At 45.9% G+C, this 1,153,433-nt stretch overlaps 4 protein-coding genes, 7 long non-coding RNA genes and 1 other non-coding gene across 26 annotated transcripts; 3 read left to right on the forward strand and 9 right to left on the reverse strand.

The window, feature by feature from the left end:
• Positions 1-94,177: 94,177 nt before the first annotated feature.
• On the reverse strand, positions 94,178-94,250 carry TRNAL-CAA (transfer RNA leucine (anticodon CAA)). Its single transcript has one exon. It is a non-coding gene; the product is annotated as a tRNA-Leu (tRNA).
• A 3,961-nt stretch (positions 94,251-98,211) lies between these two features.
• LOC135908821 (uncharacterized) lies at positions 98,212-102,246 on the reverse strand. Its single transcript, XR_010566446.1, has 2 exons — positions 101,791-102,246; positions 98,212-99,893 (listed from the first exon to the last, which is right to left on the reverse strand). It is a non-coding gene; the product is annotated as an uncharacterized lncRNA (long non-coding RNA).
• Positions 102,247-115,047: 12,801 nt separating this feature from the next.
• Positions 115,048-152,972, reverse strand: LOC135908822 (uncharacterized). Of its 3 annotated transcripts, none has more exons than XM_070538354.1 (5): positions 152,429-152,972; positions 127,466-127,615; positions 127,331-127,399; positions 125,146-125,236; positions 115,048-118,205 (listed from the first exon to the last, which is right to left on the reverse strand). In XM_070538354.1, exons 2-5 carry the CDS (start codon positions 127,502-127,504, stop codon positions 117,958-117,960), a joined length of 447 nt encoding a protein of 148 aa, XP_070394455.1. In that variant the 5' UTR covers positions 127,505-127,615; positions 152,429-152,972; the 3' UTR covers positions 115,048-117,957. The 3 variants fall into 3 exon arrangements, 2 of the variants coding, with proteins under 2 accessions (XP_070394455.1, XP_070394456.1); XM_070538355.1 differs by lacking the exon at positions 152,429-152,972 and adding an exon at positions 132,010-132,080; XR_010566448.1 differs by lacking the exon at positions 125,146-125,236.
• A 65,148-nt stretch (positions 152,973-218,120) lies between these two features.
• On the reverse strand, positions 218,121-233,782 carry LOC135908809 (uncharacterized). The gene is made up of 5 exons (XR_010566431.1): positions 233,674-233,782; positions 232,800-232,842; positions 231,863-231,968; positions 229,323-229,391; positions 218,121-221,317 (listed from the first exon to the last, which is right to left on the reverse strand). It is a non-coding gene; the product is annotated as an uncharacterized lncRNA (long non-coding RNA).
• A 27,361-nt stretch (positions 233,783-261,143) lies between these two features.
• Positions 261,144-944,594, reverse strand: LOC135908811 (uncharacterized). Of its 11 annotated transcripts, none has more exons than XM_065440641.2 (10): positions 944,473-944,594; positions 883,257-883,423; positions 878,839-879,429; positions 759,734-759,943; positions 711,450-711,509; positions 591,245-591,288; positions 427,382-427,434; positions 361,337-362,777; positions 289,141-289,288; positions 261,144-263,108 (listed from the first exon to the last, which is right to left on the reverse strand). In XM_065440641.2, the coding sequence occupies exons 8-10, from the start codon at positions 361,500-361,502 to the stop codon at positions 262,613-262,615; spliced, it is 810 nt and encodes a 269-aa protein (XP_065296713.1). In that variant the 5' UTR covers positions 361,503-362,777; positions 427,382-427,434; positions 591,245-591,288; positions 711,450-711,509; positions 759,734-759,943; positions 878,839-879,429; positions 883,257-883,423; positions 944,473-944,594; the 3' UTR covers positions 261,144-262,612. The 11 variants fall into 11 exon arrangements, 9 of the variants coding, with proteins under 9 accessions (XP_065296713.1, XP_065296712.1, XP_065296714.1 ...); XM_065440640.2 differs by having other exon boundaries at positions 759,652-759,943; XM_065440642.2 differs by lacking the exon at positions 759,734-759,943.
• Positions 281,034-282,965, forward strand: LOC135908813 (uncharacterized). Its single transcript, XR_010566436.2, has 3 exons — positions 281,034-281,329; positions 282,265-282,411; positions 282,829-282,965. It is a non-coding gene; the product is annotated as an uncharacterized lncRNA (long non-coding RNA).
• Positions 283,645-285,172, reverse strand: LOC135908810 (uncharacterized). Its single transcript, XM_065440639.2, has 2 exons — positions 284,955-285,172; positions 283,645-284,581 (listed from the first exon to the last, which is right to left on the reverse strand). Exons 1-2 carry the CDS (start codon positions 285,089-285,091, stop codon positions 283,645-283,647), a joined length of 1,074 nt encoding a protein of 357 aa, XP_065296711.1. The 5' UTR covers positions 285,092-285,172.
• LOC135908823 (uncharacterized) lies at positions 560,858-565,081 on the reverse strand. Its single transcript, XR_010566449.2, has 2 exons — positions 563,599-565,081; positions 560,858-560,971 (listed from the first exon to the last, which is right to left on the reverse strand). It is a non-coding gene; the product is annotated as an uncharacterized lncRNA (long non-coding RNA).
• LOC139054580 (luc7-like protein 3) lies at positions 673,062-679,734 on the reverse strand. Its single transcript, XM_070531775.1, has 3 exons — positions 679,443-679,734; positions 678,304-678,632; positions 673,062-673,157 (listed from the first exon to the last, which is right to left on the reverse strand). The coding sequence occupies exons 1-3, from the start codon at positions 679,732-679,734 to the stop codon at positions 673,062-673,064; spliced, it is 717 nt and encodes a 238-aa protein (XP_070387876.1).
• Positions 702,622-707,808, forward strand: LOC135908824 (uncharacterized). The gene is made up of 3 exons (XR_010566450.2): positions 702,622-702,988; positions 703,749-703,862; positions 706,232-707,808. It is a non-coding gene; the product is annotated as an uncharacterized lncRNA (long non-coding RNA).
• On the forward strand, positions 775,610-781,330 carry LOC135908825 (uncharacterized). 2 transcript variants are annotated; one of them, XR_011514437.1, is made up of 3 exons: positions 775,610-775,753; positions 778,927-779,054; positions 781,095-781,330. It is a non-coding gene; the product is annotated as an uncharacterized lncRNA (long non-coding RNA). The 2 variants fall into 2 exon arrangements; XR_010566451.2 differs by lacking the exon at positions 775,610-775,753 and adding an exon at positions 777,868-777,969.
• Positions 887,106-891,942, reverse strand: LOC135908826 (uncharacterized). 2 transcript variants are annotated; one of them, XR_010566454.2, is made up of 4 exons: positions 891,701-891,942; positions 890,742-890,840; positions 889,644-889,771; positions 887,106-887,593 (listed from the first exon to the last, which is right to left on the reverse strand). It is a non-coding gene; the product is annotated as an uncharacterized lncRNA (long non-coding RNA). The 2 variants fall into 2 exon arrangements; XR_011514451.1 differs by lacking the exon at positions 890,742-890,840 and having other exon boundaries at positions 887,107-887,593.
• Positions 944,595-1,153,433: the final 208,839 nt, after the last annotated feature.

The raw sequence follows: 1,153,433 nt of genomic DNA on the forward strand, positions 1-1,153,433 counted from the left end.
GTTGCGACGAAATGACACTAAGCTTCTCAATTGTACCATATCATTGCCCAGTAGGACATTACAACTATTATTCACTCACTCCTTGGCAACCGAATCCGTTCCCTATGATTCGAAAAGAAACGCGTCATCCCCATCTTTAGGTTAGGTAACCGAGCACTTGCGTGTAATCGTTGTGCCGTTTTGCTCACCTGCATCCCTTGTAAATTAGTCGAGCACATAATATCACAGGACATAATGACCCATCTAAAATCACTGAGCTTCTGTCCCCATCAACAAGCCTTTCATTAAGACCTTTCGTGCGAAAGCTCGATTTTACCCATGAGTTCCTCAGGTACACGGAGACTAATCATAAGATTGATGGCGTGTGTTCAGATTTCTTGAAATCTTTCGACGTTGTATCACAAAATCACACACTAATAAAACTGCCTGCACTCAGTCTGCCCTCTGGTGTAATCTTTTGGCTCGAATATTCTGTTAGAGGGCAAGCACAGTTAACCTCTGTTAACAACCACAGCTCTGACCTCAGCAGTCCTACATCTGGAATGCCTCAGGGGAATCAATAGTCTCCCATGTTATTCTCAACTTATATTGATGACCTGCCGTCAAATATATAAACAAAACTGGAACTTTTGTTGATGATTTGGACATCTACGCCCATATCAATTACCCCGAGGACTGCATCGCACTGCAGAATGACTTTAACACTCGAAACATGGTGGCACAAATGGCACAAGCCGCTGAACCTAAAAAATGCGTGAGCATTTCATTTACCCGAAGGTACACCATTCCTCGCCATACCTATTGCATATATTCAACTAAGATTAGCAGAACCCTTACTTATAGATACCTCCACTTTCAGCTAACATGGTTGATATCACGGGCCCCACATGTTGAAACTATTTCTTCACAGATGCCACTCATAGAGTAACACAGTAAATGACAATGTGGACACTTGAACCTTTTCGGGGCCAAGCTATGGAGCTTCGCCGATTCGGCTAGGTGGCAGGGCGCATCACGAAAAATGTGGCTGTGGCTGCGGCTGTGACTAGCAGCTTGACAGGCGGCATGACCCAACACATGCGAAGTCTAGCCGAGCCCGGTAGCCAGGATCTTTCTCTAAAATGCGCCCGAGGATAGTTGTTGGGTTCTTCTGCCAGCGTCTAGAATTACTGCTTCATCACCGTTTCATACCAAGGCCACAGGAAGTTCTTTTGCACGTTGGTAAATAGTTATTATATTCGTATTTCGTTATGTCACTGCTAGCCGCATTAATGAGTGACAGTGGCCTTGAAGCCATAAACATATGCTGCCCATTTGCTACTGACTTTCATTTCGCATTCTTTTTTTATAAGCCCAGCGATAAGCGGTGATGCTAGCGACAACAGGCGACGCGGCAACGTCCGAGCTGCGAGGGACGTTCGATACAGTGACGAAGTTAGAAAATAAAATGGTTCGTTGAAAAATGCGGCCTATGAACACATGCCGATCCGTGCAGAGAGCTTCATCTTACGCGCAGGGCTTCTGAAAAAGTATGGTGCTTCACGTTTGCAAAAGAAATGTAGCTGTTTCTAAAGTGGAACACGTGCAATATCTGCAGTATGACAAGAATGCGTGCTCTGTTAACCTCTGCAGCAGGCTAGGTGAGCTCGAGCATTGTTTTGCATTGGGCTGAAGATACGTGGTTCCAAGTTTTAATTGTGGTTGGAGTCCTAATCGTGGAAAGTTTCTTGTCTCTTAGCATTTATGAATGAATGAATGAATGAATGAATGAATGAATGAATGAATGAATGAATGAATGAATGAATGAATGAATGAATGAATGAATGAGTTTATTTATCCTGTTTACAACAGAAAGGAAGCAGAAGCTAAAGGCCATATCGCCTGATGGAGGCTTCTACTCCCACAACAATTCGGCACGCAGGCCGTACGCAGCAACATGTATCATACATACATACTCAAATCAACTGGAGAGTCGCGAGACAGAATATTCTTTCCGTGTAACAAAACACGTATACAAGAAATATGAAAAAACAACAGGATACTCAAGGTACGATGCATTCCAACCACAAGCAGAAAACAAAAGAAGCAAAATACTGACAATTTATACTGTGGTTCTAATCAGACAAACTCAATATTGTTCAGAATGAGAAAATTTTTGAATGATTTGTTCGAATATTCTATAATTTCATCGTCAAAATCACGTAGGCGATTTAGTAGTGAAGGTGCCTGGTAACTGACTAGTTGTTTTCCGTAATTGGTTCTTATTTTTGGTGTTCTCAGGTTCTGTTGTCGAAGGCTGTAATGCGGATTGGTGGGTACATTCAAGATGTACTGTGATTTGTTTTGGTTAATGTATTTTAGCAGCCTGTAATAATACAACTGGTTTGCCTTTAACATAGAATGTTTCATAAAAAATGGTGTGGTTATAAAATTTTGTACCGGGCCATAATATCCCTCGAATGCGCGTAAGACTCTTTTTTGCAACACTATCAATTCATTATAATTTTTTGCGAAGTAGTGCCCCAAAATTATATGCAGTAGGTTCATCTAGAATAAAAGAGTGCATAGTATAAAGAACTTTTCAACCATGGAGGAACCAGAGTACTCAGGCTCTATAAGCAATTAACAGTTCTGCTTAGTTCGATAGCAAGTTTGTCGATGTGCATGTTCCAGGCCAAATCCTCTTGAAACAGTGCTTCCTTGGCGTTAGATAAGAAAAATAGGCATTACGCGAAGGATCGCAGTTTCTCCAGTCTAAAGCTTTGAAGGCTCCAGTATTGATTATACGAAGGAACGTAGCGTCAACATTCAATTGCTTTGATGCCTCCAGTATTGCTTACATTCTGCTTGTCATTCAACGTATTGCAGGAATCTCCACCATTTCCTCAATATACATTCTACAGCCAAAGGACATCAAGCATATTCAAGGGCAAATGTCGAAGTGTTAGAAAATCTTTGCAACACTTCCAAAAGAGCAGGTGAAAACGCTCAGCACGAAGTGCTTAATTGCAGCTGTTTAACGACGGACGCACTGGCTTACACATTCGAGATGAGAGTGTTGGTGCGTGCCCAATTATTTTTGTAGCCATTTTATTTTGGCACGCTACCATTCACATAACTTTGCTGCATCAAATCACCCTCCTTCGCAGAAGTACAAGAAAAGGCCTCATATTTCTTTCCATCTAGAGCAATCCCAGTTCGAACATATTATTTGCTGGCGTGTTTGTGCAGTTTTTTTTTTTCTTTTTTTAAGTTATCTTGACAGTGGCAACACGTCTCGTATGTATTTCGCTTGTGTAAAGTTATTGCCATCACGCTAATAATTTTCGACTATTTTCCATTGCTTACATTTCGCAGTTTTTTTCCATTTTCATGTGTCTGCCTCTTACAATCTTGCTGCAATAAATTGTTGTCTACTGTTTTTCTGTTCTTTGCTGTGCAGCAAGTTTATTTATGTTTAGCGAACGTGGCACATTTATTTACGATACTTCTTCTGGCGTGAGTTACTAGACGTAACAATATCACAAGCGATAAAGTTCTATACCGATAGCAGTTGGCATGATTGCTGCGCTAAGTTACAGCTCGAAACATCGAATAATAATTTAAATACTACTCACACAAAGTGAAACACCTTTGCGCGCTCGTCGTCACAACATATAAACAGCGGCACAAGCGCCTGCATGAAACCACATGATTGAACCAACGGTATGGGTCACCAAAAGAAAAAAAAGCACGAAACTGAAATTGTTCGGCAGCGTGCGGCGACCATCTTGGAGGCTGATGCGTTTTGCCGATTCCACTATGTGAGCCGAGAGCCAATGTCGGTCGCAGGCGCCAACAGGAGTGTCCACTCTTTACGTTTACTATACTGCTCTATGGCCCCCTAGCGTATATTAAAGGCACTTTAATATCTGCTTCATACGACGTTAAAAATGTGGTGTAACAGACTTACGGTAGACGAAAACTCTAGAACGCATGTTCCATCGGGCACTGCGTGCAAATACATCTAGCTAACACATGCAACAATATATGTTTGCAATGAATGTCAGATGGAAGATGCGTGCCTCAATCAAGTTTCACCATACCATGCCACATCTCGCTGACGATGTCGAAGCCCTCCAGAAACGCGCTGCACGTTTTATCACTTCACTATAATCAAAACGAGCGAGCGCCACCCAACTGACGCAATCCGTCGCCCTCCCAAATCTAGCCTCACGTCGCATAATATCGTGCCTCTGTCCTCTGCATTCCCCTTACGCTTTTAAGTTCATCCCATATCGCGACACGCACTACTGAAAGTACCTCAAAAGCTGTCTTCTAGCCTAAATCATAATGATCCGACTCCAAATACCGGCGTTGAGACTTGAGCAATTACTCCTTGATTTTAGAGCGCCGCTTTTAGGCGCCCGTTCCTGCGACGAGCGGCAGCGTTGTCTGATGCCGTAGGCGTAACCGAGCGGACGAGCGCCGCGAAGAATGAAAGCGAAGGTGTAGCGCAGTGGTAGATGAAAATAAGGAGCTAACGTAGGATGAAGGTGCAGCGGGACCGTGGGGCGGAAAGCGAAGCAGGGAAGGAAGAGAGACGGCCTGCGCATGCACTCAGTTGTAAAAGTACGGAAAGTAGGGCGAGTTGGTAGCTATTTATTATGAAACTCCAGCAAGCGCAACTTGTTTCGTGTCTCGTTTGTTGTGCGCGCTGCTGTTTCACAATAAATGCGCCGAGTTTCCGGGGGCCACGGAATCCGCAGCCGCGTGGGCGATCTCGTCTGCGCTTCCGAGGGTGCTCCAGGTGCCGTGAGCTGGGGAGGGATGCGCTCATCCTCGGCGTCAGCTACTGAGGTCAGTCCGCGGTACCAGCGTATGTGGCGGGGATGACTGCTCCTTCAAGGGATGATGGCGAGCGGCTACTAGTAAGGCTCGACGTTACGATCCCTTGAGTGTTGCAGCCACTGACACCGGTGGCATCCCTTACCCGCGAATAAGGGCCCCTCTTGTCTTTGGTGGAACGAAAGCGGGAGAAGAAAAGCGTAGTGTATCGCATGAGGAGCTCTGCGGCGACGATGACTATAATATGGCACCAGAGTAGCGCTCGTGGTCTCCATGGAAACAAAGCATTGCATGAGCGGAGGTCTGTCTGCTGCGGCTGCTGTCAATCGCACCCACGCGTTACCCACGCGCTGCCTCTCGCGATCTTCCGATTAGCGATGCAGACGCACTATAATTCGCTTGGAACGTGCCGCACGAGACAGACCGTCCGCGCCAGCCAATACATCGCTAAATGAAAACACATGTAGAGCTTCTCTCAAATTTCGCATCGTAATTGCCAGTGAATGTTTTCCCAATCAATAAAACACTGGAATGCGCCCTACCAGATTACATAGCCGAGTGCACTGATCACAAATTTTTTTTCAGAAAGACTAACGGTTCATTTTTCATAGCCATCGATAACCCACCGACATGCAAAAAAAACTACGGGCACCAAACTTCTGCTATTTTGTCTGCCTATTTCCTTTTTTCACATGTTTTTACTCTTATTATTGGTTATAAGTTTAGATCTGAGTGCACATCATTTAGAATGGCTTTTTGTATTTTGTTTCTTTCTGTTATTGCTGTTGTACTCCATGTCAATCACAAATATACGCCCTCCCCTTGTGTGATGTCCTCGGGTTCTTGAGGAGAAAATAAATGAAAGGAAATGAACACTGGCAATAAATAATGCACATATGATGGGAAACTTAGTGCAAGAATATGATCATTTAGGTCCTTAGGTGAATTCAACTGCCTAACAGAAGCTGAGAAGAAGAAAAATACTTAACAATCGAGCGCCGAACGCAGTCACAATAATCTGAAACTGTGAAAAGATGTTCGCAACAGCATGCCGAAGTTTTTATTCGTGCCCTCCCTTATCAGTTGGATGAAAGAACTGAGTGTAATACACAAAGCTCGGCTGGCCTCCGGCGACGTCTCTCAGTCGAGCGTATGTCTCTTCGTAAATGAGAACGCGGCCGCTGCCACCAAGCTCTGGGCAAAGGAGTGTGTTCGTGGCCCTCGTCAGTCGCGACCATTCGGCTGGCAGCCTGCCGTCCACTTCTCGCTGGCGGCCGCGCAGCTGATCGGAATAGGGCGAAGCGAGTCACGTACACAGGCCGAACGTCTCCCAATTACGTCACTCGTACCACGCCCTGGTGCACCGGACAGATGCCTCTCGCCAACCCTCCCTCCGGTGCCTCCCGAGTGGCAGGGGTTCGCAGCGGGTGGCTCGCTCGTCCGTTGGTCAGGCGGCCTCGATATACATGTGCCATCGAGGCCATGAGGGTACTGGCTGTGCGTTCTCGGTGTAACGTTTTTACCACATTGTGCGCGAGCCTGGCAAAAGCGATGTCTTTTACTCAGTCCTGAGGAGTGTTTGGCTTGTTCGGGGCTTCTGTCTTGCATCAGGTACTGTTGCCTGAAACCCCTCTTTTTTCGTTCTCTATGTATCGCTTCACTGTTTAGTGCAGTCGTATGGCGCAAGGAGATGTGAACGGCGTTTCAGCTAACTTCTACAATTGTGCTTGTCGCAATTTTCTTCTCACTGTTCAGTCGCAGCCCACCGAGAAGGCTTGTTCGTCGAAGGAGTATGCCATAGCCAATTTAATCTCAAGGGCCGCATATGACCAGGTGTAGCTTCCATGTTAGCATCCGAGGAAGCACTTGCGGCGTTCCTTTATAACCCCTTTGAGGGAAATGTATAACTGCACCTGAAGAAAATGCGTATTTTTCATTGAATTTTACAAGATCGACCAACTATACGAAACTGAACCAAAAGGAAAATTCGAGCAATAGCAATCTGAGGATGGCTGTCGACGTTTGAATTCGATTAGCAAGAAAACAGTGTACGAACAGTACGAACAGCGCCGAAACGCATCATATATGAGGCGTGTAGTGCAGCCGAGTTTCTCTGTCGCGCTGCCCAGTGTACACGCTGGGCCATCTGGTGCCGCCGCGGCGATGCCCGCGCAGGGAACGCGGGTGAAGATAGACGAGACCGTCCGAATACGTATGACGCGGTTTGAATTCCGTCAAGTACCGATGAACTTGTAAACGAGTTTTTCTCATTCAAGAGCGGTACATACCGTTTGGCACATGCCCAGTGACCGAAGTTGGCGTCAATGAGGTTCATTGAAGACGCATACCCAGCAGCACATAGCTAATAGCACCTAAAACTGGCGCATACCCAGTCCCGGGTTAACGGGAAAACGGTCACAGAAACAGAAACGGTCACTCCTTGGAATAGCCGAAGAATGCGAATGCATTATGACTGTTGTGTCTAAGCTTTACTCGCGGTTAGTTTGCTGCCTGTTGATAACAACAGGGACACTTTGAGCTTCACTCCAGCCCACCTATGGCTGCTTGGATAACTTAGACAGCTCTATTCGGATCGGAAAGAGAGGCGTACAATCCATTTCTTCTACATTAGTACCTGCGTGATGCCACCGCGTCAGGGAATTTTGCGTCGGTCTTTCTCCTCTGACAGTAATTTCAATGGAAAAAGCAGTCGCTTGCCAACCCTCCGTCTAGTTCCTCGTGTTTTCTCTTACCCAACAAACGACACTTCCTGTCTATGGTTTATTGTAGGCGGGAGACATGTAGCCCAGAACTGCGTACTCAAACCGAAACTGAGCAATAAAAATATTTATATGTTATTGTATGGAACGATCATTACTACAATATTAACCTGCATCCTGAATGTCCAAAATGCGCGGCACCGTTTGTTATGCCACCATGTGGAAAGCGGAAAGTAATGTGGATACTGAAGAATGCAGGATTATTTTCACGCACTGCTTCCGAAATCACCGATGTATACTTTACGATATGTGCCCATTTAGGAGCCGTTGTAGTTTAGCTGGTCAAACTGACGTCTTGTAGTATACAGTTTATTGCTCATAGACCTACCTCATGATAATGTGTGAGCTCGGATACTTCGTTTACGAGCAAAGCCACCATAAGTACTACCTCACATAGAGTTACAAAGCTAAGGCATCACGACTTCTGCTGATGGAGTATTACTGAGAAAAGCACTGCTAGCCTGCTTCAGCCGTGTTCAGTCAATCTATCTATCTATCTATCTATCTATCTATCTATCTATCTATCTATCTATCTATCTATCTATCTATCTATCTATCTATCTATCTATCTATCTATCTATCTATCTATCTATCTATCTATCTATCTATCTATCTATCTATCTATCTATCTATCTATCTATCTATCTATCTATCTATCTATCTATCTGAAAGATTGTTCATTGTGCTCATTGCAACTTCGTGATTTACTCTCATCATACCGTCGTCTTCGTCGCGCCTTGTACCCGACTCAGTTGCAAAAGTCGTATAGCTTCAACCACTAAGTATGGGCTCGTGGTCGTCATGCCGTCGTGTTCGTTCAATCGTGCTAAGTCCAGCTTCGTGATTCTACTTCCGCCGTGCTGTCATCGTCACGTCTTTACTCCGAGCCGATGGTCGATGTTTTATATATATTGCACAAATAATCATGTTTTTGAGATCGTGATGCCGTCGTGGTCTTGGCGTGTTCGTCATTCCAGGTTTCTCATCTGGCTAACGTGATGTCAACGTCAACACGCCATCGCCATCCCACAGTCGTCCTCAAGACGTCGTCATCACGCTATCGGTTTCTCGTTGTGATCACTTTAATAACGTCATCCAGTCGTCCTCGTGCCGTCGTCTTCGTGCCCTCTTCGTCGTTCCATCAACGTCGGTCTCTCTTCTTTTATGGTGATCATACTGACGTGGTCGTTCCATCGTCGTCACTCCAGCTTCGTCACTTCAATTTGACAATCATCATGTGTCATCGTCACGGCATCGTCGCCATAAAGGTTTTCAGGTACTGTTGTCTTGGCGTTATTGTCATGATAAACTCGTCCTCATCCCATCAGCATGCCATCGATCACTGCATTGTCGTCATACACTCGTCGTCAGGCACTCGTAGTGATACCGTCATCGGTATGCCATCGCACTCTTTGCATCACCATCATTGTAACTTCAGCATCCGATTCTCATCATACCACCGTCGTCGTGCGATTGTCGTCACACCTTCATTGTCACTCTGTCGTTTCAGTGAAACCAACACCTCGGTATCGTTACCACATTGTCGTCACGCCGTCATCGGCAAACCACCCTCGTCGGTCTATGGACGTCATTTCTTTTTCCTCATTCTATCTCAATGGTCATGCCGTCGTCATTGCGTCGTCGTCGCACAGTCGCGATGACGCATCCGTTCGCATACCGCCCCGTAATGCCACCTTCGTCATTTCGGCTTCTTCATGCGGTGATCGTCATACCGTCGTCACACCATCGTCGTCTTACAGTCGTCGTAATCACATCATCCTCAATACGTCGGTGACACGTGGTCGTCATTATATAATCGTCCTAATTTAAGAAATGACACCTCATTGTCTTCATGCCATCGTCGTTGTACACCTCTGCGTTCAATCGATATCGCTCCTTGGCCCTTCCGTAATCGCTGCATCAGCGTCATAGAGTCATCGTCATGTCTCTATATTCATGGACGACCTTCGCAAGCTAGTGTAAAGTGAAATGATAATGGGGTACGTGACATAGTGCCAAATCAACCAAAGTCTCATAATCACCACTGCACGTGTTAAGTAAAAGTTACTCCAGGAGTATGTTGTTGTGGTACGTTGCTCGATTGTTATTCGCATTACCTTCGAGAGTCATCCTGAGATCAGTTCTGCCGTATTTTTTTTTTTCGATTTCTAACGCTGGGGTTTTCGTTACGAGCAGAGCTGCACGTATCCTTGTGCTCTCTAAATTATAGGGGGAGGACCGCCAGGGGGAAAACAACTGCGTAATTTTCGCCAGCTGCTTTGTTCTTACGAAGTTGTCAGTTGATTTATCTGGCGGGATTACTACCACAAATGAATGAAGTCGGATATCCCGCGGGCTTTCATAGCGGACCAGGAGGATCGCGGCTATCGGTCAATTTTTGAGTTGAATTGTTGTCTGAACTCTTGCGTCCTAATAATTTCATGCTGAAAGCACATCGATGACACTTAAGCTGTTTGTTCTGGAAAAAATATAGCCTCGTTTTTCGAAGGGCAAGAAGTCATTGTTACGCAGCCAGCTTCTGTAAATATGTGGCAATGGAAGCCTAAATATTCGCGAGACCTTCCGAACTTACTGAAAGGTTCACACTTGCCGTAAGAGTTAACAAAATAGAAACACGAATATTTAAGCGAATTGAAATTTTGCCCGGTTAGAGCATGTCGGAGTAAATTTCAGATGGTTGCTTATTTCTAGACGTAGAGTAGCTTGCCTCCGACAAAGAAGAAATTTCGAGCCCACATGGTGATATATTTTTATATCATTCGATTTTATTTTTGACGGTCTTTTCATTAGGCAGTAAATGCGAACAGGGCCGGTGGGTGATAACATGATGAGGAGCGAAATTAGCAGTAATAGTGCCAATGAATGTTTCCTTTGATGGTATAGTGAACATTGCTCTGCCTGAAGGCTAAGGCTAACGTCCACGTAACGCATTCGTTCCAATGAAGTTGCTACACGCTGCACAGCAAGAACTGAGAGGCAACCATCAATTTAGGTGGCACGGGCTACTTGACAAATTGATAAGAGAGGATTTTGTACACTCAGTGAAATTAACCTTAAATTTGAGATGACCTGCAACAGGGCATTATTGATCATCTGGATAATTAAACTCGCGCATGCAGATAATTTCCTGCCGGGTCCCGTTAGATTCTTATCGTCGCAATCGCACGGCAAACCACAGCCTGAATCTCAATGAGCGGTTGAACATCGCACGACCAACGGCACTGACTTCAGAGGCAATCCTAATGAGAAGCAGCTCCGCCAGTCAACGCGACCCCGAAGCCATGCCCCCCTTTTCATATCTTGTGCAATGACAATCGGCGACCCAATTCCACATATTCTACGCGAATCCAGGCCTGAAGTCCCTTTTGCTGATTATCGGACCCTACTGGTGTTTGCTGAGTGCTGGACCAGTTCGTGCTTTGGTTCATATATAAAAAAAGAAAACTGGTGTCTCGTGCGTCTCCTCGTGCCCATATTGGTTGTAATAGTATTCAGTCATAATAAAAGGGTTCTGCCGGGTAGATGGAGGTCTCTCACTGAAAAAAAAAACGTAAGGGCACTCGGCATTACTTCGTGAGGAATGTGCTGTAATAAAACCAATGGTGCCAATCATGAGTTGGCTTCTGCACTCTATCTCCTGAAGTATGCAACGAAAATTGCAATTAAAGTGCGAAATTGTTTTAAAGTGGTTGGCAGGGAATTTCGTGGTTAGTCGGCCTAATATAAGACACCCTGTACCTTTAGTTTAGATAGCATTCCACTTAGAAGCCATAAATTTTTTAAACGCAATTAAGCCAGAGTGGCGAATGTAAAGCGGTAAAAAACTGGCTACCTCACAGGACATAAGAAGTAAGAATTTCATGCACACGACATTGCATGAACTTTCCAGCCTATAGAACCGCAGATATCGGTTCTTGAATCTCCGGCATAGCGTAAAACTATTCCAATTTGTTTATATTGCAATCTTCTGGCGTCGAAGATACGTAACGGCTGACGCAAGCATCGGGCGGTAATCCGCAGCGTTTGAACAGCCGAGTAAGACGCTCTCCTTCTTTATAGGAGGTCACTGTCGTTTGCTTTCAAAGCAAATGACATTGCCTGACTTCACAGTTTTTCTTATGTAATGAGCTGGCAAGAGGAGAGGAGTGCGCAGAATAGGAGAGGCTTTCGGTGGGGCCGAGCTAGCGCAGCGATGTCGTGCACGCAGCGAAAGCGCTCGACAGCGATATACAGCTAGGCAATATTTTTTAATGCGACTAGCATTCTTTTCCTATTTCCGCCGTTTCAGCGTCTGTCGGTCTGTCTCTCCGTCTGCCTGTCCGTCCGTCCGTCTGTCTGTGTGTCCGTGCGTCCGTCCGCCTGGCTGTCTGTCTGTCTCTGTCTGTGCGTCCGTCCGCCCGTCTGTCTCTCTGTGTGCCTGTATGTCCTCCTGCGCTGATACAGTGGTCCAAGCTGTGTACTTATTTGGGTCCCGAGGTAAGTGCTCAGGGTCATGGTGATGATGTCGTGGTTGTTCCATCGTCGTCATTCTAGCTTTGTGATATCACTCTCATCATACCGTCATCGTCACACCTTCTACCCGGACCCAGTGGCCCAAGTTATTGTTTGGCTTGGGCCACTAGGTCGGGGCTCGGGGTCGTGATACCGTCGTGGTCATTCCATCGTCATGATTCCAGTTTTAGCATCTCATTCTCGTGATGCCGTCGCCGTCACGCCATTGTCGTCAAACAGTCGTTGTAACTTCCTTGCCACACTGCTATCGCGATGCCGTCATGGTCGTACAATGTCGTCCTGCCAGCTTCGTGATCTAACTCTCGTCATGCTCTCATTGGCACGCCATCTGCGCCGACCAAGTGGTCCAAATTTTCTATAGCTTAGAAGAGTAGGCATGTGGTGTTGTCGAGACCGTTGTTGCGTCGTCGGAATTACGGCTTTCTCATCCGACACTCGCCATGCCGTCGTCGTGACGTTATTGCCGCCGTACAGTCGTCGTACATTCAACGTTGCACCACCATCGTGATGCTATCGTCGTGGTTCCATCATGGTCACTCCAGCTTCGTCAACCGGCTCTCATTATGCGCCATTAGGAGTTTTCTAAGGTAGTACTGTGATGTGTGTAGTGTGCGACACGGCGCGGGTGCTGGAAAGGACAAGAAGCAGCAGACAAGTAGTGCGCGCGCCGAGGCCTATTCCGTGGTGCATGGAAAACGACACAGCGTCCCGAATGTGAACATGCGGCGCAAGAAAGGAAACTAAAAGAAAAAATCCAATCCAATGAGATTAAACCATGGAGCTTCAAGAAGTCCATGAGCAAACTACGAATCGGCCAGAGCGGCAGAAAAGCGAAGTTCGCCGGCCTCGGGTAGCAGTTCACGATCAGGTAGAATGGCCACTAACAGGAACAGGTTGGCAGGAGGCCCCGGTCGGTTGAAATCCTGGTGGCTCGGGTCTGGAACCCGATGGCCTGTCTTCAACTCCCGGAAGGAAGGAAGGAATGCTTTATTGCTCTATTTTCAGCTTGCAGGGGCTAACAGAGGTCTTGATGTTTTACTGAAGTCTCCGTCATCTTGAGTGGTCGGCGCCCCTATTCCAGAACACCGCTAAGCCTGGCTACTTTGAGAGCGTGTTGCACCATTACATTTTGGACTGGGAGCCCGCCGCTTCAGATCAGACCCTCCCACTGTTCCGCACTGCTTTTTTTGTGGAAAGAGAAGGTATTTCCGCACTTCCATGTGATGTGATATAGTGTTTGGATGGCCCCACACCATGGGCATGTGTCCCTGTATTGACTGGGAAACATTTCATGTATGATGTGTAGATTGGAGAATGTTCCTGTCTGGAGCCTTCGCCAGCCGACTGCTTCGTGTTGTGTTAAAGATAGGTGGGGTGGTGGAAATATCATTTTGCTTCTGTGAAGGTTCAGTATTTCCACGTACGTTGGTTACACCGTCATAGTGGTATCCGAGTCCATTGACTGTCCCACTCGGTATGTAAGCTCGCGAGCTAGACTGTTGGCCTTCTGGTTACCCTCTATTCTGGACTGACCTGGCACCCAGAACTTCCGGTCCGGTGGCCGACCTTCTCCTGGCGTCGCTTCTTGGAACTCACCCCCGCTTCAGCCAGCGTGCCTCGCTTTTCTGCCGCTCTGGCCAATTCGTCGTTTGCTCACTGGCTAGGATGGACCTTCTCGGACGATTCCTGACTTCAATACTGGCAACAAGTGGGTAATAGTTCCCACGGATTACCTGAAACGCTGTGCAGAAACCAAGGCGTGATTCCTTATTGAAAACGTGGTTCTGAAGCACGGTGCACCAAGGGTGATAATAACGGACAGATGGACTGCCTTTGCGGCTAGACTACTAAAGACAGTACTTAGCCTCGGTGGCGCGGTTCATTGAAAGAACACAGCATATCACCCACAAACTAGCGGTCTAACAGACTGCTTGAACAAGACTGTCGCAGACATGCTGAGTATGTTCGTAGACGTGGAACACAAAAACTTGAATGACATTCTACCGTACGTTACATTCGTTTACAGCAATGCGCAACAGGAAACAACACGAAAGACACCATTTAGCCATCTTCATGGCCGTGAAGTGACGACGATGGTCGATGCGATGTTGCCACATAACTGCGGGTATAGAGGCACTGACGCTTAAGCTTTCACTCAAGGGGCTGAAGAAGCTGAGACAGCTCGCCCGCGCCAGAATCACCCGATAACAGGACTACGACGCTCGACATTACAATCTACGGCACCGATACGTCACACATACGTGAGGCGAGAAAGTATGGGTCTGGAGTCCCATCCGTCGGCAAGCGCTTTCAGAAAAGCTACTCAGGGGGTACTTTGGTCCGTACAAGGTTGTATGGCGCCTCAGCAACATGAACTATGAGGTTAATTCTGACAGTCCTGCTTCCTCCAGGGCAATGCAACTTCCACCAGAAGTTGCGCACATTATGCGCTTGAAGCCCTATTGTTCGGAATAAAGCGCCCACGCCTCGTCCAACACTTCTTCCCGCCGCTAGGTAAGCATGGGGACGATGCTGTTTCCAGAGGGAGGCAAGTGCCACATACACTATGCAGCACGTAGAGAAAAGTGAAGATCTCCCGTATTGCAGAAACGAAGACGAGGTCTCAGCCTAATCGTACTTCACTTTGCCTAATTAAGATGTCCTGCCTGCTACTTCGCAATCGTGACAATATATACATGGTGTTTCACGTAACATGAACCAATGATTTCAAATAAGCGGTTCGGTGCAGCTGAACGAAACCAAACACATATGGTTTGCCGTCATGTGGCACTCTTTAGAGTATATCTTTATATTGCGCTTAGTCAGTTAATTAACTAAGGGCAATTATGCAACAGTTTTAATATTCAGGTTAGGGCCAAGTGCGTTTTGTTGCGTTGTAGAGGGGGTTCAGACACGGCTGATCCAATTTTTTGTGGCAACGTCCATACGAGGGGTGATTCTTATCGGCGTTTAAAGAAAGGCCGCGAAATATGAAATGGTTACATGGTTTTATGTGACTGCACTCATGCGCCGTCGTATTGCAGCGCTCTGAAGCGCTACCGCTTATTAGCGGCGACGGCGCCTACTTTCCGTTTGCCTTTGCCAATGATGCTGAGGCACTGTGAAGTCGATGCCTAGAGCCGTGACCACCCACGTCGCCGCGGCACGCGCACGCGGTTCTGTCGCGCGCAGCGCGGTTGGGAGCATTGCAATACGATAGCGCATGAGCGCAGTCACGTGGTAATATATTTCATATTTCGCGGGTTTCCTTTAAAGGCTGAAAGTAAATCACCACGGAACATGTATGCTGCCACAAGAACATTGCGTCGGCCATTTTCGAATCTCCTCTACAACGCAAGGAAACGCACTTGGCCCTAAAGTGAATACTAAAATTTTTGTATAATTTATCTTAGTTCATTAACTAATTATAAGAAATTAAATATACTCTAAGGAGTGCCACATTACCGTAAACCATATGCCCTTGTTTTCATTCATCTGTGGCTAACCACTTTAATAATGTACGTGGTTCGAATTACGTGAAACACCGTGTACCTGTATATAGAGGGTGTCACAACTATCATACACGACGAACAAAGATATGCAGTTACCACATAGCTGGAGAAACGCAGGTAATGTCGCTTGCCGTCGCTTGGAAATCCTCAGATTACCTTTTTGTATTACGACTAATTACATCATTAGTCTTTATTAATTATTGAACACCTTAAATATTATAATTAGATGAACAGTGTCAATGAGAAAATGTAGAGCAACACGAAAAATTCCCGATACAGCTCCCTGTTGCTCGCTACATGCTACACAAATGTTTTCTGAGCGTGAAAGAAGCGCGCATATATGAAAAGTTCCTTGAGGAGCCACTCGCGTGGCCATTTCAGTGTAATCGCGGGCTTCTTTCATATAGCAGAACAGTCTTGAATAGCCTTTTCAGGGCTGCCACTCGCTACTCATGTTATGCACTCAAGTTTATTCACATTTTCGCACTCAGGGTAGAGCTTGTTTTCTCACAAAATCAAAATGAGGGCGCCGGTAAGGAAGCCCAGGTCGTCAATATGTGTATCAATACCTCTCCACAGCGAACGGGTCATATGATCTTGAAATCGGTACGTAAACTCCCAGAAGTTATTTCAAGTTATTCTAGAAAACGTCTTTCTTCGTAGGCATAGCTTGGGCAATACTGAAGTATACGAAACAAACTTGAATAAATACTTGGTTCAAACATCTCAGTGGGCAACTTGGTGCATTTCTGAAAATGATATTAAACTGTGGGAATTAACACAAGAGGTCAGGAGAGATGGGCGGCACAAACGCAAACCACCTATTTAGTTTATTATCTGCTTCTTTTCAGAAATCATAATGCAGGGCACATTGCAGTGGGCTTCCGCAGATAGGAAGCGCGTACAAATATCGAACCTAGCCTTACTGGGATGCTACTCAGTGACATCCAGTTGTCGCTCACGAAGGAAATCCTTATTTTCTCAGTGTGATACGCTTCCTACAGTTCTATTGTATCTTTGCCTCTTCTTTTCCTGGCCGCATCACCCAATACACGGCAGTGCGCTCTGCAACAGGTATTCTGACACCGACCAAAGAGCGCGATTGTTATTTGGCAATCTTCCTGTCGATCTCTTTATTAGTATTATTTGTATTTGCATATTCGACCATGCTAAAATATGCAATGAACTGGTCCTCTTCGGCGCCTTTTTTTTAGCCTCTTGTCCTGGTCACTACTCGGAAAACACAGAAAGCTCGCCAGTTTGTCGAGCCGCTTTGTTCACCCCAGCAGCCATCCTCAATAAAACAGCTCCGCCAGGCAGTGTGTAACGTGTCACCAGCCCCGAATATCGAATTACAGAAATGGGCCGACGAATTCGCCGGTTCTCTCCTGGGAGAGTCCACTAATCCCCGACGAACGAGTTCCTGGTGATCGTTCTTGATTTGTAGCCTTTTTTCGATTTGGTCCGTTTCGCCGCTTCTTGATGCGCTACCGATCTACACAGTGCTGCTCCATTACAGCTCTGGCTCACTGCTTAAAGGCTGCAGGGCTACTAATACCAGGCAGCACAACAGAGGCTAGGATTCGCAGTTTCCAAAACTAATTCAGTGTAATGTTCTAGGGTCTACTACGTTAGGCTCAAGAGGAAGCAGTCGCGGGTTTCATAACGGGCCGTGGAGGTCGCATTTCGATGGGAGTGCATTGAAAAAAAATTTCGCGTAGGTAGCTTTAGGCCCACGTTAATGAGCCCTAGGAGGTCGAATTCAAATCGAAGTCATCATATCTCATAGTTAAGTTGTGGGTGCTTAAAGCTTTTAATTTGCATTTTTGAAACCAACGAACTTACATTACCTGAACTCTTTTATACACTAAGACTAGCTGTCCTTAGCTGGTATCTGTGCTCCTTCTAATCATAATAAAGAACGACGCAGCAGGCAATGTGATAAAGCGTTGTTGGGCGCTTTTGCTGCATGCTTCATGACGAAGGGTCTTCTTCATATTTTACTGTCACTCTGTATATGTGTAATTATTGTGTTTCCACTCTTTGCTCGAGTATACTTATCGAATGGAACTGTATTTTGCGATATTATTGCTCACATTTAATTGCTTTGAAAGGTTCTTTGCAGTGCCTTGATCCTATTCGGTGTGCATGTGATAACGTTACTGAATATTGTACCGACTACTGAAGAGATGAACAATAGCCGGTGCCGTATTTGTTCGCAGACCACTCCTTCAATTAAACGCTGTCATTCATCCAGTCTTCTGCATGACGCACTGACCCATTTTAAGTAAATTGTGTCCTCACACATAGCCTACTTATATTTTTATGCTGTCGCCTTAGGATATTGCTTCGTTATGGGGCCAAATAGCAATGCTTGAGTTCAATGCTTCTGTGTATCATGCTGGTTTGCCAATCAAAGTGATTGCTCTATTTAGCAATGTCATCGGCGTCATAGAGGAGGCTAGTGTTGACATAGCGCAGTGATATGAGATCTGCTGGACTTGGAAGTGCGCGAAAATGATGCCGGTGGCGGACACAAATATCTTGCAACAATTGGTGCTTAGATGTTTCAGTGTTAACTTACGTTGACCGTAGGGCTTTTAGTTTTTACACCAAGTGATGAAATAGTGAGAAAAGTTTCCAATTCACAAGGAAATTCAGACACCCTGCTGCGCTTCATTGAATATAAAGTGACAGTGCTAAAATGCGAAGGCAAATGAGAAAGTTTTGGCCCCTAGTTTTTATTAGGCAAAATACGGTACATAAAGGTAAATGCAAATATACATACTAATCTACGTGCCTTGCACTGTCTTTTCACGTAGTTATAACACCGGTTCAAACATTTTTTTTCATCGCAACACTAAACTTGAGATGCCCCTTTAGTCAGCTAGCGATGCACGTCGCCTCGCCGAACGCTCAATGTCATGCAAGCCTTCGCGGTCAATTGCTAAATCGCACCGCCACCACCTCACACTTCTCGAAGTGAGGCACCTTTCCCGATACTTGGGCTGCGTTGCCCTGCGGATTTCGAAGGGCGTTCGTCCCTTGCTCCATGGCAAACGTATCACACTCCGCTTCTCGTACTCGTACGCGGTGGACGTCCGAAGCATAGCAGCCACCTTCAACAACTAACAGCAGCGCCGCGCCACTGAGATGCCGGCAGATAAGGCCGGACCGATACTAGAAGGGTCGACCGCTGGTAGTGCATACGTTGATTACGCATTTACAGCCGTAATTCGGATGAAAAAATGAGGGCAAAGGCTTTCTGATTCGCCCTCGCAGTTCACAGCGGCTCATATGCGCGTGGTACGTTTGCGCAGCCTAGAGACATTTCCGTATATAGTTACAGCTACCCCAAAAGGCTACGCAGTAGTCCTCCGACGACCTCATGTTAACTGACGTAACCTAACTTTTATGAAGAACAAGATAAAACCACTCATAATCGTTCCTCGGCACGCGACGGCAACACATTCTAGCAGTGCCATGACGACGCGCACAAGCTAGAGAGGAGGAGAGGCTCGCAGCGCGCGCTTTACTCTTTTCCAGATTTAAAGATGTAAACTGACATATTGTTCGCACGTCCCCAATGTATAGACGTACACGGTGAGGAGGAGAGACTGGTAAGGACGAGACAATTGAAGGCGAGAGAAAGCGTTCGCTGGTCAACGAGTTGCCAGTTTTTTATGGGCTGTTTAAAACACAAAGGGTACTACTTGTAGCTACATCATGACCATTCACATGAGGCTACATGCAAACCAGAGCACGATATACTGCATAATTATATTGCAAGGGGACAATGTATAGCAATGAGATTTCGATGAAATGTGTGCTTTCCATTTTCAATGTTTTTACTAGGAATAGTTTAGCTGTTCTACATTATTTTGTTTGGTGCGAAAAACAAGCTAGTCGGAATTAAACGTTGATGGCCTGAAAACGCATCTTTCTGGCTTTCCGACAATAGCAAACGTACTCGTATTCTGGAGCGCTTAGTCATCTTTAAAGGCATATGCACCAATGTGTGCTAGGCTACTCACGAACGCTTCGGCTTCATAGAGTAAGAATGGAGACGGTGCCGTGTTTAAGGGCTGTGGTGTCCCCAGTGCTAAAGCCAGTGCTGACAACTTACTTCATATTTGGTGAGCTATTCTTCAGTTTTACGTCAGGAGAGCCTGCTTCGCATGGCGCAATTTGCGCGCAGCGACTCGGTGGAGAATTTTTGTCGACGCGAACCACGCGCGGTTGCCCCGATTGTTTTACAGCAAGCTGCTCATGACGTCACGCTGTCGTAATCATAAGCGCGATTGCTGTCGGGACGGCAGTTACCGCCACTCAAATGTATGGTTTTTTTCTCCCCTGTATTCAATCAATCAATCAATCAAAAAATTTTATTCCATCCCAATCTCTTTTGTGGAAGACGAGGGCTCGAAAAAAAGTAGATTTATCCACTTGCCATACTGAAGCTATTTTGCGCCGAAGCTTCGAAGTAAGCTACCATAAATGATCAACGCGTTTAGAGATCGCCGATCATGTGGTAATTATTCCTTTTTTATATTAAAGAAGATGCAGTCTCGTCGGAAAGACGAAGCGTAAACTGTACGAAGCGTGGATAGCAATTAAGCAACTATACGGAGTAAGCATAGTAGTTTCAACGGCTGTATAAACTTGTGAACATTCGTTCACTAACTAAATTAACAAGCTCGGTAGACCGCGGGCACTGGCATACATGCATGAAGATATCTCACTCAATGGCCACAAGCACTCACTGTCGAGACGATGGCGTGAGGAAGCGAGGCAACAGCAGCAAGCAAATGGACCTTCGTGCTGGCTCTCGCTTCAACGCGAAATAAGGGGCGAGAACGCAGCGTACACGAAGCAAGCAGCGCTCGGTGCGAATAGACTCACGATGGGGACCACGCGGCCACGCTCAGCCACGCTACACGTAGCCACCGCTGGAGTTTCACAGGTTTCGGTTTTGTAGTTGTCATAACACTGCAGGCATAAATATTTTTTTAGCCATGAACAACCTTGGGCGTCGATCTGATGGAAATGGCACCATCGCCGACACACGTGAATGACCTCAACAAGACATGCTATGTGACACGCTTGGAATGAGCAATTCTTTTTTATCCGGCTGCGGAATGCGAAACAGTGCATAGAATAGCACGTTCCAGCGTTCAGAAAGAAGAGTAAGTGACCATTGAAGTATTTATTTGGTCTGACGTGAAAGGCTGTTTCCGCGAGGCTGTAATGCTTAAAATTGAGAAGCCTGCTGCCATCGCGCTTATAGTGTCATGAAAAATATGAAGAATTAAGATTCATATGGCTGGACGCCACACTTAGAAGGCTACAGAGAATATTAACTATTAAATGATCGACATATCGTCTTGTTGGTTGTAATGCATGCAGGTTTTACCTGCAACTCTACAGACAGATAAAGGCTTCATTTCTTTTCTTCTGTGATGTGGTAACTTGTGCCGAAGAAAAGAAAATTAAAATAACCGGTGCCATTTCTTTTCAGACGTAACTCTCCATAGAACCGCATCTCACGAATTCTCATACTTGTTATACACAACTTCCAAGCTCAAACAATAAATTTGCGTTTTTGCAGGCGCCGTGGTAGTCCGGTGGTTACGATGTTGGGCTGCAGATGCTCAGCTTGAGATCGCCGGTTCGATCTCGGCCACGGCAACCAGATTCCTATTGCGGTGGAGTGGAAGAACGTCATTGTGCCGTTTGCACAATTGCGTGCATGTTAAAGAAATCCAGGTGGCCAAAATTAATCTGGAGCCTAGTGCTACGGCTTGCCATGCAATCAGATTGTGGTTGGGCACGCAAACCTTCAGAAAATTTCAGTTTCCGCATATGGGCCGCCTGTCTCTCTCTATGAACTCATATTTCGGAGGCAATCACTCTGTGTTTGATAATTACGCCGTAAAAGCACCTACTAACGCCTACCATTACATAATAGGGAAATTATATCTCTGCCATTGCGGCCGATTTTCTTGCTCTTTCTCCGAAGTCCTCGTTTGCTTTGAATACTTTTGTTTCCCTTCTAGCTCGGGTACCGCTCATTTAATCGCCATATGTTGTGTTGTCAGACATGTTTCGCTGATAAGGTGTTATAGCTGTATTTGGTTAAAACACGTTGGTGGGCTAGTTGGTTAGAATTCATAGTAGAGCGCAGAAGCGCGACTGTACAAGGACGTAGGAAGAAACAGATACACAGACACAGCGATTCCTACGTCCTGGTACAGCCGCGCTTATACAATCTACTATAACTGTCTTACTAATATGTCATTACTAATATAGATGAGATAGTTCAAGTGGCTGAGGAGTTCTATAGAGATTTATACAGTACCACTGGCACCCACGACGATAATGGAAGGGAAAATAGTCTAGAGGAATCCGAAATCCCAAGGGTAACGCCGGAAGATGTAAAGAAAGCCTTGGGAGATATGCAAAGGGGGAAGGCAGCTGGGGAGGATCAGATAACAGCAGATTTGTTGAAGGATGGTGGGCAGATTGTTCTAGAGAAACTGGCCAGCCTGTATACGCAATGCCTCATGACCTCGAGTGTACCGGAATCTTGGAAGAACGCTAACATAATCCTAATTCATAAGAAAGGAGACGCCAAAGACTTGAAAAATTATAGACCGATCAGCTTACTGTCCGTTGCCTACAAACTATTTACTAAGGTAATCGCAAATAGAATCAGGAACACCTTAGACTTCTGTCAAGCAAAGGACCAGGCAGGATTCCGTAAAGGCTACTCAACAATAGATCATATTCACACTATCAATCAGGTGATAGAGAAATGTGCGGAATATAACCAACCCTTATATATAGCTTTCATTGATTACGAGAAAGCGTTTGATTCTGTCGAAACCTCAGCAGTCATGGAGGCATTACGGAATCAGGGTGTAGACGAGCCGTATGTAAAAAAATGGCTGTGGCTTAGGTAAGGTTAAGCCCAGGATGCGAAGCATACTAGCCTTTATTTTAGTTGTTGAACCACTGTTTAGCCTGGTGAACTGCTGTTGCTTGGCTATATTTGGTTCGGCTAGACGAAGAAACAACTCATGCATTACTGCTTCGCCTTCAAGAGTGGAACGCGACAGCGTTCCCGTCGACCCGCCAAGGGGTGTAAGACAATGGGCTACAGGGCAGCGACTACGCGCCCCGCATTGGACGCGGTGAGCGTCGAGCAAAGCAGCGTTCGGCGCGGCAACGAAATGTGCGCCTGAGCAAGAGACGCACGCCTTAGAAACAGCTCGTTTCTAAGGCAACACCGCATTCACTAGAGGCGCTTTTGTACCGCTTTGAAGCATCGTACTCGTGGCTCAGTGGTAGCGTCTCCGTCCCACACTCCGGAGACCCTGGTTCGATTCCAACCCAGCCCGTCTTGCAAGAGTTGAGCCAAAGCCACTTCTCCTCTGTCGTGACGTCACGGTGTCACGTGGTTTCAAGGCAACACCACCGCGCCTGAGGAGCTGGGTTGAGCTCTCGTAATATGCTTCGCATAAAATACTGAAAGATATCTATAGCGGCTCCACAGCCACCGTAGTCCTCCATAAAGTAAGCAACAAAATCCCCATAAAGAAAGGCGTCAGGCAGGGAGATACGATCTCTCCAATGCTATTCATGGCATGTTTACAGGAGGTATTCAGAGACTTTGGAAGAATTGGGGATAAAAGTTAATGGAGAATACCTTAGTAACTTGCGATTCGCTGATGATATTGCCTTGCTTAGTAACTCAGGGGACCAATTGCAATGCATGCTCACTGACCTGGAAAGGCAAAGCAGAAGAGTGGGTCTAAAAATTAATCTGCAGAAAACTAAAGTTATGTTTAACACTCTCGGAAGAGAACAGCAATTTACATTAGGCAGCGAGGCACTGGAAGTCGTAAGGGAATACACCTACTTGGGGCAGGTAGTGACGGCGGATCCGGACCATGAGACGGAAATAATCAGGAGAATAAGAATGGGCTGGGGTGCGTTTGGCAGGCATTCTCAGGTTGCCATTATCCCTCAAGAGGAAAGTGTATAACAGCTTTGTCTTACCAGTACTTACGTACGGGGCAGAAACCTGGAGGCTTACGAAAAGAGCTCTACTCAAATTGAGGACGACGCAACGAGCTATGGAAAGAAGAATGATAGGTGTAACGTTAAGGGATAAGAAAAGAGCAGATTGGGTCAGAGAACAAACGCGAGTTAATGACATCTTAGTTGAAATCAAGAAAAAGAAATGGGCACGGGCAGGACATGTAATGAGGAGGGAAGATAACCGATGGTCATTGAGGGTTACGGACTGGATCCCAAGGGAAGGGAAGCGTAGCAGGGGGCGGCAGAAAGTTAGGTGGGTGGATGAGATTAAGAAGTTTGCAGGGACGACATCGCCACAATAAGTACATGACCATGGTTGTTGGAGAAATATGGGAGAGGCCTTTGCCCTGCAGTGGGCGTAACCAGGCTGATGATGATGATGATGATGATAACTGTATTTGCCGTAATTGTTTTTTAATCTTCAATAAACGCTCAGTTTGTATAGCATTGCTTGCGCACTTTCAGGCTTTAGATGATTTCAGTGCTTCGTGGCCACTTATACGAGAAAGGCGCTTCACTAACGATCCTTGAGAGTAAATGCTGTCAATGATGGGTTCGAGAGCGAATATGTGCTGAGAGCAAGACAAGCACAGCTGATTCACGACAGGAGTCGTACTTATGGCGTATTTTGTTTTGTTTTGTGGGTATAAGTGATATTATCAACTTATTGACAGGTCACAAGCATTAATGTTGCTTGTTCAGTGATGAGCCATGCTTGCGAGATGCAGACGAAATTCAGGGCCATGAAGTTCACTATGCCATCAACGAAAACTGGTGGCTATTTAAAAATTTTTAAAGTTATACGTTCTTATCTAATTCGAAAAATGTATTTGTTTTGTAAGAGATGTTGAGTATTCGCACTGGCAATAAGGAGAGTTTAACTAAACATGTTTTATTTTGGTTATTGGTGAAGCAATGTCATTGCGTTCTTGAAGCCTTCAATACGTCTCATTGCATTTTGTAAATTTATTTTGCATGCCTTAAAGGAGTTGTACATTTATATGTTTTCTATAGTCAGCATGCACATTCCCTTACATTTATGAACAAGTAATTGGATTCTTGCATTCATACAGCCATTATGTTATTATTTCTGTAAGCTGTGCACTGGTCCAGTTTCCGTGGCATGTATAATTTCATGGGTCTGCCCATGGCTTCTCCACTATATTTGGCAGTGTTTGCATTCCATAGTTTCAAAAACTCGCCCCAACTGGCCTTTAGATTTTTTACAGGGATTCTTTAAAATGATATGGTAGGTCTTGCGTTTAATACCCAAACTTCTGTGCCTCTTTGCGACTTCCACGAATAGGAACATCATTTGTAGTTTTCACGTAGTGGCCATGGAGTGCCCCAGTATTGCTGCAACGTTTCATTTCGATTCGGTTTTCGTTTCTTTACAATCCGTCGAGACACTTTTTCTGGACGGTTTTAGCGGCCAGAGAAATGAACTCTAGTTGAGAAATTTAGTTTGCGTCAAAGCAATTCTCGAATTATCTCTTCATGTACAGCTAACCGGAGCGGCATGGCTTTCGATTTTGTTTCTCGACGTACTTGAGTAGTTACGGACTCTCAATTGGCAATGGATGTGGAATACGCGTGCCGCAGCTTTTCTTAGCCGTGCGGCGATCACCACTTGCGCTTTCACCATGCGTAACTGGATCTAAAATAGCAATCATTGTAAGTTGACCTATATGATTTCGGTTCAAATGTATGTTTACTGCTGCTAAAAACTAACACCGGGTAATTATGTAAGCGACAAATGCTAGACTTTCAGCCAATAGGTTTACAAGTAAAGGAACGTCTAGTTGAACGTCTAGGAATCTTGGCGCTAACCAATAGCGGAGCAGCGTAAGCAGAGACGCAGGTAAAAGGCAGTGCGTATGCGCGGATATTTTCTCGTTTCGTTTCCCACGCATTGCTCGACACATCCCGTTTTTCCTGGCAGCAGCAGCTGGCAGATATTTCCTGCAGTGAGAGCAGCAAACTAGCTATTGCAGTAACACATCACGTGACCTCAAGGAGGTGAGAACCAGCCTTGAGTTGTGCGTTGGCGCACGTGCCAGTACAATACGCCGTTTCACGACGGCGAGATTCAATAAACAGCACGCGCGAAGAAATGGCGCAACAACAGTGGCAACAAGCAAGAAAATGCCGTTCCGGTGGTTGGTCAGAAACGCCAGCGGTGTTCGGGCCACGTCCCTTCGCACTGAAGCAGTCCACCACCGCTAAATGGAATGCCGTGCAGTGGCGCGAGAAGAGGCGCCATCGATCGGATCTATTTCGTCCGGCCGGATGCGTTGCTCAGAACAACGAGTGCCCACAGAGTAAGTGTATAAAGCGTGCAGTCATCCGTTACAAGTCGAATTCGTTCTACGATGCACCCGAGCTACAAATACCCGGCGGTACTTTCGTTTCGCTGCACTTACATACCGAAGTAGTTTTGCACGGCACAATATTGAAACGTGCTAGCGGAGTTTGGATGAAGAGGAGAACGAAGCTGGACTGGCTCGCTTGCGGCGCTGTGAACTGCTTTCGTTAGGCGAGACCTTTGCATTCTTGATCTTGGTGACAAATGCGATTCATCTTCACAATATAATAACAGCAGCAGTAAGGAAGCCACAATAAATCAAATGTTAACTATATGGGAGATTCAGGTGTAATGATATTATTGAAGTAGAAGGGGTGAGAAATATATTGCCAGTGCTAAAGCGGTAGCACGAGATGATACAACAAAGCACATATCCAAATGAAAAATGGCATTGAGTTTTCAGCGACAAGTTACATTTATTTTATACTGATTGTTTCAAGCCTCTAAATATAGCACAAGGCTGTACAGAGACCCAATTAAGATTTAGACCAGATATATTACGCTAAGAGAACGAAGACTTCTAGACTTGATTTAGGTATTGCAAAAAACGTCGAATAAAGTATCTATATAAAGAAAAATGGCAACGCTTTATGTCAGCCTAAGCAACTGGCTCGTTCATTATTTATTTGGATTAATTCTTTGAAAGGAGAAATGTTCCTACATATTTTATCGTCGGTTGTTCCACCGCCACCAAATTGCTGAATGAGTGGAGGACAAAAGCAATAATAGAACTTTGGCCACATCGCAGTTTTGGCAAACGTTCGCAGACTGCAAGTTGAACATGAAAAACTCTGACACACACAAATAAAAGTGCATATATATATATATATATATATATATATATATATATATATAACTAGCACAGGCACATGCCCGGCGATGATGACCACACGCGGAACTCAGGATTAGGATCGATCAACGTAGGATAATGATGATAATATACAGGTGAAGAAGACGATGGTAATAAGCGCCCACACTAATCCCCTCCACCCTCCACGTGGAAGCGGCCATCCTGGGCTCCGGTCAAGGCGACGAAGCACGCCACTTGAAGGTTTTCACGCGGGAGAGATGAAGGACCTCAGTGCGGCGACAAAGTGCGTCACGCAATAATTGATTGGTGATGTCTGCTCCATGACTATGTATGGCCCAATGAATCGCGGTCGCCACTTGTCGCACAGACCAGGTGAACGAAGGGGCTTCAATATGAGTAGCTCTTCACCAGGTCGGAAGTACACAACGTGATGGAAGGTGCCATTAATGATCTTCAAGTCTTGTCTGAACGTTGTGTTTAAGCAGGCACGCTGGGGATACTGATCGAGTCATGAAACGAATTCTTCACTAAACAATGTAGGTGGGTTTACAGGAGCATCGAATAAAAAAACCTCAGAAAGGGATGTTGGTGTCCGCCCGTAAGCTAGGAAAAATGGCGAGAAGCCGGTGGTGCGCTGAACGGCCGTGCTGTAGGCGAAAGTGACAAATTGTAGAAGCTTGTCCCAATTTTAGTGGTAAGGCTGAATATATACCGCGATCATAGAGGTGGTTTACAATATGGGTCAGCCAGTTACAATATGGGTCAGCTGGTTGGCGAGATGCGAAAGTAAGATCGTCGACCGGAGAGAGGCGGTCTGTTGAGGCTAAGGAGGAAACCGGCGTAAAAGTCACATGCTAAAAGCTGCTTTGCGACAATGTTGCTGAGATCTTAAGCCAGTGCGCAGGAAGCGGACAATGAGAAAGAGCGGGAGCGTCTTGCTGTTTTTGCCATACTTATGAATAATGTCAATGTAATACTCTTGCACGCGGAGATTCTAGCGACCCAAAGTTCAGACGTGAGGGCGGCCTTCAACTTATTGAAGGCTGCTTCACGTCATTCAGACCAGAGGAAGGGTACACCGGAAGTAAGTAGGTTGTGTAGTGGCACAGCGATGGAGGCAAAGTTACGTATAAACGAGGGAAATAAGAAGCGTGGCCAAGGAAGCTTGCCTTACTTGGCGAAGGAAGCGAAGGACCGCAGCAATCTTGTCAGGGTCAGGACGTATGCCGTCCTTGCTCGTGGCACGTCCCGGATCTTAATATATCTGCGGGCGAAACGGCATTTATTCGTGGTGAGCTGCAGACCAGCGTCGGCAAGGCACGTTAGAACTGCATCTAAACGTTACACACACACACACACACACACACACACACACATATATATATATATATATATATATATATATATATATATATATATATATATATATGTATATATATCGGGTGTTCGCGATGCATTTCAGAGTTGGCGTAATAAACTACAAATAGACACTGCAATTCATATTGCTTTAATTTGCAGCTCACTCCTTTTTTCTTCCTGGACTCCAGGTTAAATTTGAATAGGTATGTGGAGCAACTGTAGACTGCTGTAAAGCATTTGGTGAAGTGGGCGGGATGTGGGACGACCCTACGTAGGGCAGCGTGACTCAGCTCCCTGCCTCTTAAGAGGTTTAGCGGGGAAGAAGTTTGGGCGTGTTGGTGGGATACATTCAGGCAGGGATACATAGCGCAAAAATTGACTCAGGGACAGGCAGAACACAGGACGAGCGCTAACTTTCAATAATTGATTTATTGCAGCTGGTGAGTATATATATACTCACTGGGACGCCACTGCAATAGAACACACTGAAGGGAAGGAGGAAAAGACAGTCATGTGACCATTATGCCCAAATATTCAAGCTCCTTCCTTCATAAAAATATAGACAGCTTGCTAACGCACTCGTCACCTGCTCTGGCTATCTCAGCTGCTTCCACAATTTCCCTTGTAATCTTATTCCTGTGGCGATAGACAACAACAGTTTGTTTTAATAGCGGGAAGCATGGTGCCTTCGCGTCACATTTTCTACAATGGGCAGCCAGATGCCCATCTATTGCGATGCTCTTCACTTTGTTGCTATGCTCCGCCAGACGCAAGTTTAAACATCTGCCCGTCTTGCCCACGTAGTACTTCCCGCACGAGAGTGGGATCTTATACACAACATTGCGAGTGCATGCTACAAAAGGATCTTTGTGCGTGGTAGCGCAACCAGGCTTTCGTTTCCTCATGGGACAACTCATCACACTCAACCTCAAGAGTTGTTAGGTGCTGTAAACACAACGTTTACACCAGAACGGTGCCCAACCTTTTTTAGGTTATGGGAAACCTTATGAAAGTAGAGAATTACCGCCACTTTTCGTTTGTCCCTTTCTTCTTTCCTTTCTCTTTCGTCATCCGCTCTCAGCTTAGTAAGCAGGTGGCTGGTCTGGAAGCAGCGAACTATCCGAGACATATCATTATCTCGGTTGCTGAAGGCCTGCATCGTCAAAGGAAACTAACTTCACGCAGGAGCGATGAGCAGAGAGCGGATCTCTTTCAACTGCTTTGTCTAAGTGTATACGATCCTCATGAAGCAAAACTGTACTTATGTACGCACGTGGCGATAGGGTGATCTTTAAGATAGCGCTACAGGCACTGCAAGCATGGTTCGTATTCTATCGTGGGGTTCCGGGCGCATAAGCTCATTGCAATTTGTGCTAGGAACCCCTTCGCGGACGAGCTCTGACGAGCTCTTCGACTCGGTGAAGTGCGCCCGCCTTACCGCCGCCTCGCTTGTGCGGGGTTTCCACGGCTGAGCACGGATCCCTTCTCAATTAGGACAGTGCACGCGGGGATCTCCGCGCGCCTCCAATCTCGCGCTACTTTCTCGAGCGCAAATTCGAGCACAAAGGAAGCGCTCCGTTGTCACAGCCATAGCGGGCACCACGCATCGGCGCTCACGCGGATTTCATTTTCCGAGCAAGGAATGTGGCGCGGATCCTTTGGAACTTCCTCGAGCGAACGCGCATTTTCTCTTATTGTGGGAAAAAATAACTTCAGCGAAAACAGAAATGCCATAACGAAGGAAATAATAATAAAAAATACAACGTTCTTACACAAGATGAAGGACCGTGTGGCGAAGCGGTCGCAAAATACGTCCTTTGTCGAAGGGAAACGTGGCCACGCATTTCAATGATCTCTGCGTGTCTGTTTACGGTGAGGAGCATGAGAACGTTCCCGCTACCCCCCCCCCTTCCCTTCCTCTCTTTCCCCAAGTCTTCGCGATAAGCAGACACTGAGCTCCACCGTCCGCTCTCTTGGCTCGAAAGAGAATTCTCTTCTGAGAAAAAAGAGACACACGCCTAGGGGCGGTGAAGAGGACTTAAGTGGAGTGAATAGGCACTCGGGCTATCGAAAAACTCGTTCCTTCCGACTCAAAAAAAGAACTGGCACCCGGTGCAAACTGCCTCTCCCGGACGAGCCCTATTGTGCAATATGACGACGGGCTGTGGCGTCCACACCACTGTTGTAGTACCAAAGCATTTCGTTTTCTTTTTCGCTTCTGTTCTCACTGTACAACATTTTAGTAGGTGCTTGGTTGCGTGGAAGCTAGTGGCAGTAAATTTATCGAAAAAACAATGAAAACGCCTCAAAGCATGTCCAGTATATTTTTTGGAGTTGGGCCATGAAGACGTTGGAGTGCATGTGGAATGCCAACGATTCATTCTAACTTTTTCCTGTATCCTTGTTTTTTTATCGTGAATTGCTCTCTGCGCTTTCAGCTCATTCTAGCATTATTTTATTGGTGAAGCTGCGCACGACGACTTGCGAAATAGGGAGGCTATTAAAAAAAAATGTTTTGCCCACAATGTAGGAATCAGCAAGCGTCAGTTAATTTAGCGGTGTGTACTATGTTTGTCCGCGCGTCCTTGAGAAAACATTAGTTGTGTAGAGCGACGCGCTGCTCTTAGCATTGAAAGGGACTTATGCCCATAATGGAAATATATGAACTCCACTGTTACTGGCATATTTCATATGCTTGGGTGATTCTTGGTGGGCGATTCACCATCCTGATTTCGTTCGTTTATATATTACTCATGCCCAACATTTAGTGCCGGGGGGAAGGAGAAGGCTATATTGGCATCTTAATACTGACCTATACTCTAGTTAAGTATAAGCCGTTGGTTGAGAATGCATTCAGTAGTTATGCTAAATGTGAAACCGAGCATTCTTATTGATATCCTGCCACGTCTCTTCTGATCACTTTTGAAGAAAACGGCAACGTAGCAGATCTAAAGTAAACATAGAGCAAAACTAAATGGGGACGTGTCTGCTATAAGCGCTGTTATCAACGTGAACAGAGTTGTCACGAGTTCTGCTTAAGCAGGTCTTGCGGCCACTCTATTTTACAGAGCTCCTAATTTCAATTCTTTTTTGTCCGTTCACTAGATAAGATCACGGCGGGAGCAAAAATCTTTGCGGTTGCCATCTTCTGACAATAACAACGTAATATATTGTCGGATCTGTTACTGCCGAAATTTCTCCTCAGATGTTGTTCTTAAAACAGCATTATGGTTACTTCAATAAAATCAGCTGTTTTGTACACACTGTGTATCGGGCACATAAGGCACGCATCATGATACAAAATACTGCCCAAGTCGATATATTCACGTGCCCAGATACCTTAAAAGCAATGACGCCTCATTTGTCATTCGGTGCCAAAGACGGACATCTTAGTTTTTCATTCGTTTAAATATACTCATCTCACGATGACTGTTGGTGGCACAGTGATTAGCATTCGAGCAATGATGTGACACACCGTATGCTTGAAGTCAAATTTATTACTACAAGTGGTGGTCATTTTGTGACATTCACTGGTTCTGCTATATGAGGCGTACTCAGATATCGTCGCACTTTTCTGTTGCCCTCGCTTGCCAAGGTCACCGATGAGCATGTGGCATGATGACTGCTGCGTGAAGCTGACGCCGCGACGACGATCGAAAGACGCAGAAGGTATGACGTCTATGGAACTACAAAGGCAGTAGTATATCGACAACGGTTTTACGACAATGAGGTATAGGTACAAATACGATAACGACAGTGTAACGGCGAGAGCGTGACGACGATGGCATAAGAAAACGAGATGACGAAGATGGTAGGACGACGATAGTATTACGACAACTAAATGACGAAGTTGGAATGACGATGACGACACGGCCACAACGGCGTGACAACGCACGCATGATAGGGATTGCCTAACAACGACGCAATGACGGCGATGACATTACTAAGGTAGCATAATCACGAGTGAAGGGCAAACACATGATTACGATAGAATGACGAACAAGGAATAATGTAGATCGAGCAGTGAAAGTGGTATGACGAAGACAATGTTATTACGACACTTGTGTGATTATAATGGCATGACGAGACTCAGAAGTCGAAGTTAGAATGACGATGAAGGAGAGACCGCGACAACTTCAGGTCGACGGCATGATAATGTATGCGCGATGAGGACTGCATAACGATTACACAATGACCACCACGGCATGACAGCATTATGAGTATAATGGGATGACGTGTGTGTGTGGTGACAATGCGCCGAACAACGACTGTACTATGAAGCCGATGATGGCGTGACGACGACAGCATAACGACAGTCGGATGACAAAGGCGGAGTAACGATGAGGGCACGGTCTGACAACACACACAATATAGGGACTGTCTCACGGCAATGGCTTGACAGCGTCGGCATCATCTCCACCGAATGACAACAGTATGATTACTATAGAATGACGAAAAAGTGATTGATGTCGATGGAACGACGAGGGCGGTAGATAACGATGGCCTTACGACAACGAGATGACGCTAACAGAGCGGCTACGATGGCAAAGGGCAGCCTGGTAACAATGTTATGAAGACAATTGTGTGACGATTACTTACTGACGACGATTGCACAACGATTTCGCGACGATGACGGCATCACGAGAGTCGGATGACGAAGTTAGAAAGACGACAGTGGAGCGCCCATGGCGGTATGACGACGTCGTTGTGCCAACGTACGCACGAAGACTGACGACGAAGCCATGGCGACGACCGCAGTACGAGATTCGGATGACAACGCTGCAATGACAACGACGCAACGACCACCATGATTTAACGACCAATATGACACACCTAGCGGCTCAAGCTATTTTAACGCTATTTTAATCCGGCCTCGGCGTCCCGCGTTTAGCGTAGACCGTTGTTTCCGTAAATATTACTTCGAACCACGCACACTCAATCACTCTTTTATCACCAAAGTTGTTCACAGCTTGTCTTTCAGTCTTGACAAATATATCATAAGAAGCGGACAAATATTAACGCCGAGTATAACATAGGGGAAGTCATTTCTACCTAATGAATGAAATAAAGAAATGATAAATTAATGAAAATGAAAGTGGACTAAAAAAAGTTACCACAGGTGGGGAACCATTCCACGTCTTCGCATTACGCGTGCGATGTGATTATTGCAAAAGTTATTCTTCGTAATTTTCAGAATAACATCCATAAAATTTATCCCATATAAAACACCCACAGCACACACATATGTTAGATCTTCTACACGAAAATATTAAAAGCGCGAAACAGTAAGAGGAGGCCACACGCAAGATGCCATGTTTCTATTAGAAAGCTCGCCTTCATGGGAGCTTTCACCGCCAGCATTTCCCGGTAAAAAATACGGTTATATAAGTTGAAGTTGCCAGAAAACCTGAAAAGCACTCAGAGATCTTTGAACGCTATGGCGTTCCACTCTAAAAGGCGAAACTTAAGCGTCCTGCGTATTTTAGACAACTTGTGCCGGTGGGTCGCGGTACAAGGCGTGACGACTATGGCATGACGACAGTCAAACCACGAAGCTGGAAGGAGCACGATGTGGTCGGAACCATCAGCACATACCTAGTGGCCCAAGCAGGTAGACAACTTCTGTTACTGTTTCAGCGCTACAGGCTAGCTGGCTGGCTAGCTGGGTAGATAGATAGATAGATAGATAGATAGATAGATAGATAGATAGATAGATAGATAGATAGATAGATAGATAGATAGATAGATAGATAGATAGATAGATAGATAGATAGATAGATAGATAGATAGATAGATAGATAGATAGATAGATAGATAGATAGATAGATAGATAGATAGATAGATAGATAGATAGATAGATAGATAGATAGATAGATAGATAGATAGATAGATAGATAGATAGATAGATAGATAGATAGATAGATAGATAGGCTGACAAGAGCTGAAGTGGCGGAAAATAACAAATGACAATCGCATATAACGTTAATAATAACAGACATATTAACCTCGCATCAACACAAGGGTTGATGGAAATCGTGAGATTAAAAGTGAACAACGGTTCACGAAGGTCTCACACCTTTTACTGCACGCCACATCAGGGAACATAATACGTTTACATTAATATAAGCAGAAACCATATCTCGAATAGAAACAATTAATGAAATACAATTCCAGGCGTGGTAGTTCATATCGTACATGTTATACAAACCTGAAAAAACATACAAACTGAGTTGACGAGCTCGTACTTGACGATTGAGCAATAACTATGCACGTGTAGCATGTTGCACGTGCATGAATTGTGGCATGTTTGATCTTGTACACTTACATTGTCGATGGGCGACGTTATGAAGCTATTCCTGTTACGCGAAAACGAATAATATAACTGCGTAGGTGCGCATTTCAAATGTACCTAATGGAAATTGGCGAGTTATTCAGTTCATTTAAAAGCGCCGGTAACTGGAACCAGATCACCTTGTAGCCGTAATTTGTCCGTACAGTAGGCATTGTCCAGGCTGTAATCTGTCGGAGTGGATACGGAGAGTTGAAAGGATGTAAGAACGTTAACTTTGATATATTCGCTAGCGACGTTTTACTCTTCTTTCCTGTCATCCCACAATAACTTGCAAGCACGTAAATTTAATGTATGTATAATTTTCTGTTCGTTAAAGAAGTGTCTTGCATGTCGGTAAGGTATATCGTAAACAGTAAGAAGAATTCTTTTGCCTAGGGCAGACATCCGTTTTATGTTTGTAATGGTCGCTCACACTAATCAGCACTAATTTAAACAAGAATAGGATAGGGAACTATGCAGAAGCAGCTTTATGCGAAAGGACATATCTATGCCGTGTTACAAGACCTATAACTTGAGAGGCTTTCATGGCAATATGTTTTATCTCTATGTACCACATTTTTTTCTGAAAAAGGCACTCCGAATGCTTTAAAAGACTACAATTTCTGTCACTTCTCCCTTGTACGATAAGTTAACAGTGAGGTGACATTTTTTTTTGGGGGGGGGGGGGGTTACAGACTGGCTTTGATATTCAAGCACAAATATTAAGCTCATGTGTGTCCTACGCAGTTTCCAGCTTTTTCAGAAAGGCTCTCAACTGCACTGCTAAGTTATTAAAGCTATCGCCTTTAAAGAGCATAGTGATCTCGTCCGCATATATTGTCAAACGAGCATTACTATCAATGGTGACCAGATCATTATTACAGATATGCGAAAGGTACGGTAAGAGGATACTGCCTTTTTAGTACACCACAATTCACAGCTTGCATAGTAGACGTAAATTTGTCCATTCAAACAAACATTGTGTGAGCAAATACGCGTACTCATGCACACTCTGGCAGTGTTCAGCCGGGTGGCTCCCCTGTCCTTTTTGAACCAAACTATTGTGCTGCCTTGGCCGGTCGTTGAAGCACTGATTGGCCTGTCCACAGTCGGGGTTTCTGATCAGGTGCCGCTTGTAGGCAGTTGGGGCTGGGGCTGTGCTTTCTGTGCCATTGCAAAGATGTCGCATACCGCTGCAGTTTTGTAGCATATCTCGTTGCCCACTACTAGCATTCGCCAATATGCAGCGTGGAACGTCTAAATTATAATACCTTAGTACGAGAACCGCATCGCCTGCTGTTGATGGCGTAGGGTCTGCTTGTATACCTTTGAGTATTGTTGCAGGGCTTTCAAACAAAAGAAATAAAATTTTGACTATAGGCCCTACGCTTTCATACAGCACAACCACTGCTCACTTTAGACTTATCCTCGAATATTGGATGGAGGCGAATAAATGTTTTATCGGTATTTAATAATAAATATACTTACGTAATATGGATTGTCCACGTTAGCGCATGACGGAACGCTGGCATGCTTGCAGCATCACTAAAGTGATTACTTGACAGCGTTTACAAGATCTACTGTTGTTTTGACGATAACACAATGGAAATCATTGCACGACAGCTTTTTCCCTAATTGTGTTGTCGTATCTCAGTTTTACACTACCGTTCCCCAGTAACGGAACGAAGTCTTTGTGCTATGCAATTATGATAAAATTTGGAGCAACTAGACCCGTGCTGTAACACACATTAGAAACCTACGTGCGCTTTCAAAGTAATTTGAAAGTCTGCGCCACCCCCCCCCCCCCTACTTGGAATAACTTTCATACTTTAAATGTGCAACAATATGCCGATTACAATATTCATCAAATGCAGGAAAAAATACCTTGCGATATTTTGCTTCACACCTACTTTATTTTCCAATTCCCAAATAAAACACTTCAACTTCGTTGATTCAAACTTCTGCCGACGTTCAACTCCACTCTTCTTCATTTGCAGCTCATGCAATCTTCAATCTAAACCACCGGAACAACGCACCTTCATTATCTCAGCTAAAATTCTCGAATTGTGATAGCCTAGCTGCGTTCCTATTCCTTTCAAAAGCGTAAGCATTTCTATACTTACCCAACAGGAAAAACCGTCCTTCCAACCCGTAAGACGATCGCATTCAAGATAGGGCCCGAAGCAGCGAGCTATATCAGCTTTGTGCTGCCTCTCGCTTCAACGCGAACTAAACGGTGAGCACACAGAGCTCACGAAGCTATCATCACTTGCTGCTCTCGACCCCCATCGCAGATTGCTTTCAAGGTCGGGGATCTGGCGTCTCGCTTCAACGCGAGACTGTCTCCTCGCACATCGCTTTCAATATACGGCCCGCGTGGCCGCGTCATATGCAGCCGGCGCCGTAGTGTGGTTGATTCCAATTAATAATGGTTTGGCACGAATTTATAAGGCGCTAAAGAGTGATAACGGTCTATAGGGATCGAAAAGTCATCAGTGCCCCTGGCGTCGCAACCTCCAGTAGTTTGCATGCGTCATCCATTGGCGTTGCACTGCCGTCCGCAGCCGTACGTGTCACCGCAGTGCTGTCGTTTATACTGGTAGAATGAAGTTTCATAACATTCATAATGACAGCGGGCTGCGTGGAGTCGAGCAAGCGGCACAATGCTTACGCATGCTTAGACAAATCTCAGCGGACTTTCTGCAGTTCTTATTTTCTATTCTTTTGCACTGTAAGCGAAGATGAGCCGAGATGGGAGTAAATGATTTGTCCTCTAACGCATCCCCGATGGGAGGTTAACATACTCCAGTAGGTGGAGTAAACATTTGGCTCCCCTGCTGAACGGATGTTTTGGATGGAGTTATGGGACATGGCAAACTGAAAACGTTATGGCGGATTTTCAAGCGCACAATCTACAAAAGATGTCCAGCGCGTTTGAGCGTCGCAAAGAACCTTAACAGGTTCACACATAACACTAATGGGCCGTTGCAGGTGCTCGGTGCACTGATGATTCACTCTCTCGACAAATGCTCATATGATATTACCAGCAAAGGCACTGGAGCTTCACAAAGACGCGCGCTCACACACACACGGTCATCGCTACAAAAAATGGTATTTAAAACTCCCATGGGGAGTTCATAAGCACGCAACCTGAAATTCCGTGGGAAGCATAAAAAGGTCAATCATTTTTCATACTCCGTTACTTAGCGACCGGAGTATAATGACGACATATACCATCTTAACTCCACTATGACGGAGTAAGTGATTGGGAGATGGGAGGTTTCGGGGTGCAGATAAAACGCCCATCTCGGCTGATTTTTGGTTAAAGTGTGGCGTTATATGTTGCGAAATGCACTTTACCCTATTCCCTTACATCGACGGGACGTTTCTCTACTCTTATCACGTAACAAATAATAAAGGGGCATATTATCGCAATTTCTTCGCACTTTTACATAAAAGTTGCATGGTAAATGTTATTCAAGTAATCTTTAACAAAGAGGCACGCTCTTACGAATTTGTTCCCCTATAATATAGCAATGACATTGTTACCTTCACTCAACTAACGTTTAGTAAAGGGGTTTGTTGTCAAAATTTTTGCGCCTATAAATTAAAAGGTACACAGTAGCCTTTAGTATAGGGATACGTAGCCTTTCTGTATTCTAACCTTTCTTATACGCAGTCTTGCAAGTCTTCACCTGCGCGTCCATCGGCGCATGTCCATGAATTTATGACATTGACTATATGTTCATTGGCCAAACTTCACCGCAATGAACTAGCCTAACTCATTGAGCAGCACTTGATAAGTATTCTATTTCATAAGATCGACCGAATGTCAACAACTATTTGTTACCAACGTCAGGAGGATACTATCTTCTGAAGATATAGGCATTTAAGGCCCCTAGTAGTAACTTCTCCACGGCGTTATGGCCCCACTTTGGTCAATAGAAAGTTTCCGCTTGTCCAGTATTTGGATATTTGCAGGCCCACTGGCGCTGGCGCGGAGGGTGGAGGCGTAAACGTGAGCGTCCTGCATGGTACAGCCACCTGGTGGCTGTAGCAAATCGAAAGAGCCGGGGTCGATACAGGCACGCAATACAGATTTAGTTGTTTTAATGATGGGAAAGAAAGTCGAGAAGAGATAAGAAAAAATGATTGACTGCAGATACGTAGATCTGATTAGATCAATCAGGCTAGGTGATTACTGATGCACTCGTGTAAGGACCGCACCCCCATATTGGCAGCCCGAAAGTGGGTTTGGTAGCGCAGAGCTCAACCAGACACAGGTAGCTAAGATTGCTGTAACCAGTGTATTTTACTTTGCTGCAGGTGCACATTTTCGGCAGTGGTGTAATCGTGTTGCTGCCGAAAATATGAAGGATCACAAAAATAAAGGTTCCTAATAATGGCCGCAGAGACTATGCCCAAAGGCCTTGCACGTGACTCATTGTCTAAAGTTAATAGACGTTGAGGTCTTAAGACACAATGACATCATTGTAGTGAAAGATTCATAGCGGCGACAGACATCAGAATTTGCGCCAAAGTCAATACAATTATTTGGGGACAAAATTTTGCGAATTAGATTTCTTTATTTCTTTAAGAGAAATGTCACTGAATATTTCAAGGGGGCAGTACTGAAAGTATAATAATTTGCCATAAACTCTATCTGGCACCAGTTTCGAGAAATCGGGAGTCAAACTGCAAATGAAACTCGCTGCTTTTTCACAATACGCAAAACAGCAGCCCAGCTGAATGGGAAAGTAAAGCATATTTTGTAACATCTGAATATATTAAACAATAGGTGTAAGACTACGATGTGGCATTATTGATATTGCAGAAATGAAATTATAGTTTAGTGCGAATATATGTATTCTTCTATTGACAAATTATCAGCAGGAAAACGGATCCACACATAATATGTAAGAAAAATGAATGTGGAAGAAATATATCGGTCTGGCAATTGGCAGCAGCTAACTTCATGATGATGACGTACTAAGCATAATTGATGCCTAGGCTTCCAATGGCTCTCTGCATAGGATTTGTTGATTTTAATATTCCATGTCTATACGCGTCTTTCGTTTTTTCCAAGAACTAGAAAAATATTGTTTCGTGCATTTCATGTACAGAAACTTGAGCTTCAGTGGCGATTTTTTTATTAACACTCAAGATCATTGCTGTGGTAATTCTATTCTTCAAACTTCAATAAAAATTTGTACGATGCTCAAGTTTTGCCGTTAATAGTGGAATACGATAGTATTCAAAGATGCCTGATTCCTTTTCATGCTTTCCACCAACCGCAGCTTATATAATCCCAATGTTTGCCGGGAAACGCTGGCGTGAACACTACGCGCGAAGGCGGGCTTTCGGTAAAAATGCGGCTTCCTGCATGGGCCGATCTCCTGTTACTGTTTCGCACTTTAATATTTCAGCCAGAGAAGGGGGGGGAGACAAAGGGGAGGAAAAATAGGGAGGTTAGCCAGTGTAAGTACCAGCTGGCTACCCTGTGCAGAGGAAAGGGGCAAAGGGAATAAAAGGAGAAGGAAGAAGACGAGGGAAAAAAGGAAGCCGGTAAATCCACACAGTAACGCGATAATACGCGCTACAAAACTCAAAGACGGTCGCACACTCGCATTCCCTTAAAGACTTCAGCAAAGCCCTCAAGGCCTTGAGTGCAGAAGACCGCATGGACCAGTGTCCTAGAGCTTTTTCCTCTGTAAAGGGGCGATTGTCCAGCTTTTCGAGCGTGGTCACGAGCACTTTTCTTGGTAATTTTCTTGGCGTAAAGGGGACTGTCACAGAGCAGGTGCTCAATCGTCTCCTCGCAGCCGCAGGTGTCGCAAGTAGGGCTGTTGGCTATTCCAATGCGGAATTAATAGGATTTGCTCAATTCCACGCCGAGCCACAGGCGGCACAGAAGTGTTGCTTCCTCTCATGGTAACCCTGGCGGTAGACGGAGTTGCAGATGTGGATCCAATCTGTGGAGACGTGTGTTCGTGAATTCACTGGTGTTCCACAGATTCTGCGTAAGCTCGCGGGCGAGGGAGCGAAGACTTGTGGCTGCATCTGTTCCTGACAGTGGTATCGGCAAAACATGGGCACCATCATGGGCCCATCGCATGGCGTCATCCGCACTGCGGTTTCCTGAAATTCTGCAGTTACCCGGTATCCAGTGGTAGATGATGTTGTGCCCCTTGTTGATTGCGTGATGGTGGATTAGTCGGATGTGTGTGACTAGTTCCACATTTGGTCCGTTATTGAAAGGGGACATCAGAGACTGCAGAGCTGCCTTCGAGTTACATAAGATGGATCATGAATGGGATGATTTGTGACCAATAAACTCCAGAGCAACACGGATAGCTGCGAGCTTTGCAGCGGTGGATGATGTAATGTGAGACGTCTTGAACTTGAGGGTGACAGACTCCGCGGGAATCCCCACTGCTCCAGCTGAACATTTAGAGGTGACAGAACCGTCCGCGTAAGCGTTGATGCGTTCTTTCTGCTTGTCATGTAGGAATGAAAACACGGTTTGTTCGAGGGCGAGAAGTAACATCTCCGTTTTCTTTTCGATACCGGGAATAACAAGAAGAGCCTGGAGTGGATAAAGGCACCACAGTGGTAGAGATCGTCGTGCTGCAGGTGTGGAGTTCGACGGTAATGTTCCATGGTTGGCTGCAATAATCCTGCTAAACGCTGAACGAAGTAGAGCGGCAGAAAGGGAGGCGAGATGATGCGATGGAAGTCGGGCTAAGTGTCTCGTATCCATCCTTAAACGTCGACTTGAAGATACGTATTGATGGGGGGGGGGGTCAAGCGTGATTGCTATTGTTGTTGCCGTGGATGCACATCTGTGAAGAGCAGGGGAAATTCGCAGAGCTTGAGCTTGTCCAGACTGGAGGACTGGAGATTTAAAATAAAAGGTATGATCTGTCCAGGTCAGTGAGCATGCATTGAAATTGGTCCCCTGTGTTCCTAAGCAAGGCAATATCATCAGCGAATTGCAAGTTACTAAGGTATTCTCCATTAACTCTTATCCCCAATTCTTCCCAAACTAGGTCTCTGAATACCTCCTGCAAACACGCTTTGAATAGCATTGGAGAGATCGTATCACCGTGCTTGACGACTTTTTTAATTCGGATTTTCTTGCTTTCTTCATAGAGTGCTACAGTGGCTGTGAAGCCGCTATATATCTTTCAATATTTTTACATACGGATCGCCTAAACCCTGATTCCGTAATGCCTCCATGACTGCTAAGGTTTCGACTAAACGCTTTCTCGTAATGAATGAAAGCTATATATAAGGGTTACATTTCGCACATATCTCTATCACCTGATTCATAGTGTGAATATTGTCTTTTATTGAGTAGCCTTTACGAAATACTGCCTGATCCTTTTGTTCTAAGGTGTTCATGATTCTATTTGCGGTTACCTTAGTAAATACTTTGTAGGAAACGAACAGTAAGCTGATCAGTCTATATTTTTCTCAAATCTTTGGCGTCCCCTTTCTAATGGATTCAATTATGTTGGCGTTCTTCCAAGATTCCGGTATGCTTGATGTCATGAGGCATTGCGTATACTGGGTAGCCAGTTTTTCTAGAACAATATATCCATCATCCTTCCACAAATCTGCTGTAACCTGATGCTCCCCCGCTGTCTTCACCCTTTGCATAGCTCCCATGGCTTTCTTTACTTCTTCCGGCGTTGCATGTTCGATGACAAATTCCTCTGGGCTATTCCCTCTTCCATTATCGTCGTGGGTGCTACTGGAACTGTATAAATCTCTGTGGAACTCCTCAGCCACTTGAAATATCTTAGCCATATTAGTAATGATACTGCCGGCTTTGTCTCTTAACGCATACGTCTGATTCTTGCCTATTCCTAGTTTCTTCTTCACTGCTTTTAGCCTTCCTTCATTCCTGATAGCATGCTGAGTTCTATGCATATTATTCCTCCTTAAGTCAGCTATCTTATGCTTGTTTATTAACTTGGAAAGTTCTGCGAGTTCTATTCTAGCTGTATGGTTAGTGGCTTTCATACATTCGTGTTTCCGAATCCGATCTTTCGTCTCCTGCGAAAGCTTACCGGTATCCTATCTAACGAAGCTACCACTGACTTCTATTGCACACTCCTTAATGATGCCTATAAGATTGTCGTTCATTGCTTCAACACTAACGTCCTCTTCCTGAGTTAAAGCCGAATACCTTTTCTGAAGTATGATCCGGAATTCCTCTATTTTCCCGCTTACCGCAAACTCATTGATCGGCTTGTTATGCACCAGTTTCTTCCGTTCCCTCTTCAAGTCTGGGCTAATTCAAGCTCTTACTATCCTATGGTATGGAAGATACAACAATAGTCGATCTACTCAACTCTGGAGAGACATAATGTTCGGAAAACAACATATCGGTCGACTGTAAGGGTGCCAGAAAAATTAAAGAATGCAAACATTGTACTAGTCCAGAAAAAAGGGATACGTTAAAGAATGGAAAAATTATAGGCCCATTAGCTTACTCCAAGCTTTATGTAAAATATTTACAAAATAATCTCCAATAGAACAAGGGCAACACTGGAATATAGTCAACCAAGGGAATAGACTGGGTTCTGGAAAGGCTGCTCTACAATGGATCACATCCATGTCATCAATCAAGTTATTGAGAAATCCGCATAGTACAATGAGCCTCTCTATATGGTTTTCATAGATTACGAACATAAATTTTATTCAGTAGAAATACCATCAGTCATAGAGGCATTACGTAATCAAGGAGTACAGAACACATACGTTGATACCTTGGAAAATATTTACAGAGTTTCTACAGCTACCTCAATTCTAGACAAGAAAAGCAGAAAGATACCTATAAAGAAAGGGGTCAGATAGGGAGACACAATCGCTCTAATACTATTCACTGCGTGCTTGGAAGAAGCATTCAAGCTATTAAACAGGGAAGGCTTAGGAGTAAGGATTGACGGCGAATATCTCAGCAGATTTCGGTTTTCTGATGGCATTGTTCTATTCAGGAACAATGCAGACGAGTTACAACAAATGATTGAGCATCTTAACAGAGAGTGTAAGAGTGGGGTTGAAGTTTAGTATGCAGAACTCTAAGATAATGATGAATAGCCGGACAAAGGAACAACAGTTTAGGATCCCCAGTCAGTCTCTGGAGTCTGTGAAGGAGTATGTTTAGCTTGGTCAATTAATCACGGAGAACCCTGATCATTAGAAAGAAATTCATTGAAGAATGAAAATGGGTTTGATCGCATACGGCAGACATTGTCAAGTGCTGACTTAACGCTTACCATTATAATTGAAATGGAAGGTGTACAATCAGGGCATTTTACCAGCTCTGAAATATGGGGCAGGTAATTGTATACTAACAAAGAAGCTTCAGAACAAGTTAAGGACGGCGCAAGGGGCGATGGAACGAAGTCGAAGGAAGCGGTTTGGATCAAAGAAAAAACGGGTATAGGCGATATTCTAGTTGACATTAAGAGAAAAAGAAATATGGCTGCACCGGTTATGTCATGCGCCGGTTAGGTAATCGTTGGACTATTAGGGTTAAAGAATGGATACCATGAAAAGGGGAACGCAGTTGAGGACGGCAGAAGACTAGTTCGAGCGATGAAATTATGAAATTCCCGTGCGCTAGTTGGCATCAGTTGGCACATGACAGAGGTAATTAGAGATCGCAGGGAGAGGCCTTCGTCCTGCAGTGGACATCAAACAGGCTGATGATGATGATTGTGGCATGGCGTCATTCGACGCCAAATCAACCAACGTTTTACAGAGAAACTCTACACCTCTACCCCCTATACATTGGTCATGTCCGTGGGCACAAATAACTTCTTTCGTTGGCCGATCGCGCTGGTAGTGCAGTTGTAGGCTGACATTCAAGCGAAAATGGTGCATGTGATTCCGAATCACTCATACAATGCATACCACATAGGTCGTTTCGATACAGAAAAGCATAAAACACGTCTGGTGTCAGCGTGATGGATAATAATGCGGCCATTACATGTTGGAATCACAGAATTATTTATAATGACATCCGCATATAGCAGGGGGTGCGAAGTCAATACCAATATAAAATACGAACTAAAATACAGGTTTTTTGACAGCTGATACCATCTCTACCGGTTGAGGTGCTTCTTCAGCGCAAGAATCAAGAAACGATGACGAAAAAAAGTATAAAAGATTCTATTGAGTGCATTGGTACATGGTTGTGACTCTTAATGCGGCCCCGTGGACATTCAGCGTCTTCCGGTGCTTCGTGATTCGGCGTTACTCGGTGTTGACGCCGAGGGAGGCGCGCTCAAGCAGCAGATCTTAAAATAGCAGATCTCGCCACCGCCGGCGGAAGCGGCTTGATGAGCGCTGACCAATCAGCGCTGGTCAGGGTGCCGCTCGTGGGGCTGGACGCTTTCTCTGAACCACGCTTCTTGCTCTGGCGGCGTTCATGCGAGAACGTCGAGAGACGCAACGCCAGAAAAGGCCAGCAAAAACGCTTAATGTGGGACGGCCTTGATCCGAGTCTCGAGCGGTTCTGATTAACATGGGGACCAGCATGGCCTTGAATAACCCCTGGTGGTCTTGTGGTATAAACATTATAAACAGGGATAAGGTGCCTCAGCAAGGCTGGCCAACGTTTCTATAGGAGGGCCTGTCTTCGTCAAAAGCGTCCTCGTCATCCTCGGCATGTTAGTTTAAAAGGTTAGTAACCCTTTAAAACTAACATGCCGAGGATGACGAGGCCGCCTTTGACGAAGATAGACCCTACTATCGAAACGTTGGCCAGCCTGTCTGAGGCACTTTATCCCTGATTATAACCTTTATACCACAGTGTGCTAATCTATCTGTCAGTCCATTTCTTGATTTTGGGTTTCCCTAGTGGTCTTGTGGTCGTCGACATCTTCGGAAGCTCGTGGAAGGATTAGTGCTTTCGTCAGATTCTGTCGTTGAGCTCATGATATTTGGTTCGCCTTCTCTACGCCCATCCTTTTATGTCAGCTCGGGGGAAAAAGGGGTGACGCCGTTTCTCAGAAGAGGGTGATTAAATGGACATGGGGAAGCCCGCTTGAACGCTTCTCACAATTCACAGGCCAATCATATCGGGGCTAAAACGGCCTTCATTACCGCTCGTGGTATTGTGGTTGCCGTGGTCTTCCCGAAGAGCCTGTGCAAGCATTAGTGCATTCGTCAGGCTCTGTCTTTGACGGCCTCCCACCCTTCGGTTTGCCTTCTCTTCACCCATCCTTTTATGTCAGGTCGGAGATTTAAAGGATTGACGCTGGTTTGGAGACGAGAGCAATTATGTTGACATGGGGACGCCCACTTGAACGCTTCTCACACTTGACAGGTTGAGGTCCAGGCTTACCGTAATACGTTATAATGACCTAAAGTGAATGCGTATGTCGCCAAGCGAATAAATTCGAGCATCTGCGCAATTGGTGATCGTTGTAGGTGTCGTTTACAGCTTCACTGTCCGACCATTTCCCAGCGTGCATTCGAGCTTCCTTCGACTAAAAACTGTCATGAGACGGTATAAGTAAAAAGTCCCTTACAACTGAAAGCCTACACGAGCGTCTTCTGGTGTTGCGTATTATCACTGATCGACAGCCTGAGTATTCTCGGTTATAAAATTCATATGTGCGCTGTTCAGGCTGGTGTGCTAAGACGTGTTTGACCTCCACTTTTCTCATTCTACAAAAAAAATACATGAGTCAGTGCTGCGACGGTAAGCGTCGCTTGTCTTCGTAATAATAAAAAAAGACAGTCACAGTTTAATTGTTGAGTAGTTTCTCACGCTCATTTTATTAACAATATCTGCTTGCTAGGCAGCAAGGCACTGTATATTTATGTTGTCTGTGTGATCAACGTACGAACATTTTAGAAAACTTTTTCTCACGCTTGAAAAACTACTTTTTGTAAGTTGCAACATGCATAGCAGACACGTAGTGCTATGTAACGGTGTGTAATAGACATGTCTAGGCCGACCACCAAAGCAACTTTTTTCAATTTGAACACGGAAGCTTCTTGCAAAAAAGTTGGAACATTACAGATTTTTTAGACAATCTGATGAACTTTCAAACTTTCGAATATTTTCCGGCTATACTTTGTCAACGGAACTACCATTTAATGCAATTTTATACTGTTTGTATTATCTTGAGTAGCAAAAAAATCTAACTTCGGAATTTTAGTCGCCCTTGCCGGTGGCAAAAGCAGTCGAAGTATTCAAGAAGTTGAAAAATTGGCTAATTTGGCAATCACACCACATCATTGTCTTGACATGCACGCCACCTGAATATCTGGACCATACAATGTGATGACCATACAACTTTAGAGATGTTTAGTTGGGTTCTGCAACAATGGGGCACGCACAGAAACCACGTCGTAAATTCTAGTGAATCTGTTTCACTAGTACACTTTCGTAGGAGGTTTGTGAAGACACGGTAATTTCTTCCCGGTAAATTAATGTTGTCTGTTACGCTTAAATCGACAACACAGCCAGTCTATGGCACTTCTACTTTAGGTCCGCTCAAGCATTCCTGTAGGTAAATTTAGAGTGCTGTGTAATATTATTGGTTTGTATCTTTTGCGCTTGAAGCAAATAATGTTGTCGCTATTGTTTGATGAACAATCGAATGTGGAGAGCAAAAGCTATAGGGGATCAATTATCGCCATACAACAAAACTTCGACGGACAATATTCTTAAGAATAGGTACCTTCAAGGTTATTCGAAGGCAGAAATAAATGGCAATGCGGGTGGCACAGACCGACACTAACAGGTTTATTTTGTACTTTGAGGGTGGAGCCTAATGAACTTTTAGTCCTTGTTCTGTGCATAAGCATTTAGGAGGCGACAGTTGTGTCATGTAACTTATGATGCTATCCGACTTATGTCATTATGTTTTAAGGCTACGATGCCAGATCCTCGACGTAATCACATATGCTGAAGAGTATCAGTTTCAGAGCTGAGAGCAAATACTTGTGCGAAACTTCGTTAAACGGAAGCTGTACTGACAAAAGCCGAGGCAAGGACTTTAATATGTGCGCTCATTTCTTGTCAGCGTGCTTTAATATGAACTCCACAGGAGGCACTTGTTTCCCGAAATTGTACCTAATTGCGCGAACAAATAAAGAATCATGGATATCCAACTTTCAGGCAACCATCCTTTGAAAATAATTGAATTCTACTATTGTAAAAATTCACTTCCACATTCTAGCATTTCATTCACCAAATTAAACACGTGCCGTTTTGCGTGTCTTCAATATGTGCCTGCCCTGGAAGCCTATAAGGAATATTTGCAGAAAACAGCAACACAAACGACCGTTATATGTGTAACGCGCTGGCAGTTCTGCGATATTTAAAGAAAAGAGAAAATGCGGACAACGCAATAAAATAACTGTGCGATAAAGCCCGCATTTTACCAGGCTCCATCGGTTGTGCCAACAAAAGATGACAGGACGAGGACTACAAAGCAAGCAGTCCTCCTTTCTTGAGTTATATATCATGCTCCAAGAGCCTCAGGCCCTCAGTGGCTTCAGGGCGATAAGGGATACGCTGTCCGCCGGGCTCTAACAGGGGGTAGGCCAGGCTGTGATGAAGAGTGTGCCGGGCTAATGTCCGCACCGCTTATCCTGAAATAGTGCCAGGCGTAAAGTGCTCGCTGTGGTTGCCAACGATAAACAAAAAACACGAAGTGCATCTACGCTTTCAAAGGGTAACAGTTCTGAGCCAATCAGTGGTCTAAGTATGCGTAAACTAGCGCTATCCTCTCTCAGCCCAACTTCTTTTCCAGCCGTCTCGACATCTACACTCGCTATCTCCGCACAGTGCAGTAACGACAGACAGAAAGACGGCCGCCTTTTATAACCTTTTATCGTTCAGCCACCCCGAAAAAGTAAGGGTGCGAAAGTGATGGTAAAGGTGGCAACACCAAAGAAAGTGCTGCGTGTTCAGTCTAACTTCGGTCGCTGGCGCACAAGAGCAGAGTCTGCTGCACATTTCCTGCGTGTATTTTCGTTCATGTGCAGTACCAGAAAGGAACAATAAAAACATTGCCTCGCTGTGAGTACTGCGAACGCCAAAAGTATAGCCCTGTTCACCCCGGCACGGAGAATAATGTTCTTAAAGCGCGCGCTTATATTCAGAGCGCACCGGAAACCGCTCGGTCGACATCACACATGTGCAGGGACTAAATAGTTCTAACTAAGTAATGGGGTTTTACGTGCTAAAACCACTTTATGATTTTGAGGCGCGTTGTAGTGAGTGACTCGGGATATTTCGACCACCTGGTGTTCTTTAACGTGCACATAATTCTAAGTGCACGGGTGTTCTCGCATTTCGCCCCCACCGAAATGCGGCTGCTGTGGCCAGGATTCAATCCTGCTGCCTCGTGCTTAGCAGCCCAACACCACAGCCACTAAGCAACCACGGCGGGTAAATAGCTCAAATCAAGAGTACGCGAGGATGCTAACACTTGGGGAGTGGATTTATTTTTTCTTCCTTTGTCTCGTGCATGCCTTATTTTATTGTACCCATTCACTAACGGGAATACATAGGAAAAGCATTGGTACCAAGGAAGTTTTTCGCCTATACACTGAACTAGACTACGTGCACTAACCAAGGCTCAAATTCTACAAATTTCCCGCTTTTTATTTTAGTCTTGCAGGTAAATGCTGCCAGAAATTTGTTTATTGGCGGCCTCGCGTTTCCAGAACAACATAGAACAAGGATAGTTTAGAACATAATAACGTTGTAGGCTGCACATCATTGCAGAGCACGAAGTTTTTCGCAAGTTCTGTGCTTGAGCCTAGAATAAAATGATGTAAATTCTCCGAAATATAGCCTTTTCGGAATAATAAGTTTGGTGCGGCAGGAAGTATGAGCATTATAATTCGGCAAGTCCACCTAATATTGTGCGAGCAAGACGTTTCTGTCTTGTACACCGTTTGGGACAGCCGTGTTACATGAACAGTTTTGCAGTCACATGCTGCATGCTGGCATGCCAATGTCAATGTCAAATTGCCAATGCATGTTGGCATTCACAATTTTCTTGAATGCCATGTCTAGAAGTTGCTTCTCATGTCGGACTGCGTCATTTAGACCTTGCACGGCCCGTATTCACAAATATGTCCTTAGCTGAAACTGTGTGCTGGGGAAGATGTGAGAGACATAGCCCTAATGAAGGACATAATATGAACCAACATAGCTGGTAAATGGCGGGCAATAACTACGAGCCAGAGCTATGTGAATATGGTCCCTGATGTATAAATCATGCTGTTGATATTGTGCACGACAGGAGTATTAACTCAGCCTTGTACGAATTAGAAGGACTACAGCGTTCCACGGCTTCTATTATGTTGAAATGCCCGGCGGCAAAACTGACAATGCTATTTTACAAGGGCTGCAAGGGCTGGGATTAGATACTTGAAATGCGAGTGTTGCACAAACGGTGGAACGTTTCAAGTTATAGCTTTATGAAAGTTTGTTTGAATGTTTACCCGCAGCTACAATCGGAGCAACTCTGTACAGATAACCATACTCATGAGCCATTCCACTCTGTAAAGGCGGATGACCGGCGAAGCTGATACGATCGGCGTTCAGCTTCGGAAGTTGCGCCGGCACATGCGGGTACAGGTAACCGTTCATCGTCGAGAAACGCGAAACCGCACCCCTCAGCAGAGCCGCTGTACATGCGTTGTACTGAACAGAGGCGTGTTATCCTTTATTAGCACTTCCTTACACGTGCCGCAGGCTCGAAACTTCCCCCGTTCAAGCTACGAAAGCAGCCGTCAGCACATCCACCATTTTCTGCCGCAGCTCTTCCGACAGTATGCCATTGGATTCCGAAAGGTTGTTTCACATACTCGGCAGCTTAATCCGAAGCTTAATCCAAAGAAATCCCTTTGGACCCTTGCATACGCGCCGTTGAATCCCGGCAGTGAGCACTCGTGGCATCGACGTCACTTTGCAACATTGTAGGCGTCGCGATAAGGGTTGTCAGCTATTGCTTGTCGCTCACGTACCACCGATGTGGCACGCTCTTTTCGGGCCGCCAAGTTGGCTCGACATCAGCGGTCTCCCTCACGCCCCTGCTCTCGATGTCAATCCTCGTAGATACGCTGCTCTTGAGGCGTATGGATCACACCTGGTCTTCCCATAGCAATGGTGCAGTGAAATGACACCAAAAGTGCCCTCTGGATGCCTTATTAGCCGCACAACACGTCGCCCACTACGTCACACATTCACAGACACAGCTGCGGCTGAGGGCCATTTTAGAAGCAGGTGAGCGTTAAACCGAGCTTTGACGCGAGCGACAATATGCGTTTTCTTTTGTTGTTGGCTCTTTCACTTTCGCTTATTAGGGGAGTGTTTTTAGGGCACAGTTTATCTGCGCGGACGCCATAAAATCAAGGATCCTAGCAATAGACAACTTCGCTGTAAAACATTTGGTCCAAGGAAGTTGCATACCAGTAAACGAAGAACACTTCCAAACATCTTTTTTTTTTTGCCCACACAAGCCGTAACAACACAAAATGAGCGCTGAACGAGTAAATTTTCCAGAGTTTTTGACGCGCTGGTAACATTCACCCCGCACTATTTATAGTTTCAACCAAGTTTCAAATAACACACAGCATCATAATATTGCTACGGCACAATATGTGCGATCAAGAAAGGCCAGCAGTGTGAAGACGACGACGACGGTTAGAAGCTTGCGCGGGCTGTTGCCTCTTGGCCAAGCGCAGCGTATTTTCCTTGTAAATATATTTGTACATAGCTTTTCGTCTGCGTCTTCCTACGTAACATATCTGGTGGAGGTGGACGTTCCCTGTACCTCGTCAAGGAGCTTCGCAGTGGACGGTACGTCGAGCCTTCCTTCATGGCTCCCGGTGACGACAACCCGACTCCGCCGGCTCCGACACCTGCTGCGCCACTTCGCCGACATACATCACTCTCCCCGCTCCCCGTGATCCTGGCGTATTCTCGGGCCAAGATGGGGAAGACGTCAATGACTGGATCAACCTCTATGAACACGTCAGCCGCAATAACCGGTGGGACCCTACTATTATGCTCGCCAACGTAGTCTTTTACCTCGGTGGCACACCTCGAGTTTGGTATCGCACGCACGACGATGAGCTCACCAGTTGGGATTCACTTAAGACACAGCTTCGAGACTTGTTCGGCAACCCCTACGGTCAACAACTTGCCGCGCAGAAGGCGCTTTCCGGCCGTGTGCAGACGTCAACAGAGCCCTATGTCACGTACATTCAGGACGTCTTGGCTCTGTGCCGCAAAGTTGACACCCACATGACTGAGTCAGACAAGGTTTCCCACATCCTCAAAGGCATTGCCGATGAAGCCTTCAACTTGCTCGTTTGCAACAACGTAGCCACGGTGGATGCTGTTATAAAAGAGTGCCGCCGCCTGGAACTCGCCAAAAGCCGTCGTATTGACCAGCAGTTTGCCCGTCTGCCCAACACCCCAGCGACATCTTCCTGTGCCGACGCTCCTCGTCCCAACAACGCTGCCGATGTTATCAGGATCGTCCGGCGTGAGATCGAGGCCGCCTATCCGGCTGCCTTCGACTCCAGTCCCACCAACACATCTGCAGTCACGGTCTCACTGATCCAAGAGGTTGTCCGCCAGGAGTTTGAAAACATGGGTCTTCACACCATCTGCTCGGCCCATCGCCCTGATACCCGCCCGGCTTCTTCGATTTCGCCCCGTCCCGCATCTTCTTACCCACCACGTTTCCGCACCCCATCTGAATGGCGCACTGCTGACGACAAGCCTATTTGTTTCCACTGCCATCGAATCGGGCACATTTCTCGGTACTGTCGTAGTCGCTGGAGTTCCCCGAGCCGGTCTACTTATACTGCCTACTCTCGCCCCTCAGGTGGCCCTTCTCGTCCCTATGCCGCACGCTCCGATAATGCCGCCACTGATTCTCCTGCAACGAACCGCCCCTATTCTCGTTCGCCTTCGCCCCAACGACGACAATCTCGCTCTCCCCAGCCCCGTCGCTTCTACTCGCCGACTCCCTTCGGACGCCGCTCCCAGCCGGAAAACTAGACGATGCAGCGCCTCGAGGTGACGCTGCATTGCTCCCTACGCCGCGAAATCCTCTACTGACTTTGCCCACTCATCTGAACCTTCTTGACGTGCAAGTCGACGGTGTTTCTGTGTCTGCTCTCATAGACACTGGAGCCCATTTGTCCGTAATGAGCGCTGACCTTCGTAACCGGCTCAGGAAAATTATCACGCCCGCCACGACGCCTGTTGTCCGTGTCGCCGATGGCGGAACAGCCCCCGTAATTGGTATGTGTACCGCCCGCGTCTCCTTCGCCGATCGCTCAACAATCGTGCTATTCACAGTCATCGCCCACGGTCCCCACGACATCATCCTCGGCTTAGACTTCCTCTCCGCACATTCTGCTCTCATCGACTGTTCCGCCAGTACTCTCCGCCTTGACCTGCCTGTTCTGGATCCTGCTGAACCCCACCCCAGTCGCCTCAGTTCCGCCGACTTCGTTCGCTTGCCACCTTCGGCACTGACCTACGTTGACCTAGTGTCATTCCCACCAGTCCCCGACGGTCACTACATCGCGGCTCCTATGCAAGACGTCCTTCTTACACACGGGATCACAGTACCCCATACAGTTTTATCTATTACGGCGAATAGCGTCTGCCTGCCAGTGGTCAACTTTGGCTTGACAACACAAGTGCTGCCACGTGGGATGTCTTTGGCCCGGCTTTGTTCCTTCAAGGATCACTCAGTAGCATCCATTGCAGTAGACGACACTTCCTCCGATACTCCTCTACCATCGCAGTCGACAAATTCTACCATCGCTGACTTACGGAAAATGATTGCCCCCGACTTGCCCTCCGAGCACGCTCGTGAACTCTACCGCGTTCTGTTTTCCTACCACGATATTTTTGACTTTAACGATCGTCCTTTGGCCCAAACTACAGCTGTCAAACATCGCATTAATACCGGCGATGCCCCTCCTATTCATCGCCGCCCGTATCGAGTGTCCCCAGCTGAGCGTGAAGTTATTCACACAGAAGTTCGCAAAATGCTTGCCAAGAACATTATTGAACCGTCATGTAGTCCTTGGGCGTCACCGGTTGTGCTGGTAAAAAAGAAGGATGGCTCATGGCGCTTTTGCGTGGATTATCGGCACCTTAACAGGGTTACCAAAAAGGACGTGTATCCCCTACCTCGGATTGATGACGCCCTTGACTGCCTCCACGGTGCTCGCTATTTCTCCTCTATTGACCTTCGCTCCGGCTATTGGCAGATTGCCGTGGACGATCTCGACCGCGAGAAGACTGCCTTTGTAACACCCGACGGTCTTTATCAATTCAAGGTGATGCCGTTCGGCCTATGTAACGCTCCTGCTACTTTTGAACGCATGATGGACTCCCTTCTTCACGGTTTCAAATGGTCCACGTGCTTGTGCTACTTGGACGACGTTATCGTATTCTCCCCAACGTTCGCTACGCACCTCGAGCGCCTCTCAGCAGTCCTGGACGTTTTTCGGCGAGCCGGTCTGCAACTCAACGCATCGAAGTGCCAATTCGGCCGTCGCCAGATTACCGTCCTTGGACATCTCGTTGACGCGAACGGAGTGCAACCGGACCCAGGCAAGATCCATGCTGTTACGCACTTCCCTGTTCCGAAGTGTGTCAAGGATGTGCGCAGCTTCATCGGCCTTTGTTCGTACTTCCGCCGTTTCGTGAAGAATTTCGCCGCCATAGCACGACCACTAACCGACCTTTTGAAAAAAGACCCTCCTTTCCAGTGGGGCGATAACGAGGCCTCTGCATTCTCTCATCTAATCGACATTCTCACAACGCCTGCCGTTCTGGCCCATTTCGATCCTTCTGCGCCTACTGAAGTCCGTACTGATGCCAGCGGTCACGGAATTGGAGCAGTACTGGCACAACGCCAGCGTGGCCACTACCGTGTTATCGCTTACGCCAGCAGGCTCCTCTCACCCGCGGAGCGCAACTATTCCATCACTGAGCGTGAGTGTCTGGCCCTAGTTTGGGCGGTTGCGAAATTCCGCCCATACTTATATGACCGATCCTTTTCCGTTGTCAAAGACCATCACGCGCTTTGTTGGTTATGCTCATTAAAAGACCCTTTAGGAAGACTTGGTCGCTGGGCCTTACGCCTCCAAGAATATTCGTTCTCTGTCACCTACAAATCTGGCCGACTACACAAGGACGCTGACTGCCTGTCTCGCTACCCGGTAGACGAGCCTGACGACGCCGACAGTAGTACCGCCGACGGCATTTTCTCTGTGTCTGCCTTCGCTAACATCGCCGATGAGCAGTACCGAGACCTATCGCTGCGAGTACTCATCGAGCGTCTGCGCTCTACACCTACCGACGCATCCGTTCGCCGATATGTCCTCCAGGGCGGCATTCTGTACCGAAGGAGCTTCCTCCCTGATGGCCCTGATCTTCTTCTTGTCGTGCCACAACATCTACGACAGACGGTGCTCTTTGAGATGCGTGACGCACCCACTGCAGGACATCTTGGGGTAACCCGCACGTACGACCGCGTCCGCCGCCGCTTCTATTGGCCTGGTCTCGCTCGCTCCGTTCGACGCTATGTTGCTGCCTGTGATCCCTGCCAGCGTCGGAAGACACCTCAGGTGCTACCTGCCGGTCATCTCCAGCCGATCACCATCCCTGTGGAACCGTTCTTTCGTGTTGGATTAGACCTGCTCGGTCCCTTTCCCACGTCATCCTCTGGGAACAAATGGGTAGCCGTCGCGACTGATTACGCCACCCGATACGCTATCACTCGGGCTCTCCCTACCAGCTGCGCCACTGACGTCGCGGACTTTCTATTGCGTGACATTATCTTGCTTCATGGCGCCCCGCGACAGCTGCTTACTGACCGTGGTCGAAACTTCCTCTCGAAAGTTATCGCTGACATTGTGCGTTCTTGTTCCATTCAACACAAACTGACTACTTCATACCATCCTCAAACCAATGGCCTGACAGAGCGGTTAAACCGTACTCTTACCGATATGCTGGCCAAGTACGTTTCCAAGGACCACCACGACTGGGGCATTGCCCTTCCTTACGTAACATTTGCGTACAATTCTTCCCGGCACGACACCGCCGGATTTTCTCCCTTTTATCTACTGTAGGGTCGCGAACCTGCCTTGCCCCTAGACACGGCACTTCCTCCTGCTGCGGTCTCAACAAGCGAGTATGCGCGCGACGCCATCGCCCTCGCCGACCATGCAGGCCAGCTTGCCCGTGCTCGACTTACGGCCTCACACACCACTCAGCAGTGTCAGTACAACGCCCGCCATCGTGACGTACAGTTTTCACCTGGTGCGCTCGTGCTCCTGTGGTCGCCTTCTCGTCACGTCGGACTTTCAGCGAAGCTTCTTTCGCGATACACAGGGCCCTACCGCGTGCTGCGCCAGGTGACGCCTGTGACTTACGAAATTGCTCCTGTGGGCTCAACCTCGTCCTCTCCTGTGGCCTCTAGTGATGTCGTACACGTCAGTAGGCTCAAGGCCTACTACACTGCTTCCGAGTCCGATCTTTAGTCGCTCCGGGACGGCGCTTTTGCAGCCGGGGGTAGTGCTACGGCACAATATGTGCGATCAAGAAAGGCCAGCAGTGTGAAGACGACGACGACGGTTAGAAGCTTGCGCGGGCTGTTGCCTCTTGGCCAAGCGCAGCGTATTTTCCTTGTAAATATATTTGTACATAGCTTTTCGTCTGCGTCTTCCTACGTAACAATATTAACGCATTTGCCACAATCTAAAGACGAACGTTGTTTGCTTTTTCAGTTCGTTTACTGCACAGCACAATGTTGCTTTAAGCATATGCAGGATCGACTTTATTCAAAATCTCTGCAATATTCCGCTTCACCGCACTGCACAGACTTGGTTACGTAGATTTATTTTTCACATCAAGCCTGTAACATCGTCCACACCATGCATATTACATCGCAGCCCTAGGTGTATTCCATGCAGAACATCCTGAGGGTCTTTCCTGCAGTCTTTCTTGGAAGCGGGAAAGCCTTGTGTAATAAATGAGGCACGCATTGTGGCTGGAGAACCTTATATCTAGTTTTGCCGCAGGCATTGCCTCAGCCAAGCGAGACAGGATAATAACGAAACTTGGGACAAAAAAAGGGCCACAGTTATCCTTCTTATGGGCCTGCACCACGAAATCTAGCAAAAATGGTTCGTAATTGGATTGAGAAGTGTAGCCGAAAGCGGGAAATCCAGCAACCAGCTGCCCGAAAGTCTTGTAACAGGCTCGGTTTATTGCTCTCTGCCGCTTTTCTAGTGTTTTCCTTCACAGTTTGTACACAGTTGTTAGTAGTGCACGCTTATTCGTGATGCCGTTTCAAGGAAAGCCCATTTCAATGGTTGAACAGTTTTGTGCAGTAGTTTGTGTGCTTTGAATGCTTTCTACGTTAAAATGGTACACGAAAAGCTGTAAGAAGGCAGGAGAAGTTCAACGAATAGTATTTCTGCACCTACCAAGGCAAACTTACAGAAGAAACTGTAAACGAAGTGCAGGGTAAAATTGTTCAGTGCGACAGAAGTTGCCCTGCTATGCCCATTGAACAAGCAATTTGAGCGCCTTTAACACCAGTGCGCTCAAACAAAACGGGAAGTGGATGGTTTGGTGAAAAATTCGTTGCGAGTATAACACTTTCGCCATTATTCTTTTCGCAGCTAAGTCCCTGCGCAGAATCAAACTGCTAGAAGCTGGTGGTAAATGCCTTAAGCGGATTTCTCGCGCAAACTTGGGCCCTTCTCGAAACACCGGCGGTGTACTTAAGTAATATTTAATGTAGACACCCCGAGGGCGGCAGCGAAGACTTGCGCCCGAGAAAACATTCTGGTGCAAAAGTTAACTGTGTGACAAATCGAAAACTTTCTGCTGAACACGCAGCTCGCTGCGCATTTTTGTCGGCCTCTGGGCTGGCCTATACAGGATGAAAAGAAAATAGAGAAAGAACAAAAATGAGGTGGGAGGCAACCGTGGAATGTTGGGCTAGATGCTTTGTTTATTTTTTAGTTTCCATGTTTCCTTTCTCTGGAAGTACAAGACTAACGAGATTAAAGTTTGCTATGTTCCTCTGAAATCGGGGAGTCTTACGTTGCGAGAGCACTTAACGGATGTGATTCAAAGCGAGAGCTTCGGATCGAGAGCTTTGGATCCAAAGCTTCAAAACGTTCCAAAACTTCATGCCCAGTTTCCCGAAATTTGGTCTTTTATTACCCCTCTGCTTCGGCGTTGGCCTTAATAAAAGTAGTAGACTCAGCTAGTCTGCCGAAAGACTGTTTGCTTTCTTGATATCTTCTTCACCTAAACTATTTTTGGGCGTGCCTAAGAAATGTGTCGTCTAAGGTGCCATTTTGATTCGTCGTCATTATGTTAACGGATTTGTGTAGTTGCCATTTTGATTCGTCGTCATTATGTTAACGGATTTGTGTAGTTCCTTCAGAGAACGGACTAAATAAACGAATACTGAATCAAAAGAATGAAGGACAAAAAAGAAAGGACTGAAGGAGGATATACGTGAGCAGAAGAAGGGATGATTTGAGAGAAGGCATAGATAAAGCATTAAAATGAGGAGACGGATGTTTATCCAACCAACGTGTGGTCGTTTAGACAGTCAGTAACACTAAAATATGAGCAACTCACAGGTCTATCGAATGATGCAATATATTGCAGCTGCAGCGGAGGAACTGTTTTCCGTAATGTGCAAATGATATATTGTGACAGATCAGTCTGCTTTCTTTCATACCGATTCACCATCTAATCCCCCTTAGTGCAGTGCACGAGGGACTTCTTAACCATAGCCAGTAAGAAAGAAACAAGGGACGTGCGTTAGTCACACCTGAGTGCTGTAATAAATAACGACTTTGTTACCATGGCATTCTTAGAGGGCTTCAGCATTGGAACAGTGCTCCCATATGCTCAAGTGATTTATTCCTACAATTTTGGCATTGCTTCTTCGTTTGTGTACTTACTTGCGTGACATTTGGTAAATTTTATATTCCTAACCTACTCATTGCTCCTCAATAACCCTAATCTGTAACGTGAAAGTGATAACGGGAACGGGAGTTGAACGGGACAACCATCCATGCGTTGTATGCTTACGCTTGCATGTCAGGGAGGAGGGGGTGGGCATGCAGATTGTTCTTTGGACTTCGTGGCAGTCTTCTGGGTTAACGCCTGACCACCTACATGCTGTCAAAAAAGTCCAAAACTTCCAAAGCCCATGGCTTTCCTTGGCTCTTACGCCCGTATTCAAGGTAGGTACCGGTGAGAATACAGAGGCGCCGACGGGGAGCAAAGAAGCGTGACCTCAAGCAGATAAGGGCACCCTCACGAAGCTCTTCTTCGCCTTCATCTGCCTCCACCCTCACGTGGTGAGGTGAGGGTGACTATAGGATCACCTTCGGAAAGATAAGCGAGGCCGAGGGAGGGCACACGTTGCGAGGTGAGGGCGAAGGAGGGTGCGGTGATGATGTGAAGGTAAATGAGTAAAACGGCGATTCATATTGTTTAGGTACCGAAAAGTCCTTCAGATCGAATGCGTGGTGGAATCATAGCCTTAAAGTTCGCTGGCAGCAAGCATAGAAGTGCGCTTGAGGTTTATGTTTTGAAGGACGCTGGCAGGAAGTCTCTCTAGCGCAGGTGTACGTCGAAGAGCACTTTTACCTGACCAAAGACGTAAATAATTGTAGATAATAGTGGTAACTAATTATTTAAAGCTATAGCAACTAAAAGCGGCAACGAGACCGGAAGGAATGACGGTGACGTTTGGGCACCATTCTGACATTATTTCTTCAGTTATCACGACAGGTCTGCCCACTCGTTTATGCCAAGTTAGGAACGTGTATTTTTCCTTTTGTTGCTTTAACTAAATGAACGAAAATTTGAGTTGGAAGATTTTCGGGCACTTATATCGATTCTTGAGATATGAACTTGTAGCAGCGCCCCTGTCGCTTCCAAAGCAGGCGAAAGAGAACAGAGCTCGCATGCAGGTAGCGCGAGAATAGAACCTGCTAGAGAGCTCGACCTGGGCAGCCGCGGTATCTGCCGCTGCCAAGGTCCCGCGGCACAGTGGCTGGCCGGCTTAAGTAAACCGTGGCCACAGCGGCTACCTGTTCGCGCAGCCTCCCACAAACAAAAGGAAACACCAAAATGAACAAAAAAAGATGTCGGTAATATAACTCGAGATTGTCCATACTACAACCAATACTTGTTTGTTTTATTCGTAATTTCGCACGTGGCAACGACAGTCGAGCGACTTACAGTAACCATTCAGCTTAGGTCCTTTAGCTCGGCCTCCACAACCTCGAAATGTTTCACTGCTTTTCAAGAAGCACAGCAGTATAGTCGAGTATATTAAAAGATAGTTTCTTAGTATATATTCACGGATTCCAACAATTTCTTTGTTTTCAAATCCCTGCAACCAACCTACAACATGTGGTATCACTGGCGATTTAACTGAAATTTGAAAGCACTCAGCACATATTTTCATGTTCCATCTGATTTCTCATCTATAGGCACGCATTGTTACATATAATGGTCAGCTTTGTGCTGTAAACAAGCGCACTGATTGCTGGATAACTATTCGCTTCGACATTTCAGTGGGTTATTGTAGGCTTAGTTAACTACCAGCAAAGCGTAGTGAACCCTACAAAAGTATTTTTTTAATTGGCGACTGCCGACAAGCAATCGCTGTGGCATAAAAGGAAGACGTGATCATAGGCTTGACAAAAGCAGCCCTAGTTTCTGAGCCACCGCAAATGGCACGCCCTCACGTAAATTCTGTTTTGATAACGTGTTCGCTATTTAGGTGGCGCTTCGTATTCCTACAAATATAACATCGGCATCGGGTGATTTACAACGACGAAAACAAGAATGAAACTTCTTAATACCGTTACCCGGCGATTGCGCATGAGTGCCATAACCACGCAGCTGAATTGCATATTGGGGAGTCTGAGTCCACGCGAGCCCGGCTGAGTACAACTTTAGTGAGTCCGAGTCCCAGTCGGCGCTGAGGAAAAAATATATTTCGTGAGTGAGTCTCAAGGAGCCGCGTTAATTTTGCCGACCTAAACACAAAGAAAAACATAGCTAGATTCGCCGTGAGGATGGCATATGATAATGAATGCACCACACAAGTGCACAAACACACAAAAAAGGAGCTCGGGAATACGCGGCTCGGTGCCACAACTGAGATTTCCCCCTCCTCTTCACGAATGCATGCCTCAACGTTTACCCGCGTTCAGGGGGCTTACCGACTACCGGCGCCCCTTCGTCGCGCTGCTAAACTACTCTTGTGGCATTGCCTCAGTGGTAACATTGTTGCCTCTGGAATGTCCAGGCGTTCAAAATGCAGTGTTCAGCACAACCTTCGAGAAGAACGAGTTGAGGCGGTCTTTCAGCAGTGCTCTCGTGAATCGTAGTTCGAGCGAACGTCACCGATGCAGCTTTTGCGCGCTCACTTGGTGCCTTGACGGAGGGAAAATGCAAATAGCCGGGAGCATGGCGACGAGCAGCTAGCCTCAGGAAGCCAGCCTGCTCTGATGTTACCTCAAGACATTCTTTCTAAAGTGTATCTGCGCAATGAGGCTTCACGAACAGGCTCTGCACGCTTATTCGGCTTCTCCAATCACTGTACCGCACGCGGTATGTTTTAGCGGCGCCTTCGTTGCGCACTCTCCATTGCACTTACTGAGCGGGAAAAAGTATTGCTCTCGCATCGCGGGGTGAGGGACCATTTTTATTAGTCACCTTTTATATGGTTACGACTACGCTTCAAGATGATCACGTGACACTCCATCTTACAACTTTCCTATCCTCAGTTTTGCTGCTTGCGTTCAGCGAGAGTGACAGCAAATATGCTTGTCAGCAGTGTCACTACTCGAGTTGCGCATTTGCACTTGTAGTACACAGAGTCAGAGACAAAACTGCAGTTGATTTCGTGGACCGAAAGGACTTAAAAAATTCTCAGCCCCAAGCGTTGTGTCCGACACATGAAAAAGCGTTACAGCGAGCTGGACTCCTGCGATTCTATAGTGAATAGTGGATAAGTGGCATTTCTATAGTCAAGCTTCTTTGCACACAATTCCAGCAGAGAAAACTTTGTTTACGAGGCAAGCATTTATTTAGTAGAGTGCGAGAAATTACTGTGATTTATCCTGAACGGCCTAAAATACACATGGGCCAAAACAACAAAACCATGTGCGCAGCGCACATACGCATGCACAAACAAATAAGGATTGGCATAATTTTAAACATCCCTTTTGCACATTTTACCTTCAGGCGAAATAAATCTAGCACTGATAAGGTCGAGCGTCCCACATTTTTGGTTTATACAAGACATTGTGCTGAACATGAAAAATGAGATTTCTTGGATAATAACGACTCTCGTCCACGGGCGCGTAGCCAGGATATTTTCTTCGGGAAAAGGGGGATAGGGGCGTACGCAGCCACCGGTTATTTACACCAACTCGGTGGTTGTCAAGAACCTTTCAGGTTTGTCTAATGATTTTGGCGTGGACTATTATGGTTATGTAATACCATGTTTAGTTGTAAACTAAACAAAAATCCCATTTCAGCATAGTGCAAGTCTTCGCATGTGATGCATGCACAGGCACCTTGTGCCGTCATTGCATTATGCTGCTAGAGTTCCATGCGATTCCTTGCTTCATAGCAACGTGTATCATGCAAGGATAAATCAGCTGAAACACACGACTTACCATTCCACGTGTCGCTTGTATGTTGGCGCTTCTAGGGTGACATGCACCAAACGTCGGAGAGCCACTTCCCTCCCTGTTACATGTTGCCGTTTTTGTGACCGAGAATTGTGACCGTGCGCGCAGGTTGGGTCCATACAAACAACGCACGAACAACGCCCTCACCGAATCCACATAAAACCTCTCCATTTAGGCCCCATTGTCGCTTTTTCTACGTAGCGCGCACATTTCATGAGCACAGCTGTTCCCTGGTTCGTCGCTCATACCAATTAGGCTCCCGCGATTTCCACATCCGGAGTTTTAGTTTGCGTTCATTCTGCTTCCCGAATTCCCGGTTCTTGAGTTTTCGTTTGTTGCACGCTCGCACCGGTATGCAGCAAGGCGTCGCTTATTGGCCTAATATTTTAAACTTGGACTACGAAATTTCCGCTTTACGGCGAAAACCGAGGGGGTGAGCGACAGAGGAGAGTGGTGGAGGGGATGGTAGGTTGGCGGTACTGAACTTGGTCGACAAAAACACGCATACACAGAGAGGCTTTAGCTCCACAGAAGCTTTCTGTGGAGCTTCTGGGGCTGCATCCCTCCGCAACCATCTGGACCACGGTGCTTCGTTCTTTGTAATCTCTTAGGTGTCGGTCAGGTATTAAGACTCCAATGACCATAAGAGCCTCACGTTCGTAGTCGAAGGATAAGCGCCATTGTTCATAGGCAACGTGCCAGACATAACACAAAGCAGGTCGCCGGCCGGAAAGTTTTCCGGGGGGTAGGGGTGAAGCCCCCCCTCCGGCTACGCCACTGCTCGCGCGTACTCTATTCTAAATACTTAGTATTTGTAATCCTTCTGCATTCCCCAGATATTAGCCTGGTATGAAAGTTTGTGATTGATATGTTCAATTCAAGAGAAAGTCTCTGTTCGTGAGAGCGGTGGGCCATGAAGACCATTATAGGTCTCATTGAGTTAATATGAGTGAATCCGACTGACAAATTTGTTAGAGGTTCAGTCCCAGTCATCCCATAAGCATAATTCGGGTGACTCTGATTCGGGTGATTCAGCCCGCCTGAGTAGCATTTTGGTGAGTCTCAGTCCGAGCGAGCCCGGCTGAGTAGTATCTTGGTGAGTCCGAGTGCGACTGCGTCCGGCTGAGTCATGTTTTGGTGAGTCTCAGTCCGAGTGCGTGAGACCGGCAGAGTAGTATTTTGGTGAATTTGGTGCAACTGCGCCCGGCTGAGTCATATTTTAGTGAGTCTCATTCCGAGTGCGTAAGACCCGCTGAGTAGTATTTTGGTGAGTCTCAGTCCGAGTGAGCCCTGCTGAGTAGTATTTTGGTGAGTCTGAGTGCGACTGCGCCCAGCTGAGTAGTCTGAGTCATCCGGCTGAGTCGATGAGTCGGACTGAGTCTCCGTCCGAGTGAGCTCGCTGATAGACCTGGTGAGTTCGAAAACGAATGAGCTTTGCTGTGTATGGTACCTATGTGTCACAGTCCAAGTGACAGCGGCTGAGTAGAATTTCAGTTTTTGAATCTGATTGAGCTATAAGAAAGAGAAAGAACAAGTAACAAGCAAAAACTATAATTTGTGAGTCAGTCTGAGCGAGCTGTGTTTATTTTGCCGACCTATACAGAACCGCCTCGAAGCAAAACAGTGTGGCATGCTTTGACAATACGAATGATACATTACTACCAATGCTGTAAAGTAAGATCGTGTGTCGAGCAAATGGCTTATTTGAAGTTGTATAAAACGGAAGATAAGTGGAGGATAGTAGCCTTGTCAAGGTGAGGTGTCAAAGGGCATAGCGGGCAACATTGGCGAATTTTACAGCTTTAATGAGAGTAGTAGTAGTAACAAAGCTGAACAGGAAGTATAGAATAAATGTAGTACAAACCTGTGCTCGAATATCCAGTCACGAAGATGAAGAAATAGATCAGTTTTTGAAGATGTTGAATTAGCTATGCGAAAAGTGTAAACTCAGTATGCTGTAGTTATGGGCGACTTCAATGCAAAAGTGGGGGAAAAGCAGGCTGCTGAACAAGCAGTTAGCAACTACGGCATGGATTCTAGGATCAATCGAGGAGAGTTGTTGGTAGAATTCGTTGAAAAGAATAAGCAGCGAATAATGAACACTTTCCTCAGAAGCGTTGGAACAATAATTGGAGCTGGAAAAGGCCTAATAGTGAAAGAAGAAATGAAATCGATTTCATACTTTCTGTCGATCCCAGCCTAGTGCACGATGTAGAAGTGTTAGGTAGGGTAAAGTGCAGAGATCATAGGTTAGTGAGGGCTAGGTTTCACCTCAATATGAAGAGAGAGAGAGTAAAATTGGTCACGAAGAAACAGGCTAACCTAGACGCAGTAAAGGTAAAAAAATTGGAGGACGCTTAAGCTTCGCCTTCAAGAGTGGAACGCGACAGCGTTCCCGTCGACCCGCCAAGGGGTGTAAGACAGTGGGCTACGGCGCAGCGACTACGCGCCCCGCATCGGACGCCGTGAGCGTCGAGCAGTGCCGCGTTCGGCGCGGCAACGAAATGTGCGCCTGAGCAAGCGACGCCCACCTGAGCCTTAGAAACAGCTCGTTTCTATGGCAACACTGCATTCACTAGAGACGCTTTTGTACCGCTTCGAAGCATCGAACTCGTGGCTGAGTGGTAGAGCCTCCGTATCACACTCCGGAGACCCGGGTTCGATTCCCACCCAGCCCATGTTGCAAGTTGTTTTTTATTCATGAAGTGCCTGCTGGGATTTATCGCTCACGGCCAACGCCGACAATGCCGACGCCGACACCGCCGCCGACGACACCGGCTTTTCTGCGACACGAGCTCCTTAACGCTGTCGCGTTAAAAGACGAATTGAGGCTGGCACTTGTAAACAAATGCGCAGCCTTCAATCAGAGAGATGAGTATGGCATAGAGGCACTGAATGAGACCGTAACTAGGCTGGCTTCAGAAGCAGCATTTGAAGTAGGAGGTAAGGCACCAAGGGAACCAGTAGGTAAGAGAGATGGAAAACAAGGATAGGAAATGCAGGGAGGTCAACCACAAGAGCATCCGGTTCGCTACCCTATACGGGGGAAAGGGGAATAGAAAGATGAAAAAAGGGAGAGAGAAAGCACTGAGTGCGTGTAGGAGGGCACTAGTGCCCGAATCGCTTTTCGAGCCAGCGACGGGTCTGGCCACGGTCCGAGTATCTTTGACTCGGTGAACGGTCTGGAGTCCAGTCGGTGCAAAGTTGCCCGAAAACTCCGACAAGTAACAAAGGACCCGGTAAAGAAACGACAAAGAATGAAAGTGTCCAACTCAAGAGATAAGGTAGAATTTGCGGAACTGTCAAAACTAATTAACAAGGAGAAAATGAGGGATATTCGAAATTTTAACATGACAAAGACTAAGGAAGCTGTAAAAAGTGGACGCAGCCTGAAATCAGTGACAAGGAACCTTCGTGTCGGACAAACCAAGACGTATGCACAGAAATATAAGCAGGTCATATTATCAACAATCTGGACCGGAAGACACAGTAAAAGCAGAGATCAATTGTATAATGACCTGTACAGTAGCCAAAGCAGCCACGATAACTCCATTCGAATAACGAACAGGTTACAGAGGTTCCTTCTATAACTAGCCACGAAGTTAGAAGCCCCTTGAAACACAAGAAATGGGGTGAAGCAGCAGGAGAAGATGCAATACCAGTCGATTAAGTCAATGATGGAAGAGACATAGTGTTTGAAAAAGTAGTGGCGCTTTATACGAACTGTCTGTCGACTTCAAGGGTATCAGAGAACTGGAAGAATACCAATGCTATACTATTCACAGAAAGGGAGACGTTAAAAAATTGAAAAATTTTACGCCAATACCTTAGGAGTAAGCTATTGGCGTAAAATTTTTCAATCCTTATAAGATATTCACTAAGATAATCTCCAATAGAATAAGGGAAACACTGGACCTTTATCAACCAAGGGAACAGGGAGGTTTGTGGAAGGGATACTGTATAATGGATCACATGCGTGTCATCAATTAGGTAATCGAGGAATCCGCAGAGTACAATCAGCCTCTGATTATGGCTTTCATAGATAACAAAAACGCATTTGATTCACTAGAGCTACCAGCAGTCATAGATGCATTACGTAAACAAGGAGTACAGGGCGCTAGCCTAAATATCTTCGAAAGTATGTACAGAGATCCCACAGCTTCTTCCATCATCCACTAGAAAAATAGGAAGATACCTTTGGAGAAAGGAGTCAGATAATAAACAGAATCTCTCCAAAGCTATTTACTGCCGTGGAGGACGGAAGAAGACTAGCTGCGGGGATAAATTTAAGAAATTCACATGCACTAGCCGGAATCAGTTGGCGCAAGACAAGGGTAATTGGAGATCGCAGGGAGAGGCGTTAGTCCTGCAGTGGGCATAATATAGGCTGATGATGATGAGGATGCTTTTGCTACTATTTGCATTTTAGTGGTAATAAAACAGAATAAACAGATGATAGGTTAGCAGGGGGTCTACAATGGCTTCTCCAAGTATGAAAGAACTTGCCCTGGGCACAACAATCTCTTTTGTGCTCCTGGATTTTTAAGCTCTGTCCGACCGCAGCCATCCGAAGCCGGTTAAGTACTTCCTGCGAAACAAGGCACCTTGCCTTTCAGGTCACGCTCCCAAACAACATTTCGTTGGTGCAGCTGTGTCGCGTGTCTGGCGCTTTTCTGACTACGTTCACCATCTGAATGAAGGAAACAATCTAAGCCACTGAATTGCTGCAGAAACTCTTTGGTGACGCATGTTGCGCGAACGCTGAGTTGTAAGGCTTCTGGTAAACTGAACAAATATTTATATTTCCTCCATACGTTCAACGCATCTCCGTTGAAAACTGCCAGAAAAGCACGAAAACTCAGCGTTGACTGGTTGTTTCTAAACTTATATTTTATGCGCAATGGCCTATCGATGTTAATGCTACAGAAAATACAACATTATATTTGCAGGTTCAGATCATACTGTTAATGCTGACGAATGACAAATGAGTTCATGAAATCAATCCAAAAATTTTAGCTTATTTCAAGCCAGACGCAATAAGTGTAAAGGTAACGTGCATAGTTAGGTGGCAATCATTATAATAGAGAAAATCCTGTAAATATTATTCAATTTCAACTGTAATGTGAAATATTGAACACTTTATGCATATCATATCGTAGAATTTTGACTTGCTACAGACAGGGACTCTAGATAGGGTGCCCAAATGCCTCGTGTGGCACTTTTTGGCACATACCCTACACAAAGCCGCTTAAGCTATAAAAGCAGCGCAAACAATTTATGCCTGTAAACCGACATAAATGCGTAAAATAAATCAGTTTAGACTGAGTATTTCACAAGCCTACAGCCGGTCATTTTAAGCTTATAGTTCGATTATTAGATGAGAAAATGAAAGGCAATGTGTCAGTATTTGAATATCGCGCCGAAACCCCGACGCCGGTACGTCAAGGTGAAGTCAAGAATTGCAGAGTATGTTTTCTCATTTGGACCGCGTTGCCTCAGTAAAGCTGTCCGAAACTTGCCCTGTTTAAAATTTCATTCCTTTAAAACACAATGTAGTCGATCTGTCCCGCTAGATAATTAAGTAGGCCGAAAAAGATGATATCAAAATCCGTGAAGTCAGAGAGACTTGTTGCGGAAACTTCTAGGCGGCTTCACACCTGTATTTTTTATTTGGGCTTTTTTCGGACTTACTAAGCGTCTTATTGTGGTTAGAGTGGTATTTTTAGTGTTACCGAAGGGTGATTTACTGATGCAGAAGAAATCATTCTCCTATGTATTGTCCATTTAACACGGCGAAAACATGTGCAGCACATAAAATGAATACCGTCTCCCTGACCGCGTATACATGCACTACAAAAGTCGACTTACTCGTCCGAATCGACCCCTGCCTGGGGAATTATTGTGACGTGCTATCCTAGTGAATTAGCCCCGTTTCCATGGATGCGATGTGCTAGAAAGTTGATGTGATGCGATGCGATGCGCCAGTAGTCGAATTCGTGTAAATGAGGCTCCTGCGCTTGATTTTCTACACCAACACAAAGGCGCTGAACCACCAGCCTTACCTGTGAAGAAAACGTTGAAAAAATAAGTTATAAGGTTTTACGTGCCAAAACCACTTTCTGATTATGAAGCACACCGTAGTGGAGGACACGGCAAATTTCGACTCCCTGGGGTTCTTTAACGTGCACCTAAATCTAAGCAAACGGGTGTTTTCACCCCCATCGAAATGCGGCCGCCGTGGCCGGGATTCGATCCCGCGACGTCCATGCTCAGCAGTCCAACACCATAACCAGTAAGCAATCACGGCGGGTAAGAACATGTTGTAGCAGTGAAGAAAGGCACATAAAAAGAGTGAACCGATATCGTGGGGTTGTCTGGTGTCGCGAGGAAAAGAAGGTCTCCATCGCGGCTTGTTTTCGTGAACGCTGGGTTGCTCTGCCCAATAGCAGATGCGGTCACCAGAACAGAAGACATCAATATCTACTGCATAGCACACCTTGTTGCAAGGTGTTGCGGAAAGATGGCTACCATGGGCCGAAGGAGGTTGCGTTTCGAAAGGGCGCCTATACTGGCTCTGGTTATTTAGCGAATTATGAACTGAGACACTACTGTTTGGGTGTGGATTTGCTGAGAACGAGTTGCGAGGATTAGGGCTTAGCGAGTGTTTACAGAGTTATTTGTGTTGTTTATTGTAGTTCCTTTACTGACTCATTTTTGAAGTGTAAATGTTTTTTAGCACTTACACGTTGTTTCCTGTCGCTTTCTATAGCGCCTAAATACGTGGCACCCCTGAAAAACAGTTCTATGACCACTGGGTTCAAGTCTAGTTCCTGATAATGCTTTAACGAAATAATTTAGGCAGGAGGCAAGCAGCCAGAGCTAGCTGATTAGGTTTGTCTTCCAGATTATTCTGGCTGCGGTGGCCCTTGACACAGATTGTCACCTGCGCCTGTTTGCATATGACGATCTACAACGTGTCTTATGTTCTCGGCACCCGCGCCTAAGGCAGAATATCTTATGGCTGTGTCCTGTTACTGAGGACATTAGGCGCAATATGCTTAGAGAGGCCAAAGCTGAATTTTCCGGAGAACATTGTTTGTTGGGTAAGGGACCAGACGTGTGCGAATTCATTACTGTGTCACTTGCATACATTTACTTGACAGCTCTTGGTGAATTTTCTATACGTACGCTTTCTGACTAGTCGACCGTAAACGACACTCCAGTTGGTACAAGCTCCCTCGTGACTCTGAGCCACGTGTTGAGGCCTCAACAACAACAAGAAACTAATTAGATCTCATCAAGGGCGAGGGGATGGGGGCCGCAGAGAATGTTGCCGTCATGCTATCACAGTAAATGATTTCACAGACAAATAAATCGCTGAAGTCTTCTTTCTCAATTTCATCAGACGTGAAAAATCATGAGTCTAATGCAGGGGAACACCTGTATTTATTTTTGCCTGGCAGGTAACTGATGGCAGCGGATGTCAAAAACATGCCCTATCACAGCCAATTCAGACATTCGACGACGAGGCCACAGCTTAACCATGAAATCAAAAAGAAAAAGTCATTTGACGGTCCTTAACTCTGCTGACCGTGGCTGCAGCCTACTGAGCGCTGCTGTTTTGTTGAAACAGCTCAAACAAACAAAACATAATCAAGAAATACGCGGTCGAATGAGCATTGATACCTCTGTCGTCCTGCATAAAGCCCCGATGACTTAATCATTAGGCCACAACCGACTTTTTCTTTTACACGGACACCACACACTTGTCAGCAAAGCACTGCAGATGTATACAGCTAATCTTTAGAACAACAAACGCAAGCATGCAACAAAACATTCTGCAGAAATCATCGACGATGATTGTAAAATAGGCGAAGAGGCAAACGCTTCTAGAAAGCTATTTGTTATAAAAAACTACTTATGTGCCTGAAGGACTATATTTCTTGCAATGGGGACAATTAGGTAGCGTCCATCCAGTGCTGCGTCGAAAGGCCAAGTCGTCGAGAGTGGACAGGCTGCATTGTCATACACACACGCGTAGATATGTGTGGAAAACTTTCGCTCCCCAACATATCGGAAGGCTCCGCCGTCGGTTTCCCTGCGACACAGGCCCCATGCCGTTACTTGGGCTTAAATAATAATAACGGGCACGATACACTCGTAACGGTCCCTTCAAGTGGAGCATCTCAGTAGGCACATATCGACAGCAAGCTTGGGAAGTTTCTGCAGCCTAGCTAGTAACTATTACATGCCTAAAAATTTCTATCATTTATTCGCGAAAGATGTCTTTTTCTGATCTCTTGCTGAATTGTTCGGATTATTTTAATTGTATCCCTGGAAGTTGCCATAAAATGCATATCGTGATATTTGTGTATTGTCATGTCGTTTATATTAAGCATTTGTTTCGTGTCCTAAAACTTCCGTGTGTACCCGGTTAAAGAAAAGACCACGACGGCACCACGACCAGGAGCACAGACCTGGAGGGCCATATGTCATGTCATTCTTGTCATGCCATGCTTATACTGATACATATCTATGTTAAAAAATTCCATGACAGCATCACGACAACGAACATGTCCTGCATGTCATGTCGTTTATGTCATTGATTTCATACATACACTGCTATATTTGCAGGTAAAGGAAGAATCATGACAGGATCACGACCATGAGCGCCTATCGTCACGTAGTAGTAACGACAAAGAACACAGTAGCAGAACTGTGAATGACGATACTAAGCTATCTTTTGTGTTTTCTTGGGGGGGGGGGACCTGTGCCCACAAGAACATGCTACACTCAAAGCACAAAGATAGCGGCGAACGCAGTCAGCGATCTCCGAAGCCTGGTCACCGGGTCAAGCGCGATAGCTTTTATACATGAGTCATCAAATTTTCCAGAGTAATCGCTGGTTGCCCGCGTGTCTTTCAGAAGGTGCTACACAAATCGCGTCGCGCATTCATGCAGTCAGATTACACAAGGTTCCGTAGCAACAGACAGCAAATAAAAGCATCGGCAGCATTTGAGAAACTTCGGATACATACAGGCATGTCTTGGGCTGCGCGATAGCATTTGTTAGGTGGTGAAACGCGGTCACCGGACGAACGAGTAAGGTGTCAATATCTAGAGGCGCAAATGGCATGTCATTCCGTGATTAATGTCAGGATATACTTGCATGTCATTTCAAGCCTATTCTGATGTATTTAAACAAACGACCGCAACGGCATTCACCGGGTACAGTGGTCGTGCGTGTATTCTGTTGACCGGGTTTCATAGCCATGTTCGCCATAACGTCAAGATAACAACTAGCGGGGGTTAACACCGCCATGAACCCTAATTCACCATTGTAAGCATTATTATATCCCCATTGTAAGGAAAGCAAATGCAGGATACAATTCATAGTGATAATAAGTTACCCTATTTGCTGACAAATTCTTTCACTTTACAACATTTTTTATTCTTCTCCTAATGTCCACCATTTTCGAGTACATTTCCGTTTCGTTCTTACTCAGTCTCTCATTTTTGAGGTACAAGCGCTGGCTTGTTGTACACACAACATGACCTACCTAAATCAGCTTCTTCATCTGCATCCCATGCGGTGCTCCAGGGATACCAGTTTTCGTTCCAAATGATGCACGCAGTTTCCTGATTGTTCACATTACAGCGATCACCTGTCATTGTATTATTAATTGGGAATCTCTCGCTATGCTTCAAATTTCGTTATTGTTAGACCAGAGCACAGCGGGTTTGCACAAGCATTACGCTTTGACTTGAAACTAACTTCAACTGTCGTGTTAAACAGAAGTTGCATGTTAACTGCAACAAAGTAATCTTTACATTGTTGTAATAAACTGTTCGCTTATTTCACTTCTTTCCTGATACTTGCAGGTCGAGGTAAGCGGAAGCCGTGCGACAATGTTGCCACCAATGGAACGTGGGACTTGGCTGCGACACCACCGACTTGCGTAACCTTCACCAGAACGACAAAAATGCAAGAGAGCATCGCATCAATCTCCTCGACGTGCTGTTCAGCTATGTATGACCGAATCTGATCACGGAGTTCGAACCACGTGTAGCAAAGTTTCGCCATATTTTTCGCTTGTACCGTCGATGTACTTCTTTTCTCGTGAATCTGTTTCGACTGCGCTGACTATTGCCGTCTGAAATTTTAGACAAAATGCAGCCAGTAAAGTCCGTGCGCTAAGCTTCGTAACGGCCTAAAACATTCTCAACGTGGTAATTGGGAACAATAAAGGAGACTACACTCAAACGAGTCCTTATAAAATTGCAGAGAGCAAAAATTCGCTTTGTGCACCTTCGCAATTAAATTGCAGTCTCCTTCGACAGAAGGCTAAGGGATGCACTAAAGCAAACAAAAATTCAAGCACCTACAAAGGAGGCTTTTGTCAGTGACAAAGCCTTTCTGCAGCTGCCACATGACGTTTTTTTAAAGTGCATTATCTTGACATCAAAATTCAAATACTTCGAGCTGAAAAATAGCGCTGAATATTTATTTATAGGCAGACCTGTCAGCACAGAGTACGGTCGTTGCTGAGGCCGTCGACAAGATAGGACGCTCTTGTCAAAGCGGTGCATTTGAGCTCCGCCGCTCAGCTGGTCGTGTTGTCACAGTGGAACGTGTCCGCCCGAACCTAGGTGTCGGGGAGATCATCATTATACTCAAACTGTTAACAATGGCTGGTTAAAGAGCTATGGTGATTCTGAATACAGACAAACAGGGAAGATCCGAGGCTTTACATATGCTTCGCGGTTCTTAGTTTTTGTGGCGCATAGGGCGTTTCATTCAGTTCATCTTTTTGATACGGCTCTTTCACTGTTGGTTCTCGCGAATGTAAACCCAAGCACAGCCCCAGTTTGCAAGCTCTGTATTCAGCGTAGCCACCTTTTGAACACGTGCATACGCAAGAAGCGGAAGCCACCCTTACTGATACTTTGGAGAAACGTGGAATTAAACTCTGCAGTGTGCTCCGAGGACTGACTTTCAGTGTTGCTGTGACATTACAGTGGTAATTCAGTGTTCTGTGGATGTACTGAGTCTGTCTACCACTCTGTAGTGAGGACTAAAAGGCTCCTGCGGTGTACCGAAGAAGATGCATCGCTTCGGTCATGACATGATTCGCTGGCCATTGCGCCTGCCCGGTACGCCATCGCCGCTGAGACTGTGATGGAGGCATGGCGGTCCGCATAGGCTCCCCGTGTTGGCCATGGGAACCGCGCGCAAACGGACTGTCAACGAGATCGGCGATGTATTCGATACAACCGGGGCCAGCTCCATCACGACCACCATGATGTCCAGTACCGAGTGGCCGTCGCGTACGATGCCCACTCCTCCACTGCTGGGGCACGCTCTGCTCCCTCCTAGGCCCACCGGTAAGTTTGATTCACTCCAGCCGCGCATGTGCGTTGTACGAAACAAAATAAACGGTGTAGCTGCAGTTATGCAATTATATCGAATGAAAATTCCCACTATCGAGAATTATCACAAGATGCAAGTTTTGCATGAACTTTTGCATTCCACTCTGCCATGTCCAGTGAAGGAAACAAAAAAAGGCACAGCATCTTTCAGTAATAGCTATAGGTGACTGCATTGACAGGTACATAGCTTTTCAGTCTTCCACTATGTCGTTATGTGGCCGTCAGATAGACAGGTATTTTTGCAGAGACAGAAGCTTTTGTACAAATGTGCCTCTGTCAGACCCCCAAGGGAGTTGCTAAAAACAGAACTTAAAATCCATGTTTACATCAATCAATGTTTGTTCCGTCCTGAGGGATACAAAAAAGAGGCCACTAACAATACAAAGAAAGCGATGATAGCTGTCGTAAGGCAAACATAGGTTAAGTTGGGGTGCAAGTTTTTAAATAAATGCTCTCCTGGTTCACAATATTTCTTTGTCGTTGCTTTTGACAACTACCAACCTTCGATTTTCGTAAACCCGTTCCAGGTATCCGCACAGGGGCTCTGGCATGGGTACTTGTTGAAATTTTGTTTGTAAGCAGTGCTTGTTTCTTGAAAGCTGTCACAATAATGTATGCAAATTTTTCAGAAATATCATGATTCTGAAATTTCAAGCATTCAAGGAAAAAAATAGGTTTGCGATAATTTTTGTCCAAGCTACCCTTATTCCCATAGGCAAGTAGACTTTAAGCGGGTTTTCATCCCCATGTGACCACTGTATGATAAACTGGATACTTGAGGGCTATTCCACCCCGCTCCATTCCCCCCTTAAGTTTGCTCCTAACAAACAAATATTCACACTGAAATAATCCAAAACCTATAGTTACAGTGCAAGAGAGCTGTTACACTTCATTGACAATTGCTGGCCGACCTCTTTGGATGATCACTTGAATCTAATTAGTGTATGTTTACGGGATAATTGAATTACTTAATAAACATGTGCCATCGCGTGCTATTCGTTGCAAACGTCCTTTGATTGCTTCAGCACCTCCTTAAAACAACCTCTCAATACAAAACAAACCTTTCGTTCCGCAAAGTTAATCAAATGAGCGAGTCTGAGCTGTAGTACATAAGCGTAGCTGCTCTCTTCCGAATTACTATGGTTTTGTGTGTCATTGTGTGTTTCTCCGGATAAATATTTTACAGGTTAAATCAAGGTTCAACCAAATTCGCAAACAACTTCGCTTCACTCGACGTCGTTAAAGTTTTCAAGTTTAAACCGACTTCTTCAAAATTCTTTGTATTTTGTGTTGCAATGAAGCGCTGCTGAATAGTGAGGTTTCTGTCCCAATCGCCAAATAGTGGTAATTTTCTGAATGTGACGCCAGTGCGCGCCGTGATTAGTGATCCTTACATACAGCACGCAGAATTACGAGCCACAAGATTTACACGCCCGCAAACACTGCCTCTCACGTTTTAGTGGCTTGCGTCGGCGCGCGCTCTACTTTGATTAATTTAATCAAAATTCCGTCCGAGTCTGGGCAATAGAAATGTATATTTGGTGATTGCCCTGTTCAAGGAGCTGCTATACTGAAGCGTTCTGTGTCTGGTATAAGCTTCTAGTTGTGCGTTGAGCGGGTATTTTATTTGCGAAAGCAAATTATTCCTAATTACTACAATGATTCGTGTGATCTTATCTGAAGCCTCATGCATGAAATATAAGTAACCACGCAAAAGAAAGAGAAATATGTCTAGAAAGCATGAACTTGTGCAAGAACGTCGAATAACACCTCACAGGCAATAATTACGATTCGCTGACACCATCGTAAAAGGCACCGCAATACAGCGCCGTAGCCACGACACAGACTTTCTCATGGCGCGTGCATGCTCGCTTATCATGTGATTGCAAGTTTGTCAACACTGCACAGAAATATGCCAACGCGCTATGGATGAGACAGTGAACTTACTACCACGGGAGCATCCGCAAGACAGACATGCGCTTCCTATCGCATGCTGTGCAGTCGCAGTAGATTGCAAAGCTAAGCGGCAAGTACCGATGAGTATGCTACACTGTTGCAGCATACTCTGAATATTAAACAGAAACCTTCGCGTATTGCACGTCTCTTCCGAAGTGCTAGTACGATTGTCGCAGAAAACTTTTTTAACAATTTTAGCAAAAAAAGAAACTAAATTTCGTGTTTTACCTAACCCACGCAAACCAAGCGAGCAGGAAACGAACAAAAATGACAGAAGGGGCGCTTCCTCGGAGGCAAACAAAAAGCAACAGCAACGTTACCTTGAATATTTAATACATTGGACGATTGGGTCCGACACTTGACTAGTTCGCGTGGCATCTTCTAGTGAAAACAGAGCGAGATTCGAGGACGAGACACAAACACAACGCAAGCGGTGTGCTGCGTGTGTGCCTCGGTCGTCTTTTTTTTTAGCGCTGGGTTTTTGATATAGTGTCCTACTGGTCCATTGTGGAAGACTAGTTCAATTACATTTGAGGCTTAGGGCCAGACAATGAAATCTTCCTTACCTCAGTAAGGAGGCCTTCATTGCAGTGAGGCTACCTTATGTCACTCTGAAAGCTTCCTTACTGAGGCGCCCTCAGTGAAGGCTTCCTTGGTACTTCCTCAGCATAAGGTTGCTCCAAAGCGTCCTTACGCCGCTCCTGGCCCTGAACGAGCGCTTCACCTCACTGCTTAACCACGTGGCATTCGCTTGCGCATGCGCACTGTCGCCCACCTGCGGAGAAGCGCGAGCATGGTACGTCTTGCCAGGCATGTTCGTTTCAGTCACGCGTGCGGCATGAAAGCATTGCTAGGCGTTGCTAGGCGTTGCAAGACGCCGGCGTGCCAGCGTTGCTGGAGCACATCAAGTTTTGCACTGTAATGCGCGACTTTTTTTAACTTTAGTAAACAAAACTAGAAGAACGCGTCCACGCTTCTCTATATTAGCTATTCAATTTAAAGATTGTGCGACGATACAACATTTTTTTTATATAATAATGGTGTTCGCGGAAAGATTTGGAGAGATTATCTCGAACCCAGGCATGCGGCAACCGCTCCTTAGGTGAGGACGGGTGAAGGGAGCTTTCAGAGTACGCTTGCTTCCTCCATCGGTCCTTCGCTGTAAGGAGGCCTCACGTAAGGTTAGGAAGCGCTCGAAGGAAAGGAACGTTTTAGTGTTTGGGCCAAGCTACCTTCATGCGTCCTTACGCCGCTCCTGGCCCTGAACGAGAGCTTCGCCTCACTGCTTAACCACGTGACGTTTGCTTGCGCATGCGCGCTGTCGCCCACCTTCGGAGAAGCGCGAGCACGGTACGTTTTGCCAGGCACGTTCGTTTCAGTCACGCGTGCGGCATGGAAGCGTTGCTAGGCGTTGGTAGGCGTTGCACGACGCCGGCGTGCCAGCGTTGCTGGAACACATCAAGTTTTGCACTGTAATGCGCTACTTCTTTAGGTTTAGCAAACAAAACTAGAAAAAAGCGTCCTCGCTTCTCTATATTAGCTATTCAATTTAAAGATTGTGCGACGATACAACATTTTTTTTTATATAATAATGGTGTTCGCGGAAAGATTTGAAGAGATAATCTCGAACCCAGGCATAGCGGCAACCGATCCTTACGTGAGGACGGGTGAAGGGAGCTTTCAGAGTATGCTTGCTTCCTCCATCGGTCCTTCGCTGTAAGGAGGCCTCACGTAAGGTTAGGAAGCGCTCGAAGGAAAGGAACGTTTCATTGTTTGGGCCTTAATGTTCGATTTATAGCCTTCTTCCTCTTTATTAATATGGAAGCTTCATTTATCACGCACTATTGATGTCTTGCACATTTGCTGCCGGAATGCGTATCTTTCCCTGCTCTGCGACCGATGTGAACACGAGCTTGAACCAAAGAGTGATTTACGTCTTGAATGTTGCCACACAACGTAGTTGCGTTTACCCCGAAAAGATGGGAGTGAGTCTTGGCAATTGTAGACCTGAATACTTAATGCTGCATACCTGCTCTTAATTCCAAACACCTAGCGATTCTTCCGGTAGAGAAATACATTGAACGTGCAGTGGCAGGTAACAAACTGCCGTGGGTAACTTGACGCTCAAATGGTCGTGAGAGACCATGAGGTAACCGGATGCCTATTTGGGTTCCAGTGGGGCCAATTCTTGCAATCGGCCGTGAACTGAGTGAGTGAGTGAGTGAGTGAAACAACTTTATTTTGTCCACTATAGGCGTAAGTAAACTCCACGCCACCTGGCTAGGCCCACTCGGGGACCATCAGGTGGAACCTGACGGCCCTGTCGCGAGCCCTCTGGACAGCCAGGATTTGAGAGGTCGGATCCTGGGCCCTAATTAGCTTCATCATTTCCTCGTGAGTGAAAGGGGTACCGGAAGAGGCGCAGCCCCACAGGACATGTTCGAAGTCCGCATAATCACCACACAGAGGGCAGTCCGGGCTTCGGAACCGTTCGGGGTACATTGTGTGCAGCGCCGCGGGGCTCGGGTAAGTGCTTGTTTGCAGAAGTCTGAGAGTGACTGCCTGGGCCCTGCACAGCGAGGAGTGCGGCGAAGGTAGGACTCTTCTTGACAGATAATTGTATTTGCAGATTTCGTTGTACGAGCAGAGAGGCTCGGGTCGCCCAGTAGAGGACGCGTTGCCCGGCGCACGGTCAGTCAAACCTCGTGCAGCCGAGTGCGCCTCCTCGTTGGGGTTGATCGAGGCACCCTCAATGGTTCCAAGGTGCGCAGGGAACCAGGCCAAAGAGTGATGTTTCATGTCTTTGGCACTTCGGATGATACGTAGGGCCTGGAGAGCCACCATTCCCATCTGAAAAGCCCTGACAGCGGCCTTGGAATCCGAATAAATCGTGTCATGTACACTGTCCGTCAATGCAAGAGCAATAGCAACTTGCTCTGCAACGCTGGAATTAGAAGTGCGGACGGTAGCGCAGCTAAGGATTTTAGAATCACAGTCGATGACCACTGAGGAGAAGGCCTCTTCTTGAACGTACGAAGCAGCGTCTACGAAGCATGTTCGGTCCTTGTTCAAGCGGGCACTGGCGAGCAGAGCTTTACCCCTGGCTCGTCTTCGTCCTTCATTGTAGGTGGGATGCATATTTCGTGGCGTCCGGTGTATGTAAATCTTGGACCTGACGTCGCTGGGCAGCTTCACAGCGTCGAGACTGACGACCATGGGGTTACGTCCCAGCTTGCCAAGTATGGCTCGGCGCGCTGGGGTACCGGAGAGTCTGACAAACTGGAAAAATTCTTGGGCTTCAACGATTTCTTCGAACGTGTTGTGAATTCCCAAATTGAGGAGGTCTTTTGTGTGCGTTCGGATGGGAAGGCCGAGGGCAAGCTTGAAGACTCTTCTGATTAGGGCATTGATCTTGTTGCGCTCCGATACGAGCCAGTTGTGCATAGCCCCTGAATAAGCGAGGTGGCATAGCACGAAGGCGTGGATAATCCGGATCAGATTGTCTTCCTTGATTCCGCGGTACCTGTTGGCGATTCTTCGGGTCAGGCCGAGGGCGCTTTCGGTCTTGGAACAAATGCGTTTGAGGGCGGCTTCATTGGCCCCATTCGACTCGATAAACATTCCTAGGACCCTGATAGTGTCTACCCGCGGCGCTGGGGAGCCCTTGCCGGTGAATAATGTAATGTGGCTCTCTGTTGCTGGCTTCCAGGACCGATGTGAACCGCCTCTGGGCCTCTTCTTGTAGAGCAAGAGCTCGGATTTAGCGGGCGAGCACCTTAGCCCGGTGGGGATAAGATACCGCTCCGTCACATCGATGGCCTCTTGCAAAGCACCCTCGACCTGCCCTTCACATCCACTGGAGCACCAGATGGTGATGTCATCCGCGTAGATCGTGTGGTTAATGTTGGGGATTTTGTTCAAGGCCCTCGACAGGTTGATCAGGGAGATGTTGAACAGCGTCGGGGAGATCACCGCCCCCTGAGGTGTTCCCTTTGGCCCCAGCTGGATTTCGTTGGTCAAAAACTCGTCAATCTTGAGTCTAGTGGACCTTGAGGAAAGGAAGGATCGCACGAAATTGTACGCCCGTTTGCCGACGTTACACTCTGTCAGGCTCTTGAGAATAAAGGCGTGCGATATGTTGTCAAAAGCCTTTTCCAGATCCAAGCCGAGAATTGCCTTAGTGTCGGCGGAGGTAGAGTCAATGATCTGGTGCTTGATCAGTCTCATGGCGTCCTGAGTCGAAAGACCCAACCGAAAGCCAATCATGTTGTGTGTATAGCATTCGTTAGACTCGAGATGGTCAGTGAGGTGGTTAAGCATGGCGTGCTCGGCCATCTTTCCAACACACGACGTCAGGGACATGGGCCTTAGATTGTCGATGCTCGGCGCCTTACGTGGCTTCGGTATGAGTACTGTGTAGGCTGCTTTCCAGCTCTTGGGAATGAGGCCGCTGCACCAGATATCATTCATCTTGTGTGTAAGAAACTCGATTGAGGCGTCGTCGAGATGCTTGAGCATTTTGTTGGTGATCCCGTCGGGCCCAGGGGCAGATCTGCCGTTGAGATATGCGAGAACTCGCTTGACCTCAGCCACGGTGAAATCCTCGTCCATAGAAGGTACGTCACGCCCTTCGTACTGGGGAAACTGGGGGGGGGGGGGGCACCGGATCGTCCGTGGCCGCCAGGTACTTGTCTATGAGGTGCTCCATGACTGCCTCATCTGGAGTCGAGTCGGTGGCCAAATGGACAGCTTTCGCCAAAGCTCTCTTCTGGTTGGACTTGGTGTCGCCATCGTGCAGTAGGTGCTTAAGGAGACCCCAGCTTTTACCGTTCTTGAGCTGGCCCTCCACCGAGTCGCACAGCTCGTCCCATTGCTGCTTGCATAGCACCTTGCAATAAGCCTCTATCATCTTGTTTATATCGGAGATTTTCTTGCGTAGTCATCTGTTATGGCACTGAGTCTTCCATCTCGCGAGCAGTGCCTGCTTGGCTTCCAAAAGATGCGCCAACCTACTGTCCATCCTGTCCACCTCCAGATCGGTTGTCACCTCCTTGGTGGCTCTAGCCGCATCCTTCTTTATCTCGTCGCACCAAGAGCCTAGGTCCATATCATCGTTAAGGACGCGCTCGGAGCGGTTGGCTTGGAACAAGTCCCAGTCACTGAACCTAAAGGTCCTCGTTTTGTTGCGGGCAGTCTTGATCACAGCTTCGATGATGCAATGATCGCTACCGAGGTCCATGGCTGTGTTGGTCCACTTGACGTTTTCCAGGTTCTTGACAAAGGTAAAATCCGGAGTCGTATCTCGGCATACCGAGTTCCCTCTCCTGGTTGGAAATTCTTTATCGGTTATCAGCGTAAGATCTTCCTCCGCTGCCGCATCCCATATGTCTCTACCCTTCTTCGTATTGGTACAATAGCCCCACGCCTGATGCTGGGCATTAAAATCCCCCATGACGACTAGAGGCTGACAGCCGGCCAAATGCACGGCCTTCTTGAGAATACCACTAGGTCTGGCTCTGTGAACGCTGGGTCTGCAGTAAACATTCAGTATGAAGATACTGTTTCTTCTTAAGCGCTGCGTAGGGGGGTCGACAAGGAGTTCGGCCATGACGTACTCAATCCCATTGTCCGCGGGACCAAGGTCTCGCTGAAGGCACGTGAACTTTTTACTGACCAGGATAGCGATCCCCCTTCATCCTTCAGTGGAAGCCACCGTAAGGAAACCGGGGAGCTTGATAGGTGATGATGTGATCGTTTCTTGCAAGGCGATTACTTGGGGTTTGTCCTTTACGCTTTTTAGGTATTGTCGCAGGGTCGCCCGTTTGCTGGCGAACCCTGCGCAATTCCACTGCCACATTGTTCTGACGTTAGTTACGTTATCCATGTTTGGGTTAGGAATGAATTGCGAAAGTGCCGCATTCATAATGGCACCCTCCGTCGGTGAGGCAATGACGCTGGGCAACTTTGGGACTTGTGCTGTAGATGTGCTTGGAAAACATCCGTGGCTGGTTCCCTCCAGCCTAAGTATTCTAGTGCTGAGGGCGACCAGGCCCAGCTGAGGGTGCGCGATCATTTCTCGTACTTGAGAGAGACCTGTCTGTATGGTGTAGATGGCGTTCTTGAGGTCAGACAGGAGTTCTACCATCTCGTCTCCCCTTGAGTCATCCAGGGTACGCCGCTTCACTGCAACCGTCTTGGGAGGGGCCTCCACTGTGTCCATGGCCGAAGAGCGTGCGGCAGGCTGAGAAGCTGGCTGTGTGAGCGCCAATCTTCGTATTTCCGCCATTTCGGCGGATAGCTGACTGATTTCCTGCTTGAACAGAGCGTTTTCCTTTCTAAGACTATCATTGGCACGCCTAAGCTCTTCGAGCTCATTCCTGAGACGCAGGTCGTGCGAGTCTTGAGAGTTGGACGCCTGCGTTTGGTTGCCACGGGCCCTATCGGCCCACGTTAGAGAGGACCTGCCTTTACCGCCGTTGGGGGTCTTCGAACGCGAGCTGTTGGAGGAGTCGCTCCCAGTACGGGACTTGGAGCAGCTTCTGGAGCTGGAGCGCGCTGGAGAAGGCGATGTAAGTCGCGATCTCGAGGTAGAGCGACTTCTGGAGCCCCGTCAGCTTGTAGAGCGGCTTCTCGAGCGCAAGCGTCTTCTGCCCCTACGGTTGGTGCTGGATGGTGCAGTTGGTGCTGTTGGTGCTGGCGTGGGGAGCTGCTCTTGCTGCCTGGCACGCTCGAAGGGTCGTTGGCGAACAATGTACGGCGTCTTGAATCTGCGCGCACACTCTTTACCGGCTGTAAGGTGCGGACCACCGCAGATCTTGCATTTTGGGGTGCATTGATGCTGCTCATTGGGATTTGGCAGGCCGCATCCCCGACAGATGACGTCGCTCGGTGTTGGACATACATCGGCACGATGCCCGAGTCTTCGGCAGGCGTGGCATACGTCCACTTGCTTTTGATATAGGGAACATTTCATCAGGAGCGTTCCGTACCTGACAAAATTCGGTACCCCCTGCCCGTCAAACGCGATGTTGATGGTCCCAGTCTCAGCGATTCTCTTGGCTGCTAGTGCAAGAGGGTTGTTCGGGTTAACAATCTTGCCATCCACCGTCGCTGGGTCGTCTTGCAACGGTATGCCACGCATTACCCCCTTGCACGTGGAGTGCGGGGCTGTCTCGTACGCGCAGATTTCGTGAATCTTGCCCGTGATTCGGATTTGCTGCTCTTGCTGCCTGGCACGCTCGAAGCGTCGTCGGCGAACAATGTACGGCGTCTTGAATCTGCACGCACACTCTTTACCGGCTGTAAGGTGCGGACCACCGCAGATCTTGCATTTTGGGGTGCATTGATGCTGCTCATTGGGATTTGGCAGGCCGCATCCCCGACAGATGACGTCGCTCGGTGTTGGACATACATCGGCACGATGCACGAGTCTTCCGCAGGCGTGGCATACGTCCACTTGCTTTCGATATAGGGAACATTTCATCAGGAGCGTTCCGTACCTGACAAAATTCGGTACCCGCTGCCCGTCAAAGGCGATGATGATGGTCCCAGTCTGAGCGATTCTCTTGGCTGCTAGTGCAAGAGGGTTGTTCGGGTTAAAAATCTTGCCATCCACCGTCGCTGGGTCGTCTTGCAACGGTATGCCACGTATGACCCCCTTGCACGTGGAGTGCAGGGCTATCTCGTACGCGCAGATTTCGTGAATCTTGCCCGTGATTCGGATTTGCTTGATGCGGGCATAGCGATCGGCATTCTCCCGTCTGGTAGTGCTGGCCACCATGATGTTTTGCTGTAAGTTCGGGCACAGAGTGTCTTGTGTGAGCACGTGCTGGCTGATGCCGGAGGCTGCAAGTATTGCGTCAGCCACCGTGGCCGCTCCAATTTTGGAAATATTCAGCCCACCTCTTGGTCTAATAACGATCTTCGTGTCTTCTTTGGGAAGAACAGGCATTCGGCTCGCCCTAATAATCTTGGTCTTCAGCGCTGTGCCGCTAGACTTGTAGCTATGGGGAGCCAAAGGCGTTGACATGGCGTTCGGGTTAGCTTCCCGCGATTTGGCGCCAGCTCTTCTAGCACCTGCGGTTTGCCATCCCTGCTCTTGAGTGACTTCCTCCGGAAGAATATTTTCTGCCTGTACTTGGTATTGCATGATGGTAGCGGACGAGTGGCACTAAGCCACCCCGGAGGCCAAGGCGTGGTCTCCGAAGTGCTCGTCAGACGCCGCCGACGGATGCACAGGAATGTCCGTAAAATGGTGAAAAGTCACTCACTGTGGCAAAAAGGGTATCCACGTGGTCCTTACAACTTCACGGAAAAGATGTGCACAAATAAACATTGGCTCGCGACGATCAAATACAAGAAAAGCTGAGAAAATGCGGGAACCGAAGAACGCTTCTTGACTCGCCGCCTTCTTCTTCTTCTTCCCCGTGAACTGAAACAAAAAAATAAGACTGCTTGACAGCAGCTTTACAGTTTACAATCAATAAAATAAATGCTTGAGTTCACTCAGAGGGGCCTACAAATATAAAATCGAGCTTAACGTGGCAAGTATTCCATAACGCATCAATTTTTTTTAAATAGTTATCTATGTATTTATTCGTTTTATGCCATATTACAGTGCTTGTATCATTCGTTATAGTGAGTTTATTTAAAAAATTCTATCTCACATATATTTTTACAAGAGTTTTCTAAATGACCATTTGCAACGCCGTTTGTGCCGATTTTGTCATGGTACCCTGCTTTGCGAATGAAAATCATGGTTCGTAATCTTTCACAAATGAGCAGGTGCGAAGTTTCCAGGTTTGCCTTTTTTTGTGATACCAGCGTCCAAGCAGTGGGAAAACCCAGAAACGTCATAGCTGAATCGCCAACAACCGAATTATAATGACTTGCTTTTTTTGATGTTCATACTTATCCGCGATAGCAAGCGTAATGATTAATGCTGAATATTCACGTACAGACGCAAGTTTCACTCTTCGCATTTCACGCGGTTTTCTAATGAATTTCGATACCGACATCTTTCTCTTGTAACTTTTCTAGCGAGTGTTGCTGTCGTACAGGGCAATAGTTCCCTAGGCAGGCTATGAAAAAAGAGAGCCCACCCGAGTAACCAAACTCGCCAAGTAAAACTGTTGCTAATATTACATCCTAATTGCTGCTTTTTGAAAAAAAAAACCTTTATTGGAACCATGCCGAGAAAACTGCAAAACTTCGAAGGACCATGAATAAATAGTTGGTGCTGACCACAACAATGACTCGTCCTCACTTCCGATCGTTAAGATCTCTCTTTCAGCCTACGGCTATCGCCCATTCTAGGCTTTGCCATTCGCTTCTTTTCAATTTTCCTAGTTCCGAGCATTGCTGGCTCAACCATGAAGGATATCTTTACCTGTAGCATTTTTTTTATGCCTAATCAATGAGAAATTCAGTCGCCTTGAGAAAGTCACCTTGCCCTTTAAACTGCGCGAGCCTTTAAATTCGAACTGTACGATCTGTTTTTGAAGTGGCAGTAGTGCAATAATTGCAGCCATACCAACCATTGCCGTTGTCAAATCGAAGACTCCAGTGCGAGAAACTGCGCGCGGGTTGCCTGTGGGAGCACTAGCAGTGAAAGCAAGCCACTAATTGCAGCAGCGCGGACAAGCACTCTTCCTAATTAGCACCGTCGCTTGTTCTTTCGTGTAGCGGATCGTCCAGACAGCGTGGAGTGCCGGCCAATGTGGCAAGAAGCTGTCCTCTTTTCCTCCTACGAAGGTTGAAGTAACGAATCTTCCAAAGGAGCACCACGATTAATCAGCCTCGACTTGGTACATTTCCTGTCCTGCGTGAAAAGGGGAACAAAGGGACAAGTGTCTGAAGTTCAGTGACGCACAACCTAGCTTCCGTCAGCACTCGAGTCTGCTGTGTCCAGTGCCACGCTTCCCTTATTGAAGCGCCTGAGAACACTTTGTTTCGCTTGCTTTGTAAGTTGCCATTTGACGTTATCTCCAGTTCGGTATATACCAACTTCTAAAGCCAATAGCCTTTGTATGGCTCTTTCGCCCGTTTCGTTGTTGGACAGTGGTTGGTGGGCTGGCAGCCGCTGGAGGTTGGACTTCCAGCACCGATGTAAAGAGCGCGTGTCTATGCGCAACTGAGTGGCGACGTGCGTTCTTTGCCGAGCGCCAGCTGTTATAGCTGCTGAAGTGCCCATGTAGGGACGCGAAAGATTATGAGCGTCGGATGGTTAAGATACTGCGTTCAAGCACTAGAGCAAAACGCGTCCGCCCCTTCTCTCACTGCCCATTGTGCCGGTGTTCGGCGCGAGGAAAGGCTTCTATGGCGGGATAGTAGGATGCTAGTCTCCTCCGGCGCTCGCGCCACTGGAGACAGCACACGTTGTACGTGTTGGCTTATACGTACAGCACTCTAGTTTTTCCCTGCAGCCGTGCTGGATCATTATTTGTGTGTAAGAACTCAACAAAAACAGGAACTGCTACCAAATATCCTCACTGCAATAAATACAGCATTGAAGCGCATGATTCCTTTATTAAAGCAAATTGCTTTCGTGTAGCGTTTGGCTATTCTATTACATTTACTATTGTTGTTTTTGTTTCTAAGTAATTGCCTAAAGGGTATGAAGTCTTTACAAACTTCTGGTAACTTTCAATGCCTGAAGCGATACGGGCCATTCTTTGTCTTCTTTGACTCTTTCTAGCCCGTTTAGACTGGGCAAACGTTTAGCAGGAATCCAAGCTGTGGCAGCTTGATTTTTATTCCTTTTTCAATTATTCGTAAAGATTTTAATTCTGAAATGCTTCTGAATCAGAGTTCGGTAAAAACAAAACGTGCCGACTTGGGAGCCTGAAATTTTTTCCGGCAGCTTTTTTTACTCAGTAAAGATGACGTAAACTCCAGTGTTCTTTTCTTTCTTAGTATGCCGTTACCTTTCCGCCAGTTTGCAGAACATTAATTTTTTTCATGCGCTTTGTTAGAAACTTCTCTCGCATCTCATTCCTCTGAAACGTTCCGGTAATATCCTCACAACATTTCCCTGTGGCGCCCCGGTCACGACGACAGAATGCGTGTGGTGCAACCGCCTTCAGCTTCGGACTCGACTGTCGCAATACTGCGAAGGGGATCAGGTTGCCTGCTCTTGACCGTATCCGTCAGGATGGCTGAGGGAAGGACGAGTGGGTCTTCATTAAGGTCGATGGCGGCTGGCGGTCTTTGCTGAACAGACCCGCAATTCCGAGTCTGTCTACCCTTACGCGGCTAGGCAGGCCTGACCCCCAAGTTACACGTATCAAGGACATTAACCCGGCGGCATCTAGTCTAGGCCACACTAAACGCGTGCCGTTGTTAATTAAAGCCAACGTTGAGATGATTCTGAATTATTACAACTGGGAACACCTCCTCACTCGTCAGTTATGCTACCGACCATATTACTTCTCGTATTTAAATGTAATGAAATCGCGAGAAGTATGTCAATGGAGGCCGTATGTTCTGTTGTGAAACAGAAAAAGATAATTAACCTAAAACACACTGCAAGAATGCACCCAGTTGAAATACCGCGTACCATAGGACAGCTTTGTTAACATGAGAATTTATTTTGGTACACTTTTTGTTAAAGTTACCCACCATATGTCATGCATGGAGTGACAGATCAGGGAAAGAAAACTAGATGATTTATTTTCTTCAAACGTCACAGACGCCGTGCCTCCTTACCCTCCCCCACACGAAAACATTAGTATAGCACTGCTGTAATGATATCGCCCCAACTTAGCATAGTTTCCTTTTTTTAGGGTATAGTGTCTTTGCTATTCGACTCCTACTTCATCAGTCGTCTCTGGAAAATTTGACTACGCGAAACGCGTGCATATTAGCGCATGAAGACTTACCACGTTATGATCGCCCGGTGATTTTAACGCATTGTGACCTTCATGGCAACGATATGTTGCAAGGAGCAACGACCGCTTGTATAAGCGCCAACTTACCAGCATTGGTTCTACGTATAGCCCAATCCTGCTTCTCTCAGATCACAAGCGTAGTGTGCGATGAAAGGAGACTTTCACCCGATGAGAGTCTTGTCCTACCGTGGATTAGTTATCCTTTAGGTGCCTTGGTCGTTGACCAGTGCGGAATGGGACGGTAATATAACGGCCAACGCTGCGGCCCTTGCCTTAAACCGCATTATCGTGAGCGTATCTTGCATTCGAGCTTACAATCTCGCTGCCTTAAAGCAGCTGGGGCTGTGCACAGCGGCACCTTGTGCGGGACACAGCTACCATTTTATGCCGTATTGCGCCCTCTCATGGCATCTTCGTTACCATTTGCAAGATCTCCCGTTCGTCATTACAGTTGTTGACGACAAGTTCTTTATTTCCGGAGTGCTCGAGCTTGTGTGCCTCCCCGCGAAAAGCAGAATATATATAAAGAACTTACTAGGGCCTTATGTTAGTCGTGTACCTTTGTACGCATATCAAGTACACGCTCCTCTTTTCTGCGTAACAAAGCACATCGGTCTGTTAATGGAATTACGAAATGCATTTAATGGCTTCTTTTATTTTCCTTATTTGATTGAGCCATGCACGACGTGCCACTGGGTGTGTGTCCGACACCTTGGCCAATCCTCCAGAACAGGTATGTCCCACTGCAAGAGGAAAGGCACAGAAACCCTAAGTGTTGCCTGACACGCGTCGTAGTTTTTAGGCATCCACCTGTCATCACTGCCCTGCCCCAAACATGCTTCATGCAACCCGCCGTAGTTGGTTAGTGGCTATGTTGTTGCGCTGTTAAGCACGAGGTCGCGGGATCAAATGTCGGCCAAGGTGGCCGAATTTCGATGAAGGTGAAATACAAGAACACCCTTGTACTTAGATTTATGCGCACGTTAAAGGTTCCCAGGTGGTCAAAATTATTCCGGAGTCCTCCAGTAAGGTGCGCCTAATAAGTAACTTCATCGTTCAGGCGCGTAAAACCTTATAAATAGGATTGGAAACTCCATACATCGTTTTCGTCCTTATAACATGACTACGTATATGTCTCACACTGTGAAATCGACTTTTCATTTCCGCATAGGTTGCGAACGACCCACCGCATAAAAAAAAAATCATCAGAGTTCACATTCTATAGGAAGAAAGAAAGGAAAATTGCACGAATTGGCGTTTGTTGTAAACCCTTTCATTAACCATTTACTAAAGTTTTTATTCATATGGTGTCCAACACTTACCGAAGTCCCATGTTTCTTTTTTTCTCATACTTATTTTCTCAGTCAGAAAAACGACAACATAATAAAAAACCTGTTTTCATTTCTGCATCAGTTCATCCCGTTAATTTAATAATCAAGAAAAGGCTGCACCATACATGAGTATATCATGCATGAAGCAACAATCTCTTATATTGTGAGGTCGACGTCTCCGAATATCGATTGCTTTCAGTCTTAAGATGCGTTCCACCCGTCGTTTTGTAAACGTCTCAATGAGATCGCGTGTTCCATATACTTATAGTGTAGCCGGAAGTGGTACTATTCAGAAGGTCGCCCTTATATTTTGTCTAAAAAAGGAGAAATATTGTGTTTGTCTTCGTGAGGTTGCGTGTCTTCGTAAAAGGCACACTTTCCATTCGTTTCCTCCGTAGAAAACAGCAGTTCATCAAATTTCGTAAGCACGCTATCGTAATTTTGCAAAATTTAGAGAAAAAAAGAAAGAAGAAGCGTTTGAGCGCGGTTTTTTTCCGGAAGGTATTTCGACGACCAAATAATCAAGTTGAAAGGCTTGTTGATCTTGCGCTTTCATCAGCCGCAGGATATGCTTTATTCGTTTATGGCGGCCCACAAAGTTCGCATTCCTGCGGTGATTACCAGAGAGTTGCAAAATGAGATAAGCAGACGTTACCTCTACGCTCACAGGGTTGTTTTTATTTGTGTACGAAGCTTAGAATAAAAAACACGAAATCACATGGTTTCTGCTTCTGCTTTGTAGTCACTTGGGAAAATTTTATAGGCACTTAGCTATTCTGCATTCCTACACCTCCCCATATGGCTCACAACGTACCATAAAACTGGCCTCATTACGCAGTCATACACGCAGAAGTGACCAGAAAAAATGTCAATGCTTTCACTGCTGGATTTGATGCCGGGTCCGTGACATCACATTCTTCGTGCCACCTTTCATCTTTCACCTTTTAATTTTTTGCAGGATACTTCAGACCTCGTTTGGTCCAATCAGGAAAGGGAAAAAGAAACATACATTATTCGGAACATCAATAAACAGTAGCGCAAGTCAATATGATACAGGGATGATCACTAACAGCAGACAGAGTATGGAGAACATGAATAGAAGGGGATAACTATACAATGTTCGCAACGGCATTTGTGCAGTTTCCTTTTCATGCGATTCTTCAGGTAATGAATTCCATACCGTGATTGGTCGCGGGAAATATGAATACTTATATTAATATGTTCGTGAAAAGTAGGTAGCTAAGGTGAATTTATGTTTGTGGCGGATTTTTTGTGTAACTGAGAACGTGTCGTTAGGGTCTAGAGAGATTCCAAATTTCGTACGAAGCAGTGAATGAAGAAAGTTTAATCAAAAATTTTTTTTGTGACTCTAGTCTTTTTCCTCGTGGTGTCGTAGATCTTGTCGTTCACCTCCCTAACGCTATCATAAGCGGCGCATAAGGTATCGATGGAAACGCCCCTTTAAGTTACATATAAATAATAGGAGTTCACAAATTACCCTGCGCATTCGATATCAATAATGTTAAGTGAGCACCTAAGCACCTGAATTTCAGATATGATTGCAATTTTATGAGGATAATAAAACAGTAAAATGGTTTGGTTCCTGGTTCCTCTCGAGATCAAAATTTTGCAGCGTCACCTCGGCCTGGTCTCTTTATTGCTAACGAGGAAAAGAGCTCATTGCTCAGGGACAAAAAGCAGCCAAAAATGAGGGCTCATTTTTTGTATCTAGTTGCACGTGTCTCGTATTCACGGTGCTGTCTAAGCATTGTAATACACATTTGTTTTAGAGAACTGCCCTTGCTTGCAGCGTCTTCGTCACAATATAGTGCGTCGTTATCGCATTCCTGGGTAAGCATATGCGACTGGTTAGAAACAGTATATATAATCTAACGACAAACACCATTAACGAGTGTTGAACATGACGCCGTGCCTTGATGGTGCGTCCACTTCTATTTATATTTTGCAGCGAGGCTATTAGCGTCTATTTAGTGATGATATTTCATGTCCGTAGGCAAAAAAAAACTGAACAGAAAAAAAGGTGCATATCTCTTTTGAAATCAGGCATGCAACACGCAGCTCAGTACTCATTTCAATAAAGAAAAGCACAAAAGAAGCGCCAAAACCGCATGACGTATGATAAGGCGCCTGTGAACAATGCGAGGCACATTCCTTCTACCCGCATATGTTTACGGTAGCAAAAGACTACAGTAGCATAAGCTGCACGGGTGGTGAAGGGGCAACTGCAGCGTACGAATCAGTGATTGACGTTACCAAACTTCATATATAAAAGGGAGACTTGCCTAGCAACTCACTCAGTTCATCGCAAGAGATCTGTGAGTAGACCACCCAAATTTAACACTCTGAAAGAGCAGCGTGAATACGAGAACCGTCGAAGAGCGCAAAATCGTAACTCTCAACAACGGTGCCGTGCTCAGACAAGGCTGAACAATAACACGTTTCATATCCCCAGCGATGGCATTCGAATAGTTTTCTAGCAATTTCGCTGGCCATCCACTTTCGCAGAGTCGGAATGGCGAGTCATTTTTCTTTTTGCAGCGAAACGGCTCTGAGGCTACCTACGCCTATGCGCGCGAGCCGCGCATGCTCCGTCGGTAGCGGTAGAGGATCCTGACGACGAAGTCAACGAATGCTGCTGAAAGACGCCCCGAGCGTCTGTACAATTGCTGTCACAACAAATTTTATTTGAATAACACGCCCCTATTTGGCTTCGCGTAACACTGTGGTGATACTGCTCAACCAGGCTAGATAACGCTATCCGCTTATCTAAAATGCCGCAAACGCCCCTATGTTTTCTTCCGCCGTTCATCAGAAATAATGCGCTTCGTTCCATAACGCAAAACGCTTTCGCACAAGGCAGTTAGATTTAAAGCCGCACAGAAAACTCCCATAAAACAAAAGAAGTTGTTTGCCAACATTCTGGCGCCAAGACCTCCTTGCAATACATTTCTAAGAATACGATGAGTTTCTGGACGCTTACAGGAATTCAAATTGAGACACGCGTTATTTAGAATATTTGACATCAGGGAGCGAATTCAAGATATGTCAGAGCCAAACATTTACCGTACGTGCTATATGAACGGCAAGTTAACGTGTCCCTCTTCAATCTGAGGAAGAAATGTGCCATAACGACTATGTTCTCCTGTGATATTTTCCTCCTTGCCAGAGAAACTTATTTCTTGAGGGTCCCGGAGTGCATAAAATATCGCTGGCAAGAAGTCACGACAAAGGTTTTTGCAGGCGCTAGTGTTGAAATCTTAAAAGGCATCAAAATCAAAAGAAACAAAAACCAATAAGATATGCAGCTTTACTCATCGACACATGTGCGTGTTGGGATAGAGTATCCAGGTTCAGTTGGATTCGATATTGGCTATTCTTTTTTAGACTTGTTAAAACTGCAAAATATTCAAAAGTCTTACTTTTCCTGGCCCCACTAGTCATCGCAACAGCGACCTCTTATTCAAGGTAGACTCACACATATACATACACAGCTCTCTGAGAGACTTTATTGTTGGCTTTATAGGTGAACAGACCACATGACCGGTCGAAAGTTATTCACTGCAAGCAGTATGCTTCATGATATTATCCGGCTGTTACGCATAAGATCTAGCACTGGAAACGTAACATCGATTCTCAGACACTCAGTGCTGTCGTCAATCCTGGATCGCGGATTCCTAAAGCAGCCAAAGTTGTGCTGGCCCGTGCGGACTAAATTCTCTGCACGTTCCGAGCAGACATCAGAATGAGGTAAGCGCTGCACCATTTGCTTGCATGGGGCGCTTTCGTCGCAACACTTTCCATCCCGCTCTGTAGGAGCACTTTCGCAAGGCCCTGCATCGTTTTCAGTGTTCTTTTTTTTGCGTGTTCGTGTGTTTGTGTGTTTGTGTGTGTGTTTGATATTTCTGTGGACATGGTTTGCTGCCACGGATGCTTATCCTTTCTTTAGGCCTGACGACTCTGAGTGCATCAGTAGAGTGCGCGGGGACGGGAGCACCATGAAGAAAGGCGTACTTCAAACTTGCACGTGAAGCAAACTTCGCACTTGAGCGAATTGCAGAGCGGTCGCAGAGAGACGCGAGGCGCTAGTCATCGTATTGTTGTTTGTGCTGTTGCGCCAAGCTGATGCAATATTTATGTGGTGGTGGCGGCCTGCGCCGAGTGTAAATCAACCAAGAAAACTCAGTTGACTCCGCCTTTTATTGGCTGCTGTAGAAAATGACCTGACTTTTACGTGGGCGCTGTAACTCATTCATTCTATATACCTTGCTTTTCTTACGTTACAACGCGATGGTGTTAGAACTTTGTTTCGTAAATGCAGAATCTCGAAGAATGACAGCTGAATATTTTATGCAAAATGAGTGCACATATTGTGTCTGCGCGCACTTTTCATATGGACATCCTTAACTTGCTGCCCGCAGGCTTTCGCGGTGTATGATCGTACACGCCAGCATAGCTGCGAGCATGCGGCTTGCAGTAAAGCAATCCGTCCTCAACATTCGTTCTTGATTCCCACGAGAAGATCAGAAAGAAATGGGAAATTTGTCATCGGTAGAGCGCCTCTCTCGTTCCCTTAAACATTGAGTTTACTATCACTCTTATATATGAAAAATATCAACCAAGTGTTTGCCCTGAAGAATACAAGATCAATGTGCGGAATTTTTCAAATCATTCCGCAATTATATGCTAATAGTACGTCGCTATTCTGCCTCATTTTAATGTTTATTATTCATGTAATGCTTAGTTTATTTGTAGCGCATTTCACGCACAATGGCGATTGCCCTCATCGGGTCACCTTGGTGATCCTGCAATATAGGATACGCTCGTTTTATTCTTCAGAAGTCTCGACAGCCAGACATCTGTGTTGGGCGACTCCCTTCAGCGAGGGCCCCCAAGCACTGCTCTACATAGGCGGAAAAGTTTTATTTTTCCTAGGGGGGGCGGGGGGGGGAGGAAGGCTGGAGCCCGATCTGGTTAACAAACCCCACATGTATGTATATATATATATATATATATATATTAGTCATATCATGAGAAGCCAACAAGCAGTGACACCAAGAACAACATCGGGGAAATTACTTGTGCTTATTAAATCAAATAAAGGAACGATAACTATAATGGAAATTAAAGTGGATGAAAAAGCAACTTGCCGCAGGTGGGAACCGAACCCCCAACCTTCGCATTTTGCGTGCGATGCTCTACCAATTGAGCTACCGCGGCGCCGTTTCCCCATCCACTTTCTTGGTTATTTATGTGTACTAGTAGAACCCTGGGAGTGTTAACCAGCGCCACCACTCACAGACCTTGGCGGCGGACGTGGAACGTCATTTTTGCCGCAGGCGTCATGAGAACGAAATCTTTTTCGGTGAAGGCAACTTGTCAATAAACCCAAACATAAGCTACCTGAAGGCATCAATGTTGCCGGATTCGAGACCCTCGTTATGTAATAAACGACAAGAAAGGGGGTTAACTGAGGGGCCCGATTTTTATTAGTCATATCATGAGAAGCCAACGCACACTGACACCAAGGACAACATAGGGGAAATTACTTGTTCTTAATAAATGAGATAAAGGAACTATAAATTAATGGAATGTAAAGTGGATGAAAAAACAACTTGCCGCAGGTGGAAACCGAACCCACAACCTTCGCATTTCGCGAAGGTTTTGGGTTGTTTAACACTCCCAGTGCTCTACTAGTACACATAATAGTAAAATTTTATTAAGCAGTTTCAATTAAACATCTAACTCGAGAAGTACTGTCGTAATTATTAAAATGTCAGTGAAGCATTTGTAGGCACACGTAAATAACATCTAATTGCGGTGTTTTCAGCGACGTACTAATTGCGTACAACTTTTTCCGGGAAACAAACATCAGGAAGTATGAAACATACCACGTGACTGCGCTCGCACCCGCAGAGTAACGCAGAGTCCTCAAATCAGCTGATGGAAAGCAACTGCTTTGCCTACCTCAAACCCAAAGAAAAACAGAGGGCATCACCTTGGTAATGATACGGAAAAAGCACCGACAGCAGGTTTCGTGGCTTTGCAGCTATTCCTTCCTCTCATTTCTACGCCACACTTATTATCCGTCTCTCAAGGCCGACTGCTCACATATACTAACAAAACAAAACCCCCTTGATAACGCGACCGAAGCGCCGCTCTGACCACGCACGAAACGTGAAAAGCAATGGAATTAGGCATAGAATGTTTCCAAATACCCGAAACTTGCTTCAGACCATAGCCAAATTAAAATGACGGTTTTATTTCTGATTAGAGTGTATACGTACTGTAAAAACAAGCTGGTGGCAAAAAATTAAAGCGACATAAACAGACCGAGAAGCGACTCACATGTAGAGAAAAAGCAAAACCGATGCGTTCAAGAAAGTAAATCTACCACTTCTAAATGAGCCGAAATGCCAACCAGGACGTCAGCACAAAAAGAAAAAAAAAATACAGGCACAATCTTTTCTTGGAATTATTTGAATAATTCGTAAGCGTTTTGTAGTACTGACGTTGCATTTCGTGGTAGTATGCTGGTGTGCTTCGTATAATTAGGAGAACAACCGCAATAGAACCGTGAAAAAGAGAAGCGTGGTTGCAACATCGAACTGTTAAGTGAGCCATGTACCAGACGACATAGAAAAGGCGAGTACGATCAATGTAGTACACTGGTGTTATAGATAGCTGGCACCGGATGCGGACGGGGGTTGTACTGACTAGGGAGATGGCGCGAACGAAGGAAATAAATGCCACATTTTTTTACGTAGCACTGATGCATTACGAACCGTGATGAACTGTGCTCCGGGAACAGCTACGTCTGGCGCTGCGGCACGGCCCGTATTTTGGAAGCGTTGTACGAAAGCAGCAGAGTGCAGCACTTGCTGTGTCGTCGATGCAGCGTTGGGTTTGAAACGAGACGCAGCACGCGGTTAATTTGGTCGCTGCTGCGGGCGCTATTTTGAAAGTGATCCTCTTAAGGGACGGAGGGTTTTTTTGTTGGGTAAGGGTAGAAATGCTTGCGCATTTAAACCTATCTGATTTCACTGTGCCGTTATTACCTATGAAGTCGTAAGCGCCGTTGAACACCAGCTGCTGCCTAGACGACGTATTCGAATAGCACCAACCCTTGTGCAATCCCTGTGCGTAAATAGCCCTTGTGCAGCTACGCAATACTGACTCTGCAGTATCACATCTGTAGCTTTCTTCATGACTAACGCTGGAATTCCATGGCAGACATCAGTTATCGTTGTTATGAGCTCATCTGACGTCCGTCTCGATCATGTAAGCACAATCCTTCACATAACCCCAAAGAAAGAAATTGCGCGGAGAGAGGCCAGGTGACCATGCAGGCCAATTTACGGACCCATGCTTTCCAATCTATTACGCATGAAACGTCGCATCCAGGGGTGCGATCGCGCAAACAGCTCGCTTTTCCGTTCGTTCGGTCTGGCTGCGACGTCACAAAGTAGGCCGTCCGCAAGATTTGTGAGAACGGGAGGGAGAGCACAGCCAATAAACGAGCGAGCCCAGCCCCGGAAGTTTGCGTCACCAGTTTGAGCTTCGATCGGGGACGATACATTAAGTGCAGAATGTTTGCGATGCTTTAATAATTAAACACGTAATATAAGAAAAAGATTCTTACTGTTGCAACATATAATCTGCCTCGGAAATCTCATGCGAGAGCAGAAAACTAATTTAAGCGGCATATATTTTGGTTTAGTCCGCTAGGTGGTATCGCACACGTCAAAACAAATTGGCGGGAGCGCGCAGTTCAATTGCAAAATCGCTGTTCGTCAGTTGCCAAAATGTCGTCGCACAAGAATGTCAAGCTTGGCTCTCACGTGTCGCCACACCAACGTGAACTGTTGGTGGCGTTTATGGAGGGCCATCCCTATCTTGTGCGGGCGTCGTGTGCACTCACACCGGAGTGCACGGTGGAGCGGAGGCGGCAGCTTTGGAGTGAGCTCGCCGCCCTGCTGAACACTGAGGGCCCGGCCGCCAAGACAGCCGAACAGTGGCAGGTCTTTTGGCGGAAAGAAGTATTTCTTTCCCGCCGAGATGCCGCCACAGCTTCCGCAAGTCAAAGGTGAGTGCGAGGAGCGGTTCTGTTGCTCGCGATATTTACAATGCTCTCCGTAATTGCAGCGGCACGGGTGGTGGCCGTCTGCCCGGCCTTCGTGGCCGTATCATCGCCCTAGTGGGCACCTCCACGGTGACCGGAGTGTGTGAGGCTTTTTACCAACCACTCGACGAGGTAAGCCATTGACTACGCACCAAAAAAACGGGAGGACGCGGCAGTAATTTACAGTAGTTGCGCCGCGTATACTGCATCGCGTAAGCAATGTTATACCCCAGTCACGCAGGCCGCTTCCTTCGCAATCGCGCCCAGTTTAGATGGAATTTCTCGACAGCCACTGGCTCCTTTCTTCATTCCGCGAAGGGAGGCAATAGAAATAGAGAAATTTTGCCCCGATCGGGATCGATTCAGATCAAAAGTGCCTGCGTGACACTGGTATAACAGAAATAGTTTTTCTTCCTTTATGTGCATGTGTTTGCTGCTGGCATGCACAAGATGGTTTACTACTGGGATTTCAAGAGATTTTTTTCTGCTGTCATAACTCTATGTTAGTGCATATTGGGAGGAGCAGATTACGCAAACTTGACAAAACTGCTTCTTCGCATCTTATACATAATGCAGCCCGCCATGGAGGTGACCGTGGAATCTGTGGGCACCACCGCAGGAACCAGTGGCCTTTCACGTGAAGGTAAGCTTTTGCTCTTCCCTGTTGCCTTCCTGTTTGTGGAATCTGTTTCGTATATAAGGAACGCAAACTATTTCTACTCTAACCGTTGAGTGAATGTACCCTCTATAACCAATATAGGAGCACTGCAGCAGCCAGGAGTGGGCCCTCCAGCCACTGCACAGCCTGCAGCTGGCCCTGGCGGAGTGAGAACCAGTAAGTGAAAAGGAAATATCCTGCAATGTCACAGCTTGAATGCACTGGACGTAATGTAGTTGTGTGTTTAGTTCATTAAAAAGTGGTACTTTTTCCAGGCTACCAACCCCGGGTGCAGCGCCGGTCGCGAGGCCCTCGTCGGGCGTCCCACCGGGACGCCTTGGTCGAACGGCTCGCGGCTGACTACGCCAGGACCGTCGCACAGAACGACGAGACAAACGAAGTGCGTGTGCCCTTGCCTGCTTTATATGGTGGAGCGTAATAGAATGACAGTAGACAGGTGTAACATTTTTTTAGCAATTTGATGAGCTGCACAGGTCACTAACTCACATACATGGCTAACACGTGTTTCAATAGCTGAACTGAAAAAAAAAAGACTAAGGGAGACGGACGAGAACATCATCATACATTACGTACATGGTCATAAACACGGTCACTTGCAATCATTAACACAATGTAACAGCTTCAAACACAGTAATCACTGCCATTAGCATTTCTGCAACAGGCAATAACTGGGTGGACTAGACAACAGGGACACTTGCAATCAATCGCACAGTAACAGCTTCACACATTCCTATTTCCACTAAAGCTCTTTCTTTTGAGCAGTTTCATAGACATGGCAAGTTGCCTGTAATTAAATCACTTGTTTTAGAACACTGCCTCATATGACTTACTCGTTTCAAACCTTGGCCGCCCACCTTCAAGTATTACCTAATGAATTTTTCCGCATATGCTGTAATTGCACCACACACATCGGATTGCGCACGCTGATTGTGATAGTTCTCCCCCATCACACAAAAATATTCATGTCTGAAACATTTTTCCCAAGGCAGCGGCGTAAATTGAGTGGCATATGTAAAACACCTAAAATGCTCTGGGCCCTTCATCTTCGTAATTATTTGCAAAGGCGGCAGCTAACTCACAGTTCAAATTTAGCTTGCACATCGCCGTAAAGTTTCCTTTATTTTGACGCACTTAGAAACACTATAGCTTGCATAGTTCATTGAGGACGATGGGGAACACAAACCTCAATAAACTATTGAAACATAAAAAAGGAGAACACTGTTAATTAATGAGTTGCAATGGTTGTAATTAAGGCAGTAAGAGGAAAACTTTGCCACACAATACACTCAGGACTGTGGCTATTTCCACAAAGTTTGAAGTTGCTAACTTGTTCTGGAAGGCTGGGAAACATCACATATAATGGCAGTGCGACAGCTTGCAATGCTTGAATAACAATTTATATACAGGGTCCAATACATGCTTTTGCAACAAAATGCAACATAGGGCCTAGCATTCTTTGCTACAGTGATACATGTCAAGGTCGCTTGCTCATTTGCAATCCCAAACTTATTGCTATGCCATCTGTTAACTTTCCGGCGGCTCGACAGCATAAAAGTACATATGGTATTGATATTTCTTTGCACAACTACATGAAAACCAACAACAAAAAACAGATACAATGGTGCAGACAGACAACAACATAGAAAGTGTTTGTCCTTGTCCCCATAACTAATGAACATATGGTAATCTGAATGAGCATACATGCAGTTGAGCGCCTTTATACCTAAAGTGCTTGGGACCACCGAAATCATCCGTTTTACAGCTCACTTTGTAAACATTGTGCACAGCACGCCTCACTAGGAACCGACCGAACATAATTACTCTTTCGTTATGCAGGTCACTTTGCTGTAGAGGTGCTTGACCGATTGTGCGGGAATGGATGCTGATGTAATTATTTATTTCTAGCTCCTGCGTGGTATCCGCCAGGGCGTAGACCGGCTGGCTGCAGCTACTGAGCGGGTCGTGGCTGCTGTGGAGCGGCAGGCCGACCAAGTAGCGGAGGCACTGCGGCCAGTGGGGCAGCTTTCACAGCTCTTGGGCCAGCTGATGCAGGAGGCAGTGGCTGCAAGGAGGGAATAGACGATTTGAAGTTTTATTATTTATTACTTGTATTTTTTGTATTATTCATTATTATTCGTTCATTATTATTCGTTCATTATAACTTTGATCTTGTTTTGTACATTTGAAGTTTTATTATTTATTACTTGTACTTTTTGTATTATTCATTATTATTCGTTCATTATTATTCGTTCATTGTAACTTTGATCTTGTTTTGCACATTTGAAGTTTTATTATTTATTACTTGTATTTTTTGTATTATTCATTATTATTCGTTCATTGTAACTTTGATCTTGTTTTGTACATTTGAAGTTTTATTATTTATTACTTGTATTTTTTTGTATTATTCAATATTATTCGTTCATTATTATTCGTTCATTATAACTTTGATCTTGTTTTGTACATTTAAATATTTTTTTAGTGATCTCTAAACTTTGAGATGTTACTCGAAGGTAGCAGAAATTAAATAGTTACCTTATTTCCGTTATGTGCACAAGAAATTGCATACTATTTTTGTAACTTTATTGTTAGTATGTTTTAGTATTTTTTAGCAAGTGTCATTAATATGTTTAGGGTGTTTCAGTCATATGAGTTAGGTGGCAGTCATGCTAGCGTTGCTCTTTCTGTACTCTGTGTTGTTGCACTGAGGTCCACATTTTTTTTCTTGCAAGGTTCCATATCCAGTGTCTACCTGAAATCACTAGATGACTGCTTTAGAATTGTGTTACACATTACATATAGTGAAGCTAACTCTTGATTTGGCGCCTGACGGGGATTCTCCAGCTAACAGCTGATGCCTTGTACGCGGAGAAAAACAGTATTAGTCATATTGTTTTCAACTAGGTCATGTTATTCCTGCCATTTATATCGAAGTACAGAATGCGTCAGGCTTGCATGATGCTTTTTATTTGTATGCTTACCACTTTTATAATGAGAGGGTAATAAGTGTTACATGAAGCACTTCTGGCTAGCCACATAGTCTCCTCCTGTGATATTTTTTTGCTACTACTTCCATGTAACTTTATATATGCTAAGCTACAGCTATGGAGTGCATTACTGTACCTGATACTGAAGAGTAGTTCAAGGTGCTGTGATATGTGACATACACACGTCCTGCAGGCTGCCTGCTACAGCAGCACGTTAGTCCAGCTCATTCTAACATATTTCGTCACTGTTACTACTTCAGATATGTTGTATTATATGGGGTGTATCTGAATGCAGAACATGTAGCGGCTGACATTTATCTGTATTTTTTTGTGACACGAGGATGTTTACAAAGTTGAAACCATGGAGTACATTAAAGTAATACCATTTCCTTGAGCTACACCATGTCTTGGCTTTACTCCATGCTGGCTGAATATACTACATGAACAATGAGCCCGTTGCAGTGTGAAATGAAATGTTCTTGTGACGTTTCAATCTAGCTACCCAGCTGGCTACAGGGGTGGACAAAAATGTCGAAATGGCACGACATGTCTTCGTGCAAAACCTACCTCTGTCTGTTTTGTTTTCAAAATTCCCTGTTATAACAGAGTGTCATTTTGTATTTTGTGTTTCTAGTTATTTAAGAATAAAATTACAAAAGAAAAAAAGAACCCGGAAAAGAGATGCAGCAGCACACCCGCTCAGGTGCTTGTGCTGTTTTTTTGTATTCTCCTTAAATTTGCGTTCCCATCAGGAACTACGTTGCCCAGCAACACCTTTTTAACGTCTCTCTTCCACTGTTTCTAAACCTTTTGTTACTGTGACACACCCTGTGAAAATCCGCAATGGAGATTTCAGTATTAATCAAAACAAATATTTTTGAAAATGCCTTGCATCCTTTTTATCAAGGGCGACCATTTCAATTTTTCAATGGCATTATGAGGTTTGCCTTTTCACGCCGATGTTGGAGAACTCACCTGGCTTTACGGTTGAGCCGCACGACGAGGCTGCTGTTGCTGCCTCAGCCGACGATGCAGCATACGCAGGTGAGTGGTACGCCAGCTAGGGGCCGCAGAGAACAGGTTGACAACCTGGCTCCTCATCTGCTTCGCCCTCATCAGCAGCTCTCTGGGCGTTTCTTGCCGGCAGGTGTGGTGCCCTTGAGACACAGGCAAGCCCTGTTGCAGCGGTGGCTGGTTGTCATCAGCCTCCTCATCACTGTCCTGCAGCTCCGGCTCCCCTGCCTTCAAAGCAATGTTGTGGAGAGCGGCGCAGGCTGCCACGATTGTTGCTGCATCCTTGGGCTCATAAAGGAGTGTCCGGTACCTTTGAAGGCACCGGAACCTTGCCTTCAAGACACCAATAGCCCTCTCCACAACGTTCCTCATGGAGGCATGGGCCTGGTTGTAGCGCCCCTCCGGAGTGTCAATGCCTGGATGGCCTGGCACAGGAGTCAGCAGCCATGGCTCAAGAGGGTAGCCCGTGTCTCCTGCATGTTGGAAACATAACTGTGTAATATACTTCACTGATTGCAACATGTCTGCAGCACTCACCAAGCACCCATTCTCCACGTCGCAGGTTACGTGTGAGGCGGCCTAACAGTGGTGAGTGCCTCCACACGTAGGAGTCATGGCACGATCCGGGGAAACGGGGATCGATGTCCACGATGCGCATGTGGGCATCACACACCTGGAGGGCAGAACAAACGGGCGGAAAATGGTTCAGAATAAGCAATTTGAGCTGGAATATTCTCATATTTCACGTCATGCTGACAGATAAATAGTCTGAATGAAATGTTTTTGCACCAACATGATTTCATAATTCTTTCCCAGACACAGCTGCATTCTTTCCCACATTAGTAAAAAGCAATCTCCGAAATAGTCTTCTTTAATTATTGCAAGAAATGTGCAAAAAGCTACATTCACGAGACATTTGTGAATTAACGCTCATCATAGCAGCCTTGGTTGTTCAATGCGTACTCTTATACCCGTACCGCAAGGGCACTATCGATCAATTTGATTCGGTTCGAAATTATCAACCGCGATTACCTGCCTCCCGCAGCTTAAGCAAATGAGTCAATCTGGACCGAGAAATTAAATTCCGAACGGGTTCGATCACGATCGATATTGCTTTACGTGGTACCCGTATTGTACACACTACGACGGCATTACATAAACCCGATAACCTAATAAAAGATGACAGCGTGCAAAAAAAATGTCAGATCGTGAGTACTTACGATCATGGTATTCAAGGCGTAGAAGCCTTTTCTTGACATGAAGCCCGCGGTCTCGCCCGGGCTGAGTCCTTCGGGCTGTTTGATCGCTATGAGCGTCCCGTCGACGCAGGCCACTACACCGGGAATGCGGCCCCGATCCGCAAAGGCCGCCTTTGCAGTAGCCTTGCCGGCCGTTGACAACGGGAAGCTTACCCAGCCCTGTTGCCGGCCCACCACGGTTATTGCTTCCGCAACTGCGTGAATGCTTTCGCTCACGGAAGCTTGCCCCATCGATACGAATTCTTCGCTGCCGATGGATCTTTGGTAGCTCCCCGTCGCGAAGAAACGGAGAGCACAAAGCACCCTCTCTTGCGTCGTGATGCCACCGGTCCGAAGGCCACCGATGGCGTCTTCCAGTTGCTCGCAGAGCCAGCGCACAGTGCGCTTCGAGAGCCTGAAGTGGTCGCGGAACTCTTCCTCGGTAAGCTCGTCAAATGCGTCCCGAAAGATGCGTTGCCGAGGCTGCCCGAGCGACTCCAAAAGCGCGATAATAGGAGCGGCCATCGCGACTCGTGAGCACCAAACAAACCGCCGAACAATGAACGCGATTCTCTGAGCACAACGTGAAACGGCGAGCATTCTCGACAAATGCACTCGGATCAATCAAAATTAAAACAGCACTATTTATATTTATCACAGCGCAGGCGCAGCATTTAATTTCACTGTGATCACAGTTGTTTTCAATAATTAACATCGCTAACGTTCGGCGATGGCGGATCGCGTTTTAATCTCGAAAAACTCGACCCCCCCAGGGCCAGCCATGTTCGGCGAGCGACGACATTATGAGCAGACGACAGGCGCATCGTCTGCTACTAGCGCTGCTATGGCAACGGCCATTCATTCTTCGAAGCGAATGCCCTTGTCGACCGTTCCACGAAAGCGGCCGTTTCCCCTCGCTTTTGGAATGATTGACAGGAGTGTGACGTAAACGCATTTTGTGGTCCCGCCCCGGCGCAATGGCCGCCGTGACGAAACGCGCGGGCGCCAACGAATCACGAGAGGGCAAGCGAGAGAACGGAAAAGCGAGCTGTTTGCGCGATCGCACCCCAGACTGTTTCGTGCTCGGATGGTGCTGCTACCACAGAAGTGTAAGGCGTGTTAGCGGGACTTCGCTGAGAAAATCATCCACCATTCCTTCAAGGATTTCATCCAGATGGGACCTATTATAGCAGCCGCCTAAATTGCGAACCACACAGTGAACGAACACTGGCACTGGTGCCGAGTGCGCTTTACCAAATCTGGATTCGATCGAGTCCCTCCAATAGTGCGCTTTATGAAAATTTACCTGACAGTTTCTGCAGAATTTTGTTTTATCTGCACACATGATGTCGCTTACAAAGTCCGTTGGCTGATCGCCTTTTGTGATGATATAGTTCGAGAAATGTATACGAATCTGCAGGTCCCTGTCTTCCATGCATTGGTGTAGGTTAAGAAGGTGCGGGGAAAAGGCGAAGTGATTTAGAACCCTCCAAACTGATGACTTGGAAATTGTTACCAGGGCGGAGACGTCCCGCACGCTAGCCTGAGGGTTTGAGGCCATGAATGCTAAACGTCCGGGCGCAGGCTAGGACTCATATGCTCCACCGCTGTTTCTCTAAGCTGCCCGTTTGTCTCAGGTTTTCATAATTTGTAATGATAGTAGATGCGTTTGGTCTACTGCCACACTTCAATGACTGATATATATTTGTGGCCAACCTCGTGTTGCCACTTGCTGCTCCCAAGTCAAGGATTATGTTTTCGTTCTGCTCATGAGCACGGGGACGGCCACGGGGACGAAACACGGGGACGGGGACGGCCACGGGGACGAAACAAAACGCACCTTTATACTTTTGCATTCACGTTGGCAATTCGCTTTTGTGGCGATAGGTCTTGAAGCCAAAAAAAAAAAAACAAAAAAAATATCCGTGCACTAAGACAACAGCTATCACAGCGTCCTTCCAACTAACACCAAACGCGACGTGTTACTTCAGCCGGGTGCAGCAATAAGGAACTAGCTCGATCAAGATGTTTTTTTTAATATTTCATTTATTTAATTCTGGCTTACTCAGAGGAGTTGCTCGGAAGGGTACCTATTCGGGGCGTTGCTTTATTATGCGGGTGCGAGCCCAGTCACATGATATTTTTCCTATTTCGGTGGGTTTAATTGTCAGTCGCAAAAATTAGCACACAATCAGTACGTCACTGAAGATACCGCAATTCGATGTCCATCGGATTTGCTTACACATGCCTCATTGACAGTTTGATAATTACGATATTACGTCGTCAGTTAGATAATTAATTACAATTACCTATTTAAATCTAAGCAAGGAAAATATTACTGGCAGCTACTCTATTGTGCCGGAACAAAATATGTAGAAGGTTTTCATCCAGTAATGAAATTGCTCTTTTTTTAATCTGGTGCATGATAGTTCTTTGGGACACCTTATATATATTTAGGACCTCAGCGCGCAAGTGACGATATTTTCATTCCTAATGAATGTTGTAAATTATTGGAAGAGTTTTTCTTTTTTTCCTGGGTGGTTAGCATTGCATACTGGAAAGAAAAAAATTACGGGATTTTACGTGCCAAAACCACTGTATTATTATGATGCAGGCCGTAGTGGGGCGGAAAGTTAGATCACCTGGGGTTCTTTACCGTGTACCTAAATCTAAGTACACGGGTGTTTTCGCCTTTCGCCCCCATCGAAATGCGGCTGCCATGGCCGGGGTTTGATACCGTGACCTCATGCTTAGCAGCTCAACACAATAGCCACTAAGCAACTGCGGCAGGTTTGCTTACAGGAAAGAGAAGCCATACTTTGAAGTGCAGACACATATCTTTGACGTACATTTCACGCGGCGATCATGAACGACTCAGCAGAAGGGGTCCCTGAAGCCTGCAGGATTTTTCACGGTTAAAAAGGCACGCAAAGCAATTTGAAGCGAGGTGAATATACAAGAACATATTCATTCTGTAAACATAGGTTATGAATATGTTTAGAAGTAATTCTTAATTGGCTAGCTCCTTCTCTTTTAAAAAATGTAATAAGGTTTGTCTTGTGTTACATTTAACATATTTTGTATGTGCATGGTGTTTACAGTGGAAATGTAAAACTATGGTTAAATGAGAAGATACGGATGAGCAAGCCACCGCTGCTGCCTTTAATTCGCTTGTCCTCCTACTGTAAGAATTTGTAGAAATAAAGCGAAACTATCAATCCAATGTCGTTGACGTCCGCGCCAGCAACGATGCAGCAACTGTCAGCAACAATAAAATTTTAGGTGAGAAGCCTGCGGCAAATTAAAAGAAACCTCATATGATGTGGGTGGCAAAACTCTGGCAATGCTATTTTAGTTGTGTTTGTGTGGAGGAGGGGGCGGGGTAGGTTTCGGCGTCGCCGGGGAAGGGGGGAGGCTCTGCTCCCTCCAGAAATCTCAGGAGGGGGCGAGCCCCGGAGACCCTCGTAGTCGGTGCTTTTGCTGCTCTATGTCCTGCGCCCCCTGACGAACACAATACGAACCTCGCATTTGGGCGAGACGGGCATCACGAGCTTGAACCGTTTTCCTGGCATGGCTGGCACGCGCTTAACGATCGTCGGCGCTCTCATTGGCTCTTAGGACGCACGCAGCCTCGGTGGGCTTGCGTTTCCTCTCTTGAGCGTCGACAACCATTTAGATACAGCGGGATTTTGCCGTTACAAAGAACCTGAGTCTAGCGTTTTCAGCGTGCTAGGAATTGGCTGGCGAAGTCGGAGACGTCGCGTTGGTGACGCCCGAAAAACACGAAGATTCGCCACCTGCACAGTTTTGCGCGGTGCAAGTAGCTCGGCGCAGCGCGGCTATGGGTTGTTGCCGCGGCGCTTGCGCACAAATCCGCGGCAAACACGAGCGTTCTGGTTTCACGGAGGCACACGCTCAGCACGTTCTGATCAGTGAATACGAACTGTGGGCCAGCATGCTATAAGCCAGCATGCTTGACTGTAGGCCACCCAAACTAACGCGCGATTTTGGTGTGAAATTTTGGCGTAAAACATTTTGGTGTGAAATTTTGGTACGAAATATTTTGCACGACTTTAGTGTGAACTAGGACACGGTGTTCTCCAGCGCTAAAGGGTGCCGAACGCGGCCGGTAACTCTAAGAGTTCAAAACGCTAGCATGTATGAACGCCCACTTTTCGATGGCTTACTGGAGGTGCGCATGGCGTGGCGCACGTCTGCGTTACGCTGGTTGAAGATATCGTGACCCGCCAGGGTTTCGTCCAGACCGGCCACTGAGCAGAGATTACTGAGCTGGACGCGTCACTTTTTAAAGCGATAGCTTTGCTGGTCGCGAACTTGCGATTTCGCCGTGATGGTGCTCCGAGGAGACACATGACGTCACAACGCACGCCTCATCGCAGATAGTTCTCTCTCGCTCTCTATTCACTACTGCGCATGCGTCACTAGTAACACCAAGCCACCAGTGATCCGCCGCTGCGAAACGCCGTGCCTTTAGGTATGACGTCACACCACGTTCCTTGTTGCGCTCGCCTCCACTCGCTTCGCCAGCTGCGTCGCGTGCCTGATAACTTGTCGGAGGATTTAACCCTTTACTGCACCTTGTTGCATTTACGCAACATTCTGATGAACGGCGTTAAAAACCGAAGCAAAGTCAGTTTCGAGCTTCCTGTACATGTTGTTGCATATCCGCAACATTGGTCTGTAAAACGCGGCACCTTGTGCTGCAATCTGTGCTAATTCTTTGCATCTTCTACCAAAACAAACGTGGCGGAGGCTGCGCGCGCCCAGGAGCAGTGATATAGGTAAGTTTTACAAATTGTAAATGTATTTCTCCATAAGACAAAGCGCAAAAAAAATTGTTATGCTATGCTCCACATCCTTCTGACTCTGTAGGTTCAAAAAATATTGTAATTTTGGAATAGTTTGTTCCTGGCGGCAGAACGTTGCTATGTTGCACAAATGCAACAACGTGTACATGGTTTATTTTCTTCGGAATAATGAAATGGCTTCGAAACGCTGGTATGGCCTAGAAATTCCTCCTGATAGATAAGGCAGTGACTACTCAAATAGCCACGACAGCCACGAGTGTAAGTCCGTTTCGATTCAATATGTGGACAAGATGTTCTGTGGTCAAATTTCCTTTTTTCTTTTCAAAAGTACGCTGTGCCTCCGCACGTTGCCGTGTCACGTCGTCACGGGCACAGCTTTACGTCTGTGCTTCGATGTTCTACATTTTGTCAATAACCCGAAAACACTGCATTGTTTCCTGGCTGGACGGGAATCTGCATGACGTACCGTACGAAGTGTGGGAACCACCTGTGCTGCACAAACATGTACAAGTGCTTCTTTTTGTTCCACACTAAATCATAGGTGCACCAATGATTGTCTTGTGCAAATAAGCATCTGAGTATGAATCGCACTAAATCTATCTTTTACTTTCAACTTCTTTTTTTGCACATTGTTGCAAATATGCAACATACCCTTTTTCTGCAAGTTGAAACCACAGACATTCGCTAAAGTAAGTTTCCATGGGAGTACAGGTACTATTATGCTTCCCTACAACGCCATGAATAATATTTTGAGGAAACAAAAAATTGTGCAGTAAAGGGTTAAAAATAGAGCTCGCATGCACCGCGACCACAGATGAGGTGGCAGTATGGACGGCGACAATTCTGATAATCAGGAGGAGGCCTGGAATCGACATCGGAACGAGATGAACAGGAAACGAATCGCCCAGGAAACAGACGAACAGCGCGCCGAACGACTGGCTAAACGCCGCAACATAGCTAAACAACCAGACTAACCTGGACTTGCAATCAAGAGTAAACAAGGCTAACCATGCTATGCCTTAGCTTTCGCTACGTATATCCTGGCATAGCCGAGCTAAGCCACTGCCAATTTCTTCCTCCGCGCGCATTCGTGGATGACAGAGTGCACGCGCACTCCAGCGCGCTTCTCCGACCAAGCTTCTGAGTTCTGGGGCACCTCGATGAGCACGCATTCTCTTCCTCCGAGAGTGATGGAGCGGGCATTCAGGCACCCAATCGTATTCGGGCATTCTTCGCCATCTGCTGGAGTGCGCGGCAGTAAGTTAGATGATACTGGGGTGCGGCAAAATAGACAGTTTCAACGACACAAGCTCACATCCCACCTTATGTACGGCTATTTACTTTCGTTTTTCTTTTACTATATCCCATGTTGCTCCCTACTTCTGGGCATTATAAGCATGACTAGAGAGAAAGAGAGACAGATGAAAACGGGAAGGTGGGTGGTTAACCAGAGAGCGAGATCTGCTTTGCTACCCGACTCTGGGGAGAGAAAGGAGCGGGAGATAAATTGACAGGAAAGCCCGGATAGAGAATGAAAGAGAACTCACAGATACAAAATCACAGTTGGTCACTGACACCGCTATTATCACCGCGCATCACCGTAGCGATTTTTAGCACCCTAAACATCTGTTCAGGCTGCAACCACTTGTCCAAATTTGTTGTCCTTAAATAATGCAACACGGCCCTCATCACCTTCCGCTGCGATGGCTTGCGATGTCGGCATCTTAAATTATTTCCTCTCTGAAAGGTCTTTGGTGAAAGTGACAGACATGGCTAGGTGTCATTTAGTACCATTGTCGTGTTCATAAGACATCTACAATTCTCCTAACCAAACGCTTCTTTCCAGAAGTGGTCACAAGATAGCCAGTTCGCAGGAAAGTTAAATCTGTCTCAAGTCGCCCAAGAAGACCGTGTGTACCCGTGTACTTAGATTTTGGCTCACGTTAAAGAACCCCAGGTGGTCAAAATTTCCGGAATCCTCCAATACTCATGATCAGAAAGTGTTTTCGGCACGTAAAACCCCATAATTTAACACCGTCTCTACAAAACAAATAATGCCCGCACACAATCCTCGCATACCCTTTGCAAGCTAGTATAGCTTGAATATACCGCTGAATTGTGCCACAAACCACGGACAATTTAGTGTCGACATATAGCACGTAAATTAAGAAAGAAAAAGAATGACAATTGAGATCCAACACGATGTCAGAAAATAAGTACCGCGAACCCTGTTTCGGTTATCGAGATAGCAGCGGTGGCAGGTGCCGTGAAAACGGTCTTGTCTCGTGTGGCTATAAGCTGTCTGTATCACCAGCAGGCAGGTGACGTATGATACTTGTCGAGAGAATAATGTTGATTGCAGGTGTACGCTCAGACATTTAATATGCATCCCTGAATACACGTACGGCACTTTTCAATTGTTATCATGGGGTGCCATAGACGACAGTCACTGCGAGACTATGTCTAGGGACAATAAAACGCAGGGTGGGCTCATACCAGGGTTGGTATTCTTTAGGTGTCCAGCTACTGGATATGGTAATTTCTTCTGCGGCTGGAGTTCTCATTGGCTGGGCTGAGGTTCACGTCAAAAGTAGAAAGGCGCCCCCAGCCAATGAACACTTCAGCAGCAGATGAATGGCACATGCCGATTAGGTGGACATTTACAGAATACTCCCCAGGTTGGGATGTGCCTGGCGAGGATTAGGGTTGGCGACTTCCCATCAAATTGCCGAAGTAGTATATGACATGAACCGTAAATGAAGATAAGGAGAACTCATTAGTCCCATTTTTACTAGAAATCGCAATGGAACAATAAAATAGCCAATAAATGCAGAGGGAAATTTCATTGTGTTATGAACTGTATGACAGTTTCAAAAATGGTTATAATAGTGCAAAGCTTACACAGCTTACAAAGCTTAATAGTGCAAAGCTTATAAGATAATATGAAGTTGGGAGCACAATAAGAGCGAACATTGCCGCTTGTAGAAGCCAGAACAGGAATCGTCCAGAGCACACAGGCTGTGTTGTTCCAGTACAGTACGTTGTGAAACCAATGTTTCATGCTTCACAAATCATCTTCAAACAGCAGGACTTTTGCAGGGTTCGCATGGCACACTATGGCTTATACATTGTCAATACAGCCCACTGATTCTCGCAGATATTATTGCATTGTTTTGCACGGCCTCTGCAACGTTGTCGAAAGAGCCACATGACGACAAGTCATAGCATCAGAAGCAAACGAACGAGGACATCAAAGACTGCATGGGGGAAATTACATTACGAATGCACGAAATCATATTGAAAAGGAAACTGAATGAAAAATCAACTGGCAGCACGTAGGCCACGAACCCGCCTCTTCGAATTACGCGTTTGATGCTCTTACCCACTGAGCTACTGCGGCGCCATTTTCTCGTCTACTTTCCGGGGTATTTATGTTCCATCTACTAGAACTAAACCTGGGAGTGTTAACCAGTGCCACTTTACCAAATTCGGCAGCATTGATGCCTTCAAGTAGCATATGGGCGTTTGTTAACCTGTTGCCATCAACTAAAAAGATGACGTACACGTCTTCACTCTTGGAGTGACGCCTGTCACCGGCAAAAGATGCCGAGAAGGAGTGGGGCTTGTCCACGTACAGCCAAACAAGGAAGGCCCACTAAGCTTTAACAAGACACTCGCTCACCAGAACAGGAATTGGCCTCTCTGGTGCAGTATTCAGCCACTCCCTCCCAAATGACTCACTCTATTACCCAATGGCCCTAAGTGCCCAGCGGCTGCGGAGCATCTGACCAAGGCGGTGGTCAGACATGTAAAGCAGCAGGGGGTGCCGAGAATCTATGGGTCCCGACAGGCCGTCAATTGAAAGTGACCGTTGCAACTTTTAAACCCCAAACCCTCTCAAGTGAGGCTAGCTGAGCATGACTCTTTGAGGAAATATCAGATATTGTTTGGGACATCATCGGCCTTAGTTAGGTTAGACGAATGGGTGAAGCTCATACATAGCTGAATAACAGACATGTCTTCTGCTATAGAGGTCTCCTAGATAAGAATCCATACGGTGTAGGATTCTTAATCCATAAGGACATAGCGGGCAACATTTACGAATTCTACAGCATTAATGAGAGCGTAGTTGCCGTCGTAATCAAACATAATAAGAGGTATAGGTTAAAGGTAGTATAAGCCTACGCCCCACATCCAGTCACGATGATGAGGAAGTAGATCAGTTTGATGAAGATATGGCACTAGCGAAGAGAAAAGTGTAAGCTCAGTATACTGCAGTAATGGGCGATTTCCACGCAAAAGTGGGGGAAAGGAGGCGGGTGAACAAGCAATTGCGAACTTTGGCGTCGATTCTAGGAACGCTAGAGGAGAGGCGCTGGTAGAATACACAGAATAGAATAAGCTTCGAATAATGAACACTTCCTTCAAGAAGCGTAGTAACAGAAGCTAGCGCTGGAAAAGCACTAACGGTGAAACAAGAAATGAAATTGACTTCATACTTTCTGCTTATTCCAGCATAGTGCAGGATGTAGAAGTGATAGGTAGGGTAAAGTGTAGTGACCATAGGCTAGCGAGGGGTAGGATTCACCTGTATTTGAAGAGAGAAAGAGAAAAATTGTTCAAGAAGAAACAGGTCAACCTAGAGGCAGTAAGGGTAAAAGGAGACAAATTGAGGCTGGTACTTGCAATCCAATAAACAGCCTTAGAAAAGAGAGATGATGATGGCGTAGAGCTAATGAATAATACCGTAACAAGAGGCAGGAATTAAAGTGGGATACAAGGCACCAAAGCGTTGTAGAAACAAGGGGGGTCAAAATTATTCCGGAGTGCCCAACTACGGCATGCCTCAAGATCAAGTCGTGGTTTTTACAGGTAGAACCACCGAATTCAATTCAATGTTGTTCTAGCTGGGTAGTGCACTCTGTCCCCCTGGCACCTTACTCTGCCTGCTGTGTGGACTTCAGCCGGTTTTCTTCTTCTAGCTACGTGAGTTTGTTGACGTGTCCATGTTTATGGTATAACGTGGGCTCCTTGTTGCACAATGGACATTGGTCCTTAATAGTGTGAGGTGCACTTAACTCAGCACGTTAAGGTTAGGGTACGGCGCTGTTTGCAGTTGTCTCCATGCGAAAGCTTCTTCCTGCTAAGGCACTTGCGCGATGGGGGTACCGCTTTCTGCTGCCTCTGTAGTTGTCTAAAATGACCAAGCATTCTCGGGGTACTGGCGCGGCTTCCCCCAAGACTGTCAATGTTGTACGCTCGGTAATTAGTGTAATCTCCAACTATCCTGTCGGTCTCTTGGTTCCCTGCCACCCCCGTGTGTAATGACACGCAAGAAAAAAACAGGCATAACTGGAGCGCTGGAAACTTAATCATCCTTAAAGTAGTCGCCTTGAAACTCCACCCACTTCTCCTAGCGGGGCTGCCATCCATTGAAGCATTCCGAGAAGGCCTCTTTCGGAATGGAGTTTAGCTCAGCTGTCGTTGCAGCCATAATGCCCTCTCTTGTCTACAATCACGGTCCTTTCAATGGACTCTAGATTTTGTGAAATAGTCAGAAGTCGCAGGGGGCGATATCAAGGGAGTGAGGAGCCTGTTGACCCACAGAAGTCTGGTGTTTTGCCAAAAAAGTCTGAATCAAGTGCGAGGAATATGCAGGAGCATTGTCGTGATAGATGCGCCAATTTCCTGTTGATCACAATTCCGGTCTCTTGCGCCGCACAGCATCACGTAGGCAACAGGTGACATCCTTCTATTAGTCTTTGGTGATTGTTTCACCCTGTGGCGCGTACTCGTGGGGTACCACACCGCGCGAGGCAAAGAAAGCAGTCATCATCACTTTGACGGTGCTGCGCGCTTGGCGGGCGTTCTTTGGTCTTGGTGACGTGGAATGCTTCCACTGTGACGACTGGTATTTGGTTTACGTACACCCAAGACTCGTCACAAGTGATTATGGTGTTCATGATTTCGGGATGACTGTCTGTTGAATCCAGCATGTCCTGTGAGACTTCAACACGAAGTTGCTTTTGCTCCACCGTGAGCAGCTTCTGCATGAATTTCGCCGCAACTCTCTTGATGGCCAAATTTTCAGTGATAGCGGAATGTGTAGAAAAAGGGCTGATGCCCACCTCCCCGCAATATCTCGGATAGTTACACGATGGTCCCGCATCACCACAGCGTTCAGTTCGGCAATGACCTGGTCATTTCGACGCATTCATGGCCGACCGGAGCGTGGCTCGCTTTCCACCGATGTGCGGCCGTCTTTAAAGCGGTTGTACCACTCCTTAATATGCGTGCTGCTCATAGCATCGTCATCGAAAGTCGTCTGAATCTTCCGAATGTTTTCCACTTGGCTGTCGCCCAGATTCTGGCGAAATTTCATGCAGTAACGCTGCTCCTATCGCTCTGCCATTTTCCTTTGCAATAAAAAACCGATGAGAGCACTACACACTACCTCACCCGAACCCGCCCAGCCGCAGAAGAACACAATTACTAGAGCTCAATAAAGTCTTAACTCACTCTGTCACTCGTCTTCTAGCTGGACAGCCTTCAAATGGACCAGTGCACAGTATGACATGGTGCGGTGTGGTGTGGTGGCGTGTGCCATTGCGAACATGCACTATATCGATTTTAATATTGTAGGTATTATCATCTCCAACAGGTTGCCATTTCATGCTTCCATCTACTCTCTATTACGGGAGGGTCAGAAATTTTTTCATGCACTTTCATTTCCACTAGTTTATCATTTCTTTAATTCTGGGAATAAGTAGATGTAATTTCCCTTATGCTGTCTATTTTGTCTGTTTGCTGGCTTCTTACGACACGACTAATGAAATTCCGGCCCTCGGTTTCCTTTATTCTCTTTCAAAACGACCAGTGGAATATGGTGAAAACACGGGGAAGGCGGGAGATGGAAATTGAAGACATTGTGCAAAACGAGAATAAAGTAAAAGCGGGAGCCAACGTTTCGACCAGTGGACTTGTCATTTTAAGGCGAGGCGTCTTGAAGAAAACTATCCACTTGTCGAAACGTTGGCTTCCGCTTTTACCTTGTTCTCGTTTTGCTCATTACTGGATTATATATGATATATGGTGAGTGTACATGTGGAATAAAACTAAAGAATACAGAATATCTGAGATAAAACCGCAACTGAAAAGTAGAGAAATAGAGAAGAATGTTCCACAGTGGCAAATCAATTAAAAAAACCTGGAACTATATATCGCCTGAATAATGGGAAAATCATGAGTATGGGGTTCCTCCTTCACTAATTATATTTCTCTGCTGGAAACCGCACGATTGACAGAACTTCCAGCGTCGGCATGCCAAAGCTCTTAGAGCAAGTTGACTCAGATAAAAAAGTACAATGTCATTTACCTAATCAGTCATAGGCAGTAAACTTTAATTCACACAGAGCACTTCAACTCCAACGTCCTTCTCGGGGGATACTCGCGAAAGACGACTTTCAAGCTCTTGGCGCTGCCTCGCCGCCAACAGGAGCTTGTGGTTAAGGTTCAGCTTATGCTTATGCTATACGATAGCACAAAAATATCTCTTCGTATGAAACAGGAAAACACGACTTATTTTTACTCAGACCCGCAATTGCATGAGCCGTGCTATGGTTTGGTACGTTATACATAAACCACAAGCGAGAGAAAACCAGCACGAACACCTGGACATGGAGGCTACGGCCGGTACATTTCGCGAAAGACATTCAATTTCCCCCAGAGGTTCCAGCATTGTCGCCACGATGCGAGTGCGTCAGTAACAGGGTGTTATGACAAGCACAGCAGCCGTGACAATGCTATCGCGGTAATTGAAAACGTGCGCGTGAGAGACGGGCCAAATTGTCAATCTCAGCTCGATATTTTTGTTTAATATACGAAAAGAGGAAAAACTGGATATCCAGGTGAGGTATCAGCGTACTTCAAAACGAGCACGTACCACGGCTGCAGAAAATAGTCAATAGAAAAAAAAACAGCCCAACCTAGGCAAAAGGTAGCTGAGGTGGTTTGGCCATGGCCTGCTTTTCGTTGACATGAGTGCACTTGAGTTTCACCGAAGCTGCGAGAAATACTAATTCATATGAAAGCGCTTCAATTTTTATGTGGAACCTGCCATAACTCATTTCACTTCCTATAAAAACGCGCAATAAAGGTTACGCTTTCACTAACTTTGCATGTTCACTATCTTTAACGTTAATTTTTTTTTGTTACCCAGCAACTTTCACTATTATGTGCCGTGGGACTAAACTCAATATTGGATGAAACAAGGTTGGTTTGAATGCCCATGCGTTTGATGTCTTCCGAAAGGGTCAGAAATCATATCAACAAATGTTTCGAATAAGTAGAAGGGTGTCCGAGTACTGCTCAAAATGAACGAAAGTTTTTGTTTTATCGCTTCCGTTCACGATAGCTACACCTTTACAATATTTTTGCTGAATGTGCCTTAACATACAGTATGCTAAAATCACTTGATTAATACTTTCAGACAGGTTCAGAACGCGCCAAGGAGGCTTTCGTAAGCCCTAGAATCACTTATATAGAGCACTTTTCATATGGTACCTTTATGACAATTTTGTCATTTATTGCAATTAGCATGCTTTGTAAACTTTACCCAGTTTGCGGGCTCTCTATATGTCTGCCCGTGGCTGACCACATTCCCGCTGATTCGCGTCAGTGGGTAGTGGGAAGTGGGGAGCAGGTCGAATGACATAAGCACTGGACTTAACTATTACGGGACTTGGGTTTGAGACCAACGGTCGGACAGCTTGGGTCAATGGTTGTGTGACACTGGGTATGCACCACTCATCAATGATCCTCTTTGACGTTAACTTCAGTCATTGGGTAGGTGAAATAGTTTAAGCGCCGCTCTTCAAGAAGCTTCTTTCGTGCTGACTAGGGCAACTGGGTTTGCGCCAGTGATTATCTACTGCTTGTCAATGAACACGTGTGGCGCCAATTTCGGTCATTGCACATGTGGAGCTATACAATGAAACCCTTTGACTTTGGTAACTGAGTTGTGCGCAGCGCATGAATGGCTTTAGGAAATGTGCAGAGGAGCAACAGCCATCTTTCGGCTCTGTACTTTTCCTAAAGCGATTCATTCGCTGCGCGTTACACCGGCATGAACTGTTAACAGCATTGCGCAAGCTTACACCCTTGCATCAGTGAGTACGAGTCGTTCAGTATATGCCGTTCTTCATGATAATTATTGTAACGTACAAAACCTACTATTACATGTTACACAGCTATTGCAAAATAGATTGTTAAGTGCAGTCATGCCGCCAATCGTCCCCAAAAGATAAATGTGTCCCAAATTTTAGCCAACGACAGTACCGCCATATAGGTGAAAGACATCCAGTGCAACCTTTGTCGATGATGATATGTTTTTTTCGAAAATGACAAGTTTTTTGTTTACGCCCCGGAGGCGCTTCTCAAAGCTGCTACTAAAGCCTGCTAAAGTGCTAATAGTTTCCATGAAATTTCTCTAGTAACAACAACAGTACCAGACTAAGAAAATAACGCAGAAGGGAGGTCACATCGCACCCCATCTTCCAACAAGCCCACCTCATTGGCAAAGGCTCCCACTAAATTTGCAGTCTCCCTCACCCTGAAGACTAGAAATCAGAGGAAGCTTAACAAAACCTAGACGTGCGCACCAGTTGAGTGCACGAGGATGTGAAAAATAGGTATTCTGCCATCGACATGGTTCTCCCCCAATGGCACTGCCAGTGCTTGGTATGCAAGTCGTGGAGGCTGTGTAGGAATTCTGTGCACGAGCTGTAATGAGGGTGCTCACGAAGCCAGCGTGCGGACCCATGCACCTGGTTACTCAACCTGTCTTATTTTGCCCCGGGGTTGGTGGAAGATAACGTATCTCTCAATTCTAAAATATATTTCCTTTTGTTAAAGGTGCCCTGAACCACATTTCTTTGAAGCCTGAAAACCGCCTTTGAGTGAGTATGATACATCCTAAGAATATAGTACCGAAATAAGTTTTGAAAATGCCTGAGAACGAGCGCAGATATTTCGATTATGGTATTCACCGCACTCACTCCTTCTCAAGCACTCGCGCCCCTCTGTTCCGAAGGAGCAGAGGGGCGCTGGCGGCGATAAAGTGAAGCCGGTGAGATAAAGCGCCTTAATTCCTTAACACTGCTTGTGGTGTGACGGCGAGTGGGCTCGTCACGGGACCCCTCGGCGGCCGCGGTATCAGATAGCGAGCAGGCCCAGCTATTCCAGTGGGCCAGCGTAGACGCCACTCCATACGTTGTACCGACCATGCTACGAGCTGCGAACCGGCTGTGTCCTGCACGAGAAGCAGACAAACCAAGACTGTGCACTTTGCAGCGTTAAATTCGACTGTCGTCCAGCCACGAGTGGGTGGAGAGATCGCGCATTGGCGCGCACTTCATGTAGGCATTAACTGCAATTCATCGCGATGCACGGCAGGTAGAGGATGGGTACGTGCGGTCTGGACTTAGGTTTCGCGTAGTTCGAGGTTATTTGAGTGTTCCAGACTAATCGACGTTAGCGCCAGCCGAAGGTTACGACCCCGGCTAAAGCAATGTAGCCAAAGTTCCATAGCAACATGGGCGGGCGCGGCCGACCAAGAACAGACTATAACATTCTCACGCTCCCTGATTAATGTGAGCTTTTGGCCAATATAAGCAGTGTATGGGACTCTGTTATATGGCGAAATATGGCAGCCGCCGGCAGCCCCGAAAAGGCTAAAGAGAAGGCTACTGTTGAAAAGAGAGTGTTTGAAAAAAAATCATGAGCCATTCTACGCTGTGAAGGTGGGTGGCCGGCGAAGCTGCTTAGCGCATGACATAGAGGGGACACAGAATTTTAAGCAAATGTACGAACATGTTTATTGTCCTGATCGTTGGTCATCGTGACCATAAGTAGGCGCACATACTCGCATGTCACCTCTGTTATTAAATCCCTCCACCACGGGAGACAATGAACGGCTCATACCTCATTAAGGAGTGACATATACCCCCATAAACGTGGCCTCCCCAGCACGATGAGGGAAGTGAAATTTAAATCTGTCCGTCACGTAAGACAATGAATGACTCATGCAACCTTTAAGCAATGGCTCATGCTCCCGTAAACGCAGTCTCCCCATTTACACGACACAAGTGAAATTCTACGCTGGAATGATGAACCGCAACGGAGCCAGCAGGGGAAGAAGAGGACGACCTCGACGCGAGAAGTGACACGAGCGCCTTTGCTCGGCTGAGCCGACGGGCACCAACGAAGAAGGCTACGTTCAATAGATTGCTACTGCTGAAAATTTCTTTTCGCAGACGCCACGAAAGCTCGGATGTGAGGCACGTACAGCTTCGCTGTCAAAAAAAAAATAAAAGTTACGTAGCGCTGCGTTTGCGAGCTCCATGCGACTGATACGTGAGCGGAATTTGGCTAAGACGGTCACCGCAACGTATGCTATCCGCGCATTGCATTTTTTTAAACTTAGGTCGACACACGTATGGCTAAGTGAAAAAAACAATCTGCTAATACATAATATAATTTCAGCGCCAATTAGTTTTCTGTTTAAGGCCAGAAACCATAAAATAATCTGATCGCATTTTATCACCATGATCACTTAAAAAAAACAGGGAATAGGTAGAATAGCGTTGCTTATTTATGCTCCCTGCTACCTTATTTCAACTCTCTCTGGTCTGCGAGCTCTTTAAGAAAGTTAATCTTGCGTTTCTATACAAAAAGAAACAATGACGAGATATTGTCACGAGGTAGTGACGGTTAAGAGGGCAGCAGAACTGTGATTAATGAAACGAGCATTTTATTGGGCGAACCAGTGCACTCAAAAACAGGCTACAGTCGAAAAACAACGGTAGCGACGGACACACTCGGCGATCGTCGAAAATCTGATCAGTGGGTCAAGCGCGTCGTCTTTTATACATCAATCGTCGAACGTTCCAGACTAATCGCTGGGACCCGCGCACCTTCCGCAAAGTTCTACATTATTCGCGTCGTGCACACATGCAATCAGATTGCACAAGGTTCGGTCACAGACAGTGGATGGAACCATCGATAACATTCCAGAAACTTCCCAGACATGCAAGCGCGTCCCGCGCTGTGCGATAACATTTGTAAGGCGGCGAAACGTGGTCGCCCGATAAATATATGTACACGTGTCAATACGTTTAAACATTGAGTCCCTGAAGCTTCATATTTTTTCAGCAGTGACTCAGCGGTTACATATAGCAGGCTTGTCAAGTTTGCTTTCGTGTATTTTTTAAAGTAATCAATAATAAAAATGCCGCAGTTCCTTGATAACATCATTCTGAGCATGTGATTAGTTAATGTCCATTTTGTGAGTGTAAAGGTAAGAGATCCATGGTCCCCATTTAAAACAATTTCACGCATTGTGGGAACATGTATCCTTAGCTGTCGTGCTCGAAGTCTTTGTAGAATTATCCCCACCCTGTCAAAACACTAAACTTCGTCAATGGAAATTAATTTCAAATTTCGGGAATCAGGTTGGATACCAGTTGCGAACTCTTCTGTGCAGTTAGGGATTCACAATTAACTGACGTTCGTTTTCCACTGCTCACATTTTGAATATATGCCAAGAATAACTTGTGTTACTAGAATGCGTAACTATTCGCTGGAAATAAATTACCCAACATAGAACTCCGCTGCTGCATTTATCTGAATGTGCTAGAGACTGAACATTGCAATCCAGTCTTTATGAAATTAGTATTCTGCAGATCAGTAGGAACAGGTGGAATAAACGGCAAGCTTATATTAGGATAACGAGCCCTGAATCTGGAGGCGTGACACCAGAGAGCAAAGAAACTAAGATATCGGCCAGTTTATGATTCGCCGTCGATTTTACGGCCTGCACACAACCGACACATAATTCTTGGTACGCTTGTATGGCAGCAAACCTTCCTGCCACGCATAGGCTCCTGCAAGTTTTATCTGCCCGGCGGGTCGTAAAACCCGGAGCGGGAACACGGAGTTTCGTGAGCGCGGGTCACCTTCATCGAACGGGCTGCGGATGTGGCGGCACTCTTGGAGCCCACTAGGCGCTGGCCGCTCTGTAGTGCGCGAGGAATTGACTGTCGCTTCACGGCGGCACCATGCAGCGTACACGCAGCAACAAATGGTGGTAGCAGCAATTTTCGTAGGAAGGGGCTATTTTACTGTACGCAGAGTGAACACATGCAACCACAAACGTTCCTGGTGTCCCGATGCATGCTGTACGCGTCACGCGTCACCCATTCTACGGCTTTAGCAGCATATCCTTGACAATCTGGGGCGAACATTTGACGCTCCTGATTAGCTTTACACCCAATTTTTTACGTACAATTGCTGCAAAGTGTCATATCCTTTTACTGTAAGTCAAAATTTGTGTATGAATTCATATTGATTTGATTACCTTTTACCAGTATTTAGATATAAGAAATTATTTAAAGCATTCTGGTCACAGTATGAAGAACATTCCTGATTGCTAGATATTCAACGCCTAGTTCATATTAGCCATTATTCAGTGCTAAGCCAGGACAAGAGTGAGAAAAATAATTGCGCAGGAACCAGCCATGACGAATGTCAATGGAAGTCAAAAGTCCAATAGAACGCTTGTAGAACGCTGTTTGCTTTATTAAAAAAATCGTACACCATCAATGGCGTAGAAATGTCGCATTGAGAATATTTAGGTACCGTTTATTGGGACATTACGTAATTTGGTAGGGAAGAGCCTGTAACGGCAGCAGAACTGAACAGCGCGTGCGCCTCGGAGAACAGTTGACGCACGGTGGAGAAAACGCCTTGCCACTCGTTTGCGTGAGAACACGTTCCCTCTGCATTGACGCCTTTGTGTCGTTAAGAGAGCTGCTTTTTGGGAGAGTTGAAAATGCATAGTGTACCGAGGTGCGCTTTGAAGACAACGACAGTGCGAAGCACTCAAGCATACGGGTGTGTTCTAGCAACTAATCTTTATGAAGACTTCCCTTGTTTGTATATATATATACATCATTCTACAGCCATGTGATGCGTATTATCCATCTTACTGTCGCCTATAGAATAAGTTTCTTTTTTGTCACAGCTAAAAGGACGGTGTACTGACGCATTTGGCGTCTTCACTGAATGTGGCTTTCTACTGCATATTTTCACGTGTGCATTTATCTTTTGGTAGAAGACTATGGCGGCAGTTTGAAGATAGCAGTGGGCCACTTCAGACCATGCACCTAGTGGTGCTGTGCTTTTTTCGTGTATTGCGGGCTTTCTTTTTTCTTCTGATCTTAATATAATATATCTGCAGTGGAATCCGAAAGTTTGCCTAACGATGTAATTAGGCAAAATAGTAAAAGCAGTCCGACTTGCCCCGTGTGACGGCAACAAGATTACCTTGTTTTGGTCCAGCTACCTGGCACGTGCATGTTTTTTTTTTTCAATTTTCCACAAGTTACGAGGGACACATGGTGCATAAAGACGGGAAGGTTTAATGAGCGTCACATGCTAGGGCGCTCCCGTTTGTTTATCTGCGTGCCTAAATCCTGTACTTGTCGTCAAAGCGCACCCCAGCACAGTATACCTTTCTAACGGCGGTAGAGTGCCAGCCATCAGATACTGAACGCGATAACGGGAGAGCCAGCCATGGAGCGCTATTTGCAAAAAAAACAATAATGCTGAGGTGGAAAAGCAAAGTGTGAAATGCAGTTTGTGTTACTCTTTTTGAGTAGTCGCGAATCTTATCATCCATGAACACAGCGGTAATTTTACCGATCTACCTTAATCTTTAGCATTATAAAATATGAAGACGCCAAATAAACAGGCACACACGAGAGAAAAGAACGGGACAGGGCGCCACTCGCAACTGTTTTATTTACAGAACGCAGGCACATATATACTGTCAGTCAACACATGCGCACAGAGCAAACATTTATTCACGCAGCATCTAATCAAACGTTCATGGCGCACGAAGCTCAAGAAACCTCATCCCGACCTTACATAATGATATCGAAGTATCGCTAACGCACAATCTGCCTTTCTTGCCTATGTGATAGGCTTCAACCAGTTCCCTTGCTCTAGTATCTTTACTTCGGGCAAGAATCCGCACATCTGAAAAACGTGGTTCACAAGAGCGTGAGGGACAGATCCCGATGTGCTTAGGCAAATTTGGGCCCTCTTTCATTTGCTCAACATTTCTTTCATGCTCCCTGACACGCTCATAAACACTGCGCCCGGTCTGACCTATATAGGAACGACCGCACGAAAGGGAAATCTCGTAGACAACCCCTTCGGCACACTTCATGAAAGGTCGCCCATGTTTGGTTCCACAGCCTTTTTCCCTTCTTTATTCCTTGGTTTTGGCGATTTGGGAGCAAAAGCTTCCGAGCTTCCATGGGGCTGAAAACACTAGCGCGATGCCATGTCTGCTCGCTACCTTCTTCAGATTGTGGGCCACCTTGTGCACAAACGGCACAGCCACCGGTTTCACCTCTTGCCGAGGGGCCTTTGCTCCAGCTCTCACCGACTTTTTCTTCATTTTTTGCATGAAGCTTTCGGCTACTCCTGTTAGGAGCGAACCAGGGAACCCAGCTGAAGCCAGCCTATTCAATTGATTGTCGAAACTCAATGCCATCTTGTGAACACACGACTTCCTGAGCGCGGACTCAAGGCAGAGTGACGCAATGTGTGTCACTCGTGTGTGTCTGTTTATTTGACGTCTTCATATTTTATAATGAACAGCTATCAACTAGCCCAAAAAGAAGTGCTTAATCTTGAGCATTTGTATTTTATTGAAAAGGTAGTTGTGTCGAGCTTGTATGCAAAGAAGTTTCGCGCACCGTTTCTTGCCTAATAATATGTCATGTGTAAGGAAGCAGACGTGCCAATTAAGTGTTTTTGTTGGCAGCTTGAAGACGGCGATAACGACTCGTGCGGTGATTGCAAGAGGGCTCTTGCTGTTTGCTGCTGCTAGGGATTATCACTTCTGCATTTAAACCTCACTACACTTGGTGGAGTTTGCTGGAATCCTTCGAGTCACCCTGTAGCTCTGCATTCATACGTTGCCCACCAAGACCATGACTAACGCGACCACCACATCGGCTGCACAACATTTCCGCTAACCATGGCTGCCAACGTCACTTGCGTCAGCGTGCTACGTAAGCGCGACCCCGCCAGCTTCGGCAGGACCGGAGAACACCACGTCGAAGTCTGGCTATCCTCTTATGAGCTTGTAAGCGCTCAAATTAGGCGGAATGACCATACAAAACTGAACAGCGTCATATTTTACCAAGCTGAGGTGGGAAAGCCGTGGTTTAGGAATAACGAATCTCACTTGTCCAAGTTGGCCCTTGTTCAAGACGCATTTCACCGGTGTGTTTGGTCGCCCCACTGTCGGCAAGCTGCGCGCCGAACAGTGACTACACGAGCGAGCACGACAGCTTGGTGGAACGTTTGCCAGCTATATTATGGATGTATTGGATCTCTGCAGCTGTGATAATTCAACCATCACGGAGTATTAGAAAATCAAACATACTCCGAAGGTTACTGAGCATGACGCGGTTTCAATGCTGCTTGCCAAGAGCTCTTCAGTGTCGCCGTTCCCTTCAAGCTATGTCAGAGATACGGTCGATTGCACCGCCAACGTAACACCACCCCCCAAAGTGTCACACAGGCTCACTCTGTCTCAGCAATTGCCGCTCTCACTGGCCATGTCCATCCTACTGATCAACTTCAGCTGAAGCATTTCATTCGAGTGGAAGTAGCCCTTCAGCTATCGCTACTCGTTCATAGCCTGGAGCCTGCCCAAGGAATGCAACGAGCCATCCACGCCAATATATCTGACGCATTCCGCCCCCGTTCGCTCACTAGTTCCCGTGATGGGACAGCTCTCCTATGCAAGCTACTTGCCTCTATTCACATCTCCGACGGCACCGCTCTCTTATGCCGACTACCCGTCTCGGGTCACACCTCCGCCGCTGAACTATGTTGCCGCGATCGCAAGGCCACTCCCGCCGCCATATTCCGCCCCTCCACCAACGCACCGGATTCTCATTGCTCTTGTTACGCAGCAGTCACCCCAGCTTCTTCACCGAGCCAACATTTGGCGCACGCGTGACAAGCCTATGTGCTTCACCTGCGGATTTGCTGGTCACGTTGCGCGCTTCCACGTTGTAACATTTCCGCTAACCATGGCGCCTTCGACCAGTTTCTCTACGCACTGCAACATGCTGCCGATAGTCGTTGGAGAGATGCCGCTGACTCACCGTCAAGTCCCTTTGCTCTCAAACCGCTGTTCACACAGTCGCAATTCTCCACGTCGACGGTCACTGTCACCTCTGCGTCGTCGACAACCTCCTGCCGAGGGAAGCTGATTAGCGCAGTTTCGGAGACAAGACCTTCAAGCTCATCGAACTCTCTACGACCTCAGTTTACACCGCAGAATGTCATTCACGTCCACGTAGAGGGAGCAGCCGCACAAGCCTTTGTCGATACTGGGGACGCCATTTCCGTTATTCATGAAACTATTTGTCGTAAGCTAAAAAGGGTCCACGATAGAGTGTATAAGTGCGACTGAACGAGGACGTACAAAGAAACAGATACACAGAGACAGTGCTGTCTCTGTGTATCTGTTTCTTTCTACGTCCTCGTTCCGTCGCGCTTATGCACTCTATCATGGATTCTACCCAAGCAGCCCGCCAACGTGTTTTCACCAACTAAAAAGGGTCACTACTTTCTCTGGTATGGGACTCTGCACTGATAGTGTGCAGCGGATTCATCGTATAGCTGTATGCACCGCCCATGTAGTCATGCAAGACATTTTGTACATTATCGCGTTTTTTTTGTACTGCTATACTGTTCTCTTGATCTCATCCTCGGAGTGAACTTCCTCTCTTGCCATAGTGCCGTAATAGATTGGTCTTGCGCGCAATTTGTGCTTTCACCGCTATAGATATGTGACGAAGTCCGCCATGATGTTTACGCCATCTGACATGGCTCCTCACCGCAAAGATTTATTTCTCCCGTCGCCATCCTCACTGTTAGGTCCGAGTCCGCTTTAATACCCATATGCAATCTACAGTGGCATAATATGGTCATACTGCATGGTGAGACCTTAGGATTTGCGGAGACTGTTACGTGTATTGAGACTCTTGACGTTCACGATGGCATCACCCGTTTACTCCTTCACGCCATAACTTCTGTCTCATCAAAACCGCCTCCAGCCGTTTTTGACGGTGTTATTGCCGCAGACCTTTCTCCATCTCATCGCACCATTCTTGCTTTCCTAAACAAGTTCATTTCTTCGTTTGACTGCAACCAACCATTCTTGGGTTGCACGACAAGTGTCTATCATGCTACCGACACCTGTTCATATACCCCTTTCGACAGCGTGCGTATGGCGCTTCCACAGAAGAACACCGCGTTATCACTACATAAGTGGACGACATACCGCATCGCTGAGTCATTCAGCATTCTCAAATCCCTTGATCGTCACCTGTCATTCTATTGCGCAGCAAATATGGCTCTATTCGTTTTTGTATCGATTATCGCCGCCTAAACAGGGTTAGTAGACACGACGTTTACTCACTGCATCTAATCGATGACGCTCTTGATTGTCTGCAAGGTGCCGAACGAATCTCAACTTTAGATATCCGCTCTGGCTGTTGGCACGTCCAAAGACATCTTTCACCACTCCCAATAAACTGTACCAGTTTAAGGTTATGCCGTTTGACCTTTGCACTGCACCCCCTACCTTCGAGCGCATGATCTATACCATGCTTCGCAGCCACAAGTGGACGGTTTGTTTATTTTACCAGAATTACATTAGTTGTTTTCTACAAAGATTTTCCGACATATTTCCTCCGTCTGCATGACATACTAAACTGTCTCACTTCAGCTGGCCTACAGTTCAGCCTGAGGAAGTACCGTTTTGCTGCCCAAAAATTACCTAACGTCACTTTGTCTCGAAAGACAACATCTTTCACCATCGCGACAAGCTTCACCCAGTCACCGAGTTTCCAAAGCCCACATCGATAAGGGCCCTGCGAAGTTTCATAGAAATGTGCTCTTATTTTTGTCACTTCGCTTGGAACTGCACCTGCACCATCGCACCCTTGACAAAGCTGCTTAGCAATGACATTTTCGCATGGTCATGAGCATGCGATGAAACCCTTAAAAATTACGCGAGTTGCTGAATTCACCACCGATTCTTCGCCATTACGACCCAATGACCTCGACAGAGATGCACATCGACACTAGTGGTGTTGGCCTTGATGCGGTCTTGTCCCAACGGAATGCCATGAATGGAAAATACAACGTGGCTTATGCGAGCCTTGTTGAAAAAGCTGAGTTGAATTACGCCGTCACAGAGAAGGAATGCTTAGATATCAATTGGGCATTGGGAAAGTTTCGTGCTAACCTCTACAGTAATCATTCAGAATCATAACTGACCATGACGCCCTTTGTTGGCTCTCCTCCTTGAAAGAACCGTTGGTGTGCCTTGGCCGTTGGGCACTTCGCCTGCAGGAATATAATATTCGTGTTTTATTCCACAGCTAGAAAGCATTCCGATGCCGACGCGCTCACCCGATCACCGATGACACCTGATGTGGCTTCTCCATACATTCCCTCTGCGACCTCAGGCCCATCACTACTAGCCAGGTTGACTCCGTTTCAGACCCGGGGCCATTGCGATGAAGCAGACGCGCCTCGTGTTTGCGGTGGATGCTTGAAGACCTGTGCGGTGATTGCAAGATATCTGGTGCTGTTCTCTGCTGCTAGGCTGCAGCTAAAATGATTATCGCTTGTGTAATCAAACCCCATTACAAGTGCAATACCTTTATATATACTCTTAGTTTAAGAGAAAGCTTAAGAGACAGGGAAAGCAAGCTCGGGGTCAGCTGTTTGCTGTTTCTGTATATAGCAGCCACCGGATTCTGTGCAGAGTAAAATAAGCGAAGGTGGCTGTCGCGACCATTCCCAGCTTGCCTTTATTACATTTAGGTTACCCTTTTGTATCAAACAACGTGCTTATTCCTCGCTGCTCGATGCGTACAATGCGCGCCCACATTCTCCTTTTGTGACTCACACAAAAGCACTCAGTAGTTGGGCCCTTGAGAAGCGGTGTTCTCCAGACGGGCTATTCGACGTTCTTTTTTTGCCATACTCCGTCAAAAAACATCAAACGAGGCCATCAAACGTTCCCTCAGGGGCGAAAGGCGTGGGACTTCGTATGCTTGAACGATTGTTCGAAACGAGGCTTGAACATAGCGAGTATCTCGCTGCTCAGAGTGCGTTCACACTTATCGCCATTCACCAATACGTATTCCTGCAGACCAGTTGCGTGCAACGAGCTTGACGTCAGACACTGAAGAGACGCTAGCACACACTTCCCAGGCTACAGGAAATAGGTGACATGGGGAGTTTTGTAGTGTCTTTCGTATGAGCACCTTTTTTCCTGGAGCGTAAACCCCCGTCCTCAAGTCCGCTGTTTTAAAGCTACTTATTCTGTAACACGTCATTACGACAGAGCCCTTTTCAGCGAAACAATAGCATGAACATCTGGTTAGGATCCCGAAAACGCACTACTCCTGCCTGATCTTGACAATGCATGTCCTTAGGCACTCACAGCTGCTGGATCATTTGCTTGATTGCACGCAAGAGCCACGGCGGTGCGTTGCTCTACCGATGGCACGTCAGAATGGCTGCTCGACTGTGTACACCCAATGAATCTATACCTAGTATTAGGCGCTTTTGTTACGCCCAATGTCCCTTCATACTTCTTGTGAAAGCGACCGTCTGTGCCACCAGAATGTTTTAGGACAAGGTGCCAGCTTTTTGTCGAACTTCTAATACTTATTATTTTAAAAAGTGCAAGTGCTCTTACTCAATAAAACGGACGTTTGGGCGAGTTGGTGAGCAATTTTAAATAGAACAGCGCGTCTTTTGACAGGGACAGGGAGGGAGACACGACACGGACAAGCGCTTCAGTAATTTAGGTGAGGAGAAGGGATGGATGAATGGACAGGCAATTAATAGGGCCCTATGTACAAGAAATGAAACTCATTAAAACGGACGTTTGGGCGAGTAGGTAAGCCATTTTACACAGAACAGCGTGTAATTTGACAGTGACACGGAGAGAGAGACACGACACGGACAAGCGCTGTCGTGTCGCCGTCCCTGTCCCTTTCAAAATACGCACTGTTCTGTTTAAAATTTCTTACTCAAATAGCAATCAATCAAAAGCACCTGAATAAAAAAGGACGTTTGTTGCTCGCGTGCCCGAAAAGTGAAAATGTAAGGCAGACAGAAGACACAGGGCTGGGACAGTTTGAAATAAGATACCTTCTCAATCAGCAGAAGCAGTCATCGCCACCGCCACCGTCACCAATTCCCTATTTTTATACCTACTGCAGGACGGTACCCTTGTCTTGTGCTAGCTGATTCCAACTTGCGCCGGCAGATTCCCTAATTTGTTTAGTCCACCTAATTTACTCCCGTGCGCTTCACTTCTCTTGGAACGCATTCTGTAGGTCTTATTGTTCACGGGTTATCCACCCTACACAATACATTGCTTGCCCAGCGCATTTTTAATGTAAACCAGAATATTGTCCATACCCGTTTCATGTCTGATCCACACCGCTTTCTTCCTGTCTTTTAACGTTGCGCCTAAAATGTTTGATTCCGTCGTTTTTCGAGCGATTCTTTACACATTTTATCGAGTTTCTTTGTTAACCTCCAACCTTGCACCTCACATATTATTGTCAGCTATATGCTTGCTTTTAGGATTTGTTCGATTTAGAGGCATAGCTTACAACATATAAATAAACCGGCCTAATTAGTCATTTGCATGGTGTGAAGAGACCATGTAGGATCTGGCGACGAATTGCGGAACAAAATGCCCGCGTTACAAATAGCATCGCATCACTGAATAGCATTGCTGGATATGAACGGAAAGAAGCGATGTCCTCTTTGCGTTATGAAATGTCAGCCATTTCTCACAGAACGTTTCGATTTGAGAAAGTACATTTTGAAGGCAGTGAACATATGGTATGCTGTTTACTATAGAAGAAATGACGCAGTCATGTGCGAAACATTTTATACTGGAATAATACATGCCTAGTCATTCTCAAAATTTACGAGTATCTAAAGGCCAAGAAACGTGCTGTGATACACGCTTAAAGTAACAGGACGTTAGGCAAAATACTAGTATTGTCTTAAACGTATTACTCGCGGTAAGGAAGTGAGAAAGCACTCTTATATAAGAGTGTCATAGTTAATGGTCGGTAGGTAATAAATAAAACATTCTGAAATGAGTAACCCTGTTTACAGGATCTTCGTAGTTTCCATAAAGAACGTCTACCGCCTTGCTTGTATTACGACGGCAGTTGATATAGCTATTTAACCGGGAAGTTTAGTCTGTGAGAATATGTCTAGACCATGTCTTGGCCCAGTCTTGACCCATTCCTACACACACGACAGCGTGGGAATGTGTTAAGAAAGTCTACATTTATTTATTTTTCTTACGCTAGAATTGACAATCTATTCCATTTTTTGAGTAGAGGTTTGTGATGAGGATTGGACGACAATATATGCCCGATGATGTGGCCCATTTCTTTCGTTTCGCAATGGCTTTGACCACCATTGAATGTTTTGAGACATTGCCAAGTAAAAGAAAGTGTTAAATATGCGCAAGTAAGGACATTTTTGCCATTTTCATTCTTCTAGTGCTTCATATTTTCTTAGTATTGCCTTCTTTATCATTTCCCTATGCGAGCCTTAATGAGACAAATAGTTCAACTGTCCTCCGCAGTCACTCATACTGCTGCATTACAACATGTAGTGGTGTCAACCCATGTTAATAGTGAACTCTGTAGACGAGCTATAGTTTTGAACTCCTGTGCCTTTCCTTGTAAACTGTTCGGTATATCCCCTTATGTATCGAGCGTTGTGCGTCTTTGGCAGTTCTCCGGCTTTCTCTTAGTTGCACGTGGTCCTTTGCTTGTGTTCGTTCTTCCTCTTCTTCTTCTTCATCATCATCATCATCATCATCCTTGTTACGCCCACTGCAGGGCAAAGGCCTCTTCAATACTTCTCCAACTACCCCGGTCATGTACTAATTGTGGCCATGTTGTCCCTGCAAACTTCTTAATCTCATCCGCCCACCTAGCTTTCTGCCGCCCCCTGCTACGCTTCCTTTCCCTTGGAATGCAGTCCGTAACCCTTAATGACCATCGGTTATCTTCCCTCCTCATTACATGTCCTGCCCATGCCCATTTATTTTTCTTGATTTCAACTAAGATGTCATTACCTCCCGTTTGTTCCCTCACCCAATCTGTTCTTTTCTTATCCCTTGACGTTACACCCATCAATCTTCTTTCCATAGCTCGTTGCGTCGTCCTAAATTTAAGCAGAGCCGTTTTCGTAGCCTCCAGGTTTCATAACGGATGTTATGTACTTTTTTCTTGAGGGATAGTGGCAACCTGCTGTTCATGATTTGAGAATGCCTGCCAAACGCACCCCAGCCCATTCTTATTCTTCTGATCATTTCAGTTTCATCATCCGGATCCGTGGTCACTACCTGCCTTAAGTATATGTATTCCCTAACCACTTCCAGTGCCTCGCTACCTATCGTAAACTGCTGTTCTCTTCCGAGATTGTTAAACATTACTTTAGTTTTAACACGGCCCTAAATGTTTCAGCACTGTTTCTGCAGCCATTTCTGTTTACCCTCTTACGAGGAGTACCCGGTGTCCCACTAGAGTCGCCAACTTTCCCTTATATCTATTGCAAGATATTAAAATGAGAGTCGAATTTATCGTGCTTTTAAGGGCAAATTCCTGACACGAGGTCAGAGAAGCAACACATGAATAGTGACTGAGATTTATATTTAACTTACAGAAATGCTTTGTCGTGGATTTAGTCGCAGACATCCGACTAATTCACCATCACGCAGTCGCCAAGGGGCTAATCATCATCCACCAGTGTTTACCGGGTCACTACGCAGTTTCGGGAAATCGCAGTGTGGGTAACACTGCTCGCTCGGCCCACGATGGGGCCCGTATTATACAAATATTACTGTGAAGAACAGATGTAGATACAGGACTTCGTTCCCTCGCACGCGAGCTTACGCGGACTCTCTCGAACAGCAGTGAATTCCCCAACGCCGGCTCCACAGAGTGGATCCACGTCTGGAACTCCGTCTTGCACCAGGGTTACCACGAGCGGAAGCAACACTTCTGTGCGGCCTGTGGCTCGGCGTGCCATTCCCGAACGCCTATTCCTTCCGCACTGTAATGGCCGACAGCCTTGCTTGCGAAAACTGCGGCTGCGAGCAGACAATCCAGCACCCCCTCTGTGACTTTCTCCGTTACAATTTGTCAAGATAAGTGCTCGCGACCGCGCTAGAAAAAATCAAAGATCGTCTTTTCACAAAGGAAGAGCTCTAGGACACCGGTTCAGAGGAGTTTCAGCACTCAAAACATTAAGTGCTCTTCCCTAGTTATTAAGGGCTTGTGAACTATGCAACGGAAATTAAAGGTTGTAGAGCGTAGTATCGCGTTATATTGTAAATGTTTCTCACTTTATCTTTTTATTTCTTTCTTCTGTTCACCATTTATTCCAACACAGGGTAGCCAGCCGGTGCTTACACTGGCTAGCCGGCCTTTCTTTCCTTCCATTTTGTCTCTCTCTCAGCGCACTTGGTGTACGCCTGGCTTTAATAAAGATAGAGCCCTAGACTTAAGGATCTTGCAAGTCGTGCAATGGTTTTACTCTGCCTCAGAGTAGTCGTACATACACAAAGGTTCACTGAATATGTACTAGGGGCAAGAAGTTCTAGTAGCGTCCTCGCGTCAGTGACGTCACCGCCAGGACGCCGCTGGCTGTGGCTTCGCTCTGCTGCCTGACAAGCTTGCTTCGCCTCATGCTTCCTAGGAACTAAGTATGCCTACGAGCTATGCTTTCTGAAGACTGTTTCGGTGGCTTTATGGTGTCCAGCTTGAATTGCAGTTACATTTTTTATCAAAACCGCGCGACCCGTGAACATTTGAAGCTTAGATATAGCAAGCAATGTAGAGGTCAAGGGGCCTAATACTGTTCTTGCTATGCAAAACTGCCCGGTGCATGTTGATGAGTTTTCCCGAAAAATAATGCCCACTAGTTCAGCGTGTGAATATTTCTAATATATTTTGTTGAAAGCATGAAGGCTACCTTTATTACTTACGGCACACACTGCGTTTAATACGGAACAGCAGCCTTGGTAGTTGGTGTGGACAACGTAATGCGCATATAAGACGGTTATTGATTGCGATCCTTTCATCGAGCTTCTATTGATCTAGTGAGTTGTAGTCAATTCAGGCACCATAATAATGCGTAAAAAGAAGAGTTACACTTGGATGTTTAATAATTACCTTGCTACTACTGCCTCCGTTCTCCAAAGCAGCCGCTCACAGAAATCGCTATTCACAACCCTTAGTACCACGGCGTGTCATTTATACTACACAATTCACGAAAAGCTGCACAGCAGTAGCCTAAACTAAAATATTTGTGCTCAAGGGCGATCTTTTGCTCGGAGCCCACTCCTGCTTAATTACATGTAAAACACAGAAATGCTGCTATGAGAGAGCCATCGAAACGATTCGAATGAACTTTGTTGCATTCCGTGACAGTGTAAAGTATAACAACTTAGGGGCACCGGATCTTGATTAGCTGCCTCGAATGTTTTAAAAACATTGTGGAAAATCAGTTATTTTTTTGAAAAAAGAAGCATAATGTTTTCAAACCCATGGGTGCACCAAAAACAGATATTTCTGTTTTATAAAGTGCTTCTGTTAGAACAGCTCAAGCAGACACATTTTTTTTATATTTACATGTGACTCTTGCTATCCAATTAGGGATGTAATTCAGAGCGGTGCCTAAATCATAACTTTTCCATGCTTTATATGCAATGTTAGGTGGAGCTTAATGAATTGTGACCTTGTTCCTCTTCACAATTACAGCTTACAGAGTCGCAAAATTGATACTAGGGTATTTTTTATCTTGTAAATTTGGCGTCATTTTAAATGCGCATTTCGTAGATTAACTACACATTTCAAGGTTTTTCTAAATGTAACAAATTTCACCAAAATTGGTCTATTAGTTGCCTAAAAAAGTTCTTTAGTATCCATGCATGTTGATAGGAGTTTCACAGGGGAAGTTTCCCTCTAAGATCAAGAACCAAGCCATTAAACGCGAAGGAACAGCTCATACATTCTAGCAGCGTCCTTTTGACTATAAGACGCACCCCCTCTTCCAGCAGCACCAGCATGTCGGGATTTCGCCTTGCTCTCGGCAGTAAACTTAGCGTCAAGGGGTAAACTAATGATACCTAGTTATCTTTGTATAGGTCGAGCTACTTTGTTCAATTTCACAATGAGATACCGACCTATATTCGTGAACAAAGAGCTACAGTAGCGAGGTAACGGAGTTCTTCCAGCGACTTCCAGCTTCATTCAGCGGCTCTGAAGAGGCGCTTGATGCAAGCAGCACTATTCCGGCTTCTGAACCGCCGAAGGAACAGCGTAGCTGCCTGGAGCGTGCCAGGAAGAAAGTACAATCCCGTATCACGGGGCCTGGAAAGCCTTCGTGAGATAATTCGTGGACACAGCCAAAGGCACTTTTAATAGGGCTACACGGATAATACAATGGGATGTGAGTGGCTTAATACACAATCTTCGTCAGAATAAGCAACTCCTATGTATGCTAAATCCAAGGGTGCTGCGTTCAAAAGGCACACCTCAATTCTTCACACAATAACTTTCTCCGACAAAATGCATTTACAGGAAAGAGCGCAACAATGCTGTTGGCTCTTCGTGGGGTGGGGCTATAATAGTAGATAAGGGCGTCGCCTGCGAGCATTTACAGCTGCAACCGCCTCTTGAGGTAGCTCAAATCAGAGCCTTGCTGTTTAATAAGCTAGTTACAATTATTTCTCTACACCTCCCTCCCAGCTATTTACTTTCCAGAACAAAATTGCATAGCTCCATTGCAGAACTTCTCGAACCTTATATTGTAAAAGGCAATTTTATTACGCATAACAATGTTTGGGAAGGTTCTCGTTCTGATGCGTGAGGGCGTTTAGTAGAAAAGTTCCTCTTCTCCACAGGTGCACGCTTACTAAAAAAAAAAAAACATCCCACATTCTAGAGCGTGGAAAACAAAACTTTTTAATCTATACTATTGAGAATCGCATCGACTGCACTTGTATGGTACCTGGAGAGGAATGGGAATAAGAAACCATACTTCATGGATCATTTACCCATTGCCATAAAATTAACCAAAGGTGGCGAGTGCGCTCCACATATGCCACGGCATGAAGTCGACTGTGCGACTGGAAACGATACCGGGAACTCACACATGTGACCTAGACGACATCTATAAAGTTCCTATAGATGACGCAGTAGCCTATTGTACAGCACTTGAAGTTGACGCGGCGTCAATATTGTCGCGTAGTAGTGACGGTGCAGAAAAGAGCTGCAATACTGTGAATGTATAAATTAGCTTGTTATAGGGGGAACTTGTGTCCGCAGAAAACCGGCCACACTCAAAGACCAACGATAGCGGCGAACCCAGTCGGCGATTGTCGATATCTCATCAACGATTGAAGCGCGTCTGCTTTTATACACCTCTCGTCGAAGGTTCGACACATACAACTACTGCACGATTCGCGTCTCACATGCAGTGATTATGCAAACTTGTGCGAGGACATATAGTACAGATAGAATCAGCCATAACATTCGCGTAAGTTCTATATCATGCTTGGACGTCTTGCGCTGAGCGATAACACTTAACATTTAACACACATCTAACACTTAACACTTATAACACTTAACATAAATGAGCACATCTGTCAATGCTGCAAACACGAAAACGGAAAGAAAACCACGCCTAAAAAAGAAAAATACAACAACAAAGAAACATTATCCAAGTTAGTCAACGGACGTAGAAAGGCTTAAGACGCTCCACGTGGACTACTTCAGGTCGTGCGCGGCACTACTGTGACTAAAAATGCTGCCTCCCACGACTTCATATTACAGTGCGGCAATACGTCGGATAATCTTGTAGGGTCCGAAATAGCGTCGTAACAGTTTCTCGCCAAATACTCGTCGGCGCCATCGGGTACAAACCCAAACACGGTCATAGTCATAGTCATGGTATACCTGGTATCCTCATCGAATATCGTAGCCACGGCTGTCGGTTCTCCACTGGTTCTTTATGCATGTATGGGGTGAGCTGTCGGGATTCTTCGGGCTGCTGCAGATAGGTGGCGATGTCGAGATTCTTGCCGTGTTCTTGACGCCGACGTACATTGCTAGAGTGTAGACAAGGGTCTCCTACAGCCGCTTCGTAAGAACATTCGTCTGCCGATGGCAGGCCGGTGTTCCCCTGTGGCTTGTGTGGTTGTATGGCAGAAGGGCTTGGGTGAGCTCCGCTGTAACGGCCGTTTTTTTGTCGGTGATGAGGACTTCTGGGGCACCATGTCGCAGCAGGATGTACTCGACAAAGAATTTCGCCACTTCAGCTGCGCTACCTTTCGGCAGAGCTTAAATTTCCCTTCAGCGAAGAGGAATAAGGCAGTCCGTTGCCATGACGATCCACTTGTTGCGCGAATTTTACGTCGCAAAGGGTGCTAACAAATCCATCCCCACTTTTTGAAAGGGGCATCAAGAAGACTTGATCGGCTGTGGTAATCCCGTTGGATTTGTCGCCGGTGCCTTTTGAGGCGCTGGCAGTCACGCCATGTCTTAACGTAACGGGCGACGTCGGCGATCACGTGCTGCCAATAATACTTATCTTATATTCTCGCGAGTGATTGGGAAAAGCCGATGTTCCCGCTTGTCTGATATTCGTGCAGGGCATACACGACTTCTGACCGGAATGCTGCGGGCCCAAGGAGTAGGTAGTTTGCGCGGGCTGGGGAAAAGCTCTTCGCCAGGACGTAGTTTCGCAAAAAAAAAAGACGGCAATCTGCACCTAAATACCTTAGAGAAAAGTCAGTCTTGCCTTCCGAATATTCAGCAATCTTTCTGAGCTCTGGGACCACTTGCTCCCGCACGGCAATGTTGTCGCCGCTTATTGTTCCTACGAAGGCGTAGTCCGCCATTTCGCCTTGCGGTTTGGGGTCGGTAGGGGCGCGCGAGAGGCAGTGTACATCAGAATGCTTCCTTCCGGACTGATAGACTACAGGGATGTCGAATTACTGGAGTCTGAGATTCCATCATGCTAGGCGACCAGAAGGATCATTTAGGTTGCCAGCAAACAGAATGCCCGGTGGTCGCTTACCACATTGAAGTGACTGCCAAGTCGAAAGTTCGCCATAGCCCAAATGATCGCAAGGCACTATTTCTCCGTCGTAGAATAATCCCCTTCCACTTTCTACAGTAACCGGCTAGCATTAGCTATTACGCTTTTAATTCCGTCCTTCCTTTTAACAAGCCCGGCACCGATGCCTAAGCTACTAGCGTCGGTGTGGATTTCAGTCTCGGCGTCTTTGTCGCAGTGTGAAAGCATCGTTGGTGACTACAGCCGTCGTTTGAGCTCCTAAAATGCGTTTCCCATTTAAAGTCGACGTCGAAATTTGTGAGAAGTGTGAATGGCTCTGCAATTCCTGAAGCGTCTCTCACCAAGCGCTCTAATTAGGCTCACAGGCCACGCAATCTACGCACTGCTTTCACGTCGACAGACCATGGAAACTTAGCAATGGCAGCTACCTTCTGTCGGTTGGGACGGACTCTACAACTGCTGATGACGTGGCCTAGGAACAGAAGTTCTTCGTAAGCGATACGGCACTTTTCCGGCTTTGCAGTGAGCCTAGATGACCTGATCACCTGTAATACTTTCCCGACGCGGCTACGGTGACCGTCAAAACTCTCTGTGGAGACGACGACGTCATCCAAGTAGACAATCAGATATGACACTCAACCCTGCTAACACCGTGTCTATCAAGCAATGGAACGCTGCAGGCGCTGAGCATAGGCCGAATGGCATTACTTCGAATCAGAGGCCGTCGGATGTGATGAAGGAGTACTTCTCGCAATCCCTCTCAACCGCTTCTATTTACCAGTAGGCAGTGTTGAGATCTATCGACTAGAAATATTTAGCGGTGCAGAGCCGATCGGATGCGCAGTATATCCGTGGGAGGGAGAATACGTCTTCCCTTGTTATCTTCATCGACGATTATCGACGCAGTACGTAGTGTTCCGCCCTTTTTGTTCATCAAGAGTACAGAACATGCGTCCAGGTTTTTCTATGGCTGAATGATGTCGTGTAGCATTTAGTAGACTTAGTAGACTTAGTGCCTTATAGATTCACGTTCTTGATTCGAAACTCGGTAAGGACTCTGGCAGAGTGACCTAGTGCACTCTTCGGTTATTATGCGATGCTTCGCAACAGGTATTTGTTAGATCCTCGAAGACCCTTGAGGGTTGCTGCTTACTAATGGGGAGACTTGCATTTATGTCAAGCTATGGTTCGGGAACTATGGTCGTCGAGGTAGGTCTGGCAGAATCCATGAGGACAAATGCATTGCTCGTTTCCGCAATTTCCTCGATGTGTGCGATCGTGGTGCCCTCGACGATGTGCTTGAACCCCTTGCTCAGGTTTGTCAGCGTCACTTTCGCGTTTCCTCCGTGCAGTCGAGCGGCTCTTCTTGCGACAGAAGTTGCATGGTCGAGCAGCAGACGTTGGTCACCCTCAACCACGCCTTCTACATCGGTGGGTGTTTCGGTGCCGACTGAATTGGCAATGCTCGGCCGATGTGGGATCCTGATTTCTCCGAGCACACTCAAGGCATGGTGAGTGCCAGAGCTCACCGGGGGTATCGCTTGGTCTTCGCACAACGTTATAGATTGCGACTTCAGGTCGACGATTGCGCCGTGTTGGTGCAGGAAACCTGTGCCGAGAATCACTTATCGCGAGGGCTGTTGGAGGATAACGAGGGTGGCTGGGTAGGTCCGCAGATGAATGGTGATTTTTGCCGTACAGATACTAGTTGCCGTTAGCAGGTGTCCTCCAACGGTCCTGATTTGAAAGCCTTTCCATGTAATTTTACCTTTTCTCAACTGGGAGGCAAAGGGCCCACTCATGACGGAGTAGTAGGCCCCTGCGTCCACAAAACCGGTGAGTGAGCGGCCATGGAGCAACACGTCGAGGTCGGCGGTTCTTTGTCTTGAGTTCTAGTTAGATTTTGGAGTTGGATCGCAGCTGAGTCGCGTACACTTGTGGCTGGTACTTGCAGCTGAGTTGCCTACACTTGCGTCATCAAGTCTTCTTTTGTCGGTGTATGCTTCGCTTCCAGGCTTCGGCAGGATGACGGCGAGTCCTCGCTACATCGTTAAGTAGTATGTTGGAGCATCGGCGGCAGCGGCGGAGAATCTTCGTCACTTTGACAAACAACTAACGCCCCTCTATTGGTAGCTGATTAAAATTTTTCAGATATGGGGGCTGACGCACCCGCTACAGGCGGGACCAGCGTATGGCCGGCGCTGCGGCGACATGTGGTAGCCTCGTGAGGACAAATGGGACAGTCATTGAGGGCTCCACTGAGTGGCGCTGAGGTAGTCGGCGATATCACGAGGTCGTTGCCATGCTAAAGGCGCGGTGCGTGGACGGCAAACCCTCCTAGTCCCAAGTCGTGGTATGGGCAACGGCGGTAGATGTGCCCGCCTTCTCCGCAGTGATGGCAGAGCGTGCTGTGGTATAGAAGGCGCCATACGTCTGTCTTGGGTAGTTACGCTTGGCGACGAAAGCGCGATCTGGCGGTGGCGGCAGCAGACGACGGAATGGCGGCCTTATGACTCTGGCGCGGAGCGCGACCTTGACGGCACTCGACGGAAGCATAAGCCATCACTTTGAGCACGGGAGGCGGCAATTCCGGGTGCTATTCAGAAACTCCGAGTGACCATCGTGGTTCACCCTTTTCCATGTCAGTGACCGAGGACACCTGAGGTTAGCATAAAAGCGAGATCTTGCCGAGTTCTTTGCGCACAATGGCCCTGATAGTCACTCAGAGGTCGTCGCTGTCCATTGCTTGGATTTCGCGCTTCGACGCGAGCACTTGGTGGTTATATTGCCTAGAGTGCCTAGAGCGCAATTCGAGAGTTATCGCGATCTCCCTTGCTTCTGCCAAAAACTCAACTATGGTCTCCGGTGGCATGCGGATCAGCCCGGTGGAAAATTGGTGTTTAAGCCTCGCATCAGGAAGCGGATTTTTTTCTCCTCCGAACTTTTCAGGTCGTTGTGGCAAAAAAGGCTGGTAATCTTTTCCATGAAGGCGGCGATGGTATTGTGGTGTGCAAGATCGTTGATAACGATGAGCCGCAATAAACAGGAGCATATTTCTACTGAGCACAAGGCCCTAACTGACAGTCATTCCTCGGCAGACAAATCACTTGTTCACGCCAGCTGCGCGTGATCTGAACCACGCGCCCGCTTGCTTACTAGACAATGGTCTGTCCCTAACCAGCCGCCGTCCTCCTCATCTTCCTCGATGTCGGTGCTGCTGCAGTCTCATTTGAGAGTTCCACTCGGGTTTCTGGTAGAGGTGGAGCTCACTCGCGCATGACCCTCTTGAAGGTCCGTAATAATTCGCCGCGGAACAGGTACGATGTTGCTGAGGTATTTTCTCGATTCTCTAAGCGCGTACTGGCGGCGTTTTGCAATGCGAAAAAGACGGGGCGGAGCTTGTCGTCACTGTTCCGGTTGTTAAATGTGGCGACCCTTTCACGCGCCTCGAACCAGCTTTCCAGGTCCTCAAATGGTGATCCGCGCAACGTCGGTGGCTTCCTGTGCTGCCACAGCACTATCGGTGTTGGCGACACTGGGGCTGTCATTCTAGCTGTTGTCCTGACCGTGTATTTCCTTATCTTTTCTGGTAGAAATCCGTGCTCTGGTGGAAGGTATTGAAGTTGCGGCTTTCTCGATAGACAAGGACGACGCTGGGCAGGTTTTGGGCTTTGCTCATGGCTGTGGGGGGGCCGTTTGGTACATGAACGCACAAGCACCTCCAGCGTGCCCCGTAGTTTTGAAGGTGCAGAAAACTAGCGAAACTGTTCATGATGAAAGCAGCTTTCTGTTGCGTGAACTTGTGCACACAGAAAAGAAGTTATACACAAAGAACAATGATAACGGCGCACATAGTCAGCGATTGTCCAAACATCATCAGCGCGTCAAGCGCATCGAATTTTATACATCACTCGTAGGAGACCTCAGTAAAATTGCTGGTCCCCGCGTGGTGTCCAGAAAATGCTTCACAATCCGTGTCACACATGCAATATGTTACAGACGTTTTGGCGAGGACATGCACAAAAGAGAGGTCCAACGATAACATTCGGGTGTAAGTTCTAAATCAGAAATGCGTGTCTTGCGCTTAACATTTGTTTGGCGTAAAAATCAATAATCCGAGAAAAATAAACAAGCACACATTTCACCATGTATACCCAAACAAATTTATCTACCTCGATATGACGTGTTCCCTGGTAGAACGACGATTGTAAGAAAGCGCGTAGAGATGAAAATAGGGCTTGGAGCCACTTTCTCGTCTCTCCAACTACGGAGAACATGATAATTTTCAAGAAAATTAGGTGTAAGGGTAAAAGAACGCACCGCCATGCTATAGGGACAGCTGGGGAAACTACATACCCAGCATTAATTCTTGCACTCACGAAAGAAAATTCAGGAACAGGATGAACGAAATTAAAGGTCGGCAAACTCATATTCTACCATTTGTAAACGGCCAGGAAGCACTGTTCAAGAGCAGGCCGATTTCTTAGGTGCCCTCTTTTAGTACATTTCCAGTTCTGTCCATTACATAGGTACATATCTAGGATACCAGCGGAAAGCAAAGCGATTGTCTCTGGATCTGAAAGTAGCCAATAATGAAGCATAAAAGCGCCCATTTAGCCTGGCGGAGATTCAGGCCTCACTAGTTGTAACAAGCCAGCGCCAGGCAGAGACAGAATAGCTCACACACGAAGAAACAATTACACCTCCAAATTCATAAAACATTGCTGTTTCTAACTACATGTTCTGTGCTAGCTACTTTTAGTCCACCTGGAAAGAAGCAGCAATCATTCGAATACTAAAAGACGGCAAGGACCCGACTTCAGCCAGCAGCTATAGGTCTATCACCTTTACAGGTTTCCTGTGTAGAGTGTTCGAAAGAATGGTTAACCTGGCACATCCTTGAATTTTTTTGACGCAACAAAATATTACACCCCCTACAGTGTGTATTCAGAGAAGGTATATCTACCGCTGATCACCTTCACGGCATCGAGACTAACATACTCGATGTCTATGTACACGAACAGTATTTTCTTTCAATATCTACTGATTTGGAGAAAGCATTCGACACCACTTGGTGTTTGGGAATTTTTCCTGACTTTGCAGGAATGGGAATGCGAGGCAGTTTTCTGAATGGTATCCAACGTCGCCTGTCTAACTGCAAGTTCCCTGTTAGAGTTTGTTATATCCTATCTCGTCCATTTGTACAGAAGACGTGTACCACAAGGTGGTGTGCTCAGCTGTAAACATTTCGTTGGAAAAATGAACCCTGTGCATACACTTAAACAGCGTACAATGTTTTATTCAGTGTATGTGGATAATGTGCAAATCGGTTAAAGATCTTGTAGCCTTGACATCTGCGTTCGACTGGTAGAACTTTACTTAATAAATCGTGTAAGCGGACTGACGAGAATATATTTAAACCAAATCTCTGGAAAGGTGTGTGTGCTTTTTCCATATAAGAGAGGTATGCTACCGGATCCCTTTATTGGTCTCAATGAAGAGCGGCTATCTATGAGCCATAAACATAAACTTTTATGCCATATTTTAGACTCTAAATTAACTTTCATCGCACACTTGCAGCATTAGACAGTGAAGTGCTTGAAGACAATGAATCTACAGAAGCTCTTGTCCCACAAATCGTGAGGAAGTGACAGAAGAGGCCTCTTGACCTTTTCCAAAAGTCTAATGTGGTCACGCCTTGAGATCAGAGCCATAGTCTACAATTGTGCTGTTACTAGTGCTTCGAAAATGTTAGATCCTATCCACCACTTGAGTATTCGTCTTGCTACAGGCGGCTTCAGCACCAGTCCTGTCCAAACCTGTAAATTGAATATAACAAATGGCCTCTATACCTCCAAAGGACATATTTAATCTCCTACGCCTTGAAGGTGAAATCACATGTAGAACAACCATGATGAGCAATACGAGAACAAGTTGAAACCAGGAGCCAACGTTTCGACAAGTGGATTTGGCTTCTTCAAGGCGACGTATGCTTTCCTCGCCACAGGGAAGCATATGTCGCCTTGAAGAAGACAAGTCCACTTTTCGAAGCGCTTATGTTTAATGTGGCGAGGAAAGCATATGTCGCCTTGAAGAAGGCAAGTCCACTTGTCGAAACGTTGGCTCCTGGTTTCAACTTGTTCTCGTTTTGCTCATCGTCTTGAATTTCCATCTCCCGCCTTTCCCGTGTTTTTCCTAGACCAACCATGTCATTGAATAATTTGCAATTTATCCACGGCCAGGCTTTTCCGTAACCACCCAGTCACTAGGCCTCGTCTGTCCCTCCGGTTGAAAGCACTGTAAGGAGGAGCAGGTGCCCCTCTTCTAGGGAATGTCCTAGTGGTTCCTACTCGGCTTCCACCACCTAAGGAGTGATAGGCTGTACAGTGTGGCATCTGTCACGCAGAAATATTAAAACGAGCACCTAAGGCATAACTGAATTGATATTTTCTTGAACTTCAGGAGAACTATTCCTGCGCTGAATGTTAACCAGATGATTCGAAGTCTCCTGCTTGTGTTGCGAACGCAGCTCTAGAACCGTCGTTTTTTAGTATGCAGTACATTGAATCTGCATGCAAGGACTTTTACGTGCGAAGGATGCGCGATACTCAATGCACAGAAACACATAACTCCAACAAACCTAACTAGGGCTATTGTGCTCCTGGACTGTTTGAGTGTGGTCCGAGCCCTAGTCAGTCTACTAAAACATAATAACAGTGTCTTTAACGAATCATATGCATTGCTACGTTCAGTTCATATGGGTAAACTTATCATCGTCATATGCTGGGTAGTTGGACACAGTGGAATCAATTAAATACAATCAAGCTGATGAAGAGAACGCTACCTCAGTAGCTTCTAGCGACAGCGACACATAACCATTCTAGCCATTGACTTTGACCATACTTACCGCTTAAGCTGAAACAGCACTGGCAGAAACAGTAATATACCCTGTTATCCAATACACTACACTTGATCAAACCTAAATAGGAGCTGTGGATATCGGAGAAAATAACACGATACAAGGAATTGTTCCTTTGTCGATAAGAACCGGTCATACGCACAAAACCCATTCGTACCTTCTGACGAGAAGTGATCCTCCATCATGCCGATGGTGTGGCGACAGCCTTACGCTTCTGCATGTCAATGTGAAGTGAAATAGAAATTCAGCGTAAAAAGAAATTTCATTGTGCGTATCGTCGGCGTATTCCACTTCACACAGAATTTTCTTTTTCTTAGACATGAGCCACTTTTTCTCCTGGAAACAGTTTTTAGCATTTTAGATGAAGTTAAAATCTTGGAAATAATTCGGCCGGGTCATGTGTAGCACGGCGTCGTCGTCGAGGCTGTAGCCCAGTGACATAAGATTTTACAGCATGTGCCTCTCACCCTATTACTTTTAGGGCCCTGTGGAGGCCGTAGTGCTTCTATACATCTTATTATATCACTTCTTCCTAGTGAATAATTTAGGCTCATAGCTCACGTCGTGATTCATTGTCATTATTTTGGCGCTTGTATATGTTTACGCTGTTTACAGTGACCTGTTTTTCGGCCTCTTTACGGCCACGTTACATCTTCCATTTGTAACTAATTTCATCATTTCTTGCATATTACATAGGCAGTTTATTACCATATGTAATGGCGCTGCTTGGCCATAGCCTGCCCTTACTCCATTAATCGGCACACATACTCGTTAGGCCCCCTGAGGGGAATATGTTTTTACCGCGTCCCACAGGACTCACGAGGTTTCGGCATCATGTTGGCTGCAACCACACAGTCACAGTGGCATGTCTAGCTTATAATATGGGCAGCACAGCTGTGTTATGCTTGCGAAACAAAGCGGTCACAACTGTTCGTTCAGCACTCATCATCATCAACAGCAGCGTATTGATGTCCACTGCAGGACGAATACTTCTCCCACTGATCTCCCACTACCCCTGTCCTGTGCCAACTGATTTCCACTTGTGCTTGCTAATTTTCTAATTTCATCACTCCACCTAGCTTTCGCCGACGCGGCGCTCGAACAAAGCAGGTGAGCGTTCACCGTGGTCTGCCTGGATCGTAGAGGAAACGTCACGAATTCTGCGTCTCTATATACAACAGATCCAGAGACGGCCGAACAGATAGCCATCGCCCTGGAACTCCTGGATGGCAAGAGAACCAGAATACAGAGTGGCCCGAGGGCGGCAGTAAGAGCCTATGGGAAGGGCACCGCTTCCAGACAGCCCTTAGCGATCCTCCGCGGCAAGGACTTTAACCCGCACACGATCATTTGGGGTCCCGCGCACATGGGAGAAATGGGCGGAGCCCCGACTAATCTCAATGAGTCAGGTCACGTGGCTACGCGAGGGCTTACAGACCGCGTGGTGCTAGGGCAGCCAGGCTTGGACATTACGTACTGCAGGGACCATCTTCTTTCATACAATGAACTCACGAAACACTTGGCGCGCGGATCACATCCGTCTCGGCACATAAAGCTAAACAGACCCCGAGCTCTCACCCCGGGGCTCTCGCACACGGGGACCTATCCCAGTCCCCTAATAATAAGCAAAACATTTCCCGAGGCCGTGGCTTGATACACTTGCCCGCGATGCTGTAGCGTAGCTGACTTAGAGGATGGGCTCTGGCGGTGCTGCACGTTACGCAGCCACAAGAACAACACGAGCGAGCTTTGGGACTCGGCTCTCTGTAGCCCCAAATCGAACAAACGTGTGCAGTCAATCGGGCCCGCGATGCACCCTAGGGGCTAGGCCTTTCGTTCCCGACGAGGTAGTGGCCCGCTTCAGGCTATCAAACTAGCGCCACCTGAAGGACCCGAATAAAGCTTTTTATACGTTACCAAACCTAGCTTTCTGCCTTCCTCGACTGCGCTTCACTTCACCCATTCTGTAACTCTAAGGCTACGTTCACACTTGGTCTCGAAGCAGGCGGAACCAGCAAAAAAACAACAAATTCCGCCCGTCTAGGTGGCGAAACGGACGGAAAACCAGGCGGCATGCGCGATAGGCCTCCGACCAATTTTTCCGCCACGGCGAAGCTTAACGCCGTTCCCCTTCACCGGAAGCCGCACTGGCATGTAAGCGGACTTTGAATGAGCGAACGAATGGCTAAGAAGTTCATTCTTGGAACGTGAGGCGAAAGACTGGCCAGCGTTTTCTTCAGTAAATTTGAGTTGTTAGGCAGCACTCGTGATGTATCCTTCTGAATCGGGGTCTTCCGTTGTTTTCGCGCTGAATTATTAACTATAAATAACTGAAGAGTGCGATCGACCACTCTGCCAGAGCCCTTGCCTAGTTTCAACGCGTGAACGTGAAGCTAAAGGCAACAAGTCGACGAAATGCTGCGCGACATAATCTTGCCGTAGAAAGCCCGTGGGCATGTCTTCTTCTTCCATGGTAGACGAAAGTTAAGGACTGATGGGTCAATGAATTACCAAACCACTTGAAATGGTATGATGAACAGCGCCACCACGCGGACAAATGCACGTAGACTGGATAGATGCGAGCGAAAGCGGCCGTAGTTTCCTCTGGAGTGGCGAAAGAAATGTAAATTTCTGGTACATGCGCGGAAAAGATTTTCAGCCCGCTTTTACCTTTCACCCGCATGCCACTTCCGAAGTGCCAACGTAGCTCAGTGGTTCACCTTTTATCCATCCTACACTATACATGGCCTGCCCACCTTTATTCTTTTCTCTTAATATCAATTAAAATATCGGCTATCCCCGTTTGTTTCCTGATCTACACCACTCCTTCCTGTCTTTTAACGTTACGCCTATTATTTTTCATTGCGTCACTTTTTGCGCTTTTCGTAATTTGTGCCTGAGCTTCTTGGTCGACCTCCAAGTTTCTGTCCCATATGATAGCAATATGCACTCGTAAATCATTGACCTGGTAGAAGGTGTAGCATTAAAAAGCAATAGCCACTCTACACTGCCTTTGCGTATGACAAGAGTCTACCCCGATATATATTCAGCTACTGCTTTTTATAGCCGGCATCGAACAACTTAATTTCCTGAAGCAGTCCCCATAGCATATGGTGTCAGCAGAACCTCGATTTTAGTGTAATTTCCGTAATCGTCTGCTTGCCCACGCCTCAGATGACTTGTACAATGATTGGGCGTTTAACCATAAACTACCAGTTTTTACAAAAATGTTTGAACGGGTTAAAATCAAACGAGGTGCTGCATAAGTTGTATAAAGCAATTATTTATTACGTGCTAGTATTGAGAGAGAGTAAGAACTTTATTGAATACAAATAAAATGAGGCACGATGGTTGGAGCCCCTAGGGCCCCACTGGCACGAGCGGCTCGCTGGGCTTGGTACAGAAGAGCCAACTGGCTCTCGCGACCCTCGTCCGCAAGCCATGCTTCCCACTGCCTATTCCTCATTAGTGGACGTTGGTATAATATAGGGCTGTCTATGCGCGGAGGCTTCCTGGGGCACTCCCATGTGATGTGGTTTAGTGTGGGTGTGTATTTTAGCGCCCTCGCGTATTCCCCGACTGCGCCTATCGCCTTTTGAAGAGTTTCTTGCTTGTCCCCGTAGGACCCTTGGTGAGCCCCGAACATGAGGTCATCGGCATATATCGCACAGCCGACATTCGGGTGTTTATCTAGCTCCAGATCTAGCTTTCTCATCCCTTCATTAAATAGCAGTGGAGAGAGTATAGCTCCACGAGGGGTACTTCTGTCGGGACAGTTGAAGGTGTCGGACCTCGTGGAGTCTAATCCGAATGTGGCCGTGCGGTCGCTTAGGAACGAGCGCACATAGTTATAAATTTGCGTTCCGTAGTTCACCGCTTCCAGTCCCTCTAGAATAGTATAATAATAATAATAATAATAATAATAATAATATTTATTTATGCACCACAAGAAAAAATACATAGTAAGCGGGCCTGTCGAAGCCTAAATGGCTTGTGTGACTAGGCCCGGCAGTGCCGGCAACAGCGATGAGGTCAGTGTATGTACATACATGCGTAACCTTAGTGCCGACAAAACATTGTGCAAACAAAATGAAAATTAAATACATGTTAATACAATGTAGCGTGAACATATTTTCACGCTTATATAGATGAATAAACAGAAAATTTGATACGTGGTAGTTCAACATAGTGAACATTTTTTTTATGCTTACATAGAACAAAAAACAAAATTAAAAACAAGTTATGGCAACGTAATGAACATTTTTGTAAGCTCATAAAGATATGCAGGTTAATACAACCAAATTACTTCCAATAAACACATACCAATACATAAAAGAAAACTCAAATGGAAGATGACATCTTCTTTAAAACCTTTTTTGACTGAACCGAGAAAAATTCGTCAGGTAGATCATTAAAAATTTTGGGCACATAGACGCATCTCCGTGCCTCACCATACCGAGTTGACGAACGAGGAACATTGAAACGAATGTTGTCCCTCAAAAGTCGAGGAGATACATATTTTTCTCTGAATTGGTCGTTCCAGAAATGACGAAGAACAACAGTTTGCTTAAATAATGACTGAAATGAAGGAAAACCTAACGCGGAAAATGAATTGTCACCTGACATCTGGCCGCACCCATAGGCAACACTTTTCAATATATTTTTTAGTAAACTGTCAATTCTCGTCTGCCATCTCAATGCGCAGAAAGCGAAAACGGTGATTCCGTATCGCAAGATGCTGTATGCGAGTGCATGTACTATGGTTTTCCTTACTGATAATGGCGTGAAACCTTTTATATTAAAAAGCAACCAAGCGACACTTCTAAGTTTGCCACACAGATATGCCAGATGATGCTGCCACGACATGCTGCTATCAATAAATAAACCGAGATATTTCACAGAGTCTACATACTGAACAGGAGTACATGTACATGAAATGCAGTGCTGGTCATGTAAGAATACTGGAATGTTTATTGCTGTGGTCTTTAAGGGATTTCTAAAACATATTAACTGTGTCTTCCTGATATTTACATTAATACAATTTTTCGCAAACCAGTGCATTACACTGTGTATTGTATTTTGCAGGGCGCCCACAGCCTTTTCATAATTTATATGCTTTGTTAATATAACCGTATCGTCAGCATATTGATAGATAGTGCCTTTATCAATTACTAGAGGAAGATCGTTTACGAATATGTTAAATAACAGAGGTGATAAAATTGAGCCCTGGGGAACACCGGCTGTAAGCCATTGCTTGCTACTGAGGGTTTCCTTGTCACCCATAACTATCTGTGACCTACCACACATGTAGTTTCGCAGTACCCTGTGGAATGGTCCTCTGAATCCCATTAAGGTTAATTTCTCTAGTAAAATGTTATGATTAACTGTGTCAAAAGCTTTCGCTATGTCTAGAAATAGCGCACAGGTGAATAAGTTGTTTTCTAATGCAGAATATACTTCATCTGAGAATTCTTCCAGTAGGACTGTGGTACCTCGATTCACAACAAAACCAAACTGTCTGGGCGATAGAATCGAAAACTTCATTAAGAAAGACATCATGCATTCGTAAAGGAATTTTTCTAGTATTTGGGAAAGTACCGGCAAAATTGAGATTGGCCGATAGTTTTCAATGTTATCTTTCCTGCCTCCTTTATATAGTGGCTTAACTATAGCTGTTTTCAGAGTCTCGGGAATTACTGCAGTTTCTAAAAAGCCATTGATTAAAAAAAGCAAGATATTAGCAAGCACATCGAAGTTTCTTCGCAGAGTGCCTACAGATATGCCATCTATTCCTGGTGGTTTATTTTGCCGGAAACTAAAAAGAATCCTTTTCAGGTCAGGTGTTGATAAGCTAGGCAAGAAAGCGGATGCCGATACAGATTCCTTCAACGTGCTATTATTTTCCTGTTGGGATAAAGCGTTTTCAGAAGCCCGCGAAAAAAAGCGGTTGAATGCGTTAACTACCACTATTTTGTCATCTAGAAATGTGTCAATGGGATTAGAAGGCACGTCACTTCCTCTCCTAAGATTATTTATTATAGACCACGTTTTCGCGGGACTTTTGCGCGACTGGTTGAATTTATTGAAAAAATACATTCTCTTTGCTGTTCGCAAGAGCCCGACTACCCTGTTTCTTGTAATTTTATATTCAGCTTTTAATCTCTCATCTTTAGGAGAGCGTTTGCAGCGCTTCCAGAGCCAATCCCTAAAAGATATGGCACGCATAATATCGGCATTAAGCCAGCTAACATTATTTCTGCATTTTTTCATGACAGTATATGTGCTTAGGCGCTCGAAGTGTTTAAGTTGAGTGGAGAACTTTTCGTATACCTTATCGGGTGCACTGCCATCAATTAGCAAAGACCAGGCAAAATTAGTGATGTGTTGGTCCAACATTTTTGTATTAGTTATTTGGATTTTCATGTTATTTCTTTTTGTGTTCCCAACTGATTGATGTTCTGTAGATAGAGAAGGCTTCGAAAGGCGACATGCCACAAAGTAGTGGTCAGCTAATCTCTGATTTATGACGCAAGCAGCCACAGAATAGTCAGATGCACGCACCACAATGTGGTCTATGCAGGACGCTACGACTCGGTTATTTAAGCACTCTTCTCTAGTCGGATGATTTATGGTGGATTCCAAACCATAAGAAGACAAAATGGATAAGTAATCGGAAACAGTGGTTGAAGTGACGCATAGCGTATTTATGTTCAAATCACCAGCTAAGCATAACTGCACAGCTGAACCCCATTTGCCCAGTATTTCATCGAGCTCTCCCAAGAATCGCCTCACACTGTTACAAGGTGGACGATATATCGAAAGTAGGATTAGATCTGTATTTGAAAGATTTATTTTTATGGCCAGGCATTCCGCATGAACGAACGTAATATCTATTCCAGACGTCACATACATGTCACGAACAAAAATCGCTAAACCCCCTCCACGCCCTCGTGGCCGGGTCACGAAATGTGAACGATAACCAGACAGCGCAAACATATCAGCCCCGACTTGTGGTATATTTATCTCAGTGAGAACAAAAGCGTCAACGTAATTGCTAGCCGCTTCCGCTATCTCTTTAAATTCATTCCAGTACTTTCGTAGGCTTCTTATGTTTACGCTGACGAAAGTAAAATTATGTTGTGAACTCAAGCCAAACGTACTTTTGAAACTTCTAAAATCAGGAACTGCACAGAAACTAGACGCCATGCTGCTTAAACAATCCTAGCAATATCAGCTGGCCTGATTACTCGGATCAAAGGTGCACCTTCGTCCTTCTTTACAAAAATCTTACCACCTTTTACCCAGGTGAACTTGTACCCGTTCTCCCTAGATACGGTTCTTGCACGCCAAAACAAACTGCGATTTGCCTTTGTCAGGTTATCGTTGAAAAACAATTTGGGTAGAGAACCGTTCTGGTGTAATCGCCGCAGCTTTCCTCGTGAATCAAACCAAGCTTCTCTCGCTGCTATTGAAGTGAATCGTATCAGGACTGTCGGGATTGTTTTACGTTTACTAGGCAAGCGGTGCACCGCTTCTATATCAGCGCTTGAAAAGTTCGTTAGCTCTAGCTTAATGGCTACCTCTGATAAAACATGCCCGAGGTTTTCATTTTGTTCCAGTGGAAGGCCTTCAATTTCCAAGTTATTCTTTCTATTGTATTGTTCGTTCTCATTCTGTACATCCTGAAGAAGATCAAGTTGTATCGCTTGGGCCTTGACCGTTTCATTCAAGCGCAAAATTTCCTCTTCCTGGTCCTTTCCGCGTTCTTTGTTCGCTTTCACATCCTTCAATACTGAGTCATACTGTTTAGACACAAATGAGACTGATTCCTCTAGGTTATTAACAGTCATGGAAAGCTTAGTAAACTCAGTTTTCAGCAGAAGCAGGGAATCCACTTTTGCATGCACAGTTAACAAAGAAGCAATACTGTCTTTTATCTCCCTGAGCTCAGAAGCCAAGGATGGCTCTACAGAACTGCTGTTAACTGCCTGGCTACAATCCATCTGCGATGCTGAAGCATCTCGCTGCCTGCCAGCCCGACAGGTTTTGCAGACCCACGTTTCTCGCTTAGCTTGGCTCTTGTTCGCAAAAGTACTAGGTGCTATGCCTGAACAAGGTTGGCCCAAATGGTAGCCATGTTTACATTCAGCGCACGACATAAAACGACCATCGTCGGGTAACGCACTGTGGCAAGCAATGCACTCTTCAAATACCATGATAAAAGAAAACGAGGTACTTTCACGAGCTCAACGAGTCAGTCCGGCGGAGAAAGGTGAAAACAACAGAGAATCAAAGGCAACTGTTCTTACCTAACAAGAAGAACAAGCGATTATGACAGGTTCACACGCTCCGCCGGACTGCAGCCGATCGTGGGGGAACGCTCGGTTTTACAGTTTCCAGTTCTTCGTGTGATGCCTTGATTGGTCGGCGCTGGACCCTCGTTGAACGATGCCAGCTCAGCACGTGCAAGAGTCAGGTGTCTGGTGGGTTGATGACGTCAGATGGTGCAGAGCTTGCGATCCACGCGGTAGATAGACCAGGCACGTCAACCGTTTTCGAGTGCTAACAAGAAGAACAAGCGATTATGACAGGTTCACACGCTCCGCCGGACTGCAGCCGATCGTGGGGGAACGCTCGGTTTTACAGTTTCCAGTTCTTCGTGTGATGCCTTGATTGGTCGGCGCTGGACCCTCGTTGAACGATGCCAGCTCAGCACGTGCAAGAGTCAGGTGTCTGGTGGGTTGATGACGTCAGATGGTGCAGAGCTTGCGATCCACGCGGTAGATAGACCAGGCACGTCAACCGTTTTCGAGTGCTAACAAGAAGAACAAGCGATTATGACAGGTTCACACGCTCCGCCGGACTGCCAGGTTATAATATTAATAATAATAATAATAATAATAATAATAATAATAATAATAATAATAATAATAATAATAATAGTCTTTCTTTCAGACAACAAGGTCATGGATACAAGGGCAAAAAGCGGATGTGTTCTGCCTGACAGGACCCATGCACCCGAATACACACACTCAGAGCCTGTGGCAACAGAAAGAACATAATACACTACGGTCTCATACACAACACAGCTTTATACAAAGTAAAAAAACCCAACAAGGTAGAAGCTTTTACAATCTTAAAGGAAAATTCATACAAATAAGGAACCGGAGGATGAAAAAAAATATTCTGTATACAGAACCTATTGATTCTTAGGACATGAAAGGAGGTAAGTTTTAACATTCTTTTTGAAAGAGTTCAGGGACACGCATTTCTCAATAATTTATATCGCCTGTGTATGTCTGTTGAGAAGACTGGGAATTATGTATGAAAGCATTTGGGTTCCGTAGTTCGTCCTCACAAGTGGAGTTCTGTAATGGTCGTGCCTTTATTTGTAAGGCACATTACTACTAGAGTGCAATTCAGTATATTTATAAGGACTGAACTTGATTTCGTTATAGACGTAAGAAAGCAATATAATTGATTCACTTTTAGAACAGAGTGTTCTAAAAAGTACAAACCTGTATGGTCGTTATACGAAAAATATTCGACATATCGTATCGCTTTTTTCTGTAATGTTATCAACCTCATAAGATTAGTTTTGGTTGTAGACCCCCATATCAGTATACAAAAGTGAAGATAAGAATGTATTATAGTGTAGTATAACTGCCATTTCAGCCATTTGGAAACAAGGTTTCTAATTTTGTAGAGCACACTGAGGGACCTAAATACTTTGGCATGAATTTTATTATTATGCTAGGACCAGCTCAAGTGTTCTTCGAACAGGACACCTAAAAACTTGTAGAAAGAAACACGTTCAGTTGCATTCTTTTGGAATGCAAGTTGAAATTCAGAATCTTCATGTTTGTTGCGTGCTTTAAGTACAATAACCTTCGTTTTATTTACATTTAATTGGAGTTTACTTATATTTAACCATAATGACAATTCTTGTAACCATGCATTAGCATCGACATGTATATTATCGAGATTCATCCCAGAAAAAATACACTGGTATCATCTGCATAAATAATTATTGTAGAAGTTCTAGGGATGGCTACTATATCATTGATATAGATAATAAAGAACATTGGACCTAGTACAGACCCTTGTGGTACACCATATATATTTGCTTCATTTGTGAGTGATGGTCATTCAGACATATATACTGCACGCGACCGGAAAGATAACTACGAATCAGATTTAAGGCAACTTCTCGAATGCCATACAATGGTAGCTTATAAAATAAAATATCATGTTTAATAAAATCAAATGCCTTTTTGAAATCTAAGAAAAGTCCGACTGTGAATCGTCTCTCATCAATATTCGACAGTATTTTTTCCTTTATACTAAGTAGTGCCATTTCAGTCGACTTACTGTCCCGAAACTCGAACTGTTCTTTCACTAGAATTTGTCTGGCGTTCAGAAACTTACATAGTCCTTGTTTTATCAAATATTCCAGTAGTTTAGAAAACAAAGGAAGAACAGATGGTATTTATGTTGTCACAGGGGCCACCTTTGTGCAAAACGACCACTCTTGCAATTTTCATACCGTCTGGAAAAACATATTGGTCTGAAGCATCATTACAAATATGTTGTAGTGGCTAGCTGATTAGATCGGCCACAGCAATAATTCCTTCGGCCTTAATTTCATCTGCTCCAGCCGCCATGGACTTATCTAGGTTTCGAAGGAACGTGAACACTTCGTGTTTACTGCACGGCTTTAAGAATGTAGAACTTACTTCTGGAGAAGCAATGTATTGGTTTATTCCATGCTTTTTAACTTGTTTTTGAACAGATTCACCAGAGGATAAGAAATACGCATTAAATTTGTCTGCTAGGGCAACGCCATTATAGTCAACATTATTGAGTTTTAATGTGTTAGGAAGATGACAAGTAGCCCTTCCCATAAGGTCACCATCACAATTCCAGATTTTTTAGGACCGTTTGAAATTGCGGCAAATTCATTCGTGTAGTAATCGTTCCGTGCTTTTTTTATATCAGCATCCAACTTATTTCTGAGTTGTTTACATTCCTCAAGTATGACTGGGTTTTTTTAATCGGATGAATTTGTCAAAAAGCTTGTCACGCGCTACAATTCGTTTATACAACTCCCTTGTTACCCATGGCTTTCGAGACTTTTTGTAGGTTTTTTTTTGCTAACAATGGAAATGTACTGCCATATTTGCTTTTTACTAACTCAAGGAAGATATTGTACGCTATATTAGGATTTTTTTCATTGTAAACTCGCTCCATTCAAGGCTATCTATCATAGCTGTAAACGTAGCCAGATTATCTTCATTGAAACTTCGGTATACGATTTGTTGAGCTGGAAGTTTTTTCCGTTTCCTTATTAACTGGGGAAAAATACAGGAAATAGGTAGGTGGTCGCTTAAATCGAATGTGAGAATAGCAGATAGAACACTAGACAACTCATGGTTTGTGACACACAAATATATTAATGTTTCCCTCTCTAACGTTATTCTCGTTGGTGACTGGATAACATCGGTGCAGTGAAATGCATCAATGGCTTCATAAAGAAATGTCGTGGGGAGCTCTTTGTCAACATATCAATATTGAAATCTCCCACTATAACAACAGGCATATTTAGGATACAAGCATATTCAAGTAGATGACGTACAAACTGAACAAATTCGACAATTTCACTAGATTGGGGTCAATAAATACAAGCAGCCTGGGTTCCACAACATTTCACAGCAATGGATTCGTAGTGCGTACGAACAAAAGAAAAATCTGAGAAAAATTCTCACTGAAGATTTTCCTTAATTTACAATGCTACGCCACCGCCTCTACGGTTTTCTCTGAACACCCCTTCAAATTTGTACCCAGGGAAGGATACAACATCATTTTCACTAGTAAACCATGTTTCTGTGTATGCAAGTATATCAAATCTATGATTTAGGCAACCCAAGGCCGTCTTATATCAAAGTGCTTATTTTTTGGGCTGGTAGTATTGACGTGAAAAACTGACATCCTGTCATTTTCGTGAAAAAGCGAACTGCGCGCAGCAGAGTTAAAGCATAAAGTATCGTAGTAAAAAGGCCTAGTTTGTGATGCCATAAAAAAAGAAAAGGAAGGCGAACAGATAAACAAGACACCGGAACAGCGGCATGTGTTAGATTATCTTTTCTAGATCGGCATTACATGCAATCTGTATTGCCGGCTCACCGTAGCACTTGCGCACCAACAGCTTCCCCTTACTATACCATGCATATGCATACTGCCTATCTGTAGCCTTTGCCCTAATCATCCACATGAGCTTTTTGCTCTGCGCTGTTAAATTATCAAGAAAGTATACATTGGACTTAGCTTGTCTCCTACTTTGCTTCTTTGCCATCCATTGATCCACCGTTGCACGTGAAGAAAAACAAACCAGAACTGCTGGGTGTTTTACCGCGTTTAGTTGGCAGTCTATGAAGGCTTTCTACTTCCTGTTTAGTCAACTGAGCCAGGCCTAAATCCTGGGCAATAGCATTAATCTTTTGGAACAGATTTTCATTGTAGGCTGCGCAAGTCCAAGTACTTCTAAATTATTCCTTCCGCTATTTTGTTCGAAGCAGTTCGCTTGCTGTCGCACTTCCACGATTTCCTGATAAGTGTTCACTGCCTCAATTTTTTCAACTCTTTTTTTAGAGCAACAATTTCAGTTGACTGAAGCTTCATTTCTACTAGTACTTGACCATACTGATCTGAAAGATGCTGGACTGACTTTTCCATACTTTCCATAGTTTCTTTGACCTGGAAAAGGACATCGAGGTTCTGTTTAATATCTGGCAATTCACAAAGTTTTTTGTTGATTTCTTTTAGCAATCTTTCAGAGAACGACTGCTCGTTCTGCACCTGCTTTGTTACTTTCAGGGGGCCTCAAGCCGCTGAAGTTACACATGTTTGACATCTCCAGCTTTTTTAGCAGTGTCTGCCATTGCTTTGCAGGTAGTCTTGTTCCTACCGGAACAGGCGCCCAAGTGGTAACCAAACCCGCACTCTGGACAGAGAAGGCACGAGCCATCTGTTAGCAGCGACTGGTTAGAAACCAGGTATATATCGGAAGCAGAACTAGCCATTGCACCCGGGAAGGAAAAACATGCGACACTGAAGTAGCAGTACAGATTCAAACGCAGGCACACGCTCCTGTGCTTGTGCGATTAAAATAAATTAGTAGTGGTATAATCACTCAGCAGCAGTGGCATGTAACATAAATAAATATAAATGTGAAAAGATGAAAAAACCAACCTGCGTAGTAACAGATTATTGTTAGCTGCTTTAAGGTCTCGTTCGTGCCACTGCCGCTGAGTGTATGCAGTATTTTCGTCTGTAGCACAGCCTTTTAACGCGATAGCGTTAAGGAGCTCGTGTCGCAGAAAAGCCGGTGTCGTCGGCGTCGGTGTCGGCGTCCGCGGCGTTGACCGTGAGCGATAAATCACTGCAGGCACTTCATAAATAAAAAGCAACTTCGAAGATGGGCTGGGTGGGAATCGAACCAGGGTCTCCGCAGTGTGAGACGGAGACGCTACCACTCAGCCAAGAATTCGATGCGTGAAAGAAGTACAAAAGCGCTTCTAGTGAATGCGGTGTTGCCTTAGAAACGTGCCGTAGAAAGTTATACTGCGGTGTATATCGGTAATTATGAGCATGCAACTTACAGAAGTCGCATTCACATGAGTAGCGCCGTACGTTTCCGCAACATTTCTTCTGTGCTTACCGCACACGCAGAGCCATCTTGCGGCAAACACAGAAGACCCCCTCCTCTCAATGTACGGCGCTGCCCCGACAGGTGGCGCGCCACGGCTGTGCGCGGACCGGTGCAAGGCGCGCCGCATGCCCCGACTCCCTCTCCCCTGACGACGCTTCGCCGTTCTCCCACACGGGTTGCAGACTCAAGCGCCGTTCCTTTCTTTAGATTACTATCTATCTATCTCTCTGCCCGTGCCGATCGCGACGTTCGGCTGGCGTAGATCGTTTCCTCCTCCGAGACACCGAGTTCTGTGGTTCGTTCCGTTTGCTCAGGCGCACATTTCGTGGCCGCGCCGAACACTGCGTTGCTCGACGCTCACCGTGTCCGATGCGGGGCGCCTCGTAAGTGATCGCTGCGCCGTCGCGCATTGTCTTACACCCCTTGGCGGGTCGACGGGAATGCTGTCGCGTTCCACTCTTGAAGGCGAAGCTTAAGCGTCCTCCAATTTTTGTAGCTTCTTTTCAGTGACGTATGGCCCTTGCTCTCTTGAGGGCCAATGGCAGTCCCTCTTGGCGCTGCAGTGTGGTGGTGGCTCTTTCAAAAGGTTTCCGAAGTTCCTGCGTAGTAACGAATTATTGTTAGCTGCTTGAAGGTCTCGTTCGTGCCACTAGCGCTGCGTGTACGCTGAGTGTGGTGGGAGATGCTGTCCAAGGCCTTTTTGACGTCCAATGCAAGCACAAATTTATCGTCCGACCCTATGTTGGGGTGCAGGACCTTGTGCTTTAGTAGTGTAAAGACGTCCTGCACTCACATGTGGTGTCGGAAACCGAACATGCTGGAGGGGAACATGTTTAGCTCTGTGTGGTTTGAGAGCCGGACCTACAACCTTTTCACAGAGTTTCCCTGCGCACGACGTTAGGGAGATGGGTCGAAGGTTGTTGATGTTACGAGGCTTACCTGGTTAAGGACTGATAATTATTTTTGCTTCCTTCCATTCTATTGGAAGGACGCCGTCCACTATCCAGACCGTGTCGCTAAAGAATTTGGTTAAGTTCTTTAGCGTGTCGTCACTTACATTGCGAATCATGGCGTTCGTGACCTGATCTACCCCTTGGGTCGCGTTTTTCCTGAAGGAGTATGCCACTGCATAAACCTCTTCAAAGGTTATGGGGGCATCCAGTTCCGGTTGGTCCTGTCTTTCGTAAACGGGCTTGGTCGATTGCCCTGTCGGAACCGTTCCTACGTATATGTGTTTAATTTTGTCTATCAAGTCAGCTTCCAGACCTTGAAGCTCGTTTTCAAACAGCTTTAGTGTGCGATTCGCGACTGTTTTTGTTCCTCCCGGGTCAATCATACTTCGAAGAATGCGCCATGTTTCCTTTGTAGGCAACGTGCCCCGAAGCGAGTCGCTGAACTGACGCCAATTGTTGTCGTTTAACTTTTTTTGCCTATTCGTTAGATTCCTGCGCTAGCTGAGCTATCCGTATCCTGAGTTTGGGATTAAGCTTCTGCCTTTTCCAACTTTTTGTGAGGCCTCTCCGTGCTTGCCAGAGCTGCAAGAGGTGACGATCCACGGCTGGAGTCTCCGTTGTCGTTTCAATTGTTTTTGTGACCCCAGAGTGAATAACTCTGATCCGCTCGGCCCATTCTCCTAGGTCTGTTATGCTGCCGATTGTTTTCTGTTTTTCACGAAATTTGGTCTAGTTGGATAGCCTTGCCTTGCCAAGAGCTCTTCAAATCCTGGCTGCATTAACCGATATGCTGAAGATATAGTGATCTCTTCCTAGGTTTTCACCTAGGTTGGTCCATCGCGTCTCACTTTCGTTATTGGTGAATGTGAGGTCGGGGGAGGGGTCGTTGGACATGCTGTTTCCGATTCGCTTTGGGAGACCCGGTTGAGTTAGCTGGAAAAGTCCGTAGCGCTCTACAACGTCTGCTAACAAGATGCCCTTGGGATTTTCTCTGCTGTAGCCCCAGTTTGAGTGTTGTGCGCTAAATTCGCCTAACAATATTAATTTGTCCCTTCCTGGAGCGAGTGGCACCGCGGTGGCCACCACGTTCTCGAAATCCGCCGGTTTTTCTCTGGGACAACTATAAACATCGACAAATATTGTTTTAGGTTCGCCCCTTTTCTGCGGCCAAATCGTAATAATCTGGCGCTGAATAGGTTCCCCAAAAAATAATTTAAGCTCATCGCGACATCCTTCTTGCAAAGTGGCTACTTGGGGGTAATCTGGGTGAGCATAAAGCTCGTATTCCTTGAGGTTTTGATTTTGTTTCCCTATTTCCTGAGTGCAGGTAAGGTCGGGAGGGATTGGCGCCGATTCTATGTAGTGCGTGAAATTAGCTAATTTAGTGCGTAGCCTGCCGCAATTCCATTGTCAGATTTCAATGTGTCCAGTCTTTGTGTTGTTTGCCATATTATCCATGGATATTACTGTCACTATCAGTGTGCTCTATACCTTTCGGTGTCCTGGTAGGAGCTCCCGGACTTTGACTGACCCTCTTTCGGGGGATGTGTGCGGCTTTTGTTTGCACATCCCCTACCATTCGCTTGAGTTTGCGTAGCTCTGCGAACATTACTTGCATATTTTGTGCCAATTGTTCCAGCGTTACCGTTTGAGCGCTGGAGGCGGTACTTTGTTGTACTGATGTCTGCGGTGGTGATTTGGAAGTGTGGTCCACAATTTGTAAGGGTTGCTGTGATGTGCTGTTTTTGCCATGCGCCTAAAAGCTGCAAACTCAGCTCGTAGATCGGCTAAATTGTTTCGAAGTATATTGTTTTCGTCTACTATTACCTGGTACTCTGGGTTGTGTGTGATTGGTGTAGGTGTATTCTTACCATTGGCAGTGGGAGATGCGACTTGTGCCCAGCTCTCCTGATTATTTTGGGGGGTGCTACATGCCAATAGGATTCATGGTGACTTGCTTCTTTGGGCCTCCTTCTTTGTCTGATGTTGCTGCTGAGGTACCTTGAGTCGGGATGCCAACCATCTTCTCTGGCTCGGCTGCCCGGAACAAGATCAGCTACGCGACGGTGAGCGGGTTCTGGAGCGGCTGCGACCATCCATCGCCAGAAGGAACTCCAGCTCGGAATCCTCGTCTTTGGTGGCGAATCACCGTATCTGGGCCTTCGTTGGTTTCTTTGGCCGTGGTCTTGATATCTGCCTGACTGGCTTTAGTCTTTTGGCACATCTGCGGTCACCCGTTGGATGATCACTACCACAAATGGTGCATTTGGGGGTGCACGTGTGTCCATCGACAGGCTCCTGCACCCCTCACGAACGGCACACCTGTACGTTGGGCTGTGGACATACGTCGGTACGGTGTCCCATGGTGCCACAGATACGGCAGAATTGTACCGCATTTCGGAAGGGTGTGCGGAGTTTCTCTCTCACCCCCCCACCCCCCCCCCCGAAGTAGTAAACACACCTTGGCACTCGGCTGCCGTAGAAGGTGAGCAAAGCTCTTTGTGAGTCCCCAATCATTTTTGCGTCGATCAGCTCCAGTCCCTGCGTTCGGATACGTAGGTTCGATCGCCGCACGTCAGAAAGGGTGTGGGCTTCTATCTCGTTGATTACTCCCCGCGTCGTGTGTTCTCCTGCCGTAATGTAACGTACGCATTGACCGGGTGTTGTCGTCCCTTGATGATCAAGGATTTAATGGCTTGCATGACTTTCGCCGTATCCCGATTCGGGGTGGATATCACTGCGATTTTGGAACCTGGCTTCCTTCTTAGAATAAGATTGTTGTCGGGGATTCTCTCCTGGTACGCCTTTATGACGGCTTTTGCCAGAGCCTGACTGGTAACATCATTGAGTGGTAGCCCTTGGTATGGTCTGATGGCCACCTTCATGTTCCTCTTCGATAGCGGCGGAAGACGCTTGAGCCGTGGGCGCCCGTGATGCTCCATTGGTTTGGATGAGTAGGTAATCGGACCTGATGGCAGCGCGCTTTTTTGCGCGGAGCGTCGCTCCTGAGCGAGAATTTTTTTTTTCTTTCAAGGAAAGAACGCACTCCCATCCGGTTTCTGCTGTCCTTTCGTCGACCACGGTAGCGGTTTGCAAGTTGTTGTTGATCGTAGCTGCCTTATTGCATTCATGGTGCGGTGTTGCGTCACCCACCTAAGATGCAGTGATATCCGTCTGTTCTTCAAGTCGCGACGTTGTAATAAGTCGCAGGTTCGATGTCGCAGCCGGGGTTCTTAAGGCCGCCATGCTCGAGTGCGCTCGCCCACCGGCACCGGCGCTGCTCCCCTAAATTAAGTTAGGGTTAGCAGCTCGCCGTGTTCTGAAGGTGAAAAATCGGCCTTAAAACGGCGAAATCTGGTGCGACTGACCTGCAGTTGGTTTCTACAGGCGCTGGACCACTTCTTGGAGATGGTGGTGATCGTTTCGGGTTGGTCCCAGAAGGTGGTCCACCCGAAAAACCAAACATGCGTAGTCCGATGTGAGCGCTGCCGTTTCAAACAACGTCTTCCTCTCGTACTTTAGCAAATATTCTTCTAGCCTTCGTTAGATTCGCTATCCTGTTTTGCGCACTTCAGTGTTCTTTATTCATATCAAGTGCGGCTCCAGTGCTTAGAACCACCCATGAATAGCTTTAAATGCCCTATAGCTGACCTCCACCTGCCAGCACTGTACACGCCGCCTTTGAAAAATAGATTGCTAACTCGTTTTATAAATTCTTAGACAGGAGAACAGTTGACAGTGGCATTTGAAAGGACCGTCAAAAGTGCACTAGCACTGAAATCTACAGCGAACAAACGGAACCACTGTGGAAGGCACGCGTTCGCCGCCTGGAATGTAGTACACGATGGAAGCGAGTTCGGGCCTTGACGTCATATCAGCGGGTTTCGCAGTACCTCTGCAGGTCAGGCTCGGGGTTAATACCTTAAATTCTGCTGTGCCGCGCCTTCAGGTATAAGAGAAACAGTTGATGGTCGAGTTCCAATGCCGTCTTTGTCTCTAGTGCGCTCAAATACCGACAGCGACTTCGTCGTAGCCGAACCGAAACTAACCAAGCCAAACAGCGTCGTCCAGTCACTACGTTCCACTTCTTAAAGCTGTCACATGCTCCGGTTCGCCAAATACATTTGAATGTTCCAGCCACATCTTCTACCCAAGATTTTTCGGGGCAGCACATGAGCCTCACGTTGGGTACAGGACATACGAGTATTGTGTTGCACTTTCTCAGGCAACAGGTCGTAAAAAATCGATGTAAGTTGGTCTACAACCAGTACGAAAAAACGTCACAGTGTGTGCACGAGCCTTGGGTGCTCATAACCGTCACTATGCTCCTTGTTTTGTTTCGTTTCGCTTCGATATTTTTGGGGCAGATCAGTAACCGTACGGAGTCAGTGGCCTCGAGGTTGATGTGATTGGTGCCACTCGGCAAATCGTGAGAAAACCTTCCGGGAGTAGTAGTGGTTTATGGAAACGATACTTTCACCATTTGAGTTAAAGCAACGTGCGTGAGCGGTTCATTAATTTCTTTGAACGCAGCATGACTGGGCCCGAAATAGTAAATGAAGAAACCGGACAAGCGCTATCTTACAACCCAGTTGTAAGTCTGTCACACAACGACTGCACGAAATAATTGACTTCTCCTGTCTTGTTCCCAGGCGCACTGCGTTCCTACTAAGTGTAAACCAACTCGCCTAACTGAAGTTTTTTCCCGCTATTTAGAACCCTGTTCATAGATGTTTATAGCCATTTAACGCCAACAATCAGAGTAGCATTAAAAAAAATGTCGCGGTAATGCGCACGCAAAAAGCTCTGTTGTGTGTTACTTTTTCTTATAATTTTTCTACCAATCCACAATGTGAGGATTGAATCTAAATTTCATAATTCATTACACCTACTCCTAAACTTTGTTTATATTTTAAAACTTTTGAAGAAAAAAAAACCATCGGTCAGGGTTTGTTCTCAAATCGACTTTTACTGCCTTGCTTAACTATACAGCTCCGCAATATCTGAAGCATGAGAAGACAGCTAACTATCATTACTTTTAGCAAGCACCACTTTTTCAGGCATGACTTTCATTTTCTAAACGTAACAGCCAGAAAGTAAAACGCAGTTGCTCCAGATCAGTGTCTGTTACGCGCTAAATGAGTGAAGCTATATGAATCAACCGTCTGAAAAAAAGAGGGCAGAAGAAAAGTGCTTTGGGGAACCTGAGTGGCCCGAAGACACTCGGGTGGCTGAGTTCTGTCTTCTCTGTGCAGTGTCCCTGGATGCCCGGCCCGTGCTGATCCCTCTTCTGTCGTCAGTTATCTGCTTCCCTATCGTGGCACTGGCTCTGATCTGTGTGCTGCGCTACAGGGCGCTGAAGCTACGCCGTAAGGAGCACATGAGCCGGCTTCGTGGAGGAGGGTATGTGCATTCTGGGAGACAGCTGCTGTATTTTTTTTTGCATCTGTATAAATGAAAAAAAGTCCCCTGCAAAAATATGGAGGTGCATGTTGTATTTATCTTTAAGATTGGGTTGATGCCCTGTAGTGAAATCTGGGCATTGCTTATGCCAGTCGTAACACCTTAGCAGCACAACACGTGGCATAACAAACGTGATTACGACCGCATGCTTTGATGACTAAACATTTCTGAAAAATACAGCGCGGGAACAGAAATGTTGTACTAGCAAGAGTTTCCACCACGCCCAGCGTGATTGAAATTCGTGCAGAATTTGTAAGCCCGTTGAGGAAGTCTTAAGGGGCACTTTCTTATTACTGTCCGTAGTGAAGGTTCCCCATATCTTCGTTACACCGAAGCTCCGCTATGAAAGTAAGCCCCAATGCTTACCGTGTAATTTGTGACGGTACGGCCCGCACTTAGTACGCCTAGCCTGGTTCTACCTGTAACGACATTGCGCTGTTGTTGTTTACAAAGTTCAAGAATCTTCTTCGTCCACTCTCAGTTGAAACAAAGAAGACGCTCGAACAGGTCGAGGCGTTCATTAGTTGAGCGACCCTTCGAAAGAGCTACTTAAACGTTTTGAGATCTTGTTTTGAGATATTAAACTGTTGGTAAAGCATCTGGGGTATTACTGGAAGGCGTGCTTAACAAAAAAGTATGTCTTTGAGGCGGTCTGCTTCAGCCCCTGTGGAAGGAAGCGAAAACTGCAATTTGGGCTTTCGCACTAAGGATGCACGGACGGTCCTGTAGGGTATGAAACGTTCCACCTTAAAGTGGGCAGAGCTGCATGCATTATTCTATTTCAAACTGCATAGGCTACGTCCGCATGCCCACAAGCGTCGCTGAGTTGACCTGATAGGCCTTAAACTACCGAGTGTCTTTTTAGCTTCTGTTTATACCGTTGTTCAGTGCACTGCGCCATCGTCTTACCGTGCTGACACGTGAGAGAACACTGTATTCATCCGCGGTCGCATTACAAGTCATGTGTGATGTGCCACTACTGAGATTCTAGGGTTTATGCTTGTGCAATTTAAAGTGCTTTAATACATTCAATATGCAGAATTTATTTGTTGAAATATTTTCCGTCATGTACTTCATCATGCAACCGCATTTATTTAGCCAGGTGTCGTACCGACGTACATTTACGTTGCTTTTAATCTGACATGTTGGTCATGGTCCTAAGCACAAATCTGCTGAGGTCTACAGCAGTGGGTCATCTAGAAAATGCAACAGGCATCATCGGCGCTACCTTCGACTTTTGCAAGCCACGAGCCAGCACACATGGTTTGTCAATACGTTCGAATTTTCCATAAGAAAGCCGAAGTTCGATACAATCTGGTTGATATCAAATTTCAAGAACATCATCGTAGGCCATATTTATATCTTCGAGGCTTCCAAAGCACGGATGAACAAGGAAGTTTCTGCACCATGCGCATTCTTCTTAAGCTGCACGCCAATGGAGGGCTTCCTGCGAAGTCGGTGGGCTTCGTTTTAGTACTATATAGTGCCGTGCGTAATACCAGGAAATTAGACAGCGCCATAATTCAGCGTTCATAAATTAGGGTCCCTATGACGTGAAACTATTACAATATGTTTTTATTCCAATCTCCTGACGCCAAATTTGCGTAACCGCGGACGCAAGCATTGGGCGGTGACACGCAGGGTTCTCTGCACCATACCAGCCAAACGCTCTCCTTATTCATAGGCGGTCGCTTTTGTTTGCTCTAAAAAGCAATACCATTGCCTACAGCGGGCGGCTTGTCTTATATAATTGGCTGACAAGAGGCGATGAGCACGCTCAAGTGGAGAAGGATTCGATGGGGCCCAGCCAGTGCACTGAACATCGATAACCAGATCAAGAGGGGGGGCCGGCGTCCGCCAGTGGTCCGCGTTTCCTTAGCTTGCGGTGGCTGGTCGAAAATCGCGGCGGCATACAACGGAAGCTTAAGAATTCCGCGAAAACGGATCCTCAGCAAATAAGAGTTGACAAAGCATCGCCGTAAACGTGATGAAAGTACTCGAAAAGTTATACTGCCGCGCAAAAGTTTTACTGTACGCAAATAAACCCAAGCTATCGGGTAGGTACGAGTGGCCATTGCCTGAGTGAGCGGCACCAGCCATCTTTTATTCCTTTCGGAACGGGGCAACCAGCGGCAATACCGAAAAAAAAAGTTTTGTTCGGTATAATAATGCATCTTTACCGCGTACACGTCACTTTTACGTGGTTATGCAGTGATTTGGGGCTTGTTGGTACAACATCGTGATGCTTATAGCGCGTGAAAAGACAAGGACGAAAGTAAGACGTGAGGCCTGTGTGTGTCACGTCTTCCTTTCGTCATTTCTTTTCATGTGCTATAAGCCTCACGACGCGGTGAGCTTTCGTGGTTTTGGGACCTCGCGTGACAGGCAAGTAAAGTGGTTGCAGCCCGAAAACTTTTGACCAATAGCCGGCGGCCAATGGCGCAGAGGTGCCTAATAAGAAATAACGATTTTCCTTTTGTTGGGTCCAGTCATGCCTAATCAGTGCGTACACGTCATATGAAAGGACGAGCTCTAGCGGTTATCGTGACGTCGCGTGACAGACCGGTGAACTGGGGGGGGGGGGGGGGGGGCGTGGCAGGCCCAAAACATATTTTTTGGCCAATCGCGGTGGGCTGATTGCAGAACTGGTATAGAAAAGGTTGAAATAGCTTTACGGTATAGCGCCCTAGTTTGCATACACGCCAATAGACTCGGCTGGTGGGAAGCGTTTTCCTTGTCATGTAGAAACATCACTCCCTAACTGGCGAAGGCTTCCCGTGCACAGACGGCAGGAACGTCCGTCAGCGAAATGACCACAGAAAGGTCCCTACGGTACAGAGTTATTATCAGGAATGAGCTTCATTGTAAACCGATAATTCTGCGGTCCTGTAAAGCGGCCATGCACCGAAAGAGATGAAAGGAACATAGGTGCTCTATTTAGGGCGATGGGAATTCCTACGAAACTTCACTCACTTTCTGGGGCCTAAATCTGAAGCTATACAGGATGTGCCACGTAACTTGAGCCAAACATTAAAATGTGCAAAAACCACGTAGCTGGACAGAACCTAGGTAATCTTGCTTGCCGTCGCTCGGACACACTGAGATATTTTTTTATTCTGCCTAATTAGATAATTAGTCGTAAATAGTTAAACAACTTCTCAAATATTATAATTAGATGAAAAGTTTAAATGAGAAAATTGTAGAGCAAGATGAAAAACTCTCAATATATCTTTCTGTTGCTCGATACCTGCTACATACAAGTGTTTTTCCGAGCGTAAAAGAAGCCCGCTAATACACGCAAAGGCCTCGAGCGGAAAGACGCGCGGCAGTTTAGGTTCTGAATAGCCCTGTGCTTGCTTTCTGATTCGATAAAATGGAGGTGCTGGGCTGCGATAGTGTAAACATTACAATCATCCATTGCGCGAGCAGAGAGCTTTTAGATGGCGTCCCCACAGCTTGCTGGCTGCGTATGCAGAAGGAGCGCGTAAACACGCGTCAGAAAAAATGGCTCCAAAGCCTGCACTCAACTTCCAGGACACCCAGGCCAGAAAGAAGCGTGCAGAACAGGAGCGTGTTCGCTACGAAGCACAACGTGGTGCACACCATGAATGTATGTATAAATGTATACATGCAATTATGAAAATAGTTTAATTACGTACAGCCCCGTAATTAACTTAAAATTTAACACGCCCGCCACAACCATCAAACGAAGCAGAATAGAAAGCATCACTTTCATCACTTCCCACAGTGTGTGGTATCCGCCAATGTATTCTCTAGCCGAACTCATGCTAATGGAGGGCAAATAGAGAATCAATTGACACGACGAGTGATACTTGATAAATGAGCAATGCTCTTTTCAAGAACGGTGCCTTCGAAAACCCGGTACGCCAGATAATGAAAAAAAATTGCTGTGGGTTAGCTAAGGTTAAGCCCAGGATGCGAAGCATACTAGCCTTTATTTTCGTTGTTGATCCACTGTTTAGCCTGGTGAACTGCTGTTGCTTGGCTATATTTGGTTCGGCTAGACGAAGAAACAACTCATGCGTTACTCTGCTTCGCCTTCAAGAGTGGAACGCGACAGCGTTCCCGTCAACCCGCCAAGGGGTGTGAGACAATGGGCTACGGCGCAGCGACTACGCGCCCCGCATTTGACGCGGTGAGCGTCGAGCAACGCAGCGTTCGGCGCGGCAACGAAATGTGCGCCTGAGCAAGCGACGCACGCCTGAGCCTTAGAAACAGCTCGTTTCTAAGGCAACACCGCATTCACTAGAGGCGCTTTTGTACAGGTTTGAAGCATCGTACTCGTGGCTCAGTGGTAGCGTCTCCGTCTCACACTCCGGAGACCCTGGTTCGATTCCCACCCAGCCCATCTTGCAAGAGTTGAGCCAAAGCCACCTAGAAAATCAGTCTCTGTAGCACGCCGCAACCTTCGCTTCTCATTCCAACGAGCAGCTCTGTCTCCAGGAGGCATCTCACCTCGTGAGTGTCTAGCAGAGGCAAGCGCAGCTGCTTATATACCGCCGCGACGCCGCGAGCGACGGCGCGAGTTCGAGCCCCGTTTCTCCTCTGTCGTGACGTCACGGTGTCACGTGGTATTAAAGGCGACACGGCCGCGCCTGAGGAGCTGGGTTGAGCTCTCGTAATATGCTTCGCATAAAAAATATGCGCGGCTCTGCTATCGCAAACACCAGAGACCAGTGGAGCTGGGGGAAGGCCAGTAAAATAGTGCCGAACCACACACACGATACACGAGCCCCGGCAACGCGGCCCTACGGCGTCCGCCAAAGGCGCCTACTACGGCGTCTGCGATTCGCGAGGCGAACGCCCTAGTAGACGCTGCCGTTGTCTCCACTATGTACGGAGCGGCGGGCGAGAAGGGCATCGAGGCACCCTAGCAGCCGCCGAGGAAGTCCGGGAATCCCTAGCAGCCGCCGAGGGAATCCGGGCCGCGTTCCTCGCTCACGTGCGCACCCCTCCATCTCCCCCGCTAGGTTCCACCCATCCTCGACGCATCGCTGTGCTGCGCAACGCTATTTTTATACTCTGCTTTCACTCTTTCTCAGCTCTCTCTCCCCCAGCTCGGTGAAGCTGTGGACGCAATGAAAAACGCAGCGAGGTTGCCACAGCTCTAGTGTACAGATACGGTCAGCGTTGTGAAGACCTTCTCAAAACGTCTTCACCGCACATTTTTAGGCTGTCCTGTTTGCAACATATTTAGCGCGTCCACTCTGGTGAAAAAATGTGTTTTACGCGTAAAATTTCATAATACGACGTTTTGAAGACTTTGTGTGCTTCCACGGCTTGTTTGCTGATCCCCCATTGTACATATATCTGCTATAGTGTCAAAATTATAATCATGAACATGGGTCGATGACCTAGAAAAGTTAGTTGGGTTAAGCACGATATGTAGCCCCCATTTCTCAGCCAATCGTCCGTTCTGTATACGTACTATAGAAACCATAAAAATTATCCTCCTAACACGTACGTGATGAACATTGGAAGAGCTACTTGGTGTGCGCACGCGAGAAGTAAGCGCATGGTTCTGGCCTAATGGTTTGAGCCTCTGACTTCTGCAGTAGGGAACGGACTGACTCCACGGACATACATTCAATACAATACAATACAATACAATACAATACAATACAATACAATCTTTATTGTGCATAAAGAAAACAAAGTACAGATAGCAGGCCTACCAAAGCCTCAGAGGACTTGACTGGGAGTGCCCGACAGTCAGGTCACAGAAAATTGTACAGGGTTAATAGCGGAGTTAGCTATTAGTGGGTCGAAGCAAAATTTTGAATAGTTATACAAAATGTTACTTTTAACATAGAAAATTCTAAGTAGTTTCTTAATCCCGCGTCTTGTGTTTGCTCCTAACACAGGCGTTGGCCCTTTATTAAATTTGGCTGGAACATATTATTGCCGCGTTCTCCTTCCGTACTTTGTCGCAGCTTTGGGAATGACGTAAGGATCCTTCGGTTCGACTTTCGACAATCAGGTAAGTGAACTTTGGCAAATTCAACAACCTAAAGACATCTGCATCTTGCTTTGGACACAAATCGTGTGCCACTGTTGACAGCAGTGAACGTAAAATTGAATTAATTCTTGAGCTCCATTTAAAAGTACAGTGGCCATACACAGTCGAGCCATAATGGAGCACACTGTAGACTAAGGGCCCTATAACGTAAAACTATTCCAATATGTTTCTATCCAAATCTCTTGCCGTCAAATTTGCGTAACCACGAACGCAAGCACCGGGCGGTCACCCGCAGGGTTGTTTGAACATACCAAGCAAACGCTTTCTTCTTCCATAGGAGGTCACTTTTGTTTGCTTGAAAATGAATAACATTGCCTACACTGAGCGGCTTGTCGTATCTAATTGGCTGACAAGGGGCGAGGAGAACGCTAAAGTGGAGAGGCATTCGCTGGGGCAGAGCCAGTGCACTGAAAATAGATAACAGGATGAGGAGGGTAGTGCCGGCCTCTGCAATTGGTTGGCTTTCCCTTACTTAGTTTATGGTGGCTGGTCGAAAATCGCGGCGGCATGCAACGCAAGCTTAAGAATGACGCTAAAACTGACCCTCAGCAAAGAAGAGTTGGCAGAATGAGGTGGTAAACGTGCCGAAAGTGCTCGAAAACGTTACGCGGCCACGCAAGAAGCTTTGTTATATGCAAATGCCCCCATGCTCTATGGCAGGTGCGAGTAGCCAGAGTCTGAGGGAGCGGCGGCAGCCATCTTTTATTCCTTGCGGAACCGGACTGCCTGCGGCTATTCTGAAGAAAGTTCAGTTTTGTTCGGCATATTAATGCATCTTTATTGCGTACACGTCACTTTGACGCGGTGAGTTTTTGCGATTTTATGACGTCGCGTGACAGGCAGGTGAAGTAGGTGCAGCCCGAAAACTTTTTACCTATAGTCGAGGGCTAATGGCGAAAAGGGGTCGAATCAGAAATAACTGTTTTTCTTTTTTCTGTCAAATCATGCATAATCAGTGTGTAACCATCAGATCACATGGGGAGCTATCGCGGTTTTCGTGACGTCGCGTGACAGACAGGTGAAGTGGGGGTGTCGAAAATGTTTTTGGCAAATCATGGAGGGCTGATAGCAGAATTGGAATAGAATAGTTTGGAATAGTTTTACGTTATGGCGCCCTAAAGCATGGACAGTAATTTTTTCGAACTAAGATTGGCATAAGACATCGCATATTGTATAATACACAGGAGACCGCGCACAGCCTATTACAGAGGTGGGATAATTGCGAGTTCCATAAAGGATCACAGTCAAAAAGCAAAAAAGATACTTAACAGTAGAGGCAGTTTTAACAGGCTGACATGTGCATTCATAACAGTTAGAGGTGTGTAAGAATAATGACTTCGCAGGCAGGATATTTTTCATGGGGTTATGGAAACAGACACAACGCGTTATAGAAGGGTTGATGCTTAATAAATTAGCCGCAAACCAGTCCATAGCTTTAGTTGCCTCATTCTGTAAGGAGCTGATTGCATCAGAGTAATTAGTTGCAGAGGATATATATATATATATATATATATATATATATATATATATATATATACATTTATCTGCTACATCGGAGAAAACATTAACATAAATGTTAAAAAGCAGGGGGGTTAATGTTGAGCCCTGAGCGAGTCCAAATGAATACAGGTAAAAACGCTTAAACTATTTCCGACCTTTACACACTGTCGTCAGTCCTGCAGAAAGTTAGTTACTAAATTCAAGAATGATCCACGAACGCCTGGGAGAGACAGTTTCTTAACAAGATGTCATGACAAACACTGACAAATGCCTTAGAAGCACCCATAAAGAGGGCACATGCTACCCGGTTACGGTCTAGCGTCCAGTTTAAAAGATCAGAGAAAGCTTCCAACAGTGTTTGTGTACTTTTCCCCTGTACAAATCCATACTATACATAAATACACTGTGCTTATCTAGAAATTGTGTTACCGTAAGAGCCACATGTTTTTCTAATATTTGAGATATACAGGGAATTATCGAAATAGGTCTTTAATTCTCAATACTATTGCGTGCACCCTGCTTATGAACCGGAATTACAATAGCGGTTTTCATTTCAACTGGAATCACACCGCCATCCACAATAGAGTTTAAAAGAGATAGCAAAACATGTTTAATTACTTCGAAATTTCTCTGGAGTTCACCGACAGAGATTTTGTCGAAACCAGGTAATTTATTCGTCTTAAGATTAAAGACAACAGATCTCAATTCATCAAGTGATAGTAAAGGAAGATATGCAGAATCTAGCAAGCTATCTGTTAAAGTACACACTGATGGTTGCCGTGTCCTTGATCCTGGGACACTTGAAAAGAACTGATTAAATAAGTTTCCCACAGTTTCGTCATCTGCAGAAAATAAGATATAAGGTGCTGTTTTTAGGCATTGAAATGTTGCTGCCTCTAGGATTATTGATTAGGGACCATGTTTTCCTTATGTCAGATCGAGCTTCTTGAAATTTCTTTCTAATATAGGCGCGCTTCGCAAGTCTGATCATTGCGTTCACCTTGTTTCCGGCACATTTATACATTAAGCGCGTGTCATTGAAGCTTGACAACCGCTTGGCCTTAGTTCACAAGTCTTTTTCCTTTATAGCAGATAGGATTTCGCTGGTCATCCATTTCTGGCTCAGGTTACGTTGCCTGATTTGGACCACACGTGTTGCCGCCTGCCTAAAACACTCAAACGCAGCTACAACTTCGCGGTACATTTTTTCCGGGGACATAGTACATAAAAAAATATCCCAATCATTTTTCTGGACTAGTTGATCAAAAAGTCTTGGATCAATTATACAAATTAGTTTGACAGAGTTAATAGCCTCTAATAAAGAATTCACAGTCTCTTTTAGTGAACAGCAGACGAAGTAGTGGTCAGAAAGTTTAACCTGTGCAATGATAGATTTTACTTCCAGATTATGGCTCTAACATTTAGACGATCAATGCAGGATGAAACAAGGGGTGGAGATAGGAATTCCTCGCGAGTTGCTGCATGTATTGTCATTTCAATTCTTCATTTAGATAGTGTATCTAGATAGTCAGCAACTATTACTACCGTTGGACGTAATGTATCCATATTAATGTCACCTGTGAGGCAAATACATTCATCGGTTCTTATACGAGATAACGCAGAGTCGACCTCAGCCAAAAAAAGACACCTGCTACCACATGGGAGACGATAAACAGAAAACAAGGCCCAAAAAATTGAGGATTGAGAGTAACATTTTCCGCATGGTCGAAAGGCAACGTTAGTTCGGAGACTGACCAAATGTTTTTTTTTTCTTTTTTTTACGAGAACAACCACAACACCACCCTTCCGGACCGGACGAAAAAAGGAGAATGACTGAGAGCCCGGTAGCGCAAAGCTAGAAAATAGACCTGGCGAGATATTTATCTCGGTGATTACGATGACATGAAAAAGCTGTAGAACAAACGATGGAATGGCTACTAAATGGTCCCAGTGCTTACGAATGCTTCTGATGTTTAGGTGAGTAACATGGGAAGCGTCGTTACCCTGATAACAAAAAAACCGAGAAACTTCTAAAAGGTAATTGAAAACCTTGAAAATACTACCGATGACTAGATAAGCCTTTCAATGCCCGATTTTCTATGAATTCGAACGAGTGAAGAGCCGTCTGCTTTCCTTGCAAACGCCTTGCCATTTCTTGTCCAGACGTACGTGAAGGACATTTCTTTTGCTTTAGTACGAGCTAGCCAGAACAGTTCACGATTAACCCATGTGAGGTTGTCATTGAAATGAAACCGTGGAAAATCATTCTGAACTAATCCTGGCAGGTTTTTACGTGATCGAAACCATTGTTCCTTCGCTTCAACGGAGCACATCTGGACAAGAATAGCTGGTGCAGTATGGTCCCTACTGGGTAGACGGTTGCTAGCACAGACTTGAGTTGCTGCAAAGTTGGGTACCTCAAGTTTTTGTTCAAGATCACTGAGGAAGCATTGCAAGTTCTCCTTTGGCTTGCTGGGAAAACCATGGATCGCAAAATTCTTTCTTCTACTATACTGCTCTATTTCATTCATTTGCTCACCTATTTTGTCAATCAGGTCTGACTGGAACTCGACGTAGAAGACAGCGAGTCTGCCTTGGAACGTAATTCCGCCACCTCCGCCTGATTTTTGCTGACTGTATCCAATACATAGTCATACAATGCGGGAAGAAATTCTATTGAAGTCTGCACTTCCTGTATCGCGTTCTCGATCTTTCCAACATACATACATACATACATACATACATACATACATACATACATACATACATACATACATACATACATACATACATACATACATACATACATACATACATACATACATACATGCATACATGCATGCATGCATGCATGCATGCATGCATACATACATACATACATACATACATACATACATACATACATACATACATACATACATACATACATACATACATACAAGCAGGCATGCAGACCCGGATGAAACCATGGCATGGTCGGCAATGAAAGCTTCACAGTAAAAATCTGGAATCTGGCACCCTCACTTGTGACAGTGGAAACCAAATGTGCTACGGCACAACAGCAGAACAAATCTGCTTGTAATCAGCAAATGTTTTAATAAACTCAGGACAACGTGTCTACGTACCTATGCCTCGCAGTCATGCTTGGATTCCCTTACATATGCGTGCCATATTTACTGCAGAAGTCTGGAGAGCTAGATTAAGTTGTATAGAATAATATTATACGATCGTGAACACACACAGAAAACTTCTAATGCAAGCGCTTCTTGTGCCTAGGATTTCTGTCTCTGTATTGATGACTCTAGTGGTGTAAAAATTATGCAGATCCCACGCACTGTGAGAATCGATGTAAACGAAGCTTTCCGAGCTGGATGCTTTGATTGACAGTAATTAGCAGTTATGTTGACGGCTAAACTTAATTTCTTCAACGTTTAGTCTAGCACGAGAGTGGTGAGTTGCTTTTAAACGTTAACTTACGTGCACCACTGCTGTTTGTCTGCTTAGTACTAGTACGCAGAACACACAGGGAGAGATGTTTGCTTGAGGCGTTGTTGTACGCCATATTTTATAACCTCTGAGAGGCTTGACCGTTGTCATTTCCTCACATAGCACATCGCATTATGGCAGAATTATTGAACTTGAATTGTATTACGGGGTTGTACGTTCCAAAACCACACTCGGATTATGAGGCAAACCATAGCGGCTGACTCTGGATTAATTTTGACACCGTGCTGTTCTTTAATGTGTCCCAAAATCTAAATGCACGTGCGTTTTCTATTTCTCCCCCGTCGAAATGCGGCTGTCGCGATTGGGGTCAAATGACTAGCAATGCCATAGCCACAACGATAACGCGGCAAGCACAGAACTGTTGATTTGATGGTCAACCGCTTCCGTAATGTCTCCTGGACCCTGCGGTGGTCTTTTATTAATGCGTCTCTGCTTCTGCGCAACCTGCGTAAGTTGCCTGCTTAACGTATTTGCCTGGCGTTTATTTTTCAGAAATAGCAGCAACATGCTGTACCGCACCTTGACCTGAAGCTTATCCTGTCTTCCCGCAACCGCTGTCGTACAGTAGTGGGGTTTCCTTGCCTTCTCACGTCACCTCACCCACCTCTTATATATGGGAGCTGCCTGTTCTCCCCCTTTCTCTGCTACTTCTCCGCTTCTTATCTCTAAAGTCCTATCTGCGTCCCCTCTGACCTCGCACGTTAGTGGAAAGGGAAAGGCGGCAGTTTCTGCAATGCTTCTGAGGGGAGTCACGGATATTCGCAGCTGTCAAGTGGCTAAAGTGGCGACGGCCAAGCTCCAGAGGGCATTGTGCACATTCGACACGGTGGAGTGAAAACAGGTTTTTCCCGTCGCCTTTCCTCTCTTATACCCGAGCCTTTCATCTGTGTACACACTCTGAACCACCCACCGACGCGATGTGCGCGACAGCAGCAGTCACACCAGCAGTGGGGAAGTCGAAGGAAGAGGCAGAGAAAGCTTCGTTAAAAACAAAAAAAAACACCAGTGATGTACAAAACAGCACTCGAAAGCGTTAGCTTCGCGTTATACGTGACACGTTGCCAAAATACTTGATATTATTGGCCCTCTGCGCATGCACCGTATTTCTGCGCAACTGTAGTAGGCATGCCCTCAAATCAACGTTTTCGCACTCCGTGGAACCAGGCTACAGAGTGTAATTAAACTAATCACGCAATGAACAATTAGCGTCTTAGAGAGTTCTGCATCGCCAAGAAATCACACAATCTAATGCTGTGGCGGCATCGACTGTGTTGAATTCAAAGCACTTTCTTGAGTCGGCACCGTCTCTGTAGCACAGCAGCGTGAAAACAAAGGGACGATTTCGATGAGAATGAATAATACAACTGGTGCCGCTTTGTTCTCGGCTTCAGGTAGGACAAAGCGATGGCTGATATAAGCATTTTTTTTTTGTTCATGGCACGAAGTATAGGAAGTATAGAACTGAAGTGAGCAATCCTGGTAGATCTGGGTTCTTCCACGTTGCTAACTAAAGGGATACCGGACCAGCCCTCGGGCTTAGTGAAAAACATAGTCCGCGGATAGCATACCCTAATCCTAACGTGTGAGCCCAGTTTTGCTGTAGTGCGCGGCGCGTGTAGCTCACAAGAAGAGTGCGAAGTCACCTTTCTCTCAAACGCTCTATTTTCAAAAGAAGCCTGCTCCAGATTCTCTCGGCACTCTATTTCGTAATAAAGCAGGTTCCCATACGCGGCTGCTATTGGCCAATAGCTAACGTCACTCAAGAATGATGTTTCGAGTAGTGAGCTTCTTCCTAAGCCCAGACTCCACGTAAGCTTGTGGACGCTCGAAAGCTGGCGTCCGCGCACCCAGGCATGCGTAGACAGTGCAGCACGGCTAGTACGCGTCAAAAGTAAGCGCGCTGTCACATACTTATGAATGCAAACCACCATTGCTCGCGAGATGCGGCAGGCGCAAGGCGCGTAGGCGTGAGCTAGCACGCGTCCGCAAGCGTACGTGTTGCCTCTCTCTTCCTGTGTGTGCTTATTGACGAACTTCAAAAAAAACATGCCGAAGCAAGCAAAAATGTGCTTTCGAATTTCGATCATTATTACCTACTAAAGTAAAAATCTGACGATCGTCTGCTCACGCTGGACAGCGGCCGCCCGCGTAGAAATTAAACTTTGTTCACCCTGCTTATTGGTTTTGTAACCGCCGGGTCTCGCTGATTTCGACTAGTTTCGAACGCTCAACCACCCTCGAGCTACGAAAAACTTAAGGTCACACCACAAGCACGCTTGCGAGCGAGCGCTTACGCCTAGCCGCTCCTTCTTAGATGCCTTGGAAAACTAATTGATAGCGCTCCAAAAATGCGCAAGTTGCATATGGCTACTACACGTCGATCAAGCTGGTGGAGGATAGAGCTGGGCCGCATCACGTCGAATGGTCAGACTGTAGCATGTGAGCGCGAGCACGCACTCCAGCTCTGTCATGCACAACGTAAACAATGAACATACGCGCTACATTTGTAATCAGCTGCGGTCCACCACCTAGCAAGATACCGCGGGCTGCCGCAAGGATTCCATGGTCGACCGCACTGCGGTTTGCTGAGGATAAGCGCGTTTGGCTTTACGTTTGGCGCATCGTAGGCTACAAAGCCGGAAGCAGTTGCGTCCACCTTAACATCCTAAATCAACTTTGGACTGTTTGCCACGGTGACATCTTGAAGGCGGAACGTAGCGGGCACGCTTGGCTCCGATTAAGCCTTCGCTCCAAAAGCCATTGAAGAAGACTGCCAATTATTTCGATTATCTTGAATGCATTGAAGTACTTCTTGCGGCATCGTGTTTCAGAAATCGCCTGTTTTAACTTCAAATACGTTTCTCCTCTTCGATAAAAAGCAATTCAGGGCCACTTTAAGTCAATCAATCGCGATAATCTGGTGAGGTAATCAGGGGTATCGCTTGCACATGCACAGGATGCCTAATCTATGACGTACCACGGTAATGTATCACATGTCACAGACAGCTATAATTCTCTAGCATAGAGCCACGTGAGCTTTACGCGATGGTACATCCTGTTGACTCCTTTGTCGCTTTTGAAAAGAGTATGTCATGAGTTACTTCTGCATCTGCATATTGCTCCTATTGAAAATTCCAAAGCAAAGCAATTCTCTACAGTGCCTGGGTGCATGATGTGTGAGTGTGGCAAAAAGAAAGCGAAGCTTAGTTGTGGGATTTTACGTGGCAAAACAACGATCAGACTCCGATGCACGCCTTAATAGGAGTGCTCTAAATGAATATTGAGTACCTGGCGTTTCTTAACGTTCTCCCACGTTACACCGGCGTTGTTGCATTTCATACATACATACATACATACATACATACATACATACATACATACATACATGCGGCGATGCGGCGGCCGCATCGTAATGCGGCCGCCGTGTCCAGCTGGAACTCACGACGTTGAGCTTAGCACGGCAAAAGCACAGCCATTGGGCTACCGCGGCTGGTATAGGTGACGCGCAGAGAAGAATGTTGTTAAACCAGCCTATTCCGTTTACTGAAAAGAGATTTCTCATGGATGTGCTGTGTCAGAAATATGGCACACTGGCAGAATAATTTCCATTCAGGACTTGCAAGACAAATTCCACGGGGAGGTTAGGAGATTAAAAGAAAATCAATGGTGACCTGTATTGTATACAGCTTTATACTAGTTTATCTTTGTTGAGCATTCTTTTTGAGAAATATAAATTGGGCTAGTTGGTGTATATTCAGTGTTGTTGTTGCATGTTGTTGTAGTGTGTATTCAGTAGGTGTGTATCAGCACAAGAAATCAAATTCCTTTTCCAAGAATAATATGATAATATACAATGATCCAATATTCACATACAGTTAAACCTCGATATAAGGTAGTCGGTAAAACGGCACTTTGCTTTGTTACATCCAGATTTCTTTCTATCTCAATTTGACCTTTTCGGCAAACAAGTACAGTGGCTGATCGATTTTTCTTGCAGAAGAAGGGACTGCACAATTTTCCGAATTACCGGGCAATAAAAAAAATGAATTTGAATCAGAAAACAATTATTTTGATAAATTTGGGAGTCGTTGACAGGTGATGCGGTTACATTCTGCGTACGTAGACCGTACCTTCATAGCGGCAGCAGAGTTAAGCGTGTTTCACATCACGTGATTTCCGTCGTTTGCGCCAGAAGTCCCAGTGCCAACCCCCCGATTTTCGGCCGCCACCAACCGGCTGGTCGTACAGTCGCAGCGATCGCTGCAATTTTCCGTCGAAATTGCTCGAAGAGCTATTTCGCCGGTTTGTTTTGGGAAATGGCGTCTCGCTCAACAAGTGCAATGCGCGGAGACATGGATTACCTAATTCGGTACGTACGCGAAGGGAGAATAAAAAACCTGTACAGCAGATTCCAGTCTCCCACTCATTTCTACGCGTTCGATGACACGCTACGCAGCAAATGAAGTGCATTTTCGCGTTGGCTTTGTACACCTTTGCGAGGTGCCACGAGACGACATGCCCTTTTGGGGTCCTCACAGTTTTCTTTTTTTGAATAGCATACAAATATCGCGCGTACGAAGCGGCATAAATAATTTCAAACTCGGCATGGTCAAATACCAAGGCAGCAAATTACCCGAAGTTAAAGAAGTTTCATTGTTGTGCTGAATGCGGCAACGTTCAGATGCATTTTCTTGTGGGTTTTCAAGCGGGAATTTTCCGATGCATCTTGGAAGCTTATCTTACCTCACTTATTATATTTGGCAGAGCAAAAGTGTAGGCTATCGTAATGAATTTTCTACGATAGCATGAAATCCATTGCTTGGATAAACAGCGTCGTTAACTTCTATTCGAGTATTACATGCAGGTTAAGTTGCACCTCTTCTCTGGAGAATTTTCTTTTTCTTGCAAAAAAACCAATAAACATTGAATATGTAGCGGACTTTGTTTCCTTACTGCAACTGTATTACCATTTGCTTTGAAAGGTAACTAACTCTACAGCTAGTAAATTAAGCACATTATTCGCTTGGTATAGCGCCACAGTGACAACGTACCCTCCTACACCGTCAAGTAAAGCTCGTGCAACAACAAAGTAGGCAAACAGCCTGTTCTTGTGGGGTTTAAACAGTATAAAACGACACGTTAAAGAAAAGTAAATCAAAACTGTGCAGTGAAGTCAGCCAGTTGCATTCCCCTTCCTGTGAAACTTTGTATCTTTTAACTACAAGCAGTTCTTGCCCGTTCACAGATGACCAAGTGTGCGAGAAACATTCATGCCTTACATGTTTCTAATGAGTTTGTGATCACGTATATAAGTTTGTAAACCCATATAACGATATCCGCTGGGATTATTACCTTTATAAGTAATGGAATACCATGCTACTTGCAAGAACATATCACCCAGGGGATTTAGAAAAAAATTCTGCATTTCAACTACACACAATATGTCGCTTATTCCATAAACGACCACAAGCTGCTTTTCTGCAATGACAAATTTATTCCAAATTTTACACACATACAGGCGAGAAAAAATCTATATACAAAAATATTCTTTAATTTATTCACCTGCCCACTGTGGCTATAGCAGTCTGCTGCTAAAATAAGGCGAGGGGTTGAATTGCCAGCCACGGAACTCGCATTTCGATGGGAGTCGCTGGTAAAAAAAAATCGCTTGCACTTAGATTTAGCTCATTACCTTTTATTGAACCCTTAAACTTACAAATACTATTGCATAGGCGGGCATGCTTATGCAAAATCTAACACCAATGGAAAGCAAAAGGAAGAATTGTAAAACAACCATCTTTCGTAATAATTCGAGTGTGTAAACATTCATTGCATCAATATGTATTGTTCAACAGCACTGCACAAATAAGCATAATCAGCTATAGCAAGCACTTCATCAGGAAGTTGGTTCTACAGATATATAAATTTCTAGACATGAATGCTGATACTACGTCGCACACACAGCAGAAAGAAAACCTTTTCAAGAGTTGTCCTTTCTGGCAGATATGAGTGGGCCATAAGCAGCAGAAATGTTATTGCAGGGCGTTGTGAATTGCTGCTTATGAAAGAGTGAAGAGGCTTTTAACAGCAGTACCTCATGCTACTCTAATAAGAGGAACGATGAGCAAAAAGATTTCTTGGAGAGCACTTCAGTTAAACAGTAACTTCTTGAAAGACAGAAAATTCCAGGTGAGACTTTGAGGTCCATTTCGCCCACCAACACCATTAGCACAGGCATACTACAAGAAGTACTACGGCGTATGGTGTACTCTACTCTATGGGAAAGCTATCTTATACAGAAATCAAGAATAATGTAGCAAGCTTTCGACAACACTGCAGACTTTCTTGGCTAATCTGGCCTCGCTTTCAGATAAGTCAGCTTACATGGATGTCGGAAAAACTACTAGAATCAAGAACTTCCTCAGATTGCACATTGTGCTCCCAATACCCGGACAAACACACCCGCAAGTCAACATCCACAAATCCTCAGCTAGTGTAAGACCATGATGGCAGAGCCAGCACGTGGGTGAAACAATTATGCCATGCCTGGACGCAAATTCTGCACCTGGTGAAAAGAATAATTTTGAAATCATGGAGCTGGACGAGTGGATACTGTGGAAAATCGCAGATGATGTGGTTGTGTCCCAGGTATTGTACGGTATGAATAACCAGCTGCCCAAAAAAAAAGACAACTCATTCAATACAGGCATCGGGTAATAACAGATCTTCCGGAACATTACCATGCTTGAAGATCTCTATGAGAAAGAGCAAACGAACAACTACCTAGACAGAGTAAAGTTTCAGCCAGCAGCACGAATTCTTTGTCTCAAGACCTCAGAACCTAGTCCCAAATACTATGTCAGCTAGCACATGAGTAGCGAAGACGACTACCCCTCACTTCAGAGACAGCCTCGTGAGCACCTGAACTTGAAACACAACAGGCCCGTACCATGCAATATGGTGGCAAACAATTAGGCCAAGAGACTATATGCAACTGCCAAACACACACAGGAGGTTGCTAATCATGAAGATGCAAGCAAACATCAGACACCTATAGTACATTGATGCGACATAGAAGTGTAACAGTAGTATGACACTACATAAAATTAACCCCATATAAGTGAGTACCATTCCAGGTCATCCTACACCTAGAAAAGCTGAACTGAAAGCCATCAAAGCAGCACCTGTATTGAAAATTACCCCCTGCACAACACCCTGCACACCTGCATGGATTCACCAAAACTGTCTGGGCCTGCATATCGCATGAGATTGTCAGGAAAATCAGGCGATTGGAACGCGACTTGCAAGCACATGGCCAAGAGTTGAATTGCAGGATCCATAGCCATGCAGATATTCCAGGACACAAGCGGGCTTATAAGCCCGACATAAGAACTGAAAACTGGACGAGTTGGTTTGTATTCATTCTTGACTAAAGCGCGACAGATAGACTGCGGACAAAAATGAAGCACCCTATGTGTTCACTTCGGTGCTGTCCATCGTATTTCTCTTGCACTATAGTTAATGAATTCTTAAGGTTGCACAGAAGAATGATACGTCCACCCAAAGGCCCGATTTCACATCCAAATGTGTGCGTGTGCACGCACGCACGCACGCACACACACACACACACATTTATCTCTATAATATTACAGGACAGGGACACAGAGGGGTACGGGGTTAAGACAAGATCATGATGTCGTAATTATCTCGGAGCAAAGGTGTGGGGGGCCACTGGCTACACCGATAGTGACGTCGTTTCTTTCTCGCAGCAGAGCACACGTGCAGCAGTCTCTCTCCGACTTCCCAATAGGATCAAAAATGTATCCCTGTATTTAATTAAATGAAAAGTGCTGCCCCTGTGTGTCACTTGGTAACTACAGTGCATAACCGTGTCATAAATACTATGATTAACGCATTACAAAACACAAATGCGTAACGTAATTCAGAAATACTTTGCACTTTCCATGATGGTGATCTTGCGAAACGCGATGTGTGGTATTCCAAATAAACGATGTTATAAACTGAAGCGAAATGCGTACGTAACCTCATTAAGAAACACAGATATAACCAATAATATAGAAAGACTAGAATAAACTGTTGGAATTAACCCAGTGATAAGCACCAGGGCCGCACATTTCAGCTTCGCTGGTTTACCATCTGTACAGGGTGCATGGGCAGTAAGTTTTTCTGCTATCGTTAGTAAAGTGTTGTATTATGTTGTGCCAGTAAAACACCTTGGGCTAGTTGGTGCAATGTATTGGTGCTGCTTTTCTTGCTGGTTTTCTCTTAATTTTTTGCCCTTCTTCCTTTTGTAACTACTTTTATATTCCGCCTCACCTAATATTCCAACCTTGCAGCCTAAGAAGTATGCAAACAAATAAGTACATAAGTACACGTAATCCGTTCAGCATACACCTCGCACCACTCCTTGCTCAACAAACGTCACTGTGTTGATATGTCGGATTGTGCATCTACATTAACTGCCGTTCGCAATTCAGTATAGTTTGTGAACAGTGTACTGCATAAAGATTACATGACAATAAGGTTGTGACCTATGTGGCGCATAAGCAAACCTTGCAAAAGATGACATGTTGAATTGCTGAAAATAAGATAACTTGTATATATCGCAGTTACTTTAACAGGATTTAATTGACCACTGGACAAAAACTTCACTTCGCATAGATTCCAACACGTACACTGAACCTGCAGTTTTTTTTTTTGCTTAATAATGTGGTCGTTACTGCACGGCCACATTGTAGGTTCGAAAAGAAGGTTCAATAAATTCGTTTGTTGAAATATAAATATATGCGTACATCACTGCAATTGCAACACCAGTACTTGATACAAACATGCACACTATAGGATGCAGACAAATACTCAGCGCAAGCTCCACAATGTCTGCATCCTGATACTTATGAAATAGAACAGTTTCATTCCATGCTTGTCGATGAGAGGGAGACAAAAAACTTAATTTTTTTCGTGGAACAAAACACATTGATAAGCTTAGAGAAATAGTCATTGTTTAACACTTTCGAAATGAATAATTCTAAATTGCTATCGACATTGAAGCAGCCTTTCGACAGCAAGAAAAGGAATCAGGTTTTCCAGCTCTGAACATTTAATTGGAGGCAATGCAAGCAGGCATAAGATTCTCCCAATATAATCTATTTAGGAATACCGAATTGGAATAAACGTTGACACTTTCATTTGTAGTTTCTCTGGCTGAGCAACTAGTTTGAAATGACTTCCATATCCATGTGGTAACGATGTTAATCTAATACAGGTTAAATGCATGTCTAGCTTAAGAAATCTAGATGATTGCTTTAAGTTACAGTGAAGAAACTATAATATCTAATAACAATAACAATATAGTAATAATATTTATTTTCACAAGGCAGGCTAGCCGTGAGCGACGGGGGAGGCTGAGTAGAAAGCTAAAAAACCCTACGGCAAGAGCGCCTGCCGTGGGCCTACGATCCTGCCTTATGGATAGCGCGTATTGATATGGTCTTCTTGTTAGAAGTTGAGTATAATAGCAGCTCGAGACACAGTACAGCAAAGTGGACAAGAAGCGTGTCTTTTAGAATGCTATATTACAAGGAACAGGTTTCTACACAAGTGACGGTAACTGCTCAAAACGTTTGATGCGTCGGCTTTTGTGCCTTTACAAATATTGAGAGAGGACTCCCATATTTATATTCACCCCACACGTACGGCAATGCACGAGCGAGACTAGCGCTAAGGTTGAATTTCACAACACAATTTCCATTCCACGTTCCGTAATCACACAGATCACTTGCAGCTTCGTTCAGGGGCACACGCGGGCTTTCGTGTTGGTGCTTGTTGTTGCGTTTGGCGCAAGATTATGGCTAGGAGCAGGCACCGCATATGCGCAATCACGAGCGATATACACACATTTCTCCATGAAGCCGACGCCGAGCACGGGTAGCGCGAGGTTCTTGTTGGGCTGACACGACGACTTCGTGGTGAGGGTAGCTATATGAACTTGTCGATAGGTCATCTTGTAGATTGTTGTAGCGCAGACAGAACGAAACGGTCATACAAGGCAGATGAGACAGCACACAGCGCTGAACCACCTGCGAACAGCTGCTTACGTGCGCCATGTCGCACTGAACTTCAGAAACCGCTGTTGCGAACTTCAAAACGAATCTGAACACGTTTTTTTTTAATTACTAAACATGCATACTATTTGCTCCTATTCAAGAAAAGTCAATACTGTTATAATCTAAAGTTTTTTTCATTGCAATAAAAAAATTATGGTGCGTGTGCCACGAAACCTGGCATAAGCAACCCTGGGCGTTGCACCAGTCGCATTGTTGAAATCGCAATCATGTGAAAAAATGGGCCCTCTATAAATCGCAGTATGATGCGTGCGACTGCACCCAGTTTCGCCGTTCCAGTCGCAGCATGTGAAACAGTCTTTAGGTGAAGCCAGCCATGTTTTCGCGTGCACTCCACCGACGCGGCTGATAGCTTCCCTCGCACTGGGGCGACGCTATCGGGAAATGCGCCGGCAGCGGGGAGCGAATATTTCGTCTGCTTCTCGCTCCTTGGGGTCATCGAAATTCGAGATTACGCTGCCTCCAATACTAAGCGCGCAGGAAGGCAGCTGGCATGGTTCCACGCCGTCTCGGCTCACCCAGTCTCTGCACACGACGCAGATTTCCTCTAAAGCAAGGTGCGCGGCGTCGTATGCGCTCAGTCACAGCTATGCGCGCTAGCAATCGCTCGTCCCCTCGCGTGCGCTTGATCGCGTTACCGCGAGCGAACTCCCCTCCCCTGCTTTCCCTTTGCTCCCTCAGGAACGCAACACCACGTAGACAAGAGAAGGACTGAGCGCTCGGCAAGTGACATCGCGGAGAGGAGACTGGCGGCGTGCTTGGGGATACGGGTTGAATGAAGGGATCGCGCCCTTATGGGCAACGTTAACCAGAGCCCAGTTATTGTTTTTCTTTGGGCATAGTTGAGCAGTTGGCCCGCAGAGAACGGAGGGTGTTCCAAGATTATATTATTTATGCAAAACCATTCATGCGCTGCAATATTAAAAAGCCCGTCCATAAAAAATCAGATGGTTTAATTTTAGAATTGAGAACGTTATTCGGGTAAATGACGAGAGACGATGGCTTTTATTGAAAAGTCACAGTGCTGTCCTCTTCTTCAGATTAGCTTCTTTGCCTTGAGCTATCGTCGGCGTCAAAGAGTTTGCTCTTCATGCGACCACAAAAGTTCTTCAACAAAATGTTAGCACTGCACCATACCACATATCTCATGACAACTTCGTTGGTGTGCCCTTCTTCACATTCGGGACACATGTATTTATTCCCGTCTAGATTAGGCTCTAAACGAATAATTTCGCTTTCGAGGCATTATTACATACAGTACCGAAGTCCACCTATCTACAAGACCTCAAATGAGTTTAGCAATGCAGATATAAAACATTCCTGCAACTGGTTACGAAGAAACAGCTGGCTTATTCCACAGAATTCCAGCTTTTCTTTCTTTGCCTTAGCATTGGCACCCAATGTTTTGACATTGATCTTGCGAAAGCATGAACGCATGATTTTCCGGCCCCGATTTGCAATTGCTGCATCAATTGGGCACGCAGTACTTATTAGGCATATCCTGGCATGAACGTAATCCACATTCCGCAACAATGAAGGCTTGCCGGACACACAACCGCAATCGCAGCACAAGCGCATAGACTGCATGCATGGTTCGCGCCCATAAAAAAAGTACGCTCGGAAACATGTCGCACCATGCCGGGACTTTTCTAACCCAGAAGCTATCCAAGGAGCGGGTGGCTTCCCGGAACTAATCAAATTGTTATCCCCTCGTCACCCACTCAGTCTTCCGCGTCTCATTTTCAACACAGGTGCGCCGCTCGTAGCTTCCTAGCACGCTGCACGGAACTTCTATGAGGGTCGCTTTTGCGTGAGTTGGCTCAAGAGGAGAGGGTACGCCCAGAAGGCCTTATGTTCCCTAGAGGGTGTTGAGAAAGGCGGCACTCGTGAAACCACCATCTTTTTTTCTCGCTCCCTCGCACTCTTTCACTTGCACCTAAAGCACACAGTGCGCAGGGCGCGATAGGATCTTATCGCACTTGGATTTTATACGAAACCGGATGCGGCTCCACTTCAGCTCTCGCTCTTGTAGCACGGCGCGCGAATTGAGAGGTGCGTTTGCAAGCAGCCACTTTGAATTGAATGATTTGGCCATCTGCGTCCGCGGAAGTTTCTATTTAACGTGCCGATGTTTCTTTGCGGCGGCAATGAAATTTCGTTATTGAAATGGCATACAAACACACTCCGTCATGTTGAGGTTATGAAAGGTCAAATACTTCGTTATGTCGAGAATTTCGTTATGTTTAAGTCCGTTATATGGAGGTTCAACTGTACAATTACAGTGGTTATACAAAAACATAAATAAAATGAAACAGTGAAAAAGACGCAAGGACAGGAATTAAAAGCATCACAAAAAACACCTCGGCGGCATTCCTGATCCTGATATTTTAGAGGAATTCATACGCAAATACTGAGATGAAAATACATGTTTATATATAAAAAAGGGAAAAAGCTAAAGTAAACATCATAAAAAGGATGCATGCATATAAAAGGATCAGTAAACAGTGTAATCAGCAAACACCGAAAGAAAAATAGTAGCAGATATCAACAATATATCACAAAATAAAGAAAAATAAGCACATGAAAAACTTCGCTGTAGTGAATGAATGTATTAAGCGGGGCTACGGGGCATTTCTAATTAAATAATATTTCCACTCTTTCCTTGTCATTGTATCAGCGGAAATATATATCCTTGTTGTTTGAGAAATTTGAGAAATTTGTCACAAAGGACTGTGGACTATTTAAGCCGTAAGCCATTTGCGAAAAAGACATATGATTGTGGCCTTCTGCGTGATGTTATAAGGGGTTTCGGTTAATTTTCTTAGTTGGCCTAATCTGAAGAAGTAGTGGTTTCATTTTTCAGACTGTGCGTGTGGTTTACGAAAAGGTTAAATTGTTCGGGTATTCTATGGGAAGCACGATAAATGTTTTGAATAAGTTAGATGTGTGAGTATCATGTGAGAAATCTGCAATGTATAGGATTGCCTTTTTTGTAGCGTGAGAAATTTCGTTCTCTCGTGTGGCATTTCCTCAAACAATTCTACAATAAGTCATGTGTGATTGAAAAAGGGCATTATAAATGAGTAATTTTAAGGTGCACACCGTGCCTGCGTACCTTGGCAACATCATACGCATGGGAATCCCACTTTCAATCTTCACTAAAAGTAACCCCCAAGATTTTAACATATCTTACTAGCTCAATATTGTTCTCACCGGGACGTAGGCCTATGCTATGAGAAATTTGCCTATGCTACGAGTTCGTTTCACAAGGACAGCATTGGGTTTTGTAGCATTGATAGCGAGAGAATTCGCCCAAGTCGAATGCACTTACTTTTCTAGCGTGTCTCGAGCAAATACTTGGAAACGTAATATATCATCAGATGGAAAAAAAAAGCTTCTATCGGCGGCACTCGCACTCTAACTCAAACTGATCGTTTACATAGACGTTGAATAATGCGGGGCCAAACACACTACCTTGAGGAACGCCAGTACTTAGGCACGGTCAGTAAGAGTGGCGCAGGCGAGTTTGCAAAGACAGCTTCGCTTTAAAATGTACTCATATATAATATCAGAGGAGGACTGCAGAAAGCAAATGTGTTGAAGAAAAATAACCCGGGCTTAATTACTTACCAAGGCAAGAGTAGGAGATGCAGCCAAGGAGGGACTGTTATTGAGAGGACGCTGCATGACGTCATCCAGAGCCGCGCAAGGGCGGCCACATTATCTTGTCCGACGAGCCCAGGGTTGTGCGCTGGGTGAGGCTACTTGGGGCCGTGCGTGTGTTCCAACCACCTAAGAAAAAAGAACTATATATCCATGAAAAAAGCCGGACACGTAGCGCTTCACAAATCTTTCACGATGCAGGAAATGGAGCAGACCACTGAACAGTGACAAGGAAGGCAACACGTAATATTGTTTACTATAGAATCGAAAAGTCCTTGCATTCGTATATGTTGTGCAAAACGCTGCAAACTAGACGACAGTGAGAACGAGAGTAGGTAGCATTAACAACAGTGTCAAAAATACTATTGCACTTTCACGATCTGTTTTAAAATTAAAGAAATTAAAAGCATAATTACTGTATGTCTTGATTTCAACTGCTCGCATATTACTCGATGTTCGCATATTACTCGGTGTACGATTCGCACATGCTCGTATATTACTCGAAGAAACAAATGCACCTTTGAACATGTAAAACATGGCGACCACAAGCTTTGAACGCAATATAGTGCCAACACCGATTCATCAATAAGGAGCCGCCATATGTAGCTCAGACGTCAGACGACAAAGGGCGGAAGTGCAGATCTCGAATTCTTTTTCACAATTTTGAATGCAATGTGTCTGGATTGTAGAGTGCACTAGCTAACATTAGCCAAGATATTGAACAAAAATATACATTTCAAGAACGCGGTGCAAGAAGCAAACGTGCCCAAACATAGTTTCGCTAAGTTTGGCTTGAACACATGGTATATTAGTGGTGAAACGTTTATCAAGAATGGCATCACAGCAATTTTCTTTCTGCTGGGGGCGGAAGCACACTTCTTCAGAATTGACTATAACTGGCCAATAGTTAATCCAAGTCACTATACAAAAGATGAAGTCACGATCAAAAGATGACGGGCATAAAGACACCGTAAAGCTTGGGGTACCTTCGCTAAAATATTTTAAGTTATCACTAGCACGGACTTTTGCAACACGTGCAAAAGGTTGTAGCGAAAGCACCGTTTCGCGCCTTGCACTGTGCTCTCTATTTGCTATGATGAAAATGCGTTCCAGCGTCGATTTAATTCATAACGAATGTTTACTGCAGGATACGGGTGGCACGCCTGGAAGTCCCGGGCCGTGGGGGCGAGAGGCCTTCCTTTTTCTCGCGTGACTCTTCGTCCGGCGACACCAGCTCCCGGCCTCCCAACAACATCGAGGAAGACCCGCGAACCACGGGACCTGCAGCCTCGTCTTCGTCATCTTCATCGGAAGAGAACTATGACGACGTGCTGGACTACGCCAAAGAACTGGCATCTTGCAAGCGAAAGTCCCTCGCCGGGGGCAGTTCCCGTCGTAGCAGCCGGGTCACTTTTTGCGCCACAGCCGCCATCTTGCAAGTTCCCGGCATTCCCAGTCCTCGGTCTGGCTCGCCGTGTTCCGGTTCACCGCGCTCAACTTCGCCTCGCTCGAGTTCATCACGCTCGAGTCTGTACCCTCGCTCTGGCTCGGTCAGCTCCTTCGCCGAGCCAAGCTTCATCCAGGACGTGGTGAACGACTACGACGACGACGCAGACGATGAGGACGACTTGGAGGCCACCGACTGTGGAGTGGACGCTAGGTAGCCGCGGCGAGGCGGCGGCGATTCGACCGCCGCCTGCTTGGTGGTGCTGCCGCTTGCCGGGCCATCCCTTATCGGAGCCGCTCCAGCGTCTGGTACAGGGATGCTGGAGACGCTGCTTTGAGTATTGCTCTCAGGATGAGAGCGCCGACTCGTACAGGAAGAAAACTGATGTGCAACCACCAATGCGCTAACTGCGCGAAACCACAAACACATTACGAAACACAACGACCATGACGCTAGCGCAAACACATACACTGTAAATCAGTTTACCCCATCACGGGTGTTTTACTGCGTCTATAACCAACAATTTTACATCCTAGGAACAAAGCATCGGTACAAATAAAAAACCCCTTTAAATATACGCGTTAAGTTGCCATGAGACCGCGTTCTGTAAACGGTGCAAGCCATGTCCTAAACGCTTAGAATCCATTGCTCCACGTGCTTTTCATTGTTGCAGCATGAGATTCCAGTGAATCATCATTAGGCCGCGCCTCCTGGAAATAGTAGCACTGAAACGTAGTGTGGGTACTGCATGGTGCGTGTAATAGAGGTCACTAAAACTGACCAAAAAAAAGAACGGCTGAGTTTTTCTCTATTTTGTAACTCATACACACAATACAGTACTGCGACAGCCACAAAACCGACAGAATTGTGACGTTAAAGTGTACTCTATACACATCAGAACAACCCCAACACAGAGAACACCTACGCAGGTAACATTCTCATAGAAGAGGTATTCGAGCTGCCTAAGCCGCTGTACCTTCTGACAGGCTTATATAACAATGGTGTTTCAACCTGAAATGTAGGGCTAGTGGTATAAACTCTATTGTACATAAGTAGAAAAAACGTTTTCACAGAATGCTTGTTTTGCCTAAGTCCGCTAAAAGACAACTTAAAACCACACATACCTGTTATATAAAGTTTCAGTATATTGAATAGCATTCGGCTAGCGACTTGTAATTAGCAGCACAGTGGTTTGCCACAAGGACAGATTATTTTACCGCTCATAACGTCCCCAGCAGCAAAAGCGTGTTTTAGACGAATCCGTACGGAAAAGGAGATGTTGTTGTGGTAGTCTAGACAACACCCTTATTTTTGCAGCTTTCCGATTCTCAAAAGGATGGTCTTCGTGCTCGAAATCCCATTAAGGATGTAAAGTGGTCTACAGTGTAAGAAAGACTGATCACCATTATATTATATTTATTCCGCTTGGAAAGATTTCCCGCCGCATGAAGTGCCAGCCAATTGCTCCGTTACAGAAGTAATAATGGTAATGATGCGTCTGTAGGACTCTGCTTGTTCTCTTCGTTAAAAAGAACACTAAGAAGTAGGAAAAGAAGCATATACGAATGGTACAGGTAGAAGCTTAATTTATTGTATCAAAGAGAGGGACTGAAATGATTTGATAAACAAAAGACGTTTGAACCTTTGCGCACTTGCCTATGCACTCACAAGTAGCTTGGGACATTCATTTTGGTTGTGGACGATGAGCGTTTGTACCGCCTGAGTAGATGAGAAAAAGCGGAAGGCAAAGCTCCGTCACGCAAATACACATTTCGACTCAGTTATTTAACAGGGCTTCCGCGAAAGTCATGGACATAGTATGAAAAACAAAAACAATCAATACAATGCTTCTGTTATTCGAATAGCTAAACTTTTAAATTTAACAAACCGAAGAAATCGCTTAACCCCTCAGACAGGACCTTGAACTTTAAGTAGACTTCATTCTCTCTGTTTAACATGTGGCTTTGCAAGCATCGTTGAATGGCATGCAAAAAGTACATAAGTTATGGTCATTATCCGAATAAGATCATAAAATATTTTCACTGAATCAATGCACTACGCTTATAGAATCCTATGAACAGAAACTACTTGCAATCCACCTAAAGTCGGTCGCATGTTACTTTTTTGTTTTTGTTGTTTGTTTTACCACTGATGTTGCAGTACCTCTGAAATCTGGGAAAGAAGATACACATACCTTACTATCCATATGTTGTTTCAGAAGACGCAAGGAGAGTGCGAGACGGTGCTCTATCTCCTACACAAAGAACGCGGGTAAAATGAATAATTGCATTGTAGCAGCGAAATCACCGTTCGTACACTATTACAGGTAAGCAGCAGAAGTAAAGCTGAACCGCAGTTATACTGATGGTAGTTTTAGGGAAAATGTTTTCGGCTACTGATTGGCGAGCCTGCGTGTTTACAGACTGCGACGAACTTGTCCTACAATTGGTATTGCGAAGGATGTTCTTTTTTAGTGGAAACTTTGATAACTATGCCTACTGAATGACAATTGCTTCCCCCCTTCGTTTATGGCAGCGTTCGACGCAGGCAATAACATTATTGCTTATCATTTACCATATATGGCACTTTTATAAATCAAGTAAAAATTCAATCATAGGGTGAACTCTATTTAATGCGATTACCTCTTCAAAACATAGGTCTTGAAAGATGCCAGATCCAACTTGCTTTCAGAGTGCGTAGCAATATTCGAGTGCCACACCACCTTTTCTATATCGTTTTTGAGCTTATTCTACATAACGGCATGTATTAGCTGTTCAGGAACCATTGTTGCTACGGTGTTATTGTGCAGTTATGTCTTTATAACAAGTTAAAAGAAGTGAATGCACATAAATTGCTTAGTAAAAAAGCATGTAGGTGCGATCAATCGGATTTCAGCACTGTTTATTCATACAACTGGCACGTTCTGACGACACGGTGAGCCATATCGCACATAAATTACCAAATAACAAAATAGCAGGCTCATCAGTTTCTTTAGTACTTGTGAATTCGTTAGACATTAGTCACAGTGCCTACAAAAATTGGCTGTCAGGATAAAGCAGCTATACTAACTTCAATCAAAACAACATCAGATCATCAACATCAACTGTGCTGTGAGCTCAATTTGGCATCACAATGCTGCGGAACAATCAATCCATGTGAATGATAGGAAATGGTGAAATGCAAACGGCGGGAACTTCTCCACGAAAAAGCTTAGCTGCTCAGAGCAGAGCTTTCATAATCACCGTTTCACCACGGCTGCGACACCCGATACTTGAGTGCATATGCTTATGCAGCGTGCCCCTTACGCTTACCAACACATAACTGAGATGCTCTCAAGACGCTTTCTATAGCAGTTTCTGTGTTTCTGTACGCAGCATGAAACAAGCGAACATGAAAGAGGAGGCACCGAGAAGCAGGCATTTGTCTGTGTCTCCTTTTTCATGTTTGCTTGATTCTTTGCTTGATGCTCTGTAATTTGCATTTACCACAACGTGTATAGTAAGCCTAAACACCAACCTGCCTAAGAACCATTTCTATTGGAATGTGTTTCAGGAAACGAACGGTTATTGATTCGTTTTGCAACATATGGTATTGCAAATACTGTACTGCACTTTAGTTATTTCATTGCATAATAATAATGACTCGGTAATTGCTCCGAATGTTGGTATTTACTTTAGGCACACGTCTAAGCGCCTGGCGCTAAGGCCAACAGCATGTCGCGGTTAAAATGCGTAAGGGCATGGTGTCTTACCCAACCATTTCCATGCTCTTGGTGTGGTTTGTAGTTCACAAAAAAAAACATTGTACATTAGTTCTATTAGTGAGGTCCTTATTGTCATTTTGTTCTTCTCGTTTCGTGGTGTCCTGGAGTGCTTTCTGTGCATGCGTGCAGCGTTCTGTCAGTCCACCGAAATGTATGACGTGTGCTGTGTTCTATCCTCATGTTTTTATAGCCGCCCTTCGTTGCAGTTTGTCAAACATGTTATAGGAAATTTTTCAGCGGTTATGTGTCTCCCCGCTTCAATTATACCGTGTCGGCTGACGCAAATGTATGAAACAATCCAAGGTTGAGTATGCTTTGTGCGTTAGTACATGGAGAGTCGCTAGCTTTTATATCACTAGCGTTCAGGGTGTTATGATGACCCTTTTGTTACACATGACGCCTAATTATTGCGAAATAAATCGATATTTATCAAAAACTGGGACTGACGAACAATGATACACAAATCACTTTTACCTAGGAAACGGCACATTACGTCTTTTTCTGAAGGCTGTTTTCCGGAAAAAGTTCTACCATGAAGCCCGTCTTCTAGCTCGTTGGGGTGAGTGACGCTTGGCCCATGGTAGAAGAATGCCCTTTATATCTAGCAGTTTAATGTAGTGGAGGTGCCTGAGGGTGAATATATAGGCGTAACCATGGACCAGTGCCCAACTCGGCTCGTGCCTTCCCGTTGAGATTTCCGTAAAATCAGATCGCATCCCTCGTATTTTAGAATCGCAGGCTCTGTCAGCCACATCAAACTAAAACACTTCATAAGCACGCTGTTATTAAAGCGTAGTTTGCTTTGCCCGTTCCTTCGTCTTTCCCACTGGTGCTGCTGCTGCTGCGGCTGCTGTAGATGCTGCTGTCTCGCACACCGGGGTGTAGGAGGCAGTTCAGAGCCTGTATATGGATAACAGGCGCGAGTCAGAGAGGAAAGGCCACCGGAGAAACTCGTTTTGCCCCACCGGGTCGATTGTGCAACAATTTCCTCTCGAGTTCCACGGCCGTCGCCATTTTAGCCGCTTGAGAGCTGCAATTATCCGTGAGTAACCTCAGAAACACTGCAGAAACTGCAGCGCTTCCCTTTATACTAACGTGCCGGGCCAAAGGGTGCGCAGGTAGAACTGTAGAAAGTAGGGAGCAGAAGAGGCAGTTCTCATATAAGGAAAAGGGGGGAGGTGACGCGAGAATGCAAGGAAACCCTGCGACTGTACGGCACCGTTTGAGGGGAAGCTTGATAAACTTAAGTAGAAGGTGCGGTGCAGTACGTTGCTGCTATTTCTGAAAAATAAACACCATTCAAATATGTCAAGCGAGCAACTTACGCAGGCCATGCAGAAGCAGAGCGGCATTAATTTAAGTGCTCGGCAGGGTCCAGTACACACTACGGAAGCGGTCGACATTCATACCAACACTTCTGTGCCCGCCGCGGTAGATTTACGGCTGTTGCATTGCTAGAGGTCACAGATTTGATCCCAATCGCGGCAACCGCGTTTCTACGGGGGCAAAATAGAAAACGCACGTGCATTTAGACTTTGGGTCACGTTAAAGAACAGCGCAGTGGCAAAATTATTCCGCAGTCAGCCACTACGGCATGCGACATAATCCGATTGTGGTTTTGGCACGTACAGCCCCATAATCGAAGTTTAATAGTTCTGCCACAATGCAATATAACATGTGAGCCAATGACAAAGCTGAACCCTCTCAGAGGCTATAAGATATGGTGCAACACAACGCCTAAAGCGAACACCTCTCCCTGGGTGTTCGATCTACGACGCAGACAAACAGCAGTGGTGCTCCTAAGGTAACGTTGAACATCAACTCACCACCCTCGTGTTAGCCCAAAGGTCGAAGAAATTAAGCTTTAGCGTCAACGTCACCGCTAATTATCGTCAATCAAAGCATCCAGCACGGAAAGCTTCACTTACAATAATTCCCACAGCGCATGGGATCTGCGTAATTTTTCTTGGTTAGGCTCAGTCACTGCCCTCCTATACCCAACCAGGAAGACATTGTAGTTTCGGGTGAGACACGAACGAACCAGTACCGTGTTTTGAAAGTGCCGGGGGAGGACCAATTATTGAGAAGGAACTGGCAGAGATAAAATTGAATGTCGCTGAACAGTCCAAGCAACGATGGGTAACCTTAACTCAATGGAATCGGTGTCTATGGAACAATATCTATGTCATATTAGACGTTGCTATCAAGCACCGATCCCTGCATTAAGTTCAGGAAACTAGGCTCCCCGCAAGCAGAGTGGGGTGCTGGGAACCTAAGTAGACTTGCATTATAGCGTTATCATCCTCATGATCATCATCATCATTAGCCTGTTTTATCCCCACAACAGGACGAAAGCCTCTCCCTGCGATCTCAAATTACCTCTGTCCTGCGCCAACAAAAGAGGGCATAATGTCTTTAAAATGTACACCTTCTTCTGAAGCTTTTGTCTTGGTTAAGCATGAACTCAGAAGGTGGAACGAAGCTGCATTAGTGAAATTTGCAGAAAAACATTATGTTATCAAGCATGCTCGCTCTATGAAACTGAAAATGGTAGCAGAAGCAACAGCAGCTTTACCGAAAATAACGATAAAGCGATATCTATTTAATTTAGGAGCTTCTATTAGGTCACAATTAGGATAGTGTGCGCAGACCTATCTTGGTCAGCCATCCTGGTGGGTAATTCTGCGAACTGTCAAGTAAAAAGTTGAAAAGAATCTTACTGCTCGTCAATGCCTATTGCGCTTGAATGATTTCCTTGCTTGTAAGATCATGGCATAAAGAAAGGGTAAACAAACTTCAGTAGTAGAATATTGTTCTTTCTCATCATTACTACTTGATCAAAAAGAATACTTTGTTCTGGCGTTTGTTCTGAAATGGACTTACAAAGTAGAAGAAGCGTTTGTAATACATTTTTATACGAAAGCCATATAATAAGAGTGTCATAGACATACTTGCGCTTGAGGAGCTTCGGTTATCCCCCAGTACTAAAGGTATAATTCAAACGGCGTGTTTGTTGCAGACTCCATTTCAAGCTGAGAGGGCACATTCAAAAGTCAGTTTTTTTGCACAAGATTGATGTTTTTTTTTACCTTTTACCTCTTTTATAGGTCCATACATTACTAAATATATTGCAAAAGAAATGACCTCGCTATCGCCATTAGTTTGGGAGTCAAAGCGAGTTTTCGAGCCATACCCTCATTTTGCGAAACATAAACCACATTGCATTGGTTCCGTAAATCATCGCTTTGCCATAAAAGAGATAATCAAAATACTTTTCTTATTATGTGTTGTCCTAACATAAACGAGTATCTCTGTACTTTGTTATACTCTTGGTATTCTTAAAAAAATTCTAAATACGGCTACAAGAGCCACACTAGACGGTCGATAAATGTTTGGTGTTTACCATTGTCAGCTTCGTTTCACAGCTTTCTCATAACAATATCCTGCACTGCCTCATGTCCCACAATTTGACTGAATGAATTTATTCAAAGAAAATATTCTATACTTATTTTTCACATCGAGATCTGTGCACAGAAGTATGAAAAAAAGAAATTGATCAGTCTTTTTCCAATTTACAGCACATTCTCGAAACAAATTTGGTCCACATGGGCAGGTTTTATCACTTTGCGTAGTTATTCGAAGATTACATCTTTAATATCCATCCCAGTAAATTTATTCCAGTTCATTGCATAGATCTCACATTTAGCTACATCAACGCCAGAACTTTACTTAATTCCGCAATTCATTTATCGGTTATCATTTCTGGCGTGACTAACACTTTTAACATGTCTGATGACAATGACAAGCAAAAGACAATGAAATTATTTTTAACCCTAAATAGTTTGGTAAAGCAAATAATAAATGCTTATTCAGGAAAAGAGTCATTTCCATCCGGGCGTCTGATATAAAAATTTTTTTTTCCTATCTCACGTAAATCTCTATCTCTACCCTGGTAGAATATTTTGCACTTAAGTCCTGTATCAAGACTCGCTGCTCTAAGAACAGGCATAAAACTACGTGTTTGAAACATTAGGCAGGAGTTCGATAACCTAAAAATACTGAGGCCACACCAAAAATGCTTGTTTACTATAGATACGTTGAAATTCAGAGTTTAAGAGCTGCATGTTCGTATGTTAAGCAATGATACTCGACAGTTTCAGACGTTTGCCAGCGCGTAGACCTGGCCGACGTATTACTTAAGAAAATATTCTTAGTAGCGGTGGCGTTGATACAAAAAAAAAAACATTCGTAAGATAATCGTCGCTCCGACTGACGTAGAACATTGTGAGCTTGTGATGTATAAAAAAATCAGACTTTCCCTTCCTTTATTTAGTGCTTAAACACTGCCACAGCGTTTACGACCAAGGGTGGGAGGAGTCGCAACCGATCATACCTATGAAGCGCTTCATTGCAGAATCAACACCCAAGTTTACAATGGATAGGGGTTTTTATTTGTCTCTGTGGGGTGCCTCTTTGTAAGAAGGCGAATCAGAAAGTATTTGGCCCTGTTTCTTATTAGCCAAAATAGGGTAGATACTGGGAATCAGAAATGTATGTTCTACGTACCTTACACTATTTTTCCATATAGTCCACACCTGTTGAGACACTTATCCTGTCGCAGCACTAAGTGTGATATGTGCCGGTGGTACAAATCGTCCGGCTGACTGTGGAAACATCGTCACACTGCTGTCCTGACTTCATCGTTGCAAGTAAATCTCTTTTCTGCCAAAAAATTCTTCAGCGGACCGAAAACGTAAAAATCGCTTGAGGCGAGGTCGAGACTGTATAGTGGGTGGTCCATACTCTCCCACTGCACTGACCGGAGCATGTCGGCAGTTCTGATTGCCACAGGTGGCATCGCATCGTCGTGCAGGATAGCAGCGTTATCAACATCGAGAATCCCTCGTCGTTTTGCCCTGATGGCAGCCAGCAGACGTGAAGGGGCGAAACAATAACTGTCGGTATTGATGCTTGCCACTTGTGGCATTAAATTCAGCAGGAGTTGTCTTCGGTGATCTAAGAAGACCGTTAACGTTACCTTCGCAACAGATGGTACTGAACGGAATTTTTTAGTCACAGGTAAACTCGGATGTTTCCATACCATGTTCTGCTGCTTCGACTGCTGCGTGAAATGCAGTATTCACGTTTAATCGCCAGTAACAATGCGGTCCAGGAAAATTTCACCAGCCTCGGAATACTATTGCAGATGATTGAGTGAAGCAATCATTCGCTTGCCTTTGATTGCGTCATCTAACTGCTTAGGCACCCGCCGACATGAAACTTTCCGTTACCCTATAAGGACCCGCGAACAATGTCGCAAACACTCTCAAACGACGCTTTTTGTAATGCAAGCTTTTACGCTCCTTTGCGGACTCGCAACACCACCGCCTCACATTTTTCAAAGCGAGATAACTTTCCCAATACGTGGGCTGCATTTCCCTGCGGATTTCAACGAGTGGTCATCCCTTGCTCCATAAAAAAACGAATAACACTTCGTTGATCGTACGCCAGGGATGTGTGGAGCACAACCATTATGTTCAATAATTGACAGCAGCGCCGTGCCGCGGAGCTATCAGCAGTTGAGGCCAGGCCGGTCCAACAAAGGTACACCGCCGGGTTCTGATATGTTCACTTCCAATTTACAGCCTTATATTGACTACAAAATAGGGCCAAAGGCTTTCTGGTACGTCCACGTATATACACGGGTAGAAAACAATACAAGGAGAGAAAACAGATAGTTCAACAATGGCTGTATATAACACATGTTTTTTTCTAAACCATGCAAACTCTAAGGACTCCTATTGTGCCTATCATAAAGCAAAATGTTGCGGCGTAAAGCTTCAAAGTCACGAAGCGTTGCATTCTTCTCCTGAAATGTGAACATATCTATAAAAAGATTGAGAATCTGAAACACCAATTGTAAGAGTCAGTCTTTTTTGTGTACATTTACAGCGGCTGTGTTTGTTGGCGCTGTAAATTGGCGTAGCTTCCAACTGAGTGATGAAATTTTACTAGTTAGTTGGTGTAATAGCACAAGGCGAGAATTACCGCTACTGAACTGTACATATCGTCATAAATGAGATGTTAATATAGTGCAGATGAACATTTCTCTATAAAATGTCTTTTAAGGTTTCCTCTATTTCTGGATTGAGCATTGAATGTCGAGGGTGCCACCAAAATTTTAAGTTTTTTTATTTACAAGTGATACACAAGTAGAGATCTGAGTGATTCAAGCGCAATGGACCCGCATGTTGGACTTGCTCTTTTGAGCCACTGGAGAGCTCTGAGGGATCACTGGGGGACCAAATGCAGCTACAATGGGTCACAGATGTTCTCGTTTGCATTGTATACTACAATGCAATATGATGATGATTATTATTATGATGATCATGCTGATGGTTTATTGGCATCCCCTTTGAAACTTGGCGGTGAAAAATAGTCACCTAGCCTGTTTGAGTTGCTGTACATGCTTTTTATTCTAGAATTTTGGTATACCTCTCTTTAATGTTTTTCCTGTTCATCAAAACTTCTCTATCTTGTAGCGCTACCTATGCATATACCGCATCCGGTTGTATAAACCTCTTGCGTTTTTTTGCACCAATGCTCTGAGCGTATTTTGCAAATTTCGGCTGCTGACCGGTTGATGCTTCAGTCCACCTTAAAACCAAGCGCTTTTGGAAGGTGTACGCCCCTTACGAGTCTCACTGGATGAATCCCTTCGTATTCCATCAGGACGTGCTAAGTGGACTCTGGATTTGTCCTGCAGTATACGTAGGACTGATCTAGTTGCGAGTGTTTGCTCTGGTATGTTATGGTTCTTAGGCTGCCAGCCGGTGCCCGAAGTAGCAGGGCCCTTCCCTTCGTGTCATCGTACAGCCTTTTTCTGCTAATTTAATTCTCATAATCCTTGTAAATCTCCCCACTCTTTAATTTTGTATCAGTTTTTTGCGTCCAATTCACTGCCTTTGTTTCTCTCACTTTCTTTCTAAAGACTCCTGTTTGTCGATTTACACTTTGAATCACCGTGTGCTTGACTGCCAACTTTCTTGAATTCTTCCTGCGTTCCGTGTCCACGCTTTTAAGGTACAGATACCAACAGTCCCCAGCACCTACTGATGAGGCAGAAAGTGACAGTGCAATGTGGGCCAATTATCGCGTCTGCATCGCAGAGCATTGTACGTGCAATGAATACTCGTGAAGAGTAAGATATTTAAGCTGTTAGGCCACCTGCATTTGGGTTGGTGTTACTTGGCACTGTCTACGCGTGGCTTCCAGTTGTATATGTTTGCCTGTGCATTAGTGTTTGTTTTGTTTGTTCTAAAAGGTGAAGCGTACTGTGTGCCAGTATGTCGACTTCGGAAAGTGTAGTCGCTGACACTGATATTTCAATTGATTCGTACTCGTTTGCGCGAACGTGAGTCATCCTGTGAAGTGGTCGCATTATGGAATTAACTTTCACAACATGGACATGCATTTCTACCCACCATGGAGTGTTGCCTTACATATTGATCCACTTACTAATGTCAATCTTCTTCAAATAAAATCGTTGTTTGCGCACCTTCTTGTGTCATGTACTTCTGCAGCCTTTGGGCACATTATGCAATTCTAATTCTGGCACATCTTAGTTCTGGTATATACCGAAGGGCAGCCGACAAGATGATGCCATGATGTTTACATAAACTGACAGTGACAGCCTATGGTGACGAGCTACGTACTTAATGAATTACAGTGAATTCATATTCATTGGAAAGAATACGCTGTTTCATTACTGGAATATCCCGGCAGTATCAGCTGCCAACTACTTCCTGCAAAATGCACGTATGTCTGTAATTTAATTCACCTGCACTGAAATAACATACCATCACATTTACAGTAATGATGTGTAAAAATATAGCCGTCTTTAATTTCATTAAGTGGCACCTCGGAAGCACCCCCTTATATTTAGAGAAGTTTTTTTTAAATAGTACACGAATACCTACGTTTATTCCATGGCAGCATAATTGCAGGCCACCGCATTTACAGCCAGCAAGAATTGCAGGCTTCAAGTATTCGATTGCATGGCTCTACAATGACATCCAGTCATATCTAAAATTTAAGTGGTGTTTCTGGGAATTCTTGTACTGTGCCTGTTCCGTAAAAACGAGCCTGCTGTTCACTTAAAAGTTGCCTTTAGTGCCCTAGCTGCAGAGTCTCCATGTTTTGCCAAATACTTTGCGGCTACGTTATATGTATAATCTCAAGAAGCAAAATATAAAACACACTCAAAAAGGTTACTGGCATTAAAACGAAAGAAACGCTTGATGCCAAAACATGCGCATATTAACCCGTATCTGAAGTATATTAGAAGTCATGGTAGCGCAATAAAGAAGACAGCGAGCACTCTAAAGAAATGAGCAAGACAAATAGATAGAAAAATATATTACCAAGTCTAATTGCCGTGTGATAGGCTACTGTGCACCATAAATACCAATATCTCTGATTTGCATTTCTACTAATATGCGGTATATTACTACTATCTGGTACTACAGATATGTTCTAGTTTGCATTTAGAACAATGCGTACTGTACTTAGCAATATGCAGGAACCATGTAGCACAAAAATGTCTTAGTTTACAGCACTTGTTTGGATCCTACATTGTTGGGATCCTAGACTATACACAAGGAGAAATGGAGAGAGCGAGCTTGGCACGTACGCCCTACATACGGTCATGTAGTAGTGACGACAATAAACACAATAGGAAAAGTGAATGACAAAACAAAGTTTTATTGGGCGACCCTGTGCCCGCCAACACAGGCTCCACTCAAAGCACCAGCCCTGCGCTGAACACAGTCGGCGGTCGTCGAAATCTGATCTGCGGGGCAAGGGCGTCGGTTTTTATACATGAGTCACCGAAGGTTCCAGTGTAATCACCGATGCCCGTGTGTCTTCCAGAAAGTACTCGTGTCGCGCGTACATGCAATTAGATTACACAAGGCTTGATGACAACAGACGGTGCATAGTACCATCAATAACATTCGAGAAATGTCCGTTACATGCAGGCGCGTCCCGCACTGAGCGATAACGTTTGTTAGACGGTGAAACACGGTCACCCGATACACAAGTGCACTTGTCAATACTATCTCCTACAAAAGCATAAACAAGCAACTTATTCTGCAATACTGATGAGTGACATTGGCATCATCAGAAACAATCCCGACTTAGTAAGCACTGTGCTTACTAAGTAAGAAGGTATAACGTGACTGGTTTACTGCACAAAACGGCTTCCTGACATCATTGAAAAAAAAAAGATGCGCTTGAGGTTATAGTTTCGCTATTGGTGAAATCCACGCTCTATAATGGCAGGATGCCGGAGTTTTGCGATAGAATATAAAGACAGAGTACAAGTTCTCGAGCATGAAAATTGTTTGCATAGCGCCCGCTCGCAGTACACCACGTTAATTTTAATTTTGATGCTTTTGACACGCTGAATTTAATTTCGACACTCGAAGAAAGATGGTTTCGGTAAAAAAATTCAGCAGATAGACTGAGTTGGAATCAAAATGCAGCGAAGCGTTGCGGGAGTGAATGAAGAGTCGAAATACGAGTTTGCGCGTTTCTGTTTCTTCCTTTTTCCCGCATGACCACCGTCGTCTCTGCGAGCATAACAGCGGCGGTGTTGTCGGGAAGCCAGCTAGAAGAAATTCAGCGGCGGTGACGTCGCGCCCGTGGTCGGCCATTCGGCTAGAGAACATCCCCGAAGTGCCCACAGCCCCGAATGTCCGGCGAGGTTGCCAAAGAAAAGCATCGCTCGTAATATATATCATACCACAAATTCCTGGTTGGCTTGTGTGATCCGACCGTCAAGGTTTATGAGGTTTTTGTGACCCAGTGATTTTGCCGTTGATTTAGTGCCACGACCTGGATTGATGCGGAGAGGTTCTCTGTAACTATTTAAGCCAACTGGAAAACAAACGTAATAGCTTGAATGCGCATGAAGGCACTACTTTGATCGTTAAAAGGTAGAAAACTGAACTTAACCCTGAACACATTATAAGGCTGAATACATTTACGTGAACTCTTGCTTAAGCTACCGTGAGGATCCCACTTTATTTACCATTGATACAGGGATTGGATCACTTCGCTACATACAAAATTATAAATACGTAATTTTGAAGCTTTTTCTAGGTGAGTGAGTGAGGGAAACAACTTTATTGGATCCACTATAGACGTGAGTATACTCAACGGCACCTGGCTAGGACCACTCAGGGATCGTCAGGCGAAACCTCACGGCCCTCATGGGCTCTCTGGACTGCCAGGATTCGAGAGGTCTTGTCCTGGGCCTTAAAGAGCTTCATAATTTCCTCTGGGGTGAAATCGGCAGATGCGCAGCCCCACAGGACATGTAGGAAGTGCGCATAACCACCAGACAGGGGGCAGTCCGGGCTTGGGAAGCGTTCGGGTACATTGTGTGCAGTGCCGTGGGGCTCGGGTAGGTGGTTGTTTGTAGAAGTCTGAGAGTGACGGCCTGGGCTCTGCACGGCGAGGAGTGCTGCAAAGGCAGGAGTCATCTTGATAGATAATTGTGCTCGCAGATCTCGTTTTACGAGCAGAGAGGCTCGGGTCGTCCATGATATGACGCGTCAGTCAAACTTAGTGCAGCCGAGTGCGCCTCCTCGTTGGGTGCAAAAATTTTAATAGCATAGGTGCTTTGCCATTATTCCAACAAACCCGATCAAGCATGGTTAAGTCCAAAGAGCACCATTCGTACATTTCGTTTTATGGCACTCTAATGCTTCATGAGCCACAATTTCACGTGAGTAGGAAGAAGATGGACAAGTTTTTGCAGAGCTGCTATCGACACGAAACTGACGAGCGTATACCACAAGTCAGCCTGAAAGTGGCAAGCCCTGATGCTGTTAATAAACGATAAAGAACGATTTGATAAAAAGATAGTAATAGAATACGTATAGCGATACATAGGGGTACTTATACTATGCATAGGGAAATGCATAGTGAAGGGCCAACTGCAATTTTGGGTTGGGTCGACTGGAAATATGGGATTGCTCCACTTGAAATTGGCAGGTGGGTCAACACAAATTTGGGGACGGGCCAAAATAAAATTGGAGGTGGACCTACTTGATATTTGTAGGTGGGCCAACTCAAATTTATAGATAAGCGAACAAGACAATTGGATGTGGGCCAACTGAAATTTGTGGGGGGGGGGGTGTCAACTTGAGATTGGGTCAACTTGAAATTGGGAGGTGGGCCAGCTGAAGTGTGACGTGGTCCAACTTAAATTTGGGATGTGGGCTGACTTGAAATTTGGGGATCGGCCAAACAGAAGTGTGAGAGTGGGCCAAGGTAAATGTTGGGGTAGGCCAAGTTGACATATGGGGTGGACGACCCTGAAATATAGGGGTGGGGTAACTAAAACTTGTGGGTGTGCTTACGCATATTTGGACACCTTCCCTGAAGTTTCCGCATTATTTTTTTAAGGATGCGCAACACTCAAATCACTATCGAACTCAGAACGTACTCACCCATCTGTTACGAAGAAGACACAATGTAAGGACTCCACTCATCCTGTAGTCAAGTAGGGGAATACGATAAAAACCTTTGGTCGCCACCACTTGCACAATCGGTCACTCACTTTTTTAACGCAAGAGCAGACACTGCCGAGCACCTGCTTCCGTATCTGCCGTATCTGCTACAGCGGTCAGTGGAGCTCAGCCTTTCCAGGCAAGCGGCGCAACTGCGCATACGCGTTGTGCGAGCACACCACGATTGTTATTTGAGACATTGCACTTTCACATATTTTGGTTGGTGATTTCCGAGAGTGCGCATGCGCACTGTCCACTCACTGTTTGTTTCTTCAGACAGTGTGCATGTCCGTGGTTTGATCAACTAGGTGTCACCGTTTCCTCTCGGTACAGGAAGTTTGTCGCAATTTTTAAGGAAAGGGAAGCGTGAAAAAACGCGCACTTCTTACAGTGTAGGTGACAGTGGGTCTGGCTAATAATTCTGACACAATCTAGCCAGAACCTAGCGAGAGTATATATATTGCACGTTACCACTCGCTATCTCGGACACGGCTGCAGAGAAAAAAAGCTGCGAATTTCCACGCGTTTTCTTCAGTGGCTCCGTGATTTGTAGACGCGCAGTACTTCTATTATTGACAAATTGTTCACCATATCACTACGGCCTATTTATTATCCTCAGGCGAAGGGAATAAGAGAACGACTTATCTGAACTCTTGACGACATGCTTTCCATGTACGTGGCCAAAGGCACCCGGAGTGCCACTTCGTCCTTGTGATGTACACCTACACGTCCTCGAAAGCCATCAACCTCACAACATCGGCAAGGCGGCGGTGCTACGCCCCTTGAGGCTACCTTGAGCAGACGATTCATTATTAAAAAGTGCCTTTTTGTGGTAGTGTTGCCGCGCCACTGCCTGCCATCTCTACGGCAGCGCACGTCCTCTTCTCTCGTTGGCCACACGCCGTGGTTGCTCAGTGGCTATGGTGTTGGGCTGCTGAGCACGAGGTCGCGGGATCGAATCCCGGCCACGGCGGCTGCATTTCGATGGGGGCGAAATGCGAAAACACCCTTGTGTTTAGATTTAGGTGCACGTTAGAGAACCCCAGGTGGTCGAAATTTCCGGAGTCCTCCACTACGGCGTGCCTCATAACCAGAAAGTGGTTTTAGCACGTAAAACCCCATAATATTTTTTTCTCTCGATGGCCGCAACGCGCTCAAATGTGCTGAGCCTGCATTTTTCTCGTTGCTCGCAGTGCTCACGCTGGGTTAGCTCCTCTCTCCGTGTATGCGCCATTCAGTCGCGCTGTGCGTGCTCCGCTTGTTCGTTGCGTTTGACGCTGGCGCTTCATTTGCTCCTTTCGTTGTACACGCGGCTCTAAGTCGCGCTGCGCCTCTCGCTCTCCTTGGCACGCTAGTCGTTGCTCTCGCGCTGTGCGTGCTCTCTCTCGCATTGTTGGCAGCGCTTACGCTAAGTTTGCTGCTCCCTTGTGCGCAATGTTCGATGCCACTGCGCGTGCCCTCTTCGACAGTGACGCTCGCACTGCTCGTGCTCTCTCTCTCGCTCGTTGCTCGTGGCCCTCGCACTGTGCAAGATATCTCTTTCTCACTGCTCGCCGCGCTCACGCTGAGATTCCTCCTCCCGTGTTGTGCGCTACGTTCAGTCACGCTAGGCCTGCTCTTTTTGCCCGTGGCACTTGCACTGCGCGAGTTCTCTCTCGCATTTCGTGGTCCTCCCGCTGGGCGGGCACTCTTATTACATGCTCGTGGCACTCGCGCTCCCCGTGCAATCTCTCGTTCCTCGTGCTCTCCTAATTTCACTGAGCGCAGCACTCAGGCTGAGCTCGCTCCTCTATTGTTGTATGTGAGGCTCGGTCTCGCGGTGCGTGTTTTCTTTGCTCGTGGCGCTCGCACTGCGCGTGCTCTCTGTCCCGTTGTTCGTGTTGAGTTTGCTCTTTGTATACGTATTGCTCACTCGCACTGCTCGTGCTCTCCATGCGAATGGCAGTCGCACTGGTCGATCTCTTTCTCGTTGTTCGTGGCCTTCATATGGTTTGTGCACTTTCTCGTTCTTCCTGGCTCTCGCACTGCGCGTGCTCTTTCTGTCTCTATTTTCTTGCATCGCTCACACTATCCTTCTCCTCTCTTGCTCTACGCGACGCTCACTGACGCTGCGCCTTCTCTATGAGGAGACAGTTCCCCAACTACCTGTGGCAGTGGCTCTTCCGCCTCCCCATCACGCACCTCCGGACGTGCACCTCTTCCTCAAGGGGATAGCCAAGCAGAGAGCATCAGCCACAGCCCTGCAGCAGGCGGCAGTCTGCAAGCTCCAGGAGGAGTTGGAAGGACACCTGCTGGTGTTCACGGATGGTTCAGCCCTCCCCAGCAGGTCGGCAGCAGCGGCATTCCCAGTTCCAGCTCTCGCCTGTCACAGGCAGTGTAGGCTCCCGTTTACAGCAAGTTCTACTGCAGCTGAGCTCGCGGGGCTACACCTGGCTGCCGACCTCCTTGCTGATCATCCTCCGCAGCAGCCGGTGGCGGTGGGGTGCGACTCTAAGCCAGCGCTCCAGGCCCTCGCCAACCCACGGTGGGCAGGACTTACAGGGGTGCTGCTGCTTGCCAAGTTAACGGCTCTAGCCACCACCGGAATCCCAATATCCTTTCACTGGCTGCCTTCACATGACGGGGTAGCCGGTAACGAGGAGGCGGATACCTACGCCAAAGCTGCCCTTCATGATGTAGTCCCAGTCACGAGAGTGGTAGCGGCTTCGGACTAACTGAGACATCGGCTACGGTGCCTGCTCAGCTTCATTCACCCGGACTCCCGCGTGGCTAGTGGCAGGGACCCCAAGCCACTTCCAAGGAACGGCCTCTCCAGAAGAGACCATTCCACACTCCTGCGCTTGCGGACTGGCTTCACCTGGACTGCGGCCCTGCTGTACGCCAAGGGCCGCGCCACGTCACCTGCCTGCCAGAGATGCGGGGACCCCGAGACTCTGAAGCACCTTCTCTGTGCCTGCCCATCCATGGCGCAGGAACGCTCCACAGTGATCAACACCTACAAATGCCACGGCCTTCCAGCGGCCACAGAGACTGACCTGCTGTTCCCGGTGTCTCCACAGCTCCCTGCGCTGCAGAGCCTGCTGGAGTTTATACGTTCCACGGGAATAGACACTATATAAGCGCCCCCTACAACGCTGGCAACATTACTGAAGACTGCCACCTGTCACGCATAGTTGTCCCTATTAGGCCACATCCTCCCTCTTTCTCTATCATCTTTCAATTCCCACTCCCTCTCCCCTGACGACGCTTCGCCATGCTCCCTCACGGGTTGCAGAATCAAACGTCTTTCGTTTCTTTAGATCACAATCATCATCACTTTGCTCACGGCACTCGCAATGTGCACGCTGTGCGTTGTCTCTCGTTTGTTGTTTATGACGCTCGCGCTAGCCATGCACTCCCTGATTATTGGTGGTGCTCACACTGTGCGTGATCTTTCTCGCTCTCTGTCTCCCTCATTGTTCACAGCGCTGAAGCTAAGTTTGCTCCTCTCTTGTTCTACGCTACGCTTAGTCACGCTGCGTGAGCTCTCCTTACTCGTGCCGCTGATATTGTGCGTGCTCTCCCTGACGTTTCTAGTGGCGCTCGCATTGCGCCTGCTCCTCTACCAGACGCAGTGCTCAGTCGCAATGCTAGCGCTCGCCTGGCTAGTGATATTCACCCTGCGCAAGCTCTGTCTCTCTCGTTGCTCGCAGCGCTCAGGCTCAGTTAATCCCTGTCTTGTACGCGAAGCTAAGTCACACTGCGCGTCCTCGCTTTGTTCGACGATCTCGGACTGCGCGTGCTCTCTGTCCCATTGCTCGTGACACTCGCACTGCGTTTGCTCCTCTCGTTGTGCACGTGGTGTTTGTTCTCTCTTTGGTCGTGGCATTCGCACTGCGCGTGCTCTCTCTCTCTCTCTCTAGCTGCTCGTGGCCCTCACGATGTGCGTGCGCTCTCTTGGTCGTTGCTCGTGGCGCTCGCTCTGGCCTTGTACTGTTCATGGCACACGCGATGGGCATGATCTTCCTCTCACACTGCTTACAGTGCTCACGCTGAGTTTTCTCCTCTCTTGCGCTCGATGTTCAGTTGCATTGAGCATGCTCTCCGCCTCGTAGCTCGTGGTCCTCGAGCTGTGCCAGCTCTCAAGTTCGTGCTCGTGGCACTCGCACTGTGCGTGCTCTCTCTCGTCACTTAGTGGGTGATAAAATTATTTGTAATCTTTGTTTTTTGGCGACGACTAAGAGCTGTTATTAGTCCAATGACGCGCAAAAGATTTTGGAGGACTTGAAACCTAACTGCATTTTGGTAAACAGTGCGTCATTGCTAATTGAGTAATTTATTGCAGTTGTCGTTCAGCCACGCGGCTGCCTCACAGGCTCGCCACACCACGGATACAATTTCAAAATCTACTCGTCACATTTGGTCTTCAAATTGCCGCAAGAACATGCTATTGCTCTTGGTGCAGTTCTGCACTGCCCACTTCACCACGGTGATGTTTATCATCAGTTGGTCCTGCAGGGCGCTTCTTCCAGAGAACGCCAGCAGTGAGTGAACACGCCGAATGTACGAAGCTTCACCATTATGCGCGGCATTGGCACTCAATTTATCACACGACATGTGTCAAAAAAAGCCACCCAAGTGAAAAATACGTCATTTGACTGGGTGTAAAGCATGGTGCTTGTCTAATCTGAGAATTTTCTGAAATAGGCTGTTTTACGAGCGGGTCTTTATGTTCTGTATTTTGGAGGCTGTTGAGGCACTGAGCGACACAATACTGGTAACACGCTTCCGGCCTAACGAGGCCATGCCTGCCGAAGTGTACAGAAACACCGGTAGCACGCACTCCAACGAGAATGGGCGACGATGGCTCTGACTGGAAAGGAGGCGATCGGTGGGGCAGAAATCAGTACGCTAGGGGAGGAATCAGTGCGGGTGTCACAGGTGGAAGTTTTAGGTTGCCTCTGATATTACCAGGTTCCCTGCGTTGATCTTTCTTTACTGTCGCTAGTCCTTCAGCACTAATGAAACGACTCTTCTTCCTCAATTGCTGAAGTTGCTCAAGTGGAACGCTTCAAATACTAAATCTTGAGCCGACAGGTGAGCGATGAGTAGAGCATATCTCCTATTGTGACCTAAATTAGAAAACGGGCCTATCACAAGTGAAACAATAGCTTGGCCGAAATGAATCTTCAAGCAAGCTAAAATTACATTGTCTCAGTTTTGAACGAGCACGATTAGCCGAAGCTCAAAGATTATCGCGGAAAAATTTCGATTCAACAGCTGGTCGCTGGGAAAAAAACAGAAATCAGAAATAAAAAGGTAGCACGGGCAGGAGCGAAATACGTAATTCTCGGGCTTTAAGAGAGGTAACCGAAGTGCAAATCTTTCGAATTAGGCGATAGTGATGGCTTTCTATAGAGGTAATATTTTCTAATCTCGAAGGCCATGCTTTTGCTGGGTGCAGATAGCAGAAACGACTCGAAATTGAAAGTGCGTCATAGAATTTCTTTTTGTGCTAAGCTATAGCGTACAATATAGACTTACCTGTGGTTCTGTTTGTTTTGCAACAGCTATGCGCAGTTAGGCAGCCGCACAAGTCCTCAGATGACGCTGGCCGAGGCATTGGCTAGCCCCGTGGGACCTGTTGGTGGCGCCACCCACCGCCCCGTTTCAAAAGGGACGCTCATAGCATCCATCCAATTAGCCTGCCGCTCAGTTTGCAACGGCTCGGTCGGGTGTGGGAGCTGCAACGATGGGCTTGTTTGATCGTGTGTTTTGTGTTTGCTGTAATTAAATGTGACTTAGTTGGCATGCGCATAAGTGTCACAGAAAGCTTGTGTGTCGCTGCAAACTCGCCGTATGCATGGCGCGCCAGCCAAATATGGACCAAGGATGTTCGTGCCGCGAGGTACGTTCCCTTTGTCTCTGGTTGTCGTGCAAAGTTTAGTGGACAGACAGACAGACAGACAAAGAACTTTAATAAAGTTTAGTGGACGTCGCAAAGAAATAATGCGTAATATTAGCGTGCCACTGCTCGTCCACAATGCACCGGCATATATGCTGGGTGTAACATCGCAGCACCGGCAACTTGGAGGGCGCTTTTCGACCGCGTCATACCATTAAAAAGGTAAGTAACCACGCTTGCTAACTACACACGTGTTGAGCGTGATTCTCGTGTGGGCATAGGGTGCCTTGCGAACGTAGGGAAGAGAAATTCCACGACAACAGTGAAACATATGCCGATGCTTGCTGGGTCTGAAAGCTTAGTTGCACAAATTTATTGCCATAATGCGGAGTTGAAAATCTCGATAAGCGTTTTCTTCCGACGAGAAAGACTACGTTCTGAAATAATTGTGTTGATGGGGCGCGCTTGTGCGTGAGCTCCCGCTTTTCTGCTGAAGTCGTATGATAACGGCTCGTCTGCCTCTTGACCGATTCTTACTGCAATGATGTTTCCTCGGTTATGAATGATTCAACGTTGTAAATAATGTCTGCTTACAAAGTTTTCGGTTTGGGAACAGTATTAGGGAAAAAAATCTAAGCAATCACAACATGCTGCTGGTACAGGTTTGTTTTCAAGGGGTGTTGCCATAACTTTGACGTAACTAAACGTTGCAGGGGAAAGTTGCTTAAAGTCATGAAAGAAAATCTAGAATTGTTATATCAACAAACATTCATGTAATGCGCTGCTGCTGCTGCGTGCGTGTACGAAAGTTTGATTTGTTGAAGGGGTCCCTGTTATCGTGACATTCATCAGTGACTTCGACTTTGTGCTTTGTTGCCACCCTGCACCAGTGCAGGCATTGTTTTCGTTACTGTTTTTACATGCTACTTGCATGTGTTCACGATGTGACAGTCGTATTGTGCCACAGCTATAAGTTTACACATAATTATCTGCGTAGTGGTGAAGCCGTGACCCACAACAGTGTAGCACAACAGTGCAGCAGCACGGCGTGTAATCTGGATGGACATGTCAGGTATGCATTGAGTGTACGTGTTCACAAAATTAAGTTTACGGTTTTTTTAGTGGATAAGTTTATAGACATATTACATAATGTAGCTTGCTAAATAGGCTAAATATTTATACAACTTTATTTCACTTGCTGCTTATTTGTATTTGAAGACATTGTGCACACATTATTTTGTTCAGTTAAAACTACACCTGACATGTCCTGACGTTTAGTATGTTTCTCGCATCAAACGCTTGGCTACAAGTTCAATTTTATTTTCGCTTATTACACAGTATACTTTATTTTTATTTTGGTTTAATTTGTTTGGAACTGTTTCGTATGCTGTAGCATATATTTTCATATTTTCCGTTCTGCTTATGCTACACATGTGCACTTTTTGTCCATGTAAAAATTTGAAGTGTAGTGTGCCATATATGTCACAAGTCTAAGCACGCCGTGTGCATACCATTGGTTAACATTGATATTTGCAATTATTTCTGTCTTGTTCTCAGAATAAGTGCCACTGGCAAATGCACTTTTAATCAGCTCGAATTTCTTGAAATGAAATAGGAGAGCGAGTATTCATTGTGCTGCAGTTACTTCAGTAGTGAGGTGTTTTCTGGTAATCTCGCTGTATTTTCTCTGACTTTCTTCATATTTTTGCAAGCTCCCCCCATTCATGCTAGTAGGCATTGTAGCAGTTGTGAGTGTGTCTACTGTAGCAATGTCGCAGCTAGTTTGCACACACTACAGGATGCCAACAGATACCCATCACTGTTCTTGTGCATTTCTGAGAACGAGCCATGTCCACTCAGCGAAATTTGTAGCGTCAATTTGAATTTGCCTGTCAGTTCATGTAACTTTTCAGGACAAATTTTATGCAGCGATGGAAAGGAGACCATACAACATGACCTCGGCTAGCAACTGACTGTTTAACTTGATGGAAGGATCAACAAAAATAGCACTGGATGTGCGCTTGGGTTGTGCACAAGTTAATTTTAGAGGGAAGGCATAAGGTGTAATACTGAGGCATAAAATAGCGATAAACGGTGTTTGGATAAAAATAGTAAGTAAATAGGCACAGACTAATTTATATCCCTTGTAATCAAGAAAGGACGCCTTTCATCATGCGTTGATATGGGGGGCTGGCTCACACTTATTGTTAATTATGTGGTGGTGCCGGACTGATTTCTCTTGCCAATTTTCGACCGCGGCTGAAAACAGATAAGCAATACTAATCCAGCCTGAAGCCCCATTGCGGATGTGTGTGGCCAAGTCTGACAAGCATACTGGTCTTTTGAGTGAAATATGGTGATTTCATAGGTACATATTTAGGCACCAGCCAGTCTGCCTTGTGTACATTTGACCACATGTGAAAGGAATACAGTACGTTGCCTCTGACACGTACTGGACAACCAAGCAAGCCTCGCTTGCCTCCTTGCCTTTCTTAATTCAGTTGTTAACTGTTTGGCTTATGCTGCCTATTTTATTTTTGCTGGAACTATATGTGCATAGCAGTCCACAAGTGAATTGATAATGACACCCAAGCATTGGAGGCTTGCTTAGTTAAAGATACCCAAAGTTTGTCTCGTATCTGTCAGGGGTAGTGTAGTCTATTCGTTTGATCACGTGCATATTTGGTCCATTGTATATCGGGCATGCAGACTAGCCGGTGCTTGAGCATGTGCCTAGAAGAGCACCATAATTCACTCAAAAGTACCAGTGTGCTCATCCCATTTGACCATGCATTGAAACGTCGAGCTGTGCACTGGATATAGATTATTCACCAATTTTGTTCGCCTATCGCAACCGAATGATACAACAAACAAAGCAGTGAGGAATACCACATCTAAATATGGGACGTGCGTCAGTCAACGCTCATTATGATTGCATGACAAAGAGGACTACTCTCTAATGACATGGAATAGCAATCACCATACTTAATTTTTGAATTCTTTCTTATGCAAGTTTGCTTACCATGCTTCTATGCATTTGTTGTTCAACCTGTGCCCTCCCTCTGAAACAACATTCGGCTGTACACGATGAACAAACCCAGACATGGTGTGGTGTATTTCTTAATTGGGATATATGCCATCATACCTGCGGCCTACACAGGCATGACAGTAGGCTTGAAATGTACGACAACTATGCCAGTAGCTGATGGAAATATTCTATAACAACTGGCACTTGGATGTCTCAAGGATGCATTGGATTGCCCGTACACGAGCACGCCTATGCTCATTTCTATCGCAAGTAATCAGATAGTGAGAAGATTTTCCATGTCACGCTAGCAGTCCATGGACTGGTGTCCTTTGTCAAGTAGAAACAGATACAGCCGAAATAGTTCACAACATGTACACACGCCACAGCTGATCTACGTTGCACGTTGGTACGGCAAAGAGCGATTTCTGCTTACCGTAGTTACTGCTGCACCCGCAGGCCACACATTGGTTCCTCAACAACTTTGTGTGAACCAACATGAAACATTTTTCTCAGAACTAGCTATAACATCTCCAGACCATTCCGCAGCAAGTGATAATACAGTGTATATTTCTGTGGTTGATTGCCAAGATTTGTTAATTTTCGGTCCTTTCTACCATGCAGGGTACACGTGCACTCTCTTCAAGACGACGATCGTGCTCCTCAAGAACAGCCCCTCCTCAATGATAAGTAGCGAGATTAAGCTAAAGGAAAATATAACATCTGTAACCAGACTGATAATGTGTTTTCCTTTCATGTAACATCCTTCTGCAGTAAGAAAGCATTGATATGCCCAATAAATGTTTTTGTTAAATTTCTTTCGTTGAGTGCGAAAAATAGAAAGCTCGCTTTTACACTCGTAGGGGCTTGCCTATCTCCACCACGCCCTTTCGACATCAAAAGACTAGAAGACATAATAAAGGCATACGCTGGTCTTTAGATTTCGGCAATGCTTGGATGAAACTTTGTGAGATCATTTCGTTACCTAACTTAATGACGAGACGTCGCAAGTCAAGCTGTTCAGCAAGAGCACAATGGCCTTTTAAACCACCTATGAACCAGGAAGTTCTATCCTAAGAAACTCAAAATAATAAACTTCGTCTAGCAACTCCAACAAATTTAACGCCAGGTCAACACATGGTCAAGAAAGGCTACGACCTACAACACTGATCTTTCAGGCACGTTAAGGTGCTGTTTCTACTGCGGATCGCCCCAGACCAGTGCATCCTTCCGGTTCAATAAGTATCGATGGCGAGCATGCAGAAAAGGTGAAACATATCGCAAGGCTCAACAAAATGGCGCCGCGTTTGGTAGGTGCTCCATAAGAGTGCACTTACTTTGAAGGCTGTTCTGACTCATGCGGTATGAATGGTAAGGAAGACGTTTTGCTCAGTCGTATGTTTTTGTGTGACAATAACTAAATTGTGAAAGAGTCACCTGTAGGAGTCTTACAACACAAGTGATAAACGAAGAAATGAGTCCATTGTACCATAAATTGTGTTGGGGCAAAATTGGTAGGATGTAGCCGTAGAAATGTAGGGCTACGGCTAAAACATGGGGTGGTGCCCCACAGTGAGATGTGGTTAAGTTGAACGTACTCGTAGTAAAAATGGCCAGAAGTCGATCCTGCTTCTAGTTGTAGTGCGCACGCCATAAAAATATGACACTTTGGCGCTCGGTCCTCACTGGTTAGAACTTCTGAAGCTGAATTGGACGAGCCTGTCCAATATTGGCCTTGATAAATCAGGTGCATCCATAGAAAACAGATTCGAGGGGTCTGATACATCATTCTGACTGATAGGTGACACATCATCGCAAATAGTTCTACAGGACAAGCCACCTGTTTTCTAAAAGCAAACATCTGTTTCTTGTGACTTGAGGGACGCCATAGCTCAGCAATTAGATTCTCTGTAGAAAACTCGAGCGTTAGCGCTAGTGAAAGAAAATGAGCGGGCTATGCAAGTTGTAGCTTTCCCAAAATCCAATAAAAATTGCAATGTGCATATACTATTAATCAATGCTACGTAGCTTTCTGGAAACCAATAATTTTTTTGCGCACTATGGAATATACTTTTGTAGGGCTGCAAGGATGGAAATAAATCATTGTTTCTTTTTCAATCTTTCTACAACGTAACCACATTTCAAGCACAACTTTATTCGCAGCAATTGGTCACTGTAAACATCCTTTTAGGTCTATTCCATGTTTGCGTCTGGTATGTGATGGGAAGCGCCCCCCTCTAACCTAGCCGTGGCGATAGTTTGCACTTTGGAGTATGTGAACAGAGTGTTGTGCTATCTTGGCGATGTATTAATGACGTGAGAAACGATCGAGAAACTGCCTGACACGTTTTTCGAGGTGACATGTGAAAAGTTACGTTGGACGGACTCGCTAAGAATTCAGTTTCTCGTAATAAAGTGATGGAGTATCCACAAGGAGAAAGATCTTCCGCAACGACATTCTGGGAAACCTCACGCTACTTTCAGATTACAGTGGTTTCAATAGGCACAGAGTTGGTAATCGTACATGTATACCTTTGCGCCATCAAATTTGCAAGGTTTTGATAATACGCGGCGTATCTACACACACTGTAAACAAAAAAACACCCAGATGGGCGTTTTTTGCTTGTCCTCTAGCGCATTCCCTTTTGTACATCGTTTTCCTCCCATTGAATGGGTGTACGATAAAACTCCCATTGACATGGGCATTAATTGGGCACACAACGGGGGTACCGTAATACGCCCACTTCACCCCCTTCACCCCCATTTGACGGGGAGGTACAATGGGAGTTTTGTGAAGGAATCAAAGGCATTTTAGTTTAGGTGCGGCAAGCACGTAGCGAAATGCTTGGTGGCGCGGGTCCCGCGCTTACGCAGCACCAGACGGAACGCCGCAGGCCAAAATGACGAACGCCGGCGATCAAGGCTCAAGGGAACTAGCCCGTCCGTGAGCTGCCACCTGAGCAGGCGTCGCACCTGCTCGGAGCGAACGCCGGCGTCCGACACGGTGGCCTCCGGTATTCCGTCTGCTGCTGCATAGGCACGGCGTACCGCCACGAAGCATTTCGCCGCGGGCTCGCCACACGTGGTCCAATCGACGGCACACGGCCACCGCTGAATCGACCAAGTCACGCGCACAGGTGGTCCAATGGTGAATGAACCCGTCACCGCCCGTCTTCATTTTTTCCTTTCGCTGATCACAGAGCCCCTCGTTGCAAAGCTTTTATACAATCGTCCTATCGAAAATGCTAGTTACCGGAAGTGCCTCCGAGGCCAGCAAACGCCTTCGAGATCAGTTGCTACTTGCTGAAAGGAAAAATGCACGAGACACACACCGACAGCAAAGAAAATTTATTAAACATCAAATGTAAGAAATATATGTTCACTTTCGGGCCCAAAAGAAATCAAATTTCTGCCCCAGTAAAATAATTGTCTGGATTTTAAAAAAGAATACTGTACATTGTAGGCGTGCATGCCAGTTACTAGTATTCTACATGTCCTAACACAATGAAATTAGCAAATGAAAGAAATGCTAAGAAATCTTATCTCGTTTCATACTGAACTGTAACTACATAGCCATATGTTTGAACTGTTACTTTGCAGTGACACTCCACACTTTTGCACAGACTATATATTGAGCTTGCTTGACTAACAGTAAAACTCCATTTGGGCCTAGTTGGTACATAATTCTGAACTTAAACTGACAGTGCAAACACCTAAGACGGACCACAAAAGGCAGATACGGCACACACTGGCGCTAACTGACTTCTTTATTTCTTTGTCATCACTGCATATATAAACCCTAGGCCACACAACCGCACAGACTACATTACAGAGATCTACCAAATTACCGCATAAGCAAACGTAGGAAGTCAAATTCAGATGGGTGCAGGGACAAAGATATGTCACTGATGCAATTATCGCCTTGCCTTTTTATGTGGTAGGCCTCTAAGGCAAGCTGCGCATGCTCATTCTTGCTTTTGCCAAGAATCGACGTCCTATCAAGTCGTGTCTCACAACTGTTGTAAGGGTTTGCATGCGCAACAAGGTGCACTCCTCTACCTACATTCTTGTTTACTTTTTTGCGCATGTTCCCTGCGTGGTCCCTTAAATACATAAGGTAATTTATCAACTCAAGGGAGTAGCTTGCAGGCATAGTGTTCCTTTGGCTTTTTCTTCGCCGAACAAGCTTTTAAAGCTATGCTCACGCACCTGCGGAGAGAGCAGAGGAAGAGGCCAAATTCGGCATAGTGCTTCATACGTGTCGCGCGCTGTCGGCGTGGTTTACACCATTCCACTCTCATGTGGTAAGATATAGCTTGGCTAGATAGGGCATTGCGTCAATGAGCTACTCAGGGAACATGCGCAAAAAGTAAACAATGTAGAGAGAGCAGCGCATCTTGGTGCGCATATAAACTCTTGCAACAATTGTGAGGCACAACTTGACGGGACGTCGATTCTAGGCAAAAGCAAGAATGAGCATGCGCGGCCTACGATAGAGGCCTACCACATAAAAAGGCAAGGCCATAATTGCATCAGTGAGATATTTTTGTCCCTGCACCCATCTAAATTTGACTTCCTACGTTTGCTTATGTGATAATTTGGCAGATCTCTGTAATGTAATCTGATTGCCAGCACGGTTGCGTGGTCTAGGGTTTATATTGCATCGACAATGAAGAAACAAAGAAGTTGTTAGCCTCGATGTGTCGTATGTTCCTTTTGTGGTCCGTCTTAGGTGTTTGTGCTGTAAGTTTAAGTTGCTTGACTAAGCCATTCTAAATTAACAGTGGCTTGTATAATGAGGCTGATCAGTGGTATTTTGCATGGACTAGCACACAAATATGATAAATGCCAAAGTACTAAATTAAGAAATTGGGACTCAACACACAAACAAGCTACATAATTTAATGTAGTTATTGGGCTGTATTTCCGAGCAGGCTATTAAAAATAAACCGTATTTTACAAACCAGAACCCACCTGCTGATTATGAGGCGTGCCATAGCGAGTAACCCCGGATTAATTTGGACAACCTGGGGTTCTTTAACATGCACCTAAATTTAAGTACACGGGTGCTTTTGCATTTCACTCCCACTGAAATGCAGTTTTGTTTACGACTAGATTTGCGAAAGTTCCGAACAGGATCCCCCCTATATTTTTACAGTGGGCACTCTTTAAATGGAGCCTCAAGGGGCCAGGGAAATTGGTTCCATTTACCAGGCATTCTATTTAGTGCGAGACATTGCAGAGAGCCAACCAACCATCAGGATGGTGTCCTGTTTAAGCGGCAGTTTCGCTTAAGCGATTTTCGTTTATGAAGGTTCCACTGCAGTCCTTAATAGTGGATGAGTTGTGTTCTGCATGGACACTTTAGCATGGCTACCATGTTTAGTTGAATATTGTGCAAGCAGCAACATTTCACTGTACCCAGTGCAATATATAAAGCCAGCAATGTAACATGCTGCAAATGCAGCCACGAACAAGTAACTCCCCTATCATACCCAATAACAGCATCTTTAGACGAGATTAGTACTGGTTTCTCATGTTTAAGTGCCTTGTTTTCAGAAATCAAATCCTCCTGATCACATTGGTTTCCAATCGTGTCATTCCCCGAGCTGAGGTCATTTGAGATTGCATTTAATTGCACTTCAGATAGCATATTGGTCTTATTTAAAAAGCACATGGCATCACAGTAACCACCTAGATATAGAATTCAAGCTGCAACGCAGTAGCAGACATTCTGAGGTAGATGCCTAACTATTCTTTTGAATTGTGATGCATAATCAAAACACAGCTATGCAATTGCAGACAGGGCTGGTAGTGTAGCAACCAGGGCAGATTTAACGGACATACAGGAACAAGATTGTGTGAGCTTCGAATAAATATTCTCTCTGAGGAACCATGCTGTCCAGTTATAAAATGGGGATCGAAATAAAGTAGTTGGATAGCAAACCTGCATTTCATTAAGTAAATAAAATACTGTTCATGCTACCTTCCAGGGTGCACACTACATTCTCTTTCTTTGAATGTGAATTTGTTACCTTGCCATGGGTTGCCAAATGTATGGGTGTATTGTTGGTCGAGGGTGGGTATAGGTCTCAGGCTAGAGGAAATATTTCGACAAGGAGACTTGCCAGGTTGAACAACGAATGTCTCAGGCTGGAGCCATTTGGTTCCCTTGCAATGATGTTGGCTCCACCTTGAGACTTGTTTTGTTGGACAACTGTTGACAATTAATGTCGCCATCTTTTCATTTACCCTCGTCTTATTCAACCCATTGCTCCACGCAGGAGCTGCACTTTCATTAAGAATAAAAATATTAATGAGCTAAAAGGCTTTGTGCATGGCTGCGTCCCCAAGTGCAAAAATTCGTTTTCAATGAATGACAGAGTTGGTACCTTTCTTGAGAATTCAATAGGAAGAACCAAAAATTAAGCTAACAGACTGGTTATGACAACAAGTAAACATGAATTGATGTGGAGTGCCATTTCTTCATTTCACACCAGGCTTGGGGCCAGCCGGACTTCTTCCTAAAATTGAGAAAATTTTTCTAATTAATTACATATAAAGAGTATTCTCGCCATAACCTAAAAATTAAAAAAATGGTTATTTGGTTATTCATATTTAGTTGGGAACAGCGCGAAGAACACTGACGAAGTAAGAGCGTATGCAGTAATGACACATAGTGCTGGCTGACTACAGATTTAATATTAGAACAGTCATACAGGTTAAGTACTTTGGAATGCTTCCTAAAAGCCATAAAAAACCAAAGCAGGAAGCAGTTGTACGAAATAATGTATGTGCATGAAAAATGCACCTGATCATCGGCTTGCAGATATGTGTGCCATTTACTTGTCAGTTAACAAAACGTGTTACACTGAAACATTTCTCCTACAATTTGGCAATTCTGTGGGCATTGATTATTGCTTGAGTCAGTTGGTTGCTGTTGTTACTGCTACTAGTGTATAGTGAAGCGTAATGTAGATGGGGAAGTGCTACTGACAGCTACGAACATTGGCAAATTTTGCTGCACCAGGATAATGCACGCATTGTCCTGCTGCAGCAAAACTTTCCAGTAAACTTTCACAGTTCTCTGTAGTACTTTCCCACCTGTCTCGCCTCACACTGTTTCATCTATAGAGCTTCACCATACTATAATATGCGCCACCAACTGACACAAAATTCTACCCTTCTGAAGTTCCTACTGCTCCTTCGCACTCGTCACATTCAGGCTGCCAGCCATACTGAGCCCAATGTAGTATAACTGCATGGACTGGCAGCTTCTGTCATGGATTTACTCTGGTGTAATGGCACCACAGAATCAAACAAAGACAAAGACATGCAGGACACAAGTGCTTAACCTCAACTCTGGCTTTAATATGAAAACAGACATATACAACACGTAGTGACACGAAGTGACGTTATTAATTCAAAAACAAGTTCTTCGTGCAATTTATTTGAGAATGACCGATGCATTTGTCCTTTTCACGCTAATCTGCCAAAGCTTAATTATCTTATGTACATTTGCTCATAATTTCTGGCAACGAGTTTCGAAGAACACTGGAACGAACCACTCTATTTTGCAGTGCATCACAATGTGCGGATGAGAGTTGTTGCACACAAACTTCATTAGCCTCAATCTCAAATTATTACAATGCGTGTCTATGCAATGCAAGCATGACTGGATAGGAATGGCAGACTGTACATAACCTCCGTTGCACAGTGCAACGCCTGCAAATTGTGCTGCACACAACAAACAAGTTAGTTTGTTTTCCTGGCTTCAGTCTTTTTTTCTCATCAGAGCAAATTTCTATTCACATGTTTCATACAAAAAAAAATGTTTGCCCGTAGGGACCAGCTACACAATTACTCACGAAAATCCCAAATGCATACGAAACAACTGCAACCACTTCTTTACTTCATCATCTCATTCATTATATTCCCTAGTCATGCCTTATTTAGTTGCGCAAATCCTTTTTCTCAGGCCCTTGTTAGGAGAGTTTTGTGCTGCAACAAAAGGCAGAAGCCAAAAAAAGAAAGAGGTTGGTTGTGGCTTGAAGCACAATACGCATCTAGTGAGCTAGGCCGCAAGCGTTGCGTAGTCTGCTGCCATCACAAGGCCGTGCCTACATCGGACAGATGGGATGCTCTATTGCGAAATCAGGGAGATTGAGGCAGTATGAGTCATCTGTGTGAAACAACCCTCCCTCACACAATGGTAAATGCTGCAAAGAATGTGACCGCGGTCCTGTGTTCCACAAAACTTGCGGTGTAGCGAGGTATTATGACCTGACAACACGCAACGTAATTGTGGTTTGCAACATTTAAGAAGAATGATAAATGTATCAGTGATCCATTAGTTGCACTGCATAAAGAATTTCTTTTAACAGATATCATCACATAATGTTTCCACCTGTTATTAAATATTGCGTTTCCTTATTTTAAAGCTTGAAGTGAGATCCGGTGCTTGTGTCATGCGTACATATCTTTCTTCTTTTACTTTTTGTGGTGCCAATACACCAGAATTTGTATTACCAAATGGCCACACTGCTTTTGTCCCGTTATAGTGGTGCTTGCAAAGCCTCGCAAACAGCAGCCTATTTGGTCAAAACGTGCTTTTGTACATATGCTTTTCCAAAAAGAAAAGCTGCGAAAAGGTAACAGAATCAACAGCAGTAGGTTAAATCCACTGCAATGCTTTACTTTTCTGCCTTTATTATTCGTTACACCTAAGTGGATAAGCCAGAGTGTGAATGTTACAGAAATGCACCAAATAAGTTGTTGAAATTATGCAAAAATGTTAACGCAACTAAGCATAGATTTATGTGCAATAATAGACACCACTCAGTTTCTTTCCTTCTGACGCAAACGTAGTATATCTTATTTTTTTGGCATGAAGAAAAGCATATGTAGACCAGACAATATTTGAATGAGAGCCTTCACGATTAAGCACCACTATGTGACCATTAGGGTACATACACTCTAAATAGTACAGATGACGTCCCGAATATCACAAGTGCAACATGTTAGCGAAAGCAGTAACCATTAACCCCGAAACTAATCAAATCCCACAAAAAAATGGCTGTGGCTTAAATAAGGTTAAGCCCAGGATGCGAAGCATACTAGCCTTTATTTTAGTTGTTGAACCACTGTTTAGCCTGGTGAACTGCTGTTGCTTGGCTATATTTGGTTCGGCTAGACGAAGAAACAACTCACGCAGGCGAGCGCAGGAGCTGAGACCCGGCTATGTAGCTACGCGGCCGCAAGCGAGCGCACGAGTTGAGCCTCCGCTTTTGCAGCTGTTATGACGTCATATGGTAGCTACGCGGCCGCGCGCGGCGCAGCAAGGAAGAGCGTGGTTGTGCGGCTAGTATGCTTCGCATAATAACAAAAAAGAGATGTATGTGTCAGTGCAGCACCTGTATTCTGAAGTTACAGGAAAGTGGCATGCTTGTTAACAAACCTACAACCAAGGCACATTTGTATGTGGCCAATCCCTGCCTCTTTATGTGCTTTCGTGCCTTTGACAAGGTGTTACTAGATATTTATTTGCTTGTCTGTTGTAAAAACACATCAATTATCAGGTCCGTGCACAGTGCACCATGCCATTTATCTATGTGGACTCACTTTGTCTCCTTAGCACTGCTCTCACCTGTTCAGAACTAACAATCGCAAAAAGAATTGTTCTACTTAAATCTACATGCCTGAACATGTGGGTTCTGCAGTTGAAATAAGGTAATTATAAGTAAAACAAATGATATGTTCTGATGAACTTTGTTTTCATAATCTAATTGTTTATTTGGACACATAACCAGTCAGATCATTTGCACTAACACAAGAAAACAAATTCAACACACTGGTTTATACTGGTTGGTGCTCTTTTGACTTTAGTACACACTGAACAAACGACAGGCAGTGAGAAATACCAACAACCACTAACTTCCAGACGGCATTATTGGTCACATGTGCACAGATATAGCTACAAAAACCCAAACGAAAGTAAACAAAGAAAAAACTACATTTTAACAGAAAAAGAACAAGACAAAACAAATTTCTTCTGGTAGCTAAGTCACAATCAAGGTGCAAATGCCAGCTATAGTTTGGCAAGCACGCATTTAGTTATTTTGCTCAGTCGCTCAATATCACAATTTCTTGTTTGACAGCAACACTGCCGGGACATCTGTGCTTATCTTTATTGCACATGCCATTTTTGCTCGCCCCAACATGCCTTTCTTTCAGCATGGAAAAAACATCTTAGATAGACGAAACAAGGCAAAAATGGCTGCTTATGCATTTGCATGATATTCCAACTGAGAGGGGTGAGAAGTAATAAAATGTTCTACTTTCATAATTTTTCTACCATGTGCATAACATTTCTCAATAGGAATGAAGCAATGAATAAAGGGAAAGTCAGACATCCACCCGTTCGTAGCAATCGCTACAAAGGAAACCCATACAGGTTCCTCGAAAGAAAAGCCTCATAGTTCAAGAAAAATTCGTCCTGGTCCGGGACTCGAAACCAGGACCACCGTCTTTCCGGCGTAGCCGCTCTACCATCTGAGCAAACCAGGCGGCTAGCAGATGGCAGGGCGAAATCGAATTTGTCGACAACACAAAGCAAAGGCAAGAGTTTGACGTAGTAGTTCTGCGGAAACCCGCAAGGTGGAGAGAAGTAATGAATAAAGGGAAAATCCTGGTTAGCTCAGATCGTAGACTGGCTGCCCCGGAAAGGCGGTGGTTCCGGGTTCGAGTCCCGGACCAGGACGAATTTTTCTTCAACTATGAGGCCTTTCTTTCGAGGAATCCGTATGGGTTTCCTTTGTAGCGATTGCTACGAACGGGTGGATGTCTGACTTTCCCTTTATTCATTGCTTCTCTCCACCTTGCGGGTTTCCGCAGAACTACTACGCCAAACTCTTGCCTTTGCTTTGTGTTGTCGACAAATTCGACTTCGCCCTGCCATCTGCTAGCCGCCTGGTTAGCTCAAATGGTAGAGCGGCTGCCCCGGAAAGGCGGTGGTCCCGGGTTCGAGTCCCGGACCAGGACGAATTTTTCTTCAACTACGAGGCCTTTCTTTCGAGGAATCCGTATGGGTTTCCTTTGTAGCGATTGCTACGAACGGGTGGATGTCTGACTTTCCCTTTATTCATTGCTTCATTCCTATTGAGAAATGTTATGCACATGGTAGAAAAATTATGAAAGTAGAACATTTTATTACTTCTCACCCCTCTCAGTTGGAATATCATGCAAATGCATAAGCAGCCATTTTTGCCTTTTTTCGTCTAAGATGTTTTTTTCATGCTGAAAGAAAGGCATGTGTTTAAAGAATAAGCTTGGTTGCAACATGTAAAGGAATTGTGTAATGTGACAAAGGTTGCTGAAATCAAAATATATTTGTGATTTCCTTGCGACTAGAACACTCAAAAGGAAAACGACCTTTTAAACACACTAAGAAAAAGCCACAGCACACGCACGCATACTAAGCCAGGGACTAGTATATCAAACTGATATGAGAAGACTTTCAAAAAAGAATCTTTCCCGGTTTGGTCAAATTTTTAAAACAATGGTTAACACCTGGCCCCACACCTTAAATCTAGAAGAAATAAAGTTCTTAAGTTACTCTGTGTTCTTTCTTGAACCCAACAAATCTGCCTAGAAAAATGGGTCAAGTCTACATCTGTGGCAAGGTGTTAACAAGAAACTCGCTTTAGCTGGCTGCAGTGCTCCCTGCGATGAATATTCAGGCAGAAAATTGTTACTCCAATATGACTGTGCCCCCAAGAAAACCAAATGTGGTAGACTACATCAATGCACATGGGAAAATCTTTAGTCCATGCTTGCTGGCACTCTGTCTGTATTGGCCTCTAGAATAATTGTGGCCCCCACGTGCTGTAATCTTTCCGTGGCATAGAAAACAACATTGTGTGATACCAGCTGTGAAGTGTTAATCAGTTTAATCAGCAGTTTAATCATGGCAGCAGTTTATTCACAGTTACTTCCAAGCGTTTACATGTTTTAAGCATTGCTTGTGGGCATCTTGGCTCCAAAACAACCTAGACCTTACATCTCAGTCTGGTGTGTAGTGTAACAAAGGCTTTTATTGGAGCAACTTGATGCTTTTATATTAGTTATTCAGTTGGCACGATCTTTCACAAAAGAGCTATAGGCAATTTTGCTGCAATAACCCTACTGTTTCTATAGCTTTTGTCGTGGGGAGTGCGGCTTGCCCCTTTTGTCAGAGTTCTTGCTGAACGACCATTTATTGTCAGTCTGTTATATGTGGAACTTGAACAGCTTATATCTTTCTCCTCAATCCACACATCTGCTGCACTTCTGCCAGCATCTCTAGGCAGGGTTTCCTAGGTATACTTTGTGGCGCAAAATACAATTCTTGAAAAGGGACAGAAAAAAGGAAGACAGTGAAGTGCCAAACCACCAACTGTTTAATGACAGCCTGAACAAACGTATAGAAGAAAATACAACTTCCGCTCATGCGCAGGGAGCCAAGGTGTGACAGAACAACATGGTCATGATAGCATACTTTGGGTGAAGCACATTTCTGCGGAATATAGTACGATAGATGTATCGCTGACACAATCAGACCCTTTCTTTTTAATATAAAATGCTTCCAACAACTCCCTTGCAGTTCTGCAGAAATTTGCAGAAATGTGCTTTTTTCCGCAGAAATGTGCTTCATCCAAAGTGTGTTATCGCGACCATGCTGCTCTGTCGCACCTAGGCTCCCTGCGCTTGAGCGGAAGTTGTATTTTCTTCTATATGTTTGTTCAGGCTGTCATTAAACAGTTGGTAGTTTGGCACTTCACTGTCTTCCTTTCTTCTGTCCCTTTCAAGAAATGTATTTTGCGCCACAAAGTATACCTAGGAAATCTAAGCACCAACTTGCCAAGACGAAGTCCTTTTGGAACATCTACACAGGGTGTTCTGACTAATGTCATACAAGTGAGCACACTACAAACCTTGCGTACATCGTTTTCATGACTCTTTCGATGACCACATTTCGTTTTCAGTGACTTTATCAACTAAGTATCTAGCGGCAGCTTGAACATAGGCACTCATGAGAACTCGCACCAGGCTTGGTCGAATACGTCCAGCACTGCATCACTGAGTAGTGAACCACGCTGTAAGAGTTGGCAACTAAATTGCCACCTTGAGATTGAAACTTTTCAACCTTACAATCAAGGCTTCAATTGCCCAGCCAGCGAGCTGCAGCAAAGGTGTGAACTATAGTCATCTAATGTCACATTCTATGTAATAGCGATAGCAGCTGATCTCTCTAGTGGTGGCCCTCAAGGCCAACAGGCATCCCTTTCTGTGCACGTGCTTGTGTAGGACTAGGCAGATGGTGCCAGTTTGTTCTTCAGCATTAACACTATATTCACGCTGTATCGGGAACACATTTTCTTACTCACTGCAATAGCCCTTGAACCTACACAATTGCCACCAAGAGTCCTTTGTCCACCAACCTTTCCTTTGCCATGTCATTTGCTTCTGCCTTGATGTCATGGAGCAACTTCAGCTAGCTGAAGCATTGATGTTGTTTGAGTACCCACACAGCCTTCCAGTTTTCCAACCTGAACGTTGCTTCATTAAAAGCTGACATGATTTGATCTCAGCAGACAGATCAGAGTTAAAAAAGAACACTCATAAGCTTCTTTCAAAGTCACTCTAACCTCGTGAATAATCCCGGGCCTTTTGATGTGTTATTCAGCATTGTCCAAAGCAAGTTGGCTCTTAAAAATCAAAATAACTTTGTGAGGGAAGCTACTGGGCTACCTGTCTCTTCAGCGAGCCTGAAATGTTTCCTAGCCATCAAAGCAAGAGCGCAAAAAAACGACAATGAAAAGTGTGGCAGACAAAATGTTCATGTAAATCCATATGTTTATGGACTGTTACACTAACTGAAAAAGATAGTGGCTTCCCAGTACAGTCTTGATGTACGTAGTTGTTTCGGTCACGAACAAACAGCCAGTTGCCCAGTCCTGCACAAGCACAGTGAAGATGCTTATGGATTAAAATTTGTTGTGTGTGCATGTGGTGCAGTGTACCACATTTCATTTTCCTGAGGCTGCAGTACACTGGGAAGACTGGTTGCTACTTCAATAGGAAGCCCTTACAGTATTGCAGCCCTTTGTTCAGATCTTGCTGCAGATTGTATCAAATGTGAATGCATACTGTTTCAAGTTCAGTTCAAGCAATTAGACCGAGTAACCCAAGAAATACTTCAAGCCTCCAAAACGTTTTAATACAGTCCCTAGTTTAGTACAGGTTTTCGCCTGATGTTTTGTCTTCTACGGTATAATGCTGTGTATAAGGCTTGCTAGGTACTAGTGGTTTGATGTGCACACTCTCTTGTGTTGCTATAATTATAACTTGTAACAAAGATTTTCCTTCCTCACAAACGTTTAGACACAGTGCCTGTGAGCTCATCTTCTAACCTGTTTTTCATTCGATCTGTGCATTTACATCGAACGAAAACTACAAAATATCAGTACAGAGAATCGCAAAAGAACACACCTGCGTAACGATTCTGCAGAGATCGTTGGAGTGGTCAGTGACAGGATGCAACACCGGTAGAAAGGCACCCTGAGGTAAAGCAAAATAACAATCGTTGTAAGATGCGGATCAAAAATTTTATTCTGTGAGGCTTTTGGCATGTATACTAATTACTACATTTGTATGTAAAATGGTTTTGCAGAATAGCTGAGCAAGGTTAACGTCTCGCCCTGTGACTGTCAGCCAGTGCTACTCATGGCAATGGTGACAAATATGGCACATCCTTTCAAATGGAACTTTTGTGCATTACATGAATTGAACTTAGGTTCACATAATACATGACACCTGTGGTTAGAAGGATGTGTTGCATGCCGCACCAACGCCACAAGTGGCACTGCCCAACACTTCCAGGGCCAGACTTAGTACATAAACAATAAAAATGTGCAACAAAGTGAACAGGTGGACAGCTGCTGCTATAACTCAAAGATTACATGCACCATGCTGATGTGAATTCAGCTCCCATCAGGATAGAGTTGCCCTTTGGTGCACTTCATTTCTCTTCCTCTTTTGTTTTCATTGCATGCTGGTGCCATATGGTAATAATGAACAAAAAGTAAGCACCTCAGTTCCCATTCTTGTTTTGCTACATGCTGTAAAGTCATCCAAATGCGACTCTTAAGGATGTACTTTAGCCATTTTGTCTTGACTATTTTTCGCTTGGCTTCACTACACCTTAATGTAGTGCAAATTATAGAGAATGCTTACAAAAAAACCTACTCCACAAAATAACACCTTCAATTAAAATTAGTCTATGGCTTTGAGATGTGCACATACATATTTTATACATGGTTACAATGAAAATATAAATGACTGTTCTAATACGCATACTTAGCATACTGCATAGCAGTCACCTGGTTCCAAAATGTTTCTTTCTTATCACACATAGGACGGCCACAACTATAAATTTATTTCTGGGAGCGACTTAAGTCACGTCCAAAACCTTCATAGTGCAATCAATGAAAATTTTAGAAGTTAAAGCAGTTAGACATAAACACGGCCAACAGTTTTGAGGTGTTAAATAATGAACTGTTATGGAATATGGCAGTAGAAGGCCATGCACCTGAAACATAGGTACTGTTTATCATATAAGCCCATTTTTTATATTCTTGCTTACTTTCCTAGGGATTGCATCGAACAGTTCGCTGATGTGTAAATTTTGCTACATGACTGTATCGTATTGACTGTATCGTATATCGTATCTTTTCACATTTGGCTTACTGCAGCTTTATGCACATGCAAATGGGCCACTACTACCTTCAGGTGAAGGCCAAGCACTATGCTGTCCAACATACATGCATTTTACAACACCGAACAGTAGACTTAGAGAATGAGCAACTCCTTTAAAAAGTGCAGTTCTTTGGACACACATTGATATATATCTGGAAAACAAAGATTTTTGCTAAAATGATAACTTCATCTAATTGGTACTGAGCATAATGCATCATGCAAGAAACTTGCATATACGGGGCACCGCTATAGACACTGCGACCTCTGCAGTTTTTTCACAATCTGGCATAATGTGCTCAAGCTGCCTGTAAACACTGGAGGGTGTCTATGATACATTAAGAAGCTCAGCAAACTTGAGAAGGACCTAAAATGAAGGTCAGAGAAGCAAAGCAAATTTTTAACCATTCCTCTTTATGTTGCTATGAATGTGAAGGTGCCAGCAAATGATGTATTTGAACTGTGTTTTTGATGGTGCAATACTAGAGAGCACATTTTTGCAATAATGTGACAGAGAAGAATGACAGAAACTAACTTAATGAATATTATTCTAAACTTGCACGAGGGATTCGTCATTATGCTGATGCACACACCTGCATATCTCTACTGTGAAGTCTTGTTTCGGTTTCCTATTTTATTTTCACATAGTAATTTACATCATACACTTGTCCTGAAATACATCACGTTAGGCTCCTTCAGTATTTTTTTTTCTTACTGGAACACACATGCCTATACAGGGCACACACTCAAATACATGCAAAGCTGCCACGGGACTGGCCATTTGAGGTCGACATGTTTGTACAGCGCAAAAAACAAGGACTGAAGGAAGAACACAACACAGGTGCTGTCACACACACACTCAAGGCACTCTGCGGGATTCTCAGGCTTCTTTCATGCTCCTACAAACACGTTATGTAGCACATATTGAGCCACAGAAAGCTGTACTGGAAAATGTTCACGTTGCACTACAATTTTATAATTGAGACTTTTTATCTAATTATAATATCTGAGTTGATTATTTGATTAAGAATAATTAGGTAATTAGGCAAAATGCAGAAAATCTAAGTATTTCCAAGAGACAGGAAACAACATTACCTAGTTTCTGTGCAGCTAGGTGGCACATGCATATTTTTTAAGGTTGCTAAAGTTACGTGGGATAATCTGCATACGTCCCATGGAACAGGTGTCACACCAATCACTCTAAGTGATACCGCTAAACTAGCCATTGCACTTAAAACATATAGTGTAATAAAAGTAAACTCTAAGTAAGAGCATACCAAGACCTCTATTGCTGAAAAGGGAAACTGATGGGAGGCGACTGATCTCTGGTTATGAAGCTGCTTCATCCTCACAGCTGGCAACGAAACGGCCGCAACCACAGTCCTGAAATAAAAGAGAAAAAGTTGACACTACAATGATCACATGGAACACGAAAAAGCTGGTCGCCAGTTTATCTTGGAGAGCATCTGATGCTACATTAGGTTTTGTATATATGTCAGCTTATTGTTAAACTAAGCTTGCCAAAATTTTATACCTTAATGGCTTTGCTCTTTACCAACTAAACCCTTTGCCTAACTCATACACTTATGCACTACTTAAGCTATGAGATGTTTACTGATCTCTTACAATGAATGGCTTCTAAGACAAATTATTTCACACAAAAGGATGCATAACTTATGAGTGTTACTGACATTGAATACCAAGGTATTACCTTTTTATAATAGACGATGGCAGACTTCAAGCACATTTTTCTCACAGATACAGGTTGATCGGTCTGCCTTTATTTTTTCACCAGCAGTAGAAATGTTGTTATTAATATTTGTGCAATATAGGATGATGCTATGATGTGTGATATGATCCTGAGTTGAAAAGCGCCACTTTTTTGTGTGAATTTGGCACCTAGAATTCAAAACTCAATATCTGTACCCAATACGCAACGGCAAAGCAGCAAAGTAATTAAACAATAAACAAGTCCAGGTATCCAGTGCACAGCGCCAGCTGTTGAATAACAACATTGCACAAGCATCGACTGTATAGATGTAGCGTAGTATGTGCACGGCAGGCGTAGTGGCGGCCTCCATCAAAGAACACAGCCATGGAGCGACGCGCCCGTATGAGCCCTCGCCGGCAATTCTATCGCGTAAATTGATATATCCCGTCACGGCGCAGGCATCGTTTTCTGGCCGCCGAGGTGCCGGCGCCACTGGTACTCACCTGCTCCGGCCGCCGAGGTTCAAGTGACGGCGTATCCAGTAATCTGAATAAAAGAAGGACACTGTTACCGCCAAGCAGTACGCTAACTATAAACTATAAAGCGTTTCTTATACTCTGGCCGGCAGTTCATGCGGCGTTGAACCGTAGTGCCGTTGGAAGCTCACCACACGCTTTTAATACCACAAACGCGCCGCCGACATTTCACGCCCGTAGATCAAAGTCGACGGGCGCAGGCTCTACATGCTACACGCCGCAGTCGCACACTCCCTGCACAATCAGCGGCGTGGGCGCGAAGAGACACAGACGATAGCACGGAGCGTACTGGCAAATCTGCACAATGCGCGCTTAGTGAGCGACCTACTGCACACAATCGCACGAGCTAGGGGACTGGCGCCGCGTACGCGCCAGCTAGCAGATACCGCGCACGAAGAAGCGCCGCCGGTTCTCGCTCAAATGATCGCTGTACAAACACTCACACACGCGCACCGCAGTAAACCCTTAACGAGCCGCCACACTTTCAGGCCGCGGTTAGGCGGTGAAGCTTAGCTCACCTCGCACTGCACATAACTATGTGGTAGTGGCTTGCGCTTCGGGGAACATGTCGAATGCTCACATCCACCCAATTAAAGACGCGGCACAGTCCCTCATCATGTAAAATTCTAATGTTTAAGTACACTCGCTTGACCCTAAACACTCAAGTCACCTCGATTACGACAAAGCTCGAAGAAACAGAGTGATCGTGCAAAATGGTTGTAGACGGCCAACTGTCGCGCCATGTTGTACTGAGACCTTCAATAAGTCATATCAGCGCGTCTCCTCACTTAGAACATATGCACACTCATAGAACATGTAATAATCGTTCAAAGTCACTTACCGTGGAGTCTTGAGGGTTCAAAGCAGTGTGAAACATCAACCACGGTAGAAGAATGTGCAGCCGCTGACAAATAGCTGAACTTTCAACGCGCGCGCGCGAGCGCTCCGAAGGCTTGTGTTCCTCCGCGCGTAGTTCCGACTTTCGGCGACCTCTGCAGCACCAAGGCGCGGCCACTCCGAACAGAAAAACAGCGCCGACACACATTGCGCGGGATATTTCGAATCTGACTGCAGAAATAATCTACTGAAATTGTCGCTGCGGCTGCCTGCCTTATTGGTCACGGCTGTCTATTTGGCTCGTATCAGATATGGGTGTATTTCAACACTCCCACTTTCCCGTACGCCACCGTTATTCCTTGAAAACCCCCATTTTACAACCGCAATGTCCCTTCAAATGGGGCCGGGGGTATAATAATGGTTCTAGCTTATTTAACTTCTTCTCGTGGGTGTACCCATTTTAGGCTAGAGGGGAAAAATGGCATATCAACTGTTAAAACGCCCATATGGGCTCATTTGTGTTTACAGTGCACCGCAGTGCTATTCGAAGGCCGTCTGTGCTAGCGTGGCGATGGCCTCGCTATTTTAATGAAAGATGCGTTTAGAAGTGACTAAACCCGTTAACTACGTTAGACGAGAGAGCTTTCGAGCAGAGACTACGGAGAGTAGATATAATTGGCCCTCATTACGCTGAAATGAAGAAACGTAATGCCGCAAACGCGCGAACATTTTTCAGACACTGGTTCATATGACAAATGAAAAAGCAATGAGACAAGTTCCCGCCGTGACGTATCAGTACCTCGTCTAGTTACGACAAAACCCACCAGCAGAATTCTAAACTCACGGCAGAACAGATCTGACCACGAATGACGGCAATAATGCAATTCGCATATAAGCAAAGTAAGTACGAAGCGGCATTCCAGGGCAGAAACGAACCGTTCGAACGAGTAATGCCATCTAGTGACGCCGCTGTGGAGTCCGCGCGTGGCACGTGTGTGAATAAATATCGAAATGCACATGATGTCAGTTCGATTCTGGGCAGCACTAGACAACGTTCAAAGAATAAATTTTGTCACTTAGATAAGAGAAATACATGCCTAGTTTCACGTGCCCGGTAACCCTACTTAGTCCGAGGATTGGTTTCGAACTCTGGTAAAAATTAGAATATGGGGTTTTACCTGCCAAAACCACTTTCTGATTATGAGGCACGCCGTAAGGGAGGACTCCAGAAATTTCGACCACCTGGGGATATTTAACGTGCACCTAAATTTAAGTACACCGATGTTTTCGCATTTCGCCTCCATCGAAATTCCATGCATCATAAAGCATGCATCATACATCTGAAACCTGTGCGAGAGGGAACATCATTTGTTACAACGCCACTTTTCTTCCAAGCTGGGCCAGCCGCCAGATGCAAGTGAGCTCGACTGTCTATTACTGTCGTGCCGTGCAACAGTTTCGAACAACTTGTTTGCAGTGCCTAAAGTATGCCGTAATCAAGCGAGCAGAAGGCGAGCATGGTCTTAGCCTTGGGAGCGGCAGGGGGCGACAAGAGGAAAGCTGCCAAGGTATACCGAAATTGGCAATGGGGGACGAAGACGTAGCGCGAACACAATTACGGGGAGTCACTTGGCGCTTGAACAAACAGGTAGCTTCAAGAACGCAAGGTACAGAAAGGGGACCATCAGTGAAGTGGCTGAAGGAGACATTTTGGCTTTCATGACTGCAAACGCTCATTCCAGAGTGCGTGATATGAGTGGTGAGGCCGGCATTTCAGTCATTAGTGTGAAGAGTTCTTAGGAAGGCTGAAATGCATCCGTGTCACCTCCAACTGGATCAAAAGCTCGAAGAAAGAGACTTTCAATGGCGGCTTGATTTCTTGAATTGTATCCTTGTGAACAGTGATGAAATACCGGATTTATTTGACAAAGAGATCTGGACAGATGAGGCAACCTTCTCCAGAAGTTCTCAAGTCAACATCCATAATGCGCATTACTGGTGCGATAAGAATACGCATTGGGCGGCGCAGACAGTACTAATTATCATTCAGTGTGTGTGGTGCGGCATCTTTGACGGAAGAATAATTGGCCCCATATTTTTTCACCACATGCTCACTGCTCAGCGGTACATGGGCGACACCTTGGAAGGCCCAGTCGAAAATTTTAGCTGTGTTCTTCCTCTTGCGTTTTTAAAGTGAGCTTGGTATCAGCACGACGGTACACCAGCTCACAGCAGCAGCCTTGCCCGATCCTGGTTTGACGAAGCCTTCAAACACCAGTGGGTCGGGTGGCATGGACCAGTGGCATGGCCTGCAAGGTCACTGAACTTGACACCTCTTGAGTTCTTCTTGTGGGGACATGTGAAATACCGAGTACACCGTAAACCTACAACGACACCAGAAGCGCGAATGGCAGAGGTTGCTGAGCCCTGCAGCGAGATACCGTCTCGCGTCATCAAAAAAGCTACATCGGACGTGCTCACAAGGTGTCAACACTTAATTATGGCAGAGGGCTACTTGTTTAACACATTTTTTAGACAGACATCACAGAGAATAAATCTCTACAAACGTATCCATGAAAAGAGCCATCTGTGTGAAACTTCCGTGTCAGTTTACAATTCCTATACTTTTGTGACAACCAGCGTAACTCACACGACGTTATCAAGCTTGTTATAGTTCATGTTTGCTTGTTGGGGTCTTGCTCCCAAATTCCAACTCATGAGCTTGTTATTTTTCCGCAGCATGCAATCTGCTAGCGTGAGAGTGCAATTATCGCCCTGGAGAAACGGAAGCCACGCTGTATTTCAACTGCTGCCCGAACCCACTGGCGTTTATCTCGGAACCAAGCACAACGTGAAGCTCTGTCGCGGGTATCACGAAAGGCGCGAGGCGAGCGATGTTTTTACAAATCACTGATGAGAGCGCTGCAATCATGGCGAATTCGGGCGTACAGAGCGCGCTGTCGCGTAGTATTTTTTTAACTCCGCGGGCTTTGGTTTTTCTCGAATGATAACGGCCACGCTTAGTCTATATCGTTGGAATTGCTTGGGCTGGGCAATATTTGCGGAGCTCCACAACTTTTCTATTGACGCCTGAATGTTTCAAGCTATATTGAAAGATAAATAATTTATCGCGGGTAATTACTAAAAAAAATACGAGCAAAATATGGTAGTTAAGTTTAGATAAACGTTAACAGCATCCACGCAATTTCTGTTCTGAAGAACGCATAGGCCTTTTCAAAATCTTGGTCCAAGTTAGCTGGGACCACCCTGGAAACTGCAAATAATACTGGCCCAAGTACCGATTCTTGTGGTACGCCCATAGTAATGTCATATCATGAGAAACCAACATAGGGGATCATAGTATTGTCAGAGAGACTTGAGGTGCGCTCATCGACGACCACAGATTGTTTACGGCTATCGAGATAGCTCTTTAAAAAGCCTGAAAAAATGCCTCGAAATCCAAGTCTTTCTCATTCCATAAGTAAAATGTGATAGTCGATAGTATCAAATGCCTTTCTTATATCTAAAAATATTCCTATTGGTATTTTGTTGTTGTTCAAGGCTTGATTGGTCACATCAGTTAAAGACATAATAGCCGTAATTGACGCTCGAGACTTCTGAAAGCCGTCTTGACGCAGGGACAGGATCATATATTTATGCAGAACTTTTCTTATTCTACTAGCCAGTAATTTCTCAAAAAATATGTTTATGCAGTTCACTACCAATATGGCCCGATAATAACCTAAATTATTGGTGTCCCCACTTTTATAAATAGGCGTCAGTCTTGCGACTTTCAATACTTCCTGGTATGTGCCCATGTAAAATGCTCTCTTAAACGATGTCGCGAGACTTGGTGCCAAGATTTTTAGATTATTTTTCACTAAGTACACTTCAATAGCATCGAAACCAGGTGCCATTCGTTTGTCCAATAAAATTATAGTTGCCATTACTTACCGGATTGAAATATCTATATAGCCAAAGGAACATGAATTCCGAGCAGGCAAAGATGGCTCGAACCTACTTTGCATCCTAAAAATAGGTTCTGTTGCAACTGTACAAAAGTGATGGTTAAATTCTTCACTTCAGTTACGCCTTCCCGACAGTCGGTGTGACAGGACCCTGCTCTACAATAAATCACACCGCCGCTTTCGCTTCTTCTATTGCATGCTCCAATCTCACAACCCATGCCATCGCTGGAAGACAGCCGCCCTGTGAGCCCTCGCTGACGATGATTTTTATTATTTATCGGCATTCCCTTCGATACTGGGAAGGGATTAGAGCGCGCAATGGGTCACTTAGGCTGCTTGCACTAATCAGGTAACATGTGGATATATATATGCCTAACATTCTGTTAATATCTCCTTAAAACCAGTATATCCACCTTCTATAGTTAGTTACCTGCGCCTGTAACGTGGCCGGCCCAATAAATCTCTTCACTCTTTTTTTTGTTCCGCCTATATTCTAAGCGTGTCTTGCTTATCATAACTACTGGCCAGTTATTCCTTCTATCTGCTTTAAATGCCAGTGCTTCTGGAGGGTGGACGTTCTCTATGGATCTCACTGGCTGAATACTTTTGTATTCCATGAGGATCGCGGAGTTTTCTCTGGCTTTTAGCTGCACCACGCACATGCCTATTCCTGTTGAGAATAGTTGCTCCAGTATTTTTTTGTTTGTCTTAGGGCAACCAGCTTGGACCTGGAATAGCAGGGCACAGACCGGCGCCTTATAGTAAAGATTGCCATCCCTAATTTTTTTCTCGTCTTCTTGTGTCCCCATGACCTACTTTGTTTCTATCCTTTGCATCTAATCTATTGTCGCTGCGCCTGTCACTTTTTATGATTGCTGGTAGTCTGTGTACATTTTCAAATACTTTGTAAATAAATAGCATTCACTTGACTTTTTTTCGCCTTTATGCGTCCACGCTATGCACTCTAACCGCCCATATATTTTCACCTATGTTCCTGAGCATTTCTTCAAAATTTAATTCAACAGTGACTTCAAACGAAGCCTCAGCGATGTCTCGCTGCACTCCTCATTTGTGGTTTTATCAGATGCCGACTCCAGTGCTACCTGCGCCACTGTCATTTCCGACTTCTGTCCAGCACCGTCCGCTACACCTTGGCAGCAGCAACAGTCCTGGGTGGCCACGCACTGAAACATATATCTGATCCGTCCATGCACTGAAACTGTTTCCCTATAACTGATCTTGCTGTCAATGTATGGTGTGATTCCTGTCAGACCTACCCGAACACACCTGGATCCACCTAGCATCCGGTGTGACAGGATCTGTTTCTGCTGTGCAAGATTTCACATCACTGCATCCGCTTCATCTACTGCGGGCAGAATTCTGACTGCTGTGACGATCCGTGTCGACGCTGGAAGGAAGCACCCCAGCGCTCTACCAATCGCGCCACACGAGCGTTACCTGTTCGAGCAGGCCCCACACAGTGGCGAGTTTCTTGTCCTTTCAAGGGATGGCACCGCAGTCATAAATTACACTTCATAGGAACCGCAACTTTTGTTTAAGAAATGTGCTCTACGGCATATGCCAGCCTCACAAATGTTCGTGGGGCAAAATTTAATCAAGAGTGTAACAAAAATAACCAAGAATTTGCTTTTATATCTTTGCGATTGCAAGCTGAGTCAATCCGAGTCCATAGTCGAGTTAATTGTGGCTGCGTTCTTGCCTGGCGGGGCTTCACGACTGCTTTGTTTATCGTCGTTTGAATGAGGAATGCGGCATGCGATGTTTGCTCCCGGTTTCAGTGCTCTTCGAAAACGCATGCGAACCAAAAATTTTAATATGTTACAATATGCTAATGCCTTTTTGAGCGTGTAGTCATAGACAAAAATGTATGGTTTTAATGTGCAAGGTAGAGTAGAAAGTGTTCTCAATAGAGCAATCTCAAGGCAAGATCGCAAGTCGTCCCAGAGCAACACAGCAGTCGACATGCAGAAAGCACTGATGTCAGATGGAATGCGCGCAGATACCTGCTGAGTGTTATATTGCAGTGTAGTAATTCACTTGTGGCTGCTGCCACATGCGGCCTGTATTTCCCGTGGCTGTTACATGTCAATAGTCATAAATTACACACGACATCATGCCTTGCTTTTGCAGGGTTATATATGCTCCAAATGCTGCATGAAACAAAACAACACATTTCGCGTTTCGTACACTCAGAGTCTTGTGAATAAATGTATAAACAGTCATACAAAGGACAAAAAACCTCATATTGTTCCTCTTTAAAGACAAATCGTGAAAATTATTATTTTAAATCATATCGTCACCGATACTTCTGGCATTTAGATTAATTAGACTGTCTGCTTATTGGATTTTTTTACACCATATTTTGCTTACAAACGATATGTTTTATTTATTCCAGAGTAGTTCTCGCATAGCTGAAACTTCCTAAGTGCGTTGACCACAGCTACGATATACACAAATGTGATGGAAGAATAAGTGCTTATGAAACAAAAATTTAGTGTACTAAAAAGCCGCATTAGGATAGAGTGCTCGTCCCAAAGATAGATTAAAATCGAATATGCATGGAAGTGCTTCAACACAAAAGACGCGTCAGTGCAACCGGAAAGTGAAACCGGAAGTAAAGCCGAAAGGTGGCCCGGGTCCAAACACGACTTTCCTGAATGCAACATTACGACTGCTGTGTATGCATGCCACGCTGACACCAGTGGCCAGATGAGGACAAGACTATTGTTCTGTGTCCTTTAAGCTCTGGGGGGGCGTCTACTTGTAGGCTAAGTGTTCTGTAGTTCGACTGCCAAGCGCAATCTGCGTCAAGCAGTATTATCTACACTTTGGCTTTTGCGGCAGGCAACCCGAGGTGGTCGCGCATTGAGACATATATCTAAAATTTCCAGCTTAATCAGAGGCGGACTTTTATAACGGTTCGGAAGGCGAATGGTTCAGTTTGCATCATGCCATTGGTCAGATGTGTGCATACTTATCAGAGCCTGTGAGGTGGCAGAGTAAATTATGAACACGTCACGTATCTGCCAAGCGCTTTCAAATTGAACCCGAACTTGGCTAGGAGCGGTACCGGCGAAGAGATAGTTCGTTTTGGGTTCGGTTGCGGCGGCTTGGCTGTCGGCATGCGACCCCGGTCGCATGCGCCGGCCGCGCTACACTGTAAAATAATTTACACCCCTAAGGGTTTTTTTCGGTGTCTATAACTAACCCCCTAGCACCCTTGAAAAAGCTGGGTTTTATAGGGAATTACACCCTTATGATGGTTATTCTATATTCCAATAACACCCTATCCCTTGAGAGTGTTATGAACAACATATTACCCTTCGACCCATGGGGTGTAAGGGTGTGATCAGGAATATATTACCCCTTCACCTATCGGGTGTAATGAGCAATATAATAGCCCTTGAAGTACGGCATGTGGAAGCGGGTACATATGCACTTCATTGTTTGTTTCTAAGTCTACACTTAGGCTAGCACACAGAAATGTTACGTATGGTGTGCATACAATAGGTAATGTGTTTACAAACGCACTGCATAGCAACTTTGAGAGAAAACACATTATCACTTGTGAGTGTTCTGCGTGAAATGGTCCCATTTATCACAGATACGGAGTGACTGCATGGAGGGTCATTTATTCTAGCCTCCTGTACAATATTTTGAGCTTGCACTATGCCTTGTGGTGACAAGTCTTGCGGCCGTTCTACATTGAAGAACAGTCTCATTCAAACCAAAATTCCAGGGCACAGGCGAGGATGATGATGCCTTTTTGTAGCTCCATTCCAATGTCCTAAGGCGAGCCATCATAGATGAAGCCGTTTCTTCATTGATCACTGTAGCCATCTGCTTCTTTTCTACCTGCAAAATGATTTGTTGCAATTTAATGTCAGGAAAAGTACACGAAACATGACTAGCAGCGCTTCCCTGCATCATTCTCTTTAATATTTCAAGATCACATGAAGAGCAGGTTAAAGAAAACAAGCACAGATGGTGCTTACTTCCAGGAAATCGTTATTGCGAAAGAATAAGGCATTTAATCTGCCACATCATGAATGTAGGAGAGACAGGCCACACAACTATATGTAGGCAATTCAGAAATTATTGCCTCCAAGCCCACTACTTTGCTAATATTACAGCAAACATTTTGAACTTTTTATCATTGATGCACTTATGCTTAAGCTATCGAATGTCACTTGCCTCGCCTTCCTATGTCTTCTCGTTCCAGAGTAATCGAGCAATTCATGGCATCCAGTGGTGACGTCCAGTTGAAACAACAGGCTGTAATTGAGTTTCTGACTGTGGAAGGTTGTGCGCATATCAACATTCATGGCCATTTGACCGCAGTTTACAGGAATGCCTGTGTTGACGTCAGCACTGTGCAGAGGTGGGCAAGGACTGTGAAAGACCAAAATCCTACCACATCAAATCTCCCGGATCAGCACCGAAATGGATGGCCCACAATGGCTTCTGATGAGGGTCATGAACACCAGCAGATGAGTTGACTCGGTGCAATCGCAGGATCAAGCAACACCAGATTGCAACATTCGCCATTTCCATTGGCTCAGTGAACCACATCATTAAAGACCTGCGTTACAAGAAGACTTGCGCTTGTTGGGTGTCACGGTAACTGACTACTGACATGAAAAAGTCGAAGCATAGCCAACAAGTTCAATTCTTGTAACCCAGGAGGTTTTTAATTATGTGGTTCACTGAACCAATGGAAATAGCGAGTGTTGCTGCAATCTGGTGTTGCTTGATCCTACGATTGACCCGATTCAACTCGTCTGCCTGATGTTGATGATCCTCATAAGAAGCCATTGTGGGCTGTCCAGTTCGGTGCTGATCCTGGACATTTGATGCGGCTGGATTTTGATGTTTCTCAGTACTTGCCCACCTACGCACAGTGCTGATTTCAACACAGGCATCCCCGTAAACTGCTTTCAGATGGCAATGAATGTTGAAGGGCGCAGAACCATCCGCAGTGAGAAATTCAATTACAGCCCACTGTTTCAACCGGACATCACCACTGGATGCCATGCATTGCTCGATTACTTTGGAACGCGAAGAGATAGGAAGATGGGGCAAGTGACATTCTATAGCTTAAACACCAGTGCATTAATGATAAAGAGCCAAAATGTTTTCAGTACTACTGGTAAAGTAGTGGGTTGTGCATCAGTGCACAACGCACTTTTGTGCCTCAGTGCATAAAAGTACATTTTGTTAAAAAAGTGGAACAACAGTGCATTTTTCCGGCAAGTTTGATGGTGCATATCTCCAAACTGACGCCATTCTGGAAATCAATTCCAAGTAGATACACCTTGTAATCTCACTGGCTATGATTCATAAATTACAATATGTGCCCCAGATATGTGGTGGCGCTGGCAAACACTCCCAGCGTTCTACTAGGAAGCATAAATACCCAAGAAAGTGATGGGGAAACGGCGCCCGCAGTAGCTCAATTGGTAAAGCATCTAACGCGTAATGCAAAGACGTGGGTTCGTTCCCCACCTGCAGCAAGCTGTTTTTTCATCCACTTTCATTTCCATAATTTATCATTTCTTTATTTCATTTGTTAATCACAAGTAATTTACCCTAACTTGTCCTTGGTGTCAGTGTTTGCTGGCTTCTTAGGATATGATTAATAAACATCGGGTTTCTTGGTTAAGCCCCTTTCTTTTCAGTTATATTAGCTATAATGTAATTCATTCGAAAGATAATAAATTTTTTTAATTAGTTTAATATGTTTCGATTTCTTGTGCTAGATATATATGCGTGTTTGAATATTCCTGCTCAAGGACTAGAATTATGCTATATGCAACAGGACTATATTTAAAAATTCCACAAGACTGAAAATCATCACCCTGCATAAAAACAGTGTGAATTTAAAAACAAGCTTCAGTGAACCTTATTGAATCAGCAAATGGCCAGTGTAACTAGTCTGATCATCCTGGAAATCTTTTGTAGCTTATAAGCATAGTGCATTTGAATACCACATTTACGAGTGCAAATTTTTCTTGAAGTCAGCTTTTTCTTTTTAACAGCTAGCAACCCTGCCACTTTGCTTAAACATAATGTTGCATGACTTCAACAGTACTGCACAATCACTTTTTTCTGCTCACAGTGTCTAGTGATGTGTCTTTAGCAGCTGAGATAATTAATGTTCATGCAGATAAACATCAGAAAACATTGCAATAACTGCCAAGAAAATTCAATCATGCGTTTTGTTTACAAAAGAGCCTGTGCTCTACCTTCTGCCAGGTTTGTTTTCCGTGTCAGGCTAAAACGGAACTTGCACAAGAGGCACCTTTTGCATCCATGAAGATATTTTATGAGGTTATGGTGGTGTCGAAACATGACATCAACCATAACACTTTAAACTATTTTATGAAACAGGTATTTGTACAAAGATAGAAAAGGCACCAATTTTGAATTTATCACATTTGGTTTAGAGTACCATAGTATAAATGGCTCAACTAGTACAGGTACGCAAACGGGCTAGTTGGTATTGGTCGATGACGTTAGACAATGTGAACTCGACAAAGGATGGAGAAAGAGGCGATAGCATTTGTTCCATTTCTCGCCACTTTTGACGTCCCTTGTACAAGTCTGCGCTGTCTGTCGAACATCATGGATCAACTAGTACAGCCTGAAAAAAATATGTCATGAAAGGAAACTTGACTTTCAACCTCGACAATTCTGCCTGTTAGGTATTATGGTTTCTTTAGAACTTATTTCTTTATACAAAGTCAGACCCATCAAGTAAAGCTTACTGAGAAAGAAATCGACGCCACTCTGCAATGCCGGCACGCCTAGCGACAGACGCATACAACAGGAGCAAAGAAACTTCTCCTGCATAGTACCAGAGTCCTTCCATGTTTTTTTCTGGTCACGAAACTGCCGCCTCAGTTTCATATAGCGCCAGCGCCCGCCGCTAGAGGCGCAACCGTGCATGAGAGGGCATGCGAACGCCGCTACCGCTGTGGTTGTGTGTAGGGCAGACTCGCTATTCTAGCTTTCTCAACTTCGTCAACGATCGCTTTACTCTCACGTTACTATTTTTAACATTGAATATAATTAAATTACTGCCTGAGCGTGTCTTCTGCGATGATATGAGCGCACGGGACGAAAAAAAAACCCGCTCATAACATGGAGCTTGCGGCGGTCTCAGACCGAAAAAAAATAAAGATCTGGAATTTTAAGAGCCAGAACCGCGATACGATTATGAGGCACGCCGTAGTGGGGGACTCGGGATTAGTTTTGACCACCTGGGATCCTTTAAAATGCACCTAAATTTAAATAAACGGGTGTTTTGCATTCGCCCCCGTCGAAATGCGTCCGCTGTACACGGCCGGGCGGTCTCGGTCCGGATTGCTTCGTCATCACCGTTCGCCTCAACGCTTCGGTGGGCTCCGCTTTTTAATATTTGCCTTAAATTAAACACCGCGCATTCGCAACAAAACGCCAGTGGTCCCACTTATCACCAGATGAGTAAGCGCCAATTATCCGTTGCGCATAGCGCGAGATTGTTCGCCGAGCACAGCTGTTCAGTTTCTGTTAAACTGTGGCAGAGAAGGACTCTGTGGGCAGTATCTTATAACGACATCAACAGAATGAAATTGCTATTGCAAAGGGCTGCTACCGTAGAATACTTAATGACAAAGAAAAGGGAACTGAGCTGCTCCATGCGCTTAAGATTTCTTGCGAAGCGATGCCATTTCTGAATAAGATTTAGGTAGAATTAATGCAAGACGAACTTCGCTACTAAATGTCTTCGGTGCGGCTTTTAACAACAGATTAAGGCGAACCTGAAGTGTTAGGACCTGCACAGTTGAAACTAGCTGTAATTAGGCAATTGCCTTAGCAAGCAGTCGTTCAGAAGCGTCAGTAAGCCCAGCACTTATTCACGCTGCTCGTGGTTTCGACGCAGAAACGACGAGACTAGGTATTTTGGTTCTTAATTCGCAACTATTTACTATATGTTAAAATGTTGCAATCACCGGTCCTGATATTATCATGGTCGAAAAATGAAAAAAAGAAGCTTTATAATTCGATTAAGAAAAGAAATAAAACGTGTTGGTGCAAAAACAAAATACAAACACGATCATTTATTTATCATGTAAAATAAGCGGAGCGAAATACAGATAACACAGAGGCGTCCGGCCATAAATGGTCCACCATTCACAATGCAAGAAGTTTGCTAAAAGCATGACATAATAGGCATAAAGAAATAAGATCAAACGTGAGAGGTATGCATTGGGAGGCAGGAAACAAACACCAGCAAACGAATGGCAATAAGTACAGAATGCATAGTCGATTGTTTCTATGAACTGGAAAGTGTAAAGCATAAGCAGTTCAAAGAACTCTCAAACGAACACAAGTAGCCACATCACAAATACAGCAATTTTTTTTAAAATGGCTTATTGGAGATACCACCTTTCTACTTCTTCAGCTGTTACTTAAACATGCAAACAAAACTTGCTCAGCAAATCACAATACAAATGTAGCTAACAGTGAGCTAATAACCTTCTTACTCATGGCAGCTTATAGACTTAAAAGTACGTGCAATTGAAGAATTGTAGCCCACCAATAGCCAAGACTAAAGGACAATGGAAAATAAAACAATGCATATTATTCTGTTTTAACACTTGCATTTAAAAGAATTCTAATGCTATACCTTTCATAGATGGTCGGGGTAAGGGCGCTATTGCTGTGAACTACTCTATCCTGGTATAACACAAATTGAGGTTGCAACAAAGCATAGAGCAAATGTGTTTTGTCATCAATGCCCTGATCAGATCTCACAACACCCTTATTCTCTTTCATCATCAGCATTGCAATTTTTTGTAAGTGGTCACCTTTACACGATAATCGTGATACCTACTGCGTCCCTTTAACTGGTACCGCTTCAACTGGTTGGTTTCCTACCACCCCCTGCTGGACATGAAGCTCGCCCCTTTGCTGTGACGATGTCCGAGGCGTCAAAGTGTTTCGCGCACACACGTGTATACTTCGATTCGAAATTAAAACCGCCACCTCCCTGCCGCGGTATGGCCCGCTTCCATTTCTCGCGCTGCTCCTTGTTATTAGGTAAACAGAACAACGACACCTTTTCGGTGGTGCCCTTGTTGCCGGAACGGCACCCAGGCACGCAACACGTGTTCGGCATCGTTGTCCCAACCCACCACTTCAACCAAACAGCCCAACACTCGAAAAATAGCACAGCACATGCACAGAACGCACCCGATCAGTCAGCTCGCCTCGCACTGCGCACGCATTTCGGTACGCGAACGATGCCCTCTGTGGCACAGTGGCGCCGCGTCGCGGCACCTTTGGGCAGCATATGAACCTCTCCCATAGAGTGACGGCGGAGTTTCGTGACCAGAAAAACATGGAAGGACTCTGATAGTACCTAGGCACTGAGATATTCAAGGAAAAAAATCTCCCACACTTCCTCCCTCTAAGCCGCTCTATCTCACCCATGCACACAAACCAACGTTTTTAGATTGGTTCAGTTGGGAAAGAGCGTGGCCTTCCAGTGGCGCGGAGCGGGTCGGCGCCATCGCCGACCAGGCGGTGGCGCTGCGGTAGCGTTGGGATCGGTCTCTACGCGTCGTCTGCTACTTTCTGAAAGGCGCCGGCAAGCGACCACCACATTCATTGGTAGTCGCCCTCTTATACGAGAAGCAGAAACGCAAATTCGCTCTCATGTTACTTGGCTTTAGTGAAAAGCGCCTTTTAGTTTTAACTGAACATTAAAACAAAAAAAAGAAGCAACACGTAAGACAGGGCAAAAAAAAAAAAAGGCATACAATGGCCAGTGCGCTTACTTTCATTCCGCTTCCTGTTGCAACGGATGTTTATTTTTCGCCAGTATACTGAACAAATCAGCCCAGTATCCCGTAATACTCGACCATATTCCAATCTTACCTAAACACGCCTTACGCGGGCAAAAAACTCCGGCAAAGCCTACAAATTCAACAACCACCAAGGAAACAAGAAAAAAAATGTCTTGTAATTTTTATTTGATGTTGTGAAAGGAAATGCAGCAGGTAAATTACAGTGACACATTTATAATCAGAAAACTGTTTATAGTGAAGGAGCTGTGGAGGAAGCCTTCACATTAGCTTGACCTTCTTTCTGGCAGATGCGACCTTTTCTGAAGAGCTGAGGCTCTTGCAGGCATCTTTTGAGGCAAAATGCATTCGTAGCACAATGTATGAATGAAGAAGCTCTGCAGTAGTGGTGTCCTTGTGTATGGGACAACCAACACTTGTCACATCACAGTCCCCAAGTGCGTCGAGAAGGGTCCAAAAAGTGTCGGAACAGAGCCGGTTCCTTTGCAACTCATCTGAAATCTTGTTTTCGATGCCTCGAAACATACAGAAAAGCTCCCATGATGGCAACTTGAGGCATCCAAGCGTATTTTCCCTCTTCAAAGTGAGAAATGCCTCTGGGCACTCTGCATTTTGGGACTGGATGCTACGTATACACTCAGAGCATCTATTATGTTTGAGAAAAGAGTGAACAAGGTAGCCGCACAAGTAGTAAATAACATAGTCCTGTGCTGCTGGCATGGAGTATCCGTGATCAGGTGCTGTCAGTGCTGTATTCTGCGTAGTAGAACATATCTCGGCCAATTTGGCTTCTACTTTCTCCTGGAGTCTTTCATGGGATGAAAGTTTGTCCTTCTTTCCCCTTTTCATGCTGTCGGCTACAGTGGCAAGCACAAAGGTCTGTTCCTCACTCACATTCCCTGTGACACAAGTACTGATCGGGGTATACAGGCTCAGAAGCCTATATATGTGTGCAAAGCTGATTAGAGTGGGGTGATCTTCATCACCTCCGTAGCTTCTTGTCACACCAAAAAACCTCTGGAAAAAATGAAATGACAAGGTGGTTTCTTCATGAAACAAACTGCACAAACATCAAGGTTATAAACAAAGAAACTGTACTGCTTACCTCTAGAGGATCTTGGTTGAGTTTGCCCGTGAGCACATAATGCGCTCCTTTAGAGAGGAGGTCTGCTAGAAGGTCCCGTACTGACGCAAGTGTAACCCGAAGAGATTCCATAGTAACTTGCGACGCAAACATCACTGTCCCTTTGGTGATATGGTTTTCCTCAGTCTTATTCACAGCATCAAGGAACTCTTGGATGACCTTTAAAATGAACAACCAAGCAAATTCCTTTAACAACAATGCAACAGAAGGTATTGAATATTATCTTTACCTCAATTTCCTTTGAAGAACTTCGTATTCCAAGCCAAGGGAGCTTCACATTGAGGGCATCAAACAGGTTGTTCACCATCATGGTGAATTCAGCAGTTCCATGGCAGTCTTTCAGACCAGGCTCCTCTAACCGCTGGTAGACCTTTAGCCCTATGGTGGTGCTACGGCTGAAAAGCTGAGAACAACATATGGGAAAATTTTCAACTTTATTTTTTATAAACATTCATTGATGCACATAAACAAAGAGTAGTTAAGGACGAAATACATATAGGTATGGCATTTTTGTTTACCTGTACAGCCAGTCTCACATTCATCTTTCGTAGGTTGTCTGGGCTTACATGCTCTTTTGTCAACTTCGGTACCACCCGGAGCTGCTGTTTGCCATCTGCTTCTTGGAGTTTTCGGTAGTGGTCAAAGTTTATCTTGTGTTCACCGATCTGTAATTTATAAAAGATTAGATGAAAAAAGGCGCTCCATTGCACATCCCCCTATAGTTGCTTAAGGATGAAAAGTAAGTAAAAGCATTCAAATCCACATACCATGCCATACTTGTGACGCAGAAGATGGTTCCTTATACACTTGATAATGTGGGGAACATCGCAGAGGAAGTACAGCTGCTGATCAGGCACACAGGGATGGTCAACTTTGTGTTTCGATGCGTGAAGCTTGCCTTTGATACCGAAACATGACCACATGGCCTTGTTAGTGCTGGCACCATCACTGATTACAGCAACGACAACTGCATTATGCTTCCATAGCTCCAATATGGCTTCCAAAACAAGCCTTGCCAGCACTCTTCCAGGGGCTGCATGCCTTGTCGCGAAACTTGCAATCGGCTGCACCCAAGAGTGAAACAATGGCACAAACATGAGGACCAAAGCATGGTCAGCTGTTGTTTCTGAGTCATGGCCATCTCCATAGTCAACAAAGCGTCAACCTTGTAGGTACTCTTGTTGAATGCAACCACCTCTCGCACCTTCATCTCGTCCAGTATCAGGACTCCATAGCATTGCACTCCTGTTCTGTTCTTCATAAAGGCCCCGACACTGGCAAGAGATACCTTGTTGAAGCCGAATTCGCAAGGCATTCCTTTCATCATTTGTCTCAGCCTTGTCACGGTTGGAAGTGGCATGAGCTTCATCTTTTTCATTAGTCTATAAGCTCTTGGGCTTGAAATTCTTAATAGAAGGCAAGTCATAAGCCATTCCTGTTCATAACGCCGTCCTCGTGGCGATTTCGCTTTTGCCGCTTTCAATGCTGCCCGAAAGGCAAGTTGCTGTGCTTGTGGAAGATTCTCCATTGCTTTGTCGACTTCGCTTAATGAAACTTCTGACAAACGGCGCGTCAGTGTACCCAGCTCTCTCTTTGCTTTTTCGCGAAAGACAGTGGCCCTAATCGCCTTTTTCCTTAGGTTCTTAATTTCGCATTGTGGCTTCAGTTTTGTGCTTTTTTGGGGGCGGCGCTTAACTCTATCCCCCAAATTTTTTTTTGTTTTCTTGCATGGAGGGCACAAGCTTTGCTCTGACAGCACCATGCATTTCTTGTTTCGCCACACACCCTGCCTTTTAACAGCTGTCATTGAAGATGAAATGCCTGGAAACAACTCACATTTGCACCCAGTACAAATCTTGAGGGCATCGATGTAGCGAAGAAATGTTGCTACATTCTTCCGGCTTGTTAGTTGAGTCTGAATGTTTCCATTTTTACCGTTGTCGACGATGTAGCTGCACGGCGGGACAAGCACACCTTTTGAACTAACTTCAACCGTCAAGTCTTGTCTGATTACTACGGACTTTTCAATGCGTACAATGCCCCCGGACTCCTCCAGCTTGTAGAATATAACCTGGTTGGTCGAAGCCTTCACACGCCACGACTCAAACGCTTGACCGTCCTGCATAACAGCAAACCAGGGTGCAGCTTCTAGCGTACTTACTTCGGCGCATTCACCGCCATCCACGCCGTCACTTGCGTCAATTTCGTCGTTCAAACTCCCATCACTTTGGCAGGAAGCAACTTGTGCAGGAACCACTGTTCTCACTTTGGGTGGTTTTCTTGCGGACTTGGGCGTCTTTATTTTGACAAATGCTCAGGTATGTTTGGAAAAATTCGAGGCACCGCGCATTCCTTCAGCGTCCACCTGCCTCGCGGTATTCTAACGGTTTGACCATTCACGACGTGCTCATAACAGCTTATGATGTCTGCAGGCTCAAAATGAATGTCGCAAACGTATGTTTTTGACGTCACCTTAAAGTTTTTCCGCGGGATCGCGTTTTCCCACGCCTTCAATACGTGAGGGTCCTTTGGTGGCTTGAAAAAATGTCGCGGCACGGGACTTGCCGCTGCCGAAGCATATCCCGAACGACAGCCCGGCGCGCTGCACGTCGGCATGTTGAGAATCCGTGCTGACACTTCACGGCATCCACTCAAACACGCGAAGACGCTCACTGCACAGAGTTAATACGTTTGCGGAATGCGTTAAAGCGAGAAATACAGGCGTGACAAACGCGCGAACACCAACACCATGACAAACACACATCATCTATGCACACATGGCCGAGGCATGCCTCGCTCGTCAGACTAGATCTCAACGGAACTGCAGCGCCATCTCTCGCAACGGCGACAAAGCGGGGCCGCCTCTCGCAGCCAGTTCGCCAACTCAACCAATCTAAAAACGTTGACACAAACCTCTGGGGCCTCCAGAAATGCCATGCCCCGCTCGTACTTACTAGAAATTGTAAAGTCGCATTCTGTAGAGACGCGGGCGCCAAGCGAGCGTGCGTTGGTTGCATGGGAGACTGTCACTTACCCCTGTCGTTTGCTTGGCGTTGATCTTTTGTTGTCGACGACGGCCGGAAGTGCCATACGCGTTCGAATAGATGGCGGAAAATTATTTTCACCGCCACTGTCGCCTTTCCACGCAAACCTTCTACAGGCTACACTACGAACTGGAGGAGACGCGGGTACAAGCGTACCAGTGTGCATTACACACAAGAGGAATGAATTGGGCGCTGTGGTTCATCGCCAACGGTTTGCAGCTTCCAGAGTTATGTTCCAAGAGAAACATTAATTGGAATGGCCTAGATATCAGTTGCCAACACTGTCGACGAAGACGTTCTCGCAATTACAGCATTGTATTGCAAGTAACATAGCGCAGTGAAGACGAGAAACAAGTCTCGGGTCGGTAGAAGGGCTGAGTCAGCTTTCCTGTGAGTACCGCTGTCAAAGCCAATGCAAGGAGAAATTTAGATAGCGAGATCGAATTCCCATGCTATCGCCCCTATCCATAGCTTGCACATCTCCCTTCAGCAGCCAGAAGTGTTCAACCCAGGCAGCTCGAGCACCGTCTTTGTTCGGCTGATGAGAACACAGTCAGGACGGGAAGAGTGCGGAGACTTCTTATTTGGCTGCCCTCTTTCCTTTAGATCTGGAGTGCTTTACTTTCGTTCTCAAATTCACAGTACACTGTAGCGGAAAGCTGTTTTCTGCTGCATGCTGCAGCCCTTGTGTGTTTTAACGGGATGCAGGCCCCTGTGAAGTGTATAGTGGTTTTTCGCCTACACCACCCAGCAAGATTTTACTTTTGGGCTAGATGTTGCATCAAAATGAATAAGGTAACTTTGACTTTAGGACATGCAGAAAGTCTGGAACACGCGGCCTCGATCGCACAGCAGTTTGTGAGGAGCATCACGGGAAGCAGGGAACTGGTGGAAGATAAAGAAGGTGACATCAAGTGCTTTTTATGATGTTAAAGTGGTGTTCTGAACAGGCTGTGTATAATAATCTACGGCGGTGCCTATCCAGTGGGTGCCAGCGCCACTACACGGGAGGGCCCCGTATAAATCAATCCCAACCCGGTGAAGCGGGCGGACTGAGCCAAATAGCAGCTGCAGTGGGGCGGCACGGAGATAAGACGCACATTTGTGACATTGGCAGGCAAAGCAGCAGCGCGTGTATTTGAGGATGAAGTTACGCATCCCGCTCCATTAGTACCGCAGGCGAAAATCGTGCACGTTCTCGACCCACTGCCTCGACCACACCGAGAATCGGAATGAACCGTGGGTCACTAATCTCTGCGGGGGCAACAATGCCACCATCCATGTGGCGCGATCATCGGGTAGTTGAAACTTTGCAAATGTACATCGCCGATGCCGCATTGCTGCTGTGCCGGCGAATCGCCCCAGATCCTGGAGTCTGAAAAGGACTAGTCAGAAAATCGGTCAGCGTGGCAATGCACGGATCATGTCGTTGCGCTGTGGCCAAGCCCATGATATGGAGTAGTAAGATAGTATCTAAGTTCGTGTTCTTTCTACCCACAGTCTACCAGTATTTTGTGCCAGAAACACTGTCACCAACGCGGTCATTCGTAGTAGCTCATTAAGCAGTACGTCACTGTCAACTCTCGCTTGTCAGTGCATGTAAAAGTCATTATTTTGTTGCCTGCAATTACACATATGCTAAAAAAGTCATGTGCGTGAATATATTGGCTTAGTTTTCACAGAGACAATAGAAGCACAGGACACAGGAAAATACGCAAACAACACTTTTATTTGAAGAATATCCGCAGTTGTAAGTGAATGAATATGTAAGGCAACACTCCATGGTCGGTACAAATGTCTGTTCATGTGAAAACAACGCGCATAATAAAACCACTTCACAGGTTGAATTACGTCCACACAGACGAGTAAGATGGGAGTAAAATGCAATTGGCAGCGACTACCGTTTAAGATGTCGTCCTACCTGCAAACAGTACACTTCAAGCTATACCAAACGCTAAAACACTCTCGAACAGATATACTTGGAAGCCATGCGTAAAACTCCCACCAAAAACCAGGCGTCTTCACTTTTGCATTCGTTTTCTATATCGTTCAGCGCCGGAACAGGCGCAACCTTACTTTTCTCGTGCACTTATTTTATATGCATCCTTGTCATGCTCGAAAAGTCGTGAATTTTAGTGACACCTAGTCTTTATTGCTTAGTGCAGAAATAAAGGAAACCTCTGAACATCGTCGCATTGAGAAATTTTCAAATATGCCAATGATAGGTTATTTATGGCGATATGTTTAAGTAGTGAGATGCAATCGTCGTCTAGTACCATTACAGCACCGAATACTGGTAACGTTTGGGGACTTCGCCGGAAGGCCCGCCAATTTTAATCGCCGACAAGAGGAGCAATTGCTACAACTATATTAACATTTATGGAATAAGCAGCAACACTTTGTGGGTTTTAGGTTTATACCACACGAGAGGCATAATTGGGTTCCTTGGACTTGACATGAACTAGAAAATATTGATTTTGATGTTATCTGGAGCTCTTCTTGAAAGATCCGTTCACGTTCATACGCATTGAAACATTTATTTGCCAGAAGGTTCGGATTTTTGGTATTTCTACCCATACTTTTAAAGGGGTACTTCATTGGGAATTATAAAGGCGCACCGTAAAGTCAGGCTACCTTTTAGCAATGAAACACCTCTTCAAGTTGCTTCTGGCTCCTGGCCACATTCGTCGTTAGCGCTCTAAGTGGTAAGTAGAACTTGAACAATTTTATTATTAACAAGTTCACAAATCTTTAGGTCAACTACTGGGTTGGTATCTCTATTCAACGCTTTTTTTTCAGTATGAATGCTACCGCTTCCTACGTTCCCACTGGGCAATGTTGTGACCATGCCTACGCACACGAAATGTCGGCAAGTGCTGAAAACAGTTGTTTCGTAAAAATACCTGTTGTACCATTTTTTTTTAATTTTCGTCATTATTACAGTTCAATAGCACATTAAGTGTGCCTTCATTGCGTGCAATCTAATGGAGAATGGTCAACTGTTTGAAGCCCAATGTTTGATGTTTATTCATAGAGCAGCATAGATTCACAGACAATCCGCCCACCCTGTGTGACAGGTTTTAACAGGGCCGGCATATAAAATTGCTTAAAATGAAGGATGTACAAGAATAACAGCAATTAAAATGAAGGATGTACAAGAATAACAGCAGTTGAACTACAACATTACCTTTGGGAATGTCCTAATCCCTTCAAGCGTTAGTATATTTATGACAAGTGATTGCATAGCTTTGATTGAACAATGAAATACAAACGCTTCCTGCCAGTCGTAAATTCATTAGGTATTGATGAGAAAGAGCAATACTTTGCTTGTGGACCTTGTTCACCATGTCGTTATGCCTTGCCGAGTCAATGTGAGAAATAATCCTAGCGCTATGTACACTAATCAGCAATAAGCTACTTTCAACTTTTGGGTCGTCAGTTTACAAAAAGATAACGATGAATGCCTCAAGTTCTAATTATGTCCACGTAGCTAATATAGCCCTATAATCATTTGCCGTAATCCTCAGATTAACGACCGTAGACGAAATGGCTGCTCTGCTGGGAAATTAATCAAAGGGTTTTGCCTTTGAAAGTGTTTAATGTAATATACACTAATATTTTTTTACCTAAAGCGCTACGCTACTGTAAGTTTTCGCAAGAAAACTGTTTCGCGTGGAGGTCACCACTTCTGAGAAATTCCATTGTTATAGCTATTTTACGACAAAGTTCTTGAAATCACTACCGCAGGGATAACTGCGGTCTCACAGCTGCCGTGTGCAGCAAGGCTTCTAAATAAAGTAGCGTTATTATACCTAGTTCACCTGATAGTATCAGCCCCACCTCAACTGGCTTGCTCAGAATACACCTTTGAAATATCCCCTTTTAACAGTTTTTTGCCGCAGACTAGCTGCTATTCGGATTTAAAACTCTGCTGGTGTTGTGTAGGAAACAAAACTCATGGGTAAAATAGGTTGCGCTTTCAATAGTTTATTTTTTTTCTAGGTATTTGAACATGTGATAGTCCATATACAGGTATATCCATTTTATGTGAACAACTGACAGCCACAGAGATCAATGCTGTATGCTGTGTGTTATCAGTCCGCAGTTATTTCCTCTACGCAGGTAACGGCGATTGGATGCATGCATTTATGTTGTATGCATATGTACACACGTCTTTATTCGTCTATGTATTTAGTGTACTGTACTGAGATTACCTAGAGTATCTGACACTGCATCTAATATTGCGTGATAAAATGAATTATCTTAAATTATTGTGCTCTGACGAGAGTACGTGCAGTTGCTGTCTCTGCTATAGTTTCAAGTTTTGCAGCGCAAGCACCCTTAGAAAAAGCAAGTATTTCAGCCACTTTTAGCGGTGTCACGCCAGCCCTGTCAATCCACGCTTCACATAGGAAGACCCTTGAAATAAATGCGTACATTTTCGAAAAAAATGATGTGGTCTTTCCACAAAATCATTCATAATACGCTGAAGCTCAACGCGCACCACTCTGCTTGCTGGGAATTTATTCTGCTGATTTTTTTGGTGAAGTCATTGCTTCCTTTTTCAACGAAGGCAACATTTATTACCTTTCGAAAATTCTCTCATGTAGCGTTGTTCTTTCAAGAAGGTAGACACGTCGTTCCTTGGCCTATCCGACAATATAACCAGGTCTACGCGCCAGCACCCTCTCAAGGATTGGTCCTCCCGTGGCGTTTTCTAAGCACAGCATTTCTTTGTTCTTGTCTCACCACGAACTACAATGTTTGCACAATTTCGTATGACGTGACAGTGAGTGATCCCAACAAGGAATAGGAGAGTTATCCCAAAGCCTTTGGCTCTGCTATGGTGAACCGGACCTGCCACTCTAAAGTACGAGGGTTTTATTTTGAAGCGATGGAAATCTTAATGGGAAGGCACGAGCAGTGTTCGGGCGCCGGTCCGTGGTTGTGGCTAAACAATCGCCCTCAGACAACTCTAGCACAAACAGGGTCATGAATTCAGGTGACACACTCTTATACAGCTACACTTCTCTTACCATGAGCCAAGTGTCAGTGCCTCAACGAAAATGAAGGTGAGCTTCACGGCAGAACATTTACGGAAAACGGCTCTCACAAAACACGTAATGCACAGGTCATTGGGTTAAAACTGTACGTATTGTCTCCTTGGACAGTACAAATTTTCGATGACATTAACCGATTACACACAAAAAAAGCGAGAACTAGCAGAAGTGGGTCATAATAAAGCAGTGAATACTAATGTTATACAAGCTAGCAATTCACATGTAAGAACCCACAAATGATTTAGACTGTTTCATGCACAAGAGACACCGCATGAGTAACAATTGTGCTTAAGAAACACATAATCATATAAAAGCTTGGTATAGCGTGTTTCGCGAACAGCAAGGAAGCAAAGCTTAAAAGAAAACCTAATGATAGAACATTGGACAGGCGATATAATAACAAGCACAGACAGAACACTGGAAAAAACGCCAAGATCTCCACAACACGATGGAAGAAACAGTATAATCAAAATACTGACCGGAGCAACCACACTAATGCATATTGTTTACTGCACAGTACAAACCATACCGAGAGAATGCAAACATCACAAAAACCACGGTGGCTTTCAACTGCGACGAGTGATTCACCTCTACTATATGGTGCTTAAGCAGGTGCATATAGCAACTACCCAGATTTAGACCATAAAAACTGTGGTTATTATTCGGCAGCAAAATGACTACTAGCCCCGCACAAGACCTATAGTATTGAATCTTGCGACAAGAAGGTATTACTGCTTGCTTCGTGAAAGTCTTATATTATCAACTCTAAGCACGAGCTATTACTTAGTATCGCGACCACGAACCAACTTGTCAAGACCATTATTCTGTCTCTGCGTTCGCATTTGTTTACTTTCCGGTGGCAAAGGTGCCAACCATCGTGTTTACCTGCTTCCTATCGATTTCAAGGATAGATCGTCGCACAGCTTTGCTTATAAATCAGGGCTTGTATGTGATGTGCTCCTGATCAAATATAGCGCAGCTGTTTTATATCGACAGCCAATATTGGAAGGCACTGTGACTACTTAGGGCTTATTGAATTTCGCTTTCCCAATGAAAAGATGGCGGAGGTCATTTCAGTTATTTTGAAATGAAAAACGATAGATATTACCGTGTCATCAGAACCTATGAGTGTAACAAAAAACGATGATGAAATATCATTCGTATTATATGTTTTATCAAACGAAATATTTCCATGAAATACTATGTCCCCGGCATAAGCAGGACCTAAACACCGTAGTGAGAAAGGTTCCTAAACTGCATCGAGAAGAGTAAAACATCCAATAAAAAAAAATACTGCATATGAGGCATTCGAATATTGCTGCGCTTTCTGAAAGAAAGTTCGGAACTGCCGCCTCCCAATACCTATGATTTAATGCTAGTAATGGCTGTAAATTGAGTCAAGCCTACAATTAACGTTGTACTTTATTTGTATGCGTGTGATGTATGATTTATGCGACCAAAATTTTGTTTGGGTTGTTAATTGTCCCTAAAGAACGAAGTGTAAATTCATATACAGAGCACATACTAACCAAAGTTTTTATCCAAAAAGAATGTTCTTGACGGTAGCAATTTTAGCGCCAGCTTGTCGTAGGCTGTAAATAGGAACACTCATCGATCAGTAGACATAGGCCCAAACAATGAAACGTTCCTTTCCTTCGAGCGCTTCCTAACCTTACGTGAGGCCTCCTTACAGCGAAGGACCGATGGAGGAAGCAAGCATACTCTGAAAGCTCCCTTCACCCGTCCTCACGTAAGGAGCGGTTGCCGCCATGCCTGGGTTCGAGATTATCTCTTAAAAGATTTAGGCGAACACCAGAACACCACTATTCAATAAAAAAGATTCTATCGTCGCACAATATTTAAGTTGATGAGCTAATATAGAGAAGCGTGGACGCTATTTTTCAGTTTTGTTTACTAAATCTAAAGAGGCAGTGCATTACAGTGCGAAACTTGATGTGCTCCAGCAACGCTGGCACGCCGGCGTCGTGCAACGCCTAGCAACGCTTCCATGCCGCACGCGTGACTGAAACGAACGTGCCTGGCAAAACGTTCCGTGCTCGCGCTTCTCCGAAGGTGGGCGACAGCACGCACGCGCAAGCAAACGTCACGTGGTTAAGCAGTGAGGCGAAGCGCTCGTTCAGGGCCAGGAGCGGCGTAAGGACGCATGAAGGTAGCTTGGCCCAAACAATAAAACGTTCCTTTTAGGGGTGTGCGAATATTGAAATTTTCGATTACGAATCGAATACGAATAAGGCGAAGAACTCTCTTCGAATATCGAATCGAATATCGAATACATGTGTAGTATTAAAAAATTGCAAGAGAGGTAACAATAGCTTTATTACCCTTTTAAAAATAACATTGCATTTTACAAGGTTGCTTCAAATTAAAGAGGTACTCAATTATAGATAATGGACTCAGGTAATGCCCTCAGTCAGGTAAAACGCTTGTTACAGATTGTCGTGAAGGAAAATTAACTGCTCAATATGGCCAGAAAGCAAACGCTCTCTATGCACTGTCACATTTCTACCGGTAGAAAAGACTCTTTCACTAGGAACTGAAGTGGCAAGGATCGCCAAGTACTTCCGGGCGAGTGCACTTAAAAGCGGGTACCTGAAGCGGCCAATGGACTGCCACCACTCACAAGGATTCATGCCCCTTTCCAGAAGAGGCTTTTGCGCGTAGTCTGTAACTTCCCTCTCAGGGGCAGATGCCAAATGTGTCTTCTCTTTGTTCATCACTAGATCGTCAAAAGCATTCCATACACTCGAGGCCACCAGTGGACACGAAGTCGACGCTGGCACGGCGGTGTCCCGATGGTGTTCCACGACGGCTTCCTGGAGCTCCGTTGTCACAAGGTTTTTCAGCCAGATCGTCTGACCAGATGCCTGATGAACTGTGGCCATAAAGCGCGGATCAAGAAACATGCCTAGGCTGGCTACTTCATCAAATTTCCACTCCGCACAAAGAGCCTTGATACATTTTGAATCAATGCTAGCAAACCCTGAGTTGCCTTTGCAACCTTCAAGGCGATGGGGCATTCCAAAAATAATTGGAATTATAAAGCTTGGTGAAAAAGAAACCGAAACTGATCATGTCTCAAATGCCTGAAGCAGATAGACTGAAACAGAGCATGCAGATAATGGCAACTCAGGGTTGCAAAGGCAACCCTGAGTTGCCTTTGCAACCTTCAAAGCAATGGGGCATTCCAAAATAATTGGAATTATAAAGCTTGGTGAAAAAGAAACCGAAACTGATCATGTCTCAAATGCCTGAAGCAGATAGACTGAAACAGAGCATACAGATAATGAGCGGATCATGCGAAGTTCTCAGTTAATAAACATGTTCTTAGGAGAATGCGGAGCAAGCATACAATTGGTTAATTGCTCAATTATTCGCAGTCTATCCGAATATTCGCCGTTTCCACCGTTATTCGGCCGTCCTAGGATATTCGTGAATTTCCGAACATGCATTTCTCGAATCGAATACGCTACGAATACGGAAAATATTCGATTCGTATTCGAAATTCCGAATATTCGCACACCCCTAGTTCCTTTCCTTCGAGCGCTTCCTAACCTTACGTGAGGCCTCCTTACAGCGAAGGACCGATGGAGGAAGCAAGCGTACTCTGAAAGCTCCCTTCACCCGTCCTCACCTAAGGAGCGGTTGCCGCGTGCCTGGGTTCGAGATTATCTCTTCAAATCTTTCCGCGAACACCATTATTCTATTAAAAAATGTTGTATCGTCGCACAATCTTTAAGTTGAATAGCTAATATAGAGAAGCGTGGACGCTTTCTTCTAGTTTCGTTTGCTAAAGTTAAAAAAAAGTTGCGCATTACAGTGCAAAACTTGATGTGCTCCAGCAACGCTGGCACGCCGGCGTCTTGCAACGCCTAGTGACGCCTAGCAATGCTTGCATGCCGCACGCGTGACTGAAACGAACATGCCTGGCAAGACGTACCGTGCTCGCGCTTCTCCGCAAGTGGGCGACAGTGCGCATGCGCAAGCGAATGCCACGTGGTTAAGCAGTGAGGTGAAGCGCTCGTTCAGGGACAGGAGCGGCGTAAGGACGCATGAAGGTAGCTTTGGAGCTACCTTATGCTGAGGAAGCACCAAGGAAGCCTTCACCGAGGGCCCCTCAGTAAGGAAGCTTTCAGAGTGACATAAGGTAGCCTCACCCCAATGAAGGCTTCCTTAGTGAGGTAAGGAAGATTTCATTGTTTGGCTTCTTATGCTGAGGAAGTACCAAGGAAGCACCAAGGAAGCCTTCACCGAGGGCGCCTCAGTAAGGAACCTTTCAGAGTGACATAAGGTAGCCTCACTGCAATGAAGGCTTCCTTACTGAGGTAAGGAAGATTTCATTGTCTGGCCCATAGGCCTTTGCATTAAATACCTTCATGAGTATAATTGCAGTTCTACTTTATGACTTCAGTTCTGCGTTATCTCGCCCTGCTTATCTACGATATCGCGTGTGACTGGTGATGCTCCTACGACAGTGCAATTTATTTTACTCGTGCCTTTTGTGTAGGAAATAGGGCACCGTCTCGCACACGCTTTGCGTCTTCTTAAACAACCTATGTTTTGCAACAAATTCAGTTACTCGTACTGCAGCATTAGTAGTAAAACACAAAAATTGCGACTGACCTTATTTGGATCGCCTTACAGTTTCGTCAGAGTAATCAAGTACAGGCGCCGACAAATGTGGTATATTCCACGCAGCGGGAGCCGGAGCAACGGCAAACTGCATCGCAACGCCATCTACAGGCAGCATCGGGGATCGAGACAGCCAATGGGCGCCCTTTATTATCTGCAAGCATGTCGCTTGACTCGTGTCAATGTTTCGTGCTTCAGCTCGACAAAATGCCGAGCGACGCCGCTGCAGTAGCAATCTGTGTGAAGTATACCGCTTTTGTCGGCACCCGCACATATACTTGAAGACAGGTGCATTGGTTCTGAAACCTTCAATTTTCAATCTTACGCAGATAAGGACAGTTCTTTCAACCTTATTGCACGCCAACAACAGTACTTGCAACACCACAGGTAAAACAAAAAGAATTCTGCCTAGACTACAACGTTCTTCTTTGAGAGGTTGAGTGACTTTTTCAATGTGGTTAATTTGAGATTTTAACTTTTCGTACAGCGGAGGGAGTGGAGTATCGATTGTTCCTTTTATTGCTCATGTTTTCCACGGAACCGTCATTTGACGGTCACGTGCAAATGGCCATACCAACTCACAGCGATGCGTTACTATTTTTTCCCGTATCCTTAAGTCGTACATAACGTTCAGCAGCCGAAAATTGTACCCCAAGCTACTTGGCAGTGCACTGCCAGCTACACAAATGTTTCCAGACATTGAAATGCCTTTTTGTTTATTAAAGCATTACTGCGCTTCTTCTGTTTGAAAGAAGAAATTCTGTTTGTATCTCTAAATTTCATGTTGACACCTTTTTGCATTTTGTTCTGTTCCTTTAACAGGCAGACGAGACAAGCGTATCACTCCTACAAACACATCATTACCTGTAAAGTGAGCCGCTTGGCTGGCACCTCAACTGCTCTCGAAGTCTTGCCTAGCGTATTAAAATGATTATGATTGTATTCCATATTTTGTATATGATTTGGCGCTCGCCCCAGGGTTACTGTTTCTGAATGTGTTTATGGCGTTGCCCATTAAGTTCAGCGGTGGTCGCAGATCAATTTCTTTGCGGTGCGAGTCGGCGCCCTCATCCTGAGAGAAATGCTCAAAGCAGCGTCTCTAGCATCGCGGTGCCGGACGCCAGAGCAACTCCAATACGTGACGACCCCGAACGCGGCAGCACCACCAAGCAGGCGGCGGTCGAGTCGCCGCCGCCTCGCCGCGGCTACCTAGCGTCCACTCCGCAGTCGGTGGCCTCCAGGTCGTCCTCGTCATCCGCGTCGTCGTCGTAGTCGTTCACCACGTCCTGGATGAAGCTGGGCTCGGCGAAGAAGCTGACCGAGCCAGAGCGCGGTGAACACGAGCGAGGAGACGTTGAGCGCGAACCGGAGCGCGGCGAGCCTGAGCGAGGGCTGGGAATGCCGGGAACTTGCAAGATGGCGGCGGTGGCGCCAAAAGTGACGCGGCTGCTGCGACGGGAACTGCCCCCGGCGAGGGACTTTCGCTTGCTGGACGCCAATTCTTTGGCGAAGTCCAGCTCGTCCTCGTAGTTCTCTCCCGATGAAGATGACGAAGATGAGGCTGCGGGTCCCGTCGTTCGCGGGTCTTCCTCGATGTTGTTGGGAGGCCGGGAGCTCGTGTCGCCGGACGAAGAGTCACGCGAGAAGAAGGAAGGCCTCTCGCCCCCACGACCCGGGATCTCCAGGCGTGCCGCCCGCATCCTGCGTTAAGGCATTCGCTATTCGTTTAATCGACACTATAACATCTTTTGATTATAGTCAACAGACAGCACAGTAGAAGGCACTAAGCACCGCTTTCGCTAAAGCGTCTTCCCAAGAGCGCACTAGTGACACAGCAAAATATTATTTTACGGCGGCTTGGTGCCCGCCATTTCTTGATTTAACTGGAAAGCAATTGTGTAATTGTTGAAGTATTCACCAGATCTTTCTCTGCTTATTCAGAAATGTTGGCTATAGGAGAATATTGCTGTCAGTGATATCACTTTTACAATTGTTTCATAAATTGCCTACCGACGTATTCAAGGGACTATGGCGCCGCCCTACTAAGCTCGAGGTCGCTGGTTCGATCACAGCTGCGCAGGGCCCAATTCGATGGAGGTGAAATGCAAAAACGCCCATGTACTTTGAATTAGGTGCACGTTAGAACCCCAGCAAATAAAAATTATTTCGGAGAGCCCCACTACTTCCTCACCCATAATCTTATAGGATGCATAAATTGTCATGTTTGACCCAAAAATAAAAATTCACCAATGCAACAGACGCAGCGATAGAGTTCAAAAGCGCAGGAAAAGATTTTAAATTTGCTTCACCGTCATCGTTCGTCCAACGCTAGCTCGAATTATGGCTGCTTCTTTGTAGATAAGATAATGTTGGAACTATTGCGTGCTCGAATGCGAGTTTGTTGCACTTGTTATTCTGCAAGCATCTGAACCACCTTCAACGGTGCTATCAGCAACGAACTGTACAAGATTCGTCGAGCACTGAAGCAAGGATTCATTTGTCGTTATTATTGGTCCTGCTTTATGTAAAGTGCATATAGAAAGACCAGTGCAAAACAGTGAATTGGGTTTTGGCTTATCTTAACGTAATGGGCAAAAGGTGCATCATAAGGTCCTCAAGAGTACGTATGCGGGCGACACTCTGCTACTACAGAACAATACAAAAACCTACAGAGATTTGGGAATATGCGTGGTAGTGGCTACAAATCACTCTCTTAGTTTAGTACAGATAAATCGATAATGACGACCTTGACTGAAGAGACGAGCAATGACCTGGTATCAATTGAACGGCAAGTCATACCCATATTCAAGCAATATATGAATAAAGGCAAAATCAGACATCCACCCGTTCGTAGCAATAGCTACAAAGGAAACCCATACGGGTTCCTCGAAAGAAAAGCCCCATAGTTGAAGAAAAATTCGTCCTGGTACGGGACACGAACCCGGGATCACCGCCTTTCCGGGGCAGCTGCTCTACCATCTGAGCTAACCAGGCGGCTAGCAGATGGCAGGGCGAAGTCAAATTTGTCGACAACACGAAGCAAAGGCAAGAGTTTGACGTAGTAGTTCTGCGGAAACCCGTCTGATTTTTCCCTTTATTCATTACTTCTCTCCACCTTGCGGGTTTCCGCAGAACTACTACGTCAAGCAATATATGTAGCTTGGTTTATACATAAATTAAGAAACTACCTATACTAAAGCATCCACCATAGTAGTCTAAGAATGAAATGGAAGCGGAATACAGGAATGAGATTTCATAGAGCACTTTTCGGTGCTACAATAACGTAGAAGGTGGCGTGAGTAATCTGCAAAGGACCGATTGTGCCTGCGCTACCATTCGACAATGCCATTGTGCCTTTAAAATTAGGCATTTAGGCGGGGTTGGAAGTACAGTGGTCGGTCGGACCAGAAATGAGGCAGTGGAGAGAGGCATGACTTGTGCCCCTTTTGAAGTCAATTAAGCACGGAGCAAAATTAGTTTTCAAGAAAGACTCGGGAACAAGTATCCAAATAAAGCGGTGGCCAAAGTGCACAAATATGTATATCTCAAAAGCGCAGACACAGAATGGAATGAGAATTTAGTCTGCGTGGGAGATTCGTCTAACGAGAACCGCTGCTCTTCTGTGCAAAACACATTCACTGGGTATTTCCTTTTGTTTTCAAATTTGCCGAAGGTTTTCCCTTTTCTCCCAGGCGTCTTCAACGGCCCTAGGAAGCCATACGTAGCCACTTCATCCAGGTATTTCGTAGAGCACCCCCCCCCCCCCGCCATAGTGTTTCGCTTGTCGATTGATGTATATGATAGTTTCTTTTTATCCCGCAAGTGTCCTTGGTCGTGAACATGGGAACATTAAAGGGTACCTAAACCGCCTCTTGCGGCTGCATCCCAATGGTCTCCAGCAGCCTTGATGACACTTCTACATTTTAACGCGCTAATGGCCAAAGTATCGTACGTCGTGCGTAATCTTTGATACCCCAATATTATGCTTCAAGGATGAGAATACGAAGGATTGGAGTTTAGTAGCATTCATCGTACGTTGTAGTTTTCAGTTGTATATAGTTAGGCAAGCAGAGTCTAAATAATCAATATGCTAACTAGGTATTCGCTAATCTTCCTTTTATATTTGCACAAATCTGATCTACACAGCTAGAAATCTTGTTGAGCAAGTTCTAATTTTTCTTGAAATTCAACTATGTAAGACAATACAGAGCAGAATCATAAACAGGCGCATCCTGTATTGAATGTTATGGCTGCGATATTCAGTGAGGCTGACAGCGCTACTAATCATGATGCGCAAATAAAAAAAAAACGCAGGATCCATCAAAAACGACTGCGAAGGTAAGCTTAATCAGTGGAATGATGCGCTTGCCCGCGTATAATTTTTGTGTACAGAATATTTGGGTAGCGTTTGCGTTTTCATTACTTCATTCTGCAGAAAAGAGAGTCCTTAATTAGCACATCGGCGCCTGTAATAGGGGCTGAGAGCACACGAGTCTACCACAGTTAGCACTCGGTGGTAAATGCGCCGCCAAATTTCGTTGAGCCAGAGGGTGCGCCTTGTGTATCGGCGCACTTGGAGTGGTGATGAAAGTCCGACCACGAAACCGGGCAAAAAAAGGGTAGCACGCAGGTGCCACTCTTCTTTGGAAGATGTGATTTGCAAAGCCATTGGGACTTCTCTGCCTTTAGCGAGATTTAATTTTAACAGAAATTAAGTGCCTGCTTAGAACCACACTATCCTCATCAGCTGTCACACGCCATGGTTGCTGTATGGATATGGCATTGCGCCGCTAAGCACGAGGTCACGGGATAAAATCTAGCCGAGCCGGCAACACTTCAATGGAAGCTAAATGTAAAAGAAAAAGCCCGTGGGCTGCACATTGGGCGCATGCGTAATAAGTAATCCGGAGTCCCCCACTACGGCGTGCCTCATACCAGAGCATTGTTGTGGCACATGTAACTCGGGAATTTCATTTATATGTCACGTATCAGCTCTCGTGGAATACTTCTGTGCTTATCGCTGCTCCGTACCACAGAGGAAAACACGGATGCGAAATACTGATTAAGGCATTCGTCTTTAGCTTAATCGTCATAAACAGCACCGTGTCGTGAAACAAGAGCCGGAATAGCCACTGCCGTTTCTCCATTTCGTTTCACATGCTTCCGAAATTGCTCACGGTCGTCTTTTATAACCGACTGCCAATATTCCCTAAAGGCGTATTTAGGTATGCGAGCGGTCTTTTTTATTTCTGACGTAGCTTTTTTTAGCCTCTCGCAGTTATCGCTCATTGGTGCTGGACGGAAAATACTGTGAACTCTTTGCCTCTTCTGCAATGCTTATAAAAATCAAGGCTTACATAGACTCTGTCTTTCATTTGTGACATTGAACGGTATTTATTTATTTATTTATTTATTTATTTATTTATTTATTTATTTATTTATTTATTTATTTATTTATTTATTTATTTATTTATGCAATCATTCGCAAAATGCCCCTGCCAGGCGTAGGGCTTGAGCAATTGGCTGGTTTAATGAAGAAAAATGTATTCTATAGTGTCATTGAAATTCACCGTTCTGGAGTGGTTTAACGCTCCTTCCAGCCGATCATTTCATTCATTTGCTGTTTGCGCAGAAAGAACCGATATCGGAAGGAATGCGGGCGTGTGGAGTATATACAGCTCTCTGGAGACTGATGTGTGAAGACTACCGATGTAATAACCAGCATACAGGCTTACTAGCCGATTTGTGATCAAGCTTGTCTTACAGGCCCAGCCTTCTAATTCTGCGTCATTGCTGTAAGTTGAGAAGGTCACGTCAAAATTGTACCTTAGATGCACTGCTGTAGTACGAATCATCATTATAAATAAACCTCGCTGCACGGTTTAGATACATTTGAGGGCGCTATGAAGGATAGATAGCTGAGAATGTCGGACTGCGCATGCGTGTTTTAGTCTGCTGTCGATGTTGTAGCAATTCCTTTTTTCTGGACAAGTCCATACTTTATTTTCCTTTTTACGATGCGCTTCTATTGCAAAAACGTCATTATAGCGATCCAAATTTTCATTTATCCTACTAACCAGTGCTTTCGAATAGATATACAAACGTCTCACCACACTGCGCCCTTAGCTTACATGTGTAACCTAAATTTAGCATAAACAGCACTGTGCCAACCAACTACAGATATAACCATCACAGAAGTCACCAACTTAGGTTGATTTGTTAGCAGCAGATTCAGAACATTATTCAAAACAACAGGTTCAGAACACGTACAGCCGCGAGAAAATACATCATTATGAGCTATATCTTCGACTAAATACGACTGTTTCAAATTAATTATAGACGGCTTGATCAACTGAAGAAGCGAAACTAAGTACGCCATCTTTGTTCTTAACGTTACAACAGCTTAGCACAAAAAGTCACAGGCCTGGATGGAGCGCACATCACAGTGACAATATAAGCCGGAAGAGGGTCTCCATAGAGGCTACATTTTCAGCAGCCCGCACTAGAGTGTAGTCGTGACGAAATCTGTTCCCACCAAGTTCACGAGAACGATCTGAACGGTCCACCTGGCGTCCATGGCGAGTTGCGGCTTGTGCTGCGGCTTGTCCTGCTCTGTGCACAGCGGTCTGCTGATCCTGATGTTGCCTGGTTACAGCCACGCGCTTTTAGCTCTACGGTTCTCTTCATCAGCAGTACTTCCTACCTTGCGAGGAGGCACAATAATGTGTACCGAAGAGTACACAGGAACCTACACTTCGTGGCGCCTATGTCACATCCGTTGAGCAGCGGTACGTTATGTTGCTGTTGATTATGACGACCCATAATGATGGTTTATTGGTTTCCCCTTCGAAGCGGGATGCTGACAAAAAGTCCCCTAGCCTGCTCGAGTTAACGAGGTGCAGCTACAGGTAGCATGCAACTGCTATATGCAGTTGCTACATGTCGGGACACCTGGTGGAATATAACCAAACTGCAATGCAAATTTTGTACGTATCGATGCTACATGGCGCTGCATGTCGCATTGCGTGACAAATTGCACGATACGTCGCTAATGATGATAATTATGAATAATTGGCATTCCCTTTGAAACGGAACGGTGACAAATAGATACTTAGCATATTTGTGGTAATCATCTATGCAAGGCAGAACGCATGCCTCCGCTCCCCAAAGACGCCAAATTCATTATTAGACCGAGGCGAGGATTAGACGTGTCCAAAGCCGGGGCAACGACAGTAGGCAGAGCGATAATGAAGGCAGCAGGAGTCGGTGAAGCTAAGGCCGCATCAGACATCATATGCCCAAACGCGATGCAAAACATAACTGTGGTCTGCACGCCAGACTGGGAGAATGTGACGAGGTACATCAGAATAAAGTCGATCGTGGTGATGGGGAACGAAAACAAGGTCAGTGCCTACGAAGCGGTGCCGCAATACACTTGCAAGAGGGTGATTAGAGGCATCACCCTAAGCGATGGCCCGGATGAGCTAGGAAGGAACATTGCCGACGTAAGAAATCTACTGGCTCTGTCGGCCAAAATGATAAAGAACATGAGCACGGTTACCATGGCATTCGACGGCTGCAAAGTTCAGAAAATTGTGTGCTACGCACCAGTGTAAGCGAGATACTTTTTGTACCGCAGGCAAGTGGACAATTGCTACTCGTGTGGCAGATTGGGTCATCGAGCCGACGTGTGTCCGACCCCGGGCGAAGCCATCTGCAGGAGTTGTTGCGCACCGAACCCGGCGAGCAACACCAATGCATGCCTAAATGCAAGGTGTGCAGAGGTCCGCACATAACAGCCGACAAAACGTGCCGACCGCCGTACTAAATCTCGCACGTGGTGAGAAAACGATGAGAAACGGCGACAGAAACTTCTAGAAAACGAGTCTCAACCCCCTACCTGCCGACGGCGACATAAAGCAGGCCCTACAGCAGCCGCAGCAGTTGTTGCCGCAGGAGCGCGGAGGGCGCTCCCGTTCCAGATCGGGGGCCGGCCAGCATGCTAGCAATGGAAGAGAGGTACAATCAGAAGTCCTGCAAAATACAGTCGTACTTAGAGAATGCGGTAGCTCCAATAATGGGCCCGCGGGCACTGTCGCTGCCAGCAACGGCCTCTGCCAGTTAGAATGTGAAGCCCTCTCACGCGGTTAGCGGAGCAATTCAAGAACGGCCACAACAATATGGCAATGAAACTGCAGGGGGTTTCTCCACAAGAGAACCTCCTGCAGGAGTGGTCCTCCTGCAAGAAACTCTAACCGAAAGCGCCGCGCTTCCCGGCTACCGGTCCGTCGCGAAGCACGAATTAGGAAGAGGCGTCGCTGTGCTGAGAAACAAGAAGCTGACACACGTCACCCACGACCTCCAAATGCCACCCAGTAAGATCGAATACATCATGATCGAGTTCATTCCCTGACCCGCAAGCAGGGGGAGCCTCTTCGTGTTGAACGTCTACAGCAGCCCAAAAGACCTGCGACAGTGATTAAGGACTGTCGTCTCCAGAACGGCGCAGCTTGCCAGGAACTCCCGCTTTGTCATTGCAGGCGACTTTAACGCTCCGTATAACACCTCGGGTTACCCGTATGGCAGTGTCACGGTGCGGCATTATTCGATTCGGCGAAGCACCGATCAATGGGCACCAAAAGGTCGTAGGAATATGAACCGGCGAGCAAGACCGTTATAGCCGGCCACTCGGACAAGCGGCCGAAAGAAGTCGGAGGTAGGTTTAGATATTATTTTTTGTTATTGTTGGCGCAACCGTGACGTCCCGATGGCCTTTTGTAGGAATCCCTCTGTATTCTCTGCCACTGGAGTGCACTGAGAAGCTTCTGAACAAGGGCAGGGGTGCGAATACTCTGAAATATGTCTGTCTCTGTGAGGGTCAACGAATTGCTGACAGTGTATGTGTGCCGACATCGCCGTATGGCCGGCTGCCGTCGTTTCTCCTGTGTTTGGGAACGAAAAATTGAGGCCCACCACGGGCTCAAGGGTGTGCGTCTGTGGTGCAATACAAGTGCGCGCCCTCTAACAGCACGGGAGAATCACTCGTTTCTTCGCCCTTATTAAAATGGGCGTGGCCAAGACCTTAGGAGGAGCCGGGATACAACTAGGTAAACTTGAGTAGATCGTCACCAATATATGCCGTTTCCCAACACAGGGATCCAAGGAAACGAGATGTTATTCAAACGCAGGTCTTAGATCGAGACAAGCTGTCTAGAAGCTGAGCCTACAATCTGCTGAAAAGCTTCAAGGGGCTAGGCCCTCCAGTATCGCTTGGACCACCCAGCCGCGTCTGAACTGCGAGTGACTAGTTGACGTAAAAGTCCAAAACAAGAAAGGGGCTGACAGATGGAATAGCACACTGTGGTATAAAGTTTGTAAACAGGGATAAGATGCCTCAGAAAGGCTGGCCAACGTTTCGATAGGAGGACCTATATTCGTCAAAGGCGGCATCGTCATCCTCGGCGCGTTAGTTTTAAAGGGTTAGTGCAGTGACGTCACATGCGGGTGTTGTCGCTGGCGGCTGGTTTTAAAGAGAGATTACCAGAGGAAACAAGCGCTGTCGTCCGACGTCTGTGAGCTTCATTCCCAAGACGAGGGGACAAGAGCATGAGAGTGGGCACGCGGGGAGAAAAGAAAAGAAATAGAAGCAGAAAAGAAAAAAAAGGAGAAAAAAGGGGGGTGGGGGAAGCCAGGGCGGCACCAAGACAGACAAAAAAAAAGGAGAGGAGCGTGAAAGAAAAAGAAAGAAAAAAATGAAATTTTTAAGAAATACGGGGGCTTGGGAGCATGTTAGGGATGCGAAAGGTTAGGAGGTATTCAGGGGGAGTCGTTGGCGGCATGTTTTTGAGGCATTAGAACGGCCGGTCAAGCGCTCAGAGCGCGAGTAACACAAGAAAAAAAAAAGAAAAACAGACACACAGACAAAAAACCATGAGCTGAAAGTGACTTGAGTTGCATACCAGCAGTACGTCGACTAATTCTGAAATAGTTAACATGGCGACGAGGAGTCTGCGGTGCAATGTGTGGGGTGACTGAAACGCAGCGGCATGGTCTTTCAAGGGGCACTGCCCCAGTCGCTCATCGTAGGTGTCGTTACGGCGGCATCCAGAAATGGCGATACTCTGGGTTGAGGCGCCGAAAAAGGCATATTGACTGCGGAATGTGTTGATGAGGGGGTATTAAAAAATAGATTTAAAAAAGGGGGGAACGGAAGGGAGAGGGGGAGGGGGGGACCGAAACCGGAATAACAGGAGGGTGACGCGCGCAGAAGCGGGCGGGGGCAAGTGTACATGGAAGGAGGGGTCGTAGTTGGTATAGACGTAAAAACCTGAAAGAGCACAATAAATTCAGTAGTAGGCCGAAAAAACATTCTTTAGAAATGAAAGAGTAGGTGAGGTTAAGAATTAAAGTTAGCTGGTGGCCTAATGTGTTTTGTGTCTTGGTTGATGATATGAGAGTTTCAGATTTAAGTTGCCGCTTTTAAATATTCTAAGTTGCCGCGTGCCAAATTAATTCCTGTTGGGTGTAGGCAGTTAAACTTGTGCATGAGGTATGATTCCGTATACTTCCTTTCGCGAGGGGAACGGAAATTTGTTTTTAGTATATAGAACCTTGCTTTGTCAAATATATGACCATGTTCATTAAAGTGGCTGGCTACTGCTTTGGGTAAATTGTGTTTTGTCTCCGCGCGGTCACCATTGAGTCTTGTATTAATTTGTTTTCCAGTCTCACGTATGTATTGTGTGCTACAAGCGGCGCATTCTAGACAGTAGACTACGTTGCTTGATGTGCAGGTGAAAGCCGAAGTTACCTTGTGTGTGTAATTCGACGCTGTACTTTTTACTGTACTAGTAGATTGAATGTGTTTGCATGTAGAGCACCTGGGGCGGCCACGGGGATTGGTTCTCAACTTCCTCTTTTTCTGTAGTTTGGCGTGGACAAGAACATCTTTAAAATTAGTGTTGCGTCTGTAAGCTACTCTGGGAGGGTCGGGAAAAATCTTCTTAAGTTTCTGGTTGCTGGTGCGAATGGGGTAGTATTTACATAGGATGTTATTCACGTTTGGGAGTGCGTTTGAGAATTTAGTAGTAAGAAGAGACGTTGTTGTTCCTGTGATCCTCGGGTGGGGCTTGAGGACCTCGGCTCGATCAAGTTTGGTTGCGGCGATGTAGGCTGTTTGAAGGTCACTGTTTGGGTGGTTCCTCTTTGATAGCGTTTCTTTAAGGTGATCGAGTCTATCTATGTAGTCTTGGTTTTCAACGCAAATGCGACGTAGTCGTGTGGCTTGGCCTTTAAACATGCCTTGTTTGCAATGTCTGGGATGGTGGCTGGTATATTCTAGGTACTGTTGTTTGTCGAAAGGTTTCCTATACAGCGTTGTCTTTAGCTCACCATTGTCAATGTATATTGTTGTGTCCAGAAAGTTTATGCGCTCAGTTGAGGATTCTGATGTGAATTTTATTGTTGGGTGAACAGAATTTAGAAAGGCTACGTATTTATCTAAACTGTCTTGACGATGTCCCCAGATTATGAGTATGTCGTGTATGTATCGTACGTATGTGTGGGGCTTGGTAGTGCAGCGCGACAGGAAATCTGTTTCTAGAAGCCCCATAAATATGTTCGCGTAGGTTGGTGCAAAAGGCGTACCCATGCTTGTACCATGTATCTGTAGGTAGTAACTCTCTTCAAATTCGAATAGTTATGTGTTAGAACTAATTCAAGGAGAGGAGGAACTAATTCAAGGAGAATATAAGAATAAAAAGAACTTTTTGAATCTTTGCTACCATGAACAGGACTTTAATCTATCGGCAGAATGGAATTTCTTCGCCACTTCACACGTCAAAAGTGCATGCAATGGTGTCGGCGGCACACTCAAACGTCTGGCAGCAAGAGCAAGCTTGCAGTGGCCATATCACAGCCAGATTCAATCTCCAGAGGATCTGTTTGACGGGGCCAAAAGTAATGTCAAGGGAATTACAGTAATGTGGGTACCTAATTGCAAAATGCAAGGAAAAAGAACAGAGCTTGGTTTGAGATTCAGCACAGCAACTGGTGTTAAAGGAACGCGATTATTCCACCATTTCAAACCAGTGAAGGTTTCAACTCTTCTGGTTGCTATCACCTCATACTCAAATACAGAAGAAGTCAAAGTAAAGAAGTGGGCATGAATACTATGGAGTCTTTCATTTGCCTGTAAAGGTTCTTGTGTTTAAGAGTTGAACATGAGTGAACAAACAAACGGAAGGCAACTGACAAGTTGAATCAGGCTCTAATCTCCAGCTGTGAGCGTCTGTGGCCCAGTCAACAGCCGTCTTCATTCTGGTGCGGAACAGCAGAAAAGAAGTGGCCGTGTTGCCTCCCGCTCTGCAGGAGGCAAAGTTAGCCATTAACTGTTATTGCAAAACACCCACATCGATGCCGTGTTCGCCAACCTGACAGCCCCGAGCCACAAAAATGACAAGAGATGAACTGACAAAAACAGGCCATTTACGATGTGTTTAGTCTGACGTCAAGCAACATAGCCGACACAGTCAACATTTTTTCGGCGAAGAGCCTGAGTGCATATGTGAGCCCAAAAACTAATGGCCACTAATGACATGGATTTTTGACGAAAATTTTTGTCCACTCCAAACAAAATTTACTCGTATGAAACTTTCTATATCACAAGCTAAGAGGCCGGTGCGTATATTGACCTATCGGACATATTTTTATCTGGATGGCCTTAATGCTTGAATGTGGCCTGAGTCTCGCCAAAAAGTCATGTTTTTCCTACTTCGGAGGTATTTTTCTCAAAAAACATATTTGTTAATATATGGGAATTATTTTTAACATACAATATAGCAAAAGGCAAAAAGTCGGAAAAATTATTGCATCTGCACAGTCAACGCAGTTTATGCAAGAAATGTCTGAAAACGTAACTTTTTTTTGCTTTTTTACTGAGCCAAATAAATTTGGAAAATTGTAAAAGTCATTCAAATATAACGCAATATGAAAGAAGGATGCCAGTACAATGTTCCAAACTAAAGTTTATTATTGTACCTACTTTCAGACTTGAATAAAAAAAATTTCCTCCCACCAACTTTTGCTTCTTCCCGGAAATTTTAAAGAGCGATCACGTGATCAGAATTTTTTTTCGACGAAAATACTTTGGCGAAACCTTATTCACACCAAAGTCGTCTAGCCCAAATTTTTTCAGAAACTTCAGCGATGGTCACGTTTGGGGTCGGGACGTTTGGCATGGAATGACCCGCTTGAGAACAAGTCAAGGACCGCTCAAAGAGTGACGAACCAAAAATTGTTAGGCGTAACGTTAAGAGCCAGCAACAGAGTGGTGTAGATCAGAGAGGCAACGGGGATAGCTGATATTCTGGTTGGCATTGGGAGAAACAAATGCAGCTGGGCAGGTGGTTTAATGCGTAGGGAAAATAACTGGTACATTGTAAGAGTTACAGAATTTTACCAAGGGAAGGGAAGCACAGTCAACGACGGCAAGAAGTTTGCTGGTGTGATGAAATGAGGCAGTTTGTAGGCTACAGTTGGAATCAGTTTGCGGAAACTAGGTGTCATTGGATACTGCTGGGGGGGGGGGGTGCTGTGCCCTGCAGTGGTCATATCGACTGCTGATGATGATTGTAGTCGATTATACGCGAACATGCTGGATGCCGCAGTATTTAACGTAAATAGCGCTTAATTCGCGACGGCCTGGGTAAATTCTGACATTTACAGCACGTGGCGCACGCTTTGACAAAATGATTTCAAAGTGTTTCTAATTTTTTTTCATTATCACATGTTCTAATGCAGTGTGCCATAATAGTCGGTTACCTTAAAGGTCGACGCCACAATTCCTGAACACTCATTGATTATCGGTGAATAAAAGGTCATAACGGTTACGCTGAAAGCACCCTTTGAAATTCCAGAAAGATGTTAAGTAATAAAATTCTATTCTGTGTCCTTGCACCACCGATGTCCGTATACACAAAGAACCATCCGTTTACCACGGAGTATGCTCTCCTTCCCCATTTTTTATTTGAGCTTGAATAATGTTTATTTTCTACATGAGCTGATAACTGTGCAAAATATATCACGTGTCCCGAAAGCCAGGCATAGCGCCTGTTCCCGTTTTCTCGCGGCGAGGTGTAATTCTGATATTTTGAGATCCTGCCAGTCGCTGTATCATCGATGGTTCTCTTACTGAGAATATCTTAACGAATCCTGTGTCTTCCTTTAGGTTAACAAATCACTCTTTTAGAAGACACCCCGAAAGTAAACCACATTTTCTATTATATCAGGCACCCATAAATAATTTTGCATTGTCAACCAGCACATCAATGCATCGGCAGCTCTCACAGACACCGATACATTCATTATACCATGTGCATTGAAAAAGTAACACCTGAATCTACAGTCGTGTGATGTGACATCTTTCACTCATTGGTTGCATCTATTTGTATTAGCACGCATGTCATGCTAGTTAGGCTTTAGAGAGCCATTCTAATACACTGTGCTGACAAACAGGAGTGTAATCTCAAACCAAGGTGTAATATCATAACCTACTGTGATCGAGTGCCACTATGACATTCAGGTGGAATTGCAAACCCACATGCAATGTGCAGCTCTCGCAAGAACAAGTGACGGCACATCCATCAGTCCATCAAATCTTCGGCCTCTTGCCTCCGCTTGATTCTTCTAAAGAGGAAGAAAAAAAAACAAAAAAATAGGCATAACGATAAACAAAGCAAATCAGCAAACTAGAGAAAATAGAAAAGCAGTGAAAATATATTGAAAAAAAGCGTAGTTGATTTCGCACAGGTATTATTCAAACTTCTGGGAGAAAACCATGAGGAAATTTGGATATATAAGTGCTATGGAGCGCGTTATTGGTGGAGTGAATCTTTACGGTATTAATCATACAATTTTTGGTGCAATGATAATTGAACGTGCACACCTATTTCAATGAGAGGCATCTCGGGCCTTATATAGGGGGCAGTAAATTAGAACGAACAGACAGACGTGGCTCTATCTTCGAATTGTCCTAGTTTCCTGCACATCCTATTCAAGAGTATCTATTTTTGTCACCTAGCTCAACGAACTCGTACAACAGGCTCAATAAATTGTGTATTGCGCTCTATGCGTCAAAGCACCGACAATTTCACTCTGTAATTGCGAACTTAGAATTAATTTCAACCACCCCATTGCCACTTTACCTGCCCTTTCACTGTTACTCCCTAGATAACATGGACACGTGGCCTCGCATACGGGAATTAGGGACATTTCGTTCAGTTTGATTTTTTCTCCACCACGTGGCATATGGACCCAAACAATTCGAAATTCCAGTCATGACGTATGCCATGACGCACAACTAAAGAATACACAATAAAAAGAAGCACACGCTGAGACTATTGCTTCACCTTGGTACTCGAAAACTAGCGCGCTTATGTGTCAGCGTCATCTCGAAGACGACCAGCTACTTGCTCTATTGTCAATGAATCCACAGTTTTGCTAGACATCTGGCCGGAGTGCTAGTCGGCATTCCCGAGAGATGTCTGGCCGAGATTACGGCTCCCGGAAGGCTTCCGTTCAATATGTCTCTTGAGTGTTTGTTTTATTATTTTTGCGCCACAGTGGCCACAGGTTTGCGTATATGTAAGAGTGCTGTTTCGTGGATTTGCTATAGAACCGCCGTAATCCATTAAGCGGAAGCTTTAGCTCAGGCATATCTTCGATGCCGCCTACTCAAATAGATGTAAAACGCAGGAATACTTTTATGAGAAAACTGCTGAACCGATTTGAAGAAAATTTCTTGCAATGAAGTGAGGAAACTAAATTTTAGTGACTGCAGGAAATAAAATTTTGATTTAGACAATAGAATTATTTACAAGAATTACAGGAAACCGGTAAATTTGGAAAAAAGAAAAAGAAGCATGAAGCATGATCTCAACCATCAAAAACAAATATCGCGTTTCTATACACTGCATCAGTTGTGGCAGCAAAAGTGAGCAAATTTTTTGCATGTATTTACAACCAATGTGAATTTGTTACAATATGTGAAAGGGTTTTTCAAATGCCAGGTTCAGCAAATAGTGGTATATTTCAGGGCGACATATGATTTATCATTGCTGTCCGCTTTAGATGTATTATTAGGCGCAGTTTGCAGAAAGTTCGATACCCTTTTTAGTTGCTGAGGTAGATTTCTATACTTCAGGTTTTAGTTTATTTTGCAAATTTTAAAAATTTAGCTAAGAACGCATACAGGCGAATTAAAATATCGCTTTTAGAAATCACCACCTCTTAGCTTTTTGTTCTAAATTAAACATAACTTATCAGGCTTGAGGCAGTGGTTGCTCTGAAAAACGATGGCCGATTTCTTATGTATGTAGGTAGCAGCCGCAGAGCTAAAACTTCTCCATAAGTTAGAGTTACAATAATATACTTGTTGGTGGGATATGTTTGTAAAGCTGCTCGGTAAGGAAGAAGAGGAAAGAAACGAAGGCAGGGATGTTAATTATAAGAGAGTCTGGCTGGCTCAAATTACTAAATGCCGATTTCGAGAATTCCATAACTGTTATACTAAATAGTTTACAACATGGTATCTCAGTGTGCGCCGCAAAATTGCAAAGCGCTACATTGCCAAATGCATTGCAGAACTTCGTTTCTGCTCTAGTTACTCTTAACATACGGATGTATTATTATCAAAGCACACCCCGACAATATAAGAAACGGAAAGCCTGTGGGCATGCTTACAAAATAGAGCAAAATTTCCAACGAGGCTGTTTCTCTAGAGTATTTGCAGTAGAAATTTTAATACCAGTAAGGTTAACACACAGCTTCAAGCTGTGCCTGCATATGATTTTGCAAAGTACGCATGCTTGAACCACATTTCTTCCCCGTCTAAAGCCAGTGACCCGTCCCGTTCTCCCTATGCGCTGCAATGGCTTAGCTGTTATCGTGTGGCGCTGCTAAGCACGAAGCCGCCGAACAATATCCCGGCCCCGGCGTCCGCATTTTGATTAAGGCGGAATTGAAGAACGTCCGCCTCCTGTCCACTGGAGGTGCGTTAAAGATCCCCTGGTGGTCTAAAATTAATTCGGAGCCTCAACTACGGCGTACCTCATAATCAAATCGGGGTTTTCGCATGTAAAACTGCAAAATTCATTTCCATTCTCGTTCTTCCAAGGCGCCCAAGAACATGAGTGTAACGCCTGTATAACTCTGTTATTACCCGACACGAATTACTATTTGCATGCAAGCCTAACCTAAGGGGCGCCGTTTCGACAAATATGGTGTCGTTGCCTAGTTCAGCTGAGCAAGGACAATGGGGATACCTACTACGTGCCTCGTATTACGTATGAAATAGGGGGGGAAAGCAGCATTCAATAATTTCTGCAAAGCTTAAAATTGCCAAAGAGAATACTGAGCTGGTGCTGCGGGGAAGCACTTGCTAATTCATTTCGCTGTACTGGTGTCATCAGCATCCAGTAATTGTACGGCTGTCGATTTAGTGGATATTTAAACGGAACATTATATAGTATTTAAAGTATCAGTCAACAATCTCATGTTTGGGAAACAAAGAAACACGGCCATAAGACGACGAAATGTGAAACGTGGTAGGGGCAACTGCAGCTTTTAATTCCAAAGTCTTTTGAATTATAACGAGTGCGTCATATTCGTTCGTTTATATGCGGCTCAAGCATGTTAGCCTTGATTTCGTAAGCTCGACATTATAGTGCGATTAAGTGAAATTCTTCAACGTTCACCTGTTTACTCGTCATTGAGTTCTCTGCAGCCTGGCCTCGCTGTTCATCAGCCCAAACAGTTATTCGAGTGCTTATTCAGCACGTGAAGGCGACAGACTTGAGTTCCTGGCTGTACACATGCTGCACGAAGCTTAGTGCATAAGAAAATGCTTTCAACACTCCTGTCTTCTCTCTTTTTTTTTATTTCACTCTCCCTCACCCTCGCAACGTGTAGGGTAGCAAACTGGACTAAGTCTGGTTCACCCCCTGCCTTTTATTTCTTCCCCTCTCTCTACAGAGAGAAATAAAAAAAAATCTAAGGACACCAATAGAGCCCTTTCTGACCTTGACGCCGTAAATAATTGGTGTATCCAATGGCTCATGGAAATAAGCGCTAACCAATGTAAATTGATGTGCGTGTCACGGATTACCATAACTTTATTCTTCATTTTGAATTCATACATGATCTGCAGCGCCATTGATGCAATATTACATGGAGCAGTAAAATACATCTAGATTGCTGCATTATGGCATCAAGACAATGCTCTTTGAAATAAAAAAGTTAATTTAACGAAGTTATAGCACGATTCATCACATAATGACTGTCGATAGTAATGCGATGAACATTCGAGCGTGTAGCAACACACCATATTTCTGTTGTCTAGTTTGTTTAAGATCGGTCGTTGGCATTCTGAGACCTCCGTTGGTTTGGTTATATATGTGGCCTAACCCGGTACTCCAGTGCAGGGAACTGCATTTCTTTCTTTATTCAATCAATCATACGCAACTTCGGCGGTAATATTGCAGCTCCTAGCTCATGGTCATCCCCAGACGCAACCCTGCTCCTACCAACCCCTTTTGAACACAGCTCTGTAACGTTATCGGTGGGTCCCCGTATAAAAGAAGCGCCACAGGAATTTTAATTCTGTCGCCATGGCTGACGGGGAACTGCCATATATAGCACTGACAGGGAGCCGTGTCCTTCATTGTGCAGGACCTTCTTGGATTTGCAGTGGTATCAGCTACTGCTCCTTTTATCTACTTTCGCTGCGTTAATCGGCCCCACTGAAATCCTCTCTATTTCTGCGTGCTTCTCACCTCTTGTCAGCCAAGTGGAGTTCAAAAAAAAAAAAACTTGTCAAAGTAGCCAGTCCTATTCACTTTCAAATCGAACAAAAGCGACCGCCTGTGAACGAGGAGAGCATTTCATTGGATCGTTGGAGCTCTACTTGTCACTGTCCGATGTTTACATCGGCGTTTACGTGTATGTTACGTCAGAACACTGGAATAAAAACAATTTGGACTAGTTACACGGTATAGGGCCCAAGTCGCGTGCAAGAATAAAGACAGTGGCGTGGCGGCACTCTGAAAAAGAATAAGCAATAATGCGAACGTTTATTAAAATGTGTAAGCCTTTTTAGGCATACCCAAAGAGAAAACGCATCCGTCAGGTAAGGCGATGGCGTTCAAGGTACGGCCCGCAGCATCGAGCGAAATCACCGGCGCGCTCTGTCGCCGTCGCAGACCGCTTTCGGGACGGGGCTCGCGCGGCCGCGCCATACGCCGCTGGAGAACGGTTGTTAATGGTTCGCCGCGGATGGGTAATGCTATGTTCAGACTACGTTCGTAAGGCGCCGATTTTTCGTAACATACGTAAGCGGAAGCGCAACAAGCGTATGCGTCTAGTTCAGACTGCGAACGTAAAGGTACCAACGTGCGCAATTCTCGCAAAAATCGTGGGTGAGAGTGTTAAAGGGTCGGCAACATTTACGACTGTTATGTTACGACCGTTGCGACACAGCCAATGACCGATAAGCTTTCGGTTTTCAACAACCGGTGACGACACTTCCGTCCTCCCGTCTGCAGACAGCTCCGGGCGCCGGCGGTGCCGTTCCGCCATTCCGTGCGCATGGTTAGGTTGGCTCTGTTGTTCGCACCGCCAACCGAAGTTCGTGAAAATTTGTGCAGTGCGCTTTGCGACACTGTTTTCAGAGTTCATGTGGTTTGTTCGCTGTGCGTTTGTGGGCTGTGTAAGGGTGTGCAAAATGGACTCACTGACAAGCGACGACTTGTTAATTGAAGAAGTACGTCAGCGACCCGTGCTTTTTGACCAGCGTCTGAGAGCGTACAGGGACAAACAACGTCAGCAAGACGCATGGGAGCAGGTATCCACAGTGCTGGAACAAAGCGGTAAGTAAAATTTAATGTAACATTTGTGGGCATGACGGTGACTTAGGAGAACATTCGAATTGTATAAAAACGAGCCACTTATCTCGGTGACGGCGTCGCCCGGCTGCGATCTGCCGGGGCTGCTCCGTGTCGCGTGCGTCAATTCGCTCAGCGGCGTGCTGTCTCCCTGGGCGCTTTTTTTTATGCTAGCGAGTTTTCAACCGTATGACGTTTTGTAAACTTTGTGAAACGGTCTAAGTGAAGTGGTTAAGGCTTTATTCACAGAAGGCCGACGCGACACCGATTTTGGTCTGCCGACGGTTGTCGACGGCAGTTTACAGGACGGAAAACGCGTGGCCAACGGTTTAAAGGAAGGAAAATGCGGTCGCCAACAGTCGGCAGACCAAAATCGGTGTCGTGTCGGCCTAGTGTGAATCAGCCTTTAGGGAGAGTATTTACGACCACGATGGTTGTGTCTGGTCGCTGCAAGTGATTTTGGGATATGCTATGAAGGCTACCCTGCACGAAACGCCGCGGTAGACTCGCGAAAGCGCTTAATGAAGTGTGCATAATGCGATATGACTTTCAAAGTTGTCACGTAAATATTTGACACTTTCACGTTGGGTGAAATCATGTTTTGGTCGTGTTTTAAGTATTTGAGATTTCGGATTACATTTCACGGATAATGCTCGCTCCCTTTCTTGGTAATCAAGATGCCACAAAACCCGGGCGCGTTGTGACAAGTGTCATACCGATCTTCACAACAAAGCGGAGCTAGTGGGCTGTATTGTTTTTCTACGTCCCGCCAGTATGTTTCAGTAGTTTTTTCTTTTCTTCAAATGGACAACCTTGAATTGTAATGTGCCGATGGAGTACCCACTGGTGAATATATTCATTCGTTTCTAAGAAAATCAGTAACAGAGTACTATGTATTTTTTCTCTTTTCATGCATGCAGTGCCTGACATTCAACACAGATGGCAGAGCCTCCGACAGAAGTTCCTTCGGCTGCGGAAGACATACGTGAAGTCTGGAAGCAGCTCTGTAAAAAGTGGGCCCTCTTTGACAACCTGACATTTCTCAACGACGCAATCCAGAGCAGAAGGTGCGCTACCTGAAGTTTGCATTTTTAATTGCTCATTGCCAGTCGGTGCGCTCAGCGCCCGCTATGCACTGCTCGATGTGTGCATGCCCCGATCCTTCTCTCGTTTTCTCTGCCCCCCTTCTCTCTTGAATAGTATTCTATTTCAATTCGTGCTGTTCCTGTGCACACGTTTGTTTGGCACGCTGAAGTGGAAAAATTATTTTGAACAGCCTAAACATGTCGGTCCCCACTAACAGTTTAATGGAAAAAATATGATCGCGTCCATTTCAACGCCACTTTAACTCATTGTTTATGTTTGAATAATTTTGAAATGCCTCACATCCAGAAAATTTGCACGTAATGCATAGCATCTTCCCCTCTTAACTGGACACCTAATGCTGGTGGTCACAGATGTTGCTCTCATTTCTTTTAACGCAGCACTGTGTCCAACATGGAAGGAGGACCCAGCCATGTGGCACCGGAAGTACGACATCTGTGTACGTTGACTCCAAGCAGTGATTCGAGCACGTCGCCAGAGGCACTGTTTCAGTCATTGTATATGGACGGCAGCGAAGACACCAGTCTAGTTGAAGACGTTCCCATTGCCCAAGCTACAGATGTCACAGAAGTCGGCGACACACTAGCTCCGTCAACCTCACTGTGCGACAATGACTTGGCTGAAGGTAATCGTCAGGGACCTTCTGAAAGCGGGGCCGGTTCAAGCCCGTGTGCCACTGCTTGCCCCACCCAACCTACAGGCAACAAAAAAGGACACTCCCAGAAGAGGAAGCAAGCCAACATTGATGAGCTAATGGTCACGGCCTAAATAGAAAATAGGGGGCGGCTAAATGAACTGAAATCGTCATCGAACACCGATCAAGATGAACTTTTTTTGCTCAGCATGAAGCCACTTTTAGCCAGACTGCATGACCGCAAGAAAGAAATGACAAAGCTCCGAGTTCACAAGTTATTAATGGAAGCTGCTTTCCCATCTTCTGTGCCGGGAAGTGACAATGAAAGCATTTGAAAAAGACACAGGAAGTGCTCTAAACAAAGTATTTTATTGCCAGGGCATACTGCATAGAATTTGTGATATTTATTTTTTTATGCTGGAGCTCAGCTGTATTCTTCCACAAAATACACACTGCTTCTATCTTCTGTTCTTTGGTTGTGAGCAAAATAAATAGTTGTTTCTCGAACAAATCAAAATAAATTATCATGCGTTCACGGTGAACGTAGAGAACACTCATTCCTTCAAGTAAACTGCCATGGCACGGCGCCACGTCCATGGAAGTAGCTGGCAAAGCTGTCGCGCACGTCTGCTGCATTCCTCGAGTAGGTATTAGAACCTTGCCGGCACGCCTGGGGGAGTGGTGGGGTGGAATTCCTCCAGTCACCTGAAATAAGCTCTCCTGAGCTTCCGTTGGTGTCTGCGAACTGCGGAGGACAGTAGCCACCAGCCTGTCTTCCCTCCTGCATTAGGAAATTGTGCAGGCAACAGCAGGCAGCTACTGCTAGGACGGCATTGTCTGGTAAGAGGCTCATTCGATTCCTCAACACCCTCCAGCGCGCACACATAACGCCGAAAGCATTCTCAATGCACCTACGAGCTCTTGAGAGCCTGTAGTTGTAAATCCGTTTTGCACTGTTGGCCACTTGCATGCCAGGGTATGGCTTCATCAGATTTGTCTTGAGAGGGAAGGCGTCATCGGCCACAAACACATAAGGGAGCACTGGGCCTCCATTTGGAAGTGCACAAGGGGCGGGCAAATTCTGGTGTCCATTACCTACAAACTTCCCCAGCTCTGACGCCGCAAATACACCACCATCACTTTCACGTCCGTAGCATCCTATATAAACAGAAGTGAACTTGTAACTGGCGTCACAGGACGCCATCAAGTTGACGCTAAAGCCTTGCTTATAATTGAAGTACAAGGAACCAGAGTTCGGAGGCGCATCTAAGTGAATATGTTTGCCGTCAATTGCTCCCGCGCAGTTCGGAAAGTTCCACTTCCAGCAAAATTCTTCGGCAATAGCCTTTATGCTTTGCTCATTTAGTGGTTTCAAAAATCTAGGCTGAAGAACGGTCCATAACGCCTGGCACACCTTCGGAACAAGTGTCGAAACTGTCGATTTTCCGACCCTGAAGCTGTAAGACAGAGACTGGTAGCTGTTTCCAGTGGCTAGGAACCTAAAAAGAGAGAAAGCATGTATGAAGGTCGAAAAAGCGGCAAGAAAGGCAAGCTTCACTATACGTAAACAACACGGCCAAACCACTTAGCGAAACAGTGCTCTAGTGGCCACTGCAAATAGGAGTAGCGTGGGCCAAATTAGTGCGAATATATGTACGCCGTGTGCAACACAAGCTGCTTAAAAATAATAAAATTACTAAAGCTGCTCATAGTGTTATACGAATGCAATTATATATAATCTCTCGTATTATTAAAATAAGCCATGCGCTCGCGGTTCTTTTCATTTCACTGGCAGCCTTGCATTTTGTCTAGGTATCCTGCCTGAACTCCCCTGGCTGAACCTTTGCTGCTATCAGGCATCAACGTGCTTACCTTATAGTTATTGCAAGACGCTCCGCCGAGGAAATCGATGGCCGCAGATGCGTGCTCCGAACCTCGATGAGTGGTCTCACTAGGTTTTCAAGGAAGCGGAAATGCTGGGGCGACATGCGCATGAAGTTGTGAAACATCGCAGCGTCACCAACTCGGAGCTTGGCGAAAAGGTTGTGAAAATCGCCGTCCACTGCTCTGTCGATAAATACTTGCCGCACCCAAACCCTTCTGCGTCGCCTTCGTCGTCTTCGGGCGATTGAATACATCACTACAAGTTTGTTTTGAGCGTGAATTTCTTCGAGCTCGGCCAGCGCTCGCATGTTGACAGGAGCCATATTGGACCGCTGGTGACGTCGATTCTGCAGCTCTAAATTTGATTGGCCTGTTGTAAAAGCCGTAATTTACGCAGCAGTAAATGTGAACAAAGGTGCCGGCTTAACTGCCGTAACGTTTTTTACAGCCGTTACGTTCTATATGCCGAAAGAGCTGTTACGCGCGTTACGACCGTAGTGTGAACATAGCATAAGGCGTAAAAAGCCATGACGTCTTATAATGGCAAGCGAAGTACCTACTGTACTTTACTTGCGTCATCAATGCACCTTACGTCACCGTCCGCATTAGTTCCTGTCGCCGCAGCGCTGTCGTTTATACGGGTCGGATCAAGTTTCCTGACATTGATAATGACACCGGGCCGCGTGGAGATGGACACGTGGCACAATGGTTACGCATACTCGGACAACTCGTGCAAGAGTTTCTGGTTCACTTTATGTGAAGCAGTAACTCTTGCACCGGGGTGGTTCATTTTACGTGAACCACACCGGCGCATTGTAGCAAACCAGAAACGCTTATCTGGTTGTTTTCTCTGCTTCCCCTTTATTTATCTCTCTTTCTCTTGGCTGGCATCATGTGCTCCTCCGGAGACTAGTGTAAAAGCAAGACATCGTACTCTTGATTTCCTAGAAGCGTGTGGATTGTCCATCGAATTACCTTAATTATTGGAAGAATCCCAGCCGGTGTCCTTTGCTGGTGGGTCTATAATTCACAGAAGTGCGAAGTAACGTTGCGTTAGAGGGCTAGTATCACAGGAGCTATGCTTTATACTGAGCACATATTCAGGACAGCGAGTCATGTAGTTTGCACGTTCCCTTTGGCCACCAAACAGCAGTTGAAGGATATACTTTGGTGAAAAAGCGAAAGCTTTGGGGGAGCCACTCGCTTCTTGATTTTCCTGCTGGTCGACTCACGTGCAAAGGAGGACCAAGCACGTCGTTGGTACAAATGAGGTAGTATGCAGACACGCGATCTTTGAATCATGGAATGCCAAAAATAAAATCTCCTGGAGAGTGCTGAGGAAATATGTACATAGATTGGCAGCTGAACTTTCTGTGTAGCCATATAGAAAAAACGCCATTCAGAGTGGAGTAAGAGAACCAGAAAAGCGCACGGAAAAATACTACGCTACCAGGTGAAGAGGGCTAAACTACAACTTTACAATAAACTTAAATTCACAATATGTAAAAGTACAGCACGCTACGGTTCGAAGCCATAGTCTGAAATGTGGTATTAAAGAAAAGTTTTCTTATGACAACATTAGATGTAAAGCGTCTTGAAGTAACCCAGGAACTATCATACAGCATATTTTGTTAGCCTGGTGGAGCATTCGTTCTCGATGAGGACGTACTAACAGTTCCAGTGGCCTTAAATGTTATGGGTAACAGAGGTATGGATAAAGAACCTAAGGAGGAAAATAATAAAAGACAGGTGAAATATCGGTAGGGAACAAAAGTGGAATACAAAGACTTTACTTTAGGGAAAAGATTACGTGAGGTTCAAGGGTTTGCTAACAAGAACAGAGATAATAGGCGCAGCCGACGAACAAGAATAAAAGGTTCGTGGCATTCAGGCGAACACTCGGCTTCAAAGAGGATGCTCACTATATCCATCGATGCGTCTGTTCATGTGTCCGCACTCTTTGTGAATATGAAATGTGATAACGAGAACGGTTGAAAATTTAGCTAGTTGTTAGATATTTACGCAAATACATGGGGACAGCGCAGGGAAAAAATGCGATAATAAGATAACACAGGCATATTAAGGCCGATTATCGATCTAGACGAAATTGGTCACGAAAATGCCATTTTTGGTGGAAGTTATTATCTTGTGGTGGAAATCATCTCTTCAGCAGGGCAACCTTCAAGAAGCAGCGATGTGAGTCCAGTCGCCGGCTATATAAAACGTCATCAGTATATTCACTGACAGTCTTGGAAAGAAAGGCAGAGGACAAATGTAAGTACAAAATCCTGTGTTAAAAAAAGTTAAGTGAATTATGGTTATTGAGAGAGTGGAGATAAAATATCGTACATTTTCATGTCACAGTATGCTGAAAAAATGAGAAAGTGACACGAGCGAAATATTCCTGCGAATGCGCATGGTAGCAGCTGAAGCACAGCCGGGACCTGAAATGCAGCCGCCAATTAGTGGAGGGTTCTTCCTCACCTCAGCAATGTAGGACGAAAGCACAGTTCACTTCAATGGTAAGAAGAGTGCGAAAAAAAATGGCACTTTTACCCGAAGAGCTAAGCACTGACGGTGGTTACAAAGTTTGGTTTGCGCTTGCACGAGAGAAAATCTGTAAGCCTATCAGTCTGAAGGGTTGAGTTAACAGGACAGGGTCGCAGCGATCACAGGTGGAAAGACGTTGCATCATGAAGCAGCTAACACTATCAAATCAAAAGATTCGTACCGTTCAGGTAGATTGAAGCCTGGTTATAACGAAAGTACAAATTACACTTTTTTGTCTTTCATAGGATCAAAAGCGACCACGTCATAGAACGTGTTTGAATTCTCAAGCATTTTTTTCCCTAATGCACAAGTTCATCTAGAAAATAGTAGTTTTCAGCCTCAGGAAAAAAAAAATATGTCTGTGGCTTAGCTAAGGTTAAGCCCAGGATGCGAAGCATACTAGCCTTTATTTTAGTTGTTGAACCACTGTTTAGCCTAGTGAACTGCTGTTGCTTGGCTATATTTGGTTCGGCTAGACGAAGAAACAACTCATGCGTTACTCTGCTTCGCCTTCAAGAGTGGAACGCGACAGCGTTCCCGTCGACCCGCCAAGGGGTGTAAGACAATCGGCTACGGCGCAGCGACTACGCGCTCCGCATTGGACGCGGTGAGCGTCGAGCAACGCAGCGTTCGGCGCGGCAACGAAATGTGCGCCTGAGCAAGCGACGCACGCCTGAGCCAACAGCTCGTTTCTACGGCAACACCGCATTCACTAGAGGCGCTTTTGTACCGCTTTGAAGCATCGTACTCGTGGCTCAGTGGTAGCGTCTCCGTGTCACACTCCGGAGACCCTGGTTCGATTGCCACCCAGCCCATCTTGCAAGAGTTGAGCCAAAGCCACCTAGAAACAAGCGCAGCTGCTTATATACCGCCGCGACGCCGCGAGTTGGAGCACCGTTTCTCCTCTGTCGTGACGTCACGGTGTCACGTGGTATGGCATGGGGTCAAAGGTCATTGAAGGCGACACCGCCGCGCCTGAGGAGCTGGGTTGAGCTCTCGTAATATGCTTCGCATAAAAACATTGCAGCACTTTGAAGTAGCTCTTCCAAGGGGCTCCTGAACTTCAATGCTACGACCTCCTAAAGCGTTACTCTCGTCTGCACTCAAAGCGGAAAAAGAAAATGCCCTAATGCTCTAAACAAAAGCTGCATGATGACAATACAAGTGAAACAAGACTGTGCATACACAGCAGGTGCCAGAGTGTCACAACTTACACGGTAAGCATTAGTGCCTGTTTACGTAGTGGAGCTTCTGTTGAATATATCGGTAATCTTCATTACTCGATGGCATCAGTGGAAGCGCGGTGTCTCGTGGTTCTGCAAGAATTGCCACATCGTGGGGCAGACTACTCACTTCTGTAAGCGCAAAACTGCGTGACGTGGTACTGACTTTTTCGGCAATTTTAAGTCTGAAAAAATTACGCTCGTAATGACGTTTGTTGTATAGCATGTCGTTCCGCTAAGTTAGTACTATCGGTTTTAATAGCGACGCTGATTTCCTTGGAGAACTCCACAGCTGACCGAAAATAGAAACGCAAATACCATCAACATATATACTGAACAGCACATATTTGTTTACGTAAAATGTACAAAATTGCAGCTGCTATTGCCCATCATGCACGTACCCTCCTCCACGAAGCCTTTTCATGTGCTCCTTACGGCGCAGTCTCAGTGCCCGGTAGCGCAGCGCACAGATCACAGCCAGAGCCACGATCGGGAAGCAGATCACCGACGACAGAATGGGAATCAGCACGGGCCGGGCATCCAGGGACACTGCACAAAGATAGAAGTCAGTCGGGGTTGGGGGCATTCGGAAACTTACGTTCCCCAATGCAACTTCCTTACAACCGGTATATACCCATATTCTGACGAGACATTTAGCGTATAAAAAATCGGATAGTGAAGCAAATGAAATTTATTTGGAGGAGTTAAGCTTGAAAAATGGAGTTCACGTATCGAAAAGGAGCATTTGTTATAAACGATAAAAAAAGAAATCAGCTGCCTTTTCTTCCTAATTTTCTTTGGGAAGCTGCACAGTCAAGACAAATGGTAAAAGGAGAATTGAAAAGGAACGCTGACTAAAGTTTTATTTTCTTGTCAAGCTTTAGAATGTGCCTTCAGTTAAGACCCAGAGTTAGTTGTTAACAACAGTAGATGCTGTTCATACGCTCCCGATGTAAAGAAGAATCACCATGAAAAGTAAACTTTATAGCGTGTTTGCAATACGCATTTCCGCCACAGTTGTTTTTTTTTTTTTCAGAGACTGTCATTTTTAGAGCTACATGTTTACCAGCATCCATCAACAAGACTCTGAAAAGCGCTAAAACTTGACTTTGGTGCGTCGGTTTTCAATTAGTAGGAACGCAGCGCGAATGGGAAGAAGATAGCAGGGCACTACAACAGAGGACAAGCACTGTGTGACAATCACACATTTCCTGCAACTGAGTTGTGTGATAGCGCTTCTACTGTGCTTCGGTTTTCTACTTGTGTCGGAGTCATGCTGCCTTTAAACTAATTAAAGAACTGCAGATGGTAGATGCAGGGCTGGGAAAACATACTTCCAGATTTTATATCGTACAAACGCAAGATACCGAGTTCATAAATATTTGAGATTCCAATAGAAGATACTAGAGGACAAATTTTTTGAGATCGATACTTGCCATTTCAATCTTGAGATACTTTGATTAGGAGCAGGAGGGATAACCTTTGTTTGTAAAAATGAGCTGACGATACTTCGATGAACTCCTAAATTTATAATTATATATTGGGCTGGCCCAGAAGTTCCGGAGTTCTTTTTTAAGTTGAGATTTCTACAAAATTAAACTAGAAATGAACAAGAACTCGATCAGTAACGCATTGTCCATTCTTGTTTACAACGTTGTTTATATTGTTTACAACGTTGAGCAAGCTGGTCACTGGCTAGACGGTAGAAATCATCTGGTTTCCTCTCGAAGAAATTGTCCGGTCAAGCCTGAAATTTCATGACGCTATGGAACCAAATGGCCGTCCTTGAAGCTTCTAGAGCAATGTTCAGCCGTCGTAAAAGGCATCACTCCTTCGCCATACACTTCACAGATCTATCCAGTTGCGTCTGTGGTTTTGGCACCTCGAATAAACGCAACAAGAAGAAGGTGTCGAAAATGCTTTTTTTTCTTGTCGACTTAACCCTCCTCTTTTATAAATTGAAAAGAAGAAAAAGAATGGCAGCATTAAAAAATTAAATACACCATTTTGGAGGGTACATAATTGTTTTAGAATCATATAAAACGCATTACCAACAGATTTTCTTTTGCGCACGAAATTATCACTAATAAAAAAGCCAGGACTTCCGGGCAAACGTAATAAGCTCCCTCCTTGGGGCTTGTGCATGTTTCTGACAGTTCCCATTCCAAATTTCCTTAGTCTTAACGACAGAAGTTGTTTCCTTAGATTTTCCCATAATAGCTGCACTTAAGCATGTTTTCCGCATTCTAACACGCTAATATAACCTAATTCCGCAGCGTTAGATAAGGCCGGCAGCATCTACATCAGTGCAATGTACCTTCAGTGTTTCTGATACATGGCCTATGCGATGAGCACGAGGCACTGCGCAGCAGGCCATTCCGGAAGTGGAGAAACGTGTCATTTTTCAACCTGTTCACCTCGTTTACTAATAACTACATATTTACGCTTCCGAATATGCAATCAATGTGTTGGCCTGTTTTGCTTGGATACACCTACATTACTACAAGCAAATTTCGAAAAGGTTATAAAGGAATATTGCAGGACTTTCCTCAGCGGCAACTAAGCAAGATATGCGCAGTGTTATATTTGCCTTCGCTTGCTCCTGCTGCTATTGCGCCTGCTTTGTACGAGTGTTGTGGGAAGAGTAATGTTTGCGTAGGTGCATGGAATTAAGCCGAACGTATACGCTAAGGAAGTCTACATTCCATATTTACGTGTATAGTCCTTTCTTTCCCTCGTGTGTGCGTGGCGTACTTCGTGGTGTTTCCTCTTGTACCTGTTTGGTACGAGTATAATGAGTACAAATCGTTGGGTCCAGAAGTAAGAGACGTAATTAAGTGATTTCACGTCGTGAACACCACTTACTGGTACGTGATGACTGGCTTCTACTTGTCTTGCGGTAGGCACGCAGTTTTTTGTGGAGAGTGTTGGACTGGCGCATAGACTGTTTTGCACCGATACGCTTAATGTCTGCGCCAACAGTGAGTGGTTATGACGCCACGCCTGCGAGCTAGCGTCAAGCACGCACACAATTGCTTTAAACTGCGCATTATCCCCATGTCGGGCGCTACAGCGCCTACAGAATGACTGAAGAAAATTTGGCGGCACCCTGGCACTGAAGCGCTAGGCTAACGCCACAGACAGCAAGGCGATAACGCAAGCTGCTCGCGGAGCCGGACCGGCGGTGACCTCGGAGACGTGACGAAAGACGGGGGGCCGGCGACATCGACGACGCAGGCGCTCTTCTTGCCAGCCAGTTTTGGTTTCAAGGAGCCCGCCAAGCGGAACTAATTGTTCGCGTAGCTCCCACATGAACACCGCTATTCAAAAGTTGATCGTTGGGATAGGTAGCGTCAAGGACGGGCACCAAAGTACTCATTTGCTGTAGCCACCTATTCTTGATAATTATGAAGTTATTTGCCGTAACTTCGCTAATTATGCAAGTACTTGCGGAAATTGTTCCTTATCTAGAGGCTGCCGATCTGTACACTTGAATGGTAAACATGACGTTACCGTGATTTATATTCCTATAATGTTACAAATTTTGTGCAGCTACGAAAAACACCCTGTATATCTCCCACAGCTGCAATCGCATAATAAAGTCCTGTGAACAAACCTAATACTCTCTCCGGTTTCGCGCATGCTTTTGTAGCTTGGAATTTCATTACATGCGCCGGTGCTAGTCTTTCCCGCTCGTGTAGCTGCATCTGTAAAGTGTGCATGCATCCAGGCACATGCATGCAAGTGTAACATGCATGTAAAGTGTAGCATGCATTGCTGTTGCTGGGCTATGACGAAAAACAGAACATAAATATAGTATCTAAAACATCGATGCATTTCACACCATTATTTGCGTCCCGGTTATACGAACGTGGTGCATGCAACCCATAGTGTTTCTGCCACAAGGACATGCTGCATTTTGCAATTACGACGGGCCCCTAAGGCAAATATTTACAGCCAAATTAGATAGCACTTGTTGTTAAATATTATATTTGCAATTATTGCGGAAAATCATACGCCCAGTCACTGATGAAACCTTTTGTAAGCTAAAATGGATAATTTCTCTCGAACTGCTACTTTTATTATTCAGAAACCTGCGTTAAAGAAGTATGCGATGTGCAAAGTAGCATAAGCTTGCCATATAATGCTGTGAAACATACGTTGAATGATTTTAAGTTCGTGTTACTTATTAGCGAGTGCTGATCACGCTTATTTTTTGTACACCCCGTTTTTTCATTCCACATACTATCACCGCAATGCACCTTATTCTCTCAATACAGGATGGCCGGCGCTCCACAGTCATTAATGTTGCAAATGGCGGAGTTTATACACCGGACTGCATTGTTCCCATGTATTGCTGTGAGTAGTTAATAAAAATATGAGCTAACATGAAATCGCGCCTCTTCGAATAAGTTTAAGTTGCAATTCTTCGCTATCCTTTGCTCGTTGTGGGCGTGTTCGTGGATTTAGCGGCATCTTTATCTTGTAACCTATGCTGCGCGATACATCAACGGATGTATCAAAAATGCGGATACCTACATCGAGCTTGACGATTGCGTCGCGATACAGGTCCAAGGTGCCCAAAAAGTCTCTAAGATAGTAGGCAACATACATGTATCTTCGATACTGCCCAGCTCTGTCGTTGGCACATATAGACATAGTGCAAGTACCGTTTCCCCATAACCTCGATATCTCCCGGAGTATTTTGTCACCGTTTGCCGCGTATCGTCAATTACGCTGATCACAAAGAGACTCGTTCCAAAGGTTCCTTATCTGCCATAAGGTACTCAAGCTAGGTGAACGATACCAAATAGCACAGTGATGGTTTTGAAAAGGCAAGTCACATAAACTACTGAGTCTTTCTTTTTTCTATCGGTTACGCACTAAATAGGTCATTTTTTCTCGAATTGTGCCTTGAGAAAGAGAAAACATTGCTCGCGTGTATATCAACCGAGATTAGGCTCATAGTCGGCACCGCAACGAATCTTGTATGGCAGAACAGCCGGAGGCATTTGAATGCATTTGAAGAACCTGGGCACGTGATGGCTTTATGTAGTGGCACTTGCAAAATAATTCTGGAGTTTTACGTCTCAAAATCACGATCTCATTATGGACTTCTCGGTAGTGGGGGACTGCGGAATAATTCTGAGCAGCTAGGGTTGTTTACCACGCCCCAAATGCACGGTGCATGGGTGTTCTTTCATGTCGGCCCCTTAGAAATACGGCCGCCGTTTCCGGGGATTGATACCTCGGCCTGGGCAGCGCCGCACCAAAGCTAGTACACCACCATGGCGAGTTGATACCTGGTAAGATGACATTGTCTGGCTTGTTTCGGTTTCTTTGAGAACGACATTGAAAAAAAGATGTGTTCTCAAACTCCGTTTCGAGCCATTTCCCTAATAGCTGGAAAAGCAGGGTGGCAGAATGAAAGGTATGCGTATTCAGCACATTGTGAAATATTAATGACTGCTCTGAATCAGAGTAAAGCATATGTGTCACTTAGCGTGACACACAAGTCAGAGGGTGTATATTTGTTAAATCACAATGTGGAAGCAGTGTGGTGTGCACATTTTATTGTTCATGTGAGGCATTCGCCAAAAAAAATTGGTTCACCGCAGAGGTTTAGATAACTGCAAAGCGGAAGGTAAATATCAAGCGCACTTATTGTTCGCATGTTGAATCTCTGATCCGTTTAACGCCACCTTTTTACAGCGTAAGCTGTTGTGGGCTCAATCGAACCCGATATCCATTTCGGTTGGCGATGATGTCCATCGCCGACGCCTCCTCCGCCGACTATGCCCGGTGTGCTCGCCGGGAACGAACCTGGGCGCGCTGCGTCGGAGTCGGCTACTGTACGACTGAGCCACGCCAGCGCTTGCTAGCATGCAGGGGGATAAAAGGCCTATAAACACGTCCTAGCGTGCGAGGAGACATGCGATGTGACATGGGCGCCGCGTAGCGTCGACACGTGCACATTTTGCATCGCAGTTGCATATTATCACACTATGTAGAACGCCATGCAGCAGATGCACATGCAGCGCTACGAGGTTGTTGAGAAGGTTTCAGGAAAAAGAACAAATTTAAGCAGATGTATACAAGAACGCTATAAAGAAACATGCATTCTGTAACTGATTATATCAAGCTGGCTAAGGGACTGTCCCCGCCGCTTTTCAAAAGGGATGCCAATAAATCATTGCCACGATTAGTATGGTATCGTGCTGCTTGCCTTGCGTTGTGAGATGAGCGCTGCGTAGCGTCTATACGTGTGACATTTTCATTGCAGTTGCATATTATTATAACAAATGCCACGCCATGTAGCATTTGCATGTGTAGCGGTACATGGCACATAGAGAAGTTTTTAGGAAGAAAAACAGAATCATGAAGACGTGCAAATATTGATTTAAGGAAAAACATGTATGGCATAGCTGATTAATTCAAGCAGGCTAGATGACTATTTTTCACCGTTCCATTTGAAAGGCAATGCCAATAAATCCCACCCTGTGGGGTTGACGATTAACATGCAGAAGACAAAGATAATTATCAACAGACGGGCAAGGAAACAAGAGTTCAGGATCGCCAATCAGCCTCTAGGGTCTGTGAAAGAGTGCGTTTACTCGCAGGAATTGGCCTAGGAATTTACCTAGGCCAATTACTCGCAGACAACCCTGATCATCAGAACGAGATTTACAGAAGAATCAAAATGCGTTGAAGTGCACATGGCAGACATTATCATATCTTGACTGGAAGCTTGCTGTTATCATTGAAAAGAAAGACGTACAATCAGCACATTCTACCTTTGCTAACATATGGGGCAGAAACTTGGAGACTGACAAAGAAGCTCGAAAATAAGATAAGAACCGCGCAAAGAGCAATGGAGCGAAGAATGTTAGGCGCAACGTCACGAGGCAGGAAGAGAGCGGTGTCGATCAGCGAGCAAAGGGATATATTTTTATCGACATCACGAGAAAAAAATGAAGCTGGGCAGGTCATGTGATGCGTAGGTTAGATAAATGGTGGGCCGTTAAGGTTACACAATGGGTACCAAGAGAAGGAAAGCTGAGGCGAGGACAACAGAAGACTGGGTGGGGTGATTAAATTAAGAAATTCGCAGGCGCTAGTTGGAATCGGTTGGCGCAGGACAGGGGTAACTAGAGATCGCAGGGAGATGCCTTCGTCCTACAATGGACATAAAATAGGCTGATCAATACGATGATGCCATTAAATTATAATCATAATCATTAGCATCGTATAGTTGCATTTTACACCCGATGTCGCATGCGCGCCGCGTAGCGTCGATACGTACAAACTTTTCATTCCAGTTCTGTTATATTCCAACAGGTGACCGACAGACAGCAGTCGCATATACTATCTGAATGCTCCAGATAGCTCAAACTGCTTACCATAAGCGGGTGATTATTTGTCACCACCACGTTTAGAAGGGTAAGCCAGTATACCGTAACTATCATCATCATCAACAACAACAAGAGCAATGTACCGTACCTCCTGTGCGTACGACCCATGTTTTGAGGCAACAGCAACAACACGAGTCAAGCGATCTGGCATGTGCGCCACGTAATATGGATAGCTGTGTTTATGATTCGGTACGCGCTGTGGCGCCTCCTGGTAGGATACGACCAGCTGCTAAAGAAGCGAATTCTACAGCTGCGCACGCGGCAGCAACCAGGCAACATCGGACTGAGCAGACCGGTGTGCAAAGGGCAGGACAAGCCGCAGCTCGCCGTCGGGGCGGGCGGACAGTTCAGATCGTACTCCTGAAAACTACACCAAAAGACTTGGCTGCGGAGACCTTGTAGTGCAGGGTGCCGAAAAAGGAGCTCCTATGGAGCCGCTCCTCCAGCTTACGCTGTAACTGTGCTGCGTTTGCCGAGCAGGCCTGGGACTTTCTTCAATGAACCTCTTGTTCTAGGATTGATTATTCACTGGCTAGTCGCAATAAATATGTCTAAGGTAATACTCAGTTTTGAACATTATGTCTTAGTATTTTAGGCGTGCATCAGGGCATGTTTCTTGGTGCTTGGGTATTAATAACTTTTATCACCGAATTATCACGCCACATTGGTTTAAGAGTTAGACTTTTCATAACCAACTGCATCGCTTGTCGTTTAAGAAGCACAGTACCATGTTTTCAATCCTTTCATATTAAACCTATGGAACCGAGACATTGTGTGGAAAATGGCCGACATACCCAAACTTGAAGAGAACATCGCTGCTTTCCTTTTAACACCGGCAATGCTACTCAACATGACAACGATCAGCGAAACGAGAACAAGGTAAAAACAGGAGCCAGTATCACAGAATTATTTGCATCTCCAAAATTTTCTTAGCAATTACGTACACATACAAAGGCATATATCTGTAGTCATTGCCGACATAGTATTTTCACATGATGCGTGTGGCCAACGGAGCTGACTACATTTTTGATAAGCTGCGTCGCACCATTTGCCTCCAACACAGGTATGCGCTACAAACAAGGACATAAAGGAGAACGTCCCCAGCGTAAATTACCCTTCCTCGCTCATGCATGCCGTCTGACCGCTTTGAGTGCTAACTTTTTTGACGCAGGTCACATATCATTTGACGCACATATATCATTTTAAGCGGATGCGCTCCTGACTGATTTATTTTTGAGCCATAATGTGTGCTGCGTCTAAAAGGAAAACACAACAATCCCGCTGCACTTGAAGTACACTCAATAACATCCTGGTGCCACGGACCGTCATGCTCGCAAGAGGTGTGTAGTGAATTCGGTCATGCCAAACGCGCATTCAACTCTGTATAGCTTCAGTGGGCGTACACAATGGAGCAGCCGTCCGGACGTAGCATCGGCAGGGCGTGCTACCGTCTTAGTTATTGCGTGCAATGAACGGAAAACTATACAAGCTTTGAGCGCTTCAGAAAGACATGCCCTCACAAATTCGGGCTGCATTAGGGTGTTTTCGAAACATCAACCAATACACCCATTACATTTTCGACAGCCAACTTCTTTGTAGTTATGTGTTTAGGAATGCGTACCTTTACAGCAGAGGACGAGAGTGTGGACATTTGAACTGCCGCAAAAGGATGCTCATACAAAAAAAATTGTCAAACACCTAAAGCAAAAGTACTAGTTGCACTCGCCCACGAATCGTTCCAGCCTCTCATCAGAATCAGAATGTGAAACCGATGCACGTAACTGCTTTGAACATTGACAAAATGATGCCTGAAGAGGACTAGCGAACGCACTCTGAGCAGCGAGATGCTCGTTTTCCGCAATCGCTGAAGCGCGCGGAGTCCCGCGTCTTTTATGCTGCAGACTGCTGAAATGGCCTCGTTTGATGTTGCTGCTTGACAGCATTTGTCAAGAACAGAACGTGACATTGCCTTTCGGGGAAATGCCCACGCCTCTTCTCAAGGGCCCATGTATTCACGCTTTCCTGTTCTTCACGGTGAAGAATGCCTGGATCTGTTCGACTCGTCGAGCTGCGTGCAAAGAGCGCGTCTCCTTATACCCAAGGGTAACATAATATGAACAACGCAAGCTGTGAATTCTCGCTATAGTCTCGTTCGCCTATTCTACTTTTCAAAGGATCAGACAGCTGTTATATATAGCGGAGCAACCAGCTATTTAACCTCGCTTTTCCTTCTTTACTTCTGTTGAATCTCTTCAACGAAGAGTGCATATAAAATTACTCCAACACACAACTTGTCGCCTCTTGTCGAGAAATGGTATTGCTAAAGAGTAAGGTAGCTTCACGAGATTGTTGTTTCCTTTCTCGCTTTACTAAGTCTACGGAGCTGCTAAGCGTTCATCGATGACAGGATGCGCAACTCCGCAAAAAGACTAACACGCACCGTATCCTTGCCATCTTTCATCTCCGTATTAGTGTGATATTAAAGGGAATAGCTATCTATAGAGTTCTTAGCCATTTTCTTGGGTGGTGAATGGTAGTCACTGGTTGGTGGTCGAAGGTTGACGGTCAAAGTTTCATTGCTCATTGGAGACGCCAATGCAGAAGGCGACTGCAGTCAGACAACCGAGTTGTGGAGTGCGTTTCGCGTCCATTTTGACGCGACAGCGTTAAGAGCTCCCGTGTCGCAGAAAATTCGGCATCGGACGTCGTGTCGGCAAAAATAATTTCCCATTACTCATGCCCAGGGCCTCCATGTGGAGCAAGGAAGTTCCAGAACTAATTAAATTTCTCAAGCTAAAATACGTCGAAAAATTGTAAAGTACGAGTTATCCAAATCCCACAGACATGAAAGTTTGGAATTGCAATTTGCATGACAGAAAGCTGACCTAGTTGGTAAGGATTCAATTTGCAAAAAAGCGATGAGGCGTGCAGACAGGGCACAAGAGCCGAGAAGTGGACAACACGAACGCCGACTAATTTGAATTTACGAGAAAACATATTTCTATTACCGGAAAATTCAAACAAAGCCCTTTTCACCGTTTCTACCATAGATACACCAGCCACGGCGTCCGCCATTTGCCCGCGCCGGTGCCCGACAATATTTGACAACATCTTCACATGGCGCTCGCCTCCCCGCATCGTGGCCCACGCAAAAGGCCACCTACACGAAAGCCCACCTTCGTTTGCCGCCAGCGTTACCCGGTAATCATTACGGTTATATAAGCTGCAGCTGCCGAGAAACGTGACAAGCAGTCATGGATCTTCAATGCAGTCGTGTTCCACACTTAAATGCGAAGCTTAAGCGTCCTCCATATTTTCCATGTGCTATATATTTCAGAGACGTATGTGCGGTCCACATGTGCTTGCGCCACAGATATGGAGGCTCAAACAGCTCTGTTCTCGACAGAACCAGGTAATGAGAAAGCAAACAGTACCTAATAACATTAGTGATACGAATATGACTTCTAGCGCATCCTTCGCTACTAAATTTCGAATTGGCTTACATTGATCGTTATCGTCAGTGGTTCCCGCACATTTCTTCACACCCGTGGTCCTTGTTTAAGCATTGAATAACTCCCATTAGGTAGCATAAAGCAGCATGGAATATCCAGAAATATGCGAAATTTTTACACGGTCCGTAAGCTGCCTTACAGAATTTCGTAGATATGAATAATGTTAAGAATGAATCACTTCATTATAGTCTCGTACAAAAATTTCACTAGCATTTGAAGGGTATGAAATGTTGTAGACTCGATGTAGGATATATCTATGTGCAAAGCCACAAAGCGATGTCCCATGCTCCCTCTATATGGTCAAAGTTGTTCCGCTAAACCCATGGAATAGGTGACGAACGACGTATCCCGGACAAATCCCGATGCTAGTAATATTGGTGGCTGTGTGTGACCTCTGCGCATGCGATGGAGTTGCATTTGTGGCGGCGGCTGCGCATGGCACGGCGTGCGGGACCTAGCTTGAAAGGATCTGCGATGGGGAAAGAGTGCTTCGAGCACTGATAGCTTAGTGAGCGCTGCGTTCTCGCCGCTTAGTTCGCGTTAAAGTGACGAGTAGCACGAAGGTCAATTTGGTCGCTGCTGCTGTCGGGCTTGCTCGCGCGACCGATTTTTGACAGCGAATTTCCGCGGTCATCGAGTGAGATGTGTTCATGTTTGCTTCTGCTCACGCGACACTACGCTTGCTAATCTAGTTAGTAGGCGAATGTTTACAAGTTTAAACAGCCTATAAAACCAATATCCTTACTTCGTATAGTTGTCTAATATTTTGCTCTCATAATTGATGATTCGTCTTTAGGGTGAAACTGCGACTTTTTTACCACACGTGCACGGCAGCAGCCGGGGAGGTCGCATTATATGTAAAAGGTAGTGCATTTCGAACGAATAAATACAATTTGTATGATTGCAAAAATATTTATCGTATCTATGGAGAATTTAACCTGATATATTAAGAAGCGAACCGCTGAATACGCTTGAGAAATGAAAACTTCAATCCGACGCGAATCCCATGTTTTCAAATATCTGTATTGACTAAATTCAGTTTTTTAACAGACTGGTATTATTGCTACATGGTATGTCCGCAATGTGCATGGGAACATATTGCGTAATAGGAAAAAACCCGAAATAATTGTCGAGAAAGGAAGTCGTTGTCTTTGCACTCGTATAAATGTGCACTTTTATTGCCATATTTAAAATGATGTTATGGAAGAACTTTGGCCCGTCTTGTGATAATTAGTACAAAAAGTTCATAAAACAACAAGCTTGGTGGGCCTCTCATCTACTGCACCTGAACGGCTGCTGAGAAAATAGTCAGTTCCATGGTCTTCGATAATAAGCACTTTCTACCTTAGTTCATTTCAGACACTAAACATAAAATCCACTTTCGTCGGCAGTTACTCGTCCTTACTATGGAAAGAGGAAGTAACTAGCTCAATAACTCGCTAAAATACCATAAATTAAGGGCATAGGCATCATTGTACCTTTAGAGACCGAGTCCTTAAGAGAAAGCTTTAGTTCGGGCCTAACTCCGATGCCACCTATTCAAATACGTGGAAAACGCAAAAATGGTTTTCCGAGATAACCCTTTGACTGATCTAAATAAAATTTGTTGAATTTTATAGAGAAACCTAAATGCCAGTGACTGCAAGAAGAAAAATATTGATCTAGACATGAATTTTCCATTAAACACTGTAAGTGTAAAAATATGCAAGCCTGAAGTTTACAAATTTGACTCTCTGCATGGAAAAGAGACATCGCCCCTTAGTAAGCTGCATCTGTTAGAACATCTAAAGTGGACAAATTTGATATATAATTGCACAGCTTACAAGAATTTGTTACAATATTTACAAGCGATTTGCAAAAGTCATACTAACTTTAGAGTTCCATATTGAGCAGCGGTGTACGTTCCAGCAATTTTGTTCGCTATAGATGAACTATTAGGTGCAATTCACAGAATTGTGAAATCATTCTGTTGTGCTGAGTCATGACGTTGTAAACTTGGTAGTTTAGTTTCCTGAAAACTTGTGATATCTCTAAATTCTTACTGTACTTCTTCAATTCTTACCGTAAAGTCGATGCCTAAATAAAAGATCCTCTTCTAACATTCACTAGATTTCAACTTTCTCTTTTAAATCAAGCCTCCCCGAATTTAGTGCAGTGGTTGCCAAGAAAAACGATTTCTCCATTTCCATGTACTTGATGGGAGCCTCCATGCCAACGCTATTTCTTAAGGGAAGCTAGCAACCTGTTTAGAAAAACGCTTACTTGAGGCTGCCATTAACGTAGAATTCGAACACTGCCATTTCTTTATCGAACGATTGCCGCTATCTAAAAACAAGCACCACAGCTATGGTAACTAATATAACCCCTAGTTTTACTAACATTCTACTCACCAACATTTGACGGCGAAATTCGCGACGATCGCTCTATTGGAAATTAATTAACAATAGTTCTTGCACTTTATCGTAGCATTATATGACCGAAACTAAAACTGTTGCTCAAATAAACGCATGTTTCTTCACAAAAGCTCACCCGGCCGTGGCCTTCATAACATTACACTAAGATAATCTCGGCTTAATTGTTACTCTGCATGGAACTCTGTAACCTGCATTTACATCGAAGTTGTTTAGTGCGACTTGAAGTGCTCAAATGGGATGCCAGCTTTGATGGTTTACTAAAATATCTACATAACTCACGAGGTGTGTTTCTTGGTGAAATATGTATGTATAGGATAACTATGCAAGAATACTTCTAAGCAGACGTACCAATTAAGCGATAAATTAAAATTCCTACCTCTCGTCCTTGGCCGGTGTACAAGCGTTATATGAAATGTTTCACAAGCTTTTATGGGTGTCGGAGAGGGCGGAAAACGGCAGAGATTTTATATTTTCAACAAGCGAGGCAAGTCCAGGCTAGTCCCCTTTACAGGGGACGTGTACGGAAAGCTTTAAACGCGTAGGTTAATTATGTGCTTTGAAATTATTTGCTGAAATCCCGTATTACGCAGTTTTATTGCCACATACAGAAAAATGAAATGTGAGGCCCCGACTTCCTCGATTGGCTATGCGAGGCACGCTGTTTGTATTTTGTTAAAGTAGCAAACTTTTGAGAGAGAAGTGATAAGTTATTGATTTCATTAGGTTATTAGCAGATTTGGTGTAAAGCTATTTACAAACCGTCTCACAGTGTCATACTGCCGTTATCCCCACTGTTTTCAAAGGTAAAAAAAACAGAGCTGTTAATAAGTGCAAGGGAAATTGTGGTGTGTGGCCAGAATTACATGTTCGAGGTTTGAACAGGTTTGTTGCAAATAATTATTATACCTCAGCTCTTTCGGTATTTCTATGTGTGATACGATTATACTTGGCTTCTCAGGTGTAGTCGATGAACTATACAAGCCACGTTGTTTATATTTGGCGAGATTAAGCATCAGGTTATGGGAAATGTGTACGCAACGTTTGAATTCTGTGACTTAGTTATGGCTTTTGCAATAAATTACGTTTGCAAGTGTTTCTGCGCGCTTCGAGTTTGCGCTACTCGTAAAAGAAGGTCAGAGGAATATTTCACCAAGATACCCCAGCGTAAACTACAAAGGGCACTTATATCAACAGCGAACTTGGGGAGAACGCTATCGGAAACGAGTATGCGAAGTTAAACGCCAAAGGATCACATACAGCTGCTGCTAAAAGTTCCTGTCTCAAGTGCTGGAAAGTGTCACGTTGGCGTTTTCTTGTATGTTTCCCAATGTCCTGAGAAAATTCTGCGTTCCAGATAGATTGCGTTGTATAGAAAAGTCTGGAATTTAAACTGTAATGTTTGCCGGAATAACCTCATTCTTGGCGTTGGATGATTAAAATTTTCAGTTACGCTTAGTTTTTTTTTCGATTTTTCGTGCGTCATACGATGTCCGCCTGATGTTTTCGGCGAAATAAGAAGCAGCTTATATTTGTTTTGCGACAGTAGTGACCAGATACTGGATGGCGTTTAGGTAAAGTTAAAAGTAGGCGGGTGATTTGGGGCATGGGAAAATGATTACGTACGCAAGTGCTCCGGATCATTATGAATGTTTCTTCCGAGCAGCGTAGAAGTAAGTCTCTTGTCCTAACCCAACTAGAAATACCACACGATCAAATTTTGCGAAAATGGGTGGAGCGCTGTGAAAAATGGGGCTCAGTCACTTGCTTCACATCCTGAATACTTAAAAATTCTTAATCAAACCCTGAAAATGTCACGACGTCGTACATAATATCCCAACATAAATGCATGCTACACCAGGTTTTCTATTTCACGGTCATTGTAGGTTTGAGTTTTGACAGGACTAAGCGAGAGCGTTGCAAATAAATAGTAAACGCGCTTTTTGATCTCACACAATTTTATGCGTCCTACGACGTTCGTAAATCCTTTCTCGGATATGCTTGGTTAACTAATCAAGACACTTTGTTTATGTTGGCCAAATTAAGGGGCCCGTTACGGAGGCTGTTTGTGTACGGAATACTCAAAGTGTGCGGTTAACTTAAGGACTATGCAATAAATTATGTATTCAACCAATCCGAAGCATTATAAATGTGCGTTTTAAAGCGCAGCTGAGAGAAATGTAAACGAGATCACAAGAGCAGATATTTGGGCGAGTGGGTACAGCTACGTGATGGAAATAAATAGCGCAACTTTAACGCATAATCAGATATAGGTAAAATGGGGCGAGGGGGCGGGGGGGGGGAAGGGCGCACGCATTGGGGGTTACGTTCTGGCGACGTAAATTGTGTGTGGGTAAATTACTGCCTCGTTAAAGATTGCTTAAAAAGTGCTGACAATCGTTACACGTGGGTCACGTTTCGAACGGAACCGTCATATATACTGCTAGCGTTTTCAAGTGTGTGATTTTCTCGTAGGTAACTAAAAATCTTATTCTGAAGTTAGAACCTTGTAAGCAGCAAGTAAGCAACTTTGTCTGCAAGGCCAAAAGAGCCTACTCTGATATTTTTTTTCTTTCACTATTGACATTAATACCGCATTTTAAGGAATTCTGCAACGGGAACCAATCACTGTATCAAAAAAAGCGACTACTTTCCATGACATGCAGTTCTTGGGATGCAAGAATAAAAGCAACGTACAGGACACTGCTGACGCAGAAGTGCTCGCTCTGAATTCTAGGTTCGTCGTGCCGCCAGTGTGTGCGTGCCATTTTCAGAAGCTACTAGGAAAAACAAGTGAATTTGAAAAGAAGACACACAGATATACAAGTGTGCGCCTAGCGCTAGCAGGAAACCAGACGGAAACATCTTCGATGGTGTGCTCTTCTAGAGAATTTTTTTCACTCATAGGGAAATTCCAGCACCCGCCAGAGGCAGGTGACATGATTCCATTCCTTCAACTGAACCCTTGCTGTACTGGGAACTGGGATAGTCTTTTAACTAAATCGCTAAATAATGCTTATATCATTCGCAAGGAAAAGCTAAAAGGCGTAATGAAATATTTAGCAGCAATTTACAAACTATTTAATGATTCAGTTTAGGGCACATATCACGATAGGTAAATTTAAGCCAGCATGTTCTCATGACACTCTCTTTTACCAAGTTTTCAATGTAGCCACAGTTTTGATATAGATAGCCTTCAAACATGCAGTAAAGTGCGATTCTTCCACCTACGTTCAAAGAAATCTGAGTAGCGCAATGTACACGTAACTAGAACGCCAACGTTTTTTTTTTCACAATCTAGAGGCACACATCCTTAAAGGTGTGCAAGTGCAGAATTCAATTTGCGTGAGAGGACAAACATTGAATTTTAAATGTCAGGGTACACGTGACTGCTTGGAACACAACGATGGCTTAATGAAGCGCTGTAAACTTATTCATTCTCCCTACTAGTTTCGTGAGTTTAGCTTCTTTTTTCCAGGGAAACTGAGTAGTCTGAGTGTTCTGAGTAAACTATTTAGCTTTACGTTGCCCTTCTCCTTAACTTCTGCTTAACTCGAGCGTTTTGCGTAATTGTCAAATTATGTTAGTAATCAAGGGTCGCTTTACATTAGTTCAAGTCACGGTAGGCGAGCAGCGTGACATTGCGCTGTTATCATAATGTGGTCACCGCGGGCAGGAACGAGACCTCTGGCATCGTGTTCAGTACTAGAACGCCAAGGACAGTAAGCAACACGGCGTCATAAGCGCCGCGGCGCTTATGAGCTACAATTGGAATGTTGGACTTACATTAAACACCAAAAATCTAAGACAATGTCTATCAAAAAGTTCAATTTCAGTGCCAATAAACAACGTGTAGACTCCTTTTAAAACTTAGTGTACAGGAAATAGTAATTACGCTATTTCATGAACAGGTAAGTTAGTGCCATTGCACATATTACTAGCGAAAGTAGCACTTAAAATAAATTAGCATAAAGACAGTGAAACGCAACGTTAGTAAAAGGGACGCTTTCATTTCGTAACTAGCATTGCAAATCGTGTTGCAAATTATTTCGTAGCATTGCAAATCAGCATCTCTCGCTGCAGGTGAAGTGCACTCGTGTGATAACGCATACGAAAAGTGGGTCGCAGACAAACACGCCCCTCCACTTTTTTGTTGAGCAAGGTTCGTTCCACTGACTGGTTTGTGCGGCAGGAGTACGTGCTTGTTTTTCAGTACGCTGATCTCAAACCTCTCTATCCACTTATCGCTTTGTCTGCATTATAAAGACAAAAACAAAACGCAGATCGTGAATTTACTGCGCCTCACAGAAGCACGTTTTCAATTAACCGCGATGACACTGTCTACCGCTGCCGTGGTTGCCAAAACGCCCCGTTGCTTACACGCTCGCAGCACGGCGACACTGCTTGATGCATTTGGGGCAATTAAACGTCGTGTGCGAGAACTTGTGGCCGCCACCCCTGTGTTCGCCTGTGTCACCAGTTTTTCTCTCGCTCCTGCTTTCTCCCTAGTGTACCAGGCTAGTGTCTAGCAACCGGGCTCATGCGAGTGTGGCTTTCGGTTAAAATAGGGCGTGTATTTTACTTCATGAAAAGAAATAAGTTTCGCTATTGTTAACTATGGTTAACCAGTAGCGGCTGTTAGCCGCTAGGCTAATAGGTGTAAGCAGAGGAGCTGCCGAAGCAGCTTTTCGTGAACATGCTGTGACACACTTTAAGACGCAGAGGTGTTGCCTGTGAATTCAATGTTATATACAATGACCTATTTTGGCCTATGACACTGTACTTTACCATGTGCCTCCGTTTGTTGAAATTGCTTTAGAATATTTACAATACAGATTATTTATAGCCTCCAGTGGCGACCCGACAACGCGATTAAAGACACAGAATCTCCATATTCACAGATTTCCGAGCAACGATAACGATAGTGTAAGGTTTTCCAGTTGATGTGCTCCAAGCAGTGCATGTGTGTGGAATATGCTCTTGTTTTTCTAATTTTAACACTGATATTCATCTGGTCGCTTCAGAGCTCTCTGCAACATCTCATAAGGACGCGTTTGTTGCGATTAGCCATGTCTGCCTACTTCAGTCCTTTTCAGCCTAGCTATAGGTCAATCTGTCTCGCCTCTTACGCCGTCCCAGTGCACCAAGTCGTGCGCGAGCTTGGGCCATTAGGTATGTGGTAATGATGTTGTCGGGGTCGTTCTATCGTCGTCATTCCAGCTTCGTGACTGGACTCTCGTTATCCTGTAATCGCCCCCTCCCCCCCCCCTCTACGCCAACCGTTGCTTAATAAGTTGAACCAGCGTTGTCTAATAGCTTGAACCACTCTGTGTGTGCATGTGGTAATGATGCCATTGTGGTCGTTCTATCGCCGCCACTTCAGCTTGGACGTCCTCATTGTGCCATCGTCATCTTACTGGCTTCCTCATACAGTAGTATTTACTCCATTGTTGTCATACAGCCGCTGCCATCCCATTTTCCTCAAGTAATTATTAGTCGTGGTCATTGTGTCATCCTCGTACTGTCATCATGCATTTCTTGCTATACCGTCGTCCTGGAACTCTCACGGCTGCTCAGTCGTCGCCATTATAAATCGTGATGCGACTCTCCTCGTACCATTGCCATCACGCCGTCGTCGTTACGTTGTCGTTTTATCATAGTCATCACTTCAGCAACGTCATCCCATTATGGTCGTGTCATCATCGTCATACCACCTTCGTCGTTCCATCTACATCAATCTTCGTCATTCTATCGCAATTATCCTGTAGTCACTCAATCGTAATTATGCCGACAATTTTATGCCACCATCCTCATCGCGTCGTTGTCACATAGTCGCAATCACGCATCTGTTGTCATGTCGTCGTGGTCGTGCCATCTACGTCTCTCCAGCTTTGTCATCTCACTCCCATCTCATAGCTTCGTTGACATACAGGTTTCGTCACACCATAGTAGCATAAACTTGTCATCACGTTAACCCCACACTGATTTCATGCCAGCATTATCACTGAGTCGTCTTCAGATAGCTGCTATCATGCATCCGCTGTGATACCACAATCATCATGCCGTCATGATGACTCCATCGTTGTCAACCCAGCTACGTCATCCGGTTGTCGTGATACACTTGTCGCCTCGCCATTGTCCTCATTTTGTAGTTGCCATGCTTTTATTCTTGAGAGGCCCCTCACCAGGTCTGGAAATTTCGAGCTGACAAGCGCAGAGCATACGTTGTACGATAAGAAGCGTACCTGCAAATTATTACATCGCTACGCGCCGTGGAAAGGTCTAAAATTTCAAACCCAATGTCGGTTTCATTTCGGCTCGCGGCCACCGCGCTCCAAGCCGGAGGATGACGCACACGTTCTAGAGAACCTACGTACATGAGTTCGCGTTGCGACGCCTCTCATAATGACACCTGACCTCGAGAATTATTCAATGCAACATCTCTTGCTTCTGTCATGTATCGCTTGAATAGGCAAACTAAATTTTAGAGAAATAATGAAACACAAAAACTGAATGCCTGAATCTTTTTCTTTCTCTTCGCACCGTAGCCAGGAGATGTACTTCCATTTCATCTGCTAGTTCCTACATCGTACACTCGCGCACGTAAACACCGAAATTATTTCTTCTTCTACCATGTTCCAGCGCGGGATCCTGCTCTCTGATCTGTTGAGTATGCCTCTGTGTTCGTGTAGCACTGATTTATACCACTAGTCAGGTTCCCTCGTGTACAGCGCGCAAAATCGTGCGTTGCGTCAAACGAGAAACAACAGCTCGCGCGCGACGCCATCAGCGAAAGCGCGCCGCACCGCAAGAAAGCGAGCATTTCCACCCTAAAGTGGAGCACCCATTGCAATAGAAAATTAGTAGATAGCTGTGCGAAGTAAGGATAGTAGGTTTATTGGCCGTATATAAAATTAAAGCTTGTAAACTTGTAAAGCTAATAAAGCAAATATAAGCTTGTAAACATCCGCTTTATATTTAAATTTACAATAATGGAATATGTAAACGTGACTAAACGAGAATCTAGAAGGAAACGGAGACACAGAGACAGCGCTGTCTTTGTGAGTGTACTTTTTTCAACGTCGTTGTTTAGTAGCACTTACAGATTCTTTTATGGATTCAAACCAAATAGCCCGCCAACGTGTTTTAACTAAATTAACCACCACGGTGTCACGCGCGCGCAGGTAAGCACGAACACCCCTCGCTCGATGAGTGCGGAAACTCGCTGCCAATATTCTGGAGTGAGGAATTGCGGCAGCAGCAAGCGAATAGACTTTTATGCATCTCTCGCTTTAACGCGAAGAAAACGTTCAAAGCACAGCGCACGAAGCTGCCGGTAATAGGCGCGTACTGCAAGCATCGCAGATCACTTTGAAGACGAGGCCTGCGCTGGTGCGCACTTTGGCCACCTTGCAGATCGCTTTCAAGACACGCGAGCGCCGGCAACGCGTTCCTACGGTGTCCGCCAAAATGCGCCTACCACGGCGTCCACGATTCGCGAGGACAGCGCCGTAGAAGACGCCGCGGTTGGCTCCACTCTTTACGGAGCAACGGGAGAGGAGGACATCGAGGCACCCTAGCTAGCCGCCGCAAAAGAACGCCCCTCCTCCCTAGATGATGATGATGATAGTGATTTAAAGAAAGACGCTTGATTCTGCAATGTGGCAGGGGAGATGGAGTGGGAAGTGAAAGATGACAGAGGAAGAGGGAGCATGTGGCCTAATAGACTCCATTATGTGCGACAGGTTGCAGTCCTCAGTAAGTTGGCCAGCGTTGTAGCGGGCGTTTGCAAGGTGTCTATGCCAGTGTAATTTATAAACTCCAGCAGATTTCGCAGCGCAGGTAGCCGGGGGCACACCGCGAACAGCGGGGTCAGCCTCTGCGGTCGTTGGAAGGCCGTGGTGACTGTAAATGTTGATCACTATGGAGCGTTCCTGCGCCAAGGATGGGCAGGCACAGAGAAGGTGCTCCAGAGTCTCGGGGTCCTTGCACCTCTTGCAGGCAGGTAAGGTGGCACGGCCCTTGGCGTAGAGCCGGACCGCAGTCCAGGTGCAGCCAGTCTGCAAGCGCAGGAGCGTGGAACGGTCTCTTCTGGAGAGGCCGTTCTCTGGAAGCGGCTAGGGGCCTCTGCCACTAGCCACTATGGGGTCCGAGTGAATGGAGGTGAGCAGGCACCGTAGCCAATATCTCGTGTAGTCCGAAGCCGCTACCGCTCTGGTAACAGGGACTGCATCATGGTGGGCAGCTTTGGCGCAGGTATCCGCCTCCTCGTTATCGGCTACCGTGACGTGAGAGGGCAGCCAGTGAAACGATATTGGGATTCCGGCAGTGGCTAGAGCCGTTCATTTGGCAAGCAGAAGCACCGCTGTAAGTCCTGCCCGCCGTGGGTTGACGAGGGCCTGGAGCGCTGGCTTAGAGATGCACACACCGCCACCGGCTGCTGTGGAGGATGCTCAGCAAGGATGTGGGCCACCAGGTGCAGCTCCCCTCCCTTGCTTGACCCTTGCGTGCGACAGGAGAGGGAACGGATCAGGGCCTCTCTCGAGCACGCGAGCTTGAACCGTGTTCGCCGGCTCACCCTCACACGCTTTCACTTATACGGAACCTCACGCCAACGCCGACGCCATACATGCGCCTGAGGTGTCCATATAATTGGTATCGCAATAAAAAGGCGGGGCCCGTGACCTATGCGTCACGCTATCCTCGGGGTCCGGTAATGGAGAACGTAGGGAAGGAATTTCGCTTGTGGAGGCTAGACGGAACTAGTGGGGAGATTCTCGTTTGGCAGTGGAGCTTGCCTCCTGCCAAGCGGAATCAGCAGAGGTTCGCGGTATTGAAATATTTCTTTCTCGGTTATTAATGAGCCGATTTGAAAGAACCTTGCGGCAACGCGCTCCCTAGGGGATACGTAACAACGCGCACCGTATAGCCAAAACAAACTATGGGGCCTGGCGAGGGGCCCTTTGAGACCCTGAGAAAGGATACTGAAGCATGAGTTGACGATATAAAGGCTGCACGAATTACAGGTGCCGCTAGAATTGCGTCGGTGGAATTGCGCCACATCTGCAAAAGTAATTTAGCCAGTGATGTAATTTCCGATACTACAAAAATTGCCAAAGTAGCTTCTATTGCATCAGAAAGGCTCCTTTAGTGACAAGTAACTACAGGCCAATATTCGTACTTCCTCTGATTTCGAAAGTGCTGGAATGACTCCTGAAGTGCAGATTAACCAAATTCGTAATTACATATCGCTTACTCCGTGAATAGACTTCTATGCCGACAACACGTCTTTTTTTTGTCAGATAATGGTATCTATGTGTTTAAACACGCAAACATGCAACAAGTTTTCACGATTGTCACCACCAGGTGACATAGAATCCGTCTGGTGTAAACTTTATCTAGACAAAGCACATGTCGTGATAGGTGTTGTTTACCGTCCACCAAGTTCCTCTGTCGACCACATTCTAACTCTTAGTCGCTATATTAACGAGCAGCAGCTAAATACGGGTAACCTCATTTGTATGGGTGATTTTAATGCCCCCGGCATTCATTGGCCTACTTCAACACTTGTGAAAGAGACTGGCATAAATAGAGAACTAGTTGCTTTTTCTCTTTTATTCGACCTTGTTCAGATTACCAATAAACCTACACGATGCGGTGCTCTGCTCGACTTAGTTTTCGTCAGTTCTAACATAGTTGCAAAGGGTTACACAAGTGATGTCATCGAGGGAATTTCTGATCACCAGGCCGTTCTTGTCTCTCTAAATTTCTCGGTCACTAAGCAAAACTTTGTTTTCTCTACATTTCCTGATTTTAATCGCGCTGATGATGTTTCAATAATAGACGCTTTGTCTGATAGTTTTGAAGAATTTGCTGCACTGAGTACTACTTGTGATGTTAACGCATTGGTAACTTATTTCGAAGGCTTGGTTAAAAAAAGTATTGAGCGTTTTATTCCTTTAAAAACTAAGAAGAAAAACGTGAAAATTCCCTGGATGACGCGAGATATACTACATCTGACACGTCGTGTAAATAGACTAAGGTGTAAGAGGCGCTTTACCAACCAGACAGCCATGACGACTTTCATTAAAGCAAAAGAGGAGCTTAGGCTGAAAATTAATTGCGCTAAAGATTTCTTCTTCGGTGTGCAGCTGCAGGGCCTACTAAAAACCAACCCGCGTAAATTTTGGTCATCTGTTTTGCCACGCGACTCGACGGCTACTTCTATGGTGATTAACAATGATTCTACCAATGATCCATTTCATATTTCAAACGCATTTAATGAATACTTCAAGTCCGTTTTCACTCGCGACAACAACGTCATCCAACCAGATATCATTGCTCGTAGTGATGTACCCATCAATGACATTAATATTACCGAAGAAGGTGTATTGAACTTAATATTGAAACTCGATACTAAGAAGTCTGCTGGGCCTGATGGCATTCCGAACTTGTTTTTGGTGCGGTACTCATTATGGACCTGTCGCTACCTCACCGTCATATTTCGCAAGTCGCTGGCTTCCTCTACAGTACCCTCATCCTGGAAAATGGCTCAAGTTCTTCCTTTATTCAAGGCCGGTGACAAACACGTCTTATCTAATTATCGACCAATTTCTATAACCTCTCATTCTTGTAAAATGTTAGAGCATATTATTTACAAACACATTATGGAATACCTTGAGTCACATAAATTACTAACTAATTTCCAGCACGGCTTCAGACGTGGGTTCAGCACATTAACACAGCTAAGTGAATTTACACATGACATTTGTATTAACCTCGACATGGGCAACCAAATTGACGCAATCTTCATTGACTTTTCAAAGGCATTTGATACAGTGATTCATACGAAATTAATGTATAAACTTGACGCCATCCTTAATAATCCCCACATTCTCAGCTGGATTTCTAGTTTTCTGTCCGATCGATCTCAATTTGTGTCCTTTAACAGAGCTAATTCCAGGGTGACAGAGGTGCCTTCAGGAGTACCACAAGGTTCCGTGCTGGGTCCGTTGCTTTTCTTGATCTTCATAAACGATTTGCCTCATCACATAACCTCAAATATACGTTTGTATGCTGACGACTGTGTATTGTATCATAAAATTTCCTCCTTTGATGACCATTTACAGCTTCAAAAATCATTTTCTAATTTTAGCTCTTGGTGCGATACCTGGCAAATGACAATTAACGTCCGTAAAACCGTTGTTATGACTTTCACTAATAAAACGACCCCTTCCGCGTTTACTTACAAAGTTAATAATACTCCAATTCAGAGCGTTAGTGAATATAAATACCTTGGTCTCGTTTTCACACCCAGTATGTCTTGGTCGAAGCACATAGATTTAATAACCTCAAAAGCCCTGAAAAAGTTAGGCTATCTGCGCCGCACATTGACCACAGCCCCAAGAGATACTAAACTACTCATGTATAAATCGCTAATCCGGCCTATACTCGATTATGCTTCTCCCGTCTGGAATCCACACAAACAGTGCCACATTAATCAAATTGAGGCCATCCAAAAGAAAGCGATCCGCTTCATATGTCGTAGGTACGATAGGGATTTTTCGCCGTATACCGCGCTTTCATCCCTAGGCTTAGAACCACTCTCAGATTGCCGACGCACGGATTCACTAAAGTTTTTGTATTGCGTTATTAACTCTTCTTGCCGTATATCTTCGGATAACTACCTAACTCCTGCGAAACCATCTAATACTAGAAAACATCTCACCTTATTTCGCCCGTACGGACACATTTAAATACAGTTTATTTCCCCGTGCAATCGAGTACTGGAATTCTTTGCCTGGTGCTACTCGTTCTCTTCCTTTAAACTTATTCTTGGCGGCCATTGAATAGTTTTGGTTTGTGTTTGTTTGTACTGTTCGTATTGGGCCTGTATTGTTTACTATTTTTCATTTCTCTGCCTTTCACACCCACTCCTGCAATAGCCCGATCGGGCTGCAGTATGTACAAATAAATAAATAAATAAATTCAGTGGTTGGTTAGACCCGCGTTTAGTTTGGTTGGTTGGTGGTGAACCAATCCACCTAAACTTCAGTAAAATCAAATATATTTTTTTAATCCGAGAAATAAGCCTGATGATTGTGATATTCGCCTCATTGGCCAGACTTGCGCATTTACATTTCAAGGTTTTCTTTTTGATTAAAACTGAGTTTACATTTCATGTGACAAAGATTCATTCTAAGACGGGTAAGTATAACTATGTTTATCATTAAACACCTCGTGCCCATGTGGTAGAAACACGGTTTGTATCACGCGTTAATTCACTCCAATCTTTGATAGTGCCTACTAATACAGGGAGATTACGAATAAATCAGGTTTCGATCAACAAATTTTTCTACGACTAGTCTGTCTAGGACACGTATGGTTCGCCCCGGAGAAGAACGTGCCCTCGAGGAGCGGCAACGAGAACAGAAGCCAAGAGCGTCGAATCTCAAGCCAGCGGCGTTGCGATTCACTCGAATAATGACTACGTGGCCGTCCACCGTACACGCTGCCGGTTGCGAACGAAGCCACCGTCTCCGATTGTGCCGACATTTGTGCCGCCAGGGCGGAGGACGGCACGGTGATATCGACCCATCTGCACCCCTCCGGTGACGTCCAAGTGCGACATCGAAACGTTCCTGATGGAAGTGTCTGGTTGGGAGACTTTTTAATGACGCTACATCCATCGTCATTCTAGGACATTTCAACGCAGACCTGACCAGACGCGATAGAAAGTGGTTAATTTACTTCACGCTGGAAAGGTTTTGAGTGACGTGTTCCACTCAAGTGAATGTGCCGACCATGCGTCACCGATCGTTCATCGATCTGACATTCGGCAACAAAAACGTGGCTAGTATGCAAGTGCAGCCGACTGCAGTATATCACAGTTACCACATATCCATGCTCACCATGGAGACGAAGAGAACTGAAAGCCGAGAATAACGAAGTTATGTGTATACGTCTTTATTTAATCAATATACTCATCATACAGCACAACTTAGCTGGTCATCCTTCTTCACAGAGTGGAAGGACACAGAATTTTTTGCTTCGATCGACGTCATTCCCTTGTGGTCACAGCGTCGGCGTCATACAGTCGTCGTTGTGACGTCATGCTCACGAGCAACCTTGGCAAGCGAGTTCCATAACAAATTGGGGTGACATCGCGGTATGTGGCATATGCCAGAAGTAACGATGGTCTCAGAATGAGCACTTTATAGCGTCACTATACGTAGCATCAAAAATACGGTGTGTCGCAACATTCCTCGATTGCTAATCGCATTAGCTCGTAAAGCCATCGTGAGTTCTGCCGTTGTTTTTGGCAATGTCAGAGTCACACTATTGTTTTTGTACCTCCCTTTCTCCATTCTGTTTGTTGTCAAGTCGTCCTTAGGAGCACGTAGCGGTGCCAGAGCGCTGTCAGATTACCAGTGATATATTCCATAAGTGTAATACTGTTTACCTAAAGATCTGCGATAAGGCTAACGTGAGTTGCTTGTTTTTAATCAAGCCATCATTAAGATTTTAATTTCTCCTCGTCGTGACTGATTAGGTTCATTTTCTTGTCGAATATGGTAACCTTAACAGAGTGTCAGGAACGGCAAAAATGGTCGCCGTCCGTTTCCTATGGGCTGCTGTGTTTTTCAGAAGTACGCTTGCTCTGCGCAGACCCGCGCTTCGGCGCCTTTGCTCACCGGCGCGCTTTTACGCTGAGGTAATAGAGCGTGAGCAGGTAACAACTCTTGACGCGGCATCAAGAGTTCTTACGTTGACCCAGCGTGCGAGTGCAGTGGTAGTGATTCAATCTCTGAATAAGTAAGTCTCTCGCTTTCCTTATAAATTTTCGATGCGTTTCGCTGCTCTCCGATGGTGCTTGACGTTGTTGAGAGGCTGACGCTCCGCAGGCACTGCCGCGCGAGCTCTACGCACGTGCTGCTTTTTCAGCCTTTAGTTTCGAAGCGGCAAAGTTGACAAGCTCAATTGTCAAGACACTGCATGCGCGCCCTGCATGTTTTTTGGCTTGCCACCCACCGTCGGCGAAGTTTCTATTATTCTACGATTGTCGTTACCTTAAAAGGACGCCGTGCGGTGCAGTGCGAAGCAGGACAAGGGACACATAAAAATGAGGACAAGCGCTTACTGTGGACTGAAATCGTATTGTCTCATACAATGTTGTATATTGTTATAACAGAAGAAACCTAAAAAAATCACAGCCATTCCACTCTGTGAATGCGGATAGCGGAGCCCCTTATCTTTATTTATTTATATATTTATTTTTATTTATAATTTTATGTGGTGATAACTATGCTGATTGAAGACAAAAAGCATATACCACAACGAATTTTGTTATTTCATGATTTCTTGTTGCTTTAATAAATGGCATACTCAAAGTTTTTTTTAGGTTAGTTTGTTCCCTTTTTTCGCATTTGCTATTTTGAATGCAGATAAGGTTGCGTGGTTTGCCTGTAGAGCCCGTGGCATCGAACCGCTTCGCATACTTAACAGTGTCTTTTCTGGTTTTACTTTTTTATTACGATATTTTTTTCACAACACGTTTTGACAGCTCTCACGATTAAACGCCGCCGTGGCATACCCCAGCGATGCGCTTTTGCCTTATGCTTTAGCTCTTTTAGCTCTGGCGTGGCCGCTATATTTTTCGCCTACGCACACAGCCCACCGGTACTTAGCGTATAACAGCTCCGTTGTAAAAATAAAGATGTCATCACGGCTCACTGGTCGAACTTTCGTTGGCTAAGAATGCCAAGAAAAAGTGGCCCACCTTTTAAACCAGCACCCTTTTAAAAGGAAGCAAGGAGTGATGACGGCGTGCAGTATGCTTAGACAGCGTGAAGAGAAATGTGGAAGCGTAAAAAGCAGCACAGGAAATGGGCATAAGGATTCAAGATAAAGGGGGGATATCATTATCAGTGGCAACCAACACTCGAGCAGAACATAGAGGCACAGCTTCAGAAAGACTGCCGCAAAATGGAGACAGCGCACGTTTTGCACGGGGACAACTAATGACTGCGTGATGAGACGACAGGAAGTCCTAGCTTATAATGATGTCATGAGAGCACTTGGGAAGAACAACCAACTCATTGTCGTATAAACTATCTCGTATAACGGCCCGAGCGGTGCATGTTCCTAAAGGCCTAACTGGCTCAACGATTTCTTTACGTATCACAATGGCAGAAAATGGCGTTGTTACTTTTCGAAGCGTACGGCGAAGCTTGTTGGCAATCACTGACACTGCCGGACCCGTGTCGACGAGCGCGTGAATGTCAATTGCTTCGGCATAAATTCTAATTACGTTGGCAGGGAATAAAGAGGCTTGAGCCGTTCAATTAGACCGCGGTTCGTTGCTCCGGAACTGCGCCTTTTATGTTTCCTCTTGCACGGCTAGAGGGCGACGGCTAATGGGAACAGTGAACATCGACATAGAAATTGAGACCGACGAGTGTTGGTGCTTTGGAGAAGAGGAGACGAGAGATCAAAGTGCGGAACTTGTGGAGGATATGCGGGATGGGGAGTCGAGAGCGTTCCCTTGATGTCTCGCAGAGTCGGGAAGGTACCAACCCCGCCGTCGGCAATACAGTGCCACCTGACCAGCGAAGCCACAAGCCAAGCAGATTGACCAGTTGCCCTGGATACACCACGGAATGAGGACAGGGTAGCCAGGTTTGGCTACATATTGCTCAGCAGGGCGTAGGGCCTGTAGAGCCGCACAGAAGCCGCTTCTCACAGAGCAGTTTCCTGCTGGAAAAGACGACGCGTAGAAGGCGCTTGATGGCGTGTAGTGTGCAATTGCAGACGGAGGTTTTGGACTGGCCACGACGGCAGCATACGTGAGCGGAACTGGCGCCGGACGTGACTGTTTAGCGAGTGCTAGTGCGTCGCTGACTTATTCATCTAAGACGCGTATGCGTTTTGGAGATCAACAGGAATGAGACGCCTGAGTGGCAGGCACAAGTGATAGTTGGCACGCGCCTTGCTCTTGAACGTATTGTATGATTTGGTCGAAGAATTAGGAGTGGGCTGCAGCAGCACTGAAACTGTCGGTTAGGGCCGAAACCATCCGGCGCGACAGTTCGGCGCACAGTAAGGCGCGGTTTGCAGAGCTCGCCATGGCTCTGGCCCAAGGTAATGACCTCGTCAACCTTTGAGCATTCTTCGCGAAGGGCATTTGGAAGGAGTCATCCTCTGCGCATTTCATTACATTCTTTATCTTTTCATTCTCGAGCATAGCCCTATTAATGCACCAACAAAGGCCAAGTAAAGCTTCAATGTAGCTGGTGGTTTTCACCCTTTTGCTGAGCGCGACCACAGAACCAGGTGGAAAGGTCGGATTCATGATTCTACAACGAGAAATTGACGACTCCAGAAAGATGTATGACCTTAGTAAGTTCGCTGTGCCATCGCATTTGTTATGCGCACTAACGCGGTCGTAGCACGACAGCCCATCCTCCACGTCGTGATAGCCGGTGCCGCTGAAGACAGTGGGATCTCATTGACGTAGAGCACCGGAGCCGACGACAGGGTATGCCCGAGGAGGGTCGGGTCACGCGGCACCCTCCACCATGGCAGAAGCAGGAGGGAGCATTCGGCTGGTGAGTTCGAGGTCTGTAAAGGGCGCAGCAGGTCCACCATATTTGTCGAAAAGTGTTCTGGGTTAACTAATGAAGCCCTAAGAGAGCCCACCACCCCAGTGAGAGGTAACAAAGCCAAGACAATGCAGACCAACTAGTCGTCATCCTCTTCCTTGGAACAGTGTATACTGCTTGTTCTTCTCCAGTACAATATTAACGATGCGAACTTTTTTGTTCATGCAACCATGACTGAATGCTTTTTGATGCATTTCGTACACCACAGCTAATTTTCCAACTGCAATTTTTTGCTCTTTCTTTCTGCAATGTGAACAAATTTCTTATAAAACACGTAACCACTCTCTTCTTGTTTGCCATTCCTATTCAGGCTGTATTATTTTATGCAACTTTTATAAAAACGACTGCCCGAAAGCCCCAGTCAGCTTATCCCAGTCTAGTCAGAACACGTGCCGTCTGTTTTCCTCTTTAGTTGCCCTCACTTGTACATCAGTATTTTGTCTGCGCAACTTCTTGCCATTATTCTACAATCAGAATAAGAAGAACACGAAGAAACGAGAACTTTGTATTTCTACATGCGTAATGATGCTGCCCACGCAACATACAGATGTCGCGCGTAGTGGTATAATGTATCATCATGGTATCAGAAAAACAGACAGCATGCTTTTGCTTGTTTCCAAAATGATGAAAACACTGTATACGCTTTAAATGTATATCGTAACACCTTAACTATAGCAAACAATTCCGCAGAAGCTATCCCACTATGACTGTCAACGGTAATGCATTTAGCATTGAATCAATATAGCAACACAATGTATTGCCACCGTCGAAATGAGTAATGTACGACGCGTGTATTGCAGCGTGATTCCTCTTTCGCGCTCCCCTGAGAACCACTCCGTGCCATATACCACCACCACTGTGAAGCCCGCACCTGGCGTCCGGAATGCATGGCGCGCCGGAGCGTGCGGACGCTGAGAAACGCATCATGCAGTGAACGAGCTCTTCTCTCGCGCTGCTTTCTAGACACGCTGCGCCATCTAGCGCCACTGCAGAGAAGTCTGTGCGTGGCCTCCGAGACGAGAACCGCGGTGTGCCGGTGCCTGCGGACGCTGAGTATTGTTCACTCGTTTGCCACACACTAACCCCCGTATTCATAAATGCGTCATAACTTGAAGCCCATGTTTGACTTGTTACAAAGGACGCCGCTGAAAGGCGCCGAAGGAAACGCAATGAACATCTTGGACACGTTTACGCCAGCCATTATTTAGATGAAGTCAAGGACGGGCTTCAAGTTAAGATGCATTTCTGAATACGGGAGTAATTGTAGTGACTCAATTTGACTAGAGGTTCATTGAAGAGCGCCACATACCCAGTGCATTCATGGCGCAGCTCACTAAAGTGTTGGGCTGAAAGTAGTTCGTTGAAAAGTGGCGCATACCCAACAAATTTGCGGTAAAGCCTGCTAAAGCGTTGCGTTGCTGTCCTTGAGGGACTTTGTGAAGTGGGTTCGATTACGCTCAAAACCGAAGTATAAATTATAGTCTTCTTCATTGTAGTCTGCCACAGTGCCTGTGACCCATACCCGGTTACTCAAGTTGGCATCCAAGACGGTCATTGAATAATTACACGCGCCTACTGACACATACCTAGTGTCCGAAGTTGGCATGAAAAAGGTTCATTTAACAGCACAGACGGCGCGCCATATACCCAGTGCACCAAGCCAGCGTCAAAGTTGCTTGCTAAAGAGCCGCACACATTGCGACATACAGGGTGATCCAGCTCAGTCCGAGTGTTGGTTTTGAACCCTGTTCCCTTAATAGAGCCACCCGATGCGCTGCTTATTCGTCCACGAAATATCCAGTCACACAGGCACATATATGTAGGAAAACGGCAAGGTACAAACATATATTAATAAAGAGATACGTACAAACATAGATAGCCGAGCAAATCGCTTGAAGTACCCTAAGAATGTAAAACGTGTGTGCATGGGCAGTGCTACTTGCTTTCAAACAAAACGAAATATGTTATCCAATGAACGAGGAGCGCGTTGGATAGGGCTGTTGGAACAACGCTGTGGGTCACTGCTCGATGCTTGAGTAAGGGGTTTCGGAAATTTGATGGCAGGAGAGTGTACACAATCAGAATGAAATATTTTTACAATGTACCAGGTATGTTCAAGACAGCAACGGCAGCCGTGCAGGTTTCTAGCGACGACAGTTGACAAAGTCAAACTAGTAGCAACTGTTTGGGAGCGTCTCATGTGATTCAAAAGCGAATGTTGAGGGCGCATTTGTCTCGGGTGAACAGAAAGCTCGCTGTTATGGTGATGTGCGCGATCATGAAACGCGAAAGCCGGCGGGCAGCAAACTGACGAAGACCACCTCAAAAGTTCACGCACACGCAACAGGCATCCAGATTTTGTAAAATATATCAAGCCTTAGTACTCCGTGTTCCTGCATTTATAAACAAGGTTCTAGAACCCCATCGACATGCTATACGAAAAAAAGCAAGCTGTAAATAATAAAAGAATTGCAGCGTCCACGCGATGTGAGGTCATCTTAATCCAGCCAGTGAGAGGAAGGGCGAAGCAGCTTTCTTTTGAAGACTTACATACGGCACCGCCACCGCATACATATTGCCTCAGCCGAGTGCAACAGCACAAACAACGAACCGCCGACTTGCGCATCGCGTCTCCCCACGACCACTCTGCAATTCGTTCGAGTGCGAAGTTTGCTTCAGGTGCAACTTTCAAGCAGCGCTTTCCCTTGGGGCGTCCGTTCGCGCGCACGTAAGTGATGGGCTCGCAGTCGTCTAGACTAGGGAGTGAACGAGCGGGAGCGGCAACAAGCCACGCCTGCAGGAAAATTGCAACAAAACAAAGTAGTCAGAACGATGCAGCGTCTTGCGAAAGTGTTTGCGCTCAGTTGGATCGACAGTGTTGCAATGAAAGTACGCCACGCAAGAAAATGGTGCAGCGCTTAGATCCTTCTGATGTCTGCTCGGAACGTGCCGAGAATTCAGTCCTCACACGCTAGCGCACCATTGGTAGCTTTAGAAAACTGTGTTCCACGCTAGACGGCAGTGCTGAGTTCCACGCAGACGATACTGCGCTGTCAGTACTAGTCCATAAATTTACCAATGTGATATCAAGAAGAATATTATATGCAGTGTATTCGACTTAACAAGTCAGGTGTTGCTGTCAATTATTTTATGCAGCCTACAACGCACCTTATCCGGGAAATGTATGTGTGATCTTGATTCATATAAGAGCTCGCCGGCAGCAAGGGTTGAAGGCTTGTCATTTTTATTTTATTTTCAAATACTGTTGGCCGTCTTGGCCGTAACAGGGTGGGTACAGCTGTTTGCACATAGCGTAAATAAATGTTAACACTTTACAAACGTAAATTGGACATGAAGCAATGAATGTTGGAAATACAATGCGAAACAAATAATGAGATACAAAAACAATAGTTTGGCTAAGAAATACATGTTTTAACATTGTGACAGTGATATTGGAAGAAGCATGAAAGAAATACTATTGCATGCATTTCTAGAATAGTGTGACAATGTTTGCACGGCACCACTAAGATTAAATTTCATAAAAGGTTTTTAACGTGTTCCGCAAAGATTTCAATGCTGCTCGACTGCAAAACAGACGCCGGCAAACTGTTCCATTCCTTAATCGTTCGCGGAAAAAATGAATAAGCGTACATGTCCAGATATGCTTTTGAAATTGAGAGCATGCAATGATTGCTTGATCTGACGCTTCTAGCCTGCCTGGGAGCAAGATAGGACGTGGTTTCAATATTGAAGTGGCCTTTCGACTACAAAAAAAGAAATATAAGTCTAGCTAACTTCCGCCGTTGAGCCAGTGGAGGCAAATCAAGCAATCAAAGCATCTCGGTAACAGAGTCAGTGCGATAATACCGGGAAAGAATGAACCTTGCAGATTTTCTCTGTATCTTCTCAATGCGGTTTATAATTCCGGATTGAAGCGGATCCCAAATGACACTGGCATACTCTAACGTTGGTCTAATGTAAGTTAAATATGCAAGTAGTTTGACGGGTGTCGTTGCTAGCTTTAATTTTCGGCGAAGGAACCATAACTATTTTTCTGCAGCTCCACAAATTCTGTCTATGTGTGATTTCCAACTTAAGTCTTTCGAAATTGTTAAACCTAGGTATTTTATCGTTTCAGCTTCGGTAAGAATTGTTGAGTTCATCTCATAATTACACTAAATAACATGCTTTGTTTTGTTTGTAACTCTGAGCATGACTGATTTAGATTCGTTAATTTTAATTTTACTTTTTGCGGCCCAGACTTCCACAGCTTTAAGGGCTTGACTAAGTGACACCTGATCGCTTTGGTTATTGATTTCACGATATAATAAACAATCGTCTGCAAATAACCGGATGGTTATGTCGTTACTTATGTTATGAGCAATATCATTTATGTAAACTAGAAAAAGAAGTGGTCCTAAAACGGATCCCTGCGGAACGCCTGAGGTTATTTTTAATTGGTTAGATTTGTTACCATTTATTTCAACGTATTGTGTCCGATCTGTAAGATATGAGCGGATCCACATAGCAACATCATAATTTATATTTATTTCCATCAGTTTTTTAATTAATTCATTATGTACAACCAGATCGAAAGCCTTCGAGTAATCTAAAAATATAGCATCGACCTGCTTTCTATTGTTCAAGGAAGCTGGAAAATCGTTGATCGTTTCTATCAACTGTGTGACAGTCGAAAGATGCTGTCTAAACCCGTGCTCATTGGGAGAAAAAGCTTTCTTGTCTTCAAGGTAGGTGTAGATTGACTTTGAAACTATGTGTTCAAGTAGCTTGCAGCATACACACGTGAGTGAAATTGGCCCATAGTTTCCAATATGTTGTCTTTCGCCAGACTTGTGAACCGGAACATGAACCGGAGCATGAATAATGTCACGTTGTAGTGACCACCAAGAACGCAGTAGCACAACTGTTAATGACGAAACTAACTTTTATTGAACGAACGTGTGCCCACAGAAGCAAGTCACCATCAAACCACAAACACAGCGGGGGGTACAGTCGGCGATCGTCGAAAATCTGGTCTGCAGGTCAAGGGCGTCAGCTTTTATGTATACATGAGTCCTCGAAGGTTCCAGAGTAATCGCTGGTGTCTCCCAGAAATTACTACGTAAGTCGCGTCACGCGTACAGTCAGACTACACGGGGCTCGGTGACAACAGACAACGGATAGAACCATAAATAACAGTCGAGAAACTTCCGACACATGCAAGTGCGCCCTGTGCTAAGAGATAACGTTTAACATTTCTTAGCCTGTGAAAAGCGGTCACAGAAAGAAGATACACAAGTGCACGTGCAATAGTGTCAGAAAATAAAACTTTTGAATATTTGCGCTAGGGATGGTCGTTTATTTGTTTTTTTAATTACCGATTATTCATTCATCATTATAAAAACGCTTTAATCTATTAATCGACTTTGGTGCAGGGTTTTTATCTATTATTTGATTATATAAATTCTTGTGGGGCACTTATAAAGGTTGAAACAGAGTTACCTGCTTTTGTAGGAGCCTATATAAATGTTTGCGAGGTGGAACCATGTTTGAAGCACCATTGTAAGACGTTTGATAAGGCATAATCTTCAATTTGTTGAAGCCTAAATATAGTTGACGCTAGTGGCTTTTGAATACATAAACGAAACGTGCTCCGAAATGGTACTTATTGCCGACATAAATAGGGTGGAAAACAATAGTGAATCTATAGGGAACAAGAAATAAAGAAAGGGCAAAAGTAAAACGTGAAGTGCAACTTACACATAGAAGAAATTGCAATATGTACACGGGGAAAGAAAATTACTCGTTTAGGATTTTCAGACACTGGCTCTTTTCTACAGAGCGAAGGAATGTCAGTTGGCTGGGATGTTTGGGTGAAACTGATATGTTCTTTGAATGGACACCGAGCCAGCGTGCAGAATAGATGCTCGGACGCCATAGATTTGCTGTTATCGATAGGAACTCCATCGCTATGTCAAATAGATGCTCCAACCCGGCGCGCATGCTGTGCCACGTCTTTAGTGGACTGAGAGTGGCCCGATGGTTAACGACTGGGTTGCTATATTATGCCTTGAATGGCGAGGACATTTCGAGCGCCGGTCATCGGGTGGCGTGGAGGCGTGTCCGGTGTGGGGCACGAGAGGGGAAGCGCTCGCCTCGGCGTCACTCGGGAATCGGAAAAACAGCCGATAGTCGCACTAGCACAGCGGCACAGTCACTGCTCGTGAATCGTCATTCCAATACGATTTGAAAATTTTTGCGCCACTGGGCGCAAAAGCTGCTGTCAATCTATACAAAACTACACAAATCGAACACATCTAATCGATTAAGTTAAATAAATGAAAGGCGGGCATTCATAAAGAATAATCATTTTGCGGGATACACTAGATAGAATAATTGATTAATCATTATTCGATATCAGCGACCCTAATTTCCGCTGGTAACAAATCTAAGAAAGCAATGAAGCTAATGGGATTGAATTCAACGTTCATAGCGCATCGGTGTACACAGGAGTCGATTGGTCAAGCTCGATATATTTTTTAACATTAGAACAAAAGGGGTTGGTGAAAAAATTCAGCAGAACCTGTCTCTCGACGACTGTTGATGGTAATGCGTATAGCATTGAATCAACATACCGACACAACGAATCGCCACTTTCAGAAGAGGTATATATGAATTATTATTATTATTATTATTATTATTATTATTTGAAGCGGTCTGCGCTGGACGCATGAAAGAAGACGAAGGAAGGTGCTAGGGGAGAAGTGAGAAGGAAGAAGTTGGAATAAAATGGCGGACGACACCCGTCTCACTTAGATGATGTCATTTCTGTTGCCGTTCTAGTTAGGAACGCTACATTTTGGCGCAGCCGACAGTTTTCGAAGACCAGCGATGCGGGTGACGTTTTTCGTCGACCAGGCGTCATCAGAGTCTGTTGTGTTCACCCGATACCAAGTGCACGGTGAGCCAGCGACGGACCTTCCTCTTGAAGTTAGTTCTACCGCGCTGATCAACGTGGTACTGCAACAAGCTGCAATCAGCCGCCAAGCCCTCGTGCAAACAGGATCGGTGACAGTGAATCTACAACTGCAGACACTGAGCGAACTCGTTCTGGAACCCATACGACGTGGCACCCTCAAAGAGGAAACGCCTGCCGGGAAGGTGAGCCTAGACTTGAGTGTTATGGAACTGCAAAGGAACATTATACAACAGATCGAAATAATGAGAACTTTCGTCCAAGCGCTTAGTCGAGAGCAGTCAGCACGAAGTATTGTTGAACCAGATGTTTTTGAAGGAAAATCGCAAAATGCACACTACTGGCTGTGTTTTTTCGAGTACGCCTGTGACAAGAATCTGTGGCACTCCGACGACACAAAGATTTTGCATATGCGCCGCTATTTGGGCGGTATAGCCAGAAAATGGTATGACGTGCAACTCATGGATTATGGAACAACATGTTGGGAACTGTGGAAAAGCAACTTTTTAGGGGCTTTCGAAGGCAACGCAGTAGAAAGATGGGATGCGGCACTGCGGTTCAGTTATACAGGTGGCTCTCTGCTTGAGTACTGTCTTGAGAAGCGTCGCCTGTTGTATTCTGCAGAACCGAAGCTGTCGTCTTCTGCTGTTGTAGCTTTGATAACGCAAGGGCTGTGTATCGAGATCCGTTGTCATGTCCAGCTCAAAGGTCCAAGAACGTTTGATGACCTTCTGAACTTTCTACAGACCTCAGTGCCAAGAATTACATCGAGAAGACAGCCAGATGGTAGAACAGAGCAACTTGATTCCAATCTAGAGTCGTTGCCGTCAACTGAATGTGAACACAGCTTCATAAACAAATCTCTGGGAAGCGTAAATCATGACTGTGAGGATGGTGAAGAACCAATTACCGCAGTTCACGGCAACCTACTTCCACATAATCTGTCTACCGTGCATCACAAGCCCCAGAAAAAGAGCTTCAGTGAGACAGTATATTTGGTGTCGTCAAGCTTATTGTACGCCCCCATTAAGGTAGATGGCATTGAAGTGAAGGCTCTCGTTGACAGTGGAGCTTCGGTATCTATTATCAACAAGACTCGAGTGGATGCCAGTCGTCTGCACGCTGGTAGAACATTGCGTGTCCAAGCCTACGATGGGTCAGTGACCATGCATAGCGAATGGGTAACCCTGGCTATTGAATTTCAAGGAAATGCTATTACCAGTGACGTATTGGCCATTCCCAATGTCACCTACGATTTTCTTTTGTCCCGTCCAGACATGAAAAAAACTTAAGATGAACCTCTATTGGGATGACAAGGTAATGGCCGAAGACACGATAAGAACAGAAGACCCTGGTGAAGAACCTAGTGTATCAAGGCTAATTTTTCACCACGAAGACATCAAGACTAAGTACCCAGAGCTTATATGCATAGGAAGCTACCCTCCAGCAATGAAATCCCATGTCGTTCCTTTCGAGCTCGCAGATAAAACAGTAGTTCGTAGAACCCCCTATAATATGTCCAGAGATAAAAAGGTGTGGCTGAAAAAGGAGTTGCAAGAAATGTTAGACGCAGGTATCATCCGGCCTTCTGTATCCCCATTTGCTTCTCCTATCACTATTGCACCTAAAGAAGACGGGACATTCCGCCTCTGCACAGACCACCGGGCTCTCAATCGTCAAACTGAATTGATACCTTATCCAATGCCGAGAATCGACGACATCATTGACGAAACCGGTGGTTGCCATTGGTTTTCACGAATAGATCTCTGCAAGGGCTTTTGGCAGATTCCACTAAGTGAAGAAACGAAGAAGTACACCGCGTTCATAACCCCATTTGACTTGTTTGAGTACAACCGCCTACCATTTGGTTGGAAAAACTCCCCTGCGTGGTTTCAGAAGATTATGACGGACATTCTGAAACCTTACCTGGGCACATTTTGCAATGTGTACATCGACGACATCATCATCTACTCAAAGACAAAGGACGAACACCGTAGTCATCTTTCAAAAGTTCTTCATGCCCTCAGTCTTGCCCAACTCAAAGTCAACTTCAAGAAAAGTGCGTTCTTTCAAGATACCGTAGTATTTCTTGGCAGGGTGTTTGATGGACAGACTAAAAGCACCAAGCAAGAATCGGTAGAGAGAATCTCCAAGCTGGTAAAGCCTTATGATGTGCACTCCCTGCGCGTTTTTCTTGGCCTTGCAGGACACTTCCGGGCGTTTATCAAAGACTACGCACTGAGAACAAGGTGCCTCACACGTTTAACTCAGAAAGACGTGCCTTTTCATTGGGACGAGAAGTGCGAAGCTGTCTATCGTGAGCTTGTAAAACTAATATCGTCGGACCCCATCTTGCGAATACCGGATTTTTCCTTGCCTTTCGTGCTGAACACGGACGCATCACATTATGCTACCGGTGCAGTTCTATACCAGAAGCCATCCAAACAAGCTGATCAAACCAAACACTACGTCGTGGGGTACTACAGCTATACCCTGAAACCCGCCGAAATCAATTAATGTACCACAGAAAAGGAAGCTCTGGCCGTCTTAAAAGCTGTGCAGTACTTTCGTACTTACCTGGAAGGTGCCAAATTCATACTTTTCACGGACCATCAAGCATTGACTCAACTTCTGAGCATGGCCCAGCCAAGAGGCCGCATTGCTAGATGGGTGAACTATCTGCAACAATTTGATTTCGTAATTTCGCACCGTCCTGGCCCACTCCTCACTGACGCTGACGCACTATCAAGATTACTTGTACAGGAATCAAGCAATAATCCAGATACAATCAATCATATTAAGCTATGGGAAGGTACAGAATAGCTCCAGTTTATCAATGGAAGGTATCACGTACCACCAACTATGATTCCAAGGATTCTTCATCTATACCACGACACCGCTGAATCGGGCGGACATGATGGCTTCTGGCGCACTTATAAGAAATTGCTCATGAGATTCACATGGCCGGGCATGAAAAACGACATCAGCCATTACATCCGCACATGCCACCTCTGCCAGGTGAACAAAGTTAAATTCAAGCAATCGACAGACGTTATGACAAACCCTGAATATTCAAGCATCCCGTTCGAAGTAATTCATTTGGACTTCGCGGAGCTCAAAAAGAAGGGGGAAGGAGTCAAGCGAACGCAAGCTTTCTTGCTCTCCATAGATGAGTGCACACGGACGATTGCGGCTAAAGCTGGCAAAGAAGACGCAAACAGCGTAATAGACCTCCTCAAAGCTGAGTGTTTTAAACACACAAAGACGCTCGTCTGCGACAACGGGCCGGCTTTTCGGAGTGCCAAATTATCAAAGTGGGCCCAGGAGCACGGCATCATGATAAAGTATTCTTCTCCACACCACCCGGCAGCAAACGGCCTAGCGGAACGTGCCATACGAGACATCAAACAGTATCTGAAGATGTATCCAGACTTTGCCGGTGGCTGGAAGTGCTGTCTCGAGGCCGCTGTGAAGCATCACAACAGATCATACACCACGAGTTTAGGCTGCAGCCCTCATTTTGTAACTTCAGGTACAGCGCCCATACTTCCTGCAGATCGTGAGCTAGGTCTCCTAGAGAACCTCGAACTTGCGGAAGTAAGGAAAACTGTCAAAGAACAGGAGATCTACAAGCGCCGCATGAAGCGAAACTTTGATAAAAGGCACAGTAGCGAGATACCGGACATACAGCCTGGAGACTATGTCCTTGTAAGGAAAGGAGCTGTGCCCTCAAATTCAAAATATTGCGGACCATTTCAAGTTATTAAGACTGCATGCCAGCATGGAATATTGAAGAATGTCTGGTACGCCGGAGCCTCGGGCCAAACGGAGTGCGCCGCTATTGGAAACGTATTCAAGTATTACCCCAGGAGGTGTAATTAAAAGAAATCCGGAAGAGTGAAGCGGTCTGCGCTGGACGCATGAAAGAAGACGAAGGAAGGTGCTAGGGGAGAAGTGAGAAGGAAGAAGTTGGAATAAAATGGCGGACGACACCCGTCTCACTTAGATGATGTCATTTCTGTTGCCGTTCTAGTTAGGAACGCTGTTGATGGTAATGCGTATAGCATTGAATCAACATACCGACACAACGAATCGCCACTTTCAGAAGAGGTATATATGAATTATTATTATTATTATTATTATTATTATTATTATTATTATTATTATTATTATTATTATTATTATTATTATTATTATTATTATTATTATTATTATTATTTACTGAGATCCCCTTCGTACCGGGGCGGTGACAAATAGACAGCTAGTCTGCTTCAGCTACTTTGGTATCCTATTCTAGCATTTTTCGTATGCATCTCTTCATTCTTTCTTATATTTCCGAAAAGTTGGGTACTGTTTACAGCTACCGATGCCTGTAACGAATTTAATCTTATCAATCTTTGCCTGTTTGTTTTTTCACCAATACCCTAAACCTCTATTGCCTACGTCAACTGCTATCGACTAAAAGCAGCTGTGTAAGTTCCACTAAAACAGTAGTCTTCGTGTTGGCTTGCTAAGCACGACGTCACGGTATTGAGGCCCAGCTACGGCGGCCACATTTCGATGGGGGCGAAATGCGAAAACAACCGGGTACCTATATTTACGTGCACGTTGAACAACTCCAGGTGGCCCGGCTTTCCGGAGTCCCCCATTACGGCGTGCCTCATAATCAGATCATAGTTCTAGCATTTAAAACCCCATTATTTAATTTTTTCTAACACTAGTCATAATATCAGCTATATTGGCTTCCACGGCAAGCGTCTCGATTACAACTTCAAATGGTTCTTCAAGAATGACGCAGATCTTATTCCATGCTCAAGTTGAGAATATTTAGTGACCGAGGAATATAAACCGATTCCTTATTGTCTGTTCCCCTGCTCATGACAAGGAAAATAAACTTGAGAAGAAAGAGAGGGCCAATGATCAGAACAATGCAACTAAAAAATTCTCGCTCATTTCTGCAGAAGAAACAAACTCACAGGTTACAGAAGAACACCTCTGCCACTTTGCTCAAACAGTTACGGGAGTGTTACTCTCAGCACTGCAGCATATTCATCCTCTCACAACGCACATCGTACTTTGTGCAGAAAAGATTGCTTATGATGCAACAGGACAAATTTATTACACAAAGTGGAAATTTCAATCAATACCTTCATGTTGTTTGCTTCATTAGATGCGCGGGTTCGATTTGCCAGGCAATTCATAGGCTTCACAGGTAAAACTATATTATACCTTCCTCATAAATCTTTATAAGCAGAAATTATGACACACTACGCTGAATGCATACAATGAACTATAGTGGTCACTCTAAGTAGCTTTCCGCGTGTGCTTTATTTAGCATGCTCTAGTGGATCACGAATAGCAAACCACAACCTTGGCCGCAGACTCTCGATGACATTCGTCTTAATAATAACGTGTAAATGTCGAGACGCCCACGATAAAAGTAAAACTGCAAGCAACGCAGCAGAGTCGGCACAATCAGGAAGATAACATAGCGAACCATTGGGCACGTTTTGCCTCGAAATTATGGACATGAATACTGAACTAGGTCAGCGCCAGCTACATTAGGAAGTCTTTCTTTTCGCACAGTAGCTATTGGCGGATGCCCGAAACCATGAAATTTCAAGTTAAAATCTATGCAAGACCAACACTGCTCATCTATGACGGCTGCAGCATCACGGCGACGACCTACGCAAGTGATTAGGCAGGTTGGTGAAGGCAAACAGAAGTTGGCAAAATGTTCTTTTGTTAAACAAATGCGTGGCCTCTTATGCACGTGCTTAAGCACTGATATAAAATATTTATCTATTTACTTTTTATTTGGGAGAGACCATCAGCTTAACTACTCTGCAACTAACCCCCGTATTCTAGAACGCTCCTGCGCTCAACACTCCGCCTCCACTCCACAAAGTAGATAATAACGCCATTCTTCGAACAAAGTGGTCGCGGCGCTTCATGACCATTCAAGGCAATTCACGATAAATGTGGCGTCATTATCAGTCGAACAGAGGCGCTGTGATAAATTCGGTGGAGTGGAGAAAGAGGTTGGAGTCGAGGGTCGTTTGAGAATATGCAGGTAAAGAACTCATCTCGGGCAGTTGCAATTGCTGACAGGAATACTTCTGGCAGACGACAGAAACGACATCTACGAGAGGGCGCTACGCAACAAAACATGCAGGATGAATCCAGTACGGGGAGCATGCTCCGCCAACCCTGCGTGGCCCTCTTTCACGCAGCGTAAATGCAGCATAACAAGCTATATACGCTGCATGGGCTAAGGGCTAAGGGCTGCTTCAGAGCTAAGGCAAGGGCTGAAGTGCTGGCGATCAGCCTACCGTCACATGCCATGTTGCCCAATGACAAAGACGCATAAAATAAAACAACTCTGCAGTAGGGCAATCCTATTAACAGGTGAGAGTCTGCCTTGCAACGCACACCACCCACACATTCCAGAAAAACAGGGATATGTGCTATACGCAAACCTGACGCAGATAAATTCGGTGATTGTGCCTGCGGTCGTTGCTGTTTGCATCATGTCGCTATGGCGAGGGTTACTGTATGTTAGCGTCACTCCTCGACAACGCCGTGATTAATCTACATGCACCAAGATGGACGTATATGTAGCGATAAGCATACATTTTGAGTAATCAGAGAACGTCGAATATACAAATATACTGTTGCATAGTCACGACGCTATTGCCAAAGCAGTAAACGATGCTGAGGCGCAATAAAACTGTCTGTGGTCTCACGACCGCGGTGGCAGCCTAGAAGTAAAACCGCGGAGAAGGCAGATTCCTGCTTCTTTTTTAGGGGGGTGGGGGCATAGTATTTGCAAAGGTTGAAAAGTAACTTCACCAGGAATTGTTATCCTGCTCTCTTGTTCCCCAAGTTATATATTGTGGGGAATATTAAAATTATTTGTGCCGCACCAAATATAGGGGAATACAAAATTCTTCCTCTTTTGTCTGATGCTGGCGAATCTGCTCTTCCGGCTAGAATAGGTTATTCAGTGAAATAGATGGCTTTATGTATCGTGGTGCCATTGATTATCGCCATGGTTTGAACCGACGGACACGCTAGTGGTGACTCGCTATCAGAAACAGGTTCCGGCATAGCATAGCACGCATTATCAGGCTACCTAATGAAGAAAGTATTTAAACTCGGGCCAGTCCATCGCTGCGTGGCTTCAGCGTTGTTTCAAACATATAGTCTCTTGGGACACGCGTCTCACAAAGTCACGGTGAGTAAAATGGGGAAGCAATACGGTCGATACCATAAGTGACGAAATGTGACCTTTCCAGCTTCAGTCCCAATGTTTCAGAGTCACCTCGACTTCGGGTATAGCTTCAAACGGCAAGCATTCAGTGTGGCAGAAATTCGAAGCCATCACCTAAATATCCTTAGAAGCTGGACGCTGACGCCAGGCCTACGTGACCATGTTAGGTAAGAGAGACTAAGAAAATGTTAGCCCTGGTGAACCAAGACCCGCAGGGGCCATTCGCTTTAATGAAGAACTTCGTGTCGTTTCGCTGCCAGACTATCGGGTCAGGTGGAAAGCAGGAAAGGTGACAAGATTGCGACTGTCGAGCCCGCAGCAGAAGGGGGGTTGCGCCATACGCACACACTCGTTGGAATCCGCGGGCCGCAGGGAAGTGGACAGTGCAGGTATCCATGATTGCTCGGAGAAATGAGATGCCAGTGAGGTTTATGACGATGGCAATAAGAAGGATTACTTAAGTAATCTGGTCGAAGTTACACTAGATACTCATCGCAGCTCGAGGGCGAATTAATCAATAACTCGCAGCACAGGGACGGAGAATCCAGCCCACATCCAGTGCAACCCATATCACCCTGCACAGGTTCGTTTGTAGTGTTCGCGTGAGCTCCCGATGCTGGGCGTCCAACTGACCTTTGGTTGTCATTGAGTGTTGATTGCACCCTTATTTGAAGCAAACAACCGCATTTCCCAGTGTAAGTCTGCAACCATTACACCCTTCCAGGTCTGCGTTTTCTGTGGTGCCATCATTATTTCTGCCAGGGAGTTATCAGTCGACACTTCGGGAGCCATTTCTCGCCTTATCAAGTCACAACTACTCTCGTTTCTGCGCGACTTGTCACATTCTACACACGAGGCTTCAGATAAGATCGCACCAACTATCGCAAACACTGATTTGAAGTAAAATGCCATATGAGTGCGCATCTAGAGGCAGTTATGCGACACAAAATGCTTTAGCCAAATAGCTCCACGAACGAGTGGAAAGACTAATTATAACTTTCTTGGGTGCACGCATGGACGAGTTTGTAAATCATAATCGCCTACGTAAAACTAGAAATCAGACGAAGCACTAAATTCAGAGTGCTACTGTGTTCGTATGTCATCACATTTTGTCTAGTCTCTGTGCACGTTGTACGTAGCAGTTCACTGATTACCACGTTTACTGGAGTGGCATGAGGCTGAAATTGCCAAAGGCCTGACCATTGGCACGAAGGTTCCACTGTTCAGAAAAGTGTGTGTAGGCTTTAACAAAAGCTACGCATGTTATTCAAGAGGTTTACGAAAGTTTGAAACAGTAAAGTTGTAACGACTTCCAAGGAAGTGAAGTGGTTTGCGTGAAAGAACACCAAATGTGCGCTCCCTGTCTTATACACAATTTTTTTTATCCAGACACACGCACACAATGTCGCACAGAATCACAGACATTCCGATGAGAAGAGGTACGCCCTTAAACGCCTGGCAAATTGATCCCGGCGAGGATTAGAATAAGTTATGAGTGGCTCCTGCTGCTGCTTATAGCGTACGCTGCAGTCACTAAGCAGCTCCTTCTTTTTTGACGAGGAAGTGCTAACAAAGCTCGGTGCATTCCTTTATGAAATTAAACTACTCGACTGGATTGCCGATCGAGACGTGAGCTCCCATTTTGTAACCCATAAACATGAAAACTAAACTAGTGTGAAAGTGACATTTGTTATGTCCCGCAAGGCTTACCTCTTGTTCATTATTTAATTATTGACACTGTTGAAGTTGATGCTAATACTTCATTTAAGATCAGCTCTTGTGCCAATGACTGCGTCCTGTATTATAATGTCACTAACATACATGACCAGCAGGTCCTCATCAACGTGTTTTCTGAACTCTAAATGAAGCCATGAGTGGCAAATGACAATTTATGTAGATAAAAGTAAGACAGTAACAATGACTTTTACAAACAAACATGTGCCTATGATATTCCATTATGGTATTACATACAAATTAATATATGTTAATGGTTCACAAGTTTGGGTGTTGCTTTCGTGTCCAACTTAACGTGGCCGAAACCTATCGATGTACCAGCCGAGAAAGCACTACAAACGATGGGTTATTTAAAGCACGCCTTGACGGATTGAGCTAAAGAATGAACGCTAAGGGCGTAGAAGGTCATTATGCAAGAAAGAGGTGAGGCGTGCAGACAGGACATAAGAGTAGAGAAGTGGACAACACGAACTCTTGTGTCCTGTCTGCACGCCTCAACCCTTTTTGAATAGTGGATCCTTACCAACTAGCTCAGCTTTCTGTCGTTCTAAGACGTAGAAGGCTCTAGAGCGACGCCTTTAAGAATGAGATTTTATAAATGCACACGGCATACTTTCGTCGCCACGCATACGATATTGCTAAGCTTGAATCCATCGATAAAAAGACCATATAGCGTTAACGTACAGTCGCTATGAAAGTAACTTCGCGCAGCCGTCGTGCGCTCACAATTTGTAGCCTGATTCATCGCAGCACAGGCGCGCGCATGCGAGTGGGTTGTCGCACCGCACAAGATTGTTCGTGCGTATTCGCAAATTAAAATGACTGACATTGTGATTGGTTATCTGGCCCGCCCAAGTCGATCAAATAATACCTCAAACATTGTGCCGCTTATATACCAACCGAATCGTTATCAATATTTGTTTTCCATCGAACAACCGAACTATGCAAAAGCCCCAACGGCACTCTTCGCAAATTGCCAAACGAAGCACTTGTTAAAGAGTTATCCAGGCACATTTAGGTGTGCGCACTCGTACGTTGCTGCTTTGCTGTTGTACTTGTCACAAATATTTTATAAGCTATGCTTTGATTTATTTGTCCCCACGTAGGTGTTGTTTTGCGTAAGTGTTGTTGTTATTGCCACTTCGTTTTTTACTTCTTCAGCGTTCAAACGTTCTATTTTTCCTTCTGCAGCTCCTCCTTCTATGTATATAGAAAAGACAGCAGTATGTTTAAATAAATAAACATAGCAAGTTATCGAGTTCGATTAGTTACCACCACTATATTTCAAAGGACGCGCCATTAATATCTTCAACATTATGATCAATCATCCTACTGGTGTACCTTGTTACAAGCTAGAACAGGCACCTGCAGAGTGTGTTTGGGCTAGCAAGCGTGGGAGTTGCCCTACACTGTAATAATTGCGGCTTGAAAATGTTCTGCGCTCTCTCCGTATGTTGAGTGCAATACCGCAAATCAGGGAACAAGCCGGACTTTCCTTATATGGCACCGTGGTCAAAGGAAGAGCAGAATGATAAGGGAAACCAGTGCACTACCCACCTGGCTGATCAGCTCTCTGGCGGCGTATGGAGACAGTAGTGGTACATTTTCTTTTTTTTTACTATGAATCTATCTCATTGAAAGACACCAAGACTTATCTGGTTTATTTTGCTTGTTACTGGAATTACGAGGACAATCAGCTTGTTTGTCTTAAGAGGAGCAACTCACAGGATTCGGAATCGGAAACCCATGGCCTTGGTGCGCCGTTCTCTCATTATGGTTGAGAGATAAAAAGATAATGGTGGCAAAGGGGCGTAGCCGATATTGTAGTCGACATTAGAAAGAAGAAATAGGCTTGGACAGGCCTAATCATGCACAGGACAGATTACTGCGGGTGTATTAAAAAGGCAGAATGGAAGCCAAGAGAACGGAAGAATCGTCCATGACGGCAGAGAACAAGCTGGTGTGATTAAAATAGGAAATTTTCAGTCATAAGGTGTGGCCGGCTGGCGCCATAGAGGGGTTATTGCTGAACGCCGGGAGAAACTTCGTACTGCAGTACACATAGGCAAGCTGGTGATAATCACCGTTTCGTGAATAAAGAAAACGGTTTGCATTTCATCAGCTACCAATAGTGAGCGTGGCGCCAAACAAGCAAACGTTGCAAATAGTCAACGTCAAGTGAAACAAAATCAACAAGCCTGCGCACTAATCCGTTCGCTGTTTGTCGGAGGACCGGGAGGTTCGCAGTTGGATATCAGCCACGGGACAGAGTATTTTGAAACTACACGACACGTTTGTTTACTTACTGGCACACGTTAACTTATACGAGCAGGCGGCTGTCTGGGCGCTGTATGCACGCGTAAGCTGATTCCGTCGGATTTACTTATAGTGTACATAAGCCAAAACTTCGGTGCCTCATTTATATTTATTCAAGGCATCACGTTACCATGCGATTTTTTGTATGTTTTTTTTTCTTTTCTTTTCTTTCTCCTCAGGGTGTGTCCTGCTAACACGAACAACGCACGAAGCTAAGAAGCCATAGAGATGCGCTCATGATTTCGAGGTCTCGAGTTTGATCCAGGCCGCGGCGGCCGCATTTTGATGGTGGCGAAATGCAAAACGCTCGTGTAAATACATTTAGGTACATGTTAAAAAGCTCCAGGTCATGAAAATTATTGCGATATCCTCAACGACGGCGTGCCTGCAATTCACATTGTGGTTTTAGTACGTAACGCCCGAGAATTCAGTTAAGTTATGAGATATTGTTAAAACTAAGGACGCGCTGAAACTAGTAAATCTTGCCGTTTTACGTATCTGTCTTTGTTCAAGCTTAGCTACGAAGTATATAGCCATGTACTGCGGTATGTCCCTACTGACCGGTTGATCCCGTTCAGATAGGGGCGGGGTTAGGATTGTCGTTACACTTCGGGTCCATGCGAGTACAAATTCAAAAGGATTTCGCACTGAGGATGTCATGAATGAGAAAAATAAGAGGAACCCGTAATCTCATCTCGTGGCATTCATATGATGAGAAGAAATGGAGCCTGTTTTCAGTTTCTATAATTAGTGAGACAGAACAGGCGCATTTGGCCTAATACTACGATTAAGACGTCAGGAGGCATGGTTGTTGTCGATGGTTTGTTTGGTAAAGGCCTCTCTGCTACGTCTCAAGGCTACAATTAGAAGTACGAAATGCGATTCCGAAGTTCTCCAGAATGCTGTAATATGGTGCAATGCTCACCAAAGAGAAAATTTGACAGGCATCCGAGAGCAGCACAAAAGTACCAACGGAACACATAATGGTTACAAAGAAAACGTCGCAGCGGAATAAACATTTGTTTTAGCCCCGAGACCAAACCAGGCACCCACGGATTTTCTAGGCAGTCGTTCTAACATCTGAGTTCCTAAGCAGAAAGTAGCAGGAGCTAAAGCGATGGCATCTAAATCGACAACGGGATTCGCAGGCCGAGTTAAAATCGAAGATCAGTACTTCGAAAATCTAAAAGATAAAGAGTGTGTTGAAATAGAAAACTCGCCAGCCAGCCTGGAGTAGCAGGATGCGACGAAATGCATCCATACCAACGACACCATCCTTCCCGGTGTTGGTTTGAAAATCCCAACATTGCGATCTGCTAGACTCTTTGTTTGCTCACATGGTAAACAGACTCCAGAGAAAAGGCGAGTCGACTGCGTAGGGTTCAATCTGCGGAAGAGGACGATTTTTTTTTCAACTGAGGAAGTTTCTGACAAACCATTATGAAATGTCTGCCTTCCTTTGTGCCAATATTGTGTAAATAATAATACCTCCGGCCGTTTCACAAACATTATTAGAATAGCAGCTTGGGCTCGGATGCATTAATTAACACCACCGACAATCTCTGATTGTCAACATTGACACGAAGTCGTGTCCATGAGAACGCCCATGTTCTAATAAGACTCCCAACCGCATAAATAAAAGAAACGTAGATTTCTGCCAACCAATTTTTGCTCGTGTGGTTCATTTGGTTTTGCACTTGCCTATGTAAGTGTTTGAGCAGGTGAAGATAAATTCAGAGTTTCCATCCTTGCAGAAGACTTTCACATTCCATGACTGCTGGGCCAATTTTGGCGTTCCGTCGCAAACAGTGATAAATCTTACCTTTGCAACTGTAGTGGCGTGGCTGTCACCTCCATAGACGGTGAAGAAGACGTCGGCTCACGTGCAAGTAGCGCTGGAAAAAAAACGCGCTTGCGTGCTCGGCCTGAGCGGCCACGTTTAGCTGACGCTTCTGCGAAGCATCGGCACCATTGCTGACCGCTTTAACAAAACTCTCGCCGTGCCGGCTAGCTCTTCGAGCCCACGTCCTTATATTGGTGAAAGCAGACGACTGAGCCCAGCTATGTAAGCGTAATGAAGCCACTCTACCAACGTGAGAGTGACGTCTCCCCACACGTTCCGGTAGACATCCCGCGGATGTGCAGTGTCCGCGAATGTCTACATCGACATGTGGAACATATGCTTCATCTAGCTGGGCTGCCACTTCCGCACGAAAAAGTGACCAAACTGCTGACGCCATACTACCGCGCGCAGTGGATGCCGCCAGAAGAACTGCGTTGCATGCTCCGGCAGTGGCTCCCTGATCCCGACTTCTATGAGGAATACCGGGCAGTCGTCCTTGATCACTGTGCCACTTCGAGGCTTCAGTGTCATCCAGCAAGAGCTCCGACACATCTGTTTTTGCCGTGGGAACAATTACCTCACACCGCGACATGTCGCACATGGCCTGCGTGCTACCGTGCCGATCATGCACATGAACCTGGCTCCAGTATCAAGCGTAAATTCATTCCGCGAGTCTTGCCCACACCTCAACGGTAGCTGCGCGGCAGCTCTTCTCAAGGAATACGCTCGGTCAAACGCACGCACTCTCGCCTCCACCCTCCTACCCCGCTCTTTTATGCGAAGCATATTACGAGGGCTCAACCTAGCTCCTCAGGCGCGGCGGTGTCGCCTTGAATACCACGTGACACCGTGACGTCACGACAGAGGAGAAGTGGCTTTGGCTCAACTCTTGCAAGATGGGCTGGGTGGGAATCGAACCAGGGTCTCCGGAGTGTGAGACGGAGACGCTACCACTGAGCCACGAGTACGATGCTTCAAAGCGGTACAAAATCGCCTCTAGTGAATGCGGTGTTGCCTTAGAAACGAGCTGTTTCTAAGGCTCAGGCCTGCGTCGCTTGCTCAGGCGCACATTTCGTTGCCGCGCCGAACGCTGCGTTGCTCGACGGTCACCGCGTCCAATGCGGGGCGTCCAAGGCGAAGCAGAGTAACGCATGAGTTGTTTCTTCGTCTAGCCGAACCAAATATAGCCAAGCAACAGCAGTTCACCAAGCGAAACAGTGGTTCAACAACTAAAATAAAGGCTAGTATGCTTCGCATCCTGGGCTTAACCTTACCTAAGCCACAGCCATTTTTCTTTGCACGTTCCCCGCAAGCTATCCGCCTTCCATTCTGGGACATCTCACACATCATCCACTAAACGCTCTCGCACCGGCTCCGCATACGCAAATTTTGCTCACGCTGGCCACCACGAGCGCAATCTTCGCGATGTCTTCAGCGATCGCCACAGTCCTATCGTCTAACGTCTGCGCCAAGCGATATTTTGCAGCCAATACAGAACAGGTGAGCCTTCCGATTCGCTGTACTGGTATCTGCCGCGGATGCCTTCGCTACCGAAGTTTCTCAGGTGCAGCTCTGCCATCTGATTTCATCAGCTCGAGAACCACTTTTACATCAACAACCTGAGTTACCAACAATTGCGCTGTCTCCATGCAAATCGCGAGCTGCCAGACTGTCTTCTTTCTGGGCTATGACTTCCACTAGGCTCGGACATCTACGACAAGCTGCGGGAGGCCCTAATTTCGCACTACAGCATCGCTATGGTTGCGCTTTGCTCACAATATAGGCCACGAATACTGCGTGGTACACCTCTCTGGGAATGACGGAACCCGACGCTGTCAACGACGGCAGCATCTGCTTTACGCAGCCCTCTGACGAAAGTACTGGCGAATCGCGCAACAGTCGAACAGTGGCTGGGTGGAGCAAGCTATTCCGAGAGCAAAGTCTTGCCGGTCACCAGAATTCGCCAACTCGCACAATCGTACCTGCACCTTGAACAGCGACGCACCGTTAATATGCAGGGACACTAATGCACAGTGACACTCGCTGTTCTGCGCCACTGCCGCTGTCAAACGCCGTCCAACGGCACAATCTGCATTGTTGTCAGCACCGTTCCCCTCAACGGCCTTTTTCCTTGACGCGCGCCGAGAACCTACCAATATGGCTCAACTCTGCGTGCCGAGTTGCGGCACACTGGGCGCGCAGACGTCGATTACGCAAGACAGCACCTTCAGCGTACAAGGCCCCCAATGTACCTTGTCTCCAGAATAAGTCTTCCTGCACGGACGCGCAGCTCACAGACGCATCTTGATGCTTCCACCGACGACATTCCGACGCTGGTCTTTGTCGCGGAATGTTTCACATGTAACCTGTCAGAAAGGCGGCTATCTCCCTCCCTCCTCTTAGGACGCTTTCTTGTGCAACACTCGTCCCACTGTGGCACTTTCAGTCACGACCACCAGAAAGCTCTCTGTTCCCCTTGGTACTATTCAGACTTTACCTGGATTGTTAACGGAAGGTATGAAGGGCTGTTCATGTATATAGGCTTGCAGCTCCTCTGCTTTCTCTTCGTGCAGCTTTTGTACATATTTCAATTGTTCTACGCGCAAGGAGAGGAGCTGGAGGTATGTGACGCGAGTATCACATACCTCCAGAGCCGGTGAAGAATAGCGCGGATCGCGTGCAAGCAGCGCGAGATAACACCGTCGGGTGCGCAGGCTTAGCGCCTGCGTCTATGTGCCCCTCGTGAGAACCATCGCAACGATGGCTGGCCGACTGAACCAGACCATGGATACCCCTTTTTCGACCCGCCTCCCGCAGAATAAATGTGGAAAATTTGCTGAATTTGCTGAACTCTGCTGGACAGCACGCGAACTTATTTATTTATTTATTTATTTATTTATTTATTTAACTGAGATGTACAAAATTTTACTCAAGGAGAGTGTGTTCGGAGGCTAGTTGGTGGCACCTATTTTTGGGAAATTGAACTGCGCTAAGGACGAGACATCGAAGTAGACGATAGGACACAGCATTCGCAAACGCATTTACGCTTCGGATAATTGCGCTCTAGTATGCACAGCTTGATGATGATTAGCCGGGCAAGGGAACAAGAGTTCAGGATCACAAGTCAGCCTCTACAGTCTGTGAAGGAGTACGTTTACCTAGGTCAACTAACCACAGGGAACCCTCATCATGAGAAGGAAATCCGTAGAAGAATAAAAATGGGTTGGATGGCATACGGCAGACATTCCAAGTTCTTAACTGGAAGCTTACCACTATCATTGAAAAGGAAGGAGTAACAATCAGTGCATTTTACCCATGCTGACATAAGGGGCAGAGACTTGGAGGCTGACAAAGAAACTTGAGAACAACTTAAGGACCACACGAAGAGCAACGGAACGAAGATTGCTAGGCATAACGTTGAGATGGAGAAAGACAGCAGTTTGAATCAGAGAGCAAACTGGTATAGACAATATTCTAATTGACATCAAGAGAAATCAATGGAGCTGGGCAGACCACGTAATGCGCCGGTTAGATAACCGTCGGACCATTAGGGCTACCCAATGGGTACCAAGAGAAGGGAAACGCAGTCGAGGACGGCAGAAGACCAGGCGGAGCGATGAAATTAGGAAATTCGCGAACGCTAGTTGCAATTGGTTGGCGGAGGACAAGGGTAATTGGAGATCGCAGGGAGAGGTCTTCGTCGGGCTGTACACATAAAACATGATGATGATGATGATGATGATGTTGCTGCTGCTGCTGCTGATGATGATGATGGACAGGTTGCGCATCTAGGATTTTAGTGCAGAATATAGAAATGTAAAATATAATGGAATATTTGACGTGTTTAATAATGTTTTTCCCCAGGAGGCAAACCATATGGACGCCAAAGTATGGACTGCTATAACAGTAAAGAATGGCTTTCATTACACAAAGTGCATGCTGAGTATTTCAACATCGGTTGATTTTCTAAAGCGTAGCTTTCTTTGCGAACTCTCCCAACCTTTACTGGCCATGACAGGTGACTGGGTCAGTGCAGCTGCTGGTGCTGCTACTATCTTGCTGATTAATAAAACCTCAGAGAGGTAAAAACACGAAGACGTAGAAAAAGAAACATACCCAACACGCGCTCACTCACAACGGATGTTAATGCACATATGGAAAAATACGTATATAGAAAATGGACGCCTCGCGCTTGTGAAGATAAGGCATAAAAACAGCATGCATCTAAGGCGCGTGTGAATATCGATTAATAAAACTGAATTCTTTATTATGTAGTAATACGGATGGTTGGCGTACACATTAACAGTCGCCGTGTGGTTTGATTAGGGTGACAAAACAAAATGACGGTATTTTCGAAGATGGCAAGCGGAGACGGTTCGGGCGGTTGCAGTCGATATATATATATATATATATATATATATATATATATATATATATATATATATATATATATGTATATATATTCATTTAATACCCTAAGTTTACTTTGGGCCTTTAGGTAAGATAGGAGGCCGTAATGCAGCCGTGGTCGTTTCAGCCTCGTCATTCCAGATTCGCTATCTCATTCTCGTCATGCCGTCATCGTCACGTCCTCTAAGCCAACCCAGTGGCCCAATTTGTGTAATAGGCACGGCCACTGAGTATGAGCGCGTGGTCGTGATGCAGTCGTCATGCAGTGCTTGACATACCGTCGTCGGGATGTTGTGGCGATCGTTGCGTCGTCGTCACTCCAGCTTCATCAACATACTTTCGTCATGCTGTCGTAGTCACGGGATCATCGTTATAATATTCGTGATAACTCGTTGTAACGTCATCGTCATCATGCACTCGTTGTCATCCTATTATACTCATTCCGTTGTTATGCTATCTTCGTCATTGTGTCATCGTCATTTGTCCTTTGTCATATCGTCGTTGTGATGAAGTCGGGGTGAGATCATCATCCTATTTATTAATTTCGTCTTTCCGCTTTTGCCGTGTCATTGCCATCATTCCATCATTGTCCCAATGTCGCCATGATGCAATGCTCGTCTAACCATTTTTCTCATTGCATCTACATCATTTCTTATCCATTATTCATCGTAATCATGCTATCGTTCTTGAATCATGATTATTCCGTCGTTTCATGCCCACATCATCATTGCGTTCCCGTCACACAGTCGCTGTGATGTATCTGTTTCCCAAACAGTCGCCGTCAAGCACCTGTGGTCAGGTCATCGTAGAGCTCGAGCCTTCGTCATCTGTTTGTCGTCATCGCCGTCCCATCATTGTCGTCGCACGCTCGTCATCATCCCATTGTCCTCATGCCGTCATCATAACGATGTCGTTGTTACGCCATCATCATCCTTTCAGAATTGTCACGCATCTGTCGGCATGTCATCGTCGTCTTATCGCACGTGTCGCTTCATCGACGTCACCCTTCGTCATTCCATCTTCACTTCGTCGTCGTCATATAGTCGTCGTTACCCCAGTGTCCTCATACTGTCTCGTCACGCGGTGGTCATTATACTGTCGTTGTCAAAGCAAAATTGTCATTTATTCGTGGTGCCATCGTCGTCACACTGCCTCTCATTTTATCGACGTCATTCCATCACCTTTCCATCGTTGCGATGCAGTCGTCGTCGTACCGCTGTGCTCACGGGTGATCTTGCAAGCGAGTGTCTTAAGTAAAGTGGGCCGATAACCGAAACAGTGTATGCCCCCTATAGTCAAAGCAACGAATGTGTCAGATTGAGCACTACATATTTTAAACAAACATTACTTCAGCAGAACGTTCGGTTGCTTCATTGCTAGACTGATAATCGCACTATCTCGACAATCATCGTAAGATGCATTCTGTCATAATATTTTATGCAACGAAGTTTCGACAGCAGCGTGCCACAACGCTATTTATAGAAAAGTAATTTTCTGCATGGGGATAAAGGCATCTTATGGACAAGCTGAAGTATTCTATGCACCCGAAAACAAGAGAATGGAGAGCACTAAACAGCAGGTAGGGAAGTCACTGATAATAAACCTTTATATGGTTATTTTTTCGACACTATGTAGAGATCTTCAGCAGAAAGCTCAACCAGGAGGAACTGTACGCCAAATTGTACTTCATACATAAAACCCTACTAAGAAGGACGCTCAGAATATTGGGATCAAACTATCAGGTTTGGTAAAGCATCGACTAAATTACCTTGTATGAATGATCTTAATCTGAGGTGTGAAATTTCATGATAAAAGGAGAAACCATAAGCAATTTGTCGCACAAATTGATGGAGGAGACCAGGCTGAAGATGTTACTCGACCTCATAGGCTCGTAGGTAAGAGCCGGCACAAAAATAGTGACAATTCTGTGAAAACGTCGAATGTAATTCCTTATACAATTAAGCGTATACAGCCCACAGATCAGTTGCGTAACTATCGACAAGGTTCTAGCCATCCCCTGCCAAATACAGAAGGCACCGTAGAGTAAAGCTATCAGTATGACGTATCAGTTTCGGTACATGTTCCCGCCAGATATGTGCACTGAGCTTACATTCATCAAAAATAACACCAAGATATTCAAGTGGTGCCCTTGTCCATTCTATACCATCATAGTGAGGCGGTGTAGATCCCCATAAATCAAACGAAGGACCTGATTTCTATGACCAATTTCTCAGAGCATCAGAAGCTGCACAATTTTTTTAATTAATGCTAAAATTTGACAATGCTCAGTTTGTCTGAGCTGGCCTGCGTGAGCGAATAGCAAATAGTTTGTTGCCCAAAATGCTCAAACCATGAATGTGACTGCACTTGAGAAAGCTTATACGCATTGGCTCTAAATAAAGGTCAAATTGAAGTGGCTATTAAAAATAACCCTGCTTTATACCTGTGTAACACATACACTTCTGATAGCAAGCAGGGCTGACCCGGATTGAGCTCGATGCGGATCGAGTGTTTCTACACGGTCATTTGTGATTCTGATATGACAGGATCCGGATCCGCATAATCGCAGCTGATATCTGCGCCCTCTAGCGCAGTCTCACTAAAAACAAAAAGTGGAGTCCACTCAATAAATAAACACTTAGAAACATTTTTTAACAAAAAATAGTAAGCGGCAAAATAGAAATGATGTCTTAACTTAACCACCATTTGCCAATCTGAATTTGTCGCCAAGCTACTATGCTGAGGGTTGCCGACAATCAGCAGACGATGATAACTCTATGCGGATTGTTGGATTGTGTAGCAGCGACCATTCTTGATCGCGATCAGGAAATCCTATACGGATCAGCCCCGATCGCGATCACAGGTGTACGTTTGACACCGGTTTTACAACGAACGTATAGGCACAGGCTCTAACAGATTACCATTAGCAGTGATACCGGTAGAATAATTCGGGCTGATCATGTAAAAACCTTTGTAAACCTCCGACCCATCTCGCTCCCATCCTGCGTGGGGAAGGTGCTGGAGGACGTCCTGCTCAACAGGTGGCAAGACTACCTGGAACGAGAAGGACTATACGCGGCCACGGTGATCGGCTTCAGACAGCACCTAAGCACGCAGGATGCGATGCTGCAGCTCAAATACCAAATCATCGACGATGGCGGCAGCGCCCGCGACAACAAAGCGATCCTAGGGTTCAACCTGCAGAGCGCCTTTGATGAGGTGAAACACTCGGCGATTCTGTCTCAAGTCTCCGCGCTCAACATGGGCGAAAGATCCTACAACTACATCAAGGACTTCCTCACGGACAGGACCGCCGAGCTACGAGCAGGGGGACGCTACCAGCGCGCGTAGCGAGCGGACGCATGGGACATCGGCTCCGGCGATTTTCGACCGTGGCGGCGGCCCAACGCGTTTGATCCCGACAATTTTGGACTTGACAGGACCAGCAAGTCAGCCGGCACGCAGGGAGACCACTCCCAATCCGGTGGGCCAATTTGTTGACCTTTTTAAGCGTTTTTCCTCCCATCCGCCATAGCGCCGCGACGCAGCCTCAAGGCTGAACGCCGGCGTTCGGCGGCGGGGAGGCCGCTCCAAGCCAACATGGCAAGCGCAAACCAGCAACGCGGCTACGACCCGGAAGGCATGGCATGGACAACTGTGCCGCAGACCAGTCGGGACCAAGCCTGCAACGCTAATGTGATCCGGGCCTTTGAAACAAGAGCCCAGAAACTCCAAGCCTGCGCACAAGGGAAGGCCACGTCAGCTCACGGAGGCCACCATGCGCAACCCGACAAGGCACCCGATGAGCGCGCAGCCGGAGGCCCAAGGCAAGTCAAAGCTGCATGGAAACCCAAGTTTCTCTGCAGATTTAGACCAGACGATGTGGTGCTAATCATCAAACCATTAACGGCGACAAGCTTGAAGAACTTACAACACGGTGAGCTAGGCCTAGCCCTACGACAGCGAGTCGGGGAGGCCGAAGCGGACAACTTTTACTTCACAATATCCCCGGACCAAAACCTGATCATCGTGGGCACGACGAGCATCCACGCGGCAGACAAACTGGTCGGGGACTTTGCGATAAAAATCCAAGAAGGAGCAGACCTCCATTTGCACGGGCACGTAAAACAGAGCGAAGACAACGTGATTCACGGAGTCATCACAGTGGCCAATCTGGAAACCACCGAGTCCCTGCGAGGGAAGGTGAAAAGCTTTCACGGAGAAACCACCGTCCTGGAGATCCGAAAGTTCGGATCTTCTAACAAAGCCAGAATCACCTTCGAAGGCAAGTACAAGCCCAGAGCTGTACTGTACAACGCGCAAGTCATACCGGTAGCAAGGTACCGCCGCACCATACCAGCGTGTAACTTGTGCGGCACAGTGGGGCATAGGCCAGATACCTGCCCGACACCGAGACAAGAAAACTGCGGACTCTGCGGAACGCTAGCCCCGTTTGTGGAGGGAGTGCGGTCCCCTCACCTGTGCAACCCAAAATGTGCGGTGTGTGGCGGCGAACACGCCACGAACTCCAGAGACTGCACGGCGAAATTTCGCACGAACGCGCCGCAACAACCCAGCAATCAGGAGAAAAGGAGGAGGAAAAAGAAGAAAAAAAAACAAGAAGAAGAAGAAGAAGGGAGGAAGCGGGAATCTCCCGCCCCCTCCACCTAGCAGGGAGTCGACTTCTGATCAACCCAAGCAAAAGAAGACCTGGGCCAGCATAGTCCAGAACGGGATGCGGCAGGTGAGTGGGACCGCCTCTCCTCCTCCTCCTCCCAAACCTTCCTCTCCACCCACACCCAACCCAGTAGAAACCGAGTTACGAAACCAGATAGCAGCCCTAATAGCGCAGATCGCGGTGCTAACGAGCAAACTAGAAAGTGCGCTAGCTAAACCCCAGCCACCTCAGCAAGAGGAGGCGATGGAAAGCGACACAGAACCTAGTCTTGAAAATAAACTAGAAGCTATGATGAGAAAGGTCCAGGAATCCATTCCCACCATAGTCTCACAACAGATAGCGAAAGCGATGACGGTTCGCAAATACGCTAACACGAGGAGACTCCAGACTCCCCGAGCCTACAGGATGCGTAGGGTGATAAGCGAGGACGAGGAGGAAGACCACCAGGAGCAATTTCCCCTCCAGAATAACAACAATCTCCAGATACAACATGGCGAGACAAACTAAAAAGAGTCCCATAACATTAACGCAGTGGAATAGTCGAGGCTTGAAATCGAGGACTAAGAGAGCGGATCTTGGGATGCACCTGTCTACGTACGAGCATACTCCGGCAGTGGTGGCCGTACAGGAACCTGGCGGGAACGTGAGCCTCACAAACTACAAAACGTTCCAACTCGACCCCCTAACGTGCATCTTTGTGCACAAAAACTACACTGCAAATTTGGTAGATCTGGAATTACAAACCAGCTTTTCGCACGTGATGGTGACTCTTCTGCCACTGAAAAAGGAGGATTCGCCGCTACACATCCTGAACGTGTACTGCCCACCTAAAGCAAAAAACGTAACCTTCTCCACACTCCTGAGCAGAGCTATCAGGGAAGCAGGACGAGACCCGTTACTAGTAATGGGAGATTTCAACGCGCAGAGTCCCTCATGGGGCTATCATCGAGAAGACATACGAGGACGGAAGCTAGCGGAGGCGGCGTCCGCGTTAGGTCTAACCCTACACACTGACCCGGCGTGCTCCACGCGGATAGGGAACTCGGTGCAGAGGGACACGTGTCCCGACTTAACCTTCACGAAAAACGCGAGGCGAGTGGAGTGGACGAATACGGAGGAAACTCTCGGTAGTGACCACTGCCTGATCACCATAACGATCCGTACGAAACCCCTTACCAGGCCTACGGGGCACACTATGCTGCCGGACTGGACGAAATTTAGAAAGGAATACGAGGTAAGCTCCATCCAGGAGCAGGGATATCAAGCCTGGACAAAACAGCTGCTGATCAACCTGCGTTCGACGGAAACGCAGGTAAAGCTCTCAGAGGCGGTGATGGACGTGGACACCCACCTCCTCCACCTCTGGGCAGCCAGACGCAGCATGGTCAAAAGATGGCGTAGACAGAAGCATAACCGAAAGCTAAGAGCTCGGATCGCGGCAATCACTAAAGAAGCGGCGGAGTACGCGGCGCAACTCGCGGACGTGAACTGGGTAGATAGGTGCAACGCGGCCGCTGGGCAGATGTCTAGCAAGAACACATGGCGCCTCTTCCGGGCACTCATAGATCCCAACCAGACGCGCACCGAGACGCACAAGCACCTGCAGAGAGCGGTACATGCATTTCAAGGAAATACGGCCCAGCTTGCACTGAAGCTTCGGGACCAGTACCTGACCACAACCCAAGATCCAAGGGGAGACGCTTACAGATACAATGGAGCCCAAAATACTGAGCTGGACGAACCTTTCAAAATATACGAACTCAAGGCCGCTCTAGCGAGGATGAAACGCGGGACCGCGCCAGGAAGGGACGGGATCTCGGTAAAACTCCTAGCCAATCTGCCGGACCGCGCATACGAATCCCTCCTTGAACACTTTAATTCGATTTGGGTGGGCGAAGCTCCATTTCCCACGGAGTGGAAGACGGCGCTGATAACTTTCATCCCCAAGGCGGGCAAGGCCATAGATACGGATAACCTAAGACCTATTTCTCTCACCTCGTGCGTGGGCAAACTGATGGAAGCTATGGTCAGAGACAGACTATCTGAGTACCTAGAAAACAAGCGAGTCTTCGCAGACTCGATGTACGGCTTCAGGCCAAATAAATCGGCTCAGGACATCCTGCTGCAGCTCAGCAGGGAGGTACTAAACCCGATCGAACATCCGAACGGGGATAAGATAGTGCTGGCCCTAGATCTAAAGGGAGCCTTCGATAATGTGACACACGAGGCGATCCTCACACACCTATCAGAGACGGGATGCGGCAGGAACGCTTTCGAGTATATAAAACGCTTCCTCACGGACAGACAGGCCTACGTGAGGATCCAGAACGCGGAACACGGCCCCTTTCTATTAGGCACGAGAGGGACGCCACAGGGAGCGGTGCTATCCCCCTTGCTTTTCAACTTGGCAATGAAGAACCTGCCGGTCCACTCGGAGAAAGTCCCGGGTGTGCAACACGCGCTGTACGCGGACGACATCTCCATTTGGGCCACGCAGGGCTCTCTCGGTGAAATGGAGGCCAGCCTGCAGGAGGCGGCCACCGCGGCGAACGAGTACGCGAAAAGATGTGGCCTTCATTGCTCCCCTCAAAAATCCGAATTCGTGCACATTCGCCCCAACAAAAAATGCACAAACAAGATAGAATTGAGACTTGGATCGGAACCGATACCCGAAAGAAAAGAAATTAGAGTCCTAGGTCTTTTCATCCACCAGCGTCGGCTGGCGACGACCACGCTCGACAAACTAAAGAAGGTGGGAGATCAGGTGGGCCGAATGGTCCGTAGAGTCTCGAACAAGAAAGGGGGACTGCGAAGCAAAGACGCCTTGCGGCTGGCCAATGCCTTTGTAACAAGCAGAATCCTGTACTCGACCCCCTATCTCCGCCTCAACAAACACGACCAGAACATCATCGAGGTGATAATACGCAAAATGGCGAAGAAGGCCCTCGACCTCCCGATAACCACGTCTAACCTGAGACTCCAAGGTCTGGGTATGACGAACTCCTTCGATGAACTTAGAGAAGCCCACCTCACAGGTCAATACACGCGATTATCGCAGACGCCGTCAGGACGCCGCCTTTTGGCCCGTCTGCACATAGAACACACGACTCTAACCGAGGAGAGAGTAAGACTCTCTCAGGAATGGCGTTACGCCCTGCACGTAAGACCACTCCCAATTAAGATGTCCAGGGACGACCACGAGGGTAGACGCAGGGCCAGGGCAGAGGCCTTAGCTCACCACTACGGAAGGAAACCCGGGGTATACTACGTGGACGCATCCGGCCCGCACCATGGCGGGTGGTACACGGCGGCAGTGATCCACGAGTCCAAAACGGTGAACGGGCTCACCTTCAAAGCCCGAAGCGTCACTCAAGCAGAGGAAGTCGCCATCGCTTTAGCGGCAACACACTCCGATTCCAAGACAATCATAACCGACTCGCGAGGGGCGTGTCGGAACGTCCAACAGGGCTAGGTCCCGTACCTGGCCTACCGGCTACTGCAAAATAGCTCGTACGTAGGAGGTCCATCCCACCGCTTCATAGTCTGGGCTCCGGCCCACTCGGGGCTAGGAGGAAACGAGGCAGCAGATGCAGCCGCCCGCGCGCTCTCTAACCGGGCAACCTCGTCCCCCGCCACCTCTGAAGAAGCAGCGGAAGCCACGCCGACCTACACTTATAAGGAAATAACACAATTATACAAAGATAGACATAAACTGTACCCCTACCCGTGTAAAGGATTAATGAGAGCGGAGGAACGCCTGTTCCTCCGCCTTGTCACGAACACCATGATGTGCCCGGCCTCGCTAAAGCACTTTGACCCTGCCTTCTCCGGGGAGTGCCCGCACTGTGGGGAGAGGTCCTCGGACCTCTACCACATGGTGTGGGCGTGCCCCTCCAACCCTGCTTTTACTCCACACCCAAACCCCACCCGGGAGGACTGGGAGGCGACCCTACTCGCCTGTTGCGACCTGAAAGCCCAAAAGGCGATGGTCGAACGAGCTATGGCGGCAGCGGAAGCCACTGGGGTCCCGTACTAGGGACTCCACCTAGTGTTTGTGAGGGGAAAGGCACTAAGCCTGACTCCAGAGCACCCTCCATGTAACTCCCTCTTTTCAGAGGAAATAAACGTTTTCACCACCACCTACGAGCAGGCGACCTACAGACGCAAGAGAAGAAGCTGTGGAGAACCGGCAAACCGCAGTGATCGGCCTTTTCGCCGATGCTGTTCAACCTGGTAATATTCGGAGGGGCCGAAAAGCTAGCAGACATCGAAGACGCCAGGCACACCATCTACGCGGACAATATCACGCTGTGGGTGACCGGTCGCAGTGACGCCCACATCGAGGTCGCGCTGCAAGCCGCCGTCGACGCAATAGAAGACCAGCTGGAAAGCACCGGACTGAGATGTTCGCCGACGATATCGGAGCTTCTGATACTCCCAGCTGCCAAAAACGGCAGAGGCAAGGCCAGAGAACGAGAATACGAAAAAACTAGAATCGTAACCAAATCTGGCAACGCGATCCCCGAGGTCGACAAAATTAGGATCCTAGGCACGGTCACGAAAAGTACGGAAGAAACGGCGAAACCGTCACCCGTCTCACGGCAAAAGCGGCCAGCGCGATTCGACTCCTCAAACGACTGACTTCCCGGAAAGCTGGCATGAGAGAGGAGAGCCTAATTAGGCTCGTCTAATCCTTTATAATCAGCCACATCGAGTACGTTGCAGCCTACCACAGATGGTTGCAACACGAACGTAACAAAATCAACGTGATCATGAGAAGAGCGTACAAGACGGCGCCAGGCCTGTTCGAGTCCACGAGCATGACCTGCTTTTTAAAAGTCGGGATACACGCTCGAAGAAATAGCCAAAGCGCAACGGAGATCTTAACTTGAGCGGTGGTCCATGACCAAAGCCGGGAGGAAGATACTGGACAACCTGGGAATAGGACGCTCGAACGAAGTGGAGAAGAAGCTCTCCGTCCCCGAAGCAGTCCGACGCGAGACCAGAATCGACCCTGTAGAGAAGAACTAATGACGCCCTGATCGAACTCACTAGACGTTTAACAAGCGTTGAAGCAAACTGCTAGCAAATTTAGCCCTTTAGGCAGCGGCTCGGAACCATGCAAACCGACACCGCTGAGACGGTTCATCGGGTTTGTAACCTTGAAGCTCGCCTTGATGATGCCGATAATCGCTCTCGGCGCAATAACTTGATCTTTTATGGCATTACTGATACTAACAAATCTGAATCATTTGCTCAGTCAGAACTGGTCATTCGGCTGTGTTCTGAACAGTTAAATGTTTCCCTAGAGCCAAGGGAAATCGAGCGAGCGCATCGCCTCGGTCGATACATCCCTGGTCGTAACCGGTCCATCATTGTCAAACTTTCCTTCTTTAAAACAAAAAAAGCCATCTTGTCGAATGGCCGGAAGCTTAAAAACACTTTGTGCAATATGGGTGAGGATTTTGCTAAGCCGGTACACAACGCGCGAAAACATCTGGTCGCGTTTGCACGAAGCCATTCAGTTCCTTTTTCTCTTCGCTTTAAAACATTATTCATAGGTTCAAAACGCTACGTTTTTGATCCAGCATCCCAATCCATGAAAGAACTATAGCTAACGCATTGTCGCCAGCATTCGTCCCGACGTGCTCTACCTGCCCCTCGAGAATCTTTCTCAATCTCTGCTATTTTTACTAACATAAGAAGCTTTCTTCTGAAAAGAGAACAAGTATCAGATCTAGTATCTTCGTCTGGCAGTAACCTACTTACACTAACTGAAACATGGCTTACCCATGATGTCACTGACGGTGAAGTTCTGAGTTAACTACCGAATTTCGATGTTTTTTGTAAAGATAGGCAGGGTACTCGGGGCGGTGGTGTTCTCATCGCAGTAAAAAACATCTACTGTGCTCCACAGTCAATGTGGCCACTGACCTAGAAGCTGTATGGCTTATCATTCGCGCTAATCTGCAGCTACTAGTTCTTGGCGTCTGTTATCGTCCCCGCAACTCTAATCATGACTTCCTCCGCCATTTCAATAACACCTTGAACCATTTAGTAAAATATTGCCGAACGCTTGCATCTTGCTGTTTGGGGATTTCAATTACCCACATATCAATTGGTCAAATTATTTTAGCCCAGTGACTAGCATGACAGGAGTTAGACAATTCTTAGATAGTTGCCTTAATTTTAACCTCTCCCAGATGATAACAGAGCCAACGTGTGCAACTCATGGCTCGGCTAACTTACTAGAACTCATACTAACCACTCTTCCTGAAAGCATGTCCTCCATTAGCTACCTACACGAAATAAATAATCACAAAGTAATCTACCCTGTTTTCTCATTTTCACCTATAGTACGTCATTCGGATCAGAAAGCAATTCGCCTGTACGACAACGGCAATTATACCACCATAAACAACGAACTAGTCGCAGTCTATCAATGATTTGAATTAGGTTTTTAAAATCGGTCAAAACAAGAAAACTGGTTACTCTTCCAAAATAAGATGACTAACCTCGTTGTGAAGTTTACACCAACTACCTTACTTCGCTCTAATCGCAATAAACCACGGTTCAAGAACACACAAAAAAATTGAAAAACAAAAAGAAACATCTGTTTCGCTCCGCTAAGCTGAGGCCAAGCCTGGGAAGCTGGGCCAAGCCAAGTCCTGGGAAAAATACCACGTATCTGAACGCGCCTACCTCATAGCTAGCCGGCAACAGAAGCACTCATTTTTTCATTCAGACCTACCCCGCATGCTCAGCAGTAACCCCAAAACATTTTGGCAGGTTATAAATCCCCAGTCAACCCTTGGTGTCAGAATTTCGATAGATGGTGAAATTTTACCTGATATTGATTGTGCCAAACTGTTTAGCAATGAATTTTCATCTGTTTTCACTACCGAACCACACATGCCTCTTCCTGTTTTTCCTGTTGCTGTCATGGCTCCAATGCCAGATATTATTTTTTCACCAGGTGGAATATCCGACTCATTGATAATCATAAATTATGATCATCAGCTGGTGTTGACAATATCATGTCAAAGCTTTTGAAAGCTCGAAGCGCATCTCTGCCATGTATTTAACCCTGCTGTATTCCCAATCCCTATCATGAGGCACGCTACCTAACGAGTGTAAAAGAGCAAGGTCGTTCCAGTCTACAAATCAGGTAACCGTAATTCACCCTTAAATTATCGTTGAATATCCATAACTAGAATCTTTTGCAAAATAATGGAACACGTCATATACTCACACTTAATGAATTTCCTAGGCAATAATACCTTTTTCCATCCGTCGCAACATGGCTGCCGTAAAGGCATGTCATGTGGCACCCAATTGGCTACATTTCTTCATGACCTACACTCAAATCTCGATACTAACACTGTGACCGATATCATATTTCTTGACTTTGCAAAGGCATTTGTTAAAGAAGCTCATCAACGCTTATTATTAAAACTTTCTTGCTTGAACTTCCACCCCAATGTCCTAACATGGATAACAGAATTTCTTAGTAACCGATCACAGTCCGTCAGTGTTAACAATACTACTTCAGAATGCCTTCCCGTCTACCCATGTCTATCCCAATGTTCAGTCTTAGGTCCCCTCCTATTCTCAATATACATTATGGATCTTCCACAGCATGTTTCCTCTCAGATTCGTATGTTTGCTGATGATTGCGTTGTCTGTCGAACTATCACTAATAGCAATGACCGCATCTATCTCCAAAATGACCTGAACAACATTACAGCCTGGTGTGATCACTGGTTAATGGTCCTAAACAATATTAAATGGAAATCTATGGCAATTTGCCGCAGCCGTAATCGGCATGACTTTCTCTACACCATCCAGCCACACCAGCCAATCGACACTGTAAACTCTACTATGTACCTAGGTATTACGATCACGCATGACATAAACTGGCGCTCGCATATAACTAACATCATATCATCTGCTAACAAAACCTTGGGGTTTCTGAAACGCAACCTCCGCAATGCTCCTCAACCAGTAAAAACTACTAGCATATAAAACACCGGTTAGGCCGAAGCTCGAATATACATCGCCCATGTGGTATCCTCATCAGATTTACCTCAGCAACGCATTAAAATCCATACAGAACCGCGCCGTAAGATGCATTCACTCAACAGACTCATATGATACCAGCATATCACCATTAAAAGTAGAGTCTGGTTTGGACACCATAGCGCACCATCACCGTATCACGAGCTTATCATTATTCCATAAATTTTACACCAGGTCGCTTCGCCCCGCACCATACATTTTACCACTTTCACGCATATCGCTGTGCACAGGCCACCCACCAAATGTTGCTCGCTCTAGCGCGCGTACTGTCACCTGCTCGTCATCATTTTTCATCGTACAGCGAAAGACTGGAACTGCCTTCCCCACAGCGTCGCTGCCATCCCCACCTCATCTACCTTCGTGGAAGAAGTAGCGAGTGTTCTGTCGGTAAAATAACATAGTGGGCAACCTCCTGTATTTTTGGTACCACCCACCCCTTATGTAATACCCGCAAAGGGTCTTTAAGGTAATAAAATGAAATGAAATGAAATGAAACATGAATGCAGAGTTTAACAAGGGAAGAACAGCGGCGAGGGCCAAGGCTCTCACCGACCAGCACGCCAACTACGAGCACGCGCGGTACGTCCATGCGGCTGAACAGCAACGGAACGCCTTCGCAGCGGTCGCCATAGCGGCGCTAACCGGCGCCACGAGGACGTCAGCGAGCGTGAGAAGCGCCGGAGCGGAACAAGCGGAGGATGTAGCTATCGCCCTGGCCATCGCAGACGCAGACTGCCACACAGTGCCGAGTGACCGGGCACCAGGCGATGCGAAACTTCGCCAGAGGCCAAATATGCATGGAGGCCGAGCACGTACTGCGACCGGCCAAACTACAAGACAGAAAAGTAATACTTCCGTAAAGTAATAATTCCCGGCGCACGCGGGTGACGCGTCAGAACGCAATGAGAACCACAATGAGACACCACACGCAGCGGCGCGAGCGCTAACTACGTCCGACGTGGTTCGGAACCAAGGACCGCATGACGGACTACAACGAAATCACGAAGGCCTACCACCTGGCTCACAGAACTCTCCCACCCCCACACCCGAGGCTGAGTCGAGCGGAGGCGGTACTTCTGAAACAGCTCCAGACCGGATCGCTACCGATCCCGGGACTGTTGCATCGCATGTAGCCCGAGACATACCCGACCGATAAGTGCAGCGTCCACCGGAGGGAGACGGTAGATTGCACGCACATCTTGTGAGACTGCGTTAAAAATCCAGAAGAAGCAAGATCAAGAACGATCCCACCGCAGCTCGAGGCAGCCGCGAAGAGTTACGACCAAGACGAACAGCTCTAGGACGTCCAGCAGGTCCTCGGGGTGCTTAAAAGGCAGGGACCCAGCGAGCCGGCAACGGCGAGCGTAGACCAGCGCCGAGTAACGGTGACCTCGTAGGTGACGCAGGCCTTCGTCGGGGCGCGCAAGCGCCCAATCGCAGGCACAAATAAAGTTGGCTCCAATGCTATCCAATTGTAAACAATGTAGCCAATATTGACTATTCTAAAAGATTGAAAATGAAGGCGTGGTTCACTGGATGAAGTGATTTTGTTAAATCAATCTCAAGGATTGCAAAGTGATAACTGTGGGATGAGAAATACTGAAGAGCTATCCGAAGGTGAACTGACAGAACTGTCGCAGCATGTAAAGCAGTTCAACACATGTGGATCAATACAAAAGAGACCTTGCATTTTGTTTATGCTATGCGTGCAGTCTGGTGTTGCATTTACCTGCGACCACGTGCGATTGCAAAAAGATAGTTAGGGAGATAAAACCTCGAACACGTTCCGCGATGTAGGTGCAGCGCCAACGAGGCAAGCAAGGGCGCATCGATTATTTTTGTAATTTCCTTGGAACGGAGACAAATTAGGTACCATTGACCATTAACCTCTGCCAGTCCATCAATGCATTGAAAGTTTGGTGGGTAAATTTCGCTTATAGTGTGCACATCAAGGGCGTCGCTCGTCATATTCCCCCTATGGAATTCCACAGAATTTTCTCACGTAAAGACAAAGTACTGCCCTGCATGTAGTTGAAAATACTGGGAATAAACTTCAAAAACGAAGCTTTATTTTCTGGATTTGGGAGACACTACTGTTACCGTCTCTTTCATCGACGACATGGGGAAAAGTAGCCAAGGGCCTGGAGAGCAGCTATTACCGTTCGTCCTCCCGTTGCTACCTTCCCAAGTAGCGACCACTGAAAATTTACACGCACAAATCAGCACGAGTGTTACCAATTGCAGCACCATGTATCAATATAGCTTCGTGGCGAAAACATTCTGCAATTTATTATAAATGGTTCGACAGTCGCTCTGTCGGAGTTGTAGGCTGTCTGGCTCAAGAACTTTTCCCTCTCAAAACTGCAGCTTCGAGTTTTCAGAGCAGGCGTCAAGGAAGTTAAAGGCGGGCCGAAGAGGTGAGACTGAGTGACGTCAGGGAGAAGGTGGCGTGGGCGGAGATTCGCTGTTTTAGGCATATCGGCAGTATCGGGAGGAGATTGTTGCAAGAGTGGGAGGGCGTCCGCTGGTAGCTTATTACGGGTGGGCGGATGTTAGTTCGTTCCTCAGGAGTGTAGGCACGACATTCTCTGCTGGCACCGTGGACAGAACCGGAAGATGAGCGCTCTAATGCCACAGTAATAATAAGTAGGGCTGGAAGAATGCAAAGTGGAGTAATACGGCTCTGCAAGTGCTGGTCATCATCATCATCATCATCAGCCTGGTTACGCCCACTGCAGGGCAAAGGCCTCTTCCATATTTCTCCAACAACCCCGGTCATGTACTAATTGTCGCCACGCCGTCCCTGCAAACTTCTTAATCTCATCCGCCCACCTAACTTTCTGCCGTCCCCTGCTAGGCTTCCCTTCACTTGGGATCCAGTCCGTAACCCTTAATGACCATCGGTTATCTTCCCTCCTCATTACATGTCCTGCCCATGCCCATTTCTTTTTCTTGATTTCAAATAAGATGTCATTAACTCGGGTTTGTTCCCTGACCCAATCTGCTCTTTTCTTATCCCTTAACGTTACACCTATCATTCTTCTTTCCATAGCTCGTTGCGTCGTCCTCAATTTGAGTAGAACTCTTTTCGTAAGCCTCCAGGTTTCTGCCCCGTAGGTGAGTACTGGTAAGACACAGCTATTATATACTTTTCTCTTGAGGAATAATGGCAACCTGCTGTTCATGATCTGAGAATGCCTGCCAAACGCACCCCAGCCCATTCTTATTCTCCTGATTATTTCCATCTCATGATCCGGAACCGCCGTCACTACCTGCCCCAAGTAGGTGTATTCCCTTACAACTTCCAGTGTCTCGCTGCCTATTGTAAATTGCCGTTCTCTTCCGAGACTGTTGAACATTACTTTAGTTTTCTGCAGATTAATTTTTAGACCCACTCTTCCGCTTTGCCTCTCCAGGTCAGTGAGCATGCATTGCAGTTGGTCCCCTGAGTTACTAAGCAAGGCAATATCATCAGCGAATCGCAAGTTACTAAGGTATTCTCCATTAACTTTTATCCCCAATTCTACCCAATCCAGGTCTCTGAATACCTCCTGTAAACATGCTGTGAATAGGATTGGAGAGATCGTATCTCCCTGCCTGACGCCTTTCTTTATTGGAATTTTGTTGCTTGCTTTATGGAGGACTACGGTTGCTGTGGAGCCGCTATAGATATCTGTCAGTATTTTTACATATGACTGGTCTACACCCTGATTCCGTAATGCCTCCATGACTGCTGAGGTCTGGAGATGAGTCACCTCCAGCAGTACTGGAGATGACTCCAGTAGTGCTGAAGGAAGTACCGGTAGTGATAGTGAAGCCATAGATGCGTGGCCGACCAGTGCATAGGCGCAGACACGGTGGTGATCGTGGACAGCGGCACGCCCACTGCTGCAGTTAGTCCCTTGTGGGAATAAAACGTACTTTTTTGAACAATTTTGCAGTTACTCTTATTTACCGGGACACATTTATTGGAGCGCAGTAATTCACAAGATAACAGCTATTTTCATTACACTAATGCGGGTGCTTTACTCGAGTTACCACATAACTTAGCGCCTCGTGATAGGACAAAGAGAGCACTTATCTGTACTGCTAACGACTTACGGGACCTGAATTCGCTCGTTACAGATATTCTCCTTGGCACAGTGCTTGAATCAACTGTTTATTCCTTCTAGATTCATTTTTTTTCCTCATTGCAATGAGGCGATGAAACAAGGGTTTGTGAATATTGCAAGCAATTATATTTCGCTACCTGTTGTTTGCTTCGACTTCAAGCCGAAGAAGAGAGGCTTCTATCTGTGGATTTAAGCATTAGTGAAGCAGCCACGCATATTTTCATGTATTAGGTTTGGGTAGCTCCGAGAGGAGATGACGCAAACCAATCCCTTTGCAAGCATTCTGCTACATTAACATCAGGATACTTCCAGAGTGTTTCTATACAGCATTGTGGCAGCTTGTATAAAACACATAGCATATACCAGTAAAATTTAACAAGTACACTAGGCAGGGCCCTCGTTCAAGTACCACCATCGGGTATATTAGAAAAATCAAATGGCGTTAGGTGACAAACAATCATCGTAAAAAGGCTGGGAACTGGGGTAGCATTTAAATATTTGCACGACTACTCGTCGCATGTTAGCAGCACGATAGCTAAAAGCACTATTCCTGTTCGGATCAGTCTTGACTGATGCGAACATTGCTTTTTCACTGCTGCACGCTTACTTGTTAGCACATACCTTGACGGCGAGACAGAAGCACTTTTAATGAAAAGTTACTGGCCTTGTAGGGGTGTCTAGCTAACGACGTGCCGCAGTACTAACACAACGTGTGAGACCGAAAACCTCAATTTCCCATTCCGGTGTAATGGAACATCCGAGAGTAAATAAACATAGATAAAAACATACAGAACCCAAGCGCTGCCCTGCGACACCGTTGCCCTTGAATCAACCCATTCCAACAAGCCCAACTTTCAGTCCTTCTTGACCTCTTGTTTTTTTTTTGTTTTTTTTGGTGATGCCGCTATGCACTGCAATTACAGAAATGGTCCAGGCCTGATTAGTTAGGATCGGTGACAGCACACGGAGAAGGATAATTCTTTATATATCCACTGATTGTTCTCGCTGGTCGCCATTCTCATTATATACAATAACCAAACGGGAGTTTCGCAGTTTGCTTTGTCTTGTTGCAAAGTTGTTCTCTTCATACATTTACTGTTTAGAATGTCCCCTTACTTTATTCCCTACCATAGGGCTTGTAAGGTTCTTTTGAATGAATAAATACCTAAAGTGCGCTCACCTGTGGGCCTCGGGATGCGCAGGTCGCGCCCCAGTAACGGAGGAGTGGGCATCGTAGTCGACTGCCACTCGGTGCTGGCCATCACGGTGGCGGCGACGGAGCTGGTCCCGATCGTATCGAGCCCACCGCCGATGTCGTTGACAGTCCGGTTGCGCGCGGCTCGCATGGCCAACACAGGGCGCCTATGCGGACCGCCATGCCTCCATCACGGCCTCAGCGGCGACGGCTCACCGGGCGGGCGGCGTACTCGCCTGCGACTCGCGTTACGGCCGAAGCGATGCATTCGCCTGCTCGGACACTCCCAAGAGCCTCAGTGTTCCCCGCACAAAATAGCACACAGGTTCAGCGCTGGGCGATGGAGGCAAATGCACTGCCGCAACACAATCACCGCCGAACGACCACGGGTCGCGTAGGTACCGGCAGTGATGGCTTCCGCTTCTTGCAGCTGCGCTGAAGTTTCCAGAAAACGTCTTCGCTGGATTCAGAGGTCGGCAAATGACGCTGTCCTCGGTTCCGTGTCCGCGAGGAGTGACAGCGCAAGAGCCGCATCACTAAGCTCAACTAAATCAAACATGCTTACGCGAAAGACCATTAGGGGGTTGCTTCTTTGTCAGTATTCAAAATTAACGTAGCCGTTCAACCTACGGTCTTAGAAACTGCGTTCAGTGATGCCTACAATAGGACAAACACGTTATACTGTGACCAAACGACCAGCTGAACGGTGGAGCTCTGTCGCAAAGCTTTCAAGAGAGGGCCTTGTCTTGTCTTTTATCTCGACGACTAATCCACTTTGCTCCCTCGGACCCACATACAAATAAATCTGCACCGCTATTGTTAGAGTTGAAAATATTTGCAGCTAGGCTAGAAAGGAAAGCACTTTTAGAAAACACGATGTGGCAGCTGTCAAACTGTTAGCCAAGCACGAAAGTTGTCGTCGTAAGTGCTCGAACTTAGCTTGACTTTAGTGTCTCGCTTAGCGTTTTCCTGTGGGAGCCTACAATTCATGTAGCAAAGCACTCAAAGTGGAATTTTGTTTTCTACGAAATTCTAATCCCATTTGAGTGAAATCCCTTTTAGCCTTCCTGCCTAGAGCGTCGAGAATGCACAGGCCGTTGAAGGTGCGCCTGCGGACGTTAGTGGCCGAATGTAGGCTAAAGCGTCAGACGGCAGTAAACTGCGCTATCGGAAAAGGTCTACGAGATAAAAAAACGTTGCTTGACAGTACAGCAAAATTATCTCGAGAACGGGCACTAGAGGTGGCGCCACCTGCGTCACCAGTCTCGGTGCGAAATAAGCTGAGCAGCACGCAGCACGAAGATTGATGCGATGCTCTCTTGCATTGTTGCCGTTCTAGCGAAGGTTACGCAAGTCGTTGTTGTCGTAGCCAAATCCAAAGCTGCACTGGAGGCATCCTTATCGCACATCATCCGTTTGCTTCGACCTGCAAATATAAGGAGAGAATTAAAATAAACGACTAGTTTATTACTACAATGCAGAAATAACTTTTATGCAGGTAGCACACAGCTTCAGCATGACACGGCTGTAGAAGTGAGCCTCTCGTCAAATGCTAGTGATAGTACAAACCCATGAAATTTGAAGAATAGCTGGATACTCCACAAAGTCTAATACAATTAAAGGTGATGGGCATTATGTGAACAAACCGGAAGGTATCTGTATGACTTCGTAAGCCAGCCAAGGCGTCTGGTATTGTAGATACGATTCAGTCAAAAAAGGTGTCGGGCAGGTAATGTATTGTACAGAACAAACAATCGGTGATGCCTCAGAATAAGCAATTGGATAAGAATGAAACAGAAATGCAGTCAAAAATGGCAGGGAATCAGGTGAAGTAATCAAGATAAAATAATGAGCAGAATCCATCGCACAAATGCCGACGGTAATGCGCTTACAGATGAATAAATACACAAGGCGTTTTATTTAGCAGCACAAAATTTATAAAATTGCATGTGGCACATTACACAGTTCTAACCCTTGAGCTAAATTACTTGTTGAGGTGGCCTCTACTTGCACAAGAGGTGAAATTGCTTAATGGAATAATTAGCTTAGTTACACTAATTCACTTTTTAAAGAATTAGTTTACGGCGCGTATTTCATTCTACGAGTTGTAGCTAGTGAGTTGGCAAGACAGATCTCCTTGTAACGAATTCTGAGGATGGTACATATTTTGAGATATGCGGCGTCAAACCTACGGTAACTATAATAATAATAATAATAATAATAATAATAATAATAATAATAATAATAATAATAATAATAATAATAATAATAATAATAATAATAATAATAATAATAATAATAATAATAATAATGTAATTATTATTATTAAAATAATTTCTGGCAAAAGAAAGAAAAGTCAGTTTCTGGATGAGTCTTGTTATTGACTGCCGGGTTTCGCGTGACAAGCCACTGTGATGGCTTAGGCGAACCCGATTTCTGTACTTATACTTGCAGATTTGATAATAAATTATTATTATTATTATTATTATTATTATTATTATTATTATTATTATTATTATTATTATTATTATTATTATTATTATTATTATTATTGTAATGAAGAAAGGAGGAGAATGGCATACCGATCATCATCAAGAACAGAGGGCACGAGACCGGCGTTCGAAGACCACCAGCTTGCTCTCCGCGCTCACTGTTCCGAGCTACCGCCCGTTTGTTGGACTCGCTCAATAAACATCTTTACATTTGGTGGATCGTGCTGGGTACGCACATCGTCGGCACCCTGGAACTCCGATCCCGCACGTTGCACTCGACCATGCAAGCTGACGCAGCCCAACAGCCGCCACCTCTCCCGGCCGCCGTTTGTCCCGGCCCCGTTCGCCAGCGAGACCCCCCGGTATTTTCGGGTACGGAAGACCAGGACGTCGAGGACTGGCTGTCGTCCTACGAAAAAGTTAGTGGACCCAACAAGTGGGATGACGCTACTAAGTTGAGTACCGCGAACTTTTACTTGGCTGGCGTGGCGAAGCTGTGGTATACGAACCACGAATCGGAATTTGAAAACTGGTCTGCTTTCAAGGAGGCAATATCTGCCGTTTTCGGTCGCCCTGCCGTGCGGAAGTTACGCGCCGAGCAACGGCTGCGCACACGGGCACAGGAACCGAATGAAACATTTACCGCCTATATTGAGGACGTACTCGATCTCTGCAGGCGCGCCGATGCCTCAATGAGCGAAAGTGCCAAAATACAGCACATCATGAAGGGCGTCGACGACGATGTCTTTCAGATGCTTCTTGCGAAGTCTCCTGGCACAGTGTCTGAAGTGGTAACTCTGTACCACAGCTACGACGAGTTGAGAAGGCAGCGGGCTCTCACCCGACGTTCATCTCAGACGTACAATCAACCGCTCGCTGCACTGGACATCATGCCTGCCCAGCCATACCTTATCGCACAAATGAAAGAATTTCTGCGTGAGGAGGTGGCCCGTCAGTTGTCTCTCCTGCCGTTTGCTCAGCGTCAGGAGCTCCCACAACAGCAGCAACTGCAGCGACCAATCCCGTTGGCTCCCGTGCTTCGACACGTCATTCAAGAGCAGATTTCCGAGGCCATGCCGGTGCCCATTCAGCAGCAACCTGTCGCCGCGCCTCTTAGTTACGCTGAGGTAGTAAAGCGGCAGCAGCTTCAACAGCCCTCACCACCCCATGGTGTGTCGTATGCTGCAGCCCCGATTCAGCCGTCCGTGACATGGTCTGCTCCCATCCCTGCAAATCCCTGGCGAACGCGCGACAACCGGCCGATCTGTTTTGCGTGCGGTGGCCCTGGTCATATCGCCCGATTCTGCCGCCGTCGCGCGCCAGGATATTCAGACGCCCGTTCACCGAACTACATAGATCGTCCCCGCTCTCGTTATGAAGATCCGGGTCCCCAACCAAGCACGTCTTCACGTGACTATCCGCAACCCACGTCTCGTCGCTCACCTTCACCCCGTCGCCGCTCCTTGTCGCCCATGCGTCGTCGACCAGCCCCTGAAAATGAGGGAAACTAGCCTCCGCAGTTCGTGAGGCAAGAACTGCGCTGTCGAAATGCTCAAGTCCTCGAACTTTGCCGTCGAATATTGTCGAAGTTTTCGTAGAAGGCATCCGTGCATATGCTCTTGTCGATACCGGTGCTGCCGTTTCTGTTATAGACGCCACACTTTGCCGCAAGCTTCGGAAGGTGACCACGCCTCTTGAGATGATGCCCTTACGTACAGCGAATGGAGACCCTGTTCGGCCTATAGCTGCCTGCACTGCTCGACTTATTATAGCTAAAGAACACTACATTGTCGAGCTTATCGTCCTTTCCTCTTGCTCGCACGACATTATACTTGGCTGGGACTTTCTATCGTATAATCACGCCGTTATTGATTGTGCCAGATCTGAACTTGAGCTCTTCCCCTTGTGTGATGAGTCCTACTACCCCGCTCATCAAGCCGCACACAAAATAGTCGTCACAGAAGACACAGAAATTCCGCCGACAGCAGCTGTTTTGCTCCCCGTATTCTGCAACAGCATATGTGGTGAAGCTGCATTCTTTGAACCATCATGCCTTCTTCTAAATCGGAAGCCACTTCTTTTGCCTTATTCGACCCTCTCTATTTCGAATGGAACAAGCACTCTCTGCCTCACAAATCCTCTTCCATATCCCATCAGACTGCTTAAAGGTGAATCCCTTGGATGCGTGCAACCCATTGATGTCGGCCAAATTTTTTCCGTGCAGCAAGATTCAGCTCGACGCGACCTCGACGTCATCAGTGCTCTTACCCCTTCTGATGTTCCAGCTGCTGACCTATTCGATTCGTCCATCGCAGACGGACTGTCCCCATTTGAACGCACTGCTCTTCTCCAGCTGCTCTACCAGTTCCGCGACTCCTTCAATGTTGCCCAACGTGCCCTTGGCCGAACTTCTACCATTGTTCACAACATCGACACCGGCTCCAACTCGCCAGTGCGACAACGCCCTTACCGCGTCTCCACCGCGGAACGTCAAGTTATTACCGACCAGGTTGACGATATGCTTAAACGCGACGTTATTCGCCCTTCACAAAGCCCGTGGGCATCCCCTGTGGTTCTCGTTAAAAAAAAGGATGGATCGATTCGCTTCTGCGTGGATTACCGGCGCCTAAACAAGGTCACTCGAAAAGACGTGTACCCTTTACCCAGAATTGACGATGCCCTTGATTGCCTACAAGGTGCCGAGTTTTTTTCGTCGTTAGATTTGCGTTCCGGGTATTGGCAGGTACCTTTAGCAGAGGCCGACCGTTCAAAGACAGCCTTCGTCACGCCTGACGGTCTATATGAATTCAATGTCATGCCCTTCGGCCTCTGCAATGCGCCTGCCACCTTCGAACGCATGATGGACTCGGTTCTGCGGGGTTTGAAGTGGCACATGTGTCTCTGCTATCTCGACGACATTGTTGTCTTTGCGCCAGATTTCGCAACCCATCTAGAACGCCTCAACCATGTCCTGACGTGTCTGAAAACCGCTCAGCTGCAACTAAATCTCAAGAAGTGCCGTTTTGCTGCGCGAAAACTTACAATTCTTGGTCACGTTGTATCAAAGGATGGTGTGCTTCCGGACCCAGCTAAATTACGTGCCGTGACTGACTTCCCCAAACCGACGGCTCTAAAGCAGTTACGAAGCTTCATAGGGTTATGTTCCTACTTTCGTCGGTTTGTGCGCAACTTCGCCTCTATAATTGCGCCTTTGACCCAACTACTAAGCAGCGCCTCCAATATCTCGTCATGGTCTTCTGAGTGTGACCAAGCCTTCTCCACCCTTCGCCGTCTCCTGACGTCACCACCTATACTGCGCCACTACGATCCTACGGCCGCAACTGAGGTGCACACAGACGCCAGCGGTGTCGGCCTCGGTGCTGTTCTCGCGCAACGAAAGCCTGGGTTCGCAGAGTATGTCGTCGCATACGCCAGCAGAACGCTCACCAAGGCTGAATCAAACTATAGCGTCACCGAGAAAGAATGCTTGGCAATAGTCTGGGCGCTTGTCAAGTTCCGCCCTTACTTATATGGCTGCACGTTTGATGTAGTTACGGACCATCATGCATTATGTTGGTTGTCTTCGTTGAAGGATCCGTCAGGTCGCCTTGCCCGCTGGGCTCTTCGACTTCAAGAGTTTGACATCCGCGTTATATATCGTTCCGGACGCAAGCATGCCGATGCTGATGCACTGTCGCGGTCACCACTATCCACCGAAACTGCGTCCATATCCACTATAGACCTTCCATTGTCAGCTCTTGACGTCGCCACCGTCTCCTCTGCACAGCGCCACGATCCCTGGATCGCTTCGCTTCTTGACATTTTATCCGGGGCACCCACTCTTTCGACCACTCGAACTCTGCGACGCCAAGCTTCACACTTCAGCATCCGTGATGGCCTCTTGTACCGGCGCAACTACTCGCTAGATGGTAGGAAGTGGCTCCTAGTTATCCCTCGAACGCTTCGCTCTACAATCTGCGCTTCCTTTCACTCCGACCCGCAGTGTGCTCACGGTGGTGTCTTCAAGACCTATGAACGCTTACGGAAAAGGTACTACTGGCGCGGAATGTTTCGCTTTGTCCGCAAGTTCATTCGCGGCTGCCACGAGTGTCAGCGACGAAAAAAACCACCGCATCCTGCCGCAGGTTCATTGCAGCCCCTTCCATGCCCAGACCGCCCATTCGACCGCGTTGGAATTTACCTTTATGGACCTTTACCTTTGACCACGGCCGGAAACCGATGGGCTATCATTGCTGTCGACCACCTTACACGATACGCCGAAACCGCTGCTCTTCCCACGGCGACAGCACAGGACGTCGCCTCTTTCATCCTGAGGCGTTTTGTGCTTCGGCATGGTCCTCCTCGCGAACTCCTCAGTGACCGTGGCCGCGTATTTCTCTCCGATGCAATTCAAGCACTTCTCCACCAGTGCAAAATTGTACATCGGACGTGTACTGCCTACCACCCTCAGACGAACGGTCTCACTGAGCGGTTTAATCGGACTCTGGGCGACATGCTTGCGACACATGTTGCATCTGATCAATCAAACTGGGACCTGGTTCTCCCATTTGCGACATACGCGTATAACACCGCTACGCAAGTCACAACCGGGTTTTCCCCCTTCTTCCTTTTGTACGGTCGCCAGCCGACGCACACTATCGACACGTTGCTGCCATACGCACCAGATACCTCAGAGTGCACGCCCGTGTCAGCAGCGGCCCATTACGCTGAAGATTGCCGACAACTAGCCAAGCGCTTTACTACAGCCGACCAACAACGCCAGAAAAACGCCCGCGATGATGATCACTCTCCGGCCGCAACATTCGCTCCTGGAGCACTTGTGTGGCTGCTTGTACCACCCTGCGCCCCTGGCTTGTCGTCCAAACTGCTCCCAAATTATCATGGTCCCTACCGCATCGTCGAGCGCACTTCCCCCGTAAACTATGTGATTGAGCCTCTTACGCTGCAAGGCGACCGTCGTCGACGTGGACGTGATGTTGTTCACGTAAACCGCCTCAAGCCGTACTTCGACCCTCTTGTACCCACCTGTTAGATCGCCAGGATGGCTCCACCTTTCTCGACGGGGGCAATTGTAATGAAGAAAGGAGGAGAATGGCATACCGATCATCATCAAGAACAGAGGGCACGAGACCGGCGTTCGAAGACCACCAGCTTGCTCTCCGCGCTCACTGTTCCGAGCTACCGCCCGTTTGTTGGACTCGCTCAATAAACATCTTTACATTATTATTATTATTATTATTATTATTATTATTATTATTATTATTATTATTATTATTATTAGTCACTTTTCATCCTCACACTGATAAAGGAAGTAGGTAAAAGCTACTCTCCGTAGAGGCAGCTTGACAAAGGCCTGCAGCTACCTGTACAAATCAGTCAAATCAGTCAGTAGCGGCATTAAAATAACATGCAACACGCAGCAAAAGAAAAAGGAAAAATAAAAATACAGAGGATATCTTAATTTCATAAGCAGGCAAAGCACAGGAACAAGTATAAGGGTCACCAGAAAAGCAACACACTTTAAAAACCTAGCATATGCAGTTTTCGAAATTTGATCGGTGTATACTACAGAAAATCTATCCCAGCTTTCACATATTTATTAAGTAGCGTAGGCATTATGTAGGGTAACTTATCTTTGGAATAATTTCGTTCGTGGTTATAACTTTCGAAACTTATTGATGTCTTGTATTAAGTGATCTAATGATTTGCTGTAGATGTGAAAGCTGATCTAGAAAATGTCGATTTTCTTTCACTTCGCACCTAGGCGTTACGGTGAACTTAAGGTGTACAGGTACTGGGCAGGTAAACTTCGAGCATGCTGAAACAATTCACCCGTGTGGGCAGTACACGGTAAGTTAGGAATTATTCTGACATATTCCTTTTGCACCAGGTATAGTTCTTGCAAGTTGGTAGAAGCTATGGAGCTCTATGCCAAAAAAAGAAAAAAAACCCAGAGGCGGGGAGTGAATAAAAAAGTGATTCAGAAAGTAAAAACATTAAATGGCAACATTGTTTTACAGCTTTATGTCATAACCACAACACGCAATAACTGGTTCGGTACACTGTCCATATGTTTGTTCCAAAGCTTATTGCTTGAAAACGTAATCGCAGAATTTTTATGATTTACGAGCTCAATTTTAGTATCGCCATACGGAAGTTGAAAATTATCGTTTATTGCGTTATTCTTTTGTCTAAATAATACCGTCTTAGTTTTACTTGTGGTCATGCTTAAATTATTAAAACATGACCAGCGTTTTAGCTTCACAATAGTCTGGTTCATTCATTTCTGGAATGGTATACTGTCTCCAGCCGAAACATATGTGCTGACATCGTCGGCATACAGAAAGCATGTAGCGTTGGCATAAATGTGAATTAAGTCATTTATGTAGGCTATAAAAAAAGAGGCGCAAGAATCCTTCCCTGCGGTAGAAATATACTTCAGCCCCGAACAGTTCCTCTCGATCATGACTACCTGTTTGCGATGTTTTAAATAACGTTTTATTAAGTCTAGCGCATGTTCATGAATTCCATAACATTGTAATTTCCGAAACAACGTAGTATGCTGAACATTATCAAAAGCTTTGCTAGAGTCTACATAAATACCTAGCACGACATGTTTGTTTTCGAACTGGGATGGAATAAACTTTTTTCTCCGTTAACGTCATCTCTGTAGGTCGGGGTTTCCTGAAGCCGAACACTGTAGGTGTAATCATATTGTTGTTCAGGAAATGTGTACAGGTGACGGTGATTAAATTTTTCTAATCCTTTCGAAAAACTGGCAATATATGTATGGGTCACTAGTTTCTAACATAATTTTTATCACCCTTTTCGAACAAAACACTGACTATTGCTACGTGCATTCTTTCAGGGAAAACTGCACTCGACAAACAAAGGAAAAATATATCAGCGATATAGAACAGTAGAATATCCAGCGAATATTTAATGGGACTAATCTGCATGCCATATACATCACGAGACGAACTGTTCTTAAGTTGTGAAAAACTGGAATAGACATCTTGTTCCACTACAGTCTCAAAAAACACGGAAGAGAAATTTGAATTCGGTAGATAATGAGTAAACTCGCTAGACATCACGTCATCTGTAACACCCTCACCAAGTATTCATTAAATATATTTCCAAGTTCGACTCCTGATATTTTCTTCCCGTTGATTGTAAGCTTTCCCACACTTTGCTGTTATGTATTCTGGGTTAAAATTAAATTCGGTTTTTCTTTTTCCATAGACGTCAGTCTTATCTGCACGAGATTGTATTTCTGTGTGTACACTCTAAGAAAAAAGAGAGTAAAAAGTGAGTCAAGGCAACTTGACTCTCTTTTTTCTTCCGAAGACCCACTTTTGCGCGAGTAGAGTCACAAAACAAGAGTCAACGTTTGCGCATGAGTGGTTTGACTCTCAATAGCACGCGAAGAGTCGTCGTGGATTCGTGATATTCGCGATATTTGTGATATTGGTGATATTCGTGATTCGTGAGTCGTGATATACGAGATGAGTCTGGCGGGTGAAAGGTTATAGTGCAGGAGAAGAAATACCAGATAACGTCTTCTGTTTTAGGCAGGCCCTCGGGTTCCTGTCCTGGTTGTAATGCGGTGCATCATTCTTTCATCCTTTTCATGTTCCGCAATTACTTCGAACTCTATATATTGATTTTCCTTGACTATGTTTGTTGATACCTCACACGCTTAAGCGATAGCTGGTTTCCTATGCTAAGGAATACCTGGATTTGTCACACTGGATTCTGAACATAAGTAAATCTAAAAAAAGTATTGGCAACTAATGAGAGCACAGCAACGAGATAACAAGTTCAGTAGGCGCACTCAACAGTGTCGATTGTAAATGTAATTCCGCGACGTAAAATTTAAATTTGAAGATTTAAGTTCCGAAATCAAGATCTTGTTATGAGGCGCACGCTAATGGAAAACTGCACATTTATTTTCAGCAGCTCGGGTGATTTAACGTCTACGGGATGCACGGTATACGCGCGTTTTCGCATTCTGCCCCCATTGGCCGCGCTTGTGATTGGACCCGTCACCTGCAGCTCAGAAGCGTAACACGAAAGCCACTGGGCTACCGCAGTGCGTTGCGTTCCGCGACCAGAAACAAACATTAGTGTACGCAAGACTGCTTTTAAACACCCTCAATATATAAAAACAAAAAAATGTATCAGTTTCACCGCAATGCTGCATGAACCACTGCACGAACCATTGCACGAACCAAGGTTCGTAGATTCATCAGCTGAATAAACTGCAGTAAACATTCGCTTACTCCTTAAATTAGCAAGCACTGGGTCACGTGCGCACGCGCAAACATGAACAGATCGCACTCAATGACGGCGAACACTCGCTGTCACAGCGTTGGCGTGATCAAGAGCGCTAACAGAGCGGACCGAACGCTTCAGCTGCCGCTTCCTTCAAAGCGTCTCCGAAACTTGAAATTGCGCTATCTGAGCGTCCCCCCCCCCCCCCTCCCGAAGCTTTGCATCCATCGGAAATTATCTCCACTACAAGTCAAGGGTGGCGCAAGACCGGGCTAGAGCAATGGCCAGAGGAGGAGAAGCGTGCTAAACTAGCGCCTCCCTCTCCCGGCTTGCACGCGTTTTATCACGTGACCACCTATAGATACTTGACCTGGGGCGCCCATCCAGCCCGGCTCACCATCGAACACTTCCTTTAACGCGCACAGCCGACGGCGCGGGATAGGATCTTATCGCACTTCACTTCATACGTAAGCTCACAACAACCCCGACAGATATATTTCGAAGGTTGTGTCCATATAGTTGCTATCGCAAAATTCGCAATAAGCAGCAAATTTTACTAAGGGCCAACAACGCTGCATCTCCACGGCGTGATTCAGCGGTGAACGATATTTCTGGAAAATGTGTTGCTAATCTCCGCCAAATTACTACGCTCGCATTTGGTGACAGAGGAATACAGTCGCAAGAAATTGTGGAGGAAATACCGGAGTTCTGGCAGCTTCAGGTGCCCTAGATTATTCAGTAACATCGGCGGCGTTATAGTTCTACCTTACATCAGAGCAATCTACACTCGACATAGATCAAGGGCAGTCACACAGGTTATAGCTAAGTAAATTAAGCACAATTACGCCGCGTCTTCCCACTTCGAGCATGCTCCGACAGCCCAACGATATATATTTCAAACGTAACCACACTCGGAAGAACAAATTTCGCTTCTGCGAAGTGAACGTAGAGGGTATTTCAAGACGTGTGTTAAAGTGATGGCTGTTTCAATCGTGAACATTACTTACGTGACGTAAAATTATCAGTGAAGAAAACAGTTTTTATTTCAACGCAAGGAAAGAAAACCGAAACTAGCGCAACTGTTTTGCTCAGTTCACAGAATCACAGAATGATCCAAAGCCGAAGCCGTCAATAGCATGACGCCATTTTGCAGTTGCATTGTATCACGCGCGAGTACGCTGCCGTTGAGTGGTTCTGAAAGCAATGCGTTAGGGGCGACTGCAACCAGGCGTTGCGGCAGGGTACGGTGGAAACTTCTGTCCATGCTGTGCGATTGCGACGAGGAGGACCACCGCCAGCAGCGGCGTGTCGCCGATTTCGTCTTTGCTGACATCGAGCAAGTGCAGCTCACCGGACCGCCACAAGCACCCCAAGTGTTGCGGTTTGCACAGTGTCTTTCATTGTGATATGAGAGATCGCAAAGCACAGAGACGGCCAGATGCACACGAATGACTGCTAGCGGGGAGTGACCTGTGCCATATTTCTCTTAACGTCTCAGGTAAGCATATCAGCTTTTGTTCCGAGTTTACAAACGGTGCGTACTCGGCCCTTCCGGTATGGCTACATTTTGCGCCACATTTCTCTTGGCAGTTCACAGACGTTTCTTAGGCATGTGTGCGCGTATGTATGCGAAAATACTACTGGCAGACGGAAGCCTCAGGAGAGCATCTGAAATTATAGCAAAGCTGTACTACCAGGGGAAATACTATTCTTAAAAACTCTAGTGACGAATAGCCTATCGCGTCAAAAAATCCATAGAATATCAAGTACTGCATGCGTATCTTGATGTCTAGACACAATAGTAGCACCAGTGTGACTTTCGCTGGCGAAGACAGGTCGTCGAAAACATTGAAGACAGCTTGTGAATTCTGAAGATTTACAAGCGCTTTAGGTATGTTACCGCGAATAATGAAAGCGCTACAATGCTCTATTGAGCGTCAGGCGATGTGGCAGCAGATATTTTCGTAGCGGTAAGGCTGCTGCATGCACAAGCGAACAGACACAACACTTTAAAAGTGCTGAAACAGAACAAATTTAATGTTCATTTGGCTGCAAGTCGGAAACGCATTAGCTCACAATCTAAGCCGATGTATAACCTTATTATTTATTATGTAATCTTTATTTTCACGGTTGTAAATATTTAAAGGCATGAATTTGCTGCAACCTTTATATAGTAAATTCTACTAGGCTTACAAAACCTGGCTGTGTTATGTGGAAAATTTGTAGTATTGCTACTGGATTTCCTATTTTGAGTCCAGTGTTTTGTGAAAAAAAAGAGTCTTTTTATTTGTAGTCTTATGTTAGTGCATATATTCGGTAAGCATAAATGAGTTGAATGCGAAGTTGTACCTCTCGAGGAGCTGCATATGAACCCAAGTTTATCCTGTCTTGGCTATTGGAATGTGCATATAACAATTTTAAGTATATACAGCTGTAGTTGGCTTAGTTGCTGTAGCGTATTTTGTAAAAGTAGAAGGCTATGATTATGTTGCTGTTTTCATGCAGAAATACCTTTTTTCTTGTACTGAGAAACGCTCACAACATTGAATGAAATTAAGTGTTGTGTATTTTTCTACTAATGTAATGTGGGAAATTTCGTCTGCCGTGTATCAGAGATCATTTTACTTTCGTGTACTAAACAATGCGTTATCACCTTTACTACTGCTGTTTTTGTATTTTTGTAATTTTGAAATGTACTTTTTTAGGTATTCAAGAAATGGCAGCAGCCAGAAGAAGTCACCATCTTATCCATCACGTTATGGGTGAGACAGATCGTAGCAGGCACTTTCGTATATCTCATTAGCATATGATGCTATTTGTTGTAATTTTCGTGTCCCCTTTTTTGGCCTTTATTCATTTTAGCATTATTGTGCAAAGGGTAATACTTTTACATTGAGATAGAGTAATTGCACAAAGGTGAGATACGGCTGGAGGAGACGACACACATAAGCCTGCTTTGTCCGTATCCCAATGTTGCGCAGTTACTCTGTTGTTATCTACCAACAAGGCCAAGTTCTTCATCAGCTACATTTGCTAATTCTCCGTATTTACAATTTCATTGATACAGCGTTCAAAGTACAGAGGTACGCAGGAAGACAGAGACTTGAAATGATGACGAAGCGTTGAACAAGGAGCATCGCTAGAGCCAATGTTTCGACAAAGAGAAGGAGATAAGTTTTCTTGCCAAAACGTTGGCTCCAGCAAAATTTCTTGTTCTATCACTATTTACGAATAACAGACAGCATTACTGCTCTTGCTGAAGTATTATGCATTATGGAATAAGAATTAGTAGGATGAAATGTCAGGAATGTGAAATTTCTTGTGTATTTAATGCCGATGGAGCTGAAAGCCAAACCCCCAATCTGTCACAGTCAAAATTTTTGCTCTATCAGAAGGTCACCGCGGCCGCTTTCAAACAATGCGTACTTCTCCCGAAGGCATGTATCCTTCCCAAGCGTTGAGCTCTCCATGTGCCGAGTCCTAACATCAGGTTGGAAAAGCGTGCTTGTACTTAGCATGCCCAGCGAGGCCGATATTTCACAGCGTCCGCCACGCCCCTATAGGTTCTCCTACCATGCAAGGTGTTGGCCAGGGTAATATACAGCAAGTGTACTACGGGTACTACGCACGGAGCCAGTATAGGCCCTTTCTCCAGACGCGACCTGCTTCGGCCCGCGGCAGCCATCTCACCGCAACACCGTGTAACAAGATGCAATATCCAGTGGTATTGATTGCTTCTGTTCTGGTGCCTGCATCAGCTATCGAGCAGAGCAGTCCAGCGCCCACCAAAAGATGCCGCCGTGGAGGATCCTTTTTCCCTGCCACGCGGACACAACCACACGATATCAATTCGCAATTTTCTTTGTCTCTTCCGTCACTGCTTCATCCTATTCTTCGCATAGTAGGCTGGTGTTTTAGTGCCTTTGTTTTGCTGTACAATATCATGCTGAGCGAGGCGACATTGATTCATTTTATCAACTGTGCATGCTTTCGCGATGTTGAACGCATTTATAGGTTGTGTTGGTTTCCTACGGTACCTATCGGGTTTGTGTACATTCTGTGCCGGAAAGTGCCACCGCAGGCATTTAGCGCTTTTATCTTCACCAAGCAACAATCCAGGCACATAGTGTTCATAAATTAGGACATTGCAGTGTAGTTGACATTGACAGTGTAGTTGACAATATTTAACAGTATTTTCTGTTACTTTTATAACTTTTGACGCCTTATTGCATGTTCACGTTACTTTGCTGCTTATTGCATTTTGCTTAAAATAAATGAAATACTTGGGGTGCTTACAGGAAATAATTTGATATTCATAAGTGTTACGAATATTGCGTCGAATCTTCGAATATACTGTTGTATTATCTGAAGAAGTAAAAATGCCATTCCGACGTGCATATCACATAGGTATATATATAAAACTCGTGAACACCGACTTTCCGTGCTTTTCTGGTTGTTTTCCAGACTGTTCGTTAAATATATGCAGAAAGAAGGGATATTCCCTCTGCTTACCGCTGCGTTAGAACTACACGCCCCCGCGACAAGCGCCACCGGTAATACCCAACGGTAATGCAGTCGTGCAGGTTGCTCTGCTCGATCAGTTGGTGGGCGTAGTCAGAGAAACAGCAAAAATATATCCCAGCTTCTGCAAGGTGACGTTGTTTGGGAGCGTGGCCCTGAAAGCAAGCTGCCTTCCTTTGTTGGAAGTACGGCTATTTCATCACACTTCGCTTTGGATGGATTGCCGTCAGTCAGAGCTTAAATATCCAGAAGCACAAGTGAGCATTTCGTGCACGGGGTAAGTTCTTTCATACCTGGAAAAGCTATTCAAACACCCACGGTGTCCTATCTTCAGTTTCTTTGTACGGCCTTATTTGTTCAACCACGTCTTCCCCAAGGTGCAGAAGCACCTTGCTTATACGCCCGCTGACCATGTTATACAGGACTTCGTGGAATGCAATGTGGACAGTTTTTTTCCGAAGGAGGAGTCTTGTTCTTTGCTGAATGTCCCGCAAAATACTGCAGTGTGATTAAACGCTGCTGCACTCGTATCCGGTTACTCCAAATTGTCTCTCTTTTATAGCGGCAAGTACTTACTCGCATGTGTATGTTGCACAGTATTAGCCCTGAGCACGTCCTGCAGGAGCACTGCGAGCACCAATGGCGTGACATCAGGGCTAGTACTTCCTGGCATCGTATACGCGTGCGCGTGCCCAGTGTTTTTGTTTATGTGCTCTGGTTCTCTATGCTGGAAGACTTCCGACAGTCCTTTACGAATAGCTTTTTTCGGGTAATATCGTAATCAAACATTTTGTAGAAAGGCGCTAACCATTTGTTTCTCAGAGGGACCGTTTTCAGTGCCGGCCGCCGAAGCTCTGTGCAGAACCTTGCGAACTTGCCATCCATGACTGTAAGCCCTGGTGCGGCAGTTTACGTTAATCAAAACACAAACGTGAAAAGCAGTTTAAAGTGATTGACTAGGAGACGAGAGGAATAATTGCGGAGGTAACAGCATGTAACAAATGCTTGCTACATATAACCTCTCTAACACTTACCTTGAGTCTAGCCCGCATAACATGTTTTGTCATGACTAGTTTTCCATGGCAAAATATCTAATTTCCGCATTTGTCGACTGGAAGGTCCCGCAGTCGTACGAGTGCGGAACTAGTCTGAAGTCGAGATCCTTTAGGCGCAGTTCGGTGCGGACAAATTTGCTTACAAAAATACGTAGTTCGATACGGCTTATTACAGGAGGTCATACCTTAAAGGGACCCTAAAATAACTTTGACGATTTCATACAAACGTACTGAGCAGTTAGGGTTGGTACTTCTGGTCATTAGGTGACGCATATAAGAACTCCGCGTTAAGCGGAGAATTCATTGTAAGGCTTTAAATTTGTGCATCGCTGTCGATGCCAGCGGCGCTGCTCCTCTGAGTTTTCCGCCGCTTCTGCTCCACCTGAGTAACCGGCGCACCGGATGTCGGTGAGCCAATCTATCCGATTGACTTTATCCTCCGCTTCGCGGGCCATTAAACAAGAGACAGGCGGTGGCATGGCCCCTACTTTAGACACAAACGTTCCCAAGTCCGGTAACAATGAATCACTACACACCGGAAATTTATTCAGACAAATGTAAATTCTCTAATAACAGCGCTGACCTGAGCCACGTGCTCTGGGCCGGCCCGGAGGCCCCTACGAGGGTCGAATTCTTAGACGGGGGGTGACGGACCACGCTCCTCAGCTCCGACCCACAAAAACAGGCACGCTTTATCCGGTAGGCCGAAGACCCCGCGAGGGCCCACCGGATCATGGCTGACGTCTAGGCTCGGCCTCCCCCTCCCCTGCAAGGGGAATTGGTGGGGGGGGGGGTCCCTACCTACACCGAACCCAACCCTTTTGCAATTGGATTAAGTTTGTTCCTCCTCCTCCACTCCAACGGCATGTAAATGGCCGGTATTTTAAATGAGACGAACACCACGAGATGGAAAACAGCCACGCATGCACGCCTTAATCGTGATCAACGCATCCAGCCAACCCCTTAACAGGCATGCGCAAGCATAGAACGTTTGATTTGATCTTACATTCAATGTATAGTTCAGGTAACGCGATAGGGTTATAGATGCGCGTTGAAAGGTTACGGATATGCAAGCTTGAAAATGGCATGGAAGCCACAGTGCAAATAAGAAATAATCAAGGCTGCTGTCTGGAGGTCAAGATCGCTCAGAGGAATAGCAGCGACCGCTAAAATGATGGCGCTAGACCTTCGCTAAGGCCTGTCTATGCTACCAAAAGTTTAAATGATTAATCAGTACACCACTAAATTGTGACTAGTGCATGTTCCTTGCTTCTTTCTTACAAGTGAGGGCTTAGCAGTGTTATCACGTTGGGCCCAGCGGGTGATTCGGTACGAAATTATCACAGAAAAGCCTAGTACCTCATAATGTATCAGCAGCGCACTACAAAAGATATTTTTTATTGCTTGCTCATCGACGGTTAAACGAAAAGCCAATGTTTTTTTTTTAGTGTTACTGGCTTCATAAACACATGGATGACGTTTCAACAGACATCTGTATTCGCCATCTTCATACGTTATCCTTGCATTTCCTTAAATGACATATTCTTCTGCTCACCCCTGTGTTCATCCTTTCCTTCTTTCGTCCATTCGTTATTTTCTTGACTCGACCATTCATTCTTCTCTACTGTTCTCTGATAGAACTTCATAAAATTTATGCAAAAGACGGTGACCAATCGTACTGCCAACTTAGGTCACCCATCTTACCGAGTCACGTCCAAAAATATTTTAAGTGAAAAAGGTACCAAGAAGAGACACGAGCTCCTTCGACGTATTTTAGGGGCGGACCACTTTTAGTAAAGCCAGCTCAAAAGGAGAAGAATGAGTAAAATACTGAAGCATCAAAACGGGTAACTTAAGCTGTGAAGTGTCTTTGCAAATAGTGCACAGTCCTCGCGAGAAATCGCATTGTGCTTTGGCAACGTTCGGGTCCTGCTTTTGGGCACAACTTAAGAAACTTTAATCTCGTTAGTTGCGTACTTCCATAGGACAAAAAGAACGAAAACTCAAAGATGGGGCATTAAGCCCAGGAATTCCTGATCACCTCCGTCCATATTTTCCCCTTTATAGCCACAATAGGCCATGCCCAGAAGCCAGCGAAAGCGCGCAGGGAGTTGTATTTTCAAGTACAGAAAGCTTACAGTTAGTCACGTTTTTTTTTTCTTTTTGCCCCAAAGTGCTTGCGTGGGTACGAGCCTCCATGCAGGTTCTCGACGTATGTACAATGAATGCAATTTCGATGCGCCGCTTTCGGAAGGGGCCATACTTTCCGCGCGAAAACGCTTAAGCCTTTTCTAGCGCATTTTCCGCCAGCTTCTATCGGCCTGATTGTGGCGCAGGGGCTTAGGGAAAAAAAAATAACGGCGAAACAGCTATTCGTGGTACGAAGTCTCGTTCAAATCACGCGCTGTTGGGTTGTGTTTTTCAGGCCAGTGCAAGCGCAAGAACCGAAGTCGTTTGTTCAGGAAGCACAGCAGCGTAAATTGTGGCGCGCCGCGCAACTTTCACTATGCTCATGGTTTTGTGCTTGCTCTGGCGTATCATTTATTTATGGTTCTGAAATACCATTCGTTCACGTTCTGCTGCCACAGTTAGCAAGAAACTTTCATCGCCGTGGGGACGCTTTTGTGCTCCTCACCACTGCACATAGCTATTCGACTGGCCGGAGGACCTCACCGGTAAGTGTGCACTTCTTGCTCCTGGGCACAAACAACGCATGAAAACGGCGAATTAAATGGCAAAGTGTCATCAGCCGATCGACGTGACGCGCCCCACGAAAAGCCGGTTGCTGCCGTACCTACTTTCCTCTGCACTCCTGAATCCACTTAGAAGTTACTTCTGTAGTTTAACGGTGCATTCCTTTGGGCAAGAGAACTTACTCTCTTTTTTGCCAGAAGTCTCATTTTTATCCTTCGTGGCTTGGCTGAGAAGACACCTCTTTCCATATAGGATATAGGGTACTGCGCCATTATTTCTATCGCAATATAAGGTGGGCATGGCAGGGGGCATGACTGTGGGCATGGCAGCAGCCTTACCGGCAACATGGTAAGGAATCCCTTCTGTTTCGTACTGCAGGGTGTGGCAGTTCTGCTGCAGAGAGCCATCATCATGCGGTTGTTCTCCCGCTGCACCACGCAGCAATGAAATTCTGGGGGCGTATCCCATGTCATCGACACGTGCCGGTGCCATTTGCCTCGTGGAAGATTCACCGTCGCCAACTATCATCACCGCACCTATGGGAACTGCGTCTACGTCGGACCACATGACCCGCTTCCCCGCTATAAAAGGCCAGACCACACCAAGCTTCACCAGTGGGCATGGCAGCAGCCTCAGCGGCAACATGCTAAGGAATCCCTTCTGTTTCGTACTGCAGGTTAGTCAGTACTTACCTACTAAATGCTATCGAAGCGATGATCGCTTCATTGTGCTGCAGCCCTGCCCACTATCTTTTTTAAATGCTTTCAATTATGTGTTTTCTATGCCAAGTGAATTGCTGGTATGTGGCGATACCGAAGCAAATCCGGGTCCTACAGAAAAAGAAATGCCTTCCCAATTACTGATCGGCCAGGGAAAGTTGACCACATTAGTGGAAGCCTTGCAGAGTTCTCAAAACAATATTGAGAAGAACATTTCAGCACTGACCAAACGCATAAAAGGTTTCGAAAAACAGCTGGCTGGTTTGAACGCACTGAACAAACGTGTCAAAACAATGGAGGACACTTGCGAAGGTTGATAAACAGTTATCTGCTCTCATTTCTAAAGTCCACGACTTAGAAAATAGGAATCACAGAAACAATTTAGTTATATACGGGCTGCCTGACGATGACGAAGAGACCGCAGCTGGGCTTGAAAGTAAGGTTGTGACTGAGGTCTTTCAGGACAAATTAGGATTAACTGACTCCGGCATTGAGAGGTTTCATAGAATTGGTTGCAAACTTAAAGATAAGAAACGCCCCATAATACTCAAATTTTTAGACTACCGAGAAAAGGCGTCAGCATTGAAATCCGCGCGCAAACTATAGGGTACCGAAATATCAATCTCTGAAGACTTTTTCACCAGAACGCGAGAAATACGAAAGCACCTGTGGAAGAGTGCCGCGCAAGAAAAGGCCAATGGAGCCAAGGTGAAACTAATGCACAATAAATTGTCTGTTGACAACGTAATGTACGGCTGGAATAAAGTTAGTGGTGCCCGTTAAAAGCTGACTAATAAAAATAACTGACAGCACAAGCCCATTCCTAAATCACTGAAAATACTAAATGTAAATTGTAGAAGCTTATTAAACAAAATTAGTGATTTGGAAGGAATTTTACCTTGCCAAGATCCTGACATCGTGGTCTTAACCGAGATATGGTTAAATGATACCATTTACGATAGTGAATTTGTGCCGGCTTCCTACAGTGTACTTCGGAAAGACCGTGGTGGTAAAGGTGGAGGAGTTTCCATATTCTTTAAAGAATATTTAAATATATTGAGCATGCCTGAAGTGCCTAATAATGAATGCATTTTCTGTAAGGCATACCACAACAATATCAGGTATATTGTAGGAGCACTGTATAGGCCGCCTGGATCGCCTGTCGTGGTCTTGGATAACCTTAAAAATTATATGGCAACCTTCATTAAGCTAAATGATCGCATTATTTTAACAGGCGACAACAATTTGCCGGAAATCGAATGGTCAACATTCACACTCAAAACACACAATGACGAATCAAGTGAGACAATGCTTGACATAGCTTTCTCGTTTGACTTGACGCAAACTGTCGAGCACCCCACCCGAATACAGGGGAATTCAAAATCTATTTTAGATCTCTTCCTGGTTTCTGGAACAATCCTCGATGCAACTGAGTGTGTAGTGATGCCTGGTATCTCCGATCACCAGGCTGTTCTCCTGACCCTTTACGGCATGACTCTTGTTAAAGTTTGCCCTAAGATGCATTTCAGAAACTTCTCCCATATATGTTTCCATTCCATTATTGATGTTCTTTCGTTTAATTTTGATGCATTTTCTAATAACACTGCAAGTGTTCAAGAACTCTGGGACCAGTTCAAGGCCATGGTACATGAATGTATTCAATGTCACGTGCCAGTTATTGTTAAAAAGAAAACAAAAAACCATGAATTTCTCGGGCGACACTGCAGCTAAAAAGAAAACTGAAGCGCATGAAACAGAAAAGAAAAGAAAACATTCTTTCTCCGCAAGTGGAGCAAAATATAGCTTTCCTTAGTTCATTTCTAGTCTCGCCATTCGGGCTCCACCACGTCCACTTTCGGCTACCCCGCTTGCGGAAGAAGTTATTCATTATCCGCATAATATTTTGTTCTCCAAACTCTGCTAATAATTCTCCCCTGCTATTCCTTGAGCCTGTGCCATATTCCCCCACTGACTTCTCTCCAGCTTGCTTCTTGCCTACCTTGGCATTGAAGTCGACCATCAGTATAGTGTATTTTGTTTTGACTTTACCAATCGCCGATTCCACGTCTTCATAGAAGCTTTCGACTTCCTGGTCATCATGACTGGATGTAGGGGCGTAGACCTGTACGATCTTCAATTTGTGCCTCTTATTAAGTTTCACAACAAGACCTGCCACTCTCTCGTTAATGCTATAGAATTCGTGTGTGTTACCAGCTATATCCTTATTAATTAGGAATCCGACTCGTAGTTCTCGTCTCTCCACCAAGCCCCGCTAGCACAGGACGTGCCCGCTTTTTAGCACTGTATATGCTTCTTTTGTCCTCCTAACCCCACTGATCCCTATTATATCCATTTTACTACCCTCTAATTCCTCCAATAACACTGCTAGACTCGCTTCACTCGATAACGTTCTAACGTTAAGCGTTGCCAGGTTCCGATTCCAATGGCGGCCTGTCCGGATTCCATTGGCGGCCTCTTATATGTATTGACAATAGTCGACGAATAGTGTAAGGCTAAAGTGTATGGATTACTAAAGTCTATCGATAGACTGATCTGCAGGAGTGGTCTACAGACAGTCTATGGACTTATGACTTTACACTTTTTTAGACTAGTTTAAAAATTGTATGTGTTGATACCCTCTATAAGGTGTCTATAGATTAATGAAAATTCACGTTTGTAGACAAATGTCTCCAGAATGTCTATAGAGAAAAGTGTATGAGAATGTAAAGTTCTACTTTTGTAGACTGAAGTCTGCAGAATGTCTATCGACAAATGTCTAGAGGCAGACTATAGACAATTGCTTATAGACATATTGTAGACATTGCTCTACAAAAGTAAAACTTTATATAGCTCTATTCTTGTACACTGAAGTCTACGAGATGTCTATAGATAAATGTCTATAGATAGTATTTAGACATTGGTCTATAGACATTCCATAGACTTCAGTCTACAATAGTAGAACTGTATAGCCCTATACACTTTTGTCCATATATATTCTGCAGACATTTGTCTACAAACGTGAATTTTCAGCTGTCTGTAGACAGTCTATAGAGTGCCCGTAGACTGAGACATTTTATACACAAGTGAGTGAGTGACGAAACTTTGTTGCGCACGCCTGCAGAACGGTTAGCCTTCTCCTGTTAGGGAAGCGTTACCGTGACGCGGCCATGACGTCTTCGCGGCTTGTGGCGCCTCAACTTCGGCCGCGGCCGCCCTATTCCCTTTGGTCGACCGCGCCTGCACCTCTTTTGGGGTGGCAGCCTCCCTCCGGTTCCGCTCGGTCGTTGCCTTTCGAGGGCCGCCGAGATCTGCTGGATGGCCTGGGTTCGGACATTTTGGTCATTGCATCTCGTTGCGGCCTCGAGCCGAGGCGGGATCGTTGTTATTTTTGCAGCTTCATGCGGATTCTTAGCACAGTCCCAAAGGATGTGAGCTGCAGTGGCTCTTTCCTTTCGGCACACACAACAGAGATCACTCTCATAAACACTTGGACACACGTGCCTCATCAGCACCGGGGTGAATAACGACCCCGTTTGAAGTTGTCGATATAAAACCGCCTCCTTACGGGTCAAGCACGGATGAGGTGGCGGCATAGTCCTTCGCTCTAGTCGGTACCATTTCACAATTTCATTGTAGGAAGGGACGCTCCGTAACGCTTAATGACCATCGGTTATCTTTCCTCCTCATTAGATGTCCGGTCCATGCCAATTTCTTTTTCTCGATTTCAACTAAGGTGTCATTACCTCGCGTTTGTTCCCTCACCCAATCTGCTATTTGTCATCCCTTAACGTTACAACCATCATTGTTCTTTCCATAGCTCGTTTCGTCATCCTCAATTTATGTAGAACCCTTTTCGGAAGCCTCAGTGTTTCTACCGCGTTGGTGAGTACAGTACATTTCTGCAGACATTTGTATGCAAACTTGTTTCCATTAATCGATAGAAAGTATACAGACACTCTATAGACCCAGACTTCTTATAGACAAGTCTATAAAGACGTCTATGACCATAAGTCAATAGAGTGTCTATAGGCTTTCTATAAATAGTCTATAGACCCAGACTTTGTATAGACTAGTATATAAAAATGTATGGCCATAAGTCTATAGAATGTCTATAGACTAGTCTAAAGAAATGTCTATCTATAGTTTATAGACTTCATGCACAAATGTCTGTAGACTGTCTATAGACTTTCTATAAAAATTTCGTTAGGGAAGGCCACTTTTTGGGAACAGCCTCTTTTCGAATATGTCATCTCAGCAGCTGCAAAACAGCGTTGTCACTTGTACCACCACGCAATTCAGTAGACAAAAGCAGTAAATGACTCTGGCTCTTCTATTCCACACAAGGCTCGACGGAGGGGAGTGGCACCAAGAATGACATCAGTGGCGTAATTCAAACATATGGGCCGAATTATGGCATTTGTTAACAAAAATCATGTACTGTGCATCAGACACTATACTGCACTTTCGGATAAGGTTTTAAATGCGACTCTTTTGTAACTGTTACAAAATTATCACAAAATGCTGTAGAAGATACAGACTTCCTTGTCGCACCGTATTCAGAAGGTTGGCTGAGAAACAAACCTCGTACCGCATGCTTCACCGACATATCACTTCAGAAAACTTTGTATTTTTTAATTCTGACGCTTACTTTTGGTCGTAATAATATCCAATAGTTTACACTTTGAAAAGTGATATTATAGTGCACTACGGTTATGTACAGCAGCGGCAAGGTACTTAATCCTTTCCGATGACATGGAGGGATTCATCTTAATGTGTCCTGAACACTCATCGTTGCAAGTTGATCTGCACGACGCAGAAGTAAGGGAAAACTAGAAGCATTTCCTGGTAACACAAAGATCGGAATACCCAAGTAATACTTTCACGCAAACGGTCTATTATCGATACCTTCTATATACCCATCAGGCTAGTGGCGCGCAGATGGCTTTATTGTGTAAACGAAATACATTCATTCGTACAGAGATAAGACGGGGAATGCGGAAGATGGAAATTCAAGACGATGAGCAAAACGTGAACGAGGTGAATGCAGGAGCCAACGTTTCGACAAGTGGACTTGTCGAAAGACAAGTCCACTTGTCGAAACGCTGGCTCCTGCATTCACCTTGTTCACGTTTTGCTCATTATTCATTCGTACTGTAATTTTTCGCCTGTATGTTCTGCAGTGAACGAATACATTAGTAGGAGGCATAAAGTAAAGAGCCTTGTCGTATCGTCGTCGTTTGAGCTATTTCCTGCTTGCAGATTTGCAGCGTCGACAAGACAACTTCAGATTATTACGCGAAGCAAAAGCGCGCTGTCGCAATATTATTGGCCCTATATGGAGAACGGGGCAAATTGTGGCCTTGGGGTTTCCTATAGAAAGGCAACGTTTTATTGTTGCTTACCGGTACTGCACCTTAAAGAAGATGCGTGCACAAATCGTGCCGCAGATTCTGCTCCCGTGCGCTAGCGACTAAAGCTGCACTGAACACACCGTGATTCTTTCGTGTAGCCACCCTATATATAGTCATCACTTTCACACCCTCACTATTGCATGGTGGATGAACCATAAACGTACATAAAAGGCGCTAGTCCATTATTGTGTTCTTACTGGGCTGTCCTGAGATAGTGAGCGTAGAGGGCGAGATGGTTGGAAAAGGAGTTGGGCTGAAAGAGGATCCCGTTACGTTCAGGCATGCAGTGACCCCTAACTGGCTCAGAATGGCTGCTCTTTCAACGGGTAGATGCACTTTGTGTTTTTCGCTTATCGTAGACAAGTCTACGCTTGGCTGTATTTCAGGATAACCGATGCGAGCATTAGCTCGACACACTTTTCATCACTGGGAGTCCCAGCGCCTGTTAGCTGCGTGCGCATGGCGCTCGCCGTGTCCCTTATCGCCCCGGTGCCACCGGGGCTCTTGTAGCATGATATATAGCGCAAGAAAAGAGCACTGCTTGTTTTATAGTACGCGTCCCGTCATCCGTTGTTGAAACACTCAATGGAGCTTTGCGGGCTCCGTGCTTTATCGCACACTTCTTACGTCGTGCTGTTCGCATCTCTTGCTTTATTTCCTGCAGAGCTGCCAACGCGTTACACGGATAACGCTCACTTTGATGCTGTTCGCACCGAGATCCTATGAAGGCTTAACGGGGTAATCACAGTAATAAAAGCACACAAAACGATCCGTGGTAAATATGGGGAATGAATTGTGAGAATTTAGAATGGTTTGCATACCTACAAAAATAATTCTTTGTCATTTGTTCGGAAATTCAGGGATATTAGGCAACCTTGTATCCAATAAAACATGTATGGGGATTAATTGCCCCTATTGTAGTCATTCTCATGAAATGTCAGTGCAACTTCCCATTTCTAAAGAGTCCCAAGAAAATGTTCGGCATTCAGCTTTGAAAGTAAGCGCCTTGAGGCGCTCAGATCCCTTTGAGCACCTGACGTCGCCAAGACACGACGGTGCACGCAAGTGGAATATCATTGCAAATTATTACATGGCACGACCACCCACCTCCTAAATCTTCACGACTACAACGGGGCAGCTGCTGCATTACGGTACACGCCAAATGTATTAGTGAACATTGTGCTTTTGCCGTCTGCTTTGCCGTCTGCTTTTCATTCGTGCAATAATCGATCGCCTATCATCGCTTGCTTTGTAGACACGAATGCTCAAATACAACTGCGAAAGGATGTGCTTTCGGTTTCGTCATAAGCTGAAGCTTTTGTTTACGGTAGGAACTTAAACGTGAGATCAGAGGTGAGAAAATATTCTTTTGTCAAACGCATTCACCTAAACCTTCCGGGCGGTCTGGCTTCGTGGCCAGTTGTAGAATTCTGCCTAACGCAACTAAAGTTGCAAACCTGAACTAAAATGTAAAACCATTTCAGCCTGTTTTTAATCCATGTCTACCACCTGCTTTTCACGATTGGTCAAAAACATTAAGAGTCCCTCCATACTTCGCCTGTCTTCACATGAGGTTCCAATAATCACTCATCTGGTATGACGTGCGCGCACGAATTATGCAAGAATAGGCTAACCAATCGCAAGTACTATTCATATATGCACGCCTTTCTTGCCATTAATCCTCCCTCATTGTTCAAACCTTTCTACGCCGGCGCCGACTTCCCTTGTCTCTCACGCGACGTCACATAACGACAAAAACTCATCATTTCAAATTGACACCTAACGTACTATAGATGCATTATAAACCAAACAAGGGGCTGAATTTTTTTTCAGGAACCAGAGACGACCCAAAAGAACAAAAGAATGCTTCCAACTGATTTCTCTGGCAGTGGCTAGTCGGATCTGCTGCAGAGAATAGGCTTCTCTGCGCATGATAAAAAAGTCGCAGTTTCGCACGAAACATGAAGCATCGATTGCGATAGCAAATTAGTAGACAGCTATATAAAGTAAGGATAGTAGCTTTAGCTACCGTATTACCTTGCGAACATTCCTTACTAACTAAATTAGCAACAATGGTGTCTCGTTCGCACGGGCAAATATGAACACATCTCACTCGAAGACTGGGGGCACTCGATGTCGAAACGCTTGAGGGAGAAAGTGCCGCAGCAGCAGCGAGCGAATTCGCCTTCGTGCTACCTCTCGCTTCAACGTGAACTAAGCGGTGAGAACACAGCGCATACGAAGCTGTCTGCAGTCGGCGCGCTCTGTCTTCACCGCAGATCACTTTCAAGGTGGGGCTTACTTGGCCGCGCCAGGCGACGCAGTTGCCGAAGTACAACGTCCCACCTTCTTCCTCCCCCTGGCGCCCCGCGCACGACGGAAGACGGTGCGTTTCCTCCCCGTTTTTCACCCTTTCACGGGCGCGATTGAGACTCCATCGTGGGCTAAGGTTGTCACGCTTTCACTCCTACACACAGCAGTTAACATAGCCGACGCACGGCGACTGTGTTATCGCCCTCGGGCTTTATACGGAACATCACGACGACGGGACGGCAGAAATGCGATTCAACTGTCCATAAAAACGGCATCGCAACAAAAAATTATGTGTAACAGTACAATGTTTTTGAACCCTTCCAGCAAATATAAAACATCACTCTGCCAGCTCTTGTTTGCTAGTGCCATTTGGAGCTTTCCGGTAGCCGCCGCCACCATTTTCTACCATCCACTGCAAAAGCAGCAAAGCGAAGCGCAGCAATGACAAACGCGGGCACCGCCCGCCTTATTTTACGATCTATTTTCATCTATTTTCAGAAAGGGCACAACACCTAGCTGACGAACAAGATGCCTAAGCCACCACTACTGCTTTTGCAGGTATTGCCGTGGATTTTCACCACTACGACAACAAACAACGGTCTACTGGCTTTCTCCCGTGTACCTCAGGCAAGGACACCGTGGATTGCACTATCTTTGATCATCTTTCCTGAAGTCTGACGTCATCACTCGATACCGTACTTAAGGAGCCTCGATGCCACATCCGCTTCAGAGGCCACGGCACCTGGCTGACGAACAAGATGCCTAAGCCATCGCTACTGCTTTTGCAGGCAAGTGCTACGGGCAATATAGTTGGTTATGGTAGTGACAACCGCTTTTTGATAGTATTGCCATGCCCTCGCAAGTGTTGTGGTATCTTGTATGACTGCTGCTCAATGCTTCTTTTGTTGCTTATGGCGGGGGATGTTGAGCAGAATCCCGAACCCAAGGTAAACGAAATGCTAGAACAAATTATTCGGAATCAGATGCGTTCGCTCGTAAGATGGATGACATTAAAGATGGAATTGTCACACTGAGCGCAAAGACAGACAGGATACAGAGCCTCTTTGATGCAGTTGATACAATGAAAAGCAGGATTGGGAATTTAGAAGGTATAGTTCAAGAACAGGCTGCAAAGTTAGTGGAGTGCGAGAACAGAAGCCGGCGTAATAATTTGTTAGTCTTTGGCGTCACTGAAACGGGGACTGACTATGGTTTGGAAACAGAGTCAAAACTAAAAGAACTTGTTCTGGGGAATATGTTTCAAAAAACCATGGTTGTACCGGTTCATACAAATGAGCGAATTCACCGTCTTGGTAAACCCCAACCAACAAAATGTAGACTACTTATTCTTAAGTTTTACGATATCAGAGAAAGGGAAGCTTGCTGAGGAAAGGTGCAAAACTAAAGGGTACTGTTTGGCGTATTAGCTCTGACTATGCCAAAGAAACATTAAATATACGCAGAAAACTATGGGAAAGCGCAACCGCAGACAGGGCCTGGAAAGCAAAGGTCCTGGTCGTTCATGATAAACTTCGCATAAACAGTGATACACATTTTTGGGATCACAACCGCAATGAACGCTGCCTGCTGTCTAAATGCTTAGGACATAGGGCTGATAACAGAAAACAGCACAGGTCAGATCGGCCAATCGGCACTGATGATCCTGATACCATAGGCATCACAGATATACCTATGCATTTTAAATTTGAACGCGCAGAGTATTGTAAATAAGGCTACACAGTTAGAATATCTGCTCCTTTCACAAAGCCCACATGTTTTGGTAATACCAGAAACGTGGTTGAATAATGATATATCTGACGACTGTATTGTTCCTCCCGGCTATAGAATGTTTAGGAAAGACAGGGACACACGTGGTGGGGGCATTTGTATCATAGTAAAAAACTCTGTATTTGCTGTATGGATTGATTGCACTGTTGCTGAAACGGCTTGGTGCAAGCTTACATTTCATGGTATTGCCTACATCGTTGCAGCAGTGTATCGCGCACTTTCTGCCTCGCCTGGGTTGCTGGAAGATCTAAACACTTTGCTACGTGCAAATGTCAAAGCAGACGCGAGATTAATAATGACCGGCGATTTTATTCTTCATCACATAGATTGTTTAGAGTATAGAAGGTATTGGAATTTACGTTCATATATAATCTAAACAAAATTGTACAAGAACACACACGAGTAATGGCCACATCGCGGTCATTTTTGGATATGTTGTTTATGTCAGATAATATAGGTGCTTATACTGTGAACGTTGCGAACGGTATCTCTGACTACAAGATGATTATTATTACATTCACAGTGGGAACAAGTTTTTGTTTTAGGCCCTACATCTTTGTACGCACTAAGGACTATGGACGCGAGGATGATGAATCCATCCTTGACTACCTGGATTCTGCGTTTCCTGACTTTGAAATTGGTTTCCATACTAAAACACTAGAAAACTTGTGGCAGAACTTTAAGGTGATTGTACAACACTGCGAAGACATCTATATCCCTAAACGCGTAAAGAGTACAAAGCACCGAAGCCCCTGGATAACCAGGAACATAATTCATATGAAAAGAAAATAAAAAGGCTACGTAAATACAAAAATAAATCTACTCAGGTTTCGCAACTTCGAGCTGAGTTGAAGCAAGCCCTGCACGATTCTAAAGAAATAATCTTCAGTGACACGCTAAGCCGCTTCCTCAGAGCATCACCGCAAAAGTTTTGGCGATACTTCAGTGACAGAAAGAAAGAGGTACAGGAAATCAGGAAAGGAGATCAAGTTCTTATAAACAAAAAAGATATTGTAGAACGCTTTATTCACTTCTTTCAGCCCGTTTTCATCACGAACGATGATGACGTCGATGTTAGCTCAGAAAGCTAAGAGCCTAGCCAAATGAATGACATCATAATTACACACGAGGGGTTATTTCAGCAGCTCTTCAATTTAGGTGCAAAAGAAGCGTATGGACCATAAGACATAGCGACCCAGTTTCTTCAAAGATATGCTGAATGGGCGTCGTTTCACTTGACACTTATATTTCAAAAATCATTGAAAACTCATTCTGTACCCCAGGAATGGCGCAGTGCAATAGCTATTCCGGTTTTTAAAGGCGGCAATCGAACAATAGTGAATAACTACCGGTCTATATCTCTTACATCCATTTTTTTAATACTTTTGGAACGCATAATAGCTAAGCATATCACTGGCCGTTTAGAAAATAATTCTTTACTTTACCTATACGGGCATGGATTCAGAACAGGCCTTTCCACTGCCACACAACTCGTAGAGACAATTCATGATTTCGCAATGGCGATTGATGCCAGGTAGCAGATTGACGTAATCGCCATAGAGTTCCCCAAACCTTTCGACAAGGTGCCACACAAAAAGCTCATTTGCAAACCGGAAATAAGCGACCTTAGTGCCACTATAATAAAATGGATTAAAGATACTTAACGAATCGCAACTAGGTGGTCAGAACAGATGGTCATGTCACCGGCTCACTGGCAGTACTCTCAGGTGTCCCACAGGGGTCTGTCCTGGGGCCGCCCTTATTTTTGGTGTATATTAATGACATTTCTGCTGTGATGGAACCAGATGTACATCTAAAACTGTTCGCGGATGACTGTTTATTTTATTCTACAGTACAAAACACGGCAGACCAACTTAAACTTAATAACTGTCTAAAGGCGTTAAGCGGGTGGTGCAACAAATGGAGTATAGAAATAAATTATTCTCAATCAACGTATACACATATTACCACACACAAAAGGGGCCGTCGTTTGTTTCCATGTACTATTGGTGACAAGTGTCTGATGAATACTAGTCAGCTTAAATACCATGGTATAACGATAACAGAAAACTTATCGTGGAACATACATATCTTATATCACATATATCTTACATGGGAATCACTCATTATCACCAAGCCTGTTTGTTACACCTAATCGCAATACAAGGGGTGCAACAAATATAAATTTTAACCTACCAATCACTCGTAACACGTATGGCCAACGACTTCTTGAGTTTCATGGTGCTAAAATTTGGAATACAGTACCTATTCAGGTAAAAATGGCCAACAATTTCGTGTCTGCTGTTAAAAAGCTATACCTATCAAAAAGTACGTGATTTTTTGTCAGTCTGGTTCTCCACCTGTTTCATACTGTGCTGGATCTATTCAGAAAGCCTAAACACTTCAACACAGACCCTTGCAAATGTGTCACTTCTACGTATATTATGCTATCTCGGTTTTTTCATTGTGTATGTGCATGTATTCTCCTGACAGTTCAGTTTTATTACCATTGATTGATATACACTGTTTTTCTTTTGTTTCTTTTGTAATGTTTTTGATTGTATGTATCCACCTAACTGTATTAGGTTGTATCATTAAAAAACTAGATCAGCGCATGACATTGTAGCTGCTACGACAAATATGACTATGGGCCTACACTAGCCTTTGGCTACAGGCCCAACAGTTCCTTTGTACAAATTATTATCAATGAAAAATAAACTGAATTGAATTGAATTGAATTGAATTGAAATATATAATCTTTGTTCAAAAGCATACGTGAGGTTATTTTTCTTGCGAAAAAAAATGGAGGGTGCTACAAGCGATGTACGACTCACCGTTTACAAAACTTTTGTATGGCCACTTCTTGAGTACGCGTCAGAGGTATGGAGCCCTCAACAAAGTTATTTGAAGAAACAACTAGAGAAAATTAAGAGGTACGCGGTGCGCTTTATATGCTCCCGATATCAAAGGACTGATTCAGTCACAGAAATGCTCCGTTTTTCTAAACTCGACCTGCTAGAAACGCGTAGACAAGAAAAATCGATTGAAATGATTATTCCAAATAATCCAAGGCCAAATAAATATTAGGAAGGAAGCCACATACTGGCACCTGGCAAACGGAGCTCCAGAACCAACCATTATCGATCTATCCAAGTTTATACCACTCACAGTAATAAATCCAGGTACTCCTTCCCCAACGTGATTGAAATGTGGATCAAGTTACCGATATGTTTAGTGGAACATACTGATCTGTGCCAATTCAAACAAACTCTAGATGACTATCTGTGCGAGTGTGCCGCTTTATTTCGATGTATTCTTTTTGTGATTATTGCACATGTTCTTTTCTTTTGTATTTTTTCATTACCATCTCTGTAAGGACCCTCGCAAGGGCATTGACAGTATTGTTAAATAATAATAATAATAATAATAATAATAATAATAATAATAATAATAATAATAATAATAAGAGTAATATGAAATAACTGTACTACGCCGAAGAACGAGCACAGACAAAAAATAAGACAAACAGGCAGGACGAGCGCTGTTCTACCTGTCGTTTTCCTCTGTTCTCGTTCTTCGGGGCTGTACAGTTATGGCATCATGTCTTAAAAGCGCGCCCAAGCTTCTATGACTTTAATATTTTTTTACTGCGCTAACTGGGACCCTGCGACACCCTCCACCCTTTAGTGCGCTCCTCACCTCTTATTAGCCAATTACTTACCTTAAGTTCTCAATGTAGCTTATGTTATAGGTTTTCAAAACAAGCAAGTTGAGCGCCTATAAACGACGAGAGTGCTTGATTGGGCTGCTCAAGCAACACTGCGCGTCCTCGCCATATCGTTCCGTCAGTGATTACGAAAATTTGAAAATCAGGCTATTGGATCTTAATGGAATGGTTTCAAAATAATTTCAAGTTTTTTTTTATTTCCTGGTTTATCCTGGACATGTAGTAAATATCGTTCTGGCATTGACACTGAATTTACCGCATATCGTATGGTGCATCACGAAGGTTTGCTCACATTTCATACAAGTTTAATGTTGTACTTTACTGCGAAAACTTTCATCATCAAAATGTAGTATACATAAACAGCGCTGTGCTGCAGGAAATATTATACCCTTTCTCGTCGATACGCTATAATGTAGTAAAATATGTGATATGTCATGGCACGTAGCAGTGCAATATCTTTATGGCGACAGGAATTCTATGAACACTTCAGGTGCACTTTTGCCGTTGTCGTTGCCGCCGTCATCTTGATGTTGCGTATAAAGCCCAAGCGCGATAACACCGTCGCCGCGCGCCGTATACTGTATGTGCGAGTGAAAGCGTGCAAGGGTGAGCAGAGGGTCGCGGCTGAATCTGGCTCGCGTAACGCAGGAAAGCGTCGAGGAAGCGCGCGGTCTTCCGTCGAGTGTAGGGAAGCGGTGGGAGAGGAGGTAGGGCAGCATTGTACTTGGGCAACAGCTGCTTATGGCGTGCGGTCACGTGGACATTATCTTTAAAGCGATCCTATTTGGGGATACAGTCTAGGCAGGCCGACTGCTCGTAGCTTTCCAGGTGCTGTGTTCTCGCCGCTCAGTTTGCGTTGAAGCGATAGACAGTGCAACGGTCATTTCGCCCAGTGCTGCTTCCGTGCTTCCTCACACCAGCGTTTTGACAGCGAAAGTCCGCGGCCATTGAGTGCGATGTGTTCATGTTTGCCTGTGCTCGCTGACATGAGGCTTGTTAATTTAGTTAGTAAAAGAATGCTTACGAGTTTACAGGGCCAACAAAACTTCTTTACTTCGTATGGGTGTCTACTAATTTGCTATCGCAAAAGATTCTTCGCCTTTGTTGCGAAACTGCTACTTCTTTTTCTAGTACATTTCTGCACACAATACGAGTGCAACCGGAAGCTCAAAAGAGTTCCCAGTCACGCTTTCGTGTGGACGGACGCGTTCCTCTCCGATTCAACTCAATCCGTGTTATCCGAGCCCTCGCCGATCCTTCCCTACGGAACAATGCATAGGGGAGTGCGAGGAGAAAGCCGTGTTCGATCTGGTCGGAGCGGTAAGTGCCCACAGAGCGCAAGGGCGGGGAAGACAAAGTTCGAGGCATGGTGTCCGTGTGTGTGATAGAGTGCGAAACGTGAGGAAGAATGCGCCAAGCGAATAGTGGCCGCTGGCGAAAGTGCGGACCCCAGCTTCCTCCCCGACGATGCTGTCCATTGGCACTCGTTGCTTATCGAGCGTGCGTGAGCATTTGGGGAGCGTACAAGGGGAAACGCCCGAGAGCTGGCGGTGCTGCGTGCTGTGTGGCGGTGCTCTATTACGACCACCATGTAGAGTGCAGCCTTTCCTTCTATAGCGGTGCGCAAACCTAGTAGATGCTTCGGTAAGCGCGCCCACGGCTACTCTGAAATCGTGCTAAAAAATAGGCGCCGACACACTGCAGCAGTTATGTCGTTCTGCTGTCTTGATATCCACAGTGAAAAAATGCAGTTCTTTAACGGCGATAGCTGCTCGCTACCCTACTCGTGTTGATGTCCACTGTTAGCGCTGGTGTTCATCGAAAGAATCCGAAGGTGTTTTTCCAGCAGTGTAAAAAACTAAACTACGAAGTTCTTCAGTGAGCTTCAGGTCGAGTCCCATTAAGTAGCTGGCCCAATGTTTTACATCTCAGTCATTCCTCTGATACTGAAATAGAGAAGCGTGCTGCGCCTGGAGAGCGCTGTCTCGCGGAGAGCTGCTTTAACGAGCTGACTGAGGCTTGTTTACAAACCACCACCGAGGTGAAGTAGCCTGGACGAAACCGGAGGTGATATGCGACGGGAAGAACGGTAAAAAGCCGGAAACATATAGCCATGTCTCTGATATTCGTCACTCCGCAATGAATCAAGCTTTCTTCTTTTTCCCCTCACGACGTGATTTATATGCGCGTACTGCGAATATCTACAGGCGTGAGTGATATCACAGGAAAGTGTGCAATACTTGCTGCTCATTTTAATTAGCTTCTGCCGATGCTAGTAAAGAAAAAAAATGTAATGCAGCTGAAAATCGATTGTTGGCTTACGCCATGTCTGCAGCTGATGTATAAACCAGCACCCAGCAAAAAATTAAAACGACGTTTGCAGTAAATGGAGAGGCGGCATAGGAAAGCAAAAGCAACAGCGTCCCTCCACTTCAATGCAACAAGACAGCGCCACTTGTACAAACAAGCAGGAATAGGGTCATAACTTTATCGTAAAGGGGGCAACGGGGACTGGGAACGTTATGGGTTGTGCCCCAATTCTATGTTGCCGCTAGCTTTAGCCACCCACCTGACGTAATCCAGAAGTGCCACTTGCACCTACGGGTCAGAGCTGACGCGTTGTGCCTAAAAAACAATACTGTGGACTAGGGTCGACATTGAAGAAAGCTCACAAGCGAACACCTCAAACTCTCTCAATCTCTCAAAACTCTCAATCTGCGAATGTTAACTCTAACTGATATCAGATGCAACAGTGCAAGACTTACGGCGTGTAATATTACGCCAGGAATCGCGTAACTGCAACGTAATATGGGATAAAGTTTTTTTGGTTTTACTTTGAAACAATTTACCTACCATGGATAGCTTGTAAAGATAAAGGTGGATAAAATATTTCTTTTAAGATTTCTGAAAACAACCACTAATGACTCTTCAGTCGTGGATTGTTTTTTGAAAATGAGAATACGCGCGGCTTATTTTCTAATTTATATCAATTTATCAATTTATATCAACGATGATCAGGTATCGCCATAAAATTTGTGAAATTAAACTGTGATATGCAAAATCAGCACTGAAAAAGTGCTGTTTGTGTAGGATAAATATCCCGTCCACGTCGAGACCTGAAGCCAAGTCCAAGAACCCTTTCGGCTGGAAGGCTAGGCCCCATTCATTTTATCTGCTTTGCTGCTGTGCTCAAAACTTTAGCATTAGCAAGTGTAAAGACTATTTGGATCTGCAGCGTAGGAACTGCATTTTTCTAAATCGCGCGTGGGAAACACGTTTTCTGCGATTTCGGTGCATTTTCAAGCAATCCGTCTGCGATATCCGCAGGAAAGCTCACGTGCGCTAACATTTAAAAGGGCAACGTGGCCAATATTTGCCACAAGAATAATAGCAAATGCACCCCTTCAATAAAGGTTATTACAAGGAAATGATATTGAGAGTTGTGGCCCAGGCACTCGAGCCTAATGAGAAGCCACCAAAGGGGACTTCTCTGATAGAGCAACATGTAACGACGTTGCTTTGCTTCTCTAATGTTTCTTCTTTTCATTATTGTTATGCCTACTATGCCTTTTTCATAAAAACATACAGACATCATTCAACGCAGAAAAACTGTGGCAGTTGTCCGTTGTCTCCTTTGAGGTATAGCACGCTCACCTGCCTGTAGAGCACAAAAAAAAAGAAGTAAAATGCAAAAGGTGAAGACTGAATACACACGATCACAGCAGTCACACATAAATGAAGAGCACTACAAAGGACTGTTCAGTGGCGTATTTCAAAATAACTCTGAAACAGCTTCTTTTAGGCTGGAGTTAACTTGAAGTTCGACCATCTGCAAATCATATATTTGTGCGCAACGGACGCGAAAGGCAAATCTGTTGCGAATTACTTAATGGGACGAAGATACGTTTTCTGAATGCTCGGCATTATATAAGCATGCGTCCATACACTTGTCTGCAGCATCCACAAGGGCACAGATCATTTCCTTGCCGATTCAGGCGATCTGTCAGATATCTATATATTGTGATGATGATCTGCTGAGAAAATTCTTTATTCGCGAAGATTGGGCGCTTTGACCACCACAAAGTCACGGCTGTGTTGATGATATGTACGCTGCCCATATATATATATATATATATATATATATATATATATATATATATATATATATATATATATATATATATATATATATATATATATATATATATATATATATATATATATATATATATATATACAAAGTCACGGCTGTGTTGATGATATGTACGCTGCCCATATATATATATATATATATATATATATATAGATAGATATATATATATATGTATATATATATATATATAATCGCTGTAATCTTTGCGGTTCAGCGATTTCGCTCGTACTTGTACGGACGCCCATTCCAAGTCGTCACAGACCACCATTCCCTGTGCTGGCTCGTGAACCTTCGCGACCCTTGTGGTCGCCTTGCGCGCTGGGCTTTGAGGTTGCAGGAATATAACTTCACTCATCTACCATTTCTCTTTCTAGGAAGTTGGTGCGGAGATTCTTGATTAAATGGTTTGGATCAAAGGACAAGAAGAATGGATCACCTTCCTTGAAACGGTGAGGCACAGCATGGGCAAGTGCACCATCCTCTGAAAGGCATCTGAATAGGGCAACAATAGTTTGATGGTTGTCCATCACTATTGTAGCCACGCGAAAACCAACTTCTTCCACTGTTTTCATTACTTCCATAGTCATAGAATGAAGCTTGTCATTCTTTAGGCAGCGCGTGAAAAAATAACTGACTGGTATAACGTAAGGTGTCGACAACCCCCTTAAAACAAAGCACAGCATGCGATTGCCACCTGAGGGACTGTTGTAGCATGCTCTGCAGAGCCGATGTCTGCGAGGCGAAAAACCTTGTCAACATCTCGGTCACAGATTACTTTTTGTGCAAGCGCCATTTCATCGATGATGAGTGAACAGAAAGACTCTTGCGGCACACTCAGGCTTTCGTACTCAACACGAAGACGTTCACTGATGAGGGATGTGACTCCAACTTCTCTTGTTGAATGACTTACATATTTCTGTAGTGTGGTACGACGCGGTAGTTTGAAAAGGCTTCTCGAGTGAACATGCTCATACCCATTGCTTGAGCACGCTTTCCATAACACACACTCTCTCTAGACAGGTTCATTGTACACTGCTTTTTGCTTTCGAGAATTAGCAACCTGATTTTTTATGAAGAGAGCTGTTTTGTCCCCTGCTTCGGATGATTTGATTACCTTCTTGAAATCTTGAATCTCCTTGTTCACTTCCTACCATTGTAAATGCTCTTTTAATTTGTCGTGCTCGGCTTGCAGCTTTTGTAGTGCTCTACACTGACGGGCTATTTTCATTTTCAGCCTGCGCTGAGTCTTCTTTGCATCATCTATCACTCTCGCAATATCGAATGTTGTCTGACAAGCTTCATCAACCAGCGCAGAATTATCGCATCCGGCTTTTAATGTGGGCTGTCATCCATTCTCAACTAACAAGGCGCTTTCACTAGCAATTTCTGTGCATGCCTCTTGATCAAGTTCATTTCCACTCACATTTGGGTTCTCTTTTCTTTGAGCTGTGCAGTCAGCAGAGCAGTCAATTCGTGGCCTCTTCTTTCTTCTTTGTTCATTTTCTGTTTGCATGTAATGCGGGTAGTTCGGAAACGCAGTCGGAACCGCTGTCGGATGCAGAATCTTCAGCTTCGTTCGTTTCTTGTAGTCCGCGTCTGTAAAGTGCAGTGAGCATACCAGTGATTTATCACTTGGCTCTCACCTGGTGCCTTTTCCACCCGGGCCCTCCCGGGAAATGTTCTTCAACCATGCTGCCCGCCGTTGAGGATCCCACGGAAATTTATGATATCGGATCGTCGGATCTTTTCTTGCGTTGGTGCTGCACAGCGGCACACAGCAGTTGTGCGGCATGGCACTGTCTGTGCTAAAACATCTGTTCACACCGTAAACGATCACACACGTGTGCAGATCCAGTAGGGCAGCCGTATATCATAAAGAAACCTGCTGCAACACGTGAGACCCACTGGTTCTGCGGCACTCGGGTGCTCTTCCTCCTGCAAAGCGTCCCGGAGCAGTGGCGCCCCGACGCCGGAAACTGTAAACTCTCTCATAACGCCCTCGCCCAGTAAAACCGGCGCGACGCGACGGGCCGCACCAAGTGCGTTTCTATTGAGCGGCCGTGCCATTATAGTCCGTCAGCAGCCTGCCAGCTCTTGACCATATCAAGCATAAAAAAATAAATCTATGTTCTTGTTCGTCTCTTTAGACGCTTTATCGCTTCGGCAACGCTCGGCCAACAGCATGCATTTGCACCATCATGCAATAAGAGCCGCATGCCCAGATAGTCGGCATGCGGCCAGTAGCAGGCATAAAGCCTTTTCGCTGGCCAGTCTCGCTGCAGCCGACGTTGCTCACTCATCGCTTGCTAGAGAGCAGCGCAATAGCAGTGAACAAGCGTCACGTCACGTGGTATTTCTTCATATTTCGCGGGCTTTCTTTGGAACGGGGAAAAAAGACCACGTGATACATATCTTGTTGAAAACAGTTTTTTGCGAGGTTTCTCAAGGTGTTCTACAAGTTTGCCTATCACGCTTGGGGGTCTGCAGCTAATACTTAAAAAGTTGAATAATGAAACATGAATAATGTTAGTGAAAGGGAAAATACAAAATAGCATGAGTAACTGTAGGCCAGTGCTAACACTATGCATTCGCTTCAACTAGTGTCCGAAGTGCCTTATATATTGAAAACGTTGGCGCTCATGTTATGTGGGACAACCTAATTATATTATATATATATATATATATATATATATATATATATATATATATATATATATATATATATATATATATATATATATATATATATATATATATATATATATATATTGTTACAAGCACGGGGAAAAGGGGTTTATTTAGGCGTGGGAGAGCAGCAACGGCAGGCTACGAACAACAGGAATGGCCGCTGCACAGTCTTCGTTCTCCTCTTCCCCTCTCTTCTTGATCCCCGCGTCCCTTTGACGCGCTTGGACGTAACATACCTCCCCTCGCAGACAAAGCCCCCTGGGCGAGTCAACAAGCTTGTCGTGGCGTGCATGATTTCAACCGTGCGACATGCGCGACTTGTGTCCTAGCAGAACGTCTACCAGTGTTCGTGAGGCGCGCGAGAGTATAGTTTACTTCGCTGACTTTGTCCATGACAACATACGGTCCATCGTAGTTTGCCAGCAGCTTTTGACACAAACCGCGCTTCCTTGTGGGTGTCCAAAGCCAAACGAGATCACCAGGGTTATATGTAACTGGCCGATGTCGTGCGTCGTAGCGGGCTTTGGAGTTTTCTTGTGATGCCAAAGTCCGAAGACGCGCAAGTCTCCGAGCCTCTTCAGCGAGGCACACTAGAGCAAGCCATTCGAGGTGGATTTTACCTAAGAAACTTTTTGAAGTTCAAACACATCTCCTTGTTGAGCCCGTAGGGTTCCTTACAAGGGCTAATGTTGAACCAAACAACCACGAAAAAAATGAAAGTGCGCAGGGCCACACAAATATTCTCCCCACCTGTCATTGCCACTATCCAGTACCTTCAACAAAACTCAGTGCCACCTGCATGCATCTGAATTCCAAGACTGTTCTACAACAATCCCCTTTATAAGGGTGATAGCAAAGTGGGAGGCTCTACACAACATCGTTTCAGTGAAGCCATGGAAACAGCAGGAAGAACCATTCTATGTATCTGACGACGAAAGACTGTCTAGGTTAAAGCTGGACTTTGTGTGCTATATCCAGGACATTCAGATACAACGCCGCAGGTCTAAACAAAAACTTACCAAGGAGACATAGGAAGCTACGCTCTTGACTACAACATCAACACTGGCACTAATTGAGTACCTCCTGGATCACGTCGAGTAAGTGTCTTCTCAGTGAAGTCTTCCACGCCCATACTATTGCATTTATTTAACTGAATCCCCTGTATTTCAGCTTCCGCTATGTCCTGACACAAACTCTTAACAGGGATCCTGTAGAGTCGCTCTTCAGCAGCATGAGACAATTCCACGGTGGAAACGACAGGGTCGACGCACGGGTCGCAGTGTTGACATCAGAAAAACTACTGAAGGTACCATCTGTAAAAAAAATTAAGACAGGTGAAGAGTTACATATTTGACCATTCTTTATGCAGGTTGGAATTCTGCAAGCAGCAAAGACAGCAAGTGCTACCATTAACTCCGAGGCGAAAGCATCTGTTATACTTCCCATTCAGGATGGTGAAACTTGTGTCTTGCCAGCTGCCATCTCATCTGCAGCCAGGGAGCTCTCGAGTGAGCTTGAATTCATCCCTATGTGGAGTGAGCCAGTAGCTGACATAGAGTTAGCACCAATTGCATACCTGGCTGGCTATGTTGCGCGTGCTTGTGAGGAAACGGTACAGTTGTTTCACAAGTTTAAAGAATTGAATTAGGCTTGCATTCTTTTGTCCTTACTTTAAGTGACTACTTCAGGTATATATATATATATATATATATATATATATATATATATATATATATATATATATATATATATATATATATATGTATATATATACTGAAATGTGCCTGTGCCTGATTTCATTACGAATACAATAAAGTAGGTTCTTTCAGTACCGTTTTTCAAGCTAAATTGGCCTGCTCGTCTTCAGGTGGCTTGTAGTTCCTGCAAGCTCCTTCTTCAAGCAGCGAGGCCAGCTGAAGCAATTTATGGATTGATCCACAAGGTTGATGATGGATGGCTAAGGTACCCAACAGTGGAAGCAGTTGGCCTGTGTAAGCTTGTATGCACTTTCGTCACCAAGGTCATAAAGTGCTCAGACGTGAGATGAACCAGCAGGCTATGCAAAACCTTGATGTCAACACTACTTCCTCATTTCACACAATGCCCGGCGCTGACTTGTGAAAAAGAAGATCGCAGCTACGCTGAGGACCTCTGCAGAGAATTTTCGAGCAAGCTCATAAGACCATTGTTGACGAACTGGGCTAGCAACCTGAATTCGACAGTGGAAGAAATTTTGCGTACACAAAAATTTCTCTCGAGGAAAGTTCTGCGCTTGTAAAGCTTTCAAATTCTGTGTACATGAACTTTGAATTGAGAAAAAAACTGGACTCAACCTACTAACTTCTGGCTGTATTATTGTCTTTCCGACCATCGATGTAGGCTAGTAGTGCCCATTTGCAAAATATTTGCCAAATATACCCGTGAACCAGCTGAATTTTAATGCTGTACATTTCTGCATGTGCAGCAATGTAAAACAGTGTTAATCATCGGCTCTAATTGTGGACCGGACAGATCAGACTTCGGACTTCTTAAAACTAGCATTTTTACACTAACCAACTAATTATATGCAACAAGTTAATATAGCGGATAACCGGCTTCGTCTGTGTCGAACGCGAGTTACTGAATAGGGGTACACTCGAAGAAGCGCACCTAACATAGGTGATTTCCGACACAAACTATCACTGACGAATGCAGCGACGCTGACGTACTGCAATCACTAGCAAATCGCCAGTTGGCATTACCATGCACATTTAGTGAAACGCCGCAACACAGCTCTTTATCGGAACAAATCAAGCGTTGACCGCGCGGCCGCGGCGGGCGGAGAGCACAGCTCTGAAGTGAAATTAACCTCCTGAACATTTTGGATGCTAATATTTACTTGGATTGCCTTTATTTTAAGTAGTATAGCGAAATGTTATCTCCTTCTTTTCCCTTTTTTTCGCATTCACTTTATTTCTTTATTCTACATGCCGCATCAATTTATGTATTTTTTTTTCGCCATGTGTACCATATTCGTAGGCACGGTCCTACAAGCCAATTGAGGCTTAGACCGGCCTGTTTGTGCTGTTTTGCATTTTTGATGGCAATAGCCATTATTATTATTATTATTATTATTATTATTATTATTATTATTATTATTATTATTATTATTATTATTATTATTATTATTATTATTATTAAACACGGAAGGGACTAGCTGGCCACATCGACCGAGGGGCACGCAGCCTGCCTACTTTTTAGAGAAAGGGCATAAGAAAGAAAGTTCAAGATAAAAAAAGGGAAGTAAATAAAAAAGATGCAGCAAACTGACAGACCAGAGACGAAAGTAAACAAAGCATAGAGCGAACAAGTGGGCACAACACATACCCGCAGGAACAGAAAAGAAATACACGCAGACAGCACTAATTACAGAACAATGTAAAATACAAAAACGAGGTTAGCACACGAAGATTTCCTCTTTTGCTTTCCTCGCAGGAACGTGAAGCCAAGTCAGTTTCTTGTAGAAAAGTAAGCAGGCTGCGATGAACCTGGCCACGTTGGGAAGCACAGGCACTCGGACGCAGGCAACGTTCAAACATGATACACTGCGGATCAACTAGGCTGTAGCCCCTCATTAGCGACTTGTGCTACGAAAGGAAAGCAAAATACTTTTATATAAGGTGCTCAAGCGGCTTCCAGGAGCCGCGAGAAGCACACAATCGACTGTCTATACGTTCCTGCCGGTGTAACCTTTCAGTTACCAGGACACAATTAACGCTTAACATAAGCAATAGAACTCTACCACGATAGGGCAACCCTCCTCGAGGAACACCGGTAGGGACGCATCCTTTTGTAACACGACGGTCTTGGTGCTTCTTTTGGAGACATCAACGAATAAACAGACCAGCATCGCGAGCCTTCACAAAATTTCTAAACAGTCCCATTTGTTGCAAGCACAATGTGAAGCCAGTCGATCGGCCTCTTCGTTTCCGGTAATACCTATTTGCGAAACTTTCCAATACCCGACGAGGGATACTCCGCGAGAGTTAATTCTACTGGCAGTAGAAATGGTGCTACGCACAACTGGGCAATCAGCGCCACTCTTCTGTAGTGTGCTGAGGGCAGCGCGATGGTCCGTGAAGAAATCACAGAATGATGAAAGCACTATCTCATCTCCACAAGGTGCAAGCAAAGTTGATATCGTCAGTAATGTCACTGTTGCATGCTAAAGTCGTAAGAGAGCCACCTGCTTTATTTCGTCAGATGCGAATGTGCGATTGAATCTATCTGAACCAGCAGTATTTCACAGAGCTGGAAGCACATAGTGTAAATTACAGGCAATACTCGCTGCATTGCTTCAAGATAGCGCTCCTCTTGCACCATCAAAGTGATGATTTTAGGATGGAAAGTCTATTTCTCGACATTAATGTTGCTTTGGAAACATGTTTTTTATGTATTTTTTTCATTCCAATGCATTATCTTGAATGCATTAGAAGCGGTAGGGCTCGATTACTTGATGTGTCTCTAAATCTGTAGCCACTTGAAGATGAGATCATTATTGCTGCTCACCGAGGATGATCCGAGCACCCAGTATTACAACAGTTGATGAATTCTTCGGGATGGAGCACTGAACCCTATAGTCTTCAAGCTATCCATCATCTGGCTCGTCAACATTCGTGCTTGGTACGTTTAGATCTCCATCGGCAATTGAGGCATCTCATACGGAACGCTGGGCTTTGCTTGATGTCCACATCGTTCTCGGTTTGATGAGGCAGTCACGATACTGACATAATCTTAGCTTCACGAACAAGGGGCAGCAATGTGCCATGAAAACTACGCAGTGGTGGCTTTTACGAGCCTCCCTCTCCTTACCTGGTACTTATTAACACGCAGCGTCTATCGTAGAAAAGGACAATAATATTCGGAGGTGGAATTGGTAGAGGGCTCGTTGACTTACGATGAGATATTATATACACTCCAGCTCGGTTTCCTAACGCACTAATACTTTGTGCAGTAAGACATTGTTTGTTTATTCGTTTACTTATGTGTACTCAAGTGTTTTCAAATTCTAATCCATTTTTCAAGTTCAGCGCAGCGCAAAAGTTGGATATGACGCATAACTAATATCACCCCAGTGCATTAAGCACGACAGCACGTTTCACTAAAACGCCCACAAAATGACATGCCTTACCCAAGCACTGCCTGAATGGCATCACCTTCGTTTCACACCGTATGGTAATCAAGCCGTAAATGTGTTCGGGCGTGCATAGTCGAGCCGTGAATCCATATAGGTCGTGTTTCTGCGGCGGTGAAAGCGTGGTAATGGGGCACAGCCAAATCGACCCGCTTGCACACGACTGCACCAAGTCCGAAATGTTTTCGCAAACACATTCCATGCACTCGCTGCTTAACTGAATTGCAGAAAGCCACGCTGGAACGTCGGCAACAGCCAACAACGATTTTTTGCCTACAAAAATATGCGCCCACAGCAGGCTAGTACTCCAAAGGAGATGCCACTTATGAGCTATTATTATTAAAGAACAGGAGTGATCCTAATAACCGTTATCACTCTGTTTCATGTGTACTAAAAGGAGATAGATGTCTTTACTCTTATATATCGCTATCTAGGCTTCGCGCCAGCAAGCACGACTGCATGCTTATAAAGTCGGCTGAATAGCGCCGCGAAATGCTCTGACGCGCTAAGCTGTTCTTGTCTTGCCACCTATTCAATTCAGTAAGCGAGCATCGATTATTCTTTGGGCATTACATAATACCCAGCTCCGGTTCTTCATCCATCATATCAGGAATCACACCACGAACGTTGTACGCACTCAGTCATTTATCTTCTGATTAATTTTCATCTTAACTTCACGCCTGCCATTTATCGTAAGAAATTTTTTTTAAAAGAAATAGTCTTTTTCAAGGTGCGTTTTACCATAAGGTAACGAAGTTTTCTGATGATGTCAGCATAGGAGCATGGCCATTATTGTAATCTTAGAGGTGATCGTTTCCCTTCTAACGCTGTGCAAGATAAACAGGTGTAGCTTAAGAGAGTGGGAGAGAAGAAAATGAGGGGTTTAGGGGCATGTGCTAGCAGTGATTGAATTACATCAGTAAACACTGTGTCGTATCTTTACTGCAGGGCCAATGTAGCGCGAAATTGCAGAACAACACATTTATCACTTCATATACACTTATAAGTAGTGATACTAGGTGCGTTGTGCTCTGCTATCTGGAAAATGTACACCCAGCATTATTCGGATGGGTAGTTTTATAGAATGTAACCACCGAGTTTCCCAAAGCTTTTACAACAAAAACTATGTCAACGAGAGACCAGGCACACCCGAAGAGACTCACATGGTTTCTAGCGAGAGCCTACCCTATACGGAGCGTATTCTAACTTTCATTTACCTAAGTTCAAAATACTTGTTCGTATTCCGTTACCCCAACGCAGAAAACCCCAAGTCAAAATAGGGACCCACGTATGGAAAGATAGAGTGGGATATGAGGCCTATAAAAAGGGGCAAAGTGCCGTAGACAGGCTCTATGGCCTTTCGATAGGTGGACCTAGTTTTGTCAAAGGCGGCCTTTTCATTCTTGGTATGTTAGTTTTAACAGGTTAGTAAAATGACGTCATGTGGTGTCACGTTCTTAATTTGGAATAGCACAGGTTTGGTCACTCTCTTTTCAGGACGACAAACAAGAAAGCGGGAAAACCAGAATTTTCGCGTTTCCTCGTAAACTGCACAGCCTGCATTATGGAGTTCAAATGTGCCAACAAATTGTCCATCTCGCATGCCTTCACCGCGCAAGAACGATCGTCGACGTAGCGCACGCGCATTTTTTGGCTATGGGGTGAAAGCGCTGAGCGCCTGCATTTCGGTGACCTACATGGCGAGTGCGGCTACAGTGACGGAGATAGCAGCACCCGTAGCAGTTACACAAGACTTTTTGTAGAACTGGTTATTCAGTGAGAAATGAGTGCTTCAAAGCCGTAATTCTAATAACTGACAGATGTGATTATAGCATCGAGTAGTGCAGTCTTTCAGTGCGAGCTCAAGTTCAAGCGCACCGCGTGTCACAGAGACCAGCAGGGCACAGACACCCTGGTGAGCAGGAGACCACATAGAAAGGCAGCATGCAGCGGTTGTCGTCAGGACTCACATTAAACGCTACTTTCACGAGGTGTCCTGAGTGGGGAATCTAGGTTTCCGGTTTTCTTGCAAAAGGAGTGATTATATTACGAAAGTTGGTTGCCGGTTCTCGAAAGTGGGAAAAGGTAAAATCTACTACGGGCCGTAGAAGAACTGTTATACGAATATCTGGAACACCACAGAAGCTTGAGGCGGAGCCGTCTTGCATATCAAACTAAAATAGAGGTAATGATTTGCAGAATTCTACAACGCTGGACTACTTGGTTAAGCATAATTTATGAAAGGTCAAAGCAAAGCCAGAAATAAGGGCTGAGTAGAGGGATTTGAATTGTGGAAGTTGCCTGAAAACTTCGCAGATAATTTTGTTCATCTGGTTTTTCAGTTGCAATGTTGGATCTTTCTTGATCATGGAGTGCGATTTTCCATCAAAGGACCTCTGCTTTCTTCTTGTAGTCACCTCAACCCATCATGACAGCGCTGTTGCCTTTGTCAACTGGAAGGGCGAAGATGTTTCTGCCTTTCAGTTCTTGCAGTGCCTTCACCTCGCCGTCTGGTAGGGTCTTGTTCTGACCCTCCTTGATAGCGATGCCATGTCGCGAAACCTTACGTTCGAAGGGTCAGTGATACACTAGCTTGTGTGCGGGGAAGGCCAGGGGTGGTAGTCCCTGAGAAAATTTTCCCCACTCTCGGAAGCCTCATTGCTACAACTAGAAACCACTCTCTTTAAAATAGCAACGCTTTACATACTACATTACTTGAGCCGATTGCACCGCGTCGTAGACTGGGGAGACCAAAGCTTAGCTAGAAGAATTCGTCAACAAAAGTATGATCTTCACCGCCTAATGGAAGATTGCAGGGCTGTAGGAGAACCTTGTGGCTTTTTGAAAAGCCAGATTAGTCCCGATGGCGCCCTCATCTTGGAAAGAGAACACAACTACCAGCGACGGCTTATGTTGAAGTCCATCCACATCAAAAGAAAGTCGGGAAACTCATGAACTTTTCTGTTCACGCTGTACTAGCATGCTATTTGAATCGTTCGTGCTATTCTACAGCACTGAATAGTATTATTAATAATATTAAAAGTTTGAACGCCATGCTCCAACATGAGCAACGCAGATTTCTGCAGCGTTCGTCCGAGGCTATATTATTGTTGTTCTCATTATTACTAAACGCAGATGCACTTCCTATAAAACTGCGTCTGTAAGGACGTTTCCATATTCCGATCTTCCTTAGACAGCGCCGCTGACATACGTAGCGACCCCACTGACATCAATCGCCTATCAAGTTGCATGCCAAGGTGAAGACTGCAGGTGTCCTTTAGAAAACTTTTTTTTTACGCTGCATGATATTGCGCCGTTATCTTATTCGTACTTGGTGAAAGACAGCCGTACTTTTCGATATGTAAGTGCACATCTGTGCGTTATTTTCCATTCTTTTTTTATAGCATGCATCAAGATGTGGCACACAAGGAGCTCCAGACAAGGTTACAGGTACCTGTGCGAGTACTGCATCCGACATACTGTCGCCAATAAAACGCCCGCTCACTGGACATCTTACAAGCCATGGCATGCAAGAGGCGTCAGATTAGAGGGTGCATGAGCAAGTAAGAGGGCTTTCGAATTATCCAGTCTATTATTTGTTGCTGCGACATCAAATGACGTAAATTGAGACATCGCGTGTGGCCTAGTTACTTTTGCGTGAGTATTGCTATTCTGTCGTGACCAAGGAAAGACGGCGACGCAGGAAGGAAGGGCAGGAATGAATGTCCTTTATTCGAGAGTGCCCCTGCTTTTATAGCATTGACGGTCCTACGTCACAGGCTGATGCCACTGATAACTGATACCACAACTGATATCATCATTTTCTCTTTCTACATTAGAAACACACATCACATGGACAGTTCGCGGCCCGCTTTTATGCGCGACGCTTTGACGGAATCGCACAAGTGTACAAATACCATGCCCTTTGGTGATAATGCTGTGGAATTTTGACAGGTTGAGGTAATTTTATTGCCATTTTATTGCGAAATACGCACTCCAAGCGCATTTCTGCCATCACCGTCGCGGGGAGGTTCCGTATAAAGTCCAAGGACAATAATGTGCGAGTGAAAGCGTGCGACGGTAAGCCGCCAATCGTAGCTCAAGCTCGTGCACGAAACAGAGGAAACGCGCCATCTCAATCATGCGCAACGGCTCCGGGCGCCTTGCGCCTTGCGCAGTTTACCTTACTTTATCACACATTTTATGTCTATTTTGGTGCAGTTGACGTTTTGAAATATTCGAAAAGTATTTGACAAATTTTAGCACTTATGAATAGCCACTATTCGAGTCGTTATTCGTATCCTCCGGGTAATTGCATAGCCTTGATGATTACATTCCACAAGAAGACTAGGGTTGTTCATTACCTACGTTTCTATCATTTGTGCATATAGATAATTACAAACAACCCATTTTGTAATGGTACTTACCAGTACGCTTCAGCCCTACGAAGACCTAGAAACGCCGTTGCACTACTTCACAGTCGGCTATAAGAGCTATCTATATTTTGTGTTTAGACAAAGTAAACTCTGTTACAGTGTCTTATGTTACCAAGAAGAAATATTTTTTGTTTATTCAAAGCAGTCTGATGCATGCTTCAGACACAGGGAACACAAAGGTTCAAATACCCTTAAGGGATAAGCATTCTTTGCCGAGTACCCCTGCACCGTCATGCGAAAAGTGTAATGTCTTGTATCTGCACAAAAATGCTTAATTTGTGAAGATATTTAGTCGTCATAGCAGTGTTAATGGAGATGTTTAGTAGCTTTGTAAGCGACAAGGAACGAGTTCAAACAAAACAGAGTGGAAAAGGAATACCCATATGGATAAACAGACCCCCAAAGAAAATGCATGGGAAGTTTCAAGGAGGGTTGGGCCAACTCCAAATTTTGGGTAGGCTGCTTGAATTTCGAGGGTGGGCCAAATTAGACTTAGAGGTGGGACTACTTGAAATTTAAGAGCAGGGTTGAGCCAATTTGAAGTTTGCAAGCGGGCCCACTTTAATTTGCAAGTCAGTGAGCTTTAAGTTTGGGGTTGGCGAAGTTAAATTTAGGGGTAGGCCAACTTGAAATTTTCAGGAGGACCAACTGAAATATGCATGTGGGCGAATTAGACATTTGGGGGGCCAACATGAAATTTGCTAGCGGGTCGACCTAAATTTGGGTGTGGGCCATCTTGAAACTTGGAGGTCGGCATACTTGTACTTTTCGGGTGGGCCAACTCAAATGTCGGGGTGGGCCAACTTGAAATTTGGATGCGGACGAACTTCAATTAAGGGGTGGGCCAACTTCAAATTTGGGGTGGGCCAAATTGAAATTTCATGGTGGGCGAACTAGAAATTTGTGGGTCTGCTTATGAATACTTAGACAACTCCAGTGGAGTTTCTGCATCATTTTTTTGTACAGACAGAGGATGTCAGGAAGCCGCTTCGATGTTAAACCGCCATTTAAATACAATGTTTCCTAAGGATTATTTTTGAGCACAGGCCACCTGCTCTTTCCTTCCTTTCGAAAGTCGCGTTCATTCTTCCCAGGGCAGCCGACGATCGTATAAATGTCGCATGTCCATATCATACTGCAATACTAGAAAGGTTTTCTACAAATGTGCATTTTTAACTTTGACGAGTTTCCGGAATGAAACTTTTCTTGACATGTGCCAAGAGTGTCAGAGTGGTTACGTCAGACAAATTAGCTGGGTGGATCAATGCGCTTTAAACGTATATCAACTTTGTAAAGAAACACCGTTACAGAGATTGAGTGGGCACATGAAAGGTGGCCGGGCAGCACAGAATAGCTGCCAGAGTAAAGCCAGGTATGGCGCTTGCGGAGCGAACGTTTCATAGGTTCCTTCGGCGAATCGATTTGTCAGAATGGCTGCAGCGCAGCAAAGTTCCGATGTTGACATTTTTGAAAAAACACATTACTCAATTTTTTTTTTATTCCCCTAACACCCGCTGTGGTTGTTTAGTGGCTTTGGCGTTGGGCTGCTAAACACGATGTCGCGATATTATTTCCCAACCGCAGCGGCCACATTTCGTTCAGGGAGAAATACAAAAACGAGTGTACTGCGTATAGGGTGTACGTTAAAGAACCCCAGATGGTCGAAAATAATTCGGAGCCCCCACTACGGCGTGCCTCATAATCAGATAGTGGTTTATGACTCGCAAAACCCAAGAGCGTTTTCATTCGAAAGTTCTAAATGGTTCATGCGGCGCGAAAATGCCGCCCTGCAGGCGTGACCTAATGATGGTCCAAGAAGGCTACGAACCCTCGACCTTTGGTGGGAGTCAAACCTACAACGATTAGTGTTAACTAACATAAATTTTATTAGGCTACAAGTAATAAACATATATTTAATAAAAGCACCTGAACACACGACTTTCGTGGCAATTAAGCTAATGTTAGTTAAGAGAGTTCCTTTATATGTAGGTAGTTAAGACACTCTAGCCCACAATCGTTGGTATTAACTAAGGTGATGGTAATTAAGGTACACTGAGTTAAGGTAGAGTTAATTAAAGGCACTCGAACCAACAACCTTTGTTAGGAGTCGAGCCGACGATCTTGCGTTGTTGCATAAGGTCTAAGCATTGCGTGGTAGGGAAAACAAAGTGCCCCTTGAATTTTTCAAAGTGCCCTCATTTAGTCACGTGCCTGTTCAGGACTCACTACGGACAGAGGGCGCTGCGGTCCATGTTCTGGACATGAACGGAAATATTTCGCGCGACTTTCATTTTATGGGTCTCTAAATTTTTTGGAGTAAGGATTGTTACTAGAAGCCTTCAGCCTCACAATGTTAAATGTTGTTTTGCTTATTGAAAAATATGCTATTTACTATTCGCCGCCAACACGTACGTATTTGAAAACAGAAGAACAGGGAAGACGGACAAGTCGTAACAGGGAAATGCGGTAAGATATGCAGCCATTCAGCGTGCAATACTTCTGTGAATTGATAAATTCAAACGGTCTTTCCGGAACAAATACTCTGCCAATAGCTTTTGCGATCTTCATCACGTGCACTACAGGACGAAGGTCTCTGCACGCCACCTTCATTTACCTCTGTCTTGCGCTAGCTGGTTGGAGCTTGCGCCTGCAAATTTCCTAATTTCGTCACCCCGCCTATTTTACTGCCGTCCTCGACTGCACTTCTTTCCCTTGGTACCCATTCTGTAACTCTAATGGCCCACCGGTTATCTACCCAACGCATTACATGGCCTGCCCAGCCCAATTTTGTCCCTTTAAGGTTAAATATAATATCGGCTGTCCTCGTATGCTCTCTGATTAGGAGCGCTTTCTTCTTGTCTATTCAGGTTACCTTGAACATTTTTCGATCCATCGATCTTTGCGCGGTCCTTAACTTTTTCTCGGGCTTCTTTGTTAAACTCAAAGTTCCTGGCCCTTATTTTGATGCCGTTAGAAAGCAATGACTGCACACATTTCTTTTCAACAATGGTAGTAAGCTCCAAGTCAGTATTTGGTTGCCTGCCGTAAGCACTCAAACCCATTTTATTCTCCAATAAATTTTCATCTTATGATGCCACTACGAGTAATTAACCTAGATATACGCGCTCCTGGACAAATTCCAGAGGCTGACCATAGCCAGTCAGCCCGAATTCCTGTTTCCAAGCCAGGCTACTGAGGATTATCTTTTTCTTGTGCGTATTAGTCTTCAATCTCACTCGTACACTTTCTCGTTTTCTCCGGTTTGTTCCTATTGTAACCCAAAGCTTCATCATAAGCTATGATAGGCATTGTATTGGAACTATCGGCAATAAAGTTTTTCTCTAAGAAATACGCTCACCGCTGCCAGCAGTAAAACCTCGCCCTGGGTGCTCAGTAAAACAATTATGGGGTTTTACGTGCCAAAACCACTTTCTGATTATGAGGCACGCCGTAGTGGGGGACTCCGGAAATTTCGACCACCTGGGGTTCTTAACGTGCACCTAAATACAAGTACACGGGTGTTTTCGCATATCGCCCCCATGGAAATGCAGCTGCCCTGGCCGGGATTCGATCCCGCGACCTCGTGCTCAGCAGCCCAACACCGTAGCCACTGAGCAACCACGGCGGGTCCGGGTGCTCAGTAGGTGAACGTCATAGTCCACAAAGTACCATGGAAAGTGTGTTTTTTTTTAGTAAAATGCATTAGCATGCTAATTTAGAATGGTAATACTAGAATGTATTAGAAGGCTACAAATTACCTGGACCCAGTCAAAGCCAGAACTACTGAACCTTTCATTTGCTTTACCTCTTCGTTATTGTCCTGCGTTGCACACAACAACAAATTTAGGCTATTTCTTTTCTGAACAAGATTAGGTGACTGTAGAAACTAACCCTTCGGACATCAAAGCTGACAGCCAAGGGTGTGCTTAGGAGTCGACAAATGCATATATAGAAGGTCTCCTAGCTAATTTTAGCCAGGCTAAAAATATTCCGATGCAATATGAGACGATGCGACCAAATGCATGTTGCTGACTATTGTATAGAGTAAGTCACACTATTTTTTTGTATTCTGCTTAATTGCATAAGTAGTCTAGATTAATTAACCAACTTCGGAAGCAGCGAAGTTAAGCGAAAAAATTCCGGTAAGGAAGTTGTACAGCCCTTTGCAAAATGCCCCATTAAACAGTTTGTAACTTGTTATCTATTAGGCATTAGTGTTTTTTCGCTTACTGCAGATGCCAGCGAAATACAAAAAAAATAAAAATAAAATAGTGACGTGTTCATTCGGGCGCCGTGATTGCAGTGCCGCCAAACGCTCCGAGTACAAACCAACATCGCATTTAGCCGGGTGTGTTGCCACTGTGTGTGTTTATCGCTATCATGAATCACCGCGAGGGAACCACATCGGTGGCGTAAATCGCACAGCCAACGCATGCGTCACTGCCCTGTCGCGTCTTAAGCGGCAGCACACCCTGCCGGATGCCATGTTGGTTTGTGTGAGAAATGTTTGGGAGCGCTACAATCATGACGCCCACGTGGCATGTCACGTGGCCCACGTAGCATATCACGTGGTATGGCATGTCACGTGGTATTTCGCAGGCATCTGCAATAAACGAAAAAACACTTATACTTAACAGATAGAAAGTTAGAAACTGTTTAATCGGACGTTCTCCAAAACACTCTACAATTTTCAAATTCAAATTTTTTGCCCAACTTCGTTGCTTCCGAAGTTGGTTAATCAATCTTGACTAATTATGCTATTAAGCAGAGTAGAAAAAATAGTGACTCACTACATACAATAGTCAGCAACATGCATTTGGTCTCGTCATGCGTTCGTGAGCGTCAATAAATCAAACATTCATTCATTATTTATTTATCCATCGTTTACGTTGTACAATACGCCTCCAGCAAATTTTTGTAAGACAATTTAGGCAGCGCAATAAAGGGAGGGGTACAAGACCAAGACGCTTGGCGTTCCCCTCCTTCTCCCACAATCGCCAAAATCTTCCTGGAGCTTGTTTCGGACGTTGTTACATGACGGTTAATGACCTGCATGCAAACGCTAGTGTCAACTGCAAACGCTATGATTCCACAGGAAATGCGATGTTCCAGCGTCACATTTCACACTAATGTAGCTAATGAACCTTTCAATCATTTCACCGTGCGAGATACCACCATGCTGTCTGAAGCCGAACCACGCTAAGCCACTGTGATGGCTAGTCATCTCTGTGTTACCTGTTGCCATATCCACGAGTCAGAGATGGTGTCTAGGCCTTCACTTATCGATATAGAGAAGCAATCTTCAGAGTATTGCCATCATAACGAACCAACTTTGATGCCGATGTGTTCTGAGGGGAGCAAATGTCTACACAACACCTATCATTTTCCGAGAGTAGGGCAAAGAGGTCAGAAATTAGTAGGCGTCAGGCATTAAGACCGCAGGCTGGACGCTGCCTTGTGCGGCCATGATGTCGCTTTAGTTTCATCACCATATCGGAAGGCTCTGTAAGACGCATCGTTCACAGTTTTTGTATTAAGAAAAAGATAAAGAAAATACAACAATGTCATTAAGGCCGTGCCTCCTATAAGGAGAACAAGAGAGGGGCAGGTGACACTACCGACTTTTGGGTGCGCAATTAAATTCCGATGCCGTCCACCAACGATTGGCGTTTCTCAAAACTCGCACAATATTGAGGACACCGGAGGTGCGAGCCTTTATCAAAGATTGTCTTAAGCCGAATTCGTCCAACCAAGCGTAGTCTATGACCACATTTGATGAAGGAGCGCATGCTCCCACATGTCCTATCGTGTCTGTGCCTAGTGCGGTCAGAAGCTGGACACTTGGGCCTGAAATACTCGCACTAAATTTGTGGACTGCAACCACGCCAAGCGTTGCCGAAAACACATTTCTCTGCTTGATAAAGGTTCTGCATCACGGCAATGCACATGCGAGGTTTTAGTGCTGGTTGTCAATTTGGTTCTTGAATTCTGAATGCGATCCACACTCAGTTCATTGTTTCTGACTGGTTGGCTACATTGCCATACCATCACCAAACTCTGGTCAAGAATTAGTACTCCGCTTGGTCAACAACAGCAACAAAAAGCACTAAATAAAACAGATCTACGCCGCCTCATTATGATCATATACTGAACTCGGTCTAAAACAAAGTGTGTACATTCGACGCTGCGTTCTGTATGATTCTGATGCCCCAAGGATGTCACAGTTTACTTCGGCGCCGATGCTTTTTGGCGATAGCTTAGGATTTTCGTGCAAGCGTATGGATATGGGAAGTTGCCCCAATAGGAGAGCAAAATTCTTTTGAACGCATCAGCCAAAGAAAGATTTCCTACCAAATTGCAGTACATAGTTATTTTTTCGGGAAACACCGTCCCTGCTGCTGCAGACTACCGGTGATGCTGGCGGCGCTGCGTAAATACGCGTGTCGCACTTCTTGCGGCTTACGAAATACATGCGTGAGCCTGTAATTGCGCAATCTTTAATGTTGCGTATAGCGGGCGTTTCGACTTGCGCGTCCAGTATAATGTAAGGCCGCGTTGACACACATTTGTAAACTTTCCTTCATGGACATCGTCAAATGAGCAGACGTACACTAGTCTGTTATACAGTGAGAACGACCATGTTACAAAAAGAGTATTTATTTCGTTTTATATCTGAACGAAGGATATCCGCGCATTGCAAAATGTTGCGGATTTTGTAAGTGTATGTGTGCTAACTCAGCATTTTCAATAACGGCACAATATTATGTGCTTTATTACAGATGGTATGACCGACTTATGTCGTTCGAGTAACACAATTTTTCACAGGTCCCACCTTTTCGATATGCAACCAAATATTTGTCCAATCAACACGCGGATCGAGCTTTTTCTACGTATCAGCAGTCTATGGACGTTTTTAAATTTCGTATTTGAAATATTTCGACTTATGATTAACGCACATTGTATACCGTTGTTCTTGCTTGAGCAGTTTAACTTCTCTTCTCATAAGAGATGTTTCATTGTGACGCGTGAGATTTGGTAGCAAAAGTTCACTGGTTCCAAACCATCACAAGAGGCCTCTTTTTCCGTCCTTTTTTATGTGTAAGGTTTCTTACTTCTCGTTGGCAGGATGTCATGGTTGTGAGGACTGCCTGCACACGCCGAGGAAGGCTCCTGGTGAGCTTGTAAAGTATGTGGAATATACGTGCGAGCGTACTAAATGTTCAATTCTATCTCAACGTTTGAAGTGACCTTCGCATAACCAATTTCTACATACACAATATGTTTCATAGATTTCCACCTGCAAGCAAGTGACACGTTCCGGGCACCGGCGGCCTTTTGATAACTCACTCAAAACTTAAGTTTTCACGTCATTCAACAATCTGAGGCGTCGAATACTTCACTGCTACCAGTTCGCGTGCCATGTTTCACAATTCCTCTATACCACTGCCTCTTGGGCTATCTTTATTAGTCTGCTAGCGCCTTCTTCCATTCATCTATAGCTTCGGCGAAAAGGAGCTGACCATAATGTCTATCTAGGACACTATACAGAGTTCGGTGCCAGAATCTCTGCCAGATTCTAAAATGGTTTATTATAACTCAGTTCTCGACAAATACAAACGCAGTTAAAAAATGTGCCCCTTGTCAACCCATAGCAGTCGCTTTTTCCTAACGATGGAAATAGCGCCACTGTCCGGGCTTACTTATGCTTACATCACGCATTAAGTGGTGCGTATTTATGTGGCATGTCAGATTAAAGTAAATATCTCGACCGGACAGTATGTGTAGCTGTTGGAATTGTGCGAAAAATTATAGAAAAGTGTTTAATGACGGCGACATTCCTGCCCATATATAAACACTGATTACCGCGGCGTAAAATGGCCTGTCAGCGCCACGTCCAGTCATGCTGTCGGCTGTCGCCCCTTTTAGTCCGAGATTACCAAATGACCATCAGCCCCCTCAGAGATTAGCATAATCTGAGGCACACACATTAATTCAGCTACTTCTAAGGCTGCCACTTATCTACATTTATTAAAGCGATGCTCTCAGACTCTCGGATGAAACCCCCGGAGCGTCCTGACCATGCTTGCTGGGCGCTGCTAGAGGGGTGAATGGATTAGGTATCAAGAGACACGAAATTCGTGCCCGACGGTGGGGTCCAACCTTGGTCCCCCAGCGCTGCAGCCCGACGCTCTAACCATCAGACCCCAATCCACAGAGGGATATGAAAGGTGCTCGGGCTGATCAATGTCTTGTCGACGTGTCTTTCAAAGGTAAACCTGCAACACCTTCCTCCTTCTCCGTCACGTTTAATAATATATCTGTAAGCATTGCGGAATGTCCTACGTATAATTCATAAGAGAAAGAGCCCAAAAGCAAAAGTAATGATTTTCCTTCGGAACGAAAAGCAGTCATAAACAAGGATGGTAGTGAGAGCCATATCATAAGTGTTGCATAAAAACTACTGCGGGGGCCCAGAGAACAGCCGTGACAGTGAACTAATAATGTCCTGGGACAACCAGTCCCTCTTGTGCGTTGTTTTTGGTAAAAGAATATCTGAGAGCTTTGGTAAGAGTAACATTAAACGTTTAATAGTAGAAGCGCTCTGAGGTGTGCAGTAAAAATGACGCGTTTCCAGCAGACGTTGGTATCTAATTCACTAAACAAATTATTTTACATTACTCGCGAAAGGGCATTTATTGAGACCCAAGTTCAAGAGGGGGGAACCTTGGGCCGGTTGGTCAGACATTTTTAAAGAGGAAAAGAACCGCGACTTCAGACGCGACGTAAGACCAAGATCCTAAGGAGATTCAAGATCCAGGATCATATGGAGATCCAATATTATAATCATGAGGATTTTTGCAGTGAGCTTCTCTAACACTTTGGTATCGACTTTTGTTGAGTTAATCAGGATCGTAAAGTAGGATGTCCTGTTTTCCAAATCAATGCAATTGTACACTATTAATTTTTCATGTATCTATTGAAGGGATCTTTTTCTTGTCAAATTGCGATATAGAACAAAGCGTAGGTTTTTGCCAAACTCCCTTTTCATATTTGCATTCTGACAAAGCCTCGTTAGTTTTTTTTTCGTTTGTTTTAATATTTGTGCATATTATAATAAATACTATCTTGTTTCAAATTGTAATATTTTCCTTGTTCTCGTAAGCACATCCTAGGTTCGCCGTTCTTTTTTTTCACACTTATGCAAAAAACCTGAAACGATAGACCATGCGCTTCTAGATTGCTGGGATCTCATCTTCTTCTGGGAGGCACTACAAAGAACGTTAAAGAAAGAGTTACTTTTAGATCAACATGGAATAAGATTCTTACCGGTAGAAAAGAGGGTTTTTCGTATGAGGCTATAGTGCTCCTGGGCCTCCACAGTTGGCGGAAAGCTGGAACGCAGTTCAATAATGCTGATGGCAATACGCGACCTACACGCGATCACTTCATTGTAGCCGTAGTGCGGATCAGGGGTGTCCACCGGGCACTCCCTGAACAGCCAAAATGCATTGACATGCTAGATGAACTGGCAGCATTGACAAAAGAAAAAAATGCAATATGCCGTGCCAGCAAAATTCTTGTTGACATGTTTTACTTTTGTGTATCGTTTGTGTATGTCAAAGCCGTCAGCAAAGAAAAAAAAACAATTGAGAATGGTAGCGATTAGAGCATAATTGGCAACGCGCAATGATTCCACTGACGCAGACCCCATTGGAGCAGCTTTTAGAGAAACTGCACGCGTGTTTTTTGCAGTTGTGCCAGCTGTTCGTGTGCCTCAAATGTTCGGTTTTGATATTCGAGTTGCACACCCACATGAAAAGAGAATTGACGAGTCATTTGTAATGCACGTATGAAGCGCCAATGGCATGCAGCGATGTTTTTTTTTTATTTATCAAAGAGTACGTTGATAAAATACGTGCCTTGTACGTCAAACTTGTAAGAAAAAAGATCGCAACCAGTCTTGATATATTATCGGGAAAATATTATAATACATACAGTAACATTTACAAATGATTTTTTATGGATCATGGCTGATATTTACTTCTTTTGCCAGGAGTTTGCTACTTCAGCGAAGAAGCAAGCTTGGTTTCTCCCTTCAACCGAAGAGAGCCTGCTGCCTATGTTAGAAAAGTTATTTTCCTCGACCACGCGGGCAATCAGCAGTTGACCATTGCTGATGATGTATTTTCAATCTCCACTTCAATTTCTCTTGCCTTCTAATTATCAAAGCAGCTTGCTTTGGCTACATGGTGTACGTTACATACTTGCCCTCTCTTCTCTAGAATGCCTTTGTATTTGAGTGTATGATAATAAACAAATAAATAAGCAAAATAACAAATTAACTTCAATAATTATTTCATAAATAAACAAATGACATAAAGGAATGAATAAATAAATAAATACGCTAATACCAATGATTCATCTATCTTCGTTTGTTATTGAGAAGCATATCTCGCAATAAAGATTCGCATTGGGCTACTTACTTCATTATACATGTACGGGCACCGATTATAAACTATGTGGATAATTAAACTCTGCGCCCGTACTTTCGATGTCTCCCTTCCTCACCCGTGTACTTGAGTGCTACCCTGGCTACACTAAGCATACCTTGCTTACTTGTACACTTGCGTACTTGCATACCTTGCTACACTAAGCATACTGCTCTAGACTTCGCATACATATGTCGGTTTCTTTACAATCATCTATCATTTTCATTCGCAATGTCTAGTTCTTCTTTTCTTCCCCACAATGTAAACGTATTTCACAACTGCTTTATACGTCCAATAAATTGTTTCTGCGATACTTCACGTTTGGTCACATCCTGCTCGTATACAGCTTCCCCACTTCACGCAGCTGAAAAGATAGAAAATTCGTTCGTGCCTGCTACGACGTCCTACATATGCACTAGTCGGGAGCTCTGCTCACATCACACTTCATTGTTGGCTACACATATGCACAAGATTTCGGCTCATAGACAAGTTTGTCCAGACATGCGCGATTGTCAGGTGCACCGTGGAGTTTCACGCAGAAATGTGCTTCCGGTATAATTATACGAAAACAGCCGTTTTGCTCATACGTGGCTGAATTTACTAAGCTCATTCTCTTTTATTCACAGGCGACATGCAGTGAATGCTCGCAATGGGTTCATTGGAATGTTAGGTTCTCGAAACACCATAGTATTTCTTTAGCAAAAAACAAATACAACCGACAGAACCCACTTGATGACGAACGTCGACGTTAATGCGTTTATCACTGAAGCAGTTCAACTACACATCGAACTGCCGCCGCAGAGACGCGTTATGTATGCGCACTGTGTGCAGCCTAGTTCCTCTCTCACTTCCCACTCAATACGCTGCGTCACTCAGCGGCACCGCTGCGAAGTGCGTGCGTAGCACTTGTGCGAACAAGCATTCACATACATAGCATGCGGCTCAAAGCTGAAGATAAATTTTAAATATCTCTTTATTTCATTAAACAGTGTATCACAACACTAATTGGCCATACTTAAGCAAGCTGGCGTCAAAGACCTTCATTGAAGAGCGACAAATACCCACGGGCGCATACTTAGTGACGAAAGCTGGCATCAGACGGTCATCGAATAGCGGCGCGTTTCAGCAAGAGCAGTTGCGCATGTCGTAACTGAAAAAAAAAGGTACTATTCTGAGCTACTGACTAATAAAAAAGTCAAGTGACGTCATCAGGCCTACATAAAAGGGACGACAGAAGAACCTTTCTCAAAATTGTGAAAAGTGCGTCCTCTGAATATACACTGATCTGCAGAACAAGAAACCACCTGAAATATTGAACGTTGTACATTGCGTTGTTGATTGCGCTGTACTCTGTGAACATTGTGCACACCTTGCTTTGTTCTTCCAGCGCGCCATTCAGCGAAACCAAGAGAGCTTCGCTGATATGGATAGACATCTGGGATGTATTCTGCCTGATTCTCTAAGAATTGTGGGTCTCTGATTGCGCTGTTGAGTACATTAACAAAGCATAGATGGTGAATTTGTTGCCTCAAGCTGCTTCGCGGTACCAAACTTAAATAATTATTCATCGTCACGACGAGATAAATTGCGGTCAAGTATAGTTTAGACATGTATCTGTACATCGGTTACTGGTGATTCGGAAGAATGCATTAAAATCGAATTATGAGCAAGTATGTTAGGGGACCTTTATATGCTGCCTCTCTCAAAGCTTCCCATGAGACCTTTAAGGTAATTATAAATAAAAGAAAGGTGAACCTTATGTTAACATTTTCCTACGAAGCACAGGAAACATATTTTTATAAATATCTTGTCCGCGGGGTTCCTGTCCATTGCAAACAGCGAACGGCTCTACATTCTGCGCGATACGACGACGCCTGATATCACGAGTGGTCCTGCCCCGAAATTCGCCTATAAAAAAAAAGCCTCCATTGCTGATGTGAAGATCTGCAAGGTTGAGTTCACATCTGGAGGAGAGAGCGAAAGCTCTTTATTGGAAAACCAGAGTGTTTCGTCAGATTTCACGTATGTATTTATATAATATTCGTTCCTATCCACAGCTTTCTGCCTGCTTTTTCTCCAGGCCGTAAAAATAACCTAGGATTGGTTTTTGCGTACCGTGCAGATGCACGTATACCGATGAATCACTCAAAACCACAGAGCCGCAGATGTCCTTTTTGTGCTTATAACATTGCTCCATATTTAGTTTCCGTTTAATGTTGCTTAGTTGCGCCAGTAGTCATGGTATATAGTACTTTTCTTTCAATTACGGGAACTTTGCTACCCCGTTTAAGAATCAGAAGGATCTGAATATATATATATATATATATATATATGTATATATATATATATATATATATATATATATATATATATATATGTATATATATATATATATATATATATATATATATATATATATATATATATATATATATATATATATATATATATATATATATTTATTATCTATGCCATCACATTTGGAACTTTCTTAAGGCACGCTTCATCACCAGCTTGTTCATTTCTGTTACGTGGCACCGGACGTAAAGTTTCCGGTCGTCTCATTTTATTTCCTGCGCCGATTATTGACGAGGCCCTCTACAGCAGCGTTTCAAGGCACTGAGCGCCCTGCCCCTGAGCTCTGCGTGACGTGACAGATAGAATATATTTTTTAGAAATAAGTAAATTGACGAGGCGCTACCTGGTTTGTTGATTTGATATTGTAAAAGGAGAAAAGATAACCAAGTGAGAGCAAGACGAATAAAGTTCGGACCACGCACGCACGCTCAAACGCTTGTGAAACTCACCACTGTGATGGTGGGTTTTAAAGCGTACATCAGTGCTTTCGTGGCTTTGCCCATCTAAAATTCACGAGGAAGTTGTCTTATACTATTTCATTCACTGAAACGTCTGTCGTTTAATTATGTCGAAGCGGGGAGGAAGACCAAGCGTGTGATAAGCCGTATGAATTACACTCGCAAACAGATCACGTACACGTGATGCCTGCGACGAAACGAAGGATGTTCTACATCCACCGTCAGGGCCGGGAGCTGCAGTGGTGCCTACCACTACCCCGTTTAGTTCGAGTAAATAAACATAGGCACCCCAGAAAGCGGACGGGAAAATGGCGCCGCAGTAGCTCAATCGGTAAGAGCACCGCACGTGCAATGCGAAGACGTGGATCCGTGCCCCACCTGCGGCACGTTGTTTGCTCATGCACTTTCATTTCCATTAACATTGTCATCTCTTTCATTCAATCAAACAGTACATGTAATTTCCCCTGTTCGGTCCTCGATGTCTTTGTTCGTTAGCTTTTCATGACACTCATATATAAGGTGTTTTAAGCTTTCTCCTGTTCTTCGTGCATTACAGTTGTCACCGTCCGTCATTTGAAATAGGGATTACGGACCCAACTGTAGATGTCGAACATTAAAGTGTATTTGTTGACTCACACGCGCACCGGATTAGACAAATTTTACAACAGAATTATCTAAGAAAAACACTTTTCATACAAGCACGTATTTCAGTTATGCTTCAGTGCGACTTTGATATTTCAGATGAGTCTTCACATTGAACTACTAATTCACCTTTTTCTTTCCTTTCAACCTCAATTCAAACTCCTCTCACATCTAAAAATGACGTTTTTTGTGATTTTGGAATAAAAAATAGTTCAGTTTTACGAACAATATGCCGGGATGATAAAAAACATTAATTCCACATTAGTAATTCATTGTTTATCCCATATTTTTATGCCAGTTTTGACGTAATATATATGAAATCTTTATGTCATTATTCGGTGCTGCAATGTCACTATAAAATTCTTTAGGTGTTCTTTGCTTTACCCCTTTTCTTTTCTATTCCCTTATGAGATGAGCAGTATTCAAAAATAATCAATAAAATGCAAGGAATATGAAGTTTTCGTTTGATCAAGAGAATATTTTGTACGTTTTTCTTAAACATACTACAACAGAACGATCAAACAATCCAAGAGGTACCACTGATATTGACGCATGCACTTGGTTACCTTTCACTAGTGACTGCGTTTCACCATATAAAGGTACGTCGTCCCCTGCGCGACGAAGCGCGCACAAGACGGCCCGCTTAAAAAAAACTCAGCGCCCTTCCACTATATGAAGAAGGATGACCAACGAATCTGTGTATGTGGGCCCCTTCATGCTGAACTGCACGTCCCCCGCGGGTCGGCCCGGCATTGCAGTATCTCCGGGATCGGCCCACGTATGGGGATTTTTTTGCATACCACGACACAAATATTTTCTGGGACGGTAGAAGTATACAGCTTCGCTGTAAAACGCGCACCGCGAAAGGCGCTTTCGCGGCAAGAATGTTCTGCCGCGCGAGGATGGATCCGGAACCCATTTTTTTTTTCGCCGCGCCGCGTTTCCGCAAGCCCGACCGAGCCAATCACAGGCGCCGAAGTCGTCACGTGGGCGGTAAGGCCAGTGCTCTGGCCGGCGAACCCGACCGACGTGCGCCCCGTGTACCAGCAGCCGTGACGGAACACCGACTGAAACGCGCGGGAATTCTCGCGGGATCCCGAGGCATCTCGAGAGATGGCGACAACTCTCTCCTGCCCACCGCTCTCTGCGACCGCGAACGCGCAGTGGTGTGGCCTTCGGAACGCGGCGCGCGTTTTTAAGCGCGCCGCCTTGCGCGTGCTTATTCACGCAAGTGAGGACTACCTTAACAAATGTTATCTCTCAGCGTAGCTCGCGCCTGCATGTATCGGACATTTCTCGAGTCTTAAGCGGGAGACACACGGTCCGATTTAGTGTCCGATCCGGCGTCCGACGCGCCGGAACGGCAGCTGGAATCGAGGTGTTTTGCCGTGCTGAAGTGCCGGATCGGACGTCCGGCGTGCGACAAACCGGGCAGATTTTCATCGTCCGACGCGTCCGACAACCGCACCGTCGTTTGGCCGCAGCCAATGACAGCGCGGCTGGCATGTGACGTTCCCTCCACGGAGGCGGCGCTGGCTGGCCGGTTTCTCGCAGTTTTTTTTTTCCTTGCCTGCTGCAGTTTGTTTCCGACACGAAATAGTTGCCAGTTCAGTAAAATTATCTCGACGTCTGCCTGTTATTCAAAGCAACGCCTAGTACACAAGGACTAAGCTACTGGCGCGATCAGGAGACGCGACGCGAGGGCATTTCGCGGGCAGACAGCACACACCGACCTTCTGAGCGAGGCTGCTCGCTTTGCTTGCACGTTTGCCCTTCGCAACGACTGCGTCGAGTAAACCAATTGTATTTAATTACGGGCGACCTAAGTGTACAGTGTTAATTGTTTTGGCAAACATAAGCGTTCTTCGACGAGCTCGGGTTGGATCGTAAGCGCCGTCGGCCGCGGCGTCTGCCTAGCTAGGCCTACCGGCCCTATCGCTGGCTGTTAGCGGAGTCGTCAGTGGACGACGCGCCGTCGTGAAGTGTTCTGTCACTCGCAGGGGCATAACGTTATTGGCAGTGTTCGCGTAAAGCGACGCAGTGTTGTGGAGAGTTGTTTATATTGCGTTTCTCGACGTGGCTCTGAAGTCAAGATGGAGGGCTGGATCTGGGCGGAGCTTACGCGCCGCTCAATCTTTCGGATGCACGCACCGTGTGTCCCGAATCATCGTATGCCGCATGCCGGAGCATGCGGCGCCGCACGTCGGATCGGACACCGAATCGTACCGAATTCGGACACCGAATTCTATCCGCTGCCTGTCGTGTACCGAACCTTGTGTAATCTTATTAGACGTATGCGGGACGCGAATTTTGCTGTACTTTCCGGGAGACACGTGGGCTCCAGCGATTATTGTGGAACCTTCGATGACTCAGGTACAAAAGCCTACGCGCTTGACCCACTGATAAGATTTCCACGTTCGCCCACTGTGTTCATCGCTATCGTTGTGCTCTGAGTGTAACTTTTTTGTAGGTTTTTGCAAGTTCGCCCAATAGAATATTACTTTCGTCATGCACGGTTGGGCCACTGTTTCTTCATCGTCACTACAGTGTAACAATATACACAACGAATATAAAAAAAACAGATAGTAACACCTGTTTTATAATTGAAGCATCTTACCTCAGAAAATGAAGGCGCATCGTTGTGCGAGTCTAGACCGAAGATTCCATGAACTGCAAAGGAAGAATAAGAGCAGAGTTGAGTGTAGACAGATGTCTGAGTTAGATAGGTCCGGGCTTTGTGTTTCAGCAATATTCAAAAGACAGTTTCTTGAAAAGTAAAACTAGAATAAGAAATGTTATGTTTTCTTTCCTGTTTCTTTCTTCTGAAATTTTACTGCTATGTTCCATTGACAGCTTTTCCCGTAGACATAACGAAGAAGGTGTTACATAGTCGATGCCTATAGTCAGTAAATGTTATTCTCCTGAGTGCAACGAGTGCGAAAGAGTCTCTTCGAGCACTGCGCTAAGGCTCAAAGAGAACATACTAGCGGAGCCCTTGAACACTTTAGTGATCATGAAGGTTAGACGAAACACTATGTGGTAGGTTGGCTTGCTCTCTGAAGCCGTTGCACCATTGGCCTTGTGCTCACGAGGGCAGCCTAGTCGGGCAGCTGCCACGGGACCAGCGTATGGTCAGTCGGCACTTGACCTTCATTGCGCTTATGAGCTGTCACAGTCGTCGAAATTGTTTAATTAGCGCAAGACGGGGCACCAAGAAGAACTAAGAAGGAACCGGCTTCGTCTGGTTACAGTGACAACAACGAGGTATCGCTGCTAAGTCTTCTGTTCAGATTCCAAACAACGCGGAATAAGAAAGCGTGCTATACATCGTAAAGAAGCTGGTGCTTCTCATTCAACTAACCCCTCGTCCATATGTGCGCAAATAACTTCGACACCGCAGACCCTGACCGTTTTTATGCGCACATTGTAAACGGAAATATTTTATCTCTGCAACGCCATTTCCGACAACTCGCTGCTTAACCTGTTCTAAGAACATTTGAGGGGTTTCCTGGCTACCTGTCAAAGCAAACATTGCCTTCTCAGTTTCTATGTCTGTTGGATGGAAAGTCCGGCAAGATGGCACAACTGGATTTGTTACGCGAAAAGTCGCCGAAACCTGGCTACTGTGTAAAATGAAAGGTCAGAACACGGGAGTGATAGCCAAAGCAGCTCACATCGCATGCAAAGATGCTGACTGCATTGGCAAGCTTCAATATCACTCTCGCAACAAAAACTGGCAAACCTTGATAGCTCAGTAAACATTATAGCTGGTAGAATTGGATGATTACAAAGAAATAAGTATTAGCGCTGTAAGAAAACAAAGATTTAGGAAAGTGGGACTAAAAGGAAACGAAAAAGAAGCTAGCATTCCCTTTCCCTCCGTCCCCAAGCTTGTATTTCCACTTAGCGCAAATATATATTCCTTTATACCTCATTTACTATAGGTGTATTAGTTGGGGGCTCCTGCAATTGCTTGTGAACATGAAAAGAATCTTGATTTGACAGTTTGTCTGATGCCTACAAATACTTCGTTGCGTACTAATAACTCTTAATTGCGAGTCAACGCTGATACCGTGGGGTTCTCCGTCTTTGTGGCATGCATTTTTTTGCATTGTTGGTAACGATATGCCATATCTCAGTCTCTGTCTCTATGGCTTGTGGTTCATCACCTATTATAAGTTTGCAAGAAACTGGTCCGCACCCAGAATAATTTCTAACTTAAAGACGTATTGATCTGCTCAAAGGTTAATCATATGGCTTCTGAAATACCTAGCAGTTTTTTTTTTTCAAATAAATTTTGTTAGTGTGGGAAAACAAAGCCACCGAAGGGCCGGCTATTCCAAATATAGAAAAGAAAGTATAGGAATGAAGAAGGAACGCTAAAGTAAAGCTCAGCAAACTTGAATTAAAAAGGGGGGAAGCAGTAAGAGAAGATAATGGAGGTGTGCAACAGCACGGTAATTCAGGCGCAGCGTGCCACATGCAATAGAGAGCGTACCATATCAGTGGTGAACTGGACGAGCTCGTGCAGGGCACGTATCAGTAGCGGCCGACAACCCGTGTTATCAGTGCGAGTCGAATACTACTGAACGGTGCCTAACAAGTGCCGCGTGTCGTATTTCTAGAGCACTGTTATCGTAATCTATAAATGCAAGATATGCCATGTGTTTTAATTCTAGCAATCTGGTATGCATTGGCATAGACGATCACACTACCACGGTTTGTGACAAATATTTCCCTTTTCACGTTGAAGGCCGGCCGGATATGCGATACAGCTCCACTCACGCAGAAGCAATTTTAGACTAAAATATCAGTGTTTCTGGCTGTGCCCCGCTGCACACATATAAATATACTAGCCTGAACATTCAAACCACTTACACAGCCAACGCCGCAACACTTCGGCCGCGCCCCGTAATCGTGCAGATAATTGCAATAAAGGTGCGGTATTTTTTTTCTCACGTTCTCCGTCAAGCAGTACAACAGCCAAAGTACGTAGTTCCATTACGTTAAACTACTCAACTAATAGCGCGCAAACTGCATGCTACGAGTACTAGCTTACTGCCTACCCGTGGAGCTGATTTTCTACCTATACGCCAAACATTGCCTGTGTACAACCTTGCGAGCCGTATAAATGCGGCCAATAGTGATCACTCAGAGTGGCAATTACGACATCACATTTGTAAAATGAGAGACGTTATAAATATTTGAAAAATGGAGGATGCCTAAGTGCCACCTTTAAGAGTGGAACGCGACAGCATTCAAAGATCCGAGACTGCTCCTCACAATTCCCGGCAACGGCAACTTATGTAACCGTAATGTTTACCGCGAAGCGCTGTCAGCTAACGCTGTGCGCGCAGGCGAGCTTTCTGGAACAAATGCGGCCTTTGCGTGGGCCGCGGATGCGTGGAGGGCAGCGCCATCTGGATCGGGCTACAAGAAACTGCGCGCACCACTCTATGAATGAAAGAAATGCTGGGAATGCAGTTTGTCTTTGAGTTTCCGCGTGACAAAATTATGTTTTCTCGTATATTCAAATTACATTCCGGCGGTATCATGTCTGTAGGTTGTTTGTAAGTCGTGCTTTACCATTTCTTTATGCATTTTACTTTGAAAACTCAATAAGTTCAGTAACGTGTCTATGCTACACGGAGGGCCTGCAAGGTTGGGTATGCGTGGTTCGGGATAACCTTTCGCGAAAAGACGGTCGATGCGGGACGCCGACTCCAGGTTTTCTGCAACGCAGGGCCCTTAAGGCGGTCGCCTGATTACAAGGGTTTTAGGTGCCAATAAGCGGATTTTATTATGTGGATCCCCGTACTGTGCTCTCCGTGGTAATTTTGACCCCCTAGGGTTGTGTAACCTGCAGATGTTGTGTAACCTGAAGCGAGCACTTTTGCGAATCGCCCACATTGAAATGCGGATGCCGCGGCCGGATTCGAACCCACTACTTTGAGCTCGCCAGCCATAGCCACTGAGCTGCTGCCACAGTGGGTTGTGGCTGCCTTATACCTGCAGTCTTGCCATTCATTGTCGCGTCAAAAACGCGCACGCAGTTGAGCACTCCTGCAGCTTTAGACGCCCACTGCACAGCTGCCGCTTGATGATGACTTACTGGTATTCCCTTTGAAACTTGGTGGTAAAGAAATTGCCACTTGACATCCTTGAGTTAAATGAGTATGCTATATACATGCTTTTAACTTTAGAATTTTTGTGAATATAACCTTAATCTTTTTTTTCTCTTCCTCAAAATTTCTCATGTAGCTTGTCTACCTACCTATGTCTGCAACGGATCCGGTAGTGTCAAGTTCTTCCCTCCCTTTTTCTCCATCAATATTCTAAAGGTATCTTGCTTATGTGGACTGCTAACCAGTTCACGGTATTGTTAACTTTCAGTCCAAGTGAATCTTGAGGGTTTACGTTTACTACGAGTCTCACTGGGTGAAAGCCTTCGCATTTCATTGCAATGTGCTGACTAATCTTCGGATTTTTTCTGCAGTATGTACATGCCTCATCTTGTTGCGAATATTTGCTCTGGTATGGTTTTGTCCTTGCGCAACTAGCTGGAGCCTTAAATAGCAATGCACTAATACTTATGTTATCGTAAGGATTTACCTTCTAATTTCCTTCCTATTCTTGTAAATCTCCATGGTCTTTTTTGTTTCCATTCTTCGCATCCAATTCACTATCTCTGCTTCTCTCGCTCTCTTTTTGACGATTCCTGGTTCTCTAACTGTGCTTTTAATTACCTTGCGCTTTGATGACAATTTTCTTGACCTGTTCCTTCATTCTGTGTCAACACTTTTCAGGTACAGATAATTGTGCACTTTAGCCACCCAGTTATTTTTTATCCGAGTTCCTGAGTATTTCTTCAAAGCTGATTTTGCTCTGCACTTCTCTGACTTCAAAACAAGCAAAACCCATGTCACTCTGCACTGCCACATTTTTGGTTTTGCCGTGAGCTCCCAAAGCCAACCGGACTACCGCTCCGTTGTTGACTTCCAACCGCGACAAGACGTCTGATTTTAAGCACAGACAGGCACTTGCGAACCTTAGCGCCGACGTTCTTACTCCCTTTCTTGATTCGGCGCACTACCTGACATTTACTGTAGCCATAGATTGATCTATGTTTCATTATTGCTGCATTCCGCTTCCCCTTAATTTTAAGATTATCTTGGTGGGGGCTTCATAAGGTCTTCCCTTCGTTTGAAATGCCGAGGTATTTACATTGCTTGACTACGGATATGACTTGCTTTTAAATGGATATCGCCTGTTTACTCGTCTAGTTATTAAAGATCCTAATTCCCTATCTCACTGTGTTAAACGTAAGGCCTAGATTTGACGCAACGTAGTCCTACAAATCCGCTAATCGCTTAAGCACCTTGCATTGTCCGTTAGTAGCGCTGAGCCATTCACATACATCAAGTCAGCGGCCTCCTGTTGCACCCTTTAACCATTACGAACGTATATTTATCACACCCTGGGTCACAGCTTTCGAACCGTCTTTCTATGCCCTTACCATAAAGCGCAAACTACAGTGGAGCCCGGCCTCACAGTGATCTGTGAGTTTCTACAGTGATCGATGAGTTTCCACCACTTCATCGCATCTGCGGCCTTCAAATACAATTTGCACTCAGGTATCAGTCTCACACAGCAGCTCCAAGGAATCGTCATATATGCATTCGTGCTTCAGAATATCTCATAACAATTACCTACCGGCATTGTCGTAGGCTCCTCACTTATCTGGAAATGCTATCCATGAGGTCTATTCTAGGCTATTGAAATCTCTATGAACTGAGAACACACGTTTTATAGGAGTAAGTATCGACGGCGAATATCTCAGCAACCTTCGGTTTGGCGATGAAGTTGTTCTATTCATAAACTGTGCAGACGAGTTGCAAAAAATTGTTGAGGAACTTCACAAAGAGACTGTAAGAGTGGGGTTGTAGATCGATACGCAGAAGACAAAGATAATGATCTGCCTAGTAAAAAAAGTCTGCCTAATCAGAGCCCACTCTATCATTTTCCCATAATATCATTTTATCATTTCGTTTTATTCCACCCACTTAAACAGTTCAAATTTTATGATTTGAATTGCCAATCACCGACGTTACCGAAACTGGCCTGTACGAACTCGTCCTGTCTTTATTAACTTTGCCTTGTAGGTGAGGTTAAACTTGATTTCGTGCCCTCAAAGCAGAATTTTTTTCGTTTTTATCACATGCTACATTGCATCAATCAGCAGTGCCTTGCTCTTCCGGCCCAGCTATTTAATTATGTCTATTGGAATGTCATCGGATCTTGCGGCCGTATTATTCAATTCAAATGGAATTCAAATCTCTTGACCAGACAATACGCTGGAAAGTCCGCTGGGGTAGAAGCCATGAGAACGTCTTGACGTGGCCCAGATGACAGTTATGCGGCAGCAAGGTGCATAGGTTTGGATTATAGATGCGCATTGAGAAAAGTTAAATTAAAAGATGCTGATTACAATATTTTATGCAACATAGTCATAAATCACAATTACACTTAATGTTAGAATGCATAAAGAAATGCATATGAGAACACATAACACAGCATATTTACCAGAACGAGAAGAAAGGAAACCGGGGCCACGGTATTTATTGTATATATAATAATAATGCAACAAAAGGACACTAACGACAGCCCAAAGGAAATTACATGCATTTATTATTTGAATTAAACAAATTATAAATTAACGGAAGTGCAAGTGGATCAGAAAACATTGGCCGCAGACGGGGCTCGAACCCGGGACTTCGCATTACGCTTGCGATGCTCTTACGAGTCGAGCTGCCGCATCGTCGTTTACCGATCCACTTTCTGTGGTATTCATGTTTATATATTAGAAGTAAGCCTGGGAGTGTTAGCCAGCGCGACAACTCATGGCCTTGAAGCCGGATATGGAGCATCCTCCTTGTCGTAGGCGTCGCGTGTACGTGACGCCTACGACACGGACGCGGAAGAGCATCGCACGCGTAATGCGAAGAGGTGGGTTCGTGCGACACTAGCAGCCAGTTGTTTTTTCATCCACATTCATTTGCATTAATTTAACATGCCTTTAATTCAATTAATAAGTACATGTAATTTCCTCTATGCTGTCCTTCTTGTCTTTGTTTGTTGGCTTCTTATGATACGAAGCGTATTCATCAGTCACACAATTACACTAAACATGTAGTAAAAAAAATTAGGAATTCTGATTCGGAACATTTCACTAAGAATTTTTCCTGTAAATGATTTCTACCGCATATTATGATCTCTCGGGCTCCTTTGTTGTTGCGGGATCTCTTTCGAGTCTGGACTACATTTTCATTTTGGCCGAAGTTATCCTACATGTGTCGCAGCGCGGGGTCTCCCTAAGAAAGGTTGCAATCTTCATTCCTCATAGCCATTTGCGAATCTTTAGTTGGTGCTCCGAGTGCTCTTACATGCTTCCAGAAATGTTTTTGGTGCGCCTTTCTCTCTTTTGCGAATGCTATGCACCCAACGGTCCCTTGTACATTTAATTTTATTTTGCATGAGTCGCTCCCCCCCCCCCCCCTCTTGTTCCATCTAAGGAGCACCTTTTCTTCCTTAAATCACAACACAACTTTTCGGCTTTTCAATGATCCCTAGGCGCGTCCCCCTTCTATAGCTCGCGTTATTTCCTTCTTCCACCACTTGCATGGTCTAGATGCAAGAACGGATGCTATGACGATCCCTTTCGAAACGAGGCTGTTATTATTTCTGTAATAGAAAAAAATTAAAAGAATGCGAAGAATTCCTATCACGAAACTTTCCGCACACCTATCGGAAACTTTGTTTTTGTACGCCTTCGTTGTTTATCATATCCCCACTTGTACCACGCCCCTACTCGCCTCTTTCTGTCACAGTTTGTCGACCGGTGGTCGTGCCCCTAGGGATAACTTTTGTCTGTAAACAAAATTTTTGAGGTGAGCGTGATGATCAGTAAAAAGGTATCGAATCACTGCAATACTAAGTCCACATAGCCACACTATGTCCAGGGCACAGTAGATCTGTCAAGACACCCGCTACTACACGACACGTACAAGGATGAACTCTATCAATAAAGGTTACGATTATGTTCTGAATTGCATGATTGCTTGATTAAGCAGTGGCATCTTCAGCAGAAATTAAGATTAGGTGGCTCGCTTGTGTGAGATGTGTCTGCGTACACTTACCTGTTTAATGAAGCTGCGCACAAATGGCTTTTTATGATAATATCAAAATGAACAAAAGTCATTTCTCTAGATTTCTATTCAGTGTTATTTCTCACATTGAATGTCGACTTGAGCCTGGTTGTAAGAATTTTTTATATATAACCTGAAGCTTAAACAGCAAAAAGTTATTGTTGAAGTCGAATATGTGTAGTTCTCGTTCGAAAAATCTTCCGTAGTTAAACTGAAATCTTTTGTTTTTTGTAATACGTACGCATTTGTATGTTCACCACACACACACACAAAAAAGCCCGTCCGGCTGTCTATCCGTCCATTTTAACACACGATCCCTTTCAACATAGAGCCTGAAGCAGAGAGCTACTTTTCCTTTGTGCTGCCTGTCGCTTTAACGCGAACGAAGCGAGGAGAACACGAAGTTCTCTGCACGCGCCGCACCCTGCCACTTTCGCAGATTGCTTTCAGGATACGGGCCCGCGCGGTTCATGATGGTTCGACGCGGATGGATAAGGTGCTAAATAGCCATACCGCCTTATACCGATCGAAACGTGATCAGCGCACCAGTCGCCGCCACCTGCAGTAGTTTGCTTGCCTCATCAATTCACCTTGCGCCACCATCCGCAGCAGTTCGTGTTGCCACAGCGCTCTGGTTCGTAGTCCCCGGATGAGGCTTCGTAACATCGGTAATGACGCCGCGTTGCGTGAAGATGACGCAAGTGGCTCGATGTCTGCGCAGCTACCAGTGGAGTTTCTGCGTCTATTCAGTCGTTAGGATTTTTTTTATATATTTATATATTGCTCAATGTAGCAGAATAAACTTAGCGTTAGGCACATCACAAAACACTGCCTGCGGAATTTTACTAACTCCGGTATCTGTATTTTATTACATATTACCAATATTAAGGTTTCATCGATTATAGCATATCTTTGTATTTTAAACATCAGCCGACGTGGTTTCTTAGTGGCTATTGGGGGCGAGCTCCACCACTGCAAAAGCTGGCGTCACCGTCGGGGTAACGGGGCACGAGGGATCACGCGAACACAGCGGCCGCGTCGGCTGCTTCTGAAGTGCCGAAGCCAGCTGAAAACAAAAGTTTAAAGTCCCCCCTTCGCTGCGGTTCTGATTAAGTGGTTGAGGTTTCCCGCCTTGGGTGTCTCCTTGACAACATTTGAAAGGACTGCGCTCATTAAAATAGGTAGTGGCTGTTTTTGGAGGCGTGCAGCATGGTAGGCTGCTGCTCGGTGCCACAGTGCCAGATGTACACAACGAAGCCTGGTGTCAGCCTTATTCACACGCTGACGCAGGACAAGAAGCTGCATGAAGCTTGGTTCGCGAAACTTAGAACCGGCAGACAGCCATCGGCTACAGCTCGGGTATGTAGCATGCACAGATGCGAGGAATATTTTTGCTACGGCGCCGGGACGGCGATGTTCGGTGAGTAGCAGAAAACGCGCATAGAGACGCTCGCCCATGCCCGCTGCCCGGCCAATGTCATGACAGTTTCGCTTATGAACTTGTTGATGCTAGATACTGGCAAGTTCACTGGAATGGAAAGACAGTGGTAAGAAGCACATTACGAAAAGGCATGGTATATGGTTATATTTGTGTAATGAATTAATGCACTGGATAGGAAATCGCACGCTGAGAAGACCCATAAACATAAAGTGCAACGCAACTTGAGAAATAATATTAGAACGTGCAAAGAATATAGAAGGGAAAAAAATATTGAATCGTCGCGACGGTACATCACAGTCGCCGTAGGCGTCGAAGCCTCTATAACGAAATTATTTGTATGAGTTCTGATAGTGCTCACGCAACAATGGTTGCTTGTGCATGGTCAAATGCTCATATTTCGTGGCCTAAAGCTCAAGGCACGGTGCGAAAACGTGTACGCAGCGAAAGCGAAACATTGTGCGCGGACATGCATGCAGATGCGTAGTCGGTTGCTGCGATCGCTGCATTGAGGCTTCATTCTATTATGCTCCATTTGGTTATACAAACACCCCACTATAAGAACATATTTCACCTAGTTTGCTCTCAGCATTTGCCTACCTTTCGTGCAAGAAGGCGGTTTGGGAGACTCCATCGCGGTGACCGCGCGCAGTGGCGTTCACTCTACGTATTGGGTAAAGAGATAGCGTCTGTAATCTGTGCTTTCAGTTTGCCCAAGATTATTATATCGACAGTAAAAAGCTTCCGTCGTTTTGAGAGTATACTTACGGAAATGTCCAGGAGGGCTGCCGCGTGGTCTTTATATTGAGCGCCGTAAGCTAAATTAGTGAGGAGTGCGCCTCGTGATCCCTTATACTACGCAAGGGAGGCGCTTCCGACAGATGGCGACTCCGTAAGTCGTCGCCCCCACTGGTGTTGGGCTGCTCAGCACGAGGTCGCGGGATTGAATACCGGCCATGGCGGCAGCATTTCGATGGGGCCGAAATGCGAAAACATCCGTGTGCTTAACTTAAAGTCCACGTTAAAGAATCCCAGGTGGACCAAATTTCTCATGTCCCGCACTATGGCGTGCGTCATAATCAGAAAGTGGTTTTGGCACGTAAAACCCCATTATTTTTTTATTTCAAACATCTGGTATACAATGAACCATTTCGCTCCAAATTTTACCGCAAGGGCCTCAAACACACACTTTTGAATGCGATCAGGTGTGTTACGGCAGGATATTGTAAAGTGTTCGGCTTCACACTTAGCCAGGTTACTGAAGGCGTTCTCAGGCAAAGGCTGACACTTACCTACGTGTCAATATAGCACCGCGATTGATTGTTAGGCATGGATAGTAGAGAAACGATAGAAAGCAACAAATGCAAATCAACCACCAAGGATTGCCTGAGTGTGATATAGTTATGTTCCAGTTACGTACCAGACATTTTATTTCATCTGTGTTCACTATGGAAGCCTTTCGCAGTGCTGAAAGCAGTGTTTATCCTCGCACATGAATTTGTCAACAACGTGCAGACAAACCAGCAGACACCGCTTAATGTACTGCCGCTTTAAAGATCACACGTTGTGGTGGGAGCGTACCTTTTTATTAGCCGCATTTACTCTTCGGAAGTGGCATTAGGCAGTTGAAGGAACACGCCAGCTTGAGAAGAAATGTTGGCGATGCAGTTACGAGACAGTGGTATGACGGTGGATCATTGCCGAGACCGATGGAGTCGCATAAAATGAAATGGCCAGGCTGAGGATTTTGACGCATCAACATTGTGGTACAGGAACAATCGGACCCGATAAGCGGCCCAAGCAGTTCGTTTGGACGCATGCCCCGATGAACGAGCGTCTCCATCCCCACTTTCCCTTACGGTCAGTGTAGGGTAGCAAGCCAGACGTCGGCCTGCATGACCGCCCTACCTTTCATCGTCTTGCCTTCTCCATGTCTGGTTCTGAGTGCCCAGTGAACCAAGTTCTTCATTTGCGCACATAACCACTGGCACATGCACAGTGGTCCAAGTTCTCGGGTTATATAGGCTGTCGCTATCTATATACGACGAAAGGACAAACCGCTAGACACATCTACATCCGCAAACTGTGATGCGATCAACAGCCTCGTCGAAAGACGCGATGACCGCTTGTATTTTCTGTGCTGGGAAGCGGCGGGATAAAGCACCTTATCGTGTATGTGGTGAACCGACTACTGGGGAAACCTTCAGTACCTGCAGCTACATTTCAGCGCCTGTGTCAGGATGGATGAAGGGATGGATGGGCGCACGGACGGGTGAAAGCACAGATGCCATGTACGGATGGCAGCAATGGCAGCGTTATGCTGACGACGTGATGGTCACTACCGAGCCACCGCATGGTCAATGCAGAACGAAGGCCCCTTGCGACGTACTGTTACTGCTGTTGTGCTGGCGAACTCGATTTTCAGCCTACAAATTGTAATAGTTGCTTCGCACCACCCCTGATTCTGACTTCGTCGACTTTTTGGATCGTGTCATTTTGATGGCAGCCTTGTTTACATTGTTCTTCTCTTTTATCTTTCCTTTTTGGCAACTGCCAAAGCAATTCATATTGCCCAACCACCCCCATTTACCCCTAAGGCGACATGTCACGTATTTCTGTACTCGATAAATACATATACTAACGATAATCTACTGAACGTCACCTGAGCCATGGCCTTGTGTCTGAAACACTAGGCTGGAATGGCTCAGTAAGGTAGCGGGCGTCAGCCTGCTGCCGGTGGGCGACCCATGTTTTCCGCTATCTCATGGCGCTAGCTGTGTGCTGGCTGCTACGCTGCTGAGCAGACAACATGGCCCACTGGATATGTCATCATCATCATCAGCAGCAGCAGCCTCGTTACGCCCACTGCAGGGCAAAGGCCTCTCCAATATTTCTCCAACAACCCCGGTCATATACTAATTGTGGCCATGCCGTCCCTGCAAACTTCTTAATCTCATCCGCCCACCTAACTTTCTGCCGCCCCCTGCTACGCTTCCCTTCCCTTGGAATCCAGTCCGTAACCCTTAGTGACCATCGGTTATCTTCCCTCCTCATTACATGTCCTACCCATGCCCATTTCTTTTTCTTGATTTCAGCTAAGATGTCATTAACTCGCGTTTGTTCCCTCACCCTCAGCCAATCTGCTCGTCTGGATATGTGGCCGTACACAAAAATATGGCAACTTTGTAAATAGCTATATGGACCGATAATAAACGTACACCCCCCCCCCCCCCCCCGAAATTGACGGCGTCTATTGTCGACGTCCATACGCGGACTCCGACAGCGATGCTTGCCAGCGATACCCGCGTTCTTTACTGGTTCTTATTTTTTTTTCCTAAGCCTATTGGCCATTGAAGGCAGTGCGATGGCAGCGTTATGCTGACGACGTGATGGTCACGACCGAGCCACCGCACCCTCAAAAGCACAGCGCCAACGGTACCAAGTTATCACAGCTGCATAATGTGGACGACAAGCCGACGACTGCATCATTAGGAAAGGAACACGGCCGCTTAAGACGAAATGTTGGTGATGCTGTTACAAGACAGTGGTATGACGGTGGATCATTGCGAAGACCGATGAAGTTGCACATGACCAAATGCCCAAGCTGCTAATTCTGGCACATCAACCTGGTCGCATAAGACAAATTGGACCCGATAAACGTCCAAGCTGTTCGTTTGGCCGCATGCCACGGCGCACGAACGTGTTGATCTCGTAACGAGCCATACAAAGGAAAAAAAAAGTACTGGGTCATAAAAAACTTAGAAGCAATACCGTCCATTGCACGTGCACGCAGCGTCTTCGTAGTTTCGTATTCCCGTCTACAGTGTGATTTGCAGTTGCTTGCCAGTGTTTCCTATTCTATGTTACATAACCTCTCTGCTATACGTTTTCACTCGACCAAGAAAAAAGCTGTACAAAAATTTTTCCGAATATGAGCGCTGATAACAAGAAAAATGCGGAATGTTTTTGCACTTCAGTAGCGAAGCGCACAGCGCTCCCCATCGTCACAGTGCACAAGAGAGCTCGTTGTCCAGAGGCAGTTTATGCAACGCGTTGTTTTTCTTTCTTTCTTTTAAATCAAAAGGAACGAGCTTTTCGTTGGGCCAAGTGGCCATTCACTCCATTTAAGTCCTGTTTTCCACGCCACAGGCATATCTTTTTCTTTCTTTCTTTTTGTTCCAATTCAGACGAAGACTCTCTTTCGAGTTAAGAGAGGCGTCGGTAGAGCTCACCATCTGCTTATCGCGACGGCGTAGGCAAATATAAAATAAGAACATGAAAGCAAGGGAGAGAGAAGAGGGTAGCGGGAAGGTTGAGAGGGACGCGCGGATTCTCCTCACCGTAAACAGGAAAGGAGCGATCGTTGAAATGCGCGGCCACGTTTCCAGTGGGCAAAAGACGTGTCTTTTGCGAATGCTTCGCCACACGTATCCTCCGAGTTGTCTGAAAACGGTGTTCGTCCTTTTGTTCTTTTTATTATAAAATTCGTTGTTTTTTTTGCTATCCTCTTCATAACACAAGAAAAATGCGCGTTCGTTCGAGGACAGGATCCGCGCCGGATTCCTTTCCTCGGAAAACGAAATCCGCGTGAGCGCCGACGCGTCGCGCCCCCGGTGGCAACGAAGCGCTGCCTTTGTGCTCGGATTTGTGCTCGAGAAAGTGGCGCGAGATTGCTCGCGCACTCGCACCGGCGCTCGCGCTGCCCGCAATGGAGAAGGGATCCTTGCTCGACAGCGCAAACCTCGCGCAATTGGCGAGGCGGCGGGGAGCAGATTGGGTCGAAAGGGCTCGTCGTCGGTTTTCCGGCGAACCGCAAATTGCACCGAGTGTGTGCCCTCCAAGCCCCACGATAGAATACAAAATCGTCCGTTCCGTATCTGTAATACTTTCTAGATATCACCGAAATTGCGGCAAACGGGTACACGTGCACTTCGTATCGGATAGACAAAGCAGATAAAGGAGATGAAAGAGACGCGTTTTCGTGAATCTAGGTGGCGAACCTAAGCGAGCTTCCTGGACAGGGCTGCGAGAAAGACAAAAAATTACTGCGGAAAATACTGGCGACCATGTCTGCTATGTTAAAATTTACCTATGGTCGCTGCGTAAGCATGCAGCTTGGAATTCAGCAGTGAAACCCACGACGCTGCGTGGCCAAGCAATGTGTTCCATTACCACCACGTTCCCCACTTCAGCGCCACACCAGCCGAACACTCAATTGTTTTAACAACTTCCGGCGCCGCATACAGTTGTTGAGAAATGTTTGCTGGCAACGCTAATTCAATATTACATTAATATTGTACCGCGTATTTATTTTCCGTGCGTGTGGTAAAGAAATATTTTTCTTTCTCAAGACACTCATGCAAGATTAATCGCTCTCTTTTCGGAAATAATATAAATAACTTATTTTGCAGACAAGTACGAAAAATTACGAATATCTGGCCTCAGTAGCAATTAAAATCTTGTAGATATCCTTGGAACTGAAAATACACATGACATTATAACGTGCCCAAAATATGCATTTATTAGGTCTGTACAGCAAGGATTTCTGGCTCCGATTCCCATGCGCACCTTAATCCACTGAAGATGGGGGGTCACTTATTTATTAAAAGAAAAAAATTATATTTGTGCTTGCTGCATTTGTTTGCTGATTCCTGTATCTTCCTGTGCACATGCCATGCATATATATCCTTATAATTATGCACCACTTCCTGATGTGGTTCACAGCCTTTGCCCGACTCTGTCGTTTATCTGCGTTGATTTTAACAACAACGGTGGCAAGAGCAGTGCTTGAATGCTTCCTAAATAACAGGAAATATCAATGCAGTAAAAACCGCAAAATTATGTTCCGCACAACCATACCGCATAAAGGTTGCAAGCTTCTTGATGAAAGGAACCATGGTGCAACAGCACACGGCGATGTGTCTGGCTGTCGTCAAAAATCGGCACTGCTAGCAAAGTACGAGACTCCTCTGCCCCCTTCTCTTTCGTGTTCGACTGAACGGATAGAGTAGACCAGCTTCCAACGCTGCGTATTTTGGTTCTAAGTTATGCGTTCTACATAAACTGGTTTAGTACTTTGTTCTTCGCCAGGGTTCGCGTACAGCACTTGCATTTTCAATTTGAAAAAAAAAAGAAATAAATAAAAAAATGATGTATAAAATATATTAAGGTTAGCAAAGTACAGTAAGTGGCTAGTGGCGAGGTCCATGGTTGTCGATTGGTTAGTGTCGGTTTTTTTTTACAGCAAGGCTGAATTCGGCTATTATCGCGGGATTCCTGCGCGGCGAAACGTCGACAGAAACCTATTATCATCCATGCCTCACACAGCCGTATGGCAAAGGCTTGAAGCACTCAGCAAACCGAAGCGAACGCTGTGTATATTACTTGGAATCCCTCATACAACCATAGGGGCCGACAACGGTGGGGATTCGGGGCCCGAGCCCCCTCCGGAGTTTTCCAGGAAAGAGGGGCTGAGCCTCACCCCACCCCCCTCGGGTGATGCCGGATTCTCCGCGCCCCCCCCCCCCCTCAAATACCTAAAATGCCAGTACGAAAGCTTTGTCACAACATCGTGTGAGGTTCCTTTTGACTTTCCTCCATCTTTTCATTTGAAATTTTACTTGGGCTGATAGCTTACGGCGTCATTTTCGGCGCGGACGAGCAGGGGTTTTACTTCATACTTTCACTTTATTTCTGCAAATCCTGGCAATAGGAGAACACGCGGACTAGAAGCACTAGCGGCGGCTGCCTCATTCGTATTTTCTCACTTCAACATGGTTTTAAATTTCCACGGTAAACAGCATGCACGCACACAATATATTTAAATAAACACACAGGACAAAGTTTATTATATTTTTGAAAAAGCTGGAGGTAGCCAGTTAAAAATTATTTCTAAAGGCATGGATAGCCTGTGCCTGGAGAATGAATATGTTGCTGTATGTCCACAACGCTTCCAATTTCCTTGCGTGATTTTTTGACCATGAAAAAACCTATAGACTTCAGTGACCCCTTCATCGCTCTTTTATCTATGTTGAGTGAAATGCCCCTGAAGGTTCTGTGTCCTAGTATAGATTCTTTTTACAGTAAGCAATGCTAACGACTCATGCAAAGAAAAATATTCTAATAAATTGCAACATTTATTAGGGATATAAACATCGCCAGTTGCATCAAAAGAGCATAAATGTATAGAGGGTGTCCCAACTAACTATCATGCATGAAGATTTAAAAAAAAGAGCAATGTGCTACTCGAAGAAAACCTTGTGCATATTGTTTATGGTACAGGAGAGAAGCTACCGATAGTTTTTTCGTCTCACAGATTTTATTAAGTAATTGTAATTAATTATCTAACTCGAGACAAACTATCCTAATTATCCAAGTGTCAATGAGGAGTTCGAAGGCACAGCCAAGGGACATCTAGCCGCGGTATTTTGAGCGACGTACTAAATGCATACAATTTTTTTCCCGTCTGATAAATACACAACGCGAAATATGAAAAATATCAGGTGACTGCGCTCCCAACCTTATCTAAAGCAGCGCCTTCGAATGGGCTCCCTCGGAGTTATCCAGGACGAAATAAAGGAAATAAAGAAAAACATCATAATCGAGCTACTGCCATATCTGCCGCGTCCCGGCCAAAGTAACACGTTGAGTTTGGTGTTAATTGGAGACAAGCTGTGATAGTTGTTCCCTTAGAGTCGATAACGCACATGGATGTTTTTTTTTAGATCTATCATTACAAAGGCGAATTGACAACGTCAGTGCAAAGGTCTAAATATGCGTTTTGTTTCATCCCAGGCACCATGTGTTTCGCTAATGAGCTGAAGGTAAATATGATCTTTGCCTTGGGATCTGCAAATGGCAACAAGACGAAGGCCGCAAACATAGACACGAGTCATGGAAGTGCGGCGGTAGACCAAACGCATCGCCTGTCATCAGAAATTATTAAAACCTCAGACGAACCGGCAGTTTCAAGAAAGAGTGGCGGAGGACTCCATCTTTGAGTCCTAGCCTACGCTCGGATGTTATAGCATTTATGGCCTCAAACCCTTATGCTAGGTACGGGACCTGGCTGTCCAGGTACAAATTTCCAAGACCTCAGTTTGGAGGATTTTAAATAATGGTCTTTCACCCTTACCACCCTAACCAGCGCCAACACTTAGAATAATCGTCTGTGGAATCGTCTAAATTTCTCAAATTGAGTCCACACAAAAGCCGATGAGTCACTGAACGTTTTGATCAACATCATGTGCACAGATGAAGCCAATTTTTGCAGAAACCCCTAGCTATATTTGCAGAATGCACACTATTGGAGTGCCTCCTATCCACACTGGGTAAAGCAGATTCGGCACCAGTACCGGTTGTCATTCAATGCGGGGTTCGGAATTTACGTCGCTGCTATAATTGGTCCCGTCTTACACTGACTGGACAGCGTTACGTGAACGAAATCCTTGAGGGGTTGATGGATGAGTTTCTCAGTGAAGTCCCGCTGTCACGTCCTCCACTTCTGTGGTATTATTATTGTTAATATTATTATTATTGAGAAGAGGTTTATTGGCGGCTCCTAATGCAAAGGCGCAGTGACCGGGAACGGCGAGGTAGCCCGAAGCACTGTCCAGTAAGGACGCCAGCAATCAGCAGCGCGAGCCGAAAACGAGCCGCGCGTTGGCGATGTGGCTGTGCCGCGAGGCGCGTCTTCTTCTTCACAATGTTTTTTTTTCTTTATTGCCGACATGGCAACATACAAAACAAAATGTTTTACCAATACACAACAGTCACGACAAGATCTCTGCCATTGGTTGGCGGTCACAGGACTAAAAACGCTTGAAATTCGCTAGCTCAGTCATCACACTGAGCCATGTTGGTTTTTCTTTTTGAAAATTATACATTTCCTTAATATGACAAATGCTTTCAATGAAGTATTCTCTAACAGGCCGGGCGTTTATTTGGGCATGTCTCACGGCCATTCTAGTTTTCCATAAACTATGCAAGGACACCAGCATGAACATGTCATAGGGTACTTTGTCTTCATTTAGAGTAGGCAGGAAACGAATTCCATTAGGTGTAATCGGCAAGTCCTTCTTTAGCGTTCTCTGTAAGATGTCCCACTGGAACACAGCATCCCAGTAGTCAAGAAAAATGTGCTCTACTGTTTCGGGTTTCCGGCATAGTAAACAGTTGACGCTCCAAGGCACGGAAAGTCTCCCCCCAGACAAAAAGAGCCATCCTGGCGCCTTAAGGATCGGAAGGCAGAGGGTCGTGGTAGGGCTTAAGACGCGAGACGTGGACAGTGTCACGTCCATGCCGGCGCAAGTCTTCAGGTGGTGACAGGGGCTCAATAAGAAAATTCACCGGGGATGTTTGCTCCAAGACTCGCAAATGCCCTTCGAATTTCGGGACGAGTTTCGAGAAAAGCCCCGGCGTTTGGAAAGGGACCGACAACCACACAAGAACGCCTGGAGCGTAAGTGGTGTTTGGAAGCGTGTCGATGCGGCTTTCTTTCTGGCGCTGCTGTTGCTCTGCCGTAAAAAAGCGCGCTAGCTGGCGGCGTTCTGCGGCTTGTCGGGCGACGTCGGACACAGGTAGACACTCGGAGACGTCAGGACGGTGTGGAAGGAGCGTGTCGATGGTATGCGTAGGCTCGCGGTCATACAGGAGGAAGAAAGGTGAAAATCCCGTAGTGACCTGGATCGCGGTGTTCTACGCGAACGTGATGAATGGAAGGATGCGGTCCCAGTTACCATGATCAGATGCCACGTACATAGAGAGCATATCACCAAGTGTGTGGTTAAATCGCTCTGTGAGCCCGTTAGTCTGTGGATGGTATGCCGTGCTTATCCGATGAATAATATGGCATTCGGAAAGCAAACTTTCGACGACTTCTGAGAGGAAGGCGCGACCTCGATCGCTGAGGAGTTCTCGAGGTGCGCCGTGCCGAAGCACGAAGCGATGTAAGACGAAAGAGGCTACATCCCGTGCTGTAGCACTTGGTAAAGCAGCTGTTTCGGCATAGCGTGTCAAATGGTCAACAGCAACTACGATCCACCGATTGCCGTCTGGCGTCATAGGAAGCGGGCCGTATAGGTCGATGCCGACGGGATCAAAGGGAGTGGCAGGGCACGGGAGCGGCTGCAAGGCACCAGACGGGCGTAAAGGCGGCGATTTGCGTCCTTTACAGTCAAGACAGCACCGAACAAACTTGTGTACAAAATTGTACATGCCGCGCCAGTAGTAGTGGCGGCGAATTCGTTCGTTCGTCTTCAAGACTCCGGCATGGCCACACTGCGGATCGTTGTGGAAAGTGGCACATATTTGAGACCTTAAGCTGCGAGTAACCACCAGAAGCCACCGACGACCTTCAGGAGTGTAATTGCGTCGGTGCAGCAGCTGGTCACGAATGGCGAAATGAACTGCTTGGCGTCGGAGGGTTCGGGATACAGGGGTGGTCGATGATCCCGAAAGATAGTCGAAAAGAGAAATGATACACGGGTCAAGGCGCTGTGCGGTGGCAAAGGAGGCCATGTCGAACGATGACACGGAATGTCCGGAAGTTGTTCCGGAGACCGAGTCTGGAGCTAAAGGTGAACGAGACAAGGCGTCTGCGTTGGAGTGTGTGCGTCCGCTGTGGTATACGACGCGAATATCGTACTCCTGGATGCGTAGTGCCTTACGGGCTAGGCGGCCAATGGGATCTTTCAAGTTGGCGAGCCAACAAAGCGCGTGGTGATCTGTGACCAAGTCGAATGGGCACCCGTACAGGTATGGTCGGAACTTGCCAAGTGCCCGTACTAAAGCCAAGCATTCTTTTTCGGTCACGCTGTAATCGGCCTCAGGCTTCGTCAAAGTGCGAATCACATATGCGATTACATATTCGGGGTAGCCGGGCTTCTGTTGGGCGAGGATGGCGCCGAGACCGACCCCGCTGGCATCTGTATGTACTTCAGTTGCAGCTGACGGGTCGAAATGGCAAAGAATAGGTGGGGAGGTGAGAAGACGACGCAGCGTAGCAAAGGCGGAGTCACATGCAGGGGACCAGCAGGAGAGGGCGGCGTCATCGCGTACAAGCTGAGTCAATGGCGCCATGATCGATGCAAAATTCCGAACAAAGCGCCGGAAATATGAGCATAGGCCCACAAAGCTTCGAAGTTACTTGATCGTCTGAGACTTCGGAAACTCAGCGATTGCTCGAAGTTTTGCAGGATCGGGTGGAACGCCGTGCTTGGACACAACGTGGCCTAAAATTGTAAGCTCTCGCGTGGTGAAGCGGCATTTCTTGAGCTTGAGTTGAAGGCCAGCGTTCGTTAGACAGGTCAAAATTTGTGTGAGGCGGAGCAGGTCAGTAGCGAAATCAGGTGAGAAAACCACGACATCGTCGAGGTAACACAGACATATAGACCACTTGAGGCCACACAGCGTGTTGTCCATGAGTCGTTCAAACGTGGCAGGGGTGTTACAAAGCCCGAAAGGCATCACCTTAAATTCATATAAGCCATCAGACGTAATGAATGCGGTTTTCTGGCGATCTGCCGCAGCCATCGGGACCTGCCAGTACCCTGAACGCAAGTCAAGGGACGAAAAGAATTTTGCTCCCTCAAGACTGTCGAGGGCGTCATCGATGCGCGGCAAAGGATAGACGTCTTTGCGCATTACCTTATTTAGCCGACGTTAGTCAACGCAAAAGCGAATAGACCCGTCCTTCTTGCGAACGAGAACGACAGGAGATGCCCAGGGACTGTGCGAAAGTTGAATAACATCACAGCACAGCGTATTTTCGACTTGGGTGGTTGCGACACGACGCTCTTCCGCAGAGACGCGGTACCGTCGTTGACGTAACGGCTGATGTGAACCGGTGTCAATGTAGTGCTGCACTTCCGACGTGCGGCCCAGGTGAGGTTGTGAAACGTCGAATGAACTTCTAAATTTCTGCAGGAGATCAAGAAGGTCGGCGCGTTCGGCAGGTGTGAGGGTATTGGCGATGGCATTCGAGAACGCATCACTGGATGATTCCTCAAACACGGAAATCGAAGATGGTTGGCCGGAGTCGACATCAAAAGGGTCTGCGGGGACGTCAACCAAAGACGAAGAGCCGAGGAGTTCCACGAAGCCAAGGCATTCACCAGTGAACAACGTAATAGGCGCACAGAGGGGATTGTAAAAGTATATATTGCTGCAGCCTCCAGCCATGTCAAGCGTCGCGAAGGGTAGTGGGAGAGATTTACGGCTCGTGAAGACGTCGGACGGTGTGAGGAGGACCGTTACATCAGCGACGGCATCGCAAGAAACGGGTACGAAGGCGAAGGAGCCAGGTGGAATATCTGTGTCCTCGCGCACGGTAAGTTTAGAAGGGCGGTCACAATCTTCGTCCAAGGTTGCGTCACAAGGGGAAAATTAAACTTCGGCGCGTGCGCAGTCGATCACGCCTTTATGACGGGATAAGAAGTCCCATCCGAGGATGACGTCATGTGAGCAGGTGGGAAGAACAATACATTCGATGATGTAAACAATGCCGTGAATAAGCACACGTACAGTACAGGCTGCGTGCGGAGTGGCGTGCTGCGCGCTTGCCGCACGAAGCGGCAGTCCAGAAAGCGATGTGGGCACCTTGCGCAGCGAACGGCACAGTTTGGCGGCTATCACAGAAACGGCTGCGCCGGTATCGACTAGAGCTAATGCAGGAATACCTTCTACACAAATTTTGACCACGTTAGCAGGAGAGGCGCGAGGACTTGGACAGTTCGAATGGAATGCAGCTCTTGCCTCTTGAACTGTGACGCTCAGTTTTCCTGGTCAGGTGGTGCGGGTCGCCGACGCATTGGGGAGAGCGAGCGTCGGCGAGGGGATGGCGAGCGACAAGAAGGAAATTCTGGGATGTCAGCACGAGCGTACGGTTGGGGGGAAGGAGCGGCGTATTGGCGAAATGACTGGCTGCCGTACTGGAAGGGCCGAGAGGCGTCGCCGAACGCTCGAGAGCCACGGCGGCAATATCGGGCGACGTGTCTGGGAGTGCCGCAAGAATAACAGATGGGACAATTGTCAGGTGTCCTCCAAGAATTAGGTTGCGCTGCGGTCCAAGATGCAGCATGGGCTTCCGGTGGCACCGGTTGGGACTGGGTCGCGAACGACGCCGGTGGAGGCCTGCGTACTGCCTGCGCGTACGTAAGAGGCGCGGCCACAGGTAGGACTGGCTGCGCATATGTGAGAGGCGTGGCGATAGGCTGCACTGTCAGCACAGAGTTGAAATTCGCGGCTGCGGGCGGCTGATGGTGTGCGGAAGGGACAACTTGAGCGACCTCTTCGGAAATGAGGGTGCGGAGCATGTTAGGTAGGCTCCTGAGTCAAGGGGACTAAAGAAAGTTGGCGGGAAACTTCCTCACGCACGAAGTCCTTGACCCGCCGAAAGAATGAGGATGGGTCGTACATGTTGTCAAGGCTCACCAACAAGTCGTCGCTTCCCAGAGCACGCCGAGTCGAAGTGCGTTGCTTCCTTAGCTCATCGTAACATTGGCACAGGCTGACCACTTCAGACACAGTGCGCGGATTCCTGGCTAGGAGCATCTGGAATGCGCCGTCATCGATGCCTTTCAGTATATGGCGAATTAGCTCAGCTTCAGGCATTGCGGCGTTGACACGTTTACAAAGGTCCACGACGTCTTCAATGTAGCTCGTGAACGTTTCTGCCGTCTGCTGTGCTCGGGCGCGCAAGCGTTGTTCGGCACGCAGCTTGCGAACAGCGGGTCGGCCAAACACTTCCGTAAAGGTTGTCTTGAAGACTGACCATGTGGGTACGTCACTTTCGTGGTTGTGAAACCAGAGTTGGGCAACACCAGCCAGATAATGATGACGTGGGTTACCTTGGCTGGATCATCCCACTTGTTGTGAGCGCTCACCCGTTCATATGACGCAAATCAGTCTTCAACGTCTTTGTCATCTGCGCCACTGAAGATCTTGGGGTCCCGTTGTTGTGGAACGCCGGTGCAGGTGACGGACTGTGGCGTCGGCGCCGTTTGGGATGAGCTGTAGGTCATGGCGGACGGTAGCGTTCTTGATTGCAGCTCCAGGGTTTCAAGCGATGGGGTTTGAGTCCCAGCACCTACACCAATTGAGAAGAGGTTTATTGGTGGCTCCTAATGCAAAGGCACAGGGACCAGGAACGGCGAGGCAGCCCGAAGCACTGTCCAAAAAAGGACGCCAGCCATCAACAGCGCGAGCCGAAAATGAGCCGCGCGTTGGCGGTGCGGCTGTGCCGCGAGGCGCGTCTTCTTCTTCACATTATTATTATTTGTTTTGAACACATGGATGGATGGATGGAGTAACTTTATAGAAAGGTCCTGCGAGCTACGGGGTGCAAGGTCCAATAGAGCGGGCTACTCCCACGTTGGGACCGGGAGTTGTAACTCCCTGGCCGCATCGTGGGCTCGCTGGATGGCCCAGAGCTGCTCCACCAGGTCCATGCTGCGTAATGCGTCTTGTAGCCTGGCGGAGTCTTGATCCTTGTTTGCGTGGGTCCGACCACACGGCCAGAGCAAGTGATGTACGTCTAGTGTGCTATGGCAATTTTCGCAATATGATGTTTTGTATAGGTCAGGCATGTAGTGATGTAGTCTGTTCTGCGTGGGGTACGTGTTTGTTTGAAGCATTCTGAACGTCAGGGTTTGAGGCCTGGTGAGCTTATTGTGAGGTGTGCTGTATATTCTGCGGTCTAGATAAAAGTGCTTTATGATCTCGTTATATGTGGAGGGAGGGTCCCGATTCTCGCTGGGATGGTCACGACCAGAATAGGGGGCGTCGCGGAAGTTTAGGTCTCGCGCACTCCTGTGAGCCATCTCGTTGAGTTTGCGAGGGGCGTCCTCGATCTCTCCGAGGTGTGCCGGGAACCAGCAGATGGTGTGATGCTGCAGCGGTGCGGATCTATTGATTATTTGTAGTGCTTGTCTTGCAACTGCTCCTTTCTGAATGGCTTTGACGGCCGAGCGTGAATCGCTGTAGACGTGGGTGGTGGTCGGGTCTGTGAGCGCGAGTGCGATGGCAAAGTGTTCTGCTATCTCGGACTTGTGGGTCTTGACTGTGAGAGCGTTTCTCACTTGACCTTGCATATTGATCGTGGTGGTAACGAAGGCCTTCCTGGTTGGGTACTGTGCCGCGTCAACGAAACAGACTAGGATCTTCTTATCCCGTATTTCGCGCAAGATGAACGATCCGCGTGCCAGCCTTCTGGGTTGATGGTGCGCGGGGTTCATGTTCCGCGGCAGTGGGAGAACCGTGTAGGAGTTGCGTGGGTCCGTCGGAACGCTTTGATATAGATTCTCGATTACTGTTGTGCCATGACCTAGTTTGGCTAGGATTTTTCTGCCGGGTTTGGTTCCAGAGAGTCTTGTCCATTGAGCCCGTTCTTGAGCTTCGGCGATTTCTTCAAGTGTGTTGTGTACTCCCAGTTGCAGCAGGGGTTCTGTCTCGGTGTACTTGGGGATTCCCAGCGCTAGTTTTACTAGCTTCCTCAGTTGTACATTGAGTTTGTCCTTCTCCGCTACCTTCCATCTGTGCATGGCCGCCTCGTAGGTGAAGTGGCATAGCGCAAAGGCGTGTGTTAGCTTGAGGAGATTTTCTTCCTTAAGGCCGTGTTGTCTGTTGGCTACGTGTCGTATGAGATTCAAGGCATTATTCGACTTTGTCATGATCTTCTCCACTGTAGCGGCGTTAGAGCCGTTGCTCTCAGTGAACATCCCAAGGACTCTGATATTGCTGACGTGTGGAATGGTTCCTCCGTATTTTGTTCTGAGAGTAATGACGTGTGTGTCTCTGATTTCGTTCTTTGGTTTGGGACCGCTCCTCGATGGTTTGTAGACGAGGAGCTCCGACTTCGCAGGTGAACATCGCAGGCCGGTGGGAGTGAGGTATTCCTCGATCACGTCAATCGCTTCCTGCAGAGCGCTTTCAATTGATCCCAGGCTACCTCCGGGGATCCAGAGCGTTACGTCATCGGCGTACATCGTGAATTTGATGTTCTCGATTTGATCCAGTTTCTTGCCTAGGCCGGCTAGTGCAAGGTTAAAAAGCGTCGGAGAGGTGACAGAACCTTGCGGGGTGCCCCTGCCTCCGAGTTTGTATTTCTGGGACTTGATTTCCCCTAGACGGAGGGTGGCCGTTCTGTCGCTCAGGAACGATTTTGTATAAGCGTAGAGTCTCGTGCCGAGGTCGAGGTTGGAGATCGTGTCGAGTATGTAGTCATGTGATAAATTATGGAATGCCTTTTCGAGGTCCAGCCCTAGGATTACTCTCGCGTCTCTCGTGTCTGCGTCAATGATCTGATGCTTGAGGAGCTTCATGGTGTCTTGGGTGGATGGCCCGGGTCTAAAGCCGATCATTGCTGCGGGGTAGACATCTTTATCTTCGAGATGTTTCGAGAGCCTGTTTAGGACCGCGTGCTCGGCTACCTTGCCGACGCAAGACGTCAGCGAGATAGGTCTGAGGTTATTGGTGTTGGGCGCCTTGCCAGGCTTTGGGATGAGCGCGATAAGGGCCGTTTTCCAGTCTTCTGGTAAGTGCTCCATTCCTCCAAATTTTGTTGATTTCCTCGGTGAGGGTTTCGATTGAGGTTTCGGTGAGGTTTCTAAGTGCCTTGTTAGTTACGCCATCCGGCCCCGGCGCTGAATTGCTGTTTAGGTTCTGAAGCGCCGTGCGTATATCTTCTGTTGAGAAATCCCGATCAAGCTCTGGGTTGGCTTTGCCGCGATATACATCGGCGGTCGTGCCTCTAGCATTTTTGGCCAGCGGGAGGTACTTGTCGGCGAGACGGTCAATGAGCTCATTTTCCGTAGTAATTATTGCACACATAATACACATAATACACAGTTAACAGGAAAGGAAAAGCGAGGAGCAGGCTGGCAACTGCCACCGGAAGGGGCGCAATGTCTGCCTACTCTTCTGAAGGGAGGTGACAGCAACACAGCAATGGTAGATAGGAAGGAGGGGAGGAAAGAGGAAAGGAAGAGCCACAGGACAAATCTAAAGACTAAAGTAGAACATAGTACACTACGCATGTTGTTCTGCCCAGTTTCGACTCTGCAGCCGGAATTAAAGTGACGTCGCGTCTAACAGACTCCGCAATTGTCAACCACATCCATGGCTAGTTCGCTATGTGGCTACTTGCGCTCTCCACGATGAGATGCCAAGTACAGCTGCACGCAGTCACCGTTTCATCGGTAGTCGGTTCACAATATACACTACAAGGTGCTTGAACCCGCCACCTCCCATCTTCGATGGAAAACGCGTTAGGACACAGTACTGATCACACACAGTAGGGCCGGTCACTGAAGGTCACGCTACTACAAAATGTTGAATGTTCACTCTACAAACGTGAACCTAAGTTAGTTAATTCTAGAAAAGTTAGTAGGGCGCGATGGGCCAGATCACATTTAGATGCACAACCACTGGGGTATAAACATTCCTCGAGTGTCGCGCACCGCAGGCCAAGGAGATGATAGTTTCTCACTAGCGACATGCGCTGCGCACGGAAAGCGGGACACTCAAATATAAGGTGTTGAAGCGTCTCGTAGCAGCCACAAGACGTACACAAAGGACTTGCCACACGAGCTTGTCTGTATAAACGTTCGTGCACGTTCACGCAACCAACCCTTAGCTTGAGCAGTTGTGCTCTAGTGCAACGAGGCAAGCCTCGACCACGAACACGAGGCGGGAAGGTTCCATTTGCGACGCACTGATCTGGATGCTGCTTGAGTAGGTGGCGATGAATCAGCAGACGAGCGTCATCAAGCTTGCACAAGATTTCTGGGCAGTCACAGTTGTTATGAGCGCAACTTGAAGCGAGCCGATCAGCCTCTTCATTTCCGGCGATTCCTACATGTGAAGGTATCGATTGAGCAACGAGAGATACCCCACGTTATGTAATTTTGCTCGCAGAGTCAGTAGTGCAGCGCACAAGTGGACAATCAAGCTCACTGCGTCGTAACCTGTTAAGGGCAGCACGGGAGTCCGTAAAGATGACAACTTTCGATGTAGTTACCTCCTCTTGCACGTATTTCAGTGCAACATTAATCGCTGCTAGTTCCGCAGTTGTTGACGAAGTTGGATGAAGTATTTGAAAGATACGTCGTACTTGAGTTGAAGGGCAGAAAGAGCCACAGAGGCGCCTTGACCGTCGTTGTGTGCAGATGCATCTGTGAAAACTTGAAGATAATTAGGAAACTTTTCGAACATGGGCGATTGAGCCAATTGGAATGTTGCCGAAACAGCCATATCAGACTTTTTGTGCATGTCGGGGATCGTGAGGTAAATGGGGAATACGTGTTTCGTGATACCTTTTGGAGGCCGAGACGTATCTGAAGCAGCATGTTCAGAAATGGTAGTGATATCCATAAATAATGCCGCCATTTTTTCCCATGCGAGATAACGGGTGGTGAATGAGACGATCAAGGAGCGATTGACCATTCGATGTGCGGTGCAGACGCTCAATATGATACAGAGCTCTGTGATCTGCTTGCAGCGTCAGGGGTAACTGATGCGCTTCAGTGAGTAATGCAATAGATTGCGGATCTGCGGATCAAGCATGGACAGCAGCAATGTACGCGTATGTGATATCTTAGTGCGTTTGAACTAATGCACGCTGTTTTCCACCCGAATAGGTTTAACGCTAGCTTTTCGTGTAATCGCGAACCTCACTGCAGACGGCGAAGGAAGCAACGAAAATAATAGTGGTATCTTGGTCACTCGAACCTGAGGCGGTCTCTTCGAACGCGTGTTGCATATGCCAGATGCATGTGCCGGATGATTTCACGGCAGGCGCATGTTAATTTCCTCTGAACGTGTTTACTGTGCTTCTTTAGGGATATGTAGAAGAGAACACACATGCAGTGATATAAATACATGCTTGTAGCAGATAGTGAGCAATATGAAAGAAAGGAAACTGGTGACGGGGACAAGAGAGGTGATCCAGCCAATCACAAAGGTTGAATGAACACCGAATAATTATTTCGTTGTACGCGACCCACGTCGACTTAGTGGTTCGGGGATTTTCGTAAACATCGCACTTCATGGGAGACTTGCAATGCTTTAACTTATTTCACGCACTTCACCAATTTGCCGACAGCTGTGAGACTCGGAAGCCTGTCCAGCTCTGTTAAGCCTGCTATCTCGGCGCCCCTCCACACGTCGCAGTGAAACATAAAAATAAGTCATCCATTCTAGTGAGTCTGCAAAATTTGTGGAGTGGATTGCTCATGGTGTTGTTGGTATCGTCAATCTCTTGCTCCTGCTTGCTACAAATGTTTTGGTTGACTGACATTAAAAATCGCGTAAGATGGTCATTTCGCGACGTACTCTGTGAAGGATGCCAAAAAAAATTATTAATTGCAGATTCTGCAGCACTGCAGAAATAATTAAGTAGCTTGTCCATGCTGTCAAAAGGAAACAAGAGCCACAAAACAACGTGAATCGGAGAACAAACTGACAGCACATACGCTGACTATGCCAACAAGTTAATTCACGAAAACTATCGCCTCTAAACGTAGTCGAAAGGTTATAAGGAATCTTAAATCAACACGAAGACTAGTAACGAACCAGTCAACAAAGAAAGACATGTTTGGTTTCTGCCATGCGGCACTAGAAATAACGAGACTAACGGAAATGAAAACAGCCTGATAAAAACCATTCCTTTTCATGGCGAACAACGAAGCCATGCTGATGTACTTTTACTTTTGCCTAATACGATGTGCTCCGGTGACCCCTTTCACTCTATCTTCTCCATACAGTTTATGTTTTTCCGGAAACAATGTACATTAACTACATTGCAATTCGCAACTACATTGCAACTACATGCCAACTGCATTGCAACTACTATTTGCAATGTGAAGCCCTGTGGCCATTTAAACCGTTTCTAATATTTAGTCTACGTTGCGTGGGTTTCCATTGAATACCATGTCTAGTTGCTACAGCGGAGTTGTAATAAAAAGTTTGTCCCAACTCTCATACACTCACTCCTTGTCACACTGTTCGTGGCATATACATTTAAGGTTAGACAGCTCATGATGGCGCATCAGTTCAACGGCATCTTTGAGCAATGGGGCGTTCCAATATGAGGTAAATATTAGCAAAGGTGATTATTTTTGAGCGAGTGCTCTGCTCCACGCTCGCCAAACATGGAAACCCTTTATTATGGAAATTAGAATCCTTGGACTTTGTAACCAGCCAACGTCAGCCAGGTTATTTAAAAGGTACTGCTGCAGCTTTAAAAGCTTCCTAACTATATGAAATATGGTAATTGACGGGAGGTGCCTTTATTGTGTTTGGGCGAACAGATTATCATATTCTCTGTTTGTCTTCCCGCCCATTTTTGACATTTCCTCGCCAACTCAGGATAGAGCAGACAAGCCTATAGTTGCTCTGGTTAGTCTTCCTGCCATTCATCTCCTATTTTCTCCATATTCGTCCCCTGTACACTTATGCCGTAACTTTACGTGCGCCAGATAATAGTCTCATGTTCGGCGTCGTATGTCATTGAGACACACGTAGTAACCACAGTCGCACGCGGGATCGGCGAATCGGTACTCGCACGAAACCAAATGCGAGCCGGATGGTTTCACAAAGGCTACAGAGAATTGAATTCATGTATACAATGCTGCTTACAAAGAATGCGACCTAATCCTAATGGAACAGAGTGAGCAGAACCATCATGTAGCCTTTCAGGGCTATAGTCAGCAAAGGAATACAAAATCCAGTGAGCAACTGCACCGAGCTATCTACCATTCGGCCCAAGCTTGGCACCACAGCTCTTTCTTTGACTTCGTACTCTTGGAAAAAACGGATGTGGCAGGTGCCTTCCGCGCGGGAGAGCTATAATTCAGCATTACATGTCAATTAGTGTCAATTACTATCAACATATGTTGATAGTAAAATGTAAGCAAATTGTATGAGCTGTAGAATCAATTTGTGCACTTCGAGTCTTGAAGAGTTCACTTACACTCCCAACCTGATGAAGTTGCCAAAAAAAGGATAACGGCAGAAAACGTGCTATGCAAACTGTTACACATGACGAAAGCCGTGAGAGTACGCATGTGTTGCCGCAAGCGGTGCAGCGGCCTGTGCGAGTTTAAAAACGTGCGTTCCTAAATTTACTGGTGCTCAATAGTGTTGTCCAAGGTTTCTGTGCGCGGCAAGCCAAAACATAAAAAAAGAAAAAAGAAAGCAGTAAAAATCTTTGTTATCAGCATCTCGGTATGACGTTTCTTTACCTGTAAACTTATTTACTGGCGGGATTGAAGTTCAATTTCACATTTTCTGAACTAACCTATAGTTGCAATCTGAGGAATTCCACTGTTCTTAAAGGATTCTTTCGAATGGATGGATTCACGTATGCATGTACATTCGTTCAATACTGATGTAAAAACATATCACTTCCATACACAAAAAATGCCGTCTATGAATATGAAAACTCTATGATTATTGTGAGATGTCATTCCGACTATATAAATATCTATTGGGTTGGACAAACGTGTTCATCTCTGTCACCTGATAAGCGTGGAGAGAATGTCCAACAGAAGGTGTAGTGCCTCTATCGCTTCGACGTATTTAGTGAACCACACGGACAGAGGACAATTTATTTGAAATGCTTCTATATTACGAGAAGGAACTCCATTTTTTAAGGCGAGAGCCTTAGACGGCTCATGTGAGGAAAAATCCAATGTCTGGCGTTGCACCGTCCGGCGTTATGGCACTAAATCCATAGGTCGAAATCTCGGCATTTGGTGGGAGTCGAATTGTCGAACTCTGTTGGGATTCACACCCCCGACCTTTCATGTTAATTTGGGTGATTAGGTCATCAATTGCTTTAGAATAAAGCATGAAGCGAAGGCGGAGAAACGCCAGTTGACACCATAGTGTTAACTAAGGCAGTGTTGATTAAGACACAGTTAAGATTTGCAGGGTATTCCAAATTCAACTTTATGGTTTTCTTAAAATTTGACACTGGGAGGCACGCGAGCACCACCTGCGCAAACAAGTTATGTGGCCGTGGGGACACATTGCGTGATGATAATTATCACTGTCAGCAGCCGAATTACTGAAAATTGAACAAATAACATTTTGGTGATGAAAGGAGTGGGTGTGTTTGTATTGAAAAGTTAGAGGCAGTCGTGTTTCTACATAGTATCAGTTGGAAGAATTCCTCTAGCGTATCTGTGCTCCGTGGTATCCGACTCCAAATTTTAGTTGTCGTTCGCATAATTACGCATACAGGAGAGTTGGGATTGGCGCAAAGCTCCTCCCTGATGTGACACGGCTGTTGCGTGTGAGGTGTAGTCTCACAACGGGGCGGAGTCATTGGCAAATATGATAACAGCACCCTAAATAACAAAATCGAAGAACCCGGAACCGCTGTCGCAATACGCGCCCGCGCAGTCTGTAACGATGGCGTCAGCTGCCATGCCGAGATAATGGTGCTAGCGGAGAAGCTGGAAGGCAGTGCGCGTGCGTGATGGTGACTAGACGAGCCGGTATGGCCCTTGCCTAGGCTACACATATAAAGTCACTACTGATTTCCAAGTAATGCATCTTTTATCGAAATCAAAAGCGACAACTGCACGGCACACCACGCTGTCATATCTTGATTTCGTCAGCCGAGAGGGGAAGGGGAACAGATATCATCTTTGCCTATGCCTCCACCCTGTTGTCAGACTAAACGCCACACGCAACAGCCGCGTCATACCAGGGAGGAACATTGCGCCGATCGTAACTCTCTTGCATGCGTAATCATGCGAACGACAAGTAAAAATTGGAGTCGGGTATCTCGGAGCACAGATTCGCTAGTAGAATTATTTCAACTGATACTGTCTAAAAACGCAACTGCCTCTAACTTTTCGATAGAAACATGCCCACTCACATCAGTCGACAAAAAGTAAATTATTCAATTTGAGTAATTGGGCTGCTGACACCAATAATTCTCATCTCACTCCGTGTCCACCTGGCCACGTTACTTATTTGCACAGGTGGTCTTCGCGCGCCACCCAGTGTCTAATTTTGAGAAATCCATAAAGCTTAATTTTGAACATCCGGTAGTTAATAAAGGCACTCGAGTGCACGACTTTTGGTGGGAGTCAGACCCACTTGGACCTATGGGCAGACCGGCCAAAGTTCAAGTCGGATTCCAATTGACATCGTGAAAGACAAGACCTGAGCCCACTACCTTTGGTGTTAATGAAGCGGAGTTAATTAGGATACGGCTAATTAAGAAATAAAGCACTCGAAACCACGACCTTCGGTAGGAGTCGAATCCGCGACATTTGGTGTAATTTGGGGCGAAGTTAATCAAGACACTTAAACCCAAGACCTTCGGTGGGAGAAAAGATGTAATAGGAAGCTACAACGCATTAGAATGAAAATGTATAGTAACGTAATGTATGTTTCGTCACAGGGCAGGCTTTCGCCTTCGTCCTCTTTAGAATATGCTAAAGTGAGTGTCAACTTTTTTAGGGTCCTTGCCACGTATCCTTCTTTGTCTTTTCCATTTTATTTTAATAAACACATCAATAAAATTTATTCGCTCACTCCCATACATGAGATTTACTGCGCACGAAGATGCTATATCTGCCTTTCCTGAAAATCTGCTTACAATTTTATTATACTTTCTACCAACTTAAGCAAAAAGAGTATGCGTCTTCTGGTGTATCTTGAGTGCTCTAGCCTGTTAAGCTAAAGCCTAAGCCAAAGAAAAACTGCTATGTAGGGGTTGTAGTAGAAACATCATTGCTTTGTTTATTATTACTTTTACGTGGCTACCTGGACTCAGGAAGCCACCCGCCTTGGGTGAAGAAAGAACTCTTTCTTACTGATTCGCATTATTAAATGTTTGTTCGCTTTTCTCTCAAGTAAATCCAAGCAAAAAATAACTTTATTTTCCCGACGTTTCGCTACCAATTCGGTTCCTTCTTCAGGGGCAGCGATGACGGGGATGTCGAGGCGCAACCTTTAAGATTTCATGGTTCGAGTCAATTGAAAGTCACCATTAAAAAACCCAACCTGACCAACAAGTATGTCAAATGTCTAGCTTCAAATCATCGTTTTATTCACGCTGAATGAAAGCTTGGGCGCAGTTTGCCTATAGCAGGTGCCGTCAGAAAAATGAAAGGATATTGTGCTGCGACATCATTCCGATCTATAGGCACTTCAATACGATACCAGGAAACACGTAAAACTTCAAAAACAAAAGGAAACATTACGGAGGCCCCTGCAGAGAAGTGATCGCGCCAGGTGCTGACGTGCCAGTCTTTACGCGCACCGAACCCCGAACAAAATTACCATTTTCCGTCGGCTCCGAATCGATAATTGGCTGTCACACTGATTGAACAAAATATGCGCCTGTTTTTTTTTTTTGCTTTTTTATGAGGAAACGCAGCGCCTTTCCACCAACGCTGCAGAATGAACAGCAGCGCTTCCAGCGCCTTTCAAAAATGTGTGCGCCTTCATCGATGCAGCAGTACGAGCGATGTAAAGGCACAGTGTTTTCAGTAGGGCGAACCAATGGCTTGCGACATGATACGAAATACGAAGCCGCAAAGCGAGAAGCCTTACGGTACGACTCTCAAATACATAAAGAAAACCACACAGGCGAGTGAAAAAGAAAATTTCTAGTAGCCATCACATTCTTATTTTGTACAAACTGAAATGTCCTGCGGTTTCTTCCACCGAAGCCTCCCACACGAACAGCTCGTTTGGCTATCCGTGCTTCCGTTTTTGAGCACAGTGCCATGGAGCATAGCGCAAGAGTTATTCGAGCTCAGAAATCGCCAGAGTTCGATATCGGTGTGAATGAGGGAGTTGGATAGGAGGCACTTTTAAAGAAGTTTAATATGTTTATGAAATTCGAAAACGGCATCAGTGGCAGCGACACTTAATTATTTCCCGGATTCACTGGTCCAAGGACTTCTGCTTGTTAGAGTATACGTCATAACTTCGGGCACAGAAATAGTAGAATCCGCTTATTAAACATAGCAGCTTATAAATGCCGGGAATTTGCAATGAGATCGTATTTTCTCACGTCATAAAAGCTCGAGAAGGGTATGTAACGCCAGCAAGACTCGCTGGTGTGCTGATAAGTATGAGTTAATTGAGTGCTTCGCACAATTCTTGTCGGTATATCGATATGTCAAAGAGTTTAGCCGTATCACCTAGTTCTCTACTTGGTGTTCTCGTTCCATCTCCCTGCCTGAGGATATTGTTGTTGTCGTTGCCAGAGAACATGGCTCGTCCCCACCCGGGTGATTGGTCCCATTAGGTTGACTGAAAAGAGCGTACCACCCGCATTTTGTCAAGACGGTATTGTATGTGCCATAATATGGAAATTGATCAGGACCAACACGTGGCGATCATATGAAAGAACTCTTGTTCTTGGCATGGCAGGAGTATTTCTTCTTTACGTCGTATTTATTTTTAGTACACTGGCTGCACTTTGCCCGATGCCCCGTTGTAGCTATGTACCATAGAATGGAAAATAAGATCATCACAAACATCTACTTGGTTTTGGCAGGATGAGTAAAGCCCGTTTATTTGCTAATCGGCTGTTGTGGGCATGTGACATATTATGTAAGTGATGATCATCATCAACACGTGGCAACCATCTGAAAAAGCTAATTGGTTTTGGCAGGAGAGAGTGGCGCTTCTTCATTACCTCTGGTTTACGTTAAATGTACCAACAGCTTCTTGACCGCTTTCCACTTTGTGGGTATGTGACATATTATGTAAGTCATAATCATAACAAACAAGTGCCGACCATCTGAATTAGATGTTTGGTGTTGGCACGAGATGTGTCTACCTGAGACTGTAGCCAAATGGTTAAAACCTCGCACTGCAACACTGCGAGAAGGAGAGGGGAGAGAAGTGCGGTTAATTGATTACTTTGGAAAATCCTTGTCGGTCAATCGAAATATCGACGAGTTTAGCCGTAGCATATAGTTCTCTATTTATTATTTATACAATACTGCAAACTCATGGTCCAAGCAGGGTGGTCAATTCAAATTCGCTGTACGCTTTCGATATCCCCGCCGGAAGACCTCCACTTTAAACTGTCAGTCAAATAATGAAGTTCCTTTGCTGTGTAAAACATAGTAAGATTGATGAAGGGCTCATTTGTAGCACAGAATAATATATTTGAGAAATAAAATGCAACCGACGTGGGTTAGAACAGTCGAATACGACATTTTCATCGATATTAGATCTTTAAATTTCTTGGTTGTCCACTGGCAATATTTTCCACTATGTTGCGTACCACATAGAGAGATCATTCCTCGTCTGGAGAAGTTATTCATCACGAGATAGCAGCCCGATTTCTTCCTGACCACCAATAATTATAAGAATATGGAGGCTGCAGATGAATTGTCCTATATTTATTTGCAAAAAGAAATGCACGTGAAATAATATGCCACTGTGTGTGGTAATATCAACATATAACCTAAGTTGGCTACAGTTTCTCCAAAGCCACCGCGAAGGCCAGAATTTTTTGCTCACCACCGTTATTAGATTGTTGCATTGATGGAGATTTTCCGCAATTTATCCCATTAGCACAGTTGAGAAAGCTGCAGCAGTTGGACTTTTGTTGGTGTGTGCGCATGTGTACGTTTATCACTTTGAATTCGCACTTCATGTGCGTTTGGCAAAACTGTTATGTGGCTTGAATGCTCTTGTATCTCTTTATGTTATCGTCCTCTATTGATTGAGCAATTTATTTTTTGCTGAACAGCCACAAAATGTAGTTACCTGCATTCCTACCTTTAGCTAGCTAAATCAAGTGTATATTGAACCAACCTTCGGTAAAGCGTTACTTTATCTCCAATAAAAAAAAATTATTTCATGCTTTTTCAGCACTGAAACTGAAACTGGAGGGTCTAGAAGTGCGCAACGCTTTAGCATTACCGATCCAGTTGGATAAAATTATGTTTCCCTTAGTCTAGATTTTGGTACACTTAGAGTCATGAAGCATCGCATCAAATTGTCAGAAGGCTTTCGTTAAAATAATCCACGCCGTGTTGCTATCGAAGCCTTGGTTAAATCACCTTCTACTTTGACTTTAGTACTGGCCATATATTCTAGCCCCTTCGATCTTATCCACAGTTACACATGCAACTTGCACATCCCTACAAATACACTTAATGGCAGCTACGTTGCTCATCTTGGTACTCTTCGCATAATGCTGCACAAATTTCTTCCACTATGTAATGGTGGTTTGAGGGCCCATTCACATTTGCAAGTCGCAGAGTTCGTGCGAGCATTCTGGTCGCAAATGATTGCATTGCTCGAAAAGCGACGGTCGCAGGCCAGTCGCACGCTGCTCGATTTTCCAGCCTTGCGACTGCGAGTCGCAAAGCACTAAACCTATCAGCGATACCCCAGAAGTAGCGTACGAGGCTTTGTGCATCCGGTTGCCACTTCCCGCGAATGGAGGCACGGGCGGACCCACCGCCGCCACCTTCTTCTCTGCCTACGCGATGAAGGGCCTGTACGGCCGCGATGCACATGAAAACTGTCACTACATCCTCCTCTTCATTTAGGTCCGCGTGGTACATCGCGAACAGCGAGGGACTAGACCACACCGAGCTCGAATGCGGGAGGCGTGGTCACAACAGATGAAACGTCCGCAAGCGCGAACGGCATCCTTCCCGAGAGTTCACGTTTCGAACGAAAAGGCGATCTGCAGGTCGCTGAGGTGGCCCTTTCAAGTTTGAAAGTCTCTGCTGTCGAGCCGCTGTCTGGTCGCAGGCGACTGGCGGTCGGACGACCTCTGCGACTCGCAAGTGTGAATGCGTCCTAACACGAGTACTACCAGGTATTTGGAGTCCGGATGCATCGTAAAACAAGTACTGCTTGTAATGGATTACAGTAGGCTACATACGCATTCTGTACGGTATCTTGCTGTTCAAGCAACACACTCCACCGGAAAAACTTCGCTTGGGCAACAGAGCCTGTCGTTGTACTGCTGCTCGGAAATCAATGAACTGAGAGTAGACTCCTTCAACTTGAAGAGAAGTGGCCGTAACTGCGTTGGTGTTTCCACACGGCCCCCGCGACGGCATTTGGTTTCTGAGAGAGTGTTTGCCAGTGCTTTTGCGATCATGTTTTTGGCTGTACCGTCCCAAGTAAGGACTGGCATAGTGCATCGGTACACGCGCCTTCGCACTAGCTTCGTGTGGCTTTCGTCGTCTTGTGATTACACGGTACCTTACCGGGAGGGCCAATTTTGCTGCTCCACTGCATTAAGTACATGCTAGTTGCTGTTGCCGCAAAAACGTGATATGTCGTGCATCCGAAATGAAACAAGAATACAGCCACGTCACGTGCCGTTTCTGTACTGCTTGTCTGCATATGTTGGTCGGCCAATTTTCTGTGCTCAGTTTCTTCGGTCGGTCTGAGACGGATGCGCAGTGATGCATCGGGAAGAGAGAGAGAGACAAAAGGGAACAAAAGACAGGGAGATTAGCCAGTATAAATACCGGCTGGCTACCCTGTGCTGGGAAACGGGTAAATGGAATAAAAGGAGAAGGAAGAGAGAAAGAAAAACAAGAAAAACGCGCACAGTAACGCGATGTTACGCGCAACAATAGTCAAAGGCGTTCGCACAATTCACATGTCCTTAAGAACTTGAGCAAAGTCCTTATGGCCTTGAGTGCCGAAAGCCGTCTGGACCAGAGTCCTAGAACTTTCTCTTCTGTGAAGGAGCGATTGTCCTGTTTTTCGAGCACGTCACGAGCACTTTTCTTTGCGCATTGTAACGTGGACAGTCACAGAGCAAGTGCGTGATCGTCTCATCACAGTCGCAGGTGTCGCAAGCTGGGCTGTCGGCCATTCCAATGCGGAAAGAATAGGAGTTCGTAAATGCACGCCGAGCCATAGGCGGCGCAGAAGTGTCGCTTCCACTCGTGGCAACCATGGTGAAAAACGGAGTTGCTAACTTGGTCCCAATCTGTGAAGACGTGTGTTCGTGAATTTCGTGGTGTTCCACAGAGTTAGCGTAAGCTCGCGTGCGAGAGAGCGAAGACTTGTGGCTGCACCTGTTCTTCACAGCGGTATGGGTACAATATGGGCAGCATCATAGGCCGACCGGGCAGCGTCATGCGCACTGTCATTTCCCGAAATACCGCAGTGACCCGGTATCCACTGGTAGATGATGTTGTGTCGCCTGTCAATTGCGTAATGGTGGAGTCGTCGAATGTCTGCGACTAATTGCACAATTTGTCCATGGTTAAAAGGGGACAGCAGACACTGGAGAGCTGCCTTCGAATCACAAAAGATGGACCATGAATGTGGTGATTTTGGACCTACAAACTCCAGAGAAGCACGGATAGCTGCGAGTTCTGCAGCCGTCAATGATGTAACGTGAGACATCTTGGATTTGATAGTGACGGATTGAGCGGGAAGTACCGCTGCTCCAGCTGAACTTTTAGAGCACACAGAACCATCCGGATAAACGTGGGTGCATTCATTGTGTTTTTCATGTAAGAATGAAGGGTGGGTTGGTTTGAGGGCGAAAGGTGATATCTCCGTTTTGTTTTTGATGCCGGAAATACCAAGAAGGGCCTGGAGTGGATGCAGGCACCACAGCGGTAGAGATGGTCATGCTACAGGTGTGAAGTCTGACGGTAAACTTTCGTGGTTGGTGGCAGTAATTCTGCTAAACCCTGAATGACGTCGAGTAGCAGGAAGGGAGGCGAGGTGATCCGATGGAAGTCGGGCGAAGTGCCTGATGTGCACCCTTAAAGAGTCGACATGAATATACGTATTGATAGGGTGGTCATGCGCGATGGCTATTGTTGCTGCCGTTGATGCACACCTGGGAAGGCCAGGACAAATTCGCAGAGCTTGAGCTTGTACAGATTGGAGAGCTTGGAGGTTAGTCTTACTGGTCCCACCTAGAACAGGTAAGCTGTAGCGTAGGAGACCCAAGAACAGTGCGTTATAGAGTTGGAGCATTGCACTCACAGACGCATCCCATGACTTTCCTGCAAGAAATCTGAGCATGTCTGTTATCATCACTAGTTTCCTTTTTAGGTAAGAGACGCGAGGACTCTAGGAGAGGACTCGATCTATTATTACTCCTAGAAAACGGTGCGTCTTCTCGTAGGCAATAGGCTGTCCAATAATTCTAACAACGTATTGTCTCAATGCTTTGCGCGTGAAAGCGACCATAGAGCACTTCTGGGAGGACACTTCCAAACCTCGTGCTCGAAGATAGCTGGATGTTAGTGTGACCGCTTTTTGCAGTCTGGCACGCACCTGTGAACGCGTCGCTCCTGATGACCAAATGCATATATCGTCTGCATAGATCGACACATGGACGGATCGTGGAAGGGTGTGAACCAGGTCGATGAGCACGAAGTTAAATATAGTGGGGCATAAGACTCCGCCTTGTGGTACTCCGCGGTAGGTGATGTGTTGTGATGATGCACGATCCTCTGTTTACACAAAGAATTACCTGTCTGTCAAGTAGCTGAATATCTATCGAAACACAAGTCCCCCTAGGCCAACACCGTCCAAGGCGTCCAGGATGGCTCGATGTGTTACGTTGTCATAAGCGCCTTTAAGGTCCAGGAACATCGCCGCTGACAGTCTCCTTAGGCTGTTTTTGTGTTGAACAGACGAGACAAGATCTATGACGTTGTCTACTGAAGAGCGTCCGCATCGGAAGCCTGCCATAGCGTCAGGGTATATCGTGTAGTGTTCCAGATACCACTCTAGACATGTCAGTCCCATTCTATCCATCACTTTTCCTAGACAACTGGCCAATGCAATGCGACGGTAAGACGCCGCATCTAGGGGTGATTTACCTGGTTTGAGCAGAGGCGCAGGGTGGCTGTACTTCCATGCAGCTGAAACCACTCCTTCTCGCCACCAATTGCTGTACAGCTCTATACGAGCATGCCGGGCAGTTTGACCGAGGTTGCCAAGAGCTGCGTAAGTCACCCCGTCAGGCCCAGGCGATGAGGAACGTCTACACGCTGCCAACGCCGCTTGTAACTATTCGATGGAAAACAGATTGTCCATACGAGAATCCCGCGGGATCGGAACGTCAAGGGTGTCATGTACGGGAAACGAAAATGGTAGACCCACTACCCTTCAACAAAAATCCTCCGCTACGTCAGTCTCTCGCCGACCTTGACTGAGAGCCAGGTATTTGAAGGGGTGGAGTTGGTGTGGTGATGTTCGAAGACCGCGTACTGTTCTCCATATATGTGATAGGGGTTTATGTGGATCAAGGGGATCACAAAACGTCTTCCATCTTAGAGACTGCAGGCAGTTCATCCAACGTTGGATCTTCTTCTGTATGCGTCTCACCTCCTTTAGGTCATAGATGGACTTTGTGCGTCTGTACCTTCGTTCCGCGCGACGGCGAATTGCTTAAAGCGGCTCCAATTCTGCTTAGAGTTCAGAAAATTTAGGAACAGGCCTAAAACCTCTTGTGGCTTCTCGAGCAGCGTCGTTTAATGAGCTCCTCGATGTTGCCAGGTGCACATTGTTCGATCTTTTGGCAATTCTTCTCCATGAGCAACGTGTATTTAGGCCAGTCGATGCGTTGAAGAACTGTGGTAGAGTGTGACTTGCGTATGCCATCGATTTTAACGTACGTTGGAACGTCGTCACGGCCATGTGTTTCGTTGTCCGGAAACCATTTCACACTGGCCCTGAGGCATCTTTAAACAAAAGTTAAGTCCAGGCAGCTACCGTATGTCAATCCCCACAGAAAAGTTGGACTGCCATCATTTACGCAGCAGAGTACATGGTCCGACACGAATAGTGCATGTCTTCCTCGACAATCGATCTTCAAGCTTCCCCATGGCGGGTGATGCGCAGTGAAATCGCCGGTAAGAATCCATGGTCCAGGTGTCGCTGTTAAAATTGTACTTAGTCTTGCGTAGTCAAATCAACTCGAAGGTAAAATATAGGTACCTACCAGCGTGAGTGAAAAGTTCTTGCATTTTATAGTCAAGCATAGTACTTATTATCGTCATCAGGTGCCGCTGGGTGTAAAAGATAAGTGAAATCGCATCTGACGTGGGCGATGACTGCTGCGGTCGGTATAGGTGGCAGACATGAAAGAGAGAGATGCAAATGAGAGAAAGGCAGGGAGGTTAACCAGACTTAAAACCTCCGGTTTGCTACCCTGCACTAGGGGAAGGGAAAGGGGAAGTAAAGACGGAAAGAAGAGCGTGACAAAAATAAAAGCATGAGAAAAAAATATGAAAAGAGATGAAATGGAGTCATTATAGTCTTTCTAATAGGCCACTGTCACGTAGAAAAGTCAACAAAGCCTTGACCGACTTTTGCTGTGATGACAGTTCACGTCGGCATTCCAAAACTGACTGTTCTGAAAGTGGCCTGCCGTCAAGGCGTGCCAACGTGGTCGCTTGTGACAGCCGGTGCGCGCTATATTGAGGACAGTGGCAGAGCACGTGTTCGATGGTCTCCTCGCCGCCGCAGTGTCTGCAAGCCGCGCTGTCGTCCATACCAACTCGGAAGGCGAAGGATCTTGTGTAGGCGACACCAAGCCACAGTCGGCACAGTACTGCTGTTTCTAGTCGAGAGAGTCCAGATGGGGGTCGAAGTTGAAGGGATGGGTCCAGTCGGTGTAGACGTGTATGCTTTAAGCTTGGTGTGTTCCATATAGTTTTGATGGCTTCATTTGCAAGCACACGAATTTTCGTTGCAGCGTCTGTTCTTGAGAATGCAATGGAGTCTTGCAAGCCCTCCTCATGTGTAGATCGTGCTGCTGCGTCGGCAAGTTCATTGCCCATTATGCCACAGTGGCTTGGAATCCACTGCAACGTGATGTCGTGCCCTTGCTCGACGAGGTGGTGAAGCAGCAGTCTGACTTCTAGAGCTAGTTGTTCGTGGGGTCCTCGGCGTAAGGCAGAAACCAAACAATGAAGTGCAGCCTTGGAGTCAGTGAACACGCTCCATTTCTTGGGTATTTCTTCAGAAATTACACGAAGTGCACAACGAATAGCAGCAAGCTCCGCGGCAGTCGATGTAGTCTGGTGAGAGAGTCGAATCTTTATGGTGGAAGGTTTTGCAGGAAAGATCACCGATCCTGCAGACCCATTCACCGTGGTTGAAGCGTCAGTATACAGATGATGATGATCGTTGTACGTCTCGTACAGCAAGAGCAGTGAAAGCTGCTTGGGTGCTGGAGACGAGAGTTGCGCTTTTGTTCGTATGCCTGGTACGATAAGGCGAACCTTTGCTTGAGCCAAGCACCATGGTGGAAACGGAACTTTCGCTGGAGCTGTATAGCCTGATGGTAGGTATGCACGATAGGGCAGGACAGTTTCACAAAAGGAAGCACGTGGTCGATCCTCTGGCAGTGTGGCTAGATGATGGGCAGGGGCTCGAGCTAGGTGTCTTACGTGTGCTCTGAGTGCTTCCATGACTATATGGGTCTTGGCTGGGAAATCGTGTGCAATCACAATGGTTTCAGCCGTGGACGAACACCGCGGCAATCCAAGACACACTCTAAGCGCCTGGGCCTGGACGCTTTCGAGTGTACGGATATTACTTCTGCAGGTGTTGGTAAGCACAGGCAAGCTGTATCGCAAATACCCAAGAAAGAGCGTCCTGTAAAGTTGCAGCCTTGCATGTACTGAAGTACCCCAGACATTTCCTCCAAGAAACTTAAACACATTAGAGATATCCGTCAGGCGCTTCTTTAGGTAGGCCACATGAGGACTCCAGCAGAGGTCGCGATCAATGATTACTCCTAAGAATCGGTGCGTCCTGACATAAGGAATGTTTTGACCGTCGATAGAGACATCGTACGATCTCATTGGCTTTCGGCTAAACGCGACTAATGCGCATTTTTCTGGCGAGATCTTGAGGCCTTGTTCATTTAAGTAGGCCGATGTTGACGTGGCAGCTTTTTGAAGCCTGGCGCGTACTTGCGGCCGTGTCACACCAGATGCCCACACGCAGATGTCATAGGCATACATTGAAATTTTAACTGTGCTCGGAAGTCGTTCCACGAGACCAATGAGTACAAGGTTGAAAAGCGTGGGACTCAAGACACCACCTTGTGGAACTCCATGGTGCGTATAATATTGCGAGGTTGGGCCAGCTTCAGTGTTAAAAAATAGAGACCGCCTATGTAAATAACTGCGAGTCCAACGATATAATGGACCGCCTAGGCCCACCGATTCCAATGCTTCAAGTATGGCGTCATGAAGAACGTTGTCGTAGGCTCCCTTTATATCTAAGAACATTGCGACAGATAACCTCTTACACGTCTTTTGGTGTTGAACATAGGTTACCAGATCGATAACGTTGTCGATAGAACATCGGTGACGTCGAAAACCAGCCATGGCGTCCGGGTAGATTTCGTAATGTTCTAGATACCACTCAAGTCTGGCGAGGATCATTCGCTCCATTACCTTCCCAACGCAACTTGCCAGCGCAATTGGTCGGTATGAAGAAATCTCTAAAGGAGACTTGCCAGGCTTAAGAAGCGGTACCAGGCGGCTGAGCTTCCAATCTTGAGGAACTTTGCCCTCTTGCCAGGACTCGCTATAGATATGAAGGAGTGCACTTCGTGCCCGTTCACCAAGGTGACATAGCATGCGGTAAGATATGTCATCCGGACCAGGCGACGACGACCGATTACATAGGGCGAGCGCCGCGTCAAGCTCTTGCGTCGTGAAGGGCAGATCCATGCGTGAATCGCATGAATCTGGAATACGGTTCAATGTAAGCGAACCTGTGCGAGTTGGCTGGCCCGCAATCATAGCACAGAAGTCTTCCGCCACATCAATGTCTTGTCGGCGCTGGAATAGTGCTAGGGCCTTAAACGGGAAACGCTGTTCCGGAACAGAACGTAGACCTCGCACAGTTCTCCATATTTGAGATAGCGGTTTGCGGGGATCAAGCGACGCACAAAATTTCGACCAACGCTGATCCTCAAGTTTATCCATGCGGCGTTGTATCTTCTTTTGCATTCGCCTGGCTGTTCTGAGATCCTGAATTGACTTAGTGCGTCGATATCTCCTTTCGGCACGACGGCGAATCGCACGAAGCCGCTCCAATTCCAGGTCGAATTCAGAATACCTTGGAGAACACGTAAGTGTGCGCGTGGCCGCCTGTGCCGTTTTCTTAATAGCTTGTTGAAGTCCACAAGAGAGGCCTTTGTGACAAGCGTCCTCAATCTGGGATTTAAAGACAGACCAATCTATTCTTCGTATTGTGGTTAACGTATACGTGTTGGAAATTCCCTTGATCTTGAGGTAAGTGGGGATGTGGTCACTTCCGTGCGTTTCAACGTCCAAAAACCACTTAACATGTGTGGCGAGGCGGTGGGAGACGAAAGTCAAATCGAGGCAGCTGTTGTACGTTATTCCCCGCAGAAATGTTGGACTCGCGTCATTGAGCAGGTAGAGACCATTGTTGGAAGCTAATGAAGCTAGTCGTCTTCCCGTCGCGTTAACCTTTGAGCTTCCCCAAATGGTATGGTGAGCGTTGAAATCCCCGGTGATAATCCATGGACCAGGTTGTGTTTTCAAGATGTCTTCTAGTCTTTTGGTGTCAAATCGACTTGATGGAGACAGATACACCCCCAAGAGTGCAAAGGTGACTTTCCTATTTTTAACAGTCATGCACACATACTGATTGTTGTCATGATGTTGCACCGGTTGGACGACGTAAGTGAGTTCACGGCGAATAAACACGACCACCTTGCTACTTTTGATGTCGCTTGATGAGAATATTGTCTCGTAGCCGGATAGTCTCATTGGATGGGATAATCTTGGTTCACAGATGACAATGATTGGAAAGCGGTTAGTGAGAACAAATTGACGAAAATCGGCGATGCGAGATCTTAGACCTCTCGCGTTCCACTGAAGGATCGACGCTTCTCTGACCTCCTTACGAAATGACTTGTGATTGTCAGTCATGGCTTCACTCAAGGCTTGCTAGGACGGGGCTCAGCGCGTCGAGCACTTGTAGTCCACTACGAGCAGGTGGAGGGTCAATGCTTGTCAGCATGGCCCTGATGACATTCACAATGGATCGCAGCACCGGGATCATTTGGCAGTCGACTGTTGAGGCCTCACCGACAGAAGCGGGCTTCGATGGGAGCATCAAGCGTGGAGGCTCCTTAGAAGACTGAGAGCTTGCAAGCGCCGGCCACTCTTCCACGGGGGCAGCATTTCCCGTCTGAGGCCTCCTTGTGCTCTCGGGCGTTCTATATGAAGATGATGGCGTTGGCGCAAGCGGCGCACGAGCTCCACCCTGTCTTGAGCGTTTCCGTCGATGACGACGTCGACGACGGATCTTTTCTGAGGCTACTCTATGGGTTGAGTTATCCCTCACCATTTGTTTCAGAACTTCGAACTCTTTTTTGATTCTTGGGCATTCTTTAGACGTCGCTTCATGGGTGCCTTCACAGTTGCCACACCTAAAGTTTGTGGCACGGCAGACATCTACCGTGTGTGACTCCGCGCACCGGGGGCATATTGGGGAGTTTGCGCAGGCGCCCTTAACATGCCCGATCTTAAAGCACTTGTGGCATTGAAGCGGCTTTGGGATAAACCGTCGTACGACATGTCGGAAGTGACCGACCTTTACGTGCGAAGGGATGGAATCCCCCTTGAACACAATCTTCACACAACGGCTGTTGCCAAGTCGGCATACGTGCGTGATGACCATTCCTTCGTATGCCGGTTTGATCAGAATTGGCAGGTCCGAGTTCGAAATAGCCAAGTCAACATCGTAGATCACACCTGCAGTGCAGGCCCCATCCATAGGTATGACCGATCGTACTTTGATGTTGCCCAAATCTGTTATCTGTCTTAGCGTCTCCAGCGTGGTTCCACGGGTTGTGTCGACAGCTAGAACATTCTTTCGTGTGTTCAGCCGGACTTCCTTGATTTCGTTTGGCGCCTTTCCCTCAAGAAAAACAGAGAGAGCTTGCCTGTTCAATGCTCGAAGGTTGACAGAAGAATCCACTGGCATGAAGAGGATGGTGTGCGGCCAGCGTTCACTACCTGCCTGCATGGTTGACGTACTCGCTGGTGACGACGCCTTGATAAGCCTCCTTTTAGCCCTTCGGCTCCTCACCGACACGAAGCTGTCATCAGACGAGTCGTCACCTGTGATTGAGTAGACCTCTGTGTCTTCGCTGGTGCTGGACCAGGTGCCTCGTTTCCTTGAGGAACCTGTTAATGTAGTGATCTTGCCAGACGGGCCGGCAATAGGCTCTGCATCCAGGGCCACAGGAGTAGGAGTCTCTCTTGAGCGGTCACTGGTGGTTGACCAGGTGCCTTGATTCATAGAAGAGATTGCCGTTGCAGACTTCTGGCAGCACGGGCCTGCGGAACGTTCCGCGTCCATCGCCTCAAGCCAGGACGCGGAAAATGCCCCAGAGACTGATGAAAATTCGATGAAAACTGGCTAGCTGGGACAGATGCGTTCTAGCACTGAGTAACTTCGTCTTCCTTTCATCAAGACATGAAAGCTTCATATCCTGATAGGCGGAAGGCGCTCTTAATGTTTGGCGTACAAATGACAATGATTGGAAATTTGTGCTTGAAAACAAACGGACGAAAGTCCGCAATGTGGGATTTAAGGCCTCTGGCATTCCACTGGAAGAGGAACGCTTCCTTGACTTCTTTAAGGAAGGAGTGCTGAGGAGCAGACATGGTGCTTCTCAAGACCGGACAGTACCGGATTCAGAGCATTCAGTGTTTCAAGTGCACCTCGAGCCGCCGGAGTGTGTATGGCAGTCAGTAGTACTCGTAGCATGTTCATAAGGGCCCGTATCATGGTGACGACTTGTTTGTCGTCGTCTGGGCTGCTGCCAGAAGGTGAAGAATAATTCGTCAAGCGTGCTGCATCTTGCTGCTCCGCTGGTTCGTCTAGCCTTGGCAACGGCGGCCGCTCCTTGCCTGAGGCTATGTTATTCGAGACTTTCTGCTTAGGAACCTTGTTGCCAGTATTGCTAGTTGTCTGTGGAAGTTTGTGGACTGTCAGTGGACGCAGTACATCCTTAGCAATAGTAGTGAATGCATCGTCAAAGTGACAATGGTGATTGCCACACGGTTATGATAAGCCTCGGCACACACATCCTACATTCTTTGTCATTGGCGAGTCCATCACCATGCAAGTAAGCGAAATGACATGCTAAAAACTAATTCTAACTAACTAATTCTAACTAACTAATTCTAACTAACTAATTCAACTACTCTCACTTTCCCCGCTTCCTAAAATCTTCCCGAAAAAGACTGAGAACTCATTGTAAGAAAACAAGACGTCGGATCGGAATGAAATGCTTCAGCAATACAGGAGCGCGGGATGACGGCTGCGTGAATATTACAAAGACTGTTTCTAGCCGTTGAAGTCGCAAAAAGATGTCGAATTGTTTCTTAGTCAACGTAACCCCTAGAAAAATATCCGAAAGCATTTCTGCCAGAAATACCGAGGCCAGGTCAGAACCGGATTTTCAAGGTATGGAATGTGAGCATTAAACGATACTAGAGAAGCTTTACGTAAACGAATGAAACTCTAAAATGTACGGGCTGAAATGTAAATGCAGCGCATATATCGCAGAGAAAGGTATGATGGCAGTATGAAAACAAGTCAAATCGACAATGACCTCTTACAAAAATATCAGGGAAACTGCATTCTGACCATCAAAAACTTTTAAAATATGCGGTCCATTAAGGCATGCAAGGGGAATTGACGAAGTGCAAAGAAGCGGACCGAAGGCCTTTCCAAATGCAATAAAATTATTTGACCAATAAGTTAAAAAACACATATAAATGAATTTCCACTATAGTCACTGCGACTGTTGAACACGTGTACGGAAGAAGAAAAAAATATTTTATTACTCTCCATCAGAAACTACAACATATATTTTCTTTAGGAGCCACCTTCTTACATTATTGGCATTTCGAAATTTATGACTGCGTTTCTCTAACGCAGTGTGCTCCATTCATGCTGAAAACTATGGAGCGGTGGACTGAAAACGTCTGCAGTACCTGGATGCATAAATCTGACTGGCATAATAAAGAATGGAACGAATCTCTGCGTCCAAGTACATGGACCGCTGCTACATAAAGCCTGTCTGTGTAGCCGGCTCTTGGCAATGCATGTCTTCCCTCGAGGATTAAAGAAAAATCAATTATTCGCCAGCCTAACTTCGCCTAATTATTCGACGTAGCTCTAACTTCCAAGGAAAGGACTTCCACCCCAGAACGTTGCACGATTGAGTACCGCTCGTTATATGGTCACAAACGGAGTAGTAGCGCTGCTTCTTGGCATATAGTGAGTTTCCCGCAGGCTATGTACACGCCTCCACCTCATTTCACACGCGAACTAGAGCACGCCCTGTCACCAACGTATCAAAAATATGTGGATGGATGCACACTTCAGTCAATGCGTCAAAGTCTGAGTGACAGTGACTACAGAGTAAGCGAGCCACTAGCAATAGTATGTCGTTGCTACAAGCCATTAAAAAAGGACCGAATGCCTACATTACAAGCCTTGTGCCAAAAAGAACAAATCTATCGGAACTGAGCACACCCGCAAGAGATCAAGCATAAAATAAACAATCAGATAGTGACCGCCTGGGGAACTTTGCTGATTCAGAAACGTGACCAGCCACTGCTGAAAAGTGTTTGCTAAATAAAGAGCGAAGAAGCGAAACACATAGATACTCATTCAATCTATAAGCCCACGGGATCGCCGTGAATAGGGTCAATAGAAGCATACCATAGAAAACTTACGGAATCAACAACACCTGGGGCCCTAGAACGTAAAACTATTCCAGTGTGTTTTTATTCCAATCTCCTGACGTAAAATTTGCGTAAACGCTGACGCAAGCATCGGGCTGTCACCCGCAACGTTGCCTGATAAGCCCGATGAAACGTTCCCCTATTTTATAAGAGGTTACTTTTCTTTGCTTTTAAAATGAATAACATTGCTTAAATTCAGCGGTTTTTCGTTTATAATTGACTCTCAGGACGCGAGGAGCAAGCTCAAGTGGAGGGTGTTTCGGTAGGGCCGAGCAAGAGCGCTGAAAAAATAGATAACCGGATGAAAAGGGTAGCGACGACGTCTGCGATTGGTCCGCTTGTCCTTACTTAGCTTGCAGTGGCTGGTTGAAAATAGCGGCGGCATGCAACGGAAGGATAAGAATGCCCTAAAACACATCCTCAGCAAAGAAAAGTTGCCAAGGCGATGTCTTAAACGTGCCGAAAGTGCTCGAAAACGTTACATGGCCACGCAGAAAGTTTCATTATACACAAATAAACCTGTACTTTCCGGCAGGTGCGAATGACAAGTGCCTCAGCGATCGGCGGCAGCCATTATTTATTCCTTTCGGAGCGGCGCAGCCTGCGGCTATTAAAAAAAATTCAGTTGTGCTCGGCATATTAATGCACCTTTAACGCGTACACGTTACGTTGACGCCGCGAGCTTTTGCAGTTTTGTGACGTCGAGTGGCAGGCGGGTGATTTATGTGGAGCCCGAAAACTTTTTACCAATAGCGGAGGGCTGCGATGACAGAAGCAGTAGTAGAGGTCTATCTACTAATTATAGCCAAATGATGCGCGCCGACTAATCAGACAAGGGAGTTTATTTCAATAAGGATTTTATTTCATGCAGATTTTGTGCCGACTGCCACAGTTATCACGTTGTTTACTTGGTGAAAAAGAAAAGCAAAAAGAAAAACTTCAATTTACCCCAGTTATTTCGTAACCCTTAAGTACAAGGGGCAACGGATAACCATGGGACAAACCAGCCCTTATAATGTACAAAAAAGTTTACTCTTAGTGTTTCCGCTAAATAGGAGTGTATTGTAGCCCATCCTACATATCCATTTGTGCGTCTGCTTGCAAAGCTCTGAACGCTGATGACATAAGGATAAAAGAAAGAGAGATGGACGTACATGAAATGAGCTCGATAGCAGCATACTCATATAGAGTGCGAGCAATAGTTATCAAGTATAAGTAACAACGTCCGTCACAATCTTTGGTAGAAAGACAATGAAAGCCCACGAAAGGTGCCCATGAGCGTCGTAAACTGTTTATACTGTGGGGTAGCTGAACAGAAGCGGAGCAAGTGAAACGTAAACAGGCGTTCTGGCTGACGGTCGATTGTCTGTATTAATGTAGTGACGCAATCGAAAATCGTTCTCATAACACCCAGAGATATTGCCGGATTGCCCTTCCCCTCTGAAATGTACTCTGTAGCCTGACAATACCTTAAATAAAAAAATTAAAACTTAATTTCAGAGTTCTCAGACTATGGCATTCACAATTGGGTATTCGGACGACTGTCGAAACGGGGATCACTCAACGTAGGCACGCCCGTAAATGCTGGACACTCTGTGGCAAGAGAGCCGTTGTTGAGCGATATACGAGCCGAGGCACGCCGGAAAGCTACCGGCACACAACAGGCGCAGACGCTCTATTACGACCGGCCTCATCGTCCAGCGTCAATGTACGAAGTGAGGAACTAGGTGTGTGCGTAAAGTGGCCAGCGCAGACATGCAGTCAGAAGCTATGTTCGAAATAAGAGGGACCTTCGGTGATCACAATATGGCGCGGCTCAAATACTTGGCCTTTAGGTGGTAGAACGTATGGAAACGGCCCAGAGAGACGCGTAAAAAAAAAATTACGGTGCACTTGTCACGCCTGAGAAAAAAAAGCGTTCCCAGTCAGAACTAACGTCAAGGTGCTTCGAGCGAACACAGTGCGGCCAAGTGCGGCGAAGCCGAGGAGGAGAAGCGGAGGAAGATGAACTGAAAAATAAACAGGCGTTTGGCAAATGGTCCATTGCCTGTTTCACTACAATATCCAAATTGATACGCTGAGCCGATATATTGCGGAAGGCCATTAGGCCTGATTTCGAGCGAAATCGCACACGCACTTCGTTTGATTACGGTGTTAATTATGCGCTTTCCGCATTAATATTCAGTTTGAGGGAACAGTTAGGCTGCGATATTTAGCTTAATAATGCACCTACCACTTGACTGAATTCTCCGTTTGCAGCATAAATATAGGTTATATCGTGCAAACAAGTCTCCACGACGAGCGGACTAAGAAGCTTGTGTCACGGAATACTTTCTGTTACCTAGATTGCCTTGCGATGAAAAATTAAAGACTTGAACATTGCCCTTTTGCAAGATGCTTCCATTATTCGATTGTCTTAGCTCGGTTATGCCGCAACTTATCAGTCGCTGAGGATCGGATCCTTTGTGCTTAATTACGAGCGAGCGCGTGTCACCTCACCTACGAGCCTGTGAAGCATGAACGTCGGTACCGCACTAGGGGCATAGTTGGCGAGAATTACCTATCAGCCGGCTAATTACCTAAATGAAGAAACGCTGATCAAGCGTAGCTGGACGGCGAGGCCATAGCATCGAGGCGAGCCTCTTCGAAAAAAAAAACTGTGCTTCCGACTGCTTAATAGTCATCTCTAAGTATCGGTACAGTGAACGTAGGGTGAGCATCGCAAGGTGTCGCTAGCGAGTAGTTCAGAGCGTCAGATCACCGTGGAGCACAATTCCTTGGGAAAGTACCATTCATACTTTGTTGAGCACTCCATGAGGTGATTCGGGTAAGTCCTGTTCAGGTGTTCCAGGACTAATGACTTGGCTTCTGCAGATGCAATGGAGCTCTTTGATTGCAATCGTGGTACACTTAAGTTGCATGTGATGTCCTCGAATGTCCAGAGTGGTTCTATCCTTTCCCTACAATCACCTACAAGTATACACCTACAATCACCTACAAGTATACACCGATGGCTCTGTCAAGGCAGACGAAGACCGCTGTGCAGCTGCATACTACATTCCCTCTCTAAGATATACGTGGTCTGGGCATCTGGACTGTATAGCCTCGTCGACAGTTGTGGAAGGCGTAGCGATAGCTTCTGCTCTGCGCAAATTAAAGACTTTGCCTCCGCAGAATGTGGTTGTCCTTACGGACTCAAAGGCCGCATTACAACAAGTATACCGTGGTTTGCCATCCCTCAAGTTCCCACGCAAATCCCTAGCCATCGTGAAAGAACTCAACAGCAAAGGCTTCACAGTAAAATTTCAGTGGATTCCCTCCCACATTGGTATCTCAGGAAACGAAAAAGCTGATGCGCTTGCATACGCAGCACTCTATCATCCTCCCAAAATCAAGGCTCCAAAGAGTATCCAAGTGCAAAAATCTGAAATTCGGAATCACTTTGCGTCGCTTTGGGTTCCACCGCATATGCCCTGCGTAACCAAGAGATTACACCGAGAGGAAGCCTCACTTCTATATCGTATAAGGACAGGATCTGCTAACACACCGGCCTGGTTATTTAAAACGGGGTGACTCAATTCTCCGAACTGTACGGCGTGCAACGAGACAGGAGACATTGAGCACTTTTTGTGGTCCTGCCAGCAATTCCAAGATGAAAGAGACACTCTCCTGAAGAATTTGCAAAAGAAGGACCTTCCGCATGCGCGCCTGCAACACCTTATATTTCCCGAGGGATCAGTGATGGCCCGCAAAGAAACTTCACGTCTCCTGATCGAATTCTTAAGAGACACTGGGTTGATGGACATATGGTGAAACCCATCAGCGGTATTGTGCGAGACGCTCGGGCGGAGCAATTGCCGGCCTTGTTCGCCAGGCTAAACCCGCCTGTTGCTACAATTCACCACCACCACCACCACCAGCACTCCATCAGTCAAAGCTCCTTATTAGAACTCATTCATTTATTTAAATAACTACTGACAGATCGTGTACCGTATATTTATTGACTGGTAGTTATGAGATCATTTTAAGCTATTTATAAAAATTAAAATGTACCGTACTTTTGGGCACATAACGCATATTTATCAGAATCGCAGTGATTGACACAAAAATGACGGGCTCAAAGCCAACGTCTTCGGGCACATCATGTGCAGCGGTTAGTGTTGAATAAGCTGCTATATAAAAAAAAATATTGATTATCATTCATTCATTCACAATACTTTATTAGAGTCCTGAAGCCCGGTCTTTTCAGACCGAGGCGCGCCGCGCCCACGTCGGCACCGCCAGGCCGAGCCTCATGGCGCCATCATGGACCCTCTGGACAGCCCGTATTTGACCTTGATATCATCTTGTGCCAGAAAAGCCATTTTTCTTCGGGATCAGCGAGAGTCGCGGGACAGCCGCCAGCATGTGTCTGATGTCAGTTATGCCATCGTACACGTTACATTTTTTCCTACTTTCTCTTTCGGGGTGAATTTTATTTATGAAATACGCAGTGGGGTACGTCCTGCTTTAAACGTAGAGTGACTGCCCTGTTCAATTTAACGTGTGGCAGTGGGAATTGCTTATGTCCAAAGCAGTAATATTTAGTGATGTCGTTGTAAGTTAGTAAGTGATTTTATGCTCCCCTGAATGGTAGTGGGCGTCGGTTCGGTTCTGACCGGCACGGCAAGCAAGTCCTCGTGCCAGGTCGTTCGTCACCTCGTTGACGTTGGGCCGAGTCTCGTCCACTTGTCCCATATGTGCAGGAAACCATCGGATTTCAGTTTTGATAGTTTCGACCTTGTCGATAAATTTAGCCGCAGTCCCAACGATATAGCCTTTGTCAAAGATCTTAATTGCTGCTTTGGAATCGCTATACATGAAAGACCATTTACGGTTCCTGATGGCTAGAGCAATCGCGGCTTCCTCCGCCAGCGTGGAATCCTAAGTGAAGGTCGTGACTGGGTCCCCTACCTCGCCCCGGCTGTCGACCACCACGGCTACGTACGCCTCTTTGCCTTTGACCCAGGGTGCGTCTACAAAAACCACCTGTTGTCCTAGCTGTTCAATTTCTTTCAACAAAGCTTTCGCTCTTACTTTTCTCCTGCTAACCTTGTGTTCCGGGTGCATATTTTTCGGGAGGGGGCTGGTTCTGATCGCGTCTCTAAGGTCCGCGCTCAATTCTACCTCGTATTCATTCGGGCTCATCCATCTATTGGGGTCTATCCCTATCGCTTTGAGGATAAGCCTGCCCACTCGCGTTTTCGTCAGTCTTTCCTGCTGCGCCATCTGTTGCGATTCCACAATCTCTTCTATCGTATTGTGCACGCCTAGGTTCATGAGCTTCATGTTCGAGGTGCGGATGGGTATACCTAGCGTAGCCTTGGCTAACTTTCTGATCATAGTGTTAAGCTTGTTCAGCTCGGCCTGCGACCATTCAAATAGACCTGCCACGTAGGTGAAGCGACAGAGAGCGAAGGCGTGCACTAGCCTTAGAGCGCTGTCCTCACCCAGGCCTCTGTGTCTGCTGCTGATTCTCCTAGTAACCTGATGACTTGGTCCGTCTTGTTTGAAATGTGTTGAATGGCATTGAGGTTGGTACCTACCGCTGCTATTTGGAAGCCTAAAACTCTAATGTTTCCCACCTGCTTGATCGCGAATCCGTCGTGACAGCGTAAGATAATCTTGGGTTCCTCCCCGGAGACGTAGCCCATGGGTCTTCTACCCCTGTGCCGATGTTTTAGGACCAAAAGCTCCGACTTTGCCGCCGAACACTTGAGTCCTATATTAGCTAATAAAAACTTAAAAGCGTCTGTTCAGTCGTTCAGCTACAGTAAGCGTTATTTCTTTTAAAACGCCAGAATGGGCCAAGTTACTGATTTAATAAACAAGTGCACCCACTATCTGATTTTTTTGCGGCACAACTTATGACGTCAAACACACAAAAAAAGGAGCCCTCTGGGGCCGTATTCTGCAGCGGTTCGCTTTAGAACCGGTTCGGTCTGGCTGTTGCCATTGGTCGGCGCTTCGTTGTCGTCATCCCTGGTGGGCGGGACGACAAATTTTCTTTACGTCACACAGGTTGTCAATCATCTGGAAAGGAACCGGTTCCCTGCTACGAGAGGAACCGCGGAGAAGTGGTTCGCTCGAGGGTCGCGCGTGGTGGCGAGCATGATGTCGAGCGTTGCTGGGGCAACCATGGCTGCCGGCTAGGCTCGCGCCAGCTGACGAGCCGGTACCTATAGACGAGACGAGGCAGAGACGGCAATGGCGGCTCCTTTGGTTGTGCTGCTGGCGAGCGCCGAAAGACAACGACGCGACGAGAGGCAACGACGTGACGCGTTCGGCATGGCTGAAGAAGAGTTTCGAAGGCATTTTAGGCTCTCCAAAGACATAGTGCGACGTCTTTGCGATGAGCTGGAAGAAGATTCCGGGCCTCAAAGATTTCGTGGTGTCGACACTACGATGAAAGTGCTGTGCGGGCTGCGTTTTTGCCGCCGGAAGCATTCAACAGTGCGTCGGGAATGAAGCGATTGCACTGTCGCAGCTTCGATCAGCCGGATCATTACAGCCGTCGCCAAGGCCATTACGGTTGTGGGCAAAGAAAAAGGATGGGTTAGATTCCCATCCGCGGCGCAACAGAAAGCCGCCGTCAGCTGCTGTCCTAACAACGCCTTTGCTAGGTAGGGGTGCTCCTCTACAAATGAAACGAGTATTTCGCGCTGCCTCGCTGAAACATGAGGACCCAGCCGCCTGTCCTTGTGCGACGACATCGTTTCTGTTTCGGCGCGCCAACAAGTCCAAAACGTAAACAAAGCGAGGCAAGTTGTTTGCATAACGTATGGCACACCACCTAGCGACTAAACAAGAAAATAACACAAATAAAATTACAACTCCCAGTAGCCGTCTGCGCCGCAAGCTCGCATTTATTACTGAAAATTATATTTGCAAGTATTCTATACATGTTTTTTTTTATCAAGCCAGCAACATCCTTCAAATGCTACACTGCCCTCCAAGTACAAACGAAAATGATGACCTGATCTTCCGACAAACCGCCACTCGTTCATTGGTTCCCTACACGCCGCCCCGTTCCACTCGTTCTCCGAGTGAGGTTATCCAGACGTAACAGCCAGACCGAACCGGTTCCAAAGCGAACCGCTACAGAATACGGCCCCTGTTTGAATCTATCGGTGCAGGCCACGACTGCATTACAACCAAGAAACCCACGTGTCGATAATTCGAAAACATTTTAGTCTCTTTTGGCATCTGTTTAGGCGCCAGGCCACAGGAAACTTCGCTCTTCGTGTTTTTATAACATTAGCAACGTGATCAAAGCAGCTGTCTCACGTTTGAGCACAACCATGCACCGAAGAGCCTTTCATGTTCCGATGCCAAAGCCAAGAGAAACTTCAGCGGCCGTTTACCATTGTTTCTGAACGGGGGGACGTTGCGCTATATCGACTGTTTTACGTGCAGTGACTGGGGCAAAAAAAATCGTTGCTTCAGCGCCTGCCACGCAGGGACTTTCGTTCACGCATTGTGGCGTGTGCCGCCACCCATGCGATTTCCTTCATGGTGACGGCCAAGTTTGCCTCCTGCTAACAAAATATTTACGCAGCTAGTGTTATGAAAAGAACAACACGGTTACCATGTTAAACCATTGCAACTCTTCTTAAAAGCGAGGCCTTTCTGCACGAAGCTCGCCCAGTTGACCGGGCGAGCTGCAGCGTGGCTGTTTTCTTGCCGAATAGACTAACCAATCACAACGGAGTCCGCGCGCCGCATGCGCGGCTAGGTTCCCTGCAGCACCACCCGATGGCGCTCGCCTCGGCGAAGAGCCTGGTGGCGCAACCCACCACCCCGTTTCAGAGGGGACGCTCAGGACATCCATCCATCCATCCATCCATCCATCCATCCATCCATCCATCCATCCATCCATCCATCTATCCATCTTCCGTAAATTGCTCGGTTAGCCGAGTAATCTTTATAATTAGTTAGCATGCCTTTCACTTTCTCAGGCTTTTTGCTTGGATATATGTAGCTAACGAAAAATTGTATTTTCTGTACAAAAGTGGGGTTACTTTGAACTTCGCCTTATCAGTGCGAGACAATGGTTGGAAACAGGGAGAACCCACGCGTGCGTTGTTCTGAGTGCGAGCGCTCTTATTTGTTGGGGAAAATGAAAACAAAGCAAAGGGAAACGATAAGAACAGGAGGGAGGGCATCACGGCCTCGGGTGCAGCTTTCGGCGGCGACGAAGAAAAGCGTCCAGTTATCATTCTTGGGGATGGCAATATGCGCTAAGTATAACCGGTGATAACAGATGGGGTAGGCGCAGGCCAACCAGTCCAGGTTAGCGAGCTTACAGGAAAACCAATTATGGAGGAGATAGCGAAACCTAAGGAACCAATGTGAGGCACAATAGAGGAGAAGCAGCTAGCACTGATAATGGGCAGATTGACTGACGTACTACAAGGACGAGGGGCAGGGATCACGAAGCATATTGCCGAGGGGATCACCGACCTGCGGAATGTGTCAAAGGAGATACAAATCGCAGTGTGCATGGTGCCAGAGGTTGAAAGGCAGGGACATGCAATTGAAAGAGCAATGGTTGCAGTAGGGCAGGGGAATCTGGACGCAAGCGAAAGCAATTAATTTTACGGTCACTGACATGAACGGAGAAGTGCACCGAGCTGGCCGTGAAGGCGCGTTTGTGTGTGAAGGGATGTACTAAAGCGAAAGTGTAGCAACGCCGTTTGGACGTCGATTCGCGGCGCGGTCTGTAGCTTTTTTTTTTTTGGAGGCGCGCACCAGACAATCAGGAAAGAAGATCCAGGAAAGAAGGCAGAATTAAACCACTAGGACTTCGAAAAAGACACTAATACAATAAAAATAGAGAAGGTAAAATGTGTTACATAAATTTACAGGGTGGTCGCTGGAAAAATGAACAGTCGCTGGAAATTCAAGTGTAGCTCAATGACGAAGTGGTTAGCGTGTATTCCTTGACCGAAACGCATATACAAAATTTGGAGCAGCCATCTGTTATTGAAAATTTTGTATGGGAAACGTACAACACAATTACTGGGTCGAGGAATGGCGGAGGTGTAGGCATGGTAATTAGGCGAGGTCTGAATTGGACAATGATCATAGAGACATGTAAGGAGCGTTTTTGGATTAGCGGTACATGACAAGTCATAAAGACGTGGCTGGGAGTAACTTACCTATGGACATCTAGTGATAGTCGAGATAAAAATAAGGAATTGATTGATTGCTTAAATGATATTGCGCGACATAAAAACGACACGGACGTGAAAGAAGACGACGTCGTCTTCTTTCACGTCCGTGTCGTTTTTATGTCGTGCAATATCATTTAAGCAATGGATTACCAACTTGCCCGGAATGCTGCTCTCATTAAATTGATTGATTGCATTAAAAGCGATATTGATGAGTTCAAGAAATCGGGTTATGTGGTATTAGTGGGAGTTATGAACGCGCATGTGGGTGATTTAGATGGATATATTGATTACGGCAGTTCTGTTGTGCTGTATCTGTGCGATGAGCAGAACCACATAGCAGTTAACAGAGAGAATAAGTGCCGTGGACAGGTAACGTGTCATTGTGGAAAGAGGCATTCATGTATAGGTTACGCCTTAGTCTGAGAAACGGTCTACGAACAACTAGACCAAATTATAATAGACGAACATGAAAAAAAAATAGCCTGCGTAGCGATCATAGGCGTAGCGAACAAGGCACGAGGCGGAAAGCCCACTTATTTTGACAGCGCTTGCTGCCGTCGCGCCTGTGTCGCGCCGCGCGACGGCTACGAAAGTGTGACGTCGCGAAGAGCTCGCCATAATACAGTCGCGGGAAGCTCGCGCCCGTCGCGTAGCGACAAAAACAATTCACCGCGGTTTTGAGTGAAAGTTGCCCCATGCGAAACAGCCTTCTAACGCAAAACTGAAGGATAACTCACCGGAAATGAAATATGTCACCACCATTGCCTTCAGGAGTGGGCACACAACAGCTCATTAACACGGCGCCGCTTCCATTCCTACTTGCTCATGTTGCCGAAAGGTCCTTGAGAACCCTAGCACACATTGGTAAAAAGGTATCTCATGATCACTAATTGCGCCAGAACAATAAGTAAGGCTGCCGCCTCCTTCTGTCTGAAAGCCAATAAAATGCGTTTCATCATAACCACTTTTTTCCACAGAGATCGTTGTTCGCAAGAAAAAAAGTGGTGTGTAACAACTGCTCCTTCGCTGAAAAGAAAGTTAGAAAAAAAGGAACACAATTTTTCAATATCTGTTTGCTACGTCTTTCCTGCGTGCCATACGCCGCTGTCTTACATCAAAATTATTATATTATATTGTCCTCGGCTTTATGTGTTGCATGATGTGACTATAGTGACGATCTACCTATTAGTTGTACCCTTGCGCTTTAAATGGCCCCTAGTACTCAGAACTCGAAATCCGGCGAGTCGCTTCTCTCACCTTCGCTTCCATCCGTACGAGTGCTCTCTCCTATTCACTGCGTATTCTTCTCTTTCATTAGATAAAGGAAATGTCGCCAATGCATCAGTGTACTGAACGTCACGTCTGCTGTTTGTGAAGATATGGGCATCAGGTTAGTGGACGTGTGTCTTTTGGCTACGCACTCTGCAGCGCAAGTTGCTGAATTCGCAGTAGCTGGGCTACATGAGGTGAAATTATTTCATTGTGCACAACGTACAAGCGACCGGATGAAGGACGCGCATGCGATTGCATGGGATGGCACGCTAGCAGGCAAACCTGAATTGATGCCTTTTGTAGTTGAACCAATGGCCAGCGTTTATCCACGATGACATCACTTGCATGGACCCAGGAATCCCATAAAAGGTAGACGCCCTTTTTTCTTGAATGTGTGGCTTCTTGAGAAGCATAGTGTTACGTTGTTCGATCTAATCGATCGCTGAACTCTCTATTTGACACTATTAGTACACATATCCGGAGTACAGACAAACGTGGAACCTGCTAAAGCCTAAATTGGCAACAAATTATCGTCATGGAATTCTGCATGCGATGCACATGTTTATTTAATGTGTTTAAAGTGTTAAACATTGTTAGGAACCCCTTAAAAGGTGTTTGTTTGCCTGGCCTTCAATCAGCGAGGTCAGGCTATAATCATTCGGACTAAATCCGCTAGTTTAAAGCCGCAGCCCAATCAATTCATATTTTAACGTGCTAATGAGATTTTCAGATGTAACCATATTGCAAACTGACAGGAAGTTTTCACAGGCCCCCCTCCCCATCCCCCGCTCCACTCCCCCCGCAAACAAAAAGAAATGAAAGAAAAACGCGCAATGAGTTGTTTTGGCTACGTGTGGTGGACGTCTTTGCAACATAGGAATGTTAATGCCGCAACGACATGTTTCAGCGACCACTGTGGCAGAGCATGAGCAAAAGGAGGTCATGGATGGATGGAAACAACTTTATTCTGAATCCGGCAAATTTGACGACCCGGGCTCAGGTCTCCCATGAGGGGACTTCGAGGCCTTGCCTCGTCGCCGCCTCTCGGGCTTGCTGGACAGCCCACTCTTGTGTCTTGAGGTCACAGTATCGATTGTAATGCTGCATAACAAATCACGCAAAACTACACGAATACGTCTCTCACTTTCTAATGAAATGAACACCGTGCAAACAATCCACAGCGGACGAACTAAAGTGAAAGCGGCACACAAAATACCGGGCACATGCCCGCCGCGCATGCATATATCGTGGAATTGTCCCTTCTTTTTTTTTCGCTGATAGGAAGCGTTCGCGATCGTTTGACCGACTTCGCTAGCAAGAATTTCGCTCAGTCAATTGAATGGTGTCTTTTGTTACGGAGCCTTCTAGCATCCGAAGTACTTTGCGAATACAAACATAGCATTCGGACCCGTCCCACGCAATGTACACTGGAACGTTTTGTTTTGTTTGTTTATTGTATTCTATGCGTTGGAAATGCCGTTCCTTTTTCTGCAACTGCGGTGTTCCTGGAACACAATCTGTTTCCTCACGTTGCTAACTAGAGCAACAGTGCATAGACCAGGGGCGCTATAGCGTAAAACTATTCCAAACTTTTCTATTCAAATTCTGCTATCAGTCCTGCGCGATTGGTCAAAAACATTTTTCGACCACCCCCACTTCACCTGTCTGTCACGCGACGTCACGAAAACCGCAATACCTCCCTATCTGATATGATGTGTAGACACTGATTATGCATGATTTGACAGAAAAAAAGAAAAACAGTTATTTCTGATTCGATCCCTTTTCGCCATTAGCCCTCGGCTATTGGTAAAAAGTTTACGGGCTGCAGCCACTTCACCTGCCTGTCACACGACGTCACAAAAGCGCACAAACTCACTGCGTCAAAGTGGCGTGTACGCGATGAAGATGCATTAATATGCCGAACAAAACTGAATTTTTTTCGGAATAGCCGCAGGCTGCCCCATTCCGAAAGGAATAAAAGATGGCTGCCGCCGATCGCTGAGACGCTGGCTACTCGCACGTGCCGGAGAGCATGGGTGTATTTGCATATAATAAAGCTTCTTGCGGGACCATGTAACGTTTTCAAGCACTTTCGGCACGTTTACTACCTCATTCTGCCAACTCTTCTTTGCTGGGGGTTAGTTTTAGCGTCATTCTTAAGCTTCCGTTTCATGCCACCGCGATTTCCGACCGACCACCACAACCTAAGTAAGGGAAAGCCAACCAATCGCAGACGCCGGCACCACCCTCTTCATCCGGTTATCGATTTTCAGTGCACTGGCTCTGCCCCAGTAAATCCTCTCCACTTGAGTGTTCTCCTCGCCTCTTGTCAGCCAATTAGATACGAGAAGCCACTCAGTGTAGGCAATGTTACTCGTTTTTAAAGCAAACAAAAGTGACCTCCTATGAACGAGGAGAGCGTTTGATTGGTCTGTTCAGACAACTCTGTGGGGGACCGCCAGGTGCTTGCGTCGTTGGTTACGCAAATTTGACGTCAGGAAATTGGAATAGAAACATATTGAAATTGTTTTACATTATAGGGCCCCAGCATAACATGAAGGAACCAATGAAGCGTATTGCGCCTCGTTGGGGAATTTTGTTTGACCTGACCCATACGTTCTTATTTTACTTAGCAATACTGCTGTATCAGACAGCCCAAGCTTTAACACTTTTTGTTCACTCTGTATTTCTCAAAAAATTGCATTTTTTCTTATTTAACATAATAGAACAACATATTGAAGCATAAATGGGGCGCCCTAGTACAGATGGTACAACATATAATTAAGTTATCACAAAATATGAAAATAACACTACGATAGTACAAAAGAAGACTGAAATGAATACAACACGAACAATACATAACGCTTAAAATATTGTAATTAGAAAGAAACACAAAGCCACGTTGTAAACCTGATTAATATAATGGATACACACCGACTGTAAAAAAAAACAACAAACTTATAACAGGAAGCATGTGTGTTACCCATGTTATTATTAGCTGGAGCACAGATAGCATTTGCATGTACAGAGTTCGGTTAATGCCTTTTAGTTCAATAACACAAGCTTTTGGGTGAATTGCGCGAGGACGGGACAAGAAAGGAAACAGACACGACTCTGGTTGTTTGCGCTCGGTTTTCTTTCTTGCCCCATCCTCGCGCAGTTCACCAAAAAGTTAATATGCACCAGCAATCCTCGCTAAAGGCCCTTCTTCAGAAATACTTAATGATAGATTTAGCTGAGAAGTTACTTATCATGAGAACTTAGGGGTACATTCGACCACCAGGAGTGAATTGGCTTAAGCCTAAATATTGTGGGACAGCTGTTAGGCCGCAACGGTTTATTTCGCAGGTCACGCGCTAAAAAACGATGACGCTGGCCATGATGATGATTAAATAGAGATGAAGAAGATGAAGGAGTAAAATAATGCTCACAAGGTATGTACACAAACTTTGCTCCAGTGCGCTTCTACAGAAATTCGACCTCCGCGGCCGGGTACCAAACACGCGCCAGCACAACGGCGTTGAAGCTAAAAAATTAGAGTCAATTAGTTTTAAAATTCTCATTCATAGCCTGCGTTGTGCTGCACGGCATTAGTGAGTGCTGGAGCCCATGAGCAATGCGCCAGAGCTGAAACATAACACTACATATATCGGAAGCGCATAAAGAAGCGGCAACACTGGCTAAACAAAAAAAAAATGTACTGACCAAGTTCGATCGCTAGGAAATCGTTCGTTGGGGATTAGAGGATTCCCCGAGGAAAGAACCGGCGATTTTGCCTGCCCACGTCAGTAATTCTATACTCGAGGCTGGTGACGCTGCACAGCCCTCGTGGCCGAGTTGTTTTATTGATGATGGCAGTGGTGGTAAACAAAGCGGCTCGGCGAGCCGGCGACACTTGGCTCATCTCACACCGCCGTCAATGGGAGCAGACAATTTAAACTCCGCTGAAGCCGAGCGCTTCATCGCATCCGCTATCATTGACTCTGCGAATGCACAAAGCCCTATAGTAGACATCGACAGGACCAGAGTAAACTAACAGCTGCGTCTATTGCTCCTCGCTAGAATACACTTTGATGTTATGTGGCCAGCAAAACTACAGGCAATGACACAAGGGAACTAATAGTCACATTTCCCAGCAAGAAAAGAAGAATCGCCTCCTTGCCCCCCAGATGGAACGGCAGCAAGCGCTGTGAAAATATACGGACTTCCCCACCGGTGTATTGACGTTGCCTATTCATTTAGTATTGCGAGGTTGCATTTTACAAGTGCTTTCTATATGCTGCAGTGCACTTCACATTTCCCTGCATTATTGATTCTGAGACAGGAAGCAAATTGAGTGGTTGTTTGTCACTTGTGCAGCCCATTTCTCATTGCGTAATGTCTGGTTAATCCCACAGTTCATTACATTTAGAGAAATGCACCAAAATATCCTAAGCAAATATTTATTCATTTCCGTTTGATTTACTTCAGAACCATGCACGCAAGTTTCCAACCAGAAAACACTTCTTAGGATAACTTGAAGTGAATGCCGAGATTTCACGAGCCAAAGACAAGACTATAATCAGGCACGCCATAATTTGTGACTCTAGATTGATTTTTTGACGACCAGGCCTGCAAATATTTTAAAGCGCAGCTTCCTTTGGCTCTTGCCTCGGCTTTTCCTCTGCTGCGGCTGCTGCTAGCGCTTCGTTTCCAGCCGCGCCCGGGGGCCGTTGAAAACGCGCACAATGAACATGGTAGGGACGCGGGCAAAGCGTCTGTGAGTCCTTTCTTGCGAGAACTTCGTGGGCGCTGGCACAACGCCCTCTGGAGCTTTCAGATTCTTGTCTCAATGACTTCTGTAACCCGCTGGCCATCGACACAATGCCCTCTGAATGGCTGCATTTACGCGTTAGCGCCCCCTCAAAAGCATTGCAGTAGCTGCAGCACTAACATCTGTACTCATATACAACAGTCCAAAGTGAAGATAGAATAGTAGACAGAGGAGACAAACAATGCGTAAAGCCAACGCCCTGAGCGTACGGGCAAAGGAAAGCCACTCTTCTCTCGAGGCAGCTTGCATACATGGGATGCTCGCGATAGGAGTGAGATTCTCCGTCACAAAGCATGTTTTCTGTGCGGTCTCTTTAATAAAAGAAGGTGTACTACTAGGCATGGCAACCGTTGCGGGCGAACTGTGAAAAAATTTGTATACATTCCGAGGCATGATACGGCACGTTTCTGCAATTTCTGAATAAGGTCGCAGGTTTGCCAGAGATGCGAAGTGTTGATTGCCATAGCACATTAATGGACAGCTTGCTATACGAAGTAAGGATAGCAGATTTATCAGCAAACTTGTTAACATATACGCACTAACTAAATTAACAGACATGGTTTCACGAGCATACAAGCAAACATGGGGCCCTATAACGTAAAACTATTTCAATATGTTTTACTCCAATCTCCTGATGTCAAATTTGCATAACCGCCGATGCAAGCATCGGGTGGTGAGATGCAGGGTTGTTTAAAGAGAACAATCAAATGCTTTCCTCGTTTATAGGAGGCCACTTTGTTTGCATCAAAAACGAATAACATTGCCTACACTGGGCGGCTTGTCTTATCTAATTGGCTGACAATAGACGAGGAGCACGCTCAAGTGGAGAGGGATTCAATGGGGCCTAGCAACTGCACTCAAAATCGATAACTGTATCAAGAGGGCGGTCCCGGCGTCTGTGAGTGGTCCGCTTTCCCTTACTTAGCTGGCGTTGTCTGGTCGAAAATCGCGGCGGCACGCAACGGAAGCTTAAGAATGACGCCGAACTAGATCTCCAGCAAAGAAAAGTTGACTGAGCGAGGTCTTAAACGTGCCGAAAGTGCTCGAAAACCTTACACAGGTACGCAAAAAAGTATTTTTGTACGCAAATAAACCCATGCTCTCCGGCAGGTGCGAGTAGTCAGTGCCTTAGCGATCGCCGGCAGCCATCGTTTATTCCTTTCGAAACGGGACAGCCTGAGGCTATTCCGTGAAAAATTCAGTTTTGTTCGGCATAATAATACATCTTTAACGCGTGCATGTTACCTTGAAGCGGTGAGTTTTTGCGGTTTTGCGACGTCGCGCGACAGGTAGGTGAAGAGGGTGCCCGAAAACTTTTGACCAAAAGCCGAGGTCTAATGGCGAAAAGGCGTCGAATCAGAAATAACTATTTTTCTTTTGTTCGTAGCAGTCATGCATAATCAGTGTGTTCACACCATATCAGATGGGGGTTACTGCGGTTTTCGTGACGTCGCGTGACAGACAGGCGAAGTGGGAGCGGATAAAGAAAGTTGCTGGCCAATGGCGGAGAGATGATTGCAGAATTGTAATAGAAAAATTTGGAATAGCTTTGCGTTATAGTTCCCATGAACACATCTCCCTCGATGACCGCGGAAACTCGTTATCAAAACACTGGCGCAAGGAAGCGCGGCAGCAGCAGCGAGCGAATTGACCTTCGTGCTGCATTTCGCATCGTCGAAAACTATGACGCGAAAGCGCGCGGCCGGACTCTGTCCCCGTTGCAGATGGCTTTGAACATACAACTCCCCGAAGTAGAATGCACCTCCCCACTCTACCCTCCCCCGGAAGTTTGCGCGTAACGGAAAACGGCATCCTCGATCCCCGTTTTCCTCGCCTGCGCGCACGACATTCTGCTGCGATCGACGGCTAAACCTCGCCCGCTTTCACTCGCACATAAAGCGCACGGTGCACGACAAAGATTTTATTGGCCCCGAATATTATACCGAACCTCCCAGCGACTGCGACGGCAGAAATGCGCCTGGAGTGTCCATGTAATTGAATAAATAAACACCGTGCAAGTTTATACATGAGGTAAAGTGGCGCAGGGCGGGCAGGCGCTAAGCCGCACTAAAGCACCGCCGCGTCAAGACGACAACACACAAGTGGCTGGTCGCCCAGATGTTCCGGATAACATAAATATGTACATAATTATGATCTACTAACGGTTACATATAGTATATAATATATAGCATGTTTATGAAGCTGTAGGTATATTTTCACACTATTTATCAGAGACACATCTCGGCCTTCTCTTATGTACATGTTTATTACTTCACATAACGTTTTATCAGTTTTTTTATTTTAGTTTTCACACACGCATAGATTTCTTGCAAAAATCAGTTTGCCCGCAGTCACAAAAGAAACGAGGTGTGCAAAGAAAGCAGTGAAATGCATTTCGCAGAATTCAGAGCTTAGTGAAGGTCGAAGTATGGATGTGATATAGCCCAGTATTGAGCGTCCTCGCGGGGTCAGAAAAGTTGCGGTAACTTCAAACAACGAACAAAAGAAACATTCTTCCGGCGTCTGCGACCGCTCGCATGTTCTATGCCAGCCCGTCAACCCTCCCGCCTGCAATCCACTGGCTGCGTCTTTCCAACTTATATTTCACAGGTTCCCCCTTGTGGACGTTACGGAACGTGCGCTTGCAGGTGTTCGTGGCACGCTAGTTTTTTTTTTTTTTTTATTCGCTCTTAAAGGGAAAGAGTATAACGTGAGCTCTGGGTAGTTGTACTCCCACCCTTGATGAAATCCGGACCTGGCCGCAACGTACCAATTAAATGGTTCATTTCGCTTGTTTGGTGATCCTGCACTTCTTCCAACACACACACACACACACACATATATATATATATATATATATATATATATATATATATAAACGCCGAAAAAGATCACATCGCAGCATGTATACATTGCCACAGAAAGTTGGATCGGTCGTTTCTGAACGCTCATAGCAAGTAACGAAACGCACTTGTCCTTTAGTGAATATTACACATTTTAAATAATTGATCTGAGTTCATTCACTATTTAATCGGGATGTAAATATTTCTTGAGGAGCGCCACGTGATGGTAAACCAGATGTCATCGGTTAGTTACAGAGAGTTTCTATCTATATTAATTAGAAGAAATTCTGGCCCTGCTGCGCTGTTGTATGCATGGCAACGCCGGTATACTGTGACTTCGTATTGGCATCGTATTCGCAGAGCCAGAATACCTTGAGGATGCACGTAGCTGGCACCGATCAGCCAATCACAATGATTCATTTCCTACTAAAGAAGCACGTAAACAGTTGTTTCAAAACAGAAATATAATACACGTAATCATGACTTGTGATTAGATGTGTGAATATATGAAACGTCAAACGTATCTGCGGCACTCTAGAAACTGACGACAAGATTCGCGCTTGCTTTGGAACAGAAAAAACGGTTGTTCTTTCTTTTACTCTCTTGATTATGCACTGTAGGTTACCAAACTTCATTAGAAGATGTAATAGGGCGGAATAAACACTTCTAATAAAGATTTTACTTGAGAACGCATTATCCGTGTAGCCATATCCAGGTTTCAGACGAAGGTTCGTACAGCACGGCATAACGCTAGCCTCGCACACCGATATGCCGTCATTCCCCTGACGGCAAAGCGCCCGTTACAAAACTCTGAAAGGCAGTGGCCTAAGACCTCCCAACAGGTAATGTACTGCGCGCACACACACACACACACACACACACACACACACGCACGCACACACACACACACACACACACACACACACACACACACACACACGCACACACACACACACACACACACACACACACACACACACACACACACACACACACACACACACACACACACACACGCGCGCGTAGTAACCTTGCCAAAATTGTCGGATGGAGGAATTTCCCGCGTGCGAGCAAGGCACGGCGTTTAGGCGGCTGGCACGCTTTAATGCAGCATGAAGTATTTGAACACTGCACGCAGTTTTTCGCCGACGTGAATTATTAGGCATCTAAATACTGACTTATTTAGCTTTGAACACGTTCTCGGAAAACTTTTCGTACGTACATTACGTGCACTATTTACCTTTCCCTCAGAATTTCAACTCATAGACACTGGTGCCCCGAAAAAGTGTACGAAGACCTCAGTTGACACATCTATGCTTTGCTAAAACGAATTGAAACACAGTTGCGTAGACTGTGCCAGCTTGTGCAATCATTTTTCTACAAAGAGTAGCCATGTTAGGGCGTCTAGAATTGTAGGTATTGGTGGCGTGGGGAGGGGGGGGGGGGGTTGTTGCTGCAGTGAAGCAATGCATACTTGACATCTCTCAAACATGCACCGCGTGTTATCATAACCCCTGCTAAGGAGCTCCAGCAAAGCTGTAATTGCACTGAAGCAAGGCGGGCCCGCATATGCGCCTTTGTTGGTGCAAGGTCAGAACAATGTGCTGCTGCTCATGCGGAGCAGGCTGCTGCTATGGAAACAGGAGGCCGAGGGTGAGTGGCAACGTCGATAGAATCCTTCGAGTCAATAGCACGAGCGTACGCACACACCGCGCCCACCACGTGAGCATGGCGTAGTACGGGACGACGAGGCCGACACATGGCGACAACGTCGACAACCCCCTGTAGATCCCTTAAACACCCTGTAGTTCTAACCGATGCGGCTCGTGCCCATCGAGCTCTCGTTGGAGCGTGGCCGTTCCTCATCGCAACGGTCAGCTCCAACATCTCAGACGCAGCAGTCGAGGCTGCTCTGTATTCTCTCGTATTGGCTACCCCGAGGCACCCACACACTATCCACTATATTGCCTCGCGCCTGATCTACGCGCTAGCATTCAAGTGACTCCGATTCCGCGCCGGCCGTAGATGGGCCGTACCTCAGGCCTAGACATGCATTTTTGGAGATTGCACCATGGTTTCGTGCATTGACGCGGCCCGCTCCACAGGGAGGCGTGCCATGTGTTTAGCTGTAATTGACAATACAGACGCGCTGAGGTTGAGTGCCATAGTTCTCACAACAGACAGCTGCTCAGCAGAGGAGGGAGCTGTCACCGTCCTCTGCTCTAACCCTCCCGCAAATGACACCCCTGTCACCATAGTGATGGACTCGCAGGATGTGTGCCGGGCCTTCGCGCAAGGATTTGTGACTGCACACACCCACATCGAATTCTCTTCTCTTTCCCCCTTCCCGCGTTACGCGGGGTGCGTACCACCTGGACTCCTCGACAGGCCTCTCTGCATGGTAATGATCGCGTAATTGCGGTAGCCCAAGTCTGACCGGCCGGCACCGTCGGAAGAGCTGCCCAACCTAAAACCCCGCATCGCCAGAACCCCTACATTACACCGCCACGCTCGAGTGCTACCGAAAATCATCCCCCTCCACAACCTTCGTTTAATAGGGTAGACGCGGCTGCCTGGCGGCAACTGCAGACCAATTCCTTTGCTTGTCTCGACATGCTACATATCTTTCATTCCACGTATCCCTACTGTCCCTGCTGTGGGGCCGAACCCAGGATGAACCACTCCGAATGGGAATCCCTTGACCCTTCCTCCTATACCCAACACTACCATTTCTTCTTGGGAGTCTACGCGGCTCATCACAGGCCGGCAACAACAGCAACGGCTGATCCAGAGGGCTCGCGAAGTAGCGCATGGCAATGGAGCCCTCAGCTGAGGGCCCCACGCATCGAGGAAAATTTCCTACTTGTTCGCCAAATAAAAGTTTATACCCTCTCTCGCTCTCTCACTGTTCATGTTTCTACACATGCCAAACCATCTGTGTTTACTTACTCAACTTAGGTTTAGTGCAATTCGTAGTACCACTACAGCTACCAACTTAACACTTCGTGTAATATTCTGACATGCCTCTATCACATTCATTGCTTGGCCGTCACGGCGAAATTGTGATTATTGAAATAAATATGTCACTAAAATAACCCAGTGGGCGTATTCCAACAAGGAACCTCTTGCATAGACGCCCGATACTGCAGCAATTGCAAATTGAGGCTTTTCGGCAACAACATCGTGCCTCATAAGCACATCGTATTTTTGGCACGATAAACCCAGTAAATAATTTTACATTATTTAACGCATCATTATACTTAAAATGTGCGTCGATCATAAAAATAGTACAGTGCAAAAATGTAAGCCGATCCCAAAGATAATACCGTGTGTAATTGTGAGCCATTCCCTAAAATAATTCAGTAAAAATATTTTAGTATGTGACGTTCTTCCTAACATATTCATCTGTGGACTGACACGGTAAAGTGTGTTGCGCGAAGTCTCCACCCCTATCTCACTCAGAACTTGCTCAGGAAGACTTTGTCTTTTATCTAATTCAGCTAGAGGTCGAATCGTCTTGCAACTTCCTTCTTTTCAATGAATTCGTAACTGAAGGTGTACTGCATGCGATTTCAATGAACAAGAAACATTTTTTAGAGGTATCTTTATGTCTCATCCTGAAAAGGTAAAAGCGACCGCCGCAAACAATTTCCTCTGAATCTAACGTCGAAGCTAGAATAGGGCGTAGGCGATCCTTGACATTAAATTTAGTCTGGCATACTCCATGCGAAAAATTATTTCTCGGTGGTCTGCTACTGAACACCAAGAAGGAAATCGCGAAAAGAACGAGTCAATAAATTACTTCCAACACCGTTCGCGTTTGCATGTCGTTCACCCGCGTTTTAAAAGACGGAATCTGAATAGAGACACCGAAGAATGTATAAGCAACACTACCTGATGCAAGACAGGAGAACCAAACCAGCCCAAACGCTCCTCAGGACTGCTCAGAGACGTCGCTTATCCGAGACGGGCACACCGTGTGATGGAAACGTTAAGCCGAGAACGCACAGCCAGCGCACCGATGGCTTTGTCGACACAAGTGCAGAGAGGCCGCCCGGCCAGTCGACGAGCGAGCCACCCGCTGCGAACCTCCGCAGCTCGGCAGACACCGGTGCGAGGGCTGGCCACGCGACGCGCGTGCCCGCTACGCGACAGCGTGGTTGTAAGTAATTGGGAGGCGCTCGGTGTGCGTACGTGACTGCCCTCGTCCGATCAGCTGCGCCAGCCAGCAACGGATGGCAGGCTGCCAGCGGCAGCGCTGCGACCGACGACGGCCGCACTGCCTCGCCCAGAACGCGGTGCAAGCGTTCCCCGTTTACGAAGAGACATATAGGCTCAACCAATGGATGTCGCCGGAGGGCCAGCACAGCATTGTGTATTATACTCAGCTTTTTCATAGCTCTGTTTAGAGGCGCGTAGTTACGAAGAGTTTTTAAGTGCATAAGCATTTCTACGCTTAACGAACGAGGAAAACCATCCATCCGTCCGTCTGTCACATAAGGCGACCGCTTTCAAGATAGGGTCCGCAGCAGCGATCCGATTCACCTTAGTGCTGCTGCCTCTCTCGATCCTCACCAAATTTGCATTTGATGAGGATCGCTAGTGCCGCGGGAGAGATGTTCCCCTTGCGGTAGCTCGCGCAGGCGGTCTGGGAGTCACACCCGGTTGTGCGAGTGCGAGGGCCACGGCCACTTCTTCTGCTTCGGCTGTATTCGTCGTTCGTATCGACGCGCCTGTGACCAGTTTATCGATGGCGGTGACGAGCGCCGTTGCTCTGGTTCCATGCTTGGGAAGCAAGGCGTCCGCGTAGAGAATCTCGGGGTCCTCTTCCAGCTGTCGAGGCAGTGCCTTGGCCCGCGCAGAGCGTCTCTGTCGTTGCTGCCCGGCTGCATGTTCCGGGGGAGGGGCTTGGTCTTAATAATGTCTCTCCACGTTGTGGGGAGCGGCCTTGTCGGGAAAAGAAATACCATTTTTGGAAGAAAGATGAAAATGATGATTTGCAGATGTTTTTGTGAATGATGTGCGCATCCCTATGCTGATGAAGCTATAAATATCCGGTGATTTTCAAATAAACTTCCAGTTGGCAGTCAGCGCTTGTCTGTGGTATTTGTTTCCTTGTGTCCTCGTCTTTTTCGCGCTGTTTCACCTCAGTTCTAGGCTCCGTTGTCGGTTGCTATTCAATTTGCCATCCTATCTTGCGTAGGACGGCCCGGCCGTGCTCTGTCCGGCTCAGCCTTACTCTCCGGTGGGATAGATGTGCTTCCACCAGCTCTTCCACCGTGTTGTGGGCACCCATTTCCAGCAGCTTCTGCGTTGACGAGTAGACTGGGATTCCCATGGCGAGTTTGACTGCTTTTCTTATCGTTGTGTTCAGCATCTCGCGGTTCACCTTCGCAAGCTGGAGACACGGGGCGGAGTACGTTACGCGTGGCCCGACGAATGCCTGCACCAGCGCAGTGCGTCTTCTTCTTTGGCCCCTCTGTTCCAGTTGGTGACTCTCCGGATCATGCTCAGGACCTGCTTTGATGTGGTCTTGATTTTTTTGACGGCTGCGTGCGCCTTGCCGTCGCTGCGCAACAGCAGGCCCAGTATGCGGATCTATGCGTCGGCTTGATCTCTGTGCCACGTTGGTGATAATTATGTTCGGCGGCGGCCCTTTGTTTGGTCTTCCGGGCTGTACCATGAGCAGCTCCAATTTCTGTGGAGCGCAGATCAGGCCGCAGGTCATGGCATACTCGTGGACGGTCGTTGCCGCTCTCTGCAGGGCTTCCTCCGCCCAGGCATCGGACCCCGCGCGGTTCGTCCACACCTTTCTATCGTCGGCATAGAACGCGTGGTTCACGCAGCGGGAATACGAGGAGCGGCGAGAAAAGAAACAGCAATACGAGCAGCGGCAGCCTGCTGCCAAAATTACCATTGCTGTCATTGCTAGCATTACTGTAAATTACCGTTACTTTGATTACTCTAAAGCAATAAAGCATTCCATGGCCCACTCAGCAGTTGCAGTGGTGGTTTTCAGAAATGTCACTGGACATGCACATTCGCAGGGCCGGGATGACGAGCTAATTTTCTATTTTTGTTTGTTCTGTCTATCGGAGTCTTGATGCCCCGGATTCCTTTCTGACCAAACTTCACGAGTATCTTCTAAAGCAAAAGAAATTAAATTTTATCAGGAGACTTGAATTCACCTACCATTAGCTGGAACTCTTTGATTTACGGTACGTTGCCTTTTGATATTTCGATGGCGGCGAAATGCGAAGACACCCGTGTACTGATGTTACAGTGCACATTAAGGAAGCCCCGGGGGTCCAAATTTCCGGAGACTCCTACTAAGGCGTGCCTCGTAATCAGATCGTGGTTTTGGCACGCAGAACAGCATATTTTAATTGATTTTTTTCTTGTGATACAGTATTAGACATTTTGTTCACGCACCCGCCATGGTTGCTCAGTGGCTATGGTGTTGGGCTGCTGAGCACGAGGTCGCGGGATCGAATCCCGGCCACGGCGGCCGCATTTGGATGGGGGCGGAATGCGAAAACGCCCGTGTACTGAGATTTAGGTGCACGTTAAAGAACCCCAGGTTGTCGAAATTTCCGGAGTCCTCCACTACGGCGTGCCTCATAATCAGAAAGTGGTTTTGGCACGCAAAACCATATAATTAAATTAATTATTTTGTTCACGCACAATCTAGAACAGCTTGTAAGAGAGCCCACTCAACACAGTACAACTGTACACCTTGTTTATATCAGAAAGGTTGAATGATGAAACTCTTTCACTGTAATTCGGAATATCAGATCACAAATTAATATCGTTTTCCTGCACTACTCTTCCCTGCACTAAAAACAAGGCTTCCAAGTGAACCCTTGTCGGGAACCTTAGGCGAGCTGATGATGCTGCATTCATTGATTAGTTGGATGGGCACCTTAACATTGACTTGGAATATGTAGAGATCTTGACAGCGGTTTTGTACAGTAAGTGCTCTTCGCACTAAAAGTCATGTCTCTCCCCACCAAAACATATCGTAAGTAGCATGCACATCTGTGGATTAGTCGTGAGATAATCCACACAAAGCATAAAATAAAAGGCTTACACCAATGCATGAAACTCATACTTCCTTGTTTTCTGTGCTTAAAGAAAATCTGTCAGCAACATTGAATACTGCTAGGCTGAACTTTTCTCACACGGATCTTGCTGAACTTGGTAAATTTGACCCGGATAAGTTCTGGCGTCACTTAAGTGAAAGAAAGGAAGAAATAAACAGAAGCCCGAGCAACAGTTTATACCTTTAAAAATTATTTCCCATCGGTTTTCTCAGTCCGATAACTATGAGGCTACTGGGCGGCTTTCCGACTCAAGGTGTAATCTGTTGATAACGCGTGAGGGTGTCATGGAGAAGCTGTTTAATCTGAGCTATTCAAAGTCTGTAGGGCCACATTAAATTCCGACATATATTCTAACGCGTTACGTTCAACAGTTATCATAGCCCTTAACCAGCAACTTTAACCAGTCTATTTCCTCTAGTGAGGTTCAGGCGTTAGCTTAAAGCGTGATTTGTTCATATGCATAAAAAAGAGATTGTTCACTTGTTTCAAACTGCACGCCTATATTCATTAGTACCTCCTGCTGGAAATTGCTTGAACGCGTGGTCGCTAATTGTAGCAACAATTGTTTTATTACAGAATTTAGCACTGTCATGCCAGTGGATCAATATAAATATTTAGGTATTATTAGCGACAATCTCAAATTTGACACCGCACATATCAGATATTTGTACTGAAGCGCATCGCACACTATGGTTTTTAAAAAAGTAGTGAAAGCATTTACCCTCTAACACAGAGCTATCGGCTTATAAAAATTTCATTATAGCTAAATTAGAATATGCGGCAGTCATATAGGACCTTTTTACAGAAAGGATATTATGCTCCTTGAAAAGGTACAATGGAAGCCGCAAGATTTATGTTTCTGAAGTATCGAAGTGTGACTCACCTAGTTAATTATTGCAATTGCGTAACCTTACTTCGTTATAAACATGCAGCAGCTTAACATTTTTATACGAAATTCTTTCGGGAAAAATCACTCTAAATGTTCACATTGCGTCAAACCAGTCACAGCTAGGAAAATCCGTGGTAAACACTATCGCTCTTTATCACACGCATTCGCATGAACTAATGCCTACTAGTATAGTTATTGCCCCAGAACAGTGACAAACTAGAATTTACTAGCACGTAATCTTTTCGCGTGTGGAGTTTTCGTGGAATGCTTGCGAATTACTTAATTAGTGATTATTGTCACAGCGGAATGTACTCTTGTTGTTATTGTTGCTGTTTTCATTGTCTTTCGCCTCGTCTTGAATGGACCAAAGTGCTGGCCCGCAATATTTATAAACATAAATAATAAAATATAGACACCGAGAACAATCATCCATCCCCAATAACTTGTTAAGATAAAATATTTAAAACACGTTATTTAAACTGATGGCCTAGGTCCAATCAGAACGCTTGAGATGTGTGAGATGCATTTTTAATAACATTACTTTCATCAAAACTTTTGCCTTGGAAGAACTATTTTTGTGTTTATGGTTATGCACACAGGGCCTGAAGAGGTTGAAAAGTGTGTTTTAGGTACATTTATTGCTTGAAATGATAATAATGCTAACAAATAAACACTACTTTGTACCGAGACATTGCCAGACAAACTTTCCTACATGCTTACTTAATTTGAGTCTTTTGAGAAGTGTAAATGTAAAAAAGAGATCGCGAGACATCGCTATGCAATAAGAACTTATACAGAATCACTGTACATTTTCAAACAATGAATTCGCTGTAAGCATGGATCATTCGCAGGAATTTTTCGCTTACATGCAAGCGTGTAGTAGACAGTGTGAGTACCTGTACCACGTGCCTGAGTGTTTCGAAAACTTATTTGAATGAGTAAATATTAACCAATCCAATGCTGCTGTCTTTCAGGGCCCTCGTTTCATTGCGCAGATATGGATGGGTTGTACAGGACAACTCTAATATTTACTGATACCATAAATCGTACGCTAACAAAATGCGTCAAATAGCGGCACCATAGACAAACCATCACGCCTTGCTGCATGGTGAAGCAGCGCATAGACACGGAGACGACGAAGACTCACAAGAATTCTTGCGTACACACAAGTGTATTCCTGTGTGTCTTCGCCGTGTCTGTGTCAGTGCGATGCTTCACCAGCCAGGTATGATGATTATTCACCAACTAGCTTAACATTCCACATTACTGGACCATAGACAAAGTTGCGCCGTTCTCGAGAGCTTTAAACCATGACAGGGTAACTAGTCACTGCCACTTTACTTTTCACAGATTTACTGCGTATATTTTGTGATGATTAGCGCGAGGTAAAAGCTGAAGATTTAAGAATGAGAAGCTTTACCACCCTGATCACCTGGAAGCAATAAAAAAATAAAAACTTGCTTAGCCAAGCACTTACGCCTAAACACGGCTAACCAAGTTGCGCGAGCAGGAAAAAGAAAAAGCATAGGACCAGGTCGCAACTAACAACAAAAAAACACCTAGGCACCAACGACATTACAGATAGCAAATTCTTTTTGTAATATAAAAGGAAATATTCGAATAAAGTGCATTTATTTAAGGAGAGATTGATGCGAAAGATAGGAGTACCAGGTGGGAATCGCGAGACAGGACGTGAAAGTTGGTGAACTTGACTATAATTTATTGAATAAAACAAAGCTACAGTGCATGGCGCAGTGCTGGTGGCACGCATTATAGAAGAGAATGAAGCGCACCGCTGGCTTCGATGCACCGCACGACCGGGCGAGGTTGATCCTTTGCAGCCAGTCAAGAGGGAGGCTGCCAGTGTACCCTTATTGTTAGGCCCCTCGGGCCTAGTGGCTCAACGAAGGACCGTCCGGGCAGCAGAGGAAATTTCTTTTTAGAGCTCGACACTCTAAGTTGGTGTGTGGTTCTTCTTCTCTGTGTGTGTCATCGTTTGTGCACCCTTTTCACCTATTTATGGATACTCTCTTCTCAAGGGCTGTTCTGAAACTTTTCCATTTGTGTTGCGCCTGGAGAATCGTTCTCTTTTTTGTGTTGTTTTACGGCGTGACAATCGCGATATTTTTTCTTCTTGCGTTTTCCCCTAGGTGAACATGTTGTCGTTTTGTGTCTTAGTCATGACTTATTCGCTCTCTAGCTTTGAGCGCCACCCCGTATAGCGCATCGAGGAAGGGAATTACACACACGGGAATGGTTTACGTGCTTTTTACATCCATATTACTACGCACGCTACAGCGGCCTATTATTGCCGCCATCCCGTTATAAAAAAATGTATTTTGAACTACAGCAAACTGAAGCTTGTTGCAATCTGTACTTGTATTTCGTTTATATGTTTAATTTTGCTCTGTCTGTAATGATTGCTTTCTAGATTTCCCATACACATCAATATACAATATTTTTCATAAAAATTTGTAAACAAGTAAAGAAAGATGTCAGTCGATATCTCGATTTCCTCTCTAAAACAGGAACAGGAGAACCGAACGCGGGCACTGAAGTAGACGGAGGCGTTTCTACCTGCTATATACTGTGCATGATTTCGCATTGATTGCAGTGTGCGAATGTTTTCTGTACAGTGCAAGGAGAAAGATGTAAGTACAAGAACACAAAATTAGGTCGCTTGACCCACCCATAATAATATTATTTAAAGCAACAAAGCAGCGTAAATACTGACTGGACCACTTCTACCTTGCGACTTATAAAACAGATAGCATGAACTTATACACAGGGTGTTCCAACTATCATGCACCTAGATTAAAAAATATGCAAATGTCACGCAACTGGACCGAACCAAGGTAATGTTATTTGCCATCGCTTGAAGACACTCAGATTATTTATGCATGGCGTCTAATTATATATTAGTCTTAATAAATAATCAACTTCTCAAATACTTTAATTAGAATAAAAGTGTGAATGAGAAGATTGCAGAGCGACATGAAAAACTCCTGAAACAGGTTTCTGCTTCTCAAGACGTGGGGCATGAAAGTATTCTTCCGAGCGTGAAATAAGCTCGCGAATACACGCAGAGCGCCTCGGGCGGCCAGTCACGCGGCAATTTTGCGAGAATTCACGGGATTCTTTCACGCTCGGAAAAACACTTTTACGTCGCACGTACTCAGTAATAGAAAGCTGTATCGCGAGTTTTTCATGTTGCTCCACCAGTCACCACTGACAGTAGCAACACCTTCACCGCGTGTATTGGAGCCATTTTTTTTTTTACGACGCACTTGCCGAAGCCAGATCTCGAACCCACGACCTCGTGAATGTGTAGTATAGGTTGGACAGACTGTGTGCTTCCATGCAATGAGGATTGACTTTGATAATAACAACTTTGTTGCAATACCTTATCCGGCCGTATACTCGTCGTTAAACAAGTGCCCATCTCACGTAATACTGCCCTGCGAGCTCCATCGCATTCATACATTACCCTAGCGAGGTAATTTATGGAGGTGTCAAGAGGAGCGAAAAGAACCCATCGTGGAAAGCCGTGTTAGCAAATAAATACCAGCTAGTCCGGTCTCACACCGTACGAAAAAAAAAAAGGTCGTTGTTCACGGCTGCATTTCCTCACGGGCATGTAATACGAGTAGTGCGTTGCCGCTGTAATCAGCTTCGGGTGCCATAAATGATCCCCATTTGTGCCTAGAAAGTTGCCCGTAATGAGGTCTAGCAGCCCTGCGTAGAATGTGCAGCCTTCTTAGCGAAGTCGACGTGTTGTAAGCCACAGAAATTGCGGCGTTCATAATGAAAGATAGCTGGAAACGCAAACAGTGAGGACATGCTTATTCTTCTAGCTGCGGAAAGTGTTTTTAGGTCGATTTCTTTGTTGCGACGTGCAATGCAAAAAGCCGAAAGTATACATAACTACGTGGAGCGCAAACAGGAGCACAAGAAGGACTAATAACCCCAGGAAACTCTATGGTTCCTACTGCGTATACGTTTTCTGAAGCTAACGAGCTCGGCACATAGCCTCCGACACTGAATCAATTGAACTCGCAACTCTCGATTGACACAGACAAGAAAGACGACAGGACAGCGCACAGCGCACGTCCTGTCGTCTTTCTTGACCGTGTCAATCCAGCGCTGTGACTTCATTATGAAGACACAACGAACCAACTAACCTGAAAATCTGCACTCCGACACTGCGCTTCGCTTCTTTTTACGCCTAGAAGCCACGCACACTTGGCATTTGCCATGAGTTCAAGCAAATTTGTTCATTTGACAGCAGGAATGTTGTTCGCGTAAAACTTTTTCACGCATCCAATCTGCTTGTCGCTCTCTGCGACACGTGGTAGGATTTACATTTATCCCGCGAAGTAAATCAGGTTTCTTAAATACCCGACTTCTTTTCTCCATGTCGTGGCTTTGCAGTGGTTTCTGCCTCCGAGGCGGAGATTCTCTAGGCCTGACGAGGGCCAGATTCGTAAACAGGCGTCGGTCCATAACGCAACTGCTGGGAAATAAATTGATCAAAGACGGTCGCCATAGGCCGCTGTGGGGACAGATTTGTTCGCACAAAGCCTCTAATACCCGGCAGGCGATTAAAAGCGGACCGTGTTTTGTGCAGGGATAGAGTTCCCAATATAACTGGCGCCACGCCAGTAGTTTCACGTATTCGGCGGGAGGATTAGCGTTCGGGTGGCAAAACATCCTTGCATCTAGTTGGCGGAGGAACAGAATTCAAAATAATGGGACGTAATGGAAGGCTTAGAGATCGAACTTTCATCCAAGATACGTAAGCCCACATAGCCAAGCACAGCGGCTACACCGGAGACTTCATTTGCATTGGAGATGGCTATTTCGCAGTCGCTTAGGACGCCGTTTGAAACGAGGAAAACACGTCTCGCCTTTATCTTTTAATGCCACCGTGTCTGCATGCCAGCGCCAGGAGATTCTATGTTACAAATTGACTGTGGTGATTTATGGCCGGAATTTTTGTTATTACCTTAGAATACAGGAACCCTTTACGTGTGCGTACGTTCATAGGTGTTCAAATAAGACAGAAATTTCTCTGGTCGAGATTAAAAGAAACGGAGACGTTGTTCCGAATATATGAAGATTGGTTACCAGACATATAGAACACATGCCAATTTTGCATCAGGGTTTAGAACTATCTTAACGGACCTCTGGAAGTGATGTAAAGAAGTGGTCTATTACATTGCGTCTTGAACAATTTTTTCAATAATTACCTTGTTTCAATAAACTCCCGGTCGCAAGTAAAATGTGTACTTCGCGATAAACATGCGCGATTATATTCACTGGATCCTGCCTCAGGCATTGAGTTTCGATCTTGACTTCACCGAAGAGATAGGCACGACCCTTTTATGTGGCTTATAAATTGGGAATTGTGGCTAGCAACGCCTACCTGCTCCGGAAGAAGATGGCCGGCACTGCAGCCTGTGGCCGCTCCACTGACGAGGAAACAAGACTTCATGTTCTGTGTCAGTGCCCGCTGCACAGCGTACGGCCGTAATCACTCTCCGTCGTGCTCCACCATTAGGACGACCGAGCTCTGTTGCAGTAAACAGAGTGCTAAAGCGTTGCAAGAAAACGCTGCTGATCTGTAGAACAGGTCTCGTGAACGATTGAGCCAAATAGTATTACTCTGCGTGCAGCAGGTAATTTGCAGCATTTTGTCAATCAAAAACAGTGAAATATCGCTTGCTCTCACCTTCGCAATTGCCTCGTCGCAAGCAGCGCCACCAAACAATAGCTACTGACTCGTTTGGTTGTTGGCGAGGACATTGCCAGTACGGTATTATTGTTAAATTTGAGGTAAATAAATGATATATTATATATATTAGTGCGACACCTTGGTCCCATTCAAGTTGCGCGCCCTTCGTATTGAACACTGTGCACGCCGTGCCATGGTGTTGTTCAGCCACAACAGGCAGCGGTCTTCGTGGTACGGGTAGCCGGTTGCACCCGTCTCGCATGCGCCACGCGCACAAGGTATCACGCGCACAAGGTATTCGCGCGGAGCCTTACCCCCTTGCCACCTCCCCTGTATAGCTTTCAGGTTGCTGTAGACTCTTTTAACGACGCAGTTTGCTCTACAGAAACGAGATGGCGCTGTCGGCGCCGCGCCGTACGTTGCCTCACCAAAAGCGCACGAATAACAATCCATCACCTCCTCCGCTCTGCTTCTGTGCGATCATCTGTCGGAAATGCAACTGTCTTTTCGCTAACGCATTGGGCTCCATTCATGCTGAAAAATATGAAGCGGTGGAGGGAAGATATGTTCAGTTGATGGCTGCAAAAATTGTGACTGGCCTATTAAGGAATAGAATGAATCTGTTCCTCCAAGTTCACGCAACACTGATACACGAGGACTGCCTGTGTTGCCCGCTCTTCGCGATTTACGGCTTCTCTCGAGCATAAAAAAAAAAGAAAATCAATCACCCGCTAGCGCTGTAGCGCTAACCTCCAAGGAAAGGACTTGAACCCCGGAACGTCTGCCCAAGTAAGTACCGCTAGTTATGCGGTGACGAAGAGAGTAGCGCCGCTTCTTGGCCTATAGTAAGTTTCTAAAACATTGTCTACGCACATACGCCCCAACTCACACGCAAACTGACGCCCACTCTGTCGCTAGTGTCTAAAGAATACGTGAACGGGCGCACACTTGAATCAATGTGAAGCAAGTGTGACGGAGACAACACCAACAGCACAGTTTTGTTCAGTTCCGTATGTTCTGCAACGGTGCATAAGTAAGTTAGCGACTAGCGATAATACGCATTTGCTACAAACTACTACAACGCAACGTGCAGAACATCGACGTTACAAGCTTTGCGCCGAGCAAGAACACATCGCGAGCGATCAGGCAAACAACAAACAATCACGTAGTGAACACCTGGAAACTTTACTGAGTCACAAATGCGAGAAGCTCCTGTATAAAATTATTTGTTAAATAAATAACGAAGAGCTGAACACACCGATAATAATTCAATCCATAATGGAAAAGTCAGGACCACTTGGAGTACATTTTTATTCCCGCGCTGGGCACAAGCACCGTATACGCTGCTCGCACCGACAAAGCGTGTAATGAGCTCCGAAAGCGCCTACACAACCTCTGAAGCTGTAGCTAAAGCTTCGCGTGTCCTCCACCTAGCCACCGTTTACGATATCTGCCGAAACAGAAGTTTGCAGAACCGCACCGGCGTCATGCTGTTTGATGTCAACGCCGGAATTCTAATGATACCGATGGTTCTTGCTCTGAACTTTTCCGGCATTCACGCTCGCTATACCAGGTAACATCCACGCCAATAAATCCTTCTGAAAGCAGCCCTCAAGATTTTTTCACCAGTCGCCAGGTAGCACCCGTGGCGTGTATAGCTTTTCTGGACACGAGGGTTTAGTTTGTGTGAGTGCCACCACGTGTCGTACTTACCATAGAATTTTCAAGCTTCTCGCGGTGACGCGTGATAACGTCAACAAAGCAAAAATAAAATAATTAGTCGCTATCTCTGCGTATTGAACTTCGCCACAATGCTTGTCCAGCCAGCGTATCAGTGTTCTTGATAAAGGGTAGCCGCTCGTCACCTGGAAATGACTTTTGGAGGTTTTGACACGGTTTTCTTTTTCTTTTCCGTTTTTTGATACTAAGGAGTAAGCAAGGTAGGGTAATCGTCGGAAACACCCCGCAGCAGCCTTTCCTCAGTCGGCGCACATTCTTAACGTCCCAACATCGCACAGCGTCTTCGAGAGACGCCGTCGTAGACGCCTTTTGATTTTGACTTATCGATTTCGTTAAGGTGCTCTCAATTATTTCCCCAGCGACTTTGCTATCCGCACTCATGGGCTACCGCAGCAGCTGCAAATTGAAATGTGCATAACTATTATGATGGATACATGGATAAATTGGTTTTGCACCTTGAGGCGAAAGGCATGACACAAGAATTGTACAAACTGTCTCTGTGTGGTCGTCCGTTAACATGCTATGGCCGAAGCTGCTCACAATATTATGTCCCATTTACTGACCTCCGGGCCAGGTACACCTTTGAGCATTACATATACATTTCTTCCGGTTGGAAGTGAAAATACTGTCGTGTCACAGTTATCGATGTGCGTGAAAGAAGAACATCATTTAGTAATACTGTGCAGTAATATATGCGGCATTTGTCTGTTCTATATAATATAACCGCAATGTAGACTGGCAGATATCGAACGCCAAAAGGGCTACCCACGTACTCAAAGATCTCGCGCACAACTCCTGACACTTACTTGAATTCCAGAGTTGTGCCATTCTCAAAGACATGCTTAAGGAACGGTAAGTAATAAATTATGCGGTTTTACATGCCCAAACCACGATCTGATTGTGAGGCACGCGGTAGTGGGGGATTCCGTTATAATTTTGACCAGCTGGGGTTCGTTACCATCCACCTAAATCTAAGTACGTGGTTGTTGTCGCATTTGGCCCCCATCAAAATACAGCCGCCATGGCTAGGATTGGATTTCGCGGCCTCGTGCTTAGCAGCCCAACACTACATCCACTAAGCAACCACGGCGGGTAAGGAATGTTGGCAGTTCGAGGAAGGTGACAGTCGGCACGTGAGACCATTTGTTTGCATCGTCATGGCGCGATAATCGGTAGGAGCCGTCGAAGTCTGACTGTAGAATGCATGGTATTTCATGTGATGTAGTCCGCGCCAAAAATTTTATACCAGTATCACCCTGTAACGACTGACGACCAGGCATCTCGCTTATATGTGCAGTTGCCTGACCGTTGCCGGGCGCTGGTGTCGACCAAAGGACCTACTTGACCTCTCTACAACACTTGCCGACATTCCCGCCTTATTTCGCACTATCGGGTTTCGGCTGAACTCCTTTAACAGCTAACTTATTTCTGCGGAATTTTGCGTACCAACATTATGATATTTTTTATCTTTAGGTCATATTTTATATTGTCCTTGTACTGTCCTGAGATTTCCAGCTGGTTCATCTTTCCCAAAATGCCTGCAGTTTTGTCAGCCTCTGTACATATTTTGGGGGACTGTTAATAGACGTTGAAAGCACAGCACGGCCCGCTGACCATGCTGCTCAAAAAGTCATTTCATTTTCCTCAGGTCTTGTGCAAGCTTCTGCCTTCTTGCCATTCATCAACTTCCTCATTTCCCTGTCAATTATATCCCTATATGACGACTACGATCCCACGGAAGTTGGCAATGATTTAATGACCATGGGATTGAAGCCGTCCTACCATGGACAGTAAAGCCGCTTTTCCTCACTGCGAATGAAAATATTGGAATAATGAGCGCCAATCTTAAGCATATAAATTCACCGCCTAAAAAATCATGTGGATGTCATGCACCATGGCAATCGATGTAAGCGAAGCATTTGTGTTGTTTTCTTTTATTGATGATAATTAGAGGTAATGCTGACTGCGAATGTATAATTTCTTGAGCGTTAAGTGCAGTACGAGAGTAGTGAGTTCGTGGCAAATGTTACCTTCCGTGCACCTCTGCTTTTTGTCTGCGTAGTACACAACACACAGCGAGACATGTTTGCTTGAGGCGTTGTTGTGCGCCATTGTTCATAAATTATGAGAGGGTTGAGCATTGTCATTGCTTCACATGGCACATCGCATCGCGGCCAACGTGTTGGCAGAACTGTGAGGCTGTACGAGGTAAAACAATAAGGTTATGAAGCACGCCGTAGAGGCGGACTCCCGATTAAGTTTCACACCCTGGTGTTCTTTAACGTGCACCTAAATCTGAGTGCACGACTGTTTTTGTATTTCGCTTCCGTCGAAATCCAGCTCCCGCGGTAGGGATCGAAACCATGACGTCGAGCGATGCCGTAGCCGCACAGCTACTGCAGTGGTCACCGAAACGTCGATTTGAAGTGCGACCGCTTCCTTAGTGTTGCCTAGACCCTACGGTCATTTAATGTGGCTTTGCATCTGCACGCCCTGCGTCAATAGTCCGCTTGACAAATTTGCCTGGTGTTTGTTTTTGAGACATAGCAGAAACGTACATTACCCTACCTTTCATTTGGCCCGCAACTGTTGTCGTGGGTATAGTAGTAGCGTTTCCTTAACTTCGTTTTCCTTAACTTAACCTTCTCCCTGTCCCGACCTTCCATTCTCTATGGGAACTGTGAGCGAAGAGTGGTAAGGCGGTTATTCCTTTCGCGATTGTGCCGGTTTGACCCATTCTCTGCCTCATCTGCTTGCTCCCTCTCTACCATTCTATTTACCTCTCCTCAGGACTTGCACGCTAGTAGACCGGTAAGCGCTGCAGATTCTGCAATGCTTTTGCGGGCGCTCACAGATAATTACAGCTGTAGAGAGGCTAGTGTAACGACGCCCAGTGAGCTCCAGAGAACACTGTGCAGGTGTGACGCTATAAAAAGCTCCAAACGAGTTTCTCACGTCCCGATTCCTCTCTGCTCCATTCCTTCCATGTATATGCACCCTCCCCCTCCCCACCCCACCCCCCAGCGCGGCGTGCAAGGCAGCAGCAGCAGCAGTGAAAAAGTGGAAAGAAGAGAACCAAGGGAAGCTATGCTTTAAAAAAAATGGCTTTATTTGTTGGCGTAATGTCGCGTGTCGTCGTGGCGTTATCGCGTCCTTTGCGGGGTTTAATCACTGCGAGAGCCAACTGTCCGACTTGCCCACTAGACTTCCCGCCTTCAGGAGTAACTTGTATCCCGTTGCCAAGACGTGAATTGTCTATCCAGTTTATTACAGACCTACAAGACTTTTGTTTTCAGTATGTACATTATTTTCGCCATCCACAGGTATACTGTGGAGGCACTTGCTTTTTACCTAATAGTAAGTGAACTTGTTTTCAAATTATATTCTCTTATAATGTTGTATTCTTGCTATCATTGTCGTATGTAATCTACACAGAGTACTCAGGCACCCTCTAATGCTCTCCTTACGCCCGCCATTGTAATGCTAGTAAACATACCTTGAACTCATTTTCTCAGAGATAAATGCTGAATAAAACGTTGACATCATGGTGAACAAAACCAACAAGGGCCGTAGTGCTCCATTTTCTGATGTCCCTGTTGGCAAGCTCCTTTTTGTTTTCAAGATGTGGTCTTGTACCGTAGAAACGTCCCTCGGACGTCTCTGATGTGCTCGTTTCTATTCTCAAGCACCCAGTGCAAACTGTCGTCACCGTAACTCCATGATGTCCTGGTTGCAGGAAACCATGGCATGTCGCGCAAGTATGACCACGCTGATTCGTTTGGGTTGGCATATACTATTCAGCTTGAAAAGGCCGTCCATCTAACCTGATTGTCGTCTTCAATCTCTGATACACCACACGAGTTCTCTCATTAATCTCATTTTCAACTCGCTCGGCCCTATTCCTCTTTTCGTTTTCGCAAAGTGTGTGCCTATGGCTGTGGTTACCAAATACGCCCAACGGTATCTACCACTCACGCCTTTCTGGCTACCTGAGCAACTGAAGTTGCAGGCTTTCTTCAACACGGCACTGACGGTCAGCATGGCTATCTTCAACTACTTTTCGAGGACTTCGCTCACCACTTTCTCTTCAGTGTCATCTCTTACACTACTCGCTCGTGCTACACACAACACAAACACGGAACGCCCTTAATGAGGTATCACTTACACGCTAGTTGACGTGCTGTTGAGGTACATTCCCTCTAATTACCTCTAATTACCGGGATAGGAGCGCTACCCTACAAAATGAAAGAAACCTAGTTGCGCTAGTCGAGGGCAGCTTTTTTCGGACTCCTGATGCGTCCATTTAAAAGATACAGTTCATATCCAAACCTAAATGACAGCGATACAGGCGAGGTGAGTTACGGTAGCTCGTGGGTTTGGATTAACGACGCTACTCACGCAGAACTTTAGTCTTTTGCGTGGCTGTGAACTGGAATGAAACGCAGGAGAGTAACACGCCTTCCTGAAGTGAAAAATTAGGAATGACTTTTTGTTTGAAGGTTGGGCGTACGTCTAGGACCCATAATATGAAACACCTTCAAGTGGGTATCAGCTTACAAAGGGGGAACAGAACTGCTTGTTCGACTAGTTGGTGCTTGCAAAAATACATGTTTTTTGCCGCAATTGAACACTCACAAAAGGAAGACAAATAAATCCTTTTGTCAGTGTTCAATTGCGGCAAGAAACATGTCTTTCACAAAGGGGGAACTCAGATGAAATGTTTTCAAGTGGATAGGCTTTAATTATCCTAGGGATATTTTTATTAAAATTTCCTTCCTTGCCATGAAGCAAAAGCAGACTAATGAGCATATAAATTTTCTTTCTTCTTGAGACCTTCTGTGAGTGTACAGATTTTGTCATTTACAACATCTTAGATTAAAAAGTCAGTTGTGAATAATAGATTGTTTGTATACATAAGTAAAGGTACACACAACAAAAATCCTAGTCCATTTCTCAGTATTCACTCAATGAAGATGTAGCACGTCTACACTGTCACCTTGTAGTGATGTGATGAACAAGGCTGTTCCAAAAGAGTGAGTCACGAATATAACTCATTATAAGGCGAGCTTGCGCTGGAACAGAAAATAACAATCAAAGCGCAACGATGGCGCGCAAAAATGTGCTTCCTCTGAATCTGGTCTACGAATCAAGGCACCGATTCATCAGATTGGAATGATCGTACATTGCAGCGCAATCGCGGGTGCTGTAATTTGATCTAGAATGTATACGACGCCAGTATTCCCTTCACGCGCGCAATCTGATTCGATAACTCTCTTTCGCTACTGAACCGTGAAGACATTCTGGATACTTGAAACACATGCAGGCGCGTCTTTAGCTAAGTGATACCTTTGGAATGGTGGTGAGATGCTAAAGTATGGTCACCCGTAAAAAAAATAATGTACTGTTGCTTCAAATATTAGTTGAAATATAATGCGCGTGGTAAAAGGGGCCCCCAAGATTGCACAGCGGCGAAAGCATACCACAAATTCCAGAGCTTTCAGATTACTGGTAGTTATTAAACCAGTATTTCGCGTGTTGATGAAGCCCTGTAGTCCAGGGGCCAGTTCCATCACGGGCAGTGTAACGGAGCTCATATTTCACGTTACTTACCATATGTCAGCAATGACTGTCACAAAATCACGGTATTTACTTTTTTATGTCTTAACATTGGACAGACCAAATATACGCCGCAAACGCTCATCCTAATACATTTGTACTTTTCATTCTAACGTACATATCCGCGCTGCTCCATCTTTTGCAAAACACTGAAAAGTACACACAATGCTTTCCCCCAGGCAGCTGTTCTAACGGGACAGTTTAAGGGCCCCGCGTCTCAGAAAATCTCCTGTCGGCGTCGGCGGCGTTGTCAGTGAGCAAATATTTTCGTACATATTTCGGCATATCTATATGCCATGCCTTGCTAGATAGACAGCGCATGTCTTTTATGTTAAGTCTTATAAAACTGAGAAAACGGGCTGTGTTCTCTGACTCAAGAGCGGCATTACAGTGCATGGAGTCAGTTCTCCGACGCGGTTGTCAGCAGCGCTGACAATCGGTTGACACACGAAATCGTGTGTCAACCGATATCTCAACAGCTGACATACGAAATCGTGAAACTTCACCATCACGTTCAACAAAAAGGTCACGAGGTTGTCTTTCATTGGGTACCTGTCCATTGTGGAATCAGTGGCAATGATTCCGCCGATACCACTGCTCGCACATCACTTCAAGGAGAGCACAGCGTTCCAATTCAGCTTTTGTGGACAGACGCCGCAAGGCAGCTTCGACACTTGGCACGCAGTCTCTAATTTAACGAGTGGAACTCGCCAAACTTAAGACTTATACGACTGAATCGATTAAACCCCTCACTGCAACTCCGACCTCCATCCGGACTTCCTCGACGTGAAGCTACGCTTCTCTGTCGCCTTTGGTTAGGAGTTGCCTTCAAAAAGGCATATTCTAAATTAATTGGAGTGACCGACAGTGCAGCATACAAGGTCTGCGGCACCAAAGAAAATATCGACCACCTGCTGTGCTACTGTCCACGATATGCCCCAGAAAAACTAAAACTTGCTAATTCTCTCAAAAAACTGGACAATTGGCCGTTTTCCGTTCAGGTGCGGCTGGAACACCGCCACCATATTTCATCGGCCCTTAAAGCACTGAAGGCGCTTTTGTGCTTCTTGAGGACGACGGGCTTGTGTGAACGTTTGTGACTATTAGTGGAATTACTATTACACCACGCGCATCAGCGAACTCACCGCTAATTTCCTTTTTTCCTTCCCTGTTTGATCCCTGGCATCTTTGTTTTCCCCTTTCCGATTCCGCCGGTGTAGGGCAGCCAAACGGACATTATTCTGGTTAACCTCCCGGCCTTCTGCTTCTCTTTTTCACTCCCTTCCTTCCTTCCTTCCTTGCTTGCTTTCTTCTAAAATTGAAGTATTAGAAGTGCGAAACAAAGTTAGAAACCTGAAAATGATGCAGTTTTCCTGGCGCGGCTGTGCACTACATCCGGAATCGGCCCACGCAAGAGGCCGCGTTTCTACCAGAACACTCACCTTCGTGCATAGCGTTCCCCACCAGCGTTTCTCGGTACACATAAGCTGTAGTTGCCGGGAAGAGTGAGAAGCAGTCGGCGATCTTTGAATGCTATCGTTTTCCACTCTAAAAGGCAAAGCTTAAGCGTCCTCCGACTTTTTATTTCTAATGACGCAAGGCAATGGATCCTGATGCCAGCAACGCTCAGCAATGTAATCGGGAGCACAGACGATGTTCTCACACATCTTCTGTGATGTACCGTAGCGCTGAGGTGCTTCTTGCATAATGTAGGAGAATCCATTGTAAAGGCAGAAGTGCATGCCTGGGCACGTGCTTATAAGCTCATGAACTTGATTTGTGCCAAGAAAACCTGTGCATGCTTTCACACTCTAAATCTGGTACAGCGCAACATACAAAGTAAGAAAGAAGCCGAACCGGCCAGATACAGGAACAAGGCGCTGACTTCCAACTGTTTCATCCTTTCTATGTTGCGCTGTACCAGATTCAGAATGCAATACCAACTCGCCCAATCCTCTACCCTAGTGAACATGCTTTCACACTTGCTTTATAGGAAGCCCACTGCACTATCAATATGCCGGCTGTTTTTAACTGCACCAAATAAACATACTAACCAATATAAGTATTGTTGAGATCATTTTATCATTCAAGTGTTCTTATTGGTAACCTCTAGATACGGATAAGTTGAGACGCTGTGTGCGTAATTAACGAAGCTGCGTTAATTGTATATTCAAGTATTGTTCTTAAATGGCTAAAGGAAATGAGTAGTTTGAAGCCCGTCCTCGAGATTCTCTAGCCGAGAAAAGACATTTTGATTAAATATGCTTCTGTAAGAGCTATGCCAAGAAAAATTTTCCAATTATACGGTCTCGGAAAGCGTAACTGACGCAGAAAAATAAAGTCTGTGAAGGCTACCTGACTGCACGTAGCATTTTGTGATGTCAGTAATATGGCTCCGTAAGCGTGTTCCCGGTGGACTGTCCGCTTTTTATTTTAGCTATAGCTCGGCCACAACTCTGACGCGGCCTATCGAAGTACATCTACAACGCAAAAACGTTTTCCTGAGATAACCCCTGCAGCGAATGTAATGAAATTTGTGGCACTTGATAGAGAAAGTTAAGTTCTAGTGACTGTTGGAAGCGTAATTCCGATTAAGGGCTTCAATTGTGTTAAAAAAATTCAGAAATTCGAAAGTTTGAGCAACATAGAAGCACAACGTTTACAAATTAATAGCTCTGAATCAAGAACAGATATCGCGATTCTGAAATGGCAGCCATTAAATCATTCAAAACGGATAAATGTGACGTCATTTGACATCTTACGTGAATTTCTTACGTTGTGCACAAGGGTTCCGCAAAGGCTGTATTACACATTACTATTTTTCTTTAGATTCGTGTGTACTAAATCATTTTTTTCCGCTTTAGATGTACTATTAGAGGCAATTCACATATTTTTTACATCAGTTCTTTCTGCTGAGTTACAACGTTGTAAACATGATAGTTTTGTTTTCTGAAAATTTTTGATTTTTGCCACTTTGTAATAAAAAATTGATGACCTAAATCAAAAATTCGAAGCCAACTGCCACTAGATTTTAAATTTTCCTTTTAAATGCAACAAACGTCGACAAATTTGGTGCAGTGGTTGCCCAGAAAAGCGAATTCTCCTTTTACATCTATTTAGACCGGAGCACCCGATCTAAAAAGCTTCCTCTTAACGCTGTTTATTCCACGGGAAGTAGTTCCCAGTTTTAATATCAATATACCAGCGAACGTGTGCCGCCGAAAGCTTGCTTGGTCGTACAAGCGAAGCATGATGCAATGATGGTGCAGGTTTAGCACGTCCCTGGCTTGAAGACAGAGAGCCGCCGCCGTTAGGAAGGTAACGAAGGTGAACAGCTAGGTAGCGGCTCACGGAGCCGTGCCAATGGTGGCGGTGCCATCGTGACGAAATCTGGGGTGGCGATATTGACAGCACAGGCGTCTTTTTTTATGCGAAGCATATTACTAGAGCTCAACCCAGCTCCTCACGCGCGGCGGTATCGCCTTCAATACCACGTGACACCGTGACGTCACGACAGAGGAGAAACGGGGCTTCAACTCGCGCCGTCGCTCGCGGCGTCGCCCCCCGCATCGGACGGGGTGAGCGTCCAGCAACGCAGCGTTCGGCGCGACAACGAAATGTGCGCCTCAGCAAGCGCCGCACGCCTGAGCCGACGCCGACGACACCGGCTTTTCTGCGACACGAGCTCCTTAACGCTGTCGCGTTAAAGTAAAGGCTAGTATGCTTCGCATCCTGGGCTTAACCTTAGCTAAGCCACAGCCATTTTTTTTCTCCTCTTTTGCTTTGATTTCGCTTTCAGAAAAAGATAGTGCTATAAATGCAGAGTAATTTGTTCTTGTCTCGTAGATTGAACTGCGATAAACCTCTATATCCCATTCATCCAGGAAAGTAGGCGTAAGCGGGAAGTGCTCACACACACACACACACACACGCACACACACACACACGCACACACACACACACGCGCACACACACAGACACACACACACACACACACACACACACACGCACACACACACACGCGCACACACACAGACACACACAAACACACACACACGCACACACACACACACACACACACACACACACACGGGCTCACTCGCTCGCACACACAGAGAGAAACACACACACGCACGCACAGAGATACGACACATATTCACCCGCATTTATATTTATGCGCGTCCACGCGTCACGCACGCACAAAAATGTACGCACGCAGGCACACGGAACGGCACGCACACACAAATGCACGTGTGCTCGCACACGCATACGCGCACTCGTGCGCACGCAGATTCACATACGAAGACACAAACACGCGCGCACACGCAAATGCAATTACACACGTGCGCACGCTCAAGGTATGTACGTACACGCATATACACTCCCTGTACTTCCCTGCTGCCTCGCAAAAACATGCGCGTGCAAACAGACTGAATGACACTCGTTATGCAAACACCGTTCAAACTGCAGCTGTAATAAATGGCTTTATGGTTTAAATCTGGCACTTTTTCAAGTTAATGTGCCCTCTGCCCATAGGGTACACAACCATTTGCTCCTGTCGTGTGACGTAGCCGCCCATCCCCTACCGAAACACGGCTTTAACGCACCACCTATGTTCCGACTAAGTGCCATAAATGCATATGTTCTTACAAACGACAACCTATTGGCGCAGACAGTTGAAGCTTGTTGATACTCAGCTATTATATAGAAATAAAATTGCTTCAAATTTTGCTTACTCAGTTACGCATGTGCATTTCCGTGAAGTTCTACAGGATGGTGAAGGTGAAATGTCCAGAATTCCTGAGTATGCCCATGCTACAAGGCACGATAGTTCCTTTTTTAACGTAACACAAATACATGCGCATGCTTGGTATTATGTTGTCCAAGGAATAAAAACTGATAATAAAAGCGATGACTTAACAAATGAGCAACTCATCAGTACGTTATAGGAAACAATATTACACAATATAATATTTGAAGAGCACTCCTGAAAAAAAAAACTGAAACCAAATCTTGTGTTTTGTGTTACGGCCATCTGGTGGAAGACTGTCGAACCGAGTCCTACGTGGCGTTAAAAAAAAGGAGGTATCACGCAGCACGACGTCTAACCGCTGTCAGCATGATGCAGAACAAGAGGTGCGAGCGATTAAACGAGTCGGCCACGGCTTCCAACGTCTCTGCGGGTGATACGCTTGGGTTTTTATAGATACCACACGAACTTGCATGACTGCGTATGAAAAATTGCTTTCGGGAACAGTGTTACGCCATGTGTAGAGAGTCGAGACAGACATCAATCGAAAACTGAGTCTCCGGACTACATACGCTGCAGTGGCTTTTACGATAGACGCCATACTTTTAACACAGGTGCGGTTTTTGTCTCAAAAATCAAGCACAAATTTTCATCATTTCCATAGGCTTCCATTGCAGAATTTTGACCGCTCTGGGAATAGAATTCTTGCTTGCCACAGCGTGATCACTCCATTTGGCTCGTGTGGATTGTCTTCTAGAACATGTCTGTCACCTGCTGTTTTCAATAATCGACATGCAGCTTTAGTTATTCGCGGAGAACTCGCTCGTTTCATTAAAAACGCACTAGCTTCGTGTCGGGGTCACTTGGGGCACTAATTCGTGCGTGTCCAGAAAAGCTGGATGTGGGATGCTGTCGTGGTTCAGCCGGTTCCTCTTTTTTATGCAGATTGGTTGACATCACAATTACTGTGTATTTAAAAGTGATTCTCTTCGATTCTGCTGCATGCCCAGGCCTCTTGACTGAATGCTTTACAGAGTGCTTTGAATCATTTTGTCTTCTTGCACTCGTGTTAAGCCGAGACGTTGAGCATAAAACGGGCCCAGAGATAGCAGGGAAACTCGAAGAAATTCTCGCAAATCAAGAGGCTTCATGTGAACAAAATCTATCGGAGTTAAGCTAGACTGGCATATTTCCGCGACAAATGAGAGACCGACTTCCATGGAAGATAAGCAGGAAGTGCTCTCGCAGACATCTCAAAGGATGGAAACATGCAAGTGGTCGCTTAGATATTTAAACACAGATTGTTTTCTTAAGGAAAAAGGCGGACTATACTTTGAAAATTATTCTCGACGAACAACCTGCTACTTAATCGTAGTCAGGAGTCGGAGGCAGAAACAATAAATAGTTTTCAGGAACATGCTTCATTCAAGATTTGTTAACCCGGACTTTAAATAAAAGTAGAGAGTCGATAGACAGAATAAACTGCTTGGGAAAAAGAAATCCTAGGCACGCACCCAGTGTTATATATATATATATATATATATATATATATATATATATATATATATATATATATATATATATATATATATATATATATATATATATACGAGGTCTGTTAGAAAATTATCCGACCTTTGTTTTTTCGAACACCTGATGGATATGAAACAAGCGCGCTTGCATGAGCTGATCTTGAACCTTCATGCACATGCGCGAATTTTTTCCCGCCTGCCGATAGCGTGAGTCGCTGGGACGCAGCGTTTAATGCTATCTTCGGCAGGTCGTTTCTGAGCACTCTGGAGCGCTCTGGAGAGCGGCGTTGTCTTCGGCTGGTTGAAAGAGGGTGCGCGCCCTGCGTTCGGCTGGTTCTTCTCGATTGCTCTCCTCTGTCTTGGAGCGCTCTCAGGCGCTCCGAGCCCTGTCGTCGGAGCAGTCATCGAGATTGAAACGTCATCGCAGCGCCGCGTCGGTGCTGTTGGCGACGGCCCACCGTAACCTTGGCAACCTAGGCCACTGCATGCTGGCGTTTCGACGAACGTTCGTCTCGCCGGCACGTCCGCCGGTTTTTCCGGCAGCGCCGGGAGCTTTGGATAGGCGAAACATCGGACGTTGGCAGTAGTCACGTGGTTTCGCATCAGCAATTTCCTCCTCCGAGAGTGAGTCACACGTTCGGCTCGCGCGCTTGTCCTCTACCTTTGAGCTCGGGAAACGACCGATCTACCCGACTCTGCTTCGGGGCATACAGGCGACCAGTCGAAGATACCATTAGTGCAGTGCGCAGTGCTCTCGTCAGTTTTTTATTGCATCAAAAATGGCGGACCGACTGGAGCACCGCTACTGCATCAAATTTTGCAGAAATTGGCTGACAGCCAAGTGGAAATCATTCGGAAGATTCAGACGGCTTTCGATGACGACGCCATGAGCAGCACACAGATTAAGTAGTGGTACAACCGATTTAAAGAGACACTAAAGGTTAATACTAAGTCAACGCGGACTGTTTAAATACCACCCCAGAAACCTCGAAACAGTTGTTTCATGCCAAGAAGAAACTTATTTTAAGAGAAAATGCATTCTGAAGCGTCCGCGTAGCTCTGGCGCAGGTGAAATCGCCCGCCCTCCGATCGAGAAGTGGTGACGTCATGGTCTCATAGTGACATTGCGCTGTCGGTGAGTAAAACGGTGCCCGCAGGCGGCGCTACGGCTTTTCAGCGCAAACCGCAAGCGCGCGGCAAGAAACAGAGTCAAGCCAGAGCCGACAGCAGCGCGAAAGCAGAACTATGGCGGCTAGCGGAAGGGAAAGCGCGCGATGGTAAGCTGGTTCTTTATTTTATGACGCCAACTTTGACGCTCATTGCAATGGACGACCCTGACTACGACACATTGGCTCACGATGCTGGGCTCGACTTCATCAATTTAAGCAATGATGAACGTGACATGCTGCTGAGGACTCGCGCTGCCGGCGTGGTTGCGTACTACTACGACGGCAACTGTATGTCATGGCTGTACATATTCGCACATTTGTAGCTTTTCCTTTGGCAAAACCAAATGCCGCGCTAACCACCCTGGAATCGACCTGCAGTTCTTGCGCTTCGGCAAAACCGACGGAACAGCGCTACGGGAAAGCATTGCTTTGAAAGGCACTGCACACGACTTCAGTAAGTCAGCGTTGAACTCGTATTCCTCTGGACGACAGTGCAGCGAGCACACTATGCGATTTTTCGGCTCTTTGCCAACGCGCTGTGGCAGAAGAACGGCACGTAACCACTTCGAACGGAGAGGTTCACTCGTTGGCACACAGTGATTAGTAACGCTGGATTCCCCGCTGCAACTGCCCTTGGCCAAGTTCCGCGGACCGTTCGAGCATCCCATGACATCAAATGGACGTGGCATTCTCGCTGCTTGTTCCAAATGCAAGTTTCGCGAGCCAGCAGAACCAGTGTAGCACGACGCGATAACAAAACAACTGAAACTCCAAAGCACGTGCGGTGCAGAGTCCAGCAAAAACGAAACCTTTAGACCACCCATACTACTGACGGGTAACGTCAAAATGTTATTTTTTCTTAGAATTGAACAGAAGTAGACAAGTAGTATTTTCTTCCGTCTTATAATCTAATGAAACGTTCTTTTTAATACGAGTAGTTGAGTACTAGTGACATAAATTATGATGAGGAGCGCCTTCGTCATCGGCCAAGTAGCGGAATGTCGCTGGGGGGTCCCAAATCGTGTCATGCATTTACCTCAATTTCTCGGTTACTAAAGCTCTGTTCGCTATTATATTGACGCCTTAGACGTTCTAGAACATTGCTTTATCACTTTAACTTAACTTCATAGTAAACTTTAGTGTCCCTTTAAAGACGGCTGCAGATCGGTGGAGAGCGAGCCACGCTCCGGTCGGCCATCAACATCCCGAAACGACCAGGTCATTGCCGAAATGAACACTGTCGTGATGCGGGACTGTTGTGTGACTATCCGAGAAATTGCAGACCAGGTGGGCATCAGCACTTTGTCTGCACGTTCCGTTATGACCAAAGATTTGGCCATGAAGAGAGTTGCGGCGAAATTCCTGCCGAAGCTGCATGCTCACGGTGGAGCAAAAGCATCTTCGTGTTGAAGTCTCACAGGACATGATGGAATTCCACAAACAGTGTCCCGACTTCATGAACACCATATTCACTGGTGACGAGTCTTGGGTGTATGTGTACGACCCGGAAACCAAATCCCAGTCGTCACAGTGGAATCATTCCACGTCACCAAGACCAAAGAAGGCCGGCCAAATGCACAGCAACGTCAAAGTGACACTGACTGCTTTCTTTGACTACCGCGTAGTGGAACAGCTAGAGTACGCACCACAGGGTCAGACAATCACCAAAGAGTACTACAGGGATGTCCTCCGTCACCTACATGATGCTGTGCGGGGCAAGAGACCGCAGTTGTGGTCAACAGGAAATCGGCGCATCCATCACGACAATGCTCCTGCACATACCTCGCACTTGATTCAGACTTTTTAGCAAAAAACCAGACTCCTCTAGTTCAACAGACTCCTTACTCTCCTGATATGGCCCCCGGCGACTTCTGTCTGTTTCCCAAAATCAAGAGGCCATTGAAAAAATAACATCAAGCTCTTCATATAAAGATCAACTACAGGCTGTCCAGAGGGTTCACGATAACGCCATAAGGCTCGGCCTGGTGGTTCCGACGTGGACGCGGCCCGCCTCGGTCTGAAATACCGGACTTCAGGAGACTAATAAAGTTTTGTGAATGAATGAATGAAAAGAGCCAGCCCTTCGAGATAAACGTTGGAGCAAGATAGCTGTGGATATTGTGGGCCCATCTGAGCATGCACCAGTAGACTGCCGTTTCGTTATAACGGTTGTTGATTATTTTTCCAAATGGCCAGAAGTTGCTTTCTGCAGGGATGTGTCTTCCACTAAAGTGGTGGACTTCCTCCTGTCAATATTTGCACGGGAAGGCTACCCCGACGAACTGGTCTCAAATCATGGACCGCAATTTACATCGCGAGAATTCGAGTCCTTTCTTCAAGACAGGGGCATCAAGCACAGCTTCTTGGCTGTGTATCACCCACAGGCAAATGGACAGGTGGAAAGGTTCAACCATGTGCTCAAATCTGATATTCAGTTGGCCTTGCTAGAGCAGCGACCAGTGAAGAACACTGTAACAGAGTACTTGGGGATCTTCAGAGTTACTCCTCACAGTACCACTGGCCTTTCTCCTGCAGTGCTTCTGCATGGCCGGCACATCAACATCCTTGGACGTCATCGGACATCCCACCTCTAACTTTTTCACGGACCCCGCTCCGGAGGTGTTCTCACTAGGAAGAGGGTGAAAGAGCACCAGCGCAAAAACAAAGTGTACGCTGACCGACGAAGAACAGCCCGTGTACCGCAGTTCCAAGTTGGGAAGTATGTGCGTGTTAAGAAACCAATCCCTGGTACGAAAGGCACTCCCAGCTTTGAACATCCAACGAAGATCCTTAAGCGCATAGGGCGTTGGACCTTCTGCCTGGAAGACAGTCGAACTTCGAATGCCTCACAGCTGACTGCAGTCCCAACGGGAGCATCACCCCAACATGCGGTAAGGTGGGATGACGACTACCAAACTGCGCCTCTACACGGAGCACAAGCCTCTTCACTGCCAAGTCCACGGACACCTGGCACAACCTCTGGGCATTTGGAGCTATCCCCGTCAATAGCCTCCGAAGATGGTGACAGTGCTTCCGTTTTCACCGAAACTGCTGGCGAGCCGCCAGCGTTTCGCCGGTCCACAAGAGACAGAAGACCACCGGCAAGGTTTGAGGACTATGTGCTTGGATATAAACATTGACTGGCTTTGTGAATATGTCTGTATTAAGGAAGGGGTAGATGTAGTGTCGTAGGGTGACACTAGGCGCCCTTAGGTGCATAACTATCAAAGCCCATAATAAGATGGCCCCACTGTTGCCCGGATATATATATGAGTGCTCACATGAATAAAGGGGTCTTGCGTTTGGTGTGATATGGGTTAACGTCTGTCTCGTTCTTCTGCTGACCAACACTACACCTTCGGCATTAATACTGGCTGAGGAAGCAGCAACGAAGTGCTTTGAAAGCGTACAGGTGAAGCAAAGCACCACTATCGAATTCGTGTAAACGCAGCTTACGTTCACAACGCCAAAACATGTGCTGCACCCGTCAACTAACCATGCAACACGTATCCACAGTATCGTAATGCAGACGCTTAGCAGGCGATAGGGTTTGGATGTGCATATATCGAAGGGCATTGGGCCGTCCTATTGGCTAATGAGTTCTCTAGTTTCCACAATGCTGCAAACGTCACGTGGTGAGGAATATGGTAGGCAAGGACGAGTGGGGTTCGGGTAAGAGAACTGCGGGGAGTATATCATAAAGCTATTCCAAACTTTTCTATTCCAATTCTGCAATCAGCCCTCCGCGATTGGTCAAAAACTTTTTTGGAACACCCTCACTTCGCCTGTCTGTCACGCGACGTCACGAAAACCGCGATAGCTCCCTATCTTATACGACGTGTACACAATGAATATGCATGATTGGACCGAATAAGCGAAAAATAGTTATTTATGATTCGACGCCTTTTCGCTAATAACCATCTGCTATTGGTCAAAAATTTTCGGGCTCCACCCACGGCACCTGCCTGTTACGTGACGCCACAAAATCGCAAAAACTCACTAAGTCAAAGTGATGCGTACGCGTTAGAGATGCATTAATATGCTCAACAAAACTGAGTTTTCGTCTGAATGGCCACAGGCTGCCCCGTTTCCAGAGGGATAAAGAGGCATATATATTGCTTTTGACGGACTGCTTACAGAAAACTCACAGGCTTAAGAACAGGTAGAACATGTGCTTTTATAAACATCACACCAGAGAATGGGAATGCTATTTTCTTAAAGGAATTCCGCCGAAACTTCTTGCAAGTGCAGAAGAAATGCGACAGCTGCACAAGTGCACAGGAGTAAATATCCGCATATTCGCGACTACCTGCAACACTGCGCCGAGAACTTTCGGTGGATGCCTGGTAGAGCCGCTCTATACCCGTGCTGCATTTGCTTTTTGCTTTGGACGACCGCTTTCGTTAGAGAGTGCACGTCTGCGACGACAAAAACATTCAGAATAATGACACAAAATACTGACAATAGCGTGCCTGGTTTGTCATCATGTGCGTATTTATGCCCTGCTGGCGTACAGTGCTATTGGCGTGTATACATGGTGTTTTATTTATTTACCTGCGGCAAACTTTTTCAAAGATTGCCTACGGAAGATAGCACAATTCTAACCCTTGGTCTAAAATACTCGAAGACGCGGCCATTACTTCAACGAGAAACCAAAATTTGAATTGAATAATTAACGTATTTACCCTGAGTAAGTGTTTTAATCAAATACTTTACGTCACATATTTAAACTTGTGAATTATAGACGGTGGGTTCATACGGCACATCCACTTGGAACGAATTGTCTGGGCAGCACCAGTTCTGAAATATTAATTTTCATACTATCCGTCGAAATTGATTATTGTTCCAGTTACTTTTGTGCTTCAATTCATACAACAGCACTTTCTCACCGGCTGTAATCCGTAGATAGAAATAGCCGCTTTAATGTTTCTAAATGAAATGGTATATGCTCTAATTATGTTAATTACCTAATTAGGTATTATCCTTTATCGTAGAAGTAGTAAACGCCTGATCGAGTAATTTAGACGAATGATTAGAATTGTGCTTTCTGCCACTGGCAATTAATAAAAATTGGTGCAGCTTAGAAAAGCACCCTGTATATTGGTTATTAAGTATTCATAAAATATACAATAAGTCAGCAAAGCAATTGGTGAAGGACCATTGTTGGTTCCATTCTCACGGGAAATATATCTTCCTCTCCTTGTGCGACCAAATAAATGACACACAGGACAATTTTATCATGGCTGTCATGCTCTGCCTTCGATGCGTGATCACAGCCGTACCTTCGGCTTGAACAATTCTTCAACTGCAGAATGTTTAAGTACCGATAAAAATGCGAAAGGGCTCCTTGTGTGAAATACCGTCGTGAGGAAGGAATAGAAAACGGAAACAGAAAAGTCAAACAGAAACTTCAAGTAGAAAAATGCGGACTATGCGAAAAGGAACAGGAAAACTGGGTACGAATCCAAAATGAAGCGTCGAGTCGCGTGTGTGTGCTTTATTCCAAATACGCCGAACTTTACAACTACAAGACAAATCGTTGTTCGCGCCGATGAAAGTTGTGGAGTCAGCCAGACAATTTGCGATAGCAAGCCAAGGAAAGCGTTCTGCGTTTTCTGCCGTTTCGAGTGGTATTTGTCAGTTACTGCTTTTTTTGGTGGTGCTTAAAGGGTTCCTCTGCTCTGGCGTCTTTCCTCTTTGGGTGTTGCTGCATCGTGGCGTCCTCATTTCTCGCTTTATAGGCAAATAAAACAGATGCGCGCCACGTAAGGCGCGCTCTTCTGTCTTTGTCAGAAAGCGTTCAGCAGAAGCAGCTCAATACCGAAGCTGCATTCTTTCTACGGAACGTCACTATCCCAAGTTGAATGCAGGCTATCTTGAATAACATTTGTGTAGTATCTAGCTTCAGAATGCTAAATTCTCACGACGGCCTTATGGTTATAGCTTTTTGAACGATTGGTTTAGTAATTTTTCTTCCGGCTCTTTGTTTTATAACCCTATAACGGCTCCCTATAATTTCGTACTCGCGCTGCTGTATCAGTTTACTCCAAGCAGACGGAAGGCAAAAGCCGACTATATTGCCACACCACCAGATTATTGAAGTGATTGCGTAAAATCTCACAGACAGAACTCCAGTTCAGTCCTATGAAATAGGAGGCATGATTCTTCGACTGCGCAATGGCACTCACTAACCGTGGTAATTTTCTGCAGCCAAAGATACACCTCCGATTCTGAAGATGAAAGGTTTATATGCCATTACCTTCCTAGAGATGATCATTATGTACATTTGTAAAAAGATGGAGGGCGCATAAGCTTCGGCTTTAAGAGTGTAACTCGGTAGCATTAAAAGATCCCTGTCTGCTTCTCACACTTCCGGCAACTCGAGCGTATGTAACCGTAATGTACTCGTATACCGGGAAACGCTGGCCGCGAACGCTATGCACGAAGGCTGGCATTGTGGTAGAAACACGGTTTCTTGCGTGGGCCGCAATGCGGCGGACGCGAGCGCCATCTGGAGGTATTGCGAGGAACCGGGCGAGCTAGTTCATAGTCCCCGAGATGCTCACGTTCCGGCGCGCGCAAATGGTGGACGCCGTGGCCAGTCTATGATTAGTAAAAACGCTGGAAAAGTGGTTTCTTTGAGTTCTCGGGTAACATAATTATCTTTTCTCGTATAGTCAAATTACAGTCAGATGCTATCATGTTTGTGGGTTGTGTGTAAGTCGCAGCACAATGTGTTGGTGAGCTAGTTGGTGCGGATCCATAAATACTTCGTTTAGCGCACAACAACGGACACAAGAAAGGCGACCCCCCCCAGGACAAGGCGCTACTCTCAACTAACATCATTTTACTGCGTCACTCCTTTATAGACAGCAGAAACTAGAGAAACATGCGCAGTGAGCACCATGTGCAGGAACCACCAACATCCGATCGCAAGAGCGGACTCGCGACAGAATCTAAAAAATCATATTCAGCACTGTACAAGTTCAAAGAAGGCACACTAATGCACTGTGACCCTAATGACTGTATGAAGAATGCTTCCGATAACTCTCGGGCGGTCGTATCGCGGCTCTTTTTGAAAATCGTGGTATCACGAAACATGGGTTTGCACTTGCATATCGTACGATGTCGAGCCAAATGTGAACCTGTGCCTGTTGGTATGGATCGCTCATGCTCTCTAAGGCGCTCGTTAACACAGCGGCCTGACTGCCCTACATACACTATGCCAAATGACAACGGAATCTTATAAACCACACCGACGCTGCAATCTACGAACTTCGCGTGGTTCTTATAACAATTTGGTTTTTTACTTGTTTTAGAAATACGGCTGCACAACAATGACAGTTTCTGAGGAGCAGAAAACACTACCGGAATTTGGTATCTAGTGGCGACATTCTTTAGATTGTGAGCCACTCTATGGCAATAAGGCACAACTTCAGGCCTCTTTTGTGTACTACAATTATTTTTGTGCCGCTTCCTTTTCAGTTTCTGAAGCAATACCTCTGAGACTGACGTCACCGCCACACTTGGGTATGCCGCAGCCTGTAGCCTATTTAACTGTGCAATGAAACTCTGTTTCGCAGAGTGATGACAAGATTTCATTAGTGAAGATTCTAGACACATCAGAGTAATGGCACGTTTCACGATCTTTGAGTGCGCAGACGCGTAAGGTAAAGGTTCCTTACGTGCACGTGGAAAGTACATCCAACAGGCGTGGCCTGCTTGTAAGTATAGCTCCAAATCCAAAAACTGCAGTTTACCGTCCCTAGATAGCTCATGTGTGAAAGTTAAACCTTTGCGATTGTCATTGAACAGAGATAAAATGTCAGCTACCATAACGGAGCATTCGTTGTTAGTCTGTTTTATCACAACAAGACAATCGTCAACATATCTAAAAATTTGAACTGAGTCATTGTGTAAAGCACTCTTAAGAGCGCGGTCGACAAAAGATAGAAATATATTACAAAAAGCAGGCGCCACACAAGAACCAATAAACACAACATTTTTTGGAATAAAAAGCTTATTTTCGAACCAGATAAAAGTTGCATTTAAATAAAATTCAAGAAGGGACATGAAATTTTCCTAGGACAACCCGGTCGCATTGCGAAAAGCTACCTCGCCACTTTCTTCGATGCACATCATCACACTGCGAAATAGCTCATCATGTGGTATTGAATAATAAAGATCTTCAACGTCAACAGAAAAAATCTCGGCTACTGAATGATTGTCTTCCAGAAAGGAAACAACATCGAAAGAATTCTTTATGCCGTGAGGATCGTCAATACCTAAATGCTTCAACTGTTTCTGCAAAAACCGGCTAACCAAAACCTGCCAACAGTTGTTTTCACTCCCTATTGTACGGAAAGGCACATCCCGTTTGTGCGTTTTTGCAGTGAAAAAAGAAACATATAGAGCGAGCTCCTTACATTGTTTACATTCTTTTTCACAATCTTGGTGAGGCCTATATTTTCCAACCTTCTGAGCTTTTTCGTTTGCCAGAATGAAGTTCTTGTCCACAGCCTGAATGGCTTTTTTGTTGAAGACAGCAGACGGAGCTATCACGAAACCACCCTCTTTGTCACTCAGTAACAGCCGAAGTTCAATGTCTCTAAAGAATGATACAGCTGTCGAAGGTGGTGCGTTCTTGATGACGGTCCTACGAAGGCAATCCACTCCATCGAGAAGGCATCGCTCCTGGTCCCCTAGTCCTGCTTTCCTTGCGATGCGCCTGTTCAAGGCCAGTAGCTCATGTGCAGGAATTCTTGGCTCCGTGCTATACTTCGGCCCTTTCTTTAACAATGCAGCAACTTCGTCAGGAAGCCTGACGTCACCGAGTATCTGGACTCCAGAGGTGACAGGTTGCGTTTTATGCGAAGCATATTACGAGGGCTCAACCCAGCTCCTCAGGCGCGGCGGTGACCATGAAATCACGTGACACCGTGACGTCACGACAGAGGAGAAGTGGCTTTGGCTCAACTCTTGCAAGACGGGCTGGGTGGGAATCGAACCAGGGTCTCCGGAGTGTGGGACGGAGACGCTACCACTGAGCCACGAGTACAACGCTTCAAAGCGGTACAAAAGCGCCTCTAGTGAATGCGGTGTTGCCTTAGAAACGCGCTGTTTCTAAGGCGTGCGTCTCTTGCTCAGGCGCACATTTCGTTGCCGCGCCGAACGCTGCTTTGCTCGACGCTCACCGCGTCCAATGCGGGACGCGTAGTCGCTGCCCTGTAGCCCATTGTCTTACACCCCTTGGCGGGTCGACGGGAACGCTGTCGCGTTCCACTCTTGAAGGCGAAGAAGTAATGCATGAGTTGTTTCTTCGTCTAGCCGAACCAAATATAGCCAAGCAACAGCAGTTCACCAGGCTAAACAGTGGTTCAACAACTAAAATAAAGGCTAGTATGCTTCGCATCCTGGGCTTAACCTTACCTAAGCCACAGCCATTTTTTTTCCTTTCTGTGCGGAAATCTGGACCGGGTGACGCAATAAAATGATTTCATTTGAGAGTTGCGCCTTGTACTGGGAGGGGGGGGGGGGGGGTGGCGGTCGCCTTTCTTGTGTCCGTTGTTTTGCGCTAAACGAAGTATTTATGGTGGAAGTCGCACTTTACGATTTTTCTACGTATTTTAGCTTGAGAAATTCAATTGGTTTAGTAGCTCCTTGCACCACACAAAGGTTTTAGGTATAAGTGGTTCAAAAATCTTTTTGCCGAAACGGCGTCCGACGCCAGGTTTTCTGCAACGCGTAGCCCTTAACGTGTCAAAAGTTTGCATTCCCAAAGTATACAGTAGATATATTTACATTACTAGATACTTAATCTGCATTGGCTTACTGCATGGGCTTCTGACCGTGTCTTCACTGGTGGATACGCCGTACAGAACAAAGTACGCCCAATGTGCGTCATTACTGACGCTAATACAAAGTTATGGAAGTACACAGGTGTGCTATGCCAAGAGTGCCAAACCGGATGTGCCAAGAAAGAAGTGGTTGGAGATTGTTTCATTGGCGCTCTACCAGATTTGATGGTCACATCGAGCGCTATCTGCACTTTTGATAACAGCTGTGTGCTGCAAGTGCAGTCCTGCGACACTATTTGAGAAGATTAGTTACACTGCACTGAATTCGGGATCCGCCAATTAAGACAGTCACACACCCAGTAAGAAAATTCGGGGCACATTCGACAGGACTGCTTCGCGTTCAAATGGTGTATTTACATATAATATATAAACTGCGGCAACCTTGCATAAACAAGGTGTCTGCCCGAGCAAGTTGCACGCTCTTCCAGCAAAATCGTCTGTTTTGTTGCGGAACTGAAATTTGGGCGAATCCGAAATGATGCATTGTTAAAGTGCAGCGGGCACAAAAGTTGCAGAACACAGGCAGAGTTTTAACACGCTCGGAGCTTGTTTGTTGATTCTGCTTGTGTTTTTCGTTTTTTGTGCATGCTCAAGTTCAGCAATGATTCTCCTTCGTCTACAGACAGCTGCCTCTTCTGCGGCAGGCCCTACTTCTCCATAAAATTTTAAACGCTACCCACTAAAAGAGGTCTTGTTGTCATGAAGACAAGTCGTCTTGTGAAAATTTAGTGAAGGTGAAGGCCTTTTTTTTGCAGCGACTGTTCATTGTTTTATGCAATTATGATTTTATCGGAACTTCACCTACTTTTCCGTCTGTCTGCCCGCATCTGTCTCTTTCACGCCCACTTGTGTCTTTTGGTAGTGCATGTTCTACTGGATAGATAATCGTGTTGGTGTGCTGAGCGAACACGGTTCGAAACGAACCATCGCACAAGTATTAATGCGACTATCATTCTTTCGGAGCTACACCCAGTTTTCGGTATGTATGCTGGCTGTGTCTAAAACATTTCACGCAAACTAGGTCACTGGGTATGTGACACTGCGTATGGGCCACTCTTCAAGGAACCTCCTGCACGCCAAGTTGCGCCACTCAGTATTCCCCGCAGTGCATGTGCCGATGTTGAATGAACCTCTGTGACGCCATTGAGCATGCGTTGCTGGGCATGCGGCACTGGACTTGCGCCACACTTCAATGACAGAAATGAAATCCTTGAAGATTTTCTCAGCGCTGGACCGAATAAAACCGTGTCTTGTATCTTCAGAAAATGTCTGTATGTATACAGAGCACTCTTTTTTATCGTTAGGATAAGTTTTGAAGTCGTCAGTGACATTTAGCACAATTATACCACTTCAGCTGGAATACTCTGAGAGGCGGAGATTATTAGCACGAGAAAGAAAAATTAATATTTGTCTAAATATCAAAGTTTGAGTTATCAACTTTTAAATTATTTATTTTACAGTACCTGCTACTGTTTGAGAATTGTTTCCGGTGACTTTGAAAGTAATATCCACTTCGAAGGAACTCTGTGGAGAAAACCAGTTCCGAAATACGCGTACGCAACGTTTGCGACGAAAACATTGGTGTTGCAATAACATTTCAGCTTTAATGCTTAGAAATACGTTTTGTAAAAGAAGTATAATTTGACCAGCAGTGCATTTCCACATCATGTTTTGCCTGCGCTCATCTCAAATCTGGCGGTAATCTCAAAACTCTTTCAAAGTCCATTTGCCCTCTGAAATCACTGATTTCTAGACGTATATTAAAATATATAGATAAATATTTTCTTGAAATGTTGATTACTAAAGCTTTGTTGATTCTTTGATATCGCAGTTTGATTTCCCGCGTAACTAATGTCTGCTAGTACGAGTAAGGACGCTCAATAGGTGGAGCAACGCTAAATGCCACAGGCGGTGTATAAATATTTTAACGTCAAAAAAAAAAAAATAACACACGCTATATTGAGACACGCGCAAAGCGCGGACATTGCAGGGGTGCCGTTAGATGGTGAAGCGTGTCCACAGGAAAACTCAAGAGTGAAGAAGACCGCACTGCGTGCTGTTTTGAAAGGTCTATAGAGAGCGCATACCGATGTGTTCTATGTTTATTTATGCTATTACTATTCTTTGGCTACTTGCCGCTGTTTGCGGCATGTCTCTACATATCTGTGTCCGCGCCTAAGCTCTTTCCCGTCCACTTGGGTCCCTACGTAGTCAATGGTCAAATCGCTAGTTCACCGGGCGGATGCGCTGGCGGAACCAGGTCCAGAACCAACTTTCAGCCTCACTTGGGTCGCTTGGTAGGCAATTATGCGCACCGTGGTGTTCTTCAATATATACGTACTTGCCATTTTTAAATAAATAATTACACAGAACACGTAACAAACACTTACCTAATAACCATAAGGTACAGTGCTAGTATCATAAACGTTGCCAACAATCTCTAAATGATAAGTAACTAATACTTTGTACAAAAAAAAAACACACACACAGCGTGTCCCTGGCAATCTCTTTATTTCCCTCTCTCCTGTCTCTTCCGTGTGTTTTCGACATCTTCTCGCCGGCCAGTCTCAACTCAATCAGCCCTCCAAGGAGTACAAAAACTGAATTAGTCTTTTGACCTATTTTCCTTCAGGTATACGAAACAAGCATGCTCTTGCTAGGTCATTCTTCCCTGGGAAATCTTTTCGAATTTGCAAAGTTTCTAATGCGTTCGTTCTTGTGCTTTTCTGAGCAGAAGCACGTGTCCTCGCGCCTCTTGTACTATCATGTTTAGGTTCCGTTAGATGCTCTCGTTTCCATTCTCTTGACCCTAGCAGGGACTTTAAATAAAGCCATTTCTCTCTCTCTCTGTCGTTTGCACCTTGTCCACCTTGTTATGATTGCCGTTTTTGTCTTTCTTCAGTAACCGAACAAACCGTATGCAAGAAAGATGTGAGGCATGCAGACAGGACACAAGAGTAGAGGACAACATGAACGCCAACTATCAACTGGAGAGAGCACTGAGGCGAAAAAAGAAAGAAGACACAAAACTAATCTGCGCAGGCTCAGGAATGGTATCACCACGTGTCAGTCGGGTACATGTGTCGGCCTACGTGAGAAATAACTGTTAAGGCACTTAATCTCTTCCTTACGTAAAGTAATCCAAGGCTGACTCACGCACGCACTTCCACCGTTATAGATATGTCATGCCTCTACCATAAGACGCGTGTCTTCATTCTTATGCCTGTAGAATATCGCGCATTCATCTAACTCTGGCGTGCAGTTACAATCTTGACAATGTAGGGAAAGATTAGAAGGCGATCCACCGGTTAACAACCTTTTAACAGAGGAAAAAGAGCAGGTAAAAGGAAAAAAAAGAACAGATATTTGTACAGTGAAGCACAATAAGAACAACAGGTTTACTGACTGTCGTATGGGTGTGATTTATAAAATTGCCCTCAGCTGTGGCCAGTTCTACCTAGGGCAAACGGGGCGGTGTATCAATCAGAGGCCAGTGGAACATAAAAGGTCGTTAACCGGTGGATCGCCTTCTAATCTTTCCTTACATTGCCAAAATTCTAACTACACTCCATAGTTAGATGAATGCGCGAAATTGTACAGGCATAAGAATGATGATACGCGTCTTATGGTAGAGGCATGGCATATCTATAACGGTGGAAGGGCGTGCATGAGTCAGCCTTTGATTATTTTACATAAAGAAGAGATTAAGTGTCTTAACAGTTATCTCTCACATAGACCGACACATGCACCCTACTGACACGTGGTGATGCCATTCCTGAGCTTGCGCAGGTGAGTTTTGTGTCTTCTTTCTTTTTTCGCCTCAGTGCTCCCTTCAGTTGATAGTCGGCGTTCGTGTTCTCTACTTCTCTATGATTGTGCCCTGTCTGCACGCCTCACCTCTTTTTTGCATAATGAATCCTTACCAATTAGCTCAGGTTTCTGTCGTTCGAAGAAACCGTGTTGTATGTAGTACCACTCTAGCGTGGGTGTAGTACACGATGTTTGCTCTCCAGTGCGCCCAGCGATGAAACCTGACTGTCCTGACTGTCCACGAGGGCTTTGTAGCTTACGCATCATGTAGCTACTAATTAAAATAGGCAGCTGACCCTAGCGACTGCAAAAACATTTGCTTTCCAACTGGTGGAATAAAATCATGTTTTCCCCATTTGGCTTTCAAGTTAGAACGTGCACTATCTGCTTGCAAAAAAAAACAAACAAGGCAGCAGCTGTGATGTTCTCTTCGCGAGTATTGCGGATGGCCTAATATTAAGGTTCATTCAATGCCCCTCTAGGCAATGTAATGTGGCACACTGTGATAATTGGAATGGAATTGCAAGTAATCATATTTGTAAACTAAACTCATGGGATCAGTAAGTGGTTTAATTCCAATTGTAGCAAACAGAAGGTGAGAGAAGCATGACAGCCTTCTCAACGTGAGGGCAAAGGCTAAAGGGGACGGGTTAATTTTTTCGGGGGGAGGGATAGGATCGGGTGAGGACCTGATTGAGTCCTGAGTTTGAGGGATGAAAACCGGAATTGAGGGCATATGCCCACCTCTGCTGACAGGTAGCATATCGTGTCCAGTGTTGTCGTTACTGATTTCCCGTATGCAAGTTTGAGCGACTCGCTTCCTTGAAGGGGAAAGGTAACATATGGTTGAAGTTTTACAATGGTCTGATACTCTACGTCCACAACCATTCAACCGTTTGGTCAGGCCTTTCTTTTGCAGGTGATAATGCTCGTTTTTTCTATAGTTTAGAAGCAACGTTTTCATTTTTTTCTATAATGACAACTGTAGGCATATGTGCCATGTGCTATGTAGTAGCCCAAAAAACTGGATACTTCTGAAGTGATTCCTCTTGTGACCGGTGTCTCAGCACACTGCGTCAGTCCACCGGTTACCACTTCAATGCATCATTTTATTAACGGTCAAGGGCGAAATGATCTAACGATATTAAATAAATGCCCACCGGCTGCAATGGCATCATGGGTTGCTTGATATATTAGTCTGCGAAAACGGGCACACTAGAGTGACGTTCTACTCTGCTTTTGACATTCACAACAAGATCTGACATCGTGCTGCAGTGAATGTATCATCATTGGCTTGTAAAGGTTTTGGCACGTTTCGCCTAAGTTCCTCAAGTTGAGTGTGTGCTGGGCTGGTGGTCGCAATATATTTCGAGACCCTGAGGACGCATTGCCGACGGGATATCAAAGAGGAAAGTCTATCCACTGTATTAGTTCTTTCTCTGTAGAAGACGTTGTTGCAGAGGACGTACGGGCATCAACTGCAAACGAAAACCGGTGGAGTTTTCATTCGTCGACTATCCGAATACTACTGACTGAGGAGGTGTATTTCCGAGTGCTCACTGTGAAGATGAGCCATTTCTGAAATTGTTAGATAATAATAATAATAATAATTGGGGTTTTACGTGCCAAAACCACTTTCTGATTATGAGGCACGCCGTAGTGGAGGACTCCGGAAATTTTGACCACCTGGGGTTCTTTAACGTGCACCTAAATCTAAGTACACGGGTGTTATCGCATTTCGCCCCCATCGAAATGCGGCCGCCGTGGCCGGGATTCGATCCCGCGACCTCGTGCTCAGCAGTCCAACACCATAGTGAAATTGTTAGAGGCTTCCAGAAACGACATGTCTAACCCATGCTCCAGCAGGTGTAGAATAGGTTGGTGCACACGACAAGCAATCACACATCATATAGTTCTTCCGACAAAACTTGTACGCGACTGTTTCGTCGTGTTTTTGTCGACACATTCCCCATTTAGCGAGTCTTAATAATGGGTTTTTGAGTCTGCCAGCCAGGGCAGTAAATGATGGGCGCTGACTGATATAACGAACTGGAACTAGAGCAAACACAAAAAAAAACCGCTAAAAAACGTTATTTTGGGCAAATCCGAGCTGAACCTGATTGTTACGATCTTTCGTTCACTCTGGAGCAAAACCGAACAGAAAGAAATAATAGTTTCTGGCCCATACGGGCGACCTTCCCTTCACATTTGCATTCATGCATTGCCTGCACTTTGGACTCAAGTATACTGTATGCTGCCTCATTTGTAAGCTCCTCTCGATTGCAGAAGCGACAGCGCCACTAGCACGGTTTTCAGCGTGCCTTCCCGGCAGGCAGGCAGGTGAATGATAAATTCGTGAATGTTAAAAATAAATGACTCCCTGCGCAAAAATGTGCTTCTTCACGGAGCGGGTCGGTTTTGATGCCGTACGTAAATTGATGTACATGGGTTAGAATTGATGTATTGTTTCACAACTCCAAAAGAGTGTAGGGTTTCGCTTCCATGCTGTGGCTCCACGCGGGGCCTTGTCCGTTGCCGGCAACTTCCGGAAGGGATAGCTGCGAGTGCCCTACGGATGCTTTTGTTCTTGCTTAGATGCTAAGTAAAAGTGGTTTACTACAACACTAGGCGAAAATCGTGGACTCGCTTTCCGGTATTGCGCCCTAAACAGCGATATCCGTTATAGAGATCTTCAGACCTCTATAACTATTCCCTTTGGAAGAGTCCCAGCCTCCCAGTGTGTGGGTTCTCTCCATTATGTCTCGTCCCATGGAGCTCGATGCGGTAACACAACAAGGCTTTCTTGATGTATACCTAATCCACTTGCACCTTTGCGGGCATCGCTCAAATGTCACAGCTTCTAAAATAAACAGCGCTTCCATTGTTCTCGTCTATTACAGTGGTAAAAGACGTCTCAGACTAGAGTTGTCACATAATAAAGATTCCGTCTTTTTACAGTGCGAATAAGGTTTTCTAACTAATTTTCTTGCCTCTTGTTGCGCGCATTGTGTTGAATTGAATTGAATTCGGAGATTTTACGTGGCAAACGCACAGTTTGATGATGAGGCACGCCGTAGTGGGGCATTGCTGAATAATTTTGACCCCCAAGGGATCTTTACCGCGCTCCCAATGCACGGGACATGGGCGTTTTTGCATTTTGCGCCCATCGAAAGGCTGCCGCCGCGGCCACGATCTGATCCCGCGACCTCATGCTTAGCAGCGAAGCACCACAGCCGCAAGCCTCCATAGCAGGTCGAACTGTACACAGTGCAGGTTTATACTTTCTTAAAAAAGAAGACCGAAGTACAGGACAGAACAAACTTGAAACAAAGTGCTTGCTTCCTACCAATAAACCCAAGTGCTTTATTCGCGATAAAAATTTTATAACGGTGAATTTCTCATGGGATAGGCTACGAGACAGGAGCAGTATGAATGGATACATTGAAAGAATCATTGTTCAGCTGATCATTTTATACAGTCGGTAAGTCTGCTCGACGCATTGATTGTTGTGGCTTCAATACTCGAGCCACTCGATGCTAAAGCCGCATTCGACTTCCAACTTTTCATTGTGTAATAAATGGTCATGTTGAATGCCCTGGTCCTAAAGCGAACAGCTTCGCCCATTTCTGTGGTCGGTAACCGGGCACTATTCGCCGAAAAAAAAGGGCTCGTGCTTTCGCGCAACAGAGTGGCGAGGCGCGTTTGTTGGCGAACCCCAGTTTGCTCTTGAGACATGTGCTGTCGCACGAAGGCTTTCTGGCATGCAAAAGTTGCATGCTGTGGTCGGCGGTGGCTCTGTGGGACGTTTGCACCACAAGTCACGGTCAACCAGTATATGTACATCGACAGATATATTAAAGAATGAAAGACTTACTGATGCGCACACAAAGGTAAACTGAAAATAAATGGGAAGCGGAATGAAGCGATTATAAATGATAGAGCACTTTGGGGCCGCAATATATATGAGGCTCTGTGTGCAATCTGGAAAGGAGTAATGGTGCCAGCGATAACCTTCGCAAATCGCGCTCTGTGCTTCAAATTCGATACCTAGTCGGGTTTGGAAGTTAACCAAGGATGGGTAACCAGGTTGGCTTTAGGATCCCACGGTAAACCGCAAATGATGTAGTCGAGCGTGACATGGGTTGGTCCTCTTTAAAATCACAGAATTACAGAGCAAAATTACTTTGTAGAAAGACTGGGAAATGTGGATGAAAATAAATGGGTGGATAAAGCGCACACATATCCGTACTTTAAAAATCCAGGGCACAGAATGGAGGGAGAGGTTAAGACAGTCGGTAACCAAGTACAGGGTAATTCATAGCGTAAATAGAAAACCAGAGTTCATGAAAACGAATTTGAGAGAAAGACAGCAAATTTGATGCAAAGAACAGGAACAAAGAAGACCATCGCGATTTACAAGAATGGGAAGAATAAAATTAGAAGGAAAAATTTGTACGATAACACAAAGGGCAGTCAGTACCTTGCCATTTGAGGCTCGAGCTGGTTGCCTAAGGACAAACACAAAATGCGAACGGGTTCATCCTGTGAGACGCGTAGGTAACGCAAACTTTGACGAAGCGCTTGGATTTGAAGTGTACAGAAAGAAGCATTACCCGGTCACCAGTCGAGATAAGCAAGATACAATCAGAGTATTGGTGAAATAAAGAAGATCAGGAAAAAGGGTGATACGATCAGATAGGGTGCAGACATAGGTAGCGGTACAGGGCATATCAATAAAGAAATAAAAAGAGGTATGTACAAAATGCTAGACTGAAAAACCTGTATAGAATACCTGAATAATTCAAGCAGGGCAGGTAGCCAAATGTTATTGCACCTTTTCAAAGCGCAAGCTAATAAATAATCACTACCATCACCGTCACATGGGCTGTGTGTTGCGGTGCGCGATGGTCGCCGAAGTCCGCTGCGCGTCTCTTGTCGAGATGCGTCATTTCATCATCCCGGCTGACCACAGCTTCACGTTGACAGATTCTCGCAGTGTGTGCGATTGGCCTGTTATTGAAGCGAATGCTCGGAGGAGTGCCTGACTTTCAAGGAGTAAAGAGCGGTGCAGAAAGCGCAGGTGCGCAGCCACTCTCATGTTGCCGTCGTCACACGGTCGTCTCACCGTTTAGTCATGGAGCCGTCACCGTCACGGTGTCACGCTGCCTACAACGCCCTGTCGAGCATAACTCGTGCCGCCTGCACCATCACCGTTATCGACGTCAACCGTACGCTTCGAAAGTAGCGCTGGTGTCGCTCTTTGATTTTGCTGCGACAATCATCTTCGACGGTTTCTGCAACAATTTCTTGCTGCTGCAGTTTTCCGCACGTCTCAACTCTCCGTCGGCTTTCTCCGCAACATTGACAAAGAATAGTTTACGTCCTCCGTATTTTCGCGCTGCATTTTTTTTTGTAACGTACCACGTACGGAATAGCACTAAAAACGTTCCGTCACTCAGCGTGCTTCGTAGTGTCAATGTGTGCTAAAAAGTTCTCTGCTTTCTATAGGGTCACTTGATACGCTCCCACATTAAATAAGGTTGTGCGAAAGGTCCACCATCCCGCTCGCAAAACTAAGCAAGGTGTTAAGGAAAAGCCGGACGTCGCGTTTGCCGGAGCCAAGCTCGTCACGATAAGAACGATCGCGGTGGACCTGCGCTGTCTTCGTTGTTTACTCGCTTTATTTCGCACACTCGAGGTCACTTTGCTACAAACTTACAGATATGATCTGTGGCAGTTGTTCGATAGTTTTCGAATGAATAGAAAAATATTATTGCACGTGCTGAGACATCGCCTAACGTCAGGTAGTTTGTCGTGCTCAGCGTAGCGGCGCCATCTCCCAGAACACATGCCAGCCAGGAACCCCTAATCAGTTCAAGACGCAAAAAAATTCCGTTTATCATATTATTCTTAGACCGAAAAGCAAAGCATGAAGGATCAATTTATTAAGCAGTCGTCTAGACATTAGTCATCAAAGAAAGCGCCTAACTGTGGTGACGCGTTGGAGCTGTCAGCAACCACTCTTTATCTGCGCCTTCGAGGCAGATTATCCGAAGTGCGTGGTTGCCTTTGGAACCACACGAATCCTCGTTACGAATAGGGGCGCGAGCAGCGTGTGGCCAGACGCATGGGCAGCTCTAGCTCTGGCCATATACAGTAACGCTGTATATGTCCGGACCGTTGCATGTTATGGCTATCCAAAGCCTGTCCGATCTTGCAGGTGCGCATCTTTTGCGGCATTGTGTATATAAATGTTTCCTGCCGGAAGATAAAACACACACAGCAGGAACACGCATAGAGGAAAACACCTGCTCTATGTGCCTTCCTTTTGTGTGTGCTTTAACCTGCGGCAAAAACATCTCTTTTAGCAAGCACGAACTATGCCAACAAGCAGTTCTGGTGTATATAATTATACTGTAATGATGTGTATAGACACATAATTACAGTATGTATGTGTATAGATACCGGACCGGGATAGTTGGAGAAGTATGGGAGAGGCCTTTGCCGTGCTGTGGTCGCAACCATCCTGATGATGTGTGCAAAAGGCTCTCATATTTCACGGGACGAGGGCTCCGCGAAAAATACAGCTATATTTCAGTGCATCCAGCCTTGGGTAGTGACCTGCGCAAAAGCACGTGTTTTCGTGGTACATACTAGTACAAACGTAACATAATATTTCGAGATGGCGTGGACAAGTATCACAGAAATCTCGATTTCGTTGTGAAACAAAACACAACAAAGTGTTCTGAACATGCCTGGTTCATGTGAAAATGAAATAGAATAGCCGCAGTCACGTTCTTCCAACTCTATCTATCTATCTATCTATCTATCTATCTATCTATCTATCTATCTATCTATCTATCTATCTATCTATCTATCTATCTATCTATCTATCTATCTATCTATCTATCTATCTATCTATCTATCTATCTATCTATCTATCTATCTATCTATCTATCTATCTATCTATCTATCTATCTATCTACTGATCGAGTCGGCTGAACGAGTCTGCATCTGCAATATTTTTCCATAGAATTTCATTAGTCTTTGTCCGCAAAAATTGTAACATGTAAGCAAATTAAGATTGTCTTTCGATGCGTGTCTAGTGTGACGAGATGATCTGATGAGCAGAGCGACAGATGGAGGGAATATAGTGCCTATTTCTTGCAATAATCCACTGAGTTGCCGGCCCGAACGAGATGTGCATGCCTTGTCCCTAAGCACGCCCAGCTCGCATCAAAGCGAGTCCGTGCGAATGGAGCATCGTCTGCCGCGCCAGGCTTACGTTCGATTCGATGCTGATCTCCATTCAAGTCGCGGGCGATACGATGGAAACTGAGAGTCACGTACTTCGACAGAGGGGTAGGAGCAGTGCGGCTGGAAGCCGGAAATGGCACACTCCAGCCCATAGATGGGGCCGCCTGCCTAACTAGTTCCGTAAAGGGGCGCGTTAGTCTCTTTTTCGGTAGTAGGGCTTTTGAGATTTTTCCTGTAAAAAAAAAAAGCCGAGCAGCAGTAATTGCTGAACTCGGCGTATAGCGCATCGCCACCACCGGCGCCATTAATGCGCGCTCCGAATTCTTAACGAGGTTCAGAACAAGGAAATTCCCGCAGGAGTCGTAAGGTGCGGCCGTTATTTTCAATCCTTGCTAAGCTGAGTAGAAACGAGATGCAAATAAAGCACGGATAGAGGCTTAATGGTTGGATTCCAAAAGCAGAAAAAGAATGAAATGAAGACACGATGAAGATTTAGTATGCCACCTTGGTAAAGCTTACTTTGACTGCTCTGATAGAGCAAGTACCCACGAGTGCAAAAACTGTAGAATATTATCTTCGAGAGGAACGACGCCTTGGAGCTTTTTTGGCCGTTGAAATCACGGCGCCTTCCAAATCTTCGTGTTTCCTTCAGGCCGCGTCTCCAGGCGAGGAGTTTGCAGCTCTGTAAATACTCTGAAACTGTGCAGGCAATAATTATGCTCTTTACCTATAGGCCCTTCTTTACTGCAGCGGATTTCAACAGCGCGAATTGGAGCTAACGGCTTAGTAGCGAGGTTCCCGACCATGGTTTTGCCGAAATTTGCCGATGCCCACTGTATCTACCCGATACCCGCGGTTACTCCCACTGGGTGACTATACAGCATCTAATGCTGGTACATCTGCAAATACGTCCTAATGTATTCTGCAGCGCTATGCAATGTGTGCAGACAATATCTTGAAGCGTTAAAGTAACCATGGACATGCTGTCGACGCAAATGTTTGTATGATACCAGAAAATGCTGGCATGCGCCGCGGAATACAGTTCAGACAAAACGTGAAAGGTAGCGTAACGCATGGCGCTGCACGGCAAGCCGTAGTCACAGGGCACCATCACAACTTCAAAAGTCCTGCCAGGAGCCTGATGAGCAAGACATACGCATATCTCACAACAAAAATACAAGTAAACTGTACCAACTACTACCGCGAAGAGAGATGGTAGTGAGCACTGAGGATGCAATGTCTTTTTTGACAGAGCTCTATGACCGGCTGTGAACGAGAACTGAAAGAGCCAGCGAAAAGCACAGAGTTGAACAAACTGAAACGAGGGGTAAAGAAGGGCACAGCGCTAAAATTGACAATACCGAATGAAGGACATCAAAATTTAACATACAGTTTGATATCCTTCAAACTCAGAAGAAGAAGCTGCTCGAAAAAATAAACAAGGTAGCTGAACGATGCAAACTTCCACAGCTCTCACGTTGTAACGTCCTCGCGGTTCACTGTCCCCCAGCTGGAAAAGAAAACCCCAGGTGTCATATTTTGCTTTGAAAATCAGTCCATGCTAGATATTGTGCGGTAAAAGTAGAAGAAGCTCTTCATTAGGTTGACATTCCATTTCTGCTGGAAAAACTGAAGAAATGAACAAAGTGCTGTGACAGCGTGAGCCGCCCTTGAATGAAGGGAAACAAGAAAGTCAACGCAAGCAATGAACTGTTCTTTATTGAATAACGCATGGTTATATATATATATATATATATATATATATATATATATATATGTATATATATATATATATATATATATATATATATATATATATATATATATATATATATATATATATATATATATATAAAGCTGTGGCCTTCGGCGATGGTCACACTGCACAAGAAACAGCTCACAGCTACTGTTTGAGGCAAGAAATTAGGGACAAGCTGCCAATGTCACGCATGCCTGGCGCAGCCATGTAAAGTTCCGCACGAAATAGTACAGCAAACCATTCATTTGTTTTGTGAGAAACTAGCAGAAACATCTTGACAAATAATTACAAATTAAAGAACGCACAGTACAGTTAACGAGAAATTCATGCATAAAATTTAACCACTTTACCCGGTCTGTTTATTATATATATGCCTGAAGTCAGATATGAAAACTCGTAAGCAATGGGGTAGCCTCAATTTAAGCGGCAAGAATACAAAAAGAAATCAGGAAAACTAGCTATTTACCCAGTTTGGCAAGTCTAAATATACTGAAACATGTACCGAGTAGAAAATGTATCAAACAGCTTGGAAAAAGAAATAAAAAGGCAAAGCGTGATTATCTTTCTTAGATGTTCACAGCCGTTTTATGTTCTACAGAAACAATGTTGAATAGGTTATAACTCAGTATAAAAATTTAACCTTGGTAATGATAGTGTTCACAGAATAACACACAATAGAATACAATGAAAAGGTAAATGATTGATGGACACATTTAATGAATATTTTTAAGCGCTTTCGGAGAGCTGACCTTATAACTAATGACTTTGAGCACATTTTTTTAAGGCCAACACTATTTTTCTTGATCCTGTTACTGAAGCTGGGGTACCTGAAGCAAAGAGATTAAGGAATTGCAGCGTGAAAGGCACTGATGAATTGCATATATAGCATTTGAAATATGCCATCTCCTTTTTAAAACCATTTTTATTGAAATGAAAATAAAAGAAAGAGACGTAGTCACCTTATAATGGTTAAGGCCACTTTCCTCATAGTGGAAACAACAATATAAAAATATGTAAGGAAATGAAATGAAATCAATACATGTGGTCATAAATCCACAGCAGAGTCCTATGCGACCATGAACATAACAGTATAAAAGTCAAATGCAAGTTGCACCTCAATGAGTTCGTAAACAAAGTCACAAACACACACAAACGGCCATGATGTAGACTTTGATGAGCATATATAAACAGATGAGCAATTACACAGTGCTAAAATAATTCACGCACAAAAAACGTATAGCACGTAATATACAAGCAATAATAATAAGAAATGATAAAGGAACGTTAAAGTAACACCGTGTGAGTATTTGTTAAGGATACCCATTTCTTCATAAAAATGTTCGAGTGCGTTCAATGCTTTTCACTGTGGTATTCTCGATGACCATGGGCCCAGCAATGTTGCGAGTGAGAAAAGCCGGTGAAGATCAATAAAGTGTAGCTCTTGTTCTAACTGCCGTCTTCGTATCTCGTATATGCGGCACTGGAGGAGTAGGTGGCCAACATCCTCATCGAAGTGGCCACGGGAGCAATCCGGGGAAGGAGCCCGTTTGATGCAAATATAGGAAATTTTTGGTGTACGCTGTCCCAAGGTGCAGTCGAGGAATTGATGACTCGGTACATTTAGGATGTTGTACATGCAGCTGGTACTTGATTTGAGGGTCCACTTCGTAAAGGACCAATTCCTGAGTGTCTTCATTAAAACCATGCTTAACTATATATTTACTGTATCTTAGAGAGTTTTTCATTCACAAATTCAAACTGCACGCGTCACAGACATTCTGAACGATACTGGCAACTGCGGACTAGTGTCAATATGGCTGATTTTTTCCCAATCCCTAGAAAAATTATTCTAACGCGACTAACAACTTTGAAGAGAAACGTCACCAAACAGTGGATTCACAGAACGGTTTCCCTGAAGGCATAAGTGCAGAGTCGGCTATATTAGTGCAAAAAAGACTACATTTTGCATGAATTAGGAGAGGGTTCCTTTACATTGGGGCTTTCTCATCTCACTTTGGAGCCACAGAAGTGGCATTTTGGTTTTCACGTGCTCCAGTTCTTCGGTCACGTAGTCAGTAGCCAAGAAGTCCGACCTGATCCGGATAAAATTCCTGCCGTCGCTAATTTCCCGACCCTATCAGACAAAAAGACAGTCCGATGTTTTCTGGGACTCTGTGCATATTACGGGCGATTTATTGCGAATTTCCCGCGCATCGCATGGCCGTTAACAAAGCTCATCAGAGAAGATATCCCTTTTACTTGGGGCGAAGACCAGCAGCGAGCATTTCACGAGCTCCAGCAACGCATGCAATCGCCTCCCGTATTAGCACACTTCGATGAACACGCCCCCGACGATACTGCATACAAACGCTAGTAATCTCGGCCTAGGGCGGTGCTCTTTCAATGGCAGCATGACAGAGAAAAGGTGATCGCTTACGCCAGTAGGACACTATCCCGTGCCGAGGCTAACTACTCCAGCACTGAGAAAGAATGCCTCGCAATGGTGTGGGCCGTTCAGAAATTTCACGCGTATTTGTACGGTCGCTCTTTCACCGTCGTTAGTAATCACCGTATGCTCTGCTGGCTCATTAATTCGAAAGATCCTTCAGCCGGCTCATGCACTGGAGTCTCTCATTCCAAGAGTTCGACTTTATTGTCGCATACAATTCGGGAAAATGGCACGCAGACGCCGACTGCCTTTCTTGGTCTCCTGTTGAGCCGGTAGAACAAAACGATGACGACACGGTCTTTCTGGGACTCGTGGACACTGCCGAACTTTCACGCCAGCAACGGACTGACACTGAATAGCTGCCGCTTATTGATTACCTGGAAGGACGAACCAACAGCGTGCCGAGGTTATTTGCAAGAGGGCTGGCATCATACTGCTTGCGCCGCAACGTCCTCTCGAAGAACTTCTCACCTAGTCGCAGCAACTACTTTGTCGTTGTTCCCTCATGGCTTCGACGAAACATCTTGCACGCCTGCCACAACGAGCCGACCGCTGGGCACTTCGGCTACCGTCGCACATTGGCACGCATTCGACAATATTACTACTGGCTGATACTTGCTGCGGTCTTTAAGCGTTACGTTTAGACATGTCTGCATTCATAGCGTCGCAAATCACCATCCGTCAAGCCAGCCGGCCTACTGCACCCTGTTCAAGCACCGGCTACATCATTTGCACAAGTAGGCATGGAACGTTTGGGCTCCTCCTCAACGTCTACTACGGGCAATACGTGGACAATCGTCGCCACGGATTATCTCACCAGATATGCCGACACAGCTGATCTGCAATGGGCAACAACAGATGAAGTGGCGTGATTTTTACTCGAATCCATCGTTTTAAGGCATGGCGCTCCCGCAGTAGTCGTCACGGACAGAGGTACTGCGTTCATGGCGGTTTTTGGATATCGTTCTACGTCTGAGTGGTACCGCCCACCGGAAGACAACAGCGTATCACTCCCCAACAAGCGGACTGACGAAACGAATGAATATGACACTGTGTGATATGATAAGCATATACATAAATGTAGAGCACAAGAACTGGGACGAGGTTCTACCTGATGTCATCTTCGAGTACAATACGGCTCGTCAAGAGACCACTCGTAAGTCAACCTTCAGTCTCGTATATTACTGTGGGCTTACGAGAACATTAGACGCAATGATCCTTCGTGAATTTGATGACAACAAGACGGGTGCTGAAGAGATCGCACAACGAGCAGAGGCAGCTAGGCAGCTTGCGCATCTGCGATTCACGAACAACAGGACTGTGACGCCAGACGCTGTAATCTTTGGCACCAACCCGTAGCATAAAACATCGGCGACAGAGTGTGGGTCTGGACATCTATTCGTCATCGTGAGTTCTCTGAAAAGTTCATGCACAACGACTTCGGGCCCTACATAGTTCTCCGACGCATCAGTGACGTCAACTACGCAGTCGTTCCACACAGCTATCACTGTTCAAAGCGCCGACGGCATTTGCCCGAGGTCGTTCACGTCCTTCGTATGAAGCCGTACTATGGAGACTATCAAAAGTGCGCAGTTCTTGTATCGCTGTTTTCCAAGCTTCTATCATCGGGAGGATGATGTTTTCTAGAAGGGAATCAAATGGTACAACTATATCTGGCACAACTATATTGCCGCGGGTTTGTGCCAGTGGGGACAAGGCTGAAGTAGCGCGAGTGTTTAGGCTAAGCGTGAAGACGAAGAAAACGTTATTGGTTTTCTTTGACCACTCCTAAAGCGTGTTTTTTGGTGGTGCTGCTCCGCATTCTCGTCGATCCCACGTCGTTACAATATAGGTTTCAACAAAGCTTTTGATTGTTTCCATCATGAACTTTTAAGAAAACCATAAAAATATGGAATTGGTGGTGTAGCCGCAACCCTTATTAGTACATATTTAAGAGGCTGAATAGAAGTAGTCAGCCTAGATGGCTACTATTCAGAGTTGCTTTTACTCAGATACGGTGTACCACAAGAGAGCGTTTTGTGGGCTGATCTTATTCAGCATCTACATTATTGCTATTACTACTACTTCTCCGGAACTAAAATATATAAATTACGCTGATGATACCAGTATAGTATTATCGAGGAGAAAGACAGATAACGTTGTCAAGGGCGCAAATGCGGCCCTGCATAGGATATAAAAACAAGCAGAGCTGAGCACTTTAAATGTAAACTGTCCGAAGGCAGAAGCTACGCTATTTCACGCGAAAAATCAAAATGTAATCATCCAACAATCCATAACATTACAATCCAGCGCAGTTGAAATTATATTTGCTGTTAAAATGCTAGTCGTCACTTTTCAGGAGTCCATTTATTTGGACTCGCACTTGACCAACCAGTAAATAAGCTGTCTCAAATAGCTGACCTCTGATATCGTAACCTGCATGTCATCCCACACCGTGTGTTGGTGACAATATAAATTAGACTATTCTATTCCAGACTTAGTTACTGCTGCTAAGTCTGGGCCGCTGTCACGCAAGGAAACATAAAAAAAAGATACAGATGATGCCAAAAACGGTTTTTGAAAGCCGTCGCAGGTGTACCTTATACCTATCACTCTGAGCAGTTATTTCTGAAATACAATATTCTGCCAGTAGCACGCACTGATCAGTCGAGACATTGTAAGCAGTTTAAGCAAGAACACAGGACACACGGCGATTTCAGAACTGAATTTTGCTAGGAACGGCTAATCTACATATGTGAAACCAAGGCACGTGCGCAGCAGCAATGCGCATAACAGGTGCAATCACATCATCTCGGCCAGCATGCAGGGATTAGGACAGTTTTTCTAAAAACATTTATTTCTAAAAACATTTTTTCCCTTTGCTGTGCAGCAGGATATATGCCTGACTTATGCAGGTCTTCTCATTCTTTCTAATATAGTACGCTCTCATTATCTCTATTGCAAGCATATTCCTGCTCTTGCCAGGAATTTGAGTGCTTGGTGCTCACGGCTCACAACTGCTCACAGAAATAGGACCGACAATGCGCGGCTAAATTCAATAAAACATTATTGTTAACAGATCGCTAACGTTCCCTTGCTCGATGTTTGATACAACGATCATTTTGTCCCGTGCAGACCTCCCCACGAGTGAGCGGAATTTCGCACACGACTCCAATAGCACACACGACGTACGGGCTGCAATGTTTCTTCCTACAACTGAATTTCTTTGGTGGCCCAAAATTCGTGGCCATAGCCCAGCCAGCATACGGTGCGGAGAAAAACAATAGGTGCTTTTATACCTCAGTTATTGTCGCGTTTTTCAGATTGTACGACACTTCGCGCACAGTAGGCACCACTTGAAGCGCTTTTAAGGTGAGCTGAGACTCCTTTCTCCCTTGAGGTTCTAAAGGACAGTCTCGGACACGGCTATCAATATCGAGCAGGGCACACCAGCTTACTGGAGGCGCGAAATCTGGATATTAACACTAGCTTGGACCATGTGAACACAAAACGTCACTAGCACCGATTCAAGGCATAAAGATTCTATTTATTTATTTACTTATTCAGTTGTTGAGGTACTCTCAAGGCCGTGAGGCGTTACAGAGAGGAGTGGCAGTATAAGGAAACATATTATGTATATATCTATATCTATATCTATATATAAATATAGATATACATATATATATATATATATATATATATATATATATATATATATATATATATATATATATATATGGGGCAGATACACTCGATTACAAATGTTCTTCAGCTGCAGATTGGAATGACGCTGGCGCTCCGAGGGAAACAACGTAGGTAGGCAGGTGATACCAGTCGATGCTGATTTTGGGTACAAAGTATTCGTAGCGTTTATTATGGCAATTCGGCGCCCGACATCAGAGATTATGGTCAACGCGCATTGATGCGTTATAAGGGGCGGTGAACAGAACCTTTGAAGTAAGGAAAGTATTGAACAAAATTTGATGTGAGGGAAGCCCACCGTAAAATTGATTATGAAAAATGACAGATGAATATGGCAGAAAGTAAATTGGCTGGGAGGGTTGATGTATTTCTACAGAAAAAAGCATTCATTATCAGTAGAGCAATACAACTAGGAAGCTTACCAGCAACAATGCGGCATGTAGGGTGAGCAACACAGCAACAAAGAACGTCAAGCGGAAAGACAGAGAGGCTGAAATAATCTCATGGTTGACGGCAATGAAAAAGAAACCTGCCATGAGCAACTACTTAAGAGGAAAAAACTAAATCACGAAAGAAACAATTTATGATAACTCAGTGGGAAGCTCCTTGCTTTTCGAAGCGAGATCAGGATGCCTTACAACACGCACCTATAAAGTGAGATATAAGAAGGAAGAACAAGCATGTGCTTGCTGCGGTAAAGCTAGGGAAACAATGGAGCATGTTTATTAGATTGCGAAAACATTTGCCCAGCGGTCGATTTAGGCACCGCTGGCCTCCTTGAAGCCCTTGGGTTTAGCGAGAGCAGGAGTAGAGTAAACATGTCCGTAATCGAGATTAGTAAGATGCAATTGGAAGATTGGTGGAAGAAAAGTAGGGAAACGACAACGAACGGAGACGTACAAAAACAAAGTTCACTATAGGAGGCAAAAAAATTTGGTTTTGGAATTCATCGTGTGTGTGTTTTTTTCTTGTTTTTTTTAAAGCTAGGTAGGACATTAGGCAGTATAATAGCAAGAGCTTGGTGGCGCAACCCACCGCCCCGTTCCAAAGGGGACGCTCATAACATCCATCCATCCATCCACCTTAATTCCTGGTCTTTATTGATATTTTAACTTTGTTGGGCAAGCGTTTGACTTGGCCAACGAGCATTAGGTTTAATAGTGTCGCACTCGACACCCCGCCTTGCGGAATGTTTGGTCGTTAGTCCTGGCGCCCTCCTGGGTCATCACGAAGAAATCCCTGCCGGTAAAATAACTGCATTGTCACTGAAAATTGCGGAACCAATTCCAGCTTAAATGAGAGTCTCTATAATGGAATAATGGGCTACGTTATCGTAGGCACCTTTCGCGTCAAAGAAAAATGCCGCAGTGAGTCGTTGCAGACGTTTTTGATGTTGAACAAACGCGACCAAATCGCTGACATCATGGATGAGCGACCACGCCGGAAGCCAGCCATGTCACCTGGGTACACATTGTAATTTTTCAGGAATCATTCCAGGCTGGTGAAAACCATTATTTCCATTATTTTTGCGATGCAACCAGCCCGAGCGATGGGGTGGCACAATAAAAAATCTCATGGTGCTTTACCAGGTTTGAGTAGCGGAACCAAGCGGCTGCATTTCCATTCACGTGGAACCAAACCGGTGCGCCTAGACTCGTTGTAATGGTTTAGCAGCATGAGTCGTGCTTCATGCGCAAAATTGACGAGCGCTGCACAGATAACGCTGGCCGGCCTAGGGGACGAAAAGCGCCTGCAAGTCGTCAGCGCTGCTTCAAGCTCCTCGACGTAAAACGATACATGCATACGAGAATCCTGAGACACAGGAGTGACAGACACATGGTGTAAGTGCACATTGGCTCTGCAAGCTGGCAAGTCTTGAGCAAAATTATTCAGCAATCTCAATTTCTCTTCGACCTTCGTGAAAAGCGAGAAATTTGAAAGGAACATGCTGTTGCTCTGACACGCGTAGTCTACGCACGGTTCTCCATATCTGAGATAAGCGCTGACGTGTATCCAACGGCTCACAAAATCGTTTCGATCTTTGGTATTGTAGTGAATCTATGCGGCGCTGAATCTTCTTTTGCATCCGCATTAGCTCACGGAGTTAGTGGATGCATTTATTTCTCCTGTATCTTTTTTCAGCCCGCCAGTGAATCGCTCATAGTTGCTGCAGTCCGGCTTGAAATTCTTCATATTTCGGGAAGGGCTAAAGATCACGCATAACCTCTTGCATGACTTTTTGAATTTGGTGCTCCAGACTAGAACGGTTCCCTTGGTGACATTCTGTCTCCATGTGTGACTGAACCGCCGACCAGTAGATTCGTTGGAAAGTCGTGAAAGAGTATTTAAATAGTCCCTTGATCTTCAGATATGAAGGAACATCGTCACTTCCACGTGATTCGATGTGTGGAAACCATTGCACGTTTCTTTTTTTTTCCGGACGCCGGGAGGCCAGAGTCAAATCGAGGCAGCTCCTGTATGTAAGCCTTCGCAAGTATGTCGGATTATCATCGTTGAGGCTATAAAGATTGTGCTGCATGGCGAAGCATGCTGGTCTCCTTCCCCTTGAGTCTATCTTCAAGCTCCCCCAAAGCGGATCGCGGGCGCTAAAATTTCCGATAAGAATCGTAGGGCCGGGTGTCACTGATGACACGTCATGCAGTCGTTTGGAGTCAAAGCGACTTGAATGAGCAATGTAAACAACAATAGTGAACGTAAGCTCCTTCGCGTTTACAATTAAACAAACGTACTGGTTCTTGTCGTGAGGCGGGACTGGGTGCAAGGCGTATGTCAGATCACATCTAATATTAAATGCCCTTGCTGACATTACCACAGGTAGAGGACATGAATGCCTCATAGCCAGAAATGCTTATGATATTTCGCACGTTCGGTGAGCAAATTACAAGGAAGGGAAAACGTATTTTGATGACAAAGTGTCTCAAAGCTGAAATTCCCTATTTGAGGCCCCGAGCATTCTACTGCAATAGAGATGCTTTCTTGACTTGCTTGTGAAAGGGTAGCGAGAGGCGGGCCGCGGTGCCATGCGAAGCTTTCAAGCACTGGATTCAACGTGCCTAGTACTTGCAGTGCCCTACGAGCAGCCGGTGTGTCCATGTTTGTCAGTCGCAGGCGCATGAAGACAACAATCATCTCTTAGCTAGCGCCTATTGCTGCCTCTAAGCCAGTGCATCGTATCTGCTTGTCAATATATTTGTATATATCGTTCCGTCTACATACTTCCGCGTAACATTTTCGTGGAGGTCCGGAGCAACATTTTAGAATTTCCTAACTCTGTCTCCTCACAACATAAGTTTTTTGTTGATTATTCTGTGGTTTACCGGGAGATAACCCACACGACACATCTTTGCTCTCCCCCCTCCCCCCTTCAGACTGAGCCCATGCAAGCAGGGTGTTTCAAATTGCTCGTACAACTAAATGTCAATAAATCAAAAGTAATGCGCATATCTAGTGCTATAATCGCACTGCCCTTGTTCTGCATGCAGCTATCCATCCTATATTAGAGTTTTTAATCTTTATAAATACCTCGGTTGTCAGATCACTGACAATCTTCAATGCAAGCTCATTATGCCATCGTGGCTGGGAATGGAATCTAAAATACAATACAATCGCATGCTAGTCTTCTTTCGTCACAACTTCTCGCAAGCTGCTGTTTCAGTAAAACTGCTGCCGGAGAAGCTGCTCGTCGCAACCAGAGTGGACATGCTGCATTCATTTGGAATCGCCGCTTTGCACTTCTAATCGCTTCAAGCCATCCATACCCGCACCAGTTGTTCCATGAATTTATATTATTCCCGCATTGGGAATTTAGCTTCCCTAGAAATACAGCTTGACTTCCCTAATATAAAGTAAAGCAAAAGATCGTACAACTTCATTTGCACAAGATCTATCATTTGAATTATGACAACAGAAAATAGTAGTCCTCAGAACACCGATCTCAAATTCTGATCTCGCCTTAACTGCAAAGTAAAGGCCAACATCTCAAGCTGCCGCACCAATCGCCATTCATAGTCTTCCATGCCAAGAAGAGCAGCGTCTAGCTGGGATCGCCTCTATACCGTATCTGCAAGCAATACTGTCCCATCATTTTGAAATAATATCTCTCTTATGTTTTCTGATACACAATCTCCTTTAGCGCGCTTCTGCTATTGAGAACCAACTAATTAACTAACTAAAAAACTACCTAAGTAACTAACTAAACTGTCTAAATAGCTAGCTAAACTAATGACATGAACTAACAAACCAACCCACTAAATAATGAATACCAAAAGAATTCCAAAATCAAGAAGGTGATGCATAGCCATATAAATAATTGTCAAAGGCCGATCGAGCACGTGGCTGCAATATTCTTCCGAAAGAAACGCAAAGCTACTATTTTTGTCAAAGAAAATTGGAGAGCGGCTAGTTCTTCGGTGACAGTGAAATTCAAGATAAAATATTGGGCCGAGAATCAGAAAGAATATTTAGACGGCGAAGTGCCCTTTGCGTGTAGCCACATGTGGCTCCGAAAGCCAGGTCTCATCTTTGCGCAAGCGTGTCCCGACCAGTCGACTGCTTCCCAGCGAGACATTTTCGAGTGGCTCTGCTTCGGGTAAGGATCGCGGCCATAACGCTCTCAGCACAGGGGTTGCGAAAACGAAGCTTCCATCTCCGGCACTCGCAGGCGTCATCACATCTTGACCCGCGATTTCGACGTGTTGCCTGCCCAAGGTTTGCTCGGTGTATCTGCATTGATGTATATATATATATATATATATATATATATATATATATATATATATATATATATATATATATATATATATATATATATATACATAAAGGTCCGACAAGAGCTCAAGACGACGGCCCGCTTTTAGATCGAGTCGTTTGAAGACGCGGAAAGAAGGCGTCTCTCCGAGTTCATCTCCGAGAGAGACGCTGCTCGTCTCCTTTCAAAGCCCGGTGCAGTGCGCTGAGGCAGCACAGAGCACAGGCATCCAAGGGAGAGCAGACCCGTTGTTACATGCAGCATGCCGTAGGCTAAGCTGAGAGAACCTTTCGGCGCGTTCCAGGATTTATCACTGCATTATGAGTTATGAATCACTATTATAAGCCCTTATACTCGCCGTATAATATTACTGATACTACTTTAGAAAAAGTGGACACATTTAAATACCTCGGCGTCACCCTTTCATACGACTTAGACTGGTCTGCTCATGTAACGCGCATTACTGCCTCCTCTAACCAAACACTGGGATTCCTAAAACGCCATCTGCGTCACGCACTGCAACACGTCAAAGTACTAGCATTCAAGACGCTCGTACGTTCGAAAATTGAATACGCATCCCCCATCTGGTCACCACATCAAACTTACCTTATCAAGTGCACTTGAAAAAAATTCAGGATCGTGCGGCAAGATTCATTCATTCTTCGTATTCTTACAACACTAGCGTATCACTACTAAAAGCACAGTCCGCCTTAAACACGCTATCATCCCGACGTCGCATTGATTCGTCAATCCTCTTTGACAAGTTTGATGACAGTTCGCTCCATCATGCACCATATGTGTTGGCCCCACCGCCTCGCCATTCCCTGCGCACAGGGCATTCCTTGCAAGTAACCCGTCCATGCAGCCGAACTACACCCTTCTCTGCATCCTTCTTTTGCCGATCATCAACCGACTGGAACGGCCTGCCCCGTCACATATCTGAAATCAGCTGTCAAACGTTTGCTCATAAGCTTAATACTAATATTCTTCATCGAACTCGTGTGGCCACTAATTAAAATGAACATTCGTAAACCCCACCCCTCATGTAATACCCCCATTGAGGGGTCTTTAAGAAAATAAAAACTGAAGTGAAGTGAAAGAGCTGCACACCTGGCCACTCACTCAGTGAGGGATGCATGTGGACTTTCGAAGAGCCATACGCTGCACGTGGTGCTGAATTCATTGCGGACGCGATGAGTTTCTAATGCGTAAACATTCTTCGGCGAGTTCCCCAGCAAAACCTCTCTGTAACGCGAAAAGTGTCGCACCCTTCATCTACAAAATAGATGAATAATTGACAGATTAAACCATTTAATCGTTTATAGATTAAATGTAGGTGATTGACAGCTTTAGAATTGATAAGGTAGGAATGGACAATGAAAACAAAATAGATAACTGGTCATTTCATGCCTCCTTGAAAGCTTCATTTTCCGCACTACTGATGTGCGTGCATAGACGTAAGCTTTGGGATTCTCGGAGTATTAAAAATTGGGCTCGAATCCACTCTGCCAAGGTGGTTAGCTAGCGAAGCTCTGGTATCACCTGTTCCGATAGACCAATGACACTTAGCCTTGAAATGAGTCCTGCCGAGTCTCAGCGTGACGCCGTTGCTTTTGCTTTCGTCACGCATCCTATTCGTGCTGCTCTTCAGGCGTCCTAACTGTGCGTGGCTCACAAGAACGCTATGAAAAGATGAGTCATATCTTGCTAGGCGAATAATCTCTGCCGGGAAACCCTTGCGGCGAGCGCTACGCGCGAAGCCGAGATTTTTGGTTTTTCGTTTTATTTCCTCCGCATGCCCGGTGCAGCTACTGCCACGGATTGATGGACGGATGTTACGAGCTTCCACTTTGGAATGGTGTGGTGGTTTGTGCAAACGCGTTCTCGTTGATATGGTACCTAATGTCCTACCTATATAGGTTACAAAAGAAAAACAAACCCACGATGAATTCCCATAACAAAACTTCTGACCCCCTATTGGAAACTTTGTTTTCGTACGTCTCCGTTTTCTTTTTCGTTTCCCTACTTTTCTTTCACCAATCTTCCTATCGCCTCTTACTACTGTCTATTGCAGACATGTTTACTTTCGCCCTGCTTTCGCTGAACCCAAGGGCTTCAAGGATTCCAGTGTTGCCTAAGTCGACCGCTGGGCTTTCTTCACATTCTAATAAAAACATGCTCCATTCTTTCCCTAGCTTTGCCGCAGCAAGCACATGGTTCTTCTTCCTTCTTATATTTCGCTTTATAGGTTCGTGTTCTAAGGAATCCTGATCTTGCTTCGAAAGTAATGAGCTTCCCATTGAGTTATCGTAAATTGTTTCTTTCCTGATTTAGTGTTTTGCTCTTAAAATTTTACTTATGGCAGTTTTCTTATCCATTGCCGCCACCCACGTGAAAGAAACAACACGGATGCGTTGAGGTGAGCACCATCTTGTGGTGCTGCAAGGAACCAAGCTGCGCGCGCGGCGCGCGCCTCTTGCGTTGACTGGTTCAGTTTCTTGCCGACGCACACAATAAATGCATTGGGGTAATAGGTATACAGCTTCTGTGAAAATTGATGGAGCAGCTGCTTGGTATATGTGATGATAGTGTAATAGTAGATGATTGGTAGCTTTAAAAAAAATGCTTAGTGATGTTTCCGTCGCTATGTCGAGGTCATGACAAAAAAACGGAGAATAAAAAGAACTGTGGTGTCACAGAAAGAAAAACACCTGTTGTTGCGGCATTCCAACTCGACACAGTATGTGTGCAAAGTAAGTGCGTAATTGGTGTAGTTAACAATGTAATCGTTAGAAAAGTGTAATAGTAATAGTGACGACTAGACAGACATAAGCTAGATGATAAGTAAGCAAATATGAAGCAGCAGCTTACCCTTTAAATATGTTTACACCATTTGGAGTGCATATTTGCCCCACAGCAACAAACGTCATCTGTCCTGCCTGCATTCCCCCCCTTTTTTTTAACGTTGCGAGCCCGGTACTTCCAAGTCACGAACGGCATGCGCATTATCATCACGACAAAGCATTCTCGACAGGAAAGTAACGAGCGCAGCGTTTTCAAAAAAAGGAAATGCGGGCAAGACAGATGACGATTATTGTTGTGTGGCAAATATACACACCAAAGGGTTTAAACTTTCCTTACAGTATAGTTAAAGAATGCTTTCACATCAGCAGACAATTCTCAGAATTTTTGTAGCATTTGTTTTCCTTACGCGTTATAATCTTACCTTGTGTTCAATGAAATGTGCATTAGGTGGTTCTAGAAAGACGTCCACAAGCCTCGTTGTGCGGGTGCTCGCGCAGATGTCTCCCCTGAATTCCAGAATTGCGTTAAATTAAACAACGCCTGCAGCTGGCAGTAAATTCGCGACTGCCCTTGCGCACGGCTGCGCTGTAAAATTTGACTTGAGAGGCTGCAGTTTCCTGAAGCTTTTAGTTTGATTACATACATTTCTCGTCAACCGTCGCAGCGAGTTGCGGATACCGGCGATAAAGAAGGCGAAGTGGTATGCCAGAAAATGAAAAAGGAGGAAAAAATCAAAAATGAAAGAGTAAAGTGTAAATACTCTATTCCAATGTTACTCCTTCTGGCAGTTCGTCATTGAATGAGTGATGTTCCACCCAACGAGATTGGCCGGTCGTGAGCAGTGGGGGATAACGAAGGAATAGAATCGAGCGAAAGGAATCCTTACATTCCCTTATGAAAATGGTTATGTCCTTTATGTTTACTGTATGTTTCCCGCAGTTCACATGAGGAAATATCCTTTATGTTTCCTCCATGTTGAAATTTGGCCACTGCTTTTATGTTTCCTTCGTGTGTCCTCCCTGTATGTATCCCTTATGTTACCGTACTTTATGTTTCCTCCATGTTGAAATTTGGCCACTGCTTTTATGTTTCCTTCGTGTGTCCTCCCTTTATGTATCCCTTATGTTACCGTACTTTATGTTTCCTCCATGTTGAAATTTGGCCACTGCTTTTATGTTTCCTTCGTGTGTCCTACCTTTATGCATCCTTTATGTGGCCGCAGTGACTAAATCCTGTATTTTACGTAGACATGCATAGATGAAGAGTTCCGTGTACACATTTTATATTTATAAATTTTTCCTGAGTTAAAACGTTTTGCATTGGTTTTCATTGTAAGGTTACTGTTCCCTACATGATGCAGCGCATGGATTGAAACTCTGCTATGGCACAGAAATTCATGACAATTTGTTCTAAAATTGCAAACTAATTAGCCTTCATAGATTATTTCAGTATAACACTTGGAGAACCACTGTACGTTCCTCACTGCAGTGCTGCTGTTCTAGTTATGTCTTTGTGACTAATATAATATGTAATGTTTGGATGGAAAGATCAGGTTGGATCAGTGCTTGCACTTTTAAAAGAAAGTTTTGACTATACTTTGCAAAAGTTTGTCTGAAACTACGAACAGTTTATTGGACTATCTGAATGTTACTTCAGTTTGCCACGTCTGCTCACAGCAGACCTCTGGAATGTGTTGCTTGGGTGAGAGCTCACAAGGCACCTGAAAAACAAAACAAAAGCCAATCTTTTTCACTTATTCAAAAATATTCATTTAAGCAAGAACAGCCTGGCCTGTATGCACACAGCGAAGAAACGTGGAGAAGTCAAAAACAGATCATAAAAACATCAGGGCAACACAGAAGCTTTTAACTAATTGTTTGAAAGAGACTGAGCTGCCAGTCCACTCAGGTATTAAATTGCTCACAAATTTTTTTAAACATTTCTGCAGCAGCTGCTAAGTAGTACATGACCTATAGGAGTAGGCAACTGGCCAAGAAATCTTTGTGTGCCTGCTTGTACAGATGTCTCGTAGTTATATCTCAAGTGGTTACACTGTTATATGGTAAAATTCAGGCGGGAATAAAACCAGCCGCAAACATCAGACTACATGGGAAATTATCACCAAAACTTAAAGATCTAGTAAATCAAATGAACAATCGATTACGAAGGGTCTAAAACCTAGACCGCGATTTTGTAGCGATCCCTTTTCCGATGCTGCTCCTTTGCTCATTGATCTGACCGACATTCCGCTATCGTTATTAACTATAACAGCCAGCCGTGAAAGGTGGGTTATAAGAGTGGCAAACATCGAGCGCAAAGCATCGCAAGAAAATCGCATCCCTTATTAGGCAGTGCTACAAACCACTGTCTTTAACAATCGCAGGAACTCACATCCCGTTCTTCGGATGAAAATATTAATGAAAACGAGCGTCTGATTGAGATGCCTCGATTAAAAAGAAATTTCGCTGTTGTAATGTCGGTCTACATTTGCCCTACAATATAGAAGACAAATACACGAGCACGTCGAAGAACACAAACAATGCAGACAAGTTCTCGCGAAGCTGCACTTCAATCTGAACACTATCAATAAAGTAATCTTCACACAAGCTAATACCTGTTCAAGTGTCAAACATCGCAGTCGCGTGCCAACTCGCGATGCCCGTGACACATCAACATGCATTACAAACGTAACTTGCGGAAATTCATATCTACGGAAGAATTTCTTGCCGGGAAACTACCGAGAAAACAGTAACTTTCAGCGTTTACGTAAATATTTGCCCATTAAGTCCCAACAATCGGCGGTGGTAGCACATCACTCCATAAAGCAAGTAGGTAGTTCTGAACTTAGTGTCACACATTACTTCCCCCCTCTTCTTTGGCTTCTGGATTGGATTGGCGCGGCTCGCTACGTGCTTGCGCGCGCTTTTTCGAGCGCAGATTGGTGTGCGCCTGGTTTCTGCACTAGGCTGTTATGCGATCGCTTTTTCGAGCGCAGATTGATGTGAGCCTGGTTTCTGCACTGGGCTTTCAAAAGGCGAAGTGAGCGTCGCTTACTGCGGAAGTGCAGCGCCGCGGGCCTACCGTGTATGGAAGCGCGCAGCAATGCCGGGAAACATTCATACAAAAGCAAAGGGTCAGAAAAGTGCGCTTTATTTTCCATTACTATGTCACACTGGGTAGCGCCGTGCGATCGCTTCTAATAAACGCAGAAACGAGTCCTTGCAGCGCATGTGCCCATTAATCGATGCCCACCATAGCCATATCAGGTGCGACTCGAGAAGCTGTAGAGTCACCCTGTAGCCGGCGGAGTCGAGGTAGCGCTTCACCTTCTGCCAGTAGCTTTCGATTTTCTGGGTGTGAGCGCCCGTGATTGGGTCTACAAAGTTCATGCTGTGGTTAACAGCCTCCCATTGCAAATTCAGTCTTGCTCCGTTAGCCACCACCAAGTTCGGGATGCAGTTGTATGGGGCCCATTCATCACTGTGGATGGTGGTTCCCGGTTCAACGTTGGCTGCAATAATGGGGCCTAGCGTCGCCGCGTCTCGTCGGTCGACCTTGAATAGTCGGAGCTCCCCGGTGGTCACGCAGATCATGCCGAATACCCATGGTCCACGATCTGCAATGCCGCCGTAATTTTGGCGGCTCGGCGGAACGTTGTCGCCCGTCATCAGGCGGCCTCGATTGTATTTTCGCTTGCCGCGAAGGAGGCATTCATCAATTTGCACAATCCTCAAGGGGCCACCGAGTGGGGGTCGCGCCAGCAGCTCGTCCCGCACGACCTCACGAGCGTAGTTCCTCCAGTCGGCGATGACATGGTCCGACAGATTAAGCAAGTCGCCGGTCATCTCCTTCATGAGCCACGTGCCTATGTTTTTGCTCACGCAGTACGTGACCCAAATCACTTGCCGCCTGCAGTAAGCGACGCTCACTTCGCCTTTTGAAAGCCCAGTGCAAAAAGCAGGCGATCGTGCAAAAGCCTAGTGCAGAAACCAGGCTCACATCAATGTACGCTCGAAAAAGCGATCGCATAACAGCCTAGTGCAGAAACCAGGCGCACACCAATCTGCGCTCGGAAAAGCGCGCGCAAGCACGTAGCGAGCCGCGCCAATCCAATCCAGAAGCCGAAGAAGAGGGGGGAAGTAATGTGTGACACTAAGCTCAGAACTACCAGCAAGTAAGCGGTAAGAAATGATACATTTCACGGAAACTCCCCTCGTGAAACGCTTTGCTAAATGTGCACAGCAACATGGTCAACGTACGCTCAGAAAGTGTTCTGTTGTCGTTCCACAAAGCTTACTACATGAACCAAAAGCTGCGAGAATGCGCGCAAGCGTCAGATCTGCTTACCTTCAATGTGGTCAGCAAACGGCTTCTTCGTCTCGCAGGCACCACGCGACGACACTCTTTCCAGCGCGAACACTGTTGAATCGCCGATGAACACCAGCGCACGAAAGCACAACTGTCAACAAATTCTTTCACGCACCATAATTCGAAGCCACAGTATCAGGTATTCCACGAGCGAACGCGGACAGGCGAGAACAAAGGCCGCTCGCACGGGTGCTGTAGTACACAAGACACTGGCGTATCACACGAAACATAAGGCGAACTAATGGCGTTACACGAGTCCAGAGGTTTCCTGATGGTTAATGCACACGGTACGGATCACAGTTTGTTTAGGCACTTCGAAAATATGATTAAATTACTGTGTAACGAACACTCTCACCGCTCACAGCAAAACAACGTGACCCAGCTCACCGTCAACCGTTACACTGCGGCAGCGCCGCACTGCGGTTAAAACGTGAATTTAGCCTCCGAGATCTACATTTTTCTTTAGGGCGTGCATTTTGGAAAAGCACGGCCTTCGAGATTTAAAAACGTCGTTGCTGGAAGGAAGGCTGGTATTTAAACACAAATTATTGATTTTAAAGTGTCTTGGTGCGCTGCCTTGTTTTTTTAAAGTATATGCAGAGATTTTAGACGAACTATGCGCGAACGCTTGTCCTGTGGTTTGTCGGCGGACACGAGCCAATCAGCGCGCATCATGTGCTGTTCCGTCGCTTGGGATGGCGCACGGTGTGCGGGCAGCCGCGAGAGCTGTGACGCCTACCGATCAGAAATTCGGAATTGCCACACATATACACGCTTCTTATGGTGCCCAGTGGCGTGTTTTTGAGAATGTCAGGCTTTATCTTGCATAGGTGGCACCATATTTGCTCGTAGCGTAAGGAATGAAGGCGACAAAATGTGGCGATAGCTGGCTTGCAGCGGCAGCGGAATTTCGGCCAAAGTGAAACAGGCGTACTGCTTGCATGCTCGCGTAATCAAATACGGCCATACTCCGCACACAACTTTCATACTTAGCCAACTCACAATTATAAATTGTTCAGTTGTACGCCCAAGCAAGCATTTACGGGATCCGCGCTGCCCTGCTTCTACGCGTGCTAATATCGACACAGCAGTTACTCGTACTTGTGGTCAGCGCGAAAGCGACACGGACAAAAGGAAGAAACACAACAAGACGGCGCTGTTTCTTCGGAGTGTTCCTTGTTTCCGCGTTGCTTTTGCGCTGTTGCTAAAGGTACGATGAATCGTAACCAACTCGCCCACTATATGCTCTATGTTACCTACGTGTGTACTGAAGTGCACACCTAGGTAACATCCTGCCGTAAACACAAAGGACACATCCTACAAGAATTATAATAAGGGTTGTTTTCTTGGACCAAATGAAAGCATAAGTCAAGATTTAGTACTTACAATGACTCTGCTGAGTGTATCAATGCCTGTCACACAGTACAGATAGATCTGCCTATATTATATGTAAAGACAGTTGTTATGTGCACTCTATGTTACCTACATGTGCACTCAAGTGTACACTCAGGTAACACATAGTGCACATCCAGTTAACATCCTGCCGTAAACATAAAGGACACATCCTAGAGGCATAATAAAGGTAACTTCTTCGAGGTATACGTTAGGATGAGTAAACACGTAGTACACACAAAGTTCACATCCTGGAGGTCACACAAAGGACAAGGAAACATAAAGGTCACATAGGACACAAGAAGGAAACATAAAGGAAACATAAAGGCAATGGCCATTTTCATAGGGGTTATACCATCCCAAGTCTCGACTCTGATGAAGTCAAACTGACGACGCTTGGATTTCTTCAGTGCACACTATTGGCTAGACCGTCGAGGACCGCTCCTTCCAACCAACGCCGCGCAAAAAGCTCTCGCAGGCTCGCCGCCGTCATAACGCTCGTTGTTCATGTCCGGTGGGCTGATGCGTCGTATATAATTTGCGGCAAGCCTGGGTGTTAGTCTCGGTGCCTTCGTTCAGCACGTTTTTCTGAGGCATTTATTTATTTATTTTCCGGTTGCTCTTTTCGTTTTCTGGTCTTTAGCAATGACGCTCCGAGTTTAGTTCTGCAGGTCGTACGTGCCTCACGGAACTCGAACCTTGCGCCGAGGAGCAAACAAACCTTTACGTCGAGTCTCGAGCTGCAGCTAAAAGTGTTCTTTCAGAAACGTGCAGGCGCTGACTAATACGAAAAAGTGTAATTTTGCTGGTTCTAGTCCTCAGAGCAAATACTGAAAATTACGTGTTCTGTTTCAGGAGAGGTGTGTGAAAGATGCTGACTTGTTTAGTCAGGATCTTGCGGTACCGCGAAATTTCCAACGAGGCTGTTTAAATATATTAGATTAGTTGCCAGGCAAATGTTCATTTTATTGGCAGTTTTTCTTGAGTAGGAACATGTTTAGTGATGTGTGCTGGCAATGAGCCCAACACACAGAACTAATGCCATGGTAGATTTTTTGGTGAAATTAATGTTAAGCTATAACAAGAGTGCCACCGAAGTGGCACTTACCTTAGGGCATCGTTGGAGAGAGAAAAAACAAAGAAATGTTGGATGAGCCCCCAAAAAAGAAAGAAACGTGGTCACTTGATGCCACCAATGCGCATAATGCGTCTCTTGAGGCAATGTTATCATGGCAAAACACTGCACACATATCTTGGACCGCTTTGTTTTCTGGGCGCAGCAGCGAGAAGAACGATCACGCTCGCTCACTCACCGCAATGTCAAAACAGTTGTAGTGCTTATGGTATAAGGTGGCTAAAATTCTTTATTCCGATACTAACGAAGGAAAAGTAAAAAAAAAGAGGCAAAACAGCACAAGAAATAGTCCGCGAGGACAAATACATATTGGTTAAATGCTTTTCTACACAGGAGATTGAAGCTTCAAAAATGTAATGATTGTAGAAAAATATGTATAACACAGCTTGAAATAGATTTGGTAGCTTCTTACTACAGGAATAAGAAAAAAGAGATGACGACCGCTACATTGTGTCACGCCACAAGAGGCACGCCAGCAAAAATTACAGGTAATGCGTCCCAGTGGCGCTTTTTCGGATGAACTTATTTGTGTGCCTGGTTTTCCATATGAGCGAGCAAGCTTTTTCCGAGAAGATGGCACGCTCCTCATGCGTGCATCCTCATCGTAACGTTAATGCGTAATGCTGAAGGTACAGTGTGGAACACAATAACGACAATTTTAAAGAAACCGCCGAACTAATTCTTATATCTGCTGAAGACATATAAAGTTACGTGAGTCTCACGAGTAATCCTTTTTTAGACCTAGACCCAGGCACACAGCCTGCAGTTCTTAATTGCCCTCTTTAGCCGTTCATCCAAAGCATTTTACAACTAGTTCCACACTGAGCATTGTGATTAAGCTCAACGTTTTCGGCGCAATCGCATCACGAAAAGCTTTGCTATCGACATTACGTGCAAAAAGAAAGCTTCGTGCGATGCAACTGCTGCGATAAGGTTAGTTTATTAAGAGCTTTAATTTTCAATCTGGAGCGAGTGAATAAACTTCATTGCGGAGACCAAGCTGGTAGCGTGCGAAGGTGGGCGGCCACCGTGTTCCACTCTGGAACTAGCGCCAAAATGCAATCAGTAGTGCACGCTGCCTGCCTGGGCCATGCCTGAAAAGGTTTCATCGAGGATACGCAGGCACACACCTTCTATGTTTCTGGAGCTACATATTAAAAGAATAATTTTCGAGCATTCCCAACGTATACGGTCGATAGAAACCATTATACGGCACCTAATTTATACTATAAGTGCGCACCATAGTCAAGACTGCGTGTATTGTCGTGTACTGCGCCGACCAACAAGAAAGTTGGCGCGTCGAAATTACATTATGACGATTAGTTTCCCTCTTGTGCTTCAGGCGTCAGGAGGTCCTCGCATATGTACGAGTGGTGATGAATAGAAATAGTTTTGCTCTCGCCTTTACTCCTTTTATGAGCGAAATTGTCAAAGACGCCACTTGCCTTAGACGCCTGTCTATGGGAAACCTGCGAAAAAACAATTCCTAATCGCGGCGCCCAAATTTTGTAACGGCAAAATTGCTGTGCTCTTTTACAAATACGGCTACAAGTTATTGCAGTGTGTTTATGGCGCCATCGATTACTTTGGTGCCGCAGCTTTCCAGAATCGCACTATGTTCATAACATCAGCCTTATTCAACTTTTGTCGTTTTACCTAAAATCCGCTTTTCTGTCTTTTAACGACCTGAACTACTCTCAAAACGCTAGTGTGTGCTCTGGGTCATGTCTGGCCACTGTCCTAAGTGACATCTACCTTGCTCATCATGACCGGCTGCTATTGAGTATGGAAGTTAATCGAAGCGTTGTCAAAGTATGCCGTCTTCTAGATGATTTTTTCATCCTTGTAGATTGCAGCAACGCCGCTTTCCAGCACACATCGGACGAAATAAGCATTTGCTCTCATCAGCTTGTGTTAACTCATGCGATGCCAACTGGCAACAGCTTACAATTCTTAGAGCTCAATTTACTTATTTCACGTGACCATGTGTCTAGGATGCGCGAACCAAGAAGTGGAAAACCCGTTTTTTCATAGGGCTCAGCCCATTCTCAGCTGTTTAAGCGAAGGAGGACTAATATTTGTCTCAGCAATGCCTTGAGGAAATCCTGTCTTCGTGCCATGCAGCGCAGTTTGGCAGCTCAAGTTGATCGGCTTTTGTGCGCCAGGTACCCGGCTACACTGCTGTCAGCTAAAGCTGTAAAGCTATTCAAGGAGATAAAGAAGGACAGTAACTCAGAGGCCCAACAAAGAAATAACGAACGAAAAAGACCGGTAGTCATACTATTTTTGCATACCGTCTTCCACAAATAAAAAAAAAAGATTGGGCGAAAGGTTAGCGTGGAACTAGTGTTTTCCGCCCCGAATAAGCTACGCAGGCTCTGTAAGGCAGTAAATACACTCCATCCGCGCGCCACTAACTGTTGCACCATGCCCAAGAAGCGTTTTCGGTGTTGCGTTGTTGGAGTAGCTTATTCAATTCCACTGTCATGTGGGACGAGACATATATAGGACAAACTGGTCACTGCCTTCATAAAATGCTAAAAGAGCATGATTATAACGTGCAGCGCGCTATTCAGGGACACTTGGGAATTCGCTATCGCGACTGTACATGTAAGCCAAATTTTCATTAGTGTGAAGTGCTGAAAAACACCAATCACAACTTAGGCCGGGTAATATTGAAGCCAAACTCATAGCAAGGCCTGGCAGCGCGTTTGTTGGCGCGCCATCTTCGTGCCTATCTTCACAGCAAGTTAGACTTCTTAGCCAGTTGAACCGGGCATGACAGATGTGCGCGTTCTGTGATTTACGATGGGGAGGTCTTTTCTCAGTGTGGCGTTTTGTGACGTGTCATGACGACATAGCTTGAAGCTTTCTTGTGGCTGTATATTTCGTGCAGTCTGCCAGTAAAACCAGTTGGAAGTAAGCGCTCTTTTACTTCATCTGGACGGCTCGGCTTGTTCCTTCCTTTACGCGTTGCGGTGTACCAGTTTTAGAGCACATTCTGGGGTTTCACGTGCGTTAACGACTATGTCGTTATGAACCATGCCGTAGTGGGAAACCCGCGAATAATTTTGAATGCCTGGGGTTCTTAGTATGCACCTAATGCATGGTACACGGGCGCATCTGCATTTCGCTCGCATCGAAATGGAGCCGATGCGGCTAGGAATCGAGCCTGCGACCTCGTGCTGAGCAGCGCAATGCAATAGCTGCTAGGTCTCCGCGGTGGGTCACCACAGCGATTGTTGCGAACCTTTCCATAGATTCGTGGGCTTTATCAAAAGACATGTCAGAAGAAGCCGCAGTTTTGCCCGGAAAGCAAGGCACGGGTAGCGATGGCAAAGTATTGGAGGACTCCACGAAGCAAGGTTTGTAAATTCATCAGGCGCATAAATTACAGCCGCCCTTCAGTTGATAATTAAATTACCAAGCATGCTACCAGGTGCGCGCGGGCAAACAGGAACAGATTTCCCTCAATGACTGCGTACACTCGCTGCCACCACTTTAGCGCGATTAAGAGCAGTCGCAGCGGCGAGCGAATTTCCCTTCCTGCTGCCTCTCGATACAACTTGGCGCGCGAGAACACCGCAGATACGAAGCCACCCGCCAACCGGGCTAACCTAGCCTCAGCACGCACCGTATACTATATAAAAATAGGGAACGCGGGGCCGAGTTCAGCCACGCCATGAGCAGCCACGGAGGCACTAGAAGATGGGACGTGCGTTAACCTGAGCGCAGTAATGAAACAATTTCTTTTTTGTAAGCCGAACGCTGCAGACACCCCGCCCTTTGTGCGAAGTTAATTCAATCTTTCAGTAGAAACCATACCATAAGCACTTACACTGCTAATTACACAAATGCCGTAGCTTCGTCCAAGCATACTGAACGAAGCTATGCAACCATGCACCACCAGGAGAGCACACAAGACAGCGAGATTCTTGCGGCGCAACGATATAGATCTTGCTGATGCGGGGCCTTAGACGACGCTAATAGTCTTGCCCAATTCACGTCGTGAAAGCACACTAACAATATGATTTCAACTTCGGGATGCCAGGTCGTCGTCGCCGTTGCAGACTTTTTCAGGCCACCGTGTTTACTAGACTACTGCACAGCAAGCACGCAACGCCGTAAAGACCCAACCGGACGTGCGAGTTGGAACGCGTTAGCAAGCGCCCCGGTTTACGTGTCCGCGCGACGTTGCTCTCGTCTAGCTTGAGATACGACGGAAAAAGAGACGCGACACGTGCTGATGACGAACTGTAAAGATGATCAAAATAAAAGTAACATATTGCGCCTGGAGTACGATGAAGTAAAAAGCGCACCTGCAATCCCGGATTTTATAGCTGCAGCGTCATAGCCCGGAATCACAATCAATGGACGAGGCATATATTGCCGAGGCGAAGGGCATGTGTGACGAAATAGAAAAATGTGTGAGTGTAGCGTCCCTGACGTTGACAGAAAAGGAACTTTGGTTTTTGGATGTGTGATGAGTGCCGTGCGCCTGCGAAGTTTCACGTCAGTAAAGGTATATAAGCGACGAGAGGATTTTCGAACAGAGAAGAAAGTTGCGTTTTTTGTGCCTCATCGTTACATATTGTGCGCGTCTTCCAAGTGCATTTACATCATCGTCATGTCAAACCAACTCCCCCAACTTCTTGTAGCGAACGCCTACATTATTGTTATGCACAAAAATGCGAAAGAAAGATTAGGAGATAACGGTAATCTTCAGCAATCATATTTTTAAGCATCGAGCGAAACGTCGTCTCTTAATGAAGCTTTTATAGCACTGCATTGGATCTTTTTCGATTATAAGTTTCTTAAGCAGTAACAAAAAACTACCGACTTAGCCTTCTAACGAGTGCACAATAATCTCACATGCTTGTATAGCGATTCGTGCAAATGAAGCAACACATGTTTCACCACGACGTAGCGAGTATCATTTCACAAAGACATCGCTCCCACTGAGTCGGAACTATTTTCTCAATGCCGCATATGCCAGCGGCATATTCTTGATGACGCCTAAATGAACGGCGTAAGCCCGAGGGTAGCTGTACAGATTGTGGGCTGGCGCCGTCGCGTGATAGCAGTGTTCCAAAAAGAAGCAAGGATCTGCGGTTATGGTTTTGCAATGGGCTGATAGTGCCTACACGTCTACGCCTCCGCCGAATATTTTTGCTTATCCTCTAATGACCTCGTTTGCAGGCACCCTGACGACAAAGATTTGGTGTGAAGAACAATGACAAAACCATGTGCTTCATTTATATGTAGTGCAGGGCGAGAGTAATGAATATTTTTCTTTGTCTGGCTTCGAAATATGAGAAATGACATTCACGCTGATGACGATGCACAAGAAACGCTATGCGGGACATTAATTTATTTGTTTAAGTTTGCCAATGCTGATCTCCGAGTGAAAAACGACCGGTAAAAAGAGCGTGCAAAGAAGATTTATCTGCTTTGTCCGCGTCATTGGGCAGAACCCGCTTTGAAAGCATGAACAGTTACATCCACCGACTGACTTTCCGTTCTGTACAGGTAGGCATTTAGATTAGGCGCCACATTTTATACTTTAAAAGAATTACGATGGGGATAACAAAAAGCTACAAACAGTCCTGGTTTTCCAGAAAAGATATGGCAACTAAAGTTTACAGCATATGTTTAAAGAAACAATAATGGCTATGACCTCGAGATATCTGCGAATTAGGAGCTATATTTTTTGGTGACATGCTCGCTTTCACAGTTTTATACCATTACGCAAAAGCCACACAACATAATTTACACACCATTCTCAAAACAGCGAAATTCAGGTGCGTTCGACGAAACAAATGTTCGAACCTTTTTTCCGCTTTCGTCCTTTTAAAGAGGGGATCCACGCTGTTAATACTTTTGGTTTCTTTGAGAAGTATTCGAACACCACGTTTTGATAATCTGACGCACGTATATGCATACGATTGTTCATGTAAACAATAATTGGAACTATCCGCCCAACGTTCCAGGTATCACCTTCGAAGGTGGCCATCCGTCCTGCAAAATCTCCTGGCGGGACAGTTCTGCTGCGCCAGCTGCAGAAGGAGGAATCATGGGAGAGCAGGAGGAATTACGTGGAACCGTCTCATCCGTGTCCGGCCCTCTTAGATATCGAGTGAGTGGTGGGCGTGGTAATTAGAGAGGAGGATGCACCGCAGCGATTTTTATACGGAACAGTAGTATAGTAGTCCCAGTAGTGACAGAAGTAGAATAAGTTTTATAATTATCGCATACATGAGCGAAATCAAATTGTTGCTGACTACACTGCCACTGTTCCCGCCGTGGCGGCGTAGTGACTATCGCGCTGCGGTGCCAAGCGCAAGGCCGCAGCTTTGATCTCTGGTTGCGGCGGCGGTCGTTCGATCGAGGCGAAATGCAAATCGCTCGAGTGTTTTGATTTAGATGCACGTTAAAGAAATTAAGGTGGTCAAAATTATTCCGGAGTTCAACACTGCGAGGTGCCTCGTAATGAGATTGTGTTTGTGGCAAGTAAAATATCCGCAGCTTTTTTTCCTTTAGTTATCTCATGAGCAAAGTCAGCCAGACTCTACAGAACAACCGATTTGAACTACTGCCCCGATGACCGGTCTTATCAGGGTATCTAACCGAATCTGAAACAAAAACCGAAAACCGGAACGACACGTTGTTTTTGCTCGAACAGGAACTGACTCGGAACGTCAGGATTTTTTCAATCTGCAGCGAAGCCAAAAGAAGAAAAAGATTTTTGCAGATCCCACGCAGCATGGTCATCTACGTTAGGCGAAGCATCTTGCAGGTACGTGGCTATCTAGTATTGTTCGCAGTTCAGCAGAACGACACCAGGTGGACCAGCGTCTTTCTGTGAGTTGAGTAGATGTGTGTGGCGGTTGCGAGCGTATGCGTATGTGACATCAGCACTAGGACAACCACGTTATAGACAATCCTTTGACCGCCCTGGCATGATTTCTACGCACGCTGTTTGAGAGTGGCCAATCACATGGCGATTGCGGTTTCTGTACTTGCAGCAGACGAGTGCAAGCGAGATAAACGCGTATTGCGATGTCATCAGCGACTACATGGCAAACAATCGTACGCAGAGGTGGATATTTCATTTGCTGCATAATAAAATGACAACATCGTTTGTAATTTGGCTAAAAAATTTTAAATCTTAATTAACCTGGGTGATAATGAAGTTTGTAGAACGTTTCTCAGTTTCTGCGTAGCGTAACCTGTTACGAGGAAAGTTCTAGGCAGAGAGGGCCGGTCCCAGAGATGTGCAGTCTGCCACGGCACCCCTAATTTCAATCTGTCACAAAAAAAAGAGAGAAGGTGGACCCGCCGTTGTGGCGTAGTGGCTTTTTTGTTGCGCCAGGGTGCGGAAACTCCCTTTGGTTTCCTTGGGGCAGTCGGTCCAATGCCGATATGCGGCGGCCGCGCCGCTTCCACCACTGACGGTTGTTGTACATTCAACTGACAATATTTCACAAACCAAACGATGCCTCCAGAACATCACTGATGAGGCCTGAGGGGGACGGCGCACCTCCGGGAGGAGGAGGCTTGCCGCAAGCCCTGCTTTCGCATGCAAGTAGACTGTGTTCGTGCTCTCTTGCAGGTCCGCTGGCCTCGAGGCGACAAAGGTCAAATCGCGGAGCAGAACCTGCTGAAGTGTGTCGGGTTTACAACGCGCTTTTTCTCTGCAGCTTTTACCTTGGAAGCTTTTATTCATCTTTTAGAGCACTTGAACAGTGCTCGTACACGCCAATTCCAAGCAATTAAAATGAAAAATATTTATATAACAAACCGTCGTTAACTACCAATATTCGCAGGTGATATATTACATTTGGCCATGTCGTGAAAGTTGTCACATTGAAATTCCTAACTTGTGGTTAATTTTAGGGCTACAGTTCAACTAGTCGTCCGATATAGTGGGGGGAAGTATAAAGGAAAGTTCGTGGCCCCATCAATCGTTAATTTTGTTCGTGTGTTGTGAAGTGGATCAACTAAAAGCTAGCCGATTTCTCAGTCAGCCAAAGCTCAACTCAAGTAGCAGCTGAACGTTCATCTTTCTATTCGCACATTCCGTACTAAAAAAGACTGACCTCCACGAAGTGCGAAAGTGTGAATCTGCAGAAGGAAATTCTCATTCACAACTGAAATTTTTACATAATGAGCGAACATAGATTCCAGAAGATCCAAACCAATGCGAAAATTACACATAACAGATTGGTCACACGGAACTTGATTATCAGGCATGTTATGAAGGCGACACATTTTGTGGCGTACAGAAAGATGGTAGAGTACAATACATATATTTCATTGACAGTATGAGAAGTCAGGACCCACAGAATTTTAAACTGGCTACATGCATCTGCATAAACAGGAAGCAACCTGTACGTGCTATCATTATTTGAACATGTCGAATGAGGGAGCATATTTCTGCAGCGCTTGCAAGGGCATTTAATCTGCCTGTAATCATACTTCGCGTCCCATTCATACAAACAGAAAAGCACGACGAGTATTAGGACAATATTTTTATACAACAGCAACTCAACGATGCAACTATTCATAAAAAAAATTTAAAAGCACTCTTCATCCCAACAAGTATTAGTAGTTCCACATAATTAGAATTGCGCACCCTATACTTGTATTACTGGAATTATTAAATACATTTTGCTGACAAAACAAATTACACTGCGCCTCGCTTATAACACAGGTGCTCAAAAACTAGCACACACCGACGTTGAGCTTAAAGCAAGATAACTGAGCGTATAGCACCGTTCACGCTCAAAAATGTATAAAAAATAGAAAGCTTCAACCTTTTTCAGTACGATATCTTAGTAATGATGCATCAAAGCGCAATAAGAAATTGCATGCGTGCATTCTTGTGCCGTCATTACTCTTGAAAATTAATAAAACATCGTGGCTGCGACTGTTTTTTTCTTTACTTGAGCCTTGGCTGTATTGTTGACAAAGAGCGCACAACATGTATACCCGAATAAACACGCACTGCAGCCCTTTAGTATAAGTATTTCACCGATAGCAGATGAGCCGGCGTCATGACGGATGGTTTGAATGACATAGGAGTGACACTGCTCCTATGTCAGTCTACTGAGGCGTGCAAAGAACTGTTTTACTCATGCTAAATTAATAGCTACTAGAAAAAGAAAGCGAAATACTTCTGATAACCTGCTGTCCTTAGCAAACCTGAAAGGCTGCGCACAACTGGCATTCTCGGCGTTAGAACACCATTGAGCCACGCAACACATGTGAACGCAAATGAACCCTCCAGAAACAAAGACTTTTGTACGCTCTTATGCTTAGGTGTTACTCTGTAAAATGTAACATATTCTTCCCTAAATAATTTTTCAATAAAATTTCGATATCGCTTATCTCTTAAAACTGATTTCGAAACCTCACATCGCCTTGTCTTTCGACCACATTTGTACTTTGTAACCACTGCTCTGCCAAGTGTATAGGATGCAGGGCAGGTCAAGCCTCAAGAAGGCTTTTTACCTGTCATCCTCAACATTGCATTTCCCTTCTAATGTTGGAATAAATATTTTGATTTCATTTGACTTGATTTGATGACTCGATTTAGCAATCTTCATCTAACGATTGGTTGACCTGGTTTCCTGCATCTCCTGTTCGCTGCACGCCTGATAAAGCTTCACTGTCTTAGCTTTCCCATCTTCATACTTGGGATGACAACTGAAGCAGATGACCAAACGCGATCCGACTTGTGATATCTCCGAGCGAGTGGCAAGGGTGCGCGGAGATGAGCTCGAGGGACGCACGAAGACAACCACGTCCCGTGCTTCACCCTATTAACAATTCGCAAAATGAGAAATAGAAAAAACTAAGGTAGGATATCGGGCAAGCGCTTGGAGCGCGCACGTACTTTGAAACCGAAACTAGCACTCGCCTTCCGGGCGATGGTTGCGCTGATAAGCCCGAGGTCAGGGCATCAAACCACGGTCGCGGCGGCCGCACTTTCGTGGGGGTTAAATGCAACGACACCGGTGTACTGTGCATTCGGTGGACGTCCAAGGACTCCAGGCAGTCAAGATTAATCCTTAGTATCCCACTACGCCTTGCCTCATAATCGCGTCATGGTTCTAGCATGTACGATTCCAACCCAATCATCCAACCCTCGCCTCAGGTTGGATGATTCTTAACTTCAATTAAGGCAAAGTGGTACGGGATGCGCGCACCAAGTTTGTCAAAAAAACTGGCGGGCTTCGGAACGAGAGAAGCGTGCGTGCCATTGTGGCCTAACAGTTAAGCACCCGGCTGATGTGCTCGAAGCGGGATGCTCGATTCCCACATCGGTCACACAATATATTTCGCACGGCGAAGTGAGACCGGAACCTTCATACCGCAATGTGCCGAGAGAGAAGCAAAGACAGCTTCGCAAGAACGTTAAGGTAGGCTTAGGTTCAGGCTGGCCACCTTTTCTGGAGCTTCTCCTCCATCAATTGCCTGCACTTGCGGGTCAAACATGCTGGCGCACTTCTAAATACGCACCATCTTCACGTGATTCTACAGGTAGCAGCACCATTAGTACGGCTTTTAGCGTACCGCGTTAGGTGCCAGGCTAGGTGTCGTGTTAGCGCGAGCAAATTTTCATGATATCTGACGCGCCGACTCGCCAGACCTTGATGCGCGCAATATACCTCAGAGAGTGCAGCACACATGTACGCGTTTCTTGTTATAATATTGAAGGGCCGGCACTGATCACCTCATATGCACCAAATAACAACAGGCTCCTCACATTAAAAATGTAGAAGGTCTTTCAGCGGAGAAATCAATGAATTCACCCATCAAATTAAGGCTCTCGTTGAATATTTGCTTAACACAGGCCTACATTAAAAGCTGCGAAAAGCTTCTAGCGTAAACCTATGTGTAATCGCATCCTACATACTATACTCGCCATTATTCCACAGTGTCTTATTTTCTCATTTTCTTCTTTTTCTCTAAGCAGGGTAGCCCACTGGATGACTCTCTGCATTTCCTAAATACATTCTCCTCTCTCTCTGCCCCTCAATAAAGCTTCGCTTCATATAGCTTCGAGCTCTTCTACAAAATAAATTTGTGCTGTTTACCTGTAAATGTTGTAAAATTGTGCAAATAACTTGAACCGGTTTGAAACGTTATTTTCTTTCCTCCGGAGTGGAACCTGAGCTGAACCATTTTCACTGAACCGAAACGAAAACCGGGGCGAAAAATGTTTGGTATGATACTCAGGGTCTTAGGGTTTTGCAACAAGCGTTATCAAGTAGAGCTGCGACGAGTGCGGTATGAAACTTGCTTTCAACTATGAACAAGAGTCTACTAAACGCTGTATTTTTCCTTTAGTTTTTTAGTTGCATTGTCTCTCTTTTTGACGAATAACCTTTACCTTTATCCAGACCATTCCAAGTCGCGTTTTAAATCTCCTAAAATGTTCCTTACGCAATACTCACAGAATAAAGAATTCCGTACTATATGGACACTGCCTCCATGCTAAAATACACTGTGTACGCAAATTTCTATGTTATTAAACATTTGTGCTCACTTATATTGAAAAACTGTCAGTAACAGATAAACATAATCTGTCGCGGTCAGATAAAGGAAAAGAAATAAGCACTTTGGTCGTGTTTTCTAATTTTAATAAGAAGCAAACGCAGACATTGATGAAAGACAGTTCTCGAAAGCTGAGAACACGGTGCAATGTGTGCGACACCTTTCAGATGAATGTATACTACCTCAAACAAGATTAAAAATATGCCTAAATATAAAAGGAAATATAGAGCTGGCGGTGTCCACTTCCCCCTCCCTCACCATAATACTCTTCTCACCTGAAGCGGTGCCTTCTTGCCTTGTGCTCCTTACAAACGTATTTCTTGTTTTCGCGGCGCAGTCATCGTAGCCTTTGAAGCTTGGCGACTGGCGAAAGTGCCGGAGCGACAAAGGAGCGTTGACGGGACGGGCGCGAGAAGACGCGCTCACAATCGCCCGTTGCCCGTTTTGCTACAAGAGTGGATGGGGGCGCATGCTGCCGAGAACTACTTTCGCTCGGGAGCAACGCACCACCACCATTAGGATGGCGTCATACGGGCTGTCACGCGGGTCTATGACGTGGTATTCGGGTCATGATACAAGGTGTCTAGAAAGCCGCGAGAGATTTTCTATGCCAGATTGGGGGCTGCCGCCTGCATGCGGCTGAGTAATATACCGCTTGCACGCAATAAAACTTCTTGTATCCCTATTAGCGCTGCTGCATCTCATATATAACATCCTTATCCTTAAAGCTGTAAAATATTTATGCGGAAGATCAAGCTCAAACTACAGCTGCGACGATAGAAAACATAGGCGGAAAGCTTTCATTACACCGGAGGGGGTGGGGCCTAGGGACCGACCAGCTTTCCAGACATGTGTGTCAGTTGCACTTGAAGAAACTTTGTGTGACCTTGAAAAAATATTCATTGAAGTGATGGCCTTACATGTGTAATTACGAGACTTCACATTCGGAGACAGTTCAATTTCCCAGCCTGAGTGCTCACGCACCAGCAAGAATCTGGCATCTCTCGATGGTGTAGTCTTCCATCGCGTAATTGTCTTCTACTTTGCTATAAGTAATACTACACCGCCTTTCCGGCGAAACTGCAGCTTCTATTCTTTATTTCATTTTTTTTACTGTGACTCCGAGTATAAGCGCTGCTGCGCATGACTGCTATTGATTCCCATTTCGAGTGAGTATGACTTGACCTCGTTTCGATTACTGAGTGAATTATATATGTATTTATGACCTCTGTATGCAAGTGGCGATGCTTCCATCCCGAATACATGTTGTAATTTATAAGAACATTTTTTTCTTCATGAGCCATTAGCATTGTCTAGTGAAAAAAGAAGAAATATCATTCATAAGGATCCCACACACTGCTGATGCAAGACTCTGCCGAAAGGGTCAATTAAGTGTGCAAGTTTTTTTTTTTATTGTCAAAAAAAGCATTCAAAGCAATTTGAAGCCAGGCGAAGATACAACAACATGCTAGGCATAGGATATCCATACCATTAAAAATGATTGTTTCTTGGTTACCTCCTTCTCTTCAGCAAATATAATAAACTTTGCCGTGTGTATATAGACTATCCGCTAAGGGGCTAAGCAGTGCTGACGCACTTCGCATGAGCTCCTGCTTTTTACGGGAATTTTCTAGATACCTGCTTTTATTCATCAAAACTGTGGCACCGACGGAATCGGCATGGAAGTGGAAGCGGAGGATATCATGTTTATGAGCGGTACGTGGAATTACCCTCATTTATTGCCTTTTGAAGATTTCAGGCCACGCTAACGGAGCTAACCCTAAAAGAGTAAGCGGCCAGCCGAACGCGCGTGACCCGTGACCCGCGGAGCGTATCCCGTGAGTCACCGCTCGCTCTCTTCAAGAGCGACTCGGTGCTGCCGCTGAGTAATAATGACTAACACATCCGACGTAGCAAGAAGTGCACGAGAACTGAACCAAGAAAACAACAGCATTGAAATGCATGTGGAGACGATACAAGAGCAGCAATAACTAGTAGCGGAGTGAACGTATGACGAGAGCAGCAGAAAGGCGATAAACATCCAGAAACAATGGCACACATTGGAGATAAGACTCAGCTGCATATAAAACCCGCAGCCGAGGAAGCAGACCCACTACGAACACAGCAATCCGGAGCAACAATACCTATTGCGGGCAACATGGCACATTATAGACAATCGAGATTTCCGCGTTTGCCAGAGGACGACACGAAGATCATCTACAGACGCAAGGCGGAATTACAACTGTCCAAATGGACATCGGCGGTAGTGACACATGCCATCAGCAGTGGTAGCAAGTTGTCCCAAAAATACTTTATGACAACACTCGGATTCAAGTGCAACATGTCGAGAATATAATCATCGCAAGTACACCAAAGACAGCGTACGGCATGCTCCTCAAGATCACCAGCATCCAGCTAGGAGGGTCCATTTACGAAGTTATAGCACATGTAAAGACACCAGAGGGCATCAGCAAAGGCGTGATCTACAGCATCCAGCCAGGCACGAGCGAACAATAACTACTACAAAGGCTACGAGTATCCGCAAGATACACGGTTCTCGCAGCACGCGCGCTGGGAAGATTGTCGACAGCACTCATCTACTTCGACGGGCCGCACGTCTCATACATCATATATAAATGCTGTGACTACCGCCGCAAACCATACAGGAAATACGTGCAATACTGCTAAACTTGCGGAGAGCGAGGACACCGGCAAGATATCTGCCCGAAACCCCTTAATTTCTGCTACATATGCAGAATGGAAAATCAACCGGAAGACCATGACTGCCAACCCAAATGTAAAATCTGTCAGCAACCCCATGAGACAGCAGGAAAGGAGTGCCGACATACACTGAAACCAAATACACCACTGTTCAAGATGAGACTGCAACGGGAAAACAAGATCCAGAAGCAGCCACGCAGATAGAACTCTAATTCAGACTCAGACTTCACGGCACTATTTGTATCGAGCAGTACCTCACTACACAGTCCACGCTGATCAGTGACTCCAAATCAACAGCCGGTCAAGCAAACGAAGGACCCCGGTGTCATAATATATGGTACGCGGGAGTGGAAACATAAACATACGAAGACTGTGCGCCATGCGGGGGCGAAGAGGACAGTGAATCTTGGCAAATACCCGCAAGATGCTCATCATCATCATCGACGCCGACTTGGGAGCGTCGGCAGTGGCGCCTCAAAAAGCGCGGCGCGAGAGTGGGGCCCGTGGCCCGTGGCCTGTGGCGTGAGCAGTGCGTGAGGTTCGGCGGTCGACGGAAAACAGCTTCCTCGCTGGGCGTCTGGCCCATAGGAGCTATCGCCGACCGCGCCAATACGCCACACCTGAAGCAACACTGTCGCCCGCTGTGAGGCTACCTCACCCAGCTCTTCCGCTGGGCACTGGTCCAGGAGGGCTGGCGGTCCGGAACCGGAGCGCTCGAGCATTCGGGTGAGCGGCCACAGGGCTACCCCGCCAGCTGTGGACGCGACCCGGTGACTGCGGCCGGCAACCTGAGCCCCGCGAGGCGGTCCGACCCGGCTGTCCAGCCCGGCTGTCCGACCCAGCCGACCGTCCCGGCCATCCTACACGGCTGTCCTACCCGCCGGCCGACACTGTTGTCCGACCCCGCTGGTCACGGCTGTCCGACCCGCCGGCGGACACTGTTGTCCAACCCCTCTGGCCGGCATCGGTTCAACGAGGTCTCAGACACGGCGACACACGCTTCCGCCGGAACTGTAGGCCAATCATAATCCACCGATCCATAGATATAGTGCATGTCGCCTATGAGGCATTTTGGGACATTGTCACGTGTGTGTGCCGTTATCTGTGTCGTGTACGTCAATACAAGTCTGATGTGTGTTTTTGCTTTCGCGTGCTGCTTCTCCCTTTTTCTGGAGTGATCCGGCCCCAATAACATCACACCCGGTGGAGAGCACGGTCTGGATCCCGCACACGCAACCCACAAAAGCCAGTCACGTATGCAGATATTGCGGGAGGAAACACACGAGCACAAGAACCCACGGAAAGCGAATGATATCTGTGAGCACAACGCTAAAATCAGCAAGCCCTCCTTGACAAGCTCATGCAAAGGCACAAAGAACATAACACCGCCAATCAAGCCTCCAAACCTCAAGGAATGCCAAACATTCCACCCGAATGTTTACGGAGGAACGAATAAAGGAACTTGTAACAATGAAGGTGCGGAAGCAGATACAGGACGTCATGGCCACTTTTTCAAAAGAGATAACACAACAGCCCCAGCAACACATCACCGCTCATCTTGCCCCAATTCATGCTACCCTTCAAGATCTCATCAACTTCATGTCCTATGTCAAGCAGAACCATATAACGAAAGGCACAGTAGAAAAGCTGCTCGCCAAAAGCTGCTCGTCACGTGAAGACCTCCGCAATGCAGCCAGACCGGAATCAATGGCCCGGTGCGAAAACAACGATATCGAACAAGATGGCGAGTAGTACCAAGAAGAGATTCCCAGAACTCCCAATGAAGCTGTGGTAATGGCACTGTCGCTTTATCCGAACCAAAAAAATATACCTCCAGGAACTGACCAAACAGGAAGAACCAGATATCATTGCTGTCCACAAAACTTATCACACCTATCTGCGCATACAGGGATACAATACACACACCGGATCTCAGAGTACAGCCATCCTGACGAAGAAAAATCTCACCACGCAAGATCACCCAATCGAGGGAACAACCGTGGAACACACCCTAGTGGAAGTGCAACCTAAGAAGAATTGCCAAATAGTATGCGTTCTATGCTCGTATTGTCGACAAAAGAGTGTACCGCAGGCCCCTTTTCTTTCTTTCCGCGAATGTTATGGGTTCCTCGATGCGAAGGAAGCCTTTGTGCGGAAATGACCGCGACGGGGCCTCGGATATGTGCTCCCGCCCACCCGGCCGACGCCGCCGCACCTGACAGTCACTACGTGCATGTATGGCGCCCTCTTCTCACACTACGCTGTATTAGGCGCAAGAAAATTGATTAGTTATGGACAAATTGGTCTTGTATGCTGAGCGTTTTCGCGACCTTTTTCGGCCTCTTAAACTCTGGCACTTATAGGATCCTGGCGGCCTGCCTGATCGGGCGAAATAGGTCATTGGTAGAAACACCTGTGCCTCTCGCCAGTCCGCGGGTTCCTAAAATGCTGCAGAAACTAATTTGAGGAGTGGTCTGCGTAATTTTGAGGAGAGCAAGGGGAAAGACGCACACGGCGCCACTTCACCACGGGAGACCAGGCCGGTCAGGCAGGCTGTCGACGACGGGTATAACATCGTTTTGTATTTGACCAGTGTAGAGCATAAATCTGAATGCAGAGTTAATAAACCTAGTTATTTAAATGATACCTCTCGTCGTCTTCGTACCTGCGGATCTGGACTTGCCCTGCCGGAGCTCATCCCCCCTCATTGTCGTCTCCCTGGTGAGCTGATGCGTCAGAAGACTAACAGCTGCGTCACTTCTCTACAACATGACCTACTGCGGGATTCATTATCTGACTTTGTAAACTTCATCACGCAAGCCAGAAGACTATCTAAAGACTATAAACTCGAAATAACGGAGCATTTTAATGCCCCTCACATAGCATGGGATTACCAGCACACGACCAAGAAAGGAGCGCGAGTGCACAATTCGGCGCAACAGAATCACCTCTCCCTCTGGAATGATCCTAAAGTAATGGCTCGAATAGGCAATGGTGTGTCCAGGAATACAAATCCTGACCTCACCTTTACAACAGGAATATCCAAGGCCCAATGGTCCCAACTAGAATATCTCGGCAGCGATCACCACATCCTTCAGCTTGAAATCCGGCACCATAAGAAGCCGAGCAGAACCGGAACGGCAAGGCTGACGGACTGTAAGGCTTTCCGAGAACATGCCATAGACGAAAACGTCGAAAATATTGAAGAGTGGCTCCCCGAAGTGGTCAAGATGGCGTAGAAGCAAACTAATGTTATCCGACTCACAATGGACGCGCCGGCTGTAGACTCTCACCTCCTACTTCTTTGGGATGCCAGAAGAGGACTACTCAGACGGTGGAAAAAGATGAAACCTTACCGCAAACTGCAGAAACGGATCGCTCACATAACAAAGCAAGCAAAAGAATGCGCACATCAACTCAGCAGTCAGAACTGGCATAAGCTGTGCGACTAACTTCAAGGCGCACTCAGCACGAAGAAGACTTCGCATATACTAAGATGCCTCCTATCTACCACCAAAACCAAGACGGATCAAATACATGACCTCAATAAAGTCATTTACTCCCATCCAGGAACTGAGAAACAAATTTTGGAAGAAATCAAGCGTAAACTTGTCGGAGACTATTCCCAAAGGTCACTGAACCCCTACCGTACAAAGCGAACAAAACCTCGCCCTCGACAGCCCTTTGACTCTTCCTGACCTTCACTCCGTCCTTGCCAAATTGACCCGCAACACATCACCACGTAATTACAAGGTGACCAGCAAGATCCTACGAAACCTCCCAGACAAGGCACTAAATGCACTGCTCAACTATATGAATAACTGGTGGGAAAAAGGCGAGCCCCTGGCAGAATGGAAGCACGCCGAAGTCGTCATGATCCCAAAAGCCAACAAGCCACCACAAATCAGCCACCTACGACCCATTTTCCTTACTTCCTGGGCTGGAAAGCTTCTCGAACACATGATTCACGATCGCCTCAACACATACTTCGAAGACTCAGGACTCATGTCTGACACAATGTTTGGCTTCCGACAGCTCCTCTCAGCACAACATAGGGGTCTGTCCTTAAGGCATTGTATGCAAGCCCATTAAAAATCAGTTATGGAATTTATCGTTACAAGTGTTCGAAAATCTTCAAAATATTCTCCTTTTGCGACGATACATCGGCTACAGCGAGACTTCCAGCTCTCGAATGCGTTGCAGCAGTCCTCCCCCGGAAGAGTATTTAATGCAGTGGTGCATGCTACTTATATGCCGTCCACTGTCCCAAAATGCTCACCTTTCAAGGGTGTTTTGAGGCGTGGAAACATAAAAAAGTCGGGGGGAGCCATCTCCGGTTGTACAGGGGCCGGCGGATAGTTCGCACCTCGGCTTTAACCAGGTAGTCGGTGACGATGAAAGCGCTCTGGGCCCGCGCATTATCGTGGTGCAACTTCAAGTTGTTTGCGATGTCCGTCCAGATTCGTCGAACCCTGCGTTTCAGTCTTTTCAGGACTTCCACATAAAATTTGGAGTTCACAGCGGTTCCAAGTTCTACAAACTCGCGATGAACCAGTCCATGGATGTAAAAAAAAAAAACGATGAGCATGACCTTGATTTTTTATTTGCTCATCCTGGCTTTCTTTTGTGAGGGGATGAGTGCGTGTGCCACTCCGATGATTGCCTTTTCGCCTATGGGTCATATTCACATACCCAAGTCTCATCACCTGTAATGACGTTGCCGAAAAATTTTCGATCACGTTTGCACATGTCGAGGTTTTCTTGCCACGTCTCAACTGGCATGACTTTTGTTCGTCAGAGAGCACTTTTGGAAACACACACCTTCGCACACCTTCGGCATGCCCATACCGTTTGTAACGATTTCATGAACTTGAGATTTCGGAATGTTTAACACGTCGGCCAATAAACGAGCACTTAATCGTCGGTCTGAGTTCCAACACTTCCCTCACTGGCGGCGTCACATTGTCAGCCGTCGTGGTCATGGATGGCCGTCCGGCGTGGTCCTCATCGTTGACCTCTTCCCGACCTTCCGAAAAGGACTTGTGCCACCGAAACACTAGCCGATCTTCAGGGCGTGTTCTTTGTAAGCAGTCTTGAGCATAGTAACAGTTCCGGCAGAGGCCTTGCCAAGTTTCACGCAAAACTTCATCGCAAATGTTTGTTCTAACAAGCGCTGCATTTTCACTTGCACAAGAATAAAAAACAACTCTCATGGACCGGCCCTTCCTACACTGTCTGATACCCGAAGCACACTGAGCGACGGAGCGCTGCTTAGCTGGGCTCCCCCACTACCAATTTCAACCGGCTAGACCACGATCCGACGAACAGTCGCGTCACAATAAATTCACTGACATTACTTTCAGGACAGACTCTGTATACTCCTATAGCTCAAGGAAGACGTCTTGGACTATCTAGAACACCGCAAAAAGATTTTTATTTTAGCAATAGATGTAAAAGGAGCCTTCAATATTGTAAAGCATGACGCAATCCTCCAGAATCTCCTAGACGCAAACTGCGGAACCCGGGCCTACCAATGCCTACGCGACATTCCAGATATCTCACGGCTACGGTGGGTATCGGCGACATCCGAATCTACAAATTCAAGATGCCCAACAAAGGAACCCCACAAGGGTCAGTCATTTCACCTTTCTTGTTCATTCTCGCCATGATTAAGCTCGCGAAACAACTCGACGGTATCGAAGGTTTAAGCCATGCAATATACGCCGACGATCGACAAAGGCGTCCACAACCGGCAAACAGCAGACTACCCTCCAAGAGGCAATCGATCAGGTAGAACAGTACTTCTCAAGATGCGGTCTCCACTGCTCCCCCCCCCCCTCGTCCCGAAAAATCAGAGCTACTTATACTCAAGGCAAGGACCCGGGGAAGACCACCAGCCTACGTTGCCCCCCCCCCCCCCCCCCATGTCGAAACATTAGACTTAGTGGAATCGATACCCCATGGCTCCCTCTGCGCCCTTGGCCTCAGAATACATAAAGACGGTTCTGGCACAGGTACGCTTCCGAAGCTTCAGAAGCCCCTAACACAAGTAACTCATCTCCTTCGACGTATAACAAGCCAATTACTACCCAAACAAGGACTTAAATAATAAGAAACCATCCAATTGTACCAAGCGCTCCTTACAAGCCGGATCACATTTGACACCCCGTATCTGCTCTTCAAGAAAGCTGAAATTGGAAAACTCAACATCGTCATCAGAAAAGCAATCAAGAGCGCACTAGGACTTCCCAGTACGACGTCAACCACGACATTCCTCAAACTTGACCCCTATAACACCTGGACAGGAATGAGTGAAGCGCACAGAGCCGGCCAGCTGGAACGCCTTACAATGACTAAAACAGGCAGAGCAGTACTTCACAAACTCGCATACAGCGAAAACTTCATAGCAGACTCAGGCGCGAAAGCCCAATTTCCGCCCCTTCTTCGTGACTCTATCTCAGTCGCTCCAATACCTCGCAACATGCATGCAACACACCACAAACAAAGAAGATAAGCAAGAGTTGGAGCACTCAGCAAGAAATACTCAAACCCCAACACGAGATATACAGAAGCGGCTAAATGCTCAGATAGAAGAGCATACGCAGTTACCGTGATCAACAACCAAGGGAATGAGCTAGTCGCTGCCACAGTACCGGCCAGAAATCCAGAAACGGCGGAGGAAGTGTCCATCATACTTCGCATCGCCACATGCAAAGACATAGCAATCACCTTGAGAGACGCTCAAACGACATGTAGAAACCTATAAAAATGACGAATTTCTGCCGCAGCAGTGAAGATTCTGAAAGAGGTAACGAGAGGCCAAGAACTACTCGAAGCCTACGTCGCATGGACCCCAGGCCACGAACACTTGGTAGGAGACGAAGCAGCACATGCTGTCGCCAGAGAGCATACCAGCCGGGATTCCTTGCCGCATAGTCTCCGGAAAGCGATGAGAGTGGAGGACATTCCCGTCAACTACGCCTCAATATTGCAACATTACCTACTAGAAAGAAGCCAATATCCTCTACTACATCCAAAATTAAGTAAGGAAGAAGTCACCGCCTTCCACAGACTACAAACGAATACGTATGTCCATGGGATTATGCACCGGATGAACCCCACCAAATTCTCATACCTATGCCGCCATTGTGATGTACCAGACACCCTTCAACACATGGTGTTAGTGTTCCCACACCGCGAGAAAAAGTCAAGATGATGTTTCAGAAACGCTACAAGCCGTCAAAGATACGGGGGAGGCAATATTGAAGGCACAAAGCCTGGAAAATCAGCGAAGTCTTTTGGACCAGGCCCTGACTGCCACATTAGCCAACGGCTTTCTGGACGAAGAGAGCCGCCCGCCTAGGGCGAAGAAAGAACATTTTCTCGCTCTTTCTCACAATAAACGTTCGTTCCTCCTCCTGCTGCGTATATATTTAAATATATTGTGTCTGTGAATGGTGTTCACAGTGAAAATTAAAAAAAAGATGTTGAGGCGAAAAAATATTCGGCAGAGACACGTAACACTGCTTCCGTGTAGAAATGTGAAAACATTAGAGTAACTTTTGTGAAATGTTTTTTATGCGTTGCATATTGCAATCACTCAATTCAGCCCTTGGGCGCGGCCGGGCAGCGACCATTGAAGGTATGAGCCATTGTTCATTGCTGCGCGTCTCATATGTGGGTCTATTTTCTTTTAAGTTTGCTATGTTGGTTATTAAGTTGCTTCTATTTTTATGCGTTGCAAATTGCAATCACTCAGTTCAGCCCTTGGGCGCGACCGGGCAGCCACCATTGACCTTTAGCGCAACCATGTGACGTGACGTCAAGACAGCCGGAGGAAAAGCTGGGCCCCAACTCGTGCAATATGCAACGCATTCTTGGCTTAACCAAGCTCAGCCTGGCCATCTTTTTTCCGCGCATGCCCTGCCCGCGCAAGCTCTCACCTGCGTTCTAGCTGCGCCTCGGTAAGGCCAAATCAGAACGCGCCAAGTGCCTCAATGCGCTCGCTTGCCCGTAAGGCGTTCATAACTCGAAGGACCGCTCAGACGCTCAGCGGCGCCGCCTCCTCCCTATCTGCTGAGCCGTCACCTGTCCAATGACACAGGCACTAAGCGACAGCTTTCGACGTGACGTGCGCAATGACGCACAGTCAACCTTGCCTCCCCGTGGCATCGGGGAAGCATGCTCATCGAATCTAGGAGCCGTTGGCTCATGTCGCACCCTGGCGGCTCGGGTTCGACTCCCACCAAGACCGAAGTTTAGCAATTATTGTCAAGGCCATTGATTTAATTTGTTTGCACCAACCTCACTGAGGAAGTTGACGTCAATTTGACCTCGTTGGACGTGCTCTTACTCTCCGTGAGGTCGGCCATTTTTGGTGCGATGGCTTGATGCCGACGCCGACGACGCCGGAATTTAGCGAAATGGGGCATATAATGCTCCCGCGTTTAAATACGTATGAACCCGTATCTTCGATGGCTTGTGGCGTTTCTGAAGCATCATCTTGACTTTTTCTCGCGGTGTGGGAACACTAACACCATGTGTTGGAGGGTGCCTGGTACATCACAATGGCGGATAATATAACGGAGAGTGTGATAAGTGTAACGGAGAGTGTGCGCTAATAGAGCATTTTCTGTATCCACTTGTTCATGTCCACTTCATGCGGCGCCCTTAGTCGTGTAATTCTGAAAGTTGCCGAATTGGCAGGTCTGTTGACCAGGCTCCTCTCATTGCTTCTCGTTCTCTTTTTCTGAAGACGTCTTGAGCCATTTTACTTGAGCCATCGCTAGTGCTTCTGAAGCAATTGGCCTCGTATTGTCAGGATTTGTAGAAACAAAGCAAAAGTATGAATTAAAAGCCGTGCACATACGCGCTAACAATCACGCTGTGAGCTTTTAGCCAGAATAAAATTTAAAGTGAAAAGTCAGAGGCAAGTCAAAAGAAACCTGAAATGATGAAGGTAACAGAACTCTCGTAATGACACCTTAGGGGGCAGGGGGCAGGGTTCGGCATCGTAGGAAAGGTGGAGGAGCTCTGCCCTCACCCCCCCCCCCGGAAAACTTCGGTGGGGACTCAGGCCCCAGAGCCCCCTCCCCCCCCCCCCGTAGTCAGCGCCTATGATAGAAACTGAAGCTGAAGACCGTGTACTCATCCTGACCATCTGATATGCACATGAATATCTGGCATGGGAGTTGGACAGTGGTAGCTACGAAATCTCACGGAGTTATCGCCATTTTATGCCCGCTTGTTGAAGAAGGTGGCTATAGAAGACCACTTCCCTTGTCTTCATCGATAATACGATATTGTTCCTTAAGTGTAACGGAGAGTGTGCGTTAATTGAGCATTTTCTGTATCCACTTGTTCATGTCCACTTCATGCGGCGCTCTTTGTCGTGTAATTGTGAAAGTTGCCGAATAGGCAGGTCTGTTGACCAGGCTCCTCTCATTGCTTCTCGTTCTCTTTTTCTGAAGTCGTCTTGAGCCATCGTCCTTGATAAGAATTTTTATAGACATTGAGTTTTGGCTTCCACTCTAGTGCATGTATTGATTAGATGACGGTTCTTGCACTAGTCGAAGTGTAATTACCTTCTTACAATTCAAGCGTAATGTGTTCGGTGTCGAAGACCGCCGAACTCGGGACTGCTACAGACTCGATACCACAAGAATATAAAGTGCGCTCATTTTCTTCAAGGCAAACGTACGCGGGAACTCTTCATGGAAACACAACCAACATAGCTCTAGTTTTCTGTTTGACGCACGTTTATGAAAACATTTGTGAAATGAACTTGCCATTCTGAGTCTCAAGTGAAGGGCTTGGTGGTGCATGCGCTTTTTTACAGCGAACGTGTTTATGGCTAGGGTTCCGTGGATTTTTCGTGTCGGTCAATAAATCTGCGTGTTCAAAAAACTGAGCTCCCGAATTTGATACAAAATCTCTTCATTCTTTGTAAAAGCTTATCTCATCACTTCGATATGTATTTTCAGTACATTAGTTGTCAACAGGCCCCATATTCAAGATCAGTAGACTCTCAGGTAGATATTTTTTTATTGTTTACGAGGGTATGAGCCATTGCTTAAGGCGGTATGAGTCATTCATCGTCTTACATGACGTACATGCTTCTTATTGTGTAGGCACAGAAATACTTACACGTTTAACACCAGAGGCGACACTAGAATGTTTGCGCTTATTTATCCTCACGCTGACCACCAACCAGGACAATAGACGTGTTTCTACCTTTGTTCAAAATTCTGTGGCTCCTCTGTGTCGTGTGCTAAAGAGCTTCGCTAGTCATTCACCCTTACAGAGTGAAATGGCTCAGGATTTAATTTTCTGTTCTTAGTAATAAGAATATTTGTTGAAATACTGAATCAGTGAATTTCTAGCAGCTAGGTGTGATGGCTGTAATAAAGCCGACAATAACGTGCAGAAGGAATTTCATTGCTTCACTGAATGCATCTTGGCTTCATAGTTGCACCACAGCAGGCGTCCCAGATAGTGGTTTTAGGAAAGTTATAGGAATAAATGCAATGGGATTACATTGGTGGGAAGAGGAATGTCAGCGACCCGCCCAGAAGTACGAATAAGATGGTTTAACATAGCGGTCATCGTTTTTTTTCATAACCGTGAACAGCTTTAAGTTATGGTAGATATATTGAAAACGGTTTTTGTTTCATGCGTAGAAAGGAAAGCGGAATAAGAGCAGTGATATCCTTTAGCTATTAGTGACCACTGCCTAATTTAAAGGAAACTCGTTATCGCTGCCAAATAAAAATGAAAGGTTGACACTAACTAAGGTCCTTTAGTATTCGTGCTTACCTGCATGGGGAGACTTGCTTATAGAAATCCTTCACAGGTGTCCTCTGTAAGAGGAAGACGCCAAAATTTTCGATTAATTGATTAAAATCGTAACTCACATGGAGTATCATATGGTAAAGGCCCGTTGAATAATCTCCCCTCTTTCGCCGGCATAGCGCAGGCGCTGAAAGGAGTAATCTCCGTTCGCGGCAAGTTGCACGCAATCTTTCTGTTTATGTGCGCATGCATGCTTCTAGGCTCACTGCCTGGAACACCTGCTGTGTTCGACACGGCGAGCCTAGATGCATGCATGGACACTTCTGGTGCCCTCTACATAGTAGCAAACCGGTCTGTACACTCCTCTAGAGTGCACGTGGCTACATGGAGGCAATGACGTTATCAAGGGTAATGCAGTGGTTGCGAAAAATCGTTACCCTTGTCGCCGAAACACTTCTTCCTCGCTATTCCACAACGACTACCAGCAGACTCTAACAAGAAACCAAAAAGCGCAAAGTGGACATAAACTACGCTGGTATTGCCTCGTCCACTAAGCGCTTCATTGCCGCTGCTTTCTTCTCTCTTTTTTTTTTTTGGCAAGCCAGACTCGTAAAATCATGAACCAACTAACCCAGGAGGAGAAATAGACGGAAAGACAGGGAAGAATCAACTAATTCAGCTTCCGCTCATGTTAAAATTCTCTCACTAAGCACAAATAAATGGCTGCGTGGAGCACCTTATGGAGTCGCTCTTATTTCATTGCCGGCAACACTTCCTTCACATTTACAGCGGGTGGCGCATAAGCTCTGTAATCTACATCCGCTTTGAATATGCGCTTCCAGAAACATTCCGCGATTTAGCTCGGAGCCCCAGCACTTCTCGCAGGGCGGACTCCTCCCGGTGCAGGTACGACATGTGCTGTAATTGGGCGCGTGTTTTCAATCTGCCTCGTCAGCTCGTAACTCCTCGTATCTCTACCCTCTGCTACGCCCGTAAACTCAATCTATCCTTCCTCTCAGTCTAAAACAACCAGGCCCAATCAACAGGCGGCAGTCTTGTCTCGCGCTCTTCCACCTCTTCCACCGCCTTCGCTCGTACGCACGCACTTCTTTGCGTCGTTTACTAGCACTTGCAACATTTCTTTTAGTATCTCTAAAAGACCTTCAACACATATACGCACGTCATATCAAAGCGAACTGGATGTTTAGAAGTACGATTATTATAACAGAATAACTAATATTAATCATTAACAATAGAAGTATCATTATTACCAGCACCATGGCTGCGAACGAAGGTCTCTCGGTGCCACTAGTGTTCACCATGCGGAAATAAGGCACTTGCTACGAAAGTATTATGCAGACGCCACGCACACAAAGTGACATAGCGAGTCAAACACCATTGTTCGAATACATAGCATGGAAATTGAAACACAAAAGGGTTTATAAGGATCTTCTTTGAACAACCGCATAAATGTTTTCGTCGTGGTTTTCGCTCATACGTACGTTTGCGACGTAAGACTATCGCATCGAGAATGCTTAAATGCGCATTTGTTTGCCAAAGAAATACTACGCAGAGAGGAACGAAGGCCCTTTCGGTAACAATTTAGCGAAAACTTGCCCAATAAAACACAGCTATGGAAGGCGGAGTTTATGAAAGAGTTATCGGCTTCATCTTATGCTCAGAACGAAGTTTCATACCCTTGCACAAGGCCTGTGCTCTGAAAAAGAAACGTTATTATTTTGTAGCAACTATACAATGAAAATGTTTGTAACTAAAGCCGTCACTATCGCCTTACAAATTTTTTTATTTACACGAAAGATTACCAGCTACCTGCAGCTAGTTTTAAAGCTGTTTGCTTTCCCGAGGTGTTCCGTATTTACGTGAGCAAATTTTCCACTCCCCACTGTTTTATTTGAGGAATGATTTTTATGCGAAGCATATTAGTAGAGCTCAACCCAGCTCCTCAGGCGCGGCGGTGTCGCCTTCAATGACCTTGAGTACTCATGCCATACCACGTGACACCGTGACGTCACGACAGAGGAGAAACGGGGCTCCAACTCGCACCGTCGCTCGCGGCGTCGCGGCGGTATATAAGCAGCTGCGCTTGCCTGTGCTAGACACTCACGAGGTGAGATGCCTCCTGGAGACAGAGCTGCTCGCTGGAATGAGAAGCGAAGGTTGCGGCGTGCTACAGAGACTGATGAAGAGCGGGAAGAACGTCTGGCCAAGCAACGTGCTCAGTATGCGGCTCGGCGTCAAGTTACTTACCAAGTTTAGCCACCAACATGCTTCGCATCTGACTAGGCTTAACCAAGCTAATCCTCAGCCAATTTTTTTTAGCATGGACCTTACATCACGTGACCCGACGTCACCGCTTCGCTCGTAGTCATCGCTGACTGAGCGCGGGTGGGCCGCGAGCCACATTGGCAATAAAAGAATGAATAAAAATAAGCGGTATTGAAGCCTTTAATTTACTGGGCATCGCGTCTTTTAAAGAATATTTCCTAACTGGCAGCTGTGAGATTCACTTTTTCGGCACCAGAAAAGCTTGGAAAGACGTGAAATATTACTTATTCAAGAGCCAGCGCCAGTAAACCATACCAAAGCGAACAAACTATTTTGACTTCGTTTAATCTATACTTTATCCCTAACCACTATCGTGAGGTCGGTTTTAACTTAGCTAGACCGGCCGGTGTCAAAACTATAGGCGCCGCGCGCTTGCACAGAACTTAGAATGAAGTCGGACTGTGGCTTATTGTGCACTTCCTCGATTGCCACTATGAGTCATTATACTTTGAGTGCACGGAAAATGCAAGAAGGTGGAACAAATTCGAAGCACAAGATCCGTTAAACTAAGAGGCAGGTTCATGAGGACAGCTTCCATCTCCTCGTCTGCTAAGGAATTAGGATTTTTCTTAGCAATGACATACGTGTAGAATACGCGCCACAATAATTTGTTAACATGTGAATGGGTGAATAAGAATTTGTATTTGTGCTGCTTCTTGTCCATTGTTTTTCTTGTTTCTGTTGTCATTGCTTGACATACGCAGTGAACCCGTATTCTATAGCCTGTTACAAAGGTGGTCAGCAGCTTCGAAATTACCTCTTGTCTCCTAGCGCCAATTGTGCATAGTCTTTTCCTTGTTTATTCTTGCTGCCAACATCCTATGATCACTGTTCATAAGTCATAACTCTTTATCGCAGTACATAGATATTAGCCCGTGCTAACAAAAAGTGATGCCACAAAAGAACATGACAAGCTTTTATGAAGCATAAGTTCCTCGTTTAGGTCTGCTCCGGTAAAGCGAGAATAGATAAAAATTTGTAGTTGCTGCCACGGAATTCCGCATCTACCGGTCGATAAAATGTTATGAAGTTGGTAAGGTTGCTGAGTAGGCTGTAGTTGTGAATCCATGCTAAACGTGAACGCCGCAATAGCAGCAGTTTTCGTCACTCTGCTACTCCTAACAGGAAGCTTTAGCTGGGGTGCTCCCATCTAAATACATGTAAAAGAATAATTCGTTTTTCTCGGCAACCACTGCACTAATTTGACGTCGTTTATTGCATTTATAAGGAAAACTTAAGATCTGGTGACTGTTTGCTTAATTTTTTTTATTTATGCAGTAAATCTTTTATTAAAAATTGGCGAAATCACAAATTTTCAAAATGCGCAACTATGAAGTTTATAACTCTGTAATTATGCAATAAAATATGATATCACAACTATCTCGATTGCATTCAATAGTACATCAAAAGCGGACAAAAGGTAGACGTTGCACATGAATCTAAAAAATGTAGTAATATGGAAATAGAGCTTTTTTAAAACCCTTGTACACAACGTACCAAATTCACTTAAGATATAAATTAAAATATTGAATTGAATTTGTCCGATTTGAATGATTTAATGGATGCCGCTTCGATAACCGCGATGTCCGTTCTTGATGCACAGCTGCTAATTTGCAAACTTTGTGCTTCTATTTTTTGGAACATTGAAATTTTTGAATATTATTTTGACAAAATTGAGGGCCTAAATAGGAATTCCGCTTCCAGCAGACACTTGAATTTATCTTTCTCTCTCAAATTCAACAAACTTCATTAAGATCGGTCCAGGCGTTATCTGAGAAAAGCGTTTTTGCGTTTTACATGTATTTGAATAGGCCGCGTCGGAGTTTGGGCCCGAGCAACCGCTTCCTCCTAATCTGTTCCCGTTTAGCATGCCATGGAGGTTGGCGAGTACTTTAGCCGCATTATGGTTTTTAAAAGTAATTGTGTTTCACAGACAATTACAATGTACAATGAGTTGCCGCAAGCCGTTGCAGCTTCTGTTGCCGACTGTGGCGAGGAAGAAAACGAGTGGGCTGGCAATGTGTACCGTACGGCGGATATCCGGTGGTCTATGCCCGCCTTTGAAGGGCAGTGGAGATTGGGTCCTGCTGCTGAGTACCTGGTCGGTGGTTTGATTTCTGGCCATGGGGGCTGGAAACCGTGAGCTTAGAATTAGCTACACCGTAATGAACGCGAGACGGTCAATGTTAACATGGAAAGCTCCGCCGCAGCGTCGTTCACAGCGAGAATGCTGCTTGTGTTCTTAGATCCAGCATATCAATAAGCGGTGGTCTATTTACGGAATTTGGGAAACTTACGGAATCGTTGACAAGAGAAGGGACGCGCACTCGGGGTTGAGATGAAATGAGAGAGATTGCAGCAAACATAAAGGGTCAGCTGGCATAAGACAGGTGTAATTATAGATCAATCAATCAATCAATCATTTTATTTCCTTAATGAAGGAGGAGTACAGGACTAAAAGCTTGGACAGCTTGACGAGGTCCCGACCCCTTGTAAGTTGGCATAACAGCAAGATGACAGCCAGTCATACACAAGAAAAGAAAAAAAAAAGCATCACAATGTAACGGGTAATACAGAGTGAAACAAGACGGCAAGAAATAATCAACACTCATAAATAACAGTGGAAAACAAAATTAGGAGAATAAGAAGGCAATGTCTAGTCTTGCAAATAAATAAGTTGACAAAAACGTTTAATGCGAGAGTTTCAGTTTCTGGAGGGATCAAAATTTTGTCGGTCTAATAGGTTTAAAAGCGAAGGTAATGTATGAGATAAAGATTGCTCATCATAGGAGGTTCTTGGGGTAGGTACGAACCACATTTCTTTATGTCGGGTCTGTCGAATATTTGTATTTTCCCGAAGTTTTGTCAGATGAATTGTATCATCAATGCCGAATTTTACGAAACCTTTGTAGCACAACATCCACCTATAATTGTAAAAACAAAATACAGGAAGAATTTCATATTTAGAAAAAAGTGGTTTTGTGGAGTGCGTATAATGGACATCAGCTATGTAACGCACAACTCTTTTTTGTAGCAAATGTAGTTTGTGCAAGTTTGTTACACCAGTTGTACCCCACACCATGACGCAGTACTACATGACAGATACCACCAGAGCATTGTACAGCATAATTTTTACCTTGGTCGGGAGTAAGCGACGCAGACGAGCAATAACACCAATGGCAGATGAAAATTTAGATTGGAGATGATCAACATGCTCATTCCAGGTTAGGTGCTTTGTAAAACGCACCCCAAGGATATTAACGGAATCCACTATCTCTAACTGCTCACTGCCCAGACACAAATTCATATTAGTTGTCAACAACTTTCCTCTAGGCGCGTACAAGATAACTTTTGTTTTCTTAGGGTTGATTTTTAAGCAGTTTATCACGTACCACCGTTCTAAGTCAGACAGCGTCTTATTAGCCTTTATTTCTATATCCGTTTCCACGTGGCTGGGGCAGGCCTTCCTACTGCAGAGGACATAAAGAAGCCGAGGATGATGATGCTGTTGGCTATTGCGGACGAGAATATGTACATAGCAGAGGCGTTCTTCTTGAGTGAGGGGCGATGTTTCTCGAAAGAGTCTATAGGAAGCGTGTATATCGATAGATTTACGCTTCTAAGTAAGAATTAATGCCCTCGTGACAAGTGTGCGCGCATCGAAAATATTGCCCTCTACTTTCCCTAGTATTTAGCGTTATTCACACTGCGACTAAGACTTCGGCAAACTACGGTACTATGAAAAATAAATGTACGTATCTGATGCTTACTGTACGCTCCTTCCTCGACTTATCGGAAGGAGGCATAGATGACTTATTCTCAGCGCGACAAAATAAAAAGAAAGAAAGCGAAAACTACTTTCTCACTTCACCAACGCAAGTAAAAATAGAGCGACTCAATAAAACTGCCACATGTCGACAGAGGTGATGAAAGACAGTTTCGCTCGGGATGCACTGCACAACACGGAACAGGGCGTGCGGGAGAGCAATCAAAGGGACGCAATCCCCTGACTGAGATGGACGGCATCTCCCCACGTCTGCGTTCCTTCGCTACGTCTTCAGCAAAGCGACGATGTGCCATTTCATGTTTCAGCCTGCGCGCACGGGGCACGCCACGTGCGCAGAAAGCGGCGATTCTCGGTAAAGCCGCGCAGAAGGAGCCTCCAGGGGTGGCGGCTGCGCAGGCGCGTTTCCCTTCCACAGTGCGCCGTCATTTTCCGACATAAAACGCAATACCGGAGACTCGGAGGGAGCGACGTCGTCCTTGTCGCCATCTCTGTCACCGCATTGATCCGTCCGGAGTATGACTGTCATTTCGGCCCGCTCGGCAGGTTGGCGTGCCAGTCCATTTTGCGCCAATTCTGCGTTCGTCGCTATCGCGAAAGAGAACATTGCCACGTGCCTCGAATCCCTAATTCTCAGCTCTGCTACGACAATATCTTCATCCACACTTGATAATTAGGGCAAAGTGCACTAGGACGGCTCTATTTCTCACCTATCGGTACGTCTGAACGCTTCCATATTTGTTACTGTGAAGAACAAGAACAACAGGAAATGAAGAAACACTCCTTCATAAGAGAAAATAATTGTTGCAGGAAAATCAAAAGCAATTGCGGACTATTTCTTTTCTCAAACAAGGTAGGTTACCGCGAGAGCTGCGGCCATTCACTGCTCATAGCGACAGTCAACGCCTAGGAAAAAAAAAAAGGTTTCCAACCTTATAACATCAGAATTTGTATGAGCGCTTGGTCTCCAAGCTGCATGGTTTCACCTATTAGTCCTATCCGAGCAGTCCTTTCTTTTGAACGACGCCGGTGCAACTTTGAGCACCTCGCCGAATTTTTTGCCGTAAATGCAGCGATTGTTTATTACGGAAGAACGCAGGGTTGCAAAAAGGTCAATATTTTAATCACTCGAAGTGCACGCATGTAGGGTGTGTTAAGTATTAATAAAAAATATATAAATCATTGGAATTTGTCGTGTCCGACCATTGAAGCACAAGTGAAGGGAGCTTAAGCTCGCCCATGATGCCTGAAGCACAGTCATTTGACGGCGAGGCGAAAAAAAATACAGATTTCGCTGTAACGGAACGGCGGCGCAACCTGTCAATGCGCGGAATGTTTGGTCGGGCTTTTTCTTTCTTTTTTATGCCATAGCCAAGACAGATGGTGCCACCACGTTGAAGGATATCGCGAGCTGCCTGTGTTTAAGCACAAGCTTGGACTTAATCCCTCGATATGAAGAACCTGCCTAAAGACTACGTTCGAGATATCAAACAAACGTTTCTGCTAAGATGAGATAATCCATAGTAAAAATGTACAACACTATAGGCTACTTGAGAAGGGAATAAACGTCCTACAAAAGGTTACCCGTCCGGCCTGAAGCGGGTCACAAGTGTCAGGTGACGAAGTAATGTCCGCTGCATCTAGAAGCCTGCGGGAAACGTCAAAAAGCGTTTCTGCAGTGAAATAAAAATATATCGAAAATTTGGCTGAGATATATGAGCTAAGACCAGATTCTTTAGTCGTTTTGTCACGCACTTTTCATGTAATATCGCATAGACAATTCTGATGTTGCTCTAAACCTTTGCACTGCAATCGTGGGAGGAATCTAACATCGCCATTAAATTTGTCATTAAAATTAATGCCCAGGAATTCAGGAGATCTCCCTACGGTAATTTGTTGAGCTTTATGGCATTGCCCCAGCGCATCTCAGTGTGCAACATTTTAGGAAAACTATAGTTGAAAAAAATAAGCCGAGTATCTACAAACATGTAATACCAACGTCGAGAGGATACTTCCTTCTAATAACATACAAATTTGCGGCACCTATTTGGCAATAAGTGTTGCCTTATAGGACTACGGTTTTATTGCGATAGCCATTAAATAGGCAACTACATGCGCATATCTGCCGTCGGCGTCACCGTCGGCGTCGCCGTGATGTTTCGTACTTAGTACAAGGGCCATAACATCGTCGTGCGCGCATCTTGATGTATGTGCGACACAAAGCGTGAGCGGGTGAGCTAAAGATGGTGGCTCAGTTTCGCGCACGTAACGCAAGAAAGCTGGCAGGCAACGCGCCGTCTTCCGTCTCGCGCCGGCGGCAGGGGGAGGGAGGGGGGGAGTGGGTCGGCGGCGTTCTACTGCGGCGGTGGCTGCGAATGGCGCGGCCCTGCGGGCCCTGAACTGTCAAAGGTCCCACGCTTAATAGCACCCTAAACTGGAAGTTTAACCATGACGCCGATGTAAATGAGGCGTGGGTGACATTTCAAGCACAACTTGACCAAATTTATTCGTGACATTCCTTCATGTAGGCGTGAGGACAAGACTGCGTGCCATGGCTATAGGTCTTGGGCAGGCGCAAGCAGGCCACGTACGCGGGACAAATGCATACCACACGCTTAACATAACCAGAGAGCGCTCGCGCGGGAACTCTCCACGACCCATATCCGAATAGGGGAGCCGCAGCGGCGTAGCAACAATTTCGTTCGGAGGGGATCACGTTGCAGCTCGGCCTCCTCCTTATAGAATTTGTCGAGGGCTCAAATGTGTGAATAATAACTAAATTGTCATTGCCAAAAATGCTGCAAACAAGTTTTTGAACTCTACGCACGGTCAATACAAGTAAAATATCTATTCATTCATTAGGAAATTTACTCGTATTTCTGAAAAATCGCACCCGAAACAAATGAAAGCAATGCTTCCATGTTTTCTGTCTGCTAAATAAGTAAATAAAATATCACACGAACTTTAGAACTATATCAGATTGAAACCAGCTATACAGTGCATGTCTCTGAAATGAAAAACGTAAAGGCCATGAAATGAACAAGTTAAATACAAATACTTTAACAAAACATTTTCATTCAAGCCTTGTTTACATTTTAGTACATATGCAACGGCCAGGGAAAAGTCTCAATGACGCTGTCCTTTGTTGCAATTGATACCCCAGGAGCAAGTGTCACCAGTCGTGTATTGTGAATAATTGCACTGAAATTATAGTCGCAACACAGAGCACATATAAAAAGCCGGAGTTCTACAACATATACAACAAACGGCGTACTTTATTTAAAAGTACTCTTCATGAGCATTTAGACATTTATCCCCCTGACTAACGAGTCGCTTGATCAAGCACTTTGGGTTGCTGCTTGAAAAAATCTGTAACTGACTCTTTCACGTCATTGTCGGACACTAATTTGATTCCCTTGTGCTGTTTCATTCAAATGCCTAAAAATGTGGAAGTCGCAAGGCGACAAGTCTGGATTGAACCGCGGTTGTCGCAGCTTTTCCCACTTGAACTTCGCCAGCTTTGTATTAACATCAACAATGACGTAGGAACGGGAATTGTCGTGGAGCAAGATGACCCGATAGGTCAATTTTCCACGTCCTTTGTTCTTGATTCCAACACGAAGCCGACCCGGCGTTTCAAAATAACGGAAACGATTGATAGTGTCTGCACGTTTAGCAAATTTGATCACTAATGGCCCCTGACGATCGAAAAAAAAACACACCTTTCCGGCAGAAATTACTTCCTTTGCTTCCTTTGGGGGTGGTCATTTCAAATGTTTCCCCTGTAAGCTTGGTCGTCGTCTTTAAGGCTCGTAGTAGTGGCAATATGATTTGTTCCCGGTCACAATTGCAGACGAGAAGTCGACACCCCCATTGTGATAGTGGATTGGATTAGTCAAGGTAGCGCCGAACGTCACCGTCTTCTAGCGATGGTTCAAATTCTTTGGCATCCGTTGCGCACACAAGAGCTGATAACCGAGATGCTCATGAATTATGGTGTAAACTGTACCGTGTCTGATGTCCACACGCTCTTCCAATCATCGATGCTTATCCTCCTTTCTTCTCTAATCCGCTCATCAACCTTTGCTGTTGTGTTGGAAGTGATTGCATGGTGAGCTTAGCCCGGCTGTATCGTCCTTACAGCTTTCACGTCCCTTCTTTGAACAGTTTGCTCCAATGCTTTACGGTGGCCAATGAAATGCATTGTTCAACGAACTCGGCAGCCATACGGCGAGTAACTTATTTTGGGGCATATGGGAACTTCAGCTCATAAAAACCTCACGATACCACGCCGTTCAACTTTTGGAGTGCTCACTATGTCACGAAACCGCGTCCAACCCAGTGTATGAAAGAACTAAAGAACATTTATCCTCACACCTGCGTGTCACCTTTAAAAATTAGAGATGCATCTGTGCTGCGCGCATGCTGCGCACATAATCAACCGAACCATTATTGCGCGGGAGGGGTTCGCTCACTTTCATTTGACTCACCCTCGTAGATTAGAAATGCGAGGTACAATGGAATGTACAAATGCGAAGATACAGCTTGGCAAAGAGCATAAAAGTGTCACTGGACACAATGTTCGCTGCACGTGTGCACAAAACCTCGCAACAAGATATTTAAGCGTACGTATCAGTCTCCAATAAATCTAGATATCTAGCAAAAAGTAACTGTATATAACGCGTCAAACAATGCAAATAAATATGTTGGGCAATCATAGATTCACAGATCCCAACCACCCCTCCCTACCTCCACTCCCCCTGATGTATCGCGCCCAAAGAAGGGCGGCGCGCTTGCTCCCCGCTTTTCTCCCTCACGCACGCAAGACTGAGACACCATGGTAGGCTCACCCATGCCACCAAACCCCAACCCCTACGCTTTCACTCACACATACAGCATGGGGCACGCGGTCATGACGTTATCGCCCTTGGACTTTATACGGAATATGAGGGCAACAGCGATGGCAGGAATGCGCCTTGGGTGTCCATATAATTGATATCGCAATAATGTAATAAGAGCACCTGGCAAGTGAAGGATCCCGTGGCCCATTACTTTCCGCAAGAGAAGAAGCAACAAAGTCGAACTTTCACCATGCCACAATTTGCTGCGCCGTAACAGTCTTTCTTTTTTCTTTTGTGGGGCGGGGGCAAGGAAATGAAAAAAACGCAAAGGAAAGCATGTTGGCCGCAATTGAATGCCTACATTGGGTACCTAATGTCGCTTCCAAAGGAATATCGAAGAAAACGTGAGAAGCTTGGTCCACGCAGAACCATACGCATACTGTTCGGCATCCTACACCGGCGAGTCAAAATTTTCCGGAGAAGTTGCGCTCAAGCGAACGCGTTGCAATCCGTCGAGTCCACTGAGTGATGGCGGCGAGCGACCATGCATTGTTTCTTTTTCTCGTCTACTAGCCAGAAAGCGCGCAAGAACACTGGGGGTTCTTGGTATGGGGCTCTGGTATGGGGCTCCTTGCGTTATGTGATCCAGGTGCATGAGCATTTCCGTGAACTCCAGCCCGATTTCGCAACGTTCGCGATGCAATGTCTTTTCGAACGTTAAAAGGACATTCTAGAAAAAATCCAGAACGATTTCCGGTGCCGGAGGTACGTTCTTTTGCTCGGCGGGGCATGGCCGCACGAAAAAAATTTTGAAGGGGGGCGCGGGGGGGGGCGGTACTGATGCCCGATAAGCCCTCGCCCGTGGCTACGCCCCTAGGGTGTCGGATATATCACGTGATCTGCGTGGAGCATGGGCAAGAGAGAACAAGGCTCGGCGCCTTTTCAACATCTTGCGGGGAATACGAAACTTTTCTTGGGAGAGTGATGAAGAGCGTGGTGTTTGGAAGACTCTCCACCATTGTTGGCGTTGGTTCTCAAGTGGACTGTCACGATGCTTGTTCAGTGCAGCACAGGGCATTAAATCTAATTGTCAGGGCTGCTCTGCATCGCCGTTTTCCCTTCTACAGACATTCTTGGCATACAATCTGCGCTACATGCGCAGAGATTCGCATGTAGTGTCTATTTATGCTACCGCATTAAAACAGTAGCCGTATGAGGCAACACTTATTGCCAACTAAGTGCCATAAATTTGCATGTTATTAGAAGGAAGAATCCTCTCGACTTTGCTTTGACAGAAATAAAGAGTAGTCAGTCTCCTGCTTTCGACCGCGTAAGCTCTTATGGGATCATTCCAATAGCCGTTTCGATTGGCGATGGTGTCCGCCGCCGGACTCCGGTGCCCGCAGCAGCTACCGCCGGGAATGAGCAGCGCAAATACCCAATGCGCGCCGAGATTGTACCCACGCATGCTGCGTGGGAGTCAACTGCTCTACCACTGAGCCACGCCAGCGCTTGCTTGCATGCAGCGCGTCCTAGCGCGTCCTAGAGGGCGAGGAGACAAGCGATGGCACATGTGCGGCGCGTAGCGGCGATGTGTGCCCATTTTGCGTCGTATCTGCATATCATTACACCAGCTAGAATGCCATGTAGCACACGCACAGGTAGCGGTGCAAGGTAGTATTGTATTTGCATATCATTACACCAGCTAGAACGCCATGTAGTACACACACAGGTAGCGGTGCAATGTAGTTTAGAACGCTTAGGGAAGGAGGAGAAGTTTAAGGAGATGTATAGAAGAATGCTAGAAAATGGATTATTCACCTGATTAAATCAAGCTGTCACAATCAATGTCACCGCTGCGTTTCAAAGGGAACGCCAATAAAGGATCATCATCGCATCGTGCCGCTTGCCTTGCGATATGAGAGGCGCACCGCGTGGCGTCTATTCGCCCGCCTTCTCATTGCAGTTGCATATTATTACACCAGAAGGCACCTCATGTAGCGGTTGCATATCAATCGGTACAAGTTATATCCGCGTCAGACGGGCGTTTGGAAGGCCTTCCGACCGATAGTCACTTGACTCAAAGGTTAGGTTCGAGCTGCTACATGTGCGGTTTCGAAGGCCGCCGAGTCAATAGTCTATCGAGTCAACGGAGCACCCTACAACTCTATCGAAATTTCGATGCCCTTTCAGGAACGGAAGCGGAAACAGCGCGAACATGCCCTGTCGTTCAGAGCGTGCTCGTACTCACGGTTAGAAAGAACAAATCAAACCAAAATGCTCTAAAAATACTATATATAGAATATCATAGCAGCCTTTTCATCTTGAGCCTCTGTCTCTCTGTCACCCATAGCGGCAGAGCGGCGTAATGCAGCCACTACGCACTTTGAAGTTTGACATCTAAGCACACACCAAAATAGCAGCCGCATCGAGCGCCGCAAACATTGCCACAGTTTCACTACTCAACAACTTAAAAACGAAACATATGTATGGCAATGTATAAACATTTTTAATGCATAAACAAACATAAAATAAATGATAGTGCTTTTAAGTGGTTTTAATGTTGTTAGACTTTTCATGACATGAAAAGGAAAATAAACATCCGCAGCGCCACACAATTTTGCCAAGAACGCCTGAACCACTCAACGGCCTTTCAAAGGTTCCGGTAGCAGCACGACAATTCCTTTGAGTCGGTAGAGTTGCGGCATTTCAAAGGCCGTCGACTGGAAGGCCATCCGGATGTGCACGTGTGACACAGGCATTAGATAGGGAAGTATTGAGGAAGAGAAAGGACGAATATGGAGATGTATAAATATTGATGCAATGAAAAACATGTCTGGCATACCTTATTTGTTCAAGCAGGCTAGGTGACTGTTCCTCACCATCCCGTTTATAAGGGAATGCCACTAAATGATGATGATCATCATCAATAGCACCATATCTGGCCATTTGACACGGGATGTGACATGCGCGCTGCGTAACGTCGATGCGTACAAACTTTCCATTGCAGTTCCGTTATATTCCACCAAGTGTCCCGACATATAGCAGCATAGAGCAATTGCATGATGCGAGTAGCTGGACCTGGTTAACTCAAGTAGGCTAGGTAGCTATTTGTGACCACCCTGTTTCGATGAGGATACCAATGAACCATCATTACCACCGTCATCAACAGCAACATACCGTGACACGGGTCAAGGGACGGGACATCTATGCCACGCAGTCTGCATACCTGTGTTTACTCTTTGGTACGCGGTGTGCCGCCTCCTCGCAAGGCACTAATCGCTACGCAAGAAGCGAATCGTAGAGCTACGCACGCGGCTACAACCAGGCAACATCGGGCTTAGCAGGCTATTGTGCAGATTAGCAGGAGAAGCCGAACCTTGCCGTGAGAACCAAACCTTGCCGTAAGAAGCCGAACCTTCTCGCGAAAACGACGCGAACAGTCTTCGCCGTGAATACCCTGTAATGATATGGTATGTTATAGTAAAACTTTATTGAAGTCCTGCAGATTGTGAGTCTTCACGAAGCGGCCCACTTCCACGAGGGAACTTGAAGGCCGTGCCTCTCGGCCGCATCGTGGGCCTGCTGGACAGCCCAGAGTTGGTCAGACAGAAGAGAGCTGCGGAGAACCGCCTCCCATCTGGCCCAGCTGTTAGCGATGATAGAGCGTGACCGAGCACACCGCCAGAGCACGTGGTCTAAATTTGCTATTTCTCCACAATCGCGGCAGATAGCATTGGTGTAAGTATCCGGATACATTTTATGTAAGAGCGACTGATTTGGATAGGTATTCGTTTGTAGTAGATGGAGCGTTAATGCTTGAGCTCTATTGAGGCGCGGATGAGGAACGAAATAGGTTCTACGGCTGAGATAGTAGTGTTTAGTAATCTCGTTGTAGGTGGAGGGCGTGTCCCTATTCTCTGGGGAGTCGGCTTCCGATTGGTCGAGGGTAGCGCGTCGAGCAATTTCACGCGCAGCCCCGTGAGCCGACTCGTTGAGGTTGGGAGGAGCACCCTTTATCTGACCCTGATGCACGGGAAACCAATAAATGAAGTGGTGCGCAATTGCCTTGCCCCCAGTAAGTCTGAGGGCCTGTTTGGAAACGGTACCTTTTTCAAATGCTCTCACTACAGATCATCTTGAATCACTATAGGTGATATCCCGTGAGCTATCCAGCAGGGCTAGTGCAATAGCCATTTGCTCAGCTATTTCCCAGTCCCTCGTCCAAACCGAGGCAGCGTTGGTGATTCCTTGCCGGCCATCAACAGTGACGATGGTGAACGCCCGACGTCCCTTACAAGAAGCGGCATCCACAAAGCTGACCTGTCGCTGATCACTGTGTATTTGTCTAAGAAGGTTTGCCGCCCTTGCCCTCCTTCTACCGCGATTATGATCAAGGTGGATGTTCCTAGGTATTGGGGCGGCCGTAATGTTCTCACGAATCAACGGAGGAACGTCAGAGAACTCCTCCGCTACTCTATCGGGGTGATATCCGAGTTACTGCAAGATGGACCTCCCTGCCTTCGTTGTTGTGAGGCGAGTTAGCTGTGCGCGCTCCTGGGCCTCTATAATCTCTTCCAGAGTATTATGAATGCCAAGCTGCATTAAGCTCTCTGTACAAGTGTATACGGGTAACCCGAGAACCCACTTGGTAATCTTCCTGAGCTGTGCGTTCAATTTATCCCGCTCTGCCCGTTTCCATCGATGCATGGCTGCCACGTATCTAAAGCGGCACAGGACGAAGGCATGCATTAGTCGAATGAGGTTATCCTCTTTCAGTCCATGATGCTCATTTGATACCCTCTGAACTAAACGAACAGCGCTTTCAGTTTTAGAAATTAGCTTGCGTATAGTCTTGCCATTAGCACCCGCTGACTCAACAATCATGCCCAAGACCTTGATTGAATCGCCTCTGGGTATACGGCAACCGTTTTTTGAATATAGGTTAATGTCTCTGTTTTCTAACGATGTCCACCCCTTGGGCCTCGGACCGCGTTTCTTGGGACTATACAGCAAGTTTTGACTTCAAGGGGGAGCATCTGAAACCAGTAGATTCGAGATAGGTTTCTATAGTGCCTATGGCCTCCTGTAAGGCTCCTTCAACCTGACCGTCATTGCCTCCTGCGCACCATATAGTTATATCGTCAGCATACATAGTGTGTTTGATGTCTTCAATCTCGAGAAGCTTTCTGCTTAGGTCTACCATGGCTATATTGAATAAACAAGGGAAAATGACTGACCCTTTGGGGAGCCCTTTTTGCCAAGTTCCAGCAGTTGTGATTCCAGATCGGTCACCCGGAGGGTAGCCTTCCTATCCAACAGGAACGATCTAACATAGTTATAAAATATCTCACCCAGCTTGAGCCAAGATATCGAGGCTAGGATATGCGAATGTAGAACGCTGTCGAAGGCCTTCTCAAGATCAAGTCCCAAAACAGCTCGAGTATCGCTAGAGTCATTGTCTATGATTTGATGCTTAATCAGTTTCATTGTATCCTGTGTAGATAGGCCTGGTCTGAATCCTCTCATACTATAGGGGTAAATGTCGCTATTCTCCAGGAACCGGGAGAGTCGATTCAGGAATGCATGCTCCGCTACCTTACCCACGCAGCTTGTAAGCGAGATGGGCCTCAAGTTGTCGACGCTAGGTGTTTTGCCAGGTTTGGGGATGAGTACTGCGAGAGCAGTCTTCCAAGGTAATGGGACGGTTTATTTCCTCCAAATTTCAATTAAGTCCTCTGTGAGGTATGCGATTGATTTTTCATCCAGATTTCGCAACGCGTTGTTGGAGATGCCATCCGGCCGTGATGCGGATCTACCATTGAGTCCATGTAGAACCCTACGAATCTCCTCAACGCCAAACTCTGCATCCAGGTAGGAATTCGCCTGGCCCTGGTAATCGATATGTATAGGAGACCGCCCTCAGCCGACTGGGAGATATTTGTGAGCGGTGCGGATTAATTCGTCCTCAAAGATCATTCGTGTGGCCTCATGTATGGTTCTACCAATGACATGCCACTGATTAGACTTAGTATTGGTCTCGCTAAGCAGATGCTTAAGCAAGCTCGAAGTTTTACCATTGCGCATTTGGCCGTCTATCGAATTGCAAACCTCGTCCCACTGCTGTTTAGAGAGGGTTACACAATACTCTTCAATGTGTTTGTTAATTTAAGCTATCGTTCTGCGTAGCCTACGATTAAGTGGTTGACACTTCCATTTGTTGAGAATGGACTTATTGGCCTCTAACAGATGGGCTAACCTGCTATCCATTTTCTCAGCAGGAAGGTCGGTGCAGACCTTAGAGGTTGCAGGCCAAACGTCCTTTTGGACCTGAACCATCCATTGCTCCATGGTGGATCGGGAATCTGAAGGAGGCCTCTTCTCCCGAAGTCGCGGGATTTATCCCAGTCCGTGTAGAAGAATTCGCGCTGTTTTTTTACCCATGATAGGAAGCTGGGCCTCACAAATATAGTGGTCACTACCAAGGTTCTCAGCCAATTTTTTCCATTTGGCCTCAGTCACGTTCTTGACAACGATGAGATCAGGGGTAGAGTCCCTACACGTGGATGTCCCGATTCGGCCCGGAAAGTTAGGGTCAGTGATCAGCTTCAGGTCCAGATCCATGGCATTCTGCCAGAGATGCTTACCGTTATTCGTATCATATTTATAACTCCAGACATGAAGCGGGACTATAAAGTCCGCTGCTTCATTAAGAGGGCTTGGGCCTGCCATGTCTACGACCTTGCGAGGTAGAGTCTTAAATCGTTGCCTGTTTTCGTTGGGACTACTATATATGTTAAGAAGATATATGTTGCCTCGATTTACCCGGCCAAGTATGATCTCTACCACAACATACTCAATATTACTACCAGCCAATTTGAGATCATGTGTCACATGACTGAGTTTCTTACTAATGAGAGTACATAGCCCCCTCCCCACCGACTACATGGCGACCAAGCAAAAGGCAGTCATCGAGATGTCAGGCGAGAGGGTTTCCTGTAATAACATAACCTGGGGCATCTTTTCACAACTGCGTAGATATTGCTGTAGGGGAGCCTTCTTCCTAGAGAAGCCCCTACAGTTCCATTGACAAATGCGGAATGTCTCAAGGGGCGGAGCCATCTCTTACGAGCTGGACGCCGACCCTAAGTGGGGCTAGAATCGCGGCTACATTGCAAGCTGTTGGGTTAGAGAGATGTATCGGTGGGTTCGGTGGCGTTACCGAGCCCACAAGAAACTCGACAAAGGATTCAATTTTGGCCAACCACTGGTTGGTGTTCACTTCTAAGGTCGTCATCTTGCTTTGCATCTCAGTGATCCTATCACCTAACTGTTTCACACTTTCGCTGAGAGCGGTTAACGTCTCGCGCATCTCTGATTTAGCCATACGTGACACGTTCTCTTGATCCCAAGCTATTGCCCTCTTCTTCGGTGGTCGTGACCCGTCGCTACCCTCGGCCTTCGGGACTTCAAGAATTTCCGCGTTGACGGTAGCGGTGGGTTGCGAGTTCCCAGCGCCCTTAATCTCTGCTATCTCAGCCATTAGCCTATTAATGTTTTCTCTCATGGCTGCGTTCTCGAACTCTAATCTCGTGATTTTTTCCAAACTATCATCATGCTCTGGCAGCGACCTCGACATCACCTCCGATGGTCCTCCGCGGACCTGATCTGCCCAAGTAGGGCGGCCCTCCTTGTGGACCACCTGCTGCTGATGATCATGTCCCCGGGCTCTGGATCTTGACCTGGACCGGCTTCTGGGCTCGAAGCGAACCATGGAAGCAGATCGTTCCCTGGGGCGACCACGGGAATGGCTCCGGGATAAACTCCTGGAAAGGGGGCGACCCCTAGATAGCGATGTAGAACGACGGCGACCTCCCTCGGCGGCTGTTTGCTGGGACCGATGCTAGTCGAGCTCCGGGAACTGAAGCTCGGCACCACGGTAATCCGAGGTAGGGCTTCTCATCCGACTCCGCTCGGCTCTGGCTCATTCTCTTCGACGACGCCGAACGACGTATGGGATTTTAAAGCGTTGTCTGCATTCCTTTCCTGCCGTGAGGTGGCCCTCGCCGCACAACTTGCATTTAGGCATGCACTGATGCTGCCCGTCTGGGTTCGAAGCTCCACATGCTCTGCATACGGCTTCGCTGGGCGTCGGACATACGTCGGCACGATGGCCAAGCCTTCCGCAAACGTAGCATATGTCGATCTGCTTACGATATAAAGTACATCTGTCCAATGGATTGTCATACTTGACGTAGTTGGGTACACGGTATCCGTCAAAGGCAACTATGACGGTGCCAGTGTCCTTGATCCTCTTGACTGCCAGCACCAGGGGGTTTCTCGCATTGACAATCTTGCGCTGCAACACCTCTGGCCCACCACAACAGGCAACGTCTCGTATTACACCTTTGCACGTAGCATGTGGTGTCGTGTGGTATGCCGCTACCTCGTGCAGACAACCCGCCACCAAAATATTCTTGATTCTAACGTATTTGGTTGCGTTCTCATCCTCGGGGCTACTGACCACGACGATATTCTGTTGATAGTTAGGAGAGATCGTGTCCGTTTCACGCTTCGGATCTTCGATGCAAGCAGCGTTGTTTATTGCATCAGCCACCACAATCGGGCCTCTCCTGGATATATTCAGGCCATCCCTCACTCTGATCACAATTTTGATGTCCTCCATGGGAAGCGGCGGCATTCTTCCATGACGAATAATGCGGCTCTTGACACCAGCTACGGTCCTGCCACGATCGTTGTGCCTGGGCACCGCGTTAGGCCTGGCTCCATTGCCGGGCCTGTCTTTCGACGATTTCGTCAAATGGTGTCTTCGGTCAGCTAATTGCCAGCCGAAATCGTCGAGAAACTCGTCGGGGGGTAGCTCCCCCCCTTGCACTGTATATTCCAAAAGAAGAGGTCTCGTCGAGCGGCCAAAAGGCCGAGAGCGGTTTCCTGCCACGAACTCTTGTGGTCCACCGGCGACGCGGTCGTAGTGAAAACAGCCGTAAAATTTGAAAAAGTCCACCCACTGGCAAGAGTCCGGTATCCAGTTGGAGCTCACAACTTCGCGAATCCGTCGACGATGAAATTAGGCACTCACAAGCAAAAAATCCGGTCAGAAACTTCCCAAAAAACGGGAGCCGATGCGGACAAAGCATTGTGTGTTCTGTTTTTCTTCGTCCTCTCAATACCCTGTAATGAATCTGCTATAAAACCGCTCCTCCAGCTTACGGTGTGACTGTGCTGAGTTTGCGAGCCTGTGTCTTTCTACAGCGAAGCTGTGCATAGCTAGGACCTAAAAAAGAAGACGATCTATCCGAATGATGACAAAAATAAATCATCATGTTTGCCGATCTTGGTCATAGCGAAGAAATGGTCCAAGCTCAATGACACATACCTCTGTGGGTTCAGGGACCTGTAACGCGCCCTTAAACTACCCTTGTCACACGTGCGACGTAAAGATATCCCAGGCACAAAGGTAAGAAAATTTATTTTTCCAAAAAAATGTTTCGTGCAAGTTTTTTGAAAAGCACGGCTGAAAAATTCGCGGCGCCAACTGCGCAAACGCACTAGTGCCATTGCTCGCGCATTCCTCGTCGTCCTCTTGTTCCACAGCTGGCTCCGTTGTGTAAAAAACTATCATCATTAGCAAAGGCTCGAGCGTGGTCGTCTTGCACAGCTGGCTCCGCTGCCGCTCATCATTCCAGCGTATAATTTCACTTCTCTTGTGTCGTCGGAGTGATCGTGTGGAAAAGGGCCAGCTTTGGATAGCACTTAGTCTCAAGCATGCGTGAAGTGGACGCCAGAGGCTTTTAGATCTACTTGCCCCGACTGTGGGGCTGTTAGCAATCTCGCACACATGCTCTGGCGATGCCCCTCGTTACAGGGACCCAATCGCATCACGGAAGAAGAATGGAGCTCTGTCATCCAGAGCTCAGAACTTTCACGTCAAACCTGGGCTTTCCAGAGAGCGCACGATGCGGCGGTTAGGCTCGGCCTACTCCTCCCCACGTGAGAGCGGCCCGCAGCTCTGCCATAGGGCAAAGCTTCTCAGGACCTTGTAATTAAAGATTTTTGTCTGTCTGTCTGTCTGTCTGTCTGTCTGTCTGTCTGTCTGTCTGTCTGTCTGTCTGTCTGTCTGTCTGTCTGTCTGTCTGTCTGTCTGTCTGTCTGTCTGTCTGTCTGTCTGTCTGTCTGTCTCTGTCTGTCTGTCTGTCTGTCTGTCTCTGCCTGTCTGTCTGTCTGTCTGTCTGTCTGTCTGTCTGTCTGTCTGTCTGTCTGTCTGTCTGTCTGTCTCTGTCTGTCTGTCTGTCTGTCTGTCTGTCTGTCTGTCTGTCTGTCTGTCTGTCTGTCTGTCTGTCTGTCTGTCTGTGTCGTCGGAACGGGGAGGCTGCGTCTACGCGGGTATGAGCCATTGCTTAAAGGGGTACGAGCCATTCATCGTCTCACGTGACGGACACATTGTATAACATCGGTGATACGCGAATCTATGTGCGTACCTATGTCGCCACGATTGCAACAGGTTAAAACAAAAAATACGTTCGTACCTTTATTATATTTTCTGGGTGGCCTCTGTGTCATGTGCTAAACAGTTTTGCTAGTCATCAACCTTGACTCAGCGGAATCGGTCATGAGATTTATTTGACAAGTTTTCACGCCAGAATCTGGAATTCATCGGAATTGTTCTGTTTATTGTGGTTTACTACCAAGTCATTTGAGATATTTGTGAAGTTGGAACGCACCTCCCGTTATATTCTCGTTCATGACACGAACATACCATATATATATGTGTGTATATATATATATATCCTTCAACTCGCCATTTTCCTCTTGCCCGTTAGCACTTCACCTCGGGCGAGGGTGGCGAGTGGGAATTGCCACTGCACATGTTGCACCATCTGTCTTCTCATCAGTTTGAACACTGTTATCGGCGCCTCAATATGGTTACGGCGCATGTTACGCAACATCGAGCAAGATTATCGGCGCTGTTGTGCAGGCGCGGCAAGCGAGTGGTCTTCGGGGTCACGCGGCGCACCACCACGCACTTCGTGAACGGCTTTGCCGTGTTCCATTGTACCGCGGGCGCTTCCCACTGACGTTTATCCAATAACCTTGGAGAGTGTCATGGAGGACGACGGCATTCTCGCTGACAGTGACGAAGGCCTCAGCTGTAGTCCTTTCACTTCATTCTGCGACAGCTGTTCCGGACAACGACGAATGAAGCCCTGCGCGCGTGGCATAGGTTCGCATTATCAGCGCACCCCCATAATATTTTGCTGTTATTTCTGATAGTCCAAAAGTCCCACAAGGCATTATATTTGTGCTTGCGTTATCTACGTGCAAATACGGTATACATATCTGTCTAGAAAAAATAACTTTCATGCGGTTTTCCAAGCCTGTGATAGCGATAAAAACTATGTCACAACTGCGTAAGAAATGCTTTTACCGCCGACGTTCTCTCCATACATTTTTAATTACCATCTGCGTTGGCCAGGGAGAGTATCGAAGTCTTGTATACTGTACCGCTGCGACTGGCGGTAGCATTTGGCGCCTAATGCAGCAGCTTCGCATTGCGCGCGCTCCGAATTGCGTACGTATATGCTCGACAGACATATTGCTGGTAACAAAAGTTACTCATCGAAGTAAATAGTTTCATTCTTCCAGCCTACGCTGTCTCACATTTGCTCTGGTGAACGTGGGCTTCGAGCAGAATGCTGCGAGAGGTGACATCTGATACAACGAATCCCATGTGTTGTTCTCCACGAAGGGTAACAAGAAATAAGATTAAGTAAAACGGTTTACGAAACGCCACAAACAGTGACCATAAATATTTCAGCGTAATTTTCAGAAGCATACCGATGGCTGCCTTATAACTGGCTAACGGAAATGAAGGCGCGACCAGCACTGCAAGCTTCCCGGCGAACCGCACGCCGGCGGGCGGGGGAGTTTCTGTAAATCGCTCGCCTGAGGCGGCTCTCTGTTGCACGTCGCTGACGTCTCCTTACTGCCGGCATGAACGGTGATCGGCCTATAGTCGGATACAACTTTAGAAAAAAGGGCAGGCCCCGCCCAGATGACGGAAGCGCGACAGCCGATTGCCTCCGCGAATAAAATAGTCCCGGTCGAAAAATCCTGCTCCTGAAACGCGCAATTCTCGGTATAAATAAAGACTTTTGTATTTTGATGACTGGTTTAGTAGAGCTCTCATGTGCTACAGCACATGCCGGATAGCGACAGAAAAATAACCCCGTGCCTTCTACAACGCTGCCCATCGTCTGCTCTTAAGCTTCATTGCAAGTGACAAAAGTAGAAAGAGCAGCTCTGCATGGTTTTTGCGCTTCTTCGCATTTACATGGCGTATCTACGACTCGCTTTCCAAGCTTAAAATGAACCAGTTGCTATTGAAAAAGTACTTATATAGAACAATGCATTTATCGCTGAAGCGCACAGCTGACGCGACTTGGCCCAGTTCGAAGCGCGGGCGGCCATCTTCGTCGGCGGGGTCACCGGCCGTCCGGCTTATGACAGTCCAAAGTGCGCGCCCATTGGTGGATGCTCGTGTGCATCCGCGTCGGAGGAGTAAACGCCCCCTTTTTTCTAAAGTTGTATCCGACTATAGTTGTGGCGTATGCGGCTAATTGTATACCGCTAAACAAAATTATAGGGTTTTACGTGCCAAAGCCTCTTTCTGATTAGGAGGCACGCCGTAGCGAAGGATTCCGGAAATATCGACCTCCTGAGGTTCTTTAACGTGCACCTAAATCTAAGTGCACAGGTGTTTTCGCATTTAGCCCCTATGAAGATGCGGCCGCCGTGGCCGGGATTCAATCCCCCGACCTCGCGCTCAGCAGCCCAGCACCAGAGCCACTGAGCAACCACGACGGGTTATTATACCAGTACCAATAATCTGGAAATTCATAATTTTGTCAGTTTTTTGCCAATTGACAGTAACGTGCATCTCGGGAGCGCTGTATGTAATGTTGCAAACACACGTGCTGCTTAATTTGCATCCTGATTTGGACCCTGAATAACGATATGTATCAATGTGTAGCCCCACAGGTTTTACATTTTGCGCTTTAAAGACAGGACGCTTCGCTGTGTTCAATGAACATGAATATGCTTTACGTGTTGTATATATACTCCTGCAGGTCTTCCTTTCCGGCTGTGAACCCATATATGCACACAGCTAAAGTTTACGTGCGACTAGTGCAAGTGCAACGCCATTCTTGTTAAAATGTCCATCTCCATTCTGTTGCAAATTACGCATAAGTACGTTCTTCCAGCTCATTTTCGCTTAAGCGTCCGATATACTCAAGCGTTTTCAGTGCACAGCTCCAGTCGCCCGAAGCTAGCTACGTCGCATCACCGACAGTGGGCTCAGCAAAGGTTGGACGCTCTAGAGACTGTTTTATCGGCGAGGAGGAACCCAACCTCGAAGCAGCGCACCGCTCCGCTCTCCTCCTCGCACTTGCATATGCAGATTCCGCTTTAGCGCGATATCCTTAAGGTCCTCGTGTCGCAGAAAATCTGGCGTCAGCGTCCGGCGTCGGATGTCGTTACGGCAAATAAATATCGCACCAGGCATACCCAGGCCCTCCGTGCGGCGCAAGGAAGGTAGAGGACTAATTGAATTTCTCAAGCTAAAATACGTAGAAAAATGACAAAGTACGACTTACACACAACCTAAAGAAATGATAGCATTTGATTGGATCGTTTCTCTTTCCGAGCGTTTCCACCATTCATAGACCGACCCCGGCGTCCGCCATTTGCGCGTGCAGGCGCGAGCCTCTTGCAATACTTCCAGATGGCGCTGACCTCGGCCGCAACCTAAGTTCCCTGAGTAAAAGTAAAATGTAGCCAGATGTTTTTATCTAGTCGCTGCCTCTGCTGCGTCTCCCAATTGGCCCGCGTCTTTTCATGCAAAATTGTCAATGGTAAAAAGAGTCGCAAGGAGTTGAAAAATTAAGCGATGTACAAAAGGAGAGAGCCGAGGCAACATCCAAACAGGAAGGAAAAACGAAAATTAACAAGTTTAACCGTTGCTTGATAAGCTATTTATGGATCAACATCTTTTTATTTAGAAAGGAAGTAGTGAAAACGCCGCCGGAAATGGAGAAGGATTCCATGTGTGTTGAATGACGCTTGTACCGTTATCACTCTAACCACCTGACGTAACCACTTCTCTGCTATGCTTATGTACGTGTTTTATTAACGTTCCGTGTTGAGCGGTGTATGTCAAAAACCGCAATGTCCTGCACTCTGTGCGGCTGTACGGGACTGGCAGCCACGGATCGTTACACAACTTCCCAAATAACAATGCGAATCTGTTTTGGCACTTGGTAAGCAGTAAACGAGGGGTAAAAAGAACTGTGATTGTTCCGGAAATATTTATTTCTCTGTATTTGTTCCAGAGCCATTTATGAAAAATGCTATTAAAGTTCTTATTTTACACTTTCGCTTGTTTACTTGTTATTGGCACTGTTCTTACTGCGCTTCTTTCCTGCGCGAGTCCATTTGATGTGGTTCCCTGTTTGTCACGCAAAGCAGAGGTCTATCTCAGAGGCGTATACGTGTGAGGTACACCTTATTTTATTGATTGCGTGTTTTTATGGCAAATGGTGGGCATTATTCACATTCATGCTAGTAGATGTACTCCCCCCCTTATTTGGACAGACAAGTTACCTTGGGTTGCCCCCCCCCCCTCCAAAAAAAGAATTGGAGGTCGCTTAAGCTTCGCCTTCAAGAGTGGAACGCGACAGCGTTCCCGTCGACCCGCCAAGGTGTGTAAGACAATTAGCTACGGCGCAGCGATCACTTACGAGGCGCCCCGCATCGGACGCGGTGAGCGTCGAGCAACGCAGCGTTCGGCGCGGCAACGAAACGTGCGCCTGAGCAAGCGGAACGAACCAAAGAACTCGGTGTCACGGAGGGGGAAACGATGCACGCCAGCCATACATCACGATCGGCACGGGCAGAGAGATAGACAGATAGTGATCTAAAGAATGGAAGGACGCTTGATTCTGCAACCCGTGAGGGAGTGAGGAGAAACGTCGTCAAGGAAGAGGGGGTCCAGGCCGCAACCCGCCTCGCACCTGTCCCCGCACAACCCCAATGTGCGCGTGGCGCGCCACCTGTCGGGGCAGCGCCGTACATTGAGAGGAGAGGGTCTTCTGTGTTTGCCTCAAGATAGCTCTGCGTGTGCGGAAAGCGCAGAAGAAATGCAGCGGAAACGCACTTCGCTACTCGTGTAACCTTGACTGCTGTAAGTTACATGTTCATTATTACCGATATACACCGCAGTATAACTTTCTACGGCTCGTTTCTAAGGCAACACCACATTCACTAGAGGCGCTTTTGTACCGCTTTGAAGCATTGAACTCGTGGCTGAGTGGTAGCTTCTCCGTCTCACACTCCGGAGACCCTGGTTCGATTGCCACCCGGCCCATCTTACAAGTTGTTGTTTAATTCATGAAGTGCGCTGCCGGGATTTATCGCTTACGGCCAACGCCGCCGATGCCGACGACACCGGCTTTTCTCCGACACGAGCTCCTAACGCTGTCGCGTTAAAAATCCTGGGTACGCGCCCGCTTGCGCACTGCGAATCTTCGGCGAACTCTCCGGTAGCGCGGACGCGGCCTTCGCTTCAAGCGGGCATAGCGTCATTCTGCCCACTCCACATGAATAATTCTGCCGACAGGCGAAAAATAGGATGGGAGCACCAACAACCTTGGAACGCTGGTTGTGTCGTTGGAGTATAAGCGCCGGTCAATCACCAACGTGACGTCACGGAGCTCAACGCGCGTGGCTCGCGTTACATCGGACTACATATGCGGCTTTAGACATTAAAATTTTCAGTCGAATACGTTGCCCTTTCTGTAGGAAATTTTAAACTTTGTTTTTATGGCGAGCATCAAGAACTAAAATCAGTTTGAGCTATATTGTATCATGTAAATGCGTTTTGCACGCTGTTCCTTTCTTATTTTGTTATTCCTGTCGCATTTAAAAGCGAAATGTGGTTTGCAAGCAGGATTGATTAAAATGAATAAAAATTGCAAAGTTATTTCTGATCGCATCAAAAATACTGAAATTTCCTGAGCCATCATACGCTGCTTGAGGAGCGCGCTCGCAACCCAGGCTTGCACAGCGTGCTCTCACTGCTGCTGTGAGTTGACCGTCTTTCCCACACCACCTACTTCTAAAAACTTCCAAAACTGCAACATTTCAAGAGCAGTAAGTCGCAGAACTGTCAGAATAATTGCAATGAGTGTTAAAGCAGTGAAAAATGAAGCGGTAATTAGTTACCGCGTTTAGTCTAAAAGACACCTGTTTTCCCCTCTAACGCATTAGAATGGTTATAACGACCTTTTTTTTCTCAGATACCGCTAAGTGACCATATAGAAGCTTGAACTGTCTGGGGGGAAACAAGGCTCCTCGTTTGCGGTGCGGTTCGGAGCAGGAAAACATTGAGATCAGTGATGACACCTCCTTAGGAAATGCACTAGTGATGTACCTATGCCTTTATTCTATGAAATGTAATACGTAACATATTCGGCAGAATAGGGCCAATTTTTCTGCGAGCATTTAGACAGCCAGGAACAGGGAAACAATTGTGATAGGTGCAAAAAAGACTAAAACTTCTTTTCAGTGCTTTTTGCATTTTAATGGCGTCCACATGAGGATATAGGCTTTCTCTGCAATCAGAAAAAATTTTACCATGGAAGATTCATTTTTAAACATCAGCGTTTTATTGTAACCTATCTTCTTGGAAATAATATTATGCATGAAAGGTTTGCAGCAGGAACAAATGTGGGTGTCATATTTTTTTGGACTGCTCAGACTATTCTCCTTTCTTAGAGAAACAGGCCCGTGAAAAATAACTTGCTCAAGTATGCTCAACGGCATCGAGAGTACGCTCCCGCTCCCGTTCCAGAGGGCGCCCCGGCAGCAGATCGCGCTCTCGCTCCAGAGCGCGCGACAATAGCAGCAGACGCTCCCGTTCGAGAGGACGATCAGGTTTCAGGGTCCGAATCCAGGAACCAATGTCCTGGGCGGACAAGGCCAGGATGAGCATCTTAAGCTGCAAAAAGGTAACACAGGGCATGTCACCAGAGCATAAAAGAGAGCAATCTGAGATTTTAATGCTTAAGAAGGAAAATGCAGAGCTTAAGGAGGCACTACGACGCTGAGGTCTGAGTTCGAGCTCTTCCCTAACTCGCGTGAAGCCCGCGAAGTAGCCTTACCCATCCCAGTTCAAGCAGAAGGGTCGAATAAGCGCAAAGCTAATTCCCCTCTCCCCCCAACCCCCCGCGACCACGAATAGAGAGCCCATGCAAACTGACGAGTCGCCCGCTCAGGACCCTAAGCCCGAGCCAAACCTACTCTCGTCTTTGAAGGTAATTGAGGAATCGCTCACGCAGATGAGAGAGGCCTTAGCCATTCAATCTAGCACTGTCGAGCATATGGACAGTAACATCTCCCACCAAACACGTAGAGTTGGCATCCTCAAGTCTAAAAAAAAAATGATAGACTCTAGCAAAATCAAAAGCATCAGCACTGGCACCATTGCAAAAGCTAAGAAAGTACAGCAGGATCCCGATAATACGTGTTCCCTGCAGGCTCTGCTAGTTCAATAGAAATCAAAATGGCGGGACAAATCGGAAACCTAATTATCTGGCAGTAGAATTGCGCCAGCTTCTTAAGACGCAAGGGTGCTCTATTGCAGCTCATCAAAGCACAAGCGATAATGCCGCGCGTCCTGCTTTTGCAAGAAACACTTAGTGAGAAGGCAAATTTATCGGGCTACCGTTCGGTTAGCCAAAAAGGAGAAAATGACAGAGGTATCGCCACATTCGTCAGGAAAGACACCTCTTTTGGGGAGCACGAAGTCAAAATTTTTAACTCAGATAAGAAATCCGGTCTCGAGGCACAGTTAATTGAAATCATCCCCCACGGAAAAATCCGACGTAACATTTTCATTCTCAACTTGTACAGCTCTCATTCAGCTGATAAACATAATCTCCACTCACTACTAAATAGAGTCGCAACCGTTGCGAAATCGCCGCCCTTAATAGTCGCAGGAGATTTCAACGCTCCCCACCCGGCTTGGGGTCATGTAACACGATTTGGATTATATTGTAAAACTTTATTTGTCCAACAGATGTAACACGAACAAAGAAAGGGTCCAACCTTGTTGCAGCGAGTACAGCCCTAAACCTAACGCTGGTGTCAGACCCACGTTTCCTCACGAGGCTGGGAAACTCGGTCGCCAGAGACACGACGCCCGATCTCAGCTTCACTAGAAATGCGGTGGTCACGTCGTCCAACTTACAGGAGAACTCGGGAACGACCACTACATGACAGAACTCAGGTCGGAAATAATAGCAGCTCCTCCAAAAACCTATAAATACACAGTGGAACCTCTTTAGGAAAAGAAGAGGTGAAGACGAGGCAGTATACGACACGTTCAGTGAACTGCTTGTACAGATTCAGATGGATGTCGAGAAGGCCACCAAGGAAATAGTTACAGATTTTGATGCCCCAGGGATAGACCCAAGGTTAGCGCACCTCCCGGAAGCCAAACGCCTCGAGAGCTGGAAGACACAAAGGCTGAATCGCAGGCTACGGAAAAAGATCGCGGAGCTCAATAAACTCATTGAAGAGCATTTCTCTGAACTTAATAAACAGCAATGGAGAGACGCCTGCTCGGGAGCGGATGGGAAAATGCGCAAAGGAGGCAAATGGACCCTCTTCAAACACCTCTTAGACGATGGATAATCCCAATGTAATCACAGACTAGTCATAGACCGATTAAGTATTAAGGAAAAAATGGAAGGCATCTCAGAGGCCTCCATATTTCGGAAGCTAGCGAACAAATACCTTCCTATTGGCCAAAGCCCAGGTTCTCCCCTCCCTCAGTGTGAGGGCGCGCCTGCCCCAGATCTGGACGTCCCCGTCTCGGAAGCTGAGATCATGGAAGTGCTGCACAATTTAAACAGGTCTGCCCCAGGCCCCCACGGAGTTACAAGCCGGATCTTAAGTAATTTGGACGACAAAGCAATTCAAGCTTTAGTGAAGGAGATAAATGAGGTATGAGAGGAGGGCGTTCTACCAGAGAGTTGAAAGAAGGCCACAGTTGTCCTAATGCCCAAGCCAGGTCAATCACCCAGCTTGGTCAACCTCCGTTCTATCTCCCTTACTTCTTCCATTCGCAAAGTAGCGGAACATGCAGTACATAACAGGATATCGAGACATATCGAGCGGAACGAACTGTTCCGGTATAATATGGTTGGTTTGATGCCCTTGCTTTCAACGGCGGATTTCATGCTCCTGCTCAAAACACAGATAATCGACTGTCAAACCAAAGATGTAAAAGGGGTCCTCGCACTGGATCTATCCAAGGCATTCGATACAATTGCACATGACTATATCCTTCAGAAGATATCGGCCTTTAACATAGGAGTTAAATTCTTCTCCTTCGTTGCATCCTTCCTCGACAGCAGGACGGCGGCCACAAAGTTGAGGCAATCAGTCTCGGAATATTTCACACTCGGAAAAAGGGGTACTCCCCTAGGGGCAGTTATCTCACCCCTTCTGTTTAATATAGCAATGCGCACGTTGTCGGAAAGCCTTGCAACAATTCCTTACGTAGGTCATGCATTATATGCTGACGATATTACGATCTGGTGTCCTGGAGGATCGGAGGCTACGGTCGAACAAGCTCTACAGGAGGTACTGGATGTTACAGAGTCTTTCTTGGAATGTACGGGAATTGCGCTCTCACCTGGAAAGTTGGAACTCCTTCTGTACAGACAGGTTAGACGAGGTGCTAGGGGACTCACCCCACTCGATCAGGTGCCCATTAGCGTTCGTACTATAGATGGACACACCATCCCGAGAGTAGACTCTCTCAAAATACTATCGATTTCAATTAAGTCAATGGGATGCAACTCTAAGACTATAGCCCAACTCGCCACGAAAACTGAGAACATTATTAGACTAATTATGAGAGTGTCTAACAAGAAAGGCGGCATAGGCAAGGACATACTCCTTAGGGCTCACCATGCTTTCTTCATAAGCCATGTCATTTACATTGTCGCGGCCTTCAATTGGACGAAAACGGAAATGGATCATTTATACACGCTTATGCGCAAAAGTATGAAACGGTTGATCGGCGTGCCAATCACGGCTAGCACAGAGAAACTCATGACATTGGGAGTACACAACACAACTTGGTAATTAATAGAAGCACAGAGATCAGCACAAATTACTACATTATCAACACCAAAGCAGGCAGAAGACTTCTGGATACGGCAGACCTCCGTCCTAGCTCTAATAAGGGAAATACCACGCAACTTGATATTCAAACAAGGAACTCCTTTATTGTAGACCCTTTTCCAAGACATGCCCACCCCAACACAATAAAGGTCGAAAGTTGGCGAGGGCTAGAACTTTCTTAAAGAACATATCCGGAACAGAGACCTTTGTTGACGCGGCGCGACACGCCAGTACCAGCAACTTCTCCGTAGCCATAGTCAATGACATTGGAGAACTCCTCTCGGCAGCCTCGCTGAAAACCTTCTCGGTCGATGTGGCGGAACAGGCTGCTATAGCTCTCGCATTACTGGACTCAAAACGCACTACGGTGTACACGGACTCCCGAGCAGCCGTTCGAGCGTTCGCATCGGAATTGATAGCCAAAGAAGCAGCCAGGATTCTAAACGGCAAACACCCCTCTGACATTGTTCACCACATAGTCTGGTTCCCAGCTCACATGGGACCAGACGTATTACCAGGTCACCTGAACCCGAATGAGATAGCCCACCACCGTGCGCGAGGTTTCGTATGCCGCGACGGCATGACGTCTCGGGTGAGTTCGGGAGAGCTGGTCCACAGTGATCCACTAGTTACTTTTCATGAAATCACCTCTCATTACAGAGGGAATACGCAGAGTTTTCCTTTCCCCCATCATAAGCTCAACAGGCCACAAGCTAGCACGCTCCGCATGCTCCAGACAGGGTCCTACCCCTCTACGGGCTTTCTGAGCATGCTCCACCCGGACATTGACCCACTCTGCCCAAATTGTGGCACTGAATTTACCTCATTAAATCACATGCTCTGGCAGTGCCCTGTGTTACAGGATTTTAACAGAAAAGAAGACTGGACGAAGGCCATCACATACCCGAAACAAGACGTCCAGCTCTTGGCTCTCTAGAGGGCCCGTGAACAAGAGGAGAGGCATGGGCTCTCTGTTCTGACATGGGACTAGCCAACAGCTCGGTAGGGACCTGCAGGCCCCCGCTTAGCTCCTCAGGACCCCAATAAAGTATTTTACTATTACTACTACTGAACTATTTTGGGCCAACAATCGGAAAAAGAGTGCACTAACATGAATATATTAATGGGAGAAATGCTATCCTGAAATCTTTGTCCCGTGCACGGCTCGCTATCTTCCAAAGCGCGGTGGCGCAGAGCGTGGTTAAGAGTGTATGCGTCCTCTTATGCAAGGAGATACAGATTAACTTGTTTGCGCCTTACCGTCCTTGGCTTTGTTGAAATGTGCCAGGGCTTAAAGCCACTTCTTAGTGGAATGGTTTCAGTCTCACCAGCGGGGGCATCGTGCGCAGACTGTCTACAGCATACTGAGCTTCTACTTCGCCGGCCTGCTACCACTGCCGCACGTGTATGGCAGCGCTAGCAGGCCGGTCCATCATAGTCTGCGCCGGCGAAGCAGAAGTTAAAAGAGGAGAACTGCGGAGATCTTGTTGAGAAAAGCATTGAAGCGGCCCAAGCTGAAGAGAGCCAGTGCTTCTTCGTTGTCCCCCGCATGCAGAGAAGGTGCGAGGGGGAAGGAACTCTCATCACCTAATGCCCCTTTCCCCTCCACCGCCATCTGTAAGCGTATACAGCGGTCACACCATAAATAAGCGTCAGAACAGGGGTCCCAATCATACCTGGTAAGCGTGAAGAGGGGTTGCTGATCACTCACAGTAGGCGTGATCGTTAAGCGCGGAGTAATACCACGCTTAGGTTAAGCACGTCAAAAAGAAACTGCAAATGCATGCTTAGATAAGGGCGCAACTGTTTTTTAATATATCTTGAAAACGGCCTGCGATAAGGAGAGGGTGCGCAGAGTCCTGATAGCTTCGTGTGCGCTGTCTTCTCGCCGCTTAGTTCGCGTTGGCTACAAGGTCACTTCACTCAATGCCGTCGCCACGCTTTCCCACTACTGTGCTTTGACAGCGAGTGTGCGTGGTCATCGAGTGAGATTTGTTTATGTATGTTTGTGTAAGCGGGACACCGCGCTTGTTAATCTTGTTAGGACGGGAATGATTACATGTTCATACGGCCGATAAAGCTACCATCCTTACTTCGTATAGCTAGTTACTAATTTGCTGCCGCAATCAATGCATTTCCTTTCGGGGGAAAGTGAGATTTTTTTATCCTGACCAACACGCTGCTAAAGGCAGCAGTAATTGCCGACAAATTGCCCTAGATGCGTGTGTTATTCGAAGGAGGTACCCTCTCGACTTAACTATTTATAACTTGTAGGAACTCGGTCCTAATTCTCAAATATATTTTCTTTAAATGTTCTTCCCTAAGTCGGTATACTGCGGTGTAGTCCAGCAGATTGCAGAATGAGCAATTACTAAAATTCCTTGGGGTGTAAAGAAAGCTTTGATGCAATGTATATTACGTGGGTGCATGGTGGCTTCGATTTGGTTCCATCTCTAAGCATGCTCAACAAAGACGCTTAGGATCATTCTGTTTCTGCACTACCCGATTAAAACAGAGCAGCAGAAAAGAAGACATCTCACAAAACAGTTCTCCCTTCATGAGGGATGTGCGCCAGTTTTTATTTCCCAAATATAATTATTATTGATAATAATTGGATTATTAATATTTTAACAGTGTTAACAATATTATTATTAGTAGTAATAGTAGTAGTAGTAGTAGGAGTAGCAGTAGTAGTATTAGTAGTATTAGCAGCAGCAGCAGTACTAGTAGTAGTAGTAGTAGTAGTAGTAGTAGTAGTAGTAGTAGCAATGGCAGTAGTAGTACTAGCAGTAGCACTAGTTGCATTGTAACATTGTGAGAGTATGACAAAAACGACCACAGTGCTCTTCTCTCGATGCAAAGTTACCTGATTGCATGAAGCTTCATGAAGTACGAACAGAATGATGGTAGTATGTGTGTTAAATTAGACAAACGTCCGTCTCTGCGTGTTTCGTACACCGTACAATATTGTATAGTGTTTCATGTACCAGCGACAAGCGGTGTTTACACCCTAACAACTTAGTTATAAGGAAGTCTCTTCATGTATACAGCATATGGTTAAAACTTTAGTCTTATTGGGCAATGGTCTATTAGGTGAAGCCAAAATTAAAACGCACGAAACATATTTGCCCAGCACCTCTACGTAATACTATTGACTTTAGAGCAGTATCGCGTTATGCTAACAAAACCCAATATTCGGGGAAAAAAATAAAATGGATCGTAGAAAGATCGTATAAAGCTCGTAATAGGGGGATGGGGACAAATGTGTATGGGTTTTAACAGCACTGGTGTTGCAACCGTCTGGTGCAATAAAATAGACGCGACGCTGTCCATTCGCTGCCCTAGAACCGCGCGACATACTATGGCGAGACAACTCCAGATCTGCAAATCCTTCGGAAACAGCGCCCATGAGTTCACGTGTAAAGCTAGGCTATGACGTAAGTACCAGCAGTTTTTTATGGAGCGCGTAAATATTTGCATAAAACAAGATCGCATCATGGCAGTGCTCGTGTTTGGCAACGTTTGCACTAGGTTAGGTCTGTACCCCATTGTTTGCAGACTACCTACTTTGCTTTCGCCACTTTTTCTTGCTCTTCTCAGGTAAATGCGCAATTTGTGCTTTCCACACTTACAGTATTCTAATCATGAATTTGTTGCTACAGAGCTGATATCAGCATATCTGAATAGGTCCACCGAAAAGTTTATCAAGAAGATAGCGCGCCACTTCAAAGCAGCGACTTCAACAATCTTCGATTATAAAACTGTCTTGAGCAATCTCAGTTTATATCCGTTGCCTGAACACTTCGTAATCTCATATCGCACGACCTAATTTGTTTCCGCGATTCATTGCCTTTCCTTTCCGTCGACACTTATTACAAGGTAATAATGGTGCATTACTGTCTTCAAGTATCTGAGGTTATTTCGATGAAATCACTAAGCCTGCGTCGAAGTTTCTGTAAGCTGAAAGAGCCTATAAATATTTCTTGTGAACGGTCTCTTCAATATTTTTGTTACGCTTTGCGTCTATGACGCCTATTATGTCACTTCAATGAGGAAAACGGCGCATACAGAACTCGTAAATTCTGTGTTATCTCGCAATGTTTCCTGGCGTGAAGTAGGTGTCACATAATGTGACATAACCACACAATTGCAATGTGTTATTTTCACATAATCGACTAAGCAATAACCGCCATATTACGCTACGATGTCTAAAAATGCATGCCTTGCTGATCCTGTAAAAGTATTGCGCTATTATACATCAATTTAGTATAGATTTCACACCAACTGTATATTCTCATTCGTTGGAATAGCACCATCAGCTTTGCAGCGACAGGGATACCTCTAAGTGCGCCGATTAATTATAGTCGTCTTGAGGCAGTTAGGCCTAAATTTGTAAAAAATTTCTAAGGCGTTGCGGTCACCCCAGCCATCGACTGACTTCATGCTTTCGCTTCGCATACCCCCTTGCCAGGGTAATGCATGATCAAAAAAACTTTCTTTATCTTTTCACGTTTTTTTTCTCAATTTATATTCTATTACACAGCCACATCCATGAGCATTATTAATCGTAAAGTTGCGACTAACTGTGGTTATTTTCTACCTATACATAGTGCTGAGCTTGTTCGCAAAAAAAAGTAAGACGAGTCACCAGAGCTTGGCGTAGTTTTCGAGTGTCAACCTCACTCGTTGACCAATCTATCGGGAGATTGAAGGAATATATTGCTTTATTAGAATGCATTCAAGCGGCCAGTTGTTGCTTCTATTGTGACGAGGTGCTTGATAGGTTCGTCTCCTCAGTTCATTTCGCACTATATGTACGTGAACCGCTGGTGTCTATGGCTCATGTGCCCCAGAAACTTCTGGTAAAAGGGAAAAGCAAACTTGGCCTCAAAAGATAGCCTCCAGCTATCCCGTCTGCAAAGGTCAGCGCGCTTTGCAGTTCGCTAGAGGAGCTGGCACTTTTTTCTTATCTCTGTTCCCTCCGCCCAAAGGCTGTTTGATACCCGCGGCAGAGGCCGTGTATAACCTGCTGATATTTTCGTCATTCATTTTATTTCGATTTCTTTCCTTCAAGCCTCGCGTGCAAGCATTGATCTGTTTCCTTCAGGGTGTAACGCATTGCGACGAGCGCTGAAACATGCCCCGCCAAACAGGTCTACTGTTTGCCAGAGGCAAGCATTCCGAGAAGGGGCCTATTCCTGAGTGTGCCTCGAGATTGAAGGAATGCTTATAGAAGGTTCGCCGTTAGGGAAGTTATTACGCGGGGCTTTACTTGAACCTCATCGACAACGCTGTAATCAACGAGACAGCTGTTGCATGCGATTCCCATTGCTTCAGGAAACTTCACAGATTGAACTGGAAATGACGGCCCTAGTTATTGAGAGAAACGGGGATACGAGAGCTGCGGAATTCTTGCCTTAGCAAGCAATCTTTGTCCGGCCCATGTGACGCACACGGATATTGAGAGTCATCTTTCTCTATATGGTCAGTATGTTTTCCTACACCTCTTATGGCTGGTGAATTAGGCATTGTGAAAAAAATATTGGTGCTTAGATACCACTTCTTTACAGTAATTTTTTAAAGTGTTTATTAGCAATAAAGGGCGTGTCTCTTTCCTTTGCTGTTAGTCGAAAGTAATCTTAAAACAATTCAAAAATTCATTGTGAAAAAGAAAGACTAGCGCTGACATAGCGCGTTATAATGTAAAACTATTCCACTGTATCTTTCACTATGATTACTAGGGTCAAACTTACGTAAACGCCGACGAAGGCATCTGATGGTGAGCCACAGTGTTTGAACCACCCAATCAAACGGTATCCTCGTTCAGAGGAGGATGCACCAATGTACGAGCGAAAACCGACTATATAAAGGTATTTTTTGCCATCAAGCTGAGCGTGCCCAGAAATATTCGGTTTGTGATATTCAGTTACCTATTTGTCATTCATTTAGTGATCATGCAGCATAACTCCAGTTAATAATCTGTCAATCAAAAAAAAAATAGGCGTTTATAAGCCACGTCCAGATCATATGTTCTCAGAAAGAAGCTCTTTGCTAGCATTTTTTTTTATTTTCGAATAAAGGAAAAGAGCTTTTCATACCTCGTGTTGATGCTGAAAACGTTGTCATTATAAAAATGACATACTGGTCATCGGCCCTGTGTGGGTTTCGCACCTCCTATTTCCGGAAATCCAGACAGAAATCAATAATGCAGAAGGGAAGTGAATAAAAATGGAAGCCGTGAACGCACGCATGGAGGCCACGCTGGTTAGTAGGGGACACTAGTCCTGGAGGAAAGTGCCTTTCTTGAATGTACTTTGTGGCAGTGCACTCACAAAGGAAATCCATGTTATAGACCGCTTGTTTGCTGGTGCCTTCCGAACTGAATTATATTTTATTTCTAGTTCGTTCAAAAGAAGGTAGGCTCCGATTAAAGGCACAACGCGTCATAAAGGTATGAGCCCCCGTAAGAGACTAGTTTGACAGCAGATTACACAGATATGCACAATTTGGCAAGTTACAACACATGGACTTCATTACGGCAAAAAAAAAATCATAGGAACACTGCTTATTGTCATTGTGTTATATACCTTCAAATTTGAAAGCAATGTACAGCACGGCTAAGTAGAAATAAACATTTCAATTTCTAACCACTTCTAAAATTATCCCAATAAATATTTTATACGTTTCCGAATCTATAGATCATAATAAAGCAACGCAATGCTCACGAAAAAATGCTGAAAAGTTACAAGATAAAGAAAACCGGACATAGTTGTAGTCAAGTATGAATATATTGAAACAAGAAACACGACAAAATAAATACATTACATGAAATGATAGTATGTGGATCCTGAAAAATATTTATGGGTAATTCATGGCAGAAACGTTGTTCATTAAATAAACTCATTTATTCAATGCTAAAGTATATACCTTCCCTACTTAAAAATTATCTTATTTCTTTTACAAATGTCCTTCAAGAAGTATTTAAGGACACATATTGGACCACATCCATGTATCTGTTGTCTGTATCTGTATCTGTAATCGGTCCTTGTTTTTGGTACGTGTTGTGCGCTGTGTCGCAAGAAATTTCCAGAAAGCTTACGTTCACTACAATCTGCGCCAGGGTTTTTCTTTCGGATTTTTAGAAGAACTCGCGTATGGTCTATCCTGTGCGCACGGTGCATGCCGGTGCATGCCGTATTTTTCAAATAATGGCACTTGTGAAACGACAATAATGGTAGTCGTGAAAAACAGCTATAGAAATTTGCATATAGGCGAATAATCCTTTTTTGTAAAGCTATCAATTTTGTGTAATTTGTTCTGGTGGTTGTATTCCATAGCATAGCTTTGAATGAATAATTCCACTATATAGAGTTGTTCAGTTGACAGGGCCATTTTGAACAAACTGAACAATAATAAAGATAATGAACAGGATACAGAAACTCCTCCTAAACCTAGGGATGAGGTCAGAAGGTCCTTGCAAGACATGAAACAGGGAAAAGCGGCAGCAGAAGATGGAATAACACCCGATTTATTCAAAGAATGACGAGACATAAAGCTTGAAAAACTCGTGGCTCTCTGTACGAAATGTCTATCGACTGCAAGGGTCAGAGAAAACTGGAAGAATGGAAACATTATACAAATCCACAAAAAGAGAGCTATTAGAGAACTGAAAATTTATAGGCATATTAGCTTACTCCCAGTATTATATCAAATATTTACGAAGATAATCTCGAATAGGATAAGGGCAACACTGGACTTTAACCAACCAAGGAAACAGGCGGGCTTCAAGAAAGGATTCTCTACAATGGACCACATCCATGTCAATCAAGTTATCGAGAAAAATTGCAAAGTACAATAAGCCTCCTTATATGGCTATCATAAATTAGGAAAAATCATTTTATTCAGTAGAGATATCAGCAGTCATAGAGGCATTGCGTAATCAAGGAGTACAGACCGCTTACGTAAGTAACTTGGAAAATGTCTACAGAGATACCACAGTCACCTTAATTCTACACAAGCAAAGTAGGATGATACCTTTAAATAAAGGAGTCAGACAAACGAAACACAATCTCTGCGACGTTATTCAATCCGTGCTTCGAAGAAATATTCAAGCTTTTAAACTGGCAAAGTTTGGGAGTAAGGATCGACAGCGAATACCTCGGCAACCTTCGGTTTGCCGATGACATTGTTCTATTCAGCAACACTGCAAACGAGTTATAACAAATGATTGAGTACCTTAAGAGAGAGAGCGTAAAAGTGGGGTTGAAGATTAATATGCAGAAGACAAAGATAATGATGAACAACCGGGCAAGGGAACAAGAATTAAGGACTGCAAGTCACCCTGTACAGTCTGTGAAGGACTACGTTTACCTAGGTCATCTAATCACAGGGAACCCTGACCATGAGATCCAAATTCACAGAAGAATAAAAATGGGTTGGATCGTATACGGCGGGCATCGTGAGCTCCTGACTGGAAGCTTACCGTTATCATTGAAAAGGAAGGTAAACAATCAGTGTATTTTACCGGTGCTGACATATGGGGCATAGACTTGGAAACTGAAAAAGAAACTTGAGAACAAATTGAGGACTGCGTAAAGAGTGATGGAACGAAGAATGCTAGGCCTAACTTTAATAGACAGAAAGAGGAGAGTGGTTTCGATCAGAGAGCAAACGAGTATAGACGATATTCTTATAGACATTAGGAAGAAAAAATGGCCCTGGGCAGGTCATGTAACGCACAGATTAGATAACCGCTGGACCATTAGGGTGACAGAATCGGTACCAATAGAAGGGAAGCATAGCAGAGGACGGCAGACGACTAGGTGGTGCGACGAAATCAGGAAATTTGCGGGTGCTAGTTGGAATCGGTTGGCGCAGGACAGGGGTAATTGGAGAACGCGGGGAGAGGCCTTCGTCCTGCAATGAACATAAAAAATTATGATGATGATGATGATGATGGTGATGATGATGATGAGACAGTTGTTTACCCATAGAGGCATCAAATGTGCAATTCCGAAGTTTACACAAATATTTTTCATAATTCACTGCAAATGAAGTTTCCATGTGTATTCCACGATAATTCTTTCCTAAAGTGTATTTTCAAAAATAATTGTTTGATCTGTTTTATAAGGAAGTTGTTGAATTTTGCTTGTATTCTGTCCTCATTTTTTATTCGGTGCCGTAAATACAATATAGGTCCTTTCATTTGCGTTCAGCTGGAGTTTGTTGGTCATGGACCAATCAGATAACAAAGATGTATAATAACTTGCACACTGCTGTAATTATGTTGTGCTATCGGCTGTAAAGAACACATTGGTATCACCTGCATGCATAGCAATATTCTGGGAACCTGGTAAATTTATAATATCATTCACGTAAATTAGAAATAATAGTGGACCTAACTTTAAACACTGTGGCACATCTTTCTGTAGTGTAAGCATGTCAGATTCAGCAGTTCCTAGTTGAAAAAACCATTTTCTATTACATATTTACCTTTTTAAGAAATCATTAGCAACGCCTTGCATTTCGCTCCATTCCAATGTTTCCTTTAGAATATGGTGGTCTATTGAATCAAATGCCTTTCTCAGATCCAAAAACCGGCCAAGGGGTAACTTTCTCTATTCGATGTTTGTAATTCTTTGATCCTAAATAGGCAGTAAAGATTGCTCAGTTGACTTGTTTATTTTTTTTTGATGGCCACATTGGCATTGCGCAACGGAAGGATGTGTCGCGAAAAAAATTCTGCCTTGCATAGATACCACTGCGAAACAGTTTCTAAGTTACAGTGAAAACTAAAATCAGCCTGTAATTTGACAATTGGTCAACGCTTCCACCTTTGAAAATTTGCCTGACGCGTGATATTTTGGGCTTGTCTGGAAAACACCTGTGACAAGAGACAAGCTTATAATAGGTACAAGCGCGCCTGGCCCTATTTCGTGTGACACATATTAAACCGAAAAAGGACTGATACCATCTACGGCAGCTGAAACATCATGCTTTAATGGCACGGTAAGATCACATACTGTACCGAGACAAGTTGCGTTCAAGAAAACTGAATTCGACACGCGTGGTGTTAAAAACCTCTTAATATTTCCCTATTGCAACGTGTGCAGGGTTCGTTCCAACTTTTATAAAATGCGTGTACATGCAGCTAACCAATACCGGGCGTTTTATTCCTCGTCCATTTAAGTTTCTCGTTTGCGGATGCTTGTTTTAATTTTTCCCTGCTACTTCATTAACCGCATCCAATATTTTCTCCGGATTGCTTCGTATATTCGAGAAAAGGCACTCATAGTCATCACACTTCGCTTTCTTTAACTCACTTTGTCGTTCATTTTTAAGTTTTGGTACATCAAGAGAAAGTCCGGTTACCTTTCCTCTTGTTTCCGGCTTTCTGGGATGCTGTCACCAAGGTTCGGTGATGTTCTGTGTGAGTGCGACACCAAGTCGCAGGCGCCGTAAAATCCCTTCTTCTATTCTAGTCATGCGGACTGGTATGGTGACGGAGCACGACGAAATTGTGGCCTGAATATTCGCTCTGATGCACCAAAAGGAGCGTTTTGGAATGGTCGCTGGTATATAGGTGCTGTGTGAGGTGTGCATAAATGCTGATGTGTTCCAGCAGCCCAGTGCAATGCGAACGCACGTACTCTTCGACAACGAAGCTAAAGTCACAACTTTACTCGTATATAAGCACAACATTAGCAACATAATGTCAATTATGTAAGACAGTCAACAACACTGTTTAGTGTATATAGGTCGGACGCCTGTCTAGTACATGAAAATAGCTATAGCAAAATGCCATACCTGAAATTGAGGAGTAGAGTGAATGTTCCCTGTTGTCTCCCGATTCGCGCTTCTACCTCGTAGAGTAAACAGGTTCTGTGCTTATCATGCAAACGCAACTGACATTGGCGGTCAGAACTTTACCTGCTCATCCCTCTCACTTTTATCATTCCTGGAATATATGCCGAAGTCACCTACAGTCAAACGCCACCGCGCACATTGCAGAGCGCGTAGCCGTTAACATATTTTCGAACTGGTGCTGCTACATCTCATCAGTTGATATTGCGGCAAATGGCCTGATGCATGTAGCATTGAATGGTATAAACTACTGTTGTTGAGGCAATAAAAAATTATATTGAATTCTTCCATGCTAGCACGTACCATTATAATGTTATTCACGTATGCGATTGTGTCCAATGCTTTTTACCGAGACAAACGCTTGCGACGGCACTAGTTCACCTCGACAAGAGACCATTCTCGGAACAAATCATTTTGCAATAGTGACCTCACAGGTCGTCGCAGCAGAGGGCTAGAAATGCATTGCTGCAGTTATTACGGATAGCAAAAGTGCCCAGCGACTCTAGCGCTGAGAAGAGCCAAATGGAGTCGTGCGTTGTGAACAGCAAGGATATTGTGGATCCGCGGTGTGTCTCTCGCTCTATATTCTTCTTTTCTTTCCACGTCCCCCTAACCCAAGCCCCCGTGTAGGGTTGCCACACTAGTTAACCTTCCAGCCTTTCCTTTGTTTCAGATCTCTTTCTCAAGTGCGCTTCATTAAAACCTGCAATAATATCTCACCACTGCAGCTGTTTCTTTATTTTTTTTTCACTACGAATAAACACTTTAATATTTACAGCTGCACGACAGGCGCAACTATATTTTGACTTGGAATGCCTGACATTTGTAGTTATAGTCGCTAGCTTGGCGCAATCCAACCAGCGATGTCAAAGCTCGTCCTCCTTAGGAGAAACAACTCTCTCAGGTTGAGTTGGCAGCCGAAACAGAACTGAACAGCCTGACGCGGTACTACACCTAATGAGAATGGTTCGGCGAGAAACTGAATATTCAGGACTGCGTATTAGGGCTGGTCTGTTTGAAATCTCAACAGGAAATAAAAGAAAAAAAATACCCGACTATGAATACACGGTCCTTGCTGCGGCGCTGGAATAAACACAGTGAGAGCTGGCAAAAAGAATAAAAGCCACGTAGATAAAGACAACAAGGCTAAGACACCAAAAATAAGGAAATTCAGGTCCCCATTAACGAGTTACAACGAAAAAATGCCTTCCTGGTGAATATCATACGCTTTTAATATCTGATGCATGTTCGCATTCAGGTATCGTTTCAGGATGTCGAACATCGACGAGTAATCACGAACGAAATGTTATTCAATACTTTGCACAAATGCTGTCAAAAAAATTATTCTTGCATGCGTGGCTCCTAACCTGGCCTCCGCGCTGTAGTCTGTCGGCCCTTTAAAAACCGCCCACTCCAGCGTACCGAAATATGTTGATAAGCTACATTTCTCTCAAGCGCAACTGTTAATAAATAAAAAGCCTATTATTTGCGTAGTATGTGCTTGGTGACCCGTTTCTGCTTTCGATTATTGCCAATAATTGTTAGCATGCATTTAGTAAACAGATCATACATTTCTGAGTTTGTTAAGCGCAATGAAGAAAACTAGCAGGCCAGCCTAACGTGCCACTTTATTATTTGAATGCAACACGTTGTCCTGAGAAGCCCTCAAGGGAAACCGGTTGAGCACCTGGAGCTGCTTCTCCGCTTTTGTTAAGGAACGATAACGAATATTTACAAACATGGGGGAAGGAAACGTAAAATTAACAAAGGTTTGTTTGTAAAACATTACATATTCAACCTGTATGTCAGTAATGTTGTATTCGCTTCCAATTCCAATTATTCCAATTGCCGTTATCTTGTATGAAATCCCAGATGCTCACGTTCACCGGTTGGAACAGTTACCATAAAATAGCCCAATCGCTATCTAAAAAACAAAAGAGAGAGAGAAATTCAAATGAAAGACAGGAAGGTTTACCAGAGATTATATCCGGTTGGCTACCCTGTACCGGGAGAGGGAGAAGGGATGCGATAGGCGAGAGAGAGAAAAAAAGAATGAAAGAACACAGTGCCCTTCCACTCTGTGAATAAGGATGACCAGCCAAGCTGTGTATGTGGGCCCCTTAAGGGCGAACTACACCTCCACCGCAGGTCGGCCCTGTATTTACAATCTTCGGGTTCGGCCCACACATGGGGCGTTTTGTGTCTACACATACACATGATCCTGGGGTAACTAGCCCTTAACAGCTTCGCTGTAAAAATACCGTCCAAACACTCTGTACAGATGGTTAATCAGGGAAGCTGAAACGTGCGGCCCCGGTTTTATCACTGGGTTAATCCCGACGATAAATTAAAGGACGGCTTGGTGGACTCCCAGATCCACGGTACGCAGTCGCTGCTTGCGCTCGGTTGCACGAGCCTGTTCTTGTGCCCGTGCTGCAGCATCGGTACGGCGTAGACGAGCTCGTTCCCGGTTATGCTGATTGAACACTGCCTGCTCCTCAGGAATATGTATAACGTATGACCTGCCCATTTCAGGGCCGGAGAGAAACTGCTGCGCGCGCGCTCGGCTGCGACGAAGAGCAAAGGTGCCACTACTGGCGCGCCTAATCCAACGCCATACACAAGGCATTTTACTTCGATCCATGACGTCATGTTACCTAGCCCGACTACCATAGAATCTAGTGGGGATGCTCTCTAGTATGCAACAGTGATTTTGACGTCACCGCTTTTATCACACAAGCTTTCTCTATTGAAATTTCGGGCCAAGTAGCGTGACGTCATGGATCGCAGTAAACAGGCCTTCTGCTATCTAGGTGGGGGTGGCTAATCACGCTCCTCTTTTTCTCTCTTTTCTTTTGGGAATGCGCATGTTGTTGCGCCAGAGGAGTATTCGGTATACAGGCGACCGACAGACTGACGGATGGACAGACGGATGGACGGAAGAATGGGCTAGCTATGTACAGCTTTGTTGTAGCACCTATACCGTGTATTCTCTGTAAATTGCTCTAGCATGTTATTTTCACTGATTTAAGGAAATTTTAAATCTAATTCATTTTTAGTGACTTTCAGCAAAGCTTACGCAATGACTTCTCGTGTGAAACGCAGCCTTCTTTCACCCATAAAGTAATTTCATCGCTTGATCATGGTTTGGAGGTTTAGTGCATACTTCTCGATTTCACCAAGGCGTTCGACAAGGTGTCTCGTTAGTTACCACTCATTAAAACGAGCATACTAACTATTCACCGTAACGTCTTAAAATGGATTGAGTGTTTTGTGACTAATCGCACTCAATATCTGACTAGATTTCCTCGTGGTTCTGTGCTCGGTCCTCTGCTGTTTTTAATTTACATTACCAGCCTTCCCAACAGCCTCAACTCATCTATAAAATTGTTCGCTGATGACTATGTCATCTATCGCCCGATAAACAATAAAAATGATTTTTCTGTTCTTCAATCTGATCTACAAGTTCTTCAGATACCTCGAAACATGCATCCAGAACACCATCGAGGCAGACGGCTCGCCAGAGTAAACGCCATCAGGCGCAAGCACCATAACAACCCGCAGGCGCGCTACGCGGACGCAGCCAAGTATCCGGGCCGAAATGCCTTCGCCATCAGCGTCACAGACCACAAGGGTACGACACTGGCGTTGGCGACCATTCTCGCCAAACGAGCCGACACAGCTGAGGAGGCCGCTATAGCACTCGCCACCCATACAAGCGAGCATGCCATAGTGGTCTTCACCGACTCTCAAACAGCGGCACGTAACTACATGAAGGGCAGGATCTCTACAAAAGCGATCAAGATACTGAAACGTGGCGACACTCCTCCCCCCTACACCTGCATCATGTGGGTTCTGGGACACGAGGGACTCGAGGGGAATGAAGCGGCACACACTGCGGCCCGCGCAAGCGTCCACCGGGCCTCCCCGCACGAGATTCTAGGCTTGTCCCACCCACCCAAATCAGCGGAGGAAACGGCAACAATACCGCTAACTTATCAAGCACTACTGCAGCACTATCGCCTTGGACGCAGGGTATACCCTCCACCACATCCAAAACTAACGAGAAACGAAGGCACTGACTACAGGTGACTCCAGAGCAATACCTTTACCCATGGAAGCTTACTGCATCATTTCCACCCGACGCTATACAGCTACACCTGTCCACACTGCAACGTGCCAGACAGCCTGGCGCACCTCCTACTGCAATGCAAGAAAACCCGAGAAACCATCACAGCGGCACAACTAGTAGCCCCAGCAGACGCAGACCCAAACCTCCTCGCTGAAAGTTGGGAGGCTGCGATCTCCAAGCCTGACCTTGTCGACGAGCGCGAACTCGTCGCCCGGGCCCGGAGAGCGATCCAAGCCAGAGGGTTCCTGGAATAAGGGACCCTCCCACCTCGATTGACAAGTCACTGATTCAAATAAAGGTTTCGTTCTCTCTCTCAATTTGATCTTGACGTTTCTAAGTGGTGTTAAAAATGGCTAATGCCACTCCACGCAACTAAATGCAAGATAAAGACTATTACTCGCTTCTCCGTTCCTTTCAGTTCTTTTGAATACCTCATTAACGAAACTAAATTATATGGTGTGTGACCTCACAAGTACCTAGAAGAACAAATAACCAGTATTCTTTCGTGGTCTGATCAAGCAACCTACATTACTAATAAAGCTAACAGCTCACTGGGATACCTTCGCACATACTTTACCTAAGCCTTAGCCGATTTTAAACTGTTGTTATACCGAACAATAATTCGACCAAACTAGAATATGCGGCAGTGATACGGGCTCCTTATCAAAACACTCTAGTTGACTCAGTAGAATCGATGCAAAACAGACCAGCAAGATTTATCTTATCGCCCTATAACCACAATGAAATCTACCCTTGGCCTTCCTAAGCTGATAATATGTCAAAACATTTTTAGCCTTTCTCTCTTTGATACGATTTATTTTCACAGTCCAATTCTTCCAACTTAGTTTGTCTGAGCACCACCCTACTTGCCACCGCCTGTGGAATATTCTAACAAAGTAGTCCTTCCTTTTTTGGCACTGAGTTTTCCCTACATTCATTCTTACTAAAGACCATCTTGTATTTGAATCATCTTCCCGCCTTCGCTGCTTCTAGAGAGGATAGCAAGTCTTTCAAGACTGCAATCACGCTTCTCCTTTCTATGTGTAGTTAACTTTTTTCGCACAACTTCTGTGTTATGCATAGACGTAATTAGCTGTTCTGACTTTTATTGTTTTGTTTATTCTACTATCTCACTATTTGTTCTACTAATTCGTGTATATTATGGCGAATATTAGGCTGCATATTTGAATGCATAGCAGGATGTAAATATTTTGTTCTGTTTTATCTGTTATACTATTTCTTAGCAATGTAGCTCACCCCCTGTGGCCTTGATAAAATTCAAATAAATAAATAAATAAATAAACGTTAGCTAGGACACACTGCCTAGCTCCATTGATGAAGTTTACAAAATAACTAAGTCGTTTCGACTTCCTGAGGTAACAGATGATGTTTTTGTCATTTCCTAGACTTCTACAACAATAAATTGCTGAAATAAAACACTTCACTTTACATCACGTACACTTGTCTATTTCATCTAACTCAACCTTGTACGTGCATCTGGTGACATGCTGTTTCTTCGTTTAATTGCTCCCGAGAAATTAAAGAAGCTCTTTGCAATTGACAAGTTCCCCAGTATTGCGAGCCTCTAATTTCGAAAGGTATTGCATGCATTTGTTAATGTATATGTGCCATTTTTCGTTTACCAGACGCTCGCTGCGCGAGCCTCATATCTCATGTCGTATTAGAAATGAGAAAATATAATAATTATATCTGGTATCCTTGCAGTCGTTTTTTCGTATTCGATTCCATTCATACATTTCGTTAGGCAAATGCCTCTAATATAGTGCATTATTTTCTTTCTCTTTCGTTTGACAGGCGTTGCACTCGATGCTGCCGCCGGAGAAGAGCCACATTGCCCTTAGCGAAGCAGAGGCCCAACGTCAGTCAGCCAACTTGCGGGTGGAAGCTCTCCATTTCGAAGGCGGCGCCACGCGTCCTCCCAAAACGTGCGTCAGCATCGGTGAAAGCGAGAGGACTCGCGGGAGGGCGGGCAGCTGCGGCATTGAAGAACTCGCGGGGACTAACCTAGCGCGGTGCTCTGGTCCTTCTTTTCGCGAGCTTCGGCGAGCTGCCTAATGCATTGTCATCCATTACGCGCGCAACGGCCAGCGATGTGCGCGCTCCAGTGCTCTCGCCTTATAGCTCATCCTTTCAACGATAATGGCTCCCTCGCCTCCCGTGCAGCCGCCTCACCTGGAATGCGTAACAAGTTCGGCCACCGTCGTGTTTCGTGATTCTCGACGGCACAGTCTTTAATTCCCACGAGGTTTCGGTTTCGGAAATACACGCGCGCGAGTGTACAAGGCAAGGAACGAAAAAGGTAAGGGCCGTGGTCTTTGACAGCTTAGAAGCAACTTTGATACCAGCGTTTTCATTAAGTATGAAGGCCAAGCCAATGCTCTCTACAGCGTTGCTATAACCTAGTCATAGAGTATTTATCGATTTACGCGAGGAAATCAAATTATGCGGTGGCAGACGGGTTCTGGCTGGGTCACAGATAAGTAAGCAATAATATTCGGCCTATTTCTTCGCAGGCTTAACTTCTCAAACCCTGAAATAACAGCGTGTGATTGCTTAACCTTTGTTTGTGTTAGCGCGTTCTGAAATATTCCTGCATTTGTAGAGGAAGATGTGCGCCTTAGAGTCACACACCCGTAGCAGCAACAAGAAAGAAGTATAGGCATCTTGCAATTGAAGCCTTCATTCATCAGAGAGTGGAATGCTTCGCGACATCTTGATGACAGCGTCTGCTTAGCGGAGCGCTCCCACGAGGTATTTTAACATTTGTTTAACATTCTCTTTCTTCATTTGATTTCATGTATTATTACCTTCAGGCCTTAACAGCATTACAGAGGGGACAGTTCAAACGCAAAAATAATATAAAGGACCACAATTGTAAGACCACACACATAAACAAAGTACAGAAATAGATAAACATATTCGCACAATCAGTACAATAAAAAAAAGCATCCGTAACTCGCGACTAAAGAAAAAGACTCATCTAGCGTATTTCTAAAACAGCAGGAATCAGTTATAAGAACACTGTTTGGGGGGAGGCGATTCCCATCCATACATGTTTTCGGCAGAAAAGATTCATAATATATTTTCGTTTTCTGCCTCAGCTTCACCAACCTCCTGCACATGGTCCATGCGTGGGGAGAGGCGCGACGGTGTTCTTATCAAAAACAATTGAAGGCAGCGATTATGGCAGGATGCTTAATGGAACAAACAGAGGCGAGATAGCCGCTGGCGTTTCCCGAATCAGGGTGCACTGAGCTTCGACTACATGCACGGTACGCTAGACGTGCGGTTCTATTCGGATGACGTGACACGTGCAGCCATTGCCTGTTGCATTTCGTTGGTTAGCTAATGCGATGCTATGGATGCGTCTCATACTGCTGAAGCGTATTGAAGAAGCGGGTGACCCTTTCTTTTTAAAGGGAGTGGTGCCAGGCGGAATTTTCCTTAGATTTGGCGTAACTTTCGGTATGGTCTCTAGGAGCGGTTCTTGCTATTCTTCTGTTCCAGGTGCTTGGTGATGCGTAGTAAAAGAAATTACTATTTGCCAACTTTGACCACTGATTTACCTATGGGAAATAACTGTGCAAAACTAAAACAGGTTACATTACCTTTAGCAGAAGGTAAAGTTGAGGCTTATTTGATGCATAATTTGAATGAGACGCCCGAATAGAACACCAGTCGCAGGAAAGGCACCGTGAATTGTGAATATATATATATATATATATATATAATTATATGCGCGATAGGCAAAGAGTGATTGTTCTCATTTAGAATTGTGAATATATATATATATATATATATATATATATATATATATATATATATATATATATATATATATATATATATATATATATATATATATATATATATATATATATATATAACAAACGTGCCTATACTACGTGGATGAGAGCCATACCATAGAAAAAAGGACAGCAGTTGAATGGCTACATGATTGAAATACGTGAAACCAATTTGTAGGATTTTTAGCGGAATTTGCACATATTCATAGTTTCTGAACTTCATTTTAGTCGTTGTCGCTTACATGTGGGACAGATTTACCATTCATCATAGCTTAATTGATCACAAACAAATATTGTCCGATGAAAGGCTTATCGACACGCTCTAGAGACGGTAAGTGTGCTCCTACATTTTCAGGGATCAATATTTTCACGAGACATTACGACGAAGAAATATGTATTTAGGTCCAACGAAGATATATCAATAACACTGCTAGCATATTTATAAGTTATATAGATTGTATGGCGTGTTTTGCATAACTATCCTTAGCATATATTCACACGAACTTGATAAGCTTGTTGTCAGTCAATGTTTTCCATAGACACCCGGTAAGGGGTGCCCGTCTTCTCCCACACACACACAAAAAAAAAAAAACTGCAGAATAGTGGCGCTGCAGCCCCCACGGTCTTTCTTAGTTAAACAGTTAGACATAGAGCGCGGCATTTTTCTCGCACTCACATATATCGCGAAAACAAGCGACAAAAGATCAGGGAGGGATTCTGGTTGTGTTCCAAGTTACCGAAATTGATACATAAAAGTTACACAAAGATAAGACCCCATCAAATAGTGATTTCAAGAATGAAGCATTACAATTTGTGCGTCCATTGAAATATTGAGCATTCGAAACTGTGGTATAAAAAAAGAAATTCACAAGAAAGTTGTACGCCCTGAATTGGAACCAATAATGGCTTTTTCGACGGTGTAAACCAGCGTCGGTAATTTGTTATTATTTTCTTTTTGGCAATAGCATTTATATGGACGCTCCGGGCGAATTTCCACCGTCGTTGTCGCCATGATGTCCCGTATACAGTCCAAGTACGATGATTTCGCGACCGCGCTCTCTATGCTGCAGGTGCGAGCGAAGCCATGCGAGGGTTGGGACACGGATGTTCGCTCGATGTATCCTCGCACTCTCAAGAGAGCACGTTGGGGTGCGTGCGTGCCGTCTTCTCACCCGCGCAGGAGGAGGGGAGCGGGGAGGTGCGCGGGCGCTGGAAGCGGGGGGTGGGGGAAGGGGACACCTCCTTTCCTATACTCCAGCTGCGGCGGCCGTGCGCGTGCCGTCTTGGAGGCTGAACTGAGACGGCTGATGGCTCTGTGTGCGCCGTGTTCTCGCGCGCCTAGTTCGCATAGAAGCGAGAAGCCACCCGGACGGGATTTCACTCGCCGCTGCTGCCGCTCTTCGCCAGCGTTCGGACAACGAGTGCCCGTGATCCTCGAGTGAGACGCCTTTTCGTGCTCGCCTGTGCACGCGTGTCAACGCGTTAATTTACTTAGCGAGCGAATGTTTGCAGCAGCTTATGCAGGTGATAAAGGGAGTAAACCCACTTCGCATAGCTACCTAACAATTTGCTATCGCAATCAATGCTTTGCCTTCCGGACGAAATTTGACTTTTTTTTTTACACCCACGTGGTGTGTCATCACGTACGCGTGATTATCAATTCGCAAACACGTATCCACATTCAGGCAACATTTCTTCGTGTATGTGGTATTCGCCTAGTGCAGTTACTGGCTTTGAAGACTTCAAAATGATCCAAGTTTACGAAGGTCTCCCGTATAAGGCGAAACTGCAGGGACCAGCAAGGACCCGGCAGGCGAAGAAAAAAAAAGGGAACAAAACCAACACTGCTCGACAACGCCTGTTGCCGACGTTTCCGAATGACTGCGCGGCATCCCTTCTCGTCGAGAGCCCTGCTAAGCTCCTCGCTTCCGCCCGGTTGCCTTACTAGATCTTAGGAGGACGGCTGCTCAAGTGCAGCGCTCCTGATCTTCCCTCTAAGTCTGTACTGCCGTAATCACTGGCAGCGCTGCACAGTTTTGCGCTGCAATACTTTCGCTGGGGAAAGCTATCTCCTTGGCCAGGGACCGGCCTGAACAATTTTCTTTCCCTTTGCACTTGAACTCTGAAAACATCTCTACCGTCGTACTAACCGTCTTGTCAAAGAGTGAGCTTCGTTCTAATCCCGGCGATGGTATAACCGCGGCCGAAGGCCTCGACATGAAATATTTCAAACTTAACTACTTAATCATTAAATACGTACACAAAGGGGAAGCAGACTTTCTAAGAGTTCTTAAGTCTGGGTCTGTACTGCCTGCTAACTATCCAGTAGAGGACGCTAATTTTATTTTGCGTTAGTAAATTTCTGCTGACAAAGAAATCCAATAGTTAAGCCATTTTACTGAGCGCACAGCATAGGGTGTTGTGATTTCTTGAATAAAACAGGGTGAAGCAACGCCCTTCAAAGTAACGCGGCAATGAATTCGAAATTACGAATTTCTTTCGAAGATAGCGTGCAAAAAAATGAGTAATTGCAGGCCTCGCGCCGCCCATGACTTCGTGATTTTGCCCATGCGTTTATGTTATATTCGGAACGGAATCGCTTCCTTCTTCGCTATGCCAGTAATAATTGCAGATTACTAAAATTACTGCATTGAGCTTTTACGTGCTCGAAAGAAGGATATGTCTCACGCAACATTACGATCGAATATTTCGGAAATGCAACAGAACGTTCTCGTACTTAACTGTATTTGAACCAAGGTTGACACGGCTGTGACATGGACGCTGTTTATAATGATATTTTTGTATTAGAAGGTGTTTATTACAGCAAGTGTAATATTGTGTAGATCATTATGCAGCCATTAGCCAAAGCAGCACACTTCAGTGGCTTAATAAGGGCCCCGAAAGCAGGACGCACATAAGTATAGCGACGGACACACACACACAAGCATGCGCGCGCGCGCGCGCGAACACCGATATCTGCACATATATGAGTGAGGCAATAGCAGAGACCGAACGAAGAAAAAATAAAAATTCCAGTTTAAGCTCCTTCCAATTCAACGTGTATTTTAGGCTAACGAACATATAAATAAACTGTACTTTCCAAAAAACAATTGGCTCATGGTTTGGTCAAATGTGTGAGTCTATAACCTACGCAGTCAAATAAGGTAAACATTATTTCGGAGCACTTTACGCATATCTGACTCAATCGAACCTCGCCTATTTTTTCCAGCACGTGCTGTAACAATTTACAGTTTCGAAGTAACACTTTTACAAATGCTCCCACAAATATGCGTGGTCCGCAAACAAGAAAGACAGAATAAACGACGCGTTCTTACCTAACTCTCATAGTTCCCGATATTGTTATAACAGGCAGTATCAAGTGAAGTATCACATGGTGTAAAACAGTACCATTCGTGAGTTACGCAGCAATGACCATCGTATCATTCCTGCTTTACTCATTTCGGTACCTCAACATTACTATTGTGGATTGGAAAGCATAAGCGCCAATAGCAGCGCTTTTGATAAAGTGGAACACATTCTCAGCTATAGATAGCTGAAAAATGGTACTTACACACTAATTAATTGGTTGGTTGGTAACAACTTTACTTATAGTCATGCAGAGCTTTCGCCGACGGGGCCTTAGGTCTCCCACGTGGGGACGTCGAGTTGTGGCCTCGCCGCCGCCTCGCGGGCCTGCTGGACGGCCTACAGTTGGTCGCCGAGGCTGCAGCTGCGCAAGGCTGTGGTTCACCGCGGCGGAAGGGTTCCTGAGTCAGCACCGTGCGGGTTTTCGTTACAGTCCCAGAGCATGTGAGTTAAAGTGGCTATATCGGTGTGGCAGACTTTGCATATATTTGTCGAGTATGTGCCGGGGTAGATCGTGTGGTATTGTGCCAGGTTAGGGTACGTGAACGTCTGCAATCGTGTGAGAGCCACCCCCTGCGTCCCGTCCAGCTTGTCGCTGGGCGGAGGGAAGGTTTGGCGGGCCAGGCAGAGGGCCTTGGTAATTTCGTTGTATCGGGTCAAGCAATCTTTGGTGCTGTCCCATGGACGACGGCCGCCGGCGCCGTTCCCGAGCTCACGCGCCTTGGCGTGAGCCGTCTCGTTTCGGTTGCGATATGTCTTCGACACTTCTCCCATGCGCGCCACTGGATTCTGGTTTGAAAATCTACCTCCCGCTGGTCTTGTCGGTTGCTCAGGACTCGGGCCACGCTTCGTGAGATCCATCCTTTGGTGAAGTTTCTGACCGCTTGTCGCGAGTCACCGAGAACCGTGGTGCCCGTCTGATCCGTGCGGGTGAGTGCCACCGCTGCTTCCTCCGGTTTTTCTGCGCGCTCGCACGCTACACTTGCCGTTATGCACATTTTGCCACTCGAATCGACGACCGCAATTGCGAATCGCGAGCGTTCTGCGTATTCCGCGGCGTCAACGAACCGTGTCCCCGTTTCGTCCCCGTGGGTGTGTAGGTGAGCTCTGGCCCTGGCCACTCTTCTTCCCCGGTTGTGTTCCAGGTCGACGTTCCGTGGAATCGGGTCGACTCTTAGCGTTTGTCTGATCGCGTCCGAAACGGCGACTTTCTGGCCTTGTTGTGCGCGGTAACGGATGCCGAGATTTTCCGTGATCTGGCGTCTCGCTCTCGCGCCCGCTAATCTTTCTAGTTGTGAACTGCGCTGCGCCTTGGCGATTTCGTATGCGTGTTGAGAATCCCGAGCTGGAGCAGGCGGTGCGTGCTGGTGGACTCGGGTAGGCCCAGTGCTCTCTTGTAGACCCTGCGGATCAGGATCAGGACGTTGATCTTGGCTTCTTCGCCCTTGTACCAGTTATGGAATAACGCGACGTACGCAGTATGGCACATGACGAAAGAGTCCATGAGTCGTGTGAGACTCACCTCTCTCATTCCGTTTCTTCTGCTGGTGACCCTCTTGAGAATTCTCATGGCGTTAGCCGTCTTGTGCTTTAATTTAGTAATCGCTTTGCGTTGACGCCATTGGCCTCGATTATCACGCTGAGGGCCCTAATTCTCTGCACTATCGGGATGGTTATTCCGTTTCTCGTGCGTAGTTTGATTTTTTCGTATTCTCGCCTGGTCGTCGCCGCGTTCCAAACCCGGCTGGTCTGCCCCTCTGCGTCGGGCGGTAGAGTAGGAGTTCTGACTTTTTGGGTGAACATCCTAACCCCGTACTCACAAGGTATTTTTCTATTGTCTCAATTGCTATTTGCAGTGCCGTTTCGATGTGACCTTCGCTGCCTTCGTGTACCCAGAGGGTTATGTCGTCGGCGCATATGGTGTACCGCACGTCTTTGATTTCTTGTAGCTTTTCTCTTAGCCCGATCATGACCAGGTTGAAGAGCGTGGGCGAGATGACGGAGCCCTGCGGGGTGCCGGTGCTTCCCAGCGTTTGCTCTTCCAACAGGTGGTCCCCTGCCAATAAAGCAGCTCACCTGTCTGTCAAGAAATCTTTTACGCAGCTGTACGTGCGTACAGCTAGGTTTTGCCGCGATGCCTGGTGTAAGATCGCCGAGTGCGCGATTCTATCAAACGCGCTTTCGAGGTCGTGGTCGAGAATTGCTATGGTGCCTCTCGTCTTGCCGTCGAGCACTTGGTGCTTTATTTGTATCATTGCATCTTGCGTGGACAGATGTGGGCGGAATCCTATGATGGACGGTGGGCACGCCCCTTTCTTCTCGAAGTGGGCTTGCCTGCGGTTAATTATACTTATTAATTATACATTATATTTTGAGTCGAATGACTCATCATCGGGATATATATATATACGAGGTGTGACACAAAAGAAACGAGTCTGGTCCAGTAACTTATTGTACTTACTGAATCAGTTCTCTGTGACATTATCACCTTCAAAATAGTCCCCTTCAGCATTCACACACTTCTGCATTCGGTGCTGCCATTGCTGGTAACAGTTCTGGAACGAGGTTTTTGGAAGACCCTTCAAGAGATTCTTCGTTTTTGCCTGAACCTCTTCAACTGAGGCAAAATGGGTTCCCTTTAAGCAAGATTTAACTTCAAGAAATAAAAAAAGTTGCATGGAGCCAAATCAGTTGAATAAGGAGGATGCCCCATCACAGTAATGTTTTTGCTGGTTAGAAACTGCTTGACAGATAGGGCTGTGTGAGCGGGTGCATTGTCCTAGTGCAACAGCCATCCATCACTCCACAACTGTGGCCTCTTCTTCCTAATTTTTTCACGAAGTCTTTTAACACTTCAATGTAGTAGTGTTGATTAACAGTCGGACCTCGGGAACCCAGTCAATCATTAGAATTCCCATAATGTCAAAGAAGACAATTAACATTGCCTTGAATTTTGATTTTGACATGCGAGTTTTTTTGGGTCTTGGGGATCCTGGAGACTTCCACTGCCTTGTCTGGTGCTTACTTTCTGGGTCATAGGTAAAAACCCATGTCTCATCACATGTTATAACAGATTCCAACAAATATGGCTCGTTTGCAATTGTCCACACACATTTCTATATGGCGCTGTTTTTGGTCCTCGGACAGAACTTTTGGAACAACCTTTGCACAAATCTTCCTGATTTCTAATTCGTCCGTTAAAATGCGCCGAACAGCTTCCCTATCCAAGTTAACCAGCTGCGCCACTGCACGAACACTTAATCTTCGGTTACCACGGATCGCATCACGAACTCTGGCAATGTTTTGGGCCGCTATTCTGTAGCGATGCCTTATGCCTTATTCTATGCTGTTGTTATCATCCACCACACACGGCTGTCCGATCCCGTTGATAATGTGGGCAGACGGTCGCTCTGACCAGTGGCCAAGCGCGAAAAGCGTGAAAAAGCATAGAATCGGAAAAGGCATCGCTACAAAATACCGGCCCATTGGTCTGTAAATCGCTGACCTTCGGCGTCCAGCACGTTCATCATCTTTCACACTGTCCCTTCCCCCTGAAAACCGCTTACGCCATTCAAACACACGGGCACGAGACAAAGTGCCATCTCCATAAGCCTCGGTTAACATTTTAAATGTTTCCATGGCTGATTTCTTAAGTTTCACAAGAAACTTAATGTTGATTCGCTGTTCGGTTTTTCGATCAGACATTTTTCCGGCAGAAGGCAGTTGCACGTGTTCATTCAATGACGCAGCACTTCCAACTGGCGTGACTGGTTCCGTCGAAACTGGACGCATGAAAAGAGGAGGTGTGTGGGATGACGTAAGCAAAACAGTTGTTGCCAACTCCAGTCTTTTTTCAAGCTACACACTTAGTCTCGTTTCTTTTGTGTCACACTTCGTATATATAAACTCTCCACGGCCAGAAATATAAAAGAAGAAGTTGTTGTAAATTTCATTACCGTGGCAGTGTTCCTGGGCATCATCAGAGGGTTAATATAACTCCGAGAAGTTCCGAAAAATGAAGGAAGCGGGCTATGGTTGCAGCTTACAAGAACCATGACGTAGAGTGTGCACAACATTACTAGCCAATTCAAATTTATGACCCCGTAGTCTACTGTGCTTTGAATCGCAACAACCTCGAAGGGTTCCGTTAAAGAGAGCATAAAAGAGTTTTATGTGCCGCTGTTTCGCTCTACCTGCTAGACGTTATCCCCGGAATGTACTGTTAGACGGACAGATTTTGCTACAACTTTGGTATAGTGAGCGCGGTCATGCGGCGCCTACAGAAGAACAGTAGTTAATTCAGGGGCTGTCGCGATTCACGATGTTTCACTCTAGGTCACCTGAGGGGCCCCGCCCACAAATACGTTATATGCTTCCGCTCGAGCCCAAGTCCCCGAACCATGCGTTCGGGCGGTCGTAATCCCTGCAGTATGTAACGTTATTGAAATGCACGTCTAAGAAAGGGCGCTTCCCTACACTTGCGCCTGACGCTGCAAAATGGTTCCTAGCCGGGCTTAAAGGCATTGCAACATAATACGGTAAGAAGTGCAAGAAGCATAAAGGCGTGAAAACCAAGGACGACAACCATCGCCAGTGTAGCCAGTTAATAGTGTCTCATACATTTTTGTGCTCTTTAGCGTATTATGCCAGCTGTGACGTGGAGAAAGAAAGCATAAAGCAGCTGAGCCTTAGCGTATAGGAGTTACGAGAGGAAGCACATGCGTAGTGGTACTGGTTTTTAGATACAAATGGCGTTCCTGGAAGAGTTGGGCTTAAACGCCCGTCTTGTGCGGTAGCTATTATATGGACACTGAAGGCGAATTTTCCTCGTCGTCGCAGTGAAGTTTCGTACTATAGTTCAATTGTACGAAATCGCGCCCCACGCGCCGTTTGGTGTGGGTGCTGTGCAAACCAAGTGAGGGTGAGCCGAGACGGATGGTAGCTTTCGGAGCGCCGCGTTATATCCTCAATTTGAGTCTCGCATTGTTTTGACCGCTAGTGCCACGCAGCGCCCAACCTTGTAAATGTACTGCGCCGTGTTCCCTTTCGAATCTTTTGAAATAAACGTCAGTCTTCGTTTAGTCCCCGTACAAGGAAATCCTCTATTTTTATGCGGCGCCCCACGCCCCGGGCCGTTGGCCTTACTTAACAGGCCCGCGATCCGGCCTCCCCGACGAGGCATTACTACAACCTGGAAATGCAACAACCGGCGACATGGGTGGGATTTTAGTGTAAAGTGCAATATTCATGTATGTTCTTGTTCCATGTTATCTTCCAGGTGTTTTTCTTTTCAAGAATAGAAAAAAAAACGTGCTGCTCTCAGTTTGCTATCGTAAAATTATGTTCAATGTACACAGCTCCTTCGGGGAAATGTAAGCTATTTTTTCATTTTGTATGTAAATGTACGCAGGGTGTGCCATTTCCACAGCATTTATTTTCCATTTGTCCACGTAACTTATACTGTGTGTGACACGAATTCGTCTCAAGAATGTTATTCGTTGTATAACTCCATACATTTATGCATTCTCCCTTGCAAGACATTTAAGCGCAATTAAGGTCTTTGTCTTTTAAAAGCGCCTAACATCGTCTACTTATGCTGTATCCTCCGTCTGAGTTTCAGACCGTCTTGAGCGCTAGCGCCACGCAGCTCCCAACATTGTAAGTGCACACTGCGTCGTATTCCATTTCCCTCTTTTGAAATAAACGTCCGTCCACGTGAGAGGAAGTCCTCTTTCTTCTGCGGCGTTCCGCGCTCCGGCTGTTATGCCAGCTCCGTAGGCCTGCCCCCTCAGCCGGCGTCCTGCTGAAACCACTTCACCACGTCACTATACGCCGTCCAATCGCGTGTGCAATGTTGAGGTCACGTGAGAAAACGCGCGCTAGGGTAGCGGATGGAGGTGAGCACGCAGCGGATCCTCTACGTCGCCTGTGGCCGAGCATGGCTGGCCACGCACCGTATTGAGGTAATCTGAGGCTCGTGCAAACGTTGGGAGAGCTGAGAGGGCTGGTCGCGTTACGTGCATTGCCTACCCTCGCGCCTAGTGCTGGACATTGCGCAACCTTTCTTTTATAGGGTTTTACGTGCCAAAACCACTTTCTGACAATGAGGCACGACGTAATGGAGGACTCCGGAAATTTCGACCAGCTGGGGTTTTTAACGAGCGCCTAAATCTAAGCACACGGGTGTTTTCGCATTTTGCCCCCATCGAAGTGTGGCCGCCGTGGCCGGGATGCGATCCCGCTAGCTCGTGCTCAGCAGCCCAACACCACAGCTACTGAGCAACGACGGCGGGTACGCCTAATCTGTAGTGTCATACACGCATTGAAGTGACAAGCAGCCCGATGCCTTCTCTCATCTAGGTCGGCGCTATTCAACACGCCAGCGCTGTGACAGCGAGTGTTCGCGGTCATTGGGTGATATATGTTCATGTTTACCTGTGCTGCTTTCAGTTTGCTATCGTAAAATTATGTTCAATGTACACAGCTCCTTCGGGGAAATGTAAGCTATTTTTTCATTTTGTATGTAAATGTACGCAGGGTGTGCCATTTCCACAGCATTTATTTTCCATTTGTCCACGTAACTTATACTGTGTGTGACACGAATTCGTCTCAAGAATGTTATTCGTTGTATAACTCCATACATTTATGCATTCTCCCTTGCAAGACATTTAAGCGCAATTAAGGTCTTTGTCTTTTAAAAGCGCCTAACATCGTCTACTTATGCTGTATCCTCCGTCTGAGTTTCAGACCGTCTTGAGCGCTAGCGCCACGCAGCTCCCAACATTGTAAGTGCACACTGCGTCGTATTCCATTTCCCTCTTTTGAAATAAACGTCCGTCCACGTGAGAGGAAGTCCTCTTTCTTCTGCGGCGTTCCGCGCTCCGGCTGTTATGCCAGCTCCGTAGGCCTGCCCCCTCAGCCGGCGTCCTGCTGAAACCACTTCACCACGTCACTATACGCCGTCCAATCGCGTGTGCAATGTTGAGGTCACGTGAGAAAACGCGCGCTAGGGTAGCGGATGGAGGTGAGCACGCAGCGGATCCTCTACGTCGCCTGTGGCCGAGCATGGCTGGCCACGCACCGTATTGAGGTAATCTGAGGCTCGTGCAAACGTTGGGAGAGCTGAGAGGGCTGGTCGCGTTACGTGCATTGCCTACCCTCGCGCCTAGTGCTGGACATTGCGCAACCTTTCTTTTATAGGGTTTTACGTGCCAAAACCACTTTCTGACAATGAGGCACGACGTAATGGAGGACTCCGGAAATTTCGACCAGCTGGGGTTTTTAACGAGCGCCTAAATCTAAGCACACGGGTGTTTTCGCATTTTGCCCCCATCGAAGTGTGGCCGCCGTGGCCGGGATGCGATCCCGCTAGCTCGTGCTCAGCAGCCCAACACCACAGCTACTGAGCAACGACGGCGGGTACGCCTAATCTGTAGTGTCATACACGCATTGAAGTGACAAGCAGCCCGATGCCTTCTCTCATCTAGGTCGGCGCTATTCAACACGCCAGCGCTGTGACAGCGAGTGTTCGCGGTCATTGGGTGATATATGTTCATGTTTACCTGTGCTGCTTTCAGTTTGCTATCGTAAAATTATGTTCAATGTACACAGCTCCTTCGGGGAAATGTAAGCTATTTTTTCATTTTGTATGTAAATGTACGCAGGGTGTGCCATTTCCACAGCATTTATTTTCCATTTGTCCACGTAACTTATACTGTGTGTGACACGAATTCGTCTCAAGAATGTTATTCGTTGTTTAAATGGAAATCAGTAAGTGAATGTTTACTGCAATATATGCGACTGATTAAATTAACAAGCATGGTGCAACGCGCACACAGGTAAACATGAACACATGTCACCCAATGACCGCGAACACTCGCTGTCACAACGCCGGCTTGTTTTATCAGTAAGTGAATGTTTACTGCAATATACGCGACTGATAAAGCTACAAGCCTTACTTCATGCAGTTGTCTTGCGATATTTTGATTAACAGACGGAGCACAGCAATGTTCTTCCCTTGTGACAATTTTTGATGCTTTGTTTAGCTGACGGAGAGCAGCAACCAGGCTAACATACAGTTATAATTCGACTCTTCAGAAATATTTCGCTAGTATGAGATACTCGTGAATACCGTATTATTCCATTCGAAGACGAACACAAATAAACAGTGCTTAATATTCAATTGGTAATCGAAATTTTGAATATAACCCCCTTCCCCCCCACACACACAGTTCCCACAGTCGGCTGCGATGCGAAAGACATTTGCCAGTGTCTAGATTGGGAGGATCGACAGATAGTCCAATGTGATGCAGTGATGATCACTGACTTCTTGCAAAGAATGAAGAGGTCACCCTAACTTATTCAGGTGTGTTGTTTCAACACAAGAAATGTCATTAGATCAAAGTACCGTTTAGGTAGCGCCGAAATTGCACCTACACATCGTAGCATAGTATCTACAATAATATACAGCCCCAAGCCTCGACGTATTTACCATTATCACAAACTTTTACAAGAAACGACCTTCGCCTCTTATGATAGTCATACCTACAGCGGGTAGCATCCCCATATAACTTGATTGTCGGGCAAAAAGTAATGAAAATCTATTTTCCAATGTCAGTTAACTGCTTCACTGACTTCGAGTGGGTTGTTAAGCAACCTTTAGCAGACATTACCCAAATAGCACTGATAAAGCATGAGGACACGCAGAACAGGAATAGCTAAATTTTAGTCAGACGTACGTACTTCACGCACAAAGCGATAAGTTGAATGGTGTTCTCCTAAGCTTCGCGGTTGCTTTCGGTAGCTATAAGCAGCGACCGAAAAGCCCCACTGATCTCGCCCACATCAAGCTCTCACTGATTTCGTAAGCGAAGTCATTTGCCACTAAAGCACCTCAAAGTACATTTGGCACCAGTTTGACGCATTCAGGGGTTTGAAAACCAGCGGAAAAAAGAACGCATCTCCAGCGGATTTCTGGCTCCATATTTGTCTGTCTCCCAAGTACAAGTTATCGTGGCTAATGTGCTATGAGCAGCAAAACGACTTTTATTTCATTTATTAAGCACCAGTAATTTCCCCTATGTTGTCATTGGTGTTGTCCCAGTGTTTGTTGGCTTCTTATGATACAACTAATAAGAATTGGGTCCCTCGGTTAATCACCTTTTTTGTTGTTTATTACATAACGAGGGTCTCGAATCCGGCAACATTGATGCCTTCAGGTCACACGTGTGGGTTTATGGATTGGTTGCCTTCACCCAAAAAGATCACGTTCTCGTAACGTCTGCGGCAGAGAGGATGCTCCACATCCGCCGCCAAGGTATGTGAGTGCTGGCGCTGGCTAGCGCTCCCAGAGTTCTACTAAGGAACATAAATACCCAAGATAGTGCATGGGGAAACGGCACCATGGTAGCTCAATTGGTAGAGCATTGCACGCGAAATGCGATGGTTGTGGGATAGTTCCCCACCTGCGGCAAGTTGTTTTTTCATCCACTTTGATTTCTATTAGTTTATTGTTTCTTTATTTCTTTTATTAAGCAAAAGTAATTTCCCCTATGTTGTCCTTAGTGCCAGTGTTTGTTGGCTTCTTAAGATATGACTAATAAAAATTGGGCCCCTCGGTTAACCCCCTTTCTTCTCGTTTATTTATAATATGGGTGAGATACGTTAAAACCCCATCACTTCCTCCCTATCTATTACACAACATCGACGAGAGTGGCCTGATTAAAATTGGCTTAAGGATGCCGGCTATTGACTTCTCTGAAAACCATCTGCCCGTGCTGGCGAAAAATATAGCCTTAATTTGCGGGAAACGTGATCAGTGCCAGGACCATCGAGATAGGAAAGTATTTCATGCGTTCAAGAAGAAAAAAAACTAGTGCTACATATTTACTGACTTCTGCTGAATAACACATCCGGTCCACTAAGGTATAGCTTTGTTCGTGTACAAAGCTAATGTGCCCATATACGTCCCACTTGGTTTTAAACTTCCATCGTAATAGGTAGATGACAAGAAAGATACATATTATCAAGAGAAATAAATCTATACGGTGTGTCTGTCTCGCTGCCGCTATACTAATTTTATTCTGTGATAATGACTATAACGTAATACATATTTGCTCAATGTAAAATAAGTGGGTGCTGCTCCCATAGCAAACAGACGAACAAGAAAGCCTCGTTAAAACAGCGCCAAGACCGTATTATGATTTCTTCTTTTTTTTGACGTAACGAAAACATGAAATAATAATATCACTTACATCTTTCCAACCGTAGCAGCCCCGCGCCTTGCTTTGGTGTCGTTCTGTAGAGAAAGGAATCCTGTACCCGGTCCTTCATGGGCTGGGCGCACAAATGGCACCATTGGCGAAACAATTAGCACGACGCAGTCGGAGCTAAATTTCGCCTCTCGCTCGGAACTCAGTGAAGTATAGCGCAGAAGCACGTTGACGATACGAGCGGAAGTGATCGCGCTTGAGAGGCCTCACTCAGCAGTAACAGGTGCAATCCATCAAACTCAAACCTGAGCTCAATGGTAGTTATAGAGCTTACAAGTGTGGCAAGTGGTTGCAGGAACGTTATGGCTGCTCGCCTAATGCGCATCCACGCTCGACACGTAGGGTCAAAAAAGTGGGAGACGGCAGCGCCGAAAGAGACGGGTGGAGACGAGACAAGGACGAGCGCTGACTCTCATCTGCGTCCGTGTCTTCAACACACCCAATTCGCCACCTTAGTCAAAAAATGGCGCGAGAAGACTTGGTAAGGAAGAAAGAGGTATGGCAATCTGCGCCCATTACCTTTGTCCACGGCAGACCCAGTACACATACTGAGCGAGCGTGATTTTTAACTTTGAGCGTATGATCCTCTCTAACTGCTTCATACGTTGAGCATGTACGCTTTGTTTGCGTTGATAAATGCCACTTGTGTACTTTGTTACATCGATTCAGTACCCTGGTGCCCACGCTCCCTGAGCACCACGCACGAGACGCTGAACGGGCCCCACTGCACTTCCGTGCCCGATAAAATCTACCTGACATTGTACTTTTAGAGCGCAAATCTTAGACGCCTTTTCCTACGTTGAGCGTTGTCGTGCCTCGGCGTTGTTATACCTCGTAGCCGAACGAACGAGCACAGTGAAAGGTCACAGCGAACGCGGAGCGCAGCGGGAGATGAAATAACATAACACGAGGAGGAAAGTGCATGAGGAGGCTACAGTGAAAGCATGAGGCGAAAAGCCGACACGGAGCTGGGTGGAGAACGCCTGCGCACGCACTGAGTGGCCGGCGGCAACTGCATCCGCAGCCGCATGGGCGACCTAATCGGCACCTCCCGGGGGGAGGGGGCGTGAGTTGGGAAGGGCTACGCTCGTCCGCGGCGCCTGTTTCCGATGTCAGTCCACGGTACCAGCGTGTGTTACAGGAATCACTGCTCCTGCAAGGCGCGATGGCGAAAGGCTATCGAGTAAGGCTCGACGTGACGCTCCCTTGGATGTTGTCGCCGCTGACACTGGTGGCACGATATCGCCGCGACGAAGGGCCAGTCTCGTACTTAGTGGAACCAAAACGTGCGTAGAAAAGCGCAGTGCCGTGCAAGACGAGCTGGCGGCGACGATGGCTACGAAACGGCGCCAGAGTAGCACGCTTCGTCTGTATACGGAAAGAAAGCACTACACGAGCTGCATGGCGGCAGCTGTGTATCACGCCCAGCCGTCGCCTACGCGCTGCCTCTCGTTATTTCCCCATTAGCGAGGCAGTCGCGCCCCACTTCACTCCGCTTGCAAAGTGCCGCACGAGAAAGATTGTCCGCGACAGCCACGCTACTCACAGCGTTCTATTCCTAATATGAACAGTGTATCTATATAATGACACTGCAAAATTCTGACACGCGAACGGAAAACACGTATAGAGGTGCGCACAAATTTCGCATGAAAGAGTATCGTAATCGTCGGGAAATTTGTCTTTTTCTTCTCAATATCTTGTATTATGATTGTACAGGTACATGATTTATATTAGGAGGAGAAAGCTGTGAGTAACGTTGCTAAGCTGCCTAGCGGTATGTAGGTGACGCTAGACGCCTTTCTAACATATTCTTCGTCATAGTAGATAATTGTTAAAAATTCCTCTTAAACTCGCATCGATTATGTTGGAATGAACTGCCCAAGGTAATCTACTGTTTTCTTCTTAACTTTATATCGAGCTGAGTGCATTTATTTTCACCACATCAGGTACAGACCAAAATGTACCTTAGTGGTAAAGAATTGTGGGCTAAACCTGTGTTTCAGCAGCTTGACAAACCCCGCTCCCCATAAAACAAAAAGAATCAGAACAAAACAGCAGAGGGCAGTAATAAAGCAACGTTACCATAGTTCCCATAGCTTAAAATATTCTTCACAAAGCGCATATACAATGCGCACAAGCTAAAACTACGAAACGCAAAAAAATAAAGAAAAGGAAAACAAGTGCTCCACTTAGAATACATATACATGTGACATTCAGCAAAGCATTTGAAATGTTCTCTTTTTCGGGAAACAAAGTCGATCTTCATGTACTAAATCACAGCTGTTTACTATGTTTGGAATCGAATAGGCGCAGATGTTGATAGCCGCAATTTGTAGGTAGCCACAGAAAAACCAGTGATCATAATTTTATTACACGAAGGCCGGAATTACGTTCTAGATTGGCTAAACTGCGTGAGTGACGTTAAGGAATAGTACATATATAGAGGCTCTAGCCGCTCGGTTTCATAAAGATTAGAAATTTTTTAAACTTTAAATATCAGAAACTATTCACATCTATGAGCGTGGTATGGCATGTTTGCGACGGTGCGCAAACACTCTTTTTGTAATAATACAAAGTGGTTCAGCGGTCTCTTAGTGTCGGTAGCCCGAACATAGTGACGTTAGCGTAAGCGATAGGAAAAATGAGCATTAAGCAATGAAGGTACTTGCTGTACTGGGGCGCTATAACGTAAAGCTATTTCATACTTTTCTAATCCAATTCTGCAATAAACTCTCCCCGAGTGGTCAAAAAATGTTCGACCCATCTCTATTGCGCCTGTCCTTCACGCCATGTCACGAAAACCGCGGTAAGGTATCGTATATGATCTGTAAAGACTGATTATGCATGATTAGACCGAACGAAAGAAAATTAATAATTCTTGATTCGACGCGTTTTTCGCCATAGCGAAAGAGGCATCGTTTGACCAACTGCTATTGATCAAATGTTTCCGGGCGGCGCCCACTTCGCCTGTCTTCATGTGACCTCAAAAAACCGCAAGAACTATCCGCGTTAAAGTGACGTGTACGCGTTAAAGACGCATTATTGTGCACTAAAAAACTGTAATATTTTCCGAATAACCGGAGACTGCACCATTCTGAAAGTAATAGAAGGTGGCTGTCCGCCGTTCATTGAGGCACTAACTACTCGGAGCTGCCGGGGAGCATGGGTTTATTTGCGTATATATATGATAAAAAAATTGCGTGGCAGTGTAACGCTATCAAGACCTTTCGGCACGTATACGACGTCGCTCTGCCAACTCTTCTTTGCTGAGAATCCGTTTTAGCGGCAGTTCTAACATTCCTTTGCCCGCCGCCGCGATTTTCGACCAGCCAGCGCAAGCTAAGTAAGCGGAAGCGCAACAATCCCAGACGCCGCCACTACCCTCGTCATTTGGTTGTCTACTTTCACTGCGCTGGCTCGGCCCGATCGAAACTCACTCCACTTGAGCGTTCTTCTCTCCTCTTCTAAGCAATTAGATTAGAAAAGTTTCTCAATGTAGGTAATGTTATTCGCCTTGAAAGCAAAACAAAGTGGCATCCTAGAAACGAGAAGCGCGTTTGATTGGTCTTTTCAAACAACGCTGCAAGTTACCGCCCGATGCTTGCGTCGGTGCTTGCGTAAATGTTACGTCAGGAGATTAAAATAAGAACAGGGGCCCTATAACAAATAAATCTTCCAATCGCTTTTTATTCCAATTTACCATCGAGCGGCACTGCTGGGAAGTCCAGGCGTGGCTTGCGACACGAGAAGCGTGTCGCGCAGGTGCCGGCGAACGCTCAGAATTGTTCTCTTGCTTGCCGCACACCCAGTGGCACATATTATGTGCCACAAGTAGGCGAGAAGCGAGAAGTTCATTGCACTACTGCGTATGCCCAGTGAGACCATGTCGCAGCTCGCTGAGGCGTTGGCGTGGAAGGCGTCCATTGAAAAGCGGCCCATGCCCGGCTCATTTGGGGCGCAGCCTACTGATGCATCGGGTTACTGTCCCTGAGGAACGCTTGTGACGTAGTCTCGATACGGCTCAGTATCGGATAAATTGAAGGGCTCTTTATTTAATGCCAAAGCATCATATGCCAGGTGAGGCGGATAATCCGGCGTCCGTCCAGTGTTAGCACCCGATAGTACCAAAACCCACGTGACCAAGGGGTGAGTCACGTTCCCCACGCTGAACCTGCGACGGCTTGCATTTGGAAATCCCACGGTTGTGGGATTTTGTGGTCGGAGTTGTGGTCGGATCAACTAATGTACTGCTGAGCAACGCCTGCCTGAAAGTTTCGCGTTAGGCTAGATTTCGCTCCAGTCGCGTCATACCTGGTGCAGTAACTGCACCATCTCTGCTCGCGACACATGCATGATCAAGTAAGCGCGTTTTTTCTCCGCAGCGATATAAACGTAAGGCGCATGGCTGGTAGGATTGGAAAGATGTAAGCGACAATGACATAGCATCTTTTCGTTACATGCGCTTTTAGCGTACGATTTTAGCGAGCATTTTCTCGCCGAATTCAAACAAGTTAACCACGCTGCCTAATGCGAGGGGATTAGAAACTTTCGTATCTTTTCTAGCTTTTGACAGCGTCATTGCAATAATAGATTACCTGCATTAAAAATGTAGTGTCTATTGAAATTTGCCTCTCGAGAAAAAAATTCATCACTTTGCCCTGTCGAGCTATTTGCGCAAACATTCCGCTGCTTTGCTGATTTATTACCCCAAACGCGGGTGTAACTTTTACGACTGGCACAGACGTGCTTTGTCACTAGGAGCTGCTACTTTTTTGATGTTGCAGCTTTCACGTAGACTGTATGCTCGCTGCTGTATACGTCTAGTCTTTTCTAGGCCAGCTCTGAAAGGGTAATTGTTCTGGCATCTATAAAAGTGAGCTGCACCGTGAAGCGCCGACAGAGCTTTGCTTTCTCTGCAGTTAGCTCCAGTCACGTTCTAGATTGCCACACATTTTATTGACTAACGTCCCTCGATAGCACAGTACGTGACTGTCTTATATCGATACTCTACGCTTTTGCGGAACTTAAACATTAATATATTGAGTCAGAAGTAGCCATTGTGGACGTACGTACATTATTTCTCTCCTGAATGGCAGATATAACCTCTCACTGTATCGTGGGTAATCATCAGGGCCCTAACAAAGTAAAACGAATACTGTCATAAAGGAAGCCACGACCTGTCGCAACTTCCATTCTTCTTTCAAAGGCGGCTGTCACTTTGATTAAATCATTTCGTGTGATTGTAAGAGGTCGTGTCGTATGGTCCTCTTATTCGCGAATAAGTGCAGCACCATCATATTCGCTTCGCTCCTAATTTGGGTCATATTAGGCCTGCTTGAGAGTGCATTTTATGAAACGGATAAAGAAATAGAACTGTTTCATGCGTTGGAATGTTAATTGCACACACTGTAGGAAAAAACACGAGCAGGAGAATCAACCAGCAATCTTACCGTCATTATTTAGACTATTTCTTAGTTCACTAAAGTCGTCCTAATAATTTTATGTCCTTTCTTTTTTTGTATTATTCCAATATATTTGACAGCTTATTCATCACGGAACACAGCATGTCAGAGGTCCACTAGCGAAAAGTGTTGAAAGGATATATTGTTCGTCTCCAATGAGCTCATAAAATTTTTGTAGTTACAAGATTACTTTCATCTGGAATTAGAAGTTTAATTGATTTTGACTACCTCACTTTGACCCCGTTCAGGTCGTATCTTCGCAGATCAAATTTTGCTTTTCTCTGGTACCGCCGCGCGCGTCCTTTCTTTAAAAAAAAAAACGTGTTTGGCTTAGTGATCCTAAGAACCCCAGTAAACCTGTAAAATTAGGCTTATTCGGGCACTTGTATTTTCAAGCGCCTATGGTTCATTTACCTTAAAGATTTTTGTATTCAATTTATAAAGTCTTCGCTACTTTTAGAGATCAAATACACCAATGGCTTTTAGCAATTTTCCTTGCCAGCGATTACACTTTTTACCAGCGTTCTAGCATAAAACATTTCTACAAGATAGAGAAATGTCAAAGAGCGGCAGTGACAACAGTGCCCTTCGCGTACTGGAGCAGTGAAACCTGTTCTGGGGCGGCCGCGATTAGGTTGCCTGCCCAAATGAAGCTGCACAGAACATGCACCTCCCGCTATGAGAAACTCGTTCAAAGACGAAGCCCCTCTAGACGGACTCGTAGATCTGTGTCGTGCGGTGACGTCGACAGCCATGGCCTCGATGACAACGACGCGCGCCACAGGGAGACAGACCGGACTGCATAGAGAACGCCTGCGAACCGCTGTTCTAGGGGCACCTTTGAGCCATTCCTGACAGCGTTGTTACCTGCTAACTTGCACGTGAGCGCAAACTACACACCGCGCTGCCAAGTTATGCGGGCATTTTCATTTACATTTAATATTTATAGCTCTAAACGACCTACTAAGAGATTTCGCCTGAAGCGCAATAGCACGAAGCACATGGCTTGAAGCGATACTTTGCTGCATCGTTTTGTCGGATCTCGTGTCGCTTTGTCATCGGCTGCTGAACAAACCAACGTCTCCCCAGTACTGGTTGTTGGCATCATGTTTAGAAACTGCAGTCTGGAAGAGGGCTCTCGAAGTAGCTCATAGTTTAAGCCGTCAACCATAAGAAGAGAAGTATGAAACTTGCATGGTTGTGACGTGCATCAGGAAGCGCAAATTCCCTCTCAAATATGGCTAATGATGCAACAAGCATACCCCGCAGGAGTGAGAGCGGCATAGTTTGCCTATTTTTATTGGAGGCTTCTCGGCTTTACTAAGATCGGCTGAAATAAATTGAAGCACAAAGTGCTGCTAAGAAATGCATTCACCACTTTAGACTCAACAACGAGTTCTGAAATATTTATGTTTGCCATTGTATTTTTTCAACTCCTGTTCTGTAGCCCCATTTTAATGCGGTCTTGACTTCGCAAGTGCGCGAAATAAATTGCGGCAAGCTCTGGAAAGTGCCTCGAATTACAAGTCACGCGGATTGACTAACTATTCGCTACCTCAGATTGCGAATCAACCTAGGTTATTGCAGAAATTTCGGCGTTTCAGGAAAGTTACCAAAATTGTTGTTGGAGCACACTGATGATCTCCCGCAATAGCTTGAAAGTGCAAAACCGCTTGGTCTACTATATTCATGAGTTCGAAGTATATTTTCATCCTACGTTGTCGGCCTGCAACATAACTAAAACAAGCGGGACTAAGCAACGCGAGCGGGCAATTTCCAAGCTCATGCAGTAAAAACTAAGTTGTCATGTGGCAACCTCCTGTCTAAAATTCGCGAAATCAGTTGAAGACTGCAATCACATTTTGTGATTGCAATATGAAATTTATTGGAGCTATGTAACCTGTAATAATATGTTTTATGTTTTTCGATATGTAAGGGTTTCCTTTAGCTCCACCAAATTAAAAAAAAATCCATGTGGGAAGTAGCACGATCTCGCCCTTGAATTAAATACTTGATTAGCTAGCCCTTACATTAACTAGACGCAAATGCCCAATTAACTAATTGACAAAGTTTAGGTAATTAAGCTCTTATAATTTACTGTGCATATTGTAATCTGGGAATTGTGGTTAGTGAGTTTACAAGGCATATATACTTGAAACGAATTTGGAGGATGGCACCGGTTTTGAATTATGCACCGTCAAACACGTGGTAAAAATGATACCTTGTTCCACTTACATTTGTGAGGTGGAAGGCTCAAATGGCCCATTGAACGAAAAGGTCGGCGTCTATCGTCTGGAGCAGCGAAACGTACCTAAATTCCCATTGGTCGCAACGTCACAAGCGCGCCTCGACGTAGCAGAGCCGGCGAAAAGGAACACCTGCTGGTTTCACAGCGCGCCGGGCGTTGGGTTCGGGGAGAGGGCATCGCCGCTACGCACGTCACCCTCGTTCTCGGAAGACTGTCCTTCTGATGCACAACTCATGAGTAGTGCTTAGGCGTCCTTGGATTTTAAGAAAACAACGTTTTGCGCATTCAAACACAGAAGTAACTACCAGTGCAGCAGTGCGTTAAGTCGGACATTTTGAAAATTATTATCTCGATACTCGCGCTCTCTAATGAGTTCGTTTGAACTGGAGACGTCGGGGAACTCACCGCACAAAACTAGTAAATTTGAACATCTGAAGTAAACAAATGTACATTAAAAGTTAATTAGTTCCATGATAGTAATTCTTCATTGAAATATCTTGATATCCGATTTACGGAGTAATTATCTTCATTGCTTGCACTTGTGCTACCTGCAACACGCAATTTATAAAAGAAAAGTGTTTCATTTAAAGAACAAGGACCTGGTATAGCCAACAACGCGTGTTCAATTTAACACACAGGATTCATCATATTGGTTTCTCTCACTCTACTCATACTTTTCATCAGGTGCTCAAGCATGACACGTCTTCCTCGCCTTGAACTGCATCGAACAACGCAGACCACATATAGACGTTTCCAGAGAAGTGACACGCAATGGCACTTTGCAGGCGCTTGTACCTGGCTTAACACAATTTTTTTTGTCTGCTTCAGGTCTCGTGGACTCCAAGGCGTGGGAATGCATTGTAAGGCATTCACACGGCTGGGCCATTCAGCCACCGGTGGTAGCAATTGCTGGAAAGAGGGCGGAAAGCGGACACTGCGACAATTTCTCCACAGCAAGAACGTCGGGAGTAACCATAGCAGCATTTCGATCAATGCGTCTGCCGTCTCGCGGAGCAATGAAAAAGCCATTATTGCCCGTTTAAAGTGAGGAAAAAGTGTTCGAGGGCTTTTCAGTCAATCACTGCGCTATAGAATGTAATGTGTGATCCTCACCACGTGATTTTGAACGAAAAGTGAGAAGTCACCTCCGGCAATTCTTACGCCTTTGCAAGTGAATACCAAGTAGCGACAAAAGGTCGCACAGTGAGACGCGGCAGAAATAACTTCATTTGAGTATAAGCTGTGTTTAGAGTGATTCAAGCTGGAAAATATGTCTTTCAAAGAAACTACTGCTGTGTGCCGCAAAACATGAATCAGGCGCTCATAATAATTTGGGAGGCGAAGCTGCGTTAACAAGGCTGACCCTGAAAGTATCATTAATAAAATGTCTATTTTCTGTTCTACGCATGAAATCAGTAAATGAGCGTTCGCCCCTTTTTCTCTTCCTTTTGCTGCGGATATATTTTTTTTTCTTTTAGGTAATTTAAGAGGAGGGTGTCAGGAAGTAATTACTGGCAAATTCTGTTTCTTGGGAATGACAACAAGGTCCAGAAGAATACTCACAGCGACAAATAGCGACAGTGCTAGAGGCCTTTAGCGTGTATTTACGGGCTCCTTTCACGCTCGGAAAAACACTATTATGTAGCACGTATTGAGCAACGGAAGGCTGTATCGGAAATTCATGTTGTTGTACATTTTTTCTCTCTGACACTTTCCATTTCCATATAATATTTGAGAACTCGAATAATTATTCAGGACTAATTATGTAATTAGGCTTCTATGGCACCAGTAGTGGCTTCTGTCGCTGATATCTTTCGGGAAGAAGCTCGACAGGCCTTTTCGTCGCCCGACCGGCAGGCGGTGCCGCGACGATTAACTTACGCGGAAGCTGTCTGTCGTCCATCTCCCGCCACTTCGATGCTGCTGACACCGTGAACCACTACGACGCAGCCATCACCGCCACCCCCGACGCCCTATTTTCGACAGTGACAGCCGCCAGCCGATCGCTGCGCCTCGGTCTTACGGTGAATCCCCTGTCGACTACCCGCTTTGAAAGACCGATTTGTGGCGCACCACTGACCGCCGGCCGCTATGCTTTCATTGCGGCGAAGCCGGATATGTTTACCGCGCGTGCCACTACCGCGCAGCTGGGTACCCAAGGTTTCCCAACGGCAATTACCCTGTGTTTGATGCTGCACGTACCTGCGACGAAAATATTACAACTTTTCAAGAGCCCCCATCAGCGACGACCGACGGCTCTAAAACTCCGATGACTCCAACCACACCCCCTGTAACCGACGCCGTCAGCGCCGATCTTGTCGTTTGCATTGGCGGCCACCAAGTGGGCGCTCTCGTCGATACTGGTTCCCATTTTTTGATAATAAATCAAAAGCTGGCCGACAGGCTGAGAAACGTGAAGGCGCCGTGGACTGGGCCCAACATCAGAACTGCCGGCGGCCAGTTGATGACGCCTATTGGAAAATGCACAGCCAGAATATTAATCGCCGGCGTAACCTTCATCGCAGCCCTCGTCATTCGCTTTGAGTGCTGCAAGGAACTTATATTGGGGATGGATTTCATGAGAGAGTAAGTTACAATCGAGCTGGTGGGCGTTCGTAAAAAAACGTTTGCACCCTTTGTGGCTTATCCTGTACCGGAACAATATTCGTCATCAATCTTGCCAGTATTTCCTGTCCTTAACGCTGCAAGCCCGGTACTTCCTAGTCACGAAACGGCTTGCGCGCTATTAGATTGACACAGCATTCTTGACAGGAAAGTAGCGAGTGCCGAGTTTTCAAGAGAGGAAACACAAGCAAGGCAGATGACGGTGGTGGTTTGGGGACAAGATCAAGCCAAAGGGTTTAAACGTTTCTTAGAAAGCGTAGTGCATCGGGCTGGATAAACTCGTGCAACCGCCTGGGCGCCCTTTCAGCGTGCGCCCGCCGTAGCTAAGGCACGATGATGGGGGCGTTTGCTTGGCCCGGCTTGCTCGCCATAGTGACGTTCGCCACCCGCGGGTAATGGCGAATAGCTTGATAATGTGCGTGGACACAAAGAGAGAGCCTGCAGCGAGCTTTGGCCAGGACGTCAGCAGGCCGCTACTGACAAACCCTGGACACCGCCTTCTTCAAGCCGCTACGTCTGCCACGCTCGCCGTCTGCATCGGAATACTTTTCTGCGCCTTGGACAAGCTTCATTTTCTTCACTGCGCTTCACAAGTGCCGATGGCATGGATGCGCTGTGGACGTTCTTTTTAACACGTCGTCGGCTTGTTCTCTCACCAATCGTGACGCATGTAAACACCTGTGTCCGCTCGGCCCACATCATGGCAGCGTTCCATGTTACTGTGAAGTACAGCACACACTGAAATAAGGGCGCGAAACGCTGAACACGAGACCTCATCAAATAATCTAATACCTTCCCATCATGAGCCCTCCCCGGATGTGCACTGTACTGGACCCATACCAAAGCCGTCGCGTACTGCCATGTTGGTTACGCAAGAACAGAAGCACGGTAATTTAGAAAGGACCACAATAAACGCGACCATTCGTTAGAGTAGGAAAGGCAAACAATATAATGGATAAAGCGTGCGACATTAACTTACAGTAGAACTTGCAACAAACTCTGGCAGCCTTTTCACCCACGCCAAATTTATATGGCAGCAGAGTTCCGGCATCTTGAAAATTTTCAGTCCACTTTAGAGTCAGAAATGTCACTGGCATGATTTCACGCGAGGTGACACTTTGTTTAATAGGACACGCAACAGGTGGAGGAAGAAGAACGGAAGAGAACTTGGGTCACCATAAGTACGAGTTTCGCGTGTTTTGGCGGACATTCAAAGGTCTCTCTGGTGACACTGACAATAAATGCGAGGGCCTACATCATTTTAGCGCTGTCGTGTCAGACAAACATTTCTTCTACAAAGTGGGAAATCCGTAAGCCATTGCAATGTGAAATCCGACTGCTTTAAGGCCCGGCCACACAGGAGGAAAAGCGGACGCAGCGCTCCGCCGGCACTGACACGCAGCTGCGGTGGTGCGGCAACACCCACACGCGGCGCGCCGTTGCGACACAAACGTGACAGCACGAAAATGTCGCGTCTTCCCTCTTAGCGTGCAGGTGAGATTTGTCGCGAGCTACTTTCTCAGTCTGCTGACAGGTCAGCGTTGTGTGCACGTTGGCCGGTCTTCGTTCTTAGCGTGACTTATGGCCGATAATGAGGACGACGTCCCTAGCACCGATGATAATCGTGTTGGCCTGCTATTTTTGGTTGGGGCGCCGTCGCGTTCAAACAACTTGGAGAATGAATTATTGGGTGTCACTACCCCGTCCTTGCATTCTGGGTCTGTCTTGTCGTACAGAATTGGTTATGGCGCACTGTTTCGCAAAACCTTTCCGTAGAGACGTCTAGGTTCAGGCTTATCATTGTAAACACAAGCGACTACCGAGCCAAATAAAACAAGCGCAAATGACACGTGACGCGAGTAGAGGACAGTGCAAAACGAGTCGTCCGGCTGACACCAGACGAGAGTGCGAACCGAATGGTCGGGCGTGTCCGGATGACACTTGTTTCCCGCGCGAACGTCACTGAAGGGGCCGTTGTCATTGTCAAGCAGCGACAAATGTGTCCAGCACTGGTCCCGCCCGCGGCAGCTTCCGCGGGGAAGGGGGGGGCGGAGGGGGGGGAGGTGGTGTAGAAAGAGGAGACAGCGGTTTTGTCACCATAATTTAAAATTATTCATCTTAGCAATGCTATTTAGAGAACTGCTACTGGCACTTTCGATCGTGCGCCTCGGCTTCACGAGTCACTATGAAAACCATGTGCTATCACATATTTAGTTGTTGCTGATTTCCTGTCACTTTTTCGCCTATTTAATGTTGTAAAGCGGACTTCCTCACCTTGACACTAATTTCGTACTCGACTATTGCTCTATATTATTCGCCACATTCCTTGATCAATATAGAGTCTCAGATTGCGTGAAGCCGGATTCTTCAACTTTTGGCTGCGATGAACAGCATGTCGATCAATGATCGATATGGTTAAGTTAATGATTGTTTACGCACCGAATTGTAGAGGTCTTCGGTGGGTCCGAGCTAGCACAGTGAAAGCAGATAAACAAATGGGGGGAGGGGGGCGCTGCCAACGTCTGCAATTGGTCCGCATCCCCTTGCTTCGCTTACGGAGTATTTGATCCGCACCGATGGCACCGGCTGTTAGAATCTCAGCGCTGCCACCAGCTGTTGGAACCTCAGTGCTGACACCCGTTGTTGCAACCGGACCGTTGGCGCCCGTTGTTGCAAATGGGTCGCAAGCCCCAAGGGTAGCGTTGGCCTGGCGGCCTGGGGCACACTGGAAGCATCCGAAGGTCCCAGCAAAGCATGAGGCGACTGCTAACAGAACAACTTGTTTATTCTAGCATCGCAAAGAGCGGGCGGTCAGGTCGACCGAAGTAGAGAGACGGGAGAGCACGTTACCCAACAGAAGAAATCGGAGCCTCTCTCCTGGCGTCCGGGGGCAGCTGTTCTTATACTCTTGGCGTCGCGGGCAAGAAGGAAGGTCACGAGATGACACCACGTGACAGCGAGGCACGGACGGACTGAGAGACATGTACAGACAAGGAGGTGACGCATCAGCCGGGCCGGCGCCGGTCAGACCTCCTCGCTTCACACTGGGGGAGCTCCTCTCCCCAGCTGCCGCGCTTTGACAAGCGTGGGCACACACACACACACGCACACACAAAGACACGTGGCACTCAACATGCCGGGACGCGCTCGGCGGGAATGCGTCGCGGCCGCTCCGAACGGGCCAAAATGTCCGCCGCTTTGAACGAAGCTCCGGCGTACGTTGCATCCGCGCCGGTTTTATCGCGCGTCGTAGGCGAAACGTAACAGGAGCCTGGTCGGACACTGCTCCAGCATGCAAGGGGAGGCTAAAATTGCGCTGAAATGGGTAATGGGCGATGAAGACTTGGCGGAGAGATGGCGCATACGGGCCAAGAACCATGAAAACGTTACACTGCCATGCTATTTGTTTTTCGTTTAAGCCTTTAGTGGCTGATGATTGTTCGGGCGCAGTCCACGGTGGACTCAAGAAAGTGGTGATCACCGGCGAGGGGAGGAATGGGAGGAGGCGCCATGATAGCAGCGCTGTGCGAGTGGGCGCGTGGAAGAGCGCGGACTTGCATGTGGGGGAGTGCGCACACAGGCGAAAAACCTTGCAACCATATGGCTGTGATTCCATCCCATGCTCGCGGCCCCGGCGGCGTCCATTCGCAGAACAGTTCAGATAACACCAACAGAGGCAGTCATAGATATGCTTTCGCCTATCGCAGTTTAGCTCAGCAAAGTGCCCACAGATTTTTGTTTCTTTGTTTCCGTGTAGCCAGTTCCAGAGCTATCGACGGGCAACCATTTTTTATTCCTTTCACAGCGATATAGGCTCCCGCTAATCGAAAAAAAAGAACACATCTCTTTTGTTGCACATATGAGTGCATCTTGAGAGCGGACACGTCACTTTACGTGGTGAGCTGTCACGTTTTTGTGAAGGCGCGTGACTAACAGACGAAGTTTGCACAGCGCGATGAAATTTCACCAAACGCTTTGGGTTCACGGCAAAGTAAGTGTGCAATCGTATATAATTACTTTATTTTTGCTCCGCGTCATCATCCATAAACAGTTTGTACACGTAATTTTAGAATTTTAGTAGTGTGGCGTGAGAGAGAGGCGAAGTGGGGTGGCCTGAAATTTTGTTACCAATCTTGGAGGGATAGTGGCCGAAATATAATAGAAACAGATGAGAATAGCTTCAAGTTATAGCTTTCCTTGCCGCTCTAGAGCTGGCTTATTGCTAGAATATTTGCTAAAGTATACAAGAGACGCATTGCTTTCAAAGATAGACAATCGAAAGCAGTTTAAAATGCGCACGGGTCTACAGATTCCTTGGCCAACCAAGGCCACACCCTACCGTTCAACAAAAAGGGAACAGATGCTACTGTCGCTTGCGCCATCGAGAAGAGGCACTGCTTAGCGGAAGCGACGCGCAGTGGAAATCTTGCACAACGCAACTTGCGTGCCACCGAGAAAAGGGCATAATTCTGGCACGTGAAGCTTTACGTCACTTCAGTCCCTACAAATTTTAGTGTCACTGGGTCATGCAGGATTTCTACTTCAGTATGCGTAACTACACTGCAACTTTCACTTTTGCCTATTCCCGCCTTAAGGGAGGCACATTGGGAAATGTTGAAGTCAGACATGTAGCCGAAAAATCAAAGTTGTAGCAGAAAAAAAATTGGGTTCTTGAACGTTTGTTGCACCAATCTAGAACACACTGTCTTTAAGGGCTGACACTGGCCTCATGTGTTGGTAAGACAAAGTCAATGGACGAGAAGTAGCCTGCCCCCCACCCCCACCTTTTAATCAGATGAGGCCCCCTTTTGATCACTCCCCAGCTGGGAGCTGGGAGGTTTGTAGTTTTATTGCGATAGCAATTATATGGACACTCGAGGCGCATTTGAGCCGTCGCCGTGAGGTTCCGTATAAAGTCCGAACGCGACAACGCTGCCGCTGCGCGCCGTATGCTATATGTGCAAGCGTACTTGCGAGTGTCACCCGGCGATCCCGGCTCAATCTCACCCGTCTTCCGCCGCGCGCGAGCTACCGCGGTTAAGGGCGGAACTGGGGAGTAAAACCCCTTCATAATTTGAAAGTAGCGACACTCTCCTCCCCGCGGCACTTTCCTACTCGATTCTGCTCGCCTTTTCTCCCTGGCTCCCGCGGACGGTGCGCATCGTTCTATGGAGGCTCGTTATTTTGGGCCAGTTGCACGGCCCCGTGGTGTTGAAACCGTGACAAATGCTGATAACTGCATGGATAACGTTGAAGACAATGTTTATGAGTAGGTTGGTCTTTTCCTAAAGCCGCATGAATAGGCTATACTGATGTAAAGGGAGGTTTGAGGCAAGTTCGAGACTGCGGACAATTTTTCTGCGACTTGATGAGATGCTTTACTTTGTGCGTCTGAACAAGTATTGCTTGTGGCACATCCCTCTGCGTGTGGCTTATTAAGCGAAGTCCTTCTATCTCAGTCTTTAGGGCGCGTTGTGAGGTGTAGAAAACATCAGGGACCCAAGGAACGCCTGAAGAGAACCATAGCATGTCTAGCCATGTATAACAGATAATTATTTACTAGCAAAGTTAATTAAATATGTATTAGAGATTGCATTAAGATGTATTAAAGTGTGTTAAGGAGGAATGAGGTGCGTTAAGGAGAATTAGGGTCGATGAAGGTGGATTAGAGTTTACGAAGGTGGATTAAGGTGCACTAAGGATTATTAGGTTGGCTAATGAGGATTAAGGTCCATTAAGGGGGATGAAGGTAGGTTAGGATGAAATACATTGCAGTGCTAACCATTATTGCCTGCAGAATATTTCTTGCATGCTTACTAACGATTACTAGATCATGACCACAATTATGACTGATTGCTCAACCTCAGTAATCAAAGGGCATTGATGCAATCATTTCGGCTCGTGTTAAATCAATGAAAAAGTTTCCCTACAGAGCGAAACCGCAGAAAGGTGCTTTTAAAACATTCGGTATTAAAGCAAAGATTCCCGGCCTTCGCTTAGACGTCGCTATCAATAGCAATAGGGCGAGAGCATGTGAACACCCACTGCACATTGTCTGTATCAGTGAGAAAACCAAATAATAATCGTGGCGTACTCATGCATGCATGAAAGTGCAGTTAAAAGCAAATTTCAAAATTTCAAGGTGCCCTTAGGTATCGCCTGAGACGCGAATGCGAAAGCCTTGTAAAGCCTACTGTAATTCACCTTAATCCACCTCCATCAACCTTCATCGACCTTATTCCACCTTAATCCTCCTTAATACACCCTTATAGGTCTTATATAAGACGGGATGGATTAAGAGGGATTAAGGTAAACTAGGTTCGATGAAGGAGAAATAGGAATATTCCTCCTTCATCGAACCTAATTTACCTTAATCCACTCTAATTCTCTTTAATGCGCCTTAATCATTGTTCATGCACCTTAATCCTCCTTTATATAACCTAATCCTCCTTAATCCACCATAATGCACTTTACCCTTCCTTTATCCGCCTCAATCCTCCTTAATACAACTTTATCACTGCAAATGCACCTTAATTCACCTTAATACACCTAATCCGCCTTAATAACTCCTAATTAACCTTAATCCTCCATTAATCCGCTTTAATTCAGTCCGTAATGAGTCATTAATTACCTCGACTAATCATTAATCTCTTAAACACGGCTCGACATGCTTTGGGTCGTTTCTGGCCTTCCTTGGTCGCGTGATATTTTCTGTTCACAACGTGACCTTGAAACAGAGATCTAAAGGCTTTCGCCTGAAAACTAAAAAAACAAAAAAGACGCAATGTGGACTAGCTAGCGGTCATCACCTGCAATACCACAGGTATACTTGGCGCTAAATCTTTTGGGGTCTGCATTCATTGTATGACTGACGCACATATCGACGTAAGATGAAAATAATAGCTCCTCTACAAGTTGGTTTTCAGTAAAACAGGCAACGTGCCCTCACAATAAAGAAAAGTGCGACAGAGAGGCTGTATTATCACTGAGAATTCTTCACAGCGGAAAACAACCTACATAGAACACCGAAGGCGTAAGAACAAGATACAAGAACACCGAAGGCGTAATAGGCAGCTGCCGTGCTAGGCGAGTCATCTTAAGACGTTTCGTTCAGGCAGAATAATTTTTTGAATATTTATTGGTTGACTGAATTTTTGCCCTAGAAAGAAAAATACAGGAGAGCTTCCATGTACTTTACAAGATAGTGCCACCAGCATTGCTGCGCACGTTTGGATACCCGGTATCCGCGCATTGTTTCTCCTATGCACCACAAGTGATGCATAGGGCAATGTTAGCTATTCCTATACGGAACAGAAAAGCAAAATGTACGGCTAGGTTTCACCATAAAGGTGAAACCTAGCATATTCACCATAAAGGTGAATATGCTATACAGGTTGTTCTTGTTGTGGCATATGTGCTGCGCGTGTTGTACGTTTATTAAAGAGCAACCCCTGGATGTTTTTTTTTACCCTTATATTACTACTTTCAGATGGTGTCAAATGGGATGCAAAAGAGTAACTATTCTATTAAAAAGACTAGCGATGAAATATGTAAATATTGTGGCTGCATATTGACATTCTACAATAACAAAAATCTAGCAAGTTCAGTGGTTGCAAACAGAAAAAATCAAAATATGCAGGCAGGCGCCCGCAGCTATTATGTTATCGATTATGGAGCCTTGCTCGAATGACGCTTCTCCGCCGCCTCGCCATTTGCTGGCATCCCTTGCGGGCCGACACTTAGGCATCTGCATTGAAATGCATCATTAGCAAATCGACATGCACCTCAAATCTAAATGCATCCTAGAAAGTGACACAGACTAGCGAAGAGTCATAGAGGCGGCTGGTCGGCTCCTCGGAAGCGTCCATCTTTGCTCGTGATGCGTTGCGCATGGCGTGCTGTAAACGACGTTCAATCAGGGCGTCTAAGAGGCTGGTGCAGTAATGCAACGACCTTCATGGTTCTCTAATGGCCGGCAGTCATCGCCGGCCGTGCGGCATGCATTAGGAAGCTGCGCAGGCGCCCATGCTATCCCAACGGCTTCTTAAGTAATGGCGGTGGTCAAAGAGGGCCACTTAGACGAGCGACGCCCCAACAACAACTTCAGATTATCCTGCAGCACAGAGTCCGCCTTCGTGTGGCGCGATTTGCTGCGGCTTGCTCGTTTAAGTGTAAACAAACACAAAGTTCTGTTGCTTAAGCGGCGGCTGTTCGCGGAAGCCCTAAGAGTAGACGCTTTGGAATGAATGTTGCGATGTCTTCTGTTTTTCACTGGGTTTAGAGTTGCGGTATCTTCAAGGCAACGATGATTATACCGCAACAAGGAGTCAATGTTTCCGTGTTCTCAAGAAATGACTAGTGCATTTTTCCCCCTTTTGATCACTGAGCTTTATGGCGCAAAACAAAGAAAGAAATTAAAAAGGTGCCGGCACTATTACCTGCTACCGCTTCCTCGCAAGATGTGATTATGTTTGGGTTAAACTATCCGATACACATGAGAATTGGCGTTGATGGAAGAGATTTAAATGTTTAGGCAGCACCGGAATCATTTGAAGGAAACGAATGGAACTTCCTCAGTCTCTAGTACGACTTCTGCGAGCACCTTCTATAGCGTCATACAATGCCTCTAAACTATGTCGTTATACTTGCGTACAACTTTCACTGGCAATGAAAGGATAGGTACAGAGGCTGAGCTTCAGCACGCGTGTTATCTGAACGTGTAGTCTGGCAGTGTTTGACAGCGCTTTCGGTTTCGCAGAACGCACATTGAATCGACGCGTCTTTCACGTGCGACGGTTTTGTGTTTGCCCAGACGCAGAATGGAAAAGCCGCAAAATAAGTCAACTTGAACACTCGATGTTGTGTTTTGTCTTACTTAGTTGCTCTAACTAAAGTGTTTACGTTTTTACTTCTTCATCTTAAAGTACCGCGGATGAAGAAGAAGAAGAAGAAGAACAAAACTTTATTCGTTGAAAGAACTTCGTTGCCCCAAAAACGGGGTAACGCCGTGTGGTCGGGCCCCTATTCCAAGGCACCGCTGGCCCTCGCCATCCTTTCTGCCCTGCGGACGAGCCTGAGCTGATCCCCAAGGGCGGAGCTGGATAGCAATGCCTCCCACCTCGCTCTCGTGTTATTATCTTCTTGTTCTTCTGTGTGAGCTGTGCACTCCCATGTGATGTGGTAGAGCGTTGGTGTGCTCCCACACCACGGGCATATGTCCCTGCATGCTGTTGGGTAGTATATGTGCAATTTATGTAGGTTTATGTATGTGTCTGTTTGGAGTCTGCGTAACGTCGCTGAGTCCATGGCTGAAAGGTTCCTATGCGGGGCTGGGTAGAGCCTTCTCATTTCCCTGTAGTGCTGCAAGATCGCTTGGGAACTTGGATCGATGGGTGTCGGGTCCTCCACCATGTTGCCATGGGCAGCTCGGCAATTAGTAAAACCTCGAGCCACCTCATCTGCATGGAGCTTCCCAGTAACACCCTCGTGTCCCGGGGCCCATGTTATCGTTTGGGTATACCTGACGTCAAGGTCTCTGTTGATTTCGGTAAGTATCCGGCATGCCCTCGCGCTGATCTGTCCCCTCTGATAGTTTCTACATGCGGCCTGGGAATCTGTGACTATTGTTAGTGGAGCATTGCGCTCTATGCCTTCTCGTATAGCTAAGGCGATGGCTATCTCTTCGGCTTCTAAAATGGTTGCTCGGGAAACCGAAGCACAGGCCGTGATTTTCCCTTTACGGTTTCGACAACTGCCACCATGTTCTTTGCGTTGGCCCGATATGGTGAAGCATCCGTGAATCGTGCAGTGTCCGAGTATTTTGTCGTTTTGTCTATGTATTCTGCTCGAGCTTTTCTCCTTCCTGCGTGTAATGTCGGATCCATGTTTTGTGGTATTGGTGATACCCCATACAAATCTCTAATATGGCAGGGTAGACCTTTGGCGTTTTGGTGTATTTGTATGCATCCTCCAAGGCCGACTCTTAGGAGAAGAGCTCTGCCGACTGTCGTTTGCGCCAATCGACTCCTCTGCGCTATGAGTTGGGCCTCAACCAGCTCATGAAATGTATTGTGGAAGCCGAGGGCTAGAAGCTTCTCATTTGAAGTGTTGCGTGGCAACCTCAGGGCTGTCTTATATGCCATCCGTATTATTGTATCAGCCTTTTCTTCTTCCTCCCTGTTCATGGTATGGTAAGGAAGGGAGTACATTAGTCTGCTGATGACCAGGCTTTTCACCAGTCGGAGGGTGTCCTGTTCCCCCATTCCTGTCCGATTATGAGCCACACGGGCTATCATCCGGTTAATTTGTTGCGTTGTTTTTCTGATCGTGTTTAAAGTGTGTAAACATCTGGCATTAGATTGCAGCCACATCCCCAACACTCTTACTATTGACCTCTCAGGAATAATTTTCCCATCCAGCCTGATCTCGAGTTTGAGTCTCGGGTCAGTTCTTTGTTTTTTTGTTTTTGTGAGGCGAATTAGTTCCGACTTCTCCGCAGAGCACTGCAGTCCTCTTTGTTGCGTATAGTTTTCTATTATATTGGCTGCCCATTGGAGCTTTTCCTCCTTCTCTCCCAAGTTGCCCTTGGTTATCCATATCGTTATATCATCCACGTATAGGGAATGGTGGACGTCGGGGATTTCTTGGAGTTTTTTAGCTAGTCCAATCATGGCTATGTTGAAGAGTGTAGGCGAAATCACCGCACCCTGTGGCGTTCCTTTGTTGGGAGGATGGATGACTTCAGATTCATCATTTCCTACTTTTATAACTGCTGTTCTCTGGTTGAGGAAGCTTCGGATGTACTGGTACGTCCTTTGACCGCAGCTGGTCTCTGCAAGTCCATCCAGTATCCCTTTGTGACTTACGTTGTCGAAGGCCCCTTTTATGTCGACAGCCATGACAATGTGTTCTCCGGCCTTGGGGACGTTCGTTAAGACTTCCTCCTTTAAAAGCAGGAGTATGTCCTGTGTTGACAGATGTGGTCTGAAGCCAAACATGGTATCAGGCATTAAGTTGTTTTCTTCAAGGTGACGTTGGAGTCTAGTGTTTACTAATCTTTCGAACACCTTTCCTAGGCATGATGTAAGAGAGATGGGCCTAAGGTTGTCTAAAGTAAATTTCTTCCCTGGTTTTGGAATCATGATTATCACAGCATGTTTCCATTGCTGTGGTATCGTTCCTTTGACCCAATGATCATTTATAAAGTTCGTAAGGGCTGTTATGGCTTCATCATTCATGTTTCTAATCATGGCATTTGATATTTGGTCTGCCCCTGCCGCTGTGTTCCGTTTTGTACTGGCGATTGCTGCTTTAACTTCTGCTACCGTGAAGAGTTCATCCATTTCTGGGTTTGGGTGTCCGATGTAATCAGCTTGGTATGGGGGTATCGGGGCTTTGTTACCGAAGCATTTTCTATGGACTGCCTGTAGGAGTTCTTCTTTTGTGCCTGGGTACGAGTGTAGCAATCGCTCCAAGTTCTTTTGTCCTTCGCGTCTGGTTTTGAGCGGGTCGATCATTCCTCTGAGGATGTTCCACGTTTTTGCCGTCCCTAGGGTTCCATTAAGTGATCCACAGAAGCGTTCCCAGTTGGCTGTTGTAAGTTGATTAGCATATTCCTCGGCCTTCTGGGTTATTTCTTTGATTTTCATTTTGAGTTTGCGGTTGCATTTCTGTCGCTTCCATCTTTTGGTCAGGCTTCGTCTTGCATCCCACAGATGCAATAGGTGAGGGTCCACTTCAGGTGTTTTGTCTGTCCTGGTGATGGTTTTGGTATGTTTCTGCTTTATATTTCGTATGCATTCGCACCAATTATCTGAATCATTTATGTCCGTGGTATGTTCTTTAAGTGATTCTCTGTACGCCCGCCAGTCTGTTATTTTAGCTGTACCTATTTGTTTGCGGATTTGAGCTGTGCGGATTGTGGTGCTTATAATGCAATGGTCACTGCCTAGATTTTCGAGGGTGTTGAACCACTCCGCATTTGGACAATTTTTGGTTATTGTTAAGTCCGGACTTGTGTCTGCGGAGATACTATTCCCTGTTCTTTTTGGCATTGCAGGGTCTGTTAGAAGTGTCATGCCGAGCGCTTCTATTTGTCCCATGATATTTTTGCCTTTATTGTTCTGGGTTGGATACCCCCAGCATGAGTGCCTGGCATTAAAATCCCCAACTATCACTAGAGGTCTCCCCTTCGCCATTTTTGCGGCCTCTTGAAATAGTTTGTCGAACGTTGCTCTTTTCTGACTCGGCGGGCTGTAGACATTAATTATGAAGGCACTCTTTCCTCTGGTGCCTTTATATGTGATTTCGGTTATTATATGCGGAATGTCCGTTCCTTCTATGGATTTGTGACATATTGCCGTTACTTTCTTGTCCACCAATGTTGCGACCTTCCAGTTTTCACCTTCGGTATTGAAGGTTTCGTATCCCTGTAATTTTGGGTTTGTTCCGGCTTCTTGCAATGCAATGATAGCTGGTGATCTGTTTTGTGTCATCACCAGCTGCGACAGTTGTCCCATTTTACGCCGGAACCCGCGGCAGTTCCACTGCCATATTTCGCACTCTTCGGAAGCGTGCTTTTGATGTTTAGGCATTGTGTGTCGCCTGGGTCATGGCCGACAAGCCTGGCCTGTTGTATACATTCTCTGCCTTTTCTCTTATGCTGCTGCCTGTGGCATGTTTTCTCAGTGCTTTCGTAAATTCTATTTGTTGTGCCTGGATTTTCTTGTCCAGAGCTTCTAGTTTTTGATCTACCTGAATCATCACCTGCTCAACGATTGTGGGTATAACTTCTTTTATGGTTTCTTTCAACATCGACAAGGTAATTACGGTGTCGCCTTCTAAATTCGGTAGTTTTTGTCCTTTCTGTCCTGTCTGAACTGGTTTAGGTTCTCGTTGTGGTTGCTGCATTTGTTGCTTTTTCAATTGCCTATTTTCTCTTTCTAGGTCTCCTATTCGCACTCGCATGAGCTCTAGTTTGCGTTCTAGGCGTGTGAGTTGTGTTGTTTGGTGTGGGGGTTGGGAGGCGATTGCAGCCCAGCTCACCTTGTTTTTGCCTTCTTTGTTCACAGTCTTCTTGCTCTTCTGCTGTTGTTTTGTTGTTTGGCCCCTCTCTTGGCCACTGTCCCTGGAGTTGGAGCGGTCTCGGGAGCTGGACCTGGATCGGGAACTGGATCGGGACCTGGAACGGGCCCCATCTGGTGATGCAGAGTCCTCACGGTCCGTGCTGAACCAGCGTCTCTTGAGGATGCCGTTGGCTTGTGGTCGGCGTAGACGTTGCGACAGTGGTGGCCTGCCCCTTTGGGGGACCCGTTTGAGTTTCTTGGTGCACTCCGATGCCGCCGTGGGATGAGCCCCCCCGCACAGGGCACACTCTGGATCACAGGTGTGGTCCTCAGGAGGGTCCCTTAGCCAACAATTGCTGCACGCCTTTGCCGTGGGCGTTGGACAAACGTCCGTTCTATGTCCCTTACTTTTACACAGTTTGCAGTATTGTCTTGTGGGCTGATAAGGCACACATGGCATTTCGCCACCGTAATAGTAGACGAAGCGTGGCACTATCGGTCCATCGAACGTTATCACTGCGGTTTCAGACTTGCCGAGCATCTGGGCTTGGACGATTGTCACTCCTTGAGTGCGCACTCGGAGATGACTTAAAAGTTCCTCTTCTGGGGTTTCGCGTTCCAGTCCGTGTACCACTCCTTTAAGGTACCCTTCAGGGGTGGTTATGTAGGTGTTCATCGGATGTTTAGTGCCATTGAGCTCTAGTGTTTTGATCTTCACGATCTTCTCCGCCACTTGTTCGTATGGGGTACTTACAATGATTATGTTTGACCCGTTGCGGAGGCAAAGCAAAAATTTATCGCTCCTGCAGGTCGCCGGGTCGCCGCTTGCACGCTCTATCGCTCGCGCAACTTCGTAGATTTTAAGTTCTTTTACAACTAGCCCTGGCTTGGGACGCATGATAATTTTCATGTCATTTCTGGGCAGCGGCGCCGCGCGCGTTCGCCGTCGGGCTCTTATAGACGCTACGCCGCGTTTAGCTCGCTCTCCTGCAGGCGCCCTGGCAATGCAGCTGCTGTTGCCCTCACCGTCGCCTCGAGCTCCGCTGTCATCAGTGGCTGCTCGCAATTGTTTTCTTAAACCTTTTCGTTCTCGCAAAGATAGTGCAAGTTGCCACTGACCGTTCTTGGCTTCGTCGTCTTCCCTTGCTGTGTCTTTCTCCTCGTTGTCGTCGGCGTCGCTGTTTGATTCCCCCTGTGTCACCTCGTCAGGCGAGAGGAAGTCCTCTTCAGCGTCGGCCGCAGATCCCGCGGTTTCGATGGCTTGGTCATCCGTGTCCATGGTGTCCTGGGCTGTTTCCGGGTCGTTGTCCGTTGGAAGTTGGGCCGTGGCGGCGCTACGCTTGGGCCGGGAGCTGACTGCCGGGGATCCGCGCTCCGCTACGCCGTTAGGCTTAGCGTGGCGGGCCGGCATGCTCGGGTGGTGGTCTTATCTTCTTGGAAGAAACCGCGGATGAAAATTGGGACATTTTTTTCGGAAGCGCTCTTACGTGTGTGCGCTTTGCCTTCGTAGCTTTGGGCATCCCGCCCAAAGCTACGGTCCTCGCGCAGAAAGTGTGATTGGTGTAAACCAACCACACAAAGTTTACCGGCGCTAAAATCAGACACGATGCGACAACATTAACGGAGTGTAAAGGCCCAACTTCAGCACGATGAAGTACCAGGTGAAAATATAAAGCTATGACCACACCATAGCACCACAACTGGTGCAAGAGGCAAGCTTAAGATGGGTAGCATAAAGGTTAACATCAAGGGTGCAAGGAAGAATAAGTTCCATTGTGCGAAAGGTATAAAATTTGGATGTTTAATTATGAACCGCTCCTACAACACTCAGAGGTGGCTCCACCACGCACAGCCACCTATCGCGTCCCCCTTAACGTCAGGAGAATATGAAGATGGTATGCACAATACTCTGCACAATCTTCAGGATTGGCCTATATTTTCAGACTACACAATTTGCGGGATTGGTCCCCGAAACCGACGGCAAACACGCATGCCTTCAACGAAGAAGTGGGGTAATTCACAAAGCAAATCGTTGTTTCTAACAATATCGAGAGATTTGGGCCAAAAATTGAGTTGGCTGCCCACTCTTAGCGCCGCTGAGCTACCAGTCACCGTGTTCCTAATCAGTAGCCTAGTTGTTGATTTGCCTGCATAAGTTTACTCAAGGTATACCATAACTAAGTAAATCAGTCCATAAGCTGTGTAGGTCACCTAGTATACTTTCTCATTTAATGCCCTTACACTATCATCTGCTCTTCGTGTTAGATATTGATTTCAGAGAAGCATAGTTTAAAGGGCGTGTCGGTAGAATCGTATTTATCAAAGAACCATTACTGTATTTGGCTTATTCAACCAGCTATTCGACGCAAATCAACAGCAGTACCTTTTCCTAACACTTTTCGAGTACATTAGAAAATGTTCCAAGTGCCATTCGAAATATGGCTCAGCTGCAAGCCGGCATCGAACAACCCAACCGTCTGTATGCAATAATTATCTACGTGATGACTAGAGTTTCCAGAAGGAATGCATATTAGATAACGTGCATGCAAAACCTTAGCCACATGTAACACCTGTCCAAGTCGAACCGCAAGTAACTGTATGAAACACCTGTACGAAACATTCGTAGACACACTATGTGTCTGGTGTGGCTTGATCGGCAGCTCCATGGTGAGCTCCATCGCGATCTCCACCACGCGAAAGCTCTCCATACCAGCATGTGATTTCTGTTACACACGATAAGAAAAAAATAATACAAGGTCTCTTAAGGTCTCTCTGGAGGGGTGAATGGCGAAGGCCTACTCTTCCTCCTCTTATCATTCGCCTCTGTCTTTTTGCATCTTCTCCTTCTCTTCTTTCTTTTAGTAATTACTGCTCCCTACTAAGCATTGTAGTCATTTGTAATCAATTGTGGTCATTAGAAGCCGTCGTTAGACATGTCGGTCATATTTAAGTCATCAGTAGTCATTACTAGTCATTACTGGTCATGATTAGGCATTTTTAGTCATTTCTAATCAGTTGCACACGTTATATTTTGGTGCTAGCCATGCTGGTCATTTCGTAGTCATTAGTAGTCATTACATGTCAGTATTATTCATTACTGGTCACTACTAAGCATATAATTCATTTATAATAATTTCTAGTCGTTACCAGTTGTCATTAAACATATTTGTCATTTCATAGTCATTACTAGTCATTACAAGTCATTTTAGTTATTGTTAGTTATTACTGCTTACTAGTGAGCAGTTTTAGTCATCTGTAATCACTTTTGGTCATTACAAGCGGTCGTTAGACATACTGGTAATTTTGTAGTCAGTATTGGTCATTAAAAGTCATGAATAGTCATTTTAGTCATTACTACCCATTACTAGACATCCTTAGTCATTTTTGGTCAATTGCGGTCATTACAAGCCGTCGTTAGACATATTGGTCATATCGGAGCCATTACAAGTCATTAGTAGTCATCATTAGTCAGTAGCAGTCATTATTAACCTATACCGATCTCTATTCTAACGTTATCATTCACTTGCTATCACTATCAACCATTTTTCATTATTTAATCTGTGTTTAATCTGTCTTCATATGGCGTGATGGTATTTCGGCGGACACTCCGGCGGTCAGGTCTCATGACACAAACTTCACCATGAGCCTAGAAAGGCTTTCGCGCTAAGATATCGATCCGCATTCAGAAAACATCGACTGCAGAAGAGCGTGTCTTCATTAGCCGGCGCTCGAGTGCGTGTCACTCAAAAATGCAGTCAGCGTAATAACAACATTGTTGACGTGGCGATTACCAATCACTGAGCGGCAGTTGCATGGAAGTTATTGGAATACCTGGTCGTCTAAATTATTGTAACATAGCCTAAGAAATAACTATATGTTTTCAAATGGAGTCTCAAACCTAGCTTTGATGCATTTGCAGCGAAGGGAATAATTTAAATATGTAGGTTTACTATGAAATTGTTTGTCTGGAGGACAGCAACAGAATTCTTGGTTGTTTCACCAGAAAAAACCACTTAGTCTTTCTATTCGTTTGCCCTGCTGAAACACTGCGCTTAAGCAAAAGACGAAAGAAAGCTGTCAGGAAGGCGACTGTATCATACCAAGAATGGCGGTGAAGGAATTTAGCGGTGTAGCGTTAAGTTTTTAATTACGGAAAGGGCCCCATTTCATCCACAGGACTTGTGCTGGTGCACATGGTAATGTGCAGCAACCGCTACTTAGAACGTTCTAAGTTTCTTCTGACATCATAAATTCTATAAACTTTCTCCAGATTTGTTGTTATTCCATTTCGAAGAACGCAGAAGCGCACTGCATTTTAGGAGCTTTCCAGAAACTTCGTTATAAACTTGTGAAAGCAGGCTTGCGAAAACAAACCACCATCCCGGCACGTCGGCAGCGCCCTCAGAACTGATGAGGCTCAGCGCCATCGCGATGGTGCAACATCTGCGCCATAATTGAGAGTGGCTGTCAGTGCGCTCGCGGCGAACCGCAGCGTGCTCATTTCGCATTCCTCGAATTCCTATAGTTCGATTAACGGGAAGCGCCCATGCCATCCGTAATTATGCAGGAACGCATCACAGAGGCTGCCATTTTCTTCCCATCGGTGGCTGATCGGTTGCGTGACACAGGTGCAGGCTTTGAAAGATGAATCGCCAGCGCTTTGGCGGTGGTTCTTGGCAAGTAGATACAGCTTAGCTTTTTTTATTAGAGCTTTTATTGTTAGGATTGTGTTTTTCTTTGCTTGCGGTACGTGGTATAATGAACGTTTAATAGTATGCAACATATTTTTACGCACTGCTTCCGCGCACTGATGCACGCATCCTGCCTAGCATGGAATAATGCGCCGGACAGACGCTTAAGACGACGATCAGAGTAGCGCTCGTGTTGTTGTTCTGCCATCTACCCTGCAGCCGTCTCTCTCTGTATATATTTTGTAAATACAGTTTCCTATCCCTTTTGGCTACTCTCATCTCCATGGAATTTTGGTGAGGGGTGCCGCGTACCCACACGGTACAACGGAGCTCCGCAGCGGCCGACGCTTGGCTCTCTCCGCGATGGGGGAAGAGCGGTCGCCGCCCACTGAGGCGACTGTAACGACAACGACCGTCCTTGCTCAGCTAAAAGACCCAGTCGCGTTCTGCGGGACTGCCAATGTCGACATAAAGGACTGGCTGCCCCTGTACGAGTGTGCAAGTAAGAACAGTCACTGGGATAAGACGATCATGTTGGCAAACATTATTTTACCTCAAAGAAACAGTGAAGGTGTGGTTTGAGGATAAGGAAGACGAAATAGGGAGCTGGGATGCATGTAAGGAAAAGATGCATTCCTTGTTCGGCAAGTGCTCAGGTAGAAAGGCAGCAGCAAAGAAGGAGCTGGCATCTCGTGCGCAGACAGCGACAGAGTCATACCTGACTTAAATGGAGGACGTGCTTGCCCTTTGCCGCCAAGCCGACAACGGCATTACGAATCCAGAGAGAGTGGGCCACGAGTTAAAAGGCATAGCAGATGACGCCATCAATCTGCTAATCTGCAAAGACTGCGACACCGTCGATGCCATCATCCCAGAGTGCAGGCACTTTGAGGCCGCCAAAAGTCGACGCATTGTCCATCATTCCACTCGACTTCCGAAAACGGCAGCAACGTGGTCATGCGAAGATATACCTGAGCCACCGGCGCAGCTCACCGTAGAATACGTGAAGATCATTCGACGTGAACTTGAAGCTGTGCCTCCTGCTTCTACGTGCGACCGTACCTGTGACCATAGCTCCAAGATGGTGCCACTAGTCCAAGCGGTCGTTCATCAGGAGCTCTCCAATGCTGACCTGAACTCTGTGTGCGTCACAGCTCCTTACCAGCTGATTGACTGCCGCCTCTCACTTTCGCACGCTCAAAGTCAAAGGTCGCCGTTCTGTACTCGCAATCCAGCCGAGTGGAGGACTGCTGATGACCTTCCCATTTGCTTCAATTGCCAGCATATTGCACACATGGCCCGCCATCGTAATAGCCGGTGGTATTGGTATCAGGCGCCATATGCATACAACCGTCGCCCCGACATGGATCGTGGCCGGTTTCAGCCCTACCGCGAGCCTACCCAAAGCACCGGCGACGACGCCCTCTCCATGCCGTATCGTTGTTCACCATCCCCACGCGGTCACCAGTCCCGTTCGTCGTTGTCTCGTCGCCAATCATCTCGCTCGCCCCAATTACGCCGCCCTACGTCGCCGATTGAACGACTCCCTCGGGAAATTTAGACGATGCCGCTCCCTGAGGTGATGCTGCATCGACAACTCGCCTGCCAAATCCATCGATCACACTGCAGGCCAGAAGGAACCTGATAGACGTTAAACGGGATGACGCACATGTTGTTGCTCTGGTGGATACTGAGGCTCAGATATCAGTAATGAATTCGGAGCTTCGTCGCCGCTATAAGATCCTTACACCAGCCAAAGTACCGTTCATTCGTGTCGCCGATGGCGGAACGTTTCGCGTGCTAGGGATGTGCTTCGCTCGAATAAGCGTTGCTGACCGATCCACAAGCGTACTACTTGCCGTGCACGAGAAATGCTCCCGTGAACTCATTCTCGGTATGGATTTTATGTCTGCCTATTCAGTCCTTATTGACTGTGGGATGAGCTTGTTTCAGCTAAACCTAGCGTGCTACAATGACGTTCCTACTTCACCCCAGCCGTGCTTGTGCTCCATGAATTACGTTCGTCTATCTCCTCAAGTCGTTATATATGTGAATTTGAGGTCTTCTTCTTTTCCCATTGCAGACGGTGAGTACGTCTTGACTCTGATCGTTGACGTTTTCTTCGCCAAAAACATCGCTCCTCCTCAGACCTTTATTAGAGTCGCGGATAATCAAACGTCTCTACCCATATTGAACTTTATTTAGCTGGTGCACGCTACTTATCCCAGGCGGCATGACTCTAGCCCAAATCTCTTCTATCCAGTGTGCCATTTCTACATTCGTCACCGATGCTTCTTTGTCCTCTGCCTCTTCCCCTTCCTAGCACAATCTCGTCGATGGTTATATTGATAATATGATAGCGTCTGACCTTCTTCTTGTTTAGACAGCCGATATGCACCGCATATTGCAGTCATAACGCGACATCTTTGACTTTAATGACCGTCCTTTGGAGGGACATCTGTGGTCACTGATAAGATCAATACTGGGGACGCCAGCCCAATCACACAGCGTGTCCTATGCCGAGTGAGAAGTGATACAGCGTGACGTCGACAAGATTCTCTCCAAGGATGTCATTGAAACTTAATTCAGTCCATGGGCATCCCCAGCCTCATAGTCAACAAGAAAGATGGCAGCTGGTGCTTCTGCGTCGTCTACCGCCACTTAATCAAAGTAATGCGCAAGGATGCCTACCCTCTGCCCCGGATCGATCACGCTCTCGACTGTCTACACAGCTCTGCCTACTTCTCTTCTATGGACCTGAGGTCAGGATACTGGCAGATATCCATCGATGATGAAGACCGTGAAAAGACCGCATTTGTTACGTCCGATGGGCTTTACCAGTTTAAGGTAATGCCCTTTGGACTGTGTAATGGCCCCGCCTCATTTGAAAGAATGATGGACTCCCTCCTTCGTGGATACAAATGGTCAACATGTCTCTGTTACTTCGACGCTGTCATCGCCTGCTCACCGGTATTTCAAAGCCACCTTAGCCGCTTGTCGGCAGTTCTTGAAGTTTTCCGGCAAGCAGGCCTTCAGCTCTACTCTGCCCAATGCCGTTTTGGTCGCCACGAAATCATTGTGCTTGGCCACCTTGGAAGTGCTGAAGCTGTGCAACCTGACCCAGAAAAAATTCGCGTTGTCTAAGACTTCCCTATACCACGTTCTAATAAAGACGTTTCGAGCTTTGTTCGCATGTTCTCATATTTTCGACGTTTTGTTAAGAACTTCACCGACGTTGCCCGTACAGTCACGCCACTCATGAATGAGGAAATGTCATTTTTGGAGTGTCCTGAAGAGGCCACTCCGTTTAACACGCTCACGACTTTGCTTACGTCACCACCCATCTTGGCCAATTTTGACCCTTCAGCCCCCACTGAACTTCGCCCCAACCCTGGTGGACATGGCATCGGCGCTTTTCTCGCCCAGCAGCCACAAGGACGAGATCAAGTCATCACCTATGCCAGTCGCCTTCTTTCTTCTTTAGAGTGCCAATTCTCGATCACTGGGTGCGAGTGCCTCGCACAAGTTTCGGCAGTCGGCAAGGTTCAACCACACTTGTTCTGCCGCATCTTTTCAGTCATCACAGACCACCATACGCTTTGCTGGTTGTGTTCCCTCAAGGATACGACTGGGCGACTTGGTCACTGGGCACTGAAACTGCAAGAATACAGCTTTGACATCACTTGCAAGTCTGGCAGAATGCACGATGATGCGGACAGCCTTTCCCGTCATCCAGTGGATCCTTCCGAATTGTTAGCGCACCATTCGGACGGACGCCTGTGTTTTCGCAATATCCGATTTAACCGACATACGCAGCGAACAGCTCCGCAATGCCAATTTACGGTTAATTATCCACTGTCTACGTTCTCAGCACACTGCCCCGTCCCTACAATTATTCGTGCTTCGTGATGGAATCTTATACAGATGCAGATCCAGCTCCGATGGCCCAGAGCCTTCTGCTGGTTGATCCCGAAACACTCCATTCCACTGTTCGCGAACACCTTCATGAAGCCCAAAAAACCGCTGGACATCTTGGAGCAGCTCGCACGTATGATAGCGTTCGGCGTCGGTTCTTCTGGCCCAGCCTCCACTGCCCTGTGCGCCGATAACTTGCTGCTTGTGAGTCCTGCCAGAGCCACAAGCATCCATCCTTGTCGCACACCCGTCTCTGTTCAGCCCACAGACATTCCCGGTGTCCCGTTCTACCACGTCAGCCTTGATCTGATCGGGCCATTCCGAACATCTCTGACTGGGAGCATGTGGATTGCCGTAGCTATGGACTACGCGACACGATACGCTATCACGCGGGCACTGCCGACAAGCTGTGCCACTGACGTTGCGGAATTTCACTTTGCGACGTTATTCTTCACCACGGCGCTCCTCAACAGCTGCTGACCGACCGTGGCCGCTCATTTCTGTTCCAAGTCATCGGCGACATCCTTCGTTCGTGTTCCATACATCACAAGCTAACCACTGCCTACCATCCGCAAACTAATGGGCTTACCGAGCGCCTCAACCATCGGGACATCACCTTGGCTTATGTGACATTTGCCAACAACTCGTCACGCCATGACCCTGCTGGCTTTTCCCCTTTCTATATTTTGTTTGGCCGCCATCCCACATTGCCCTTCGAGAATGTTTTACCATCACCTGTGCACCCTGTTACAAACTACGCCCGCGATGCAGCTTCTCGGCTGCAACGGCTCGTCAGATTGCAAGGGATCGTCTTTATGCCTCCCAGTTGTCCCATTAGGCCCACTGCGATGGCCATCAGAGAGTTGTTAATTGCTCTCCGAGTTCTTTGTTCCTCCTCTGGACGCCTTGCCGCCCCGTTGGCTTGTCGCCAAAGCTTCTTTCTCGCTACTCTGGGCCTTACAAGGTACTACGCCAGATCACTGACGTCAGGTACGAGATCACTCCATTGGACATTCGATCATCTCGCCACTCATATTGTGCATGTCTCCCGACTTAAGCCTTATGTTGCCGGTTACGATCCTACTGCTCCTTAAGCGCCATGACGGTGCTCTCATCGGCGGGGGTTCTATGTTACGCGCTATTCCCGGGCACTGAAGCGCGCATCCTGGCGAGCATGGAAGAATGCACCAGAAAGACGGTGAAGACGACGATCAGAGTAGCACCTGTGTTGTTGTTCTACCATCTAGCCTGCAGCCGTCTCTCTCTGTGTATATTTTGTAAATACAATTTCCTATCCCTTTTGACTACCCTCTTCCCCGTGGCAATATTACACACTTTCATGCATGGGAACGATAAACCACCGAAATATCATTTCGCGCTAAGTAAGGTTGCTGAATTTAGGCGGAGATTTTCTGCAAGTGACGGCACCACAATAACCGCATAAAACAGAGAGTACATAAACAGGAAGGCACGGCTAAGCTGCACTTTAATCTAACTGTGCAGTGCCCTTTATATTCGAAGGCTTCAAGGTAAGAAAGTGAACATACATGAATGATGTATCAAAGAAAGTGTATACACACAATAAAGCAGGAGTATTAGCGATGTCCTTGTTTGAAGCGCTTTGACTTACGGCTTCGGCAGTTAACTATAATTATGTTATAAAATTGCACAAAAGGCCAGAGTTCCTAGTTCGTTCACGAAATTGTCCTATAATATTGTATAATGCACCATTCATTGAAAAATAATACCTTCCATGAAAGCCCTGGACACAAGTGTTTTTAAATGTGTTTCACCTGTCCATGGTAAAGTCATGACAACAATATTCCAAAAGAAGATTAACATTTACATTAGGTGGCTGCGTAGGAGCGTCAAGAGGAAGCTTTAGGTCGGGTGCTACTATCTAAATACATGTAAAAGGAGAATTCGTTTTTTCTCGGTAAATTCTGCACCAAATTTTTCAAAGTTCTTTGCGTTTAAAAGAAAAGCTTAAAATCTAGTAAAGGTTGGTTTTGGATTCTTGATTTGGGTCGTAGATATATTATAAAATAAATGGCAAAAATTGCTAATTTTCAAAAAAACAAGACTATCAAATTTTCAACTCTGTAACTCAGCAAAAGAGAGGACATAAGAATGCTGTGAACTGCATCTAAGAGTACATTTAAAGCCGACAAAATTGATATGCTACACATGAGTCTGAAAAAAAAATTAGTACTATGGAAATACAGCTTTTGCGGAACCCTTGCGCACAACGTAACGAATTCCGGTAAGATTTAAATTGACACATCAACTTTGTCCGCTTTGAATGATATAACCGACGCCGTTTACCGAACCACGCTGTATACTCTTGATACAGAGTTATTAATTTGTAAACATGGTTCTTCTATATATTTTTAAGCTCCTAATTTTTGAAAATTGTAACAAAATTAGAGCCCTAAATCGAAATGGCACTACCAGCAGTTGCTAAAGTTTAGCTTTCTCTCTCAAATACAGCAAATTTCATTAAAACAGCCCTAGTGGTTACCTCAGGAAAGCGTTTCTGCGTTTTATATGTATTGAAATTGGCCACATCGGAGTTGGGCCCAAGTTAAAGCTTCTTCTTAACTCATTAAACAATAGAATAAGTATTCCTGCGTGGATACATTGCTATTCGTTTTATTATTTTTGGTGTATTTTTCTCACGTAAAGGACAACGGTTTTGAGAAAATATTCAAAAGCTGTATATAAAAATGGTGAAGTTCATATAATTTACTAGTTTGGGTGCTTAGCGAACAAATAGTAAGTAAGTCAATGTTGTTGGTGCATTCGTGAGGGGGTTGAAGTATAAGACACTCAGAATTACATACAATTAAAGGGCTTTACAAATTAAGCCTCGAAAGTCCGCTGCACATAAGACAACGCACATGACATTTCTGCGAAACTAATCACAATTATCGAGCTCTTTATTTATGATGTTCATGTTTTTTTTGCCACTGCAACCACAATACAGTCAAGCTGTCACTTAAAGGCTTATGCTGAATACCTAGATAAATAAATTACGGGATCAACATTTTTCGTAAAGTTATTAAGAAATTTAATTCCTTCAATTAAATATCACCTTACTTTGCGGAGAACATGGATAGTAGTGAGAAAAACCGCGAACTCAGGCCATTTACGGTCTTGCGATATTTAATATGATCTACCTTTAACTTAAAGGTATCTTTTCACTCACTCCGCTCATTTTTAGGTAATGCGAGGGCGTTATAAGTCGTATTAGAGTCATGCGACGACAGTAAACTAAATATTGGTGAAAATATAGAAAACACAACAAACCCACATGGTTGCTCGAGCTTCTGCAACTGCCAGTGCAGAAGTCGATAAACTAGGCATACTAATTCAACATAAAGATTTCTTTCCTATTTCTAAGAAAATCAACCGTGTAAAAGCACACATACACACGAAATGCAGCACGTTGAGTTCAAGCAACTATGAGAACCGCCCAGCGAAATGAAGCTGGTTCTAACATGTAAACAAGCTCAGGATCTAAATGACAAAATTAATAAAATTCTAAGAAGTAACACTGTACGTGGTGTTGCGTGTTTAAAACATGGTAACACGTGGTAACTAAGAAATATAGTAGAAGATGTAACTGATATCGTCGAGACGTCTGCATATCGAAGGCATTATGATAACAAAGAAGTTTTGTCGTTCTTAATTAATGCGGCGTGGCAAAACAGGCCTCCGAAGGTGCCGGTTATCCCAGGGCCATCAAGGGGACACTTCATAAATGTAATGGTGAAGTAACGAAATGAAAAAGCTGAAGTGACCAAAATAATTAAACACTGCCAAAATCAAGCGTCTCGTGCGAGACTCCAACCTCACGAAGCCGAATATGTCGGCTGCACAGGCACGTCTAAGTTTCTGCTAATCAGCGCTTACGAGAAACACCTTGGCCAGTAAGCAGGCGCCGGCATATGGGAGAACACGAGAAATATGTCATAAAATATTGTATATTATCTTGTAAAACACTTAGTATTATCTCCAACACATTCGCTGTGCGTCAAACAATAGTATACTAAAACTGAAAAAAGAAACTGGCTCCAGATCACGCGATATAAAGGCACGTGTACACTGACACTGCATGTATATAATTCACACGAGTAAGAGGTTTGCAGTAAGCTGAAGGTGAAGGGATCAGCAGTGGTGAAACTAAGCAGACCTCAAGCGCGAGCCAGCTTTTGGACAAGAAGATAAAGGTAGAACAACTGAAGCAGTCGCTGGCTCCAATCTGTGCCCTTCTTCAGTGACTGTAGAGCAGTGCATGTAATCGGGTTATTCTAAACTCAAAACGAAAAAAAATGGTACAAGTTCAGAGGAAGATGCACAAACTCGCACTAAGTTGTCAACAACAAGAATCGTGCTTTATTTTCAAACAGGGAAGGTGCCCGTTCTATGAAAGCTCCACGCATATATTGTGGTAAACTTTCGAGAAGGGATAAGCGCTAGTTGGTCATCAGGAACTTGTGGCGCCGACGAAGCTGCGGCGTCTGGTCGCCTCGAGTAGAGCACATTTACCGGACGGGCGTGTAAAGTCGTGGCTCTCGGAGTTCACCCGAACCGTGTTCCGCCAGTAACCTGAGTTTAAGTTTGTTCTCGTTCATGTCAAAGCCGACAGAGAAGCGTTAGGGAAGCAAAATAAATGGTGGATGACCTGCGAAGCTTTTGAGCACACTCAACAACAAAGGTGACAAGGAATGTTAAACAAAGCTACGGAAATATCTATTAATATACCTTTGCGTGGACAACTACTATATATATATATATATATATATATATATATATATATATATATATATATATATATATATATATATATATATACAGGTGTGTGTGGGGGGGGGATTACAAGAGGGATGAGCCATTGCTGACGATCATAGTTTTTTTTTTTTTTTGACGCAGCAGAAGAAAAATTCAGGGGAGCGTAGCCGGAAACAGCTTCGCTGTAAAAACAAGAACGCGCTTCACGACGAAGTTGAGCGCCGCTTTGGGCCCCGGAAACAGCAGCCACGGGAGCGATTCCCGCGACTTCACCGCCGTCCAAGTGCTGGCCCCCGTGGCGGCTGCCCTAATTGCATTAGACGCACCTTAGACCGCCGAGTCAGTGCAGCAGCGCGTCACGGCCGGCGCATTCTCTCGCAGTCGAGCGGCGGCGGAGAAGGCGAACGCGCTGTCTCGTGCGAAACGGCCGCGTCTCGCGAATCGATCGCGCGAACGGCTGCAAAGCAGCTGGCCTGTCGCCCCCTCACTATTGCTCGTCGGAGGGAAAACGCCAAGACGCAAAATTTCGACAGGCTACTTCGAAGATTATTGCGCAATAAACGCGACGCGATTACTGCGAAAACTGCTGACGGGATGCGCGCCGCACAGTTGAAGTGTCCGCTCTCCCTGTTTACATGCAGCGCGCAAAAACCTAAACCGCGTTTTATTGAATCCTATGGTCCGTTCTATAAATAGCAGTCAACGCTGTGGAGGCTAGAGAGACTTCTTGCAGTGGCTTCGTTCGCAGTTGGGGATAGTTCGATGTTTTTCGACCACAATTGTGCGCTAGTGTTGTTTATATAGGCTCCGCATTGAATGAAACAAGCTTTAATCAACGTGTTGTTTTAGATCATTTTTATTTTCCCTTCTTGTTTTTTATTGGAAAGCTATCGCGAATAGCCGCACGCGCTTGCTTGCGCGAGCGAACTCTGTTGGCGCCCAACGAAGCATAGACGCAAGGCGCGCAGTGATAACCGAACTTCTTGCGTAGCTTCCACAGCATTGACTGCTACGTATAGAACGGAGTATACCTTCGAAGAATTCAACCGCATTATGGTGAGCTTTAGGCGTTCTTGGGCCACTACGCGAACTCAGCATTATGCATTTAATTGTCATTACAATCATCATTACAGCATCATTGCTTACTGGCAGTATAAGTCAGCATGCAAACTTTTGAATGCGTTAGAATTAGGAGTGTCCAAGGCAAAAAAAAGTATGTGTGTGACGTGTGGGAAAACAATGACACAGTATATATAAATAAATATATATATATATATATCTATATATATATATATATATATATATATATATATATATATATATATATATATATATATATATATATATATGCAAGAGAAGCTTCTTAGCATTGCGTTGCTCCTCGTTGAGGTCCCGGATCCGTGATTTAAGCCGCGCTCACCAGAGTGCAGCAGCGGTGCTCAGAAGCGCATTCGCCACACGTCCTGGCTCTTCGGGGAGCGAAGTGCAACTGATGGTGGTACGGAGCAGGTCATCCTTGAGTTGTCCTCTGTTTCTCTCTTTCTCATAATATATATATTGTCGCGGTTCACTGAGAATGGGAATTGTGAGAGGTCGTCCTTTCGCACTCTATCGGCACACCAGACAATAGGGAACGCACTCTTCTTGTATTGAGCCTGCGTGCACTCTCGACTGTAGGGGTTGGAGGACGGACGTCGGGATGAAAACCACAAACTTGGGAGGGATTTATTCTACATTATGTACAGGGAGCTGAGACGTCAAGTAACAGTAGTATAGTCATTACGGGCCGGCAGCAACTCGGACGCTGCGGCCCGCGGCAAGAAGTTCGAGAGAGGTGAAACAGGGAATCAGGGCATGTCCCAGAATGCTCAGGTCTCTCTGGAAGGCTTCTTATAAACCCTTCGAGCACTGTAAGTCACGTCATTTTTGACCAATAGGAGAGTCCACTCCGATGACGCCACTTTCAGCCAATGGTAGGCGCCCGTGTCGCGGTGTCGCACCTGGCGGCTCTCTGCGGTCTTGCCTCGCAGACTGGCAATCCACTTCTTCTAGGCTGGAGAAGGAGGGGGGGCGCTCATGCTTCATTGCACAAGGGCCCTGCAATGCACCCGGTGGCTCGGCTCTGCAGCGGTAGCAGACGCCTTCTTCAAAGCCGAAGGGGGACGATTGAGCTCCATTGTACGAGGCCCCCTTCTAATCCCGGCGACGCACGAACTTGTTGGCACGTGAACTTGTTGCCTTAAACTTGTTTGCTCGGCCGCTTCTCTGGAATGCACTTTCCTGCTTCTGCATTCCTCAATTAGCTGTGCTGCCATCCGATGTGGTCTGGGGAACTCGAAGTAATCGCAGGAAACAGCTCCATATCTAACAGCTCGTCCTCGCCCCGGTTGTTCTGAATGGCCGGTGAACTCAATTCGCTGGCCATGAGGAACGCTGAAAGAAGCTGCAGGGTACTGGGGTCGAGCCTCATTTGACAACCCTCGCGATCCTGGACCCTGGAGAACATACGTCAAACAAACCAAACAACACAGCGCTGCACCACGCGTAAGCGCAGGCTCTTCACCCCTGACTCGCCAGGCTATTACTGAGTCAAAATAAACCCTGATCTTTTAGTTCCCCCAATTTTGACCAAACAGTTCCAACCACCCCTCCAAACAGCTATCCATTTCTCCTCGATTGCCGACAAGACCAGAGTACTATTGCTGCTGCACAACAAAAGGGTCGTTGACGATGCAAACAACAAATGAAAACAGCCGAACATAACTTAAGTGGCCTAACTACACGAACAGCATGTTTCCAATCTATCGCAGTGGCGTACTTATCGCACGTAATGGTGCCACTGAACAATCTGGTCAACCTCACAAGTACGTAATCACAAGCGCACTAGCCTTGTGGTCACTAAACAAAACGCGTACTTGCGTTGTAGGCAAACTTTTCACTTACGCTTACTCACGTTTCTTCCCTGAAAGTCCTACAGGACACGTGACGTAAACGAACAATTAAACTCGCGGGACTTACACACTCCGCAGAACTCTTAAAATGATGCGTCTTCTACTAACTCTTTCCGCGCACGTTCACTAAAGAAGTCAGAATACGGCTGCCCTCAACACACACGAGCAACCCAGTCATAAATCTGCTTCCTTCCGTCCACAAAGGACACGCGCTAATGGAACTAAGAACGCTCCTCAGTGCAAATCATGCACTCACTGAAAACCTACGCGCTTAACCTTAGAACATTCAACACTTAAAAAGAAAGAAGGTTAAATAAAATACACGCGCGTTACGATAGGCCTCTCAACAATAACCTTGACCCTCAGGTTACTCACACACACAAAAAAAAGCCTATCTGCGTATTAATGAGCATCTCGCGAGACTACATGTTTACTTAAAACGCATCTTTCAAATCTCGGAGCTTTCTCAAACGAAAACATAAACAAAGCTCATACGTTTACATATTGAAAGAAATCCTAGTCTCATATCGCGAAAACTTTCCGATGCTCAAAACAAAAAACAAAACAACATGCTTTACTTCTACGGGAGCTCTCCTGGCATCCCGTTCCAAGCATTTTCAACTGACTCATACTTTGAGTCTAACCCGGGGTGGTCGCGTACCTAAAGCTACTCTGGCTGCCGAGAGACAACAAAAGGGCTGATTCACTACCAGCTCCCCCAAGACGTTACGGTCTCCTGCCAATTTGCGTCCCCGCGCCCCGCTTTCAACACAAACTCGATTGACCGCGTCGCTACTCCCCACCTGGTCTCGTCCTGCCACCCTGCGTTTCTTCGAACTGCACGCTGAGCTATGAAAAGAACTACGGAACGACGAGGAGATTAACAGCCTCGTGCCCTTTGTCCGCGTCCGTGCAGAACATTCTTCGCGGTCCCCCTTTGACCGGTGGCTTGAACGTTTTCGATGCGTCAACATCGTACGAGACGACCGCATCTTTTTCCTCGCGCCCTGCCCATTTGGGTTTCTCGCCATTTTTGGCGGCGCTACATTAATTACCGTCTTCCGGTCTTTACTGCGCTTCTTTTTACGGCGCTTTCTCTTCGCACTCATTTTCATGTCGCCTCGTGCCTCGTGCTGGCCGGTACACATTTCGTCGGCCCGGATCGGTCTCTTACCCGCACAGTCTGAGTGATTTACATTTAAATCTACTCTCGCTCTGCCTCGACTGGCGGACAGCTCAACCGACTCTGGCACAATGCAGCAGGCTTTACTCGAGTAAGACAACTCGCACTCTTGCGAACTGCCCTCTACTACATTGCCCAGCTCACGCTGTGCATCGGCACACAGCCCGTCGGTATCGATCGCTGTCTCACGCGCACAGTCCGAATGATTATCAACTGAATCATCCCTCTCTAGGCTATCTAGACTGGCGGAGAGCCGCACCGATCCCTGAACAATGCAGTTGTTCTCTCGTGGACTACGGAGCTCGCCATCCTGACAATTACCCTCAACTGCACCGCTCAGCTCGCACTTCACTTCTGCACGCACATCTGACCTGACATGGGTGCTCGCGTCTGTCGCGTCAACAGTACCCTTTCCTTCGCTAGCAACCTCGCTAACATTACCAGCGACGCACACGCTCGGTAACTGTGCCAATTTGTTCGCAGCTGGCCTAGCTGTCTCTACAGTCATCTGTTGGCACAGCACCTCGTCGCTCTCCCTACGGCCTTTAACGGCCTCTGTTGCCACTAAGGCATCGTTAGCAGCTAGCCTTTTCCCTTTGCTTATGAATCGGCAGCCAATCTCACAGGCACTACTCTTCTCGTCGGCTTCTGGCGAAAATCCGCTCGATGCTGCCTCATTCTTTCGCTCTGTACTACCTACAGAATTCTCAGACAGCCGTTGTCTCTGTGCCAATAACTGATCACAATACTGTATCTCTTTGATCAGTGCTGCCTTCTCTCTCTCATACTTTTGCTCACGCTCAAGCTTACGTTGATTCTCACGTTCGCGTGCCTTCTCACGTTCGTGACGCTGACACCTAAGAGTAAGTTCTTGAAGCTCATGCTTCCGTTCATTCTCGCGTTCTTCACGCTTATGCTTACTCCTAAGCTCACGACGCTCTCGCAAACGTACACGACGCTCACGCTGCCGAGGCTCCTGTATCACCTCCCAAGCAAGCTCAATGCTTTTCTCATCATTGCCACTATCATTAATCGCCTTTATGATAGCTGGCGTTTCCATCCGTTCGTCCGCCTCAACTCCCAAATCGTCGCACACCAACAACAAGTCTAACCTCGCCAACCTTCTAAGATCCATGGCAGCTGCCCCGACAGGTGGTTGAAACTGTTTTCCTTAATTAATTTGTGCAAAGACACACAATGCAACAAACTCCCGATTCCCAGAACTATCAAAATTGAACACACAACCTTTGAGTCTGGCGAATCATAAGGAAAAAAACCACGCGCTCACTTACGGTTGCAGCACCCTGCCATCCGGTTCATTTGTCCGCTGTTCCGGTTCCTCCGGACTCCCTGGGTCGAAGGCTCGCTCCTTCTTCGCTGCTCCCAGTTTCTTCGGACCTCTTTCGACGAAGGCTCACTCTTCTTCGCTCTTCCCGGTTCCTTAGGGTCTCTCTCGACGAAGGTTTATCCGTAGCGCTGCCACCAGCTGATGCATTCGGAGGCGATCCTACCGCTGCCAACCAGATGTAGGGGTTGGAGGACGGGCTTCGGGATGAAAACCACAAACTTGGGATGGTTTTATTCTACATTATGCACAGGGAGGTGAGCGTCAATTAACAGTCGTACAGACATTACGGGCCGGCAGCAACTCGGACGCTGCGGCCCGCGGCAAGAAGTTCGAGAGAGGTGAAACAGGGAATCAGGGCATGTCCCAGAATGCTCAGGTCTCTCTGGAAGGCTTCTTATAAACCCTTCGAGCACTGTAAGTCACGTCATTTTTGACCAATAGGAGAGTCCACTCCGATGACGCCACTTTCAGCCAATGGTAGGCGCCCGTGCCGCGGTGTCGCACCTGGCGGCTCTCTGCGGTCTTGCCTCGCAGACTGGCAATCCACTTCTTCTAGGCTGGAGAAGGAGGGGGGGCGCTCATGCTTCATTGCACAAGGGCCCTGCAATGCACCCGGTGGCTCGGCTCTGCAGCGGTAGCAGACGCCTTCTTCAAAGCCGAAGGGGGACGATTGAGCTCCATTGTACGAGGCCCCCTTCTAATCCCGGCGACGCACGAACTTGTTGGCACGTGAACTTGTTGCCTTAAACTTGTTTGCTCGGCCGCTTCTCTGGAATGCACTTTCCTGCTTCTGCATTCCTCAATTAGCTGTGCTGCCATCCGATGTGGTCTGGGGAACTCGAAGTAATCGCAGGAAACAGCTCCATATCTAACACGACCAGATCCTCTTTGTCGTCACCATCGTGAATCAATGCAGACAGGGGCGCCGCACTGGCCTGCCCCGAGAGCGAGCATCGTCCCGATGCACGGCGAATACTAGTGCGCGCACAAACGCAGCCTGTACATGTCACTCGGAGAGATAAGGCTTCATGCGCACCACGTGAACTGTTTAAGGTACATGCTGGCAACGCTTCGATCAAGATGGGGTGTCAGCAATGACTTCGTAGGTGACGTCGCTAAGCCGGTGCATAAATTTAAACGGTCCGAAGTTCTGCCGTAGAAGTTTCTCAGAGAGGCCATGACGTCTAATAAGTGCCCATACTCAAACTCTGCGCTGGGTGCAAAACTATAGATCTGTGGTTGAGGTTGTATCGAAGGGCATCACGATCTTGCTGATGGTTATTCGAACACGCGCAAGCTGTCGGGCTTCCTCGACGGCGTCATTCTCCGTATCGCTAGACTCATGGGGCAGCATAGCGTCCTGAATCCTGGTTACGTCTCGACTGCGGAGAAGACCGAATGGCGTAATTATTGTAGTTTGCTGGCGTGCCGTATTGTATGTAATGTGACATGCGACAGAGTTTTGCTCCAATTCTTGTGCTCCGCGTTGGAATACATACAGAGCATGTCAGCGAGGGTCTGGTTAAGTCGTTCGGCAAGCCCATTCGTTTGAGCATGGTATGCCGTGGTCCTGCTATAGGCCGCGCCGTTGAGCTTGAGCACACTTCTTAGAAGCTTCGCTGTCAAAGCGATTCCGCTTTATGGTATGACGACAGCTGGAGCACCGTGTCTTAGGACGATTTTCTCAATAAAAAGCTGTGCCGCTTCAACTGCCGTGCCACCCGGAAGTGCCTTGGTTTCCGTGTACCTGGTGAGGTAGCCTGCCGCGACTATCCCTTATGAAAATGGATTCAGAGTTCCTTTAGAACTCCTAATGAGTTCCTATGGAGTCAAAAGAGACTCTATAGGAACTCGCGATCTATAGAGTCGTCTGCATAGAATCTCTATAAGAAGTCTATAGAAACCTTTCTATAGAGGGTGTATTGACGTCCTATGTACTGAATTCTTTAAAGTAATTTTTATAGAATGTCTTTAAAACTTCTAACGCGACCTGTCTATAGAATGGCTCTCCATTCGTTCTCTATAAATGTTCTATAGACATTGTATTGATATCATATGTACTAAATTCTCTAAAATAATGTCTATAGAAAGTTTTTAACACTTCCAATGCGGCTTGTCTATAGACTGACTCTCCATTCACGCTCTATAAGCAGTCTATAGAGGGTTTATTGTCATCATATGCACAATATTCTATAAAATAATGTCTATAGAAAGTTTTTAACACTTCTAATGCGACTTGTCTATAGACTGACTCTCCATTCACCCTCCATAAATGTTCTATAGAGGTCGTATTGACACTTTATGTACCAAATTCTATAGAAAAAATTTTATAGAACGTTTTCGGAAACGTTCTATAGAGGTCGTATTAACATCTTATGTGCCAAATCCTACAGAAAAATGTTAATAGAACCTTTTCAGAACTTCTAATGCGGCCTGTATATAGAATGGCTCTACATCCTCCATAAAAGTTCTATAGAGGTCGTGTTGACATCTTATGTACCAAATTCTATAGAAAAATTTATAGAACGTTTTCAGAACTTCTAATGCAGCCTGTCTCTAGACTGGCTCTCCATTCCCGTTCTAAAAGTGTGCCATCATATGACATACGTACTGAGTTCTGTAAAGGAACGTTTATAGGAAATTAAACAAGCTAAAGTGCGGCCTGTCTAAGAACGGCTCTATATTTTCACTCTATAAACAGTACCCAGTATCCAGTGCATCGCCGGATTATGGGTCCAGTGCCGTGCGCTGGATGCATGGGGCGCTGGGCAAGCGCGGCGTACTGGGAGGCGCTGGTTACTGGTGCGAAAAACAGCTCTAGCGCGTTAAATACGCGGTGCCTGGACACCGTATGTATTTTATTTTTGAATACAGAAAGCAACAGATAGCGTTTTAGTACAATATAAATCGAAAAAATGAACATGTAAAAACAGAATTGCTCTGACCAGGATTCGATCGCCGTACCTGCAGATCCCCAGCCCGGCTCATTACCGCTACGCCACGCCAGCATGGGGACATGGGCGGATAATTGAGCTTATCAAAATCGAGAAGCAGTTTTAGTTTCACAGAGAGAAGTCTTGCACAGACGTGGTAGATGCGCTATCGGCCAGCAACTAAAACTCATGCCTGTACCACAAAGAAAAATTTGCTCTCCGTATTCAATAGTGTGCTCGGAAGTGCCATAACATTGACTGCGATTGGTATTTTAGCTTCGAAAAAAGTCCTAAATGAACCACCGACCCGGGACGCTGCATGAATGGGCTGTTACTGCCGATTTCGATAGCCGTTTCTTGTTCTTCACGCGAGGGGTATGCAATGTTTTCTTAGTTCAGTGATGCCTTTCAGTCTACACGTCTGTCTAGCCATATATATTCCTCAGAGAAACGCACGTGCTGGGAGCCTTCGGCGACAGCACATATACCTGCGTTTATGATGCGTCACATCGGCGCTCCTCACTTCTTGTGCTGGCACTGTAGACATGAAAAAATTGTTTATTTAAAAGCACCGATGCGAAATCTGAAATATAAAGTAATTTATCCTTTTTAGACTTCTTTATTCTTGAGGTTAGAGGCGCCGATAGCGTGCAGACGGACTCGGCGGGTACGCTATATGCCTAAGCTTCGATGGGGACTGATCTCGGCGCGAGTAGCTGGCGAAAGCTAAAATGTGTGTATTTGAGCCTCAGAACTCTTTTTAGTACAATAGGGAAAGTGGAAGCGCACGAATCGCCTCAGCCTTGTTATCGGTGCGATAATATCAAGCAGCGGTAGGCTTCGAACTCGGGGTCCGTTCGAGCGCGTCTGAACGACTTCTAGATTTCATGTCCACTCCACAACACTGCGACAATGGCGATAACTCGCAGTCATACGTTACGCGCGAACTACTAAAAAAGCGGCGTCCTCTGCGTTTGCGTGGTTTCGTTAAAGAATTTAGCTGTCCGCCCTGTCAAAAGGCAAAATGCAAAAAACGAAAGTGATTTTCAGTGTCACATGTGCAGGAATAAAAAAGGCAGCTCACGCACCTTTATTCCATACTGCGACACGAAATAGTTCTATGACCCTAAGATATAGCGTTATTTAGGACAAGAGACTACTATCAAGCCATGAAATTGTATAAAGCATTTAGTATTCAGCAGCGCTCGTCCTTGCGTGCTGGAGCCAGCGCGGCACAAACACAACCAGCGCCGTTTCCAGTGCGAGCGTCTCTTCCAGTGTGACCCAGCTCTTATCCAGCGTTCTCACTGGTCTCGAGTGAGTCCCAGTGAGCGCCAGCGTACCCAGTGCGATCCAGTGCTTAAAAAAAAGAAAAAAAAAGAAAAAAGAAAAACGCGCTGGTTTCACACTGGAAGGCACTGGAAGACGCTGGTTCTTGCAATCGGCATTTCAGAGGTTTTTTACTCTCAAGTAAGAGCAAAAAAGACACTCATTGACCAAGGCAAACATTACACTAATCGAAATTAGGAAAACTAAAGAAATATAACGGAAGCGCGCATTGTGGTTTATATCGCATATGCAGGTAAATCAAAGATGTATACCAAGAAACACTAAGCAAAACTGCGCCTTAGCAATCGCGTCATATCTATTTGCTGGCATGCAGTGACTGCAGCACCTGGGGCGGAAACAGATCGAACGCCGCCGCACATTTCTGGCACATACCACTCAAATGCGGCAAATGCACGCTGCAGAAACGATTTTTTTTTTCAAGGAATCTTGAAAAGTCACAGACCACATGAGCGCGATCCGCGCATGATAAGCGCATCGCCACGAGAGCAAGATAGGGAACACATAAGCGTAACCTGTGCCTCAGGGGTAAAATTAAACATCATCGTATCTACGTTGCTGTGCGACGGACACAAGCGCACGGAAACATCACACATTGCACACGTGTACCTCCGAGGTTGTGTCGACAATTTCTGGGCTACATTTAAACGACAGCAGGAAGTTACTTCAATGAGAAACGAAGTGAGGGCGCAGGCACTGCAGGTAACGGGTGCGCATAAAGTCAGTTAGGGTTTTAAGGCCAGTGACCGAGGTTGAAATCGTTAAAATCACACCGCAGCGATAGCTTACACAGGGTAAATTGTCGAGATCTTGAAGGCCATGCTTTTTGCTGACTACATGTGGCATAAGCGATTCAAAAGCAAGAATACTGCATGTAATTTATTTCTGCCCTAAACTATAGCACACAATATGAGCATGTCAATGTTTCTTCTTGTCTAGCAACATATGTATGTAGTTCGGCTCAGAGGCCGGCTCAAAACGGCACAAAACCTGCTGTAGTGGGTATTATTGTAGGAATCACGGAGGCCACAGCAGCTGCACTATTATACAGACGGCGCTGGCGGCGCCGGTATTTTCGTATTCAACACGACAGGTAGAATACGAAGATACGGCGTGTTGTTATTGCTCCGTCTTCAACGGTTGTTGTGCGAGCTGCGTCGATGTGTTTGTTTGATCGTGTGTTATTAGGTTTGCTGTAATGAAATGAGACGTAGTTCGCGAGCACGAAAGTGCCAGAAGATGGATTGAGTCTCGCTGTAAGCACGCCGTATGCGTGGCGCGCCAGCTAAATGTGGACCAACGATTTTCATGCCATGGAGTGTGTTCCCTTTGTCTCCGCTTGTGTTCGTGGAAAGTTTGGTGGACGGCGCAAAGAGGTAATGCGTATTATTAGCGCGCCTCAGCTCGTCCACTACCCAGTGGCTTGTTTGCTGCAAGTAACATCGCAGACGCATCACTGGAAACTTGGAGAGTGCCTTTCGACCTCGTCGTACTGTTGAAACGGTAAGCAATCGTGCTCGCCAACTACACGTGCGTTCATCCGTGTTGTGTGTGCTTCCCGTTTGTGTATAGAGTGCCTTGCGAACGTAGTAAGTGGAACACCCACGACAACAGTGAACCCTGTGCTGATACTTGCTACGCGCTGGTTGTAAGAATTGTGTACGCAACTCTATTGCCACAGTGCGGAATTCATAATCCTGATAAGCGTTTGCTTTCCCTGAGGAAAGTTTCGGAAATCGTGTTCGCCTTGTGCAGTTGTGCGTGAGCTCCCGCTTGTCTGCTAAAGTTGCATAGTAACGACCCGTCTACCTCATCATCGATTCTTTCTTCAATGACGTTTCCTCACTTATAAATGCTTCGACGTTGTGCACAATCTCTGCTTACGAGGTTTTTGGCTAACGAACAGTTCTAAGAAAAAAATGTAAGCCAATCACAGCTTGCTACCAGTACAGCTTTATTTCCAAGGCAAGATGTGTTGATATAACCGACTTAACTAAGCATGACAGGGGGACGTTGCCTATACTAAGTAATGGAAAAAAAACATTAAGTTTAGATTGTAATCTGCTGCTGCGGTGCGTCCAAAACTTTATTTGATGTAGAGGTCCGCATTGTCATGACATTCGATGATTTCAAGCATTTGCTCTCTTTCCACATTAGTGCAGACATTGTTTTCGTGACTCTTTTAGGTGCTGATTGCATGTTTTCACGATATCACAGCTTTATTGTGCCACTGCTATAAGCTAACATAGAAATTATTTTGTAGTGGCGAGGCCGTAACCCACAACATAATCTACAAGATCGAGGAGCCCCAAGAAATGCAGACCCTGTGGATATATGGCTGCAGCAGCATGGCGTGTGATCTGGATGGTCATGACAGGTGTGTATGAAATGTACGTGTTCCAAAAAGGGGGCTTGGTGTCATTCATGGTGAAGTTTGTCAACACATTACTTAATGCAGCATACTAAAGAGACTAAATATTTATGCAACCTTATTGAACTTGCTACCTATTAGTGTGCATAGCCGTTATGCCCACATGATTGTGTTCTGTAAAAAGTATACCCAACCATTCCTGATGTTTAGTATTTCTTTTGCGTAAGTTGCTTACCTGCAAGTTACATATATTTTTTGCTTTGTACATAGCGGATTTATGACTTTTTATTGGGGTTTTATTCTTTGAAAACTATTTCCTATGCTGTACCCCTATTTGCATAATTTTTTTCTGTTTGTGCTACAATCTCGTGCAGTTTTCTGTGCATGTAGGAATTCGAAGGGTAGTGGACTAAATATGTCACAGGTCTAAGCACGTAGTGTGCACATCTTTGTTTATCATTGATATCTTTACAGTTACTTCTCTGTTCCCATTGCAACAGCCACTGCAAAATACACATTTGGTGAGCTTTAATTTCTTGAAAATTAATATGAAGATCAGTATTTACTAAGCTGCATTTACTTCTGTAGTACATAGGCACAGACTGATATGGATACCTTGTGACCTACACAGGATGGCTTTTTTGTTTGTTGCATTAAATATGGGGGCTCACCCACATCTCTTACTATATATGTGGTATACCTCATCGATTTCACTTGTCAGTTTTTACGGTGGATGAAAACAGATGAACGATTGTAATCCAACATGAAGCCCCGTTGTGGAAATGTACGGCCAAGTTGGATGACCATACTGGTCTTTTAAATGAAATATGGTGATCTCTTATACACATGAGAAGATACTGGCCAGTTTGCCCTATGTACGCTTGACCACATGTGAAAGGGATACAGTGCACTCACTGCCTGTGACACACGACAAATTTGGTGGTATCTTTCACCGAGCAAGCCTCCCTTGCCTGCTTGCCTTTCTCAATTCTCTTGCACACTGCTGTGCATATGGCACCCTGACAAGAAAGGCTTGCTTAGATACCACTAAATTTGTCTTGTCTGTCAGGGGTAGTGTAGTCTATTCTTGTGATCATGTGTATATTTGGTCAAATGTACATGCAACAGATTGGCTGGTGCCTCAACACGTACCTAAGACAGCACCATAATTCACTCTCCGGATGAGTATGTTCGTCCCACTTGACCATGCACCGATGGGACTGGGGCTGCGCGCCAGATTTAGACTGTTCATCTGTTTTGTTCAGCTGCGGCAACCAATTGACCAACAACATCGCTGAGGAATGCCACATAAAAAGACTGGGTCACAATCTGTTTACTGAATTGACCGCAACCTTCGTAGTAACAAATTTGTTGCAACTAGTTTTAGGCACGTTATTTCTTGTTAAATTTTCTGCTTGACCTATAGAGCAGTTATGCAATCAGTTTTCAAAGTAACTTGATTAGTATAATTTTTGTTTTCTGTTTTTCACATGCCAGGTTGCAAGAAGGACCCTTTTTAATTAAAACTGAATTAACTTTTCAATTGCACTTGGGCAGTCTTATCATTGCGTTTAGGATATATATCAGTGTACATACCCGTACTAGATTAGAAACTAATTGTTTCAATAACTCAAAAAGCACGAATATACTGTGTCCATTGTATCTGACAGTGACACCGCGACTGTGTTCCAAATACCACAAATTGGCAGTTATCCATCATAGTTTTCGAAAACAACTTAAAACATTATTGTTCCCCATACAATGCATACTTAGATGCATCGTCATGATTGCCCAAGCTCCATGTGAGAAATTTATTATTCGCATATTAAGCATAGTACATACCAACTATGGCTAATAGCGGATGGAATATTAATTTTGTCTACCGCTCAGCAATAGAAGCCAGTAGGTCATTCCCTTCTTTTCAAAAAAAATTTTTCTATGCATAGTGTGACATCTGTATAGGACTCTTAGCTCATGGGTGTTCCTGCTTGCTTATGTTATAAATGGGAATGTGTTGTCATTGCAAGGTGAGAATAATGTGTGACTAGGCTGTTGTCGTTCGGAGATGCTTTTTGTCATCAGCAATGATATTCTGCTGCCAGGCACATTGGCCCAGTGCTGATGTCACCGAATCTTGGGAAAGTAAAAATATCCTCAAAAGTGATTCTCTAAAGAACTGCCACTGTTTGGCAGAGTGGTGGGGAGGTGGGGCGTTCTGCCACCTTTCTGTTATAATTTTTTTCTGAAATACTGAAATGAAACTTAGCACAATGCTACAACTATATAGATATATGTGGCATGTTTGTGCCTGCTAATACATTATGACTGAATGTTCATTACACCTTTTGAAAATTAATTTCAATTTTATTTTCCAGGCTCCACCGTCGCCGTTACTAGACGGACCAAATGAGGCCAAAAACTAGCCTTCGCTCCATTCCTGGGAAGTGAAATAGCAGGTGATCATGTAAGAATGAACTTGCAACCATGTGGGCAGTAGCCAAAGCTCCCTACAGTTCATGCTGGTGGTGGAATGATAAGACAAACCGCAATATTTATTTGTTTACTTATTCACTTAATATTTATTTATTCATATCTCATGAATACTGTGCAGTTTTTTTAGCAAGGAGTCAGGTAAAATAAAGAAATATTGTTGCATCAAAGTAAACGTTATTTGAAAAAGCATAATTCACGTAGCACGAATTCATGGAAACTGTAAATTTTGAAGAAACAGAGCAGTAAGGTTAACAAATCTTATACAAGAAATGAGATCACATTTCTGTTGGACCTAATACCATAATTTAATCTGTCAAATTAGAGATACCATATGCTGCTCTAATATACAATCACTAATTTATGAGTAGATGCGCGAAACTCTCAAACCTTGCAACAATTTCATGTAAGCTGTAAATTCATATATACAGTTTGTTGACTTTAGACATAGCAGATGGAGTCTGCAGAACTAGGATATCTCTTTCTGGCACAGAGACGGGGATTAGTAAGCTTCGTGGTGTTATTTTTCTTAAACCTTCCAAATAGTTCTTCCTGCAACAGGTATAATTCTCAAATGCCGCAAACTTAATTCAAATTAGTGCTGTGGTTGTCTCGAAAGTATTTCTGTATTTTGGATGTATTTGAGTAGGAAAATTTACAGAATTAACGAACTTGTGCTAGCTCTATTTTTTATTTACAGTTGCAAACTAAGTCCTTTTCCTTCAAGTTTTGCTATTTTCAGCAAATTTTAATAAAAATTGATGGTGTTAATGTAAAAACTATAATTTAAACATTTTTAAATGTATCAAACCTCATCAAATTTGGTTGCATAGTTGCTGAGAAAAGCGATTTTACTGTTCATGTGCATTACATAGGAGCTCCTGAGCTAAACCTCTTTTTTAGTCATTGCGTGTGTCTGTCTGGTTTGTATTTCTCACCCTAATTAGAATATTGGCTCTGATCTCAAAATTGTTTCCCTTACAACGAAATACAAGCTATTAAACTTTTTACGATATATGCTGTACTGCTCTATGATAACCCCTGTTTGCCACATTTTTGCAGGGCCTACCAGTGCTAATTTTACACATAAACATAGACTAAAATGCTGTGTGGTTTCGGTATATGGTGTACTTATCTGTGAAAGCCATCATTTGCCACATTTTTGCAGCGACTGCCAGTGTTATTTTTGCTCAGACTAAAATGCTGTGTCGTTTCGTCAGGCTTACACAACATTGCAGTGCACATTCATATCAGTCTATTTTCAGGCTTTAGTATCCAAACATTTAATGTGCACTGCTGGAACAGGCACTCCTTTTGCAGTTTTAATGGTATGGTTTCTTGTCCTAGTCAAGCCTGTTATTGCGAGGTGTCAACTGTAATCAAGTCCGCCACTGATTCTTTTACCTCATGTTTCGTGTGTTTGCACCACCAGCTTGACCTGAGAAGCATGTTGGCAGCTACAGTTTGTGTGTTGCAAGTTCTAGTCCGAAGTGTGTATGTCACATATATGAAGCATGTATCTAGTCTGAAGTGCAATAAACATTTCAAACTGAATACTTTGTGGTTGTAGCACCAATTATTTTGCCACTGCATTTACTGTAGTCCTTATGGCCTACAGTAGAACTTTGGTAAATTGCAAATACTTTACACACATCGGCCTAGCATTTATAGGCATTTGCTTGTAGGGACTCGAAAGCAACTGCATAGAAATATTCTATAGAATTTTTGTCTTTAGCATCTCTAAAGCAACGCGATAGAAATATTCTATAGAAATTTGCCTTTAGCATCTCTAAAGAAACTCGATAGAAATATTCTATGGAAATTTGTCTTTAGCATCTTTAAAGGAACTCGATAGAAATATTCTATAGAAATTTGTCTTTAGCATCTCTAAAGCAACTCGATAGAAATATTCTATAGAAATTTGTCTTTAGCATCTCTAAAGCAACTCGATAGAAATGTTCTATAGAAATATGTCTTTAGAGTTCCTATCAGAATGCGGTGGCCAAATAACTTTTGAAACTCTATAGGAAAATTCTATAGGCAATCAAAATAAACAAAATAGAGTTCTATAGAGAAAGTTCAAAAGACTTTCTAAAAAAACATTAAACATTTTTGTAAGGGTATGACCCATTTATTTCTGCTGGCAGATGTCGGAAATGCGCTGAGAAGGTCCATTCCAATTTGGACAAACGGTGACCCCAGCACTACAGCAGGGTGCAGGAGCCCGGCGGGTTTAGTGGGTGACACTTCGCATCCCTGACAGTCAAGGCGTGTTCTGACGTAATGCTTCGCTCCTAGTGCAAGCTTTAGCCAATAATATTTTCTCCTGAATCATGCCAACGTACTTGTGTAGCCGAGGTGGCCCGAGGCGGCGTTATCGTGGCATGCCTGCAGGATTTCTTTGTGAAAAGTATATGAGATGACTAACATGTAACTGTGCCCTGTTGAAGAATAGTTCTTATAGAGGATGCCGCTGTGCAAGCCGATCAATGATAGTCCCTTTCAAAACACTGTCGGAACATTTGTAGGTCGGCCTTCCAAAATTTTATGCGTGGCTCTGCTATTGCAACCACCAGAGACCAGCGGAGCTGAGAGACGGCCAGTAGTGCCATATTAAACATTTAGTCTAACTTTTGCTGAGGTCTCGGATGTTTGCGATAGCAGAGCCACGCATAACGTTTTTGACATGCCACAGAAGATTGAGAATGCAAAGATTAGCAATCTGTGTTCTAGCAAAGCCACATATAATTCAGGAATCCAGTATGGTAAACAAACTAAGTTATAGTCCAATTGAAAAATTAAATTATGGTGTTTTACGTGCCAAAACCACTTTCTGATTATGAGGCATGCCGTAGCGGAGGGCTTCGGAAATTCGGACCACCCGGGATTCCTTAACCTGCACCGAAATCTAAGTACACGGGCGTTTTTGCCCCCATCGAAATGTGGTTGCCGCGGCCGGGATTCGATTCCACGAACTCGTGCTCAGCAGCCCAACACCACAGCCACTGAGCAACCACTACGGGTTGTTCCAATCGGACTCCTGAACTAAATTTCCCTGTTACTCATACTTTCTTCTTCACATTCACTCATCATGCTACTTTCACGATCTACATTCATCTCTTCTATGTGATCCGCCTCACGGTAGTCTTCGCCATTGCTAAGTAAACGCCACGTGACTTTTTTTTCCACTGCGAGAAAGAGGACTGCCGAAGCGAGAGCGAGGTTTCCTGTCGGAAAGCAATGACGTCACGTCACCTGATTCCCTGCCGCTCCGCTCCTTCTACCCCGCTAGGCTTCACCCACTCTCCGCATCGTTATGCTGCGCGATGCTATTTTTATACTCTGCTTTCACTCTTTCAGCTCTCTCTCCCAGCTCGGCGAAACTGCGGACATCAAGAGAAACCCAGCAAAATTCTAACCGCTGCTCTATAATACAAATGAGTGATGTGCTCTTGATCGTCTTGTTGACGAGACAAGGTGGCAGCATCAGCAACTACTAAAAAGGCTACGCATTCATGATCACCAGTGCGTGGTTGTTAAATTGGTGACCTTGAGAAGCAGTCGGCATCGAAGTGCTGCTTCTCCAAATTATGGTCTCCTGTCATGTCGCACTCTTGAAGTAGTGGGCTTCAGCGTGCCAAACGTCCGAAAGGGTCTTTCATGCTTGTCAACCAGCAAAGCGAATAATAGTCGCTCACTACTTGGAAGGAGCGGCGGTATAAGTACAGGCGAAACTTACTGACTGCGTATACTACAGCCAAGCATTCCTTCTCCTTGGCCAAAGCTGTGGACCGATCGCGAACGCAATGCATTCTGTCACTGCATCTCAAAGCGCTATGGCTACGTGAGGCAAGAATTGCGAGAATTGCACACGACACATACGCCGGGCGTTTCAAAGAGTGACCTTGGCACGAAAAGAGCATACAGGTGAGCTGTTGTGCTGGACGAGAGAGTTTGGATTCGACGCATTTTTTTATAGCATTATCGGCGCGCTTCAGCACTTTCGAGGTTTGCAAAAATGAAACAAGAGGTGTGTTGAGTGAACGCGAGTGCGTCACAGAGTACACCGAAATAGCAAGCTTGTAAGAGACACGACGCTACCAGATGGGACGCCTCTTAAAAAACGGGAGCGTGCGTGGTTGCTCGAGGCGCACCCGCACGTGGCTGTCTGGGCGTCACCATCGTCACAGTCTTCGTATTCATTCGTATCATTCGTATCACAGTCTTCGTATGCTAGTTGGCGGTGCTCAGTTCTGCCCTAGTTCTTTTTTTCTCTGTGAAACCTTAGTGGAAAGTCAACGCTCCGTGCTTTTGTAGGTTGCCTTCGGCAGGTTCCTTCGATCTCTTTGAAACTACGTTATTACAAGAATCAGTGAATTGAAAAATTCACCCGTTACAATCATTCTGCCCGTTGTCTAAGAAGCAACACAAATACTATGAAATACGCTTTCTCATCACTGTCTTTTTTAGTGGCGACATCTGCGATTGAAGCCTGTGCCTTGGAGAAATGTACTAAATAGACGTTCCAGCCATGGGCCCCATATTTGAAACCTTTGACATCAGATTAGCTGTAATTACAGTACAAAGGACACCGGGGTTGTAAACAGGACGTTTAATATAACACCATCAAAATTTCTTTTATATGGAGAAGTTGTGACATGCGGTGTTCTCGGGTTTGTGTTTACTGTGGAGGCCATTTGAAAATTAGTCTGTGTAGCAATGAGACATATGATTAAGCATATTACACTGAGTACCATTTTAACCGCATCAGTTCGTCATGTGGAGAGTTCATAACCAGTTCCAAGTACACAAAAATCGAGCGTTACTATTTTTTGTTTGGGGGGGGGGGGCAATTTTATTCAGAAAGCTTAATCTCAACTGCCTGAGAGCGCAACCCTGACCACCTCAGCAGAAACCTGTAACATGACCGTTTACACTTCATCGCCAGCGGTGCATGAAGCTGGCGTATAGAAAGAGCGTTGATGTCCCTCGTTATTCGTTAGAACAGCCTTGTGCAGTTTACAGCGATGAATACAGAAATAAGATATTCGCAGATGTAAAGCAGAAAGGTTACCAGAATAAATATTGTGCACCTGTACTTACTGTTGTGCCGTGGATCCCCAAGCTTCCTCTCTACCTTGAGCCCTCCGTGGTCTTGCCAACCTGCGCAGGAGTGCATATTTCTGTTGTTATATTCATCTTCCTTTATTGAAATCGTTTGCAGTATGCAAGCGGAGTAATGAACGGGGGGGGGGGGGGGGTGAGTCATTGTGAATGTGTGTGTATTTACGCTGAAATAGGACCAGCAAGTTTAGAGAACTGAAATATGCAGCGCAAATCACCATGAAATATGTGAGCTCACTGTAATATGCAAACGTGTTCGTCAAACTTCAGGGATATTCATGTACTTTAGAAGATCCAGAGCTCTAACAGGAACTACAGACATAACGGTTGTCACTCAGCAGCATGGTTGTACCGGGCTGCTGATTTCCTGCAATAGTTGTGAAAAATTCAATTGTATAAATCGATATCCTATTTGCTGGCACCGTTATTAACCTTCCTCCCTAAATGGAACTAATTTCTTTCTAATCGCTTCGACGGTTTCCACATAAAAGCATTCCTGCGTTTTATATGAATTTGACTAGCCAGCATCGCAGATAAGCCGGAGTAAAGCTTCTTCTTCAACGATGGGTCGCGCCGCTTGTATAGAAAACCCAAGAAACAAAAGCCTGATGTATCGGCAAACTTGTGGCCGACATGGTGCCGAAAAAGAACGCTTAAGAAAAACAAATTCAACGCACGCTTCGCCGGAGCCGTTATAACGGCCAGACATCTGTCAGGAACGACGACCAGCTGTCTGGCCAGGTGTCTAGCAAAATCATCGGTTCATTGCTAGTAAAGCAAGTAGTTGGCGTCTTCGAGATAACGCTGATACATGAGCGCGCTCATTTCCATGTGCCGAGGGAAAGTGGCAGTCTCAGGGTGTGTGTGTGCGTGTGTCCTTTTATCGTGTTTTTTTAGTTGTGCGTCATAGCGTAAGTCATCGCGCAAAATATTCCTCATTCCTGGGTATGGTGATATTTCGTAAGCTTGGTGATGTGAACTACGAGATCGCTCCGCAGGACTCGTGTGTCCCCACGGATGTTGTGCATGTGCCCCAGCTGAAGCCTTACTTTGCCGCGAGTTCACCTCCCTTATAGTTAGCGCCGAGACGTCACCTTTACAGGCGGTGATTATAGCGGCGTTTACATGAATGCGACAGTGTCGCACCGCATCGCATTTCTAGCGCGTCGCATTCATGCAAACAGCGGTAATGCGCTAGGAAGGCGCATCGCATTAATGCGCCAGGCGAGGGTAGATTTGCGGGCGCGAGTCGACTCTCGCGGAGCATATAAACGCAGGATCGTCGCATAAGGAATTATGGGAAGGAATTAGCTGCGGGACTGCCACGCTGGTGAAGCAGCGAGACAGCAACGCCCGAAGCAGAAGCAAAATGGCGTCCCCCACGGCAACTTCGCTTGCCGCAGCGCGCTCTACGCTAAACTATTTCTCGGCACTCAGCCACCTACGCTCACTCGGCCCACTACCCGAAACCAGTTGCACTAGAATTCGGCTCCAATTCCCTTATACGACACCATGTGGCGGTACGTTCTTGCGAGAGTTAATGCGCTACATGTAAACGGCGTCGCATCGCATTCCCCAAATGCACTTGGAAATGCGACGCGCCAGTGTTGCATTCATGTAAACGGGGCGTATGTTACGGCGCAACCAAGAGTGGCACCATTCAGAATACGATTTCACGTGTAGAGGTGGAACCGGTCTCGACAGCCATCTTATTTATGCATCTTAGCTCTCTTGTAAATATTGACAATGAATTTATAAATACTATATATATATATATATATATATATATATATATATATATATATATATATATATATATATATATATATATGTATATATATATATATATATATATATATATATATATATATATATATATATATATTATAAGTAACACGGATCACACTGGATAGTCCCGTGGCCATCACGTGTCGCGCGGCCAGTTCGCCTATCTAGCTGAGCGATCGGCGCTACGACTGTGTTTCTGGATGACTCTTCGCGAGTGCAATAAACCTCCTCACATTTCTAGTATATATATATATATATATATATATATATATATATATATGTGTGTGTGTGTGTGTGTGTGTGTGTGCGTGTGTGTGTGTGTGTGTGTGTGTGTGTGTGTGTGTGTGTGTGTGTGTGTGTGTGTGTGTGTGTGTGTGTGTGTGTGTGTGTGTGTGTGTAAACAAAAAGTTCGTGGTAAGGCATCAGAACTATGTGTCGTGACCGAGGAACGTACGTCGTTCTTTTGTACGTAGTGGACGTGGAAAGTTGAGCCCTACAAATATCTTACGCGGATGACTCTGAGTGCAGCGTTTGTTAACAGGATTGTCAATTACTTTGATCTTTGTACCAGCGAAGCTGCAGTTGGTGTTTTCATTTAAGACCAGGATCTGCAATACACCTGAGCGCTTCGAGGTTTTGCAAATTCTCTCGGAAAGTCGAAGAATAGACGGTGATCTCTACGAGATAGCAGAGGCAGGCATGAGTTGAGGCTACGGATGGCATTTTAATTTATTATTGGAATTGTGGCGAGAGCAACGTATCAGGCGAAAGGCACTAAGCTGACCTTTGTTTGCCAGCATTGTTCATTGAAATGTGCCAATAGCCAGAAGATCTAGGCTTCATAAGTATTGCGCCCCTTACAAAGAATCAGAAGTAACACCCATATGGGCATCCCTTACACATCCTTCCGGGTGATCTCATTTAGAGCACCGTAATTGACGAAAATATACCGATCCATCTCTCTTCTGTAGTAAAAAAATGGGTGATGAACATTAATTTGCGGATTGACTGATTGTGTTCTTTTTGAGCGGGTCCGTGATGGTCGGCTAAGGAGACCTAGTAGGAGCCACAGCGCACAATGTTACCGCTTGTTGTGGATTCGATGAGATGCGACGGAAGTCTGTCCGACTCAAGTGAAATTGACGTCAAAGGATCCCTGCTACCTCGTGAGAAACTCTAGCAATGCCTAAGTGTGCGCAGCAGTGAGTACGGAGTTTATCACGGAAGCAAGGGCGGATGGAGTAGCAGACGTGTTAATTCTAGGAAGAGCTTTAGAAGCATGAGTGGGAACAAGGGTGTCTGGTTGAATGTCCACACAGCAAGTCACGGTGCTGCCGCGAGGTATAAGAATTGTCTCAGGAGTTTTATTGACTGCAGTAAATAACCCACAAGTCGTGAAGCGAAGACAACCCCACACGAAGGACAACGGCCGTGAGTAGTGATAAGCACGTCATTATTGGTTATGGCGGTGAAAAAGAAAGTAGTAAGTAATTATAAGAAATAGCAGAGACTCGGCAGCTGTCAAGAAACGGAATCGTCGTTTGTCATCACAAGTACAATATCAGATCTCGGTCACTTGTACGACACGTTGACGGCCAGAAATTAGGGTGGATGCCAACGAGCGGAAGTCCTAACCTAAAATAAGTTCATGAGCTCATGGCACTAAAATCGTAATCTTAGTGGGATGACGGATACCATCAATGAAGATGCATGCAGTACTGTGGGGATGTTCCAGCGATTGCGTCATCAGAATCCTGCAGAAATAGTCTAATGTAAGGCGGTTTTACTTTTTTTTTTGTCGAGAACACATGTGCGCACGCATAACAGAAATTACAGCTTCCTTGTCAACCAAAGCTTGGCGCACGTACGGGAGGAATTATAACTGTTAGCAAACGTGCAGCTTTCATTCCGAAAACCACATTGTTTAGTTTTCCTAACGCTGGACATAGAGTTGGGAAACGGGGAGTAGCGGAATATGGAGAGCGTCGGATTCACAACGGGGAGCCGCATCTCGATGTACATCGACTCGGGGTGGTGCTGGAGAAGTCGTCGGGAAATGGAGATAGATGTGAGAACTGATTAGGAAAGTATCGGTTGTATGCGTGAAGGGAAGAAGGTACATCAAGCTCAACAGCAGCGTAGCTGTGTCGTTCGTCTAGGTGGCGGTGTCTCCAAAACCGGGAAATGTTTCCTCGTACGCCGCAGTAGTAGCACGTCAGTCACGCTTGATGCGAGGCAAAGGAGCAAGGTTGATTGAGAGATGGAGATTCTTGGTTTGGGAAGGAAAAATGGGGTGTAAAGTGCAGCGCAGTAATTGTCTCTCAGATGAGGACAGCTCAACCGCGCTGCACAAGAGGGAGAGAGAATCGAAAGAAGGGTGAAAAAGACGCGGCGGCGGCGGCCAAAACGGCGAGCGCGGGCAAGTTGGTGTCCTTCGCTTATGTGGTGCGGCAATGCGCCTAGTCGTGATGCAGCAGTGCTTCTGCAGCAGGCGAGAGCCGCGACACACATTTGACGAACGTTGCCGTCGATGGCTGGGCACTGGACGAGCAGGGCATGGAGTGCAGCAGCGAGAGCGGCTATTAGCGCGTCTCTGGGGTCGCTGTTTGCAGCGGTTGTAGGGCCGCGTGACGGCTCAGCTGCGGCTGTCTGGGTGCTGCAGCCGCACAGGGCGTCACTGTAAGATCAGCCCTGCGGGGAGCGAGCAGACGTGGACGGGTCGGCTGTACGCGGCTCGGTTGGTGCGGCGCCGGCTAGCTCAAGCGCTTTTTTGCGCGAAAGGGGCCGCTGAGACGATGACAGCAACACGGCCGCCTTTATCTCGCGCTGCCACTCGGGACAGCTCGGTTCGGTCGATGGGTGACGGCCGCCGCAATTAATGCAGCGGGGCTTCTCTGTGGGGCAGCCTTCTGTGGCATGCGAATCACCACAGCGGAGGCAGCGGGCGTCACGGAAGCAGGTGGCGCCGGCGTGGCCGAAGACGCCGCAGCAGTCGCATTGAAGTGTTAGGGGCAGCCCAGCACGCACGGCGCGCAGCTGTTTGAAAAGCCGCACGTTTGTCGGCACGACGCTCCCGACGAAGGTGACGGTGATGCTGGCGCCACTCCGTGAACATGACAGCACCGCGACGGGGGCCTCAAGGTTGTCTTGAACCGTGCGGGCGTCGAAAGAAGTGTCAACCCCATGGATGACACCCACACAGGAGTTGTTGTGTAGTGCCTCGGGGCGCACCGCCACGCCAGCGAGGTCGCACACTTCGAGGAGGCGCGCCAAGTCGGCACCGCGCATCACGTCGGCAGCCACCACATTCCGGCGGAAGTTCACGCGAACGCGTCTCACGCCTGGCACAGAGGAGAGCTGGGCAGCGATACCGTCCCGTGAGAGTGCGAGGAAAGTCGCTTTGCGCCCGATGAGACGGTAGAGGACCGTGACGGCGGTATCGCGAGCGACGCCATCGTCAACGGGTGGGGTGTGCGGCTCGAAGTCGACGAGCCGTCGGTAACGGCGTCTCCTTCTTGCGGCTTCTTTTGGCTGCACCGCTGCCGGCTGGCAGGCTTGGCCATCCTCGGCGGCCGCGAGCAGCAGCGGAGAGTTTTTCTGTATGAGCTCCCCTGTTCCCTCAGCAGCTGGGGCACGGGTGGGCGCTCTCGGCCGGCTCTCGTTGTACGTGAGGCCATCAGCTGGTTTGTCGTCGTCGACGGGAGCAGCCACCGCCGCTGAGCGTGAGCCCTTCTCCGCCGCAGGGGGAGTGGGCTCGGTGTTGCTGAGCGGGGGCGACGAGCAGGCCGCCGGCGACGACAGTGATGGGGAGACCGGTCGGACAGGACTTGCCTCGGGCGAGGTGGTCGCGTCCGTGCGGGAGGACGCAGTGTCGGAGCCAATCATGCTTGCAGTTGGCAAGAAGAAGGTGCCGGCACTGTCGTCGGTGTCGCCGGTCGAAGGGCAGCTGGCACTGTCGCCGGTGGAGGTAGCCGAAGTGGGGGCCTCCGCCGTGGTGTCCGTTGAAGCGGACGGCGCGGCGTGGTAGTCGCTGGCGGTAGTTTTCGGCGCATCAAAGGGAAATGCGCGGAAGGGAGTATCCAGCGCAGATGGGGCGCGCGTGGATGGTGTCGCGCTCACTTGAGGAGGCGTGCATGACGGCGCGGAGCTCGTCGAGTCCGCCGAGAGTGCGCGTAGCGCACGAGCTTTCAGCCCGCGCTTCCAACGTAAGGCAGGAGGCGATCTGCCGGAGCGTGACTGCCGGCCACGTGGGGGGAGCTGCAGGGCTCGTCTTGACGCCGGGCCATCGGTGTAGTAAGGAGTTTGCTTCGTCAGCCTCTTCCTCCGCTGTTTCTTCGGAGGGTCACCCATCAGATGGGGCCTCCGTCTGCCGTGCGAGCGGGCTGCGCTCGTAAGCGCGGTCGAATGCGGAGACGTACGCGCGCGAGAAGTGGCGGGCGAGCCGTAGTCGCGACCGCTCGCTTCGTCTGTCCGGGAACGTCTCAAGGTTGATTGGGCACTCGGATGAGTAAAGGTGCCAGCTGATCTTCAGCCGGTAGAGGCGACTCGGCTAAGAGGCGACTCTGCTAAGACTAGGGAACCAACTCCGTTTTAATAATGCCGCGTAGGCAGGGAGCAGCAGGATGGAAGTGAACGCTAGACGAAGGTGACAAATCGTCTGGTCGCAGTTGCTCGCGAATGAGAGCTCGAAAGAGACGTCGGAGCTCAACACTGCATGTTAGGGGGGTTGTCGAACGAGTCAGGTTACAAACACACATAGATGTCGTCATGTGCACTCGTCCGATTTCACGCCACGAGACCGATAAATTCGATAGACGATGTACTTGAGAAGGTGATGCACGTGAGCAGTTTCTGGCACGACGTTGCCGACGCGATCTGCAAAGGCCGGAAATATTGTGATTATACGACGTGTGTTAATCACCAAAATGTTGGACGCGTTCAAAGAGCTTGTTGGCAGCTTCAAAAGGGAGCGTGGGTATTGCAAAACCCTGCCGAATATGCTCTTCGAAAGAGGACGAATCAGAGAAGTTTCGTTTGTGATTCTTGGACTATGCCTTGGCGACCTCCGCGACGTAAAGGCGACGTTACATGATTTACAAGCATCGTCAAGCCATTGCAGGAGCTACTCCACCGTAGTTCGCCACTGTCTGCAATGTCACACCAAGCATGCCAGCCAACATCTGAGGAGTGCGCTGACGTCTGCTCATAGTCCGGAATGGAAGGTTCGCTGGTGTTCCAACCCCTCCATCATCGAATATGGCATCATCGAATATTCAGCTATTTTGTATAATCCAGCTAGGTATAAGCTATTCCCAATAGCATATGCCTAGTTGCTCAAGCTGGCGTCAAAGACGTTTATTGAAGAACGGCACGCACTTGCTAGGACATACCCAGTGACACAAGTTGGCGTCAAAACGTTTCACTGCAGACCAGCAATGAACGAGCGGCACATAGTGATTCAAGTCAGCGTCAACGTTTCTTCAAATAGCAGTACCTACCCTGTCCCGCATCTAGAAAGAATCATGACTGCTTGAAAACGGTTACATACATACATACATACATACATACATACATACATACATACATACATACATACATACATACATACATACATACATACATACATACATACATACATACATACATACATACATACATACATACATACATACATACATACATGCATGCATGCATGCATGCATGCATACATACATACATACATACATATGTACATACGTACATACATACATACATACATACATACATACATACATACATACATACATACATACATACATACATACATACATACATACATACATACATACATACATAGATACATACATACATACATACATACATACATACATACATACATACATACATACATACATACATACCAGGGGCGTAGCCAGCGCGGGGGGGGGCACCCGCTGCGGTTGCTCCGTGGCTATGGAGTTAGGCTGCTGAGCACGAGGTCACGGGATCGAATCCCCGCCACGGCGGCCGCATTTTGATGGGGGCGAAATGCGAAAACACCCGCGTACTTAGCTTTAGGTGCACGTTAAAGAACCCCAGGTGGTCGAAATTTGCGGAGTCCTCCACTACGGCGTGCCTCATAACCAGAAAGTGGTTTTGGCACGTGAAACCCCATAATATTTTTTTAGGGGGGGGGCTTATGGAGCTTCAGCCCCCCGAAATGTTTTCGTGCTGTCCATGCACCGCCGATCAAAGCAACCCCCGGCGCCGGAAATCACTCAGAATTTTGTCTAGAACATATTTTTCACGCTCGAAAACAGCAACGCCCATGCACCGGGAGTCCCATAACGCAAGGAGCCCCATACGAGCCCAAAGTTTCAAGGACGTTTTGATGGTGAACGGGCTCGCCGCGACATCTCGCGGAGACCGCGGAATCTGTACTCTATCATGGAATCTACGGAGTGCGTGGATGTCAATTCCGAAACGTGAAGGGTATAAAGTTCTCATAAACTTTTGATGTGAAAGGTGTATTGTCATTTCGAAACGTGTGCTTTAGATTTTCAATTGCGGAACTTTGTAAGAATAATGTTCCCAAAAATATTTGACGCCATAGGTTCCTACATCGGGCCATACAACGAGACAAGCCAAATCAACACACTATAAGACATGTTTACAAAGCCCGCAGCGAGGCCCGATAAGATGATGCGTTGTCGTAGTTCATTCGTGCCGTCATGTCACATAAAAAAAATATCAACATTTTTTTTCACCTGTGCCTAAGCATCCAGTGAATACACTAAAGCCAGCCAAGGTAACCATGTTCTTATTTATTTGTTCTACTCTGACTTTTAATCGCGAGGACACATTGAGCCTCTTCAATTTTTTTTTTCTCGCTCCCCTACCCGCGGGCTGCCAGAGCCAGCCAGAGCGCTTGCGTTTTTCTCGTACGACCGCACGGCGCACTTCGGTGCGCGTTCGGTTTTCTCTGGCCGAGTGCATTTTCACCTGGCAGAGATTTAGATGCTTTCTGGCTAGCAGATGAGAAAAAGAAACTATGGTCGCATGCCGCCATCACGGTGGGCACTCGACGGATTGCACCGCGTTCGCTTGAGCGCAACTTCTCCAGAAAGTCTTGTCTCGCCGGTGTAGGATCATCATCATCATCCTGGTTACGCCCACTGCCGGGCAAAGCCCTCTCCCATACTTCTCCAACAACCCCGGTCATCCACTAATTGTGGCCATGTCGTCCCTGCAAACTTCTGCCGCCCCCTGCTACGCTCCCTTCCCTTGGAATCCAGTCCGTAACCCTTAATGACCATCGCTTATCTTCCCTCCTCATTACATGTCCTGCCCATGCCCATTTCCTTTTCTTGGTTTCAACTAAGATGTCATTACCTGGCGTTTGTTCCCTCACCCAATCTGCTCTTTTCTTATCCCTTAACATTACACTCATTATTCTTCTTTCCATAGCTCGTTACGTCGTCCTCAATTTAAGTAGAACCCTTTTCGTAAGCCTCCAGGTTTCTGCCCGGTAGGTGAGTACTGGTAAGACACAGCTATTATACACTTTTCTCCTAAGGGATAATGGAAACCTGCTATTCATGACCTGAGAATGCCTGCCAAACGCACCCCAGGCCATTCTTATTCTTCTGATTATTTCCGTTTCATGATCCGGATCCGCTGTCACTACCTGCCCTAAGTAGATGTATTCGCTTGCCACTTCCAGTGTCTGTCTCGCTACCTATTGTAAATTGCTGTTCTCTTCTGAGACTGTTAAACATTACTTTAGCTTTCTGCAGATTAATTGTTAGACGCACTCTTCTTCTTTGCCTCTCCCGGTCAGTGAGCATGCATTGCAATTAATCCCCTGAGTTACTAAGCAAGGCAATATCATCAGCGAATCGCAAGTTACTAAGGTATTCTCCATTAACTTTTATCCCCAATTCTTCTCAATACAGGTCTCTGAATACCTCCTGTAAACATGCTGTGAATAACATTGGAGAGATCGTATATCCCTGCCTGACCCTTTTCTTAATTGGGATTTTGTTGCTTGCTTTATGGAGGACTACGGTGGCTGTGTAGCCGCTATAGATACCTTTCAGTATTTTACATACGGCTCGTCTACACCCTGATTCCGTATTGCCTCCATGACTGTTGAGGTTTCGACAGAATGAAACGCTTTCTCGTAATCAATGAAAGCTATATATAAGGGTTGGTTATATTCCGCACCATTCTCTTTCACCTGATTGATAATGTGGATATGGTCTATTGTTGAGTAGTCTTCACAGAATCCTGCTTGGTCCTTTTCTTGACAGAAGTCTAAGGTGTTCCTGATTCTATTTGCGATTACCTTAGTAAATAGTTGCTAGGCAAGTGACAGTAAGCTGATCGGTTTGTTACTTCTTCTGCGGAACGTAATCGGCCATGGGACGCTTCAGCTGTCAGATACTCTTATTATATTATTGCGATAGCAATTATATGGACACTCTAAGCGCATTTCTGCCGTCGCCATCGCCCTCATGTTCAGCATAAAGTCCAAGGGCGATAGCATCGTGACCACGCGCCGCATGCTGTATGTGCGAGTGAAAGCATGTGGGGGAGGGGGGGCAATGGGTGCCGATGATGGTGGCTCAGTCTTGTGTGCGCAAGGGAGAAAAGTGGGGAGGAAGCGTGCCGCTTTCCGTCGCCCGCGATACATCGGGGGGAATGGATGGAATGGGGAAGGGATCCAGGATTGTGTGAATCTGTGATTGCGCAACACGTTTATTTGCCTTGTTTGACCTATTATATTACCGTGACTTTTTCTTAGATACGTAGATATATTGGAGACATACGTACGTTTAGATATCTTGTTGCGAGGTTTTGTGCATACGTGCAGTGAACTTTGTTTCCAGTGACACTTATTTGCACTTTATCAAGCTGTATCTTCGCATTTGTATATTCCATTGTATCTTAGCATTTCTAATGTACCAGGGCGAGTCAAATGAAAGTGAGCCTACCCACCCTGGGCAATTACGGTTCTGTTCATTATCTGCAAGGCCTGCGCATAGCACACAGGCATCTCATTTACAAAAGTGACACACAGGTGTGAGGATAAATGTTCTTTAATGTGCTCATACACTGGGTTGAACATGGTTGCGTGACGTAATGGACGCTCTAGAAGTTGAGCAGCGTGGTGCTGTGTGGTTTTTGACAGCTGAAGGTATTTCCCAAAAAGAAATTAGTCACCGTAAGGCTGCCGTGTACATTGAACATTGCATTTCCTTGGCCACTGTGAAGCGTTAGAACGCTAGAACAAATGGTTCAAAGAAGGACGTGAAAGTTGCAAAGGCGATTCCAGACCGGACCAAAGCCATCGTACAATCACCCCTAACAAAATAGCAAAGGTTGATGAGCTGATGACACAAGAACAGAGGATAAGCATCGATGAACTGGCAGAGCCTGTGAACATCAGTTGCGGTTCGCTTCCCCGTCACCGTTCACCCCATAATTCATGAAAATCTGGGTTATCGGCTCTTGTGTGTACAATGGATGCCCAAGGTTTTGAACCACCGCCAGAATACGGCGAACTTCGGCGCTGTCTTTACTAATCTAATCCAGTATCACATAAGGGTGACGATTTCTTGTCTGCAGTTGTGATCGGAGACGAACCATCATGCCACTACTATGAGCCTGAAACACGACGAGAAAGTTTACAATGGAAACATTCGAATTCACCACCCCCAAAGATAGCAAAGGCCGTCATTTCCGCCGGAAAGGTGTTGTTGACTTTTATTTTTTGATCGTCAGGGGCCATTACTTATAGAATTTGCTAAATCTTGAGAGACTATCAATTGTTTCCGATATTGTGAAACGGCGGATCCGCTGCGTGTCGCAATCAAGAACAAACTACGTGAAAAATTGACGAATGGGGCTCATCTTGTTCCACGACAATGCACATACCGATGTCGCTGATGTGGTTAATATAAAACAGGCAAAGTTCAAACGGGAAACGCTGCAACAACGGCCATACAGCTCAGACCTGTCGCCTTGTGACTTTCACATTTTGGGGCAACCGAAAAAATTGCTCAAGGGAACCAGGTTCGTCCCGGACGATGACGTGAATGTCAGTTGCAGACATTTTGAAGCAACAACCCAAGGAGCTTTATGAGACGGGAATTACGCGACTCGTAAGTCTATGGGACAAATGTTTAAATGCTTATGGAGGCTACCTTTAAATAAAGTACCCCGTTTGTCATATATTCGCATCGGCTCACTTTCATTTGACTCGCTCTCGTATATTCTGCAGAACTCCTGCTTTTTATACGTGCTCTCTGTTGCGACTATAATTTCGGTGCAATTACTCACGATACACGACTGGTGACAGCTGCTCTTGCGTAATACATTGGAACAAATGACAGCGTCATTGAGATTTTTCACTGGCGGTTGCATATGTACAAGAATGTAAACAAGGATCTTGAATGACAAAATTTCATTAACATATGTGTCTTCAACTTGTTCATTTCATGGCCTTTACATTTTTCATATCAGCGCCATGCACTGTTTTGCTGGTTTCGAACAGATGTAATTCTAAAGTTCGTGTGATACTTTCTGTGATACTTTCTGTGATACTTTAAAAAAACATGGAAGCATTGACATGAGTTATGTTGAGCACAATTTTGGCACATACGAGTATGATATTTTATGAAAAAATACATAATTTACTTGTATTGACAGAGCGTTGCATTCAAGAATTCGTTTGCAGCATCTTTGGCAAAGGCAATGCAGGTATTATTCATATATTTGATCCCTAGGCAAGTTGTTTAAGAGAAAGCTTTAGCTCGGGCCCAACTCCGACGCGCCCTATTCAGATTCATGTGAACACAGAAACGCTTTTCTGAGATAACTCCTGAATCGCTTTTAATGAACTTTGTTGCATTTGAGAGATTAAGTTAAGTTCTAGTGTCTGTTGGAAGCGGAATTTCGATTTAGGGCCCGAACTTTGTTTGAAATATATTGAAGAATTCGAAACTTCGAAAAAAATAAAAGCACGAAGTTTACAAATAAATACCTCTGCATCAAGAACATATATCACGGTTTTGTAGACGGCATCCATTATATATTCAAAGCGGACAAATTCGAATGTGTATTTGTATCTTATGTGAATTGGTTATGTTATGTACAAGGCTTCTGCAAAAGCCGTTATTCCATAGTACTTAATTTTATGAGACTCATCTGTAACATCAAATTGTCCGCTGTAGATGTACTATTAGGTGCATTTCGCAGAATTGTGATATCAATTTTCATTGCTGATTTACAGAGTTGTAAACTTCATTGTCTCGGTTCCTGAAAATTTTTTTATTTTTGCCACTTTTCAATAAAGTATTGACGACCTACATAAAGAATTCGAAACAAATAATCACTAAAATTTAAGTTTTTCTTTTAAATGCGACAAACCTCATCAGATTTGGTTAAGTTGTTACCGAGAAAAGCGAATTCACCTTCTACGTGTATTTAGTAGGAGCATCCGACCTCATGTTTCCTCATAGGAGGAGGCCGAGCTGCATTGTCCCCGCCTCCCCCCCCCGAATAAAATTTCTGGCTACGCTACTGATACATACATACATACATACATACATACATACATACATACATACATACATACATACATACATACATACATACATACATACATACATACATACATACATACATACATACATACATACATACATACATACATAGACGAATTGTTGGCACCCTTAAAGTGCCTGAAGTACCCTAAGAATGCTAACGCAACAAAAGCAATTTCAGGAATGATAACAACGGGAATGCGAAACCTATTTTCAACTGCGAAAATATTTCTTTATCAATGCTTGAGAAATTGCGGCAGAACCCAACTAAGGATGGTTATTGACAGTAGTGAATTACCATTGAATAAATATTGCGGCGCAGCATACTGCCACCGTCGAAACGTCCTATGTACGAGGCAGGCATGCGCTACACAGCAGGACACCTCTTTCGCGCTTCCCTGAGGACAGTCGGCGCCATCTAGCGCAGTCGCCTCGAAGCCTGCTTGTGGCATCCGAAATGCATGGCGTGCCAGTGCGCGCGAATGCGAGAAACGCATCGTGCGGCCAACGGGCTCCTCTCTCGCGCTTCTTTTTGGACATCCTCCGCCATCTAGTGGCACTGACGAGTAGTCCGCGCGTGTCTTCCGAGACGAGAATCGCTGCGCAGTGGTGCTTGCGAATGCTGAGAGTTGTTCCCTCGAGTGCAGCACACCCAGCGTTACATGCTCAGTGACCCAAGTAGGCAAGAGATTCATAGAAAAGTAGCAAATATCTAGTGCAGCCATGGCATAGCTAAATAAAACACTGGCGTGAAAGGCGTTCATTTAAGAGTAGCACACACCTACTGCCACATACGCAGCAATGACCCTAGTCCGCATAAAAGAGGTTCCTTAGAGACCTGCACACATCGAATGGTACCTACCTAGCACTTCAAGTCGAAGTCAAAGACCTTCTTGAAATAGCGGCACTTCGCCAGTCCCGCATTTGCAGTGACCAATGTAGGCATGAAAGACGTTCGTTCAAGTGTGGTAAGTATATACACATTCTCACGTGCTCAGTGACCCAAGTTGGTGAAATGTTTGGTTTCGAGGCATTTTACCCCAGCCATGGCCTCAGCACTATTGAATGAAAAGGGCCGCAAAAGCCCTTCTGCACTTCGTGAAGGATGCTGGAATGTACGAATGCTCGTGACAGCGGAGATTCCTCTGTGACTGACTCTGTGGGTGACAGAATCTATTATTATAGCGAAAGCATTAAATGCTCATGAGGTGGAAATTCTGGCGTGGACGGCGTGGCCACACGATGGCACAAAAGGATACGAACCTTCGAACTTTGGTGGCCGTCGAACCATTTACCTTTGGTGTTAATTAGGGATGAGGTAATTTTTTTATTGCCATAAGGTCTTGCCCTTAAGGCATAATTCTTGGTGCGTATATGTGTATTATATGTGTGCTGTGAGGCCTGTGTTGTGTATGAATTGAAGCAGTGTTTTGTGGAATCTGTTGTCATGTATCCAGCGGTCATAGCTGGTTGTCACACTGTAGCGTAGGCCGTCTTGCAGTAGGAGACGCGAGCGTTCCAATTTTAAACCAGCACATTTCCATATTAGGTGGTATGTATCTGCTTCCATCACAGGAACGGAGCAGTATGGACACGTAGCACCCAGTGGTAAATGCCATCAGTTCCACCTTGAGATAACAGCCGGTGTAAGGGCAACCCCGGCCCGAAGCCTCCTAAGCACAACTTCCTCCGCCCTAGTAAGGTGAAGGGGGAGGGAGCAGACACAAGGTGGGATAAGAGCGCGTGTGTCCTGCCGGAGAAATTTTTTACGGGCTCGGAGCGAGTTAAGGGGTCGAGGTGGGAGGGGAATAGGTGGAAGATCATGATTAGGAGGGCAGTGTGCCTGCTGGTCAGCAGCAATGTTGTGAAGGTTCGCTGAATGGCCTTGAATCCAGTGTACCTTGATGCAAGTAGCTGTTTAACTATTCATAGTGTGTATTGTCTCGCAGATTTCCATCGCCTTATCAACCTTCTTGAGTTCCTGAATAGCCGCTAAAGAATCAGTGAAGATATCTAGTTGCTTGATGGTAGGCAGCTTAGATGTCGCCTCTTGCACACTGTCGTGGATGGCTTGAAGTTCCATTACTATAGCGCTGGCTTCCGTACATAAATAGCGCTGGTGGGCACTGATTAAATTATGTGTAGTGCGCAGGAATGATGTCCTTCCACCGTCTGGGAGAATGGCAGCATCCGTATAGACTTTACAGGTGTTAGCGCATGATGCATCGACGATATTGTGTTCGTCAATAATACCTGTTGTATCGCTGCGTCGTAACTTCGTTGGCTCATTAGTTGTGACGCTGGTGAATTCCCACGGAGGCATTGGATAGGGCCGATCGTCAATCCGAGAGCCGCGTTGAAAATGCGCATGCAACGCAGCGACAGCCGGAATAAGTCGCTGTTTTATTGCACGTGCTTTTCCACGTTGCAAAATTAGCTCTGCAATTGAGTTGAGCTGGGCATGTTCCTGTAAGGTTGGTATCGGAGTGATGCGGGGCAGTGCTGTGATTGTGCGCATAGCATCGCGATTAATCGTCTCCAACTGTGTCAGCTGTGCCAAAGTAAGCCGTTGAAAATGCGCCTTATATAAAATTTGTGGCTGCAAGACTGCACGCACCAACCGTCGAGCTACGTCAGTACGAGCTCCAGCTGCTTTTGCTGCAATGCGACGAATAAGGTGAAGTGTTTTTGTCGAACTCTGTCTGGTTTTACGGAGCCAGTGCGCACCATTGGCGGAGTGATGAATTGAGACAAATCTAATAAGGCTCTCGAGCCCACGACCTTTCGTAGGAGTTGAGCCAAAGACCGTTGGTGTTAAGACGAAGTTAATGAAGATACAGGTAATTAGAAAGTTAATTAAGGAACCCGAACCCACGATTTGAGGTGGGATTCCAAACCGCGATCTTTGGTGGGAGTCGAATCCACTACCTTTGGTGCTAATTTAGGCGAAGTTATTTCATCATCATCAGCAGCAGCAGCAGCAGTAGCCTATATTATGTCGAGTGCAGGACGAAGGCCTCTCCCTGCGACCTCCAACTACCCTGTCCTGCGTCAACCAATTCCAACTAACACCCGCAGATTTCCTAATTTCGTCGCACCACCTAGTTTTCCGTCGTCCTCTGCTGCGCTTCCCTTTTCTTGCTACCCATTCTGTAACCCTAATGGTCGAACGGTTATCTACTTTACGCATTACATGACCTGCCCAGCGCTATTTTTTTCTCTTCGTGTCAATTAGAATGTCGTCTATACCCGTTTGCTCTCTGATTCAAACCACTCTCTTTGTGTCTCTTAAAATTATGCCTAGCATTCTTCGTTCCATCGCTCTTTGCACAGTCCTTAACTTGTTCTCAAGCTTCCTTGTCAGACTCCAAGTCTCGGGCCCATTTGTCAGCACCGGTAAAATACACTGATTGTTTACCTTCCTTTTCAATCATACCGGTAAGCTTCCACTCAAGAGCTCCAGATGTCTGCCGTATGCGATCCAACCCATTATTATTCTTCTGTGAATTTCCTTCTCATGGTCAGGGTTCCCTGTGATTAGTTGACCTAGGTAAACGTACTCCTTCACAGACTCTAGAGGCTCACTCCGGATCCTGAATCCTTGTTCACTTGCCCGGTTATTCATCATTATCTTTGTGTCCTGCATATTAATCTTCAGCCACACCTTTACAATCTCTCCGTTAAGGTCCTCAATCATTTGTTTTAACTCGTCTGCAGTGTATCTGAACAGAACAATGTCACCGGCAAACCGAAGGTTGCTGATGTAATCGCCATCGACCCTTATTCCTAAACCTTCCCAGTTTAATAGCTTCAATATTTTTTCTAAGCACGCACTGAATATCACTGGAGAGATTGTGTCTCCTCACTTGACTCCTTTCATTATAGGTATCTCCCTGCTTTTCTTGTGTAGAATTAAGGTGGCTAAGGAATTTCTATAGAGATTTTCCCAGGTATATACGTACGGGGTCTGTACTCATTGATTACGCAGTGCCTCTATGACTGCTGGTATCTCTACTGCATCAAATCTATGAAAGCCATATAGAGACGCTTATTTTACTTAGCAGATTTCGCGATAACCTGATAAATAACATGGATGTGGTTCATTGTAGAGAATTCCTTCCTGAAGCCCGCCTGTTCATAAATACAGTGTTGACTAAAATCCGGTGTTGCCCTTATCCTGTCGGAGAATATTTTGGTAAATATTTTATACAGTACTAGGAGTAAGCTAATAGGCCTACAATTTTTCCGTTCTTTAATGTCTCCCTTTTTGTGGATTAGTATAATGTTTGCATTCTTCCAATTTTCTGGGACCCTTGCAGTTGATAGACATTTCGTATAGAGAGCCGCCAGTTTTGCAAGCATTAAGTCTCGTCGTTCTTTGAATAAATCGAGTGTTATTCCATCTTCTGCTGCCGCTTTTCCCTGTTTCATGTCTTGTAAGGCCCTTCTGACCTCATCTCTAATTAAAGGAAAAATTTCTGTATCTTGTTCATTATCGTTTCTAATGGAGTTTCAGTGCATACATCTTGATTTGTACTATGCCAACTTTCCGTCTCACTGATTTCAGGCTGCGTCTATTTTTTCTGCTTCCTCAGTATTTCTCACGTTACAGTTTCCAATATCGCTTATTTTCGCCTTGTTGATCAGTTTTCACAATTCCGAGAATTCTATCTTACCTCTTGAGTGGACACTTTCATTCTTTGTCGTTTCTTTATTAGGTCCTTTGTTATTTGGGAGAGCTTGCCTACTGGTTGCCTTGTTGCCTTGCCTCCCACTTCAGTTGCTGCCTCTGAAGCCAGCCTTGTTACCGTTGCATTGATCATGTCTACTTCATCATCATCATCATCATCTCTCCGTTCTAAGGCTGCAAATTTCTTAACAAGTACCAGCCTAAACTTGTCTGCTTTTACCCTTACTGCCTCTAAGTCGACCTATTTATTCTTGACCAATTGTACTCTTTCTCTCTTCAAATTGAGGTGAATCCTAGTCCTCACTAACCTATGATGACAGCACTTTACCCTACCTATCACTTCTACATCCTGCACTATGCTGAGATCGGCAGAAAGAATGAAATTATTTCATTCCTTGTTTCACCCTTAGGGCTTTTATAGGTCCAATTTCCGTGGCTACGCTTCCTGAAAAAGGTGTTCATTATTTTCATCTTTCCTTTTTGCGAATTCTACCAGCCCCTGTCCTCTAGCATTTCTAGAATTGACGCCGTAGTTGCCAATTGCCTGTTCACCCACCTCCTTTTTCCCTAGTTTTGCATTGAAGTCAGCCAATACTACTGTATGCCAAGTTTGCACTTTTCTCATCGCTAATTCAACATCTTCATCAAACTGATCTTCTTCCTCATCGTCGTGACTAGAAGTTGGAGCGTGGGCTCTATTCGTCAATGCTTCCCGCTATGTCTTTAGTGATTAAGAATCCTACTCCGTATTGCTTCTTATAAGGGAAACCTCTATAGGAAAGGACATGGCTGTTATTCAACAACGTATAAGCCTCACCAGTTCTTCTAATCTCACTAAAGCCGCTGATATTCCAAGCAATGTCTGATAGTTAATTGGGGAATAGTTAATTATTTATAGTTAATTATGGCACGTGAACTCGCCGGACGTCGCAGCACATCTGCTGACGTAGCCAAAATGTTTCTGCATTCATCCACATAGGGGTAAGTGCGCCTCGATTTTCTTTTTCTTTCCTCCCTCCCCAAGTGTAGGCTAGCGAACCGGGCCAGCCCTTGGTTAATCTGCCTACCTTTCCCTCTTGCTTTCTGTCTCTCTCTCTTACCTCAGCACAGCTGCCTGATGCGCTGCATATCTAATGCAAACCACTGCACCACTGCGCCACTGCATATCTAATGACCCTGGTTGGCGGGAAAGCGGTACGTACATACATACATACATACATACATACATACATACATACATACATACATACATACATACATACATACATACATACATACATACATACATACATACATACATACATACATACATACATACATACATACATACATACATACATACATGGCCCCATTAAAGTGCGTGAAGTACCCCAAAAATGCGACCGCATTAAAATTGGTGCGTCTTATCTATAAATGCTACTCGCGCAGTATGCACGCGAGCTCGGACGATGTGGTGCACGCAGTGGCGTAACGTTGGAAAGTGGTCGTGGCGGACAAGAATTATATGGTCTATAGCCAGCGGGAATAAAAAAATTCACAAGGCACTTAGTTATCCCTACGCAGATGAATACGAAAGCGTTGCAGCCACGTCAGAAGAAGCAAGGTGACGTCCGGTAGTCCGCAACGCAAGGTCGTGGATTTTAGTGCCTTAATTAACTCCGCCTCAATAAACTGTACAATAATTAACTTCGCCCTAATTAACGCTAAAGGTCATGTGTTCAACTCTCATCGGGTTCGTAGCATATTTGGACCATGGCGTGGTCATGCCAACTGCGCCAACGCCATATTTTCCGTGTCACGACCCATATAATGATTTCTCGTTAATAAATTTACTCCTCCGGGATATTAAAGACAGATGAACTAAACTGGACACGTGTGTAACACGAAGGATGTGCGAAAGTCACGCACGTAGCATTATTGTAAATGTATGGCGGGATAGTTAGGTGATGCGCCTTAAGCTGCAATATAGCTTCCGAATGAGGGTTTCAGAGCGAGAAAGAAGATTTGAGCAGCCGCTCCTAAATTTTGGAGAATCTGTTATGGAAATATAGATCAACAAGAACCGCTTTTCCATGATAATAACGATTTCCGAATTAGCCTGTCTTAGATAATGCATATCCCGCTGCAGTCCACGAAGCCTATAAAGAAGGAAAAGGTAGAAACGCGCAACGGCCGGATACGAGGGACGTAATACCTTTAAAAATGACTGAGCGGCTGCGCTTAGGAAGTGACAGCCTTTCTAACTCGCGGAGCCCTGAAAAAGCAAGGACAGAAATACACCAGGTGAACCAAGCGCCCTCGGCAGTCGCCAGACGCAGGAATCGATTTCTTGCCACACGTTACTTTCCCCGGCTTTTGTCTCACCCTCCCACTCTCGCGTTGGGCTCAGTCTTTTCCTTCGCTTACACTCCATAACCAGCGCTCATCGTAATTTTATAAATATTATTTGCGTCTGCATTTGTGTTCTCTCGTGCACAGTTGAGGAAGGTTTCGCATAAGAAGGTAGCAGGTAAATTTTCCCGGCTGTTCGACTGGCTGTCAAAGAAGTGTTTGAAAGCTTTACACCGTAGCGCTCTTCCACGTTTTCCTGACGGTCCAATTAGCTCCACGTGTGGTGTAAGAGGTTGCGAAATTCAGAACGCGCTTTCGCAAGGAGACTCGAATGTCACGATACTGTTGAGCATTCTCTTTGCAGCGCTCTTCTGTCCCGTATATGGATTGGAGTAACATATTCAAATAGGAAGTTTTTCGTCACTGGAATTGCCAACAGCCCACACTGGGACTTTTACGAGTGCAATGAAAGAACAGCCTTCTGTGTGATGGTACTATTGTCTACCAGCAAATGGTGGGGCACTGCTTAAATCCACAATAGACCATTTGGATGGTGGCCTGCTCGATGGAATATCAATTCTTGCATCCTTGCTTACACACATGTCAGCGAAAGTGTCCATAACGTGCAGCCGCGTTTCGTAAGAAAGATTAGACTTCGAAGCAAATGGTTACTGTCGGAAACTGGGCATTGTGCGAAATTGAATGCGTCTGTAACGCTGACAGTGCGTACGACATGCAACGTGTTGGTGAACTCTGTGACCGCGCCCACACAGATGCTTTGATTGACCTTCACCCGTGGGCGGTAAATTGCGTTGCTTTGCGGAGCTAGAGGTGGCAGTTATTGTCATGGCTGCGTCGGCTGCGTTTCAATGAGACCAACATGAAACAAAGAATACTTCACAGTAGAAGGGCGGTAAAAGCGGATTTTGTTGCCCGTAGTGTGAGTGAACAAACTTTTATTGGGTCAAGCAATACGCAATAAAACGCGCACCCGGCTAATCCCACGACGGGACCGACAGCTCTAGCCTGCCGGCCCGATTGCGGGCTCGCTGAACGGCCAGGATTTGGTCTTCAAAGGCGGGACTTCGCAGGAGCGCGTCCCACTCTTCCTTGGTGAACTTCGGGCCCAACGACCCGCACTCCGACAGCATGTGAGACAAAGTAGCAGCTTCACCACAGGCCACGCAAGAACTATTCGGGTAAATGTCAGGATATATGCTGACATATATTGCCGTAGAGCAGCATCAACGCGTGTAAAGGCCGGTGGAATCAGTAAAGCACGCGCCAACACGAGCGCGCCGCTTGCGCGAAACGCGCTAGTCCTCGTCATCGTCGACGTCTCGTAATATTTAACATACTCCGGGGCCTGCCTGATATGGCGCATGCTAAAGGGTGAATTTTCTACAAGGGTCGGATCACCTGTGAGCCACTGGGTATTTTAACTTTACAGGAACAAACGACGCTGTCTTTAGATTACATGCAGTTGCTCGCTACACCCTCTCTCCCGAACATTTGAGGAGCGTTGTCCTCGTCAATAATCATGTCACCTTTATTTATGCTACAAGTTCTTGACGTTTCCTCAAGTGAACGCTTTGAAGTGTCAAGAGATATTCAAGAAGCAATCGCTTCCACAGTCGCTCCATTATTAGCTGTCCGTTGACAATATGAGCAGCTATGTATCGTTTTCTTCACGCTGATCCGAAGTTTTAGCATTGAGCAGGAGATAGCTGTTTCACAAGAAAATAAGGGGGGGGTCAGAATGTCTGCTTCTTTAGAAAAAGAGCTGTCTGGCTCTTTACAAGAAAGTTATGGGTCGGTAGTTTACAACAGCTTCAGTTTCAGTCAGCAAACTACTCAGATGCTGAAAGTCAACAGACGCCCTTCCAAATGATTTGCGAAGGCATATCTTCACAATCCTAACTAACCGTTCCCAAAATTCACTCCACAGAGGACATCTCTCTGAAATAAATTCCAAGTTAGGCCGCGGGTAGGGCAATACTAGCTGGTTCCTTCTTTTCTCAACAATTGGTGCATGGAAGCTAGCTCGTGTGCAGCTTTCTTAAATGTAGTAGCCTTGTACGAGTATACTATTTGTTGTATTCTACGTCTTGCATAGGCAAGGCCATGGAAAGGATAGTACGCAAATGCCTCCAGCAAAACTTAGACGAAATTCGGCAAATGCCGGACACCATGTTTGGCTTTAGGCAACATCTCGGGACATAGGACGTGCTCATTCAATTAAAGAAGAATATAGTCATCCATGCCACACGCCACGCACAACAGGCCATTCTCGCGTTAAACCTGAAAGGGGCATTTGATAAAGTGGCACACGAGGTGATGCTTCGGAATCTAAGGAACACAGGATGCGGGGAGAGAATACACATTTATGTTCTTGATTTTCTATCTCACCCCACAGTCATACTCGACATCGGAGGTATAACCTCTGACCCCATCACACTCGGATGTAGAGGCACTCCGCAAGGCTCGGTCTTCTCCCGTCTTCGCTTTAACAGCGTGCTCTTGGGTCTCCCGGGCAGGCTGGGTAGTATACCCAACCTACGCAATGTACTATACGTAGGTGATGTGACATTATGGACGGATATGGACTCGCTCCATGGTCTATTACACACCCTGTAATGGGCAGCGGACATAGTAAAAAAAATATGCAGAGGAGAACGGACTTCTTCTCGCCTAGGGAGTCCGAGCTTCTTGTGGTCTGGCGGCATCACACAAAGAACGATGAAGATAACATACGAATCGCCCAAGAGGTACAGGTGATAAAGCCCTAGAAACCCTTCAGAATTCCGTGGACTCCTTACAACCTTACGCAAAATGCGACCATGTCTCTGCAGGACGACGCAGTAGGTCTTGCACATGATTCGTAGCATAACAAACAGGCATCAAGGCACGAAAGGGAACGACACCATCCGTCTCGTTCAAGCCTTCATCCTCTCTAGGGTGACGTATGTGCGTGGTAATGACGAAAATTGACAAACTAAACAAAGTAATTTGAAAAGCCACAAAGCAACAACTCTGTCTCTCTATGAAGACGTCCACGAGCAGCTTTCTCTGTATCCGTCTCCATAACATGGTTGAAGAACTACTAGAGGGCCACATCTCTTGTCAGAAAGTGTGCCTGGCTATGACCCAAACACGACACAAGGTTCGCAAACAAATCAAGTCTAATTCCCCTACAGATCCACGCTTGTCTCCTCTACCGCCTACCCCCGACCATCAAGAGGCGAAGGAAACGCTGCTGTCTAGCTCCCGCCTCTCGTACGAGATCATGTTGGTCGAAAGGGCGGTCGCAGCCAAGACAACGCGTGGATTCCCGTGAAGAGGAAATCAGTCCTGCAAATCAAACCATTCTTATGCTCATGAAAGATGTTTTTTCTCCCTCTCTGTCTCTTCTGCTCAAAAGCTTTTGAAGGCCACGAAATAAGTGTTTGCAATAAATCCAGCAACATGCTCAAGATGAATTGCTCAATCTAATTCACACGTGAAAAGCACTGTGTTCACCTTAAGGCCACTGCAGTCTTTCACAGTAACTGGCCCCGCAAAGTCAACTCTCGTAAACACGAAAGGGCGCGTATTGTACACACGATCTTTGGGAAGAGGGGCTGCCGGTGTACACCACCTGCTTTGAGGCGAAACTGAGCACAAATTACACAGTTTCGCAGTATGTGCTCCACTGATCGTCGCACTATGGGCGCCCGTAACCAGGCGCGAAGTTCAGTTAACGTGCCATCGTCACTTCCGTGGAGCAGAGTTCTATACGCTTGCCAAATGACGAGCGCGTGTCCGGGTGGCTGCAGAGCAGTAGCACGGGCGTCTTTTCGTTGTACGTGACGTCGGCGTTCTAAAGGCGAATTCTAATTCTCATGACGTCCTTTTTCTCGATGAACGATATTTGTTGTAAACCTTCTACTTCAAGAACGTTTTCGTTGATGCTTTAGCAGCGCGGTTGCTTAGGTATCCAAATGTTTACAGACGAAAGTCCCAGGTATAACACAGGTTAGCGTTCACGTTTAAAATGTGTTTATTATATGCTATAGTCAAATATAATCCCGAGTATTGTGTATTGCACATACTGAATATTGCCACAGAGAACATAAGTATAAACGACACTGTTATGCTCATTTTACCAGTCCTGAGGATATTTTACTTTATAAAAAGTAGGACAAGTGAAGCGTGGCTTGGGCTGGTAGCTTCATCCCATTGTACGCTGCTATATCGGCCGCTTTGCATTATAGTGTGGTTGGCATTTCACAGCTGACAAGAATTATATAGTATTGCTTACACTTAGCAGGACTTTCATTTAAGATGCCAAAACAAATCTCGTTTCTATAAATATGACATTGTCACGTGGTAGTGATGGTGAATAATACAGCAGAACACTGTGAGTGACGGAACTAGCCTTTTATTGGGTGAACTTGTGCCCCCAAAATCACTTTACACTCAGGTCGCAGCGATAGCGCTGAACAGGGCCGGCGATCGTCGTAATTTGATCAGCGCGTCAGGCGCGTCGGCTTTTATACATGAGCCATCGATGGTTCCAGAGCAATCGCTGGTACCCGCGTGTCTTCCAGAAAGTAATACACAATTCGCGTCACGTACACGTGTAAAAACATTACACAAGGTGCGGTGACAGCGGATAGAACCATCGATAACATCGAGAACCCGATGACTTGATGGCCTCTAGTACTGTCGCAAGCTGCCTAAGGTGATCGTCGAAATATCCAGTGAAGACGACGACGTCATCCAAGTAAACAAGACATGCCTGTCACTTCAATCCTGATGACACCGCGTCCATCACGCACTGGAATGTTGCAGGCACCGAACACAGTCCGAATGACATGACCTTGAACTCAGAGAGGCCGTCTGGCATGATGATGGCGGCCGTTTTGCCATCCCTTTCGTCGACTTCAATTTGTCAGTAGTCATTCTACAGACCCATTGAGAAGTATTTAGCGTTGCAGAGCCGATCCAACCTAATGCAAAAGGATAGAAAGTTGCCCAAGTTAATGCAGTAACATGATCTTGGATTGTAGCGCGAAGTGACACGGACAGACTAGAAGCAGACAGCCCGAGCGCCCGTCCCTTCTGCTTCTAGTCTCTGTCCATGTTACTTCAGACTACAATCCAAGATCATGTTACCGATCCCATTTGTCGTCCATCCGTTGGAGGGGATTTACGTCCTTCTTCGTGATCTTGTTCAGTCGACGGTAATTGACGCGGAAAAGTTAGCTTCCGTCCTTTTCCTTCAACAAGACTACAGGAGATGCCGATGGCCTTTTCCACGGTCCGATGACGTCGCTGCGCAGCATCTTGTTGCGTTATGACTTCATGTTCTCGCGTCAAAACTCGGTAAGGGCCCTGGCAGAGTGGTCGAGCACATTCTTCGTTTATTATGTGGTGCTTTGCTGCTGGTGTTTGTCGAATCCTCCATGATGTCAAAAAGCAGTCTTTGTATCGTAGGATATTTATGAGGTGTTGCTGCTTACTCATGGGGAGACTTGCATTTATGTCGAAGTTTGGTTCGGGAACTGGTCATCGAAGTGGATGCGGCAGAAGGAGAAAGGACAAGAGCTTTGTCGGTTTCCACAATTTTCTCGGCGTATGCGGCAGTCGTGCTCTTGTTGCTTGTTGATGTGCTTGAACTCCTTGCTGAAGTTTGTCAGCATAACATTCGCTTTCTCTCTGTGCAGTCGAGTTATCGCTCTCGCGACGCAAATTACGCGGTTGAGCTGGAGACCTTCGTCGCCCTTGATGACGCCTTCTACGTATGCGGGTGCTTCTCTGCCGACGGGAATGACAATGCTGGAGTGAGTAAAGATGCTGACTTCGTCCTGAAGTACACTCGAGTCACGTTGTACGGAAGGCCTCTCCGTTACCGCTTGGTCTGTGGACACCGTTATTGAGTTTCTCCTCAGGCCTATGATTGCGTCGCGTTGGTTCAGGAAGTCCATGCTGAGAATTACGTCTTGCCACCACCGTTGGACGACGACAAACGTCGCAGCGTAGGCCGGGTCATGAGCTGTAATCCTTGCCGTGTAGATTCTAGTCAGAGTTACGGGGTGTGCTCCAGTTGTCCGAATTCGAGGGCTGTACCATGCACTCTTGACTTTCTTCAACTTGGCGGCGAATAATCCACTCATCACGGGGTAGTCGGCTCCGCTATCTACAAACGCAGTGACTTCGTGGTCGTCGACAAGCACGTCGAGGTTGGTGGTTCTTTGCCTTTCACTACAGTTAGGTCTTGCTGTCGGATCACGGCTGCGTCACGTTGACCTGCGGTTGGTACGTGCGACGTCAAGTCGTCTTTCGTCGGCGCAGTTTTAGCCGTCAGGCTTCGTCGTGATAGTGGTGCGTCGTTGCTGAGTCGTCTGAATAGATATTGCAGCATCATTATTAGCAGTGAAGGATCTTCGTCATTTCGACGTACAGCAACCGCAGCTCCATCGGTTGCTGCTTTTAGTTTTCAGAATAAGGGTTTAATGACCGACACCGGGCTGGGCCAGTGTATGGTCGGTGCTGCGGCAATATGTAGCGTCCTGACGATGGTGAATGCGAAGAGCTTCGGGGTCTCCGCAGCGTTCCTGCGATGTAGTCTGCGATGTCACGTGGCCGCTCGCCAAGCTGCGAACGTGGCGCGTTGACGGCGAACCCTCGGAGCTTCCTTTCCCGCTAAGGCCACCGGCGGTAGATGTGGCCCGCTTCTCCGCAGTGATAGCAAAGCGGGCGGTGGTCGGGGGTGCACAATACATCTGTCTTCCTTGGATGGTGGCGCTGGGCGAGTGGTGGTGAAGGCAGCGGACAACGGAAATACGGCGTTACGGGGCCCTGGGGCGGTCGAAGAGGGAGCTTTGATGGTGGACGATGGCCGTCATCGTCTGCTATCCAGCATGGTCATCGCATGGTCATCGCTTTCGGGAATAGAGGCTCTGATTCGGGCTGCACTTCCGAAGCTCCCAGTGTCTGTCGAAGTCCGTCCTTGACCATGTCAGCGAGAGAGGACACCTGAGGCTGTGACGAAGGTAACACCTTGCGCCGTTCTTCACGCCAATGGCCCAGAGGGTCACTTGGAGGTAGTTGGAGCCCAGTGCTTGGATTGGGGACTGCAACGTGAACACCTGACGCTTACATTGCCCACTGCGGATTTTCAGTTTTCGTAATCGTCGTTGCCTCTGTCAAAAACTGAGCTGCGGTCTTCGGCGGGTTGCGGATAAGACCGGTGAAAAGTTGTTGCTTGACGCCCCGCCTCAGAAAGCCGCCATGTTTGTCCTCCGACATTTTCGGCGTGCCGAAAAAGAGGGGTATCCGTGAAGATCGCGATAGTCCCATTGGGTAGCTGTAGTAGGGTTTCTAGTAGAGCTTGGGGTCACTGTTTGCGCTCGACGCTTGTGTACGTCTGCAGGAAACCGTTTCGGAGCAGATCCCATGCCGTTAAGGTGGCTTGGCGATTCTCGAACCACGTCTTGGGGGCATCTTCGAATGCAAAAAACCCATTGCGCAGCTTGCGGCGCTGTTCCAGCTGTTACATGTAGCGACCTTCTCATACGTCTCGAGCCAGCTTTCTGGGTTCTCAAATGTTGAACCGCGGCAGTCGGGGGGTCCCTGGACAGCTCCAGCATGACGGGTACTGCCGACACAGGAGTTGTCTTTGCAGCTGCTGTCGTCGCCATGCACTTCCTGGCATTAGGCAAAATTCCGTGCTACGGGTGTGTCCCTTGCAGCCTGCGGCTAGCTCACGTGGTATGTCACGTGGTAGTGGCGATAACTAATACAGCGGCTAAACTGTGAACGAGGAAACTATTTATTGGGTGAACGTGTGCCCACAACAGGAAACGACACCCAAAGCGCATCGATAGCGGCAAACGTGGTCGGCGATCGTCGAAATGTGATCTGTGGGTCAAGTGCGCCGGCGTTTATCTATGAGTGATCGAAGGTTCCAGAACAATCGCTTGTGCCCGCAGGTCTTCAAGAAAGTTCTACGCAATTCACATCGTGCAAACTTGCAATCAGATTACACAAGGTTCGGTGACGACAGCAGATAGAACCATCGATAACATTCGAGAAACTGCAGATACATGCAGGCACGTCCTGCGATAAGCGACACCATCTGTTACAGGGTCAAACGCGGTCACTCGATAAACAAGTGTACGTGTCAGTATCTTTGCCGTGTAACTAACGGAAAGGCCGCATACAAATTCGTTTTCCAGAACTCGTCATGAGGAAATTTTCACATTTAAACGTCATTACGATTTCTTCTCCCTTCGCTCAAACTTACGGTGCTCTTTTACGGCGTAAAACCAACGAATGGAAACGTCTTAAGACATGGGGAGCTAGAGGTATCTTTATTGGAAATATTTTTTGCCCTGTACTGCTCCTTTTTGAGACGTTGACGCAAGCATTTTTAACGTGTTTTTCGTGATAAACACACACGTTCAAAAGTTCTCGAATGTGGTCGTTTTTGAAAAATAAGTTATGTTAAGGACGAACATTGCTGGTCGTCGGTGCGATGGCCGAATGAACATACTATACTCCAGCTCGAACGCTGGTCACCAAAGCAATAAGGGCACAAGGCAATAAAGTGCCTAGCTCAGCTGCGATGCAGCTGCCTTTGCGTGGCTGTTCGCAATATTCTTTTTATTTGCAAGTGTACACAGACAAATGCTATGTCGATAGACCTTGGACCCTCGAAAATATCTGATAGGTTCCCTTTGAGAGACAAGTGTTCGTGGCAGGTATTGCATATTGTCACAAAAACGGCAAAGTATCTCTTTTATATCAGCAAAAACTTTCCTTTAAGGTTGACAGGTGGGTGAGCGCCCATGCTGCATATGAACTGGAGCAAGAAGTGACACTTCTTGTGTCTATTAGGAGTATTTGATACTCCTCGATTTAATGTTGCACCTGCTTGCCGAGTGATTCATCATTGGCGGGGCGTTTCCTTCAGCGGGACGTCTTTATTCTTTCCTCATTAATAATGTTTGCGAAGTTTGCGATGTACTTAACATTACCCTTTCAGCCAATAGGCAGACCTAATGACAATATTAGAAAAGCCTGAGCTTCTCGATGTTCTGGCTTTTATTTGCATTTACCGTGCGCCTATTTAAGCAGAAGGGTTTGGATAATACTGAAGCTACGCTCTTTTTACATCGTCCCTACACTCCCATCGACGCTTCGGAAATGAAGCAAACGAACAAAATATTACGCAACAGAAAGGTCCGCACTAGAATGCGCAACTGTCAGTGGCGTGCTCCACTGCGGCATGAAGAAATCTCTAAGAGCTTAGCACGGGTCTTTATTTTGGTGGCTCATGGCTGATATTAGTAAACTGAGAGAATCAACAGCGCTGCATGGTGTGAGACAAATCGTAACGTTTTTTTTTCGTCGTTCTAATGTTACACGATCGAGAGCTCAAAAGAGCGCATGCATATTCATGTTTCGGCCTAATTTAGGTCTGATGCGCAAGCAGGCGGACGGACGGGGATGGCTAGATGAAGGTAACGACGCGCACAAACGAGAACACGCTTAGCTTCGTTAGTAACGTGGATCACGGCGTCAAATTTAATTAGGCTTGACGGCATAAGAACTTCTACGTACTTAGATGTGCTTTCTTCTAGTTGATATATCAAGTAAATATGTAGCGTTTCTGGCAATAAAAAAAGTTGCGATGTTTTGTTCCTGTTATAAGCACATGAGTCGACAGTTCCACCTGGAGCCCTGTAGCGTAAAACTATTCAAACCAGTTTTTATTCCAATCTCGTAACGTCAAATTTGCGTAACCACCGACGCAAGCATCGGGTGGTCACCCGCGGTGTTGTTTGAAAAGCCCAATCAAACGTTCACCTGGTTTATAGGAGGCCACTTCTGTTCCCTTTCAAAGCAAACAACATTGTGTACATTGAGTGGTTTTTCTTCTATAATTGATTGACAGGAGGCGTGGAGCATGCTCAAGTGGAGAGGGTTCCAGTGGGGCCGAGCTGGCGCAGGAAAAATTAATAACCCGATGAGGAGGATGGTGCGGGCGCCTGTGATTGAGCCGCTTCCCGTTACTTAGCTTGCGGTGGCTGGTCGAAAATTGCTGCAGCGTGCAACGGAAGGTTAATAATGCCGCTGAAACGGATCCTCAGCAAAGAATAGTCCGCAGAGCGATGTAACGTGCTTACCGAGAGGGCTCAAAAACGCTATACTGACAAGAAAGATGTGTATTATCCGCAAATAAATCTATGCTCTCCGGCAGCTCACAGTAGCCAGTGCCTGAGCGATCGGTGGGCAGCCATCATCTATACCTTTCGGCACGGGGCAGTCACTGGCTATTCAGAAAAAAATAAATTCGTTTTGTTCGGCATATTACTGCATCTTTAACGCGTTCACGTCACTTTGACGCGGTGAGTTTTCGCGGTTTTGTGAACTGTGGTGAACGACAGGCGAAGTGGGCGAAGCCCGAAAACAGTTGACCAATAGCAGAAGGCTAACGGCGATAAGGCACGGAGTCAGAAATACATATTTTCTTTTGTTCGGTATAATCATGCGTGATCAGTGTGTACACGTCACAGCAGATGGCAAGCTATCGCTGTTTCCATGACGCCACAGGAGAAACAAGTGATGTGGGGGTGGGCCGGAATCTTTTTGACTAATAATAGAGGGCTGATTGCAGAATTGGACTAGAAAAGTTTGGAATAGCTTCCGGTTGTTGCGCCTTAGGCTTTGATTCGATGAAAGTCAGACAGAATGGAGCGAAGACCAGCTATGCTACGATTTCAACAACAAATGACGAAGTCCCTTGTGAAGAGTCTCCTGCTTAAAGAAATGTTGCCTGGCAAGCTTTAAATATAAATCGAGATTGCGATTGGGCCAAGTAACACACCCAATATTGCAAGACAAATGGTGAGTATGGGTGTAAATAAAACGGTGAAACTGTGTATGTACCGAGCAGACTAATACATTCAAAAACAAAAGTGTCGGCGCTAAGGTACGAGAGCTTTATAAGCAGGTGTATAAGAGCAACTTGGTCAAACACTTTTTCGAACCATTAAAATAAAGTGTATAGTGTATGTTTAAGTCAATACAAGACATAAAAAAATCGCGCCACCTGCAGTGCTCTCATGACTGACGATGGTAATGCACTATTACAAAATAAATATAGCGACGCTACGCCATGCCACCGTCGAAGCGAGTGATTTGTGAGGCTGGTATTGCAGTGCGACACCTGCTTCGCGTTTCCCTTAGCACATAAGGCTCCATCTAGTGCTGCCGCTAGGAGATTACGCGTGACCTCCGATATGCGTGGTACGCCAATGCGTGCGAACGCCCTCAAACGCGGGGGCGTCTTTCGCACTTCTTTCTGGGCAGGCTGCGCCATCTGGTGGCGCTGCCGAGAAGTCCGCGCGTGGCACCCCAGATGAGAAAGTTGGGGCACCCGTGCGTACGAACGTTGAGAATCATTGCCTGGCTTACGGTGCACCCAAGGCCGCATACGCAGTCACCCACGTTGGCGAGAGGTTTGTCGAAGAGCGGCACACGCCCAGTGCATTCGGGGTGCAGCTCGCTATGGCGGTGACGTGAAAGACGTTCACTGTGCTATACGACAGCACTTGTGGAGAGGCTTGTCGATAGGTTTTGGTGTGCTTTAAATAATTAAGGTTTTTGTTTCAGAAAGGAAGCTTGGCTGGACCGTATTGTGTAATTTTTTAAGCACATATCTAGCTAAAACACTTCTGTTCTTTATTCAGTTGTGTCTAGCACTTCGTTTGTTTCGCATGAGTGCTAGGTTAGAGAAGTTTATTATGAACGGCTTTCTGTGAGTTGTGCGCCGTTCATGTTGATTGATTGATTGATTGATTGAAAACTTTATTATTTCGCCGAGCTGTGCCGTTCAGATAACCAGCTACTGTCCAGGACTCTGCGACATATGTAGCCTCATTATTATCCAAATTTTAATTCTTTTTTCGCCCTATTGAAGTTCACAGTTTCCGAGAATGCGGTACAATATAACCACTGCTCAACGACACTGCTTCATCGCAAAATATTTTCTTTAACTGCCCTATCTGCTTCAGTCATCATTGCATAGTATTTTCTCCACGTTAGATGCTCTCCTGTATCACCTTCTGGAACTTTGTCTGCCTCCCCCCACATATGAATTTTGATCTTGCATTCTGCAGCATCGACGTCAACAGTGACGTGCGGGAATATTGCAGTAACTATAGTATTGTGCCCTTTTCTTCAATTATTCTATCTGTCGTGGTGACATTTCCATGCCCTCATCCTTTTATTGCTGGTGAACTGTTACAACTTCATGTGCCTTGAAACGACAGAGTATCTTATTAAAATATATGTTCAAACAACGAGCGTTTCCCTTCGCGTTAGAGCGTACATTGCGGAATAAGCGTTGTATCTGCTTAATGGTTCCTGACGTGTGCGCATATTGCCAGGTTTGACTCTCTCTTAACGCAGCTGCTGCACTCACTCATATACTTACTGAGCAACGCAGTCATTGAGTACTTTCTGTTTGTTTAGTTACGTTTATTTAGTTAACGGCCTGAAACACATTGGGGGCTGCATGACAGCAGCAGCAATTAAATACTCCGGTTAATATTGATCACTTAAGAGTAGAATAATAATAATACTATCATTATTAATAATAACCAACTTGGTATGACCCACCAAGGTTGTTTAGTGGCTTTGTCGTTACGCTGCGAAGGACGAGGTTGCGGGATCAAATGCCGGCTGCGGCAGCCGAATTTCCATGGCGGCAAAATCCAAGAACGGCCATGTACCGGCTCAAGGGGTGCGCGTTAAACAAGCCCAGGAGGTGTAAGTCAATTCGAAGACACTACGGCGGTCCTGATAATCATACTGTGATATTGCACGTAAAACCGAAATTGTTTTCCAACTTCCTTGGCTGCATAGAATACGCTTACCCTTTTATAACGTTTTCCATTTCTATCCTATGCTTCGGAATTTGACATCACGCACGACCTTATCGTGTTTATGCTCCGATTGCCCTTTTATTCTCATGGTTTTGGTAGTACTTGTACCTTGTCGAATGGTTATCTGTTCCATTCATTACATGACCTGGTAAACCACACGTCTTCTCATAATTTCAACGTATCAGCTTCACCAATTTACTTTGTTGCATACAGCTGCATTCCAGATTCTCAATGTTTCAAGTGTTTCCATTGCACGGTACCTAGCGCTTTTCCAAGTATCAGCCCGACGCCTTAGTACTAGTAATTTGTACTACTAGTACAGTGTTTTAACGCGTTTTTAAATATATAGGTAATTTCACGGTGATGACTACACGCCGCAACCCAGAGTAATTCGTTTGGATGCTTCCTTCTTATGATACAGGTCTCCTTTTAATGCCTGGCCTAGGTGGAATGAACATTCTTAAACAGCGTTTTTTATTTTTTATGTTTATTTTCAAATTATGCATCCCTATTTAGGGCTATTGCAGGAGTGGAGTACAGCAAACATAAGAAACAGAAACAAAGAAAGTTGAACATAATAGACAAAAAAACAAGGGGAAGCAATTTTATCACTAGTGCTACTACAAAATCAGCAAGCGTCAATTCACGAACAAAACCGGGTAACTAGTTCCAGCAGTCGACAAATATTGGGAAATAATTATGTTTGAACATGTTAGTACGCCCAAAGAAAGGGGTGTGTGGCAACATCTGGTTGGAAGAGCACTGGTATATGTGATGTCATCATCAGAAGATAGTCGACAGCATGAGTGAATAATTGAATGTAGCAGCTTCATGGAATCTATATCTCGCCTTGTGCGTAGAAGAGATGAATTCAAGGAATTCATTGCAGATGAGGGCGAAAAATCACGATCGTAGCGATGACAAATCAAGCGAACAGCATTCTTTTGTAGCGATTCGACTTTGTTGATGTCGCACACTTTGTGCGGGTTCCAGACGCATGAGGCGTACTCTAATACAGTATGAATGAGTGTTTTATACATTAGTAATCTGGTGTGTTTTGGCGATTTAGATAATGTTCGCCTCAAGTAACCTAATTTTCTTAGTGCTATAGATGTGATGTGATCAATATACTGGGACCGCTGCATTTTGTGCGTGAAAATAACTCCGAGGTGTTTGTACACCAGTGCCTGGGGAACTATTCTGTTATTGAAAGCGTACACATGCTGTGAAGGAAAATGGCTGTTTGTAAATGACACTACTGCGGTTTTTTGAAAGTTAATGCGCATCTGCCAGTCCGTACACTAGGTGGAAAATCTGTTAAAGGAATCTTGAAGTAAGGCGTGATCACTAGGAGAAGAAATTACCTGGTATACGACGCAGTCTTCGGCATAAAGACGGACTTTTGACGTAATATTCTTGGGCAGGTCATTCATAAATATTAAATATAAGGGTCCCAAAACAGAGCCTCGTGGAACGCCTGATGTCACATTTACAGTTAAGAGCGAAGTGGAATTAAATGAGACGAATTGAGTACGAGAGTTAAGAAAGCTAGCATTCCAGTCAGTCGATTGAGGATTATTTAAATTTGGTTTAGTTTACTTAGTAGCTTGTTGTGTACAACGGTGTCAAACGATTTGGAAAAGTCTACAAATAACGCATCAGTTTGATTCCCAATATCAAAATTTCCAGTAATTTTATGTGAAAATTCTACCAGTGGCGTTGTTGTGCTGAAACCACGACGAAATCCATGTTGTATGTTAGAGAGAATTTCACTCGATTCAGGGTATTCTGTTATATGCTTGTGTAGATATGTTCTAGTAGCTTTCCGGAATTGGAGGAAAGCGATATAGGTCCATAGTTAGAAGAAAATTGCTTTTTCACCAGATTTATGCAGAGGCAGAACCTTGGCTAGCTTCCATGACTGGGGGTCTATGCCTGAAGTCAAGGATTTTTGAAATATACTTTCACCAGATTTATGCAGAGGCAGGGCCTTGGCTAGCTTCCAAGACTGGGGTTCTATGTCTGAAGTCAAGGATTTTTGAAACATGACCACCAAAAAAAGGCAACACCAGAGAGAGTATCTTACTAGAAAGCTATTCGGAATGTTGTCAGGACCACTGCAATTCTCTGTGTCTAAATTGAAAATGATGTTTAGGATGCCGTTTTCATTCCTTCCCACATCGCCGATAGAAAGCTGAGAATCAGTATTTGTGAACGTTGGGAGGGAGTTGTTGTCATGCGTGAACACTGATTGGAAGTAGACATTAAACGCTTTAGCTATATCAGAGGGGTCTGAAAAAGCCGTGCCATCTAATATAAAGGAAACTGCAGGAGTTTTAGTTGGTGTAATAGAAGTCAAGTATTTGCGCGGGTTAGAGCGTAAGAATCCTGGTAGTTCAACTTGAAAATAAAAGTTCTTAGCTGTTTTCATTTTACTACGTAGTTCTTGCTTAGTAGTGTTAAAGCGAATCATACTGTCAGGGTTACATGCCTTATTCAGTCGGCGCAGACGACGAACACGGCGTGATATTTGCAGTGTGCTGCGATTCATTAATGGAATTCTAGGATTCCTGTTTTTAGTCTTGAGGGGAACAAAATTATCAATTTATAGTTTTAGGATGCACTCAAATGCATCAACTAATGTGTCAACGTTATCATGTAGACCAAGTGCTTGGAAGGAATAAAAGTTAGAAGCTAAAGTGTCTGTTATAGATGTATCATGAGCATGAATGAAGTCGAAAAACTGTGTAATATTAGACTGAAACTTAATCAATTAATAGGGAAGGCACACGTGTACAGCTTTGTGGCCAGAAATGCTACTGATCACATCGCACTGAAAACCAGTTTGAATGAGCTGAGAACTGAGAAAAACTAAGTCTAAGAGCAAATTACGGCAGGTTGGAGCTTGACCGATTGGACCAAGCGATAATGAAAAAGAAAGAAGTTCTTCAGAAATGGAAAGGTCGCGACTTGTGCAACTATGGGTTCGCCAGTCAGTGACCGGTGCATTAAGATCTCCCATGAACATAAAGTGCGAGGTGCTGAAGTTGTGTTCGTGCATGAATATGCTAAGCCTCAGTAAATCTTCTAATGAGAAACCTGGCGCGCGATAGCATACACCAAGAATTATAGAAAGTTTGTTTAAATATAGCTCACACCAAGCAACTTCAACGTCAAGTGTGTTAAGGAGCACGTCAAATTTTAGGTCTGAAGCAATACGCAGTGCAACACCACAACCTTTACCACTTGATCACTCATTCCTTATTGCTACATAGCTGGGTCGGCTAAATTCAGAGTCAAACACGCCATCATGCAGCAAGGTCTCTGTTATGGCCACTACATGGGGAGAGTATGAGGTAACAAGCGTCAATAAAGGCACGAACATGTTAACGATACTTCTAGCATCAAAATACAGAATACTTAGCTTACCAGTACTTGACGGAAGTAAACAAGAAGTTGATCTGGCTTTAGAAACAATATGTCTGTTAGGAACATGACCACAATCGCGCTTTAAACTGTCTGTACCAGTGTCCCATATGTAGCGCGTGTCATCAATGTGGGCATGATCGTAGCGTAGTTTTACTCTGGATCCATTATTACGAAAATTTGCAGTTCCGTCCTGCAGTTTCTTTCGTAAGGCTAGCACATTCGGTGATAAGTATTCACTGATGTACCAACCAGACCCTTTCAGTTGCGTACTATTTTTCATAAACGCGCCGTGGTTGCTCAGTGGCTATGGTGTCGGGCTGCTGAGCACGTTGTCGCGGGATCGAATCCCCGGCCACGGAGGCCGCATTTCGATGGGGGCGAAATCCAAAACACCCGTGTGCTTAGTTTTAGGTGCACGTTAATGAGCCCAAGGTGGTCGAAATTTCCGGATTTCTCCACTACGGCGGGCCTCATAATCAGAAAGTGGTTTTGGCACGTAAAACCCCATAATTTTTAAACATTTTTCATAACTTGAATTTTTTCTCTAAGGTCAAAAATCTTCCTAATGACAAGACGTGATCGCCCTGCTTTTGATCTGCCCACATGGTGACAGGGCTCAATTCCTGGACATCTTATCTGAAGATGTTTTTTTTAGCACCTGTGCTACAGTTTGCAGTAAAGAAGCAGTATTTTCACCACGTGTTTCCGGTAAACCATGCAAAAGAACATTGTTCTGGCGTTAACGGTTTTCGAGCTCATCGGATTTTGAAGTGAGTTTAGTGATATATTCCATAAGCGAGACAATTTCGCAGTTTAGCTTGTTACACATTGCAGAACAGTCAACAGATGCAGTAGAAGATTCGAGCGAAGATACACGTGTTTCAAGGACTTCGAAGCGCGAATTAAAAGATTCCGTGATATCGGCAATGCCACGTGCAATTTCTATCTGACAAGCCAACAATTGCGCCAGAAGATTAGCCGTCTCTGGAGGGGAACTAGTGGAGCACTGACTGCTACTTGTAGTAGTGTTATTAGCCTCGCTTGAGTTTGATGTACTTGCTGAAGGCACCCCTCTAGGTCCGGGGTTAAGTTTAACGTCCCCACTCAAGAAAAGGCTATCGTAACAGTGCAAACTACGAAAGCAGCAAGTAACAACACTGTTCGGGCAGAACAGCAGCAGCAAAAAGCGGTCATCAGAACAGTAGCTACAGGCACCTTGAATATAACATACATGCGTGAAAAACAGGCAGCGTTTTAGCAACATTCCGGCGTCGCCGCCATTCTGCCCACTGAAAGAAGGTGCCCTTGCGAAGACATTTATATCATCCGGTGCAAACGGCGCTGACCGCAAGTTAGCGGCGATTGGTCGAACGACGATGACATCAGCCAGAAGCGAAGCGTGCGGGAGGCTGTTGGCAAAGCCAAGGGGCACATCAGGGCTCTCACCAACACGCTCAAACCCAACGCGAAATCTTATTCCCTTGTCAGGTTACTGAAGAATGCACTAGTATCTATCGATTGAAGTCGTCATATAATTTACGTGTGCCAGCGGCAGCGTTGCTAAGCACGACAAGCAAACCAGCAAATGGCATGTAGCCGAAAACTTTGCCCTTGATCGAGAAACCCGAAACCATTCCAATGTAATAATATCGGTACTTATGAGCTTGCTATTCAACGCAGTGACATTAATCTCAAAGCACGCTATTCTGCAATGGATGCTAGCACTTCAGAGCATACTATTATTTCATGCCAATCTACTACTTCAAGGCATGCTATGTATTACAATGAACAGCACTGGAGAGACTGTTTTCCCCCCGTGTCACCCTTATAAGTCAAAAATTTCCCTCTTTTATCCGTAAAAAGTCGTAGTTACTGCATATTCTACGTAGATATTTCATGAGATGTTCGCATATGGTTCCAGTGCTTTTCGTGCATTCACTCTATTCAGTACCTCCACACCTGCTGCTAGTTGTACTTAATTGAACGTTATTTCATAATCTATGAAGGACGTATAAAAATGTCATATCCGGCGGCACTTCCTAATAGCTTGCGTTTTGAAATGGAGGTGATTCATCCTCGAATATCCCTTTGTAAGACAATCTCCTTGCCTCTCTTAATAGAAATAAAATGTTGTCTCAAGTCCACGCACTGCAGCGTCTGTGCTCTCACGCCACACAAATAATGCTTCAAGCTCTGGCCGCTGCAATGGGCTTGTCGCGCTTATTTTAGAGCAGCAAAACGCTTCGATGACACACTGGATATAGCGAAGACGGCACGATCCGACTAGTCGGGGGGCCTATAACGTGTGCGCTGTACTTTGACCACCAAGTAAGAGTCATCATGTCGGTACTCGTTAAGAAGCAGATCTCCCCGTCTAGAAGGTACTATGGGAAGACATCCTTCAAACGCATAGAGTTCCAACATCGTGGATGTGCAAATGCTCATCTCCTATTGTGGTTTATTGATGCCCCGAACGAACGTTTGGTTCCAGATATGCCAAAAACCATCGCAATGGCTGAACAGTTACTATCCTGCGACATTGGTTTGGTGTCAAAAGCACGTTGGCAAACGCACGCACATACACATACGTGCATCAAGAATGGCAGAACCAAGTGCCAATTTTATGTAAGTTTCTGTTTCATGCAGTAAACTACTGTCGTAACTCAATTAGCACCTCCGAGTGCTGGAGAAGTGCTCGTTGCACGTGTGCATCTGAAGCAAAACTACAATGAATTTATGAAACGCTGGAATATATTGTGTATGAGAGTGTCGAACCAATGTGGAGGAATTACAAAATCGAAGACTATCATGAGTACATGGAGATCATACGTTTTAGGATTTCAAGGCCTACGATTATGCTGAAAGGAGATACCACAAAGACTAAAAAGTGAACAACTTCAATCGGTGGATCGCTTCAGCCTTGGATTCTAGCACGGACATTCCAGTCGTCCTAGACGTCTGAGCTTGACCTGCGCACGCTGTCGGCTTCTTGAACAAGGCTAATTGGGGAATGTGTACTCTTTACGAGGACATCCAAAAGAGCATTGAAGAAAATCCAGAGGCTGGCGTCACTTTCATTCAAGCGTTGCGGCAGATTATTCTTAACATCCTCAATTCTATACAGATGTCACTTCAAGGCACAGCACGGCTTCTCCTCAAATTCAAAATGTGAGCCAAGTTTCAAGATGTGGTCAGTGGCAATACGGCTTGCACAGAACACAGAATTTGTGTCAGAAAGTCAGCTGACGAAATGAACGAAGAAGGACTGGACGACTCAGTCCTAACGTTTGAAAAAAATCCGCTATGGAGCGATATGAGGATAGGCGTGAAGATTTTAAATCAGTGTGCTTTGCCTGAGCGAGTGTCGCCCACTAAACGATACTTTAAGACAACAATTAGCCATTCTTTGCTATCATGCTTACCCAAAATCATATGTAGTGAATTTCAAACGGGAACATGTACTGCTCTTCAACCCATTTCACAGAGAAGTGGACATTCTGGATTTCAACATATTCTTGGACATCTTTTGAAAACTCGACTTCAATCATGATGCGTGAAAACAGGTATAAACACGCGGACTGCATACCAGATCTGTGCAATCGGACTGAACAGCTGCCGAATGAAGAAATAAAAGGCAGAGAAGAGGCTGCACAGCGTGAACGGCAGACATCAGACTCATCTATTGTGAAAGTGGTTGATACTGCCGACTACTAAGACATTCTCGGCGACATTGAATCCTACCAACATGAGGCCGAACTGGTTTCTTTACGTTGCCCAGAGGCCTAAGGTAGAACAGATGTCTTGAATCTAGATGTGTTTCTGGAGAACATGCGTCTCACAAACTCAGGCCAATTTGAGATCTTGCGAGAAGTCGGGATGTTGAGACCTTCGACAGGTGCATTTTAGTTGACCACTTCTATTTCTTTGTTTTCATTTTCGAACTTTTCCATGTCCACTTTCATTACGTTTCCGAAAGAAAGTATTCCTTATTGGCAGTTGTTTGCTTCTCACTAGGGCTACCAACACATGTACTCGCGTATTTCTCGAACCAATATCATAAATCACAGTTGTTTGTTGTCCAGCCTGCTTCTCATTACTTCATCATTAAACTACTCTTCCGCCCAGAAACGTGTGTCCACTCCACCCCACCAGCACTGTCACCGCAGCAAAGAATAAAAACGAACAAAAAACAAGGAAACGAAAACGAGAAAACCGAACTCATGTCCCACTGAAGAGCACTATTTGACCACAGCCGATGGCAGCCACTATAACGGCAAAATGATGTTGTCATACTTACCGCGGCAAGGCTTTCGAGGTTGCTGCTTAAATTATTCATTTAAAACAGGCCGAAATGCAGAGAGGCACTTGATTGTTCAGTGATTAGGGAGCTGTGTCACAGAGTGCTTGCATGGTCACGAGTTCAATTCCCAGCTGCCACGGGCACATTTCGATGGAGTAAAAACGCAGAAATTTTCTTGCAGCATCTTTAAAGTCCCCGTAAAGATTCCTACGTGAACAAAAGTACTACGGCACAAGTCTGCGGCTTGCAAGTGTGCAAAGTGTACAACTTCGCAGAACTGGGAAGCTAATTTCAGGGATCTTATCTTAATTTCTTATATAGACAGCCAGTGGAAGCACCCCGTTGTGCATATAGAACAATCATATAAAAAAAAACGTGTACAAGTGTTTGCGCTTCTGGCCGTTATGCTGCATGTGTTCACCAAATTTCATTTATCATAATTGTTTTCCTTGAAGACAAACATGCACTATTGTTTTTCATCACATGCGCGTTTCTTTCGCTGGACATTAACACGCTGTTAGGCAGGTGATGGCGCAGAATGGCATAAGCGGCCGATCTTTAGGCTTACTTCAGTATCAGGATCTTTTTTGCAATTTTTCTTGCCCCATCCGACGGTCTAAATGGGCATCGGCCGGGCGTGAGCATCGTTTCTCCGAAATCATGGAAGGCGGCGTCAGGCGCAGTCCTCCACCTTTTCCTAATCCGCCTCTCCCCTCTTTACACCAGGCACTGAAGAAAAAAGATAGAAAGGCGCATAGGTGAGGTGTACCGTGCGCCATTCGGGGCGTCGGCTCGCGTTCGAGAAGAGGAAGGACCGCTGTGCAGACGGCGGCGCCGGGTATCGATTATTTTCCCGAGGCGGCCCGAGTAGTCCGCCAGATTGTTCGTGGTACAACGCGTCGGTCGGGAATTTCTCAGCAATTAACGAAGCCACCTAGTATGTCTGACACGCCGGAATACTGCAGGCATTATGTAGAAAGCGATGCTAAGAAAAATGACGTTGAAAGCGCGATTGATGAAAGTGTGGAAACGGAACGATCGAGTGGATTTATTTTAATTTGTGGACTCGGTCACTGTTCATAAAGTCACGGAGAGCACAAGCCACAATGGAAACAGTACAACTGCGTTGTAAGGGACTTCTAAGAAATTGCTAGAAATTGCAATTTCTCTACCGCAGTACCCAGGTAAGCAAAATAATGGAGCTGGCAGTTTTTTGTTGCATAATTTGGGATGAAGAAATGTCAGAACACTGCGCTTCAGGCGTCATAACACCGCATCATTGTGTTCCAGGGAAAGCAACGTTAGTGGCTTTGCCCCATATAGCCGACGAACTCACAGCGGTTCCTTAAATTTCTTAGAAAATGCCCATAAGGAACCTCGCAGAAATGTCAAGATTGATCTTGCAAACCAATGCTGTGTAAATGGAAGATACCAACGTGTCGCTTCTTCTATCGCTTTATCACTTAATTTGCCTCCAGGAGAGCTATATAATGGTTGTGCAATTCTGCAAACCACCACCACAACAACGAAAAGCGTGACCTACAGTTGTTTTCGAATGCTCGTATTGGGCATGCAATATTGTTTATTTTTCCCGAATTTCTGTGCTCCCCTACTTGCTCGCTCAATGCATAAAGAAAAAGGCTGCGTAATAGAGGCATGTCTAACAAGTGCGTTCTTTTTATTTTTTCCGTCAAGCTCCTGAAGGCTGGTCACGTAACGATGGCGTAAGTCGTTAGAGCGACAGGCCTGCAGCGTGTCGCGGAATTCGCTAACCACGAACACTAACCGGCAAAATTAGGGGCACCGCTTCAGTAATCAGAACACGAAAATATATTTCTGGTTGCTGAACTAGCCAGTCATCAGTAGAGCGTGCGAAAAGGGAACTCCGATGCTGCCATCTCATGCGAGCAGCGCTGTGTCGTTGCAGTTTTCTAAGTACTATTCCCTAATATTTATGAACGCCATAGTGGGTGCTATTAGTTTCCTGAGCCTGGAAAGATGCCATCAGCTTCGCGTGCGTGGATGTGCCTTCACGCATTCGCTTGCATATAAAACGAAATAAGAACTGAAATAGGAAACTGAGAAAGTAGGAAACACGCCTATTGCCTTTTGTACGTCCTGTGTAGCCACCGTTAAAACGCGAGAATACAGTGTGACTACGTTAAACCATCACCTAGGCACTCGCGGGGAACGCAAGCCTTAATTGGATCGAGGAAAACATGAGCCTAAAATCTCTCTGCCCAGGAAAATTCACCACCGCCTGTAAAAGTCAAAAGCTCATACTTCAATAAATAAGCTTACTGAAAATTGGTGCATGCTTGACTTGGGAACCGCAATACCTCCTTATAAAATATATACGTTGGCGGTGGCTGAACAGCAAAGGTCAGTTCTCGTCTCACCTGATACCGCAAAAATAGTGCGCTCTATAATCTGCCCTATAATTTTGCTGTAAATACCATTTGTCTCAAAATTATATAAAGCTAGCCGTGGTTTTTTTTATTTGAAATGTACAGATTTTAAAGTAAAGGCAAATGACAGTTAACAAAAGAAGCAGAGAGAGAGTGAGAGAGAATCAACTTTTGTACTGAGCCCTTAGTGACGGTTGGTGCGCGCTGGCACCAGATGGGGTGGAACCTTCTTCTCAGGTCCCATATGTGTCCAGCAGTTCCTGGCCCCTAGCCGCCACCGCGAGCTGGGTCGGTAGGTCGGGGCTGGACAACAAGGTCTCCCATCGCTCGGGGAGGTCGGGGCTGGGGAGGGTGGGGGGTAGGGATGGTGGGGGGTTCTTGAGCTTAGTGCACTCTGCAAGGATGTGTGCTAGAGTACCTTTTGACCGTCTGCAAAAAGGGCATGAAGTATCATGCTCTGTTGGAAACATCTTGTGCAAGAGCACGGGATGCGCTAGTGACCCCGCTTGCGTGCGTCGCACGATTGTTTGCTGCATTTGGCTGAGTTGCGGCCGGGGAAGCCTACATCTGCCGCTTCTGTACATTTGCGTGATTTATTTGTAGCTTGTCACGGGGTGCGGTAGCTCAGGCTCGTCCTCGGCCCGGATTGACAGTTCTCAGGCATAGTGGTCGGCGAGTGCGTTGCCTTCCACTTGCGAGTGAGCCGGGACACACACGAGCTCAACAGCCCATCCCGGTGATTTGCATTTGGTGAGGATCGCTAGTGCCGCGGGGAGATTCCCCTTGCAGTAGCTTACGTACGCCGTCTGCGAGTATGTGACCACGGTCCTCACTCCCGGTTGTGCAAGTGCGAGGGCCACGGCCACTTCTTCTGCTTCGGCTGTATTCGTCGTCCGTACCGGCGCGCCTGTGACCAGTTTATCGATGGTGATGACGACCGCCGTTGCTCTGGTTCCGTGCTTGGGAAGCGAGGCGTCCGCGTAGAGAACCGCGGGGTCCTCTCTCAGCTGTCGAGCCTCGCTTGGCCCGCGCAGAGCGTCTCTCGTTGTTCCTCCCCGGCTGCATGTTCCGGGGGAGGGGCTTGGCCTTAATAATGTCTCTCCCCGTTGTGGGGAGCGGTTCCGTTGTCGGTTGCTGTTCAATTTGCCATCCTATCTTGCGTAGGATGGCCCGACCGTACTCTGTTCGGCTCAGCCTTACTCTCTGATGGGATAGGTGTGCTTCCACCAGCTCTTCCACCGTGTTGTGGGCACCAATTTCCAGCAGCTTCTGCGTTGACGAGTATACTGGGATGCCCATGGCGAGTTTGACTGCTTTTCTTATCGTCGTGTTCAGCGTCTCGCGGTTCACCTTCGCAAGCTGGAGGTACGGGGCGGAGTACGTTACGCGTGACACGATGAATGCCTGCACCAGGCCCAGTGCGTCTTCTTCTTTGATTCCTCTGTTCCGGTTGGTGACTCTCCGGATTATGCAAAAGAAGCAGCTTACGACAGTAGCGAAGAAAAGCTATATACCTCACCTTACAATGCAATGCAACGCTGTGCATGAGAAATGCTTGAGAACTAATGTCTTAAAACATCATGTATTCAAATTACACACTCATGACTCGGCCTTGTCAATGTAGTCACATGGGCTGTCCACGCGCAGGTTCCACTGTCTTTGGAGGTCATGCCAGCAATCAGGAAAAGGTTCACCTGAGATGTCCACCAACACATCCGTCACAGCAGTTCGAATATCTGCCGTTTGGGCCCCCTATTCTAAAACTCTCTAATGACCCTCAATATAATAAATGTAAAATCATGCGTGACTCACGGACTTCCCCTTGCACTGTTTCTTTAGGCTATACTATCAATAACACACCATTAGCCTCTGTAGTATATGGGCAATATAATGACATACATATCACATCTAATCTCTTGTGCAACGTTCATCTCCAATACATGTTTCATAACGCTAAGCGCAAGCTCGGTTTCATACGTCACAATTTTTGAAATGTGACTGCTCACGTTAACTCACAATTTTATAAAAGTTCGATACTTCCCAACCTTGAATGCGCCTGCTCTATTTGGGACCCTGGTCGTGTTACTCCAACAAATCTTCTCGAATTCCTTTTCACCCATTTCATTTTATCAAATAATGCACGTCTTCTAGCGTGCTATCAATGAAACTGACACTCGATTTGCCAGGCCTTGCAATACGTCGTGCGTTTATACGTTTACGCCTTTTTCATCAGATTTATTACGCTAATCCCGTTCTTAAAAATGAGTTGCTCCTTCATCCATCCCACATTTCACGTCGCATCAATCACCAGATTAAGGTGGGGGTATCATCATGCACCTCCAACTCTTACTTTCATTTATACCGCGAGCTGCCGACGACTGGAATGAACTACCCAACTCCATTGCTACCATCTGCGACGCCACTAATTTCAAGAAGATTGTCGACGAGTTCACATGTACTCACCACTCCACTCTGTAACACTCCCGGGCGTTGAAAGTAAGTGAATAAATAAATAAATAAAAATAAACAAATAAATAAAAGACGCTTTCCACTTCAGCTGCACATTTATCCCTACTCCTACGCAGCCTAATAGGTCCCCTGTCACACGCACATTGCAATACTCAAGTGCAAAATCAGCTCCATTTTTAGGTGAATTTGTCGTCGGCTTAAATGTAACAGAGAAATCAGGTAGAAGCTTCTCCCGAATCGCCCTCGTGTAGTCGCCCCAAGAACATAAGCAGTTCCTTTGTGATCGATAAGCTCCCGCGGCTGAGGCGAACCATTTTGCACCACTGCGCATGCTGGCCACTGCTCCCTTGCGTAACCAACCTGACCCGCATTTGCAAGCGCGAATAGGTGGTCTCGCTATCGATTGTTTCGCTGCACAAGTGTAGGCACCCGACGAGTATCATCCAAAATGTGATAGCACAACAGTGACACATAACAGGCATGAAACCTTTTATATTACAAAAAACGAAAAATATAAAAAGCAAATTGTTTTTTTTTTTTCAAATTGCAGAGAGTTTGTCGTAAAGGTAGCGAGTTCTTCGCTAAATTCATGTTCCCATATCATTTTTGTTTCTAAGTGGCTTTCGACAATAGCCATACGAAATATTATGAATGCTTAAGTCGAGCTGGGACTAGTAAAAACCAAATAATTATGCGCAATTTTTCGTTCTTGGAGACACACTGCTACGCTAAATAAGACTACGATTATAGATTATCTTTCGGATTCGTCCTAAGCATAACGCGTGCTAATATTTCTTGTAATGTTTCCTTATTGCGTAATGTGTTTAGCTCGCTACCACAAAAATTAATTGCTGTGTTTTCTAGTAATCGCTTATTCATGGAAGTATGCAGCTGTTCGTAAATACTGCCATGTTTTAAAGCCTCTTGCAAGAACAGGTGATACCTTTATGTAACGAGAAACGTCCATCGCATTCTATAAGAGGAGACACTGCAACTTCTAACCACACTAGGCTAATGTCAGCTGGGACGACTAGGCAACGACAAACAAGCGGCATTCAAACTGTTTATTTATTTATTTATTTATTTATTCAAAATACCTTACAGGCCCGAAGAATGGGCATTGGGTAAGGGGGGGAAAATTGACACAGTATAAAGAGCAGCAAACAATTATACAAAATTATACAGTTATACAATGCTTTGTTATTAAAAACACAACGAAGAGTCAAGTTTACACCAAGTACATAATTCTAAATAACAAGAAAAAAACATACAAGAAGCAACACAGACAAGTTTTTTTTTTTTTTTTTTAAGTAAGAAATGAATGTTTATGTCGTGACGGAATTGTTCTTTGTTAGCTTCAGCTACCAGGATATCGGGAAGGTCGTTCCACAAGCGGATGACACGTGGAAGCGCAGATGAGTTAAAAGCGTCTGTTTTGCCGTAGATGCGCGTGAAAGAAAGATGATTATGCAATCTGCGTGAGGTGAAAGGAGAAACTTGAAGAGCTATTGGTGATGGCCTCGGTCCGTGAACGTACTTGTGAAAAAGCAATATAAGTGCTACATCACGACGAGTGGTCAAATAAGGAATTGATAGATTCTTTTTAATTTGCGTTATACTTTCGCTCCAGTTGTAATTTTGTGAAATAAATCTAGCGGCTCTATTCTGAACTGATTCTAGCATAGTGGTTAAATAAATGTAATGAGGGGACCATACTGAAGAAGCAAATTCAAGTTTAGGGCTGTTCAACAAAGCTTTTCGCTTTCTTCATAAGACCTAACGCAGGCAGTCCTCTTATAGTGGCCTTCGAGCGCGATCAGTTTGTATACGCCAAGTTTATCATGTTACGAGCAGTGGAATAAAATTCAGCTGTGACGGAAGTATAAAGTTTAATAAATCTCAATAAACTAGAAGAAATGCAGTAAAATTATCGGAATGCCAGAAACAAGAACATGCGCTTATCACTTCTCATTTTTTTGACGGACAATGGCTAGTTGCAATTAAGTTCCAAATGAGAGAAAGCGCAGGCGAGACTTTATCGGCAGTGAAAGCGTGTACGAAGCTTTCTGGAAGATGTACTCGTTTTTTTTTTTTATTAGTGCAATATAAATCGCAGTGACGTTCTCTTTACGAGTACGAGCCTCCAGATTGGGTAGCATGTAGGTACGGAGTTATGTATCGAAAAAGATGCGGTTCATGGCGCTTTATAGGAACTGGTAGAAGAGGAGTGTCAAACGCACGTTCACAGAAGCTGTCGGGTGCCTGCATTCCGACCTCACGATCCGCTGCAGCGGAATGGCCACGCCCGCGTTGCACGTGTACCTGACGAGCGCCGTCCCACTGGCGAGCGGCGCCCTGCATTCCGGTCCGGCCCCGCAGTGTCTTGGGCGGCCAGTTGCGATGCGGCACACTCAGCTTCCGGAATGCGAGTGGCCGAGGTCGCAGCGCGCGCCGGGAACGCGCCAAGGCGCTCTGCTTCGCGGCTGGCGTGTCTCTCGTCGGACCAAGGTCACAATCGTCCGTCGACGTTGACTAGGCATAAGGAAATATGCTTAGTTCCGACCGCTAGAACATATTAGAACGAAGAGTCCATCTCTTGAACTCTGCCGGTGTTATTAAATAAGTTAAACTAAGAAATGTTTGACCCCCTGGAGCGTCCTAAAATTGTAATTTTTTTTCTGAACAAATACATGTGATGATACCGTACGCAGTTTTTAAATTATATTGTTTCTTTTTTTACGGTAGCGTATTGCTATTTTATTTTGTTCTGCAATAAATTGCACTGATTCTTACCCAGGGCTTTCTCTTGTCCTGCGAATGCTTTCTGAGTGGAACAATTTTTCTGTTGTTGTTACTCTGCTGTATTGCATGCCAAGTTAAAAAGGGGCAGAACCTCTATCAAGCCTGCGAGCTTTTCGACCAGGCTCTTCTCTTTGAGGGAAAATAAAAGTCTGATCAAATAATTCTTTGGTTGATCGATCGATTGATTGATTGATTGATTGATTGATTGATTGATTGATTGATTGATATGTATTTGTATTTATCTCTATCTCCTCCTGAAAAACACTTGGAAGCGATGTCATTGCTTTCATTTTTTTATTGATTGCTTTTGTGTCCTCCGTGTTTTTTCCCTATTCCTATCTGACCACACGTTCTCCTACGATGCTATCCTGTCCAGACAACAAGTTCCTTCCCGTCGCCAAAACGAGGTGCACTTGTCTATACTCATTGCCATGCATTGGTCTTGTTGCTCTCGTTACTCCTACCCCTGTCTTTGGCATGAAGAGACAGTACTGACTAAATAAATAGACACGTTTTCGTGAACCACTGCGACGGCTTAGCTGAACAAAAAAATTCAATGCATGCTTGTAACAGCATTTGCACTCTGGGACAAAACTTCGTTTCTTTTGCGCGTGCCACTTCTGGAGCTGGCTGACTTTCGTTGCTTTGTGTGGGTTTTTTTTTCTTTATTTTTAACGTTGAATATACAGCCGAACTTTGCACAGTGCAAGCTATCCTCCTATATATTAGTACAACTCTGCACTGTAATTAACGGTCGCTGTGGCCTAGTGGCTGTGGTATTACGCTTCTGAGCTCGCAGTGGTCGGTTCAATTCTGGCCTCGGCAGCCGCATTTCATTGGGAACGAAGTGCAAGAAGCGCTCGATTACCGGGCACTCGCAGGTTGGAAATAAAGATGTAGAAACCTGAACCAATTGTGCAAAACATACTAGATGAAAAGAAAACGACACAGTTTAAATCCTTGCAACTATTTGAAACGCTTAATGTTCCTGTCAAAATCCCTGGAAGCTGTTACCACACCAAAAGCATTTATTACTATGCACAGGAACACGTCGAGGAGCTGAACTTTTATGGCGCAACAAATTGCTGAGGCTCCACATTAGCTATATTGCAACGAAATGTTAGTTTTAGTAAAAGAAAATTTACCTACGAACACAACAAATCCTCTAACAAAATGAAGTTGCCCTTTTTTTCCCGCGGAGAAATGTGGTCGCGGCTTTAACGTTTAGTTTTGGCATCATTGTAGTGAAGCATAAAATCTTTTCCCGAACTATGTAGCTCCAGACGAGCGACTAAATGCGAGCTAGAAAAATGTCTGCATGCGTAAAATATGCAAGTCACATCACAATATTACAAAGAAAGAGCAAATGTCTGTGGCATCGCCTAGCGGTCAAAGAACAAAAACACACGCAGACAACACAGTGTACTCGAAAGAATGCGCTCAGCGAGTGCTTCACCATTGAAAGAAGGACAAATAAGGAAAGGCAGCGCGGCAAATAGCAGCATCTGGAAAGCATAAGCCAGCGAAGAGGTGTTGGGCAGCGATTCGGCGGTTGGTTGCTGCTCTCTTGGGACTCTGACCACCTGCGTCGTATAAATAAGCCGAAGGTCGCCGAGGGAATTCTACGCATGCCGCGGTCGTTCCAGCGTGATGCGCGGCTGCCAAAAGTGAAATTGCCCTTTTGGTTGAGTCACGTGGCAGCCAGGTCCTCTATATAGGGTGTTTGTTTGTGCGCCTTCATTTAAATTGACTCCAACGTCAATCAGTGTTAAGCGTCCTTCTGGCTGCTACCGTCAACGCCACAGCCGAAATTGCCGCAACCTGTCCACCCTGGTGGCAGACAGTAGCTGCACAGAGCTGAGTGGCGCCAACTGAGCACAAAGAGCAGATGTGGTTAAAGCATCAGTTTAGCGGCTCTATCTTTTTTTTTTTGCGCGTGTCTTTCCGGGGCAATTTTAGCAACCATTTTCCGCTACGTCATCGCCGTAAAACGTCATCAACAAGCTTTTTTATCCCGTTGTTTGGTGAAGCCTGTCCAAACTGCACATAATTTTTAACAAGCCATAAAAGCAAGACGCCCCACAGCACGGCTACGACCGGAAGGTCGCACCGAATGCCGCTTTTATATAGTGCCATTGCGTGTAAAAATGGAGGGATAGTACGCCAGTGTCTATGTGAATCACATTCGAACTTATAAATTAAGAATGTACTTAAAGAACACATGTCTCTCTGCCGGAGGTATGAACTGGAAGTCCCCTATTAGTTGGGCGCGCGTATCATTTCATAATGCAGATGTGAAGAAAGTTCATTTGATGTTCTCGCTCGTCCAAGGTTTACCATCAGCATCATGTGACGCTAATGATGTAATGGGCGTGCAAATGCTAGCCCGACAATGTGATCTCGAGAAGGTACTTTGTTCTTGCGCAGACTTATTATACATCGGCCAACATTCTCGTAGATATTCTCGATTACAAAATTGCTTTCTTGTGGTGCCCTCACTCGGGGAAGTCTTGCTCAAATGATGTGTCCCCCTCTGAGTCGCTAATGCAAATGTGCGAGGTGTTGAAGATGTATTTTAAACCCAGTCAGCAAGTTATGATAATATATGTAAATGGCTTTCAAAGTCACTATCATAGTGGGCTCTTACGAGTGGCATTAGTCGCTATAAATAAACAAGCAACGTCTGGTACTCGAAATCACCAGACATATCTGTCTAATAAACCACAGAAGAATCTTGGTAATACATGCGAACCAATTAAAAGAGTACAGGAAAGAAGCGTTTCAATTTAGCGGATGCTTTTATCAGGAACTGTAAGCTACGGTGTCTTTCCTAGCCTGTGTCCTAGTTTTGGACGTTCACTTCCACAATTTTGGATTTCACTAAAGACAATACGGTCAGAACAAGAGAGAGATGCACAAAGCTTTATTAAAAACTAATTAAAAGAAGTAACCACCCCTGTGGTGCGCTCAACGGGTTGCCTGGATTGCGCATGCACATCTCCTTCTTATCAGCTAGAACAATAAATTCTAATCTTACGGTTCGTTCCAACCACCTTTGTCCTAAGATTAAGTAGTTCGGGAGCATAGAATAACCATTTTTCTGCACACATGACTCAACCCAACATTACGTTTACCGCTCACTAAACTCTAGCACTAGTGTTTACTCAATCTACTACACCAAAACTGAGTAATCAAGTTTGGAATTTCAAATTCATTTTTTCACTTGTACATTACGTCATACAATTACGCAAAATGCCTTTGGCTCTATAATCAAAGGCTAGTAACGGCTCGTAAATAAATTCATATGTGAGCACTTTTCTCTTGGTGCACGTGGAGCCAGACATCATTGAAAAGAATAGCTCAAAGCTCAGACCCTCCCTTGAAATTTTCATGATTGGAAAGTAATTGCGAGCCGCAAGTGCTATGCCTACGGCTGCGCTACGGACGCAATATGATGTAGGGCTTGTCGCGACTTTCACTGAATCTGCCACCGGCAACTTGCCCTCTTAGCAGTCAATTTAGGTGCATGCCCCCTGGGCAATAGGGACGCACCGTCCCTGACCAAAGAGTACGGGAATTCATAAAATGCATGCAGTTCCATGTGGTGCATTCAATGTGGTAATGTTAAACAGCAGTATATATAGCATTGTGTGAAACAGAATTACCCGTGCACGTAAGTCAATACCTGCAATGATGATGCTGTTTCCTTAACACAAACCTGATTATCAGCGCACCGAATCACTAACTCTTTAGCTGTTCATCGAACTGCCAGTTATTTATTTGCGACAAACTTGGCTGAGTTGGCAGCGGTGTTCTGCCTCGCATTTATTGACTCAGTCTCTTCGTTTCACTTACTTAAAGTGCAGCGTTACAATTTATAACGTATTGTATTGAGACAAACTTTAGAAAATTAGTATTGGGCATATGTTTGCGGCAATTTTCCTGAAGAATTATTTGACTTTCCAAATAGTAATGGTTCAGTTTCCTGGCGTAGCACACTTTTTTAGTTGACTTTTACTTGACTAGGTACCTTGAATACAGTGTGTTATAAAATGAAAACTCATATTCTAGTCGATATTCAGCTCACCCTGATCATTCAAATAATGTTTAGACAGACTTAAGAAAGAAGACTAATCATATATACAACACATGTAACATTCTTGAAGTCACCACTTCTTGATCTTAGTGTCACCTCGTGATAGGTTTCATTAGAAAATGCCATTCGGGTCCACAACAGTCATAAAAGGAATTTATGTAATGTTTTCAGTCCTTAACTGTAACGCACGAAAACTTCCCGTGCACCCTTTGCCGTTCGCGATTTATTGCGGGAAGAAAGGGCTGGAATGGCTGGTAACAAATAAGTCATGTGTACAAATAGTCACTCACACCACAATGTTTAATTAGCCGTGGCAGCGAATATGACTTATGATGGAAGTGTCGCGTCGGATCCGCCTGCTCTCGTCCACGAGCATTCGCGCTTGTCGGCCTCATTTCGACGACACTCAAACCCAGCGTGTTTCACCTGAAGCTCACGACGGAATGCGGCGGTTACCATGGCGTTGATGGCGCTCACTTTCTGGCATAGTTTCATGCAGAAACGCGCACGCGCTGTGGCGCCACATTTCTTTTATCTTCTTTTTTTTCCGCCGGCGGATTTATGCGACATGACCAGCCGTTCCTTTTACTGCGTTTCCAGTAAGCGAGTCAGCTGATCTGCCCTGTCATCTGTTTCAACATTTATGTTTCTCGCATTGAAAATGGAGCTTCTACGGCACTTATGCCCAACGAAAAGACCGCAGCAAACGTAATGTCACGACTGGTTGCACGCACAATTCGTGCGTACTTCGCATGCAGGTATTGCAGGAACAGCCCCGGTAAAGACATTAATATGCACATGCCTTAAAGCGAAACATTTAGGAGCGTATGTACAAAAAGCACTAAAATATGAGTACTGGCATAAGCTCACTCAAATACCAAGGGTGGGTAAACATACTGAATTGTTTGATGACTAATCGAATGCTATGTACAGACACTACTATTAATATCCGATAATTAACTAGTCCGTATTCTTCAGTATTGCAAACTATTCAAATATTTTGCAGCAACTGATTGTTAAAGTCTGGTAACTGTTCTCCGTCTGCAAAACAAATTATTCCAACATAACCATGAATTAAAGATGACAACAGTTTTCCGAGCACTGCAGAAACAAAATTAGAAATGCAAGATTTGCGGTTTCACGGCTGAAGCCGACATGACAACGTGTGACTTATTCTTGCAGTGTCTCAGATTGTGCTTTTGACACACCAGTCATGTAGCAGTTTTATCTTTCACGCCACAACCCGTGAGGCCTTGCTTGCAAGAGGCTCTTTTAAATGTGCCTACGACACACATGTCCTTTAGCATCTTCATTTTTCCTACAACGCGTAATATTTTCTTTCCGCAACCATTCATTTGGCGTTTCTAGAAAGCAAAACATAAAATATTTAGAAGTTCCATGCCTAGTTCACCGTGTGGCTCAATGTCCACTCCGCCCACAGACGCGAAGTATAGCTCCACATAATCATGGTTTCACCATTAGTCAATTCACTATATACACCACAAGGTGTTTGAACCCACCATCTCCCAGCTTCTAAAGAAGAAGCGTTCTCTAAATCATAAAGGAGTCATTCGGTCGTAAAAAACGTGTTTGTAACCACGCCCTAAAATTGTTAAGATGCTAGTTTTTGTGCAGTCTTGAATGACAAATTCATAGGAATCTTTAAAACTTACGTTAAGTCCGAGTTAGACAGCTGCCATTTTGGCCCCATCAGTACAAAAGCGGTACATAATTAAACCAAATTAAATAATTTTGCTAAAAACATCTGCGTCCGCCACTTGAATATTCGATATTCCATAATTGCCAACCGTAATCAATTCGCACTAAAAAATTTGATATGCTTCCCCACCTTAAGCAACAGGTGAGCAGTATGCAAACTGTTGAAACAAATATTTGAAGGTTTTCACAAAGACTAGCAGACAGGAAAGAGCGCGAATATGTACAGTAAGAAGAAAAAATCCAGAATCTTTTGCATCAGGATAAAAGTGTCGCGTTTTTTTCTAGCAAAGGCATCCAACATGTCTCAGTGCATTGCAATAGTCGAACATGCACACGTAGGCTGTACAACTTGACTTCAGTCTGCATGCCTGGAACTGGAAAGGAAAAGTAATGACTCACCGTGTAGTCTCCGGATTTCCGCGAGCTACTGTACGACTGACTATGATCTATTACTAACACCTCTTGGGATATATCAGAATGGTAAATCTCTGCAGCATTTGCTTTGTGCTGAGCTAGGTAAACACTTTTTGTGTAAACTGTTTGTGCACATTGTTTGCATTTCAATGTTCTGGTATAGTACATGGACTGTAGCATACCATGGACCCTATAATGTAAACCTATTTCAATCTGTTTATATGGCATTCTCCTGACTTCAATTTCAGCTAATCGATGAGGCAAGCATCGGGCGGTGACCCGCAGCGTCCTTTGAACAGACCAGTGGAACATTCTCCTCGATTCTAGGAGGTCACTTTTCTTTGCTTTCAAAGCAAATACCATTTCCTACCTTGACAGCATTTTCTATTTAAACTTAATTGGCTCAACAGAGACGAGGACAATTAAAAAGTGTAGAGTGGTTCAATGGGCCGGGCTAGCACAGTGGAAGTAGATAACCGGATGAGGAAGGCAATGCCGGCGTCGGCGATTGGCACTCTTCTCCTTGCTTAGCTTTCGATGTATGGTATAAAATCGGGATGGCGCGCAACGGAAGGACAAAAAATGAAACTTAAATGGATCCTGAGCTAAGGAAAGTTGGCAGAGTGATGTCGCAGGCCGAGAAGGCCCAACAATGTTACACTACCACGCAATGTTTTTATTAAAGCCGGTTTTATTATGTACATTCTTCACGGCAGCTTCGAGTAGCCAGTGCCAGAGCAATTGGTGGGCAGCGGGCAGCCATCTTCTGGTCATACCGGAAGGGTTCAATCTCTATTAGTAAAAAAAAAAAAAAACATCAGAGGCGTAATTCGCTAAGATGCGTTGTTCGTACGGAATTTCTTGGCCAAAATATTCTTGCGCTGAGATAAGGGTGCAAACGAAGTCGCAGCGCATTTAACTTACGGCGTCGTATAGAGCGAGGGGGAATCGAAGCTCAGATAAAACGACAACAAATCAAGGAATGCGGTCAACTGATTGCATGATCACACATCATAGATATGTAGTTGAGGCTATTTATATTCTTACGGCAAATGACTGCACACCCATATTCGACCACTTCCTTTTCCGGGCGTCTGCTGATGCACCGACAAGCGCTATCGCGCTCGCCCCTCACTGTAAACGGAAATAACTCCGAGGTGGGAGTATACTGCTTGTCCTCTAGCGACCCCCCGGTTCGGAGTTTATTATGCTCCGTATGATCGGAGTAGAATTTTTACTCCGCACGAGCGGAATTTTTGCGTGGAATTATGGGAGGTTTTTTTCTGTCTTTTTTTTATTTTTTGCTTTGCAATTGACGGAGTTTTTTCGAGGTGCAACGGGAGTATAAAAAGAGGCATCGCGTCAGTTTGCGCGAACATGTTTACATGCAGAGGCTGCTGGTCAAATTTCGAAATATGCACACGAGACCGTGTCAAATTCGATGAAACAAGTCAATGAAAGCACATATATCATGACATACATAAACATTCCAGAAACGCCCAATGCAGAAATTTGAAAGACATCCCACGTACACGCGATACTCAAGATGCAACGGTGCCAGTATATATAGCCACGATACTGTGTGCCTCGAAACCGCCAAGGGAGCAGCTGTGCTGTTTTCAGAATTACGACTCACATGCTCGTTCATACGAGATCTGCCTCTTTGAAACTAACAGAATACCTTAATCAACACAAAACTGTTAATTCAAAATAGTGAGATAAAAAAAGTTAATGGCGTTATTTTTCAATACTATGCCATTCTGTGAGTGCTGAAGCGACTTCGCACACTGCCGGCGTTCGCGGCCAAAAAGTAGTGCGTTAGTTACAGTAAGCTAGAAAAATGTAAGTTCATGTGCTGCATAGCAAAATTACATTTTTTCGATATAGTGGTAGCGTAGCAAGAAATTATTACGTGGGAGCATGACCCGCAGCAGCCGACGTAACACCGAAAAATGCGCAGACATACATTTTATACACCGCACTACTTGCTCTGAGTACAAGCAATCTGTCTCGGTTGCGAAAAGGAGCTACATCGCTGGTCTGTCGAGTGAACCCCTAAACTCGTAGCCAGCAGGCATGCGTCTAAATCAGTGTCTCGGATAGAGCGTAATGTTAATGCAATATCGGAAGCAACGACGTGACCAAAACCTATATGCGCGATAACAATTCGATTCACATCGCTCAATAAGAAGCTTTATTTTAAGCACACATATATACTTATGTCCTACCGTTTTTCTTCGGGCGAGGATATCCGTTCACAGATAAATAAAAACAGTTGCTTGCACTCCGGTCTCTCTCACTGGCAACACAGCACCGCAACGAACTTGGGTTACGCCATTCATGCGCGACTAGCACGGATGTCGTCGCTCGAACAGTGGCTGCTGTTGCCATTGCTACGCGGTCCTTCAAACATTACACCGGACGTTGTCAGCATGTACTCAAAAGGACATAGAAGTGGCATTTCACGTACTGAAGAACACAAGACAGGGTGACGCAGCACGGAAACACAGCCAGAACGTGAGCCGACATCACGAGCCAGTGAGCAGCTTCGAGGTATACCTAAGCCTTTTTCCGCACTTGAAAACGTGGTTCTTGCAATCATCGTTGTCAGCAAAGTGATCACAGCTAATGTACTTGAAGCTGAGATACAGTGAGCTTCAGGCATGCCTATAACACTTTCTGGAAGGAGATACGGGAAACAAATTGACGAAACGCTGTCACGGAACGACACTTCACAGACGTAAACAAGCCGTCAGCCATGAGCACTGCCCGCTCCGCCGAACGCGCCCGGTCGCTGGCGAGGCGCACAGCCTCATGGGAAGCGCCACGTGACTAACCTGTATCGGCGGAGGGGAGTTTTTCAAAACTCCCTGTCGGAGTTTCACGGGAGAACGAAATTTTTAAGCGGAGTAAAATCGCGTCATGTCGCCTTAATACTCCGGCAGCTAGCCAGCGGAGTGAAACGAGGGAATGGCGCTGTTTTGCTCCCATACATCGGAGTAAATATTTGAGGAGGGGAGGTTTTAGGGCACATCACCTCTTAAAAACTCTCAGCTGGGTTTATTTTCGTTTACAGTGAGCTTCACGGTACCGCTCTCAAAAGAAGTGCAGCGAGAATGTTAAGCATTCTTCTCCCATTTCTTCGAGAGGCCAGACTCATGGTCACAAGCTGACATATTTGGCACACGAAAAGACGCTCAGTCGGATCAATATGCGGGAAAGGTATGCCAGGCTAATCCTGCACGTATACATCACCACCATTGCCACCACCACCGTATTACAAAGCGACTGAATGCCTTTATTTACTACTAATTACGAAAATGAAAGAACTGAGTTCATAATACATAGTCGTGTGGCCTCAAGGTAAAGGGGTCCAGCACCCGCACATTCATCGCTATTCTGTGTGATCCTGTGGCACACGGTTGCTGGAGCGGTTCTAATGCCGCGCATTCACCCAACATCAGCTCCTTCGGTAGTCGGTACCGTCTAAGGTGCTGGTGGACGGCTAAACGTGCGCTCTCTTCACATAGGAACCCTATCGACGGCGTGGAGAGCTATGAAAGCGTGTCTCAAGAAGAAATGCATAAAGTAGCCGTGGCGACCCACACTCCCAAATTATGACAGGGAAATTCGCTACCTGAAATCCACACCTGCAATTTTCACTGTATATCGCACTTTCTCATCGTATTAGGGTTCATCGCTGCTTCTTGGCTTCTAGACAGCTGATAAAGCACAATGATACCTCGCCGCAGGTAAAGATTTTGTATTTGCAGGTTCAGGCGGCCACATTCGAACAGAGGCGAAATGCAGAAATGTGTGGACACGCCAATTTCGGAGACCGGTAATAAACCATAGGTTGGTGATGTCGGGGCCTAGAACCCCTCACTGTGACAACTGGAGTGGAAAAATTACAATGCGCTGCAGAAGCACCACGAAGTAAGAGTGCGCAACGGACCGCGGAGGCGTGTCACGAGAAGACAGCACGCGCTGCGGTTCAGAAATGGACGGGAGCAGCGACGACTCGCAAGGACGCGTTCCAGTCGCCTGTTCCGAGAGCGGGCTACACGCGGCAGTGCTCCCTGAGGCGCTGCTTTGTACATGTGATGGCAGGTGGCGACACAAGTTTATGCTTGCGTCGTCGGACAGGAGGTCGCATCTTCATAAGCGCAGACAAATTTGGACTTTTTTCGCAAAACCAGGCAAATAACTACGCCAAGTGTTATACTAAACGAAGTGGACGCCAAAATTGGATCGTTGTGCATAATTTGAGAAAGAACAGTGCGACACCTTTCAAGGCCCTGTACAGGACATTTTTCCGTTGCATGCTTGCAAGAGATGGCGTGGTTCAGTGTAGTTGACTAGTGTTCCTGTATATACAGGAACACTATACATATACAGGACACTATATATATATATATATATATATATATATATATATATATATAGACTATATACACACTATATACACACATATATACACTAGCATATACAGGAACACTATAGTTGACTACCGCGCAGCGGTCCCGGGGCTTGATCCCGGCGGGAACTGGGTCTTCTTTTTCTCATTCCCGCTGATAGTTGCTACGGACGCCGGCGGCGGCGGTGCCGGCGAGCATCATTGCCACCCGAAAGAACTGTTAGACAGCCTATAACAGCTCACGCAGTACAAAGCACGCTCAAGCGCACGTCACAATGCTGCACAGCACCGTATGCATAGCACACAGTGGTTCTACATTATAGCTGGTTTCGGGTCAGATTGGCTCAAGTGGTCAATCTTGCGACACTGACGCACTTTGTTCAGAGAAGTCACTGGACATGCAGTGCTGTGCCGAGGTGGGGGTGGCGGTGTTCAAGCGGCGCCCGACGAAGTTCCGTGAACACGTGAATGCAGCCTCGCAGAACGAAGAAAACTGCGGATCAAGATTCCGTTAAATTTCCGCATGATTTTGGGTGTTGTAAAACGTCAACAGCGTACTTTTATGTTCACTACAGGACGGCGGCCTCTCCGCGGGATCTCTTATTACCCCTCACCTCCGCTAGCTCATTCAAAGTTATGCCTGCAAATCACCTGATTTCATTACCTCACCAAGTTTTACATCGTCCAATACTTTTATTTTTATTTACAGCTCATTCGACACATTTGTACCAGCAAACCGATATAACCGTTCCTACGTACAAGTTGGTACATTATGGTAGATTGAAACTGCTATTTGCTATTAAGAACCTTGCCTAGTGATACGGTTTCGGATAAAGAAAATACTGAATGGTAATGAAAAGTTAGTTCGGACAACGTTCTTTATCGTGATGCCGACTTTATAATTTTGCGATGACTTAGGATAAAAAACCAAGTTCTTGAAAAAGGCTTGTACTTCAGAGTCACAATCGATTGGAGCTAATAACACTTAAGGCCTATTTTCGGAGCCGCACTAACGGCGATAAATATCTTATATATGTAAGTCCCCAAGTTTAAATGTATTAGCTAATGTGAGAAGGACAATAGAAAGTACGATTGAATAATTGCTCGTCTCGCTATCGATGCTAGTGAAAGGCGCAATGCATTCAGCATGTTATTATCAGCTGAACATCAGCAAAACGCATAATACAGGGCAGAGCTGAGAAACGTGGCACAATCTGAATTTGGAAACGCAAAATATGCTTTTATCCAGCGATCCTGTCTCCACTGCGGTAACAACGCCATGCACAAGATATATTATGCACCCTACGGTGTCACGTGGTGCACGCCACAATATAAAAATTGACGTGAAAGGTGCTGTGTCCTTTTGTACTGCTTCGGTTACAGTGTTTCCTGAAGCAAGAACACCAAAAAGCTCACATGAACTGCTTCGAACACCATATTTGCAGCTAGCAGTTGGGCGTCAAAAGGGCGCCCTGTAGCCATTCGATCGGCGCACTTCGCCTGTTTCCATTGAAAGAGAAGCCGAAGATGCCACATTCACGTCAGGGTGACGTGCAGGCGCCAACCTTCCGGCCTCGGAATCAGTGGCGCCTCTGAAAACCTGCCCGTCTCCGCTACGCGATTGCTGGCCGGAACGATGCAGCGGGGGCAGATGTTCGAAGGCTGCGACACCGGCTGGTTGAACGAGTAGATTTGAACGCAGTAAATGTTTATGGCGGCAGGAGGCACTTGTCAATAACCGCTTCTGATCGCTTCAAAACGAACATTCATAGACGACAGCGGGACAGTCGAACGCGCCACCCGTGTCTGCTTCTCTCATCTTAAATTCCAATTAACCTTATTGCTGGGCACAGGCTAGCAAGCGGGCATTCAGCCTGGCTAACCTGCATTTCCCACTTTCCTTCAAGTGGCCACGCTATCCTCGTTCGGGCTGCCTTCCCAGTCTCACATTACATTCGCTAAACCATTCTCTCTAACTCGCACACACTGATTTACATGTGAATTGCACCAGTAGCGCTTACCTCATGATGTGTCGGAGGGAACGTCGGAGCGGGAGAAGGCCATTTTGCATATAAACCCTCCTGCGAATGTCCAATCTGTATTGAGTGAAAAGCCCAGACAGCTGGCAGGCACTCAAGCACCCACGACGCTGCACAATTCTGCTGCAATGCAGTCTGCTTTGCGACGGCCCCGTCACTCGCCGTCTGATGCGTGGCCAAGCAGCGTACGTCTCGCCTGTCCGCGAGATCCCAGCACTGCTTACAGAGAAGCCAACGACGCGCGCGATGCACCGAGCGCGTCCACTGGGAGACGCGCAAACCGCGGCTGAACGTGCATGCCGCGTCAGCCACCCTGCATCTCAAAAGGACCCGTTCGCCCGCCCAAAAATAACGCCTCCATTCATCACATGCAAGAACACGCACGCGCGTGTTCAACTCGATCGCTATGCGAGCGCTTTCGCGACGCACTCCCTCTTTCTCAGTAACCGGCGGCAGGAGCCGCCCTACACACTAAACATTTTTACACCCTTATGGGTGTTAATAGGGGTGCTTTCGGCATTTACACCCATGCCCACACCCTTCTAGCACCCTTTTCGGCCAAAACACCCTATCACAAGGGTGGATACCACACATAAGGTGTGACTTTGCTCAAAGAAGGGTGTTAAATCGACGCCTGAAGGGTGTTGAACGTATTGATGCATAAATCTGAGTAACGTGTACACGTCCACGCATTGAGCAATGTGTGTATGTATTGCATTTTTAATGCGAAAGCGTTTCATGGCCTTTCAGGTAGGAAAGGTGGCGTTCTCCGCAACAACAATCCATACGGGACCCTGCTCATGCCAATCTTGTCATTTCCCTTGAAAGCATTCAGAAAGCATTCAGAACTGCGCCGCCCGTTTTATTCTCTCAAATTATTCACTTCATTCTAGCGTCACGTCCATGAAAAGAACACTAGGTGAACCTGACCTTTGGTTACGTCGCAAATACTTTCGTCTCTGTCTTTTTCATAGAATATGCTAATTTAACCCTTCTCGTAAAGAAAATCTTTTCACCACACGAAGTTTTCGTCTCGCATCGACCATCAACACAAAATTGATGTGCCATACTTCCTTTTTGCCAAGAACAGCCACTGAATGCAACCGCCTTCCCGCCTCCACAGTCTCAATTTGTAACAACACTAATTCAAGGTCGCCGTTCAAATTATGGTTTGATTTTCTATTTTTGCGCCGCATTGCTATTATTGCATATTTTCACCACTTCTTTCTGTTGTGCCTACTAGGCCTTGAATGTATATATTAAATAAATAAAATGTGAAGTCATCATCGTCTTGAATGACGTCAGTAGTGATACAGAAGGTAGTAAATACAACAACGTTAAGTATGAGCAATTATGGGTAAATAATGTGAAACAATGTGAATAAGGGTGGAATAAATTGCATTAAGTTTCGTACAAACGTATTCGTATTCGTATTCGTATTCGTATTCGTATTCGTATTCGTATTCGGTGGATTACGGGAGATTGTGAAGTGATTACGGGGATTGTGAATTGTGAAGAACACGTGACAATGTATGAAGTAACGTATCATGGTCACGTGACAATTGCAAGTGTAGATGCGTGAAGCGATTAAGTTTTCCCATTTCTAAATGACTGTCGATATTTCTTCAAGGATTCTGATGTTACTGGCATGACGGCCACTCCAAAAATGTATCATCCAGAAAAAGAACGCCCTTTCACTTACAATTCCATTATCATTATTTTTCGTGCTCACAGGAATATTAACATGCAATTAAACACTTCTAGAAAAACTGCAGTAGCAGAGCGAAAACACGAGAGCAACTTGCGCAATTCTGCACTACTATTTCGGTGCCCTTAATAGCCCAACAAAAAGTGGTGAAATGGAAGAAGCTGTTTGGATACATTGCTTCTGCTGAGCCTCTGCTGTACAATGGCATCAACGTACAATTTGCATGGTGAATCCATAAAGAAGACTTATAGAGGCGAGATCACGTTGGAAGTTCTCAAACCCAAATTTTCACGTACCTTGCCTAATTCATTCAGAGGTTTACTAAGCTACTGATCTGCTTCCTAAGTGCTTTCTAAGTCCTCAAATACAGCTTGTAAGGCTGAGCCTATATATTAAGGGCTGGTGTCGTCAAAGCTGTAATTTCTTATCCAGAGCATACGCACTTGCAAACGCAGTCTTCAGTCTCCTTATGAATGTTTACGCGTCGCTGTCGCACAACCAAGATGTGAGCGTCTTTATCGAGCCATGATATCGCTGAAACTACACTGTGACCTCGCAAAGTTGCTTCGTTCGGACGCAGCGAATAATCTAATCGCACCAGCAGAAGAGCGCCCATCGTCTCGCTCACGGTCCCGATTTGTGTACTGTACCCTCAGTGATGCAGCACAGACTGCGCCCCCCACCCCAAAATAAAATGCCCGGCACGAAACGTAGTAGCAACTACCCGCCTCACCGCTCTAGTTAGAGACCACAACGAAGCAGCAGCAAACAGGCGGCCATGCGAGCAAGCAAACCTGTCAGAATAAACGTTCAATTTGCGCGGCCGCCCCATGCCCAATGAAAAGCGACCGGAAGTGACGGCCGACGCTGTACCATCACTTCGGCGCGCGGCAGGACGGGAAGGCGGAAACTGCGCCATCTTGCTCGTTTTCGCGTGCGTTCGCGTCGCGCGCTGTGCGAAGTAATTTTAAACGTGTGATTAGTTTTGCGCCCGGGGTGGAAAAAGATGTGGCCCATGCTTTGTGTATTACTCGTGCCCCACTTCAAAGCAAAGCGTTCGTACGCACTGGAAGATGGATCCACGAAGGCTGAAACGAGAAGTTGCAACGTGCCCGGTCGGTAGTACTGGCATGATGGAAACTTTCAGGCAAGTGCCCCTTTATTTGGTATTTGTTTTGTTCGCTTTAGAAATATCTCACTGTGATCTCGTAGCATAATTCATAATTCGCTAATGTAAGAGCAAGAGCAGCTGCACTCCTACTGGGGCAAGTTAACTACCTCGATCGCGTCCCGTGTGACTAATGTTTGTCAAATCTACATCGGGCGTGGTGCGCCTGCATAGTTACACTTTGTTTCTCAGCGCTTGAACGTTCATTGATGTGATTCTCTTGTGCGTTCAGCGCGGCTGCTTGTAATACGGTCGTTCGCACTTCAGTTAAATGTGGTCGACCACTTTTGCGTCGCGTAGAAAAAGGACTGGCTTAGCCACCTTTCGAAGGAACCGGCGCGGTATTAGAGAGTTTTAGTATAGCGTAAAGCAGCAAACGCAAAGAGTTAGCGTTAGCGTTGCGTGCACCACACTGCGCATGCGCTATACGTAAACGCTGCTGGAGCTCTTACGTACGTACGCTATTTTCAGGATTTAGCGTTGAACGCTAACGCACGCAAGGGGAGCCTTACGTACGGCAAGATGGCGGCGCCAGTCGAAGTGAGAGCAGCCCGCTTCGGATCTATCGAGCCGTCTGCCTGCACTGCTAGGCTCTATCCTTCCCCACTAATGCTCGTGTTCGCCTTAGATTTGTGTGATGATGCTTCGGCAGCGGTGCACAGGTGACAAATGGGCGTTGTTTACGATATACGTTCTCGATTAGCGGCGCAGTAGGCTTAACGAGAGGGTTTGCTCATAGAGTTAGTAGAACAACTCTATGGGTTTGCGAAATGTGTTTGCTGTATCCGCCTCGAGATGGCGCCCAAGTGTTTTTCGCTCGTTCGCTTGCCGCATGTGGAACCGATGTGTCATGTTTTCCGCGGCAAAACACAGTAGTGTGGTCGGTGCTGTGGTCACAATGCGTGTGCGTTTTACCAACGACGACGATATGAACCTCGTGAAGGAGGTTTTCGCCTTGAACCCATTCGGATGGACGTCAAGGTGGGCGTCCGTTGCAAAAAAATGGAAAGAAGTGGGAAATCCGCTTTCTGGAAGAGAAATTGCCGGCGAAAAGTCCCCTCCGGTATAGCTTCGACGTTGAGTGGATCTTGAGGACACGTAGAACGTGCGCGGTCGCTCTCATTCCCGAAGCATGAGGGTGTCTATGTCATCCCAACTTAAAAAGGACACGTAATGTGGGTCCCACAGAACACTCGATCGCAGCATGCCAAGATTAATCGGTATGTTTCGCGACTCTCGACAAAACAACGCTCAAACCGAACACCTACATGCGTAATTAACGCAGCGACTGTGGCTTTCGATAAGCTTGACTTAGGGACACACTCGCGGATTCGGCATTGGATAAGCTCGACATTTCGTGTGGACTTGGCTTTCCAGTACTTTGTGTCTTTACATCTAGATGGCGCTGTATTTGTTTGCGTTAACGTTAACGCTTTTCTCCGTTCCGCTATTCTAAAACACTACCTTGTGCCGCGCAGTGCAGTCTTTCTTTGCGTTAGCGTTGCGTCGCACGCTAACGCTAACGCAGGGGTTTTACGCTATACTAAAACTCTCTATTGGTTCTCCCTGATGCGGTCGCGTGCTGCTGTTGCTGCTTGCCGGACGCCTTCAGCATTTTTTCGGCTCGCTTTGTCTGCGTGTGCGCGTGCTCGCGCTCGGCTTGATTTGTGGGTGCGCTCAGCTCAGCTCGCTTTGTGTGTGTGTGTGTGCGTGCGTGCGCTCGGCTCGCTGTGTGTGTGTGTGTGTGTGTGTGTGTGTGTGTGCGTGCGTGCGTGCGTGCGTGCGTGCGTGCGCGCGCGTGCGTTCAGTACATGCCGGTTTGTATGGGCCGGCGTGTTTGCGCGTGTCTAGTGCGTACGTGTTTTGTGAGTGTGTTGTCTGTGGGTCGCTGTGTGTGCGTGCACGTGTTAGCGTGCCTGCATGCATGTATGTGTGCTTGTTTGTGTTCGTCAATGTGCTTGTGCGCGCTTTTGTGTCTGCGCTTTGAGAGTGCGTATACTTGTGTGTGCGTGTGGGTGCATTTTGTGTGCGTGCGTATGTATTGCATGAGGCCGGTAGAGTTTTACTCGCAATAAAACTCTTTCGATTTGGTGCAGCGAGTGTTCCCGCCTGAAAGCCGAGTTTGGTTTCAAGCCACCCTGGACAACTGCTGTATGAGGCGCCGTTTCTCGGAAGGACCAGTGGGAAGGCGCCAAGTATACGCTTCGTCCTTTTTCCTCCCATGCCCTGATGAATCGATATCCTTGTTTTTTATTGTGAAAGGAACGTTACATCCAGAGCATAAATAAATGATTAAGAAATCTGGTAGTGTGTTTCGCCATTACAATAATTCCGATCTTAAAGACGTGGATTTCCCAATAGCCCACATTTCTTTTGATGCAGACAACCGCTGAAATTGTTAGCGGCAGGTTATTCGAGGCGTTCTACGTATATAGCAATTGTCTTCAGGAGCTTTAATGAATTTTGAAAATTTGAAGTGTTGTGCTTTAGAGGTATCATATACAAGCTTTAGGTCTCCGGGTAATTTGCATGCCCTTCGAGAGCTGTCGCCTATAGCCCTATTGAAATTCGTAACTACAGTTTGGAGCTCTGGGGAAGCTAGAAGGCTTGTCCTGGCTCTCGAGAAAGTGTTTAAGCTGGAGGTGTAGGTTGAGGAGTTTGGGGTTGGTAACACAAAAGATTTTTTATGCCTTAGCAGTAGGAGTGACACAGGATAAAAAAATGTATGTGTGTCAAGCACAGGAAGCTGCTCATGTGGTAGAAGCATGTGTGTGCGTGTGTGTGCGCCCATGCATGCGTGCGTGTGTGTGAATTCTCTCAAAAGGGAGTATGTGTGTAAGTGAGCTATTTCATTGCTGGTCTGTTTGCCAAGAATTGGCAAGAAAACACAATAATCAATTTAACGTGAAATAATAAATTTCAAAGCATACTGGCGTACTGGCGACAGCAGCATACAAGCATGTAGCTGTGTGACAACCTTAATGCATGACTGCAACATCTGGAAGGAGGCTTGCTTCTTCTTCAGTAAGCAGCACAAAGTCCATATTCTTGGCTTTTCTCGTGCAAACCAAAACGAGGCTCATTGCCAATGATCTTGTCTTTTGCTCTAATAGCATTTGTTTATCTTGTACTTAGAGCGTCGTTTCTCGCAGGTCATGCAGATGGTAGCAGCAATTTCACAATGTCCAGCCTTGGCGCCCCCCATCAAGAGCAAGCCACTTGCGTTCGCCTTCAGACAGATGGTTAATGTCTTCTTGAAAGCGGTTGAGAAGACAACATTGTAAGTAGATATAGTTGTGTAGGTAATATAATATGTCAAGTTATAATTTAAAACTCAGGCTCCTTGGCTGCCTAAGCTTGATATGATGTGCAGTTGTCTGTGGTTGTAAATATTGCCGATGGTATAGTGCATACTGCAGGTATGACTGCTGATCCAAAGTATACATTTGCATTTTCTTGATGGTCTTTCATAATGAGGATTTTCTTTGTGCAAGAATATTCACAGAATGCCAGGGCATTGTAGCATCATATTCTTTATTGTGCATTCACTGCTAATTTCGTATGACCTTCCTGCTACCAATTTATTTGCAGGAAAGGAATATTTGTTTACTCTCTGCAATGAGCTTGTTATTTGCTCATTGCATTACACTCTTCTACCTTTAATTTATTCCCATATAATTATCAAAACCTTAAAATTTCAGCTGTTTTTATTTTGAATACAATATCAAAATGCACCGGATTGCAATCTAGACTACAATGGATTTGAAGAAATTACAAGAAACCAGGACCTCTCGGGAGCGTTAAAAGAATGTTTCCGCAGGTAATGTGCCTAATTGTACTGAGCTAGCTGCTCATGAAAATTGCAAGCATATTTCATGTCACATAGTTTTGCAGGATATAGCAGGCCTATCATAGTCTCTGAGCACAACCTTACCTCATTTGCATCATGAAAATGTCTCATGCTTAATTTGGTAAAAGTTTGGAAAAATGAATATATCATAATTTTGAAACTACACAAAGTATTGGTTGAGGCTAGACAGTTTTCAAACAACTTGACCATGTTGAACTTAGCCATTACAGGACGGAAAAAAAACATGCACAGGAGCACTCATTCAATGAAATGTGATGCTTGTGGTTATTTTCCACATGCAAAATGTACTTTTAAGCGAGAGAGGGCAGGTAGCCAATTTACAACCATTGTGACTCATGCGGGTAGTAGCAACACAGGATGAGAAATAGTTGTGTCTCTGAGGTTCATTGAATATGTGAAAACTCATATACAGTACCCCCCCCCCCTATGAGGGGTAACCGTGCAATATGTTTTGGGCAAGAGAGACGATTGTTCTAGGAGACAAGAAATTTCAGGCTCTAGTTGAGAGGCTACAGAAAGAAGGACCATGTAAATAGTCACAGATTAACATAAACTGCATCGGAGTGGCATCACAGTTTAGAGCATGAAGTGGGAGCATGAGGAAGGATCATAAGTTTAAATAAGGGAATACTACTTGTCAGTGCATTGCCAAGCTAACCCATTGAAAGAAGGGGGCGTGCTCTAAGAAAAATAGTTGACAACACATGGTAAATTTTCGAGGAAAGTATGCCAAAATGCCCATTCTTACTAAATTAGTAAATAAGAAATACAGGATAAATTTTAGGATGCAGAAAGTGTCTAATAAATTGCATTGGAGAGTTGGATATTGTTGGGCTGGATGCATGTATTGCAGGGCAAATGAGAATGCCACTGGGGATTCCCTTATTTTCATTTTGTGTGCACTCTCTGTAAAACAGTTCTCTTTGTCTCCTAGTGTAATAATGTTGTGTAAAAACAGTCATTTTTAATGCCTTGTGCATTTCACTCTTAATGTGCCATATCCCGGAAGCTTCTCACCTGCAGTACTTATAAAGTGTAATGCAGATATATTGCAGATTTCATAATGTCAATTTTGTATTAAGGTCACATACACACTCTTGGACAAATGTCTGTTGTTGAGAGATGTCATTGGTAGTCTAAACTTTATTCACTCTTATTTTCTATGGTGAAAAGGCTACTGTAAATTTATGTTTTTGCTGCTGTATGTGCCTTGTGTTCACAATGACAGTGGTTTAGCATTCACAGTAACATGCAATTCCTTAATTTGCAAAATAGAAACTTCTCCTACCTTTCACTTGTCTTGCCCAGTTGCCTGAGTGGTGCATTCTGTCCAGTCACATTAAGTTTGTTACTTTGAGGAGCTTGTTGCTTTATCAAATTTTCCGCAAAGTACATGTGTAATTGCACGGACTGAATTCTCATGATTCTCTTCTTATTTTGCTAATGCAGGATGCAAGATTCCAGCAATGCCATGCGCTGCATTTATTGGTCAAGATGCTCAGAGAATGGAGTCCCTGCACCTCGTGGTTAACCGTGAACATTTCTTTTTCTTTTGGAAAGCTAAAGGACATTTGCTGCTGCACTTGCATTTTTGCAGCTCAGATGTGTACTATATTTTTCTAATTTTGAATGAATATTGGCTGTTCAGTATAAAAAATGACGTACAGCGTGAAGGACAAGGACTGCGAGAGACACACTCCACTGACTTTCAAGAATATTTTATTGCGTTGCCACATCGTGTTTGTATACACAGAGGGGTCATGCGCAGAAAATGAAAGCCAGTCACAAGGGGTGTTCTAACAGCAAGTGATTGTAAAAAGAACATGGTCACTTGAAAAAAAAAACATCACAATTTCTATCTGTTTAGATACAAAATTTCACTAGGGGTCAGCGTGATAGAGGGGGCACTAACGCACACACTACCCAGTTTTCTGGTGAAATCAGCTTCAATAATTTACCGGGTGAGCTGTGTCTCGCTAAAACTTCCATATCTTAAAGAAGGGCATGCAGCTGCAGTCCTGGCAATGAATGACCATGTGGCCTTGAACAGTGTTATTGACGTTGTTATAGTGCTCTCTTAAACGATCATTTAGGCGCCTGCCTATCTGTCAAATATATTTACTGCCTCAAAATGGGAATTTGGGAAACCACATTCGTTGCACACATCGCAAAACGTTTTCTGTGCCCGGCAGAGCAACAACTCTGACGTGATTTAGGCGCGTTTACACACTTACAGAGCCTTGCCAGCTTTTCCGGGGCTGAGAAAAGGACTGTGATTTCTGCAGGTTCCCTAATCTTTTTTAGCCTATGGGAGACATCATGAACATACGGTAGCACTGCAAACCTGTGTCTTTCAACCGGCTGGTTCCTTGACCGAGCGCGCTCATCATGTTTTGTGCACTTCAGAAGCTGTTCCGCCATGGCTGAAATCAAGGCCAAAGGGTAGCCAACCCAAGAAAGGCAATCAGCCTGTGCAGCAACGCTATGTTGCATCTCGTGTGAGCAAGATTTTTTGAGGCTGTTAAGGAGGCAAAGCTTTACAATATCTCATTTGACTTTGTTGGACAGACAGGCAGGCGCCTAAACAGTCATTTAGGAGAGCACGATAACAACGTCCATAACACTGTTCAAGGCCACTTCGGCATCCATTGCTGGGACTTCGGCTGCGTGCCCCTCTTTGAAGGTACGGAAGCTTTAGCGAGACACAGGTCATCCGGGAAACTATAGAAGCAGATTTCACTAGAAAACTGGTTAGTGTGTGCGTTAGTGACCCCTCTATCGTGCTGACCCCTAGTGAAGTCTTGTATCTCAAGAGATAGAAATTGTAATGTTTATTTTTTTCAAAGGACGATGGTCTTAGTACAGTCACTTGCTGTTAGACGCCCCTTGTGATTCATATTCTGCGCATGCCCGCTTTTGTACAAATACACATGATGTGGCAACGTAATTAAATATTGTTGGAAGTCAGCGCAGTCTGTCATCTGTCGAAGTTCTTGTCATTCAAGCCGTACGCAATTTTATCTCATTAATTGCAAACTATCCCAAGAAACTACCCTTGTTCAGTATAATTATAATGTTTGATACGACCATTTGCTGGCAAATGTTAACAGTGTGATATTTAACTTGAACTTTTGCATGACTGCCTATGCCTGTGTTCTTTTAGTAACCAGAGTATGGCTAATTTATTAAACCATATTTGCTAATTTGCATGCTCACATGCTATAGCATGCCTTAATCTTGAATTACTGCATCTAAGTGCAAATAATTTAGAAATTTACTATGTATTTTAAAACACTGTGCACATTTTGTGCTCAGCAAAATCGTTTAATCAACAGTGGTTTGTTTTTATCAGGCTTCCTACTGCACTTTGCACCCAGGCACTAGTAGATGTGGAATATGCACTCTTTTGATTTATAGTAAGAAAAGAACCTATTTTCAAACTACATATTGTATATGTACCAGTGCCTTAGAGTTACAAAACAAAAATTTATAGAAACTGGTATTGTAGTTAGAAAAACCGCTACACAGCACCTTTAGCCCAGAGAACTCTCGTTTCACAAAAGAGGACAAACTATGTAGGCACTAAAAAATTCTACATATTTTTTGTGCTCAAGTAATCTTCTTGGAAATAGAAAATTAGCAATAAGGCTCCTGGCATAAACCTCACTTAAAGCATGTCTATGCTTGGAAAGTATTGTTTCAGTCTGAAAAATGTTGGCCAGTTATGCTTTACATCGACTTTCCAAACTTTTCATAATGCTTTGCGATTACATTAGTGTACAAAATAACAGGTGTCTTTCTTGTGCGTTTGCTCTGCATTTCAATTGCTTCCCTAATTCACCTTTGCAATATGCCTTTTTTTAAGGCATCAAAACTTGAATTTTCGTTCACTGGAGCCTAATACTAAAACTTTAGTCCTTTATGTAGCCCAAAACACTGCGAATCAACCCAGGCTCTTTCAGTGCCGCTATACATAGTTTCTTCTCTAATAACAGATTTGATCAATACATATATTTAACGTACCTTTGTGGGGAATGTACATGTTCTTGTACTTACCGATGTGTGGTGATTGTGCATGTTTATATTTCATGTGATTTATGTATATGTTGTACTCTGTATTGCAGCATGCAATAAATATATTTGCGTTTTCTTGAAAATGCAGCATATATCTTACCAGTCTGTGTTGCATGTTATTTGGATATGGAAATCGTGATAACCTTGGTGTTGATATACATGCTCAAAAGTGTCAAGTTTGCTAGGTTGTATTTGTGCAGCGAAGACAGGTTTTCCAATATACACCATGAATTACTAATATGTAATGTGATCCACACGTATAGGTGTTGTGTATGCCCATCGAAGCTTCAAGGCCGGCTGTTCGACAGTGCGTTTGGCAGCCGAACTTGAACCTTCTGGCACACGCAATAGTTGCGCGTGGATCGCTGTACATAGTAGTAATTGAAGGCGTGTACTGCCGAACCTGCCTTCCATACACGCTAGAAATAAAAGGGTGTACACCCTTCCAACACCCACACAGATGGGTGTTAATTTGGATGCGCACCCTTACACCCTAAATTTATTTTGCTGGACACCCTTCTTTTAGGGTGCTATAGTGGCACCCCAACTGTAGGGTGTAGACAACAGCACCCTTAGGGTGTTCGTCTGGCGACAAACTGATTTACACCCTTAAGGGTGTTAAAATGTTTAGTGTGTAGCAAAAAGCCTTCTGTCGGCTGTCGAAAGTACTCTTCAATTCCTTATTTAATTGCCTTGGGGACTAGCCACTTGAGACTGATTACACTACGTGTATATATATATATATATATATACAGCAAAAATTATGAGGTGAGCTATGGACGCCTTTTGAAAGTACTTGAAGTACGCAGCGTAATTCTGAATTGCGCCTGAATTTCTGCAATCCCAAGACTTGAACCTGGTGGTTCATGATATGTCACGTATGCCCTGTCGCCATACATAGGATGTGGTGCGTAGTCGCCAAACGCATCGCACGGACTGCAAACGGTAGGTGCCGGGCGCCACTTGTAATGACCATAAACCTTCCTGGGCATCTAGGGCGTGTGCCTTGTAATCAAATCGTGGTTTTGTCACGTAAAACCCAAAAATACAATTTTTGAGCCCGGGGTAGTCAATCGATGGAAATGATCTGGTTACGTCCATTGTGTGAGCGTGACTTCTCAGACGCTCTTTCATGATGTAGTCGCACACATTTAGTTCTGCGTATGACGACTGCCCTATATAATATCTGGAATGTTCCAATGTTCTGCCTCCCCACATGCCTTTTTTTGCCATGCAGTCTCTGAGTAAGCTGTTATTCAGTCTCTTAATAAGCTTCCTAGTTTCGCTTAACCTCACTCGGCCATCCATGGAATAACGTAGAAAGTTGTATCATCTACACTTCGACTTTACTAATGCATTCTACACGCTGAACTGAAGTTACAGACAGTATTATACAAAAAATATATTGCGAAATATTATTCACTTTGCCTCACGATTGAAAATGTACTACAAAGACGAGGAACAATGACAGCACCCCAGCATTATTCCATAGTAAGGACTAAGGACGTCGCTAAGCAACGGAAAAATTATAAGCGCATTAACTTGCCTGGGTACGGTACAGTGTACTCTGCAAGGTAATTTCCTACAGAATCAGACCAACACCTTTCTTCATTCCAATAAGGGAAAAACTGCCTTTAGAAACGGACATTCTCTAAACGATCGTGTTCATCTGTGGAGACCTAGCTGTCTCTCTAAACGGATTTCATAGATTATTATAAGATTAAGATTAAGCATAAATACCAGCAATAATGAAGACATTTTCACGTCAGGGGGTGCTGGACGCGTACGTGAATATCTAACCCAATATCTGTAAACATTCCACAGCTTCCTCAGTTATGCACGAGCGGAAAATGACAATGAGAATAAGTGAACAAATCTACAAGCCTGTCACGTTCATGTGGTAGGAGAACCTCCAGGGCGCTTATTATGGGAAGGAGTTAACCCATGAATGTTTTTTACAGCTTTTTACACTAGTTCTCACCTAGTTTAAGCGTTCTGAGTGGCGTCCCCTGTTATAGCTAGTGTTCAAAAAATGTAAATGGTTCTATGTAATTGCTTAATGAAAATAGCTTTTGAAGAACAATGAGCGTTCTTAGCAAACAAATTATTCGTTAAGCTACAAAAATAATAAAAAACATAACTGATCGCAGTTCTTTATTTACACGTAATTAGTTGCGTATAAGTATGCCCAGCGCACAGCCACGCAGGCTTGCCAGGTGAAGCACGCCGTGACTGCCTCGACTGGCCGAGCAGTTGTTCCAGACTTCTTCGCGCTTTGAGTCACTGAGCGCATCCGTCTCTTATGATTGCGGGGCAGTCTTTTTCGCACTGCCGCTGTGCTCGCTTTCGATACTGCCTGATTTAGGGCTGAAATTCGGTGATACATAACCTGAATTAGGCGAGCCTCCACAGATTGAAAAGGTGAAGCACCGATTGGGATAGCAAATTAGTAGATAGCTGTACGAAGTAAAAATATTATCAGCAATGTCAGCTGTATGAACTTGTAAAAATTCGCTTACTAAGTAAATTAACAATAATAGAATGTGTAAGCGTGACTCGACGGGGACGTAGAAACAAAGAGACACACGGAGACAACGCTGTCTTTGTGTGTCTGCTTCTTTCTACGTCTTTATTCAGTCGTGCTTACACATTCTATCACGGATTCAAACCAACTAGCCAGTCATGTATTTTAACTAAATTCAGCAGCACGTGTCCCGCTCGCACAGGCAAACATGAACACACATCACTCGATAACAATGGAAACTGTCTGTGGAAGCGCTAGAGTTAGGAATCGCGGGAGCAGCCGCGAGCCAATTGACCTCCGTGCATTTGCCGCCTTAGTGCGTACTAAACGACGAAAGCACAGCGCATACGAAGCTACCTGCACTACGCGCACTGTGAAAGCCTCGCAGATCGCTTTAGAGATGAGGCCTGCGCGGGCGCGCACTTTAGTTACGTTGCAGGCAGCTTTCAGGACACACGAGCGCCGGCAACGCGTCCCTGCGACGTCCTCCCAAGGCATCTACTAGGGCGGCCGCGATTCGCGTGGCCAATGCCGCGGTTGTGTCCACTCTGTACGGAGCGGCGGGCGAGGAGGACATCAAGCACCGTAGCAGCCGCTGGAAAAAAACCGCCGCTCCACGTCGCCTCACCCCCATGCCTCTCACGCAGCACAGTCACAGCGTAAGTTGGAGGAGCGACTCCATAGGAATTCCTTTTTCGGCACCTCGCACTACAGGGTATTCGCGGCCATGTCTCTTCGCGTCGTTTTTTCGAGGACACTCTGAACTCTCCGTCCGGCGTCGGCAGCGAGCTGCGGCTTGGGCTGCAGCTTGTACTGCCCTCTGCATAGCGGCTTGCTGAGCCCGATGTTGAAGCGATTCGTACCTTACGAGGACGCGGCATAACGTGAAGAGTAAACAGGGGTATCAAGACTACGCGGTGCACATGTCACAGTCCTTGATGCATGGCATGGCACGTTGCTGTTGTTGATGATAATGGTAATGATGGTTTATTGGCATCCTTTACGAAACACAGTCGTGAAAAATAGGCACCTGGCCTCCTTGAGCTAACAAGCCTACATGCAGCATGAAACTGCTATATGCGATTGCTTCATGTGGGGCCCCTCGTAGAATATAACGGAAGTACAATGCAAAGTTTGTGCCAATAAATGGTGTGAAATAGTACAATACGCTTCCAATGAAGAAGATGATGATGATGACCTAATAGTATTATATATATAACATTACGGGAACAGTTAGTTAGTCTGCCTGAATTATTCAGGTATACCATGCATGTTTCTCATTACATAAATATTTATACATCTGCCTTTTACCGCTAGCTATGCAACCACTGCATGACATGCCACTTAGTGTAATAGTATGCCACCATAGATGCTATGCAGTGCGCATGCCACATCGCAAGGGGAGTGACACGATAGGATGATGACGATGATGAAGATTATGACGCTGCTTTATTGGCAACCCCTTTGAAACGCAGTGGTCACATAGTCACCTAGCGAGCTTGATGTAATAAGATACAGAATACATATTTCTTGCAACATTCTTGTATACATATTCTTAAGCTTCTTTTTTCTTCCTGAAACCTTCTTTACCTGCTTCGTACTGCTAACCGTGCATCTGCTACATGGCGTTCTACCTAGTGTAATAATATGCAACTGCAATGCAGAATGTGCAGGTAGCGACGCCACGCGGCGAGCATGTCACATCGCTTGTTTCCTCGTGAGCTAGGAAGCGCTTATAGGGCATCATCCCACAGCAGTCTGGCAAGCGCTATTATGGTCAATCGCCTGTCAAGAGAAATGTAATTTTGATTGACATTCGGTCTCTAGAGTCTTGTTTCTCACGATTGATTTCTCTTGACACTTGGTTTCTCTTGACTTATGCAGCTTCGCCGAGACAGAGCTGAACGAGAGTGAAAGCTGAGTATAAAAATAGCATCGCGCAGCATAGTGACGCGGCGAGGGTGGGTTGGGCCTAGCGGGGGAGGAGGAGCGGCGCGCAAGCGAGCGAGGAACGCGGCCCGGATGCGTGCCCTGTCCTGTGGCGCGCGAGGCAGTTGGGTCAGGCGAGGGAGGAGGGTCGTTCTACTCCGGCGACTGCTAGGGTGCCTCCATGTCGCCCGCCGGTCAGTATAGAAATGAGGCAACTGCGTCGTTTACTACGGCATCGGGCCCGTCAATCGCGGATGTCGTAGAAGACGCCTTTGGCGGACGCCGTAGGGACGCGTTGCCGGCGCTCGTGTCTTGTGTGCTGTTTGGCGCTGCTCCGCTGGCCTCCCCCCCCCCCCCCTCCACTGGTCTCCGGCGTTTGCGATAGCAGAGTCATGCATAACTTTTTTCAAGCTGGGTACCGAGAATATATTTAATTATAACATTATATTTGTGATATCTTGTTCCGATAGTCATGCGGACAATACTGTCGTCGTCGGCGTTGCCGTCATGTTTCTTGTGAAGTCCAACTGCGATAACATCGCGGCTGCGGGGTTTATGCTGTGGTTGCGAGAGAAGGTGTGCGGGGATGAGCTGAGAAGAATGGTGGCTTGATCTCGCTCGCGCAATGGGGGAGGGGGGGGGAGAGAGGAAGCGAGGCATCTTCCATCTTCCAAGAAAGGAGGGGGTAAGGCTGTTTTACTCCGGCGGTGCCTGCGTAAAGGGCGCCAGAGCGTGACCGCGCCGCCCCTATCTTGGAAGCCATCTGCACGGGTACCGATGCTAGGTGCACAGAGGGCTGATGGCTTGTGTGCTATGTTCCCGTCGCTTAGTGCGCGTTGAAGCCAGCGGCAGCAAGAAGGGCACTTCACTCGCTGCTGCTGCTGCTGTTCCTCACCTCAGCGTTTCGACAGCGATTGTTCGCGGTCATCGAGGGAGATGAGTTCATGTATTGCCTGTGCGAGCGTGACACTGTGCTTATTTATTTACTCAGTAAACGAATGGTTACAACTTTATACGGCCAAAAAAACTAATATCCTCACTTTGGATAGCTGTCTACTTTTTTGCTATCGCAGTCGATGAACCGCCGTTTGGGCGAAACTCCAGTACTTGTTTGTTTTTCGCTTTACAGCCCTTTTTTTTCTTTAGGGCACAAACGTCATTTTAAAGTGGAATATGAGTGTGTAGAGAATATTTTCTTTCAGCATGTGCGGATGTTCTTAGTGCCCGGCGTAGCCATTGTGTATGGCGTTGCTCAGCCAGAAAACCGTTTTTTTTTAATGGGATAAGAAAAGAACGAAGGAATGGATACGAGTAAAACGCTGCAATATAGAAAAAATTCGCTACGAATTTGGTATCTCAATGCTTGCCACACATCAAAGCATAGGTGTTTTTTTGTCGTAATGTCATTAAAAAAAGATACTTTTTTTGTTGAATTCCATAATTCCAGTCGTCTGAAAAACAGGCGGACGTGTTCATGCTACCTCCTTTTTTAATGGGCGTGCGCTGTATTTGAAGGATCACTCTTCTGTAAACATGGTGCGGAGAAAAATGAAAAAGAAAGGAAAAAATGAAAGAAATCTCTTGCAGCGTATACATCTGCAAAGCTTTGGCCATGCTTTATTTCTTTATTTTTGCTTCTACAAAGCCAAACTTGATTCTGTGAAACGTATGTCACTTCCAGGAGCGCAAAACAATCAACACTGTTTCCCTTGGCATGTGGAATTTCCATGCATCTGCCCTGAAGCTGTCTTTGTACAAATAAACAACGCCGAATGGCATGGCAAATTCTAGAGTACCGTGATCGATACGATTTTATATATGAATTAGGGCTAGATACATGTTAATTAAGAAAGTACAAAGTCGCCTTCCAATTTCCAGAACTTCTGCAGAAATTCAACTGCACACGTATTTTTGTATATTATTATTTCATTCGAAGATGGCAATTCGAACTCACGACACAATTATCAAACTCATAAATATACAGAATATTTTATTTAAACGTTAACAGAAGTATTGAAGTTCACCCGCGGCACTTAATTAGCCGACATTAACTTATCAAGCTAGAACACTCGAGGAGCTACAATTGAAATCACTAGACATAACTGAACAATTATGCAAGTGTCAAAAATCTTCTTTTCAACTTATTAGAATAGCGCACATATTGTAATACACGTAATAAAGCCAGTAATTTCACAAGGCAGATCCACTTGGAACAAATTTTGAAACTAGCGCCAGTTTTGAATTAAGCACAGTCAAACTTGCCGTAAAAAGTGCATTGTGTCACCCGCTACAGTTCGTAAGTTACAATATGTAGCGTAAAATACTTTGTTTGAAAGGTAAATAGCAAAATGTATTTATTTATTTAAATACCCGCTTTCAGGTATGAGCAAGTGATGTGTGCATCAGAGTGTAATCTATCTCAAGCATTCGAATCCTGCTGCAGATCCGAGGTCATTTAGAAAAATTCTGCTAACGACAAAATAAAACATTCCACATAGCAGCCGATGCATTCTTATAGATTTCTTCGTTGGCCTGTGGGGTCAAATATGTGGTACTTGCGATTTATCCACGTGATTTGAAGACCCAAGGATACTCTGGGCTTATAAAATAATTGCTGGCTCTCCCGTAATCGAGAGTAGATGTAAGCATTAAATGACAACCGGCAAAGCAAATTAGTTGGAGACGGTACTTGCCACAATATCAAAATGGGTGTAGTGCACGTTCGCAAAGCCCACCCCACCACATCGCACCACGCCATACTGTGCACGGGTCCATATGAATACTGCACAGCCAGCAGAAGAAAACCCGCTGAAGGGGGCACGACAGACAGCGAAATACGCCAGGGAGACGCAGCGCACTACCTAGATATAAGCATAAAATTGCCAGAAAAGCGTGGCGCCTTCTCTCGAGGTGACACAGAACCCACGCCATGGAACTCACGGACCACTGACGTTGAAAAGAGCACAGGCAACCCTGTCTGAGCGCCAAAAGATAACAATGAAGTGTGTGGTGCCCTGTACCTGTCTTTTGAATGTCGCTATTGGAAATGGCAGATAAAACTTCAGTATATTAAAAGTTAGAGCTTGAGTGATATTGTGAACAAACATTATGAAGAACTCGAAAGCAATATTTTTTGTAACTTGTTTGGGCAGTAACTAGCGTATGTATTGTGGTCTTGTACAAAGGGTTAGGGCCAGGGACCATATTCTCTTACGTTTTGACTGCTCGACCAGATGATCTCGTTTTGTTCTCACAACTTGCCCGTATGTTCTCGTTTCAGTGCCAATATAACGGTTCTGGCTTTCGGCTGAAGGTCACTTCCGAGTCAACGATAACGGCAGGTAAAAGCATTCCATGCTTAAAACGTTGTAGTGGATGCCCCCAGACTAAATTTGACCACTTGAGGTCCTCCAACGTACATCTAAATGAAAGTACATGAACGTTTCTACATTTTTTCCGCTTCGACATTTGGCCGGAAAATGAACCTGTCAACCATGCATCATAAGAGCGTCATAACCACAACGCCGCCGCAGAGTTTGCGGCTGTTACAAGTTTTTCCTCCTGATCGAGGACACTGCTCAAAAGATTGGGTTCTAACTATGTAATTGTGCGTTCGCCATTTGAAAACGTACTGGAAAATTGCTGTTTACAATAACCGAGATCTACGAAACAGCAAGTGAAATTTATTATGAATCTGGAGCCATACGAGTGCCTGCGATGGAATCGAACGCTATCAATTTAAATCTGGTTGTTTGTAATAACCCTTTTAAGAAAGGCTTTTTAGAGATTTTTGTGACAGAAACAGAACGTACTATCTGCTCAAATTCAAATACGAGCAGACGTAAGTGGCTAGTGAGCCTTTGTGTGGCCATGTTCACCCGCATTTACAACAATGGCTCAATTCGGACACAAAACAAGCGTTTCGTACCAGATTATGCTTTAAAATTAGGAGTTATAAAGCAATTAAAGCAATTTCATGTAGCACTCCCGCAATGCTGCAATTTAATTTGCTTAAGACCAGTCCACCAAATGTGTTCAGTATCCATTTCAATTTGCGCTGATTATTCAACTATAGTGCGACGGGAGGTTTTCTGCAGATAGCAATAACGGAAAGTTGCTAAAAAACTGTATACTTAGACTTCAGTGTAGCAAAGGCAGAGCGCTTTGAAAAAAATAGGGACTCACACGGGTTGTAGGATGTCCCATGGATGTTCCTGAATTCACTTTGTTCAAGACTGGCCCCAAGCATTTCCAGTTCCTCAAAACATCGCGCTTTACAGTTTTCTTGAAGTTGCAATGCATTTACGACTGTGAACACAAATTCAGAGCCACAACAAGTCCCAGTGTTGTTCCGGCTTGCTTTATGGGAATCTATGCAGTGAACGCAATAATTTAGCCCAAAAAAACATAGAACAGTGCAGCGAAGAGACACTGACAAGACACTAAACAGCAGGTGTGCTCACAACATAAAGCACCTGTGCTGTTCTTTTCGTCCGTGCCTGTATTGGCGCTCTTTTAATTTATTAGTAATGCCTAAACAAGGGGCCCAACAATATGTCTTGGTATCAATATGAAGGTATCAATGTCCGTGACTCAGAAAACTTCCCTACGTCAAGAGAGTGAAGTTCGTCCAAGCATATTAACAGTATGTTAATGCGAAAACATTATGTGTTCCATGAGGCAGAAAATCCGGAGTGATCAAGAGATGGCAGTAAAAGTGGCTGACGGCGCAAAGAGTAAGAGCATGCGATGAAATTCTTGGGTTCCTGCCAAATTCCTAAGGGATGTTCCTCAGGGAAGTTCCGTTTCAAAAGAAAATTTGGCTCTAGATGAGGATCCAACCCGGGCCTCCTGAGTGCGAGACGAACATGGTTCGCCGCGGAGGATGCAATATTCTGGCTCACTAAAAGCTACACCTAATGCGTGAGTCACTGCACACGTCAAGTCACAGCATTCCTGCGTTACAGCGAGGTGGCTTAGGTTAAAGTGACTCGAGGTTGAGTAAAGTGAATTAAGGTTAAATAATGCCAACGAAGATGAAATAAAGTGTATCAAGGTTGTTTAAAGTGATGACGGCTCCACTGCTCTGACTGACTGAAGGTGTGCCTAGTACGTGCGTCATTGCAAACGTCACGTCGCAGCCATCTGGCTGCAACGTTAGAATAAGGTGACTTAAAGTGACCTAAGGTGGAGTAAAGTGAATTACCGTGAATTAAAGTGACCGAAGGGTAAATAAAGTGGATCAAGGTTGATTGAAATGGATAAAGGTGCATTAAGGTTGGTATGAATTAGAGCAAGGTACATCAAGGTTGGCACATATTAGAGCAAGGTGGATTAGATTAGTGAAGGATGCATGACAACGACTGATGTTACGTATCACGGACCTAACCAATCAGTAAGAAAAGTAAAAAGAATGTTTTCGCTTTCAATTCACAGAAGGATACTTAAGTGAATGCCAATGTTTTGCCTACCAAAGCTGCGCTTACGCCGCTACAGCGAAGCAGTGGTGCGACTAGACCAAATTGACAGCAACGTCTGTGCACCGCCCTCTTTGCAGAGATAAGCTCCGCCACCAATTCTACGAAACAATCTGCTGTAGGCCTGCAAAACAAGGCGATTCAAAAAGAATAAAGTGGGCTGCTAATCAATATGTGAGATCATTTATACAGTGGAATTGACGTGTCATACGTCTAAGCGCAGGCTCACGTTTCCTTTTTTTTTCTTTCACTTCACAGTTGTGCAAGCACAGCGGTTCCGCAGTAAGCAATGTAAACGTAGTCCGGGTTAGCCGAGCCGACGTTTTGACCCATTGGTAAAAGTTCACCTTTGTCTTGCGCAGCCGCACGAGACGGTGTTTCTTCATCTGTCTGTTCCTCGTCTTCTGTGATTTGCTCGCTTTGAAGATGAATACTTTCATGCAGGTTTCTAACGTGAAATGTAATGAGGATATCCATTGCAGAGTTAAATGGCTCAGCTTAAGCCATTTTTATACCATATAGTGTACAATGAATATTTTACCCAAGGTACACGCGAGCGCATAACAGGGCGCTTTAAAATATGTTCGTTCTTCCTATACGGCAAATACCTCCATCATCCTACGCACGGATCCATGCTCAGCTTCACTAATGCATAAATGCGCCGATGTTTTCTTGCTACCTAAATTTTCTTTTTTCAACTATGATAAGAATCAGTTGATGCAATAATAATAATAATAATAACAATAATAATAATAATAATGAAAATAATATTGTCTTGTGCTGCAAGCCTTGTGGAAGCACACCCTAGCGCTTGTGGAAGCTCTAGGGTGTGCAGCACATCAATTTTTTCGTTGTTAGTAAAGTGTACAAACGGCTACATAAATGTAGCTAACGTACCGTGCCGTCCTGTACACAATTTAGGTCAATTTCAACGCGATGGGCATTCCTGGCACATTTCACGCACTTACAGGTGACTATCTCTAACCGTTTCCCGGCAAACTTTGGCCACGGGGTTTTCCATGGTGCTGCGCTGTAGTCCATTGTGTTCATCTAGTTTTTGGTGGCGCACGTCTATCCTTGCTTTGAGGAGCGGCAGAAACTTGTGTGCATCTTCTGCACAAGCTACGAGGCCAATGACCAGGGGCCCTACAGTGTAAAACAATTATAATATGTTTTGATTCCATTCTAGTGACATCAAATTGCGTAAACGCCGACGTAAGCATCGGGCGGTGACCCAAAGGGTTGTCTGAACAGACCAATCAAACACTCTCCTCGTTCATAGGAGGTCAATTTTGTTTGCTTGAAAAATGAATAACATTGCCTACACTGAGTGGCTTGTCTTATCTAATTGGCTAAAAAGAGGCGAGGAGCACGCTCAAGCGAAGAGGCATTCAATACGGCCGAGCCAGTGCACTGAAAATCGATAACCGGATGAAGAGGGTGGTGCTGGTGTCTGTGACTGGCCCACTTTTCCTTACTTAACTTGAGTTGGTTGGTCGATAATGGCACCGGAAGGTTAAGCGCAACGCGGCATGCAACCGAAGGCTAAGAATGCCGCTAAAACGGATCCTCAGCAAAGAAGAGTTGGCAGAGCGAGGTCGTAAATGTGCCGAAAGTGCTCGAAAACGTTACACTGCCACGCAAAAAGTTTTATTGTATGCAAATAAACGCATGCTCTCCGGCAGCTGTGAGTAACCAGTGGCTGAGCGATCGGCGACAGCCATCTGTTATTTCTTTCGGAACGGGGCAGTCTGTGGCTATTCAGAAGAAAATTCAGTTTTTTTTTTCGGCATATTTTTAGATCTTTAACGCGTACACGTCACTGAGTCGGTGAGTTTTTGCGTTTTGTGACGTCGCGTGAGAGGCAGGTGAAGTGGCTGCAGCCCGAAATCTTTTGAACAATAGCCGGGGGGTTAATGGCGAAAAGGCGTCAACAAGATATAACTATCTTTCTTTTGTTCGGTCCAATGATGCATAATCGATGTGTACACGTCATATCAGATGGGGAGCTATCGCGGTTTTCGTGACGTCACGTGAGAGAAAGGCGAACTATAGGTGGTTCAAAAAAGTGTTTGACCAATCACAGCAGGCTGATTGTAGAATTGGAATGGGAAATTTTGGAATCGTTTTACGTTATAGCGCCCCAGCACTCCAACCTCTTCAGCGACAGGGTCTGGGTGTTGCACGTTTCGCTGCGCGAAGTCTATTGCGACTTTTTGTCGGCATCGTGTCCACTGAAATCTTTCTGGCCGCACTCTTTCAAAACATTTCCTAGTCGAGTGTGCCTGATGATTCGCGGAACGACTTGAAAGATGAAAGCCAACCGCTTCAGGATAAGTATTTCCATGTTGATGAGTGGAGCTCCGAGGGAGCATGGATGGATGGATGTGTGGATGAATGGATGTTATGAGCGTCCCCTTTGGAACGGGGCGGTGGGTTGCATCACCAAGCTCTTGCTATTTCACTACCTAATGTCCTACAATAATACAATAATAAAGAAATAACAAACAAACAGATTGGGTGAGGGAACAAACGCGAGTTAATGACATCTTAGTTGAAATCAAGAAAAAGGAATGGGCATGGGCAGGACATGTAATGAGGAGGGAAGATAACCGATGGTCATTAAGGGTTACGGACTGGATTCCAAGGGAAGGGAAGCGTAGCAGGGGGGCGGCAGAATGTTAGGTGGGCGGATGAGATTAAGAAGTTTGCAGGGACGGCATGGCCATAATTAGTACATTACCAGGGTTGTTGGAGAAATATGGGAGAGGCCTTTGCCCTACAGTGGGCGTAATCAGGCTGATGATGATGATGATGAAACAATAATAAAAAATGAAACACTATGAACTCCCACAACCAAATTTTTTGATCCCCGATTGCGAACTGTGCTTTTGTACGTCCCCGTCTTTTGTCGTTTCTCTACTTTTCTTCCACCAATCCTCCAATCGCCCCTTACGAATCCCGATCGCGGACACGTTTACTTTTCCTCTGCTCTTGCTGAACCCAAGTGGTTCAAAGAGGCCAGTGGTACCTAAATTGACCGCTGGGCAGACGTCCTCACATTGTAATAAAACGTGCTCCATCGTTTCCCGACGGAAGGAAATGATAGGGGAGTGCCTGACGGAGAGCGCCCCGTAGTGGAATTGGCTGGCGGTAACTGAGATGCGATTCTGTCACTGCAGGTGTCCAATTTGTGGAAGCTTTAGAATAAAAAGACCTTAAAACATGTCAATTCTAGAAAAGGAAAGCTATCGAAATCCGTGTTCACTGTTTCTTTCTGGTACTACTTGCCTGACTTCCTTGTAGGTTGTGCAGCATTAGGGTGTGGTGTAAAGGCGACCTTTTCGGGTTCAGGACATAGCCTCGTTATTGTTCGGCTGTAAAGGTGTCACAGCCTCAACCAAAATGAGAACCTGTTTTATATGTCTTCGTTACAGTAGCCTCACGTCATCCCTGGTGCAGGGCATAATCCACTGCACTGGAATGTGTAGGAGGGGGTTGACGGCCCGCGCTAATTTACCAGGTGCACTTGCGTACAGGTTAAAGCATAATTTTCACCTCCCGCTGTCGCGGCCTTCTGTGGCATGCGCAAGCAACACGAGCTCCTTGTCCTACCCGTGCAAGGAACCCAAGCCATCCGCACGTAGCCCGCGACACTTCCATGGAGGTGGAGAGTGTTCCCGTCCAGCAGCCGTGACTCTACCCTACCTGGAACAAAGGGACTCTCTACCATCCGCATCGTTCAGGCACCTCTGGACAATGAATTGACGCCGGGCTCTTCTGAGGAACGACTCATGAGACCCGACTTCAGCGCTGCGGTCACCCTTGCAGTCTTGCACAACGTACGTCAACTGGAAAATGCACATCTGCACACTTTTTTTACTTCCAATAGTCTAAGTATAGGATATGGTATTTCAGCACAATTAGGTAAGCTTCATTAGAGGCCTACTTAACTAACCACCATCCCTAATAGCAAAGCTACTGAACTCTCTCGCAAGGACCGCAATTTCACACCAAACTCTTTTGTAGTTGGATTTCGGGGGCCCACCAAACCCCTAGCCGTTTCACTATAGTTCCTGTCCACCCGAGGGCGGCGTTTCCCAGGTGAACAAATATTTTTTTCTCCTTTGGATATAAGTCAGTAGAACCCGAATTCTTCCGGCACCATTCGTGTTCGCGTTGATCGACACCTAGACCCCAGACAATGAGTTACGAGAGGCTCACCAAAAACCTCCGGCATAGACCATCCAGCCGTAGTACAACACAACACTCGAGCGTCGGGCTGCTCCGATGAGAAAATCTTACTCTAGGCCAACCATCGAACCAAGTTTTGGTGATCGGTATATGATGCTGGTTATGTTTAGCTCTTCAATATTTTTTTTCCCTGCCAACCTCGGTCACCGGGCATCTGCCGCTGTTCAGTGATTCTCTATGACGCGAACTTAGGTCGCTGGAAACGTGCAAATGTGCATCAGCCATTCCTCCATAAATCTCTTTGACGTCGATTTGGGTCACTGGGTATATGTCACTGGGCAACTGGAACGTTTCATGATAACCATCATATTATTAAACATATCGTCACAAGTTACATACCCATCGTAAGTTAGATTGCTAATCGCATTAACATAGCCAGTGATCTCAAAAGGGTGGATGTGTCGCCAACTTTGTTAATAATATGGCGAAGGTTCTAAAGCTGCATAAAGCTGCAAAAGCCTTTGTGACCGCTGTGACTACCAGCTCAACTGAGTAAGTGCGCTGCAGTGTGGCGTGGTGTGCCTTAATCTTCAGATAAGTGGTGTTGTCTTTTATTTTGCATATATATTGCGCATATAAAAACTAAGGCACGAGCAGTGTAATGCTAACTAGAAAAATACAAACTGATTGCAGAGTTTCCGGCTGCCAATAACTCCGAATATATGTCCAAATAGACATATTCTACTCACGGAAAGTGCCTTGCTACACTACATTGAGGGCAGTGAACGGGGAAATATAGGAACCGAGGGATGGAGGAAAACGGCTAGGAGGCGGCAATGATGACGAAATAATCTAGGTGAGAAGTTCACCCCGCTAACTCGCTAAATATGCCATACTAAAATTGTGATGCCTTGAAAGATGCACGCGCGTGCGTCAAGGGCGAACTCGCAGCCTCTCATTTATCAGTAACATTTGTAAGCCGTCTATCTCTTTTGCAATTTTTTATGCACTGTGACGTGATAATGTGTACGCTGAACACACCTCGACTTTTCTATTAGATGCGTAAAAAGTAGTTCGAAATCCACCTATAATGTTAAGTGCTATGCAGAGCATCTGCATAGCATCTGCAGTCCAAGCAAAGCATCTGAATACACTAACTATTAAGTCACGATCTCACGCTTAATTCTCCAAGGCAAACATTTTCTTTGAAACATCTGGCGCGTGCGTTAGACTCCACGTGCCAGGCAGTGTTAGGTTATATTAGATTAGACAGTGCTACCTTGAGGATGGGACCACGTTTTCCACCGGATGGATGCCTAAAAAGTTTGTGAGGTCGGAATATAATCCAATAGCAACAAAAATTAATGGCGTGCTATACTGCGTTGCATATGCAGGTTTGCTTCGCTGCATGCTTTGCTGCATTCCCCATAACGAGCGCAACAGAGACACCGCCGATGATCGGCGGTGTCTCTGCTGCGTTCGTTATGTGTATTGACCTTTCTACCAGGCCAAGCTCGAACCAGAAAGTCCCTGCTGCCATTCGCCAGTAATTTTCTTTGGCGTCGTCTTCCTACAGCAGTACAAAGCTGTCATTGTGCAAGTTTCGACTGCCTGTAAGAGACTTACTGATCCCAAGAGCACAACTGTTCGATGTTTCATCAGTTTGTCATCCTTCGTGGGCGCGGAAACCGCTATCGCCCACTCAATTACGGAAATGGCCTTCAGATTGCGTTTATTATGCTCTGTCACTAAATTCGATCGCTCACCTGCAGCAGTAACCGTGTTGCCGGTGTCGAATCAGTGCACGTATGCATGCTCTAGAATAAACTAGCATAACCGTGCAACGTGCACGCGTGATACCATCTGCATCCATCTATATGTCCGCACCGGACCGTATGGAGTTCCACTCACTACCCCAGGCATTAGGTGTAGACACGGTCACTTGTTTTAGGATGACGGTGAGAAAACGTTTAAATAAGAACAGTACTCTGTAATTTTGTCGCAGTGGAATTACGTGGCGTTCTGCACTAGTGAATCGGAGCTCGGGCAAGCTACTTAGGTCTCAACACGCTGTTGTTTTCAAAAAAACGTATAATGTAAGGTTCCTTTTAAAAGCCTTCCTCGTATACGCGTTCTCATTCGAAGTAACCACATATTCGGGCGATACCCAGTGTCCCTCGAAGTACATACTTTTTTGTTTTTCAGTTGGGCGGCAGGCCGCTGGGCATTCGCGATTACTGTACCCAGTGGCTGCCGCTGCACGGCGCTCCTGCGTGGGCAGCCCATCGGAACACGCCTCTCATTTTGAGACCAAAATGAAGGGTTGTGCGGCAGTGGGATGAAACGTGCACTGTTCTTAGCAGCGTAGGGCAAACAACAAAAGCGGCGCTGCATTAAATCTGGTCATGATGCTGCGTATCGACAATCTTTCGCTGAATTATGGGACCACATCATTTTTATTTCAGCATGAACACAAGGTTGCAGATATGTACATTCCAGTTAACGTATGGTGTGCAAGACTGAAAAGTTGGCCTTACTTTCTATTTTCCTGCGATGTTAAGATTTTACAAGGTTCCCGAAATGGTAGTAATGCCTTCCGATGAAATTGAGAAACACTGTTTACCTTTTGTTATAACTTGAAGAGCGTTTACACCGAACTAAATATCAGATACGCCAATCTTAAACTGTGCCACGCTGGGTGCGATTCCAACGGCAATGTTCCAGTAAATCAATGCATGTTGCAAAATGTTCATTTGCACATTGAAGGTCATATAAAATAATTTATTCTCTTCTTAGCGTGTAACGTACAAAATCCGTTATTGCTTTGTTACTCATTGGAATATAGACAGTTCTGTTTAAACTGAGAGTCATCATGATCATCATCCTATTTTATGTCCACTGCAGAACGAAGGCCTTTCCCTGCGATGTCCAATTACCATTGTCCTGCGCCAACCGATTCCAACTAGCGCCTGCGAATTTCTTAATTTCATCACCCCAAACTAGTCTTATGCTGTTCTCGGCTGCGATTCCCTTCCCTTTTTTTTTCCTAAAGTCAATTAATCTATCAACTATGATCGTTTGCTGTCTGATCCACTCCTCTCTCTTCATCGCTTTTAGCGCTGTCCTTAACTTGTTTTCGAGCTTCATTGTCAGTCTGCAAGATTCTGCCTAGTATGTTAGCACCAGTAGAATTCACTGATCGTACGCCTTTTTTCTTTAATGATAACGGTAAGCATCCAGTCAGCATCTGACGATGTCTACTGTATGCGCACCAACCCGTTGTTATTTTTCTGTATGTTTCCTTCTCATGATCAGGGTCCCATCTGAGTAATTGACCTAGGTAAACGTACTCCACGGACTCTAGAGGCTGACTGGCGATCCTGAAATCTTGTCCATTGCCCGGCTATTCATCATTGTCTGTCTTCTGCATGTTAATCTTCAACCCCACTGTTACACCCTCTATGCTAAGGTCCTGAATCATTTGTTGTAATAACTCGTATGCAGTGTTGCTGAATAGAACAATCTCATCGGGAAACCGAAGGTTGCTCAGATATTCACCATCTATCCTTACTCCTAAGCCTTCCCAGTTTAATAGCTTGAATAGTTCTACCAAGCATACGGTGAATACTATTCCAGAGATTGTGTCTCCTTGTCTGACCCCTCTCTTTATACGTTTCTTTCTATTTTTCTTGCAGAGAATTAAGGTAGGAATGGAATCTCTGTAGATATTTTACAAGATGATTACCTAAGCCTCCTGAACTCCTTGATTACGTAAGGCCTCTATGACTGCTGGTATCTCTACTGATTCAAATATATTTTCGTAATCAATGAAAGCCATATACAGAGGCTTATTGGATGTGATCCACTGCAGAGTATTCTTTCCTGAAGACAGCCTCTTCTCTTGGGTGATTGAATTCCAGTATCGCACTTATTTTATTGGGAATTATCTTGGAGTACATTATTGAAATTATCTTGGAGGGCCGCAAGCTTTTCAAGCATGATGTCCCCTCCCTCTTTGAATAAATCGGCTGTTATTCCATCTTCTCTGGCCAATTCTCCACGGTTCATGTCTTCTAAGACCCTTCTAACTTTATCTGAGGTTATAGAAGGCGCCTGTGTAACCTGTTCATTACTGCTTTAAATGAAGGTACCGGGCTGCTCTGAGTATTGCATAGGTCAGTATAAAATTCTTCCTCTTCTTTTACTATATCTTCAACATTGCTGATGATATTACCCTGCTTGTCTTTCAGTGCATACATCTTGTCTTGACGTATGCCAAGTTTTTTTCTCACTAATTTTATGCAGCGTCCATTACTGCTTCCCGAGTCTTACTTACGTTATAATTTCGAATATCCTTTATTTTCTCCTTGTTGATTAGTTTTTGCTCTTCTGCTAGTTCAATCTGACCAGCTAAGTTAGATATTTTTATTCTTTGTCGTTTCTTCATTAGGTCCTTCGTTAGTTGGGAGAGCTCACCTATTGGTTGCCTTGGTGCATTACCTTCGACTTCTGAAGTTTCTAAAGCCCAGCTTAGTCACGGTTTCATTCATTACGTCTATGCCATCTTTATCTCCCTGTTCTAAGGCTGCATACATTTTTACAAGTACCAGCCTAAATTTGTCTGCTTTTACCCTTACTGCCTCTAAGTTGACCCGTTTTTTCTTGACCAATTTTACCTTTTCTCACTTCAAAATGAGACCAATCCTAGACTTCACTAACCTGTGGTCATTGCACTTTACGCTACCTAGAATTCTACATCCTACACTACGCTGGAATCGGCAGATAGCATGAAATCAATTTCATTTCTTGTTTCACCATAAGGGCTTTTCCTAGTCCACTTTTTATTGCTAGGCTTCGTGAAGAAGGTGCTCGTTATTCGCAGCTTATTTCCTTTCCGCGAATTCTAGCAACCTCTCTCCTCTAGTGTGCCTACTAACGGCGCCATAGTTGCCCATTGCTTGTTCACGGGCCGGCTTTTTTCACCACTTTTGCATTGATGACGCCCATTACTTCAGCATTACCACTATTACATTATTGCATTACTACAGCAATACAACATTACTACTACAGATGAAAGAGTTCGCACTCTTCTCATCGCTAATTCAGTGTCTTCATAAAACTAATTTATTTCATACTCATCATGACTGGAGTTTGGAACTTAGGCTTGTACTAACTTTATTCTATACCTCTTATTAAGTTTTATTACGACTACCACTACCCTTTCATTAATGATGTATAATTCGTCAATGTTGCCCACTTTGTCTTTATGGATTACGAATCCGTACTGTTTCTTATCTGGAAGTCCTCTATAGCAGAGGACGTGGCCATTAGTCACCACTGTATAAGCCCCACCAGTTCTAGCATCCCTGAGGCCATTGATATACCAAATAATGCCTGATAGTTCCTCAAGGAGTCCTGATAAGCTAGCCTCGCTCAAGAGAGTTCGAGTGTTAAATGTTGCGAGGGTCATAGGCAGAGTGATAGCACCTGAAAACTGTATTCTTGAAGTACCTTTCTAAGGAACATTCCATTGCTGGGGAGAGGGCAGAGGGCCCCGCCTTAGTGCTCATCTAAGTGCATATTGCCTGAGGGAATGTCCTTTCGAAAAATCTCCGACGTCATTGAACATAAACAGATCTCTGGGCAGAGACATTTCTGAATATCAAATAATATAATCACATGAGTCAAATATATTGGGTCCGTGAATATTCGCCTTTGAACACATATACACGCAATGACCCTTACTAAGTGAACAATGGTGGTGGCACGTCGGAGCCTGTTTGGAGTTTGAGCCTGAGGCTTTCTTTGTTCGCACACTGTTGATCAATGGAAAGGACTATTGTTCTGTGTTTCGATAAACGTGCTGTTATGGACATGAACAAAATCACACGCAGCGCACACCACACGCAGATCATTTGTGTTTTTTTTACGGTTTAGTCCCTGTTAATAACAGAGTGTTTATCCAAACATTTTTAACAAACTGTCGCCAATCGCTGCCCTGCATCTTTTTGTAATGTCATTGCCGCGTTCAGATATACATACCTGGAAAATAATAGCCTGTATAACAAAGAGTTCAATTATTCAGCCCGGATTTTGTCAGCCCTCACTCAGCCGGTAAGCCGCATTACAAATAAAATTATATTCACGCAGTTAGGCCTACCCGTGTGCGAGGGAAGCTGGTAGAATGAACTAAGGCCAGTCCTAAAAGCCGCTAGTTGATGTAGTCCATATTACTAATTTCTTTAAAAGTTTGCTACATTTTCCCCACTGTCAGAAACATGCTGAGTAATGCCAGTCTTCTGTAGCCGCGCAAAGAAGCGCAAAAGACAGTGTGATTTGCCACATCGCAAATTTATTTCAACTCTTAATTCCTTCATGAATCACTTCTCTCACTTCCTTCATTGAATATTTTTGTTACGTTGTTTGACCCTTGTCTGTCATTTCGAAAGGCTTCTCAATAATGGCTGAAGTGCGCAAGCTGCCAGAACAATGCGCATTCAATAACTAAATTATGCCCATGGCCTTATGAACGAAACACTTTCCTGGTGGTGCCTTCAATAAGCATTTCTTTGTCTCTCGCTCTAGGAAGCAAACGGAAACAACGTATGCTCAGATTTGTCCTTCTCGTAGACAGTTTAACAATGCTAACCTTTCTCTCCCTCGTACCACGTGATCACTACAGTGAAGCAGCAGTCATTCTCTTGCGGCTGAATGACACTAGGAACTTCGAGCTGTGCAGAATCGTCCATTGTGCAGCTACTATAAAGAGTGCGGCCTTTGAGAGGCACAAAAGCCGGTTCTAGCTCTGCGTAACAGCGTGATCGCAAAGAGCTGCTGCCGGAGCTCCATCCAATTTGCATAATTAACGCCGGACGAGCGTAAAGACTTCTATGGCGGAGTACATGTGAAAAATACAATACCCAGCAATCGTCTCGACTTTGGACTGTTATATCGGCGCCGAGAAGGACGTAGCCGAGTCGAGCAATGCGGTGATGAAACGCGTAGAACTTTTAGTTGTGTCTATTATAGATTTCCTATGAGCACTGTGAAAACGTAGAGTCTAAATGAAATGTAAACTGGACGCATCTAATACGCTATAAAATTACGTTAAATATGTCTGTACTGACATTTTTTATCCCTATTTGTTACAATTAACTGTGTTCACACCGTTATTTACACTACACCAGAATGTTTATGATGTCTTTTCTGCAAGACTTTTCAGGGAAACCTCGTTTCTTCGCCAGTGTCCTGATATCAGGAGGTCGATACTTGCATTCCGGAGCAGCTTTTGATTGCGTTTTTTTAGGACTAGGCGGTCGTTAGGCCGGCTCTCATCCCACCCTGATAGCAGCTTGGGCAGGCAATGTTATCCGCGTATCTCGATTTTTCTTTGCAGCAGTGCTTTGATAGAAAGCAACGTTACATTTTTTATTGGCTTCCATTTATTGACAATAAATCTTCCAGGTTGTGTACACACAGCCACTGAAAATTCGCGACTGGTGATCGTGAGCGTGTGCTTGCAACGGAGAAAAATGCAAGCTCAACACAAAGATAAGATCTATCCTATTTAGAAAAGTGACATGCCGCGATTCCTTGAACGTTATGCGCTATTCGATGCAGCAAGCAGCTCAACGAAGAAAACACGTATTTGCTGCCTTGGAAACTGTAAATGAAATGACTGCATAAAATAAATTGTATGGTAGAAGAGGAGACATTGAGAGAGAAGAGGAGGAAGAAGTTACATCGAAAATCCGGACTACTTATCAGTATTTGTGCTGAACTTATAGCTGTAGTGTTAGCCTTACGTAAACTAAATTCATCAATATCGATGGTTGTCATAACGGACTTTTTATGGTTGTGTACATCGTTCACAACAAATAGAGGGACTAACCTTTTACGTACACTTCGTTTTCTAGTGCCTGCCAGCATGAATTTAATTTTACTAATTTGGGTGCCTTGTCATAGGGGATTATACATGAGCGAAATGGCTGACAGTCTCTCGACAGGGGCCCTCAATGGCCCTTTACTATGGTTACTTCCCGCATCAGCTTACATCAGGAGATTCAGGAGATATGCAATTGCTCCGGTCTTCTTGAGCCCAGTGGTAGGAAAATTTTCAGACTATCAGCACCTCGTTTTCCCTTGGCACAAGAATTCCTTTCACACCAGAAAAACTGAAGTAATTGTTACCCGGCTACGCTGTCAAACACCATTATTAAACTTTTATCATCGCCGCGCTAGTCTGGCACCCTTCCCTCCGTGGCCATACTGTGCAGTATATGAGACCATAGATATTCTTTTCTTATTCTGCACCATTTTCTTCTTTGAGGAAAAACATTTTAGGACCAACGTTCAAGCAACTTGGTTTAAAAGTTTCCATTTTAAATATCCTTTCTCTAGGAGCCTTTGGAAACCACTACAGGGATGTCTGCTCAGCTGTAGAGGAATTCATAGCGGTTTCAAGACAATTCTCTTAAGTTCTTCATCCATTATTTTTATCCGTTTCCCCTTTACACTTTACCAGTTTTTTTGTAATACCAACCTCTTCCTAATACCATCCTTGGCCAAACCCCCACAGTAGGTACGCGCCATCAAAGGAGGGTATCCTATCCTACCATATCCTATCCTATCCTATCCTAAAGCACACTAAACAAAGACGGCTACCTTGTCATGCTGATTTTCTTGCCTTCTTACACATTTTGCGCCGTCAAAGAGAGGAAAAGAGAATGTGTTCCGCACCTCATCCGCTTCATTTTACCGAGGATCGTGTGCTTGGACTTGATTGAAGTCTCCGCTGGCGGCGACAGGCACGCGAGCGTGCACGACTAGCTTTTCCCGCGCAGTGCGGTTCGCTGTTACGGCTGAGCACTTGTTCAGAGCTATCACGAACATGACATTTTGCTATTGGTGGTATAAGGTAACCATGTACGTTAGCATGAGTGGACAAGGGCGAAAAACTAGAGCGCGAAAGATGTTCGCATAATCAAACTCGAGCAGAGAAACCGTGAACATGAGGAAAAATTACTAGAGCTGCTGGCGAAAAACGTCCTTCAGCATTCTCGGATGCAGGGGATGGCAATGGTAAAACGGGATTTTCGTGATGGTTCGTCATCTGCAAACGCTCAAGCCTGGCTAAGCTTCAACCAGTGCGTGTGCGACAGAAATTGTTGGCGACAAGGCATTCACAAGTAAGTCATCCTTGTATATTGTAACTTCTTCCTCTTCTTCTCTCTGAACTTTCCTATTCTTCTTCTACCTTACACTACTCCTTTTTAACATATCAACATACGTGGGGTGACAAGGAAGGACGTGGCTAACAGCTGAAACCTTTATTTGTCCACTGATCATATACCCAACAGTCCTGAGTACGCTTTCCTGTATCCGTTTTGTCGACAGGTTATGGACCAAGAATTTTCGCGTCGGTTCCTGGTAGTCCCTTTCGGAGAAGCACAATGTCGTTTACATTTATATGAGGTATTTGCCCACAATATTTCTTGCCGAACTGGCTTTCCATCGTTTAGGGTACCTGCTGCGCTCCTCGATGGTTTTTGTTCGTTGAGTTAGCTGAAGTTTGTCTGAAATTCCAAGGTTCTGGCCGGCGGACAGTTTCAGCACTTCACCATACGCGGCGAAATGGGGGCTACATCCAAAGCTTGCCGTATGTCTGCTGTTATGGTGTGGAACGGCTGCTTTAGGCAGCACTTCCATCCTCCTCGGAAATTCGGATACTTTGACACAAACTGCTTAATGTCACGAATAACTGTCTACACCAGTCCGCAGGCTTATAGGTAATATGAAGGGTAGCGCCGTAGCACAATCCAGCGACTGTCTGCCCACGGGTGAAACTTATTACTCATGCACACACGTCCATTGTGAGAGACTACGTCCTTCAACTTCGAAAACCTCACTCGGTCAAGAAGGGGAATAACACTATTTGTATATTTTCCAGGGCGTGCCGCTACCGTTCTTGTGCATCGGTAGATTTCAACTAGAGATCACTCTGTTTGGCGCACACCTACCCACTACTTTTTCAACAGGGCAAAGTGCACATACAGTGCTTCGAAAGATGCGCCTCGGTGAAGCGTTAATACGAACTCGTGCGTTCATGGGCGGTACTTTGCCTTATTGACCTGGTACAAGTGGCATGACCGACGCGAACATAGGTGTCTACAGCTCTCTTTATACTCCTCCGTGTGGACCTCTGTAGAAACTTATTATAGGTTCGCGCAAACTATCCTGACCACGAGAGTCGGGAGTGTCATGGCATAGAGTTTCTCACTATACCACTTAGAGGGAAATCTGGCGCCACCGTCTATGAGAGTTTCTTAAAGGAGTACTGACACCAAAAAAATCCATGTGGTTTTTTCTGCTTTAATAAGTAGTTAATGACCCAGTAATCACGGCACGAGACCTCATTTACTTCAGAGCGCGACAGGTAATTATCTGCAGTCTTTTTTGTAGCGACCAGTCCCAGTTTCAGAGAGCAACGAAACGGTTCACCGGGTGTGTAAACACAGTGGTCACGTGTTCGCAAAAAGCCATGACGTATGCTCTGCCGCGCAGCCAGCGTGCGACGCGCCGGCATGCGAGCTTCGTGTTGCTAGTCGTCTGCTACGCCTGCACGTGGTTTGCCATGTCCTCGCCATCATCGTCCTCGTCGTCCAGCGGCGACGATTTCCTGCATGTGGGAGTCGCCGCCGTATTAGACGTGGCCAATCACTTTCAATTTGACCCACTGGAGAGCAGCGACTCGGATATTGCGGCCGGCGACGGCGAGCACTGCAGGAGACACAAGGTACGATTCGGCGTCCGATCCGACGTGCGGCGCCGCATGCTCCGGCATGCGGCATACGATGAAGCGGGAGACACACGGTCCGATTTGTTGTCCGATCCGGCGTCCGACGCGCCTGAACGGCAGCCGGAATCGAGGTGTTTTGCCGTGCCGAAGCGCCGGATCGGACGTCCGGCGTGCGACAAACCGGGCAGATTTTCATCGTCCGACACGTCCGACAACCGCACCGTCGTCTGGCCGCAGCCAATGACAGCGCGGCTGGCATGTGACGTTCCCTCCACGGAGGCGGCGCTGGCTGGCCGGTTTCTCGCAGTGTTTTTTTTTTTTCCTTGCCTGCTGCAGTTTGTTTCCGACACGAAATAGTTACCAGTTCAGTAAAATTATCTCGACGTGTGCCTGTTATTCAAAGCAACGCCTAGTACACTAGGACTAAGCTACTGGCGAGATCAGGAGACGCGACGCGAGGGCATTTCGCGGGCAGAAAGCACACACCGACCGTCTGAGCGAGGCTGCTCGCTTTGCTTGCACGTTTGCCCTTCGCAACGACTGCGTCGAGTAAACCAATTGTATTTAATTACGGGCGACCTAAGTGTACAGTGTTAATTGTTTTGGCAAACATAAGCGCTCTTCGACGAGCTCGGGTTGGATCGTAAGCGCCGTCGGCCGCGGCGTCTGCCTAGCTAGGCCTACCGGCCCTATCGCTGGCTGTTAGCGGAGTCGTCAGTGGACGACGCGCCGTCGTGAAGTGTTCTGTCACTCGCAGGGGCATAACGTTATTGGCAGTGTTCACGTGAAGCGACGCAGTGTTGTGGAGAGTTGTTTATATTGTGTTTCTCGACGTGGCTCTGAAGTCAAGCTGGAGGGCTGGATCTGGGCGGAGCTTACGCGCCGCTCAATCTTTCGGATGCACGCACCGTGTGTCCCGAATGCCGCATGGTAGCCAACGAAAATTCGTGACGTAGCCACATGACGTAGCGTTTTCTTGGCTATTTACAGACCCGGGTGATGTTAAAGTCGCGAGGTGCTCTGTTTTACGATTGGCTGCGCGCACGTACTTTAAAATTGATTTTAAATATGTTCTAAGCGATATTCGCCGCTGATATTTTACACACGATGTGTGTGTGACCCACCAAATCGATCTCACAAGTTATCTCGACTTCAAATTTTTGTGTCAGTACACCTTTAAGGGTGCTGTGCCGTCATGGAAATGACGGTATATGTGTCTATGAGGCTTGTGTTGGCTGGTGTCGTAAGAAGCTTCATCTGAAACGTGGATATGGCTACACAAATAGCGCGTTCTTAAAGTAAAATCTTCATAAGATGTTTCCATTCATGCATATTACATCTTTACTCACCTACAATGCATGACCAAGCGAAGAAAAGCAAGAACAGACGACAAACTGTCTCAAAGAGAGCGCGAATCTTGTCGTCTGTCCTACAACTTTAGCGGGCTGCTGATACTTTTTACGTATCATACAATTGTACACGCAATAACAAGTTTCCATAGTTAAACAAAACAGAAGTACTATAGCGCCAAACAGACGACACAGGAAGAAGAGACACGGACGAGCGCTCGTCCGTGTCTCTTCTTCCTGTGTCGTCTGTTTGGCGCTATAGACCGTTTTTTCGTAGGCGCCGCCATATTGTGAGCTCAGTGGCGCCGCCTATGAGCAGCGCCATACTGGCTTGGGTGAACGCGGTCTTTTGCATGGCAGGTATACGCTCAGCGGTTGGTTCAGGCGTTTGTTTTCGCGGTCGTGCGCTCTGTTAAGCATGACGTGCGTTTTCTATCGTGGTAAAGGGTTCTGTGAGACGTGCTGAAGTGGTTTAAGGCGTTATGGCCGGAATTTCTGCTGGCGTTGAGGTGGACGAAACACGCAGCGCGATGTGTGCGCGCATATTCGAGCCTACAATCAGCCTCGGAGATCAATTGTGTATTTCCGAATGTTCTAGTCATTAATGTGACCTTATTGCAGTATTATCCTCTAATTCTAAGCTGCGGTTTAGGAGCCATGAAACATACGCGACGATCGTAACAGCGTGGGTACGTTCTGCTACGATAGGAGCTGTGATGTTATACTTTGACAAGCGTTCAAACTGTTCGCTGCAGATTACATTGCGTGACTACTTGGTTCGATGGATGAGGTTTTTGCCCCTGAATGAAATAGTTTTGGCAAGTAATAGCAGCATACCTTACAGTCTGAATTAGGCTTGTCCAGCAAAGGGACTATTTACGAACTGCGCGAGCGTCCTAAGCAGTGGTAGGTGCTGGATTACATATATCTTTGTTCTATATACCGCATGGTCCAAGCATACGGCATCAGCGGTTATATATTTATAAACGTTGTGCGGCGTGACTATGCGAGGTCCTATTGCGGCGTTAGCCCATTTTCTCTTGCTCTTGAAAGATGATGATAAACGAATTTTTTTTTCGATTTTGTTCATTCAGTTCTCTACGACGCACTCACACGTATTACGGAAATTTGTCCTCAAAAATAGACATCGCATTTTTTTTATGCGATCCCTCTCATATATTATGGCTGTATGCAGGCCAAAAAGGCAATGCCGAAGCGCACAGCTTACAAATGTATCGTGCTGGTTCACCAACCGCAGTGATCGCTGTGCTGAGCAGCGCCATCGGCCTTATGCAGGAAGGCTAGCGTAGACATATGGTAATTTGAAGCATACTAGACTTGAAATGCGCGAGAACGATGCCGGCGCATCACAAATATTTGATAGCACCTGCAGCTTAGATGTTTCGTGGTTGCCTTAGGTTGGCCGTGCACGAGCATGCGCTCTTATGCTTCATGTTTTACTCCCTACGCCAAGCGATCAGATAGTGAGCAGATTTAGCATTTCATGCTGCTAATACAGAGACACCGCTTTCCTTTGTTGAATTAAAACCGATATAAGCAAAATAATTCACAACACATATACACACCGCGACTCATAATGTGCGTACACCGCGGCTGATAAAACGCGTCACATTTTTGCGCCCCCAAGAGATATTTCCGCCTGCTGTAGTTACCGATGCACCGAAAGGCTTCCCTGACGACCCTATATGAACGGACATGGCGTAAATTGCACAAAGTAAGACCTAAAACATCTCGAAATCGTTCCGCAGCACGCGACAGCATTACTTTCAAGCAGCGCCGCGCCGGATCGCCCAAGCCAGAGAGGAGGAAAGGCTCTCCGCGCGCCCTATCCTCCTCGCCCGATGAAACGGTCTATAAGTACTTCAGTAATGCACCAACTAGCCCAACAAAAAGTTTTGCTAAACAAAACACGTTGTTGTGTAATAATGAAGCTAAAAGAGCTTTTTACGTGCTATTTTAGCAGAAAAATAATCATTGTGACAGACGGAACAGTGCTTGTCTGGCTCTCCGAGAACTATGCCAATCCGAAGTCACAATATGCCGGCATTCCCATACATACCACAGCGCAGCAGCGCCAGATTTCCCTCTGGGTAATATAGTGAAAGAGTCTATGTGTCATGGTGCGTGTGCGTCATTTTTGGAACGAAGGTGTCCGGCACAACGATCCTTCCACTGGCAAACTCTAGACTTTGGCATCCTTCCCATAGTTTCATCACGTTAACCCTTAACGTGTAACTTCAATCGCCAGTCTACTTAATGCATCTGCATCCGTCAACCCACTGCCTGTCTGGTGGATAACCTAAAAACTGCACTGCTGCAGTTCGTTTATCCAGCGCACCCAGCTTTACTCTTGGCTCCAACAGACTGAGAAGAAAGGTGAGAGCCTGATGGTCCGTATGTAGTTTCGATTTTCTCCCGTCTATGTACGATCTAAAGTATCGCATCCATGAGAATGGCAAGGGCCTCTTACTCCGTCATAGAGTTCTTGAGCTGAGAAGAGTCAAACCTTTAGGAGTGGTACCATACGACTCGAAGCTGTAAATTTAGTGGAGAACTGCAGTTCCTCCACCACTGGTCCTTTGCCATAATGGGATGCATCTGTGTTCCTCTCGAACGTCACGCTGAAGTCAGATCAAAGCAGTGGGTCAAACTAGACGTGGCGCACTAGTTCTTCATAGACCACTTCGCAGTCGCCGATCGCGCCTTTGAGCCGCCGTCGGGGATCGTTGTTCGAAGCCCGCGTTCGGTTTCGCCGCGCCTGATTGGCCAAGCATGCGCAGACTTCGAGCGGGTGACAAAGTTGCCGCCGCCTAGCCCAATCGCGCGCGGCGTAGCCGAACGCCCGCTCCGAACAACGATCCCCGATTTCACCCGAAAAATGAAAGGAACATCTTTTTTTTTGTCGGCCCCGTCAGGCACTTTGTCATCTTTGCAAAATCCGTATTGAAAGCCCTGAAGTCGCCTACTCGAAGGAAACCTCGCCGCGAATGGAGGTCACGTGGCTTCGTACGTGTCGAAAGCCGATGTACGGACTCTTGTTCGGTACATTTAGTAGCACCGTCGAACACTACCGAGAAAAATAACCTTGGGCTGAAAGAAATCACTATTTTTTTTCATTTATCTTCACACCAGCTTTACTGAGTGCTTGTAAGACCTTTGCTAAGTGTTTGGTGTACTCTGTAATGGTTGGGGTCGGGCATGAAATAGATGGTAGCTGGCCCATGCCGTCCTCCAACTTATCCACGCTGACGACGTTGTTGAAGGAAGAGCCTTGCTCTCATCGAGAACGAGGAATATGGGATGGGATTTATTTACAGTATTTACATGACAACGTTACAGTTCATCCGTCTAGCATGAATGAAAAAGGAATGCACACTGAGGAGCCGCCAACGGCTCCATAAATACACTATGTCTTCCATAAATCCCAAAGTGAGGGAAAATCGCCGTTCAACCTACTACCAATTCGGAGCGTTCAAAGTAATCGTAGCAGACCCGCCTTTGAGGGGGAGGGTTTAGACCCACTTCCGCACAGGTTTCACTGACCACGTCGAGGTGAGTGGGTTCTCGCAGACACAGGTTTTGCCCCGAGCAGGTGCCTCTTCATCCCAGTATTGACTCCGCAGACAATGGACGCCGCGTCTGTCCATGACTTCTAAGCCCCGTGAGACCGCCGCCAGACATCTTCTCCCAGGAGTTCCACCGCTTCTAACAAGCCGTGGCGGCCATGGCGAATCCACGAACAACATTAGGTGCGCCGACCACGTTTTGTCATAGCGGCGCCGAGGGGGTGTTGATGCGGCACACCGTCGTCCCCACAAAACGAGTCGCCGTGGCAGCTGGGGAAGGCTGCCATGGTCGCTTCTGGGAAGCTCGCCACCCTCGCTGCTGCGGCTGGCTGGGAAAACTTTGTAGGTCGGTACTCTTGCAGGCCGTTTGTAACAGCTCCTGCTCAGCCCTCAAATACACAATGACGTCACGATGTAAATATTGCCAAAACCCAGTTGAAGAAGACAACAGAAATATTCGTCGCAACTACAGAAATGTTTGTAGCGGCTACAGAATTTATCATACGACAGAACTTCCTGACGTTTCTGTAGCTGGAACAGACATTTATGACGTTACGACAGAAATTCCATCGTCGTAAAAGAAACATACTGACATGATGACCAAGAGTTCGGAAGTCGCAACAGAAACGTTCTGTCGCGACAACAAGTGTTCTGAAATTGCAACAACAACGTTCCATCGCGACAGTGATTCTGGCGTGGCAACAGCAACGCTCTGTCGCGACGACAGACCGTGTCTGTCGTGGCGTTAGAAATGTGCCACTTTTTATCGCCACGGCACAAGTTCTGACGCCGCGACAGAAGGGCTTTCCATCGCGATGCTTTAATATGTTATTTTCACATCGGTTGTGCACACCGTGCTATTCTCTTGCGCGGTATTCAATGGTTCGTTCTCTGCATCGGGCAATACTGATAGCACCGACACCGGTGCTAAAGTGGACGTGGCCAATTATCGTAATTGTGCCGTGATGACGAGACACCAGGAATCACACTATCGGCCTCCTCGAAATTGGCCTCTGATCGACATCACAGCGCATGCGAGAATGGCTGCGTGTCCATTTTGGTTTATGTTTGGTAAGATGTGTCACAAAGGCCGGTGAGCTTGCACGTGCTCTTACACTGACACATTAGTTAGTTTCCCAGAAATATCGCATAAGCTTTTGGCACGCAGAAAAGGGGTTCTGTGTTGTTCCGCAAAGTTGCATGATATATATATATATATATATATATATATATATATATATATATATATATATATATGTATGTATGTATGTATAAGTGATGTTGTAGACGCGCGTTGGAAGCGATTTACTGACTTTTCAGCCGCGCCATACAATGCATGGCGTAGGTACAGTTTATATACGTGAGCATATCAACCAGATGAACATATGCTTACATTAAAACCGAAAAAAAATGCGCGAGCAGAGTGCGTGTCAATCGTCCTGATGAATAATTGATACATGTCTAAACAGATGGTGCTTGCAAGCACATCATTTCAACATACGTACAAAATATGAAATTCGAAAGAATTGTGAGGTGACCGCAAAGAACGGCACCGAAGAGGTGTTATGTCACCAATCAAGAACAGCAATAGAAAACAAAAGCGAAAAATAGTGACGTACTAGGCACAGTAGTGCCGTACGGGTAAAAATGAAGGGAAACGAGGGAAAATGTGATGGGCTATGTGGCCAGGCAACTCAATTACGGGTAAAAATGAAGGGAAACGAGCGAAAATGTGACGGGCTCTGTGGCCAGGCAACTCAGTTTTCCCACACTTTCATTTAAACCAGACGCAACGGTATCAAACTTATAGATAAGGAATGATTAACGGGCTTGTCTATCGTAATTTGAACGAAATCCAGATTCAAGCAACGTGACTTTCACCTTCTCAAATGAGTGGTCAGGGAGATGTACGTGTTTTGAGATGGGTAGGTTGGGCAACGTATTAGTGCGTGATTTGTGAATGTTGAAGCGCAATCTAAAAGGCCCTTCTGTTTGCCCAATATACTGTTACTTGCCCAGTGTACATTCAAGCATATATATGACGTTTTTAGTATTGCAGCCGAAATCGCCTTTGATTTTTAAACGAAAGCTTAAAGCCGTACTAGTGACCTGGTGCAATGTACACATGTAGGGGCATACTTTGCATCGCGGTTTTGGGCAAGGATGGTTTCCGATGGCGTCAGGGCAGTCATTCTTAGAAGATGATGATAGTATATTTCGAATATTTTCTTGCTCTAGGGTATACTACTTTAGGCGGTTTGGTTACATAGCACCTATCCGGTGACATTTTTTGCTATCACCTCATAATTCTTTCGAAGTTAATATTTTATGCGTATCTCGAAATGAAATGACGCCATCTGTTTAGACATGCATCAACTGTTCGTCAGAAAGATTGACATGCATTCTGTTCACGTATTTTTTTTCTGTTTTTATGTAAGCATATGTTCATCTGGTTGATATGCGTACGTATATAAACTGTAGCTACGCCATGCGTTGAATTCTGATGAAGGCTGGACCCCGGCCGAAACGTCAATAAATCCCTAAATCGCTTCATACGCGCGGTCTACTTCATTGCCTACATTGGCCCGGATCCAGAAGCTTTTGCGGGTATATATATATACATACATATATATATATATATATATATATATATATATATATATATATATATATATATATATATATATATATATATATATATATATATATATATATGATGCGACAGTATAAACAGTATAGGTATTTCGTTAGGTTACTTGGCATAGATTAGGTATCAACACGGGCAGTTCAAAGGAATAGTGACAAAAAGTTAACGACGAACTAAAGAACAAAACATATCAAATTAACAAAAAGCAGGCCAGTATTTCTACAGACATCCTCTATGCCTTTCGTTAGTAAATTTAATTATTGGTACCAATCACCGCCCTCTGAAGCAAAAGCCAACAGAATTACCTAGGTATTTAGCGCCCATCTAAGTAAAGTAAAGGCCATCAGCCGTTGAAGGCAATGGGCGGCTGTCCTTTACCTTTCCGAGCTGGGCTGTACTTCCTTCTTGCACCAAAATGTTTTTATTTTGCAGCGTTTCTTTCAATGTGAATGCCCGGCAGTCAAAAAGTTGCTGAGGGAGCTAGTAAAAGAAATCATGGGCAATAATATATCCACGCAGTGCTTCCATTAGTGGTCATCGTTTTCGCCATAAGAAAAGAGTACTGAGGAAGGGACACCTATCATTTAGCAAGATACCCATGAAAGACTCTGTGAAGCGGCGCTTCTCCGATGGGCAGAATTTCAGGCGTTCACGACGTACCTTTCCCTGTTTCTCGTCTACTCTGATGCCGTCCTAGTTGAATTTTGTTGACTAATGAGCTACTTGTGTAGTAATGTACAGGAATATAGTCAAGTTTACAGTTAATTTTTTGAGACCAAAGTATTATGATGAAATTTGCACATCAGAGGTCTGTAACGTTACCTTAAGAAACATGACAACGTGTGAACTATGGGACGCAAAACCACAACAAAGAATTAGTTTATTAAACAATTAAACGACTAGCGATACTTGTGGAAGCGAACAATTGTGCATTAGGTAATATCTCCGAGTGACAGTAATGTTTTCTCGGCAAGAACTCTAAAGCTATGCTAGCATATATTCAGTACTGTTGATCAAAATATTAATTAGCTTGTTTCTGCATTCGTAGTGGTTTATATATTTTTGAGCACCAGTCATTTTAATGCGATTCAGTTGATTCCGATGAGTTGTTTCTAATTAAGCATTGATGCGTCTTTCGCGGGTCTGCTTAACTCTGATTTTTTTGTAGAGTGCAGGATCATCACTGTAAACTGAATGCTCACGCTTCTTTAACCTTCAAAAACTTTGCGCATATAATTTGGACGCAAGTACTACCGTTATTCCCTACATTCAATTCCTGATAATTCTTGCTCGCGAAACACCGCAAAGACTTCGGGCGTCATCGCTTAGTCATAGAACACAAGGTGAGTCGCCGGATTACCAGTCTTTCTGAAGCGGCTTATACGGCTGTTAAGTCTATACTACGCTAAATTATTAAGCTGCTTTTCAGACAGGATTAACTCTCAATGCCCCTATCCGGCTATACGAACATGGCGATGCGTTAGACGGCTCATTTAATCGCTAAGAACCTCAAATTTAAAGCAGCGCCGGATTGGGAACGCCAGCTCTCCTAAACAAAGTGCTGCGTAATATTATCATTCTCGCAAATGCCATCTATCCGACACGATTCCCACTTGAATAAGTTTTTGAGCGCGTCAAAATTATGATGAGAGATTTGCAATGATACGGTATGGCCACATTTCTCTAAATTTAAAATTTTCAAGGTACGTAAGCCCCGAGACCACATTCATTAAGCACTTACTTCCTCTCGTTGTGAGGTTTTCACCTTGGTCGGTTGACTCAATGAAAGTTTAATGGCGTTAGTTTGAGTCCGCTGAAGTAAATGAAAATCTGGATTTCATGCCATGTGTTGCGAAGCCATGCTGCACATTCTTCTTGCGCTTCACCACGCCGCAGCACCTTCCTAGCAGTAGCAGAAGGCACTTTACGCAGGCCCTTCCCTCCCAAACACACGCACAAAAACGCACACGTACTTGTGGAAGTAATGATTGTAATTGTGGTGTGGCGACATCGGCGCCATCTTCCGTCACTGTAAGTATGTCCTCAGCAGTACTGATAGAATAACCGTTATATCAGGGCAAACGTATCCTGGCCAAACTAAAACACTTCAACTTATTTTGTCTCAGTCCTCAAAGCTTAATTTGCATTGAGCTTTTATTGTGCAGACGTGCTGTTCAAAAAAGTTTAGGATTTAAATGGCGAAACAATACAACTACGTGCATCCGAATGCGGTACAACATATTTTGCTTTGAAGCCATCAGTAGAAACAAAATACCCACAAATACACTAGTGCCCATACATACGCAGGGCACAAGCACATACGACAAGGAAATATCACAAAGGCACATTTACGCATTTCGAAGTTTACGTGTCAGCAGCATACGAGTCTTCTATATCGCCGTGGGTAATTATGTTACAATAACTTCAAAATCCATAAACATTTGGCGGAAAACTTACCGTTGCTGCAAATACACATGAGGGATTCAATGCCTTTCAGTTTGGAAAAGAAGCACGCGGACTTCACAGAGCAATTGTACTTATCATTTTTCTTCCTCGTACAAATGTGTTCATTTAGAATTTGTTTTCTGAATCAGTGAATGACTGCAATTATTTAATTCATCAAGTTACGTACAAAACGAGGACATCCCAGTTGAAAATGACAACAGAGGTTGTGTTCAGTACTACAGAAATTTCTGTTGTACAACAGGATTTTTCTGTAGTAACTACAGATTCCTGATTGAGCGACAGACTTTTCTGATGTACAACAGACATTTGTTGTTGCTACTACAGAAGTACAGTCTGTCGTATGTCTGTTGTTACAACAGAAAGCTGAAGCTCTACAACAGATGTTTGTAGTACTACAGAAATTTCTGTTGTACAACAGGATTTTTCTGTAGTAACTACAGATTCCTGATGGAGCGACAGACTTTTCTGATGTACAACAGACATTTGTTGTTGCTACTACAGAAGTACAGTCTGTCGTATGTTTGTTGTTACAACAGAAAGCTGAAGCTCTACAACAGATTTTTGTAGTACTACAGAAAAAAGTGTCATCACTACAGGCACCCTGTTGTCCCAACAGAAATGTTCCTGAAGTAACCCGAAAAACTTCTGTAGTGCTACAGAGAGCTGTTGAAATACTACAGAAACCTATTGTGGCAACAGGCCCCCAATTGTCACAACAGAAGTGTTCCTGAAGTAATGCGACAAACTTCTGTTGTACTACAGAAAAATGTTGTTGTACGACAGAAGCCTATCATTGCAACAGGCCCCCAGTTGTCATAACAGAAGTGTTCCTGAAGTAATGGACAAACTTCTGTTGTACTACAGAGAACTGTTCCACAACGGAAACCTATCGCCGCAACATGTACCCAATGATGACAACAGAAGTGCACTGAAATTGTGCGATGCGACAAGCTTCTGTAGTGCCCGGTTGAAAAAGCCAAAGGAATTCCTGTCGCAACTACAGAAATTCTGTTGTACGACAGAAGTTGTTTACATTTCTTAATTGGGAGACATTTCTGACATTACGACAGAAATTCTGATTTCGCAACAGAAGCATTCTGTCGCGACAACAAGAGTTCTGAAGTCGGAACAACAGCTTTATATCCTGACAGTGACTCCGACGTTACGACACCAATTGTGACGTCGCAGCAGAAACATTCGGTCGCGACGGCCAAGAGTTCCGAAGTCGCAACAGAAGCGCTTTCCGTCGCGGTCCTTTAAAATTGTATGTTTTCGCATCGGTGGTGTACAATGTACTTTTCTCTTGCGCGGTATTCAATCGCGCTTCTCTGAAGCCGGCAATGCTGATGGCACCGACACCGGTAATACAGTCGACGTGGCGAATAGTTATAATTGTGCCGTGACGACGCGGCACCAGCAACGCCCTACCGGCCTCCGCAAAATCGGCCGCTGATCAAAATCATACCATTTGCGGAAATGGCTGCGTATCCATTTTTTTTTGTAAGATGTGGCACACAGGCCTGTGGACTTACATGTGCTGTTACACTGACACATTAGTTAATTTCCCAGGAATATTTCACAAGCTTATGCGAAGCGGAAAAGAAGATTTCGGTTGTTCCACAAAGTTGCGTGAAAAGCTGTCTCGCTCGGGTCTCATTAATCTGGTACAGCGCTGCCGTGAGAAGCCAGCATGCTGTCAGAAAGAACTCTCATCCACGAATGTTTATGTAGCTATTTTGCATTGAACACACGAATTATATGCGCGCTCAAAAGTGTAAAGAATGAGAGACGACTGTCGAAACTAGCAGTAATAACCCTAAAAGTCAACGCGTTGTCTATTTCTGAATTTCTTATTTAATATGGATACCGTACATCGAAATCGATGTTCTAGCACTGCACGATGTACCTGTCAATGGTACGAACACTCTTGCTCTTCTAGAGATGCGGCACTTGACGCGGTGGAGTGATAGCGGATCTTGGCTCTCAAAATGCAAATGCAAACAGCAGCGCATCAGCACGTCGTACTGTTCACATGGTCAAAACGTACACTCGAAAAGCATGTCAGTGGTGGTGCAGTGGTAAGATGCCGGACTCGGAATCGTGAGGTCGCAAGTTCGAATCCTAGGCAAAGAGGTTTTTTCTTTTTTTTTTCTTCTTTGTACTAACAAATTTACATAACCTTACGGACGTCTCTGTCAATTTTTAATTAAATATTGATCAAGAACTACAGAACTTTCTACTACAGGACGTCACACTACAGACAACAGAACTACAGGCAACAGAACTACAGGCAACAGAACTACAGGCAACAGAACTACAGGCAACAGAACTACAGACAACAGAACTACAGACAACAGAACTACAGACAACAGAACTACAGAAACAACGTCCCAAAATACGACAGACTGTTAAAATTTCCTGTTGTGTTTTTCAACTGGGATAGAAGAAGTAACGTGTACTTTTACATGTCCGTGGCATAAAATTGTAGTTCACTCTGCGTATTTTTACACCATATTGCTGTAATTTATCTCTATATCTAATTTCTATACAACGTAGCGACAACTGTTGCAATACTAAGCACGTTATCAGCCAAAGGTTGCAAGAAAAAAGCCCCTCGTTTGCTTCACTAAATGCTTAAAAGAATATCCACGTGGCTTTTATTATTTTTGCTTATCTTGACTGCTGGAATCATGTTTGCCTTTTTTTTAGGGCACTTCTGTAGTGATTTGCGTAGTGGAGACGTATCAAGTATGTTTGTCCGTTGTCTATAACATATTTGAACGAAAGATGAGATGAGCACGTATCATTCAGTGGAACATCTCAAAAGAGAACCCAAACAAACGGCTACGCCGCATAAAATTTTTTTAAGAGAGTCTTTCGCTATTTGACGGCACGTTTTGCAGCAAAGTTTTTCTTCTGGTGCAATATCGCGGCACGTCCTATTGAAAAAACAAAAAAAAGCTTCGTTTAGCTTTCACACGCACCTTTGTGTGCCTACTCCGATGGCTCTGCAGATATTTCGATGGCGCATTCAGACGAAAAGACCGAGGAACACCGGCACGCACCTTATAGTGCTTGCCTAATTAGCAGCCTCTATGATTTGGAAATTTTGCTGCAGCCTGCTCCTGCGCCCAACCTGCGGTTCGATCCGAGCTGCGGTTTCTAAGCAATCCCTTCCGTCGGCATTTCTTATCGGTAATTGGCGCACGGGGCCTGCGACCTTTTCACCTTTCCGTGCCTGTTCAACCTCCCCCTGCGCCCCTCCCTGTCTGCACTCCAAAGAACTGAGGAAAACGTAAGGCGCTTAAGCACCGGTGCCCTGCATCTCCAAGTAGAAAGAAAAAAAGAAAGACCGCGACTTAATCAGGTGCGCAAACTACCCGGCTCCGGCCCGACGTCGCACTCGTAAGCAGCGGTGTCCACCTCCGGCCGACCCATTCACGACGGAAGATCGATACGGGAAGCGCGGCTCTCTTCCTCAGAGGCCAGGTGAGCCTTTGCGTGGCCACTGGGCCGTGACGCGAATGAGCCCTGCTCGCGGGGCGCCCCGCCTTCATTATCCAAGCTGAGATAAGGGTTTTGGGGCGCCAGAATGCGAGTGCTAAGCTTGGGGACGAAGTAGAGGCAGATAGCCTTTCACTACGGTCGTGTAAATTAAAGAGCATCCAAAGGTTAAAGTTTAATATAGCTTAGCTCGGTCCGCCTTTGGCGGGCGAACCTCAGGGAAAACAATGGTGTCCAGTGTGCGTTCGTAGGGGGGCGAGGAAGTTGGGAACTGGTGATCACGTGGATTATGGGTGAAAATAATTATATTCTGTAGTTTTACGTGCTAAAACCAATTGAGCGCACCCTTTTCTGGGGAGGCGGTGAAATTTAAAGCACGTAAATCTAGGGACACGGGCGTTTCTTATTTTAACCTCACTGAAAGGCGACGGCCACCGCTGCCATCGAACTATCGACATCGATGTGAGCAGCGGAACGTCATAACCACTAAGCTACCGCGGCGGTATTATTGGCGAATCCAAAGACACTGGACGCCGCCAAGCGTCTTTATAAAGCAATGGTACATATCACGTGAAATCATCGGGTGCGGGAAGACATTCCCAGGGAATACAATGCTGCTCTGTGCATATGCTCCTCCGCCTTAATAAGATATCATAATATCATTACGATCACGATCATCACCACCACCTTAGTTTTATTTTATTTTATATACCAATACATTTTCACTTGCGCGCTTTAGCAAATGTTTTGCAGACAAGGTGTTTTTAGCCGACTTCAGACGGATTTGGCGTACCTAGGAACTGGGAATCTTGTAAACACTTCAAAAAAAAAGTACTGGTTGGTTAATTGTGGCTTGCAGATGTATGAACATGGCAATTGTATGAAATGATACCTCGTTATGTCGAGAATACGTAGCAATAGTATAGACCCTGTACAGCCCGGCAGACCCTGTAAGAGCCCTCCAGGGCTCACAGTATAGGAAATAAAAAAAAATAGTCAGCAACACAGAAGATAAAAAAAGAGTGCAAGAATTCATAAACGGGATGTAATGCGATCCGCTACGTTTATGTCATCCTCGGCCGTGCCACCGCCAAGTGCCATCTAACGTAATCGTTACACCCTCCTCGATATGGCGTACTGTACCCAAGTGTAGCGGGAATTATGATCTTTAATGAAGAGACGAGTATTTACGTGGTGTCAACTCAAAAGCAAGTGATACCCATAGTCAAGCAATATACATAACTGGGCGTATACATAAACGAAGGAAAGGTTTACTCAAGCACCTACCAATGTAAATTGAAGGTAAAGGCGAAGCAAAATGCAGCAGTTATGAAAGATAGAGCACTTTGGGGTCACAATAAATATGAGATGGTGCGTGGAATCTCTGAAGGAGTAATGGTGCCAGCGCCTGGCTGAAGTGTTTGGTTGAAGTCGTCTCCGAACTACTTCTTGTCGCTTGTTAAGCGATTTGTGTGCTGGCGGGTACACTGCCCTGGCTAACTTGTAGTGCTGAGCTATTTCCTGGTAACTGACCATGCGATCCCTCTATGATCCTAGCGTGAGCCGTCCGGGTGCTCCGTTGGCGAGTCCTCGAGCGGTGGTGTGGGCGGCATGGATGCCGGGTAGGTAGGAGTGTGTTAGTGCCCAAATGGTCTGTATTGGTTGTGGCTGTTGGGTGGTGTCTTGTATATGTATTACGGGAGCCGAGACTCGACCTTTCACAAAATTGCGTACTGCTGCTCTGGAATCACTAATAATGTAATGACAATGTGTGCAGGCTATATTGCCAGAGCGATAGCCGCCTCTTCCGCTGTTTCAGAGCTTCTGGTGCGTACTGAACCACCAGCGCGTATTTGACCTGAGGAGTGCACCACTAGATGGGACATACAGTTGCGTTCTATGTAAATAAAAGCCATGGAAATTTACAAGAATGACAAAAAGAAATTCGAAGAGAAAATTCGTCCGATAACACAAAAAGCAGTGCCTTGCTCTTTGAGGCTCGAGCAGGTTGCCGAAGGACAAAACATAGTGCAGCAAATATTAGCAACAAGGTGAGATGATGAGGCGAAAATTCGGAATGAGGAGGGATTCATCCAGTGAGACCCGTAGGTAAGGCACACGCTCCATAAGTGCTGATGGAAACATCAACCGGCCAGTAGTCGAGTAAAGCAAGAGATTCAGAGTATTGCGAAAAAAAAAAGCAGGGAAGAGATTGGTACCACCACATTTGTTAAAAGCATGGCTAGCTGTGCAAGGTAGATGGAAAAGTTTTGATGAAGAGGAAAAAGATTAATGAGAGTTATACGAAAATTCCAGGATGAAAAGCATGTACAGCATACCTGATCAACTAAAACAGACTAGGTGACTATTTGTCACCGCCCGGTTTGAGAGGGGATGCCAATTAGTCATCATCATCGTAGAGCAGGACAGCAAATAGGGAGAATTTAAGAATGGCTTCAGAATCCGTAGGCGTCTGCATGGTGACTCTTTGGTTTTTACTCATTGTAATGAAATATCCAGAAAAGAAAGAAGCCCGTCATAATTGGCTTTTTTTAGACATTACCGAAGCGTATTACTACATGGACCGGAACATCTTGTGAGATATTGTGGAAATGGGGGGGGGGGGGTAGGGGCGGAGGCGTAGATAAAAACTGTATTGAGCTTTTGAGGGAGATTAACCAAGGAGATACCATTTTCGTTGAATCGAAAGGCGCGAGGAGGAAATAGAAAGCTGATATTACCAAGAAACTCAGACTGGGGTGCCCTTTTCCCCACTGCTGTTTACAATATACATGGTAACAATGAAAAGCACGCTAGAAGGAATCGATGTCGTGTTTAATGTCTCTTACAAACAGGCGGGCACAATAGTAGAGAAGCAGCTTCCAGGTTTTTCTTACGCGGACGACATTGTATTGCTTGCGAACAAGCAAAGCGATATGCAATCTCTGGCTAATATATGTGCAGAGGAAGGAGAGAATAAAGGATTCAAATTTAGCGTTACAAAATCTGGTTTTAAGGTATTCAATGGAAACAGTGAACCAACAGTGTCAATAGCGGGTGAGAAAGTATCTTGGGTAAAAGTATACAAATATCTTGGTGTATGAATAAACGAAGGCAATAGATATATGGAAGAACAGGAAAAACAATAATAGCAAAGAGGAAAAGAAACGCGGCCATATTGAGACACAGAACGCTATGAGGATACAATAGGCACGAGGTGCAGCGGGATATGTGGAAAGGTGTTATACCTACTTACATTTGGTCTTATATTTGGAAATGGGTTTGTTGGCGTGAAGTCAAGGATACAATCAAGACTAGATGGCTGGGCGCTCACGGGAAGACTACAGATGAAGCTGTACCGGGGAATACCCATGGGTTGAAAATGTTTTGAAATGAGAGAAGCCAGTAAATTTGATTTAGAAGAACCTCTGAGGAACATCAAAAGAAGTAAATAGGTTGCGAGCGTTAAGATATTTGCACGTTGAAAATATCGACTCCCACTGGAGAAAAAAAACTAGGAAGCTCACGATGAACTAAGCGACCGTTATAGTAAGCAACATGGCAGCGACAGACTTCAAACGCAAAGTCAGGGAGGCTGCGACGATCTCATGGGTGGCAGCGATGGAAAACGAACCTGTTACGGGCAACGTTACTAGACTAGCTTCAGTTATAAAACTCTCCGCCCGCGCGCTTACAGCCGGTGTCCCCACTTCTGTGACAGCCGCCAGATGGCAGCGCCGTTCCATCGGGCTCCACTGCAGACGCCTCGCCGCAGCCTTCAGCCCGTGCGGACGGGCCGTTTGCGCGTGTTTCACGCTCGCTGGCGTTCTCCCTTGTCCGAATTAGTGATACCATGAGAAAGCGGTATCCACCTACAGCAATAAGATTTATCGGGCCAGTTGGTTCATACTGTAATAAGGGTAAACTGCACGAAAGAAAGAAACGCATAGAGCGAAGCGCGGAAGCTGTGTTTTTTCCTGCCGTCTTAACGTTTCGCGCAGTTTAGGCTCAGAAGCCTGAACATTTGGCCAAAGTGTGTGATTAGGATGATCTTCATCCCCACCGAGGCTTCTCGCCACGCCAAAGAAGCGCAACAAAAAGAAAGATGAGGTCAGTCTTTGAACACACAAGCCACACACACACACACACAAATATCATCTGCTCTTCCACTCCGTGAAGATGGTTAACCAGCGAAGCTGAAACGTGCGGCCCGTGTTTATCACTGGGTTAATCTAGAGGATTCATTAAAGTATTTCTGAATTATGCGGTAACACACACAATCGGCTGCGACGGAGAGAACGACGACACTGACGATATGCCCGTAGTCCGCCGTTGTCGCTTGCGTTCGATGTCTCGAGTTTGCTCGGAGGCGTGGTTAGCTGCTTTCGCCCGATTTGCGATTATTCAAAATTAAGTTTCTTCAGAAATTAAATCTATCCGTTACGTAAGACAATGAGTGGCTCATACTGCCTTATGCAATGGCCCCTCCCACCGTAAACGCGGCCTCCCCATTACGATGACAGAAGTGAAATTCTACGCTGGAATGATGAACGGCAACGCAGACAGCTGTGGAAGACGACGATGAACGTAGGAGCAGTGGCACGAGCGCGTGTGCCGGTCGGCACAAGGAATAGCCGAATTCATGGCCGTGGTGCTAGCATTACGCAAATTAGGACCATCAATTACGTCAGCCGTGATAGTTACTGATTCTTTATCATTGTGCTCATCCCTTACTGCTTCTAGTGATTCTCGCGTGATGAGGACATTTCAATCATTGGTACCTGGTTACTTGAGAAGCGTGCGTTTGATTTGGGTGCCCGGCCATAAAGGACTAATCATTAATGAAATTGCAGACTCTCTAGCCAAGGCATCGATAAGTGGCCCGATTCTTCCTTGCTGCCCTTTGACTGCTTATGTAACTGCAGCTAGATTTCGCAGGAGTATCATTATACAGTCAGTATCAGGCTCCGAAATTACTAACTCTGTGGAGTACGGACATCTCCTGCACCTTTGGAACAGAGACTTTTGCCGAACACGGAAAATTGAAGTGTCCATCACGAAGCTGCGCTGCCGTATACCTGCATTGAACTTCTACCTCCACAGGTCTGGTCTGGTCCCCTCACCACTATGCTCATTCTGTGGCCAAGCGGAGACAATCGACCATTTCTTGTTGTCTTGCAGACGTTTTTCTATTATAAGAAAACGACTACTCGAAATCCCGCTTCGCTCTATTGGTCTGACTTTATCAGTGCCTGTGATCCTATCTTTTGGAGCCTTCATTGTTGGGTTCAGCAACAGAAATGTTTGCTTGGCGATTCAAAATTACCTCATTGAAACTAATCGATTTCCATGTTAGATTGATCGTTCTCCCTCCCAACCATAGCTTTCTTTTATTTCTTATCTTTTATTAATTATTATTATTATTATTATTGTTGTTATCTTATACCCGGTTTTCATCTGATTATTTCTTTTGTTCTCCAAACACAAAACGTTTACTTTTAAACTCACACGCCCAAATTGTTAACTCCCTTGTGATCATTATTATTTTAGGCACCTAATTAAACCGCCCGATTCTTGGCCAATCCCCCACTGTGGGTATGTGCCACGGCCACTCAGGACAACAACAACAACAGAATCGCTCTGTTCCACGCCGAGCGAAGCGTCGCATTGCTGGCGGCACAGAAAAAGCAGCGCGCCGAACTGTCGACATCGTTGCGATAGCCGCCTATGAAGCCAGGTGTGCAGCACGTCGGCATCGTCTGCTTATATTCTCAACAAACTCGGCGAAAGCTACAGTTTCGCGGATTACATGCTTAGTCCGGCCCGCCCGCGTAGCCGGCTAGTGAGGAAGTGAAGCCGGGCGCGACTGCAGCGCCACGAAGGCGCGGGCGGGTGGCGGTTCCGCGCAACGGCGCCGAGTTTTAAAACTGAAGCTAGTCTAGTAACGTTGGTTACGGGTAACGACCTAACAACAGAAAAATGAAATTAGGAAAGAAACAATTTATGATAACCCAAAGAGGAGCTCTTATTTTGTCGAACCGAGATGAGGCTGCCATTGTACGTGTAGTAACAGAACGAGTGTTAGGGTTGGCGTCTGACACCACGTGGCGACAGGAATTTCGCCCGACCTTCTACCAGGATTCGTCGAAATGAGGGTTGACTTCTCCTGCGGTGGTTAACGTGAGGCACCTTGCGCACAAAGGGCCTTCTACCAGGATTCGTCGAAATGGGGGTTGACTTCTCCTGCGAGGGTTAACGTCAGGCACCTTGCGCACAAAGGGCCTTCTACCAGGATTCGTCGAAATGAGGGTTGACTTCTCCTTTTCTTGCTCGGTGATGCAGGAGGAGGGGCCCTCTCTCTGTGCCTGTCACGTGGCATCAATGGAAGCAAGATCCCGCCCACACTTGTAGAGAGCCTATTTAAGGGGCTCCGAAATGTACATTTAGTTACTTCATGCTTTTCTTATTTTCTTTCAACTACCTTTGAATAAACCGTGCAAGTTTCGCACTAGCAAATCGTCTCGCCCTTGCTCGGTCGCCATGGTCTACCGGATGCCTGCAGCCCGCCGACAACGTCACCTTACCCAATAAGTAATGCCGGTCGAGCTTCGATAGGCAGGCGCCGCTACTTCTCTGCAGCAGTACGGTACACTACCCTGATGCACGCAACACGAGGTATATCATGTGCTTGTTGCGATAAGGTTGGGGAAACGGCGGAACAGGTTCTATTTGAATGTGGAGATATCTACCCAGCTGTCGATTTAGGCTCCTCTGGATTCCCACTTGGGTTCGGGGATAGCAGGGGAGACGTAAACATGTCCGCTATAGTGATTAGTAAGAGGTGATTGGAGCTTTGGCGGCAGAAAAGTAAGGAGACTACAAACAACGGAGGCGGATAAAAGAATGTTCGCAACAGTCTTCCGAAAACTTTGATGCTGTAAATGCTATGTCTGTGCTTTCTTTTTTCAAAAAGATAAGTAGGACATAGGCTCGGTGGCGCAACCCATCGCCGCAAGCCACCGCCTCTTTCATCCATCCATCGAGTACTCAAGCACGCTAGGTAAATATTAGTCGCTGCTCCGCTTAGAATGGGATCTCGATAAGCCATGATCATCATTATCATCAGTAGGTTGCTGTGCGGCACGCGCTCGCTCACCGTGCAATTGTGCGCATGCGCAGCGGTAAGAGCTGATCGCCGCGCTGCTACGGGCCGTGTTCAACGCGCCGAACTATACATAGGGAAATGTTCGGCGAATCAGGTTACGCCAGGAGGAACGTATTGGACTTCACCGGCCGAAGCCTAGCACGCTGAAGGCACAAGACTAGCAATGGACCTCTGCGTTTTTGTAAACAGGATGTAGTCGTGGGCCGCGTGCAAAGCGAAATTCGAGACGTTTGCAAAGAGCTGTTAGGCAGTACTTTACCTCGCGTCATGGCTATCATGCTAATCCGCTGCGACAGATTTGTCCGAGTACATAAGTTGCCTTAGGTGAACGTTTTAGCTATGTATACGATGGAAGCGTACCGCTCACTTTAGACATAACGCTTTGCACATTTCGCTCAGTTAACTCAGAATTGAGGCTGCAGGCAAGTGGCATCCACATTCGCAATTAAAAAAAAAGCTCGATTACGATAGAATAGATCCGGATCGGGTATATTCGCAATCTGAAGTGCCTGGTCGCAGCATTCTATCCGGACCTGGCTCTGCCGTTACAGAAAGCGTACGTGTGCCAAGGACATTAAACAATACGACAGGAAATTTAAATGCTTTTTCGCACAGCAGCGATCCAATGATCACGCAGTTGGCACTAACATAAGAGAGCAATCAAGCAGAGTCCAGTAGAGAGCTATCTACATTTCAGACGCTATTTGCTTCCCGCAAACGGGAGCGCGATTACGTTTGTCTCGACGCTTGCCGGCTTGCCTCCTGTGTTCGCACTCTAAATAATGATCCAGCACTAAAGCAGCAGTAGAGTGCCAGAACAGCAACCGCTTAATTCAAGTTTTTGAGAAAGAACGCAAATGAATTCCGCAGATTCTGCAAGCGTCTGACAGCTGCTATATGTCGAGGCTCATCGCCAGTAGAAACGTTTATCGCCGCTTCTATTGTCTCCATTTACTAAATATGAAAAAAAATCTCAATGCATTACTTTCCCGATTTAGGCATACAACTGCGCAACAACCCGCGAGGACGATCAAATGGCTCGGCGGACATGCATAAATCGCAAACGCAATCAGAGAAAGAACACCCGTGATAGATGACGCTTTCAGCGTGTGCCAACGTGCGTGTGGACTGTGTTTTAGTCATCTAAACCGCCTCATGTGCTCCAAAACATCACGCGACCGACTCAGCGTGACATAGGCTGGCAGATCTATTTACGCCCCAGAGAGATTCGCAAAGGCAACATGCCGCCGCACCAAAATATAGCTCTCGATACCGCAGAGAGAAAACGCGAGCACGCGGAGGCTGTGCGCATTCGACTGGCCAATAAGCCTGCCGACACGCGTCATGCACGTCAAAAAAGACGAACGAAGCTCTCCAGGCCCGTCTCGCCCAAGCGCGACAGTTTTATCGTGCCTAACAAGAGCCACAAGACGTCGAGCACAGTATCGGGGCCCTAGCAGAAGGCAGTCGCTCAAAACAGATGCGCGGGCGCCAAGACTTGTAAAGAATACTACGAGCTTCTCGTACGTTTCAGGACGGATCGTAATTGCGTGTGAAATAAGTACGATAAGGATACGAATTAGGGAAATATTACGCGCAAAAAATAGACAAAAGAAATACATATCACGAACACTCAACAATCAAATCATTTGAGCAATCATGTACGTCGATCTTGTCTACTTGAGCGTCGACTTTTGGTTGACACTTTCCTTTTTTATGCGGGACTTGGCCAGCCGTTACTTAATTATTAATCCTACATGAACATATGACTGCATTTGTTATATATATGAATAAGCATACATGACAATATTTTCTGGTGAATTTCAATCGTATATAATCTGTAAATTTCAAAGAAAGACAAATCATCGACTACATGGTTATACACCACTGTTGTGTTCATTCATATTCAAAAGGAAATAGCATATGTTCGCCGTCGCCTCAACAATAGCGCATGAAAAACGGCGTTTCAACCACGACTGCCCAGAAACGCAGCTGGTGTTGGTTCTGCACAGTACGTGACTTTGCATGATCGGACATGCAAGCAATTGCGAGATATAAAAGCTTCTGAAAAAATGCTGTAAATGCATTTTGGCTGTACGGAAAATATTTCAAAAAAAGAGTGAACACTAAAGAACAAGCCGAATTGATTGTGGTCAGAAATGTTGAGTAGGAAAAAAGCGGTATACAGTTATGGTGTATGGACGGTGACAAAAAACAGAAAGCTTGCGTATAAATAAATAAGTATAGTCTGAGTGAGAAGGCCATAAATAAAAAGGCTAAGTTGAGACGTCGTGAATGCAGAAAGTCCACTTGGCTGACTAGTCAGAAGTCTCCTAGCAAGCACATATTCAATTTTTATAGCAGTGTCCACGTATTCTATTCAACGCCATGCGTTTTTTCTTGCTCGTGGTTCTGAAACGCTACACAAATTTAGCGCATATAGGGTATCGATGTTAGTAAAAAGTTGTATCCAAGTTATAGAGTTATAGAGAATTATTTTTCTCCATGTTTCACTTGAGCAACAGCTCTGCTAGCCCGTTTCCAGTAAGCGCAGTTAACATGAACATCCTCCCATGACGCTCTGCATTGCAGCAGAGCTATGCGGCACATATGCTGTTCTCTTCTATAGCCTGCTGACGTCATGCACCACAGCAACGTGCAGCGTATTCGTTTGAACGATGTAGCTGCTTTCTATTTACAGCAGCCGACGTTATGCCGAACCTTAGTGATGCCCCATCTTTCAGTGCCACGCGTGACTATATTGCTATAATTTAAGCCTTTCATTAATTCCTACCATGCCTGCAAATAACTTTTGTAGTTCCGTAGCTGAACGGATGGAGCTTTAACATCCTCAGTAGAATGTTAAGCTTCGACAAGTCTAGCACTTTGCCTGCTGACATAATATAGAAATCTTCAAGACTTCTGAGGCCGATCAGTTTAGCGCTAGACAGCCCTGTTAAGTGCAGTAAGTTTCGTGTTCGCTTCGATTCATATAGTAGTTATGAAGGCGCCTTCAGTCTTCCTACCATAATACTTTATAACGTGCTATTCAGTGATATTGACTGCTATTCGGAGCCACTGTTGCGGCAAATGTAGTGTCACGTTCTAGTGACGGTGACGAACACATTAGCGTAACTGTGTATCGCGAAAGTAAACTCTTTCTTGGCTGAACCTATTCCCAGCACCCTCAAAAATACGAAACAGTCTTACACAGCGATAGCAGCGAGCACACTAGGCGATCGCCGAAAGTCCGATCTGCGGGTGAAGCGCGTCATCTTTTCTATATACGACCCGTCGAATTTTCCAGGGTAATGGTGGTGCCCGCGTACCTTCCAGAAAGTGTTACACAACTTGTGTCCCGCATACAGTCTGATTATACACGGTTCGGAGAGAACATACGGAACAGGTAGAATCAACGATAATATTCGAGTAAGTTCCAAATTACGCCGGCGCGTCTTGCGCTGAGCGATAACCTTAGGTTCTAGGAGGATGGAATGCAGTCCCCGAGTACACGCGCCAATATTCACAATAGCAGCTACTCGCCATTGTACTATAATGGCAGCTCGGTTCCTTTCGCACTAAGCACTACAATCTGCGGAGTTGCGGCTCGCTAGGCTTAACCGCAATTCTGTAGCAGTATTTTTAAACTACAAATCAAATTTAGAAGGCATTTGCACGGTAATGACGTGCATGGCTATCCTTAAGCGAAACATGTCGTGCGAAAACTACATTGGCTGTCGACGCCGTAAGACGGCCGCATGGCTGCTGGGGCGAAATTGTTCGCCGAGTTCGTTCAACTGTCACGCGTCTGCGGTGCAGAACGTGCGCGGACGTCGTTGCTTCTCTTCACATTTAGCGCCTGCGGACGTGTGCGCGCTTCTTTTTAAGCCCTAGCCAGAAGTACGCGCTGGCACGCGGCCGCACGCGCCGCACCACGTCTGAGCGCGTACGGCGTCAGGCGCGGAGGCTGCATCGCCTATCGAAGCGCGGCGGCCTGGAGACCTTGCATCGCTAGGTGTTTTGCGCCTGCGCCGGAAGCAGCCGCTCGCGTCACCTGCCCGATGCGCCTCACGTGACCACGGTGAACCAACGTTACTTCCGGAAAGATTCTTCGCGTGGCGTGCAGGCAAGCCCGAGCATGTTATGTGCGTTGTGATCGGAGTTCCGCGTGGATTTGGGTATTTTATTATGGTAGCCGCTGAATTCTTCCGCCGCAAGGGCCGCATTATTACTGAAATGTACATCGCCGAAATTCGGCCCATAGCACGTGAGTGATGCTATGCCGACGCTGCTGCAGGTTTCACCAAGTTCGCTATACTCGTATTAGGTTGCAGTTAACCAAACCGAGCCATTAAGAGTCCAGTAATATCTTTCTTTAAAATATAAAAACAAATTTTAAGTTAAAGCGAATTCTGTTTTATTGCCATCTTTAGCACATTGCTTAATGTGACCGTTAAGCGAAGGCAGGGCTGCGAACACACGAACCTAGCAACACTGCGCCGCCGCGACTGAACATGCAGCAACGTGCGGCGACGCGTGCATCGTTTGGGTGCGCGCCTTCTTCCTCCGTCGGGCGCGACGCGACGTCGAGTAAGCGCGGCACGTGCGGACGCGTTCCAACGCGTACGTCTGGTTGGGGCTTCAGAGCGATGCTCTTAGGCGCCTAGTGTTGCGGCGAGCGTCGACGGCAGCGGCGTCGGCGGCGTAACCGAGCGGACGGGCACAGCGAAAGATGAACGAGCCGAGCGGGATAATAAAGGACGCGTGCCGCGAACGGCGGAGACCAATGAGAGCGGCCCCTTAAGAGACGTGCGCGCGTGAAACTGGTGTGATCGAACCGCACTTTACGCACGATCGTCTGCTCGCGTCAGCTCTCCTGTTCGGTTTGCTTGGTTTGGTCTCGTTCGCGCTTCTTTCGATTGTCGTGGTTTGCTATTGTTTTGTAATGTGATTGTATGTGCGACGCGAATTTTGTAGTACTTCCTGGAAGCCACGCGGCACCAGCGATTGCACATAAACATTTGACGAGTCATGTATAAAAGCCGATGCACTTCACCCACAGATCACATTTTCGACGATCGCTGACTCTGCTACGCAAATCTCTGAAATTATTTGCCTGAATATATCGCGACATCAAATCACGTATAGAGCTGCACTCAAATTTCTCATTATGGGTTATTGCGATTCTCGGGTATTTTTTTTTTACTCATACATGTGCTGCCAGCGACATTTGCTGGTTAAATGCCTGGGCGTGTCTGAAACCAAGCCTTAGGTAATTTTCTTGCCAGTAGCAATACCACGAATAGTAGAACACTAAATATAGCGGATTTACAGTTTGTAACCATTAGCAATGCATGTGTTTTTACCTGTGGTGTTCGCGTGCACCTAAACACACCAGCAAACATTAAGGTCTCCCTAATGGTCATACATGCAGCCCTGTAATCCTTGCTGCCGCGCGCTAATGAGCAGCTCGTCAGCACCAACAGTTACCACATACCGAGGTTATGGGTACTGTGCTGCAATGAATTTCAGCGGCTTCACTACATTTCTGTTTGTTATAGTGTTCAATCTACACGTGGACTGCGCTTATTGTTCAGCAGGCAGCAGATCTTAGGCACATCTCCCAATACTGTTGTCTTGAGAGAACGAATAAGCTCATTTTCTGGCATCCTTTCATTGCTGTAGGCTTTCTATCTTCTGAAACTTCGTATTCTTCTAGCCTATTTCCTTCTTTATTTTTTCGCTAAAATTTCTGTGTTCTATTGACTAAGTTCTAACTCTCTGAATTTTCTACCCTTAGGATAACTGTTCTTTATTGTTTTTGGTCAGCGTACAGCGTGCTATTAGGAAGGCGTCGAATGACGCAGTATGGAACTATTCGCACTTATGAGCCACTTTGTGAGAGCCACAGTCCACAATGTCGTGACAGTGTGATCGTAGATGTCTGCATAGTATTTGTCGGAATGCTGTGAACGTGAAGGTAATTTAGAGTAACTTTAAAGGTTTAATATCCACACGGTCACTTCCGCGCAATTTGCGGGTAAACATTGCTTTATTAATTTTTTCTACCAACCGTTTTGCTTGTATTTCTTCTCAACAAAAATTTACTCAGTGTATCCCCATTAATTTATTGAGATTGTCATTCAGGCTCGACAAGCGAAGAATACGCGTAATTAGGTGGAAATATTGACTGCACATTAAAATTTCATATCCGCGTGGCTCACATCAATACAAAGATGTAGTTGGGATATGTTATTATCATTAGGGATCGACCGTTATTTTCCCTTTCTTTACTGGTTTCTCTGTAGTACTCGGTCATCTACCCTTATGTTAGCTTTTTTATACATTTGGGATAAGATATACAGGTGTCATTAAACCATCTACGCACTATTAAAAATCATATCAGAATATTCAAGTCACGTTCAAATTGGATAGTCTATTTTCTGAACGAATGATGGCCTTTTCGATCGCAAACTTATTTTGGTTTTTATAAAAAAGGCGTCAGTTAAGGTTGTTAAGAAACCAACTTTTACCTGCCGATTTTTTTCAAATGCTGATGATGTCAGCATTCTTGATCACTGAGACATGACATTGTATTCATTCAATCGGGAGATCGACGCTGATATGCTCTGGCGCCGCTTTAAACAAATAGTGAATTATTGCTTGGAAAATTCCGTTCCTTTACGAGTAAGAACTCTTAGGTAACATAACCCCTACAAAAATATAGAAATTATTCATTTAAAGCGGAAAATAAAGCGTAACAGAAGAGAAAAGAAGAATCAGTCAGAATTTACCGTTATTTCGCTCACGCTTAAGCATAAATTAAAAACGGCCTAGGAAATATATTTTTAAGAAACACTTACACAATTCATGAGCGACTCCCCTAGGTGCGGTTGGCACCAAATTTCCCCCTCACAGGAGATGTACAGTATGTTACAGTTGAATAACGCCTCATCCCCGATGAAAAAGAATCAGCCCAAAAATTTAATAAATACTTCCATTCAGTCTTTGATTGTCTTGTGAAATCGTCCGTGAGAACAGCCTCCGAGCTTAATAGCTGTCTACAGTCCAACATGTGCAGTGTTCTTCTGTAGGAGCAAGGAATGTTGTCGCTAATATTGGACAGCGACACCAAAAAGTATCCTGAAATGGAGGGTATTCCAAATGAAATTTTGAAACGTTATGCAAAATGGATTTCAAAAAACTTGCTAGTTATATTCGATTCATCACTGAAACAACAGAAGTTGCCTCTTGACTGGCTTATAGCTAGAATTGTACCGTCACACAAAAGCAGTGGTAGGTTTAATATAAAAAATTACAGGCCCATTTGAATTACTTGCACTACTTGTAATATATTCGAACATATCCTATCCAAACAACTCTTCACATACCTGAGAAGCTCAAATATATTCTTTTCCAATCAACATGGCTTTCGACACAAATTATACTCTATCACTCATCTTCTGCAGACTACTCACGATTTTGCCAAAGTTTTAAATGAATCACGTCATGTGGACGCTGTTTGTCTAGACTTAAGTGAGTTTTAAGTAAGTTTATTTCGACCATCACGTCATACATGGTGATGCAGGGGGACCGAAGTAAAAGCTGTCATTCAACAGCTTGACAGAGCAACGACCCCCCTTATTTGGCAGTAGCATACAAAGTCACAAAAAAGAAGATACACAAAAAGAAACACTGCTCACGGCTAAGGAAGAAGAAGTCGCCAGTGGGAGCGGAAGCTTTTCGGCTCCATCGATTTATGAGTGTTTCCGCCGTTTTTTTGAGTCCTACACCCGAAAGCGGCATATCATCTGAAAGATCAAGTCATCGCGAACCCAGGGATACCAACTTTTTGGGTGAGCGTGAACTCTGCGAGTTTTTACGGCACGAAAATCGCATGAGTCCCGTGTGAGCGCGGCCAGGCCTAATGACGGTTGGGCCTGGCGCATCCTTCGTTGGACTTGGGGATTGAAAGAAATGCCACCGAGATGGAGATAGATGAGGCAGGAACAGGGGAGACACCGGATAACGGACCCAACGGCGCAAAACGGGTTTCCGTGGGAGAAGACGATGAAGGCGCTGCGGACGGTTGGATCGAAGTTGCACACAGAAGAAGGCACCACACGAACGCTACCCAGATGGCGGGAAAGGACGACACCCGCTCGCGAAGCCCGATGCCCCGAGGTGGCCGAAGCATTGTGAACAAAGTTCTCCGAGCAAGTAGGATGCCCCGACTACCCAGGGATGATATCAAGATACTTGTTCGACCGAAAGACGGGCTGAATATAAGGAACACGTGCGGAACGAGTCTCGACGAGGCGATACGCAAAAAAGCCGTAGTGGGCGACGACGAGATGATCACGATCTGTCCCAATCCCATGCAAAACATCCTGGTGATAAGCACACCGGACGAGAAAACTGCGACGAAAATCGCTAAGATCAAGATTTTGACGATCAACGGAAAGAGGCACGAGACCAACGCGTACGTTTCGGCGCCCGGGCAAATGGCAAAAGGGATTATCCGCAACATTCCCCTGAAGTATACGCAAGACCGGCTCATGCATGCTCTGGTGAACTCGAGAAACCCCTCTTTAACATACGCCAAGGGGCTCGGCAGTACGGCCACCGTGATATTGCTGTATGAGGGAAACAGAGTCCCCACATGGACTTCCCTCAATAGCATCATGATAAGAGTATCATTGTACCGGAAACAGATTGACTTTTGCAAAGAGTGCGGCAGGCTCGGCCACCGACCCGACGTATGCCCTAAACCGGAGATGAAACTATGCCCGGCCTGCGGATCGAAGAACCCGAGCATCGAACACGAGTGCACGCCCAAGTGCCGGATCTACGGTGAGGCGCACCCCACGGCCGACCGAATGTGCAAGGCAAAATATAACTTGCCACACATAGTGAAGGAGAGAAGGTGGCGGGCGAGAAGGAGAGAAGAAAGGGAACACACATTGGAAGAAGGAAAGACCCCTCAGCGGACCCTATCACCATCGGGGTACAGTATGGTGCGCGGAAAAGGCCGAAGTTGCTCGAGATCCGGATCCCTCTCGCCGATAAGAAGACATAGCCGAAGTCGTAGCAGACCTAAGAACAGAAGTCGAAGACGGAGTCGGAGTGGAAGCCAAAACCGAAACCGCCCCATGCCAGACGGCGTGCGGCCAACACATGGCGAGATACAGACAGGGCCGCGCAAGGTCACCTGGTCCGACATAGTCGCGGAAAGAAGTAGATACTCTGTAAAGAGCACCCCGCTTTCTGGCAGCACGAGGGAAGCACCCGACTCCCTCTTAGCGTCGAGGATGGAGAAAATAGAGCGAGAGAATAAGGAACTTCGAGAAGAGCTGGGCAGGGCCAGAAAGCAGAATGAACAATCAGCGAGGAAAATCGACGAGCTACAACAGGCGCTCAACGAAATCTTGAAGGGCATGATAGAATCCCCTCATGAGAGGATCTCCTCCTTCACCTCCCGCGAGGCCACCGAGCGATGCGATGCGATCGCGACAGGAGGCGACGTAGGCCAGATGGACATGTGCTGTGGCGAAGAAAAAGCGCCAGCGGCGGCGGGCTCCAAGCGCAAGGGCACAAGCGATACGCCACCTACGGAAGACGCTTTGGACCACGCACAAGCACGTAAGAGACCCAGGTCAGCAGCCAGAAAGATAGACGCGATCGAAGAGATGGTGAACAAACTGACGGACAAGACGGAGCGAATGTTTGACATACTCCTGACAAGGCTGAACAAATCCGACGCGGGACGTAACGCGCAGTACGCAGCGGTCAAGACCCAACTCGCGGCCATGAATAAGCGAATCTAAGATCTGGAACACGGGACGATGCAGCTGAAGCAACAGCAACATCACCACCACCTGCCTGGAAGGACCGGGGTACCATCGTCACAAGTGGTAAACGCACCGGCCATCCTCGCCAGCGACAACGCCAACATCACACGCACTGGGGCAGGAGGGACGCACGGACAGTTGTGTCCCCCCAACATTTCTGCATAACAATCATGGTTGTGTCCCGCAAGTCCGACAACAGACGCATAGTGTGGCAGTGGAATTGCAGGGGCTTCAAAAAAAAAAAGAAAGCCACGATGGTACAATACATGAAAGCGCTTGCCAATAACAAACTTCCTGTCGTGATTGCCTTGCAAGAACCTTTCGACCGGGCCCAGCTTCCGGGTTATGTGACGTGCGGTCCCCCCCACGAATCCATGGGAAGGGACGTCGGGGTGTGAACCCTGGTTAAGCGCGGGACGGCCTTCATCGAACATGAACTCGTGCTCCACGAAGAGTCGGACACAGACCATGTACTGATCGAAGTCGTGCCGAGTATTGGAAGTAGGAAAACCGGCCTTTTCGTGCTCAACATATATAGCTCCCCCTCGCAAAGATACCGCAATCACACTTTCGACGCCCTCTTTCGCGAAGCGACGGCCAATGCCGCCTCCAGTCCCTTGCTGATATGTTGAGACTTCAATGCGCCGCACACGCAATGGGGATACGGAGCCGACTCGCCGAAAGGGAAGAGGCTAGCCGGACTGATGGACGAGCTCGGCCTGACTGTACTCAACGAACCTGCTTCGCACACCAGGATCGGACAGGGAGTGTGCCACGACACGTCCCCCGACCTCTCCGTCTGGTCATTCGCGGGCGTGGTCACTTGGTCGAACTCTTTCGAGGACCTGGGGAGTGACCACAGGATCCTGTGCGTGACCGTGGGAGAGGATGAAAACGAGGAGGGCGTCTGCCGAAAGGCGAGAGCCGTAGACTGGGACAGATTCCGAAAAAATAGAGAGCAAGACAAGAAGGAGGGCCCGATCGAAGACATCAGCGAATGGTGCAGAGTACTACTTGAGGACGTAGAGAGAGCCACCCATCAGATCTAATGGATGGACTGGCGACAAGAACCACCCAAAGAAGAGGCAGAAAGATCCCGCGGAGCCGTGGGCGACGGCGCTCCCCAACCATCCAGAGTGGACAGCCGGCTGGCTCATCTTGTTGCGGCCAAGAAATCCATGCAACGGAGAGCGAGCAGGCAAAAACTTGACAGGAAGATACGCAAGAAGATCGCCGAAATCAACCGGGAGATCAAGACGCATTGCACCCGCCTGTGCGAGCAAGAATGGCAAGAGCTGTGCGACACGATAAAAGGGAACATGAACGTTGACGCACCTGGAAGATTCTCAGGCACCTGCTCGACCCGGCATGCACCAGAACGACGACCCGTACAGAGATGGCCAAGCTGCGACACAAATACAAGGACGACCCAGAGGCCTTCGCGGAAGAGATCGTGCAGACGCACCTCGCACGCCCGGAAGGGCAGAGTCACCCAGAGTACTGCGGGGCTCCCAACGAGGAGCTGGACGCGGACTTTTCCATGCAGGAAATTAGAATGGTACTCCAGCTACTGAAGACGAACTCGGCGCCCGGTCCTGACTGGATCTCGAACAAAATCCTGAGGAACCTGAACGACGACGCCATCGAGAAGCTCTGCGAGTACATCAACGCGTGCTGGAAGGAGGGCCGAATTCCGCAAGAGTGGAAGACCGCGGACGTTATACTGATACCAAAGCCGGGCACACCGCTGGAGGTCCGGAACATGAGGCCGATCTCCCTCACGTCCTGCATCGGGAAAGTGATGGAGCATGCCTGCCTTAACAGGGGGACGACACTGCTCGAGAAACAGGACGCCTTCGGCACCCAAATCATCGGTTTCCGGAAGGGCCTTTTAACGCAGTACGCCATGCTGCAGATTAAGGAACAGGTCGTGAACGCTCCGAGCACGCACGTGCGCGCCCTACTTGGGCTAGACCTCAAGAGCGCCTCCGACACTGTGAAGCACATGGCCATACTGGACAAGATCAGCCGATTCGATCTCGGGGCGAGGTTCCACCGTTATGTCAGCAGCTTCCTGAATGGGCGCGAGGCGACAGTCAAGATTGACGGGACCCCACCACGAACGGTCCGAATGGGTGGTGCGGGAACGCTGCAGGGCTCCGTACTCTCCCCCATGCTTTTCAACCTCGCCATGATCGGCCTGCCGGAGCGTCTTGACGCGATAGAGGGCATCAATCATACCATATACGCAGACGACGTGACGGTGTGGACCACGGAGAACACGAGCGTTGGCGAAATGCAAGACCGACTGCAGCGGGCCATCCGGGAGGTGCAGCGGCACCTCGAAGACACGGGACTCGTCTGCTCACCCGACAAGTCGGAGATCCTGCTCCACAGGACGCGCAAGAAAAGACGGCTTCCGCAGGCCGTGCTAGACGCTCGTCGTTTGGGCGTCCGCGTCACGACGAGGGAGGGGACCCGAATACCGACGGTGTCCAAGTTGCGAGTGCTCGGCCTGTGGCTGGAAGAGAGTGGTGCCACCGCGAGCTGGTTGCCCGACTGCAGAAGGAAATGGCCGCCACCACACACCTCATGCGGCGGGTCGCGAACAAGAAGAAAGGAATGAAGGAACACAACGTTACGAGGCTGATACAGGCGTACGCGCTGAGCCACATAGCGTACGTCGCCGCATACACCGACTGGAACAGGAGCGAAACCGACAAGCTAAACGTGGCTATCCGCAGGGCGTTCAAGACCGCCCTGGGAGTACCGCAGTACACGCCAACCCACAGGCTCCTCGAGTTGGGCGTACACAACACGCTCTAGGAAATCGCCGTGGCACAGAGAATCGCGCAGCTGGAGAGGCTGTCGAGCACCGCAACGGGAAGACCAATCCTGGACTTGCTCGGGATTCGATATCACGAGGCGCGTGGACTCAAAGAATCACTGCTACCGGAAGTCAGGGATGCCATACAGACGGAAAACATGCCGAAGAATATGCACCCGGTGCATGACGTGCAAAGACGTATACGCAGGGCGGTAGCAATCCTCGAGAAGCATGGAAGACAAGAAGGCGTCCTCTTCGTCGATGCAGCCAGGTACCCGCGGCCAGTCGGTGACTCTGATGGCGACGAGGAACGTCGACCGCCACCGCCGCTACAAGGGAATGTGCGAGGCGAGCCGCAGTTACCAGCACCACCACCACTACTGCTACAACGACAACAACGGCAGCAGCAACAACGGCAATATAGACACGGCCGGCAGACGGCGGTGGCACCCGCCTTATCCATGGCAGCCGTAGATACAAAGGGAACGATCCGAGTCACGGCATCAGCGAGGCTGCCGTCGGCTGAAGCAGCGAAAGAGATGGCCATAGCCCTCGCGGTACTCCACGGAGGTGCGGAGGATAACCTGATTATCAGCGACTCCAAATCAGCGATTCGGAATTACATCAAAGGTTGGGTGTCCGCGGATGTGGCGCGCATGCTCAACGCCCAGGCCGGGGACTTCAGATCCGGCACCATTACAAACAAGTCCCTCAAGTGGTTCCCCGCACACGTCGGGGAGCTTGGCAGTAACAGCAACAATGACACCAACATTGCTAACGGCTGAAGACGCAACGACACTCCACCCAAGCACAACGAGCGCACCCACGTCGTCGCGAGGCAGCTTACCCGCCGCGACGCGGTCACCCAGAGGGCAGCCGCTGCCGTTGTTGTGCGGGACCCCAGCGGAGGAGTGACGGCGACGGTGGCTGCCGTCAAACGTCTGACGCGGCCGCTGTCATTACCAATACAACACAAATCGCGGCGGACGGAGCTGGGGATCACGCGAACGCCGACTGCGATGTCAGGGAGTTTCCGGCAACGTACAGAGAGGTGATTGGTCACTATAGGAAAGAACGAAGAAAATATCCACAACACCACGGGCGTTTAGACAGGTCCCAGGCGGTCGACCTGAGACGGTTGCAGACGCGCACTTTCACCAACCCCTACCACCTGCACCGCCTGTGGCCCGCGCTGCACCAGTCACCCTGCTGCCCGTGGTGCGAGAACGAACGGGCCGATATGGCCCATGTGCTTAGGGAATGCCAACGCCACGTGGAACAAGGACAAAGAGGGAGGGGGAATACAACAGCGGAACCCTATGAAGCGGGGCGCCTCACTGAGAGATGGCAAGCCGCCCTCCTCAGCGAGGCACCCGAAGACCAGGAGTGGGTCGTCCAGTGGGCCAGGGCCGTTGCCGAGGATCTCGAAAGATCTTCGTCGGGCGACGGACCCCTGGCAGCCTAGCCCCGGGCACCAACATCAACAACCGTTGGACAAATAAAGTTTATACCTATCCTATCGTATCCTGCTCACGGCGGTCACATTACACTACAGAACAATATATAAACATTTGACATAAAGGCTGCATCTGATACATAACGCAAAGAAAAGAATTGAGTCATACACACATGGCAAAAAAAATGAAGGCTTTTAATGGTTTACGCCATGCAATGACATGGCAAAGGCACTTTAACAGAAGAAACAGGGATAACACCGAGTAACATCATACTTCAGTAACGCGGTTTGGCTTTAGTTGCATAAGGAAATAACAAGAAAAGGTTTAGGAAAGAAAGTAAGCCAAGAGTGTCCGAAATGCGACATATTGAGGTGTTATTTCCTGTCTCAATAGGTCATTAAGAAGTTGTGAAAGCCGGTGCTCTAACGCTTGTAGCCCATAAGTTGTTCAAAATGTTTTAATTTCCCACATATCCTTATTTCTTGTGTTGTAGTTTTGTTCACGCCTTCTCAGGCCTGAAAGAGTCTGAATAAATGATGTTTTATTTAAATGTTCTTGTTTAAATGTTCCGCTGAGGCGATAGCCATAGATTTTTGTTACTGGAACTGATTTGTGTTCTAAAGATATTTCTCTTGTATGATGCAACCTTGGTAATTTCTTAACAATCCGCATTGCTTTCTTTTGTAATACAAGTAATTTGTTCAGGTTTGCCTGTGTTGTAGTTCCCCAGATAAGGCTACAATAGTTAAGGCGAGAGTTAAATAAAGAGTAATAAACTAACATCATAACACGAGAGGGTAAGATTTCACGGTTGCGATAGAGCAGACCAATTATTTGTGATAATTTGGAAGTAATGCGGGCCACATGATCGTCCCAGGACATCTGCTGGTTAAACACAACGCCCAGAGTTTTAAACTGTGGTACTATTTCTAGCGGACAAGATCTAAAGTATATCAAAGGCTTTCGATCTTGTGCAGCATGCTGAGCTTCTAGTTAAACTTAATCTTTTTGAGTGAATAAATAACTTAATAATTCGATTAAATCCTATCTTACGAGCAAATCTCAGTATGTTGAGATTATACGGGCGAAATCTGCAATTTTATAGGCTACGTCCCGGGTTCCCTAGGGGGTCGGTGCACGGTTTGGTTCTACTTGTGTGTTATAGCAATGGTATTGTAGAAGGCATCGACAGCTCGCTCACGGTTCGTGTTATCGCGAATTACTGTTTAATTTATTCTAAAATATCAAGGCAGAATGACAAAGCCACTTGAACTACAGCGTTGGAAGGAATTCACGAATGGTGAACGAAATGAAAAATGAAAATTAACCTAGATAAACAGTCTGCGCAAGCATAACAAATAAAACTAAGAAGACGCTTTCGTTTGATTATGAGCTTAATGGAAAACGATTAAAGCGAGTTACCCACTTCAAGTATCTAGGTGTTACAATAGCTGAAAATTAAAACTGAAAATTACCCATAAGTAAGATATGTTCTTTCACAGAAAGAAAATGGTCGTTCGTAAGAAGGAAACACAAACTGGCTTCCATGAAAGTTAAGGTAACGGCATATGTATCCCTTATGCGTCCAGTGTTATAGTACGGCAGCATACTCATGGGACCCATCTCAAAAACACCAAATTGATCAGCTGGAAAGAATCCAAAGAAGCGAAAGGTTCATATTGTCCAACTATCGATCATCATAATCTGTTACAAAAATGCTACATCAGCTCAAACTCCGTCTGCTTTCACAGCGACGTAGAGTGACATGATTAAAGTTTGCTTATTTAATGCACCATAAGTACTTTAATTTAAACTCTGAGGTGTACTTAAAGTAGCGGTTCTGGCGAACAGTAAGAAGTAGTCGTCATGGTCAATTCCTGCCGATAATGACACGTATAAACACTTTCAAATACTCTTTCCTCCCTAGAACAATAGGAGAATGGAACCTTTGGCTGCGATAAATCCTAATTGCAGGAAGCCTAAATAAATTCGAAAATTGTTTCTTAAGCTATTTGTAAATTAAACTGCTGACAAGTTTCGAAGTTCTTCCCGTTGTGTACACCTTCCAGCCATCCGTTCCCCTAAAACGGGCGGAATAGCATCACACTTTCCTAGTTTGTGTGAGTGAGAGCGTCGAGTTGTTTTGAACTTGTCTCTGAACCTTTCAAAATTAGGTACGCTCTGTGCTTACGGATACTGTGAAAATCCACTCCTAAACGTGTGTCTATTGGTGAGCCCCTTGGGGCTTTGTTTGTTTGTCTCACATGTTGGCGGCAATGCGTCTCCGCGCAACGGGAGCGACCACATCTGAAATTATTATGAGTATCGTTAAACAGTGTTTCCCACATTAAGAACGATGTATCGATGTGTGGTTCTTTTTGAAAATATATTAGCGTTTACGAGGAATCTGTTCTGAAGTGTTACTTATTTTATTTGTCAGCTACCTATCCTAGCGTTGCTTATTATATTTTTACACCCTTTATCGGCCCGCACGGGCTAACAGTAGGGATAAAGAAAACAAATAAAAAAATACGGATGTGCGAAAATTCCTACAAACTATTACTTTTATGATAGCCACGCACCTTTTTATTTATTTAGTACATACTGCAGACCACATTGTGGTCCTTGCAGGACGGGCAGACATTGAGTACAAGGCATATACAAGATACGTTCGTATACATTCATAAAATATATAGACGTTACAATGATATATTGCTCACAGAAACTTTTAGTGAAAAAGATCAAAACACAATACCTAAATCAAATAATGGTGCAAACAGAACGATTGTAAAAAAAGGGCAAGGGAATTGCACATCAAAGGCACATCACATTGCACATCAAAGACAAGGGAATTTGAGAGCCGAGGACCTGCCCCGCTCATTCAACAGGAAGAACACATTCTATACAGAAAAAAAAATGGCTTATAAAAATATGACCTCAGCATTTTCTTTTTCAATCTACTAAACAACCAGATTTCACTATATTTATGTCTATATCTTCATTAGTGAGTATAGCGAGTACTAAAGGAACAAGGTTCACATTGAATAAGAACATATAATTATAAATTTCGCAATTCATACCGCAAACAAATCGCTCCCGTCCTAGCCATTTCACTATATTTTATTGTGAAACTTCAAAAAGCAAACATATTTATCAAAGTGCTGACACGTTTTTAACATGTGCTTCCATATTGAACTTTATTCACTCGCAATTCATTTGTTTTCTACTACACGTACTTTCAATGTAAATACGCGTTTAATTCTTTACTTATGTCTTATGTAAACTTCTTGTCCTGCATTTAGCTGCCTGTGTGTGCATAATAATTACTACTTTTCGTTTATTTTTTCATTTTCACTCTTTAGATATATATCAATAGTTTACGTCAGTTTTTAATGTTATGTACTTAGTGTATGTTTTAGAATTTCTAAACATCTGCATTCCCTCATTGCCCAGTCGGTACGTTCATACGTGGGTATTGCGGGAAATGAGGAGGCCGATAGCCTCGTTTCAACTTGTGCTCAGAACACGAGTGACTGCCTATAAATTTTCTGTATGACTGGCAACGCCCGTGTGTTGATCAGCCGATACCTCCTAAAGCAGCACCCAGACCACTGTGTTGAAAACGGCTCGTTCCCTCCCCGCGTTCGTGGTTGTGACTCTCCTCATGGTGCGACAGCATTGTTAGTGAAACTAAGAGTTGGATCTCTGTTGGTACGCGAATGCTTGTATCGTCAAGGACGTGTGGACAGTCCGTCGTGTACGTCCTGTGGCGCCTGTGCGACACTTGAACTTCTCTTATATTGTAGTGTCCCGCATTCGTCATACCATGTGCACTGCTACTTAAGGAATATAGACTGATTGGACTTCATACTCATTCAATGGTCATTTGGACCCTCGAAGTTCGCAGTATTGAATAAATAAATAAATATTCAAGGCGCACTTAGTTGCCCTACGTGGGTGAATGAGAAAGCATTGCGACCACCAAAGGCTCTTTCAGTTGTTTTGTAACTACTCTTTGGGAAACCTAGTTCTTGGCTGGACTTCCCCCAAAGATCGAGGGTTCGAGTTTTAGCAAATATCGTGGGTTCGAGTGCCCTGATTAACTCTACCTTAACAAACTATGACTCAATCACTTTCTCATTATTCACCACCAAAGGCGGAGGGTTCGAATTCCACTAAAGGTTAATTTAACTAACCAATACTTTTTGCCGATGATTGCGTTTTATACTCTCCCATCCGTAGTCCTGACGACAGCACTGCATTCAACATGACCTACGAATAATTGCAGGTGGGTATGATAAATCCCTCGTGCCGTTAAACCTTACGAAATGTAAAATTGTCTTTCCATCCCCAAAACCAGCACGGAACAGTACACCTATAGGCTCAAGTCATTTCCTGTTAGCCGTACATCATCATACAAATATCTCGGAGTGCATATGTCACCGTGGCTATCATGGTCAACCCATACTCAATCGATCTGCGCAGGAGCCTCGCGCACATTGGCATACATTCGCCGCAACTTGAAATTAGCATCACCGGACATGAAAATCTAGTTTATTAAACCTTCGTGCGACCGAAACTCCAGTATGCTTGTTTAATTTTGCACGCCTCAGAAACTTATCTTACTAATAATTTTGAAAGGATCCAAAACCGCACCGCCCGCTTTTATAATCCCAGTGCTCAAACGATACCAGCATCACCGAAATGAAAGAATCCTTGAATATGCCGTCACTTGAATCTCGTCGTAGCGTTTCCTGACTGTGTCTTATCCATGGTTTTTTTCTATCACCCTCATTTACGTCACCCCCCACAACCCGTCCTCCTGCAACCATCACATCGAGCTTCATCCCGCATAAACCACAGCCACCCGATAGCATGAATCAACGGACAAAGTTTTGCCATTGATATCTCATTCCTTCTCAATGGTATACACTATGGAACAACCTACCCGATAATATAGTCACATGCAGTAACCGACAAACTTTCCGCAATATACTAAACAATCACATGTAGAAATCTAACTGAACATAATCGCCCTATGCTGTTTTAGAATGCTCTTTTATGTCCCGCTTTGTAATATTATCATTGCTCTTGGATTTTTTACCTTCTGTACTGCGTTTTTTTTCTCTTTGAGTTTTTGTTGAATTGTATATAACACCTTGCACGCCCCCCTCCCTTATGTAATGCCTTCGGTCGTTCAAGGTGAAAATAAATGAAATTAAAATAAATGTAATGAATGGTTGCAGGCAGCAGTGACTTGATTAACTCTATCTCAGGTAACTGTGTCCTAAATACCTTCACCTTAATTAACACCAGAGGTCATGGGTTCGACTCCCACCAATGGTCGTAGGTTCGAATGCCGTAATGAAGTATATCCTAATTAAACATTATCCTTAATTAACACCAAAGCTCGTGGGTTTGACTCTTACAAATGATCGTGGGTTCAAGTGCCGTATTGAAGCTTATATTAATTAAACATGTTGCTTAAGTCCCCCTTAATTAACACCAAAAGTCGTGGGTTCAACTTCCATCAATGGCCATGGGTTCGAGTGCTGTAATGAAGTACATCTTAAATAAACGTTTGCCTTAATCAAGTACCCCTTAGTTGACACCAAAAGTTGCGGGTTCGACTCCCACCAAAAGTCGTGCGTTCGAGCGCCTTAATTACCTCTACCATAATTAATCTCATCTTAATTAACACCAAAACTCATGGATTCGACTCCTGACTGTGGGTTCCACTCCCAAAAAAGGTCACGGGATCGTAGCCCTCTTGGATCATCGTAGGGTGACGGCGACGTCGACAACTACGCCGGATATTCTACCTCATTAGCCATATAATGCTTTCGCATGAATAAAGTGTGTGTCAGTGGCAAGGTGCCCGAATCTGACACATTTGCTATGTGGCCCAAAAATATATTAAAACGTTAGAGGTCCACACGCGCCAAGCCTGGCCATTTGATTCGGCGTAACGAGATTGCTGTGCATATATTTTGGCGCCAACATCGATGGACGAGACGCTGCTGCTGCTGCGTCTGTCGACAGCTGGCGTTCTACGAGCTATGCTGATGATTTAAGAATAAAAGCTTCATCTTAAAGTGTGCCTATACATATATGTACGATGAGGAAATCTATATAAGGAAAAGTCGATAGAAACAAAATGCATATAATACGACTAAAATAGCTCATCAAGATCTTTAAGAGGCAGTCTGCAGTTTTCTATAACAGAACTCTGTCGCTATGTCGTTACCTTTATTATTGTAATCAAAATAATCGTCACAATAATCATAACGCCATATATAACACGTCATCACCAGTTACGCACGCATCGTAGGAAATATTGCTCATCGCGTTAACGTCGCCAATCATCTCCACAGAATCGATGCGCCATCATTTTCGTTTTTACGAAGGAGATTCCCACATTTCTCTTTTTTTTAAACCTTCTCTTAGGTGGTTGAAGAAAATGCAACGTAGAGCCTGAATAAGGTCTTCGCGAGTGCCTCACGCATGAGAGGAATGTGGCGCGCAATAAAAGCTGCTTCGTAAGGCAGTTACTCTGTGGATCGTATTCTTGTGAGAGCAAGTTGTAAGGGGCCTTCTGCATCGATATGCGTGACTCTATCTGAAGGCGCATGTGCGCCGTGTGTATTGGGGCGCAAACAAGAACGAAAAAAAAAGGAACACAGAAGACTTGTTCCTGTGTCCGACATTTTGAAAGCAATAGCTCTCATTCGCCGAGTGTATGCTATGGATGGCACCGCAATAACAGGGCGTGGTAAACGCAAGGACTTCACCAATGCTAGTAGTATACACACAAGTTACAAATAAAAATTATATCGCTTCCACCTGAAAGGACAATATAAAAAAAAGAGAATGCATCTCAGCGGCAATGTGAGCAAGGGAGACCAACTTACTACCGGGGGTCATTTCATTCACAGCTTCATGCTAATATTCCTTACGCAATATTTTCAAGTTTTCTCTCAATGACATTCTGAATGCAGGCTGGATGCAACAACTGACACAGCACGCCTTCTCAGGTAATCGGCGTCAGGAACAACATCTGCAGCAGAAACGGGTAGTGCGAACATTGGTTATAAATATTCTACAGCGCTTTAAGGAATAGCGCTTAAGTTGCAGATCTTTTTTTCAATGCATTTGGACTTGTGTGAATAAAGATGTCTTGAGGCTAAAGTAACTGAGCTTTCGGAAGTTCTCAACCAAAACCAACCTTGCAGACATCATGCAGGAACCCAAATGCGGGAACTGCGCGGGCGCACATTCGATTATAGGAATGTAAAAATGGGTCAAACTCGGTCTGACAACAGTCGATGAAATGGATACTTCGCGTGTGTACAAGAATGACACTGTCCTATTTCCTGTTTTCTTTAAAAAAAAGGCCTTGTTGCAAAAATGTGTTCTGATCACCTGTTCTTTTGTGCTGTGAAAGTCAGCATGGAAACATGAGCCGACATAGAAGGCGTCTCCTAGCAACACCACGTTTTCAAATATTTCTTCTCGTATGCAGTGAGGTGTTAATGCACGTTTGCGCATCAATAGCATCGCGTTCATGTCTTCTCGTAATATATTCTAGGTTGGAGAGTTCAGATATGGAAATCTTGGAATTCACTCGAATATAAATATTAAAGAAAGCGACCCTCTAATATAAAAGGCAAAAAGTAAAAAAGGCAATTTCCGTGGAGACCGCTTGGCAACAAAATACTTCTTTACGTTATTTTGTACACGTAATACCGTTAACAATTGTACATCAGGTCAAGCAAGAAACATTTAAATCAGAAACAAAGGAAAGTAAAATGAAATCAGGTTCAACATTACAATAAAGGAATCAAAAGAAAGCGGAACAGCATTTCACCATATGCACGCTTCAGAGTGTGCTGCTCGTTGAAGAGGCTAAAAGCAATACTGCAACACATGTTTTTAAGAAGTGTAAGTATGTTGAGTTTAGCCAAAGTATTGAGTGCTTTGTCTAAATAGAAACGGCCAGTTCATAGTGTTGCTTTTACGGAACGGCTAGTAAATATATTGCACACAAGGGACTTTCTGAATGTGTTTCTTCAGGAACTGGATTGTGCGCGCAACAACAGGGGTTCTGCGGCACCATAATAATTGAGACGAGTCTCCAATTGCATCACCATTTCTCTCTCTAGACTCAAACAATGGTTGTCACTTTTAGTAATAGAACGAAAAGAATATTCGACACATTCTATAAAAGTAAATTTCCGAATTGAATAGGAATAAAATAGCAGAAGCTATTCACTACATACTCAAAGTATGGTATATTTGCACACCCTTAAACTTGGGGGCGCTGACGTCAGTAGGTAGTTGATGATGCGTTGCATACAAAATCATTGCTTGTTTTCTAAATGTTAATCTAAAAATAAACAAAATACCGCATAACCGGCAGTGCACTTATCCGTTCAGGCGTTTGGACGAAGTGGATTTTGTCAATGTTTTACGTCGTAGCTTGCAGCAAATTTCTTCTAATGCCCAAAAAGTTTCACCGCTGGCAAAACATTACCTAGGAAATAATACCAGAGCTATGCTTCAAAAGATGTTTTGTTTTCTTCATCCGGCATAATCCATAGTGATATCGCCTCCTTTATTGCCAAGTGATGTCAAATCAGACTTGTTGTCTACGCTCTCGTTAAGTTGGTAGTGCTGTAAATATCATGTGAATTAGGCAAATCAAACGACACTGGATACTTCATTGCAATATCTTGTGCTTTTTGTAAGCAGGTCTCCTAGCTACGAGCAAACTTCTATCTGAATGCATATGTTCACTTTAGTGTTCCCGTTCCCCAATGTTGGCCTAGGTGCTTGCAAAAGAAGAACGTTTTTAGGCAGAATTTGCCAATAGGATTACGCTTTTGCAGCGGTTGTGAATGAACAAAAAAAACGCTGTGCAGGAACCATGAACGATGATAGTGAATGTCAGCTAACAGCCGAACACGTTTAGAAATAAATTCGCCTTGTTAAGTGGACGATGCGCTTGAAGGCGTACATTTCTTCAAACGAAGATATTTAGGCAGCATTTCGTGTTTGTTTATTCTGTTGCGAAGGAAGCTGTTAACCATTCAGCACATGCGAAGCAGTAGCGTAGATGATCATACAAACAAACCGCCAACCATTACGTTGTCTGGAGCTTGGAAGGCGACTTCCATTATATTGGTCCACTATCGGAGCCCTCTCCCACAGGTGCTATAGGAGGATAGGGCGGCGGCGGCGAACGCGGGCTGTGCAGAGCTTCGGGCAGCCCAAGGGCCTTGTGCGACCGCAAGTGCGTCTCAGAGAGCTGCTGTACTTGAGCTGAGACGACGCACGCACCACGTCGAGCGAGAACACGTGCGCTTTGCGTGGCGCCTCTACATCGGCGGTGAAATTTCGATCACCCGGCTTCCACAAACCAACGCGACAACAGGCAATATAGCCAAACAAACATATTCACTTAAAAAAACGAAAAGATTTGAAAAACTAATTCGTAACAGATTGTCATATCACCACGCGTAAAAAAAGGGGCAAACGTAGAGCAGACATACATAACCTCTTTTAGGTTCGTCCGGTGTTATTGCATGTTGTTATTTGACGATCACGAAGCGCCAACTAGCGCGAATTTCAGCTCAGGCGAGAACTGATGATATGACATGGGGCCCTATAATGTAAAACTATTCCAATATGTTTCTATTCCAATTTCCTGACGTCAACTATGCGTAACCACCAACGCAAGCACCGGGCGGTCACCCGCAGGGTTGTTTGAACCGACCAATCAAACGCCCTCCTCGTTCATAGGAGGTCACGTTTGTTTGCTTGAAAAACGAATAACATTGCCTACACTGAGCGGCTTGTCGTATCTAATTCACTGACAAGAAGCGAGGAGAACGCTCAAGTGGAGAGGGATTCGGTGGGGTCGAGCCACTGCACTGAAAGTCGATAACCGGATGAAGAGGGTGGTGCCGGCGTCTACGATTGGTCGGCTTTCCCTTACTTAGCTTGCGGTGGCTGGTCGAAAATCGCGGTGGCATGCAACGGAAGCTCAAGAATGACGCTAAAACGGACCCTCAGCAAGGAAGAGCTGGCAGAATGAGGGGGTAAACGTGCCGAAAGTGCTCGAAAACGTTACACGGCCACGCAAGAAATTTTATTATACGCAAATACACCCATGCTCTCCGGCAGGTGCGAGTAGCCAGCGTTGAGCGATCGGTGGCAGCCATCTTTTATTCCTTTCGGAACGGGGCAGCCTGCGGCTATTCCGAAGAAAATTCAGTTTTGTTCGGCATATTAATGCATCTTTATCGCGTACACGTCACTTTGACGTGGTGAGTTCTTGCGGTTTTGTGACGTCGCGTGACAGGCAGGTGAAGTGGGTGCAGCCCGAAAACGTTTTACCAATAGCCGAGGGCTAATGGCGAAAAGAGGTCGAATCAGAAATAACCGTTTTTCTTTTTTCTGTCAAATTATGCATAATCAGCGTGTACACATCATATCAGATGGGGAGGTATAGCGGTTTTCGTGACGTCGCGTGACAGACAGGTGAAGTGGGGTTGGTCGAAAAAAGTTTTTGACCAAACGCGGAGGGCTGATAGCAGAATTTGAATAGAAAAGTTTGGAATAGCTTTACGTTATAGCGCCCATGGAGTGACAACGCGTCAAGTGAAGGCGCATAACTTGCGAACTTTGATTACGCAATGCAAAGGAGGCAATGCGGCAATCCAAAGAAATATTGAAAGCCAGTAAATGCCTGCTTAAATTACCCCTCAGCCTACAACAAAATAAATATATACCTTGCACAGCAATCGCGCAGGATATCAAACGCACGCCAAGAAAGGTAATACAATGTCGACCCCCTGCTTTCAAAAGCTGAGTTCGAGCTCGAGTAAAGAAGCGTGACTTTCATTAGGGCGTGATATCTGAGTGACGTGTAATGGAAGGCTACGTCATGCGCGTACAATGTGACAACCGAAAAACTGGCATTTAGAAGGCAGAAGTGGCCCTGGCAGCGCGCTTATCGTCTTTGGGTGGTTAAATAAAAGAGGCGTAACAAGGACGTCGTACCCAAGTGACTGACCCAGAGACAATAAGGTAGGCGCCGGCGAGGCCTCAAGACCTTCAGGATAAGAGTAGGAGCAACCACACTGATACTATTCAAGCACGCACACTTTTCTGGGTAAATGTTGTGCTTCTCATAGCAGTCAGCTTTGGCCTAAAGATGCTCCTTAGCTCCGAATTTTGGCATAATGTTCTTGGCGGGTCCACGAAGAGCAGTGTTGCTGATAGGTGTAAACCGATTAGATAGACCATTTTAAGGGACTAAGATTCTCGGACCATGGCTCCACGCGTCACAGTCTTACAAAGCGACGCGGGCACAGCTACGTTTCATGAATCCAACTGGTCTCAGTGACAGATTATAGGCATGAAGTTATGGTCATCCGCACGTCGTCAAACCAAACGTACCTTCTTTCCTCCCTGTCATTTTTTTTTAGAGCGCAGCTCTTTGGCGTCCGTTCCTGGGTTTCGCGTCGTCGTCGGCGTTGTCGTCGGCCTCGTAACCAGCTCCGCCCCCCTTTCATCCCCCCAGCGCTAGCAGCGACCGACTGATACCGCTGGATGCCGCTGACGCCGCTAGAGAGTCAAGATAACGTGACTGCATAGAACACCGTCGCCGCCATGCAGAAAGAGGAGGAAAGGGTCCCCCCCCCCCCAGGGGCGTAGCCAGGGGGGGGGCTTATGGGGCTTCAGCCCCCCCCGAAATTTTTTCGTGCTGTCCATGCACCGCCGACCAAAGCGACCCCCGACGCCGGAAATGACACTGGATTTTGTCTAGAATGTCTTTTTGACGCTCGAAAAGGCATTTAACCGCGAAGATTGCGAACTCGGGCTGGATTTCGTGGCAACGCCCGTACACCGGCAGTCAGATAACGCCAAGCAGTGCCATCCGAGCACAAAGTTTCAAGGGCGCTTTGATGGTGAGCAGGCTCGCCGCGGCATCTCACTGAGGCCACGGAATCTATGGAGCGCATGGATATCAATCGCGAAACTTTATGGGTATAAATCTGATAAGCTCTTGATGTGAAACGTGCATTGACATTTCCAAAGATGTCCTTTAAATTTTGAATTGGGGAACTTTGTGGGTTTAATGTTGTTATAAACATTTGACGCCAAAGGTCCATTGACTTTTCTAAAGTCTTACATCGGAACATACAACGAGACAAGCCAAACGACGAGTTGACAAAGCACGCAGCGAGGTCCAATGAGACGATGCGTTGGGGTGGTTCATTTGTGCCGTCATGTCACATAAAAAAATATCAACATTGTTTTTAACCTACGCCAGAACATCCATGTCAAGACACTAAAGCCAGCCAAAGTAACTACGTTCTTATTTATTTTTTCTACTTTGACTTTTATTCGCCGAGGACACATTAAGCCTCTTCAATTTTTTGTTGTTCTCGCTACCCTACCCGCGGGCTGCGAGAGCGAGCCAGAGCGCATATGTTTTTCTCGTATGGCCCCGACCACCGCGCGGTGCACTTCGGTGGGCGTTCGGTTTGCTCTGGCCGAGTGGATTTTCACCTGACAGAGTTTTGGAAGCTTTCTGGCTAGCAGACGAGAAAAAAAAAAGAATGCTCGCTCGCCGCCATCACTGTGGGGACTCGAAGGATTGCACCGCGTTCCTTGAGCAGAACCTTTCCGGAAAGTCTTGTTTCGCCGGTGCAGGATATTGAGCAGTATGCGTATGGTTCTCAGTGGGCCAAGCGTCTCATGTTTTCTTCTGTATTAATTCCGTAGCCCCATTAGGTGCCCGATGTAGGCATTCGATTCTGGCCAACATACTTTCCTATGCGTTTTTTTTTCATTTCGGTGCCTCCGCTCCACAGAAAAAAAAATACATTGTTGCGGCGCAGCGAATTGTCGCATGGTGAAAGTTCGATTTTTATACTTCTTTTGCGGAAAGTAATGGGCGACGGGACGCTTCAGTTGCCGGATACGTTTATTATATTATTGCGAAATCAATTATATGGACACTCCAGGCGCATTCCTGTCGTCGCCGTCGCCCTCATGTTTCGTATAAAGTCTATGGGTGATAAAATCGTGACCACGCGCTGCATGCTGTATGTGCGAGTGAAAGCGTATAGGCGGGGAGGTGGAATGGGTGAGCCTACGATGGTGGCTCAGTCTTGTGTGCGCAAAGGAGAAAAGCGGGGAGCAAGCGCGCCGCCTTCCGTCGCGCGCAATACATCGGGGGGAGTGGATGGAATGGGGGCGGAATCTAGGATTCTGTGAATGTATGATTGTGCAACATGTTTATTTGCCTTGTTTGACGCATTATATACAGTTACTTTTTCTTACATACATAGACTCATTGGAGACTTATACGTATACTTAAATATCTTGTTGCGAGGTTTTGTGTATACATGCAGTGAACTTTGTTTCCAGTGACACTTTTTTGTCCTTTATCAAGCCGTATTTTCGCATTTGTGTATCCCATTGTATCTTTGCATTTCTAATGTACGAGGGCGAGTCAAATGAAAGTGAGCCTACCCTAACCGCGCAATAATGCTTCGGTTCATTATCTGCGAGGCATGCGCGTAGGAGAACGGCATGTCTCATTTACAAAAGTGACACGCAGGTGTGAAGATAAATGTTCTTTAATGCTCTCATACACTGGGTTGAATATGGTTGCGTCACATAATGGACACTTCAAAAGTTGAACAGCTCGGTGTCGCGAAGTTTTTGACAGCTAAAGTTGTTTCCAAAACAGAAATTAATCGCCGTATGGCTGCCGTTTACGTTGAACACGGCATTTCATTGACCACTGTGAAGCGTTGGAGCAAACGGTTTAAAGGACGTCGTAAAGACATTCCAAGACCGGGCCAAAACCATAGTGCAATCACCCCCCACACAATTTCAAAGGTTCATGAGCTGATGAAACAAGATCGGAGGATAAGCATCGATGAACTGGCAGACGGTCTGAACATCAGTCACGGTTCGGTTCACGCCATAATTCGTGAGCTTCTCGGTTATCGGCTCTTTGGTGCGCAATGGATCCCCAAGATTTTGATCCATCGCGAGAAGACGGAGAAGTTTCGCGCTGCCTTGACTCATCTGATCGGGTATCACAATGAGCATGACGACTTCTTGTTTGCAACTGTGATCGGGGACGAACCTTGGTGCCACTACTACGAGCCTGAAACACGACGGCAAAGCTTACAGTGGAAACATTCGAATTTACCACGCCTAAAGAACGCAAAGGCCATCATTTCCACTGGAAAGGTGTTCTTGACTTTTTTTCGGTCGTCAGGGTCCATTACTGATAGAATTTGCTAAATCTTGAGATGCTATCAATTGTTTCCGATATTGTGAAACGCCAGAACGGCAGCGTGTCGCAATCAAGAACGAACAGCGTGGAAAATTGACGAATGGGGTCATCTTTTTCCACGACAATGCCTGTCCCCACGTCGCTTATTTGGTTAATACAAAACTGGCAAAGTTCAAGTGGGAAACGCTGCAGCATCCGCCATACAGCTCAGACCTGTCACCTTGCGACTTCTACATTTTGGGGCAACCGAAAAAACAGCTCAAGGGAACCAGATACAGACTTTTTGAAGCAGCAACCCAAGGAGTTTTATAAGACGGAAATCACGCGACTCGTTAGTCAATGGGACAAATGGCTAAATTATCATGAAGACTACTTTTAAATAATGTACCCCGTTGTTGGCTCACATTCATTTGACTTGCCCTCGTATATCTTGCAGAATTCCTGCTTTTTATACGTGCCCTCTGTTGCGACTCTAATTTCGGTGCAATTACTCACGATACACGACCGGTGACAGCTGCTCCTGCGTAATACATTAAAAGAAATTACAGCGTCATTGAGATTTTTCACTGGCCATTGCATATATACAAGAATGTAAGCAAGGTTCTTGAATGACAAAGTTTCATTAACATATTTGTCCTCAACTTGTTCAGTTCATTGCCTTTTAATTTTTCATATCAGCGGCATGCACTGCTTTCCTGTTTTCCAACTGATATAGTTCTAAAGTTCGTGTGATATTTTCTTTACTTAATAAATAGACAAAAATATGGAAGCATTGATATCAGTTATTTTGGGCAAAATTCTTGGCACATACGAGTATATTCTTTTATGAAAAAATACATATTTTATTGTTTTGTCTGTGCGTAGGGTTCAAGAATTCGTTTGCAGCATCTTTGCCAATGACAATGCAGTTATTATTCGTGGATTTGATCCCTTGACAAATTGTTTAAGAAGCTTTAGCTCGGGCCCAATCCGATCCGGCCGATTCAAATACTTGTAAAACGCAGAAACGCTTTTCTTAGATAATCCTGCTAATCGCTTTTATTGAAATTGGTTGCATTCAAGAGAGAAAGTTAAATCCTAGTTCTGTTGGAAACAACTTCGATTTAGGGCCTGAATTTTGTTTAAAATATTTTAAAATAGAAGCAAAAATATTTTTGTTAAAAAATAGAAGCACGACGTTTAGAAATTCATAGCTATGCATGAAGAACAGACATTGTGGTTCTGTAAACGGCATCTATTATAACAGTCAAAGCGGACAAGTTTCCTATGTCAATTTGTATCTTACGTGAATTGGTTACGTTGTGTACAAGGGTTCTGCACAAGTCGTATTTCTACAATACTAAATTTTTTTGAGATTGATGTGTACCACATCTATTTTGTCCGCTGTAGATGTACTATTAGGCGTAATTCACAGAATTGTGATATCATTTTTCATTGTTGAGTCACGGAGTGTATATTTATATTTCGTTTATACTTAGTTTCGTTTTCTGAAAATTTTTGATTTGGCCAATTTTTAATAAATAGTTGACCACCTAAATGAAAAATTCGAAACCAGTAGTCACTAGAATTAAACTTTTTCTTTTAAATGCAACAAACCTCCTCAAAGTTGCAGGGAAAAACGAATTCCCCTTCTACATGTATTTAAATAGGAGCACCCGAGCTAAAGCTTCCTCGAACAAAATTTCTGGCTATGCAACTGGCCCCTATATATATATATATATATATATATATATATATATATATATATATATATATATATATATATATATATATATATGGGGCCAGTGGCGTAGCCCCCCCCGAACAAAATTTCTGGCTACGCCACTGCTCCCTGTTCCTGCTTCTCCTCCTACCATCATGTCCAAATCCAACCAAATTGATTTGAACTTTTGTTGCATTGCACAGCCTTTTTCGTTCATTCTATATGGCGGTTGGAAAGTTACGGCAGTGGAAAAGAAATTCTAGCCAATACTCCAACAAAATGAAGATGAATGGACAAGATGAATGCTTCGCACAGTCGGAGCGAACATGGCGTCAGAGTCATAAACATTAGTCTTCGTGACGCATTTGCAATGTTCTGGTTAAAAATCAGGGCAAACAGGTATCAGCAGAGAGCAAATATCGTCAATTAGTGCGCCATAGAGTGCGCACTGTGATTGCTTAACTCTTTCAAGCCAAAAAGGCACAACTACAATGCGCTTAGCAGGTATGCATGGGTAGCTGATCCCGTGTCGTCGTTTATTGAGCACACAGGGAACTTTTATTTGAAGCTGCTATCTTGGTCACCATAGGGCACACACAGATATACCGGGTTTATTTACTGGTCATTACATATTAGCGCGCGCGCGCGCGCGCGCGCGCGTTTGTGTGTGTGTGTGTGTGTGTGTGTGTGTGTGTGTGTGTGTGTGTGTGTGTGTGTGTGTGTGTGTGTGTGTGTGTGTGTGTGTGTGTGTGTGTGTGTGTGTGTGTGTGTGTGTGTGTGTGTGTGTGTGTGTGTGTGTGTGTGTGTGTGTGTGTGTGTGTGTGTGTGTGTGTGTGTGTGTGTGTGTGTGTGTGTGTGTGTGTGTGTGTGTGTGTGTGTGTGTGTGTGTGTGTGTGTGTGTGTGTGTGTGTGTGTGTGTACGGCGGTCTACACGTTTACATCTACAGCGGTATTTTGCCTGTGCTAGTGGATTACCGAAAAAGGCTAAGATCACTTGCCTGACAAAGCGTGTGCTTCTATTTCATAGCGCTGCCACTCGATAAAGAGCGACTTTATGTGTTTTACTCTAGGGGTCTTGTTCTTAGTTGCCTATGTTCAGCGAATAGTAGTTCAGAATGAAGCGTCAAAAAGTGACCAAGTCATCGCCATTTCTTTTGAAACGGGAACTCTTGCCTGGTCGTTATTGTGAAGAGAATGAAGCAAACATGATAGGGAATCCTTAGCGAATATTTTTGTAACGTTGCGAAGCATGCATATAGTAGATAAAACTAACGACAGGTCGTCAGCAGGTCAATGAACGAGATCATGTTTCTGCCTAAATAAATTAGTGAACTGAAAAGGCAGCTGAGATTCCTTGTGCAGATTACGGGCGAACAACACGAGATATCTCGCCCCAAGAACCATTTTCAAGACATCAATGACATGCATTAAGTAACGTGTTATTTTAAATAGTAATCAAAAGAAGTATAAGCCAGAGCGATAAACATAATGGGCACTGGTTGCACTTCCTGTCCTAGCACAGATACACGTTTTTCCCAGTGCGCTATTGAGCGTTTTGCGTCGTTGGAGATCTCACATTTAGCGGTTCTATTGTGAAAAAGAAAAAAAAGACCTCTTTGAAGCAATTCAAGGAATGTGACGCTGGTCTCTGGGACCAACAATTTCCCAAAACACCTTATTCGCTTCGAGCTCACTACGTTTAGTAGCTAGAAAGCCCATAAGCGTATATTACTTGGTACTTACCAAAAAAGAAATCCTGCTGCCTTTCCGAAATCTGCAGTACCGGGTAGACGAGCTTCCAGCGCAGCTAAGACTCTCCTGCTATAGCATAGCTGCAGTGATCCCCGAGGAATCCTCGTCCATTTTTGTGCAGGCCTTCCAGATTACTATCTCACCACACTTGCTCCGATCACTCTTCATTAAGCGGAAGAGAAAGACGGTTGCCCGACAGGGATTCTGCGCGCCGTCAAGCTTAATTTATCGTCTTACGAAGTAGAAGGGAACCCAGAAAATGCACGCGTTTTCTAGGTGCTTGTCTCTTGCGTTTTTCCTTTCAAGAACTACTTCTTTCTCCTTCTTGTCGCTCAATCTCAGTTTAACCACGGAACATCCAATGGAAAAAATACACGCAAAGAACGCCGCAGCTATGGAGTGATAGCTGACGCAAGAATGATATTTGTGGGATTCAGGCATCTGTGGACTATCAGCGTACAGGGCTGCACGGCGCTGTGCAGTGACCAAGGACATAAAGGGACATACGGGTTAATACAGACACGCCACTTTATTCATTAGTATTTCCCTGAAATACTGGAAATGTATTTTTATAGCTGTCACGAAAGCTTCTTTCGAGAAAGCAATGAAAGCTCCAGGATGTGCACAACCGAAGGCATGAAAAGTAACACCTTTTCACATTGCTTCACATGAGCGAATGAGACTGAAGGTCTTCTATAGCAACCACAAGTTAAAAAACAGAAGCTAAAGCAGTTTTTATATTGAATATTCATCCGTACGGGCACACCAATGCAATTCAGCCAGCAAAATGTATTTTGTGTAACTTGCGCACTCACACGTCACGCATGTAACGCGTGACTTCAAACGGAATTTCGAAGGAAGCTGCCTGAACACACTTTATTCTGACACAAAGCTATAATTTTGCTTAGGCGAAACTTAATGTCTTTTATTTGCATAGGTGGAGCTTCAGAATCGTGCTTACTAAGTCATATCGACAGAATCCAGTCGAATTGCAGAACAGCCTGTGTAGCACCCCTAATATGTGCAACTGATACATTTTGTGCTTACTGCGGTAGCTGTGCATTACTTTGTAGCGGAGACATCGATCCACGTGATATACATCATAACTACAGCATCATAGGTGACAGCGCAGATTCTGCATTTGGGCCAGCTGTAGTCTCGTAATGTATCAGGATATATTCTTATAATTACAACGCATTGTTTAATGGTCCGCAAGCTCTATCAAAGTGAGAAGTGGTGGTATGAACTAAATGGCGAATATACAATTAAAACAAATTTGCACAAACTTTCCCAACCACTCATAGGATAATTGGTTCGGAATTTCGTTTGTAAAACGTGCACCGTTGGTTATCAACCGTCAAATGCACGCAACTATTCGCCCCACTTCTATGCTATATAACTCCTAACCTGCACAGGTTTTAGTTTCAAAGATTACACATACCGTGACAGAGTGGGCCCTCTCAAATGCAACCGCTCCGGTTCAGATCGACAAACGTGCTGCCAAGTTACGCCTCTTTGAACGCCGAGCGAGACACTATATTTAGCTCCGATTACGTCATGCATGACGCGACAACAGCGTCATATGTGCACGCTACACATACATGATCGAGAAATGGCTTCTTTTCGCAACGATACTAAAGTGAGGCGCATTGGTAATGCGTTTCTAGAGCGCAGCTGTTATTATCCCGTTCCTGCGGCGAGCGTCGGCGCCGACGGCGCAACCAAGCGAACGAGCGCGGTGAAGAATTAAAGCGAACGCGTAGCGCAGCGGTTAATGAAAGAAAGCCATAAGCAGAGAGGATGATGAAACCGCAGGAGGAGGGTGCAGGCTTAGCAATGAGGTGGAACGCGAAGGAGCAGAGGCGGGGGAACGGCCTGCGCATGTGCCGAGTTTCCAGAGGTCACGGCATCCGCAGCCGCGTGGGCGATCTCATCCGCGCTTCAGGGATAGGGGGGTGCAGGGTGGCGTGTAGGGGGGAGGGCTACGCACATCTGTGGCGTATGCAGCTAAGGTCAGCCGCGGTACTTGCACGTGTGACTGGGATCCCTGTTCCTGCAAGGGGCGATGGCGAGCGACCGCAATTAATGCTCGATACGAGGAGCCGCTCTCACTGTTGATGGAACGAAAGCGTGATAAGCCAAACGTAGTACCGCGCAAGACGGGCTGGCGTCTTGCGCGGTACTACGTACTATATTGGCGATGGCCAGAGTAGCGCTCGTCGCCTGTATGGAAACAAAGCGCTGCGTGAGCGGAGGTATGGCTACGGCGGCTGCTGCGAATCGCATCCACGCACGCGTCGCCCGCACGCTGCCTCTCGCGATCTGCCGGTTAGTGAGGAGGCAGGCGCGCCACACTTCGCTCCGTTTGGAACGTGCCGCACGAGACAGATTGTGCGTACCAGCCAATATGTCACAAAATGAAAATTCGTCTGGAGCTGCACTCAAATTTCGCATTAGGGAGTACCGTAATCGTCTGTGAACTTCTTCATTCGCTCTCACTGTTGGTCTCCAATTGCAATTAATAAGGCGCACGCTTTCTGTCTGAGGTGCGCTGAAGATCACTTAGGGTACGGTGCAGTGCATAACGGTATGCTGGAGCGTAGCACTAACCGATCCGAGATTCTTTGGACGAAGGATCTCTTCTACATGCCCTGCCCTCAAGAGCAGTAATAGCACAGACCGAGAATCAATTATAATTAACCAACACCTATAATAGGGCACTGCACGACTAACGAAATTCCATTGGCACTTCGTTCTTGCACGTACCCCCATCGAAATGCGGCCGCCGTAGCGTGAGTTTGATTCCGCGACTTCGTGCTTAGCAACGCAGCATCAAAGCCACTGAGCAACGATGGCGGGTCACTGCCACTTTTGGGAGGGGCCGTACATCTCTGAACCTAACCTGTAATGATAGCCGAGCCAGTTTAGCTATCTTGTTCACGAGACATGTGCGGTACCGTCTGAAGTCGCTGTAGATGAATTGGTTCTTTTGCATGTCGATTTGCAGACGATGACGTCGCGGTGGTATGTTTCGTGCCCTCCAATAGGCGCAACATTGTTTCGCTATTTGGATAAGACAGCATAAATGCAGTCGATCTTTGTGCGTGGCTTTCTGTAACACGGCCAAGAAGGACAGCACGATCTGCAAACGTAGAAAAGGCGGTTTTGCCAAAATATTCACGAGACTTTTGCCATGGATATAAGGCGACATATGTTCTGGACATATCAGCAATATTAGTATTGCACGTTTTCGTTCCCTTTTGTCAAGTAAGTGCAAATTACATGCGGTTTTAGCGAGCAACCCCTTATGCTGTCCGAAACGAAATACTTTTCACACCAAAACGCGGGTGTAGAGCAATGGTACAGCATACGCTTCAAGAAGGATGTGGTTTTGCTTGGAGCTCACGGAAATGTAACTTTTATAGCATAATTTTTGCTTCCGATGCTTGTAGGGTGATGTCACAGGAAGCCGCGATGTTACAGGGATACAGAAATGGATAGGTCACAAGCGTGTGGCAGAGTAAATTGGCTGAGACTGTTTTCTGGGAGGCGCTCTTGCAAGCACATCAAGTAAGCCCCGTTCATTCATTGTGAATTATAGGTCGTTTAACTGGTTGACTACACGGAAGTAAGTTGGACGGCTTTTAAAAAGGCAAGAAAGCGAGGTAAATTTATGTAACTTTACCAGCTGAGAAACCATTTACTGAGATGGGATCAGGCATTTGCAACAGACAGGGCTTACTTCTCCAGATCGACTACTTGGTGCCTCAAAACGTGACCCATACCCACGATTTCAATTAGCCACGCTGTAGCTAATTAAAACTACCCTCGCACAAAATGGTAACAATCATTACATGAAGAAATTGACTAACGTAATGATAACAAAATTTTCCATAGCGCATATTTCACTGACACCCGCAGATTTTGATAACATTTTGATATTAAATATCAAAATGTTGGCATCCTCCGTCGCGTAACCTTCCTGGACACTTCCTGACCACCTGGCGTTATTTAACGTGCACATAAATTAACCTACTCAAATGAATAATACTCAACTGACACGCGCCAAAAGAAGACAGGTTTGATGGAGAATGCGTCGTCAGAAAGTCGAGCCCGAAGATTAGGTACAGGACTGGAACTTGGCGGCCAGCAATTCCTATGCGAGCAGTACACATACCCCTGACGGCAACAGTTGCGCCATTGGCGGTGCGTACGGCTCGAGTGATGGCAGGCGTAAGAACTTTTTTGAGGCGACGACATAAGTTAGCCCTCATTATGAACACTTGGGCTCAAGTATCGATTATTGCCTTCAACGAAACACCATCTACGTCTCCTCCAATGAGGTTCGTGTTGGTGGAGGAGGAGGAGGAGGAGGAGAAACTTTATTATTGCAGAAACCGTTGCGCGGTTTATTCCTGGGTGGTTCCCTCTGACAGGGCTCCACTGGCGATCGCGGCTCGCCGGGCCTGGTCGAGGGTCGCCAGTTGGCTTCCCAGGTCCAGTTCGGAGAGTCTCGCCTCCCAAGACCACGTAGTGAGTGTGTGTGTTGTGACTCGTGGCGAAATTGCGTCGCCCGGACGGTCGGTACATTCGTGTGTAATGTGCGCGAGTGTCGCTGTGTGGTTGCTACACCAGGGACATGTTCGGGACGTATAACTGTCTGGGTAGATTGCGTGTAGACGAGACAAGTGTGGGTATGTGTTAGTTTGCAGGCGGCGCCAGTCCCTTGCCTGGAGTTTATTGAGAGCTTTGTGTGGGGGAGCGTATTGCGTTCTTCCGAGCCGTTGGTCCTGTAGTATTTGTTGACCTGTCGTTAATAACTCGTGGGTCGCTCGTCGGTCTGTCGGGGGCTGAAGAACGGTGTGGTCTGCCGCTCGGCTAGTGAGACCTCGAGCTGCGCAGTCCGCCTCTTCGTTGCCCCGCAGGCCTTCGTGCCCGGGGCACCAGACGATACCGTGTTGGTGAGGAGCGTCAACGGAAGATTAGGACAGGACGAACGTGATGCAGCACTACCTCCAATAGCTGCATGGCCTAGGTTTCCGTCCGAGATGGTCCATAATCGGTCAGCGACGAATAGCGGCGTGGCTGGGGCGACGGGGACCGATGGCGCTGAGGTGACGACGAGCGAGCAGGATGACTGACATCGACGGATACGTCAGAGGTAGGAGGCATACAGCGATACGTCAGGCATGCGGCGAGGAGACGGGCAAAAGGAGCTCGAATACGGCGACGTCCAGGAGGCGCGGCAGTGCCGAGCGACGTGGCCAATGCGGTGGCAACGGAGGCAAATGGGCTTGTCGTCGGGAGTTCTCCACTCGGCAGGGTTGCGGCATCGGGGAGGGGAATACAGATCCCCATGAGGCGGAGTAGCCGGCACCGGTAGGGCGTCAGGTCTGGAGTCGGAGCAGGCAGCAGGAAAACCTAGGTTTGCAAATCCTTGCAGTACACTGCCTGAATGAGGGAGATCACTTGGGCTGGTTGGTCCTTGCTGGGTTCAAGTGGGCGTGAATAGAACGGCGCAGGACTTCTAGCCTCGAGTTCGCGGCGAACAATACGTGTGATGTGCTCATTCAAGGTGGTGAGGCGGTAAGGTCAGCGCAAGACGACGTCGCAGCAGTGTTAGGGAGCCGGGTGAACTGTCGAATGACGCGGCGGCATTTGGTGAGCTCAAAGCGGGAGCATTCCTCGACAATGACGTCGATGGTGGACACATTATTGAAGACCAACAAGTTAAAGGCATCGACTTTGTCAACCTCGGCCATTTTCTCGTCTACTTTGCGGCAAAGAGCGAGTACGTCTTGTATGTGCGAGACATAAGATTCAGTAGAAGACTGAGCGCGGGTAGCAAGCTCTTTTCTAGCAGCTGCCGACCGATGGAATTTCCAGAGAGGTCGACGAGCTTCTCCTTGAAAGCATCCCAGTTAGAGATCTCCTTCTCGTGTGTCCGGAACCAGGTACGATGAGTTCCGCGCAAGTAGAATAGTGCATAGTGCAAAGTAGCATAGTGGTACTTTACCAGCGGTTGTTTTGGCTAACACGCTTATAAAGGTTGAGCCATTCCTCAACGTCCACATTATCTTGGCCAGACAATATGCTAGAATATCGGGGATTGGTAACCGCAACGTACGTTGCTGTCGGGGTCGCAGGAGTAAAAGGAGACGAGGTGTCGTCCCCGGGAGTCATGGCGGAAAGGAGGACGGTGCGGCCGCTGCGGAGCTCCGTGGCGAGGACGACGACCGGCACCCTTCACTTCACCCTTCAAGATGGCGTACTCTACCGCCACAACGTTCACCCCGATGGCCCTGCATTACTCCTTGTGATCCCTAAACATCTTCGATCGGCTGTTCTCCGCGAACTTCACGACATCCCGGCTACCGGTCACCTGAGTGTGTCATGTACCTACGACCGGATCCGCCGACGATTCTTTCGGCCAGGGCTTGCTCGCTACATTCGAAGATACGTAGCTGCGTGAGAGAAATGCCAGCTACACAAGAAACCATCGACGCTCCCTGCTGGGTACCTTCAACCACTCGACATTCCCGCGGAACCATTCTTTTGGGTTGGTTTGGACTTACTTGGCTCTTTTCCTCTTTCTAGCTCTGGGAACAGGTGCATCGCTATGGCCACTGTTTACGCCACGTGCTATGCCATCATCCGACGGCTTTCTACAAGCTGCGCCAAAGATGTCAGCGATTTTATTCTACGCGACATCATTTTATTACATGGATCTCCGCAACAACTTCTCACAGACCATGGCCGGACATTCCTATCAAAAGTTCTCGCGGACATCCTGCAGTCTTGTGCCACGAGCCAAAGCTATCCACGCCATACCATGCGCAAACAAATGGTCTCACGGAGTGTCTAAATCGCACTCTCACAGACATGCTCACGCAATATGTCTCTTCAGACCACACTGGCTGGGACCTCGCTGTACAGTTTGTCACATTTGCATATAATTCCTCGCGCCACGGCACCGCCAGTTATTCGCCATTTTCCCTTCTGTTCGGCCGAGAACCAGCACTGCCACTCGACACAACCCTCCCTGTTCACGCAGCACCGACCAGTGAATACGCATTTGACGCCATCGCCCGCTGTGCCCACGCAAGGGAAATTGCCCGTGACCGCCTTTTGAAATCCCAAGAGAGTCAAAGGCGTTTGTACAACCAGTCCCACCAAGATGTACACATCCCGCCTTGTTCTTTGGTGCTTCTATGGTCTCCGTTGTGTCAGGCCGGCCTGTCAGAAACACTGCTGTCGCGTTACACAGGCCCATACCGAGTGCTTTGTTCCGTGACTCCCGTCACCTAAGAGATCGCCCCTGACGCCCCATCTGCTTCCCAGTTCAATGATGTCCTGCACGTTACACGACTGAAGCAGTATCACCCTCCCAGTGACGACATTTAGACACTCCGGGACGTCGCTGCTGCTGCCGGGGGATTATGCTACACGCGTGTGGTATTAGCGTGTTTAAACGAGGCGCGTGGGTGCCATCACTCGAGAAAAGAGGAGGGAGAACAAACTGGGCTCGTGGGGTGAATCTAACCTGTCAGCGCTGCAACCGCTGTTGTAAATATAACCTGTAAATAGTTGCTCGTCTTCCTGACTCATCCTTCGCGCAACAGTATTTTGGCAATGAGACTGACACGCACCTCCTTGTTGCTCTGACTGGGGTGCTTGAAGGAGTGACATACACGGCATTGTGATGTGAAAGGTTGTAAACATGTGCAGCAAAATATTCGCGAGGTGCTAAAGCCGGCCTCAAGCGAACTCAGAGTAAAACACATGTGAAATACAGTTTCTAGAACAGGACCCGTGCATACACTCGTGGCTCGTGGCTGTTTCGACCAATTACGGTGTAGTTACAAGCGATAATGTATCCATTAGGACGAATGTCCTTTATTATCTCCAGCCTTCGTCCAAAAAACACCAACAATTACGACCATAATGAAATGCTTATAACAGCCATTACGGCATAAACAGTGCGCCTGCGTGATGAGTTCACAAGTTAATGGTGCGGTACAACGGCTCTTCATTGCATCTTGAACATTCACCATACTAACTAGGTCTTTCAGCTTAAGCTAGTTGTTGACGCATATAAAAGATTTCGCAACATTGCACATACGTAGATGGCGTTACCGTTGACATTTCGTAAACAATAACAATATTACGTTATGGCGTAATAGTTCTACAGAAACCCGCAATGTGGAGATAAATATTTCATTAAACGAAAATGAGACATCCACCCAACCGTATCGATTCTTACAAAGGAAACCCATACGGGTTCCTATAAAAAAAGCCTCGCAGTTGAAGAAAATTTTGTCCTAGTCCGGGCCTCGAACCAGCGACCAGCGCCCTTCCGGGGCAGCCGTTTTACCATCTGAGGTAACCAGGGGGCTAGCAGAGGGCAGGGTGAAGTCAAATTCATCAACAACTCGACGCAAGAGTTTGGCGTAATAGTTCTACAGAAACCCGCAAGGTGGAGAGTCCTTTGTAGCAATTGCTACGTTTTGATGGATGTCTCATTTTCGTTTAACTAATACTAGGTTGTCTGAATTTCGCAACCATATTTTGTTTAAAGTGCATGCAATTGATGAAAAGTTCACCCCGTTTGCCGGAATGAAACGGCGAAATGTGTTCCATATTACAATTAATCATATCGTACCGAGGCTTAAAAAACCAACCACGTTAAAACTCACTTCATCCAACAAGTCCCTTCATTCCAACAGCGATTGTAATATTGCTACTTGTTAGATTACTGTTTCTATATATTGTATTGTTATCTGGTAGTGTTCGTTTAATAATATGCAATATGTCGCATTGGAATTTCTTGCTTTATGTTTTGTTGTTTTCTCCACTGATGTTCATTGCTTTTAGTATTCAAATGGTATATTACGTTACCTAGCCACTGTATGGTGTAATCTCCTTGTTATGCGCTTTTTGTATGGAGTCTCCGTTAGAGTTACTATACTAACTCTGGTACACCCTATGTATTAATAATTATCAAATCACTTTTATGGGTAGCTGACATCTTTGGTGAAGACGCTTAAACCTTGATACGTAAATGCGAAAGATTTCAAGGCGAAAATGCGTTAACACCTGGCACCAAGCGTGCTCATCATGTTGACGGTACATCTGAGAAAACAATCCTCGCCACTTGTACTTCTGTTCAACTTGAGCAATGCTGAGTGTTAAAGAAACCACTGCTTTAAAGCACGTTACCATATGGCACCATCCATTCACATCAAAATCGCAGTGAGAGAGAGAGAGTGAGTGAGAGAGAGAAACATTTATTTGTAATGAGATTGGATGACTACCTCGTAGGATGGAGCCCTTGAGAATAGTATGGGGTTGTAGTGGATTTCTCTCTAACTTCAACGCGGTTCTAGCCATGCCGTGATCCAAAATATGATCAATCCATCAATATGGCAACTTAATGAAGTTTCTTTCGTTGAAAGGAGGCCTTCAGCAGATAATTTTAAATAAACCACCACGTACCACGTACGTAATTCCATGATCGCCTACGCCTCATTACCGAAGCTAGGCCATAACGGCTGTTGCCTTTGTTTGATGTGTGACTATCGAAAGATGCAAAAGACTGCCCACAATTTTCTGTTCAAGTGCATTCCTTGCGTACTGCTTGTCATTTGTCAATTTTTAAGCTTCGTACTACGGCATTCGAGAAAACAGTAATAAGCATTAAAGCACGAGATGAAGAAAACGAAAGGAAAGGCAGCAGCTCGACACGCCATGTTACACGGAAAGGCGCCTGCACTTCCGAAGTGTTGCCGAAACTACTACGCGAAAAGCACTTGAAAAGATGGCGCAGCTCTCTATCGAGTGGATATAAAACGTAACTTGCACCCTCTTCGTTGCTTGTGCAATCGAGATCGCGAACAGAAGCGTTATCCATGTTTGGGATACAGAAACTAAGCCGGCGCTTTGTGGCCTGGCGGGAGGGCAGCTAATGGATCGCATCGGAAGTAGCTACGCTTTGGAACGACAGCGGCTGCTTCTGAGAGAAACCAACAAACATTGGGCTCCGTGCTCTGCTTTAACAAAGCATAAGCGCCCGGCTTTACGGAACGCCTGCTGTTAGCTTTGCAGCCTTTGTTGGCTTTTGAGGCGGCGAAGTTTCGGAAGCTTAGCAAGAAGGGTTCGCGCTGATGAGAGCAGAGCTGGCGCCATATTGTTACGCCGATGTTGAGAGTATAAGACTGTATTTACAACAAGCAAGCAAATACAAGCAAAGCAAATGGGGTTAAAATGGCGGAGTAGTAATAAGACGCAGAGGCCAGCGTCTCGCGATCTTCTTCTACCTCTCTCTCTTCTTTCATCCTCCCGTAACAGGACCGCCCGGTGGTGAAGTGCTGTCTCGGCGCATGGTAGGCGAAGAACTGCGAGCGAAGTATGGCTTCAGCCGCTAAACGTGCACGACGTGAACAGGTGGCGGACTTGAGGATGGATGAAACTGTAACGGCGCAATCTCGTATTTGACGTCGCTAACTTGGCGTAGGACTTTTTAAAGTCCTGTGTAGCGAGAGAGAAGCTTCTGAGACAGGACGAACCGACGAAATAGTGACAAAAGCAGCACCCAAGCACCTGGGGCGAACTGAACATTGCGATGGCACCGGTCGTAACGTTCTTTTTGCAGATGCTGCGACGCTAATAAGCGAGATCAGGTGACTTGACGCACCATAGGTGAGCACGATCGACGACTTCAGCAGCGTACTCAGTGGCAACGCGGGGCACAGTAGGTAGGATGGTGTCAAATGGAAAAGTGGGATCGCGACCGTACAAAAGATAAAAGGTTGAATATCCTGCGGTTTCATGTCGGGACGAGTTATGCGCGAATGACACGTAGGCAAGCGTGGCGTCCTAGTTGCGGTGGTTGTTGCAAACGTACATCGACGGCATCTCTGTGAGTGTTCAGTTGAGACGTTCCGTAAGACCGTTCATTTGTGGGTGGTAGGCGGTGGACTGCTTGTACTCAGTGGCACAAGAGCGGTGGGGGTCGTCCACAACTCGAGACAAGAACAAGCGGCCGCGGTCTGTAAGTAACTGTCGAGGTGCACCATGCTGGAGAATGACGTCCTGTAGGAGAAAATCGGCGACGTCAGTTGCGCAACTAGTCGGCAACGCCTTTGTTATTGCGTAGCGTGTCGCGTAATCAGTAGCGACAGCGATCCACTTATTCCCTCTAGCCGCCGTCGGGAAAGGGCCAAGCAGGTCAAGAACTATGCTAAGGAATGGTTCAGAGGGAACTTCAGTTGGATGAGGCCGGCCGACAGATGGCAGGGGAGGTTTCTTCCGGCGCTGACACACTTCGCAAGTTGCGACATACCGGGGCATAGAGTGGTAGAGACCTGGCCGGAAGAACAGGCGTCGTACGCGGTCGTATCTAGGCAAAACTCGAAGGAGTCCCGCCGTTGGTGCATCGTGAAGTTGTTCGAGAATGACGGATTTTAGAATACGAGGTAGGACAAGGAGCAACTCAGGGCCGTCAGGGTTGATATTGCGGCGGTAGAGGATGCCGTCATGCAGCATGAACATGCGGCACATGCCGTCGGTGCTGCCAGATTGCACTCCAGCGATGATAGACTGTAAGGATGCGTCGCGTTGTTGTTCAACGCGCACGTCGGTCATGTCAGTCAAAGCCATTACGCAGGTCACCGGAACATGCGCAACAGGATCGGGAGGATCCACGGGGTGACGCAGAGGCAGTCAGCGTCCTTGTGTTATAATTGTCAACAAATGAAAATTCCTGCAACCGCAAAGCCCAGCGACCAAGCCATCTTCTGCGTTGCGAGAGGGAAGTCAGCCAGCAGAGGGCGTGGTGGTCTGTAGTGTCGGAAAACGTGCGCCTGTACAAATATGGCCGGAACTTGGCGACAGCACAAACCAAAGCCTAGCACTCGCGCTCGGTGATGGAGTAATTTCCCTCAGCAGGTGACAGCAGGCGGCTGGCGTCAGCTGTCACGCACTCAGTACCATTCTGGTGTTGGGCTCGAGCTTGTGCGAAAAATAATACCAGTGATTATATTGTGAAGCGACTTAGGTTGCGGCGCGCTAGACGGGATGGGATTGGCGGAGGGGCAAGTTAGCGCACGCACGCGCGGTCACTCAGTCGTCTGCGAGCGTCTGGAGAATAAGGACACGCTTTTCCGCAAAACTCGTATTTATTTCACTTGCGAACCTCAATGCAGCGCTCGTTGCAATAAAGGAAGTTTTGCGTGAAACTCGGCGAGTCCGCAGTGGAAAGGTTTCCTATGATAAAGCCGGCCTTTAGTTATAGTTCCTTGTCGGAACGGAGGGTGTACCGGTGGCACAATGCCTTCTTAGAAGGCCGTGCAGAGGTTAGCCATGAAGCCTGCTCTGGATGGCTATAGGTAGACTAAAGCAGCCGGAAAGAGTTATATGGCGTTGTTGACTCTGTCTCGCAGAGCATTGATGAAAGAACTGTAAGCATCCGGTGCAGGGCAGCAGTTACCTATTAGTATCCTGCAGAAACGGGGTGAGCCGAGGGGCGGGATTTTATTAATCGTATCATGAGAATCATTAATTGTATCATATCGCGACTGATAAAAATCGGGCCCGTCGGTTAACCCCCTTCCTTCTCGTTTTTACATATCGAGGGTCTCGAATCCGGCAACATTGATGCCTTCAGGTAGCATGTGTGGGTTTATTGACCAGTTGCATTCACCCAGAAAGATCACGTACTCCTGACGCCTGCGGCAGAAAGGATGTTACACATACGCCGCTCAGGTTTGTGAGAGGTGGCGCTGGCTAACACTCCAAAGGTTAGTTCAGGTAGTAACACGTAAATACACAATAAAATGTGGATGGGGAAGCGGTGCCGCAGTAGCTCAATTGGTTATAGTATCGCACGCGTAATGCGAACACATGGGATTGTTTCCCACCTGCGGCAAGTTGTTTTTCATCCACTTGCATTGCCTATAATTTATAATTTCTTTATTTCAGTGAGTAGGCAAAAGTAATTTCCCCTATGGTGCCCTCGGTGTCTTTGTTTGTTGGCTTCCCACGATGCTATTAGTATCTTTGATGAGATCGTGCAAGCCACCCAAATAATCTCTAGATTAGAATTAATGTTGACAAAACATAACGTATTGGCTTTCTTTACACCAATCAAGACACCGCACCATATTTTAAGAGAGCAGTCACATCTGCATATGTCACACATCTTCGAAAAAGGAAAGATTTCACCATTCTTTATTGTAGAATGCAGCCAGGTCTCCGTGAAAGTGATGATTTCGCATTTACTGTCCTACAAGAAGGAAGAGGTAAGATCGCGCTTTAAAAATATGCTTCGTATGCTGCAAACAAGAAGACGAACCAAGAAGGACGAAGAGGCTGATACACACGAGGGCAGGATGCATGTCTGAGCCCGTGTGCCTCAGCCTCTTCTTCGTCATCGTCCAGTGCGTAAAACGCTGCATTCATGTCCTACCAACATGCCTAAACAGTCACCTTAATGAACTTCATTTCTAATACATCATGCGTTCGTGTGTCTCAGCCTGTTCTTCGTTTTCATCCTGTGTGCAAAAAGCTGCATTCATGACTCTGTGCGCAAGCTCCTAACCGTAGCTATCTATTCAGTGGGACAACTGCACTTACAGAACCACCGAATATGAGCAATACGAAGCTTGTCCACTGAGAGCTTAAGAGCTTTATTCTGGGTTTTCGCAAATTCATTTAGCTTTCGTCTAGCACGTCGAGCTTCATGTGAAAAAATCTTCGCTAATGGAATATGACGTTCGCATTAGTTCGTGTGCGGAAGAAAGTGCGATCGTTGGCCTTAAAGTAGGGCAGATTGGCTATTATGGGTCTCCGCTTTTCTTCGCTATATTTTCCCAACTGGTGCACCTGCTGAAATTGCTGCTCATTTACTTTGATGAATATCTCATCTGAACAGCAGCCGATAATTTTCGTTTCTGACTTTTTCCAGTCTTCTCTAGCCTTATCCTCCAAACTGAAAAAAAAAAGCAGATTCGACCGTCGCAACGTATTCTCTGAGTCGTCACAGCGCGCCTCAGCAACCCCCATCTGCTCAGACAAAACGCGTACGGCATCAGAATCTGCCCCAGATTTACATGTGGGTTTTAACTCCATTGTCTTTTCCACAAATATATTCTTGTCATTAAAAAATTTTATTTTCTTGACAGCTTCCTCTTGCTTCTACCTGGCAGAGATCAAATCGGCTTTCAAGAAAGATTGACCCTCTTCAAGCTTACGAGTAGAATTTAGAGCCTGGCCAAGTGAATGTGCTTCACTTTTTCTCATGGGGCCAGGAGTTAATTTTATATCTCCCGAAAGCAATAGTTAATAAGCAGACAAGGCGCGAGATTTGCAAGTAGACAAAGTCATCGAAAACTTCAACTTTTCAATATACTGTGGTGGGCACGACACCGCCAATATAGAGTAATTACTACTTCTAAGGCAATGCACATTTTTCAGGTAACTAACCTGTAACAACAGCCAGCGTGATTTCTGCATCTTAAGTGCAATGTCGCGCCCAAAGTCGGAGCCACCCAGGTGTCCTTTGTATGCTGCATCGGCTGCCACGAACGCACTTGATGTCATTCCAGGTTGCCAGGTGGACCAGTGCGGTTCATTTGGGACTGGCGCGTGATGAGCTGCAGTATGCAATTGTCGATGCGAGTTGGCAGGCGGCAGCAGCAGGTCTGCAGGTGGTAGTCGATCCGGGCGAAGATGCTGGGACGATGCCATCACCGTTATCGTAGCCTGTAATAACAGTCAGTGGGAGTTCTGCGTCTTAGGTTCGATGTTCGTGACCGAAGTGGGAGCCAGCCAGCTGTCATTTATATCTGCCGTAAACGCACTTGATGTAATTCCAGGTTGAAAGGTGGACCAGTTGGGTTCATCGGGGATTGGCGTGTGATGAGCTGGAATATGCTATTGTCGACGCGGGTTGGTAGACGGCAGCAGCAAGTCGGCAGGCAGTTGCAGATCCGGGCGAAGATACACGGACGATACCATCAGTGCTATCGTAGCCTGTAATAACAGCCAGCATGAGTTCGCCATCTTAGATGCGATGTCGTGCCCGATGTCGTGGGAACGGTGCGTGGTCTTCGCACATCGCTGCAACAGCGCAAACCCATCTCTGCTAAGGCTGCCGAGAGATGGAAGTAGCAGAGGACTTCTGTTCGAAAGTTGCTGGTCAACAGTTATCGTTCACCGCACATGATCCCATGAAGTTCCAATCTCGGGGGATAGTTGTATGGACAATTTGTTTTCCACCGCAGTGCTGCGAGCAGCGCTGGCAGCGTGTGGACTCCTCATCGACTAGCCCTGACTGAATGACATACGAAGCTTTTGGCAACTTTGGTCGAACCGTCCGGCATGTTCTGCTGGATGTGTACAACAACTTACGGTGCGAACGAGTGATTCCTGCTGCATTCAAATCCAGCCATCTTGAGACTTTTTGCTCAGACCAAGCAAATAACCCCTAGGCGTGGCGTCTAATCATCCCATTGCTTTGGCCAGGTGAACAAGAGCAAAGGTGATGGAGATGGTGGTGCTAACACGTCTAAAGTGATATGTAGAATATTAATAGATATACCCTGCACCTATGGAGGACTGCCGATACGGACGCTCTTTCATAGACAACGGCATAGATCTTATGTCGTCTGCTCAGCTCGAAAAAAGCTCAAGGAGACTGTTACATGCGATTTTCCTGGACGTTAAGACATTTTTGACAACATAATTCATCGAGCTATGCTAAACACTTTCGGCGAAGTCGACCAAGATGGCCTTGTTTTTCGGGGGATTTTCCGCTACTTGAAGGAGAATTCATTCTTTGTGCAAAGAGAAGACATCGAAACAAAATACCCATCATGGCGCACCACAGGGCGGAATCTTGAGCCCCACCCTATCTTTGTCCTACTCGACCTTGATTCGCTTCCGCAATCCGTCCATGTGTCAGTTTAGGTAGACGATATATGCATTTGGTCATTAGGAATGACGCGTCCGCAGGAGCCTGCCAGGCTCCGAAAAGCGGCCACAGGTTATCTTCGAGCATGAGGCTATCTTCTTATCAGGTTATCTTCGAGCATGAGATCTGGAAGTGTCCTTAGAGAGCTTCTCTCTGGTCGCTTTCACGTGCAATGCAATAAGAACATTTGTCGTTTGAATTAATGGACAGCCGCTCAGTTATGAGACGTTGCACCGCTTTTTAAAAGGTAATTTAGATCAAGGCCTCTCCTGAGGTCATCATATCTGCTACCTAAAGGAGAAGCCAACCATGATAACCCACAACCTCAAATTTCTCGCAGTAAAGTCATGGAGTGTGCCTGTGAAGGCGATGCTCTAACTATGTGACGCACTGCGCCTAGGTCTGCTACGCGATAGCTTATCTGTACTGGCTGGGACCGGCAGAATCAACCTTCATACCCTCCGGCCTGTGCACGCTTAAGCTCTGCCAATATGTCTTGACTTTCCGAGGTGTGGTCTACGGCAGCAACAATAGCCATCTCGCATGACTGCCCCATCAATACGTATATTAAGATCGACGATTTCAGGATGCACTTCAGGCACTTCGCTCGATTTCCACTGCATCATCTCGCCTCCACTCCTGCTGCTCGACCTCGTTCAGCGTTTAGCAGGATTATGCTTAGCAGGATTACCTCTATGTTATCATCATCTCCCTTTTCTAAAGTTGCATATTTGTTTGCGAGCACTAGTCTGAATTCTTGTTTTACCGTCACTGCGTCTAGGTTTGCAAGTTTCGTCTTGACTAACTTTACTCTTTCTCTTTAAAACTTGAGAGAAATCGTTGACCCCAACAACCCATAGTCACTGCAATTTGCCCTATCAAGCGGTTATACGTCCTGCATAGGCTGGGATCGGCAGAAAGTACAAATCTGTTTCATTTCTTGATTCTCCATTAGGCTTTGCTTACAACCACACACTGACAGCGTCGATAACCAGCGCAACGACAACCGAGAGGACAGAAGGGACAAGCAAACGCTCTGTTCTCTCTGCTACTCGTTGTGCTGTGCTGATTATCAAAACTATAAGCTTGTTTTAGTAACATGCTCAATTCTATACCCTGCTTAATGACCGACAGGATGTCGATCCGAATAGTCATGCTTTAATATTTGTCCGGTGAGTACAAATACGATCATCTTCTTAGCATACACCACTTCTACATATCCACAGGTACGAATGCTTGCATAGCAGGTAGTCGCTGATGACGGGACAATCCGTGTTTCTTGCGCTTAGGCTCATCCACTACCTATGTAGAAACAAACTATATTATAAGCTCACGTAGAAGCGCCGGCGTAGAAACGATAACGTCGATGTATGTGATGCACACGGCGGTTCGTGGGCCCAGGGCTCAACACACAGCAAGAAAGGCATGGAGAACTGACATAGTCTATATCCTCTTCCAGGGTGCGCAGAGCATTTACATGCACACAAAACACATGAACACACACAGCACTTAAACAAGTATAGATCACGCTTCGCGGTTCTATTCTAGTTTGTGTCTACGCGGCAGTTCGCTGTCATTAAGTGTCCGCGCTCACCTGACGGGCGACTAATTCACGCGCTGAACCAAGGCGGCATCCTCCCGGTACTCCGAATGCCCGCAGCCGTGTCATCTAGTGGAGTTGTGAGGCCGTGGCACCGGGAAAGAGGGCGAAGAAGACGCTCCTGGGCTCGAGGAGCGTGACAGGCCCGTTGGCGGCAAGCTCTGCTGTTTCCTGCCAGCGTAACAGGACCGGAAGCACCGCTGGCGGCTACGCTAACTGCAGCACCGTTCGGTTTCGGCGCCGGCATCCAGGCACGGCCACCAGTGCTGACCGTTAGCCGCCGGAGTCGTTCCCCGGTCCCCAGTAGCCTCGGACGGTTACCCGAGCGAAGCGTTAGCCGCTCGCGCTTGTGCTGCCCCGGCTGTCCGACGCAATTGCTTCTGGAGCAGGTCCCACCAGGCCGTCGCCTTCCCGTGACCTTTTTGCCGAGCTGGCCAATTCCAAACCACAGCTCGCGCTTCTCGCGTGCCGCCCGCCGCACACCACCGCACACTCTTCCTTTTCCTCCTCGTCCTCTCGTCCTGCCAAACACCCCACTCGTCACAGTGTCATAGGATCGTCTTCAACGGGGTCGTCGTCCTGCTGCTGTTGTCACAGACACGCACGCTTACGACCCACACGCACAACTACACATTTTACACAAAAAAACGTTAGCTAACATGCTTTACGTAACAGTAAACAATGCTAACCAGCCAGGTGTATGCTACGTGTGTCACATGAGATTGATGAGACGCGCATGGTTCTGGACAATGTTTATAACAGAGGTCGGAAGGGTGGCGAGACAACGAGTATCTATGTACCAATCTACTGAAAAGTTACTGGACTTAGGCACAAAATGTGTCGCTATATAAAGAGCTTCATACAAATAATTATCGATGAATTCTGAGCCATTGCGTCGATCAGGCTGCGCATATTTAATGGAAGATCTTGCAAGAACCCCCCTACACCGGAACGAATACCCACATCGTATAATTGTCACGTTTGTGTAGGTTTAACCCTGCTACACGACTGATACTGTTACAGCTCGCTGTGTCGCATTTCTCGGCAGGTCTTCATGCAAGCGCAGTGTCAACACAGTTAAAAAAAACAATAACCGAACGACTTGTTTATTATAGGGCACTAAGCCGCATTTTCTTAAAGAGAAGTCGATTGTCCGTAAGATACTACAAAAGGCGTGTGCTTTCCCCGCCGTTCACTTTAAAACCGTGTTTGGTTGCACTAAAAGAATGCCGATGAGCGCAAAATGGCCTCTTCCTCCAGGAAAGTGCGGAACGCCCACCATTGTGTTCAGACGTTTTCGCTTGCTTTGAACCCCCTAACGAGTGCCGTAAGTGAAAGCAAGGCAAATGTCGAAGCGCCCCTCGCTTCTCGTCCCCCTCCTCCCCCATCCGTTCATTTCCTACAATGCAGTTTCTCCGCCGATGCGTGACAACGGGCGCCGTTTTAACGCGCACCCCGGTGAGCCGGTGGACAGAAATATCCGGAACAAAATCCCGCCGCTTGGACCATTCCCTTCACGAAATTTCCGGTTCTAGTGTTCTGGCCTGCACACATACTTCCGGTACCCTATTCGAGCGCTTGGGTGCCTCGCTGCTTTCGGGTGCTGTGATAGGCTGCTTTTCGCCCATATCGTCATTTCCTAGAGTTTCTTTGTCCTCTTCCGTTGGATGCCGAAATGCGGCCCATGCGAGAGCGTTATTTCTTACTGCCTGTTTTGCAAAAGTTTTCGTGGTTTCCTTAGCCTTACCATATCGGCATGCACTAACAATTACCCCCTTCACTAGCCCCAAAAATTCTTTTCAATACTCATTTTTTCCCAGGATCGTAACTGAATGGAATCAGCTGTCCAATGCTGTGGTGTTGCAGCCACCCCTGAACTTGTTTATGTCCCATATTGCGTAATTTTCTTATTTTTCGCTCTGTTACATTTGCATTTGCAGTAGATGCATTGATTCAGTTGTACTCGAAGCGTACCTTTTATTTCATGATATCTGTATAGTGATTTTACTAGTACATGTAATTTTTCTTTTGTTTGCCCTGCTAATCATGCCATAATGATACATCCCCATCCTGCAAAAATCCCGTAACGGGATTGCAGTATTTGTAACTAGATAAATAAATAAATAAATAAATAAATAAATAAATAAATAAATAAATAAATAAAAATAAATAAGTAATACACGTTGTTTGCGACCGCTATGACAGCATATCCAGCTTTGCATTTGACTTGTATATTTTATGTGCTTGTGCATTAAAAATTACGGTGAAAAGGGTGACATAAGGCAACATGGCAACGTCTTAGTTCTGACAACTGCATAATTCTTCTGTGCAGAAAATCCATAAAATGCACTAGAATAAATAAAGGCGACAAAGGCCAGGAGGAAAGGAAGCAATTCTTGCTCAAGCAAAGGCGAATAACACGGGTAAAGCTAACAACTGCGATAGCAGTGTGGAAACGTGCATTTTCCTCATATTCGCATATGATACTAAGCATCGCTTATTACAGTTAAAACTCGACCTAACGAAACCCGATTATACGAAGTTCCCGATCTAACAAATAAATTTTCATTACCCGGCAAGTACCCATAGGGTTCAATGTTATCATCAACCTGAATTAACGAAACTAACTTGGCCGAAGTTGATTTAACGAAGACTTTTTCCAGAAATAAATGAGCGGTAATTTCTAATTTTGACAAAGACGTACTTTTCTTCGAGCGTGCACTCTAAAGCTAACGCGTTAAAACATGTAGGGGCCCTAGTCACGGCCATAGCTTTATTTTGACTAGGCTGCACATCGCGCCCATGCACGGAACTGCGGACTAAATACCGTCTTGGTGGGGCGCCGGTGGTTGTTTTTGTTATTTCACGATTCATGCAACACATGGCTGGATTAGCAGCAAATACGATGCCGCAATAGCTTTTGCGCGCCGCTACATCACAATTATAGATTTGAATGGACCGAAACATTCCTTTCTCGATTTTCCAAACTTCAAGATTTGACGATATAATTCGAGCGCGGTATCACTTCCTTAAATCGAGTTTCAACTTACATTACCTCAAACACGGCATGCGTTGATCATGCATCTACATGTTCCTCTTCCGGAAGTTCTCATATGGCAGATTTCAATGCCCATAAAAACACACGTCTCGGCCGAGTGAGAAGAGTCTATGTTTACACATTTCCGCGTCAGGCGGAAAACAAATATTTAGCGCAGAAGCGGCAGTAATTATTAACCTTCAAATATAGAAAGTTCGCAGAGTGTCAAATTTTCGGGCGATCTCAACCTCTATTTTGTCATAACGTTTTTGTTACACACAGCTTTCTAGCTTTACTCCTGATCCTCAGGACAATGTTGTGACTTCTGGACTAATTCGATAATTTTAGTCTTGGTGAATGCGTTTGATAACGTTAACCAAACACCGTGTGTGATCTCGTAAACTAAGTCTACTAAATATTGAATAAGGTATTATGAACTCAATTGTGGTATCTTAACGATGGTGTTACGCTCAGCTTGTTGACTAACACTTTCGTGAAGTGAGCAGGCACTTATTTTGACAAGTCATCATTTACAACAGTCACCATTTACACATCACTGAAAGTAGATTGTGTCTTGGTTAAGATAGCTTTCAGATTGCTTAAAAGCAACCATTTAAATACATTTAAATACATTTATATTTTCATAATGCTACCCCATTTCTTCTGATTTAATGTTGAAAATGCATGGAACTTCAGCACTGACATGGGCTGATGCTGATAGAAGCACATACAATAATATCAGCCTGTAGAAGTGGGTCTAGGAACTGTTTAGCTCACAATACTTTGAGGAATACGGACCCTGATGCTCGGTTCTATGTTACCATGTACACGCACCCAACAAGTAGAATAAACGGCACAAAAATGACGGTTATGGGTATATGAGCCTTTGACAAAACACACACGGTGCAAACTGCCAAATATATTTCATTAATCCCTCGTGGTGCCGCACAGCGAGATGGGACCACGAGGGTTCAGATGTCGACAGTTCGGCGAACGACTTCGTGAGATCGCCGACTGCATCGGCACCCCTTAATAAAGACCCGACAACCTTCGCGTTCGCCGTCCCCGGGCCATTATATCTTGCCACAGCACCGACCGTACACTGGCTCTTTATTAGGCTGGTATCTTAGCCACTAACCTAAAAACTGCCAGCAGCAACTGATGGAGGTGCGGTTGCTATTCGTCGACATGCCGTAGGTCCCCCACCGCTAACGAAGTTTGAAGGTACGCCTGCAGAACTTCGCAACGAACCGATGCCATCCAGATAACACCTGAAGAAGGTATGACGACGACACAAAACAGCAGCGGGACAACGCTATGCAGCCGTGACCCTATGCCACACCCTAACTGCAATGCAAAACATAAAACCACCGACCTCGACGTGCTTCTCGGCGTGCACAATGTCGCCGCTCTAGTGGGCACAGGAGCCGACTACTTCGTGATCCGTGGATCCTTCACCGCCAAGTTGAACAAGGTCATGACTGCGTAGGACGGCCCCTAAATCCGCACAGCTAGAGGTTACCTAATAACGCCGAGTGGAACCTGCAAGGCACGATACACAGTTCGTGACTGGACTTGCACTGCTTCCTTCATTATCCTCTCAGCAATGCTCACGAGACGTAATTCTATGGTCGGGCTTTCTGTGCCAAAGCGACACACTCATCCAATTGAAGTCTAGCGTGCGGTGATATTTGAACGTCAGTCAGCAGTGCGGGCAAACACGAGAAATGACAGACAGGCACATCGCAGAACTGGAAGCGTCATATATGCACAACTGTCCTGCGCAAAACGCCATTAGCTATCCTCCCTCAACTCCGCATGATTTCCCATCTAATAGAGCACGATGCACGTCGTCAGCCATGTAAACTCGCCGATCACACTGCAGGAGTGTCCACACTTCAAATGACTGAGGGTGGCCGGCCCTCAGCCAGCAAGGCTTCGGTTTAAGTACTATGCAGTTGGCGAAAAACCAGTCCGCTGTCACTGTAACAACGTTCTAATTCATTCATATGCTGGAACGGCCACACAATCAGCCCGCAGTATATACCTAACAAGCACTTTAGGTAATAAGCAAAGTTTATCTCCCATTTCATATTAGGTTTGAATACAGAAGGCAAAGCCAAGGAGGATGTTTCCCTTTAATGACCGCGAAGGACCATAAGGCACAGTCTCAGCCAATCGAGAAGAAAACAATCACAAATGAAAGTGACCATGTCATTCCCAGTATAAAGCTAACAGACAATGAAACCGTGGAAAGCATTTGGGAAATTAGCTGTGCTTGAAAGTAAATAGTAAACATAATAAAGAAAGCGAAACGAAACCAGGCGAAAAAATAACGTGTTACCGGTCGGAGCCGAACCCACAACTTCCCCATTACGCGTGCGTTGCACTACCACTACTGCTACGGTGACTACAACCAAGTAAACCACCCACTAACTTGGGTATTTGTACACACTAAACATTTTAACACCCTTAAGGGTGTAAATCAGTTTGTCGCCAGACGAACACCCTAAGGGTGCTGTTGTCTACACCCTACAGTTGGGGTGCCACTATAGCACCCTAAAGGAAGGGTGTCCAGCAAAATAAATTTAGGGTGTAAGGCTGCTCATCCAAATTAACACCCATCTGTGTGGGTGTTGGAAGGGTGTAGACCCTTTTATTTCTAGCGTGTATGGAAGGCAGATTCGGCAGTACACGCCTTCAATTACTACTATGTACAGCGATCCACGCGCAACTACTGCGTGTGCCAGAAGGTTCAAGTTCGGCTACAAAACGCACTGTCGAACAGCCGGCCTTGAAGCTTCGATGGGCATACACAACACCTATACGTGTGGATCACATTACATATTAGTAATTCATGGTGTATATTGGAAAACCTGTCTTCGCTGCACAAATACAACCTAGCAAACTTGGACACTTTTGAGCATGTATATCAACACCAAGGTTACCACGATTTCCATATCCAAATAACATGCAACACAGACTGGTAAGATATATGCTGCATTTTCAAGAAAATGCAAATATATTTATTGCATGCTGCAATACAGAGTACAACATATACATAAATCACATGAAATATAATCATGCACAATCACCAAACACATCGGTAAGTACAAGAACATGTACATTCCCCACAAAGGTACCTAAAATATATGTATTGATCAAATCTGTTATTAGAGAAGAAACTATGTATAGCGGCACTGAAAGAGCCTGGGTTGATTCGCAGTGTTTTGGGCCACATAAAGGAATAAATTTTTAGTATTAGGCTCCAGTGAACGAAAATTCAAGTTTTGATGCCTTAAAAAAAGGCATATTGCAAAGGTGAATTAGGGAAGCAATTGAAATGCAGAGCAAACGCACAAGAAAGACACCTGTTATTTTGTACACTAATGTAATCGCAAAGCATTATGAAAAGTTTGGAAAGTCGATGTAAAGCATAACTGGCCAACATTTTTCAGACTGAAAGAATACTTTCCAAGCATAGACATGCTTTAAGTGAGGTTTATGCCAGGAGCCTTATTGCTAATTTTCTATTTCCAACAAGATTACTTGAGCACAAAAAATACGTAGAATTTTTTAGCGCCTACGTAGTTTGTCCTCTTTTGTGAAATGAGGGTTCTCTGGGCTAAAGGTGCTGTGTAGCGGTTTTTCTAACTACAATACCAGTTTCTATAAATTTTTCTTTTGTAACTCTAAGGCACTGGTACATATACAATATGTAGTTTGAAAATAGGTTCTTTGCTTACTATAAATTAAAAGAGTGCATATTCCACATCTACTAGTGCCTGGGTGCAAAGTGCAGCAGGAGGCCTGATAAAAACAAACCACTGTTGATTAAACGATTTTGCTGAGCACAAAATGTGGACAGTGTTTTAAAATACATAGTAAATTTCTAAATTATTTGCACTTAGATGCAGTAATTCAAGATTAAGGCATGCTATAGCATGTGAGCATGCAAATTAGCAAATATGGTTTAATAAATTAGCCATACTCTGGGTACTAAAAGAACACAGGCATAGGCAGTCATGCAAAAGTTCAAGTTAGATATCACACTGTTAACATTTGCCAGCAAATGGTCATATCAAACATTATAATTATACTGAACAAGGGTAGTTCCTTGGGATAGTTTGCAATTAATAAGATAAAATTACGTACAGCTTGAATGACAGGAACTGCGAGAGATGACAGACTGCGCTGACTTCAAACAATATTTAATTACGTTGCCACATCGAGTATATTTGCACAAAAGCGGGCATGCGCAGAATATGAGTCACAAGGGGTGTCTAACAGCAAGTGACTGTACTAAGAACATCGTCCTTTGAAAAAAATAAACATTAGAATTTCTATCTGTTGAGATACAAGACTTCACTAGGGGTCAGCACGATAGAGGGGTCACTAACGCACACACTAACCAGTTTTCTAGTGAAATCTGCTTCTATAGTTTCCTGGATGACCTGTCTCACTAAAGCTTCCGTACCTTCAAAGAGGGGCATGCAGCCGCAGTCCCAGCAATGGATGCCGAAGTGGCCTTGAACAGTGTTATGGACGTTGTTATCGTGCTCTCCTAAATGATTGTTTAGGCGCCTGCCTGTCTGTCCAACAAAGTCAAATGAGATATTGTGAAGCTTTGCCTCCTTAACAGCCTCAATAAATCTTGCTCACAAGAGATGCAACATAGCGTTGCTGCACAGGCTGATTGCCTTTCTTGGGTTGGCTACCCTTTGGCCTTAATTTCAGCCATAGCGGAACAGCTTCTGAAGTGCACAAAACATGATGAGCACGCTCGGTCAAGGAACCAGCCGGTTGAAAGACACAGGTTTGCAGTGCTACCGTATGTTCATGATGTCTCCCATAGGCTAAAAAAGATTAGGGGACCTGCAGAAATCACAGTCCTTTTCTCAGCCCCGGAAAAGCTGGCAAGGCTCTGTAAGTGTGTAAACGCGCCTAAATCACGTCAGAGTTGTTGCTCTGCCGAGCACAGAAAACGTTTTGCGATGTGTGCAATGAATGTGGTTTCCCAAATTCCCATTTTGAGGCAGTAAATATATTGGACAGATAGGCATGCACCTAAATGATCGTTTAAGAGAGCACTATAACAACGTCCATAACACTGTTCAAGGCCACTTGGGCATTCATTGCCGGGACTGCGGCTGCATGCCCCTCTTTAAGATACCGAAGTTTTAGCAAGACACAGCTCACCCGGTAAATTATTGAAGCTGATTTCACCAGAAAACTGGGTAGTGTGTGCGTTAGTGCCCCCTCTATCACGCTGACCCCTAGTGAAATTTTGTATCTAAACAGATAGAAATTGTGATGTTTTTTTTTTTCAAGTGACCATGTTCTTTTTACAATGACTTGCTGTTAGAACACCCCTTGTGTCTGGCTTTCATTTTCTGCGCATGACCCCTCTGTGTATACACATACGATGTGGCAACGCAATAAAATATTGTTGAAAGTCAGTGGAGTGTGTCTCTCGCAGTCCTTGTCCTTCACGCTGTACGTCATTTTTTATACTGAATAGCCAATATTGATTCAAAATTAGAAAAATATAGTACACATCTGAGCTGCAAAAATGCAAGTGATGCAGCAAATGGCCTTTAGCTTTCCAAAAGAAAAAGAAATGTTCACGGTTAACCACGAGGTGCAGGGACTCCATTCTCTGAGCATCTTGACCAATAAATGCAGCGCATGGCATTGCTGGAATCTTGCAGCCTGCATTAGCAAAATAAGAAGAGAATCATGAGAATTCAGTCCGTGCAATTACACATGTACTTTGCGGAAAATTTGATAAAGCAACAAGCTCCTCAAAGTAACAAACTTAATGTGACTGGACAGAATGCACCACTCAGGCAACTGGGCAAGACAAGTGAAAGGTAGAAGTTTCTATTTTGCAAATTAAGGAATGGCATGTTACTGTGAATGCTAAACCACTGTGTCATTGTGAACACAAGGCACATACAGCAGCAAAAACATAAATTTACAGTAGCCTTTTCACCATAGAAAATAAGAGTGAATAAAGTTTAAAGACTACCAATGACATCTCTCAACAAGACATTTGTCCAAGAGTGTGTATGTTACCTTAATACAAAATTGACATTATGAAATCTGCAATATATCTGCATTACACTTTATAAGTGCTGCAGGTGAGAAGCTTACGGGATATTGCACATTAAGAGTGAAATGCACAAGGCATTAAAAAATGACTGTTTTTACACAACATTATTACACTAGGAGACAAAGAGAACTGTTTTACAGAGAGTGCACACAAAATGAAAATGAGGGAATCCCCACTGGCATTCTCATTTGCCCTGCAATACATGCATCCAGCCCAACAATATCCAACTCTCCAATGCGGTTTATTAGACACTTTCTGAATCCTAAAATTTATCATGTATTTCTTATTTACTAATTTAGTAAGAATGGGCATTTTGGCATACTTTCCTCGAAAACTTAGCATGTGTTGTCAACTGTTTTTCTTAGAGCACGCCCCCTTCTTTCAATGGGTTAGCTTGGCAATGCACTGACAAGTAGTATTCCCTTATTTAAGCTTATGATCCTTCCTCATGCTCCCACTTCATGCTCTAAACTGTGATGCCACTCCGATGCAGCTTATGTTAATCTGTGACTATTTACATGGTCCTTCTTTCTGTAGCCTCTCAACTAGAGCCTGAAATTTCTTGTCTCCTAGAACAATCGTCTTTCTTGCCCAAAACATATTGCACGGTTACCCCTCATAGGGGGGAGGGTACTGTATATGAGTTTTCACATATTCAATGAACCTCAGAGACAACCATTTCTCATCCTGTGTTGCTACTATCCGCATGAGTCACAATGGTTGTAAATTGGCTACCTGCCCTCTCTCGCTTAAAAGTACATTTTGCATGTGAAAAATAACCACAAGCATCACTTTTCATTGAATGAGTGCTCCTGTGCATGTTTTTTTTTTCCGTCTGTAATGGCTAAGTTCAACATGGTCAAGTTGTTTGAAAACTGTCTAGCCTCAACCAATACTTTGTGTAGTTTCAAAATTATGATACATTCATTTTTCAAAACTTGTCCCAAATTAAGCATGAGACATTTTCATGATGCAAATGAGGTAAGGTTGTGCTCAGAGACTATGATAGGCCTGCTATATCCTGCAAAACTATGTGAAATGAAATATGCTTGCAATTTTCGTGAGCAGCTAGCTCAGTATAATTAGGCACATTACCTGCGGAAACGTTTTTTTAACGCTCCCGAGAGGTCCTGGTTTCTTGTAATTTCTTCAAATCCCGTGCAGTCTAGATTGCAATCCGGTGCATTTTGATTTTGATATTGTATTCAAAATAAAAACAGCTGAAATAAAATATTAAGGTTTTGATAATTATATGGGAATAAATTAAAGGTAGAAGAGTGTAATGCAATGAGCAAATAACAAGCTCATTGCAGAGAGTAAACAAATATTCCTTTCCTGCAAATAAATTGGTAGCAGGAAGGTCATACGAAATTAGCAGTTAATGCACAATAAAGAATATGATGCTACAATGCCCCGGCATTCTGTGAATATTCTTGCACAAAGAAAATCCTCATTATGAAAGACCATCAAGAAAATGCAAATGTATACTTTGGATCAGCAGTCATACCTGCAGTATGCACTGTACCATCGGCAATATTTACAACCACCGACAACTGCACATCATATCAAGCTTAGGCGGCCAAGGAGCCCGAGTTTTAAATTATAACTTGACTTATTATATTAGACTACACAACTATATCTACTTACAATGTTGTCTTCTCAACCGCTTTCAAGAAGACGTTAACCATCTGTCTGAAGGCGAAAGCAAGTGGCTTGCTCTTGATGGGGGGCGCCAAGGCTGGGCATTGTGAAATCGCTGCTACCATCTGCATGACCTGCGAGAAACAACGCTCTAAGTACAAGATAAACAAATGCTATTAGAGCAAAAGACAAGATCATTGGCAATGAGCCTCGTTTTGGTTTGCACGAGAAAAGCCAAGAATATGGACTTTGTGCTGCTTACTGAAGAAGCAAGCCTCCTTCCAGATGTTGCAGTCATGCATTAAGATTGTCACACAGCTGCATGCTTGTATGCTGCTGTCGCCAGTACGCCAGTATGCTTTGAAGTTTATTATTTCAAGTTAAATTGATTATTGTGTTTTCTTCCAATTCTTGGCAAACAGACCAGCAATGAAATAGCTCACACACATACTCCCTTTTGAGGAGAGAATTCACACACACGCACGCATGCATGGGCGCACACACACACGCGCACACACACACACACGCACACATGCTTCTACCACACGAGCAGCTTCCTGTGCTTGACACACATACATTTTTTTATCCTGTGTCACTCCTACTGCTAAGGCATAAAAAATCCTTTGTGTTACCAACCCCAAACTCCTCAACCTACACCTCCAGCTTAAACACTTTCTCGAGAGCCAGGGCAAGCCTTCTAGCTTCCCCAGTGCTCCAAACTGTAGTTACGAATTTCAATAGGGCTATAGGCGACAGCTCTTGAAGGGCATGCAAATTACCCAGAGACCTAAAGATTATATATGATACCTCTAAAGCACAACACTTCAAATTTTCAATATTCATTAAAGCTCCTGAAGACAATTGCTATATACGTAGAACGTCTCGAATAACCTGCCGCTAACAATTTCAGCGGTTGTCTGCATCAAAAGAAATGTGGGCTAATGGGAAATCCACGTCTTTAAGATCGGAATTATTGTAATGGCGAAACACACTACCAGATTTCCTAATCATTTATTTATGCTCTGGATGTAACGTTCCTTTCACAATAAAAAACAAGGATATCGATTCATTAGGGCATGGGAGGAAAAAGGACGAAGCGTATACTTGGCGCCTTCCCACTGGTCCTCCCGAGAAACGGCGCCTCATACAGCAGTTGTCCAGGGTGGCTTGAAACCAAACTCGGCTTTCAGGCGGGAACACTCGCTGCACCAAATCGGAAGAGTTTTATTGCGAGTAAAACTCTACCGGCCTCATGCAATACATACGCACGCACACAAAACGCATCCACACGCACACACAAGTATACGCACTCTCAAAGCGCAGACACAAAAGCGCGCACGCGCACATTGATGAACACAAACAAGCACACATACATGCATGCAGGCAGACACGCTAACACGTGCACGCACACACATCGACCCACAGACAACACACTCACAAAACACGTACGCACTAGACACGCGCAAACACGCCGGCCCATACAAACCGGCATGTACTGAACGCGCGCGCGCGCACACACACACACACACACACACACACACACACACACACACACACACAAAGCGAGCTGAGCTGAGCGCACACACAAATCAAGCCGAGCGCGAGCACGCGCACACGCACCGACAAAGCGAGCCGATAAAATGCTGAAGGCGTCCGGCAAGCAGCAACAGCAGCACGCGACCGCATCAGGGAGAACCAATACCGCGCCGGTTCCTTCGAAAGGTGGCTAAGCCAGTCCTTTTCTACGCGACGCAAAAGTGGTCGACCACATTTAACTGAAGCGCGAACGACCGCATTACAAGCAGCCGCGCTGAACGCACAAGAGAATCACATCAATGAACATTCAAGCGCTGAGAAACAAAGCGTAACTATGCAGGCGCACCACGCCCGATGTAAATTTGACAAACATTAGTCACACGGGACGGGATCGAGGTAGTTAACTTGCCCTAGTAGGAGTGCAGCTGCTCTTGCTCTTACATTAGCGAATTATGAATTATGCTACGAGATCACAGTGAGATAATTCTAAAGCGAACAAAACAAATACCAAATAAACGGGCACTTGCCTGAAAGTTTCCATCATGCCAGTACTATCGACCGGCACGTTGCAACTTCTCGTTTCAGCCTTCGTGGATCCATCTTCCAGTGCGTACGAACGCTTTGCTTTGAAGTGCGGCACGAGTAATACACAAAGCATGGGCCACATCTTTTTCTACCCCGCGCGCAAAACTAATCACACGTTTAAAATTACTTCGCACAGCGCGCGACGCGAACGCACGCGAAAACGAGCATGATGGCGCAGCTTCCGCCTTCCCGTCCTGCTGCGCGCCGAAGTGATGGTACAGCGTCGGCCGTCACTTCCGGTCGCTTTTCATTGGGCATGGGGCGGCCGCGCAAATTGAACGTTTATTCTGACAGGTTTGCTTGCTCGCATGGCCGCCTGTTTGCTGCTGCTTCGTTGTGGTCTCTAACTAGAGCGGTGAGGCGGGTAGTTGCTACTACGTTTTGTGCCGGGCATTTTATTTTGGGGTGGGGGGCGCAGTCTGTGCTGCATCACTGAGGGTACAGTACACAAATCGGGACCGTGAGCGAGACGATCGGCGCTCTTCTGCTGGTGCAATTAGATTATTCGCTGCGTCCGAACGAAGCAACTTTGCGAGGTCACAGCGTAGTTTCAGCGATATCATGGCTCGATAAAGACGCTCACATCTTGGTCGTGTGACAGCGACGCGTAAACATTCATGAGGAGACTGAAGACTGCGTTTGCAAGTGCGTATGCTCTGGATAAGAAATTACAGCGTTGACGACACCAGCCCTTAATATATAGGCTCAGCCTTACAAGCTGTATTTGAGGGTGCACTTAGAAAGCAGATCAGTAGCTTAGTAAACCTCTGAATGAATTAGGCAAGGTACGTGGAAATTCGGGTTTGAGAACTTCCAACGTGATCTCGCCTCTATAAGTCTTCTTTATGGATTCACCATGCAAATTGTACGTTGATGCCATTGTACAGCAGAGGCTCGTCCAACAGCACGTCCCTGTTTGTTCAGCAATGTATCCAAACAGCTTCTTCCATTTCACCACTTTTTGTTGGGCTATTAAGGGCACCGAAATATTAGTGCAGAATTGCGCAAGTTGCTCTCGTGTTTTCGCTCTGCTACTGCAGTTTTTCTAGAAGTGTTTAATTGCATGTTAATATTCCTGTGAGCACGAAAAATAATGATAATGGAATTGTAAGTGAAAGGGCGTTGTTTTTCTGGATGATACATTTTTGGAGTGGCCGTCATGCCAGTAACATCACAATCCTTGAAGAAATATCGACAGTCACTTAGGAATGGGAAAACTTAATCGCTTCACGCATCTACACTTGCAATTGTCACGTGACCATGATACGTTAGTTCATACATTGTCACGTGTTCTTCACAATTCTACCTTAATCTCCCGTAATCCACCGTGCTATAGTTTGTACGAACCTTAATGCAATTTATTCCACCCTTATTCACATTATTTCACATTATTTACCCATAATTGCTCATACTTAACGTTGTTGTATTTACTACCTTCTGTATCACTACTGACGTCATAAAAGACGGTGATGACTTCACATTTTATTTATTTATTATATACATTCAAGGCCTAGTAGGCACAACAGAAAGAAGTGGTGAAAATATGCAATAATTGCAATGCAGCGCAAAAATAGAAAATCAAATCATACGATAATTTGAACGGCGACCTTGAATTAGTGGTGTCACAAATTGAGACTGTGGAGGCGGGAAGGCGGTTGCGTTCAGTGGCTGTTCTTGGCAAAAAGGAAGAATGGCACATCAATTTTGTGTTGATGGTCGATGCGACACGAGAACTTGGTGTGGTGAAAAGATTTTCTTTACGAGAAGGGTTAAATTAGCATATTCTATGAAAAAGACAGAGACGAAAGTATTTGCGACGTAACCAAAGATCAGGTTCACCTAGTGTTCTTTTCATGGTCGTGACGCTTGAATGAAGTGAATAATTTGAGAGAATAAAGCGGGCGGCGCGGTTCTGAATGCTTTCAAGGGAAATGACAAGATTGGCATGAGCAGGGTCCCGTATGGATTGTTGTTGCGGAGAACGCCACCTTTCCTACCTGAAAGGCCATGAAACGCTTTCGCATTAAAAATGCAATACATACACACATTGCTTAATGCGTGGACGTGTACACGTTACTCAGGTTTATGCATCAATACGTTCAACACCCTTCAGGCGTCGATTTAACACCCTTCTTTGAGCAAAGTCACACCTTATGTGTGGTATCCACCCTTGTGATAGGGTGCTTTGGCCGAAAAGGGTGCTAGAAGGGTGTGGGCATGGGTGTAAATGCCGAAAGCACCCCTATTCACACCCATAAGGGCGTAAAAATGTTTAGTGTGTACTTGCTACATCTAGCCCAAGGAGTGTTCACCATCGCAACTCAGAGCCATGTTAGGAGGATGTAGAAGTTTTGTTTGCCTGATGGCGTAACGTAACACGTGATCTCACAGCAGGCACATGACTAATAAATATCTCTAAGCATGTGATAACATAGTCACATTGTGACGCCTCTGCCTCTGCGTGTGTCACGGCTGACCTTGCAAACTGTCCTTCATCAAAGTGACGTTTCTATATATGGCTTCTCTTACGAACTTGCAATTTTGTACACAGGGTTAGGTGATCTGTTAAATACCTCCTAACTGGCTAAAATACGCGTATGATGTCATCAAGAAATGCGCGACCCAAGTTGTGATTGAGCCTGTCATCCAGCAGAGCGACCCAACTCTACACGTACTAGGCCACGAATAAATCGCATTCCTCTCTCATCTTTAAATTGTCTGGCGCGTGCACGTCATGCCAGATGCTAGCATTCTTCTTTCTTTACGGCTAGCAATTAAATACGTCGTGTAATACCACCCTAGAGAACTGCGCGTTCGGAATTTTACCCGCGGCCCCGGCCCGCGACCACAATGGACCCAGAATAGGCTCGCCGGAGAAACTTAGTATATGGCTGCCTTAAAATTGTCCTCGCTTAATTAATCTATTCCAAAACATTACACAAACAAAAAACAGCACGCAGTTACAATAAAGCATTACGGAAGATTTTTTCCAGAGGAATACTCGTAGAAATAACGTGAAACTATCGACAGAAGTAAAGCCTGGTTTAAGCATTTCTGACAAGGCATTCTTTAAACACTGTTGAGTACACTGCAATGTTTTATACTGAAATAATTATGCACACTTGCAAACTTAGCAACAGTTACACCCTGAGTTGAAGCAGTGGCCGCAATAAGGAGGCTTAGCGTTGGAGTCTGTTTCGTCGTACTGTGCTCTAAAAATACTCGGAGGTGACATGGCACGACGCAGCACACGATACTACTGTTGCGCAGCAACAGAAAACAAGGGCTTTGGTAAACATGTGTGGTTTAGGCAGCAGCGTAACGGGCGTCGCACCTGCATGGTGCACGCGAGAGGACAGACGAAAGATTAAAAATATTTTGGCGTTCGGCAGCACTAGATTTACGTTGAAGTGTAGTGCCCTTTCTGCCGACACGTATGTATGCACCGTGGTGTGGAAAGACCACAGTTAGCAAGCACGCTCATGTGTATACGCGCACAACGCTCATTGTAGAAGCGGGAAGGCGTGTTCCATCTTCTTCCACGTAATAGAAAAAGCTGGAACCCTCTACGCGTGGTTGATGTATGCGAGTCGATACTGTGACAGCACAACCATGGAGGCGCTAGCTTCCCTTCACTGACTCAATCGATATTGCCATAAAATCGCACTTACAACAAGAAATACCTTAAAATAGACATAGGTGTAAAGGCAGCTGAAAGTTCAAAAGCGCATATTCTGCTTGCGGCACGAAGGAATTTTCGGGTTGTAAGTGCACTACAATATCAACCTTTCCGAGCGCAGGGCGAGCAAATTCCCATGAAAAAGTTTTCTCATGAAAAAGGCGGAAACCATTGAAGTGCGCTACATCGACCACAAAGCCATCATCAATGGAGTTCAAGCAAAATAAAAGCGGTAATGTGAGACAATTGCCATAAAATATTGGTATCGTGAAGGGCGAAATACTGCAATCACAAAAAACGGTAACCATCTGACTGTGTAAAAAGCGTCGTGTGCCATATTATTATTCGCGACAACAAACCCTGTTTTTGTGGCAATAAAACAATTGGAACAATGCTTGCAAAAAAAATCCAACAATGAGATTGTACCTTTTTTATTCTGTTTGTCGAAGTAATTAAAAGCCAGATTTTGCAACTCTTCACGTGAGCTTTGCGCAGAATGCCTCAGACTTACAAAGAGCGCCAGCGTGTGCTTGAAAGCCCGACATAGGCTCGTCACTGAACGGGCCCGAGCCTCGCCCTGTCCCGCAACTCCAAGCCCGAGCCCAGCCCAGGCCTGAAGGAGTAAGACCTGGGCCCGTCAAAAATTGTTTTACATCGCACAGCCTAGCTAGTTCGGAACTTTCGCTCCAGCCATGGCTCCTGCAGTGCTCTATGCTGGTCTACCTACGGGATCGGCCGGCATTTTCTGACTGCAGCGCCTCCGGGATCGGCCAACATTTATCAGCCAGACGGGGATACCTCTAAAGCGGATGAAGACCGCCTGCAATGCTATCACATTAGTTGGCAGTTACGCTCGAAGGCCAGGCATCGAAAGCGATGGGAAGGTGCTCGAGCTTATCGAACGGCGTTCGTAACAACACACGGAGGTGACACCGCACGACGCCTCCAACGAGGGAGCTGCTGCTGTACAGCAGGTGTGTCACAAAGCGGGTGCGATGAGGAACAGCGGTGTTACAGGCGTCGCGTTTCGATCAAGCACCAAATGAGACCGACGGAAAATTATCCGCGTTTGTCAGCGCCCATCAAAAGGATCCGATAGATTGAAACTCCGCGGTTACTTAGTGTCTTTGGCGTTACGCTGGTAAGCAAGAATTCGCGTGATCAAGTCGTGGCCGCAGCGGCCGTATCACCATAGGGGCGAAATGCAAGAACGCCCGCCTACCGTGCCTTTGGTGCTCATTAAAGTACCCCAGGTGGTCAAAAATTATTCCGTAGTCCCCCACCCCAATCGTGCCTCGCAATCACTCTAGGCACTTCAAACCCCAGGATGTATTTAATTCGAGGGATATGGCTTGGCAGCTTGTGACGAATTGCGATAATACTAAAGTATGCACCGTGGTTTAGCATACACACTGGTGCTCACCAGGAGCGCAGTCTGTCCTGTCAACGCGCCTGCCGGCAACGGAAGCCAGAACACCACCCCAGCTCCGCCAGAGCCTATTCAAAGGATCATGATGGCGCGCCCACTTTTGCCCACGTATGTGGAGGTCTTGTGACTCCCGATGCGCGGGTCGCGCATCCCCTGTGATTAGCATGATGGCGGCGGCGACGAATGTGCCAACGCGCATTGAGTGTCCGTATAACTTGCTATCGCAATAAAACCGACATATATTCACGAGATAGCGGGATCGAATCCCGGCCACGGCGGGCGCATTGCCGTGGGGGCGAAATGCGAAAGAACGCTTGTACTTAGATTTAACTGCACGTCAAAGAAACCCTGGTGGTCAAAATTCTGTGTTTGAGGGCGAACGAGCAGGCACACCCACGCACGAACACGCCTTTATTCCTATTTCTATTGTCTTTTTGTTGTGTACTATTCTTACATCTGTCTCCCGCGTTTAGTGCCATCGTTTCAGGCTCAAGAGGGAACTATGTTACTATTGGTGACGCGCCGATTCTTACTTTGATTGGGTTTGCCTTTATCTCTGGGAGCAGGCAAATATGTAAAGCCACAAAAGCACGCATCATTGTTTTTCTACTGAAAAAACGCACTTCTTGACAGTGTGAGTGCTGTCGTTCCTATGGCCGTCTGTTTAATTAACTGGTACTTCCGCAGTATTTCTGCTAGAAACATATATACTTCTCCGCATGGTCACTTGAGTGGAGGACACGCAACAACCCTGTCACGTACTGTTGACGTCTCGCACGTCATGAATATCTCGTACATTACGAGTGTTTGTGGCAGTATCAGCCTCACGAGGCTGCAGTTTCATTGCAAGATGACACAGCAAAAATGACAACAGCGAAATAAATCGACAAAAAAATAGTGCCTCAAAAGAGTGCTTGAAGACATAACGACTGCCAGTACGACAACGTAATGTAGACATTGGTGGTTCAAATATTGCGTTTTCTTTCCATTGTATCAGACCTCTAGATGGGTATGAAAGATATTCGCTAGTCCAACTAATCCTATTGTCCAGAGATCCTATTGTCACAACATCATCAGGCTACCCGTATTATGGTTGTAAAAACAAGTAGTTTCTCGGTACGTTGGTATGATTTAGTATATATTATTTTTAACGGTAAAAGAAACAGACACCAGCGAAGGAACACGACCCACACAAGTGCCACTACCAACTCTTTATTGAAAGGAAGATGTGAGACTGAATAATTTTCGCGGATGCGCAATACATACACACGACTACTTGATGAATCACCCGAACAATTAGAGCTAATGTAATGATGGGCATATTGCGGCGCGTATTTCGCAAAACTAGCATGTGTGTGCCTTGCTATTCGCGTGCCCAAATTCTGGGCAAGAACGGGAAGCAAACAGCGCCAGAACTCTTACAAGTTTATTACAGCAAAGCTGTATATGGCTAGCCGATTTGTCCGTCCGTCCATCCGTCTGTCGCTCGCCTGTACGCCGAAAACTTCTCCGGCGTAACCCCACGCGCATGCGCGAAAAAAAAAAGACAGAGAAGGAGTGGCGCGAGATTAGCCAACACCTCCTAAATAGCACAAGACCTGTTTACTCCAATTCATGAGGTCACGCTACCTGGCTCGAAATTTCCGTGAACAAGGCTGGCGTGATAAAGCGGTGATGCCAAAATCATTGTTCCCTACTAGGGAACATCCCCTTTAGATTCTATAGCTGTAGGGCCAGGTAACATGATGCCATGGATCGGAGCGAAAAGGCATTGTAAAATCTAGGTGGTAGTGCATTAGCTGCGCCACTAGTGACGTCGTTGCTCTCCGATGCAGCCGAGCGCACGCGCAGCAGTTTCTTTCCGGCGGCGAAACGGGTAGGCCACGCGTCATGCGTACACCTTAGGAGCAGGCAGCTTTCAATCAGCAACGCCGCGAGCGGAAACCGGCAACGAGCTCGTCTACGCCGTGCCGATGTTGCAGCGCGGGAACAAGAACAGGCTCGTGCAGCCGAGCGCAAGCAGCAGCTGCGTCCCGAGGATTCGGCAGCCTAGCAAGTCACTGTTTAATGAACCGTCTGGATTAACCCAGTGATAAACATGGGGCCGCACGTTTGAGAGTCACTGTTAACGATCTGTACGGAGTGTATGGACGGTGAATCTTTGTACAGAAACTATTGTTCATTCATCTTTCAAAGGAAGCGGTAGAACACGAAATTGAAACGTGTCTTCACAGAAGCTGTTCATTGCACGCGCCGGAGCACTGCGCGAATGTGCCCTAAACCACAGGTGTTTGCACACCATCGAAGCGAAACCGACCGGGTGATTAGTAAATCGCTTCGTGAACTTACAGTCCGCTGCGGGTCGGCAACTGCCTTGTAGGTTTGCTGCGCGCGGGGCGTCCCCTTGGAAAGCGGCGGCCTGCCGCCGAGCCGCCTCCACGAAGGAACAACCATTTTGGTCGGAAGAAGCGAACGTGCGAAGACGTTCTCCTTCACGCTGGCGTGTCTCTCACCGGATGAAAGCGCGATTCACCCTTCCACGTCATTGCCCTTCTGAGCCACCTAGCGCATCAGTTTTCTTAGTTGGTACCATCGCAAGCGAAGCAGGAAGCGGCGGGTAAGCACTGCTGATACATGTTGAAGCTGCACTATATAGGCGACGAGGCGTCACAGGCTAATCGGACGCGAAAGACAAACCATCCGTGGAAACTGCATTGTCACCTCAAGAAGGCCTACACCACCTACACCATAGAGGCAAAGAGCGATTACAGTTGCGATTACAGTTAGGCAGATTAAAGCAGATTACAGATTAAAAGCGATTACAGTTGGGCCCTGCGGCCTACACTTTTAGGCAGTTACACCCTGCCCCTCCTGCCACACAACAATAATCGTTATCTGCCTTGATGCGTTTCCTTTCTTTAACGCTGCGAGTCCGGTAGTTTCCAGTAACGAACGGCACACGTGTTATCAGCATAGCACAGTTTACACCCTTTGGAGTGCCCTTTCTGATAAAGCACGTGCCGTTCGTTACTGGAAAGTTCCGGGCTCGCGGCGTTAAAGAAAGGAAACGCATCAAGGCAGATAGCGATTATTGTTGTGTGGCAAAAGGGGCAAGCCAAAGGGTGTAAACTTTGCTTAAGAGTGTAGCTACTTCACTGCCTCCAGCGCACCGAGCGGCTGGAGAGACCATTAAGTTTGGCTTTGGTGATTTCGGACCCGTGGTGTAATTCTGTTTCAACGCGACAGCGTTAAGGAGCCCGCGTCGCAGAAAAGCCGGTGTCGTCGGCATTGGTGTAGGCGTCAGCGGCGTTGGCCGTGAGCGATAAATCTCGGAAGGCACTTTATAAATAAAACACGTCTTGCAAGATGGGCTGGTGGGAATCGAACCAGGGCCTCTGGGGTGTGTGACGGAGACGCTACCACTCAGCCACGAATTCGATCGTTCAGAGCGGGACAAAATCGCCTCTAGTGAATACGGTGTTGCATAGAAACGTGCCGTAGAAAGTTTTACTGTGGTGTATATCGGTAATTATGACCATGTAAATTACAGAAGTCGCAGTTTCACGAGTAGCGAATTACGTTTCCGCTACATTTCTTCTGCGCTCTGGGCACATGCAGAGCCATCTTGCGGCAAACACAAAAGACTCCCTACTCGCAATGTACGGCGCTGCCCCGAGACGTGGCGTGCCACTCGACCCAAGATCGCGTCCGCCTTCATGGCGCATCGAGGCCCGGCTGTTCGTGCCGATCGCGACGTTTGGCTCGCGTAGATCGTTTGAGTAGGCGGTGCGAACGGGGTGCGATAACGCTATCGCGTTCCACTCTTGAAGGCGAAGCTTAAGCGTCCTCCAGTTTTTGGTTTCGATAGCGATGCTCTCGATACTGGTTTAGCTTTGGCTGTTAAGATATTGAACTATGTCATCTGTAGTGGAGCTTATGATCTTTCATTCATATTTAACCACGCACTACATACAGACGTAAAAAAGCTCGCAGATCGCAAACTTTTTAGGGGAAAAACCATCAAGCTTCTAGAAGAAACCAAGCAAGGCTGAATTAGCTCATGCATATTGGAAATATAATGCGATCCGAGCTGTTTTCATTGCAACTTTTTGCCGTTTTTGAGCAGCTTTTCTCAGCTGTACACAATACGAAGCACTGGTACAACACAAAAACAAAATTTGTTCTTGTTAACATGGGGAATCGCCAAGAAAAAATATTCGATCCCGCACTTCATACAGACACAGATAGAGGCGAAAGACACCTACCACAAAAAGAATGTTTTGGCCATGGCAAGCAACGCGTCAAAGTAAAACAGGCAATTGCGAACCTGCCCAGGTGCATGCATCGTTCAGATACAGTGACGCAAACAGTCTTCACAAAACGATCCCAAATGCGCATTGCATTGTTGGAGCCACGCCAAATGAAATATTTGTGTGATTATAAGGGTGAACCGCAGGTAACAAATACTGCGCTTTAAACCGAAGGTGCTCCGAGGAACCTCTGGAAATTTACGCGTCATAAGCATTGTGCATGCTCTTCCTGAATAGTCGGTTGCATAAACAAACGGGCAGCTGCATGGATAACGGGCACCACGGCTCATATCCTATGCTACACTTGCAAAATACGCTCACCCAGCATAACAAGCGTCTTGCTTACAATGTTCTTCATGCAAGACCCAATAAAACTATTCCTGCGTACAAAAGGAGGCACCATACCACAAAAGCGAGGCCAGGCGTTGAAAAGCGCGGTGGGGTGGGCTTAACCAGCAGCACACGACCAACGCAGCGTGGTCGTCCCTATGGAAACGGGACGCGTGGACACAACCCGGTGTATGCATAATAGGCTGTCTACATTTGCGGTGAAGTGGAAGCGGACATCGTCATGCCCACTCTCGGGTGGTCAGATCTTTATTTGCTCGGCGGTGAAATGGTTCGAGTGGCCGTTCTTTGCGTAGGCATGCATCTATGTGGCCTACAACAAGCTACGCCACGTTGGAAGCCCGTTGCGCCCAGGCGACCCAAGCGCTCACTGTCGGCGCTCGTTAGTGTCGCTTCATTGGATGGCGGCGCCGCCCCTCTCAAGAAGGACATAATTTGTGCGTTCGCGCTGACATCACATCCGTTACGGGAAGTTGATGGCGGACCCCGGCATCAAACACTTTTGTGTTAAAAAAGCAAAATGCATCATTCTTCAAGCGATGCAAAAAGTTTAGGCTGTCTATGGATCGAACATGGAAAAAAGATATTCCCTTTATTAATGTCTTCCTTTTATTTAGAATCGGTAGAGGTGCTTGCCCATGTGGTGTTTTTTTTTGTAGGATTTGTTCGCACCTCGCCTAAAACAAGGCCTTGCATTATTGGCTATTTTTCTTGTTTACAAAATTTTGCTTCAGCCAATTTGACTGAATTTGTTAGATGCAGCGGTGAGTGCCTAAAAGAGTGAAATCTGTTGTATTATTAGAAACTGATTTTCAAGCGAAGCCTCGTAAGACAATATTTGCTGCGAATGTGTGACATTCGTCATTCATTGTCTCCATAAAAAATTCGGTAGTGCACAGCTGTCACTTTATCGGCATTTATGTTTATGGCAGACGGAATAGCCCCGTTTTTTCATCGCTAGAAATATTAAAGGTTTTGCCATACTTTTACCACATTTTGTACAACTAGCTATGCAAAAGCTCACTTATGAATTTATCACCTGCACCGAGGTTTGCTAGAGAGGTGCAGTAACTGTGTTACAATTTCTCCAAGGTGGAGGATAAACAAACCGCAATACAGCAAGCTGTACCTACCTTTTTCTAATTAAATGTTTCCGCGCTACCTCTAGATTTAATTCACTCATACTCAACATCATTATAGGTTCCTAATGCCGTATTGTGAAAAAGCTACGTATACATGGGCAGAATTGATATTCATTATTTTGGACTGAACTAATTGCACTATTCCTGGGTATTTAGCGTCGGTCCAAAAACTACTCGAGGAACAAATTTATCCGCTTCCACTCGAGGCTGGTACCTAGTTGAAGGAAACCACGCAGCCATCTGAGCTTAATGTCGCAGTCACTTATTCGGTCATTCCCGAACCAAATTCTGCCAACGGTGGACTCATTTCTTTCAGCTACTCGCAATAAAAGGAGGCAAGTTACTTGGAAGCGACGTAAAACCTGGCAGAGTACATTGACTTTCGCCAGTGACAGATGTCTGTTACGGTGTGTAACTAAGATTTCGTGAACCAATGGGATAAATTGCTTCGTTCAAGTATAACTATGTAAGCTTCATCTCTGTGCCATATTTTAGGGAAATCGCAGCCAAAGATAATTCTGGAATGAATTTGTTCTTCTTACAAGTTAACTGGTGAATGATGCGCCCTTTAGAGCTTTCATTCTTAAAGTGCATAGTTAATGCTTGTCCTGTAGTTGATCCAATGTGTCAGAGCCAGAAAGGGCAAACTTAACCTCTTCTTATTTCAAGCCACGAGTAACTACCACTAAAAGGAACGTTAGACTAATTGCGACACTCTGCAGTTCAAACGCACTTATTTCATATTGTGACAATAAAAAATTAAAAAAAGCTAAGAACTGATTCGTCAGAGTCAATTATAACTTTGCCGTAACCATTTGCAATCAAGTCTTTTCCTAATCAACTCTTTGTTCTGCGCTTCCTTTTGTGCAATTTGTAAAACGGATTCGCTGTCACAATTGCATAATTTTAGGCAGAAGCGAGAGAAACGCTTCAATTTTTTGAGAGAAAAACAGTTATATTTTTTTTCCTTTAAGGAGATAAGATACCAACTCTTGCGTATAACATTAGGCCACCCTTGGGTTATTATGTCCCGAATATGTTTCTCAGTAAGTAGATGAGAACATCTACTCCTATCTTTTGTGTCTGCCCTTCATGAAGCAAGGTGTCACGCGACTCCTACCGGCGACAGCGACGTCGTGTGGCAGTAAATTGAGAAGCTGTCTGCCTTGCTGGTCAGGCCATGACAATGCGTTAAACCGGATTAGACACAGGTAAAAAAAGAAGAAAGCAAAGACGCAACACACATTTTATTATCTATCTAGGGTCTATATGCGCTGTTTGCGTCTCTACAATAAATACACCAGCATAGACCACTTTTCCGCAACTCCTACGCGTTACAAGTTTAGCGGTGAGGCAAACAATACTCAGCCATTTATACAGCTACATAAAATAATTGACACTCCTACAAATCCTACGTGAAAATGGTTCTTGCGCTAGAAGACGCGCAATTAGAAAAAAAAAGGGGGGGGGGGCACATGACACACGAAGCGCAAACTGCAACTCGTTTATTTTAAAACTGAACCACGTTCAAGTCAGCAATTATCATGTGGCAAAGCCAGAGGAAAGGCGCACTTACACAATTGTCACTCAACTGTCTAAGCACCACGGCTTCGGTGATCTTTCTAATATATTTGTCCTCGCTCTGACCTACTTCCGGACTTGCGAATAGATTCGGTATGTACAGGCAATTCCTGCCGTGAATTGGAAGATGATCGTCGTTTTTTTTTTCTCTGAACTTTATACTTGTGCTCTTTCAAACGTTCTTTAAGGTAACGCCCCGTTTGACCAGCCTAACGCTTCGCACAGGAAAGTGGAATCTGTTAGATTGGAGCCAGTCTCCAAGGCATCCCGAGGCCTTCTATTCGTAGGAATCTGTTATTTTGCACAAGCGTGAAAGTTACATGGGAGCCGAAAACATCACTTATATCCCGGCTCGTTGGCCGACCCTTGCAGTTTGTGTGGCAGCCGATGAATATAACGCGAAACAACCACCCTCCTCGTTCTTCGTTAAATGGCTGTCCATTATTCGGATAACAGGCCATTTTATTACAAAATGTTAATATGCGCATCTCGGCAGAGCAGCCACGGGGCGTCATGTCGCCACAGCCGAAAAGTGAAGGACTATAATGACGACGTCCAATAATCAAGATCCACAATTTTATTCTTTATTCGGTAATTTCCCCGCTTTGCCCGAACGCATTACAGCAGGGGAGCTACATGCCAGAAAAAAAAATCACCCTCATTTATGTTGCACAACTGCTCAACTGACAATCTACACTACTCAGCTGTACTTTCTTTACAAAAAAAAGGAAATTTGCATACAAGTTAGCCCAGGCCTCGTATCTGCATGCCACATTTACTCTTTCAAGCACCAAATGGACTTGTGAGTTGGAGACGTGGCAGGCGAGGAATGATCAAGACGAAGCCATTATACTTTTTGATAGCCAAGTCATTCGAAAATGTACCGCTGCAAGCGTTAATATAGAAATCTTCCTCAGCGTGCATCACTCGCAGTCATTCGTGAAGGTTTACATCACGCAATGCAATCGCGGCACCGTGGTGTTCACAAGTAATGGGGTTTCCAGCGTGAGTATAGTAGAATACAGGTACACTTCAATTTCACTACTGACATGAATAAACTGATTCTGATACCGTCTATGCAACACATGCCATGAGTGCGTCGAAGCATTACTGTTTACAGTAGTCTAAATTTACAAATGGGACATAATGGCAGAAGCACGATCCCGTAGAATGTACACTATAATAATGCTTTAAAATCTGCAGTATTATGAAGCTTTCGATTTTTCGGCAAGCGCATTACGGAACACATTTCGCACGTACTGTCGTGACCAGTTTCATTTTTGTATTGTGTTGGCAAGCGCGATTGCGAGATATGACACTGATCATTGTCATAATAATATACAATGCGTTAGAGAAACTACTTCTCGTGCTTACGTGGCAATGCTCGCAAAAACTTATCGTATTAGTTCCGCGTGAGCAATCGTTCGACGGTAGTGTTCTTTCCGCCAGGCGGCATTTTGATATTCTTATTATGCACATGGTGTGCATTGTCTGGATAACTAGGAGTTCGTTTTTTACACACACGAGTAAAATAACTAGTGCCAAGGCTTAACAACGACCATCATTCAATACATACAACACCCCCCCCCCCCCTTTTCATTGGTGAAGTAGGCGTTGGATCTTCGCTCACGGGCATATCGTCTTTTACAATCATTCATACAAAAGCACTGAATTCCTTTGCATGCGCGTGCAGGGACATTAAGCATTGAAGAGTTGCGAGGAGTGAGACCAGTGAGTTTTCTGTTGCATGATAAGTCAACTCACCCAGTGTATCCACCGCAGCTTATCCTACAGCATTCCTACGTCAACACCATGTGGCTCCAAACTGCTTTTCACCCTTTGCCTCAGCACTGACAGTACCTCCTTTACTCTTGCAGCCGCTTGCAGAAACGGGGTCGATCTTCCACCTTCGGCTTCGCAAGGTTCACCTAACCACGCAAAATATATTCATCAAAACGAGACGTCCACAGTAAGGATGTTTCAGAGTATTAACACGCGTATGTTGCACAGCTTCGTAATCACGTCTTCGTAATCACGTGTTTCCCTTTTCACGAACCACGAAGCAGAGGTGTGAACGGCGATGACCGGCCACTCAAAGGCGGTATCCGCGTTTTGGCTGTAAAATTCGTCCGTAACACCAGTCTTCCAGTATCCAAGTCGAAGCGCAAATTCAAATTCGGAAGAGAGCCCGCCAAAAGGGATTTCTCCTTCAGCACACAGCAGCACAAATGAGCGGCGGCGGCGCCGCACAAAAAAGCATCAGCGCTTTGTCGCTCGCAACCGGTGAAAGCAGCAGAGCACAAATCTCGCTCGCGAAAAGCGCACCACAAGAGAAGCGCCCGGACAGCGTCGTCAGCGGCCCGCGGGAGCAGCGGGAAGAGTCGCTCCCCATGCGGCGTCGGGCCTCAACCCGGGTGTCGCGCACGCACGCTCGGCGCAGGCTCTGAACCTCGGTGGCCGACCGAGTTCCGAGCTCCTGTGGTGCCGGAGCGCTTCCACCGCGGACGACTTCTCGGGCGCGCACCTTCGCGGCACACTCCTCCCCTTTTCTCTCCTTCTTCGATCGTAGAGCGCATGCGTGGACCCGTGAAGTCATCGCCGAGGGATCGGTGTAAAAAAAGCGCGCCCTTCAGTTCCCGGGAATCTGTTCTCTCTTTTTTTTTCTTCCTTGTAACGTGTCTCTGGCTCTCGCGACGGCGTTCTGCGCTCCTTCTCGACAGGCGTCTGGCCCGCCTGGCCTGCTATTATTGTGCTTACCCCTTTTCATTACATGAATGCGCTTCAGGAATTTTCGTCCGCAAATGCGGGATGGTCCTTGGGGATGAAACGAGACAAATTAATCTACAACAACTTCAAAGCGGCAGCGAAGAGCGGAGCTAAATTTTTCATTCCTACATTGCTAGTATACGTATAGGTTTATAGTTTCGCGATAAAAAGCACAGTAGGCTTGCTTGGTTTGCGGAATCGCAGCCCAACGCTAACGAAAGTGTTGCTTTGAGCGGATGGATTTGAAGACCTTTTCAAACTGTTCAAGTTTTGTTACACGTGACCGATAGCGTGGTCTGCATTTCCTCCACGTTGGTGGAGGAAAAACTTCCTACACAGCCAATAAGTTTCCCCAGGACAACTACAAAAAATTGTATATAAAAACTCACGTCGGTTTAGAGCGCGGCAATAATTAGTAGTCTGAAAAGGCCGTAACAAAGCCGCACTCACTAAACTTTGCACACGCACGAGCGCTGAAGTACTCCCTGCTTTCTGCCAAACTATAGGTCGGTATACAACACTCATTTCTTTCAAGACTGCGCGAGAACCTGCGCTAATTTTGTACCCCAAGCGCACAACACTTTGTGGCGAATCCAAATGTAATTTTTCTGCAAAGGCCTTAACCACCGCACACGCCTTACAATTAAAACGGTGATTACCTGCACCATGCGGACTATTTCTATCGAACATTCCAGACACGAATTCTATGATCTTCGTACAATGTTTTTAAAAATGTGGAACTATTAATTTGTATTTGCAACCATAGAAAACCCTTTGCACACAAAGCCCTTTATTAATAATCATTTACATTAAACAGTGGCCCACATATCGTCCGATACATGCCTCCTATTCAATTCAATTATAAACTCGGTTGGACATTCAGTTCTCACAGGATACCGGATCGCGTATGACGGCACTATATAGGGCTTTCGACGCTCGATATAGGCCATTTCTTTAAATTGACCGTAATTAACTGACACACTGACTATCTCTCCACCACATAACCCATCATCACATCGATTAGGCCTAGATTTAACAAAATACACGCCAGCTAAAAATAATCGCACACACTAGGTAGGCTTTCCTCTTTTCCTACAGGAATGCAAAAACAGGAATTTTGAATCAACTGCAATTGCAGAACCAGGCTGCGTGCGAGTCTACAGCTAAAGTCTACAGCTAAAGAAATCTTAGATCCATGTACAATGTTTCCGCTAACTCAGTCAGTAACGTAAGCCACTAGGACTGTAACAAGTACTGCAAATACTCTAGATTTACTATTCACCATAAATCCAAAGCTAGCTATAGTTCTAACATATCTGCCAAGTATCAGTGATCCTCTCCTGCTCAATTTCTTCATTGATACGTCGTGTCCTAAAACGAATAAAATAAGAAAAGACATTCCAGATTACAAACGAACTAACTTTGCCGCCATTAATAATGAACTACCTGCATTTATTTGTCATTTTCTTGTTAATTTCGATAGTCGCTCTGTCGAAGAAAATTGGCCACTGTTCAAAACGAAGGTAACCAATTATCAGACAAATATATTCCTAAATGCGTCGTTACCTCTAACCCTCAAGCACCCTCGTACAATTCATACATCCAGCGACTATCCAACAAAAAGAAACGTTTGTTCCGTATCGCCAAACTTTCACCTTCTATTGAGCGATGGTCGACATAGAAGGCTGCTTCCGATACACACGTGAAAACCCTGAAACTTCCAAACAAGAACTTTTTGTCTTCTACTTTACCATCTATTCTGAAAACGAATGTTAAAAAGTTCTGGTGCATTATACACCCTGCACACGACCCCTTATTTACATTGCAAGATACCTCCGGCAACATAATCCCAAATAATCATTGTCCTACCGCACTGAATAGAACATTCATAGAAAGCTTTTCCTCGAGCACGACAGTTGATCTTTCGTGTATGCCGCACCCAGGATTTTTCATTATGTCACCAATAACTATTGCTGCTCCTGGCGTTGCTTAATTAATCGAGTCCCTAAAACACGATTCATCTCCAGGGTGTAAAGAAATTAGTTCTAAATTCCTAAAAAGTACTTGCGCTTATAGTTCAATTATACTAACAAAACTGTTCCAGCAGTCACTCAGTTCATGAAGCCTCCCTAACGACTGGAAAATCGGGAAGGTGGTCCCACTTCATAAGTCCGGTAATAAGCACTTGACTCAAAATTATCGTTCCATTTCACTCACTAGCACATGCTGCAAATTACTAGAACATATAATTTTTAAAGACATCGCCACCTTTCTTGATAATAGCTCCTTTTCTTCTTCTGCGCAACATGGTTTCCGTCAAACATATTCCTTTGAAACACAGTTACCGTCATTCACCGATAAATTACATTGTATTCGTGACCAGTCACCTTGCGCCGATTGCATCTTTTCAGATTTCTCGAAAGCTTTCCTAAAGCGTGCCATGAATTGTTGCTTTATATATTAAGTCATCCTAATCTTGATACACATGTTTTTAGATGGATTCAATCTCTTCTCAACCGCCGGCAGTTTGTTGTCACTAATGGTACAACCTCACCGCTTACTAACGTGCTATTTGGTGAACCACAAGGATCTGTCCTTGGTCCACTTCTATCTTTAATTTATGTTAATGACTTTCCGTCCACCCTATCCTCTGTCATCCACCTTTTTGCTTAAGGCTGTGTAACTTACCGAGAAATAAGTAACCTCAACGACATTAATACTCTCCAGACAGATCCCAATTTGGTCTCTAACTGGTGCAAGACGTGTAAAATAGAATTAAATACTAACAAATGTAAGTTCATGTGCGTTTCACGTTGCTCTAACATTTCCCCTTCTCATTGTCTTAATGGTAATCCTCTCGATTCCGTCGCATCATATAAATATCTAGGCGTACATATATCACCAAACTTAACATGGAATGCCCATACTGAATACGTTACAAATAACGCTGATCGCATATTAGGGTATTTACGTCACAACTTCTCTGCTGCTCCATCGTCCTTAAAACTCCTACTTTACAAATCACTCATACGACCTAAACTTGAATACGCGTCATCTATATGGGACCCTGGGCATGGAAATCTTGTAGCTTCCATCGAACTTATAGAAACTAAGTCCGTTCGCTTCATATTTTCAAGTTACAACCGTACCGCAAATATCACAGCCATTAAAATTAACCTTCCTCTCCCACCTTTAAAAATTCGCCGGAAAATTAGTACAATCTACAACGTATATCATCATGCCACACTACCCGACGATATTATTTCACCCCCGGTAATACATCCCCATCGCACTGATCATCGGCACAAGGCTGGCATAAAAAAATGCAATACTAAAGCTTTTTTTCAGTCCTACCTTCCCCAGACATCTGTCGAATGAAACCGCCTTCCTCCCGATAATGCAGCCATTGAAGATAAGCAACGATTTCACGATGCACTAACAACCTTTGTTTATTTTGCAGAATGTTAAAGTTATGTTCTAACAATATTCACTGTATTGTATTTTGACCTATTATACCCATTCCCCTCTGTAACGCCTTTGGCCCTGTGGAAATATTAAATAAATAAATAAATAAAAATAAATTTGCACATATTGAACTCTTGGTGGATGATTGTTAGGAGGCGCTGCATAATGTAAGGATGATATGGTTCCGCAATTAGCAAGTTACTATTGATTAAGATATGTTTGTGCCAAGTTATCGCATACTGCTATTTTCTGAGCAAGTAGAAGTTTGAAACATTAAGGCTGTTACATCTCCGTTCATATATTTAACAATGCCGGGGCACCAACGGGGCAACAACAACGGGGAATCAACAACGGGGCACCAACGCAGAAGCGCCGAGCAGTGCAGACGTGGAAGCATCGGCTCCGTCTTTTTTTTTTCCAGGCTCCGCTCGCCAATTTTGATAGTACAGCGAAAAGAACCATACTACTGGATCCGCAAAGCGACTGCGAATCGACTGACACCAAGATTCGAGGTGGGGCTCCTGTTTTCACAATTTTACGGGACCTTTTCTGCTTGTAGACGCTGACTTGAGCTTAGCGGAGCTACGCTTAGTAAGGAGTAGGGCCTCTGCTGAGGCTAGTAAGCCCACCTGCCCGCAGGTATGGCGGATACGAACATGGAAGATGAAGATTTCACTGAAAATGAAAGAAACAATGCTCAGGACGACTTCGGCTGGCAAGTAGTGGCTGGCCAAAGATCACGAGCTTGCACAAAGGCTGTGGATGAGGAGAGTACATTGCCATGTAATCAGCAAGAGCATGACATCAAGAAAATCACTGTCGGTGGAATGGTTAAGAATCGGATTATCAAAGCTTCGAGGGTGCCTAAACTGCCTGAGGAGCACAGAAAGATCATTATACGGCCTCAAGGAGGGCTCAAATTGAACAAGGTAAGCACCACCACGATTGTTTCCGCAGTCATCGAGGCGTCCGGCCTAACGGAAGAGAAGGCCCGTGAAGAAGTTGTCTGCCCAAACTTCACTCAAAATATCATCGCAGTCAGCACACCTAAGCCCAAACGCGCTGCGAAGTACGTTAGAATCGATTCTTTCAAGATTATGGAAGCGGAATAACAGCTTAATGCATACAAAGCGGCGCCACATGCCGCATGCAAAGGCGTCATCCGAAGAGTGGGCATCCGAGACTCCCAAGCTATGATAACAAGAAATATCGTACATGACTTGAACCCGCTTGCGTTGGCTGCTAGGCGCATCAAGGCGTCGGGATCGGTCATTGTACTTTTCGATGGACTCAAAGTGCCCAATTTTGTTAGATATGCATCCACACTAGTGAGATGCTACCTTTACAGGAAGCAATTCGACGTCTGCTTCACCTGCGGTAGGGTCGGGCACCGCCCTGATGTGTGTCCAACACCTGACTTTGTTCAGTGCAGGGGTGTGGAACTCGTAACTCAGGAGATAAACATGTGTGTGTGCCTAGGCGTAAATTTTGTGAAGGTGATCACCCTACCGGCGGCAAGTTTTGTAGGCAAAGATTGCAAGTCCCACACGTCGCATGGCTACGTTGAAGAGAGCGCAACAGGACTCGGTCGCCAACAAGAGCGCAGTCGGAGGCGCAACAGCTGGCCCCCAACCATCGCCCCGAGGAAAGGGAGCACTCACGCTCCAGGAGTCGCACCAGATCCAGGCATCGTTCACTATCCCGGGAGAGAAGGCGCTCCAAGTCAAGGGAAGCGCAGGTGCGCTTCGTGCAAAGGGACCCAATACCTGGCGAGAAGACGACGCCAGGAACCATCTGGGCTAACAAAGTCAAAACTAACAAAGGGTCGCTGGGGGCGCCTCGGCGGCTGTGGGTGATGACAATGATGCCAGAATAGAGCAATTAATTAAAGAAGTAACATCTTTAAGAAAAGCTAATGAAGAATTGACCAGGCAGGTAGTAGAGCTTCGTAAAATAGAGCAGTCGAGCCCTGCTACAGTAGAGATAGATAGACCTGTAAGCAAAAGGAATGATACAGGGGAATCCAGCTCCCCTGTCCCTAATAAGAGAGCGGTGAGTTCCGAGGATGATTCAGTCTTCTCAGCCCTCAGTGAAATAAAAGAGGCAATTAAAGTGACAAGAGAGACAGTGCAAACGACCAACCCTAATGTGGACAAATTGTGGAAATGGAGGCTAACGGCGGAGAAGAGATTTAGGAAAATGGAGGCGCGAGGGGATGATGACGATGAGTAGCTGCCATTGGAGGCGGATAGTATGAAGTCCATTCCTGGATTGTCGGGGGCTGTCACAAAGAGGAAAATAGCGGGTAATATAAAGGCAGCCTCACCTAATAACAATGGACAGTAATCATGGATTTAACGTGTGGCAATGGAATTGTCGTGGGTTCCAACACAAAAAAGCAGCACTGTGAGAGGTGATCAGGTCTTCTGACGCCAGGCCAAAGGTAATTATGCTGCAGGAAACCTTAGCGGACGAAATTGTGCTTACTGGGTACAAAGTTATATATAGAGACAAAAATATAGGGAGGGGGTTAGCGACCCTCATTGACAAAAGTTGCCATACATTGAGCATTATATTCACCTTAGACATTCCAGGTTTGAATTTATTCTTGCTGAGATAATACTTAAAAGGAACAGAGGTAAGAAGCAAAGCATTTTCTGCTTGAACATTTACAGCAGTCCTAACGACATGAGACAGAGGCTTAAAGCCCTCTTCAACAAGGTACTTTCGGTTGCCAAAACTCCCCGCTCATTATTGGAGGGGACTTTAATGCTCTCTCGCACATGGGGATACACTTGGAACACAAAGAAGGGAGAGGAGCTATGGAGTCTTGCCATGGATATGGGGTTATGCTTGATTACTGATCCGGCGTATCCCACCCGTTGTGGCACGTCCACAAGCAGGGACTCCACACCAGATCTCACTTTTATAAACAATTCAAGAGGAGCCAATTGGGAAAATTCAAACTTGGATCTCGGCAGTGATCATTACATCACACACATAACCATACGCATACCGAGACAGGAAGCTAGAATCTTGAAATTCACTGATTGGGATCAGTTCAGAATAATCAGGGTGAACAGAAGGAAAGTGGGGGCTTCAGATGCCGAGCAGGAGCCCCTTCAGACATGCGTCATCCAGCTCAGAGAGGACGTCAAAGAGGCCACTAAAGAAACCAGGACAGAGGAAAATATTGAAGCTATGGACAGCAGGCTGGCGGATCTGATTCCGGTCAAACAGGTTATATTACAGAGATGGAAAACGCAGACTTAACAGAAGGCTAAGGAAAAATACAGCGCAATTAAACAGAGAAATCAATGATCATTCGAAGACCCTCGTGAAGCAACAGTGGGATGAGATTTGTAATTCGGCTGATGGTAGACTCAAACATGGAGGTAGCTGGAACCTGCTCAAGCACTTGCTCAACGAGAATGAAACAAGGACAAGCAAGAGAACAGCTATAGCTAAGGTGGTTCATCAGGAAAGCCAAAATAAAACAGAGAGGGATATCATGGATAGTCACGCAGCCACATATCTCCCACTTAAACAACCTAACGAAGGAGATGAGAGCCCCGAATATACGGGAGGCATATGTGAAGAACTTCACCGGCACTTCACTGAGAGTGAAGTGAGGGCGGCTCTTCACAGTCTTAATGGTAGATCGGCGGCTGGCCCTTACGGAATAACTAACAAGATATTAAGAAATCTAGATGATGAATCAATTTCTTATCTAACTGAACATTTCAATGAATGTTGGACAAAAGGGGTAACTCAGAGGAATGGAGGATGGCCAATACTATCCTCATACCAAAGCCAGGCAAACGACTCACTCTGGACAACTTCCGTCCTATTTCCTTAACGTCATGTCTAGGCCAAGCTATGAAACTTATCATCTTAAATCGACTCACGAGATACGTAGAGCAGAACATCCTCCCATACAACTTTATCGGCTTTCGTCCCGGGCTGTCAACTCAGGATGCTATGCTGCTGATCAAACACAACCTTATGCAGGCCAGCCCAGCGCATACGAAAGCTCTTTTGGGATTGGATGTGGAAAAAGCTTTTGATCGTATAAAGAATACGGCAATACTTGACGTTCTCTCGGAGATGGGTTTAGGTAAGAGAGTTTTTAACATGACTAAGGACTTAGAAACAGAACTGCACAACTCATGCTGGGCGAGCTTAAATCAGAAGCTAAGAATTTGGGAAATAGGGGCACTCCACAGGGGGCTGTGCTTTCACCCATGCTATTCAATTTAGCAATGTCCAAGGTAGCAAGAAATGTGGAGAAAATTGAGGGTATACATTCTGTGATCTATGCCGACGACATAACCATATGGAGTGCCAAGGGTAATGTAGGACAGACAGACTAAATTACAGGAAATCTTATATGTTGTATAGAACACACTGAAAGACACGGGGTTGAAATGCTCGGCAGCCAAATCAGAATTCTTACTCATTAAACATCGCAGAAAAGCTCGCAAACCAAGAGGTTACATTCCGGAAGATGAGCCAAGAATGTGCTTGTACACTCATGAAGGATCCGCAGTTAGGCTAGTTGAAAAAATCAAGGTTCTTGGGTATCACATAGACGGAAACCCCCCAATGCTAACTATAGAACAATACAACATATCTCGAATAAAACAGAAGTCATTAGTTTACTAAGGAGAATTACCAATAGACACGGAGGCTTAGGAGAAGACAGCGCTTTGAGGCTAATACACGCCTTTGCTCTCTGTCACTTCAGTTATATGGCTGGATTATTCAAATGGCAGCAGGCAGAACTTAACAAACTTAATGTGATGCTCAGGAATCTCGTTAAAGTAGCCCTAGGGATACCCAGTAACGCTGCAACCGACAAACGCATGAGTCTAGGGGTGCACAACAGAATGGAAGAAATCGCGGAGGCCCAACAGCTAACGCAACACGAAAGATTGACAGTCACGAGCTGGCAGGAACATATTACAGGCAATAGGTGCAGAACTGAATACATCAAGGAGCCCAATAGAGGCTGAAGTAGAATTAAGGACTGAAGTTAGGAACAAGATCAGAACCAACCCTCTCCCCAGAAACATGCATCCAGAATATAATGTCGAAAGGAGAAAGGCAAGAGCTAAAGCACCCTTGCAGGAAATAGAGCAGCAGAACCAACTGGCAGCTATAGTTGATGCTGCCTGGGTGAAAGGTAAAGAAGCATATACGGCCATTGTATCAAATTAGCAAGGTGCAAGACGCTCTCACTATATTTACCAATGTAAACAAAAAGGGGTTCTCTACCGCGGACTCAGCTAGCTAACCGCGCACTTGGTTACAAAACTAGCTCTGGCCGAGAGCGGCCCGCGAATGTGCCACTGTGGGCCAGAAAACGCGACGCAAAGTGAAGCTCACGCGTACACTCGCCCCAAGCGGCTCCCACGCAACAAGGGCGCCTCGCGAACTTGGGGGGAGCAAGCAGACACACAACCTTTCTCTTTGAAATGCCACTTTACTCTCTCTGCGACACAGGCTACTGCACACCGCCAGGGTCGTAAAATGTGGGACTCGGGGAGGAGAGAGATGCCTGCGGTCAGCGAAGGGGGGTCGAACCGGGGGTGGCGGCGAGGCTGCAGGCATGCAGCCCGCCGCTTGCGGGATTGTCTCCTCAATGTGTTCGAGGCACCTCGGTTTCCGAGAAAAACAGGACTTGGTAGTGATGGCGCCGTGTTCGTTGCTTACACCAAGGCCCCGATGGTGGCGGAACAAGCGGCAATTGCTCTAGCCATCAGGAGTAATAAGTGGGCCCGCATTTACAGTGATTTGACATCCGCTGTAAATTGCTTTGATAAAGGCTATGTAGCTGTAGTTGCAGCTAAGCGTTTTCTAAAGATTATGAGAACTGAAATCCTATGGTTTCCTGCGCATATGGGGAAAGTGGACGAGACTCAAGTAAACCTCAATGAGATTGCGCATAACATGGCACGAGGTCTTGCTAACTGTGACAGTCACAACCGAGCCGTTCACCATCAAGCCAGGGAATCTAGGGATAATTTAATAACATACAATGACGTTACCAAGCATTACTATTTAGCACGCAGACAATTCCCATTGCCAGGTTCAAAACTGAACAGGGCTCAGACAATCTCAATGCGCTTATTGCAAACGGGTACATATCCCACACCATACAACATTAGTAAAATATATCCAGAGAGGGAAATTAAGATGGACTGCAATGATTGTAATGGCATCATTGGAATCAGACATATGCTGGTGGGGTGTCCCACGACTCTCCCCAACCTCGTTGAAGGATGGACACAGCGGGAGAAAAAGATTCAAAGACTATTGTTTCAGTACCAACTAAGCGCCGTCCAGAGGGCCCATGATGTCGCTGAAAGGCTTGGCCTGACAGCACCAACGTGGGAGCGGCCCGCCTTGGCTTAAGAAGTCGAGCCTCCGGTCCTCATTGCAATAAAGGTTTTCACACACACACATACACATCAACATTCGCGTACACTGGAGGAGTACTCAGCGAGCTCTTATTTTTTAAATTTTAATTAGAAATATAACCAATTAGACAATGCAATCACTGGAACGTTTTGTCTGAGCAATCACTAGTACGCTTTGTCTAAGAAAAGAGTTGTGTGCACGGCAGTTATAAGCACTCTGTTATCGCGTATTTTTATTGCGAGAGCAACTTTATGGACACTCCAGGTGCATTTCTGCCGCCAGCGTCACCGTTGCTGTTGCCGTAAGGTTCTGTATAAAGTACAGGGGTGATAAAATTGTCGAAGCGTGCCGTATGCTGTATGAGCGAGTCAAAACGTGCGAGGGTGAGCAGGCGATCGCCATTCAATCTCACGCACACAACAGAAGTAAGTGGGGAGGAAGCGCCGCCTTCTGTCACGGCAAGGCTTCGGAGGAGAGTAGGGAGGGGGTGGAGGCGTTCTACTGTGGGTTGCCCTGGCGGCCCCGCAGGTCTATCTTGAAAGCCCTCTGCGAGAGGTTCAGAGTCGGCGCTACGCTGTGTTTTTGCAACATAGTTACCGTTGATCCGCGCGGCTGCACGAAGGTCGACACGCTCGCTGCTGCTGCCGCGTTTCCCCACAGCAGCGTTTCGACAGCGAGTTTCCGCAGTCATCGAGCGAGGTATGTTCATGTTGGCGTGTGCACACGTGGTATTATGCTTAGTAATTTGGTTATTGTACCTATTTACAAATAGGTACAATAACCAAACCAATAACCAATAATAGGCAAATTTACACGGCCACAAAAGTTGCTATATTTACTTCGTGTTGGTAGCAGTCCACTAATCTGCTATCGCAATAGATGATTCATCTTTTGGGTGGCACTGCGAGTATTTTATAGCCAACAAAATGCATTTACGTTCTTTTTTCTTTGCCCGAGCTTTCGAGGTGATAACTTGCCTTCCACTAGCTATGTAGTTTACCTACTCTAAGTGGAGCAACAATATTTTCCGCACATCTATTCAGGAATATCATTCATGAACTACATTTGTACTGTGTTAAAGTTTTAAGCATTGTCTTATTGTTATTGAGGGGACGATAACCATGCTTGTGAACGTGCAGTGAGTTGAGGAATGGACAGAAGAGACACAAGCGTCATGAAAGAGCACACAAATGTATTTACAAGTATAAAAACGCATGTCTATCAAGGCACATCAGCGCTTCTGACCCCCACTTTGCATCCGCTCACTGGTCCATGTCGCACAAGCACGCGGCCCACTTACCACACAACTCCTCAGCGAATTCGACGTCTTTCAAGTCGCTGTACTTCGCGCACCGCACCTGCGGCACATTGTCTTTTACGAGTCAGAGCTGTAGCACTTCATCTTTCACACCCTACATGCACGTAAAAGTTGCAGGTTATCCCTTATTCAGATTGATTTCTACAATATGTTTTCTTAGCTGCACCAAATTTTAAAATTTCCTTATGGTAGATAGCACAATTCCAACCCCTCAGCTCAATTACTCATTGAGGCGACTCATCATTCCGCGAGAAATCATAATGCCTCATTGAGTATTTAGTTAATAACGGCAAATGACATTTAATTGAGTGCATTACGGCGCATATATTGTCTACGAACTAGAGCCAGTGAGCTCGCAAGGCGTATCCTCATGGAACGAATTCTCAGAAGTATGCCACTTTCGAGATATCGACTTTCATAGTGTCGTACGAAATGGATCAGCGTCGCAGTTATTTTTGTACTCCACTGCATCAGACAGCGTCTTTTTTTAAAAAAGCAAGTGGAACTACAACGAGTCATTACCGCAGTGAACTAGGGTGGTTACTTGGCCTAGTCGGTAGTTCTGATAATTTGTGGATCATCAACGACATACAGCGCAGTGTATGTCGTCGCCCGCAGTCCTTGTCCTTCGCGCTGTACGTCATTTTCATCATTACTGCAGGTTTGACTGCTCATATATTGAAAGTGGTGCCATCCTTAGAATTGGTTCAAAGTCAATATGCCTTGCCAGCTGATTAGCTATTTGCAGATTTAAATATGTGCCATAAATAAACTAACACTAACGTTAATTAGTGCAATTAGCTTAATAGTTCTGTTCGGTCGTATAAGTAATATACACTACATCGTGTAGTTTAGCTCGAGCGTTGCAATTATACTATCTGCCACAGGCAATCTTTAAAATATTGTGCGGCTAAAAAGCACAAGTTATTTGTATCAGCGCAACAGATATAACATTAAATGTACTAAGAAAGAAAGATTTGTGTTAAAGGACGTCGCTGACGCGTTTACTATAAGTAGTCACTTAATCGTTTATGTTGGAGCTCACGAATTGCTTGTGTAAACTGAGCTAGTAGTTGATGACTTTGTATATTGACACGTGTACTTATCTTTATCGGGCGACCACGTTTCGCCGCTTAACAACTGTAATCGCACAGCGAGGGACGCGCCTGCATGTATCCGACGTTTCTGGAAAGTTATCGATGCTTCTATCCGCGTGTCTGTTGTCGCCGAACCTTGTGTTATCAGATTTCATCGCGTGACACGAATCGTGTAGAACTTTGTGGAAGACACGCGGGTCCAATCGGTTAATCTGGAACATTCGACGGCTAATCATTAAAAGCCGACGCGCTTGATCCGCTGATCACATTTTCGACGATCGCCGAGCGTGTTCGCAGCTATCGTTGTGTTATAAGTGCAGCCTGTTTTGTTGGCACAGGTCCGCCCAATAAAAGTTAGTTTTGTCGTTCACAGTACTGCTACTGTGTTATTCAACGTCACGACCACGTGACATCTGGTGGAGGTGCTTGTGCGTTCATGTACCGAACGCCCCCGCAAAGCCGCGATCCAAGCCCGAAGCCCGAGGACAAAACCAACGTCGCCCAAGACCAGCGAGCTAGCCGCCGGCTGCAAGGACTGCCCCCAGAGCACGGACTTCTACCTGAGACGTGCAGGAAGATTGCCACCATCATCATCAGCCTGGTTACGCCCACTGCAGGGTAAAGGCCTCTCCCATATTTCTCCAACGACCCCGGTCATGTACTAATTGTGGCCACGCCATCCCTGCAAACTTCTTAATCTCATCCGCCCACCTAACTTTCTGCCGCCCCCTGCTACGCTTCCCTTCCCTTGGAATCCAGTCCGTAACCCTTAATGACCATCGGTTATCTTCCCTCCTCATTACATGTCCTGCCCATGCCCATTTCTTTTTCTTGATTTCAACTAAGATGTCATTAACTCGCGTTTGTTCCCTTACCCAATCTGCTCTTTTCTTATCCCTTAACGTTACACCTATCATTCTTCTTTCCATAGCTCGTTGCGTCGTCCTCAATTTGAGTAGAACTCTTTTCGTAAGCCTCCAGGTTTCTGCCCCGTAGGTGAGTACTGGTAAGACACAGCTGTTATATACTTGTCTCTTGAGGGATAATGGCAACCTGCTGTTCATGATCTGAGAATTCCTGCCAAACGCACCCCAGCCCATTCTTGTTCTTCTGATTATTTCCGTCTCATGATCCGGATCCGCAGTCACTACCTGCCCTAAGTAGATGTATTCCCTTACGACTTCCAGTGCCTCGCTGCCTATTGTAAATTGCTGTTCTGTTCCGAGACTGCTAAACATTACTTTAGTTTTCTGCAGATTAATTTTTAGACCCACTCTTCTGCTTTGCCTCTCCAGGTCAGTGAGCATGCATTGCAGTTGGTCCCCTGAGTTACTAAGCAAGGCAATATCATCAGCGAATCGCAAGTTACTAAGGTACTCTCCATTAACTTTTATCCCCAATTCTTCCCAATCCAGGTCTCTGAATACCTCCTGTAAACATGCTGTGAATAGCATTGAAGAGATCGATTGCCACCAAGGCCTCCCCAATGGCAGTCCCAGCATCCCCCGTCGTGCTGCAGCAGCCCAGGGAGCCCCCCACGTTCCGCGGTTCAACATTCGAGGACCCGGAAACCTGGCTCGAGACGTACGAGAGGGTCGCTGCATTTAACAGCTGGAACAGCGACGACAAACTGCGACATGTCTTCTTCGCATTGGAAGACGCTGCCAGGACGTGGTTCGAGAACAGAGAAGCCACGTTAACGACCTGGGACCTTTTCCGAAGTGGCTTCCTGAAGACATTCACAAGCGTCGTACGCCGAGAACAAGCCCAAGCACTACTGGAAACCCGAGTGCGGCCGCCCAACGAGACCACCGCGATTTTTACAGAAGAAATGAGCCGCCTATTCCGCCACGCCGACCCGGAAACGTCCGAGGAAAAGAAAGTCCGGCTACTAATGCGTGGTGTTAAGGAGGAACTTTTCGCCGGTATGGTACGAAACCCACCGAAGACTGTCGACGAGTTTCTTCGCGAGGCCACTAGCATCGAGAAGACACTCGAGATGTGAAACCGGCAATTCGACCGCCACACCAATGCCACAAACTATGCCGGAGTTCAATCACTGGCCTCCGAAGACCTGCGCGAGGCTATCAGGGCAGTCGTACGAGAGGAGCTTCAAAAGATCTTCCCGTCGTCGCAGCCTCAAGTGGCCTCGATCGCTGACATCGTCAAAGATGAGGTTCAGCGGTCGCTTGGAGTTCCGGAGGTGCACCCTCAATTACCGCAACCCCAACCCGAAGCGATGACCTACGCCGCCGTCGTACGCCGTCAAGGCCCTCCTCAGCGACCGCACCAGGGCCCTGTAAGGCCGCAATTCCGTCGACCACCGCCGCCGCCACCGACAGCGCGCCCACCCGTCGCCCAGCGCAGCTACCCGAGGAAGACCGACGTTTGGCGCGCTCCTGACCACAGCCCGCTCTGCTACCACTGCGGGGAAGCGGGTCACGTCTACCGACGATGTCCATACCGGGAAATGGGACTGTGAGGTTTCGCCGTCAACGCTCTGCGCCCGCAGCAAGGTGAACGCCCTCGCGATATCGCTGACTACCTCGCGGCTGCTCAGTGGAGTTCTCGACGACCGTCGCGTTCACCATCACCAGGCCGCTACTTGTCGCCGCAGCGCCGACCATACACTGGCCCAGCTCGGGGCCGGTCAGCGAGCCCATATCCGGAAAACTAAAAGCAGCAACCGATGGAGGTGCGGTTGCTGTCCGTCGAACTGTCGAAGATCCTCCGCCGCCGACGAAGACGCCGAAGAAACTACCTCGACGACATAACGACACACCGCCTTCCCGACGAAGTCTGGAAGGAAAGAATGCGACGACGAAAGACGACCTGACGACGTCACATACCAGCCACAAGTCAACGCGACGCAGTCGTGATCCGACGCCAAGACCGAACTGTAATGCAACACAAAGAGCCACCGACCTCGACGTGCTTCTTGACGGCCACGCAGTCACCGCCTTAGTCGACACAGGGGCTGATTACTCCGTCATGAGTGGACACATCGCCGCCCAGTTGAAGAAAGTTAAGACTACGGGGGAAGGCCCTCAAATTCGTACGGCCGGAGGATACCTCATAACGCCGACTGGAATGTGCACGGCAAGAATTACCATTCACGGCCGGACTTACCCTGTCACTTTCGTTATCCTCCAACAGTGTTCACGAGACGTCATTCTCGGCATGGACTTCCTCAACCAACACGGCGCAGTCATCGACCTGAAGTCGAAGTCAATAATTCTGTCGGAAGACCATGCGATACCGTCGAAGAACCCTTGTAGTCACCACGCCTTGAGTGCGCTCGAAGATCAAGTGAGCATCCCGCCTCGCTCCAGCATAGTTATTTCGGTCGGCACCGAAACACCCGCTGACTTAGAAGGTGTCATCGAAGGCGACCAACGTCTACTGCTAGACCGTGAAATTTGCGTCGCTAGAGGGATCGCTCGACTGCACGGAGGAAACACGAAAGTGTGGCTGACAAACTTCAGCCAGGAGTACAAGCACATCAACAAGGGCACGACGATCGCATACATCGAGGAAATTCTGGAAAACAGCAATGCGTTTGTCCTCTCGGATTCCGCCGCATCTACCCCGACGACCATGGTTGCCGAACCAGACTACGACATTAGTCCAAGTCTCCCCGTGATTAAGCAACAGCAGCTCAGAAGTCTGCTCCGGCGATACAAAGGCTGCTTTTCGACGTCATCGAGGATTCGACAAACACCAGTCGCCAAAAATCGCATAATCACCGAGGAGTACGCTCGACCACTTCGCCAGAGCCCTTACCGAGTTTCGACGCGAGAAGGTGAAGCTATAAGAGAACAAGTCGACGAAATGCTGCGCGACGACATCATCCAGCCGTCGAAAAGCCCGTGGGCATCTCCTGTTGTGCTGGTGAAGAAAAACGACGGAACCCTTCGTTTCTGCGTCGATTATCGTCGTCTGAACAAGATCACGAAGAAGGGCGTATACCCTATCCCACGGATAGACGACGCATTGGATCGGCTCTGCAACGCTAAATACTTCTCCTCGATGGACCTCAAGTCTGGCTATTGGCAAATAGAAGTCGACGAAAGAGATCGTGAAAAGACCGCCTTCATCACCCCAGACGGCCTCTACGAGTTCAAGGTTATGCCATTTGGACTGTGCTCGGCGCCTGCAACGTTCCAGCGCGTGATGGACACGGTTTTAGCAGGATTGAAGTGGCAGACCTGTCTCGTTTACTTGGATGACGTCGTTGTATTCGCCGAAAATATTGACGATCACCTTAGGCGGCTTGCCACAGTACTAGAGGCCATCAAGTCATCAGGGCTCACTCTGAAGCCAGAAAAGTGCCGCTTCGCTTCCGATGAGCTTCTATTCCTAGGCCACGTCATCAGCAAATCCGGAGTACGTCCCGACCCGCAGAAAACATCGGCCATCGCAAAGTTCCCGCAGCCCACCGACAAGAAGGCAGTGCGTAGATTTCTTGGCATGTGTGCCTACTACAGGCGATTTGTCAAGAAATTTTCACGCATCGCTGAGCCGCTGACACAGCTAACTAAATGTGACGTCGAATTCAAGTGGGAAACTCCACAGGGCGACGCATTTCAAGAACTCAAACGACGCATGCAGTCGCCGTCCGTACTTGCGCACTTCGACGAGCACGCCGATACCGAAATACCCACTGACGCCAGTAGCCTAGGCCTCGGTGCCGTCCTAGTCCAGAGAAAAGATGGACATGAACACGTGATAGCTTACGCTAGCCGATCATTGTCAAAAGCAGAAGGCAATTATTCTACAGCCGAAAAGGAATGCCTCGCCATCGTTTGGGCCACAGCGAAATTTCGCCCTTACCTATATGGCAGGCCACTCAAAGTGGTCAGCGATCATCACGCGTTGTGTTGGCTAGCTAACCTAAAAGACCCCTCAGGACGGCTGGCACGGTGGAGTCTCAGGCTACAAGAATACGACATCACTGTAACCTACAAGTCCGGACGAAAACACTCAGATGCCGATTGCCTATCCCGCGCCCCCATTGACCCGCCGCCGCAAGATGACGAGGATGACGACGCCTTCCTTGGAATAATAAGCGCGGGAGACTTCGCCGAACAGCAACGAGGAGACTCGGAGCTAAAAGCCCTAATCGAGTATTTGGAAGGGCACACCGACGTTGTCCCAAGGGCACTTAAGCGTGGCTTATCTTCGTTCACGCTTCAAAACAACTTACTCGTGAAGAACTTCTCACCAGTCCGCGCCAACTACCTTCTTGTTGTTCCGTCGGCGCTACGTCCAGAAGTACTGCACGCCCTACATGACGACCCGACCGCTGAGCACCTCGGTTTCTCCCGGACGCTATCGAGGATACAAGAAAGGCATTACTGGCCGCGCCTAACCGCCGATGTCGCCCGTTACGTCACGACATGCCGCGACTGTCAGCGACGCAAGACACCACCGACAAGACCAGCGGGATTACTACAGCCGATCTAGCCTCCTTACCGACCTTTTCAGCAGATCGGGATGGACTTGTTGGGACCGTTTCTGACATCCGCTTCCGAAAATAAGTGGATTGTCGTGGCGACGGACTATCTCACCCGCTTCGCTGAAACTAAAGCTCTACCGAAAGGCAGCGCAGCCGAAGTGGCTAAATTTTTGTCGAGAACATCCTGTTGCGACATGGTGCTCCAGAAGTCCTCATCACCGACAGAGGAACGGCCTTTACAGCGGAGCTCACTCAAGCCATTCTGAGCTACAGTCAGACAAGGCACAGGAGGACAACGGCCTACCATCCGCAGACGAATGGTCTTACGGAGCGGCTGAATAAGACCTTCGCCGACATGCTAGTGATGTTCGTCGACGTCGAACACAAGACGTGGGATGCCGTCCTGCCGTACGTAACATTCGCTTACAACATGGCGGTGCAAGAAACAACGCAGATCACGCCGTTCAAGTTGGTTTACGGCAGGAACCCGACGACGACGCTCGACGCCATGTTGCCGCACGTCACTGACGAAGAGAATCTTGATGTCGCTACCTATCTCCAGCGCGCCGAAGAAGCCCGACAACTCGCCCGTCTATGGATCAAAAACCAGCAGTGTACCGACAGCCGACACTACAACCTCCGACGACGCTTTGTCGAGTACCAGCCCGGCGACCGTGTTTGGGTATGGACCCCGATACGCCGACGAGGACTGAGTGAGAAACTACTGCGACGCTATTTCGCACCCTACAAGGTCATCCGACGTCTTGGCGCACTGGACTATGAGGTCGTGCCAGACGGCATTTCGCATTCACAGCGGCGCCGCGCACGACCTGAAGTAGTCCACGTGGTGCGTCTTAAACCGTTTTACGGACGCTAACGAACTTCCCTTATTTTGTTGTTTTCTTTGCTGCGAGTGCTTATTTATTACTTTCGTTTGTTTGCAGCATCGGGTCGATGCTTTTTAAGAGGGGGGTATTGACACGTGTACTTATCTTTATCGGGCGACCACGTTTCGCCGCTTAACAACTGTAATCGCACAGCGAGGGACGCGCCTGCATGTATCCGACGTTTCTGGAAAGTTAGCGATGCTTCTATCCGCGTGTCTGTTGTCGCCAAACCTTGTGTTATCAGATTTCATCGCGTGACACGAATGGTGTAGAACTTTGTGGAAGACACGCGAGTCCCACCGGTTAATCTGGAACATTCGACGACTGATCTATAAAAGCCGACGCGCTTGACCCGCTGATCAGATTTTCGACGATCGCCGAGCGTGTTCGCCGCTATCGTTGTGCTATAAGTGTAGCCTGTTTTGTGGGCACAGGTTCGCCCAATAAAAGTTAGTTTTGTCGTTCACAGTACTGCTACTGTGTTATTCAACGTCACGACCACGTGACAATATTCTTTACTAGAGTTCATGTCATTCCGTCTATGGTCTCGCATGAGATCGGTTGTGCTTATATGTAAATACACAAATAAATAAATTACTTGTAGCGAAGAGAGACGCTCGTGCGTTCAGGAGGAGGCGTTTTCCTGGGAGGCGTCTTGGGGCATGGTAGACGGTAAGGTACGGGACCGGAGTTCCAGGATGATCGTCTAAGGGTACCCCGCACACTCCAAATTCTAAAGGTGTTTATTTGGCAGAGCTCGGAGCAGCGCAACGTCGACGGGCAGGGCAGTCACAGCTTCCAAGCACGCGAGCCGTTGCTGAGCCAGGAGCGCTCGACCCACTAGCGTTTAGAGCCAGTAGCGCTGAACCGACTCGCGTCTTTCTTCGCTACATACTGAATAATAAGAAATAAAATATTTCTGACATGTTTTGAAAGCGCAATACCACAGACATCATGGGAGTGATTGCATAAAGATTTCCGAAACAAGCTATTTGCAGTATCCGGAAGCACTCCATACTAACGCTGGAAATTACACAACAAAACGTTAGAACAGAAAAACTAGCAAAACCTAAGAGCAAGTAGAAATTACCATTCACTCGATTGAAGTAATGCTCAACGGATTGACGAAGGAACATGATCCTTCCTGATTGTTAGTCACCGCCTTGAAGCCCATGAGGTACACCTTTGCTTAGACTTAATGAAATGGGATGGGAGCCATCAGAAGGATGATCACAGATGAACAAAAGTTAACTTGTGCGTATTTCAAAACATCTCGCAAGTCATAACCGGCAGCCTGCCTTGGTACAATAAATCCAAGTACACAATTGATGCGCTATGACAGTGCAAACGCTTGGCGCTGAAACTTTGTAAGATAGACAGGATGACTCACTATTTTATTCAAATTCCTTTTATTTTTCTGCATCATAAGTGCTCGGTGCATATCTCACATAACATGATTGAGCTAAATGAGCCCGCACAAAGCGCCGACCTTAAACAGATCACTCGAGAGTTTGCAATGCACCAGCAAGTGATCACTTAAATAGAAAATTGTAGGTGTTGTGCTATAACATAAGGCGGGTACCACCATGGATATGAATGCAAACTTGCATAGCTGATATTGCAGTCCAGTTTAAAAGAAGGAAATGAATTTGGCTAGGTCATGCATTATGCATAGCAGGTATAAATGGCTTTATCAGAGTGGGCAAATGAGGATTAGGAGAACGTCAGCAAAACCGATGGCGAAAGACAACTGAGGGGCGTGATATTACCAGAAAATTTGCAAGCATATGTTGGAGTTGGCCAAAGCAAAACACATGTAATAGGAGTCTGACTCGAGAAGTCTTCTGACCGCAGTTGATATAAACAGGTTATGCATTATGACAGGGAAGTCAACAGAACGCCTAAGACCAGCCTATAAAGCTTGAGGGCCTGAGCACACATAATATCGGAGGCGCCTTGCACTGATATTATAAACTAGTTGCGGCTCGCCATCAGTGCCTATCTCTGCTCTCCAAGCCGGCAACAATCGAGCGAAACTGTGACAATATGTCGACGCATTTCAGCTGTGCAATGTAGACAAGCCCAAGAAGTTTTGAGCATGCCTTACGGCTTTAATGAAGTTCATGAGGGAAGCGGACCAATGATTACTGCTAGGGGTTACTTCCGGTTGTCCAGTAGAGGTGTTGTAAATGCTGTAAATACTTCCTACCCACTGTTAAACTACTCACAGAGCCCTTCGAGGTTTGACGTCTTTAAGGCTGCGACAATCTCAGTTGAATTCAATTTTATGTTGGACATCAGCATTGCAAGACAATGATGTTGTGGGCAGCAAAGAAAAAAACTTGAAAAGGGCTTGAAAATGTTTACTGGCCATCACACTTTACCGGCAGCAGTGAAACAGTGTAAAAGAAAATGAAAATTAGCACTGCATGTACAAATACATTAAACAATCAGCGGGTTAAATAATGACAAAGTAAATCTCATGCGCGCTCAGTTGAACATTTTCGTCCACTGTATTGTACACACGATGTGATGGGAAATCAATTGGGCCTAAGCACGCATACGGTTTCCGCATTGTCTTGTCTTCTTACTGAAATTCTTAAAAAGGAAGCACAAGCTTTTTATCCCCTTCAGTGACGAATTATGGTCGACTGTCTATACATACGTGAAGCATAGATAACTTTATACGAGTGCGGTTGAGACTGCACTGAAAGCAAATCCATGTGGCAGAACGACTCTTTGTGTATTTTATGATAAGCAATCATTATTACAGAGGAACTTAATATTCGAATATTGCTAAATCAGTGATGCTATGTTTCTTTAGAAAAAAAATTGAATCGCTCGCTCCAATTTCATAGACAAGGTATTTATTGGCCGCAAGCATTTCAAGAAAGAAAAACATATTTCGAGGTTGCTACCGACATGCCTCGTGTCAAACGTTCCTTAAACAAAGCGGGACTCTGTACAAAACATACCACGCAGCCGTAAAATGGAAGTAAATGGAAGATTAGCAGAATGTTCAATTTACCGTAAGCTTAATGTTTGTGCTTTATTTCTCGCTATCACTGCGCATAAAGGGCAAAAATAGGCCGCCTCCACAAACCTGGACGCCGTGACTGAAGGGAATATTGTAAAGGTGTTTAATATTAGTCACCAGTGTTTGGGCTGAACGGCAGCGCAGCGCATGGACTCTTAGCGTGAGCTGTGTTCCCCGAGCAAAACCGCTGTAGAGATTTGTCCACTAGAAATCGTCGGAGGGTATATCCCTCAATAGCTCTTCTTTTCTTCGCTAAAATATTGTCAAGGGCTGTACTGAAGCTGTAAATCCAAACACGGCGATCCTACTTCAACAAACATGCTGTTTAGAGGGAAAAAGGAAGGCTTTGATTCTGGTTAAAGCTGGCTCGCAGTGCAGGTCTTAAACGCTATAGCTGCTGAGTAAATGAAGATGATAGCATTAATTGACCCGCCCATGAATATTTGCAGTTCTTGGGCACGACTTCTCGTCTTTTCATCTAAGTGATTTGAACTGCCTACTTTACGAGGCATTTTTTGTGAGAGAGAGGCGACAGGAAAGGTAGGAGGGTTAAAAATACACGCGCCAGAGTTACTATGCATTGCGAAAAGCGAAAGCCTTGGAATGTTTGATGGACAATTCAGCCACCCTCAAAACTTGAGGGCATTGAAACTGCCGAGCACACCTACGCAAGAATGCAAGAAAACTACTTTTTCTGACAAGCTCGTACGTACCTAGGCGAAGTCGATGCCCTTGCTAGGACTTTAGGAGATGCTTCTTATTGTGTACTTCCTGTGGTGTCGATAGTTTGCGTACGAGAATAAAATTAAGGCAGCATATTTCAGTAGGATCTCAAGACAGTGAGAATCAGAGCTCATAAGCGATATCGCTGCATGTGAATGGCTCATGTACCACTAGTATTAAAGGGTGGTGGCACATTCAATCGTATCAGATAAATAGCAAAAACTTTGGCAATCCAGTTTAGGAGTGATGCAGCTAATCGTCTGCCAAACTGCGCGTTTTGCTCAATTCCTAGCATCGAAGCAAGCCTCTCAGAAAAATAGGGCACCTTCGACTGCTGCCTACCGCGCTTCAAATAAGCTCGAACCGAATGCGGAGTCCTCTCGACAATAAAACCCACGAAAGCTCGCCAATTCCGAACATGCAGCTGCTGTCAAAGCCATCAGAGGAACCTCGCGATCGAGATTCTGACAGAATTTGTCCGCGGTCCTAACTAGAGAATGAGAGCGCGTCTGAGCGCTGTTAGCTGAAGAACGGCAATTTGAATGAAATAGGCGAATTTGTTCATGGTCTCCGAAATTGAGCGCACTGACAGGTTTTGCTCCGGCCAGCCCATTCGCTGCGGCTCCCAGAAAAAAGTGCAATGCGTTGCACGCGCCTGACTGCCACGAGATGGCGCTGTTTGCCGCAGGCTCTAGAGAAGAATGCGATAAGTTAGGATTGAAATTGAGCGTTAAAATTAAGCTTTTATGGTGTATAATAAAAGCAGTGAACGGACTGTTTTAATGCCAGGCCAGGAAGTAGCTCGGGTATAAGAATGCTAATACCTTGGTGTACGAATAAACAAAGGCGATAGATATCTAGGAACATAGGAAAGAACAATAGCGAAAGGAAATAGAAATGGGGGGGAGGGGCGGCCATAATGGAACACACAACGTTATGGGGATACAATAAGTAGGAGGGGCTCCGGAGTATGTGAAAAGGTGTAATGGTGCCAGGAGATACATTCTGAAATGCGATTTTTTGCTTGATGTCACGGGTTCAATCAGGACTCAATAGCAACCAAAGGTCAGTGGGACGCCTCGCAATTGGGCGCTCACGCGAGCATTAAAAATGAAGCTGTGCAGAGCAATTCGGGCGGGACAAGTTTTGAACTGATCGAAGCTCAGGGTAAAAGTGATTCTGAACATTGACGTAGGAATATGGAAGATAATAAATGGAATGGTAGAGGTTTCAGATACTTGCACGAGAAAAACATTGATTAACACTGGAGGAAAATAACTAGGAAGCTTACCAGCAAATCTCCGACAGGTATATTAAGTAACATGGCAGCGAGGAACGTCAAATGCAATGTTAGAGACGCTACAACAACCTCATGGATGGCAGCAATAAAAGAGAGAAACCTGCTTTGAGTAACTACCTAGGATGAAGACGCGAGATGAGGAAAGAAACAATTTATGACAACTCAAAAGGAAGCTCTTTACTTTTCGAAGAGAGATCAAGATGCCTTAGAACGCGTTCTTATAAAGCGAGATACAACAAGGTAGAAGAAGCATGTGCTTGCTGCGGTGGTCGCGGTGGTATTCTGTGCAGTTGCTCAGACCATGAGTGCGTTCGAGACCTCCTCAACTGTTCCGAGTTTGCATCGAATCGGGTGAGCCCGTTTATTCCAACACACCTTGCTTGCTCGAAAGGGTTAGTTCGCGGGGTAGACGTGAGCCTGGACCCCTCAGTTTCTGTATACCGATTTAGCCGAATTATTGAGAACAAGAAGTCACCCGCGGGATCGGTGATTGTTATAGTCGCGGGAACAGTCCGTTCATGTGAAATTAAGGCATCACCCCTGATATATGGAGTAGAGCCACTTTCTCCACGGCCACTACAGTGCGTTGAATGTTGGCGTTACGTGCACAGCATCAAAGGCTGCAGATCAGTTTCTCAATGCTGACTTTGCGGAGAAAATCATGTAAGCACAGACTGTAAATCTCAGGAAGAGTTATGTTGTCTGTTAAATGTAGCTCACGCTGCAGACTATTCGAATTGTTCGGCCAAGGAACGAGAAATAAGAATACTGGAAGTGATGGAAGGCAGGTGATGCTCACGTAGGGAAGTAGTGACAGGTTCAAGGACGAGCCCAGGGCTATGCATGCGTAACAGCTAGTCACAGTGCTGGCGTAGATGTTTTTGTATCCAAGGCCATAGCTAACGCAGTAGAGAAAGCTGCGGAAAAGGCTATCGAACGTCTTGCGACAAAAATGTTTGAATCTTTTGCACAAATGCTGTCTAGTCAGGTGGCATAGTTCATTAGTGCTGCCTCTAACCAGGGTCATGCTTCCCAAGTTTGTTATGTTCTAAATCTAGCTCAAAAGCAAAGATCGTCGCCCAATCTGTTAGGCGATTCTCCTTGTGCAGGACCTTCTACTCAGGTAGTTAAGACGGAACCAGAACCACTAACGGACGATTATGAAGAGTTTCAGGATGTACAAATGGAAATTAATAGATTGAAACGCACCAGATTCAAAATTTTCCCTAAGTTAAATTTTCCCTAAGTTAAATGGCCAAAACAGCACCTCTTCAAAAAGGACTTTTTGAAACAGAGTATTTTGGATCAGGCAGTTTGTGCTGCCGTTCTAACTTCAGCATAGGCTCTCTAAAGATACTGCAGTGTAATTGCCGTTCGATTGTTTAAGCTACTGTATATTTATCATATATTTCTACTCAATTTTCTCCAGACATAATAGTCTTACAAGAAACCTTGGTCTGTAATGGTCAGAAGCTTTTCCTAAAAAATTACCGATTATTTCATTTGAAGCAACCTTCCAGAAGAGGTGGCGTTTCTTGCATGATATTCAGCTAAACACAGTCACAGGGCCATAATTTTGTATCAGTGTATGTCTGCTGAATGTGAAATTTTAGCATTAGACATAACACTCGCAGTCTGCTACCCTTTTACCTTAGTTAACTTATATTTCCTAGCAGGAGTACAGGATATCCGATCTCTAGACAGCGCATTAACTTCCTGCAGAAGAGCCAGAGTACTCGCTGGTGACTTTAGTTCGCAGCACGTGTGTCCCCTTTAGCCCTCTTCACCTGGACAACTGTATATTGTCTAAAATTCAATAAAGTCAGTCATTTAAGGGGAAAACGGCTGTGGGACAAGACTCTTGATTATAAACTATCGTGTTGAAATTCAAAAGTTGCTACGTTTGTTCGAGGTAAGTCTCAATCAGCCATATATCTTGTTTTGTGCAGCGCGTCTCTGGCTGTATCCTCGCGGAATACTATGGACTGCGTTACAAACACCGATCACCGTCCTATTATTGCTGAGATGGATTTCCTTGTGATTTCTTTCAGGAGGAAACATACCACATTTATAAACTATTACAAATTACAAAAAGATTTGAAATGTACGACGCTTTCCCGTACAGATATGAAAGAGAATATTAGAGCTGTGAGCCTCAGTGCAGTTTCAAAAGGCTCCTTGAAAAATGCAGCTTTTAATTTAACCTTCGGCACAGGTGAATCTTTCAGTCCATGGTGGAGTTGAGAATGCACGCGCGCTCACCGAAAACGAAAATCTGTCTCGAAGGAACTTCTTTGCAATCAATGTCCAAACATTTGGAGGGATTGCTAATTTATTGCTGCGTCTTTCAGGTGTACGATAGCTAATGGCAAATATGAATATGATATCAATAAATTCACTTATCTGTCTAAATCTAGAAACAAAAGCGCCCACTTCAGATATTTACGCTCTCGAAAGATGATTCCTATTCCAGCAAATATTAACTTTTTGCCTTTTCGCCACGTGAATTGTCCGAATTGCTGGAAAATATTGGAAAGGGGCTCGAAACCAGATTCACTTCAGTAGCTCCACCGTAGCTGTTGAAACCATTACTGCTACAGCAATTTAGGGAAGTCACATTACAAGAACTTGCGGATGTTCTTCGCTCTCTGCCTTCTTCAGCGCCAGGTCGCAATGGAGTTACCACAGCCACGAGAAAATATGAATATGGTAAATTGCTCTCAGAAAAAATGTCCGGATACCTTCGGAATGTAAAATTGTCAAGCTAATTCCCATACCTAAAAAACAAAGAGCTGAATATAATATAAACATTATTAGACCAATTTCTCTCATATCCCATTTGTTTAAACTAATAGGAAGAATTTTGAATGTCCGAATTACAACCTACATTTCTGAAAACTCAATCCTTAGCACCAGTCAAATATGCTTTAGATCTGGGTGCTCGATATGGTGTGCGCACGTAGACTCAGAGAGTCGCATGCAGCTTGCTCGTCTCCGAAAAAGATATTCAGCATTAGTGACCTTACATCCAGCTAAAGCTCGTGATTGTGTGGAGCATGGCATACTGATAAAGCAGTTAGAGAGTTACAGGTTTCTGAAAGACATCACGGCATGCGTTTCAGAATTTTTAAGGGATATATAATTGTACTGTTTTCAATGCGGATGTTCATCGTCTAGGTATAAGCAGAAACGCGGGGTACTACAAATATCAGTCATCCCTTTGCTCCAGGACATTCAAATATAAGTTTATGCCTATGACATCGCTTTGTTGCATCGAATGGTGATTTACATTTACTTTATGAATCGTTACGAGATTACTTATTTGTGCACTCTTGAAACTTGGATGGAGAGCTTACATATGTCTCTGAATGTCACTAAAAGGGCACTTCTTCTCTTTCGTTTAAATGTTCTCGTTCACATGTCACTCATGTATCCCAGAGAGTTAATTCCCCTGGTACATTCTCTTAAATACCTGGGCATCACGTATGATGGGGCTCTAAACTGGAACAGCAAAATTGAAACTGCCACGTCTAAGGCAACTCGTGCCGTGCGATGGTTGCGTATGATCAGTAACCGACGATGTTGGTTGCGAAGACGTACATTAATTATGATATATAAAATGTATGTTCGACCCATCATGCAATTTGGGTGTGTGTTGTTTTCCGGCAGCACAGCATATAAATTTCAGCCTCTGGTTTTGTTAGAAAGGGAAGCTCTGCGATTTTGCCTTGGACTCCCTAGGTTTGTTGCAAACACCGGTCGCTAAATGGAAGCGCGAATACCGTGTCTAAAAAGTAGGTTCAGGATACTCACAGTCCAAACGTACCCAGAAATTTATTATTCTCCTCAAACAAAATCAATGTATGTTTACATTAATGAGCCAGGTTCATTTTTAATGATCATTGGCCGCGACTACATACAACTCAAATTGTATTCATACAGGCACAGCTAAAACCATTCAGTGTAAAAACTCAACGCATTGAACCAACAGGTCAATCCAAGATAAGTATCCAGATAGAATTTAAAACTAATGCCATACCAATATTAAGGTGACCAATTACTAGATTACTTTTCCCGCCTGGAAACAAGCAGTATAATAGCCACTGATGCTTCACTGTCTGAAGAGGAAGCTGTCGTAAGTATTTTTTCTCCTTTTCTCTGTTGGTCCTGTTCTATGCGCCTTCCAGATTACACGTCTATTTTGATAGCAGAATTGTTGATTATTGTTCTAGCGCTGAGCAACGTTTCCGCTAATCAATCGTCAGCGGATTCCCTATCGATATGTGTGTCGCTTTCCGCAGCAACGAATACAGCTATCTTAAGTACGCCACGGTTTATACTTAAATGAAAAGGCAGATGTATTAGGCAGAGCGTCTTTAAATGGACATTTGATTAGCGTTGTATTGGATACAGCTTACACAAGTGCATCGAAATACAGAATTTTTTTTGCGAAATGATGTAAGTGAATTATCGCTCAAATCATCTCCAGACTGGTAGCACCTCGATTTTTGCTTGAATAAATAGTGGTGTCCTTTTCGGCAATTGGAAGTTAGATACACCAGACTACGCTGCCGCATCCCGCAATTGAATCTTTATTTACATAAAGCTGGTCTGATGATATCCCCTCTATGCAATGTAAATGTAATATAAATGTAAATATGAATGTAAGGAAATTGAATCAATAGACCACTACTTTTTATCATGTACACGATATTCACACCAGAGATAGATATAACTTTTTTTCCGCAGTGTTTGATTATTTAACTTAAGCAAAACATTTGCCCTCCTAATTATTGCAGGTTTATTTTACATTTTAAATCTGCATTCTTTTCACCTAAATGAGTTTCTGTAAATTATTTATTAGAAATAATTTCTCCTTAATTATACCCTCTTTTAACATTCTCTATTAAGTTAGTTGACTCCTTGCTCTATTAAGTTAGTTGACTCCTTGCTCGCATACTAGTCTAGTTAATGCACCATTTCCTTTTATTGTATTGCTTTTACTTTGCGTTTTTTTTCGTCTTCAAATAGGAATTTTCTTTAGCTGCTTCCAACCGCCCGATTCTAGGCCTATCCTTGTTGGTGGGTGCGCGCCATGACAGAGGTTCATCATCATCATCATCATCATCATCATCATCATCATCATCATCATCCTCATCAAGGTGCGGAAACGATGGAACATGTGTTATTATAATCTGAGGATATCTAGCCAGCAATTGGTTTAGGCCGATCTGGCCTCCTGGAAGCCTTTGGGTTCAGCGATAGCAGAGGGAAAGTAAACATGTCTGCTGTAGAAATTAGTAAGCGGCGATTTAATGTTTGGTGGCAGAGAAGTAGGGAAGGTCACGGACCACAGAGGCGGACAAAAATAAAGTCCCCTATAGTGGTTAAGAAAGCTGCATGTTGTGGATTCTACTTTTTTTAATTTACACATAGCTAAGACAGTGGGGAAAATACCAACCAGAGCCCGGTGGCGTAACCTAGCGCCCTGTTTAAAAAAATGGACGCTCATAGCATCCATCCATCTGGCGGCCGTGGTGGTGACTGTAGAATACAGGCATAGCCAAGTCTCAAGATTCGAATTATGTCTCTTTTCACGTTTTCCGGTGAAATTGCGCAGTGTATATCCCAGACAATTTTACAGCTTTGCCTAGTGCTCTACCTCCACCGTCCAGCCCTTTTGTATATTGATTTTATCATGCATCATGCATTGATTTTTTGTTATGTATTTATTCTTCGACACCTTGAGGGCCCATGCGTGAATTAGAGACAGGACTGCTAGGTCGAAGTACGGAAAATATCAAACACAATTTTGTAGAAAAGGTTGCAGCATTGTACATTTTATTAGCAATAGAAATGATTACATTCGTGTGCCACGGTACACTGGTGTGCACGAAAGAAAAACACGGAATAATCCCAGCAGGCTCACAATATTCACAAACAAACGAGAATTCTCTAAAGGTGCCTTGAAGTTGGAAGTGCCTTGAATCACAGCAAAGGGGCTGGGAACGTGGTTCCAGTCGATGCAGGTTCTCGTAACAAAATAGTGCGTATACGCGCTTGATACCACGAGATGGAATAGGTACTTTTTGTCTGTGGTCAACATGAGAAGTAGTCTATATCACTTAGGTGATATTCAGACCATCGAAGTGCATAATTTGCCAGCTTTTCGCGTCGAAACAGCCACTTCCTGTGGTTGCGCAGGTGCTTCAGAGACGTATTGAACAATTGAGGTGAGCGACTATTTGGAGGAATCTTTTTTTTTTTCGGTGCCTAAACATCGACTAAATATGCTATCTAATGCTCATAGCTATTCTAGATAGCATTAACAGGTCATTCAGAAAAGTTTCCTATGTGTTAGGCAAAAATGCGTGGAGGTAATTTGTGATGGAGGTAAAGTCAGCTTTGGGGTAGTCAACTTTCCTAATTGAAACATGCCCGCGCAGAGTGAAATGAAGTATCGTGCGATTGTTTACGCCTTGCAAAGGTGTTAGTGGGAAGGCCAAGTCAAGTACAGTCGTTAGAACGAGGAAGACAATTTTGCAAATCTAGGGATAATACTTGTAGGTCATGTGAAGAAGATGAGTGAAGTTAAAATCGCGACAAATATTTAAAAATTCAGTAAGCTCTGTTGAGTTGCGCTCAACATTTATTGAACCACTGGCACGCATAATATTGCCAAAAATCACCTAGAACAATTACTGGCAGGTTAAGTACCTGATAAGTGTCCAGCTAATTACGTCATGAAATTCACCACAAAAAGAAGGAGCAGATGGGGCTCTATAAAAAGTGCACAACAGCATTTCACGACTAGAAATAGTTACCCGCACACAAACAATCCGCAAGGGTGAATAATCTGGAAAGGCATGAGAAACAATTATTAATAGCGATCAAAACTCCCATAACTGAGTGAATATCATTATTATATCTGTAGGTGTTGCAAGCCATTTCGCAATCGAATTTTTCCGGGTCTTTTACCGTCACCGAAAGCTAAGTTTCAGTACAGATAACAACGTCGGTTGAGCAAAAATCTATCATGGACGATAGTGCCACACATTTGTTGAACATACTACAGGCATTTGTGACGAAAATGAACGCATTATTTCCGTTCGGTTGATCGAGAGATAGCTACGAAGACTGTCGACGAGAGCTATGTGCTGCTATCATGCGCAGCTGCATTTCGCTCGGTATGGGTCACCTCCAGTGGTCGTGCATTTCGGAGCAAGTGAAATTCGCAAACGCGGTCGGTAGCGCATACATTCTTTTATTAATTACGAACCTGTTAGTGCAAAAGGAATATGTATGAAGGCGCTAGCCTTGCCATAGTCAAATCTTTTTTTCTGGATTGACATGTAGCCTAGCAGGAGTCCTCACCTCGACATATTTTAGTATTTATAGTATGTATATTATCTTTACTACTTTTTTTCCTAAACAAATCATGTGCGCCCTCGCACACCTGTCATTCTTCATGAACTTGTAGCTTATCGTAGGCGGTAGAGCTTAGTTGCTGCCTGCCTCTTTTTAAAAATATTTTATTCTTCTGCGTTACAGCGACACAACTGTTTTCCCGTTTGTTCACCATGGTATGCCACAATTTTCGTATCCTCCCGAGTGTACTTCTTTCTGTTTCAGTTTTCATGTAAATTGTTTTTTATTGACGATATGTATGTTGCAGGAATAATGTTTGCGTTGTGTGAATAATGTTTTGTCAGGTTTATGCCCTATTTATATTGCTTAATGACGCTTACTTTACGTTCATTTAAACGAAGCTGCCGCCTTAGCCAATGCCTTCCTGAGTGCACACAAGGTAGTGATAAAGAATCACATAATATAAATACTTGAGATAAGTGTGCTGTAAGCAAACGCGATAAATACCGACTAGTAACTTTCTGTTCAGTTCAATGAATGTTTTAATCAAGACTGCTTATAGTAATGGTAATGTCTGCTTGCATGGCATCTAAGTGTAATAATGAGTGAGTAATCAAGTGCCTAAGTTATTATTTCTGTTATTTATTATTTCGCCTGAATTATTATTTTATGGGCACATTTTCCGTTGCTTCGAGCTGCGATATTCCGGCACGCAGCAAGCCCAATGACATGCAAGTCACGCACGACATACGGATTTTTCTTAATTTACAAAGAAACGGCTTTTTGTCTTGCTGCGCCCTTAGGCTCAAACATTCTTTGTCCGTTCTGCGCATTTCAGCGACACTTCACTTTGAATAGCTATCCTTTGGACGGGCACACCTAATCCTGTGAGTTAGGTTTTTTCATTTGGTGACAAAGCTAATGCTACTTACACAGCAAAGCACAATTTCTCTTTCTGTACACTAGGAGAATTATTCTGATGCTGGTCAATACGAACAACACTGGTTTTTCCTAGTCAGCAGGATTCAAGTGGCGAAGGACGACCATTACCTTTGGTGACTTTGCATTGCTAAGCGTTACTGTAAAAACTGCGGCACGAAAAAAAAAGCTAAATTAAATTAATTCGGGGCACTGCCTGCCAAAAACGCGATATAATTATAAAGCGCACCGTAGTGGGCGGTGCCGGCATAATTTTAACCACCTGGGCTTTACCAACGGGCACCTAGACCTAAGTACGCGAACGATTCCGGCAGGTTTCAGGGGGGGGGGGGGTTGCAGGAGCGGGGAGTGTGCTCCATCTTGATTAATTGACGCGCTGTGATGATGACGTAGTGCACATGTTGCGCAAAGTGGCTGGCAGTTGGATCGTTTGACCATTTGCAATCAGGTCACAAAATGAAAGCCATATCACCTGAAAAATTTAAAGTAGAGTGCGTTTGTGGTACATTACGAAGATTTTCACCTATTCTCCGTTTCTACACGCACACCTGATTCTACTTGGAGTATGTGTGCAGAAAGAAGCATTTCAGAATAAATAGGCACTAGCATGCGCTTTGCCTCTGGCCACCCTTAAGCTGTCATTTCCAAATCAGTAAATAATCATATTGAGGAATGCAAAATATGTTTCTTGCGCCTCACGCAAGGCACAGCAACTGCACCGAAACAGCCGAAATCATCCCCGACGCATTAGAAAGCCCTCGGTTTTGGGCACCGTGGGGCAGAGGGGGATCTAGCCACGTTCTCACCGAGCAAATTGGGTGCTGGAGCATAACCTCCCATCATTTGTTCCGAAGGCTCGATTTCTACCTCCTAATTGTAAACGCCACCTCGAGAGCCCTCTAGAGCGCTCAAAAGCCTCCAGTCGAACGTAACAATAGAGCGCATGCCGAGAACTCTGCTGCCGATAAGTGGACCCGCTCAATGTAGCGGCTTAGGCGGGCGGCTCCATCGAGAGAGATAATTTAATTGAAAGAAGGCAGAGAGGTCGGCCTGAGCTAAGGTGCTCTAGCCTGCTACTCTGCACAGGGGGAGGGGGAACGGGGGCATAAAGGGGTGATCAGGGAGGATGATGACATAGCAAGAGGGATGCGCAAAGGTGAAAGCAAGTTCAGCACTCTGATGATAAACATTCACAAACGACATCCTAGAAGCCACTATCAGGTTTCGTGTCAAGTCTGTAGACACCAATTCAAGTGAACTTAAAAATAGAGGCGCTAGGACGAAGCTGGTGTGTGGGCCTTCCCTGCGTGAACAGCACAAGCGCCAAACAAAATCTTTATAGCATGTAAAGACCTGCTATAAGCGGCTCTAGCAGGGCGAGCACTTGTAGGGCATATTTAGCGGCCGGAGTCTCGAGACCACCGAGAATCACGCACATTGACTCTGCTAGGTGCTTCAGCATTTTTTGTACACTCTCCTTCTCATTTTGTTCATCTCCTTGCTTGCCCGTTGTGTCACCCGTTTCATTGGCCCTATAATTCTCGGCTTCATGGCGTATAGGACCACTAGTGCCCGCTGGCTTGGCCGTGGGCCTAGAGGGCCGCAAGGGCCGTTCCGTGTCTGTATCAGCCGGTGGAGGTGAATGTTTGCCGCGTGCTCTCGTCGACCTTGAATTGTCAGTAGACGCTGTTACCGTCCTCAATGGACGTACAGGCAGAGGTGGTCGTGGTACCTGTGTCGCGCTAGGTAGTTCTCCTGAAATGGTTTTGTGACGCTTCTGTCGCGAGCCTTGGTGACTCTGGCGAACAGATTGAGCAGCCTCTTTACGTGAAGATTGGTCTCTTGCCATTTTTCGAAGAATACGAACCTCTTGTTTCATCTTCGGGCATTCCTTCCAAGTCGCTTCGTGAGACCCAGTACAGTTAGGACATTTGAATGAGGATGCCTCACCGTCGGTGGTATGAAGCTCTCCGCTGCAACGCGAGCAGGTGGCCTTGCTTCTACAAACAGCGCTCACGTGTACTTTCTTGTGACATTTCCGGCACTGAATAGGCCTCGGAACGAAGAGTCGTACTCGGTGTATCACATAGCCCACTTTGACAGACGCTGGTAATGTCGAAGAAGCAAATATTAACTTGATACATCGGGCGTGTCCCATGCGGTGAATCTCAAGAATGCGCACTGATGACCTCAAAAGACTCTTGAGGTCCGCATGCTTGATTTCGAGCTCCACGTCGGAAAGCGCTCCACTTGTTGTCTCCTTCCTGTAAATAATAAAGGAGCGGACGGGGATGGCGCTTAACTGTGGAATGGTCTTTGACTTCTCAAGTATTGCGGAATTTGTCACATCTATTGTCAGGATGTTCTTGCTAGCGTTGATCCTGATCTCGTTGATTTGCCCAGGGGCCACATTTTCAAAATATTCGGTTAGAGGCTGCCTGCTGAAGCAGTTCACGCTGTGTGGCGTCGAGAGCAGCACGTAAGAAACCATGAACGATTCCTGCTCACTCTGATTCGATGAAGCCGCCTCAGTCGACATACGGCTCATTTTCTTCATACGGCGGTCCATGACTACGGTGTCATCATCGTCATCATCATCAGCCTGGTTACACCCACTGCAAGGCAAAGGCCTCTGCCATACTTCTCCAACTACCCCGGTCATGTACTAATTGTGGCCATGTTGTCCCTGCAAATTTCTTAATCTCATCCGCCCACCTAACTTTCTGCCGCCCTCTGCGACGCTTCCCTTCCCTTGGAATTCATTCCGTAACTCTTAATGACCATCGGTTATTTACCCTCCTGCTTACGTGTCTTCCACATGCCCATTTCTTTTTCTTGAATTCAACTAAGATATCATTAACTCGCGTTTGTTCCCTCACCCAATCAGCTCTTTTCTTATCCCTTAACGTTACACCTATCATTCTTCTTTCCATATCTCGTTGCGTCGTCCTCAATTTAAGTAGAACCCTTTTCATAAGCCTCCAGGCTTCTGCCCCGTACGTGAGTACCGGTAAGACACAGCTGTTATAAATTTTTCCCTTAAGGGATAATGGCAACCTGCTGTTCATGATCTGAAAATGCCTGCCAAACGCACCCTAGCCCATTCTAATTGTTCTGTTTATTTCAGTCTCATGATCCGGATCCGCAGTCACTAAGTGTCCTAAGTAGATGGATTCCCTTACCATTTCCAGTGCCTCACCACCTATCGTAAACTGCTGTCCTCTTCCGAGAATGTCAAACATTACTTTAGTTCTCCGCAAAATATTTTTAGTCCCACCCTTCGGCTTTGCCTCTCCAGGTCAGTGAGCGTGCATTGCAATTGGTCCCCTGAGTTACTATGCAAGGCAATATCATCAGCGAATCGCAAGTTGCTAAGGTATTCTCCATTAACTCTTATCCCAAATTCTTCCCAATACAGGTCTTTGAATAATTCCTGTAAACACGCTGTTAATAGCATTGGAGAGATCGTATCTCCCTGCCTGACGCCTTCTTTTTATTGGGATTTTGTTTCTCTTTTATGCAGGACTATGGTGGCTGTGGAGCCGCTATAGATATCTTTCAATATTTTTGCATACGGCTCATCTACACCCCCATTCTGTAATGCCTCCATGACTGCTGCGGTTTAGACTGAATTAAAAACTTTATCGTAATGAATGAAAGCTATATATAAAGGTTGGTTTCATTCTGCACATTTTTCTATCACCTGATTGATAGTGTGAATATGGTCTATTGTTGAGTAGCCGTTACGGAATCCTGCCTGGTCCTTTGGTTGACGGAAGTCTAAGGTGTTCCTGATTCTATTTGCAATTACCTTAGTAAATACTTTGTAGGCAACGGACAGTAGGCTGATCGGTCTATAATTTTTCAAGTCTTTGGCGTCCGCTTTTTTATGGATTAGGATTATGTTAGCGTTTTTCCAAGATTCCGGTATGCTCGAAGTCATGAGACATTGCGTATACAGGGTGGCCAGTTTCCCTAGAACAACCTGCCTACCATCCTTCAACAAATCTGCTGTTACCTGATCCTCCTCAGTTGCCCTCCCTCTTTGCATAGCTCCCAAGGTTTTCTTTACTTCTTCCGGCGTTACCTGTGGGAGTTCGAATTCCTCTAGACTATTCTCTCTTCCAGTATCGTCGTGGCTGCCACTGGTACTGTGTAAATCTCTATAGAACTCCTCAACCACTTGAACTATCTTATCCATATTAGTAATGACATTTCCGGCCTTGTCTCTTAACGCATACATCTGATTCTTGCCAATTTCTAGTTTCTTCTTCACTGCTTTTAGGCTTCCTTCGTTCCTGAGAGCATGTTCTATTCTATCCATATTATAGTTCCTTATGTCAGCTGTCTTACGCTTGTTCATTAACTTCGAAAGTTCTGCCTTCGAATATTCTAGCTGTAGGGTTAGAGACTTTCATACATTGGCGTTTCTTGATGAGATCTTTCGTCTCCTGCGATAGCTTACTGGCATCCTGTCTAATGGAGTTACCACCGACTTCTATGGCACACTCCTTAGTGATGCCCATAAGATTGTCTTTCACTGTTTCAACACTAAGGCGCCCTTCCTGTGGTAAAGCCGAATACCAGTTCTGTAGCTTGATCCGGAATTCTTCCATTTTCCCTCTTACCAATAACTCATTCATCGGCTTCTTATGTACCAGTTTCTTCCGTTCCCTCCTAAAGTATAGGCTAATTCGAATTCTTACCATCCTATGGTCACTGCACCGCACCTTCCCAAGCACGTCCACATCTTGTATGGTGCCAGGGTTAACGCAGAGTATAAAGTCTATTTCATTTCTAGTCTCGCCGTTCGGGCTCCTCCACGTCCACTTTCAGCTATCCCGCTTGCGGAAGAAGGTATTCATTATCCGCATATTATTCTGTTCCGCAACCTCTACTCATAACTCTCCCCTGCTATTCCTAGTGCCTATGCCATATTCCCCCACTGCCTTGTCTCCAGCCTGCTTCTTGCCTACCTTGGCATTGAAGTCTCCCATCAGTATACTCTACATTGTTTTGACTTTACCCGTCGCCGATTCCACGTCTTCATAGAAGCTTTCGACTTCCTGGTCATTATGACTGGATGTATGGACGTAGAACTATACAAGCTTCCTTTTTTTGTACCTCCTATTAAGTTTCACAACAACACTTGCCACCCTCTCATTAATGCTATAGGATTCCTGTATTTTACCAGCTAAATTATTATTAATCAGGAATGCAACTCCTAATTCTCGCCTCTCCGCTAAACCCCGGTAGCAAAGAACGTGCGCGTTTTTTAGTACTGTATATGCTTCTTTTGGCCTCCTAACTTCACTGTGCCCTTTGACTGGTGTACTCGCTGTCAGAGTCTATGGCTTATGGCCTTGAGCTCTCGCTGGAATCAAGCTGGTCCGAGCTTCCAAAGGCACGTCGTCCGAAAATGAACGATGAAGTAGACGACTGACCTTGTTCAGGTGGTCATGGGTACATCTTCTTGCTCATCCTTGATGAAATTACTCACATGAAAATGGCAAGAACATAAAAAATGCATAGCAGCGAGAGGCCCTGAGCACCAGGGAGGTCTGGGCACTTCTTTCTCTTCCTCCTTCCTGCTCCATCGAGGAATGCAAAGACGCTGCAAACATTTAGCACTGTACAAGGTGTGAGAGCAAGCACTTTAGAAATGAATTTTTCAGTTTCCTGTGGCAGATAGCGCAAGTATAGTTCATGAGCTTGTGTCTACTCGAAGAGGCGGACATTACGTGCACAAACATTTGAAATGCATAATCCACTAATAAACCGAAATTCACTAATTGGGTTCGTTCTGGCAGACATTACAATTTGCACATTCTAGTGTTTGAGACTATGAGGCATACCCACTTGAAAAGAACTGTGCGGATGACAACATTTACGAGATGTCCACGGTGATGCTTGCGGTAAAAAGGCACTGTCGTTCCACTTACTTTCATAACAAAATGCTCTTTTCTGCATTGAAGCATCTAATTAACTGGAACGCCAGTGAAATTTTCCGCAAAGTTCGGGAAATATTATCCAGAAACCGGTGTCATCGTGAGAATTCATTTCAATGTGGATACACCTTGTAAACTCCTCGGCTGGAATTTGTAAATCGCAATATCTGCCATAAGGTAAATTAGTTTAGTAATTTTTTATCAATCAGTCAATTATGCATTTCAATTTGTTGTCCAAGTAATGTCCGCCTCTTTATACAGTCCAGCTCATCGACTAGAATTCTGGTATCAGCCACAGGGAATTTGAAAAAATTGTAAGTGTTCGCTGAAACAGCCGGTAGATACTGTAGACAAAAGCGGAGGTGCTTTCGTCTACCCTTTTAGGTTTGGCTTCGCTGCTGCGGCAACGTCGGTCGGCATCTCGGTGGATATATTAGTGATTGTACTGGGAGTCTCAGGTAACTCTAGTCAATAAGAACAGACGGTTTTGTGCAGCCACGTGGAACCAACCACCTATTGTTTCCCTCATTAGGCGCTGCTCGGAGCATTTATTTTTATTATTGTGCCAAGTTATTTAATTGCTGAGATGAATTATGAAAACATGTTATGTTCGCATTACGGCCGCGTGCGCTTCGTTACGTTGTAGAGTGGGTTGAGTAATAAACTATCCAGTTTCTTGTGATAACATACGGCGTGAGTGATGTCTTTTTGCGGCATTTTAGGAAAGCCGGCTAAATATCAAAAAATGAAAAAAAAGGATCAAACACGCGACGGCGCTCTTGCGCTTTGGTATAGCAGTGCTCTCGCCAGTGTTACGATAGAAACCGCGCGGAGTGGGGCCACGTAAGCGGCCGGAGGCTCCCAGCGTCAGCTTGACAGAGAGCCGTACACAGTGACGGGCGGAAGTGACGTGCTGCCATCTCCGGTATTAGTATTCTACTTCATGGCAGGATCTTCACGTATTACTTAGGCTGCAGCAACGTGGAATTCCAAGTACTTTGGGGCTACAAAGAATGGGCTGCTCTTGATCTTCCTCCATTCATGTACTACGCCTAAAGGCTCATTCACGCTAGGCCAACACGACACCGATTTCGGTCTGCCGACTATCGGCGACAGCGTTTTTTTCGTCGTGTCGGCGCGTCTGTCACACTGTACCGACGCCAAAAACCTGCCGATGGTCGGCGGAGAGCTCGGCGTCGGTACAGTACAGCCGAGGCGCCGACACAAAGGGAAAAACGATGTCGCCGACAGTCGGCAGGCCGAAATAGACGTCGTGTTTGCCTAGCGTGAATGAGCCTTAAGTGAGTTTGCACAATTTAAACACACATTGTCTTTTCAATAAATAAATAAATAAATAAATAAATATATCAAAATAACTTTTATTATTTACAAAGATGGCAGATGTTGGATTGAATATACAAAAGGAGGTCCCGTAGCTCCAGGCTGCATGGGACCTCCTGTTTGAGCTGCATGAAGAGAAGTGAGTAAGCAACATTGATTATACATTAGCAACGACTAGTACGCAGAACTAATAAACATAATTCACATAGAACAAACATGATAATCGTGAACTCAACCTTCTATTAGAAATATCATTAGCTTCTTTTTGGTAAATGTAACAAATGATACACATTGTTTGAAATCATTAGGCAGGTTATCCCACAATGCTACAGCTGCAAATTGGGCAGTGTCCTTTCCATAGTTGCTGCGTACTTTTGACAGCAGAAAGTCCTTATTCAAAGCAAACCTGGCTTTATTCGAATTGTAAAGGCACATTTAGTCAAATACATTAATTGGAGTAAGGCTGTTGATCGTCTTGAACAGTGTGATGCTTAGGTTATCTTTAACCATAGGTGGTAACGGAAGGATTTCATATTCCCGTAGGAGCGCAAGGGCGTTGGTGCGGAATGTACTGAAGGTGATTAACCGGATGGCTTGGTACTGTAATTGCTGTAATGGAATAAATGCTGTAATAATGATATGGCGCTGTAAATGCTGTATTGGGATACGTAATAACCCAGGATGATACACAGTAAGTAATATGGCTGCGAATGAAGGCGTAGTATAGGCATAGCAAAGTAGGACCACTGAAGTATCGTCCCGCATTTATTAGGATTCTTGTCCCATAGTCCATTTTCTGTGTTAAGCGCAAAATATCTTTAGAATATTTTAAACTTGACTCCAACATAACGCCTAGCAAGTAACAATGCTTAACAGCATATAGTTTAAGTGATTGAAACATAATTGCTGGAGAGTAGGGTGAAGTTTTAGAGGTAGAGGTGGAAATCAAAAATGTAGTTTTAGATGGATTAATTTGGAGAGCGTTGAGTTAGCACAATTATGTCAAGTTCTTGTGGTCATTAATAAGTTATATAGTCAGGGAAGGAATTGATGAATGTATGCTATTATTGCCGTATCATCTGCATAAAGAAAAGGTGTGAAGTAATAAAGACAGCAATATCATTAAAGAAGATTGGAAATAAACAACTTTGAAGGTTTCAATAAACAATTTTGCTCGGACGCTGTAGCATATAGCTCTCGTTTTGTAAATCAAGGTGGTTACAACTTCAGAACTAGTGATTTAGCTACCTCTGGTAAAAGTTCGCAGCATGGTTAAAAGCAGACAAGGTATGCCATTGTTTCTGAACAAGGTACCTTTTAGTTTTCGCCTATAGCCCATAACGTTATGACTGCTCAGGTCTTTTCAAAATAATTAAAATTTATTTAGAGTTATGTGTGCGAGGGGCTTAGGATTTTTTTTTCTTTGGTGATACTTGCACTTAGGCTCCCATTTATGTATATTTTCCCCTGTATTTACGTGTCTCTTAGCAAACAACATGTCGTTCCTTTCTATAGCTACGTCAATGCTATGTATGTCGCCGCTGGTGTATATCGCTGTTGCTCTTATTTATTATTTTTACACCTTTTAAAACAACCTTTGCCTGCGTATTGGTATGCAAGAGTAAAATGTTTTTGCATTTTTTTTATATTAATACGTCATTAAAACGTATATGTCCCTGCTGATATATGTAACTTCGACAATTTATTGCTCTTTATCACATGAGTGTCGACTCGTGCGCGGGACCGCGTCAGGCAGGTGTGATACCTGACGAGGATGATTCTTGGTTGATGTCTGACCACTGTCGAAGAACTGCAGGCTCCTCGACAGTGGCTATCCGCAGAAAAATTGAATTGAATAAGCGATAACCAGGCCACCACATGCTTCGTTTGATCGAAACATGGTAGAGTGTGATCCTCCATCTTTAACATCATTAACCCTCACCAGACATGGGCACCCTGACGATAGTGAGGTGAAGGAAGTTTTGTGAGTTTGAGCTGAAGCAGGGCACACATTGTGAGGAGAGGGCGAGGGAGGGTGCGTTGACGATGTGAGGTTACATAAAAGTGTTTTTGCGAAGGCCAGAGAAGCCTGCCAATGCACCCAAAATGCCTCAAGCGGCCAGTCGAACGGCAATTTCGCGTGTTTTCGCGGGATTGTTTCATGTTTGGAAAAGAAAAAAATTTATGTTGCACGTAACCCACCATGGTTGGTTGCTTAGTGGATATGGTGTTGAGCTGGTAGCACGAGGTCGTGGGATCGATTAAACACCCGTGTACTTAGATTTAGCTGCACGTTGAAGAACCCCTGGTGATCGAAATTTCTGGAGTCCCGCGCTATGGCGTGCCTGATAATTAGAAAGTGGTTTGGCACGTAAAACCCTATAATTAATCTTTTTTTTTTTGTAGCACGTACTAAGCAATCCAAAACTGTATCGGGAGGTTTTATGAAGCTCTGCAATTTCCTCATTCGCACTTTTAATCTAACTATAACGTTTGAGAACTTCGTAACTAATTAGGATCAATTGTGTAATTAGGCGGCATGCAAAAAATATGCATATCTGCATGCGACGGCAAACAAGGTTACCTTGGTTCCGTCCACCTACGTGACATTTGCATAATCTTAAGCTTTGGCTCCGGTTACGTGGGGCACGAAGTATAGCCGCCTGTATTATGTCGCATAATATGCACTTTATCATTGACACTGTCTTCAATTACTTCTGTCACCATGGCAAGTCTTTAAGGTGCCCAAGTATTCTGCCAACCCACTCTCAAAGCGTAGAGCTTGCTCTAAATTTCTGCACCGCACACAACGTTGCTTCGCTTTTCCGCAGTATGATTTGGTGAGGCATGCATTCTGTAACGCAGCAAGCGTTCTTTTTTGGTATGAAGCAGTTAGAAGGGCAAGTTTTTTTTACAGTTTCTTTTTCTGTGTTTGTTTATGCCTGGCGCGAAATTCTTGCCACACAAATTGCACCTACCATGAAAAACGATATATCGTAGCGGTGGAAGGTGTCCCGAATGCCCGCGGCGCTGTAGTTTGGCGAGGGCGTGCACATAGATTTGTCTCGCATTTTTTCGAACTATTTTCTATTTTACTCCGTCATCGCTGATCTGTTTTCGTTGTGGCATCAACCTTTTGCGCTGTGGTTTCTCTACCCAATCCCCTTCAGAGCAACAGCCTGGGTCACACGCGAACTTGGTTAGGCGAGCGTGTCACGAAGTGTCACGCGAGTTTTGATTCGATCCGATAGGTGGCCCTCGTAAGGTAATAAAATAAAGAACGCTGCCGCCGAGAAATGCTCGGGGTGGAAGGGGAGGTGGGCTTGCCTTCTGCAAAACGAGCTGAACCAGCGCAATCATCGGAGCGGATATTAAACTTCAGTTTTTTTAGCCTTCCTGTCTTCTTGAAAGCATTCCTTCTTGCACCCTATGTAAGCATTCTTTTTTACTTCTGGTTGGAGCTTTCTTGGCGGGTAAGTTTAACGCATGATGTGAGAATTTGCGAAAGATTCGCTTACTCTTATCTTAGCGTTCTCAAATCATTGCTTCTCGCCCGCACTCGCCTTTTATTAAGGTTACCCGAGATATTACAAGGACTCGATCTTGTTCTTGCCCATGTTTGCGTTTGTCCCGGAGATTTACCGTTTGCTTGAAAATAAAATCACATATTTCAGGTGCGGTGACAAAACGATGCTGTAGCACTGTGTTGGCAGTTGGGACTTCGTGCGCAGTAATTCAGAATCAGGAATCAGCAATGATGAAGTGAAGATAAAACTAACGTCCAGTAAATTATATTCAGATCCTTCATACACCTAAACTTAATTTTCATAAAAAGATGAGGCCCATCACAGAAGGCGTATTTCGAATTGCTTGACTGCTGTTCCTAATAATGGCTCATTGCATTGGTATGCGCACCAAGAAGAAAAAAATCAAGATTTTAGTTCTATGAAACCCGGCTTGTGCCCAGATTGTGCTAACTAGAAATGCGATGTTTCAATGGCCGCAGCACACACAATTAACGTCAAGCCAGCATAGAGCTAAGCTGACCTATATTTGGGTGAGTTGGTTAAGGCAGCTCTTGGGTAAGCAGCACTACACGAGCACGGACAAGAGCTAAGGAAATACCCTGTCTGGCACCTGAACCGTCACTTCCGTAGCCCTTCTCGGGTCTGTGCAGCCCTGTTTAGCAGGGATCAAGTAGAGAGTTTGCAGAGATATAAACAAGATGCGTTTTAAGCATTCATGTTTTATTTGTGCCCTCACCCAACCTAAGCCATAGCTCTACAAAGGCACTAGCCACTCTCTCATAGTGTCTCAAAAAGTTTTGGCAGCGTCGTTGAGCGATTCTAATATGACATTTACTCTAGAGGTTCACATGTTTTTGTGAGCTTGCGAAGCCTTAGCATATAGACTATCTTCCCATCATTGAGCTATAAAGAAACTGAAACAAGAAGAAATGACCTGTTTTTCAGCTTTAAAAGGTACTGAAATGCGATAATCAGGCTTCATAACAATCACTTCTTGCGCACAATAGAACTTATCTTCAATGTAAAACCTTTCACACCGCTCTTCTGTCTACTTTTTTTATTCTTACCGGCGCATCATCCTTCATAAAATAAATCGTTAAACCTTGAATGCACTTGCTGGGAGTATTTTCTCACCTCAACTAAAGATGGTTTCACAGGGAGTCATGATACTTAGACTGTTTTTACCTATTTCTCACTCCTATTTTAATCAAACGGTTGCCACAAAGCGGAGCTACCACTCACGCATAGAAGATGTGAATGCCATGTTGGCTGAAGAGTCGGTTGAACGCCCCACAGGAGTATTATTGGTCAACGACCGCCTGGAATAATATCTCTTTTGCGTGGCGTAACGTCCAGCATGGGCCCTTATTGAAACTACCGCTGGTAGTTTCAATGAGGGCCCATCAGTAGTCTTCTCAGCTGGTTTCGCGAACCAGAGTCCAGCCCATCTTGTCGCTCCCTGACACGACGTGCAGGTCTGGTGACTGCCATGCACTGATTGAAGAAGTAGGGCTGTGATGCCTGTAGAGTCAATCTCGCAATACGGGCTGACTTGCAGGCAAATGCCATGTTCACAGGCGCAGCCTGGGATCCAGAGACATTCCTAGTGGTACTGGAAGTCGTTAATTGGGAGCAGTGTAATGTCTGGCTTTTCCTACAGCAGCAAGAACTGACTATCAAGGCGCTTGAACTGCGCACCATCCTCTTTCCCATTGAGAGGCTGACCGAAGAGGCGTAAAAAAAAGCACGGAAGGTGAAAAACGTACGCAATTTTCAATATTAACGGAATCTTTAGGTGGCCCAAGTTTGTTGAACAAAGGCGCCAAAAGTTGGAAGGTGGGCGCATGATATTAAACTCACGTTCGCATGCCTTTGTCCGGATTGCGGCATGGTAGGCCTAGTAGGCCAGGTCTCGACGAATTCAGGCAGGAGCGGTAACATGGCGGACAATAGCACAGCGCGCGCGACCTTATTTTCCCTTCCACCCCCGCACCCCCCCCCCCGGACCCAATCGGTCCTACGTGCCTGGACACGGATCAGGGGTGCTAGCGGCTCAAATTGCAAGTGTAACGAGATGTGAAGGCGAAGGTGCTGCAAAGCACCCACCCGTGGCTCTAGGGCTTTCCTCTAGGGGAGCAAGTCTTCGTGCGCCAGGCAAAGACAGGCGCAGGCCTGGCTGCGTAATGGCTAAGTGACGCACATATTTGAGTTCAAGAAAGGCGCGGAGCCACCATCATAGGCATCGCATCGTCATCTAGGAAGAGACAGAACCGAACGCGACGTCATCGCCCGTCATAAGTCAGAACGCCGATGCTCGTTCGACAGTCAGGTACCTATTGGGGGGCTGTGCCGGTCTCGCGACGTTAACAAGGGAGCACAATATACGTTGAACTACCTCCAATACCTGGAGTCAAGGGCCATGCCGCCACCTCCAACCGATGTCTTTGTCTGTCTTTGTCGATGTCGATGTCCAACCGATGTCTCCAACCGATGTGGGACAGAAAGGAGCTGGTGGGCTTCCGTAAAACTGACTAGACATAAAAAAAAAGACATCTCAACAACTCATCGACTCCAAATGCTGTTCTATACGGGAGCTATGAACTGTAAACTTTCTTTGGCAGTTCATTCGCGAGGCCGGCTTTAACGGAAGATTAAGTTCATGTTAAGTTTATTATACTTCTTTGTTTATTTATTTTATCATCCCCACCATTTACCCTCACCCCTGCTTAGAATATTCCATCTTTGTTACTAAAATTTGTGATCTCGGTCTTAAAGTCTTATATGATAGTTCGCCTCCCTCGGCACAGCCAAAGCACGTGTCGAACTTCCAACGCAGCAACTCGGAATGACCACCTCTTTACCCAAGAACGTGGACAGTTATATTTAGAATATAGAGAAAGGCTGGAATGAAGCTGGATGTACCTAAAGACTGTACTTTTATAATGACGGGAAGTGACTTGGCAGGGACATTGCTGCATTTCTCGCACAATGCAGATTTGAAATCTTATGTTGTAGTTTATATTATCCTACGTGTGGGGGTAGAAAGGGACAGAGAGGAGCTGGTGGGCTTCCGTAAAACTGACTAGACATAAAAAAAAGACATCTCAACAACTCATCGACTCCAAATGCTGTTCTATACGGGAGCTATCGACCTGAGAATAGGTTTTGAAGCTCCTATAAAGCAGCTGTCTAGCAAACAGACAGAAACACTTGCAGCAGCTCAGCGTTTATATGAAGAGCTTGATTCTCGGTAGAAAGTAACTGCGCTGTTTGACTAGAGCAACCTTTCTCTTTATATGAGAGGAATATGTGGTCATTTCCTTATGATAACATGATAGATCATGTTCACGAACCTTGCAGGTATTCTCGCTCCTACAGCGCCTCAAAGCTGTCAGGAGGAAAGAATGAGAGAAACTGCCACGTTACGCACTCACCATCTGCGAATTTGGAACGAGAGCATCACGCGTGCGATTGGGGAGTATTTGTCAAAGCACTGTTCTGCTGCGCTTTAAGACCGAGCTTCGACCGCATGATCACTGCCGCCTTTCTTCACATCATTGTAGACGCACTTATTTCATTTTCAGCATTACGAACAGAAAACTCCACTGGCTATGAGCATACGTGATCGCTTCACAGTGTGCATGAACTTGTAAATTTGTAATAGGTGCAAGATATAGAAATATCCCCTATATAATTGAGAGCATACAGGGTCGCCCGTGGACTACGCGCCCGCCGGTGTGGAGACATCCCAATCACCGCAGTCTAGGCACCCTAGCACGTAACCTATTGTCACGTGGTGGTGACGTTGAATAACACAGTAGCAATACTGTGAACAACAAAACTAACTTTTATTGGGCGAACCTGTGCCCACAAAACAGGCTACACTTATAGCACAACGATAGCGGCAAACACGGTCGGCGATCGTCGGGAATCTGATCAGCGGTTCAAACGCGTCGGCTTTTATACACAATCGTCGAATGTTCCAGACTAATCGTTGGGACCCGCGTGCCTTCCATAAAGTTCTACATCATTCGCGTAAGGCGAATAAATCAGATAACACAAGGTTTGGCAACAACAGACTGCGGATAGAAGCATCGATAACTTTCCAGAAACTTCGGATACATGCAAGCGCGTCCCGCGCTGTGCGATAAGATTTGTTCGGCGGTGCAACCTGGTCGCCCGATAAATATAAATACACGTGTCAATATCCCCCTCTTAAAAAGCATCGTCCCGATGCTACAAAGAGAGCGAAACACAAAGGGACACTTATTAAACATAAGTAACAAAACAACGAAAAGAAATAAAATCCAAAGGTCAGTTACGCGAAGTCCCAAAGTTCGTCAACGCTGGTGGTACGGCTTGAGCCGCACAACGTGGACAATTTCAGGTCGTGAGTGGCGCCGCTGTGACAGCGAAATGCCGTCTGGCACGACCTCGTAGTCCAGTGCACCAATACGTCGGATGATCTTGTACGGTCCAAAATAGCGACGCAAAAGCTTCTCGCTCAGTCCTCGTCGGCGTATAGGGGTCCAAACCCAAACACGGTCACCGGGCTGGTACTCGACAAAGTGTCGTCGGAGGTTGTAGTGTCGGCTGTCGGTCCTCTGCTGGTTCTTGATCCGCAGGCGGGCGAGCTGTCGGGCTTCTTCGGCGCGCTGTAGATAGCTAGCGACGTCGAGATTTTCCTCGTCAGTGACGTGGGGCAGCATGGCGTCGAGCGTCGTGGTCGGATTCCTGCCGTAAACCAGCTTAAACGGCGTGATCTGTGTTGTTTCTTGCACCGCCGTGTTGTAAGGGAATGTTACGTACGGCAGGACGGCATCCCACGCCTTGTGTTCGACGTCCACGTACATCGCTAGCATGTCGGCGAGGGTCTTATTCAGCCGCTCCGTAAGACCATTCGTCTGCGGGTGGTAGGCCGTTGTCCTCCTGTGCCTTGTCTGACTGTAGTTCAGAATGGCTTGGGTGAGCTCCGCTGTAAAGGCCGTTCCTCTGTCGGTGATGAGGACTTCTGGGGCACCCTGTCGCAGCAGCATGTTTTCGACAAAGAATTTCGCCACTTCGGCTGCGCTACCTTTCGGCAGTGCTTTAGTTTCAGCGAAGCGGGTGAGGTAGTCCATCGCCACGACGATCCACTTATTTCCGGTTGTTGACGTCGGAAAGGGTCCCAACAAGTCCATCCCGATCTGCTGAAATGGTCGGCAAGGAGGCTCTATTGGCTGTAGTAATCCGGCTGGCCTTGTCGGCGGTGTCTTGCGTCGCTGACAGTCTCGGCATGTTCTGACATAACGGGCGACGTCGGCGGTCAGGTGCGGCCAATAATACTTTTCTTGTATCCTTGATAGTGTCCGGGAATATCCTACGTGTCCAGCGGTCGGATCGTCATGTAGGGCATGCAATACTTCTCGACGAAGTCCTGATAGGACCACAAGAAGGTAGTTGGCGCGGACTGGGGAGAAGTTCTTCACGAGTAGATTGTTTTGAAGCGTGAAGGAAGATAATCCGCGCTTAAATGCCCTGGGGACAACGTCGGTGTGCCCTTCCAAATATTCGACGAGGCCTTTTAGCTCCGCGTCTGCCCGTTGCTGTGCAGCGAAGTCTTCCGCGCTTATCATTCCGAGGAAGGCGTCGTCATTCTCGTCGTCTTGCGGCGGCAGGTCAATGGGGGCGCGTGATAGGCAATCGGCATCGGAGTGTTTTCGTCCGGACTTGTAGGGGACAGTGATGTCGTATTCTTGTAGTCTGAGGCTCCACCGCGCGAGTCGTCCTGAAGGATCCTTTATATTCGCTAGCCAACACAACGCGTGATGGTCACTGACGACTTTGAATGGCCTGCCATAAAGATAAGGGCGAAATTTAGCTGTAGCCCAAACGATGGCGAGGCATTCCTTATCGGTCGTAGAATAGTTGCCTTCCGCTTTTGACAGCGACCGGCTAGCGTAAGCTATCACCTGGGGTGCGATCGGAGATGGTTGTTCGGCGCGTTCGTTCGGTTACCGGCGCGCGCGATTGGCCTACTCCGCGCCGACGTCGCCTGCCGCGGGGCGCCGCCCCGTTTTTGGTGACGTCAAAATGACGACACGCTCCTGTCAGTCATCCGCCCACCGAGCATTTCGTCCGAACGCGACGGGAGTTGAGAAGTTTGGAGCGATCATACGGCTTCGCATGGCGCGTCTGATGGATTGGATTGGATCCAACAGGCGGCCTTTTCGGCTGCGGAATGGCACGAATGGCACGTTTGAATCCGATCCATAGTTTAATTCTAGAAAATGGCGCTTCCGTTGGAAACTTCGGTTGTTTCGCTGGCGTTTCTTGAGGAAGGAGGAGAGTGGGTGGGGGTGCGAAACGCGTTTGAAGAAATGGCAGAAAGTGAATTCCGGCGTCGTTTTTGTTTCTCGAAACAAATAATTCGTTGGTTGTACAGAGAAATCGACAACATTATCGGTGCCAGCGAGCCACTGGGATGTTGTGGCTGCCTCTTGAAAAGTGCGCCACTCTTCCCGTCGTTTTTTTTTCTTTTACCTTCTCGCTGTGCGCGACACCACCTAGGGACGACGCAAAGAACCTAATAGTTATAAATTGCAGCAGTCACACGTACTGCTATTTGAAAACGTGTTTGGGCTTGAGAAGAAAAAATATGTTTTTTTAGACAAAGATTTCATTCAATTGGAAGACGAGAAACATTTGGCTTTGTAGTATACTGTTTGAGAGCAGACGACAAACGACGCAGGTAAACTTCCGGGGAGGTGACCGCTTCCTGATTGGCTGCTCTCTCCGCCCCGCTGTCACAAATTTTGCATACTGCAACTTTGTGACGTTGCAGCAACTGAACAGAACGCGTATCGAACAAAATATCTCCGATCGCGCCCCTGTTCGACTCCGGTTCTCCTCTGGACTAGAACGGCACCGAGGCCTAGGCTACTGGCGTCAGTATGGATTTCTGTATCGGCGTACTCGTCGAAGTGCGCAAGTACCGGCAGCGACTGCATGCGTCGTTTGAGTTCTTCAAATGCGTCGGCCTGCGGCGTTTCCCACTTGAACTCAACATCACATTTAGTTAGACGTGTCAACGGCTTGGCGATGCGTGAAAAGTCCTTGACAAAGCGCCTGTAGTAGGCACACATGCCAAGGAATCTACGCACTGCCTTCTTGTCGGTGGGCTGCGGGAACTTTGCGATGGCAGCTGTTTTCTGGGGGTCGGGGCGTACTCCGGATTTACTGATGACGTGGCCTAGGAACAGAAGCTCATCGTAAGCGAAGCGGCATTTTTCTGGCTTCAGAGTGAGCCCTGATGACTTGATGGCTTCTAGTACTGTCGCAAGCAGCTTGAGGTGATCGTCGAAATTCCCGGCGAAGACGACGACGTCATCCAAGTAAACGAGACAGGTCTGCCACTTAAGTCGTGCTAATACTGTGTCCATGACGCGCTGGAAGGTTGCAGGCGCCGAACACAGTCCGAATGGCATAACCTTGAACTCGTAGAGGCCGTCTGGCGTGATGAAGGCGGTCCTTTCGCGATCCCTTTCGTCGACCTCTATTTGCCAATAGCCAGACTTGAGGTCCATCGAGGAGAAGTACTTAGCGTTGCAGAGCCGATCCAATGCGTCATCTATCCGTGGAAGGGGGTATACGTCCTTCTTCGTGATCTTGTTCAGACGACGATAATCGACGCAGAAACGTAGGGTTCCGTCCTTTTTCTTCACCAGGACAACAGGGGATGCCCACGGGCTTTTCGACGGCTGGATGATGTCGTCGCGCAGCATTTCGTCGACTTGTTCTCTTATAGCTTCGCGTTCTCGCGGCGAAACTCGGTAAGGGCTCTGGCGGAGTGGTCGAGCGTACTCCTCGGTGATTATGCGATGCTTGGCGACTGGTGTTTGTCGAATCCTCGATGACGTCGAAAAGCAGCCTTTGTATCGTCGGAGCAGACTTCTGAGCTGCTGTTGCTTAATCACTGGGAGACTTGGATTAATGTCGTAGTCTGGTTCGGGAACCATGGTCGTCGGGGTAGATGCGGCGGAATCCGAGAGGACAAACGCATTACTGGTTTCCAGAATTTCCTCGATGTACGCGATCGTCGTGCCCTTGTTGATGTGCTTGAACCCCTGGCTGAAGTTTTTCAGCAACACTTCAGTTTTCCCTCCGTGCAGTCGAGCGATCCCTCTTGCGACGCAAATTTCACTGTCTAGCAGCAGACGTTGGTCGCCTTCGATGACACCTTCTACATCAGCGGGTATTTCGGTGCCAACCGAAATAACAATGCTGGAGCGAGGCGGGAGGCTCACTTGATCTTCGAGCACACTCAAGGCGTGGTGACTACGAGGGCTCTCCGGCGGTATTGCTTTATCTTCCGACAGCGTTATTGACTTCGACTTCAGGTCGATGATTGCGCCGTGTTGGTTCAGGAAGTCCATACCGAGAATGACGTCTCGTGAACACTGTTGGAGGATAACGAAGGTGGCAGGGTAAGTTCGGTCATGAATGGTTATTCTTGCCGTGCAGATTCCAGTCGGCGTAATCAGGTGTCCTCCAGCGGTGCGAATTTGAGGGCCTTCCCATGCAGTCTTAACCTTCTTCAACTGGGCGGCGATGTGTCCACTCATGATGGAATAATCAGCCCCTGTGTCCACTAAGGCGGTAACAGCGTGGCCGCCGAGAAGCACGTCGAGGTCGGTGGTTCTTTGTCTGGCGTTACAGTTAGGTCTCGGCGTCGGATCACGGCTGCGTCGTATTGAATTGAAGCTGGAACGTCGCGTCGTCAAGCCGTCTTTCGTCGGTGTAGTCTTGGCATCCTGACTTCGTCGGAACGGCGGCGTGTCGTCATTAGGTCGTCGAGATGGTTTCTTCGTCGTCTTCGTCGGCGGCGGAGGATCTTCGTCAGTTCGACGAACAGCAACCGCACCAGCCAGCTTTCCGGGTCCTCAAATGTGGAACCGTGGAACGTCGGTGGCTCCCTGGGCTGCTGCAGAACTATTGGGGCTGCTCCGGTTGCCATTGAGGCTGTCTTCTTGGTCGTCTCTGGACGAACTTCTCTGACGCTCTTCTTGGTCGTCTCTGGTAGAATTCCGTGTTCCGGGGGCAGCTGCTGTAGCCGGCGGCTTGCTCGATGTTCCGGGACGGCGCTGGTGTTGTCTTTGCGGTCCGGGCTTGAATTACGGCTTGTCGGGGGCGTCCTGTACATGAACGTAAAGCACCTCCACCAGATGTCACGTGGTGGTGACGTTGAATAACACAGTAGCAATACTGTGAACAACAAAACTAACTTTTATTGGGCGAACCTGTGCCCACAAAACAGGCTACACTTATAGCACAACGATAGCGGCGAACACGGTCGGCGATCGTCGGGAATCTGATCAGCGGTTCAAGCTGGTTCAAGCGCGTCGGCTTTTATACACAATCGTCGAACGTTCCAGACTAATCGTTGGGACCCGCGTGCCTTCCATAAAGTTCTACATCATTCGCGTCAGGCGAATAAATCAGATAACACAAGGTTCGGCAACAACAGACTGCGGATAGAAGCATCGATAACTTTCCAGAAACTTCGGATACATGCAAGCGCGTCCCGCGCTGTGCGATAAGATTTGTTAGGCGGTGAAACCTGGTCGCCCGATAAATATAAATACACGTGTCGCTATGAACTCGTGTGACGGCTGCACTTCCAAGCTCGCAGCCCAAAATTTGAGGAAAAAGTTTCCAGCCAAGAAGCAAATGCGTTCAGTGCCCTGATGCCGCGCACTCACATCGGTAAATTTTCACATGCTGCGTACTTCCCCGTGCCACTGCTACATGGCGAGAACCACCAAGCATCGGCTTCTAGTAGCGACCCTTAGACGGGAGCGATCTGAATGGTTCAGTACCATTTAAGCGCCGCACTTCGTCAAACTGCGAAAAAAAGTGCGGCCCTGACACGTGTCTATACGGCACTTCGGGAGTTAGCAGTGGTATGTCCTGGCCGTTATGGCCTATTGTTTTCTTTCCCTGCTCCTCCTTTAATCTTGTCATGCGCTATACTGACTCCAAACTCTCCACTATTCACACGCCCAGTCCTAGGAGGCACTGTTCTACTTTACTCTTGCCATTTTTTCCATCCCTGATTTAGCTGCATCTAGGTTGGCTGTGCAGTCGAACGCCTAGATTTATCTCTAGATTTAGCCAAAGAAGTTTCAAGCCTCGATGATCCTGCAGAGTGGCCCACACTACCGAGCACACATCCTACCACGTAGAGATCTCGAATACTACCGCCATCGACTACCTCACTAACCACTGATGCACCAACTGATGATTTCCAAGTCATAATCATGTTGGGATCGCTGATGGATGGTATGCGGTTTCTTCCCAGGGACATGAAAACCCCGTCGGCGCAGAGCGCACTGAAGGTGCTGGACAGCCTGAGTCTAGCGCTTGCGCCTCTAGGGTAGCAATGACCCGCCAGATGTCATCGCTTCGAGAGCTGCTTTCCAGGATTCGGGAATGAAGCCGCTGCGCCGGATTTCATTCACCTTGTCTGTAAGAAACTCCACTGAGTCGTCATCGAGATGCTTGAGCATTTTGTTGGTGATCCCGTCGGGCCCAGGGGCAGATCTGCATCTTTCCTTAACTTCATCTTTCCTTAAATGGAATGCCAGATGACTTAAGTCACGCGTGTCCGACATTCGACAGTTTGTATTCGTGAATCAGCTTCTAATTATGATCATTTGTGAGCCAAACCTGCCATCCCCCATCAAACTGTCTGGGTATGAACGCATTAGGTCCTCTACTCACGCTTAATGCAACAAGATTGTTGTGTTTAAATGCCGTCAATGGACATGTGTTCATCACCCAGAGTCACCTGACAAGAAAAACAATACAGGTGTTTAACCGTGAAGAAGAGCAAGGTCATTTTCACAATTCTGGGAGCCTACTTATCAAGAAGTGGTCTAGTTTGGGAGTGTTTACGGGAAATTTTAACAAATCTATAGCCGTCGGTTATCACTGCAATGCTCACCATTATGTCTGGGGAAGCTCTAAGATTAACTCGAGGGGCAAAAGACTGGTAGTCATTGCCTCTGATCGAGAAATTTGTTAAATGATGGAAGCTACATATATCTGCGAGGAACAGCGTACAGTAGCTGCCTCGGCGTTACCTTTATTTCGCGCTCGTTTTACAGAAGCGTTCAATAGTACTCAGAGTCGGAAACGCGGGAAAGTGACCACAGCACAACTTATCTGGTGATTGAGGTACTGAGTAGCTCCAAGTTCTCCGAAGCCATCGATTGTATCCCCTGGCTTAAATACAAGTCAATCCTGGAAGGCTGCTGTCGAGGCGACTTACCAACCAGCCTACGGAACGCAATAAAAGGTGCGTTACGGGTTGGCAAACATTCGATATATAAGAACTCCGCATGCACCGACTTCGACATCGAGCAAGAGGTAAAGACGCGCAAAGTGGATTCATGATTTCACATGATCCAGTCACACATAGAAGAAAGTATGGCTTCTTAGAAATAAGCTAGCTTCAGAACGATGGGTGTCTTTCGGCAAATCTGTGAAACCAGAAAGCCTATGTCTCTTACATGTAGAACTGTTCGTGGCCTCCGTACTACCCCTGGACAGCGCAACCCTTTTAATTCCCTCGCTCTTTATCTAGAATACAAACAGGGTACAGTTGCAAAGTCCTTCTGCAGGAGGACAGTCGGTAAAGCAAGTTCCACTGGAATTTGGACTGCCGACCAATCACCGTTCTCACGCGATCTTCGTATAGAGTTTCCTTTTTTTTCTCGAAGAACAACAACCTGCGTTTGCTTTATACAGGCGTTCCTCAGCGCCACGACCAGATGTCATTACATATCGCGCTCTGTGTAACCTTGGTGAACGAGCTCGAAAGGCACTCCCGATTATGTGCAGCGACTTGTGGAAACCTGCCACGGTTCCCCCAGAGTGCAAGTCAAGTCACCTGATTCCGCTTCTCAAAGCTGGCAAGTCACCTTTGGACATTGCCTCATAGCGTCCGATCGAGCTTCCTAGTTTTGTAGGAAAAGTAAGGAATGCGTGGCTCTAACACGCCTATAGTGGTACCTAGAGCACTATGAAATTTACCCAGACACGATGACAGGATTGAAGTGCGCACGTTCATCTATAGGCTACTTTGTTCCATTTGGTAACGCACATCGAATTCTAAAAGGCCTGTAAATGCTTGTCTGCTGCCTTGTTTCTAGACGTTAAAGGGCTTACTAGAATGTTACACAAGAAGCCATCCTTAAAGCGTTAGAAGGAACAGGACTTGTTGGCAAGATATATATCCAGGTTCGTAGCTGCCTACCGATGCTATCTTTGTACAGGCTCACTGGGTATGGCCCTACAGTCCAGTATTGCAGTAGCCGTGGAGTCCCTCAGGGCGGAGCACCAAGTCCAACGGTTTTTAATCTAACGTAGTGAACTACTCGAGGACCTGTCAGGCACCGTTTGATTCTCTATCTACGTCGACAACGTCTATATCTGGACGTTGGGGGTTACACAGCTTCAGCTTCGCAGTGGACTTCGAAAGGTGGCCCATCCACATCACGGTATCTTCGTAAACATGGTATAGAGGTAACGAGGGAAAGTGCGCAGTCGTGGCGTTTACGCGGAAGCCAATGTGTGCCTACGACATATCAATCAATGAACAAGTGATATCGTCCAGCATAAGTAACAGGTTCTTGGGGGTTATGATTGAAAGAGGGTTCTCCTGGTACTCTTCACGTGAACCACCTGAAAAGGGGACTGATTGCTGTTTGTCAGCTGTTGAAGTTACTTGCAAGTTAGAACTGCGAGGTGTCCACACAATACATGTTACAGCTGCACAGAGTGCTGTTTATTGGATTCCTCCGGTGCAGCCTACCTGTTAAATCCAACGCCCGCAAAAGTAAAGTGAGTGCAATTCAGAGCATTGACGCTCAAGTCCTTGGGATATGCCTTGGAACACAACGCAGTACGTCAACGGCGGACACTATTACCATTGCTAAAGGTTATTCAACCACAACGCACATCGTAGTCGAGAAAATGCGTACACACGTCAGGCACATTGCTCGGACTCCTTCCAACCACCTCGCCAGACTCACCGTAAAATACCTCGAATGTGATATGGCATAACTCGTAGTGCATATCGGGCCTCACTTAAATCGGGGTACAGACCTGTGGCCAAGCCAGTGTTACTTCCATGGTGCTTGTGCCGTCCTGACGTAAATCTCAGAATTCCAGGACTTTCGAAAAAGTCATATCTTCCACCGTCTGTACTAAAACAACTGAGCTTACTCTTGTCCGAATTTTACACATCTATACTGACTGATTGATTACATCGACTCGTTCTGATGCGCTGTGTTTACACCGACAAGAGGAGCAGCACTGCTATTCAAGCTATCACATGTGACGACGTCTACGGCTGCAGATCTCACGGCTCTGCGCAGTGAACTTCAATTTACGAACGCAGTGCTTCCTGGTAGCTGGGCCGCGTTTTCAAACTCGACACCGGCTTTGCACTGTATGTGGTCAGTTCTCCGACGCGGAGCTCATTAACAGCTAACGTACAAAATTAGAAAAGTTCACCCGACGTCAAACATAAAGGCCACGAAATTATTTTCCACTAGCTACCTGGCCATTGTGGGATCAGTAGAAATAATCACGCTGACAACGCTGCCTGAGAGTCACATCAAGAACAACACGGAGTTCCCCTTCCTCTTCACAGGACAGACGCTGCAAGGCAGCTTCGTCACCTGGCACGCAAACTTTCTTTACCAGAGTGAAACAACCGAAATATACGGCGCACCAGGTTACACAAACTGAACCTTTTGCTCCAACTCCGACCTTTCCCCTTGCTTCACTGAAGTGAGGCACCATTCCTACACCAGCTGTGGTTGGCAGTGGCATTCACGAAGGCTTCGAATACATTGATGGGAATGACCGGCACTGCTGCGTGGGACATCTGCGCAGCGAAGAGCACATCGAACATTTTTTATGCCACTGTCGTCAATATCAGTCGGAAAGACAAACAATAGCTATTGCATTGAGACGACTAGACGATTTGACGCTGTCCGTGCAGGCGCTACTTGAAGACCATTCCCATTGCTCGTCAGCCCACTCAGCGGTGGAGGCACTTTTGTTTTCGTTGAAGTCGACCGGGCCGCCATTGACTTGGGACCCTGCGCCGGCGCGCGTTCACTCGCTGCGTATTTCTTTACCACCCCTTTGCCCACTAGCTCATCAACCAGACGCATTTATGGTTAACATCCGTGCTTTCTGTCTTTCTTTCCTCTTCCTCGTAGATTTATCACTAAGGCTCTTTGGCACTAGCACCCAGGGTGACAGAACGAAATATCTTGTCTCCTGGTTTTAGTTTATCATTTCACTGATAACGTTCCGTTCCGGTTCTGCTCAGTAATGAAAAACATTATCCGCTACAATTCATAATGGTTTTGGTTCTCAGGCAAACATTTTCGAAGCAAGGTAACAATAAAAGCGTAGTATCTATTTTTCTCAATAAGTGAATTATGAACTCTGAGGTCATGCTTAGTGCGTTGAATCAAGGCGCCGAGCATGGTTTCGGAAGCAGCACGTCATCAAGTGTATTCGTCTAAGTGCCAAGCCGCTGTACCGATAGATCGAACTTAAAATGAATGGTAAAACTTCGCTAACAAAGCGTTGTACCCGTAGAAAAGGGAATGAAAATCTCTTCAGCGCGCGAGCTCTGGCTTTCGCTACGATGCAGATCTGCTAGCGAACGGAAGGGCAGGCTCAGATTAGCATAGCGCTCGACCGGTTATCGCTCGCACTATCCCTGCCTAAGATACGCATCTGTGCGGACCCTTCACATCGCTTGTTTAGGATTGCCAGCTTTCACTTTGGATCTAAAACCGACAAAATATATTTCTGTTGTAAACCGAAGCAAAATAATACACAACATTCCTTTTACGTTCTGGTTCCGGTCAAAGATATGGTATATTTCTTTTTTTCTTTTTTGTTTTCGTTTTGTTCTGACACAGTGCTAGCACCCTATCCCGCTCGGGAGCCCAGAAAGCAACCTCCTAACAGGAGTGTCCCTTAAGCTGACCACATAAACTTAGTAGATCACGGCCAAGCGCACAAAAACAAGGACAGAGTAAGGAGTAGGTAACACAAGCGCTTACTTCCAACTGATCGCTTATTTAGAAAATTGCATCATATGAACACATTACTTCATGACGTCACAAGACCAAAATGCCGACATGAGGAGGCCGTGCTCAAAAACTTAGTTTCTTTGGATGACAGAAAAACAGAAAGCGCGCCGACACACGACACATGCACCTTTATTCTGCAACCCGGGGCGCTATAACGTAAAACTGTTCCAAACTTTTCTATTCCAATTCTGCAGTCAGACCACCGCGATTGGTCAAAAACTTTTTGGGACCACCCCCACTTCACCTGTCTGTCACGTGACGTCACGAAAACCGCGATAGGCCCCCACCTTATATGACTTGTACACACCGATTATGCGTAATTTGACCGAACAAAACAAAAATGTTATTCCTGATTCGACGCCTTTTTGCCATTAGCCCTCGGCTATAGGTCAAAATTTTCGTGCTGCACCCACTTCACCTGCCTCTCTTCACAAACGTCAGAAAACCGCAAAAACTAACCTCGTCAAAGTGACGTGTACACGTTAAAGATGCATTAATATGCCGAACAAAACTGAATTTTCTTCTGAATAGCCGCAGGATGCCCTGTTTCGAAAGGAATAAAAGATGGCTGCCACCAATCGCTCCGGCACTGGCTACTCGCCCCTGCCGGAGAGCGTGGGTTTATTGCGTGTAATAAAGCTTTTTGCGTGGCCGTGTAACGTTTTCGAGAACTTTCGGCACGTTTACGACTTCGTTCTGCCAACACTTCTTTGCTGGGGATCCGTTTTAGCGTCAATCTTAAGCTTCCGTTGCATGTTGACGCGGTCGTAGTAAGAGAAAGCGGACTTATCGCAGACGCCGGCACCACCCTTTTCATCCGGGTATCGATTTTCAGTGCAGTGGGTCGGCCCCATTGAGCCCCTCTCCACTTGAGCATGCTCCTCGCCTCTTGTGAGCCAATTAGATAAGACAAGCCGCTCACTGCAGGCACTGTTATTCGTTTTTTCAAGCAAACAAAAGTGACCTCCTATGAACGAGGGCAGCATTGGATTGGTCTTTTCAGACAACCCTGCAGGTGACCGCCCTGTGCTTGCGTCGGTGGTTACGCAAATTTGACATCAAAATATTTTTTTTTTATTTTCAATTTATTTCGGACAAGAATACATGCTGTCTGCGGGGAGAGGCTAAAGGAGACTAAGATGTCTCCTGACGAGGCCTAACACCCGCATTACACGTCGGTGCAGATGGTGCGGAGTAACATATCAGTGAGAACAGTGGTACATCAAACACAACGAGACAAGTATTCAACATAAGCAATTATACGCGCACTGGTCAGGCAGAAAATAATACTGAAGAAGTCAGCAACAATGAGCGATAGTAAGTGGTGTAGAAAGGAAAAAAAACACATTTGCACACGACGCTCACTACGTAAGTTTGGTGATTTTGCTTTGCCGCATCGACATAAGCGGTGTGCTGGTTGCTTTGGTACCTTTCTTGAAGGGCCTTGGCTCTGGCAGACCGCCTCTTGTCGTGTCTCCCAGAGAGCATGTTCTTGGGTAACGGTTTTATAACCAAACGCCTTTTGACCGCACCGAGTAATGTTGTTCTTCCTGCTGAATTCATAACGGGATTCAGCCCGAATTTACTTAGAATGACCCTTAGAATAACCCTTAGAATAACCCTTAGAATAACCCTTAGCATAACCAAACTTACGTAGTGAGCGTCGTGACCGGAGAGGGAAGTATCCTCAACGCCGCGACCATCAAAACAGCGTCCACCGTGGAAGTGGAAGAGACTGCCATTGCTTTGGCCATCATGAATCCCTTCGTGCAAACTATTGTAAGCGACTCCAAATGGGCAATAGTCAACTTTTCGAGAGGCAGCATAGGCGTCTGTGCAGCGAGAATCCTACGGGACTTTAATAATGCAAACAATGTTGAACTCGTATGGGTCCCTGCCCATTCGGGGAATCAAGGGAATGAGGAGGCGCACTGGGTAGCCCGAGGTCTAATCAACCGGGAGATGTGCCCCTCAGACTCGGATCCCATGGATGAGGCACCGACGACATACCACGAAATAACAAACTATTACAAGCAAAAAAGGCGAATCTACCCGCCTCCAAACGCAAGCCTCACGCGAGCGCAAGCCTCGATCCTGCGTCGAATCCAAACTAAATCGTTCCCCAGCCCACATTGGCTAGCCATAATTACCAAGGGCAATGGAACCCAATATGTCAAAATTGCACAAATCAAACATTGGCTACCCAAAATCACATTCTTTGGGGGTGCGAGGGCTTACCCCCTCTCAGGTCGCTCCTGCCAGCTCCCTGGCAACAGACGTGGGAAGAGCTGCTCAGAACGCCGGACGTAAAAGTACAAAAAGCCCTCGTTGCCTGGGCCGAAAGGGTCGCTCCTCGTGAGGGGCCATCCTAGGACTCGGGCCTGCCAGAACATAACTGAGCAGAATCTCAATAAAGTTGTTACTACCACCAGCATTTGCACAGAGCAGTAGGAATAACAATGAAATACATCAGGTACGCGTAACAAAATTTCACATGGGTGTTTCAAAAGATGGCTCATTTTCTTCTTATATTGATGAATGTTGACACTCTCCTGGGCAAAAGCAATTATTGTTGGATATGTGTTGCATAAGACTGTTATTTGGCGATCTGTAGTCTGGGTGCCGTAATTAGTGCGAGGCCTAGAACCAATGAAAGAAATTGTGCGCAAGTTATGCGTGATTTCTCTATTCAAATAAGAACGAGAAAAAGATTTATTCATGTTTTATTTTTTGGTAGACTAGGAGTGCTAAGTAGTGTTTGTAGCATAAAAAATGGTAACACCTTACAAGAGGTAAACATGCCATTAGTACTAACGGGATATCTATCCAAAACCTACGAAAGAGCAAGCTGTGCCGTCTCCCGCGGCATGCAAGCTCTATCGCAGCAGAGCTAGCAGGACTCCACCTTGCTGTGGACCTACTTGGAGAGGAGCTACCAGCGACCCCGGCAGCCATCTTGTGCGACTCCAAGGCGGCGATGCTCTGCCTGCAGAACCCTGATAGGGTTAGCCTTGGGGCAGCATCGCTCTCTTCAAGACTGATGGCCCTTCAGGACGCAGGATGCTCAGTATCTACCGGCACACGTGAGGATTCCGGGCAATGAAGAGGCGGACACTTTTGCAAAAAGTGCCCACCACTCAAGCGTCCCCCTCAGCCCTGCTGTAACGGCCGCAGACTTCTCGAGACACAGGCTGCACCAGCACATCATCGCCTGCCACCCTAGAAAACCGGGTATCCCTGGGCCGGCCTCCGCGGCCTCTTCCACAGCACGGCCTCCTACGAAGCGATGCCTACTTGCTGCTCCGACTGCGAGTTGGCTGCTACTGGACGGCAGCCCGCCGGCACCACCTTGGGAAAGCCACCTCGCCAGCCTGTGCCTCCTGTGGTTAACCAGAGACTCTGGAGCACCTCCTGCTGGTCTCCCTGCTCACCTGCAGCACCGCGGCCGACTTCTGCAAGAGTTCCACCGCCTGGGGCTCCCATGTTCACGACAGGGAGATATCCTCTTCCCCTGTCGTAATTAGCTACCAGCCTTCCTAAGTCTCGTCGAGTACCTCGACTCGTCGGGGCTCTCGGCGAGACTATAGGACTATAGGCTAGCCCTATAGGACATAGGGCTAGCCTTTCCTCCTTCTGCACACGATCCACTTCTCTCTCTACCCAAAATGCGCAAGACTTTTTTTTGTAGAGAGAACAACCTATCCGAGTCAGTTTTATTACATGTTCCCCACACTTAGAGACTACACACAGTATGAGAATGAACAAGAGAAAAATATAACTGTTGTTTTACAGGGATTTTAAGAAGATAACGAAGTCGTTGAAGTATCCCACTTGATCTTGATATTCGTATCCGCAGACTGTTGACGTAATTGGTCCAGCCCAAGTCACTGCGGGAACGAACTCCTATAAACTTATGAGAATTCACCTGCTCTATTTCGGTGTTATTAAAATATAGACGGATATTATGATCAAGAGGCTTATTTCTAGCGCGCAACAGAACATATTTAGTTTTTTTATCTTTAGTTCAAGCTTATTGGCATCAAGCCATGTCCGCAGTTCATTGAGCCAGGTATTGTATCGATATTCAAGCAAGCTAAGTTTGGGACCGGAAAAGAAGACATTGGTGTCATCAGCGTAGAGGACCACATTTGAAGTTGAGTGTATACTTACTATATCATTAATATATAAAATGTAGCCATTTAGACTGCCTCCGTCCTGTAAGATAGCTTTCCAACAATATGTGTGAAATACCGCGAATTCCTTATTTTTCTAGCTTTAGTAATAAGATATCGTGTTTAATTGAATCAAAAGTTTTTCGAAAGCCTAGAAATATTCCGATGGTAAAAAGCCTTCGTGCGAAGTTAGAAAGAAGGCGATCTTTTATGTCCAGTAGAGCAGTCTGCGTGGATTTACCAGCCTGGAATGCATACTGTTCTTTACATATTATGTTTTTTTTTAGCTAGGAAGTTTTCTAATCTTTTAATTAAAACACATTCTGCGATTTGGGAAAATAGTAGCAATATCGAAATAGGGCGATAGTTGTTCATATCATTTTTGTCATCTCCCTTGTAGATTACTGTAAGTCGAGCTGATTTCATCTTAGCAGGGAAGATGCCAGTCAGGAGCATTTTGTTGCATATATGCGTTAAAGGTGGACTAATGCTTCTGATAGCGGCTTTTACTGGTACCGTACTTATATCGTCATCACCTGCTGAACATTTATTTTTAAGGTAATTAACGAGAGCTACGACTTATTATTCAGACGCGGGGGTCAGACATAGACTCACAGCAGCTAGCTTTCATGTAAAGCTCTATAGGTGATGGGCGACACATGCCTGCTGTGATATGACAAGCGCCTGCATTAGGAAAATGTTCATTAAATGTATTAGCAAGTGTTACACCAGAGCAGGAAGTTCCATCAATCAGTAGCTTGGAAGGTAGGCGAGGGTTCCCATTGGATATCATGCCATTTACAACGTTCCAAACTTGTTTGAGTTTGTCCACTATTGAAGCAAATTTGTTTTCGTAATAGGCAGTTTTCGGCTTTGTTAGATCCCGATTTAATTTGTTTACGAATTTCTTAAATTCTTCGAAATCGGTTGGGTCTCTCGTTTCTAAAAAATGAGCAAATAACGAGTTTTTATATCCAGTGAGTTTGAGGAGAACCGGCGTAATCCAGTCTTTCTTAGCTTTTTCGTGCTTATGGAGGGCAAACATAGGAAATGCAAGGTTGTAATTGTGTGTCACCTTTTCTAGAAACATATCGTACGCTACGGACGGATCATTTTCCAGATATACTTCAGCGCAACAAGTTTCAGCCATAAGTGAAGAAATATAGGCACTTGTATCAATTGTATCAATCACTGTTCGTCGATTGCACTTAGGTTTGACAGAGTGTTGCTTATTTGAGAACAGGCCAAAAAATGGCATATGATTGCTTATGGCTGATGAAAAGACACCTGCGGTAACTGCATGTGGGGAAAAATTTGTAAAACAGTGATCAATGAGTGTTTCTGTTTGCTGGCTTATTCTGGTGGGTAGGTCGATAACATTTTGGCAACCATGTAAGAACATCAATTCAAGTAGTTTAGTCTGCATCGGGTTTTTCTTAAGCAAATTGACGTTCATATCGCCAAATATAATGACACGCCACCTATTTTGATTAGCTAAACTAAAGAATCTATTACAGAAAACAAGGGATGTATCAATATTATCATGAGAGGGTCGGTATACTAAAAGTAAAGCAATGTCGCGATGCAGTAAGCTAACAAATTCAAAGTTTTCATGTAACACATGAGTCTGTAAAAACGCCATAGGGCAAACGTTCGTGTACGTATAGAGATATACTGCCTCCGCGCTTACCTTGTCGGAACATAGAAATGTGATTGTAGCATGGAATCTGCACAACTTCTGCATCAGTGCTATACCAGGTTTCCGTGAAACCGATGACATCAAAACCACGCTTTAGTTTCTCTAACTCAGCTTCAATTTCTTTGACTTTATGCTTCAAACTGCGTACATTTAGGTGACACAAGGAGAGGACCTCTTGAGGAGGATAAGCGATTGCATTGAAAATTGATTGAAAAGGTCAGGGTTATAATAAGCCATCATTCCGAACAGAGATTTAGCAAGGTTGCAAATTTACGATGCCTGTACTATCTTGCTTAGGTCCTCCTCTGAAGCTATCCTTATTGCTGGAGTGCCGCTCACCTTCCTCACAAAAGTCTTTCCCTCTGTTGACCACACAAAAGAGTAGTTGTGCTCGCGAGCTTTCGTGTTATCTACCCATCGAAGTTTCTTTTTAGTGGCAGTCTAATTATCAAAAAATTGTATCTTGTCATCTTGTTCTTTGAGGGCTGTGAGTTTTGGAAGGCATGTATCTTGAAGAGCCCGCCTAGAAAACCTTATCAGTGCCACAGGTACCTTCTTTTGGTGTGATGGGAGACGGTGCAGGCCTTCAATATCGGAGTCTGATAGGCAGGGCAGATCGAGCATCACTGCAAGATCATTTAGTTTAGAAAGCAAGTTTCCTTTTTCCTGAAAGGGCAAGCCATATATTTCCATGTTCTGTCTTCTGCTATATTGTTGTAGATCGTTTAGCTCTTTGTTTAGCTCGTTTTGATCTATTTCAGTGCTTTTAAGTTTAATGCGTAACCTTTCAATCTCTCCATCATGCCTCGCAGAAGTCGTTAGTAGTGTGTCGTATGTCTCAGAAATATAAGTAAAAGATTTTTCGATGCTTGTTATGGTCTCTCTTAATGATGTCAGACCATCCAGCTTGACAGTAAGTGCAGCCAACCTCAGCTTGATTTCAGAAAGTTCTTTACCCAATGCAGGTGGGAGCACGAACGTTAGCCAACTACGAGATGAAGGCGAACGGCATGTTGGGCATTTTGATGTTTTCTTATCGGCTCCATTTTTGCTTTGTATACTCGCTCGCTAATGGCTGCGCATTTACCAAGGTGGTAGGGCTGACGACATTCTGCACAGGTCATGAAATCTTGATCATGAGAAAAATACTCAAAACATGTAAGACAAGTATCCGTCGGCACAGTACTCATATTCAACACAAGCTAGGGCAGCAGCGGCAGCGGGACAGTTGGTTACTTCTTAGATACAGTGAAAATCAACCAACTTGCGTAAAGCAAAGATGATGGTCAGGCGCTACACGATTGTGCCTGCCGCTGCCTCTGCTGCCCGAAGTGGGAAGCATCCGTCGGCAGGCTGGGCTTTTATAACAGGCTTGAAGGGGGCGCTGTCTTCTGTCCATCCAGAATACCAGCATGGCGAGAGATGCAGCAGTGTAGATAGTAGTTGTTAGTCGGTAGATAGTCGGCACAATGCTGGTTCTGCGTAATGCAAAGATGATGGTCAGGCGCTACACGATTGTTCCTGCCGCTACCTCTGCTGCCCGAAGTGGCATAATAAATAATAGTCATAATAAATAATAAATAGTAGGAATAGTTTAAGTTATACGGCCCCTGCTTCAATCATCTCCCTAACATCCGGTTTCCTATTTTTGGCGGCTATCTTGCACATGTTGAACAAGGGTTTCCACGGCTTCTAGTTCTTTTTTTCCACACTCATGACAATGCACAAAAAGATTCCCATTGCGATAACTCCCCACCTTGCCCCTGTGTTCTAGAAGTCTTTCATTTAGACAACTTCCATTCTGACCAATATAGCTGGAACCACACGATAAGGGAACTTCATATACCACGCCATACACATATGTTACGAAAAGATCACGATGTTTGACAATGCATGGCTCTTTCTTTTTCTGGAAAGGATAAGTAGTTTGGTAATCTCAGAGTAGGGCGGACCGTCCTACTCTCACATTGTTACGATTTCCTCGATTTGTTATGTGGTGTGAGGTATTGTGCATGTACGGAATTACTGCAGTGTGGAATCGATTTCCTCCTTAAAAGCATCTTTCAAGAAGCAAAACTATATAAACTTGTTAATTTGTTCTGTAGATGTGCTTCACAACGCTGGCAGGATAATGGGTGTTTCAGAAAACTCGTTAAAAATTGCTCTAAAATAAACAAAACGCGATTAGCTCAGGATTGTTCGTTTGCAAGAGGCGTACATTTTAAAAAAAGCCTAGGTAAAAAGTTTACAGTAATTTCCGCATTCGCTAAAGCGGATGAAGGCGAAAGCCTGCGCTCTCACGACACATTAATTAAATTACTTGACATTCTCATTATAACGCATTGTTACTTCCTATTTTTTTTCTACCAAAGGTCGTGGGTTCGAATGCAATAATTAACGGTGTCATGATTACCTTCGGCCTAATAACCACCAAAAGCGGTGCGTTCGGCTCCCACCAATGGTTGGGGTTTTGAGTGCTTTAAGTAAATATATCATAATTAACTTCTTTACAATTAATACCAAAGGTCGTGGGTTAGACTCCCACCAATGGTGTTATCATTTTTTGGTGCCATTAAATTCTCATGGCATAACGCTGCAAGGTCCATCTTTCGATAACACCGGACAACAAATTTTTTCACCCATAAGTGACCTAAATTTTTCGCCTTAATAATTCGGAAAGTGAACATGCAAATTAAACTTAATAACTTTTCAACCAAAAGTGCCCGATGGTTGATACTGCTTCAGGGCTGATACTTCTGGAGGTCCGATGAATTCGTAAGGTTTACCAGGCATGTCAAAATGTTGCTTTTCAAATTTCTCCTGTTTCATAAATTTCCGTCAACCCCACGCAGAGAACAGAAAAAGAAAGATCGAAGAGCGGCCACTGTTCCGCTGTGAGCAGGCGCCCAGGAGAAACCCGGCTTTTTGAGCTTCAGGTTCGGGTGGGCATGAAGCGATCGAGGTCGCCGCTCGCCCGACGTTGAGACGGGGCAGTCAAACTACCCATGAGTTGTTTGCTAAGGGCGTGCGAGTGGCGCTGTTCGGTGGTTTGTTTTCGATTTTGTGGGTGAGATTGGCCGGAATTCATTACACTGCAGAAATTACCAGAGCCCAATTTTTGCATGTCTGGAAAAGCTTATAAACTCTTGAGATGACCAGCTCCAAGCGCTGCATTAACATCAATCATCCTTCTCTATCAGTTAGAAAATTGGCAGACTCAACTTTAGTTGATATGTACATATTCGGAAGGAATGACTGAACTTTGCAGCACGAGACGCCGACGCGTCGTCGACACGCGTCGAGCTCGGGGAGCTCTAGCGTTTGTGGACGCGCGCGCTGGGCAGGCGGACGAGGGACGAGTCGTCGTATCACACGTGCGCGATGAGGTTGCCAGGGTTGTCGCTTGGGCTTGCTGGTTCAGGGTGCGAAAGTAGGGGCACAGCGGAAAACTGACGGAATATAAGACGACGTGTTCGTCCCTTCTTCGTCCCGTGTTCCGCCCATATTGTGCAATCCCCCTACTTTCGCGGTGAGGGCAGTGAGGGCTTGACTGGTTCGCCTGCGCCGTCCCCCAGCGGCCACCAAGGGAAGCGTCAGCGAGCAACCATGGCCTCCGAGATTGCGAGCGCTCGTAGGTTTCCTTTGGCTAAAGCCCTTCCACGAGCTGCACGCTACGGCGGTAGTAGTACGTAGGTAGTAGTCCCATTCGGCACGCTCCCCAGAAAATAAACTGTAATGCGAAGGACGCGACCGGCTGCATTTGGATGGCGCAGTTCACCGAGAGCTCCAGTGCTCCGACATACACGGAGGCGGACAAAGGAAGACCCCGCGAGAATTCAACGTATGCATTGCCGGTCTTTTCAAGTGTTGTGGAAGATTTTCAGAGGATATATCCCAGGCAGTGTTTCGCCACTGTCTCGAACATTTTGACGTCTGAACCATCTAATTCACTAGTGCCCTTTATTTTGCCATTATTTTTGTATATTTTCATCCATGTATCTTGTACTTCTTCTCGAAGTATATTTTTCTAAACAAACCATGTGTGGGTTGACATATCATTATTTGCCTTGAACTTGCAGCAGATAGTCAATGACAGAGTTCAGCTCCTGCTTTGTCTTAATTTGCATCATTGTTTCTTCTTTTCTTTTTTGCACTATTTTGCTCACACTCAATGCGCTTCACCGGTTCTCCTCCGTTATTTTGCTCGTACGCGCCGGCCAACCGCAACCTTAGTTACTTTCCATTTCAGTGCATAGCATTCTTTGGCGAGTACTCGAGCAATTTTGGTAGCAAAAGCGTGTCTGTAATCCAAAAAAAGCGTGAAACCTTTCCTATAGGAATACATAGTGCTCCATAGAAAATACTCAGGGTTGGGGTGGGCCAGCTAGAATTTGGGAATGGGCCAGCCTGGATTAAGGGGTGATAAGGGCTGATAAGGGGTGCGTCAACCTATATTTTGTGGTGATATGGGGGTAGGCCATCCTGAATTTCGGCGTGCTATGGGAGTGGGCCAGCCTCAATTTGGGGTGGTATAACTTGAAATTTGAGGTTGTGCCAACTTGAAATTTTTGGTGGGCCAACTGAAACTTGGGGAAAAGAAGCAAAAGCTGAGTAACAGCTGAGCCAAGCAATGGCACCCAATAGGACATACTTCTCATAATTTTTAAAGCTTTTTCACTGCAGGCAGCGGTTGTTGTCTATTCGCTGACCGACGAAAGCAGTGAGATACAAAGATACACCATAATACCTGACGTCCCTTCGAGAAATATGGTGTGGCCTGAAAGATTGCTTGCAGATACGAGTATACTCGTTGAATTCTTAAATCGACTGCTTTTATATGAATGCCTAGAACCTAGAATGGCTTGCATATTCTGGCGCTTCAAAATGTGAAAATTACATCGTACCAGCGCCTTCTTTACCATATAGAATAAGCCATATAAACATGAGAATTCGAGGACTTTCAGACAACCGTTCTGCATAGCGTTGGCTCGGCCAGCTTGAAATTCAATCACCAAGTAGAAGCGTTAGGGGCACGTATGTCAACCCTAAGAGAGAAAATTATAGCTAGAGGCGGTGCAGCGTAGTTATCCTTGAATTTATGGGGATGAATACTTACCAACGCCAATTATCGATGGGGGCCGCAGACAGAAGTGACAAGTTCTAGTCATAATAAAATACTTTTGACCGCATTCACTGGACAAGACTACTTAAAACTTTGTACAACCTCGCGCGGCTGTCAGTCGCCCTCCTTAGAGTTGGAGTAAAGAGACACAGTTTTGTTTGACTTTATTTATTTATTATCTGCTTCAAGTTTGGAGGCACCATTACATGCGAGGTGATTACATATGACCACATAAAACGTGAATAATAACACAGAAATACAAGGAACTGAACGAAATATCAATAGTTATCATGCGTGTTGACTGAAGACGAAGTGAAAATAAGTGCAAGGTGGCGTCTCGGCGAGCACATCGGAAGCAAATGAAAAAAAATTACGCGTAGGGGCAAGGGAAGGACACTTTAAGGAAGTTTGGGCAATATGATTAGTTAAGTGCTGCGGAATTATTTGTGGTGGTGGCATGAGAATGATTTCTGGAAGGCGATTACAACAAGTTACGGCATTCGTGATGATTGGTTTAATACATGGGCATGTCCTATAATAATACTTGCAATTGTTACGTCCTAAGTGGGAAGTATTCTATGTGGTGGTTATAACAGGGGCTCATGTGTGTGAGACAAAAAAAGAGTCGTGAGGAGAAACATTGCTTCTAAACTTATGATACGCTTTTATCATGGTCAAAGTGATTTCACCAGAATATTGAAAGGTTACGAACTAGGCAGCGCAGTTTATTAATATTATTTCTATACTAAAGGCCAAGTAGTATAGGAAAGGGGGACTTGGTAGAATATACATGTTCTAGGTGTCGACTTACGAATGCTAGCTATGCACCGGCCGCGGTTGCTCAGTGGCTATGGTGTTAGGCTGCTGAGCACGAGGTCGCGGGATCGAATCCCGGCCACGGCGGCCGCATTTCGATGGGGGCGAAATGCGAAAACACTCGTGTACTTCGATTTAGGTGCACGTTAAAGAACCCCAGGTGGTCAAAATTTCCGGAGTCCCCCACTACGGCGTGCCTCACAATCATAAAGTGGTTTTGGCACGTAAAACCCCATATATTACAATGCTAACTATGCGAGCTCTTTTACTTCAGGAGAGGCAATGTTTAGGTGCGGGAACCACACGAGAATGCAGTTTCAATATTTGCTGCCCATAATAGCGACATTCTTACGTGCGCTCTCAGGCGTTTCTAAGATATGTCATGATTGATAGGAACACGGCAGTGTTGGGCGGAACGGCATTCCTGGAAATAGTTCCTTTCGAGAAAAAGGGAGGAACTTGACCGTTCCGTTAAGGGTCTGCGGAACTGTGACGGTAACTCGCTAGGTTTACGAAGAAACGGCAGAGCGAACAGTATTCTTTCTATGAACATTCCACGGCACTGAACAGACGCGCCCACGTACGCGGCACATAATGCAGGGCGGACACCAGCATCGAGATGCAAATCTTGCCGAGTTCAAACAAAGAACCTTATCAAGTTGAGAATACGTATTCTGGACATTTTTTTTTCCAACCCATACTGCAAATATTGAATCAGCATTTATTGAACGGCTATGTATTGTTCCCTTCGATGTTGTTTCTTGTGCAAGAAATTTAATTATATTGGTGCATGTGAGTAACTTTCGATTTGCACATATGAAACGCAGTATCCCGCCAGCGCACTTAAAGACCGAAGTGGAAAGCGGGCTCCGCTTTCCAGTGGAAGGGGTTCCGTGGAAGTGGAAAGGGCTCCGGACAGGTCGCCATTGGAATGAAAAAAGAAAGCGCCATATGTGTTGCACTTGTAATAGGCAAGCACCAAAGGATAGACAGTGGGGCGAGTTGGTACGGTAACATGATTTGGCTTCTAGCGCGAAGTGAAACACTGACACAGAAAGGAGCAGACAGGACGAGCGCTAAGTCTCACCTAAATTTTTATAAAAACGAAGAACGTATATATAGGTGATTCCAAAAACCGTAGCATAAGAACATGACAAGGGAAAAAGCATCAGTTAAACATATCAGGGGGTATGGAAGTCAAAGAACAAAAATTGCTTCAGATTAGTACACGTATTGCGAAGGTACTGAAATTCACAATCTAACAGAGACAACGAAGCATTATCCATGGTTTAAGGAATGACAACGAAGATTTAAGGAATAACAGACAACGAAGATTATCCCATGGTTTAAAGAATGTGGCCGATAGGTATGACGTCAGTACCGTTTTCTCGGCCCCACGCAAGTTGTCTAACATGCGCCCTTTGATAAATAGGAGACTTGAACAGGAAGGTAAAAAAAGAAACGATGATTGCGGGGTTAAACATGTGTCCCCTTTAGTGCCTTGCAACACGGGTATACTTTATCAGATTCCACTCGAGTGTAGGAAAGCTTACATTGGACAGAGTGGCAGGTGGATTAACATTAGACTAAAGGAACACAAACATTAACTAAACAACCCTAATGCATCCCATTTAGCGGCACATTGTTTCGATTGTGGTTGCAAACCTTTCTTTGAAGACACAAAAATTCTTTCTAGACGCAGATGCCAAACCACGCGGGAAATTATCGAGGCATTCCACATAAAAAGATTAGGAGACACTTGCGTCAGTCATGCTTCGTTGTCTCTGTTAGATTGCGAATTTCAGTACCTTCGCAATACGTGTACTAATCTGAAGTAACTATTGTTCTTTGACTTCCATACCCCCTGATATGTTTAACTGATGCTTTTTACCTTGTCACGTTCCTATGCTACGGTTTTTGCAATCACCTATATATATGTTCTTCGTTTTTATAAAAATTTCGTTGAGAGTTAGCGCTAGTCCTGTCTGCTCCTTTCTGTGTCCGTGTTTCACTTCGCGCTAGAAGCCAAATCAAGCACCAAAGTTGCAGTTAGAAATGTCGAGAGTATGTCAGGTACTCTTCGAAAAAAAAAATCGTCTAGTAATGTTTCTTTGAATCCTTTTATTTCCAGATAATCTGCTGCCAGCGATGTTCAGATTCCTATACCATACGTTGTTCGATGTGAGCTTTAAATTGGTCATTTTATTTCGCCTCGTGAGTATTGCAACCAATGTTTTCAAGAAAAAAAATGAAGGTAACTTCTATGTTACGACACGTTCCAATGTTCGAAGTGTAACTGGAATGCTTTCCTTTCGTATTAATGAAACTTGTAACGGGAAGTCATTTCAAGATTGGGAAGGAACGACGAAGAAGCTTTCGTTCCTGTTTTAGAGCAAAATGTACAACACTGGAACACAGTAATGTAACTGCGAACAGTTACAGTCTGATTGTGGGCAATCGACACGAATGTGCACAGGGCTGCGTTAGGTGATATCAACCATTCATCCCTTCATGATACAATGGAGCCAACATTGGCTAAACGAAATGGGCCAACTCAGGCTAAACGTCTGTATCTGTGTTTTTACTACATTAGAATGCGTTAAAAATAATACAATACATGCCAAGAGCAGTAACACATTCCGACGAATGAAATGTTTCTTGCTAAGGTAAACTGTGGTATATTTCAATGCCTATGAGAAGACTTAGGCCCAAACAATAAAACGCTCCTTTCCTTCGAGCGCTTCCTAACCTTACGTGAGGCCTCCTTACAGCGAAGGGCCGATGGAGGAAGCAAGCATACTCTGAAAGCTCCCTTCACCCGTCCTCACGTAAGGAGCGGTTGCCGCCATGCCTGGGTTCGAGATTATCTCTTAAAAGCTTTAGGCGAACACCAGAACACCACTATTCAATAAACAAGGTTGTATCGTCGCACAATCTTTAAGTTGATGAGCTAATATAGAGAAGCGTGGACGCTTTTTAGAGCGCAGCTCTTTGGCGTCCGTTCCTGGGTTTCGCGTCGTCGTCGGCGTTGTCGTCGGCCTCGTAACCAGCTCCGCCCCCCTTTCATCCCCCCAGCGCTAGCAGCGACCGACTGATACCGCTGGATGCCGCTGACGCCGCTAGAGAGTCAAGATAACGTGACTGCATAGAACACCGTCGCCGCCATGCAGAAAGAGGAGGAAAGGGTCCCCCCCCCTGTTCTTGTGTGGCGGATAGGGTGCTTTTCAGTTGCCGACGCGCCGGTTATTTCACGTAGGCCCCGGCACGTCGACGAATACGTGACCACCTTCCCACGGCTAGACCTGGTTCTTAGCGCTGCGGAAGCGAGGGTATCATATTGTTTGTGTCGGCATCGGCGGCGTTGTCCCTGAAACCAACTCCGCAGCTGGGGTTGACTCACTATAGGCGTCAGCGGCATCAGTCAGTCGCTGCTATCTCTTCCCTCCTCCCTTTATCGTGTTGTCCGCTTGCTGCGCGCGCTTCTGCCCCCATCGTTTGCCGCTGGGTGTACACGCCGCCCCGCTCTTCCTGCGAGTCTCCGGTTGTCAAAGCGCCGGCTCGAACTTAATTCCTTTCTTCGCTCCTCCTCCAATGCAACCCCTGTGCGGTGGCAATCAGAGAGCCAGATCGGTGGCGGCGGATCTGTATATGTGCACCGCCCGAGCCGAAATTGCCGCTGCCGTTCGCCCTGTGCGGTGGCAATCAGAGAGCCAGATCGGTGGCGGCGGATCTGTATATGTGCACCGCCCGAGCCGAAATTGCCGCTGCCGTTCGCCACTGCGAAATTATCTGCCAGTTCTTTCTGAGCCATGAGCGAGACGACCGATGGAAGTCCTCCGTCTGCTGCTGCTGCTGCTGCTGCTGCTAAACGAGCTGCCAGAGCAGAGACCACAAAGCTTCCTTCATGACTGTCAAGAACTGTTAGTGGAGTCTTTGTTAAAGGAATACGTGTGAAAAATAAAAAAAAATTCTGTGATAGCGCATACATGTGTTGCTCGATTTCTTTGCCTCAATCTATCGAAAAGGTGAAACAGCTTATTTGCTGCGCTCAAATTTCGCATTAGGAAGTAACGTAATCGTCGGTAATTTTTTCTAGTTTTGTTTACTAAACCTAAAGAAGTAGCGCATTACAGTGCGAAACTTGATGTGCTCCAGCAACGCTGGCACGCCGGCGTCGTGCAACGCCAAGCAACGCTTCCATGCCGCACGCGCGACTGAAACGAACGTGCCTGGCAAAACGTACCGTGCTCGCGCTTCTCCGAAAGTGGGCGACAGCGCGTATGCGCAAGCAAACGTCACGTGGTTAAGCAGTGAGGCGAAGCGCTCGTTCAGGGCCAGGAGCGGCGTAAGGACGCATGAAGGTAGCTTGGCCCAAACAATAAAACGTTCCTTTCCTTCCAGCGCTTCCTAACCTGTGGGGTCTTAGGGTCTCACAGGAGTACCGACCACCGCGGGTTCGAGCTTAGCGAGCCACAGGGCCGCGTCAGCCGTCAGCCTCTAGCGCCGCTGCGCGCGAGCTCAGGCCACAAGGGGCTACCGAGCGATGCACGCAAAAACACAGTATTGCCCTAAAATGAAGGAAACCGTTTATTGTTTCCAACGGCACCCAACACTGCACAAACGCCCGGTCCCGGGACGGCGGGGAACCAAAGGGGTCCCGCACCAAGGGCGAAAAATACAGCTAGGGGCGCCTGTAGCACGTCGCTGCGAGAGCACAGGCTCAAGCTGGGACGCGCCGTGTAGGGGTTGGAGTACGGACTCCGCGGATGAAATACCACAAACTTGAGAGGATTTGTTCTACATTATTTACAAGGAGGTGAGCGTCAATTAACAGTCGTACAGACATTACGGGCCAGCAGCAACTCGGACGCTGCGGCCCGCGGCAAGAAGTTCGAGAGAGGTGAATCAGGGAATCAGGGCATGTCCCAGAATGCTCAGGTCTCTCTGGAAGGCTTCTTATAAACCCTTCGAGCACTGCAAGTCACGTCATGTCTGACCAATGGGAGAGTCCACTCCGATGACGCCACTTTCAGCCAATGGTAGGCGCCCGTGTCGTGGTGTCACACCTGGCGGCTTGCTGCGGTCTTGCATCACAGACTGGCAATGCACTTCGAACAAGGAGAAGGGGAGGGCTGCACCTGCTTCATTGTCGGATGCCCACCTGCTAATCCCGGCGGCGCACGAACTTGTTGGCATGTAAACTTGTTGCCCTAAACTTGTCTGCTCGGCCGCTTCTCTGGAATGCGCTTTCCTGCTTCTGCATTCCTCAATTAGCTGTGCTGCAATCCGATGTGGTCTGGGGAACTCGAAGCAATCGCAGGAACCAGCTCCATATCTAACAGCTCGTCCTCGCCCCGGTTGTTCTGAATGGCCGGTGAAATCAATTCGCTGGCCATGAGGAACGCTGATAGAAGCTGCAGGGTACTGGGGTCGAGCCACGTTTGACAACCCTCGGGATCCTGGGCCCTGGAGAACAAACGTCAAACAAACAAAACAGCACAGCGCTGCACCACGCGTAAGCGCAGGCTCTTCACCCCTGACTCGCCAGACTATTACTGAGTCAAAATCAACCCTGATCTTTTATTTCCCCAATTTCGACAAAACAGTTCCAACCACCCTTCCAAACCGCTATCCATTTCTCCCCGAATGCCGACAAGACCAGAGCACTATTGTTGTTGCAAAACAAAAGGGTCGTTGATGATGCAAACAACAAATGAAAACAGCCGAACATAACATAAGTGGCCTAACTACACGAACAGCATGTTTCCAATCTATCGCAGTGGCGTACTTATCACACGTATTGGTGCCACTGAACAATCTGGTCAACCTCACAAGTACGTAATCACAAGCGCACTAGCCTTGTGGTCACTAAACAAAACGCGTACTTGCATTGTAGGCAAACTTTTCATTCACGCTTACTCACGTTTCTTTCCTGAAAGTCCTACAGGACACGTGACATAAACGAACAATTAAACTTGCGGGACTTACACACTCCGCGGAACTCTTAAAATGATGCGTCTTCTACTAACTCTTTCCACGCACGTTCACTAAAGAAGTCAGAATACACGGCTGCCCTCACGCACACACTAGCAACCCAGTCATAAAGTCTGCTTCCTTCCGTCCACACAGGACACGCGCTAATGGAACTAAGAACGCTTCTCCGTGCAAATCATGCACTCACTGAAAATCTACGCGCTTAACCTTGCAGAATTCAAAAATACTTAAAAAGAAAGAAGGTTAAATAACACACGCGCTTTACCATAGGCCTCTGAACGATAACCTTGACCCTCAGGTTACTTACACACACAAAAAGAAAGCCTATTTACTTATTAATGAGCATCTCGCGAGACTACATGTTTCCATAAACCTCATCTTTCAAATCACGGAGCTTCTCGAACGAAAACATAAACAAAGCTCATACACATTGAAAGAAATCCTAGTCTCAATTCGCGAAAACATTCCGATGCTCAAAATAACAAAACAAGACACTGCATTTCTACGGAAGGGCTCCTGGCCTCCCTTTCCAAACGCTTACGTCTGACTCATACTCTGAGCCGTCCTCGCGGTCGTCGCGGCTTGAAAGCTACTCTGGCTGCCGAGAGACAACAAAAGGGCTGACTAACTATCAGCTCCCCCAAGACGTTACGGTCTACTGCCAATTTGCGTCCCCGCGCCCCGCTTTCAACACGAACTCGATTGACCGCGTCGCTACTCCCCACCTGGTCTCGTCCTGCCACCTTGCGTGTCTTCGAACTGCACGCTGAGCTATGAAAAGAACTACGGAACGACGAGGAGCTTAACTGCCTCGTGCCCTTTGTCCGCGTCCGTGCAGAACATTCTTCGCGGTCCCCCTTTGACCGGTGGCTCGACCATTTTGGATGCGTCAACATCGTCCTAGACGACCGCACCTTCTTCCTCGCGCCCTGCCCTTTTGGGTTTCTCGCCATCTTTGGCGGCGCTACATTAATTACCGACTTTCGGTTTTTACCGCGCTTCTTTTTAAGGCGCTTTCTCTTTGCACTAGCCTTCATGTCGCCTTCTCGTGCCTCGTGCTGGCCGGTACACATTTCGTCGGCCCGGATCGGCCTCTTACCCGCACAGTCTGAGTGATTTACATTTAAATCTACTCTCACTTTGCCTCGACTGGCGGACAGCCCAACCGACTCTGGCACAATGCAGCAGGCTTTACTCGAGTTAGACAACTCGCACTCTTGCGAACTGCCCTCTACTACATTGCCCAGCTCACGCTGTGCATCGGCACACAGCCCGTCGGTATCGATCGCTGTCTCACGCGCACAGTCCGAATGATTGACTGAATCATCCCTATCTAGGCCATCTAGACTGGCGGAGAGCCGCACCGATCCCTGAACAATGCAGTTGTTCTCTCGTGAGCTACGGAGCTCGCCACCCCGAGAACTATTCTCAACTGCATCGTCCAGCTCGCACTTCACTTCTGCACGCACCTCTGGCTCTACATGGGTGCTCGCTTCTGTCTGGTCAGCAGTACCCTTTTCTTCGCTAGCAACCTCGCTAACATTACCAGCGACGCACACGCTCGGTAACTGTGCCAATTTGTTCGCAGCTGGCCTAGCTGTCTCTACAGTCATCTGTTGGCACAGCACCTCGTCGCTCTCACTCTCGCCTTTAACGGCCTCTATTGCCACTAAGGCATCGTTAGCAGCTAGCCTTTTCCCTTTACTTATGAATCTGCAGCTAATCTCACAGGCACTACTCTTCTCGTCGGCTTCTGGCGAAAATCCGCTCGATGCTTCCGCATCCTTTCGCTCTGTACTACCTACAGAATTCTCAGACAGCCGCTGTCTCTGTGCCAATAACTGATCACAATACTGTATTTCTTTGATCAGTGCTGCCTTCTCTCTCTCATACTTTTGTTCACGCTCAAGCTTACGTTCCTGATGCTCACGTTTGCGTTCATTCTCACGTTCGTGACGCTGACACCTAAGAGTAAGTTCTTGAAGCTCCTGCTTCCGTTCATTCTCGCGTTCTTCACGCTTAAGCTCACTCCTAAGTTCACGACGCGCTCGCAAACGTACACGACGCTCTCGCTCCCGTGGCTCCTGTATCACTTCCCAAGCAAGCTCAATGCTTTCGTGATCATTGCCACTATCATTAATCGCCTTTATGATAGCTGGCGTTTCCATCCGTTCGTCCGCCTCAACTCCCAAATCGTCGCACCCCAACAACAAGTCTAACCTCGTCAACCTTCTAAGATCCATGGCAGCTGCCCCGACAGGTGGTTAAAACTGTTTTCCTTAATTAATTTGTGCAAACACACAATGCAACAAACTCCCGATTCCCAGAACTATCAAAATTGAACACACAACCTTTGAGTCTGGCGAATCATAAGGAAAAAAACCACGCGCTCACTTACGGTTGCAGCACCCTGCCATCCGGTTCGTTCGTCCGCTGTTGCCGGTTCCTTCCGGACTCCCTGGGTCGAAGGCTCGCTCCTTCTTCGATACTCCCAGTCTCTTCGGACCTCTTTCGACGAAGGCTCTCTCTTCTTCGCTCTTCCCGGTTCTTTACGATCTCTCTCGACGAAGGTTGATTCGTAGCGCTGCCACCAGCTGATGTATTCGGAGGCGATCCCACCGCTGCTACCAGATGTAGGGGTTGGAGTACGGACTCCGCGGATGAAATACCACAAACTTGAGAGGATTTGTTCTACATTATTTACAAGGAGGTGAGCGTCAATTAACAGTCGTACAGACATTACGGGCCAGCAGCAACTCGGACGCTGCGGCCCGCGGCAAGAAGTTCGAGAGAGGTGAATCAGGGAATCAGGGCATGTCCCAGAATGCTCAGGTCTCTCTGGAAGGCTTCTTATAAACCCTTCGAGCACTGCAAGTCACGTCATGTCTGACCAATGGGAGAGTCCACTCCGATGACGCCACTTTCAGCCAATGGTAGGCGCCCGTGTCGTGGTGTCACACCTGGCGGCTTGCTGCGGTCTTGCATCACAGACTGGCAATGCACTTCGAACAAGGAGAAGGGGAGGGCTGCACCTGCTTCATTGTCGGATGCCCACCTGCTAATCCCGGCGGCGCACGAACTTGTTGGCATGTAAACTTGTTGCCCTAAACTTGTCTGCTCGGCCGCTTCTCTGGAATGCGCTTTCCTGCTTCTGCATTCCTCAATTAGCTGTGCTGCAATCCGATGTGGTCTGGGGAACTCGAAGCAATCGCAGGAACCAGCTCCATATCTAACAGCCGCTAGGAAAAGTCCCGGCGGCTATGCTACTTGCTCTGGCGATAACCAATGGGCCAACTCGCGAGAGCTCGGGCAATCTCCTTCAGCTTGGGCCTCCGATGAGTGCGGCTCGGCGTGGTACGACCTCGCGCGAGCACTAGGCACCCGTTCTTCGGCTTAGCGTCGGGATAGGAAACAACACGAGGTACGCGCTCCCCGCACGGGCAAAGGCGCCGTGCGTGAGCTCAATCCTAGTCACAAAGGTGTCGGCGGATGAGAGAGAGCATCGTACGTACCGGGTGCTGTCCCAAGGAGAAAGAGAGCCGCTACCGTCACGGCAGTAGCCACCAGGGGCCACTCCCGTGACGTCACTAGCTCCGCCCTCACCCACGAACCATGGCGAGTGGAGCGCCACCGCTAAAACTGGTTCGGAGCAAGAACGGCATGGCTTAGGATTACAGACATGGGTGAAATTCGCCAGCGCAATGGCGCGTCGAATCCCCCAAATCCCCAAAAACCTTACGTGAGGCCTCCTTACAGCGAAGGACCGACGGAGGAAGCAAGCGTACTCTGAAAACTCCCTTCACCCGTCCTCACCTAAGGAGCGGTTGCCGCGTGCCTGGGTTCGAGAATATCTCTTCAAATCTTTCCGCATTATCCTATTAAAAATGTTGTATCGTTGCACAATCTTTAAATTGAATAGCTAATATAGAGAAGCGTGGACGCTTTCTTCTAGTTTTGTTTACTAAAGTTAAAAAAAAGTTGCGCATTACAGTGCAAAACTTGATGTGCTCCAGCAATGCTGGCACGCCGGCGTCTTGCAACGCCTAGCAACGCCTAGCAATGCTTTCATGCCGCACGCGTGACTGAAACGAACATGCCTGGCAAGACGTACCGTGCTCGCGCTTCTCCGCAGGTGGGCGACAGTGCGCATGCGCAAGCGAATGCCACGTGGTTAAGCAGTGAGGTGAAGCGCTCGTTCAGGGCCAGGAGCGGCGTAAGGACGCATCAAGGTAGCTTTGGAGCTACCTTATGTTGAGGAAGCACCAAGGAAGCCTTCACCGAGGGCCCCTCAGTAAGGAAGCTTTCAGAGTGACATAAGGTAGCCTCACCGCAATGAAGGCTTCCTTAGTGAGGTAAGGAAGATTTAATTGTTTGGCTCCTTATGCTGAGGAAGTACCAAGGAATCCTTCACCGAGGGCGCCTCAGTAAGGAAGCTTTCAGAGTGACATAAGGTAGCCTCACTGCAATGAAGGCTTCCTTACTGAGGTAAGGAAGATTTCATTGTCTGGCCCTTATGGCTGCTGAAGCAGATACAAAACTTTATATTAGTGAATGATCTTTATTTTGCTCTCACGCAGACAGTGAACACAAAATAGGGCCTCTCCTAAATCAAGGCTAGCATGAGCGGACCTTTGTCTTTGCGAATCCATGGTCGTAGCCATGAAAGAGATAGAGTCACTTTGCAGGATGAATACTGTTTTCCTTGCGCGACTGTAGAAGCTCCAAATGAGCTGTGCTTGCAGGGAAACCTTCCCGTGAGAACGTCTTCTCGCGCGAATTGATTGTGGCTTCAGGGACCATGAGCGAAAAAGTGCTGGATGTTTTTTTGCCTGCCGTCACTGCCAGACACCCAGCAGTCCAGTTCGAATAGATTTCTTATGCAGTTGTAAGATACTGAGGTGCTGTAGACGGCCACGCGTTAGGCTTAGTCGTTAAATGAGCTCAGGAAGCTCGTAAAATAACGATGTTTTCAGACGCACAGGACCGGCGGAAAGTTAGTGCAGAAGCGAGATTTCATATACCTATTTTGCACAAAGGCATGGAATTCTAGGATAAGCGGTCGCAATTACCGAGCACAATGATACGGATGTGTATGACGCCTGATTGGTGACATCTCTACAAGATTGTTGTCTGCTATTTGGGCCTTGCATTATGTGTCGACGTCTTCTGACTAATGAAATGGCCAGATGCATATTTCCCTTGCGGCGTCAGTGCCAAGAATCAAAAACGACTCCGTAGTAGGCCTTGAACCCAGAACAACTTGATCCACTTATCACCACAAATGCAGGAGTGGACGCTATGCTAAAGCGTCAGGCCCTACCAAATGAAGACTTACAACACAGCATTGAGAGCAGACTGGGCACACCGGCATGCATAGTATATAGCAGTTACTTCAACGCCATCTTTATTTACTAGGATGGATGAAAAGCTGTTGCCTTCCTCACCTTTTAACTCGTCCAAAAAATATTTCAGCGTCCCTTCCCTACTGCTGAGATAGTTGGCCCGCACCAAAGCGAGAGCTGCGCTCTACACTGTGGCACCGCCAATGGTCCAGTTGACACATGTCACAAGTCGAAACATGCGGAACCAGACGCACAACTGAGGGCGCAAGTGAACTCTGTCAGCGATGACTTAGGGTGTCTTTCATAAAAAAAAACATTCAGATCTCAAGTATTTTGGGAATGGGTGTGAGCGAAGCTTTGTTTACTGTTTAGAAAATTTGGACAACGCCTAAAGTTCTTCTTTAAGAGTGGAACTAGACAGCACTCAAAGATCCCTGACTGCTTCTCACGCTTCCCGGCAACTGCAGCGTATGTAACCGCAATGCTTACTGGGAAACGCTAGCGGTGGACGGTATGCACGAAGGTGAGTTTTCTGGTACAAACGCAGCTTCTTACGTGGGCAGTGGTGGGGCAGAGGCGAGCGCCCTCTCGAGGTGTTGCAGGGAACCAGGCGCGCCACTCCATGGCCTCGAAGATATGCCTGCGTCGGCGCGTGCAAATGGCGGACAGCGCGGCAGGTCTATGCATGGTAGAAACGCTAGAAAATGTGTTTGTTTGAGCTTTTGCGTAACAGAATTTTGTTTTCTTGTATAATCAAAGTAGAGACCAACGCTATCATGTGTGTAGGTTGTGTGTAAGTAGTGCTTTACGACTTTTCTACGTATCTTAGCTTGACAAATACGGTTAGTTCAGTAAGTTCCTTGGGCAACAGGGAGGGTCTGGGTATGAGTGGTTCAAAATTCGTTTTGTCACAACGACGTGCGATGCCGGACACCGACGCGGGACGCCAACGCCGGATTTTCTGCGACATGAGGCCCTTAACGCTATCGCGTTTCTGAAGAAGACGCTTCTCGCGGTAAAGCTGCATCGCCAACGCGCGGCTCGGCTCGCGCTGCTGATTGCTGGCGTCTTTTTCGGCGGTGCTTCGGGCTGCATCGCCGTTCCCGATCGTTGTGTCTTTGCTTAAGGAGCCGCAAATAAACCTCTTCTCAATTGGTGGAGGACCTGGGCTTCAAACCCCGTCGCTTGAAACCCTGGAGCTGAGATGAAGAACGCTGCTGCCCGCCATGACCGACAGCTCATCACAAACGGCGGCGACGCCACAGTCCGTCGCCAGCACCGGCGTTCCACGACAACGCGGCCCCAAGGTCTTCAGTGGTACAGACCACACATACGACGAATACTGGTGAACGTCATACGAACGGGTGAGCGCTGTTGTGATCGGCCGTTCGCCCTACGACACCCCTCGGTCACGGCTTGCACGATTATGGTGAAAGGACCAGCGGCCTCAATGGGATGGTTCTCGACACGGATGAGTTATGGCCAGCGCGCGAGTGCCTAGTTCATGGACTGTTTCAGCGATTAGAAATGATACGGTTGTCACCTGTCAGCAGCATAAGCTGGCGTGTCCAAGCCACAGATGCACAAATTATAACCTCCTTGGTATAACCCGCTTGGTATAAGCCGCTAAGTATGAACCTCTCATTGAACTGTCAGCGTCGGCAAAAAGGGCGACCTACCTCCGGACTGGTGGGATCTGATGTCATCAACCCCCTGGCACCGGATTGGAGGAAGTGACTAAACAAAGATCATACACGTCATAAAAGGAGCTACCGACGACGGGAGTGATCAATTTCGGGAGTGATGTGAGTGATGGCGGGAGTGATGTCAATTTACTAATAGTTGGTGTTTACAGACGACCAGGCTCTCCGGACAGTTGCCTTGTAGAACTGTACGATTTCTTATATAACCACATCAACCAAAGAACGAAATTAATTCTAGCTGGAGACATTATCTTAGGGGCCATTGATTGGGATAACTTATTAATTGACAATAAAGAAGTCAAATGTTGTGACCTTCCTTTTGATATCATGCAGACTTTCTCGCTAGCTCATCCTGTGCATCAACCAGAACCTACGGCTGGTGGGCCCGGTAGCTGCGCGACAGTGCAGTCTACTAATCCGCTGCTTTTCATGATGGAGGTGTTTGCTCTCGCCGTCCGCCTACTTCTAACCGTTCCACCGTCTGCCTCCCGTGGATCTGTGCCTTCCGCGAACCTGCCCTACCACAATCAACACATCTCGGATCAACCCGCAACGTCATCAGAGCTGCATGTGCCATCACTGCCATCAGTCTACTGCATCTCGGATCATCAGTGGACAACCCGATCGCCAGGAACATCATCCGCTGCTGCTACAAAACGCGTGCGCTCATCGCCACCAATGTGTGGGCCCGGTAGCAGCGCGACAGTGCAGTCTACTAATCCGCTGCTTTTCATGATGCAGGTGTTTGCTCTCGCCGTCCGCCTACTTCTAACCGTTCCACCGTCTGCTTCCCGTGGATCTGTGCCTTCCGCGAACCTGCCCTACCACAATCAACACATCTCGGATCAACCCGCAACGTCATCAGAGCTGCATGTGCCATCACTGCCATCAGTCTACTGCATCTCGGATCATCAGTGGACAACCCCATCGCCAGGAACATCATCCGCTGCTGCTACAAAACGCGTGCGCTCATCGCCACCACTCTGTGGGCCCGGTAGCTGCGCGACAGTGCAGTCTACTAATCCGCTGCTTTTCATGATGCAGGTTGGTAATAAATTTTCTCTGTTCGCTAAAAAAAGTAGTAACCTTTTCCTGATGCAGCTACCGAGCCCTCAGTGCTGTGCCTGTATTGTTGCCGAATGTTCGCATGTTATTCGTATTCTCTTGCTATTGTCGGGTGACGTAGAAACTAACCCAGGCCCCGACCGTTTCGCCACCGTACTTGCCGAGCTCCAGAAACTAACTGCCGGGCAAACCGCGTTATTGTCTGATTTACAAGACATTAAACAACAGATGAAAACTACTGACACAACTTTGGTCGACCTAAACAAACGCATGGACGCTCTGGAATCCCACTACACCACCGTTTCTTCTCTCCACTCTGAAATAGACACCCTGAAAACTTTAACAACCGAACTTACCTGCAAGGTCGACAAACTGGAAGCACGAGTGGACGACGCAGAAAATCGCTCCCGTCGTAACAATCTCATTTTTTACAATGTTCCGGACACTAACCCCGCTGAAACCTTTGCAGACTCAGAACAAACTGTCATTCGCCATTGCTCTCAACAACTAGGCTTTGACATCGACCCTCATTTAATAGAGCGTGCTCATCGTCTCGGGCGTCACTCACCTAATCGTACCGGGCCTATCATAGTAAAATTCACATCGTCCAAAACTAAAGAAAGCATTCTATCATGTGGTTATAAACTTAAAGGCACGAACTACAGCATTGGCGAAGACTTTTCCGCTTCTGTCCGTAACACTCGCAAAAATCTTGTAGCCTATGCCAGATCGGTATCCGATAAGTTCTCCCTGCGCTTCAAAACTTTGCACATTGGTCCGAAACGCTACACATTCGATGAAGCTTCACAAACAGTAAAAGAAGTGAAATAGCAATCATCTCACCGTCAATCGACAGGCCATTCTAAGCATGTTCAACAACAAGCACTTTCATTGTCAGCTATTTTTTCTAACGTGCGCAGCTTCATTTCAAAACGCGACATTATTTCAAATATCGTCTCAACTTCCGCCAGCAACCTACTAATCTTGACGGAAACGTGGCTAAACAGCGACATCTGTGATAGTGAAGTCCTTGCCGACCTGCCTAATTTCCGTGTCTTCCGCAAGGATCGCCCAGATAGGAGGGGAGGGGGAGTACTGATTGCAACCAGACATGAACTATCATGTACAACCATTAATATTTCATCAGACATAGAAATGTTATGGGTCTTATGTCACGCTTCACCTCAGTCCGTTTTGATTGGCGTTTGCTACAGGCCTCCTAACAGTCCGGATTTCCCCACAAAACTGAATAATGCAATAAATGAAATTAAAACGAAGCATCCAAACAACTGTACTCTTTTATTTGGAGACTTCAATTTCCCGAGTATTGATTGGCATAATCTAACTACCACAGGTAATAGAGATGCTAACGAATTTCTTGATGTTTGCCTTAATTTTAATCTTGTTCAAATTATATCGGAGCCAACCCGTGTAACTGAGGACTGCGCTAACATTCTCGACCTAATATTAACGGATAATCCGGAATACGTTCATTCCATCACGCATCTACCAGGCGTCAGCGATCACCAAGTCACACAAGCCGACTTCACGATTAAACCATTTTCACGGACAACTAGCAAACGTACCATCCGGCTTTATGATAAAGGAAACTATACTGCCATAAATAATGAACTTCGCACATTCTTACCCCGTTTTCAGTCTGACTTTAATCAAAGAACTATCCACGATAACTGGCACTTGTTTAAGACAAAAATTGAAGGTTTGGTTGACAGGTTTATTCCGAGCATAAATATAAGAACTAACCCCCTAAACCCTTGGTTCACAAACACACTCAAACGCCTTGAAAACAAAAAGAAGCGTCTTTTTCGTTCAGCCAAGTTGCGGCCTAGTCAGAACGCTTGGGACAGGTATTATGCAGCGGAAAAAACTTACCTACAAAATGTGCGAGAAGCCAAGCACTCTTTCTTTCATTATGACCTGCCAAACATGTTGTCTACTAACCCCCGTTGGTTCTGGCAAGTCATTAATCCCCAGAATACACGCACAATTTCCCTCACCGATGCATCAGGTGAAACTATCTGTGAATCCGAATGCGCCAACATTTTTAACGCAGCGTTTTCATCCGCGTTTACTAATGAAACCGATCCGGTTGTTTCTCCAAACCCCGCAATTATTCAGGAGACAATGCCTTCACTTGTATTTTCTTCAGAAGGGATTTTGTCCCTAATAGAAAACTTAAAGCTTTCATCCTCTGCGGGCATTGACAACATCAACGCTAAGATTCTGCAGAACACCAAAGATACATGTTCATCCCTGTTGTGCATGTTATTCACTCAGTCACTCCTCACAGGCCAACTGCCCAAAGAATGGAAACAAGGGAAGGTCGTTCCAGTCCACAAATCAGGTAACAAGAACTCGCCTCTAAATTACCGTCCCATTTCTCTAACTAGTATTCCCTGCAAAATCATGGAACATGTCATCTATACTCACATCATCGCATTTCTCGACTCGAATAACTTTTTCAATCCTGCCCAGCACGGGTTTCGCCGTGGTTACTCCTGCGAGACTCAGCTTGCCGCTTTCTTACACGATCTGCACTCTAACCTTGATTGTAATCTTCAGTCTGACGTAATATTTTTAGATTTTGCTAAAGCCTTTGACAAAGTGCCCCATAAACGCCTTCTTATAAAGCTTTCCCGCTTAAATTTTGACCCTATAATATACTAAAGTGGATTGAAGAATTCTTGACTAATCGTTCACAATTCGTCACCATTAATAATAGGAATTCTAATTCAGTCTCTGTAACTTCAGGCGTCCCACAAGGATCCGTGCTGGGCCCGCTACTTTTCCTAATATACATAAATGATTTACCATTAAACGTAACATCTAGCATACGTATGTTCGCGGATGACTGTGTGATATATCGTGTTATTAATTCCACCGCTGACCAATCTTCTCTTCAAAGTGATCTTAATGCAGTCTAGGACTGGTGTAACGAGTGGCTAATGGAACTTAACCCGCGTAAGTGTAAATATTTGTCCATTCACCGTCGCCGTAATTCTCTCCTATTTCCTTATGTAATATCTGAAGTTCCGGTAGAACTAGTTCATTCATACAAGTATTTAGGAGTAACAATTTCGAGCGATCTTTCCTGGAATCCTCATGTTACTAACCTAATATCATCCGCGAACAGGACTTTAGGATTTTTCAAACGCCATCTGCATCACGCTCCTCAACATGTAAAATTGTTAGCCTACAAATCATTTGTCAGGTCAAAACTAGAATTTGCATCGCCTATTTGGAATCCTCATCAGGCATACCTAATTAATGATCTTGAATCTGTACAAAATCGCGCCGCTCGTTTCATCCACTCATCATATTCCTTTGACATCAGCGTTTCCTCCTTAAAAACTGCATCCGCATTATCCCCCTTATCGCTCCGTCGTCGCATTGCTAGCCTATCTTTATTTCACAAATTCTTTCATAGCCATATGCGCATCCCACCTTATATCCTTCCTCCTACACGCATATCTCACCGCACCAGCCATCAGCTACAGGTTGCCAGTCCTCGCTCACGCACTGTCACGTTTTCAAATTCTTTTTTTCTTCGCACAGCTGCAGACTGGAACGGCCTTCCTAACGACGTTGCTCTCATTATGTTCCCATACAAGTTCATCGAAAATGTAAAAAACTTCCTGTTATTGTGACTATGTATTTTTATTCTTGCCACCCCTTATGTAACGCTCCATTTATTGGAGCCTTTAAGGTAATAAAATAAAATGAAATGAAATGAAATGAAACCCATACGCGTTCAATGGCAAGTGAGTGTGCTCAGTGCTAGACCTTGTTTTTGTGTCCACATCTTTAACCCCTGACGTTAGCATATAACCGGGTATATCCGACCATAAAATGTTTTTATTTACGGGTGGAGATCTTGGCACGGGTGCAAGGCCCTCTAGTACTGACACCAGAATTTCGGTCAAGGATTACACAAAGGCTAATGATGAAAGCATTATTGATTTTTTAGGAATTATGGAAGATGATTTTGACGATAGTACGTTGGACGCCAAACAATAATGGTTAAAATTAAAAGGTGAGATTTTACACTGTGAAAGTAATTTTATTCCTGCCAAGCTCAAAAAAATAAAGCTGAGGTCGCCGTGGATTACAAGAATTATCATACACTTCAAAAGAAGGGTGCAAAGGATGCACAAGAAAAAACATAATCCCTCTATGGTTTGTCAGCTTTCACGAGAACTGAAAGAAAGGTTAAGAACCGCGAGATATAACTTCTTTTTCTAATACTTTACTTGAGTTCATGACAAATCAGCCTCGGAAATTCTGGCGGTATCTGTCTAAAGCGGAAAGTCCTCCAATCAAATTGGACATTGCAGGTATAGTGGGTGAGGAGGCGCGTACTATCGCTAACTCATTCAATGCATATTTTCAGTCGATATTTTCCCGTGCCCACGTCCCTAATGTGCCCTTATCAGAGTGCGACTCTGCAATGCCTAAAATCCTGATAACAGAGTCCGGCATTTTGAATTTGCTGTTACAGATAGACGTTAAAAAAACGCCTGGCCCTGATGATTTATGAAGCACTTTCTTCAAGCGATACGGGGGTCAGTTGTCCCCCTTCCCAATGTTACTAGACTAGCTTCAGTTTTAAAACTCGGCGCCGTTGCGCGGAACCGCCACCTTCCCGCGCCTTTCTGGCGCTGCAGTCGCGCACGCCTTCACTTCCTCACTAGCCGGCTACGCGGGCGCGCCGGACTAAGCACGCGGTGCAGCGTTGGTGTATTCTGTGGTTCGTTGTTGACAGCGAATTTCAGCAAGCATGTCATCCGTGGAACTGTAGCCTTCGCCGAGTTTCTTAAAAGTATCAGCAGACGATGCCGCTATCGGAACGATGTCGACAGTTCGGCGCACCACTTTTTCTTTGCTCCCAGCAATGCGACGCTTCGCTCGGCGTGAAACAGAGCGATTCCTCGTGCCGACTGGGAACTCTCTGCGAAATCAACGGCACGCGCTCGTGCCACTGCTCCCGCGTTCGTCGTCGCATTCCACAGCTGGCTGCGTGGCCGTTCATCTTGCCAGCGTAGAATTTTACTTCACTTCTGTCGTCGTAATGGGGAGGACGCGTTTACGGGGGTATTAGCCATTGCTTAAGGGAGTATGAGCCACTTATGGTCTTATGTAACGGAAAGATGTAATTTTGAAGAAATTTAATTTCGAAGAAACACAAGCGGCAAGTCGTAGGCGAAGGCTGCTAACCACGCCGCCGAGCAAACTCGAGACATCGAACGCAAGCGACAACTGCGGGCACACCGTCAGTGACGTCGTTCTCTCTCGCAGCCGATTGTGTGTGTAACCACATAACTGAGGAATACATTAATGAACCTTCGGGATTAACCCAGTGATAAACACAGGGGCCGCACGTTTCAGCTTCGCTGATTAAGCATCTTCACGGAATGAAAAATCCGACTTCTTTTTTTTTTGTGGCTTGTGTGTACGACGACCGACCTCACCTTTCTTTTTGTAGCGCTTCTTTGGCGTGGGGAGAAGCTTCGGTAGGGATGAAGATCATCCTACAATCACGCACTTTGGCCAGATATTCAGGCTCATGAGCCTAAACTGCGCGAAACGTTAAGACGACAGGAAGAAACACACGACATTTAGAAGCGCAGCTTCTGCGCTTCGCTCTATGCGATTCTGACCCTTCTTTCAGTATTACCGAACTGGCGCGATAAATCTTATTGCTGTAGGTGGATACCGCTTTCTCGTGGTATCACTAATTCGGACAAGGGAGAACGCCAGCGAGCGTCAAACACGCGCAAAGTGTCGGTCCGCATGAGCTCAAGGCTGTGACGAGGCGTCTGCAGTTGAGCCCGATGGAACAGCGTTGCCCTCTGGCGGCTGTCACAGAAGTGGCGACAGCGGCTGTTAACGAGCGGGCGGGGAGTCTTACAACTGAAGCTAGTCTAGTAACGTTGCCCCTTCCTGCGTAAAATTTTTAGTGCATCACTTGAAACAGCAGTGCTTCCCGCGGACTGGTTGCGCGCAATGGTCGTGCCAATTCACAAAGGTGGGAACAAGCAGCTTCTAGGCACATACAGGCAAATATCCCTAACCAGCACATGTTGCAAACTAATGGAACATATAATAAATAAAGCTATCGTAACTTATCTGGAAGAAAATAACCTATTATACTTCGGACAACACGGCTTCAGACAAGGGTTTTCAACTGTAACTAAACTTTTAGAAATTATACACGACTTTGCTGAAACAATCGATTCAAGACTGCAAGCTGAAGCAATTTTTGTCGATTTTTCGAAGGCATTCGACCGGGTTCCACACAGTTTACTAATCTTGAAACTCAAGTTAATTGATATTAACCCCAAGGCTGTTTCACGGATCGAAGCCTACCTCTCGAATCAGTCCCAGTTTGTTTGCGTAAAAAATACTGAATCGGACTACCTTGATGCTCTTTCTAGTGTGCCACAGGGGTCGGTTCTTGGGCCAACTCAGTTTCTTTTATATATTAACGACTTGTATACATGTATGGAGCCAGGGGTTACAATAAGGTTTTTTGCGGACGACTGTGTCATATACACAACTGTTAAATCAGTCGATGAACAGACAAAACCTAATAAGTCTCTACAAAACATCGTTACCTGGTGCGGAAAAATGAGGCATGCAAATTAACACACAGAAAACTAGGTGTATGACTGTAACACGTAAGAAAGAGCCCTTAAATTTCACATATAAACTAAGTAATACTTCATTGGAACAAATAGACTCAGTCAAATATCTAGGTGTCACAATAACAAGATCGCTGAAATGGGACGTACATATCAATAATGTTTGCGCACGCGCGTTCAAACAACTCGGATTTTTACGAAGAAAGCTAGCGACGGCCCCACCTCGGTGAAATTAACTGCTTATAAAACTCGGGTTAGGCCGATATTAGAATACGGCAGCATAGTATGGAACCCGCATCAAAAGTATTTAAACTTATCATTAGAAAAGATCCAAAGCAGGGCGCTCCGATTCATTTACACAAAGTATTCAAGGTACACAGCACAACTGCGCTTCGCCCACAAGCAGGTATACCAACACTTGTTGTTCGGAGGAGGTTGGCCTATTTGAAATTCCTTTACCTTCTACACCATGACCTGATAAACTTAACAAAATCCGACTATTTGGTGCCCCCCGGACGTCATTCCAGTCGAACTAACCATGATAAATGTATTAGACAATCCTTTTCGCGTTGCAGCACACTAAAACACTCATTTTTTTTCCTTCAACACTTGATCGGTGGAATTCCCTCCATTGTGACATTGCTTGCTCACAATCTGTGCATCCATTCGTGTTGACACTGGAATTGCACTTCGAGTCATTAACGGAATGATGACCGCATTGTGGTCGTCTTGGCTGAGCGTTCCTCAAAAATTATCAAAGACGTATTGCCCTGCCACTACTTCTTTCACACGCCGGTATCCATACGTTCTTTCGCACTTCTCTGCGCTTGTTTCTTGCACACGCTTGTCCATAGGATGGTATGATAATATACATTACACTTGATACTGTTTGTACATTACACGGCACACCCAAATGCATTCTTTTCCTGTATTAACTGTTCTTACACTTTACATGGCGTACTCACTGTATAGGTTGTTTTTGTTTCCTTGTATTTACTTATTGCTAACGTGGCGGGTCGATTGTAACCATTGCTTTTTTGTTTGAGTTTGCTGCAAACCCCCTGTATAACAAAGCGCTACGCCTGTACTGTTTGTATGCCCACTCCTGCATGAGCCTTCCAAGACTTACAGTATGGATAAATAAATAAATAAATAAATAAATAAATAAAACATGTTTGTCAAGCGTCCTGAATATGGGACTCAGTGTCACGTTCATCTCGCTCCTCCACGAGAAAAGTGGACCCACGTCTTCGAACCCCGAGTCGCAACAGCGCGCACAACAAGTGGGATGACCCAGCCAAGTTAACCAACGTCAGCTTTTATCTGGCTGGCGTTGCCCAACTCTCGTTTCACAGTCACAAAAGGGACCTACCCACCTAGTCCGTCTTCTAGACGACCTTTACGGAAGTATTCGGCCGACCCGCTGTTCGCAAGGTGCGCTTTGAACAACGCTTGCCCACCCGAACACAGTAGAAGGTAGAAACGTTCGCCTGCTACATTGAAGACGTCATGGACCTTTATAAGCGAGTCAACGCCACTATGCCCAAAGCTGAGTGAAGTAATCGCATACTGAAAGCCATTGATGACGGCGCATTCCAGTGGCTCCTCGCCATGAATCCACGCACCGTTTCCGAAGTCGTCAGCCTATGTCAAATTTGTTATGAGTCAAGGAAGCAACGCGCTTCGACTCGGCGTCCTCCACGAAGCGACGACCCGTTGGCGAGCCTTCATAGCATGTAAGACCAATCCTTATTCTTTCAGCGGGTGAAGTACTTCGTGCGTGAGAAAGTCGCCTGCCAACTTTCTTTAGTCCTCTTCACTCAGGAGCCCACCTCCCGTCTTCCAAACACACTCCGCACCCTCATTTCCGAAGAGGTCGTTCAAGTTGCCCCTTCTGCGCACCACCAGCCACGTGCAGGCGCGAATCTCAGCTCTGCGCTGACAGTGCAGCCTGTGACTAAGTCCCTCACTTTTGAGCAGCCAGTCCTGCCTGTGGCCACGCGTCTTACGTATGCGCTGGCAGTACGCAGGCCTAACCCGGTGCCTTCCTCGACCCAGTCCCAACCGGTGCCACCGGAAGCCCATGCTGCATCTTCGACGGCGCCACGAGCTAATCCTTTGAGGACGCCTGACAATCGTCCTATCTGTTATTCTTGCTGCAATCCCGGACACGGCGCCCGATGTTGCCGCTGTCGCCCTCAAGCGTTTGGCGACAACTCTCAGCCATTTCAGTATGGCAGCCAGCCCCTCCACCAACACGCCGCTCGTTCCCCCCAACCGTATCCTCGTGCTGACCTCCTAGAATTTCCCTCGCGTCGCTCGCCATTCACTCGCCGACGCTCGCTCGCTCCAATGCGCCGGTGACCCGTACCAGCCGACCAGAAAAACTCAACGTCACAGTTCCAGAGGCAAGAACTGCGCCCCGTTCGGACTGCTAACCCCGCCTGTCCTGCTAACGTGGTCGAAATTTCTGTAGAAGGTGTCCCTGCATTCACTGTTGTGGATACCGGCGCAGCCATTTCTGTGATAGCAGCCCAAGTGTGGCATTCACTGCGCAAGGTGACGTCACCGCTTTCTGCACTGTCGCTTCGTATGGCAAGCGCGCAGCACGTCACTCCGCATGCAGCCTGTACTGTACGTGTACTTATTCACGACATTGTTTATATCTTCGAGTGTATTGTTCTTCCCACCTGCTCGTATGACGTCATCCTCGGATGGGACTTTTTATCCCGCCAAAAAGCCGTAATCGACTGCACCCACGCGAAAGTTGAATTTTCCCTCTGTGTGATGCACCATTACACGAAAAGCGTGATCGCCCTTCTAAATTTACCGTGCGCGAACACACAAGTATTGCTGGCTCCTTCGCTCTCGTACCCGCATCCTGCGATGTCATCGCTGATGCAACGGTCGTCTTCACGCTATCCGACGTCTTCATGAGCCGTAAAGCTCTCCCACTACCCTTCGCAACGCTAGACATTGCCGGCAGCTGCAGCAATATATACTTCTACAATCCCCTCTGTGCGCCTATTACGTGGCTCGTTGGTGAATGCCTTGGCTTCGTGGAACACCTCGACTCTTCCTCTTTCGTTGATGTCCCCGGAGACTCTTTTGATGTCGACTCCGGCGAACCTTCTGCGATTTCCGCGCTTGAAGACACGTCCAGGAATATGTTCTCTAGTGGCATCGCCGATACCCTCACGCTTGCCGAACGCGCCGACCTTCTTGACCCCCTGCACAACTTTAGAAGTTCATTCGACGCTTCACAACCTTAACTTCGCCTCACGTTGGAAGTGCAGCCTTAAATTGACATTGGTTCGCCATCAGCCGCTACGTCAACGACTATACCGCGTCTCTGCCGAAGAGCCACATGTCCTTACCGCCCAAGTCAAAGATATGCTGTGCCGTGACGTAATTCAACCTTTGCTCAGTCCTTGGGCAGCTCCTGTCGTTCTCGTTCGCAAGACGGACGGGTCTATTCGTTTTGCGTCGCCCACCGTCGGTTAATAATGTAACGCACAAAGACGTCTATCCTTTGCCGTGCATCGACTATGCCCTCGACACTCTTCAGGGAGTATAATTCTTCTTGTCCCTCGACTTGCGTTCAAGGTATTAGCAGATCCCGGTGGCTGCGGCCGTTTGCCAGAAAACTGTATTCATCACGCCTGACGGCTTATACGAATTTAACTTGATGCCTTTTGGGATTTGTAATGCCCCTGCCACGTTTGCGCGAATTATGGACAGCACACTGCATGGCCTCAAGTGGTCTAAGTGTCTGTGTTACCTTGATGATGACGTACTTTTCTAGCATTATTTTCCGACTCACCTGCTCCGCCTGAGACATGTTTTGACCTGTATAACCAACATTGGCTTCTAACTCACCCTCACAAAGTGCGCTTCACCGCGCGGAGCTCACCATTTTAGGCCACGTTGTGTCCAAGAATGGCGTTCTACTCCATCCTGCAAAAGTTCGAGCAGTCACTGAGTTTCCGAAGCCTAAGACTATCACGGAACTTCGAAGCTTTGTGGGCCTATGCTCATGTTTCCAGCGCTTTGTTCGGAATTTCGCATCGATCATGGCGCCATTGACTCAGCTTCTACGCGGTGACTCCGCGTTTGCTACGCTGCGTCGTCTTCTGATCTCCCCATCTACACTTCGCCATTTCGACCCCTCAGCTGCAACTGAGGTACATGCAGAGGCCAGAATGATCGGTCTCGGCGCCATCCTCGCCCAAGGAAAGACCGGCTGCACCGAATACGTAGTTGCGTATGCGAGTCGCACGCTGACGAAACCTGAGGCTAATTACAGCGTGAACGAAAACGAGTGCTTGGCTTTAGTATGGGCACTTGGCAAGTTCCGACCATACCTATATGGGCACCCATTCAACTTAGTCACAGATCACCACGCGCTTTGTTGCCTCGCCTACTTGAAAGATCCCACTGGACGCCTAGCCCGCTGGGCGCTACGCATCCAGGAGTACAATACTCGCGCCGTATACCGCAGCGGGTGGACACACTCAGACGCAGATAGCCTGTACCGTTCACCTTTACCTCCAGACTTGGCCTGCGGAACAACTTCCGCGCACTCCATGTCATCTCTCGACATGGACTCCCTTGCCACCGCACAACGTCGTGACCGGTGGATTGCTTCTGTTTTCGACTATCTATCTGGATCATCGACTATCCCTGTATCCCGAACCCTCCGAGGCCAAGCAGTTCGTGACCTGCTGCTCCACCGACACAACTACGCTCCTGAAGACCGTAGGTGGCTTGTCGTGATTGCCAGCAGCTTAAGGTGCCAAATGTGTGCCTCTTTTCACAACGATCCCCGGTGTGGCTACGCCGGAGTTTTCAAAACGTACGAATGAATTCACCGCTGCTACTACTGGCGCGGCATGCATAATTTTGTACAAAAATTTGTTCGGTGCTGTCTTTACTGTCAACGCCAAAAATGTCCCCCTTTACGCCCGTCTGGTGCCTCGAAGCCGCTCCCGTGCCCTGCCAAACCACTCGATCGCGTGGGCATCGACCTATACGGCCGGCTTCCTATGACACCAGTGCAATCGCTGGATCGTAGTTGCTGTTGGTCATTTGATACGCTACGCTGAAACTGCTACTTTTCGAAGTGCTACAGCGTGGGATGTAGCCTGTCGAAAACTCCTCAGTGATAGATGTCCCACCTTTCTCTCCGAAGTCGTCGAAGGTTTGCTTTCGGAATGCCACATTATTCATCGGACAAGCACTGCATACCATTCCCAGACTAACGGGCCCACAGAGTGATTTAACCACACACTTGGTAACAACATCACTTGGTAACATCATGGTAACTTGGATCGCATCTTTCCGTTCATCATGTTCGCTTGCAACACCGCGATTCAGGCCACTATAGCCTCCGCATGTCTCTGTGTGCCCGATGTCGCCCGATAAGCCAAAGAATGCTGCCATCTCACGCGCCCCTTTACGGCACAGCCAACAGCAGCGCCAGAAAAAAAAAAACGCACCGACGCGCTTCCAAGCACCACCTACGGTACAGGCTCTCTTGTGTGGCTGTCGGTGCCTATTCAAACGCCGAGGCTTTCCTCGAAACTCGTCCCAAAATTCGAAGGGCCTTAGCGAGTCTTGGAGCGAACATCCTCGGTGAATTTTCTCATTGAGCCACTGTCACCACCTGACGACTTGCGCTGGACTGGACGTGACTTTGTCCGAATCTCGCGTCTCAAGCCATACCACAACCTTCTGCCTCCCAATTCTTAAGTCGCCAGGATGGCTCTTTTTGTCCGGGGGTAGACTGTGAAGAAGATGCGTCTCGCGGTACCACCACATTGCGAACGCGCGGCTCGGCTTGGCTCGCGCTGCTGATTGATGGCGTCTTTTTGGACGGTGCTTCGGGCTGCCTCGACGGACGGAGGGGAAAAACGTTAATAATGGGAAAATGACGTGTGAGGTTACCAGCCCGGGCTCAGGACACACGGGCATTATGTGCGGTGAGGCATAGCCTTCCCACCGCTGCCCGGGCCCGCTGGACAGCCCACAGTTGTTCGTGTAGTTCCGAGCTAGTCAGAGCACTTAACCATCGCTCCTCCAGAAGGTCCGGTTCTATGTGGTCCTCTACATATGTTGATCTGATCTCTGTGCATTTCCATAGGATGTGCGCGATGTCTGCGTGTTCGTGCTTGCAGACCTTGCAGCTCGCGTCTGAGTATTGTGTGGAATTTACTCCGAAGCATAACGGTGAGTTGGCCTAGTTGTAACAGATTCATTTCTAAAATGTAGTTAGAACGCTCGTTCTTGCTTTGCTCCTCTTCTTGGTTCCTGTTTGTTTGCGCACGAAAAGAGTTGTTAGAGCACTCGTCCTTGTGTTGCTAGTCTTCTTCGTCCTGTTTGTTTGCGCACAAAAAGTTTTTTTAAAAATGAATTTACTCTGTTTAAATGTACTGGGTTTCGGAACATTCTGGTTTGCAACCTTCCCCAATCTGAGTCTTGAGATCTCTGGAGTTGTTTGTGGGGTTGGGGCTAAGCTTCTCTTTGTTTCGTGTAGTGTGTCAGTATGTAGTGGTACGTGACCAGTCTGTCCCTGTTCTCTTTTATCGCTTCCTCGTCGTCGTCGCCACCTCCGTGTTCTCCATCGCCTCTGCCGGAGTCCTTCCCCGGGGGCAGCGCGTTGTTGGGCCGTCCCCTTCCGTGCCGGGGTGGGTTAGTTTTCGACGTTCCCGGTCGCTGTGACTTTGCACAAGGAGCCGCAAATAAACTTCTTCTCACTTGAATACCTTACGGTAATTGGCGGACATACTAATGAGTAAAGTTGAAGCTATTGAGACCTTGTTGCAATCCGAGAGTGGTTAGAAATGGTAAGCCTTGCCGTTGTTGATAGCCTGCACGCAGATTAGTTCTTTACTCGTATTTGTCCCATACGCTGCATTGCATCGCGTCAAAATATCGGGCTTTGCCCGCCATAACCACGATATAATTTTGAGGTGCGCTGTACTGGGCGACTCCGGATTAATTTTGACCATCTTGGGTTCTTTAACGTACACCTAAATCAAAGTACATGAGCGTGAATGCTCGTACATGATCCGCAGTGGGAATCAAACCCGTGAGCTCGAGCAACGCAATAGCCACTGAACTGTCATGGTGGATTTCGAAGATTGTTAATTTGCTGGACAGTCACTTGCGTAGTGTAGCGGCTTTGCGACTGCCCGCCTTTCATCACTTGTTCTCCGGACACATTTGCGTGGTTTTTAACGCGATAGCGTTAAGGAGCTCGTGTCGCAGAAAAGCCGGTGTCGTCGGCGTCGGCGTCGGCGGCGTTGACCGTGAGCGATAAATCACGGCAGGCGCTTCATAAATAAAAAGCAACTTCCAAGATTGGCCCGGTGGGAATCGAACCCAGGTCTCCGGAGTGTGAGACGGAGACGCTACCACTCAGCCACGAGTTCGTTGCTTCCAAGCGGTGCAAACGCGCCTCTAGTGAATGCGGTGTTGCCTTCGAAACGAGCCGTAGAAAGTTATACTGCGGTGTATATCGGTAATTATGAACATGTAACGTACAGAAGTCACAATTACACGAGTTGCGAAGTGCGTTTCCGCTGCATTTCTTCTGCGCTTTCCGCACACGCAGAGCCATCTTGCGGCAAACACAGAAGACCCCCTCCTCTCAATGTACGGCGCTGCCCCGACAGGAGGCGCGCCGCGCGCGCATTGGGACCGCTGCCAGGCGCGTCGCGGGACTCCCTCTCCCCTGACGACGCTTCGCCGTGCTTCCGGTTTAGATTACTATCTATCTCTCTGCCCGTGCCGATCACGAGATCGTTTCCCCTCCGAGACACCGAGTTCTTTGGTTCGTTTCGTTCGCTCAGGCGCACGTTTCGTTGCCGCGCCCAACGCTGCGTTGCTCGACGCTCACCGCGTGATAGGTGGGCGCTAAGTCCGATGCGGGGCGCATCGTAAGTGATTGCTGTGCCGTAGCGCATTGTCATATACCCCTTGGCGGGTCGACGGGAACGCTGTCGCGTCCCACTCTTGAAGGCGAAGCTTAAGCGTCCTCCAATTTTTTACAGTGAAGCTGTATATGGCTAGCCGACTCGTCCGTCCGTCCATCTGTCGCCTGTACGCCGGAAACCCCATGCGCGTACCAGAAAAAAAAAAGAAAGAGAGAGAGAGACACATAGAGGAGCGCGATTGGCAGTGATTGGCAGCGCGGTTGGCAGCGCCAGTAGTGACGGCGTTGCTCGGCGTCGCAGCCGAGCGCGCGCGTAGCAGTCTTTTTCCGGCTTCGAAATGGGCAGGCTACGCGTCATACGTACTCCTGAGGAGCAGACAACGTCCGTTCAGCAGCGCCGCGAGCAGAACTGGGAATACGCTGCGCCGCAGCTGCATCCCGGCCACAACAGGCTCGTGCAGCTGAGCGCAAGCAGCAAATGCGTACCGAGGGTGCGGCAGCCTACCGAGCCATCGTTCAATGAGCCGTCGGGATTCACCGAATGATAAACACCGGGGCCGCACGTTTCAGCTTCGTCGGTTAACCATCTGTACGAAGCGCTTGGGCGGTGAATAACGGCCACCGTATGTGAGCATGGGATCCATGGTGTACAAAATGTGCGTGATGAATCTTTGAATGTGAAGTTGTTCCTAAAAGAGTGGACCCCCCTCGCCCCCCTACAAGAAAACGAAAAAAAAACGTGGTTTCGTGTTTTAGTCGCTGTGATTTGCGAGGCTGTTTTTAATGTTTACGTTCATGCCTGAATGACCGCTTGAGCAAAGCAAAATTAGAGGACCAGCAGCTTTCACGTAATACTTCTAAACGACACTTCATGCCTGGGGTAGCATCGGCAACAGCGAACACTGCGGTGCTGACTGGTGATGGGGAAATGGTGAAGGCGATGGAGGCAGTGAGTAGTCACTGTATGTTGTTCTGATTCCAAAATGCAGCGCACTCCGACTTCATTTTGACGACTGCGCTGCAAGTCCGTGCGACAAATTTATTGGGCAGTGCTCGAAACTGATCATTGACACGCATGGCCTGAAAATATGACATTTGACACGCATTTTCATAACATATGTACTTTAATTTCACAAGCATATATAATATCGCTTGCTCCTAACGTATGACGCTGTTTCACTGGTTAATGATTGTCCATGTGACTTTTTTTTAAATACACCGTGTGTAATTTGTTTATATGCGCTGTCCATATAGTCTCTTTTGCGCAACCTTTGGGACATGCGGCTCAATGTCGCTGGTTTTATGAAGTTCAACAGGTATTGGCGGATCAATTAGCGGACCAGCCTTGTCGCAAAGGCAGCGCACTTGAGGATGCTGTGCAGTTCCAACGTTGTTGTAGTCACCAACGAAGCAATATCCTGATTTGCCATAATTTCGCAATAGGTGCAATACGTAATTTTGCAAAGCTTAGGACATAGGACAAACTTGGGCGCCACACCAAGTCGTTTGAAGACTGCATCGGCAAATTTCGAAGCTGGTCTATAATTAGCTTATTAGTAATTGAATGCAACCACTCTGTAATCCATGTTGAAATATTTGGCTTACTTATATGGCAATATTGCTGCTTAGGCGCCGCAGTGCGTTCTTTATTCTTTTCACGGATGTGTCCGTCCATCGGGGGGATTTGCGGATGCCTGACCACAGCCTTTTAGAGTCACTTGTGTCATAGAGTAGTGCGGCATGTCTGTCATCTTTCTGATTTTTTCCCAGCTTCCCCATCAGCGTCCTCATGTCGAGTACTATGTAGGGTGTTTTTACTGCTTTAAGCAGTTATCGCTAGGCATCACTTCAGTCATTTAACATCACTGCTCCTTACAAAACGACGGCCGTGTGATAACATCCCTGCTCGTTTTAAAGACACTCTTGCAGCTTCGCAAACGATAGAAATGATAAAGTCCACACATCCACAGGAGCTTCTACTAAGGCGTCTATGTCCCTGAAGTGAGTGCTCTACGGCAATTTTATAAGTACATTGTACTTATAGTGAAGTAAAGTGCATTGTGAGATTGCTCTCCGAGTTCACAAACGTGTTTTAAAGGGCCGCTCACCAGGCCCCATAAAAAATTTCGGTTATACGCTGGAAGCTGTTGCTTGCCGTGCCCTCTGGAGAGCGTTATACCGTAAGATTTTTTTTTAGTTCATTCATAGCCGCGATAGAAATATTTCACTGCCACGAACCTCACTCTCTCCACTTGCCTTGTCTAGTCTCTGCAAGCGAAAATCCTTCACTGCGTTCTCCCATACCGGCGCTCGAGAATCGCGTGACGCATACGTCCCAGGGCCCTTCTTTTTTTCACTACCTTCTTCTTTTTCTTTCTTGGTTTCCTTTGTTGTTGTTTTTTCTGCGTGGCACACTTCCGCTGTTGGTGTCGCGCGCGAGCTGTTGCGTTAGTCTCGTTTCGCGCAGCGAGCGATCTTGCGCGCTGTGCTTGGGAACACCGGACTAGCGGTATAAGCCAGTGCTACACGAAAACTAAGGCAGACAAGCGGATCACAGAGCATGATCGCACCGCCGGAGCACGGTAGAAAATAACACAGTTTCGTTCTCTGTCCAAGCGACTGCATGATCTCGGACCAAGCAGACGAAATGGAAGTACATTTCTCTTGCTACGGTACAAATTTTTATTATTTATGATTTCTCCAAAATTGAATTCCTTTACTGAAACAATAGGTTACACAAATAATAGGTGTCACCTTAAACATTTCTCGTAATCACGTATCCCTATGGGCGACGTCACAGCACATACATGTTTGTGTGCGCACTTGCACATATGCGTCACTTCTCCAGCTTGGAGCGCGGCGCCCGCAGGAAGGGTAAATGGCATTTGTTTTGAAAATTCATCTTTCGGGGTGCGTAGCGATGTAACGCTTAGCAGACGTGATCGTTAGCGCGCATTGTGTGCATTGCGCTTATCAGCTCAAAATGGCCATAGCTAGTGATGTTGATAACGGGTCTCAATAAAGAGGCTAAACACTTCCCTTCGTGGTTGAAATTGGGCTGCAAAAGTAATCAAGTGCCATCGGAGCAATCGAAACTCCTCCTCCTTCTCGTCTCCTCCCACAACCAGATGAAAAAGAAAAATGCTTTACAACCTTACTGCGCTCCCCAAAATGCTTTTAAGTGGACACTTCTGTGGACACTATTAAGTGTGGTGTATAGTATTATGAAATTTTTTTGTTAACAGCAGGGCTCGTTAAGCATTTAGTACCGCCGTGGATCGTTACCAAAAAACTCAGCCCAGCTTTGCTCATCCTCGGGTTGCCTAGCAACCACCTGCAAGAGCCCCGAGTCATGTCACCTTTTCGCACCTCGCGCGCGCAGGGCGGAGTCGTGACGTCACAGGCGAGTAAAAGCTCGGAACAGCCAGCGCGGTGCCACACATCTCTCGCCTCCTCTACTCCATGCACACGTGCTTCTGCTATGAGAAGGCCGAAGAAAGTCTGGACGCCCGAAGAATAAGCGGCTTACCAGGAAGAGTGCCGTAATGCTAAGCGAGAAGCGATGCGTAGCCGCCGAGCTGATCCGGAACACCGTGCCGAAGCTGCGGCTGCGAAGAAGTGACTCCGAAGCAGACGATCCCGAATTTCACTCCAGAGAACGCGAGAGTCGGCGCCTGAATGCTAGACGTCACCGAGAAAGCGATCCCGGCCTGCGACTGCTCGAAAACTCCAGGCGTCAAGCCAACCAAGGCAACTAAGCAAAACCCAGCATAACCTCGCAAACCCTACAAACAACTTAGCCAAGCCTACCGTAACCTCGCCAAACCTACAAACGACTTAGCCAAGCCTGCCGGTAACTAATCGAAACCTAGCATAACCTCGCAAAACCTACAAAAAACTTAGGCAAGCCACGTAAAAGCTAGGTGATCACAAACTCCGCTGTTGAGTCCAGCCTTGCATCACTAGTGCAAGCGGCGCACGTCTTGTTTATATTTTTTATGAAACCTCCAGGTACATAACACCCTAATAAAGTCAACTACGGTACCCGTAGTATTCTTGAATCCTGCCATACCTGACCCAGTATCATGTCACTGTCTGGTCAGTGAAGCAGATTAAGAAATGTGCACCACATATGAAATGAAATCCTTCTTGAACATATAATGCCGTGATTCCAGTGAAGCAGCTGACGTACAGAAGGATGCAGAGGTGGAGAATGAAGTGGACTGAATGATGAATGATTTTTAATAAACAATAGAACATGCGGTGCTCGTGCTAAAACTTTAGATTATTACGCTTTGCATCATTTCCCTACTTAGGAATTTGGAGCCCATCTATCTATCTATCTATCTATCTATCTATCTATCTATCTATCTATCTATCTATCTATCTATCTATCTATCTATCTATCTATCTATCTATCTATCTATCTATCTATCTATCTATCTATCTATCTATCTATCTATCTATCTATCTATCTATCTATCTATCTATCTATCTATCTATCTATCTATCTAGCTATCTATCTATCTATCTATCTATCTATCTATCTATCTATTTATTTATTTATTTACCCACAGCGCCACAGTGGCATTACAGTGGGGGGGTTGTACAAACGAAAAAAAAATATTACAATGGCAGTCACAATGACAATGCAAACACTTCAGTGTCAGTAATATTAACAAGAAATGAAGATAAAGCATTCCATTCTCGAACAGTCTGAGGAAAAAACGACATCTTCAACATATCGGTTCTTGACCTGAATTCACGCACTTTATGATTATGATCAACCCGCTCGGATCTGTTGTGTGGATGAAAAATGTACTTCTCCCTAGGAATAGCAATCTTACCGTAATATATGTTATGAAAAAATTTAAGCCTTAGCTTTCTTCTTCTTACTTCAAGGGGTTCCCATTCTAATTCCTGTTTTATGCCAGACACACTAATGTATCTACTATAATTCCCAGAAACGTAGTGAGCCGCTAAGTTCTGGATTCTCTCTAATTTTTGTCTGTCAGTCTTTGTCGGCGGGTCCCATACAGTACAAGCATATTCCAACGCGGACCTAATATACGTTTTAAATAGTAAATCCCTCGAGTCTTGCGGAAACATTCTTGTGTTACGGCGCAAAAAACCCAACATTTTGCAAGCTTTCCCAGCAACATAATCAACATGTCGATGCCAACATAGTCTTGAGGTGATGTACACACCTAAATACTTATATTCTAGAACAGTTTCCAATAAGTGGCCGTTTAAGTTATAGACGTAATTAGGTACATTCTTTTTCCTCCTGAAACACATGTGCACTGTTTTTTGCAAACTTATATTCATGTGCCACTGTTCGCACCACCGGTGCAATGTATTTAGGTCTTCCTGTAAAGCAAGCGAATCCTGGGAATTTTGCACTTCTCTGTAGACCACACAGTCATCAGCGAAGAGTCGCATGTGGGAAGTAATATACTCTGATATGTCGTTAATGAACACAAGAAAAAGCAACGGTCCCAAAACTGACCCCTGTGGGACGCCTGACGTAACCGAAGTTGCATTTGATTTGGCTCCGTTTATTGTGACATACTGACACCTTAAACTTAAATATTCCTTAATCCATTCTACAACCTTCTCATTCACATTTAAACAACGCAACTTGTGGACTAAGAGACCATGATCTACTACGTCAAAAGCCTTTTTAAAATCAATGAATATGCAGTCAATGATGCTACAACGATCCATAGCTTCGCATACCTCATGAACAAACTCGGTTAGTTGTGTAACACAGGATTTCCCTTGCCGGAAGCCGTGCTGATTTGGATTTAACAAGGGATTGAGATGATTCATTATGTTCGTATATAGGATGTGCTCTAGAGTTTTACAGACATTACTTATTAAGGATATAGGACGGTAATTAGAGACCAATTCCCGAGGCCCGGTCTATCTATCTATCTATCTATCTATCTATCTATCTATCTATCTATCTATCTATCTATCTATCTATCTATCTATCTATCTATCTATCTATCTATCTATCTATCTATCTATCTATCTATCTATCTATCTATCTATCTATCTATCTATCTATCTATCTATCTATCCTCTTACGCCCAAGAAGTGACCCAAGAGTTGTCTACCACTTGCGCTACTACGTATGTCCTCCTGGTCCTGATACCGTCATGGTGGTGTCATCTACACCATTCTTACTTTCTCATGTCACTCTCGTTATGCCATCGTCATGCTGATTTCTAGGCCGACCCGACCAGTGGATCAAGTTGTCTAATAGCTCAGGCCCCTAGGTGCGTGGTCGTGATGCCGCTGTGATCTATGGATCATCATACTCGCAACTTCGTCGGTCACCACTTATCATGCCGTCATTGTCACCTCATCGTCGACACGTCATCGCCGTCATACAGGCTTGGGGATTCATTCGCAACGCCATTGTCGCCATTCATTCATCTTCATCCGATTGTCATCATATCACGTCATGCCATAGTCGTACGGTCGTCGTTATCCATTCTTTGTCGAAGCGTCATGGCGATGCCATCGCATTCTTTCTATTATTGACATTCTAACTTCGTCATCCTATTCTCGTCATGCCGTCTCTGTCATACAGCTTGTCTTTCATCGACGTCAATCCTTTATCATTCTGTCGTATTTATGCTGGTGGCATTAAATCTTGTGGCCGTGGTTATGCTGTCGTCGTCATTCCATGGTCTTCAGGAACTGGCTATAATGCCTTCCCTCTCATACTGTCTTCATCCTGCCGTCGTGTTCGTGCAATCGTCGTGTCTCCAGCTTCATTATTCGGCTCTCGTCATGACGTTGTCGGCACACCATCCTTGTCATGCAGGTCTCGTGACACAGTCGTCGTCATGACATTGTTTTCATACACTCGTCGTCTTCTCAATTCCTATTCGTCATTTCATCATAGCCACTTCGACGGCGTCACACATTCGTCATCATGCAACCAAGCCCTTGGGTGACGTGCGCAAGCTAGTGCGATGATAACAAGGGGTGAGGGGGGGGGCACCGGCGTATGCCACATACAGCCGAAGCAACAGAATTCACACAATGACATCTACATTTATTAAATCAACTTGACTTCAAAAATACGGCGCCTCGATAGATTCATAATCATCATCATCAGCAGCAGCAGCAGCCTGGTTATGGCCACATCAGGTCAAAGGCCTCTGCCATACTTCTCCAACTATCCCAGTCATGTACTAATTGTGGCCATGTTTTCCCTGTAAACTTAATCTCATCTGCCCACGTAACTTTCTGCCGCCCCCTGCTACGCTTCCCCTCCCTTGGAATCCAGTCCGTAACCTTTAATGACCATCGGTTATATACCCTTATCGTTACATGTCCTGCCCTTGCCCATTTCTTTTTCTTGATTTGAACTAAGCTGTCATTACCTCGCGTTTGTTCCCTCACCCAATCTGCTCTTTTCTTATCCATTTACGTTACACCCATCATTCTTCTTTCCATAGCTCGTTGCATCGTCCTGAATTTAAGTACAAACGTTTTCGTAAACCTTCAGGTTTGTTCCCCGTACGTGAGTACTGGTAAAACGCAGCTGTTATGCACTTTTCTCTTGAGGGATAATGCCAACCTGCTGTTCATGATCTGAGAATGCCTGCCAAGCGCACCCCAGCCCATTCTCATTCTTCTGGTTATTTTAGTCTCACGATCCATATCCGCGGTCACTACCTGTCCTAAGTAGATGTATTACCTTGCCACTTCTAGTGCCTCGCTACCTATCGTAAACTGCTGTTCTCTTCCGAGACTATTAAACATTACTTTAGTTTTCTCCAGAATAATTTTTAGACCCAGCCTTCTACTTTGCCTCTCCAGGTCAGTAGCATGCATTGCAATTGGTCCCCTGAGTTACTAATTACTAAGCAAGGCAATATCATCAGCGAATCGCAAGTTACTCAGGTATTCGCCATTAACTCTTATCCCCAATTCTTCACAACCCAGGTCTCTGGAATACCTCCGGTAAAGACGCTGTGAATAGCATTGGAGAGATCACATCTACCTGCCTGACGCTTTTATTTTGGGGATTTTGTTGCATTCTTTATGGAGGACCACGGTGGCTGTGGAGCCACTATAGATATTTTTCACTATTTTTACCTACGGCTCGTCTACACTCTGATTCCGCAATGCCTCCATGACTGCTGAGGTTTAGACTGAATCAAACGCTTTCTCGTAATCAATGACAGCCAAATATGCGAGTGAGTTATATTCCGCAGTATCAACTGATTGATAATGTGAATATGGTCTATTGTTGAGTAGCCTTTACGGAATCCTGCCTGGTCCTTTGGTTGACAGGAGTCTAAGGTTTTCCGCATTCTATTTGCGATTACCCTAGTAAATACTTTGTAGGCAACCGACAGTAAGCTGATTGGTCTATAATTTTTCTAGTCTTTGGCATCTCCTTTCTTATTTATCAGGATTATGTTCCCGTTCTTCCAAGAGTCCGGTGTGCTCGAGGTCATGAGGTAATGCGTATACAGGGTGGCCAGTTTTTCTAGAACAATCTGTCCACCATCCTTTAACAAATCTACTGTCACCTGATTCTCCCCAGCTGCCTTCCCCCTTTGCATAACGCCCAAGTGTTTCTCTACATCTTCCGGCGTTACCAGTGGGATTTCGAATTCCTCTACACTATTCTCTCTTCCATTATCGTCGTGCGTGCCACTGGTACTGTATTAATCTGTATAGAACTCCTCAGCCACTTCAACTATCTCATCCATATTAGTAATTATATTGGCGGCTTTGTCTCTTAACGCATACATCTGATTCTTGCCTATTCCTAGTTTCTTCGCTGCTTTTAGGCTTCCTCCATTCCTGAAAGCATGTTCAATTCTATCCATATTATACTTCCTTATGTCAGCTGTCTTACGCTTGTTTATTAACTTCGAACGTTCTGCCAGTTCTGTTCTAGCTGTAGGGTTAGAGGCTTTCATACATTGGCGTTTCTTGATCAGATCTTTCGTCTCCTGCGATAGTTTACTGGTATCCTGCCTAACGGAGTTACCACCGACTTCCATTGCACACTCCTTAATGATGCCCACAAGATTGTCGTTCATTGCTTCAACGCCAACGTCCTCTTCCAGAGTTAAGGCCTAATACCTGTTCTGTAGCTTGATCCGGAATCCCTCTATTTTTCTTCTTACCGCTAACTCATTGATCGGCTTCCTATGTACAAGTTTCTTCCGTTCCCTCCTCAAGTCTAAGCTAGTTCGAGTTCTTACCATCCTATGGTCACTGCAGTGCACCTTGCGGAGCACATCCACATCTTATATGATGCCAGGGAAATAGACTTTATACTCTGCTAGCGCAGATTATAAAGTCTATTTCATTTCTAGTCTCGCCATTCGGGCTCCTCCACGTTCACTTTGGGCTATCCCGCTTGCGGAAGGAGGTATTCATTATGCGCATATTATTAACTCTACTAATAACTCTCCCTGCTATTCCTAGAGCCTATGCCATTTTTCCGCACTGACTTGTCTGCAGCCTGTTTCTTGCCGACCCTGGCACTGAAGTCGCCCATCACTACAGTGTATTTTGTTTTGACTTTACCCATCGCCGCTTCCATGTCTTCATAGAAGCTTTCGGCTTCCTGGTGATCATGACTGCATGTAAGGGCGTAGACCTGTAGGACCGTCAATTTGTACCTCTTATTAGGTTCACAACAAGGCCTGCCACCCTCTCGTTAATGCTGTAGAATTCCCGTATGTTACCAGCTATATTCTTATTGATAGATTGCTCGAACACTAATCGCAACACCATCAACAGTCCCCGTGCGATGAGTTCTGCTGTAGCTTTCTTTAATGCCACTGATAGGTAGGCACAAAGCACACCAACCTCTTTATGAAACATCTAATTTTATTCTGCGGCTCCTTCGATGTACATCGTTTGCATCGATTACTGTATAATTACTTCACAATAGGTATATGCCCCTCTTACACAAGAGGTGCAGAATCCCTGAGTATAGATAGGTATGCTTCATACTTACATGTGCACATGCCTGTCTTTACCATTCTGCTTGCGACAAACATCACTCACGCCTTTGTCCGCCTGAAATCGCTGCTGTGTATTTGTCGAAAAGAGTGCATCCGTGTGATTCGCTACATGCAGTTGGGCATACGTTGAGGTCGCTGCAATGAATCATTTAAAAATTGATTATTAAACCTTTGACCTCGGTTGTAGATGAACACAAATGCTGAGTAAGGTTACACGCTGCATAGAATGAATGTATACACAATGAGATGCACATATGTTAGTCGTAGAGCATTTATACATCCTCTTCACTGACGCTGACTTCAAATAGGGTCAAGCACGTGCGTGGAATTTGCGTAAATTTCATGTAAGGATTTTGTCTCCTTCTACGAGATGTTTGCGAGCTTTTTCCCGGGTAGGGTGACAGTCAATTACAATCACTTGCAGAATACGCGGATTGCTTTGGTTTTGCTGTGAATTTGCATTCAAATCCAATCTTCTTCTAGAAATAATGTTAAGGAAACGTTATTTTTCCTCGCGATAAGGAAAGTTTGCGTTATTGGAATTCTGACTGCGTTCTTGGAAGTTCAGATGACAGTTTCCGCGAAAATCGTACGTTATACTGGCTTCATGGGGTAAACGGCCTGCTTCCATAGATTGAACCACAAACAATTGTAGAGGTAGGTGTCAGAAAGTGCCCTTGCATTGCAAGCAGACAAGAGCAGAGAATGAAAGCAAAACATCTGTTGTTGGTAGCTGGAAAGAAAACATGTCACGCCAAAATGTCCTTTCCTCCAATAAGCCTTCTGTCCGACAGCTAGGTAAACCACACTTGATCGCTATATGGTTTCGCACTAGCAAACAATGCGCTTCATCTCTTTTTTTTCTGTTGTCTAGTTTCTTTGCATTCTTGTTCGCTTTATAACGTAAGGAACGCTCGTCCAACAGCACGCCCTTGAGTGGAGAGACAGAGCCATCGATACACACGCGCATCTCTGAAGGAAAAGGAAAACTATCAAACACGAAAACTCGTATTCGGTGATGTGCAGCTTGACGCAACCGTTCCAAAAAAAAGTGAAATCAGCATGGTACAATTCCAGCAAAGCCCATCATTGCGAAAGCACGCTTTGGAAAGTGGAAAGTGGCGGCACCCCGATTGCATAGATCCGTGCCTGGTTCTGACGCACAATTCAAATCGTAAACAACAGGAAGCAAGCGCAAGAGCAAATTCAGTGGTCGTAGCGGCACAGACAGATCGTATATTGAAGATGGAGACAAAAAAAAGACAAACACGGGATTGGTGCGGCTTGTCTGACAGCTTTCTTAGGAACGACCGAGCACTGCCGTGGTCACTGCGAGCTACAAAGCCAAGGAACTGAACCAGACGGGACACGTGTCTCTTCTTAAACTGATGTGTCGTAACCAAGAAAGAATTCTGAAAACGCGGCGGCGCCGGCCATGGCGCTGCTTTGTGTATTTTAGTGTCGCTGGGAAACTGCTCTCTTGCTGCATTTTTGTTTTCTAAACGCGTTCATTTTATGTTTGCAGCAGCTAGAGTGCTTTTTGCTGTGGAAATCAAGAGTGAGGTCGTAACTTGACTGCGAACTGGAAGAACGAATGTATTAAACAAATAAAGAAATATTGGTAAAGGTTTTACCTATCTATATATTGAAGATCAGTATTTCACTTTCAGCGAAACATGGTAGGCAGACTTCGCCTTGTAAAAAAAAAAAACGGAAAACGTTGTGAGGTACAATAATTTATTTATTTATTTATTTACTTAGTTATATAGTTATTTGGGTATTTATACTGTTGATATCCCATCAGGAATCATAAAGGGAAGTGTACACAATCACTATATGTCCTGTTTCTATTCATGTGTAATGAAGAAACAAGTACGTTATGTAACGCCATTAATGTGACTTCTATTTTGGAAACACAAATCCAATTATGACATTGAAAAATAAAATTTATTGACACAAATCAAGTTCCATAATCGCTATGTTTAACTATTTGTACTAGTTATTTAACCGGAAAGTTCTTGTGCTGTGATAAGAACTTCAGTGGACATTTATCTTATGCTGAGATAACAATTTAAGTGGAGGCGAACGTAACCTACGGCATTTAGCATACCGCACAAACGCGAGACCGAACGACAACGAAAAATACCGACAGAACCCATCTCACGATGACACTCGACGTTAATGGGACTAGCATTCAGACGATCTAGGAACACAGCGTGTTGCTGACGACAGCTTCACTTAGAATATGGAGTGATAATTCTTAGCTTTCCACTGCTTCGTCTATATCCGCCATACGCGTTCTCTGGCATCGGTTTACTTTGTTATGTCACTCGCTTGCCAAGGTCAGGTACGAGTGTGACGGCATGGCGACGACTGTATAACGATGACGCAGTGACAACAATGGAATGGCGCATAAGGATTAACGTCTCTAGGAAGATGAAGGTGGTGTGAAGACAAGGCCATGAAGAGAATGGCACGACAATAAGGAAATGAGAACTACCGTATAATGACCTCTTACGACGCGTCGTTGTTAGAGGTCGGATAGATATATAAGACAGAAAATCAGTACTCTCCCTTCTTTGACGTCTTCTTTTGCTGTGAGTGCCCTACAGCGCCGGCAAATGCGATCAGCCCACGCCAGTCAAACCTAGGATGGTGCGGACTACATGAAAGAATCATAATGCGTTTACATCTCCATAATTGCAGGACAGAAATCGCACACCACGCTGCCAAAGGAAAGAGCGACTGAAATGCATGGCCATAACATGCGGTGCGACGTCAAGATGTGTTCGCCATAAGAGAAGAGAAGTGCAAAAAGGAGAGCTATAGTCCCATAGTGCGTTTGGGAGAGGGAATTAAGTGCGAATTTCTCTACTTAGGTATGCGGGCACCTGCTGAAAAGCTTTTTTTAATTTAGAAAGCCCGGCCATATCCAAAGAGCAATCTGCGTGGAGAAATAGAAAGGCCTGTACTACAGTAATATTTAGCATATGTTATTTTGCACTAGCAAGCAAACGTGACTATCCGCCTTCTGCTTTTTGGGCTTCAGAGTGGCAGAGTTTGTTTTCTCTGCGAAATTAGTGAAATTGTGCCACTCCAGTTTCGCCCTGAAAATTGTCTCCATGGCACATTTCCATCACTATACCTGGGTCAAAAGAAATGCTGACATCTTTGGGCCGGCTTCCACATACTTTGCACCACGGTAAGTCTACAACGTATACCGTGCTCGCTGTTGCAATTACGCTGATAAATCGGTCATGCCTGTATCGTATCCCGGTAATGAAGGTCACAATCTTAGCAAAGCTCAGTCATAGTGCCCCTACCACAGCTTGTGCAAGCTTCATTGTGAAGAGCCTCCACTTACATCTTGTACCGGCCAAATTGCGATGGATGCTAAACGGTGATTCTCCGGGGGCTCTACGAAGCCTGACGTCCCCAGGTATGGATGAATAGCAAGTCAGTGACACTGACTGCTTATCTACACAGGACAACAGGTTAAGCTAGAATGCTCATTGGTTGCCTGCCTACTGTGGCATAGCAGCAAACGTCTACACGCTACAGAATAAGAGGAACTATTCACATATACAATAACTTAATTAAAAATATAACTTCTTACCAAGATAAAACCTATCCCACAATAGTAATCGAGCATTTACAAAAATTTATTCGTATACATTTACATTTCATTCGTGCCAACTTTGATTGCCCATTACAGAAAAACATTAAATAAAATGAGCTGACTTGCCTCTTTCACTGCGTCCCCTGCAGCCCTGCACACGTCGTTTATCCTCTTTAACAATTACTTTTCTAAATTTTCGACAGTCATCTGCTCGCTCACATCTGCTCGCTGACATCTGACAGTCAGAACACCGGGTTAGCCCCTGTGAACATGGAAACCACTAGTATCGAAACCACGTGGCTTCACTGCGGGAATTCTATTGTAGTTGCCGGCCAAATTCAAGTAAAAAAAAGCTGCGACGGCTGCTAGAGCTTCTGTTGTGAATAATGCAGCTGATTCTATCCACTTAATTACTGAAATAAGTGATTGGATTACAGAGCACCTTACTGCGCAAAAGGTAATCGATCAAGTACAAAATTACCTGAAATGTACCTGATCACAAGTTGTTAATATAGTTACATAAGTAAATATCAACACACGTGATTCATTGCGTACAATTCTGCATAGCAGTTCATGTCAAAGCCGACTGTGCGGCTGGAGCTGCGTGCAAGAGCTCATGCAAATTGACCGTGATACCATTTTCAAGAAGTGACGCAGTGCCCCTTGCGTCAATTGTTGCGCGACACTCGCATCATAGCTTGTAACATGGTGAGGCATGTATCTGCTACAGCAAATGTCTGGAGACGGCCCAGAAAATTGTATCGGGAGAGAGGGAGAGAGGTACATTTATTTAAAGAAAAGCAGAGAGGCCGGCCTCAGCTATAGCTCGCTCTGGCCTGCTACTCTACAATGGGGGAAAGGGACGGGCAGGAATAGGGCTGTTGAATGGTGATGAAAAGAGGAGAAGGTGCCTCTCGGAGACAGTCGGAAGGAATGGGACACTTTTGAAATGTGTATTTTTGGTTTTCTTTATTTTGAACGCAAAAGGTGTTTCATGGATTATAGTACAAGTTGTAACACGCTGCACAAATCCTGAGGAGAATTGGTTCCTACCACTCGTGGCGCAGTTTTAAAAATATAGCTTTTAAGAGGTAAAATGTGTGCCATTGGTAAATTGATAAGAGCCTCCGCGGTGGGATTTAAATCCTAGAGAGGTGCAATTGAGACAGCAGATACTTTTGACACGAGAGAGAGGCGATTTCTAGTCACAGAAAGCTCCTTCCGTGGTAGACTCCCGACATTACAGCCAGGCCCTCGGTATGCAAGCGCTGTCTCGTGAGTAGTCGGTGAACGTGTCTGAACTAACTGCAGGAGAGATACACGAGCTGCCCCGTTTCTCCAACTGCCCCAAACATCCTGACTCTCCCCTATACAACTTCAAAACGTTGTAGCATCCTAAAGCCATGCGTCAGAATGCCAATAAATTCATGCAGCCAGGCCTCTATGGAATGTCAGCCTCCTAGGAACACTTGTGTGCAAGGAGGGTTGACTGCTCAGTGGCCAGGACAAGCAAGAGGCGCCGCCCTCCCTTGAGCGACACCTAGAATTCGAATGCACTCTAAAAACTAGGGAGGGTATCGCGGGAGTGAAGCGGCCAATTTACTCTTCAAAGCGTTGTTTTACTCTCGCAAACTGTCGGTTGGAGTGAAATGCATTGTTCACTCCGTCAGCAAGGAGAGAGTGAAATGGGCTTTTCACTCTGCCCTTTAGAGAGAGAGAGTAAAATGCCCGTTCTTCTCTTGCGGATATAGAGAACAAAACATAGCGTAATCTTCTGCTTCAACTGAAGTAGGCTGTCCCCGAACATGGCAATGTATCACTCATGCACACTGAGCAAAGAACACGCCGTTTTGCTTCTAAGACAACCGGCAGCCACAGTTCAAAGGAACGGGCAGCAAGCGCTCTACTTTTTCACTCGGAGGTGTTCCACCGCGCGCGCGCTCAACATCGCGGAACAGCACAACACCGGAGAAAGGTTATCCGTCCAGCCACAGAGTAACATAGTAAACGACAAGAGCGGACACTCGAGCCGTTTCGTGGCCGCGCTATGGAGGTTCGCTGATTCCACTAGGTGGCAGAGCACATGAAGAAAAATGCGGCTGGGGCTGTGGCTGCGGCTGTGGCTAGCAGCTTGACAGGTGCCACGACCACTGGGCACAACCCAACATGTGCGGTCAGGCTCTTTCTGTAAAATGCACTTGACCATCGTTGTTGGGTTCTTCTGCCAGCGTCTTATTATTCGACTTATTACGACTTATTCTCTTCGAATTTCGTTATGTCACTGTTCGCCGCATGAACGAGTGACGGTGGCCTCGCAGCCATGCCCAGCTGCAGCGCATTTGCTACGCTGACTTTCATTTTGTATTCTTTTTTTTGTGTGCAGCAATGAGCTGTGATGCTAGCGATAACAGCGATGCGGCAGCGTCCGAATTGCCTGGCATGTTCGATACAATGACGAAGTTAGAAATTAAATAATTCCTAAGAAATGCGGTCAATGAACACATTGCCGTTCAGGGCAGAGAGTTTTACGTTACGCGCAGCGACTGCTGAAAAAGTATGATGTTCTACTTTTACAAAAGAAATGTAGCTATTTCTAAAGCGGTATACGTGCAATATTTCCAGTATTGCTATAATGCGCTCTCTCTCAACCTCTGTAGCAGGCTATGTACGCTCGAGCGTTGTTAGCTGTTCTGAATTGGGCTGAAGATACGTGGTTTCATGTTTTAATTGTGTAGGGGGTCGTTACGGTAGAAAGTTCCTTGTTTCTTAGCATTTGTAAGTGCTTCCTTTACAAAAAGAAATACTCATTACATGAAGGAACGCAGCATCTTCATTATAAAGCTTTTAAGGCTCCAGTGTTGCTTATACGAAGGAACCTAGCGTCTACATACACTAGCTTTGAAGCCCCCAGTATTGCTTACCTTCTGTCTGTTATTCTAGGTATTGCAGGAATCTCCACCATTTCCTCAAAAAACACTGTACAGCCACACGACACCATGCATACTCAAGGGCAAAATTCCAAGTATCAAAGACGACTGTAAGGCTTCGAAGACAGCAGGTGAAGACACCCAACACAAAGTGCTTAATTGCAGCTGTTGAATGACGGACACATCAGCATACACATTGGAGATGAGAATGTTGGTGCTGTTAAGAACAGCCCAGCTGAGGTGCAAGTTTTGCCAGCCAGCTGCGACAGTGGCGTCAACTTTACGGGAACGCCACTGAAAACCTCTAGCCACGGCGTCAGTAAGTCGACTATGTGTGAAGGACAATACGCGCGTCCTCGACTCTCCGTCGCTGGAGCCAAGATCAGTACGACGAAGCAGGCTTTGTGCCTGAACCCGCCACCGCCAATCTAGCCTGTTGTGAACGACGGAGTCCTAGAGGGAACGTAGTTCGAGGCTCCTTCCCACGTGCCGTTCAAGAAGCAAGACAATGGACACCTGGCGGCGCGCTGCGGGGGTCAGCTCGGGGGATAAAAGGCGCCTTTCGTGAAGTAAGGCCCGAATTGTACGAAGTCCGTCGGACGTCGGCTCCGGACCGTTAGCCTGTGCGGAAGTGTGTGTGTGTAAGCCGTCCCGCAGAGAGGCGGCTTGTTTACGATGTCTGGACGAATGTTTACCTCAACTTGGGATCGAGGTAGGACCGATTGTTTATAAACCACTGTTGTGCGGCTGCTCAGTTCACTTTCTCTCGCAGTCATGCTAGACTGATGAACTGCAACATCCTTATCTAGATACTGTAAATAAACCCATATTCCTTGTTCTCGATGAGAAGTAGTCTTTCCCTTCAACAACGTCCTCAGCGTGGATAAGTTCTACGACAGCATCGGCCAGCTATCTTCTAATTGATGCCCGACTTCAATCTTGACAACTGGTTATGAGCGATCGGATTGAGCCCCCAATCCGGTACAACTGGCTGACAGCGGAGGGATGGACTTTGGGACGTGATGCTGTGTCTCCGGTGAGTGCTTGGTTCTTGCTTTGACTCTATAGGCTTCATTTTGTGGTTGTTCTGTTTAGAACAGTAGGGAAGCTAGATTGTTGAGTGTTAGCTAGGTTGTGCTTTCCTAGGTAGATTTAGCGAGCAGGACCAAGGCAGTAAAGCAGCAATCATGGAGTTAAGGACACTGCTGAGAGATGAATTGTTGATTTTTGGTGAGGAACTGGGCCTAGATGTACGCAAGGAAGTGCTAAAATCGGTATTATTGGAGCTAATTTGCGAACAGGCCAGTGAGGAAGAAATTGAAATGGTATTGGAACTTCTAAAGAAGAGCGAGAAACGGGAAAGAGAAAGAGAAGAACGCGACAGAGAAAAATGAAAGAGACACAGGAACGCGATAAAGGTCGCGAGTTAAGAAAAATACAACTCGAACTTGACAGCAAACGTTTGGAGTTGTCTCAAGGAAGTGAAGGGGCTCTGGGACAATCAATTGAGGCAGAATCATACAGCATGGACAGGCCGTTAAAACCATTTGAGGTCGTGACCGACATAGTCTTTTTCCTAAGCAATATTGAAAGGACTTGCGCGAAGAGAACTTCGGTCCGAGTACATAGCAAAAGCGGTTGCTGTCTATGTTTCCGCGTGAGGCGGCGGAAGTAATGGCCAGACTAAGTGCAGAGGATGCATATGATAATGCAAAAGGTAAGGCTGGTCTCCTTCAGAAATACCGCGTTTCAGCCGAAGCTTTTCGGCAAAGGTTTAGTAGCACAGGCAAGAAAGATAGCGAGGGGCATGCGGAGTTCGCATACGGCTTAAAGGCCAACCTAGTGGAGTGGCTAAAAAGCGCGGAAGCATACGACAGCAGAGACATGATCATTGAATGCATGTGTCTAGAGCAGTTTTAAAAAAGCATCCCCCAAGCTGCGAAACTGTGGGTGCAAGACAGAGGAAATGTAATCACTGTGGAAAGGGCGGCTGACTTAGCGGAAAAGTACGGAACGCTTAGAAAGTTGAACGCCGAGGACGGAAATTGGGACGATCGAAATGGACCGCGCCAACCATTTCAGTTCAGAAAGGGTTCGCAGACTAGACGACCGGAGCATGCAGACGTGGAGTCAAAGCCCGCAGAAAAGAGCGAAGAGAAACCTAACTGCGAAACTGTACAAAAAGAGCAGAAAAGAAAATTCGAATATTTGAGACCAATCCGCTGCTATACGTGCCACATACTGGGACATATCGCTGTGAACTGCGGGAAGCCTAGCGTAGTTTTCTCCTACGTGGATGACAGACGAGAACATGGAACTTCTAAGCCCATATTTTTGCGACCGGCAAGTTAATGACAAACCATGCCGAGTGCTAAGACACAGTGCCGCCACGATGGACATCGTGCATCCGTCTTACGTGACGGTAGATGACTTCACCGGTGAAGTAGCATGGATCAAGCACGTTGTAGAAGAACACAGCTTGTGTCTGCCTATGGCCAAATTCAACATCAGTGGACCATTTGGGGAGCGTGACCGAGGCTGCAGTTTCCAAATTTTTGTCACTGCAGTGCCCTTACATCTTTTGAAATCGTTCAAATCGGTTACTGCGTGAAAAGGGGCTCAAAGTCAGAGAGGGAATAGTAAAGACATGGACCCGAGGCCAAGCTCGTGAAATTGCATCGCTTTCGGCTGAAACTGCACAAGCAGCTCCATCGGAAGCAAAAACAGTGATAACTTCAATACCCGAATCTGAGCTAGGCCCGAGGGACAAAACAACAGTTGAGGGGAGCCTGCCAGCAATGAGAGCGTATCACTAATGCGTCAAAGTTCAAGCCTGCAGGAAGAGCAAGCGGGCGCAATCGCAAGCGAGACATGGTTGTTATTATCACCGGTCTCAAAGAACTTTGATCAGCTCTTACGTGTGAACAGAGAGTCACTGGCAGCCGAGCAAAGGAATGATGACAGCTTGGATAAATTATACCACACGGCTAATGAAGGCCTTGCTAGGCACAACGTGACGATACAAGAGAGAGGAGGATTGTTGTATCGGCACTACAGAGATCGAAATCTTAGGATTCTAGATCAATTAGACGTACCCACTTAATACAGGGAGGACCTTTGGGAATGACCACGCCGATGAAGCCGCCCATGAAATCTGCACATGAAAGTGGTCAACGAGTCTTCATTCAGCTTTCGGGAACAGACGCTGCGGCTGAGCTGCGATTGATGTCCCGTGAGTGTACCTTGACCGTGTGGGACTGGAATGTTTTCACCATGTGTCGGTTGCGTTCTTTGTCTCCGGACATACGGATGCACCTCCCGCCTGGATTACCACGACGCGAACAGACCATGCTCTACCGTCTGTGGCTAGACGTTGCCTTTACAAACTCATATGCTTTCCTCATAGGAATGGCCAGCAGTCCCACGTGCGACACATGTAACATCGACGAGACGCTAGCACACGTTATCTGTGTCTGCCCGCGGTACAGTGCTGAGAGACAAATGATGTGCAGAGTATTGGACCAGTTGGACAATCGTACACTTTCAGAACTGAAAGCTTTAGACCAATGCTCCGAATGAACATCTGCGTTGAAGGCTTTACTCGCGCTATTAAGGTTCTTGCGGTCCACGGGGCTTCACGACAGACTCTAAGAATGCCGCCCCCTTCCGCTGCTTAGTGTACACGCTTTGTTCGTGCTTGTCTTCCTTTCTTTCTATCTCCCCCTTCCACTCTGTTTCTCTTTTTATCCCCCTTAACCCTTCCCCCTGCGCAGGGTAGCCAACCAGAACTACCTCTGGTTAACCTCCCTGCCTTTCTTGGCATTATTTTCTCTCTCTCTCTTTGAGTCTCTGTCATGGAAATGGGTGGTCCGGCCACCTAGGCATAAAGAAATCTAAGGAAAGATTGCTTATGGAATACTATTGGCCTGGCTGGTTCAAAGACATAGAAAACTTTGTAAGATCATGCGACGCCTGCCACCGCTCGGGTAAACCAGGAGAGACATGGAAAGCTCCACTGAAGGTAGTGCCCTAATAACAGCGCCTTTCAGACGACTTGTTATAGACACGGTAGGGCTTCTTCCAAAAACAAAATCGGGCTACAGGTACTTGTTTACCATGCTGTGTCCGGCTACTAAGTTTCCAGAAGCAATCGCTTTGAAAGAGCTCAGTTCCACCGAAGTACCCGACGCGCTTTTGACAGTGTTTGCACGAGTTGGGTTTCCTGCCGAAATTCAGGCTGATCAAGGGTCAGTATTCACGAGCGCACTGACTTCCACATTCTTGCAAAAGTGCGGGGTAAAGTTAATACAAAGTTCTGTCTATCACCCTCAGTCAAATAGTGTAGCGAGGGGGCATTCGGTGCTTAAGCGAATTTTGCGTGCGCTCTGTTACGAGCACAAGGAGGACTGGGAGAACTATCTGCCGGCAACTTTGTTTGCTTTGCGAACGGTTCCGCATGAAGCGACAGGGTGCTCGCCAGCAGAACTAGTGTATGGGAGGACACTCCGTTCTCCACTGAGAATGTTAAGAGAGATGTGGGAGGAAAGAGGGGAGAGTCCAACAGTGGTTGAATACGTGCTAAATTTGCTGGAACGGCTAAGCGAAACCCAAGGACTAGTCGGAAAGAACATGGGAGTAGCTCAAAAGAAAGCCAAATTCTATTACGACAAGAATACGAGGCTTCGTACTTTTAACGCCGGAGACAAAGTATGATCCTCAAACCTTCAAGAAAGAACAAGCTTGAAGTTCACTGGACGGGTCTGTTAAAGTGTTGCACAAACTTTCAGGTACTAACTATGCTCTGAACATGCCCGGTCGCATCAGGGAGGTGAGGATATAACACTGCAATTTGATGAAGCCGTATGTAGAGCGGAGCGGAGTCGTTAACTGTACCATCAAAGAGCAGGATAACACTAGTACCAAGATTAAGGAGTATAAGGTGACCTCCAACTCTGAAATCGGCCTAGAAGAAGTAGTAAGACATTCGGTAAACTCGCATGCTCTAAGACCCGAGCAGCTAGATGACCTAAAAGGGGTGATAAGGGAATATCTCGACAGGTTCAGCGATCGGCCAGCTAGAACCGAACTAATAACGCATGACATAGAGCTGATATCAGACAAACACGTAAGATGAAAGCCTTACAGGGTGCCTCCAAGACAAAGAGAAATTATGGAGGCAGAGATACAACGCATGCTAGAGTTGGGAGGTATTGAGCTCCCTGAGAGTGACTACCGTTAGGATTGGGGGCTCAATCATATCGCTCGTATTCCGTTGTCAAGATTGGAGGCCGGCGTGGATTAGAAGGTAGCTGGCCCATGCCGTCGTCCAACTTATCCACGCTGAAGATGTTGATGAACGGGAGGACTGCTTCTCATCGAGAACAAGGAATATGTGTTTATTTACTGTATCTATATCAGTCTAGCATGACTGCGAGAGAGAGAGTACCTCCGTCTAACGTGACTGCTTGAGAAAGTACACTGAGCAGCCGCACAACCGCGGTTTATGAACACTCGGTCCCCCCTCGATCCCAAGGTGACGGAAACGTTCGTCCAGTCATCGTAAAGAAAAGAAGCCGCCTCTCGGCGGGACGGCTTACACACATACACTCCCGCCCAGGTGCACTGCCTGAAGCTGACGTCAGATAGACTTCCTAGAACTCGGGGCTTGTGTCAGGAAAGGTGCCTTGTATTTTCCGAGCTGACCCCCGCAGCGCGGCCGGGTGCCCATTGTCTTGCGTCTTGGACGGCACGTGGGAAGGAGCCTTGAACTACGTTCCCGCGAGCACTCCCCCGTTCGCGGCAGACCAGGGCGGCGGTGGCGGCGCTGGCGGCTCACTAACAATAGTTGGTCCGACGATCGCATTCAGTCACAACGGCGACGAGGCTAGCGTGTAACGGAGGGGTTCCAAGAAAAGTTGCCGCCGCTGTCGCAACTAGCTGGCAAAAGTTGCACCTCAGCTGGGCCGTTTTTAACACTACACGTCACCGCGAATACTGGTAGAAACCCCTAAATGGAACCCTCGTCCATGTGTTGACTACAGGAAGTTAAATGCCATCACTGGGGATCGCTTTACCCGATACCCTACACTGAGGAACGAATTGAAAGAGTTAGCGCTGCTAAATATATTTCAACTAAAGATCTCGTGCGGGGATACTGGCAAGTTCCCCTTTCAGAAAGTGCCAGCCGCTATGCCGCATTCATCTCACCTGTAGGCACTTTTCGCCCTCTCGCACTCAGCATCGGACTGAAGAACGCGCCGTTTAGCTTCTCTAAGTTAATGGATATTGTCCTAAAAGACTTGCAGGATTTCGCCTTGCAATATATGGATGATTTAGCAATTTTTTCGGACTGCTGGCAACAAGACGTATCGCACCTCAAACAGGTGTTCTCACGGTTGAGGGAAGCAGGCTTAGGGATGAAAGCGGAAAAGTGTAGATTTGGTTGCTTGCAGGTTACTTATCTGGGCCATGTTGTAGGTCAGGGTACGAGACGGCCGGCCGAGCTGAAAATAGCTACGATTGGAGATTTTTCTCAGCCGCGCACCTAAACAGACCTTCGTTCATTTTTGAGACTTGTGGGGTGCTATCAACGGTACATTCCGAATTACTCGCAAATGGCAAGTCCATTAACGGACGCCCTCCGAAAGGGAGCCCCAAGTAGCGTACACTGGGATACGGAAAAATAGAACGCTTTCCAAAGTTTGAAAACGCTGTTGGTTTCTCGTCTTGCGCTTCGCGCGCCAGACTACACAAAGGAATTCATAGTGCAATGCGATGCAACCGACAGATGTATGGGCGTGGTACTTAGTCAGGTCGGCGACGATAACGAGGAGCATCTTCTCCTGTATGCCAGACGTAAACTAAATGTAAGAGAGGAAGCCTACAGCGCTTCAGAGAAGTAATGCGCTTGTTTGGTTTGGGCCACCCAGAAGTTGTCGTGTTACTTGTACGGAGCGAAATTCATCTTTGAGACCGACCAGTGTCATCTGACGTGACTCAATCAAATGTCACACAAAAATGACCGCTTGCTCCGATGGAGTCTCACCCTCCAAGAGTACAACTTCTCCGTAAGACATAAGAAGGGAAAGTTCCACAGCAATGCGGATGGTTTGAGCAGACTAATTTGAATTCTGCGTTTAAGGGTCCCGCCTAACGTATAGGGTTATTATTGTTAATTTTGTTAATCCAAGAAGATCCCCTCTCATTTAGCAGGATTCCCTCCATGATTGCTGAATTTGTCAGCACGATAATGCTTCAAAAATTGGCCTAGCGAAATGCAGAATTTTTCGTTGATGCACCAATGTTTTCTTTGAAGCCTAGTGGGTCTAAAGTGAGAGCCAAGGTAAGTCAGGAAGAGAAGGGCCACCAGCCGCTCTCTTCCTGTCCAGCGGTTGTGAGCGCTGGGCAGTTGAGATTTTTTGGGCCATGAAGGCGCTGTTAAGAATGGCCCAGCCAGCCACTTTTTTTGCCAGCCAGTTGCGACAGCGTCTTCAACTTTCCTGGAACGCCACCGCAAACTTCTAGCCACGGCGTCACTAAGTCGATTGTGCGTGAAGAACAATACGTGCGTCCTCGACTCTCCGTCGATGGAGCCAAAATGAGTACGACGAAGCAGGCTTTGTGGCTGAACCCGCCACCGCCAACCTGGTCTGCTGTAAACGAGGGAGCCCCGAGGGAACGTAGTTCGAGGCTCCTTCGCACGCGCCGTTCAAGAGGCAAGAAAATGGGCACCTGGCGGCGCTCTGCGGGGGTCAGCTCGCGGGATAAAAGGCGCCTTTCCTGAAATGAGTCCCGAGTTGTACGATGTCCGTCTGACGTCAGCTTCGGACCATTAACCTGTGCAGAAGTGTGTGTGTGTAAGCCGTCCCGCAGAGAGGCGGCTTGTTTACGATGTCTGTATGAATGTTTCCCTCAACTTGGGATCGAGGGAGGACCGAGTGTTTATAAACCGATGTTGTGCGACTGCTCAGTTCACTTTCTCTCGCAGTCATGCTAGACTGATGAAATGCAACATCCTTATGTAGATACTAAACCCACATTCCTCGTTCTCGATGAGAAGCAGTCCTGCCCTTCAGCCTTGTTAAGTTGGACGACGGCCTGGGCCTGCTAGCTTATAATTCATGCCCGACTCCAATCTTGACAACAGATTGCGACCGATGCATGGGATTGAGCCCCGAATCCTGACAGTCCGTGTTGAATTATTTTTGCAGCCATCTTATTCTACACGCTACCATTCACATAATTTTGCTGCCCTATTAACCCTTCGCAGAAGTACAAGAAAAATCCCCACATTTTTTTTTCATTCTAAAACAATTCCATTTTGACCAAATTAATTGCTGTCGTGTATGTGCAGTTTATTTTTCATTATCTTGATAGTTGCAACACGTCTTCTATGTGTTTTGCTTGTGCAAAGTTATTGCCATCACACCATTCATTTTCAACTATTCTCCATTATACCGGTGTCACACGACCACTTTCGACCGCGTTCAAGTCCGATCCGGATTCAAAGTCTTGACTGCCATTGGCTCCATCTCGCAACTTGCGCAAAAGAACCAATCACGGCCAAGAAATTCAAATCAGATTGGGCTTGATCGCGTTTAAAAGTGCGCCGTGTGACACCCGTATTGCATTTCGCTGTTTCTTCCTGTTTTCATGTATCTGCCTCTTACAATATTGTTGCAATAAATTGGTTGCTATTTTCGTGTAGTAGACTGTGCAGCAAGTTCGTTTATATTTAAGGAACACGGCACATTTATTTACGATACACCTTTTGTCGTCAGTTACTAGACGCACAATATCATAAGCGATAAAGTTCTACTTCCTCATGAAATCATGCGATGTAAGCAACGGTATGGGTCACAAAAAAATATACAAGAAACGAAACTGAAATTAGGGCCTCCGAGATATGGCGGCGTGCGCGACCATCTTGGAGGCTGGTGCGTTTCGCCGATTCCGTTAGGGGCGCGGAGAACCGAAGCCGGATAAGCGGGCCGCAGGCGCCTACAGGAGTGCCCACTCTTTACGTTTACTATGTTAGCCTATGGACCAGCGAGCAGCAACGAACGCCATCCAAGGGAGAGCGTGTGTCAGCCATCTCGCGTCACCGCGAAAACACTACAGTCATCCGTCATTCGTTGGATATAACCACAAATCCTCCACAGTAAGTGAATTCTAACTTAGGTGCAAATTCTGCGTATGGCATGCTATCGCCGCGAGGTCGTCGCGGCGCTTAGCCGACGCGATTCACAACGGACTAGGCAAGCGCGCTGTGCCTCTCGGATGTCAAGCGGAAAAGCCAGTCATCGCGATAACTGCATCCGATTTTACCACTTGCCGCTATCCGTAAGAGCTTTGAAAATCGCCAACGCTGCCAGAACCATGGTATGTTGTGTAAGACGTGAGGCGAGAGTACGCTTAAAATGGTTTGTTCACAAGCCCTTGATTCCGAGCCTATGCGGAGCATGCTTAGCGTGTGTTTTGTGTGTTTGAATTAATTTAGTTTGCCAGTCTGCTGTGTACGGAACGCTGTTGAAATAAGGAGTCACATAAGAAAGCGTCATTTCGCTGGCGGCATGTTTTCGTTATAAATGAGCCGCGCGCTTGACGGTGTCTCACCCATTGGTAATCTGCGACAACTGAAGTTAGGTGCAGCACCAGTGCTAGCTAGAAACTTTGTCGCAGGCTGCATGCTGCAAGAGGTCAATTGGGTGCGTTATCTTAAACATAGTGAAAACGCATGAGGAATCCAAGTTTTATGCTGAGAAAAGTATAAACCCCATATAAGTGATATTGCGCGCGACAGCTACAAGCGATTCGATGGAGATGGCTGTCACGTCCGCTCGTCGCCTACAAGTCGTACTCCGTGCGAGTGACGGTATTGAGCGACGCCTCCCCAGTGTTGCCGGTATGAGGGCTGCAAACACGCATGAAAACTAGCCTGACGCGTGCTTTAGTAAATTAAGGTGAGTTGTTTTACTGTAAAATGTAGCATAAAATATTTTCGAAGGTCTTGCAATAGGTTCTTATCATTCCTTGCACGTATAGAAATTCAATCGTTTGGTCTTTCCACGCGACAGTCGGTAGTATTGGAGCGATGTACATCCAGTTGCGGCTTCGCGCAATTGACTAGTCGCTCATAGCACTTCCGGAAGACAAGCGACGATTTCTAAATTTCCAAAACCGAGCGATCTGTTCAACCGATGACCAGTTTTGTCGCTCGAAGCCGTCGCTCGCCGCCGTCGTGCACTAAATCACTCTGAGGGTGTTTAGCCTTAAGACTGAGATGTTTTTGCTCGTGTATTGAAATGGTGTGATTGTATGTGTGCTTTTATGTCTCCTGTTGTGATTTTCGAGCACTTTGCGAATCTGAAAGGGTGCTTATATCTACGAACTCGGTGAATTATCAAGCAGCGAGTTATGCATCGGCATCGAATATAACGGCTGCTGTGTGGAATCACCATTGCAGAGGCGCTTTGCATACGTTTATTGTTTTGGACATGCCTGTACATTTGCTAATATGAGCTGTCGTTTCGGAGTTGTCAAATGAACAGCTAAATCACCTTTCCTGGGGGGTTACAAGCGTAATGTGTGCATCTTGGTACTGCATGGCAGATCAAAATGTTTTTATGGCATTAATATTTTTAGTAGAGAAGTATAGTATAAAAATAAAACGCTGCTTTTATTCCGCGTTGCCAGTCGTAGTCGTACACAAAACAAAGAGTTGGTCAAATAAACTAATAACAGCAGTGTAACTTTTACGTGCCTTCAAGGATGTAAAATGCTAGATTTCAAACTGCAGCAGTAGTCGAGTCTGTCGAAAATGAACTCCATTGTGCACCTCATAAAAGAAAGAAAGTTCGTGCCATTTAGTAAGCTTAGATGCAGGCCGCAGTGAACTTTCTTGTTATCATTGAAAGGTGGGTAAGCTTACCATACCAAGCCTTGTTGCCCTGTCTTTTGGGCACGTTGCAAGTGCTAGGCGGTGCCCTGTCTTTCCGACCCCTAGCGCCATCTGACGAATAGTTGCACGAATGCGGTAGGATACTCACGGCGTCAGCAGCTCGTGCAGCGTGTTTGGCGCCTTTTCAAACGGTAGCGATGGCGCGAAACAGCGCGCCGATATTAATTTTAACCGGGTTTCGGGAAATACAAGATCTTCACAGCTTTCTTTTCGTGAAAAGAATTTAGAGAAAGGAAGTCGTCTATTTGAAGTGGGGCACGTCTACGACGTGAGGGAAGTGTTGACCTCGCACTGATCGAAGTGACTGCTAGGTGTATTCCCCAAACGAAAAATAACGCACCAGCGAGATGCTTGTAGCTCAGCGTAACTCACTTCGTTATCTACGGTGTGGACGCATGAAATTATAGGCGACATTGATTCGTGAAGATCGGTGACGGCAGACAAATCCTAGAGGGGAGCTGCGATTGCCGTGCTGGCATCGCAGGGAAGTGCAAGGACGCCGTGGTACTTTTCCTGTACGTACCGGACGGCAAATATGAATCCAAAACATCTCATCCAAGAAGGTGGAGCGTACGAACGACTCATAAGACTTACCCGAGGTATTCTAACGTTGCTCTCTCCAAACACAAAAAAAAGAAGGGGGAGGAACTTACCAGTTGTGTTAGGCTACGCTGGGAAAATATTTTCACCCAAGTTACTGGAAGTGCCATACTTTTAGGTTGCGATTTTGCAGTGCGTGCAAAGGAGGTTCCATTAAAGCACGTCGTCAAAAATTTTGGTGATCTCAATTGCCCCTTAGTTGATATGCTGGGCGCAGAAGGGTGTATGCCAGCTCAAACAGCTGACCCCTCCTCAAATCTTCCAGCAAGCCCTAGCGCTGCTTGAATGAGAGAGGATTGGGAAAGAGTTCCACAGCTTTACTGCGGTACAGAGTGGGAACAAACTACTTTGTTTGCTTCATATCCTGGTACGCACTGCAGGTGTCCCGCTGCTGCCATCGTTGCTGTAAAAGTAAAGAATTCAGCGTTAACGCACTTGGCATAACGCCGGAACATAAAACAGCTTGTGCCGTCGGACGAGCGCTATCCAGGCTGACGCCGTTCTGCTTCATACGGTCCGCTTGGAAACCTGTAAAACTTTGTTCCTCGTAAGTTGGTATACGTGCTATTGCAGCCCACTACGCAACAGCTCGGGTTGCACTGCGGCATTGCTCTGAAAAGGTAACAGCTAAGCGCGAAACAGTGCGCATACAGGCTTTCCGAACGGAAGCGGGCCGGTCGTATCCTGCCGGTTCCGCGCTCGCCGCCGCGAGGGGCGAGCGCGGCGAGCGCGGAACTACGTTCGCAACCTGCGTATAGGCACATCCAGACATATACATTGAACTAGAGGACCATATTGTCATCCCTACTGAGCATCATGTTTGAAGATCTGATCCTCAAATTATGGCTTGAGCAGTGGCACAACCAGAGATGGTGCGGGAGGTACGCTGGGGACGTGCTTAGGATGTGTCACAAGTGCTGTTCGCGACACACCAGACTAATGACATACCTATGACATGTCACAATGACCAACATACTATTTATTAGCAGGAGTATTTTTTGACATGGGTGTAGAATTAGGATGAACTGTCGGTTAATTCTTTTTCGTTTAAATCTAAAAATTGAAGTTAGTTTAGCAGTTGACTGCTGCAATCATTTAGATGTTTCGCATGCAATTGATTCAGAAGTAAGAGCTAAGATTTTCTTTTAGTGCCATGACCTTTTTGACTGTCTTGATGATGTTTTACACCATTTCCTCGTGTTGACTTTTGCACTCGATATTTTTTCAGGCACCCGCTTTATCTAAGGCAAGAAAGCAGCTGCAAGGACACAAGGATGTCAAAGCCAGCCCAGTGAGACTCCACGTAGTGCAGAGGAGCGCACGCCAAAGAATCAAAATACATTGCCATGAAATTTGGATGAGAAAACTAGAATGTGGGTATATTGGGTCTACCATTTGACTATTCGTCAACAAAATCAAAATACAGTATGTCACACAAAGATTAAATTTATCAAAATCTCTAGGCAGTCATCTTAACATGGTATATTTATGTAATGTCTCTGATGGGAAAGTCAAAATCAAGTATGCTCTCTGGTGGCAAACACATAGGAGCAAGCGTCATTGAAAATTACAAATATGTTTAAAAAAAGCTCCTTAGTGGTGAGAAGTGGCTGCGTTTTGTCTTGCTTCTCAACAAATACCTCCACGCGATAAAAAATAGTGGTACCTTGACATTGCATATTTGCTTAGTGACATGATACCTACTTGCAATGGACACGGTGCCTGTGTTCACTACAGAAAGCAACAGCTCGTGCTTGGTAAGATGCTTGCATTTAACATTTACCAGCTTTAGTACCTTACATTTAACAGCATGTGAATGCAAGGGGGCAAATGGAAACCACTGGGATTCGGTATTTTAAATGCTGACATAAAGCAGGCAGATTCTCATGTCTTCCTTTTGATCTATTTTCTACACTTAATTTTAGAATTATGGCTTCCTTTTAGGTCCCAGAAAGGGGAAGCAGTGGGGAAAGAGAATCCGATGTTTAAGAAGTCACTATCGCTTACGTGCATGCACACGAAACAGTTCATTAGAACCGCTCGTGCCTCCCGAAGCGAAAGCAATGAGCAATTAAGGCCTTTAGCTGCGTACACCGTGGTGCACACCTTACGTCTTAGAAGCCAGGAGTCACTTGGAGATGAAAATTATTCTAAAAATGTAAGATTGTGGTTTCTCCAATCTAATTGCGAGCCAAGTATGCTAGTGGAGGTAGAGATGCGTTCAATGCAAATAACAGCATCCGAGAACACTTGTTCATCAATTGGCGGATGTGAACGCAGTGTTAAGCAATAGCCACTTAGTTTCATGGCTTCTGTAGGCATAATTCTTCTGGACTTAAGATAGTGCACCGTCAGGAGATGTATTAATCTTCTTAGATACAAATGTACTTGTTTTGAGACGAAGATTCTGTGAAATTCGAGAAGCTTTCTTTACCGCATCTTAGCCACTTCAGTAGGAAAAAAGCTTTGGTATCAGGTAGTTGGTTCATTGTCCAAGTCTATACATAGTTGCATGCAAAATCGACGTGCATGGAAGGGATATGTGAAACAGGATGGTGCCATTCTCAATTTATGTTTTGCTTCTTTTTCTTTTTCGTGCCCTTCCCTGCCTGTACTTATGCTTAGGTCGCCTTTAATGCATCATATTCATCACATCTCAAGCCATGCTATACTTTAGTTAGATTGCATATTCAACGAGTCTCAATAATTCATCATGTAATTATGCAAGCTGCTCAGAAGTATAGCATTCTTACAGTAATAGAAGTGAAAAGCTACCATGTACGACAAGAAATTCGATGCACAAGATTTTAATGTCAGTGCGCCTTGCAGTTTTATACTCGTTTGCTACACACTAGATAATATTGTAAGTTTAATTTTAATTATTCGTGAGAGTGTAACGAATGAATCCCAACAGTACCAGGAAACAACTTTCGTGAGGACGCCAACAAAATAGGAAATATAATACGCCTCTGTACCGGTTTGAGACCGAGCAGGATATTTCTGCAGAACCACAAGACACACTTAGAACCAATAGCGTGCAGCGCATACATCAATGACTTTATGTGAAATATAAGCAAAGCTAGCTAGACCTGCGGCCTTAAATGAGAATAACAACACATTTATAAATGCACTGTACTCTCACTCAGGAACATTCATACGCTGTACAGGACGTCATAAGATGAGCTGCTGCCTTAGAATATGGCACGCAAAAGAAGTTCCTTGCAGAATTTATCTACATTACCACCCTATGCTTAACAGCTCATCTGGTAACCTCTGCCATATAAGTACACGTGTTTTGTGCCACAAATGCGTTTGTTGTCCAGTGATGTGGCACATAGTTCTCTTCAATCATATTCAATCATAATGTCAATACTTTGTGACTTTGCACACGTTTGTTCTATGTTTAAGTTCCTTTGTATACTTTATTTTTAAAGAGAAGGAAGTAATTGAAATTAAATGATATTTCTACACAGTAATACTGATGTAACTTTAGAGAATATCCTTATGTTTTATTATAAGATGTGTTCTCTAGTTGACGGGCATCAATGTAATCCGATTTTATGTGTTTGTCAATACGTTTCTCAAATTGTTATTCAGTTTGTCTTGGGACTAATCAATACACATTTTCACCTTTTAAGAGAGAAAATGTTGCATTTGAGTAACTCGGCGACTACAGATTACATCCCATTCACCAAGCATGACTGCAAAAACTGCTTATGAAGGAATCAACTACTCCCCAAACGTAAGTATTTCCAATTCCTTCAAACGTGACCATGGATGTACATCGTGCTTTCACATTATTGGGAAAGGTACTAGCACTGTTCTGAAGGCGCACAAGCACTGTTTCGGGAAGGAGAAACACTCGGCTTGGAGGAGTAGAAGTACGCGCTTTGGAAGAGTAGAAGTACTCGGTCGGCGGGAGTACTATTACCTCTGTGGGCAGAGTATTAGCACTATGCGGAAGAGTACTAGCACTCCCTTCCAGTGGAATAACAAAACTCTGTCACGAGGAGTTGACCCACTCCCAAAGAGGGTCGTTCTACTCTCGAAAAGAGTGAAATATGGAACAAGCAGATACTCCCTCAAAGAGAGTGCCTGGAACTCTCTTTTTAGAGTAGCGCATGCCCTCATGAGAAGAAAATTAAGACGGTGCCTGGTCGTGGCAGACGAAGGCATGGCTCGTAGTTCTTTCCCGGCGTCGATTCGAGTCAGCTGTTTTTGCCCTTAGCTCCTGCGGTATCATATTCCCAGCGAACTCTATTGACACGCCTAGGACCGCCATCACGACGTCCATTGGTTAGCTTGACTAGGTGTGGGTCCCTCGTCCCACGTCAGGACCATCCAGCATTACCCCCAGCCTGCAACACTGTGCCAGGTACGCCAATTCCTGGGGCTTGTGAATTTTTCCAGGAGCTTCATACCGCACAGCGCCAAGCTGCCTTTGCCCGCTCACCGATCTCCTTCGATCGACCTCCGGCCCGTTTTCAGCGATTTCCTGGTCATGATAACACCAAGCCGCCTTTACTGTTGTAAAGCAAGCAGCCGCCAATGCCGTGCATCTTATCCATCCGGGCAGCAACGCTCGGACTCGCTTGATGGTGGATGCCTCCAGCGTTACGTTGGTTCCGTCTTACAGCAGTGCATTAACTCCGAGGGGAGACCTTTGTTGTTTTACCTTCGGAAGCTACTGCCTACTGAGATCCCGCTACAGTATCTTCAGCCGAGAGTTACTAGCCATCTACACTGCGATACAGCACTTTCGGCGTTTTCTGGAAGGATGCCAGTTTTACGTGTTGACCAGTCAAAAGCCACTGGCGTACGTTTTGTGCACTAACACATCAAAATACACGTTGCGCGAACTCCTCCATCTCGAAAGAGCGTAGGTTAGGGCGTGTTGGTTCATAACTCAGGTTTTTTAGCGCACGAAAAGGGACGAAGGATAGTGGCAAGACGCGAACACAGCGCTAACTTCCAACAATTGTTTTATTCGACGAAGCGGTACACATATATATAGGGAACGGACACCACCGTACGCATGCGCATATGTACTGATTTTTAGTAAGATGAGACAGCAACGAGAGACGTGTATGATGATATCGAAGATGAAAAACGACCATGTATAGCCAAAAAACATTTTTCTGGGCTATGCTTATATTTCGGAATTCACAGCCGACATCCGCCACGTGAAAGGTGTCGACAACACCGCCGCTGATGTCCTTTCTCGTATAGCTGCGGTTGAATCTCCACCTCCAACCATCGACTGGGCCGCATTCTCTTCCGCACAGAAGAGCGACCGAGAGGTCGCCACTCTGTCACTCTTCACATACATACACCCGTGCTCTGGAAATGCTGCTTTTGCGCCATCCATGCTCGCCTGAGCCCTTGTGCTGCTTCCCTGAGCAGACCTTCCCCTACCCTTTTGTTCCGGTGGCACTACGTCGCACCATTTTCCGCTCTCTACACGACACATGTCACCCAGGTATTCGGGCTACTGAGCGCCTTCTCACCCAGCGCTATGTCTGGCCCGGAATAAACGGTGATGTGCGAGCTTCGGCACGCACACGTCTGCCCTGCCAGACGACAAAGGTCTCCCGTCAGCCAAGACGCCTCCCTGAGCCTTCCTTCCACACTACCATCATTTCGACCATGTTCATCTCGACATCGTGGGTCCTCTACCCGTCTCTCAAGGTTATCGTTATATACTCACCATGGTCGACTCTGTCACACGCAAACCGGAGGCTGTTCGCATGCATGAGTCTGTTTCCCGCGCTTTCATTTCTGCTTGGGTATCTCGCTTTGGTTGTCCTGGCACCGTGACAACAGACCGTGGACGCCAATTTGAGTCCTCCCAGTTTCCTTGCCTTAATCGCATTCCCGGCGCAGGACATTGTCGTACCGCTGCATTTCGCGCGTGTTCGGACGGCATATAGCGGAACGCCTTCGCCCACAAGTTAAGGCCGCCCTGGATGCCCGCCTCAATTGCGCCACCTTGTTGACAGACCGTCCTCCGGGCAAACAGTGCTCGGAAGCAAAGCTGGTGTATAGTAGTTCTCTGCGTCTGCCCGGAGACTTTTTTACATGAATGCAGCTACCAGCGGAGCCACACGCATTCCCACGATGCCTCCTGAATGTCTTAAGACCTCCGGTCCATTCCTCTCGGTCCTTCTGGCCACAATACAATCTTTGTGCACGCCTAACCTGGCCACATGAACACACGTTTTCGTGCGCCGTTTTCGTGCATGGCTCCCGCTTGGCCCGTTTGCACTAAGCAGGTTTTCCTTTCATCCTTCCTGATGCTTTCTCTGCCTCCTGCTCAGACGGCACTAAACGTTTATACAACTCTGGAATGCCTCGACTGCACCAAAAAACGGTAGGCTTTTCCTCGTATTATCCCGGATGATGACCCAGCACCGCAGCTCGCTGTCTGCAGGTAATATTTATCGACCCTAGAATCAGTTCCTGAGGCTACTGTCATCTACTGGCCGCAAGCTCGCCACTTCATTGGACAAGAGCGCAACGTAGGCAGCATGGCTCAGGCTTAGCCCGCTTGCGCTTCGCAGGTTTTCCTGTCATCCTTCCTGATGCTGTGCCTGCCTCCTGGTCAGACGACACTAAACGTTTATACAACTATGGAATGCCTCGAGTGGACAAAAAAACGGTACGCTTTTCTACGTATTATCCCAGGTGATTACCCAGCACCCCAGCTCGCTGTCCGCAAGCAATATTTATCGATACTTGCATCAGTTCCTGAGGTTACCTTCATCTACTGGCCGCAAGCTCGTCCCCTTATTGGACAAGAGAGAAACGTAGGCAGCATGGCTCATGCTTGGCCCGTTTGCGCTTCGCAGGTTTTCCTGTCATCCTGATGCTGTGTCTGCCTTCTGCTCAGACGGCACTAAACGTTAATACAACTCTGGAATGCCTCGACTGCACAAAAAACGGTACGCTTTTCCAGGTATTATTCCGGATGAGGACCCAGTACCACAGCACGCTGTCTGCAGGTAGTATTCACCAGTTCACTAGCATCAGCTGCTGAGGCTACCTTCATCCCCTGGCCGCAAGCTCGTCACTTCATTGGGCAAGAGGGCAACGTAGGCAGGATGGGTCACGTTTGGATCGTTTGCGCTTCGTGGGTGTGTAAACGATATTCGTTAGGTGCTGAAAAAGAAGCGACACCCCGTACTTGCTGTTGCTCCCTTGCCCACAAATATATATGAAATTGCGTGTGGCAGTTTTCCGTTAATATTTCTGCTAGTGTGTTCCGGTGATGTGGAAACGAATGCCGGGCTTAACACTCGTTTCCCACTTTCCTTTGAAGACTTGGGGCACTATAATGTAAAGCTATTCCAAACTTGTCTATTCCAACTCTGCAACCAGCCCTCCGCGATTGGTCAAAAACATTTTTGAACCACCTCCACTTCTCCTGTACGTCACGAAAAACGCGATAGCTCTTCACCTGATATGGCGCGTACACACTGATTATGCATCATTGGAGTGAGCAAAATTGTTATTTCTGTTTGGTGCTTTTTAGCCATTAACCCTCAGCTATTGGTCAAAAGTTCTCGGGCTGAACCCACCTCACCTGCCTGTCCCGCGACGTCACAAGACCGCGAACACTCACCGGGTCAAAGTGACGGGTACGCGTTATAGATGCATTAATATGCCGAACAAAACGGAATCTTTTTCAGAATAGCAGCAGGCTGCTCCGTTCTGAAATGAATAAAGGGTGACTGGCGCCAATTACTCAGACACTCGCTAGTTGCACCTGCCAGATAGCATGTGTTTATTTGCGTAAAATAAACATTCTTGCGTGGCAGTGTAACGTTTTCAAGCATTTTCGGCACGTCTACAACCTCGCTCTGCGAACTGTTCTTTGCTAAGGACCCGTTTTAGCAGAATTCATAACCTTCTATTGCATGCCGCCACGATCCTCGACCAGCCACCTCAAGCCAAGTAAGGGAAAGCGGACCAATCGCAGACGCCGGCATTACCCTCTTCATCCGGTCATCGATATTTAGTGTACTGGCTCAGCCCCATGGAATTCGCGTGTTGCGAGCAACAGGCGAGCAACAGGTGAGCAACACGCTTGAGCGTGTTGCTCGCCTCTTGTCAGCCAATAAAATAAAACAAGCCGCTCACTGTAGGCAATTTTATTTGTTTTTAAAGCGAACAAATGTGACATCCAATAAACGAGGAGAGCGTTTTATTGGTCTGTTCAGACAACCCTGCGGCTCATCGCCCGATGCTTGCTTCGGCGGTTACGCAAATTTGACGTCAGGGGATTGGAATAAAAATATATTGGAATAGCCATACTTTAGAGAGCCCTTGTCCGAATACCCCGCAGAATAAGTGCGGGATATTTTTCATTAGCTCGAAGATCTACATACTCATTCTGTCAAATGAGGAAAAAGTCTGACCGAGCTGCCCGCTGACATAAAAGCCATAAAAAGCAGTCCGAAAAGTATCAAAATGTAAATTGGGGCCCTGTAACGTAAAACTATTCCAATATGTTTCTATTCCAATTTCCTGACGTCAAATTTGCGTAGCCATCGACGCAAGAACCAGCCGGTCACCCGCAAGGTTGTCTGAACAGGCCAATCAAACGCTCTCCTGGTTCATAGGAGGTCACTTTTGTTCGCTTGAACAACGAATAGCATTGCCTACACTGAGCGGCTTGTCGTATCTAATCGGCTGACAAGAGGCGAGGAGAACGCTCAAGTGGAGAGGGATTCACTGAGGCAGAGCCAGTGCACTGAAAATCGATAAGTGGATTAAGAGGGTGGTGCCGGCGCCTGCGATTGGTCGGCTTTCCCTTACTTTGCTTGTGGTGGCTGGTCGGAAATCGCGGCGGCATGCGACGGTAACTTAAGAATGACGCTAAAACTGACCCCCAGCAAAGAAGAGTTGGCAGAATGAGGTAGTAAACGTACCGAAAGTGCTTGAAAACGTTACACGGTCACACAAGAAGTTTTATTATATGCAAATACACCCATGCCCTCCGGCAGGTGCGAGTAGCCAGCGTCTCAGCGATCGGCGGCAGCCATCTTTTATTCCTTTCGGAACGGGGCAGCCTGCGGCTATTCCGAAAAAAAGTCAGTTTTGTTCGGCATATTAATGCATCTTTATCGCGTACACGTCGCTTTGACGCGGCGAGTTTGTGTGGTTTTGTGACGTCGCGTGAAAGGCAGGTGAAGTGGCTGCAACCCGAAAACGTTTTACCAATAACCGAGGGCTAATGGCGAAAAGGGGTCCAACCAGAAATAACTGTTTTTCTTTTTTCTGTCAAATCCTGCATAATCAGTGCGAACACATCATATCATATGGGGAGGTATTGCGGTTTTCATGACGTCGCGCGACAGACAGGTGAAGTGGGGATGGTTGAAAAAAGTTTTCGACCAATCGCGGAGGACTGATAGCAGAATTGGAATAGAAAAGTTTGGAATAGTTTTACGTTATAGCGTCCATGGCAACATTCACAATATTGATTGGATAAACTTTATTAAACAAACTTATTCGTTGGGAAATATGTCTGAATAACTTGTCGGAGTACGCCATACATTGAAAGGTGCTACCACTCGGCATGACTCCTTCGTGGCTTGTCCAGACGATTTAGGCGATAGATCGCGCCGTGAGAACTCAATTTTCCATGGTTCCGAACACGGTTTAACACGCTCCGAACTTGCTGATTTCGCCAAAAGTCAGCAAGTCATATTGACTTTCGTCCAATACCTTTGTCATGAATAAAAAAACATTACGTGTATCACTCAGAAACACACAGCCTCACTGAACGTAAGCAAATTGCGTCATCTTGTAACCACTGTACAAAAGCCAACGCAACTAGAGGTGCGCCCAACCAGAGGTGCGGGAGCGGCCGTCGGCATAATCAGTTGCACACATCTGCACTTTTTGCTAATAACCGATGTAACACTCACTTCTACATTATCGTCCATTTTTATAACTACCATTCCATGTGAAATCATCAAGCATATTCTATTTTCGAATCTGGTTCCTTTCCTTGAATCGAAGTCATTTTTTTTCGTCTTCAGAACACTGCGCAAGAGTGTTCTCATTCGAAACTCAACTCGTATGCTTCCCTCACCAGCTTCATGCCATCCTCGGCCTTTCGTTTTTAGCTGACTGTATATATTAAGATTTTTCGAAAGCCTTCGATAAAGTGCGCCATAATTTTCTTTTATAAAATTTGCTATTTCTACATTTTGATTCCAAACTGCTTTCATGGCTCGGATGCTTCTTCCTAAATGGTTCTCAGTTTGTCTCTGTTAATAACACTGACTCTCCTCCGAGTCCTGTTTCCTCGGGTGTACCCCAGGGATCGGTACTTGGCCCTCTCCTATTTCTAATGCACATTAACGACTTACCTTCCTGCGCTTCTTCACATAAGAACTTGTTTGCAGATGATGGTGAAATACATCTAGAAACAACTAGCCCTAACGATACTATATTCTACAGTCTGATTTTGATGCTATGTCGGCTTGGTACAAGACTTCGTGCATAGAATTAAACACTAAATGCAATGTTATGCGTGTAACGCGATATGCTAATACAACGGTTTCACATCATCTTGACATCTTTCCTTTAGAAGTAGCGTAGCGATACAAATATATTGGCATCACTATATTACAAAGAAACTAACCTGGAATGGTCACATTAAATCGATAATCACCAGCGCCAACAAAACACTTCGAAATCTTCGCCGGACTTTCTCACGTGCTACTGACTCCCAGGAAGCTTGCCGTGGCTACGCAAGAGGCAGAATATCTTGAATCGCCCACTCACTCCTCAATTAAGCCTCCCAATTCCCGGACGTTAAGACAGTACGGACTCCAGGACACGAGTCCTTCCGTGGAAATCAGCGTGCGCACGCTGTAGCCCGAGCTCATGCCTCCCACGCGCCACAAGAGAGCGATACAGCTGCATCTATGGAGCCCGTACCTTTACAATAGAACGCCATACTACAACACCACAGATTGAGCAGACGACAATACCCACCTCCACACACGACTCTCACGTGAAGACACCGTAACATTGCAACAATTACAAACCAATACATACCCCCATTTAAGCAGACTACATGCAATACACCCTACACTATACTCATACAAATCTCCCCTTGTGGTGACTACGCGTCCCTGTATCACACCACATGTGCGTGCCTCAACCTGAAGGCAGCCCCGCAAATTCCCAACCCCACACCAGAGCAGTGGGAGGCCGTGCTGGCTATTTCGGGCCCTCGTAACCAGCAGCAACTGGTGCGGCGGGCCTGGGAGACAGAAAGAGCCGAAGGAGCCCTGGACTAAGGGCGCCTCCCGCACAAGCAGATAGATACCTGCTTGTCCTTTCTCTATTTAAATAAATGTTGCCCCTCCTCCTCCTCCTCCTCCTCCTCCTCAGGTTATTAAACGTTTTCTTTATAAAAGACTAACTCGCTCGGAGCGTAAACATGTCGCCTCTGTTCGGGAACTTTTAAATGACAATCTAATCCACTCGCTCGAAATGATTCAAAATACCTCTGCACATTTTTATGCCTAATTATGTTCGAACAGCAAGGGTGACTAGTATAAAATGAAGCCTTGAACTACCATCAATATTATCTCGCCATAAGATTTATCGCTTGTGTCTTTTTCACAGCATATTGCACCGTCGTTCATTGCGCGATGACTTCATCTTTCCTCCTCAGTATGTATCATCACGCATCAGCACCGACATAATGTTGCCGTTCCTTTTTTTAGGACTTTTACTTTCCAGCATTCATTTTTCCTCAGGACTTGCGAGGAGTGGAACCATCTTCCTACCGTCACGGCAAACATTACAGACCGTTAACGTTTCAAGAATGTTTTAACTAACCGTAACGTAATGGCTTCTTGCCTCATGTTTCTTCGTTGTTTCTTCTTGTTTGCTTTTGCTTACCTGTATCCTTTTCTTGTGATTTTATCTTGCTTCATAACTTGATGATTTGTATTGATCATTTATTTTAAGATTAAGTATCGCGTTTGTGTTGTATTGGTGCATTATATACCTTCATGTATTTTTCTATTCTTTCACATAAATGTCGTTCCTTAACACTCCCCCTGTGATGCTTCAGCCCCGAGGGTAGAATAAATTAACTAATAAAACACATGCTAGAATAAACGTTCCTAGATCGAATGAGCATAAATGTCGGTTCCACGAGACACCGTATTATTATAAAGCTTATTTGTCCAGCTGGTCATTGTGTGCCACTTGGTATGGCGACGAGGACGGAGGCATCTAAATTTGTGCTTGTAGATACCATTCAAATTCAAGGGCTGTATTGAGAAATTCCTTAAAGACGTGCAAGGACGCGCGACTTCATTATCCGGACGTTCTTGTCCGTGTCAGTGCCCGGAATCTGAACGGCATCTCACAAATGTACTTGCTCCATTCCAGTGGTATGCAAGCCACAAAAAGCTTTGCAAGTAACAGAAGTGCTACTCTATTTTGCACTCCGATGTGTCTGAAGCTATCTTTGCCGTACGCATGACCAATCCAGTTTGTCGCTTTAATGGTACGGCAGAATGGTAAATTCATAAGGAAAATGCTCTTCAGTAGCTGCATTCCGCAAAGCTCCACACTATCTTCAGAGTGCAATGCTTGGAAGATGTGCGAAGCTACTCGTCATATTGTCATGATTGACAAGCAGTAGGAACTGGGAAAACAGAGCAGGACACTTTAATTATAGGCAAACTGAAAAACATTAGGCAGGGACCTCGCCTCCTCTTCTGCAACGAGCGAAATCTTCGTTTTTCGCTACGTGCCGCATATTGGAGGTCACGGGTTTAATTTTCCCCAGCGTGGGCTCGGAGATTGCTTTGGGGCCATGTCGGTGGAACTGCATCTTGCAAGTGGAAAATGATATCCATGAGAGAAGGAGTGCGGCCGTTAACCGGAAGAATCGGCTCGCCAGCTCATCGAATTCGCGTCGGTGTTCGTTCAGCTGCCGTCGAAAGCACGACGAGAAGTGGATGATTCAGTAATTGACGCAGCTGTACATTCCCTTGGCGTGGCAGTGAGCTTGTTAATCTCTTCCTGAACAATTACAGCCGTACAGCAGGCGTGAGGAACCCTCACCTGTAGCCATCGCTGTTGCGGCGCTTGTCAGCCCACGACTCGTCAGGTGATCATACTGGCAGCAGCATAGATGTAACGGCCTCTCTGGCTGGCGGTTCCTTAATAAACTAATCGACACTGGTCGGCAGGTCCCCCGCAAGATGCACAAATAACTGCTCCTTTATGCCGGGCAAAAGGTGGGGCAGTTTCTTTGTCTCGGACATATTGGGGTCTGCATGACGACAAGGACGAGCCATGTCCTCAGCGAACGTGGCAACAGTTTCATTTGGCTTCTGTAGCCGTGATTCGAGAAGACTCTGTGCGTGATCTCGCCTTTTAGTGCTCCCGACTGTATGGAAGAACTGGCGGCGGAACTCATCCCTGCTTGGCCAGATTCCCTCGCGATTTACGAACCACGTGCAGGCTCCGTCTTCAACAGAGAAATACACGTGTTATAGCTTCTGTCCAGCATGCCACTCACTTTACTTGGCAACGCGCTCACACTCCTCAAGCCTGTCTTCTGCATCGTCGTAGGCGTTGCCGTGGAAGCTCACTGGAGATCGAGAAGTGAAAAGAATCGCCTGTGCAAGGTCTGAGTCTGCCATGCCTTGGGCATTCGTGGTAACCGGCAGACATACTGGTAGGGGACTAAATTCTGGGCTTAGGCCTAGTAGGCGATGGCTAGCGTGGGGAACGGGTGCTTAGACACCCGCAAAGCCTCCTCGGCTTGATCTGGGGCTGTAGACAGGCGTCCCAAACATTCACCCAGCACCTGGATCAGTCTCACGATCGACAAGCAGCAGCAACTGCGCAAACAGGGCAGGACACTTTATTTATAGGCAAACTGAAAACAATTAGGCAGGGACTTCGTCTTCTCTTCTGGAATGCGCGTGATCTTCTTTTTTCTATGCTTGCTGCATATTGGATATTGCAATATTAAAGAATGAGAGGGCCTTACACGAACATGTAGGTCCCGCTCGAACCTCATCCGCCTTCTCTTATGTCAACGAGCTTTCATTTTTATACTAGCAATTCTTTTTCAACATTCTCCCGGCCCGCAGAAACAGATGTCATCTCGAGTGGGTAGTTTCTGCACAGGCCTTGTCAAGTTCCCGTCCTGAGTCTGAAATTGGCAGGCTCGTACCTATGTGGCAAGTCAAAGACAGGCCTCCGTTATTCTTCCGAGTGGCCAAAGACATCGTGAAGCATTGGGTTACTCGACGATCACTATGCCTTTATGCGCTAAATCTTTATCTATCGCTCTTAGGTAGGGATGAAGCAGTTCCAGTAGATACTCTTTTCCAATGAAGGCACATGTGTTTGAGAAGCTTGTTCCGATATCGTAATCCTTTATTGAGGTCTTCTTAGCTTGTTTGCGAAATGCAGCTCTAGTATTCCTCGTCGCTGTACTCCGGTTCAGCTAACAAAGATTTTTGTGCACTAAAAGAATGGCTGGATAGATTGGAGCAACTTATCTTCCATCAATGTGGGTATAGGTCAGTGGTCTAGAAGAAATTATGGCCTCCATTTCCACTAGTAATGCTGTTGGCTCTTCTCTATCAAGCGCGTGTTTTCCAAGTGTTTTGCGTAGCCCCCACCTAATTCACCGTACAAGTCTCTCCCGCCAACCTCCACGCCAAGCTGCACCCGTTACAATGAATTTCCATTCGATGCGATGGGAAGCAAGGGAAATGGCAAAAAGGAGAGCCGCTCCAGACGTCTTGCAAGTGTCGTGATGTTGTCAGAATAGATAGCTAGAGGAACTCATCTGCAAGATAGAAATTTGTGGAAAGCAATGAGGAAGACTATTGTTGACAGGTCACTAGTCAATTCAATGTGCACCGCTCGGTACTCGCCCAATTGAAAGACAAAACGAAAAACTTAGTGGTGCCAGATTCAAGCTCCCTTTGTTTTACGTAAAGTGGGCCAGCAAAATCTACTCCCACAACTTCAGTAGGGTTGAGACATTTTTATCATGCCTACTGGCATACGGGCATACTTCACATCTGTCGATATTGTATTGTATCATCTTCACAAATAGATGCGTTGATAACTCTTTTCATACCTTGCCTAGCCTGTGTAACCCCAAAGCTCTGTCACACTTGCATCGTTCTGCTTGGCACGTCACCATGTAAAACACGGCAGTGTGCATTTTTCATAATCAGCCTTGTAAACGCATGCTTACATGGAAGAATGACAAGACGTTTCTCCTGGTAGGTGCCAACAATATCTTGAAGTCGTCCGCCAAGGCCACGTACTCCTTTGGGAAAAAAGAATGGATGCAGATCTCTGAGCGCTCAATTCTTGTTCACCGTATTTCCGCACGACAATTGACAGACATCTTCTTAGAAATCTTCTTTCTGAACCCGCAGAATGCATAATTATTATGCCGGCCTAATTTCTCCTGCATATTATTTTTTTTAATTATCGGGGTTTTACGTGCCAAAATCACTTTCTGATTATGAGGCACGCCGTAGTGGAGGACGCCGGAAATTTCGACCGCTTGGGGTTCTTTAACGTGCACCTAAATCAAAGTACACAGGTGCTTTCGCATTTCGCGCCCATCGAAATGCGGCCGCCGTGAGTGGGATTCGCTTCCGCGACCTGGTGCTCAGCAGCCCAACACCATAGCCACTGAGCAACCACGGCAGGTTAATATTTTTCCTCGAGAAGGTTCTTGGGTATGATGGCATCTATCAAAAACCGTAACCCTAGTGCAGTGATACGTGGCAACTTCTGTAAATCAATGAATCTCGTTAAACTGATGAACGCGTCATCGTTCTTTTCGTCGTGTACGAGGACATTAAGCACGGTAGGCTGAGATTTTAGCTCAACCTTTTTCTCTGATACTATAGTTGGCTCTGCAGGCCATTAAGAACAAACTCGCGTTGGCCATTCTGGACCACTCCACCATATGCGTCACCAAATGAGTCTTTGCAGATACGACATGTATGAGCATGGCTGCTGGTTTCGCTTGTCTTGGACAGTAACGCCATTCTTCAGGGATTGTTACGCCTTAAATTTTCCTCATGGTTCCCCGCAGGGGCGTCTGCGTCAGCAGGCGTTTGTGTTGCGACACCACATACCCGAGCACACGAGGGCTGTACCCTCCCGCGTCTAACCGTGCGCGGCTTAGCCGTGTTCGGGGAAAAGGGGATCCTGGGTGTTGAGCCAATGCCGGGTGTTTGGACCTTTACGGCCCCTCGGCGGCGGCAACACACCACTTTGGCCTCGGCTTCACGTAGACGGCACCCCCGGACTGACCCACCTGGGGGAAATCGGTAGTTGCCTTTTTCTATCCTCCTCTCTAATCCTCGTCTTTCTCTTGATTTCGGTCTTTCCTGTCTCCTCCTAGCTTCCTTTTTATTTCCATTTTTCCTAGGCAGCAAGCGTTAACCTTCTGTGGTATAGCCAACCTTGGTTATAACAGATTTGGTTATAGTAGTGTCGTACAGCTGGCGCGTACAGGCCGTGTCTTTTCACCGTCCTGCAGCGTCCCCTTGTTGGGCTCCATGGTAGGTGGCTGGCGGTGCTGCCGAATTTCCGCATATATCTTTGGGAAGTTCTTTTCCACCCCTTCCTGATCGCCCTCACAAACGACAGCACACCGAAGTATTTAGGTTCTATGGTCGTCATAATGAAAACTTTCCAAAATTTCATGTCATTCACTCGGAGAAAGCCGCAAAGTCAGCAAGAATGATCTCTCCTTTTCTAGTGCCTAAATCAATAACCGATATTCTTGACCAAGGCTTTAATGCAACCAAAATTGCAAGTGGAGATCTCCTTTTGGAACTCCGAGATAAAAATCAGTTTGAAAAGCTGCCGAATCTTGTCTCTTTTGGGGACGTTCCAGTGAATATGACACCGCATCGCACCATGAACACCAGCCGTGGTGTTGTATCCGATAGTGACCTGATTGATCTGACAGAGACTGAACTACTTGAAGGCTGGAGTGACCAGAATGTGATCAGTGTAAAACGAATCAAAATGAGGCGCGATGGTGAAGAAATTCTAACTAAGCATCTTATTCGTACATTTGGTTCAAGTGTTCTGCCCGAAACAATCGACGCAGGCTATGTGAAGATCAGGGTGAGGCCATATATCCAAAATCCCCTCCGATGTTTTAAGTGTCAAAGGTTTGGCCACAGTTCCCAGAACTGCCGTGGCCTACTAACCTGGGCCAAAAGTAGCGACCATGAACATCCGTCCGAGGTCATGCAAGAACACTCCACACTGTGTGAATTGTGAAGGGCAGCATCCCTCGTACTCGCGGTCCTGCCCACATTGTAAAAAAGAAAAAGGAAATAGTGGCAATCAAAACTAAAGAGAATATTTCGTTTATAGAGGCACGCAGGCGCGTATCCTTCTTACCGAAGAATAGCTCAGCCGAAGAGGCGCGTCAGGGGTCAGGTCCACAACCGCCTCCGGCGGCTTTGCGGCCCACACCTAGTGAGCCGGCAGTTACGTCACATGCCCCCTCGGCGGTTGTGACTAGCGCTGCGCCGTCATCCGAGAACGGGCTGTCGACCTCCGGGCTGGTGGCCTCAAGGGCCTCATCCTTTGAGAAGAGGCTTTTTCAACAAACAAATCGCTCACAAGAGCGGGTGTCCAGCGCTTCGAGGGAGGCGATGGACACGACACCAAGTCAAACAGCGCCACTAGCGCCTAAGGAGCCGCGAGAATAGCTCAACCGCTCCAAAAAAGAGAAACATCGCATTACAAGACCGGAAAAGGGTCCTGTAACCTAAATTCTCTTTCTAGGCGCACAGCACTAACCTCGTTCCCATTATGGATACCCAAATAATACACTGGAACGTGAGAGGACTTCGTCACAATCTTGATGTTCAAGAACTCCTTCGCAAATTCACTCCAAAAGTGCTGTTCGTTTAAGAAACACACCTGAAAGTAACACAGACAAACTTTCTGAGGCAATATGCCACATTCCGCAAAGACCGCGTAGATGCACTCACCTCCTCAGGGGGTGTAGCCGTAATAGTCGATTAGGGTGTTGCATGTCAGCAAATCAAACTCCGAACTCTCCTTGAGGCAGTTGCAGTGCGAGCTGGGCTGTTTAGTAAGTGTATCACAGATTCTTCGATATACGTCTCCCCCGCCTGTCAATTTTCTGAAGCAGAGTTTCAAAGCCTTATCGATGAACTTCCTCCACCATACATAGTCGTTGGTGATTTAAACGCACATAGCCCCCTGTGAGGCGACTCGCGCTCCGATGCGCGTGGGCGCCCGATAGAAAATTCTTTTTTCTTCAGGTGCATGTTTATTGAACAAAAAAGAACCAACGTATTACAATGTTATACATAACACATACTCGTCCATAGACTTGAGCATCGTTTCGAGTTCACTATTTCCTTACCTGGAGTAGTCTGTTCTCAAGAACCCCTAGGGGAGTGACCACTTCCCAATTACAATAAACCTAACCAAACCAGAGGCAAGCTCGCCGCATTTCCCTCCATGGAACCTCGAATCAGCAAACTGGGAACTGCTTCGAGAACTCACGTGTTTAGGATGGGACGACATTTCTGATTTTAATATAGATGATGCAGTGGCATACCTCACTGGTTTTATTGTTGACGCTGCAAAAAATGCATTAAACAATTTAACGGACTGGCAAAGAACCGTCGCATCCCATGGTGGAGTGACGAATGTCGAAATGCAAGCAAAAATCAAAACAAACCTTAGGGATTGCTTCGCAATTCTCCAACAGCTGAAAACCTTATTAATTTCAAACCAGTCAAATCTCAAGGCAGGAGAATGCGTCGACGTGCGAAGAGAGAGAGCTGAGAGCGGTGCATATCTAGAATAAATACTTACAAAGACGAGGCAAAAGTGTGGAATCGGATGTATAAACTAAAAGGCCGGTAGACGAACCCCCTGCCCTTAGTAAGTACCCATGGAGATGGCCTGCAAGACCACGCAGAGTGTCTGGGGGAACACTTTGAGTATATCTCCAGTGCATCGCATTACTCACAGTCATTCCTGAAGTTCAAAGAACGCGCAGAGCGACAGCGCCTTGATCGCATGTGCCCAAAATTAATATTACAACCGCCCGTTCAATTTAACTGAGCTCAAAACTTCTCTTGCACATGCGCCTGTACTTGGTCAGAGATGTCGAAGTTGCCTAACATTCAAAGAAGGCAAGACTGGCCTCGGATCTCAGTCTTCAAAGGTGCTCTTGAACAATGATACTTTCATCTCCAAAATGTTTCATGAGAATATGTGTGGGGTCCTGATAGCATTCTTCGGTTTCTTCGAGTACAGATATCGCTGAAGTGGCTGCTCCACTGAGTAGTACTCTGGTAAATAAAGTTGTCAGTAGTGCTGAGCTCTTCCTTAATGTACAGGGGGTGTCTGCTGTGGTACAGCATACAGGCCTTCTATTCCAGCAGGCAAAGTGCCTATTGAGCAAAATGGCCCGAGGTATTTTTCAAGAACAACAGTCAGCTTACTGCAAGGTGGTCTGTGACTACATCAAATGGACGGTCATACAAATAGGGCCGGAACTTGGAGCCTAGATGATGGCCAGGCATTCTTTTTGTGTAACAGGGTAATTTGTCTATGCTCTCGTAAGCGTACGATTTGCATAAGTCACAACATATTGAGGAAACCCTCGTTTGTGCTGAGCAAGAACAATGTCAAGGCCAACACCACTGGCATCTGTGTCGACCTCTGCAGGGGCTGATGGGGCGTGACGGCACAAAACTTGTGGAGACGTTGGCAAAATACGGAGCCTTGTGAAGGCCTCGTCTCACTCGGACGATCACGAAATAAGGGGCCCGTTGCTACTAAGTCGTTGGTTCACCATCGCAAAGGTGGAGCCTTTCTAAGTTCTCAAATAGGCTTGTGATGTGTTCGGGGGTTGATACCTATTGGCTGACTCCCAGCAGTTCCAAGGAGGCTGGCTTTCCCATCAGGACAACATTCACTTTTGTGTCGCTCAATTTCAGCAAGTTTCGATGTCACTATGTGGTTTGTGTCAGCGGTGCATTGCGGTTCTTGAAGGTGGCGCAATACAGAGAACACAACACTACGAAGCTCGCAACGTGTAATTTGTGAAACCGCCAAGTCGTGGATAGACGCAGAACACGGGCTGGGCGCTCAAGCAGTTAATTAATCAAAAGTTCACGCTGCTGCCAAGTGTACTAAGGCAGAATCATGCGACAGCCTGTCCGAATCACTTGCGACACCATCGATCTCATCCGCAACATCGCTTTGCAAAACCGAGTCACTGGGTTCCTGGCTTTGCTTACGGTGCTTCTAGAAAGGTGCGGTGTTGTCATGCTTCTCAGCTGGCGTCTTTCACAGTTTTTTTTTCTGCTTCGACAGACAGCTTGGGCAGTCTGGAAATATAGTAGGCAGCGCATATCTGGATAGGGGCGCCTTCCAGGTTATGCAAAGCAAAACATTACCATTATAGACAGCCTCCCAGGTTTTATTCACTAAATGTGGCTAGAAGTATCGTTCGCAGAGATGGTCGGTAGATTGCAGTATGCGACGCTTACGTAGTATGGTATTCCTCCACACCCTAAGCCGCTCTTTCTGCGCAGAGTAAAACGAAAGATTTCGGTACACAACTTGTACCCTGTGGAGGAACGTGGGGCGAAACACTTTTTCTCCATCGCTTCTATGGTTGATCGCACCTCATATAAACTCACACGGTCAAGGAATGTTGTCGCGGATTGCGAATAGTTTCACAAAACAGGAATAAAGATATTTTGATGTCAAACATGTCCTCATGGTAGAGCAAGCTGAAGTAATGCACCACAGATTTATGCCTACTGGTATAGGGAAGGCGAACTTGAACAACATTTCTGCGTGGATGCTCCGCTGCGCCTTTGCGCCAATCTGTCACCTTCCTATACCGTGGTCAGGAGCTATATGAGGGTGGCGAAATTGTGTATGAAGCGTCTGAATAACAAATTGTCATCGTCAAGCTAGCACTAGCACGTGTGCCACTTCAAGCCGTGCAGAACTGTGTCCATTGTGCACTCAAAAGTGACAGGCGAATTGCGTGATGGCCACTACCGTAAAACGCAGCAGCAGACCTTTCCGAGTTGTAAAGTGGTCAGGTGGAGGCAGTAGTGTTACAGCACCTGAAATTCTGCTGCAGTACATGGACACGACCATTGATGCATTCGGAGGAACGTAGGTGTCGGCTTGGACGAGTAGCTTCCTCGAAAGTGAAGCTTTCGCAGAGAGCAGTAAATTTAACAGTGGCGAGAGTTCTGTTTTGGCCTGTGCACAATGCTGTTGGCTAATGGCATTGTGACGTGAGAGCAAATCCAAGCCGAGGATAACGTCACGAGAACATGAGGAAAGGCTGAATTCTATGTCGTATAGAACGCCGTCCATAACAACACAATCAGCGCAAACCACGAAGGAGTGAATGTGCTGAGTACTATGCAGAGGGACAGCCCAGAAAGGGGCATCGTAACTTTCTGATGTAAGCTACAAAGCTGAGTGTCCATAACACATACGGCGGCTCCTGTTTCCACAAGTGCATATGCGCGAATGCGATCAACGTCAAGAAACACAACAAAAACTTTTGAGGGACTGCATTGAGGACTTTCGCATTTCGACGGCGGTTCAGCACTTGCCTCTAGACTGCGACAATTAGTTTTCCTCCTTTTGCGTTAGGGGGTGAGGCCGAATCGATGACAGTGAACGACGGTGAAGAGTCCGTGAATGGCAGGTAGTTGGCATTGGGTGCAGTGTCGGCGATATAGCCGACGGCAAGTCGTACTATAGACGGTTGGCTTACTTGTCATGGGTGGTGCAGCTCTACGCTGCTGCATAGTGCCGCACATGGTTACAAAAGTGTGCAAAATGACTGGCGTAGCCGCACGCAGAGTATATTAGTCAGTTGTCGGGAGTACACCACCGGCTTGCTGTGGCAGGTCCCATTTATGGCAGAGGATGCACAGTACGAGGCAGCTACTTCTGCCTGCATGGCAGGCTGCAGTCTGGACCTAGCCACGACGTTGGCATTATGGAGAGCCATACCTGGAGAGAGAGGTTAGGTCTTTGCAACGACTTAAGCATAGCCGAGTGGTGTACTTACGGAGACCTGTTGGGGCGTCGGAACAACTTCAGCCTGGCTTAGTGGTTGCAGCCGCAGGAAGATGTTGGCGCTGGTCTGGCGAGACCTCGGCAATTTCTTGGTAGATTGCGTGATGGAGCGGAAGCATAACATTTGAGGTAGTCTGTTTAATGTGTAGCGTCTGAGCGATGGTCATCAAAGAGAGCTGGCGTGCAACTTCCTGACAAATGCTTTCATTTCTGCTAGCAGAGCTGACTGATCGGAGGTGGTAGCCAAACCAGCAATGTGTTCATTGCACAATGAAGGGCAGCGTGTCAATGAACGCTGCCTGCGGTTGTCCTCGTAGCTTTGGCATAGAGTGACGATGTTAATCCCGGACTGAGGAATTTTTGTAAGTAGGTGTTGAAAGCATCTTCCTCCATTTCCTTCATGACACTTCGGATTTTGTCGGACTCCAACATTGACGCAGTGACTCCCTTACAGAAGTCTAGGACATCTGCAATGTAGCTCACACATTATTCACCCGGCTGATGTGCACGTTCCAAACGCAACCTTCAATGCAGCTTGCGCACAGCAAAACGGCCAAACACAGCGAGTACACTGGTCTTGAACAAGGACCACATTAGAAAATTGGTCTTATGGCTCAGTTTGGTGGGATCGCCCCATTTGTTGTGGGCACTTACCGTCTCATATGGCGTCGGCCAGTCCTCCATGCCAGTGTCTTCCATGCCGCTGAAGATGGCAAGGTCCCTGTGGTTAGGCACACCAGAGCACGACTGACTGAGGAGGCGCTTTCTCGGATGCGTCTTCAGGCATTGCTGAGCGTAGGGTACGAGATCAAAGTTCGAGAGTTTATTTTGTAAGCCAAAGCATTCGCCATTACTTGTAAAATTGTTTATCACCAGTGTTTGGGCTGACCGTCATAGCAGGGCACGGGCTCTCAGCATGGGCGTTGTTCCCCGAGCACGGCACCGGAGGTTGACCAATTAGAAAGTGCTGGAGAGGATGGCCCACTACAGCGTTCTTCACTACAAACTATAGATTAAGTGTGCACTTTAAATTTGGCAGCGTTTTCTTTAGAGAAGAAAATAACTGAGTTACGAGACATGAAGAGGCAAAATATACTTGGTACCAACTACAAGTTTACAACTCTGGAATGCAACGCTTTTGTTATATGTTGCCATGTCTTCTAAATCACGGATTCTCTCAATTTCAATTTGTGTTTTTGTACTTCAAGCAAATTTCACATGAAAGTTAACGGGAGAGCATAATTTGATTTATATAATGTCTCCATTGTGTCATTGTATTTCCTACCTTGTTTAATCATGTAATCTGATGCGTTAACTTTGATGCGATTTCTCATAAAGCTATGTTGTCGCGAACCCTTGTAACAAGGGCTGCGGGCTCATTAAGCTGCCAAATGGCAGCTTTTATGCACTGCTCCTATATCTTTCAAATAGTTTAAATAAATGAATTCATCAACTGAAAGGACTAGGGTTGTGAATACTGAAATTCATAAAATTGTAAATACTGCAAGCACAGCAGTCTGTCATGCTTCGCTGGCAAATGAAAGCGCGCAATGAAATCTGACAAAAACCGTGAAATGATCTCGCAACAAGTTGGCCAGTAGCAACCTGAACCAGTGGAAAGTTTTCGAATGTGGCCTCGTCTCAGTTCTATTGCACCATTGAGAAATGCAAAAACAAAAGGTGGGTCTGAAGTTTGCAGTTGTACGAAAGGCACTTTTCCATCGCATCAAACTAAATTATGGGATAGCACCTGGAATGGTCCACATTTGAAACGTCTAAAATGCGCTCTGCGTACATTCCAGCCACGTGCGGCTTTCTCTTGCAGTCCATTTTTTAGTGTCCTTTTACTGCCGATTTAGTTCGCAAAGCTGTTTTCCTGAACTATCCCACACTCCTACTTTGGAAAGTCATTGAGGAAAGTTGCTCATGCTTTCTGTGTGAAAGTGCAAGTCGCTCATTCTACAGAGGCCAATCCATACGTTGATCACGAAGCGCAACAACCATCTGGGGAAGTTGTGAATTGTCATCGCGGATGTGTGGATGCAGTAGTCATTGACAGTCCTCGTGAGATGAATTTCATCGTAATTTTTCTTCATTTCACACACAAATGCAGGTTGTTTCACAATGCAGGAAGCCTTTATTTGCAACACATAGCAAATAACAGGTATCATTAAACAAAAATAAATGAATTCAACCTGTGCATGTTCTTTGAGCAGCCTACATAGCCTCCTCTCCTTGAGGTGCCTTGAGGGGCACCAAGCTTGTGGACACAATTCCTGCCTAATAGTGGTTGAGGATGTCGAGCATGTGGATTTTGCACAATACCAAAAGATGTTCGGATACCTTACTTAACTGACGGTTGAGAGATAATAAAACGTGTTCATTGTTTGATATATTTACGTGTAGTTCCTTGTTAGTGTCATCGAGAAGTCTGTGTCATCTTTCTTGCGTTTAGCCTTTGGTGTCTTTTCGAGGTTGGGGAGTTGTGTGAAAAGGCAGCAGAAACATCGTGTGGAGAAGGCAAAGATAGAAAAGATTGCGAAGAGGAAGAAGGAGCTATGGAGCCTCGAAGACGGGTAGAGGTAGAAGGGGCATAATTAATAGCGTTTGTTTGTGTGGTGGCTGTTTGATGTACTTGTACCATGGGCAGAAGTATTTGTGCTGGGCTCTCCGAATATTGACTGAGGATTTCTTGCGCAGAATCGTCGTCAAAGAGGTCGAGGTTACCTGTCGTTCTGCAAAACACGGCACTTTAAATTTCACTTTGTTGCTTTGCAATTTGAGCGTTGAGTGAACAACTGCTTGATACGTAATGCCTTTTTGACAGATGGACATGTCTTCGCCAGGGCGACAGCTGAACGTGTTGTCATGCTGAAGACAAGTACAATTGTCGAAATTTTGACTGACTTGTTTTCCTAACTCATGCCTAACGATTCTGCTGAAATTGTAAAAATGTAAGTAAAGAAATTGTCATGGTATCTGTACTGCCCTTTTATGGCAATGCAAGGCACTAGACGGAAGCATTGCATAATCAAGAAGTACAGGAGACATACGCGAAATTCTTGGGAATTATTTAAAATTATTATACAGCTACCTTATTCCTGCACAAGTACAAAATTGCCAATCAAGAAGGTCAGACAACGAGACACAGAGCAATGGCATTCACTGCATGCTTAGAGTAAGTATTCAAGCTTTACACTGGGCAGGCTTAAAAGATCAACGGCAAATATCTCGACAACTTTCGGTTTGTAGATGACATTATTCAACAACACTGGGGATGAATAGCAACAAATGAGCTACTAGCACTTTAAGCCAAGGAGCTGTAAATCTAGGTCAATTACTCACGGGGATCCCTGATCATGAGAAGCAAATTTACAGCATATAAACGTGGGTTGGAATGCATACGACAGGTATTATGAGATCATGACTGGGAGTGTTCAAAAGTGTACAGTCTTTGCATATTTCCGGTGCACACATATGGGGTAAGAATTTTGAGGTTAACAATGAAGCTCAAGTTAAGGGCTGTGCAAAGAGCGATGGAATGAAAAATGTCAGTAGGCGTAACATAAGACAGGAAGAGAGTGGTGTAAATCGGAGAGCAAACTAGAATAGCCGATGCTTTAGTTTAAGATAAAAAATCCAGTTGGGCAGGCCATGCAATGCGTAGGGCATAGACTTACAGAATGGGTGGCGAGAGAAAGGCGCAGTCAAGGACATCAGAAAATGAGGTGATGAGATGAAATTAGGCAGTTTGCAGCTGGAAGGTATAATCAGCTAGTGCAGCATGGGTAAGATCAGCCTTCGTCCTGCAGTAAGAAATGGCAGATTATGTTGATGCTTAGGGATTGCTTGCACCAAGCAAGTTTACCCTGACAGCAAGTACAACTTGAACCTTGCTCTAAAGGGTGCTTGGCATGATGCTCTGAACAAAATGCTATGACTTTAGGCATTCATGCCAGGCATATCAAGTCAAGCATGGGCTTAAACTTAAGATGCATTTCTTAATACAAGGGCAGCCGAGCTTCCTGCTCCTCGAAGTGTATAAATATCAGTATATAAGTAAATAAAGTACATTCATCCTCCCCTGAAAAAGAAGTGTGCTCACGGCAACCTGCGTGCCCTTGTTCCTTCCCTTTTTCATGTCCGTATTTTAAAACTCAAACTTTTGCAGGTATGCCTATGTTGACTGCTACAATTCTTTTCAATGTTCATGTGACCCCCCGTCTTGTTTAGAGCCATAATGCATTAAAGATAATGCGTTCAGTGAAGATTTGTTTACTCAGCGTCGCGGCTCCAGAATGTCCCGCAAAACAAGCATATCGTCGAAATGCTTCCACGTAGATGTGGGCTCTCCAGCGGCCGCACCACTCTAATTTTTTGCATCACTTAGCTTCTTCGTGAAAGTATCTCTTTGATTCCGCCACCTCTTGCTGGTTTTTAAGATTTCGTCTGCAAGGAAAAGACACAGTTGATACATTTTCTCTCAATCAAATCACTTAGTAGCGCCGTAGTATTAAAGGCACATAATGCTCACACGCTATTTTATAAATTATCTTTTTGACCTGCTACTGAAGTTTTCCTGAGCACAGAATGCGCACAAAGTTACAAGCGATGCCTCTGCCTTGTACTAATTCACCAATGAACATAATTATAGGGTTTTTGGCAAAACCGTTAGAGAATGTAGCTTGTTTGCGAGCTGCATGTTCTGAATACGTTTGTGTCCCTCTCTGCATTTGATATTACTTTACTATGTGAACATTCTTTCAGTGAGTGTAGGTGACCACTACTGTTTTCGGTATTGGGCCGGAATAATTTCACAATTCTACTCCCATGTCGTTCATTTTAGCGGTTCGCCAGTAGTCGGAGCGGAGCTCCGCCGGAATCATAGGCCGTCAGAAGAGTACGATACATTCGCGTCCAATAATAATAATAATAATAATAATAATAATAAGAAGAAGAAGAAGAAGAAGAAGAAGAAGAAGAATAGTCATCTCATTAAAAGGCTTATTTCAACATCAACTAAATGAATGATCTAAGCTACAGAACGGTCCTTCAAAACGAATGGACGTATTTGGGAAACCCCATAAACAGGCAGCCGACTTTCACAACACATGGCGATAAAATGACAATTATCTGCGCGGTTACACACGCTCGCGCGCACACACAAATTGACCTCGTTTCTGGGCTACAGAATAGATGTTGGGTAGTTAAACCCTGAGCACTCACCGTTCGTCCCTGATACCCCGTGGCTCATGGCAACGGCAATCCATCTTGCGGTGCGAACTGTGGAATTCCTGTAGTCGACGCTTGTCTGACCCCACAGCGTGCGGTGCCCGCGAACTAATGAAATCAGCACTTCATTTTCGCTGGCCCGAACTTCGGCGGCGTTCATGGTGATTTCCATTCGACCGACTAGCGCTGCTTCTATCAAAGAAATTGCAAAATGGCGTCCTTTGAGCAGCAGGGCTGTCGGATGTCGGCGGCTACGTCATGTGGAAGCAGCCGCCGTAGGAACGCGTTTCCGGCGCTCGTGTGTTTTCAAAGTGGTCTGCAACGTGGCTAAAGTGCGCACCCACGCGGGCCTCATCCTCAAAGCGATTTGCGATGTTTGAAGAGTGGGCGTAGTTCCGGTAGCTTCGTATGCACTTTGCTTTCAACGTTTCGAACGCGTTGAAGCGACATGTGCACGAAGGTTCATTGTCTCGGGGCTGCTGCCGCGATTCCTTACTCCAGCGTTTTCAGAGACAGTTTTCGCTGTCATCGAGCAATGTGTGTTCATGTTTACCTGTGCGCGCGTGACACCATGCTGGTTAATTTAGTTAAAACACGTTGACGGGCTAGTTGGTTTGAATCCATGACAGAATGTGTAAGGCGACCGAACAAGGACGTAGAATGAAGCAGACACACAAAGACAGTGCTGTCTCCGTATGTCTGTTCTACATGTGTTGTTCTAAGTCCTCTTTGAGTTACGCTTACGCATTTTATCATTGCTAATTTAGTCCGTAAGCGAACGTTTACAAGTTTATACGGCCGATAAAACTACTGTCTTTACTTCGTACAGCTGTCTACTACTTTTCTATCGCAATCGGTGCTTCGCCTTTCCGGCGGGTCTGCGATTTTCTTTTTCGTTTCACACGTTCCTAGTCTGCGCAACTTCTCACCTGCATTCTAACGGCGCCTCGGTAAGGCCAAATAAAAATGGACACTGGCTTAGCTCGGCTATGCCATGATATCCATAGCGAAAGCTAAGGCATAGCATGGTTAGCCTTGGTTAATCTTGATTGCAAGTCCATGTTCATCTGGTTGCCTAGCTATGTTGCGGCGTTTAGTCAGTCGTTCGGCAAGGTGTTTGTCTGTTTCCTGGGCGATTAGTTTCCTCTTCATCTCGTTCCGATATCGATTCCAGGCCTCCTTTTGCTAATCAGAATTGTTGCCGTCCATACTGCCGCCTCTAATTTGCTTGCGGCGCACGCGAGCTCTCCTTTTCAATCCTTCGACATGTTATCAGGCATGCGACGCAGCTGGTGAGCAAGTGGAGGCGAGCGCAACGAGATGGGACGCGGTGTGACGTCATACCAAACGGCGGCTGCGGAAAGGCTCGGCGCTGCGCAGCGGCGGAATATCTGTGGCTCGGTGATACTTGAGACGCATGCGCAGTAGTAACTAGGGAGCGAGAAAGAGAGAAAAATATCCGTGGCGAGGCGCGCGTTGTGACGTCATGTGCCTCCTCGGAGCACCGCTAAGGCGTAATCGCGAGTTCGCAAGTTTTGAGTAGAACTCATACCTGGCATCATTTGGAATATATTGTTCATCGCGAACTCTCGGACGAGATCTGCCATTATCACTTTTGCATTTTTCCTCATGAACTGGAGAGGGCTCGGTGATGTCGCTTATTTCGGTAGTCCAACTTGCTCTTTATACGCATAAGCCGGCAGTGAGAACAGGCATTCCGAGCAACACCTCATCTCCAAGGCAATTCGACAGAACGCGGCAAGTTGTCGTAGTGCTGCTTCCGATCGTGTGGGCTAGCTTCTCATGAGATGAGCACGCTGTTTACAATAATCCAGTAGGGAGATGAATTCTTCGGTACACAGACGCTGAAAAACTCGGAGAACTCGAGGAAGAAGCGTAGGTGTGTAAAAGCCGATGAGCATCCGTACGATGAATTACAGTGTTTAATACAGCTATTTTGACAGCGTTCGTAAAAAGTAGCTACCAGACAGGACATTCGCATTTTTTTAAGCAGCACTCAGGCCTTAGGGCTTTATGCTAACTCGGTGCCGCTCTTATTGCATACAGTTATGTAAATCCTTATTTTAAAAATCCGCCTGCATTTCACCCTGTGAAAGTGGATCTACAACTAAGCTATTGATGATGTTATACAAGGACCACCTGCACAGCCGACATACGTCGGCTGTGCAGGTGGTTCTTCGGAACTGCGTTCGGAACTGCATCTGCGTTTGGAACTGCAGCATGTGTCCTCTTTCTCCTAGGCACTCTGCCAAGCGCAAGTAAGGTGTTGCACTTATTGAATTTATCAAAGTAGATTGCGTCAGAAAATCCGCAAAGTACGACTTACACACAAGCTGCAGACATGAATGCTTCCGGTTGTAATTCGAATATACGAGAAAAAGACATCACCACATGACGATGTCTGATGACCTAATTGATGACCTCATGCCGTCCAAAGTAACGTCACGCGGTGATGTGTTTGTAAAGTGATGATGTCAAGTAATGGTGTCGTGTCATGCCGCTTGAAGAAGCAGCACACTGTGCGCTTCCCACTTCTTTGCACGGTCTCCGGGATCGGCCCACATTTTTGCATGAGCTGCGCGCACGCCGACCCGGAAAATCCCGACCAACGAAAGGCTAGCGCCTTCGCTGTAAAATTTACACCCTCTGTGGCTTTTGTTGTCCCTTTCACGAGTTGGTGGAAGTTCTATTTAGGAAACGAAGTGTTTCCTCGGTGTCAAAAAGAAACAAATCCAGCTTTACTAGAGTACACACAACCACTTTACATACGAAGAATCAAACAGTGGCAAGCAGCTTTGTTAAGATCAAGAAATCTTGAAGTCGCCTCACAAAAGGAATAACAGCTTGAAGGTAAAATTGGAGTGCATGCAAGGAATCGCACCTGTTTATTTTAAAATTTGTAAAGTGAACAACATCGTGAAGCATGTTTAGGGCGAAAAAGAACGTCTAAATGGTGGTAAAAACATGATTAAAAAATTCACAAGATGTATATTTGTCCTCGTAAGATGTCTGAAAAGCCAACAGAGAACAGCTAATTTCGTAAACGCTCATGAATAGCGAAGTGTCGCAGATCCGTGGTCGTCAAAACCCAGTAACGTTTGCTCAGAATTAGCAGAGGCGGCACACGTCGTCAGGAAGCAAATGTTACGTCTGGGTGGAGGCCTCTGTGAGCCCAAGTCGAGGTTGCCGTCAAGTCCGCGCCCCAGGATATTTCCTCATAAGGTTCCTGCCGACGTCGTTCTCGGGAGACGGCAGGCATCATCACATCACTTCCCTTTATTACATTAAAGACACCCAGAATTGGGGACAGTACATAAAGGGTGGGTAACAAGTTAAATGCGCAAACAAAAGATAAAGTACACGTTTGCTCGTTGGTAAATATGGTAGTTATACAGTTCAAAAATGCGGATGGGCAGGAGAATGTGGCGATGTCGTGTGGAAGGCCGTTCCAGTCCGAGGCTGAACGGAGAAAGAATGATGCGGCAAAAGTGTGAGCCAGTGATCGGGCAACTTGAAGGGGATGACCAATGCCAAATGAAATCTACGAAACTAGAATTGGTTGAGCGGAGGCTTTGCACGCGTAAGTCCTCCTAGCCCTATGGTTGTGCACCATTGCACCCCAAGCCACGCATCACCAGTGCCAACTCTCGACGCAGCTCTCTTCTTTCTTCTAGTTGCCCGTGTGCTTTCTTTATTGGAAGTTTGATTTGTATTCTTTTGCAGCTAAGGTGTATATAGATATGGTTTCATATATTTTTGTTCTTCTTCAACAAAAACTATCATCAGCAATGCTCATAACACCGTAAACATTCATGCCCCCGTTAGCAAGCAAAAAATGCAATGGCTCATATCACCGTAAGGCAGAGGCTACAAGCACTCAGTCAACTGAAAGGAGCAGTGCTTACACTCTTTCTAATTACGCATACAACACACAGAACAGTGTGGCGAAAACGGACATCATCAATCGCTGATACCACCATAAGCAATTGCTCCTACCCTCGTAAGCAAGCGAAAAATGCAATAGCTCATAGCCCCGCTAAATTTATGGCTATTCGCTTTGCGTGGGCTGGTTGCGATGAAACTACCCCTGCGATCGCTGTCGGTGATTTCAATGTGTCGAGACCGACAAGGGATGGTTTATGCGTTTCGTGTTCGAGACCTATCGCTTGCGATGCCATCCCGATCAGGTCCAACCGATCACCCACTGGCCTACATGCATCGATTTTACATTGTCAAAGAATGTGTTTTCAGTTAGGAGTATGCCCATCAGTGTATATCACAGTGACCACAAGGCCGTTCTGACAGTCGACAATAAGCGACAACGAGTAATGCAATAGTCTTTACCACACGTTTTCTTACTGGTGCATATACAGCATGTTTTTTTTAGCTGCCCCAGATTTAGTAAAGGTTGCCTGTAGCAGACAGCACAATTCTAACCTTTAGTCTAAATTACTCGATGAGGCGGCCATTTCTTATACGAGAAACCAATATCTACAATTGATTTTTTAATCTAATTGCGGTAATTAAGTTTCTAGTTTATTACTTTGCACCACATACTACAATCTGCCAATTATAGCCGCTGAGTTCTCACGGCATATTCACTTGGAACGAATTATTTGTACAGCGTCAGTTCGGAGATATTAATGTTCAGTGTCCATCGAAATGCATTGCTGTTCCAGTTGCTTTTGTGCTTCAACATGCAAAACAGCGGTGTGTTAAAAGGCAAGAAGAACGTTTTTTTAAAAAAATAACAATAAAAGATCGCTTAAGCTTATTTCTACATCGGGTGAGGTTCTCAGATTTCTATGCTTGCGTTTGAAGCATCATGCATAAGCGTAACATCTTGACTGAATTACTCCAATACTTGTCCTCAGTTTCAGCTGCTACAACGTGCTGTGTTTACGACCAGTAGAAAAATATAAGATTCTAGGTGTTTTGCTCAGAGAAACACTGGTAATTGTAAAACTGAGTAAACGGGAGAAAATACGGCGAAGCTCTAGAGAAGAACGGCCAAGGCAAAAGATACTCAAGGCTACGTTTTTATCAGGATGGGAGATGGTGGAGTGTATTGGTGACTGCAATAAAATTGAGGAGCAGCCGGCTGATATCTGTAGGACAGTCTTATTCATTATTTTTATGGCTCTCCCATGCCGTATCCGTGAGAAAGAAATTGCTGCTAACGACACCGCCGTTGTTCCTAATAGGTGCTCATAAGCAACGATGAAGCGCTGCGAAGAGCCATCCAGCCGGGAGATACTGCCCTGCTAAGAAAAATGAAGCGGAAAAGGTCGCCATATGAGTGCCATGAACTCTCTGTCGAGAGTGTGCAATAGGCCTGCCAGTACTGCGCGTCTGAGAACATCGCGCGACAGTGCTCAATAGAATAAAGGTATAGAACAGCGCACTTCGGCGACGTCACCGAGTGTTTGGCGCATTGCGTCTTTCGCGAACTCAGCGGCGATGGACGATCGGGTGCAGCTGTTGCAGTAACAGCCGGCTGCGCACGAACGCTATTTTCTCAGGTCTTGCGCAAGCTTTGCGGACGTCTCGAAATCAGACGAGGTAATATTCTGCGCGGAGAATAACGCGAATCGTGATTCTTTAGCCACGGTCATCGGTGCGCAATGTCTTGGCGAGAAAATTTCTTAAGATCGAGCGAATGAAAACTGGTATCCAGCTTTTTGAACAGTCGGCCAACAAAGGCCAGGATAATATTCAATGTAAGTCTCTTAAAGGCGAATAAAGCCAGGCATACAAAGAAAGTCACGCTTAGATATTTTGCAATCACACTTGTCGTGTTATAAAATTTGAATTCAACAGTACGCGGGAAGCTTTTCTTGATGTTTGCCTTATATTTCATGAGAGGGCACTTCTTCCTATAGGTGTTAGGTAACTACAAGAAACAGTATGAAAGGCTTCGTTATTTTCTGATTCTCGCTTCTGACTTCGGTCCCTCGTATGAAGGGGTGTGTTCTTATTAGTTGCGCCATGTGGGGGCCGACACCACTACCCTGCAGCACCCATATGACTCCACCGCTATTGGCCATGCGCTTGATCCACAGTGCTGATGCGAGCGGCGCTTCGGTGACAATAGGAATTGGACGAGCGCCACAGTTTACAACGTTGACCGAATATTTTATCAGAAATAGACAATGTTATATTGCTTCAGTGGTTCAGCACGGCTTTCTTAGAGTCAAGTGAGGTACAAGTGATCAGCCGCGTAATGAACATGCTCACATAGCCCCTATCAAACAACTGGCAGATACCATGCCAACGCCGGCAGACCGCTGAACGGCAAATAATTCTACATGTATATGAGTTTTGACAAAAGCAATATATACATAATTTATTAAACAAGTACGCATTCCTTTAATCACATATTTACATATAAATATACATTGATATGGGAACTATAAACATATAAAGGGCGTGTACGCCAGACGAAATTATATGTATGTGCATATTTCAACAGGTGTCAAAGTAAGGGCTAAACCTCAGCCATCTCTGTTCCCTGTTTACCTCGAAGGCTGCTCTCATCATATTTATTGATTTATTTATTCAAATACCCTAAAGGCCCGGCAGGCATTACATAGGGGGGGGGGGGGGGGGACAAGAGTAAGTACAAAGCAATGGAGTACTACGATGTGTACAGAAGTCGCTGACCGTTAACAGCACGTTGAAAGGAAAAACTTAAAAAATAAAGGAACATAGCAACAATCCTTAACAAATATTCAGCGGTGTCTGAAAAGGCCAGAAGAGCGTTCTTTAAAAACAGCAATAAAAGCTTCTCTAGGCCGATTTACACATCGCGTGAGATCCTGAGATTTTTTATGCTTGCGTTTGAAATATCATGCATAAGCGTAAGATTTTGACGGAATTACTCTAATACTTGCCTCACTTTTAGCTGCTACAACGTGCTGTGTATGCGACCGGTAAAAAAATACCAGTTCCTAGGTGTTTTGGTCAAAGAAACACTGGCTATTGTAAATCTCAGAAGACGGAAAAAAATACGGTGACGGCAAAGGTATAGGATATATATATATATATATATATATATATATATATATATATATATATATATATATATATATATATATATATATATATATATTCTCAGTCGGCAATAGCGAGGCGGTGCTAAGCACACAATCGCCAGCTGAATGAGTTTTTGACAGTCACACACACAGATTTACCTTTTATTAGGCTGCTACGTTATGCAAACATAGGTCTCACGCACGCTCAAGTCGTTATGGTCAAGCGGAAACATTCGAACGCCGTCCTCCAGATGAACTCGCTTTGAGTTCTCCTGGGAGGAGGCGTAAATAACACAAGCGGAAGCATTAGCTCGGGCAAACTGTAAAACGCAGATACGCTTTCCTGATATAGCAGCTGGGCCGATTTTAATGAGATTTGATGCATTTGACAAAGAAAGGTAAATTCTAGTGACTTTTGAGAATGCATTTTGGTTTAAGGATTAGATGTACTAAACAATTTCAAAAATTGGTAATTTCAAGAAAGAATAGAAGCAATATGTTTACAAATTCGGAGCGCTGCACCAAGAACAGATATCGCAGTTCTGTAAATTACATCTGGCAGAGATAACCCTGAGCGCTCAAATTTGATACATAATTTATGTATGGCGTGACTTTTATGCATTATTTACAAGCGTTTTGCAAAAGCCCTATTTACATATTGGTGGAATATTTGATAGCCACGTATAATACATACATTTTTTCCGCCTTATATGCACTTTTAAATAGAACTCGCAGACTAGTGAATTCGTTTTTCTTTTTTCATTGCTGAGTTACAGAGTTGTAAACCTTGAAAGTTGCAATTTTCAACAAATATTATTGAAACATTGATGGCCTACCTCGAAATTTTTGAACCAACAGCCACTAAATTTAACGTTCTTTTTTTCAATGCAGCAAACGTTATAAAATGTTATGCAGTGATTGCCGAGAAAGCATGATTTCTCCTTTCGCGTGCACTTAGATCGGAGTCCCCGAGCTGAGGCTTTGTCTTAAGAGCAGAAGATATAATTGCGCAGCGCAATCCAGATTTTAAAACTAAGGCAAAAATATAAGCTGCGCGACGACCTGAATATGTTGTTACCGGCATATGAATTGGAAAGTAAACGGTCATAATTGTCGTGACATGCAGATTCACGAACAGCATTTGTGAAAAACGGCACTTTTTCGCAATTGGTTTGGATCATACCCTCCATGCTTCTTGTTTGATTCTGTCTATGTATTTAAATGCTTCCAATCATGGTGTCAATATTTCCCACTTTTTCTATTATACCTAGTGTTGAGAAATTTTTAAGCGCAGCTGTCAGCAGAAGCAAATATTATCTAAGCAATTAAAAAAAATATCGTCTGCATCGATACTCTGGGTGGGAATGTTATTTTTGTTGATACTGAAGAAGTTGCCTTTCGATAAATCTTACATTGGTACCAAGCACGTTATTTATATTTTTATGTTCCCCCTTTATTTATATGATCCAATGTGGCTCATGCCCTTTGTAATGATGAATTCTCAGTTATGGTAACGAAATCGACAATGATCTATTGAATAGTATTGCTGGCCACATACTTCATATAGAAATACAAATATTAGCGAAGTGATAGCAGTGCACGGTAATCTTTCTTTACGCATTCCTATCCAAAAGAAACAAATGATGGCGAAAACAACTTATCATTAAGGCGTGTGCCACATGATCGACAAATTCTCCTAACAGGGTATACATACAAGTGTGCACAAAACTGAAGCAAGAAAAAGTAAATGTTTGTGCGCAAATCAATATATCCCGCAGTATTGGCATCAAATATTCCGAGAAGAACGATAGAGAAGGGATGGAGGAATAGCATGAAGGTTAATCAGATTGAGTCCAGTTTGCTACCCTACACGTGGGGAGGCGGATTAGGAAGTGAAAGAGAGATGACCTGAATCTATCTCGCACTTTCACGTGCACTAAGCTAGCTGCAGCATGTATACAGCCGCCCGAGCCCGAGACTGATGAATCGCATGTAGCCCGAGACATACCCGACCGATAAGTGCAGAGTCTACCTGAGGGAACCGCAGACTGCACGCACATCTTGTGAGACTGCGTTAAAAATCCAGAAGATGCAAAATCAAGAACGCTCCCACCACGGCTCGAGGCAGCCGCGAAGAGCTACGACCGAGACGAACAGTTCTGGGCCGTCCAGTAGGTCTTCGAGGCGCTCGAAAGGCAGGGACCCAGCGAGCCGGCAACGGCGAGCGGAGACCCGCGCCGAGTAACGGCGACTTCGTAGATGACGTAGGCCCTCGTCAGGGCGTGCGAGCGCCCAACTGCAGGCATAAATAAAATTCACTCCATTCCAATCCAATCAGGTACTGAAGAAGTGCTCGAATGACTTTCTGGGTTGAGGAACTGTGAGACAAGGCTTCCGTTCATGGCTTATCGTCCAGTCTTTTCAAGGCACGCTGGAGAGTCTGACGTTGGTTATCGAAGCGAGAACACTGGCACAGAAGATGGTTGATGGTCTTTTCACACACTTGCATTTAGCCCACATTGGTGAGTCCGCCATTCCAATACGATAGTTGTAGGAGTTAGTGAATTCTACTCCTACTCAACGTTAAGAGATAAGGGATAAAGGATAATGTTGAGGGATCAGAAGAGAGGAGATTGGGTGAGGGAACAAACGCGAGGTAATGACATCTTAGCCGAAATCAAGAAAAATAAATGGGCATGGGCAAGGCATGTAATGAGGAGGGAGGATAACAGGTGGTCATTAAGGGTTAGGGACTGGATTGCAAGAGAAGGGAAGCATACCAGGGGGCGGCAGAAAGTTAGGTGGACGCATGAGATTAAGAAGTTTGCAGAGACAACATGGCCACAATTAGCACATGACCTGGGTAGTTGGACAAGTATGGGAGAGGCTTTTGCCCTGCAGTAAGCGTAGCCAGGCTGATGATGATGACGACTCCTACCTATAGCAGACATAGCAGCGTTGCGTCACGTCGCGAAAGGTTTGCTGGTAATTTCAGTTTCAGTGATATGCCGAGGCTGTATAATCGATAGAGTTCTGCGGTGTATGCCAGTAACTCAACGTTATGGTGCGAGCGTGATTGCGAGGCTCTCTTGCAGCGTCTACTCTCGATAAAGGTATAAGGAGTGTCGATTCTCCAGCCTGGGCAAGTCGGGCACCGTCATCGGCGAATCTGACCACTGAAGTGTCGATATCAAATGGCCAATGAATGGGATATTGAAGAGCAAGCGGACAGAGTTAATTCTGAATGCCTTGGGAGGAAATAGCTATGTATGCAGTAGACTAGTAGCAGTTCAGGTGCCTGTCTATCATGCCATGGTCACTGACACCGTCGATATCTGCTGCCAACGGACATTATTACAATTATCTAAGGTCTATTCGCCTTCTCGCAAAGCGCACTCTTTCCTGGTTCACATTCATTGATGGAAAAAAAGGGCAGGTGAAGACGGATTTTAGATGTCAAGACATTCCCCAAAAACAAGTCCATAATTCTCGGTTTCCCGGTTTCACAATGGAAACGCCTAGTACTGAAGCTTTCTTTGTGGATTGGCGTCTCTGTGAGCAAAATCAAGACCGATGGGAGAAACTTGAACTAAACGGCGAGCGGAAGCTCTTGATGAAAATGGACTGTCACTTCCGCTGCTCTGTTGGGATAGAGGACGCCAGCAACGCCTTTTCTTTTTTTCTCGGTCTTCGAAATCTTGCCACGCAACTTGCTATTGCGTGACACCAGTTGTCTGCAAGGAAAGTGAGCGATGTATTGATCGTGGCGTGACAAGTCCCTAAATAAAAACAAATCCCGTTTTTCATTCTTGATCCAGCTTCGTGGTGTTGGGAAAAGGCGGGCAAGAAAATAACTTTTTTTTTCGAGAAACCACGCTGATGTTTACAAAAAAGGAAACTGCGCTTAGTATTTGATGTCCGCACTAGGCATCTCGGCATACATACATTTTTTTTTACGCGTTGCTAATCCCTAACGAAGAAACGTGAGGCTGAAGCAAAGTGCATTTCCCGTTTCAGTTTGTTTTCTGCGTGCTAGTAGAACGGCGTCCAAGTCTCTAGTTTTTAAGGCCCTAGCTGGTTCGTCACGCAACAACTGTGCCTACCTATTCCTCACTCGTGCAATAAACATTCTCGTTGGAAGTCAGGGCCCTTTTCTGTGACCCATATTTTTTTTTTCGCTGTTTGCTAAAATATGTGTTCGTACCAACAAGCCCGGCTAGCTACTATTCCGTGGTAATATGTTCAGTGTGGTAGGGTCAAAGTCGCGGCATTAGCAAAACGAATGTAACAAAGGCAACTGAGGCTTGGCATGGGGGCAAGATCCATCGAAGCGTGGAGAGGAGGTCACGCCAACCACCCCAGTAAATCAAGCCTCGGCCTGCGCGTTCCTCTATATCCAGTGAGATCCGGTGCGTTTTAGACGACATCAACTATTCCTGAAGCACCGCTGCCTTCTCGCATTAGAAAATTTTGAACTGAAAGTCAAACTGGATATAAATTTAATGAAGCCGGCCGGTGTTTCTCCGCCATCTTAAATACGTCGTGTGTGGTCTCCGTGTGGACGGTGGGTTGAGCGATACGTAGTGATTTTCCGTTCGCGCAATCAGCCACCTCGGCTGAAGTAGTCACACATTGTCAACTTTCTGCCCAAAAAGGTCAAGCAGTCCTTTTGACTGGTGTGCTCAAGATTAGCTGCTCGTTTAGACTCGAACCCAGATTTATCATCCAGGTATCAGCAGTTACCAGTTCCTCCATGCGTTAGTTCGGTACCTCATGCCAGCGTTTGTGTAATATGGCTCATGCAGCACTTGCTTTTCAGGCGCAACCTCCTGCTTTTACCAATCTCCCTTCATTTGATAGCATTTCATTTGCAAGCTCTCGTTGTATAAGCAGCTAGCTTAATAAGTAAATTCTTTGATAAAGTCAGCACATGTCCTGTTGGCAGCATTCTTTCTGGTCGTTGTTTTGTCGTATCCCCTGAATCAGCTATGAGTGTCTTTAAGAAATGGTACGAACCTTGGCGCACGTGCAATTCCGCTGCCCATCACGGTCGCTGGTACTTCTTGTGATGAAAATTTTTCGCTAGCTTCGCAGACCAGCGGGAAGTGTTGCACTCTCATTGGTCTGTTAGCAAATATTAGAAATTTTAGCTCCAGAGCTGAATTAGGCGAATTCAACGTGATTGTGTTTATTTCAATGAAGCACGCCGTCATTTGCGCTAATGCTAAGCGCCTGACATTGCGCCGCATTCGAAGAGGTAGGAATATTTTTGTTACAGTCATTCGCGTATATTTGTTACATCTAACAAAGAAAGAAGCACAGCCTTGCGAACGTTTTTAAATACAATATTCACCATCCCGCGGCAGAAGGGACTTGTCAAATGCACGTGTCTCTCTCTAATCATGCGCAGCATCACATTCCGCATGACTTGACTTGAAAAATAATTTCTCTGCATTTTTCGCAGCAAGGAATTGCGCGGGAAGAATAAGGCTGTTCCGTATCTAAATCAATACGCTGATATGAGTTCCATTTTACTTGTTTTTCAGAACGACAGAGCGCTTTCGCTAGTGTACCCAAGACACCATACACAGAAAAATATCCCAACAAAAGAAAAAAAGAAAGTGAGTAACGCAGGTATGGCACCACCTACGCAGTTTGCAAGAGTTAGATATCCTTGTGACGTGTAAAAAAGTACGCGGCTCCCAGAGAGGTCGATAGTTTAACGAGCGACCCACAGGAGCATACATTATCGACTAACAATCACGGATACTTTTACCGTAGCCCGTTCTCAAGTATTATTCTTTATACGATATCTTCTTCGCAAGAAAACTTTAGGAGAAGGTACTGTTGACGGGGAGGGCAAACATATCTTTTTGCTGCAATCGATAAACTTGGAGCGTTAAGTTGCGCGTCTTGTTGCGTACTCCAGGGTAGCGTATCGTACTGCTGCAGAGTTGTAGCGACGCCTGCGTATCGAAGCTCGACCGACGTTACTATTAGGTAGCGTGGCGTTATCGGCGGGCTGCAGGCATGCGGTATACCATGGCGACCAAGCAAGGACGAGGCAATGTCTAGTGCGAAACTTTCACGGTTTATTCAAAGGTTGGTGAAAGATGAAGAGAAGAGAATGAAGTGTAGAAAAGGTACATTTCAGAGCCCCTTAAATAGGCTCTCTACAATCGTGGGAGGGATCTTGCTTCCGCCGACGTCACGTGACAGGCAGAGTGATTCGCGGAAAGAGGGCCCCGCCTCCGGTTATACCAAGCCTCCGGGAATTGTAGACGCCTGTCCTTCTCTTTTGCGCGTTGCTGGTTCGTGGATGTTCTCCTGTAGAGTTTGACAGTTCGAGAAAAGGGTCCCACTGAAGTCGCACACACACACACACACACAAAAGAGGCCTGTAAACACTGCGGGGCTTCTGCCAGACCGGCAGGCACTCGAGATGACCATGGCGAATTAGGAAGTCACACTTCGTTTCGACGAGGCATGGTGGGCGAAAATCCTTTTCGCATTGCGTGCTAGATGCCAACCGTAAGAGCATCTGCGGCGGAGAAGGAAGATCCCGATGCTTAGGCGCCAGCACCCGCTGTGCGAGGGATCGGCGTTTCAGTAGCGGAATTCCCCTCAGAGGTGAGGAAACATTGGTTCGTAGCTGGTAGGTTCCTGGAAGTCGTCCATCAGTTCTCGTGGAGCTCTTGTGGCTTTTCTGCCTGGTCCGGTCAGATGAAACTGGACTTGCAAACAGGTCTCGCAACTTTTCGTCTCCTGCGTGGGCAAGCAATCACCCCAGAACACTGCCGGACCCACAACCACAAAGCAGCGAGTACAAGGCCACCCTCCTCCAAGATACACCAGGCTTTAAAAAAAATAAAACCCGCTACACGTTTTCCATTCCTTGCGCGCGTCCTCGCCCCCTGAACAATAAAACCAGTCATTTCTTGAAAGCGTTAAGACGTGATTATTCAAATCAGCTAACAATGAGCTACACTTCGGCAAAAAAACGTATGAACGAACGTAAAAATGCCACGGAAACCAGGGTGAGCATGAGGCTTTCGTGGCTCTAGGGGCAACGATTAAAACCGTCGACATTGCCGTTAAGCTTACCTTTCTTGTAGCGAATATCGAAGGTGTACTGTTGAAGAGCCAAGCTCCAGCGCAAACGACGGCCGTTTTTCGTAGACATGGGCTGCGGCCAGGTGAGGGGACAGTGGTCAGTCTTTATCGTGAGCATTGAACCAGCGATATAGGAAGCTAGATTCTGCACCACCCATACTACGCAGGCGCATTCCTTTTCTGATGTACTGTATCCTTCCTCACGAACTGAAAGCTTTCTACTGGCGTACAGTACAGGGTGTTCGTTCTCGTCATCTCTCTTGCGACTGAACACCACCCCCATACCCATGTCGCTGGCATCACACTGAAGAATGAATGGCTTAGAGTAGTCGGGCACGTTCAACACTAGCTGACTCGTTAGGGCTTTCTTCAGCATACTAAAAGCCTTTTCTTTTGCGTCATCCCCCTTTACCGTTTGTGGTTCTGTTTTTCTGACAACATCCGTTATTGAACTTGCAATCTCGGAATACCGCGGGATATATCTTTCGAAATACCCCCCCCAAGCCAAGGATTGACCTGATGCCCCACTTGGTGCGTGGTTGCAGGAATTTGTCTGATGCGGTCAGTTTAACCTCGGAAGGCCGACAATGGCCTTGTCCTATTACATTACCTAATTAAGCTACCTCCGCATGCCCTAATCGGCATTTGGGAGCCTTAACAGTTACGTTGGCCTCCCGTGGACGACACAGCACGGTTCGCTGGTGTTACATATGGTCCACCCACGATGAATAAAAGAGTGCTATGTCATCGCGATACGGAAGCGCAACGTCCTCCATTCCTCGTAGCACCTGGTTCATAAGGCTAGACATTCAATATGGCGCATCCTTCAATCCAGAGCTCAGGACTTTCGGAAGAAAGTTTTCCATCGGGGAAATACACGCCGCAAGCCTGCTTGCCCTCTCGGTCAACGGTACCTGCCAGTACCCTCTGACTAAATCGAGTGTAGGGATGAAATTAGCACTGCTCACTTTCTCAAGGTTTTCCTCGATATGCGGTATTGGATAAATCTGGTCCTGCGTGATTAAATTGAGCCTGCGGTAGTCGATACATGGTCGCGGCTGCTTTCCTGGGACCTTAAGAGGCGAGGTATAATCACTCTCTCTTGGCTCGATTACACGTAGCTCTAACACCTTGTTTATTTCAGCGGACATGACTTCACGTTGACGAGGTGAAATGCGATAAGTTTTCGAACGAACTCGGTCCGACGTGGTTAAATCGATATCGTGAACCATCGCAGTCAACCTGCCTGGTGTGTCTGAAAATGCGTCTTTAAATTCAAACACGACTTCCCTCAGTTGAGCCCTTTGATTGGGATTCAACTCCGCCTGTTCTACTAGCTTGTCAATGGTCTCGTGAATGTCTTTTGCTTCCGTCACTGCTGTTAACTCCGGAAAGTCCACAGGCATCTCCTCAGGTTGGTTAAGGGACGTGTTCACAATGGCTTCCCTCTGCCGGTAGGGTTTAAGTAGATTGCTATGGTACGATGGGGGGGGGGGGGGGTGTCCTTGGTTTTCCCGGTACTGTGATTACGTAGTTTGTTTCAGATAATTTCTGAATTATGTCAACCAGTCCTTCTCATTGAACCTCTAGTTTCTTTTTCAACGAGGGTTTCAGGATCATCACCTTTTCCCCAACTTCAAAGCGTCGCGTGCGAGCCGTCCTCTCATAGTAAAGCCCAGCATTGCTTTGTGCCTTACGCATTTCCTGCTCAGCATTCATTTTGGCAGGGCTTACGTTCAATAACTTTCTCCTGCATTCTGCCTCTCGAGACATTTTAGGCTCCGGCGTTTGCCTGACCTCTTGCTCAGCTGGTGCACTTTCTGCATTAACCCCTATAGGGCTGTCCTGTTTGGCACTGGTTGACGAATCCTCCGTCAAACCAGTTTTCTCCACAAATGGATATTCGTACACTGCCTTGGTCGCGAGCTCCGTTGCCTTGGAACGAGTTGAGGCTTGCACTATTCCCTTGTTAAACACGATTCGCCTGCGTCGTAGCAAATCCTCAAATTTGTCAGAAAAATATGAATACTGAGGCGGGAAATGTCCCGAGTCGGCGTCTTTAGTGTCCAGTGCTCCAAAAGTTTTTTCGGTACGAATCTTGCCCACAGGGAGACAAACACTGGAGGCCTCTACGGCTTGCCTTATGGAAGCACATTCTCCCGTGAACTGGCCTTCCTCTACGTAGGACACTGATGTACCACGTCCATTGTGGCTGCCGAGTCGCGTAGCACCCGACACGGTTTGCCATTTATCATAAGGTCACGAATGTACGGTCCCAGCGAGTTCAGATTTTCCACGTTACTATTTAGTGACATCAATACTAGTTTGGGATTTCTGGACCCCACAGAGATATGCCCCGTTTTCTGGCAGTTGTAGCAAACTATTGGTTTCTTGGCCTCGAAAGCTTTCTTTCTTTTGCCTTTCTGCCCTCTGTCCAGGTGACTCCTCCCTTCCCTTGCTGTCCTCGCCACTACTTTTCACTGAATCTGACCTTTCCTTTTATTTATACTAACCTCACTTTGACCATCGGTTTGGCTTGTGGGGTCTGTAATTATTGATCTCTTTCTTAGGAGCTTCGTTGCCTTCGTCCGCACGGCGAGTTACGTTCTTCTGAGTGAGATCGGCCGCTCATGTGATAGTGTCTACGCCTGTCCTATCCTGAGCCCAATACTTGATGTTTACGGGTAGCAAGTGATAGAATTGTTCTGAAGCACTCCACTGCATTGTCCTTTCGGCATCGCTGAGTGCACCCTCTTCTCTGAGCCATTCCTTCAGGTTTACCTCCAAGGTGTACGCAAAATCTGAGTATGACTCGCTTTTGGTCTTCTCGACTTCCCTGAATTTTCGCCTGAATGCTTCCGCTGATAATCTATACTTTTTAAGCAGATTTGCTTTGACTTCATCGAAGTCCTCTGCTTCTTTTTTCCCCATGCAGGCTATATCAGCTCCCTCACGTGACAGTAACGTAAGCAAGCGTTGCGGTCATGTGCTTCTCGCTAATTTTTCCTTTTCACACGTGCGCTCAAACTCCTACTGCATAGGGTGCCATCAAGTTTGTAATTCTGCGTTTGCTTTCACGTGCCTCTGTGCTAGGTCTTTCAGTATTTTGGGCTTTCAGAAGCTGCGCGTTTCCAAAACAACTTGGCCTCAGCCGACGCGATGATACGCTACGTACACAGAGTTGGCCAGAAAGCTCTCAGCCAAACCATGCTAGACGCTCGCAAAATGTCTTCACTCAGGACAAATGCGTGGGGGCAAAGATTCTTTACAGTCATTCTGAAAACATAATTTAGGAGTTCTTGGTTTTTTGAGCTTATCGGCGTTACCTTTTGTACATTCTGCCAGCGCAAGCAACACACTCTCGTGTTATCACTCAAGGCAATCGCTCGTCGCGTTTTCGACAAGCGTGAGTACCGAAAGAAGGCATATGTTGCGGGGCCATAAAAAGACGTCACAATCTTGTCTCACTAAGACTCAGTACACGCCAAACTAACTATAACCACGGCCTAGCTGCTTTTTGCTAACTGCGTCACAACGCCAGGGGCGGCGAACATGCCTCAAAAGTGTCCCAAAAAGTAACGAAATCATTCCAGTAATGGTGGAGTTCAGAGAATGCCTCACGAACTTGTCCCAGTAAGATTAAGTACACGCGAAACTAACTGCGGCACACGGCCGAGCTGCTTTTTGCTAACTGCGTCACAATGCCTGGTGCGGCGAGCATGCCTGAAAAGTGTTCCAAAAAGTAACGAAATTAATTCCAGTAAATGGTGGAGTTCAGAGAATGCCTCACGAATTTGTCCCAGTAAGATTAAGTACGCGCGAAACTAACTGCGGCACACGGCCGAGCTGCTTTTTGCTAACTGCGTCACAATGCCTGGTGCGGCGAGCATGCCTGAAAAGTGTTCCAAAAAGTAACGAAATTAATTCCAGTAATGGTGGAGTTCAGAGAATGCCTCACGAACTTGTCCCAGTAAGATTAAGTGCACGCGAAACTAACACCGTCACACGGCCAGCTGCTTATCGCTAACTGCGTCACAACGCCGGGCACGGCCACTGTACTTGAAAAGTACTCCAAGAAGTAGTGAAATTAGTTACAATAATCCCGGGAGTCAGAGAAAGCGCCAAAACTTGTCCCATAAGAATCAGTACTCGCGAAACTGCGTCACACGGCTGAGTGCTTTTCGCTAACTGCGTCACAAAGCCGGATGCGGCGAGCGTGCCCAAAAACCACTGAAATAAGTTAAAATAATGTTGTGGCTTATAGAAAGCGTCGCAAACATCTCCTAGTACGAGTCCTTAACTCAAATTAACTGCCCCAGGACGGTTGAGCTGTTTTTTGCTACGTCACAAGTCTAGGTTCCGTGCCTTAAAAGCCTAAATTGTTCGAAATGCGTCGCAGACAGTCAAAACTAAATTTCTATCATTGCCGTAGTCCAATAGCGCAGTGGTGCTGTGTCTAAATGCGGAAGAAACACAAGAATATGCCGGGAGCCCAAGAAGTCAGGCTGCACACAAAAAGACAGACGAGTCGCCGAACAGGCGAACGCTAACGTGCGCTACCAGCCTCGCCCGCTTTGGCGGCGTGTGAGGCGCATGACCCGTGCACATGTCGCGCCTGGCGTGCGGCTGGCTTGTGAGGCAACGCAAGCCGTCGCAAAGTAGTTCTTTTATAAACGTAACTTTCTTTTTAGTTTTTGCCGGAAGGAATTAAGAAATGAAACGTTGTCTAGGTTCATTTCACATTTTTTTTTCCATGCTCGCTTCAGCTAAGGAGGGGATTAACACTAGGCGTGACGTGTTTCTTGTTTGCAGTGTTTGCCGAGTATGCGCTCTTGCTGAATTTCTTTTTCTGTGACACAGGCGACGACAGAAGCGGGAATGTGCGCGGCGCCGGCGAGCGGCGCGTAATACGAACGAAGATCGCGCCGTAAACGCCAAGCGTAAGCACCTTTGGTTGGATCACCGGTACCGACTCCGCTCCCATCGTAATCGTGGATGGTTTCAACATAGACGTGTCTCGGCCAGACTGAAAGTGGTTCGTGGCGTTTCTCTCGGAAAGGTTCGGCATTCACTCTTGCACAAACATCAGTGTGCCCACGACGCGTCATCGATCGTGTATTCGTGCAGTCGGCCGCGTAGTCATGTAAACCTCACATTGGCTAAGAACGTTTGCAGTATCGCCACAGAGCCACTGGCCGTATATCATAGCGATCATAAAGCGATAGCCATCTTTCTTTTGATTTCACTTATTTATTTTCTGAAAGTGCCCAAGAACAAGCTTTACGCATTAATATTTGTGCACTTGTGTTACACAAAGAACACAAAACTGAAAAGCAAAACAGGATATCTGAAACAACAGTGCTACAAAAGGCAACAAAAAATTGAATTAATCAAAGAAAGGAGTCAGATAATAAGCAAACAGTAGTGCTGAATATATCAAGATTATGACGGATGGTATTCTGTTGTGTTACAAGACGTACTATAGCGTTAGAGGTGCAAGAGGATTTCACGTAGAAATTGCAAGGATTACGCAAGTTAGGGCAAGGCACGCAGAATGTTGCCGCTGACAGTAACAGCGGACAGCAGTGCTTGGGAATTATATTATACAAGAATAAGTAATCACGGCATTTCCGTCTTGTTTTGATGGGTTTAACATTAAACATGTACAGTACATGCTGACAGGCATAAAATATACGGTGCCTAAGAAATCGATCGTACAGGATACGAATGAAACGTTGCTGAACACATTCAATTTTCGCAACATTGGTCAAATTATTACAGTTCCTTACAACAGAACTAAGCTCTAACTTCGAGCAGACAAATGAAGAATACAACGGAATAAGGCAGTTGACATTCGTGAACTATTTAGTCATTCTTGATATGAGGCCTAACCTCCTGTAGGTTGCATTAACGATGCTTGAAACATGTTTTTCGTAAGTTACCCAGGAGTGAACCTATATAAGCAGCACGTACACTTCGCTCGTTTCACAGGAATGTTATCAAGTGAGTACTGGTAAGGTGTACATTTTGCGATTAAAGGAAGCAACAAGTGTCTTATTTGGATTAATGCACAAAAAATTGGAAGCGCACCCCTCCGCAACACAATTCAAATCTTCCTGTAATAATTCACAATCCTGCTCTGATTGTGTTTCACGCTGAAATATAATATCGCCAGCGTATAAAGACCTTGGTGACCAAATAAATAACGATGAAAAACTAAAGACGGTTAAAAATAAAAAAATGAATCGAGTCGGCAACTAATTAAAACAAAAAAATTGTGGAAACCCAAATGAATTGTGGTATGCGTCTTTTATTTTCAATCAACATATAACGGCAGAACACTAGGTGGAGCGATGAAATGAGGAAATTTGTGGGCGCTAGTTGGAATCGGTTGGCCCAGGGCAGAGGTAATTGGAGATTGCATGGAGAGGCCGTCGTTCTGCAGTCGACATAAAACAGGCTGAACATGATGATGATTCATTATCAACATATTTATCACCATATATACAGCTCTGTTGGTGATCCACTTTCACAGAGTGGAATGGCTGTGGATTTTTTATTCAGAGCTGCCTTGTGAAACATGGCTATATCATAGACATGTGCTTTTGCATTGAGCACTGTAGCATGAATATTGCATGTGATAGTAGCTATTGTGGGGATGCGCGACACTCGCGCCTCCCCTGATGTTTTTCCCGCATCGCGCGTCTCCAGTAGTGCGGCTTCGCCGCATACGCGTCGGTCCGAGTGGTACAGGCGTAGTGCGAGAGATGGCGCTAGTGTTGCGCGGCTGCGGGGTTACCCTCGGCGGGAGAGACGAGGCGCGCTCTCTTGGGTTCCAGACAGCGAGCGGGACAGACGTGCTTGCACGTGCAGCAACCCTCTTTCCCGGCGGGTCGGCGCGCCGCGGGGACGTCTCCCGCGAGCGCGCGGCGACCTAGGCTTCTGCGAGACCGCCTCGCGTGGCCGCCTTCGAACGCGCCACGATTCGCGTGACTATACACGCGAACGACCAGGCGTTGGGATCCAGCATGGAGCGAACATATTCGCTCACGAGGACGCGGTGAGTCGGACTTCTAGATTTGTCGCGCGCCCATCGGCATGTTTTGTGGATAGCAACTCGGCTAGCAGGCATTGATGTATGAAAGGTGCAATAAATGCCCTTGTGACTGTTTGCACTACTGTGTTGTCGTTCCTTTGTCCCAAGAGTACGATGCGAGATTCCCACCTCAGACCCCACACTATACAAAGCATAACCAAGAAAATAAAAAAAACGCACAACATTTTCAAGTGACACAGAATAAAACGGAATCAACAAGAAATTCAGGAGTGTTACTTTTCAAAGATCTTTTTGTTTTCTTTTCACAGTAAAGCTGTATGTTTTACAGACTTAAAAGTATGCGATAGACAGAAGGCTGCGACGTTCACCGCAGAAATTAGAGTTCCTGCTTTACCGCCCGACTCGTAGAGGCTGCAAGAGATTCACAGGCAAACCAAACGTTGTCATTTAACGCAGATGACAATCCAGTACCCGTAATCGGTAGCATGAGAGACCTAGGGCTTCGCGTACCGACAAACAGGTGTAACGGCAAAACCAACAAAATGCTAGAAAATAGTACCCAACAAACAGTGACGCTCACGTCGAGGATAGTCAGTTGTGACTAAGGCATGAAGGAGGCCAACTTGGTCCGCCTAGTAGAGGCCTTCGTTATGAGCCGCATAGTGTACGTAACTCCCTACTAAAGCTGCAAGTCTCGGAGAATATCAAAATTCAAGGAACCATTACACGGGCATACAGACAAGCTATGGGACTGCTCATACCCACGGCGAACGACAAGCTCCTGGACCCTAGGTGCCCACAACACAATCGAAAAACTCAGAAGCCCAAAAGATAGCACAATACAAAAGAATGATACAGAGCCATACGTGCAGACACATACTCAACAAGCTCGACGTAAGCTACGCATCACAGTACGGCACAAATGTAAACGTTGCCCACAACCTACGAAAGCATTTTAAGATAGCCCTTCTAATTTAAACATGCATCCCGAACACCACAATGAATTGCGGGAAGAACTTGCTAAAGCTATGGAGAAAAGATTACAAGGCTCTCAAGCCGTGACCTACACCGACGCGGCAGAGTACATAGGCCTCCGCAACATGTCCATCTTGGCAGTAGGCGCGCATGCTGACCATAATGTAAGCGACTCGCTTCGAACCGACGACGCTGAGGTAGCCGAGGAATCGGCCATTCCATTAGCAATAGTTTCCACACAAGTTAAATACGTAATCAATGACTCCAAAGCGGCAGTCCGCAATTTCGCGAGGGGGCGCATCTCACTGGTTGCACAACGGACCCTGGTTTATCTCCGCGACCAGCCGGCAGTCCAAAGAATCTGGGCACCCGCGCACTCCTCCCTCTCTTGCAACAAGGCGGCTCACGCCAAGGCTCCTGGTCTTACCCACCGAGCCACCAAGCCACCACAGCTAGGGTGAAGTGAAGACCGCATGGAACGCTACAGGGAGGTCATGACTCATTGTACACGCCAACGAAAAAGTTGTGCGTGTAAATGAATTTATACATTGTGGTTGTTTTTTCTTGCGTTGCCTAGCAGCAAACTAGATGCACGCCAGACGCGCATGCATACATCAGGCGCCAGACAAGCCAGAGGAGCGAGCCAAGCCGGCTGCGCATGTGAACCTCGCGTGCTCGGCGACCCGTCTGTTTTGGATGCAGTCCATTTTTTGGGCTCCCGGCGTTCTCTTGTATTCCGTCTGCATTTCGACATGACACCGCTGCACTACTGCAAGATGAGGAATTTTGTTTGACAGTCTGCTACGCACTTCAAGCACATTTAGGCTTACTGCCCAAAACTTAACCTATATAGTGACGGAGTTATCTAAAAACTGCTCCGCCGTCCCCGCCTAGTGAATTTGAGGTAATTATTCGTACTGGGTAATGTTTGCGACGCTTTCTATAAGCCCAAACATAATTATACCTTATTTCGGCAGTTCTTGGGCCCGCTCGCCCACCTGGCTTGGTGACGAAAAGCACCTCGGCCGTGCGACGCAGTTTCGCGTGTACTGAATCTTACCGGGACAAGTTTCGGCGCTTTCTTTGATCCCAGACTTTATTGAAACTGATTTCGCTACTTTCTGCGGTACATTTCACACGCAGTGGCCGCGCTCGGCGTAGTGGCGCAGTTAGCGAAAAGCAGTTCGGATGTGTGCCGCAGTCAGTTTCGCATGCACTGTAACATAATTGACACCCTTAAAAGTGAAAAAGGGTGTAAATGTGTCCATAACTCACACCCTTATGGTGTCAGTTATATAAATCACACGCTAAGAATGTGAGTTATAGACACATTTACACCCTTTTTCACTTTCAAGGGTGTAAATTATTTTACAATGTGTACTGTGTCTTACTTGGAGAAGTTCGTGACGCTATCTCTGACCCCAGAAATTATTGTAATTCATTTCGTAACTTTTTGGGATGCCTTTAAGGCATGCTCGTCGTGCCTGGAGTTGTGAAGCTGTTAGCGAAAAAAGCAAGCCGGCTGTGGTGAGTTAGTTTTGCGTGTACTGAATTTTAGTGGGGCAAGATTGTGACGCTTTTTATGGCCCTGCAACAACATATACCTTATTTCTGTAACGACGCTTGTCGAAAACGCGATGAGTGATTTCCGAGAGTAATAAAACGGGAGTGTGTTTTGCGCGGGCAGTACACGTAAAAGATAACGCCGAGAAGCTGAAGAACTTGACATTTCTGTCTTCTGAGCCACTGAAAATAGGCTTTGCACCCACGAATCTGTCTTGAGTGCGACTAGAAGGCATTCTGCGAGTGTGTAACATGGTCTGGCTGAGATCCTGCGTTGTAGCCACCTCTGTGTACTTAGCGTACCATCGTGTCGACTGAGGCCAAGTTGTTTTGTAGACGGGCAGTCACCCGTGTATTTATTTGTACACTTATAGTGCAGGAAATAATGCCCGGGAAGGCAGGGATGCTTGAAAATTCGATGTTTTCTTCAGATTGTATGCCCTTGTTTGGGAGGGGTCTATTTGCTAAGAAATGTATGTAAAAGTGAATTTATCTGTAACGCCGCTCTTTCGCCACTTACGCACGTTTCGCCTCTACACGCAATACTTCTCTTAGGCCAATATACCAAACTTATACATGCTTGTAATTTGTTTTTCTTCAGGTGACGGCATCCGGTGGAGCTTCGCTCGGCAACGACTGCTGCTTACTTGGTGCCACAACTTTGGATGAACGCACAAGCAACCTGGAACGAGCATTTATATAGAGCAAAATAAACATTTCATCATTTCAGAAGACGTCTTGCGTTTTCTTTATGAAATTGCACGTGACACAGATTCGGTGGAGGCTTGTAAGGATCGTTCGCAATCATTTTTTGCTAAATGAGAAAACGATTCCGCACCAAGGCCGCGCGTGGTTCAGCAATAGAAGCAAAAAAAATAAATAATAATAAATGCCGCGTGGATCAGCGGAGCCGGCATAGCGTGTACCAACTGGCGTTCAAAACGCGCGCGCCCAAAACCGAAACCGGAAGGTTTTAATACCATCCGCTTGGTGCGCTACAGTCAATTCGGCCACTGGGTACTGTAGGAGTGCCCGCTCTTATTGAAATTTCTTTCTCTGTGCTCTTAGTTTGAGGATTCCTCGCGCTTGTCGTCAGGGGCGTTTTCATGTGATACGATAGCGGAGACGCCTTTACTGTGCTTCGGTGCGCTCGGTTCCGATGTTAGACAGTGTTAGTTGGGCGTCCGCAACAGCTCTGCCTACGTAGGAAACCCGCGGGGGCGACAGTGCACATGCGCAGCACGCAGGAGCATGCACGGTATCTTACGCGTCTTACGCGCGCCCGCAGCCTTTCAAAAGCTGCGTAGTGTCCGCTGCGGGCTGCGCGCTTTTTGCGGGACGTTCTCGTGTCCACGAGATCGCATTTTTCGATGTTGCGTCGACCGAAGGTAGGACTCCGGCTTCTGGTTTGACTTCGTGGCGGCTCGTATTGGCTACACCGGCTCCTGCTCGTGCAAGTCAGCAATCCCCTTCTCAAGTTTTGCGTCTGGCCAACTATTGCCGTTTCTTGTGCGCGCGATTCGCCACGTGCGCGCGACCTTTCGCGCTGTGTACGTTGGCGGTAGCGGAGGCCCAAGTAAAATCTTTTGTTGCCTGCATTTACCGCTAACTCGATGACTGATATTTCGAATGTGGTAAGACTTTCTACGTTTCTAAATGTCAGAGTGCATTAATAGATGACTGCCTCAGAATTTGCCACTATGCGTACGTCGGCGAGGAACTCCTTTGCTACAACGCCAAGCTCACTTTGCTTATGGCCATTTTTTTTATCTGTACGTCTAAAAAAACCTCCCTGTGCAGTTCAGGAATCAGACTGGCCCTCTTACTACAATGTCACGGAAAAGACAACGACATACGTTATTTGCGCGTAGTATGTTTCTCACGTTCTGGCTGGTGCACCAGTGTGTGTAAAAGTAACAGCTACGGCACTCGCACACGCATATATATATATATATATATATATATATATATATATATATATATATATATATATATATATATATATATATATATATATATATATGCGTGCCTTCTCCAGGCCTTAATAGATTGCGCCGGGCCGCCACTCCAACCCCGGCGGCGTAGTGTCGCGATGCAGTACAGGACGGCCAGAGAAGAGACGATGACGAAGTGTTGTTTCTGGGCGCCTCGACCGCCATCTTGAAGATATCCCACAAGTATTCACTATAGTACCTTGGAGTTATTTACAGCGGAAATCTTAAATGGCGACCGCATATTGAATATAGTGCGACAAAAGGAGCTCGCACAATGGGCATTTTGCGCACGTTGAGCAATCGAAGAACAGTGGCGCTATAACGGAAATCTATTCCAAACTTTCCTATTCTAATTCTACAATCAGCCCACCGCGATTGGCCAAAAACTTTTTTCGACCACCCCTCCTTCACCTGTCTGTCACGCGACGTCACGAAAACCGCGATAGCTCCCTATCTGATATGACGTGTGCACAGTGATTATGCATAACTTGACGGAACAAAACAAATGTACTTATTTCTGATTCGACGCCTTTTTGACATTAGCCCTTAGCTGTTGGTCAAACGTTTTCGGGCCGCACCAACTTCACCTGCCTCTCACGCGACGTCACAAAACCGCAAAAACTTACCGGGTCAATGTGACGCGTACGCGTTAAAGGTGCATTAATATGCCGAACAAAACTGAATTTTCTTCTGAATAGCCGCAGACTGCCCCGTTCCGAAAGGAATAAAAGATGGCTGCCGCCGATCGCTCCGGCACTGGCAACTCGCCCCTGCCGGAGAGCATGGGTTTATTTGCGTGCAATAAAACTTTTTGTGTGGCCGTGTAACGTTTTCGAGAACTTTCGGCACCTTTACGGCCTCATTCTGCCAACTCTTCTTTGCTGAGGATCCGTTTTAGCGTCATTCTTAAGCTTCTGTTGCATGCCGCCGTGATTGTCCACGAGCCACCGAAAGCTAAGTGAGAGAAAGCCAACCAATTGCAGACGCCGGCACCACCCTCTTCATCCGGTTATCGATATTCAGTGCAGTGGCTCGGCCCCATCGAATCCTTCTCCACTTGAGCATGCTCCTCGCCCCTTGTGAGCCAATTCGATAAGACAAGCCGCTCAGACCAGGCAATGTTATTCGTTATTCAAGCAAACAAAAGTGACCTCCTATGAATGAGGGGAGCATTTGATTGGTTTGTTCAGACAAGCCTGCGGGTGACCGCCGGATGGTTGCGTCAGCGGTTACGCAAACTTGACGTCAGGAGATTGGAATAAAAATATGTTGGAATAGTTTTACGTTATACGGCCACAGGTATGCGAAGAAAGCTTTTCTTGATGGTATATAAAATGTGCGTTCGTCCGGTTTTAGAATTTGGATGTGTTTTACTCTCAGGTGTTCCATCATACAAGCTTCGGCCACTAGTTTTGTTAGTACGAGAGGCGCTACGTCTGTGCTTAGGCATTCCAAAATAAGATGCAAATGCCGTATTATACCTGGAAGCAAGAATCCCACCCCTTTTATGCAGATTTCACCTTCTGACCTTTAAGACTTTCCTAAGAGTGCATGAGTCACCATTAAACCATCCTCAAATGATTTTCATCTCCGATCCTGAATTATTTTTTCCCGTTCATTGGCGCAGGTTTCATTTAACACAGATTATAATTGCGCAAGCATTACTTGAACCACTAAATATGCAAATTCATGATGTGCTTCCCAATAATACGCGCTCAAATTACCCGGAGATCAGGTTCGATGACATTTTCTCAACCCACGCGTAACTACTCCCTTACGGCATCTTAAACGTCATGTTCCAAGACCACCTAAGCACCCTAGAAACAAACATTATCATTGCAACATATGCAAAACAGTGCGAGGAAAAAACTGGCATTGGAATATTTTGTCCTGCACTCAACTGGTGTTTTTCTTTAAGATTGCCTGATCTTGCGCCTATTTTTCTGGCCGAGTTCTTAGCAGTAATCCTAGCTTTACGTAAATTAGACCGAATGATTACAACAGCTGCTATTCTTACTGACTCCCTTTCTGTATGCTCTTCTCTTACCGCTACTAATGATTCACCCATACTAAAACTATTGTACTTTCTAGTTCCTGCGCACGTGCAACGTGTTCATTTGATTTGGGTGCCGGGTCATAAAGGTTTCTTTTTTAATGAAACTGCCGATTCACTGGCAAAAAACATCACTTTCCGGCCCTGTTCTTCTGATCTTACCAGTGACAACGCAGATCACGGAGGCTAGGTTTCGGATGCGATCAATTAGAATAGCCTTATCAAACCCAGATTTGACTGCTTATCGAGATTATAAGCACCTGGCATTCCCCTGGCGTAGCAAATCTTGTAACACAAAGATGCTTGAGGTCTCTCTCCCCAAATTTCATTGCCGCATTCCCTCCCTGGATTTCTACTTACACAGGTCGGGTTTGGTTGCCTCCCCCTTCTGTTCATTTTGTAATAAGGAGGAGATGATACATCACTTTCTTCTATCTTGCCGCCGCTTTACTAGGGAAAGTAAAGGATTGTTGGAAATATATTTTCGAAAAATTGGCCTGGACTTGGCAGAACCTGCTATTCTTTGGTTCAGGTTGTCCACTTTGGGATTCAGCCCCAGGGATGCTTATTTCAGGGTCCAAACATTTCTTACAGAATCTGAACGAATGCACTGCTAAATTCGTTTTTTAGTACTTTTAAATTAATTGTTACTCATTGCAAATGACATTCCTGATTTTGTTCAAGCCGGTAATTCTACGCTATTCAATGCGTAGAATAGGGGTGTAGATCATTCTGTAGTGCCGACGGGGAGACGAGAGCTGGCAGCACTCTCGTCAAACCTACACGGTCATTCACCATGAAACAGGCATTGCAGATGTAGACAATATATTAATCGAGTTAATACCTACCGAAAAAAACAAGGAAAAGCTATTTCTCCTTAATGTTTATAGTAACAAGAGAAACAAACGTCCCAATTTCCAAATACTTCTCCGCAAGACTCTCACTATCACAGAAGGCAGAGCCTTAGTGATTGGGATGATTTCAATGCTCAACACATGGCACAGGAATACAAATGTGAAAACCACAAAGGTAGACACCTGCGGCTAGACGCACCACAATAGGGCATTACCCTCATCACAAACCCGTCAACACCTACGAGGCGGGCGTCTAGTTTTATACCCGTGTCACACGGGCGTTTGGAAGGCCTTCCAACCGATAGTCAGTTGACTCAAAGGTCAAGTTCGAGCTGCCACACGGGCCGTTTCGAAGGCCGCCGAGTGAATAATCTATCGAGTCAACGGAGCACCTGACAACTCTATCGAAATCCCGATGGCCTTTGAGCAACGGAAGCGGAAACAGCGCGTACACGCCCTCTTGTTCACAGTGTGCTCGTACTCACGGTTAGAAAGAAACAAATCAAACCAAAATGCTCTAAAAATTCAATATATGAGTGTTATTAATTATCCAATAAAGTGTTTTTGTCGCTTGACCTGTGCGAACACACACCAAAACGGCAGCCGCATCGAGCGGCGCAAACGTTGCCGCAGTTTCACTACTCAACAACTTAAAAACTAAACATATATGTATGGCGATGTATAAACAAATTCTTTTATTGTGTAAACAAACATCAAAGAAATTATAGTGATTTTAGGAGGTTTTAATGTTGTTTAACTTTTCGTAACATGAAAACGAAAATAAAGATCCGCAGTGCCACACAATTTTGCGAGAAACGCCTGAACCACTCAACGGCCTTTAAAAAGTGCCGTGTAGCAGCGCGACAACTCCATTGAGTCAATAGAGTTGTGGCGTTTCGAAGGCCGTCGACTGGAAGGCCTTCCAAATGTGCCCGTGTGACACATGTATTATTGTGGACACTACGCCAGATCTCAACTTTACAAAAAACATTCGGGATGCGAAATGGATTAACACCCCACAGGATCTAGGCAGCGATCACAACATCCTCGAAATTACTCTTAAAGCAGGGCCACAGAAACCTAAGGGCAAACAACTCAATATTGTAGACTGGAACAAACTCAACCCCCGTTTACATGGCTGCTGCAGTGGCTCATCGCATTTCCAAGCGCATTTGGGACAGGCGATGCGACGCCGCTTACATGTAGCGCATTACCCCCCACGAGAACGTAGCGCCACATGGTGTCGTATAGGGGAAGTGCAGCCGACTTCCGGTGTAACTGGTTTCCGGTAGTGGGCCGAGTGCAGGTTGGAGGCCGAGTGCCGACTGTAACGACTACCGAGAGCCTGACGCTTGTGTAAAATGCTTGGGAATGCAGCGTTCTGTCTCTCTAATCTAGCAGCTCACCAATATTTAATTCAGATATTATGGGCGAGGAAAGCAGTGGTTTGCTCTGCGGAGAAATAGGTTCGCGTAGAGCACGCTGCGGACGAGCGAAGTTGGCGTGGGGGAAGCCATTTTGCTTCTGCTTCGGGCGTTGCTGTCTCGCAGCTTCACCAGCGCGGCAGTTCCGCAGTTAATTGATCCCCAGAATTCCTAACGCGACGATCCTGCGTTTACATGTTCAGCGAGAGACGACTTGCGCCCATAAATCTACCCTCGCCTGGCGCATTACCGCTGTTTATATTAATGCGATGCGCTGGAAATGTGATGCGATGCGACACTGTCGCATTCATGTGAAGGCGCCTTCAGAAAAATTTGCACGAATAATGATGATAATATCACGGACATCGTGCACTGCAGCAAGCAGCTTAAGCAGGATGTTAACGCAGCCACACAAGTAATCCCCCAGGACGCGCAAATGGCACAGGCATACAGTAAACTCCTACGTATGTGGGAAGCTAAAGAAGGTCTCTCGAGGAGATGGAAAACTCAGACACAACAGGACGCTCGGACGCAGGCTGGCCCGACTTAACAGAGATATAGAAGCATACGCACAACAGCTCCGTAACCAACAATGGGAAGCAACATGCACCAATATGGATAATAATTAGTATTGTCCAGAACGTGGAACTTCCTCAGGCACCTTTTGAATCCTAAGGAAAGTAAAGCCCCGTACCGACAAAACATAAACAAAATCTTACATGCATATGACAAAACTGAAGCAGCTTTTATCGGTGAGATAGCCGCAAGGTACTTATCTCGGGCTAAGCCAACAATTCCCCCAGATTGCACAGGTACCAAAAACAATTAGACGAAGAGATTAGCGAGGCGGGATTGAGAGCAGCTCTATAAAAGCTAAACACTACATCCGCACCGGGACTCGACGGAATAACTGACAAAACGATCCGAAATCTCGATGATGCGTCTCTAGAACAACTTACAAAGTATATTAACGAATGCTGGCAATACGGTAAAATACCACAACAATCGAAAACGGCCCAGATTATTGTAATACATAAACCAGGCAAGCGGCTACAGTTGGAGAACCTGAGACCCATTTTACTCGCGTCCTGTGTGGGCAAACTCATGAAGCACGTTGTCCAAACGAGACCGACGAACTATCTCGAGGATAGCGACGTTCTCCCCCCTACTATGTTGGGCTTCCGGAGAAATTTGTCCACACAGGATGCAATGGTCCATCTTAAGCATCAATTTATAGATAACACAAGTCGGAACACCAAAGCTATCCTAGGATTGGACCTAAAGAAAGTGTTTGACAGTGTTATCCACGAAATAATGCTAAACAGAATAAATAAGCTAGGCCTAACGGCTACAATGGAGAGACCATACGCAAATTACACAATATAACATCTCAAATCATGCGGCTACTTAAACTAATAAACAACAAACATAGTGGAATGAAAGAAGGCAATCTGCTTAAACTAGTCCAAGCGTTCGTAATAATCAGAATAGTATACGTGGCATCGTACCTACGATGGTACGCGTCAGAAAAATACAAATTAGACTGCTTAATCAGAAAAATCTACAAGCGAGCACTCGGACTCTCCATCACTACCAGCAACGATAGACTACTGCAGCTAGGTCTCCACAATACACTGGATGAGCTAATCGAGGCACAGCGAATAGCACAATACGAACGCCTGCCCAAAACTAAAACAGGTAGGCAAATATTGGATCGCCTAGGTATAAGGTATCATGCCCAACATGGCGTGAAAGTAGATATGCCCAGACACAACAGAGACATGATAACCATCTCTCCAATACCCGCGAATGTGCATCCTACCCACCATCAGGGTAGACGGGAAAGCAGAGCAGGCAATATACAGAAGAAATTCGGTAACAGCAAGAACACCACATTTGTAGACGCTGCTAGATACAGACACAAGTGTGCCTACTCAGCAGTGGTGATAAATTACGAGGAAAAATGCGTGACGAGTGCTACAGTCAACACGCTACAAGCAGAAACCGCAGAGGAAATAGCTATTGCGCTAGCCATACCACAAACACAAGCGGGCATAATCATCAGTGATTCCCAGACACCCATACGAAACTTCGCCAACGGTCGAATCTCCCCAAAGGCACTACGACTCCTAAAATTAGCTAATAACCGCGGCGACAAAAAGTGTTGATCTCATGTGAACACCCGCTCACCCACTACCAGACGGTAGCAATGAGGCGGCGCACCGCATGGCTCGAGAACTTACGGACCGAACCTTGGTTAGGCCTCCCTCACCGACTACAGATTAGTGGGAGTGGGAAGATGGAAGGACCAAATTTCACGAAATTACACAACACCATAGATTGCAGAGGCCTACATTCCCACCGCCGTGCCCAAAATTAAGCAAGAACCTTTCTGTCGATTGACGCAGTGACAGACCAGATCCTATCCGAGTCCAGCTATAATGCACCTAATACACCCAGACTTATACACGACCGACAAGTGCAGACGTGGCGACTCTAGAGCCACCCTGGAACATATCCCATGGGAATGTCGGGCTGTAATACAGGATAACAGTGATGCCGCCTCAAACAGCGACAGCCTCCGCGCGCACTGGGAGTCTGCGCTGCTCAGCTTGGACCTGCCGCACCAACTCTGGGCCGTCCAGCGAGCCAAGGAAGCCACCAAGTGGCAACTGCCCTTGGCCGAAACCTAGGCGGGGTCCAGGCCTACCCCACCAAATCGCAGGGCACCGAATAAAGTTATTGAATGCGTGAATCCACCCATTCCTTGGCCAATCCCCTATCGTGGGTAGGAGGCACACGCGTGGTAGGCAACAACAACAACGACCGCCATTCTCTAGCGTCAGCTGGTGCCTTGAGCATATTCCCCTTGCCTAAACAACATTCATGCTTGTCTCCACCCTGCAAGAATATATATATATATATATATATATATATATATATATATATATATATATATATATATATATATATATATATATATATATATATATATATATATATATATATTGTTGCGTGCTGGAGACGTTTCCTTGACATGCGCGTGACCGATTAACCCAATCGCTCAGTTACTGCAGCGGAAACTTCTACGCCAGCGAGTGCACGCTTCGATAAACTTGTATATCTGGCTTTCTATGCGTACATGCTGTGCGGCCATAGTGAACTTGGCATCCAAGAGTCCCGCGCCTCGCTTTGGTGATAGGAGCGTGATGGAACACCCTAAGTTATTATGTGCGAAAAATGACACGCAATGATTTCCACTGTAAGATGCCATCGTTGTAAGAGAATAGTGAACTCCTTGCAACAACCTAAAGGGTGAGAGAGTACTTTTTCGTGACACCTTCTGTACTCTGGTTCATATTAGCACTTTTAGGTCAACACTGTGTAGCTTAAAGCGTTATTCTGGTAGAAGAATAGTATCTGCAATAACCATCAGCGTTGAGTCTAAATGTAAGCGATGAGCTGAACGTCTCTAAAAAAATTCGCTTAAGAAATGGAATCATGCTCTTGAAGGAGTATATTTTTTGTTATTAGGATATTGATTTGCTGTTTGTCGTTTCACATCAGATTTGTTCAATAATTAGCGCGGTCATAATTAGACACAAGGTAGTTAGCTGTGGTAGAAAATATGTCAAACAACCCATGGTCAGGTCCGGACTTACGAGAAGTTATCTTCTAGTGTGTTTTGACTTCCCCTTTTCTTCCTCATTTTCTACATTTCGATTCTAATCACAGCTACTTGTCCCTATGGCTACCTTGCCTGGTAGCTTGGGATGGCCGTGAGTGACCGTGATTAATTTATAGCGAGGGTCTCGAACCTGGCCGTCCTAAGGCCGTGAGTTCGGTTACGAGGGCTCATTAGCCACCTGCCGTCGCGCCTCTGTTCACGTGTTACGCAACGTCAGCGGGCGAAAAGCGGCGTTCGACATCCGCCCGCCACTGCTCTGAGTGGAGCTCACTAACAATCTCAGGACTAGATAAAGTAGACATGAATACCCAAGTTAGTGGATGGATCTATGTTCGTCGCTGTACCACAATTGGCAGTGCATTGCAGACCTAATGCGCATGTTCCGGGTTAATAATAATAATAATCATGTGGTTTTACGTGCCAAAACCACTTTCTGATTATGAGGCACGCCGTAGTGGAGGACTCCGGAAATTTGGACCACCTGGGGTTCTTTAACGTGCACCTAAATCTAAGTACACGGGTGTTTTCGCATTTCGCCCCCATCGAAATGCGGCCGCCGTGGCCGGGATTCGATCCCGCGACCTCGTGCTTAGCAGCCCAACACCATAGCCACTAAGCAACCACGGCGGGTATGTTCCGGGTTCAATCCCCGCCAAGGACAAGACATATTTTCGTATATTCACTTCCCCTTTTCTTCATTATTTTCTGCATTTCCTTTTTAGCCACGAATAATTATCTTTGTGATTTCCTTGGCGTCATGGCCTGCTGGCTTTATATGGTCGTGATCTCGAAAAGAGACTCATAAGAAGCAAAATACATAAAACAACGCACTGAAAAGTAAATGTAACAGTATTACTACTAAAACTAAAGCAGACGTAGTTACCTGTTCTGTACTGCAAATGAGGGCTGCCTGATCTCGAATGGTAATAAGACCTTTCTTCTCGTGTCTTGGAATTTGCTGAAAACATTTTCTGCTTAGCTGCGCTCTTGTCTTTCTGAGCAGCGAAGCGTGATTGCCAGTAGAAGGAGTATAAAGTTTCTCAAGCCATTCATTGTAGTTGGACGCTTAATTTAAGTGCCACTTCTGAAGTTATAATTTTATACCATGACGGGGGAAATTTTATGAAGGAAAGCCTTTTTCAAAGGCATTGCGCGCTCGCCCTGTTTAAGCAGCGGTCATTAATCGCGCAATGTACCGTTCTTTCGTTTGTGGACGCGTGAGCCTTTTCTACATGGGACGAAACAAACATTTTCATCCAGGCACTGCGAGACTTCTCTGAAGCTTCTGAGAAACAGGACAAATAAGGGCAGGTAGCGATTCCCTCAGAAGACATTCCTCGTGATGCGCCTCGCATATTTATTCCGTTTTCTACTAAAGATAGTACAAACCTGTTGTAGGTGGCGATTTTACCAATAGTATGTCAAATTGTCCAATTAAAACGCACACCTTTCAAGCACTGTTGTGCTCACATGGACTTGCAAACGTTATAGGTGGGGCCACGCCTACCATAAACTCTTCGAATACTCTCAATGTCCTATTCATAGCCAAGCAACCTACAGATACAACAACATCAAGTGTTCGTGCCTGCTGTATTACTGATCACCTTACTTATATTTTTATTCATGACAACTCGTAAAGGGGCCGCAAATATTAGTTCACACAGCGTTAGCATAATGCAGAGCATTAATCAAGACACCTTACATTATTTTCGTAAAAGAATATTGCTCCCTAATTCGGTTACTGTAACTCGTCCGAAAACATCCGATGATGCGTATAATAAGTTCCCTCGTTTTTTCAAAGAACGTTACGTTCAGCCATTTCTTTTGGTGGAAAACAAACAGGCAAGTAATTTGTCTCAGACAAGGATAAAAAAAGAGTGAATTAAAATGATAAAAGGTGGGATACATTTCGGGTTATATTGAAGCAACATCGGAATAAAATCTACATGTCTTTGCGAAAGACAAAACACGCATACTTACTTAATGTTTCTTTTTCAAAGGATATCGTAAGGTTAAGCGAGATGTCATGTGGAAGAAGATAAATGAATTGATTGGTAGCTTACATTTCGCAGAAACAAGTGAAGAGCTCATCATGAATTATGCATAAGGTAAGGGTTTAGCAGTAAGCAGTAAACAGTTTAGCAGTAAGGGTCTAGCAGTGCTACTGGAGGAATAAGAATGGGATATAATACGAATCAGTGAAGTTAGGAGGACAAACGAAGCATATACAGTGCTAAAAAGCAGCCACGTCCTATGCTACCAGGGCTTAGCGGAGAGACGAGAACGAGGAGCCGGATTCCTGATTAATAAGGATATAGCTGGTAACATACAGCAATTCTGTAGCAATAACCAGAGGGTGGCAGGTCTTGTTGTGAAATTTCATAAGTACAAATTGAGGGTTGTACAGGTCTATGCGCCTACATCCAGTCCTGATGACAAGGAAGTCAAAAGCTTCTATGAAGACGTGGAATCGGCGATGGGTAAAGTCAAAACAAAATACACTGTACTGACGAGCGACTTCACTACCAGGGTAGGCAAGAAGCAGGCTGGAGACAAGTGGTGGGATATGGCATAGGCTTTAGGAATAGCAGGGAAGAGTTATTAGTAGAGTTTGCAGAACAGAATAATATGCGGATAATAAATACCTTCTTCCGCAAGCGGGATAGCCGAAAGCAGACGTGGAGGAGCCTGAATGGCAAGACTAGAAATGAAATAGACTTCATACTCTGCGCTTAACATGGCATCATACAAGATGTGGACGTGCTATAGGATGGTAAGAAATCGAATTGGCGTAGACTTGAGCAGGGACGGAAGAAACTGGTACATAAGAAGCCGATAAATGAGTTAGCGGCAAGAGGGAAAATAGAAGAATTCCGGATCAAAGTACAGAACAGGTATTCGGCTTCAACTCAAGAAGGGGACTTTAATGTTGAAGCAATGTACGACAATCTTATGAGCATCATTAAGGAGTGTGCACTAGAAGTGCGTGATAACTCCGTTAGACAGGATACCAGTAAGCGATCACAGGAGACGAAAGATCTGATCAAGAAACGCCAATGTATGAAAGCCTCTAACCCTACAGCTAGAATAGAACTGGCAGAACTTTCAAAATTAATCAACGAGCGTAAGACAGCTGACATAAGGAAGCATAATGTGGATTTAATTCAAAATGCTCCCAGGAATGGAGGAAGCCTAAAAGCAGTGAAGAATAAACTAGGAATAGGGAAGTATCAGATGTATGCGGTGAGAGACAAAGCCGGCAATATCATTACTATTATGGATCAGATAGTTAAGTGGCTGAGGAAATCTATAGAGATATATACAGTATCAGTGGCACCCATGACGATAATGGAAGAGAGAACAGTCTAGAGGAATATGAAATACCACAAGTAACACCGGAAGAAGTAAAGAAAGCCCTAGGTGTTATGCAAAGAGGGAAGGCAGCTGGGGAGGATAAGGTAACAGCAGGTATGTTGAACTATCGTGGCCAGATTGTTTCAGAAAAACTGACCACCCTGCATACGCAATGCCTCATGACCTCGAGCGTACCGGAATTTTGGAAGAACGCTTACATAATCCTAACCCATAAGAAAGGGGACGCCAAAGACATGAAAAATTATAGACCGATCAGCTTACTGTCCACTGCTTACAAAGTATTTACTAAGGCAATCGCAAATGGAATCAAGAACAGATTAGACTTCGGTCAACCAAAGGACCAGGCAGGATTCCGTAAAGGCTACTCAACAATAGACCAAATTCACGCTATTAATCAGGTGATAGAGAATTGTGGGGAAAATAACCAATCCTGATATACAACTTTCATTGATTACGAGAAAACGTTTGATTCAGTCGAAACCTCAGCAGTCATGGAGGCATTACAGAATGGGGTTGTAGACGAGCCGTATGCAAAAATATTGAAAGATATCTATAGCGGCTCCACAGCCACCATAGTTCTCCATAAAAAAAGAAACAAAATCCCAATGAAAAGAAGGCGTCAGGCAGGGAGATACGATCTCTCCAATGCTATTCACAGCGTGTTTACAGGAAGTATTCAAAAACCTGGATTGGGAAGAATTTGGGATAAGACTTAATGGAGAATACCTTAGCTACGTGCGATTCGCTGATGTTATTGCCTTGCATAGTAACTCAGGGGACCAATTGCAATGCATGCTCACTGACCTGGAGAGGCAAAGTAGAAGGGTGGGTGTAGAAATAATCCGCAGAAAATTAAAGTATTATTTAACAGTCTCGGAAGAGAACAGCAGTTTACGATAGGTAGCGAGGCACTGCAAGTGGTAAGGGAATACATCTACTTAGGGCAGGTAGTGACCGCGGATCCGGATCATGAGACTGAAATTAACAGAAGAATAAGAATGGACTGGGGTGCGTTTGGCAGGCATTCTCAAATTATGAACAGCAAGTTGCCACTATCCCTCAAGAGAAAAGTGTATAACAGCTGTGTCTTACCAGTACTCACGTATGGGGTAGAAACCTTGAGGCTTACGAAAAGGGTTCTGCTTAAATTGAGGACGACGCAACGAACTATGGAAAGAAGAATGATAGGTGTACTGTTAAGGGATAAGAAAAGAGCAGATTGGGTGGGGGACCAAACGCGAGTTAATGACATCTTAGTTGAAATCAAGGAAAAGAAATGGGCATGCGCAGGAGACGTAATGAGGAGGGAAGATAACCGATGGTCATTAAGGGTTACGGACTGGATTCCAAGGGAAGGGAAGCGTAGCAGGGGGCGGCAGAAAGTTAGGTTGGCGGATAAGATTAAGAAGTTTGCAGGGGCAACATGGACACAATTAGTACATGACCGGGGTAGTTGGAGAAGTACGGGATTGGCCTTTGCCCTGCAGTGGGCGTAACCAGGCTGCTGATGATGATGATGACCTTCATAGGGACAGAATGGGGAACAATGGATTACGTCAATGGATCGACGAAGGTGGTGAGACGGCAATGGGAGGGCAATACAGAATTCAAGTGCTTAACGACAGTGGGATTACGATGGCTTGACAACTCCTGTATGTCGATGACACCATGATGAGTGTCGCATGACAAAGCTGAAATGTAGGCGATGCAATGAACAAGATGGCATCACGTCCACAAGACCATGCCCAGTGACCCAACCCTAGCTATTAGACAACCTGAGCCACAAGGTAGGGATAGGAGGCGACACAAGGATGACATGACGAGAGTAAGATATCGCGAAGCTGGAATGACGATAATGCAACATGCACGATGGCATCACGACAAAGAGCCCATATTTAGCGGCCCAAGAAGGTAAACTTGGCATCGAGGAAGGAAAAGTATAGGAGGGAATGCTAGGTCACGCAGCCAGCCTTGGCAAGCTAACATTCGTCGGTATTACCAACCCTAGCACAGGCTTTCGTCTAGAATAATTTTATCTGCCCATGACAGCTTTTTTATGCGCTTAGTGTAGTGTAATGCTGAAGAATTGCGCAACTTTTTGTGAAAAACTTGTAAGCACAATGAACGAACAGAAAGCAATGACACACAATGCAGAAAGACTTCCACAACTTCCCCATGAATCACGTGCCTCTATGACTGCAACTAACATGCTACGCGGTGTCATTCCGGCTGCAGGATTTTTCTCACCACCAGGCGAATTCAATCTCCCAACTCATTAGTACGTCCCAACGCCAATGTCACGCTGGTCTGCTGCTAGGCTATGCAGAGCGACAGGGTGACGGAAACACAGTCAGTGTATTGCATGCGCACGCGAAGATAAATTCTACATAATATGCCTTGGCTGCGTCCTATCTCCATACGAAGTTACTCTGTCGCAGAGAGCGTTTCTACAGTCGTAGATGACGGAGTCGCACGTCATTATTACATTTCCATTTCTATTGAGGTCGCGGTGATATCCTATGATTGGATTTGGATCTTTCGTTCACTTCGAGGACACCGTACATGAGTGGGCCGGATGCTGCGAGTCATTTGCGAAGCGCTCTGCATGTATGGGTTTGTTTTCGTGCGGCTAGAGTTCCCCCTCAGTTACCTTCCGGCACAGGGTAGCGTTACCTTTTATCTTGTAGTACAACTGTAGCGTATATGCTTCGCTGTTGGTGTAGCGTATATATAAAAAAAGATGTTCTTCTTGCACAGATGTTTGCTTTGTGAAGCCAGTTCTATGGAAATACTCAAAGTAGCTGAAGAGTTCTTTGCGAATGCGTGATATTGGTTGCTAGCAATACCGACGAGGTGGGAAGTTAATGCTTTAATTTAGGATCAGCGGCCACGCTACATTCCTCAAAGATGGCATCAGTCGATGTGCTAGCTAGATCTCCTGGACAACCAGCAACAAGCTGTAAGAGTGGGAGGAAATAGATGAGCTATATCATTCTGCGTATCATTCTTTATAGGCTTCCTTGTTTTTCTTTCTTTTTTGCGTCGTTATTTTATCTTTGACGGTACACCTCCATCCCTGGCAAAGCTGGTTGTGTAATGAATAGCTGTTTTGCCGATAAGTCGTCCAGTCTCTCCTCTCGTATTCGCCAAGTGGCGCATCTACATGCGTAGCATTGTGCGTTCTTGGCCAGAAGGCGTTTCAAATCCTAGTTGTCTTTTCGTCGATGCGGGGGGTTTGTTGTGCGTGGATCCGCTTCTCGCCTCGATGGTACAGCACAAGCTGTCACTTAGTAAACAAAAGGCGCGGCAGGTGGCATGTATTGAACTGTTCTGTCTTCTTTAATTTTCGGCCTAATGCAGAACAATGTCGCTTTTAACGTCAATCAAAAATGAAATCAAGAAAGCGGGCAAGCATTCTTAATTATTTATTATTTATGAGGTCTCACGTGCCAAAAGCAGCCCCTGATGCTGAGGCGCGGGGTAGTGGGGCACCCCGGATTAATTTCGACCGATCTTTAACGCAGAGTACAATGCAGGGTACACGGCAGGTTCGCCCCCATCGAAAGGCGGCCGCCATGGCCAGGATTTGATCCCGCGACCTTGTGGTTAGCGGCACAACATCACAGCTGCAAGGGCACCATGGCAGGTGGGTCAGCGCAATGTTTGAAAAAAAAAAAAAAACGTCTGTCATCGGCCTGCCTTCATCGCAAGGTCAAAATTATTGCGTAGTGGCCACTTTTTTGACGCGTGCTTAGCATCGAAGTAATTCTGCTTCTTTCGCACTTATAAATTATTTCTGGAGCTTTCTATAAGTGCGGCTATGTGAGGCTCACGTCTGTGTGAGCTTATCCTACGGCTATTTTGCATTTTCTTACGATATGCTGAGTGCAAAGCACTACAAGGTCGAAATGAGTGTCATGTTTTTCGTTTCCGCGTCAAAAAGCACAATCTTCAAGGGTGAAACGGGAGACCTTCTGCGATTGTAGGCTGGCTGCAAATGCACACGACATTTTGCCAAGCCAAGGCCACCTATCGCTTCGAGAGGGCTGGCGCTTGCGTTACGCCCAACAGCTAGAATTTGATGAGAAAAAAGAAACAATGGCAGGTGCATGCGCCATCAGTTGAGACCAAAATACTATCTGCCTCGAGCAGTCATCCATAAGACCGGAATTTCGGCAACCAAATTTAGTGGTGATTTAGCGAAAAGTGCAAGAGAAAGGAGGTAGCATTACGTCGCACGTCTTTGAGTTCCCGGATCCATCATTCCAACCGCGTTCAAAACAGTGCAAACTGTTGTTTAGGAGTTTGCTCGACACACGTCCTACCTCTACGAGGAACGAAGTGAAGCTGGCGATAGTCCGTAGCAGGCGACCGTCAGTTGGACCATATACAAGGTCTCGCACATAACTTGAGCCAAGAATTTAAAAATAAAAGGCGTGTCGGAAGCGAGTTCAACCGAGCGCATACGATTTGCAATAGCCAATAGTAACTCAAACAATTTTTCTTTTCCCGATAACTCACTAATTACTTAACTTTAATAACCCAAATTTTTATTTATTAGCTGAGGGCCCCAAGTGTGCAGAGATTTGCAGATTTCTTGCAGATGTATGCAGATTTGTAGAGCACCTTCAGAAACCACTGATCGTGTTGTTTGCGATGCGTCTCACGTAGTCCTTTTTTCGTGGTTGCGAAGAAATCCCGCAAAATATAAATAAAGCCACGTGACGGAGCGCTTGCGCAGTGGTATTGTGCTGCTCTCAAGCATGCTTTCGGTGACAAGGTTGGCTGACGTCGGATGACAGCGAAAATTTATGCTGCTGGCCGAGCACTGCCGACGAGATAAGGAACGCCCTACCGCTTCCTTGTCACCAGTCACGATGCAGCCAACTTTGTTTACTGTCTAACAGACAGTGTTAGAATAGCTTTTGTCGCCTTACAGACGTTAAACGTAAGCACGTTTGCGGGACGTTACGCTGCGCGTCCTTTCAAGTCTTGTAGTTTACCGTACGGAAACGCCAACGCAAAGAAGATCTTATAAAACAGGGCGCCATCTGGTGCCTCATGTCAAACGTATCCAAGCCAATGCGATCCATTAGAAACCATGCTGCTGTTGCCATAGAGTCTCTCACTCTATTACCTACCGGGAAATCTGGCGCTGCTGTGCTGTGGTATGCAAGGGAATGCCGGTATAGTGTGACTTTGGATTGGCATCGTTCTCGGAGGGCCAGGCAAGCATCGTTCCGTCTGTCACAATGACAAATTTTCTACTAAAACAGCACGTAAAAAGCTGTTTCAACTTTATTATTACACAAAAACATGTTTTGTTTAATTATGCGAACTTGTTATTGCATGTACAATTACATGATACGTAAAAACTATCAGTGGGCCGCTAAAGTTGGAGGACAGACGACAAGATTCACGCTCGCTTTGAAACAGTTCGTCGTTTGTTCTTGCTTTTCTTCCCTTGGTCATGCATTGTAGATGAGTAAAGATGCAATTTGCGTGAATGGAAACATTTCATGAAGATTTTACTTTAAGAACGCTTTATTTGTGTAGCCATTTCCGGGTTTTAGACGAAGCCTCTTACAACACCAGCTAACACAAGCCTGGCAGACGCACATACCGTCATTGCCATCACGGCACAGCACCCCTTAGGAAACTCCCATAGACGGTGGCACCACATTTCCCTCTAGGTGTTATAGTGAGAAACTCTACGGTTATTGCTATGCGAGCACGTCTCCTTAGGCCTACGGGAGCCTGAATCACCCCACGATCTCAGAAAATGAACGCGCTATGCGCTCACAAATAACCGTTCAGGTGAGTTTATGGAGAGCGAAAGCTCATTTCAAAAGTTACTGGTGATCAACGTGAATGAGAGCGTAAGCATCACGAGAATTCATGTAGAAGCGGAATCCATGGGTGCCGCCATGTTCGACAACGTTATTTCTTAGCGTCCGTAAGCATTACGAACGTCGAACTCGCAAAACAGCGCACGTTATCATAGCGCACTTAAACCACAGAAACCCGATAACGCTCGGAGCATGTGCAGTGAGGACGACCTTATTTGTTTTCGTTCGGTACCAAAGGCTATTCCTAAACTGCCTAATGTCGAGTCCTTTCGACACGTATACAGCATCACTCTGCCAACTCTTCTTCAGTAAGGATCCGATTTAGTGGCATTTTCATCCTTCCGTTCGATGCCTCCGCGACGTTCAACCAACTAGCGCAAGCAGACGCCGGCAGTGCCCTCATCATCCCGTTGTTTCATTGCGCTAGCTCGTCCACATGTGCACGAAGACCCTCGACACTTCTGCGAGTTCAGCGCGTTTTGTCAGCCATTTGAATAAGAAGCACCTATCTAGCTAGGCAATGCTACTGGTTTTGAAAGCAAACAAAAGTGACCTTTTCTAAACGAGTAGAGCGTCTTTGGGCTATTCAAACATTGCAGGTCACCGCCCGAATCTCGTGTCGCCGGTTACGCTCATTTGACACCAGGAGAATGCAATAAAAACATTGTAATAGTGTTACGTTCTAGGGCCCCAGCAGTGTGTTTGGCCGTTGATGTTGAATAGTTATTTTTTCAGAACTGACGCTTTTCACCTTTCCAGGTTTCATAACTCAGCCTCGTTGCGTTTGTCAAGTTATAGAAGATTAATTAGGCGAAGGAACCTTTCGCACATTATTTTTATTTCTTTGTGCTATCATAGTGCGTCAAAGCTACTGAATATATTAGCAACCGCTCAACAAAGGAAACAAGATAATATTTGCAGTTCAAACGCTTAAGTTGGTGCTAATGAATAAATATAAGACCCAACGACGAGCATTAGTGCGTAGGCGCCAGTGGCCCGCTCGTGTTTCGAGACTCTGGGCGCTATAACGTAAAACTATTCCAAACTTTTCTATTCCAATTCTGCTATCAGCCCTCCACGATTGGACAAAAACTTTTTTCGACCACTCCCACTTCACCTGTCTGTCACGCGACGTCACGAAAACCTCGATACCTCCCCATCTGATATGATGTGTAAACACTGATCATGCATGATTTGACAGAAAAAAGAAAAAACAGTTATTTCTTATTCGACCGCTTTACGCCATTAGCCCACGGCTATTCGTAAAAAGTTTTAGGGCTGTGCCCACTTCACCTGCCTGTCACGCGACGTCACAAAACCGCAAGATCTCACCGCGTCAAAGTGATGTGTTCGCGATAAAGATGCATTAATATGCCGAACAAAACTGAATTTTCTTCGGAATAGCTGCAGGCTGCCCCGTTCCGAAAGGAATTAAAGATGGCTGCCACCGATCGCTCAGACGCTGGCTACTCGCACCTGCCGGAGAGCATGGGTGTATTTGCATATAATAAAGCTTCTTGCGTGGCCGTATAACGTTTTCGAGCACTTTCGGCACGTTTAACCCGTCATTCTGCCAACTCTTCTTTGCTGAGGGTCCGTTTTAGCGTCATTCTTGAGCTTCCGTTGCATGCCGCCGCGATTTTCGACCAGCCACCGCAAGCTAAGTAAGGGAGAGCCGACCAATCGTAGACGCCGGCACCACTCTCTTTATCCAGTTATCGACTTTCAGTGCAGTGGCTCGGCCCCATCGAATCCCTCTCCACTTGAGCGTTCTCCTCGCCTCTTGTCAGCCGATTAGATACGACAAGCCGCTCAGTGTAGGCAATGTTATTCGTTTTTCAAGAAAAGAAAAGTGACCTCCTATGAACGAGGAGAGCGTTTCATTGGTCTGTTCAAACAACCCTGCGGGTGACTGCCCGGTGTTTGCATTGTTGGTTATGCAAATTTGACGTTAGGAGATTGGAATAGAAACATATTGGAATAGTTTTACGTTATAGGGCCCTCTGTCTACAACAATGCTCACCGCTACGTTTGCCGTCTCGTCGAGGCTTACGGTGGTGTAGAACGCAACTGCATGTACAATAGACACAAGACAGTGATGACATTGGTATTTCCCATTGGCTGGTACTGCAGTGAATTAGCAGGTATACTTAAGTGCCACAGGGAAAAGAAGTGTCGCCATTTGGAAACCGGCTGGCAGGCCGCAGGCGAAACTCAACGGTGTTTCAGGGGACCGAACGCAATGAGTGACTCGGGTTTGGAGAAAATGTGACGTGCCTGGCAGAGGTGCGTCATGACAGCAAGCATGGCGTAAGACACTAGCGCTTGCAAAAAGGCTAGCACGAAGTCTTGCGCTCATCATATGCATTTGGACTCGAAAGGGGGGGGGGGGCAGAGACAAGATTGATAAAAGCGTAGTGTAGGAGAACTCGCGTCTACCACGAAGTAATACCGAGTAAAACCCCATGACGCGGGATATAACGAAATCTGGATGGACTTCCACACTCGGGGCGCGATGTGTCAAAATGGCATCCATCACGCATTCAGACAAAGAGCGAAGACGGAAACCCCTGGCTCGGACAGCACGTGTATGTTCTTGAATCATTCACAATAAAAGTTATTGGAAGTTCAGCGCTCGTGCTTTTCATCTCGCTTCCGTCGGCGTCTTTTTTTTTTAACGCTGCCGCCTTTTCAAGTAGCACCGGTTTTGCTGGGATGTGTTGGCGGGGTTGCAAAATTTTCTCCAGGTTTTAGGAGCAGAACGATCGGGCTCCCAGACGAGAATTCCAAGTATGGTGTTGGTGCCAGTATGCAGTGCACCGTCATTTCTTCAGTGGGAAAGACATGGGCAGAACAATTTATTCAGGAAATTCAGAGAGGTTGGGGGGGGGGGGGGAGGGTTAGGTTCATTCTTGCGTTATGAGACAAGGCAGGGACTTTAGAATGTAAAGGCAGTAGCAGGGTTGCCACCCTAGTCCTGAGGGTGCCTACTTCAAATACAGATCCTTAACGAAAAGGGCCCTTCTTGTTATATATCTCATGGCAATACGTTGCCCCGATATTTGGGATAACTGAGCAAAATAGTCGTTACTTCGAGCCCGATGTTGCGTCTTCGGTACCAAAATGAGGTTGTTATGATTGCAGGATACTGCTACTGAAACTTTGTTTCTGACGCGGGGTTGCTGCAGAAAGAGAATGCAGCAATCTGGACTGTGGTGTGAAATATACCAGCATGCTGTGGACATATGGGTAAGCTGCAAATGCTCAGCAATATGTCCCTGCTTGTGCTAGTTGTCGCTGGTTCTGCAGCAATCTGTCCCAGCCAAGAATTATTGAACACGTCCAGGAGCCGCTCCTTACTGCGCGAGTGGTCCAAATGTTTAAAAATATCCGTCCGCATATGAACCGCACTAGTATGCTTGCGCACGACATTTTAAAGTTGGATACGCTTTGAATTGTACAATACTGCTTACCAGTGTACACTAAAACGAGTTCTTGGGCGAGTTGGTCACTTATTTCAGGCATAACAGCATCGACTGGCAAACAGCAGCGATTGTCCGTGTCTCTCAGTGTTACTCTCTTTCCTGTGTTTTTTGGCGCTGCTGTTCACTATGTGAACAATAATTAGCCGTCCGCGTTTTAGCGTTGAACGATACATCTGGAAAAAAAAAAAGCGTAAACTCGCAACGTTCGCAAGTGTCCAAGTGCCGCTTAGTTACCTGACATGCTCAGTGTGGATAACGAAACGTTAACGCTAAATCATGGCGCTCGCTATAGTAAACTATACTAGCACTGTCTAATAGTGGATTAGGGGCACGGGGCACGTTAATGATCCCCTTGTGGTCCAAATTATTCCGAAGTGCCCCCACTATATGCGGCGCGCTTCACAGTCAAATCGTGGTTTTGGTAAGTGTAATCACAAAATTCATCATCATCCTCACCAAATCAGCCTAATTTAGGTCCATTGCAGGACGAAGGCGATCTCCAATTACCCTTGTCCTGCGCGGACCGATTACAACTAGCGCCCGCGAATTTCCTCATTTCATCGCACCACCTACTCTTCTGCTTCTGCCTTCCTCAAATGCGCTTCCCTTGGTACCCATTCTCTAACCCTAATGACCCAACGGTTATCTAACCTGCGCATTACATCACCTGCTCAGCTCCACTTTTTTTCTTGATGCCAATTAGAATAGCGTCTATGCCCGTTTGTTCTCTGATCCAAACCACTCTCTTTCTGTCTATAAACGCTATGCCTAGCAATATGCGTTCCATTGCTCTTTGCGCGGTCCTTAACTTGTTCTCAAGCTTCTTTGTCAGTCTGCAAGTCTCTGCCCCATATGTCAGCACTGGTAAAATGCACTGATTGTGCACCTTCCTTTTCAATGATAATGATAAGTTTGAAGTCAGGAGCTTACAACGTCTGCCCTTTGCGATGCAACCCATTTTTATTCTTCTATGAATTTCCTTCTTTTGATCCCAGAATTCAATTCAATTCAAAACTGTCTCATGAGGTTTCTTGTTCGTGAGTAGGCTAAGGCTGCAATGACAGCATGTTTCTAAGATCAGAGCCACCGTTTAATCTACAGGGATTAGCTCGACGTCACGTTTGGCGATTTTAGACGCTGCAATAGGTATAGGTTCTACATAGACTATCGTTTACATCACTGTCTCGTTCACTCCATTCCCTCGCGATTAGATCACGTATAATTTCCAAAACATGAGTATTCGACTACTCTCAATATCAAACGCGGGTGACACATAAGTATGTCAAAGAAGGAACCCTATCATATTCCCAGTCGAAAACAACGTCGTGTGCGACGGGTGCTCGTTATCGAAATCGCATCCCCGCTTCTAGAACCTGGCTTCAAAAGAACACCGCGTAAGAGAGAGCTCCCAGACTTATTTTATGTCCTGGTTTTCTTTCTGTAACACTATTTTCAGGGTCGTGGAGTCATTCTTCTGATAAAGCCTCACTGCAGTCATTTTAGACGTGTTCAAGTGACTTTCTGTGCTTCCGTTCTCCACATAACGGTCTTTGATTCCAGGCGGAACCATCGTTCCTCCACTTACTGTTCCTTTTTTTTTTCTATGCTGCCTTGGTGTAGTCAAGTACAGCGCCAGATTTTTGTAATTGGAATGTTTTCTCTCCTTTATTAGCTCTGGCGTGGATAAGCTTTGTTGTAGCGTAGTCACTTTCAACTTGTTCCAGTGGCTCTTTCCAACCATGGATTAGGAATCGCTATACTTCCGTCCGAGCACTTATTTGCGAACTTAAATTGTTCTTTCACAGTAAGGACACGTCTCCGCACAAGCGCACTCTCTTTGTCTTGTTTAGCTTTGAATACAAAACAGAAAAGGCGTGCCTTTTCAGGATATTCAAGAGCTGCAGACGCAGTACAGTCTGCAAGCCTGCGGCTAACCATAAAGCAATCGCGTTTAGGTTAGCTGCCAGTAAAGCTCTGTAGGTTATTAGAATATTTTGCATTCCATGTTTCTATTCAAACATTCTATGTTTCATATTTCATTCATTGGATTTTATTTCTTTATTACACCGTATTATTAACCGTATTACATACATACGGTTGTTATAAAGCCTATCATAACGAATACTGCCGTTAAATAAATAGAAATAAACTCGACATGTTTTGGCTGGCTATTCATTGTTCGCAATAGACGTTCTGTTGAAATGCAATTGAATAGCATGCGCGATTTATTGTAACGCTAGACATGTGTCGCAAAAGTCGTAGTTTCGCCCTGAAAGGCCAATCAGCAATTGCAATGGAAAATCAGTAGACAGCTAGAAGACGTATAGGTAGTAGTTTCATCAACTGTATAAATTTTGAAACATTCACTTACTAAGTTACAAGCATGATGTCAGCGCGCGCAAGCAAACATGAACATATCACACTCGATGACCGCGAACACTCGCTGTCAAAACACTGCAGTGAGGAGGCGCGGCAGCAGCAGCGAGGGGAGTGACCTTCTTGCTGTCTATCAATTCAGCGCGAAATCAGTGGCGACAACACAGCACGCACCAAGGCATGAGCCGCCTCAAAATTGCTTTCATGGTAAGGCGCGCACGCCCGCTCAAAGTACGCAGTTGCCTTCCCAGTAGAACGCCGCGCCCCCTCCCTCCCGCACTGCATCTCCACTTTCCTAGCAGGGTATAAAAAAGTTTGCTAGATCGGAGGGGGCGCTCATCAAGTGAAGCTAGCGCCGCCATATTGTTGGGGGCGGAAATCTTGGCGGCAGCGGATTGTGGCAGCGACTGCAGAGCGGGGTGATCTTTCGTGGATAAAGGTGCATGCGTGCAGCACAATTGCAGCGAGCATGGCTCAATCCTCGGTCTTGGATTAAACGATGCTCGCCACCTTTAAACATTACGTTGCCACACCCTCAAATTTCAATTTGGCCCATCCCCAAATTTAGGTAGGCCGACCCACAAATGTCTAGTCGGCCCACCCCCAAATTTCATATCCGCCCACTCTCAATTTCATGTTTGCCGGCCCTCGAATTCTAAGCTGGCCCATCCCTTAGTTTCATGTTCACACGGCCCAAAATGTCTATTGGGCCACCCCTCAGTCACCCCCCAATTTCAAGTAGGCGCACTCCGAAATTTCATGTTTACTAATCGCGATCATTTGCGAAAAAAAAAAACGACGGCGAAAGCGCACGATATGATATGCGGCTGGTTTCCTACTCCCCAAAAGATGGCCGCCAGCCGTTTCACGGTCCTCTATGCGAAACATCCTTTCTGGATGTGGATGTGAAGACGTGGAGAAAGGATGTGGGATATTCTGTCTACCGCTGGCGTCACAAGTAAGTGATGTTTTTAGGTGAAGGCAACTGGTCAAGAAACCTGCACATACTACCTGAAAGCATCAACGTTGCCAGATTCGAGATCCTCGTTGTGTAATGAACAAGAAGAAAGGGGTTAAGAAAAGATGTTCCACATCCACCACAGATGTTTGTGAGTGGTGGCGTTGGCTGACACTTCCAGGAATAGTTCTAGTAGCGAAAGCATAAATAGCCAAGAAAATGGATGGGAGAACGGAGCCATGGTGGCTCAATTGGTAGAATATCCCACGCGCAATGCGAAGACGTAAGATCGTGCCCCAACTACAGCAAGTTGTTTTTCCATCCACTTTCGATTTCGTTAATTTATCATTTATTTAATTCAAGTTGCATGTGCAAGTGATTTGTTCTCCTTGGTGTCTGTTTGTTGGCTTCTTGTGATATATATATATATTATCATATCATCTCGCGATGATCAAAAGACGAGGCGCCGAGAGAACGACGATGAAGTTGGTCGGTGCCCTTTGTGCAAGCGAGTGTCGGCCTGGCTGCCTGGCTTCAGTGTAAATAGCCTGTAAATAGCCTTACCTTTACGGTCACCCTTTTTCCGTAGTGACTGACCATCATGCTCTCTGCTGGCTCTCATCGCTAAAGGATCCTACAGGCCGGCTTGGTCGATGGGCTTTGAGGCTACAAGAATTTTCATATTCCGTGGTGTACAAGTCTGGCCGCCTGCACCAAGACGCTGACAGCTTATTGCGTTACCCTGTTGACGACTCTGACTCCTCCAATATTGCTAGTGCTTCTTGCGTATTCTCTGTTTCACAGCTGCTTCATTTCGCCGGCGAGCAACGCCGTGACGCCTACATCAGAGCACTCATCGACCGTTTTGAACACTCTCCGGCCGATGCTGCTCTACGCCTCTTCGTCCTCCTCGACGGTACTCTGTACCGTCATAACATTCATCCGGACGACTCTGAGTTCCTACTTGTAATGCCTAGACACCTCCGCTCCACCGTTCTAGAAGAGCTTCACCAACGGCAGGACATCTCGGCGTATCTCGAACCTATGACCGTGTACGTCGCCGTTTTTTCTGGCCGCGCCTAGCCCCTTCCCTACGATGTTACGCCGCCGCTTGTGAACTTTGCCAACGACGCAACAAGCCTTCCCAGCTCCCCGCTGGTTACCTGCAGCCGCTCGACATCCCTGCTGAGCCCTTCCATCGTGTCGGCTTAGGCCTTCTCGGCCCATTTCCGGAATCTACATCTGGAAACAAGTGGGTTGCAGTCGCGGCTGACTACGCGACCCGCTACGCCATAACCCATCCGACCAGTTGCGCAACTGATGTTGCAGACTTCCTCCTACATGATGTCATTTTGATGCATGGTGCTCCGCGTCAATTGATAACAGACCATGACCATACGGTTTTGGCCAAAGTCATCGACGACATTGTGCGTGCCTGCTCAATACAGCGTAAATTTACCACATCCTACCACACCCAAAGGAACGGTCTCACTGAGCATTTGAACCGCACCCTTACAGACATGCTATCCAAATACGTTTTAGACGACTACCGTGACTGGGACCTGGCCCTACCTTACATTACCTTTACGTACAACACTTCCCGTCTCGAAACTGCTGGCGTTTTCCCGTTTTACCTCTTGTATGGTCGCGAACCCATGCTACCACTGGACACTGTGCTTCCGCCGGCCACAGCTTCAACTAGCGATTATGCCCGTGATGCAATCGGCCATGCTGACCATGCTCGCCAACTTGCGTGCGCTCGTCTACAAGTGTCTCAAGACAAACAGAAGAAGCGCTACGACCTCTGTCACCGCGATGTCCATTTCGTGCCCGGCACCCTCGTGTTGCTTTGGTCACCACCGCGTAAAGTTGGCCTTAGTGAAAGACTGCTTTCCCGTTACACAGGCCCATATCGCGTGCTCCGCAAAGTGACCGATTCCACCTATGAAATCGTTCTAGCCAGGCCCACTACGTCCTCCGCTGCGACAACCAGTGACATTGTCCACGTCGCCCTACACAGCCCTACAACTCTCCACGCGTCTTGGATATTTGACAGCACCGTGACGGCACTTTAGCAGCGGGAGGGGGGGGGTAGAGGGAGAGGTGGTAGTATTACGATATCATCGAGCGATGCTCAAAACACGAGCCACCGCGAGAACGACGATGAAGTTGGTCGGTGCCCTTTGGCGCGAGCGAGTTTCGGCCTGGCTGCCTGGCTCCAGTGTAAATAGCCTGTAAATAACCTCTTTCGTCTGTGTCTTTCCACACGTAACAATATAATGTGTGTGCGTGCGCGCGTCTTTGCTGTACCCGGCGCACGACGCGAATTGCTCTGCCATTATAGAAACACTTTAAAAAAGCTCACAAAACCAAACAAATGCGATTTTCACGATTACTGAGTAAACGATGATTGTACATTCCCCAGTGTTTCAGTGCGCCCTTCAGAAACTACGTCAACACGAACGACTGTTCAATGGCTGCCTTGAACCTTTACCAGGGTGGATACCGTGCTTTGCCTTTTCGGTGCGCATGTCAAACGGTGGCATTGTCTATGCGTGTAATGATGGGAACATACAATTAGCCCCTCCCTTTTACTGGCCTGCATCACGTGCACGAACAGTGTGGGGAAGCACTTGGCGGTACATATACCGTCTCCCGTGAGGTTTTCCAGTGCTTAAAAAGAAGTGACGACGTTGGATTGTGCCAGCAGACTGTGCTCCATACCAAAGCGGAAGGTTCTGTCTCGACATGATAAGGAGCAGCTGCTCCAAGAAGTCGAGGATCGGTGAATAGAACGCAAGGATTTAGCCAAGATGTACTGAATTTCTATACTGAGTCAGGTGATATACGGGAAAGAAAAAGATTTGGAAACTTCAATTGCTGATGAAACAAGTTAAGAGGCTAATAAGTTAAGCAAGCTAAGAGCTTGTGCGTACAATGACATGGAAGCTGCCCTTCCAAGTCAGCTTGATTAGCTCGTACATCAATCAGTCAATCAATCAATATTTATTTTTGACAAAATCAAATACAAGATTGGTATAAGTACACATTCGGAGGTCCCGAAGCAACAACTGTCGGGGGGACCTCCTAACAAAACATGAAAAGGGGATAGTAAGATCGTGGCAAACGGTGAGTCATGTCATATATTATGCAATTTCTACATCGTAAATAAACGATAAGAGAGAAAAAAATCTGTTAACAATATCACAAGTATATTCACAGAGTTAAAAAGAAGAAAAATAATTCAAGAAATCTCAAAAATAACATGCAACAATTCAAACGAGGATAAATGGCACGTAAAGCTAACAATGAGGAGAAGTATCAATTAAGGCAAAATTTAGTAACTCGGTAATTGAAAAGTACATTGCGAAATGGTAAAGTGAACAAAATCTAATTAATTCTAGGTATGTTAAATTATGCTACGCGTCAGATAAAGTGTTTATAAAATGCTCCTTCGTTCTACGCTTGAATGATAATAATGTAGATGTCTTCATGTCAGACGGTATAGAATTCCAAAGAGAAATGCCTGAAAACGCGATGGTTCCCATAGTTTCCCTAATTTCCCATAGTTAGTTCTTGCTTTTGAAAAGAGAAGATTGAATTGTGCTGAAAATCTTGTGTTGTTCTAATTGATGAGGCTAGACCGACTAAATCCTGGAATATTAAACTCGGTATTTATGAGACGAAACATAAGTAGCGACAGCCTATTATTGAATAACATGCGTAAAGGCAAAACATTTAGGGAACGGAATATTGGAGCAGAGGGAGATGTATGCGATTGGAATGCAATTAATCGTAATGCCTGATTTTGCAAAACTTCTAACTGATGAAGATGCCTGGTATATGTATTACCCCAAGATGACAGGCAGTATGAGAGATGATGGTGTATATACGCGTAATATAAAGACATGAGAATGGTTTGCTGAAATAAAGAGCGAGTTTTTATTAGGATGTGAATACCAAATGAGATTTTTTTTGAATAAGTGATTGAATATGGCACTGGAACTTTAGGTTCTCATCTAGTACTACACCAAGAAATTTAGTAGACGTGGATCTTGCAAATACATTATTATTTAGGGACACTACAATAGTGTCAATGTGCAAAGTTTTTGAAGAATGGAATACCATAAATGTTGTCTTAGATGGGTTAACGGTTAGCTTGTTTTTTACACAACACGAATGAACATTCGTTAGGTCAGCCTTAAGTTTATCCTGCAATGCAAATAAATTTTTATCAGATGCGAAAATAGTGGTGTCATCAGCGTAATGAAGGCAGTGCGCATGTGTTAATATGTCTGGCAAGTAATTAATGAATATGAGAAATAAAAGTGGCCCAAGTATTGATCCCTGAGGGACACCTGTATTTACAGTTTTTGATGAAGCCAAGACACCATTAAATTCGACTATATATTGTCGGTCAATTAGGTAGTTGCGAAGTATTTGTAGAGGCGGCCCAGAAATGTCATATGATTCAAGTCTACTTAAAAGAATACGATGGTTAATTGTTTCCAACGCCTTGGTGAAATCAATAACGAGAGCACCAACTAAGAGGCCTTGATCGATGGCTAATTTAACCCTTTCAGTAAAAGTAAAAAGCGCTAATTCAGTTGAAAAATTGTCAGGAAAACCAAATTGATCGGTAGTTAAAAGATTAAATTTGGATAAGTATTTAGTTAAGCGATTATGTATAAGTTTTTCGATGACCTTACTAAAGAAAGACAAAATGCAGGTAGGATTATAATTACTCGTGCACTTATGGTCACCTTTTTTAAATACTGGGATTATTTTGCCTGTCTTGAGACGATTAGGAAAGATGCCATCTATAAATAGTCTATTTGCTATATGTGCTAACGCAGGTGAGATTTCGTTAGACACAAGCTTAATGCTAGAGGGCGTATCAAGTCTTGGCCCGCACCGGTTGTTTTAAGAGAATTGATAATGTTACATACTTCCAGCGATGTTCTGGGGAACAGGTAAAATGAATGAGAACAGCGCGGAAAACTAAGCAACGTTGAGTCAGGCTGACTATCGTCTGTAATACTAAAACGGTCACTGAAAACATTACCTATGTCTTGAGGGTCAGTAATATTAGCAGACTCGTGGTTCATACACGATATGCGATTTTTAGTTGTACTGATGTTTAAGAATTCTTTAATAACCTGCTAGTTTCGTCTGGTATCACTTCCATTTTTTCTAATTTTATTTTCGTAGTAATTACGCTTGACATTTTTTAAAGTGGCTGTCAGAACATTTGAATATGTGTGGAAACGCAATCGCGCAATCGCAACGCATTATTGAATGGCTCGACTTTAAGTTTCTTACGAAGATTATCTCTTTTTTTAATGGACCACAATAAAGAATCACTAATCCAAGACTTTCTTGGCGAGCTAAACCACCGCGTCACCGTAGTGTAACTTTTACATAAGTTAGAGCATTCAGATATTTTTGCAAAAAAAGATTCAAAAGCCCTTTCACCACATTGCTCTTCAAGCACGTCAGCCAAGTCGATTGCACAAATCATACCAGTGAATTTTTTACAATCAAAGAAAGTCCTGATATATTTTGCTGCTTGAGAAGGCGTTACGGAACCTATGCAAAAAAATATAGGGTAATGGTCTCTTACGGCATATTCCACTATTCCAGCTGTGCTAAGATCAGTGGGTATGCAAGACAGTACATGGTCAATTAAGGTATTAGGTCCGCCTATTTCACACCTCGTTGGAGCTGTAATTTGTGAGGAGAGACCGCAGCTAAGATAAGTACGTAAGTACTCAGAGCAACATTGACTGTCAGGGCTGATAATGTTGATGTTAATGTCGCCCCATATCACAATCTCCTTGTTTTCATCAGTGAGTGTGTTTAGTAACTGCTCAAATTGTTTGCAAAATTCGATGTAAGAGGAAGAAGGTGAACGATAAATGCATGCAATTATGATGTTACGTTTGGTAGGCAGCTGCAGGTTATTACTCTCTACTTCTAGGCCACACTGATTCACAGAGGCAATGACGAAAAAAAAGATCATGGCGACGTTTATATGACAATGAAGATTTTACTAAAATGGCCGAACCGCCACTACGATAATCTTCACGATGACAATAATCAGGAGTGTAGCCTGAAAGACCGTTAGATCCCCGTCATGAGATAATAACCACGTTTCAGATAAGACCATCAGGGCCATTGTGCGCGAAGAACTGCGGAAGGTCTTGCCTTCGTCGCAGCCTCAAGTGGCCTCGATCGCCGACATCGTAAAAGAAGAGGTGCACCGATCGCTTGGAGTTCCTCAAGTGCAACCAGAACCGCCGCAGCCTCAGCCGCAAGCGATGAGCTACGCCGCCGTCGCCCGCCGTCAAGGTCCCCTTCCACGACCGCGCCAGGACCCCGTAACGCCGCAATTCCGTCGACCACCACCGCCGCCGCCAGCACGCCCACCCGTCGCCCAGCGCAGCTACCCGTGGAAGACAGACGTTTGGCGTGCTCCTGACCACCGCCCGCTCTGCTACCACTGCGGAGAAGCAGGTCACGTCTACCGACGATGCCCGTACCGAGAGATGGGACTGCGAGGTTTCGCCGTCAACGCGCCGCGTCCACAGCTTGGAGAGCGCCCACGTGACATCGCCGATTACCTCGCCGCCACTCAGTGGAGCCCTCGACGACCGTCCCGTTCGCCGTCACCAGGCCGCTACCTGTCGCCGCAGCGCCGACCATACACTGGCCCAGCCCGGGGCCGGTCAGCGAGCCCATATCCGGAAAACTAAAAGCAGCAACCGATGGAGGTGCGGTTGCTGTTCGTCGAACTGACGAAGATCCTCCGCCGCCGACGAAGACGACGACGAAACGATCTCGACGACATAACAACGACACGCCGCCGTTCCGACGAAGTCAGGAAGGCAAGACTACACCGACGAACGACGACTTGACGACGCGACGTTCCAACTTCAGTTCAACACGACGCAGCCGTGATCCGACGCCACGACCTAACTGCAACGCCAGGCAAAGAACCACCGACCTCGACGTGCTTCTCGACGGCCACGCAGTCACTGCCTTAGTCGACACAGGGGCTGATTACTCCGTAATGAGTGGACACATCGCCGCCCAGTTGAAGAAAGTCAAGACCGCATGGGAAGGCCCTCAGATTCGCACCGCTGGAGGACACCTCATCACGCCGACTGGGATCTGCACGGCAAGAATAACCATTCATGACCGGACCTACCCTGCCACCTTCGTTATCCTCCAAGAGTGTTCACGAGACGTCATTCTCGGCATGGACTTCCTCAGCCAACACGGCGCAGTCATCGACCTGAAGTCGAAGTCAATAACACTGTCGGAAGATCATGCGATACCGCCGGAGAGCCCTCGTAGTCACCACGCCTTGAGTGTGCTCGAAGATCAAGTGAGCATCCCGCCTCACTGCAGCATTGTTATTTCGGTCAGCACCGAAACACCCGCTGACGTAGAAGGCGTCATCGAAGGCGACCAACGTCTACTGCTAGACCGCGAAATCTGCGTCGCAAGAGGGATCGCTCGACTGCATGAAGGGAAAACTGAAGTGTTGCTGACAAACTTTAGCCAGGAGTTCAAGCACATCAACAAGGGCACGACGATCGCGTACATCAAGGAAATTCTGGAAACAAGTAATGCGTTTGTCCTCTCGGATTCCGCCGCACCTACCCCGACGACCATGGTTACCGAACCAGACTACGACATTAATCCAAGTCTTCCCGTGATTAAGCAACAGCAGCTCAGAAGTCTGCTCCAACGATACAAAGGCTGCTTTTCGACGTCATCGAGGATTCGACAAACACCAGTCGCCAAGCATCGCATAATCACCGAGGAATGCGCTCGACCACTCCGTCAGAGCCCTTACCGCGTTTCGCCGCGAGAACGCGAAGCTATAAGAGAACAAGTCGACGAAATGCTGCGCGACGACATCATCCAGCCGTCGAAAAGCCCATGGGCATCCCCTGTTGTCCTGGTGAAGAAAAAGGACGGAACCCTGCGTTTCTGCGTTGATTATCGTCGTCTGAACAAGATCACAAAGAAGGACGTATACCCCCTCCCACGGATAGACGACGCATTGGATCGGCTCTGCAACGCCAAATACTTCTCGTCCATGGACCTCAAGTCTGGCTATTGGCAAATAGAAGTCGACGAAAGAGATCGCGAAAAGACCGCCTTCATCACCCCAGACGGCCTCTACGAGTTCAAGGTTATGCCATTCGGACTGTGCTCGGCGCCTGCAACGTTCCAGCGCGTGATGGACACGGTTTTAGCAGGATTGAAGTGGCAGACCTGTCTCGTATACTTGGATGACGTCGTCGTCTTCGCCGGAAATTTTGACGTTCACCTTAGGCGGCTTGCAACAGTACTAGAGGCCATCAGGTCATCAGGACTTACTCTGAAGCCGGAAAAGTGCCGCTTCGCTTACGAGGAGCTTCTATTTTTAGGCCACGTCATCAGCAAATCTGGAGTCCGCCCCGACCCGCAGAAGACAGCTGCCATAGCAAAGTTCCCGCAGCCCATCGACAAGAAGGCAGTGCGTAGATTTCTTGGCATGTGTGCCTACTACAGGCGATTTGTCAAGAACTTTTCACGCATCGCTGAGCCGCTGACGCAGCTAACTAAATGTGACGTCGAGTTCAAGTGGGAAAAGCCGCAGGCCGACGCATTTCATGAACTCAAACGACGCATGCAGTCGCCGCCCGTACTTGCGCACTTCGACGAGCACGCCGATACCGAAATCCACACTGACGCCAGTAGCCTAGGCTTCGGTGCCGTCCTAGTCCAGAGAAAAGATGGACATGAACACGTGATAGCTTACGCTAGCCGGTCGTTGTCAAAAGCGGAAGGCAATTATTCTACAACCGAAAAGGAATGCCTTGCCATCGTTTGGGCTACAGCGAAATTTCGCCCTTACCTATATGGCAGGCCATTCAAAGTCGTCAGCGACCACCACGCCTTGTGTTGGCTAGCGAATTTAAAGGATCCCTCTGGACGGCTGGCACGGTGGAGCCTCAGACTACAAGAATACGACATCACTGTAACATACAAGTCCGGACGAAAACACTCAGACGCGGATTGCCTATCACGTGCCCCCATTGACCCGCCGCCGCAAGATGACGAGGATGACGACGCCTTCCTTGGAATAATAAGTGCGGAAGACTTCGCCGAACAACAACGAGCGGACCCGGAGCTTAAAGGCCTCGTCGATTATTTGGAAGGGCACACCGACGTTGTCCCCAGGGCATTTAAGCGCGGATTATCTTCCTTCACGCTTCAAGACAGTCTACTCGTGAAGAAGAACTTCTCACCAGTCCACGCCAATTACCTTCTTGTTGTCCCGTCAGAACTTCGTCCAGAAGTATTGCACGCCCTACATGACGATCCGACCGCTGGACACCTCGGATTTTCCCGGACACTATCGAGGATACAAGAAAAGTATTATTGGCCGCGCCTGACCGCCGACGTCGCCCGTTATGTCAGAACATGCCGAGACTGTCAGCGACGCAAGACACCGCCGACAAGGCCAGCCGGATTACTACAGCCAATCGAGCCTCCTTGCAGACCATTTCAGCTGATCGGGATGGACTTGCTGGGACCCTTTCCGACGTCAATAACCGGAAATAAGTGGATCGTCGTGGCGACGGACTACCTCACCCGCTTCGCTGAAACAAAAGCACTGCCGAAAGGTAGCGCAGCCGAAGTGGCCAAATTCTTTGTTGAAAACATCCTGCTGCGGCATGGCGCCCCAGAAGTCCTCATCACCGACTGAGGCACGGCCTTTACAGCGGAGCTCACCCAAGCCATTCTGAAATACAGTCAGACAAGGCACAGGAGGACAACGGCCTACCACCCGCAGACGAATGGTCTTACGGAGCGGCTGAATAAGACCCTCGCCGACATGCTAGCGATGTACGTCGACGTCGAACACAAGACCTGGGATGCCGTCCTGCCGTACGTAACATTCGCTTATAACACGGCGGTACAAGAAACAACACAGATCACGCCATTCAAGCTGGTCTACGGCAGGAATCCGACGACGACGCTCGACGCCATGCTGCCCCACGTCACTGACGAGGAAAATCTCGACGTCGCTAGCTATCTCCAGCGCGCCGAAGAAGCCCGACAGCTCGCCCGCCTGCGCATCAAGAACCAGCAGAGGACCGACAGCCGACACTACAACCTCCGACGACGCTTTGTTGAGTACCAGCCCGGCGACCGTGTTTGGGTTTGGACCCCTATACGCCGACGAGGATTGAGCGAGAAGCTTTTGCGTCGCTATTTTGGACCGTACAAGATCATCCGACGTATTGGTGCACTGGACTACGAGGTCGTGCCAGACGGCATTTCGCTGTCACAGCGGCGCCGCTCCCGACCTGAAATTGTCCACGTTGTACGGCTCAAGCCGTACCACCAGCGTTGACGAACTTTGGGACTTCGCGTAACTGCCCTTTGGACTTTATTTCTTTTCGTTGTTTTGTTACTTATGTTTAATAAGTGTCCCTTTGTGTTTCGCTCTCTTTGTAGCATCGGGACGATGCTTTTTAAGAGGGGGGTATTGACACGTGTATTTATATTTATCGGGCGGCCAGGTTTCACCGCCTTACAAATCTTATCGCACAGCGCGGGACGCGCTTGCATGTATCCGAAGTTTCTGGAAAGTTATCGATGCTTCTATCCCCAGTCTGTTGTTGCCGAACCTTGTGTTATCGGATTTATTCGCCTGACGCGAATGATGTAGAACTTTATGGAAGGCACGCGGGTCCCAAGGATTAGTCTGGAACATTCGACGATTGTGTATAAAAGCCGACGCGCTTGAACCGCTGATCAGATTTTCGACGATCGCCGAGCGTGTTCGCCGCTATCGTTGCGCTATAAGTGTAGCCTGATTTGTGGGCACAGGTTCGCCCAATAAAAGTTAGTTTTCTTGTTCACAGTATTGCTACTGTCTTATTCAACGTCACCACCACGTGACACTATTCTCAATAAACTCGGTCATGATCCATGGAGGGTCATGGCCACTCTTTCTCTATTAGGGGAATAGAAACGCAGCGCCGCGGTACGGCTGTTCATCGCAGGCACTTCACTAGGCTATTAAGGCCCCCGCTTTACCAACTAAAAACGACACAACAGCTGTCGCTGCAAAATGGCGGTATGTTATAATAGAGTGCGTAGTGACGCAGTTCAGTGAAAATGTACCAGTTTATCTTTGTGCGCGAAGCCTCTGCGATACGTTGCGAAAAGTGCGTGCTTCCCCAGCGACACAATTCATCGCTTGTCATCGCTTGCCCAGCGAAGGCGCCTCTGAGCGCATGTACGCAGTATATGAGTGTGTTGTGCAGTCGAAGGTGCTTGCGGATTACCTCTGCTGGAGCCAGCAGCGATCGCAGATGGATATCGTAACGAATCCGCAGCACTCGCATTTTGGCAGGTGAGGGCTCTTGTGTGCAGTTATGAAATAATATTTCGAACGGAGAGAGGTGGTGGAACTGTTGAGTGCGCAGTGCTTGTGATGAAGAAATGCCATGGCACTGGGTCTAGAAGAGCGAGCGATTCTCGGACGCTGATCGTGTTTGCGACGCTGTGGCTCCTTTTCATCACCGATGACACAGCAGCCATCTCAAACGACTGCTGCAATACGCACTCCTCAGCATCGTCGTGCCCCTCGACGCATCGACGCCTTGCAAGCAGCTACAGTGACGTGCCGATAATTATTTACTGTGCGCTACGTGCCACAATGCAGGCAATGAAACCGTGTTGTGCGGCCATCTCAGTCCGAGAAGATGTATGCATAAGCCAGCGACAGTCAACGCTTTGTTTTTGATAGTGGTGCTCAGTACATCACCGATGCCAGTGCGTTGTGCGTGCTTTATGTCGGCGGTCAAGTTTGTTGATGCCTCTCATCTCGACAGCGCGTCGCTGTTGTTGGAAGATAAGTTGGGCGTGGCTTAACTGCAGTGGGTGCGCGCACAAGAGTTACATGCCTCGCGCGGGGCGTGACCTCTGGTTTTGATTGACAGGCGAACTCGTGCTAAACTCGTACATCGCGAAACCCCCTCCGAGTTCAACTCGGGAACATGGCTGCAGCAGCAGCAGCCTGTTTCATTGCATCCAGCGGCAGCAAGCGTCAGTATGACCATCCGGACCCGTTCACCTGCATGACCGACGGGGAGTTTCAGTGTCATTTTCGCCAGTCGAAGACATCAGTGTGCTGGCTGTGTGACGAGCTAGGCGAAGACTCTCGTCTGCGGAGACAGCGTGGCGGGCTTCATTCGCTCACCGTCGTAGAGCAAGTCATCTGCGCCCTCCGTTTCTACGGGACTGGGAGTTTTCAGGGAAGCGTCGGCGCCGAGCGTTACATTGGACGCCATCAAACTACTGGTAGCAACTGTGTCAGAGATGTGTCTGACGCGCTTATCGATGCGGCAGTGCGTAAGCGGTGGATATAGCTTTTCAGAATACTGTGGCGGAGCGGGCATATATAAAGGAATGCTTCCTACTTCGTGGGAACATTACGAACGTAGTCGGGTGTGTCGACGGAACGTACGTAGGAATTAAGGCGCCTTCAGTGTCAGTGTTACTGTGATTAACAGACGTTTTCGCTGGTTGATCACTTTTTGCCGATTGTTCTACTTGTCTGTAAGGGTGCCTTCCAAATGGCTCACTTTCTTGGGAAAGAGTTTAATTAAGTATAAATAGATAAATGGATATGACAAATTGTGTGACGTAACCTATGGATCCTAATCTCATAAAGAACTTGGGGTTCTTCATTGGTGAAGTTACGAAGTATGCACAATGCTGAATTTCGGGCATGCGTAATCTATCGGCCGCACTATGAAACAGCGAGGCATTGCACAATTTGTTGCAGCGCGAGATGTGGATGTTGCGCCAAGCCGGTTGTGCCTATGCATTTGTGGTGAAATGAAAATGCATTGAGAATCTTAGTGTGTTGGCTTGCATGAAGAAAATACTTCAGATTGTTTGCTCTGTTCACCGTCGATGCATGTGCCAGAGGTTCAGTGCATCTTATTTTTTTTTGGGGGGGGGCGGTTTTATTCTGGATCGATTAATTGTGTATTTTCGTCTCATAATGGGGCTCTAATTCTCAAGCAGTAGAACAATGCACATCCGATACTCTGCAGAACTCTTTGTACGTGAAGATGTCACGAACAACCAAGGCAAAATTACATATCGGGAGAAATGTGGTGCAGATGCCAATGAAAAGTAGGTCTTTAACCCACCATGATAAAAATAAAAATTGCAGAGCAAATAGACCATTTGTACAGCTTTAGAGCAATGATTACACAAAACGTGATATGCCCAAATGAGTAAACGCTTGCCGCAATGCCAAAGTAGGCTGAGCGACATGCAGCATATATTGGCATTGAACATTTCTCGTAACCGTTATTTTTATTGTAAGCCCTCGCTGTCAAACCTTTCCCTCCAGCACTCCCTTTACTGAAACGTGGCACTGTCTTTCCATTGGTGTCATGATGATAATGGTAACGGCAGCAGCAAGGCTGGGTAATGCTTGCCTCTTTGATTCCTGTGAGTTTAGTGGTAAAGAATATGGCACGTGCATACATACAGCTGTGATGCAAAATTTAACATTTGTGATTTTTTGGAGAGCTTATTTGTGTTGGGAAATTTCAAAGATGTGCACCATTGTGGCCTAATAACTAGAGCATTGGTGAGGTTGAAGACGGTGTATTGGTACAGAAGCTTGCAGTTTAATTGCACAATAATTCGACGGGACACAAAGAGAAATACACAGAACAGAATGCTTTCCTGTGTGTGTTACACTTCTTTGTGTGCCGCCGAATTGTTGTGCGATCCAACTTCAAATAGAGCATTGGGCTTCTTTGGTGCAGGACCGAGGAAGTGTGAGCTACTCGACAACATGCCAGTGCCTTGCCAGACAATTATGGAAGTCGGAAGGCTTGCAAACAAAGCTTTGCTTTCAAATCCACCTGCTCATGTAATACAAGCACTGATTGAAAGAACCATCATACAAAAATAATGGTGAAATCAATGGCCTGTGAAAAGTGTAATGTGTATATAGGCACTGTTGACATAATAGGTGCCATACTGGCTTCAAAATTGTACTGGACAGACCAGTTTGTTTCCTATGTGAAGCACTACCTCCCATTGCATGCTGTGCAAAAAACCAAGCTCAGTTTGTTTTAACGTGCTACACAACATTCAGTGTAATCTGTTTTTGATTCTAAAGAAGTGCCAAACACCACCTCTTATTCAAGGACGTCATGGGAATATTTGGCGAGACCTTTTTCAGCCCCTCATAATGGAAGTGTGGCCAGCCAGCTTTGCTTGGATGCCTTTATAGATTTCTGCTCCTGATCATTGTGTGCTATCAAGTTGCAGAACTCTATGCAACTGGTGCAAGGCATTACGTGTTTTTCTAGTCGGATACAACTTTAGGAGGCTGCGGAATGTGCACTTTAAGGCAGGTGAACACAAGCCTGCACTAATGGGCACGTACTCTAGACTGACATCGTGCCGCCGGACAGACTAATACCTGCTCGTTGGAGAGGGACTATTTCTTTAGACGTGTAGGCAATTGGCTGCAGCGCTTTGGTCATCTGGGTGGGGCCTCTCCTGTCTTCTGAAGTTTTATCCGACTGTAAAGGATGCTACTTTTCATACAACACAAAAGGACAAAGTGTACAATTATTTGGCCTATGAAATGGATACATCAGAAGTGTGCTATGCAAGGGCTTAAGATGTGTGAAATAGGGCACATGCAATTATAAGACAATATTAAAGAATATGTGGTACCGAACATGCATGTAATGGCACGTTTGAATCGGGGAGTGTTGCAGTCATATGCACAGTCTATAGGTGATAGCATTATGAAGCTCCTACTGTTTCCTGTCTTCATTGTGAATTACACACACCGTTCATCTTGTGGCTAATCAACACGCACTGTATTCTTGCACATAGAAAGAACAAACAGCACGATGACGTGTATGCTGCATTAGTGTATTTTTTATTTACATGGTCCAAGAGTGGCACAGCTTGTCTTACGTTTTTGCCTATGTTGAAGGGACACCAAGTGCATGTTACAAGTCTCCTAATTTGCACAGCACAATGTTTACTGCAATAACTTTATTCATGTTCTTGAATAATAAACAATATATTGAACTGAAAGCTCCTTTATAAGGTGCCTTCTGTGGGCTCGGCAGGAGAGCAGTGAGGGTACCGATACTACTGTTGCAGAGCAGCCCTCGGGACCTCTGCCACACTCTCAAGAGCACGTGCCTGGTGCTCGCCTACTGCCACCAGGCGGTTGAGTGCCTCCAGCAGCAGAATGTTTTGCTGCAAAAAAAGTGTATTGGAATAAATCAGCCGCATACAAACCATTATTTACAAAGAAAAATGCTCGTTGCACTATTTGTACTAAGTGCCCTTAACTGTGGAAGCCTCTAGTGTAGTATGCATAATAAAACAATGCGTTGGGACAACGTTGCTTTATTTTTCATAACTGGGGTTTTCTTTTTCAGAGTCAGTTGTCATGTTGATTAGTGTGCCAGCAGCTGAGGTGGCCCCGCACCTTCACGAGTCTCTACTATCAGCACCACAAACCTATTTTTGTTCGCTGCAAAACAAATGCCTCACCCTACAATCCCGTCTTATACGAGCTGATTGCATCCTATCCCTATAAACATAATATTTTTGTCCCATTACGCAATTTTCTACCATCCTCGGCTGTAGTTCTCTCTCCTTGACATCCATTCTGTCATGCTTATGTAATCACCTGATATGAATTGGCAACAAGTGATCGAATAAGTGCATGGCCTGCCTGCCGATTCCTTTCTTTTTTCTTAATCTCAACTAGCATATCAGTTGTCATGGTTTACTACGCCACTGTCTTCCTGCCTTAATGCTATCTCCAACAATTTTTGTTACTTCGCTTTCTGCACAGTCCTTGACATCTCAAGTTTCTTTGTTAACCTCCAGGTTTATGTCCCATATTGCATAACCGGTGGAATGCAATGATTCTAGACTTTCTTCAAGGATGTCGGTAACGTGGCGATCACGATTCGGTAATGCCTTCCATGTGCTGTTCAACCCATGAAATTTTTGTATAAGTTTCCTGCTTTATATCAGTACTTGCTATTGATATTTAACTTGGATAAAGATACTCTTCCATAAATTTTGCGGGCTTAATGTCACTCTTGAATTTCTGTTATCTCCCCAAGTTAGTGAAGGTCACCTTCATCTTTTCCATATTTTCGCGGGCCCACTTGCATGTAAAAGCACGAACACTCATTGGTGCTCACTGCCTTCTTTACACTGCTGGGCATTCAGTTCGTTACTACAAAAGTGACTTCATCCGTGCACTCTTATTATGCTAAATATGAAACGGTAGAAATATACTTATCTGCAGTTTGTCGATGTCTCCTTGACTGTGTTGGTAGCGAGATCCATCGTCGGTACCACCTCCTTGTCGCATCGTAGCTATATAGGATGTCTGCCTTTTGCCCACACTATGTAATGTTCGTGACCCTCGCAGTCACGCAGAGGGGAGGAAGTCAGCGCACTCGCAGAAGCAGCACCGGACAAGTTGTTTCTTCAGCACTTCGCCGTGAACAGTAGGTGCGCGTTGCGATCTGTAAAAGCGCCGACGTTATTGGCACTCTTACCGGGTGCACGGGAAGATTGCCCACGGAGGAACAGAACTATCCAAGAAATAGTGGCCATCGTCGAGCCTGATCACTACGTCGCGCACTGCAAGCTCGTTGTACGGGTTTGTGTACACTGGGCCGCTCTGATGCTTTGCCGCCATGCTTGCCCGGTGAATGGATGTGATGACGCCACTACAGCGTTCCCTCGTGGTATAATGCGAAGCGTACTAAATTACAAATTAGTCTAAGACGCATTCAGTGCACATCTCGTATGTTTCAAAATGCTTCTAAACCCCGTTAAAGTAACTAATAATATTGTACTAAATGCATTTGTTGTACAACTTGCTTCTACATGTAATGCACTCGGTGGAACGACAAACAAGTGAAAGAAGGCACGACCATGCACCGACGGTATGATCACGTGAGCCCCAGTTTGTCGACCGCCCAGTAGGCAACGCCCAAGGAATGATAGCCAGCAAGAGTGAATCTAGATAAACCAATGAAGCTGGAGGCTTGTCGAAAGATAAACTGTGCCTCGGTACCATTCATGCTTTCATCTTGGGGTGTCGCCAGAGCTCGTGAAGATCCCGAGTTTCGCCAAACTCGGCGCATCCTCCATAGCACCCCTGCATACAATTTAAGACAAAGTTTCATTATCAAGCTTTCTTTGCGAATTACCTGCGGTCACAAAATCTTGAGTTCGCAAATACCCGATATAATCAGTCATTATGTAATCATGTTGAAGCTCTTACAAAAGAAAGCCTCACTTCTGAAAACAAACAAGAATCTTCATTACAGAAATACGATTTTTAGTGTATGAGGTACGGACGATCTAGCGGTTTTGTTGCATCATGCTATGTCTTTCGCATAGTTCATACTGTGTTGTCTTTGTGTTTTGTTCCTGTTTAACATTCATTGCAACATTAGAAAGGGTCATAGGAATATATTTGTTCTCAAGCCTTGCATATTTAGTAATTTTTTACGTTAGCCGAAGCTGAACTCAGTTTCCACAGCTAGAGTGTATTTGGTGCTTTCAGCGATCATGGTGCGTGTCATAAATGTTCTGTATTAGCACACCTCTTCAAAATAATAGTTTGCAAATGCTGCTAGTGACTGTAGAATGTGAACGTGCAAATTTCTGTTTTGTGTAACCTTACTGCATTTCTCCAACAGATTGTATAGTCAGTGTGCTCATGCAGGTTGGCATTGACTCATGAGGCAGTCATATACTTTTACCCTTGTCTGCCGATACAATTTATAAGTATTCCTAAATAAACTAATAAAGAAAAAAAACTTCGCCTGCCTGCGCATCCAGAACCAGTAGAGGACCGACAGCTCACACTGCCGTCTTCAATGACGCTACATGGAATACGAGCCAGGCGACCGTGTTTGGGTTTGGACTCCGAGACGCTGACGAGGACTTAGCGAGAAGCTTTTGCGACACTACTTTGAACCGCACAATATACTCTGAAGACTTGGTGCACTCGACTATGGTGTCGTGCTCACCGCTATTACGCAATCACTGCGGCGTGGTACACGACCTAAAGTCGTTCATATATGCGTCTTAAGCAGTTGCACGCATGCGAACAAACTCTGGAAACTAATTATTACTGACTTTGTTGGTTTCTTTTATTTCGCCTAGTTTTCCGGCTTTCATGTCTTCTTTGCAGCATCGGTACGATACATTAAAGGAGGGGGCATCGACCATCGGACATTATATATCCTTTTTCCGTTTACCACGCTGTTTCATTAGCAAGAACAAAAGTAAGCACGAATAAAGGAATTGCTGAAAATGGGTAACAGACTCTGGTTTAGCAAAGGGCTAGTATGTATTTCAGAAATAATTAAACACTGACTAGACACAGAATAAGACACTCGGCGCGGCTTAATTTTGTGTGAGTCGCGACCACACAAAGTGACAGACAACGAAGCCAGAAAAGAAATATACAGATTCCGCTCATTGCGGCAATCGATGTAAGCGATGCATTCTGTAGTGTTTGCATTCGTTGACGGTATTTTGCGGGGATGTAAGCGGGATACGACAGACATTATGTGATGAAGAATGTTGCCTCCCATGCATCACTTGCGCTTGTGCAGAGACCGTGTCATTCATTCACTCATTCTTTTACTGAAGAGAACCCAAATGAGCAAAGGTTATTGATGATGCATATTCTTTCTCCTGTGTCATGTTTGGTGAACTGCTACGACCGCAGAGCAGTAAGGTTAATCATCCGCTTCTTGACTGAATCGGTACACGACGCCTACCCAGGGCACGCCAGATACCATTGTGGTCCCGGCTTACCGAAACGTCGTAGACGTCATCTACCTCGTCGCACGCACCACGGCTATGAGCTTTCAACCACTCACTTACGCGGCCCGCAAGGTGGCGGCGCCGGAGACCTTTAATGAGAAGACAAAGAAAGCTTCGCTTTAATCGTACAATGGAGGGTAATTGCTATCCTCAATTTAACTGTACAGATACTCAGGTAAAAAGAAGTGAAAGTGGGTTGAAACATACTTTGTCCAAGGCCTGGACCAAATCATTCCCTATGTAGGGCTTTACCGCTTAGGCTATACCACGGTGGGCAATCATTCATCATTTTTCTTGGGCGTTTGCGTACGAAATTCACCCTGGGACTGTAAGCGAATGCCGCTCACCACCAACGAAGCAGAGGAACGCCCTTCTAACTGCATATGTCGCGTAGTACGGGAGCTTAGGGGCAGTCAACTGGCCAATAAATACTGGTGTGCTACTCCATAGTCAAAATCAAGACTGTCAAATTTGTTCCTCCTCACTATGGAATGACCGAACACAATGAGGAGTTCCTAGGTGTTCCGTATTTTTTGTTGTTGTTGATAACAACAAAAAGATAACAGGCAAAAAAGCCATATAAATGGCAGGGAAATGAAATAGTTATGTTTCATTGAAAGGTAGAACATGACTGACGTAACAGGTTTAAATGATAAAACTCACAGTTATTTTGCACATAACTTCTAACATTAGCGTGTGGTTTTCTAGTGAAACCGTAATGGTCTGAAAATAGCTCCTCCCATGACGTGACGCGTATATTCACAAGAGTTTTGATGTAGTGAGTCGCACAGAACGGAAATTCTGAAAAACGTCATCACTTACATGTGCAATGAAAATACGCAAATTCTTTGAAAGGAGGGTCTTAAGTTATCCGGTATTATCGAGGTAAGAAAATGTTGTTTGTAATAATATTGATGGCAAAGATTTTTGTCTCAACAAGAGAACGTGGCAGAAATACATGCAGCTTTGACTTGAGGTTCTTGACGTGCATTATGTTACTCTATTAATTTTTAACGTGCAATACCTTTTCTTGAGAAAAGATCACTAGACGAACGTCTTCAGCGTGCATAAATAAAATTTGTAGAAAAAAACATTGAAACATACCTATATAAATATTTTCTGATACATCTCTTAAATAATACGAAAATGCTGCTACAGAGTCAATAAATATTTACGCAATAAAATCTGCTGTGAGAGCTTATTTTCCTAGCGGGCATGCTACGTGTGAAATTCTAAGAATTTCGCCAACAAGGAAACTAGCTCGCACGTCTAGAAAAATACCGTGCACCTGTTATGTAGCAAAAAGAACTTCAGGCATAAACGTTTCCAATAGGCAACCAATAGGCATAAACGTTGCAAAGGGAGCTTTAGAATTTATTCGCTATGCTAAATCTCAAGTTATAGGCAACATTGACCTCGGTTTCTTAGCGTTCTTTATTGTTTTTTCTCCTTTTATTCTTTCTTCTTTCCGCTATTTCCCCCTTTATTTATTTGTACCATTTCAGTATTTTCCTTTCTTTTACGTGCACCGGTTTCTGCCACTCTATTATCTCTTTCAGAGACACGATAGTCTACGAGCACTAGTGAAAAAGGTAATAGAGGGCTGCTGTGCGCGCCGTTGACACGCGGGCTGATACACGGGCGTTGACACGTCATTGACAGACGGCCGGGTCCCTGGCCTTGTGCACAGCACTCCTTTATCCTGAATTCGATACGCGAACACACCTTCTCCATGATATGAATTCGACACACTAACACACCCACCCGCCTCACGCCCTATTCCCTTTAGAAGATCCCCTCCTATACATATCGTGGCGAGGAAAGCACAAGTCGCCTAGAAAAAGACAACTCCACTTGTCAAAATGTTGGCTCCTGCTTTCACCTTGTTCTCGTTTTGCTCATCGTCTTGAATTTCTATCCCCCGCCTTCCCCATGTTTTCCCTGAAAAGGACCTTTATCATTTAGAGGACGCAGCCGTCAAATCTAAATTTAATTTTGGCTGGAACCGGTAAGCTCTACTAGTGGAACCCACACAGAGAAGGTCTGCTTGCTGCTCCTCTACCCCTGCCGGATTTTATCTTAACCCGAAGGTCTGCATCTATCTCCACTCCCTTTTCTTAACCAAGTGAAATCAATACTAGCTTTGCGCGTGAAGGTTTGTGACAGTCTGACACAGGCTTCAGCTTACGCGTTTTTTAAACGGCCACTGCAGAGGCCTAGGCAACGACAGAGTGCAGGTGCAGCGGAATGACGTTGCCAGGGTAAAAACAGATCAGTGGCAAGGAATGTAACACTAAACAACACGGCTGGAAGAGGAAAGACATGTAAGTGTTGTAGGACCAGTTTTTCTTAGCACATCACCGCAAGAAATCGACAAACCATAAACAGCGAGTTGATGTATCCCTCTGGATGAATCATTGATGGATGCTCGCTACAATTTTGTTTGTGTCTCGAAGAAGGTGGCTTCGAGTGCTCGCAGGTGAAAACCTAAGTTACTAAACGGCAATATTTGTGAGTACTTCAGTTGTACAAGGAGCAGAAGGATGCCAGTAGCGATATTAGAAAATCGTGATGGATGTGGCGTGAACGCCAAGATGTACCTAGAAAGACTGGCAAAGTCAACTTTTGTTGGCACTTTAAGGGAGCTCTTGTGGGAATAAGCTGGTTTTTTCTACGTTCATCGCGTTGACATTAGTATAACAACGTGTTATGGCATTCGTGTGTTAACTAAAAAGAAAAACACGGCCGAATTCACATAACGATGACTGTCGATGATAATACGATTAGCAATAGACTCCATCCCCATGATGATGGGGACAATTCATGGCTTTTATTGATGGTAGTGGCGCTTTGTGATCGATGCGCGGTAATTGGCCTGTAGAATGGGCGACTTTCCTATCAATGCCTTTCCAATGTAAACGTGCGGGATAACTCGGGAAAACATCCTTGCGAACGAAATGTTGCGTATTTCACAGACATAGAAGGTGCGAATAAAAGCTGCTATTAGGCAGCTTGACGAGCCCACTGCCCCCGTTACATAAGTTCAGAACAGCACAGACATATTGTAACGGATACGAAAGGCGCGGACAAGAAGAGAAAAGAGAAGACGAAGAGAACGAAGAGTTTGAGAGGCCGGGATGCGCTACGATCAAGCTACGATCATCGTCCATCGCCTGTGAATAAAGCCATTTCTTCACAACTCTTCGTAACAGTTGTAATCACATAAATCACATAAATCACATAACTGGTATAAATCACATATAAATGAACACATGAAAGATCACATGTCCACAAGCAACAAATATGTATAATCACACAATGCACAAAGTATCAGTACTATCAAATAATGCTCTCGCATTTAAAGTTTCCAAGCGTAACTTGTTTGAAGCAGAATAAAAATACAAATTAATAGAATCGTAATGATTTAGAAGACACGGCAACGTACAGAACAAGTGTTGCATTCCCGAGTTGTATGTACCCGGTTGGTATCAACCGTATTTCGCGTCTCCTTGTCTCATAACCTTGTTTTTTTTCTTTCTTAACAAAAAACTGCTGTCCAATTTAAATCACACACTTAATCTAGAGTGGTACATCTCGTTTATTCTAACTACACAATAACTACACAAGAATTGATCAATAAGTCATCAGCTGGTGTCCCAAAAGTTGCATTGTAGGCATACCGAATGAACTGTTCTTGCATTGTATGTATGCTTATGAGTCAAAAAAATATCACCGATGATTACGATACTCGCTAAAGGAAATTTTGAGCGCCACTGTTCAGGTGTTTTAATATCGAGATATAATTCAAATTCAAATTTTTTATTTCGGCCTTGTACAAATACAGACAGTGGAGGCGCAGAAAAAGCTGTCAGAGACAGCTTGACAAAGCCGCAGCCCCCTTTCGCTTAGCAGTGGCTTGACAACAAGGCTTTTAAAACAAAGTTAATTGCAGTCTAATAACACTTATACATAATGAACAAATAGAAAAAAAACATAACAAAATTATCCAATATTTAGACAATATTCACCACAAAAAAGAACAGAACCTACATGGTAACATACATAGTAGGCAAAGCACTTTTTGACGCACTGAAAAGATCAAAATTATTATGTACATAAGCATTTAAGAGGGAAGGAAGAGTGAATTGTAGGCGTTCTCTACCGGAATTTATTCGAGGGGTTGGCACTACCCAATTTTCCGTATGTCTTGTCTTGTAGGTCGCTTCTCGGGTACGTAAATCAGCAAGGTAACGTATGTGGTTTACGTTTCTCCGTGTTTCCAGTTTAAACCGAACACTTAAGCGGCATTTGTACAAGTTGAGGATCTTCAGCACACTACTTTGCAGAAAGGGATCCGCGCTCGGTGAGCCCCAGGGGACATTGTGAACGTGACGAAGACAAATTACCAATGCAAATTATCACTGCAAATTATCAATGACAAATTATCAATGCAAATTATCAATGTGGTAAAGAATTTGATTCTGAACGAAAGGGTCCTCTCGGCAGCGGCGCTGATCCTCTGTTCAGGCAGCTAGTTTAGCAGCTCCAGCAGATGAACTGCCACTGGTTGCGTCGCTTATTGTCCAAAAAGAACTGGCTTACACTAGTTCGTACTACGATTGTATTGTCACGTGGTTGTGACAATGAAGAAGAGCACAGAATCGAAACTCTGTGTTAGAAATTGATCTGTTGATTGGGTGAACTTGTGGCTAGCAAAACGAGCGACACTCTAGCACAACGACAGCGGTGGTCCCAGTCAGCGATCGGCTGAAATCGTATGTGCTGGTCAAGCGCATCAGCTTTTATACATGACTCGTCGAAGGTTACACTGTAATCACTGGCCCCCACGTGGCTTCCAGAAAGTACTAAACAATTGGCGTCTCGCGTACAATCAGATTACGAAAACGCAAACCATGACAATAGAAATAAGCGCGAGCGATACCAAACCAAGCAAACCAAGGAAGCGCGTGTGAGACCTAAAAAAAATTAAATGATAGGGTTTTACGAGCCAAAAACACGATCTGATTATGAGGCACGCCATAGCGTGGGACTCCGGAAACTTCGACCACCTGGGGTTTTGTAACGTGCACCAAAATCTAAGTACATGCGTGTTTTCATAGTTCGCCCCCTATCGAAGTGGGACCGCCGTGGACGGGATTGAATCCCGCTTCCTCAAACACTGAAACTAGAAAACTATGCGAAAAGGAATGTTCGAAAATTTTTAATCGGAATGCTGTCATACGAGTATATATTTCCTTTCAAATATTTTTGCAGTACTAAAACGACAAATGTTATTTTTTTTTCACAATTGGTTAGTTCGTTTTTGCTTACCCTTACCAAATCGTGATTCTGGTACAACAGGGTAAGAGTATAAACCAGCTATTATGCTGTGCGGAATGGCGTTGCTCATTGAACGCGGCGATTCCACCCGTGTTCTTCTTTGATTTTTAATTCCTTGCGTGTTTGTTCAATGTGCGGCATGGGCTTCTCTCCACATTTTTCGTGACCTAGCGCACGGCATCAGTGGCGAAAGGTGAGTGGAGGCTTTTTCTTATCGCGAAAGTTCACGCTTCGGCTTCCAACGCGCTGTCTCGTCGTGACGATAAATGCGGAACGCTGCACGAGGAGAACGTCACGTTGTGTTTGTTCACTCTCCGTAACACAGGCTCTGAGTGTGCGACGAGCAGCAGAATTCGTAAGTTAAATGTCTTCTAAATGGTAATGTGCGGCAATGCTGTCTTGTCTAATAACTGTTGGACACGAATGCATGGTGTCGTCCAGAATTGTGAATGGTTCTGTCAAAAGGTTTCGTTGTGCTGCTATACATTAAAACTATATGCTGGCCACAGTACTTTTAATGCATTGAAACATGTTTTATTTGGGCAACTATAGTCGTTGCTTTATTCAAGACGAATAAAAGTGAAGTCGCTTTAGAAACAACTGTAGCACTGTCATTTATTTTCATCCTATTCGTTCACCTTCCTAAGGAACCTCATGTAGCGATTGCCGTCAATAACAGCCTAATTATGTTCACACTAAAACGTACGCCCCTCCTATTAGACACGCTGGCGCTTCAGCTGAGGTGAGTGCCAAGCTTGCTTCAGCCTCAAACAAAAAATAACTGCTGGCGTAGCGGTCGATATGCCGGACGCTAGAGAAATTAAAAAATTCGCGCCAAGCAACATGAGATCTTGACGTCACTGCCATTTTCGGTTGTGACGTTGCTCTTTATTTTTCTTTGATGCTTGCTGTCACTTGTCGCCCGATGCGTAGATGGCGACAGTTGCAACGAGCCGCCATTTCCTGGACATGTGGGCTTCTACGGAAGCTTCGCTACCAGTTTACATATACCTTGGCTCGCGTGTTTCATCTCCTGTTCCGCGTTCGCAATATCATCTTTCGCTGTGCTCGTTCGCTCGGTTACGCCGCCGACGCCCATGCTCGCCGCAGGAACGGGCGCCTAGAGCTGCGCTCTAAAAAAATGACAAAGTTATCAAATGCGTAACTTTTAAGTTACGCATTTGAGTAACCTTAATAAATACGAGAACTGTGCTCCGTTGGTCAGCAGCTCATTGCGGCCATATGGCCCATGCAATCCAGAGGACGCCCCAGACCCCGCGTACGTCGCGACTCCTTCATAATGTCACACGCTGCATATAGACATGGTGGTCACTGCGCGTGGGAGAAACTTCGAGCTCAAAATTAGAGTTGCCGATCTAAGAAATATTAGAGCCCGTATGCTTCTGAAACTTCAAGATTAGGTGAATGCGGGCTACTTCACTTGTCAGTAGAATGTAAAGCTATAATACGATCATCATCACCAGCAGCAGTGGCGGCGAAGGCAGCAGCAGCAGCAGCACCCTATTTTAAGTCCACTACGGGACGAAGGCATCTCCTTGCGATATCCGATTGCCCCTGTCCTGCGCGAGCCGATTCCAGCTAACGCCCGCGAACTTCCTAATTTCATTGCTCCACCTGACCTTCGGCCGTCTTCGACTGCGCTTCCTTTCACTTGGCACAATTTCTGTAACCCTAATGGTCCTCCAGATATCTAACCTACGCATTACATGCCCTGCTTAGCTCATGTTTTTTTTCTCTTAATGTCAACTAGAATATCGGCTATGCCCGTTTGCTCCCTGATCCACAATGCTCTCTTCCAGTCTCTTAACCTTACGCCTAACATTCCTCGTTGCATCGCTCTTTGCGCGGTCATTAACTCCTTCTCGCGATTTTTTCGCAGTCTCCAAGTTCCCACTCCATATGTTCGCACCGGTAGAATGCATCGACAGTCCTCTTTTGAATGATATTGGTAAGCTTCCAGTCAGGATCTGACAGTCTCTGCGTATGCACTCCAACCCCTTTTTATTCTTCTGTAAACATCGTTCTCATGATCAGTGTACCCTGTGATTAACCGAACTAGGTAAATGTACTCCTTCGCAGACTCTCAGGGCTGACTGGCGATCCTGGACTCTTGTTCTTTTGCCAGGCTATTGATCATTATCTTCGTCTTTAGCATACCAATCTTCAGCCACGCTCTTATACACTCTGCCTGTTAAAGCGACACTAAAGGTTAATATTAAGTCAACGCGTACTGTTCAAATACTATCCCAGAAACCTCGAAACGCCTGTTTTATGACAAGAAGAGACTTATTTTGAGAGAAAATGCGTTCTTAAGCGTCCGCGCACCTCTAGCGCAGTTCAAATCGCCCGCCCTCCGATCGAGGAGTGGGGACGTCATTGTCTCATAGTGGCGTTGCGCCGTCGGTGAGTAAAACGGCGCCCGCAGACGACGCTGCGGCTTTTCTGCGCAAAACGCAAATGCGCGGCCAGAAACAGAGTCAAGCCAGAGCCTACAGCAGCGCGAAAGCGGAACTATGGTGGCTAGCGGAAGGGAAAGCGCGCCCTTACAAAAATGACTCTAGACTGTCTATAGAAAGTCTAGAGACGTTCTGTAGACGACGTTGCCTTTCTATAGATTTAGATTTTTGTTGATACAAAGTCTATAGACTGTCTATAGACAAAAGTCGATAACGTTTCTATTTCTTTTTGTCTATTCGCAGTCTATAGACAGTCTACAGAAAAAAGTCGATATAGTATTCGTTTCTTTTTTGTCTACTTTGCCACAACAGACACCTTAGACAAAAGTCGATACTGCCTCTATTTATTTTTCTCTATCATTTGTCTATAGACTTTCTGCAGACAAAAGTCGATGAGACTTCTATTTCTTTTTGTCTATCCGCAGTCTATAGACAGTCTGTAGAAAAAAGTTGGTACGGTGTTTGTTTCTTTTTTGTCTACCTCCTCTTTATACACTGCATATAGACGAAAGTCCATACAGCCTCTATTATTTTTCTATGTTATTTTTCTATAGACTTCCTATAGACGAAAGTCGATAAGAATTCTATTTCTTTTTGTCTATAGGCAGTCTATAGATGGTCTATTGAAAAAAGTCGATAAGGTGTTTGTTTCCTTTTTCTATACTTCCCCTCTTTAGACTACCTATAGACAAAAGTCGATACACGCTCTATTTATTTTCCCTGTTATTTATCTATAAACCTTCTATAGACGAATGTCGATAAGATTTGTATTTCTTTTAGTCTATTCCAGTCAATAGGCGGTCTATAGAAAAAAGCTGATAAGGTGTTTTTTTTTGTCTACTTCCTCTCTATAGACAACCTATAGACGAAAGTCGATACAGCCTCTATTTATTTTTTTCTGGTATTTATCCATAGACTTTCTATAGACGCAAGTCGATAAGATTTTTATTTCTTTTTGTCTATTCGCTGTCAATAGACGAGAGTCGATAAGGTGCATATTTCTTCTTGTCTATTCGCGCTCGATGTAGTTTTCCAAACACGCACATGCATACATTCACACACACACACACACACAAACACACACACACACACACACACACACATATATATATATATATATATATATACGTATATATCATTTTCATCCACTTTACTTTCCAATAATTTATCGTTTCTTCATTTCATTTACTAAGCACAAGTAATTTCCCCTATGTTGTCCTTGGTGTCAAGTGTTTGTTGGCTTCTTATGTTATGACTAATAAAAATCGGGCCCCTCGGTTAAGCCCCTTGCTTCTCGTTATATATATATATATATATATATATATATATATATATATATATATATATATATATATATATATATATATTGCTGAGCGATCGGCCACTCGAGTGACATTAGATGTAATCGCGGACTTCTTCGCGTTCGGAAAAACACTTCTATGGAGCACGCGTTGAACAGAAAACTGTATCGGGAGTTTCTAATTTTGCTTTACAATTTTACCAATGAGAATTTTCATCTAATTAGGATGACTGGGAATTTTATTAACACTAATTACCTAATCAGTGGAATGCAAAAAATTAATCTGAGTGTCTCCAAGCAATGGTAAACAACATTACCTTGGTTCATTGCAGTCGGCCATTACTACAGTATGCTGAGTTTACACTTTTGTCATCGCTAATTCAACATTTTCACAAAACTGATCTACTTCGCCATCATCTTTCTATATGAAACAAGTTGGGACGATGTGCTATCTTTACAAGACGTGAATGAGGCGTATAATGCATTTTTGTTCTAAATAAAAACTGTCTATCACAAATGCTTTCCGCAAGTCCGTCTGCTCAAACGCAATCCTAAGAAGCCGCGGGTTACGCGAGAATTGCTGCGCAAAATAAAGACCAAACTGAAAATGTTTGCACAATTCATAAAATCGCTCCAGCCTTCCAAGCTTCAAAAATATAAAAAATACCGAAACCAGCTAAATCGAGAACTAAAAACTGTCAAGTTAAAATATTTTAGTAATGCATTTTCCGAGGGACCCAAAAGAAATGTTCACAACGAGTGGGACCAATTGAACAAATTACTAAATCGCACCTCAAAAACAACTATTACGACAATAATGAAAGATGGTATACCAATAAGTGCCGAGGAACTGTGTATTGAATTTAATAATTTCTTTTTTAATGTAACCAAAACTATATGCTGTCCCTCTGACACAACTGTGGGTAACGCATTCACACGCCATGCATTCCGGAATCCCTGTTCATGTATCCTACACATGGAGACGAAATCATGACAGTGCTTAGAAATCCAAGAAATCGCAGAGCTGAAGATAAAGATGGCTTTCAGGTGAAACCCTTCAAGTTTGTAGTTGACATACTATCCCCAGTGATAATGCATATCTATAACCTAGCTTTAGCATCTGGCGTCTTTCCAAGCGAAATGCAGGTAGCAAAAGTAGCTGTCATTCACAAAGGTGGGACTACTTCGGATATGGCTAATTACAGGCCTATTTCAACTCTTCCGATATTATCCAAAGGTCTGGAAAAGATTATTTACGTGAGAATTCACAATTTTCTAGTTAAACATTCAGTTTTATCAGACAGTCAATTCGGTTTCAGAAAACAAAGGTTCACGGAAATGGCACTAATTAAGCAAAAAGATGTAATAATAAATGCGTTTGAAGAAAACCTCCTTGTACTCGGGATATTTGTTGATTTTTCAATAACATTTGACCTGCCTATATCGTGATTTACTGGTACATAAACTAAATTACTTTGGCATTAGAGGAACGAGCTTATCTTTAAGTCAATCAGATTTGAAATATCGTAGACAAGTGGTGTCCCTTAATCACGCTATATCAAACTCAGAACCTATCCTCTCTGGTGTACCCCAGGGCCGCTATTGTTTAATACCTACATTAACGATATACTTACTGCACCTTTAATCTATACCTCTGGTAATCTTATTACTACTGGTACCCTCTAATTATTGCTGAAGCGTTCATCAATGTTGCCAGCTATGTCCTTAGCAATTAGGAATCCTACCCCGTACTGTTTTTATCTGGTAGACCTCTATAGCAGAGGACATGGCCATTAGTGAGCACTGTATAAGCATCACCAGTTCTAGCCTCACTGATGCCAATGACGATGTCCAAAACATAAACTAAATTACTATGGCATTAGAGGAACGAGCTTATCTTTAATTCAGTCAGATTTGAAATATCATAAACAAATGGTCTCTCTTAATCACGCTATACCAAACGCAGAACCTATCCTCTCCGATGTACACCAAGGCAGCATTCTGGGGCCGCTATTATTTAATATCTACATTACTGAAATATTTTCCGCTCCTTTTCCTGTGCACATAATAGCCTATGCAGACGACCTCACAATGCTTGCCTCAAGTAATGCAGATATTGACCTACTAGCACTCGGCAATCAGTTCTTAGAATTTCTGCATCACTGGTCGTTTAAGAATTTCCTAAAAGCAAACATTACCAAGACGAAAGCAATATTATTCGGAGCTAAAAACAGAACGGTGCGTGCAAATCTCGACCTTTGGTTAGCAAACAAAAAAATTGAGGTCGTACCAGTTGTGAAATGTCTTGGAGTTGTTTCGACCAAATCTCTCAATTGGGAGAAACATATTGAGAATATCTGAGCTAAAATCAACAGGATTAACGGCATCCTATGCCGCCAGAGGCACACACTTGCCCCTAAAGTGAATATATTAACTTACAATGCATTTATATTGCCACATATAACTTATTGTCTTATGATCTGGAGGACAACAACCAAGCAGAACCAAATGAAAATTGTAATTGCACAAAAACGAGCACTTAGATTAATAGATAATGTACCGTGGTGTACTCACACGGGTCCCTACTTCGCAAGGTTTAAAATCATAACAATATCAGTGTTATTCCCATTCAACTTAATCTCTATGTGTAAAAACGCTGTTTTCACTAAGAATGAGTTCCTTTTATCAAGTCTCAACCTGACTCCTTCGATTCTATCCTCCTATACACGGAACAAAATGTCATGTTGCGTACCTTTCTGTCACACAACATACGGTAAGCAGTCACTGACATATAATTTATTACATTATCTCAATATTCTGCAAAAGGTCAACATCATACTTACAGGACTTCACGGCATAAATTAGTCAAAAATATTTCCCTTGTTTTAATGTATATAGTTCGTGATTAGAACATATATATAGCTTCGTGTACCTTCATTTTACTTGCATTGTATCGCGGTTGATTGTAAATGAGTTTCCTGTGCATAGTATATGGGAAGCAGTTTTTGTCAAATAACGTCCAGTGATAGTAGAGGCGTAACTTCATGCAAACGTCAGATGTAGATATTTTGTGGCTGCATTTCTTTTTTTTTTGTGAGTGCACTCTTCCACCGTTGTTGTGATCCGCTGCTTGGCTATACACCCCGGCGGAGGGCGCAGGGTAGCTCTCAAGCTCCAACAGCGCAGCTTTTTGCCTTGCGCCCTCTCTCCTTTGTTGCTGATGTAACCTTGAGAGAGTTAATAAAAGATATTGTATTATTACATATCATGACTGGATGCTGCAGCGTAGCTTTGTACTACCTTTAATCTATACCTCTGATAATTTTATTACGACTACTGCTACCCTGTAATCAATGCTGAAACATTCATCAATGTTGCCCGCTTTGTCCTTATGCCTTAGGAATCCTACCCCGTACTGCTTTTATCTGGTAGACCTCTATAGCAGAGGACATGGCCATTAGTGAGCACTGTATAAGCATCGCCAGTTCCTCTAGCCTCACTAAGGCCAATGATGATATCCAAAACAATGCGTGATAATTCCTCATAGTCCTGCTAAGCTGGCCTCACTCGAGAAAGTTCGAGTGTTAAAGGTTGCCAGGGTCAGTTTCCCTTGGCGGCCTGTCCAGGTCCAGAGATTCGTAGCACCCTTTGTTGAATTACAGGTTTGACCGCTGCCTTGGTCAGGTGCTCCGCAACTGCTAGAAATTGAGGGCCATTGGTTGATCGAATGAGTGATTTGGGAGGGAGTGGCCGAATACTGCACCACGAAGGCCAATTCCTGTTCTGGTGAGGGAGATGAAACTTGAAACTAACAAACATCATCGTTTTCTTTGGTGCTTGTAAAAATAACAGCCTTTCATTCAGGGGCCTGACGCTACAGAATCAGTTGATGAACTGTTTCCTAGCAGCTTTTGGGATAACTTCTTTTTTTTGCGGTGCATGCTTTTCTTTGCTAAAATACATTGCTTCACATTCCTGTGCACTACAGTAGCATCGAGAAGAATTGACAACTGGGCTAATTGGAAGAAATTCAAGTTTTACAGCGCAAAAACATGCTCGTGTCACCCCTGCCTTTTCTTTCTGTACGTCTTTTTTAGATTCTAAATCGTGAAGTAGGCTTTACGGCACAATAACAACATGCAAGTCTACCGGTGTTCTAAAGGAAGACAACGCTCTGCAACATACCTTTAGATAAAAGGAATTTTATTCACCGCACTTCTGTGTACACATACAATGAACTCAAGCTTACTTCGGTGTGTCTGGAAAATTAAACGTATTGCTTGTATTCAGTACGCGCACGAAGTCTCACTTCGCTTCACGGTCATGCACTGTATGCTTTACCGCGATGCCTCAGGTGAGCAGCTGATGTAATAATATATGCGAGAACCATGGCCCAGTGAGGTTTCCAGTTTTTATAACAACATGTTGCTTAAACTTAGCGAGCCAAAATTCTCACTTCGCCTCACTGTAATACACTTTATGCTTCACTGCAATAACCAAATGCATTGCGCTAAAACCATGACAAATTAACGTTTTCCTTTTTTCAACAACTTTTAAAAATCACAGGACGTTGTCTATTTTAGAAGAGTTTCCCCCTTGGTCTACGTTGATTTTCATAAGGGACCACATAATTACTTGTTGGCCACGTGCGTTTCCTTTAAGAGGAACCTTTAGCTCGGGTGCTGCTGTCTAAATGCATGTAAAAGTCGAATTCGTTTTTCTCGGCAACCACTGCACCAGATTTGGCGAGCTTTGTTGCATTTAAAAGAAAACTTAAAATCTAGTGACCAGTGGTTTCGAATTGTTGAGTTATGCTTTCAATTTTTTATTAAAAATTATCAAAATTCGAAAATTTTCAAGAAACGCAACTATCATGTTTACAACTCTGTAACTCAAAAAAAAATTACACCTCCATTCTGTGAACAGCATCTAATAGTACATCTAAAGCGGTCAAAATTGACATGTTAGACATGAATATAAAAAAAATTTAGTAATAGCGAAATACGCCTATTGCAGAACCCTTGTAAACAACGTAACAAATTCACGTAATATATAAAATCACACACCTAAGTTGTCCGCTTGAATGATCTAATGGATGCCGTTTACAGAACCGCGACATCTGTTCTTGATGCAGAGCTATGAATTTGTAAACTTCGTGCTTCTATATTTTTCAAACTGTCGAATATTTGAAAATCGTTTTAACAAAATTTAAGCCCTAAATCGAAATTCCGCTTCCAACAGTGACTAGAATTTAACTTTCTCTCTCAAATACAACAAATTTAATCGAAATCGGTCCATGGGTTATCTAACAAAAACGTTTTTGCGTTTTGCGTGTATTTGAATAGGCCGCGTCGGAGTTGGCCCCGAGCTAAAGCTCCCTCTTAACTATAGCGGACCGTCTTGCTCCTCACGCGAGTTCAGAACCTCGCGAGTGGCAGCAAGAAGAGCTTACGCTGTGAAGCATGATTCCAAGGCTTATGGACGCACATCTGCAAACCTATGCGTGCTTGCCAGTCCGCATCACATGTTCTATATCACTTTGTGTGTCATCGAATTATTTTATACAAACTTCAGACTAGCGGCTAGCCGGGCTTGGTGGCACGAACACATACTTTAGCAAACAGCGCGAATAACGGGGCAGACGAAAGTGGCACATGACGCAGGCGCTGACTTCCAACAAGTATGTTTATTGCGCGAACGCAGACTATATAAGCAGAGAAGTAATAGTAAAAACATAAATGGCATGAACACGCGAAAAGAATGACTTGAGATTGCAGGTAGGTGGAGATCCGTTCAATTTGCAGATACGCGATTTCCTTGTCTAATAACTGGACGGATAGTGAACTGATGCATGAAGGACCACGTTGGGTGATGGCAAATGCTTCGATAATTTCACGCGTGCGCTGGTCAGCACACTTTTGGATGACAGTGACTTTTCTAAAACAGGGAATGCATTTACACGCCATGCAATGCAGAGCAAGCTTCCTACTGTAATTTTATTTTATGTTGTGGGCGTGCTCCTGGTGGCGATAATTGAGGCAGCGTCCCGCTTGTCCTCCGTATGAGCGCCCGCACTTCAAGAGTATCGCATAAACGACTCCTGCGATGCAGCTGAGAAGGGGCTCCTAATGCTTCTTGTCGCAACCTTTTTTGTGGGGGTTGTCTTGGTTGACACTTCTGCGTAAGGCGTTCAGCTTTTCGGGTACTGAAGAAAAAACCGAAACATCTGCCCTTCGCGCGGCCTTCTTTAATGTGTGGGACACCCCGCGCACATTCACTCACCCGAATACGACGGTGAGTTGTCCACTACTGTGAGGAAGATACTGCGATTTTCGGCTTCCAATAATTACTACTTCCTCTTCTTCGTCCGCGCACACAAACAGTCGCCTTACACAGACACATTTAGCCTTCCGCGTAAGCTTTGCGCCGCACCAAGCGTATCTAGCTAGATAGTCAGCGAGCTGCAAGAATATTCAAATATCATTGAGTTTCACAGTGATTCGGTCTGCATACATTTTTGGGCTCGCCAAACAATAATTTAGGCTTTGGTTCTAGTATGGCATGCACTTTGTCGTGTCGAAGGAATTTGTAATGTGACGCGTGTGTGCAAGCAGCGCAGCACCACCAAAGTTTGGCAATTGTCCCGACCTTCTTGTAAAGTAGCATGCCTCGACACCTCCTCCAGCTTTGTTTTCAATCTTCAACGTTGCAAATATTTGTACGATGTGCATTGTCTAGAAGTCATAACACGGCTTCATATGCTTCTAAGAGCTGCACTATGTTATCAATAACAAGATCCATCATCGCCCTGCTATTTGTTGTGTCCGGATCACATCATTTTGTTTTTGCCAGCCTTTTCGATCGGTTAGCATTATCCGTCAAGACACAGCGCCACCTGCTTGCAATATGTAGGAGTAGTTCAAGAGCACTTTTAGAAGAACGAGCTGCAAAATACAATGGACCATACATTGGTGTCATTTATCATGTCTCAGGACATAGGTCGTATTTTATTCTGAAATGTCTAAAATACGAACACGAAACTGAACCCCGCATAGGTGTTCGCGTTTCATGCGTGTGTTGCTTGTTTTGTATAGGTGCAAGCTGCAGAAAGAAATTGCATAATGGGACTTGTTTACGATCAACAACATTCCAACAGAAGTTCATATATTAGACTTTTATCGCATTCTCTGCACAATGTTTCATTATTCTATTTCACTTTACAGCAACGCTACTTCTTTCTTTCCACATTTGGAACTTTCGATATAATCTGCACTAGTAGCAAACCCTTTATTCCTGTCGGAATTCCTAATGTGGAGTGTGAATTTCTCTGCCAGGTATCGCCGGAATTGGTGCACTAAGCCGAAACACAACAGGACGATACTTAGGGTTCACTTCTACTAATATTGCAGTCCACGTATTTTTTCATTCTGCTGCTTCCATAATGTCAAATGATAATTGCTCTGAATTCTAAACGGTAAAGAGCTAAATTATTCAAGGCGAAACGTACAAATCGGTAGCAGTCAGGAAAAAAAGAATAATGGCTAGTGTACACGAACAAATATGTGACATTAGAGCAGGAAAAAGAAGAGAAAAGAAACATAATGAATGAGACCATAAGGAGACTAGTTTCGGACGCCGCAATCGAAGCTGGAGTTAAGGACCAAATAAAGAAAACTGACAATCTCTTTCATGTAGCAAAAGATCAAATGAATAAACGAAAGACAATGAAAGTGCGGAAATGAAAAGATATTACAGACTATATTTGTATAGCGTAGTAGCACGACTACAAGCCGCGCCGCTACCCTCGACACCAGGTGCTTGAATGTCTGCGAGAGATGGCAGAAAATGGCTGCGCTTCCGGGGCGTGTTCGCATCTTGTCGATACAAGTGTTCTTACCGCATCTGCAGAACATATTGTTTTAGACATGTTCTTTTCGCATCTTCTGAGCAGGATGTACAATGGTTAATCGTCAGGGTAGCATTTTGCCAGCGCTGACTGCACCAACAACCAGCAAAAGCGGAAGCTACTCATGCAAGACCCCTTTAGGTTCATGGAGAAACAACAACCTTGCGTTTAGGTGCAGTGTATTTGCCGAAGAAGTTTCCTGCGGTGCCTGAGAAACGCCACCATAGCCCCCTAGTAGCTTTAGAGGGAAAATACTTCGTGATCAGCGAGCTTATTCGGGTGTGTATTTGTTTTCTTTTCGTGAACTAGACGACAGTGAACTTTTGCCTTCATGCGGGCTGCAGGCGTGGAATAATACCAAAACAGTGTCGCGTACAATCTCTCGACGACTTTAACTTGGATATGCTCGATACAGTTTACGAACGGAAAGCCCACGGAAGTCAACCTATCCTATACTCAGTTGGATTCGTAAGAAAGACAAGCAGAAAGCATTTGGGCGCGGGAGTCGACCATAACTTGTGCAGTTGTTTCATCAAGGCAAATAAACAAGACTGCACGGAACATGACGGCTTTCGTGTCCACTGTTTTTTACTAATGCTCAGCATTCGAGTACTCGTGACCCCGAATAGAAATAGCAGCATTTATCCACGTTGTAGTGACTTTGAAGAACCACGGTGGAAAAACCCAAGTCATGAAACTATTTATTGGGAGAGCCTCTGGCCAGCAAAACTGTAGCATTCAGTACAATGATAGCGTTGAGAAAGGGCAATAGAGCGCGAACCAAGACAGGGCTGGACACATTGTTAGAATGGACCATTGACTACCATCCGCGAACTTCTTTAAACGCAACCACTCACTGTTGCACGGCAACTATGGTGCGCAGGTGCGCGCCGACCATGCTGTAGGACCCATCAGACAGGTTGGCTATCCAACCCTCGAGTGCCGCGCGTAGAGCTTTGTCTTCACTTGCGTGACACTTCCCGAAATCGTAACATGAAGCCGGCACGGTTCGATGTCGTTGACCTGCGTCTCGGGAAAAGCTTGCTCGCCTCATTAGAACGTCGTTCAAGAACGGCCCATACCCTCCAGCTCATCGCCTCCCAGGCGGCGAGGCAACGCCGGACGGAGGTCAACCATCGGAGAATAGAGCCCATGGAGTGTCCCCATTGGCAGAACATGACAACACGTACGCGGGCTCGCCGATGGATTAACATGGGCGCAACGGCACGGCCTCGACGAATGGCTGAAAATGACGTGGTCCCAACGGACTGAACGGGTTATAAGCTAGAGAAACATCGGGACGAGAGACATTCTTCTTGCCGCAGGCCACAGTGTCCGGTTTATTGCCGGCCGTATCGATGATCTTTTTTACTGTTATTTAACTTTTTCTATCCGCGTACATATTCTAAGTGAACCTTCATTTTCCTTAGTCCTCATCTACTCCGGCTGACTGCCGCACACAATGGCAAAATTAGGTAACTGATGGCTGATGGATGAGCCTTCGACTCAGCGACTCCTGGGCAACTGGGGACCGCAATAAAGATGATCCTTCGATCCAGGAAGTCCTGAGCAACTCGCAGCAGTGGCTACATGAACCAAATGGCGTGGTGCTCCATCCGCGGGTTGCTCGTGGCTTTTTCCTTTTGATTCGCCAGAAATTAAATTTTGTCTCTTGATATTCATTGTTTTGGGAATCGGACAATTCTAGCATATTTTGGTCGTGGACGAAATATTCAAGAAAACCGTTCTAATTACCATTCGGGGCACCTGCAAAGTAACTTATAAAGTTGACGAGGTCAGACGTGTTATGCCACGAGTTAGGGTTTCAGGCGGATGAAAAAAATGAAAAGACCAGCCATCCAAAAGACAAAAGATAGTGGCAATGACGACGAGCGCATTGAAATTCAATAGGATTGAGTATTGGGCGAGTTGTATGTATGTATGTATGTATGTATGTATGTATGTATGTATGTATGTATGTATGTATGTATGTATGTATGTATGTATGTATGTATGTATGTATGTATGTATGTATGTATGTATGTATGTATGTATGTATGTATGTATGTTTGTTTGTATGTATGTATGTTGCACTGTACCAGTTCTAGAATGCATTAAAAGTGCTTGGGTGGTGGTACAGTAAAAACATAAGTGCGAGCGAGGGCAGCAATAGCGCGAGAGTTTACGTGAGCGAGAACGGTAAATGCACGAAACCTGCCATGGTTTAGTGGCTATAGCGCTCGGCTGCTAAGCACGAGGTCGCGGGATCGAATCCCACCCGCGGCCACTGCATTTCGATGGGAGCGAAATGCGAAAACACCCATGTACTTAGATTTAGGCGCACGTTAAAAACCCCAGGTGGTCCCAATTTCCGGAGTCGCCCACCACAACGTGCCTCATAATGAGGTCGTCGTTTTGGTACGTAAAACCCCATAATTAAACAAAAAGTATTGAAGATGTAGAGGCGCGAACATCGCCTCCAAAGCTAGCGGGGAAGAAGAGGACTCGTGTGTAGGTAGCGCGAGACTAGTCACCACACTAGTGCACTTCACCAGAGCGGCCGCGGTGTCACCCCTCCCAACATCACGCTGCATCATATACTGTGGTGTAGCGAGAAATAAACTGCGGCCACCGCGTCTACCTCTTCGCAACGCCTTCCACAAATTGGTGACTCAATCAACTGAGCTTTCAAATTGGTGACACCGGAACGGAAGAACCAGCCTAGCAATGCCAGCGTGAGCGCACCGACTCTATCAAGGTGAGTGACATGGCCTCACGCTGTCCGGCAGACGTCCCGCCGTGGTAGGGTGTCTGGGAGTGCTCAATCGAAATGCCGGACACCTGTTTCATCAAGCGGGACAGCCACTGCCTTCTCGACAAGATTCCAGGCTCCAGCTGCGTTCCAGACTCCGTCTGCCACCCCACGGCAGCCCCTTCTACGAGGACTTGCGAACAGTCGCCCTTGCTCGTTACGTCACCTCGGGCGCTCAGTCTCCTCCAGCTAGTGCTTTATCATAGCAGCTTTCGCCACCTGAACGATCGCGTTATTCCGCCTACGTCCATCCGTGCCGATTGTCAGCACGCACCGGTCCCAGCATAAACCTCTACTTGGTCCGTGAACCCCGCTCAAAGGCAGCTGCGCGACGATTCTACCCAAGAAATTCACTGGGCCAAACGCGAGCGCTTTCAGCTACTCTACGGTCCGCCACTCTCCTTCCTTGGATGTTCCCACAAGCTGTCCACTTTTCATTCGGAGACACCTCACTCATTGTCGATTCAGAGGCTTTTCTACCGGCTCCACTAGGCGGAAATTTCACTCTCACAGACACGACGACGCCACAAGTACAACCTTCGCTCTGCCTTGAGCAACCACTGCAACCCTGATGCTATTATTATTCTAGATTTGCCCGCAAGTATCAGCGGGCGAGCCATCCGGTGTATTGTGCTCGCACCTTCCGCGCATGCATGGCCTACGAAAGTATTGCAGCAACAGCTCTACCATCTGGTTTCTTCGGCTAGAGAATCACGTACACATGAACAATGGGAGTGACTAACACTTGCGGTACATCCACGCAAGTCGCAACCACCCAGATGATCTGCTTTCGGAGCTTCGACTTCTACCAGGCCCGAGCACCAAAGAGAACTTGCGGCAGGTCATGATACCGGTCTAGGGCATCACTGCGGCGGCTCGTCGCTCACACCCTACGCGGCCGGTGTTGCCTGGTACATCTCTCTTAGATTGCGCGAACCCAGCACTACCAACGATGACACCATCTACACACTTTACCTGGACTTTACCGTTGGGCTTTATTTCAATCGTGCTGCGCACTAAGAAGGGGGCCCAGTAGCGGTGCCACTATCACCTCCAAAGCCGGCGAAGAAGTACAGGGCGCGCGTGCAGGTGGCGCGAGAATAGAACACACTAGCGCGTTCGACCAGAGCGGCCACGGTGTCGGCTGCTCCCCAGATCCCGCCGCATCATGGCTACCCTTCCTAAATAAACCGTAGCTGCGGCGGCTACCTCTTCGCGTTGCTTCCCACAGAGGTTTGGAGCAGTAAATCGAACAAAGACAATGACAGCCTGAAATATCTGTAGTTAGTACGCAGCGAAAGTGGGAGGACGCAGCTAGCAGATTTTAGTCCAAAGCCGAAGAGAGTAGTAGTACCTGTGAGGTTAGTAGCACGTTCATAGGTGAACTACAAGTGTTGGCTGTTAACGATGCCTTGGTAGAAACAGAGACCTTGAATGGCGCAGTTAGAGCGACGAGGTGCCTTGCCCACGTACCGCAGTATGGACAGCTAGGCCAGCTGTGAACGAATTCGCGCAGTCACCCTGTGTGGGCGTCGCAGGTACTGGTAACGAGGTCGTTAACAAAGTACGTAGTGCAGCTTAACCGACAGACAAGGGCGCCCTTGTCGAGGCAGGGCAGCGTGCCGATGCACAGCATGAGCTGCACAATGCAGTAGAGCGCAGTTCTCAGGAGTGCGAGTTGCCAGCGGCACGTAAAGACTGCTGCATTGTTCTAGAGTTCGTTAAGCTGTCCGCCAGTCGGGGCAAAGAGAGATATTATTTAATAAGTTATCATGTAGACTGTGCGGGTACGACAGCGATACGGGCCGACGTGATGTGTGGCAGTGAGCTGTAGGCGCGAGAATTTGGCTCAGATCTCAGAACTCGGATGAAGCTCCGGAGAAAAAAACGTTGTAAAGTTCACAATGCGATCGATCCTGTGACGCAGTCTAGGAAGGGGAAAGGCGTCAAACAGCATGAGCAAAGGAAGGTGCGGTCGGCGTTGACAATGTTTTCCATTCACGCGCGTAAGGGGCCACCGGATAACAGGAGTCAGAGAAGTATGCTCTACGCGAACGCGGACAAAGGACACAGGGCAAATATGTGCCCCATCGTTCCTTTCGCGGCGTCGCATGCATTGCAAAGGAGCGCAAGGGAGCGCAAGGTGGCACGACCAGAGGTGTTTGTATACGAAGACGCGACGCTGTCTTATGAGGTCATCATGAAAACATGTCTCCTTGACGCATATTGACAGGGGCCTGTGACCGCAGGAAAGACCTGATGTAATATCAAGCCTTTTCTTGTCCCTGGTTTGAAAGAAAAGCTTTCCAATCGCGACTCCTCGATCAAGGCTCAAAATTGTTTTCAGCATGACATGCTCCCGTTGTTGGCGACCATCAAGTGGCCATGAGTCAAAAGTCAGAGTCGTTATTCGGGCACTCAAACGAGAAACTTCCGGCAACAAAACAAGACCGCATTACATAGGGCAGATATTTCCCAAACAACTTACAAAAAGCACAGCTTCGCAGTTCTGTCTAATGTTTGTTCACAATGTCACTCAAGTTGTAACATCCAGTAGCTGAAGTTTTATTTGTCGTTTCCAATACGACATCCAGAAGGCAGATATATGTCACTATAAACTTGATTATCATCTCTCGCCACTGAGGCACGGCTGTCTGTGCACTGTTTAATGACAGTAGTCCGTGAGGTCCGTGGCGTGTCCGGCTAACGCCCGGCACGCCGGCAGTGCCGGTAGCATCCGACGCACCGCGGATGACTGTTTGACCGAGACGAGACTTGCAATGAGGTTCTGTGTGTGACAAGAAACTATTGCGTCGATATGGACCAGTGCACAGTATTATGTAGTGTGGTGTGCCGTGGTGAGGTGTGCCGTTGTGAACATGCATTACACCCACTTTAAGATTGTGGCTAGTATCCTTTCCAACCAATCTGCTTTTCGGGTAGTCATCTCATGCTTACATCTACTCTCGATTAGGGGAGAGGCAGGATCTTTTCGCAAGAACCGGAAAAAATACCGGTTCCGTAGAAACAACAGTTTAGTTTTGTTTGTTTATTTCTTGAGTCTTCGAGAATTTTCGCGATTTCAGAGTGGAGTTTCCTTCAGAATTAAGTTATGCCCTTCGTTCAAGTTTTCGTTTGAGAAGCCCTCAGTTTGATAGATGTCTTGCGCGTAAGGTATTACCTTCGCGAAGTCTTCCTTAATGAGTAGTTACGTTTTCTTCTTTTGATGAGAGAGCTGAAGCGTATAGGCTATTTATAATTGCTTGTGTGTACTCGTTTCTTAAAGCGGAACTTTGTTGAAAATGTAAGTTTTCTTTTTAAGGTTAAAGCGCCTTGGTTTTCAGTATGTGCATTATTAGCAGTGAGAAGCAATGGTACGATTTCATTAGCGCGTGTGATGTACGGACAGAAGGAAACAGAAGTTTATTGACTGTGTCACTCGTGTGTGTTGAGGGCAGCAGTCTTCTGCGCTGTCTATCTAATTAGCGTATATATATATATATATATATATATATATATATATATATATATATATATATATATATATATATATATATATATATATATATATATATATATATACATACATACATATATATATGCATATAGTCTCTTCAAGGGCAACTGTTACTAAAGGATATATATAGAGATAGATATACATCAATTTATCGTTTCTTTCTTTCATTTATAAAGCACAAGTAATTTCCCCTATGTTGTCCTTGGTGTTAGAGTTTGCTGGCTTCTTATGATATGACTATATATGACTATGTATATATATA

Source organism: Dermacentor albipictus, chromosome 1 (genome assembly GCF_038994185.2).
Source record: "Dermacentor albipictus isolate Rhodes 1998 colony chromosome 1, USDA_Dalb.pri_finalv2, whole genome shotgun sequence".
In the NCBI taxonomy this organism is placed as follows: Eukaryota; Metazoa; Arthropoda; class Arachnida; order Ixodida; family Ixodidae; genus Dermacentor; species Dermacentor albipictus.

Coding starts and splice junctions, on each gene's coding strand:
- LOC135908822 (XM_070538354.1), bottom strand. CDS start 127,504: ATGTATGGAGAAGCCACATCAGGTGTCATCGGTGATCGG. Junction 125,237..127,330: donor AGCCAACAAAGGGCGTCATG/GTCAGTTATGAT, acceptor TTCCCTCGGCAG/GAGGTTGTCGACGACGCAGA. Junction 118,206..125,145: donor GAGAGCAAAGGGACTTGACG/GTGAGTCAGCGG, acceptor CTTCTCGTGCAG/GACACAGCCGGTTCGCAGCT.
- LOC135908810 (XM_065440639.2), bottom strand. CDS start 285,091: ATGTTTCACAACTTCATGCGCATGTCGCCCCAGCATTTCCGCTTCCTT. Junction 284,582..284,954: donor CGTCTTGCAATAACTATAAG/GTAAGCACGTTG, acceptor CTCTCTTTTTAG/GTTCCTAGCCACTGGAAACA.
- LOC135908811 (XM_065440642.2), bottom strand. CDS start 361,502: ATGCGAGCCGCGCGCAACCGGACTGTCAACGACATCGGCGGTGGGCTC. Junction 289,289..361,336: donor GCGCATCCCGAGGCCCACAG/GTGAGCGCACTT, acceptor ATCTTTGTGCAG/TGTCCCTGGATGCCCGGCCC. Junction 263,109..289,140: donor AAAAGGCTTCGTGGAGGAGG/GTACGTGCATGA, acceptor GCCTTAACGCAG/GATGCGGGCGGCACGCCTGG.
- LOC139054580 (XM_070531775.1), bottom strand. CDS start 679,734: ATGCCGGCCCGCCACGCTAAGCCTAACGGCGTAGCGGAGCGCGGATCC. Junction 678,633..679,442: donor AGACGACGAAGCCAAGAACG/GTCAGTGGCAAC, acceptor CCTGTGATCCAG/AGTGTGCCCTGTGCGGGGGG. Junction 673,158..678,303: donor ACAAAGAAGGCAAAAACAAG/GTGAGCTGGGCT, acceptor CGTCGTTTACAG/CACGCCATGCGCAACGCATC.